Here is a 1,153,433-nt window from a genome sequence, read left to right on the forward strand (position 1 = left end):
GAATCTTAGGTACTCTTTCAAAAGGAAAGGCTTCTTAAGACACTGAGATAGGCAGGAACCAAGCCACTGATTTTTTTAATGCCTTTACCTAGAATAGTACTTAGGACCGAGCAGGCTCACAGTGAACTTTAAAAGTAAGCTCAGATTTGCTATAGGAAAGAATGCTATTAGTTACAGAACAGATTATTTCAGGAACAGAAAAATGGATGGGAAATGTGTTTATATATTTTACAACATTGAGTTGCTTGCCTCCGAAGACTATTTGAATAATAGGACTAGTCTTTCCAGAACACTGTTTCCAATAAAGGGTTCACTGCCTGATGCCCTTGGAGATTGAATAATATGAGGGAATTTACAAGTCCTCAAGTTAATTTCAGAAAGTTCTCCTAGGGACTGTCCTAAATTTCTGTGCCAGGGTATGCTGGAGCAGGCTTCTACCAGCTCACTGGACTGGATCGTGAACATTCTTCCCAATTCCATGTTCAGTGAGGTAGCTTGAATCTGGCAAGGAGAATATTTATTCTATGAAAATATGCAAACAGTAAAGCCAGAACTTTTGTTTTCCAGAGAACAGTTTGTTAAAAACTTATCAGCACCCCACTGTTTACATGCAAGGTAAATGTCTCTGGCATCACTTTTCTCTAGTGCCTTTGCTAATTAAATTCTTAGGTGTTCATAGAAAAAGAACATTTATACTCACTCTCTGTCACTTCCTGCCCCAACCCTCCTCTCTCTCTATCTCTTTCTTCCTGGGAGCATACTTCATCATCTTTACCCTTCTTCAGTCTTCTGCCCTTTGAAGTAAATAATCCAGAAATTCTCTCCAAGTGAAGTCATCAGGAAACAGTTATTTCCAGGCCTTTGAACTCAGCGCAGTCAGCTGCCATCTTCCAGTTACCCCGCAGACCAGACGAGTTTCCACAGTTATCACACCTGTTTCTGCTTCACACAGGTGGGCCACCTTTCGTCCTCTCTGATGCTTAGGTGGCTTTGACAGAGGAAAGCACCACGTAACTGAATCCCACCATGTTGTCAAAGGAAATAAAAGATTTGCGTACAGGGCAATTTTTAAATCAAATGGCCTTCTTTTCTAGTCTATGTCATGCCTCCTGTTACTGTCTTGAGCTCTATAAGAGATATAGGAGTAGAGAAAATGATTACTTCTTACAGAATTCTTGCAAATGTCTTAGGAAAGTCAGGCCTAATGAAATCTGTGAAGCAACTAGGAAAGAATTAAGTCTTAACTTGTTACAAATGGGGTCAACGTACCAAAGAGCTGGAGGGGTCAGGAAAGACTATGTTGGGATTTCTACTTGAACTTATCCTTGAGCTATAACTAGGACTGGGACCTGCAGAAAAGAGGATGGAAGGCTGTTTTCGTGGAACAAACAGCATGGCCACTGAGCACATCATACTTCACTCTTGGGAACTATTGGGACATAGATCCATCCTATTTGGATGGATCCTGGGAGGTTTCTAAAAGCCGAAAAAGAGTAATCAGTTGAATGCAGTAGGGAATTGGAAGCTGTTACAGGGCTTTTGAGCAACAAGCTGATAATGTTAAAGGGATGCCTTCGATGAGAGGTCTGTCAAGCATTATGAAGGAGAGAGTGTGTAGGTGAAGGTTAGGAGCAAGAGAACAAGTAGGAGTAACTCAGGTGGGGCTTGTCAGAAAGCACACGGGACCTCAGCAGAAGTCAAGGCGGATGTGGGTGGTCAGGTCACTCACTGTGGGAGAGGAAAGAATACGGATAGTGGGCAAGCAGCCCCAGTGAGGCCAGATGGGTACTCTGAAAGCACAGCATCCAAAAGGCATGCTTGAGCATGATACCGGCAACTGCCGGAATCAGCACGGTGGATTCGATGGGCAGAGAAGTGATGACAAATCTGGGTGATGGTGTGAGAGAGCTCATCGGATGTGAGAACATGGCAGGTATGGGAAAAACCATTTTAGGCATCTTCTCATGGAAGAAGACAGAAACTACTGCCAGCCAGCAAGCTCCTGGGCCTTGTCATCACCTGGGGCTCAGTGCAGGTGAGCCCCCAAACAGGGGTCAGGGCACAGAGGGATAGAACATAAACAAGAGAGATAACCAAAGGAAAATCCCAGTTTAATGGCTAACATGAAGAGTGTCAGAGTGTCCCAACCCAAGGAATGGCCAAGGAGACCCGAGGCTTGGTCTTCACGTAGCAGACCTTGGACCTTACTGTGTGCATGGAGAAGGGAAAGACAGACCATGCGGGAGTCCACCATGGTGCATAGCTGTTGCATTGCTGCACTTAATTCTAAACCTACGCCAGGCTGCAGTGTGAAAGCTTTTGATCCTGACATCACTAGGAGTGGTTCAGAAACTAGCAAATCCCTGTGAGAGTAGCAGAGGAAGGACAGACAAAACACATAAAAAAATGACTGACCCTTGGAACCGATCTGATAACACAGGTAGTAAGAGCCCATAATTTACCTTTTGAAAACTTTAGCCTAATGATATATGTTTTAAAGAAGTACATATGTCCAAGGAGCAGAGGAAACAGAGAAGCCGGGAAAACTTGAGAGTCATTTATATTCAACTTCAATAAAATGTTGAATAACTGTCTTGTTCAGGGATTGAGTAAATTGTTCTGATTCATTTAGATTTCTAATTATTCATAGAAAATTTCTTGGCTATAAGCTCTTCTTAAATTTATTTGTTTTATGTTAGCTTAACTTTCCTAAGTTCTCACGGTAGTAGATGCACATGGCATGGATTACTTCAATAATTAAAGATCGTACATGACTCTCAGTCATTACTCTTTACTGAAGAAGTATGAAATATAGTTTTGGACAAGTCTTTATTAACTCTAGGACATACATTTTTATAAATGAGTCCCCAATTTAAACTTATTTTCTCAGCATCTGGCTGTACGAATGCAGTATATTGTACTAACTGGGTTGAGGATCCCATTTAATTCCCATTTAACTATAATTCCATGGTGTCCTATAAGCCTCTGGCATACTCTCATACAAGGAAAGAAGATTAATTGAGGATTTTGCTTCTTTGAATATACACTAGTCGTTAAAACTTTGAATAAATAACATTTTAGAGTATTTCTTCAAATTTCCACATTTTACTATCCAAATTGTGTTACCAAGTAGAGGAACACAGAAAAAAGTATTATAAGCAGATCTATTAATAGCAGGAGATTTCTGTTTCAAGCAAAGGAAAGGAGGAAATCTAGGCTTTATTTCATGTACACACTATGTAACCAAACCTGTTCTAGTTTTTCACACATGTTCATATTGAATCATAGCAATCGCATGAGATATTTCATCTCCATCATGGAAATGAGGAATCAGAGATTCAAAGACATGTATTCACTGGGCAATAACACAACTGGTAAGTAGTCCAGCCAGAATTAAAATTAAGACCTTTCTCATTCTACAGCTCCTGTTTTCAATGTACTATGCTTTAGAAATGTCTGCACGCATAAACTTTTATGAAAGAAAATTTGAAATCCATTTTATCAGATAATACTGCAGCTAGTAAGTTTATATCAATATATAGTATAGGGCAAAAGTAGGTTTACAGTTGTGAGTACACAAAACACAATTTATTCTTATATTCAATATTATTTATTTTTTATTGTATTATTTTCCATATGAGCAACTGTAAACCTACTTTTGCCTCACCCTGTATATTGCTGACTCAGTAAAACAAAGTAAACCCTGTACATCAACCCCCAAACACAAATATATTTTCCTATGTAGTAATTCAACATCGCTCAAAATAAAAATCAGCTGAGAAGTCCCCCTGGTCTAAAGAAAACCCTACTAGAGAGATGGCACATACCTTTCATCTCCTATGTCTTATCAGTTGGTAGTGGCTGCCTGGGTCTCTGCATGGTGAGGAACTGTGAGGTCAGGACTAGAGTTAGCAGAAGTAGCCTTGGGATCTGTTAGCGACCAAGCCCATGGTCATGAGAGGGGAAAATGGCAGCACATCTACTGTGTTGGCTAGAGCTGCCAAAAATATTAATGAAGTTGTACGTAAAACTGCCTTCCACACTCAACGTTCTTTATATTAATCTGACTTTTGGGGTTTAGTGTTCCCTAAGTTAGCCTGACCATAAGAATCAGCTAGGTTAATTATTTTTAAAATATTGTTTCCTGGGCCTCTTATCTGGAGATTCAGGGTGTTAAGAGAGTGGGAAGCTGGGAAGTTTATGATCTGGCAGGTTTGGGAATATTTGAGTTGCCTCTGTGTTCAGAAAGTCCCTATGAAGGACTTTATTACTAAGCAGTAGTACTTTAAGACATAATCTTTCTAGTAGGGATTTGAGTACACAGGGGAGAGGGGCAAACAACAGACCAATTTGATGGTGATTGGTGATCAGAGAAATTCACAGCCTATGATAGCCTACCCACGTCAGCTGGCTCTGCCCAAATTGCTGACTTCATCTCATTCTGCTTTTCCTCTCACTTACTCCACTCCGGCCACACTAGTCTTCCTGTTGCTCTAACAAGTGCATGTTCCCTCCTCAAAGCCTTTGCCCTTGTTGCCCCCCTGCATGAGATGTCATTCCTGGAGGCCTTCACATGGCTGGTGTTTCTACTCCTCTCTTAAGTTGTAGGCTATTAAGTGAAAGATCTGGTGGTTAAGGGGGAAGAAGGAAAGCACAATTTTAAGTCTGTGAACCAGATGCTACTCATTGCTTATCTGATAACCAGAGACTCTTCAATGTTGTGAAAGAGAGGCTCCCTTTCCTAGCTCTAAGCAATGAATTATGCCAGTCAGCACACAGCATCTGCAATAAAATCAGGGTGAAGAAAATAATGGTTTTCCTAGAAAAGAAAGATATGGAATGTCAAGGAAGAACAAAGAAGAAGAAAGTCACTAGTTGCATAATAATTAAATCTGGGTAAAATGTATTATTTAAAGCCATTCAATCACAGCCTTATCTTTTCTGATTCTTGTGAGGTGCTTATAAGTGTCATCATCTGGCTGCATCTTTGAAATAGCAGTAAGAAATGGGACGCATCTTAATAAACACTAACTGCAGCAACTGTGAAGAAAACATCATTAATCATGTCATCTGATCAGAGATATTGTCAGTGTTGCATTTAGACATTTATACTTAGACTAAATTCCAGTAAATATCCCTTGTGTGCATCGGGGATTAGGACAATGAATGTTACTTTGTTTACTAGAAGTCTAAAATAGTATCATGTAGGCTTAATTTCTCAAAATGGAACTCACCTAGATACATTTGGTTTCCCTGCTGCAGACTCTAGAGAAAGTACTACTTTTATTGCATCAGACACCTACTGAACATATGCTAAAAATGTTACCAGAGCTCCTCACTGCTTTTCTAAATAAAATTTTAAATCCTTGGGTTGGTATTAAGGCCCATACTTACTTAGCTATCGCTAAGTTTACCCATCATCAGGTAAGGTTTATTTCAATTTTTAAAAATCAACCAAAGCATAACAATTGACTGCTGAGTATATATTATTATATAAGGTACCTTAAAGATTCAAAAAATACATGAAATATTCACAATCCTTAAGGACCACCCAAACTAATCTCATAAGAGAATGCAACTTTACAAAGAATGGTGTAGACAATAGGAGAGAGAAAAAGAGATTGGATATTGAGTTGGGAGAAAAGCTCTGTATTATAGTGTTATCAAAAGTCAAGTGAAGAGTGCATTATGATAAGAAAATAGTTATCAATAGGTAAATACTTATTCTTGGAAGGAAACCATCAAAAGATCAGAAAAGTAGGCAATTTCTAGGTGATACAAAGCATATGAAGCCAATGCTGGCAAGACTTTATAAGGGCTCAAGAAATGGATGTTCAGAAAGATACAACATAGGACTTCCAAGTAAGGAAGTTTTGCAGTAGATTTACAGAAAACTCATCAAAGACACATTGGATATTGAGAAAGGGAATGATCTATGAGCAGTATGTTGAATTGAATTAATTTAATGACCATGTTAAAAAGCAATGAAGTGGTTGTGACTGTCTCCCACTTTTTGACCAGTGGACTTCAGAATCTTGCTGCAAGGCACACTTTGTGAGTACAATTCTTAGAAGTGAAATGAGAGAATTTTAAGATGGGCTTTTGGGTTTGAAAGTAAGTGTCCAACATCTAGGAAATCCTTTCACTAGAAGTCAAAATATTCACAAGCTATGAAGAAAAGTCCACCTGCTCTATTTCTTTCCACTATTGTGTATCCTCAATTAATACTGGCAAATACAATTAAAAGTTAAATGTAAAATTCATATCCAAAAAGAACTGAGATATTATATATCATAAAATTAAAAATAATATCAATAATATCAATTACATAAAAAAGAGACTATTATGAAAAAGAAATTAAGTATTTGGAAATTAAAAGCATGGTTGCTGACAGTGGAAGGAAATTCAGTAGATGAGATGAATAATAGAATTAATACAATCAAAGACAGAATTAGACCAGAAGTTTAAGTTAAAGAATTCTATAAGAACCTGGTGATGAAGAGTAAAAAAGATGAAAAATAAGAGAAAAGTTATAAGTAAGATGTATCCAGAGAAGAAATACCCTTCTAACAAGAGGTCCCCAAAAAAGATAGAGGAGGGAAAGAAGCAGTATGGTGGGTTGAATAGTGGCCTCCTAAATAATATGACAGCATTTGTTCATTTATCCTGTCTCTGTCTTCTTTGCTTTTGTGTATGTCATGCGGGTTCCCACCATTAGACAGAGAGTTCCTTAGCAATCCTTACAGATAATGCGACCTCTAGTCCTGCCTTCTGCTAAGATAGTAGATTGGCTGCATGAATTGCATGCCTAATCTCTTCAATAAAAGGTTGTGCAGCCATATCCTCCACCTTATTTTCAGAACATACTTTCCCAGCAAAACGTTTCCTAATGTTAGTATCCTTTGCAATCTGGATAATCTGAGGACCCCCCAAATCACCAAGTGCTGGCTCCTTTTATTTGTCTATTCTCTCCACAGTTTATCTCCTTCCTCTTGCATTTTACTACAGGAAGAAAGAACCAGGCCCACGCCTTCAACACTGGGCTCAACAATGGGTAGTTAAATACCCAAGCTCATTGCTTACAATTTCTGCTTTCCACCCAACAGAACACAATTCAGCCAAGTTTTGTCCCACTTTATAACAAGCATAGCCTTTCCTTCAGTTTCCAATGAAATCTCCTTGTTTCCTTTTGACACCAGAAAAACTTTTAATGTTCATATTCCATTAACAATTTGTTCATGACGATAATGCGTTCTCTAAAATGAGAGAAGTATCGTCCACCATCCTCTCTATTTCCTTCTCAGCTCTCACTAGAATCTGCTTTAACCTCTGTATTTCTACTGACAGTCTCTTCAAAGAAATCTAGGCTTCTGCTCTCATGCATCTCTAAATTCTTCCAGCCTCTGCTCATTACCTAATTCCAAAACCACTTCCGCATGTTCAGGTATTTGTTACAGCAGCATCCCAACTCCTGGTACTAAAACCTGTATTTATTTCTTAGGGCTCCATTAATAAATCACCACAAATTGGTGGCTTAAAACAACAGAAACTTATCCTTTCATAGTTCTGGAGGCCAAAAGTGCAAAATCAAAGTGTCCCCAAGGTTGGTTCCTCCGGCTCTGAGGCAGGATCTGTTCCATGCCTCTCTCCTAGCTTTCGGTGGGTGCTGGCATTCCTTGGCTTGCCGACCCACCACCTCCTCTTCATTTCTCTGCCTCCATCTTCATGCCATCTGTCCTCTGTGTAGCTCTCAAATCTCCCTCTGCTTTTCACTTATAAAAAGCACCTGTTATTATATTTAAGGCCCACCCTAAATTCAGCACGATCTCTCCCAGAAATCCTAATTTTAATTGCATCTGTAAATATGCTTTACCTAAATAAGGTCACATTCACTGGTTCTGTGGATTATGACATGGAAATATCATGGAGGGGTCTCTAATCAACCCAGTACAGCTTTCCCTTTAAACCCTCCCAAAGCACATATGGCCCACAAACAAAACAGATTCACCTCATCCTAATACCTCCAAGCACCTCAGCCCATTACCACATAGACTATAAATCCAAAAATCTCATCTACGTATCATCGGTTCAAATCCTTAAATCTCATCATCTAAATTAGGTATGAATGAGGCTGGGTATGAATCATCCTGAGGCAAAACTCATCTCCATCTATGGTTTTATGAACATAGAAAGTGAATTATCTGCTTTCGGAAATGCAATGGCAGGACAGGTGTGGGATACACACTTTCATTCTGAAAAGAAGATATTGGAAGGAATTAAGGGGTTATCCTTCCCAAGCAAATTTGACATCCAGTAGGACAAATTTCACTGGATTTTAAGGCTGAGAATAATCCTCTGTGTCTTAATGCTTTATCATCTGGGCCTGGGTCTCCAGCCTCTGGTCCTGCAGCAGGAGCTCTTTCAGCTTCTGGGCTCACTCGCATAGGAGCCTCAGTGGCCCCACCTGCATCTGCTCCAAGGGCGATTCTGTCCTTGGAATCATTCTTTCTTTTTTGTTGAACAGGGTTGCACATATTTGCTGTTGAGTAGCAACATCAGCCCATTTCCTGCCTGTAGAATCCCAGAAACAATGTCTCGATCTTATCTTTTATGAACTCTTGAGTTTTACATCCATCTTAACAAGGCCTTTTCTATTGCAAGAGTAGGAAAGTTATTCACATTTTGATCCAGTGCTACAGAGTTCTGTTCTTTATAATCATTACTTCTCCAATGTAGTTTTGTGCATCATTTAAGGACAAGAAAAAACTAGTTTCTCAATCAATAGTTGTCTAACATCATTGAATGATCAAAGCATTATTTTTATAGTGACATATCAGTTTTATCAAATATATGCATACTTAGTTTAATGCTACTTTGGCAGAATTAATTCTCTTTGTATATTTCCTCTTCAACCTTTAAGTAGTGTTGTGAGCTCTCAGCCAATGGGAGCTGCTATGCACTGTGGTCAACTGTATAAAACAGTTCTCAGCTAATAAGTGTAACCATGCTATAGATTTCAGCAGGGGAATCTGCTACTTAGCTAACTATGGGATGAATATTTTCTGCAGCATGTGTCATTTCAAAGTTGCTCTGACCTCTTTCTCATTTATTTTGTGTTTTGGAGAACAGTTTGTCCAATAATAGCTGATTAAATAAGTGGAAATAACACTATCAGATATACTTCATATAAACACAGTAATAATCTTATAATGATGGGTCTTGCTGCGAACATTTCTGAAAGCCTAGAGTTGTTTTCCAGGATGTAATCAAGAAAGCAGAAAGTTAAGATCAAGAAGCTAGATATTGATGAGCGACAACTAACATCAAGAAGCCCATGATAAGCATTGCTATGATCTGGAGTGACCATACAACTATATGGAGATACCTAGGAAAAAAACTATGGCAGGAGTCTCATCTTCACTTCAGAGAATCTGAGTAGCTTGCAGGCATGGTTGCCAAGGCCAGATATCAGGAAAGCATCTCCGTAGGGACATTGTAATAGTGATTCTTCTATAGAATTGATTCAGTTAGGCTCCTTTTTCCAGTAACACAGTCCCTCCATTAAAAAGAGTATATGTGTATTAGATTCCCGTAAGTGTACATGGGTCTGTTTCAGGAATCTAAATTCTGCAGTACTAATTTGTGTCCATTCCTGCACCAATATAACAGTTTTAATTGCTGTTGCTTCAGAATGTTTTAACATATTATACTACAAAAACCATATCAGAAAGAGCTTGAATATTTTTGATCGCTTATTTTCCCAGAAAAACTTTAAGCTTGACAAGTTCTCTCTTTTTAAAGAAATATACAAGGGTTTTCATTGGAATTATAGTCACCAGATGCATTTGGGGAAATCCTCATATTGTTTTTCCTCTCAAGGTTCATAATGTAATTATTCCAGTAGTTTTTAAATTTTTTTATTTAGTTATTTTTCAAGTACAGTTTTTTTGTCTATTTCTCCCATCCCAGCCCCCCCCGCCCCATGCTCCCCACCTCCCTCCCATTTCCTCCCCCCCAGTCCTCATCTGTGTCCTTTATACTTGTTCCTCCAAATCCCTCCCCTTTTTCCCCCTTAAATTCCCTTCCCTCTCCCCTCTGGTCACTGCCCCCTTGTTCTCTATTTCAGTCTCTTTGTTTTTATTCTGCTTGCTTGTTTGTTTTATTGTTTAGCTTCCTATTAAAGGTGAGATCATATGGTATTTGTCTTTCAACCCCTGGCCTATTTCACTCAGCATAATGCTTTCCAGTTCCATCCATGTTGTTGCAAAGGGTAGGAGCTCCTTCTTTCTCTCTGCTGCATAGAATTCCATTGTGTATATGTACCACAATTTTTTGATCCATTCATTTACTGATGGGCACCTAGGTTGCTTCCAGCTCTTGGCTATTGTAAATTGTGCTGCTATGAACATTGTGGTGCATAGGTTCTTTGAAATTGATGTTTTAGGATTCTTAGGATACAATCTTAGCAGTGGAATTGCTGGGTCAAAAGGCAGGTCGATTTTTATTTTTCTGAGAAAATTTCATACTGTTTTCCATAATGGTTGTACCAGTCTGCAATCCCACCAACAGTGAACTAAGGACCCCTTTTCCCCACACCCTCTCCAACATTTGTTGTTTGTTGCTTTGTTTATGATAGCCATCCTGACCAGTATAAAGTGGTATCTCATGGTGGTTTTAATTTGCATCTCTCTGATAGCTAATGAAATTGAGCATCTCTTCATGTGTCTCTGGATCTTCTGTATGTCCTCCTTGGAGAAGTGTCTGTTCAAGTCCTTTTCTCATTTTTTAACTGGGTTAGATGTCTTCTTAGAGTGAAATTGTGTAAGTATTCCAGTAGTTTTTATATCACATAGTAAATTTTTTCATACAAGTCCTTCAGTTTGAGATTTTTTTACTGGTTATTTTGTAAATTTTAATGCTCTAGTTGTGGAAATTTTATGAAATCATACTTTTAAGTTATGTCTTGTTGGTATTGAGGAAAGACAATTACTTTATTTATTGTGTGAGCAGTCACTTTCCTGACCTCTAGCAGGGACAGGCAGTTTTTTCTTTTGATTGCTGGGTTTTGTTGTTGGCTTTCTCAACCGTGACATCCGCAAATGGCAGTATTGCCTTCCACCCCTCACCCCACCCCCATGGTTGCTGCCTTTCTTCTTTTTCTTGCCTTATTTCACTGGCTTAGAAATTTGACTGATTTTAACAAAATTGTTTTCAAAATTTTATCATTAAGTATATCTTTGTATGTCTCTAGTAAATTTTCCTTATCAGGTCAAGCAAGCTTCACTCTATTCCTATTTTCCTGAGTTTTATTGGTTCACAATATTGTCAAGATGATTGTAGTAATTGTACTTTACCATATAGGGTCTCTATAAATCTTTTTAAAAAATTAATAAGGCTTTTTTGACCTATTATGTTTACAGAAGTCTTAATTCATGCTGGGAAAAGATGAATTATTTGTTAATTTTCAGATGCACTTATTAAATTGTGACTAGGGAGACTTTTATTCCTATATTTTTCTTGATTATTTGATTTATTAGAAATTTTGTTCAAACTTTCCTCTGTTAATATAGATTATACAGTTCTCCCTACGTTTTCACCATTTTGTTTTTCTGTTTATATTTCCATGTTGAGTCATTAGATGCATAAAGATCATGATGGTTGCACCGTTGTGGGGATTTAATCAACAAAACACATCCCATTTTACTTCTGAGGTCAGACGAGTTTGGGCGTGCTCAGGGTAGCATGGTGGTAGACACATCCCATTTTACTTTGACTCCAAGTACCACTTCTAGTCTCACTTTTTCAGCATCTACTTGGTATCTTTTCATCATCCTTTTATATTTTTGTTTTAGATGTATGTTCTGTAAACAGCATATCATTAGATATTTTTGCTACCCAATGTAATAATCTTTTCTAAGATTAACTTAATGACTTAAGTTTCAGTAAATACATATCTGGAATTTCCTGTGTTCTCTCTTTTCTCCCTCATTTATTTCCTGTCTTCAGCTGGATCTGCTTAGTTAGTTTGGCCTGTGTTATTATTTTTTTCTGTCTAGGAGTTTGATAATAATTTATCCCATTATTTTCTTCTTTGGCTTGTCTTCATTTTAACTCAAATGTCTCAATGATGACAAACACTGGTGTCAGTAAACTTCCTCCCAAATTAAATAAGAACTTTGGCCTGGCTGGGTTGCTCAGTTGGTTGGAGTGTTATTCCAAATACCATGATGTTGAGGGTTTGATTCCTAGTCAGGGCACATAAAAACATCCTCGGGTAAGGATTAAAAAAAAAAAGAATCAAGTCTTTCTTCAGTTAATGGATATTTTTCTCTATTAATGTCTGTATTAGTTTCCTAGGGCTTTGTAAATTTGAATGCATAAAACTATAAAATTTTTATAAGACAAAAAATTGTAAAAAGGAAATTGTTTAAAAAGAAAGTTACAGGCTGGAGAAAGTGCCTAAAATATGCTTTAGATAGTGTTCTTTTCATCAAGGGAGAAAAAGATAATTAAAGTTTGAAAATGGTATAAATAGGCAATTCACAAGAAAATAGCAATAAATATGAGAAATGCTAGTAACAAGAAGATACTAATTTTTTTCCGCATATCAAGTAAGCCAAAATTATAAGATCAACAACTCCTTGAATATCAATAGAAGGCATAAATATGTAGATTTCACAAGGAAAATTTTGCATATAATCTTTGAACCCATGTGTCTACTTCTAGGAATCTACTTAATAAAAATATTCACAGGCACCTTGAAAATATATTGATAATTTCATTTGTTGCTGAAAAATTTATTCAATATTTCCTGAGGTGTTGTGTGTCTGGTGGTGTGCCACTTACAGGTTTAAGATGGAATGAAAAACAGTAACCTCTCAGGAACTGTTCATAAAATCAAAATCTGGAGACTAACAAAAGTCCATCAATAGGTAAGTTGTCAAATAATGTATTGTACACACACAGGTGGCCATTAAAGAGACTAATTCACATGTAGTTGTGTGGAAATGTCTTAAAATATTATTAAATGCCAAAACCTGATCACAAAAATATGTATAGCATATTTATGTATTTAAAATTAAATAATAGTCACCACCTCAAATCATTATGGAAGTCTTTTGTATTATAGTTCTTTTTCGAAAGGGAAGTAGGTTGGTGGAAGTTAATAGATGAAGGACTGTCACATTATTACAATCTACTAAGGCAGTATTTGAACTTCTATAATTTTAAAAAGACCAACAAAATATATATGATGATAGTATTTGTTAGCCAATTTTAAGTACACAGCTTCTATCGTGCACTGGGAGTAAGGAGGCATGAATTAAAAGGAACTATAGAGACCAGGAATTTCAGCAACAAACTCCATAAAAATAGGAGTCGCTTAAATATAGGTCATGTATTATTATCTTGCTAATTGTGTGACTGACATATATTTTTCTGGTCATATATTTTTCTACAATATTTTGATTTAGCCTAAAACCATAGTTGCATATTTTGAAATTGTTCAATTTAAATTATTAAATAGTTTTTGCATATAATTTTTCACCCTATTTTTGAGCTTCCCCACTAGGATGGGTTCCCGGATAGGATAAGCTTCTGGGTGGGATAAGGAATGCAGGAGGCAACAGAAATGGTAAGATTTGGTAATGTCTGTGAAACACATTACTTTGCAGAGAAAAAAAAGCGTTTTATATATTGAATGTGCTGTTCTTATAAAGCCAAACAAAGAGCTATTTCAAAAAACTATATCTAAATGTCCATTCACTTCTTTCCCCACTATCAACATGCTTGTCTCTCTCTTCGTTTCAAACTCTTTATGGTTGACAGTGCCTGCCAGCTCATTTCTGTCCACAATCCTTCATTGACATTCTTTCCTATCATAAAATCAACAGACCCACCTATAGCATATAATTCTCATCCTCATCCCGACTACATACAGTGATTTCTAAAGAATTCTGTGGCTTAATTTAGCAGCACTAAAAACGACTTGCAGCTTCAATTAAAATGATTTTTCTCCTAGTGTTCTCAATGTGTCACACATTTTTCAAGTTTTAAAGAAAAACAAAACAGGTTTTTAAATAGACTTAATATTACCTAAATAGGACCGAATGCTAATGTAAACATTAAAAACCCATAGTTGGTAGCATTTTCCTTGAGGTGTTAAACAGGAGAAATTTTTGTCTTGCTTCTATTTTGGCTCCAATCGGTGGCTGTTGCAACACCTACTAGTTTCAAGGATTGGTCTAGAAAGAATCAGACAATGTTAAAGATGGAAAGGCCTTAGAGACTACCCAGTCCAACATCCCAGTTCACAGACAGGTAACGGAGGCCCAGGGACATGAAGCAACCTGCCTGGGATATAACAGCTAACTGCAGGAAGAACGTGGACTAGAATATGTGGTTTCTGAATTTTCAAATAGGGGTTTTCTCACTGTTGCACTTCTAGGCCTTTTCTTTGAGGCTTATCAGAATAAAGGGAAAATTTAAGAAGTTGTGCAGAAATTTTGCCAGAAAAATTGTACTCTTTTATCAAATAACTATAGAAAGAATGAAATCCCAAACCTGAAACTGGAAAATTCTCTTAATGTAAAAAGTTATTTCTGGAAAGAGGTAAAGTATTAGTAGTGTCTTGGAAATATCTTTATACTCTGACATCTCTGTTACATGAATGCAAGGGGGTGTTGCTCCTGTCTACTGTAGTTCCTGGAGGTTGAGAGAGACATCTGTCTTATTGTTGGCTGTTTCTGGTGAAAGTTATAGGTAGAAGTGATGCCTATTGAATAACACATTCTCTCTATTTAAGATGCTGTATCCTAATAAATTACTCTGAAAACAAAAGTTGTCATATGGAGAAAATGCCTTGTTTTTCTCCTTCTAATGGCAAGCATATTTTAACGTATTTTCTACCCATCTGTGAGAACTGTTGTATTTTGAAGGTGTTTCGAGTCAATGTCCAGAATATATATATCTTTGGTAATAGTCTATTGCTTTCTTGATCATTCTTTTATCCTTCACAATTCCAGCATAAATAATTCAAAAACAGCCCTGATGCAACTTGATCAGCTAAGGAGAAAAGACATTCAGTCAATTCTTTCAGAAAGTGGAGAAAATGGAGAAAAACAGTTGTATTTTAAGTAAAATAAATGCTTTCATTAAACATGCTTGCAGTTGAAAAAATGCTAGATGTTTAGGTGGCAATTATAGTTCTTTGATAAACTGTCAAATCTTGTCACAACACATGTTACAAACAAGGACAGATTTAGATGTCCTTTATGACAGCTTTGTGTAGGTTGAGAATGTTTGGCAGTTAATTTCAAACAAGGAACATATTTTTCTCTCCAGCAGTTATCTGCCTGTTTATTAGGAAGAGTTTCTTTGTGCCTTTAATCTTACTCATTGGACTCCCAGTTCCAGATCACTATTGTAACATTACCTTCCCACATTTATTGTTCATAATAAGCATCTCCAATACTTCAAGAAAACAATTTCCCACAGAGATTTACATTGGAAAAATACTTTAAAGCTTGTTTTGTGATTGTTTACAATTAAAGTTGACTACTGTGTATTTTTACTGAGCTTTTCATTGGAAGCCTGTCATTTTTATACAATAGATGTGAAGATAGTGATTAGGTAAATAAAGCTGAGTGAAACAAGTAGGAGAAAATTTTATGATTCAGAAATGTGACTTTAAGTCTAAGCATTGTGTTGGACTCATGAGGGTATTTTGGGAAACACACTTTCAATTTTTAAAAAATTTTCTGGTGAACATAAAAATCTTAGTATGAAATAATAATCTTAGAATAACAATGAGGTTACATATGGTGAATAACATATCACTAAAATGAAAGATGAATCAATATATGGATAGGTTCTATAACTCATAGATTACAAATAAGAAAACATCTTCCTGAGCACACCTCAACATAATAAAGGCCATATGCAAAAAACCTACAGTCAACATCATACTCAATGGGCAAAAACTAAAAGCTTTCCCAATGAGGATCAGGAATAAGACAAGAATGTCTGCTTTCACCACTTCTATGTAACATAGTATTGAAAGTCCTAGCCACGGCAATCAGCTAAGAAAAAGAAATAAAAGGGATCCAAATTGGAAAGAAGGAAGCAAAACTGTCATTGTTTGCAAATGACATGATAATGTATGTAGAAAATCCTATAGATTCCACCGAGCAACTCAATCTAGTAAACAAATTTGGCAAAACATTGAGATACAGTCAATATTCAGAAATTGAAGGCATTTTTGTATATCAACAATGAAATATCAGAAATGGAAATTAGGAAGAAAAATCCTATTTGATATAGAAACATGATAAATAAATTACCTTGGAATAAATTTAACCAAGGAGGTAAAAGACCTGTACTGAGAAAACTACACAACACTGAAGAAAGAAATCAAGGAAGACACAAACAAATGGAAGCATGTACCATGTTCATGGATTGGAAGAATTAATATCATCAGAATGCCCATACTACCCATAGCAATTTATAGATTCAATGCAATCCCTATTAAAATACCAATGACATATTGCACAGATATAGAACAAACATTTCAAAAATTTATATGGAACCATAAATGACCCCAAATAGTCACAGCAATTTTGAGAAAGAGAAACAAAGTAGGAGGGAATCACAATACCTTACATCAAGCAATATTACAAGGTCACAGTAATCAAAACAGTCTGGTGCTGGCATAAGAATAGACACGTAGATCAATGGAACAGAATAGAGAGCCCAGAAATAAACCCAAGTCTCTACGGTTAATTAATATTTGGCAAAGGGGGAAGTAGCATAAAATGGAGTGAAAATAGCCTCTCCAATAAATTGTATTGAGAGATCAGGTCAGTTGCATGCAAAAATTTGAATCTACCACCAATTTACACCATACATAAAAATAAACTCAAGATCGATAAAATACTTAAATGTAAGTCGCAACACCATAAAAGTCCTAGAGGAGAACATAGGCAGGAAAATCTCAGATATTTCACACAGCAATATTTTCACCAAGATGTCCCCTACAGCAAGGGACATAAAGGAAAAAATAAACAAATGGGACTTCATCAAAATAAAAAGCTTCTGCATGGCTAAAGCAAACACCCCCGAAAGGAGAAGGAAACCAACTGTATGGGAAAATATATTTGCCAATGACACCTCAGGCAAAGGTTTGATCTCCAAAACACACAAAGAGCTCACATGACTCCACTACAGGAAGACAAACGACCCAATTAAAAAGTGGGCAAAGGACCTGAACAAACACTTTTCCAGGAAGGACACACAGAGGGCCCAGAGATATACAAAAGATGCTCAGCATCACCAGCCATCAGAGAGATGCAAATTAAAACCACAATGCGATACCACTTCACACCAATCAGAATGACCATCATAAACAAATCAACAAACAAGTGCTGGCGAGGATGTGGAGAAAAGGAAACCCTAGTGCACTGTGGGTGATATTGCAGACTGGTGCAGCCACTGTGGAAAACAGTATGGAATTTCCTCAGAAAACTAAAAATGAAACTACCTTTTGATCCAGCAATTCCACTGCTGGGATTATACCCTAAAAATCCTGAAACACCAATTCAAAAGGACCTATGCACCCCAATGTTCATAGCAGCACAATTTACAATAGCCAAGTGCTGGAAGCAACCTAAGTGCCCATCAGTAAATGAACAGGTCAAAAAACTACATTTACACAATTGAATCCACCAAAGCAGAAAGAAAGAAGGAGCTCCTATCCTTCACAACAGCCTGGATGGATCTGGAGAGCATTATGCTAAGTGAAATTAGCCAGGTTGTGAAAGAAAAATACCATATGATCTCACCTGTAAGTGGAACCTAATCAATAAAACAAACAAGCAAGCAAAATATAACCAGAGACATGGAAATCTAAAACAAACTGACAATAACCAGAATGGAGTTGATAGGAGATAATGGGAGTAAGGGGGACAGGTTGTCAAGGAACATGTGTAGAGGACACATGGAAAAAGCTAATGGTGGGTAGGATTGAGGGTGGGAAGTGGGGATGGATGGGGTGGGGGGGAGTGAAAGGGGGAAATGGAGACAACTGTACCTGAACAACAACGAAAAAAGAGAGAAAGAAAATATGAATCTATTTACAGATCTTAGAAATTCAGGATGTTAAAATAAATGTGGAACTAATTATATGGAAATTAAAATAAATGTAGGAAAAGATTTTACAAAATTGAAGAAAAGATACCAAAACAACAACAAAAAATCTTCCTCATATTTATGTGCAATATTTTAAAGTATTTTTAAGCAGTTTTTGATAATGGATCTTTCCTTTCCCATCTAGAATATTAGTTTCATGAAATTACTGAAAAATATGTTAATTAGATTTTGACAAAATGCAAGATCCATTTATGTGATTCAAACCTATTTTAAAGATATTTCCTTTTTTTTCTCTTCAATTGTGTCTATTTAATCCTCATGATAAACATGAAGACCTGTTGCCCACTCATGTAAGTAAAATCTGAGTGTAGACTGTGGTTTGGAACAGTTCAGTGGTTCTCAAACTTTAAGGACATCAGAACTGCCAGGAGGGAGTGTTAGAGTAGATTCCTGAGCCTTGCGTCCAGAGTTACTGATTGGGAGGTCTGCAGTGGAGTTCCAGACTTTGTGTTTCCATCAGGGCACCATGAAATATTGATGCTGCCATTCTGGTGACCATACCTTTGAGAACCACTGGTTTATTTATTTTTAAACAATATTTTTAAGCAATATTTTTTTGCCATTTGGGAAGATAGAATGTGTGGTTGCTTTACTGTGCTTCTACACATTTTACTATCCTTTATAATGTGACATATTTTATTTTGCTTCCAGATTTTTTCTCATCATATTCTTCTTTCCTATGTATTAATATAGCTTTCAAATCTCACATCATCCTTTTGGAACTACACACATACATATTTCAACTTAAAATAGCAGTAATATCTGGTAATACCAGTATTCCAGGAATATTTTGAAAAATACATATACCATTGAGCTCTTATTATTTCAGGGATTTTAAAATTCCATTAAACATTTGACCATCTAAAAACCAATTTCTACCTATCAGCTCACTAAGGACTGAATGAAAACTAAGAGATTCTCCCGTTTAGAATTGGTTCCATTTCTTTGAGCAACTTACAGGACTCAGCACTGACAAAGATCTTTTCATCTTACTCTGAAAACCAATTGGCTAATCATGATGATATCAAGCATTGTACTGAATAAATATTTGCTAGTTTGATTTGATGTTGCTCTTTGGGAAGGAAGCATCATGTATATCAGTTTATAAAGAAAAAATAAGCAAAAATGAAAGAATTTCTCTATTCAAATATGTCTTAGAATGAACAGAAGCTTAAGGCTTCTATATTGTTCTTCCTTAAAGACATGTTGGCTATTCTTGCCCCTTTGTACTTCCACATAAATGTTAGAATCAGCTTTCAAGTTCCACAAAAATACTTGTTGAGATTTTGATTGGACCTATATAATATCTATAAATCAGTTTAGGAAAAACTGACATTAAAGTACTAGAGTTGTCTAACCCATAAATGTGCTATTTCTATTTTGTTACTCTTTAAAATGACAATAAGCTTTTATAATTTTTTGTAGAAATCCTTTCTTAGATATATTTTATATATAATTTTATATTTTCAGATACTTTGTTTTTATATGGTTTAAAAGGTGTCTATTGAAAATTGCACTAACTTTTACATAGGAATATACTTCGTATTCTAAATACTGTATCTGTTCTTAAAATTAATTTGTGAATTTTCAAAGTTTCTATACAAGCCATCATGCTATCTGGAAAGAAATGGCAAACATGGTTCTTCTTTTTGTGCCTTGTACTCCCTCACCCCCAGTTCCCAGTCAGGTTGGCTCGAAGTGGAGGCAGAGGGCATACTTGCCTTACTCCTAACCTCGAAAGGGAAAACTTTAATATTTTACCATTATGTATAATATTTGTGTTTTGGATTATTTTAGAAAATACTCTATTTGATTTTAAAAGTTCTTTAAGCTATTAGTTTGCTGAAAGTTCTTTTTTAAAATCAAGAAACAGATTGATTTAAAGTGGGTTTTTGTGTCTTTGGAAGTTATAATATGCTTTTTTAAATTTAACCTCTTAATATGATAAATTACAATAATTTTTTCTAATGTTAAACAGACATTACACTCATGGGATAAACCCAATTTAACCATGATACGTTACATATATATATATAATATATATAATATATATATAACTTGATTCAGTTAGCTAGTAATTTATTTAAAATTTTTTCATGTATCTTTATGAAAGAATTTTGGCCAATAATTCTCTTGTCTTTTCTTAGTAGGTTACAAAACAAGATTATGCTAGCTATGTGTGAGTTGAAGAACATTTCCCCATTGCATCTTTTCCTATCCTATGGGAAAGTTGAATAATGTAGGACATGATGTGGAATTGGGCCAAAAGATTTTTACTACTTTTTCACTTTTTCTAATGCTTATCAATCTCATTCAGGTTATAGATTATTGGTTATATTCTGAATTTCTAATGCTTTATCAATTTTATTGTTCTATTTTTTTTACCCAATTTCCTATTTCATCTAAAATTTCAAATTTACCAATTAGATGCTTTTCATTATATCTTCTTGTTTTATTTTTTGTATCTCCAGCATCTTTCATATGATTTCCTTTGTCATTCCTGGTATTAGATTTTTATAACTATTTTTAAAATCAATTTTACCAGAGTATACTAATTTTATCAGTCTCTTCGAAAAGCCTTGTATTTGAAATTGCTGATGCACCCCCTGCCCTGCTAGTGGCTTGTTTTAAACTTTGTTGACTGTGAGATGATTTTTACTACTAATCTTTCCTTTCATCCCTCATTTGTGTTTATATTCCTGTTCTTCATTTTTAACTTAAAATGTATGCTTAGCTTATTGTTTATTCATATTTGAAGCAATATCATTTCTTCTAAGTACTGTTTTAACTGAGCAGATTTTAGTGTTCAAATTCCCAGTTTGACGGTGATTTCTCTTTGCTTGAGAGTTTATTTGGCTTGTTTCTTAATTATCAAATATATAAAAAAATTTTATTATCTTGTTGTTTTTGGTTTCTAGCTTAATCATACGGTAGTCAGAAAACAAGCTCTGTGTGATTGAAGACCTTTGGAATTTGCTGAAAATTTTTTATGGTCCTATATGGTCACTTCATGAATACTCCATGTATGGGAGAAAAAAAATATGTACTCTGGAGTGGTTAGGTGCTATGCACATGTTAGATCTGTTTTTATTTGTAATGCTATTTATATCTTCTTTACTGATTTTTTTTCTATTTTATTAAATACTAAGAGAAATATGTTAAAATTCCCACAATGATGGTTGGTGTGAGTCTATCTCTCTCTCCTTATAAGCCTCTCTTATATTTCTCTGTATTGTGAGACTTTTTGGGTTATATGCAAAGACTACATTATTTTATATAAGGGACTTCAATATCTTTGGAGTTTGGCATGGGCAGGAGAGTGTATGTGGCGGGGAGGCCTCCTGAAACTAATCCCGGGTGGATATGGAGCATCCTTTTGCCTTAAATCCTATTTTGTCTGATAACAAGATAGTCACATTAGCTATCTTTTAGATGGGATTGAGCACATTCAGGTGGTATGGCCATAGACTATATTAGCTATCTTTTAAATAATATTTGGTTTATTTTTCTATCTCTTAGTTTTAACCATACTGTATGTATTAGATGCATTGCTTATAAATGTGATTTAACTTTATATCAGTTTGTGACATTTAACTTTGTTTTTAACTTTATTCCCTCCTGACATAGACTAGCCAGGTATTATCATTTTTTCCTTCCTCCCTCCCTTCCCTTTTTTCACTTCCATGAGCACATTATTGTTTTACATAATCTGCTCCTGTTCTATTCTTGCATCTTCAACCTTCCATGTGGGATCTCTGGTCTTCTCCCTGAAGTGCATCTTTAACATTTTTCAAGATACTGCTGGTGAAAAACTTTCTTTTTTCTTTTGGTCTGATACCTTCATTTCATTCTTGAAAGATATTTTTACTAGATATGCAAAATGTCCAGTTATATTCTTTTGACCCATTGAGGCCATTGTTTTCTCCCTATTTGGATTTCATTGTTGCTGTTTAGAACTCAGCCTCTTTTGAAGTTACTCCTTTGAACATAATACATTTTCTTCCTCAAGCTGCTTTTTTAAGACCTTCTTTCTTTCCTTTCTTCCTTCCTCCTGATTCACATTCAGTGTTATATGTCAAGGTCTGCTTTCTGTTTAAAATTTGTTTAAAGTCATTACATGCTTGAGATTTATTTGGCTTCTTTAATCTGTGGACTGGTATTTTTCATCAGTTGTGGAAAAAAATTCTCATCAATTATCTCTTCAAATAGTGCCTCTGTCAAATTCTTTTTCTAGTGGAACTCTCATGAAGTTTAAAGTATACTTCTCATTCTATTTTCCATGAACCTGTTTCATAGTTCCCTTTAAAAATATTTTTTGTTGCATTTTTCTGACCTATCTCCCAGCTTCCTTGACTGTCTTTTAATATGGATCTGTTGTGTCATAAAACAGTTGATTAAGAGTTTTTAAATAACTATTCTTTTAGAGTATTAGGTTTACAACAAAATTGAGAGTAAGGTACAGAGATTTCCCATATAGCCACTGCCCCCCATATGCATAACCTCCCTTATTATCAACATCACTAACAATGGTACATTTTTTAACTAGAGATTAACTACATTGATGTCATAATTATCCAAAGTCCATAGTTTACCTTAAGGTTCACTCTTGGTGTTATACATTCCATGGATTTGGACAAATAGATAATGACATGTATCCATCATTAAAACATCATACAGAGTATTTTCACCACTCTATAAATCCTCTATGTTCTGCCTTTTCATCTCTCTTCCCCTCTCTCACCCTTGGCAACCACTGATCTTTTTAGTGTTTCTATAGGTTTGCCTTTTTTCAGAATATCATATCATAGGAACCATACAGCTTGTAGCCTTTCAGGTGGACTTCTTTCACTTCATAAAATGCATTTAAGGTTCCTTCATGTCTTTTCATGGCTTGAGAGCTCATTTCATTTTAGCTTTTAGTAATATTCCATTGTCTGGATATATCACAGTTTATGGATCTCTTCACCTATAGAAGGACATCTTGGTTGCTTCCAAACTTTGCCAATTGTAAATACAGCTGATATAAATATCTGTGTGCAGGGTTTTTTTATGGACATAAATTTTCATTTTTGCATGAATACCAAAGAGTGTGATGTTTGAATCCCATGGTAAGTGTGTGTTTAGCTTTGTAAGAACCCTCCAAACTGTTATCCACAGTGGTTGTACCAGCGACGTGTGAAAGCTATTGTTGTTCCCCATCCTCACTGCACCTGGATAGTCAGTGTCCCAGATCTAGGCCATTCTCATAGGTGTGTGTATCCACCATGTTTTTAATTTTAGTTCTTGGAGTTCATTTGTTCATTTGAAGACATTTTCTTCAGCCCCTTTTCACTTCTTCTGAGGCAATATTTAGAGTTCTTTGTTCTCTGCAGATATTTTCCAATGTGTTTTTGAACTTTTTCTTAAAACATGGTATATGAAAAAATAAAGTAAAATAAAATAAATGGTATAATAGCTATTGTATAAGATACAGCTGGTAATTCCAATGTTTGAAGTCTCTGGAATCCATATCTGTTGTCGATTTTTCTTGTTCATGCTGAGTTTATTGTTTGTGTGTGCTTGTTTATGCACCCTCATGGCATATGAAATTATATTTGAGGAAATTCTTTGAAGCCTAGAATGTAAGTTTTTTCTTCCAGAGAGAATTTGCTTCTGACTCTACATGGAATTGCTGTTAATCCTTAAACCAGGTACAGCGCTTACGTTTCCCCGGACCACCCGGCTGATATGACCCCAGATGGCAGAGCTGTGCAAGGACAGTTTAAGGTCACAACTCCGGGATCCATTCCTCCCAACCCTTTCACGCCCCTTTCTCATACTATTTTTCCCTGCCGTCTGCTGTGCTCACCAATAAGTCACCACATCCTATTCTGGACTGCACAGGCAGGTTTACTTAGGGTTCACCACTAATATTCTGAAGAGAGAGAGCTTTGGAGTCCCAGTTTAATGAGTAGAAGGTCTCCTATGAGACTCCTTACCTTGGGCAGGCCCTGGGCCCTAACTTCCATTGCCCTTGACCCATGAAGTCTATAAAACTGAAACCTACGATAATTATAGCTAATTTTAGCTCTTGTACCAAGAATTAAGCCTGAGCTCAGATCTTCTCCCCGAGGGCAGGATTGTGGACGCAATAAGCAGCAACTATCATGGGCAGAGAACACCTGTCCCTGGGGAGAAGGCATCTCAGGAAGATCAGCTGTAGAAGAGGCTGGGCGTGGTGAAAAGCCTCGAACAGATGAATCTTCAGAATCTTGTATAAGTACCAGAAACCAGTAGTCTGACATGCTGAGACAGGGCTTATTTTTTGAATTAGCTAGTGTAAGCTTGTGCCATTAGAGTCATATTTACCATGTCAGCTAGGGCCTTTGAAATCAAGTTTATACTTATATTTATGATAAACCCAAGGTCAGTGGTAAGAAGACTAAATACATGTAATGGGTATATATTGTACATACTACCTTCTAGTAATTTATCTTTTAAATGTTACTTGTGATTGTTATACTCACTTTAGCAGTTTACTCTGCCAACAGTCACTTTTTGTGTAAATACATTCTGCTTTGTATTTTTATATGTTAATTTACTTCTTATCAATTCAATTCATGAGCTCTCGATTCAAATAAACTACAATGAGAAACAAGAAACAGCTTATTAGTGTCAATCTGTTTTCTTCCTTTTGTAGACATAAGAGGTTTTGCCAAGTGGCTAAATATGACAATAAGCTATTATAATATTTCTTGAAAATTATATATTTTTAGAGCAATATTTTATTTTCACTAACTCAGGAGAGTTCTGCTCTGTGTTTGAGGCTTATAAAATAGTAATTAGTGGTGCTTACCAGTGGGAGGAGGAAGCAGGTGATTTGTTTTCTGTAAGGTTAATCCAGCTGCAGAGGGGCAGTTTGACATTCTGTATTTGCACAAAGGCTCTGGACACCAGACAGCCTGGGTCTGAATCCTGACTCAATGGCTAACACTCTGAGTGATTTGAGGCAAATACTTTAACATATCTTTGCCAGCATTTTCTTAGGTACAAAATGGATGACAATAAAAGCATAGTCATACCTCGGTACTCGTCGGCTTCAGAACTCATCAAACCCTGTACTAGTCACATTTTGATGAGAAAAAAATGTTTCAGCACTGGGCACTTGCTAGAACTTTTATGAGCCATGACACAGTCCCGCAAGAGAAAAATGCTTTGTTCGGCACTCGTGGGTTTTGGCATGTGGTATGAGTTCCAGAACAAATTCAAGGTAAGTACTGTGGCACCACTGTACTATCAACCTCTGAGGACTGTGAAGATTTAATAAGTAGAACAAACATAAACCATTAATAACAGTACTTTATATATTATATGCATATCACAACGTCAGCTATTTATGTGTATAAGATACAGGGGGGTGTTGAAAATTTTGAATCGTGGTAGCAGAATCTTGTCTGCAAAAAAAAAAAAAAGAATCTTGTCTGCAAAGAAACCTGCTCCAGGTTCTTTATCTGCCATCTATTTCTTCATGAAGGGGAATAACAGTGTAGCAGAATGGGCAAATTATCGCTGTGTCCCTTTCTGTCCCATGCAGTTAGAGTGAGCTGTGGCGAGAGGGTGGTGGGCTGAAGGTAGGACCACTGCAAAGAGGGCATGGCTCCCTCTGACTCCTGGAACTAGAGTGAGCCTTTACCCAATGGCTCCTGTGTCAGGTCAGGTGAGAGAGAGAAGGCACTGGCATCTAATGCATCCTTCCAGCAGCAGACTCTCTCCACGTGTAACTATATAATGAGGTCCCTATCCAACAGCTCAGTCATAAAGCTGTGTGGAAAATTATTACTTAACCCAAAGAGGATGGTTTCTCATTTTTCTTAGTTTATCTTACAGGGATTAAGCATATTTTAACTATATTGCATAAAATCTTTTGAATGTTTCCATGTTTAATTCTTATGATTATATAGTAAGTCTCCATCTTTAGTATATTTCATAGCAATAAACGATGATTGGAAAACACAATCTCCCTGTCCCAAGATTCCATGATAGTAGAGTATATCCCCCAGCAACACACTGTTGAAACATTTTGAACAAGGAAATATATGCCTCATTTTTCCCCAGGGAAATCCCACAGATCCTTTTGGTGATTTGCTCTTTTAAAAAATATAACTCATGTGGGAAATTTTCCTAAGTCTACTCTTCTGAAGTTTAATCTCATTCTTGCTTATTTATTCCACAGTAAAGATAGAGAGCCGCTGATATTATCTCCTTCCTATAGTTGGGGGCCATTATTTAAAAATACCTTTGCTGAGAAATCTCATTTTGTCAAGGCCTTTATTACAGGTTCTATTTTTAAACCCTTTGCTCTTTTTTACTCTTCTCCATCTCCCTCTCTTAAATCTTGAATCCAAACGACTTGTGCTCCTGAGGGGCTGACCAGTGCAGTGTCCTGCGGCCGTGGCTCCACCCAGTCCCAACGCTTCCCCACTGTTCAAACGTCTCAGGATCACACTCGCTTTTCTCAGAACAGTGAAAGCGTTTCAGTGAAGCTGGCCCACTATCTTTGAGCATGTATTTGTGTCACAGGTAAACTAAGGCCATTCGAAAGCAAATATCCTCCCTTCACACAAAAGAGTATAACTTGACTGTAATTTTTTTCTAATTAAACAGGTTCTTTAACAGTCGTTAAAGAACAGCACTAAAATCCAGAGCTGCTTGGGGTTAATTACAGTTTATTATACAATGAAGGAGGGGGAGGGAAACGGGGCATAAAGAGGATAAGGAATGGATTTTTAGCAATGAATTGAATTATAGAATTTTTGAAAACCCAATGTGTCTGAAATGAATAAGTAGATCTTGCACTGAGTTGCTGGATTTTACCAGTGATATATTTTTAATCTTTACCCCTTTAACATGGATTGTAGACCTAGTGTTTATATTCAAAATTCACATTTTTCATTAGTATCATTAAATACAATTGGGATAATTATGTTATGAAACTGGAACCAAAATTGGCAAGGTAACTCAGTGAAATTTAAGATTCCCTTGATTATTGTATTAGCTATCAGATTTTGCTTCAGTTTATGATTAATACAAAGTACATGGCCCAGATTTTCTTCCTCTTTTAACTCTGTATGCATGATAGGTTGTGATGTTGCTCTGCATAACGACATCATTTTGTTTCTTTCATCTGTTTTTGTCTTTAAAGAGCTTTACCACTTTCTTAAAACATTGCAATCAGAGAAGATATTCATTAAATTCTTCTTTCCATAGTTACTCTCTTATTTTGCTGATGAAACCTTTGTCTACTTTTTTTAAAGATTTAGAGTATGGCCAACCATTTACATCATATTCATAATTAATTTATGACTCAAAGTAAAATAAGACCAAAAATTAGTGAACTTAACACTTGACAGATTCCATATGTTTGGATGTGCTCAGATTATTATTTATTATGTATAAAGTTACAAATCCCTGAGAAGTAACTTATGTGTAAGCGCTGTATAAGATTTCATGAATATTTACTGCTTTGTTTCCATAAATCAGCACTGTTTTTGCCTGGTTGCTACATAGCTGTGACTTTTGTGCTGTCTCTTTGGTATTGTAAGGGCTGAGTTTCATACCATTTGCATATGAAAAGAGTTCCTGGTAAGTAAAAGACATTATTTTGGTTCAGTGTTGAGGATTATGATTTAAGTATAATGGTAGTGGGAAATGCAAGTTTAAATTTTACCTTAAACCTCCAACTCTTATCTGTTGTTTGTAGATTAGTATGGAGAGATCTTAAGAATCTATTTCCAGTTTCATGATCTGGAATTCAAACAGTCACCGGGTATTTAACTGTCTGAATTCTCCACTGGCAATTTCTCATCTTTCATAACTCTAAAAACAGGCCCTCAGCTATTTTACTGGGGTGTTGCACGTTCTAAACAGTGATTCCCAATATGGCCAATCATCAGTTTGTCTCCAGTGCTTTCTGAAAATGCAGATTTCCAGACTCAACCCCAGGACATGTTTTGTTTTTTTTTTAACTTGGCAACATTAAGCCAGTGAATAAAATAAACAAACAAACATTTTAAAAAACCAAACCCTGAAGCCTCATTTCCACTCTGTCTCTGAAGATCCTGATGTGCTGGCCTGAGTCATCCTAACTAGCCTGAACCCTGAGATCTTCTCAGGCTAATGCCTGGAGACTTTTGAGAACCACTGCTTTACACAATATATTTCTTAATTAGAGTTTCTTACAGCACATATTGATTTGTTTTACAATTTTACAAGTTCATTACTATCTTCAAAATTTCTCTCTTTTTTTTATTCATAAAGTGATACTGATAACCACTGGGAACAACAGAGGCTGATGCCACCAGCAAGTTTGGAAGAGAGGCCTGGGCCTGTTTGCCTCAGCGGGAGAAATACATGGCTTCTTTGAGAAGTCCTATAGAGGTTGGGTTGCCTCCTCTAGCTGGATGGAGAACCTACCGACAGAAAAATTAAGGATGGTACAGTTAATTAATTGATTTCGCTGTGCCCAGCACAACCAGAAAGCCTATTTTAGTTTGAATTAGTAATAGTGGCTAACATTTGCTACTATAACAGTAGCTATTATTGGTAATAGTAGCTAACATTTATTGAGTACTCACTACATGCCAAGCAGTTAGAATTCTTTGCCATAGATGCACTGCTATTTTACAGGAAAGGAAATGGCAGGCACAGAGAGGTGAAATAATTTTCCCAGAGTCCACAGTTAGTATGCAGTAAAGGCTAGATCTAACCTACGCAGCCTGACTCCAGGGCCCTCATGGGTGCCTACGATGCCACCTCGCCTGACTAGCTGGACCGCAGTATGGTAAAACAGATGCAAATGAGGGGTATATAAGCAGACCGAAGTCTGATCTCCTGTGAGCAGTGTTAACATGTATAACTTACCTGAATTCTTCCAGCTTCAACTGTCCTATCTGTAAATAGAATTAGTAATAGTACCTTCTTTACAGGTTATTACGAAGTTTTTAAATAAATGGTTAGCGCGGTGTCTGGATTATAGAAGTCCTCAGGAAATGATGGGTATTTTTGTAAGTCAGCAAAGTTCATGAGTACAAACACAGAAATCCTGGGTTTGGATTCACTGCCACTCTTCCTGTGCATAGGCTAGATGGTAGTTCCAGTCCGTGTATATAGATCAGATAAGGTTTAATCTTACCCTGAGATTCTCTAATTTTTATAATTGTATCATATACCCAGATACACTATCATTAGCTGGCAAAACTCGTCTAGGCCTATCACTATGACTAATAATTTAACTCATTAAATGAATCTTAGTTTTCATTGATGTGCATAAGCCAAGCTTCATTTTTAGGAAAGGTATAACTTTAGGTATGGAGTAGAAGAGGTTTCCTGAGGAATTAATAAGGCAGCTCATGTAAAAGTCTCCCATGACACGGTGCCACATCAAGTTATTGAAATGGGTTTCAAAATACTTGAATTCTATATTTCTAGTCTTTAAGTACTGTGCAGTTCCAGACATGTTCACTTAACCTCCTAAGTCTTTGTCTTATATGTAAAATTTAGAAGCTGTGTTATATGATAGTGATGGTTTCTTCTGACTAATATGTGATTTTGGGTATTACAAAATAGCAACAAGGATATATTTATATATGTAAAATATATATATAATGGGAACTGCAGTTCTCACCCACCAGTTCATCTTTTTAGTTCCAACAATTTCTTCCTTATTCTGAGCTCATCTGTCAAAACAAAGAAGTAGGATTCTGTGATTTCTAACTTTTATGATTCTATTAATCTTTTCTCCAGTATCAGCCATTTGCCAAAAATGCAACAGCCCCAGTACCTGGAGGTTCCTCCCTTCATTACTCTCTAACAACTTTTGCTTAGTCTTCTATCATCTAATATTTTATCACCTGATTGTAGTGTTTCTCAAAGATCGATTCCTGGATATCCATTTGGTTACACATAATGAAAAGATTTTCCTAATTCACATACACACACAGACATAAAAGTTGAATTAATGGATGGAAGATTTTTCCCATAAAATATTTTTAAACCTCTGACAGCTGGTACCAATTGTTTGTATTAGAACAACATATGACAGTGTTCCATTTAATGCAAAATTAGTTGTTATAACATAGTGCTTCTCAAACTAACTTTAGTGAAGGGATAGTTCTTTTTTTAATGTCCCATTCTCTGAATACCATTCTTTTGTAAAATATAAAACTAATAAATGACTTACAAGATAAACAATACCATGAAAAAAATACCATCCAAAGGAATAAACATATAATTTTTTAATTTTAAAAATTAAAAAATTTAAAAATGAATTTTACTCAATATACACACTCTAAAATTGTTTCTCTCAAATTTTTATTCTCAGTGTCTATACTTGCCATAAATTGATAGCAAAGAATTTATAAAAATGCACTGATCTCTGGCTCAGACATTGAGTTGCACTAGTCTTAAAAAGCAAGTTTGACTTTGTTTTTGTAAGTTTGACATTTTTAAGCAAAAATAAATATATCATAATATCTACAATGCTGTAATATTACAGTGAAAATATTCATCTCTTCATCTATGGAAAATATGTTTTCTTACAATATTTGAATACAAATAAAATGTAAACTGTACTGAACCTTAATCTCTTTATTTCTCCCTTCCTACTTCCCTTTCTCAATTTGTAGTATTTCTTCCACAGGTTAGATCTGACCAGCTTCAGACAATCCCCAGAGTCAGTGACCAGATCCTTCAGGGTCTTTCCATGGTTAAAATGTAAGTGGATATTAAGCCTCACCTACATTTAACCTTAGTGGGAATGAGTTGTTCAGATCCTTTCTTGATAAGGCTTTTAATTAAAAGGGGAGGAGGAAAGCCTGGGGGAACAGAACGACTCAGGTGTGGAGAAGGGATACTGCCGAAGCAGCCTGTGCCTGAGCCCCATGCTTGGTAACGGAGCACCAGAGGCATTCCTGTGATTTGGACATCAGTCATTGTCCCAGTGGAAAAGAATCCAAAAGGTCAATGATGAAGGAACTGCATGGAAGATGATTGCATTGTGAAATAGGAGGCTTTAAGATATTTTTCTCCATTATATTTATTGTAACCAAGAATACCAAAATTACTGTTTCTCAGAATAGCAATCCTACTAGAAACTTCAAATGGCAAATTAGAAATCTATACAGTGTATACATATATACACACACTATACATACATGTGGTAGTATGATATATACATATATATGTACACACATACATATGTGATAGTTGCTAGGTGAGTAGAATTTTCCAGTTCCCAAGTGAAGGATTCATTTCACGATCACTTTAAGCCTACACTTTTGAAACAGGAAACCTTACTCATCTGGCAGAAAAAGAGAATCATAACTGCTAAGAGGAACTACAAAGATCTTTCTGAGAATCCAGAATTTACTTCTAATTCTTATCTTGTATGGGTGGTTCCCTGCATTAAAAAAATCTTATTTATCCACAATGGAATTTTCTACCTTGTTATACAACCAAGTCAACCATTATAATGCATAATCTTCCTTTAGAGGGAACCATGAGACATATTTCTCTCTGCAATATGTTAGGGAGACTGTGCTTGCTGTCAGCTACTCATCTGTTTATATCTTTTTCCTTAGCTCTGTCACTTTTTAGATCTGAGACTTGAATAATTTATTTAACCTTTACGGGCTGTATTTTTTGTAGCTTCTAAGGTGGGAATACACCTTGTAGGGTTGGTATATTCCCACCTTAGGGTTGGAATACAAATTTTACCAACCTTATAGGTGCCTATATATGAAGGCTGCCTTAAATCCTTTTTGAAAAAAAAATAAAGTGATATATCAATCAATCAGCCTCTTGAAAACTGGATTATGAGTCCACCTATTGGCAAGAATCATCTCAAGGAAATCCAAAACTCTGATTGGCTTAAGTATGGTTTCCTGAACCAGTCATTTGAAAGGGAGATGGAATTATTATACTTGACTTAGAAAATCATCATAGCCTTGTGATGCACCAATTCTCAAAGTCACATTGCTGTTATAATGATGTAGTTGCTGGGACGGATGGTGGAGAGTCAACCTCAATATCAATTACTGTAGAGTATCCTAAATAGAAAATAGCTTATCCATCTTTATATCCCCAGTGCCTAGCACAATTTCTGGCATTAGTACAATACTTAGTAAATGAATGATGAATAAGTCATTTTCCCTGTGTGCCACATTTTCAGTTTGGCTATTTGAGCACAGGAACCTCATTTATAACCACACAAGTCCCTTAAATGAAACTTCTATTTTCTAGAAGTAAGACCCCCCCTATTAAGCAAAACACTGGGAAGCTTCTTATGATTTACTCCCTGCCCAATTCACTTTGTATCACTCTTACACACTTACTATGTGTTCTGTCAAACCATGGGAAGGTCTCTGAAACAAACATGTGTTTACACTCATATTCGTCTATGAACCTGCTGATCCCTCTATCTAGTAAAGTACTTGTCCTTTTAACCTGGACCTAGGTTGCTGCCTCTTCATGAGGAGACTGCATTAGCCAGATACAGACATGCTAACATTTATGACTTCTCCATGCCTAATATATATCTATCCTTATTGTAATTTTCCATACCAGCAATTTTCTACCTTTCTCATCTCATGGCACATATAAACTAATTCCTAAAATTCTGTGGCACACCAAGAAAATATATTTTTTGCTAATCTAACAAAAACAGGTATAATTTTCATTCATTCGCATCAGATGGTTTTTGTGTTGGATATTGTCATCCTTTTTTTAATGTGACAATTTAAGTGAAAAGAGGTCAGTGTCCCTGACTGAATAGTCAGTTGTTACATGTTTTAAAAACTGTGTCATACTAGGGTGCCATGGCACACCAGTTAAAAGTCACTATTCCATACATTAACTGGATGCTCAGGCAATGTGTGATGGAGAAAGAATACAAGTTGTACAAAAAGGCAAAACTGGGTTGGGTCCTCTTTGCTGTGTAACCAAGCCCTGTTGCTTAACTGTGGTGAGAGTCAGGCTACTTGTTTTGAACTGAGGATAGTAAAGACTGTCACATAAAGTTGTTTTAAAGATTAAGTCAGGTAATATATGTAAAGGTCAAGCACATAATTGGTGCTCAGTAGATAAATGAAGCAGGCACTCAATGACTAAATTGATTTAGCATTACTGGGAGATTCTCGAAAAAGTGAAGATCATGTAACAGATTTATGATGACAGGTTGAAAATCAATAGGAATTTTGATTTAAGGCATTAGAGTTCTTATAATTTAATTTATTTTAGGGTTGCAAATGTGCAAATGGGAAAACCATGTTTTTAACTTCCTCCTAAATAGCACTTAGCATAGCATCTTGTACTAATAGACACTCACTAATGATTTTGATCAATGACCAAGGAGCAAATGTTTCCTTTCTTCAGTCTCCTTAAGGTTCTATGACAGAGTCAAATTTAAGGATAAACATGATCTTTGAGCAGTAGTGCCCCAGAGCATAAGCACTGGTTTCCAGATGAGGCTATTCTTGAACGACTTAATTTAAGCTTTTCCACTTAGCATTTAATGTGACTTATTTTGTACAATGACAAAGCTGCAGGTGTTAACAAAATCTCAGAGTTTAAAAATGTGCTGTGGTATATTTAAAGTGACCAAAATAACTTTTTTTTAAGATTCAAAAATAAACTGTTGACATAAATTACAAAAATATCACTGCTTAAGAAATAAGATCTGTCACATTTCATCATTTTTGCTGAGAATTAAAGGTCCTCGATAATCTAGCCCCAGTTTACCTTTCTGACAACTGAAGCACCCACCCTCTTCCCAGACCCTCTATAGTCCAGTTGTAAGATGGAAATTTTCTACATCTGCCTTTAATTTCTCCTTAGCCTCTGGTGTATTTTAATGTGAAAACATGTCTCTCCCATCTTTTTATTCCAACATCAGCTGAAGCTTGGGGCAGGTATGGGTGCTCAGGATACATTTGATTAGTGATGTGACCTCAAAACGAAGTCCAAGCTGGGGAATGGAAAACTCAGACACATCCAGTCCTTCTTGAAATGGACCGAGGGCCTCATGGAAAGGGCAAGGGTTATAACTGGAGCGGATCACTGGTCTCCCCAGGCTGATAATAAGAGTTATGCTCAAGTTCCCTGGTGGTATGCTTGATGGGGAATGAGTACATCCTGAGTGGCAGGGAGCTGAAGTTCACAGACTTGACCCAGAGACAGTGGATGAAGCTCAGGAGGGAAAGGGAATTATGAATGAATCATAAGGCATAACACATAGCTGGTTCTTCAGCCCAGATCTGCTCAATTCCTTCCTTCCTCAGAATTTGTGGTAGAGCCCAGGGAGAGGTCTTTTAAATGAGAAGACACACAACTGAGAGCCCCCAAGTGAGTGGTAGGTAATTAGTTTGCTTTAGTCATCAATACAGAAGGGCAGCACAGTTGGGAAGTTGAATGGGAAGCATTGGATGCTTAAAAAAGAAAAAGGATTGACTTCCTCGGCTCCCTGATTCCCCATACTTCCATACTAAAGAAGTTTCTAGAATCTGGGCTCTTAGAGAAATAAGAGAACAGCATTTAAAGTGCCTTGTAATGGCTTTGAAAAGATTATATTTCTGTAGGGGTCGTCAGATGGAAGAAACCAAACGTGGTATTTCACAGCATGGGGAGGGGGAGGCTCCTCACTGATTGAGAAAACATTTCTACTTAGTCTTTAGAGTGAGAGTTAGACTCTACCAAAGTAACATCTGTTCCTGGTAAAGACAGCATGACTCAATCCAACAAGTGCATTATTTAGAGGATACAGCATGCCTCTGTTTTACCATGGTGGGTCTACAGAGGGGGAAACAGCTTCCACCACCTTGTGACTACACCCACTGTTCTTTTTACATAGAGCAACGTATTCCTCCATTGCCTCTAGAGGGAAATCTGAAAGGTTGAGCATTTGTCTTAAAAAAATACGAAGTCATCACTAAGAGTTTAAGAGACCGAGAAAGCAACAATTGGTAAGTTTACGTACTCCTGTATAGCACTCATTCTCCCCATCAACATCCTGCAGTATTAAGCTCAAGATAAATTATGACCATTATAAAACACACACATACAAAATGTTTTCTTGGCCTATTTTTTTGCTAAAGTGCTGATTTTCAACCCAGTTATATGTAAATGTCATGAGCGTATGCTCGAAATGTAGTCTTTCCTGTAAGTCAGCTGGGCAACTGCCTGGCTAGCTGCCTGCTGAGCAGCCCAGCACCAAGGAATAGACAAGAGTCACACAAGGGAACTATGCTATTACTCAGCTTTTATTGAATGTAGGTTCATTCAAAGTAGACATCAACATACATTAATATCCTACTCACACTGTAACAACCTAAGAGAAATATAACACACACAGAGCAATCAACGGGGATAACAAACCCAAATCCCAGAGTCTCAGTCTGTAGGTCTGGGAGACAGCATGGTGGGCAAGAGAGTCATCAGCATCTTGCAAGGAAGGAGCTCTGGAGCCAGGTGGGCAGCAGGGTAGATGAAGTCCTCAGTCCAGTGGGGCAGAGCCTCTAGTGGTCATGCCAAGGAAGGTCAGCATGCATGGAGCAGCACTCTGGTGTGTGGAGCTCAGCTCTCTTAGCAGAGGTCTGGAGCCTGCCTCAGTTATAGCTTAACAGTGATGTATTCTGCCCTTCTGGATGTCTTGGTAAGTGTGTTGGCATCCCTCATGGTGAGTGGGGAATTGGTCCCTAGAAGCCTATCTGTGGGTGGTCCTGCTCTGCAGACAGGCTGTTCTGACCATGTGTGCAGGTATCTTAGGTATATCTCTTTGCCAGCTGTGTCCAGTGTGATTTAGGTAGTTTTCCTCTTGAACCAAAGTGTCATGGCTAACTGATGGCCATCTTGGTTGCCTTGATGACTCCATTTTGTTTTATATACTTTATGCTATCCTGATCAATCCTGATCAGACTAATGCCATTTTGTTGGGCCTGCTCTCCATACTGTATAAAATACTTTACCTGATTTTAGTCAAATATTCCCTATCCTTTAAAACCCAATTTAAGTCCTAGGCATGTTTGCCCTCCTATACTCCCTCACCCCCAGTTTATTAAATTTCCTTAAGTCATAGTAACACCCTCTTTTTTAACTTTTGAATTTAAAGCATTATCTATATTTTGTATCTGTTCATTTGACAATGGCTCGAGGACTCATAGTTAGTCTTTTATATAAAAATTTAGTCACTTTAGCCACTGTTTGTTTGTACTTGATTGGGTTAACCATACTATAGGCCCAGAGGCTAGAAATTTGGGAGTTCTAGTCTACAAAAAGTATCAAGATCAATTTTAAAAGGAATAAATGATCACTTAGAAGGAAGTGCCTATTGCAAATACCATACTGAGTGGGAATTTTTCAACAGTTAACATTAATTCCTAGTTGGGATTTTTTTTACATGTGATTCTACATTTTCTACAAAGCTTTATGTTTATCTAATTCTTAATTTTTAAATTAATAAACATTTATTGTTGAAGTTTTGAAAGTTTGGAAAAGTATAAATAAATAGAAAAAAGCCACTTAAAATCCTACTACTCATTTTGGCATATTTCTTGCATCTTTTATTACATATTTGAGACTTCACTGCACATAATTTTAAGGCAAAAATAGATATATTTTTATTTCCTATTCTCATTATATAAATAATTCATGTTGGTTATAGAAATTTCACATAATATACAAGTATATGTGGTATAGTAAATATATATACAAGTATATATGTACAATAATCTCATCATAAAGAAATTAATGTAGCAAAATTTAGCATATATCATCACAAATTTTTGCCTGTGTGTTTAAACACAAACTTGTATGCATATTTACAAATAAATACACACACAAACATAAACATGAAACATAGCTATTACATTTTGTATACAGTATGGCAGCCTATATTTATCACTTAATACATTTTGAATATCTTACTATCTATCATTGTTTACCCCATTAAACAGCTGCATAGTTTTAAATTATAAAAAGGATTTGATGATTACATAAAATTCCATTGAATAGATGTCTAATAGTGTAGGTTAACTTTCCTCACTGCTTACTCCCACTCTCCCATTGATATAGACTGGTTTGTTTCATAACCGTGAAAACTAAGAAAAATTCTACACTAAAAATAATGCTTTAATTAACATCTGTACTTATAATGTCCACACATACAATTACTTTGTTGAGATAGAGTTCCACTCTTGGAACTGATTCAAGTATGTGGAAAATCTTAAGACTCTTAACAAATACCATCATTTTTCTATGGTTATAATTTTAAGTTTCTTTGCTATTTCTTATTTCATGTAAAAATTCTTGCATGTACTTACCCTTTACATTGCACTATATTCTAAAGGCCTTTTACATTTAAATTGATAATCCTGTCATTGTCATTAAAGATAATGGACACACTTTTATAAAATTTACTTTGAATTTAGGGGAGACAACTGGATAGATGGCTGATATGTGTGAAATTGGCTTGTAGGTTGATTTGATGGTGGTTTATCTTTTGTCCTTTGTCAGTCCCATGGGGAAAGTTTATGGCAATAAACACAATGTGATGTACCCAGAAATATGAAATTGGCCATCAGGAACTGCATTAATAGCTTTCATTCTGCCATAATGAGATGATGAGATGGAAGATGAGATCTGAGATCTTATCTACTGAGAGATGAGGTTTTACTTAGAAAAGTTTTCAAGTCTGAAGTCTCTTGAAATCTTCTATGAAATGTGTGCATTCAGAGTTAAAATTTCATGAGAACTTTGCTCAACGAATTACTTTTCACCTCAGTTCAATGCTAATTTACTTTACTTGTCAGCAAACAGAATGTAGTAATACTATTTCCATCCTAAAAACATATGCATGTTGTTCCATTAGTAGTAATATATTCATCAGAGCTCTGTTAACAGTAGTAAGTGATAATATTTGTAGGCAGTAATCAGAAACTTGACAGCTCTCCTCATCACCAACATTCTTCCTTCTAGAAGGCGAGAGATGTAAATTCAGAGAATGATTATAAGCTGATGTCAACTCAAATATCAAATTGAAGTTGAATTTCTTGTTTTAAAAAAAGTCTAAGTGATCTTCTGAAGTTCTTGTATCTAGTGGCTGCATTTTATAGGTGCCAATCATAATAGAGTGGAGAATGTAGTAGAATCAGTCAAAGTTTCTTATATCACTCAGAAAAAAAGCTCCCATGAATGGTAGAGCCACAATACCCTTCATGACACGTAAGAGAGAGTTTAATTAATAACACACAATGGATGCTTTTGGTCATTAAGGCTTAAAACTCTAGTGAAACCATGGTGGAGGTCAGAGTGAAACCAATGACCTAACATCTTACAGGTTCTTTTCCCCTCTACAGAGACAGCCACGTTCATCCTTTCTAGCTGATACATTGGGTATTTACCTCTGTGTCACTAAAAACTATGCTTCTGTTGTTACTTCTTGATTTTTCAGATATAGATATTATATATTGTTTTCTCATGATGGACAGGGAAGACTGTGATAGGGAGAAAAATGCCTCCCCCCTCAAAGATATGACACCTAATCTTTATAACCTACAAATGTTACTTTATTGGAAAAGGAGTCTTCGAATTAGTCTCTGAGATTATCTCAGATTTTCTGGGTGGACCCTTAATGCCATCATAAGTGTCCTTAGAAAAGGGATACAGAGAGTAATTACACACACTGAAGAAGTGGATGCACTAAGACCATGGAAACACAGGTTGCAGTGACGTGGCAACAAGCCAAGAAATGCCAGCAGCCACCAGAAGCTGTAAGAGGCAAGGAGTGCATTCTCTAGGATCGCTGGAGGGAACATAGCCCTGCCACTGTAGCCCAGTGATACTATTTCAGACATTTCCCCCCTAGAACCATCGGCTTCTCCATACCCACATTCTACCCTCCAGCATCTTCTATGCCTTTCGAGGCTGCTCTGTATGGACTATACCTCTGTTTCACTTGACCTTTGCTTCCAGTTGGTTTCAGCCAATGAAAATTTTATCAGGAGTCAGAGGAGAGTAAGTTTAGCATATTTATTTCACTGCCCTCCTCCTTGGGGTATCATCCTAGTGACAATGTTCCACAATCAGAGGATACAACTCCTCCGAACATGACCCATTCTGTAAGACTATCTGGATTTCAGAAACTGCATCTTTCTTTGGTTCTTTAGGCTTCAATGTTAATCAGTCATTGGAAACTGCATTATTCTACCTTTAAAAATCATGCCTTTATTAAACCTTAGTTAAATGGTCCTAATTTGAGAGTCCCACCTGTTTTCTGTTGGGACCCTAACTAAAGCAAGGGCTGTGATTCTCTCCAGCCGCAGCCTCTGTAAGGAAGACTCTCTTCCCACTGCTGGTTCCTGGGTGTGTTCCCATCCTTTACTGGTTCTTTCATTGTAAGTATAACTTTGTAAACAAGGCCTTTGATTAAATATTTTCAGTACACCTTTTGTTTCCTGCTAGAACCCTGACTGATATAATAGACACTCAATAAATCTGAATGAATGAATGGATGAAAATTCCTTTATCCTTGTATTATAATGATTTTGTTGCTGCTCTTATTACCTCAAGAATGAAAACCATTAAAGGGTATGGAGTAGTCATAGCCCTAGAACTTAGCATAATGTTTAGCACATATATACTTGATAAAAAGTTACTGAATGAGTTGGACTTGGAATCTGAATCTAGTTCACCTACTTACTAGCGATTTAATCTTGGCTTAGTCCCTTAGGTTCCCTAAGACAGTTTTAAAAAATATTAATATCTACTTTTCATGATAATGCTGTTGATACCACTTTGGTTATTATAAATATCAAGTGAAATAACATATACAACACAAGCACATAAACTGTAGAAATACTTTTTAAATTTAAGAATTCACTTCAAAAGAGAATGAGAGACATACCTTGCAGCTGTTCTTGAGGAAATAGTTCCTGATCCGTGAGGACCATAAATTCCTTTTATGTATGTGGCTTTATAGTAAATTTAACTTTTTTCATCTGAAGATAAAGCGATCTAGACCATTCTGCTTGCTTATCATAAAGGCAAGAACTTAGTTCTAACATGATAAAGGAGGGTTCTATGGATTGTTTTTATTTCAGGAACTAACCGTGTAAGGCTATCACCTCCTAATGAAGGACGTCATTTATTTCATCTACCCCAACTCTCTGAAGGCATCTGTAGGCATCTATCAGAGAAACCTATATTAAAACTTATACCAGATTGCTGAAAACCCATTTTTAAAGATTTTATTTATGTATTTCTAGAACGAGGAGAAGGGAGGAAAAAAGAGTGGGAGAGAAACGTCAGTGGGTTGCCTTTTGCACTTGCCCCAACCAGGGACCTAACCTGTAACCCAGATGTGTCCTGACCGGGAATCAAACCAGTGACCCTTTGCTTTGAGTTACAACACCCAGCCAACTGAGCCACAGCAGTCAGTGCTAAAAGCCTGTCTTATTTGGGGAATCGTTTATCATTAGCTTGCCCTATTCAAGCAATGAATATAGGCTTGAATCATTTTAATAGCATTTGGTTGTTTATCCTAAATTTGTGAAGTCTGGTGAAGACATTTACAAACAATTACATTTTTTCCACTTTTAAGGAAAGTATCATAACTCGATTCACAAGAAGTGCTGGCTTAGATGTCCTTTGCTGACTTGTTCTCAGTAAATAGATCAAAATTATTTCTAAACAGCCTAACGACAAGTTATGGGTAAATGAGTCTTTTTAAATGCTTAGCCCTGGCTGGTGTAGCTCAGTGGATTGAGTGCAGGTCTACGAACCAGAGAATCGCGGTTCAACTCCCAGTCAGGGCACATGCCTGGGTTGCAGGCCAGTTCCCTGCAGGCCAGTTTCCAGCAGGGGATGCACTAGAGGCAACCATACATTGATGTTTCTCTCCCTCTCTCCTTCCCCTTTAAACATAAGTAAATATTAAATAAATAAATAAATAAATAAGTGCTTAAAGGTACTTGAAAATAGTGTCGTAAAATAGCTTAAGTAGCTTTCATGGAATTTTACAGAAAATTCATTTACTCAAGAAAGACTTTCTTTAGGGATAATATAAACACTAACCTGACCTTCTGAATAATTACAAACTCAGCTTTAGGGGAGTGTGAATTAAAGAGGTATTGTTGCCTTTCCAATGCTCCTCACTGCCACTGAAAAAGCTACAGAGAGAAAGAAAAGCTCTAATTGTTCTTAAACGCCTCATGGTGTCTGGTATCAACAGTGGACACTCACTAATACTGCTGACTGATGGGGACAAAAGAACAGACATGCTCCAGCTGTGCATTTACCAACGTTCCTTCTGAGTGACAGAATCACAGGAAATGGAAGCCACTTTCAGAAAAAAGAGAAAGAAAAACAAAGATTTGGTTCATAATTTTTTCTGGTTGTTTTGGAGTTTCCATTTTTAGATATGTTTCTTACTTGTGTAAATTTATAAAAGGTAAATTTTGACTTCCAGTGTTTTTCTCTCAAGCTTCCCACTTGATTTTCCGTTCTACCTTCCCTAAAATGATTTCATTCTGTTAGAAATGTTACTTGTAACTCTGTGTTTACACAGGGATGAACGGTAAGAGATGAGTTGGGATTTGGGGTTTAGACCACAAGCATCTCTTACATTGCCACCTGCGTATAGTCACAGTAAGATTACGTTCAGTGGGTAACCTGCCTTAATGGCAAACCTGAGCATCTTGGAGTGCTACAATGTGGACTAGCCAAATGAAACTCTCCTATTTCCAGAGGATCAATTAGGAGATCTACAGTATTCCAACACGATCCAGTTCTCAAAACGAAGGTCAAAGGGAAGTCATTGACATTCTCACATATTAATTATTAAATTCATTCAATTTTATTACTTATCTACTGTTTTAGGTAGTTAAGGATACAATACTCAATAGGACAAAACTCTCTAACCTTGTGGAGTGTGTACCTAGTAGAAGTGGGGAAAGGCATATAGTATTCAAATAATTAAGCAAAAAAGTATATCACATCAAATAGAGATAAGTACCAAAGAAGCAAGAAAGGAAGGGGGATAAGGAATGACAGAATGGAGGGGGGTTCAATTTTAAGTAGGTGACTTGTCCGTAAATAGTACAGGGCTGGAGGGAGTGTGCTGTGCGTACATTTGGCAGACAGCATTGCTGCAGAGGAAACAGTGAGCGCACAGGTCTTGGGCAGTGGTGTATCTGGTGAGCTCAAGGGATAGCAAGGAGGCCAGTGGAAAGGAGAGGCAGAGAGCTAACAGATATAAGGTCAGAGAAAGTCAGCCGGGAGTAGATCACTTAGGGAAGTCGTAGGCCATTCTCAAGGCTCTGGCTGTTGTTTGCATTGGTTTCTGTCTCGAGGGTAAGCTGTAGTGTGACAAGGACAGAAGCAGACAGCCTAGTCAAGAGGCCACCTCAATGGTCAGGTGAGAGGTGCAATAGCTTGGAAGTAAACGGTGGAGGCGGTGGGATGTGGTCAGACTCTGGATTTATTTTAAAGGTAAATCTAACAGGACTTGCCAATGGATTTGATGTAGTTTATGATTAAAAGAGAGAATCAAATAGGAATCTGAGTTTTTGGCTTGAGTAGTTGGAAGGCTGGAGGTATTGATAGGAAAAACTGTTCGTGATACTGGGTTGTACAAGGAAAATCAGACCGCTGGGTTTGGACATCTAAGTAGACTTGTTGAGCAGCAGGCAGGGGGTGTGGCATGAGGGGAGAGCGATGGGCTGGGATACACATTTGTAAGTCTCCACACATAGGTGGTATTTAAAATGATATGACTGGATTTGCTCACGAGATCAAATTCTCAGTTCCTATGCTATTGTCTTTTCTGATGGTGATGGTGCTTTGACATATTTGGAATTTGATGATCATATTGAACACAGGTCTTTTCTCTACTTTTATCTTCCAACTTTACTATCCTCCTCAGTGGAATGCATTTTTTACTTTATAAGGCTGACTATGAGTGAGCAGTAAGGACCTTCTAACCCTCAAGGCCATGAAGAGACAGCACTCAATTTCATTGTAGTTCAAGACAAAATGAAATAAAACAGAGCAGAAAACATCCAACTCTGCAGCTCTTGGTGAATAATAAAAAATGTAATGCAGATTCCACGGTTGGATAGAAGAAAGTGACCTAGCATACTATATAGATAAAATATAACAAACACGCGCTCCTTCTTTGTTCTTACCCCTCCAAGTTTTCCTTAGGCTACCAGATGTCACACCTTCATTCCCTTCCCCCATCTCTCAGAACCCACCCTACTACCCAAAGAAGTAAGTCACTTCTGGTTTTAGGCTTGCTTACTCTCCACTCTCTGCAAAACAAAACTTTCCCCTACATTTAACCAAATCAACTTTTTTCCCAACCTTCCACTGTAGCTCAAGCTTGACTTTTAGGTAACCCACCACCCATACCAAAGTACTTATCCAAATATCTGCCCAGCAAGACAGGTTTCTTTTTTTTCTTTTTAACTTTTAAAATATTTAATTATTGTTCAAGTACAGTTTTCTGTCTTTTACTCCCATTCCAGCCCACCCTGTCCTGTGCTCCCCACCTCCCTCCCATTTCCACCCCCCTTAGTTGTTGTCCATGTGTCCTTTATACTTGTTCCTGTGAATCCTTCCCCTTTTCCCCTGAAATTCCCTCCCCTCTCCCCTCTGGTCCCTATCAGCCTGTTCTCTATTTCAGTGTCTTTGGTTATATTTTGCTTGCTTGTTTGTTTTGTTGTTTAGGTTCCTGTTAAAGGTGAGATCATATGGTACTTGTCTTTCACCGCCTGGCTTATTTCACTCAGCATAATGCTTTCCAGTTTCATCCATGCTGTTGCAAAGGGTAGGAGTTCCTTCTTTCTTTCTGCTGCATAGAATTCCACTGTGTAAATGTACCATAGTTTTTGGATCCACTCATTTGCTGATGGGCACCTAGGTTGCTTCCAACTCTTGGCTATTGTAAATTGGGTTGCTATGAACATTGGGGTGCGTAGGTTTCTTTAAGAGTGTGTGTGTGTGTGTGTGTGTGTGTGTGTGTGTGTGTGTAAGAGAGGTAAAAGGAGGAAGAGAAAAAGAAAGAGACTGGGTGTTGAAAAGGAACAGTGCAAATCAATACACATTTGTTACAAAGTTTGGATAAGAACTACAATGCAGGCGGAAAAGGCATTATTTTTACTTGGTAATAATTTGCATAAAGAACAACATAAAATACCAAGAAAATTTTGATTGTATCTTCACAATCTTTATTCTCATCTTTATACTATTACTTATTCATGTTAATATAATCATTTTGAAACTCTCTTCCGCTGCCATGTAAATAATGTGCATCATTGGGTAATTGGGTATAAGCCAGTGTATGCTCTATTCTAGCATTTTCCCCTACACTGGCCTCCTCCTCTGTCACGAATGCTGTCCTGTGCTGTTCATATTGCCTGTACAGGACTAAGGAACTTACTCCCTCAGCTGATGGGAATAATTGTCCCCTGTTGAAGACAGCCTCCTGCCTTTGAACTAAGGATAAAAACGGCTCAGCCTCCTCACCTCAATTTAGGACAGCGTGGGAGGGCCGTCCCTTTAGGAGCTCAGAGCTCGCAGTGGGGCCAGCCAAGGCCCAGTGTCCCCCTTCTGCCCAATACTGCTGCCTGCCTTCCCTGCAAAGGTTGGTCCCCACAGCTCTGCTTAATAAGCCTTCTTTATGCTCATCTCCATCCCGGAGTCTGCTTTCTGTCACCTCCTTCTAGAATATTTGAGATTGAGAGTCTTTCTCACCCCTGTTCCTGAGCTGCTTGTCCTCAGTTGCTCCTTGTCCTGTGCTCCTCTCTGTCGCCACTCACTTTGCTGCTGCCTGAGTCCTGGAAGTGCTGTGCTCTGTCCCAGCAAGAGCCTCTCTAGAGGACTCTGTGTGGGGCAGGAGCCATTCCCTTTACTGTTCTATGTGTTTATTCTCTACAGTGTCACCCAAGCCAGGCTGCAAGGATATATGTCTGAATTACTGAAGCATGGCAGGCAACTGAAATTGGCAGCCCTATCACAATTAAATAGGGCTGACTCTGTAGTACAGAGAAGAAAAAAAATGTTAAACCCATCACTGAGGGACCATCATAGACACACCCCAGGCCTTTATTATGTTCTTGATTTTCAAATTCTTGCCCCCCTCCCGAAACAAACACGAGAATAATAAGCATATCTTTTTTCAAGCACCCACAGTATACTTTCTTCTCTTTTAGGGAAATCCGACCCTTAACCTGCATGATTTCTAGGTTCATCTCCCCTAGTTGATTCCAGGGGGTGTTAACCCAGTTCCTAAAGTCTGGACATCAGGTGGTCAGTACCATGTGGGCGCTGGCATTTCCAGTCAGTCTGTCCTGTGCTCTGGTTATCAGCGTAGTGCACAGATATGACTCCTCTGTTTCCCTGGTCACCTAGTGGTTCACTATTAAATTCCCAAGGGCAGATGAAGATTTTCTGAGTGATCGTTATCAACTCTGCCCTCCAATGCTGTTTCGCCCGGTCAGGGCCACCTGCGGAGCTGCATGTTACCTCTAGGTCCTCAGCTGTGAGATGACTTATTTCCAGCTTTATTCTTCTCTTGGCTTCTATCCATCTCGTTTTTCAACACCTAAAATTGTGCTGTTGTCATCTTCCTATTTCTTTTGTTTTCATGGTTTATGCTTAAAAATCTATTGTCATTTTAATGGGGTTTTAGGAGAACCTGAGATAAATACTTGTTCAATCCACTATGTTTAACTCAAAGATCCAGAGTATTCTCAAATAGTTAAACTTTTTCCTCTGAGACCCTAAGTTTATAATAAAATTGTAGAAAGTCATTGTTATGCAATATAGGAATTAGTCTCCAAAAAATTCTTTTAAAAAATTGTTATAGCATGAATATTTTGGCTGCCATTGAGGTTAAGTGCTATTGAAATAGGCATAAAGAAGATTTCTTATAATTCCATATGCAACATATTAAAATAGCATATCAATAGAAGGATTTATGAAGATAGTCTATTAGTTCTTCTAAAATTCCCCAGTCCTTTCTGGGGAAAGCTTCTTCACCCTTTTAGAACTTCAAAGCAAGAAAAGTAAGCAGGAAAGGCCATTTTCCCAGTAAGATTTTTTAAAACATTAATATATGTCTCTCGTGTCCTATATTTTACCTTAGTCTTTGTCATTCTATAAAGCAACATATTTTTTAAAATCATGAATGCATTTCATACTTAAAGATGACAAAACACACCTTTCTTTTTAATTTATTGTTTAGAGACAGATAAAGAAACATTGGTTTGTTGTTCCCCTTATTTATGCATTCATTGGTTGACCCTTGTACGCACCTTCCCTGGGGATTGAACACTCAGCCTGGGTGTGCCGGGACAATGCTCTAATCAACCGAGCTACCTGGCCAGGGCCCAAAATATACCTTTCTTACTAGCAAGCTAAGGACAGAAAATAGCATTTTGTTTTTGAGTATTAAATGGGGAAGTGTGAATAATGCACAGGCAGTGGGGAGCCGATGATACATATTTAAGAAATATAGTACAAATTTAAAGTGCTTTTTTAAAGCACTGAAGTATACATCTGTTACGAGTTGAGTAATACCTATAAAATAGAGTGGCTGAATTCTATCTTTTAAGAGCTTTCAACTGACTATAAATTTTTTGTTCAAGAACAAAAATCAGAGTCTTTTTCTGAAAAGAAGAAAGATGTTCTTGATGGTACCGGGATTTACAACTCTGACTTCATTCGGAGAAAGTCCATTTCTTTAAGGTACAGAGAGAAAAGCATTCCTGAGAGATATTATGCTGACATTAACTTTAGACAATACAAATAAATACTGAGACTGGAGGAATAATAAGAAAACATGCAGGTCCAAACCAACAGAAGTAGGTTAAAAATACACTTACTGTGCTGGGGGCTAACCCCCATTCATTGAGTTAGCTCCATTTTGCCAATTATTTCGCCATCATTAAAGACTGTTTCAATGTATTACTTTGACTCTTTCAACAACCCCATTGTTTCAGTTCTCTGGCAGTTTTGATATGAACCATTATGCTAATGAAACAACTGAATGAGGAATACACATTTTCCCTTTTCTTTATATATAATGGTCAACCTGAAATTTGAAGTTTCCTGTTCTCTTAACACCCCATGATGGTGTTAGACCACCTATTCTGAAGTTGCCTGGTTGGGGTACTAAACACCTCTTTGAAGACTGAAAGGAGCATCTTTCTCCAGTAACAGCCCCTAAGAACACATTATAACGGAAAGAATGCTTTTCTGCATTAAGTATTTCAAATACATGTTTTTTTTCAGTCCAGAATTTACATATTTTATATGGATGATTCACTTCCATGCCACTTGCTATGTCAGTACTACTGGTACTATGTTACATATAACCCTCTCAAGACATGCATATACCTCCTAAGTTGAAACACACACACACACACACACACACACACACACAAAGGTAAATATTTATTCTTCCCTCACTGATGGGGCTAAAGCCTGGAGGAACAGCCACGTGTCCTAGGTACCTTGAATCACGGTGGATGGGAAAATCTAGTGTTCATGGGAAACCTTGAAATTCTAGACTTTGGTAAGTTCCCTGTCGTGCCTTAAAAGTTACACCATCTTAACTCTGGTGATGGTGATATACGGTAGCTGATATCAGAGCATTTTGTGGTTGACTGATTTAAAACGTCATTCTTAGTTCAGGAGGTTTTATGTCCTAGCAGGAAAACAGCCCAAGGAAAGGGCTGCAGAGGGTGTGAGTGACCCCTAGAGGTGTGGGCAGTGTTAGAGGAAATCAAGCAGTGATTTATATTCGAATCCTAACTTAGTTTTTAATAAAAAAAAACCAACTTTCCTCTTTGTTAGTGTATCAGAGGATCAGGATTAGAGCCCAGGATAAAAGGAATGAAATAAATATGCTACATGCTACATGTTATATGCTAAGTTTATGTGACAATTAAGTTTTAAGTGCATAGGCAGACATAGCTGGACAATTGCATGTTGAAGAAATAGAGAAGAGGAGGAAGCAACTGGCCTGTTGGGACAAAAGAAAGAGGACTTGGTCAGTTAGGTTAGTAGGGAAAGAACAGAACAGTAACCTGAAAATGCAAGTAGCAGCATTATTTACTCATCTGTTCACACTTATTAGCCCCTAGAAACAATTCTATAGTAACAGCAGTGAGCTTATCCTCCCCATGATGAGAAAATTAATGGGAATGTATTTGCACTAGAATATAATCAATATCAGATCTCTCTTATTTCTGATGCTGTGGGGAGTTGCCAAAGAACCAATGGGGTGAAAAGGGAGGAAAGCAAAATTGCAGGCTTGGAAAAAAATGTACTGATTGAGCCTACATACCTTCCATGTCATTGTGTAAATTGGGGCTTTAATTCTGTATACTCCTGCCTACTTTTCTTAACTCATTCTGGAGTGGCGCCAGCAGGACAACTGAAGTGATGGCCTAGGCGCTAATGGAAAAGCTGCAGAGTCAGAGGGATGTGGCACCTAGTCCCAGCCCACCACTTATCAGCTCTGCCACCTTAGGCAAGTGACTTAACCCCTTCAGCCTCGGTTTCCTTGGGGGCAGGAGATGGATGATACTGGTGCATTTCTCAGAAAGTTATTATTTGAATTGCTTGAGATCATGCTTGCAGAGTAAAATGCCTGACACTTAGGAAATATTAGCAACTGTGATGATGATGACATCCATAGCGATGTCAGAATGGTTCTTTCCGATAGTTATTATTGCTGAGAGCAATATCTACCAACTTTCAGATTTAGTAGGATGGCATCATTTATGAATGAGTCACAGGTATGTATTATAGACAAAACTATTACTAAATTAATATTTAAGATAACACTTTAGTATACATAGCTACAAGTAAAGGCCATTCAGTGTGAGTTTAGTTTTGGCCACAAATCCCTCTAAACCCAGAGAGGTAGTTCACAAGCCTGCAAGGACAAGGATCTACATCTCAGTTCATTTCTGAGGTCCCCTTGCTCTTTGTCTTTGGCCTTTTAAAATATATATTATCTCTCTCACATTGTCCTTCTTGATCTTCCAATCCTCAGTCCCTCGGAATATCTCTCCCCATACTGTTGTGGATATTGCAAGAGATGCATGGATTGGTTTTGCAAGTAATCACGTTTACTAACTATGTATATCACCAGGACTTGCTGACTTAGTGCTGAAGATTTGTGAGCCCCCCTTTGTTCATCTCATAATTCTGAATAGTGCATCTCTTGTCTTCTGCATTCCGTATTCAGTTCACTGCAGTAGGACTTGGCGTGCTACTTCCGCACACTGGTGAGTGGTTGGGCCCTGGAGTCAGCCTGTCTGTGTCTGAATTTAGGCTCCAATATTCACTTGTTAGCACTGGGATTTTAGCATTAATTAACTTCACTCTATCTCAATTTCCTCTTCATCAAAGGTGACAATTATAAGTATCCAAATTGTAGGGTTATTATAAAACTTAAATAATCTATTTATTAGCACCTGGCTTATTGCCTGGTATATAGAAAATCCTTAATAAACATGATTATTGTTAGTATATTGTTATCAGAACTACTTGAAGTTTCTTCCTTTGAGGGGCTCATACTTCCAGCTGCATTCAAGTTAGGCTAGGCTAAGTGACTTGCTTTCGCAAATGAAATATGAGGGGAATTAATGTTTGCAACTTTCCAGGGAAAGTTTTTAGAACCAGCATGCGTGTCCACCATCTAGCTTTGCTCTCTGGATCATTAAAATGTACTTCTGAGATAGCAGTGGGTGCTCTGGGTGTTGGGGTCCTGGAACAGACACAGCACGGAGGAGACCAGCCGCTGAGCAGCCAAGGCCCAGCTGTGTGAACATAAAATAAACCTTGGCGATTGGGGGGGGTTGTTTGTGATTGTGCATAATTTAAAGAAAGCTAATATGTTCCTCATGCCAGCAGAATTCACTGTCAGACTGTTATTTGTTCACTGTCTTTATATATGTAGGGCTCTGTTTATGTTTCTTTTTTATAGAGTAAAACGTACATTCTGTGGTCTTGTAGAAGCTGATCATTTGGCTTCTATGAAGACTTGACCTTTGCGCAGGCCTCCACTGGGACAAGTCCACAGTGCCTGCTGCTTGTCATGTATGCGGATACTCTGTTCAGAGAACCATGGCCATTTTTGAAAATTTAGGAATAAAATCTTGTTGTTTTCTTTTTAAAGAGTTTTCTGCAATGACACTCAGATAGTGTAAAAGCTATTAATTGCTATTCATTTGCTTAGAAGAAATAATGCTTATATATAATGGGGGTTAATTTATTTAATGATTTCTATATGCTCCTGAAACCTGTGAAAATAAAAATTAGGTATTTAGAAATCACTAGAAGAGCTCATTATGTAATATAATACAGATATTATAAACACTTCATAAATTTTAAGAAAAACTTACACCTATTTTCCAGTTATATTTAACCACACATAATTAGGTTTCAATGGACAAAACTATATAACACAAATAAATAAATCAGAAGTTTCCTAATATAATGTATGACCATATCCTGTCTTTATAGGCAGCCATGAGGAACTACAGAAAATAATATACTCCATTAAAAGCAATTATAATTACTGTTAGAGAAGGAAGGTACATTGGAATGTTCTTAATGTTCAGAAATAACAAAGTCAAACTTAGCAGAAGACTTAGGATGGGTGGCTGACAAGGAGGGTCATAATGTAAAAATGTCTTGAAATATGCAGCCAAATAATACCAAATGTATTGGAAGATTTTTTACCATGTATTTGAAATTTTGGCTCAGGAGAAGAGAATAGGTTAGAGGAGGATAGTAGGCATACTTTCTGTTTTTTAAATATTGAGACAGAGACAGCAGAGTGGGCAGGGGAGGATGCTGACACAGGTGTGTGTTGGAGCAGAGAGGGTTCTAAGTTTTGGAATAATTACGGCCTGCCTGTGGTCTTGAGCAAGCTACTTAAAATTCTGGGTCTTCATTTTCTTCATGTAAAATTGAGTTGGTTAGATGTGATCACTAAAATCAGGGCAATGACCTTCTGAAACTATAACCTTCTCTAACAAAGCACATTCTTTTAAACAATACTGAATAACAAAATTTTTCCAGTAGAATCAATATCAATTTTCTTTAATTTAACTTTGGGGGTTACGGCAGGTACTATAATTTCGTTCACTCACTTACTGAACTCTTCCTTGTCTTCCTCTGGTACAGGGGCTGGAAAATAGAAAATAAAGACACATCACATAAAATTTGCTCTCTCCTCCCTTGCAGACAGGGCTGATGATTTGGAACAGCTGTGGCCAGCGAGAACCGGGTAGAAGTCTGCTTGAGACTTCTGGAAAAACCTGTTTTCCCAGACACAGGTGCTGCTCTTTTTACATTGCCCCTCCCCATTGCCTTTTCTTACCCTCTAGAAGTTAGACTTGACGTCAGGAGCTGCCACGGACATTCTGGCAGCGATAATGAAAAGGCCTGGAAAAGTCACAAAACCTTGCTCTTATCTTCTTGAGCTACTAAACCAATACTAGTAGCTTCCCACGTCTTATTGTCTTAAAAGTAAATAAGTATGTAAGTAAATAAATAAAACATTTAATTACCTCAAGCCATTGCTTTAGATCTTCCAGAGCTGAAAAGCAAACCCGACCTCTTAGAGTGACTGAAAATAGGTTCCTTTGCAAAGGCATCCTAAAATTTGTGGATGTTTCTTCATATAACAAACAATATTATGCAGCTGGTTAAACACCCTCAATTTAAAAGGCAACATTAAATTTATACTTTCACATCCTAAGGTAATATTATATTAGAGCTGAAATATAACTTAATGATAAGTCCAAGCATAATGAGAAACAGCTCCAAAATAGCATTAATTTGATTACGTTCTTCCTCTAACTTAATTGGCATAAATTTTGTTTGTTAGGATTTTTCAATAAGGACTTTAATTTACCTGCCAATATTGTATGTAAATACAGGCTTGCACATATAAATATATATCTGTATTTTGAAATATTTTATTCCAATGTGAGCTGATTACCAGCTGCAGACTTGAGGTACGCAGAACACCTTTATATGAAGTAGTTAGAAAAGTGAATATGCAAATTATTATTTGAAAAGACACCATGAGAGTATAAGCAAAGGCTTTTGTTTCATCATTCAAAAACTTGGTCTGCCAGTCTGCTGACATGCGCACAACAGCATTCACACTGGTGGGCCACTCACTGCACGTCAGAGTATTTCAAAATGAGCAATGAGTTCGATTCAACCTTACTATGACCCCCACATTTCTACATACGAAGGGAAATTATTAAAAACAAGAGCAGAATGCTCACCCAGTTTCCATTCAGAATTCAGTAAGGGGAAGAAATCCTTAATGGGTCACAGTGCAACCTCTATCACTTCACGACCTCTCCCTTCCATGGGGAATTCCTGAACAGATAGTGAACAATAATACAGTATCTATTGCTGGAGACCTAGAAACAGACCCAGTGAACTGAGAAAAAAAATAGTCATGTAAACCTCCCAAGGGAGTATTAACAACCATGAGAAAAAATTATGTTCAAAATGCAATGACCTCTAGGAAAAAATGATCTCAGTGAAAACTGGAAGTATTGTGGAGAGGACAACAATGTGCTCAATGATATTTCTCGGTGACAAAAAAAAGGAAGAAGAAAGCCGCATGACTAGAACACGCTACAGCAGGCACGCAGACATTGGCCTAGCGGGTTGGGCTGCCCTGAGTTCAGGGGACTCTGCCTAATTCTGATATATCCTCCTCTCTTACTGGAGGTACACTTGCTGACTAGATTTTTTAAAGTTGATAACCAGACTAATTTATTTGATCAAGGTCACAGAATGTGCAAGACAGAATAAGAGGACAGGTCTTTTTTACTCTGATGCCCATCTTCCTTCTCCTAAAACATTATGAAAGATTCCTAAATAAGATTAAACTGCCTAAACTTCCTAAATAAGATTAAATGTGCCCCCGTTGCGGGTGCTTGATGTGCAACCACACATTGATGTTTCTCTCCCTCTCTTTCTCTCTCCCTTCCCCTCCATCTACAAATAAATAAATAAACAAAATCTTAAAAAAAATAAAATTCAGAATTATCAGTTTTCTTAGAGGGAAAAATTACATTCAAATGTAATCTTGTGATCCATACGAACCTAATATGATGAGGGCATTATGATGTTCCCTGGAAAAAATATGAATGAGTGCATGAGAATTCTAAATAAAGTATGTAAATTACTCTGCCCCAGAGGAAGTTGGACTAACTCCTACTCCTAAGAGTGGGCTGTGCAAAGTGACTTTCTTTCAAAGACTACAGCTTAGAAAGGGTGGCAAAAGAGTAAGTTTACAGGGGATAAACCTGGCCACCCCTATTTCAGCCACGTCAACATCAAAGGTAGTAAATCATGTCACTAGCATGTACCCTTGATATGTTGTGCTAAAAAATGACACTTCTTTGATCTTCTTCCCCAAACCCATAACTCCAGTCTCATCGTGAGAAAAACATGGGACAAATTCCAACAGAGGGGCCTCCTACAATAGACCTGATCATTATTCCTCCAAACTCTCATGGCCTTCAAAAACAAGGAAAGTGGGAGAAACTGTCACAGACAGGAGGAGCCTGAGGAGACATGACCAGTAACTATAATGAATCTTGGATGGGGTACTGAAATGGGAAAAGGACATTAGGTAAAACCTCAGGAAATCTGGTTCGAGCTAAAATAAACTGTGGACTTCAGTTAATAATAATGTGTCAATATTAGTTCACTAATTGTAACAGGTACAACACTAATGTAAGATGTTACTAACAGCAGAAATTGTGTGTGTACATGGGGAAAATATAAGGGAATTCTCTGTAGTATATTATAAATTTCTCTGCAAATGTAAAACTGTTCTAAAAAGAAAAAAACTACAAAAAGTATACTACCAGAGTGGGTTATCTGTGTTCTTCCAGAGCTCTGTTGAGAGAATAAAATCAGAAAAAAATTACCATATGGTGTCATAAATTTATAACATAGGTTTGAACAAGGAGCGGTGGGAGTTGCATCAGGACTTTTAAGAGAAACTAGAATCGTTTCTACTAAACCATATCTTAAAATATTTGAATCTTCCGTAGCACCTAGTAGCAAGTGCCTTGCTCAGAGGCAGCACTCAAACGTCTCAGAGGAGGCTGGGGAAGACGGCTCCCGGTTGTAAAAAGGACCTAGATGTGGTCGGCGTAAACGGAGATCAGTGTAGATAAACTGCTCCCTCTACCACAAGTTTCAGTTCGAATTCTGCCACACACACATTTATTGCACAGACACCTCCTGAGATCCCAGCCATTTGTCCTTTTTTCTGTCTCAACCTCACAGGAAAGAGTTTCTTGAGAAACAATAGAGAAAACTGTTTTTCTTGGAGTCAGTAGTAGGCAACCAGAATCACATACACACACATTAAAAAAACTTGACCATTTCAGAAAGGACTCCATTTTTGGAGGGTAGAGGGTGAAAGGTCACTAGATGTTTACCTCGGCTTACACTGTGTTTATATCCAAATGAGAAGTCCCTTCAAAATACTTTAGTCAGCACCAGATTTTTCCACTGAGAACCCATTACTGAGATTTATCAGGCTAATTAGCAGAATCCCTGGTGTAGACAGAAAGTTAAACCAGCTGAAGCTCTCGCTGCAGGAGTGGGATCTTTTCCATTCAAAGCTGGCTGACCATCCCCGTAGAGTGAATTCCTGACTAGAGCAAGGTGAGGGTTAAATCTAACCATTGCATGCCTTCATTTTACAATGACTGCGGAAGTATTGTAAATTAAATCGCAGACATCACACCTCCACGATGTCTATGCTAACTCTAAGATACCCTCGTTTTAATCTGAACCCTGCCACCAGCTGTGAGACCTCCGGCAAATCACCTTACTCCTGTGGATACCGGTTCCTCCCTCTGAAAACGAGGGCACTGGGTTAGGTCTCGCTTGTTCTTTCCATGCCTATAATTTGCGAACCTGTTATGTTTTAGCTGAAGTAGAGGAAAATATAAATGTACACGTAGAGGCACTAGCTTTAAGTCTTTTGTGGGTCAAATTATACATACCGTAAACATTAGCCTCTTTGGGTGATCGTATATTAGCATTGGACAAGTATGTCTAGGACTACAGGTGTTTTTTTTTTTAAATTTCATATCTTTCAGTGTTCTACGCCTTATAAAAGAATTCTCTAGGTATTAGTGATACCAGTATAGACTAAGTTATAGCATTGTTCTTGGGTTTTGGTTTGCTTGCTTTTAAAGTCACAAAGTAAAAATAGTAATCACTGAAGGGGATCAACTTAGCACTTCGCAGATCTACCGATTCTGCCTCCCAACTAAGAGGGATGGTTTCACAGCGGATGGGGCTCTCCTTTTGGCCTTAAAACGAGACAAACCTAATTCTTGTTTCCAGTAGCAGTCACCATATTTCCTCGCGTTTCCTATTTGGTCCTTTATTAAAAAACAAAAAAAATTAAAAGCCCCAAACGTAGCATTTTCTTTTTTAAAAATTCCCTTGAATGATTCTTAAGCGCCTAGAGTATCTGAGGGCCCTCTAGGTATCGACCCTTAACGCTCCCTTAGCCTCGCAAAAGAAGTGGCGGAGCTGTGCCCCGCGGGCGCTGCGTGGCGCGCACCTGAGCTGCCAGACTCCAGGAACCAAGGCGGGCGCCGCGATAGCCGGGCTTCTACCCGCATGGTCCTTGGTCAAGGCCGCCACTGCCCAGACGTCCGGAGGGGGAAGCGTGCGCACCGGCCGCCAGGCCATCACCTCGCGTCTGGGGTGGGCGTGCTGCGCCTCAGAAATCCCAGGTCTTAGGTGGCCCGTCCTTCGCATTGGAGGGTCGCGGGTGCAGCCCCGAGCTCTCCACCGCTCAGCCCTAGGCGGCTCTCGGGGTCGTCCTGCCTGCTGAGCTTCCGTCCCTAGTCTCGGCAGGGCGCTCAGGTGTCTCCAACCCCAGCCGGCACCGCCGGGGCCTTCGGGTCTCCGGCGCCCGGGCCCGCGTTCCCGCCGCGGGTCTCGCCTTGCTTCCCACCCGGCCCCGCCCAGCCTCCGCCGCGCCGGGGCTCCCTCCCACCTCCGCCCCCCACCCTCCTCCCCAAGAGTTGCTATTTTTAGCAAATCCTCCGTGCGCCGCCACCGGTTCAGATCGCAGCTCACAGTTCGCAGCCGCTCGCTGCCGCCCTCCCGAGCTCCAGCCGCGGCGCGTCCCGAACGCCGAGCGGAGCTCTCCGACCTCGCCCCCCCCGCTCCCGCCGCGCTCGCCGCCGTCTCCTCCTCCGGAGTCTGTCGCAGCTGCTAAGTCCCCGCTGGCGGAGCAGCCGCGGTCCCCGAGTCAACTTTCAGTCCCCCCTTGGTGTCTGCCTCGCCATTCTGATCTCCTCGAAAGATGGCTGTTTGGAGAAGGGGGCGAAGTTAGGGGGTCGCTGGCGCGGGGCGAAGGAGGGCGCGATAGCCTCAGCAGGAGCGGGCGGAGGTGAGTGGCGTCGCCGCCCGGTCCGCGGCTCGCGCGCTGGGGAAGCTAGGAATTGGGGGCCGAGCGTTCCCCGGGTGCTCCGCTGAATTCCCTGGCCGGGCTTCCCAGGTTAACAGCATCCCCGTCCGGACCCCGACGCCCCTTGCCTTGCATCTTGCAACCCAGAGGTTGAGGGCTTTAGGGAAACCTTCATCAGAAGTTCGGTGCCAGGTAATCTTTCGGTGTAGACCCTGACATTTGCTAGGCAACCTAGGCGAGGGGGCGGTTGCCTGACCCGCCCCCCTCCCCGGGCAGTCCCCCCACCTCCGGCCCCAGATTCTGCTGGAGCCCAGTTTTGAATGGAAAGTTGTACTGCCAACGTGTTGCTTGAGGAGCAATACTTAGTGGGGGTACCTTTGATGTATCCTGGGGGATTCAGTTCCAAGTCTATATACATCAGAATACTGGCTTTTAAGAAAGTTCCCGAGCCTGGAGGATGGGGGTGGGGGTAAAGCCGTTCCTTGGCGAATAGAAGGAGAGTGATGAATCGTAAGCTTATTAATGTAAACTGGCGAATTAAACGCCACCCGAGACTGTCACTGTGGGGACTTGAGGAGAGGACGGGGGCGTTCCCTGAGCGCCCAGCGGGCAGCGTTTGTTTGGCTTTGAAGCCTTCCTTCGCCCACTTGTCCGCAGCGCGAGGAGCTGCTGCCGGAGGCCTGTGTGTCCGCGGGGTGATCGAAAGGGACCCAGCTGCTCTCCAGATCCGAGGCGCGGTTGTCAGGGAGAGGTGGCCTGCGGCGGGGAGCCGAGGACGCGGTTCCTGTGGTATGGAACTGGAAAATCTCTAGTGAGTCTGCTATGCTCTCATTTCAGGAAGATCAGTCGCGTTTGTTTTCCCTGCCAGGGAGGCGTGTGTGCTCTCTGGAAAGGAACTTTTAGATTAGGTAACTACAACATTTGAAATCTGTGAGAAATCTACATATATCCCACTGTACGAGTATATAGTGTGTGTATGTGTGTGTATACAAAATGTAGGAGTGGCATAAGAAAGGCTTAAAAAGTTTAACTGCAATTGGAAAAGAAAGTGAAGAGTTAATTTTTTTCTCCCCAAAGGGTATAACAGTGTGCTGTTACACAAAAATACTCATGCTGTGCTGAGATTTATCATAAGGGAGAAGATTTAGGAATTACAGGTATTTGGAGTACAATCGATATTTTCAAATCTTGCAAGCAGTATTGAAATCTAGGACAAAAGATAAGTATATAGAGAAGTTATGTTAAAGAAAAGTAATTTAAGTTATCTGGAAAGAAAAACATTTGACATTTGAAAAGGTCCAAACGTTATTTTCTGATGCTTTAGAAATCTTTTAAATCCTGTAATTAATAACAGCACAGAATATGTTGAGTTAATAAATGAGGACAATTAAAATATCAGGCTTGGAAAAAGATATCTTTTGAACTGCTCTTTGGGACTGTGGATGTTTATTATGGAAATCATTTTGACTGAACATTTCTCGTTTAATATATTTGCTTTCTACCACAGATCATTAGTTCTCCTCTTCCTTTGAAACCATTGTTCCAGTTTGGACCAACTTAATTACCTAAACACCCAATCACTGACATGCCTTCTGGAAAACATTTGCATTTAAAATGCTTAATAAGGGTATTGTATTTCCAAAAGGGCAAATAATTCAGTTAGTTGTAAAACTTTCTTGTAATTTATTTCCTTCTATTTTGTTTGAATACATCTTGGGGAAAAGATACATCTTGGGGAAAGAAGCAATTTCTTGGGATATGTCATTTTCTGTGTTGGAAGAAGGGAATGTTTGCCTGTATTCTCAGCCGTAGACAGGTGCATGGAGGGTGGAACTCCTGAGTCTGGCCTTTGGTATCAGGAGGCCAGCTGGAGGCAGAGACGCTTTTCCAGCTCTCCTCCTGAATGGATCGACTTTGCTGCAGAATGGGCGCTGGTAGCTGCCCAGAAAGCTGTGTGGAAAGAAGTTAAGAGTTGTAAGTGGAGTACCAGTTTGTGGTTAGAGGGGAAGGTGTTTTTGTCATTAACTTTCCTCTTCCTGTTTCTTTCCCTCTGTAAGTGAGCAGGGCTTTATTATAAAGTAAGAACAAACTATCTGTCTACAGAGTGTTTGGCATAGTAAATGATCATCTTCTGTAAGAATAATGATGCCCCTCTGAAATAAGAAGGATAACTTTATACATTATCACAGACTTATGATCGGGTGTTTTGTGGGCATCATTATGTCTATTATGCCCAATATTATAGTAGAGTATCGCTTTATGAAGTTAATATCACTACATATGTATTTACTTTATGTATATATTTGAGGTATATTTTGAATATATTTGGATTTAAGGAGTTTTTCTTTAATGTTTATTATATTTAGCTTGCATTACCATTTACTTCCCTTATATCCACTCCCCCCCCCTGCAGCAATCACCACGCTGTTGTCCGTGTCTGTGAGTCCTTTTTCCTTTTTGCTCAATCTGTCTACCCCATAACCCCCCACCTCTGACTAGCTGTCATCTGCTCTCCATTTATGAGTCTGTCTGTTATTTGCTTGTTAGTTCAGTTTGTTCATTAGTTTCTACATATGAGCAAAATCATATGGTATTTTCCTTTCTCTGACTGGCTTATTTCACTTAGCATAATGCTCTCCGGGACCATCCATGCTGTCATAAAGGGTAGAGTCTGTGGCTGAGTAGTATGTGTAAATGTCCCATAGTTGTTTTATCCACTCATTTACTGATGGACAGTTGGGCGGCTTCCATATCTTGGCAAGTGTAAGTAATGCTGCAATGAACTTATGGTTATGTTCTTTAGAATTAGTATTTTGAGTTTTTTCAAATATATTCCCAGAAGTGGGATCTCTGGGTCAAAAGGCAGATCCATTTTTAATTTTTTAAAGTATCTCCATACTGCTTACCACAGTGGCTGCATGAGTCTGGATTCCCACCAATGGTGCAAAAGGGTCCCCTTTCTCCACATCCTCACCAGCACTTGTGGTTTGTTGATTTTACTGCTGATAGCAATTCTGACAGGTGTGAGATGGCATCTCATTGTGGTTTTAATTTGCATTTCTCTGATGATTAAGGGTTTAAGGAGTTTTAAATTATAAAGCCAATTGACCATATAACCTGTTTAATTAGCTAGTTTAGATGATACACATAATTCAGATTTGCATTAATATATGCATCCGAGGATGTTTTGTGGTTGTGTTGCTGTCATTTCTTTTTACTAGAATTACCTCTATTTTGAAGTTGTTTAAATATCACAGCACATAATGCTGTGCTCACACCCATGCAGTGGGGAAGGTGGGTGACTCTTAAATAGAGATACAGAGCAATAGAGGGTCATCTGAGAAACATACGGATACCGTAAAATCTTTCTGTCTGTAGCATCTGTACCTTCTCATTAGTGAAATATTGTAGTTATGGACATTTTTTTGTGTCATTACATCCAAATGTGGCTTTTAGTTTTTGCTTCAGTGGATTTTTGTTTGTTTTAAAATGTAACTTATGTTAATGTTTAAGTTGGCAGGGGCTTTTATTGTTTGCAGCCCTTCCCTTTTAATGAGGACATCGTACTTAATTTTTATTGCACACATCTGCCTGATACCTACAGTTGTCTCCTAGCTTGTTATTGGAACTCATACCTTTCACTTGAGGTAGAAATAGAAAAACATATTGTGCTTACTTTCGGAAGGAGGCAGCAGGTACATTGATACATCCAAGGTCACACACTAGAGGTTCAGTGTGAAGTTGAGGATGACATCTCTATTTCCTGTATCCTATTCACCACAGCCAACTACTCTGGTGGCTATATTATGACATTCTTATAAATTTATACAGTCCTAGATTTTCAAAGTACTTAGCTTTCGTATCAGGTAATGTAGTCATGAGGGACTAAGCCCTCCCAGTTGTCTGCCAGTGGGGAGGAGCTGTGACTTCTATTGCTAGTGCTAAAACAAGTGCACACATGTCGGAGGGGTGTCCATTCCTCATGGCTCCCTGCCCACATTGGCTCTGCCTTATCCACTGCATACTGCCCTTTCATTGGACAGTGCTAAACTGATTTGAAGTTGATTAGTGCAGTTGTCAAGCTTGAGGATCATCAGGCTAACTGGTGAGCGAACTCAGAACATGCTGTTTTAGAAAAGAGTATTGACAGAGGACAGCGATGGACCATCCACTCTAGAGCAAGCCAGTATTGATTAGCGATCAGTTGTTCTGGGTGTCAGAGTGCCCACCATCTCTTATGAGCTCCGCTTCTCCAGCTGAACTTGTAGAAACCAAAGTGGACAGAGGGTTTATGCAGTTATCTAGTCATTTCTGTCCATGGAGACCTGGTATCTGGATAAATCAGAGTTAAAAAATAGAAAAGAAAAAGGAGGGCAGTTTGTTCTTTTTCTAGAGAAGATCCTCTTATGGCTTTTTCTTCATTCTCCAAAATTCCTTCTCCTTCAGTTCTCTCCAGAATCTTTCAGGAAAATCGCTCATGTGATTTGTGACACCCAAGGTGACAGTCTTCTGATACTGTTATGTTAGATTCAAAAGTGCAATATATTATCCATACTATCCAGGATGCAGAAGAAAACATTAGAATTTCATAGAGATATAGAATCTTATGAGAGAGCACACGTATTTGGTGAAAGTACTTTCAGCATTTTTGAATTAGCAGGTGATACTAGGAGCTCCCTTGTATTCTTTTTGCTCTTTTCCTTAAGTATATGGTTTATAGGAGTGTGATTTGCTATTTATTATCTGTTTAGAGCCCCAAAGATAGAAAAACTCCCATTCTGTATATATTTTCTGTACAGAGAGACCAAATAGCATACTGAGAGTGAGGTTGAGAAGAATTGAGGTTGCTGGAAATGGTACTTTCTTCCCATTTCTACAGAAGAAGGACATGGATGTGGACTAGTCTGGTTTGAATGAAATAGTGATGAGGGGGATTCAAAATGGCTACTGAAGGAAGGATAAGATTTGGATCACTCCAAATCACTCAAGAAATTTGGTAGCAAGTCATTGAAACTAACATTACTTAAGCATTAAATAAATGTATTCGAGGATATTGATGCTATTTTCTATTGTTTCGTAATACATTATTACAGATTTAGTTTCGTTGCTCAGAAGTTCACACATAGCTCGACTGGGTCCTCTGCTCAGGGATCGTACCTGGTGTTGGTTAGGGCCATAGTCTTTTCAGAGACTGAACTGGGAATAGACCTGCTTCCAAGCTTCCTTCGATTGTTGGGAGAATTCATCTCCTTCTGGCTGTGGGACCAAGGTCTCTATTTTCTTCTTGACTGTCACAGCTCTTAGAGGTTCCTGCTGTTTTTTTGTCGTGTGACTGCCCTAATGGACACTCCTACAACATTTCACCTTACTTTTCAGAGCCAGCCAGAAACAATCTCTTGTTCCAGTATAAAAAGACAGTCATCACTGTTTCATTCAAAGTAGTCTAGTCCACATCTACCTCCTTATTCTATAACATATAGGAGTGTTAGGACATCACTTTTGTCATATCACATAAACTAATTAAGGAAGTAACATCCATCACCGCTGCCACATTCTGTTGGTCAGAAGCAAGTCACATGTTTCACCCAAATCTAAGGGGAACGGACCATGCAAGGACATGACTGATGGGAGGCCGCCTTAGGATATGTCCATCACATTGACTAGTTCCTAGAATCTCTTAAATACTCAGCAGGTGTGGCTTAGAAGCCACTCCCTTGGGAACGATGCCTTCTCAACCACTCTGAAGAACCAAATTTGTGAGCTCGTGTGGCTGTCACTGTTGTCACTCCAGCTTCTACAGTGGAAGGTGGGCTCTGTATCATAAGAAAGAGGATTCTCCATATATAATGATGGGGCTCAGTTGTTCTTGGCCAAAAAGAAAGACAAATGTCCACTGCTGAAGAAAAGGAGAAAAAACTGTGAGCAAATGATCGATGAATGAAATGTTGACGTTTTTGACCAGGATTGGCATGATGACCATTTAGAGGTGGGATTGTCTTGGAGAGTAGCTGGGGTCACACAACTCCTTAGAAAGAAACCTCTTCTAGGACTTCGGAGAATGGTGGTAGTGAGGCCTCATTTAGAAATGGTGGTGGTTAGAAAGGTGTGGAAGCATTTAAAAAGATGAATCACTAGCACATATGTTAGTCTAGGATTTGACTTAATTAGTTCCCTAATGTATTCCACATGCAAAAGGTTTTTAAGGAACTGGTGCCACTGAGCCTTGCAGGGAACCAACTCTGTGATTTGGAGGCCAGCAGCGTGGCCTGCCTTTATTTTACAAGAGGGAACAGACAGATCCAGAGACCACCTCGGATCTGCTGTACCTCTGTGGCCCCATGACTGTGGGGTATTGCGTGGGGACATGGGGCTCTATGGAGCATAGCCTATTGCTCCAAGTACTTTGCAGGAATGATTTTTATCTAATCAGCATCTCATCTTTGGCAGCCGAGTTCAGATTTCCTCGTTCTGCCTCACCTCTCCACCCTCCCCCATGCCCAACTAAATGGACTTTGTAAGGTTAAATCGCTTGCTAAGGGTCATTCAGCTAGGATATGAAATCTAGGTCTGATTTCAGAGCCATTATTTAGTCTTGTAGTACACATCCCATACTCGTGAGTAGTAAGTGAAGTTTCCAAGGGAAGAGCTTTTCTTTTTCCTATTGAAGAGACTGTCGGCACTATAATTGCTCTTGGGTTCCTTCCTTCATCATGGGAGAGCTGGATACTGGAAGATGAGGGGCTACAGAGCTGAGTGAGAGAGTGTGCTGTATCGTGCCTTCTTTTATTTTCCCAGCAGGAAGTACAGATTATAGGTCTCTTCCATCCAAAAGTAAGAATGTGGAGTGCTGTGTATTTCTGTACTTATCATCTTGGCTACAATCAAAAGCACTGTCTCCTTTCTCTCCTATATGTAGATTTCCACTATTAAATTCAATCAGGAAACATTATGAATTCTCATTGCCTCTTTGGCCATTGGGTTCTTTCTATAGCTTTTTCAGTTTTTGATCTACTTGAAAAGTCTATTCAGACATTCCTCCTTTTTTCTTCTATTACTTGGTCTCCGTTTCTACTCTGTGGTGCCTCTGTATTCTATTCATAGATATTCTGCTTTTTTCCCTCTTCTGTTTTATGTATTAAATCCCTTCTTTAAGTGGATCTAGTTCCATTGATCGGAATTGTTGGCCCAGATCCCTCTGCTGCTCCACTGTGACATACAAGCTCCGTGTGGACTCATCTGTATTCTGTGAATTTTTACTGAGTTGTACCCTGTGCCCCAGCAAAGTCGAGGAAGACTAAGATTTCCCTCAGTATTTGAGACCCAAAATAGACATTTAAAACTGAATACCCAAAAGCAGTACTCTGATTGGATTGCGTTAGGTTAGGCGTATACCTGTGGATCATGCCACTGTGGTCAGGTCGGCAGAGTATTGTGATGGCCGCGTCTGAGCTCGGGTGTCTGCCCTTCTCTAGTGGGACTGTTCCCCCAGAGCGCACTTGTGGACCACCCTCTGCCTGACTAAGGTCAACTGTGGTAACCTAATCCAGAGCAAGTTGTAACTCAGGAATTCCTGAAATAAACATATTTCTTCATACAGGTTTTAGATTTTCTAATTTAGCTTAGGCCAGATTTGACTCCAAAAGCCCAATCTCCTCAGCATGGCACCCAGATTCTCTCATAGACTAGACCTCCTCTATCTTTGTGACTTTTCACATTTTTTAATTTTTGATGCTCCCTGCTTTATGGCTTAAGGGATTTAAGCCCTAAGCTTGGAGCTAGCAAATGACTTAGATTTTAGGTAATAGGAACAACCAGCCTGACAGAGTAAGTCACTTGCAAAAAAAAAAAAAAAAGTCAAGAGGTATGTATAAATGTGTGAGAATGAATGTGTATGTGGGTGTGCAGGTGTGTGTGTGTGCGTTTGGCAGGGAGGGAGCAAATAATAACAGCATTTTAGCTTTTCATTTCCTATATCTAGTCATTCTTGAAGTCATTCTACCACTGATTATTCTGGGATTAGGTTATGTAAGCAATAAATTACCCACAAATTAAGTTCCTGCGTCTTGTAATTGAGGGCACTAAATAGCCCTGGTTTGTTTCAGCCTAGCATGCTCAGTGCATTTTATGAACCTGCTACCTCCAGCAGCACTGGTCGCCATCTCTTCCCCAAAATCAGACCTCTGCTCCTCTGGCATTTTATTTGGAAAGCACCCATGAGGAGGCCGCACCTTCTCTGCTATCATTTTTGCTCTAGGTCCAACCTACGTTCCTCCTCCTCTGCGATGCTTCCCCTCTTTTCTGCAGCTGACCGTGGTCTGGCTCTTCTCTAAGTTCCAACACTAATTTAGCACTATGGTAGTGGTTCACACAGGCTTACAAATTGACTTTTACTATTAATTGATTTTACAAATCCATAATAAAATGGCTGCTGTGTGGTTAGAGCTTTTAAAGGAATTTGCACTTTATTACCCAGAACAGCATTTTTATGCTTTTGACATAGAGTAGTGTATTTACTATATGGAGTGATTTACGTATGTATTTGTGGTGTCTTTTCCAATGCCTCTAAGCCTGGTAGAGATCCATGGCTTCCCATGTCTACGTGGAAGGACAGAGAAGGTTCAGCCTCCTAATGAGCAGTGCCCTCTTCAAGTCAAATGCCATTGGAAGAGTGGTCTGATTTTAGCTAAGGTTACTCTTCTATACAGTGTGAACCTAAGTTATTCTTATACATTTTACTTCCATATGTAGGAACATAAAATAAATACAGATGGTTTTACTTGTATGTTTCACAAGTTATCAAACCAAAACCAATGAACAAATATTAAATGCAAACAACAGAACTGATGAAATTAAAAGATTGAATTATGTGGCAAATGATATTCTACTGTTGAAATTATATCACCAGTGTAGGATTTAATTGTATAAAGATGTAGCTTCAGATCCTGTTCCTATTTAATCTGTTTGTATGTTTCATATTAATAGAAATGCAGAAAGTATCCTTTTAAAAAGTAGATTAAAAGAAAGCAATATTAACTTCAAGTCTTTGTCTGCTGGTTCTGTTTAATCAGACGTCATACATGACCAGAACTCTATCAGTAAATTATCTCCAAATGTCGATTTTAGTGAGACATCCCCTGAGAACTCTGTAACATCTCTTTGCTCTCTTAAAGATGTGATTAGCATTGTGAAGTTATTGAATTCTGAATCAAACGCCTTAGCCGTAGTTGCAGGAATAGAGAACAGATTGTGTAGAAACTGCACAGAGGTAGGATGCATGCATCACTTTCCAGTGATGATTTTAGCTGTGCAGTGCAGGTACTTTCGGATGCCTGCGCTACCATGGGCTCTGTAATGCCTCAGCTCATCTTCACCTTTTTTCGAACCAGTGTTTCTTCGGTGAATTGTATGTGGTTTGTCCTTCACCTAGCATATGATTGAGAATACCCACAGCAAATGCCAAAATGAAAATTTGGTGGCCATATTTAGTGTTAAGATGATTATTCAAGAATTAACCAGAATACATTATTGTATTTATTTTACCTTTTTAGATTATTATCTTAGTGCAAACTGAAAGTGGGGGGCAGGGGAAGTCCACATCAAACTCCTGGACTTCAGTATAAAGTGCCTATTTCCAAATATTAATCGCCACTTAAAACCTTTTACATCTAACTCTGTGGAACATGTCAGTAATTGGGCTGTGAGCCCTTCGATGGGAGAGAGGACTTGTTGACTGCTTTTTGCTTTCTTCCACAGCAGTAAGTGCCCTTCAGGTAGGTGCAGCCCAACAAGCCTCGGCTGACTGATCAACTGTTGAGGTGTCATTATTCCCTCCTGCACCGAGAGTCCTTTGAGGCCAGGGACTGTGTTGTTTTAATCTGGGGACTCCAAATTCCTAGCACAGCAATGGTTAGACAAGAAATAATAAAGGTTCTGAAAAAAAATGGGTAAGTGATAAGCTTTGCACATGTGTGGGCATGTGTCTGTGTGTCTTCTTTCAGATCTCGTCTTTCATATACAAGACACTTCTACCAGTTGTAACGTGCCCATGCTGTCCAGAGGAGTCTTCTGTGAGGATGCAAATATTCTATATCTGTGTCCTTTAGCACCGGAGGCACTAGGCACATGTGACCTTTGAGCATGTGTAGTATAGTCAGGCCAAGAGCCTGAATTTACTTTTATTTAATTTTAATGATAAAATAGTGTCATGTGCCAGTAGGTGGCCAGGTCCAGACATAATGCCTCTATCCTCACATTCCTTTGCCTACATCTCCAACACTGCTATATTTTCAGGTTGTGATTGGGTGTCGTTACTGGACATTGTTACTGGATGGCTGCAGTGAGTTACGTCATGTTATACACAGAGTGACATATTTCATTGAATTGGTGTCATTATTCTCCCATACAACTCACAACTTCGCACATCATGTACTCACTCCACCATCTGACTTTTTAAAATCATAGCCTTATTATTCTAGAGGCCTCACACTGACCACTTTACCAGGTATGTTTTACATACATGTTTTTTAATAGCCCAGTTTTTTGTGTGTGTTTCGTATTTTGTTTTAATCTTTTTCTTTCCTAGTAAAACATTTAAACCTGGATTATCTATGTGGTCATTGTCATCATCATCGTCATCGTCATCATCACCATCATGTAAAATGGTGCTGATGCTCTGCCAGCCTGTATTTGATGCGCTAGTGTCTGCTGATACTGGGAACAGATTTCAAATGTACTGTGTTCTCAAAAATGCCGTTGAATATTCTCTTTGATTCGTTTCTTTGCTTTTCTTTTAGTCTTTATTGCTACAGGAGAAGAATGAAGAACAATCAAATGCACTTAAATATGCTATAGCCCAATCCTTATAGAAGATAAGTTTCACAGTTGGTGTCAAAATATGTGAAATCAATACAATAGGATTTACCATTTCGAGAGGCAAGAACTGCTTCCTGCAAGTGGCCAAGTCTTTCAGGCAACCTGTGGCATCTCCAGAGCAAGACTTAGGTTAAAATCCATCATACATTTATTGAGTGCCAGTATGGGGTATATCACATATATTGTCTCATTTCTTTCAAGAATGCTGAATCCTACCAATATGTAATGGTTATAAAGACAAAATATTCATATAAATTGAAATAAACTCTGCTGACGAGCAGAAACACTTCAGCATTTTCCACTCCTTCTCTACTGCTGAAGATTTAATACTTGTCTTAAATGGCAGAATTTGAAAGCACAGGCTTCAGCACAGAGACTTGCCTTTCAGTCTAGTATAACAGTTCCCAAACTTGAGCCTGCAGAATTTCTCTGCAGGGCTATCCGCACAAAAGACCGTATACTTCTTTATAGCTGAGTTCACTTCTTTTCCAAGGCACTTTTGTCATTACTAGGTTTTTATGTTGGGACCGACTTTTCCCTCACTACCCAAAAGATGCAACTCCTCTGTATTTCTTTATTTCCGCTTTCATCCCAGCATAGGACTACTCACTGGGGGAACTTGTAGATATGCTTTTTAATGGATTTCACAAAATAGGAGAAAGACTCAGTAGCAACATATAGAATCTTGCACTCGTAAATAACCAGTTGTGCTTTGGTCTGGTGATTGCTTTCATCTGCCTCTTAATGGTGAGAGGCTAGTGCCACTTTGTTGCCTTCCTTTAACCTTCCCAAGAAACATTCTCCTAAAAATCCCTGACGGTGAGTGTTATGCATTATGTTCATTGCAGGCAGGTTCAGGGAGCAAAGAAGGGAACTTTCTTTTGTGACTTGCGCTATAAGTATATTTTTAAAGCTCCTACTTATCTGACCCAATTTTTAAAAGTTACCTACATTAAATAAATATTTCATGAGTGTAGCATTGTAGTGAAACAATAGCTGTTTGCTTTTATCTATAAAGTTCAGCAAAAGCCATTGCCAAAGCTCGCGAGCTAACTTGTTTACTAACAAGAACACCCTTTTGGAGTCACTTACTACTTTTTCTCTATGAAAACAAATTTAATAAATTCAGTTCGTTATATTTTTGAAAGTATAATGCCAAGACTACTCAAGCCAAATGGGAAAGTGTAGGCCAAATGGAATGGGATTTCAGAATAATGGCTACAGTTTTAACTCCCCTAGAATAGCAAATTCTGAAATGTTCTTGTGCAAATTTCTGATTTCAAGTAACTATTGAAAATACATTAAAATTTATTTCATACCCTCTCCAGTTTTTCTTAACATATCTTATGATCCCTATATTATTATTTTTGCATGAACACCAAATTATCTTTTAAAGATGTATTTATAATAAAAACAAATCTTTTGTATTTACAGTAGTCCCTTCTTCTCTGTGGGGGATACATTCCAAGACCCCAGTGGATGCTTGAAATTACCAGTGGTTCCAAACCCTACATATACTATGTTTTCCTACACATACATACCTGTCATAAAGTTTAATTTAGAAATTAGGCACAGTGTGAGATTAACAATAATAATTAGTAATGAAATAGAATTATTATAATAATATACTATAATAAAAGTTATGTGAATATGGTCTCTCTCAAAATATCTTTGTATTGTACTCACCCTTCTTGTCACGATGTGAGGTGTGAAAGTAGCTTATTAAGTAAAGAACTTTCATCTTTTCATTTAAAGCAGTGATTTTTCAATTGGTGTGCTGTAAGAATTTTTAAAATATGCAATACCTGACTATTTAGTCAGGGGCATTAGCCTCTTTTTCCTTAGACCATCAAATTAAAAAATGACAATAGCCAACACAACTGTGTGGATGAACCAAAACTATACCTATTTATATTGTCAGATTGGCAAAAAATATATATAAGAATAATAATTTTCTTTTGGTCTGCACAGAATTATAGTAATTAGTTCATGTGTGGCATGAGATGAAAAAGGTTGAAAATCACTGATTTAAAGGAAGTGTTTTATGGTTTTTCTTTGTCATCTGACTCACTAGCATAACTACTCTTGAGTTTTGGGGCCATTATTGAGTAGAATAAGAGTTGCTTTTCCAGAAGCACGGTGATGCTTTGACAGTCCAAATGATGACCAACATGGCTACTAAGTAATTAACTGGTGGTTAGTATATACAGTGTGGATACACTGGACAAAGAGTGGCTCATGTCCCAGGCAGGAAGGAACAGAATGGCCCAAGATTTCATCATGCTACTCAGAATAGCCTGCAATTTAAAACTTATAAATTGTTTATTTTTGGAATTTTTCCATTTAATATTTTTGGACTATGGTGGACCACGGGTAACTGGAACCATGGAAAGTGAAACCGCGGGGAAGGGGCACCACTGTAGTCGTGGAGTTCACATGTTCAGTGCTTTTCATGCCATTTCTGTTTGGTATCATCTTTCTTCTTCCTGAAGCACTTCCTTTACCATTTCTGGCAGCAGAAGCCTGCTGGTGTTGAACACTTTCAGCTTTTGTATATCTGAAAACATCTTTATTTTACTTTCATTTACTTTCATTGTTGGGTATGGAATTCTAGGTTGACAGTCTTTTTCTTTTAATATGTTAAAGATGTTGCTGGGCTATCTTCTCACTTGCCTTGTTTTTTATGCGAAATCTGTTATTTTAATTTTTGTTCCTATTTCTGTATAAAATATCCTTAAAGGCATTCCCCTTTTCACTGGCTCTGAACAGTTTATGACGTGTCTTGCTATAGTGATCTTCATTTTTCTTGTGCTTTGGGTTTACTGAGCTTCTCGGACCGCTGGATTTATAATTTCCATCACATTTGAAAAAAATTTAGTCATTGTTTCTTTAAGTTATTTTGGTTTTCCTCCTCTCACTCCTGTATTTCATGGTCTGCAATCACTTGTGTATGAGGATCACTGATGAGCTGGTTATTTATGTTTGTTTCCCCTCTGTGTGTTTCATTTTAGGTAGTTTCTGTGCTTGTGTCAAGTTCACTACCAGTAACCACACTCGGCCTATGTTTTATTGCTCATACATTAGAGTTTTCATCTCATGCAGTTCAATTTGGTGTTTTAAAATCTTTTATGTAAATTGATAGTAACTTTCAGTGATCTTGTCTGCAAATTCTAATGTCTATTTTAGTTCTTGGTCAATTTTGTTTGCTTGATTTTTCTCCTTGTTATGGGTTATATTTTCCTACTTTGTGTGCTGGGTAATTTTTGATGGATGCCAGATATTGTGAATTTTACCTTGTAGGGGTTTGGGTATTTTTATATCCCTATAAATCTTTTTGATCCTTTTTTTAAGAAATGGGATGCAGCCAGATACTTTGATCCTTTCAGATTTTATTTGTAAGATTAGTTTCTGAGTACTCTACTCAAAACCCCATGAATTATACATCTTCCAGTTTGCCTGGTGGGAACAGGCACAGTTCTCAGCCCCGTGGAGTACAAGGTACTGTTCCCTCTAATCCTTTCACGTGGTTCCTTCCCTGGTGGCGCTGGTTTCCTCATATATGTGTGTTGAGCCCGACTCAGTTGACTACCCGAGGGGTATTTTTAAGTCTCTGGATATCTTTTTTGTGCAGTCCTCCTCCATCTGGTACTCTGTCCTGAAATTTCTACCTGCTTGGATCTCCCTGGCTTTTCAGATACATCTCTGCAATTCGGGGATTGTGTTGAGGCCCGAAGGCCCAAGGCCAGGGTTTTACTTTCCTGGGGCCATGCTCTGGAAACTGGGACAGTCACAGGGCCCACGTCATCAGTTTCCCATTTCTTAGGGTTTTCCTTATGTTTCCCATTTCTCAGAGATCATTGCTTGGTGTCCAGTGTCTTGAAGACTGCAGTTTCATGTATTTTGTACCTCACTTTCCTTTTTTTTCAGGCAGAAGGGCAAATTTCATCCCTGTTACTCTATCATAATGGGAAGCGGGTATTCATTTATTTTGTCTTCCATGTAAAATCTCGTTGGCCAAGATAATTTTGAAAACTATTTACATATTTAATACTCAGTGGAATATAGTTCATTGTGATAGTCTTTCTATTTTCAATAGTTTCCAAACTTTCTATAATGAGTACTTTGCACTATAAATGTATTTTCAAAAAGTAATTTTTCATTATATTCAGCCACTTCCTATACTATGCTTGATGAATTTAATCTTCACACTAGCAATTCAAAACCATTTTTTAAGGTAAGCCAGCCAGATTTAAGGAGTTAAATTTGTTAAACATAATAATATACATACTTCCAAGTGGAGAAAGACTCTGCTGCAATGAAGTACTGTGTTCTTATTGCCTTGTTTCTTAGAAGGATTGAAGCCAAGTGGCTTTGAAATAATATAGTTTTAGATAGATTTTTAAAGCTATTAATTTATTGTCTTTTAAATTGTATTACTTTTTATGGAGTTTCTTAAATATATTTTTAGAAGTTTCTATATTTCATGGGTAGATCTGTAGAATGCTCATATATCAAGAAGTAGTGAGCTATGCACTGGTAAAATATTTTAGTTTCTCTAGTATTTGAATGATAACATATAGCACTGTGAGCTAATATGAGAGTAAAATGTCAAAATTCAGGAGCACATCTTGCTATAGTACACATGTCGTGTTGCTTCAAGAGTTTTCTGGCAGTAAGGGCACAATTGACTCTTAATTTAAAAGAATCCTTGAGGTGGTATAGTTCCATATGCTGCAGGAATATGTCAATGATTTTTTTTATTTTATAATTTGAGTTTTTAATGCAGTCTTTTGAAAGCTAGTTGTTAAGCATGGCAAGAAGGCTAGAGTTGCTTTAGAATTCTTAGGAAAATAATTTTGTGAGAACAAATTAAAATTAACTTTAACTTTCTTGAGCACTGTCATAAATACTAGCATGCCGAAGCCAAAATTGCAGCACTATTACACTGCTGTTTCCAATACTGACGCATAAAGATTAGGCCAGATTTATATTCTCTTATAAAATTGAACCAAAATACAAATTATTTGTAGCATGTTAAGAACAGAATCTTAAAAAAAATGAGCACCACTCTGTGGTAGAAACTTCTGGTTGTCTCTCGATAACCCTTTTCTCCATCATCCATAGACAGAGATCCCCTGAATGTTCACTGGGGACAGACCTCTGCAGAATGCAGGTGACATTTCTCAGCCTCCCTTGAAGTAGGTATTATGCCATGTGACAAAGTTCTGGCCATAGGATATAAGCAGAAGTGATTTGTGCAACTTCCCAGTGGGCCATTGAGGACAGGACACGGTATAGGGACGGTGGTAGACTCTGGAGGCTGGAAGAAGACATTTGAGAAGCGCTGGGATGATGATGGCCTCTTGAAGCAGAGCTGCCGTTACAGCTTGGGGTTTCATGTAAGCAAGTAAGAAACCTTTATCTTGTCTAAGCCTCTGTTATTTTGGGCCTCTGCCACACAGGCAAGGCTGTGTACACTGTTCCCACCATTTTTGCTTATAAGATATGTTAGTAGCTGCTTTTTATATCTGCAAGCTTGAAAAAGGACAGAGAGATCATGCATCATAGATACGTAAACCTCCTTGAAGAACCTGTTTTGTTTTTGTTTTTGTTTTTGTTTTTGTTTTAAATTCAACTAGTCCATCATTATCAGCTGAAGAGGACAACATGGTTAATCCCACCTGGCTCTTCTCTGAGAAACTTAAAGTTTTGAGGCCCATGATCCTTATGCTGACTTTTGAAGAAACCAAGGTTTAGAGAAAGAGAGAAAGCTAAACTATTCATCTTTCTCCTTTGCCTCCAATCACCCAATATTTTTCAATTGCCCTGTACTTTGTAGTTTATAGTTCTCAAATCCCAAAGTCCGCCTTTCAGTCTTCAGTGAGAAGAGGCTCCTGTGCCATTGTGCCCTGTTGACTACCCCCCCCCCCTTTCTGGAAACTGCCACCTCTGTGCGACGTCACTCCCTCACTGTTTCACCCCTGCTCCCTCTGTGGCCTCCTTTCAGAACCCCCTTTCCTCCATCTCTTTGTGAGCATTCTCTCCTTTTTGGCTCACTGTTTCTTTTCCTTTGTATTGGGGAGATCCCAAATTGACATCTTGTGGGCATGGTTTGTTGCTATTGCACAGAATTTAAAGAAATATTAAATTAATTGGCCATATTTAAAAATCAGGATATTCAACATGCAATTCAGATTTTGGCTTTCTGTTGCCCAAGGAGATCTGACAGCGCTGTGCCTACATTCTCAGCATTAGGTGGTTGGAGCCGAGTTATTGCTGCTTCCTTTAGATGGAACATGTTCTTTCCTCTTTGCTGTGGTCCCCATCATGCTCTGTGGCTTGTGTCTTGTTTTATTTATTTGTTTTTATTACTTACCCGATCGCTTAGGCATTTAAGTTTATGATGCCCATATTATTGCCTAATTGGAATGTGTAATGAATCTCTTCTGAAAGTGATTTTCCTCGTCTCCCCTTTTCATTTCTAAATCCCCCTCCCTACCCCTGCTCCTCACATTAGACTATCTTGTCGTCCCACCAACTTGCGTGAGTGGAGTCTTGACTGAGTTTTGTGTCTCTTGTATTCTCCATCCTCAGTGCTTCTAGAGTGCCCTTCCTACAATTAAAATGTTCCTAAGGCTCTATCTAGCCTGCAGAGTTTGAATAGCTCTCCCCAGCCTTTAGATGACTTCAGACTCCTTGGCACTGGTGTCCATGTAAAATGGGGCAGCCACTTTGGAGAACAGTTCGGGCAACATACCTAGGTTGCGGGTTTGGTCCCTGGTCGTGGCGTGTGCAGGAGGCAGCTGATCGCTGTTTCTCTCTCAGTGGATGTTTGTCCCTCTCTCCCCCTTCCTTTCTCTCTAAAATCACTAAGCATATCCTCTGGTGAAGATAAAACAAGGGAGAAGCAATGCTGTGTAAGGTGAGATGGCCTCACTGAAACACAGCCTGGTCTCCCCCTCCCTCTCTCTGCCTTTCTCTCTCACCCCTTCCTCCACACACCCACCCTTTCAAACACTGGTTCAAAAAAAGTCCAATAAAAAGGAGAATTTTCGATTTTCTCACAACTTATGCACCTGAGGAAGGTGTTACATTTCAGGCCTAAAGTGGCTATTAAAATGGCACTTTCCTCAACAGATTTTTTAAGTGTTTTCTGTACTTTTCAAAACAGTCTTTTCATGGCAGCAAAGTCAAAAGTTAAAATTCACAAACTAATTTTATTTCCCAGTTTGGATTCTTTCACTGTGCAGAGGCAAATAGGGGCTAGTTCATGTTTTTTTTTCTGTGAAAAATGTGATTATACTTAATTATTTATATCATCCCTCACTTTTTTTTTGTCTTTTTACCTTTGGTTTTTAAACCTAGAAATTTCTTCCCCGTCCTTAGGTGTCTTGTTTAGGATCCCACAGGTAGACCCCGAGCTCACGGTTCAAGGGCAGGTAGTTCATTTCGGAGGCAGAGAACCCACGAGTAGGAGTATGGAAGGCAGTCAGTAAATGGTAAGCCAGCTACCAGTTTGGGCAACGGAAACTGAATTCTTCAGGGGCTGTAGAAGCCAGCTCTTAGAATTGTCTCCCGGAGAAGCGAGGGAGCTGGAGTGTTAAACCAGGCAGCCAGTAGTGCTTCGCCGAGGGCTGTGCAGGCCCAGAGAACAATCCCCAGGCAACAAAATAGAAGTGCGGGCCGTGGGCAGTCTGCGGGCCTGTGTCGGAGCGCCAGTGGTCAGGGGCATGGGCCAGCGTAGACTGCGAACGCGCTCTCCGGAGATGGTGCCCCTGCTGGACGGAGTGTTGACGTATGAATGATACTGGAATTTCAGTTAGCCTTACTCAATCATTTTCTCAGCCTTCAGAGAAGTGTCTGCCAAGGCCGAATACTGTGCTAGGGGATGGGCTAACCCTACTTGCTTGTTGAGGCACTTAGCTTTTTAAATGGAGCTCAGGTTCTTCATTTATAAAGATAACTTACTTTTTTTCCTTTCAAAGTTGAGACATTTTAAGACATGATGTTTCCAAAAATACTTTGAAGTGTTTAAAACAGTATTTCAAATTTATTATTATGGTACTTACCCAATTTTGCCCTAAGAAAGTAGAAATGTGGTTAGGCCATAAACTTGCCTCTTATCGGGGATATGTTAGCCAGTCAGCAGCTGTTTTTAGGCAGCCTTTGTGACTCTGGCCGCTTTGCGGTTTGTATAAGACAACAAATTTATAAGTCCTATACGAGGAGTAAGGTACCGCGGGGACGGTTATGTTTAGTCAGTTGGCAGTGAAGGGATCCCAGGGAAAGTGGGTACAATGAACCTACAGTAATGCAGGAATTAGCCATGTGGAAACAGGGAATTTATGGAGGAATGGTGCACTCTGGGAGAGCGTTTGTGGAGTCCACGAGGCGGAGCAGGTCAGAATGCCCAGGGTAAGCTTTGAATGCGTGGGTCGACCAGGACAGGGTGACATTCTGTCTCCGTTGCTAACTAGCTGTGAGGTATCTGATTCGTTATTTCAGTTTTCTGAGCCTTTCTTTCTTTAACAATATGTTAGGGATTCTAGTACTACCTGTACTGTGAGATTGATAGGAGGTTATATTCTAAGAATAAATGAGATACATTATACAAGGCAGTTAGAATACAGATCATTCTTAGTAGCCTCATCTGTAGCTTTTGGTATCACTGTAATTTCAGAATCCCAGTCACACTGCCCTAAGATGTAGCCAGCCTGGAAGCACACAAGGTTTCCCAAAGTATGTGGCACATTCATCCCACAACATCTGTAAGAAAAAAGGATTATGACATGAAGAGAATTTGAGAAACCCTGTGTACCATAGATGGACTTTATGGACATATTAAGAGATTAATAGCACTGAGGTGTCTGAGAAAACTTTTTTGACTTTGTTTAATACTGTGTTTTAAATTTCTCTAATCACCAGTTTCTCCCTCCTACCCCACAATGTAATGCTTATTCACATTGGCTCCTTCTTGGGGCATAGTAATTTGAAGAGCTTCATGAACTGGATCAAGCAAGTTACTGATACTTACACATCCACATTAATATTGCCTACCAAAGTAATCACCTGAAGGATGTGTGAGTGTTCTTCAGTAATATTTTGGGCCTTCGCCCAAAATATTTTTTTAAGATCTTTTCTTCAGCTGCGCCTCCGAGCCAATTGATGTCAGTCCCCCACATTCATTGTTACGCGACCTTTTACATATTTCACTTCTCATTTTCTACCAAATTGTATCACTTGCCCTGTGAGTCTTTCTGGGTCTCAGGTCTGTTCAGAATGATGGTTTTCTTGGCCTCGCTTGAGATAATTTAAAGAACACTCCCCAGACAATTCTGAAAGTCGACTTCCAAAAATGCTTGGAGTAATGCCATTGTCATTAAACGAAGCGGATAACGTTCAAGGTGAATGGTTTTCAAAGGGACAGCAGCTACTTGGATGTGTGTTCTCTCTACAGATTAGATAGTCTGTCATTTTATGTTTGCACAAGGAGTGCTGCATTCCTAGTATGTCCTTGTCCCTGTGATAAGTATGGTTGGTATGGAGCAGATGTTCATAGCCTGGTAGTGAAAGAATAAATGTTCAAAGGCAATCATGAAAGAAGGGATAACTATAGGTACAGAAGGATCAGAGAGTTGTGAAAGTGTGGAGGATGGGTCTGCACTGGGGGTCAATAGAAGCTTCCCAACAGCAGGAGTACCTACAATGGACTGCCATGTGAACAACAGAGAAAGGATATTCCAAGCTGAGAGAGATGAGTGGGAGGAGGCTCAGAGATGAATGTGAAGGAAGAGGGGGGAGCTGCAACCACTCCAGTGTGGGGAGAGTGTAGGCTCCTCCTGGGAGAGTGGGAGGTGGTGAGGCTGGGAAGCCAGGTGCAGTACTGGCCAAAGAGCTTTGTAAGTGCTGAGGGAGAGAGTCTGGAGTTTATCTTTAGGTCTTAGAGCACCACTGATAGATTATCAAACAGAGACGGCCATTGTTGTAATTTTAAAAAGATTGTTTTGGAGTAGGGAGAGATAGGAGGCATGGAGCTCAGGAGGCCACTTACTGCAGATGTCCGGGCAACAGTGAGTCTAAACCAGGGTAGTAGGAGGGATGATGGAGAGGAGGGAACAGCTCTGAAGGATATTTAGAAGATGAGAAGGTAGTTGTACTTTTTAAATTTACAGTGCTTATTGGTTATCCATTTGTACTGTCATTGATTCCTAGAGTATCTCCTCTGTGCTAGGGAATGTGCTAGACTCCAAGGATATGGTAAGACAAGAGTCACAATGTTCCATGTGCCCATGAAGCTTACAGCTTAGTGGGAGAGACAAGCATAAACAAATAATGACCAAAATAACTACTTAATTACTAAGTAAATAAAAAGGGGACCCAACTCCTAAAGCAGTTTGCACTCCGCTCTAGAGTTTAGCTGAACAGCCTGGTCTGCTCCATGATAGGGATTTGGAGGTCATTGGTGAAGAGCTGCTAACTGAGCTGCTAGTGTGATGGTCTAGACTGGATTTGCAAAATAAGAGCAGGAATGGAACTGAGATTTGATAGTCTGAACCTTCTAAGGGGAATGGTGGATGATTAAAACCCTAGGACAAATCTGGAAAAGAATGGGCGAGTAGTTGAAAGGCATGCAGAAAGGGTTGGGAAAGGGTCAGAAAAGACAGGTATGTGAAAGTTCTATGTCTTCAGCTCTGCAAGTCCACATTGGCTCTCGCAACAGCACATAGTAGAGTGGGGTAGGTGTTCAAGGCAGTGGTTTGCTGGAGCAGGTTTACACTGACTTGTGAGACCCAGATTGCAAGCTGGCTGTTAAACATAGGCATGATTGAAAGTTCAATTATTTTGTATTGCAAAGGAAACCCGCACCAAAACAAAAAGGTAGCCTACTGACGTGGAAAATGTATCTGTAAGTGATATACCCAGGAAGGGGTTAATACCCAAAACACACAAGGAACTCATATAACTCAATGTCACAAAAGAGAAGGATAGAAATAAATGTTGGGAAAGGGTGACAAAGAAGTGTGAGGAAATAAGAATGCAGGCCATCGTGGGAAAATTAACCTTGAACACAGGGAGCACCCCTGTTCCTGTAAGGATGAGAAAGGATGATAAATTTAACTGCATGTACATTAGAGTCATTTGCATCACTGAACTGTAATTTAAGAAATGGGCAGGGAGAATTCCAGAAAATAAATCAAGAAAGATATCTGTTAACTTATGAATAAATTGTAGAGTAAGAGGTGACTAGTGTGATTGACCGGGGCAAGTTTTCATGATGGTTTAATCTCTGAAAGATTGTATAGCATTTCCAGTCTCTTTTTCTATGTGGAGATATTTTTGAATAAAAAAGAAAATTTAAAGGCATCTCATACATTTAAATATTGAGCATTATTTCTTTTGCCTGATAAATTTCCATGGACACAGGTTGAGTTTCTACAGGGTGATCAGAAATAGGGTATGATTTAAGGTTGACTAAAAAGCATTCATTGCATGCATGGATAGTTTGAACACAAGGTAAAATGTTATCCAGACTGCTGAAGAAAACAAGTCTTATTTTGGAACATGACTTTCTTCAGCATTATAATTTATGACTTTTCACTTGGATTCTTGCTTTTAACACACTCATATTTATATATATGCTTCAATCAAAGAAATGCATAACATTTTGCTTACACTATCTCAGTTCTATTAGTTTTCTGCTCTTGAAATTTACAATTCTTATTTTTCTCTCAATTGAAATATAGTAAAATAAAGAACTGTTTCATATTTTCATGGTGCTTTTTACATTTCAAGTCTTTTCAGGTCTGTTTTTTTTTTTCAAAATACGTTAAATAATTATCCTAAATATTCAGAGGTACTGGTACCGATTATGCTAAATGTGGGTATTGGTATTAAATATTACATGCAACTGGCCCTTAGTTGCCATATAGCTCTTATTTTTTGACATCAGGGTTACCTCACCCATCTGGCTGAGAATCTCAGGGTCTTATTCGCCTTGACTTTTGGAGGAATAATCCCTCACTCTGTACTGTTTTTAAGAGTTAGAGCGGTGAGTTAGAGCTGTGGCCCTGCACAGGCAGCTGGTTCGTATTTTTGCTGATTGATTCATGCTGGACAGATGCTATTGCAGGTCTAAATGTCATGTTCATGTTCAAGGTAGAAATAAAGGGTGGGAGGCAGGGAATGGACAGTGCCAGGTGTGTGTATCCAGTTTAAAAAGCTGTAGAAATTCTTCCTCAACAGACTTCTGCTTAGCCCTCATTGGCCACCTGTGGGTACAGAAGAGTCTGGAAGTGAGTATTTAGCTTCCCAGTATCTATAGGGGGAGACAGCAAAGGGAATGTTGATAGGGAATGGCTTTGGTGAGCCAGTTAGCAGCGTTTGCCACAGGTGAGGATCTCAAGTCCTGTTTAGCTCCCACCTTTGCATTTCTGTAACATCAATGTAAGGCTCTCTTACCTGAAAAGCAACCTTTCTCGTATCCCTACCTGCAAGCCTAGTAGAAACTTGGTTGGCTCCCCTCTAGACTTTGCTTTTATTGGTATGTAAAGCCATGAGACAGTCCCTTCTGGAGGTGGAGAGCCATTCTTAAATATCAGTCTAGGTAGAGCCATTTGGGAATTAAGAAACAACCATGAAACTGAAAGAAACCACTGTTAACAGCATCCCAGTACCAAGTATGGCCACTGGGAAAGCTCCTGTGAGAAAGATCAGCAAGGAAGAAAGTAACGTGAGAGTCTGCCAGATACTACTCATCCTGTCCCAATGATGTACACAAATATAGCTACATGTTGTACTGGTTCTGCTCTGGTTGGTGTGGGACCATGTACTAAGACTCCTTGTTTGTGATAAGTCAGTTGCTTTCTTTGCTGCTAAAAAAATACTAGAAAGAGTGAAATTTAAGCAAACTGTCTGGTACTGGACTACTTGGGAGCACTGAGAATGGATCTGAAGTGACTATGTTCCTAAAATTCATATCTAGATTGTCTAGATTTTGCACTATCACACCTGCAAAAATAATGTGTTTCTGACCCTCAAGGCACAGAATGTTGTTTTGAATTTATGAGAATAATTTTAAGTGACAAAAAATCCGCAGTGCATGCAAATGAAAAGCCAATTACAAATTACTTACAAAATTAAATTCCCTAATGAAGGTATAATGAGATATATTATTTTAGCGATCATATTGTATTCCAGCATTGAGCTAAGCAATTCAGATATATCATTTTATATCCTCACAGTAGTTAGTATTATTTTCCTCTTTTAAAGAACCTGCTGCTCATAGAGGTTAAGTTACTTGTCCAAGGTTTCAACGCCAGTAAAATTCCTAGCAGCTGTGATTTGAAGTCAGGCAGTTTGCCATACCTGCCAGGTGTGGGCCTATGCTTTTAATAATAAAAACAATTAGGCACTCTGCCAAATATTTTATATCCTTTTCATCTATTATTCATTAAAATCCTAGACTTTGGTACTATTCTCATTATCCCTGGTTTTATAGCTGAGGACACCAGGCCTTAGAAAGAGATGCGGTAGCTGTCTCAATTTTTTGATGAAGTCCAAAGCAAGGCTCCTACCTCTGGCACTCTGACGTGACTCTCTGCGGACCCTCACCACTCCACACTGTGTGCGTCAGTAGGCACACGGTTGACTTGTGTCTCTGCAGTTTTCTCTCAAATGTGACATTTATTTCTAAAGAGAAAATTTCATCCCCATTGTAGAATTTCAGAAAAATCTCCTCATGTTTCTCAATGGTTTCACGCTGAGATGACGTTTCTCTGCTCAGATCAGATTTGGCAGCTACTTTTCTTGGGTATGTTAGTAAAAATTCGCTCCGGATTGCGTGGTGTCCCACATAGATGGCCAGAGAGAGCTTAGGTTAGCTTAATTTCTTAGATGACTGAGTGAATTTATCTTTATCAAATGTAACTTAATTATATTAGAAAAATTCCAGGCTGAGAAAAGCTGACATCAAAATTCAACAATGGTGAAAGCTTATGCCTGACTGGAAAAATTCTGTTCTACGTTAACTGCTGATATTTTATGATAAGGGGAAAGTGATCATTTTTATTCTTCAAATACCACCTTGCTTAAAGGATATTAATAGAAAGTAATAGGTACTTCCTTATTCTGTGAATTGTGATTGGAAAGAAAATGTGATTGCCATTCAGTCTCAAAAAAGTCTACATTACAGAAACATTTGTATGAAATTATAGTTGATTGTACACCACTGGTGCTCATTCAAATGTATATAAAAATTTTAAAAATTGCTGCATAAAAAAACCAACTCTGTATTATTCCAGGCACATTTCACCACATAAGTCCCCTTTATCCAGTTCAGTGCTATATTATGTAGTGATTGACTCACAGGAGAAAAATCTGTAACTTCTATCTCGCTGCATGACCTTGGGGATATTGGCTTAAAAGTATGAAAGGATATTTCAAGCATTGACTTAGACTAAATAAATGTGCTAAATTTGATACAGTGAGCGGGAAATTTTTCTTACCACATGGAACCACTAATGAGCCTGGGAAGTAAACATGGTTAAGTAGAGATAGTTGCCTTTTTGTTACAATAATTCTGAATTGGCCTATTAGCATCAATATCATTCAGTGAGCTTCACATTTGCAGCTTTAGGACTGACCGAAAAACCAAACCAAACAAAAACAAAATGAGAGAGCTGTTGTAGGTTAAATGGTGTTCCCCCAAAGGGTATGTTTAAGTCCTAACCCCTGGGACCCATGAGAGGGACTTTCTTTGGAAAAGGGGTCTTTGTGGGTGTAATCAAGTTAAGATGAGATCATGACCGAAGCAGGGTGGGCTATTAGTCCAGTATGACTGGCGTCCTTATAGGAAGAGGAGAAGAAGCAGGGACACCGCCAGAGAGAGCAGGGGTAGAGACTGGTTGGTGGCAGCGGCAAGTCAAGGAATCCTGAGGATTGCCCACCACCACCAGGAGCTGGGGAGAGGCCAGGAAGGGTTCCTCCTCCAGTCTCAGAGGGAGCGTGGCTATGTGGACACCTTGATGTCACACTTCTAGCCACTTAGTCTGTAGCGGTGATGGTGGTCCTAGGAAATTAACACAGGAGGGAGAAATGGAGCAGTGATGGGAGAGAGGGAGTGAGTGCTGGTGCCCCGGGTTTGCTCCTTCTCTTCCAATTCCATGTCTCCTCTTCCTCATGTGGTTAGCATAAAAGTGGGAAACTGGGTTCCCCCTCCATCACATACCTTTGTAACAATGCGTGGTCTCTCTGGACCTGATTTGTTTCCTGGTTGAAGTGAAGATCTCTCACCCTCCTATATAATAATAATGGCCAACATTTATGAGATTTTCCCCCATTCAGACCTAGGACTTGGTGCTTAATGTACATTAGTTCATTTGTTTCCCAGAAGAACCCTGTGAGGTATATATTTCATTATCCCTACTTGACAAATAGGCCAAATAATGACATCTGTCTGTGACTTCTCACTTTTTCTTGTCTTGTCCCTTTCGTGACTTGAACATGGGACTCAGAGCTGACACAGTTCGTTTATGTCTCCTTGATGGGACAGGTAACAGCAGATGCCCAGCTGGACTTAATCTGCCTAGAAAGGGAGGGAAGGCCACCACGAGAAAGGGGCGCTGCATCCACCCGGGACTCTCACTTCGGCCAAGGCATCCGCAGATCCGAGGGTTCATGTTGTCATTTTTAAAGCTCCCCTTCTTTGTTATACTTTATCCTTTTTTTTTTAGTGTGAAAAAATTTTAATATAGTTTTTGTATTTTCCAGCTTGCTTGAAAATTTCATTATTGTAGCTACTTCAAGTTAGGATATAATAGGGGGATTTAATGATATAACTGACATTTTGATAATCACTGTGTGCTAGACTGCATTACGCACAGCAGCCGGCGAGAGAGTTGATATTATTCCACGGCTTAGAGACTGAGTCTTAGAAAAGTAATTTGGCCAAAATTACTAGTCTTCAAATCCTTCTTTATTGTGCTTCCAGAGTTTATTTTTATACATTGTTGTTAGAGAAGGCCATTAACACAGTGACATGGATTAATTTATCAGATTAATGATTAACTTGGAAGCCAGGCATATGGGCCCTAAGAGGATACTACTGGCCAGGATAGGTGAGTTTGGAAAACCTGGGAACATGTGAAAAATGGTGTGCTGGATGGAGTCACTTGGGCCTGGGGATGGGACACGTCACAGGGACCCCAGGTCACAGGGACCCCAGGTGTGTCAGCGTCAGGACATCAAAGCTGAACATGCCTTCTTGAGGAATGCTTAATCTAAAGCTGTTCTAGAATTATACTAATTACCTTTAATTACCATAATTAGGGCCAAGCAAAAATGGAATGTTTCCTGCTGAAGTTTCTGGTTGCTTACATTGTCCCATTGAGGAACCTAGTAGCAAATTCTACACTCTGTCCGTAACATGGGCCTTTTAGTATATGGGAGGTTACAGCCCTGTAATAGAAAAGATGTTATATTTGAAATCAGAGGGCAGAAGAAATCCATTTCTTGCTGTTTTTGTCACAGACGCTTTGTCACATGCCTCTAACACTAAACATTCTCAGAAAATAGAGCTAGCAGTAGTATTTGAGTAGGTCCTAGAGGCAAAATTGATCTGGCCAAGCGATGCACATTGGTTAAGTGACATATGAAAGGCTGTCTGTTCTATCTCAGCTGAGGGCTCCTGCCACAGAAAATGTTTGTTATGGCACAGGAGAGAGACTGAAGCTACCGGTTTCTTGCTACCCAAACTCGCCTTGGTTAAATTCATCTTCTGTCTTCTAGACGCTGGAGGACTGTCCGTCTCCCGAAGAACTGGGCAGTGCAGCGCAGGAGACAGGAGAGAGTTTGAGGAGCTCAGCTGGTTTCCCGGAAGGACTTTCTGGGAAAACGCACTCAGACAGTGAATAGACACTGAGAAGTCTAACCATCCCATGTGGGTTTTCCTTTTATACCCGTCATGGTGAGGTGGTATGTCTGTTGGACTGACAGTAAATGTGTCAGGATTTTGGTCCCCGGTTTGCTGCAAATTAACTCGAGGACTGGGAAGTGGCGCTTTGTGGCAGTAACTTTCTTCATGTGTTAAAGCTTGGGTTTTTGTATTTTCGTTAACTCCCCTGAAATTCCTTGTCTACTTATCGGACGACCATACGTGTCATATTGTCATGAAGTGTTGATCTATCCCCTGGATGTTCGCCATGACCGTGCCTTTTTTGCACCCAATGATCTTGTCCATATCCAAAGTCTGAAATGTGGATGAAACCACGATTTTTCCTTGGAAACCAGTAGCTGATGGATAACGATAGTGATGAGTACTACTATGAAGTTGATGAGCATTTGTCATGGGCCAAATAACTCACAGATATGCCACAGGGGAAGGCGTTTCCCCAGGGACACTGGCAGTGTCTGGAGAGCTCATTGATTATCGCAGCAGAAGGGAGGCTGCTACGGCATCTAGTGGGTGCAGGAGGCCAGGAACACCGCTAAACATCCTTTAATGCTCCAGACAGCCTCACAACAGAAATGTTCAGGCCCCGAATGCCAGTAGTGCCAAGGCTGAGAAACCCTGCTTTATAGCCAGCGTTTAATCTAATTTGCGTGCATGCATGATTGTAGAAGATGTTAAGCTGAATTTCAAAAAGGTTAAGTCAATTTTTCACTGTTAAATAGTTTATTACAAACAGAGCTAGCACTCCATCTCTGACTTGGAAGCTCATTTCTCTCTCTCTTTTAAAAGATTTTATTTATTTATTTTAGAGGGGAAGGGAAGGAGAGGAGAGAAATATCAATGTATGGTTGCCTTTCGTGTGTCCCCCGCTGGGAACTGGCCTGCAACCCAGGCATGTGCCTTGACTGGGAATTGAACCGCAATCGTGTGGTTCGCAGCCCCATGCTCAATCCACTGAGCTACACCAGCCAGGGCTCATTTCTCTTAAACTAAGGAACTGGGAAGTGTCCTTCACCTACTTTCTTCATCTTCATCATGAGAGGATTTCTTTGTGCTTTACCTAGAAGTTTATAGTAATATTTTTTTTGGTTGGGGGTAGGTAGTTGAGAGGAAAAACAGGGGGTTTGGAGATTTTCAAAAAAAGTTGAGGTATTATACTTAAATGTAATATTTTTGGCAAAAATCTGTAGTCATAAGCAGTGTGGGTGAAATACAAAATATATATTTAGAGTTTAGTGTTGCTCATACATATGCATTGTTTTTAGATTAAGAATGAGAGCTTTTCGTTTCTACTTCTCCTTGTATCTCTCAAAAGCAATTTGATTTGCTCTTCTCTTGGGTGTGATGGTGATTTGTAGAGCTTGCTGGTTGTTGAGGAACCCAACACTCTTTGTGGGTCCTTAAGGATGAGTGTGTACTTCCCTGCAGGCAGTAAAGTAGATGGGGGCATTTTGGGAGGAAAACATAAAGGATGGTGTAGGGATGTGAGAAAGGTTCAACAAATTGTACCTTGTAGAGACAACTGTGGAGAGCCCCATGCGAAAACTGTTTTACTTACTTCTCCAGTCACCAATAAATCTCAGCTTTTGGATAAGGCCTGACGGATAGATAAGTAAGGTTACTGGAGTATGTCATAGGGAAACGTTAATTTAAATTTTTATTTGAAAACACTCATTTGATAAGTGGGAAGTATAACTCAGGAGATTGACAAAAGTCATCCTTCTCTAATATTAATTTTTTTGCCAAACTATTAAATTGTCTTTTGCATAGTGTATTTGGGGACTTGTACATTGACAGATCCAGACAGCTGCTCTGGGTAGGGTTATATTTGCCCCTAGAGTTTTTTTACACCTGTGCAGAGTTGAGTTTTGTTCTGGAGGCTTGCAGTAGCAGCTTCAGTGCTTGGCTTGATAATCACACAGAACAAAGGTGCCTCTTTGAGTTACCTGGTGTTCATTCTGTCAGTTGGTTGATTTCATACTCGAGGAGGAACAGAACATGCAGCTAAGGTAAGGCGAGCTCCCTCATGCAAACAACACTGTGGAATTATCTATAGAGGAGTTGAAAAGAGGCAGCTTCTAATCAGCATTCGAAAATTGAACACTTTAAGGGAGCAATACACAGAGATATGCTCAGTGTGGCAGTCAAGTTAACTGAAAGAATGAATCCCAGCTTTTCAGTGTTCATTTCAAAGCTTTAAGGACAGAGGCCTAATCTTTACTGCCTTATATGCACTATAGACATCATTATTTTCACAGGTATCCACTGATGATTGGAATTTCTTTTAAGTAAAAAAGAAGAGTCACTCTATTTATTGAAAGTCACTCTATTTATTTGGACACTGAAACTTAATAGTTCACACACAAAAAAAAGATGAGATCTTTGTCTTAAGAAAAAAATGAGATTCTCTAGCATGTCAAACCTTGATTTGAATTACAATTGTTACTTTGTTTCTTCTTCGCTCTTTTATGAAACAAAGCTACCCCTGTGTTTCTTCATCATGCCGATTTCCCAGAAGCCAACATCCAGACCCATGGTTTCATCTGAATTTAAATGTTGTAGTAATTACAGCATTGAAAAGTCCCCATAGGATTCCATCGTAGTGTTTTATACAAGGCAGAGAGAAATATCAATTCATTTGCACATACAGTTGAGGGTTATGTTAGCCTTGATTTTCTTGAGAGGCCACGTGTACATGCACCAGTGGGATAAACACTGGCTCCCAGTTCCGTGCGTCAGTGGGTGAGGGTCCAGTGTGTCACGTGAGGGCATTGTCCCTGTAGGGAGAGGAGGGTAGGAGGAACGGAGCCGCCACTGAGTGTGTGCTGGTTTCAGGCGCAGCTGGGTTCTGTGGGTGCCACGGGAGCTCTGCGTCTAGGTGGCGTTATATATGAGGAAATGGAGACAAAAAGCTACAATAACTAGGAAGAACGTTTTCTTTTTTATTAAATACATTGGGGCAACATTGGTTAATAAGATTATATGGGTTTTAGGAGCACAATTCTGTGATACCTGGTCAGTATATTGCACTGTGTGCCCACCACCTGAAGTCAAATCTTCTTCCGTCACCATGTATTTGGCCCCCTTTGCACTTCACTGTCCCCCACCTTCCTTCCCTCTGGTGACCACCATACTGTTGTCTGTGTCTATGAGTTTTTGTTTGTCTTTCTTGTTTGTTCATTTGTTGTTTTCACCTTTTCTACCCTAATCCATCTTCAGCACCTGGACCAAGAAATTATTGGGGTGATTAAATTATTGAGAAATTATTGAGATGATTCCAGTGGGGAAGGTGGGTGTTCGAGTTATAGTTGGTTAACTTGAACACAAACCTCTGAGGGTTAAATACAAAGACTTCTGCTATTTGTGGGGAAGGTTTTTTGTACACTCATTCAAATTACTGCTTGCAATATTTCACAATATCCCTAAAGACACATTAGCTACAGTGACAGATTCTGGCATCACGGTCGCTGTTTAATGTTTAAGGTAACCCCTCCTCCAACAGAAAATTACTTCAAATGGAGCCTGGTAGGTCGTCTTAGTTCTGACTTTGCATTCTGTGGCACTGCAAGATGTCACAGCCCCTCTTTATTCAGAACTGTTTTGTTCAAGGTGGAGAGGGACACTGGTTAATTTAAAGCTATGAGTCCAAATGTGAGTTTTGTAGCTGATAACTCAGTTTCATGCCTGTGTATTTTAACTATAAATAAATATGCAACCTCTCAATTTAAAACAGGTTGCATTCAAAAGTTCATTTGGAACAGAGTAGTTTGGAGTTTGAAACATTTTTCCATAGAAACAATGTTAGGTTTCCAGGCCAACCCACAAAAACCTACTTAAACCATATTGTACAGTTTCTGCTCTAAAATCATCATGGGGCCCACACAACATATATAATAATATTTCCCTGGAAAAATGCAATTGGAGTTTGGCTTAGAATAGACTAGAGCTTCACTGGGGGATAGCTGGTACTTGAAGTCCTCCTGACATCTCAGCAGTGAGAGTTAGCATCTTTTTGGTATGGTAATATCTGTGGTTCCCATGACCTTTGGTGAAGACTTTAGCAGGATGAAGGCTAATGCAGGGAACGGGGTATCTTCTAAGAGTAGATACATGATTCACTGTGGTTTTGTTGCAAGCCAGAGACTACTAAAATAATGGGGCTTATTCTCTCATATGAAGTCTAGAACAGGCAGTTGCAGCATTGGTTAATTTAACTACTCCGTGAAGTCAAAAGTTCTAGGTTAGGTTGGGTTCTTTGAAATCTTTGTAACTCCATGGTTGTAACGTATCCACTGAGGCACAGATATCTTGTCCTTATATAACAAACTCTGCAAGGTAAAAGAATGAGGAGTGGTCTGTTAGTCACAATAAGTAGTAAAATATCTCCAGAAGGCCCTCCATTACAGCAGACTTTTTTCTTTACATGCAGTTGTTCAGAAGCCTGCTCCTAAAATAATTACTGATCACTGAAAATTAGCTCACTAGAACTGGCTTAGAGTCTAAGCCTCATACAAATTGTATTTCATCTTTTGGGAGGTGGGTAGATACCCACCTTTTCCGAGCTGATTGCCATACTCATTTGGAGATCTATAGGCAAAGAAGGAGGTTCGGTCTCTGTTGGGTGAATGTCATCCATGACTTCCACACTGTCTGCCTCTAGGGAGCAAGGGGAAGGTCAGAAAGCCCCAGTTTTTGTCTTAGCTCTCTCTAACCAGCTGTGGGGACTTGGAAAAGCCATGTGATTTCCCTGACTCCATTTTTTGTGAAATAGGGAGAGGAATATATTCATTTATTTGTTTAACAAATGTTCATTAAGCATCTACTTTGTTACAAGCAGAATTTTAGCACGAGGAATATACCAGTGATCCTTCAACAGTCCTCCCCAGCTTTCTTATGTTTCTCTGTGACCCTGTTGTAAGCTGTTGGTAAAGCTCTGGGCATTTGCGTACGATGGTGTAGACACATAAGGCTGTTTGAGAGTGTAAACTCCAGGGGGCATTTTAATGCCCATTCTAAAATAAGACAGTTTCACTGCATTTTTCTTATACCTCTGCCCCCCCCCAACATAACTTATTGATGCTTTCTAAGTGTTTTTCTTTTGTTTGTTTGTTTTAGATATACTGTTAGCAGTAGAGGAAGTAGTGGTGTGGAGGGAGTGTCTTCACCCACTCCACTTCTTTCTCTTAGACCTGTGAAGTTGCCCAAGGGCATAAAGAGTTTAATAGTGCTTTTTTGAATCCAAAGTACTGAAGCAAGATCAATTTATACTCCCAGGAGATATCCAGATTTGGTGAGGGAGGAGAAAATGTGTTGGTGGAATCCCCTACCCTGTGTCTCAGCCTGTCCACCACCCGGCTTCCCCCACCGTCCCTCGGACAGTGCCCCCCTCTGCCACTGTGCCACAGAAACACCATGGACAATAGAGAAACAAATGGATGTGGCTGTTCCAGGGATAATTTATGGACAATTTCCTTGTGTTTCCTTCAATTTCATATAACTTTCCCATGCCATGAAATATGTTTCTTCTTTTGATGTTTTTTCAATCATTTAAAAATGTAAAGGCCACTCTTACCTTTTGGGTAGTGCTAAGAAAGGGCAAAGGCCAGATTTGGCCTTTGGACTGTAGTTCGTCCACCCTGGTCTGACTATCATCTGTTCGTCTACCTATCTTTCCTCTTTCATCTGTGAGCAAGAATCTGATTCCAGTAAATTCTATACAAGGATGTCTTACAAATTCATATAGTCAACTGCTCTAAATACTTAGAAAGGAGATAGAGAATATCTATCTATTGAATCTCTACTATTGTTTCACTTCTGTTTTCTGAGACTGACCTTATAGAAGCTTTAAATATTATCATTACGATTTCAAAATACTACCTTTAGCATTCTTTTAACCGATTTGGAGTAATTTCTTTGTTAAAGGTGCTTGGGGAAGTGCATTACATCTAATGATAAATAATGTGGGGCCTTGTTAAGACTGGAAACCCACAGGTGCACGAGAATGTCACGTCAATTTTTGCATCCTGAATAGGGCACTTGTTTTTCCTGAGTCAGACCCTCAAGACTTGGACAGCTGTATATTGCCGTTTATGAGCCTTATCCTCTACTGCAAATCAAGTGTTTATTCCACTCCTGAACTTCATTAGAAGCTAAGAGCTTTGTGCTTTGTATTTTAAGGAAGCATGTGATTTGTTGATTAGTTCAAAAGCAGATTAATTATTATATCTGTAGTCACCATCTGTAAACACGTCTATATCGGTGAGCTGGCTCCCGCTGCGTTACCTTGAAATGCCCTGTGGTGTTTTATTAGCTTTCAATTCTGTGTTTATTACAGTTGGCTGGAGATTTAGTTTAGTAGCCACAGAAAGTCCAATCCTTCTGTAGAAACTACCAATTTCTGAGGGCGAGGGATTTATTAATGCTGGCTATCAATTTGCTATAAACATTTTTCCCAAGTCATACTTTTCTTTTGGTTTGGATTAAAGATATTAGTAGATCAATTATAAGCCAAGATTTCAAATACTTTATGTTCTGTGTCAGTTCAAGGAAGAGCAATTGGGAATAAAAGTAGTAACCTGCATAAAAAATGTCTTCCAAGCCCAAGTCAGCCTGAGACAGAATCACTAAGTGCAGGAGGGCAAGGGGATAAACAAATAGTATTGATGCATTGGCATTTTAATAGTTTTTAATTTTGGCATTGCAAAAATCCTTTCAGACTCCAAGTGATTCTCAGAGAATTTAAAGAGAGAACATGAGTTCAGTGGTGGATCTGGGATATGAACCAAAGTCACAGGGCTTGTGAGTTTATTTTCCTCTTCACCAGTGTCTAGCTTGCCAGATGAAATGCAGGATGGCCAATTACATTGGAATTTTGTCCTATCAATGAATACTTTTTTTTTTTAGTATGAGTGTGTCCCAAATACTGCATGGGGCTTATTTTTATTATAATTATTAATTGTTTATTTAAGATTTAAATTTAATTGGGCATCCCGTATTACTGCTGTTTGCTAAATCTGGCAACTCCAGGAATGTCCCTGTCTCCTCTGCCCTTCTCTGGGCATTCAGGCCCTCCACGGCCCCCCACTGGGCTGCTGGCTTTGGTTTATTAGCTCCGTCTCAGTCCCTTCAGGCTGCTATAACAAAATGCCGTGGGCTGGGTGGTTTGTCAACACCACATTTATTTCTCAGAGTTCCAGACCCTGGGTAATTCCAGATCAAAACACCAGCATATTTAATGTCTGCTGAGGGCCCACTGTGGTGGAAGGGGCTGGGCATTTCTCTGGGGCCTTTGTGATAAGGGCGCTGATCCCCTTCATAAGAGCTAGTTATGATGGGTCTTTCTCTCATGCCAGATTTTAAGTTCATTGAGGGGAGAATCTTGGGTTTTTTAAAAATCATTTTAACCCCAATTAGTAGGCCTACAGAACCTATAAATGGGTAGGTATTAGTAGGTTTTTATTGTGCTGGTGTACACATAAATTTAGCTAGCTTTTATTTGACTTATGGTTCTGCTCAATTTTTAAATAGAATGTTAAAATATGAGAAGTAGAAAATGTACATGAATTGTTATTGTATTTCATGAATTGCTTGACTGCAGTGTATCGATTTTTGTATATTCAGTTATTTGTAACTTGTGAAGTCTTGTAAGATATTGGTTGTGGTGTCCACTCACCCATTCTTAATTTATTAATTTATTTAAATCTCTACTTTCTCCACACAATGTCCACTGAACTGTGCTAGGCACAAGCAGACATGGTCCCTGTCCACAGGGGGCTTATAGTCAACACGGGAGGAGGCAATAAAAAGTCCATATGTGTGAATATATCATTGCAAACTGAGATGAATGGTAAGAAGGATTCAGGGTTTGGATGAGGTGGAGTAACAGTGTCATCCTGTCTAGACTGGATCTATTTAAACTCTTTGAGACAGTGCCATGTAAGCTATGAGAGATCTGCTCTCGAGGATGACCAGTTCTTGGCTAGACAAATTGAAAACAAAATGTCTGATGTGGAACACATCAGACATATTACACGGTGCGTGTGGACTAGAAGAAGTGGAAGTGGAACACGGGGATTAGAGGCAGGAGGAGCGGCGATGCTCTTCATCGTGCCCTGTTCCCTAAATGTTTTATTCCCTCACTAAATTGCTCCCCTGCAGTTGCTTCTCTTGAGGTTCCATTTTCCAACACCCTCAAAGGCCTCTTTTTTTAAATAACAGCATTATTAAGATGTAGTTTACATACCACACACAGTTCACCCATGTAAAGCATGCATGTTAAATTATTTGTAGTACACATTCACGGAGCTTCGCAATCCTCACCGTAGTGTATTTTAGAACATTTTTATCACTGCAAAAGAAGGATTGAACTCTTTAGCTATCACCCCTCCATCCCTCCAGTCCCCTGGCTCTAGGCAGCCAGTCATCCCATTTTGCCTTTATGGTTCTACCTATTCTGGACATTTCATATACATGGAATCATATTATCTGGTCGTCTGAGTCAGGCCGGTTTTTGATTTGCTATTGTATATTCATTGTTTCTCTCTACCTTCAAGTCACCACAACTGCAGGGCATTCATTCATTCATTCATTCATTCATTCATTCATTTATGTATTTATTTACTGCCTCCAGTGTGCCAACTTGTTCTAGCAATGTAATTTTTCTTTTTTTTTTCTAGACCATCAGCAACTTCCAAATTTAGAACAATTTCCAGATTTCTAAGTGCGGTAATAAAATTTGCATTGAACAAGTCTTTCTTGTTACTCACTGTTGTTCAATATTTAGAAATCTTAATAGACCATTAATTGTTCCTTTTTTTTTTTTTTTGGTCTGTTACACAAATTTGATCTCTTTCACTTAACAGTGTTAGGAATCTGGACTGAACCTTTGTAGTGTAGTAGAGGCATTGCATAAAGCTTTCTTGCCTCTCTAAATATGAGGCAAACTTGGGGAATGTGTGTTTGGTTTTGGGTGTTGTGCATAGAAAAAAAAAACCTTTAAACAAACTATATTGCTGTCTGTTGTGAAAATAGAACAGTGATAACTCTGTGCTTAATACCTGTTTGTGTGAACTTGATTGACTGATTGATTGAAAATAGCACTGTTTGGTTGCAGGTTAGATAGTCATAGTCTGCTGAAAATCAGAATGTTATGGTTGAAAAACCAATTTTGTAGCACCATTCAGAATTCCATGGTTTCTGGGAAATTAGGAGGCCACTTATTTTCAACTTAGGAAAATAAAGTAAGAAGTATTAGTCTTCATTTATTTACTTATTTTTAGATTTTATTTATTTATCTTTAGAGGGGAAGGGAAGGAGAGAGGAAGAGAAACATCAATGTATGGCTGCCTTTCGTGCATCCCCTGCTGGGAACTGGCCTGCAACCCAGGCATGTGCCCTGACTGGGAATCGAACCGCGATTGTCTGGTTCATAGGCCCGCGCTCAATCCACTGAGCTACACCAGCCAGGGTTAGCCTTCATTTATTTTTTACCAGACCTTTTGTGGGGTGGTGTGGGTGGTATAGTGTGCACTCTTGCAGGCAATTATAGAAAATAACCTTTTGAAGGTAGAAAAAGAAGAGTCAGTGTCTTTCCTGGGCCAAAGCTTTGGCCATTGTCACCTCCACCCACCCCAGAGAAAGAAAGGCTCTCCAATGTTACAAGCAAGAGAGGAGCCTGTAAGTGAGCACTGCCTGTGGAAGGCAATGAGCAGCTCCATCCTAACAGAGGACTCTGGACCCTGTCCTCAGTGCTCACGCATCTGTGGTCTTTGCAACCTGAGCAATGCAAAATTTAAAATATATGGTGCGATGAGAGATAATTGGAGTCAAAATTGAAGACAGAGCTTTCACAATTTGCTTTAGATAAATTGAAGAAGAGGCTGACATCAGGTATTTAGGAGCTATTTCAGTTAATGGCAATGGGTAGAATATGGAGAATCACTGCTTGCAGTTGGGGCCAGGAGCTAATTACAGACTGAGAGCAGTGAGCTGAATGTGTTCCATTCTCTAACACCTTAACACGCCTCTTTTTAAACACTCTCTGTTGTGTGTTCCTTTGCTTCCTTCTCTTTGCTCCGAGTTACAGCAATTAGGACTTTTTCTTGCCTTCAGTGTGCCAACGTGTCCCAGTGACATTATTTCTCTTTTCTTTAGACAATTAGTGGTTTCCAAAATCCACAATGGTCTTTATATTGCTAATGACAAAAGTAAAATTTAATTGCATTCAAGGTGTTTAGAAACTCATAAGACTGTGGTAATATGAGGAATAATAGGTAAAATGTTTTGTCATATCTGAGTACATTCAAAAGTTGTTATTGAAGTGTAGCCTATTCTTTGTGGCGTTAAAAAAACCTTATTTACTTTTGAATTAAATGGAAGACATTAATAATTTCTAAAAAGACAGTCTGTTCCTTCACATAAGATTATTCAGAAAATGGTATAAAAATCATGAAGTGACCTTGGCTGACGTCTTTGGACCTGTGAGGCCTTAGTTTTATTATCTTGTGAAATGAAGTTAGCCTAAATCGGTCGTTCACGAGGCGGGTCCCGCAAGGCTGACAGTGAGGAATGGCTCTTTTAAGTGATCTTGTTTCTTCCTATCAGAATCCCAGGGGGCCCTGCTCTGCCTCCTCCGAATAAGGCGACTTTATTTTTTATTTGATTTTAGTGTTGTAAAACATCCTAAGGTTAACAGTCTTTTAAAATATCTCTCAGAATTAAATCAGCTGGCTGTGAACTTTGGGCCCCTGACTAACTGGGTCCTCCGGCCACTAACACAGATGAAATTGCTCACCATGGAAACAGTTGGTAGCGGAGATCTGTTTGTCAAAGAAAGCAAATCTTGATTAGTACTTCTGCTCCTCACCACGCCCCCATCATCCTTAGCTCCTGTCTTAAACTGCATTAGAGATTAATAAGAATAGCAACAAAATAACACAGATATGAACTCAGGTTCAAAGCAGAACAGATTCCTCCCAAATTACCCCTGGCATGTCAGTAAAAAACAGGATTAATCACAGAAAGGAATTACAGTTTTTGGACATGTCAGAACCTCATAATATATTTAGAGCTGTTCATTCCTCACATCACCCTCTTAAGAAAAAAACCCACTGGGCTTTTAGTTAAGTGGAGGTGATATTCTAAATGACATATGAGAAGACTTGTCAAATATCCATGACTTGAGACTAGAACCAGTGTGACTGCCTGTCATTTTAGGAACTAAGTCTGCTAGCTTTTGGCATCAGCTTATTTTCAGCAGGGGTGATATCTGTTTTTGCTGGTTATTATCCCTGGGCTTAATTTTGCAACTGTAGGATACACACGTTACTCCGCAGATAAGGGACATTTTCACTCAGCGTATTCCGTGTATATGGACGCCTTTTTTAATGAGTTAGTGGGCTCAGTGTTTGTCGGTTATTTTGTATTTAAAAAGGCACTGGAGTCAGATAACCAAAAGCATCAAAATGGCAAAAATAATTATTGTTGAAAAAGGGAAAGCAGCACTTTCTGCTTTCCCTTTTTCTACAGTAAGTTTCTGTAAATGCTCTCATGTCATCAGAGAAAACCATTTGACTGTAGAAAGTGGCTGTGGGAAGCATGCAACGTTTCTATGGCATTATATTTCCTTGTTTGCTTGAGTGAAGTTATTCTTTAGAAATTCTATATATTTGTATATATAAACATGCACCTGTAGATATACCTATATCTATGTGTCTTTATTATTCATACAGCACACAGATCTGTGTATCCATATATATATATTGTAAATGCCGAGCACCCCTTCTCTGGGAGGGCCAACCAAGTAAAATGTAGCTTTGATTATAATGTTCAGCCTCCTGGCATGGGTCCATTTTAACCATTGTGTGAATAACCTTGTGGACGTTTCCTGTAACTGCGCCGGCCCCTTGGCACCGGAGCGTGCTCTGTGTTGTGTGGTGGGACTGCAGAGGAGTTCGAGCCTCCTTACCAAGAGGCTTGGCATTTCCAAGACTAAATTCTCTTGTGGCTGAGCAGTGTAAAATCGACTTGCTTTATTCCCAATTCTGCTGGATAGCATATTATTTTTCACTAGTGTCATAGTATATATTAATTAAGAAGTATTATTAAAGGACTGCTAGGGAAAGAAATGAGCCTTTGGGTGACTGTATAAATTCCCTTATAACTCTGATGGATCGAAACCAATGAAACTAGTGGTTCGTTCCCAACATTAACCGAATGTATACCTGTCATTATCAAAATTCATGGGTTGAATATGGATTAGAGAGTCTCATGCCTGGCCCTATTTGAAGCAGTAGACATTCGTTATGACTCTTTAAAGGCAGAAATTAGTTACAGGGACTACATAAGAGGAAAAAGAAGAGGATCGATTGTAACTTATCGACATTAGTGAGCAACCTTATTACTCATTCTTAAACAGCGAGAGGGATTTTGAATCAGATTTATGTTTCTAATTCTCAGCCTCATCTGCATGCCCATCCCCACCCTCAATCCAAGTAATATTTAACTGAAACCAGAAATATACCTCTTTTTTTATTTGCTACATTAGGGATTTCAGAGGGAATTTTATTCACCTAGGGGAAAAAAATCAGGCAGGCTCTGTGAAACTAAAAATAAAGCAAAATATGCAAAATTGTTTTCAGAATGGAATTCATTGGCATTTGTTTTTATGCATGACAACCCTTTAGAATATAGCATTGAATCAAACTATGATTCTGGCATCAACGATTTTTATAGTCATTTAAGAACATTGACTATAGATGCCCTTACATGATTTATATCTAAAGAGATCTAATTTAAATGCCTATAACACACTAGTAATATTAATAATAATAATAGCAATAACACTTACTGAGTTCATTCTATGTGCCTGACAATGTGCTAAATTATTTACATATATTTTCTCTTTTAATTCTCATCAGCACCTTTCCAAGTGGGGAGTATTATCCCCATCGAAAGTGTAAGAAAGTGGGAAAAATCTTATCAGTTTGACAAAATGAAAAATTTCTCTTAGGAAGAGAAATGTGTTATTCTGCAGGCTTGGTAAGGGTTTTGGGGAGACTTTGAGCTTTTGACCTACCCAATGCCTTTCTCTTCCTCTCTCCTTTCAAGAGCTTCTCTTCTCATCACTGGTTCCAACACTTCATTCAGAGTGAGAACTGAATTCCGGAGTAATGTGAGAACGGTTTGGAGCTCTTGGGTTTACCTGAGATAGAGAGAATGTAGAATAGAGATGAGAGGAGGAGAAGGAAAAAAACAGAAAGATGGTGGGAAGCTTTTGCTAGAATCTTTAGAAATTATTAATACTATTTTTGCGTATGAAAATTTGGGCTCTTGGCTCAAGCACACACAGTGGTGGAGAAAGCCCAAGCAGCAGAGATGGTGACAGGCTGCAGCCTCCGCAAGAACTGGTAGCAAAAGAGGTAGGATTACTTTGGACTTGCACCAGCCAAAGAGTTAGAGGCTCGTCTTATTTAATTATGGCTCTTCAAATGCAGTGAAATGCCCAGGGACATTTCTCTTTTCACAGACTGGCACGCTGAGCATCATTGTTTCTCTGAAGTCACTCACCTGTCAGGGCCAAGGTTGGGATGCAAGACTCTCTCAAATCAGAGTGCTTGATTCCCTTTGTTCTACTTTTCCTGGCCTGCTAGAATAAGGCTCTTTTTTAAAAAGATTTATTTATTTATTTTCAGAGAGAGGAGAAGGGAAGGAGAGAGGGAGAGAAACATCAATGTGTGATTGCACTCCTTTCTGGGGACGTGGCCTGCAACCCAGGCATGTGCCCTGACTGGGAATCAAACCAGCAACGATTTGGTTGGCAGGCATGCACCCAGTCCCTTGAGCTACCCCAGCCAGGGCCTAGAATAAGGATCTTTAGCATGAGGCTTGTTCCAACAAATAAATGTTGTGATGATATCTGTTTACTAGCAATTCTAATAATCTTCCATTTCTAAACTTGTTAATCAGATGTATTTGCAAATATTTTTAAATGATATGTTTTAGAGATTAAAAAAGAATGCTTTGATATGGTACATATTTAATTTTGTTGGCTATCATCATCTTACCATTGTAATCTAGACTTTTTATGATACTTTATCTTATCTCCAGCAACCAGAAATTAAGGAACATAGGACTCTTTACTTGTAATCTACACATACTATCTTTGGCTGTTCTTTTGTCTTCAGAGTCATGGAGAAGTAAATTGTCAGGTTTGAAAGTGGTGTTATAATATATTGCATAGTACGAGACCCCTGTAGTAGGCTGAATAATGGCACCCTATAAGATATTCATGTCCCAACCCTTGAAACCGGTGAATGTCATCTTAAGTGGCCAAAAAAAGGACTTGGAAGATATGATTAAGTTAGGGAACTTGAGATTATCCTGATTATTCTGTACTATGCAGGCGATCCCAAAAGGCAGTCACACATATCCATATAGGAAAGAGGCAGAGGGACATTGGGTGCATGCAGAAGAATAGGAAACGTGACCATGGAGGCAGATTGGAGTGATGCTGCCACAGGCCAAGGAATGCCAGCATTATCAGAAGCTGGAAACTCTAAGGAACATTCTCCCCTACAGCCTTTGGTGGGACTGGAGTCCTGCTGACACCTTGATTTCATCTAGTGAAATTGATGTTGGACTGACTTCTGGCCTCCAGGACTGACTTCTGGCCTCCAGGACTATTGCGAGAGAATAAAGTCTGTTGTTCTAAGGCTCTGGTTTGGGATAATTTGTCATGGCAGCCCTAGAAAATGAATACAAAAGCACAGAGAAATCCAACCCCTTCAACTAACCTCAGTCCATGAGAAAAGCAAGGGCAGGGTGCAGGCTTTCCCCCACAAAGCCAGGACACTCATTGCCCAGGTAAAATCCCCATCTGGCCAAAGCGAAATCCAAATTTACAGGGGCCCTTGCATCCATAAAAAGTGGGCTTCGGTGAGAAACTGGTGGCAGCAAGATAGTGCCCTGCTTGGGGAGCCTTGCAACAGGGCGATCGCCTCTGTCTCCTCAAAGGCAGAAATGGTCCAAAGAAAAGAGTAAATGTGATGGATTCTGTTGTGTTTTCTTTTAAATTGGAATACCAGCATACAACTTGTTTTACAGGTTTTTTCCTCTTTGGGCACACCAGATCAAAAAAAATAATATGTCATCTTCCCTAGGACTTAGAAAAAATTATGTACCACTCTTTGACTCGATGCAGATTTCACCTCCTCTCTTACTGTTATTTTAATTCTAATAAACAAAAATAGGAAACTGCCTGAAAACTTTGTATTATTTAGGAGGAATTGTTGGTAGTTATGCTTACACAATTGATTATTCAAGATTTTCCTTTTATTTAGCTGTGCATATTAACTATACCCATCTAATTATAATAATTTAGAATTATTTTTGAAGTTATTGCTTGGTATGCAATACTTTGAAAAATATTTTTTTTCTTTTCAGTACCAAAGATTTTAATCTATGTGCCTATGACATTGAATATATAGATGTATATCTCCTGTCCTTTAAATTTCTTTAGTCATACATATCAAATTAAGAGTAAAGCTGCTCTGTTGACACAGCATTTAATTTGGAGGTCACTCATATTTTGAATGGAAAATCAAATTGTAAGCTTTTTTTTTTTTAAATCAAATGACTACAATTGAATTTGACTCCCCATCCCTTCACAAAACTACAATTCTCAATGAGTAGCATTTTTCTTTAGAAGAAACCAGCCACTGTGAAAAGTAGCTTCTTCTGCTGGTGAGAAGTTATGTGCCCTGATTAGCAAGCAAGCCACACTGGGCTTCACGCATTTCAAATGGAGCCGAGGGCCCTGCTGTCTCTTGGCCTCTATTGTTCGGTAATGAGTATTTGCACAGCCCTTTCCAAAGTAAACTGTATTGTTCCCTCGCCAGTTACACTACATCTGAGTGAGGTGATTATGGTTTCCTGAAAAGCACTTTCAGGACTGCCAAAAAAAAAGATTTTTTCCCCTCATGTCTGGTGATAAATTAAAAAACCTTGAACATTTCCTGAGCACCCAAGCAAGGGCTTTCAAATGATCTAAAAATCCTGTCTTGGATCGCAGATGCGGAGTCTGAAAACTTGTGAGACCCACAGGCAGGCAGGGCTCTGCTTCCTGAGCCGCTGGTGGGGCAGGAAATTTTGTATAGTGAGTACTTGAAAACTTAGGTATTCAGAAAGTGCAGGGGACAACTGACATCCCTGAATAAATAGAGCCAACTCCCCGGACCCCAGAGTATTTGTGGGGTGGCTTTCACCACATAAAATGGTACATTTGGAGCTCATTTGTGTTTTCTGATGGAATATTTATGAGGTTCTCAGATTGGGGGGTATGGGGAGGGTTGAGGCTCAACTTTCACCTTTCTGCATTTTCATATATCTTCTTAATTACTTATGTCATTTCATTATTAGTGAGTTGAAATAACTACAGTGTTGGTCCTGCTCTAAAAATTGTTTATTAAAATGTTTGCTCTACAGACTTTAAATATATTCGTATAAGCAGCATTTTAGAATACAGGAGGCAAGTATTGGATAGAGTCTAAAACACCCTTTCAGTTCATTGCATCCTGATTTCCCCACACAAATCCTCAGGTTCTTAATTTATTGAATTGACCTTAGTCCTTCATTGTTTCAGGACTTTTCCCCCCTAAATCGTAATTGAGTAAAAGTTCTACCTAAAGAATTCTCATCCGCCACCTGCTGTCTGTGTAGGAGTTATTCTTCTGTCTGGTAGAGAAGATGGGGCAAAGTGACAAAGAACCTATATCTCTAAGGGTCTCCCATTCCTCCATCCCTTGCAAGTCTATTTTAGGGCATATAGATGGAATTAAAGGGGTCTTAATTTGGCCCAAAGAAGTAACTTAATTTGAGCCAATGATACTATTTTTTAAAATAAGGTGCTTCCAAAATATTTATAGCAGGGTTGTCTCCTGAAGGGACCCCTCACTTTTACACATCCTTCCTGCCTGCTGGCTGTTCTCATTCTTATGCCTGAAGTTCTTCCCAGTGGGGGGAAAAAAGACAAAGAAACATGTTTAAAGATTAGGTACATGGGAGTCTTAGCACTGCCCCAGCTCACTGCAGAGACATCAATTCTGTAGTTCCAGGGATGAGGTGAACATCACCATTTAGACTCTTGTCCCATCTTCATCATGCAAGAGAATTAGTCCGAGTTCTGTTAATTCCCTAGCTGTTTCTCTGTTTCTAGTAGAGGGACAGCAAGCCGTGTAGTTGGTTTGGAGGGGTTTTTTTTTCCTCCTTTCTGGGACCAGCTCGTCTGAGGCCAGTCTGATAGCCTCCCAACTTGCCCTCTCCCAGGACCCTTATCTCTGGCAGCCCATAGGGTTGCAGAATTTTCCTTCCCTTGAAGTAGAACAGTCAACTCCCATTTCAGCGGGGTTTGGCAGCTCAAGAGTATTCAGCTTTATGTTTACATCTTGTGATTCCAGCTCTTCCTGCCCCCAAGTCTGTGCAGTATACTTATAGCAGCAAACATTGCACCACGCTGAGGGGGCCTCTTCCTGTAACAATCTTCCGTTATATCAGCAGCACTGGGTTTCATTGTTGGGTGTGTTCAGTCCCATCAGCATGCTTGAAACCCACTCTTTCAATCTCAGAGGGTTATGGCATCCTAGTGGAAAGACTTCCAAAACCCTGTGCCCTGCTGCTTTCTCACCTAAATGTAAGCTTCACAAGCAGGGAGTTATTTCTACCCCCTCTTTTGTAAACAGGTATTTTCCCCAGACCTACTGGCGAATGAGTGACTGGAGTCTCTGCAGCAGCATATTTGCATTTTGTAGCCAATAGTACTGGTAATTCTTTTCAAAACCTGGAAGAAAAGTTCCTCAAAGAAATCAGGAGATGGGGTTATCACACTTGTGAACCACACAACTGACTACATTGAGACACTTTTGAGGAAACTCTTTCTACATAATGCTTGTGGTCTGTGTGTTTACGAAGATGGCATGTTATATAAGGAGGTCTGTCTATTATTGGCAGGATGGTAGACTGACTATGCTTAAATTACCCTGTCAAGATGTTAAGTGTGTAAGTAAGATGAGTTGCCTCTATAATTCAGTAGAAATTTGAAGCAACATGTTTCCATATTTGTTTGAAATATTAATTTGGTATAGACTATGGTTGTGCATGACGTACCCGAATAGGAGGCATTACACGTTCTGTGGTGTGTGGCAGATAACCGCATTGCAAGAATAAAAGAAGCCCAAGTTGACTTGGATCACCTGATATTGTCATACTCTTATTGCTGGCTCTATTTATGCAAAAAATTAAATCTCCAAACACCTAAATCTATCTACATGTCATACCTGGTTCTGGTTTCAATGACCTTTACACTCTTTAGTGGGAAGGAAATCGAATAATAAAACTGAACATTTTTGAAAAAATATTTAATTTAATTTATTTATTTTAAAGTTAACTTTTTTTAAAGGATTTTATTTATTTATCTTTAGAGGGGAAGGAAAGAGGGAGAGAAACATCAATGTATGGTTGCCTTTCATGCATCTCCTGCTGGGAACTGGCCTGCAGGTCACCAGCCTGCAACCCAGGCATGTGCCCTGACTGGGAATCAAACTGTGATCCTCTGGTTTACAGACCTGTGCTCAATCCACTGAGCTACACCAGCCAGGACTTGAAAAAATATTTTAATTATGAATACAACATTTTTAAAGAAAACTTGAAAATTAAAAACAGAAAAAGGCAGAGAAGATAAAATTACCTTACATACCAGTTCTCAGAACTATTGACATACTGATATATTTATTTTGTTCCCTCTGTTCAGGGAAAGCGAAGGCTTCTGAGCTGCTTGTTCCTCGTTCCTCATTTCTGATTTCAGTGACTTGAAATTTGGAGGGCCCTGGCCAATGTGACTCAGTTGGATGGAGCTTTGTCCTGTACAACAAAAGGTTGTGGGTTCAATTCCCAGTCAGAACACATACCTAGGTTGCAGGTTTGATCCTTAGTCGGGATGCATCTGGGAGGCAACCAATTGATGTTTCTTTCTCTTTCTCTTTCCACACCCCCTCTAATATCAATAAACATATAAAAATAATTGGGGGCATCACTTTGAAAAGTATTTGATTAACCACGATGCTATAAACCTGATACAAATACAAAATAATATTGAATGCAAACTTTAACTGAAAAATAAAATAATAAGTAAAACAATTCTGTTAAGAAAAAAGGAAGCGGAAAGCTTGGGGGTCATCTGACTTGCCCTTCCACTCACCTCTTCGTCAGTTGACCCTGGGGACCTACTTCCCTCAGCACCGCGGTGCTCCATTCTCTCTGGTCAAACCCCACTCTCCTCACCTTTGTTCATTCTCCCTCCCTCTCTTACTTGGAATCCTGTTGCGGCTTCCCACCCAATCTTCCTGCCCCTAGTTATACTGGTCTCTGCAGTATACACTATTCTGATGGTCACAGAAGAAAGAACATTCTTCCCCCTAAAAGACACACTGGTTTCCAGGCTCGAGTCATGTTCCTGTGCTTTTCAATTTGCTTCCAAACACTGAAGTGAACTAACATTCTCTTTTCCTGTTCACCCAATTAGGTCGTGCTCTGGTTTAAATCCATCTTGTGGCTCCCTGTGCCCCCTTTTCCATGATCTGCCGAGACAGCTCCCCAGCCTCCTTTCTTGCCTTTTCTCTTCCCATTCTCTCCTCAGCCATCACCTCAGTTGGTCAACAGCACTTCCTAGGTTGTTCTTTTTCTTATCTCCATGATGTTCACGCATTCTGTTCCTGTCCTTGTAATACCTTTTTTCCAGTCTCTTTGAAGTCTCAAGTCCTCTGAAGGCTAAAAAAGTGAAACCGAAGGCATTGCAGTCCTGCCTGTGCGTTATACATTTTGAATGGTATCTCCCTGCTCCTCCCATAGAGCTTCGTTTGGCATCCTGGACACGCTCCCTGTCCTCAAAGACCTGAATTGCCCTCATTCTGTGTTTCTATAATTTATGGCCAGCACTTAGGTATTGCATGGTTTAGCTCAGTAAGTGGTCCTGAATATTTGTCAAGTGGAAAATATTGAGAAGCAATATTTTATTTGAACATCAACAGTATATGTGGACTGTTTGTCATATGCCAGACACTGTTTTCTGGTTCTTGGACTTTAGACAGACATCGTCTTCACTTTCCTGGAGTCTGTGATCAGGCCATAGAGACAGACACTCAACAGAAACAAGAAATAAGCAAAGTAATTTCTCAGGGAGATGAATCATTTGAAGTAATAAACCCAGGGTGATGTGCTAGGATTGGGTGTGGTCATATGCTTTTAGATCGATTGAGCTGGTAAGGGCTGTGCTATTTCATACAGGCCAATATATTACTCAGGCATATGCCAATCATTTCTTTGGTTAACACCAATTGGCAGTGAAAACAGTGCATATCTATGGGGGCTAAAGGAATTATTAGGGTTAGTGGTTTCTCTGAGTGAAGAGAGGGTATTTAATTAAAATGCAAAGAAAACAATAGCATTCCAGTAAGTGCATGACTATATCACATAAAAGAGATTCTAGATCACCTACAAGACATTGAATGAAATAGACCAATAAATAGAACTTATGGAGAAGTATTCCTCAATTTAATGTAGGGCACGTCTTTAAAATGATTGCAATTTACTCATCGATAGAATGGACTTGGAGAGTCTTTGACAGGGGTTGTGTTCAGGGGATCTGTCAGTGGTCAGAGGGCGATTTCCTATGAAGAGAAAAAGCAGACCAGATGGTTTCAGGCACCACAGTTGTGTTACATTCAGGAAGCCCAACTTGGGAGGAGCGGGCGAAGTAGGTGCTTGAAGGGGATGGTCCCAACCAGAGAAGGGAGACCCCTCAGAAGTGAATGGAACAAGGGGTGACATTTCTCTGGAGAAGGAGGCACATAAAACTATGTAACAATGCAGATCTACAGGAGGAAAGTTCTTCATGCTGATTGGTTGGAGAAAAAGGAAACAGGAAAAAAAAAAGGGAAAAGATCAAGAAAGGGAAAGGGTCTTATTGAATAAGAAGGACTCTTATCAAGTGATCCTGAACAGTGAAAGGCAGTAATGTTCTGCATAAATTCAGCATATTAGTTAGAGGGACAAACTTGGATTATTAGATCCTATCCGGGATATTTCTTAAGCCACTATTTCTTAGGTAATAGTTCATATTCCATTCATATACTAAATAGTGTTTATGTAAATTAAAGTAAAATGGAGTAGGATGTTTTTCTTTTATTTCAGGCATAATATATGGTAGTCCTTATTTTTGATATTCAAAATTGTTGAGTGATTGAGTCATACATTTATTGGACTCAGGTTTGGCTTGGTCAGGAAAACAACGAAGAATCAGAATTTTCTTTAGAGCTGCTATTACTGCCTTTTTGTTGTGGTTGGTGTACTGGCAGGCACAAATATTAAATTGTGTGCCACCCAGAACTAAATATAATCCATTTAGTTTTCTACGGCGTAAAAGAAAGGGACCTTGGCGGAGTAAGCTTTATTTGAATAACAATGGGTTGCAATACAATGCTTCTACTTTTACCCACATCACATATTTAAGTTGGCAAAAACAAACTAGTGCCAGAACTTTAAGTTGTGAATGCTTCCTAGAGAAAGAGTTAAAGTTTTCCATTCATGAGGAAAAACAGTCCAAGTGGAAACCCCCCTCATTTTTTACACTTCCCAAGAAGCAGAATAGGCATTTCCTAATCTCATAATGCCCTTGGGACATTAGACAGACATTGCCACTTTAAAAAGAGAGAAATATGAATTGAAACACATTCGATAGAAGTATAAACAATAGAGGAAAATTTATAAATTACGAAAAGTAGATTTATATTTTTTCCTCAATATTCATGTCTATAGCTAATAGGCTTATTAATCCTCATCGATGGAGGGTTTTGATAATGGTAAGCAGAATGCTATTTTGTTTACTTAACAACTTATTCAAACACTTTTCCTAAATGAACCATCTCACTTTTTGTTTGAAAGGTGACAGCATATTTATATATATTATGTCCATTTTGTGAATACCCACGCACAAATAGCCGCCTTCACAGCTCCATGTGCCAATTTGGAGAAATTGGCACACGTGTGCAGAAAAAAATCCTCCCAATGTGAATTAACTTCTTGACTTTCAGACAGGAGATGAAATTGCTTAAAATAAACAGAAAAACAAAAATCTGCTTGTTTCAGTGTACAATTGGAGGGTTATAAAAACTGGGTCACATACTGATATTTGCTTTTCGGTATTTTTGTCTTTTAACTGGCAAATTCATAGGGAGAGGTCCTCGGGTGAGATTATTTTCTGTGAGTTTGGGAAGGATCAGTTGCCTGTTTGCCAGTGGACACAAACATCATTGTGGCATATGTTTACTTTTTAATTATGACATATTTAATGATAAATTTAATCCTCATCTACTCGCTATGGATTCGACAGACTTTCACATTTTATCTTATTTTTGTTATTATTTTTCACTTTTGTTTCATGAACTAAAGCATTTTTTAATTGTTATTTCTGTTTCATGACTTAAAACATTTCAGATGACTTGATGCGCCCTGTACAATTCACTCACTCCTCTCAGATAGTCACTATTCTGAGTAGAGTGTTCATCATTCCCGTTTATTTATTTGTTTTTAATTACAATACATTTATTGACAAAACCATCATATTATCTTTTATGTTTTGGAACCTTATGCAAATGATATGTTACACAAATCATTCTTAAGCTTATTTCATTAATTTACAGTAAGTTTTGGGCTGTATTCTTATTGACGTATGTAGCTGTAGGTCCCACATAGTAATTACTTTCCACTCTTCTATTATATAGGTTACCAATGTGTTCATATAGCCATTCTCCTGCTGACGAAGATTAGTTTCAAATTTTCTGTTCTTAATAGTCTTGCTGTGAACATTCTTGTGAATTTGCCCAAGAAAACACGTAGGAGAATTTCCCTAGGAGTGGAATTGCTGGGTCATTAATTGGTTTCCTGTTGCTGAAACAAATTAGCCAAATCTTCTGGCTGAAAACAACATAAATGTGTTACCTTACGTGAAGGGGAGTCTCAGTGGGCTAAAATCTAAGTGTTGGCAGGGCTGTGTGTCTTATGGAACCTCTAGGGGAGAATTCATCTCTCGCCTTGTCCAGCTTCTAGAGAGTTCTCACATTCTTTGGGTTGCAGCCTCATTCCTGCTTTTAAAGCCAGAAGCCTGCACCCCTCTGATTACTCCTCCACAGTCGCACCTCTGTCTCACTCTCTCTGCCTCTCCCTTCCACTTTGAAGAACTTTTGTGAGCACACTGGGCCTACCTGAGTAATCCAGGATAATTTCCCCATGCGAAGGTCATGTACTAGCAAATTTAACTCCACTGGCAATCTGAAATCCCCTTTGCTATGTAAGGTAACAGGTTCTGGGACTAAGGCCCTGAATATCATCTTTGGGGGGGGGGGCTGGGCATCACTCTGCCTACCACAGGTTATAGGACATTGCTGTTCTTAAACGGCACCTGCATTTACACTGTCTCTGAATATGTGTGAGAATTTTGGTTGTTCCACATCCTTACCAACACTAGGATTGTAAGATTTTGAAATGATCTTCAGTCTGATGGGTGTGATGGGTGTCTCACTGAGTATTCTTTTAGATAATTATTGGCTCTTGAAGTTTTCCTTTTAGGTCATTGTTCATTCTTTTTCCTGTTTCATTTTTCTTTTTCCAGAGTTTGTTTATTTTTGTTTAGAGAGAAGGGAAGGGAGGGAGGAAGAGAGGGAGAGATACATGGATGTGTGAGATACACATTGATCTGTTGCCTCCAGCACATCTCTGACCGGGTACCTGGTCCACATGTGCCTTGACTGGGAATCTAACTGGAGACCTTTTGGTTTGCTGGACAATGCTTAACCAACTGTACCACACCAGTCAGGGCATTGTTTTTTTCTATTTCTAAATAGTTCTTGTTTTGTTTTGTTTTCTTACTGATTTATGGGTGTTCTTAAAATATTCCCATTACTAATTCTGTGTTGGTCTGCATGGCAATATTTTTTCCTAGGTGTAATTTATCTTTACACTTTTATTTTAAGAGTTTCTCTTACTGAACAAAGGTTTTAATTTTAAAGTTGATAAATTCTGTCTTGGTTAAGAAATAATACTGTACTTGAAGTCAGGAAGATATCCTTCTTCATTTTTATAAAGGTTTGTGCCACAGAGCAGATTTTATATTTTAATAATATTCTTTGTCTTTCGATGTGCACCTTTCTATCTACATTTGTGGGCTGTAGCTGCACAAATAAGTCTTACTGCGTTGGGTCAGTTTTATGTAGACTGCAACTGAGAACTGTATTATTTAAAGATTGATGGGTTAAAGACACGTTACTGCTCAGAAGAACTTGAGAGGCGATCTGGTCCAGTCCTGAAGCCCAGAGGGACAGGGAGAAGCAATTCTAGAACTACTTGTACGGACAGTGTGAACTGCATAGATGCTACATTATGTTATGTTCGTGGCTGAGAAGCCTACCTTACCTTCAAGAGATTTATGCCACTGGTCGGTAACTCTTGGACTGAGTGAAATGATGGATGCTGATTTACATCCAAGGAAATAAAACTACGTTTACATAGTAGAAATTTCCACAATATGATAGCAATTCACTTTGTTTCTAAGAACCAAAGGCGAAAACAAGGTGGCACATAAAGCAAGGAAGAGTAATTACTGTGACTATACTAGTTATTTATTCTTAAGTGATATGACTATCACCTATTTATTCTTAAGCATATGACTATTAAAAAAACAAAACCCAAACTAGGCATCAGTTTTATTCAGAATCACCTATTTCCCCCAGATGGCAAGTTTTCTTTTGGACAGCTCTGTCACAGACACACCTCTTCTGGGCGCCTTGTTCCAAAAGTGAGACTTAGTTCAGCCAAGTCCCCCGACTTTTCTGTCTGGGGGCTCACCCACATCACTGCCTCTGCCATACCGCCCCTCCTCCAAGTCACCACACATGTTTATTTTCTCCACCTCACTCAATTCTCAGACTCTTTAAGCTCAGGGATAAACTTAAGTGCATTTCTTATGTCCCAAGTAAGCATCTCAATAATTTTCCGCTATTTTTTTTTCTCAAAGGAGTATTGCAGAGGAACTTGAGTGAATGACAGTTGACAAGATGTTGTTGCCCAGCAACTGGCAGTTTAAATAAGCAGGAGCTGATATGATTTACCAACCTGATAAACAGCAAGAACTTGAATAAAATCTTAAGGACTGCTACAGATGTTGCATTGAGCTATTTATATGTGCTGATCTGTCTCAGTCTATTTTAATATATATGTATATATGCACATTTTTCCTGTAGGACTGGAATATGAAAAAGCAAAGGCTGTATCTCTCCCCTATGTGACATTAATAGTGGTTGCCTGCAGTAAAATGATTTGTTTTGGCCTCTTTGGTTATTGTACAGATACTGTTTCGAAGGAGGCTTTTTCATGCAGAGGAAGTTCATGTCCTCTGGATTGATGCTGAACTTGTTCTGAGTTCTGAGATTATATCTTATGTACTTAGTAATTGTTATCTGATTGTGCAGGTTTTATAATTTGAAATTTCTCTCCATTTTTTGAATTGGAGTATTAGTTACTCTTTATTCTTCACAGGGGTAATGAGGTTTAATAAGATTGGTTCTGAGTTGGCTTAATTGATTAGTGTGTTTTGCTAATGGGATCCAGAGGCTTGATCATGAGGCAGTTGGTTTCCTGGGGTAGGTGAATTTTCATCTCTGCTAAAGGTAACTCTCTGGATTCTCAGTGGATACCTTTCACATGGATAGAAAAGCTACAGCCCATCAGTGATAGTAGTATAGAAACCCAAAGAGTGCCCCCTCCTGGCAGGAGGTCAGGGCTATCATTTTTTATATAAAGAACATGGTAAACCTGGGAAGCTGTATAAAATTCTACACCTTGTCGGAAATGGAATGCACGACATAAAACAACCAACATGCCATGTAGCACAGACCTTGAGATCATGTTAAGGATAATTTTAACCCTGAAAACATTTTACAGTATGGGAATACAAAAGTAGATCATTTTAATCATGAAATAGTTGAAGGACACAGCAAGGGACTTGTTAAATGATTTCTTGAAACTATTTACAACTCATTGAGGTTAGGACTTAAGGAACTTCTGGGAAAGGAGGATGGCTTTGCGACCCATGTGTGCTGGAATGAAATTCAACATCCTGCCCTCCATAATACTGTCCCTGTACAGTGAAAACTCTCTCCTCCAAATTCCTGTTGCACTTGTGCTAGGCTGTTTCGTTTGAGAAATCATACTGTTAGGGCTGCAGTGTCTCACATATCCAGGGGCAGTTGGCTACCCAGAGGCCCTGTCATAATAATGTCTCACATTCCTGACTATGAGGCCAAGTATTTTAAATATATTGCCATTTGTCCCTAGTGATCCTGCAATAAGCATTAGAGCCAGCAACTTACCGGTGAGCACAATGAAGGTTAGAGTGGTAAGGTCATTTGCCTGTGATAGTAGAGCAGGACAATTAGAAAGGTGGTATTTGGGTAAAGGTCCCTCGGACTCCCAGGCCTGTGTACACCCCCCCAGTGCTGTGTTTCTGTGTGTTTTGTTATTTTGTTCTCATACTTTAGCTCAGCGATCTGGGAGGTCTTAGAAAAGACTGCATTTTGAGGGGGGTCCTTGGACCAAAGTCTGAGAAATCCCTGGAGTAAAATCTGTGAGGCAGGTGCCATCTGAGCTACCTGCTCAGCTTTGTCCTTGAACATGCAGAGTAAGCGCTCTATGTGTACGTGTTCAGTTCAAGTGTGGTCGGAATTGCCGCTCCAATGCTAAACGTAGCCCACAAAGTTCCATAGTGTGAATCCTAGTTCGTCTTAACATGAATGTAACATTTGTGCAAGTCAGTTCAATACCAATTGGTAGGGTGAAGTTCAAAGATTCATTTCTTACATGTCAGTGTATTCTAGAAATTTAGCTGTATGCTAAAGGATTGGTGTGTGTTCAGTGGATGACTTTGTAGAAAAAGGAAAAGCACAGGTGAAAAAACCAGAGACATGAAATTGAGATACATCTTTGGCACAGAGTTCTCTGGGAGAGGGGTGAGAAGAAGATAGAGATGAGAGGTTGGTTCAGCTCAGTGAGAAGAGATGCTTTGAAAAGGAATCAAAGAAGGAAATGACCCATTTAGTTGGAAGAGATCTCGGAGAAGATTAGTGGAACAGAGGGTCACAGGGGAAGGAATGAGGAATAAAAGGAGTCAGTGATGATGTGCGTATTGTTGGGGAGGGGTCCTGTGCGCTTCACGTCTTTCGGCAGGGGGCCTGGTGGCTCAGACTTACGCTGCTTCTTTCTTCAGCATGTGGACATTCTGCTTTGTCATTCCTTCACCCGAGGTGCACATCTGTCCACATCTGGTGATGTGTCTTGGCTGGCTTAAAATCGAACTGACCACGAGCAAGAGACAGAGCAGTGAGTAAAAGGATCAGTGAAATCCTCCTCAACATAGAAAGAGAGGCCTTAGCTTCTGTTGAAATTCCCCAGGTGATCTGTTAAAATGGCCAAAAAGTCCTTTATAGAAAGATTTATGCAGTACTCTGGGAATATGCTTCATGTTTCTATTCAAGTTTCTACAAAATGATAGTTGCTCCTAACGTACTGCGTTTGATATTTCTGTTTTTCTTTCTGTCAGTACCCAAGTGAGTTTGTAAAATATTAGTAACATCAGTGAAAGAAATGGGTAAATGTGGTATATTCACAGGAAAACGATAAAACAGTATATTTCCTTAGGGTACACGTTGCCTTCTAAAAGAACTGAAGCGAAGAAAGGGAAGAAAGCTTCAGTAATTGGATCCCTGTTGTAACCCTAGTGGAGTGAGCAAGATGAATAGCTTTGCGGCAGGGCAGAACTCTCTCCCGGGGTGAGAGGCCCCGCGTGCCACTGTTTTCCCCGGGGATGGAGCTGGCCTGTAGTAAAACGCGGTTTCTGCACTAATAATGATCATCAGCCAACATTTTTTCTGCACTTTCTCCTTGTGATTGCATTCATTTTTTCCAAGCCTCACAACGACCTGGTAAGTGAAATAATTCATGTTTAAGCAACTGAGGCTCGGAGAGGTTAATTGACTTCTGGATCCCAGCTAGTGAGCCATTGCACATGGCACTTTCCTGCATGAAGGGGTTATCAGATCTTCAAGGCTTAGGTCACAGAATTAAGTAAATCACAAACTATGTGTATATATATTCAATATTGAAGATCTATATTCAATATTGAAGTTTGAGAAAGAGAACTGAGTCACTGGACTCGAACAATGATTAAATAAAAAATTTAAAAAAATAAACAGCGGTGAAGAATAAAGATCTTTGTGTTTTGCTAGCCGATCATAACGGCCTCCCTCCCGACAGGGTAGCAGGCCTGGAACCCGTTCTTTTCAGTGTGCTTGACCAGGCAGTTTTCTGCAGGGAAGGCTGCGCCGTGAGAGTTACAAAGCCCTCCTACCGCACAGGTGTCAGAGGTTGTCTGTTACAAGTTCCTTCACTTCGACTATTACTTCCTTTTCACAATTCTATTTTGGACTTCTGTCTCGGGTGTATTTACAGGTAGACAAAGCTTTTTTTTTTCCTTTGCCAGGACTGAAAAGGAGCCTTGTACGTCTTGCAGTTTCTGGGCATAGTGAATCTCGTTTTACACACGGGCTGATGATAATAGTGGCTGTGACTCCCTGTCCCCTATTGCCCAAGGGGGGGAAGTTGCAGGTGGGTAACTTGAAAGATAATCCAATAAAGATCAGTGAAGGAAGGCTTTTTGATAAAATGCTCTTTATTATATAAAACCGTTTGGGGTATGACTTAGGTACTGAAGACCCTGGGGCTAATCACAGTGTTTTTAAAAATCAAGGCTTACAGAGTGAAGGTCTGTTTTTATTAGTGAAGGTACTGTAGTTGGCAGAATTTCTTCTTAGGAAATAAAATATCTTGCAGACCATTTCTGATTATGTTATGTATTTTTAGATGTTACCATTGAGTTATATTTATAGTATAGACTACTGAATCCTATCTTAAATATGCAAAATATATGCATAACTAACCTCCCAAGCTGCGTTCCTGCTCTATATTACATTCTACAATGTAGCCTGTGCTTAAATAGTTCTTCCAAAAGTCTTAGCATGGAGCTTATTATTTGCTTTTAAAACCTAAGCACAGGGTATGCATGGGAGGGGCATGTGTGGCCTGCAGCACGACACGTTCTACTCTTAGCTATACTCTGAGGGTGAAGCCAGCAGATACCTGGCAAGAGACTGATTTTGAAACCAATAGTCTTTCATAGGTAACTGCTCAGAGATCTGGATGAGACCACAGTTGTAGATGTACTAGTTTTTTAGCGTGTTCACTGATTCTGAGCTGCAGGTGCCTGCTGTGGTACTAGGGGAGGTACTTTCACTGCATCGTAAGTGTGGCTCCCATCTGTGCCCATCAGTTTCCCAGTCCCCAGAGTCTCCAGGGTCCTGTTGCTGCAGATAGGAGATACTGTCTCCTGACAATACTGTTGCTAAGTATTGTCCGGAGAATTATTCGCGTAGTCCTGCTTCTGCTACTGACGTTAAAAGAGCTAGTGTTCTTAAATCTCTGTATCCCATTCTCCTGTGTCTTGATGAAGAGTGGTTCAATTATTTTCATGTAATTGTGGGGTTGTAGAACTTGTCTAATGAAGAAATGAATTTCCTTTGGAGGAGAAAAAAAACTGAAGCTAATAAGCAGGTGAGAAGCTGAACCCTTCCAATGATCTGAGAAGTCACAGTACCTTGAATATTGTAATTCAGGGGCATTTTGCGATGTTTGGTGTCTCCCACTGATTCACAAAGCACCTCCCCCATCTGGGTCTGTTCTTTCTAGATGATAGTCCACACTTTAGAGCAAATTTATTTCTTCCTTTGATTCAAATCAAAGGACTGCGTGTTAGTCCTTCAAAATGTTTTACCAACAGGTTGGGTAACTAATTCTGTCCCAAAGTCAGGCAACTACAAATTCATTGGTTTAGCCTTTTCCCTTTGCTGACTCACTCATCAGCCAAAAAGTTATTATGCACCCACATATGCCGGGCACTGTGCTAGGTGTGCGAATTACTGAGATGAACATGGTGCAATACTTAAGCTGAGGAACATAGGCTCATGGTGGATAGATGTACTTTGCTAACATAAGAGGTGTTATTATCTAACATTAAAGGGTGTTGGTATAGTGTGGAACAAGACACAGTGGGAACATAGATGAGGAAGCTGACCTATTCCTTGGAGTTGTTGCTCAAGAATTCTCATTGAACACAGCCTTAAAGAATTTGACCTGGGCAGGTGGCTCATTTGGTTGGAGTATTATCCCATACACCGAAAGGTTGCAGATTCAACTCCCTGCCAGGGCACATGCCTGGGTTGTGGGTTCAATGCTTGGTCGAGGTGCATATGGGACGTGGCCAATTGATGTTTCTCTCTCCTTCTCCCTTCCTCTCTCTCTAAAACCAGTAAGCATATCCTTGGGGAAGGGTTAAAAAGAAAACAAAAAGAATTTGAGCTGGGAGGTAGAGAAGAGTTGATAATATCCGTTGCAGAAAGTGGCACAAAAACATGGAAATGTGAATGATACTATAGAGGAAAAGTCAGGACTTACACTCAGCTGATATATTTAGTGTTCATTCTGATTTATTGGTGTCTGTGCCTCAGCAGTAGTTTATGATGTTGAATATTACCCTAAGAATTATGACAGATTGCCCGGAACCGTAGAAGTTACATGTGAGGGGAAAAAAAGGAAGAAGAGAAAATGAAGTGGGAGGGGAACTTCCATGCCAGCTAAGGAGGTTGCAGACACCAGATTTTACTTACTCACCCATTTATTCATTCATATATTTCCTAGAGGCGGGGATACCAGATAGGAAGCTAGGTAAAGAATCTAATCAAGAACAAATTATTACTTGAGCAATGCCAGCATTCATTAAAATGGAAAGGAGGGCCCAAATTTGAAAGTTATTTTTACGATATCAGTGGGTGACTGCCAGTCAAGATGGCGGTGTAGGCAGACATGGATCACTTCTTTCACAACCTCATCAAAATTACAACCAAAAACTAAACAGCCATAATTCAGAACTGTTAGAAATTAGGTTGAATGGAAGTCTGACAACTACGGAATTAAACCTTGTCTATCCAAGACTGGTAGGAGGTACACAGAAGCAGGATGGGCTTGTCTCTCACCCACATGTGGTAGATAAAAATTCAAAAGCTTTGTCTCGGGAGTGAGGAGTTCCAGCCCCACACCAGGCCCCCCAGCCCAGGGTTTCCATGCCAGGAAGGTAAGTCCCTACCACATCTGGCTGCAAAAACAAGCAGGGATTTTGTCAGTGGAAGAAACTGCAGGAGCTCCAACAGTTCCACCTAATGAACCCACATACAGACTCACCTTCTCAGATTCACTTTCTCTGAGCTCAGCACTGGGATAACAGCTTGACAGGCACTGGTGGCATACTGGGAGGAACTGAAGTGTCCAGCATCAAGGAAAACAGAGTCCATTGTCTCCTTTCTAGGCCCTCCCCTTACAGAGTTGGCAAGCTGGCGCCCTATCCGAGACCATCAATCTGGCTAACACTGTCAGAACCACCTTGGAGATCCCCAGAGACTCCACCCCATCCAACTTGTGGGCCCACCCAGATGCTTTTCCATATTAATGGCTGGTCTTGGCTCATGTTGCACAATTTTCTAAATCCTATCAAACCAGCAATAGGTGGCCTCAGTGAGCCCCAAGCATGCCACAAGCAGCAGCCAGCCTAGATTCACAGGTTGGTTTCACCTGGAAATCTCCAAGCCCAGCACAAGGAGCAGCCATCTCAGATTGCTTTATAGCTCTCAGGCAGGGTGGCCCCCAGCAAAACGCAAGTGGGGGCTGATCTTGGCCTGCACCACCCAAGAAAGCCCAGGGCCAGCACACCCAGTGGACAGGTACAGACCATGTCACAGCACCACCACCCTGCCCCTGCACAACTGATCCTCCACACAGGGTGGAGATTAGTGGTAAGTGGTCACAGCCAGTCCTTGAAGCTGAGTGGGTAAATCCCTCCCATTGATCTGCCAGCAGCAACCATGGCTCAACTACAAGGGGAGGGTGTACTCAAACCCTCACAAAGGATGCACCTTGAGTACCCAGCTTGGGTGATATAGGAGACTAAGCCACTGTACCCTTTAGGACACCTATTACATTAGGCCACACTACCAAGACATGGAGTCAAAGCAGCTCTACCTAATACACAGAAACAAACACAGGGAGGCTGCCAAAACAAAGAAGCATGGCCCAAATGAAAGAACAGATCAAAACTCCAGAAAAAGACCTAAACAAATTGAGAATAAATGCTCTATCAGATGCAGAGTTCAAAATACTGGTTATAAGGATACTCAAGGAACTTAGTGAGGACCTAGGCAGCATGAGAAAGATCCAGTCAAAAAGGAAGGATTCACTAATTGAAATGCAGAGCAAGTTACAGGGAAACAACAGTAAAGTAGATGAAGCCAAGAATCAAATCAATGCATTGGAACATAAGGAAGCAAAAACACCCATCAGAACAACAAGACAAAAAGAAAATCCAAAAGACTGAGGAAAGTATAAGCATCCTCTGGGACAACTTCAAGTGCTCCAATATTTGTATCATAGGTGTACTAGAAGGAGAAGAGAAAGAGCAAGAAATTGAAAATCTATTTGAAAAAGTAATGAAAGAAAACTTCCCAAATTTGGTGAAGGAAATAGACATGCAAGTCCAGGAAGCATAGAGAGTCCCCATTATGCTAGATGCAAAGTGGCCCAATTCAAGACACATTGTAATTAAAATGCTAAAGGTTAAAGATAAAGGGGGAAACTTACAAGCAGCAAGAGAAAAAAAGTTACCTACATGGGAGTTCCCATAAGACCATTAGCTGATTTCTCAAGAGAAACTTTGCAAGATAGAAGGGATTGGCAAGAAATATTTAAAGTCATGAAAAGCAGGGACCTACAGCCAAGATTGTTTCACCCAGCAAAACTGTCATTTAGAATCAAAGGGCAGATAAAGAGCTTCCCAGACAAGAAAAAACAAAAGGAGTTCATCGCCACTAAACCATTATTATATGAAATGTTAAAGGGGTTTATTTAAGAAAAAAAGATCAAAACTATGAACAATAAAATAGCAAAAGGTACAAATCTATCAACAATGGCATCCCCCTCCAAAAAAAACCCCTAAAAACCAAAACAAACTAAGCAAACAGGAAGAACAGGGACAGAATCATGGATACAATGAGTGTTTTGATGGTCGCCATGTGGGAGGGGGTTGTGGGGGAATGGGTGAAGAGGTGAGGGGGTTAAATACAAATAGGTAGTTAAAGAATAGCTATGGACATATAAAGTACAGGATAGGAAATGGAGTATCCAAAGAACTTATAAACATGACCCATGGACATGAACTATGGTGAGGGGATTGCCTGAGGGCGTTGGGGATGTTGGAGGAGGGACAAAGAGGGACAAATCAGGACAACTGTAATAGAATAATCAATAAAATATGATTTAAAAATAAGGTATCATGGGACTGGCTTTGGTGACTATACACGTGAAATGCAAGAAGCAGAAAATGAAATAAAAGCTGAGGTTTCCATAATGCGGTAATGGAGTGTCTTTGATGTAGCCAGTAAAAGTTTGTTGAATTGAATAAAATGTTAAGAGCAATTTTCTTGTATTTTTCTCTAAAGATGAAATTGTGGCAGTTTTAGATTCTGAGGCATAAGAGAGAGACTGTGTTTCCGAAGAACCCCCTGATACTCAATGAACTGGCACAGTAGGCTTATTCCACTAATAAACTATCTCTACAGTGGATGCTATGAATTGAGTCAGCTTGTGAATCCTACTCTTCAGAGGAACTGGAGCTAATGGCTCCATCTGAGAAGAAAAGAGCCTGCAGACTGAACTGTGCATTACAACTGCCCTAAATCTGGGGAAGATACATTAGAAACGTAGTTTTCACTGACTACAGAAACGACAAAAGCATTCTGCTTTCTTAGTGGCACACTGTCCAAAATAATACCAATTGCCTGAAAGGAAAAAAGAAAAAGAAAAAGCATAATAAGAAGCTCAGACTATAATTAAAAAAAAACAATAGAAATATTGTAGTAAGTACATGATGTTTAAGTCAGATTTAAAATCTTATGCTGTGAGAATTCTTGCAGACATTTATTTTAGACTTTTATTTATTTTATCATCTTTTGTGTCCAAGTTCAGTGAATTCATTGGCTAGATAAGTTCTTTAATGAAGAAGACCTGTATTTCAGTGTGTCATTATTAAAATTGTGACAGCTTTGTAGACAGTCCTGTCACTGAAGCAGCTGTGCTGGAAGGGCCGTAATTCCTTGCGGTGCTCTGCAGGAGAGCCCTGAGCCAGGGGTCAGAGGACCGGCCCTTCCCTTACCACCTGCATGTCTGTGAATACTCCTCATCTGTAAAATAGGGATAATAATGGCTTGCTCAGTATATTCCAAAGGGCCGTTTGATGATTGGAGGAGATAATCCTTGGGCAAGTTTTATCGTTTGTAAAGTCTGCTGATTTGCTATCATTACTATGGAACAGTCCATGTAGGGGCAATGCATGAAGGACCTATGGCATAACATAACGACCACAGTGATAATGAGAGCAGCGTGGGCTGGCTGCACAGGCAAGCAAAGTCACTGCAGGATGTCACCCCTAGAGCTGTTGCCTTGTGCTATTTATCCCAGGATATCGAAGCAGTAACTTGCTTGCAGGCAGCAGACTAACTTGTAGTCAGAGATGGTCATTTTGAAGCAAAGATCTGTAGTTTCTAATCGTGGATCCAGGTAGCTCAAGGATAGTCAAGAGTCAAAATAACCATTCTTGTATCTTTTTAAGAAAAGATTCATAGCAACAGTTTTCCTCTTGCTGTTCTTCTCTTTTTGTCCTTCAGTGTGCACATGTTTTTACAGCATAGGCAAATTAATAGGCAAGTTAATTGAAACCAGATATATTCCTATATCTACTTTGATGACCTGTATTCTCAATAAACAGTACTTTTTTTTTTGATTTATCTACTCAGTTGAAGGCCAGTTTCTTATAATTTCTAGTTTAGGCTCATTGTAAGGATGACTTATATACTAGAAGAAAACGTCCCCATTCTCAGAAAATAGTGTTTCTCTGCAGTCCGTTTGGATACAAAAGTATGAGAAGATTTAAGAATAAATTGCTCATTCTTGTTGATGGATGTTCCCCACTGACCCATCTTTCTTTTCCAAGAGCTAGAGCTTCATTTGTAAAATTCCATATCAATTTTGTCTCTAAAAGGTGTGAATAGGAACTGCTAATCAGTTGATTTGTTAGCTACCAGCAAAGGGAAAAGGGGAAGCTTAGGTAGATAATTGGTGATTCTCTCTTTCTCTCTCCCCTCCCCCCACACACATACACACACAGAAATACACACAATGTGCATGTATGTTTAAAGGGTCAGTGCCTCTGAAACCTGTGGAGAGCTCTTTAAAGAATCATATTCCAGCCCTGGCTGGTGTGGCTCAGTGGATTGAATGCTGGCCTGTGAACCGAAGGGTTGCTTGTTTGATTCCCAGTCAGGGCACATGCCTGGGTTGCAGGCCAGGTCCCCAGTAGGGGGCATACAAGAGGCAACCACACATGGATGTTTTTCTTTCTCTCTTTCTCCCTTTCTTCCCCTCTCTAAAAAGAAATAAATGTTCAAGAAAAAGAACCATATTCCAGTTATGCAATTATAGTTGTGACGTTTTGGTTCATTGTGGCTCATTATGAATGAAGACACAATAACTGGAGACTAGTACCTATCAACATAGAAGTACGTGTTAATTCTCTTTATAGTTGTTCAGGTAACAAGGCTTTCCTAATGTTAGAGGAATATGTCATGATTAGGAAGTTATTAAAAAGATTGAATGGCAAGGAGAGTAGTTTAAATTTTAAAAAGGCATTTAATGATGATATTTTAGAAGTAGAATTTGTATTTCCATTTGAGATTAACTGCAACTCAAATCTAGAGCTGTGAAGGCAAAACCCAGTAATTATGTCACTAGCCATAAATCAGCATGTCCTGGACCGGCATTATTTATGTTTGTGGAAATAAGAGGCAGAGGTGGTGAAAATAGAAGCATCTTTTCTAATTTTAGATTTTGGGACAGGGAACAAAACTTCACCTTGGTATTACTGCTGTTAACTATTGGATATTTTGGTTAAACTGGGTTGTATTTGGAAATATACAAGCATCGATTGTACAAAGTGGCATTATAGATTAACTTTTTTTTGTTTTGTTTAAACACTGAGAACTGTGCCTCTGATGGAAGGCACCTTTTAGTGTTCTTTTCCCTACATTTTCTTAAGCCTTCCTGCCCTTTGCTTTTTGTTATTCTTAATTGAAAATCAAACCATTGAGAATCCAGAATGCAGCAAGAGCATTTAGGATATGTTCCAGACTGCAATGTAATAAAGGTAAAAATGCTAAAAATGTCAAAGTTCACACTCGTTAATTTTAGATGCCCTATAAATTTAACTCTAATTCAAGTTTTAATTTTGATTTTGTTTCATTACCTTATAATTATGAAGCAGATGCCATCTCACCTATTTTTCTCACCTGTGAAGGAGGGTATGGGAGAGTGTGACAAGTATGTATTAGCATGGTTGAAGGAAAAATGACAGCAGCCCTGGCTGGTGTGGCTCAGTGGATTGAGCGCCGGCCTGTGAACCAGAGGGTCAGCACTCCAATTCGCAGTTGGGGCACATACCTGGGCTACGGGCCAGGTTCCCTGGCGTGTGTGTGGCATGTGAGAAGCAACCAAACATTGATGTTTCTCTCCCTTCCTTCCCCCTGTCTAAAAATAAACAAAATATTAAAAAAAAATAAAAATGACATCAGTATGGTCTTTCTAAACGTACTTTGAAACTATTTAAAACTTCAAAGGATTTTTTCTTTAGAATATGGCATTGACTTTTTAAATTTATAAGCCAGAATCAGAATGTCTGTTTGCTGATACAGAAATAAAAAGTTTTCTGTTCTTCCTTTTTCACTTTTTAAAGACATATTGCTTTTTCATCAACATGGAAATTAAGATTCTTTAAATAATGTTAGTAAAATAAGCACATCATATAATTTTGAAGATTTAAAAAATATATAGTTTATTTTTACTAAATCTTAATATATAACCAGCATTAAAGAGATGATGAGAAGTAGCCTGCTGCAGTTAATGACTGTATTCAACTGTTCTGATAATGAGCATGTTTCTATTGACAGACCATTTAAAGTATTATAAGTATTTTTGGTGAGCTTACATAGTTCTTCAAAAGAAATATATACTTATACCCTGCTTTATACATTTGGGTGAAAAAATAGTAATAACACTTTCAAAATATGGGTGGGAAAACAAATCACAATAAATACATTGGATTCTCAAGGTAAAGACATGCCTAATTCTCAGAGTTACAGCATTCTGTGTATAAAAATAGTACAGTTGGGCCATACTGTTTTTGTAAGAAACTCATTAAGAGCAACATTAAAAGCTTCTTCTTCTTCCTCTTCTTTTTTTAAACTTTGACAAATTCCAGTAAACTGTGAGGAAACTGCCCTTCCAATTGCTTTTCCTCTGCTGAAGTGTCTAGTGGTGAGAGTGCATCCAAATTAAAATCAGAAAGCCCCTTAAATTCCTTTCAAGAAGCCCATCCTGTACCACTCCTAGAAGGCCTATAGCTGTTTCTACTTTTGGCTGGAACAAGATTGCAAAAGTCTTCAAGAAGAAATGGAAATTGTAAGGGGAGTTTCCTGCGCTCTTATGCTTTATGGTTTATTTATCCCTTTTTTTAAGTCCATTAAAATTCCTTTGCCAAGATGTCCTATCTCTAGATGGAAATCTTTGACAATGATAAAAATACTATGTAATGAGATACTTACATCCAAAATTCCACAAACTATTTTAAATTTCTAAAATAATGATAACAAACAACAACAAGAAATTACAGTGACTAGTAAATAGGGAACTAATTATAAGTAATGTGAAGTGGTTTCCTATTCACAGATTTTATTTTGGTGTTCGTATATTTCTGTGTTTTTAGCATGACTGATAAATTTGCTCCTTTATAGGTAAAATTCAGATAATAGATGCATAAATAATATTAGATTGTATATCTATATGTGATAGCTGTATATATCTATAACAACATATTGATATAGGTCATTATCGATGAAGATTTCAGACACTTGGGAAGTTGATGTGTCTTCCTCAAAGACCTACGGTTGAGCTGTGGCTGAGGGGAGACTGTTTCTTTTCCTTCGTGGTTTGACATAATGTGTATCATCCATGTGCATCTCTCTTGCATTCCAGGTTTCTCCTCCACCAGCCCCCCGGGGACCGACGTTGCCAGCTGAAGGAAGGCTGTGAAACTGCATCCCACCCATCAGTCCAACCAACTCCCGTGATGAGCTCACCAGTGCAGCCCGGTCAGTCTCATTTCTTTTTAAACCTTTAGCAGACTGTGCATGAAAGATGTTGTTTTGTGTTGCTTCAGACCAAAAATTTAAGTCATGAAAGGACTTTCTGCTTTTTCTGATGAAGATTGGTTGATGGAATGAATTTTGAATATTTATTCTAGAGCCAGTCCTCTGTTATGTAAACCAGTTGGCTTTTCAGGCAACTCAGTTCATTCGAGGAGTTTTCAGAGCACTGGGCTTTCATTCTTCCTGGTTTCATGCAACATGGGGGTTGAATTTTATGAAGTTATAAATGTTTATTCCATACGAGGCAGGCATCTAATTCACACTTGTGGTCTTTCTGACCCAGTAAGTGTCTGTATGCTCTTAAATTGTTCTGTGGACTTTGGAAGTCAGCTTTCGGAGTCGCTCCTCCTCCATCTCCTGACACTCAGGAAGGATAGCTTTCCTCCCCACCCTTCTTTGCTGCCACTCCTGTTTCCTCTGTGCGTACTTAATTATGCTCTCAGCACCTGCTTCCTCCGACTCCAGTGTACTGTGTGGCTCGTGTACTGTTGTGACCAGCACTGCCAACACCCATTCCTACAGGAACAGGGTGTCACTGTTGGAACAAGCACAGGCTGAGTCTTAAGAATGACGGAGCAGACTCAGAAACCACGTGCTTAGCATGAACAAATTTAAAAAGAATTTTCAGTTTGGATTACTCTAGGAGCATTCATGTCTATATATTATTTAAAAGTGTTTCAGCATCTTGATATCCTTGAGTTATCCAACTTCCAAGATTGGAGCTAATGTAATATTATATCTAGAGTTTATAAAGGGAAGTCTTTGCCAAGAATTTCCCTCTGCAGAGTGCCACACCCAGATTAGTTGCTCTGAAAGGTCATGGCCTCATCAGTCTTTCCCCCTCACCCCCAGGAGGCCTGCAGCTTGCATGTCGAATTTGGAACTGGAAATTATTGGGGAGTAGAACTGTGGTTGTTGATTCTAGATGACATAGGAGAGCTCTCTTCCAGAGTCTTTCATTACAGGTATGGTTTGTAATTGGCATTGTCATCTGGATAAGCAGATGAAGGGTAACCTCAGCCTCTTATCTCTGAATCCCTGTGTCCCAGAGGCTCCCACACTTTACCATGCGTCAGTATCATTGGGAGGGGTCAGTATCATTGTTCAAAACAAGCCCATGGCCCTGACTGGTGTGGTTCAGTTGGCTACGTGTCATTCAGCAAACCGAAAAGTTGTCAGTTGGTCAGGAGACATGCCTGGGTTGTAGGTTCAGTCCCCAGTCAGGGCATGTATGGAAGGCAACTGATTAATATTTCTTTCTTGCCGATCAGTGTTTATCTCCCTTTCTTCCTCCCTTTGCCTTTCTCTCTAAAAAACAAACAAACAAACAAAAAAACATGCTCATAGTGTTTGACTCAGTAGGTCTGGAGGGGGGCCCAGTAATTGAGATTTTTGCAGGGCTGTGCCTGCCTGGGGACTACACTTTGGTAACCACTGGTCTAACCTGCTGCACCTGTTCCTGTCCCCGCCCACCTGCTCCGCAGCCTGCCCTCGTAAATCGCCCAATGTGAGCTGCTCTGCTCATCAGTTATAGCCTAGTCTTCTTATCCTTTCTATTGAGATGAACTTAAATCCGTGGTAGCATTTTATATATGTATATATTGCACTTTAAATATATATTATATATATTCATTTATATATAAATTTAATGTTTCAAAATGGCATAATTTAACACAGGCATTTAATTTAGAACCACCACAGTCAAACTTTTTTTTCTTCTTGTGGTGGAATGTGTTGGAATCATTAAAAAACATACTAAAAGTAATAGGAACAAATTGGCTAAGTACCGAAGTGGCAGAACACTTCCTCCATTTTCAGAAGTTATTATTTAGAATTTATATAGGGGCTTGCCTTCAGTTCTCAAGGCCAGAAATTAGACTTTTTATATATCTAAACAAATTTCCCCTGTCCCTTTTTTCTCTACTCCCTCAACACACACATACGCACACACAGACACATGCAGACACACACACCCTTCCCACATTGTTTGTTACCTCCCACCTTTGCATCATTGGAGAGTGACAGGACAGATTGAATCATGGGAAAATAGAATTTATGGCAGTGACAACAACTGTGTGCAAGTAAAACATTTGAAAGGGCATTTCTACCTGGATATGTAATCTTGAAATGGAAACAAAGTGCAGATGTCATCGAGGCTAATGAGAGATAAACTACACAGGAGAAAATTTGAATCCAAATTATAATGAAACTCAATTTACACAACTTACTTATGAATAGTGCAAGCATAGACTTTCGGTGTCTGTGTGGTCTTTGTGTGCCATGTTTTTAACGTGTAGACCTGGCCCCACTTGTTTACTGAGAAACGCGTGGTCCCATTAGAACACTGTTAGAAGTGGTTGGATGCACTGTTTAGCCCATCAAGGACTATTTAAAGGTTATGATACTGCAATGAGTGAATGCAGAAATATTTTGATAAACTTAATTGAAAAAGAGAATCAATGCAATGTAATAAGAAATATTTTAAAATTTTACACGCTTAAGGAAAAGTGGATCAAATGGCAGAAATTTAAACAGGTAAGGATTTTATGGTGATTCTTAGTGGGAGCTATGGGCACCTTGGAGAATTTCTCAGGTAGGTTTGTATGATATCTAATTTTATTCTAAAAATATTATTTTTGGAGAGGTCTGTGTAAGGGCGATATCACTCTTGGTTTTCTCATCTTATGTGTGAAACAGAGGGTAGGGTGAGATTTTTGTTATTGATGTTGTTAACTGCTTAAGAGGTCAAGTACATTGGGCAACAAAGCTAAAGAAATGCTGTATATGTGTAAGGAACAGATGGTCAGAAGTAATGTTTACTGAACTCTGTGAGGTAAAAGAGAAGGAAAACAGGTGAGTGAGTGCAGCTGACTCCTCCTAAGAGAGAAGAAACAGACATGATTGAAGGGGATTTGAGGTTTAATATGAGTCATATTGTCCACCCAGTGTAGATGGTTGGTTGCGTAGAGAATGGATGTGAACCATGTATCAAGGTACATGGGGAAGAGGAGGTACTATGATGGATACATAGCACAGCTTCTCCTACTGAAGACAATAACAACTTGTAGCATTTTAGAAAAAAATAGGAGTTCTTATAGGTGAATCTATTGTAAGACATAATGTGATCAAATATACTGGACTCTTTGAAAAAAGGAAAATAATACCAAATGCCTTGATGAGTTTCACCTGTAGCTGACACTAACTCACTACTGGTAATATCTGCCAGTTGAATTCAGCTTACCCTGTCCTCAAGAATACTGACTTTATAATATGAAAATATCCTTGGAGGCTGCTATGTCAATGAGGAAGTTCTTGCCAGGAGGATAATTGTGCAGTTAGGAGAAGGGAAAAAGTAGGAGGTAAATGACAGGAGCTACTGAGTGAAGCTCTTGACTGTAGAGTCCTCAAAATTTCCTTGTGTACATTCTCATAAATACATTTGCTCTGGTGAGAGCAGCATTAGACAGAGGTCTTAATCAGTTCTGTTTGGGAAGTTTTTATGAATGAAATCTTAATTGAGGAAAGTCATAGCAAACGGGCCCAGTGGGTGGGAGTCTTTTCTGTTTACTGCCAGTAAGTACAAACCATGATTAGAGACCTGAAATGCACTTGGAAAATGTTTGGCCACAAACATGAATATATTATTCTGCTCCTAATCTGTATATTATGGCACCATAACTACTCCAATGGTGAGAAATAACCTGATCATTTGACTCCGAAGTGTTTTTTTCTTATATCTCCTTTTTTTCTGACTATGTAAAAAGAGAATTAAATTGGTTTTATGCATTCGCCATCCATTTATTTTGCTTTTGTTTTACAAAGGGTTCTAAGGGATTTTGTGCACCAGGAAAATAGACTCACTCCAGTTATTACAGAAGCTCTTTAATAGTCCATTTCACAGGCACAGTACAATATTTCTGTTTGTCTTGAAAATTTGTCCTGGGTGGTGTGAATTCTTCTCTTCCTGGTCTCATAAAAGTTCTCCATCCATATTCAAGTATAGTTGACATCAAGTACTAAATAGTACGGCCTTGATCATTCAGCCAGTCGAACAATAAGTGCTGAGTTTTGAATATAGAATCACCAGTTCTTATTTTAATTTTGCTTTGCCAATAGTGTTCTTAGGGCACTGGGTGCTGGTTTTTGGCACCAAGGAGCTTGAACAAGGGAAGACTGTGTGGGTAAGATTGGCAGCTAGTTGCTGCAATTGACATAGTCATTTATTCAAAACTCATGAAGCACATATTTTGCACCAGACAGTGTGTCGCTTAGTGGTACTAAATCATGGGCCTTATGGACAGCACCCTTTAGTGGGGGGAGACAAAAGCGTAAATAGTTTTGGTTCATTCATTGTGCTGAGCACTTTAAGATATATATGAACAGAACTTAATTTCTACTATACAGCATAGTACGCATGCCATTTCTAGTAATTTAATTTTTATCAGAAGTGCCACATCTCAGAAGGAAAGACTTTAGGGCTCATCTAATCTAGAGTTTCCCAAGTACGTCTGATAATGAGTCACATGAGGCTCTTGTTAGCAATACTGGTTCTCAGGCCCTTCCCCTAAGGAGGCTGGTGTGGGAGACCTGAAGGAGGCACTAAATAATGTAGAACACCCTGCTCCTCACTGTAACTGGGTGAAGTGCAGAAATATTCCTTAATCTGCCTAACAAACTCTAGTGTTTCTTATTTTGGGACTCTAGAAAAACAGACAAAAAAATACTTCATTAAATCCCAATCTTAATATAGGTGTTTTCTCCTGTGAGCTGAGATAGAACTCAGTTATTCTGTTTTCTGATAAATAAAACAGCAGTGCTGTGGGAAAGCAGAGGAGGGAATAATGCGTGGGGACATTCTAGTGGTTTATGTGTGTTCTCTGCTACCTGGGCCTTCTCGTTTTTATGTCCAGGTGAACCAAAGAGATCCTTAAAGGGAACATTTTTGTCCCTTTTCCACTCTCTCAAAACGTGTTTCTGCCTATATTAGCAGAGATCAGATTTTTAGGATGATACTATAAAATACATAATTGGAACCTGAACATTTTAAAATTAAGCTGTATCAATCCTATGATGATTCCGGCATGACTTTTAAATTTTTTGCCTTTTAAAAAATTTATTTTTATTTTATTGATTATGCCATTACATTTGGTCTATTTCCCCCCTTCATTCCCTCCACCCTGCACACTCCTCCCTCACCATTCCCCCCCTTTAGTTCATGAACATGTGTCTCAAGTTCTTTAGATTCTGTATTTCCTCTACTATTCTTGCCCTCCCCCCTATCTATTTTTTAATCTACTGTCTATGCTACTTATTTTCTGTACCTTCTCCCCCCTTCTCCTCCTCCCACTCTCCTGTTGCTAACCCTCCACATGGTCTTCATTTCTATGGTTCACTCCTGATCTAGCTATCCTCTTAATTTGCTTTTGTTTTAGGTGTGGTTCTTAATAACTGAGTTTGCTGTCCTTTCACTGTTCATCTTTTTTATCTTCTTTTTCTTAGGTAAGTCCCTTTAACATTTCATATAATAAGGGCTTGGTGATGATGAACTCCTTGAATTTGATCTTATATGAGAAGCACTTTATCTGCCCTTCCATTCTAAATGAAAGCTTTGCTGGATAGAGCAATCTTGGTTGTAGGTCTTTGGTTTTCATGACTTGGAATACCTCTTTCCAGCTTCTTCTTGCCTGTAAGGTCTCTTTTGAGAAATTCACTGACAGTCTGATGGGAACACCTTTGTAGGTGACTGTCCCCTTATCTCTTACTGCTTCTAGGATTCTCTCCTTCATTTGAATCTTGGCTAATGTAATGATGATGTGCCTTGGTGTGTTCCTTCTTGGGTCCATCTTCTTTGGTACTCTCTGAGCTTCCTGGATTTCCTGGCAGTCTATTTTCTTTGCCAGATTGGGGAAGTTCTTCTTTATTATTTGTTCAAATAAGATTTCCACTCATGGCTGTTCCTCTTTCCCTTCTGGCACCCCTAGAATTCGAATGTTGGAATGTTTAAAGATGTCCTTGAGGTTCCTAAGCCTCTCCTCATTTTTTTGAATTCTTGTTTCTTCATATTTTTCTGTTTGGTCATTTTTTCCTTCCTTCTGGTCTGTTCCCTTGATTTGAGTCCCAGTTTTCTTTCCATTACTTTTGGTTTCCTGTGCATTTCCATTCATTTCAATTAGTTTCGCCTTCATATGTTCCTCTAATTTGTGATTAAAATCAACTGGTTCTGTGAGCATCCTGATCACCAGTGTTTTGAACTGTGTATCTGAAAGTTTGGCTATTTCTTTATCACTTAGATTTATTGGCTCTGGGGCTCTGAGTTGTTCTTGAGCCATGTTTTGATCTGTTTGTGCCTGTTACGTATGAGGAGAGGCACCTTAGGTGTTCACCAGGGCGGGGCCACCCAGGTGGCTGGTTTGTGACACTGTATGTGGGGGCAGGGTCAGAGAGGGATCAGTGGCGGTCTTCTCCACTCACCTGGTCGGCCTCACCACTCGCCCCCGCCTGTTTATCTGAGTGCAAATGTGGGAGCCCGCAGCCCTGCGTTGGGGCCTGTGAGGTCTGTCTCAATGCACCTCTCTTCACTGGTTTATCTGTGCGCAAATGCGAGACCTCAGACAGCCAGCCGCACTGCACCTTCCCTGGGTCCGCCAGTAGCTACCCCGCCTCTGGGATCCACGCCCTCGGCTGCCTGCAAGCCTCCCAGGTTGGGGATCTTTTTTTTTTTTTAATTTTATTTTATTGACTATGCCATTACAGTTGTTCTATTCCCCCCCTTCATTCCCCTCCACCCTGTACCCCTTCCACCCTCACCATTCCCCCCTTTAGTTTATGACCATGTGTCTCAAGTTCTTTAGATTCTATATTTCCCCTACTATTCTTGCCCCCTTATCTATTTTCTACCATCTATTTACCTACCACCGATTTAGCTGAGTGGGAGTTGTTTTCGGACTCTATATTGTTCGATTTTCTGTAGTTTGGTTGCGTTTATTGTTGTTAAAACTTTGTTGTTTTTAGATTTGGTTGTGCAAGGAAGCAAAGTGTTTCTACCTATGCCTCCATCTTGTCGGAAGCCCTCTGACTTTTAATTTGATGAATCTAATTTATATGAAGTAATTATGATGAGAATGTGCCCTAAGGAATTTTCCAAACACAGACCCCAAGGTGCATCATGCCCTCTGGAACTACACAATGGTGCGGCCCGAGGGCTTCCAGATGACCTTGAATGGTGGAGTTGCCAGAGCAGTAATTGCAAATAGCAAGAACAATAACTTTAGGTTTCAAAGCCCATTGCAGAGAGGTACCTCATTTTTCTTTTCTTCACCTCTGTGGGAACATGTAATAACTGTTCCACCCATATGGAGTCAGAGGACCAGGCAATTTATATAAGCTAAAGGTTTGTGGCAAGATATTCTATATTATATTCTATTCCTTTTTTTCATTGGCAAATCTTCGACAAAAATTTGTTGCATTTTCCCTGCATGTCTCTGTTTTGCTAAAGAGCTGAATTCTCTTACAAAAATGTAGATTAGCTGATAATCAAAAAGTTCTTTGAAATATAACTTTGCTATGGAAATGCTAAGTAGTATAAACAATTTGAGGGCAAGCATTAATGAAAGCTTCACTGCAAGCATTTTTTAAAGAGGACCAATAAAAGCTTCACAGTTCAATTAATACAGCACAACATTGGGTTTTCCAGGAGCATATGGGGCCCAGAAGGCCTGCCCCTGTTTTTAAAATTTACGAACTCTTTAATGATTCACCACTTTTACTCCAGCGCATTACCCACTGTGGTACCGTTTAGTCATTAAGTAGGAAACGAAAACCAGGACAGAGCTGCAAACAAATTTCATAATGGCCAAGTGGGGACTTTTTCTTCAGTTTGTTCACAGTGTTACCATAAAAAATGAATGGTACACCCGATACATTCAATGAAAATAAAAAAAAAATGGTAAATGAAATAGTCATAGGACAGATCAAGTAGGTAATGTCTTCTCCTGGTGAGTGATCAGATGGCTGTTTAATGAAATACAGGTCAAACCTCATTGCAATAAGTTGTGCATAAGTAAAATATTTTTAGTTTCCTGGCTAATTATTTATTTCAAGTGGTATTCAATAATAGTATTCTAAGATAATCAAATAAATTGATCCCTTGATGGTTTTGTTGTAATAAAATTTGATCACAGAGTATAGTATTGGTGGGAAACACTGAATATTACAGTTATTAAATATTGTTTCCAATATATTTTTACTAATATAACTTTACAGTTATTCTTTTGCTATTTCTTTTTTAAAGATTTTACGTATTTATTTTTAGAGAGAGGGGAAGGAAGGGAAAGAAACATCACTCCAATGTGGGAGAGGAACATCCGTCAAACAGTTGTCCTCCCTTATGAGCCCTGACCAGGGGACCGAACCCACAACCCAGCCATGAGCCCTGCCTGGGAATTGAACAGGCGACCTTTCACTTTACAGGATGACACCCAACCAACTGAGCCACATCGCTCAGGGCTCTGTTGCTATTTCTAAGTCTCAACTTCTCAATCCGATATTCAAATTTGACACAACCAGAGTAAGCATTTAATTTTATTCATTCTCCAGTTCCCGAGGGACAGTGCTTTAAAAGTTGGGCACAAATCTTTTCCCTAAATGTCCTGTTTAAATTTATTCTGCATGTTTATTTGTTCTCACCTTTATTTTTTGCATTAAATTTTGGTGGGTAATTTAGTTTATATATTTCTTACTGTGTTCATTTGCAGCACTACCAAACACCCATGCTAGAGTTCAGACAGGAAGCAAGGTTGTTTCTTACTCACATAAAGACCAAAAGCATTTTCCTGAGTGGTTGGCTGTTCTTTTTCTAGTGGGTGTGCAGGGCCCCAGACAGCTTAGAACAGGTGGCTCACACCTCCACTGCTAATGAGCTCTAACATCCCTGTACCTCGCCACACCAGGCTGATGGAAGGGGAATGGAAGAAGTGGATTGTGTGTAAGTTTCCCTAAATCTGTCACGTCTGTTCACAGTTTATTGGGTAAAATTTAGATAGATAGTCACACCTAATTACAAAGGGGTTTGGGAAATGTAGTCTAGTAATAGCCCATGAAAAGGTAGGAACAGTTTTGGTGAATAGCTGGCCAGTCTCTACCATATTTGTGTTGACCATTCACACCTGGGAGTGCAAATCTGGTATTGCTTACAAGAAGTGCAGTATTTCCTAATGTACTTTTGATCAGCCAGTTACTAAAGAGTTAAGTAAGGTTCCTTTAAAGAGATAGAAATTAAAATCAGGACAAATCAACTTATAAACATTTTGTAACAGCTGTTTGACTAAACCTTTCTCTACGAATCATGCTAAATAGTGAAGCTGAGTAGCTGTCAGAAAATTCAAGTTGTTGTTTTTAGTGGGAACTCTCCAGGGAATGGGAATATCGTATCTAATGTAGAATATAATTTCCTTAATTAGTGTATAAAAGTCATGTCAGTGACAGCCGAAGACTGAAAAAGAAAAAGGTCGTGTCAGTTTATCTGAAATTATGGTTTCATATATACTGAGGAAGAATTTCCTTAATATTCACAATTCTTATGCTTGGTCTTTATTGCACATTGGCATTTTTAAACACCTTCATAGTTTTAAATATTACTATGAAAATCGAGGCCAATTGATAAATACTTGTTTTGCACCAATCTTTACGTGGACAAAATTATAAAACATTAGTAGGCTTTGTTTTCTTGAAGATCCATGAGTAACATTTTGGTATTTCTGCAAAATACACAGGGGCAGCCTTTTGTTTAGCATTCTGTGGGATCTTTATAAATTTTTTCTCTGTGTACTTTAGGGTTTGCTCCTAAGAGTGACAGAACTTTGTGTGGGTGTAGGTTGTGTAGCATGTGTGCATTTTTGTGTTTGTTTGACAATACTGTAATAGATCTGAGCAATACAGAGGTACATGGGGCGGTATTTTTCCCTCTAAATAACACTCAAATGCTTTGCTTGATATTCCTTTTATTTCTTAATTTTTGTCTGTCATCTTATGAGAATATCAATATACAGCAGCCTCCCCCATTTATAAGGTATTACCTCTAAATTTTTTAGGTTTAGAAAGCAAAGAACTATGTTAAATAAACTTGTTAGTAAAATAAGAACTAGTTTTATCAGTTTTTAGGAGATGCACAAATGTCTCTTTTATGAGAAAAATACATCTTTGTTTTTTCCTACCTATAGTGATTATATTTGAACTGTCTTCTGAAACCCCTTATTTTCTTGGTTCTCTCTGTCTTTGCTGTATAGATTTGCACAGTTCTGAGGTTTGTACTAGGTGAGACATGATTATGGTTTTGACTTTTCCGTGCACGCCTTAGAAATGATATTCAATAAGTTTTCTCACTGCATATCCATGTGTTGATTTATGTGTTGCTTTGGAGTTACTTTAATATCCAAAATAAAAGACACATGACTAAATTATTGGTTTTTCTTTAACATCTCATATTGAGTTATAGAAAATGGAAAAACTGAGATGGTCTGTGAAATTGGTTTTAAGTCTTTCTTTCATGGTGACTTCCTAGCATTTGATTATGTAAGCCTCTTTCCTCTTGTGATAGAAGGTTGCTCCTTTTAGGTGGTTCTGCATAATGAACCTTTTCTCCCCAGACTCTTCTTAACTTCCAGGAAGACTTACTCTTCATATTGATATTATAGTTCCACTGGCAGCTGGCCGAGCTGGGGAATTTCCTTTGGAGTTGGAATTTGCCCTAATAATTGCACCCCCTTTGGAATTGGGTGAGTCCTGAGAGAGGGCAGGTGATCACAGCAGCACACACGTGGGCATTCGTCTTTTATTTTTCACTCTTGGAGGAAATTGCTCTTCAGAAAGAAATGCTGAAATTACATATATGCAAATTATTCATGGGGAAAGCTAGTTACGAGGGGTGGACTCTGAGCATGTCTGCGTGGGCAATAACAGCTGGTGGCACCTTCCGCTTGCTTACCTGACCAGTGTTTTTCTGATCCTGAGATTTATATGTTTTCTGGAGCTCTGAGATTGCTCTACAGATGGACAGAGCTGGAGCCTTATCCTCAACTCCTCTTTCTAAAATCTCTCTCTGATAGGAAAAAAAAAGCCAAGTCATTGTACTTGTTTGATTTGGCACGGGGATGCCAAATGTGTTTTGGGAATTTTACTATCATTTAGGGGGTACTGTCTCTTGAAATAAACTATTAACTCAGTGATTGTGAACTATCTTCCTGATATGATCAGAAAGACTTATATTCTCTCATCATATGTTGCATTAAAAGAAGTATTGTAATTAAAGATTTAAGGAAATAAAAGTGAGTAGCTATGAAACATTCTTTGGAAATGGTTTTTTATATTAGTTTTAATGTAGCTGAATCTTTGTGCCTATAATAGGGCACTTCATTTTTTAATGATGGAGACTTGACTATATCAATATCTTATTTTGGTTTTATGTTGAAAGTGAAATAATAAATTGGAGAACAGATTTTAAAGATAATATTATATTAGTGAAAAGGCCTAGAAATTAGTAGAAAAAATTAGGGAGCTAATTATAGAAAGAGGAAAAATAATACATACCATAACTTGTGTTAGGCAGCGTGTGCTACTGAATCTCCAAATTTCAATAAAATATGTCAAAGTAGAGTTCATTTTCCCGTCTGTTGGGAAAACAGATAATTCGCCTACCCATCTGCCTTCCTACCTTTCTCTGTTTTCTTTCTTTCTTCTACTATTATCCTGCCTAATTGCAAAAAAGGGCTTGGGATCTATAAGTTTTTAAAAATAAAATACATGAGGAGGAAAGGGAGTGAAGGAAGGAAAATTGGATAAAGCAAATACCCTTAATCCATAACTCAGGTTCTATGCAGTTTTTAGTAGAGGAATGAGCTCCGAGCTTCCTGGTAGCATGTCTATTTTCTATTACGAGATTAATCTTCTTTCAGCCTAAATCTGATCAAGTCACTACTGTGTTGTGTTTAGCAAATGTCAGTGGCTTTTCATCACCTCCACCAGAGGTGCACAAGGACCCTGTGCCCTGTTCGGCTTTGTCTGTCTTTGTCTTTTCTCGGTGAGCTCTGCCCCCTGTCCTCGTGGCCACGTGGAGCTGGGCTTCTTCTCCAGGTCCTGCTTTCCCGCTTTCTCACTGCTGGGAGTGTTCCCACTCCCACCCCACACTATTAGCTGCCCCTAACACACCACCCTTCCCCCTCCCCCTAGTTCTTGAGAAATGTCTTTATTTATCCTCAAGACTTGACTTCAGTTCCCCTCTCCCTTGAAGCCACCCCACGTGGCCGGGGCTTCTCTGACATCTGTTCCCTCTGTTGATTGTACAACTTCTCTTAGTGCTGGGAGTTTTCTTAGTAATAGACTAAGCTTTTTGAGAGCTAGGGACATCTTTCTAAGATTTTCTTTTCTTTTTTTTTTTTGGTATAAACTAAAGCAGTGCTATTTATTTTACTCACAGTTGCTCGCTTAGTTAAGTAATACACTGCCTAGCACATAAAAGGAGCCAAATAAGTGAGGGGGAAAAAAAAGGACAGTTTGTGAGGAGGCTGTTGATAGTGGTGCTATCATTGGAGGGTGGGGAGGGGATTGAAAATATCTGAGCAGAACCAAGCTGCTTGATCTCTGGTAAATCAAGTCCCTTCCTCTGTGGGTTTTTTTCCCCCTCATTTGCTGACTTTCTTTTCTTTTCGCTTCTTCCGAATGACAATTTTGAGATGTTCTTTGACCTCTATTTAGTGCTACCCACTGAAGTGTTTTTTCTTCTATTTCTAGGGTGGCTTGCCTATTCTGTGAACAATTAACATTGCAGTAGGGTGGTTATTGTTTGCAAGACTTTGTGCCTGCAGACTGAGTTCCCTAAATGTGGAGAAGCCTCTAAATTTGGAAGTGCTTTCGCTAGCACAGTGGTGGAGAAGCAGCCCTACCAGCCTCTTTCCTTTCAGCAACTTGGACTTCTCCCTGTTCTAACACTTATAAGCTACCTGCCTCCCCATGAAAAATACACATTGTAGTTAAGAATACAGAAAGGAGTAAAAGAATTTTGAATAGTTAACCAAGAGATTGTTCTTAAATTAGTTTAGAATTCATTAGTCCAGCATCTTTTAAACTTTTAAAAATGCATTTTTGCAAACTGCATTATTAAGTTACTCTTTTATATTCTGTATTCCTGTGTTCATAAAATATGCATATAAAACAGCTCTTTTAAAATTTATGACTTTTCAATCTACATATGTTTTCAGCCCCTCTCATTTAAAATAATTTTATTAACCCATGTCACCCCAATAAAGTTAATGAAATTTGTTTTTGATATGAGGAAAAGATAATGAGTTTATAAACACTTTAATGTAATAGTTGAAGCCTTGAGAAAGATGAAATGAGGGTCTCGCACTTCCTGTGCATTTGCGTTAAAGATGCGTTTTTGGTACTGTTCGACAGTGGGCAGCATACATCTGAGAAACAGCACTTTGTCTTACCTTATATTTCTAGTCAACTGAGGTTCCCTTCCCATCTGCCCAGGAAGTTCATTTTTGTAAAGATCATGGGAAGAACAGATGTGGAACAGGCAAGCACTGCATGCCTTTCACACAGGGCTCCCCGGGGAACCCCTTTGGGGAGGTTTTTGTTTGTCATGAATATAACAAGTATGTCTTTGCCCTGCATGATGCAATGGTCCAGCCTCCTGTGGGGTAACATCCACTGACAATAAAGCCAGAACCCATTAGTTTGATCGCAAACTCCCTGCATCCATAGAGATTTGCCCCAGTCTAAATGAGTGACTAAACCTCAAACTGCGAGATAAACTTGAGGTCCTTGGTGAGTAGGGACCTATTAAGGTTAGATTGTTTATTTTGCTTGTTATAACTGTAGGATTATTAAGGAAATGTTTACATCTTATTGTGGCTGTGTGTTCTTAATGCCTGTATTCCTTATTATGCTCTATTCCCCACCCCCATGAAAAAAAGTCTTCGTACTCATGAGGTCAAAATAAACCTATATCTCTTGCTTTGAACACTTCGTTACCATACCTATTAATGATAAACTACACAAATGCATGTTTGGAGTTATTAGTAAAGCCCCAGGATTTAAACATAGGCTATGGAACAAGTATTACCTGTCATCTAGCTGTTGTTCACTGAATCTCCCTTTGTCCCAGTTTCCTTATTTGGAAAATGTGTCATGAATTTTTGTTGCATTGGTACATAAAAGGTATAATTGTAGAAAAGGAGAAGATAGGATCTATAGGATAAAGGATCTAGTGTGGACTTAGAATTATTGCACATGCCTTTGTTTTTCTCTCAAATGTGACCCATGACTTTCGTGGGTGTTGTCGTGAACTCTGATGTCTATAGGTCTTCCTACACTGATGCGAAAGACCATCACTTCCAAGCTCTGTCACAGTTTCCCAGTTTCGTCTCTGTCTCAGATTTGCTCACCTTCAGGCAGATGGACTCATTCCATTTCTCTTTTATATTATATACCAGCTCTCTATGCCACCTGCCTTGCTTGACCTTTTTGGTGTGTTTTGATACTATTTGCCAGACCAGCAATTTTTATAAGCATACCCTCTCTCCTTTCCCCTCTGTACATTTGCTGTTGTGCATTAGTTACATATGGTTTCATGAAAATATTGGCCACAAGTATCTTCCTGGATCTTTCACTAGCAATGTTGTATTGTCATTTTTGTGAAATTACTTTTTTTGGTCAAATAGGGTAACATTGGTGAGTGTAAAGGATTTATCGTTTTAGTAGCTTCCATACCATGGCCCAAGAAGAGGTTATGGCTGGTGCCCAGGCTGAGATCCGAGAGTCATGGAGCTGTGGGTTTTATAACCTGCAGCAGGCAGCTGAGGAGTACAGACAGTGGGAGTAAGGGCACCGGGAAGCGTCAGGAAATCTTTATTAGCAATGCAGCTCTGCCCCAACTGACCTGGGGCTTTGGGAAAGTTACTTTACCTCTCTGGATAGGAATGTTGCATCTTGCATTGGCTTCCAGTGGTTGCTGCAACAAATCACCATAAACTTGATGGCTTAAAATATAGAAATTTATTCTTTCACAGTCTGGATGTCCAAAATCAGTGTCATTGGGCAGAAAAGTAGGTGTCAGTGGGGTGGTACTCCCTCCAGAGGCTTTGGGGCAGAATCTGTCCCTTGCCTCTTCCAGCTTCTGGTGGCTGCCAGCATTCTGTAGCTGTGGCTGCATCACTCCAGTCTGCCTCTGTGGTCACATTGCCTCCATTTGTGCCGTACGATCTCCCTTTGCCTCCCTGTGGTAAGGATGCATGAGATTGCATGTAGGGCTTACCTGGGAAATACAGAATCATCTCTCCCTCTCAAGATCTTTACTTATATCAGCAAAGTCCTTTTTTTTTTTGCCATATAGGGTAACGTTTATAGGTTCCAAGGATAAGAATGTGAGTATCTTTGGGGAAGATGTCATTATACCAAACACCTGAAATGATTTCTGAAGTCCTGATGACTTGTAAGTTCTATTCATGCATTTGCTCATTCACTCACCCATTCACCAGACTTTCATTTCATGCCTATTACATGCCAGACCCTGTGCTAGGTATTAGGAATAACACATTGACCATACCTTTAATGAGTTCATTAAGTTGTTGATAAGAGGTACCATACAGAGTAAATGTAGAGATGAAGACAAGATAGACAACTTGATTTAGACTATAAGATTAATTCTTTGTGTGTCTTTTTTTGTATCATTCTAGAGAACAACCCCCATCATTCCTTGGTGCTTATAAATTATTTCAGTAACTATAGGGGTTATGTGCAGTGTGAGGGCCAGAAAGTGTTTTGCAGCGGGGAAGGGTACATATCTGCCTAAATTCAATTCAAAAGAATGTATTTCATACAAAGTCAAATATGGACATTAACACTCAAAGACTTTATAATCTTACTCAACTTTTACCAACTCTGGTTGCATATCAACATAAATACTAGAGCTTTAATATCTGTGCTTTCTCCCCAACCCCACATTTGGCTTGGTTCTGGGTGGAGCCCAGGGGTCTTTTTTTTTTTTTTTTAATAAAAAAGCTCATTAGGAGCTTCTTACATGCAACTTGCATTGAGTGCAGAGAATCTCTGATCCGTAGAAGCTAGCTGTAACTAGGAGAACAAATACACAGGTACTGATAAAAATGCAAGGCAAAATGCTGTACCTTTCGTTCAGATATATAGAAACAAAATGATTTGGATACCCAGAGGGGGATGTGAGCATACTTGGTTCAAGCGAACTTAGAGAAGGAAGTATTTGAACAGTCCTCAATGGCTGGGTGTGGCTTCCAGGGCTTTGGGGAAGGGTGGTGTGGTGGGAAGAAAATCCACAGAGGTGAGGAGATGGGGAGAGGTGTGGGGCGTGGCTGGAGACAGTGGCCAGGCACCAGTTCTTTTTCGGCTCAGACTTTCGGGTCTGGAACTTAGAGGAGGCCGAGAATCTAAATTTAAACCTGGTCTTCTAGGACATTTTAAAGGTATATTTTTCTAAGGTAGGAGGTTGGAACATGTGTTATTTAACAGCTGATAGACTGATTTATACTTAAAAAAATTTAGAAACATAACAAACTGCCTCTATTTGTATTCTTGCTGGAGGTTCTGTAAATATTAGGAGGTTTCATTGAGAGAACTAAAAATGGAGAGGAAAATTTTTTTAGAATATTTCGAAGGAATAATAACCAGGATATGGCGATTGACTAGAAGACAGACAAATGCAGTAGAAAGTGACAAAGGTAATTTTGAAGTTCGAGAACGATGCTAGAATTTGTGAGAGTGAGGGATGTTGACAGGAAAGATGATAGCTACCACTTGCTCAGTGCTTTCCACAAGCTGGGGGCTTTACTACTCTATTTTCTTTATGTCATGGAATTCTTCTCATAACTCTTGAGGTAGATACACTTCTTAGTTCTCTTTTACTGATAGAGAAACTGTGAGGAGTCAAGTATCTTGCTGTAGGGAGCTCTCAGAGTAAATTGAGTGGAACATCTAGAACTCAGATCTAGTTACCCAGATTCTAGTTTTTATTGTTTACCATCCTTCTGCTAGTTATCATGAGACTAACTTGAGAATAAAGTTGATGAAGAGAAGTTCAACCCAAAGGCAGGAGTTTCAGAATCATCTGAACAAAGGTCACACTTGAAAACACGGGTAGCTTCAAATTAGCAAGCACCAACTTATTAATTAAAAGATGGAAGGGTCAGAAACCTTGAGACGTTTAGGGACAGTATCTTGTCCCTTTTTAAAGATGCCAGGCACTTAACACATGACTCATTAAAAAAAATTCTTGAATATTTAAAGAAACAAATAAACCAATCTTTCAATCCTGAATTTTTCTACCTATGCCTAAGATTCTACCTACTAACTTAAGTGGCTCAAGGAGATAAATGTAAATACTTTCTTGAACTTCTGTTACCTGTATTCGTGCACCTGGTTCAGTTTCATACCCTTGAGGCTTTTGTTGGATTGCGTTTCTCCACCTTACTCCATGTTTTCCCCGGTGGAAAGGGTCACTCTGTGGAGAAGTGGTGCTGGTGTGAGAGGATTGGCAGGGTAGTTCAATGTCTGCGTCAGTTTAAAACTGGAAAGCATTATGCTGAGTGAAATGAACCAGGCGGTGAAAGACAAATACCATATGGTCTCACCTTTAACAGGAAGCTAAACAACAAAACAAATAAGCAAGCAAAATATAACCGAAGACACTGAAATAGAGAACAGGTGGACAGTGAGTGACCAGAGGGGAGAGGGGAGGGAATTTCAGGGAAAAGGGGGAAAGATTTACAGGAACAAGTATAAAGGACACATGGATAACAACTAAGGGGGGTGGAAATGGGAGGGAGCTGGGGAGGGCTGGGGGGGTGGGCTGGGATGGGAGTAAAAGACAGAAAACTGTACTTGAATACCAATTAAATTAAAAAAAGAAAAAACACAAAAAAAGAAAAGGAAAAAAATAAAAGAAGTAACTCCTAAAGGGCGAGGGGTCTTGGCTGTTGAGTGTCTTTCTCTTCCTCCTCCCCTCAGAGTACCTGGACTTTATTTCATTCCAACATTATCATAGCATATGCATAAAATGGCATTATTAAATAACCCAGGAAAAATGATTGCCTTTGTAACATGTTATATTCTTTTGTTACCTGTCATTACAACCAGATCAAACTTTTTAGGCTTGTCTTGTTCTCTTAATCCCCTTTGTTCCACAATCCAAATCCAGCATATTCGGGTTTCAGGAATTGAGTAAGAAGGATTTCAAAATAGCTATGTGGTTGTGTCAAATACTTTAATGTTATAATGCTTTGTTTCCCATGCTGGTTTTCTTAGAATCACATTTCTCTCATTGATTTGTAATTTCTGGTATTACAACATTAACATTAAACCTAAACTCAGCGGAGCTCTAATCTGCATCCTGTCTGCCCTATTTTTGCTCATACTGTAATTGAGTGCTGGTATGATGTGGTCTTCTTGCGTAACTCATCCCACCTAACTTAGAAAAATTACTGGAATGGGACTCTCACAAAGGTGAGATCAAGAGAAATCAAATTAACTTGTATTAAAGATCAAGGTTGGCTTTCAGAGTAAGCAATTTTGTGGTTTGAAGTAAAACAACTTTCTTTACAGACAATAGACAACAAAGCAAAACATAAAATCCATCATTCTGTTATTTGAAAGACATTGGGTAAGTCAATGATTCTCCATTTGGGCTATGCATTGCAAGTGCAGGGCCCATCTGTAGAGCTTTAAGAAGAGCCCTGGCCCTGGCTGGTGTAGCTCAGTGGATTGAGCTCGGGCTGTGAACCAAGGGTTTGCCAGTTCAATTCCCAGTCAGGGCACATGCCTGGGTTGCGGGCCAGGTCCCCACTGTGGGCCATGTGAGAGGCAACCACACATCGATGTTTCTTTCCCTCTCTTCCTCTCTTCCTCCCTCCCTTCCCCTTTCTCTAAATAAATAAATAAAATCTTTTAAAAAAAAAGAAGAGCCCTGAACTGGGACCCCCACCTCATGATTCAGACTGACTTGGACCTTTGCGAGGCCTGGATGGGGGTATTCACTGAACCTCCACAGTGATTATATATCCTGCAGAGTGATTATATACACGCAGTGAATGTTGAGATCCACTGTTCAGAGAAATAGCAGGGAAGTGCAGGAGAGCTGGAGAAAGTATATACAGAATTCTTGCCATTTAGGAAAAAATAGTTTCTAAAAAAGGAAGTTATTATCTAATTGGTTATGAAAGCTAAACTCTTAGTTCTATTTTGAAAGGAGACAAATTAGTTTTATTATGATGACGTGTGAGATGACAAGTCTATGAGTTTAAAAAGCCCTTTCTCTCCATGCGCCTTTCTCACTTTTTTTTTTATTATGTGTAAGATCATTGAATTTCAACTGTGGAGCTAGACTCCCACACCCATGGTTCCAATTCATGGACTGACATGTGCGGTAATTTACAAGCCAGTGATTTAAAGTCACTGGAGTGAACCTGACGCTTGCAGCTGATGAAAAGTTCAGTGATGACCTTGGGCATTTTGCTCCATAAAGAGGGCATGGTTTCTGTCCCAGGGGGATGCTCGGTCACTTCGTGCAGAGTATTGATCATTGTGGACCTGGGTCACTTTCTCTGTGACACTGAGATAGTGCACATTGCTGAGTAGCAATGGCTGTGCATTGGGTGCTCATGGTATTTAAGTTCTCAATGTGCTTTGTATGTGGCGGATCATGGAATCATAGTGAAAATCCTATGGAATAAGTGCTATTATCTGTATCTCCCATTTTCAAGATGAAAAAACTGATGAATTTTTCTGTTTAACCAATTACTTAAGGTAAGAAAATTAAAGCTTGTACCTTAAAAAAAATTTTTTAGCTCTGGCCAGTGTAGCTCCATGGATGGGGCGGGGACTGTGAACCAAAGGGTTGTCAGTTTGATTCCCAGTCAGGGCACAGGCCTGGGTTGCAGGCCAGGTCCCCAGTGGGCACCATGTGAGCGGCAACCACACATTGATGTTTCTCTTCCTCTCTCCCTCCCATCCCCTCTCTCTAAAAATAAATAAATCTTTTAAAAAATTAAAAAAATTTTTAATCCTCACTGAGGATATATTCATTCATTGATTCTAAAGAGAGAGGAAGGGAGAGGAGAAAGAGAAACATCATTGTGAGAGATAAACACTAATTAGCTTCACATGCCCAGACCAGGGATCGAATCTGCAATCTAGGTATATGCCCTGACCAGGGATTGAACCTGCAACTTTTTGGTGTGCAGGATGATGTTCCAAACAACTAAGGTACCCGGCCAGGTGAAGCTTGTACCTTCTTCATAGGAAAAGCTTTCCAAAAGACAGCTCTGGTATTTCCCATGAGAACAGCAAATTTTCTGTTGGCGCTAACAAGGATCAGCTGAATGTCCCGCACAGGCACTGGGAGGATAGATGCTCTCTGGTGCTGGTTGGATGTTGAGAAAGGAGCTGCACTCTCAGTGCTTTCTGAAACCCACAAGACTCTGCCTCACCCTTCACTTCAAGATTGTAGGAGGAAAATCTCAAGGCAGTTGAAAGGGTAGGAGAGAGCCCATCTGGGATAACATGATTGGGCTTAAGGAGTGTGGGGAGTAATAGGGGGAAGAAGCTCAGAACAGTGTGGTCAAAAGACCTTCAATTAAATTCCTGGCTTTTACACTCATGCTCTAAAAGTCACTCAGCTTTACTAAACCTCAGATTTCTCATCTTTAAAATAGAAGGGACAATAGTAGTAACTGAATTCCTTAACTCCAGGGTTGAAGATCAAATGAGATAATATACTGTATAAACTTGGAAGTATAAAGGTGTTTTTAAAACTGTTAATGCTAATAAAGTAGAATTTGTTTTTTAGCTGGAAGCTCTGATTTCTTTAATGTGCAATATAAAAAAAGAACTGCTACAACCCAAGAAAACATTTGCTAAACAATACAACTGTATTTAGAATGTCCTCACGGAAACACTTGGACTGGTACTTCATTCAAGTGTTCAAAACCCCCAGGCACTTAGGCAATCTCTAAGTGTACCAATTACTGTCTAATGGGCAAATCCCATGATCTTTTCTCCGTCTGCAATAGAATTGTAATCGCAACCGTAATCCACTCATTCAACAAGTGTATACAGAGTGCCTACTATGTGTCTGGAATGGTTTTAAGTCATTGAAAGTAAAAGTAAAAATTGGCAGAATGATTATTGTCTATTAAGCATGTACCACGGATTACGTGTTATGTTTAAATCTCATTTAGTCTTCACAGCCATCCTGCAAAATAGGTTTCACTAGCATTATTTATAAATGAGGATGCTGAGGTTTAGGGAGCTTAAGAGGCATGTCCTGTGCCTCCTAGCAGGAAACGGTAGAACAAGGAGTAAAACCCTATTTCTTCTCTCAGCAAATGGTCTTTCTTTGGGCCACTCATTTATGATTTTATTCACTCATATTTCATGTAGTCTGTATCTTTTTGACCTTCTTTCTTTCTGTGAACATCACATACATCTTCTTAGCTACCTGCGTTTAAACCAAGGGTGCTGTTTTCGAAACTCTTACTCTGCTCCCTTCTATATCCAGTTGTCTTGATTCTTGATTGACTCTGTCCTCTGTATTTGTTGCCAACCTTTAGCCCTCCTTATTTCTCGCTACAGCTATCGTAGTAGGCTCCCAACTAGTCTCTCTATTTTTAGCCTCTCCTCCACGCAGCCTAATTGTATAATGCTGCCTGGTGACTCGCAGTGAAGTACAAATCTGATTATTTCCTTTTTCAAAAATCTTCCATGGTTGGCCACGATCTACAACAATTTCTGACACTTGTGAGATGTTCCCGTGTCCCGGGTGTTGGGGGAACTGCATTTGCAGATTTCTCCATCAGTGAACTCTCTCCCCTCCATGACATCAGTGTTACTCAGGCTTGTCTGACAAAAATCACGTGGGACCTCCGAATGCGCAAGTTCCCAGGCCCCACTTGAACTCGAAGAACCAGAGTCCTCAGGGATCACAAGGTCTCGTGGGCATGGGAAGGCCCGGTGGGCCTCGGACAGGCTCAGAGCACAGGTGCGTGGGTGTGGCCACTGTGGAACTCCTCCTGCCGCTGTGTCTTGAGGAAAGCAGCCAGTCCGGCCTGACATTATGATACTTAGTCATATCTGAGTTCTCCTGGCCACCCTTTCACACACATCACCGAGGTGCAAACCAAGTGCTGAAAACCCAGACACATTAATTACATCGAGTTCTCAAAAGAATGATTTTCTCACATTTGTGTGAATGTGAGGTATTTTTGTGAGTGACATGAAATACATAAAGAAGTTTAACTTGTAAATAAATGTTTAGTTAACACATGGGTTGTCTCATTTCTAAATTATATATAGAGAGATGTATACATATATAATTGTGTGTATTAAACATGTACCTAAATAGCTGTAGGCATAGGTGTATATGTGTATGAATGTATGGCTTCTCCTTTTTCAAAATGATATGAACTAGCTTATAAAAAAGCCCCAATAATGCAATGTAAAAGACATTCACAATAAGATTCTGAAACACAAAAACAATGACCAGAAAGTAAGATGAAGGAAAGGCATTTTTTTCTGTAAAACTTTCTACATTATCATTGAAATGAAAATAAATGGTACATTGAAATAAGCATCATTGCTTTCTTCCTTTTGCTTTCTGATTTGCACCACTAATAAGCAAAATTACCTTATATCTTATATTTTCTCCCCTACATATACACATTTTTTATTCTCAGTAATTTCTATTTTCCCAAAATTCCTTTTAAGCATAAAAATTTTATTAACTCCAAATAAAAATAAACTAAGTGAAATAGTAGTGAAATTTTTTTGTCTGAAAACAGAAAACCTAGACCTTTTGGCTATTTTACAATACAAATTAGGCTTACAAGTAAATACAGATAGATATTGGAAGGTAAGAAAACAATTTTAAAAGCTTAAGTAAAATGAGGCATTTAATTATACACTTCAGAATGTGGCCAGTTAGTGTGGCCACTACTCATTCTTTCCTGCATCCACCCATTCATCCACAGGATATGTATTTGGTACCTAGTATTCAGAGTGGCAGAACAGATATATACCCCTAACACTTTGCTGCAGCCTCTCAGTAACACTGACCCTCCAGGAGCTGAAGAAAGATATATGGTATCGTGTCACAATCGCAGGTTGATTTGCTTCAACATTACAATACTTCATAAAACATTGATTTAATATTTCAAATAGGTATGCATCTTTATTTTTTGTCATAGCTCATGAAACATTTTTATGAGAATTATAATCATACTGTATTTGGCCATGCAGTTAGTGGCGCTGCTGTCTTTCTGGATGGAATGTTCTCCTTTCCAGGTGGGACTGGCTAGTCTAGAAATTGTGCTTTAATTAGTTCCCTGACCTCCTTTTATTGGACCAGCATTGAGGCCTTAATTCTCTCCTATACAGAGTGAATGTATGTGTTCTATGTGTTCGCACCTGGCCCTTGGGGCTGCTCTCTTCCTTGGTGGGGAGAGTCATGCTATGCACGCCCTGGAAGAGGCCAGGAGAGAGGCTGTTGTTGCCCCTGGTTACAGCTCTCCTGTTCTGTGCAAAGGGGCTGGGCTTTGAAGCTAGGTAGATACATATTTAAATCTCCCTCACTTTCTCATTTTTGCTTCTTTGACAAATTATCATCTCTGAGCCTCAATTTCCTCACATGTAAAATGTGGAGAGGATTGTCTATGGTATGGGTTTTATTCCCTGTCAAAACTTTACTTCCCTGTAGTCAGTAATGTGGTGATAGCTAAGTATGGTGCCAGGTGGACACTGGAAGTATTGGGGGGGATCCTTGGTGGAATGTATGACCATTAACCACTGTGCTGTATGCCTGGAACCAATACCAAATGTAATGGAAAAATAAAAATAATTTAAAAATTAATGAATGTTTGAAAACAACTTTATTTTCATTCCACTATCAGTAGCTATTTGTTAAATGTAATTAAGTGATAATTATTTTAGAATTACATTAGCAAGCTAACTTGATTATTTGTTTTACCTGTTGGGTTTCTGTTATAAGTCGAATGTTTATGTCATCACAGAATTCGCACATTGGAACTGTGGTATCCAGTGTGGTAGTATTTGGTGGCAGGGGCCTCTGAGGGATGATTAGTTTAGTTCCGGTCGTAGGTGCAGTATCCTCATGACGGGATTGGCGTCTTTATAAGGGGAAGAGAGGGATCTGTCTCCCCATGAGCATGTGCCCTAAAAAGACCACGTGGGCACCCAGCATGGAGGCGGCCATCTGCAAACCTGAAAGAGGCTCCTCCCCAGACACTGAATCTGGCCACGCCTTCATCTTGGGCTTTCCAGCCTCTAGAACAAGTTGTGAGAAATAAAGTTGTGCTGTTGAACCCCTCAGCCCACGGTGTTCTGTTACAGCAACCCATGCAGGTGAACGTAGTTCCCTTTAGAAATTTCTTATTCCTTAAGGTAAGAGCTATAATTTGCAGTTTTGCGTAGGATCCCCAGAATAGAGTGTGTTATCTAGTGTATAGGACTCAGTAAATAACTGTTGAATACCATGTAGGGTGTAGAATGATAAATCAGTCCTCACGTTCTTGTCGCCTGTGGTCTCCATTAATCACTTTCTCTGCCACTCATACACAAAAACCCATCATGGTTTGGACACATAGGCTGAAATAAAAACAATTTGATCAGAAGGTTTGTAGGGAAAACTAGGATATAGTTTCCACCATGAGATTGTATATGAAACAGAATTGATTTAAATTCTAAAGCGGCCGTGTATTAGCTGTGTGGATGAAGAAAAGTTAACTTGAGTAACTCCATTTATTCATCAAATAATCTTGGCAGACCTATTTTATAGCATGAGATGATATCATATAATAAGAATGAAGGTTTTCTGAGTAGTTTTATCACTCGGTACCCCTCATTTAAATGTGTTTACACTGTGTCTCAAGTCCTGAAAGAGTGATTGTGGAGTCAGCCAGAGAGCTGTGCTTTGATTATCATTTTTTGTGTCAATCGTGCTTCCTCGTGGCAGGAAGCGATAAAAACACCTGGCACAGGCAGCTGATGACTGAGGAGGAAGTTAATGGTGTTTGTTTTTCCTCCAGAATTAGTAGTCCAAAAATTAAAAATAAAATTATGTCTTGCCAAGTGTGGGGAATACACAGAATGCTTTGATTTCAGGATTACAGTGGACCCAGTTTTTTTTTTATTAGTATTTCTTTCATATGTATGAATTGAAGTGCTCTCTAATACCGAGGCTTTAGGTTTTATTTTATAAACCGTAATGATTAAAATAGTCAAATGCCATTAAGCACCTGTGGCATTTATTTCTTCTTTATCCCACAGACTTAGAGGAGAAGGTTTAGTAGAGTAAAGCCTTTTGAAATCACTGGCACGCACAAATGATACTGTAGGGTTCCGTGTGAAGGGGGTCATGCCTTTGAGGAGACCGTGACGTAGGTGGTTTCTAAGCTGCAATGGGAAGACGTGAACAAGGCCTTTCCCCAGCTCTGTGCTGAAAAAGCCCCGCTTGTGATTGGGAAGTGTTGTTTAACTCAGAGCCAGCTCATTTTCTTCCAGAGATTCCTGCCCATCCACAAGCTTGGGACAGGACTAAAGATCCGGAAGTGAAATGGATTAGGTAGGGGGTGTGGCAGCAGGAGGCAGACAATGAAGAAAATCGACAAAAGTGACAATACATGCTACTCTACAAAGTTAGAACATTTTTATTTTGGGGGAAAAAGTTTATAGTATGGAAGGCAGGATGCTTCTACTTTGAAATAGCTCTCGTTCAATTAAAGTCAAGGTTTATGCGGTGTGCTGCTGCCGCTGCTGTGTGTGTGGCATGTTTACTTTCCCCAAACTATCAGTGCTGATAGTTTACAGAGGCTCAAACGGACTTTATTGTGGGTAAAAGGGAGTTCTTTTAGTAGATGTTTAACTTTTTATAGCAAAATTCCTTGTGCTTGCTTCCGCTGTCAGGTTGGGCTTAGTCATGCACCCTGGGAAAATCATTTTAAAGCCTGGTGAGTGGAAAGGATCATGGGTATTTACTGTGAGGAAGAAGGGAAGGCAGAGATGCCACAGGGGTTATATCATTTCACTCAGGAATTAGCTTTGGAAAGGTCATTGAGAAACTAGTATTTGGGAATGGTGGACATTTTTAGGTTGCTCCTGAGTAAAATCATATTTTTAAAAAAATGAACTGGAAAGAATTCACCTAGTCCAGTGTTTTCCAAACTGCATATCATGAAATGTTAGTTATCCGTGAAATCTGTTTAGTGGGTGGTAGACACTAGAATAAAGTAAACCACATCACAACATACCAGAGTACACATGCGTTGTAAAGTCAAGTATTAATATATGAAACTGATGTTTGAGTTTTATATAGATTAGCAGGTTGCTCTATATGTATAAAGATAGCACATTTGATATGAAATGCATTTCATATGTGTGAATAGAAGGTGAAGAAGCTTGAAAGGCACCGACTGAGTCCTAGCATCTTTTTTTTTTCTCTTTTTCTTTTTTTTTTAATTTATTTTTTTAAATTGATTATGCTGTTACAGTTGTTCTATTCCCCCCTTCATTCCCCTCCACCCTGCCCCCCATCCCCACCATTACCCCCCTTTAGTTTATGTCCATGTGTCTCAAGTCCTTTAGGTTCTATATTTCCCATGCTATTCTTGCCCCCCCCCATCTATTTTCTATCTACTGTCTATGCTACTTATTTTCTGTACCTTCTCCCCCCATCTCCTCCTCCCACTCCTCTGTTGCTAACCCTCCTTGAGATCTTCATTACTATGTTTCCACTCCTGATCTAGCTGTTCTTTTAGTTTGCTTTCGTTTTAGGTGTGGTTGTTAATAACTGTGAGCTTCTTTTTAAGATGAGGCCATTGAAAGAGGCTGACTCCCAGTTTATGTGAGTGGATCGATTAGGTGGCTTAGCTGTTGTGAGCTCTCTCCTGCTAGGACCATCATTTTGCTCACCTACGCATCATCTACATTACCCCCCGCCATGCTTTAAAATGTCTCTATTTTTGTCACCAGAGATTGAGTCAAAGATGCTGATTTGGGGGAATTGAAGCTTTACCCAACCTCTGAAGCACCATGCCTGGTGGGTAGTTGGTACTTGTGATACCAAGTGGAAAAGAACGGTAACTCTCTAGAGAAAAGGCCAGGTATTTCTCATAGGTTAAGACAGGTGGAAAGGTGGAACCATAATCAATTTCATCAGTAGGTACAGGTAGTCTTGTTTCAGTTCAGTTGAACAAATGTTAGTTTTGCTCCTGCTTTGTGCCGGGTATTTTGCCAGCCACTTACTTGGTTCTGAATGGGGAATGAAATATTCAGGTCATTAAAGCAATTCCTCACTTTGCTTGCAAGGTATCCCGGAGGATTTACTGAAGCACAAGGTGATGGGAGTTGTTTGTCAAAGATCAGAGAGGCAGAGCTCCATGTTTTGTAACACAACACGCTGCTTTGGAACTCTGCTGGGCTTTATCTAGGAACGTTCCTGACATCTTGAACTTGGACTTTCACTCATTGTGAAGTCGTGCGATCATCAAATTCATGTAAAATGTTTTTCTTTATCTTTGCTTTCATAACACATTGATTTTTATTGGACTTTCTTCCCGTCTCTATGTACACAGTGTCAGTTCTGTACTAAGAGCTGATGGAGGTTTCTAATTTTGCTCTGACAACCTGAGAATCCCGCGGCAGGGCCAAGGCGGCTGCCTGTCTGGGTGCCTGTGGGGTTTTATCCTTCCCACATTGTGACTGCTTCTTGTTTGCCTTTCTGTGTGGCAGTTCCTCAAGGCGTGTCTGTTTTCTGTCTCCTTTTGCTTTTAGAGTGTTTGTGCAAAGTGTGTTATTCCCTTTAGTTTGGCTATTAGTTGAATGTTGGCCACACAAGCCATTTGCCTGAGGTAGTTACAGCATGAGGAAGTGGTCCCCAGATGGCACCCTGAGCCTGCTCTTTCTTGACAGCTGTCAGCACAGAGAAGGTATACCCATCATGAGGGCCAAGCCAGTGGAGGGAGATGTAGACAAAGAGCCTGACCTTGTGAGTGGCTAGAGAAAAGCGCTATTTTTTTAAAACAAAAAAATTCTCATTAAAAAAATTACAGTTCAATTACAGTTGGTATTCAACGTTATTTTGTATTACTTTCAGGTGTACAGCATAGTGGTTAGATAGTAATATAGTTTATGAAGTATGCCCCCTGATATTTCCAATACTCACCTGGCACCATATATTGTAATTACACTATTTTGGACTATATTTTCTATGCACCCATAGGAAGGGTGCGTAGGAAATATAGTCCAAAATACTCATGGGTGTGTAAAGTGGGTGCATATTTCCTATGCACCCACTTTACACACCCATGAGTATTTTGCAATAGCTACCAATTTGTACTTAAAAATTCTCAGTCTTTTTAATCTTTGCTAATTTCAAAGATTAAACAAAATAGTTCAGTAATTTTTACTTACATTCTTAATGATTAGTGGTTTTAAACATTTCCCCCATATATTTTTTAAATTCTATTCCCATTTTGAATTTGTTTTTGCCCTTTGCCTGTATTTCTCTTCGACTTCTCTATTTTGTGATTTACAAGAGCTTTTCATATACTACTGAAATTATTTTTCATCATGGGAAATATATCTAACATCAAAATTACCATTTTATTTTAATCCTTTTTGAGTATGTAGTTTAATGGCATTAAGTACATTCACATTTTGTGCAACTATTGCTGGTATTTCTGTCCAGAACTTTCCCCTCATCCGAAGGTGGTGAAGGAAACAAACCACCCGCCCCCCACCTGCTGCTGTTAGATGCCCTGCGGCAGGTGACAATGTCTTAACCACACATGTGTTGTGTGGGCCCAAGGACATCTTTTATTCTGGCAAGGGGAGAGCTAGGCTAACTTTTCTGCTCTCATAAAAACCTTCTCGAATGATAGAATCCCCTCATTGTTTCTCTGGATCCAGATCCTCCTTGATTATGGCTACTTCACTTTAAGAGATGTATTCACACGTTAACTAAACAGGCAAAAAGCTGTTTTCATATGACTACCTCACTGAGCAAGTTCTATTTTGTTGAGCCTTTATAGTTCCTCGACTTTTTACATAATCTTCTGGTGTCTGATGCTTTCCTCACTTGCCAATGTGGTATTTCCAGCTATGCGTGGACATTAATTTTTTATTTGAATAGACAATTCCAGGAAACTATCTATGAAGGTTGTAGGAGGCAAAGAGAATGTTGTTTCACCATTTTTCCCCCTGGTATTCTTGGCATTAGGAGGGGAGGACAGGGGTTGACTCAAGAGTTTATGATTGGCAATTTATCATTTGTTTCTAACTAACGTTCTTTATGTAAAATACACTTGGCCACTGATGCCAAATGAGGTTAATCACTGAATGTGTGTGGAAAACTTTCCATTAAACAAAACACTTCTAAATGCATTTTCCATGGACAGTGAAACCTTTGGGGTCAATAGGCCCCTTTTTAGTACAGCAGTGTATCTGACCGATTGATTCTGTGGAACCTCAAAATCTACGGTTCATAGCATCTTACCCAAACCCTAGAGGCCATGTGTTTTATAATCGAGGGTTTCTCATGTTTTTAAAAGGTGGTATGGAGCCTTTGGAACTGTGTTCCATGTCACGTCACCTTTAATGGGATCTGAGGCAGCTCTTGTGTAAGGCAGGGAATATAAGAATAAAAATTAATATTTCCGCAGTGGAATTCATTGATATTAATACTAAATGAAAGAGAGAATAAATAGCCTCGTCCGGTTAAGCCAGTTTTTATTACCAGGTGAGCTTAGATTTTGTCACCAAATAGTTTATGAAAAGCCTTTGTTCTTTATGACCATGAATAGGAACAGACACACTTGCAACTGGACTTCAGGGACAGCCCACTGCTGAGGTCAGGAGCAGCGCGGCTCCGTCCCCCAGCCACACCTGCTTCCCTCAGCCCCACTCAGTTGTGACCTGGACTTCTCAGTATCACTTATGTTTTTGCTTCTGGGGCTCTATTTTGTTACTCAGTGATTCTTGGGCTGAATTACACCTCCTGTTGGCCAGCCATTCTGTGTCTGAGTTCTGATCCTTTATACCCAGGAAGTTTGCCGTTGCGGTAAATGTCTCATCATGCTATATATAAATCTTCTTTATCGCTTCTTTCTGTGTATGTTCTTCCTCATCTCTGTCTCTTTCTACTGTTATTCTCAGTACTTGAAATGTCTTTTCCTCTCCTCCTCCAGTTAAATTTATCCCCTACACCTTGTTCTATTAGGACGGTTTAGTTTCTCCCTTTGTTAAAGGTGCTGCTGCCTCAGAGATCTGTTATAGCATGCAGTTCATTGCTGCATAATTTGAATAATGACCTGTCTTACCGCATTGTAATGTTCTTGTGTGTGGTACCTCTTTGTATATCTATTGCCTTACATAGTGCTTGGAACATCACAGAGTCAAAGATTTTCAGCCCAAGATAAAAAGAAAGTGTGTATTTGAAGGAAATAGGGTGAGATTGGGAACCAGGGAAGAGGGATGTGAAACAAAAATAAATTAAAGAACAAGACAGCGTGCTTTAGAGGAATAGGAGTGTTAGAAAATTTAAGGATTTCCATTGTTGGGAAAATTAGGCAAACTTCTGCAAAGATTTGAAAGTAGAGACAAGCCTTGGCAGATAGATGGGCTTGGGAAAAAGGTGAGAGCACAGCGCCTTCCAGAGAGGGGGCATGTTGAAGAGAGAGTGGGGGTGGTGAGTGAAGAAGATATTTAAGCTATTGGCCAGTAATAATGTAAGTTCCAAATTAGGAGTGTGATGAAAGGAACAGGTCAATAGGCCAAGGAGGGCTCGATTGTGTAGAACAGCATATTATAAGGAGAAGAATCGGGTCCATGTAGAGGAAGATGCCACTGTGAGTTGAGGAGTAGAATATAAAGGATGTGACGACAACATTTCTGAAAATAGATGTATCCGCGGCATACCCAAGGATGCCTGATCTGAGGGATGGGGAGGGGCTTGGTTTACACTGTTTTGCTGAAAATCAGACTGTACGGGCCTGAAACTGAGAAAATGGTACTGGGAGTGAGAATGGAAGAGAGTGTGAAACTTGTGAAAAGTAAAACCACAGTGTGACCATAAGTTTTTCTGACTGCCCATGTGACTGGGCCACCGAGTGCTGAGATATTGGGTCAGAAACGATTTCTGTGAGTGGGTTTTTGGGTGAGAGTCACATTTACATCTGTAGCCCGAGGAAAGCAGTGTGAACGCCGTAACTTGGATGGGCCTTATCCAGTTGGAAGGCCTGCATAGAACTAAAGACTGACCTCCCCCAAATATAAGATGGTCTTGAACTGGAACATCAGTCCTTGCCATTTCTACAGCAGCCTGCTGGCCTTCAGACTCAAACCGGGACACTGGTTCTTCAGACTGTGTAATTGTCAGCCCCCATATGGTGGGAGCCAGTTCCATGTAATACATTTATGTTTCTCTGGCGCATCCGAACTGATACCCATAGGGTATGGAGACTGAATAGATATGGGAGTCATCGGAAAGGGAGGAATTAAAGATGGCTTAAAATTCCCACTGAGAAGTTTGGAGACAACTACAGGGGGAGGTTAAGGGGTGGAGGGATTGAGCAAAAAGGAAAAAGGACTCATGGACATGGACACCCGTGTGGTCATTGCAGGGTGGGGGAGTATAAGGGGACTAAATGGTAATGCAAAAAAATGCAATGAAAAAAGAGAAGTCTGGAGAATAATAATGATAGTCACAGGAATGTGGAAGTTGAAAGAGGCAGTTGGTTTTGAGGGAGAGGATGTTGGTTGTGGTTCTGTTGACTCTCAAGTGATATTGGCGATTCACATGAAGTTATCTGAGGCAGCTGCAGGAAGGCGGATAGCTCGCGTGGGTTAGGCCGAGCGTGGCACCTCGGAGCCCTCTGGAAGCAGGGAACAGAAGTCTCGTGGCAGAACGAAGTCTGCAGGGGAGGACTTTCCAGAGGCTGTCCTGGAGAGCTGGATTGAGCTCTCCATGTCGGAATTATGGGACTAGAGGAAATGGATGAGTCCGTGTGCAGAAAGCAGCTGGTAACGAGTTCTCTGTTGACGTCGGTTTGTCTGTCTCCTGAGTGAGAATGCAAGGCCCCATGATGGCTACAACTTAGCCTGTTACACGGGGTGCTTCAGATGCTCCAGGTCTCTAAGTGTTGCCTTCCCTTTGTTCTGTGCTTTAAATGAAAACCGAAACAGGAGTCCGAGTTCCTTTGCCCTATGACTCAGCATTTAAGTAGGTGTACAGAATCAGGTTTGACATTTGAATTCCTAGGACTTTGATTTCCTTTTCCAAAAATGTACAGGTTGGATTATGAATTTTTAGAGTTCCTCCCAGCAGAAATAATGCTGGAAAAAATATCTGTATGTCAAAAAAAGATGGTTCTAAGCTGTAAAAGTGGCCTTGGGTAAATTCAGAAAATAAATAAAAATTTATAGCAACTCTTCTTTACCTTTTTTTGAGGTTTTTATCAGTTTAATATAATAAAAATATTGTAATATGTTAACTAAGGAAAGCTTTTGTGTAACATTGTCTAAAAGCAGCTTTGACCAAAAAAATTTCTTCCTAAATAATTTAAAGTATAATTAAAAAATTAATGACAGGGGCCTAACTCTATATAGCTTTCATTTCAAATATCAGTAAGACAAACAAACCCAGAAAACAAAATACAAGTATTATTTTTGTCTTAAATTTTAATACTATGAAGAACCCTTGCTTCCTAAGTAATTTTCTTCTATTATAAAGTCTTTAACTCTTAAAATCTCATAGACTCAACCTGTGTAACTTTTTAGAAAGAAATCATTGGTTAGAATGATCCTATGCACTTACCACACTTTATTAAAATTATACTGCACCTCTTTATATGTTTTTAGATCTGTATTTAGATCATGTAATCTCCCAGTATCTTTTTTTTGTTTACTTTGAAAGAATGCTTTTTGTTCTGAAAAGCACATTTCTCTTAGACATATCTAAATATCAGTTTTGGGTGTTTCAGCAATATGTGCTGTTTAAATGGTAGTCTTCAAATTGGTAGTTACAACATAGTCAGAGGGATGTGAGGTACAGCATAGGGAATACAGTCAGTGACATCACAATAACTATGTCTGGTGCCGGGTGCGTACTTAAAATATTGGGGGAGGCCACCTTGTAATGTGTGTGATTGTCTAACCACTATTCTGTACATCTGAAATGAAGGAAAATAATATTGAATGTCAACAGTCATTGGAAATTAAAATTCAAAACCAAAAAGAAATTGCAGTCTATACCCTTTAATAATTTTTTTTCTGACTGTACAATATGAAATATGGTGAATTTATAAAAAAGAGTTTGGAAAAAATGACAGCTCTGTTTTTATAATGAGCAACATGTATGTTTGATATATTTGACACAGAAACTATTCAAAAGTTGGAGAAATAGTTGTCATAATATTTAATCCAAAGGCATTAAAGTACTAGCATTGAAAGCTAACATTCTTTTTAATTAAATGGAACTGACGCTGTCCCCAGACCACGTACTGTCTGTTAGATGTTGTCATTCAAACTTCAGGTGTGTAAGAGCCCTGTCTGGCCATTCTTGCTCAAGGACTGTCTGCGATGTGCACCTTCCACCTGGAAATCATCTGCCTTGAACTGACAACGTGCTGATGTTGCCTTTTGTGTCACTCAGTGTCTCTTGTACTTGCCTGGGGGCTCCTCCCTAATTGAGCACGATTAACAGTTAAGGCTTCTGTCAGGGAGTAAAAGTGTCACAACAGTAAGAAGACGGACTTTACTGGACCCGTTCTTCTATGTAAAAAGTAAAACCTAGAAGTGCTTATTTCCAACAGTGATACTTTAAAATTCTTTATTTTTACTTCCTACAGACCTCACAGCAGAAATAATGCTGGAAAAAATATCTGTATGTCAAAAAAAGATGGTTCTAAGCTGTAAAAGTGGCCTTTGGTAAATTCAGAAAATAAATAAAAATTTATAGCAACTCTTCTTTACCTTTTTTGAGGTTTTTATCAGTTTAATATAATAAAAATATTGTAATATGTTAACTAAGAAAAGCTTTTATATAACATTGTCTAAAAGCAGCTTTGACCAAAAAAATTTCTTCCTAAATATTTAAAGTATAATTAAAAATTATAATTTCTTATAAAGGCAAGCAATTTATTCTTGAATTCATTTTATTTTTTCATACATTTCTATCCAGTTCGTTTAGCCACTCATGTGGGTCAGCCGACATCTTAGTTACCTTTATATTGGGTGGAGGCACAGGGATCTGCTTTTACTATTTGCTTTGCAAGCAGGTATAGAATAGATTTAAAAATAAGGTCTATGCGTACAGGAACATAAAAGCATTAGTAAAACTTTTGCGAAAACTTTGCTCCATTTATAAGTCACACTAATGACTGCTTTGCTGCTCAGTAATTTTTCATTTGTAACATTTTATACCTGGGTACACAGATGTACTGCAATTGAACAAGAAAACAATTATATGTCTGGTGGAAGTAATATACTTATCCCGTTGAAACAATTGGCTTGTTTAAAAGTACACAGAAGTTCTAGTTCTGCTCAGGCTGTGGTTACCTTAATTTGTCAAGGTTTTCCAGGAAAAACAAAGATCCTCTGAGGTAACAGGATCAGCAGTTGAATCCTTTGGTTGCCAGTGATAAATTTCCATGCAAAATCCCCTTCTAATACAAACTTCTGTGTGGAACCGTTGTGGATTTGAGAGCTTCTTTCAATCATCTCTGAGTGTTGGCTGGGTCTCTGGAAAACTGCACTCAAAAGCTGTATCTTCCAGTGCAAACTCCATGTTGACTTGTGGGTTCTGTGTCAGTGGAACGCTTCAGCACTTTTTGGACGGCCTCAGATGTTTCTTGGCATTTTCTGAGGACTTGGGCTCATCCCATCTATAGGATCTCATTGGATTCTGGATATACCCTAAACACCATAGTTCATCTGCAGGCTAATTTGGGATTTTACTGGGTTTTGTACTGAGCTAGCACCATGGGGCAATTGAAGATTCAGTGTTTTTTAAATATATCCAAGGACATACCTACTTTAAAAATAATACAAGGAGAGACTACTTTTCCTTTAGCTCAGTGCTGCTGCTGCTTATATCCAATCTTTTCACAGAGGTCAATGTTCTATTTAATTCCTTATTATAATTTTCCCCTCCTCAGCAGTTGCAAAAGCTACTTTAGGTCAACAACTTTTTTAAAAATTTCTTTATTAGAGAGAGATTGCTCTGGCTCTTGGCTGACTTGTCTTGTGATGTGGGACTGATGTGGGTTTTCATTTTTCACTTGAAAAGTGCTGCCAAAGCTAGTTAATTTTAGTTCTTACACCAAGGAGTGTCGGTGCCTGTAGGTGCTGTGACGACGGTTTGGTGCAGTCCTCTCATTTCCCGTACAAGGGGACCAGGCCCGGTTCCTTAGTTGTCATGGAAGGCTGCTAGGCTAGAAGTCATGAGCACCTTGCAAAAGAGCTGGTCTAGAGAATCGTGTGGGCCTGCTGGAAGATCTCCCCCATTCCCTGTCCCAGATTTTATACCCCTAGGTGGTTCCCTTAATCCCTTTTTAATTTAGCATTCTGTACTTACCATTAATTTGGAAAAGCAACCATTTTTGCTTTCTATTTGGTTAGGATTCCAGAGTTGCAGATACTACTCCATTCTCCTCATGTTCTGAGCTGCAAAGAAATAAATAAAAGAAATGGAAAGGGATCAACATAACTATGTAATTGCTTTGTTACAAACAATGGGTGGCTTTGGAACACATAATGGACCCAAGGCTGAATCTGGCTTTCTATGCCTCCCCCAACCTCCTATTGAACTTAGTTGCTGTTAGAAAAACTTCTATGGACCCAAGCTTTTTTTCACAGAAAGGGTTTACCAAGGCAAATGCCAGCCAGAAAGAGACCAGGTCCTGGGAAATGCAGTCTGAACCAGCAGCAGCAGCACCAGATGGAGAAGGCAGCAAGTCCACCATCCTGGAGATGACAGGCCCTTTATACACTGCATTTTGGGGATGAAAGGTATAGGCCAATTCGTAAGAATTAGCATAGGCCACAGATACGGGTGGGGGACAGGAGACACTGAAGTAGGGGCAGTTCTACAATAGGTGCACAGTCCATAAGGAAGAAATATTTACTACTGTTGGTTGGTTACAGGTAATGAGCCTGCAAGTTCATGGACATGCGGGATGTGGTAGTATCTGGTGGGCACTACAGAAGTTGATGCAAAGCTCTGACTTACACTCAGAATGTGAGCAGACTATGTTCATAGTCTACAGCTATGAACTGGGTAACTACTAGTCTCTTTCTCCCACTCTCTGGTCCTCTGTATTTTATTGTAGGATATCTCATAAGTTTTCTCTTGTCAGCACCCTGTGATAAATGGAGAAGCGTGGACCTGCAGGTTTCCACTCAACCTCCATGCAGGCTGAGCCTCAGAGGGGAGTGTCAGCCCAGGGCTTCTGAGGGCTTAGGGCCTCTGCCAGGACTCTGGCTGATCAGGGAAGCCCCGCCCGACCCAGGAAGCACTTCCTTTCAAGTAGCTCACCTTTTGGTGAGTACCTTTGTCTTTCCTTTCCTTTTTCTTCCTTTTCCCACGTGCATTCTGACACCGGTGTCATTTACATGGAATAGAATAAAAAGAGGAAGGTAGTGAAGTCAGCATAGACAACTGATTATTTACGTTTGAGGAAGATGAATGAGAAATTTGCAGGACACTTGTACCTACACTCAAGACTACTTCACAGTAATGGGAAATGAGTAACTTCACACCACTCCCTCTTCCAACATTTTTAAGAGGAAGCTGGGAGAAACCTTTACCTCTCTATTTGCAGTCTTTGTTTCAACTCCACACCCTCCCCAGCACCCATCATTGTATTTTAGTGCATCTATTTCCAGCTATCTATAGGCAGATTCAAGTGATCTTTTGTTTGTTTTGCATTTGTTTTCCTCTGGGCCAGTGGAATTAAGTAAAATTTCGGGTCACAGAATTCTCTTGGAATTTCTAGTTGATACTTAGTATTATGTAGGCAGGTTTCTGCTAGATTTCACCAGGTCATTTTTTTCCCAGATATTTTTAAATGATTTGTCTATTTCTGTACCTTCTACATTTCAGGTTTTTAAGATAGTTACCTATGACAGCCAAGAAAACATTTAACAGTTTTCTTCCGCATAATGGATTTTTTCCTCAGGATTTTTTGCCTTGTGGAGTATGGTGTACCTGTGTGCAGACACTTGTACTTAATTCTGAGGTAAATTAGAAGTAATTTAATATTCAAATGTTCTGGACACTCATCATACCCTCTCCTCTGCTATTATTCTTATGCTTACTAGGCTTTTGCTTTTTTTTTAAGTAGGTTCAAGGCCATTTAGATAAAAAGATACTGAATTGCTGATGAGTAGATTTAAGAATTTATGTTTTGAGATGTTAAGATTTAAGATGTTCCAATACCATTCTTGGAATCGAAATTCTCATCTTTAAGATGAATTGTTTCAGAAGAAGTAGCTTAGCTGGCATCTGTTCAGTCATTGCAATGTTTTTGCTTAGTGGGCATGTCAAGAACCTGTCACGGTAGGAACTAAGGGATGGCACATGGGAAACAGCACAGAGGCAGACCCAGGCCACAGCGGTCAGCATCTGGGCAGCAGAAGGTAGCAGTGGGGACTGTGGGCTGTGGAGCTGGGTGCTTGGGGTGAAACTTAGTTCTTTTTTTAAAAAATTTATTTATATTTTTAATTTAGTTATTTTTCAAGTACAGTTTTTTGTCTATTTCTCCCATCCAAGCCCGCCCCCTGTCCCGTGCTCCCCACCTCTCCCCCATCCCCACCTCCCCAGCCCTCATCCCTGCGTCCCTCACACTTGTTCCCCCAAATCCCTCCCATTTTTTCCCCTTAAATTCCCACCCCTCTCCCCTCTGGTCACTGTCCCCTTGTTCTCTATTTCAGTCTCTTTGTTTGTATTCTGCTTGCTTGTTCATTTCATTGTTTAGCTTCCTGTTAAAGGTGAGATCATATGGTATTTGTCTTTCAACACCTGGCCTATTTCACGCAGCATAATGCTTTCCAGTTCCATCCATGTTGTTGCAAAGGGTAGTAGCTCCTTCTTTCTCGAAACTCAGTTCTAACACTGACTTTCATAACCTCTCTCAATTTACTCATCTGTACAATGGGCAGAGTCATTAAAGCTATGTGCTGTAAAAAGTTTTTCTGAGGAATTAAATGAATTAACACAAGTAAAGCACTTTAGAACAGTATCTAAAATATCATATGTGCTTTATAAATGTTAGCTGTTAAACAGTCTTCACATTCCTAATTGGGTTAATTGTATCAAGGATTATTGTACTTGCAAGATTTTTTTCCTCAGGATGCTACTTTTTTATTGAATTTATTGGCGTGACAGTTATCACAATGACATAGGTTTTGGGTGTACATTTCTATAATACATCATCTGAATATTATTTTGTGTGTTCACCACCCCAAGTCAAGTGGCCTTCTTAAAGATAGCGCTCTGGTCAGCCATCAACATCTGGTCAGCCATTCCATGGCCAAGAAGAAAATGTTCACCCATAAGCACAGTAGGATTGTAGCATAGTTACCATTTTTTTATAGTACTCATTTTACGTAGCATCATATCATGGGCACTTTCTCATTATTATTATTTTTTACTGTTCTATTACAGTGGTCTCAGCTTTTTTCCCCATTGTTCTCCCCTCTCCAGATGCTATTATTTAGGGGAATCTTTACTAGAAGCATGTTTTCTGAAGTGTTCCTGGCATGTAATTTTAGAGGTGAACTTGCATCAGAAAATTGTGAGCCTTAATTTTGGATAATTTGATATTAATAAGTAACCTGAGCACTCTGGTTGTCTGTGCAAAGTCATTTAATGATTTCAGGCAGTTCATCTCCCACTGCCAAACTGTATATATCGTCTTCGCCATTGATGTTGGTTTTGGCTCCACAATTGTCCTGCTTTCACAGTTGCTCAGATTAGAAGGGAAATATTGAGGAAGTAGTCCTCCAGTTATTTTGACAGATCGCAATAAGCACAAAATAGCTGTGTATTTGGAGGCATGTGGGGAGATACACCACCCAGGGGCATAATATCCCAAATAGAAAGTTTCACAATATCATATATATGTATTTGTGTGTATGGGGGTATAAGTTACGGCTTATACCAGTTTCGTCATGTAAGGAATAGTGAAGGAAAAGTTTTGGGGAAGCCTAAAAGTTTTACTTTAGTTTGCATAATAATTAAGTTGGCTACACAAATACCAGAAAAATAATTAGAATAACAGATTATGTTGAATGCCTAAAGAAATATGTTTGACAACTTCTAATTTTTTTCCTCCCACACACCACTTCCTAGTTTGTTTCTGGCACATCAGATGCGCCCCAACACAGTGGCTGATCTGGGTAGAGTTGTGTGAATATCCATGAATAACAAATTTTCTCATTTTAGTGATGTTAATCAACAAAAAGTAGAAGGAGCACTACATTTTATAGATAGTTATATGGATGTAAGGCATAGCCTGCCCTTTCTTTTAACCTCTGCACCCATGTTCTTCTTCTAAGTTAATATTAAAGTTCGTGTCCAAATGGTAAATGTACAAGAACAAACGCCGATTGTAACCTTTTGCTTTTCATAGTTGAACATCAGTGGCCACAGGCATGAAGAGAAATGACAGGGGGAAGGTGGAAAAAAAGTAGTCACTGGGGAAGTTTTTAAAAATAATATTTCTTTTCTATTTTCCAGCTTTTTGGACTAGCTAATTAATTGCTGTGCTCTTTTCTTTAGCTCAAAAGCCGCTTTAGTTCTTGATTTGCTTAAAGAAACAACTTTCCATGAGCATTTTCATTTTGTATTTCATTTATTTACTAATTTCTCCATTATCCTTAGCCTCTTCTCAATTGAAATGCCATGGTAAATACTGTATAATAATATAGCCCAGAAATTTTAATCTCTTTCAAAGGAATTAATTTTGTTTTTAACTTTGGCCTCATATGTCAATTCTTTGGGGTATCCCTAACTTTGAACATCTAATAATTTATATAGTTTTTTCTCTCAATTTTTAATTATACAGTAAACAATAGTACAATCAGAAAGGAACTGTGCCTCAGTATATGGACTTGTTCAATTTGTTTTCTTTCAGTTTCAGATCATATTCAGTTTCAATTTATATTGCCCTTTCCATGTATTATACTCTTTAATCAGTGTTTTTCAAGAGCAGTGGTAAAATAAATGGTATTTCACTTAATTATTCCTCTGATGTTAAAGAGCTAAATTTATAATGCTTCGCTATTATAAATTATATCACCACAAAAATCTATTTGAATAGGTCTTTGTTTTCTTTCCTTTTTTTTCCTTTTTGCAGTTATTTACTCAATTTAAACTTTCTGGTCTTTAAATTCATGGGAAAAAGTTTTCAATAGTATTATAGGTCATACAATATATTTTCAAAAGAGCTCTTGAAGTATGTTGTCAAATTGCTTTCTAATGTAAATGGCCAACAATAATGTATGGCATCCGTTTTGTTTTTCCAAGAGTCTGCACAGTGTTGCATATTGTTTTGTAGAATTTTTATTGGCTAAAAGTAAGGTGCTTGAGTATTTTATGTATTGCTTTGATAAACAAAATGCTTGAATGTTCTTTTTGTGTGTGTGTGTCTTAATACTTTGATTTCTCCGTGCACATGTCCTTGTTACCAATTTTTGTTTCTTCTGGATTTTATGTTTTCTCTCTCAAATTGCTTAAAACACAGACATTAACCTTTTATCTCTTTTTTATTTTATTTTTTAAAGATTTTATTTATTTATCTTTAGAGGGGAAGAGACAGAGAGAGGGAGAGAAATATCAATGTATGGTTGCCTCTTGTGTGTCTCCTGCTGGGAACTGGCCTGCAACCTAGGCATGTGCCCTGACTGGGAATCGAACCATGGTTGCTTGATTCCCAGGCCCGCACTCAATCCACTGAGCTACACCAGCCAGGGCTACCTTTTATCTCTTGTATGTGATAAATATATTTATGCAACTGTTGTTTTCCTTCTACCGTGGCTATTACTTTCCTCAGTATTAAAGGTTAATGCTACACAGAATTTATACTTTTTTGTTTGTCTTTTTTGACTCAAGTTTTAGAAAGCTATTGTTCTTTCAGGAATACTCAATTCTATTTTATGCTGCTTTTTATGAGTTAAATTATATATACTATACATACCTATTAACAGAGATACACATATTATAAATATATAAAGGGGTGATATTGTATTCTAATTATAAAGTTAGGCATAAAGTTGGTTCCATTTTCCCTCAAATTACCACTTAGGTATCTCAATATCATTTATTAAATAGCTTTCTTCCCTCATAGTCCTACCACAATTTCATTATATTATTTTCTTGATATAATTAGATGTTTTACTGGACATTTTATTTTTATTAATGTACTTCTAACTGGATATCAAAGTTACATTATATAATGATTAGTGCTTTATGAGATGTTTAAAAACTAGAATTTTCAGCTCTTCTTTTCAGAAATCATTGAACTTCTTACAAAGTGCCAAAAAAGCAGATAAAAATTAGAATTACTTAGGTTTCCTACCCCTGGTAGTCAAAGTTTTTCCAGGAAAACAAATGTGATAAGAGCCATAAGAGATAGGGAATACTTATATAGGGTAGGACAGAGAATAGCATATTTTTATCTGTTTATTCTTCTAGAATATATTTTCTGGTCCTATGATTGCTATTTTATTATGTCTACAAAATGAGAACATTTGATTTTTTAATCCTATAATCTCAGAATTATTGTCAGTGCCCTCTTTTTTACTTAAAAATTAAATTCTGTAGTTTTCTTTAATATTAAATACTTGTTAGAAAAATTTCAACTTAAACATGTATGTGTTAGGAATATTATTTGTGACAGTGCTCAGGTGATTCTGTATTTGATTTATTTCTTTAAAAAGGCCTTTATATTGTTTTTAATACTTTCAGAGAAGTTGGAACACATACTCCATAATTTTTTATTGGGAAATGCTCAAACAGTCATTGTAATCTTTCTGGGATTTGATAGGACTTAGGTATGTAAGACACAAACAGACAGGCCATTGATGTTTACTGGTAGTTAATTTTTGAAACTAACAATACACCAATATGAAATTCTTATACAAAGAAAACTATATGCTTCTTTTCTTTTAAATCCTCACCCAAGGATATGTTTATTGATTTTTAGAGAGAGAGATGAAGTGGGGAAGAGAGAGAGAGAGAAAGAGAGGGAGAGGGAGGAGGGAGAGAAACATCGATTGGTTGCCCACCACCTGTAGGTGTTTCGACCAGGAATTGAAACACAACCTAGGTTTGTGCTCTAACCTGGGATCGAGCCCGAAACCTACATATGTGCCCTGACTGGGAGTTGAACCCTCCTCAGCCTTTTGGTGTATGGGACCACGCTCCAACCAACTGAGCCACCTGGCCAGGCTGAAAACTTTATACTTTGGAAATCTGATTGAAATTGTGGAAAGCGATATGTTCCAGAACCATGAAAACTTTAACCTGATTGTCTTTGGCAAGTGAATTATGGCTTCTGTCATGCAGCTGTTAGCTCTGAAAAGAAGGGGATAAAAGGTGCTAAGGAGTCTTGAAACATACAACATAAATATATATTAAATAGTGATCATGTCTAGAATTCTACTTACATCAGTTGTTTAAATCCTACTTTTAAAATGCAGAATAAAGTTTTTTTCCTTATTTCAGTGTTCTAAATAATTATTTCTATTTAAAACAACTTTTGTGTATTTACAAATGAGGCCAGGAATAAGCAGGACCTTAATGACGTAAATAAACAAATCCCAGTGGAAGGTTGTCTTTGGACTTTTCTTTTGTATAATTCTTTTTATACACCAGAACACTTCTTTTGGCTGGGTTCCCACTATTAAAAAAAAAAAGAAAGAAAGAAAGTGGAGGTGTAGAGGGATAAATAGTCCCAAAGGGACTTCTTGAATGTTAGGCTTTCAATTACTCGATTATTCGTGTGGCTACAGGAGATGAAAGAATAATGAGGAGTTCATTTCCTATATGAATCATAAAAATAATATGGGTACACACAGGGCCATTGACTTGAGTAAATAGGTAGCATTTTACAAATTCTTTTTGGGAGCAGCACAGTGTTTTTTGGGGGCACACTAAAGTTGTTTTAGTGGCCTAAGTTCTGCAACTTCAGATTAAGTTCAAGTGCAGGAAAAGGGGAGAAGCAGGCACGAGATAATAAATTTAGCCCAGGTGTTTATTTTAATGAATACATGCCCTTCCTCACTCAGAAAATTTTTTGAGACATCTTGTAAGAACATATTTTACTTAATAACAAGTGAAAGTATAAAGGAGAAAAGTTTCATTATTGGGAAAATATAAATAAGTAGGAAATCTTAACTATAAAGTAAACAAGTATTTTATTTTTACATGTCATTTTTCTTACTATTTACAGATACTTATTTATTACAGTTATTTTAAATTTATTAAATCTATATTTGTGTTATTTTTTTATAAAGAACAAATTGCATTCATGTTTCTTAGGGAAAGCACAGCTATATGAATCTCTAATTTCTAAAAGAAATTCTTATACAGACCTTTATAAAGCATGTACCAAGTGCTGTGTTTACTGTAAATGATTCTATTTATAAGAGCTGGTTTGCCTGGGGGTGACTTCAGATCAGCCTATTCAGTACCTAATTCAAGAGTGGAGGGATAAGAATTGTGTGGGGAGCTACTACCCTTTGCAACAACATGGATGGAACTGGAAAGCATTATGCTGAGTGAAATAGGCCAGGTGTTGAAAGACAAATACCATATGATCTCACCTTTAACAGGAAGCTAAACAACAAAACAAACAAGCAAGCAGAATAAAAACAAAGAGACTGAAATAGAGAACAAGGGGACAGTGACCAGAGGGGAGAGGGGAGGGAATTTGAGAGGAAAAAAGGGGAGGGATTTGGAGGAATAAATAGGAAGGACACAGGGACTAGAACTAAGGGGGGTGGAAATGGGAGGGAGGTGAGGAGCACAGGGTGGGGGGGGCTGGGATGGGAGAAATAGACAAAAAACTGTACTTGAAAAATAACTAAACAAAATAAAAACAAAACAAAAACAAAACAAGCAAGCAAAATATAACCAGAGACATTGAAATAAAGAATAAACTGACAGTGACCAAAGGGAGGTGAGGGAATAATGGGGGTAAAGGGGGGAAGGGTTTTCAGTAACAGCTATAAAGGACACATGGGCAAGACCAAGGGGTGTGGGATCAGGGGAGGGAAGCTGGAGTAGAGAGGACTGGATGGGGGAAAAGGCAGAAAACTATACTTGAACATCAATAAAATTAAAACAAAACCAAAAAAAAACCAAACAAACAAAAAAAGAATTGTGTGGGGTAGAAGTGAAGCCATGATAAATGCCTCCAGTACATCATTGTGATGTAGGAAAGTTACTGAATCCTGCCTTTGAGAGAAAACTTTAAATGTTTTTAAAAAATTAATTGATTTTACTATGGTGACATAATAAAATTATCTAGGAGTCAGGTGTACAATTCTACAGTACACCATCTGTATGTTGTATTGTGTGTTCACCACCCCAAGTCAAGTCTCCTTCCATCACTATTGATCCCCTTTTATCCTCTTATACTTCCCTGACCCCCTTTTTCCTCTGGTAATCACCATATTGTTGTTTGTGTCTTTTTTTCCTTAATTCCTTTACCTTTTCACCCAGCCTCCCAGCTACCCTTCCTCAAATGTTATTTTTTAATTAAATTTATTAGGGTGGCTTTGGTTAATAACATTATTTAGGTTTCAAGTGTGCAGTACTATGATACATCATCTGTACATTGCACCCTGTGCCTACAGTATGAGCCAAATCTCTGTCACCATAGATCTGACCCCTTTTTTTTTTACCCTTTACTGCCCTCCACCACCTTCTGCCCGGTCACCACCATACTGTTGTCTATGTTTATGAGTTTTTGTTGTTCTTGTTTGTTCATTTGTTGTTTTCTGTTTTATATCCTATATATGAGTGAAATCATAGGATTTTTGGCTTCTTCTGGCTGGTTTCATTTTGCTTAGCATGATAATCTCAAGATCCATCCATGTTGTCGCAAATAGCAGCATTTCATCTTTTCTTATGACTGAGTAGTATTCCATCGTGTGTGTGTGTGTATATACATATTTACACCACATAAAATGTTTTTTATTTGTTACTGAGATCATAGCCTTTCACAGTTTTTATCTCAATATCCAGCTCCCACTTCTGCTCTAACATCACCTGCAACAAACAAAGCAAAAATAAACTCCCCCAATCTGAAACCATTTTTAGCTTGTGGGGTGGGCCTAGCCATTTGTAACCAAAGGGTCCAAGTGTGTCCATTACAATTGTAGCAAAGTAATCACTGGTAGCATATAGAAGTGATTCTCAACTGGTGTGCCACAAGAATTTTTAAAACATGCAATCCCTGACTAATTTAGTCAGGGGCACTGACCTCTTTTTCCTTAGACTGTCAAATTTTAAAACATAACAATAGCTAATACAACAATACTGTGCAATGTGAATGAATCAAAATTATATCTATTGTTTAAACCAAATTGGCAAAATATATGATATATTTTTTTGGTGTGCCACAGAACTTTAGTAATTAGTTTGTATGTGCCATGAGATGAAAAAGGTTGAAAATCACAGGTATTGAGTATAGGAAGAAAATTTAATGAAAAATTTGACTTAACTGTCAATGAGAAGGGAAAGCTGAATAATATAAATTCAAATTTATAATGTGATTACTAATTCTCAAAGGATTTAAATTCAGTAAATTTCTTATTAGATGCTTCACCTTGGGCTGTTTACTGCTTATGTAATAAAGAATATACGTTTCGGTGAATTTTTTTTTCATTTGAGACAATGTAAAGTTAAGTTAGCTTGTACCATGATTTTAAATCCTTTTCAAATATAACCCAAGTTTTACCTTTAGAACTAAAGGATGCTGAAAAGACTTCATTATAATGTAATTGAGTCATTTACCCAGCCTATTTTAAACTAGTCACTTCCTTTTCTTTCTTTGTACCCTGTGACACATAGACTTCCAGGATCAGGAAAGCATTGTTTTTGTTTTTAAGGAGTTATATTATGTGGAACCAGATTCATATGAACTAAATTCATATGAATTGTGTTCTGCTCAAGGTAGTAAAATAAATGGAAAATTTTTTCTTTCCCCTAATTTAGACATGAGGTCGTTTCTCATGTTATAAATTGACAATTTTTATTTATGCATAATGAAATAATCTCTTTTATTTATAGCCAACCTCATCATCTTAACACTTAATCCTCCACGACAGTCTGGAGGAGAGGAAACTTGGCAACCACTCATTATTCTCTGTTTTTACCATCAGAAGGTATTTATTTGTAAGGAGAACATGGCCGTGACGTCAAGGACAGGAATGAAATACTCCCGAACATTTTTATACAGGGTGGCCCTTCCTTTGGTGTCATGATGATGAATATGACCATAATTACTTAAAATGCATGCCCAGTCCTCTGGAAACACAAAAGCTTGTAATTATAGCTGTGGAGGGAGAATGTCTAATAGTCAAAGGAGAAAATGTCAGTCTTAGGTTAGCGATTTGGTAATCCCATTGGTGGTGATGTATACAATAGCATTTCATCCACATTTTAAAGCAGCTTAAAAAGTTTTGAACCTAACAGTGCTGGGGTATACTGAGGGAAGTTCAATGAATGTCAAGGACATCTGAAAGGATTTGACTTTTCCCATGCATGTGAGAATGAAGAACATCAAGTGCCAATATCTTCATGATTTCCCTCTGGTACAGTCATAATATTCTAAGGATCTTATTTGACTTGGTCCTTATGAGAAAATTACTTGGAGTTTCACTGGTATCTACTTAATTGGTGATGAACAGGAAGAAAGCTCTAACCTGGAGAAAACTGGGGATATTGGATATTTCAAGTCTGTACCTGGAAAGAATGACTTGCAGTCGTGATTTCAGCAAGCACTTCTGAGTGTTGGTGATGGTGCTCAGCTCTGAGGATAAAAAATGAGCTATGAGGACCTGGACCTTGCATTCTATCTGGAAAGACATAAATAAGTAATATTTAAAGTAGTGTATAGTGCAGATGTGTAAGCATGGTCACTGCATTTTTTTATAATGACAAGTACAGAATATTGTGTGAATATATGATGAGGTCTTTCCAGAAGGTATCCAGCAATGCAATATGAAAAATAGAGACATTTATTGAAGAAGATACAGGATACAATAAACATTGTACATAAGACAGTGATGCCTCAGTCTTCTTCAAAGTAAGCACCTTGGGACCTCACACAGTTCTCCCAGTTGTCATCAGCTGCCCCATCATATTTTCCTGAATCACATTGACAGTTTGAAATCTCTTCCCTTTCAAGGGTGATTTTAGTTTTGGGGAAAGTCAGAAGTCTCAGGGCGCCAAATCTGGGCTTCAGGGGGCTGTATCACCTGGGTGATTTGATGTTTTGCCAAAAACTGTGCAGGAGGCGTGATGCCTGAGTGGGAGCATTGTTGCGATGAAGTTGCCAATCACCAGTTGCCCATAGCTGTGGCCTTCTGCATCATCCAAATAGGTTCTGTGAAGGAATGATCAAGTAGAATGCAATATATGATACAGATTTGTTGCTTTTTGATGGTCGCACAGTACACATGCTCACTCAGTAGCATCTACTGCCCCCACAGACTAGTACAGTGAAACTGTCGTTATTCACACATGCACATTCCAGTCCACTGTCCTTGGCTTCTAGGTTATATTAATGTGACACAAGCCATTCTCTTTGTATTAAACAATGGCTGGACTTTTTCTGGACAGACCTCATATAATAGGGAAGGAATGTCCATGTCTTTTTAGTAATCTAAATGTTTTTTTGCATGTTTCTATTTAGCACCCAGGTCTGACTTCATTCTAATTTGATGATGCCTAGGCTAATAGGTGATACCACTGTAGAGTTTTAAATTTAAACAATTTTTTTCCTTATTTAGTATTCACCTTTATAACTATAAGATTCCATTGTAGAGTGTCCTGCTATGTTTCTTCCATCCAAATTTATTTATACAAAATTGTATACTTCTTTATACAATACTATTACATTTTATTATAAAGTGAATTATTAAAATTAATTATTAATTCTGCCAGTGGTGAGGCAGTATAACTTAAGGTTAATAGTTCAGGCTCTGAAGCCAGAAGATATGGGTGTGATTCCTGGTTGCATTATTTGCTGTCTTTTAAGAGGCATCATTATAGAGAGGACGCTATTTTGGCTATTATTTAGCCTCTCTAAACTATGGTTTCCTCATCTGTCCAATGAGATAATAATTGTACCGAGCTTCTAGTATAGACAAAATAATGTTTCTTGTTGAGCTATTTTTTTCTAAGTATTCATAAGGCAGAGGAGGGGTCTTTTCTCCCTTGGAACACATCCAGAGAGGGGCAGGGTCTCAAAATTAGGTTTCAGGCTGTTCTATGCAATTCGCCGTCTGTGTTGTACAGCTGATGATCCAACTACAGTTTTACATGAACATTTTTACAATCGAAGATAGTCGTTCACTTATTAATGCCAGTTCCTTGTGCCTTGGTTGTGTGAGCCCTAAAAATACCCTCCCAGGGATAAAAATAGACCTCAGAGTTCTGAGATGCTGCTTAATCAGAACCAGCTGCAAGCTGTCTAGAAAATGCAAGTTATATGAGCCAGATGGCTTTTGCCCTTTTTCTTCAGACAGCATGTAATTTGGGTAACTACAGCTATAGTAATATATTTTGCCAGTCACACTGTTTGATAAACATATTTGTTGAGAGCAGCCACTTCCAATTACAAATCCAGTAAAATGTTAATTTATTTTAATAATTTTTCCCTCTAGGGTAAGACAAAGAATAATTTTCACAGGTTAGAGAAATATCTGTTCACAGGGGAGAGTACTGTTCAAGAGTTATTGTGTGCCAGTGGTAACTTCTTAGGCTTGGCATTTAAATAAGGATGAGGAGTGCTCAGGACCAATCCCTCCTTTGTCTTTCTTAGAACCTGGTGTTATTTATGAAGGACCATGCTTTCCCATGTTTTGTAGTTATGTTTGCTTTACCTGCAGAAAGATGGTGTGGCTCATTTTTCAATTTCTTCCCCACAGATCTAATTACTATACAGTCTGATGATAGTTATTGAATTCTTGTTTGTCCACAGACCATTATTAATGTGGCATTTCTGGGGATTTTACTTTTATGACCATGTTCTTTGAAAAGGCATTTTCTCTATTAGCCTGATGTGACCATGACAAATTATCATCGACTGAAGGTGACAGCGGACATAGTCACTAATATTAGGAGAATTTTACTTTCATCCTATTCTCAGTTGACTCAGATAAAACTGCAAACATTCATTTGGACCATTCACACTTGAAGACCTAAGTTCAGGTGCAGCCTGCTCTTCGGAGGTGGGAAACTCACAGTTCTATTTGCAATGGTGCACCGCTTCTTAGAAAAGCATTCTGAAGCCCTGGTCTCCCGTTACATGCAATGAAGTGTTCTCTACTTTATTTCTTGACACATTTCTAGGGCAGCAAATCAGAGATTGCTAAGTGCCTCTGAAGGATCTCTTGTGCCACAATTTTTCTATGGTTCCAAGCCTTCTAGCATTGTAAGTTTAGCATTCTCCCATTAGTTTTTTTTTCCTTACCCAGTTGAAAGAGAGGATATTTCATCCACAGCATTAGTGATATTGGAACTTAAACTTCACTAGGGTAATAGCTATAGGTTTATCCACTCTTCCTGTAGTACCAGGAGCTCTGCTAATCACTCTCTGCATTACTGCGTGACAACATAACGTTATATGGTGTGTATTTTTATCCTGTTTCACAGATAAAGAAGCAGTAGATTTGGAGTATAATTATTCAATATCGTAGAGAAAGTGTCAGAGTCACAGTGGGAAGCTGCTGTCATTTTAGTGGTCTGCCTAACTCCCGCTCTTTAATTCCCCCCATTAAGCTACGAAAAGTGGCGTTTGACTTAGCCAGAGCCGTTTTTTCAGAGATAAATGCATGTCTCTGTCCATCCTGGGATAAGAGTGATGCTTCTTGGAATTCAAGGGAAGATGCTTCTTGGAATTTAATCTTCTCAGTTTAATAAGGGAAAGGGTCTAACCTCTCTCACTCCACTTCATTAGATATATTCTCACTGCTTCAAGAGGAAACATCCTACCAATGGGGGATATCTCATTTGGGTGCTTCTCCAATATAGAGATAAAAATTATACTGAAATTTAGCACTTGGAGAAACTAGTAAGCATTTCTGTGATACAAAACAGCATAGGAAGATAATGTGTACAAAATTTACCAAAACATAAATCCCACTTGTATTCCTTTACTTAACAAACTAATGCTACTTCTGGAAAGATAATGTAAAACAATAGAAAAACTTATACTTAAGGACTATTGTTTAATAATGGACTTACGCTATCTGTTAGCAAATCATTTATGTTATTTGTTGTTTCCTGGAAATGGAAAGGAGAAATAGATAGAGACCATTACTTTTTAATAAACTGATTATTTCTTAGACACTGTTTTACAACTTTATATTTACATAGTTACTTAACCCCCCTTTTTATATTTTATACAGCTGTACTTAAGATACAGATTCAGATATGAACTCTGAAACCTACTTGGCCTAAATGAAAAATACATTTTTATGCCATTAGATGAGAGATGTTGTAAATGGCCTGGAGAGAATCTCAGTCCTTTCTTTCTGTGGAGAGATATAACTTGAAAGGACCCAAAAGGCTGATTTAGTCAGTATGTATCAGTTTTCTGCTACTACGTGAGGTGTTGTCATTCATACTATGGAAAGAAAAAGGGTACATGAAGATCAGTCTCTGCCAAGTTTATTCATGTTTATGCTAATGTGGGAGGACTGTGCCTTTTTTCACTGTTTTAAGGTTTAGTGACTTAATAATCAGTCAGCTCTGTTTGGATGCTTTAATCAGGAAATATTGAACATCTCAAGAAGTGGCTGTGTCCTTGTCCTCAAAGAGCTTTTGGCTCTTGGCACCGAAATGAGCCATTGTTCTTGTGTGATTTAAAGTGTGATCCCAGAACATTGTGACTTTTGGAGGTTAGCGAGTCCAAAGAAAATAAGGTAGATGAAGGAAACATTTTATTCTCTTCACTCATGGGGGACTTTATTGCCTTTATCTTCCTGCAAAAAAGACAAGTACTGGCCTGAACATGTCTATTTTGTATCCTTGGGCCCCACTGCCACATTCCGAGCTGTTATTGTCAATCAGATAAATACACATTTAGACAGTTTATGAAATACTTCTCATTGCTTGAAAAGTAAGCAGTCATCTCGGTATGTCAGATTGACGTATAAGATGGCTTTTGAAAGTCGTACCCTTATGGTACAGCCATTTCTTTCCTGTGGCTTCTCTTGTCCTCCTGTACCTTGAGAAAAGAGAAAGAAGGAATATTGAAATATTGGTTGGTTTTCTGTAATTGAGGCTTTTTCCTTAGAACTTTGCAGCTATTGGTGGCATGTTGAAAAGTTTACCAAAATCTCTTCACTTTTCATAGATTTCAGTTAAGTCTCTTGTTTTTCTTAAGTAAACATTTTTTTATTATTGTTCAGCTACAGTTGTCCCAGTATTTTCCCCATTGTCCCCCCGTCTCCCCCACAGCCCATCCCACCCTGTCCTCTGTGCCTGGTGAGCCCTTTGTTCATGTTCCTCATCTTGGTTTTCCCTTTTCTTTTTGAAGATAAGCAGTGAGATTATATGCACATCTAATCTGCCATTCCAGTACTTATAAATCTTTGTTCATTTTCTTTAGTTTTGGTAGGAAAGTCACAGTTTCATCTTAATGTTAATGAAGGGCATACATACATTTACCATTATTCAAAATGACTCTGCTAGACATTCAATAAGGAACGGACTCTAAGATGAAGAGAGTCTTTATCATAATATTCACTAACCTGGTTTACTAGCCTATGGACATGTATCCATATGCGTACATGTTGGTTTGTTTTTTGAGGGAGCAGTTCAGTGTTAATTGCTTTTGTGCTATTGATGTTATTAGTATGTTTCCCAATATTAAATCATTCTGTGGCTCCTGAAACCAACTAAGCTGGACATGTTTTATTGTTATTTTAATATGCTGCTGGGTTTGATATCTATTTCACCTAACATTTTTGCCTCAGTGTTCATAAATGATACTGACCTGCAGTTTTCTGCTTTTTTTTCCCCCAGCTGTTTTTTAGGTTTAGTGTTAGGGTTACTAGGTCTGTCACTTGTGATTGTACAGCTTGTACATTGTCACCTATTGCATTATAATGTGTGTAGCTATTCCAGCTTTATAGACAAATGCAATAAAGTATGGGAGGAGGGGACCTTTTTCTAGTAGACTGACCCATATCTGCTAGCAGAAAGATGAGGGTTACTTTAACATTCTAAAAGAGATTTTAAAAAATACCTTCAAATTTTTCTGTTTCTTCAATGGTTAAAAGACCTAACACACAAAATCATTGTGGTCTAGAAACTTTATTTGGCAATAGTTGTTACATTTCTTTGTGAACTCTTGGTCTGTTTGTGTATATATTCTATAGTCTTAAAGGAGAATCTTTTAATTTCATTGAAGTTTTTTTTTTTTTTACTAATTGACTATACATAGCCCTTTATAATTCTTTTAATTTCTCCTGTATTAGTGATTTTAACTCTTTTCTATTTTCTTATTTTACTTTTTGGTCTTTTTTTTTTTTTTGAGTGTAGAGGCTGGCTTGCTTTCTCCTCCTCCCTCTCCCCCCTTCAAATATCTTTGGTTTTATCAATTATACATGTTTTATTATTAAAAACATAATTTTTTTCTTTGGTATTTTTTCTTCCTGTTTCCCTTGGATATAGTTTGTTTCATTTTAAAAACTATTTGGCCCTGGCTGGTGTGGCTCAGTGGATGGAGTAGCAGCCTGAGAATCAAAGGGTCATGGTTCAGTTCCCAGTCAGGGCACATGCCTGGATTGTGAGCCAGGTCCTGGTTTGGGGCCTGTGAGAGGCAACCGCTCACTGATGTTTTTCTCTTTCTCTCTTCCTCCTTCCTTTCCCCTTTTAAAAAACAAATACAAAAGATATAAAAAACTATTTGCAATGACTGTTTAGTTAATTTACTTTTATTTCTTATTTGCAAATGGCTTTTCTAGGCAGCTTCCCGATTTACTGTAACTGGAGGATCCAGTTTATATTTGACTTGGACCTCTCTGTAGTTGGCCGACCACATGTATGTTACCTGGTGAGAATTCGTGGAAAACTTCAGCTTGAAAAATTGACTCTGGAGTTGATCTTAAAAATCTGTATTAAGATTATACTGATAATGTCTAGTGCTTTAAAATGGTACTTTCTCCTCTTTCTAATTTTAAAGAACAGTGCATGTAATGCATAAAAATTGGAAATGTATAGAGAAACATTCTCATTATTCACCAGTGCTGTGTAACAATTACTCTAAAATTTAATAAAATAATGAACATTTGTTTTCTTTTTATTTGCAAAGAATGTTTTCTTTTTCTTTCTTTAGTTTTTAAATTTTATTCTTAAATTCTGGTTGACATTTATTTTCTTACACAGTTTCTGAGAGTCGGGAATCTGGGAGTAGCTTAGCTGTGCTCTTCTGGCCAAGTGTCTCTCCTGTACTTGCCATCCAGCTGTTGGCTGGGGCTGCTGTCCTCTGAAGGCTTGAGTGGTCAGGAGGACCCATTTCCAAGATAGTTCCCTCACATGGTGATTGGGTAGATGCCTCAGGTCCTGATGGTCCTATTTGCTGTTGGCAGTACGTCTTAGTTTCTGCCGCGTAGGCCTCTCCACAGGGCTTCTTGCTTCTCCCAGAGGGTGAGATCCAAGAAGAGTGAGGCAGAAGCTATAATGTCTTATGTGAACTACCCTCAGAAGTGACACACCATTTTTTCTGCTGTATTCTATTAATCCCAGGTGCCAACCTTGATACAGTCAGTGTAGGAGGTTGTCACACAAGTGAGTGAATGTGGGACCATGGGTCACCTTGAAAGTTAGTCACTGCTGATACCTAAGGATAGAATATTACTTGGCTCCACCATCCACATAGAGTGGGTCTTCCGCGGTGCTTTTGTTTGTTTGCTTCTCTGTTTTTCTGGTCCCGTGCAGATGTGACCTTGAACATTTTTAGAAAAACAAATCAGGGCATATATTGTTTTCAACTTTTTCTCATAGGGCAAAATATCACAGACAGTTTTCATGTCATGAAATAGTGTTCTGAATAGGATTTTTATATGTTAGCTTAGCATCCATTGTGTGGGTATGCCATAATTGATTTTTACCCATCTACTAATGTTGTTTTATAATTACATTGTTTTGAGTATTTGACTATTGTATATTAATTTTTTGCCCATAAATCCTTGAGCACATCTCCTACCATTTATGTATAATAAATTATTTTGTTTTAATAATAGAAAGTTTATTTAGAAAGTTACGGAGGTAGTAGAAGTGAGCCAGCTGGGCTGCGTAGGCTCAGGAAACAAGTTATAGAGGCAGAAGAAGGGCCCTGGGAGGCAAGGAGAGAGCAAGGAAAAGGTCGCGAGTCTGCCTGGGGGAGAAGAGGGAGAAGGGGGGGTGTAGGTGTGCTCTGGAGAGGGACGTGCACCTGCCTGTAATAAATTCTCAGAAATTATTGTTGGATCAAGGTATGTAAACATTTTAAGGTTTATACACGTATTGCCAAAATACTCTCTGGACATTTGTATCAAGTTTATAGTCCCATTGACATAATTAAAGAGTATCTGGTTCCCTATATGCTTATCAGTACTACATACTGTATTTGAAAATTAAAAACAGTGTGATAGAGGCATAATATCTAATGGTAGCTTTAACTTTTATTTTTGGGTTACTAATAAGGTTGGGAATTATTTAAAAAGTGTTATTCCTGAATATATATAGTATTTTTCTTCTTGATTTTTAAAGGTGTATCTTTCTCATAATTATTATTAAAAGGGTAGGTGGTTCTCTTTGAAAATGTTATGTTTTGTTTTCGTTGAAATTTTCCATTAAGGCTACAAAATGTTCTGTAGTGAACCTGAAAATACTGGAAAATAATTGGATAAGTGAAACATTTTCAAAATGCTCATCAATATAAGTTTCCCTAACTTATATTTTATTGTTCGAACATTTGCTAGACTTGTGGATAAAAATTGAGAAGATGCTTTTTTTTGTTGTTGTCAACCATCTGCCAAAATTTGGTGAGTGTTGAAGAACATTTGTCCAGGGCTAAAAAAGCATAATTGAGAGTTGTCTAGTCTAAAAAAAAAAGAAAAGAAAAAAACCCCCAGCAATTTCAGTGTTCCCATGTGATAGAATGACTATAATTACTTGAAAAGTTTTCCTGCCCAGCACTTTCATATCACTGGTATTCAAGTGTAGTACAAAAAAAATAATAAAAATAATACCCGATGAGCAGTTTTCTGGATCTCAGAACACACTTCAAATGCCAGCAAGGGGCTGAGAGTTGGGGCAGGGATAGACCATGTGGTCCCACTGTCTGGTCAGGCAGGGGCAGAGCAACGCAGACAGACCTTGCGGTCTGGAGGGCCTTATTTGATAGTCATCCCTTGTTTACTTGTGTGACCTTTGCCCTTTCAGTCTGTTACCTCACCTGTAAAAAAAGGCAAACATGCCTACTCTACAACATCATGCGTATACACGTAGTGCTTGGCCCTCACAAGTGCATTGCATGTGTATGAAGCAACACAAATGAGTACGAAAGCGTATACTATCCTCTGAAAGCGGTATCTTCTCAAGACCTAAACAAAATGAAAATTCAGTGATTTGTTAGGTGAATGTTAAACTTATGCCACAATTCTGACCAAGAATATTTCTGATAAAGGAGGGCATGGGCAAATACTTATTTCTGCACCTGTGAAGAATTTATATTACACTCACATAAAGGTTTTCTAAAGGATTAAAAAATAGAATCATATCAGTCATGACTGTCCGGAACTGAGGACCATGCCAGGCAAAGAAAGCCATAGACTAATAGGAGGAACATAAAAATGAAACTGAGAGACAGGAAAAATTCTGTAGAAGTAACTCTCTCTATATAAATGTGTATACATTCATTTCATTGAGGGAGGGGCAGGTCTCAAACTGGATTCAAAGGGTGGATTGGCTTGCACAAGAGCAAGGGAAAGAGTATCTTAGTTTGGGGATGGCATGGGCACTCACATGGAGACTGAGATCCATATGGTGTTTTGCTGTGGGTGCACAGACCTAACCCACAGTAGAGAATCTGTGTTTGGGGTTCAGTATGGGTGAGGAAGGTTGACTGATGATCAGTCAGGAAACATTAAGCAGACAGTAGACAATCATATGAGGATTTTGGAGCAAGAGACCAGTCATGAGTGTAGTATTTGAGGGACTTTAGTGTAAGAGAAGTGAGACTCTGTCTCCATCATAATCCTGATTTGAAGACGCATGCCGAAAGTCAGCTCGGTAACCCAGGAATGAGGTGACCCATCTCCAAACACTGCTTCACTTCTGTCCTGCCCGAGAAGCTTCTAGTGTTGCTCTCTTGCTCTTGGTCCCTTATGAATATTTTGTTTAAAAAAAGAAGGAAATTAAATGTGAGATGGTTGGTTAATGGTCAGCTACCTTTGGTTGACTTTATTTTATTTTTAATTTCATACTCTATTTTCAAACACGTGAAGAAACACATGCTTTGAAAATCACATAATTACAATTTTACAATTGTTATTACTGTAATATTTCACAATTTTGTTCTCTCTTGGTGCACTCACTATGAATTTTCCTGCTACAGAGAAGCTGGAGAAGAGGTAACAACTGTCGATCCCCCGTGTGGCGTAGGCATCCCATTTCGTCTCCACACATCTCATAAAGCAGATGATGTTGTCCCTATTTTACAGCTGTGCGCATCCCCTCCCCTTTCTCAGAACCAGACCTCTGCTGAGTGCCGCAGAGCGGACACACGCCTTTTGGTGGGAGGAATGAAGACTGAACTGGGAGCAGTGATGTTCACTTTTCATGCTGTAGGGATAGGGAAGTTGCTCCCCCTCGATGGAATCCAACTGAATTCTTTCTGAAGGATATAAGATCTAGTCACAGGACTGTTGCCCTGCTTCCTGAGGAAGTGAAATTCTTCACTAAATTGGGTGGTGGCTTTCCATATTTAAATATAGTTAGAGCTTGCTTTAGTAAAAATGTTAAAAACCACGAAAGTGCAAAATATTTGACCTCAAGAGGATTCTAATACTCTTCTTTGGTGAAAAAGAATATTATGTTCTGTTTCTGCTGTGTAAGAAACATGAATTTTCCACCTAACTATAGTTTCAGAAAGAAATGAATTAGTTTATTGTTAATGATAAGAAATAACTTTTTCTACTTCTAAAAATTAGCATGAAAGATACAGGTTTTATAGGATGTAGGGAATCTCCTAGTTTTTAAAGTATAAAAACACTTTGAAAGTCAAACTAAATTGGACCCATTCCAGTTATTAAGATTTCTATTAGTGTTCTGCCTACTATGGGCTATGATTCTTGGTTTCAATATTAATGGAGATGTTCCTTGAAAGTTAAACTTCGAACTGAGAAGCATGTTTGTGAATTCTTTTAAAGTCGTTTTTTTATATGTAGCTCTTTTAAAAAGGAAGTTAACACTTAAGTATAAATTAATTCTTGACAAGGACCTTATTGAAAAAGGTGTTTTAAAAAGGTAAGTAGCTGTTAGTATTGTATGAGAATATGAAACTAGAAGGGCAATTGTTATGAGTTTCTTCATCTTTTATTTTTTCCAAATTGAAAGTGTCTTTTTCCTTATTATAAAAGCAATTATTAATGTTAAAAAGTATTCAAACAATACTGAACAGTATAAATTAAAAAGTGAAGACTTCATATAATTTTACCCCATCAAGATGGCCACCCATTAGTTAAATATATATTCTTCCAGAATATTCTTTTCAAATATAAATCTATATTGCCATCCATGTATGTTTTAAATAGGATTGATTATACTATATACTATTCTTTGTTTTTTCTTATTGAATTTTTTTTATTGATCTAGTTCTGCTTCAGTAATTATAGAGCTACTTCTTAGGTTATTGATTTGTTTCTTTTGCTGTTTTAATAACAGTGTGTAGAAATGCCTATTTTATATGTTTTACACAATTTTCTATTTCCCTAGGATAAATTCATACCAATAGAATTGTTAAGAGAAAAGTAATACATATTTAAATTTCATATATCTTCATAAATTTCTCTCTAAAAGGTTTTACCAGTTTATTCTCTCATGAGTGTTACATAACCACAAGCATTTCCTTTCAGATAGGGAACAAGACAGGGATGTCTGCTTTCACCGCTCTTATTCAGCATAGTACTGGAAGTCCTAGACCTAGCAATCAGACAAGAAAAAAATAAAGGGTATCCAAATTGGAGAGGAAGAAGTAAAACTGTCATTATTTGCAGGTGACATGATAGAGAACACTAAAAATTTTATTTTAAAAAAGCCCTACTACCAATGATAAATGAATTCAGTAAAGTAGCAGGGTACAAAATAAATATTTAAATAAAAGAAATAAGTTGCATTTTTATATACCAATAATAAAGTAGCAGAAAGGGAAACTAAGAAAATAATTTCATTCACAATTGTTTCAAAAAGAATAAAATATCTAGGAATATATTTAACCAGGGATGTAAAAGACCTGCACTGAGAAAATTATAAAATACTAAAGAAAGCAATTGAAGAAAATACAAATAAGTGGAAACATATACTGTATTTATGGATAGAAAGAATTAACATCCTTAAAATGTCCACACTACCAAAAGCAATCTACAGATTAAGCAAATTCCTATAAAGACACCAATGGCATATTTTACAGAAATAGAACAAATATTCCAAAAATTTATATGGAACCACAGAAGACCCCAAATAGCAACAGTGATTTTGAAACAGAACATAGAGGACCCACACTACCTGATATCAAACTATACTGCAAAGCAATAGTAATTAAAACAGCATGGTACTGGCATAAAAACAGACATATAGATTAATGGAATAGAATAGAGAGCCCAGAAATAAACCCACACTTTTAGAACAAATTAATACTTATTAGAGGAAGCAGGCACATATAGTGGGCTAAAGATAGTTTATTCAATAAGTGATGTTGAGAAAATTGGACAGATAATGTGCAGAAAAATGAAACTTGACCACCTTTTAAAAAATTTTTATTGTTTTTTTCAAGTACAGTTTTCTGCCTTTTCCCCTCACCCCTCCCCACCACCCCAGACTTTCCCACCTCTCTTCCCTATTTCCAACCCCCCTTGTTGTTGTTCATATGTCCTTTATTGTTGTTCCTGTAAACCCTTCATCCTTTTTCCCCTTTATTCCCTCCTCTCTCTCTTCTGATCACTGTCAGCCTGTTCTCAATTTCAATTCTTTGGCTATACTTTGCCTCTGCTTGTTCATTAGGTTCCTGTTAATGATGAGATCATATGGTATTTGTCTTTTATCACCTGGCTTATTTTACTGAAGCATAATGCTCTTCAGTTCCATCCATGCTCTCTCTCATAAAGGGCAGGAGCTCCTTCTTTCTTTCTGTGGCGTAGAATTCCATTGTGTAGATGTACCATAGTTTTTTGATCCATTCATTTACTGATGGGTACTTGGGTCGCTTCCAGCACTTGGCTATGGTAAATTGTGCTGCTGTGAACATTGGGGTGCATAAGTTCTTTTGGATTGGTGTTTCAGGGTTCTTAGGATATAATCCTAGCAGTAGAATTGCCTTTTTATGCCACATACAAGAATAAATTCAAAATGGATTCAAGGTTTAAATGTTAGACCTGAAACCACAAAAATCCTAGAAAAAAGCATAGGCAGCAAAATCTCGATGTTGCTCATAGTGGATATATATATATCCACTCCTTAGGCAAGGGAGACAAAAGAAAAATTCATAAATGGGACTACATCAAACTAAGTTTTTGCACAGCAAAGGAAACCATCAAGCCATGAAATTGGAGAACATATTTGCCAATACATCTGATAAGGGGTTAGTGTCTAAAATTTATAGCAAACTTATAAAACTCAACACCAAAAAACCAATCCAATTAAAAAATGGACCAGAGAGGAGAGGGTGGGGGGAATTTCAGGGGAAAAGGGGAAGGATTTATAGTAATAATTATAAAAGACACATGGACAAAAACTAAGGGGCGTGGAAATGGGAGGGAGGCAAGGAGCATAGGGGTGGGTAGGCTGAGATGGGAATAAAAGACAGAAAATTGTACTTGAACAATAATTAAATTAAAAATTTTTTAAAAAATAGGCAAGTGAGCCAAATAAACTCTTCTTCAAAGAGGACATAAAGATGGCCAATAGACATATGAAAAGATGCTCAGTGTCACTCGTCATCAGAGAAATGCACAATAACACCACAATGAGACATCATTTATCATAAAGGCTATCATAAATAAATAAAACAAAAACAAGTACTGGTGAGGATATGGAGAAAAGGGAACCTTCAGGCACTTTTGTTGGGAATGCAGATTGGTGCAGCCACTGTGGAAAGCACTATGGAGTTACTTCAAAAAATCAAAAATGCAACTGCCTTTTGACCCAGTGATTCCACTTCTGGGAATTTATCTGAAGAAACACAACACACTGATTCAGAAGAATATATGCACCCCTATGTTCATTGCAGTGTTATTTACAATCGCCAAGATTTGGAGGCAGCCCAAGTGTCCATCAGTAGATGAATAGATAAAAAAGCTGTGGTACATTTACACAGTGCAATACTATCAATACTTGGCTCTAAAAAAAAAAAAAGGAAATCTTACCCTTTGCCACAGCATGCATAGACCTGGAGAGCATTATACTGAGTGAAATAAAACAGTCAAAGAAAGAAAAATAGCATATGACCCCACTCATATGTGGAATCTAATGAACAAAATGAACTAATGAGCAAAATATAGAGAGAGTCAGAGGTAGAGTGCAGGCTGAGAGCTGTTCAGGAGTTGGGGTGGGAGGCTGACGGGCAGTCAGATGGGTTGAGCGAAAAAAAAACCTTCATGGACACAGACAACAGTGTACTGATTGGGGAGGGGGTATGAGGGGAGGTGGAGAGGGTATGGGGGGATAAATGGTGAGGGATGGAGACTTGACTTGGGGTGGTGAACACACAGTACAGTGTGCAGATGGTGTGTTGTAGAACTGTGCCCCTGAAACCTGTAGAATTTTGTTAACCAGCATCACCCCAATAAATTCGATAAAAAGGAAAAAAAGAATGAAAAATGTATTATATATGTTACATAATAAAGTTGTTTATTTTTGCCTTACTCCTTTACAATACTGCGAATAATCAATGTTTGCTAATCAGAAATGAAAAAAGAAATGTACTTTTTAGGCTATTAGAGAGGTTGAAAAATGTCATATATTGGTGGGCCTTTATATTTCTCTTGGGAATAACTTGTTTATGACACTTTCTTCATTTTTTCTTATGGTGCTTATTTTTCACATTCATAACATATATCCTTGATATATATTATAAATATTTACATACTTTTTTCTTTTAACTTTATTGTGATTACATTTGACAAAAGTAATTTAAAATTTGATGTACCCACATGTGATTCTTTTTGCTTATGGTTCTGGATTTTGTTTCCACACTGAGAATAATAATTGCAGCCAGCATTTCTTGGGCACCTAACAAGACTCTTAACATGCATACCCTCATTGAATCTCAGAACAACCCTATGACCAGGGCACTATTTTTCTTTTACAGATGATGGGTTTAGTAACTTATCCAAAATTAGTTTTATTGATTTTTTAATTAAATTTATTGGGGTGACATTGGTTAATAAGATCCTATGGGTTTCAAGTGTAATTTCTATGACACCTGTATATTGTATTGTGTGCCCACTACCCAAAGTCATCTTCTGTCACCATGTATTTGGTCTCATTTACCCCTCACTACCTCCCATACTGTTGTCCATATCTAAGAGTTTCAGTTTTATATTCCACACATAAGTGATGTCATATGGTTCTTAGATTTTTCTGGCCGACTTATTTTGTTTAGCATGACATTTTGAAGGTCCATCCATGTTGTTGCAAATGGCAGGATTTCATCTTCTCTTATGGCTGAGTAGTATTCCATAGTATATATGTAACACACTTACCCAAGGTTGGTTTTAAATGGTAGTATCACAATTCAAATATAGGCAGTTAGATGCTTCTCCGACCTCAAGATTATTGATGCAGATGACGAAATCTCTTCTGTCGTTTCTACTTTTCTCTTTAAAAATTTTAAGTATAGTAATTCCTGTAGAATTTATCTTTTTAACAGTGTAAGGTAAGAGCCTCCCTGTTTAATTTTATTTTCATCTTCTACTGCATTTATATATATTACATAAATATACATATCTGAGTCAATCTGTTGACTTCTTTTATTATTGTCATCATACTATTTTGTTGCTAGTATCATACTGTCTAAATTACCCTAGTTTTAGAGTAGTTTATACACCTACAGGAAGGTCTCCATTGTTATTTTTTTCTTTAAAACACCTTTTAACTATTCCTACACATTTTTTCTTCCAGAATCAATCTGTTAAATTCCAATAGCAAATTCTCCCTTCCAAATAGTTTGTAATTGAACTAATTGTAATTGCACAATTAACATCTTTACAGTATTGATCATCTTATTCAGAAAAATGGCATGTTTTTAAATTAACAGCCTTAGTAAAATCATACAGTTGATTTTAGGTACTGGGCATTTGAAGTATATGCGTACTCCTGGGTGAAGCCTTGACTGTGCTGATTGCTGGTCATACAATGGAACGCCACCTTTATAGTGGGTGTATGTTAACTGCTACTAATATTTCCAACTTTATTTCCATTTTATGATGATGCTAGTTTCTAGCCTCTTTTGTACACTCAGTGTCAGAGAGTAAGGAAGGCTTTCAGGGTCTGATGACTAAGGACTCTACTTAATGAGATAATAGTATCTGAGAACCCGGCTTCCTTTGATGATGTGTTTTGTTCATATGCTCATAATCATTAGTTGATTTGAATTGCAGATATTTGTTTAAAATTATATGTGAAACGTTAATGGACATTAGGGGTCCAAATTCTTAAAAGCTTAGCTGAAAGTCATATGGCACCCTTGAAATAGGTAGTATATCACATTTAAATTATAATGGAAATAGTTCTGTGTGAACAGGTTTGATTTTTTCCTACCCAGTTATGGGTGCTTTTGCCACAGGTGTAATGTATAGGAAAAGTTTGGGATGCTTTTGAAATTGAGGGCCCCAGTGACATCACACACAGAAACTTTTTGCTTTTTTTTCCGTTGCTACTCTGCGTCTCACGTAACTGAGAGAAAGAAGGCTTTAGTTCACATTTTCTTTACAAAGCATGACCAAGGACTGGAGAATTAGAGGGAACAGAGTGTCTCAGAAATTGAATTTCTAGAGAAATAAGAGGCCAGAAAGTAACTACACTACTGAAAGAAGGCCAGAGGGAACCAGAAAAAAAAGGAGAACAGTTCATAAAGATGGGAAAAGATGAAGGGCACTGAGACCAAAAAAATAATACTTAAAAAATGCTTGAGGAGAAGTTGGAGAACACGGAGATAGAAGAGGAAGAGGGGGGAATGGCAGTATGAAAACAAATGCAGCCAAGTCAAGATAAGGAACATGTAGCCAACCTGGCTGAGCCTTGCAGATGCAGTTGGCTTGAAAAAACCTTCCCTGAAACTGCTGAGTATCTAAATACAGATGTTGTTGATTTCTCTTTAGCAGGCTGTTTTGGTAGGTGTGTTTTGAAGACTTCTTCATGGAACATTAGGATATTTTACTACCTGCCTGGAAGTGAATAAACAGTGCAGAGGACCTCTGCTGTGTGCATTTCTGAGGCTGCAGTATCCCCTTATATAGGTAAAGAGAGAAGTTATACACAGAGTTTGCCAAAATGACCACATGCTTCACACTTGCACTACCTCTTTTTATGAAGCTAAATTTGGAGTTTTGAAAACCTCCTGTTTAAAAATATATCCCCAAAGACTTCTGCTGCTTGCACATTTTTTTTCCTGTCCTGTACAACTTAGATCTTCATTTGTAATTCTTCTTGGAATGTTTTCCCTTTTGTCATGAGTACAAAAGGGAGACATCGACACATCCTTCATTGTGTTTCATGCAGGAGCATCCTAATCCTCAGATTTTAAGAATATATATGTTTTTTTCCAAGGCTAGAAACACATTTTACAAGAATGTTTAATTATGTATTCATGCATATACATGGACTTTTAAATATAATTGAATGAATAAAAATGAAGTTGCCACAAAATAGTGTATGCAGGCATTCTTCCCTTAAAATAACAGATACTTTACAAGAAAAAAACCACTGTCAGATATTTCTATTATGTGATTTAAATTTTCCTATTAGAGCCTATCTTACATCAAAGGGAAAGTGTGTTTCTTGATTTTAAGTCAGAAAATATATTTGAGAATGTGTTAGTTCTTTTAAAATAATATATTTAAACATAAAATAGTAATTTTGTAAAATTTGTTAGCAAACATTCAGAATATTAACATCTGTTGTTATTATGGTCAATAACATTTTTTAAGTTGAAGTTAACCAGTTCCAGAAACTCTTGAAATAAAACAAGAAATCTATCTCTCCTAACTTAATTCATAATGCAACTCATTAACTTATTAGTTCTTCCCAAAATTCTAACTTACCTCTTTTTGGCTATCTTGAACTATACTTAATCATAACATGTCTGTACTTTGTTGTATAAGATAAATTTAGAATATGTGAAGTTTAAGGCTGAAATGTTGGTGAAATTGCTGTTTGAACATTTTTCTAAATGTGTGATTTTTTCTGCAATGAACTAATAGATGAAAATGATCTGCAAATTAGTGAATTCTTAATGTGCTAGCTCATCTGTTTCCAATTTAGGGCTTATTTAAATAGACTGCTATTAATAGGAGTTTTTAAAGTATATCAGATTTATGTCGACAGTCTAAAATTTATTAGATAGAAAATGTTGGAAGGGGTTTAGAAGTCAGAAATATATGAAAAGTAGCTACACCCTACCAGTAGCTACACCTTACCAGTTAAGACTGGTGGTAACAGCAGTGCCAGAATTGTGGTAAGCTGGATGAATGGCATCTAATTACTTATTCATTTATTCAATAAACAGCGTGACCTTTATACTGATGTAGCTGGTATTGGAATGTGTAGCTTGTAAAAAGGGCAAGTGGGCTTTCTGATAATAAAGCCTTTCTGTTACTATGAGAGATGTTCCCGGGATGGGGACAGGGCAGCTGCAAGTCCTCTGCAGAGAGGGGGACCCGGCCCCTGGGAGACACAGCTGAGTGTCTACCTACCGGCAAAGCTCAGGCCCCTGTGTGGAAAATGGCTCCCAGGAAGAAAAAGGTGAGGGTCTTGGAGCTGCCCTTTCAAAATTCACTCCTCGGCGGAGGTAGAGTAACAGTGTTGTGCTAGGAGCACTCCTTTAACATAAGAGAAACTTCAGGAGTGGGGAAGAAGCATTTCTCCCCCACCCCCAAAAGATAACAGTGTATAGTAAGTTAGGGTTTATGAGAAAGGAAGTAGGGAATACTATAGGAACATATGCTCCTCTAGGGCCTCGTGGAAACGGCAGTTAAGCTGAAAGACTAGGGAGTTGAGTTGGGGAAAGATTTTTTGCAGCAAGATGAGAGACAAGTTGATACATCTATGGAATTCAGAGCAGTTCGGCATGGCTGGTCACCGCCTAAATAAACTGTGAGACGGAATGGAGCGTGATACAGCAGAGTTACATGAGCTGTGACCGAATCTCAGAGTGTGTTGTGAGCCAAATTCAAGTGAATCAAGGGAAATTGGAAACGTTTGGAGAGTTTCAAATAGAGCAATGACATAATCAGTTTTGTGTTTCGGGGGAAGGTCACTCTGGCTCTAGCTTGGAGGGAAGCAAAGCTAGAGAGAGGGCAACCCATTCGTGGCATGGGAGGAAAGGAGGTTTATAGCAGATGTGCAGGGGACTAGCATAATTTTGTATATTTTGCTCTTGAAGGGTAAGTAAAGGTGTTCTGAAGGTTGAGGGCATATATAAAAATCTGCTATAAATGCCTTATATTTGAAATATTGATCAGTGAATTTTATATTAATCTAGAGTAGCCATAAATCTAATTAGACTTTTCACCTTCTGGTAGAAACTTTCTAATACTTGTGAATATTGTCTTTAGTTCTCTGGTAAATCTAATTATGTGAGTAAAATTACTTCACAATTTGAATGAACATGTAAAAATTCACTGTTTACTTCTGCTGTTTGCCACCAGATGCAGCCAATATCGTGTAAGTGTTCTAGTTTATAAGAGAACAAAAGAAAGTTCAAGTTCATTTTTGGTAAGGCACATTTCCATTGAAACTGAACTTGCTAAAAGTGCATAATCATACCCAAAATGCATTCATTGTACAGCCAGGGTTTTTTTTTAAGATGCTACCAAAATACAACCATTTAAAGGTTGCACTATTTGAAAAAATGACAATGTGTTATCAACATTCGGAGCTGCATATAGAGAGCCTGGAACCATATCTGATAAAACTTCCAAATTTATAGGAGAAAGAGTCCTTTGCAAAGATAATTTTGTGCTACCTCGTTGCAGGTCTCTCAGCATCAATTAAAAATTCAGTTTACTGTGTGTTGTCATTTTTCCTCTGTTAGAAGTATTATCATATTGTTATTCTTACAGCTTTTGTGTAACATTAGCTTCCAAAGAACTTTTCTAATATTTTGAGAACTTCCGTTTGCTCTGTTCAGTTGAAACAGTGTGACCTATTAGTGCCTACCAGATGAATTATATCTTTCAAATGTCTTTTTCTAAGCCACTGTGCTAATACATTTTTTAATTCACTATCCCTTCTGTTATAATAATTATACTTAAGTCTCATGGTAATCTTCTTTAGTTTATATATGTGGCCAAAAGATTTCTCTGCATTTCTATAGAATAAATCAAAATAAATTTAGCTGGAAATGGCACCATGTGAACTGAATTTCTTTAGCTTGCAATTCCTAATCCCTGTGCTTTATCTGGTGCAAATGTTAATGTTTCATGGCCAAAGATTTGCAAATACCTTTAAATGCTTTGGTCACGTGCACTTTCATAGAATAAAGGTGATTGCTTAATGCTCCAAGAATTCACTATTCTTATTCTAATTTTTTATTATTGCCAAGTGTTTTTATAAAGAAAAATTTTCTTTACAACTAACCGCATTTTTATTTATAGATAACTTCATTGTTGAATAAAGCAGATGAACATACTGAAAACGAAGCTTAAAGCTCCATTTTTGTTATTGGTACACACTTCTTTGATTATAAACCATCTGATAAGGTCACATGTCTTAAAGCACAATTTCACCCAGGCAATTCTTGTGTTTTCTGTCACTGTTACAGAGGAAATCCGTGACATTAGGGGGAAATGTTTCTAGAGAAAAATAGGCAAATTGTGTTTCCTTCCCCCGCAGTGAGGTTGCCTAGAAAGCTCAAACAGGCCGAGGGGCGTGGCCAAGTCCAGGAAGTGAGAAGTCCCAGCGCACCTCCGTCTTTTTTTACCTCTTTCCTCTCTGGTTCCATGTGCTCCGTCCCTGCGCCTTTAGTAGGAGGAAGGCTGGAAATAGCACTATGACTTTGAGCTCAGGAAGAGAGTTTAGTCTGAGAAAACTAGGCTGAAGGGGATAAAGTTTGCAGCCTTCTAAACTAGTCCTTATCTTCCTAAGTCCACGAGGTAGTAAAAGGGAACTAATATTAGTTAACAGCCTATAGCTCTGTGAGCCTGTCATTCTGAGAGGGACCCTGGGGAGAGGTCAAAAGTTATTCCGACTCCTCAGAGGAGAGCCCAGGTTTTGTGGGTTATGGATCTTACACAGTTTGGGGGTCCTCTTTAAGAAAAGAGTTAAATGTTCTTTTGCGTAGCTGAGTTAAAAAAATTAAGTCTGACCATTTGTAACCGCATGGATGGACCTAGATGATATGATGAAGTCAGACAGAGAAAGACAAATGCCATATGATTTCTCTTATATGTGGAATCTATAGAGTAAAATGAATGAACAAACAAAATAGATTCATAGATGCAGAGAACAGACTGATGGTTGTCATGGTGGAGGGTGTTTGGGGAGCTGGGTGTAAAAGGTGAAGGGATTAAGAAGTACAGATTGGTAGTTACGAAACAGTCTTGGGAATATAAGGTACATCAAAGGGAATATAGTCAATAATATTGTAATAACTGTGTACATTGCCCGGTGGATCCTTGAAATATTGAGGGGATCATTTTGTAAAGTTTATGATTGTCTAACTACTATGCTGTATACCTGAAACTAATATAATATTGAATGTAAAAATTGCAATTGAAAAATAAAATAAAATAAAATAAAGGGATACAAAATTAGTGAAAATGTCTTGGAAGGTACCTATGCCAGTAAAGGACCCTGAACTTAAGGTTCATTAATTTAAAGTAAGCCTACCTCTAGCCTCATTAAGTTAAAAACTGAATTGGTCCTGGCTGGTGTTGCTCAGCGGTTGGAGTGTCATCCTGTAACCAAAAGGTTGCGGGTTTGATACCTGGTTGGAGCACATACCTAGGCTGCAGGCTCATCCCTGGTCTAGGGGCTGATCCCCAGTCTGCGTGCGCATGAAAGCAACCAATCAATGCTTCTCTCGCATTGGTGTTTGTCTCCCTTCCTGCTCTCTCTCCAAACAGGCAAATGAAAATGTTCTCAGGTGAGGATTAAAACAAAAAAACTGAATTGTTAATAAAGCTAAACATTTTTAAATAGTTTTAAATGTCACATTCTTGGAGAAACTTCCTCTGGGTTCTTCCTTTATAATTCCACACTGTGACTAATTATCTGCTTACTTGTTTGTATTGCCTACTAGATGCTAAGCTACAGGCTGGTTGAAAAGTCTTGTCTAGTGATGTACCTGGTGTGCCCAGCGTTGTGCTTGGGAGATTGTAGTTGTTTAAGTGAGAATGAGGGGGATACTGAGATCAGGGTACTTTAAATACCTTCCAACAGCAGCTCCAGTGCTAGACTTGATGGCTAACAGAGGCCTCTGGTGCTATTATATGCAGAAATAGTCTTCATCAATCATGTGGACAGCGGCTGCCATGTTCTGTTTTACCTGGTGTGTTATGTATGGGAAAGATGTCTTTCAACTATGCACAAAAATTCATGAAGAACAGGCTAGGAATCCATCCCTCTGGTAAGAGGAGTAATTATAACAGGTCTGAAGGCAGAGTACAGTATAAGATGCCCTCTGAGGATTTTTACCTCTCTTTGAATACATTGAAAAAAATTATGTCTTAAGACAAAAAGATCAAGGGAAAAACTCATGGAAGGCATAATTCAGAGATCAAATTCTTCATTTTGATGTTCTTACTTCATCAAACTGGGTAATTGATTTTAAACCTGAAGTCTGTCTACAGATTTTATAGCTAAGACATCTAACTATATGTAAGAAAACATCATAATAAATGTGTTCTTTCTGATGAAACGTGTCATGAGCTTTAAGTACATGAAGGGAGAAAAACGATGGCTTTTCTTCTTTCTCCAAAATAAAAGAATTCTGTCCTGATGTTTAGCGTCTATAAGATTTAAACTTGCTGGGTTTGGCAGAAGATATTTACATGTCTATAGTGAATTATTTTTAATGTTTAGAAAAATATATAGAATAAATTTTACAAACACTATACTTGATGCTACCAAACAGGAAACATGGTAGAAGAAGAAATTTAGGGACTGATGTAAGAACAAAATGTTGGAAAGATGGCAAGACCAGCTATGTGATTTGCAGTGCCCAGTACAAAATGAAAATTTGGGAACCTTGTTTAAAAGAGGATTAAAAATCTCCAAACAGCAGAGCATTAGTCTAAGGGTGGGGCTCTGCTGAGCTTGGGCACTGTGCCCCCACCGTGTAGCTGGCCCTGCAAGATGCCTCTGCCTGCTTTATGGAAGCTGCTTGTAAAAGACCATGCTCTGTTGCATGGTGAATTATACAGACAGATCCATGTGATAAATTTCTCTTTGTTTATCACCCTAAATGACCCACAGGTTTCCTCAGTCCAGGTTTTCTGATGTCATTTCTTCTCTATTATTTTACTTTTTTAAATTTGACTTTATGATTCATTTTTATATGCATTGTTAATGGGTTTTGTCTTTGGTGTTTTAAGCTGCCTCAAATCCTCTCTTGGAAGTAGGTAAAATGGATAAACAAAACTCTAAAAAGTGACTCTAAAAGTTGATTTAAAAAGCCTATCGTTGTCAACATTATTTACTGGGTGCATTCATAGCTTTATTAATGAAAGTAAAGTAGTCCAACAACATAATTATTTGTTAGAGACTCCATAACCTCAGGCAGAAATAATCTGGGCAACAGATGGATACATTCCACATAAACAAGAGAATACAACAGAAACTTTAGTTTTAAAGAAAAGCAAAAGTTAAGAGATGCAGGCCAGGGCTTGGTTTATACTTAGGAAAGGAGAATCCACTGGGGACGAGCTTAGAGGGATGGACCTGCTGGCAGACAGCCCTGCGCTGGGGTGATGTAGGCTCATTCAGATGTAACATAGGCTCTTCTATTCCCTCAAGATTCTAGCAGCCTTCCCCACGTTCCAGAAGAGCAGGGAGCCAGTCTGGTGTTGCGCCTCCCTCTTCAAGAATTATATTGTATTGTCCTTCCAACATGGCTGCTGTGTTCAGTTGTGCGAAGTTTTTCTCTGCACAGATCCATTGGGTGACAGGCAAGTGACATTTGAGTTCCCCACCTTGGGATGCTCAAGCCCTGCCTCCTTACATGGGAGTGGGCCACTATTCAAGAGGGGACACCATGTGGGCTAGTGCTTGGGACAACCTGAGGACCAGCTTAGTAGGCTGAATAGACAGTCTAAAAATTCAGCAGTCCTAATGCCTTTCCTTATTAAGAATAAAGGAAACTATTTACAAGTAGAAAGCTCTAAAAATAAAAATGCCTTCAGTTAGTTTCACTGTGAATAAGTACTGGTTAAAGTGGAGTGGTAAGAATAGAATTTCTTTATAGTTTTGAAGGCTACGTTATATGAAGAGGCAGAGCCACTGTATATGAGTTGGTGGCTGGGGAGTGGGAAACGTGGATGCAGGAGAAGATAGATACAGAGGTTTCCACAGCATTGGCTGTGGCTTAAGTCCCCTCTTCCAAGGGTATTTGTTAATTGAACTATTGCTTATATGTGTTAATTGAAGCACTGTTTGATTTGAGTGTGAGAGTCTCTAAATTTTCCCTACCCTTTAGGTAGCAAAGAAATCATATTTGCATTCTGTTGTTCAAACTGATTAAAACAAGTAAAACCATGTAGGAACTCATGGAAAGATGCACATTGATAAATGAGACACTATTTTTTTTTTGTAATAGCAAAATGAGAGCGGGTTAACTTTCACTGAAGATAAAATAGTGAGCACATTTGTGATCTGTGCTGCCTGCTCATTACAATCATGTGACATGACATTTAAGTGCACACGTGTAAAATGAGACTTAGCCTGCACTTTCACATTAACACACTGGTTACCTCCTGGGGAGAATCTTACACTCACATAGCTCTCTCCTATGTGCAGTGTTCTTCCTCCTTGATCCTAATGGGCTCGATGGCCTTCAAAAATATGGTGAGTGCCTGCCATGTGCCAGGCACGCTGCTAGCAGATATGAAACCCAAAGACCCAGAGTTGCGGTAAATGTATGATTATAGCCTCTTTTCGTTGTTTCTCCCCTTGTTACTCTAGTCACCAAGCCTCTGAATGTACACCTATAACCACTGTCACCAGCCTCCAAGTCTTAGGAAAATTAAGGGCTTCTCTCTTGTGCTATCTTTTTGGTAAAATCTTTGCCTATCCCCCAATCTGGAGCTAATCACTGCCTCCCTAGTGTTTCCCAGAGCACTTTGTATTTGACTTGTCTAACATGGTTAGTTTTACTCACATTTTTATTTCCCACTGGACTTAAGTTTCCTGATGACATGGTTCTAATGAGTCCTGAACTCTCTCCACTCCTCATGATACTAGCTAAATGTTTTTCTCATAGTTGGTGCTCAGAAACAGTTTCTTGCATTAAAGTGATGGTTTACCTGCTAACCATTCAGGGACACAGACTGTTGGCCCTGCATGCTATGTGGAGAGCCACATTGAGTAACCATCAGCGTTCTTAATTTGTATTTATTGTGCAATGGGAAGCTTAATGCCCAATCTCCTATCCCTGAACAAATAGACTGTTACCATTTTTTCTGATCTCTTTCTAGTCCAGTATACTTGAAGATGTAATTTCTATGAATCTCTGAGCATAGCCTCATAATATAGACTCAGTTTTGTGTTCTGTACTATTCAGATGTGTAGGAAGCTCTTCATTAACTAAAGAAGCAAGCAATTGTATTGAAAAGTATATGTTGTATTGTTTGTACCATAAGATGCACCCAGGTTTTAGAGGAGGAAAATAGGGAAACAAATTTTGAAGCAAAAAATGTGGTAAAATATTTGATAGCATAAATAACAATATTTCACCAAATGTAAATGTAAACAGAACTCAAACAGCAGCATTAACAACCATTATTCTTCCCAAATTTGCTGGAGGAGGGAGTGCATTTTATACTCTGAAAAACATGGTTACTTTGCAAAGATTGGTGCCCCAAAGCAGCCTTTTAATTCTGAGAGAGGTGTTTCTAGAGGCTCCCTGTCCCGCTTCGGAAGCCCACCCTCAGTTTCTCATGTCAGCATCATACGTGACGCCCATGTGTCTCAGGGAGCACCCCAGGAGGGCTTCTCCTCCAACAATATAACAGTGCCTAATATTTCAACACAAAATTCTAATTATTTTAATGGGATTATTCTGCTTCTTGGCTTATCGAGCAATTTGTTTTACACCTTTACTCATTATTTTTCATTTTTGAAGTCTTAAATGGAGGAGACGTGACAGGAAAGTTGTCCTGTTTCATCTCTTGGACCATTAATTATGGCGTGGCAGGTTCAGTACTGATGAGACCCCAAGAGAAATGAATCTTGTCGGGTCTTACTTGGTTTAACAGATTTCATTCTCTGTACTTCAAACAAGTTTTCTTTGAAAACCATTAATCACTAACCTATGGATTAAATAGTGACAATAATGGAAATATAACCAACAACAAATTATTCATGGTTGGCTTCTCTAAGGATTTGACAGCTAATTTATAAAACAAGTTATTTTTATAGAGCAAGACTTTTGCGACTAAAGTAGAGTTGCTTTGGCAGAATGTGCAGCATTCTTTTGTAGTCTGTGCGGGAACAATGCATACAGAGACCTTCATTTTTCTCTCTCTCTCTCTACCCCTTTCCTTGCCATTTTCTCCAAGATTTCAGTTGATCCTGACTCAGTGCAAGGATGTGCCCTTGAAACAGTTACTGAGTTTGTTTTGATAAAAGGCTATGAAATCAATTTTATTTTTGTCAGCTCAGGGTTCACAGTGGAGAGCTCTCAGATCATAATGTAGGGAACTTGGTAAAGAGGAGAATACAAAATTTCAAGGATTCTGTTGCAGGAGATGATGGTAGCTTCTCCGTCCAGGACAGGCATGCACCGGGGAGCAGCAGGAGATGGGGAGAAGGTATTGTGTGGGCAGGTGGTGGAGGACTTGGCCCTTCATCCACAGTGCCGCATGTCACCCCAGGACCACTAATCTGGGATACACCCAGGGCTTGTAAAAATATATTTTCAGGATCCTTTCTGGAACTCTTGTTTGGATTCTTAGGGGTGCAGCCCTGAAATTTGCATTTAAAGCCAGTGTCCCAGATGATCCTCATGTCACTGCTATGGAGAAAGGAGAGAATTTGGTAAAACACCACATTGGAATATACTTAAGTATGTTTGGTTTAAATGACAACATTTTTGTGTGGTATGAAAAAGGAAAATATGTATTTCTTACTGTATCAAAGACTGACACTGGAAATATACTTCTCAAAACCTGGTATTTCATGTAGACAGACAGTGGTATGCTGGTAAATGTTGAACAACTAGCTCTCTGAAAGTAAACAAACCACACACAAGTCCTGATTTGTAGCAGTTGTTTATTTTAAACTACCAGCTTCATTAGGTGGAGTTGGGAAGTCATGTATACAATTGTTATATTGCACAAGAATAGTTTTGCTGTATATATATCCAGTTTTTGTAAAGTTAATGATTTAGGCTGATAGGAATTTATGTGCATGATAATAGATTTTTACCTTAAATATAAGCATTGGATATTTTCAAAGCATGTTCTGAAACATTACTTTTGAGCCGTAAAAGTATTCTGGAAATTGCCATGGCGGGGAAGATAATATCAGTCTTTTTTTTTTTTTTGTAATAGATGGGACAACTAAGACTTGGTGGAATTTATCCAAGGTTGCATGGCTATTAAAAGGCAAAGCCTGCCCTAGAAGTTTCTAGACTGCTTATCAAGTTCCTTTCCTTTACACTACTACTTAACCAGCTACAAGATGCATCAAAGGGGAGCTGCGTGTACAGTGCTGAGAGAATGACACTATGGATTTGGCAAAATGGTTATTCTGCAATACTGGTTGAAGGGCTTCTACAACCCCATGCTTTCTTGTGTTATACTATTTGACCCGTCCTCAAGTCTAGACAGGTAAGGTGTTCGTTTTACCCTCACTGCAATGGTTTATTGCCATTTGAGAGAGCCAAAGATTGAAGGAGACAATTCAGAGGGGGGAGCTAAACTCACCTAGAATAGCTCAAAATTTATGCCACTACACAATGGAATACTATGCAGCCATGAAGAACAAGGAAGTGTTGCCTTTTGCCCCAGCCTGGGTGGACATAGAGAGTATTAGGCTATTATGCAAAGTGAAATAAGTCAGTCAGAGAGAGACAGACACAGTATGATTTTACTTATATGTGAAATCTAATGAACAAAATGAAATAGAAACAGACTTGTAGATACAGAGAATAGCCTGACAGCTGTCAGAAGGGAGGGGTTTGAGGAGCTGGGTGAAATAGGTGAAGGGATTAGGTTAAAAAACCAACAACAAATAAACAAACAAACAAACTCATGGACACAGACAACAGTGTGGTAGTTACCAGAGGGAAGGCAGGGTGGGGGAGGTAGGTAAGGATAAAGGAGGATAAATGGTGATAGAAGGAGACTTGACTTGGGGTGGTGAACACACAATACAGTGTACAGGTCATGTATTATAGAATCATACACTTGAAACCTATATAACTTTATTAACTAATGTATTCCCAATAAATTTAATAGCAATTATGAAAGAAAACTTTTGAACAGCATTATAAGGGCTGGGACAACAACAGCAACAACAAAAACCAAGTGTGGTCCCGGAGACCAACACCCTTAGCATCAGTTGCTGCAGAAGCACAGCCTTGGGCCCCCATCAGACCCACAGAATCTGAAACTGAGGGGCTGTCGTTAGTGATGTCTAATCAGTAAGTGGTCTAGGCAGCTCTGATGACTACTGGTATCTGAGAAGAGCCCTAGGTCTTACCCCTTCACAGACCCAGAAACCCTGAAGATGTCAGGGGGGTATTCCAGATGAGAAGATCTAGGTGTCTCATCCAGGCTGACAGAATTTAAATCAGAAATAACTGAGTGGAAAAAATACAGTAAAGATGAACTTTTAAAGAATAAAAAAGACACCAGAATTAGTAAGATTCTGGGAAAAAAGAAAGAATTGAATAATTGCTAATTTGATTATATTTACTTGAAGTGACTTAATTGTCTGCTATTAGCTGGAATCAGGGATTTAAGGTAGATATTAAGTTCAGTTTAAAGGAAATTAAGATAGTTAACACTGCATGCACATGCAGGTTCATGGCTTATAAAATTGATTTTTTTATGTACACTTTGGACACACTTGAAATTTTGTCCTGGAATGAAGCAAGTAGATGAAGTGAGCACACAGACTTGGTTCCTCATGTAGTGTCAGATGGCAGTTCACACTCTTGACTGAATTAAGATTTGTTATGTACAGCTGTAGGGTGGGCTGATAAAGCATTTGAAATTGTAAACTGTGCCAAAGTATGCCGCAGGTGACTTTTTCTTGGCTGTCGGCACTTTGGACTCTGGCCCGTACCCCGTGGCTTTGACTTCCTAGCCCTCACTGATTGTGCTTTGTTCTTCTTCTTCAGCTTGGTACCACTCACCACAGTCTTAACTAGGGTGAGCAACTCACCCCAGTTTGCCTGGGATCTTTTCCCAGTTTTAAAATTAAAAGTCCCATGTCCTGGGAACCTCCTACTCCCAGCAAACTGGCACAGTTGGTCACCCTGACCTTAACCCAGTTAAGACCATGACTGGGCTTGTCCTTTGCTTCCTTCCCTGGTGCAGGCTGACCTCACATCTCTGACAGGCTGGGGAACTCCAGGGCAACGGGCTCCTGAGAGTTCCTGTGAAACAGTCACTTAGTCCTTGCACGCATAACTCATATTTGTTCAAGGCATGATTAGTAGTTATATTTAGCACCATGCTAAGTCTTTCTCACTGATGCGGAAAATGTCTAGTCACATATTACTAACACAGCCAGATTAGTAACCGTAATTTATTAAAGTTTGGAAATGTCTTGCTGTTGAATAACTTCATTTAAGAAAATCACTCAGGGTAGACCTAAAATTTTAAAGCTGGGCATGACACTAGATGTGGATTATTTGCGTGACACCTGAAAGTGGTATTTTAGGAAAATTAATTCTGCCATTTGTGGAGGAGAGTACAGGGGTTCCGAGGCATAGAAGGCTGGTGAGAAAACACATCTGTTAGTCTAGGATTGAGATAATAAAGGCACAGTAAGGAGTTAATGGTCAGAAAAAAAAAGGATTATCGAAAGACATTTTGGGGGAAGAGTGGATGAAGTACTCTCATTGAGAGATTCATGGTGCCACTGATGAAAGATTAGGCAAGTATAAATTTAGACAGTTGAATTCAGTTTTAGGACTAGTCAGCGTCAGGAACCCAGATGACTCTACATGGTTTGGGACTGCAGTTAAGGCCTTGGAGGAAGGAGTGGACTGCATGTGACCAATGGGGGTCTCTTATTAAAGGGGAGGGCTTGACACCTTGGCAGTGGCCTAATGTCCTTCCATCAGTGTCACAGATGATCGTTTGGCACAGATGGCTGAGTTGAGTGGTGTCAGTGGCTATAAATCTTTTTGGTTATTTTTCAGTACATTTTGATACGAGGTAACTACATGCTAATAAAAGGCTTCTTAATTAACTTTTTAATAATAAAAACATCAAGTCCTCAAGAGTTATTTACTGGCGCAATGATTAGCAAATTAGGGTTTGAGAATACCTATACTAGTCAAATCCCTTAATTTCTCTAGCATTCATAATTTGTAAAGCATTTTACCATTTGTAATTTCATTTCTATCTGACCAAACCCCTCTGAGATAGGTGGTTTCATCTTCGATTTCTAGATGAGTAAACTGAGGCTCAGAGAGACCGCACTGTCTGCGGTCATATAGTGAAGTCCTATGGTGAAATCAACCGCAGGCAAGGCAGGTCTTCCAATTCCTTCACCAGCGTGCTTCCCGCAGCTGGCTGCCGTACATCCACTCTGGCGTAATGACTGGTTCCTCCAGTGTTTCCCCAGCACAGTGTGGACCTCAGAAGGTTGCAAAGATGTGCCTTCATTAATCAGAGAAAGTCAGACCCTTCAAATGGAGAAGTTTCAGGTGGAGACATATATTCGACTCTGCTCTAAGACTTTGGCACCACAATTTTCAGATTCAGTCATCTTCACTGGAAGCTCAAGAATAATAGTCAGGCTGATTGAGGGGAGAAGAAGGCTGAGCCAATTAAAGAAAAACCCTGGGAAGCCAGGATTAAGTAGCACGACAATACAGATGAGTGGGCTGATGAAAATTGCACCCCTAGCTGCAAAGCAGCACACTCACAGTGAAACCATAGATGGTTCCGCTAACTTTTAGCAGTGGGAGTTACATAATGTAATAATTAATTGTCTGTAGCTTCTAGGCCTATTAGGGAAGAATTGACTCCAGAGGCAATTCTCCAGTGTTTGTGCTGGTCAGGAACATTGCCTGAGGCACTGATTCTCATGACAGTGACTGTGCCTACAAGTGGTTTGCCCAGGGATGTTAGCTCTGGGTACAGTCCACTCATGCTAAGAGGTATTTTGAGTGCATCATGAAGATTTTTCACTGCCCTTTCACTTACAGTGGGAAATCTCCTAGTTCATGACAATGCTTCCAAGTGTCAAATTTGACACTAACTTCTTTTCCCTGAAAGACAGAGCTCACAATAACAGGTGACAGAATATCTCCCCCCACCCTTGCTCCCAGGACACTAGAGAGAAACTAAGATCATGTGTGAAGAACAGAAAGCAACATCCCTTTAAAACAGTTGAAACTGCCATTTGAACTAGAAGGAACCCCATTTTATCCGGGTTGCTTTGAACAGACCGGACTCTCACAAAGGGGGAATAGGTATTCCGACTTGGAAAGGAGGAGCTCCTGTAAGCACATGGGAGCGCAGAGAGAGGCTGTGAGCGGATGAAGGCTGTCGCTCACCGGGACCATCGGTTTTGTTTTGATGTCCATGAAAGCTGACCGAGGACTTTGTGAAGACTTTGAGCTGCCTTCCTGACACTGCCTTGGTCTCTTCCCTTCACCCACCCTAGATCAGCATCATTGACCACCCTGTCCTTTTCAAGTGGTAATAGAAGTTAAAAATACAGTTCTATTTCAGATGTACCTTTGATTTTCTTCAGAAAACTTTTCAGATGATAGGAAAGAGAAATATGGTGATAAATCTGAGCAGAGACCTGGCAGAGTTTTCCTATAGTTTCATAAAAAAAATGGGCTCAGCTTCAAATGTATTAAGTTGCCACGGGAGAACGGGAGTGCCTTTGGGGAACAGTTAATGGTTCCCGGAATTTCATTCTCTTTTTATCATAATACAGGATAAAATTTCCAAGGCAAAAAAAAAAGCACAAAGAACATTAAAAGGAATATTGCATGAAATGTAAGAGGTGACATATTCAGAAAGAGTAATCCTTTACAGCTTGCCTTTGCTATAACTTGTGCTGTGTATTTCCTCTGGACAACTTGGACTTCATCCAGGACAGCACATTCCAGTGGTTCTTTCCCCACCGACCTCCACAGGGCTATACGTGATACGGGCACGCACCCCATATACATCAGATTCCATCCCCTCGGTCCCATCCTTGCTGGTCCTTGCACACAGGAAACACAGATCTGCTTCAGAGCCTTCGCATTTCCCTGTCCCTCTTCCCCAGGATGTTTGCAACATTTGCTACTCCTCTTTTCCTTCCACTCTTGGCCCATGCGTTACCTTATTATTGAGGCCTGCCTTGGCCATCTGAAATTATATAGCACCACTATCTGAGGTGGATTCAGGGTCCAGATCATGAAAACTTTACTCCAGGAATTAGGGGGTATTCTCAGGAGACTTAGGGCTTCCCAGAGCCTAGAATTGAGGAGGGGGTCCTGTCTAGGTCTGATGAATCCGCCAGACCCTCAGCTGGGCTAAATGTGGGTAAGTTCAAAGCACAGATTACTTTCTGCTCAACTATGCTGTTTATCAGCTATGTTGCTTTAGCTGTCTGGATTGTCAGTTGCTGCTCCACAAAATTAAGTGCATATGGAAAATTCAGAGAGCACATCTCTTCTCAAATGAAATTGTGATCTGCTAATGTGTTTTTGGGGAGCATTCTTTATGAGAAATGTCCCATTATTGCCATAGACAGGTTTACAGCCTTTCCTGGTATTTAACAGAGAAAAGGTATTTTCTCCTTCCATAAAGCTCTTTTTAATTGTCTGTATTATTTCTGCTTTTAGCTTCTCAACAGTTGTTTATAGCAGTTTATCTGAAGTAAATGGTGGTCTCTCCTCATTGCTACCTCCTTGTGGTTTCCACTATCAGTAGTCCCCCTGTGTCACAGTAAGACAAATGAATAAAGAAAACGAGTTTTTTATTTTATTAGTAATGGGAAAGGTAATACCTCCATATAGTTAAAAGCCCAAGTCAATAACATTTTGACTCACCTGTGGATACATGCCACATTTGTGTTCCCTGACACTGAACTGCCTGAGCATCAGACTAGTTATACCCCTGACTGGATGCGGTTGCTAGTTATAGTATAAGTCTCAACATGCCATAGCTAATCAAATAGTGGGGCTTTCTTCTTGGGTCAAGAAATGCAACTGCTTTCAAACATATGCTATAAGGAGGTGCTATTATATGGAGGGGGCAAGGAGGTGCAATGAGTCTAGCTGGAGACTGGGCTGCTTCTATTAATTACCCATCTTCTGTTAAATAAGGCCAGCTCAGTTCTGGGGGTTTAGCAAGCCTTTGGAAATAGCATGGATTGCGTTTTAGGTTATGGCTTTGGAAGAGCTGGCTTCCAGCCACTAGTGAGCATGCTCTACCTGTTTCAGATCCTTCTGAACCTTGTGTTTTTTCCCAGTCCACGATGGGGGAAACACTGGGGTATCTGCTTGTCACTCCTCAGCACACAGTGCTCTGTCACATTCTCTGACTCAGAATTTCCCGATTACTGTTTTTCCCCACTAGCCTGTGGTTCTTTGAGGGGCTTTTTAAACACACAGCCTACCTTCTGCCCTATGCAGGCACTTGATACCCCTTGGTGGAGAATTGAAATCATGTGATTTGCAGTTTTACTTTCTTACCATTAATTTTTGTCTTATTTTTGCATGAGAAAAATATTATCAGACTAAATCAAAGGAAGGAGCAAGAGTCTCATTGGCTTGTTTTGAGGAAGAAATGATTGGATAGAAAGGTGAGGCGTGTAAAGTTGAACTTGAATCCTTGAGTTGATCTAGTCTGATAATGTATCATCAACAATCTATAATATTTCCTTAATTTTTTCTGGTGTTCTTCCTCATTTTCATCTTTAGAGAGGAATTTATAACATAATTCTATCATTCTCTGTTCTTAAGGATTAAGGCCAGTATTAATTATTTTCTCTTTGTTTCAGAGACAAATTTTACTAAATTTGTATGCTAATTATAACTTTTTATATTTTTCTTTTTCTGCCTTCTGCTTTCCCCCTCTATCCTCACTGCAGATGCATTTCTCACATTTTCCTTAAATGTTCCTGTTGGCTCTCAAGTCTACAGTTCAGTTTCTGTGAATCTCTTGGTCTATTATGTGCCTTGAAAATGGAAAAGAGAGCACACAACAGTGCATTCTGGGTGATTCAGTTTTTTGGAAAACCAATATTCTGTTTTAGCAATTTACGTATAACAAGATGGAGGGTTAGATAGCAAAATATTGACTGGGATTATTTGAGAGTGGTTGGAATTTTGATAATTAATAGTATTTTCTTTTTTTCTTCACTATTTCATTCATTTATTCTTTTAATATATATTTTTATTTTCTAATATTTTATATTATTAATGTTAAGAGCAAACACCGAGTGGGAAAATACATTTAAAAAGTTCTATGAACATAAAGAAATGGTGAGTTCTATGATTTGATTTCAGGTCATATCAAATTGATCATGCTATAAAATTCTTCTTAACATTTTTTTCTATGGCTGTGAAAACTAGACTCTAGTGCCTACTTCTTTCAAGTTTTGGAGGGTGTGAATTATGTCTTCTTCGGAGAGTCAGAATGGCTCATTTTTTGGTCAGACTTATCAAGGAAGGAATTCAGTTTGGGTATCCCAGTTAAGTAGTGAGGGCTTCTAGACTCCAGGTGAATCTCGATGCCATGGCCATGCTTCCAAACTCACTGACAGTGGAGACAGACCGTTTGCTGCCTGAGGAGTTGCCACTCAGAGGTGGCCTATTGAATCTGTTCCAAACAATATGACCAAAGCCAGAAAGGTAAGACTGGGGAAGAAAGCGTGGACCTAGGCTAAGACCAGCTCCCCACAGCAACCCACACATTTGTTTTGCTTACTTGAATGAGATATAGAGCTATTTTCAATTCCTGTAGAACACAATGGTATCAATAAAATGTGGGCCTAGTTAGAAAAATATATTTTATTTTTCCATGTGTGATTGCATTAAGCTTCTGTGAAAATGGAACACACTAGTTTCACAGCAGGAGAAGATAGATACAGCAAGATTAGTAGGCAAGATGTTCAGGATTGGAAGGATCTCTATGGCTGAAAGTGAGGTAATGATAATGATTATGTGATAATAGTACTGTTGTGCTGTTTTATGAGGCAGTAATCCAGCTCCCAAAGCAGATAAACTATGGGGGTGAAGGCTGAGTTTATCCCATGGAGGGGAATAGATTGTTGCTGAATAACCCAGCATGACAGTAAGGCGCTCTCTTTTTTTTTTTAAAGCAAGAGCTTAAATGTAAGTTTTAAAATAAAATGAGTAATTTCCCATGAGCTCTTCCCAAGTGAACAGCTGAGCAGGAGTAAAAGAAAACCAAATTGTATAGGAGAGTGGGGGACTAGAGGGGAAGGAGCGAGATTCTTTTTATGCAATAGGAACCAGAGTTCTAGTAACAGGAGACAATATTTCCAGGACCCAAAACAAAACCCCACTACCGTACACATTGGCAGCTGAAATGAAGTGGTATTCTTTTTTAGAAAAGTATTAAACTACTGCAAAATGCAAACAGATTTTCATTCATCTCATTTGCAGCCTCTGTTCATTTCTTGACAAGTTCATATGTGAAAGGGGCTGTGTTAGTTACAACAGCAGTTACAGACAAATGGCATAATATTCTTGCCTTCTATGAGCTTACAGATCAGTGTTGCTTAATAAGATGTTGAAAGAGCTCGATTTTCAGTGCTGCTTTTGTGACTAGGTTTGACCAGAGAGCAAATGTCACTCAGTCTTTGAGATGTCTCCTTCTTCCTATGTGTGTAAGGGCATCTCAAGGCCTATTTGGTTTTAGAAAATGGAGGATGGATGGGACTTGATCCTCAGTCCCTGCTAGTCACTCCTCCCAGGCTCCTCACTTAGGCATGTGGTGTCAATTCAATTTGGGTGGCTCCACTGGCAGCTGGTTTCACTCTGCGACAGCTGGGAAAATTTTGCTTCAGCTCCCGAAGCTTTAGGGCTTAGTGCTAACTCTTTCTTCTTCACGGCCGCCAGCAGGCATCAGCTCAGAAGCTTCACTATCAATGGGCCCATCTATCTCACACCCCGTAGAATTGCATTCCCTATCTTTTCTAAGTATCTGGAAACTACTAGGCCTCCCAGGGGATGGGGCACTTCAAACCCTGAGACCTTGTCTGCTCCTCCATTTTCAGACAAAAACTCTAGCTCACCAGCCTCATGGACTTTTGCCTCCCAGTGCAAAGGCCCAGGAAGAATTCATCTTGGGGGAACCCACCTAGATGCCCTGTTTTTCAGACTGATCAGTCAACTAGTCACTCAAAAGAGGTCAACCGCAAGGATGCTGAAGATAACTTTTAAGGTTATCTTCTGGGGAACGTGGTGATGGGGAAAAAAAGAGCTTTTATTTTTCCATAGTGAAGCCAAATTTTAAAAAAAAGCAAGACTAACTTAAATCCTCAGGATGTTATTCTGCTGCACCGAATTCTCTACAAATACTTGTTATACTTAAGAGGGAGTATCAGGACTGTGTGTTCACCATTGAATTCCTAAAACCTCACAAATTTGCCTGGCTCATAGTGGGCTAATATATTTTTCATACAAATCAGGCTGTTAAATAGTTTCCAGAAATTAGTTGCCATGACTGGTTCAGCCATTGCCGGTCTCTGGGAATACCGAAGAGCATTTATTCACAGGTACTCTTTACAGAGTATCTATGGGCATCACGCACTTACCTGGGCACTTGGACCTTGGACTCCATCACGGAACATAGTAGATAAAGACCTCTGCTTTCGTGGAACTTTCCATCTAGCGAAGGAGACAATAAACAATACATATAAGTTCAATAAGTAAATTACTAATAAGTAAGTACATTAGAAAGGAAGGATAGAGCAGGGTAAGAGGTCTGCAGGGTAAGGAGCAGTTTGCAATGGTAAATGGGGTGGTCAGGATTTGCCTCATTGCGACTGTGACAGTGAACGAAAACTCACAGGTGGAAGGGAGGTAGGCACGTGGGTATTTGCGGCAATAGCACTCTCTGGGCAGAGGAAACAGTGACGGCAGGGGTAGGACATGTGCTTGGCATTGTTTCATTTGCAGTGTAATACATATAAAATTCAGCATTTTAACCATTTAAAAGTGTACAGTTCAGTGCCATTTAGTACATTCACCATGTTGTTCAGCCATCTCTACTATCTAGTTCTAGAACATTTTTATTATCTTCAAAGGACTCATCCCATATCCTCCTCCCCCCCAGGACCCTGGTGACCACTAATCTGCTGTCTGCCCTATAGATGTGCTTGGCATTTCAATGAAGACCAAGAAGCGCGTGTGGGCTGGAGCATACAGGGAGGTTAGCAGGGGAGAAAGTCACTGAAGAAATGGAGAGCTGAATCGCTTTGAAGCTAGTGTGAGGACTGTGGCTTTTACTCTGATTGACATGAAGAACCAGTCCAGAGTATTAGACTGAGGGATGAAATGCACCCGGGGAGAGTCGATGAGGGGAGTGTGTGAGACAATGTGGAAGGAGGAAGATGGGTCGAGAGGAAGGGCTACATGGGCGGTAGTGCCAGTGCTTGGAAGGGGTCGACATCTAGAAACAGTTTGTAGCAAAGGTCAACAGGACTTGCTGATGGATTTGGGGTGTGATAAAAACACAAAATCAAGGATTATTCCAACGATGCTGACCTTCGTGACTAGAAAGATAAAGTTGCCATCAATAAGAGGAGGATATTGCAGCACATTTTCTGGGGGAATATCAGGAATCCAGTTTGGGCAGATTGAGTTTGAGATGTATATTTATCCAAATGAAAATGTCAAGTAGATAGTTTGACGCCTGTGTCTAGATTCTGAAAGAGCCAGAAAAGCAGGAGCCGCAGCAGGAGGAAAGTCATGGGTATGTAGTGTTTGGGAAGCCAAGTGAAGAAACTGAACGAAGGAGGAAAGAGTGGTCAACTCAGTGAGATGCTGCTGTGCTGGTTGACTCCTGGACCTAGCATTTCGTGGGGCAGGCTCAGTGGCGTGATGAGGTGGTAAGTGAGATTAGAATAGGTTTATGGGAAAAGAGGAACTGGGGGTAGTGAGGAGAAACACATATGTGGAGGATTTTGTTGGAAGAGGGTAGAAATAAATGAGTCATGCTCCCTTCTTCAACTTTTACTAGAAATTCTGTCTCTTATTTTACGACATAGTTATATAGTTAATTCATGTGGATGATAATGTGCAAAGTGTTCTTTCATTTTCTTTGCCATAGATTCTAAGGACAATCCCTGTCATTTAAAAAGAAAGACAATTTTTTTAGCAAGACAGGGATAAGAAACATATGAGAGAAGGTTCTTTTTGAATTATGAATAATGAACGGGATATTCTACAAAATAAAATGCCTTTAAAAACTGTCACATAAAGGTTGTGTTCATGTCCTTATAGGTTAGTTTATAGGTATTTCAGCAAAAACTAAGAAAATTGGGGGAAATTTTAAAGTCATGGAGAGAATCTGAATAGTCTCTCCTCCCAGCCCCTTGAAAAAGCAGGGAATTATATGTGGTGCTTATTTTAAGGCATTTACAATGTTTAATTTATTTAGGTACATAAAAATGCATTATGTATAACTTCACTAATAAAGTTTTGTCTGGGATAATTAAATTTTTAAAATATGGTAGATTAAGAAAGCAATTGCAGATTTACTAATTGAATTTGCTATTTTTTAATTTTTTAAATCACAAAGGGTTCTAAAGATGCTGAAGTGAAAAGAATTGAACTTTTCTTACATGTTCCGGAGAATTGAGAAGCAGATAAATAGTGGACAACCATCAATACTTACATTACAAATAAACAGATTCTGTTTTAACTAGTTCTGTGCTCTTGTTCATGTCGAAAAGTTCTGGGGAAGGTTTTTCTGAAAAGTAGCTATATGGTAACTGGGAGGAAACCCTTGCATTCATTAGATATACTATTTTGACATTGAACTTGGTTGAATTGTTTGCCGTTTTGAGCCATCTCCTTTCACAGTGACTTCTGATGTATTGTGTCATGCCTAGCTTGTTTCTCTGCCAATATAAGGGATGAATGAGTGTTTATAAATGTCAACAGATAGTTTTGTGGGTGCTTGAAAACTGAGGAAACTGGGGATTGAGGCACGCTGTTGTACAGTTTCATTTGATAATTGTTTTACAATCTAAATATTTTCCAGTAAAGGTCAGTTTCTTTCATGCACTATATGAGATGGAGGAAGCAGAAATAGGAGCAAGTCTGAGAGAATTGCTCCTTCAAAGGTCTTCTCACCAGGCTGTGGGGGAGAGTTGGTTTCATGGAACATTTATTGAACATCTTCTGTGTGCCAAGCATTGTGTTAAAGGCTGTGATGCAAAATGAGACTTAGATTAATTTGTTCAATAATTAACTTATTTACATAGTCAACATTTATCCAGCATCGTTTGAATTATTCAGACAAATATATAAAGGAGGTCAGTCTGCAGCAATCAAAATAGAAAAACAGAATTATTTTGCTTTGTAATTTTATCTTATGAACTACTATGCTACCTGATATCACTTACATTCTTAGTTTTGAATCTAAGACTCAAACTTTCTGCAACTGGAATCTTAGAGATACAGTTGGGGAAAAAGCTATTACTTGTTATTTCAAAGCTCATAAGAAAAAACTTATTTTTTTCTTTTTTATTGAATTTATCAGGGTGACATTAATTAATAAAATTATCTAGGATTCAGTTCTATAATACATCATCTGTATGTTTTATTATGTGTTCACCACCCCAAGTCGAGTCTCCTTCCATCACCATTTATCTCTCTGTTTTCTTCTACCTCCTCCCAATATTTTATTTTTTTATATTCCTCTATTTTAGGATACATTTTTTTAAAACTGGCAAAAATTGAATGCTTTACATAGAAAATTTAAATTTTCTATTTAAATCTTCATTTCAAATAGAAGATTTTCACAAAAATCTTTGTAAAGTATCTGTGTTTTAAGTGGGTAGTTTTACAGGTGAGGAGTTACTTCTTAAATTTCCTTCAGGTGGGTGAACCAGTCAGCGTTTGCTGCTACCTACAGCCGTCTACCCTCCCACCCCCAAATTAATGCCTCCTTATCAATGAGTGATCTTCCTGGTTTTCTAGGGAAAGCATCAATTAAATAATTAGGTAATTAGGTACCTAGTATCTTTGACATTTCTTTTTAATACCTGTTAATTTTCTCTTAATGAATAGGTTATACCCTCCTGCAGGTAGAAAACTAAGTAAATAGTTTTAAAATTAGGATTTAACCCATTACAAATATGCCTGCTACGTTTAGACAAAATTCTGCCCCAGGAGCTGAAGGAATAAAACATAAAATTAGTGTTTTTCCAGCTCTGAAGTAACAATCTAGTTAGAACACAAAATGAACCACACAGTATTTAGATGGAATCACACTAAAAAGTCCCTGCCAATAAATAAAATAAAATAAAATGGGAGCAGTAGTGGACTGTTGACATCAGAAGGAAAACCGTACCATGAGTAGATATACTTGTGGAAAGATTGTGAAATGTTTTATCTCTCAGAATTACCATATTATTGAAGTTGAGATGGGCCTTGTGGGGTAAATCGTTAGAGCCAACAGCGTTGAGTTTAGAGACAGCGTCTAGAATATTGAATATTTTCATAAAATCTTTCTAAAGTACCTGTGTTTTAAGTGGGTACTTTTATAGAAACTAGTGTCTTGGTAAAATACAATATATTTCCTGGGTGACCCAAAAGATCCCTCACATGTCCTTCCAGTCAAATCTGAATCCTGGGCAAAGGCAAAGAGGGTGCTTCTCACTGGGCCACCTCCCGGCTTTTATGTGCCTGAAACCCTCAGTTGCCTTTTGGTGGCTGTTAACCCTTGCCTTTCCACCTCTGCATTTTTCTCACCCACAATTACGGGTTGAATGTGCGCATTCCTTAGTAATCACCCACCTGAGGACATATTAGAAGACCACTCTGTATGTTTAACATTTAGATGGGGCCTGGTGCAGGGTCAGTGCTCAACACATATTTTTAGTGAATGAGTCACCATCCAAATATCAAAGCCTTTACTACATTACGCTCTACCTCTACGGTGGAATTTGGGTCAGGTAGAGAGCAGGGAGTCTCTGTGAACAATTTTTGTTATACTAATAAAAACAAACAAAACCAATATTAGCCATTGATCCTCTGAGCCTTTTCAGGTTGGACTTTATCTGCAATTAAAAAATGATGTGTAGCTTTTAATATTGTGTCTAGTCAATGTTTTTTCCTCATTCACAAATTTTTATTTAATGTATGTGCTTTAACCCTCTGAGTGATAACAGGTGAGTGGCTTTTTATGTATGTGTTTGTGGTTTTCAGATTGAGATATTTCCCAGTTTTGCAACTACTGTGAAGTTAGCATCAGAAACTTTGTTGTAGTTGAGGTGTGAGTTAAAGGAAGGAAACTGTGTGCACAGGAAATGCTTATGTTCTTTGAGAGTATGCTCTGCAAAAATGATGCTTTGTAGCTTTATATTCCTCTCGATTTTCGCTTCTATTAACTATCATCAGAAAATGTCTACAGATAGTTTTGAGTGCCAATTACTCGGTCTTAAGAACACTCAGCATTTATCAGCACAGAGCAACATAAAGTAAGTAAAAGATAAAAATATTCTGCCTTCGTGAAGTTAACTTTTCAATAGAGAAGTTGAACCAAAAATATTATGAAATGTCTGAGGCTACCCACACAAGCAATGTGGAACTGTGACCAGTGGCAGTGATCCTCAAATCCAGAGGGCTGGCGTGAGTCACTGTGGTCACCGATTCCCCGGCTTGCCTGGAGGTCTGAGACCCCCATCTGAAAGCTGGGGAGTGTGTCAGCCTCTCCAGTGTGCATGTGTGACACAGAGCATTTTCTGTGCTATTAATGGTAACATTATACATATACATCTTAGATGTTTAATAATTTGTAACTATACAAGAGTGTTTTAATTATATACTTCATATAATGAACTTATCATATACATACACATATATATCTGTCTGTATACATATTATATTTAATTATATACTCTATATAATGAACCTATCATTTATATATATATACACATCACACAAACACACACATATATATCTCCTGTATTTATGTATGTATCTATCTGTCCTATATATCCTAAAGTGCATGAAACATAGTCAAGAATAACATTAAAAATACACAAATTAAGAATATTATTGCCATGTTTCAAAGAAGCTATCAACAATCCCTACTTAACACATTGAATTTATTTTATTGTTTGTGTCAAGCCAACTTAAAGCCAAAGCACACTTATAAAAGAAATGAATTGATTATGAAAGGTAATAATAGCTGGGAAACCTGTACCTGAAATCACACATTTTTTTAATAAAGTGTTTATTAAAAGAGAAATTGTCACCTTGGCTGGGTAACAATGTCATCCCCATACACCAAGGGTGCACGTTCAGTCCCCAGTCAGGGCACATATAAAAATCACACCATAAATGCAAGGTTCAGTGGAACAACAAATCGATGCTTTTCTCTCTCTCTCTCCCTCCCTCTTCCTCTATCTAAGATCAAAAAATAAGTAAAAATGATTATTCATGTTTAAATTAGAGTAGATGAGGGTGAAAGGTGGGGGTGCAGGGGGGAGCGTGGGGGTGAAAGTGGAGACAACTGTACTTGAACAATAATAACCAAAAATAGTAGGTGACCATGATTGCCAAGCTCCCAATCGTGGTGGCCTAATACGATGCAGGGTTGTTTCTCACCTTGCTGTCACCCAGTCCAAGTTAGTGTTGGTGGTAGTAGGGCAGGTATCGGGAGCCTTTGCTCTCCTCAGTCCTGTAGAAATTCTGGCTTCTTCCATTACGTAGCATCATTGCCTACGAATGCCTAGGAGGCCCCAGGGAAGCCTCTGCCTCTGGCCTGCAGACAAGAAAGTGTGGGTGGAGGACTGCAGTGCAGGTCTGGAGGTACAGGCCATCACTTCTGAACACCATTGCTCTGCTGTAATTTAACTGCACGGTCCCACTTAACCTAAGGGAGCCTGGGAAATGCGAGCCAGTCCTCTGCCCTGGGGGAAAAGGAAACAGGGTTTGGAAACATGCAGTGCTGTCTCTGCACCAGTGTTGGGGCATGGCACATTGATTTAAAATTTTATGATCTTGCAATAGACTTTGAAAGTTTCCAACTTAGCACGAAGTCAGTGGATCAAATGAAAAAGGACTGACCAAAAATACCGCAAGAAGGAAGACCTATCAAGTTCAGTGGCCAAGCTGGATGCAATTATTTTTAAAGAAATGGCTATCCAAAGACCGTTCCATCTGAAATGAAGGGTAACTAATTCAGTGCCTCAAATCTTAAACTCAGTGTGAGAGTGTTGAAAAGTTAGCTCTCTGGGCAACGCCATGAAGCGGAGCAATGCGTTCTTGAATCAGCATTCACTTAACTTCTCTCAGACTTCATTGCATTCTCTGAAAAATAGGAGTTATACTGATAACTTGTTTTTATCTTTGCTGTGAAGCAAGTGAAGTTATGTATGTGAGGGGATTTACAAAATATTAATTGCGAAACAAATTTTATTTCAGGCTAGTTGCATGAAGGAAAAATTACCTCCAAGACTGCTTCTGCCATTCACCTATGACTCACGCATTTTCAGTTGGCATCGAGTAGCAGAGGAAAGTCTTTCAAACGTTGTAAAATCAAGTTTATCTGAGGTAACCTTTGCTGCTTGTAGGAAGCATGTGGCTGAGTAATAGTTCAAAAATAGCAAGTTATTTTGAGGAAGAACATATGTTCTTTAACAAAATACGTATTCTAAAGAATAATTTTATAGCATATTTAATCACACATTTAAAATGCTTTGATTCCTGTAATTTTGAGCCCTCTGTAGTACTTTGGTATGAATTTTGAAGTGCTTTATTTAATGCAGTAGTACCAAGCCAAGTACTATTATGTGGAATTACATTTTAGGAGTAGCTCTTATCGACCTTTGTGAAGGGAAACCATGTCATGAATAACCAGAATTGGAACACACAAACTAAACATTTTATATATTCAACATGTGTTTCGCAAAATTATGAATGTTTGCTCTCACACACATGCACACAAATGGTAGGTGCAATGAAAAGAGGCTTGTTTTATAAGTCAAACAAATAAACAACTCAGTCCTACTTTGCTTTGTAATGGCCTGCTGATTCATGTCCACCAGGAGTTTGTCCATGGGTACATTCAGCAGACATTTGAAGATTAGGTTGTAGGGAGAAAGGTAAGTGTTTTCAGGATATTAATGAAAAGAAGCCATGACTTCCTTCAGTGAACTTTCCAGTTAGCTGCTATCCTATAGAGAAAAACCAAAGTGAAGTCAAAGGCCATTAGGAAGAAGGAGTCAGGAGAGAGATTGTAACTGGTATAGATGTGGCAGAGTAATAAGATTCCTTTCAGGCTGGAAAACAGAAAGGCATTGTCAAGAAGGAGGAAAGTTTTCATTGGTTCTTGGGGGGTGGAGAGGATTCAGCTGTGTGACAGGCGGGACTAGGACTTCTGGCAGGGAGCCTGGTGAGAGCAAGGCATGGGCATGAGAGAGGGGCCATTTGAGATGAGCAAAAAGGTTGGTTTTGTTGGAGAATTAGATATATGAAAATAATGGGAAATCTTTGGAAACATAGGTGTGGCCATACCCTTGGGAGCACTCAAAGCCAGGCAGCTTTATGGAAAGCTTTGATGAGACATCAATGAGTTTCTACAATGGAGTGAAATGATTAAGAGAACTTTGAAAGCTTTATCTTAAAGAAACCTTAATTGCTGATGTGACTTCACCACTATCGTTGGCTCTTAGCAGAAACCTTGCCATCCTTGAAGACATAGGGCATTTCTTCTCTTACTAATTTGAAGGGCTAATTCTGTTTGTCCCAGCTTTTTATATTTTTATGTCTTAGCCCTGTGTTGAGTGTTCGAGATTATTATGCCATGTCCACTATTGTAGGGCTCCTACATAGAGACAGTAATGCTGTTACTTAATAAGCAGAAAGTAATAATGATCCTGGCTACCTGGGAAGTAGGGTGGTAGGTGAAGTGAGAGATATAGAAAAACGTAAAATCATGATGTTATAGTAACAACATTCCATAACATCTTTGGAGTGAAGTTAGTGCAATTGAACACATACAGTCATGTGTAGCTTAATGACAGGGATGCGTTCTAGGAGATGAGTCCTTCAGCAATTCTGTCATTTTATGAACACTGCACAGTGCACTTACACAAACCCAGCTGGTCTACCCTGCCACACTCCTAGGCTACCTGGGGTAACCTACTGCTCCTAGGTTACTTGCACACCATGTCGCTGTACTGAATACTGTGGGCAGTATGAACACCACAGTAAGTACTTGTGTATCTAAGCATATCTAAGTATAGAAAAGGTACAGTAAAAATACAGTATAAAAGATAAGGAGTGTGTGTGCCTCTGTGCGCACACACGGGGGGCGGGGGCAGGGCTGTAGAGGGAGGAAGGAGGTGCCGGAGTGAGGAGGGAGAGTAGACATCAGGGGGGAGGAGGGAGGAAAGGAAGAAAGTGGGAGAGAAGGGGAGAGCAGAGATCAGAAGAGGCCCAGAGAGATAAAGCACGGGACAAGAAATACCAAAGGGAGAGGAGACGGAGGGAGAGAGATGGAAATGAGTTCGTGCAGGCGAGAGAGGGTGGGGCTGGGGAGAGAGAGAGAGAACATGGGAATGCACGCAGGGGCACACGTGGGCAGGCGTGCGTGGGCTTCCACACTCCCCTCCATCCCAGCCCATTCCTTCTGCTCCCTCACTGACCCCCTGCCGCATCCTCAGTCAGGCACGGGACAGGGTCTCTCTGTTGAAACCCCCCGGAGATAGCAGTAAATTCAACATCTTAGTTGGGTCCAGCCTTTTCTTTCAACACTGCAAACAAACTTTTCCTTAAAATCATTATAATTTCATGGGACTACCATGGTGTATGCGGTTAGTCACTGACCAAATGTCCTTCGTGGCACATGGCCGTACTTCCTCAGTGTTTTTGTCCTTAGTGCTGAGGTAAAGCAGGGCAGTGTAAAGGTCTCATGGATGCATTATGTCTACTTTGTCTTTTTTTTAAATTTTATTCATTTATCTTCAGAGGGGAAGGGAAGGAGAGAGGGAGAGAAATATCAATGTAGGGTTGCCTCCCATGTGTCCCCTGCTGGGAACTGGCCTGCAACCCAGGCATGTGCCCTGACTGGGAATCAAACCAGGATCCTTTGCTTCACAGGCCTGCACTCAATCCACTGAGCTACACCAGCCAGGGCTGTGGCTACTTTTTCTAAAACACAAAATGATACAACTAAATGATTATTCTTTTTGCTTCATTTTAACATACTGATTTAATGTTTATTAACACAATCTGGCAAAAAAAAAAAAAAAGATCTCTGCTCAAGCAGGTTGGCCCCAGCAAAGATGTAAACACATCCTTTAATGTGTTCTCCTTACTAAGGGATTCTTTTTAAAACCAAGGAGGACTATTTACACATGAATTATAGCAAACACTGTACATTGCTTTATTCTTTTATTTTTAAAATAAAATTAAGCAAATCAATTAACTGCAAAGTGTTACAGCAGCCCAACTCAAAGGCTGAATATTTAAACATGAAGGAGTAAGGAAATGTGGATGTTAAATTCTCATAGACACATTAACTCCTGTGTTCTACCTGTGGTACATTAAAACATACTCTTAACAGCCTAATTAAACACATAGTGATTTTAACATAGCTAAATGGTCGTTAACCTGAGAATCTTAACTTCTGCCTTTCTTGGTGCTTTTGTGCTTAAATTTATACTTTATATTTCATTAATAGACTTTCCCCACTTATAATACCTATTTCCTTTCCCAAGAGTTAAAAATAGAGTAACTTTGTAATTATCTTTTACCACATCCATATATCATTTGATAAGAATCAGTTTACTTATTTCAGGAAATTAAACCTGTTGCCAGGTTTAATAAAATCTTTTAGAAAGACCTATTGTATCCCACTATGGTCATCAGTCAGCTCATTTTAAGCCAGATATTATTTATTACCTAAAGGCTTTCATATGAAAAATATCAACACATTAATTTTCATCAGTGTCACATGAAATCCAATGACTCATCTTAAAAGCAGACCCTCAGTTTGTAGAAATTTAGTCAGGGGGAACTGTTAAAATGTGTGGATTGATTTTGATATGTCAGGTTTCAAGCAGCTTTTTTATTTGACTAACTTGTTCTCATCATATATCCAGGGACGAAATGGAAAGATGGCTCATTGATCCCAGAAAGGTTCTATAGAGTCTCTGGTGACTCATAGTAAAAGAATTGGGAGTGTTTGACATAATGGTGCACTCTTTCTCATCCTCCTGGAGAGCACTCATGAGATGGTTCTCTGAACAAGAGACCACGAGTGGAAAGATTCAATTATCATTTCACAGGAAGGTCCCTGAACAAGCCTGTGAAGTCAAAGCCTTTGGTTCTATAAGCCCTTGTCTAAGTAAGCTGTATGTGCCGAGCACATGTGAAAATCTCAAAACCTCTGGCTGGGGAGTGGGCTACAGGAGAAGATGCTGATTTGGGGAGGTGTGCATACAACTGTTAAGAATTTTAATCTGAAGAGAGAAGCACTTTGGCATTTTTATGGACACTATCAACTTCAGAGTTTTATTGAAATATGCAACCGTTGTAACAGTTTGACTTTTAATGCTTGGATCAGGTTCTATATTTTTTAAGTCATCTATAAAATATGCAGAGAGAAATTCATTCTGACAAGCATAGCACCATGATTCATTCAGAGCTAGGCAGAAAAACATTAGCTAATAGAAAAAGACAGATCCACAATAAATCAAGTTCTGTGTCATTTAATAAGAGTTCCTACTGAGGAGACCTCAGTGCTTGGCTTTATATAAAAATGGAGCTTTTGTCAGGGTCTGCTTTAGAGCACATGTCCAGGAAAGACCTGAGAAGGTCCCAATCTCTCACCCCTGGCAGACACTTGAGTGTTTGCACAGCAGGAAGTGAGGGCTAAGGTAGAGTCCTCAACTGCCCACCAGAGCACCGACTGTACCCAGAGCCCCTTAGCAAAGCTGGGAGACACGCCTGTTCAAGGGACTCAAGGGAATCTTTGTCTAAGCATCAGCTGCTCACAAATCTAGCTCGGCAGTGGTTTCAGTGCCCATGCATGACAAAATGCAAATGTTAGAGAGTTTGGAAAAGCCACTGAGTAAACAGCAGTAGAAACAGTGGCAGCAGCAACAACAAACACACCAAACAGCCAAAACAGCAAACCCCGGGATGAGACAAGTCTGACTCCCAGAGGTGCCACATTGGATTATTTAGCATGTCTAGTTTTCAGCAAAAAAGTGCAAGGTATTAAAAAAAATAGAAAAGTAGGGTCCTTGAATAGGAAAAAAAGTCAGTATAAACTGTTCCTGAGGAAGCCCAGCCATTGGACTGAGTGAAATTAAATCAGCTACTATAAATATGTTTTTAAAATAAGGAAACCATGTCTAAGAAACTAAAGGAAAGTATGAGAATAAATACAGGTCAAATGTAAAAGTTTGGAAAATGTTATGTGATACAAACAATAAGCAAAAGAGACCTGAAGTGGCAGAACTAGTAATTAAAAACATTTACATACTTAACAATAAAGCCCCCAAATATATGAAGCAAAAGTTGACATAATTAAAGGGACAAAATACTCAACTATAATCCTGTAACAGAAGACTTCAATAACAGTATAACCAACTAGGCCTACCAAAAATCTATAAAACATTCTATCTAATAGCAACTTAATACATGTCATTCTCAAGTGCACAAGGACTGTTCTCTCGGGCTAGGCCCTAGGACAGGATGTGCTCACTGTAAAACAAGTGCCTATACATTTAAGAAAGTGGAAATGTAGAGTATGTTCTCCAACCACAATAGAATGAAATTTTAAAAAGGAAGGAAATTTGGTATATTTACAAATATGTGAGAATTAAACAACATATTCCTAAATAATCAATGAGTCAAAGAAGAACAAAACAGAGTAAACATACCTGTATTAACTACTTAATTTAAATAAATTATAGACATCATAGTTTAAAAAAAAATTGTATTGTGCTATTGTACAAGCAAAGTGCTCTGTCTACAGCCATGGTAAAATTAGGTTTGGGGGATTTTAGCTTGCTAGATACGACTGTACATATACTCATTATGTAAGAGGGACGTGGATGGAGGGGCCAGGAATTCATTTTGAAGGATTAACACATTCCTATTTTAGAAAGGATGATCCATGTTAAGACAGTCTTACCCATGTATGCCTGCTACATGATTATTTCCTATGGGGAAGAATAATTTACTGTCTTATCAACAGCTCAAAACCCTTGCTTCAAATTTAGGTTTCAAATCCACAAAGTTTGAATTGTAAGATAAAGCTGTTTATATAAGCAAATTTAGAAATTTAGCTATACATCTTTTTAAAATGTTGACTGCATTTAATGGTGTTAGGCCACACCTCTTTTATTGACTGTTGCCATGTACTTTAGTGCCATTAGGGGAAAACTATTTAGTTCTTCTAGGGATATTTAGACATTGTGCCCAGAGGTGTCTGTGTATGTCCATCATGATGCATTGTTTAGTTCAGAGCACAGGCATTGAGGAGACTTGATGCAGACTGAAGGATAGCGAGGACTTTTTATTATAAATAGCACACTTGATTTGATTTCAGCCTGTTGTTAAAAAATATCTTGCAAATATTAAAAAAAAACAACTTGTTCTTGTTTTCAGAACAAGGGGGAATCAGTATTGGGTGTTTCAATTGCAATTGGGTGTTTTCAATTGAATTGAAATTTAATTATAATAATCTCCAAGATGGTTGAAGTGAAAGACCAAAGTGAAAATCATGATACACACAAAAATGTTCTTGGAAATAATATCTTGTGAGCTATCTATCTGCTCATGCTATTTTCTTTGACAGAATTTTAAGTGTGGAGATCAGATGCTATTTTTTAAAAAACCAAAAGACCTATTAACAGGGACTGTTGTGTCAGTTCACAGATAATTTTGTTTTCTATCATGTGTGGCTGCTAAACACCCAGAAATTGGAGTTAGCCCACAAAGAGACTCCATGCACATTTGTTTAGCTTGGAAGCTTTCATCTCCTCTGATGTCCAGTATATTCCCATAAAGGGCTCTTCTGTAATTCATTTCCTCAGTTAGGAATGTTGTGTGCTTCTGCTTTTGTCTTTTACATATCTGCGTACATGGTAAATGAGAGATACTAGGTTGGTACATAAAAACTATGAAAATCTTACCAAAAAAACCTCCTGCAGCCATATTTATAATGTATTTCCAATTCTACTAGTCTTCTGCTTTGTACTTGAGAGAACACAGCACCATGAATGAGCACAGATTCATTTTAATTGATGTTGGTGCTACTCACAGGTGTTGGAGTGATGTTTGTTTGTTTGTTTACTGTATTTTTCCCATCACCATTTATACTCCCATACCATCTTCTACCTCCACCCATCCCTCTCCTCCACAATCGCTACACTGTTGTTCTTGCCTATGAGTTCTTTCTCTTTCAGTATCTTTTCTTGCTGGATCTGTCTAACTCCTTCAATTCCCACCCCAGAGCTGTTGGAGTGATTTAAAATGTACATTTCTTGATCATTTAGTACTTTTATGAGAACATGGATATTTAATAGAGCAAATAAACATTCTAAACCTATTAGATTATTCAGAAATCAAACAGGACAGTAGAAAACCTTTTAAAAGTTTCTTCCAAAATACCAATTATGTTGTGTACTTCACAATTATTTTTGAATTTGTTATCAATTTTCATGTTTTGTTGACAAACATACAATTGATATGTAAATTGCTTGAGCTGATCCTTTCTTTCATAAGTGTGTCTTTTTGTCATGTACCATCGTATTCTACACATTGAAGTTCCTCCATAAAAGTTTGCTGAATAGCTTGAATTTCATCCCTCCTTTATTTATGGATGTTTGAGTTACATGAACTGCATTTCTAAGTGAGTTGAAGAACTTGCAAATGTCAAAGAGGTTGCCAGAACCAAAATTGAACAAAATTATTTTAGAAAATTCTTTCCTAGGCTTCTCAGTTTTCAAATGTGATTTATTTATTTTCTTTTTTAAAAATGAATTTATTGGGGTGAAATTGGTTCACAAAACCCTTCACGTTTCAAATGTATAACTCAATAAAACATCTCCTGCACACTGCATTGTGCAACCACCATCCCAAGTAAAGTCTCTTTTCATACCCATCCCCATTTACCCTCCTTTGCCCACCTCCACCCACCCCCACCTCCTTTCCCTCTGGCTATCACCACATTGTTGTTTGTGTCTATGTGTTTTGTGTGTGTGTGTGTGTGTGTATTTTTTACTTGATCCCTTTACCTTCTTTCACCCAGTCCCCCAACCCCCTCCCCTCTGACATCTGTCAATCTGTTCCATGTGTCCATGCCTCTGTTTCTATTTGTTCATCAGCGTATTTTGTTCATTAGAGCCCACATATAAGTGAGATCATATGGTATTTGTCCTCCGTGGCTGGTTGATTTTAATTAAAGTTTAAAGAGAAAAGGAACCCGTTGGAAGGATATTGGAACTAAATAATTCACTTCTGGTGAATAGGGAGTTTGCAGTTTGAGCTAATGGCATTCATTACACTGATTAAAAGCAGTGAGCCATTTTGCCCTGTTTATTTTCCAAACCAGTGTTTTCAATAAGAGGGAGGGTGGTATTTGATGTTTTATGTGATGAGGTATTTACTGATGGGATGCTTTGACTTCTAAGTTAAATTGATAACCACTTGAAAGGAATGTATCAGACAAAAGAACAACTTCTTTTCAAGAGCTGGACCATTTATCCCAGGTTGAGACAGTGAGAAAACAATTGAGTAGCTTTTATTGCCACCAGCTGTGTTATGGCTGTTTGAACAAATGGAAGACTAAAGAAACTGTGCAACACCATTACAAAGAGTGCCACACCAAATCAGCATTCCTTTGCCTAATAAATATTGCATTTGTAGTTGAAGAACTTATAATTGCTTAGATTTTCATTGCTGGGAAGAGTCTGCTGCCTTTTGAAGGCTCATCCAGGTCCATCAAAGTGGAGACTTCTAGACTTCCAGAGAAGGGGCTGCTTCCGGGTTTGTAGCAAAGTTACAGTTATGTGTCCTGCAAACGTACATCTATATCTGCAGATACTATGAGTGCTATATACCGGTGTATAGTATATGTATGGAATATGCGCAATATGTGCTTATTCCAAAATAAACAGCATGAAAAGTAAAACAAGCCGTCTAAGCTGAAAAATTACACTTCCTCATCAAGGAGTTCCAGTGATTAATATCATTTGGCTACTCCAGGGCTTTGGAAAAAATGAGAAGTGGGTGTTCAAATGTTTTAAGAGGTAATTTTCCAAGCAATTGAGCAGGTAGTTAAAAATACCTTGTTTTCATTTCCTTGCCTGAGAAAATCCTGAAGTCTAAAGGTTTACAGAGAGCAGAAGCTTCACTGAATAGAGCCTGGAGTGCATGCCCCAGATGTAAATCCCCACACTTGACAGTCAGCAGAGTTCCTTCAGTACTACATGGAGTCATTGTGTTTGAGATATGAGTATGGGAACTGGGCCATTCTGTTGACCTAAATATTTAATTTCATGGAGATTACTGGTGTACTTGCTTTTTTAATAACGTATTAATTACTATCATTTGAGTGAGATGATCTCCTGAATTTGATTGAACGGATCAGACCACAGGCAAGGATGAGAACAGGGTTTCTTGGCCCCCCTTTTTTGACCTCTGGAACTGGATCATTGTTGCTGGGCTGGTTCTGTGCATTGTAGGATGTTTAGCAGCATCCCTGGCCTTGCCTACTCAATATCAGTAGAAGCCTCCCTCATGTTGTGCCTACCAGAAATGTCTCCAGACATTGCCAGATGTCCCCCATGGGGCAAAATCATTTCAGTTGAGAAACACTGTGATAGACAGTGAGCGCCTGGCAACTGATACTGGTCCTCATTCATCCCTACGTTCTCAGTGCTTATCAAAATGCCTGGCGTAGAGTTAGACCTCAATCAATGTTTGTATACATTTTTTAAAAGATGATTTAGAGAAGAAAGGTGATTTATTTTCCTATCACCTTTTCTGCCATTGATTTCTCACATTATTAGTAGTAATAGAATATAAAGCCTCAAGGCTGCATTATTTATAAAGAGCAAAAAAATCAGAAAAAAATACTTGAATGTCTTCTAATGCAGAAAATGGCCAAATTAATGTAAGACATTGCTTCTGTGGAATATTACCCATTTATAAAAATAGGTCATCCACCAAATCTTTTAAATAATTCTGTTTTTTTTGAAGTAGGTTATAAACTTAAAGGATGAATTGTTTTTGAATATATATATTAAAAACATGAGAAAAATGCTAAATAATTATGGTTGCTTCTGACATTATGATTAGATTTTATCTGTACCCCTGAATCATTATGGAGCAGGTGTCTTCTTTTTCTTTGGTGTTTAGAAAAGCCAAATAAAATAAACAGAAAAACAGCTAAGTCTGCATGAATTTTATATCATCATTTGAAATGGCATTTTGTTCTTTTAATGAAAAGATGAAATAAGTGATTGGCTCTACTTACTATTTCTGAAATTGTTACCCAGATTTTCCTATAGTCAAATTAGTTGATTTTTATTGTAACATTCTTACCTGTAAGAACAAAAGCAGCATTAAAATTGATTCAGCATGCTAAACATAACCTTGAAAGAATACACAGTTTATTTAATAACAATTATATGGAAATTCTTTGAAACATAGAAGAAATTTTGCAAAATTTGTCTGAATTGCAAACATGACTGTGTAATTTTGGTTATCACTTACCGTTATTACATACCATTATCTTATAGTAAAATCTTTTTGTAGAAACTATAATTAGGGCAGGAAATATAGATTCTATAAGCGTAAAGTGTATGATTTAAAAAGAATTACACATTCTCTATTAGATTCACATATGTGGCTCTTTTTGTACACATGTACTCTACATATACATGTGAAAATTGAAGTTAGATTGTATAGGAGCTATTTGTGAATTAATCCCAGATCTTTTGCCTAAGTACATTTTACGTACGTACATACATTCTTAGAAATGGCCACAGCTTAAAACGTTAAGAATTCCCATTCTGCCTCTCCCCATCATGTTGAACCTGGAAGTCCATGTATTTCGGGCTGCCGTATGTTTGAGTAAGAAGTCAAAGCTCAAATACTTGGCACTAGTTTCCTGGTTGTTTTGATCCAGCTGTAGAAACCAACTTTGGAACCTGGAAATGCCGTGATCTCACATTTCATGCACCGCCTGCCTTTCCCTCAGCCTGAACGTTTTTTTTTCTCCCACCTGAATTCCTGTTTCTGTCAAACCTGAGTTTGAACAGCGATTTCTCAAGGTGGGCATTTTGCGATGCCCTCTCTCTGGGATCCCCAATAGTGTTCACGGCCCCCTGTACTTCCCTTGACATAGCACTTTAGGATAGAATGGTGAGCCCTCCTTGGCTGTCTGCCTTCTCCAGGAGTCTGTAAGCTTCCCTGAGGGCAGAAACCGGCACAAGCCATTCACCTCTGCCCCTTTAGCATCTAACAGAGTGCCCCACGCATAGAGAGAATTCAACAAATGTTTGATGAGTCAGTGTGTGCCTGAAAGAAGGAAGTCATAATTCCATTCTCCTTGGGAGGAAAGACTAAGATATATCAGAAACAATTCTTTATTTTTTATTTTTTAAATTTAATTATTGTTCAAGTACAGTTTTCTGTCTTTTACTCCCATCCCAGCCCCCCCCCCCCCCAAACATTTCTTAAGTAAGATAGAGTACGGCATCATTCACCGAAAGGTGATGGGACATCAAAGCTCAGCTTTTCTTTTGCCACCAAAAGTTGTAACTTGCATTACGTGGAATTTGGGAAGTGCCAATTTTAGTGGCACCATAGATGATCACAGAATCACGATATTCTAAATATTTACTCTTTTTATTTGTAGGATGAGCACTGCCAGTACTAATGATTGTAGTTTTCACACTTGGATTGAACAATACCAGTTAAAGCACATTTATTTTAAAATCTGAGTGTTGTAGGGGTGCTTTTCTCATTTGGAATGTAATGGACCTTTCAGTCTCCTGGGTATGTTTTAACCTTATAACTATATTAATTCTTTCTTGTGGAGACATAGTTAATTAAGATTCACACACACACACACACACACACACACACACACACACACACACACAGCATGTGCAGTAATAGTAACCCCTTCTGGGAGGCAGTGAGAGGGAGGGGGCATTTTTTTCTATAGTAGGTAAGTTTTCTGATTTGGTTTTGTCTTTGTCTTCTTGATGTTGTCTGAAGGGCACGATTCTGGACATCCTTCCCCTCCTTACACAGTTTCTTCTGAAATGTGTCTGTGAAGTTTTGGGTAATTCTTGTCCAAATTTTTCTCACATATTAACCTTAGCTCAACTGATATTAAAGCAAAATAATATCCAATAGTATGTTTATTGTTTACTGTGATCACAGAATTTTGTTTCTTGTTGAAATTCACAATGTTTTGGGGAGAAGGGGATTAGCCTGCCCCTCACTAATTCATAATCAATATGCATATAAGGAGCACTAAATGCATAAAGAGATTATATACAAGGATCAAGAAGCTGTATTTCCATAGGTAGAAAATATAATAGAAGACGTCTCTAACATCAGCCCCCAAATAAAAGAACATGGGAATAAATCTAATAGGAGAGACACAGTATCATTGTGTACAAACATGATCTTTAGTGAAAGTAATTTGAGAAGATCTAAGTAAATAGAAAAATATTCTTACAGGTCAGAATACTCAATTTTAAATGGTTCATTTTCTCAAACTGAGCTATGGATTCAGTGAAATTCTAATTATGAACAATAATTCTGAATGTTAAATTTAAAATTTGTACAGTGAAAGAGAAAAAGAAGCAAGTCAAAGGCCAGGAAAAGATATGTATGACATACGTATGACAGAGGTTTAGCATTCAGGATATTGGAAAGAAAGGCAAGTAACCCTAGTGGAAAACAGGATAATTAAGAATAGTCAAGTCTGGCCCTGGGTGGCATGGCTCAGTGGATTGAGTGCTGGCCTGCCAATCAAAAGGTCATCAGTTTGATTCCTGGCCAAGGCACATTCCTGGAGTGTGTGGGCCAGGTCCCTGGCTGGGGGTGCATGAGAGGCAACTGATCAATGTCTCTCTCACACATCAGTGTTTCTCTCCCTCCCTTCCCTTCTCTCTAAAAATAAATAAATAAAATCTTTTTTAAAAAGAGAAGGGTTAAGTCTGATAAAATGAAATCCAAATGGCCACTCAACAGCCAAAATGTGATGGGGAAATACACACAAATTAAATACTGGGGTGTCATATAATTTCCTATACCTATCAGACTGGCAAAATGTAAAGTTCAATGATACCAAGCCAGTGTTGGGGAGGGTATGGAGCAGCTGGAAATTTCACAATAGTGGGAAGTATAGGTTCATACCACTCAGGAGAGTAATTTATTCACATACACATAGTCACATTGTGTATCTTATAAGGGCCCAGAAATTCCGCTGGAAGATATAATCTCATAGAGATACTTTCTCATGTGTACACAAAGGAACTTGTAAAGGACTATTTGTTTCAGCATAGTTCATAATACTGAAAAACTGGAATCAAACTAAATATCCATCAATAGAAAAAAAAGAAAAAATTGAGGTATATTCATGAATGGATTATGTGGCTTTGATTATGAATGAACTAGACAGATATCAATATAGGTAGATATATAAAATCATGGATAATTCTTACAAATATGTTTACACTACCATGTTATTTAGGATTATATACATACAAAATAAGATCAAAGACATGCCCAAGAGTGATAAGTGCTACCTTCTCTATGAAACTAGAAATGGAATTAATGATGGCCTAGCATGTATATTGAGTAGACAGCTCATATTGAAGGAGGATAAGGCCAGGGGGGAGCTCACCCAAGAGCCGGTGTGGATCTTGGCACAGTATTTCCGCTAGCAGTCCATTTTAAACTCTTGCATGGAACCTAGCAAATACAACTCCTCTCCTGTTCTACAAATACTTTTTTGAATTTCTTGGGTAATATATTCAGCACGTATCAGCTTCTTGTGATATTATTTTAACATGTCTTTCTGTAATTGTTTTTTAAGTGTGGCTCTTGAGTTTTTGGGAATGTTCTGAGTTCTGATTAATCATTGCACATGCATTTTGAATAGGGACATCTGTCTCTGCAGCATATAATGTCTCCTGACATGCCATTTCTCAGCTTGACAGAGCACCTCTAGAGGGCATAGGTTTAATAAGAGAGAACATGTGATCCTTTTCTAATGCAGAGAGTGGGTGGTACATTTTATAATGAAATAGCTAATAGATGGATCGACAGCTTATCCAATTTACTTTTATTCATGATCCAAATATAAAACTAGGAATAATGCTTATTCATTTTAGCCTTTATAATATTCACTACAAAAATTTTTAATATGAGAATATTGCCTAAATAAGTTTGGTTATAATCATAGTAGACAGTGACAAAATGGCTTCTTTGTCTTTTTCTCCTATTTTTTTCTTTTTGTATTCTTATTGCTTTTATTTTATACCCTAAATATCTTCTTGCATCCTATTATCTGAGCAAAGTTGACATTTTGAAGCATGTTGAAACACTGTAAATTTTGAAACATGTAGTTTTTATTGTTTTAAATTCATTTGGGTACTATTTTTCTCCTTTTTGTATTTTACTTAATCTCTATTGTATTTTTTTATTACCCTTTAGTCCCCTTTTATTCCCTCCCCCCAGCAGTCACCACACTGTTGTCTATGTCCCTGAGTCCTTTTTTCTTTTTGCTTGATTCCTCCACCTCCTTACCTCCCCACCCCCCACAGCTGTCAGCCTGCTCTGTCTCTCTGAGCCTGTCTCTATTTGGCTTGTTAGTCCAGTTTGTTCATTACATTCCACATATGAGTAAAATCACATGGTATTTGACTTTCTCTGACTGGCTTATTTCACTTAGTATAATGTTCCCCAGGTCCATCCATGCTGTCACAAAAGGGTCAAAATTTCTTTTTTGTGGCTGAGAAGTATTCCATTGTGTAAAGTTCCCATAGTTGTTTTATCCATTCATCTATTGATGGACACTTGGGCTGATACTATCATTACCAGCCACTCAGTAATCACGGCACAATTCTTATAAACAACAATGGAGCTGCAAAGATGAATGAATGAGTGTTCTGGGGCCTGAGAGGATGCTCCAGTTTCACATGAGAACTAGAGAAAAACACCTTCATAATGGCAAAGCATGAACACTCAGGCAGAAGGAGGAATGATGGCGTACAATACTGCAGAACTAGTGACCAGGTCTGCTTGAGGGAGGGACGCTGGACAAGCTGATGGAGAAAGTTGATTCCAATCTAAAATGTGGAAGCGAGTGAGCCAGCAATGAGAGGGGAGAGGGAGTGAGAAGGGACAGACAGGTGTGACAGCGGGAGCAGACGGGTATAGGAGGAGAGTATGAAGTCTTGGCTGGTTTAATGCAACATGCGAAGTTCCTTGTCCACGCAGTAGAAGGTGTTTGGGGAAGATGACAGATGAAACTGGAGGGCAGTCTTCATTTACGTATGAACTGTATAGTCCTTTTCTTCTCTTTTGATAGTTTCTGCCTGTCTCTTCTATCTTGTCTGGCGTTACCCCAACCCCAACCATTTCTCAGCCATTTGAAAATGGCTCCCTGGTGGTTATTTTTTCCCTCTCATTTCCTCATTTTTCTAACAACTTCTTTCAACTACCTTGGTTAATTTCAAATAGGGGAATTAATTTTAGTTACTGTGTTCAAAAGATTTTATTAAAAGGTCCCACCTTTGATCCAACTAAGTGGTTAGCCAATATACTAATTAAAATAATGCACATAGTTATAGTTTAGCATGCTTGGTTAATTTATCTGTGTCGGGGGTACGTAGTAAACACAGTTCTTAATGATGTGCACCTTTCTTTATGCAACTAGTCAAGTCTTTTCCCAGGTCTGCGGCCTCGCACGTGCTTCATCCCACAATCAGAAAGGCACGCCATCTTCAACGTTTCTTTTGTAGAAATCTCGTCTCCTTTGAAGTATTTTAGTTGTTTCTTAACTAGCTATTTCCCGTTTCTGGATGCTTTGGTAACTTTTCAGAGCATTTAGAGATCATGTGACATTCCTTCCAGCTGCAGAAAATTATCTTTTTATTTCAGAATCCCATGGTCTGTGGAATGGGTTTTCAGGTACTTCAAACACTGCAAGAGATTAGTTTCCCCATCCAGAATGTTTTCTCCAAGCAGTTCAGAGGTAGCATTTGTTTGTTCACATTTAGCAATGATATTTGAAGAGCTTTGAATGGACTGCTTTATTAAAATAATGGAAGAACTTCATAGAGGAAGAACTCCCAGGGAAGAGGTTAAAGAATATAAATAGCTCTGCTGAGAGTGCAACAAAGTTCCCTATTGTGCTGTTGCCACAGCAGCACCAATAATTCAAAACACGGAAATGGAGTCTCGTGTTTAATATAATACAGACTTTTCCCTAGAACTTCTGTGGTCTAGGGTTTTTCGGGGATAGTCTGTTTATCTACAGATGTCTAAATTTAGATGTGCCTTTTATGTAACATGGCAAAAGAGAAGTACTTAAAATTCTATAAGATGCAGTTCTTTCTTAAGCATTTTTTGTTTGTTTTAAATTGACCTTAAACCATCAGGAATTTTCCTGCCGAAGTAATGCCTCAGGACATTGTGAGTTTGCGCATATCGAGACGTAATTTTTTATGCATCTCACGTTCCATTTAAAAAGGTCATTTTGAAAGATGTATGAAGAGGTGTTTGGTAATTGGAGAAAGAAAAATGATTTTTTTTTGTATTGAACATTTAACCCCATGACAAGAGCTGCCTTTTCTATGGGAGGCAATGTTTCTATTCTGAAAGCTCATGTTGGAAACTCAAAAATCTGGATGTAGTTGTTTGGGCATTTTTGAGTGCACTTTATGTCATTTTAGAAATAAATTGGAAAGATATTGAACTGCAATTTTAGGCACATATAAAATTTAAAACCACTGCAAAAAAAGAAAGAAAGAAATACCAACGCATGATAAAAGCTTATTTACAAAGACATTTTTTGAATGTAGCAAACTACTTTTTACTAAATGGACTTGACCCAACATAGTGGATAGAGGCCTCCCTTAAATTTTACAATTATTTTGTCCCTATGTTAGCTACTTTATCTCACTGCCTGCCTACTTGGCTTTTGAGCCACCAATTTTACCCTCCCTTTTTTTTTTAACTAAAAAGTAAATGCGTAGACAATTCTGATTGTTATGGTATAAGAATAATTGAAATGATTAGGGAAATTTTCATGTTCTGATCTTCTCTATCCAGTGACATCATGATGAGGATGATGCAAAAAACTGGCCAAATGTATATCCAGAGTGAATGTTGGTATTTTATCCATTAAACAAGGACACCTGTTGCCTAGAAACTAATTTTCTCAAAGGCTTAATTCATGTACTCCATATAAATTGGTCAAATATTTTTACATAAAAATTTCATTAAGGAATTATGATTCCATTTTTCACTTGTCTTCTATGTCTAGTGTTTAAAGGGGAATTTTGAGTGTTGGAAGGGAACTCAGAAGTTTAAGAAAATAATTTTTGTATTACCATAAAAATGACTATAAAGTTAAAAAGGAAGTAAACAGAAAATGAAAATGTATTTATTCAGTCAGAAAACATTTGTTAAGAAACTACCTCTGCCCAGTATGTTTCTAGGCATTGGAGATAAAGTATTGAACAAGACAGGATAAGCTCATGAAACTTACATGTAATAAATATTTAAAGAGAAGATTGGGATAATACAATAACCTATTGAGGTTTTCAATATTGCTATGAGTCCTTCCTTCCACTCACTCACTTATCCAGGCAATATTTGCTTACGAGATCATCAAAATTTTTATTATGTATCCTAATCTCACTGTCTTCATGCAAAGTTATCATTTCCAATTACCTAAAAAAATACAGTTTTAAAAATTAAATGATGTCACATGTCCTTTGAAAACAGAGTCAGAGGTATCCATTTCAGACCTTCGTTTCATTTTGTCCCAACCCTGACTGATGCTTTACTTTCGGGAAGGTGTGCGTGAGGAGGATAAAGGGTGAGGTTCAAGAACAGAGCTTTGTTGGCGAGTTCAAAGCAGGATCAGGTGAAATGTGTGCCGGAGGATACTAAATTTTCTCTATGATGGCCAAGTTTTGTGTGGTATTAGTGAGCATGATAACTATTTGCTGACTTCTGTTAGTAGGTTTTTCTCAAGAGGAGGAAAACATTAGATAGTCTTGCTGCTCAGACTTCGTACACTTCGTGGAGCATGCTTTTGTAGGTACCGTAAAAGAGAGGGGCTGACAAAGCCTTCTGTGACTAGCCGTCTTTAGGTGACGAAAATTGAGGACCTGGTGAAGGATTTCGGGAAACCACTTAATTGACTCTCTTTTGAAGGAAAATGTATTTCAGAGGATAATAGCCTAAGATTTGACTTCACAGCTTCAGTGTAGATGAGAAATCCTTCTGGCTGAACTCTATAGCGAATGCTCAATTACCTTAGCTTCTATTGAACCATATTCTAAACACCTTCTTTTGTAACCATCACCTTGCACAGAAGTCTATATTTTTAGCCTTTGAGCAGAGCTCAAGCACTGTATTTAGACATCTGACTTGAAGACTAAAATTTGCTCAGTGAGCAGAACAAATGTTCAGAAAATAACATTTCAAGGTTAGAGTTAGTGTCCTGAATAAAATTCCTTTTCTTCTCTTTCACCCTATTGAATATAACATAAATAATGTACCCTGACGGGCTTTCAAGATTAAAAAGGCAGTGAATAACCATGAGCTTGGAGAAGGAAGAGGGAGAAATTAAAAATTGAAGGGGCTTCTGTTGAACAATTGTTTGCCTGAAACTAAGTACATGTTTTAGTCCTTATTCCAGAGCATCATGGATCTTAAAAGGATTTAAAAAATATATAGTAAACCTTTTAGAAAAAGAGCCCCAAATGAGCCTACAGCCAACTTAAGAAATACTGAAAGAACATAACACACAGCCATTGTAATATTCCTCTCAGAATGCAGAGAGGACTATTTAAATATTGTTTATGATTAGTTGAGGTAATTGTAATTATCAGTTTTTGACCATTTACAGTATGCTAGTCGTTGTGGGAAGGTCCTTTGTGTAACTGACCTTATTTAATGTTCATAGAATTCTATGAAATGGACCTTGTCAGCCACATTTTATAAATGAGAAAACAGAGGGCAGAACATTTAATGATATTCCTCGGACTGTATAGTTAGTGAGTGAGTGGTAATATATTATAGATATTGCTCATGAAAATCCCAAAATGGTGCCCAAGACACCCTGGTGTTGAAAAATAAAACTATTTCCCTCCCTTGGGGAATGGATGAGAGTGCTACATCCTGATTATTATCCTTAAACAAGGTATTGCAAGGCCCCAGGAGCCTTTCCAGACAGGGAAGTCATATGTTTGCACTGAGGGAAGTGATCATCAATTGGTGAAACTTCTTTAAGAATTCAGATCACTTAGATTGTGTGTGACTTGGTCAAGAACTTATTCCTTTGTATCCCAGGAGGCACAAGGGTATTATAACTGCATTTCACAGCGGGGCCATACGTAAGTGGATATGGGCACTCCCTCCTCCTTGCTGCCTGGTGGAAGGGATGGGCTTTACTGAGCACAACCCAGTCTCTAAGAGAACAGCACCAGTTAGAGCCCATGAATGTTTGCATGATCATAGGTTCTCATTCTTGGGACTAGGGCTGAAAGAAATATTGGCACTTCAGGCTGATTTTTAAGCACTGCATTTAGACAGGAATATGGAATGTGTGAAACCCTTTGACTCTATTCTGATTTCCAATTTCCTAACACTTAAAGTACACAAGGAGATATTCCCTAGTTGGGCATAGGAATAAGGCAAGATGAGAGAGAGGAGGTCAAAGGTCAGTTTGAAGATTCCTTTTAAACTTGGTGAAATACCAAGTTCATGTAGCAGAAAGTATGGCAGTGGGCTGACTATTATTTACTAAAGTGATTATAATTCCTCTTTGAAGAATGGATTGTCAGTACTCAAGGATCTAAAACAGAGATTTTAAAATACTGTGATATAATTCTATTTAGTTATAGCATATATAATTCTATTTACTTTTTCACAACTCTTAGAAGTTATCACAGTTATTTATAGATAGGAATATTCAGCCTGGGGAAATTAAATAATTTGCTCAAAGGGGAACAGCAGTAAATAGCAGAATTCAGCTATCTAATACTTTGAATTATAGAAAAATATTTAAAACAAATCAAAACACTCCCCCCATTTCTGTGTTTGTAGAGTATTCTGTCCATCCCTCCACCCTGGCCCAAATAAGGAGGTAGAAAAACTGTGGCAGTTAGACATCTATCCAAAGCCTGTGTCGTGTCGCTAACTGTCCGCTGTGGTCAGCTTCCTCAGCCTTCCCTGCCTGAGTGCCGCGACGACTCCATGCGTGTGAATAGAGTGCAGTGTGGGAGGGGCCACGTTCACGACGGCTGTCGTCATGAAAGGTTCCGAGGCAGTCTTCACACGGTTTTCTATTATTTCATTATATGAACATATATTATTTAATAATTTAAAAATTTCCTTTAAAGTCAACAAAGTAATTATGAATTTTGTTTAGCATTTACAAATAATGTTTAAGTTACCAATTTAAATGCACACACATATATACATATTTATTTTTAATTAAACGGTGGCCATACAATGGCTGGAAACGTGACACTCTGGGGCCACTTCTGTCTTACACAGTGGGGTTATGAGTTGGGGCTTTCAGTCCAGTAAACGCGGCCTTCATTATACATTCAACTGAGTTCTTTTTTCCAATTCTCTGTAAGCTCTTATTTTATCTTCCACCCTAGTAACTACAGAGGAGGCAAACATACTTGTTTTTCTTCTTAATCTCATTTATTTCATGATTCTCAAAGTAATTTCAAAACTACCACAGGTGAACTATCTAGATTCCAAAAGGAATTTCTTCATGCTAGGCATTGGTTTTATAGTAACTTTTGGTTCTCCACTTACCAACTATGGAATCTTGGTCACTTAACCTAATGTTGCGGTAAATTGGTTTCCCCATCTGTAGTGTAGAGGTGAGAAGATTTAACCCTCAGGATTGCTGGGAAATTTAAATGACTTAAATTTTCAGGTGTGTGGTATCATGGAGAGTGTACAAAGAGAAAGTTCTTTCTTCTTCACTTGATTTAAATCCAACACTTGCTGTAGCAATGTCTCAGGTTTAAAAAAACAAGTACACTGGATACGGATTTCAAAAATCTCTTTTTAAGTGTATAGTAGGTTCCCCTTATCCAAAGTTTCAGTTACGCACAATGAGCTGTGGTTTAAAAATATTCAATGAAAAAGCCCAGAAATAAACAGTTCATAAATTTTAAGTTGCACGCCATTCAAGATCAGGATGGAATCTCGAGCTTTTAGGCCCTGTCCGCCTGGGGCAGGCGTCATCCCTTTGTCCAGCTTCTCCATGCTGGGTGCACTACTCGCCTGCTGGTCATTGCGTAGCCATCTTGGTCATCAGATGGACTGTTGTCGTGGTGTGGAAGTGCTTGTGGTCAAGTCACCTTACTTTTTAATAACGGCCTGAAAGCACAAGAGTAGGGATGCTGGCAATTCAGCTAGGCCACAGAGAAGCCCTAAGGTGATTCCTTCATGTGGAAAGGTGACAGTTCTTTTCCTAATAGGGTATTTGATCATCTCACTTCATCACAGGAGGGGTGAGTACTAGACAATAAGATATTTTAAGAGAGAGAGACAACACTCAGATAACTTTTATTACAGTATTTTGCTATAATTGTCCTATTTTATTACTAGTTATTATTAATCTCTTATTGTGCCTGATTTATCAATTAAACTTTATCATAGGTGTGTATGTATAGAAAAATATTGTGTAAATAAGGTTGGGGTCTGTCCCTGCTTTTAGGCATCCTTTGGGGGTCTTGGAACAGACCCCTTACAGACAAGGGCGGGGCAACTGTATCTGAATCTCTTGGTGGAGTAATTAAGATGACCAGATGGGAATCCTTTCCCCACGAACATGAGGCTGATTTCGCTCCTAATCATCTGTTTGCCAGTCAGGCTTCACATTATTGAAGAGTAAAATATAAAATCCACAAAGCCAAAGTAGCAATCAAATACAATTCCTGAAGCCAAAAGACCAATTAAAGGGCACTGGGATATGTAAAAAGTCTCTGGCACTGTTGAAATGTGCTAAAAATTTTTAGATGTCTTCAGATTTATGAAGTATTTTTTGATTTGCCACTCAAAGTAGGAAACTTGGTCAAAAAGAAAAAGTAAAAAGAAGCATGTAAAATTTCTCTATACTCATACCATTCAGAGGTAACCACTCTTCACATCCTAGGCTCTTATTCCAGTTTGTTTTCTACTAAACATAGCAGGTTCCCAAATGATAGCATTTTGTTTAAAGTTGTTTTTTTCCCCTAATATTGATGAGAAATAAAAAACTCAGTTCTCAGCTGGACCCACAGTCTGTGTGGAGTTAGTGTCCTCTCCCCATACGTGTCTCAGTGGGTTTTGCCGAGGGCTCCAGCACCCACCCACATCCCAAAGCTGTGCCTGAGGGAAGTAGGATGTCTCCATCGTCCCAGTCTGAGTGAGTGTGGATGTGGGTGTGCTTGTGATGAGTCCCGTCCGGGGTGGGGCCCACCTTGCACTCTGAGCCGCCAGGAGAGGATCCAGCAACCATGACCTCGAACTGAAGTAATCGGGGTAGAAAAGAATTCTTTTACTTGTTTTTCTTTTTTTAATTATTTATTTATTTAATATATTTGATTAATTATGCCATTACAGCTGTTCTATTCCCCCTTCATTCCCCTCCACCCTGCAGCTCCCCACCCCACCATCCCCCCTTTAGTTTATGAACACATGTCTCAAGTTTTTTAGATTCTATATTTCCCCTACTATTCTTGCCCTCCCCCTATCTATTTTCTATCTACCATCTATGATACTTATTTTCTGTACCTTCTCTGCCCTTCTCCTTCTCCCACTCCCCTGTTGCTAACCCTCCATGAGATCTTCATTTCTATGGTTCGCTCCTGATCTAGCTGTCCTCTTAATTTGCTTTTGTTTTAGGTGTGGTTCTTAATAACTGTGAGTTTGCTGTCCTTTCATTCATCTTTCTTAAATGTGTGTATAACTCACACTTATTTCAATGATTAATATTAGCAGGGTTTGAGTCTTTAGAATTTGGATGTTTGATGATGCTTTTCTGACCAGAAATATGCACCAGGGACTAAACTCTTGTTTATGTCAATTAGCCTATGGCAAAAGTGCCTTCAGGTTGCAGTTTCCAAGAACCTAATGGATTGGCAACTTTACGTGAGGACTTTCTGTTTGTAGTTGCATTTCATGTATGAGGTGTGAGGCTGTGAGTGGAGTGTGTTTATGTTTTAGGATATGAGTAATAATACACACGTTTTTGTACCTTTTTACCTTATTTAACATTAGATTATAAACACTTTAGTGCCATTAAAGATTTTCAGTATTATGACTTGTAGAAGTTCTAATTCATTATATAGTCATACCATAATTTATTCTATTATTCCCCTTATTTGGGGAACTGATGGCATTCCACATATGGAGTTTGCAGGTGCTCAGCCACATTTTAAAGTAATGGTGTGATGGACATTCATTTACATAAATCACTGTCCAAATCCCTTTCATTTATTTTTCCTTTAGAAATTGTTCTGACAAATAGAGTCCGTCTCAAGGATTGTGAACTTGATAAAGGATTCTTGATATATTGTAACCATTTTTTTCCAGGGAAGGTATACCAATTGACACTTCTATAAGTAGTATAGGAGAGTGCTTTTCAGATTATATATGCTTGTCATCATCATATATTAGCATCAATTGACAGAAAAATGTTCATCTGTTATAATTTGCATTTATTTGATTACTTATGAAGTTGAACACTGTGTCATTACGTTTATTGAGGAATACACTCACACACACACCCCGTGATTGGTATCCTTTTTTTTTCAAGCAAATACTAGATATGTTGTATTCCAATCTCAATTTTTAAAAATCTATTTAGATGGATGTCAATAAGCAATATCTTGATTAAAAATAATTGCTTCAACAGCAAGCTTAATCAAATGCTTAACAGTGTAAAGAGACTACATTTGGGATTCTTTCCTTTGAAAGTCGTGCTGCACGATGCGATGGTTGTAAGACTTTCATGCCTCCTTTTGTGCCTGGCAATGGGTAACGTTGTTTACCTTGGGTTGCCCAACAGTGTCAGACTAGCAACTTTCAAACCTGCGAACACATCAGAATTGAAAGCTCTAACCGAAAGGAAGGATTTCGTTCACACACTGTATAATCTCTTGCTTCTGCAGAACTGCAATGCATACACTGGAAGACATGTTGAAGGACTCAAGCTCCAGTCAGCATGGAGCGCAAGATTGGAGACAGAGTGAGTTTCTGTCCAAAGTAAACACTAGCGTGGCTGTACGTCCTAAAAGGCAACATCTCCAAAAAGCATGTCATGGTTTCCACACTAGTGTTACTATAATTCTAAAGGTTCCCCCATGAACAAAGCCAAAGGGGGTAGGATGGAGGGTGGGAGGGGGGATGGCTGAGGTGGGGGGAATGGAGGGGAAAAAATGGACACAAGTTTACTTGAATAATAATTTTAAAACGCTGAAAAAAGTTCTCTTCTACACAGTCTGTTGGTACATTTTTATAAATTCGAAAGAAATCAATAGTAATTACAGAGTTTTCAGTTTGTATACATGTGTATTTTAAATGGTTTTAGTAACTATGATTATTTACAAAGGTATTAGCTTATTTTTCCAGGATGTCATGTTTGGTTCCTACAGGGATCAGCTTTGAAACATTTCCATTAAATATTTCTAATTTGGGTGAAATTACGTTTTTATGGGAGTGAAATGCAGTCCAATTCTTAGCAGATTGAAGGATAAAACTGGATTATATGAAGAGAGGTTTTATAAAGTATTTCTTAAACCTTAGAGGAAGTTAATAAAATAATTTTATTGAATTCAAACATGACTCAGCTTCTAATATTAATTTTGTAAATAGGAAAAAGGTAATTCCATTTTAAAACGTCTTCATTTTAAAGGTTAACTTTATTATTATTATTTGGCACATAGGAAAACTTATTTTTTTACCTCTTTTAAAGCCTAACTCTTTTTTAATCAACACACAGTTAGAGGGCTTCCTGTGTCTCTCACATTCCGTCTTAGACCCCGCCTCTGGGCCTGGCCGTCTAACAAAGGGAATAAAATAATGACCTATATATCCGGAACACAACATAGTAAGCCCAATTACTTGATCACAACCCATATTCTGATTTGTAGACAAGTTAATTTTTATATCTGGTTTTTAGGCAGTTGGAACATGGAACACAATGGACTATTTGTGAGGAATTTCATTTGTTTGTCCATTTTAATTGTGATTCTCTCCAAATGTGCTCAGAGAGGTCTTCATAACTACCATTCTCTAATTTTCAAAAACTAAATATATGAAATACTTTCTGTTGCTTATTTCTTATTGTAAAACCTTGTGTGTTCATTTTAACAAAATTAGAAAACTCTGGAAAGTAAAATGAAAAATGTATATAATAATAGAGAATTCTTGTTAACATGTTAGCTGATGCTCGAATCTATTCTATCTAATTGACATAATACTTGTTTTTACAAAATGGGATCAAAGTACTCAGTCATTTGCTTGTTACACTGAGTATCATGTCTTTGACATTACACACTTTATAAATGCCATTACCTTTTTTTTGGCAATTAATACCTAGATCATGTTAGCCTGCAGACAGATTTTTATGACCCCCAAAGTGTTTGCCAACCTTTTGAAAAAAGATTTCTTATAAAAAATTATCTAGATGTCTACTTTCTCTTGAAAGCTGGGCAGCTCTCTCGTGCTCCTAATCTGCCTGGTGCCGTGCTAGGAGCCTGTTGTGGCTGCCGGGGGTGGCCGGCCTTCGCTGAGCCTGCACTCAGCTTTCAGGGTGGCCCTCCCCTAGCCTCCTTCACTCCTCCGGGGTCCTTCCTGCCTGACTCCTGAAGCCAGCTGAGTTGCACGGCTAGTGGCTTGTCTAGGGTCTTGGTTCACAATGACGCACAGCTACCATATACTCTCCTGTTTTATTATTAGAAACTTAACTATGAATTCATTTTTCTCCATTTGGACAATCATGTCACTGATACAACGCAGCTTATGGAACCTGAATAACCAACACACACAGCATTATTGTGTGTGTTTGAAGTTCCCTTGTACAATACAGAAAAGAGGAAATGTTGAGACTCCTTTAAAATCTTTTATGAATAAAGAATAATTCTCAGTTCCTAGAAGAGAATATTAGTCATTCATTATATTTTCTTTACTTCTGTAGTCTGTAGTTTGCCTTAGCAAACTACTACCTGGGCTTCGGTTCATCTTACTTTTATTTTATTTTATCATGTGCCTGTAAGTCTGGTTCACTGTTTCTTATTTCAGCACTAGATTTTATTCTGATGTCTGTTCAACCCTCTAGTCTTTCACTTTCCTACCCTTCTTGTAAGGACTGGCTTCTTATTACTCTTCATCCATGTTTACTCATTGGTAACAGGGCAGACACTGGAAGACTTCTTAAATGTGTGAATACTCATGCCTGAGAGCACTTTATGATTTATTTAAAAAATACTGTATAGAGGTTGAATTGAGAATCTGTGAGTTTCATTCTAGGTTAGCAAAAGAGGCTTTGCAGAGTATTTGATTTGAAAGTGGGGCTTTGTGCTAAATAAGCTTAATATTCTAGGTGATCATGGAGGACATATGTCAGTCCTAAAGAGGCTTCCAGAAAGACATTGCTTAGAACTAATTTGTGCCTAGCCTTAGAGGCTAAAGAAACGTGCTCAAGGATTTCAGAGAGAGGCGAGTTGGTATGTTTGATGGGGGAGGAGGCAGGCTGCACAGTTTTAGAGAAGGGGAGGATGAGGGTAGTTCTCTTTTTCATTTTTTTCTTCCCTTCCTTCTGCTGTAGCACTCTGTACCTTTCCTTCTTCCTTCTATGATGATACAGATGCAGCTAGATGTGTGTGAGAGGGATTGAAGCAACTTGATCATGCATGTGATGGGTTGATTTTAGGTACTTGGTCTCACCTCAAACTCAGGCAAATACAAACATTTGACCTTAAGGACATAGAACTACATAGCTGTTGCTCCACAGGGGACATTGTAGGTGTGATCTCAGAGTTAAGCATCACCTGCATTTCACTTTATTATACTACATTTTCTTAGCTCTAATTAGAAAACAATCCTAAGGAGAGAGACAGCAGGTGCAGTAGGTCTCCAAAGTTTTTCCCTCACCTGTTACTAGTGAGTTACACTGAACAGGGGGATGGCTGAAAATGGAAGGGTGGTGGTAGTGAATTGCTAGTTCCCTTAACCTGCCTCAGTTGGACAAATTTAAGTCTTTTGGCAACACCATTATCACATGTGAATATATGAAAACAGCTCTGAAGAACATTTTCTCAGCCAATAAGAGGCAAGCGTTAATGAGCCTTCAATGATGATTTGGTTTTCAGACATTCTTTTTCTTAATGCCATAACCCTTACATTTGGTGCAAAATGCACTTCCAGGTGATTATTCCAGATTTCACTAAAATGCCACCCATATAGTAGCTCAGAAAATTGCATGTTGTAGGGTGCTGGGGTGATGGTGTTTTGTATGCTGCAAACTTTTGCAGTTGTATCAACATATCAAAAGTACTTTATCACTGAAATATGCCTTAGACACTGTATTTTCTTCTTGTTTATTGCAGATCTTTTATACCTGGGGGACAAAAAACAAACAGTTCATAGCTTCTTCAGAGCACATTTATTTTTCCCTTACTCAGAGGCCTACATCGGCTACATTGTCCTATGTTTTAATTGCTGAACTTTAGAGGAAGACAATGGCCTGAGCCAGGGCCCCAAATTGTGGAAGTTTCTATATCTGGTAAACTGGCTCCATTCCAGGGCAGAATAAATTATCAACAAATGGAACACCAGCTACTTCCCACACATCTTCTGATTGCATTAAAAATCACTCCCCTTCCCACCTCACTGAATGAGTTAGCTCAGAGTATGCAGCTGGCAGACATTCTCTCCTCCTCCTCCTCCTCATTTTGTTGAATGCTGGTTTCTGTAGTCTATCAGGCTTCTTATTAATAGTAATAAAGTGTTCATTCATTAACTGTCTCATGCTTAAGAGCTAGATACTGTCATTCTCCTTCCCCTCAAGTTAGGCTGTTTTTATAAAGTTGTGCTGTAGCAGGAAAATGAGCTGGAAAACTGATTTTGTGTCTGTAGCATCAGGTACTATTTAACCAGAGGGAGGGACTGATAAAATTAGCAAGTTGACTAACCACTTCCTTTCCTGGTGGCTCTTTAATATTATAACGGATACAGAAAAGTTCAGAAGGACTGGGCTAGTTTTCGAAACCACAGCACACTTTGGCAAAGAAGGAATGCACAACAGAACGGGTAAGTTTCTTTCTTTTGATTTTTTTAAGAGAACCATGAAAAGGGTATGGGGGTGGAAATTTTGAAGTTTGACTATGCAAATAGTCTTTAGTAATTTGTAGGCTGTGAAAAAATAAACCTATAAGGAGGAGGGAAGCAAAAGGTTTTGCAGTTAACAGCAGTAGCTTCAACAACAAACCCATTAGTGTGATTCTGGGAATCTCTTTATTGTTCCAGATAGAGAAGATTAAGACATTCTGAGGGGGGGGTTCTTATACTAGGGAGATTTTTAATAAAATGTTTCTACGCTCTCAGTTCTCAAAACTGAGACTGGAATTGTCAGCAGAAGCGCTGACTTACTGAACCAGAGTCCCTCTGGATCTTGAAACAGCTTAAGATCCTCAGTGTGCTTCTTTGTGGTTGAAGTTTTTATTGCTTTTAATTTTTTTTATTGTGGGACATCTCAAACACAAACAAAAGGAGGGTGAACAGTGTATAGATTTTCATGCACCTATCACACAGCACCCGGGGTTGTGAACTCAGGGCTCACAATGTTTCCTCCACACCGCCTTGGTGCGCTCCCCTTGGTGTGAGTCTTGTTGAATCATGATACAGTATTTGAAATGTACCCATCAAGAACATTGAAAGAAGGAGGCCTAGCATCTCCTAAAGGCTCATCCCAGCACAGCCATATAAGTTTTAGAGAAATACTGTTGCAGAAAATTCAGTGAGGAGTCCAAGAAAGCAAGACCAAGTTTCCAATGGTTGTTTTACCAGTGTGAGTGGGAATAGAGGACAATAGTTAAGATCATGAATGTTGTTTGGGGTCAGATTTTGTCTCCATTATAATCCAGTGACCACGTGGAAGTTTCTGAACCTTTCTCTGCCTTGGTTTCCTCCCTTGAAAGTGAGGTTATAATGCTACTGATCCTTCAAGGGTAGGCGACAAGGAGACTGTGCCTGGAAAGACTTTGCAAACCGCTGAGAACCGACTGCTGCTGAACTGTAGGTCAGCCACAGAACTGTTTGCTGAAATTAATAGTGAAGACGAGATGTGTTTAAACAGAAAGCCAAACCTGCATTGAGGACCATTGTTTTTCTCCTGATTATTTATTTGGTCATGTGAAGCTAGGAAAAATCCCCACCGAAATATCTTACTTGCTAGTGGGTCCCTGGACACCCCTGTTCCTGCTCTTCCCCTGCTCACCCCCCACCCCCCGAGCCCCAGCTCTGAGTTAATTCTCAGAAAACACTCTCAGAGCTCTTCTGCCTATCTTCTCACTTTGAGCACGAGGGAGTAAAATTTGTCTAAGCTCACAGATCAATGAGTAGTTGAGGTGATGGCATGCACCCCTCTAATCCCTGGGGTGGGGGTTGCCTTTTTGGGGTTCAGGCACACCAGCTGGGTCTGGGAGGCTGCCTCATTTCTGAGATCTTGTCCTCTTGGACAGAAGTTTCCAGCTTGCCTGGCCACCCAGGGTTGCAAGCTGCTCAGATTTTTTTTTTTTTTTCATTAGTAATGAAGAAGGTACAACTCTGAAGATGGCAAATGGGGAGGTGAGGGCCTTTTGTAGTTTATTACTTCTCTACCATATTCATACTAATGGATGCTATTTATTGAGCATTTACTATGTGCCTGCTGCTGCATTGGGTGATGTTCTCATTTAATCATCCTAATGTCCCTCTGTGACACTTACTGTTAATGTCATCATTTTATACACAGGGAAGCTGGGGCATGGAGAGATTAAGCAATTGACTTTCATTATCCAGCTAATAAGAGACAGCAGGATTTTTTTCTGGGTCTTTTTGACTTAACCACTTCTCAGAGCATTTGTCCATAACAAATCAGTTTATCCATACACGTGCAATAAAAAATGCACCCGTGATTTTACTCTTGGCCATCCTGAAGGTGAAAATCATCAATATTCCTTTAAAGCAAGCTGAATGGAAAAGCTCTTGTCTAGCAATAGCTTTCCTACAGTGAATTTTAATAACGGCTAATTATAAGTTGTAAATTTGTCATAAATCTTGACAAATACAGAGGCTGGTGAGGCCCGGGGTAGAGTTACCACTGTAATGAAGCAAATAGTGAACTGAGAAGGTAGAAAAAAGAAATGCTTTTTTAGTAAATTAACTATGCCTCAGTGGTGGCTTTTGTTTTTAAGGCCATTTGTCTCTCTTGGGTTTCTGTAAGTGGTGGGCGAAATTTGTCTAAGTCAATTTTCAAGAACACACAGTGCTGTTGTAAAACAAACGATAAACACTGATGCACTGCAGAAGTAAGAATTGGCTGCATCTTCTGGGAGGTGCTGGAAAGAACTGGGGCATGCACAGTCAGACATTTTAGAAACCCGGCATTGACTTTTAGTGCTCTTTCTTTTAGATTACTGGTACAACTGTAAAAATAGAACCAAGTGTGTGAATGAAGGGAGAGGTTAATTTCACAACTTTGGAGGCATTTTTCCCTTCCAGTGGAGTAATGGTGCTTTCACAATGTTTTCCTTCACTAAAAGGGACACTGTCTGGAATAACCAGTTGAAAATGACAGCATCAGATATAAAATGATCAATTTACCAGGCAATCTGATACAATCAGCAGTCTTTAAGCTTTCCTTCATTGACTACGGACTTTTGTTATCTTGGTAGGATCAGCCTAGTTCACTTATAAAAACATGGGGAGAGATTTGAAACACTGCTCTCATTTTGCAGAGATGGGAGGGGGTAAATGGGGTTGAGGCCCCCCCCAGTGGGGGCTGGCAGGGGCAGGGGAGTGCAGGGGGAGGGTCATCGTTATAACGCATCTTTGCATCCTTAAATCTTTGAGAAATAAAAGAGGCTATTTAATACTGGTGATTACACACCATTTTTTCCTAGAATTCTCCCACCATCTCATTTAATGTCTATATCTCATAAGAACATACCATTCACAATTCATGAAGTAGGATTTAAGGTTGGAAATGTCCATATTTGTCATGGTTAGAGACAAGTCCAGAAGTGCCATTTAGCTTGTCAGGGTCCTCAGCTTTGTGTGATAGTGTCATTTCTGATGGACTTTTATCTCTCTCCCACCACTGATGACTTAATACCATGCCCTCGTGCTTCCAAATCTACCTTTTCTGTCCTAATCTTTAACTTACTCACTGCTTTATTGTCATTGCTGTTTGGGTATTAATTTTTTTTGTTAAAAGTCTTGAATAAATAAAGCATTATTTTTCCTCAAGGTGAGTGCTCTCTTTTTCTTTTGCACATTTAGTCACCATTTTTTAGTACTACCTGCCTCAGAGATTCAGAGATCAATAATCACAGCTCCTACCCTCTGAAAGCTAACAGACTAGACTAGTGGGTGAAACAAAGTCATATGAAGTCAGTGAAGCTGTAGTTCATAAAATACATTCCAGCTTCATTGGACTGACAACATTGGGAACGGCAGTGTGTGTGTGTGTGTGTGTGTGTGTGTGTGTGTGTGTGTGTGTGTGTGTGTGTAGAAGAGCCCAAGCTCTGAGATTAGAGAGCTGTGGTTCAATCCTGTTATTCTGTGACTTGGGGTATTTTACCAATTTTTCTAAGCCTTGATTTCTTCACCTGTAAAATAATACTGAGCTTATAGGGGTGTTGTCTGAATTATATGATAGGACTGGTCTATGTTAAATATTATTATAGCAGGACATATATAAATTGAGGGGATGGGGGAAAGTCTCTCTCAAAAGAACTTTCCTTGAAGATGAGCCACAATGACACAGAAAGATCCTTCTCATCCCAGGAAACTGTGTGCCTAAGTGGTCAAGAATTTGGCCTGTCTGGGAAAGAGAGTAAGAGCCAGGATGGTTGGAACACGTAAAAAGGGGAAAGTTGCTAGGAGGCGTCAACAGCAGAGTGCAGACTGTGCAGGACCAGGAGGTCATGGTAGGGAGGTTGCATGTTGTTATAAGTGCAATCAGAAGTGATTGAAAGTTTGCAGAGGAAATTACATTATCTGAATACTATTTTTAAATTAGTCGCAGAGTGGAGACCAGATTCTCAAGGAATAATAGACATGTAGAAACAGATTAGAAAACTCTTGCAGTAGATGGCCCAGAAGTGATGGGGGCCTGGACCAAATAGTGCCTGTGGGGATGACAGCGATGGATGGAGTTGAGAGATCTTGTATTATCAGTACACTCAGTAGAGAACCACATAAGAAGCCGAGACTGAGGAAAGTGTCCATCACGGCCTTGACGTGAGCAGTGGGGTCTAAGGAGACTTTATGTATAATGATGGGGTCATTGGAAGAGGAGCTGGTGTGGACATCTCAGTTGAAATGCTTTAGAGACATTTAACAGAGTGTGCCAAGTAGGCAGCTGATATCATATGGATGGTATGTGAATTCATGGAATTGGGTGTGATCATGTAGGAGATGATATGAAGTGAGAAAAGCTGAAGGCCCAGGACTCAACCATGGGAAGCACCACAATTTGGAAGACAGGTACAGGAGGAGTAGTCGGTGAAGGAGATGGGTAGGTAGTGCCCAGAGAAGAGGAGAACCCAGAAAACAGTATTCAGGGGAAAGGAGTAATTAGCTATATTGAAAGCTAATAAAGTATCAAAAAAGATGAGTTTTGGTAACATGGAGTTCATTGGCTTATAAGAATTAGGCAGAAAATTCAATTTCTTTAAAATGTTACTGAATTTTAACATATTCAAAATCTTACTATCAACTGATTGAATAAATGCATGAAAACTAATACTATTTAAGACATATGTTTGTTTCCTAGTTGGAGTACATTTATAAATTTCCTTATTTTTTTCATGTAACTGTATAACATTCCAGGAAATGATAAAATGTTTATGCTGGTCTAAATTCAGTTTCCTATATACCAAACTGCTTGAGATCATCACTTCCTTCATATTTATGTTCCCAATGTCAAGGCCCCTGGGCGTTGCTGCTGGGGACGTCTCTGGGGGGTGCCATTCACACAATGGTTCTCCACTGAGGGCATTTTCATCCTCTAGGGGGCATTTGGCAATGTCTGGAGATATTTTTGAATGTCACAACTAGAGGCAAGGTATGCCACTGTATCCTAGTGGGCAGGGGACAGGGATGCTGCTAAATAGTCTGCTGTGCACAGCACCACTTCACCTGATGAGGAATTACCTGACCTGAAGTGTCAGTGGCGCTGAGCCTGACATAGACTCTGATGCAGAGGAGCTCAGTGCCCACTCTGAGGCCCTGGCAGCTGAAGTTAATTCACAAGCGGTTTCTGCAAGGGAGTGGGGATCTCTCACTCTGTTTTTCATTATCTACCAATACTTTACATAGAAATAGTCTTTGGATTTTGTTTGCATCTTGAGACTTAGTAGAGAACCGTGAGTAAATACAAGTAAAGTGCATTTGTATAAAGTGCCTCTACAGAAGGAATTTCCAACAGAATTCATCTATACGGTTAGAAAAAGAGGGCAGTGCTCCACCCAATGGATGTTAGGCTTTTTACATCGGAGTTGGAACCTTTAAGTAGAATTAGTTCCTTAGTGAAAGTGTGTATTAGGGAAGTTTAATATTAAAAAATAATTCAAAAATGTATTGGATTGGTTAAAAAAAAACCCTGTAAGGACCCAATTCTTCATTTAGAAGTGAATCTTTATTTTTACCTTATTATAAAATAATTCATATATCTAAAATTGTGTGTATGTGTGAATGTAGCGAATTCTTAGGTACTCATAACCAACTTAGAAATTGAACAAACTATTATCAGTGAAGCCTCCTGTGTGACTGTCTCCCGCCCATCCCCAGGAAGCACAATTCTGAACTTTGGTTTGTTTCTTTAATTTGTGTTAACATTTTACTATGTATATATGTGTACCTAAACAAAGTAATAACTTAAGTTTTAAAAACGTCTATAAAATTAAACCATTCTCTTACACCAGACACAAAAATTAATTAAAAATGGATTCAAGACTCAAGCAGAATGCCTGAAACTGTAGAACTCCTAGGGGAAAAGTTTATAATATTAGTGTTGGCAATGAGTTTGTGGATATGACCCCAAAGGCACGGGCCACAGAAGCAAACCTAGACACGTGGAAGTGTATCAGACCGAACAGCTTCTGCACAGCAAAGAAATTAATCAGCGGAGTGGAAAAGCAACCTACAGAATAGGAGAAACTATGTGCAAATCATGCAGCTTGTAAGGGGTCAATATCCAAAATATATAAGAACTCCTACAACTCCATAGCAAAATAAAAAAATAATAATAATCACCACTATACTAAATAATCTGATTAAAGTGGTTAATGGACTTGAATAGATATGTCACTAAAAAAGACACACAAGTGACTAATACATATCTGCAAAGATGCTTGAGATTGCTAGTTATCAGGGAGATACAAATAAAAATCACAATATATCACCTCACGTTTATTAGATGGTTATTAAAAAAGAAAAAACTAATTATAAGTGTTGGCAAGGAAGTGGAAAAATTGGAACCCGTGTAAACTATTGGTAGGAATTTAAAATGGTACAGCTGTTACGGAAAATAGAATGGAGATTCCTCAAGAAATTAAAAATAGAACTATCAGTTGTTCCAGCAATTCCATTTCTGGGTATTTTTCCAAAAGAATTAAAGTCAGGATTTTAAAGAAATATTAGCATTTAGCCCTGGCTGGTGTGGCTCAGTGGATTGAACACTGGCCTGCGAACCGGAGGGTCGGTCCCTGTTTGATTCCCAACCAGGGCACATGCCTATTTTGTGGTCCAGGTCTCCAGTAGGGGGCGCGTGAGAGGCAACCACACATTGATGTTTCTCTCCCTCTCTTTTTCCATCCCTTCCCCTCTGCCTAAAAACAAGTAAATGACATCTTAAATAAATAAATAAATAAATAAATAAATAAATAAATAAATAAATAAATAATAGCATTTCCATGTGAATTGCATTGCCTAGTAGCCAAGAGGTAGAAACAACCTGTTTCTCCATCAGCAGATGAATGGGTAACGGAAATGTTGTTATAAGAGAACATTTTGGTGTTTGGCAGATGAGAGATGGCTTGTGGAAATGAGTGAAGAAGATGAGAGGCTTCAGAAATACAAATTTGTAGTTAAAGAATGGTCAGAGTGTAAAGTACCACATAGGGAATACAGGCAAGAATATTATAATAACTACACACGGTGTTAGGCAGGGACTAGACTCATTAGGGGCATCACTCATAAAGTATGTACATGTCTAATCATGGGGTTGTACACCTGAAATTAATAGAATATTGTATGTCAACTATAATTTAAAAATAAAGAAGAAATATTTGATATATATATATATATATATATACCCCAAAAGAAAGAAAATATGGTAGATATACATTGGAAAATTATTTAGTCAAAAAAAAAAAGAAAGAAATCCTGTCATGTGCTACAACCAGGATTCACCTTGAATACATTATGCTAAGTGGGATAAGCCAGTCACTAAAAGATAAATACTGTCTGATTCCACTTCTAGGAGGTATTCAAAGTAGTCAGACTTATATAAAAATAGAGCAAAATGCTGGTTGATTGGGTCTAAAAAGAAGGGGAAGTGGAAGTTGCTGTTCAATGGGTATTCAGTTTGAAGCAAGATGAAGTAGTTCTAGAGATCTGATGTATAACATTATGCTTACAGTTAACGATACTGTCCTGTTCCATTTGTTGAGAATAGATCTTGTTATGTGTTTTTTTTTACCACAATTTAAAATAATGTCTATAACTATAGGATGAACTAGCAAGGGGAAGGGTGGAAAGAATAAAACACACCAATGACTAGTTGAGAAATGTAGGCAGCTGACTGGAAAGCTTCCGACTAAGGGTGGGAACAGTGACACCATTAGAAGTGGACATTTTCTGTGACTGGCTGTACCTGTGGATAAAGGAAGATTCTAAGATCAAGACGAAAGTATTTTAAAAATGGGGTCAGAATGGGAGTTTTATTAACAGAAGAACAGAAGGGGTTGGGACAAGAAGCACAGAGTGAGGATGAATTGGATGCTATGTTTTCCTTCAAGAAGGTTGAAGTACCATGTTCATTGCCTGGACTTGGCCTTGCCATGCCAGCAGGGCATCTAAGAGTTAGCTTTCTGAAGCATTTTCAGATATCTAGTTAGGGATATAGCCATTGTTGAGATGGCAGAACAGATGGGTATTTGAGATTCTTTGCGTGGGGTTCAAGTTGAAGGCATATAAAGGAAGAAGAGCAAAAAGATATTAAGTTTGGCGAATAGCATGGATAATGGTGGGGTTTAACAAGAAACTTCACAACCTTTTTCTTTTGGTCTTTGCTTATTTTTATTTTAAAACTCTCTATCAATTTATTTTGATTACATATGCTTCTGCTTTCTGTCTTTACAATGTGCATTATTGTAGTAGACGGATATTAAAAATTAGGTTGGATTTTGGGACAGGAAATACTATATGGTTTGAAAAAGTGTGATAAGGTTTTATTTGGGATTTTTATATGACTTGAAATAGCTCTGGTCATAATCAGAAAGTGCGTAGTTATCAGAAGCACCACAAGTTTTGGGCGTACGAGGTGACATGGTGACAACAGCAAAGTCCGTTTCTGGAGGGACCAGTCTCCTTAGCGTAGGTTTCTTCGGCCCGAAATTTTCTCCTCTGTCAAATAGGAAGCTGGTCCACGTAATAGGTAAGATCATTGAGGAACATTTTCTCTGCCTTTTGGACATCTCTCCCTTTAACCTCATGAGCCTCTTGCCTGCCCATTAGGACCTAAGCCTGAGGGATTTCGCTCGCTTTTTCCTCCCTCACACCGAAGTTCGGTGTTACCGTTCTACATTCCCTTTTCTCAGAGGCCTGCTAGCTAGCAGTGCCAGTGTGTTAAGTCTGTGTTATTCACAGTAATTCACAATAGCTATTATTGGCCTAATGTATTCACTCCCAGATGGCATCTTCACTGGGGGCTTCATTGCAGGCACCTAAAATGATGCTTAATGGTGGACTATTCAAGTACCGTGGCGGATGTAAGCCAAACAGATCTGTATTAGCATTATTTATGTTCACAAGTACTTTTTTGGTCCATACTTATTTCACCTTTATCAACATAACATTAGACATTTACAAAAGCCTTACATTTTATTACTTGAGGTGGTTTTTCAAAAGAAATTTTCTGCTTTTCTATGGATTGACATTCTTTTATTCAACTTGCATTTGATTGGCTAGGTTCCTAATTCACTGTTGATATGATCATGCTGCTACATAGGATACTCTCAGACATATGCCGCACCTGCTAGAGATTTTCAATATTCCATATAAACATTTACAAAAACAAACAGTGAACCTGCTATTTTAGGTTTACCTATAAGAAACCTAAACATTGGTTAAAAACACCGTACCAGAATTTCATGGCTTTGCAATAACATCATGAGAGAAAACCTGGTAGGCGATAGAAAAAATATTTTATATTTACAGTTGGGATCACATCTGTTTTATTCAAAATGATAAGAGGTAGATTTTAAACTTTTCTGGGGCCCAGCTTGTTTCAAGTTTCCAAAAGAATACAGATATTCACATAATTAAAATTCAGTTTATTAATAAAAACTGAGTTAGGATGATGGTGAAAGAACAGCCTCAGGTGTGTCACTCTGCATGTTAAAGTGGTATTTAATGTTTATGCAAGACTTTTTAAAAAATTATTTTAAAAAGTTATTAGCACCTTGGTTGTACAGCTTCTAAGATGTTTTTTTGTAACACTGCATAAAATTTCAAGCCTTGTTTGCTTCAAAATCTGACCTACTTAGAAGAGTTCTGATAATTCCAGTGTAATACATTCCCTGGGTTTGGAGGCGCCTTTGGGTAATGTATTGGAGAGGCGAGTAATCTCATCAAGGAGCGTAATGGGCCCTATCACATTTCAAGATATGTTTTTTTCTATTACTTCTGCTTCAAATTTAGTTCTGTGTTTAATGATACCACACTTTACTGGCAAGGGTGCTTTTCCAGTAGTTTAACTCTCTTTGCATACAAATGATGTTTGGGGTCTGGTTGCCATTGTAGATTTTTTTCCTTGAAATGAGGTGACATAATTTGATTTTTTACAGTCAAGAACAAAAAAAAAACTGTTCATCTTGAGAGGTTAGAGAAAGAGAGGTTGTCACTGAATAAAATGCATGGCTTGACACAATTTGAAAAATGAGTTGGTGCCAGCTTGAGAAAGCAGGACACCAACTTGAGAAAGTTGGAGTGAGCTTGAGAAAGCTCACTTGGTTAGAAAAGTAGGGTCAGCCTGGTAGTGAAGGAAACCTCCAGAATCAGACTCTGGGGGACCTTCAGTGACAGTGACCCTGCACAGAGGAGAGGAAGCAGGTCATCTTCACTGGAGCACCTTTCCTTGTTGAGCCCAGCGAGCTGCTGGTTTTAGTCATACATGTCACAAATTGAAGCCTTCTCAAGAGACTTTTTATAATGTACAATATTCATATTATCTAGACTTTTAAATCCTTGAAGTCTCAAGAAATATTAAATAACTTTCCTAGAAACTCAGGTATCACCCTAAAATTCAGGACTTTCTCCTCCTGGGACTGTGTCTCTCCAAGTCACTGACTTTTCCAAGTAGTGTCAAGGGTGAAACCTGGTTTCAACAGGTGGATGGCTCCCTTTTAAAAATATCACGTTTGCTTTGACTTTCTAATGCCTTAATAAATGTACATAATGAACACAAGGACCTATTAAAAGCAGGTTGCAGGATCCATTAAATATATTGAGTAACATTTTAAACATTTTATCTATACTAAGTGGAAAAAGCAGATTATAAAGAATATATTAATCATATGCTAATTTTTCCCCAAAATAAAATTCAGAACACATTGATTTAGTTTTCAGTTGGTAAATATCTTCTTAAGTAAATATAAGAAAATATCTCAATACACATAAATTTTACAGGTCTTGAACTATGTACCACACATACTATTCAAAGTAAAGAGGTAGGTTATAGTATAACTAGGCAGAGGCTTATCTTGTCTATGCTTGCTAAAAAAGACACATTTTAGAAGACAAAAATGATTGCATATATGTAGCTGACAAAAAATATTTTAGGAGAAACAGTTATTTTACCAATGATCATGAAAGAGCACTTGAAGCTCTGAAATCATGAGTCTAGTTAGTGTAATAAAGAAGCACTTACACAATTCTTCATGAGCCATGCTGAGAAAAATATTGTCAAATGAAGAATTAAGTACAGTTAAAGAAATTAATTTCTTTCTTTAAAATTGAAGTTATGAAATGTAAATTTATTTGTCCTTTAGAGGAAAACACTTTTCCTTTAAAGAAAGAAAAAGTCCTTTAAAGGAAAACACTTTTTCCAGCAATGCAATTTAAAAAAAAAGTTTATTGTATATGTATTTGGAAGATCATATCATATTTATTTTGTGTGAAGTTGCTTAAAAGAATCTTCCCTTAAGTTAAATGTTCAATTTGAACTTCCATCCTCTGAATATAAGCACCAGAATTATGTTTTAAGGGAATGAGATCAGGAGCTATTGTCTAAGAGATTTTGAAGATATAATGTCTATATTCTCAGGTAGAGTAAGTTAATTTAAGTTTGGTAGTTGAAGTTGCATTTTATGATAGAACAGGAAGTTGTCTTTATTTTAACCTTCCACTGACTATAATTATAGCCAAGAACAATCTAGGCACATTATAGATTTTTTGCATGAAGTGGCCTAATCCTCTATTTTATTTGAGAGTTATTTAGTTTTCATTTAATATCCCACTGAGATAGTAAGTAGCGTAATACTTTCTTTTATATTACTCTCTATGCATTGAAGTGCAGAAATAGAGGCCCAGACTTTGACTCCTATTGCATTTGGGTATGTGGATTTACATATGTAAAAATGTACAACAATAAACATGTATAGAATGCATCACCATATTTTTGTTGTTTCTAACATATTACAGAAACCAAGAGATCAAAATAAATCTGCCCTCAGGTGAGGAGTTCTAGCTCCTTCTCTCATTTCTCCACCAGCAAGTCACATTCAATGAATGAAGCAAGGATGAAGGTTTATCTTTTTCATTAGAAGTTCTGAGATGATAAGGTCTTATTTACATCCGTGTTTTCCTGTTCTCTGTTGACTACCATGGAATTTGATATTTAGGAAAATGAATTTTGTGTGAATCTTCTTAGTTGTTTTCATGCATCATATTTGATTAAGTAATTCACTTAAATGTATGTTAACTCTGAAGTCCTATGTGTTGTCCTCTGAAATCTAAAATAGGTACTACGAGCAGAGATCCCCCATCAGTTGGCAGTTTCCTTTAGTGGAAATTTCTGCTCTAACTCCAAGAGCCCAAATTGCAATTAAGTAGACACTGTGCCTGTGATCAGCAATACTCCCTAGTCTGCTTGTTTGTTTACACTCTTGGGTCAGTGCTGCTGATTTTATGTACTTAATTGCCACTTGTGACGTATGTCCATGTGCACGGTTCTCTGAACATGGTTCCCATGGGGACTCACTTGGCATATGTAGTTTTTATGCATCATTTCAGTCGGGAAATGAGAAAACATCCAGATGATGATGTGAAATGTGATGTGTGTGTGTGTATACACACTTGATATATATATATAGTCACTGCTAACCTGTGTGGTGTGTTTAGAACAGGGGGTCCAGACACCATGGAAAAGACTGGTCCTGAAGACAAGATGACCTGTGTTTTAACTTGGAAAGTATTACCGACTAGCCAAGTGACGTTTGCAAAGTGGCTTTACGTTTTTGATGCTGTTTCCTCATCTGTAATCTCTGCTCTGTAAGGTGGCAGTGAAGGTGAAATGAAATACTACATAAAGCTTGAAACTCACCTTCTAAACAGCACAGACAGATTGTCTTTCTTGAGTTTCAGTTTCCTCATCTATAATGTTTAGTCTGCAAGGTAGAAGTAAAGGTAAAATTAAATAATTATGTAAAACTAGAAACTGGCCTTTCAGAAGGTATGCTGTACAGTGTTTGGGGCATAATAAGTGCTTAGTAATTATTTTTGAATTAATTAAGACACTTAGAATACTGGTAGGCATTCAACAAATATTAGTTCCATGCTTTTCAGTTTTCCAGCTTCTTATGTCTTGCTGTTTTACTAGCTAATAATAGTGAAGATCAGTTTAAGTAAATTTTTTCTGGTTCTAATTTACTACATATACAATATTGTGTGATTTTTTCAAATGATCTTTTTATGGCTTTTCCTAAAAGCATATGATTTCAGTGGATGTAGTAGCATAAATCAGCCATGGAGAGATTGATGGTTTGTCATAAAAAGAGCAGAATATGAGTTAATGCAATTTTGTGTGTTTTAAATTTATCTCACTGTAACATAGTCAAATAATAGCACAATCAGCTGTTAAATTTTCAGAGATGGCAAAAGAGTAGTTATAGAATGACACCTTAGATTCTTTATGTTAAAATGTCTAGGTGTTGGAGTCCATGACAGTTCATTTGCTAGCTGTCTACCAAAATCCATTCCCCTTGTTCCATGGAAATAAAATAGTAGCTGAGGCACATGGCCAAACAGCTGGGCACTATAGTTCCCAGTCCCCACTTGAGGTAGGTGTGGCCATGTGATTGAGTTCCAATGAACAAATTGTGAGTATATGTCATTCTAGGATCTGTGCTTTGAGACATTAGTTTGTTACTCTCTGTGCTCCTTCCCTATCTGTTGGCTGGAACTTCAAATGGTTTGGATCCAACTTCAACTATAAGCTGACAAAAATACTCTAGGAAATGTCAGGGCAAAAGATGAAAAGAACATTGATAGCAGAATGACTGCTAAGCTGGAATGATACACAAGAGAGAAATAAACTTCTCTGTTGTTTAAACCACTGTATAAACCATCTTTTGCAGGGGAGTGGAGGAGCGTTGGCAAGGCTATCTTTCTTGAAGCTGTTCTTGCTGAGTTCAAGTTCTGGCTCCACCATTTCTGAATTTTGTGGAGGTAGGCAAGTAATTGATGCCAGAATCTGCACAGATATTCACACTGATCAATCCACACATTCTGTGTGTACAAAAAATATAAATGAAATTTCTGCCTGAGGCATGTTAGAAAGGCTCTTAGTGTGAGAACCATCTTGAACATCAATTTGTGTGAAAAAAAAGTGGTAATTGTAGGGCTATTAACAAGCCAAAATTGTTCTTGTTACATCTTGTCACTTTCTCAAAGGAAGTGCTTAGTCATCCTTTCATTCTAAAAATAGTTTTTAACATTTTGAAATCATAACAATCACAATCATAGTGATATTTAAAAAAACAGTGATCACATACAGAAAAGCAACACATACCATTAATTAACACCGAGTACCGTTGTGGAAAAGCTAAGCTGTGCATATATGACTCTCCCTCTGACCATGTGGGCCTTGTAGTGAAAATACTTGAAGTCATGCAACAGGTAGAAGAGAAATATTTCTAAGACTAGAAAAAGTATATATATGAAAATGTTAAAAACGAATTAGGTTCTTTGTTAAAATTTATGCTAGGATTCTGAGGAGTGATGAAAAATTCGTCATGTATACATAGACAGTTTCTTCAATTTAAGTAAAAATTTTGTCCCTGGCTAGTGTGGCTTAGTGGGTTGAAGCATCATCCCATGGACTAAAAAGGGTCACGGGTTTGATTCCCGGTGAGGGCACATGCCTAGGTTGCAGGTTTGGACCCTGGTCATGGTGCACCGAGAGGCAGCGGATTGATGTTTCTCTCTCACATAGATGTTTTTCTCCCACTCTTTCTCTCCCTTCCTTCCCCTCTCTCTATAGTCAATAGGCATGGCCTCAGGGGAGGATAAAAAGAATAAATGAATGAATAAACTTTTTACATTTTGTCTTAGGTTATGTTTATATTACAACTAGATTAAATATAACTGTTGCAAACCAATTTTGATTATTAAGGCTTTTAAATTCATTTAATGACCTGAGTCCTAGATATCTAGATCACTTAGAATGTGAAACTTTCAAAACCAAAAATATTGTAAACATCAAAAAAGAAAAAGTGTCATTATTTTAGCCCTGTTTTATTCAGTCATTTCTAGTCACTTGACCATGTACAAGAAAGGAAAACTTTCCCTGTGAGGAAAAAGTTAAACTTGAACTCTGATCTGCAATTACTTACTCTATGGAGAGTCCACAGCCTTATCATTTGCTACAAATACACCATACTCCCTCCTTAGTGATATTTGACCTTCGTCTAGTATTTAATGCATGGTAGGGTATTTTAAACATATCGAAGAAGTAAAAGTTTGGGTAGCCTTTGTAGATGAGTGAAGATATTTTATTTTGTTGGGAAAAACTGTTAGGTGGGTCTGACTGGAAGAAAATTGTTCTGTTAATCTTTTTCTTGTGCTAGATTTTTATAACAAAAAGTAGGGGAGAATATATAAAGCCAGAGTATGTCATGTATATTGTCAATACGAAAGGTTGCCAGCCATTATTCACCTTTTATTCACACTCTCTTCTAATTTAAACTCAAATTCTGGGGATTCATATGAGTTTTTGGCTCAACACAGAGACAGGAAAATAGAATCCATCAGATGCCTTCCTGGTGCCATATCTTAAGTCTACTTTATAGGACAGGTTTTACCTGTCCATGCGAGTGTGGAAACGGAGGTCCGGAAACATCAGGAAACCTGAACAAAGTCACGCAGCTGGTGAGGAGAGAATTAGCATCAATGCCAAACTCCAAGCTTCTGCGTGTGCTTGTTGAGGTCTCTCTGCCAGTCTGCATAGCCTCTATTGTGTTGCAGTCATAAGTTTACTGACACTGGCCAGAATCATATATTTGTAAAGCTGGGTTCGCGTTAGGCTGTGTGGGAAGAATTGAAGTATGTCATTTCTCGCACGATGAAATGTTCTTCCCTTTATGCAGTATTTATTTTTCTCTACCTGGTGTACATTTATCCTTGGTTGAAGCACCCATTTCCTTCCAGGTCTTTCTAATGAGACTGTGGATTTTCCAGAAAATACAGTGTCAGCGACAGTTTCTTCACCTTACTTACATAGTTCGAGGAACTGCTTGTTTAAATTTAGGTACTGTTTCTGATGAAATGTTTTGACAAAGTAATACCAGCTTGATACTATTTAAAATATTTTGACAGATGGGAAAATTGTTTCAATCTGAGTTGAGCAATACTTTATTACAGTATTTTGCCGCTCAGGAAAAAAAATGGTGAAGGTAGCCTCCCTGTTCCCAAAATAGCATCCTTCCGTTCCCCAGGAGAACATAAAGGCCTCTGTTCAGTCATAGATTACCATACGTGTACCTCGTCTGTTAAGCATTTATGCAATTTAAACAAGAGGGAACATTTCTGATTATTTCCAAGCAGGGACATTTATTGTTCTGTAAGCACACAGAACCTATAGAACTTGAAGGAACGTTCATTGCTGTGGCACATTGTCAACCTCCTCTTGCTCTGATGAGTGTGCTTTTGATTAATGATGCACCATCACTAGGGTTTAAACATTGCACAGTTGAAAAAGGAATCCTTAAACCAGTTACTGTTACACCTTGATTATTAGAATGCTGTTGTAATAAGAATATGTAAATCTCTCAAATTAGTTGCAGGGGAATAAAATGCAGGTGATTCTTGTTTTCGTTGCATTTAGCAAATACGTTGAAGAGATAGAAGGGGTAGTGGTCCTCAGTGTATTGTGGACCAGGACATCAGCACCATCTGGAATGCTCGTAAGAAATTCAGATGCTCAGGCTTCACACAGGCCTTCTGAATCAGACAGAGGTGGCGACCAGCCTTCTGGGTTCTAACAAGCCTTCCAGATCCTTCTGACCGTGCTGTCCTTTGACAACTACACAGATAGAACCGAGACCTGTCCCAGAGAGCTCCTTCAAGATCTGCCACGTGGAAGGAGAAGGAATTGGTGGGGAATGATTAGAACATTTCCCCAAGGCCACTCCCCTCACCTGTGCAGCTAGGGGTTTTCTGTGTTACATATCACAACATTGTAGACTGAGTTCTGCCACTAAACAAAGTTTTGAACCCCCCTGGGTTATATCTTTCTTTGGAGGTCTGTACTTGGTGGCTCAGATAGGCTTCACAGGGTGACAGTGTCTCTTACTGTTCATATTATTCTGGCCATGTGGCTCTGAAACTGGTCAGTAAAGAGGGATATGCCTGTGTCTCAACAATAGCATCATACTTACCAGACTCTGAAGGAACATATGTGCAAATCAGAATGCTATTTTATTTTCAAATTACAATAAGAAGCATAAAAATTAAAACTACTGAAGTTTAACTCCTCCCATTTCTTCTTACTGTGCACAATTAATACCCAGAGTTGGGGATATCCTTGTCCAGTGACTGGATCACTGGTGAAACTCATTCAGTCCCCTACCTTCTCCACGCTACTGCGGGTGAGATGATTTGTCCTTTTGCAGAGACTCAGGGGAAAGAGAAGTATTTCTCTAGATCATAATGAACCTGAATGAATCCTGTACCCACACAGACACATGGAGACGAGTGCTGACCAGATTGCTGAGGGCCGCTGTATTCAGTGTTACCGTCACCTGGAGCATGTTCCACAGACCTACTATGGCATTTCTTTTCACTTTCTGATTTTAAAAATTGTCCAAGCAACCAATGACAGTTATTTCTTTAGATATTTTAACATAATTAAACTTCACTAAGGTCTGCATTTTGTATAGTTTTTGCTGCCGTCAATTATATATGATTTGTGTGGTTTACTTATGTTAAGTTCTGCAAACGATGATGAAGCCAAAAATAGGTTACCATTATCATAGTGAAGATCACAGAAGGCAACACTGAGTGTGCTTACCAAGTGGGAGGCAGTGTGCTACATACTTGGTATTTATTAATGCATATTTTCCCCTCATAGTCAACCTATAATAGAGGTTTTTAAGCTTTTGAACATGACCCCCACTGAGAAGTTGTCACTTAATACATACATATTCCCTCTATGTGAATGGTAAAAATTCATGATCAGCTTTTACTACGCTTAAAACCCATGGTATTTTTTTTTATTGTATTCCATTTTATTCTGTCTCATTCAATTAAAGAAGTGCCAGTTGTGGCTCAATAAATTGATTCTATTACTCACACTAATGGGTCTCGGCCTGCAGAATGAAAGGTTGTGCTATCAGATTATGTATTATTATTATTATCCATACTTTATAGATAAGAGACCAGGTCTACAGATATTATGAGAACTGCCCAAGTTTACTTAGCAAGTGACAAATCCAGGGTTCAAACTCCAACACCCTCCCTTGTACCCCTAGGTTCTGTCTTTGGTGCTCAGAACCTTCTGACCTTGAACTACTATCGAGGAGGACTGTATCAAATGGGCAATTTTCTCCCAAGTGTGGGGACAGCATAGAAATCCTAAATAGAAGGGTTTAGAGATGAAGAGTGGACCCGCTGGGAAGAATAGCACCTCTTCTTTTTTAATTTTTAAACTCAGAACATGTGCTATTTGGGGAAGCTTGTGTAAGGAGGATGGTAGAGATTGACTATTGCCACCAAACCTCCTTCTATGCACTACCATGGGAAATTTACTTTAAACAATCCAAAGAATTGTAGGTGGAATATATGTTTACCTACAGTAAAACCACTCTCTGTTATGTGGAGCTTCCTGGTGAGTAGTGAGAGGAGATAGAAATCTTTGACTCCTTGTAAGACATACATGAGGTCTGTCTGGAAAAAGCCAGCTATTGTTAATACGAGAACAGTTTTGGTGACATCAATGTAACCTGGCAGCCAAGGAGCGTGGGCTGGAATGTACATGCCTGAACAATGACAACTTCACTGTACTAGTTAGGAGGGGAAGTAGACACCATTGAGTGAGCGTGTTTTCAGTGTGGCTGTTGCATTCAAAATGACTGAGTGAGTAGAGCACCAAATCTGCATCAAATTTTGCATTAAGCTTGAACATTCCTCCATGGAAACTATTCTGATGATTCAGAAGGCTGTGGCTATGGGCAACTGGTTGCCCATAAGGCAGCTTCATTACAATACACCCACTCATATATCATGTCCCCTGCAGAGTTTTTTGTTGAAACATCAAATCACCCAGGTGACTCGACTCTCTCTATAGCCCAGATTTGGTGTCCTGCTACTTCTGGCTTTTACCAAAATTAAAATCACCTTTGAAAGGGAAGCAATTTCAGACCATGGATGAGATTCAGGAAAACATGATGGGGTAGCTGATGGTGATTGGGAGAACTGTGTGAGGTCCCAAGGTGCCTCTTTTGAAAGGGGCTGAGACATTATTGTCCTATGTACAATATTTCTTGTATCTTGTATCTTCTTCAGTAAATGGCCATTTTTCATATTGCATGGCTGGATACTTTGTGGCCAGAACTCGCAGTTAGATATGAAAAACTTCTGACTTGGCAGGATATTTCTGGACATAGACATTATTCTCTCCCCAGTGCTAACAAGTATGATTTTCAAGTATGGATGAGATATACAGGTATAAAATTCAAAGACAGAACAGCCATAGGGTGAAAAATATATGTTTCTCTGCTTTTGTCCTTGGTTGTCCCTCTCCTCTCTCCAGAATCGGTCACCACTATCTGTTTCTTGTGTAGTCCTCCGAATTGTGCTCTGTGTGTGTGGTGCATTAAATAATATATTCTGACACATTTTTGTGCCTTAGTGTATTTTCCCCATGTAGAATGTCTTGGAGTTTGTCCCCTATATATTTAGGGACCTTCCTGCCACCTTTTTCACAGCTACATCATATTTCACTGTATGGATTTTCCAAAACTCATTTAACAGGGTTTCTCTTCACAGACGTTATGTAATTTCTAACCTTTTCAAGTCTGATTATTTTACAAGCAAATCGCCCTTAGGGCTCTGAGTCCTCTGTGTGGTCTTTTTATTCTTAGCAGAAGCTTCACAGCCCCGAGTCTTCCGCAGGAACTGATAAAGATCAGACTGTTATATTAGGTCAGGAAGTTGCTTGATCTCAATTTTCTTCAATGCCTATTTTTAGCTTCTGAACAGTAATCATGGTAAGAAATCTTTATATCTTGCCCTAGACAACCATCTTTTAGATGATTAAAGTGGTCCCCTTGAAAATGTTCAAGAAACACAATTTGCTAACAGCTAAGTTGGTTAGAGATATTAACTATTTATTTTTAGAAGCACGAAATGTTCTCTGAAAGTTCTATCTGTTCTATTCTTTATAGCCATTAAAACTTTTTCAGATTTATTTTCCTATAATTCATGGAGATTTGGAAATTTAAATGGAAGGTATGTATTTTCTTGAATGCATGGGTACCTATTTCTTTGTTCTATTATTTGAAAACAGTTCTGGGAACTGCTCAGTTTTACAAAGAAAACGTTCACTTAGCACCTGCATTTTCTGTCAGTCATGCATTTTAAAGCCATTGTAGCCAATTTCAGGAAAAACGTTCAGTATCAGTGAGTGATAATCACATGAGAAAACCAGCAGTGAGGCAACCAAGTGGAAACTTGGTAGAAGAATATGGATAAGTGATTCGGTCCGTCTATGTCTTCCTGACTCAATTATACCCACACCAACTCAGAGATAACAAAATTGGCGAGATGTAGCGCATAATCTAAAGAAAACAATGCTGCAAATCCTTTGAGAGGTGATTTTAGAATTTAATATTTTCCTGGCAGGAGATTTATGACCTGACATTGAAAATGATTAAGGCTCGGATCCAAATACTTTGTTCATTTCCTCTTGCTCAGCATTTTGTAAAAACATGGAACACACTAACCAGATCTGTGTTAGCCAAGCCTCGGATTCAAGATTTGATATCCTTGTCATCATGCACAAGCTTGGGGATATTTGGGTTTTAATGTATGCAAATGCTTTTCTAATGTGTGATGTGTGAGGTGAAAAATTATTACACATGCTATCAATTTAATTTAAAATGCTTCTCCTGTATATTTTATGAATCTCTGATATAACAACATACCCTTAATGGCCATTAGAGAGTTATGCTTTCTTATTTTGCTACATCATGTAGCCTCCACTATACTTAATACACTGTCTCAATTTATTCCTTTGTGCTAGGAATTTTATGTGACAATAAAAAATAATCAGCTGTCCGAATGAAACTGCAATCACATTCACTTGGGAAATTTCCCTTAGAGATATTTGATACATTTTTGGAGGTGTTTTAGGGATCTGTGTCAGTTAATTTATGTCTATAATTTGGTTATATATAAAATTAAAGTTAATCTGAGTGGACAGAATCAATACTCTTCTAAGTTTAATTAGATGGCCAGCATCCAAGCAGGAGACTCTTCTTTTTAGTATCCTCCTTTGCTCTTTTCTTTCAGGGTGAAGTAATTCCTTTGCCAAAGTATGTTGCACAGTTCCCTGGTGGCCAGTTCGATAGAAGCCCACAGCTGTGCCGTCAGCAACATGAGAAGGGGGAGGGCCTGGGCAAGGAAGCCATTGTATATAGTAACATGCTCGCCTTGTCCCCACATCACAGCCCAGCCCAGCCCAGCCAAGGGGACAATGTCTCATTTGCAGTGGCTCTGCAGTGACTGTTTCTGATCGAAACTTATACAAGAAGATGGTGTTTCAGGCTGAAGCATTCCAGGACAGAGATAGGAATGGTGGGGAGTGAAATCGGAAGTTAGGCTAGACTAACTTCCTAAATAGGATCCTGCTATTTATAGTTACATTTGATATGGGATGTGGGGAGGTGTGGCAATAAATTGAAGCTGATATTTTATTTCAGGTAGTAACTTTCTTTTTTGTGTCTCCTGGTGCATCAGTGAAGCAACCTACAGGAGTTTAAGAAGGGCTAGTGGTACAACCATCGGGACTTAAGTTCAATGCCATGATCGGGTTCTTATGTTATTGAGGAGTAGGTTGTCCACACGGTTTTGAGAAAGCAATTTGACTCCAGCTCAGTGGAACCACTAGGTTGACACTGTAGAAGTTCCTTGATGGGCAGATGCATTTCTAGCAATAAGTTCAAAATAAGGTTAGTGATATTTTTAAGATACATGAGAATTATTTCTAATTGTGTGCCTGTCTTTTTAAAAAGATAAATGAATGCTGAAATTTGTATTTGATAATTCAGATTTTGATTCTTCCTTTTGTGTCACCACAGATAAGTATGTGTTTGGCACTATGGAGAAGACACAGTGGGGGCTGTGCAGAAACATAAGCAAGGCCTTTGTCCACAGTGGTTCTCAGGTTAAAAAAACCTGGTAGAAGGACAGGAAGTGATAGGAACCATAACCCCATAAAGGTTGTGATCCTATTGGTGTTATATAGACTATCAACACAGAGGCATTTTTGTAACTCAATGTTAAAGAAAAGGAATTCCTTTTCATAAGAATAACAATAACAGAAGCAACCGATTTGGGGGGGGTTCTGTTTCGTGGACTTTTTTTAAAAATGAAAATTGGTTGGGCACTTACTAGCCCTCAGGCAGTATTCTGTGTGTTCTATAAGTATGAAGTTCTTTAATCCTTGCCAACCTGTGAGGTGGATGCTGTGATTGCTATTCCCTCAGAGTAGATAAAGGAAGGGGCGTGAAAGATGACTCATGAGCAGTTCAAGGTCACAGAGCTCATGGCTGAGGGAGCTGGGTGAGGAGTGGACCGCAGGACCGCGCAAGTCAAGGCTCCTAACCTTTGCTTTACACTCTGTCGCTTTGCTCACTAGTTAGTACGTTTCTGTTTTAAGGCTCAGTAGATGCCCTCCAGTTTGCCCTCATAAAACACACCCTGTAAGCCAGGATCAGACACTTGGAATTTATTCCTGTAGAAGATGACGATATGCTCCTTTGGTGCAAATGTTCACAGTACTACATAATTTCGTGACTAAATTAATCCCCTTTGGTGAGGTGGGGGAGTTTCTAGGAGGATAACACCCTAACTTTAGGAAGGTGAGAACTGCTTATTGATGCAAATATGTATTTCCAGTGCCTCCTCAGTCTTAACGCACTTTCTTTTTTATTTTTTAAACCATTTTTATTGAACTTATTAGGATGACATTGGTTAATAACGTTATGTAGCCTTCAGGTTTACAGTTCTATAAGACATTATCTGTATAGTGTGTTGTATGTTCACCGCCCCACGTCAGGTTTCCTTCTGTCAGCATTTACCTCCTGTCCCCTCCACACTTTCCCTGTGGGCATCACCACACTGTCGTCCATGTCTGTAGGTTTTTTCCTTAATCTCTGCACCTATTTCACCCAGCCTCTCAATGCCACTTCCCTCTCACAGCTGTCAGTCTGTTCTCTGAATCTATGAGTCTGTTTCCATTCTGTTTGTTAGTTTATTTTGTTCATTAGATTCCACATACAGGTGAAATCATGGGCTACTTTCTTCCTGAGAAGATCCTTGTGGTGGCGTGTCACAGATCACAGGAGATTTCTTGGTGTCCACACACTGCAGGGAGACCTTCAGGGACTGGGTGGAGGTGTGCTCATCGTCAGGGCGGTCCTGGCCCAGTGCTCCTCCTCCCAAAAACAGCGGATCTCAAACTTGAGCATGCGTGGGAAGGAACTGGAAGACACGTAAAATGACCCAGATTGCTGGTCCCGCCCACTCAGTTCTGGCAGAGTAAGTTTGGGTGGGGCCTGTGAACGGACTTTTCTGAGAAATATCTAGTGAAGGTGATGCAGCTAGTCTGGGCACATCACTTTGAGAAGTGCTGACTTATCCTGAAACTTAACTGAAAGAGGTCAGGTGGCCCTCCCCTTCCTTCCCTTTGCTTTTAGCTCAGTACTTACTCCTTAAATGCCCTTGTTTTGTTTACAAAGATTAGAAAATCAGAAGAACAGCTTTCTTGGACTCTGGAAAGAGTCCAGTAAGTCTCTTAATAATATAACCACTGATAAGATACTGCACCACGCTTAATGAGAATTGACTGCATTTCTTGAGTGCTTACTACAATGCCAGGCACTTCACTGGGCCCAGTGCCTATATTCGCTTACGTAATAAAACAAGAAGCACAGTGATCAGCATTATTCTTATATTCATCTTGTGCTGGGAAACTAATGTTGAGAGAACCACATGCTTTCTCAAGATTATATATGCAACACGAGGTAGACTTAAAATTCAAACCCAGAAAATGGATGAATTCCAATTGCTATGCCCTTGCCCACTGTGTTTTTAAAAATCTATAGTGATGAGCTGAATTTTAGTTAGACTTCAAGTTTTAGCATGAAGGGTCCTTCATTTTTATTTCTCCTTTTTTTAATTTTTATTTTAATTTTTTTTAAGTTCTTAAGCATCTTAAAATCAGCAGGGGAGAAAAATTACGCGACTGCAGATTTTTCAGAGAAAATGTATAAATGTCAATTCCTGCTTGGAATATGACATTTTCACGTTTAGTGGTTCTCTTCAAATTTCAAGGGTTAAAGTATTAATGCTAAGAAAATAATTTTCTGTGGATTACTTTGCAATTGTTTGTTTGCTCCCGTACCTGCTTACCATGAGGAATTCAAAAAGTTATTATTAGACTTTTATGGGGTGTAGACTCATTGAATACAACAAACCTTCTAATGAGGAGCATGCACTAAACTCTGTATACTACTGAACACCCATCTCTGGGCACTGGATGAGGACTTTCTGCCTTAAAGATGGCAGAGCAGGGAGGAGCACCTTGCGCTATTGTATCTGATGGCCTTGGGTATGCATTTGTTCTTCCTGTTCATGTGATCTTTGGAAGGGCTTGTATTTTCATCCATAAATGGCAATGATGGAAAGAATAATCTCCAGCTAATACAGTTGTTGTGAATATTACATTTAAAAATAATGTGCTAGTGTAGTATCTGCTGCACCAGTGTTTCTCAAACTTTAAAGTGCTTTGAGTCACTTAGAGGTCTTGATAAAATGCAGGCGTGGATTCAGCAAGTCTGGGATGAGACTTTTCATTTTTGGCAAGCTCTCAGTGATGCCAGCCCATGGACCACACTTTGAGTAGCAGGTGCTGCAGAATGTGCACAGGAGAGATGTTTCTATTAGTAATTACTTTTATATCTTGTATTAACAGAATATTTTCATTGAGAACATTGCACTCTATTTGGGGTTGTCTGCCCAAAAATGCACATACAATATCGTATATTTTGAGAAGTGTGGCATTTAGAATCATCGCATTGGGAAGTAATACAGTGCATGCTGTTTTTGTGCTACATTGTACCCTCAAAATCAGTGTGGAGTCCTGTTTAGAGTAAGGCTCCGTTAAAAAATTACCTGTGTTCCAGTGTTCCTATGAATGAGATAGTGACTGAAAGATGTGGTTTGGTAACATTGTATCATGTGTTTACTTCCACTAGCCAGATTTTCTGGTTGAAAGCAATAATAGGCCATGGATTTCTAATTATTCCCAAAAGCAACTATCATTTTCTTTTAAGAGCATTGCTCTTGAATTGACTAGAGAATGGCTGAATGTAAGTATGCTGGACTTTTGTCTGATAAACTTGAATCTCAAAGTAGACTTTGGAAGACACCAGAAGACAAACTGTGTATGAATGTCTAGTCACATCTGAAGTTTACAGAAAAGGAAGAATCTCTGACTTAGAGGTATCTGTCCCGAATGCGGGCTGAGTAACCAGTTCCAGTTTGTCAGTGATGACATGCTACCTCAATGCTGAATACGTTTTCTCTGACAGCTACTGAATCAACTGCTGACCAAAAGGAATGGCTGAGGCAGGTGGAAAGCCTCTGGCAACCTCTGGCCTTGTTGTAAAAGCTGATGGAACCCTCTACTTTGGGGAAAATTGATGGTGTGAGGCCCGGGTCCACGTCTCATTTCTTTTCATTGCACTACTTCTGTGCTGCTGAGCTTTCTTTGTAAATTTTGTTGTTCCGTCTTGCACACACAGCCCAGTATGAAAGTCCTTGAAAGCAGGTGGCTCTACTGAAAAATTCACCTGTAAAAATGGAAGTATGGAGAGAGGCCTTTCCTAGTTATGCTCCAAAAAATAGGATAATAATCATCAGGAGGAGCTCGGACTCAGCATCTATTTTCTGATGACATGTGTTCCCCGTTGACACAGCACGGAAGTGGAGAGGAGATGAACCGCACCAGCACTGGCTCTGTAGCGGTGCCTGGTCCCCCAGGGAAAGTGTCGGATGGAAGGGTTTTCTACATACAGCTGCTGAATGTGCCAGCAACGACAGATCAGAGCCTTCTGTGAAAGGAGGGTGAGTTACAAAAGGACTATAATTCAGGCCTAGGCATTCATTGAAGAATTACATTTTATAGTTATTATTCAATAGAAGGTGCTGAATAAACATCCGACCTTTTTTAAGTATAAAATGTGTGCCCTAAAGGACACATACCAGATCAGCGTCCACACCTCACACTTGCCATTCTCAGTAACAGGTGGAAGGTCGACAGCATTTATCCCAGCGGATCTTCTCTGCAGGGAAAATGACAAATGAGTGACTTAGTGATTCCAGAGTCATCTGTGGTGATGGTGAAAATATCCAGAATTCTCCATTTCTGCCACATTTATTGAAGAAAACGTAAATTTACTGGGGTGGGGCTAAGCAATTGGATTTTTAAATGCCTCTCCTTTATCTATGTTGGCTCATCTTGGAGTAGCATGTTGTTAGCACATAGCACTAACTACTGACAATGAGGAATCATTTTCTCGAGAGATGTAGGCAGTGAAATATTGTAGAGAAGGGGCTTTGGCATTTAAAAGACCAGCATTCATATTTCGGGTCCGTCACTAGTTGCATGAAATCTCTCTCTTCTGCAGTTTCCTCATTGGACAGGTGGGTTACATTACTCCCTTTAACACTGGGTGATTAGGAAGGTTGAATGTAAAAATATGTGTCTACTACAGCGCTGGACCTTTGCTACCCAAAGTCTGGACCTCATAGCAGCAGCAGTCAGCAGCACACCAAGGAGATGTGAGGATCTGGGCCCCTCCCAGGGCCTCTGTAGAATCTCTCCATCAGAATCTCTGCAGGGGGTGGGGAAGGCCGAGATTCCTGTCTCCATTAAAGGGTGACACGTGCTGATACAGACAAAGATGAAACGTTTGTTAGTTATTAGTGCTGGTCTTGACTGTTGGGTGCTTTATAGCCTTAGGCTGCAAAGCTTAAAAACATCTGACAGTTGAAACAAAACCATTTTATGGTATTTTTTTGTACATTCCCTTTTATTATTCATTACTAACAAGAGTAGTTTCTGTTGCTGGTGAGGATTATTTTGGGGTTCACTACAACTTTCAAAATGGCTTTTTAGATCTTCAAAGAGCTTTTAGTTATCTCCTTCGTTTGATGTTTATGCATTTAAGCATCAACTTTCAAAGCCAAAGAAACAGTTTAAAAGTAGGCACAATGTATTTACAAATAAAAGCTCATCCAACAACCAATAAAATAGAAACTTGTGAATGCGTGTATGCAAATGCCAGCCGGATTTTTAAAAAATCAGAATATTTGGAAACTATGCTCTTCGTTGGCACCCATAAATCTAAAATTAAGTCTAACAAATTTGTTGTTCTTGCAACGCCTACATTTCATGAGTTCCCCATCATTATTGGAATGAGAAGTCGTATTGTAAACACTGTGACAAGCTTAATTTTTCGATTTGACTTTTACGACTCACCAGTATATTGCTTATAATTTTGCCCTGGCAAAAAATCTAGAAAATACGACATTCAAGAGGCCCCTTGGTTGTAGCCCTCAGAGCTGTTTTTAGCTACCCCACTTTGAAAGGAAGGTACACACACGTTTACTGCTCTACAGCCAGACTTAATTATTACTGAAACCATTTATTTAAAATAAGAGCATTGCTTTTAACAGCAGACAATCGCATCATTTGCCGAATACTTTTCCCCCTTGGAGCACAAACTGAGGAAAGTCATTTTTCCTCCTTGTACAGTCTGTTTCAGTTAGTGCGGCAGGTTGTTGCTGCTGCTGACCGATTTTCAGTTCCATGTTTTATAACCTTTAACAACTCATGATGCTGGGAACAAAAGATTTTCCCTCAGTCTACAGTCCAAGCTATTTCAGCACCTGCTGCTCACCGTAGGCAGCCTGCTTTTAATGGCAAATCTGTGGGAGAAATGTCTTGAGGACACTCAACCACAGCGAGGTGCCCACAGTGATCACCCAGGATGCTTACAGTCACAGCCTGTTCGATTCCAGCGAGTCTGCGGCTATTAAGAGATCTCTGAATATCTTTCCCATGAGCTTGGAGCATTTACCCATGTTGCCTGCATATGTAACGTGGGTTGATCAGATTCTTGACTGTATTCTTTATCTCCTCCCCTCCATGTGCTCCATGGTTGATCTCTCATTAAATCCTCTAGTGACACTTCCATCAGACTTGGGAGGCTGTCTTTTAGTTCCAGCTGCAGGAGGAGCTGTGCTGTGAAAGGTGCGAGCTCTTATGTTTCGGGTCAGTAATAACGAGCAAAGGTATGAAGTCCCGCACACTGGCCCTCCTCCAACTCTGAAATGAGTGTCAGGGCAGGGCAGGTAGCTCTTTAAAGTACCCCTGTTGTCAATCACATTGACTAATTACCAGCAGAGGACTCTTGCATTTGGCAAACTTGGAACTGACTCTAAAAAAACACCACTAACTCATGGAACTTGGGGAGCTGTCATTCTTTCTGCTGATTCATTTTTTTAATCCTTCATTGTTCTCTGGTACATGAGGAGGAAGGGAGCTCTGTTTCCGTGGATATAATTTTGTCCCTCAGTGAAATTCTGAGTATGCAAGTAAGTCTGACATTTCCTCTTCCTTCCGCTCTGTTTCTCCCTTTGGACCTTACTGCCGTGGCCACGGTGTTGTGGAAGGAGCAGTGGGGGGTTGAGGAGGGGGCGGGTGAACCCTGATTGCTGGTCCCCGATCCACCTGTGCCCAGCACTGTGCTCTCAGAGCAGCCCCACGGCTCTTTAAGAGAACCTTCCAATTACCCACTTTTCAACATGTTTACCTCCGTCATGATGGGGAGGAGGAGAGAGGATACAGAGTCAGGAAATAGGTAGCATTTCTATAAAAATATGTGTCTTTGGGAGGAATCACATGTCATGGCCATTTTGTAGGTCAGGCAATGTGATACAGTTCATATTAATAGATTTCCTATTCACATCTCAAAGCATAGGAATGGATCTCTACATCTGTATCTATATCTCTATCGATATCTATCTATTTATCTGCATGTATATATGGCAAGTTCTACAGATTTTCTTACTGTTCTGGTCATATCTGATTTGAGTCTAAATAATGGAGCAGATAGAAATTGTTCTTAGTGTCCACAAGCATGTTTTTCTGTCTTCCCCTTCATATTATTCTCCCCTATTCTCATCTCACTGCCTCCTGCTTAAATCCAGGCCTTCAACACCTTGTTCATCTCATCCTGTCCACCTATCATCAGTCTAGCTACCTTACTCATCTCCTTACCTGTCTAACATGAGACTTCAGCACATCACACTTCATGCACTAGGAGACAAAACAAAAGAGGGCCTATGGAGAAGAAGAGCTCAGAAATTGATGACAAACCCAACAATCAGGCGATTTAATAGAGGTATTGTGGCCCTGGCTGGTGGGGCTCAGTGGATTGAGCACCAGCCTGTGAACCAAAGGGTCACTTGTTCTATTCCCAGTCAGGGTACACGCCTGGATTGCAGGTTAGCTCCTCAGCGAGAACCACACACTGATATTTCTCTCCTTCTCTCTCTTCCTTCCCCTCCATCTAAAAATAAATAAGTAAAAGAGATGGGCGGCTTAATGTTAAAGGGAATGATAGTTCCATTTTAACCAGAGGATCATTTGTAAGCTTTTTAAAAAACGTCTGTGTGATTGTGGAATTACACAGAAAATAAAATTCAGTGAGGCAGTGGTTGCTTGATTTGGTTCAGAGGACACTCTTGAAGCTGTGTTAGTGGTGAGTTCTAGAAAGGTCAGTCCTTTGGACAGGGACATTATATACTATGCCCTTTTGAAAGATGAAATTCACGTCTGTTTTAGGTAGCACATGCATAGCTGTATGAACTTTTATGTCTTAAACTAAGACAAGCTCCTATCAGATTATATAGTGAACCCCAGATGAGATGCAACCTGATACAGACAGAACCATATTAAGTATTGGCATTCACTTCTTTTAAATTTGGAGAGCCGTGATGTTTCTGGAACTTGGAGCATTTCACTTACAATTTATATAAAAGTCATGCCAAATTCCTATTTCTGTTTTTCATTATGTATTAGCCTCAATTTCAAGAGATATTCAATATCTCAAACTAGTTAAATTTATTGTGTTCTTCCTTCAGATGGGAATCCCTTTGGGGTTTCAAGCAGAAGATGTGTAGTCTCCCATGTCACGAATCCTCCCAAGGCCCTTTCTCTTTTATTGAAATAGCTTCTGATGATGACACACAGGAAGTCTCCTCTGTGGGTAAAGCTAACATTCAACTCACCCCGTAAGCAGCCATCAAACACTGTTCACCTGCCAAACTGTGGCATAATCAGAAAATTACTTTTTCCAGTTCAGTACTTCAGGATTTAAATGTGAGCATCGCAATGTGGCTTACTCAGCTCATCCCGTTTTTCATAATCATAGACTTTGGGTGTAGGGAGAAAGTGCTTTTAGAAATTGAGGAAGGGGTACTGAGTGTAATTTTCATGATCATAAACTCTAGGTGGGTAACTAATTTTTGAAGATTACAGTAGAGACCAGAGTCCAGTTTTCCTCCAGGGGTAGAGTTAGATATGTCTTTGGTTGTCAAGGACAATAATTTTCAGGTTTTTCTTGATAAGAGCTCATCCTTGTTGATAGACTGTAGCTCTCATCACCTGCTTAGCAAGAGATCACCTTTTCTTTTTTTTTAAATTTCATTTAGTTATTTTTCAAGTACAGCTTTTTGTCTGTTTATCCCATCCAAGCCCCCCGCCCCGTGCCCCCCACCTCCCTCCCATTTCCTCCCCCCCTAGTCCTCATCCCTGTGTCCTTTATACTTGTTCCTCCAAATCCCTCCTCCTTTTCCCACTTAAATTCCCTTCCCTCTCCCCTCTGGTCACTGTCCCCTTGTTCTCTATTTCAGTGTCTTTGTTTTTATTCTGCTTGCTTGTTTGTTTTGTTGTTTAGCCTCCTGTTAAAGGCGAGATCATATGGTATTTGTCTTTCAACACCTGGCCTATTTCACTCAGCATAATGCTTTCCAGTTCCATCCATGCTGTTGCAAAGGGTAGTAGCTCCTTCTTTCTCTCTGCTGCATAGAATTTCATTGTGTAAATGTACCACAATTTTTTGATCCATTCATTTACTGATGGGCACCTAGGTTGCTTCTAGCTCTCGGCTATTGTAAATTGTGCTGCTATGAACATTGTGGTGCATAGGTTCTTTGATATTGATGTTTTAGGATTCTTAGGGTATAATACCAGCAGTGGAATTGCTGGGTCAAAAGGCAGGTCCATTTTTATTTTTCTGAGAAAATTCCATACTGTTTTCCATAATGGTTGTACCAGTCTGCATCCCACCAATAGTGGACTAAGGACCCCTTTTCCCTACACCCTCTCCAACATTTGTTGTTTGTTGCTTTGTTTATGATGGCCATTTTGACCAGTGTAAAGTGGTATCTCATTGTGGTTTTAATTTGCATCTCTCTGATAGCTAATTATATTGAGCATCTCTTCATGTGTCTCTGGATCTTCTGTATGTCCTCCTTGGAGAAGTGTCTGTTCAAGTTTTTTTTCCCATTTTTAAATTGGGTTAGATGTCTTCTTAGAGTGGAGTAGTGTAAGTTCTTTGTATATTTTCTTGCTGAAAAGGTTTAATTCCAGGGGCAGATTGTATGCTGATGCCTTACCAGGAGGTTGGTGTGGAGGGTGTGGATTCAGCTACCCTTGGCCTTGGTAGCCAAGAAATCTTCCTCATTCGGGGCCCAGGCCAAGAAAACAGAACCAGATGGACCATAGGAAGCAGCGATTTAAGAACAGGACCAAGGGCAAACTGTGCGGTCACTGTAGGAAAGAAAAATGGCAGCTAGTCTCAGGGTGGGGGAAAGAGCAAAAAATAATGTCCCCACTGGAGAAAAATCATCCAATAAGCATAAGGAAAAAATTGGGAAAGAATCTAGGAGGGAAAGGGCTCGGGGAAGACTGGGGCACCATCTAAGGAAGAGAAGAGCCTGGTTTAGGGAAGAGCATCAGGAGGGAGAGTGAAGACAAGAAAAGGACTTCATTACTGAAGGGAAGGCTTTATTTTAAATGACACTGACCTTGAGGTGGGTTGGCCTCCTTCTGCGATGGTCAGTGTCAAACATTTACATGTTACTGATGTCGTCTGGCGTTCTTTGTCTTTGTCAGTACAAGCCTAAACTTCTAGTTACGTAGGCCCAGAATCTTGGAGTGAACCTCAATCTCTTTCTACCTCCCAGACCTCATATCCAATTCTCTTTAATTCCTGTTAACCCCACAGTGGAAAATATAGCTGGACCCATAATTATTTCTCTTCATCTCCATTGCTACTTCCCTGGTCCAGACCACTGTTCTGTCTTAGCCAGAGTATTATGGTGGCTTCTTTTTTAATACTTTTTAAAAAATTTATTTATTTTTTGTATTGATTATGCCATTACAGTTGTTCTATTCCCCCCTTCATTCCCCTCCACCGTACCCCCCCATCCCCACCATTACCCCCCCCCTTTAGTTTATGACCATGTGTCTCAAGTTCTTTAGATTCTGTATTTCCCCTACTATTCTTAACCTCCCCCCTGTCTATTTTCTACCTACTGTCTATGCTACTTATTTTCTGGACCTTCTCCCCCCTTCTCCTTCTCCCACTCCCCTGTTGCTAACCCTCAAGCCCTTATTATATGAAATGTTAAAGGGACTTATCTAAGAAAAAGAAGTTAAAAAATATGAACAGTGAAAGGACAGCAAACTCACAGTTATTAACAACCACACCTAAAAAAAAAGCAAACTAAAAGGACAACTAGATCAGGAGTGGAAACATAGAAATGAAGATCTCAAGGAGGGTTATGGTGGCTTCTCACTTGAGAGCCTAGCTCTTAGGTTCGGCCCTTGTTCCTTTGTAGAGTATTCTATCACATCAACCCGGGGGACCTTGTCAGAACCCTCCAATGGATACCAGCCTCCCTCACAGTAAGCCTCTGAGCCCTCACTGTGTCCTCTGAGACTCCATCACGGATTCCCCCCTGGTGACACATTAGAATCCCAGGGAGTTTTACAGACATGTGAATGCCTCGGCTCTAACCCAGACCAGACAAACTGGAATGCCCGGGAATGATGTCTGGGCAGCATAGCCATTAAAAGCCCCATGCCCTCAGTTTTGGTGTTTCAACAATGAGGGAGACCAAGTTCCTGCTCCGAAGGCTTTGAAAACAGGTGAGGAAGACCAAGGCCCCCACTCAGACCATTGTCATCCTTTTGGGCAAGTTGCTACACCAGCAGGATGAACAAATTTGGGGGGTACTCAGGGGAAATAGGAAATTACACAGATTGGAGGAAAGTCAAAGATGCCGTGTCCTGCCAGGCGTTGAAGGTTGAATGATTTTTCCTGAGACCACAAGGAGAACGTGGCCCCGAGACAAGGTCATTTATTATGTCCAGGAGATGCCAAAAGGAAACATGTTGATGAGACTAACAGCTGAGGCCTTTGAATCAAGCAAACCTGGGTTCAATTACTTGAGCAAATTACTTTACCCCTCAGAGCCTCAATTTTCCTCTCTGTAAAATGGGGATAATAATAGTAACAACCTTATATGGACATGAGAATCATCAACTGCGTTTGGCACGTTGTAAGGATTCAGTGTTGCCAAAGCTAACTAGGTATTGCATTCAAACAGAATCAAAAGGAGTACCTTGCAGTGCTTCATGGCTTGCATGGGGTGCTCATGCCCTTGAAACTCACATGCTTTTCAGACCAGCAGCATCAGCCTAATCTCATGCCTAACCTCACACCTAACCTCGCTTTGGCCCAGTCCCAGAACCACTGAATGGAATCTGCATTCCAGCAAGGTTCCCAGGTGATTCATGCGCACATTAAATTTGAGGAGCATTTGTGTAAAGCATAAAAAGATGAATAAGAAATAGCTCATGCCCTTATGGAGTTTAGAGGTCCCTGCAACAACTTTAGTGTTTACAGAAATAATTATAATGTGATAAGTGACATGAGACAGCCACACCAAATGCCAAAATACCACAGATTGTTTCGAGCTAAAATTGAAAAGAGTATAAAGTTTCTTTTCTGACAGATAAATTCTGGAAGTTCTTAAAGTTACAGTGAACGCTTTCCCTGTTCTGCCATCCTCCAAATGCTGTACATTGCAGTTTAATATGTGTGGAAGTGGAGGAGTAAATTTGTTCATGCATACTGGGGACAGGTGCCCTGCAAGTACCAGATGAATCATTGTCTGGGAGAAGAGGAATACGTACCCAACAGTAACAAGAATGACCCAATAATGTTAAATCTATGAAATAGACTACCCAGAAAAAGGTCAAGTGTAAGACAAAGCCTGTGTATGGAAATACTGCAGTTACCTAAATTTTTGATCATCAGAGTTTTTGAAAACAAAAACAACAAAACAACCCACTTTTTAAATTCAAGTCAATGAGTAACACACAAACACACCCAAAAGCTGGCCTACAGTTTCCCCTGTTGATGTGGTGAATAAAATACTGATTTGTTAATTTTCTCCTTTGAATGGTAAAACAGTTTAACCAAAGGACATGATTAAACTCCTTGTAATCACTGCAATGTACTTGTTTTTGGAAGTATTAGCAGCAAATTGAATTTAAGTGACTATTAAAATACAGAAAGAGACTGGCATGTTTAGTATACCTGAGGCAAAGAATGCTATGTGTCAGATTTAAGAGAAGCTACATCCACCCTCCTTCTACATTTGCAAAACCAAAAATGTTCTAAGGGAATACAGATTAAAAGTTAAGATGATAATTTTCATGAAATGCAATAATTTAGTCCCTTCCCGTGATGAAATGGAACATTGTCAGGTTTGTACAGAAACAGCTAGCTTTGGACTTGAAGGCTGTTTCAGTAATATTAAAGGTATCACTGCATTTTATTTAAGTTTATGGCACAAGCATTTTTATTTTATATTTTTTAATTTATTTTTTAAATAAGTAAATTTCTCAAGTTTGGGGAAATTTACTTCAAGTTCTGGTAAAATCACAAGGTCTAGAATAACATAGGCCAAAATAATAATTGGATATAAGTGTTTAACTTTCTGTCTCTGGCTATGATTAATGGTTTTGATGACAGTGAATAAATTCAGCTGGGTTTTGTTCTCAATTCACAGATGTTGTGAAGAGTGAAAGTGATTTTCAGGTGACAGATTGGACCACTGTGATTCTGACACTGTGGGAGTGAACTTGTTTGTCATCAATTGTATTTAATATTGTTTGTTATTACTAAAGATTTGCCATTGTCCTATTTCAAACTGCAATTTTGTCTTCAATGGCTTTAGTTTTCATGTTTCAGACCTGACTTCAAATTGAAATGTCCTGCCTACATTCTTCAAGCAATGCATATTTGAATGAAATGACCTAAACGACATATTTGTCTTACAAGTAATATTCTCAGGATGTTTTACAGATTGTTTTGGACCAGGGAAGCTTGAAGGGAGTGTCTAAGTTGGGTGACAGACACTGAGAAACACTTAGGTGACTTTGTTGGCTTTTTATGCAAATGAAGCAGGTGCTTCACTTTCTCTTCAGGAATTAGCAGCTCTCAATTCCTCTTCACTGCTTACGTGCTTTTGATTGGGTCCCAAACAATGAAAAACGCTGGCAGGCTTTCAGTACCTGGAACAAAGGGTCTGATAAGGAAGTACGTTCACAATGCTTGTGGTCCATCTGCCACCAAAATAAATCTATCTTTTGGATTTTTCAGTCCTTTCACACTTGTAGATTTTTAAAAACTCTGCTTGAATGGTTAGTTAAGAGTTGTACAGTGTGTGGGCTAAGTTCTTGTAATGTAAGTTCATCTTTCCAAGCCATTTATTATTTCTAGTTATAGATCCTTTCATAGAGGATGATTTTTTTTTTGAAATCTGAGGTTTTTATAGCTGAAATCCTGGGAGAGCTGAGGTTAGGCAGTGATTTGAATGGTTTTGCAGTTTGCAGAATATTCAGGTAAACACAGGTCTTTCTCCTGAATGACCTGTTCTCCATAATTTCACCATTTTCTTTTGATTTTGGATACCTTGAGTCACCTATAAAAGCAAGAGGTGAGGGATACCCTTCACCCCCACATTTCACATGTGATGATGATTCATTAAAATCCATACTAATATGTAAGAAGAGAGCTATACAAAAATTCTTACACTGGTTTTTATTTGAGCATATTGAAATTCAACTTATTATTTATTGGACTTCATTTAGTAAGGAAACATCTCTTTTTCATTTTTAATTAGTGCATGAAGAGCTCATATGATTACCAGTAGTTGTGTTTAGGGAAAAAACTTATTTCTTTTTTATTTTTTAAATATATTTTATTGGTTATGCTATTACGGTTGTCCTATTTTCCCCCCTTCACTCCCCTCCTCTCTGCACACCCTCTCCCACCCACATTCCCCCACTTTAGTTCATGTCCATAGGTCATACTTGTAAGTTCTTTAGCTTCTACATTTCCTATACTATTTTTACCCTCCCCTTGTCTATTTTCTACCTACCATCTATGCTACTTATTCTCTGTACCTTTATCCCCTCTTTCCTCCTCCCACTCCCCTGTTGATCAACAGGGGAAATAAACTTATTTCTTAAGCAGAGTTATTTGCTGTAAATCGAGGTGTTGGGGTGCTGGGTGGGAGAGGTGACAGGCTTGAATAAAAGAAAAACTCATGGACAGGACAACAGTGTGGGGATTGCAGGGGGAGGTGGAGGCAGGTGAAGGGGGATAATGGTGATGGATGGAGACGTGACCTGGGGTGGTGAACACGCAGTACAGTGTGCAGATGGTGTGTTGTAGAACTGTGTCCCTGAAACCTGTAGAATTTTGTTAACCCATGTCACCCCAGTAAATTCAACTAAAAGGGAAAAAAGAAATAAATGTGCCCAAGTAAATATATAAAAAATAAATTTTTGAGAGATAACTAAAATGTTGTTTTTGGTTTACATGTCAGAACCTAGATATAATTGGCCAGCAAACAAAATTCTATCATTTAGTTAATTTGCAGTAAAAACCATGTTTCTCAGTAAATACTAGTTGGAACCATATGAAATTGCTATTTGACCATTTTTGACCTACACATATGGCAGCTGCATTTGCTTCTACCTAGTACTAAAAGCCGAGACAGAGAATGTTGCACTAATTAAACCAATAACAAAACAAACTATGGAATGGGTAACGTCTCTAGTGGTGCAAATTTTTGTGCTAAAAAAACAGACACTAAAAGAAAAACACATATCTGGGGGACTTGCTATTTTTATTATCATCATATAAGTGTGAAAAAGCTAATTAAAACTATTAATAACCACAAAATTGAAGGTACAGTCAAAAGCTTAGAGCAACTAAAGTTGGCTACACAGAAAAAATACATATGGATTTCTCTGGAATCATTTTGTGTTTCCTAACTAACATCAAACTAACCAAACTTCCTGATATTAATTAGTGAGGGACACCTTCATGGTTATTTTCATCCACTTTTGGTACTTATTTCCCTTTTTTATTGTCACAGGCTTCAATGAAATAACAACGTCAGTTTGCCCCTCTGTAAAAGAGCGGCGTTACAAGTGTTCTAGGGTGCCTTTTGCAACAGGCTGCCTTACAAATAGGAAAAAAAAACAAACCCCAAACACTCTTCAAAGAATATTTATTTAAGCAGTAATTATGATGGGAAAACATCAGAGTGGAAATGAGGTATGTTTTAGAGGGCTCTATGCTTTAGCTCATTTTTTTTTGAGTTCGTGAAAATAAAAAGAAATTGTAAAAACTTAACGCATGACTATTTTTCTCTTTGAACTTGAGTTCCTGTTGAGATTGGAAAGAAAACTACATAGCAACTCCTGCATGCTACAGAGAGAGGTCAGCTCCCTTCCAGGGGCTTTTACAACTTGGCGTTGCTGTTCGCCATTCATTTCTGGAGGGCCTGCTGTGTGTCCGGGCTGGACTCACAGGTTCTAGGGTGTGGACTTTGGCAGTGGAGAGCCAGACACCTGTTTGATTAGCATACTGACACCAAAGCTCAGACATGCTTGCATTAACCCACCTGAGAGAATATTAAGGTACAAACCAAATGCAGAGATTCAATATATTGGTTTACAATAAGAATTCTTTGCACCAAATGATTTAAAATGCACTTCTGAACCTACTTAGTGCTGTCTCACTGGACATTACACTACAGGGAAAATGAAATTATAACAAGAAGACCACCACTAGGTGAAGTGGTCTTAAGAGGGAGTGGAATGAATGGCATGATTCCCTGTTTACATTGGTCTTGGAGACTGATGTCTCCCACTCCACAATGGTGATGCAACTTCCAGGGGGCCACGTTGCTCCAGGTTATGAACCTGAGTATATACACGGTGCTTGCATGCAGATTACGTTTTTTGAAGATAGTCCTTTTTTTCCCCTCAGTTTCACATTACATTTTCCTCCTTGGCCCAGAATTTTACATAAATTTGCTAATCCAGCTTTCTAGCTTAATGCCCAGCCACAAAAGTGTTCAAGAAAGGTTTGATCTATAGACCCTATCACTTAGCTGGCTACAAAATTCTTACCCACTGAGATCCTTTGGGCAGAGCATATTGCTTCATTGGAAGGGGAGGGGGGTGTGTGTGGAAGGGAAGGGCAGGGTACCTATCTCCCAAGCCTTGATGCTTTGGGATAATAAACATTTTCTCATTACATATTATTTTGCCAAAGTTGTACATATGCTTATGATTTTTTTATCTGATTGCTGGTAAAGATTTAAATGGTGAAGACTCCAGAGATGAAGCTTCAAACCTCAATGAAACTCAGAGTATCCCTAATTCCCTCCAGTGTAGTGAAGCTCTTCTGACGAGAGTGAGTGTGTGTCTGAGTGGGTGCATGGGAATCTACTTTTTTGTTTGTTTTGTTTCTTAAATTTATTTTTATTGTTGTTCAAGTACAGTTGTTTCCATTTTCCCACCACCAATTTCCTCTGCCCCACACACCCCCGCTTCCCACCCTCAGTCCTCCCCACCTTTGGCATTTTCTATGGTTCCTTTATACATGTTCCTTGACGACCCTTCTTCTTCTTTCAGCTGTCATCTTCCTCCACTCTCCCCTCTGTTTACTGTCAGTTTGTTCTTTATTTCCATGTCTCTGCTTCTATTTTGCTTGCTTGTTTGTTTTGTTGATTAGGTTCCACTTATAGGTGAGATCATATGGTATTTGTCTTTCACCACCTGGCTTATTTCACTCAGCATAATGCTCTCCAGATCCACCCATGCTGTTGCAAAGGGTAGGAGTGCCTTCTTGCTTTCTGCTGCATAGTATTCCATTATGTAAATGTGCCATAGTTTTTTGTTCCACTCATTTAGTGATGGGCACTTAGGTTGCTTCCGACTCTTGGCTATTGTAAATTGTGCTACTATGAACATTCGGGTGCAGAGATTCTTTTGAATTGGTGATTTAGGATTCTTAGGGTATATTCCCAGCAGTGGAATTGCTGGGTCAAAAGGCAGTTCCATTTTTAGTTTTCTGAGAAAATTCCATACTGTTTTCACAGTGGCTGAACCAGTCTGTACTCCCACCAACAGTGTACTAAGTTTCCCTTTTCTCCACAACCTTGTCAGCACTTATTGTTTGTTGATTTGTTTTTTGTTGAATGATGGCCATTATGATGAAGTGGTATCTCATTGTGGTTTTAATTTGCATCTGTGTGATGGCTAGTGATGCTGAGCATTCTTTCATATGTCTCTGGGCCCTCTGTATGTCCTCCTTGGAGAAATGTCTGTTCAGGTCCTTTGCCCATTTTTTAATTGGATTGTTTGTCTTCCTGGAGTGGGATTATATGAGTTCTTTATATATTTTGGAGATCAAACCCTTGTCCAATGTATCATTGCCAAATATATTTTCCCATATGATTGGTTACTTTTCATTTTCTGATGTTTTATTTAGCAGTGAAGAAGCTTTTTACTTTGATGAAGTCCCATTTGTTTGTTCTTTCCTTTGTGCTCCTGACTCTAGGGGACACATTGGTGAAAATATTGCTGTGTGAAATATCTGAGATTTTTCTGCCTGTGTTCTCCTCCAGCACTTTTATGGTGTCATGACTTATATTTAAGTCTTTTATCTATCTTGAGGTTTGTGTATGGTGTAAGGTGGTGGTCATGTTTTTTTTTTTTCCACATAGCCATCTAGGTCTCCTCTCTATGTATTAAAGAGGCGGTCAGACTCAGATGTATAGTCATTTTCCAGAAACCTGAAATTTATTCTTGGTTGTAGCATACTCTTCACTAAATTGATGTTTTTTTTCTCCAAAAATAACTATTTAATTATTAAAATTATTGCATGTATAAGATTTTTGCCTATAAATAAAACAGATAGTTTTAATATTTTGCTATAATTCCTCAAAGGATGAGTCTGCAATGTAGACCAATGGGTTGAAAAGATATTTTCAGAAAACCCTAAGAGAAAACTTTCAGAATACTTCTGAAACCCTGAACTTCTGTTTTCTGTTTTATATTTCTGTACCTGAAAAAAAACCCAACCCCCCAAAAAATCTACTTCCCCTTCATCCTCTCCACGTTTTCTAAAAATAATTTGCTTTTGGTTTGTTACCCTATAACACATGCCAAAAATCAGCCCAGAGTGAATTTTTGTAGCCAACTTAGAACCCCAAAATAGAAACTGCTGACAGTTCCTTAAATACAGTAACACTGGCAGGTGCCTTGGTAATAAATTCACAGACTTAGAATTCACAAAACAATAAAGTTATGCAAATCGGAGCATGTAGGAAGAATAATCAAAAACAAATGGCAGAGCAGTAAGTTTAGCACTGTGGCATCCTGGTTTTACTAACGGAAGGCAAACAACACTGAGGGCGATCATAGGGAAACTGAAGGTTACAGAGGGTGCGCTGGTCAGTGTGGCTCAGTTGACTGGAACATAGTTCTGTAGTGGAGGGATTGTGGGTTTGATACCCAGTCAGGGCACATACTTAGATTGTGGGTTCGATTCCTGGTCCAAGTGAGTATAGGAGGCAACTGATTGATGTTTCTCTTTCTCAGTGATGTTTCTCTGTCTCCCTTACTCTCTTCCTGCCTTTCTGGCTCTTGTTAAAAAATGTCCTGGGTAAGAATTTAAAAAAAAAAAGATTACAGAGGAGACAGACATAATAAATGAACACAATTCAGGCTTATCAATTGACAACTGATTTCCCTATTACCACAGCCATAATCAGAGAGGGGAAACTGATCATAAGGTTTCACACTTCAGGTATATGTAACAAAAGGCAAATGGAAAATAAAAACTAACCTGAATGAAATGATCAGAGTTGCTTTAATTGTTTCTTCAGTATCATTCCCATCAGTCAGATTACTTGTTTAATTTTAGCCAATCAAGCCTGTAATACATTTTAAATTCCATTTATTTAAATGTCCCTGCTTAATTATCTCTTACATTTTTTTATTAAACTCTGACACTATTGGCATAATGGAAAGCTTTTCTTTAATGAAAAGTCAATATGTTCAGTTAACTTAGGTTTAGGAAATAGAAATTTTCAATTAAAACTTATAATAGCTCTCATAAGCATAGAAAAATGTGGAGCTGAATAATCTAGTATTGTGTTATAGTTTGTAGGATATGACAGAAGTGTTTAACTCTTTTCCTGTTGGTTTCTGTCACCTTTAAGTTACTTCCAAAGAAGTACAGAATGACTCTTGGGTACATAAAAAGACATATTGGAATAATGATTATTTTGAAATATTATAAAGTAGTCATCCTACTGGAGGTGAAAGAATAGTGGACTACTTTAAATTTGCTGGAGACAAGAACCATAGCTTCTCACACTGTACTGACCTAGCACTATTCTCTGGCACGTGATAGATTCTTAATGTTACCTGAAGTAAAGAAAAATGTCATTTGTAAACATATGCTCACAAAAATTGGGTTCAAAGGCATGACGGGGACCATCTGTGCACAGCCTCTCAGGAAAAGGGGGGTCTGGAGAGGCAGCTAGAGTAGGCGCTGAGGTCACAGACCCAGGCGGGAACACATGTAAGAGACTTCGTCAGGCTCAGGGTGCCTCCTGTGACCACAGTAGCCAGGCATTCAAACGATTAAGTTTGTTTAAAAACAGCGCCTTTTAAAAAAGTTCTAATTAAATTTCTTTCTAAGGAAGGAAGATACTAAGTAATTTTTCTGATAATGTCCTCATGTAAACATTTTCAAACTAACAACCATAAATAGTCCAGTGGGACCCGTGAGTATTATAATGTGCTGTGACCAGAGTTCCGCTAAGGGGCTTCCTCATCCCACCTCAAAGACCATTTTTCCCGTTTTGGGGGGTCTACAATTTAGAGCAGTGTACATGTGTGTGTGTTTGTATGTTGTTTTTCTAAAAACCCTTTTCCTAGTAAATTAAAGTGGATGGTCCCTTCTCTCCTAGCATGTAATTTTCTAATCAAATTAATGAAAAATATTTAAATTAGTGAGTTCATCTCATAATTAAACCAATTAAAAAGGGGGAGCACATTGGAAGAGGACTATGTCAGCAGAATCTAAAAGAAACTGCCCCGCCCTGGATTCTCTCTAGTGGGTATGAGATTGTAGGCGAGTCATTGAGCCTCTGTCATTTCAATTAATGCATCTGAAAATTTGTTTTTAAATTCAAGATAGTGGTTAAGTGGTTGAAAAACACCACTTCTCCTTTTGACCTGACTTTGTGTGTTGACACTAAAGGAAGTTACCTCTTTTCGTGTGCAATAGACTGTGAGCTAAAAGTTTTGTTAGAGCCAGAGGGAGCAGTGTGCACCTTATAATAATAAGAAAATAGAGACCTGCTTTCATTTCATAAGTGGAGGAGGACACTTTAAGGAAGCATCCACTGTGAGAAGGTGTAAACTTATGAAAAGATCATGATGCATAGTATTTACTGCAAAGTGGGAAGTCTATCACACCAATATTGTTAGGTATAAGGTTCTGTGCCCAAAGATGTTATATATACAATGTATATCATAGTCTCTGAACAAAGTGTAATAAAGCCAGGTATTATAATACAAAATAAACAATTCCTTGGAAGAAAGAAGCCACTAAAAACTATTTGGTTAGAATCAACTAAAACTTCAATTCTGGGTCATTTGGAAAATGATAATGCTTTTGGGGTGGGGTGGGGGGTATTCTGAAATGTAGCAAAGTTATACTTAGAAGCACATATACTTGTATCGCATTAAGTCACTTCCCTTTAAACTGAAAATAAAACACCACAAAATATTTTAGGATTTTGAAAAAATAGATACAATTTAAATATAACAATATAAGGGGACTTAGAGGAAATTAAATTAAAAAGTTTAAAGAAACAAGGAAAGGTGGGGTGTGTATCTCCAAGCGTTGGTTCTTAAAAGTAATAACTTAAACTCCTTTGGATATATAACAAGAAAAAATGTAATGCATGCTTATTTTTAAAATGAATCAAGCCCTGGCTGGCGTAGGTCAGTGGATCGAGCGCGGGCCTGTGAAGCAGACAATCGCAGTCTGATTCCCAGTCAGGGCACACGCCTGGGTTGCAGGCCAGTTCCCAGTGGGGGACACACGAGAGGCAGCCATACACTGATATTTCTCTCCCTCTTTCCTTCCCTTCCCCTGTAAAAAATAAATGAATAAAATCTTTAAAATAAAATAAAAATGAATCGACTATTGAAACAAAATACAAATTTCAATAAATATAAAAATTGTAAGTTGATCCTCGATGAAGGCAGGAAAAATGCAGCAGCTGACTATAGTTGCGGAGTTAAAGAAATGCAGTATCTGAAGTGGAAGAAATTGAAAAACACATTATTTATGAATTTCTTATCAAAATGTTTCAGGTTTTCAAATTTTTAAAAAGTAAATTTTTGTTTGCATAAATAGAAATGAATAAAAGCATTCCGATAAAAATTTTTCAAGGTCACATAACTCAGAATCTATAACCTAACAGATAATATGACAAGAATATATCTATGGACCAATCTCCTTTATGAATATATAAGCAAAAAGTCTAAGTAAAATATAGCAAATTAAATTTAGTAATATCTTGAAAGAACAATTCAACTGGTGTGGCTTAGTGTAAGAAATTCATTAATAATTATAGACATACAGCAAAAGAAAAAATTCACTAGATATGAATGAAAAGCATTAAGAAGTCAACACATTCCTGGGGGGAAATATCAATAAACCATAGTAAAATAACCTTAATTCTGTAAGAAAATGTATCTCAATCCATCAGTATCATACAATGAAATACCAACGGATTTCTTGCCAAAAATCAGGGTATTTTTATATTGGATAACATATTAAATATGAATGGTGGCAGTTACTTTCTCCAAATATCAAGTCATTTTTCAGCGTATGAATGAAAACATGTATTTATTTTTATTATTTTCAGAAACTTCATTAAAGTAGCAATAAAAATAAAAAGTTGAAGGCAGGCAGGACCAAGACAGGCAAAATAGAAGAGATAATTATGGAGAAGGGATGCTGATAAAGCTTTGGAAGGCGGGATGGAGGTACATGGTGACCAAATGGCAGAAACGCAAACTCAGTGTCTACAGAGAGCCTGGCATTGAGGCACAAAATACCCAGTTGTTCCCCAGGTTCTACAGGAACCAGGGATTATAGGGAAGGATGATGCTAAGGGCTGTTTGGAAGTTTACTTCAGTAGCCATTAGGTCACAGATCACTCCATCCCCTTTCTCACCCCACCATCCTATGCAGTTAAGAGATTATCCTTCTTCCCCTGCAGGACCTGGGAAGTTGACTGTCAGGAAAAAAATCTTTCAGAGGCTTGGGGCACCAGGACTATGGGACTCCAGAGGTGAGGCATGGGACATAGACAGGGGGTTAAATAAAAGTCTGCATAGTGAAGGTGAGAATGGTCGACCTCCTTCCCACCTGCTGGCCAGAAGGCCTGGTCTTTCTTTCAGAAGAACTTTGAAAGAGAAATAAAACCTCTCAAACAGGAAGATGAAACTACAATAATAACAACAAACAAAAAACAACTCAGAAGAAATACATTCCATGCAGGGAACAGAAGAAGCTTTAAAACAATTCAAAAATAGTTTCAGAGAGATAGGAAATCACACCTGTCAGAAAGGCTATCATCAATAAATGAACAATAACTGCTGGTGAGGCTGTGGAGAAAAGGGAACCCTCGTGCACTGTTGGGGCGAAAGCAGACTGGGGCAGCCTCTGTGCAAAAACAGTATGCAGTTACCCCAGAAAAAGAGAATTGGAACTGCCTTATGACCCAGAGATTCTACTTCTGGGAATATATCTGAAGAAACCCAAAACACTAATTTGAAAGAATATATGCGCCCTATGTTCATTGCAGTGTTATTTACAATAGCTGAGATTTGAAAACAGCCCAAGTGTCCATCTGTAGATGAGTGGGTAAAAAAGCTGTGGAACATTTATATAATGAAACACTACTCAGCTGTGAAAAAGGAGATATTACCTTTGAGACCGATGGATGGACCTGAGAGTATTATGCTATGTGAAATGAGACAGTGGAAGATAAGTACCATATGATTTCACTTCTAGGTGGAATCTAATGAACAAAATAGGAACAAGCTCATGGATACTGAGAACAGACTGGTAGCTAGCTGTAAAAGAGGAGGGAGTTGTGGGGCTGGATGAAAAAGGTGAAGGGATAAAGCAGAAAAACAGATGAAGAAACATATCCATAGACACAGACAACGGTATGGGGATTACCAGAGGTAAAAGGAGATAAGGCGATATAAGAAAATAAAGGGGAGATAAATGGTGATGAAAGGAAACTTGACTTGGGGTGGTGAACCCACAATATACTATGTAGATGACATATCATAGAATTGTATACCTGAAACCTATATGATTTTATTAACCAATGTCATCCCAATGAATTCAATAAAAATTAAAAAAGAAACTCAGTACATCTTAGAAGAGGATACTGTGTTTGTTTTGTCATAGATCCCTTTCTCTACCTTGGACTCATCAATCTTCTCTCATTCATTCTTTCTTTGACTTTGTTCACTTTTACTCTCCACGTCTTAGTCCTGCAGTGTCTTTATGCCATCAGCAATCCTTCTTCAGCTGGGAGGACTGAGACTGAGAGCTCCCGTCCCCTGGCTCCTCCTGGCATGCCCTTGGACCTGTTTAAGGTGACCTGGGCCCATGGTGGTCTTGCTGTAGGCTGGTTTGCTGCTGACCATAGTCCACATAGTCCACACAGAAGGCCACAGCCTTTGCCTCCAAGATTCTACTGGAGACTGGGAAAGGAAAAGAGTGAAGGAGACATTTTTAATTTAAAAAATGTAGGAAGAGCGCTACAGAACAGATTGATGGGGGAAGTAGACTTATTCTCAGGTCAGTGGTGGGGACAAGTGCCGAACTGTTGGTCTTTCTGAGACTGCTTAGAACGTTCTCATAGAAGGAGACAAAGAAGTAAAAGGCAGGGCATGGAGCCATGCTGCGTGTAGGATGACCCCCAAACATCACTTTCCCAATCTATCGGAACAGGTGATGAGTGGGCAAGGGTCATCATTTTAGGTTAAGGAGGCCAATCTACGTGTAAGGGGCAAGTGTCAGCCGTGAATTAGCATGATTCCCAAATCTTGTCATCTGTACAAACAGTTCATAGTTTGTCACTTTTTCACATACTTATTTTATTATTCATGATAGCATACTAATATTATACATTATGTAATTTTTACAATTGTGCAAAGTTCACACCACAAGTTAAAGTTTTTCCTTAGGAAAGTCAGGAAACTACCCTCTCTAGTCAGAACGCCCAGGATCAGGTTTTTGCTCAAGGGCATGCTTGCTGACTGCAGGACCTTGGACATGGATTTCACCTCCTGGGCTTCCATTCTCCCATCCCTGAGATGGAAGTCATAATGTCACACAGCACATGTGCCAGGGCCAAGTGACTGTTTTATTATTATTATTAGTTATTATTATTACTATAAACATTTTAGGCTAGCCTCATTTTAACTTCCCCATGAGATGTTGCCTAACTCTGACTATCCATTTGCTTTATCTTAACCTCCCTTTTATCTTTTCATGTTTCCACCTTCAAACACAGATGCAAATGCAGCCCAGGTGGGTACGTGCAGACCAGCAAACAGGCCCCGTGCTATGAGTTGTGGGAACAGAGGGGCCTGGTAACATATTATCCTCTGTAGTATAAATAACAGTATCTTCATTTTACACAGGCGCTTATTATTATGAGTATGTGTTCCTTCTCTCTATTTTTAGTGATTACAGCCAGTAGAAATTTGGTTGCAATCTTAGCCATTTGGGATAAAATGAGTTATTATGGTTAGTTTAATCTCATGGGCAATAGTTCTAGAAAACCACTCTCCAAGTGGAGGTGAGTATAGACGAAAATGTCACAGCTGTCGATGAGTGAAAGCTGAACTTTTATCATTTTAATTCTGTGTTTCGTAAGCCAGTGAATCTATTGCCACTGTTTATTCCCCATCTCTTTTCTTTTGAGGGAGCCAACTGAACGTTAAGTTCTCATGGACGTATTTCTTTAAAAAGTAGTGGTGCCATAACACATACTGTCATTATTTAAAAACGGTGACATTCTGACAGTATGTCAGAAAAAGTGGTGGCTGTTCGAAATTTACATGCCTAAGTTTGTAACTAAAACTAATTTTGTCAGGGAATATTTTATAATTACCAAATTAAAGAACTGTATAATTAAAGTAAAATGAGCTCTGCATGTGCCTAGAAACATAATCTCTTAATGCTTTTGTTAGTTTTTCTCCGATGACATTATTTTGGAATATATGTAATTTATTTCAGAAATAGTGACAGAAGTAAGGTTGTTTTCCAGAGATTTGCAATCATTTGGAGAAATCCATGAACAACTTACTATGTTGAATGATTTTCACATTCAATTTAGTGACTTTTTAAAAGAGGAACAGCAAATTAACCAACTTCAAATGCCCATTTCTACTCAAACTTCTGTATTTTATTTATAGCAGAGGAAAACCTTTCTTCATTTCTTCCTGTCAGCTGTGCAGAGAGAGGCAGTGCTACTGAAATTGGGTAAAAAGAATATCCAGAACACTTTTGAGCACTTTGGGTTGGTCTCTGTTCAATTAAGATAATTATTTTTCTAGCTCGGTTGATATGGAGCTAAAAAGCAACTTGTTTTTATAACACTCCTACTTCAAAAAGCTCTCTCAGTGAGAAGAACTTGTTTTCTCAGATTGACTTTGCAGAAGTATAGTGAACATTACTTGTATTTTGGAATTTAATGTTACAAAATAACATGAGTTCTTAGTGTCTTAATCTAGAGTTTCCCTGCCATGCACACTTACTTGCTCATGTTTCAGCCAGTCTGATCACCTTGTAACAAAGTAACACTTCGGAAATGTGTATATTCTGTAGTGGACTTCAGTACTAATGGGCAGTTTCCTTGTTCTACTGGAAAGGTTTCGTTATTGTGGGTATATTCAAAGGAGCCAGTTTAGAAAATATGTGGGCATGGGCCACTATATTTAAGAAAGATGGTACATATTTCTGAGACTCTCTCTCTTTCTGAAATTTGAAGGAGGTGGAAAAATGCCCACTGGTGTGGCTCAGTGGACTGAGTGCAGACCTGTGAACTGAAAGGTCGCCAGTTTGATTCCCAGTTAGGTCATGTGCCAGTTAGGATACGTGCCTCGGCTGCAGGCCAGGTCCCCAGTTGGTGGTATGTGAGAGTGAACAGATTGATGTATCTCTCACACATTGATGTTCCTCTCCCTTTCTTTCTCCCTTCCTTCCCCCTCTCTAAAAGTTAATAAATAAAATCTTCTAAAAATAAAAAATGCCATCTATGTTTGCGAAGAAATTGCATAGCTGTGAATGACAAATTACTTTATATCTCTGGACTTCAGTTTTTCACTGGCAAAATGAAAGACATTGCTGGCTTTTCTAGTGAGCTCATGGTTTTTAGTTTAGACCATGATATAATCCATAGGAAAATACTGTGTTAATCACTATGCAGGTATTATTTTCATTATTTTTTATCTTGAACTACAATAGAGCTAAGTGCCTTTATTTTGTTTTGCTAAACAAGTGAGATAGAAAATTATTGTATTTAAGGTAGTTCAGATCTATGAATTAGAAATAGATTAGAAATGTGGACTGGCCTGTGAAGAGCTAGGTAATCTGCACATCATCACTTGAATATGTAGCAGCAATTTACTATGTTGGCAAGTGGAAGTGGGTAGCTGAGGGCCCCACTGCTCAAAGACAGATCTAAACAAAGAGGAGTGATGATGTTGTGACCACAACAAGTAAAGGTAGAAGCTCTACTGAGGCAAAGTTTTTTTCTTTCCCCCGAATGTTTTCTGAACCAAGAATCAGGCTTAGTTAGGTACATAGGAGGTACTTCATATATATTTATGATGATACGATTAAATAAATAGCACTTATTTTGGATACATTTTAAATTTGCACCTGTTTTTATTGTAGTTCATCAAAGATTTATTTTGAATTATTCTGCTCTTCTTGAGATGATTTTGTGGTTTTGGTGTCTTTCATTAGTTGATTTTCTAATGGTAAATCAATCTTGCACTACTGATATAAATCTTTCTTGGTAAGGTATATAATACTTTTAATATATTGACAGATTCTGTTTGAGGAATATCGTTCTCTAATTTCCTTTTCTTGCAATGTGTCAGATTTTGGTATTAGGGTAATGCTGGTCTTACGTAATGTATTGGGAGGAGTCACTTGTCTTCAGTTTCGTGGAAGAGTTTGCATGTGGCATTGCTTTCTTTTTAAATATTTGGCACAATTCAACAGCTATCTCCACCTGGGCCTGGAGCTTTCTTTGTGGGAAATTTTAAATTATAGATGCAAATTATTTAACAGATGCAGTACTATTCACATTTCTTCTTGAATATGGCAGTTTGTGTTTTTCAAGGAGTTTGTCCATTTCATCCAAATTTTCAAATGCATAGGCACAAAGTAGTTGTAAGTTGTCATATTTTGTTATTACTTTTGCCCCACCTTGTATTTTCCCCACCCACAGTCCCTGGTAACCACTTTCCTGCTCTTTGTCTCTATGGCATATTCTTTAGATTCCACATAAAAGCGATACCGTATCTGTCTGGCTTATTTCACTCGGCATAATGCCCTCCAGGTTCACCGACATTGTCACAACTGACAGGATTTTCTTCTTTTTGAAGGCTACTTGTGTGTGTGTCTATGTATCTATACAGCTGTATCACATTTCCTCGTTCCATTCATTCTTTGACAGACACTGAGGTGGTTCCCAAACCACGGCTGTTAGGAATCATGCTTCAGTAAACCAGGGAGTACGGACGTCTCTTTGGGATATGGTTTTGTTTCTTTTGGATGTATACCTGGAAGTGGGATTGCTGGATTATGTGATAGTTCTATTTTTCATTCCTTAAGGAAGCTCCACAATAATTTCCATAGTGATCGACTCAGTTTACTTTACCACGAAGAACTTACAAGCTTGCCTTTCTCCATCTCCTCACCAGCACGTGCTGACTCCTGTCTGCATAACCATTGTAATAAGTCTGCAGTGATATCCTGGTTTTGATTTGCATTTCCCTGACAGTTAGCTATGTGGAGCACCTTCCCATTTAGCTGTTGGGCAATTGTATGTGTTTTTTTTAATGTCTATTAAGATTCTTTGACAATTTTAAATTGAATATTTTGTTTGTCTGCTATTGAGTTGTATGAGTCCCTTCTATGATTTAACCTCTTATCAGATGTGTGGCTTGTGAATATTTCCTCGGTTGCCTTTGCATTGTCTTGATGGTTGCCGTGGCTGAAAGAAGCTGTTTAACTTGATGTAGTACCACTCGTTTATTTCTGCCTTTGCTTTTGGTGTCACAGAATGCTTTTTAATTTCCCTTTTGATCTGTTCTTTGATCTGTGGGTCACTAATCTTTTCTCTTAAATGACTAATTATTCCCTCCAATGTATTTTTCTTTCTAATATCTTTTATGTCACAACTTAACATTGTGAACATACGGGGTACAGTTTCATAGCTCTTTTAATGTTTTTTTCTATTAATTCTAGAGTCTCTATCAGTTTTGGAGCTGTTATGATTAATTTTTGTCCTTAGTAGGGGCTATATTTTCTTGCTTCTTAGTGTGCCTGGTAATTTTTGTTATATGACCAACATTGTATATTTTATCTTCCTGAAGGCTGGATTTATTTCATATGCCGATACATACTCTTGAGCTTTATTCAAGGACACAGTTAAGTTAATGGACACAGTTTTATCCTTCTAGCTCCAGTTTGGCATGCCTGGTGCTTATTCTTTGTCACTGATGTGAGAAGAACCTTCAAGTTTACGGTATCTGATGCCCCACGATTCATGAGATTTTACTGTTTGGCTAGTGGGAATAAGCACTATTTCTATCCCTTTGTGACACTGGGTACTATTTCCTCTAATACTTTACGGTGGTTTCCTTGCACACGTGTACTGATGAGTACTCTGCCAATTACTTGAGGGAAGTTCTGTGTAACTCTGGAATCCTCTCTATCATGTGGTAATGAACTCTTCTCTGTAGTACTCTGTTCTGTGAGCTCTCTCCTGTCCCAGACTCTCACCTGTGTCTCTTCACTTGGGAGATTCCTGAGTTCCTGTTAACTATATTGTCACCAGAAAATCATTCAAGGCAGTAGTCAGAGTAGTGTTTATCTCACTTACTGTATGAAGTCCTGAAAAAGTCCAGCTATTGTTAATACAACAAGAACTGTTTGAATAACATCAATGTAACCTGACAGCCAAGGACAGTGGACAGGAATGTGCAGGCATGAACAATGACAACTTCACTGTACTAATCAGTGGGGACAGTAGAGGCCATTGAGTTAGCATGTGTACTGTGTGGTCATTCAAAATGACCGAGTGAGGAGAACCTTTTGCATTAAGCTTGAGCATCCCTCAAAGGAAACTATTATGATGATGCCGAAGTCCACCGCTACGGGCAACTGCTGATGGGCACCTTCATCACGACAATGTGGTTACTCATGCATCATGTCTCAAGCAGAGATTTTTCGGTGAAACATCAAATTACCCAGGTGTCTCAGCCCCCCTGCAGCCCAGATTTGGTGCCCACAACTTCTGGATTTTCTCAAAACTAAAATCACTTTTGAAAGGGAAGAGATTTCAGACTGTAGGTGAGATTCAGGAAAATATGATGGGGCAGGGATGGTGACTGGGAGAACTGTGTGAGGGCCCAAGGTGCCTGCTTTGGAGGGGACTGAGTCTTCATTGTTCTATGTACAAATGCTTCTTGTATCTTCTTCAGTAAGTGTCTCTATTTTTCACATGACCTGGGTTGATGCCACCTTTCTCGGTGATCACATACTTTGTTACCTGATATTGTGTCTCAAAACTAATGCTTCAGATATTTTACCCATTGTTAGTTGTTTCAGGTGGGAGAGTAAATCCGGTCCCTTATTCTGTCTTTACAGGGAATGGAAATTTCTGGTTCTTGGTAATTTTTGTATCAGAAGAATAATGTCATACATTTTTTTGTTTTTGTTTTTACTAAGGAGGCTTGTTTGTTAACTTCTCTGTGCCTTGATTCCATCTTTTATACAACTAGAATTGTATTTGTGTTCACTTTTAGGGTTGTTGAAAGAATTAAATGATATAACCACTTTCAAACATTTAAGGAGCACAGAGAAAGCTCCCAATGTATTACCTATTTTATTATTATCTTCATGTTACAAATCACACAAAATAAATGCGCGTCTACCGCATTTATTTTCTATTTCTGTTAAGCAAGATTAATATTTATGTTACATGCATGCAAAGGGTTAAGTGGACCCACTGAAGAGAGAAGCATCACATGTCTATTAAAGATTCATTTTAGCCACAGATCCAATTAATAGGTGGTAACTGTTAATATAGTCAATTGAGTAAATTTTCTTGGGAGAAGTTTTGTCAAGAACACTCAGTGTGGTGCTCAGAATATTCCTGAGAGAAGACAATTCCTGTCCAGACAAAACATTCCCAATAATAATTCAGCAAATTTTGTATTTGCAACTTGGCTTATCTCTCTACCCTAAGTGCGTAACATCTCCTATAATGGAAAAAAAATTGCATGTTTTATCTAATCTTTCCCAAGGTAAGCTGGGCTGTTTAACTAAAACAAACACAGCAGCATGGGATTTTGACATATCTCCATGGTATCTGATTCATCAGGTTTTTCTTTAATAATGCTTAGATCACTAAAGTCACCCTCTGGGAAATGTTTCGGCATTCCCTATGTGACATATAGATATTTAATGGTAACTACTTCCTATCTTATGAACTGTTGGCAAGGGAGGTAATAGTAACTTGGTACTTAAAACCTCCAAGGGAATTTATGGTATATCCACTCTTAGTGCCATGTTATAATACAGTAGACATAATATTAATACAATGGAGACCAGACGAGGCACATTTGACATTACCATGGCATTGAGATCACCTACAGAGACATGTGTCTATTTATGTGGGGCATGTAGCTCAGCCATGTCTCTTGGTAGAATATTGACAGTGAGGAGAAGGAATTATTCCTCATGTCAAAATTAAGACTAAAATATAAATTTATATTTTGTTTTAAGATTGAATATGGTTAAAATATATATTTTTAAAAGACAGCAGAATATAAAGCTTAAGAAATTTCACCTTGACCCTAGCTAGAAGACTCTCGTTTTCTTGACTTTATTTGGATTCAGTGAAGAACAACCACTGAGCCCTGGCTGGTGTGGCTCGGCTGGTTGGAGCATCATCTGTAGAACAAAAGGTTATGGGTTTGGTTCCCAGTCAGAGTAGTTTCAGTTCTTTGTGGGGGAACCTAAGGGAGGAAACGAATCTACTTCATCTCTCACATTGACATTTCTTTCTCGCCCTTCCTCTCTCTCTGTAAAAAGAATGAATAAATGTCCTCTGGTGAGGATAAACATTTTTTTTAAAGAACAACCATTGTAGCATAGGTTTTATCTATACTAATCTGCATTTTCTCAATAAAAACTATTTCCATTTTGGTAAATTTATCTTTACCAAAAGGAATCATAGTATTCTTTTATTTAAAAGTAACAACAGATAATATTTATCACTAAAGTAATAGTATAACCTAGAAATAGTTTTAATGGGTAGCTTCATTTTTGTCAGTAACTCAGCTCTTTTGGGTCCTGACCAAATTATATCCACTTTTACTAGATTTTCTTTTTTTTGCAGTGGACAATTCAACAAGAAGACTCTTAATGAATAAGTATGGGGTGGGGAGAATAGTATATTTTGACAGAAACTACTTAGTTCCTTACAGAGTTTTATCATTAATCAGGACATTTCAGATCATAAGCAAAAGCTAGAAATGTTTTTCAAAAGCTAGAAATGTTTTTATTTTCCTTTGGAAAATCTGTGATTAGTATCTTGTCTCCAGCATGTTCAAATGTCAAATAGATTTCACAGCAGAAGCACCGTTTACCGATCAGCTACCAGGTGGTAGGAACTAGGTCGGGCATCATGTATTTATTGTCTCCCTGACTCCTCCCAACAAGCCTACAAGGTGTTACTGTTTCCATCTGACAGATAAGAAAATCGAAGCGGAGAGGTTAAGGACACTGGCCACATAGCAGAGTGTTCTAATGAAGTCATCTGATGTCAAGCCTGATGATGACAGTGACACTTTGATGATATCTATGCTTACATATGACCTCCAGAAATGGTTGAGGTAGTATTAATACTAAAATACGAAATCGAATCAATCTATCATTCCGCTGGTCTCGAAAGCATTTTTTTCTCTTTACATCCAAATTACCATTGTAAAGTTTTCAGGGAAGATACAATCTGCTTATTTTGAGCCTTTGTTTTGGCAGAAAAAAAATAAGAGTTAAAAATGTGCAATTTGTTCAAAGTGCAAATACGCTGTGGCATTTTGGCATTGTTCCAAGGGCACAGATTTAACTTGGAATTTTGGTGGCTGTTACTAGGCATGTACTGTTTATCAAATTCAGTGTTAACTGCACAGTTGAAGATTTTCTAGCAAAACTCTTTCTCTTTTTAACTTAAAAAAAATTCTTTCGCCAGCTTCCAAGGGCTGATAAGTAAAATACAGGAGGAAGAAATGGTCTCCGAAGAGTAAAGTCTTCTATTAAAGAGTAATCAGGGAGGCCATTCCCCAGAGAGGCCGTGTAATTGGAATCGGGATAGTTCGGCATGTGTGCTAAAACCTCACAGCCTCGCATCTTAATGGAAACAAGAGAGGATGGTGTTTCTAGCCTTTCATTGCCTTCATTAGTTAGTGAAATAACCAGGCAACAAACACCTGTCAGATGGTTGCAGGTGCTCCTGAGAGGTTCGACAGGTGATATTTTAATCAGGTGCATTGGACATTCTATGAACCTGAAATGGTTATCATGTTTCCAAAGGCCAGAATTTTCTTTCCTCTAGATAGTCTGCATCCCTAGGTGTAAATTGGCTTCAAATTGATCATTATGAACATGGAATATATTTTAACCTATTGTTGAATATGCTTTCCTGACTTACTTCTTCATTGCCTTCAGAAATTTCTCCCTTTTCTGTGCTTCAAGAGCTGTTAGTCTGTGTAGGTCATGTCTTTCTCTCATATATGCAAACGTTTGATTAAGAGGTCATTGACATTTGGAATCATGATTCTCCTCATTGACTACACGTAGGATTAAAATAAATTATTAATTTTCTCTGGCCAGGTGGCTCAGTTGGTTGGAGTGTGTCCCATAAACCAAAAGGTTGCAGGTTCGATTCCTGGTCACAGCAAATACTTAGGTTGGGAGTTCGATCCCTGGTCAGAGTGCATACAGGAGGCAACTGATCAATGTTTCTTTTTTGTGTCAATGTTTCTCTCTCTCTCTTTCTCTTATAAATTTAAAAATATATTTGGGTAAGGATTTTAAAAAGAAATTATTAATTTCTTTTTTTTTTTTTGCTTCTTCAGGATATTTTTATTGGCAACATCTCTACATAGAGTATTGCAATATAGAATTGTGACTTCTGAATTTTACAGCTGGAGGAGATTTGATTGGTGTCTTCTCAAACAAAAGAACTGTGGACAAGTTTGATTAACTCTGCACCTGGTTAATTGTAACTGTCTTACTTTCTATACTTTAAAAACTACCTTCTTTATTTAGTAAAGATAGTCAAGTTGCAGAGTGTGGAGAAATGGGACCAGTTCACTTTATTTGCTCTGCAACGAAGTTTCTGTTTTTGTAGCTTTATTGAGATATATTTTAATTTCATAAATTCTTATTTCACAAATATATGATCCACGAACCTGAAAGTGTTCTAAATAATAGTCTTAATTTTTTTAAAGTACACAATTGTCTTCTAGTAGGGGCAGTTTGTTCTCATTATTAGTCAAACAGCACATTTAAAAAGAAAGACAATTATTGGAGGTTCTAGTGGACTGATGAAGAAATTCCCTGTTATCTTATTTTGCTCCCCAGAATACATGTAAAAAGACGTAAGTATTTTTCACAACACAAATGAGGAATAATTCAAATTCATTTTATCCTAGCCTAAGGACCTAAAGATTTTGTTGATCATTCTTTGATTGGATGACTGATACCTTTCAGTTTGGTTACTGCTGTAACTTCATTCAGCCTTTTCCCTTTATTTTAACTATATTTTGGGGATTTACTCCCCCTGCTGGATCCTGGCATGCATGAGAGTTGAATCTTTTCCAAGGACACTAGAGTCTGACTAGCTAATTGTTTCTATCTGTTTCTCTTTGAGTCCGAGGTATAGTAATATTTATGTTCCATTCACAGAAGCAGCCCCATAAGTTTGAAGGTAGATATTTTAAATTTTTCGGTGCCAATTTTTCTTAAAAATTTCCTAGAAAGACTAGAGTAAACTGATGCTCATTTTAAAAGTATAGGAAAGTGAGGGGAGGTAGAAGAGGATATATACGGGGGGTAAATGATGATGGGAGGTGTGGGGTGGTGAACACACAGTCCAATATTCAGATGACGTGTTATAGAACTGTACACCTGAAACCTATATCATTTTATTAACCAACATCACCCCATTTAATTCAATAAAAAGGAAAAATAAATAAAATTAAAAAATTTAAAACATATAGAAAAGACATTCTAAATACATGGGTGGACAAAAGTACATTTATAATTGTAATACAAATAAACAGTATAATAGTTAATAAATAATAATGCAAGGATAACACATACCACTGCAAACCTACTTTTGCCCACTTCTGTATTTGAACGCTAAATGTAATTGGTTTAATTAAAAATCATTTGCTAAAGAAAAGTTATATTCTTGTTCCTAGTGAAGGAAATTTCTTTCTTTTCCTCTTACTACACAGTAATTGTGCTAGGAAATAGAAAACTGTTTGCATTATTAAAGAATTCATAAACCTTTTGCAATTGATAGCTTGATATTGCAAGTAAATGGAACTAGATGGCTTCTAAGTATATTTACTTTGACAATGATCTGAAACATGTATCACCCAAGGTCATTACATCTTTATGACTATTGCTTATGAGAGAATTTGTATAATTTTGCATCTCAAAAATTGCCCCATGGTATTTTTAGCTCCAGTAGTTTTGCTTTTTTTGGATGGCCCAGCCTCCATTACACAATGTTTTCCCCTTTATTTATGTTGGACTGAATGGTGAGCGTGAGTATTTCCTGAAAGCTGTTTGTTTTAGGGTGAAGAGAAGTGTTATAGCTTTCACATAGTTCTTTTGTTGCCATTAAATGAAAACAAGTCATCTTACCAGGAAGGAGTATTCTTTTCTTTGTAAACATACTCTCAGAACCTTCTTCTCAACTTGACTGCTGGAGCATGTTGCTGCTTTTTGATAGCTAATGGTCAATACGATTGAAGGACGCTTTTATCTTGTACATTTAAGAACAGACACCAGCCCTGGCTGGTGTGGCTCAGTGGATGAATGCTGGCCTGTAAACAGAATGTCCTTAGTTCAATTCCCTATCAGGGCACATGCCTGGGTAGCAGGCCCAGGTCCACAGTTGAAGGCGTGCAAGAGGCAACCAATGAATATGTCTCTTGCACATTGGTGTTTTTCTCCTTGTCTTTCTCCCTCCCTTCCCCCTCTCTAAAAACAAGTAAATAAAAATCTTTAAAAAAATAGATACCAGCATGCGTTATTAGTAATGCTCACCATTAATATTCACTGAAACCTCGAAGCAAGAAAAGCTGGGAGTTTCCCATTGCTTGTTGGGAGCCAGAGGATGGGAGTTAAGATCGTTAACCTTGGTCCAAGGATTATATAATAGGCAGTTTGCCACTTTACTTAGTTTCCTAGGCCTAAAACTCTGTCCCCAGTTTTTCCTGATTCATGGGAGTGGTATCCCTGGTGCTGGAGAGATGAAACCTACCAGTCAATTTCTTTACATCCTACCAGGGAAGGGGAGTTCAAAAAAAATTACTCTTTCTTGTTCTCTGTATCACACCAAATGAGTGTTTGTAGCTGCAGTCCCCAACCTATTTGGTCCCAGGGACTGATTTCATGAAAAACGGTGTTCCCCCATGTGTGGAAGGGATGGTTTCTGGATGATCGAAGCACATTATATTCACCTCCCCTTGACTGGTACCAGTTCTCAGCCCAGCGGTTGGGGACCCCTGTTCACAGCAGTTCTTTGTAGAGCACAAAACTTTATGAAAAATGTAAGTGTTCATCATTTTAATGTAATGCCATCCAGTCATATTTACCAGTACTGCAAAGGATGTACCCCTCAGCACTTGCCAGAGTATACAACAGTATGTCGTTTGAAAGCTTTCCAAATGAAATCTGTTTTCCAACTCTTACCAGAAAGTGAAAGAAAATGAATACTTCATCAGCAACACTCTTCATTATGTCACCGAGAAATACAGCACGATGAAAAGTTTCTGGGTACTAGGAGACCCTGATCACAGTCCCCTGCCGGGGTTAGGAGGGGAGGCTTTTTGGAAGGAAGTCTACGTAAAACTTTCCAACATAAGGAAGTCCTCCCTTGGGGACTTGTGGGGATTTGTAGCCAGTAATGGGAAACAACGCTAAAAGCAGCAGCTCCCACGTACATTGTGTTTATTCCCATTCAGTTAAAAACAACAAGGGGTTCTCTTTTTATCTTAACCCCATGTTGTTTTTAAGATAAAAAGAGAACCAACTATATGGGAAAACATATTTGCCAATGGTACCTCAGACAAAGGTTTAATCTCCAAAATATACAAAGAACTTACATGACTCCACTCTAAGAAGACAAGCAACCCAATTAAAAAATGGGCAAAGGACTTGAACAGACACTTCTCCAAGGAGGACATACAGAGGATCCAGAGACACATGAAAAGATACTCAATGTCGCTAGCTATCAGAGAGATGCAAATTAAAACCACAATGAGATACCACTTTACACTGGTCAAAATGGCCATCATAAACAAAGCAACAAACAACAAATGTTGGAGAGGTTGTGGGGAAAAGGGGTCCTTAGTTCACTGTTGGTGGGATTGCAGACTGGTACAACCATTATGGAAAACAGTATGGAATTTTCTCAGAAAAATAAAAATGAATATGCCTTTTGACCCAGCAATTCCACTCTTAGGAGTATATCCTAAGAACACTAAAACACTAATCCAAAAGAACCTATGCACCCCAATGTTCATAGCAGCATAATTTACAATAGCCAAGAGTTGGAAGCAACCTAGGTGCCCATCAGTAAATGAACAGATCCAAAAACTATGGTACATTTACACAATGGAATTCTATGCAGCAGAAAGAAAGAAGGAGCTCCTACCCTTTGCAGCAGCATGGATGGAACTGGAAAGCATTATGCTGAGTGAAATAAGCCAGGTGGTAAAAGACAAATACCATATGATCTCACCTTTAACAGGAAGCTAAACAACAAAACAAACAAGCAAGCAAAATATAACCAAAGACACTGAAATAGAGAACAGGCTGACAGGGACCAGAGGAGAGAGGGGAGAGAATTTCAGGGGAAAAGGGGAAAGATTCACAGGAACAAGTATAAAGGACACATGGACAAAAATTAAGGTGGGGGGAATGGGAGGGAGGTGGGGAGCACTGGGGGGGGGGCTGGGATGGGAGTAAAAAACAGAAAACTGTACTTGAACAATAATTAAATTTAAAAAAACATGGGGGCCTTTGACAAAAGTGATACATTGCAACATTGCAATCTTTATTTCAGAACCCTGTGTGTTTGTAAGGTAGGAAGGTTAAATACTGGGTTTTGAAATCGGCAGAGGCTTGAAGGGACCATGTATTCTTCCTTCTCCTTTTAAAAGATAGAAGAGCTAGGTAGCCCTTGCGGAGTTGAAAAGAACATCGTGCAGAACTATCCAGTGTTTCTCAAAATTTCCTAATCATAAAAAATATCCTGGTTCATTTATTAAAATGTCAATTTCTAGACTGTTTCACAAAAGGTTCCGGGTTCTGCAGCAGGCACAGGAAAAATAGCACGGGAACCCCAGCTGATGCTTACAGTCAGAAGATCTGGTTCAGTGAACTGTAGAGGCCATTGCAGCAATTGAGACATGACATTTGGACTAAAACTTTGTATATTCACTTGAATTATTTGTTAAACACTTACCATGAATTGGGTTTGAGCACACTTACTAGATGTGGACTTGGGAGTTTTTTTAAACTTTTTTTGAACCTCAGTTTCTCATTTTGAAGTTTAATATTTTACTCAGATTATTGGGAACACTAAGTTATATATACCCTAAGAAATCATTAATTTATACCGAGCCATACCAATTTTTTCATCAGTTGCATTATAGGGTAATAATTTGATTATCACAATTAGATAGTTTTTGTACACCTTAATGAAATCTCCCATCTGTTCATAAGGTTCTTCCTTATGAAATTTCACATCTGTTGTTCTGAACTGGCAACTTTTGGAGACTTAATGTAGATACCAAGATCTCTTCAACATCTTCAAGGTTCAAAGCCAATCCTAATACCACTTCCTCCCTCCACTTCTCTTTAGCCCTCTTAAAATTTGCACTTCCTGCCTAAGTTTGCTTCAAACATATCTTTCAGCTGCTTACAACACTATTAAAATGGCAGCTATTATTTATTAAGCACTTACTATAATCCAGGAACAATCTTAGGTGCTATTTGTATTATTTAATTTTCACTGTAGTGCTGCAACGTAGGTTTATGACCATTTAAATGGAGGCAGAGAAATGCAGTAATTAAGCCAGTCCTACAGCTGTGATATTGAAGAATAGAAATTATTTTACTCCAGAAATGTTGGTCTTCAAGCCCAAGTTCTGGCCAACATATCCCATAAACTACCCCTATAACTTGAGAGCAATCATTCCCCATCCCCCGAGATTGAAAAACACAGTTCTCATGTTGGTTTCTCAATGCCTGTCTTCTCACTCACAGTGAAATTCAGCCCTTCCCACGAACCACGAAGCACTGCATGCTGTGCCTTGCATGTTCACGAGCCTTTCCCTTGTCTGGAAACTTGTCTCTATAGTCCCTGGACATACCACACAGCTCCCCGAACCTCACCAGAGACATCTTACCTGATTACCTAGGTGAGCTTCTGCACACACACACACAGTGAAATTGCCCTTCCTCTTGGCTGGCTGACGTTTTCTCTGTAGCAGGATCCATAGCTCACATCTGCTAGAGGTTTTTAGATTTTTTTTTGTATTTCTCCCCAGCAAATGTCACTCCCCAGGAACAGTGGCTTGTCCCCAGTGCCTAGTGCATAGCAAGGACTCAGTTACAATACTGAACATCGAATGCTGACCTGCAAACCGAATTGGGAGACATATTTGATATTCTTTATACAGTGATATTATGTCTTTCAGAGCAATTTAAGCCTCATAGATTATGTCTTGGTAGTCATCCTTATATTGTCTCTCTTAGCTATACCTTTCATTATATAATTTCTCACTGAAAATGGGTTGTTGGATTTCACTCTTTGTACCAACTGGAATATCACTGTGAGGAAAATAAAATACATCTCTCTGGATAGGATATCTAGAATTAAAGAGCCTCTGAAGAGACCCCTTGCTCAACTCACTTAGTAGCTATTCACTATTAATACTCAGGACATTTCCTTGCTGTTTTCTTTAGAAGCCGGGGCATTAGACTGTATGTGGGTATTAAGCATTACCTGTATATTAGGAGACAGTACACTTGCTCAGGTGCACTTCCTGTGTGCCCGCTCTGGTCATCATTCATTATGATTAGAAGTGACAGTAGCATCATATACAGGTGGTATACTCATTCAATAGTGTTTTTTTGCCCTGTTGATATTTTATATCACCCTAAAGTTTGCCTTACAGCAAAATGGATTTATAGGGCCAGCATTACGGCCCGTGTGTGCAATTTAATGATTTATGTGTATAGTTATCCACCTCGTCTTAACTCAAGTAAGTTCTAGAAACACCATTTCATTCACATCTCAAGTAATGTTAATGCTAAGTTTTAAAAGGCAGTTTATCTGGGTGAGGCCGTTGTTCTGACTACTTGGATTTCGTGGGGAAAAAAAAAAGAAAGAAAGGAAAAGAACTCAGGAAGACCCATTGTGCCCCAGGGTCCTGGGCACCTGCGCGCAGCGGTGACTGGCACCTGTCAGCGGCCAGGTCCGCGGAGCTCCCTCTCCCACTAGCCGGTCCTTTCTGCGTCTCACAGTCCCAGTATTTTAATTTCCTCTTTCTGGTATCCTTCTGTTTTTCTTTCCTTCTCACACTCCCTTTCCTCCCCACTTAATCTACTTTAAAAAATAATAATTTTGTGACGTTTAAGATGCAAATCACTTTGGAAGTGAGAAGGCGGATATTTACACATGCCCTGTGACTGGGCTTTCTAAGCCCACCCCACTGGGGACGGTTAGTACATTCCGTCGCTCAAAGGGGAAAATCCACGTTTCCCAGAAATAAAGGTCAAAGACATGGAACAACTTTTTTATTATTTGCTCTCAAAGCAGAAGGGGTATGATTTATGGAGGGAATAAGCTTATGTCATAGCCACGCAGGTGCTGCAGGCAGCTCTGACCCCGTCTAAGCCCCAGAACGACCGGCATTGACCCGCCTTTGCTTTGTTGTTGCCGAGCTGCGTTCCCGGGGTCTTCGCATTTCCGAGCCCAGCCCCCAGGAGCGGCGGGAGGGCCCCGCCAGGCGCAAGAACGTGGCTCCCAAGTGCAGCCTGCAGTACATTTGGTAATCCCTGTCTGAGTGAAATGACTGTCGGTTCGTGAAAGTGCCTCCATCAAGGACTCCGAAGTCTTGTGTTAACTCTCTCTTTTAACAATGAGTTTAATATTAACCTATAGATAATAGTTTTTAAATTTCCTTCCCATGTGACTGCCCAAAAATCATCGCCATTATTTCTTTTTGAATCGTGACCGGTTGCTTGCTATTTACAAGATATTTTTTGGTATTGACCCCGATATTTATGATATCAGTAGATTGGACAGTCTTCATTTTCCTTACGTGCCCCTTCGTGGACCCCCAGTCCTCTCTGAGCCCCTCCGCTTTGTTAGGATTTCCGTAGGCCACCTACTTAACCCGAATTCTTGGTCAAGCACACATCATAAATAGGCCCACCTAAACAAAAAAATATTAACATTTTGCAAAAGCTGCAGCAAATATTACTTTTGAACAGGATAGGAGGAAGTGAGACGAGATGAAAGAACCAAGAAAATACGTGGTCTGCTTAAGGAAAAGCACTAGTTTGCTGATTTTCAGATGCATATTTTTATACATATTTGAGAGCATATTTGAGGGGTAAAATGACAATGAGCATTGCCTAGCAGGCATAGGCCCTCGGTCCCCACGTTAACCGGTGAAGAGTATTTGCCAAGAAATCACCTCTGGAGGGCAGTGCAGTCTCACATTTGTTGCAGGAATGTTGGGTAACTAAACTTTTCCTCAAGTTCATTTCAGAGATTCATGGCCTTGTAAGATGTGAATCACCCTGTGTTTTAAATACTCAGAGGACACATAAAACTGAAAGTAAAGTCTTTTCTACAAAGAGGGTTAGCCTCTTAGATTTGGGGTTGGGGGCAATTGAGGGGAGAGGGCAGTGTTAGTAAAAGAGGACTTTAAACTCCCATGTGGAAACATCAGCATTGCCTACATCGAACTGGTGAAGCGGGGTGTGTAAGTAAAGAGCCCAGCGATATTTGTCCTTCTTTGTCCCCTGGGGTCAGACTCCTGTGTACCTCAACTGGATTATCTTCATTTTGGTCCCTGCCTTACTGCAAAACACAAACCTGTGTCTTCTAAGAAAATCTGTTGACAGCCTGGGCAGTTGTCGCTGTCTAGTTGTCAAATCTGTTGACACTGTGAGTGTTGTGAGCAGGTTAGCCCTGCAGCCGGCGAAATATCTCCTAGTACCTTAACAAATCAGCAAGCTATTTGGAGAAATGCTTTACTTTTATGAACAAAATACCCTGATAGTTATTGGATTTGTCACAGCATCTAAGGTTTCTCTCATAATCACACTGACCTTCACGTGCTATTATGTTACAAAACCAACTCTTTATGCAATCAAACCAAAGGAAGAATGCTTAATTAGCTCTCCATGACCCTGTGTTACGATGCAGACGTACAAAAGTTATTTTCTTCATCGCTATCTATCACATAAAGAAACGTCTTTGTACAATAAGGTCTGGGCTATTTGAAGTCTCGGGAGTCAAGTAAAATCTGGATTTTCTTTTTCTTCTGAAGGCTGTTTGAAGGCTTTCAGCGGGGGGATACCACATTTAAAGGTTGCCTAAGATCTCATAACTCCAAGTGTCACCGAAATGTGTAGATTATGAAAGACTTTTCTCATGAGCAAAACAATGGTACTTTTTAACCCTAAATCATGACATCGTCTTGTTATACCACAAAGAATTGAAGAATGTTAAGTAAATGACGTTTTTCCCTCCCTCTGTGCCTCTGAGGATAGTTATTAATGTCGATTCCTGCTGCTGAGTGATCCTGAAGCTACTGTCGCAACCTTTTTATTCCCCGAGTGCAAATGAATCCTTTAGGAGGTAATTGAAGGAAATTGATGACATTATTTGCTGTATCTTGGGTATCAACAGCATATAAATGAAAAACACAGCTATCACTCTGACCAACACATTTGGGTAGAACGTTCTCAAGCTCTTCTCTGCCTAAGCAGATTTTGTGCTTTTCTGTACCGTGAAGAACACAGCTTCTAAAATTATGAATTCCTGGTATTAGTTGATCATCGCCTCGTACAAGGGTAAGTTTTTAGCAACACAAATAGTTTGCCAGTGACCTGTTTCATATTCTTCTATTTGAATATGTACATTCTAAGCCAAGCATGGCTTTAACCTTTAACTCCCATCATTGAGACATGGCAAATTCTGAGTTATGCATTTCAAAGGGAGAGGGAGGAAACACTAAAAAAGAAATTCTGTTATAATACAGAGTCTAGATGAATGACTTAAATAGAAAACCTATTTTAAATCAGCACTACTGAATGAGCTGCCCTGAAAGAACATTCATTTTCCAAGCTAGGGAAAAGTCATCTTAAACATGGTCTCTAGTTACTTTTCTTCTCAGTTATTACATTTGCCACTTCATTGTGACCTTACTATAACCTTGTACTTTATGGGCTAAAGGTAACCATTATGTAATAATGAAAATATGCAGACCCAGCTTTGCCACCTAGAAAGAATTGGCTTTTATATTTTGTTTAAATTAACACTCTTTGCTGTTTATAAAACTCTGCTCCATGGTGTTTGAAAGAGGAGAGAAGTATTAATCGCAATTAATGTGTGGATTTGGGCTTTTAGGGACTGGTGTTTAGTGGGGGTGAGTCAGTAGGCCTTGTTACATTAATTATAGTGGTTTGATTCTCTACTGGTTTTGATTCACAAAGATACATATTGTCCCTAAGTTAATAATGCTTTAAAGCATACATTGCTTAGGGGGAAAAAAGGAACCTAAAAACCAAACCATTAATACTCAACTTTGCTTTTGTGTTTGGTTTGATTTGTTTTATTTTACTTATCCAGACCTAAATTCATTCCACTTCCACCTTGCTGTGGTTCCATAATGTGACCTTTGTGATGTAGGGACTTACTATTTGGATAGGTGAGGGAAATTGCCTTTGAGAAGGCAATAAAAAACAGGAAATACAAAAAGTGTGAGGGGGGTCAGCACATTCTTGGCACTTGTGCCTTGAAGCTAACTGCTACCTTTTCTGAGAACAGCCTTGATTTTCTCCTGGTTTGTTCTGTTGGATCAGAAAGGAATTGCCTCCACAGCCTGACCTTGAACATCCACAAAGTATGTGATAATAAGTAATTATATGTTGATCATTAAAAAATCCTCAGTCTGCCTATTGTCAGTCACATTTCTATCATTAATCACAAATCTGTTCTTTACCCACATAGAAATGATGATATTTACCCCTGGTAAATTACCATTCAGGTAATGCTGATTGCAAAGTCACTGCGGGCTGTTCCAGACACACATCTCAGCTTGTTTACACCCCAGATAAACTTTTATGATCCTCACTGTGTGGATGAGGAAACTGAGGCACCAAAAATTGAGTGCCCTGCACTGGGTAACTGGACAATGTCCAGAGCAGGATTCCTGCCCAGAGGATGGTCTGTATGGGGCTCTAGATCTTAGCCTTTTGAGAATCTGGGTTCTTGAGGGAATCTTTGCTTTCATCACTGGGATCTGTGGCACACCACTAGAATTAAAATGCTCTCAGCAGATTCAAAATGGAGATTTTTTTAAAAAGCTTGTTAGCAAAGGGAATCATTTAGGATTTTTGGGGTAGTTAATTAAAAATGGATTTCTCATACCCATTGGAGGCAAATATAAAAGCCATTAATCCTTTATAAAACCTTGGGATGTAAAACTTCATTTTGAAATAGACTGTTACCATGTACATTACAAGTGTACCCATGGCCAATTTTTACATAAAGGTGAGAGCAGAAGGTTAAATATACACCATGGGAGACTTTGCTGAGTACGTATTTACAGGTTTGTCCCCAAGAGCTTGGTTTGATTTCATAACATTAACCAAAGCAGGATGTTTTGAGGGAGAAACATTACGAAAAGGAAGGCTGTCTTAATAATTTTGTTATGGGTGTTTCGCACAACTTGCATACTTCCAAAATGAAGCAAGAGCCCAATCCATAGAGATACAAAGCAGATTAGTGGTTTCCAGGGACTTGGGAGGGATGGGGGGTTAGCTGTGAATTGGCAGGAGGATCTTTGTGGGTGTGATGGAAATGTTCTGGGACTGGAGCGTGCCGATAGTGGCACAGCCCAGCTTGAATATACTCAGAAAGGATCATTTCATTATACTTTTAAAGTGAGTAAATGTATGGTGTGTACTATTAATAAAGTTGTTTAAAAATGCATGTAAAAAATCTTAAAAAAGAAAAAAAAAGATCCAGAAATGTGTCTTTAGAGAGAAGTATTATTTGCAGCAGATTCAGAATTTCCTCCACATGACTCACTAATTTTAAAGCAATATGCAATATGACAGTAAATGCAATATGTTCGATCTGAAAGAGAGTGAGAATAAAGGTAAGGGTCCCGCCCTCCTGCCCTTTACTTTTTCCCCTTATTTTTCCGTTGAGTAATTTTTCCTTCTTACCTCTAGAGGGCAGCACATTTTTTTAAATTTGAAATAACCAATGTCTTCTCAGAAGTCTTAACTTCAATAAACAAACTGCAGTAACTTTCAAATACCAGCAATGCCAAGTTGCTTCAGTTAAACGTTCTGATTTTAAGGAATTATCCCAAGGACCTGCATAGTTGAAGTCCTCTCTTCCGAGACTCAGTGGAATGAATCACGCCGTCCTCCCTGTCCCTGGTCCTTTTCCACCTATGGATGTTTATGCCCTAGAAACATCTTTGGTTCCAATCCACGGGGGGATATAGGAGGAATTTCACTTGAGACTTTACAACAGTCTGCCTTTAGAAGTTTTGGTTTTTAGGGAAAGTTAAAGAACACAATCACTATTTGCAAGTGTGGGGAGAGGGACAGTCCAAAAAACTTGTGATACAAATCCCTGGACCTCATAAATTCATAAGGTTACATCGGAAAAAAAAGGGTTACAATACACACAAGTGCGATGAAAGTGTTCTCTTTAATGAATGAATACTCAGAAGTATAGGCCTTTAAAAAGTCTGTAAGAAGTTTTTGAATCGTGAGATGTAAATAAAGTGATTTTCATGTAAATATTATTAGTCTTGTATACAGTAGAAACCACCAAATAATGGTTAAAAGGGTAAATTAATTATCACTAAGTTATATAACTTCAGGTCATTTTAAGAAATGACTAGCTTCCTCTTAGCCCACAATTGATGGAATTTTCCCTGTGATCATTTAATTGAAAAAAAAAATCCTCTACAAACTTACACCATTTTAGGATCTTACCAACACACAGAATCTATAAGCGTTTATTTTGGTGTAGCAATCTGAAATAAATATGAAGTCCACCTTATTATGTCTTATACTTATTTTGGCTCTGAAATTCTTCCTACATTGTCCAATCCAGGTTATATGTGAAAAAAATGTGCATACACTCCAAAAAAAAAGGTCAGAAGTAACTTGAGAATTGTCTGAACAGACATTCCCATTGTCTGAACAGACCTCAAGTCCCATAGTAAAAAAAAAAAATTGAACTTGAGTGAACCTATCAGGTAAATTAAGTTTTCTTTTCCCATCCCTTCTTTCCTCTCTCCTCTATCCTCTTCTTCCTCCTTCCTTCTCTTCTCTCCATAAACTTTGATTGCATGCTAGTTATGTGCAGGGCATTCTGTTAGGTACCACCTATACAGCAGTGAAAACGCAAGCATAGTTTCTGCCTGTGTGGAATACCTGGAAAAGACAGATAAAATGACACATAAACAAAAACTAAATGCATCAGTACAAGTGAAAATCATTTCTGAAAAGGAAAATAAACAAGGAGAGTAACTCTTGGAACCGACTTTAGGCTAGATAGTTGGGAAAGTTGTTTTTCAGGAGGTGACTTTAGGTGACCCCAGAGGCATAAAAGATTGGGGGGAGAGCTTCCTAGGCAGGGGACAGAGTTGGAGGCCCTGAGTGAAGAAAGAGCTCGGCTTTTTCTAGGAACTGAACAGGTGTGTAGATATCTCACTGCAAGTGAGGAAATGGGCCAAGAGGCTGCCGAAGGGGAGATGGGCCGGGTCAGAGAGATCTTTGCGAGCAATTTGGATTCGTTTCTAGGCACAGTGACGGCTTCAAAGAGCAAAACAAAGACAGTGGCATCATCGTCCCAATTTAGCTTTTGAAGGGATCTTTCCAGCTGCTCTATGAAGAAAGGACTGGAGAGGTGCCCTGGGGAATGTGGGAGAAGTCGGGAGGCACTTGCAGAAATCTAGACAAAAACAATTTTGTAATTAACTTTCCCCTAAATGTTGGGAGTACAGGAAAAGACTCTTTTTTATTTCTTTAAAAGTATAAATAGTTTTCAGCTTGTTAGATGTGGCAACATTGAGAGAGTAGTTAATGGTTAGTGGGATATTGAAAAGTACTTTTGGAAACATTAATATCTTGTGTTTCTAGTTTTAGGCAAACTGACATTGATTTTAAAAAGCCGAGACAATCCAAACATCTTCGGACAAGTGTTTTTCTGAAGGCTTGAATTTTTAAAATTGTTGGTGAAATATGGGAGTAGATGGGAACACTAAGAACTTGATAAGTGTGTTTACATATCCCGTAATATTATTTTGTTTGGAACTTCCCTCTTAATCAAATACAGTAATAAACTGAGAAGTAAAATGAAAAAAAACCCTATGAAATAATATTAAAACCTTCAGGAAGACTTTATACTTATATATCTATCCCTACATACATACTTATATTCATGAATGCCTAAAATATTTTTCAGTAATGCATTAAAATCATATGAACTTACAAATTTGTGAACACGCCTTAGCTGTTGTACAAGTATATATGTATTGGTGGTCTGGTATGAGCAGAAATGATGTGAAAAACAACATTTGGGATATTTTATACCTACCACACAAGATGCCTTTCTGCTGAGGTAATGCTGACATGTAATGCTAAAAATAAAAGTATCACGTATCTCCATTGCATCACCCTGAGGGACCGGATGACAGCCACCCCCCTCAGCAGCATTAGTGACTTCCTATCCTTATTCACATTTAGGGAGATCGTGCCAAAAGGGGTGAAGGTCTCAGATTCTGGAAATGGGCTACGTCGGTTCAAATCTCACCACTGAAGCTTCCTAGCTTTATGACCTTGAGTATCTTATTTGATCTGTCTCAGTTTACTTCTCTATGTAATGGGGATAATAAATTCACCTAGCTCATATTGTTCTTGAAATGACTAAAAGAGTTGTTGTGTGAAGAGTACATAGAACAGTATTTGGCAATTCTAAAGCAACTTGTGTTTGTTTTCCTAGTAGCATCAGTTAGTTACTCAAGGCTATTGGTTAAGTGCAATACAAGGCAAAACATGTCACCACGTGCTTTAGGATATTTCTTAGGGCACATTGATTTGCTGTTTAAGGCACCAGACATGCCATTTTTCTGGGCACCTTTATTCCTCTGTCAGGTACCACAAGGGATTTGAATAACACTGCTCTGTTAGAGGCTCCTGGAATAAAAGTACATCTCTGGTCATGCTGAGGTTGCAACCAGCCCAAAGGACTTTCATATATTGTTTGCCCTACATAGTAGTTTCAGAACACTTTGAATTAGTTGTCAGCATAAAAATCTTCATACGGTTTTCAAAAATTAAAGATCTGTACACATGGACCCACTGTGATATGGAAACATCACAACCATTGACCTGGTATGGAGTGGTAGCTACTTTCTGAGCCCCATTTCACAGCTGGGGTGAGCTCTCCAGCCACCCCCCCCCCCAAATCATGTGTTACCTAACTGGCTCTTGCAGGCGTTGACTGGCTTTAAGACAGCTGTGTATGGTTGAGTGTATGTTAAATAAGAACAGTAGATGCAAAAGGTATCAAGGAAATACTCATGTCTTGGGAATGGTACTTCACTATGCTCAGGAACCCAACACAGAGTACCACAGAGAACATTCTACCCTCATTTATTCCCTCTCCATACCTTTTAGTAATTAAGAACAAAGGCTTTATAATCTACAGAGCTAGGTTTGATTCCTGGCTTTACCCTTACTAGCTATAACTTTAGCCACATGAATTCTCACTGATCCTCCTGAATCGGAAAACTGAGCTGAGAATCACGATAAGAATGGAGATGAAATGAAATAACATGTGTGAATGACCCATCATATGGTTGGTATTCAACAAATAAAGGACTTATCCCATAGTAGGCACTTAAGATCAAGCAACTTGCCCCAGGACACCAGCTGGCCCATAGCAATGATAATATTTGAACCCACAAGCCCATACTTTTCATGACTATGCTGTACTTCTCCCTTAAATTGGGGTGGTGTGGGAGATGGAAGAAGGGATATTTGCTGTTGCCCCTAAACTACCATTTTACTTCTCTTCTTTCTTTCACTTTCATTCCCTCAATTTTCTAAAACTTAAGAAGGGCAATTTCCAAGTCCCACAAGTAGAGAGAATAGTATAATGACCTTCCATCTAGCCATAGCCTCCAGTATCTGCTTTCTGTCTCCAGTGATGTGCCGGGCTCGCTTTGGTCATTTTCCAACCAAGGCCAAGAATATTTTCTCAGCCTGTTTTTCCACTGATCACCCTTCCTCCTCCCTCAGAAGCAGCAGCACGACACTGCACTGTCAACTGCTTCCGTCTTCCAGACCTCCTTCTACCAACTCCTTACTTCTTGGTCCTCTCTCTTCTCTTTGCAGACTGTTTTAAGAATTTCTTTTTTTTTACTTCTTTGGACTCAACTGTAATTCCAAATTAGATGAGACTATTCCAATATCCAGTCCTGACCTCCTACCCTAAACATACACATTCTCAATTACTCCTACACATTTCTGAACAAATTCATCACATTTCTCACCAAGGGGACTTCCTTTGTATTACCATCTCCTCATTTTACACAAGTAAAAACTTGAAATTCTTTTATTTTTATATTCGGTCACACATTCAGCCCCCATCCTTATTGGTAATAATTTTAGCATCTTCTCTTTGTTTATTTCCCTGCCCTAGAAACATATATGAACTTCATGACTAGACTATTCTATATTGACCTCCCAATTTTATCCCTACTTTCATATTTCCCCCTACACTTTCTAAAATATCTCTTCCACCAGAAGTTTCTAGAGGTGCCCTGTTTACTATGGAAAATGGAAAATCTCAGAGTCACCACTTCTCCCTCTATGGGTCTCTGTCCAGTGCCCTTCCTCTTGCTTCAATTTGATATATTCTGCATTTTCCCCAAGACCCACTTTCAAGAAGGGCTCATCTCTTTCTTGAAGATTTTCATGTTCTGCTTTTAAGGAATAATTTTTTCCCTGTTTTTACTTAGTATAGCAATCTTGGTCCAACTCAGTTCAAAGTTATTACACAATATATTACTGATGATTCTTACTTATCTTGCTCTTCTAGAAAAAAACATATAACTTCCAAGGGCCGGGATAATATATTTTTTTACTTATTTGCTCCCATAGTGTCTACAGCATTTTTTGTACATAATTCTTGATTGACTCATATCTAAAAATAGCAGAAGAATTATCTTACTTTGGTATCACTCTGTAATATGTGACAGTTACAAGCACTTTTTTAGTTCATTAGGCTTGTTCATTAGGACCAAGATATCCTGGTCCTATGAGCAAAATAGTTTCTCCTCTTCTAAGAATTGTGTTAGCAAAGTCTTTTTTTTTCACTAGCTGACTCCGTCTCTGTACCTGATAACTATAAACAATAATGTATTTTAAAGACTTTAATGAGGTCTCTAAAAGATGAAAAGATTTATTTTTTCCTCTGGTCAAGAATAGCAAGGAAAGAAAGTAGGTTTTCTTCTAAAATAGTATTACTAAAACTATAGATACCTAAAATCTCAAACAATACCCAGGTAAGCAAAAACAGACTGATCTCCTTAGACCAGTGTGTTTTATCCCTTTAAAAATCTAGTCTGTTGGGTGTAGGTTTCGTATTTGGGTAGTAACCCCCACCCCCAGCCTCCAGGAAGAACTTAAACCTTTAAATTAAATTTTAATTTAAACAATTCTCATTCTGCGTATTTGGTAAATAATTACAAAATGTTATATTACACCAGGGAAATGAAATGAAACTTTCATTTCTCTTATTTTGGAAACACTTTAACTGACTCAATAGGCATAAAATTTTACTGAGGGTTAGATTTTTGTTGAATATATAGTTAATACTACTTCTGTTTAAAGAAAAGACCTTAACTTTAATTCATGGAGCAATACTGTTGCAAATGTGTAATTTCCCCAATTGTCCATCGCCCATGGAACACTTTAATGTACTATTTCCTTTACTGCAGAAAGAAAGAGAGAGAAAGAGACACATTTTGGCAGAAAGCCACATTACTGATCCTTGGGAGACCACTGTCCGTGCATGATATGTTCTTTTCCTCCAAGTCCTCCTTTGCTCTAACCTTCCGTCCTTGCTAGCTCCCCGCCCTTCTGGAATTTCTTGGTTCAAGGACAAGTGCTGACTCAGCGTGGGCCACTGTTTGAGTTAACTTAGTACTGCTGCTGCTTTTGGGGAGTTGCTCTGGGGAGAGCAAGTGGAGCACCGGCGACTCTTAGGAGTCATAGCCCTCCTCACTGGTTATGAATTGTTTCTGGGAGAACAGAATGAGATGTCAGGCTGCAAATGATCTAAATCTTCAAACTCGGCCACATTGGACTTGCAGTATTCACACTCTTCCAGGCCTCCTTTTCAGTTTTATTGCAGAATTGCAAAAATTAAAGAATTCTATTGGCATGGACTAGAAATATGTGGTGCTTATGTGTGGCAGCCCTATATTCCCTGTATGTCTGTGTAAGAGGAACAGGTTATGAGTTTATATTGTGTTTGCAGAAAAACCATGGTTTTTAATAAAAATATGAAAATCATGGTAGGGATTCCAAACATGGAGGAACTCAGACATTTATGACTCACAAAAGCATGACAAAGCAATCTGTATACCACTTATATCTATATCTAGAAATAAATGGCTTAGAATGATCATGAATACAATATTCAGTTTAAAACTAGTAATTTTCTTCAGAAAATTAGCAAGAAATGAACTAGGAGTAATGAAATTTTTATGTTCACAACCCTTATTGACATTGTACACCAACTTTTCATGGTGATGATTTTAAATTTCATATACCAGCTCTCATGCTGCATGTATTTCTTAACAAGAATTTTTCATGAGTCTCATATTTTGAAGGTACAGTAATCCAAAATAAGGAGAGTTCTGGCTTATGTTTTTCGAGGTCAAGTATATACACTCTTGTTTAGTTTATATCTTTCTTCAAGTAAAAGTCTACACCTGAGAATTACCCAAAATGTTGAATGTGTAGGGGAAATATTTATCATAGACTGATTCAGTTTTCTAAAGGTACTAGTTTTAGGCCTGTGTCAATGCTTATTAAAATAGTAAGCTCACTAATAAGCATTTTTACATTTTGGATTGATTAAAGAATGTTTATGTTAAGAAAAGCACATTATAAGAATAATTACAACCATTAATTATACTGATTCTATGTATCTCTTTTAAGGAAGGGTAGGATTTCATACGGTGGTTTTGCATAAAGCCTTTAATCCAAGACTTTCATTTTAGCCACAGTGGATTTTTAATACAATTTCCTTCTCTACTTTTTCTTAATGTCAGATGAGGTATATATCTTTTGTTAACTTCCTGGTGTCTGATCTCAGATACTTCTAAAGCTAATTGCGAGGATTAATGGGCAAGACTTCTGTCTAGTGATTTGTGTATTAAAATAACTATATTAATCCTAGAGAAAGAACTGGAACATTTTTGCATGTTTAGCAGAAATTGGCTTCAATTAGCAAAAAAAAAAAAAAAAGTGGGAGGAGAATTTTTTGAGATTCCTGTTTGTTCAATTTAACAAAAAAAGGACCCTTTTTTTTGTTTAAGGTTTATTCTTGGTACTATACTATGTAGATAAATCAGCGGAATCTAATTCAGGCTGGATCTTGAAGTTCTGTTACTGATTCACTGAGAACCACCGAGTCACTGCATCTGCTTCTTATTTGCAAAATGGAGATGTTTTCTGCTTCTAATTTGCCCCTCAGAAGTGCAGTGTTACAAGGATTAATTAGAGAAGGCCAGTTAGCCTGAGCATTGAGGAAGGCATAAATACAGACAAAAAGCCACATAGCCAGGTGTCTCCTCTTTTTCTATGTGGTTGCTCTCCATTATGAGAGCTTTGCTTTTGCATTTTTATATAAGGACATCACATCGTGTCAGTTGGTTCAGTGTCTCACATGGTAAGCAGATGAACTGCCCAGAGTTTGATTTTTTTCTCCTCGGTAAAATACCCTGCCAGAAATTTTAAAAATTTTTATTGTACTTTTGTCTTTACCACTTAACCTTCTTATACCCTCCTGCCCCCTGCAGAGACCACACCATTGTCCATGTCTGTGAGTCTGTTTTCCCTGCTACCTCCATGAATTTTTTTTTTGAGTCTAACTTTTCTCAAAGATTCTTCAAGTTCAGAAATTAGTTCAGAGTGGATGGGCTGTATCAGCTTTAGGATAGCAATTCATTCACCCTTTCCTGTTCTGTCTATGAGATTTCCTGCAATAGTTCATAATCCCTCTTTCAGCAGCCATTGCCCCTTACTTACCACACCCTTTGCCGCTTACTTTCAAGACACAAGGTTGGCTTCACTGGCTTACTCATGGCTTCTTGAACAACACTGACATGAGGCAGGACTGCCAAGGTGAAGGTCTCGAGCTTTGGAATTAAATTCCTTGGAGCCGAATCCCTGCTCCAAGCTGGCTATGCGCTGTTGGGGATGGTACTCAATTTGCCATCTGTAAAATGAAAAACTTCTCTGAGGATTAAGATAATGAATTAAGGTTTGCAGCATAGCAGATGACACAGAATAAATACTCAAGATAATGTTTTTATTAATATCAGAAAAAAGTTAAAATGTTTAGGCCCAAAGAAGAAAAGAAATCTTGAGAAGGCAGAAAAAGGGCAATCAGAAAATGCAGAGAACTAGCATGGGGTGTATGTTGGGAGTGAGAGAAGAATGATTCAAAAATGAGAGAGTCGTATATAGTCTGTCACTCAAAGTGTGGTCCGTGGACTAAGAACATGGGCTTTGCCCGGAAGCTTGCTAGAGATTCGGAATGTCAGATCCTGGCAAGGCCGAAGGAATCCAAGTCTGCATTTTGACAAGACCCCCAGGGAATTCAGTGAAGGAGCAGCAGGGTAAATAAGTGGGACTAAGACTAAAGAAACACTAATAGACACTGAGAAGAGACTGCCGGTTGTCAGAAAGAAGGGGTGCTGCACAGGGGCTGGGTGAAGAAGGTGAAGGGATTAAGACATACGAATCGGCATTTATAAAATAGTCAAGGAGGTGTAAAGTACAGCATAGGGAATACAGCCAATAACATTGTAACAGCTGCGCCATACCAGGCGGGTACTGAAAATAGTGGGGGACACTTTGTAAAGTGTAAGGTCGTCTAACCACTCTGCTGTGCTCCTGAAACTACTACAAAACAATATTGATTGGGCACTCTGATTGAAAAATTAAAAAAAAATTTCAATCTTTAAAAAGCTATATAAAAGAGACTAACCAAACCAGAGAACTTGACTGCTAGGCCTTTCGAAGAGAAGAAGGAAGAAATAAGGGGAAAATAAAATGGAGAAAGAATTATTCTTAATTCTTTCAAGGAGCTTATAACTTCAGCAGGATTTGGGAAAAAGTTACAGGATACCTTTAAAATGCTGCAGAACTGAGGGCAAAATTGTTTATCCTTATGAGGAAGAAGAAGTTGATTACGTGTTCACACAAGGATGTAGCATGTGACATAGTGGCTGGAAGATTAAGAAGAAGTGAGTAAATGAAGGCTTGATGAGTAAGGTGGGAGAGAGAGGAAGAACCCTGATGGCTGGACATTTAAACAAACCCCTTTTTCCTCTTAGAGGAGCATGAAGATGGAGGAGTTTGGGGTCAAGGAGGGGGAAGGTAAATGTGTAAAACCTACATGTTTACTAGGCTGCAAGGCTGTTATTGACTGAGAGTAAGTTGGGTGGAGGGGATATGACTGGTGATTGGCTTTGGTGGGGTTGGCACCACTGTGGGGAGTGAGATGGGACGAGATTGGTGTACACATTTTTGTTGTAGCACTCACTCCGGTGGATTGGTAGTGGCTGCACAGGGTATTGCATTGAGGATTCTCAGGCCAATGTAGCATGAATAGCACAGCTAAGCCTGATGAGTCCCTGGCGCTGGTAATCAGGCAGAAGTAGTGCCGTGTGCTCCACACATTCGCTGTCCTGGCATTGAGGCTCTCCTGGCATCGTATGAAAATTAGTGAGCAGAAAGAATAACACTAACATGAATTTATGGTAAATCATTTTGCAATATTATTTGATTTTTCTTTGATAATATTTAGTGTAGGAATAGGCAATACCACCAAATGGATAAAGCAATAATGAGTTTATTTTTGAAATGCCTGACTATGCAATCCATATTTCATGCATAGGCAACTAAAGTCTGAATTTGCACAATTTCATATTCTAGGAAGTGAGGTCTAATGGGAAAAAAACACACGCTATGGAATTTAAACACCAGATCTACTCCTTATTAGCTATGTCATTAGATACATAATAGTTAACCTTTCCCTAAAATGAAAAACTCAGTTTCTTCATCTTTAACATAAGAAGAAGAAGAAGAATTTTCAAGTAGAATTTAAGAGAAGTTAAATCATTGTAACATAATGCCTGATGCATTATCTCATGTTACTTCTTTTTCCCCTTCTGCGAGTGCTTTTTTTTGGTCAGTTGATCCTTCCTTTATTTTAATTTTCTGTGAGCTCCCAAAGCAACCAAGAATCATGAATGAGGATAGAATAATAAAATTGCAGACTGGTCTTCCCAGGCTCATTCCCACTAATGTAATTTAATTATTTATCTCCTTGACTTCCATTGCTCTGTGTGGGGATAAACTGGAGGAGAACCGATCACAGGTGATCTTGCTCTGCAGAGTAGTTGTGAGCAAAGCCTCTTAAGAAAATGACAGATCCTTGACTAGGGGACTCTTGGGAAGAGAGGCTCCATTACAGAACATACGGGCAGTTATGAGGGGGCAGCAGCTGTAAATGCTGAGAAGAAAATAATGGCTGACATAGCCTTGGCCTGCGGGAGAGGGGGCGGGGGTAAGGGTTTCTAGCTCATGGCAACTAGCATAGAATTTGGACCTAGGATTTGCTCCAGTCAAAGATTTCTGCCCCAGAATAACTTGCCACGATGCCAAGGAAGGCTTATGCTTATTCTTCCATTGGCTCTGGCCTGTTACTCTCACTTGGCCAAGAACCTCCTTGGCTGATGAACTCTCACATGAATGACTACACTCCAAAGGAGCAGGGCTGAGAGCCAAAGGGTGGGATGCATAAATTTCATAACCACCTTTTCCTTTTTATTCTTCAAGAAAATTTAAGAACATATGACGCTGACAGATGATAATATTTTTTGGCAGGGAGGTTAGGCCTTTGCTACAAGGCAGCTTTCCATCTTTGCAATTGCAAAGTTATAGCTTGGTTTCTAAAAGAAATGCTCATAGTTATTCACCTAGTTCATATTTTATTCCCAGTTTGAAATTCCAGTGAATTGAATCTTCTATTTTTATGTACACATGATGCTTTTAATTCAATACTTTTATTTTCTATATATTTTTACTCCATTTAACCTGATAAGAAAACAACTATATAAAGTATTTTTGATTAAACGTATTTATGGAAGCATTATAAATGAGGCAAGTTTAATTAAAACGGAATTCTTGTAGCATTTACTACCTTTCTAGATAACTCATTTCTCATTCTCTTCTCTTCTATGTGAGATTTCTTTATTTTTCTCTTGGAATATCCATCAAAATAATATGTGTTTCCTTTTCATTAGCAATACTCACTAAGAAAGATAAGAAGCACAGATAAGCAAAGAGAAGAAATAAAACCATATTTAATTTTGCCATTCTGAGAGAGCCATTGTTAATTCCAGTTCATTCTAAGGCATTGCAAACTCAGATAACTTAGAGGGATCAGAATGGTAACGAAAGAGTCAACCAAGCTGGGTAGGGGAACTGGGACGAGAGGAAGCTGCTGTTACTTAGCCTCACTGATTTTTGTACCATGCAAGGATGTGGGGCTATGGTCACCAGTTCTTTCTACATTTCAAGAAAAGAGTACCAGTTTTTTTAATATATGAAATATCTCATTTTGAAATTTGAATGACATAAAAATTAGTAAAGACCATCCACAACCCAAACAGAACAGTTTTCATTCTTTTTTAAGATTGATTGGTTGATTTTTAGAGAGGGGAGAGGAGGGAGAGAAGCATCAGTGTTTGGTTGCCTCTCACATACCCACTACTGGGGACCTGACCTGCAACCCAGGCATGTGCCCTGATGGGGAATCAAACCAGTGACCATTTGGTTCACAGGCCTGCACTCAATCCACTGAGCCACACCAGCCAGGGCCCATTCTTTTTTAAAAAAAATACATTTAAAATTCAAAAATTAGAAATGTCAATTGTATTTGTTACTTTTTTAGTGTAAGGATTATACATACAGAAGAATATACAACATGCAATTTATATAAAATGAATGGTCGTGAACCCACCACCTCACTTAAGAACATTACCAGGATATACGGTACTCTGTGCTTTACACCAATTCAGCTTCATGATAATTGCTATCCATCAAGTTTATATTTCTCATTCCTGTTTGTTTATTTTTATAAAAGTGTACTAAATCTGTATATACTCTAAAACAATCATTTGTTTAGCTTTTTGGTTTGATTTGGACCTTTGTAAACATTGTGATAATATATGTTGTTTTCCACAACTTGCTTTTTCTGAATATTTTGTTTTAAAATTCATTCCAAGATTATTACATATAACTGGAATGTATTCATTTTTACTCTACTTTAATATTTCATTCCTTGACTAAATCACATTTGCTTATCTATTTTCCTCCTAATAGGCATCTATGTTGTTTTGGGTTTTTGCTATGATAGTCAATACTCTTCTAAACATGCTGCTTACGCATGTTTGCTGGTACCTGTGTAGCTTTTTTTCAGGTGTATCTGGAAGTAGAATTGCTGAGTCATAATATGGGTACGTGAAATTTTACAATTCCAACTTATTTTTTTTAATGGTTGGCATCAGTTTATACTCCCATCGTCAGTGTCTGTGAGATCCTGTGGCAATGTGTCTTCTCCAGCTCTTGTGTTTTCAGAATTCCCAAATGTTGTCATCTGGAGGATATTAATGTGATCACAATTTGCACTTCCCTGATTAGCGTGAGGTTGAACATGTTTGGATGTATTTATTTAACATAGTGTTTTCTTTTATATATTTTTTTAAATGGGGAAGGCCTCTTTGTCTATTTACCTTTTGGATCGTCTCTACAAGATCTTCCTGACTTACAGAGCTTGTGGGAATAACGTGGTAGTAATTAGTCCTGTGTCAATTCTATGTCACCAATATCTCTTCCCCTCTTCCCAGGCTGAAAGTTGTCTTTTCACTTTATTTACAGTGTTCCTTGGTAAAGAGAAGATTTTAATTGTAATGGATTCAATTTTATTATTTTTTCTTTACCAGTTACACTCTTTTATGTCTTTTTTGAAATTTCTTTTATATGCAAATGGTCATAAAGCTATCTTCCTCTATTTATTCTAAAGTGAAAGTTACCTATCATATTTTTTCCTTTAAACCCACTTGGGATTTGTGGGTGTGGGCGGTGTAAGGTAGGGATCCAGTTTCCCTTTTGTTTTCTGTGAGGTGTCCTGGACTAATTCATGGTCTGCAGCACTACCATTGTGCTTTCTCCAGTTTGTAATGTGTGTGTAAAAACTCATGGTTCTCTTTCTGGGCTCCATTCGGTCCCATTGATGAGACCTTTGCTTCTCACATCAACTATTTGTTTATAAAGCAAATTGTATTATTTTGTTAAAATGTGCTTTATTTTCTGGGAAAAAGATTTAAATTAATTTTAAGAGGGGGAAAAAAAAGACCGTCCATTCAATTTCATGCCTTTCCCCTCCTCTCCCCTGTGTGTCGGTTGTGAGGATTTACTCCTTCCACCGTCTGAACTTCGTGATGGCTCAGTTGATTTATGTTGAAGAAGAAAGAACATGTCCAGGTTTCAGACATATATTTGGGGAGGGAAAACTGAGTATAGAAGCCCTCCTATGACCACTGGCCAACTCAAAGAGGGACTTGCCTCTTTGTGGTGTCTCTGGTCAGGAACAGGGGTTAGAATTGTTCAACTTCCTTATGGTGTGGGCACAGCCTTTTATGCTTGGATACACTGCCGACAAAAATACTTATAAATATCTAGGTCCAGAGATGATAAATTATTGTTTTTTCCCCATCTGTTAGGAGTTTAAAAGTCCAGTAAACCCATTTTTCAGCCCCTGAAAACCTACCAGCTGGCTAAGTGCTTTCACACCATCCAGATATGGGACATTTAAGGTTCTCTTAGTGTTTTACCTGTGTTCTACTGCAGTATTCTTTATGTATTTAAAATTTTTCTCATATCAGACCATAAAAATTGACTAGATCATGTTATGTGTTCCTCTATTTTTTTTGCATTAGAAATCAGACAAAATCCTTAGTCGTGTAAAATAAAAAACTTTGAGTCCATTTGTCTTGTGAAACAATAGTATATTGAGATGCTTAAACCATTTTTATATTAAACAATTTCCTTTTTGTGAACTCAAATTCAAGAAAAGCTAAGTAACAACTATGTCATTATTTTTGTACAATATTTAACTATTGTAATAATGCTTATTGTGTTGTTCTAAAAGGGTTAGATTATTTATAGAAGATCTCTTGTTCTGTTTTCTTTTCCTTTTCTCATTCCTTTTTTTGTTGTTGTTGTTAAATACCTGTAAGGTAGTGTCCTGACACTGAAACCTTGAGAATACTTTATCTTGAGCTTCTTTTTTAGTCATTATGGTTTTAATGACTCAGTGGCATTTCTAATTATGGGTGGAACATATTTCCCCCAAATACTGTGGGCTGTGCACTGAAGCAGGCTCTGTACTAGGCCCATTAAATCAAGACGCCTACCATTGTTATTCTAAACACTTTTTTTAAAGAATTTTGCAGAGCAAGTCTATCAAAGAGAGACTCAGGTTCGCTTGGGGATGTGGGCCACTCTTAGTCTGTCCTTCCCATCACCTCGAGATGCGATTGTTTGCATCAGTCAGTGTGACTGCTCCTCTGAGGAGGAAAAGGGTTTATAGGGAACCTTTAAATCATTCTAGAGTAGAAAGCAATTATAAGGTCAACTTTTCCAACACCTGCCAATGCGATAATTTTTCAGTAGGTTCAAAGCATATTCAAGAAGAGCTTTTTTTAAAAAAATTTTAAGTCTTGCATTTTTAGTCTTTTTTTTTCTGACTGTAATATAACTTGTCCATAGAGATGATGATACAAAAAAGGAAAACGTATGGATTTTAATAGACTGGAGCACAAGTAATTCATTCCTGCAAACCATTGTGCATGTAGTCCTATAGGCTCTTCAAACCCCAAGTGGGTTACCTTCTTCCTGTACTCACTAGCAAGCCGGTCAGTGTGGTTCTAGTTAGAATCCCATAAATCTGCAATATAATTAATTGCATATCCTTTCAAGCTAGCAGTGAAAGGAGTAACACTGGCCAGGATTTTGATGTTTTGCCATATTCTGAAATCAACATGATGGTATACGACACTGCTGAAAACATTAATTTAGAGGGTGGCTGGAAATTGCTGAAAATATTGAACTCCAGCTAGTGAACCCAAACATTCTCGTTTTTTTCCCCCCTACTCCTACATCAGAGAGTCCATGCAGTTAAAACTTCACTCCTAATCTAATGCTGTATTTCACATATATATGCATAAAACCATATTTTTTTGTTTAGCAAGTGCAACACTGCTTCTTCTAATGGAACTCTGTAAATCATAAGTGTGAGGCAATTGGATCACTGTGCTCTGCAAGACGTGTATTCCACAATAGTTAGTTTATTTTATTTGACTTTTATCTAGCCCTTGCTGGCAATATCCTGGGTTTTGTTTGATGCATTTTGCATAAGGGTTCTATTTGGTCCATAATGGTTTGTGTAATGAACTATTTGTCCTCTTCTAGATGACATCCAGTTGCTTAAAACCTATAATGAGATGTCAGGTGAATTGCACTGATTGGCATTGATGGATGAGCTTTTTGAAATATTGCAGGGTTTCCTGTTGGGGCATGGAGGAAAATTGCTGTTTAGAGCTTTGGGTCTCCTAAGCATTGAAACTGTAATCACATAAACAGAACCACTTCTGCAGGTCCAAGGTGTCATCGTGAATTTTCTGGCTAATCCATCCATTCATCTCAATGGTCCAGAACTCGCGCTTCATGTCACTTTTTGCCTTTGTTCTGCACTTTGATCTTTCAAAATGTCTGTCAGGAGAAAAAGTGTTTATGTTGAATTATGTGTGGAAAAGGGTAGGGTGCATACTTCAGAAGCTTGGCATGAAATTTGCTAAATAAACCTTGCCAGTCCCTCTGCAGCAATAATCAAAGTATGGATTTCAGTTTAACAATAAATATGTAGGTAGATATACATTTTTCCCCCTCAAAACAACTTTAATGTAGATGTTTAGGTGCAGGAGATTTTATTTTGTTTGTTCACTTTGAGGAATGCTTCCACCCCTTTTATTGTTAATAGTTAAAATTAAAGTTAGGAAGGAAGATAAATGAATTTTTTATGAAATTTGTCTCCTAAAATTCTGATCAAAGGCATTAAGTAAATGAGTGCTTGAGATGAACTTAAGTAAATGAGTGCTTGAGATGAAGTATCATTTGTGTGTACACTGCAACTCATTGATTTTATGAGATAGTAAGTCTATTTTAGTATTGTATTTATCATATGTAGTAGAACAAAGTCTAAAATAAAAATAGGAAGTGATCACTATACAGATACAAAAGCAGAAAAAATGTGTGTAATTACTTGGTGTATCTCATCACTGGTGCTCTTCCTCATCTTTCTCATTTAATTTTAATAATTATGGAATAAAGGGCTTTTTTCTCCTTAGAGTATTTCAGATGGTTTAAGAACTCTGGATCAGTTTCCACTGATGCGGTACTACGGGAAAGACAATATATACTGGTTCCATTGCTCAGACTAATTTACTTTACAATGAACAAAAACAATTCACAGATCTTTTGACATCGGTCATGTGCCTTTTTTTTTAATGTGGACCCTGAAGCACTGGTGCTCTCTAGAGCCATTATCAGGTTTGCTAGGTAGGGGCAGATCTTACGCCAACCTTGTGACCCTTTTGAATGGAAACTGACTCATACTCCTTAAAGATATTAATGATCTTGAATCAGTTACTTTCTCACTACAAATGAGGGATTCATGGAATCTGAATGAGCTTAGCCCAGTGAATTTACTCACTCCTAAAGTTTCTGATTTTGTCTTCAGTGAGGCCAGGCATTAGTATTTCTGAAAGTTCTCCTGGTGATTCCAATAGGCAGGCAGGTTTGAGAGCCATTGAGCTAGAAAGATCGAACACAATGAATGGTTGCAACTGTGGGAATATCAGACTGTCCAAGTAAAATCAATTACATGTAAACCAGTGAGCCATAGAGAGTAGTAGCTGCTAGTCTTCAGAAGGCTTTTGAATCCCGAAAACAAGGACAGGCATGACCGAGAAATGGCTGAACCTGCAGCACAGAGCTCGTGAGACAAGAACAATCTGTTTATCAAGTTTGGATTCCTTCTAGCTGAAGATCACTTCAGGAGTTAGATAAAACTTTTGGTTTTTTGTAGGTTTTGACTTTGTTAGTAGAGATAACCTTTCGCACTCCCAGGATCATTCTTGAATGATTGAAAACATATTTGTGGAAGAATAAGGGGGACAGAGCAGCAACAATTTTCTGTAAAAATTTAAAACGTGAGACCACCATAGGCTCAGACTAGATCCATTCTAATCCATGATCTACCAGGGCTAGCAGAAGGAGTTATCTTGACCAGCTAAACAGCTTGGCTGGCTCAGTTGTGCTGGATGGCTTACGCGATCCTGTTGGCAATGCTTTGACAGTGGCTAGGTATGACGATTGTGAAAAGGATAAGGCAATCATCCTTCTTACAGGCACTACAGTTATGAACTACATAAATGATTTCTCTATCCAAAGCAGTAGATTTTAATAAACTAGAAATTTCATATCTACATAGTCATTTAACTTTGGTTCAAAACGTAAATTAATTGGAGCTGAAAGATGAGTTTTTTTATCTACAGTTGTACTTTCTACCTGAGCTCTAATGAGATGAGCATGTTACTTTTGTAGTACAGTAAGAAAAGGGGTGCGTGTTTGCTTATTTAATTCAAAGTTATTATTTATTCAGAGTACATCTTGTTTCAGAAAAAAATTTTCATGAGGACCTACAGTATATTTTTTATAACAAAGATAAAAGGAAGGAAGGGTTACTTCAGTATGTCTCTGTCTCAGTTTCCTCTTCTCTAAAGTGGGAATAATAACAGTGCTTACCTCGTGGGGTTCTGGTGACACCTAAGCATGTATATTCGGGAGGCCTTCACATAATATTAGCAAGTGTTCTGTTGAGTTTGTGTCCAAGACATTCAGAGATCCTTATGAACTTCCTTTCATTTGAAGATCGAAGACATGTTCCTTCTGTAGTGGGGTTTCCTGGCAGGTTAGAGATTCCACGGCGAGAAGTGAGGTGTTTAAGTGCCCACTGGCCATGCCACTTGCCTTGAAATCCAGGGGAAACTGCAGGAGCTTTGGAGGGAACATGATCTGAACTCCTGAGGCAACCCTTCCTGACTAGTCCTTGACATTTTCCAGTTTTGCCTTGAAATTTCATTTGTTTTGGTAAAAAAATTATAATGTATTATTTCTGGCATTAAAGACATGTTCACTTTTACAAAGAAATAGTAAACTTATACTTGTGACCCTTTGATTGTTTTTGGTTGATACTTGATATTTTTAGAAATACAAAACACACTCTGTAATTGTATATTTAACCTGAGTACTTCCATAAATAATCGCAGATATTAATTTATCATAATTTATTGATGCTATAAAAAGTTCTAGAATATAAAAATTATTAAAATCGTAAAGTGGAATTAAAATGTGACTTGTTCTCTGTGAGATGTGTTCCTTTTAATATGGATGAATGTTTGTTCACTACACTGTTCTCTCACTCTCCCTCTGCACACACACACACACACACACACACACACACACACACACACGCACACCTAACATGCCCTTAATTCATCTCTGTGTACTCTGCCCCTGTAGCAAGTGTAACAGGAGGCAGCAATGTTCCAAGAAAGAGAGTATGGGCATTGAAGTTAGACAGTCAGGCTTCATAAAGGGTGAGTTTTCTCTCCTATAAAATGAGTATGAGAATACCTACCTTGTAAGAACAAAGTTGATAATGTATATAATGAATGCCCCTTTCCCATCCCCTCAGCCTGGCCACCATGCAAGTGAGGCAGATGGAATTCTGTATTTTGGCACCTGGCTGAGGGGTGCAGGGATGTTAATATCCGATATCCAACCTGTCCTCCTTTGAATCAGCATCCAGCCCTGGGCTAGCGTAGCTATGTTTACACTAGCCCAGGCCTTGGAGCCCTGATGGGAGAACTTGAAGTCCAGGACTGAATCCTGCCTGGCCCTGCATGACCCTAGATGTCATTTAACACCTTTTCATCTGCTCCTTTGTATAAAGAAAAGGCACAGTAACTGTCCTCCAATGTGAATGTCATTTTTCAAAACTGAAATAGTGTCTATTAAAAATAATTATTAAAGTAATATATTATGTAAATTTGTAACAGATGATTTTTTAATGCAGAATAGACAAGATCATTAAAGTGCTTGATTATTGACAGTGAGAATTATTGTTCAGTTAGCGGGATGGCTTTTTTTTTTTGAGATTTCAAATTTTAACATAGTTGGATTTCTTTTTTTTTTAATTTATTTAATTGTTGTTCAAGTACAGTTTTCTGTCTTTTTAGAAAGAGGCCAAGAGATCTTGGTTAATCCTCTGAGCCAGAGCTGCTGTGTGTGAAGGACAGACAAGGACTGGGAATGAGTCTAAGGATGAGGTGGTCTGAGATATGAGAGGTCATCAGGAAAGGCAACGATGAGAGCATGACATTGACCCAAAGATTGAAGGAAGAAGTACTCTGTTCAGTCACAAACTTTTAGAAATAAATTTGCTCTAGACATGGAATTACAGTCTCTCTTCTCTTTCAACATGATTTGAAATGTGTATATTCATAATAATTCTTATCTGAGACATGAACATTATAAAAAGGATACTAAATTTGCTCTCATGCCATAATTTTGGTTCACAGAAGGAATGCATACTTTTTTTTTCATGGTTCACATGCTTTGATTCATCTCCTTTGATGTAGTGCATACTCTATCTCCATTTTACTGTTAAATTCTTGAGCAAATTATTGTATATTTGTATGGCTCCAGGATCCTGGAAATCACAAAATAATTCTGGTGCCATATTCACACTAGCTTCTGGCTACTAACTATACTGCTGATGTAATATCCCTTACCTTTGCTGAAATTAAGAAAGAGTTATCAGAGATACTGAGGCTCAGACCCAGGTAATGGCCTGGAAATGGATATGGGCCAACACTTCGTTCATTTCTAACATAGAACTTCTACTGGGCAGTCACTTTAATTCATAAATAATGTATTTTCTCTTTGAAAAGTAGGGACCTTAGTTTTCTGGAGGTTTCCTTTAAAAATGAGCATTAGTTTTACCTACAAATGCTACAGGTGTTTTACTAGTCGGTAATACTAATTACAGAGTATCAATGCCTTATTTACTTAGGAAAATGTCATCTTTTATTTTTCCGTTAAGATTGGAAAAATATTCAATGTCTGTATATAAGCACAATACTTGTTTTAGATGAAGCTCAAGTATGGTAAAGATAAAGATTTCAGTGTAAGTCTTGTTCTCAGAGTGAATGTGGCAAAGGTGTTCAGTATGGTCTGAAATTTAAATATCCTGCAGAGTTTAGGTGCATTTTATTCTTTCAGTGCATCAGGGAGGCTGAGGGTATATATTGAGCAGCTATTCTGATCAATCTTTTGTGTTTAATCTTCCAAGGATAATAATAATGTAATAATGATCCATTGTTAAGGATGTCCTTACATTTAAGCATTTCAAAATCTGCAGCTATTCATATAAAGATAAGGATTTTTATTTTATTATTTCTCTGGATTTAAAGTAGAAAGTTGGTCCTTTAAATAGACCAGGGAACGTGTAGGTGTTTCGATTTTACGCATTGAGAAATACTTAACTTTCATTCCAGAAAATCTAATGAAGGTGTCAGATTTCTTAGTAGGGAGGAAGAACACTGGTAAATCTAGAAATTTGAAATAACAGGAGATAATAGCTAAGTTAGGTGCCATTCTTTGTCTGGCAAACCCAGGGATGAACAGATATGACTGTTGTAGTTCAGATTTAGGAAAATATTTTTTAAATATTAAAGTAAGTATAAATATTCCTTCAAGTATAAACAAATGCTACAACTAAATTTTTGAATATATATCAAACCATATATTTTTGAATATATATTTTGAATATATATATTCTTGAATATATATTCAAAATACATATTCATTATTCCTTAATTATACAAATCATTAAGGAATATATATATGTATATATAGTGTGTGACAAAAGTAGGTTTACAGTTGTTTATATAGAAATTGCTGCAATATTTAATAGATAAGAATAAACTGTTTGTATACTCATGACTATAAACCTACTTTTCCCCACCATGTAGTGTGTGTATAGGTGTGTGTGTCTAGATATATATATATCCATTTTAGTATAGTATATATTTTTATATTTGTACATATAGTTACAAAACTATATGTTTATATGTGTTTGAAAATAAATATTTATTCATTTTACTTCATTGTTGACCATATTAGAGTACAATATTTTCATAATAATGCCCAATAAAAATAACTAGGCGTGGATTAAATTCACATTAAGAATAATTAGGAGGAAAAGAAACCTAATCACAGATAATCAAATTTTAGTAATCTAATATTTTGCCTGTGGATGTTGACCAGAATGTAGTGAATTTTATATATACCCATATGTAACTGTAACACACACACACACATATATATATATTTATTTATTTATTCATGTATATTTATATGCATATAAATATGTTTATACATAGTCTGTATTTTGGAATAAACACATGCATATTATAAAAGCAGAGCTCATACCAAAACAAAACAAATGCCTTCACTCCAGTATGTCTGAGCAAGTGAAGCAATAAAGCAGATAGCAAAGGGAGCTTGTTTTTTGTTAAATGACATCTGTGCTGTTTTTACTAGAACTAAATATGGAAAGCCTCTCGTAATTTAATTTTATCTACAGCTGTAATTGGTTATTTGATCTATGGGCACATCAGTTTTATTCCAATACTGAAATAATACCAAAACTTGTTTTTTTGCAAGATTTGTATCTCTCAATCCTTATTTGCACTCCACATAAGGATCTGTGTTTTTATTTGAGGTGCAGTTTTTGAAATTTATAACTTTATACCTCAGAAATGTTTTCTCTCCTTGGTAATAATTTTGAGAATCACCACTCAAAAATTTGGTTCTTTGAATGATAGAAGATGCACTTAAGAAAATGAATACAGAGTTGCATTGTTTTTAGCATGTTGTAGAACTGTTTTTATTGATTCTTAGATAAGAATAGATTGAAAATGTAACTATATTAACTTACGTTAGTGGTTGCTGTTTATTTTCTATTATTTCTTTCAGTGAAGCAAACAATTAAGTTTGTCAGTGTAGCAAATAAGCCCCACTTTCATATATATGGCAGAAACAAGTGTTTTGTCTTGCAACAATAAATCTGTTTATTTTGTGAGCATCTTCTTAGGAAAGTCAGTATTATTTTTTCATGGATTCTTAGAAATATTGCAGAATTTTACCTATAAATGACCTTCTATTCTATATCAGAAATTGACCTGAGTTAGGTAAGAAATTGGGTAGACAACCAATTCTGTTTTATTGAACACACATGCACACAAAAATCTCACTCTACAATCAGTTCTTAAATGTTAAGATGAACCATTAGTATGCAGCTCTTTTTTGTCTTAGTTTCAGAATCCGTCACGAGGCTACTGAATTTTTCTTTCAATATTGATTTTTCTATTTAACTGAGAGGATTGTTGTCTTTTTTTTGTGGTTGTTTCTCTGGGACTCACAGCACATATTTCGTAACTAAACATGTGGTCTCCGTTTCTTGACTCCGACCTGTGGCATCTGGACAGATCTATGGGATCTTTATTCCATACAGGCTCTTCAGAATTCCTCATGAATTACCTGAACAGGCTGTAATGCCTTTGATTTGCATCTTGCCACTCTTCTCCAAGAAAGTTACCAAAAAGTGGGAATAATGCCCTGCATGCTTTTCCCCACCTGGATGGAATGAGTGAAGTAACTCATTTTAGTCTTGCTCTGAAACCAATTAAGTTCCTAAAACAAAGGCTTTGATTCTTAAGTAAAATGTGATATTTAATTATAACAATTAATACAAATGCATTGAATTCCCACTTTAAAAGACAAAGAGGTTCTTTCAGATTAGGATTAAAAATACCATTTCCAATAATAAATTTAAACTCAAAAAAGGAGTTAAAATAGATCAGCCAAGTGCAAATAGGGGAATTGATAGAACAACTCATGGAATATAATTTTAAAAAGCATTAAATGAGCAAAATGGACTTATTGTATATAATATAAAGGAGCATCCACAGTGAAAATAAAATTGTGACACTTTGTGAAGAGAATATGGGGGGATAAATGGTAATGAAAGAAATAAAAATAATAAGAACTCAAAGAAAAAAGCAGGAAATTTAATTGTATTGGCAGCTTGGCAATTAAGATTAGCAGGGAAGAGAGCAAAACATTGTCCTAAGTTTGTCATAACATTTGCCAAAGGTTCATGACAAAACAGAAGAGATTTGGTTGAACAGAGAGAAAGGATGCAATGCATGACCGTGAGGGTTTTACTTTGCCCTGAATGCTGATGCCAGAAGGATTTCTATGGTCCTTACAGATTGGAAGGGGAGGCTGATGTCTCGCTATGTTGGAATCTGTTTACACATCGGCTTCCAGCACCATTCCAGAACTTACCCTCATGATCTACGGACTTAGGAAAACTTCTCTTTGGCTCCTTAGACAAATATATTATTTGCACAGCTACACGTACATCTTGGGAGGAAGAGCACTTCACGTGCTGGGGTCTCACCAAATACCTTCACTTCCAGCTCTCTGGAGGTCTAGAAAGCTCTCTTGTCATATTTATAGAGCAAAACTTTTGAAAAAGATTAATTGTGTTGCAAACACAGTTATTCTGAGTCTTTGACAAATGGTTTGGGAAAGAGCTTGGAGGATATAATTAATGTGAATGAATAAATATTTCAAGCTAGAAAGAGCAGAGTTTACATGATCTCAACACAAAGGAATAATAAAGTAGAAATTAATAGTGAAGCTTTAAATAAAAATACTACAGACATAAAACAAAAACCACTTTTCTAAATTTTTGGATCTTAAACGAATCCAAAACCGTAATTACTGACAGTTAAGAAAAAATGGCAATGACAAGATCACAACTCAAAACGTGCAACATAAGGCCGAACTGCAACTAACAGGCACATTTCAGATCAGTGCTTTGTTACTAAGTACTTAATGGGAAAAAAAAAAAAAAAACCTATCCACTTAATGTTAAAATTTACACCTACAATGCTAAGGAAAGAATATGAAGGGACTGGTTTTCAAAATAGAGTATGGATTAGAGGTAAGTTTAATACACTACACAAATAAGTTGAAGGGTCCATGGTAGGACAAATGCATTTTGATAATGCAGGTCTTATTTCAGGATTTGGTAGTACATTTCATAGTAGAAAATATGTTAATGTTTCATGTGTTTTTTGGTGGTTCGTTTCATGTTTTTGCCTTAGGTATATGGGTTCTTAGATCATTCATGAAAAAATGTAATGCCTTTTCATTAAAAGGCAATTGAATACAAACTTGTTTTTACACAGGTTTTATACAGATTTGTGGATTTGGAGGATTAAACGCAAGCTCCTCTGTGAATGATGTTTTGCTGGGTATTGTCAATATGAGTATCTCAAGGATGTCTGGACACCCCCCCCACACTCCAAAAGTGTTGTTTTTACTGAAACAGTAAATCACTTTGATAGACTAAAGGAGTAAAACCTACATGGTCATCTTTTTAGGAAATCTCCAAAATGGAGTTCATGCATATTATGTACTTAAAAAAATGTTTTTAAACCAAAAAGCAAGAAATAAATTAGTTATAGAAAGAAGATTTCTTAACAGTGACACATTATCCCTAACCTAATATTTAAGCATTAACCACATGTAATAGAGAAGTAACATTGACATTCTCAGTAAAGAACAAGAAAGATATTCACCCCTACCATGGTATTCTGAAGGTTCTAAATCAGAAACCAACATTTTTAGATATGTTTCTTAAAAGTACAAAGAGGACACTGCTGTTATCTTTGGAAGGTTATTTCATTTCGAGCCACAGAGCCCTTTACCGAATATGTATTGAACGTGTGTGTGCCCAGCCCTGTTCCAGGCACTGGAGGTCCCCGGGCCCGGACATGGTCTGAGAATTCTCCAGACAGGCGCTGTTAGGCCACCAAGGTTGACACATGGATTAAAACATTTAGGGACTCTATTCTGGGATGCGATGAAGTGGCGTTTAAGTTAGTACAAAGCAAGGAAGGATTCTTTCAGAAATGATTCTGGAAAACCTGGCTAACTCTAAGGGGGAAAATATGTCTTTACATTATACACTAAAATAAATTTCAGATGGATCAAAGGATTTAATGTAAAAAAGGAAAGCAGAAAAGAGCTTGAAGATAATATACTTAATGTAATATCAAAGTAAAGTGGGTCTTTTTAGCAGGAAAGCTGAGGAAGAAATCAACTAAAAAAAGGATGGATAGATTAAGTTACCAAAAATTTTCATTTTGTAATTTTAATTTTCATCTTAAAAGTACTATTTATAAAACATGGGCATGTTTTATAATATTTTATAAAATATTATTTGAAAATATATGTGTATATCTATACACACATGTACATCCTAAAGGAATCATATTGAAACATACGAAAGTATGTTAGCCACTCATTTAAGGTGGAGAGATTATGGAAATTTTTATTCTTAAAAAATGTTTATAATATGTTATTCCAAAAAGGAGTATATGTTCAGATGTATGAAGGGAAACACAGGAAAGTAATATTTTTAAAAATTTAATATTCAATATTTTCTAGAGACATTATTGCTGAATTCTCTTAACCACCTCTTAATGTATGTAATAATATTCTACTTTTAAAGACCTGAGGTTCAGCGAGATTAGGTAAATGCCCCAAGGTGACTCAGATGAAAAGTGGTTGAGGTGTGACCGGAAGTGGAGGTTTGTGAGACCCCACAGGCTGCTCCCCCAAATCAGTTATGGATGGATCTCTGTTCTGGTTGATGCACAGTTGGAGGGGAAGGAGGGGCCGAGTGCGGGGGAGGTTTGTATAGTCAGGCCTGGACTTTCAACAGCAGGGGGGGCTTCTTGCATCTTCCTCTCTGCCAGGCCCCAGTTCCTTCCATTCAGTCCTTCCAAGAGATGGTAAGACAAAAAGCATTATTTCCTCTGATGTTAGGCTCCTGGAGGCAAAACATCAGAGTTGGGTCGAAAGTGAGCTCTTTTTCTTATTTACCACTTGGAGATGCAAGTTTGTGCTGAAAGGTGAGCCTTCCTTTTTTTTTTCTGGCCCACTACTTTGTAAATCTTGTATTTGAGATCTTGTGATTGCCACGAGTGTCAGTTTTTAAGTTTGTTGCTTTATTACAGACATTCTGGGGCCTTTACTTCTATGTATGATAGGCACCTTTCTGCAAAATGTTGGAATCCAATACATGCAGTACAGAAGTATGTTGAGACTATTACTTAGATAGGTGCATGTTCCATGTATTTTTCTTCAGTCAGCATGCATGCTTCTCAAGCCTAATCATTTTCCTTTTGGATGATAGTACCCTAAGAAATGAATGTTTATGTTAGTATGCTAGTGAATATACCTAGCTTACAGTTTGGGTCTGGGGCATGTTACTCTACTAAAAGAAATTTGCCTATATTTTGGAAATATATTTTGTGTATATCATGATTGATGTGTTGTATCAGTCTCTGGCCTGAGTTTGGGGCCATTTCTCTGTTTTTCTTTTTCCTGTTCACAAGGGACAGGTTATTTAAAAACATCAAACTAGATACAACAAATTTCAAAATGACCAAAATAAGAACCATAGTTACACTGACGATATTGTTTCTCTAGAACTATTTGGTGATGGCAATTTTCTTTCTAGCAAGCTTTAGAAGATACTTCTAACCAGCATAATTGTGGTCACTTTGTTTCAAGCCTCCCAACCTACAGTGAGGCCTCCTGCAATCCTTAACTGTTTTATTTTTAAGGACAATTTCTAACGTTGCATCCAGTACCGATATTCTGGAAGAATTGAAGGCAAGAATTCCTTAGCACAGGAATTTCACTAGCTCTGCTTGTCCTTCCAACATTTCAGTCGGGATCCCCACTGCTTGTCAAAAAGTCACACTTCATATTGCCTAAGGCTACCTTTCAAGCAACTTTTATTATTTAACATACCCTTTGTTAAACCAGCAGAATTGTACTACACAATATTAAGCTGATGATACTCATTTTCTGCTTCTCCGCTTGTTACCACTTTGATTTCCTAGTGTATCTTCTTCCATCCCTGTCTGGTGAGATCCCACCGGCCTTAACTCATCAGCGGAGCTTTCCTGCATCTCAGACTCAGGGGTGGACCTGATAGGGCGGACCTGGTGTGGACTCTTTACAAGTCCTCTGGCGAGCCCAGCTCAGCCTGGGCAGCCCAGTAACATGCGCCCTGGGTACCTACCTACATTCTGTATCTTTTTTATTCCTTCAGACAATTCCTCACTCTTCCTTTGGTTTCTATTTTCCATTGACTCCAGTTTTACATCTTGAAAGGGAGTCTTATTTTCATCGAACCCATTGCATTGGAAATCTCATTTTGTAATTTTAATTTTGAAATGGCCTCTGAAACACAAGTCTTTGGCCCTGTGCATGCCACTTACACATTTTGAAGCAAGAAGGACTTTGCAACCGAATCATAACTTGACACATAACTCTCACCTTGAACCTGCCCTCAATTTGGCCTCACCTCTCAGAGGAGGGGAATCAAATACCTACAAGAATATTACAGTTAACACTGCAGTGTATGAGGCGGTGCCCCAGTCCCTTTTGTGAAGCCCAGTGAGGGTGGTAGAGTGACTATTCTAGTGGGAAGGACAGTGTTTAGTCTCTTCAGCCTCAAGCATTCTGTGTCCAATCCCAGTAGTTCCCAGGGTGAAGAGGATTCTAGACTGCCTGTTTCAGTCTTTTTAGCTCTTCTACTGATTTCTACTTAGGGAATTTAAGACCTAGTCTTTCAGGACACACTATTCAGAGAATGTGGCTACATCCATTCTCTGCTTTTGGCAGAGACGTCCCTTGTGGGTCCTCTACCATTCAGTTCTCTCTTACCATTTTCTTCGCTTTTCCCCAATCCAGCAGTCATCTGTCTTTTTATGTCTTTGGACCATTCTTGTGTGTGGCCTTATATAGAGATTGTGAGTTTCAGATCTGTTTCTGGTGATAGATAAGAAGACCTAAAAGAGGAAGAGTGTATCTGCCACTCAAAAGAACGCCTGTCTCTATCTTTGCTTTAAAAGTCTGTTTTTTAAAATAACCATAGCCTTTTGTATGTTTCAGCATTGGATAGGTCAAGAGAAAACTTCTTTTTTCTGTTCATAAGTATTCTTGCTCTGGCCAGGTTTGTGTTGCCAGCCAGTACCCAGCAAGAAGACCTGCACGGAGAAGGTGCTCAGTTAAATGCTGGATTCACAGTTCTGTCCATTTTTTGACTTCCCACATCTTATTCTCTTTTGCTATTGCAGAATCTGAGTACAATTAAAACCTCCGCCAAATTGCCTGTGTTTTATTTCGCAGTTAGAAGCTTGCAAAAAATATTTTAAACAGTTGTCGTGTGGGCTTTTCCTGAAATGCCATGTCACTCCAAAAGTGATACTCTGCTATTTTGACTACTCAGAGAAAATGAGGAAGGAGGTAGGCTGAGCAGAGAGAAATTCCAACTGAAAGAGTGCAGGAGCCAAGCCAGTGGGACAGGAACACGGCTTATCTTTGGGATTTTAGAAATTAGTAAGGCAGTGTGAATTCTTAAAAATCTCTTCTGTCAGTGGCAAAGTGAATGATAAACAACAATGGTAGTTCGTATAGTGATAATCAGGGGAAAAACATCCTTTCTTGACATTTTTTATACTAATTTCAATAGTATTATGTGGTGATATACTTTGTTAGGGACTGTGTGTATTTGAGTAAGACAACAAGTTACATTAAGTCACTATTTGAGAAACACCTTCACTCTTTTTGTGTGTTCTAAAGTAGGTGACGGGGAGGCCATTACCTGGGGTGGGGAGCGGGAGCTTTCTATTCACATTAGATTGCAGAAACTCAAGATTTCCTGTACATTTAGGGTTGTTTTTTTAAGATTTTACTGATTTATTTTTAAAGAGGGGAAAAGATGGAAAAAGTGAGGGAGAGAAACATCAGTGTGTGGTTGACTTTCACACACCCCTACTGGGGACCTGGCATTGCAACCCAGGCATGAGCCCTGACTGGAAATCGAACCCGCTACCCTTTGGTTTGCATGTGGCCACTCAATCCACTGAGCCACACCAGCCAGGGAAGAATTTTTGTATATTTAAAAGGTTCCTGAAATGTTTTAAATTCTAGTAATGATATTTTGTGTTTTGTATAGAAGATGTGGGGGATCATCTTGTCCAGGAGAGAAAAATACGTATCACTTACCCATGAGGGTTGCCTTATGAAAATAATATAAATATTCTGACCAAAAGCACTTTGATGTGTTTGAATGTATGGTGGCTAAGATAATCAAATGATACTACTCCCCAAATTATTCCTGGAGTATTTTATTTTTGTTCTAAGTGGCTTCTGCCACAATCCTCTGGAAAGTTTCCCACTGTTCCTGACTCGCCGTGAGCACCTCGGGGTGGGTGGGGGAAGGAAGGTGCCCAAAGGGCGTCCGCAGCTTGTACTGCCCACAGCCTGCGAGTGGCAGTTCGGAACGACGGTGTCCTTTGTCAGCTTCTAGAAGAGGAATGAAGGAGGGCAAATTTTTGATAGCTTCAGAGTTCGTTCAGGAAATTCTAATGAGATAATTTAGCTTTTTTTTCTTTTTCTTTTTTTTACCAAAGGCTTTTAGATTCTTCAGCATTTGTCTCATGAATTTAGGAGCTTCTGGTACATGGCTTTCAGTCCCGTGGCCACACTCCACGTTTTTCTAAATGCAGTTCTTAACTCTGCTTTTTTGTTCCTCTATCTGCTATGCTTCTTTCTCAATTCAATGGTGGCTATCTTTAAAAAATTATTGAATTTATTAGGATGACATTGGTTAATAAAATCATGCAGATATCAGGTGTACAATTCTGTAATACATCATCTGTATGTTATGTTGTATGTTCACTACCCAAAGTCGAGTCTTCTTCCATAACCATCCCTCCCCCCATTCACCCTTTCTACCTCCCCCTTGTCCTCTGGTCCTGACCAGACTGCAGTCTGTCTCTGAGTTGTTCCCCTTACTCCCTTCATCTTTTTCACCCAGCCTCCCACCTCCCCTCCCTTCTGTCAGTCTGTTCTCTGTATCTGTGAGTCTGTTTCTATTTTGTTTATTTTGTCCATTAGATTCTACATATAAGTGAAATCGTATGGTTCATTTCACTTAGCATGATCTTCTCCGGGTCCATCCGAGCTACTGTAAAAGATGAGATTCCACTCCTTTTTGCAGCCCAGTAGTATTCCTCAACGGTGGCCGTCCTGAATCCACCTGAAACGAAGGCTCGGGGAAGAGGTGGGGGTGGGAATAGTTACAAACTTATTTTTGTTACAGAGTTAAGTCTTCCTTCTTAATTGGGAATTTTTAATGGAGTTTGCTGTTCAAAGCCTACTATAATTACATTTACTTCTGCTGTTTAGGGAAGAGAAGCAGCCTGCTTTTAGAGTTTCGCAAAGTCTAAAATTTCTGGACTCTGTACTCCCTTTCATTTGTCTCCAAATGAGTTAACTTTTGTCTGAGCTCATCTTCCTTGTCATCCTGTGCAATAAGCAGCAAGGAACAAGTCCCACATCTGGTGCAAGGGCCTCGTGCAGCTTCTGCCCCTGGAGCCCCGCGTTCACTGGGCACTTGGGTTGCCTTTTGAGTAACTGCAGCCTTTAGTTTTACTGACTTTGTGAGTAGCCCCAAATCCCGGAAACAGAAACAGCTTTCCCAGCTGTTCTGTTTTCTTGCTCCCTGATTCTGACCACTAAGCCAACATTAGACCTTGGGGACTGTGTTATGGTTCCAATCTGTTTCAGGGTGTCAGTTCATCTCTGTTAAGCGGGGGTAGGCGTGGTTACAGAAAGACCCCAAAATGTCAGTGAATGATCCCAATAAAATTTTGTGTCTCATTTACATAAAAGTCCTTGGTTATCGGGTTTAAATCAGCACAACGGCTTTCCTTGCCTGTGTCTTTCATGGACCCATACAGACAGTAGTTTTAAAATTTTCCACACATGGCTTCCCATACTGTCCAGGCACTGTAGAGGTGTGCTCATGGTCATTCACAAAGGCCGGCCCTGCAGTGGCCCGTGTCACTCCTGCTGACATCTCATTGGAGAGAATATTGTGATCTTACCAAACTGCGGGGGAGGCTGGGGTGTGTATGGTAGGAGGGGACAATCCGTGAGCAGTTACCTAGCAGTCTCTGACACAAGACAGTGGGAAGGAATTCATGCATGTCAAGGATATGCAAACGGAAAAAGAAAACGAGTACATGAGATGCCACTGGACTTAATGACTAGATGATAGAGGACCGAAAGCTGGAAAAGGTACTGAGCACTAACAGTTGGTATCAGGTGATATTCTGAAAGGTCTAACGATTCTCATTGTTGTGAAGGCAGCAAAGGACAGCGCAGGTTAATACAAGCTGTCCTTTGTGGTTGGATGCTTTAAAGAGTGCGTGGCTGCCTAAAGATGTAGTTCTTAAATTTTATGTTGGCATTTTGTGAACATGCCTAGCATGTTCTCCACACATATCAATTAGTGTTGTCGTTTTGAAAAAAATAAGGTTTTTAGCTGTCAGTTGTGCTTGTCCGGGAGGAAGAAAGGCCACACACGTGTACACACATGTGCATCACAAGTGGCCAAGGAAGGGAGGCCATGGAGGATGGCAGGAGCCTGAGAACCAAGCAAGTGTTCAGAGGTTTGACCAGGATTTTGTTGGCTTTTTGGGGAAAGCTACAATTATAATTGTTAGATGGCAATGAGAGGGTGTGTCCCTGACCCTTGGCAGCCGCCTAGTCCCTGGAACAGGAGAAGAGGTTTGGGTGCAGCCCTTGGGCTTCTTCGCAATTACAGTTAAGACCCTAGTAGGTCAGCAAGTTCTGCCCCTCACAGGAACCACTGGTATGTAGCAACTCTCAAGGCTTTCTTCTATTCTTCAATGTTTGGTTTCTTGCTTCCTAATTTTTCTTTCTGCCACCTATTAGACTAGCCCACTTAAAAAAAATCCTCACCAGAGAACATGGATATTGATTTTAGAGAGAGAGGAAGACAGAAAGAGAGAGACAGGGAGAGAAACATCGTTGTGAGAGAGAAACATCCATCGGTTGCCTCTCGCACATGCCCTGACTGGGAACGTAGGTACGTGCCCTGATTGGGAATCAAACCCGTGACCTTTGGGTTTATTGGAGGCTGCTCCAACCAACGGAGTCACCTTGCCAGGGCTAGACTAGCCCACTTTGCAGGCTCCTTCTGAACTTCTTCAGTAGTTTTGTAATGGCTGCTACTCTCTCTCCACTTCAGTATATTCTGTACCCTGATTTTTCCTGCTCATAAGAACTTTGAATGGTGTGCGCTTTCCATAGGATATGTTTCATGACCTGTCGCTGTCTGTGCCTAGACAAGGTCTGGCCAACAGCTGGAGATCTTCAGTTCTGGCTCCCAGTTCACCACTTCCACTGTGAACTATGGAGAAGTCACTTGGGAGACACTTGGTGTCACCTGCTGTTCTGCAAAACAGTGACTATTTCTTGGTCCTAGAAGATTAGAAAAGATTGCTCACTGTACCATTTTCTCAGCAGTCTAACATTGCATCATGGTACATTTTAAAGATTCTGAGAAGTTCCGCCACAGAGTGACCTGTTCACCTGGGTTTCACCCTGCATGCCTCTCACTTGTCGGCTGTCGAATCCTCCTATTCACACACCACTATTGATACCCCAAATGGAGGTGCTCCCCAGAACACGCTTGGAGGTAGTAAACCAGATCTGATGGCACTGAGGACCTTCCAAACATTTACCACTTTTTCATTTTATCGACTATTGAGAACGGCAGCTCCCAACTGAGACACCTGAATGTTATTAACCCAGCTTCTCTCACTCACTACATGGTCACCTTGGGTGAGTTATGTAATTTTTTGTTCTTGGTTTTTTATTTGGCCAAGTAGGGCAACAGTAGCTTTTACTTAATGAGACTGCTCTGAGGACGCGATGCGCTCCCACAGGTGTGTGCTCGGAGCCAGACCTTCGTAAGTGTTGCCTGTATTATTAGTCCCTGCCTCCTTCACGGACCTTTTCCTTTCACGTCTATCTTTTCCCTTAAGTCAAATGACTTCCTCTTCCTCAAACCTTAGCTGGCCTTCTGGAATGAGAGGAGCAAGATAAAGGGAAAAGAGAACAGTGTTTAGATTTGCGTCCTCAGGACACAATTTATAAGCAGTGCCCCCTGAGCAGGGTGGGTGCTCAGTCCACACGGACTGCAGACTCCCCGGCAAACCGGGATTACTCTGGTGGCCTGCAGGTTTGCTGTGGATGCTCTGTTATGTATCCACACGTACATACCCACACACACAGCGTGTATCTTCTGTGCGTGTGGGCCGTGCTAATCTCAGTTACCCCCACGCAGAGGTAATGGGTAAATGAGGACTGTTACTATTACTATCATTGTTAGATTGTTGTCTTTCATCTTATTCTCACGTTGTCATTTTGTCTGACTGCTGCAGTCCAAGTGTTGTGATTTACCCCAGAACAATAAGGCCTGGTGACCTCTGTGCATCACACATCTACTTCATTTCATTGTTGACTTAAAAATAAAAAGTTCTGCCTTATTATCAGCAAAGGTTTTAAAATGAAAGGTCTACATTTCATGCTTTTTCTTTTTTTAGAGGTCATGGCATTTTACCTTTTCACACAGGAGGGGCTCAATTGGATGTAATTTAGGCTAAAAAAGAAAGAGCTGGAGGAGGGCTAGCGGATACAATGGAATATACTGTCCTGCTGACTGTTTATTTGCTGGACTCTGGGAATCGGAGTAAACAGTCCCCCGGGGAGCTGAGGAGGCAGGAAAGATGTCAGGGGCTGAGTGGAGATTCGGATGTGATCGACAGAAATGATTGGAAAGATTCATAAAATAGCCACATTCTACCAAGATTTATTTAAAAAAGTAAGTCTGTTAATATATATAAACTGTTAGAAACGAGGGTAGGCATAATGATGCTTTGATGGGGTTTTAAAATCATAAGGAAATACGAAAAACTGTGCCAGTAATTTTTAAAACTTAGATAAAATTGATTTCTTACAAATAAAACCATACATTGATTCAAGATAGAACAGAAAACTTGATCAGCAAGCAGTCACTAAATTAACCCAGGCCACGCTGCAGAGTGAATCGAACTAGTAAAGTTCGTAAGACCTATCCTGAATAAGAGAGATAAAACATAAAACTGGTTAAAATTAGAACAAGTTGAAAAGGGGTTTCGGTGGAGAGATGATTTTGGCTTGAAATGATCAGAGACATTTCCGTAAGATGGACTAGACCAGGGGGGAGGATAAAAAAAGCAAATATGGCGAACTATTAACGCATTTTAAATCGGGCATGCTTCTCGTTTTGTTTCTGCTACTTCTCTGGATAGTTGAACGATTTCTGAGTCGAACATTAGGTTTTTAAGAGAATGGACGAGGCGAGGTGGTAGTGGGGAGCAGAACACTTCATCTGGAGTTGATTGCTGCCCAGGAGGGCAGGAGGAGAGTGAGCTAAAATTAAAGCCACCAAATTTCAGAGTGTTATGTGAGCCTTGCATTTCCCACCCTGCTCCGCTGACAGAGCTGCTTTTAATTCCCTGGATGCTGAGAGCTTGGGAAGTATATATATTTTAAGTAAAATTATTTTGGCCTTCCTTTTCTTGGTTATGGGAAATTGCTTCAGTGAAAATTTCCTACAGGTTGAAAGCACTACAAGGAACAATAGGCCCTGTGGCAAGTGGAATGCTTGTGGGGAAGTACTTAGAGTTCAACGTGAGTTATTTTTATTTCCATTCATAGACATGTCTCAGTGAAGTTCAAATTATCCCTTGGACAGTGGAACGCAGTCTGTTAATTTAAAGCTAGACTTTTTTTGCTTCCATAAAGCCAAATTTAGGATAGATTTCTAAAGCTAAATAAACAACAGTCTACCTCCCCATTAAAAATGAGTGTGTCAGGTTTCTGTGTACTTAAGTTCTTTAAATAATCTTCACTTAGCATTTCTACAAGGGGCCTTAAATATTTAGGAAGAGGCTATCTTTTACAGTCAGACCTTGTTTGTTAAGGAGAGGCTGAGACATGAGGACCTTCTTGATTTTCTGCTAAAATTCTGTAGGTATCCTGTCGGATTTAGCAAATTGAAATGGAGGCTGAGAAAGGCGTGTGTGTTGGGAGAGGTAGAAGTACCACGTGCTGGGAGGCAGCAAAGGCTGAAATCCTCAGAGTTGTTGCTCTGCATCATTTTTCTGTCACGACATAAAATATTATTTCAAAAACTTGTCAGAGGAAACGAATATTATGCTTTATAGTGATAGTTCCGCATCTCATTCTGAATCTCAATCACCTGTGGACTTCAAAATATGGACATAGGGGTCCCGTTTTGGAAAATTCTGAGTCAGTAGTAATTCAAAGAGATGGTGAGTGGGGGGGGGTGTTAAAGTTTCCACAAGTTATTCTGAAGCGGACCCAAGGGATACGAGCTATTCCAATACATTAAATTCCTTCTCTTTGAAAGTCCATTGTTTAAAAAGCACGCTTGTGCATGCCAGGCCTACTGCTTAAGACATTGACAGGTAAAGGTTTCGTGGGACAGTTGAATGTATGTGTCATTTCTTACATCAAAGGACACTTCGCAAATCAATCAAAAACACAGCTGTTGCAGGAAGCGGCAGAGGGAATCGCCATTGTCCCTCAAAACAAAAGCAAACTATGAGGACAGCTAGATCAGGAGCAGAACCATAGAAATGAGGATCACATGGAGGGTTAGCAACAGGGGAGTGGGAGGAGGAGAAGGGGGGAGAAGGTACAGAAAATAAGTAGCATAGATGGTAGGTAGAAAATAGATGGGGGGAGGGCAAGAATAGTAGGGGAAATATAGAATCTAAAGAACTTGGGACACGTGGTCATAAACTAAAGGGGGGGAATGGTGGGGGAGGGGTGTGCAGGGTGGAGGGGAATAAAGGGGGGAAAATAGAACAACTGTAATGGCATAATTAAAATACATTTTAAAAAAAGAACGCAGCTGTTTATGTCCTTAGTATTAAAACAGGTAGGCATTTTAAGCTTTTAAATTTTTATTTACCATATTTTAATAAATTAAAAGAAAAACTTCCACCAAGTTCAAAACACAAATATTAGGACAGTTAACAATATTCTGCTTCACCTGATAGTTGACATGATTTACAGCAAAATTTCATCAAAATGATTATAAGTTTATGGTGTGGATCTACATGGACAAGTACACTATGTTTGACATCCTATCGAGAGAGGATTGTTTTGATCAAAATGCTGTGGTATAGGGAGGGGGGTAGATAAACTCAACAGCCGAAGAAAGGTCAGGCTCCGAGTCATGGTGCTGCCCGTGTGACCAGGCAGGTAATGGAGGCTTGTAAGGGGCTCACTTTATCAGCTCCCCTACAGGGTTATTGGGAGGATTAAAGGAGATACTGTGTGAAATTCTACATAAGTATAAAGCAGTGTCATTAAATATTTGGATTGAGGCTGGCCCTTTCCCTGTCACAGAATGGTGTGCATGTGTATGTGGGTATGTTGTGGGGTAAATTTGTGCCTGCGGCTTCTAGCCTTGCAGAAGAAATGAATGATTCCAGACACTTCCCCATGTATATTTTTTAGCAACCTAAGCCTTCCAAAAGGGGATTGTTGTAAACATCTCTGCTCTCTGTTGGGAAGGAGAACATTCCTTGTCAGGGAGTCCCAGGTGTGATCCTTCATCCCAGAGTTGGATTTCCTCAGTGTTACTTGTGATTGCATAAAAGACCTGTTCTCTGTGTTGGAAACTTAACATTGCCAACACGTCTAAGACTCTTTAAACATGAAATTTCCAGTTACTGCTACCCCAAGGCTATCATATTATTTCAGAGAAAGAGCCTGAAGCTTTTAATTTTGCCTCAAAATTTTACAGGTGTAGAATTTCATGCTGACACCATAACATTCAATTTTTTCTTGTGTGAGAAAAACTTGGGAGATACCATCTTCTGAAAATTTATATATTGGTCTAGTGGTTGATTCTATTTTTAGTCTGTTTTCTTACATAATGAATAACCATATTTCAGATTACACTTTTAATTTTATTAGGAAGGTTGTCGGGGAAATGCAGTCTTATAATACTATTATTAGTTAAGTAGGTTGCCTGGACAGCGACACTGAAATTATTTGTCAGTATTCCCAAACTCCCTGTGATTGCCCTCCGTCCCTCCCTCTGCCTCTTCCTTCCATAAATGTTTATGGAGGGACACCGTGTGCCAGGTATGAGTGAAAAAACACAAAGTCCCTGCTTATATTGAACTTACATTCTAGAGAAGGAGACACATAATAGGTTAAAATATAGAGGATGATTGTAGAAATGGTAAGGACTGTGCAGATATTAGCAGGGTGCTGGTGTAGAGGGACAAAGAATGGCACAGATGGGCGCATCTCACCGCATGGAACACGGGATGTGCAGAGGGGCCATTAATACCCTTGCAGCTTAGGAATGACAAGGAGTGGATGGCCCCCATGCCCATTTCCTCCCATATATTCTCTTCTGTAACTTTGTTTGCCCTTCCAGGCTTTTCTTGCCTTTTACTTTGAGCCCAGTTCTATGTCTGTAAATAGTTTTAAAGGGTAGAGTTCAAGTTGTTAATTTTTACCCCTGACTGGCACTATTAAGAGATGATGCCCCTGAGTTTCACACTTCTTTATGGAGACCAGGCTTAAAAATTCCAGGTGTCTGCTTAGTAGTGATAATTGTGCCAATTAGCCAATACTTTGAACGCAGTTAAATACTGGAATTTTGCTTAGGAAAAGTATTCCAGTTAGCATGCTTTCCTTGGAAATACAGGTGTTCTGATTCATTTGTGCTTTTTTGGACAGTAGAGTTAATGGGCCTGAGGTGATGCTGTTATCTTGTCCTACAATGCCACCCCACCTTCCTTGCCCAGGAGAGAAGTTGATGCTATCTTGGAAAAAAAACAATTTCTGCTTCCTCTCTTTGGGCAGAACAGGAAGGGAACAAGGGTAGATTTGGGGTTCATGGAAGCCAGTGGTTCAGGGGGATAATGGGTATGAGTGGGAGGAGGTTAGAAGCACAGGGAACACAGGAGTGATGGTATGTGGAAGAGGACAGGGCAGGACAGAGTGGCCGTTGCATGATCATGTTCGTATAATTTTGTTTCTCAAGAAAAGAAACTTACGTAGACTCTCTATAAGTTAACTAAGAAACTTGTTGGTAAAATACTAGTGTGTTCTGAATTCAGAGTGCACTGGCTCACAAGCCAGGGCATCTGGAAGTGGCCGTCGGAAATCTACAAAGCTCCACATCAGGTATGATCAGCTAGAGGTTATTCCCTAGGTGCAGTTCTGGCAGGGGGTCATTCACTTTATGTGCATATCAGGAAAAGCTCACCACTGCCACCTCTGAAGAACACTTCTAGGTTTGCCTCCCCCTGTGTTAATGAATGTCTGAGAATGCAGAACTCTCTTACTGTTAACCCGAAGCCACACATCGTTCAGAAATGCAATATGCTTCTAAAAATTCATGTTGTGCATGGAAAGGTTAAAATGTAAGTGACCTTTAAACATTCTGCTGTACGGAAATACATTACCGGCAGCATCCCCACTTCGGTACATGATAACAAAAAGTTAGTTCTAGTGATGTTTACATCAGAGAGCAACAGACAAAAAAGTTCCAGGTGCCCAATCATTATTGACACAATTTATAACCCTAGGTGGACCAGGACAGCCAGAGAGGCAGCTTCCCATGAGGTGATTTTAACTGTCACAACACAGAAGGCCTGCAAGTCGAGTCTTGTGTATATATTTCATCCGAGGGTGAGGGCCTGGCAGGGATTCCAGTAACGATGAATCCAACTCCATCATCTTACTGGCGAGAAATCGGAAACAAACTCAGGTTGTGATTGTCCAAGGTTATCACACAAAATGTTAAATTCCAAATTTCTTCCAAAGTAAATTTGTATTACTGGTGGCAAAATTTACGTTTAAACCCCCGATCCTAAAAGATATCTTTTGTGCCTTTAACTTACGACTAGTTGCCACCAGTGCTCCAAGATACCGCGCTTCTGCAACAGGCAGCACTGTAAACTAGGCAAAAACTCAGACCACTATTCAAAACAGAGGAGCGTTATTTAATAAGGGACTTTATCAGTATTTTCTCGTGTTTCATGGAATGTCTTTTTATTTTCTGCGGAGAAAGGACGGTATTTTCAGTGTGAAGTTTAATGAAACAGAGTAAGATTTTGTTCTCGGAAAAGTATTACTTGAAACCTCAAAAAGTAAAACACTGCCTTAGAGTTGAGTGTGTTTATTTTTCTCTTTTCTTTCTTTTGTCTTTTACCAACTTAAAATGTTTTCCAGCTCCCTTGCTTAGAAGCACTGTGGAGGGCTTTATCGATCCTTCGATCTGACGAGTGGGAAGAGGAAAGATGGTGGGCGTGATCCTTTGCTCAGCTCAGTGGTTGAGCTGTGTTAGCCGCTGGATTGTTTAAAGATACATTTCAGTCATAACTTTATCATTTCAGTGTGACTACACTGAGGTTAGCCAATTCTGATACATTTTTTCTCAAAGAAGAGGCTGCCAAGCTCAAACTCTATATGCCGTATTTCAGCCCCAAGCAGATTTTTATGACAAAGTAATGAACCCCTGGAAGCAGGTTTATAATGGAAAATGCAACTTGACCTTCACCGGTGGAGCCCAAATGCACCTTACAACAGCACATTTTTGAAGCACACAAAACTGTTTTCTCCCAAGGGTGGCGTCACAGGAGGAAGGTGTATAATAATAGTTGTATTTACCATAAATACCTAACATATTTTATGATGATTTGATTCTGTTTAAAAATTTCACTGTATAGATTTTAATAAAGCCGCCTATGGGCAAAGTTATTGCGGTTGCATTGCTTTTCCTTCGCCTCCTGGTCTCAGTGGAAAGGAGCGAGCAACCCTTATAAAAAGCTTTCAGATTTTAGTGCCTGGTTACTAAAAAATAATTTCCTCTCCTTTGGACTTGTTCACAAAGCTGAAAAATGACTCTGCAGCTCAGTGGTGTATGGCAAAGCTAATTTCTATAAGCTTTTTATCAGGTGGTGCTGAGTAAAACAGTATGGAGCAACCAAGAGCCCCACCCTTCTGTACCACATGTACAAGGGTGAGAGTTATCCCCAGTGTCACAGAAAGGAGAGCAAAGCGACACTTCTTTCTTCCAGATTTCTACTATTGCAACAAGAAATTCCGAGATATAAAAGGTACAGAAGGAGAAACTGAAGCCTATGGGAAATTTCAGCTAAACGTGGATGTAACAGTCTGATACCAGTGGTGCTCACTGTGGTGCTCACTGTGTAAACCGCAGTGAACTCGGCTTTCATGCATTGTTTTGTCGACAGGGGAACCTCATAGTAGTCCGTGTGAGTGAGGCAGGGCATATCATAGCAGCCCAGAAAGCAACTGTCATTCAAATAGTGCAGTCCTGCTCCTCAAAGCTCCTCTGCCCAAGCAGCAGGTTTTCTCTGAGGAGCATCAGGAGAACATAGTAACGGGGAAGAATCAGGCTTCTTCCCTGGGGGTTCAGCAGACTGTTTGCTGTGTGTCTTGCAGAGTATGACAGAGAGGAACAACACGCCCCTTTGGTCTCTCCAGGACATTCACAGGTCACCTTTCAGGACAGAAGCTGGGAGCAAGGCTGCAGACGGTGCCTAGGCACCTGTGTAGTGGCAGCCTGAAATCACGCTTCTTTCTCTACTTCCTCAGGCTGGGGAATTGCAAAGATGCACAGCAGCCATGTTGCTTAGGGGGGTCACGGATCCCCTTTTTGCCACCTTGTGTAAAGGCACCCAGGGCTTCTTTACACTTGCCTATTGCCCTCAGAGTCCAAAGGAAGAATCTGAAACTGCAGAGATTTGGAGAGGCGATGGGTGAGTCTGTCTTTGATTATTTTTATTTCAGTGACCAGTGTGGCTACTTGGAGATGCCAACATTAGATAGAAGTAATATGCAGGTTTGGAGCCGTGTCTTAGAGGAAGGCGAAGGATGAAAGGATGAAAACAATTATAAGTCCTTTGGCAGATGTAGCCAAAGAACTTAATTCTGCTTTTTAAATTCCATTTAACAACAAAGTGAAGACATATGGCATGCCATCGTAGGAAATGTTTTGGATAATCAGGTTAGAAACATAAAAAACAAGGTGCTCGGCACCCTGTTGTTCAACAGAAGTGGCTGGGATAGTGATTGACAGGGAGGAGCGCACATCCTACTACTAAGATGGGACACGAGTGTCAAAAACAGGTGTCAGATGAGTATACTGTTGTAGGAGCCTGAGGCTGGCAGTGTTCCCTCCCATCGGGTGACCTCTGAATTGGGGACATAGTTGGACATGGGACATTCAGTGAGCTGGTGTCGCAGAGGCGTGGGTAGGCACCTGAAGGGAGTGGAGAAGAGGCTGGGAACAGTTTCTGGAATTGGGAGAGGAGGCTGACCGGTGAGACATAGAAACACTGCTTCCAGTGATACATGGGTTGATTTGAGTCGAGTAGAGCAGGGTGGACATGAACTGGGGCTCCGAGGGACAGGCAAGACAGGGGACAAGTCAGAGGTGTGATGAGAGCCATCATTCCCGCAGCCTGGAAAAGGAAGAGTGACCTTCAACGATCATCTTCAAGAACCAGGAGTTGTATCCCGTAAATCAAGTCTATGTTTTGCAAAAGTAACTTTCCTCTTAGTTTTTCTTTCCCTAATGGAGTGGGGCATGAGTGTTTAGGTTAAACTATCAGAAGTTAAATAAACACAGCAGTCCAATTTGCGTAAGCTAGGCTGAGAAACTTTAGTTGTGGCATGAAAATGATGGGAAACTCTTAAATCTGAACTTAATCATATTTAGGCTGTTTGTGGCTGTTCTAGAGGAAATAAGTCTTCCTATATTTTCCCCCGGCTTTCATTATTCTCAGTCCTTTGGGGGATAGCTCTCTGAAAACTCTGGGGGATTGGAATTTTGTGAAGTGGTGTGCATTTATTTAAAGGGTGACAGTTGTGAACTTACAGGCTGATAGGAAACCAAATGACCTGATGATCTGCCCCAGTGCTCGGTGGAAGGGACTGGCACTCCAAGAAAGGACAGCCCCTCCCTCTGTACACATCTACTGATGGTCCCTTTTCCCTTTTGCACTTTGCAGGATCCTATGGTTGTTCACCTTGTTTGGAGATGTACTCGGGCATAAAAGTGGGAGCAGAAATGCTGAGGGCTGGCATGGCCCTGTTCTCCCACCGAACCCTGGCTCTCCTGGACCTTCTGTAACCTGAGATCTTTGTGTTTTGCATGATAAAACTTAGTGTCTCCCATTTAGTGACAGAGCTGGTGTGGCGACAGGAAATACGTGTAATGCCTCAGCAGCATTAGTGAGACAGTAAGGGAGCTCTTCCCTCTTACCCAAACCATGCTCCCAAGTCTGCAGTGGTTCTGCCTTAACTTGCATCTTAAAAACCAAACTCATGAAATTCATGATCCTTCAAGAACCCCCCAGGCTCAAAGCTCCATTCTAAACTCCTTTTTATTTTTATTTCACACCATTCAATCAATGCCCTCTACTTCTCTTGGCCAACATTGCTGCTCGCAGTTCACAACCTGTCAGTACCTGCTCCTGGGATTTATTTGTACAGGTGTTTCCTCTGACCTTCTTTCCATGTTCTCCTATCAAGGTTTTTGCTCATTCTGAAAGACCCAGTTCAAATAGAACTTTCATTTAGGAAGGCTTTCTTGATTTTCTCAATTTATTGTTTCCTCTTTCAACTCCTACCAGCTTGTATTCTTACAATCCTTTGTGGCATTTCTTATATTTATTTCCTGATTTATGACTATATGTGTACTTTTCTCATTCCTCTCCCACTAATTTATTTGGTAAATTCCATAAGTATCTTTTGGGGAAAGAAAGTGACTAATATTTATTAAGCACCAATCTTGTGTTAAACACCATGGTTGACTTGGATTGGAGGATGCAAAAAAAAAAATGACACACTAGCTTGCTCTCCAGTTCTCAAGGGCCTTGTAGTCTAGCCAGAAGTATGATAGGTCAGGAGATGGCATCAATATAATGTAATAAGTATCACAATACAGGCATCTTAAGTTGTTCTGAGAAACAGAGTGAGCTCAGAAAAGGCATTTGGAAGAAGAACCCTTGAAGTAAATCTTAAAGATTGATTAGGAATACTGGGCAAGAGAAGAGTAACTTCTGGGCTGGGGGAAGAGCTTGAGCCAAGGAACCACAGCATGAGATACTGTGGTAAGTGGAGCTGTGGACTTTCCGGCATCAGCAGAGCGTAAAATGCAGGATTGGGTGAGGTGGAGGTGAGCGTGCCTAGAAGAGTTCAGTATCAGCAAAGCATAACATGCAAGATTGGGCAAAGCTGGGGGGTGCTCATGGGTGGAAGACAGGCACTAGATCGAGGAGGGTTCTGTTTGCTAAGCCCAGGAACATGACTTTTATCTTGAACGTGTTGAAGTACTACCACCGGAAGTTTTCGGACATGTGAGAGGCATAAGATTGTTGGTTTAGAAGACTGACTTTTGTGGCAATGCGAATAATGAATCTGAAGGTGGGGGACTGGTTAGTATTTGGGATTGCTGATGGTTGGAATGAATTTTATATGTATTATATATAACAGACATAAGACAGTTGAATGAAAGGTTGCTTTCATGTTCTCCCTCATTGGCTAGGCACCGCTTCCAAGAACAAACAGCAAAGTGCTATGTACATTATATTAACCTTCAGAGAGAAAATGTGGGGCATCACAGCAAGACTAAAAAAAAAATCCATGGGAAATCTGATGTTCTAAACAGAGTGATTATGTAAAACGCTAGCATGTGGCTTAAGCAAACACAATCATAGAATTGCACAGCTATGAGTCAGAGTCGGCTTGGTCCTTAAAGTCCCTTCCTTGATAGCAAATTAGTGGCTTAGGGAAATATGTTTACATTTCATTTTTTACTGTACATCTGATTGCATGATTTGAAAGTTGAATACTAAATTTCTTTATTTACAAATTTGGAGCAGGGACTTATATTGACTGTGTATACATACAGACTTAAGTTTCCCAGTTAAGTGTATAAATTTAGTGAGCTATACAGTAAGATATTGCTAATTTGCCATTTTATTTCAAATAGAAACATGTTCAAAAAACAATAACAAAATTCAGCTAGTCCTACAGTTAAATCATAGTTCCTTTAGAATGGCGTATGTGGTCTTATGATTTGGTCAAAAATAATTTATTGGTTGGAGGAAGAACAGACAGGTGTTTTCTCACTATTTCTATGCATGTGCTTCCATATCTCTTTCTATCAAAAAACTTACTCATCTATTGCACTCATTCTTTTCCTGTATGTTTCTTCTAGATTGTGTGTCCTTTGAAAGCAGGGCCCGTTACAGTCCCAGAGTCTAGCACAGTGTCTTGTCACAATAATTGTTCTGCATTTGTCACAGTTGAATGGCAAAATGAATTAACGAGTAAGTAATGTCAGTAAATGAAGAATGTATGAATAGCTGAATAAGTAAATGACTGTGGGGAGGTTGGCCTCACTCATAAACATTTATTATCTACTATGTCCCCGGCTCTGAGCTGGTGCACCAATGGCAAGCAGGACAGAAAGAGTTCTCGTGTTTAAAGTTCTTTTTTTCAGACCAAGATACATTAGTCAAATAATTACAGAAGAAAATGTGAAATTAAGGTGGACCTTAAATGTTGGGAAGGAAAAGAAGAGCTTGCTATGAGGGTACTTAACTTGGCCCATCCTAAGGAGGCCAGGGAAAGCTTCTGTGAAGTAGCCTTCCAGCTAAATAAAGGAAGAATACATGTTGGTTAATCAAGAGGGGTGATACCTTCCAGGGAGAGGGAAAACTTTTATGAAAGTCTTGAGGACTGTAGGAATGTAGTAAGTTGGAGGAAGGGGGGGACAGAGAAAACAGGAGAGTGGAGCCCGATCAGAAAACAACAAGGGCGAGACGATGTACGTGGTTCTGCTCTTCCTGTAACAGTATGAATGTGATGCCATGCGATACAGTGGTATTATATGCATAGTTAATGTCTGGTTATTTCACCAAAAGGTAGTGAGCTATAAACTGATGACCAGAAACATACATCTATTGAGCTACAAACTGATGACCAGAAAAAAAATGTAAGGATTTTTATCTTCAGGTTTATAATTTACCTGGGAAGGACAAATTTAACATGTTTTTAAATGAGAAAAAATTAAAGATGTATGTATGTATTATTTTTAGAGAAAGTGGAAGGGAGGGAGAAAACAGGGAGAGAAACATTGATATGAGAGAGAAACATCGATTGGTTGCCTTCCTTATGTGCCTGACTGAGGACTGAACTTGCAACCCAGGTATGTGTCCTGATCAGGAATTGAACCAGCAACCTTGCGCTTTGTGGGATGCTGTCCAACCAACTGAGCTATACCAGCCAGGGCAAAAGTAAATCATTTTAATGATTTATAGTGACTTCAGGAGCAGTATCAAATCAAAAGGAGAATGCAGATAGGTTGCATATTGGTGACGTATGCCAGACTGTAAGCTCTACAAGGGGAGGGCCACGTCTAAGCTATCCAGGACAATAGCCCTTGTTTCTAGGATGGGGTATAACTTGATGACTGACATTGAATGAATCCTACCTCTCTGTGTATGCTTATGTTAGGTTTCTTGTCCTAGCTGTGTTTAGTAACACAAAACACATGGACAGCCTCATTTGGGGATGAGACCCTGATAGAGTTTCCCCAATTCTTCCTTAAAACAGCAAATGCAGGCTAATTTCATATACCTAATCTTACCTAAGCCCATAGAAATGTAAATCTTGTTTTCTGGGTATTCCGTTGGCAAATTAGATTCTGATCATCGATTCCTGTTCTAGATCGTTTTTCAGTGTCTCTTCACAGGTTTCTCACCCATTACCCACCCCCAACCCCCAGCCCAACAGCCATCCCTCTCTTGTACTCGCTTTTGCAGAAACACATCACAGACAGTGTCGAAGCACCTGTTAGCCACGGAATAGTAGTGGGAAGAATCATTTCTGCTTCCTTTCCTCCCCATGCAGAGCAAACTCTTGTTTACCAGACCCGAAACACAATAACCAGCTTGCCTGATCACCCCACCCCTGCAGGAAGGTGATGGAGGTTGGGACATGAAAAGAAATTACATTGCAGGGATGAGAATATTTCTCTGAAAAGAAAAATAAGGCATAATCAATAGTGTTGAAATACATTTACTGGAGTTTTTTTTCTTTTAAAGTACTTAAAACTCCAGCAATAATTTAATCTCATCCTCACCTCTAGCACTTCAACTTGTAGCACAAAAGTGTATAAGAAAAGGAAAAACAACTGTTAGGCCAAGCATGAGGTAGACTGTGCTCTGATGCCTATGGAGAGCTTCGCTGCCCTTGGTCTCCGTGATGTCACTGTGGTCCCCTGGGAGGCCTTTCTGTGCTCCTGCCAGACCTCTGGACGACCGGCCTCCACCCAGCTCTGAGCTTTATGAAGAAGCCGTCACATAAACAACTCCTTTCAGTCTATTGTTGGTCGTAAATATGTGTTTTAAATATAAAAGCAAAATAATTCTGCCACCTAAATTTTTAGAATGAACATTCCTAATATTGATAATCCAGCTACTCTCTTGACCAAATGGTTTATAAATCATTAAATATTTTCACTATGGTATGACTTTCCATAATTTGGACTATAGTGAACACAAAATATTGTGCTTTCACTCAAACATTTTTATAAGACAATTATTGTTGCTAAAACACCTCTGTAATTTTTGAGGATGCCTATTTCTTTTATGGCTAGAGTTTTAAGTTCTCTGTTTTTGCTCTTTCTCTCTCTCCCCTGCTCCGCTCCATTTCCTCCCTCCTCCTCCCACCTTCTCTTCTCCCCCTTCCCTCATCTCTATCTTGATCACCTTCTTCGGCTATTAAGAATACAGCAATGAATGACTATTTTCATATAGATAAATATGATTTTTTTAATTATTCACCCAAGATAGGATTCCAGAAATAATAAATATATTTTCTTCAGTGAATCCAAAGAAACACCTTGGTTGCATGCCATGAAAACAGTCTTACAGCTATAAATTATATGTCTGGAAGCAATTAAAGGCACATCAGTAAATGTAGAACCAGCTTCAGTAGGCTCTTACTGACATCTCTCATCATAGTATGTATTTCTTTCTAAGTCTCCCAAATTCCAAGATCCGATTCTTTCATTCTAGATCTCTCTTCCCACTCAATGTGTTGGAGAAGGTTCAACTCTCCTAATCTTCAGGTTTTATTGACCTATATGTTGATTTCTTTGCTCTATTTCTAGGATAACCTCTGAGTTCTATTTGATCATTTATTTTATGAGCAAAAATTATTTCTTCTTTGCCACAGGAGAGTGTTCTTTGAACATCCCCTGCAGGTATCCATGTTTTACCAGAGACAAATTATGCTGTACAATAAAATATTCCTTTTTTGTTGATTCTACTCCTAGGTCTCAAGCAACTGAAAAAGTAGGGTGATATTGTTTAGACAGAGAAAGTATCTGAAAATGAGTGAACAGACAACAGGAGAGGGACATTCAGATTCAGTGCTCAGCCTTCTGTTATTGGTCCATTCAGGGAGTAAGATTTTTAAGAAAAAATATAGCCCTGTGGCTCACACACTTCCTGGTACAATGTGTCTAGGCTCTTAGTAAATTGCATGGTGTTCAAATTCTGGAAACTGTGAAGCATTTATGAGTTAAGTGTTAGCTTACTGGGATGTATCAGCTCCATAGAACAATAGTAAATCTGGCAAAATTGGTTTCTAGAAGTCAAGGCTGTGCTCTGGAAATGGTTAAGGAAAAAGCTGCTACTGTTCTCAGCTGTTAAAAGAAATCTGGCCCTGGCTGGTGTGGCTCAGTGGGTTGAGTGCCTGACTGCAAACCAAAGGGCCACCAGTTTGATTCCCAGTTGGGACACATGCCTGGGTTGTGGGTCAGGTCCCCAGTAGGAGGTGTGAGAGGCAGCCACACATTGATGTTTCTCTTCCTCTTTTTCTCTATCTCTTCCCTTCTCTAAAAATGAATAAATAAAATCTTAAAGAAATCTGATTGTGCATCCTTTTGTTGAGATATATGAGGTCAGTAGAAAATTCCTTTATTTGGGTAGATAGAGATTTTCTAAGATTGGATTCTAAACTATTTTTCAGATAAAGATAATGAAGTCTGAATACCTCTGGGCTATAACAGAAGTGGGTTTGAGTTCTGAACATACTCAGTTGTGTGTCCATGGTCAAGGTACTTCACTCCATACCTGCACAGTACTTACATCATGGAATTATTGGGAGGCCTAAATTAGATGAAGTATATAGAATAGAATGCTTAGCCTAGTTATACTTGGCACAAAGTTGGTACTCCATAAATATGAATTATTATTATTATTATTATTATTATTATTATTATTTTGTGTATTTGATGCTAGCAAAGAATGAAATCTGTTAAAGTCAGGAAACGCTGAAGAACCAGTCTCATGGTTTCTTTCCAGTAGTTCATCCGATACATGAAGGCAGGGATGTGCTGTCTTCTTATCACTACACTTGCAGTACTAGTTCCTGAGTTATAGAGGGCACTCAGTAAAATAAGGGTGAATGAATGAACCGCTTCCTAACTTGTGGCCCTCTGTTGCCTTTTACATATACAGATACTCTCAGCCTCAAAAAAAATCAGACATCTCATAATACCTCCACTCGCTTTCTGGCATAAATCTTTTAATTACCCTCTTAGGAGGCTAGTTCACATAAATAAAACAGTAGAAAAAGAAAATAGCTCTGCCTGGTATTATAAGTTCAGGAAAATGAAGCAATTTCTTAACATGGTAGTAATTCCTAGTATGACGAGTTGGCCGGGACTGAGACCGAGGCCCTTGACGCTAGTGGGTCGTTGTTTTGAGACTCAGGTGGCCTGATGTCATCTTATCGGAATGTGGTCACCAGCCATCAGCATTGTTACAGGAAAGAATTGGGAGGCTTTTTCTTTCTCATGGCGCTCTCTTTAGATGTCTGTATTTTGTACACCCACATCTGGGATGGTGGCTTGGATATGCACATAAGAACAAATCGTCCTAATAAATATGTAATAATGTCTGCAGCAGCCTCTGGCACAGACCTGTGGTGTAACAATGCCAGGAAAGGTTCAGATTGAATTTGCAACGACCGCGATCTGGTCCAAATAAAATTCTTCAGGTAGCAGCGTTTTGTAGATAATCAAATTTTTTACTTCCCACATTTTCACTAACTTTACACCCACCATATGGATGTGGCTTTTTGAATGTAGCTGTGTGCTTTTTCTTCTTGGTGACCGTGGTAAGGAATCAGGCCTGGAATATAGTTGCGTTGGAAAAAACAATCGAGGGAATATTTTCTAGGTTTTGCTGACTATGCCTTGGAAGCAAACACATTATGGTGCAGGCTGGAACCTCACCTACTTGTTAATTAGCAGGTTAAACTTTTATGAGTTTCTGGTACCCTGGCGATACATGACTATTAAAATTTGCAGGTGGTTCAAGGGGAGAGAGAGGTAAGTTCCTGTGCTAGTCATATATTATAAAAGTGTGTATTTCATGTGCCCGTCGTGAAAGTGGAGACCTTAATACTCTTTCACAATATAAGCTGATTAAGGAATCTTTATGGTTCTCATTAACTACGGGTCTTTTTTCATAGAAAAGTGAAAAGTGTAATGCTTATGGACAGAAGCATAGAAGAAAATAATTAGGCACGGCGGTACCTCTCTGAGACTCACTAGCTGCCTCGTGACACCCTCCGCCTTCACCTCTCAACCTTCGGAAACAGCCCTTGCTTCAGAAGTTGCTTCTACCACATGAAGTGCTATAAATCTGCCGTTTCCATTTTTCCCTTCAGAAGACACTGTTTGCTTAATTACACTTGCATTATATTTAAATGTTAGCTTACTTCCTTTCTGAGTTCACCTCTTCATCAGGAAATATTAAGGCATATAATGTGGTTAGCGATATGATTCCACGCAGTAAACTAAATGTTGGAAAAAGTGATATGATTGTAGCTCTTTGGAAACTATACTTTCTTATGTTTTATATGTAGTTTTAAGGGGAAAAGCTTCACATATTGACTAAATTAATCATTTCCCCCCAAATCTTAAAAGTAGCTCTTCGTAATTAGGATTATAGCTTGTTTGAAGATAGGCAAGTAGTGAAGTGAATCATGTTAATTAAGACAAGAGTAGAAAAATGGACAATAAAAAGTATTTTAATTTTTATTTTAATTTTTAAGTCAACATTTTTCTTTACACATTTTGGTGGGATTTCTGTTTGTTTCTCTCAGTGTTAAATCATAACCTAAGAATAGTTCTTTTGGAACAGCGGCGTATAATTTAGTTTCTGCACTCTGTTGGTGAATTATTGTACATACATAACATTTTGGGTTGAAGGTACTGCATTCATTTGTTGCTGAGAAAGAAAAACAGAACGTTTCTTCAAATTCATTCTCTTAAAAAATGATATGGCATTAGGCAATGCTAACAATGAAGAAAGAAAATTGTACTAGAGACTGGACATCCTGCTGGGGCTCTTAGTTCTGACATCATCAGCCCTGAGACCTGGTCTCCAAAACTCTCTGTCTAAGAACCTATCGTTCCTTGTTTTGAGAAAGAAGGTTTCTGAGCATGACAGTTACACACACACACATACACACACACGCACAATTTTATGTCTTCCTTTAAATTAGTTTACTTCTTAAAATCTCATTTTCAAATGTGTAATAGTAGAGCCATAGAACATACCATGAAGTTGCCAGGAAAATAATTTTTTTAAATAGTTGTTCTCTTCACCCTTTCTTTTATCTTTTGTTCAGGATATTTTGCTTCAGGAAGGAAGAACCAGAGGTTCTTTGAACTGATGAAATGTAAGTGTGTGGCAAGAGGAGTGCAATTATGACTTCTATCTTTAATTATTCTTAAATTGAAAATATCTTCCAAATCCTATTCTTATCAAGCAAACAGTCTTTTTATAATGTGGTAAAGTAAGCTTTACCTTTAAAAGTGCATTGTTTTGGTGAGGGGTATGAGGAGCATCCAAAATTTTCATTTTGCTTAAAGATTTTTTTTAAATCTTTAAAAGGCAGCTCAAGGAAGTATTTGAGTATCAAAGCCTAGCTTCAAGAATCCATTTCTTGTGAAGTGGAAAGGCGCTAAGCTGTGCAGCAAGAAGCAGTTTGCAGCACAGGCTTACAGTGTTAATAAAGCAAAGGTTTCAGCTGGGGGTGTCTGGCATATGTGTCCCCAGAGTGCTGGGGGGCACCTCCCCTTCTGGAAAGGTCCCGGTCATGCCTTAGATCCATAGCTTTGGACCTTGCATCTTTATTCTGTGACCCGTACACCTCTTACTTTTCTACTTACTTTGTAGTTCCCCATCCTTCTTTTCTTTGTTTCCCTCTGTTCTTCCCCTAATTTTATGTTGAAGCTCAGAGACATTAATTAGCTTGATGATTACAGAGCTTCTGGTTGGTCCGAGCTGAGGCAAGAACTCCAATCACCTGTCTCCTGGTATGCTTCTCCTCCTGACTCTATGATGGAGTTACTTCTTAGATCAGGTGATGCTGGTAGACTGGGGTGTCGTTCTCAGTTGTTTCATGTGTATGTGTTTTTGTGTCTACACTTTTGTGTCCATAGGGCTGGTATTCAGCCAGTTCATACCAGTACAGTTGTACTAGTTTTTAAAATGTTAAAATATTTGCCTATTGGTTAATAATTAGCCACAGGTAGGAGCTTCTCAATGGTACCTCCCTCTGCTTCAAAAGCTCTAGTGCACCTTCAGGGACCATTCCGAAATTTGCTCGCCCCTTACCACTTTGCCCAGTAGCAACCACAGTGAGATGTTCAGCGGCTGGCCAATAAAGTGATTGTTAGGGACTTTGGAGGAGTTATGCAGAGACACACTCTCTGACATATTTATCTTTTAAGTTTGTTTCACTCTCATAATGATGAGAGTGAAATCTAATCTCCTAAAAGAATGCTGATTCCAGGTATTGCTTGTTTTGATTTCTTTTTTATCCCTTGTCTTGGAAAAGGTCTGAAAGGAATTCAAGATACTTGTAATGCAGTATCCGTTTTTTTTTTCTAGCAACCATATCTTCTTAAAGTTCTACAAATATGTTGCCTCCAAAGGCTTAAAAGTTCTGATTCTGAAATAACTCAAAGTTTTGTGTGTTGTGTGTAGATTCTCAGTATGGAGGTACTATTTATATATCTTTAAAGTGTTATTGGGCTTTTTATTTTTTTAGTTTGTTTTTGCTAATGTGGAGAATTATATCAATTGATTGACAAATGCTCAATTATTTGAGCATTTTGGGATAAATGGTACTTGATCATTATGTGATGTTTTTATATATTGTTTGATTTGATGAATGAAGTATTATTTAGAATTTTATATTTATGTTAATAAGGAATATTAATCTGTAGTTTTCTTGTATTATCTTTGTCAGGTTCTAGTATCAAAATAATCCTGGCCTCATGGGAGGAGTTAGATAGTATTACTTTCTCTGCACTTTTGTGGAGGAGTTGTGTAGAATTAACATTATGTTTTCTTCAAATATTTGATAGTATTCTGAAGTGAAGCTATTTAAGGGCCGAAGTATTTTTTCTGTGAATATTTTAAACTAAATATACATTTTCTGTAATAGGTATGAGATTATTGAGGTTACTTATTTCTTTTTAAGTAAACTTTGATAGTGTTTCAGAGAACTTGTCCATTTCCTTTATCCTTTACATTGTCCAATTTATTTGAAAAAACTTGTTCATATAATTGCCTTATCATCTTTGTATCATCCATAGACTCTGCACTGAGGTCACCTTGGTGTCCTCTTTTCTCCAAATGTAAACAAGATCCACTAGCTTCTTTTTAATACTATTTTCAATGAGATATCTGCTTTAATTTTTATCTTAGTTACTCTCTACACTGTATCTTTTTACCCTGGGTTTATAAAATATTTTCTCTCTTATTATTTGTTTTGAGGAATATGATTATGATATATTTCAGTGTAGTTTTTTTCCTGTGTTTTGTACTTGAAGTTCACAGATTTTATCCAATTTGGATAGTCTCCTGTACATATTATTCTATCTCCCTCCCACCTCCTTTGGGGATTCCAGTTACACGTGTATGAGACTGCTGAAGTCACTCCATAGCTCACTGATGTTTTATTGGTAGTAGTAGCTACTCTTTCTCTCTCTTTGTCTCCTTTTGGGTAATTTCTGTTGTTCTGCTCTCTGACTTACTAATCTTTCTTTTACATTGTCTACTCTGCCATTTATCCAATCGACTGTATTTTTCATCTCATACATTGTAATTTTCACCTCTATAAGGTTAATTTCTATCTTTTTAATATCTTTTATAGTTTTAATGACTGTCTTAATCTCTTATCTGCTAGTTTTATCTGTTTCAGTGCTGTGTCACCTTCAACTGGTTGGATTTTTCTGTGGGTCATATATTTTTTTTTTGTATGCCTGCTAATTTTTACTTGAAGCTGGTCATTGTGAATTTTGACTTGTGGGTGCTGGCATTTTTTCATTTCAACAAAATGTGCTTTATTCTGAGATATAGTAAAGTTACATGTGAACACTTTTATTTTTTTCAGGTATTGCTTTTATATTTGTTTAGCAGTACTAGGTCAGCATTTAATTTTGGGCTATTTATTTTCCAGCACTGACACAACACCACTCTGAGCGCCTTCCCCGTGATATTTACATTAGGAGGTTTTCTAGCCCGAATAATGGTGACAGCAGGCACTACCACTAGCCTGGGGGTGTGCTGGTCACTGTTACCTCTAGGCTGTTCAGGTGATTTTTTCCTGTCTTGGGCTGTTCCTTTGCATATCTGTAGTGACTGATACCCTACTGAATTCTTAGTGAAAACCCTTTGTAGCTTTTCAGAGCTCCGTCTCTGTGTAGCCCTCTTTCCGCTGGTACTCTGGCCGGAAAACTTTAGCTGCCTTCTCCTTAGAATCTCATATCTGTCTCCTCAAGTCTGCTGGTCCATCGGGCTCCTCCAGGGCTTCCCCTCCCTGTGCTGGTGCCTAGAAACTCTCTGGAGGCAACAAAGTCGGCCAACTGTCAGACTCACATCATGTCCTTTCCATCTCTCAGGATGACTGCCCTCACTGCTTGAGTTCAGCATATTGAAAACCAGTGTGTCTTGTTTTGGTTTTGTTTGTTTCAGGGTTTTAGTTGTCTTAGGCAGAAGGATAAATTCAGTTCTTGTTACTCCATCTAAGTTGAAAGCCCAAGTGCCTTGACCTTGGGGGCAGAACTGAAGTGGGAAGACTTGGAGACTGGATACAGAAGTGGCAGCCTCAGACAGTAAAGCTGAAGAGAATAAATCTTGGTGTTTTGATTGTTGGTTGTACCTTTATATTAATTTTTTTCATTTATAAAATAAAAACTTGATCATTAAAAAGTATAAAAACATACCAAAGAAACTATAGCAACACAAACATCTAAATATTTTTTCAATAAATTAATGAAATAAGATGCTTATGGGCTGTCTTAAATATAGTATAGTTGGTTCCCCAAGTCATGTCCATGGATAAGCACTCATCTTTAAGGATGTTTTCACCCGACTATAGAATAAGAAAAAATTTTCCTTTTCAACTATTTTCGACTATATACTTTGTGCATTTTAGTGATAAAGTTACATGTTTTATTGAGTTTATTAGGATAGCAGATAAATGAGGAGCTCCAGTGGCGCAATCGGTTAGCGCGCGGTACTTATAAGGATAGCAGATAAATGAGAAGTTTCTTGGTTTTTTGTTTGCTTTTTCCTAAGTCATTATTACATGGCAAAGTGCAAGTGGTCTTTCCAATGTTAATTCCCCATAAAATGTCTGTTTACTGTTCTGGGTTCACCAGTACCCTGGCACCGGCTGTTTGGCTATGCTGAAATACTTTAGCTCTATCTATTTTTAAAACATAAATATTGATTACAATAAGACTATATTCAGGAAAACAAGTAATTTCCTTGTTTTTGAGCGTCCATTTATTTGTGGATATTTTGTTCCGCTTCATACAACACACAGAATCTTTATATTTCCTCCCTTTCTTTACTCCAGTGTAGCCTAGCAACTCAATACTTACCCGCAGTATTTTGGAGACTGGTGATTAGTCTTGATTGTTTACCCACATTGTTTGTCTATATTGTGTGACGAGAGAACAGGACACATTCAGTCTACTGATTCAAATGCTCGTCTCTTCTGGACATCCCTTAGCCCCGTCCAGTTGACCCATGAAATTCACCAACACAACCAGTAAGAAAAATGTCTTTCAATGATAGCATGAGTATTGACAATAATATTTCAATGATGATAGTAATCATAAATACAAGTGTTAATTACTGGTGTGCTAAGAAATGCGTTCTGTCATTGAAAACTTACAATAACTTTGGGAGGTGGTTATCCTTGTTCTTGTTTTACAAACGAAGACGTTAAGCCCTAAAGAATCGAAGTCACTGGTCAACATGTCACAGTTGGGGTGAAGGTATAGACAGGATTTCAGGTCTGTGCCACACAAAGACTCTGCTCCACTGCTTCCAAGGGAGGTCAGTTTTCGTTTTTCCAAATCGGGGCAATATGTTCCTCTCTAGGCACTACTCTTCATCGGAATCTCGAAAGAGGAGCAAACAACTGTATTCCGTATGCTGTTTATTGTTCCTTTTATTATACAGTGCATTTTATTTAGTGGGGAGAATATTGCTAATGATAAATTATGCTCTGTTATCACAATAGGACTTGTAGGCTTTTGAGGAGGCTTGCAAACCAAAGGAAACAGATACTCCAGAAGAAGCAGGACAATTTTTAAATACATTTTTTTCTTTTCCTAAGGATCTCCTAAAATATTTCCATTTTGGTAGAAAGGATCTGGTTTCTTTGTGAAAATAGCTGCAAGGATATGTCACTGGGTAGGTTCATTATAAATTACAAGCATTCACCATAACTGTGAAAAGCTCCTGTAGCCTGTTTTCTGCTCTCAGGACTGCCCGAGGCCTGCACCTGCAGACTCCAGCCTCGGGCACAGGCCTGAGAGCAGTTCCCATTCTGTGAACGCAAGACGATCTGCAGTTCTCAAGAAACGTTTGGGACAGAGAAAAGGACCTCAGTGAGATAAACAAAGCTCATAAACCACCGAGATGAGATAAATTGCTGGGGTTGTGTGCAAGGCCAGGCAGGAACAAACACTCTCTCCCTAAGTGTAGTTTTCCCACACTTGGGACAAGCACATGCTCTGATTACCCAGAATGATTTATTTATCTTTCTAGACTGTTGACATGACGTCTGAATTCAGGCACAGGAATAGGTGTACTTCCCAAAGTTATTTTGTTTGAGGAAATCACTGACTTTGCTAGTGTTACTGTTTGTGGTTGCTGGAGCTTGCGTCTCGTCATCTGTAAGAGGAAAGTCCTGGTCAATCACGCTGGATTTGAAATGCAGGTACCGGCGTATCAGTCTATAATAAACAGAGTTCCTGGTTTTTATGGTTTCATCTACAGCGTGGTACTTCCACTTCTTCTCCCTGTAGATTTTTCATATTAATAACTCCTAAAATTTATGCTGCAGGATAGGCAGTTTTGTGAAAGCATTCTTTCATGTATTTATTCACTGACTTCAGGTTATTTTATAAAATATTTAATCTCTGTCAAACATTCTTATGGCTCGTGGGGACTCAGTGAAAAAGAAGAATAAGATTCCTGCTCTTATAGAGCTCATATTTTAATTGGGAAGTAGAGTGGCGGTGAGTAAAACGAATAAAGAGATATCAAGTGGTAATATTGCTCAGGAGAAGTTAAACCAAAGCGAAGTGGTCAAATATGCCTGGAAGCCACTTTAGATGGAACACTCAAGGATGGGGCCCCCCTAGGCGGTAGCATTTAAGGGGGTTCCTGAAAGAGAAAGAGGCTGCTTTGCAAAAGATCTACTGGAGGAGTATTCCAGGCAGAGGAAAGAGCTAATGCAAAGGTGTAGCTCTCCTATGGACATGGTTAGACACACATCATGTCACCGTGACCTATTACTCTGATCTGCTTCCATTGTTACTGTTCAGAATGTTCCTTCTGCACCCTGTCCTGTCTCCCCTTACCCTTCCCATTAGTGTGTTCTGCATGACAACTGTATTCTTAGGAGAAAAGAGAAATGGTATTTTAGTTCATCCATTCTGCAGTGTTTTCAGGGAATTATTCCACATTTGGAATAATTGTACAAAACAATTCAGTAGTTACTGAAGAAACAAGTCAATCTCAAAACAATTCCACCCACATTTTTTTCTCTCAGAACTCCCATTAAAATTGGCAAAAATAAGGGCTCTTAAAAACAGGAAGGAAGGAAGGAAGGAAGGAAGGAAGGAAGGAAGGAAGGAAGGAAGGAAGGAAGGAAGGAAGGGAGAAACACAACTTTTTTTAAGTCTGGAAAGATAGAAGGAACTTTTTTTCCCAAGTGAGGTAACTTTGAAGCTGGGAGACACATTCACACATTCGTAACGTGAAACTTCCAGGGCACAATTTCCTAAATTATTTCTTTCACTGCCCGCTTGATAGCTCAGTGTCATGGATGAGTGAGTTTACCTCACAAGTAAGCCGTTAGCTCCCTAAGAACAGACTCTTAACCTTAGCTTGCCACATGATTAGACCCAGGGTGAATGCACAAGATTAATGAGGGCCCTGAGTGAAAACAGTCTCTTGTAAGGACGGCACTAAATCTTGAGAGTCTGGTTGTTCTTGTTTGTGGAGGCCGAGTCCTGGGCTGGGCCCTGGACCAGCCCCAGAAGGGATCACAGCGGCAGCGACTCCGGTCTGGGTCTGCCTTTAATGCCTTGACCCTGTTTTTCTGTGACCAGCACACTCTCTTTCTCTGTTGTAAGCTATTTTTAGAAGCCACTGCATAACCTTTCTTTTTCTCACTGTGTCTAAATGTAGATCTTATCGTTCTACTTATACCCCATTTACTTTCCCTGGTGATAGAAAGGAGACACACTCTCCCATCTGGAAGTGCATGCTTTCGTTCCGGTACACTAAAGACTTTTTTCTTTCCCGGTGGTGGTCTTCTGGTGGACAATAAAATGGTGAGAAAAGAGTCTGTGAACTCTTCCCATTCTCCTCAATCTCCCCCTATCTGGTCATTTTTTTCAATCCTCTCCTATTTTAGTGAAGGGAATACGGAACTGGAACCATTCGGGGATGAAGGATAGAAAGGAGGAACCATCAACAGCTAACAATCAGCAGTAACCACGAGAGGTTTAATATTGGCATGAGAAAGAGCCTGGTTGGCGAATGCATGTGTGAATTAGAAATAGATAATAAACAAATACTTACACACATGAGGAAAATCTGAATGGACTCCCTCTATCCAGTTTCCGTCGATGGACTGCTAATGGTGGTCTCCAAAGAGCACTCTTAATAGGCAAGAATGAGGCACTGATTTTATAAAACAGAATCTTCAAAGAGGGGGAAACCGAGCCTGTGGGGAAAGAAAGCAGAAGTCTGGCAAGAGGTCATGGGAAAGGAAGGCATCACCCTGGGGTTTGGACGTGGAGACAGAAAGGAGCAGCGGCAGGCCACAGCCCAACCTGTCATTAGCTCTTCAAAAAAAAACAAAAAACTGCCACTAACCTCGGAATGGATTGGGTTGAAGGTTATTTTTTCCCCTCTCCAGACTCATTTCCTATCTGGAATTTATGTTAATAATTTTACTGCCTCTTCACAGGCCTAAGTTTGAGGAGAAAGGGGCTATGTCTTAAAACTTCCGATCTGATAGTTCTGAGTATGCACCCGAAGTGTAATGTGGAAAGGTTTCAGTGGGGCTAGGAGTTACAAATACATCAGTTTTCTATCAAAAGTCACTTTACAGCAGATAGCTATTGGGTAACTGAGATAGATTTTACTAAAAGTATAACAGGTATGAACTGACGGTTTTTATTAATGCTTGTTTTTGTTTTTTGCAATCCAACTACCTGGAGCACTACAAGTTTATTCAGAACATGTATCTTTTGTTTTTATTTCAAAAATACATTGATTATTTTTATGACTCTTTAAAGCTTAAAAGCTTCTGCAGAGTGAAAACTTCAACAAAAAGTCCTAATTTTTTTCCATTTTGGATGTGTTTTTTCTGTGCTTCATTTACACCAGAGAGATTATATGTGTGCACTGTGTGTATATGTAGAAAACCGCATATATGTATGTGTGTGTGTATATATATATATGTATATATAATATATATGGTTTTAGAAAATCAGTAATCCTAGTTTATTTCTTTTCTGGCAATTCTGAGAAAGTTTAGTTCCTGGGTACTAGATGCTGCATGTGGAGACGGCTTTGAGTAAAACAGTACAAACTAATTAAAGCAGTGACCTAAAACAACCGATTTCATTAGCCACTGTTTTATTTCTCTATTGCTGTATAACAAGTCACCCCAAACGTGTACTAACTGAAAACACAACCACCTCTTTGCTCACAGCTCAGCATTTTGGACAGTCCTCGGCAGGACGGCCCCTCCCTGCTCTCACGGCATCAGCTGGGGCTGGGGATGGCAAGTCCAAGGTGACCTCTTCCTCCTCCAGGGCCTTTCTCCACAGGCCTCCTGTCATTCATAGTCCCAGGCTTCTTACGTGGAGGATGGATCTCAGGAGAGTGAAAGCCGAAGGTTGTAGGCATCCTAAAGGCTAATGTTTGTGTTTGAAAGGCTGGCTCTGCACTGACATAGTACCACTCGCAGCATGTGGCATGATTCAAAGCAAGTCACGAGATTCCTCCCAGCCCAAATTTAAGGAGAGGAGAAATGGGACAAGTGACTCTATGTCTTGTTGGGAGGAATTGTAAACACTTACAAGGAGGAAAAGAATGTTGGCCACTACATTTAGAGACTACTCAAGCCACAACCATGGAATAAAAACACCCTTGGATAGAATGAGAAAACTCCATATCTTCATTATGAAGGTCTTTTGACACATATTACCTATAAAAAATTATGTTGTAGTTTTGTTTTCACTCTGAATCTTACAGTCAGACCTTGTATTTTCTTGATTAAAAGTTATGGTATTTCGTAGTATTGATCCTCAATCTAATAATAAAGAGCTATGGTTCTCACCCAAGGCACATCATTTCCAAATATTCACTGTTATTTACCTGGCAATCAACTGAGTTATTTTTAAGACACCTCTTTCACTATGATGTAGTGAAAAGAATCTGTAAGCACATGGATTTTGGTTCAGATGCAATCCTGCCTTCTGTTGAGTGTGTACATTAGAAAAGGTATTGAAATTATTTGGCTCTCATTTTCTTTCATGTGTCATGAGAATAATTGTACCTACTGTATCAGGTTGGCATGAAGTTAAATAATTATATATATCACAAAACACATCCCCTGGGACTCTCTACTGGGAAATAAATTGTAGGGTTTTCTTCCCCCTACCATCCTTCAATGCAGTAATTAAATTTCCTATATAAAAATTGTTTTTTAATATTCTTGGGGAAATAAGGCCTTCCTCAGTTTTAGATTTGATTATTTCAGCCACATATTAGGAGAACAAAATAAGTAAAAAAATGTAAGGTTTTATATGAATTCTAGAGACTTAAAATTTTATTCTTACTGAAGTTTCATTTACATGGTTTCATTTTCTTAGAGTTCTTTTTTTTTATTCCTTTATAATGACAACACTCTTCACAAAAAGCAGACATTTAGCATTTAAAAAAATTTTGCCTTTATAGATATTAAATGATTATATGACTTTTACAGCAAGGTCATCAAAACATTTAATGGGATATTACCCGACATTAGCCTTTAATAATTAAAGAAAGCAGTAGCGATGATATTTTATAATGACATAATTAGGAATGCATTCTTGTGTATTCAAATTATATGGTACTCTGATCATCTGAGGAGGGTATCTGTAGGAAATACTAATGCAAATATTTTATTGTGAATTTTGGTCTCTAGCTGTCATAGACATTATTTTCTTGTCACAAGAGAATCTTCAGAAAGTTGAACCTTTGCTTTACAAAAATTAATTGGACAGGAAATTAGAGACAGATTGTGAGATTGCGACCAAGTAGTTAAAAAATTTTCAGAAAAATGCAAGCTCGTTATTAAAATTATTGTTGTAGAAAGACCTGTTTGGGCAAACACAGAATTAGCTGTAAAGTGACAGTTTGCATCTGAGATGCATCATGAGGACACCCTTCTGAAAGTTGGATAAGAGCTAAGATTATTCAGCAAGCGCTTGTCTCCCCACGAAGAGGAAAATGCGGAGCTGAAGGTGGTATGATGCATCTTCTCATTCACAGCCGAGTGGGCAGGGGACACGTGTAAGGGAGGGAGCTGCCTTCCGATTTTCCTGTGGTAAAGCTTGTCAACTACATTGAACATTGTGTTTTCAAAATATGGGAGTGGGCTGCTGACCTCTGAGGCATATTTTACCATTTGGTGAACTCTTATACCTGACTCCAAAGGAGAGTCTTCATTTTCCACGTTGTGTTAACTTATCAGTGCTTTGGCAGGAAGCAGAAAGTGCCATGTGGGTTCTGGAGATTCCACATTTAAGTGCTCATTATACATTACATTTATAGAAAATATTGAGAGGAAGTTTCTCCCTGGCAAGCTCCCTCCAGGATTTGGCCCCTTCCTAGAATAAACTGCCAGTCTCTGTAACACTGTCTTTGTGATCAGCGCCTGAAGGTGGAATTATCACATAAATGGGTCCACTCTATACCGTAGTAGTTATATCCCTGGTAATGAACTCATCAACTCACTTCTCCCAAGCCTGCCTGTGTTTTTCAATGTGGGGAAGTGACAGCAGAAGAGAGAGACTCTCACTTTGGACGTGACTGACCGGTCCCAGGCCACTCAGTGAGGAAATGACCCTATGTATTAGCACAGCGATACGTGATACACAACTACAGTCACACAGATTCATTATTTGCATTTGATGCTTGGTATCAACCCACGTGTGACATTTCTTCTGAATGAATCAGGCATAATTATGAGCCACGTGTGGCTAAATGAGGTCGAGTAGTTCCAGGTAATTGATTGGCATACATCAAGAGCTTTAGATGAGAAATGTCAGGGTTTCTATTTATTGTCTTTGTTCATGGGAACCTCTGAAGGCAGCTGCTCAGCAAAAGTCATTTGTCTTTCTCACCCACCAAGGGCCAATGTGCTGAGTGAGTTTCCATGTTAGTCACAGCGTTTTCCACAAATGCTAATAGAGTTTTTTAATCATAGTGGGAAGCATACAATCTGAATATTTTGCTAAAACACAATGACAAAGTTACTTAATATCCAACAGCAACTTTTCCCTGGGGATATCTGTATAATTTACAATGGAATTGGCACAAATTATTTACAAACATTAGGGGCATTAGGTTACCACATTTAGACCATAATTTATTTGACATTTGTACACCCTGAAAGGAAATGTGAATTTTTCATTCAGCATCTTCAAAGAGTATAAAATGACTACCTCAGGCATATAATAACCAGAAAGTTTAGTCACACTCATATACACAATCTTGGAACTGCTTTTATTTACCACTCTCATCCTTATTTTAAGTCTAGTTGTATACTTTATGAATCCACAAATGATTGGCTTTATTGAAAGGTTTGTGTTATTCAAGATGACTTGTAAAGTTTACTCAATCTTCCCTAGCAAGGGAAACAGGAAATTCCAGAGAACACTAGACTCAGCAAACCTATAAAATCTGAGAAAGCAGACCATTATTTCTGGAGACATTTCACATAACACTTTGGGAAGCAATGACTAATTAGTTTTTGGTCTTAACAATAGCACTTTCAGGGGCTGATTTTTTTCTCCTTTTATAGCTTTCATATTAGGAAGAGAAGGAAAATAACTCCGAATGATGAAATATTGGCAACGTAGGCACTTGCTTCGCTGTAGGAGCTCAGCTCTTTGATCCTTAGTACAATTACCTTCCTTGCCTGGCTGGTATTAACCGGCCGGAGAGTCACAACCAGTTGTTGCAGGCGCAACACCATCCCAATATACTTTGTGCCTCCAATAACTGAGTGATTATTTCAAATAGAAGGCTCCGTTCTATTCCCAGATTCCTGTTGTGGTAAATTGAGACCTTCAGTGAGTACGGGTGCTTATTGACACCTTGAGCCCCCAACTATCTAGGGCAGCACCTTGCCTAGACACTCACCCACAGCTGCCAGGGATGGGGTAAAATTTATTCTGAGTTCTCTAAGTATAAATATTTGTGTGATCAATTTCCCTTTGTCCTTCCTCAGTCCTTCCTTTCTTCTTCCTCTTCTTACTTGTCTGCTCATTCATTCATTCATCCATCCATTCATTCATTCATTCATCTTGGAATTCCACTTACCTATTTCTATCTTACCACAGGCAGTCCTGTGCTCGCTTCGGCAGCACATGTGTTAATATAGGAAGCCTTCCTTGACTCTTCTTTCCCCTCCCACAACCCATCTATCACCGAATCCTAGGGCTCCAGCTTTGTAATCCTGCTGATCCTGGCCTCCACCATGGCTCTTGGATTATCGAATGGTCCTCTCATTGATCTCCTAGCCTCTGCTCTAAATTTCCCACCCCAGTTCTCCGAGGCAGCCCTACTTTATTATTCTAAAGCCAACAGCCTCAGTGAGCTTTCTGAAGACCTACCTTGTCTGGCCTCTGCCAGCATCCTCCAGTAGCTTCTCATCTCTCTCAGAGCACAAGCAGATACATTTCCCAGAGCTTGTAAAAGTCTGCCCTTTCTCATTCATGTCCTGCCATTCTTCCTACCTCATGGGCCTGCATGCCAAACCCTTGACATGCTGCACACACCCCTAACTCAGTGGGTTTGTCCTTGTTGCTCCCACTGGTGAGACAGACAGATCACAACTCCCAGGTGTCCGTGTTGCTTTCCGAATCAGTCTTCAGACCAGCGCTCAATTGTCACCTTCCCAGAGAGGCCTTTCCTGACAGCCCCCAGTGCCCCGCTCCCCACACTCCCTTTCCCCTCCCCTGCTACTTCCACAGCACTTACCACTGACCCGCAAGGAATTTCTCTACTTGGTTGTTTGTAGCCTATTTCACTTATTAGAACATGAACTTCACAGGACAAAGATGTTGTTTTGGAACTGTTGTGTCCTCAGTGCCTAGAATAATGCCCACCATCAAGTAGGGATTTGATAAACACTTTGTATCTGGTGAATGAAAAAGTAATAATGAATTAATAATTAATTCATCTACTTTTTCCTTTTTATCTTTTTCTTATCTTATTCCTCTCACCAACCCTTTCCTTAATTCAGCCAAGTGCACATTTAAGGAATGTGATCCTTTATTTCTCTTCAGCCACAAGGGTGCTGCCTGTTCTTCCATTTTTGTAGGAAAGTTCCTCTCCGCTGCATGGCTTTTCCTGTTCTCAGTTGCAGGTGGCTCCTGGAAGGTCGATTCAGGTGCGACTGCCTGTGTGCATTTTAAACTTGTCTGTGCACTGTAACGTTTGTGATAAAAACAAAGGGGCATATAGATTATGTGCTTTTGATATAATTTTCCCATCTTAGTTGCAGTGAATGCAAAGCATAAAACTTAAGCTTGGAAAGGCAGAAATTCAAAATTTCTCTGAACCGAATCCTGGAATTTCTATGCTATTTAGATGCATCTCCAATCAAGTCTGAGAGCTGACATCAAACATAGACTCCTGTCAGTAGACTGCATTCTATTTTAATTTATTTTTTCAGTATTTCGTGAAAGTATTTAAACAAGTCATTTCAGTGACATTCAAGTAAAATTTCCTAAGAGATTATAATATAAAACAGTATTGATAATTTATTAATGCTTCTCAGGTGTTAAGAACTCTTGTAGTTATATCCTATATTGTTCATTTAAGTTTTCAGCTTAATAACAGGTCTATAATGTACAGGATATCATCCTTGTTTCACATTAGGAAATTAAGGCTTCTGAAAGGTTTGTTGAGATCCACAGAGCCAGGAATGCCAAACCCGTTGTGAACTAGAGCTTCTAATTATTCTCCTCATGTAGTGTTTCTCAAACTCGTGGATCAAAACCTATGGGAATAAAATAATTTTAAATTAGGAGCATTTGCCCACATATGTATATTTGAAGCGTCAGTTTATTATGTAATACCCTTACCATATGTTCTGTTCTAGCCCAGCGCTGCCTTGCCACACCTGTCCCCTCCCTGTCCCTCTCCCCTTCCTTCCTGCCCCACCCCTCCCCTCTCCTCTCACTACATCCCGTTCCATCCCATGATATCCCACAACCCACTGAATACACTGTTCTAGAAACTGCTTTTATGTGTATGAAGCACTGTTAGTACAAGGTACAACAAAATCAGAGCTTGAGGGACCCACGAAGGGCTGGAGGAAAATTAATCATTAGATCCAGTAATTATACAAAGTAATATATTAAATATCAAAGGCCCTTGACTTTGTTACTACTATGAAGGCATAAAAGTGGGGGAGGTTCCTTGGATTCCTTCTCTCAGATATTTTTGAGAATTTCAGCCTGATAAGGCCATGGGAATTGGGGAATGATAGCCATGCTTTAATTTTGTGGGTATTTTACCATCCCTAGTAATGCTATGCCTTGTCTCCATTATGTCCCCATTAACACTATGACCTCCACATCCAGAAAGGACCCCCAAAGGTGGCAACTATGAATGGGCTTAAAGAGCAATAGGCTGATTCCATGCAATGTGTCCTTCTGATGTACATGCAGTCGCTCCTACACTGGTTACTAACATTGTGACAAATCTCTTATACCACCCACGGTACCTTAAAAACTAAACATAATATAACTGCTTGCTGCGTTGATGAAGAGCAAATTATATACTGATTTTAATACTGTACAATATTTGCAATAGGGAGCATGACTGTGAATTGCATGCCAATTTGTCCATATTTCAGCCTTAATTTCTTTATGTATTATGAGACAATCAGTTTATTCAACAAGCATTCATTGGGAACTTGGTGTGTATAGAAAGAATACTGTGCCAAGTGCCATCTGCGTTGCCTACATCATGAAGTCGGAATTTCTTAGTGTGTCATTTTTACCTCTTTAACCTCATCTCCTGTGATTTCTCATCATAATCGCCCTGCACAAGTGGTGTCCGAAGAGGCCTGAATAAAACATGAACCCGTGCCTTGTGTCTTAGCCCAGCTGTTTAGCTTTATTTGTCTGACAAACCTAATCATGTCTTTCAATTGTTGCTTTCTTTCTCCAAGGGACCGTCAGATTTCTTTCTGTCTTCTCAGCAAATGTGTACCGAGGGCCCACTCGGCTCCAGCTCTGGTCGGGGCAGCAGACCAGCAGTGAGCAGATCAGGTCCTCTGTCCCCGGGGGTACCTCCTTCTTGCTCTTTGCACAGCTCCCTCGTGCATTCCTCTGTTGAGTAGAACTCCGTTGTTTTGTAACCCATTATACTTATCTGTATCCTATCAGAGATTTGGAACTCTCATGAGGACATATATTTTAACTAATTTATCTTTGTATTTCTAGAGCCTAGAGCACAGGTGGCAAACACAAGGCCCTCGGGCCGAATCCAGCCCTTCACCTTGTTTTATCTGGCCCGGCACCTTGTTTCTACCCAGCAGCAGCACCGAGCTCCGTGCCCCTAGTTAAGGAGTAGTTACATTTATACAGTCCTAAAATCACATTCGGCTCTTTGAGGGCAACCGTGAGGCTGATGTGGCCCCCGGTGAAAATGAGTTTGACACCTTTGGCCTAGTGTGAGAACTCGCACATAGTAAAAGTGAATGCTGAATTAATGAATGGAGAAACATTTGTAAAAATTGACACAGATTTCTCATCACAATTCTGGTGTTGCAGGCTCTCTTCAGATCCTGGGCCTTGGCTGAAACACTCTCATGCAGGGGTCCCCAACCTCCAGGCTACAGACTAGAACCAGTCTGAGTCTGTTATGAACTGGACCACAAAGAAGGAGGTGGGCTTGAATGTCATGTACTTGAATTGCCCCGAAACCATCCCTCCTTATCCAGTCCAGGGAAAATTTGTCTTCCATGAAATCAGTGCCTGGTGCCAAAAAGGGTGAGGAACCCAGCTCTGTTGCAGTTCTGTTTGCATCATCACCTGGAGTCGGGAATACCTAATGCTACTTTCCACCTGCTGAACACTGAGGATTATGCTGGACATTTGAATGTTCATTGTGTATGCTCACAACATCAGAAAGGAAAGGTTCTTCTGCACCAGAGGATCAAAGTCTGTGGTTTAAGCCCTGGCCGGGGTACACAGTTGGTTAGAGTGTTGTCCTAACACACCAAGGTTGCGGTTCAGTTCCTGCTCAGGGCACATAGAGGAATAAGCTAATGAATGCATCAGTAAGGGGGACAACAAATCTATGTTTCTCTCCCTCTCTCCTTTTTTCTCTCTCTAAAAAAAAATAATCCATAAAAATTTCTATGGTTATGTAGACTATACCAACTTTGTTAAATAAGAGATATTTGTTCTGTACTAGTAGTAATAGTACCAATAATAATAAGTGTACAAGACTTATATTGATGTCTCTTAAAGTTTTTCTTTGAAGACATATGAGAAAAAGTAAATTTTATAAAATCTATTACTGACAAAGTCTTAACTATTGTGTTCAATCAAAATTTGGTTGAAAAGCTATTTTTGAGGTGATTTCTACTCCAAATAAAAGTGTGTAAAGACTAATTTTTAGTCACCGATCTCAGATGTTAGGTAGTAATCTTAATGGGAAAAGTTTGCAGTTGCTGAAAGTTGGAACTCTTGTGAATAATTGTTAGGTAAATGGGAAAAGATACGAATTCCACTAATTTTCATTACAAAAATTCATGTGTGGTTGTTTTGTTTTCATGTTCATTTCAGGATAAACAGATCTCTAGGAATCTACCTATCTGTCTTAATTATTTTAAGTCATGGAATTATCATGATAAAATGTTTATTTGATGCTTCACAGATGCCATAAATATTTCATTTCTTTGCAGAAGAAAGGGAAGAAAACATTTAACATCTGCTAATGATGGTTGTTCCTTGCAAACTGTAAATTCAATAGATCATTTTCATAAAAAATGACACTTGCCAAATGAGGCTTTATTTTAATATACTATTTACAGTTTCAAATCACCCATGTGTTAGTAACCAGATAATGAAATGTGGGTGGTAGCTTAGCACTGTTTAGTTATTGAGGAAAGAAGTACCTGGATAAGGAATAGATTTGATGGGAGGGAAATAATACGATTGCTGCTCCTGAGATTCATACCCTGGTACATAACATGTACTGGTGAATGACTCTAACTAACTATACCGACACCACTTACATAGGTATTATGAACTAACGATTCTCTCTAGGATGAAGCTAATGTGAAGTGAGAGAGATTCCTAAGGCTCTGTTCCAATGGGACCGGAGGTTTTGCTGACTCGTTCCAACTCCGTAAACCTCCCCCTAGCCCTGGCAATCCAGTATCAGGTTTTCTGAGCTGATTTTAATTAAAGTTGATTTTAGGCTCAATTTCACTTCATCTAAAGCTATAATACTGTGTGCAAAGTAGTCTTTTAAGTATGGGCGTAAGAGGAGAATTTTAAAAGAGTGCACGGATACGTGTGTGTGTTTATATATGTATAATATATTCAAGAACACTAAGATAAAGGCTGCCAAAAATATCGGATGCCTTTTTTGTTACTATAGTTGGTTTGAACGCTAGCCAGAGGAAGCTGCCAACTGAAATCAGACCCTCTGAGTCACCAGCGTATACCTATGTGACCGTGGACAATTCATTTCAACCCGTTTGAGTCTTCTGCGAGCTCATCTGTCATCTGTTTCTTAAAAATTTCTATCATCAACATACACACTTCAGAAGTCAAAGAAAAAGATCGCAGGTTTGACATGTTGTAGGCTGACGGATAATATATGTGGCATATATAGTAGATGCTAGGTAAATATGTAACTCTATGCCATAAGCATATAAATAATATATATAAAGTATTCCTGTGGATCATCAGACATTCAAAGTAAACATATACAAGCATATGCAAATAATATCCATAGAAGAAGGAATACAGATGCCCAATGAACCTATGACATGCGCTTAATTAAAAAGAAAGAAACAGCATTTGTAGGATCCACCTCTATTCGCCCTGAGAACTGGTGAAAATTTATGAATGACTGGTATCACCCAGAGGTGGCAGTGGTCTGGGGAACTGGCACTTGGTATATTATTAAAAACATTTTTGGCTCAAGTCGTTGTTAAAATTTTTAAATGTAGTATGTTGCAAGCGATTCAACTTTTTAGGATCAGCTTACCACATGAAAATATTTATACATTTTGTGCAAACTCATGAATATAGCCTTTTTTATTTACATCACATAACCGTTGGAGATAGACTAGATTATGATATATCCATACATTAGAATGGGTTAGAGGCATATCTAGCTACGGAAAAGTCCAAGGTCTAAGACATATTGCAGAAGTGAAAAGAAATGATCTGTATACACATTATGTTGTCTATATGGAGTTGTGTGTGTATAAATATTGAGAAAAGAGGGTCTGGAAGGATGCACAACAAACTATTAATAATTGTTAAACCTGGAATGGGGTCCTTTATATTTCCTAAACTTTTAAATTGCTTTGACTTTATGTGGATAAACTTTTAATCATATTTTTAAAACACTGCAAGTACCAAATAGACATAAATTGTGTGCATGTTGTGATATGACTTTATCCTCAGTGTGTGGGGGTATGTAGAATGTGTATCATATATGATTTTGGATAAGGTTGAGTAGATCCTACTTGGTAGTCAGTTAGTTTATCCTGCATAGCTCATTACCTGCTGGATCTATTGGTTTTGAATAATGCTAAATATTTCTCTTCAGTAAATCTCAGAGATAAGATGGGAAGGTTACCACACAGAGCAGTTTTTCGTGTCTCCATCTCTTTCATTCTCTTTCTGCCTTGCTTTCTCTGGACTCTGGGCACTTTATTTCATGTGTTCTGCCTCTGTCTTCATATCTTCTCTCCATTTTGTAAATTCTGAACAATAGTTTGATATAAACACTTGGAGCAAATTGTAATCTGACTTCCTCATAATAATGTTAAAATTGGAAATGTTTCAAATAGATTACATCAGGGCAACAAGTTAAATCCTGCCTACACTCTGACTGGCTGTTGATCTTATCAGAGTCTCTCACTTCTATAACAACTCAGTACTCATCTCATCTCTACTTCATCGGGTTCCCTACAGCCTCTGCACCGAAGATGACGTGACAGTCCCTACCACCTTTTCTCATCAATCCTTTAAGAAACCCTGGACATTTCATGGCCCCACAACTATAGAGGTCCCAGCCCTATCACTACTGTCTTCTCACTGACAAGGGGACCTATCTGTACTTTGAGAAATCAAGTTAGTGGGTTGAGACCAGCATTTTAAACACAGGATTGAAAGTACCTGAGTGCACATAACACATGGTAACATAAATATGATTTGTAAAGAGCTTCAGTCTCCCTCTCCTCTCTCTGTCTGTCTGTCTCTCTCTCTCCCTCTCTCAAATTCTGACAGCTGTGTTTGCCATAATAAACAAACATGCCAATGCATGCAAAGCTCTGGAATCTACTCAAACCTTTTTCTTACTACAGCCTCATACTTCTATTTTCATCTGATAATCTTACATTTAAAACCTGTCTTTTCTGAAAGCTGCCTGACCATTGGGCCTCCCGACAGTGTTTTCTAAGGCAGTTCCATAACGAGATAATGGTATAGGCAGTGCGTTAGGGGAAAGAAGATCCTGCTTCTAGTTCCAGCTTTACCACTTAGCTCTTAGAGACTTTGGCAGCTCACCCACTTCTCTGGACCTTGTTGCTTTATCTATATGATGGATATGATAATACCAAGTGTTCCTAAAAGCCGAAGGAGTAGCCCAGATCCAGAGTCCTTTCAAAGGCCTCACATTTGTGTATCTAAGACCAGGGCATTCTTTTGCTCATGGCAACATCATAAGCTCTTTGATATTCAAGTGCTATGTAGACATCAGGCCAATTATTTTTAAAAGTATTACATTACTTTACCCATATCACCTGTCAGCTCTTATTGTAATATTTTACATAGGCATTTGTCATTTATCTTTCTCCCCATTGCGGATTTACCATTACCTTTTATGAGTTTTTAATATTTTAGCACTAGTATGGCAATGCAAAATGTTAAATTTTTAAATAAATATACTTAGAAGGATTTAAAAATATACAAATGCACATATAAAATCTACATTTTTTTTTCTACAGAGTGGTATGACACTTGCTTGGAAATAACAAGTCGTGATTTATCTCAGCTTTTATAGTCACACTTGCATAATACAGGTTGCAAATTATCTTAGGTTCCAAAGACATTTTTCAGGATTCACCTGTTTCGAGGTGAGACTCTCAGGAGACTTAGATTTTAGAAATCTAAAACAAAAGAAGGCAAAGAATATAACAGCCAAGCTCCTTCATCCATCTTCCGCACACGGAGGGACTTACGTGGTTAGTGGGACTATAGAGACACAGAGGGGAAATTGACTTTCACACGAATTTTCAATCCCAATTCAGGGGCTCTTCAAAGGGAGAGCAAACTGAAGATGATGGGACCACCAGTGCCTGCTCATACGCATTGCTATTATACACAGGATTTCTTTCCCATCTAAATTTAGTGCTTTCCACCCCTCTATCAGTTGTGGGGATTGTGTGGGAAGAACTGTAATTTTTTTCTCTGTCACACTAATTTTTCTTACAAGATATATTACTTCACACAGCCTTAAATTCACATTAATGCTTGGAAATAAGAAACTTGAGACAATAGAAAAGGCCAAATACACATTCCTTTTCCTACCCCCCCCACCACACACACACACACACACACACACACACACACACATGCACAGCAATTGCTAGACTCACTTTCCTATGAAGCTGAGACTGGTACTCCCTGTGACCATGATATATCCTGCTCCCCGCCCTCCCCACCCCTGCTTTGCCACTGTGTCCCTGCCTTTATCTTTATTTCCCCTGGGGCCAATGTTTAGCTGGATACTTTGGATTATCAATGGATGCATAAGAGCCTGCGTTTTTGACATACTGTGGTTCTCAGAGTAATAAAACCAAACTATGTCTGTAATAGGTTTTATTCTTTCGAGTGGAAGGCGTTACACCATAGTACTGCTTTGCAGTGTCTATTTATAATTTCTCATGGTGTAGTGTCGTGGGAAATCTGTATTTTTTGTCCTCTCTAGGGTTTTCAGGGCTCGGACAGTCATGACAGTGCCTGGTTAATTAGCAGCTGGTTTGTCCACATCCCCAGTGGCTCATTCAGGCCCAGCCCAGCCACAAATGTGCAGCTTCGGCCCAGGGGAGGTGACTTTGCTGTGAGGCTGAGAGGATGCACATGGGGGCGTCTTTGGGGACTCAGCTGCCGCGTGTGATCCAGGCACCGGCCCAGTAGCTGACTGACTCTTAATATCTGAATTATTCTCTCAAGCCACCACCACTCAGCAGAGTCCTTGATTTGCTAGGGTACCACAGACAGAAACAGAATTCACGGCCATCCCTGCCTTATTATCAGTACAAACTTACTTCCATTGAATTGAGGTGGAATCTGAGAACCATTGACTAGTCTCCCTTTGCCTAAACCAATTTATTGACTTTAGTTTTTCTGAAGGAAACTCCTCTCATTGCTTTTGAGGATCAGTTTCCACAGAGATAAGTGAAGTTGTAGCATTAATTTTGTATACCGTGACATCAGAGAACAGTATTCAGTAATTTAATGCAACTATATTTTCTTTGACAGAAAATCATACCAAAGAAGACAGTGGGTAAATAGTCTCACCTCGCTGGTAAAACCAGGCTGGACACTGGTTACATCACAGGGAGCACACACATACACCTCACAGAAGGAAATAGCATCATACAAACAGGAAGTAAGCGCCAGTCATACTGTTGAGGATATATTTGTTAAAGTCCTGGCCCTCCAGGTGTTAGTTATGGTCCATTCTAAAAACATGTTATTGTTTAATAATAGTAGCCCTGGAGGTGAATACTAGCAGAGGTCTCAAGATTTCTGTATGTACTTAAAACTAGATGTTTAACTCTCATGCTAACTAGGAGAACACTACACCTCATTTATAAAATAGAATTTAGGAACTTATAAATGCTTTCATGACAGAAGAACCCAATTTGAATTTCTATACACATACAAATGTTATGATCTGTATGACACACACATGTGCACACATATGCAAGTAGGGGGGAAGCTTAACTGATTCTGGTGGCTACTAATGATGAAAGTGACTTACTTTTCAATGGCAATGGTAAAATGTCTTTGAATAGACATTTGAGTGTATACACACACACATATATATAACATATGGGGTGGCATATCTTGTAAATAAAAAGGGAAAACTAGATCACTATATATTATTCTCCATACCTTGTATATCTCACACCTATTGCAGTATTTAAATTGTTGTTTAAGCAATTGAGATGAGATGGTGGTATCTTAGATACAGTGGATTCTGGTTAACTTGACCTTGCCGGAACTCTTCCTTGCAGGGTGATAGTTCTTCATGCCATATCCAAAGAAGCCACTAGTGAATAAATAAAATAGTGCCAATGGGCTGTTATATATTTGGTACCAAAATATAAGTTGTGAATGATAACACTATTCAATTGTCATTTTTCAAAAACTGGAGTTTTGCTCACTCCTCTTCTTGCTCATTAGCATCAAGTACTATTTCTGGTCTTTTTCATAGTATGACTTTCATCTATTCACATGTACTAAGAATAGAAAATACTATCTTTCCCATCTCTTTTATTTAATGACTAAATTCCTCTAGAATGTACAGCCAGTGTAAGATTCTGGGCTGGAAATGTTAGCTCTATGTGAGGTTTCTCAAATTGTTTAAGAGCTTAATCACTCCATGACCAAAGAAGGCCATGCCCAGTTGTCAGCGTGTGTATTGCAGGAAGGCAGGACCTTGTTTTCACCGTATCAGTGATACAAGAGTTTACTGCCTCAGAAAAACGAATTGTCTCTTTTTAAGACAATAATTATACAATGGCAACAGATTACCTACTTAATCAGCTGTAATCAGCTTTCTCTAATTGTGGAAGGCAGGCTTAGTTCTGTTAGCTCAAATCACAAGTTCCTTTAAATAGTAATATAAATCCGATTACCTTGAGTTACTTTCACTTTTTTGATGACTACTTCATTGTTTTCCACTGGAAGCTATTTTGAATAAAAGATGTAATTTGTTTATATGTTTACAATATATTCTACATAAGATATATAATTATTCTACATAACGTTGTTCTTAATATAGTCTATATAATGATGTTAATTAACTTTACGTATCGACAGCTTGCACATTTTCTACTCAATAATTTCCTTGACTGTGTAATTCTGGGAATGAGTAACACTAAAATGTATGGGACTTGGTGGCCCTATATGTGTTTTAGATCGCACTTGGTGTGATTAAAAAAAGAAATACCTGTGATAACAGGAGTTGATGTGCATAGAGCTTTCTGAGCCTTTTTTAATGAAAATTTAAACCCAGTACAGTTCAGCAGTGCCAGCAATTGTCTCAGTGTGTTGTAACCCAGCCTATCTGCTCCCAAAGGCCCGGAGGCAGAGCTGTTTACAGATAGTCAGAAATGAAGGCATTGTTTTGAAAAGTCAGCTTGTCTGAATCAAATACTTCTTTTATGCATGGATAGTTAAATAGATAAAAGAAGAGTTGACAGCGATATTTGGAAATATCCTAAAAATGACTTGACCTTTTCATTAGGTGCTGGAAATGAAAGCAGTGAATAAACAGAAAACTGTTATTTAACTTTCGAACAAAAATCTACATAGCAGCCAGACATATCTTGTGTGTGCGCACGAGTGGCCCATGGCATAGAGGCTCATTTGCTCCTTCAAGAACAAAATTGGAGCACAAGGAAAGAAAACCTTTCTCTGGAACAAGTAAGCTCTATTTAAAAAGTGTAGGTCTCTATTTAAAGAGAGTAGGGACTGGCAAGGGCCGCTGTCATCTGGCCAGACAAGAGGATAATATGCAGAGACATTTAAATGCAGTGGGACAAACACTAGGCTTTGTCGGCTCCCACACTCTCAGACACACACAGAGCTTCCACTAAAGTTAGGGAACTGGATCTAATTTGGAATTCAAAAGATGGCCCAAAATAGTTTATTGTCATATTCAGATTTTATCCATGGTTTTCTAGGTTGGTGAGTATGACATCACTGTTCCAAAGCCAGCCATTCATCAACACTGGTCACCCCTCAGTCACAGGCCAAGGTGGGGGCTGGGCTCAACAAAGAGATGAAAAAGAATCTGATTAGCCTAAATTTGACAAGCCTTGGAAAAAGTGAAGGGTTAGGGATGCATTTTGGAGTCAGATCTTCTCCTTTAATCATGCTTTCCATGTAAATGATATTTAAGCATTTTGGGGTTTTTAAATTACAAAAATTCTAGATGTTTATTGTAAAAAAAGTTATCATATTGAGTAAATTGAAAACAAAACAAAAAAATTAAGGCTTTTTTCCCACCTCTACTTCTTCCTTCGGGAGAGCTCTGTTAATATTACGGTTCTTTCAAACTTTTTCCTATGCAAATCTCTGTCTCTCTCTCTCTCTCCATGTATTTTTCTGCAGGATGCCTTTAAAAAAAAAAACTTAGACAAATACCAAGGCAGCTCTCTATGTTGAAAGCTATAAATATTCTCAATTTATTTTAACATTTGCACATTATCCCTCAATGTTGGATATTTAGTCTCCTTCCAATTTGTCCCTAGTACCAAAACACAAAACTGCCCCGGTGAATATTTGTATTAATATTAATCAGTGAATGCTTGTGGCCGTGGAGCCTTACATTTTTTTAAAAGTCCTGAATATTTGGGTAAAAGTAGAATTCCCATGTCAATAGATTCTTTCTTGTAATCCTAAAAATAATATAGGATTATTGATGTAGTTAAAATAATGAAAATGTTTATTGATTTTAGTATATCTAGGGCATTGTTGACCTTTTCAAAGATCCAAATCTAGTTATGAGTCAGTGGTATGAAAATAAAAATAAGAGAGAGTTTAGAATGATTTATGTGGAAGTGTATTGACACCTAAAATAGCCCCTCCGTGAAGATACACTGCATGCTGTGTAACATCAATCCTGTATTTGATGAAAACAGTTTTATACCCGTACCAAAATCATGGTCTATAATACGACTCTATTTTTTCAGTGGACTTTTGGTGTTGGAGGTGAAAATAAATGCTGAGAATGTTATGCTGTTGATAAAACAGAAGAGGTTAAGACGTGTGGAGTTTAATCACTGAAGAACTGTTGGTGTTATGAGCCCATTTGGGGGAAAACAGAAGTGCAGTTGTGCCTACCATTCCTCTTATTCATGCCTAGCCTAGAATTTGAGATACATTAAACATGAGAGCAATAGCCTTACCCGTGTCTATTTAAATTTTACATTTGAGATTATGTTTATGAATTATATGAGTGTCTATCTTTGAAGTGCTTATACATTATATTTTGTTAATCCAGGCTGAATATTGAAGCAAGAACTTTATTATTAACCACTACCATAGATTTTAGGAAATCTAATGTATGATTGCTGAAAAGTATCCCTTTGCACCGATCGTGCCCATATTTCCATGAGAACACGTATTTGGAAGAATACAGCTAGAACATGTCCAGAGAAAAGTAGTCCAATTGCAGAGGGTCCTCAAACCATGTCACAGGAAGAATTGAAGAAGGATCTAGAGGTATCTACCCTGTGAAGAAGAAAGAACCATAAAGTTATAAGCTATTTCTAGAGCTCTCATGTAGAAAATAAGCTAAATTTATTCTATGTAGCTACACAGAGCAGAACTAAGACCTATGAGTAGATGTTGAAAGAGAAGCAAATTTTTCTTTCTGTCTAATTCTTATGGATATTTTCTACATATACAAACAATACATATTTATTGTACACTATGAAAGTACTAAAATAAAACAGGATCACTTTTGATTCTACCACCAAGAATGAGATTGGTATAGTGTCTTTTAAGATTTTGTGTATGTATAGTTGTATTCAAATTATGAGTACTCATTATTAGACTTCTAACAATTATTAGGTTGCATAGGGAAGTAAAGGAATATGGCATTTTGTGGCAAATTGAATAGTTATAAAACTTATTTTCACTCACATATTCCTACTAAACGTCACTTTTTTAATACACCTTTTTTTATTCCTAACCCACACATTCAGTTAGTTTTCTTCTCAGTCAGTGTCCTGTTTGCTTTTTAATACAATTTGGAAAAGACTCATTTAAAAAATATAGTGCAAATGCAGTGAAAAGTCACATTATGATTTCGGGGAGAGATTCTGGATTTTATTAACTTGCTGAGAGTGATGTTGGAAAACTATTTGAGCAGCAAAGTCCTTGAAATACTGGTAGAATGTAACCTGTTGATTTTCCAATAAGAGGAAACCTGCAATATTTGCAACATGGTAAATGTTTAAAAAAAGAAGAAGAAGTGAGGGGCAGGGAGAGGAATTTGCAGGTTGGAAGAGTAAGGAAACACTTGGAGTAAAGCTGATAAAGCCCTAGGATACTTTGGCAAACCAAACACTGAAGATTGTGTTATGGAACTCACCTTTTTCCTGATATTTAGAACAGTTTATACTAAATCTGAACCATATGCGTAGGGTCCTATGGTCCATAACCATATGACCCAGCATTATACTTTTAGATAAGATACCTCAAAGAAATGTGTATGCCAAGATGTGTTTCCCAAAACTAAACGTACAGAAATGCATATAGCAGTCCAATTAATAATAGCCCAAAACGTGGGAACACACCAGTGTTCTTCAAAATTAGAGTGGATTAGTTGTGACATATTCTTATAATGGAACATCATATAGTAATGAAAACAAATAAGCGATTATTGTGTGCAATAATATTGATGAACCTCACAAATACAATTGTGAAAGAAAGAAGTGAGACACAAAAGTGCCTACCTAGTATATCTTTTAATTTTATCAAGTGAAAAAAACACGAAAGAGGCAAACCCAACCTATGGTGTTAGGAACACAGCTAATAGCTACTTAGAGGGGGCTTGGGACAGAGAGGGGCCTGAGGAGGACTGCTATGGTTTACAGAACATTTTACTTTTTTTAAAAAAGATTTTATTTATTTATGTATTTTTAGAGAGGGGAAGAGGGTGGGAAGAAAGGGAGAGAAACACCAATGTGTAGTTGCCTCTCAAGCGCCCCCTACTGGGGTCCTGGCTGGCAACCCAGGCATGTGCCCTACTGGGAATCAAACCAGTGACCCTTTGGTTCACAGTCCAGCACTCAATCCACTGAGCCACACCAGCCAGCACAAAAATGTTTTATTTCTTGACGTGGCTGGTTTCTTAGGTATGCTTACTTTTGTGTTAGTTTACTGAGATCTATACCTGTGGTTTGCTTACTTTTAAAAAAAAATGTGTGGCATTAAAATAAAAAAGTTTATATTAAAAAAGCTTTACTGCCCCTCCCCAAAACACTATACTTAATTCACTCTTTGTTTATTGTGAGAAGGAGCTCAGAGTTGTAAGTATTCATAAAGTTTACTAAATATATATTAAAAGCAACGTATTTTCACATTTTGTTTGATTTTTAGGAAAGATCTTTCTGCTCTCCCCTCCCCTCTAGTTTATTAATTTCACTAATGGTCTCTGGTTTCAGATAATAAAAATCACCAATTTATACTTCCAATGTACATTGCACATTATACTTCTTATAGATGATCACTGTTTCCAATTGAGGAAACCCCCTTTTTAACAAAGATGTTAACAAATGAAAGAAGTTTCTCAAAGAGTTTGTTACCTTTATTGGAAACATTCAGCTGAGGCTAGTGGCCACATATTGAAGAAAGGGAATCCAGCCACACTCTAGTGTATTACAAATATTAGGCTTTTCAAAAATGTCTGTGGAATGTAATGTTTTTGGACGTCTTTCCAATTCTGAATGACTAGGATGTGTGAGCAAGAAAAGTCAATAAGAATATTGTGAAATGCTCCCGAACTGAGGCCAACTGGTGCATTGATAGTATCCAATTCTAATAATTGCAGCCACATCTGTGATTCTTCATTCAACTCCACTGCTGTGATAGTTATTCATCAACTTTACCGTTGTATAAAAGACAAAAGATCAGCACCATTAATATTGCTGGGGCCCTTTGCTTTTGGGGAATGGTAGACGTCACGAAAAATGGCTTTGTTTCAGGGGTAACCCTGAGCCCTTGCACAGTGTTATTTTAGGGCAGACACTTTTGGTAACCCTCTTTTGTACAACCCAAGTTTTTTGCGAGTATAACCTATGAGTCCATCATTATTGCCATTATTCACTTAGCCATTCGTGACCAAATTTGATTAGGACTTTTAAATAAGATTGAGAAGTACATGCTTTCTCATTTCAATGGTGCTTCTCTTCTGTCTTACCGAACGTGGAGGTCTGGCATTGAGTCGTACTGTCCTTGTTTTTTCATATTTGTGTAATAACATATTATTTAATACGAAACATTTTATTCTATGCTTCCTTTCTTTACATTTTCAAGAAGAGGCAAAGCTCCAGATATTATATTTCAGTCAGTCAGTTTCTTAAGCAAAAGGAAAGGGGGGTTTCAGTGGTCCATCTTTTGTAGTCCCCCTTTCGGTGCAATGCAACACGGTGTAGAGAATGATGGGACAAGTATCAAGAAGTGGGAAGAGCTTAAATGTAGTTTGTGTTTTCAGGTTAGGGGGTATGTGTACATACACATATATATATGTGTATGTGTATTACACGTACATACAGATAGATAGGCAGATAGAAAGACATGCAGACATGCACAAGTAACAGGGAATCCCACCTGGCCAGGATTACAGATTGCATACACCCTGCACATGGAGTTCCTAGACACAGTGCGCGCCTGCTTTTCTCCTTATTTGTAGCCACTGATTTACCTGGATATGATAAACTTGGAAAAAATGTTTGCCATTCAGCCCTGTTGATGTAGCTGGTGGACTGCGTGATGTAGGGGTGGCTTAGGAAAAATGAAGCTTTAGGAAGGACTTGGTTGTAGCCCCTGGGAAAAGATTCATCCAAAGGAGGAGATCTGGCCCAGGGAACTGGGTTCAGCGGGGAGCTGAGTGCTGGGGAAATCGTGGATTTGGGGGCAGTGCAGTGATTTCACTGAGTCTGCCCAGTCCACCAATCCTTTGACAGATGCATGTTCTGGGGTGTGTGGAACCTAAAAGAGATGTTTTATGAAAGTGTGACTTCTCAAGCAACTTGGCCGTGGGATCTGTCTGAAGTCTGGAGTGAGCATCTGCTGTCAGTCAGCAGCCTAGAGGTGATGGCTGGGGTGGTGTGGGTGCCTGTGGAGCAGGTCCCCAAGTTATGGGACAGAGGCCAGCAGTAGAATGAGGAGCAGTGTTGAGGCCTTGGTGAGTCTTGGGCTGAGCCATATTAGCAACCAAGTACTGAGCATCACGTACAGTCTTTCCAGAGCATGAACTGATCAAAAAGAACATAAAGAATATGGCCAAAGTGCAACATAGAGGAGCAGCGGCCAAGAAAAACCCATAAGAATACACATGATACCCGTAGAAAGCAAACAGAAATGAGCATCAGGAAGTGAATCTCAGGGGCCATGTGATACAACTGAGGCTAACAGGCTGGAATTGGGGCCTGACCTGGGAGGGGAACTGTGTGTGAAACCAGGGGTAGGAAGGCCTCAATGTTATGCATAGACAGCGTGTGGGTAACCAGGTGACTTACAAACTGCATCAGTATAGAATGTAAATGTGGGCATGCATAATTTAAACTTGGACTCGCCATCAGGGAAAGCCAATGGTTATTCTTGTTTTCCAGTGCAGGTTAAACATGATTTTAGTTTTTTTCTCTTTACTGTGATACTTTGAACAAAATAAGTTATAAAGTACTCATTGAATACATTTATATATTCCAAGCAGAATTTCCCTTAGGATTTCTCTATTTATAAGGTCAGGATAAAAATTGCTTTTTAAAAATATGTCTACTGTTTCAAGAGATTGGAGTTTACAATTTACTTACTGAAGAGAGTGACCTGCTTTTTTCTTTTGCATTTTTCACCCTGGATTGTTCCTAATAATACAAACCTATTTCTAGCTTTAAAAATGATGAACTGCCCTCAACAGCATCAGCATCGATACATTTGGAATGTGTGTTCATTTTAGAGGTAAAATCCATCTGGTTAAACCGGTCAACAGCATACCTAATAGACTGCTGCGAGCACACAATGGCCTGAGATACAAATAGGTAACCATGTTTCTCCTTGAGTGTGAAACCCCCTGAGTTAGAAGCAACTGCTTGAAGTGCTGTGTTAAGAAAGAGGCTGAGGCTTGGTGGAAAGGAACCGGTGATGTTGAGGTCATGGAGGCATAGGTGCCCATGTTGGCCAGTCCTGTTGGAAAAACTTGCCTTGATTAATCAGTTTAACTGGTTCACTGTCACTGTATAAAACAATTATTTTTGTGTTTACTTTCATAATTTTTTCCTACATATATTTTACGTAAATGTCAGTAGTTGTATACAGCTATCAGGGACTGATTTATCACCATTTATGAGTAAGATTTAGCTCAAACGATGTACTTGACCAGCAACTTATAAATAGCAGAGTCCCATGTAGATTTACCTACGACGGGAAGGGACTCCTGAGCCTTGAATGCATAGGGGTAATTGTTCCTTTTCAGTTCAGTTGCAGAAATATTTATTTAGCAAGTGCCAAGGTATTCTCAGAATTAGATTATGCACCAAGAACCTCATAATCTAATGTGAAACAGACATATTACTCAGAAAATGTAATTGCCTAAATTAAAAATTATAGAACTACTAAAAATTTCAGTGTTAATTATAGAATGATTAAAAGCCAGTTTAGATACCACAAAAAATATCTATGACTTGTTTGATCTATTTATTAATCTTATGAAAATACTGGAGATTTATAAAATCAAAGACTTTTTCTTCTCTTTAGCTGAAAAATAAATTTGAATTAATAATTTGATGAATTTAAGTTCTGGGTCAATGTAATGAACCTTCTGATTTTAGGTAAGTCACTACAATTTTGAGATTAAAACTTTAGAACATTTTATAACAGCAGCATTTTATATTTGAATAATGCTTTAAAATTTCCAAATGTTATATTTTCAGATATTTTGCTTGATAATATCAATAGGCCAAGTATTGCTTCCACTTTCCATTTAAGGCGACTTTGGCTCGGTAAGTTTAAATTAGTTATTCAAGTTCACAAAGCCAGTCAAGGTGGAAGTCAAATGCAAGTTTGTATTTGGGCTTTTATTCCAAACTCCTTTGTTACATCAAGTGGAACATAATATATTCTATAAAACCACTAGAAAATAGAAGTCACTGTAATACAAAATAAAATTTTATTCATTTATTTCACTTATGACTCAACTGAGAATCTGTGGATAGCAGGAAATTTGCTTTATTAATTTCCTAATTAAATTGAATTGTCTTGTACCCTATTAAGCAGCTGTTATTTTTAGCATTTATCCTACAAAAGTGGCTTTGGATAATTCACTAATTATACAAGTTTTATTTAGCCATTCAGCTATCTCATTGCCAGGTTAAATATAATCATTTTTCTGTAACTGTATAAGGTAGAACATTTTACATGAATTTCATTGTGGATCTTGGCACTTGCTAACAACAAATATTCAAAAGAAATGCTTTCTTTACCTAAAAATGGAGGAGGATGGCGTCCACACTCACTTCCTTCTTAACCAATGTCTCATGAGCTGTGCCTGAACACACACACTACCCATAATTCACAGCTACCTCTTGTCTGGATTCCTTCCTTTTCTTTTTCTTCTTCTAAAGCTGAGTGTCTGTGTGCCTCATCTGAAGCCCAATATTTAGATAATAAAATGGAGTCAAGAAGAAGAAGTGAGTGTAGGGAAAACACCAGCTCTCCTCCTGCTTGTTGAAAGGAACAATGTTCTGTGGCTCAAGTACAGTCATGTAAGTAAAATAAAATAAAATAAAGATAAAACTCCTTTTCCACTTGAAGTTCGAGATGATGTTTAAGATAGTTGTTTTTTTTTACGTGAAGTCTAACTTAATAATCCTGTAAAACTTGAATGAGAAGTACTTACGTTTGTGGTAATCTTGGTTCCTCTCCCAGTTAATGAGAAATTTTAGCCCAGGCATTGATTTCATTACATGATCAAAAATACCCTGTGCTATTAAAGCCTGTGAATGAAATGAAAACAAACTAAGGAATTTTGGATGGGCAATTATATTTTCTTCTCTAAACGCAGAAGGAAAAAAAAAATTCTGACAATAAGGATGTGTGCACCAGGTCTGTGCTTTGGTAATAATCAGGATTTAATAGTACATTATAAAAAAGTGTTTTTGTTAACTCATTTTCCAAAGGATGGATCCAAGGACAGAATCTATTGCAGACCCAAAAGAGAGGGCAAGAAGAAGGGGCCAGGTTGGGGGATGCAGCCAGCCATCTAATTACACAAATAGGTTCGCAGCAGAGTTGGACCACAAGTCATGTTTCTAAACTTAGGAGATGAATCTCCACCATCAATTATTGAAAAGCACTCTGTGGTGCTCCATTGCCATTTCTCTCAAATTAGATTACCGAAAGCTATAAAGCATCTTTAGAAAGTGTTTTCCTTGCTGCTTTAAAATTTTCCTTTATCATCAATTAGTGTCAACTTTGAAAGCATCAGCTAAAACTGGAAAATGAAACCACAGGATGAAATGAAGAAGCAAGGAAGTGATTCCTAAACGAAGAGTTGATTTTTGGTTTTTTTACCTGCTAAGGAAAGTTAAAATATTTGTGGGTTTCTCTATCCCAGCTTTCTTTGGGGTAAAAATGTAATAATATATTACAAAAATATAGTTCCCACATTTTGTTCTGTGTTGGTGTCAGTGGTGAAATAAGCATAGTTTTACTGGGATAAGTTGTGTAAAGTTAATTTCATTATGTAACATGCATAACCGATTTGTATCATTAGTCCACATTTAGCTTTTAAGCTTACACATATTTGCTACTTTCATTCACAAGGTTAATAGTTAAAGGTAGCAGGAGAATAACTTGACACAAAAATAAATGTTTGTTGTTTAGTAGGCCAGTACTTTGAATTCATGTCTGTTAGGCCCTTGGCCTCTATCCAAAGCTGTAACAAAGAAGTAAAGACATTGGCTTGTGTTTGCCATTCCCATGGAAGGTCTTTGCTTATTAAACCTGACTTTCCTACCCCAGCAGACCTCACTCATTTAAGAAATTGAACCCATAATTAAAAATCTTCCCACAAAGAAAATTCCAGGTTTCACCAGTATCCTGTACCAAGAATTTAAGGAAGAAATAACAGCAAGTTATTCCAGGAAATAGAGATCTAGCTCCTACTCATAGAATAAGAGCAATCCACAGGCAAAGGAAAATCCACTGAACATTTTTATCACCTGAAAGTCTGTGAGTTCCAACACAGTCAGGTTAGTTTATCAGCACTTGGGCCAATCATTAAACTGGAGTTCCCTGTAAACTTAGTATGTTTTAAAACTCCTACTTTGGGTACTGTTCTCCGGCTGCTGTAGTTACTTTTCAGGTAGATCCAGAATGCACCCTGTTTCTCTGGTTTTCTTAGAGTTTAACTGAGCATGACTTTCTTTCCTGGGTTATTGATCAAATCGGTGATCAGCACCAACTTTGGCCAGGACGTGCCTGCCCAGTTCTGATATGGACAACTGACCAACACATTGCCCCTGGGATCTGGCATGAGGTAGAGAAGCAGGGTTGCCAGCTGGGCAAGACTCTCCGATTGATTAGGTGTGTCTTTGGGTCTTTTCACCTCTCCCTATTCTTTTAATTAATTTCTTGACCTCTTTCATCTGGACCCTGGATCCCTTCTTCTCCTTAGCCCCTTACTTCCCCCTAAGTTCTCGAATATAAGTCAGACACAGGTTGAGATGCTAAGAATGAACTCTTCTTCTCTCAGATGATTTTCTAAAGGCTGTCATAGCAAGATAGGAATTGGGTAAGAAAGCACAGTAGTACAATATATCAAAACAGTAAGGGTGAAATAAATTTCCTAAGAAAGGGGTAAACAAATAAATACTACTGTCTTTCAGTAGGTTACATGATCAAATGGTTTATTTTTCCAGTTTTTTGTGTGGGCTGTTTTCTGAAGAGGCAATTTTTTTTTAAGTAGGCAAGATAAATTCTACTTTACTGACTATGGTAGACTAACGGCAACCATAGAAAATGGCCCTTGGTCCCCCGTATTTGCTCTCTTGCCAGTGAGTCAGCCTGCTTAGGATGATGATTTAATTTTCGTGGTGTTCAAGTTACAAATTAACATTGGCAAGTGTAGATTTGGGGGGATTGTGCTGAAGTTTAATAGAGTTCTATTAAGAACTCTATTCTTAAGTGTGCCCCCTTGGGCTACCTCAGATGTGCCCCCTTGGACTACCTTGGATGGGATGACTTTTTTGTTAAAATGAAAGGAAACTGCCTTTTAGGTTTCTGATAGCACATCTGTCTTCCAGTCCTTGTCTTTGAGAAACACAATCGTGTAACCTGCAGAATCTCCACACCTCGTAGATTTCCTGTATCAGAGTATTGCAGGTTTTCAGTTTGGACACTGCTCAGGGATGAAGTTATAACTTAGAACAGAGAACGTCACACAATACATTAACTTGTGATTGTCACAGTCCTTCATCAGCACCATGTGTAACGCTAGACCTTTGATCACTGAGGTGATACCTCATGGCGTTACTTACCTCATTGCACTTGCATTTGTAGTTTAACTTTTATAGAATCGTAGAAGAGAAATATAGCTTTTGGCAGTGGCCAAGCTTGGTTTCAGGATAAAATAAACAATTATTATTTAAATTAAAAAAATTTTTTATTGATTGATTTCTTTTGAGAGGAAGAGGGAGGGAGCAGGGGCAGAGAGAGAGATCGATTTGTCATTCCGCTTATTGAAGCACTCATCAGTGGCGTACCCTGACCAGGGGTCAAAGCTGCAACCTTGGCACATTGGGCCAACACGCGCCCAACTGAGCTGGGGCCAACAATTATTTTTTTAATAATATAGAGTTGTGTGGAATTATGGAACACAACAGCTGCATTTGGGGCTGCAAAAGTCATGGGTTTCTATATTTTGTGGTTTTCAACATCATTCTTGTGTATCGAGTGGATTTTCCTGAACTGTAATAGAAAATATTTAGAAAAAAACTGCTATGTTTTCCTGTCAGGCGGATTAAGCAGAAAGATTTAAAAAAGCCTAATGCTCTACTATGACTAACACTTGCAACTCAACCTGTTTTGTTTAATAGAGTCTGGAAAACAGACAGTGCTTCTAAAAACCATTAGAGTGAAGGGTGAGTAAAGAGAAGAGTGAAAAAAAAAAAACAAAAAGAAAATTAAATTAATGGCACTCTTTCTGTAGGAAAGCCTATTAATTGTGGAAAAGAATAACAAAGCCAGACAAATTCTAGCAAAAAGTGTCATCTCTGTGTGTGCCGGTGTGCATATGGGTGTGTGTACAGAATCCGTGTGTGTATGTTTGTGCAGACATGCATGGCTTTTGTGGTCAGAAAAAAACTGGAATCCTAAGTATTTAGTAAAACCCTGGCTACTAATAAATTGATCTCTAGAATGTGAATGAACTCTTTTTGACACAGATCAATTCTATTATAAATAAATTATAAAATTCATAAAATTTAAAAGTAAAAGTCTACGACCCAATGCTGAAATAGATATTGGTCATTTTAGGTAACTTTAAGTTAAAGTGATTTAAAAACAAGACTTTTAATGAAAGGATTTCTTGTAAAATTAAAGGATTTGAAAGTAGTTGTAATTCAGAAAAGCACCAAGAAAGCTTAAATAGTTTTAGTTAAATCCAGTGTTTCCTCAAATGTTTATGAAATTGTAACCTAGTTATATAACTTTTGCACATGATTTTGTTAGCAGCACTATTATGCAATCTGTTATTCGATCATAGGATTTCTATTTTTTTATTATATAAAAATACCTAATTGGTACTAGGCAAAGCAAATACTTTTCTTCTATCCTCTTATTTTTCCCTGGCAAATCTGGACTGAAGTTGTCATTTTCTTAAGAGCTCCTTTTCCTTCTCATATCTGCAGGGCAGCATCTGAAGACAGATCCCCCAATTATTTTAAGATCAGTTTCACTGCATTACCATTACATTTTTTCATAAACTTTTAGAAGAAATATACGATCTTGTTTGACTTTTGCTCCCCAATCAACAAATCTTCTGTGATTAGTTTTGTTTTATTTTGCAAACTTCTCAGCACTAACTGTGTGAGTAAGAGGGATTTAAGCAGTTTTACTAAGAACAGTCTTTCGGGGGCAACAATGGCTCCCTTGCCCATTTATTGCTTATAAAATACAGAAGAGGGCTGTGATTTGGATGCATTTGACTTCTTTATGTTAGTTAAGAAAAAGTAGTAAATCTGGAATAAATTGAATTATTTGATCGAAAAGATTATGATACTAAAAATGTTTAAAGTAATATGACTTTAGTCAGTTATATATGATAATGATGGTGATAGCTCATAATAAGGGAACTTATTATATAATTTTACATAGATTATCTCACTTATTCCACCAAAGGCCTGGAAAGTTGAGTCATATGCTCATGGTCACTGTATTAGTAACTGGTTATATTTGACTCAGTACTTATTATTATAATTTAATATGTCTGTCTCCTATTATTGAATCAGAAACCTCAGTGTTTAAAACTCCTGATCTTAACATTTAAAAAATGATGGGCTGGAAATTATTAATTTGTCATATAAAGATGTATCTCAACCTATCAAATAATGATGTTTATCAGTACCACTTCCATAGTCATCCCCCAGCATTTAATCTTTGATAAGTGGATGATTTGTTATAGCTTCTTATCTTCTGTTTTGTATCTTGGCTTCCTGTACTTATCCACTCTTTATACCTGACTACATAGTAATATTACTCTGATACCACATTCACATTCTTACTCTCTTATTAAAAACATGCTGTTTTGAGGTTCTTTTTTTGTTGTTTGTTACTTTTTTGTAATGAGGTCAAATCTACATACAGAAAAGTGCTCAATGGACATATTCTAGTTGCAACACCTCAGATGAGGGAACAGAATAATGCAAGCACTTAATAAGGTGGTAATGAGGTCCCCTCCCAACCCCTCTTTCCCATGAGTAACCTCTACATTGCTTTCAGTAATGTCATTTCATTTTGCCTCTTTATATACTACACAGAAATGCAATAATACGGTGTCCACTGTTTTGTGACTAGACTTTTCACTCAAAGTTAAATGTGTGAGATTCATCCATAATATTATTTATATCTTTAGTTTATTTCCATTGCTACATAGTATCCACTCCATGACTATATCGTAATTTATTTGCCTATTCTGTTAATGGGTGTTTAGGTTGTCTCTAGTTTTGACCAGTTCTGAATAATGCTTTTATAGATATCTTTTGTTCATGTACTGGGAGCATGCACTTGCCCCTATGAGTAGTTATGGTATAGCATGTGAAGGTATTCAAATATAATACTCAGTAGCAGTTTTCCAGTTTGGTTGTTATCAACGTACAGTTCTGTTCACCTGTTTGAGAGTAATGATGGTTCCATGTCCTTGTCAACACTCGGAGCATCACTCATGTAATTTTAGCCATGCCAGTGGGTAGTTTTGGTTGTAGTGAGAGTTTTCCTGAAGTCCACTGTAACTTTAAAAGAAAGAATTGACTCTATTCTTTCTTTTTATATATGGGTTTCATACCTACATTTGTGTAGGGTTTTTGTTTTTATGTTGATGAATAAGACTATTTTATAAATTTCCTGTCTTGAAATCCCCTTGTCAGATTTGTATCAGGATATATCTGCATAATTAGTTGGTCAGGTTTGCCAAATGTTTTGATATCTGGAAGAATTTAGAGTTATTTCTTTCTTAATTTTGTGATTGAGTTTACTGATGAAACCTGGAATTTTCTTTGTGGGAACATTTTTTAATTATGGGTTAATTTTTTTTTATCTTTTAAAAAATATTTTATTGATTATGCCATTACAGTTGTTCTATTCCCCCCTTCATTCCCCTCCACCCTGCACCCCTCCACCCCTACCATTCCCCCCCCCCCTTTAGTTTATGACCATGTGTCTCAAGTTCTTTGGATTCTATATTTCCCATACTATTCTTGCCCTCCCCCCTATCTATTTTCTACCTACCGTCTATGCTACTTATTTTCTGTACCTTCTCCCCCCTTCTCCTTCTCCCACTCCCCTGTTGCTAACCCTCCATGTGATCTTCCTTTCTATGGTTCTGCTCCTTATCTAGCTGTCCTCTTAGTTTGCTTTTGTTTTAGATGTGGTTGTTAATAACTGTGAGTTTGCTGTCCTTTTACTATTCATATTTTTATCTTCTTTTTCTTAGATAAGTCCCTTTAACATTTCATATAATAAGGGCTTGGTGATGATGAACTCCTTGAATTTGATCTTATCTGAGAAGCACTTTATCTGCCCTTCCATTCTAAATAAAAGTTTTGCTGGATAGAGCAATCTCGGTTGTAGGTCTTTGGATTTCATGACTTGGAATACCTCTTTCCAGCCCCTTCTTGCCTGTAAGGTCTCTTTTGAGAAATCAGCTGACAGTCTGATGGGAACTCCTTTGTAGGTGACTGTCCCCTTAGCTCTTGCTGCTTCTAGGATTCTCTCCTTCATTTAATCTTGGCTAATGTAATGATGATATGCCTTGGTGTGTTCCTTCTTGGGTCCAACTTCTTTGGGACTCTCTGAGCTTCCTGGACTTCTTCCTGGAAGTCTATTTTTGCCAGATTGGGGAAATTCTCCTTTACTATTTGTTCAAATTAGTTTTCCACTGGTGGCTGTTCCTTTCCCCCTTCTGGTACCCCTATAATTGGGATGTTGGAGTGTTTAAAGATGTCCTGGAGGTTCCTAAGTCTCTCCTAATTTTTTTGAATTCTTATTTCTTCATTCTTTTCTGGTTGTTCATTTTTATCCTCCTTCTGGTCCACTTCTTTGATTTGAGTCCCAGTTTCCTTTCCATTACTATTGGTTTCCTGTGCATTTCCATTCATTTCCATTAGTTTAGCTTTCATATGTTCCTCTAATTTGTGACTAAAATCAACCAGTTCTGTGAGCATCCTGATCACCAGTGTTTTGAACTGTGCATCTGAAAGTTTTGCTATTTCTTCTTCACTTAGATTTATGGGCTCTGGGGCTTTGAGATCTTCTTGAGCCATTTTTGGTCTGTTCATGCCCATTAAGTATGAGGAGTAGAGCCTTAGGGGTGGGGCGGGGCCTCCAGGGCGGGGTTGCTGGTTTGTGATGCTGTATGTGGGGGCGGGGTCAGAGTTGGGAAATGGCGGCAGTCTCTGCTGCCTCCCATCGCTGGGACCCGTTCTGTCCTGTCTCACTGCCCACTCCTTCGCTGGTTTATCTGTGCAGGAATGCGCCAGCACAGTCACCCAGCCACCCTGCACCCTTGCCGGATCCGCAGGTCACTCACTGGGTCGGCCCTTTGCAACCCCATGCCTGGGATCCGTGCACCTGAGTCCATCTGACTGAGTTTTCCTGTGCAACCCTGCTTCAGCCAAACTCAGGCTGAAGAGTTTGTTGTTATCAGACTTCTGAAAAGTTTAATTTTCTGTGTTCTGGCTGTGTTTTCTATTGCTAATATTTTGTTGTCTCTAAACTTGGTTGTGTGAGAAAGCAGGGCGTCTCCACCTAATGCCTCCATCTTGGTGGAAGTCCCAGGTTCAGTTTGTTAATGGTTTTATTACTGTTTAGATTTCATTAGTTATCTTGGGTCAGTTTTGTGTGTTTTGATTTTTTAGGCACTTGTTCATTTTATTTAGATTTTCTATTTTTTAAACAAAAATTCTTTTATAATATATTTGAAGTTTTTAGCCAGGTCTTCTTTTATATTCCTATCTTGTACTCTGTGTTAAAATTTAATACTTCTTTACTTATTTTTTTGTTCCAATTATTATAGCTTTAGCCATTGGAAGGCGTAAATCTTTAAATATCTGACTTCCTGATTATAGAATATAAACTGTACAAGGATGAATATGATGTCTATTTTATCCAAAAAGGTTAGCAAAGAGTCTGACACCTCATAGAAACCAATATTTATTTCTCACAAAAATCAGCTCATGAATGCTGATGAAAGGACCTGTAAACATGATAAAGTAACATTAAACGTATTTAGCATTCAGTGATTTCTGAGTAATGTCATTGTCTTTGTGTTTGGTTGTTTTTCATAAGTTCTCTACCTCCAGATTAATGTATAGATGAAAAGCAGTTGATACAAAAAAAAAAGCATAAAAAAACAAGGAAATCTCTTTGTTTTCAGTCTTCTCATGTTTAAGGGATGAGATCGTGCTACCTCTGGTATCTGTCTCATTCTGGACTTTTCTGTGTGTGAGCTTCTTAGTCATCCTACCATACCTTCATGTTTTAGAATCACCTACTCTCTATTAATTCAGACCCAAACATAATTGTGGCAGACTTGGTATTTTTCCATAGAAAACAAAACGACCAGGTTTTTGAAAAGTCTAGTGTTACTTCATGGGCCAGTGTGACTCACTCGGAACCTGCGAGGAGGTGAGAAGATTTTCCTTTGTGGAACTACTTTGTGTGTGTGCAAGAGCTCACGGAGCGACAGGGTTCACTTATTTATAATATTCTGCCACTTGCACTTCAGCAAAGAGCCATAAATTTTTATGTTCAAATGTGGGGACTTCTCACTATTATTCACCATCACGTACAGATCTCATAAATCAAAGGGCAGTTTTAAATGTCATATTTGTATATGCTGTTTCTGGGAAACACCAGGACAGTGTTATTTTGGGAAACTGTGGGTGGACCTTGCAAAACTCCCATTAACAAGAAAAAAAGCACATTTTCGACGCTGACACATCTAACAAGGAACTCAAAAGAGCAAGAGAAAGTGTGTAGGAGTTCAATAGCAACAACCTAGTGGTACCACATTGTATTTCATGAATGAGAGGAGTTCACGGGGTTCCCACCAATGGGAGGACCTCAGGCCAGAACAGAAATGTCTGGTAGCTTTTCTTTATCATTCCACCAACATTTTCCAAGTCTTTCCTAAGTACCAGGCAGGATCCTAGTTGCTGGGAAAATAAAAATTGGTGAGTTACGATGCCTCCTTGCAAGTAGTTCAGTTTCATGGAGAACTCAGCTTTTATGATACTCCTAGTATTTATTTTAGATCTAAGGAGTTGTAGGTAAGATGAACTTTGAGAATAAAATCATGTCAGGTAAATAAATCCTCGTGCATAGAGTAAACCAATTACAAAGAAGACTACAAGGAAATATGTCAGAAATTTAATAGAGGTTGTCTCCATGTGTTGCTAATTAGCAGTGATTTTGTAAATGCTCCATGATTTCTAAAACAAATATATATGTCTTTATTTGAGAAATAAGACACAAAAGTCACTTATTTTAAGCTACTGTAATTTCCATGGATAATCTTTATGTTTCCTTGAATTTAGTTTGGTGCTTAGCCAGTTATGGATTTTTCAATATCTTTCTCTTCGATTAAAATTAACTTGTTTGAAAATCATTAAGATGCAGAAGTGGAAAAGTATTTCCTTTCAGAGGTTAAACAGCCTGCATGAGAATCTTTTAAACCCAGGGGTTACAAACTTTTTCTAGAAAGACCAGATGGTCACTATTTGAGGCTTTACAGCCCATTCTGTCTCTGTCCCAACTATTCAGCTCTGCTTTTTAGCACGAAAACAATCATAGACGTAATATGTAATGATATGTAAAGGAGCGGATGTGGCTGAGTTCCAATAATACTTAGAGAACAGACCAAGGTTTATATTTGCTATAATTCACCTTACTCATGACATGGCATTCATTAAAAATGCAAAGACAGTGCTTCTCATACCTTCTGGCATCTGATTCCAGAGAGATCAGCCCTTGGAATCTGCATGCTTACTCAGTTATCAATATTATTATCCTTTACCATTTCTACCTTAGTCTGAGAACTTCTGTTTCCTTTACTTACCAGGATACCTGAGGCATGAATGTGTCTTGCCAGAATCCTGGGTGGGGAAGGGGGGCAGATATACAGTGAAGTTTGTGGAGCATGCACTTAGCAGGTGGAACCTCTATTTCAAATAATTGACAAGGAAATATCAAGGGAACATTTCTGAAAATTGTCTAAAAATAGAACCTCTAAGAGAGCAAGGACCTTTTCTCCCCTGTTTACTGCTGTAGTTCCAGCCTCTGAATATGGGCTTGGTGCCAGGCATAGGGCAGGTGTTTTGATAAATATTTGCAGGAAGAACCCAAGGCACTTTTCCTTTTCTCCACTCAACACACACTCCAGCTCTGCATCCCAGAGGCCGTCCCTGTATTTGATATCCAGACCACAGTGCCCATGTTTTTTATACCATATCTTTCGGTTTTTATCTAATGTCCCCTCCCTTTTGAGTAGCTTTGAGATTATGAATCCTGCCCTCAACTCTGTTGTTGTTCCAACATTCCCAGTTCCGAAGCAGGATGATATTAATAAGAACTGATCATCATATTAACTAAAGATCTTTGGCTGTAATCAATATTAACTCAATTTGGCCAACTTAAACAAAAGCTATCTATTAGGAAAATGAGTTAAGGGAGAGCTTAGCAACAGGGTTTGGGACCTTCCTGTGGAATGCCTGCCAACATAATTCAGCCTCCACCCTTTCCCACCTCCAGGCTTTTGCAAATGCCGTGCTCTGGACTGGTTTTAAATTCCTGGAGAGAAATTGGGATTTACCCACCTAAGGTCAGGCACCTGCTCTTTAACTGCTTATCACCTGGGTTGGGGCTGCCATTGTGTAGAGAGAAAATTAGAGACTGTTTACCAAGGATGTTGAATGGGATAGAGATGCTAGGAAGATTCAGCTGGTTTAGATGTGCTAATTTGGTACCTTAAAAAAAATATGGTTATGGACTTTGGTTTTCTAAAGCCCATTCCCATGTTTTAAACTGCGCTGCTCACACAAACTAGGCTGCAGAATTCTACGGGTCCGTGCAGTGCTCCCCTCCACACGGCCACTCCGCGGTGGACGGCGTTGCTCTGTAATTGCTGTGGACTTCCTCTAGACCTAAAGATTTGATTTGGAGCCCTGCTTTCGCTGCATTAAGCCAGAAGATTTGATTTTTTCAGTCCTGGTTTTGCTTTCAGATCACATTTATTTATAATACCCATCCCTGCCTACTTCCAAGAAAAGTTTGTTACTGGCAGGTTTCAAATAAAATTTCAAGGGAAGAAATAGCTCGGATAATATTGAGGCCACTCCCTCTAATCTGTTCATCTCTGGTTCTGTTCCTCATTAGCTGCCACCCAGACAGGCAATGTCACAACCTGGTCCTGGGCCTGCTCTGCAGCATGACAGCTCTTAAGAGAATGGAGTGCTTTTCCACTTTGGGACCTCACCGCCCCTGTACCCAACCCCTCAAACTCTCTCTTCATTCTGTTGTAATCTGTCCAGACTGGAAAGCTTCTGATTGCTTTCCCCTCCAAAGTCATCTTTTTCACCTCTTCCCACGCCTTTCTTTGCTGCAGTTCTACTGGTCTGGTTTCACTGTGGACACCAAGGGTCTATTCCCTGGGCCTGGAGTGTTCCTTCCCTGCGTATTTGTGAGCCTGGCTCCTTCATGTGTTTGCAATCTCAGCTCAAGTGTCACACAAAGAGAGATGATTTCTCTACCACCCTTTCCAAATCATCTCCTAAATGTACCTCCTAAGTCTCTCTGCATTCCCTTGCAGTTTTTATTTCATTGTTGCAGTGGTCACTTTCTGGAATCCCACTTCTTTGTGGACTTGTCTGTTGTTTTTTATACCCCTTCTGGGCTGTAAGCCCCTTGAGAACATGGGTTTTGTTTCTCGTCTCTCCCAGGGGTTTAGAACAGTGCCTGGTATGCTAGGTGCTCATTGAACAAATGAATGCCAGCTTGCAGTTTCCAGTGTGTCTTTGATGCACAACAGTCCATAAGGGCAGCACTGCAGGCAGGCTCACCTATCTGGGGCATGGAAAAGCCAGCAGAACAAAGTTAAGCCATCCACATATTTCAGACTGTGAGCAGCAGAGATCATTGGACTGGCTGAATCTCTGGTCCCAGGAACAAACACCCCTTCAAGATGGTGCTGGGGATTCGAAGCACCTTTGATCCCTGGGCTCTTGGACCACCCTTGTCATTACTGGTGTCTGCTTTGTGTTTGCCAAGCTCAGCAGAGAATCCTACCAGGGCTGGGAAGAAGTGCCATGCAGCAGGTATGATGGAGATTTAGCACAGGGCATACCCCTAACATTAACCCAGAGCACTTAGTTTGGTGCATCCTTTCATAAGAACCAGTCACTTCTAATTTCTGCTCAGTTGACATTACCTACATGTGCACCAGCCCCACAAATCTCTGTGAGACAGCATTTCTTTTCTACCCATACGTACGCCCCCAGCCCACATGCACACATACACGCACACATAGGCCGGCAGCTGTGTTTCTGAAAAGTGTCGCACAAGCCAAACCACAGCATCAGTCACTAAAATGACCCCCAACCTTAGAAGAGGAATTGTTTTGGAAAACTTGCAAGTAAACCTGGAGACAAAAGATATGTTGATTTTTCTTTAGCAAGCCTGATTCCCTCACTGGCCCCAATAGCCCGGGCAACATACATAATTATTCATAGCTCTTATAATATATAATTTGTTTACTTCTCACTGCCCGAAGCCTTATGTCTTCCTTAGAGCTTCATACTGATGAATCAACCTGTTGGTGAAATTATTTTAAATAGCTTTAAGTGGGCTTAAAATATTTCACAAATCAAACTTTCTGACCAGTTTGGGTGGAGTCTGAGAGGGACCTTGTGCTGCACGAGCTCCACAGCAACTCGGTGTAAGTGACGAAGAGTAACGGCCCATCTCCTGTGTGAGTTGATGGCGTTCCACGCACACCACCTAAGATGCAGAAGTAAAACACCTGGGCGCTGCCAGGAGTTTGTGCCTCTCAGCTTCTTACCCTGTATGATCTCAGGCCATGTGGGAAAATTGGAGGAAGGGGATGGCCTCCCAGTATCTGCATGGAGAAGTCTCTTTCTGCCTTTCTGCCTTTCTGCCCAACACTGGTTTTGAAATATTCATTGGAAGCTAAATTAAATTAAATTTAAACCAGCAATGTGATGAAACACAGTGCTAAATATTGGGGAATCTATGTATCAGGGGCAGTAAATTCTTTGTGGTTTTGTTGTACCTTTTTTGTAAATTTTAAATGATCTAAGTAAAATGTTCCACAGAATTCCCGCCACGTTTGCATGCTCAGGACTGATTCCCCACGTCAGTGTTCTACCTGTAGCTCCCCCGGCAGCTTCTGGTTTCCCCAGGGGCACTACAGCCACCGTCATCTCGAGGGAAGGCTGATGAGACTCGAGACCTAGGGAAACAAAATTTAAAGAAATAAAGTTTATATCTAATGTTTAGACTGCATCAAAATGATACTGAGAAAGCCATTTTTTACAATAATAGAATTTTAATATGTTCCTTTATTTGTGTAGAGTTCATTATCTTTGTACTACAGCTTTCCTCCCCTCTGGGCTGATTCATTACCAAGTTATAAAAAACTTTGAACTCTCAAATAATTTAAAAACAAGATTGAAATAGGTAATGATCATTTTATATGTTTATCTTGAGCTGAAATTTATATGATCTAGTTTCAGGATATTAGATAACTACTTCTTAATAAAGACGACACTAGAAATCTGAAATTCAGAGGCAAAAACAATGAGATTTAAAATACTCAGAGCAAGAATCTGGAATACCCAGAGGAAGAAACATGAATAAAATACTATTGGAAGCAAGGGAGAAAAGAGAATAAAAGCTTGGAAAAGAGGGAAGGAAGGAAAGGAGGGAGGGAGGGAGGGAGGGAGGGAGGGAGGGAGGGAGGGAGAGAGAGGAGGAGTAGAAAGGAAGGAAAGAAAGAAGAAATGATAAAACGAAGTATAGAAAGACATGATGCAAATATTGTTTTCATTCAGTGGGAAGCACGTAATGTAGTTGAAAGAATCAGATAATTGTCATTAAACTTTAAAATAATGTTCATCCTATGGTGTGAATTTACCGGCTATGTCCTGTAGAAGCTCAGGCCGCCAGTGAGGGCAGGTGCAGTGTCAGGATAGGTCGAGCCCTTTGGCCAGCGAAGCTGGGAAGGATCCTGAGTGGTTGATGGCCTGGCATCTTTTCACCCAAGGAAGCTGCTGCCTTAGTAACTACCCTCTGAAAGTGGACCAAGAGCCCTTTGCTCTTCTGCCATTGCTCTTGAACCCAAACAAAGTGTCATATCACCAAATGGTCTGCTTCTGGTACTGGTATGAAGCATTTCTGTCTATGGAACAAGTGAGTTAAATTTTCTAGTCATCTTTTTATGGAGATTGAAGAGTTAATTTTACAAAGGATGCCAAACTTCTCAGAAGCAAGGCTCTGGATAAATATTTTTAGTTACCATCCTCTCTGTCCTCGGAGATATCCTACTATCATTATTAGAATTTTTCTTGTATTATTTTAGAAAGAGTTTCATTTTTTAGCTCCACACAAGACAAAGGTGCCAATTGGACTTTAAATCAGTGCTTTAGCTGTCAGCATGAGGATGCGTTTTTTCTAATTTTACTAACACTCCAGCCAGTCACCATGCCTTCCTCATCCATGCAGCTGCATAATTATACATCAGATCTCCAAAATGAATTAGTTTATTTTTAAAACAGCTAATTGCCTTAGTGGAGTCATGTTTTACCAGAAGCACAAAGGGGTTTTGTTCATTGCAGGGAAATTTTCTCTGGAATGACTGTGTTAGGCCCTAGCTTCTGTGAATGTCAGTCATAAACAGCAAAATATTAGCAAAATCCACTAAGATCACTAATATTCTGGAGCATCCCATTGTGATCTCAGCATTATTTATTCTGCCTGTAGCTCTATATAATCTTAAAATGTCCTACTTTGGAATGTTCTTTGGTACAATAATATGCAGTAGCCCCTTTACCTGCATGGCTTTTATAGCACATTTTAGGTCTTGTGTACTGAAACGCAACTATGTATTTATAAGGCACACCTCTCATTGCATTTATCCATCACCATCGTACATGATAGGCCATTTGTTTGAAATCAAGAATTCCCTTTATTACTATCCCAAAGTTGAACTTTTACATTTTGATTTTGGATGTGGGTATCTTCTCTAAATTATGCAACTCTGCTTGGGAAGTGTTCTCAGAAAACACCGATTAAAGGTGGTTTGCAACAGGTAGCCCCGTCTATTACAAGAATTTGTTGGTGTGCTCCCACAGGGTGGAGTTACCTTGACAAATTCACGTCAGCAATGCCCACAGAGACACGTGCGTTCAACCAGGATGTCACATGAATAGTCCCTGTGGAAAGCATTACTCCAGGGGACAGTACCCTCATGACCTCTGACCAACAAATTCTGGGAAACCAGATTCTAATTAGAAGGTTGGTGGCAGAATTTTGACTGAAAACCATGCTCGTTAGTTATATGGTTTGAATGTTTAATAACATGGGACCAGGATGACTAGATGCGTTTGCCTCTTTGACCCAGATCTGGCAAGACCCCCCACTGGGAGCTTCGGATCTGGCCCCGAACCCAGGGTGACTGTCTCTGGACATTGTTCCATTACCCCAAAAGGCAACTTTAACTCCGTGTACATTAAGATTTAAAGAACTAGTTGAGTGTTTTAGACCACTACAGAAGACAGTCTAATGAATACCACAAAGTAAAACCTCATTAAAAAATCCTCCTTCAATATCTAGTTTCTTCTCATAATATTTCTCCCTAGCAGCCAATAACCTTATCTATACTTCTTGTGGGGTTTCCCCCATTCTCTGTCCACACACCCCGGAACACACTGTGGTCCCGAGCAATTAAACTCTGTTCTGGTTTTGGACTCCCACCCAAAACAGCAAAGCCTGAAGTAAGCTAAACCTTTCTCTTGTTTTCAAAGTTTCCCTATTTAAGTTACCACCTGAAATGCTCATCTTTCATACCAAATGGGTTTTCACCTAATAATTCCTAGGAAAACATTCTGCTATTAAGAAAAATAGAACTTCCTCTTTCCAATTATTGGAATTCACCAACCTCTGGGACTGAACACTGGCTCCCCAGAGCAGAGCTTAGGTGGGTGCTGACCATCCTTGCCTCTAAGTTCCAGGCTTTCTCCAAAGATATCGTGGTATCTTTTCTGATAGATCTTTCATTCAAAAGATTAAAGTAATTAATTAGACCATTATCAACTGGCCAATCTGAAATAGATTCTGTATTATCTTATTTAAGTTGGCTCCCCAAGAACTTCATTGCAATGGAGATAATAATAACCTCTGAGAGCTAACTTGGTCCCTATGAACTGTTGGTTTAACAAGCCAGCCCAGGGAAACCTGATATCCAATGGCTCAAAATTTCTCAACCAAGGATGGCAGAGGAGGTCGTTAGTTTTGAATATAGCAGGCAAACAAACACACATACATACTTATTGAAGGAACCAGAAGACTACATTTACCAAATATAGTTGAGATGGTGTATTTATTAAAATCAAATTGTTCATGTGGAGATAATATTTTTATTAGTGAAATAATAAAGTAGAAAGTAAAGTAAAATAGTAAAATAATAACACTTTTATAATTTAAGAACTTTAAGATAGTCCCAAAATTCATTTCTTGTCAAATTTTCTAGCATTCATGAATCTTTGATGTTTAAAAGTGAGATTTCCAGGATTTAATGGTTATATCAGTTCTTAATATTTGCCATTATTCTCAAATGATATTTGTCTCAAGTATTTATGAAAATGAAGAGAACTACAGAAGGCATATACACATTTTCTTTGATTTATTAATGAGTTTTTCAGACTTCTTCTGCCCAATCTGCCAGTGGTACATTAACTTAGATATTTTTAAATAAGAGTTCCAGTAGTTTTCATTTTGTTAGGTTAAAATGTGTTTGCCTATTACAACTGTATGTGCATTTGACAATTCTTGCTTTTAACACTACAGACAATGATTAGTCAGTACTTTAATTGCCTGTGGGCTGTCAACAGACATGAAACTTGCCTTAAAGTAGTAATCATCTCTGGAAAAGAAACTATACTTTTAAGAGCAATTTATGCATTTACTAATTCTACACTGTACTCTTAAGATAATGGGCTATACATTAACTCTTCCCTTTTATGTTATATTACTTAATTTGGAAATCAACTTTCACTTCAGGTGCCATAGTAATTTCTCATTGTTGACAGCAGAATTACAATGAGAAAACCTGGGAAAGAATACATTAAGCACACGTGTAACAACTCCCCCCCCAAAAAAAAAAAAGAAATAGAGGAAAAAGGTAAGCTTAGCCAAGATTTAATTTAGGATTTTACCTAAAATTCTAATATATACCCAGAATATTTAACTGCTTAGTAAATACAAAGTTTTGCCACTTCAAACTGAAAATATTTTCAGATAATTTTAGCTATTCTTAAATGAAAGTTTTGTAACAAAAACACTAGCTGTGGATGTGTAAGAGTTCTTATTATTCAGGATTTTTTACATACTTTGTGTTTATTATTAGACTCAATTTTAACCTTGCAGCTGGTTTTATAATTGTATCTCATTATGGAGATAATTTTTAATTCCCTGATCATTAGTAATTTTGAACATTTCATACTTAGATTGGATGTTAGAGTTTCCTTTTCAGTGAATGCCTATTTTTATCTTTTTCCTACTTTATTATTGGATCATATCTCTTCTGATTTGTAAATATTATATTCTGAATACTAATAATTGGTTGATTAAATGTACTATAAATATTTTCTCTCAATGTCATTATTTTTTATTTTTTAATGATGTGTTTGCACAATTGTATTCTTATGTCATATTAATCGATCTTTTCCTCTATGATTTGAGGGGGTTTTTTGTTTCTTAACCAGTCTATCCCTAATCTGAGAATTTGAACATATTCTTTTATATTTTATTCTTCTAAAACTTTTAAAGTTTGCTCTTTGTATGTACATGATTCATCTACTTGGGCTGGATTTTGTGTTAGGGTATATGTAGTTTAATATAGTGATCTAATAGTGTACTACAAAGAACCAATTATCTTAGCATGATTTATTGAAAATCTTCATTTATCTAATGTTACTAATACTAACATATGTAAGATTTTAATATATGTGCACATAATGTTTATTGATTATGTCTCTTATTTGTTTGTATTTAAACCAATTATACATTGTCTTTGTAACATAAGAGATAAGTCTTGAAGGCTGATAAGGCACATGCTCTTATTTTGATCTCCTTCAAAATTGTTGTGACCTTCCTTAGAGCTCTGATATGCCATATAAATTTTAGAATTAGCTTGTCAACTAAAATATTAATATTATATTCACCTTAAAATTAACCTTGATATTTTTCTATCCTTGGACTCAGTCTATTTCAATATTAAATTTTTCTTCGTTATCTTTAATCCACGACTTCTCTAATGGAACATAAAAGAAGGGAAAAGAGTGTGAACAGCAGTGGGTTGGAAATGTGTTTCCGTTTGGGGCAAGAAGAAAATTGACATCTGACTTCTGTGTGAGGAGACAAAGGCATTGGAGGTAGAGATGTGAATGAATGTCTCAAAAAGGAGGTAACTGGCTGGTATGGCTCAGTGGGTTGAGTGCGGGCCTGTGAACCACAGGGTCACCAGTTCAATTCTCTGTCAGGGCATGTGCCTGGGTCGGGTTGCAGGCCAGGTCCCCTGTAAGGGACACATGAGAGGCAATCACATAGTGATGTTTCTCTCCTTCTCTTTCTTCCTCCCTTCCCTTCTCTCTAAAAATAAATAAATAAAATCTTTTAAAAAATAGGAGGTAACTATTGCTGAATTGAGGGAGAGATCATTTTTAAACCAGTGGAAGGGACATTTGAAAAAGCACTGATATACAGTTGGAGTTGTGAAGAACATAGTGAAAAATGAGGCAAGTTTAAAAGAAAAAGAAAAAAAGATGCCCCCAAACTATTCTTTTCATTTTTATTGTTGTTCAAGTGCAGTTGTCTGCATTTTCCCCTTACCACTTCCCCCCAACCCCAGCCATTGCCCCAAAACTATTTGGTAGCAGAATATTTTGATTTGTGAAGTGTCTCAATATTGCCGTTGTCACAATCAGAGGAAAGTCCTGTGAAGGGGCCTGGTAGGGTTGCTCAGCGGTTGGAGCATCATTCTGTATACCAAAAGGTCATGGGTTCAATACCTGGTTAGGGAACATACTAGTCGATCTCTCTCTATCTCTCTTTTCCTCTCCCTAAAATCAATAAACATATCCTCAGGCGAGTATTATAAAAAAAAAGAAAGAGAGAAGATCCTGGGTAGAATGCACTTGGAATTGAGAGTGGCCATGGTATCTAATGTGTCTTACTCAGTTCACCCCCATGTGAAGCAGCTTTTTGCTGGGAAGTCAGAATTGCTCCTGGATATTCATGGTGATTTTTTCCTTTAGAAAATGTAGTTATTTGAATTTTTTACAAATGAAGTTCTTTCTCTCTTTTCTGTCAAACTTTCTAAGACTAATGCTACATTGGTAATTATGTAAAAGTTCCAAGTTAATAGATTTTACTATTAGAAAAACTGATTAGATAACAAGACTGCCTCTGTATTATCTTCATAGCACAGATTCAGAATTTTGGGTATCATCTTTCTTATCAACTGACTTGAATATTATCCATCTGGAGTCTGAAAGTCAATGTACTCTAGTATTTAATGGTTCAAAAATTCTCGAGATATTATACTAATCCATGATTCATTTGGAAATAGAGAAAATAGTACTGTAGGTTTGCCCTAATGATGGGGTATTAAAAATATGCCTAATTGTTATATCATGAGATATAAAGGTAGTTACCTTAGTACAGACCCTAAAAGTAATTATATATTTCTCATCCCCCATATTGGTTTATTTTTTTTTCTTGTAATGCTATATGTATGGGTGATCCTGTTTTGAAAGAAATACATATTTTAAGTGAAATGAAGTACCTGAGGGTTTTCGATGTTATTTCCTGCTAATGTTTTCTCCCTATTTATAAAGGGGATGGCATTAACTTGTGCTTGAGAATTTCCTGTCATTCAGCCCTCAGAACACTCATCATTCCTGGACTTGACTTTCCTTTAACTAGGATCGGGTTCTATCAAGTCAATACAGAATTATGCATAATTCAAGTACTCAAAAAGTAGTACATTTTTACCCAACTGAGGTCTGGGATTTAAGTGAATTTGGCTTCTCAAGGGCCTCTTTTACTTAGGAGAACTACTGTTGAGAATTTCCTTCAGTCCTTCAGATATAGCCAAATAAAACAATAGTCCCCGATGCATTAAAAACAAACAAACACCCATGTTGTTATAGCTTTATTTGAAATAATTAATGTGAGCTATTGATTTTCAATCAGAGAGTCCCCAGGATCTGGATGAAAACATCAGCTGGGGGATACATTGTGGACCAAAGATCTTCCCAGTTTGAAATTAAGTGGCAAACACAGATGTAATTCACTGTACCCAGCAAAGGTTCTGTGGTTCATGGGAGTATTGTTATTAATCTATGTTCCTGGCATATACCATTCACACTCTTATTTGCTATTTCACTTCTTATTTCATTGCAGGGGTCAGTCAGTTGTTGAACACACATAGTTTATCAGCCTGGAGAGTGATATTAGTATGATGAGAATTTCCATTCTAATTTTTCTTATCTAGCTTTTCTATACTTATTTTTTTCCCAGTGAAAACTAATGATCTTTATATTCTACTTTATGAAGTTATAGCTGACCTTGAGAGAAAGCAGTTATCTTAGTTCGGAAAAGAGAAGTAGGCTTAGACAAGTAGGCTCTCAGTTATTCACTTCCTGTTTGTGTGTTAATAATGTACTATAATAACATAACTGCAGTGTATTGATGGCCTATTATGTTCTTGTTAGAATGGTGGAAATTTTATACTCACTATTTCTAAATATTAAAACAGCATTGCAAGGCAGATGTCAACACCCTCATTTTTAAGAAGAGAAAATTGTAACTCAGAAAGGTTAACTTGTTCAAGCACAGCTCCTAACTGGCTAATAAGTGACAGATACAGAATTCAGGTCAAATTCTGTCTAAATCCAGAGCCTCTTCTCCATCCAGTTAACGATAAAATTTAGAATGTTATGTAGTTGCCTTCATATAAAAGAGATTTCATGGTGCTCATGAATCAAATATAAATGAATATCTAAAGCCAAGGTTTCCATATTTTCTAGAATATATCTCTCTATGACTTAGAAAATATGTGAACAATGGCCCTCCTTCAAAAGGCTTAGACCATGTAGGATCTCTTTAAAACAGAAAAAGGAAACCTTCACCAATGAGAGTGTAAAGTGGAATGTCTTTTGGTAGGAGCTTCAATGTGTTTAGAAGAGTTCTGCCACTGTGTCCTGTGGAGGGATTGGAACAGGGGCCAGGCTGCGCATTCAACAGGGCTGAAGACCTCTGTGAGAGCACAGGACAGTCATTAAGACTTCTGAAATTCATGTTTAGTACAAATAGTTTCAATGTAGATATGGAAATGCTATAAGTAAACTGCCTAGCATGTTAAACTTGTAGTTTCTCATGTTTCATTCTAGGAAAAAACAAAATAAAGTGTATAATCCCGGTTGACTTTGTTTTTCTAAACATTATTTTTATTTTTTAGAGATATTTATTTATTTATTCTTAGATAGATGGGAAGTGAGGGAGAAGGAGAGTGAGAGAAACATCCATCAGTTGCCTCTCACATTTCCCCAACTGGGGACCTGGCCTGCAAGCCAGCCATGTGCCCTGAATGGGAATTAAACTGATGACCCCTCATTTCACAGACGGTCGCTCAGTCCACTGAGCCACACCAGCCAGAGCTAATCCCCGTATTTTATATCGATGATATGAAACTATGTACGATTATAGTATCACCTACAAAAATGCTGTATGTAATATAATCATCATATTTCTCTGCAGGGAGTACTGATGATGTCGAGTATGTGAGGTGAGCTCTTTTGAGAGAGGAAAACAGAATCTAAAAGTTAGATTTGGGGCAGAGTGGCAGGCGGAATGGGAGGGCATGGTGCAGAAGATGGTGAGCATTATGTGCTTGACATTTGTATGTGAAAACATGAACAGAAGTGTCACGTTATCAAACATATCACGTACATTTATGTAATTCGCATGTATCCATTCAGCTGACATGTCTGGACCGCTCATGGTGTGCTAGGCAGTGTGGAACAGGCTCGTAGATTAATGACATTTCCTAATCTTGACTTGCTGAGGTCCGGTTTGGGGAACAGTATGCAACCAATTTATTAACCTATCCAGTGATTCGTGTTACAATAGAATTAGGTCTTCTTGTTCACAAGTGCTCGTGTCCAGGGAGCTTCGCTGAAGAGGTAATATGTGGGCAGAATTTTCAAGGATGAAGTGGACTTACTGCTTTTTTGCTCTTGAAAAGATGACGAGCCAACCAGAACTTGTGAATCCCCTTCCCTGAATTTACCAAATGCAAGATTTTTCTGTGAGATAAAAGGAAAACACAATCTAAGAAATATGTCGTCTATAAATGCTATACTTCAAATAAAGGGAAGCAAGGAGTTAAAATAAAAGAAAAATATCAACCTGGCAAGTGTGAACTAAAAGAAAATCTGTTATACTAATGATGAGGTTAAGAACATTTTAAGGGACAAAGAAAGATAGTGTAGTCTGTTAAAATGAAAAGGCACTTTCCAGATAGAAAACAATGGAAGAACATTCCGGACAAGACGAACAGCATATGCAAAGGGAGGGAAGAAGCATAGGTTTGTTTGGATAATACCAAGACATTGTCTGTAGTGTGAAGTTTAGAAAAGAAGGTAAAGGATTAACTTCTTAAGTCAGGTTGTCCTGAGAACCTGAATGGCTTGAGGGATCACTATTTCCTGTTCTTGTCACTGAAACAGGGAGGAGTCCACACCCACAGAATCTCTGCTGCACTTAGTTATATGGCCAGTTGCAAGTTTTTGTACTTTCGTTATACACCATCACTATAAATATTTTGATCAGTCAAAAATAAGTATGTGTTGGGTTTTGTTATTTCTTAAATTTGGTAGCTGGCACCCAACTAGATGGAATTGTGAAGTCAGAATTTAATTGCAACATTTAGAAATGTTGCTATTTTCAGAGGCAGGCGTTCTGGCATTCTCTGGATTTAACTCGGTGATTGAAATGGTTTGGTATGGTAAATATCAACTTGACCTTTATGCTGAGAAATGATGCAAAACACTCTGGGTTGGTTTATTTGTATGCCATGATTTATGTTAGCATGCAGAAATTACTCTTATCGCACAACTCAGATGTAGAATTCATCCAGATGCTACATACAACTATTAATTTTGTTAATCAGAATCCCACTTATTTCCAAAAATGATAAATATTTAAGGTGCAGCTACTTTGTAGAATAATATAAAATTAAACATCTGAGTCCTACCAAATGGCTAAGATCAGAACACTAATTTTACTTACCTGGAATTCTCTCAGAATTTTTATTTTCATAGCCCTGAAGCCAAAAATGGTATTTTGTCTTGAAACTAAAATTTTTGTTAAGGCTCTTTGGCTTCATAAATATTATATACATTCAAAGTTCAGTAAACATAGGCTGAGTAGTCAATGTTGGTTTGTATTTCAAGATCAGTGCAGTGTAAGAGAGAAACAGTGCTTCTTTATCAGTGTGAACCATTACAAAGATTTCTTTTTTATATGCAATGATATTTACATTATGGTCTATTAGTGCATATGCTAATGTGGAATAGATTTCCCATGGGAACTATTAGTTTTAGAGTCACCAAAGGAACAGTTAGGTGTCATTGGGCCCTGTCCAAAATGTCCATGGAGATATCTGGTCCAACCCCAAAGGTCCTTGATCCTTGGTCCTGTCTAAAATGCCCATTGAGACATCTTGTTCATGCCAAAATGTCCTTGACATTCAATCTTGCCCAAAACTTCTATGAGTGCCTTTGTTCACACCCTGTGGTCCCTGATGCCTGGTCCTAGCTAACATGTCTATACTTAGAAAATGTCTCTAGAGACAAATAGACCCTAACATTTATTTATACTGCTGGTTTACAGTATTAATGCATAAAGTATCCCATCATGTTTTCTTGGCCCAATAATGACCTTGTGGCTGTATTGCCAATGATAACCCTTCTTGCCTCCATAGCCTAGCTGGTAATGGCATGTGGGGTTAGGTAGGTGGGTCCAGGTTGAATTGTATAGACATTAACTGTGCCTCCACAAAAGGTCCATTGCAGATGGATTTACTTAGCTTTTTTAAATTGTGATTTAGTATTGATTTGAAGATAATTACTGAGATTTTAATAATATACTAAAATGAAAACCAATGAAGTATTAGATGTTGAGTATCATATTAGTGACTTGCTGTAGATTATTAGTCTCTTAATAGGATCCTCTGGAGAAGGAATCACGTATTTATTGCACAAATATTTAGTGACATACCATGTGCATGACATTACACTAAGCTCTGGTGATGGAGGAAGTAAATTTTTAAAAAATTTTTAAACAAAGTATCTATAACTAAAGATAAGGAATTCAATGTTTAATTGATCACATAATCTTCTTTAGAATTTATGTAGTTCCTTGGAAAAATAGGCAGTTAGCAGTTTCAAGTATTTTAACACTTATGGATTACGGGCCCAAAGATGTTTTATTAGTAGTAGTTATAGTAATCATAGCTACCATTTATAGAATGCTTATTTGAAGGTATGATATGCTACTCTATAATCTTAACAAACCTGCAAATTTATATTTCGAATCTATGGTTGTAAATTAAAATTCAAGGAATACTGATATAAAATCTAGAGTTAGAAAATTTCTTTATCAAACTATATAGTAATTTCTTTGTATATCTCGTAAAACTAAAAAATTCATGAAAGTAGAGGCTGGGATAGTCTTGTGCGTGTGCGTATACATATGTGTATATGTACACACATAAGTGTATGTGTATATACACACATATGCGTATGTGTATATATGCATATGTATATATATGCATATGTATATATACATATGTATGTATGTGTATGTGTGTGTGTGTGTGTGTGTGTGTGTGTGTATATATATATATATTCAGGGCTTGCCCTGTGGTTGTGAAATGTAAATGTTCACTGTATGAATGATTGACTTTCAGAGAAAAAACAAACTTCCCTGGATTCTATTGAAAGGACATTATGTATTGTGTCCCTCTACTTATGGGACTGCACATGATCATGTCTCTTTCTCCCCGCCGGGCTGGCTGCTCTGAGATTTGTGTAAAGGGGTTAGTGTGCAACCAGAAAATGAAAAGATAGAACCTAAAACAAAGTGGCTTTAGTGGAGAAAGTGGGTGCATACATGCCTGTCACCTTAAGTGTGTGAGGCTGGGCTCATCTGCAGACAAGAGAGAATCGTTTTCTGGGCGATGCTCCATGTTCTTTTCATACCTTGAATATTAAGAGTCTTCTTCAGTCTCTTAGCTAAATTTAATTATTTTCATTTTGAAATATTGTTCTCTAATTATCCTGGCTAATTTGAAATTGGATCATAAAAAGATACTTTATCCATGTATATTTTTAGCCATCAAATCATTGCTTTGGAAAGGATAATTTATTTATTGTTTTTAAATTTTATTGTGCATCAGAATCACTGGGAGGGCTTTCACAATAAAATAGCAGAAATTTTAAATTAGTAATTCGGAGGTAGGGCCCCACGAATTGCATTTCCAAGAAATTCCCATGTGATCTTGATGCTTTTTAACCCCCCCAAATAGAATAAATCATAGATTAACACATACCATTCATAGGGAAGAAATATTTTCAGTCAAAGCAAGGCCAACAAATACAGAGTTTCAGTTGATGTTTTTGTTTTTATGTAAAATGGTCTCATATAAAACACGTGTGGATGTGTTTCCTCAAACCCTTTACCTGTTCTTTGGTCCAGGAGACATTTCCTTATCTGAAGACCATTTTCTAACCAAGTGGGTTGTTTTCATGAGAGGGATCACTTGTACACTAAATATTTACTATTTAATAGGAATTGGTGATGTTCCTTCAGGAGGTAGAAAATTCAGGTACATAAGCTATTTAGTTCAAAATCAAAATTAGTGCACTGTACTTTTCCTCTGCCTTCTTATCCTTGGGAATCTGTAAGAACCAAGTCTGTTGCCTACAGGCAAATGTATGTATTTTACTTCTGTGAGTGTAGTCTGAGAACGGTGAGGATGGGAGAAGAAACGACATGAATGAGAGCGGATGGAGGCGTTCCAGTTTTGGGTGAATAACTTGGAGCTTTCCTGTAAAGCACAATTCAGCATTTTAGGCAAACGAATTTTACATCTGACAGCATCTAGATTCTAAAATAACAAGGTTTGGTACTGTGAGAAAAGCCTATACCTGATTAGGGATGAACGGAGGGGTATCACTGTAGTGAAATAAATGAAGTTACGCAACCTTCTTTCCAGTAAAGTCTTCAGCTGTCAACTTAGACTGATTTGAGAAAAGGTTATTGTGAGCTAGGAATCTGAGGATGTTTCTGCAAATGTTTTGGTACCATACGGATATTTTATACATTTTCTTGTTTTTGCCTATATACCTGCATAAGAAGAATTCAAATGATCATAGTCACTCTTAAATGACATTTCGGGTTTGTTCCCATTTGCATTTTCTATTAAACTGGGAACCCGTTTCCTTTCTTTTTTTTTGTACTTCATATTTAAGAAATGTAAACTATAATATCAGATCAATTTCCAAAATATTTATTAAATGGAATTAAAATGTATTGTATTGAGATATTCAACACTGTCAATCTGTTTTAGCCTGACATTTGTATTAGCTTTCATGGTTCTTATAATATAAAATTTAATATCTTTTCTGAAGTGAGTAAATTGCTTTTGTAAATGCCTATAAGAAAACCTAGTCACATTTCTTTACTGATATTTTTGAGATGATACAAAAAAAATTAACTCAAAATTCCAAAGACTTATTGCATAGTGAAACTATGGTAACCGGTATACTTGGTAGAGGTTTTAATGAGGCTTATTTTTCCTTTCAAAAACAAGTAGTATCTATTTTATGATAATTGTCCAAAGTCTTTTCACTCTAGGTTTTCATTATCAGGTGTTGAAATACAAGACTGCTGATAGGGAAAAATGATGAAATAATGCGGGGATGAAATGTAAATAAACCTCCAGTTAAATAACTTGGTCAAAATGAAGAAGGCACATTATTTGTACTATTTTCTGTGGAATGCCCTTTCCCAGAACCCCTGAGAAATAGGATAGTTACTAAGGCATTCTTTTGGAGTTTTACTTTACTTTTTTATGATTATAAAAGCTTGGAGACTTTTGTAGTTCGAGGGGTACAATTTAAACTTAAAATGACAAAAGGTATATGAGTATATTATAGCAATACTGGGATTTTTGTTGTCCGTCAGATGTTTATCACTAGTTTTGCCTATTCTGTTCAAGTCATTCTGAAACAATTAGACACTGGATCCATTTTTCATCAGTAGCTAATATTAAAAGTTATTCCAAACATCTCAGATAATTCTATGCATCATTTTGGTTAGAGACAAGATGGCAGACTAGAGGCCATGAACACCTGACCTCCTTAGAGAGGATCTGTTAGACACCACACAAGACTCTTTAGGCATAAAACCACCCATGAGTACATTTACAAACTTCAGTGAGTCTTTTCACTTTCCTCATGTGTAAAATGGGGAACTTGTTAGTGTTAGATGAATGGTTTTCAATTAATTTTTTTACATAAGAGAGGTCTTTTTCAGAAGAAATCTTAGGTACCCACATGTAGGCAGGTAACAGTGAGACTACCCTGCTCAGGGGGAAAAACCATTTCTGGGTGAAGAACAGTGTGAGTTGGCTCCCAAGTACTTTCTTTAGCCTCTTGGGGGACAGAGAGCTTGAACACCATTGTAGGCAATCTCTGAATTTCTGCCTAGGTCTAAAATGCTATGATTGGTTACATCATCTCAGAGGTAAATTGCCAGATTCACCGTATGTCCATCCCTACTCATCTCTTAACCGAGTGAAAGTTACTTGTAATACCAGATGGAATTAAAAGGTTTTTTTCCCACTGACAGGAACATAAGATTTTCTTGTTTAACTTAAGTAAATGCAGTTTGGAATAACTTCTTTTTATAAATCCTTTAATTTATCTGCCCAAATATAATTGTGCAAGAAGTAGGAGTTAATCTGTGAAGAAGGAAAATTCAGTGCCATTTTCTTCAGCAGTGGGTTATATCTCCCTAATGACTTAACAGGTTTCCTCCTTTCCACCAAACTCTTGTCCTCTTCTCTTTACTCTGCCCCCCAACTCTGTCCTTGATGAAGATCCCTCCTCCACCTGATTGTTCTGGGGACCTCGAAACATTCTGCTTTTTCTTCTCCCATCTTCATTGCTACTAATGCCCTAAGAATTACATTTTGTTGCTGATTTCGTTTAGAACAAGGAGGAGAGCTCTATCACTTTCTTGTTTGCCCTGGAGTGGCTGGATGCTAGCAGTCCAATTCGTGATGCAGAATTATTTCTCATGTGGAAATGATGTTCTAAGTGTACACCAGAGACTATAGAATTCTTAGTACTGTATACTGTAGTTCATTTACTTTATAGGTGAATTCCCCAACATGTGTTGGTCAACTATTATAAAGGCTATTTCTTTTAGAAAAGTGAGGTCTGTATTTCAAGCAACCAAAGCAGAGATGAATGCAGAACGTTCATAGTTAGGGACTCAGCATGTTTATTGATTGATTCACAGGTGCATATGTTCACTAGTTCTACATCCATCCACAAGAAAGCACCCTCACTTTCTTTTCCTTTTGCAGGTAAATTGAATTTAGCCCGAGAGGCTGAAATAGAGGGAACATTTCAGATCTAAGCTGTGCTTTAAAATTTAAAGATCATAAAGGCAGGATGCAATAAAATTGATAGTGGTTGCCACCACCATATCTGAATTTGTGAAATGGACAATTGCCTTACATAAATAGCAAGTAGAAAAAAAAATATCGAGCCAGTCCTTTATAAACATTTGATTCTGGAGTGCGCTTGTTTTCCGAAACTACCTCTATTAAATCTCCTGTCAGTCTTGAAACTAGAAGGCAGAAAAGCTTCTAGTGCTACAGCCAAGTGCCGTGTAGCCAAAGAAACAGGCAGCAAAAATAGAACACCAGGATTGCTGTGCGTGGGCGAGGCAGAAACCACATTATGAGCAAAAGCTTCCAGTATTATTTTAGAACCAATACAGAGCTCTGCACTTCTCTCCTTTCCCTTCCAAAAACACATAGTACAAAAATAAAATGAAGTGAAATGTATGTGCATTTGCCCTCTTAGAATTATGTTTCTTAATTTTTTTTTTACCTTCCTTTCTTTGGATACGAATCACCAGTGTGGAAACAGTGTGTAAAGCAAGCTTAGAGAGAGGAAGGAGTTAATTGCTTCTAAGGCCCTGCAATAGAGAATTATGGTTTGAAAGATAGAGGCTGGACAGCTGGGTTTGCTGGGGTATTTTTAAATGCATTAATGCAGGCTCCAATCACTCGGCCAGGCTTGACCTATTTTTGGCTCAGGCCGACCATTGTTCTATTTCTGTGCCTGTGGGCCATGCTGTTGTTGATTCATATGCAAATGGATTATCACTAGGTTTAGCCAACTTGAGCTGAGAGAGACCAGAGAGAGGGGAAGACATACACGCAAACAGATAGGAGGAGAAGGGCACCCGCTGCAGCCACTTGCAGGACTGACGGTTCTTGCAGGGAAACTCTAGCAGCCTGAAGAACTTTAAGCCAGGTTTAATTGTTTTTTTTTTCCTCATGGGGAGAGCTAATATTTTTCTACTTTTTCTGACAAAGCAATAACTGTGAAGCACATTCCAATTTCCCACCTGCTTTTAGTTTTCAGGGTAACCTAAACTCCAGAGAGTCATAGCATCCGCCCGATCATTTCTGCTTTGCACACAGGTTGGTAACCGGGGAAAAGTGTCCAGGTCTTTTGAAAAAGTGTGTGTCCATCTGAACAGAAAGGAGATCATTGTTGAAGTTGATCCTCTGCTGCTTCTGCTCAGGGGAGGAGGGAGGACCAGTGAGGGCAGCTCCTGGGGCCCCTGCACAGAGCAGAGATGAATGTTTCATGTAGCTGAGGGGAGAGTGATTGCAATATGCTGCAGACAATTTACGAGAGTGACTCGTGTTTTTCCTCAGATGGGGTGGCTGGACGAGAGCAGCTCTTGGCTCAGCAGAGAATGCACAGTATGATCAGCTCAGGTAAGATCCTCCTTCCTAACTGAGACATCGTACCCACCCGTGGAAGGGGGCTGGCTTGGGAAATGCAGCTAAGAAAAGCACTTCTTAAGGATTTGCTGCTTCTTGGTGTTCATGTTGCTATTTTCTTGGTGCGTCTGTAGGGTTTATCTTCGATCCCTTTCATTGCTGTTTCTGTGCATATTCAGTCTGTTGAGGGCCGGCTGCTTCTGAATGAAATCGCAAAGCTTCTGAGGAAGGATGGGACTGAGAGAAAGTCAAATGTAGTGGGGGGTGTTTTGCCTTATATGCAACTAGAAAAAGGGGATCAGTACTGATTGGAAGCATATTCTTGATGGGACTTTAAAAATCAGGTAAGTTCATATTGGGGCTTCAGCTTGCATTGCAGCCTCTCGGCTAGCCTGATGATTTTGTATTTACAGTGTGCATACAGAAGCGCATCTATTTATAGACCTACCTTCTGAATTGTGTTTGCTACGGAGTTGTGGAGGTAGTTTAAATGTGGCTTTTTTCCCCCATCAGCCCAAACTGAAACTATTTAGGATGAAATAGCATTATGATTAGTGGATGGTTATTTTAATTTTCTTCAAAGCCATGTGGGGCGTCTAGCATTGTCAGTCAGATGTGATGCTATTACACACTTTATAGAGGTGTTAGAGGCAGGTGCAATGTTTTAAAGAACAGCAGTCACAGATTCCAATTTCTAGTTTCTCTGTGTGTGTGTGTGTGCTGGTGCCTTTGAGAAGGTGTGCTGAGGAGAGATGAGGCTTGTCAGCTTTACTCGTTTCTGTCCAAAGGGGGGACTCTTCAGGCAGTATCACTTGTCACTGGTGCTGTCCACATTGATTTCCTGTAGCTTGTTCATAAAGCTTGGCATTTGTTTTGGTCCCCTTCTGAAGGCTTCGAGCTGCATTGACTTCAAGTTCTCCCTGAGATCTTCTAAGTTGCTCTGTGGGCTCCGTCATAACTGTAGATCACCACCTAGACTTCTGTGGGAAAAATGCACCATAGAGCGGTGTTTACTTGATGTGGAAGAAATATTCCACAGGTTGGCATGAAGTCTGTTTTGGTGTTGAACACCCCCCTCCTACGGTTCTATGTTTGAAGCAAGTTTTCTTTAAACCTCGGTTAGTCGTGATGCTTTTAAGATTCTTCCATTGACCCAGCCTTTTTCGTGGAATCAAATATCAATTTTGGACAATTGGGTAAGTTTACATTTAAGTGACAGGAATTATATTCATTACGAACGCCCGCTTATCTAGAGCAAATGTACCAGAATTTCAGTACAGTTTGTCATTTTCCTGCTTGTAAATTTGACAAGAGCTCGTGTAGAAGCGGTCACTTCACTGAGCATTGTATTTTTTAAATATGGACCAACTCTGTAAAAAGAACAATGTTAGATGTCTCTTGAGTATTACACTTCATCCTTTCAGGCCTCGCGTCTCTGCAACAAGTTCAATGTTTTCTTCACGGGGCAGAAACAAAACTGGGCCTTTCAAGTAGCCACTGGCTCCTGGCAGTGACTCTGGTCACAGGTGTTAACAAGCTTCCCTGTTTCTCAGTGTCTTTGATGTGTGTGCCTCGCTTTCCTCGGACTTCACTTGACCATGCCATCTTTCCAACATTTAATAATATCTATACAAAGCTGCGACGTGTTCAGGCAGGACAGTGCTTGAAACTGTCCACGCTGTTGTCAGTTCTACAGGAGGGCAACACTGAAACACTGATAATTGAATAAAAAGCCATGTAAATTGCTATTAACTCCCACATCTGTCTGGTGGAAAGAAAGAAACTCCAGTTTCTATTTATTTTTACCATTTGAGACATAAAAACATTTGCATCCTTGTTATCATGTAGTGTGAAGTTTAATTTTGTTTAATCTAACACGGCCTTAAAGTTAATTACCCCAGTCTTTATTGTATACTTCCCCCGAGAAACTGGCTCTCACACTTGGAGTCACCAGGAGGATTTTACAAAATACTGATGCCTGAGTTCTCGAGTTGCTGAGTTAATTGGTATGGGAAACAGCCTGGGTATCAGGGTGTTTAAAATCTTCCCAGCAGTCCCACTGTGAGCAAACCTTTGAGTGTGGCCGATGTGGGGGCGGGAGAGTAATGGCGATGCTGGTCACCCTTGTCAGTAGGGTTTGTCTTTTAAGTTAATTTCTGAGCTAAGGGTGTCTTACTCTTAGTTTAGTTACAAATCTTGTTCTAGTCCCTTTGGATCAGTGGCAGGAATATGACTGATGAGCTTAGAAATGGGTGGAGTCCTCGGATCTGAAAGAGAGAAAAGATCCTTGGTGACCGTGGGGTGGCGGAGAGAGCACTGTTCTAGGAGTCAGAAGCTCTGTTCTCAGAGCTCTGCTCTAGCCCATTGTGTGGCTGGTTTGCTCATCTGTAGCTCGAGAGATAATAGGGTCCTCCTACTTACCTGTTAGTATTCATGTGAGTTCACATGTAACATCATGTTATTAACATATGTACTCTCTATTATTATTGCTATTTCCAGCGAATGAACCCGAGCTCCTGGCCCTTCAGTGCCTTGCTCTAGCTGTCTGATGAAGACAGATGAGGTAGATTATTATGTCACATGGGGAATGATTTTTTTGTTTTGATAGTAAGTTTAGTTATCTGATAAATTAGCTGTTTTTTCTTGGTCAGATAAGAAGTAAATACTTCACTTGTGTAAATTGTGACCGTAAATCAGAGTAGCTAGTGTGCATACAGCAGTGTGTTCTGTGAAATGTCTCCTTATATTGTGATCAAAGGTAAGCAAGTTGGAGAATATATCACTGAACAGTGAAGCCTCAACTGCTGATTTCTTGAGATTGTTTGAAAAGCTTTCTTCTATTGTTAGCCATTGCTTTAGAGTTTCCATTTATTATTTTAGATATTTTGGGTACTGTGCATTACTACAGAAGATTTTTCTCCAGAGATGTTTATATGCTACTAAATTGTGTTTTACATAATTCCATTTATTCTCCTCAAATTGACCCACCCATACTAGACATTTTATGGAGAACTAGGTTCTTCAGTGTGGTCTGCTAATGTCTTTTTAGTGAGGGAAAAAACTATAATATTGAATCTTGGAATTCAGTATGAGTGACATGTTTTACCATATGAGTGTCCACTTTTGTGGCAAAAACAAGTGATAATGAGCGTAGGTACAGATGTCGACTCAGGCCCCAAAGTTGTGGCTACGGATTGGGGGTGCCGTTCGGTTGCTGGCCTGTTGCTTAACATGCTGGGCAGCAGAATTGACCAGAAAATACTGGAACCATTATTATGAGAGAGTGTGCTTGAGTCTGTTTGTACAGCACTAGAGTAAAATGCAATGACAATAAGGAAGACATTTTCACTATGGATTCTTTCTTTCATTCTTTGTTTGCTATTCATTTATTTACTTCTTTGTGTATTTTTCACTATGCATTCTTATCTTAGGATGTAAAAGAAAAGCATTTAAACCTAAATCCTGAATCTCTCTTATGGAGAATATATCTTCACCCTTCCAGAATCCTTCCCTCCCGCCCTCGGTGTGTATCGTCAAAGGCAAAGGGAGAGGGACATTTGGGGTCTAGGAGTCATGTATGTCCACTTGGGAAGCAGAATCTAGTTATGAAAATGTAAGTCTGTGACACTCTCCCGGCATGCCAAGAGTCGCTTCTGGTAGTCCCCATAATTACTGTTTTGCATTTCTCTAACTCAGGTTGTCTTCACTTATAAGGCTGTGATCAGTTTGAAAATTTGATAGGGGACCATCAAAAAGCTAGTTATAAAAAGGCCCATCAAGAATGAAGATAGAGTCTTTTTTATTTTTATGGACACAGGTGGCATACTTGTTCTTAAATCCTTTAAGGAAGAAGACAAAAATAAACCCACATTGTGGATGTAAAAAGGTGATTTTGAGTCTGGAGATGAGGCATGTGAAAATGCAGCACATAATTTCTCACCCTGACAGATAATGGAGTGACCTCAAAACAGTATAAGCCAGGAAACGCACCCCCCAACACACTTAATATTAGCAACAACTGAGCAAAGAAAATGATATGACCTACTGTATTGTTGCCTCAGACACTAGTTGTCAGGAAAAAAGGGAAGCAGGGATCCTGGTCCTTTTAGAGTTTTACTGACAAGATGACAATTCACTGAAAATTCTCTCCAGTTCCGGAGAGAGACAAACTGATTGGCTATCTTCCACTTTTTAAAAAAATTGTTCTTGTTGTTTCTTGTGACTGAGGAATAGTAGAAAGGATTCTGGAAGAGGAACTAGTGAAGGTGGAAGAAGGTGAACAAACATTGTTTCTCTGGAGAAATGAAGGCTTCAGAGCGCCCCTCCAAATTGGGAAAATGATCTGTAGTTCTCTGCAATACAATGCCCTTCCTCAACTAATCTTGGACCTTCCACCAAGAAGAAAACATCAACCATTGTATCCATGGAACTAATACTTGCTTCTTGTGAGTAGAGCGCCAAACTTAATAAGAACACAAATTCTGTAAAACAATAACTCCAAGATTAGATGATGAAACAATAGAATGAGATGAAAAAGGATAGTTTAGATCTTGGGCAACAGATTGAGAATGAAAATAGCATGACAATTATAGAACAAAAATATTTATTAGGAATAGCAGGAAACAGAATAGACACCAGTGGAATCTTTACCAACAAAGAGGAAAGCAATTGGATAGAAGTCAATAATAATAAGAAAGACAAAGACGACATAACAAAAGATTATTTGTGTCCCTGGAGTTGATATTCCAAAACAGTTAAACAGAAGATAATTTTATGGAAATGAAGAAATATAATTTCACTGCAAAAGAAAAAAATCTGCAGATTAAAAGAGCTCCTGTCTTTTAAGGACCTTTGCTGGAAATGCTCAGCAGAGTTATGTCCCATCTGGACGATTAAATTTCAGATGATACATAATTCTTCAGGGGTTCACTCAGAGAGAGCAAAGATCTATGGTAGGGCAGAATAAAAAGGGCATAAGTATGAGACTTATGACATCGAAATCATTCAATATCTAGTACCAGAAGATAATGAAGAAAAATCTCTGAAGTTCTAGAAGTTCATCCCAACGTTCTACCCAGGTGAGATGTTCATAAAATATAAGGGAAATAGGTAGGCGAGTTAGAAATTCTCAGACATGAGCTAGGCTACTTGACAGTGAAACCCACACAGTGAAGAGATGAACTTAAAACAAAAAATAAAATTCAGAATTAGAGAAAACATAGTAAGGTTAATGGGGCAACACTGAATCCATTTAAACAACAGTGGGATTGTGGTTATGGGACAGAGAGTGAGTTTTATGAAGTAGGGCAACATAGAAATATACCTGAAGCTAACCAATATAAGGGAGGAGATGAGTGAGGTGGAGGGATGTGGGAAACTGTTGATATCTTCTCCCTGAGCAGGGACAGACTCCTTGTTGCTTAAAATAGAAACACATAGTTAAAAACTGTTTTCAAAAAGACTCCAGTTTTCAGCTCTGGCTTAGAGAAGGCTTAGGTGCAGCGTTCTTCTGGCCTCCTGGGTCCGGGTTCATCCTGCAGCAGCTGCCCTCGCCATGATGCCGAAGTTCGACCCCGAGGAGATCCGAGTCATACACCTGAGGTCAATCTGTGGGGAACTCAGTGCCACGTTTGCCCTGGCCCCGAAATCGGCCCCCTGGGTCTGTCTCCAAAAGTGGTCGGCCCTTGCTAGAGTCTCTGGTGATTGAAAGAGTCTGAGGATTATTGTGAAACTGACCACTCAGAACAGAAAGGCCCAGATTGCGGTAGTGCCTTCTCCCTCTGCCCTGGTCATCGAAGCCCTCCGTGAACTGCCAAGGGACAGAAAGAAGCGGAAGCATGGTGGAAATATCACTTCCGATGAGGCACCAGTCCTCAGTGCCAGAGCTCTCTGGGCCTACTGACAGGGATTCCGGGGACGCCCAGGCTGGGGGCTTCAGAGTCGAAGGCTTCTCACGAGGTCAGCAGAGATGCAGTGAATGCCCAGCTAGGGAAGAGCCATAAAGGAAAACATTTCAGTTAAAGATCATTTGGCAACACCCCTAAAACAAAATAAATAAATAAACAGACTCCAAATGCTGACTTTAAAAAGCAGTTTCTTTATATAGCCTTAGCTCTTTTTGGAACTAGTACCTCTTTTAAGAAGGAAGCCTTTAGTAAAAAACTTCAAGGGTAATTTTTTAGTGGTTAAATTAATTTAGATGTAATGATTTTTAGATAAAAAATAAGATACGTGATATTATTTCATTTTTTATAAAAGTATGTTTTGTCCATTTATTCGTTTCCCAGAAGAACTCATGCGTTGGCAGCAGGAAGTCAGGAAACACTGTGTGTGTGTGTGGCCCTGGTGTTTGGGTGGTAGAGTGACTTTTGCTTTCATCATCATGCTTCTTTGCCTTGTTTGAATTTGTATAATATGCAATATCTTCCAAAAATGTGTCTCTTACACATCCACAAACAAAACTACTGTGCCAGAATCCATATAGTGATTTAGTGTAAGTTGTAGGTACGTGATTAGGTTGTGCTCCACCGCAAGTAACAGGAAACTCCTCATACTGACCAATGACAAAGAAACCTGTCATTTAGTGAACTAGCAGGGTAGTTAGGCAGTACCAGCTGGTCAGTAATGGTGACAGTGGGCAGGCCCTTCCTGCTGCTCTGCTCTACTGCTCTGGAGGCAGTGACATCCCAAGGCTCTTCCCTCTGGTAGTGACCAGTTGACAGTACTACTTCCAGGCATTGCATTTATTTATGCCTAATACATTCCAGAGACCTGGAAGAGAAACTTTGCTTTCTTGGGTGTTTTCTTAAGGAAGGGCTTTTTACACAAAATTTCTGCACAAATCATCCTTCGTAACTCACTGGCCAGGGTGGCACCACCTGCCAGTACCTTTGCCAGCCATTGAAAAGAAAATAGGACGCCCATCATGATAGCTCCTTCGGGCTGGGGCTGAGCCAGGAAGAATCGATACTGAAACCAAGAATCTCATTTCTATTCGGAAAGAGAATGGATGTCAGCTAGGCACTGGCGGATTTGCTCTGCTGTATGTGTTAGTGGTTGGAATTCTCTTTAAAAATTTTTTTTTCTTAGAACACACTTTTCCTCTTGGTTTATTTCACTTTTATAAATGTTATTTTTCAGTTACAGTTGACGTTTGATATTATTTTGTATTGGTTTCAGGTGTACAGAGTGGTTAGGCCACCATATACTTTAAAAAGTGATCCCCCCATCGTATTTCAAGTACCCAAGTGTTTGTAATGATCTTTGCTAGTAATTTTGACAAAATATAACTAATTACGTGAAGAATGTGGACATGGATTATGTCATTTCTCTTTCAATTGAATTGTGGGTCTTCATTTTAAAGAAGATATATATCCATTTATTTTTTTCTTACTGGAGTGGAATGGAAAGACTTTTCTTAGCATGATCTGTTGTTATAAGGAATCGTAACAAATGGAGGTACACACTTGTAGTAGACAACTAGGTCTGTCTAGGTTGTAAATCATTTTTTTAAAAAGGAAAACCAACATTGTGGACTGATGCATTGCAAGCATTTATTATATGTTTGAGTAAAATATTTATTTATATTAGCTTTGAGGGATACAGAGAATAACAAGAAATTTACCTAATAATGTATAAACTTTTCAGTGCGTTAAAGGAGGCTTATCTTAAAGATACTCGGAATACAATCTCTTTGCCAGTATGCTGTTCACAATTATTACATTTTACAGTAATGAACATTTTTAACAATCTGGAATGGTAACTGCATTTTAACAACTCTTTTCTGAATTGGAATACTTTGAAAAATTTAATTGGAATAAAAGTCCATAAAAATAACTTAAAAAACAATCTATGTGTAGATGGAATTCAAAGATACCTGGGCACATGCTTTGAATCAGTGTGGCTGCACTGTGGTCGCTCTCATTTTTAAAAGGACCCTGGACTGTCAGTGGTTAGCTTGGGCTCCACCATGGACAGCCTTCCTGTTCCTACACTAGGGAAATTGACCAGCAGGATGTGAAAAGACAAGAAAATACCTATTTCCACTAGTTCCATTCTTTTACGCCTAAGTTCCACAAAACCAATTTAATTTAAACAAAAGTTTCTATAGTACTAAACAACCTACCCTTTTAAGTATTATCAGAGAACATTATACTTTAGAATTATTCTAGGATGCTATGGTTTTTTAACAGAAAACTAAGTAATTCATATGTTTTAGAAGGCTATCAGTTCCATTAATTATTCTAATATTAAATTATTCAGAGTAAAGTAAGTGATGGGCCTTTTATATGTTGTGCTTTTAAAATACCCCATAATTAAATCCAATAAAAGCTACATTTAAGAAAGAAGGAAATTTACCAAACCACAAAGGGTAACTAGTCATTTACTTATGATTAAACTCTTTGCATGTTGATAAGTTTGGAAATACCCCTGAACTTCATTTTCTTGCTTCTTCCCCTCATGGTCTACCACTTTTGATAGAAATGTTTAATTCGTGATTTATATTTAGTATTGACACAATTGTAGCCATGTGGCTCTTTGATCACTTGAAGAACATTTTGGTGGCATGACATTTCCAAACTGGGTGAAAGATTGAGAAGTCAAAGTTTTTTGAAAATTTGAAATTAAGCACAAGCAAGAACATTTTCAATGAATCTCCATTAAATCACACTGTGGCCTGGGAGTTCTTGCTTTAGTACAAAAATCTTTTCACAGAATGAGTTCAGGGTACCCCATGTAAGGTGTACTACACAAGCTCTTGGTGAAGTAAATGCAATGTAAGTATTCTTTTTCATGGTGCTTTTTACATCTGCTTACCAATGAAATTCAAGTGTGTGTTTTGAATCTGACATTTCATGTTAGTAACTGCTCACTTTGGGATATAAAAACAGAATCACCATTAGTTATTATTATTATTATCATTATTATTATTATTATTAATTATGGTTGCTCTACCACATTCTATTCTGATCTAGTGGTTTAGTCCCCAACTTCAAAGGTTAATGATTGGACCATTTTTTAAATCATTTCTCATCACTGTCCTTCTTATTATCGACAAAATAAGCTAATGTATCAAAATAAGCTAATGCCTGTACCAGGCATCACTTTTATCATTTAGCCGTCTTCAGAGGTACACAGTATTTACAGTGACAGCAGGATTGATATTTCACAGGTGAGGAAATAGATTCAGGAGAACTTACTGAGGGTCACCACGGCTAGGAACTGGCAGGGTCTGCTTTGGACTTGTTCTTGTTCACCATGCCCCTACCACTTTTTTCCAAACAGAAAAACATTTAGCATGGGATAAGGTTTTCCATATCTGTTTGGTGCTAAAAATATGGAATCAGCTGTATTTATCAACAAACATGTAGGCACACTTCTTGGTCCTGGGAGGTTTAAGGCACAAATGGGCATCTATGCTGAGTGGCTTGCTGGCGGACTCCCTATACACATCCCCAGTGCTTGATCATTAGATTGGTTGAAGTTAGCACTATCCAGGGCTAAGGCGAACTGAAGGCAGCCTCCAAAGTTCCAGGAGACTGGTGGTACACAGAATAATGAGCAGACACTGGAGAGCGAACCAGCATTCCCAGTGCGTTTGGTCTGTTGGCCAGGGCTCTCACATTGCATCTCATTAATCATAGAGGCAAGCTTTGTACCACTTCAAAATAGCATATTATGACTAATGTATTTCAGCAGAAGTCTTTTTTTCAAATGTTAGCCCTGTGGGGTTCAGTTTCTTTTCACCAAAATGTTTGAATTATGCCCACCTTCATTTTTAGCTAGAAATGGCAGAGGGGGTCAAGAAAGTCTGTGTCTCTAACTCAACTCCAGGTTTAAAGACATGACATCAAATTCTTGCACCGAAAGAATGATCTTGTTACCAAAATTTAGATTCTTTCTGTTTTGAATATATATTAGTCCAATTTGGGTCCATTTGGGCAATTTTAGATGATAGTGTTTTCATATAGCAACATACTACATTATACTTAATCCTATTTCATTGGCTGAGTATTGCATGTTCTGCAGGTGGCTTATGCATAAAATTCACCAACAGATGCTAATCCAATTGCTTAAGAGCCAACTCTGGTTTCCATCAACTATTGTTGGAATCTTATTTGCTGTGAGAATCTTGAGCCATTTTTTGGAATCGATGCATTGTAAAAGCATTATTGATTGTCATTTTAATGACCACCATAATTTATTGCCTTCTCAGGGAAAAGAAGCTTTCAGGAGATCGTTAAATGCATTAAAGTCTACAGATACCTACATGTCTGTGACTGTCTTTAGCAGCCTGACTCCTTTGGGTCAGTTATTCTTAGCCTCGGTATTTCTTATGGCATCGCAGGTCTAAGATTAGCTTGTTAGGCGTTATCATGCCATCTGAGTTACCTCCTAATATAACTCTACACTGGAATGATTATTTATAGAAAGAGCATTCTGTCATTTTTGGTTATTTCTAGTAGTTTAAATAAAGAAGAATAACATTCAAGTGAAACCACAGATTCCTTCCTGCTGCCAAAACAACATGATAACTGCTTAAGGGGCAACAATGTTTGAGAGTGTGCTGTGGCCGCTGGCAGAGTGCGTTTTATCTCTGCCACCTTGACCGAGGGGAGGCCTGTCCGTGGTGATGTCTGATGCCTGTGGAAAGGCAAAGGAGCGGCTTTGATGCTGCCTGCCACAGAGCGCGGAGTCCTCTGGTTGAGGATGACAACAGGAGACACGCAGGGCTTATTTTTAGAAACAGACATTGCTAACCTCACTGTTTGGTGTTAATAGGGCTCATAAATAGGGCTCCTCGCTGTTGGCCTTTCCAGTGGAAATGGCATTTTATGCATTGCTGCACACACACAGACACACTTGCCTTTTTTTTCCCAATTGGCAAGAATGTTTCTGTGACTAAGGAAATAATTAGGATTTTTTAAAGCTAAGAAATCTAAATTCTATAAGATTCCTCTACTGAATATAGATTTTTTAAAATCCCATGAAGATTGGGCTTAAGAGATGGTTTATGAAAACCAATTGAATATTATAAATGCAAGGAATATACAATTGACTATAGGATATGGAAAAATAGGTGAATGTACCTCATAGATGGCTTCTGATAATTCCAGTACCTGTAAAATCCTATCACATGTTTCCTTCTGTCTTTACCACAATAATACATAAAATACATTTATAAAAGATAGCATGCATTAATGTAACATGTTACTTTAAATAGATAAAATTCTCAGTATATTGGGTAGGCCAAAAAGTCCATTTAGTATTTTTTTTTTCATAAAATCAAAGACACTTTTTTCAGTTTCACCAATAACTTCACTGATTTGGATATTCTGAGTATGTCAATTATCTCCTGCTATTGGCTTCTAGTGGGTACAGGTCAAGGGTGCTGCTAAACACCTTCCAATGCATAAGACAGCCCCACAGCAAAGAATTATTTGGCCAAAATGTCAGTAGTACCAAGTAACTTCACAAACCACCTTTGACATGTTCAGTTAGTCTTAGCACCTTCTCCATACACTGCACAAATCTACTTTTACGTTTCAATTGCATTTTTACCTTTCTTGAAATACGCCAAGAATGATGCATATTTTCTTCCCTCCTCAATATTAAAATGACTGCACAAAAATTCACCAATTTAAAAAAGTTTCTTTTATTTCAAGTTTTTAATTAAAGCTATGTATAAAATTACACTATTCCCGTGTCTTCTCAATTGTTTCTTCCTTGTATTTTCCCTTTTCCTTTCCCACTTGGTGAGATTTGTCTTTACATCCAAGGATCTTTCAGCAGTCTCTGTCCAGTTTTAGCCTAGCAATAGCCACCTCGCTGGGGTGAATGCCCACACGACCAGTTATACCATTAGCTTTCCCCTGCTGCACTTGTTCAGTGTGGATGGAGTATTTCTTCCTGTGAACTTGGACTCCTCTGCCAATTTGCTGCCCTTTCTAATGTCCTTGCACAACCTGAACTTCATCATCCTTTTGGATGGGCATGGATCGAACATTGTACTTCTCTCTCAGCTTTTTGGAAAGAAAAAACATAATCTTCCTGCAAATGTGGGAAGGTGCATTGAAATGTCCTTTATGGTTCTAGCTCTGGTCAGAAGTCACAAAGGGATTGAACTTCATTTTGACTGCCGGTGCCTCAGCAATGGCCACAAAGGGGGAAGAGCTCAATAAGTTTTTTTTTTAATGCATGCTGATAGGACAGCTGTCACAATACAATCTAACAAAATTGTTTCAAATGAAGTTAAAGACAAGCACTACTAGAGCCATCGTATGAAAAAAAGTAAGTGAACTTTTTGGCCAACCCAATATAAAAAAGTAGGTATTAGCCAATGCTAGTTGTTCTGAAATGACTAACTCTTAATGAACCCAACACATTTCATGTACAATAAAATGTGTTTTCACATTCTTAGCTTATTTAAATGGTGTGCTTTATTCAGACCTTACTAACTGATATTTCAATATAAAATTAGAGTTTGATTTAATCTGTTTAATTTGTATTTTATATTTCCTGATTATTTACTCACTTTTAGATGATGAAAATGTTAAAGTGGTGTGTTAATATCCATCATGTTACACATTAATTGAAATGCTTTAGAGTGGATAACCTCAGTCTCTGGGAGAATATGCATAATTTTATTGTATACTAAAAACACATCATTTAAAAAGATAAATATTTTTGTGCTTGTGCACAGTATAAGGCATCATTGCCCATTAGAAATGTGCAAAATGACAGACAAAAACAGGAAACACAGCGATTCAAGTGTAGTCTCAAAGAAGCCAAGATGTAAATAAATTCAGAGGGTAGGAGTAGAGGCAATTGTAGGACCAGTTGCATCCAACCACTCTTAATGAGCAGGTTGAAGGTTTTGGGAGGTGATGTAATTGTTTAAAGCCTTGGAAGCTGAGGTGAAACAGTCATTCCTGTGTTCATTTCTTCACTCAAATATTTGAGAGCCAACCATGTGCCAGGTGCTGTTCTCTGTATGGAGAGTACAACCGTGAAACAGATAGGAAGACACATGGTTGACTGTTCAAATGAATGATGGATAGATAAGGCTACTTTGGATAGTTACAAGTACTAAGGAAAAACAAAATAGAAAAATGGGGTAGAAAGTATCCGATGGTAACGGGGGCCATGTTAACACCTGTAGTCATGTAAAGCCTTTTGAGGTTAAAGCCTACCTTGAACCAAAGGATTGCGATTTGATTCCCAGTCGAGGCACATGCCTGGGTTGCAAGCCAGTTCCCAGGGGGGGATGCATGAGAAGCAACCATACATTTGATGTTTCTCTCCCTCTCTCCTTCCCTTCCCCTCTAAAAATAAATAAATAAAATCTTTAAAAAAAAGAATCAATTAATGCATCAGTAAGTCCATCTCTCTCTCTCTCTCTCACAAATGAATAAATAAAACTTAAAAAAATTTTAAAAGAAATAGCAGTGTGATAGCTAAGAGCTATTTTCCCACACGTCCTGCTTCCTCATGGACAGAGAACAATGAAGGGTTCATATGGTAGGATGGACAAACAGTTCTGAGGGACTGACACACTCTCACATGCCTGATGCCTCATGGGGTTTTCCCTCCACATTCCAAGTGGTCTAAGTCTGATGGAATGAAAGCACCACCAGAATAGAGCAGGAAGTGTCCTGGGCTATTTTAGTCTCCACTGACTTCTGCCTTGTGGTGGGATGGGGAAGCCTTTATCAGCAGGTAGACAAGGGAAGCCAGGGGAAGGCTGTCAGCTACAATTTTTCTAGAACTTCAAGAAAACTGGGATTGGCCAGACTCCTGGCCAGCATGCTTTGTTGGATTCACAGGATAGTCTGAGGAAAATGGTTAATGGCTACCTTTTTTTACTCCCAATGTATTTTTAGCTGGATTTCTTGTTTATCTGTTATTGTGTGTGTGTGTGAGTGTGAGTGTGAGTGTGTGTGTGTGTGTGTGTGTATATATATATATATATATATATATATATATATCAACTAATAATAAGCTATTTCCTTTTTCTGAAACACCCTCTGCTCCATTCCAGCTAGTCTTCACTGGGACAAATCCTAACTCTTCCAAAGGCCAGTTCAACTGTCTCCAAATTTCACCCCTCCCCACAATTCTCTGCAGCACTGCCCCAGCTCCGAGTCCTTCCTGCCGTCCCTGCCTCCTCCTCCCTTCGAGAGCTCTTCATTACTGTCTTAGAACATTCCCATTTTCTGTCTTGCACTGTGGTTATTTATGTTTGTGTTCCCCATCCCCCCAATTAGTTATATTATAAGCTCTAAGAGGAAAAGGATCATGTTTTACTTCTATTTTTATTCCCTACACTGCCTAGCACATAATTTATCCCTGACACTATTTTTAAATAAATGAATGTGTGATTAAAGAGTATAGTGTCTTTGCACAGTCTGTTTTTATAAAATTTTTATATTTTAGAAATGGTTCCTTTTATATAGAAAGTAAGTCCTCAGTTTCATTGTAAATTTGAAAAATACAGATGGGGGGATGTTAGAGCCTTTGACTCAAAAATTGAAACTGTTCATTATAGAATGTAAGTCAAGATTGACCTCCAGTACTTTGACAATGTGTATATGACCCTTTAAATGTAATTATTCTTAACAAAGGGAATTTTGGAATATTCATATATGACTTGATTTTTCAATGAATAATGCCAATAGCTAATTTAAGAGTGCCTGAATATAAATGCATTCTTCTTTAATCCAAGGCAGGAAGCAAATTTGGTTTTGCAAATGATTACAGGTGTATTTTATATTATTCAAAGACCACTCCACATTTAATCCTGTTTTGTTCTTAGTGATATTTTTATATAGAGACAGTTTTCTTACATAACGGACGAAGATGGATGGATTCTTTTGGGTAACAATAGTATCAATTTGAAACATTTCAGTACCTCAGATTGCTATTTAGAGCTCATCTGCATTTATTCATGCATTATTTAATTGGCTATATTCTTCGGGAAGGGGGCAACAGAAGATGATTTTATGTTAAACACTTCGATAATCAAATTTTGAATGCCAAGGGTATCCATGATTTAAGAAAATATCTAACATAAATGCCAGAACAGGGAGTTCACAGAGTGAGGTATTAAGGGAAAAACAGATGGAAGGAATGAATCAATCTCTATCACAGCTATTCAAGGAGAAGAATGAAATCAATACATTTATGTCTACGTGGGAGAGGAATGGTGAAGAGAATATGGTGTAATATAGGTAGGGAGAAGATACATAATTTTTAAAAGGTAGCCTTTGTTTTGTGTATCTTTGCGTTTATCAGCATACGTTAGGGTAAATTACGGGCATGAAGACACAGAAAACGAATTGAGCTAGTTAATAATATAAAGATGAGCCAAGAAGGCGGTTGGATAATAGAACCCAGTTTTGCAGTGTAGCTGTGAAAACTCAGCTTATTAGAGCACAGGGACTGAGTGCAGGCCAGTGTTCTCCCGGAGACTCTGCAGATGCTGCCAGTCAGGATTTCTCATCATCGTGAGTCCGAGCCAAGATTTCTAACTGCTGTAATCATCATACCGAGATGGGACAAATGAAGGTTGGTTGACTGTGTTGGGAGTTATCATCGTTACATGAAGCATTACCAAGAAATAAGAATGATCTCAAGCCAATTTCCAGAGAATTACAATGGTGAGAGCTATACATCCAGTTAATTGGAATCACTCATTTTGTTTTTCTTTTCTGAAAGATGAACATGAAAATGTTAGAAAAAGGTATCAGGATGTCACCTTTACCTAACACGTATGTCATAAGTAGAAATATAATGTAAACAATCTCAGACAACTGATGACTAAACATATTAAAAGCGATGTTCCTAGTCTACAATGACTTCATGTTTTAATTGAGAGTCAGCTCTCAATATCCATTATTCCAATAATTAAATGGAAAGTCTCATTGATCTTTGACTTGCAAAGGTCAAAAAGATCAATGATCTCCGTCAGTCTGTCTGTCTGTCTTCTGTCTCCAGCAAAGAGCCCAAGGCCTGAATATGAATATAACTCTAACTCTAGAAAACTTTATATGAGTTCATTTTCAGATGACTGGGAACTATATTAAAATAGGGGGGGGAGACCATTCTTTCTACTTCATTATCTACTGCCCAGTCAAGTTCTGTGGGCTCTTGAACCAATATGTAGTAGAGATTACTTTATACCTAAACAATCACATATGTGAAAGCCATTTTTCCTACACCCCTGCCATTATTGGCGATTGTCAGACTGTAGATATTTTGGCCAAGTTGGGAGGTGAAAAATGGCACAGTGTTACTTCTTGTCCGTGACTCTCTCTGATTACTAGTGGACTTGAGTGCTTTTCATATGTTATTAGCCGTTTGGGTCTTGTTTTATGGAGGGACACTTCGAAGAACGCCGAAATGCATAAAGGGGAAAAGTCTGTCAGTGAGTATCACCCTGTTCACAGATGAAATAAAAAAAAAATACTGATCATCTCATTGCATGCAGGAAAATATTCAGTAAAATACAGTGCTTTTTCTAGGGTAGAAACCCCTATTAAACTAAACCTGGAAGACAGTAGAATGTTATCAGCCACAACTCTTTCTGAAACGTTATATGTAATGGTAAAGATAAAACCTGCCGTCTTTGATGTCAGGCACTTTGCCTTTGAAGATTCTCTTCAGTGTTCTAAGACAGGAATGATTTGGTTTGATTTTTCCAGTACAAGGTGAGTGCAACAGGAAAACTGGAAAGGATTGCCTTATACATGAAATAACCAAACATAGAACATTATAAAAAATGATACTATTTATAATAGCAATAGAAACTTTTATGGAGAAATTGATAAAGTTATTGAAGGACCTGTAAAAAACCTTGAACAAATCTGAGATATGCACTCCCCATGAATAGGAAGACCACAGCATTAAAAAGTCAGTTTTTCCAAAATTAATTTAGAAATCTGTTTTTAAAACAGCTAATTTTCTTTGAAATGCATGATTCATTCATAATACAAAAGTGGGATGTACTTAAGTGGAATTACAGAGTAAAAACATGAATCTCACTTCTTCTTTACCATTCAGTTTCCTGCTTCAGATAGCCCGACGTCAATTTCTTCTGTACTTTAGAGATGTATTGCGTATTAGTACAGACTCAGTTAAAATCTTACCAGAATCTGCCAGGGAACATGGAATAACTGATTCTAACCTTCAAGTGTAAGTGTAAGTGCGCACAGATGGCAATTTGGTAAACTGGCAAATAGAAGGAGAGGTACCAAGGTGTACAATGCGGTATTGATGATGATAGTTCGGGTTGGGCAGGATCACGCTCAGATCTACCAGAGGACCAGAACAAAGGGCTGTTTTTACTAACTTTGTGACTGAGTTTGCATAACAAATCAATGGTCAAAGGATAGATCAATAACTAAATGCTTTGAGAACAATTCAGATATTCAGTTTGTAAACTTGTGGTCAAATGATTTTGTACTGAAATACCTGTTTTCATAAAACCATTGTTGTCTATTTGGATGGGTGACTGTAAACATCTGCAGAACTGATGTGCTGTTTCATGCACACAGGTCATTCATTTCACTGGAGGGATGGGAAGGAATTTTATGACGGTATGGGAAAGATGTTTAGTTAAGTTTGGCTAAATTAAGTGAGAGAAGTACTCAATATTTATATAGCTTACCAATTTTCAAAAGATAATTTGAGATTAAGTTAAATAAAAGGTTGAGATTTAAGAGAACCATTGAATAAAAGAGAGGGGTGATAATTCAGTAAGGAAGGAGAGGTAAACACCACCACTCTGAGGCCTCACCAGAGAGCTGCTGGCAATGCCTAAAAAAGCCAATGAGGAGGTGAGTTTTCAGGTGAGATCTGGGTGACTCAGAGAGCCCAGTCTTGCAAAGATGTAAGGAAAGGCATTCCAGGCAGAAGGAACAGCCAAGGCAAAGGCCCCTATGTCCGAATTCTATTTGGCTGTTTTCTGAATGAAGGCTAGTTATGACCACAGCATTTTCAACAAAACAGAGAGGAAAGGTAACTGGTTAGGTCAGGGTCACTTGTATATTGCATCCAAGGTATCTTTTGCAACTAACTTGAAATGATAGACTGTTCATATTCCTAACTAAGGATTTCACAAGCTCTTCACTGTCATGTACCAATATCTGCAGTTTTTTCTTTCCAAAGCACCATTCACGTGCTAAAAAGCAGAATGCATTCGTTACCTTTGTATTTTTCCATACATGCCAGAAAGGTGTGGAATGTAAATCTCACCCCAGTGTATGCAAGAACAACATGGGTACTGTGTGGTATACTAGATACGAAATCAGGAAAATTGGGTATCTGTGCATTCATATTTTTATGGACTTAGGAAAGGAACTAAAAGATTTCTGGAAAATGAAATTAATGAAGAAACACCAGTCGGATCTCAGAGAGCTCATCTGCCTTGTTCGTATAATGGGAGGTAGTTTAGTTATCTTCTCTGGACACCTCCCCAACATGAGGGGTGTGGCCCGGATCACTGTTAGGGGCCCCACCAGCTTCAAAAAATAACAGTGATTTACTTTTTCCCCTAAAACAGGCCAGGTCTCAGCACTGTGTCTTTACGGCTCACCAAATGTAATTTTGCTTCAGTGGGCAAATGGCCACCCGAATGACTTGGTCTGATACCGTCAGGTTATAACACTGCATATTTCAGGCTTAGGAAGTCATTCTCCTCCAGTTTATTTTCACTTTCTTCTGAAGCTCGTGCTGTGACTGGTGTTGAGTGCCTTCACTTTTCCCCAGTGTTAGGTTCGATTTGCTTATGAAGAGCTCTTCAGAAATTGGTATGACTTACCTCGCTTCATTTAATACTTCAGAATCATGAGAGTAATCTCTTTTTCTCACCGTATATGTATGTATTTATGTGCTTGTAGGTGTCTGTGTGCTGGTGTATCTGTGTGTGTATGCGGAGATGCATGCATTACAATTATAGCTGAATTAACTTTTTTTTCTATCTTCCTGTGCAAGAGTCATCACGTTCTTCTAATGCACAGAATAGGAGGAAAGTGTGACAATGTACCGAACTCATCTTAGAACCAGTTATTGTTTCCATTTTAGAAATGAAGATGATCACTTTACGGCTCATAAGAAGTGCAAGGTTTTATCATCACTGTTCAGTTTTCTCTGTCTCTCCCCCGTGACTGCGTCTGAGTTCTCTAGATCTCATTTAACATTGCATTTCATTTTTAAAAATTTGGTCTTATTTTGGACTAATATAATAGAAATTTCTATATAAGTCACACTATAATAGAAATTAATATAAATAACCAGAAAGTTTAGTCAAATATTTCAATAAATGTTGCCAGTTAAAATAATGAATGCAAGTCAGCTGCTAAATAAATAAGGCATAATTTCCAGCTATTTCCCCCCACAGTTTATTTAAATCAAAACAAGTTTCTTCATAAAAAATACTGTTTTGCAGTAAGAACTGCAGAACCCTTTGGAATTTTTTAATTGATAATTTTTACACCCCAGTTTATAGTTAATGTGGTTAGAATTTTTAAAGGGAGAGATTATATTGGTTATTGGTTCTAAAGTCATATTTTATTGGGTTTTACACCTACTGTGGGTGATATTTAAATGATGCCAAAGCTACATGTTGCAATCAAGATAGCAACAGTATTTTTTCCTTCGTTCTCATTCCAATCTTTTAAAATGTAATGCATGGAAATTTTTCTTTCATATGTTAAGTGTATCTCATTGCTGAATATAGTGTGCCTCACTGAAGTATTCACTTCTTTGCCAAAAACACATCAGTCATTCACAAATATTCAGTATTCTGAGAATGAAAATTTTTTTAGCAACTTGGGTAGCTAGTGAAAGCCAGTTTGCAAAGATTCCTAACTCCACAGTGTTCGATATGTGATGTGGAAGGTAGGGCTAAGTATTAGCACCCACACAGGAGAGAGAGAGAATTCCAGACACTCTGGGCCCTGCCAATTCATGGAATGATGCTAATCAGCCTGATATTTCGTGGATGAGGTAAAAAACATATTATAATTTTGGAGACAAAAATAGGTTCCATCCCTGAACATACTCATTAACATTTAAGAAAAATATCTATAAAATAAAAATAAAATCCCTGAATGAATTAAAACATGAAAATTCAAATAAACAAAAAATGAGATCTAGAAGAATGTTTGACATATTATAGTTGCTCAGTGAATGCTCGTGGAATGAGTAAGTGAATTAATGAATTGAAAGTGTGTCATTTATAGCAGCTCAGATTTAAACTGCACATATACCTTTGCACTTTATGAGTTTCTAAGTCCATTATTGCACTGGGCTAGCCAATCGTAAAGATATACTAAGAAATATTTTAAAAACCAGTTCTTTATTTTTAAAAGATAGTATTTATTTACTTTTAGAGAGAGGGGGAGGGAGGGAGAAAGCGAGAGAGAGAGAGGCATGAAAGTGTGAGAGGTACATTCGTCTGGTTGGTTGCTTCCCACAGGCCCCTGACCAAGCACCTGGCCCACAGCCCAGGCCTGTGCCCTGACTGGGAATCCAACTGCGACCTTTCAGTTCACAGGCCGGCACTCAATCCACTGAACCACACCGGCCAGGGCCAATTCTGAAATTAAAAAAATAATTTTCTTTGTTTTTCATGATACTTTTATTAAGGGTACATTATTATTTTTATGAATATTAGCTAGGCCATAATTCAAATATGGACATCCTTCAGCGACATAGTTTTGGGGGGCTAATTCTTTCATACAAAAATGGTATATACAGCTGTGCTGTAAACCCTTCAGCCTCCTGCAGGCCTCTTTCTAGTGGGCCCCATTCTGTAATCCTGATTCATTACCTGCCATATTCGTAGAGTGAGTTAGAGGAGAGAATGCTACCTTATGAACCTACTCATCATGCTGCTGGAAACTTAAGAGCCCAACTCAACCTTCCTCCAGCACCCGCTTCAGAAAGGAGCTCCAGAGAGTGTTCTCTCGTGGCTCAAATTCAGATTCCAGGACAAGGGTAAGTTGAGCACCCGATCTGGCTTAGATTGAGAAATCAGGCATCTTCTGGCATCGTAGTAAGAAAAATATTATACAAATATTATTTTCAAAAGCCAACATCCGATTTTAGGCTTCATTTTTCAAAAAAAAATTAAAATTTAACCAGCATTCTTTATAATTCTGATTTCTCTTTAAATAAATGTGAGTATTTAGTCTGATTTCTAATATCTTGGCTCAGTACTGGTGATCCCACACATCGAAAACTTCAGTTTCAAATGTGTAACGGCACATGCATCAGGAAGGGCCGGTAGGGATGAATCATCTCTTGAGAGTTCATGGGCACTGGTGGCTTGAGTAGGCTTCATCTTCACAACCGCCTCAATTAATTGCTTTTCACTGGAGTGTGCTTGTTAGTTTCTTTTTTTATTTTTAATTTTTTCCTAACCTTAACCCCTAACCTGTAACCTCTAACCCCTAACCCTAACCTAAGGTAACCTAAACAGCATCTACTTACTATGTTTCAGAGCCTGAGGCTACAGTGTCCCCACAAGGCTGAAAGCAGCAGGCGGGCCGGGGCTGCCCTCTCCTCTGGGGCCCTGAGCCCTTTGCGTGCTCCTCCTCCTCGTTGGCAGGGTTCCGTTTCTTCTCCTGGGGGACGGAGGCTCTGGGGTTTTTGTTCGCCCTCAGCGTGGTTCATTCTCCTCTTCTGTCTGGTGCTTCTCTATGGCCGCTCCTCCTCAGCAGTTAAGGGACACTGTCTGGTTGAATCCCTGCTAAGCTGCATGTTTCTCTGATCTCTTCTACCAGTCAGAGAAAACTCTCATCTTTTTTAAAGAGTCCTACATGATTAGGCTGGGTCCACTTGGGTAATAATATCTAAAAGTCAACTGATCACTACTACCATGACCTTAATTAGTAACACACCTTCATTACATGCGAATTCCACTCCCCAGCTCCGTAATCGTGGGAGTAACACCAGGTAGGGAACTTCATGTGAACTGTCTTACAGTTCTGCCTTCCTCAGAAATTCTTTAAGACTTTATTATTTTGATATGGTCTCCTTCTCCTCCTCAGCTTCAGTTACCAGCTCTATGCCAATAACTCACAAATGTTTAACCGGAGCCCCAGGCTCACTCCTGAGCCTTTTGATCAGTATCAACTCCCATTGTCCATTTAGAGGCCTCACTGGAACCTGACAGTAGAGGCTAGAAAATGAGTCACCTGCCTCTGTTCTGTGAATGATGAAAGTTCAAAGAATGCGTTATGAAAATGAGTTCTGAGAATGCCTCATTTCCTTATTCTTCTCCACTTGCACATGCTAAGAGACTCACGTAAGCATGATCACTTGTACATGCTAAGAACCCAGAGCTTTGGGAATGAACGGACTGAAGGTTCAGAGACTGCCTTCAGCCATTGCCTCACCTCCAGTCATCCTGTCCGCTGCTCTGGGAGTCCAGCATGCAGCTAAACAGTTAGCATTTACACATCGTTCTGCCTCTTGTGTTCTGTTGTTTTCAACCAGGCTTTTCTCACTGCTGGCGTGATCATTTGTCAACCTTTAGGGACAAGACCTTGCAGGGAGAGGAGTGCAGGTGAAGCCAGGCACCTTAATTAAAGAAGAGGCCATTTGGTCCTGGCCCATGTGGCTCAGCTGGGGGAGCGTTGTTCCTTAACTGAAAGGACGCGGGTGTGGTTCCTGGTCAGGACTCATACCTGGGCTGTGGCTTTGATCTCCGGTCTGGGAGCAGGCGCGAGCAATCCCCAGTCCCCAGTTGGGGCCCGTGAGAGAGGCAGCCAGTCGATGCTTCTCCCTCCCATCTATGTTTCTCTCTGTCTTCCTCTCTCCTTTCCTCTCTGTTGAAAAGCAATGGAAAAAAAAAAAGGGTCCTTGGGTGAAGATAAAAAAATTAAAATAAAAAATAAAAAAGAGACTCTTTGTTCCTCGTTCTTTCCCCCCCATTCTCACTCACGGGCTTCCTGCCAGGGTTGGAAGTGGCTTTCGATACGGATTTGATAAGAAACAGGGCAGTGAGGACAATAATCTTCTGTCACATGTAAGGGAACTCCAGACTGTGCTTCTGACATTGTCTTTGGAATGAAAGCTCTGCTCTGCTGGCCGAAGTGCAGTTTTTTAAAAAAGATATTCTTATTTATTTATTTTTGGACAGAGGGGGAGGGAGCGAGAGAGGGAGGGAAACAGTGTGTGGTTGCCTCTCCCGTGCCCTGCACTGGGGACCTGCCTTGTAAGTCAGGCATGTGCTGTGACTGGGAATCGAACCAGCTACCCTTCGTTCCACAGGTCACCAGTCAATCCACTGAGCCACACCAGCCAGGGCCAATTTTTTGTTTTAAAAGCACAAATGAGCCCTGGCTGGTGTTGCTCAGTGAGTTGAGTGTGGGCCTGCGAACCAAGAGACCACAGTTCGATCCCCCAGTCAGGGCACATGCCTGGGTTGCAGGCCAGTTCCCAGCAGGGGACGCACAAGAGGCAACCATACATTGATATTTCTCTACCTCTCTCCTTCCCTTCCCCTCTAAAGATAAATGAATAAAAAATCTTTAAAAAGAGAATTTAAAAGCACAAATGACCCCCTTCACTTTCTTTTCTCAGTTCTCTCTTTCACACACTCATGTTTGCAGTGTTTGCACGCACAGTCTTCGTTGTCTGCCCGTTTGGATAACATGAGAAAGTCTCACCAAAACCCATCACTTATTTTCTATGTTTTAACCGAGGGTTTCAGAGGGTTTATTCATTATGATTTCACATAATTTTTCATTTATTGCTTTACTGTCTCCCCCACTGTATCATTTTTTGGAGACCCTTCTTCTGTAACTACACTGGCTTCTTTTAATGGGAACCCCTTGTATATGAACCAGGATCAAGAGTTTGAAGAGAACCACCACAACAAAAAGGACTGGTAGAGCCCAAGGGATCCTGAATGGCCTGCAGGTAGTTTCTGAATCCTGTGAAATTATCTGCATAGGAATACATTTGTGTACATGCACATTTTTCTTGGGAAACTATCTATTCTGTGTCTAATTCTAGAGAAATCTGTGACCCCTGTAAGTGTAACTAATCATTTTGAGAAGGCGAATAGACTTGGCTGTTTGTATTCTCGAACCCACGGACAGCAGCCACAGAAGACGTCAGGGGAGGATACAGGAGCTAGGCTTACCCATGGCCACAGCACAGAGCACCACACAAGGTGCACCCTCTCAACCCAGTTTCAAAAAGCAGAGACAGGATTAAAACCAACAAGCAGAAACAGCAGCCTTATCCCATGAGGACCAGTGAACCCTGAGGAAACTCCTGTGTCACCATACGGTGAGTGATGAGCCCCCTGACGGCCCTGTGTCCCCCTGCATGGGCATCTGAAAAAGCAGGGATATGTTTAATCTGTTTTGAAAAGAGTCCCTTAAAAGTAAAATGGAACTTAAAACTATTTTAAGAGAAGGCCTTGTCCATCTGAAATGTTTGTTCCCACATGAATTGAGACAGGGACGTGAGGCTGTGTGGTGTGCTGCCTGACCCTTAAAGCTGTACTAGGAGGGAGGATGAATCTTGGCATCCGTACGCCTCGTGCCTGGTGTATTAGGTTTGCACATATTTGTCAGCTCTGTTAAGTGATTAAGAAACACTTGGTGTAGAGTGACCTAAAGCTTGGTTTCCAGGCCCTACTTCACAGACAGAAATAAAAAAGATGCTAGTAGAAATTATACTTTAGATACAGTGCCTTGGAAAAATATTTCCATGTATATTAATGAGCTTATAGGTGAGGTCATCAGGACTCACACTAGGAAAGATCTCTGTTGTGCTTCTATCTAGAGGGTTTAACTTGGTGGTTGGTCTAAATCAGAAACAAATTATATGTCAGATGATGCCACTGTTTTTCACTAAATGATACAGAGAAGGAAAATAGTTGCCGCGTATCAAACACTTACAAGGTTACTATCTGTAAGGTACGAATACAAACTCTAAGTCAGTAAGAAAGATAGCATTAACTCAGAGGAAGGATGGTCAGAGGTATGACGAACACTTTAACGGAGGAAGAACCAACAATGACCAACAAATAAACGAGCAGATGATCAGTCTCAGTCATAGCTAATCCATTCATGAGGTGTTATTTTTGTACCCCTCATCTTAGTAGAAGTAAAATCATACCCAGTGTTGACTAGGGTTTAGAGGAAAAGGGCAACCTTGTACATGATGCATTAAAGGAAGAGCGTACCAGTGACATTTTGGATGAACAGAAACTTAAGTACTATCAAAATTTTAAAAGTACATACTCTGCAATTCCGTAATTCCACTTTCATGCTATACGGAAATACTTGCACCAATGAACAAGAATTTGTATACTAGGATATTTATTTGCAGTGTTATTTATAGTCATGAAAAATTGAAGATGATTTAAGTATTGGACAATACAAAAATCAATAACCATAATCCATACTCTGAAATGTTATATTATAGTCATTAAAATTAATAAGTAATGATTGAACATATTAGCATGAAAGAAGGAGCGAGATATATTATCGAGTGAGGAAAAACTCAAAATGTATAACTATATACATATAGGATGGTAAACTCAAGTAGTAGATCCATAATATCATTTTAGTTTTATAGGAACTGTATAAAAGTAATAAATAAGAGTATTTAATCTAAAGAAAAAAACAGTAGAATGAAACATATCAATTAAAAAGAAAGTTCTTAAAGTCATGAGTATTATATATATGGATATATCCATATATATGTGTGTATATATACACACACACACAAAGAAATAGTGTTTTGGCAATGTGTTAACTTTAAAAGAATTAATAAACTGAATTCAGTAATAAAGCTAATTACAAATATGTATGAGAGACTTTTTGATATAGATCAGCAAAACTAAGGTAGTGATACTAGACCTCTTGCAGATAATTTTTACTAAGTTTGTTATCCTTTCTTATTCTCCCTTTTATTCTTTAGATAAAGCTCACAATTATACAAGTGGGTTACCTGTTACTTGATGAAATGTCACTCACTATTAATATCACTTTGCAGCACAGAAAAAAATTTAGCATAATTAGAGGCAACCAGCCTGCTTAGAGTTGGTTAATTAAGTTACAAAATTCTAAGGGAGATGATGAACTAAGTAGACATATGTATATAGAGCTTTCTGTTCTGCTTTTTTTTTTTTATCAAATGTTTCTGGCACCTGGGTTTTTCAACTGCCCTTCTGTTGAGTATGATTTTCAAATTCATGTTAGGAAGAGTAAGTAATATGCTCTGGGCAAGTAAGCTCTTCATTTGTAGAGTTATGATATGTCAACACACATTTTCTAAAATAACAGTCCTACTACCCCCAATGTCTTGGAAACCGTTACCTAATACCCAGAGACTAGAGTACAACTAGCTGAGAGCCTTGGATGCAAAGCAAGAGGGTTTGTGAAAGGAGATAGCCCAGGGAGCTGGGGCCTTGCTTTGCTGCGTCGACATGTCTAGAGCTCAGAATAAAATTGAGTTTCCTGCTTTAGCCATAGCTGGGTCTTAAAATAACCTGAAGAAATTATAGTTCTGATTACATAGAAAGTGAAGGACTTAGAACATTCTCCTAATAAAGCCATGAGAATGACACAAAGCTTAGTCATCCTCAGCCCTTCTCGAACAGGCATTTTAGAGAGAAAAATAGAGCTTTGAAATTGGATAATTTGATTTGAAATCTTGCCTAATTATTTTAAGAATTCAGAAAACTTTTCTTTTTGGCCAAAAAAATAATGATCTGGAATCCAATTATGAAAGAACAGGCTTTTTCAAATGTTTGATATCTCCAGTAATGGAAAAAAAATCGTGTCTTTTAAAATTACATTCTGCTGGAAATCTCATTCTTGGATGCCATACTTTTTTGCATTTTGAATGGACAAGTTTAATGTAATTTCCTTTTGGGAACATGGCATCGGAAAAGTTAGATGGGATATTTGATTCTTTGTTGGATCCTATCTACAGGGTACAGATTTTAGGAGCAAAACATTTCTTGTTTCTTTTTAATTCCCAAAAGGAGATCTCCAGCCTAACCAGATGTCTTGAGATTTGTCATTTTGAGACGGCTGATATGGAATCAGCTCCCGTCATCACCTATTTGGTGAGCATGCCATGAATGAAAGAAGCTGTGTGGCTAAAACCTCTAATAATTCCAATTAGAAAATTATTGCCACTACTTTCCACTGTAATATGCTACCCCTCATGGCATTTATCGCCGCACAGTCTCACCATGTTTATTTGTGTGCTGCTACTTTCTCAGGTTACTTTTGGTTCACACAGTGTTCACGTTGTAGCCATATCAATAAGATGATCCTAAATAGCAGTCCAGGATTTCCGATTTTAAGGGAAACAAAAGATAATAAAACAAGTTAAAGTGAAATTATATTAAGATATTTACTTTTTACTTAAAAGTTAAAAGCATTCAATTAATAAAACTTTTTGCTGAATATCCTGAAATGTTTCTGGTTATTTATTTTTACTTTATTTATTGATTTTAGAGAGAAAGTGGAAGGGAGGGAGAGAAAAAAGCATTTGCTGTTCCACTTATTATGCATTCATTGGTAGTTTCTTGTATGTGCCATGACCAAAGATCGAACCCACAACCTTGGCATATTGGAATGATGCTCTTACCAAGTGAGTTACCTGGTCAGGGCCTATTCCAGTTATTTTTACTGGAAAGTTGACTGGATTTTACATGAAGTTGAGATTTAACTAAGCCTTAGCAAACTGCCTTGAAACAGGAGGTTGAATAAACATTTGTCCAAAGGAAAAATCATTTATTGAAATATTGTGTCTTCTGTTACCATTCTTGAGAAATAGTGGTGAGACAGTTTAGTAGAAGTGACTAACAACTACATATATATACAGAAGACAAGATGTAAGTCTCCAAGGTAATAAAGACCATCAGGAGTATGTTAGACCAAAATTAACACCGAGTGAAATGTGTTATGCATATATTACAGCCCACGTGTGGAAATCTGTTCATTTATAGAGAAATTGCCTCTCTGTGAATGGTTAAGTTGGCTCTACCAAGTGTGCAAGCGTGCACACACACACATACGAAACACTTAGGGCCATTCGGAAGTGACAGCCATACACTGAAAGGTTTTAACTAAAAAATAATCTGATTAGTAAATCATCTTTGAACATAGGAATAGACATTTTAATAGAGAAATGACAGGGATTCGGAGGACACCAAGGTCAAGGCTCCAGGCTGAGAAATTATGAGAAGTCAAAACTTTCTAACAGTATGCTAAGAATTCACTCCCAGCTACCTGGTGCTATTTCCATTTCTCCTTTTATCCCAAGGATTGGTGATCTATTCCTATTCATATTTTTCCCAGCTATACAAATAGACAGGATATCAATATCTTAGCTTTCACTTGGGTATACCATAAAATTTTTTGCTAATACTAAAAGGAAATTGAACAAACATACAAACACACATACATTATCTCTTGTCCCATTTAATGTTTATTTAGACCTTCTATGTAAGGCAGTTTAGAAGGGGACAAAGATGTGTCTAAAACTTAGTGATAGTCCATTGAGGATCAATTAAGCGCTGTGAACTTTCACTGTATGATATTGTACTTATTCCTTCCTAGGACCCTCTTTGTAGATGGTAAAGAAAAAAACATGAGGGAACTGAGCTCAAAGAGGCTGAACAGCTTAAATTAGGAGCCATTTATAGGGTAGGAAGAGGGGTAACGAGGAAGATAAAAAAATATAAGCTTCCAGTTTGAAGAGAAATAAGCACTAGGGGTGTAACATAGATGGATAGAACATAACGGCTCTAGTTCACACTGCCTTGTGGTAACGGGAACATTGCTCAGACATTCCAAGAGTTTTCATCACAGGAAGAAATTTTCTTTTCTTTTATTGTATCTATAGGAGATGATAGGTATCAACTAAACCTATTCTGTCAATCATTTCACGATCAATGTAAATACAACTACCATGCTGTACACCTTAAACTTATACAGTGATGTATGTCAATTACTTCTTATTAAAACTGGGAAAACAGAAGCATTTGTGGGTGACCACGGAATTTATTCCAAGGTAGGTGATGCTTTGAGAGCACTCTGTTTAGAGGGGAGGAAAACACAAAGTAAACTGAATGGGGGAACATATAGCTAAAACTAGAACTGGAAATGGTCTGGGGTGCTGCACAAAGGGTGTCATGAAGGAGAGTTCCTTGTGTTTGGAGCCTCGATCTGTTATCATGGTAGGAGATGAAGCTGTAACACTGGCAGGAGGTGGGTGATTATGGGCCTTCAATTCCACACAGAGACTGTGACTGCTGACTTCTGAAGGATTTTTTAAGCAGTAGACCAGCATAATCAGAAATACTTTCTAGAAATGTAACTTTGGTTATAGTGTAAATGATGGGACACTCCTTAAAATTGGTTTTGCAACTATTATCCAGCCTTTTGGCTGTTAACTATGTGAGCCTGGGCATAAATACAGAGAGAATAATGAGAGGGAATTGCATGGACCCAAAACATAGAAATTGTAAGTTAATGCAAAAGGTAGAGGAAAAAGCGTAGAATGTCTCTTAGGTTTCTAGCCTCCATGACTGGGTAGATGTGATGCCATTATTCATTGACAACTATTTTTTCCGTGCCTCTTATGTACCAGACATAGTGTAGGTGCCTAAGATAGATGAGGGGACAGAACAAACAACCCTGTACGCTTGCCCTCGTGGAGCCTGGCGGGCAACACTGACCAGTTTCCCTTGACGAGGAACAGGGGAAGGATGAGAGGAGACAACCTGAAGCAGCAAAAGCACAGAGGGGGGAAGAGTCCTATGGAAGCTGCAGCATCTGGCTGGTGAGCTGTTCTCAGAATAGTCCCTGTATTATGGGTAGAAATTGGACCTTTATGCAGACACCACACACCCCTCCATGTACACACATATTTACACATACAGTGAATAGGAGAATGATAATACATAGATAACTAATAGCTGTATTCCTTTGTTATACAAGAAGAAAATTCTAACTGTAGTCTTAAGGGGTGCAGGGATTTTACACTCAGAAATACTAGTGAGCAGTAAACTTCAGATGTAAACTATTGCCTTGTCTCATTGAAAGGAACGAAAATCGCTTCTGCCATCTGCTTTGTGATGGGGCAGCTCTCAGAGTTCTGCCAGAGAGGGCTGACCCCCTGCTCTCAGTAGCACCTTGTCCAGGTCACAGGAAGTAAACAACCTGCACAGAGGTTGGACTCAGCATAGCCACATTTTATGGATTGGGACTTCATGGAATTTTAGCCTAAAGTTACTAAGAGTATTAATACAATTGAAAATGAAGTTCAAGCTTGGGAAAGCAGGAAGATTGAAAGCGTAAACATACAAAAGTAGGTTTTTAGTTGTTTGTGTGCAAAAAGACGTTATCTAAAAGATAAATCATAAGTGAGAATATAAAATAGTAGACAAATATTACACAGAAATAATACAATAATAAATAAATAATAATACAAGAATAACCCCTGTGTTTTGCATAGTCATGACTGTAAACCTACTTTTGCCCACCTCTGCATAATCTCTGTGCGTGTGCGTGTGTGTCTACAGATTTGAGAGACAGACACAGAGAGAAACTCAGAGAAAGAGAGAGATTTCGAGAGTGAATCAAAATGAGTAGATATGGATTCGAACATTGCTTAATAAAATATTATCACCCCAGCACCTGGTTTAAAGTATACATGGAAAGTTTCTGGGAAAGGTTTTGGGTAGAAGATTGTCATGAAACTAAATAATTTAAGTGTGTATGAAATAAAGATAGAAAAATATGTACACAGAAGGAAAGTTGCTTTTTTGCAGTTAACGTAATGCTTTTAATACACCACCCAAGAAATCTTAGGAGTCTTCAGAAAATAAATCTATTTCTATCTGATAAACAATATTACTCTAATTCATCTTTTGGCTTCAGTAGAGTCATTTATATGGGTATTAGGTAATGTTCATTCTAAACTCTTTTGCCCAATTCATTTTTTTTTGTAAACACTGAATTGTTTTGCTTTTTTTTAAGCTGCCGGTTTTATATATTTGCATTTCCCCTTTTTTCATGAACAATGCATGTTGTCATTTAAAGTTAGAAATGCTACTGAAATGGAATATATTAATGGCTTGATGAAGGCAGGATTGCTCTTTGGATATAGGGCTATAGATTCCTGTAAACTAAGTCCAACCTTGAAGGGCAGAGTAAGGTGTCCATGGCCTGTTCTCTAGAGCTTGCATGTTTGACCTTGAGTCCATCTCGCGTTGAGAATGTACAGCTTCCAGATTTCTATTCTCCAGGGATCTTTTCCTTTCTGCACAGGATGTCTGGTTCACCTGACTCAAAGTCCTACCTGCCAGTACTGTGTCTCCAGCTGCTCATATTCCCTTGTGGCCTAAAACATAAAGCCCCCCGTGTCACTCAGCTGCAGGGAAAGGTTCACAGAGTATACAATGGATGGCTATGTGAAGGTCTTGATGTAGTTTCTTGGCATCATGTAGCTGCCTTTTAAGTTCACATTTGAGAATCCTTGTGTCTTGAATCATCTTTTTCCTAGACCAACGCATAAATCCTTCCGCTGACTGCTCCCAACACCCAAACAGATCATGTTGTGAACACTGCACAGTGAACCATTAGAACTCAATGGAATCACACAGGAAGGTACTCAGATATTAAAAGGACAGTATTTTATGAGCAGTGGAAATTTTTGTCATAGGTATTTCAACTGACACTACCTTTATTACTGCTCTGTATCTACATTTGAAGACTCAGACTCTAGTAGTTGCAATACAATAGGTCTAAAAGGTGGGACAACCGATTCTTGTCAGTGTGTCACCAAACATATCATCAAAGTTAATCTCATAAGGGTGTCAGAGGAAATTAAAGGTGCCTTTGGCTCTGTGTTACAAGAACTGACTGAAATTTCAAACTCCCTCGGTAGCTAACTACATAACAGCAGCAGGAAGCCTTCAATTAACTGTATCAGTTCTATTTGTAGTACAAAGGATCTGCAGTTTAGGATAGCCTACATAACTTACAGAGGATAAAACCCAACTCGATCTTCACAACCTGAAGTGCAACCTGAGAAAAAACGATACGCAAGGTCAGGCAGCAGCGCGGAGCATAGTAACTAATTCAAAGGCGAAGGGGTCTCAGGCGGGGCTTTGAAAAACATTCTGTCTAGTCAGTAAGAAATTTGACAAAAAATCTCTTTGAGAGAAAGGTAAGCCAGAATGTAGAGCAACATTCTACATTCTAGATACTATAACAATAAAAGTCAGTAACATGAAATGATTTAGTAGAGAAAATATGATCTTTTAGAAGAACAGTGAGGAGAAGAATTATTAAGGTTATAACCAGAAATTCACATGGATTTGACAGTGGAAGATTATTTCCATGTGACCCTCAGTCTGGCCGTGTTGGAACAGTAAAGAGAAAGGATTAGAGACTGCTAGTGCTTCTAGTATTTTCTTTTACTCTTTGAAACTGTACCTTACCCTAATTTTTGAGAAAAAAAAATTTGTCGGAGAGTGAAACTTGCATGTCTTTTGCATAATTTGAACGCTGAGTGATCTCAATTTTGCCATCTTTGTTTTTCCTCTTTTGCTTCCTCCTCCTTCTGCTATGTGGACTATGTCTAATTAAGTAAATTAATGATGAAAAATTTCTGAAGCATTTATAAATTTGGGGGGATCTCTGGGTAATGGCAAAAAATTAGATTTGAAAGTCTCTGAAAGAAACATCGCAACTCAGCAAGGAAGTTAGCTTTGTGATAATACTGGAAAAAAATGCTATTTTGGCTTTCTCTAAATTAGGGTTCGCAATACCAAAGGCATCCTGAGAATTATAATTAAAATAAAAGGTCTGGTATTTTGCACAAAATTTGGTAATTATTTTTGGAAAATAATTTTCACAGAAAAAGTTTGATCCAATTTAAAAAGTCAGTCTATGAGTTTCCTGAATTGATATTTCCATGTGGAATTTAAATGATGAAAAATTTTAATATGATGTTTTTTGAGTTCTGAACTTACTGGCATGTTTATCCTACCTATGTCTTTAGGTAGAAGATAAAAAATAATTTTGAGTAAAAAATCATCCTAAAAACATTCTATGGAAACTCCTTCTATATGAAATGTAGTTCCCATGAGTTTTTCCCTAAAATAAATTTAAGCCAAATTAATTAATTTTTCAGAAAGTACATTTTTGAAGCTGATAAGTAGCAAGGATAATTAATGCTAGTGTAACATAATGGAAGTGCAGGACAACATATTAGCGTAGTATCTCATCCACAGGTGGAAGCAAATAAATTATTAGGGTAGATCAGTATGGTTGATCCTGAAACAGTGTAGCATGTCACATAAGGGACCTGAGCTTCTGTGGATTTTGGTATCTGCAGGGAGTCCTGGAACCATTTCCCTGCAGATACCAAGGGACAACTAAGTTTTGGGGGGGGGTCGAAAGTTGTACGTGGAGTTTTACATGTGCAGGGTGTCAGCACTGGGAAGCCTGGAGCTGCTCAGGGATCAGCAGTTAAGTTGTAGGCCTGCTAAAGGAAGGGGACTAAATTCTCTTCCGGACATTCAGTGCAAGCGAGCTTTCTGGTCCTTTGCTTAAAATTCTGACATATGATCTGTAATATTAATCTTTATTCTTCTTTCCCTTTTTACTTACTTTTTAGTGGTTTTTATTAGAGCTTTAAAAATGCCTTAACAAACTCATAATCATATAGGAGAGCATTCTCTTTGGTGTAGGAGTTTTATTCTAAAATATACAATGGTTCCATTTATATGTAACTTTACACTAATAATATTAATAATAAAATATACTTTATGATAGTGATAGATACACAAAAAGTTAGGCATTGATGAGAACAAGGATTTATTATGGAAGATAGCTCGTCATGATTCCGTGCATGAAGCATTAGAAGGTAATACTTTTCCATTTTCAATGCTTTTTCCTTCACTTTCAGTAATTTCCTGCTCAGTCTGGAGGGTGTATATTTAGAACGATGCATATTGCCAAAGGAACCATATAAGTTAAAAAAAAAAACAGAGGTAAATCACTATTTCAGCTACCAGAGTTTCTCTAGAGTATTGGTATTAAATTTTTATGTTTTTTCTGATGTCTTTTTCCTTCTATCCTGTGAATCTCTTGAATCCCAAACATTTGTCTGGGTGTAAGTCTTCTTTCTTATAAGAATCCATACAGGAGGGTTTCAGACAGCTAAACCAAATGCCACCAGCGAAAATTTTCTGTAGCTAAGAAGAGAATTAATAATAGGAGACAGGAAGTAACCAGAGGTGAAAATAAATTGTTTGAGTAGTGGGGAAATGTTTTTGAGGTAACATTTCAGGAGTAGATATCTTTCATCTCCTTCCCCTTTCTTTCCCTTCCTCATCATCCTCAGGCCATCAGTTGGCATAGGTCATAAAAGCAAGTCACAGTGTGGTAGGAAATCTACCATTAAAAAGGGGTGGGGCGGCATAAAGACCAGAGTGAGGACAGAGATATTACCTTAGTTAAGATTCCTCCAGACGTTTAGTTTGGAGGAATGGGTACTTAACAGCTGAATGTCTCTATAGATTTCCAACGTAGATACTTAAGCAGATTGAGAAAGTTGGCGGACCAGTCCCTAAGGCTTGTTAAATTAGGAATTTGAGAAGCTTCCAATGTTGCCTTAAACTTAAAAGAAAAAGAACTCATGATTGCGTGCATTTTGTGTATTTGTGCTTATCCCATTAAGTAGTTCGTTTCTTACAAAGGCTTATTTTATCAGTCATTTCTTCAACAGTTTTTATAGGTAAGAAAGACATGCTTTCTTCTGGTGTTGAGAAAAGAGACTTGGACTAGTTGGAATCACCCATGTTTAGAATCCTCACCTGGCTTCCATTGATCTGATGTGGTACATGATTTGCTGTGACATCCATCCATTTAATATGAGTGATAAGACACAGCATTTTACTTCATTTGCCTCATTACCTACCTATGAAATTTGACCTAATTCATACTCTAATTATTGTTGAAAAGTAAACATTTAGAGCTTTAAGAATGGCACAATTATATCATAATGTATATTCTACCTGAAAACAACTTTGTTTAACATGCTGTGGAAGCTGCTTCCAAAACTGAGGGAGAGACCTGCTCATGTGAAGTTAGCCAACCCCGAAACCACTTCAGAAAATAAACAGTGTTTTACATATGAGTGGTGAACAAAAAATGATACCTTTGCTAAAAGCCACTTCTGCTGCACGGCCCCGACAAATGATTTATACATTTAGAGTGATGGCAAGGATTTTTTTCAGCTAATGCAAAATCTTCTAGGAAAAAAAAAATGAAAAAAAGGAACACTTGTTGAGAAGTCTCTGAAAGAGTATGAAGTTTCTTATTTTACATTCATTAACTTTTTATTTTATTCAAAGATCAGAAATAGGTGGTTGGTCATGCATTAAAAACTCACCATCTGTGAACACCCAGTTCTCTGAGGGATTTCCCCTAAGAAGTTACAAACTTAAGATGCATTTCATGTTTGAAAAGGCACGGGGTGCTTGGTTTTATGTACATTTATATGATATTTATTTTGTGTACATTATATATACAAATATATTATTATATATAAATGTATAATTATATAATATACCTTTATGCATATGTGTATAAAAAAGAAAATAGACACACACAACACCTGTAAAAGTATTGGGAGTTTATCTTAAGGATGCAAAACAATCAATATAGAAAGGCTTACAATGAAAAGAAACTGTTTTCTCTTTCATCTTATTGCCAGTCCTGCTTCCCATATTAGTCAATTTTAACAATTTCTGACTTTTGTGATTTTAGTGATAACCTCTATACATTTAAATAAGAGACTTGATTTATTTACTTTAAACATTGCATATTGATTTGTTGCATGGTGATGAGAATAACTCATTTCATCTTCCCTCCCCCACTTCATAATATAGTTACATCACATTCTTAGTTTTACCATCTATTGCTATTATTATCATTCTCTTATGTTTTTTTGTTGGTGTTGCCTAGTAAACTGGGGAGTAATGGGATTCTTTACTGGTCTTCGGTTCGTTGAGGTATATGCAGATATGAATGATTCTGAAAGTAAGTTGTTTTACTACAATGCAGTAGACTAGCAAACTGTAACCCCATATAAATGTGCTTTATTAAGAAATGTGGTTACACTCAAATTACTATTGTAGTTAAGAAAATAAAAATTTAAACCAGCTGACATAAACTGGAGGAAATTGTTAAATGATTTATCTTAATTTAATTTCTTCAAATTCTTTCCTCTGATGTGCATGTAATTAAGAACTGAATAAGAAATGGACTCTTTAAAAAAACGTGACTTAAAATAAAGTCAACTTTTTGTAGAGAACAAGTGGGCAGCCACCAGAGGGGAGAGGGAAGGGAATTTAAGGGGAAAAATGAGGAGGGATTTTGAAGAACAAGTATGAAAGACACAGGGATGAGGTCTGTGGGGAGGGAGGGGATGGGAGGGAGGTGGGGAGACGGGGTGGAGGGGGGGTTGGGATGGGAGAAATTGACAAAAGAAAACTGTACTTGAAAAATAACTCAATAAATTTTAAAAAAAAGAAAAAAAATAAAGAAATATGAAACACTAAAAAAAATAAATAAATAAAAAAAATAAAGTCAACTTTTTGTATGATTGAAAAAAAAACTGCATAAGCCTAAAGTTAATGCATGGTATATATGGTGCTTTTTGACAGTATTTAATAAATAAATTGATGAATTTTTTAAAGATTTTATTTATTTATTTTTAGAGAGAGGGGAAGGGAAGGAGAAAGAGAAGGAAAGAAACATTACTCTGTGGTTGCCTCTCAAACGCCCCCTACTGGGGACCTGGCCCACAACCCACTGTCCTGACAGAACTGAACCGGGCACTCTTTGGTTCATAGAACAGCACTCAATCAACTGAGCCACACCAGCCACTGCATGAATGTCTTACAATTAAAGAAATGGGGGGAAAGAGTAAGTTCTTTGTCCTCTTTATAATAGTTTTCTTCCTGATTCATCAACTGTACAAATGTAATCCTGTCTTAGGGTCCTTGCATAAGCAACACTCAATGCCTCGAACCTCCTAGAACAGCACTGCATCAAAAATTTCTTTACTTTTTTGAGAAACTTCCTTTATCAAGTATATTATTCTTAATGTAGTGGGCAGCTTCCTTTATTAGATATACATTAATTGTAAATAATCAGCTTTTTATTTTTTTACCTGCTCTTTGTGCTTTTTCTCTGCCCCCACTACTACACGTGTGTTAATCTCTCCTGCATGCCAGGTGGGGCCTCTCATATTAAGGAGTGAATATTCACGCACCGGAAACTCATTATTTGTGTGGCAGTTGTGGACTAGAGGGCACCCTGGGCAGGAGACTTGAGTAGTTCGCAGTTCTTTGATTGGCATGTGTACGCATGTGTACGAATTGGTCAGTGTCTTCAAAGAGGAATCTCCAGGCTTCCACATGAGGGCAATACATGAGGCTGCCAGAGCTCAGGGAGTAAAATGAATGGTGCAGGGAGACTTGCACTCATCTACTGCTTTCCAGACCTACATGTGTCCCGGGTTTTCTGCTGGGACTCGGGTCCTAGCTTGGTTCAGTTCTTCTAGGGGGTAACTCTAGTCTTGTAGTGGTAACAATGGACACACAACCTGTGGAGGGGAGAAAGGGGCCTGGTTGTGAGAGAGAGGACATGGAGATGCAACTGCTCTGTCAACAGGTCTTAAATCCGTCCATCAGTTTTTTTTTTAAGTTTTTAATTTTTTTTTGAGAGGTGTCGACTTACTGTTCCACTTACTTATGCATTCATTGGTTGAATCTTGTGTGTGCCCTGATCTGGGGTGGAACCTACAACCTCGTCATATCAGGATGGCACTCGAACCAGCTGAGGTACCCAGTCAGGGCTCAGTCCTTCTGCTTTTGACCACTCTCCTTCCTTCAGCCTCTGCCTGGCCGTTCCGAGCCTCTTGGAGATGCTCCAGCCTTGGGCTGCTCCTGTGTACATCTTCACTGCAGTCACACCAGGTGCTACTGCCTCTGCCCAGCCAGGCTCTTCCTCCCTGTTCATGTCACTTTCCCTCCTGACATTTCAGTGCTCTCTCATGCTCATCTTTGTCATCTCTTCCATTTTCTTTTTTTTTTAAGATTTTATTTATTTATGTTTAGAGGGGAAGAGAAGGAGAGAGGGAGAGAAACATCAATGTATGGTTGCCTCTCATGCATCCCCTGCTGGGAACTGGCCTGCAACCTAGGCATGTGCCCTGAGTGGGAATTGAACCACGATCCTTTGGTTTGCGGGCCCGTGCTCAATCCACTGAGCTACACCAGCTAGGGCTCCATTTTCTTTTTCATTGTTGGTTTATAGAATGTTAAGTGTTCTACTGTCATTTTATGGCATTTCTGGAGAGAGCAGAAATAAATGAATTTAGTTCATCACTTTTATTCAGAAGTCATACAGTTTTTAAATCACCCAAAATTAATATTGTCAGTATTACTCTTGATGCTTTTCTTATTATCTTTTACATGAGGTATTTCCTAAAGAAATTTACATGAGGTATTTCCTAAAGTAGGCTACTCAAGAAGCCCATTATGGCCATGGACCTGATCAATCTCTATAATTTTAATGAGAATGTCATAAGATTAAAGTTTACGATACACATTTGTGATTTCTATCAGTGATATATTCTTATCTACATATGTTCATTTCCTTAGTAATAGCTCATCTGTCTTGAACTCAGCTCTCCAACAATCTCGGTTTATTGGTAACAGTGCCACCACAGAGGAAGTATCAGAAACATCTTTGAAACAACACAAGGTTGCCTTTGATTCTGCAAATGTTCCTCCAGGATAGCAGATAAGAGTCTTCAGCAAAAAACCCTTTACTACAGTTTCATAACCAATCATGAAACCTTTTGAAATGTATATTCCAAATACACAGATGTTAGAAATCAAAACACAAGAAAATAAAAGGGAAGCCTACGAGAGGCAAGAAACAGCCTATGAAATGTGTAAGCACAAAAAGGCACATGGGAGAACTTGAAGTAGTAAACAAAGGAACCCACATTCCTATGAGGAGCTCACAGCAGAAGCTCTAGGTACCCACCCAACCTCCTGGGCTTGTTCTGGTGTATGTTCCCCGGTCTGGCTCTCGCCAGCAGAGATTTCTCTTTGCCTGGGGGATTTCTCTGGTATCCCAAGCCTACACCAAATGCCTATTACAGGCGCGTGACAGGTCAGAAGCGCCAGAGCATTAATGCCACCGGGAAGTGCCTGCAACCAAGGACTGACAGGAGTTGATGTGTAAATATCTCAGCTTCCTTGCCCCTTGGTTGAGTTAAGTCTAAAGAATGTGTTGTGTACTGGTGACCAGAGGTCCCCAAGGGGATGAAGCTGCAGTTGTCTGCAGAGGTAGTTTGCTTTGTTCCTTGGTTACCTTCCTTTACTGTCTTATTGTCCTGCTGTCCTACTGATGTTTTGTAGGATCATCTCCCAAATGAATGACTTGTACTAAAAATGTTGCCTTAGTTTAGGAGAATGCAAACTAAAAAAAGGACTGTTTAGGTCTGGGGGACAAATGTATATTCCTCAATAGGGGAGAGTTGTATGTATACAAGATAAAACATTTCATTTTCTAGATGATCTGCAGCCACTGGGGAAATATTAAGTTATATACAATGTATTCTTTTTAAGAACAGAATTATGTATATATTTAAGAAAGATTTTTCACTTAAAATAGCTACTATAGTACAGTTACAGTATTTGACCTCTACATATATAGAAATTGAAACCATCCTGAGTGATTGATTACAATTGTGTATAGCCAGAATGTTATTTTGGTAATTAAGACGTATGTGTGAGTGTTAAATTATTTTAAGAAACCAGGAGGTCATTAACTTACTAATGCTCAATAACAATCTTACCTAAGTCTCCATAAATTCATGGGAATTTACTAGTGAAAGTATGAGTGAAGTTAATCATACAGTTACTACTCTCCATAGAAGCTTGCAAAATTGAAAAAAACCTACATGTGTAATGAAATAAATGCCGACATGAAATAATACTGTGTTTATATCTGTGTGCATTCTTCCTCAGCTTCTCCTGGAAATGAGTTTAGTAGGATATTATTATTACTAACATATTTCCGCATTCTTGTAACCCTCCTGGGGTTATCTAAAATACGGGACAACACATACTTTACTACAGAAATCTAACCAACGGGAATGAGTTGGAAGGCCAACATTTTCAGGGTGACCTGAGTAATCCTGCCTCTGTGTTCCCCTTCCTGCTGCCTCTTCTTCTAACTGGAAAGGGTGGGAACGGTTTGAGGCATGGGTTTGGGGAGAGGTAGGGGAGAGAGCCAAATCTGTCTGCCAAGACAATGGAAGAAACTGATTTGTTGTTGTTGTTCCTAGAGGAATGGAACTGAAGAAGAGGGGGGCGGAACAGGGGAGAGAACATGTGGAAAAGTAATGAGAGGGAGAAGCCAATGAACTTGAAAAACAGGCATGTCACATATTCATATTTTACCGTGTTTACGCTGTATTCTTCTTCCCCAACTCTGCAAAAAAATTAAACTCCCACAGATAAAGACCACAAATGAGCAGACTTATTTTGCAGGGATCAAAAGGATAAGTCGTTTTTTTTTAAAAAAAATTATGTTAACAAAGGCTTAATGCCAGGGCATGGATAAAACTGAAAAATGTACACCAGAAAACAGTAATTTAGTGGAGACAGGAAGTTAAAGCCAGAAGTAGCCATAATATTATAAGTCCCTGGAAATTCCCTTACATATGAGGAAAGCTGTTAGACTGTGCATATAGAAGGGAGTACGAGTCCAATCTAATCTGACCTAAAAGTTATGGGGGAAGCAAGTTAAGGGCCAGGAGATGAAGATAGTATCTGAGTTTTTAACCATTCAGTGCCCACAGATATTACATCTCTTGAAAATGCCCAGATCCTGAAATTGAACATCTCCATTTCAGCCACCAGGTGAAGAGGTGGACCAGGGTCTTAAGACCTTGTCGATTGGTGACACCTCCAGTGCCTACTTAACTTTCAGGCATTGTTTTGTCCAGGGCCTGGTCTAATCTCGGCTCTGTGCTTTGCGGCAGTTTATCATGGCGTTATTTTACAATAAGCCGCTTATGTCCCCATAGCCTTGAACAGAGGAGAGCTATGGGAGTTTTTCCCCCTGAAATTCTCCATCATTATTTTTTGTCTGCTTCTCTGTCATTCACATTCTGCATTTCTTCTCTGATCATGCATTTGCTTTCATGTTCCCCTGGGATCCTACTTTCCATTTTGGCCCCTTCCCTCCAGATTTGGTAACGTCCATCTGTGCTGTCTAGTGTCTGTACTAATGACACATCCTGTCTGTCAGTTTGCGAATTGTCACACAGCTCAGCTGTAGCCTCATAAAGAAACACACTAGTTCAAGTACATTGGAATGTTAAGGCATAAAGGCAAAATATTTGTGTTGCATACTTAGGAACAGTGGCCAGGATTTGTTGCTTCACTTTCATTGACATTGATTTTTGGGTAGATGAATGGGCAGTTTAGTAAGGCAACAGACAGCATGTATTTGGGAATCAGATATTCATGCACTTGAATTTTACTTTCACTCTTACTAATTAAGCACTGTTAACTTCCCATGAGCCTCAGTAACCTTAAAAAACCAAGATGATAATACTTGTTTCATGTATGTAGTAACAAATCAACGAAAAGCACCTTTCCCATGACACCTTTCCCATGACAGGGTTGTGGATAAGTTATGCTTGCGACAGAATAGTCATGGTACCAATTTTAAATGAGTGACTCAATGAATGCAGTATAGAAAGGAGACAGTAGTAGTTTTACAGGGGAGAAAGCCTTCAGAGACCTCCTTAACCAGGTAGCCAAAGTGACCATTACCAGCGACAAGTGTGGGGGTCTGCCACGCTTATGTGGATGCGATGAGGACCTTTCACCTGTGCAATTCCCCAAAATTCATGTCCTCAGTGTAATAATGCAAATATACCAGGAAGACCAAAACTGAGGAACAGCCTACAAAAACACTTGAGTAATATAATCTTCAGAGAGTAGGAAGTTTTGAAAAAAATACCACCAACATTAAGGAGAAGGTTAAGGAGATGGCCATTAAATGCTTTGTTGGACCCCTGACCTGATTGGATCTCAGAATATTAAAAAGGACGCTAATGGGAAACTAACAAAATCCAAAGAAAAATCAGTAGTTCAGTTTCTACTATTATATCAATGTCAATTTCTTAGTTTTTACAAATGTCCGACAGTTATTGAAGATGTTAACATTAGGGGAAGCATATACAAGAACTTGATGTATTATCTTGACAACTTTTTAAAAAAGATTTTATTTATTTATTTTGAGAGAGAGAGGAAGGGAGGGAGAAAGAGAGGGAGAGACCATCCATGTGAGGGAAAAACACTGGCTGCCTCTCACATGTGCCCCGGCTGGGGACTGGGCCCAGCGTGTGTCCTGACTGGGAATCAAGGCAGCGACCTTTCGCTTTGTGGAATGATGTTCAACCAATTGAACCAGGCTGGTCAGGGCTAGCTTAACAACTCTTATGCAAATCTAAAATTATTGCAAAATGAGAAGTTTAAATTTTGAAAAAATTTTTGTTTAAAAGTAAAACTTACAATGACAGAGAACAGGAGAGTTGTTGCCAGGGGTTGGGGTAAGAGGAGCATAAGGGAATTTTCAGGGTTCACAGACCTGTTTTGTATTCTGAATCTGATTATTGTTATATTAATTTATACATGTGTTAAAATTCACAGACATGTGTGCCCAAAGAGTCGGTTTTACTCATGCCAATTTAAAAAAAATAAAACAAAAGTGATATATCTCTGTTTGCCCACAGTGTACTTATAATTCTAATATATTACTTTCTTAATTTTGTGTTTTTCTATTCTTGGGTTACCTAATTCGTCTAAAATATTTTTGCGTGTGTTACTCAGCAAATTTACTTGAAAGCATCTTGGTGACAATACAGTAATTATATGGGATTTTGTTTTTAATATTTTTGGAACAAAAACAGGAATTCTAATTCTTTGTACAATTACTAAAAAACAAGGGTGCTCTGTAAATGAATTATATGGGGCTAAATGTTCAGTTTTTTCCTCATCTGTCCTGAAAATTTAATAACAAATTCAATGCAAGCTGCGGGGAGTGGCTAAGTAGATAAGAGCACGTGTTCACAGTGATCTGTGAACATTTAATCCTGTCGTGGCATAGCCTCTACCTTGTTGACACCGAGTCTTTCTCTCTGCCCCAGACCACCTTCCTGAGTTCCAAACTCCACACTAAATCTATCCACTTTAACTGCGGTTTTTCAGGCTTAGCACCATCGAGAATTTGTGCCGGCCAATTTATTGTAATGGGTTATGCTCCATATTCTACAATGTCCTTGGCGTTCCTGGCTTTTACCCACTAAATGCAAGAAGCACCCTTCCCTTCAGCTGTGATGATCAAAATGGTCTCCAGAAACTGCCTTTGTCTCATGCAACCTAATTCAGTCCTTAGCTGAGAACCCAAGTTAAATTTTCTGTAGGCTTGTGAAAGACAACAGGTACAAACATTAAAGCTCCTTTCCCTTCAGATATTCTCTTCCAGAGAGGCTAAGAGCGTGTCTGAGGGAAACCTCACTTCCCTCCTTTAATAGCTGTGTAACTTTATCAAGTTCCTAATTCTCTATACCTCAGTGTCTTCATCTGTAAAGAAATATATTTTAATGTAAGTCTTCTTCATTGGCCTCTTGTGAGGATCGTATGAACAGATATGTATAAAACAATTCAAACACTTCTTGGCCCATAGTATTGCTTATGTTAATAAATATTTGTAATAATAAAGGAACACTTAAATGTTAGCAATGGTCATACAATTCAGGGAACTCCTAAGATTTTTCTTTCTAGACAACATATGCAAACAATTTGAAAACAGATGTACAAGTGACACTAAATATGTGAAGCGATGTTTAGCATCATTAATAATCAAGAAAATACAAAACAGCATTGCGATGTACTATTGAAATCTATTAAATTTGGAGAGATTTTAAAAACACCTAAAATTGATAACAGTGTGGCAAAAAGTCACTAATACTCTGTGTTGGGAGAAGGTGCAGAGCTGCCTACTTTCTGGAGGGGCACTTGGAAGTGTGTGTCAGAGCTCTCAAATATAACCTGTAAGAGGAAACTTAGTTATAGAAATATATCCTAAGGGAGGCTTGCAGGACATTTGACTCTGTCCAGAACCTTCACGGAGACCTTTGGTCCATGCCAGAAGTCCTTGGTCATGAGCCATTACCAGACAAACTTCCAAGGCAAGAAGGGTTGTTATTGGCAATACAGCCACCATGTGGTTCTTGGACTAAATGAAACATGATAGTACATTTTATATACTAACGCTGTAAACCAAAAGTTAAAGTGAACATATGGACTATTTGAACCCAGGGATGTTTTCTACGCATGAATGTTTTGACAGGACCAGGTATAAAGGATCATTTGGTGGGGACCAAGTATGGTCATGGACATTTTTTCTTTTTCTTTTTTTTAAATTATTGATTTTAGAGAGGGAAAGAAAGGGGAAGAGATAGAAAACAGAGAGAGTGGAAAGAAGAGAAAATAGGAGAGAGGAGAGAGAAATCAATTTGTTGTTCCACTTATTTTATGCATTCATTGGTCGATTCTGTATGTGCCCTGACCAAGGTAGAACCCACAACCTTGGCATATTGGGATGATGCTCTAACCAAGTGGACCAGCTGGCCAGAGCTTGACATTTTCGATAGGACCAAATCTCAAGGCCCTTTTGTCATGGACCAAATATCTCAGTGGACATTTTGTACAGGACCAAATGTCCACTGATCCTAAGAGAGGTACATGCTCAAAAATTGATGAAGAAGTGTGTTGATTACTCTGTTATTTGTCATGGCAAAAATTAGAAGCAACTTAATAGGAGACTGATGAAATCACTTATGATATTTTTATATCATATAATATGTAGCTATCACATTTTTAATAATACTTATAAAATAGAGAAAATGCCGTAACCATGGTAATTCTTGGTTCAATATGCCATTATCACTTTCAAGATAAAATTAAAATCTTTAGGTGGGCAGAGCATAAACACACCAACACTCACCTTTTAAAGTTCTTTTTCGTCAAACCCCGTTTACTTATCTAGCCATTTATTCTCCTTAAGGTTCCTTCCCAGTTTCTGACCCCTGCACCCTAGGAGATTCAGCTATGCCATGAATGGAAGAGCAAGCCTCTGCGTTTGAGAATAACATGGGGGATTTTCTGACAGATGGGGGAATTGTGATTTATGTGAGGTAGACGCAAAAAGTGGCCAAGGAAGACTGCCTGGTGCCCCAATTTGGCTGACCACATTTATTAGAATGTCCTTAACAGACCTCGCTGCTTTACCCTTCCGAGCTTCATCTCACCAGCCCCATTTTCTCCTCTTGGGGTGCCCTTCTTTCCTTTCTGCTTTCCTCTGCTCCTCACGGCCAAGCTGAAGCACCACCTACTCTAGGAAGCTTTTCCTGACCATCACCTCACTCACAATTGCATGTTCAGTCCCTCTTTACTCTTATGGCTTGGCATGCAGACCTGTTCATTCATTCACACATTCATCTATTCTGCTACTCCTATAGTCAACAAATAGCATTTAGCTATTACTAACTACAAATACTACTAAGTATTGGCTGTATTAAGTCTTAGTGAGCAAAAAACAGTCAAAATTCTCTGCTCATGTGAGGCCTACCCTATGATAGAAAAGATGGAAAATACACAAATAAACCACAAAAAAAATTAGTTTCAAAGGTGATTTTGAGCAGGACCTGGGAGAAGCACATGAGTAAGTGCAGGGGAGGCAGAACTTTACCTCTGCCCATGTTTGGTATTCAGCTGAGACTTCCTAACAGAGACGGGTCACTGAGAGAAAAACAGCCTTTTAATGAATGCAGCACACATGTCACACAGGAGAAACTTTTACAAGGAGTAACTCAAAACTTCGACTTGGAACTCCAGCTTCTATAGTCTCTCCAACAAAGAACAATACATTTGTAGAGAAATGACAGGACAAAGGAAAGTAACTTCAGACTTCCAAGGATGGCAGATTTGGGGGAGGTCGGTCCATGAGGGGAAACTGATGGAGAACTGCTTGGTTGTAGAGTTCTCGGGTGCGGTCTTTGGGCTGGAAGAGGCTGTTTCCAGTAAAAGGAGAGTTTATGCCCTGCCTTTCTGCAGAAAAGGGGGAGGGTAGAGAGCTTTTCCTGCATTTGTTGTTTCTTAATTGCCTTCGGCTCAAAATAATTTTTATATCAAACAGGCATATTTGAGGTAAGTTATTCTGGTCTCCTTCACAAGCAATAGAAATATCGGAAAGAAAAGCATATGGAACAGCACATGTAAGAGCCCGGGGCTTGCTTAGCGTGTTCCAGGAATAGAAACTGGGATTTATGAGACTGAGGTTGAGAGAAGATTAGTGAGAAATGAGACCAGAGGGTCACCCAAATGTCAGCCCTAGAGTGTCCTGAAGGCTGTCAAAAGATCTTTGGATTTTTATTCTAAGTGAGGTTTATAAGCATGTGGGGTGACTTGATCTTACTGAAGTTTTAAAACCAACCTTGCTGCTGTGTGGAGAAAGGGTTGTAGACTAAAGGTGGAGGCAAGGCAATCAGTTAGAGGCTGTCACAGTGGTTGAGGTAAGGGATGCGGGTGGCCTGGACCTAGGTGATCAGATAAAAAGATGCTTTGAAGGTAGAGTTGACAAGATTTAGTAGATTTGTCAGAGAAAAAAGAAGCGTCAAGGATAAATCTTGGAATGTTGGGCCTGCGTAACTGGATGGGTTTGGGTGGTATTACTGATGCCGTTAACACTAGACGAAGGGTGTGTTTATGAGTGAGAACATGTTATGGGGTTTTGGCTGTGAAATGGATTAGGTGTGAAATGCCAGCCAGACATCGACTTGTGTCATCAGCATATAGATTGTACTTAAAGTGACAGTGCTGATGGGTCCATTGGCAGGGCTGCGAGTGTAGATAGACTATGAAGAACCAAGGTCTGCTCTGTGGGCCACTGCGCCACCTGGAGAGCAGGAAGAGCATTTAACCAGAAAGGGCAGTTAGTAAGATGAAAGAAAAACAGGAAAGGGTGCAATAGTAGAAGCTCAAGGAAAGACAGCATTTTAAAGATCAGAGGGTGATCATCTGAGTCAAATGCATTAAGAATTTACCACTCAATTTGCATCATGGAGACATTGCCAACTGGCCCACCTCGATCATAACAGTGTTGCTATCTCTTGGCAAATGTTGATTTACTTATCTATTTATTCCAGCAAACCTGTGAATCTCAAACAGGGGCAGTTTTGTACTCTAAGGGACATTTGGTAATGTCTGGAGACACTTTGGATTGTCAAGACTGTGAAGGGTACATGCTCCTGGAATCTGTTGGGTAGAGGCCAGGGCAGGGTTGCTGCTAAACACCCCACAATGTCCAGGCCAGGCCCCCAGAACAAACAATTATCCAGCCGCAAATGTCACCAGCACCAAAGTTGATAAACACTGTGCCAAACTTACAGTTCCTAAAATTGCAGCTCCTCAGGTGGACCCATGAGTGTGCTATGGGACATTTCAGATTTTGGCTGGAAATACAGAGACATCTGTCAAACACCATGTGAACTACCAGCTGAAGGAGGCTGACGGTTTGAATGTTACAACTCTCCATTCCTTTTAATAACTTCTTATCTTTGCAAAGCTTGGATTTTGGAGCTGGCTATAATAACAATCAAGTATCTGGAGAGAACCAGTTTGGAAAAGGAGATGAGAATGGTGGTTTCTGATCTGATTCCAAGGATTGAGAAGTTGCACTGTGCCTAAAAAGCATCAGGTCGTTAGGGCATAGTTATGATGTTTGGATCTGACCACTCAGTAAGTTCAGTCCATAGGTGTCTCCTTTGGCTTAGTGGTGTAGTAAAGTAATAACTAAGATGCTGAAGGCACCAGGAAAAAGGAGGTTGAGAACTGCTCTTCTAGATTTCAAGTTCCCAAGGAATAGATGCTGTGTGTTGGCATTTTATACCCCAGTACCTAGCACAGTCATAGTCCAAGTGTGAGGTGTGTGATGCCAAGTGGCTGTCCATGTGGAGATCGTAGGAAATGGAATAAATATAGAGCAGGAGACATGGGGTAAATGAATAAAGGGGGCAAGTGTGCACTGTGATGTCAAGGTAGTGATATGGTAGTGAGTGTAATGCTGTTTACTGGTTCACTGTATGGGAAGGTATCCCTAAATATCCCTTTGTTTACATTTGGTCAAAATGCCTTTATTTATGTCCGGGGCGGGAGGGAGCTTGGCTTTCTTACTCTTTGGCCTGTGATTCTCTCAATTATAATTTCCTGATTTTAGTACTTGCAAGTTTACTTCCTCCAATTACAGCTACAATTTTTTTAACAATACGCATTTCTGTTCTCACTTATCTTATGCATATCGACACAACTGTGATCTCATTCAGCAGGCATATGTAAGGGAATGATTTGAATATCTCGTAAACTTTTGGCTGCTTTTCCTCCTGTCCCTCTTGCCAAGCGCTGCATGCCCTTCCCTAGCTATTACAGAGCTGCTAGAGAGAGATGTTCTCCTTAGATGTATTTAGTCATTTTATCTTGTCTCAAGTAGAAAAGAATCTTTTCAGTATAAGAATATGAATTAAGAGTATCAACTCACAGAAACATTCCTGGTGTAGCGGAAAGAAGTTGGCTTTTAGAAGGAATGAAAGCAGCCTTCTGCATCCCACCCTCACCGAGGGGACATTTGAAAGCAAACCCTTAGTTCTGTTGCCTGTGAAGTTGGCTTAAACATTCTTACCTCTCAAAGTCGTTGTAAGAGTGAGACTAGTTTAGCTGATGGCAAGTGCCCAGCACCGTGCGCAGCAGCGGAGGAGACACTGGATAGCTGTTGTCCTTCCCCTTTGGGCCGACCCATCCTGACACCTTCCTTCTCCCTGCTCTTAGTCTTTTGTTTGACTTTAACAACCTAGGAGGAAGCTGATAGAACATACTACTGTTTTAAACTAGAGAAGATTTTAGTTGTGTTGGTATTTCGTGTGGCATGATGGTAATTTTTTCCTTAGTGGTGTGAAACAGTAGTGTGTTATAAAGCGTAGGCACATCACAGGAAGTACCACAGCGGGAGCAGAGTTGGTGAATCACTGGATCTGCAGGGCCAGTTCTAGTTCCCTCACCGGAGTGGGCTCCCAGGGAAATGTCTGCCCAGTTGTGCATTTCTTGGTCTTGCTCAGTTGTTATAGCTAATCTGGACGAATGGAAGAGAATCGACCTCCTGGTTAATCACATTTCAAGATAATCAATAAAGCTAGGTTTATATAGTAGTTCAAAATTCCACTGGAGCTTTTTAAAGAGTTTCCAAAATGCACCTGTGAAATCTGACTTACTACCTCAGCTCAGTTTAGCCTGTGGGAGCCCTGATTACAACTCTTCTGGTCACTGTCTGCCTTTCTCCTGCTCTGCTCTTTTCTGCACATGACTGGTGCTAGCAAGTATCATTTCCCAGCTGTTTCCTTCATAGGTTCAACGAATGGGCAACACTGAATGGAGATTGAAGGGCAGATGGAAAGGATTGGTATACCTCCCGTCTCTTTCCCCACTCTGTGTCCACTTCTCTGCCAGAAATCACAATGTACGCAATGGCTCCCCATCTGTCCAAATGGCTGCATTGTCCATGGTCCAAGTCTAATCTCATAGCCTTTGCCTCGTTGGCCATAAGGGCAATACCTTGTGGCCTTCCGACTTTCTGGCTCCATCCTGCCAACCCAGCTTCTGGGCTCTCGTGTTTCAGGTCTTCTCTTTCTTTTTTTTTTTTTTTTAAAATTTTATTTGGTTACTTTTCAAGTACATTTTTTTTTCTCTTCCCCCCCCCGCCCGGTCTCCCCCCTCCCTCCCATTCCCCCCCCCCAGTCCTCATCTCTGTGTCATTCATGCTTGTTCCTCAAAATCCCTCCCCCCTTTTTCCCCTTAAGTTCCCTTCCCTCTCCCCTCTGGTCGCTGCCCACTTGTTCTCTATTTCAGCGTCTTTGTTTTTATTCTGTTTGCTTGTTTGTTTTATTCTTTAGCTTCCTGTCAAAGGTGAGATCATATGGTATTTGTCCTTCAATGCCTGGCCTATTTCACTCAGCATAATGCTTTCCAGTTCCATCCATGTTGTTGCAAAAGGTAGTAGCTCCTTCTTTCTCTCTGCTGCATAAAATTCCATGGTGTATATGTACCACAATTTTTGGATCCATTCATTTACTGATGGGCACCTAGGTTGCTTCCAACTCTTGGCTATTGTAAATTGTGCTGCTATGAACATTGTGGTGCATAGGTTCTTTGAAATTGATGTTTTAGGATTCTTGGGGTATAATCCTAGCAGTGGAATTGCTAGGTCAAAAGGCAGGTCCATTTTTATTTTTCTGAGAAAATTCCATACTGTTTTCCATAATGGTTGTACCAGTCTACAATCCCTCTGACCCTCTTGGCAGGTGCACTTGTTAAGTCTCTGGCATCTTCCCCTTCCTGGGTTTTCTCTTTCGTCTCTTCCAACACTTCTCCAGCTAATTCTACCATAATCATTTTATTCTTTGAAGTAGCTTATGTGGATTCTCTTTCCCTGAATGGACACTAACTAATACAATGATGATGATGATATTTCTTTAACTCCCAATAATGAGCAGTGTGACTGAAAACAAAGTTGCCGGAACCTCACTCATAAACACAGGTTTAACTTGCTCATCTAGACAGAGTTTAATGTTGTGACAAAGGACATATGGAAATAAACTCAAATTATCAAACAGAATCTAAGGTATTTGTCACATATAATAAGGGAATAAGTTTAATTTTCAGTAAAGTAGAAACTACTATTGAACCTTACAAGTATATATGTATATAGTTTTACTGACATATAAGTGACATACAATATCCTATTAGTTTTAGGTTACATCATAGTGGTTAAATATTTATATATATATGTGTGTGTATATGTATATATGTGTGTGTGTATATATATATATGACTCACAATAAGTCTAGTTACCATCTGCCACCATACAAAATTATTATAATATTGGACTATAATAATATTGGATTATTATAATATTATGGACTATATTTCTTATGCTATACATTACATCCCCCTGACTTATTTATTTTATAACTAGGAGTTTGTACCAATTAATCCCCTCACCTATTTCTCCACTCCACAACTCATTCCCTGTTGGGTACCCACCAGTTTTTCTTTTTTCCCGTATTTATGAATGCCTTTGTTTTGTTTTGTTTTTTAGGTTTCACATATAAGTGAAGTCACATGATATTTGTCTTTCGGCGTCTGACTTATTTTACTTAGCATAATATCCTCTAGGTCCATCCATGTTGTTGCTAATGGCAGGGTTTCATTCTTTTTTTACAACTGAATGGAAGCATAGTGATAGGAACCCATTGATCTGTATTCTAACAAGTGGCAAAAGGGCAAGATTTGACCCTGTGGCTTTTAATCCATGCATATAAAATCTGAGACTAATGTGTGGGGTGTATGTGGTGGGTATGGTTCTATAATGACATACACCACATACATCTCGGAATAAGTATGCATGAATGAATGTTGAATGTACATTTACGTATATTTTTATTCTAAAATTTAGTTTTTCTTTCAGTTTTTCTGAGGAAGCAGAGATAAAAATATGTGAGATAAAGAGGTAATATGAACAGACACTGAAAAAGTAAGAGCAAAAACAAAATACAGGGAATTTTTATCAGTGGTTTCAATATAGCTGTACCTGATGTGTAATGAGCTCCTGGAATTTTTGCTTTAGTAAGTATATATAATAGGAGTTTATAGTGAAACCCTGACTATATAAACACAAAACACTTTTACAACTACGTATATGACAATGGACTCATAGATGGAATGTTTAAGTAACTCTTTAAATTTAATAGTAAAAAAATACTCTAATTACAATAGTGGCAAAAGAAATGAAGCATTGAACTGAGAAAAATAGACAAATAACAAAGAAGAACATGAAAAGATGTTCAAAACCATTAGCCATTAGGGAAATAAAATCAAAGCCACAATGGGATATCAATATACACCTATTAGAACAGTTAAAATTAAAAATAATGTCAATACCAAATGCTCATAAGGATGCAGAGAAATTGGGTCACTTATAAATTGGTGATGAGAATGTAAGATGATACTGACACTCTGAAAAATTTTTTTTTCTAAAAATATATAATAATGCACTTACTGTATGACTTAACAGTTGTACTTCTGGGAATTTATCCTAGAGAAAATAAAACTTATATTCACATACACGGAATCTATAGACAAATGTCTGTTGCAGCTTTACTTGTAAGATCTTAAAACCATAAACCTCCATGGTGTCCCTCCACAGGTGCATGATTAAACAAATGATCCACACCTTGGAATACTATACAGCAATAAAAAATGAAGGAATGATCAATACAAGCAACAACTTGAATAGATTTCACAAACATTGTGCTAAGTGAAAAATGCCAGTCCAGAAATATCACACACATTCTGTCTGATTCCATTTATGTGCTATTGTATCAATTTTTACATCCTATACTATAGGTCTATAGTACTATTATAGTACTATAGACATTGTACTATAATTATGGGAGATGTAACCACTGGAGAAAACATACAGATCTCTTTGTACTATTTTTGCAGTTTTCTGTAACTCTAAAATTACCTCAGAATAAAAAGCTTCTTAAGTCAGAATTTGCACACACACTCCTGATCATTGGGAATGGGTTGCTTTGAAATAAATAGGGAGTGTAAGCATTTCATTATTCTGGCCAAACTTGCTTTTCTCTTTCTGTGTAAGATTTTCAGAATTGTTGCTTTTCTTATTTAGGAATATGCCCTTGCTGGTTCTGGCCTTTTTACTAGTTCCTTTTTGGTTTTTAAAATTATAATTTTTACAATTCAATAATTTATCATTATTGTGTCTCTGTTGAAAAGTCCAGATCATTTCATAGCTATTTCAATGTTCTTTGCATACTCAGGCTTTTAAAAAATAGATTAGAAGCAGAAACAGTCAGTGATGATAAGTATGTAGCAAAACAGAACCGCCAGTTGCCTTCTATTCTATTCTATCCTATTCTATCCTATTCTATTCTATTCTATTCTATTCTATTCTATTCTATTCTGTTCTGTTCTGTTCTGTTCTGTTCTGTTCTGTTCCGTTCCGTTCTGTTCCATTCCATTCTATTCCATTTTATTGCATGATTTCCCAACCTATTCTATTCCATTCATTTAATCCTCAAAAATGTTTATTGAGTATCTGCTATGTGCCAGGTATTATTCTAGGTGGCTTGGGATACACCATTGAACAAATGAATAAAAATTGTACCTCTCCTAAAGCTTACAGCTCCAAAAGGGTCATCAAATAAAATAGACATACAATATAAATAAATTTTATAAAATAAGTTAATAAATGCTATGAAAAAAAGAAAAAACCAAGCAGATGGAAGGTATGGAGTAGAGATTAGGAGAAGGTCATAATTTTCAAGCAAGAGAAGATTTGAGAGACTGTGAAGATGAAAAAGACTTAGCCATAAATTGATCTGAGGTAAGAGTTTTCTGGGAACTCAGATGGGTGGGATGTGGAATATTTGAGTCTAATAACAGCAGGGAGGCCACTATGTCACAACAGGCCATGAGGGGAGATTAATTGGAGTGTGGGTCAGAGGAAAAGGAAGGTATGATCACAAGGGGCTCGTGAGGGCCATGACTTGTACTCTGAACAAAATGGTCACCTATCATGGGGCTCAGCAGAGGATCGTGTGATGTGAATTAGTGTAGGACTGAGGTAATTTCATTGAGAAAAACATTGGCTTACACAGTACTATGTGGTTAGCATGAGAGGTACACAAGCAGAGGTATTAGTGATCAGATTTTTTAAAAAATCAGGATACAGTGTTTTGGAGGAAGAACCAAAGGGTTTCCTGATGAATTTGATATAGAAGGTGGAAGAGGGTGGAAGACCTAAATGATACCTCTAAACTTTGGGGCCCGAGCAGCTGGAAGGAGATTGTTACCAACAGTGAATATGGATAGGAGTACAGGTGGGGTGGGTTCGAGGGGGAGATTGGGAGTTCATTTTTAAGCACAGTGACTTTGAGACATCATTTAGACATACAGGTAGACACCGTTTGTCAGCTGGTGAGTAGATGGAATCTAGAGACCCAAGATTCCATCTTGGAATGGAGAGAGAGAGACCCAAAGGGAGAAAAATATTTTAGAATTGATAACAAATAGTGGTATTTACAATGAAATTAGATGAGTTTATGAAGGGATCCACCATAGACAGTGAAAAGAACCAAGGACTAAACCCTGCAAATTTTATAATTAGAGATCAGGGAAGAGAAAAGGAACCAGTAAATGGGACCCCAAAGAGGCAGCAGGTCCTATAGGAGGAAACCTAAGAGTTAGTGTCCTTTAAACCAAGTGGTGGATGTCCATCAGAAGGAACCCAGTTGTTAAAATGTATCTATCAGTGCAGGTGAGTGCAGTGTGACTCCGTCTTTCTGTACCCGTTTTATAAAATTCTGTTTTTATACTGGGAAATAAGATCATTTTTTTTGAAAATGTATCATGCCAAAATCTTGAGCTGTTGTTGCTCAGGTTTCAAACAGAGAATCAACACTGATTTAATTGCTTTAAAAACTGGGTTAGGAGTTAATAATTTTCCTATGGTGATTCTGTGTTTGACCCATTATTTATAGTAGACAATGCTGTGACATCTCGCTTGGTAGCATGCTCATTATACTTACTCTGGGAGGCTGAGCTGAAATGGATTTTGTGTAATCACCTGAGGAAAAAGAAATTAAGCTGCTTATCTGTATTATGATCATGTTTAGTATTATTAGCATCTTTTATAAATAACACTTTTTTGTGCATCATTTCTCTCCAGCCTGTGCATGTTAGAAGATTAAGCATTTTACCTGGAATTATCAAGTAATCCTTTATAATAACTGTGATTAAGAATTCCAAGCAGTGACTAATACATGAAACTTTACACTCTTCTTATTGAATTTCTCCTTATATATTTTATTCAAGTATATAAAAATATGCATATGCCAAGAACAAGAAGGATTATAGGTAGAAAATATAGAATTTTAGAAATGCATCTTTGCTATCTAGGCAAAGGGCTAGATTTTAAGTTAAAAATTTTTTTGACTCTCAGAATATTTTGAAATTAATTTGCATGTCTTTTTGTGTGTCTTTATATGGCCTTTTGCTTATAATCTGCATTGTATTCTTCTTAGTTGCTACTTTTTGAATAGGCTTTCCAGTACCTATAAATGACTATAACAAAGTAATAAAAAGCTAAGCAGGCCGTGGCCAGGTAACTCAGTTGGGTAGAGTCATCCCAATCCACCAAGGTTGTGGGTTTGATACCCTGTCGGCACATTCCAGAAGCAACCAACGAATGCGTACATAAGTAAATGAATGCACAATTGGTATTTCTCTCTCTGTTCCTCACTCTCTCCCTCTGTCTCTCTCTAAATTCAATTTTTAAAAAACCTAAAACAAAACAAAGAACTACAAACCCGTGAACCAGACTGCTGAGAGGAGTGGAGCTGAATAAACACAAGCTTCCCTTTTTGCAGTGACTGTTCCAAACTAAGCAGAAGCTGCTTCTTTATTTCAGGGAAGGAAAAATAATGACCCGGGTTTCTTTATTTTTCTGGTGAGCAATTTAACTGCTGCCTCCATTTGGCACAACCTCCCACTCCTTTGTTGGAATGTGGCATTATCTGGAGGTACAGCACTCAAAACCACATGTGTATCTTCTTTACCACAATGCGTATTTTGAGCCATATTGATCAATGCTGATATTTAGTTTTTCTCTGAGGTGTGGTCCCGAAGCAATTGTTCAGACAGAAACTTGACACTGGCACTGCAGGTACAACCTCTTTTCCAGGCGTGGAAGTGTGTGGAAGTGTGTTTGCAGAATGATCATCTAGGAGGGAAGATCATTCTCCCAGATGGCATTGCCCTAGGAGAAACGGCTCATGGGCCCATGTGTGAAAACCATCTCTCATCCAAATGTCCCGTCAGCGTGCGATTTTCAGAAGTAATTGAATTGCTCTTTGAACCTTTTATTTTATTATCTCCTACTCTCACTGGACTTTTGGAAAGATAACGGCTATCCCAAATAAGTTACCCTTCGAGTATTGTGTGTCTGTGCACTGTGTGCATGTTTGTGTGGTGTGCACACACCACTGTGGATTTTGGCAGGGCCCACGTCAGCAGGAAGGTTCCGGGGTTGAGGCTGCTTTCATCCTATGTTACACCCTCACAACCTTCCTGTTTTACGATAATTCTGAAACCTAATGCTCCTGCCACTTCTAACTCAGCACTTTGTTTATTTGCCTGTGGCCTGTTTTATTGTAAAATTAAAATCTTAAGAACCCTATGTTTGAGGGTGTTCCCCCACCCCCACCCCAGGAACAGCATGGTTGTCTTGCAGGCTAAATGACTGTGTTTTAATGGTGTGTAAAGATTTAGTAAAAAATAAATCATGGCAAATTTTGTTTTAAGAAGAAAAACTTAAAGGTAATACATGCTGCAGACTTCCAAAAAGCCCAATAAAGCAATTAAGAGCAAAGTGTACTTGTCTGAATTTATCATTTGTATTCTGCACTTTCCATAGTATGTTAAGTCTTCAGCTCCAGAAGATTAACTTTAGTGTTAGGTTGCCATTGGCAGTAGGGTGTTAGAGCCATGGTTATTTAAAAAGAAGGTTTCACGGATCTTGAATGTCTCTAGGATTTTTTTCACCTATGGCAAGTGATAGAGGGGATTAAAGCTGATTTGCCTTCTCTGCCAATCTAAAGGGTTAGAGAGGTGGCTGCCATTGATTTTATTTTACAGACTGGTAAATTACAGCCTCATCATTTTCTGGTAATGCTCCCCATGGTGATGAGAAAACCGTTATTGATTCAAAGACAGAAGGAGGGAGAAAAGGAGTTTTTCAGCTACTGAACCGGACCAAATGCTTTGGACAATATAGAGTAACTTCTATAGAAAAGGGGGGGGGTAAGCAAAGAAGGAGGTTCAGTTCATATCTAAGTGCACTGAAATAATAAAGATAAATGGCTGATGTGGCTTTAATTTTACTTATATCAGACTTTGCAAATAATGCTGTCTTGTTAATCAAGGGGAAAAAAAGGAATTCTAAGATATTTAAATTATGGGTAATTTTTTTTTCAGTTTTACTTTCCAACTTTAGTTGGTTTTCTTGTTTTCAATCATTGGCATTTCTTGGTGATTTTATTAAGTAATATGGGTATTCTCGAATATCCACATTTTATGAGATCAGAATATTTCTGATTTTTCTCAAATTGTGTATTATATTACCCTATTGTAGCACTCTGTGAATGAGGAAAATGTTTATTCTTATTTTCATAAGTAATGATTTACAAAGGTTAAATAATAAGACAGTTGGTGAAGTGCTTTGAACATTTTGCTTATTTTTGAAATTTTATTAACTTTCATTTTAATTCATCAAAGAGGTATTCAATGTATGTTTATTACATGTCTACCATCCATGTGTCCTAGGTGTGATGAGGGTAACATGTGTAAAACACCATCTTTTCTTCAAGGAGCTTACAGTCCAGATCAGTATTATTTAAGAAGGGGAGGGTGAGCTGCCACTGGCATTTTAGTCAGGAGGATTCTTTGTCGTATGGAAATGTTTAGCACATTGCTAGAAGTTAGGCTTCTCCAGCCCCCGACCATTGAATGTTATTAGTACCATTAGTTATCATGACAATGAAAAATAGGTTCATATAGTTACCAAATGTCCCTCAAAGTGGCTGTTAGCAGCACCCCTTCGTCCTGAGAACAGCTGGAGAGGCTGAAGCATACTGTCCACAGACGGGAAGGGATTAGAGAACTCTCTTGTTGAAATTATGTTTAGGAATGATACATGTCATAAATGTTGAGAAACCATAGGAAAGGGGGCTCAGCCTGTCCCCCGTTTCTACAAAGGTGTATTACAGATTATTCTGGAAGCTCACACTGACCCTTCTGCTATGACTATCTTTATTCCTCCCTTACATTTCATTCTCCAGGGTAACTCCTACTTAATCATCAGAACTACATTGTCATAGTATCCAAGAAGCCTTCATTAACTCTCTCTTATCTCAGACAGTGTTGGAGGACTCCTGTCTTTGTTCTTACAAATCCTTGGGTACACATTTCTTATCTTCCAGCATTATATTGACATCATCTGTTATGAGTCTGTTGTAGCTGCTCCATAGATTGTGTGATCATTGTGTGCAGAAACCATGGTATACATCTTTCTACTTAGATAAATTCTACCTGTGTATCACATGCTTAATAAACCTACTTGAACTTGGCAGATGAGTGATGGGAGCACATAAAGTTATATAATTTCATTGTTTCTTTACTACCAATTGTACTGTGTTCCAAAGCCTCCTTTAGCTATGCTCATTTCAAGAAAATTCTCATGTCCTGCTCTTGGAAATGTAATTTGGTACAATGCTTTTGGAAAGTCACTTGGCAGTAGGTATCAAGAGATTTACAAGTTCATGGCATTTGATTCATTAATTCCATTTCTGGGAACCTCTCCTAAGGAAACAATTCTAATTATAGAAAAAGCTTTATGCACAAAAGTCCCCATTTCAGCACCATTACTAATAGCAAAATATTGGAAAGACTTCAACAAGTCTGGGTAATAAAAATGGGACTTTGCTAATTTTCAACAAACTAATTCTAATGCACAATTTGGGGGAACTGAGTGTGAACATGATGTCATTTAGATGAAATGAATTTATTCTGAAATAGAATTGTGGGGATTATTAACTCAGAAAAACAGGTACAAACACTGTGAGTATATGATCTCATTTTAGTACACAGATACACACAAATACATAGTCACAGACATGTATGAAATAGTCCTGCCCCCCCTTATTCAGGGAGGACACTTTCTAAGAGCCCCCAGTGGAATCCTGAAACTGAGAATAGTACCGGGCCCTATATATACTGTGTTTTTGCCTATATATACACACCTGTGATAAAGTTCAATTTATAAACGAGGCCTTAACAACAGTAAGCAGTAGACAATTGTAAACAGTAAGACATTAACAACAGTAAGTAATAATAGAGCAATTATATCAATATACTACAAGTTATGTGAAAGTGGTCTTTTTCCTCCTCTTTCTCTCCCTCTCCCTCCCTCTTTCTCAAAATACTTAGCTGTATTCACCCTTCCTCTTGTGATGATGTGAGATGACAAAATGCCTATGTGATAAGATGAAGTGGGGTGAGTGACATAGACATTGTGACACATAGCATTAGGCTGCTGTTGATCTGATGATACGTAACAAGCATTTTATGGCTTCTCTTTGTCGTATCTGAATTGCTGACATCAATACTTCTATACTTTGGGGCCATTATTAAGTAAAATAAGAATTAAATGCAAGTACTATGACACCTTGACAATCAATCTGATAACCAAGGTGGCTACTTAGTGACTAAGGCTGAGGGGCATATGTACAAGGCAGATTCTCTGGACAGAGGGATGGTTTACATCACAGGCAGGATCGAGTGGGAAGGCATGAGATTTCACTGACCTACTCAGAACAGCACAGAATTTAAAGTGTATGAATGACTCATTTCTGGAATTTCTTATTTAACATTTTTGGGTTTCACTGCAGGTAACTGAAAGTTCAGAAAGCAAAACCATAGATAAGGAGGAAGAACCAGCAATATATATTAAGATATTAATAAAGGCAGCAGGAAGAAAAATTGGTTTACGTAGTTTGGTCTCATATATGCATCCCGAAAGTAGATATCACAGTGATTTTCTTATATTTAAAATTTTTTTTCTATAATGAGTATATAATAGTTTTTATTTAAAGAAAATATATATCATCAAAAGTTCTGTTAGAAGAACTCTGCTATGTGTGTCCAAAGTTTTAGGATATTTTCTCAGACAGTTCAAAGAAGTTATAGTTGAAAATCATGACTGTATTTAAATAAAAGTAACATTTAGTGATAGAAATACATGTTAGGAGGGGATTATATTATGTCTTATATAAGGATAAGATATGATCCTACGAATTTCTTGTAGGCAAAAAGTGGTTCTAAAAATGTGTATGAATTCAGCGTAAAGGTAATTTACCCAGTAGTACTTTTCGTTAAATCATTCATTTAACAATCATGCACGGAATGGGGACTTGGGTCCTAGAGACTCAAAGGGAACCATTTAAGAGGGTCTATACCTGAAATGGACTGTTGTCTTATCCTTTGGCCAAAAGTTGGAAGAAGGTTAAATTCTATGACAGCGTTATAATCTGTCATCAGAAGTCCAAACATCTTCACTAAGTAATATTTACTAAATTTCCATATGTTCTTTCAGCTCCTTAATTTGCTTCCCTGATTTCTGTCTCATTCCAGTGTGGAAGTCAGCAGCCAAATTCCACATATGGAAAAATGTTCTTCTGGAAGTAAATTGAATATTTTAAAATTTACTGTCACTTATCTTAATATTTAACTCAATAAAACTTCTGTTTCTCAGTATTTTCCCACACATTTTCATGTGTTTGTTAAATTGTTGGTAATGCTACATAATTCAGCAGAAAACTAAATGGGTTCTACCTCATACATACTGGTTTTAAGAGTAATGTGATAGATCATTTTTTGAGATAATTAAATAAATCTAATAATCACTGTTTGGTTACTTTTTGGTTAACCATCTTTATTCTTTGTTGTAAATTTAGAAGGCTGTTAACATTCCTACTTATTCAGAGGGCTTCTGAGCATTTTTTAATGAGAAAAATCTATCAGGTAATAGTAGAAAATTAGGAAATCCAATAGATTCAAGAAGAATTTTTAATGAATCTCATTAACATCTTAGTTTTGTTAAGAGACAATATTCTATGCTCAAATTCCCAGCTACTTTAGGAATCATATGATTATGGTTATTTTTAAACCCAGTAGAAGCTATTTTGGAGTCTTACTCGTTCAACTTTCTAGATCTATTCTCCATGTGATATGGACTTAAAATTTAAAAAGCAGATGTAGGTCAAAGGAGAATCTGAAAACACTTTCAATGTTTCATCCTAGGGCTTTGACAACTTTAAAGCAATGGGAAGATGGTGAGATTTTTTAATACAGAAGTTAAAACCTCCTGGTATATTTTGCAGTCATCCCTTCCTAACTCTTCTCTATTAAAGATAAAAATAAGGATAACATTATTATGTTTGTTCTTCATTTCAGCAATGGTATCTGTTTTGTCTATAATACACAGAGACAGAAACAAGCTGCCAAGAAAGATAGGCCCATAAATATGGTACCAGAAACTTTTCCTAGGTATTTCTTCTAGGAGCAGTGGTGGGAGGAAGGAGTAGGAAAAATTCTCACCTTCTACTTTATTCTTTGTACTGCTGAAATGTTTTCCCATGAACACCCTGTTACTTTTATCATTTAAAATAAAAAGATGAAAATTATTTACTTACACACACATTTAAGTTTATTATAGGCTTTTGGTATATTATGAGCTTAATAAATATTTAACTGTGTTTCAGCATTTCCCTGAATTTATTTTCATTTTTAAAAGTGTGCTTACCACCTGCTGAACTTGAAAGAATCTAGCACTACAAAAATTTTTAACAATATGTGAGACCTGGAATAAACAGGCGCAAACACTTTAAAGCTATTTAAGGAATATTGTTAAGATTTGTTAAGCTTTGGCCTCCAGTAACAGAGAGTGTTTCTTTTCGTAATGAACCAAGATTATGGGATACAGTATATGCCATGTAGAACTTTATATAATCAGTACTCTTTTCTGACCCAATTGTTAATTATTCTTCTTCTCATATTTTACATGTTTCATTTGCAGAATTCTCAGAAACACTCATTTTTCTACTGCTAGATATAAACATACGATCTATTCCTAAGTGTGGTGTATTTGCAATTATTGGTGTTTCTTTCATAGACCATGATAATTAAAGAAACATGGATGATACAAGGGGTAAAAGGGGACAACAGTGACATGCTGAAAACTTTGTTCTGTCAATATCATCTAAGAGCTCTATGTACATCAGGGCTCATTTCCAGACTGAATTTTAGAACTAATCCCCTAAATCCTACTATAGAGCAGAGTGGAGGTTGTGCCCTGCCAGTATACCAGTAGTCCGTTCTGATAATACCAGGATGGATCATCTGTACATTTAGTCCCTCCGTGGGCTCATTCTTTTCTCTCACAACTACTGTCACTTGCACTAAATGCATGGGATTTGTAGGTGCCAAGAGAAAACCAGCTCAAATCTCTTTTCTCTCTGACCACTCAGACCAGTCCTGGGGGAGAAGCCTCGGTGACTTCCTGGGTCGCCCTCAGGGGACTGAATGTCCTCAAGACACTTCAACCCTAGATCATGTCAGTTCAGTAACTATGAATATAACAGTCAAACTTTGGTCAGAGTAAAAATTTCTCAACTCAGCTCAGAACAGCTGCATGGAGACACATTAAAGAGAAAAAAGAATGGTGTGGTCAGCTCCCCACTTTTGCCCAGGTTTTAGCTTCATTCACTCTTCTTCCAGCCTGAAAACACAGTGTGGAGCCATGGAGGGTTCGGAGGCAGAGGAGGGGTAGTGTGTTGGAGCTTCCCTTGAGCCAACATCCCTGCCTTGGATAGATGATTAAAGCCAGCTCTTTCTCCTGTGGGTGCTTATTGGGGTTTACTCACCCGCAGTCCTGTACTAGGTGAGGTACTCCTCAAGTGGCCGATTCTAGCTCCCCCCCACGCTTCGGACATCAACTTGTACACTTCTGAATATTCCTGCTGAAGTTTCCTTGACCAATTAAGTGTCCCTTATGGGCGGATTCTAGCACAGTCCTAAGTCAGTCTGGTCACTTTCTCTTTTTTTTTTTTTCCTGGCTGGCCCAGATTCGGGCCACACAATACACCTACACCTTTGACCTGCCCATCAGGCACAACGTATTTTCCTGAGTGTGTACCACAGCCTCTCAGCCTTGGCTTTCATCCTTGAGAGTTCTCAGACTTGAGTGAGAAACCACTCCATCTCATCTCCAAAACTTCAGAAAACTTGCCGAGTTTTCTATATGTGTTCTTTAAGGTGCTTCTAATCAATCTTCAGGTGAAGGACAAAGAAACCTTTCATCATTAGAAGGATAGGGTGGGTGGGGGTGGGGAATATATTTTCACTGTCCCTCAAGAAATTCTCTGTCTTGTCTTCAACTCCTTGGCCAGTTTTACCGTAGCTCTCTTATACCTTCCATTGTACCAACGTTGCAAAGCCAAGTTTCCCCCAGCGGGTTTTCAGGACCTCCCTGTTTGTTCCTGCATGGGAGGGCTGGAATGTGGGAATCGTTGACACTGCTTTTCTGGAACCTCAGCCAAAATAGAGACAACTATTTAGTAACAGCTTTGGGAATATAACTTAGAACTTTTATATAGTCTACGTGATACTTTTTCATTCAAGTATCACATTCTAATGTGTACTTCTTTTATATTCACTTGGTAGAGGCAATAATGCCAGCTGCAGTACCTAAATATAAGCTTAGATATTTAATATGGACTAAGATGACCAAATCTTTATGTTCTTACATTTATTTTTTATTTTGATTGATTATTCATTCACGTGAATAGATAGTACATAACATGATATGAACATGTGTGTACACATTTTTGTGTGGATGTGTTTTTCATTACTCTTGTTGAATATACCTAGGAGTGGAATAGCCGGGGTCATAGGGCCTGTCAACACTTGTTTTATACTGTTTTTTGGATTATAGCCATTCCAGTGGATGTGAGTGATATCTCATTGTGGTTTTGATTTGCATTGCCCTGAAGACTGATGATGTTGAGGATCTTTTCAACTGCTCATTGGTCATGTCTGTGTCTTCTCTGCAGAACTGTCTTTTCAAGTCCTTTGCTAATTGTTTAAATTGTGCTGTTTGTATTTTTGTTTTTGAGTGTAATTTTACACTCAACTCTTGCAATTTTATTTTAGATATGCTAGATACTAGACCCTTATCAGATATATGGCTTCTAAATATTTTCTTTCATTCTATGGACAAATGTTATTGTTTTCAGCACAAAAGTTTTAATTTTGACATAGGCAAATTTATCTGTTTTTCTTTATCACTTGTGTTTTTTATTTTATCTGAAAAATATTGTATAATCCAAGGTCACAAAGATTTTGTCTTCTGTTGTGTTCTAAGAATTTTATCATTTTACCTTTACATTTATGCCTATGATACATTTTAAGTTAATTTGTGTGTGTGTGTGTGTGTGGTGGCAGGTAGAATTCCCACTTTATTTTTTTTTTACTTCTAAATACCTCGTTGTCCTAGCATCATTCATTGAAAAGACTATCCTTTCCCTCACTGTCTTAAAAATCTTCTCAAAAAACAACTGACCATGAATGCGAGGCTTTATATCCGGACTTAGTTGTATTTCACTGAGCTACCCATGCGTTCTTGTGCCACTCCCTCATTGTCTTGATCGTTGCGAGTTTGTAGTAAGTTTGGAGATCAGCAAGTGTGCATCCTCCATACCGTGTGTGTCCTTGACAGGATTGAATGTCCTATCCTGGGTCCCTTCCATTCCCATTTTCATATGAATTTTAAGATCAGCTTCTCAGGTTCTGCAAGACAGAACAAAACTGGCATTTGATAGGACTTGTATTGGACATGTAGATCAGTTTGGGGGAGTATCTGGTAGCACTTACTGTATTTTTCAGACTATAAAATGCACCCCCCAATTTGGGAGGGAAGGGCGGGTGCATCTTATAGTCTGAATATAGATTACCTGGTTTGTTGTGGGGGGGGGCAGTGGCCTATGTTATTTGTTATTAAATATTTTACCACCTTTTTTGCTTCAAAATTTTTTCCCTATTTTCCTCCTCTAAAACTTAGGTGTGTCTTATGGTCTGGTGCATCTTACAGTCCTAAAAATATGGTATTAGATCCCCTTTAATTTCTTTTCCAAAATGATTTATAATTTCAGCATACATGTGTTGAAATGCCTATAGATGTTAATATTTTTTATGTAGGTCATGTTTTCTTCACCTGTTACTTAGTTTGATTGTATTTACTAATCAAAAGTTTCTGAAGATTTCTACGTACATCCTAATGCAGTTTTGTATAATCAGAAAACTTTTGTGATGATAGTTGACATTAATATGCCCTCATTTAAGATTTTTCCTCTTTAAGAAAAAAATTGTATGTTCTTTTGCCCAACTTTAAAATTAATAAGATAGTTCATTGTTACCGTACAAGCTCTACCATAATCTCAATCTATCGATGATTTTTTAAAAAGAATTCCTACTTGTTTCCTCCAATTGATCTTCAAATCTTACTATCACTCGAAGATGTCTCTTAAATTCATCTTTTTCTATTCTATTCTGTGTTTTCTAGTCATAACTATTGAATAAATTTTTCTTCTTCGTCCCCTTCCTGTCAAATTATGTAAAGTATTGATTTGGTGATAAATAAATGAAATATTACAGTTTTCTCAATTTTAAGGTGATTCTCAATTTTCAGTAGGTGATTGCCTATTCCTCTTAATCTCTCAACTGTGTGTGTGTGTCTGTGTGTGTGTGCATGTGTCTGTGTGTGTATAAAGAAGAATTGTATTCCTGGCTTTATTTTAAAATTTGATTTTATCAATTCTATGTGCATAATGAGGGGAAGCTGGCATACAGTAATCTAAGCTAAGTGAAAAATAAATCCTTGATTCGAATGTACAAAAACGGAATCTAAGATGCCAATTTTTAAAAATAATTTTTTCACTCTGAATAACAATTAGGTGCACTACAATATTTATATCCTTTCCAATGACTTTTTACCACATGCTTATGATGTTCACTGGGTCTCCATTTCTAATTCTTTTGCTTAAGATACATTGTTACTAATAATTTACTAATTAGATATTAAAATACAATTCACAGTATTCACAATTTCAGTCCTATACTTTTTTTTTCCTACAAGACAGAGCAAGTACTATTCTTCGGAAAGTTATTTTTAAGCTCACCTTTGAGCTCCACTCTTCCTTATGCCTCCCCTTCTTCTTTGGAATGGTAAAATCTATGAATATAAAGCTCCATGTCAGCTTTCTTTGTATCTCGAATGCCTAGACTAACACTCAGTGAATGTATTTTTAAAAGTATCCCATGGTTTGTTTATCATATAATTTAAAATTGAGAATCCAAATATTGTTCAAATGGAGATTTTCTGAAAGTAATTTCTTTTTCTTAGCATCTTAACATCCCGATTCTGCTTGTTCACAAGATGACTTAATCAGCACCATATCAGAGACAGCTTGCTGTGTTTACCATTGTTAGTTGGGCCAGCATATGTCCAAAACAGTTGGAATGAGAAAAACAGCATTGACTTGAAGCCAAGCTAAAGAGAGTGGGGGTGGGGGGAGGGTGCTTTAGCTATTGAACAGGACCAAGTGCTTTGGACAGTACAGGGCGCTTCTTCAGTTAAAGAGGGGGGAATTTTTAGCACCTCCCCCACCAGAGGAAAGGTTCAGTTCATATCTAAATGCATTGATATAATAAAAATAACTTGTCAATGTGGCTTTAATTTTTTATATAAGCCTTTGCAAGTGATGTTATTTTGTTATGTTAACGAATAAAGGGGATTTTAAGATATTTAAATAGTGGATAAATATTTTTGTTTTACTTTTCTACTGTAGTTGGTTTTCTTGTTTCTAATTTCTGGCAGTTTTCTGTTACTTTATTAAGCAAAATGGGTTTCTTTGCATACCCATCACCTGTCATGGGATCAGAATAGTATTTATGATTTTTCTCAAATCGGATATTATATTGTTCTCTAGTAGCACTTCATGAGGAAAATGTTTATTCTTGTTTTCGTAAGTAATGAATTACAAAATGTATATTTTTGTCTGTTCCACCCTACACAGAAACATCTCTTGTACAAAAAGGTGTATTTTCACCCCAACCAGTGTAGTTCAAGTGGGTTGCACATTGTCCCGCAATGTGATTGGTCGCTGCTTTGATTCCAGGTCAGGGCACAGGGCACTGAAACTGCCTGGGTTGCAGTTTCAGTCCCTGGTTGGGGAGCCAGCAGGAGGCAACCAACCGACTGATGTTTCTCTCTCACATCAGTGTTCCTCACCCTCTCTCCCTCCCTTCCCTTCTCTCCAAAAAAACAAATAAATAAGATATTTTTAAAAAGATGTTTCCTTTGAAACAGAAATGGAACATACTGTTTTGTTGTTTATAATGGAAGATTTGAGGAGAGTTTACAAACAACACAATCAAAGAATAAAACAATTTTGACTATAGTTGAGTTTTATATATCAGGTAAAGCCTGCTCTAGGATACTTTTTAATTGGATAAAGCTTTTCCGGAGGAGTTTCTGGTTTCGGTTCTCTGTCATGTTCTCCTACTTGGTAGGAGTCCCTCCCTTCCCTCTTACACCCTCCTGCTTTTTCTACAGTCAGAACCTGCTCTGCTGGTTATTGATTTACCCATAGAAGTCAGTGAAGGCCAACAGTAATTGTCTCTCTCAGGAGATATACTTTCCGATAGGGACTGATATACACTCTGTATAATTTGGGAGTGAGGAGAGAATAACCTTGGTACAGAGAGAGACTTGGGAATTAGTACTTCAGCTTGTTTATTTGTTTTATACACAAGGAACCCAAGGCCCACAGAAGTGGAATGATCAAAATTAGAAAAGGGGACCCAGTTTTCTGTCTGCTATCTTCTGTTTCTTTTCTATGACATGATATTGGGCATTAGTCAGTGACTGGAAGAAGATAGATTAATAGATTTATTTATTTATTCATCCATCCATCCATCCGTCCATCTGTCCATCTGTTCTCCAAAACAACCGTGTCCCATGATGGAGAAGAATCAGGGTGAGACAAAGACTTGGTGTTAACGATAAGCTGTCACTGATGAGTTTGGTGCAGGCACTTTCAGTGCCCCACAGAAGGTGGTGCACAGAAGGTGGAAATTAGGTTTGTACACTGGGCCCTAGAGGTCAGAGAGGACTGGAAGGGTGCCCTGCATATTTAGAATCAGAATCCCTGAGGCCCTGAGGCTGGGTTGTCAGGTTGTGTGTTAGGCCTGGCCTTTCTCTTCCCTGAAGGTGAATTTTTCTTAGGAGATGTCTTAGTCATTTACGCAAATGGTCATCTACCGGGCCAGCCCCACTTGCTCTTCAGATATGTCCAGAAATTTCTGAACCCTGGCTTTGACTAAATCCTGCATCCTGCCTGATTTACCTTGAGAGGAATAAGCCCAACCAGATGGCCTGTATAAACCTAGCAGAGACATGCCTAATGTGGCAGGCTGAAATTCCTTACTGACAGGGGTTCTATCTCCTTATGTCTCCTCCCACCCGGATAGGCAGAAGAAATGAATATGACTGCTAAACAAGTGCATTTCTCAAAGGATAAAGCAACATTGCTTCTATTTTTACTCTCTTATTTTTCAACATATAATATTTCCTTTTTTATTTTGAAGGTACTAAATTCCAAGCCATTGATTTAGAACTTAAAATTTTGTATAACGAATGGGTTCTCAAGCTGCAGAATCTCCTCTACTGGTCTGATCTAAGTTGTATCGTAAATTGTGTGGAAAATAAAATGGAAACCATTGGATTGAGAATGGCTTTGCTAAGCTCTATGATTAGCCATGTATTTCCTATGATCTTGGGTTACATTAATTTAACATTACATTAATATCTGGAAGAATAGTTGAGTAACTATTTTTTTTCCATTACTTTTTTTCCTTAAATGCCTAAATGCTGGGGCGATTTTGTTTGAGGCACCAAATTTCTTCAGTGGTTTGGCTACAGATCTATCACTAGGGTATGATAGCCAACCTTGTAGTAGTAGTATTGCCTCATTGAGGTCCCAGTGATGTTTCTTTAAAACCTCAGGGTTTTAAAGTATTCAGTATGAACTAAATCAACCCACACAGTTAAAAAAATTTTTAATGTCACATAAACACAATATCCTGTAATTTCCAAACATTTCTCAATTCATTCAAATGTTGATTTCCACAACACATACTGCCCTTTTGCATATATATATAAATTCATATCTAATTTATGTTATGTGTATATAAATATACTTATATATAATAAATGTGGAATTGTAAGCAATTACTACACAGATGGGAGCAGTTTATGTTTTTTCTTTGTTTTATTTAAAGAAACTTTAATTGACCAGATATTTGTTCTCTACCCAGCTTCGTGCAGGGGGCACTGTCTCTGCCTCATGGGAAGCAGATGCATTAGGAGAACACACCTGAGACTTTTTGTGTGGAATATGATACAGTGACTTTTATTCATCATTCAAAATTAGTATTTACCATGATTTTAAGTAAGCAAGATTAAAAAATAAGCATACTTAAAAAAAGGTGTGCCTGTGCCCTTGGAAAATTCAGCACTAACCTCTTCAGTATACCTTGTCTCACCTGTAAAATGGGAATGATGATAAAGCATCATATTAAATGGAAAAAAAGCCATGCCAAAAAAGCACATTTTGCTTATTTAAAAATGTCACAGTTCTTATTTATATTTTGGTTTTCCAGTTCACTGCTTAATGTGAAGTGCTAGCAGCAAAGTCTAAAATTAATATATCAATCCAGTGAAAGACACTTAGAGCTTCTTTAATATGATGTTTCGTCAGCATAATCTGCTTCCTAATTATGTTTTCTTTGTTTTTTTAATCCTCAACCAAGGATATGTTTACTGACTTTAGAGAAAGATGAAGGGAAGGGGGGAGAGAAACATGGATGTGAGAAACACTGATTGGTTGCTTCCAATACGCACCCAACACGGGGATCTATCCTGCAACCTGGGCCTGTGCCCTGCCCAGGACTGAACCCACAACCTTTTGGTGTACATGACAGTGCTCCAGCCAACGGAGTCACCCAGTCAGGAACTTAATTACATTTTCTTTTAGCTGAAATAAACTATGGTGATTTTTAACTTTCTACATTAAACCGGGAGGGTAGAGATTAGAGAGGTGGCTAGGAAATCACAGGAAGTACCATATGTGAGAATAAAAATTGGCTGCAGCTTTCCCTGCGGCAGAGCTTGGCAAACTTTTTCTGTCAGGGACCAATGGCGCATATATTAGGCTGTGCAAGTCACACTGCCTGCCTCCGTCACTGTCAAACCTGACTTTGTAGCATGAAAGCTGCCTTGGACAATACTGTGTTCTAATAAAACTTTATTTGTGAACACTGAAATTTGAATAAGTTCACATAATTTTTACATCATGAAATGATTTTTATGTTTATTTTTTAACCATTTAAGAACATGCAAATCATTCTTAGGTAGCAGGCAGTAAAAAACAAACAAACAAAAAAGAAAAAGACAAAAACAATAGGCAAGGCTGGATTTGACCCCTGAGCTATAGTTTGCTGACTTCTGCTCTGTGGAGTTCAGTTCACTCTTAATGCTTTAAATAACTGCTCATACGTTTGTTTGTACAAATGGTACCACTTCAAATTATAGAGTGATCACCTCAAAGCTATGCTTAAAATATTGAGAAGCATTCTGTAATGCTGACAGTTCTCTGAACACAGGCTATTTCTATAAACAGATACTAGGAGTTCTGCTTGAAATAGAAATTTTAATGACAGTCTAATTAAAGAGAAGCCACAGAGAAAAATTATTCCATTTTTATGCCAAATTATGAATGTTTTTAATTAATGCACAGATATAGACACATTGATTTCTATTTATTTATATATTTTTAAAAGTTAGGTTTTTCAGACAACTTTGGGCTCTTCTTCAAGGTAAACTCTCCCACTTACCTAGTAAATTGTGCTTTAATGGCTAGTGATCATCGTCATAATGCAAGGGAATTATGAACCAAAAATAGAAAGCTCTGAAATAAGAAGAAATTAAACCACCGAAGTCTATCCTGTCAAATCTTTTCTCATATTGTCAAAAAACAGCTGCTTCCTCCTTTTTGTTACTATTTCCTTTCTTCAATTAAAAAGTAATCTAAATAATTATGAACAACACATTCAAACCCCATTAACACTGTTTACAGTTATGATTAAGGCACTCTACCTTGGACTCAGCCTCATGAGATTTAGTTAATCCAGTACTATTGATGACTTTATTGTTACGCAGTCTTTACCGTGAATTAATAGTGTTGGATTGGAGAATAAGGTGAATCTTAAGAATTAGGTAGACACTGCAGAATTTTCTACAGCTAATGGGAAAGGAGAAAATACCAAATTCTCAATTCCTAAATACAGAATTGCTTCTACAAAGAACATTGAAATATACATGTTAAGAAAGATGCTTTGCAGTCACCTGAAAATAGACAGTTGTCTCAAAATAGGCAGAAACTTGTCCCGTTGCACATCTCTGTTTGATCTGTATTGGTGGTTACAAGTAATGCTTCTCTTCATTTCTAAAAATAAAAAATGTTATATTATCTTGACAGAACACTTTCCAGTCTCATTTATATCAAGCTGTACTCCAGGGGTATGCAACCTTTTGGCATCTCTGGGCCACTCTGAAAGCAGAAGAGTTATCCTGGGCTACACATTAAATACATTACAATACGTAATCATAAAAATATCTCACAGTGTTTTAAGTCCGTTTACAACTTTGTGTTGGGCCACCTTCATAGCCATTGTGGGCCTCACGGGCCCACAGGTTGCAGGTTGGAAACCCCTGACTCCAACGTGACTGTACAGATATTAGCTCACATACCTTTTGTTCAGAACTAAAGAAGAGTGAGAGTGCAGTGGCTGAGATCTTGGCCTCGGGAGCTGGATGACATGTGTTCCAATTCCTGTTGTGCCACTTGGTAGCTTAACGACCTTGACAAATTTCTCTGTGGTCTCCATTTTTTCTCACCTGTGAAGAAGGATCATCTTTGTGTCTACCCCCCGGGTTACCAGAGACTGCAACCTCATGGTTTGTAAAGAAGAATGAATGAATTAAGATTTATTTTAGAATGCTTTCAGAACAGTGTTCAGCCCATAATAAGTGCCATATTGCTGTTGGCTTCATATTTTACATTAAAAGAAAACTTTCCAGGCAGACTGGCATTGTGGTATTAGTTCTTGTTCTTACCCAGGTTTAGAAAGCCCAATTTAGAATTGGCATAGGGCAGTCACATTTCATCTGAATGCTCCAGCATCATTTCCAAGCTTGCATAATTATTGTAAAACTCACATATCCAAAGCTCTTCCTGACCAAGGATGGTGTGTATTTCTACTTATGAGCAAAAGTGGTGCCCCCATGTGGTAGAACCAATAAGAGCTCTTTCTCTTCTATCAAAACAGCAGTTACATACTTCTGCAAACAAAGTTTCCTCATTGGAAACTGGTAATGTTTCTTTGAAAAAAATGTATTTGCTGAATAACAAATGTGATTAGTCCAGAGTGTTGTTAGACAGGGGTAGCTACTGAGAAGTTATGTTTATTCAACCAATATTCATTAAACTTGTATTTATTTATTAAGTTTATGTTACATGTCAGATGATGGACAAGATTCTGGAGTTAGAAGGGAATCCCCTGCCTCAAATATTTGGTTTTCATAATGAGAAGGAAGTTTTGTTAGGCATTTGCAAATAGTAATGATTAAGTATTTGTCTCTAACCTAGAAGGACTATAAATTGTAGAAAAAAATATGGGGAAGGGGACAGTTTGTTTCATCTTCATTGTGGTTCTTAAGAGGTGTAATTCTCCCAATCCTACAACTTCAGTGTTAGAAATGGCTAAACAAATAACTTCTTTTATATTTACTATTTTAAAACACTACAATTTTACATCTACCAAAGGTTTCATTTACAGTTATATCAGATTAAATTTGTATCTCAAATTACAAAGTAATATGGATTAGTTTCTTAGCTCCTATTACCTTGAAGTCACATAAATTGGTTTGATTTTGTTTCCATACTGAAAGAAGCTCAATGAAGCTTTTACCTGGTTTTCGAATGGTAAAGAACTAGCAAACACTGCCATACTTTAGAACTAAGTGGGTATTACAAATGAGTTGGCAATTCATGTTTGTGTTATGGTTTGTTATGACTGCTTAATTCAAAAGCATATTTGCAGAGAGGGAATTTGAATTAAGTAAATCAAAATAGTAAGGCTTTGATTAAAAAGTTAGCTTGCTTTAACTTAAATGTTGATATTTCAAGGCCTACTGATATTTTAGTCATTTGTGGTTATTTTTGTTTCCTGTTCAGGCCCCTGGGAAATAAGAGAATAGTAAATCAAAGTCCAGATTGCTTCTTGCATTTATTTTCTTTTCACTTATGCCGTGTATTAGTGCACTTTAAAGAAACTGAAGACATGTACAACCTGAACATAATCACTTTGAGGGAGAATTGTGTTTCTGCATTAATCAATTTAAATAATTCTTCTTATAAAAAGTATGCTTTTCATGTTTAAGAACTTTACTAGTTCTTTTTATTTCATGATGATGTAATCAGAAACATTAATAGTGAAAAAATTAAAAGATATTAATAGTGGAAAAGCAACTAAGAATAGTTATATTACTAAAGTGAAATTTGGTGAGTGTTGTTATCAAACTGAGGTTGCGTTGCTAGTTTTTCTATTTCTCATTTTTGATGTTAGGCACATTTAAATTTATTAATTTACTTGTTCTGAAAATGTTGTACCTTCTAGGACTTAAATGATAAAACACATTTCTGTGAATAGCCTTCAATAAAAAGTGCTTCAGCATTCTTTAAAAATTAGTTATTGGTTATGTTACATAAAATGTTAAAGAATTTAAATTAAATAACTTTACAAGGGTTTATTCTTTTCCATTGACATTTAGTAATGTATTCCTTCATGTTCAAATTGAAGATTAAGAATTTTGTTAGCTTATAGTTTGTCAGTTCTTGTCTAGTTTTCTAATAATCTTAGCATGGGGTGATTGTTCATGAGTCAGGCCCTGCTGTTTAGGTTAATGCAGGACCATGGCTCTCCTTGGTCATCCCCACTGAGGCAGACAGCACAGTTTCCTTGCACCCGGTGCCCCTCACTGCACTTCAGTGGTTGTGACGCCTCAGCACACTGAGTTTTAAGAGATATGGTGGGGTCTAGGAAAGGTGAAATTGACACCTTAGATGGAAAATTGTTTGAGTTTATTCTCAAATAAATATTCGCTATTGCCAGACACTCACTCACATGTCAATAATTTTAGCAGTCAAGTAATATTTATCTAAAATTCAGACAGTCCAAAAATCTAGTAAGCAGTTGCTTTGGAATTTTAATTGTGTGTATGTATATGTATATGTGCACAGGTGTTTCAAATTTTATTTCCATGTGATTCTTCTCTTTCAATTTAATTTTTATTTTTAAATATTTTATTTATTTATTTTTAGAGACTGGTGAAGGGAGGGAGAAAGGGAAAGAAACATCAATGTGTGGTTGCCTCTCATGCACCCCCGACTGGAGACCTGGCCCACAACCCAGGCATGTGCCCAGACTGGGAATCCATCCATCGACCCTTTGGTTTGCAGGCCAGTGCTATACCAGCCAGGGCTCCACATGATTCTCATGACTATCATTTATTCTTTTATTCCTTCATTTATTCCAGGAATGTATTGTGGCACTACTATTTTTATGCTGTACTAGGTACTGAAACTATAATTCCTGCTGTCATGGAACTCAGAATAATGGTGAAGGGAGATAATTTAACAAATGCTACATAAAGATCTACAAAATGTAAGAAAAGGAAAATGCAATAGGACTCCGAAGGACATCCTACATCAAGTCATTTTTAGCTAAGATATGAAGGCTAAGTAAGAAGCAGTCTAGAAAGATAGGGTAGGAATGGACTGTAGGAAGAGATGACATGTATGAAGAATATCCAAGATGTTGGAGAGCACGGTGTGTTCAAGGAGCTGAAAGAAGATCATCGTGACTCCAGGGAAGGGACAGCAGATGGTGTTGAGGCTAGAAAGACAAGCAGGAAGCACAGAGTAGAGGGGCAGGCCAGCAGATTAAAGACAGGGCACACTGGAGGGCTTTAGCCAGGATGGTGACTGAGGACTGGTTTAGCACAACAGGCAGTGGTAGGAGACAGATGTCAATGAATTCCAAAAAATACTTGAATAAGAAGAAGAGTGGGAGAAAACATGTCCGTTGAGTAAATATGGATAGTAAAAGGGAGAGAGGAGTCAAAATCACTACGTGTTCTCCTCTAGCTGCAATGATTGAGAACGGAAGAACTGGAGAAAGAGCAGAAGGAAAGACAGCTCAATGAAGACTGCCAACAGTCATTGTATATGTGGGTTGCAAATTTGGAATAGATGATTAGGCAGGAGACAGGATTGTCACCATGTAGGGAGCAAGTACAGTCCTGGCAATGGAAAGATCACCATGGAGACTCCTGGAGAGAAAATAGAAGAGGGCCCAGGTGGGATTCTGGAACACCAATTCCATTGCCCTTAATGCATCATGTTTTCTACATAGGTTCATGGATTGGTCTTCCGCATCAGCATGTGAGTTCCTTGAAAGCAGTTTCTTGTTGACAGAAAACAGTTTTTGCATTTGATAACACTTTATGAATATTTGCTGGGTAAAGTGGTAGATGAGAAAGCAGGTCATCCCGAAGGTACTTTAACAGTGACTTTGTTGTTATTTTAAATACATACAGTGCTAAACAGTCCCCTGTACATTCTTTAATACATTCTTTCGATGGTGCGATAAAGAATTTATGCTGCAGTGCAGTTATGAGGCACAGAACAAGAAGAACAAGATACAAACGAGCATCAGGTGCAGCCCTGTCCTCAGTTAGCTTTATGATATAACCAACAGGATCTAAAGAATACAAATGTAAATAAAATGACACAATTGCATTTTTGGATCCAAGTCTGCCTTAAGAAGATGGGAGAAGGTAGCAGGATTTCAGAAAAGGATACATCAAAATGGTTTCAAAGAATCAACTTCATGGAGTTGAAGAAGGCAAAAAGACTCAAGTTCTATTTATTTCCCAAAGCCTATGGCTTTGACCTGAAAAACTCTCCCCAGCGATCAACATACCCAGTGATGAGGAGGTAGGTGGTAGTGACTCCACATCAGGAAAGCTGCTGGTCCACTGTTGCTATACCAGAGTGAACTGTGACATTCTTCAAGGCGGGATGGACATCCCACACTTAGTGGTGTGGTTAGGCCTAGGACCAATGTGCTACTGACAGATCCTCTTCCACTCAGCCCCCAAGACCTCTCCCATTTCTTCAAGAAGGCTCACTAGGAAAACTGCTTGTGTAGACTGACCAGGTGATTGGCAGAATGCATACATGCATACAAAGAGTTTTACACACAATCACGCTGAAATTGGCTGTCACTTTGTTATTCCTTACTGACTGTGGTTTGTCTAGAAGGTACAGAAACAGAGGGAGAGCCAGCACATACCACAGAGACAAGATGATACCTTCTCTGGCATCCCTGACAAGCTAGCATGGGTGCATATGTTGGCATTGAGCAGGTTTCAGAGATGCCGTGGAATCGTTAGGTTACCTGTTGATGTAGTTTAGTAGAACCACCCTGCCCCTGGCAGAGGCTGAGAAAAAGAAACAAATATGAAGAAATGAGTGAAATATACTTCTACTTGCTGAAGTTTTACATAAAGTCCTGCAAAATATGCCATGTAGCTTAAAGTATTCTTATAGGCTACTCTTAGAGGAGGCCTGATTACCTACCTGTATCTGAGGCAGCTCTTCCACATTCTTTTCTGAACTCTGAACTCCTGATAGTACTGCCTGGTTGATTGGACCGCATTAAAGCAGAACACAGCACAGCAGGCAGCCTTTTCCTGTGGCCAGAGTCAGCAGGCCCAAATGGTCACAGGTTTCTGGGCATGAAAGCAGGAGCAGAAGAAGGTAATGGACAATGAGACCAATGCTTGTTTCTCCCAGATCTAGAATTTGTGGTGCAGCATCCACTTGCCAGTGGTGTGGATAACCATTCCCTTGGTATAAAGAACACAGTTTCCATATAAACTGGCTCTGAGCAGCACCGGTGAAGCTATGTCCCGAGTTGTAACTTTGAGTAACTGAAAAAGTGAAACATGGTTCTAGTTTTTATGCATTTTTTCAAGTTTCATTTTTTAACTAAGTTAATACATTAAAAATTTGTGATGAGATTGTACCTATGGCTTTTTTTTTGGTATGGAAACTTGTATTTCCTGCTACACTGACTATAGATCTCATTTCAGAGGAGCAACATGAGCAGTCTCCAGCCATAGTTGTGATTGTTGTAAATGGTCAAAATTGTGCACTTTACCATATTTTCACCCATGGGTTTTGCAAGTTGTTCACTTAAAACATTCTTAAAATGGAAGGCTTCCTGTGTAAGTCAGCTGGTGTGGTAGCGACCACAGATCCCTGCTTTCAAACAGAGGAAAATTCTCCCCACACACCTGTGCCATACATACCAGCATCTACAGCAGAGACATAAAGGACACTCCAAGGCTACTAGATTACTCTCAGTAGCCCAAACTGTCTCTTTAACAGCCTTGATATTTGAAAGAAAAACATCGGTCACAAACATTTAATTTAAGATGAACAGGTATGCGTGTTGTTTAAATAAATGTAAATATGCCTCTATATGGTCCAAGATTTTTATTTTGAAATGGGAGCTTTTTGGATCGCTGGTCACTAAAACCTAAAAACTTTTCAAAAAAATTGCATGAGTTGATAAATGCTAAACGGAATAATTTTCAAAGAATAATTAAGAAAGACACAGAAGAAAGAATGAACAGAGCTTTGTGAAATGGTAATGAGGACGAGTTAATATATGATGTGGGAGTGTTCTGAATGGGCATTTGGTATTAGGATACTAGCATGCATGGAATGTAACATATATGTTGTCATGTGTTTGAAACATCAGACAAACTGGGTAAGGTCAAATAAAGCTAGGAGGTCTTGAGATCTGTTAAGAAAACATGATTCATTTGTAAGTAATGCTAATACTAATATTTGTTGTCATCGGCTTCTTTCTAATTTATGTATCACTGGCCACCTGTTCTAAGTAATTTGTAAGGAATTTGCATGTTTTCAGACAAGACGTGTCGTGAACAGGGATGATTCCATTTCCCCGCTGTTAAAATGGGCTGTTAATTATTCCTTGTGAGTTGATTACTTCTAATTATGATAACACAGCAGCTGTGGACAGCGCCCTTCCTTTCACACTCTGTGATATGAAAGGTACCGTGACTGGTTAAAACTCAGTCCCCGTATTGTGTTACTATCATTGCTCCTGGGGACGCTTATTAGCCTGTCACCAAACACATAAGAAAAATCCATCATTCCTTTTGGAATACGATGAGTCTTTGTCACCCACAGCGCAATTAATGTTAAAAATAGAAAGAATGGCTATGATACGATTATGATTAGCTAGAGATGAGCTATTGTCCAAGCGGCAGGCACTAATCCAGCAGGCCAAAGATGACCTACACAGAACCGTCAGTTTGCTGATTGCCATTTCTCTCTGAGTTTGATGAAATATTCATGGCTTCGCTCTCCTCTCTGCAAGCACTATTGATTTCTTGTATAAACGCTGCTATATTTAGTCTAGACAAATGGAATGTGGATTGCTGCTGAATAAATTGGATGAAAGGCTGGGATCTTGCCTGCCGCTTTCTCTCAGTCTTGGGCAATTATTTATAATCAAGAGCAGTTTTTGTAAGTTGAGGGTGATTTTTCACAATTTAGTGATTAGTCTCTGAACAAAGGCAAGCAGTTAGACACAATCATTTCTGTTGGGATAGCAGGTTAAGAAGTCAAATTACCCTTTGAGGTTTACAATAGCTGCTTTGGAGGGTTCTGGGACTTTTGTTCCTTATCTTTTTTGGAGAGGATTTTTAGGGGTTCAATGTTTACAGTTCATGGATAATAAGAATACCAACAAGAAGAGACCCTAGGGTCTCTTGAAATATTTTAAATTCGTATATGGTTAAATTCTGATTTTTGTTTATCGGCATTTTCATGTAAAAACTGGAGGCTGCAGTTTGGCCTTTTTAATGTAAAAATGAAATATATAATTGAGAGCCTTTGTTTTTGGTTGGAATTATGCCAACTCTATAAATTAATGCTCAAAATCTCATGTTCCACCAGTGCCTTGATTGCAAGTTCCACATTGGACCCTGCAACTAGAGAGCTTACGGGCATCATCCTCAGTTAGTTTCAGACTTGGCTCAATTAATAGCTTTCCTTTCACAAACATGATTTAAAAGACATTGTCCACCAAACTACGGTATATTAATAAATTGTATTACCATTGTCATTAAAGTGGCATTATTATCAACATAAGCTTCTGATCAGTAAGTACATTGAAAGAAAAACCTGTGTTGGCACTCCAAGACTGGTACCAGCCCCCCATCCCACCCCCGTTCACAGGTGCACACACGCAGTTCAAATGATAAGCAAGGGCAATAATGTTTCTTTTAGTATTTGCAGCTTTAACTTATACACAGGATTTCTGTTTGGCTTTCTTGACTCTCTGAAAATAGCTCTTAAATCCAGATGGAATATTAACTTAGTGGTTCCCAACCTGGAATCTGGAAATCTGGAAATCTGAGTTACTTACAGTAGTAGTCAGGCATTAGATGCAATTTGGAAAAATACAGTGAAGTCGAGGGGGAAAGTATTCATATTTCCACCCTAAATACAACCATCTTCTGCTCAGTATCTCACCAATCTTTGCCAGTAGAATTCAGAAACTAATATGATTAAAACCCCAGTAGCTGTGATATGCTGTGTGAGGCCTGGAATTTGTTTCCTTTTTGTTTTAATACTAAATCCCAACATCTAGAATCATGCCTGGGAATTTAACATTCTCAATAAATGTATATTGACTAATTTAAATTATTTATTTAGTTTAAAAAGGTATCATAGGATACACATTACTTTTATTACTCTTTTAAATTGAGTGTTGTAACAACATTTTTCATGTTCCCACATACACTATTTTTAGTGATTGAATGTTTTTACACCAAATGGACATGACATATTTTCCTTGTAGTTGATGATTTCAATTAAACTAATAACACTTTGGTAAACATATAGCATCAAACTCTTTCTTCTCTGTTACTGTTATCTCCTTAGGATATAGTCCTACAGTCAGCAAACCTGAATCAAATGGCAGAAATATTTAATGCCTCTTCATACAAATCACCAAATTGTTTTTCAGAACTTAGAACCCAGTTGACTTTTGTGATATACAGTTGTGTACTTGGTCACGTGCCCACCCTTCTGCAATATGCAGTCATGTACTTGCTCATGTGCCTACCCTTTACAATGGGGCAGTATACACACATATGCATATACATGAATCATACATAGGATATTTAATAATTAGAAAATGATGACTTATTTTGACTTAAAATGTGCATTTTTCTACTAGAGAAGGAGAGTTTTTTGAGTTGTTTAGCTATGTTTCTGCATTTATTTCTCCATTTTCTGTTAGTGTTTTTACTTTCTGATGTGTAACAAAAATCACGTACAATTTTATTTTCATACTGTCTCCTAATATTTCTGTTTTGTTAGCCACACAGTATTGATGATTTATTTTCATATACAGGAAATTTCCATTTTAATGGAAGTAAAAAAACCAAAAGCCTTTATTGAGGGGTGTGCTAATGTTGTCAGTCTTTTAGTGAATGATCCTTTTATCAACTCTGTCGTCACTGTTCACTGTGATTATCTCCATTTTACATAGGAGGAAACTGAGTCCTAGACAATTTAAATAACATACTCAGCTAACACATTTGAAAGGACAGAAGGATGGGAGGAGGGATTTAGATTTTAGAGCAGAGGTTGAAATTGGCATCCTGCACATCAATGTTTACTTACAGAAGCTTTTTGTTGTTGTTCTCATGGTGTTTAGATCTTATAAGTTACTTTTCACTGAAACTTAGGTGGCATCTCTCTACTCTACTATGGATCTGTATATCTTTCTTTGTTGTTTTTTTTCACCAGCAATTGTCTGGATCCCAATAATAGTGGTTGACCACTGTAGAGAAGCCATTAATCCAGTTTGCCACAGTCTTTTTCCTCCAAAATCCCTATTATCTTTACCTAACCCTGTTTCATTCAACTGCATAATTTTCTTTGTTTTTAACTACGTAATTTTCTTGATGCCCGTGGGCCAGGTGATATTCGCAGTATTGAATGACCAGTGTGGCACAGAGCCTGACTCATCAAAGTGGACACCAGCCGTGAGCAACTGGTCTGCACGCCTACCCCATCGGTGCCCTTTTGTGTGGATAAGCACTCCTGGGCATCCTCTAACAGAAGTTGTGCGAAGAGTGTTATACACTCTATCTAATTTAATTTTTATAAATTTAAATGTCTATAATTATTCTCAGATTATCAGATCTTTCTTTATCCAGCAGCTTGATTGAATATTTGTTTTAAACTTCCTCATGGTTTCTCTGGCTTGTTTAGTTTAGGAGTAAAGTGATTGCCACGCAGATCATCGCCATTTAAAAGCCAGCACACCAAGAGTTGGCTGCTTTCATTCATGATTGGCCCTGGCCGTCTTTGCCATGGTCGATCAGTCAACTCACCATTTGGCCGTTTTAGCATGCAGATTTGTATTTGTTCTTTGCTGGGTTCAATAGCCATACAAATGCAGTATGTACAAAGCTTCAGCTTTTTAAGGAATATATCTTAGACTGTGTCTTCAGACTCTAGTTACAAGCAAAAATGTTTACAAGTTCACAAATCGCGTTGTGTTAGAATTTCTCTATTAAAACATGACATCTTTTGCTCAGTAGAGTTGCCTTTTTGGTCCTAAGTTGACTTGACTTTCGTAAGTGGTTCAGTAGAATAACTTTTATGAACAACTTTGATAGCAGTAAGTAGTTGGAGTCATTTCTTTGAAAGAGGGAAATATGGAAGATTCTTGGCAGAGTACAAATGACTGGGAGAAAATTAGCATATGGCATATTTTATCATCTGTATATGCACACAACCTTTGATCATCATTGTAAAAAAAAGACTAGACTGGTTGTTGTAAAATTTGTTGTACAGGGTATATACGGTGTCTTCTTTTGGGTCTGTGTCCAGTCAATGGGCTAAGTTCCTAATCTTTATCATCCCTTTCTTTTTTTCCCATTTCTCCAGTGGATGTAAAGTCTGAGGCTCCTGTGGGCCTGGAGCCCATCTCTCCTTTAGACCTAAGGACGGACCTCAGGATGATGATGCCCGTGGTGGACCCTGTTGTCCGTGAGAAGCAGCTGCAGCAGGAGTTACTCCTCATCCAGCAACAGCAACAGATCCAGAAGCAGCTCCTGATTGCAGAGTTCCAGAAACAGCATGAGAACTTGACACGGCAGCACCAGGCTCAGCTTCAGGAGCACATCAAGGTAGCAAACGTTTCCTTGCCTCTGACCTTTTCACTCAGGGAGCCTGCACTGTGCCATGGGCCTGAGACGGAGCCCTGGAGGGTGGGAGGTAAGGAGGAGGGAAGGTTTGTTGTGGTTAACACAGGGGAGTCTGGCTGGAAGGGAATTGTGCTTGCATAGGTGAAAACCTTGGGTAAGTGCTGGGAAAGCTGAGTAAAAACCTGCCTGGCTTCTTGGGGGTCTCCACCACTCTTTTACCCTGCAGTTTATGGCATCAATAGTGAGGGGTAGGAACCTCACACCCTGTTTTTAGATTCTCGTCTGCATGGTGCTGTTCATTTGCCTTATTGACTTTCCATCAAGGAGAACCATGACCTTCGGGCGACCCATTTTATATTTTTAAACAATCTGCTTATGTTAATTATCTGAAAGGATGTTAGCTCTAATATTTCTTATAGTAAAGATGTCATATTGTATATATTTGAAACATATTTTTATGAGTCTAATAGACTGTAGATGATACTTTATTAAAAGAAGGTAGGGAGTAGTGGACAATTTCAGACTCAAGTTTTTAAAACTATTTTAGGGAGAAAAATATGTCCATGTCCTGGAATTTTTTATGATGGTCTCTTTTCTTGTCAGGTCATTTTAGATGTCTATGTATCTATTTCTTCTCTTTTATATTCAGAGGTAATTATTACTTTAGCTTTGTTTCTAAAATGCCTTTCAACTTCTTGACAAAGACATTTAAAATAAAACTATTTTGGTCAGATTATATAAATATCTAATATGAGTTTATTATGAAAGTACCATAAAGCAGCAAATACTTTCATTAAAAATTCATGTTATGTTCAACTCCTTCATAATGACTTAAGTATGCTAATTTATTAATATGATAAATTACCTGATGTTATCACACATTATATTTTATTTAGATGCTTGATCAATTCCTTGAATATCAAATAACACATTTATGCAGGGTTCACATAGATAATTAATTTGTATCAATATTGTGTGATTGTGCAACATTAATGTTACCGTGTCTAAGAAGGTGAATTGATGTCTTCTTCCCTGTGCCCCTTGTTTTATAAGGTATTTCATTAAACCCTTAAACTAAAATGCTTATTTTATCTTATTTTCCAAGATAACACTCTTCAACACCTAATGTAAACTGTAACACATTTTTATTTAAAAAAAATCCTTGCCTGAGAATATGTTTATTGACTTTAGAGCAAGAGGCAGGGAGAGAGAGAGAGGCAGGGAGAGAGAGGCACATGGATGTGAGAGGAACCTCAATCCGTTACCTCCTGTGTGTGCCTCACCCAGGCGTCAGGCACGCAGCCCAGGTCTGTGCCCTGACTGGGGTGCCAACCCGCAGCCTGCTGGTGTGTGGGACGAAGCTTCACCTAACTGTGCCACCCGGCCAGGGCTCTACCTTTTCCTTTTACTAGTAATGTTATTAGCATTCATATTACTGTTATGCATCTGGCTTCTGCAATGAACATCTGTTGAGTTCAATGCGGTTATCCCATTTTTTCACCTGGTAAGCTGAGGCAGAAAGAAATATTCTGAGTTGCCCAGGGCCACACAGCCAGAGAGTGGTGGTTCCAGTGTTTGTGCCCCTGCCTTGTCTGTCTCCGAAGCTGTTCCCCATCCTGTCTCCTCAACTGAAACGAGTGCTGAAGCTCTCTTTCTGTTTTCTTCAGCCGCCTTCCTGCAGTCTCCATTAATGAATGCTGGCTGTGGAACTTGCGTTTTGAGTGTTTCTAGATTCCAAAGACAGATTAAATTTTAATTCTATCGGGGCTTTGGGTGAAATACTATATTAATTCAACCAATCTCAATATCTGTGCAGAAGTAACATCCAAGGCAGAATTTAAGCAAAGTTATGAATTTTTCTGTCACAGTAGAATATCTAAAAATACCCAGTAAGGACCAGTGTATCAAAGCCAGAATGCCAAGGATTTTAATATAACAAGTACCCAGAAATGCTTCCTACCCTAACCCTCACAGTGAGGCTACCAGGATTAACAGATGGAGTTGCTCCAGATCAACTCGCCATTCTACATGGCCTTTTCTTTTTACTCTATTACTTTTGAGCATAAGTTTTATATCTTTAGATACCTATCTAATATAAAAAGCACATTACACTGACATCAGTGGTATTGAGAGTTGAAAATAGTAATAATAATTAAAGTGAGTAGGGGGGGAAATTTACAAACTCAGTTTCATGTACTTAATGGACATGAGGTGCGAGTGCAATTATTTCTCTGTCTTGCACGTGAGGAACCAAGGCTCTGAGTAGTGTAGTAACTGGTCTAGGTCTCAGATATAGTAATGTCAGCGTTTCAGTAGAACACATTGACTGTGATTCATAGATGTCCATTTCTCAGTCCGAGAGAAAACTGACATCTCACAACAGGTATTAAGAATGCTTCGTATTATTGTCACTTATTGTTTGGAAGTAAATTCAAGGGATACAGACAACCAGACCACAGTGCACCAAAGTGCAGTTTAGTGGAAGTGATTTCTTCTTTTTTTTTTAAAGATTTTATTTATTTATCTTTAGAGAGGAAGGGAAGAAGAGAGGGAGAGAAATATCAGTATATGGTTGCCTCTTGTGAGTCCCCTGCTGGAAACTGGCCTGCAACCCAGGCAAGTGCCCTGACTGGGAATTGAACCTCGATCCTTTGGTTCGCAGGCCCACGCTCAATCCACTGAGCTACACCAGCCAGGGCAGAAGTGATTTCTTCTTCACTAGCCTCTCTAATCTGAGGGGGTTTTTTTTGTGCTGGGTGAGCAAACTAGTCTGCTGGTTTGAGATAAGAGCCTATTTGGAATAATAGACTGTATTAATCTATTGAAAACCTTCTCTGCCAAGTTTGGAAATTCTTAACATTTATTCTATTTCAGGTAGACTTCCCTGCAATTAACTCATTTCTCCTCATTCAAATCAGTTTATTTTCGCACCATTTCTCAGGATAGAAAATGAAGATTTTAATGGTTAATTTACAATGTGAGAAGAGTGGTAAAATAGACCTCTGGACAGTTCCGCTGTTTGCCTGTTTTGTATATTTTATATTACAAAGACAATTCCTCAGGGAACTAAAGATCTGAGTGAATTTGGTAACGGTGTTTGACAGGGCAGAACAGGGAATAAAGCTCCTTAAAAACTGCCTTATTGATGCCACTAAGACCATTTATGACATTAGGTGCTTGTCTTTAGATTTTAATAATTTATCAAAAAGTGGGTAAAAATGTGAACTACATTCAAAGAAGTTCCAAAATCTTGTCGCATTTCGATTTTGGTCAGTGATGACAATGAAGCTTAAAGAAATTGCACACTCTCATGTCTTTCTCTTCTCGCAAGTTGCAACAGGAACTTCTAGCCATAAAACAGCAGCAAGAACTCCTAGAAAAGGAGCAGAAACTGGAGCAGCAGAGGCAAGAACAGGAAGTAGAGAGGCATCGCCGAGAACAGCAGCTGCCTGCTCTCAGAGGCAAAGACAGAGGACGAGAAAGTAAGAGGCACCGGGGGCAAAGATGGACTCTCTTCCCTCACCTTTACCTGATCGCCACACAAAACAAGAAGCCTGAGAAAGAGCGGAGTTAAACTTGTCAAACTGTCTGCATTTAACTAAAAGAATAATACGTTATGGACCCAAATGTAGAGCTTTGACCTCATCTGTCAGCTCTCTGCATTCAGTCTGCAAAGCATCTCAGGAAGTAAACACAACATTGGTTGGCAAAGATACTAATTTCTGTTTTTTTGAATTTCAAAACTAATGTCACAGTACAGCAGTCTTGCCTATGCCTGATTGTTTAATAGTGAACGTACTTCCATATTTCTCACTATGCCTTTCTCCCACTCAAGTAACGACTGTTCTGTAACTCAGGCCTTGCCTCTTTGGTTTTTGAGTTCCAAGACCTTGGGAAGATTTAAGGCAGAGTAGTTGTATAAAAACAAAAAACAAAACCAAAATAAACAAAAAAACAACTATCCACAAGAGGGAGACAGATCCAAATAATTCCCCTGTATGAGGTCAGTTCAAAATTAGGTTGTGTAGCAAGGTTTAAAATTGGGTGACTTGAACTGAAATTGTCAGCAGTATTTACTTGTTGAATGCTCAAAAGAGTTTTTTAAAAAGTTAGTTTTTCATAATAGTGATTCAAAAATGACCATTCTGTATGTTTAATCACTTATATGGTTTCACATACATAATTCTTGATTTTTAAAAGGCAATGTTTTGTTTCTTAGCAGTGCCTTATTAAAGCTTAGGAAAAATTAGTCTTAATTCTGGGACCCCCTTTCTGCAAAAGCAATTAAGGAAATCATGGAAGGTCTTTTGAAAATTGGCAGTTTCATCAGTAGTTCCAAAACCTTACTATGCCATTTTCTAAAGCCTGTTTAGACTCAGGTTTCTTCTTTTAATAGGGAAACTTCATATGCTGTGACCAGTGGCGGTACATCTTAATTTTTGCTAAATACTTTAGAAGCATGAAAGGACGAAACTCTAAATCGCATCTGTTTCCGTGTGTGTGTGTTTCAGGGGCAGTGGCAAGTACAGAAGTAAAGCAGAAGCTTCAAGAATTCCTTTTGAGTAAATCAGCAACAAAAGACACTCCAACTAATGGAAAAAATCATTCCGTGAGCCGCCATCCCAAGCTCTGGTACACGTATGTGCAGTGTTTGGCTGTTTTTATTAATGGGGTAAAGAATACAGGTTGTATTCTTCCCTCCTGGTACAAATGTGGGGCCTGCCAGTTCTCAGCAATGTGGCTATGGGCTAAGATTTTGAATTCTCTAACATCCCATTCCTTCTCTGTAAAAAAGGACAATAATAGTCCCAGCCCTCTTGGCTTGCTGGGAAAGTCCTATGAAATAATGTGGTAAAGTGTGTAACAGAGGGCAGGGCTTAATAAATGTTAGCAGGTATCATCTCGAGGGCCAGAAAAGATATGTGTTCTTCGCTCAATAAGTAACTGACAACAGTGGGATCGGGGCGTAGAAATGAACTCATACTTCGCATTTTTCTATTCTCGATGGTGCATCTGATATCTTCACAATAATTTCCGAATGTTTGACAGGTTGAGATTTCATTTTACTTGGCTTGATAGAAAATGGAGATTGGAGCTATTTTTGAAAGTTGAGAAGATTTTTTTTATTTAAAAACAAAAAAGGAAGGAGTACAAGGGAGGGAAGGGAAAGAACGTGAAGGGCAGTAACTGTGTAAACCTCAGTCTTCCATGAATGGTTTCTCCCTGCTCACATCACCTGATGTCTTCCCACCCTGTAAAGTGGGGATAGGTTGGCTTTGGACACACAAGCACACGGCACACATGTTGTGGTATCACAGTTTCTATGGAACCGTGCTTCCCCAAGTCCTATAAAGAGATGCGATACTGTCCACAATCCTTCTTTCTGCAAATATAAAGCAAGAAGTGGTTTTAAAAATTAGGATAAAATTTATAGGCAGAGCATATTTGGATAGTAAACTAATAGATAATAATTACATTTTCCTCATTTTATAAATGTGTTTGCTGAATGAGCATAGGATTTTATACTTACATATATTTAACCCCTCACATGATAAGAATAAAAAAGTAAATATTCAATTACTCTGTTGCAATAATGAAATTGTAAGCATCCTGGGAGTTCTATTTAAAATATTATTGTACTTAGAATTCTATTTTGTAAGTATCTCACCTTCTCTACATCCAAAAAACGTAACTGAGAAGGTTTCCAAAATGTTATATAAATATTTTACAATGGTTTTTATAATTTCTATTATGCAGATCAGTTCACTTGAGAAACCAATTCCTAAAGAAAAACTTCATATATTCAATCACCATCACAGTCTTTAAAAAGAAATACAGTTTTATTACCTAAAATTGCAAACATAATTTATAACTAATTCCTATTCTTCCTAAGCCTGTTTTAAGAAGAGATTTTTTAAAATGGGAGACAACTATATGTAAACAAGTTGTCTGCTGAAAATTCTTCAGCTATTCCTTTAGGTTTATTAATCATGACTCTCAAATGATAGTCAGCAATTTTTTTTTGGTACTTCGGTTGAACTTCAGACAACTCCAAATCCAGTTGGAGGCTCCAACTCCAGGCTCCAACTCCAGACAACCTTAAATCATTAATTATAGATTCTGAATTTACTACTTTTTTTGCTAGTAGAGCTAGATGAAATATCTTTAAACCAGTTAACTCTTGAGAAAGTGAATCAAATGAATACTGGTAGAACAGTCATGTTGGTGATACTATGCCTTGCCCATGGTTTTCTTCATACTTAATAATTCTAGATGTTTCTATCCCCTGGCTAGTCTGTGTTCAGTCCTGTACATCATTCCTCACTAGCATAATTGCATCTCCTTCACTGTATTTATGCAGAAAAGAGGAAACATTCTGAAAAATCAGTTTCGTAGCGAAGAAGGCTATGATCCCTGGTCCTTATCTGGGTGCCCTACATGTCAGGGGACCCGAGGCCATTGGCACAGAGCTGCCTTTTCAGCAGAAAACCTTCATGTGTACTTTCATGCACTAGCTAGCAAATTTTTAAAAAGGAAATACTTCTATATGTTTACTTTTACCTTGGTTGATCTGCATTGTCAACTGAAAAGGATTCAGATGATGACTTTTCCACTAGTATGGCTCTTAAGAAAATATACAAAATAATCTCAGATTATCGTGACTCAGGCTCTTGGTAAATTGCCCCTTTCAATTAAACAAACTTTTCTATGTGACTGTGACCCAACACACGGTGAGCATTCCTGGGAATCCTACATCATTGCATAACATATTGCGATCGTGAACTTGGTTACATGAGGCTGTGGTTTGTACACACAAAAAAGAAAGAACATAAACACAGCTGAGACACGCGTACAGCATGTGCAACTGATTATTGCTGACCAACATGCAGTAAAAACTCCAGTGCAAATGGTGAACCCTCCTTTTCTCTTGCAGGGCTGCCCACCATACATCATTGGATCAAAGCTCTCCACCCCTGAGTGGAACATCTCCATCCTACAAATACACATTACCAGGAGCACAAGACGCAAAGGACGACTTCCCCCTTCGGAAAACTGGTAAGTTGGTTTGCTCTGCCGTAACATCCCTGTGCTTGGTTTGGCCTCTAGAAGAAGTCAGAGGATCGGACTACGAGCTGTTACGCCCTCTGCATTACCAAGTAGGTGTGTGGTTGTGGGCGTGTGCACACAGGTACACACACATGCACACCTAGTTTTTCATCAGTGGATTCAGTATGTAATTGAAGTGCCTTTGCTCATTTAAAAGTTTATCATATTTGGATTTTAGTCAGATTATCTTACTAGCAGTAAGCTGTAGAATTAAAGAAAATAAAAATTTGAGTTCTCAGAAAATTTTGATCTTTTCCATGAATTAGGACCTCTATAATTTCCCCGTTTGTCTGATTTTCTGATGAGCCTCGATCATTTGCCCCAGACATGAGAATAATGAGTTTTTCGTTCCTCACACATTCCAAAAACCTTACATTTTAATTGTTTAAGTGGTAAAAACAGGTAAGGCCAAAGCTACCTTCTGAGTAAGTGACTTGCCTAATGTCTCACAGATCTCAGAACCCAGAGTGAAGTTTTCTGCCTAATAATCTCATGTAATTATATTAAAATTCACTTAGGAGAACTGGGACAGTGAAGCTTCTAGTTGGAATTTAGTCAGCAGCCCTGTGGCTCTAAGGCCTATTTATTTTTACATCTTTAGTTTTAGTCCTCTGATATGTACAAATTTAACATGTTATATACTCTTACCTCTATAATAAATATATTTTAAAACTTTAGCAAGATATAAGCATAAATAGCACTTGTCGACATTTTGTTTACATCTTATGATTTCTTCCAAGTATGGTTCTTTAGAAAAAGTGGCAAATCAAAAAGAAAAGATATATCCGCAATTGATTTGAAAAGGTATTCAGAGAAGATAATTTGCTTCACTGTATTTTACTCAGGTCCACTTGGAGAAGTATAGATCGATGTAATTTATATAAGGACTCTACCAAGAGAAAATGATTTTAAATAATTGTACTTATTTTCCAAAGCAATGCTGAATAATTACAATGGAAATGCATTGTGAAAACACATGCTGAAGTTATTTTCTATCACATAATTTACCTGTAGCATAATGAAGAATAATTTACTTGTAGTATAATGAAGATTTAAAAATAAAAATCAATCCCGAGCAAGAATTTATTATTTACTGTCTATTGTACCATAAACTGGGGAAGGGTGGTCAGTATTGCAAAGCAATCCATGTCTTTTTTTAATAACCCAAAGATTTTTTGCATTTCTACTATGAAAACAATAGGCATCGTAAAATACTTCAAGAAGGATATGCAAAGGGAAGAATGAGTTTTATGTATTGCATCAGAATTTCACACTATTATCTACAAATCAGGTTGCCTTTTGTATAAATAAACATCTCTGGGATAAAAGGAAGAAAGCACAGAGTGAGCCTCCCTGTATTTCTCAAACACAGAGTAGAGTTTATGAAAATTGATCCATAAAGGACATGAGTTTTAGGACGTGTGGTCTTTGATCTGCAGCCTTGACATTTACTTGCACCAATGCCTGTGGAGGAACGATTGACAGAGATTATGTGAATATGGCCCCAGGTCTCGGGGCAGTGACTGCCATCCAAGAGCCCATGGAGTCACTAAAAGGAAAGAAAACACAAGCCCCCTTATGGCAGGAGGTTACTGATGAGTGATACAGTTACATTCACAGAGAAAGACTTCTGCCCTGCTGTGCGCAGCCTTTGAATGTATTCTTACCACTGGGAGATTGAAAACTGACTGCAGAAGAAGTGGCCTTTGGAACCAGTAAGCTTCCAGAAAGAAAATGTGGTTTTTTTTTTTAATACTGTAGGACAAGTACTAAAACCCCATACTTTGTGCCCCACTATTTCCATGAGAACAGTTTAGGATTTTTCCTTTGTGAAGAATAAGCGAGCAGTTAATTTATTCTTTTAGAAATTCTCATCCTCAACAAAATTCAAAGAGAAATCCTGCTCGGGATCTATGTTATAGAATGTTATGCAAATCTGTATTAATATGAAAGACATTTTCTGTCTATGTAGTGTATAATAATGGTGAAAAGATACAGCCCTGGTCTTTTCTATTTTTTGTGTTTGCCCAGTATTTTAAGTTTCTTCCTGATGATTATGAAATGTCAGGCAGTTGATCTGTAAAACCAAACATTTTCTAGCCTTGTACCAATAAAGTTCTTGAACAACCACTGATACTTTTGTATCTCTGTAGGGGCTTCAAAATATTTCTTAATTCAATTCCCATTGCCTAAGAAAAATATGACATAATTAAATACAGATGTTTCCCACACATTGTCTAAAATACTTTAGAGATACCCTTCATTAATTATAAATAGGCAGAACTCTTACAACTTTCATAAATATAATCCATTTGGTGTATTTCCAGTCCCCTGTGAGAAAGTTTAGACATATATTTGTACTAAATAGAAGAGCATCAGAATACAGTTAAATAATAACTTTAATTAAGCATTTGTTGTATTTTAGTTACTGAAGAGTTATTACAAAAGAAAGTAATCAATAACAAATTACCATACTTAAACACAGGTGGTGACTGGGGAAACTGGGAAAGATGGTTTTTACAGGAAGCCACATCACTTTAGAAGAAATTTAGAGTAGCGGCCTTGATCAGACAGCGGGAACACCAGGACAGCTACCACAGAGTCGAGCTTTTCTGATGGGCCAGATTATTATCCTCTGTGGTCTACTTGGATTTCATTGAACTGAATCTTAGAGGAAGTTGTTAAGTGAGTGGCTGGTATCTTTTGATCTGATATAATACTAAATACTTAGTTTCTTTTAAACCTGCATCAGTACTGAATTGCCAGTGTGGATTAGCAAGATATAAGGAAGTAAAGCTGGAAGCAGAGTAAGAACATCTTAATGACCTTAAAAAGTGTCCCCAGGGGTGTCCCTGAAGCAGTGCGTGCAATTTGGAACCTCTGGTGACCTCTCTGGACCCAGCCAAACAGTGACAACCTAGAAAACAGTCAGCAGTGGAAGTCTCATTCGCCTGCAGAAATCTGACCTTTGTCATGCAAACCGGACCTTCATTTCCTTCCCCTTAGGAGAATTGTAGTTGCATTCGAGCTTTTTGGAATCATCAGAATAATAGGAATAGTTGGCTGTAATCGGGCCCATTTCTAAATCATTCTTCTCTTAAATGTAGGAATTGGGTCTTTTGCTCCTTTCATAACCATGAACATCAAAGACTTTCCTAATTAGTTATAAAGTTGAGAATAAGATCGTTGTTTAAACTTATTTGCATTTATTCCCTTGACTTCAAGGAGCACTTCCTTTTAGAAGTATACTCTGTGATTCCTTTCATTCTACAACCCAAGGGTTTGTTTATACTGAAATTTGGAAGATTTTACTGAACTTTACGGTTTGGCTACAAGTGATATCATGCTGTAGCAGGTGACCTTTCCCCCCAATATAGTATACTGCTGGACAGATAATAAACCATAAAACAGGGAAAGAAAGCTTCTGGTTCCAGGCACTTTTGAAAGAGTACGTATTTCTCCCAATGATAGGACATGTGTGGTGACTTCGAACTGACCTTCAAAACCATTTGAATTGGGTTCTGTTCCAGTGAATATGTGCATATGTTTCATAAAATACTATGGTAAAAAGTTCTAGAGGTTTTATGCTCCATTATATTATTGGGGTCTTACCCAGTGAACTTTGCTTTTCTTTGAATGTTACAGTGTTTCCATTTAATACTCCTGAACAAAGTGAAGCTGGCTGGCAAGATTAACCTCTTAAAGTGCACAAGTCATATAAAGCTTGGCTTAGGCTAATAGGGCTGTTCCAGCCCCACTGAAATATTCATTTTAATGGCCAGCACCACTAAAAAAAGACTCAGAGATGGAAGGGTTCCAACTGTAAGTTAAGGCTTTGGAAGGCCAATGTCATTTTCCACACTGAGTAAATTGGAAAGAAGGCAGAGATGAAATATATATCCCTTAGTGCAGTAGTTAAGATTTATGTTGTGGTACTTTGGTAACCTGTTCAAATTATTATAATCCAGAATGAGTACAAGGAGGCGTTTTTTATGTTTTAAAATATTTCTGTCTTCTCTCTCTAGTTTTTACTTAATTTTTTTATTTATTGAATTTTGAGAGAGAGAGAGAGAGACATCGGTTTTGTTGGTCCACTTATTTATGCGTTCATTGGTTGCTTCTTGTGTGTCCTTTGACCCGGAATCGGACCAGCAACCTTGGCATCTAGGAATGATGCTCTCACCACGTGTACCACTCGGCCAGGGCTCTCACTAGTTCACTTTCTCGTTACACATGCACACACATTTCTGTACAGATAGCACTATGGTAGCACTTCTGCTTAGAGAGACATTCACTCATAATCTTATTCCAGATTGACAAAAACTGAAACATTTATATATTTTAGTACTCTCACTTCCACCATGGTGGTGATTCTTGCTTAAAGTTATTAAAATATGCTCCTCGTGATAAATTTACACCAGTTTTCTGAGAATGAGAAGCCATATGACACAGGAACCCAGGCTTTGAATCCATCTCCCCGTTTGAAAGCTGGATCCCAATCTTAGGACGTATGCTTGACCTCTTTAGGACACAATCCTCGTCTGTAACATGTGGGTAAATATTGTACTTGGGCCATGCAGTTACTCGGAGGATTCAGTAAAGTAATGCATAGAATGCATTCAGGATCGCGCCTGCAATTTGAAGAATGTCGAATCTTAACTTGCCCCTTCTGGTTGACAAGGAATTGAGTTTCCTTTATTTTCATCAGGTTAAAACTAAATCTCTTATTGTTGTGGAAAATCTTTTTAAGGTCTTACATTGTAACCTTTATTGATAAAACAAGTGAATTTAGGAAAAAGTGAAAAATATTCTTATTTTAAACTACATGCAACTTGCGATGCTCAGGTCCAGCAGGGCACGGAGCCTGGCACTTGGGAGCCCAGGACGGTGTCCAAACACAGCAGCAGATTCCCGTAGAAGGAGCTCTGCCCTGCTCCCTTGGGCCAGATAGAATCTTCCTTTCTGCCATTAACTTCACTTTTAAGTAAGTAAGATTTACAAAAGGTAATGAGTAGATAGTAGAGCAGAGGGTTTCTGTATTACTCTTCCCTCTCCCTCAGAGCCTTTGTTCTTAATAACATCTTGAATTAGTGGAGTACACTTGGTGTACTGTTAATGGACCACTATCGATGCATTTTATTAGTGTAGTACACAATTTACATTAAGTTTTACTTCTCATGCTGTAAAGTTCTGTACATTTTGACAAGCACCCACTGTTGTGTCTTTTATCCATTATGACAATATAACAGTGTCACTGCCTTATAAACTCTGTTCTCCATCTATTCATCCGTCCCCCTGACCAGCCTCTGGTGACCTCTGGTGACCACTCCTGATCAGCCTGTCTCGGCAGTGCTGTCTTCTGCAAAATGCCCTGTAGTTGGAATCATACAGTATGTAGCCTTTTCAGACTGGCTTTTGCACTTGGCAGTGTGCACCTAAGATTCCTCCATGTCTTTTTCATGGTTTGAAAGCTCATTTCTTTTTAACGCTGAATAATGTTGCATTATGAAGATGAACCACAGTTTATAAATTTACCTATTAGAAGACATCTTGGTTCTTTCCAAGTTTTAGCAATTGTAAAGCTGTTATAAACATTTCTCTGCAGGTTTTTGTATGGATACAGGTTTTTAACTCGGGTAAATACTTGGAAATGTTATAGCTGAAACTTAGGAGAGAAACGGCTAAACTGTCTTCCCAAGTGGCCGTACCATTTCGCACACTCACCAGCAATGGGTCCCAGTGCCTGTTGCTTCACATACTCACCAGCTCTTGGGATTTTCTGTTTCAATTGTTTGGATTGTATCTATTCTGATAGTCATGTAATGTTTCTCACTGTGGTTTTAATTTGAAATTTCCTAGTGTTACCATGGAATGTCTTGATCCCTTTAACCTGTGTCTTCTTTATATTTAAAATTGTTTTCTTACAGGCAACATATAGCTGGGTCTTTTGTGTTTTGTTTTGTTTGTTTTAACCCACTCTGACAGTCTCTCTAATTAGTATATTTAGACCATTCCTGTGGGGGCGGTAAAGCCAGCGGAAAGGCTAAAAAATAGGAAGGAGGGAAAACCCCCCGGACACCCCCCCCGCCCCATCCTTAGCGGCCCGCCCCCCCCCCCCCCCCCCTCCCCCCTCCTACCCCCTAATAAGACCCCCCATTCCCATTTAAAGTGGCTACTGATACAGTTAGAACAAGTTTGTAACTGTTTTCTAATCATCATACTTTCTCTGTTTGTTTCTTTTCTATCTTCCCCTCTTTTTTTGACTTGTTTGGTTTTGATGGAGCATTTTATATGATTCCATGTGCTCTACCGTCTTAGTGTATCAATTGCATTTCTTAAAAAAAAAATTTTTGTGGTCTCTCTAGAGTTCAAAGTATACATTTACAGTTAATCCACTTTCAGATAATGTTATCCTGCTTTATACGGTATGGGCACCTTATAACAGAGTGTTCCCAGTTCCTCTCATCATTTATAATGTTGCTATTGCTGATTTCAGTGTTCCACAAACTAAAACTACCCAGTACATTGCTAATATTATTATTTTAAGTCATCTATTAGATCAATTGAAAATAAGAAAAATAAAATATTTTATTTTACATTCACTTATTTCTCCCTTTATATAGATCTCAGTTTTAACCTAGATCCTTTTCTTTCTTACCAAATAACTTATTTTAATATTTTTTGCAAGGCAAGTCTACTGGCAACAAATTTCCTTAGTTTCTATTTATCTGCAAAAATTGTTATTTCTCCTTGTTGAAAGGATAATTTTACTGAATACAGAATTCTAGGTTGTTGGGTTTTTTTCTTGTAACACTTGCAACACTTCACTGTATTCTCTTCTTGCTTGTATCATTTCTGACAAGAAATTTGGTGGTATTATCATCCCTGTTACTCTATAGGCAAGTTGCTTTCGATTCTCCTGCAGTTGCTTTGAGGATCTTCTCTTTATCTTCGGTTTTCTGTAGTCGACTATGCCTAGGTGGTTTGATTTTGGTGTTTATACTTTTTTGTGTTCCCTTAGATTCTTATATCTGTGGATTCTGGTCATATTTCAGATATTCACTTGCTCCTTTATCTTCTTGTTTTTCTGGGATTCTCATCATGCATATGTTACATCTTTGTAATTATGCAAGAATTCTGGGGCATTCTATTATTTTTTTCTTTGCCTTTCAGCTTGGGAAGTCTCTGTTGACTAGTCTTCAAGGTCATTGCTTCTTTCTTCAGCTATGTCTAGTCTATTGATAAGCCTATCAAAAGCATTCTTTATTTCTGTGCTTTTGATTCCAAGCATCTTTCTTTTCAGTCCTGCTTAGAATTTCTATCTCTCTACTAATGTTTCCCCATATGTCATTGCATCCTGTCAACTTTTTCCATTAAAGCCTTTAACATATGACTTATACTTATTTTGTTTTCTTTTTTTAAAGATTTTATTTATTTGGAGGTGGGGAATAGAACAACTGTAACAGCATAATCAATAAAAAAATTTTTTTAAAAAGATTTTATTTATTTATCTTTAGAGAGGAAGGGAAGGAGAGAAGGAGAGAAATATCAATGTGTGGTTGCCTCTCATGAGTTCCCTGCCGGAACTGGCCTGCAACCCAGGCATGTGCCCTGACTGGGAATCAAACCACGATCATGTGGTTCGCAGGCCTGCACTCAATCCACTGAGCTCTGCCAGCCAGGGCAACCTATAGTTATTTTGTTTTCTTATTTGATATTTTCAAAATCTTTGTGGTAACTCAGTCTGATCTGATTCTGGTATGCTGCTCCTGAAACTGTGCTTTCTCTTGCTTTTTAGTGTGCTTTGCAATTGCTTGTTAAAAGTTGGACATGATATATTAGAAAATAGAAATTGAATAGTTAGATGTTTGTGTGAGATTTTATGTTGATATGGCTGGAACAGGGTTATGTTTAACCCTGTATGCTGTAGCTGTAGGCTCCAGAGTCTTTAATGTTCTTGAGTTTCATTGTTTTGTTTTCTTTGTTTTTTATTTTCTTGGTTTCTTGGGGTTCCCCTAAGAACACATTCAGAAATAGAGTCAGGGTGTTGCACCCTCTCAGTTGTAATCCACTGCTGCTGTGCTGGAATCCTGATGATGTGGCAGTAAAATGTCAGGGAGGGGCAGTGTTCTATGGTGTTAGGATTAAATCTCAGCATTTTAGCAGGCTTGAACCAGTGGTCTGTGACTACTGAACTGTTTCTTAGCTTTTTAAAAATCTTCCCTTTAAGTGAAACATGGTGGCTAAGAGAGGCAACGGTTGACTAATTGCCCTTCCATATAGGTCCAAAACTCTGGTAAAATATTTTCTTTTGGAGGCCAAATTTTTGTTATGCAGAAGGATCTGGGTATATTTTAAAATTGTGACTTTTCTCCTGAGCATATTTCCAAGTGGCTACTTTTTTTATGCTCCTCTACCCTGACTTTCTAGCCTCATATATTCAAGACCAGACTTCTCACTGATCTTCACTGAGAGAAGCTGATCGTGTTTCTGTAAACAAAACCTATGAAGGTGTAGCGTTCTCTCTGAGACTGGGCCCCTGGAGTCCCTAACTTTCAAGGTAGTCCACACTCAGCCTATAGCAATTCATCAAAATCAACACAGACGTGTTCCTACCAGTCACTGACTCCAGTGGCTTCTGCTCCTGGGAAGCTGATCTCAGCTGTGATTACTTGTATTTTCCTGTGTCTCTAGAGTGAGGGTGGTGATTTGCTCTGAGACCTCAATTCTCTGACAGATCTCAGAAAATTGCTTTGATTTTTTAATTTGTTGGCTTTTTCCTTGTGGTGAATTTGGGAGAAAAGACTTCTTAAGCATTTTACATATTGGAGCTCATACCTGAAGTCTACTGTTGACTTACCTGACTTTTTAACTATTTGAGGTGTCAGATTCATATGTTAGCAATATAAATACAGTTGATTAATTATAATAGATATCTTTTAAGAGGTTAACATTAATGACTGGCTCTGCTCAGCTAGATCATGACTAACAAATATGTGTTCTAACAACTGTAATAGATTCCTGGCTGGTAGCTCAGTTGATTAGAGTGTCTTCCTGTGCACAAAAAGGTTACAGGTTCAATCCCTGGTCAGGGCATATGGAGGAGGCAACTGATGGATCAATCTCTCTCTCTCTCTCTCTCTCTCTCTCTCTCTCTCTCAAATAAATAAACACATCCTTGGGTGAGAATTAAAAAAAACAACAGCGACAGAAATAGAATAGACTGAAATAATTTTAAATCACATTCTGAAAGGAATGTAACACTTTCTGCTAACTAAAGCTTTTGCCTAATGATTCATGCTATGGCATTTTATTTTATTTCCTCTTCTGGGTGTAATCTTGTTCTTCTCCCCATTGGGGATCAACACTCCATTGATTTTTGCTACTTTGCAAATAAGTTTGATGAAATACTGTGTTGGAATAGCATATAAACTTCTACATAAGCAAGACTTGGTTATTATAAGGAATTTTTGTGTTTTCTTACTTTTCTCATAATATCAAGTACTAGAGATTCAATGAGCTAAGACAATCAAACCAATCTTTCTATGGCCCTCCAAAAATTAGAAAATTCAGCTTCTTTTTTAAAAAGGATTTAATTTTTTGCAGAAATTTTTTTCTCAGAAGAAAGCTTTTTGATAGATTTAACCATTTAAATTATTAAAAGTTAGCCATGTTTAGCCCTGGCTGGTATAGCTCAGTGGATTGAGCATGGGCCTGCAAACCAAAAGATCGTGGTTTGATTCCCAGTCAGGGCACAGGCCTGGGTTGCAGGCCAGTTCCCAGCAGGGGCCAGTTCCCAGCAGGGGACGCACCAGAAGCAACCACACATTGATGTCTCTCCCCTTCTCTCCTTCCCTTCCCTTCTAAAGATAAATAAATTAAAATTATTTTTTAAAGTTAGCCATTTTAAACTATCATATTTAATTGATTTTAAGATGCTCATTTTTAAAAACAACATATTTGAAATATGAAAAAGTCTAATGGATATTTCATAATTTAACTATCAATGATTTTGCTTTTTTTAAAATAGTATACCAGGTAATTAATTGTGCATGTTACAACTGATAAATTACTGTATTATTTACCCAAGAATTAAATAGTAAGATTCCTTGTGATAAAGAACACATATTTATATGTGATTTTTCATTTAAAAATTATAAGAAGCATAACAGAAAATCTTGTTCCTGAGTTTTTTTATTCAAAAGTTAGGTATGATTTGGTTAGGATTGAAGAGCAAAGCAGTTTAAGCTTCACAGTTCAACAAATGAGAAACTGGTCTCACAGATTGTACACGCAATCTGTACAGCCGGTTGGTGCTAAGAGCAAGTATTTATTGAGACTTGTGGGATAATTAATCAACCTTGCAAAAACTTTGAAAATCTAACTCGAGCTATTTGCTTGTGGGGGCATCTAGTATGAAAAAGGTAGTCTAGGCTAGAAAGACAAAGCATGGGAAATAATATCATACTTTGGAGTTAGATATGACTGAGAATTCCACCACAGTGCTCCAGCTCAGAGCTGTGTGACCACGGGCAGGTTACAGCACTTCTCTGAGCCTCAGTGTTTTCAAGTGTCAAGTAAGGAGAATATTTGCCTTGTGTGGTTATTGTAAATAATGAAGTTACTGCATGAAAGTGCCCAGCACAATGCCTGACATAAAACAACCTCGGTGTATATAGCCAGTGTGCATTACTAAGAAAAATGTTGTGGCATTAGTAGTAGGCAATATTGTTGTAGCCACATGGTATACTTGTAAAAAAATTGAAGTGACTCAAAAGAGTGTAGATTTGTGGTTTTAACCTCGTCATTAATGTATGACTTTGAACATAGCTCCAAATGATTTGGCATCTTAGATTTCTCAATTAATTGAAAGATTTGGATCAAATAATCCCTAAGATTGTACACAAGTCTAACAGCAAATATATTATGTTTTATAAAAAGTAAGATAAGAAAATGTTAATGATTTGAAGAGTGTATAAGTAAGAAATAAAAGATGGTGCTTTTGTAAAATTGTATCTAAAATTTATTTTAATTAACTGTAGCAAAGTCAAATGACATATTTTTCACTCCCCATAAAATGCTCAATTAGAAATAGGCAAGACATTTTACATAAGATTGGAATGAGAAATTGGCAAAAAATAATAATTAAGACTTTTAAAAGCATTTAGCCATCTGTTTTATAATTATGAGAATCATTGAAAAATGCCTCTAATTTGTAACATTCACAATTATAACTTGAAACACTGGAAATACATTCCATGCAAATATATAGACTTATGTATCTATAGACATATTTAATAAATAAATTAAAAGATGACAAAATAAATGATGAAATATTTGTGATTACATTTTCTTTACATTTTTAGTGGACCAATGAGCTATTCTGCAATGAAAGTGTTATTTATGGCAAAGAAGTCGGGGAGAAACCATTAACCATTTGCGCAAAGGCCTTATTAGTATTTAATTCAGCACATAGTAACAGTTTATACTGGCATGCTACATTTTTCATTAAGTGGCTTTAATTTACCTATGCAGACTTATCTTTATTTCCATCTCCCAGTCTCCTCTGTAAAACTGTTTGCTTTAGAGCTTTTTTTTTGTTTCAATATTTATACTGATTCTTCTATTCTTTACCACCTATCCATGCAGGAGATACATTCAAAAGTCCTTTTCTATGAAAGCTTTATTCTGACATTTTCCATATCTGTATTCCCATATCACTCTAATTTTTGCTTTAAAAATCTGACAATCATATGCCAATTGTTAGATATCACATTTTATACTGTTGTTTTTATCTTATTCTTCCCAGTTGGATGGTAAAAATGTCTTGGAAGAGAGTGTCTGTAACATCTTCATTCCTTATCTGACAAATCACACACTGCACTGGGCCTATTAGTAGGTATTAAATAAATCAATAGGAGTGTGAAAGGGTTTTTGCCATTACAGAATGCACAGCCGTGATAGGGAGGGACATGTGGGAGGTGCCTAAAAGTTTGATTGAAAGTTAATTTAATTTAGCATCTGACCCACCTTGCTCCTTGAGGAACTACTATTTCACATTTCCAGATTATAAACATTCTTTAGTGAAAGCAAAGATTCAAACCACCTGAAGAATGCAGATAAGAGAAGACATTGAAATATTACTGTTTTCATTATAGGCATTTAGTATATTCATTGGATTATCTGTTTTAATTATATTATATTATTTTAAAATAGGTAACACTGTAAATTTTCAGAGAGAAGGTATTAGCCTGCAACAGTCGTACATAGGGGGCCCCTTTGAAAATAAGTAGGGACCGATACTGCTCAGACAGATTTTCTGTAGTGAGGGAAAAGGTCTGTGTCTATGCTGTTCAATTCAGAGCTCTCTTGGCAGATGTAGTCACTTAAAATTGAGCACAAAATGTGGCTGGTGTACTTGAGGAGATAGGTTTTTGTTGACAATTTAATTCATTTAAATTTCAGTATTCACAACTTGCTGGCTAGAAGCCATCCTACAGGTCAGTGCAGGTTTAGTTAGACCTCGACCTGCACGTGTGTGGCCTATGTCACAAAAATCTTTCGGTGCCCAAGGCGCATGTCACTGCTGTCACAGCAGACTCCTTCCTTGGACTTGGCCTTGGAAGCATTCTAAGTCATATAAGCCAAATAAAATAGAATGTCTGAGCAGAATTCTGTTTCTCAGGATTCTTGATTTTTGAGTAGCAAGGAACCGAGACAAAGGTGGGTAAAGTAAGTTTATAGTTGTCATACAAATAAACAATACAATAATTAATATAAGAATAAACTCTGTATTTTCTGTACTCACAACTACTAACCTACTTTGCCTACCCCTGTGTAAATTAGTTTTTAAAAAGGTGGGGAGGTGATTTGGAGGGGTTCATTTACCTGACTATTTGAGTGGCCCAGTGCTGAAATGAAGTCAGTTCAATGTGTTCACATGTTGCCATTAGAAATATGAGTCCCTGTCCTGGTTCTGCTGGACTCTACATACAGTAATGCTCCCTCCAAATGGTGACTAGGATAATGCAGTACAGCCCTCGGCTTACCTCTAACTGTTTAACAAGAACAGCAAAACCGAGAACTTGCCCCTCAGTACAGTTCATGAATTCCCGGGACTAACTCACTCAAACAGCTTGGGCCACATATCGTCCTGAAGCACAGAGAGATTGGTTATTCTGGGGTGAGGAGGCCAAGGGCCTGCCTCACTTGCCAGCTTGGATGTTTGGGTGGAGTTTACAGTAGTTCTCAAATGAATTGGACTGAGAATAAAACTGACGGGCATTCATCCTTCCAAAGGGAAGCTCCAGTCAATCCTTTTAACCATCCTGTTCAAAATTTTGTGTGGGTCTTCACACATGCCCTGGGCCTCTGCTCACTGGGCTCTTCACATCTGATTTGCCTACTCATTCTTCAAAAGCCATCGGAGATAATAGAATTTATGGGAAGCTTTTCCAAGTCCTTTACCTTCCCTACCCAGAAGCAATGATGTTGAAATCTTTTACAATTCAGCTTGCTTAATTTGTCCCTGCTGCCTGTAGCTATTCCCATGTAAACACTGCTTCTCTATAATAATGCAGTTTACTCGGTGGCGAGATTTGTGGTCTCTATGGAGATCACAGTATTTTCATGTAGTGTACTAGTGTCTTTCAAATTTTGGGGGGCTGTGACCAACTGCCACACAATGTGGAACACACACACAGCTGAAAAATAAAAATTTGCAATGCCTTTATCATAAATAATGGTTTCCTTCCTATTATATTCTATTTATTTTATTTAAAAATGCTGGTTACAACACAATGGATTCATATCACATCCCTCATTTTGTGAAACATCATTGGGGATTATTATGCAATGATCTCATGAGTTGAATATTTGCCAGAGAAAAGCACTGGGAACTTTGTGATATAAATCATGTTTCAGGAATAAAGAATATAATATCAAGAGAAGCATAATGATTAATTCATTAATGATGACAGTATTTACTTCATAAACTCTGTTTCTCTACAGGAAAATGCTGGTAAATAAGAGAACATCCAATTACCTTGCTGTTGTAGTATAGTTGATCATGAATGAATGGGTAATCTATAAATTTTTAAATTACCACCGGCAAGAATAATGCTTAAATATGCAGGCATTTTAAATATGTTTATTAAACATGCATTTGAAGGCCATTGAGGTTAACAGCTAACTAGATTTACAGGTGGTAAGATATAATAATATGAGTAACTATGTGATAGATGCTTTTTAAGCATCTTGCTGTATTATTGACTCCATACAACAACCCTTGAAATACATTGCATTATTTTTTTCCAGTTTTATAAAGGGAACAAAGAGAAGTTAGTAATTTTCCTTAGTATCATTTTATTTATATGAGCAGTAATGCAATGCCAGGTTTGAACACAGGAAGTTTTATTTCGCAACCTGGTCTTTCAGCTCCTGCATTTTGTACATAAGTAAGTGGTATCTAGTATCATTGAAGAAGATGGTTTTGCAGAAGTGAGAGCACCGTATTGATCGATCCTAGTAAAAGTGGTGAATTGTAACAATTTAGACTATACCCATTATAATGTAACTTCAGTCCAATGATAAATAATGTTAAACTCTTTTAGAAATTACAGATGAATTTGGATTATTCTTTTTAAATCCAGCTACTACTACTACTACTACTACTATAGACATTTTCTGTTGACAGAAAATTATTTAAAACCACAAATTGATGTATCCTTTCTGCAAGTATTTAAACTTCTTTTAAAAAAATAATCTTCGGGAAATAAAAAATCATTTTCAGCTGATCTTGCAAATATGTTTGCCACAAATATCAACTAATATATTGATCAATGACAATTCTGAGAGACTATAAATGTAAACTTAGTGCCCAAATATGATACGTTGTAGTCACTATACAAGAAAATATTATTTTCTCAACATGCTACATTTCTGTAGGGATACAAATAAACTTATGGAACTGTAAGAACTAAGGACCAAGATATACTTTATGTGTGCTTAAATAATCCATATAGAATATATTTTACTTTTAATATATATCACTTTTATGATATAGTTATAAGAAAAAACATATGTAGAATATTTTCCCAGCTTTAAAAAATATTTATTAAAGACATGGCTATTATGTTCTCCATTATCATTACATATAGATACCTATAAAATAATTTCCTGTGGATTCATTACTAGGATAATGTGTGTTTTTTTTGAAGAATTAGTGTGACTATTTACTACAGCTATACAATTCTTTTAAAAAAATTTTTCTTCTCTGTTAGAAATTAAGCTATTAATTTGCTTGGTAGAAGTAATTATCCTTAGCCTACTCAGAGATTTTCCTAACTTGTATTTTATTAAAAAACATAGATTATACTTTTTTATTAAAAGGAAATCTATATAATTATTTTAGAATATATCAATTAAAGAAGTAGAAACAAAATTAACTTCTGTGTTTGTACTATTAAGTATAACATTCAAGTATAAATCTCCAATGTCACTGTAATGGGTATATAATAATTTATTATACAGCTATACTATAATTTTTCTATTTTTGGACACATAATATTTCCAGTGTCTCCTATTGAAAAATTTGTGCAGTAAACATTATAAAGTTATTTTTATTTTGGGCAAATAGCTTATTATTTTCACAGGATAGATTTCTTATGGTATAATTTCTGGTTTAAACTCTATCTGCTCTATAAAATATTTTTCACTTTCCACCCCCAACTACAGTGAATAAAAAGATGTCTGTATTCCTGGAACCTAACCTATCATGGGTGTAATAAATCTTTAGTTTAAAAAGTTTTCCAGTTTAATTTATGCCATTTCTTGAGAGCATCCTCAAATTCTTTTAAACACGTCATAACATAAAGAATTAAATTAGAAAATGGCCATTAGGAGGAGAGGAAAAGAAACTAAAGTAATGGGCATGCATGATATTTCTTGAGTGCACAAAGGGTTTTAAAGTTCTTTAGTTTTATAAACAAAGAATGAAGGCTAGAATATTAAGGGAAGTCTTAGCGAAGTGAACTGGTTCACAGTGTGTCTTGAGCAATGGTTAGGTCGAGTTAGGGAAAGGAAAAAAGCGTGAGCATCTTCAGGTGGAGGACCTCTTTTGGACAGCAGTGAGAGAAGTTTTTGCTGGCTAGGGTATTGCCAGATTATGAAGGCCCAGGCAAGAACCAGTTTGCAGAAATTCACTTTTTTTCTTGAAATCTGGTATAAAAAAAGAAAGATCAAAGAAGTCAGTGCAATATATTTTTGTGTGTGAGATTAACATGAAACAATGAAAGCTTTAGAAAGATATATCTGGGTTATTGTGTGCCAATCAGAACAAAAGAAGAGAATAGAAAACAGTTTAGCTGGCTAGCTTTTGTAAAAATTAACATTCAGAGGGCTTATAAATGTATCCAAGTTCACACAGTAAATAACAGAGGTGGGATTCTAATTCCGGTCTTTCTGACACCACATGTATGGGTATTACCACAGCATGTAGATTTCACTAGAGACAGAGTGATAAAACCAATGGATGTGAAGGTGTTGCAGAAGGTAATTCCTTCCAGCTTCAGGAAAAAAGTTGATGAATTGTGTTTTGATTATACTGATGAAAAATAAGAGTGAGACATACAAAGTAAAAGATAAATAGAATGAAAGTTTGGAATTGGGGGTCTTCTTGGAGTCACATTGAAAACAGAGAGAGGTTTGGAAGTCTTTGAGTCCTTTAGAAGAGAAAGGTATGTGTGGGGGGGGTGCGGCAGAGGAAGAAGATGAGTGGATGTGAGATGAATGTTTATAGCAGGGTGTCAAACTCATTTCACCGAGGGCCACCTCAGTCCTGTGGTTGCCTTCAAGGGACTGAAATAACTTTAGGACTGGATAAATGTGACTGCTCCTTAAATGTTAGAGTTGAAATTACATTCGGCCCTTTGAAGGGCACAGCAAGGCTGATGTGGCCCCTGGTGAGAAGGAGTTTGACGCCCCTGGTTTAGAGAGTTAGAGACATGAGAAGTCTCAGGGGGGCCTCCAGGGTGGGAATGAAGGGTAGGAGGTGGAGAGTTCGATGTCAGTGATGGAGGGTTCTGGGCTACAAAAAATAAAAAGTGAAATGAAATTTTCATTTTTCAAGGAGAGGTGTTGGAAAGATCATAATAGCATTCACTTGTTTAAAAACAAGTGTCATAAAGTCCAAAGGTGGTACTGGGTAAATCCCAGAGGTGACTGACATGAGACACAGGAAGATATTTAGTGAGAGAAGGATTTGAGATGCCCCTCATGAGGGGACACTGTGACTACTAGGGCTCTTCTCTCCATTCAGGAAGTTTAGTTCACAGGGAACTTTGTAATTAATTAATTTAATTTTTTTTGGCTTCTCCATTTCCTATACTATTCTTAACATCCCCTTGTCTATTTCGTACCTACCAATTATGCTTCTTTTTTTAAAAACTTTTTAAATATATTTTATTGATTATGCCATTACAGTTGTCCCATTACCCCCTTCATTCCCCTCCACCCTGCACACCCCTCCCCCACCATTCCCCCCTTTAGTTCATGACCACCTGTCACAAGTTCTTTAGATTCTATACTTCCCATACTATTCTTGCCCTCCCCCTGTCTATTTTCTGCCTACCATCTATGCTATTTACTCTCTGGAATTTTTTAATTTAAAAAGAATCTAAGTAGGATGAGGTTGAAACTTTAGGCTGATTTGAAGGAAATGTTTTTTAAACTTGTGGGTAGAAGTTACATTAAAATGTGTAATATAAAAATTGTATATGCTTAATTTATATTTAGAAGGAATTCAGACAGGTGATTAGTGAGACTCTAAATACAGTTTGCCTTTTGGCTACTTCACAGAATGAAGATAGTGAAGGATGAAAATGTTGGGAAGACCGGTTCTTAAATTTTGTCATTCTTCTTGGAGTTTCATGAGCAGTCTTCTAATTTAAGCTCTTCCAAAAAGATAGACGTCAAAGTTGCCTCTCTCAATTTTGATGAATGGGATGGGAAAGAAGGAAAATCTGAGCAAATATTTATTTATCTCTTCTCTCTTTTTGAGCACATAGAGCTGATTGAGAAACAGTCTTGGCTTTCAAAGTACCTGTTTTTAAGAGACTTTGCTCAGTTATCCTCTTAAAGCAAGGATTTCTTAATCTCCCATTTACCAAGCTCCTTCTATAATGCTTTCAACTTAAAATCAATCCCTGTCCTTAAAAAAAAGAAATAACATGTCTTTAAGAATTTCTGGTTCTTATTCTCTTGTCAAACTTCTAGTCTATTCCACCATCACTTTGACAATGGAGTTCAGGATAATGTGTATTGCAGGTGCATTCTGCATTAGTTACTCTGCTAGGGTATGACGTTGAAGAAATAGCACATCTGATTCAGCAATTTTTCTCTTCTGTAACAGTATTTGTAAGGGATACCAATGCTTTACAAATCCCAAATCAAAGGATTTTTCTAAGGTTCCCTTTCACTTTATCCCTATGTCGTTTGACCCCATTGACTAACTCTTCCTCCTTTAAACTTGAACTTTATGTGCTGCACTTCCATTTGTCAGCTTCTCCTCTCTAATTTCCACTAACATATCTGTTACGTTTGCAGCCCAGGAAACATAACATTTCAAAGTTCATTTGTCTCTTCTTAGCATGTTGTTCCATTATATTAATTTTCCCCGTGTTTTAGTGATCATCATTATTGTACAGGCTTTGATTCTAGTTTTTATTCATTCATTTGCATCAGTAGGTAGCTCTGATGGTTGGGTTCAGCCCAGCTACTTCCTCCTTTTTTAAGTTCCTTTTTATTCATGGTCTAAATCCATATCTGTCATGTCAACCCTTACAAAGAATGCAGGCTCACATTCACAAGATGTCCTGCAGTTATTTTAACCTACCTGGTTTAAAAGTTGACCCTCCCAGCTCCCGCCCCAAGACTTGCTTTTTCTCCGTTCCGTTAATACCTCTCCCCTGCGCATGCAGGTTAGAACATTGGATTCCACTCTGGCTCTGTCATCATCTCTTTCCTCTTGTCCACCATCAAGTGAAGACTGTTCCCCCATCATCTCTTCTTCCTTTTTCAAGTAGGAATCATCATTCTAGATGCCTTTTCTTACATAGCACCTAGAATGCAACCTTGCACAGAGCAAGCGCTCAGTAAATACTTGTTAAAAGGAGCATCTCATTCTTTTTGTCTAACTGCTATTAGTGCTGTTCAGAAGCATTGAGGCATCACTGAAGGCAATAAAAGGAGAATCAGAGCAGCATTCTCTTTTTTCCACTCCTCGCTCAAGTACAACATTTAAACCACCTGAAATAGAATAGACTGGTTAGAAAAACAAAGTTGTGCTTTGAGCCCCTGTAGAACATAAATTCAGTGAAAATCTGATCAAACCACAACTCTAATTAAGGGTTTTAGCTGCCAAATAATATGTTCTGGTTAAAGCCAAGTTAGTATTATGGAGTGTTTCATGAATAACAGCAAATGCTTTATACTTTGCTGTTGATTTTCTCATGGGAAACTCATGTAAAGGAGAGTGATACCTCCCTGTTGACTTTAACTTTTAGAAATGCAAAGCATGCTGAAATTGTACATAATTCTCTTCTAAAGAAAAGGAAATAGCATTTCAATGGTTTTCCTCAGTGTCTTATTGAGTTATGGTGGGGCACAATTATGTCTGTTAAATTGATTTACCAGATGGAAGGTTACATTTTATATTTAGCTGATTAAGTTGTAGGAGACTGGAATTGCATCTCATACCATAAAGATCATATGTAAAAGCAAAAATATTTTAATTAACTACAGTTTGAAAACAGCTAATTAGAGGTTTAAACTTTCTTCCCCTCCTGTTACTTACATTGCACTAAAATGTGGAATTGTTCTTAGGAATGGGCTTTATCATACATTTATTTGGCTTAATAATTTAATATCTCAAATGGAATCTGTTTTTCAAGAAAGTAAAATGGTCCCACTTGAGTGAGTTTTGGAAATTGCTTGCTTATTGTGGCTATTTAATAGATCTTAGCATTTTAGGGTCAAAGTAAATGATCCTTCACTTACGCCCTTATGGAACTTAAGCCAAAAAAATTAAAAGAAAACCTAAACTTTTGTCTTTTTTTCTCCTTTGGATCTTTTTACAAGTAAGCACATATATTAATAATTTCTTTGGCTTTTGTAGAAAATTATATCTGATAAAGCAGTAAATAGTAAATAAAGTAGTACTTTTGTTAATAAGTGATGGGCATATATCATTAATAGTTTTCTTTAGCGTCCTACCTTCTCAGCTAAAGATAATACAATAAAAAAATACAGCAAAGTAAAACTTAATCTTCTCAGAATAGGTATTTCAGAATATTAGGGTTTGCAAAGCAACACCAACCTTGGAATTCATTAGACTATTTCTATGGCTGGGTCATAAATCACCACAAGCTTAGTTGCTTAAAATAACACGTGTTTATTCCCTTATGGTACTGGAGGTTAGAAAGCCAAAATGAGTCTCTCTGGGCTGAAATCGAGGTGTCAGCAGAGCTGGGGTCCTTTCTAGAGGTTCCAGGGCGATTCCAGGTCCTTGGCTGTTCCAGCTTCCGGGGCCTGCCCACGTTCTCTCGCGTCCCTTCCAGCAGTGACTGGTTAGTTGAGTCTTTCTCACCCTGGATCATGCTACCCCTCTTAGGCCTCTCTCTTCCATATTTTTAAAGGATCCTTGTGATTATATTGGGCCGATCTGGATAACATGCAGTAATATGTTACGGGAAAGAGAGTGAGTGACTGCTTTGGCCTGGCTGTACACTGGGCAAGTCAGGAGAAAGCAAAAGAAACAGACAAGCTAGAATGATGTTTATGCTTTCATGGGAATGAGCAGAAAACTTTCAGTTAAACATTAGAGACAAAAAGGTTGCAAGTCCATACATTTGGGAAGAAGCCTTATGGCAGTTAAATTAGACCATGGTTTGCTATGTTTCATGCATTGTCATTTCACCCAATACTTCTGAACTCTTTAAAACCAGGGTAAAGGCCCTCACTGCCCACATTTGCAGGCACAAAAATAGAGGCACAGGAACAGTGAGTGGGTAATACTGTACCCGAGTCAGTTTATCAAAACTGGAAAATGAATCCAGACTCTCATGAGTGCAACCAGGGAAGTTCATGCCGAGAACACAAAGAAGCACAATACAGGTTAAATTTATGCCGATACCCAGGGAGTTCTCAGGAGACAGATACTCATTTTCTGAATGAGAACCTGTGAGCCGGTCCATCACGTGTCTCTATCAAACACGGGGCCTGCCTGAAGGCAGCTCTCAGCCACCAAGGTGATCCTCACCTGGGCGTGGAACCCGTTCACACCTGTGTTTATCCGTGTAGCTCTGAAGTGTCTGTGTAGAAAGTATGTTAAAGAGATCAACACCCACACATACCGTTCATGGCATTTCCACATCAAAGAGTACATAAAAGATACATCCAGTAGGAGGTAAACTAAAACTGTAAAATACATGATGTACTATTTTTCCATGCATAGATAGCAATTAGTTCATTACTAAAAAGATGTATAGAATTGAGTAATTCTAAATTTTTATTTAGAAGTATAGAATTTTAGAACTAAAGAGAATTATTGAAAAAGCTAGAAACATGTCTATAAATTCAGACTTCCCCAAAAGCAGTACATTATTTAAGTTGTAAAATATTACCTCAGAAGTAACACTGCATTATAATCCCACAGGATTCAGGCCAAAAAAACACATTTTAGAGACTCAAGTGAAGAAAAATGAAATTTGCTTTTAATCTAGTTTGTTTTATTGAAGTGATCATTCCCAAGTTTGCTACATTTTTAAAATGTAGATCTTCCAAATTTATCTTTCCTTAGGTAAGCATATACTTTATATTTGAAAAATTAAAATAAATAAAGGAATTAACATATAAATGTATTCTAGACTGTATGGGATATGGATTTCCTTGACTCCCAAACATGGCAATTTTGATACTTGCCAGAAAAATGAAATTCCTTATCCATTCCACATCTGCTATACCTCTTGCCATACATTCAACATCAAGAAATTCTTAGAAATTAGAGAATTTGAAGTTCAGCCAGTTCACTTCTCAACATTTGAAATCCAGCCTTTTGCTGTAAGTTTTCTTGCATGCATGGATACATGCAAGCATGCATTTATTCATTCAGAAGCTGTTTATTGACACCCATCAAGAGCATGTGTAGTTGGCAACTCCTAAGAATAGACAGAAAATTAATTGTTTCATTCGCTGCTCTGTGCTCTATGTGTTGTAAAGGCCACGCAGTGAGACAGGGTGGGTTAGTGCCCCATGGCAGTGGTCTGAGGTTAGGAAGTGGTGGTGGCCAGTGTAGGGCTGTGTAAAAATTCAAAACAAAACTTGACTATGAGTTAAAGTATAAATGCAGGAAGTGGCCAATAAAATACGTATCCCAGGGAGGGCTTTTTTATTTAAATGGGAAAGATCTGAGCATGTTTGTGTGCTGACTTGAAAGCTAGAAGAGAGAGGAAATTTGGAGTTTGAAGATACAGATTGAAAAACCTCTGTTAATATTGCATAGTGGGGCTAAATTTTGCTTGTTACACAATATATCTTTGAAGCCTTAACTTCCACTCAGAATCCCTTCCCTATCTTGCCAGCATATTTCATCTTAATCCCTTGAATTTGCCGGCCCCTTCCTCTGGACCAGTGGTTCCTTCTACATAGAACTGCACTTCCCTCCAACCTCTGTGGGACAGAATCCCACAGCACCCCTGGGATCTCCCCTCAAGGCCAGTGAATCTCTGTCTTACAGCCGCAGCACTCTGCTTATACCATCACATGGCATTGACCACAGTCGATGTGTTACTCGTTGTTGCTAGACCTCAAATAGGTAGGAGAAAAAGGTTCCCTGCTCAGCATTAACACTGCCTTTCTCTTGGTCATTCATTCATTCATTGACTGTGTAACTAATGGGTTCATTTTATCTACTGGTCCCTGTAAAAGGGCCATATAAACAATGGTCATATGACATATTCTCATACATTCCCAGTCTTCATGGAACTTGCAAACTTGGTTCTCAATATTGTCATTTAATAGCTCTTGAATGAATTAAATTAAACAATGGAACCAACACATAGAAAGTTTCAATCTTAATGAAATGATGAAATGTCCATCACACATTATAATTTCTTTCTGTACAGCATCATAGTTTTGATTAAAGTATCTTCTCTGTTAAAAGTAGTAATTGGTACTTTAAGTGTAATAAAAATCCTAAGGAAATCATTATTTCCTCCTCCATTTGTCCTGGTATTCAAGAAAAAAGCATTGAGTAGTAAGACACGCACTCATTCATTCAATCACTAACGTTTTACTGACTCCTGACCAAGCCGCCCGGAGCAGCAGGTGGTCTGGAGACAGACACACTGGGAGGTTACGGGATTCAGCACAGAGGGCCGCTCTGAGATTGCGGAAAGGGTGTGATGGGCACGGGCCTTTGGGCTTCGGAGCCCCTGCCCTGGCTCCTGAGAGGAGGCATCCGCACACCGAGGGAAAATGCCCACCCAGAGACCACCACTGCCCACTCTAGACCACAGCCTTGTGACCCAGGACGTCACACTGAGTCTTCAGGCTGCTCCAGCTGCTCCCCAGGACCCCTCAGTACTCTGTGCTGCATGCCCGTTGGGAGTTTTCCCCAATCACAAGAACTTGGTGGTGATTGTCATTTTCCTCCGTGAGGAACCTAGGAATTAAAATCCCATTTACACTGATGGAAGGAAATGCTCACAAACACACACAGAGATTCACAGTCATAGGTGTTGCTGTGCTGTCCTCCAAAGCAAAATATTGTAGATGAGCTAAATGTTTAACATCGTCACTTGCTGAAATACATTACTGTGTCCTCACATGTACATGCGGCATAATGATATGTGGTATATGCACATAATGGATTTTTAAAAGAATATGTAATTGCTCAGGGAAGATTCATAATGAAATTCTAAGTGAAAGACAATAAATGGAATCATTTTAAAGCATGTATAATTACGTGGGAAAACACTAATAATACATTCTTAAGTCAATGGATAGGACATAGTCATAAATATAATTATTCTCATTTTCAAATACTTTTACATACAAAACACAAAAGAAACATTTTAATAATGTATATATAAGGTGTTGCATTTCTAAAAATGTTGAACATGTATAACTTACATAATCAGAAACAAACAATAAATGTCATTATAAAGTAAACACTTCAGAAGAACAATATAAATTGAGTAATGTCAGTAACATTTACCAGTATGCTTTATGAAAAAGAATAACTCTTTTAACAAATGGATGTAATTGGCATATTCTCAATAATCAAATGGATAGATCTCTACAGTAGTATTTCTGAATCAAAAAGCATAATACTATCATTTGTCTAGGAAATTTAATCTTTATATTACTAGAATCTATAATCCCCAAAGAAATTAATTTTGTTCTTCAATATCAAAATGTATAAAATCTTACTTATAACAGCCAGAGTCACATTATCTAAGCCAAGAAAGAGCATAAGTTGTGTTAGACTTATTTTATCCTTCTGAATGCTAATTTTGAAAATACATAACTTTGTTCAGTTATGAACTTTGAAAATTAGAGTAACCTATATCTTTAGATAAATTTGATTAGAGAATTGACTCTCTCCCCTGAGTGTCTTTTCATAATTGTTAGTCATATGATTGAACAGTATACACCTGACATGGATTGCTGCAGTGCTAGCCTAAAAGGGAGAAGCAACTTGGACAGCTACTATACCAGGAAACCTAAACTTTATGAAGGACATTCACTGGAGAGAGAATGGGGCATAGATTTTATGTGCTTGGTCCTGAGTGGCAGTGTGAGAAAATGGCAGCTCATAAGGTAGCCCCGTGGATGGGAGTAGCGGGGGAAGTCCAGGAGAGAAAGAGGCTGGATGAAGAAACGCCACTAATCCAGTATGGCCCAGAAGAACAGACAATGCCAGACAAGGCATCTGAGGCTGGGGGTGGCAGCGTGAGCTTCGCTGATGATTATAGGGCTAAAGGAGCACTGCAGGTGGAATTGTTGAATATTGCAAATATCCATTAATATAAAGACAGATTAGTCTAGTTCTTAATCTTGATTGATACCACTGGTCTTAATTAATAATGTTATTAATCATGACTTCATAGAGAGTTATTCCTTTTCTCCTTATGGCCATATCCAGTGAGAATGAAGAACTTCTGCGTAACACAATAGGTGGTATTTAATTTTTGTCTAAGTTCTGGTGTAAAAAATATTCATAATTTAGGATTAAAACCGAGACAAAATAAACAAAATAAGTAATCATTCTCAGTCGATGGTCATGTATTTACAACATAGAACTGAACAGTGTAGAAATTATAAACAGGAAAGTTTAAAAAGTGAGGGAAATATGTAAAGTCAATGAATGAACCAAAAATATCTTTTAAATAATCTGAGAAAAAATTGGAAAAGAACTGCTGTCACTTTGGATGTTGTTATAGGTAGCATTGCACCAGGCAGAGGGAGTAGACCACTTGTAGCCTTCTAACCTTGTTATCTTTGTATTTTAGTTGTTTGGTTTTAATATAAGTCCTTTAATCTTACATGCAGACTGCATTAAACACTCATCTATCCAACATCTACCTACTGAGTGACTTCATTTGTTGACAGCCAGTGAAGCTGGCAGCTCCGTTCAACCGCTCTCATCTTCCACCAGGTGCTTGGTAGGCGTTGCCACGGCTCTGTAATAGATGATGAAATGACTCATGGAGGTCAAGCAGCTCCCCTAGGGTTGCAGTTAGTACATGATGAAGTTAGGTTTGAAATCTGAGTCTGGTCTGTTTGTGTGAGAGGCCTCCTTGCTTCTACAGAAGATAGTTTCCATGTCTGTATGTGTGTGCACATGTGTGAAAATACACTCACATGTACCAATGTCCATGAAATGACTGGGCCTTGTCACTTACTGTGCCTTGGAATTGGCTATATACTTTACTATTTACTTGCTACTGTTATTCTCATACCCTAGCACGTCTAAGTTAATTAATTCTGTGCCATGGTGCCTGATCAGTACTGGAAGAAAAATTTGGAATAAATTGAGCTTTTGAGGCTTCTTCACATGTTTTCTGTTTTTTTCCTTCACTTTTTCTGTTATGTAAAAGGAGAAAAAAGTTTTTAGTTCTGTCCTCTATATTAGTATTGATTATTTTATTTAAATAATGACAATTAATTTTTCATGCAAGGTTTCCATCTCAGCATGCAAGTGCTTTTAGATGGGCACACACACTGAAAAGCTAGTTTCTGTTTCTGTGATTAATTGAGATACAGAAAGTGATGGGCATGGGGTAAAAATAGAAATGCAATTAGTGCAACTGGGCATGAAATGTGTGTTCAAACAAAAGCAGCGTAGTGGTCTCTTTCTGGGCCCTGGAGGATTTGCATTCCATTAGTACGTCACGGGAATGGAAATCTTCAGACTGTAGAGAGGCCAGAACATTAAAAAAAGATGGAATTAACTTTAACTGCAAACTGAGTCAGCACAACCACTCATTAATTTGGCTGCTTGGGTATGTATCACACTGAGCTTTGGTGTGTGGGCTTCTGCAATGTTAGCAGTGAGTGTAGAAAGTGTTGCAAGGACCAACTGATGGTCATCTATCATTCTAACCTTCACCCTCACCACTGATATTCTAATGTCTCCTGTGACTCAAAACCAGTATTGAAATGTAGGCAAAAGTTTTTGCTAAAACAAATGGCTATGGATCTTTAATTAGAAAAGTTATATATATAGCATATTTTAAGGAAATCAATTTACGCTGCACTTTATACACTAACAGTAATTCCTCACATTAAGAAGCTATGTCCGCAATTGATATAGAAAAAAATATCACAATGCTTCACATATTATCCTTCCACACTGAGAAAGTACATCTTTCTGTGTGTCTCTATAACCAGTAGAAGCTGGCTAACTTTGTTTTCTTTAGAAATAACAGTGGTATTATAAATGTTTTAAAATAAATTTCTGAGGGTGAAATATATGGAGATATCCCATATTTTCAAGCTACTTGTATCACTCCCTGATTTCCAATAATCTTCACCTTCTGTCCTTATTCTGTTCTGCATCCTCTGAGAATTTCTGGCAGACATCACCTCCTTTGATCGTCCCAGTGTGGGACAGTTCTTAACAACTGCCATTCAGTGATGGCTTGCTCCATGGTTTCTCATACTTAAAAATAAGGGCATTTGGGTCCATAGAGTCCCTTGTTGTGAGGGCTCTCCTGGGCATTATAGGATGTTTAGAAAGATTCCTGGCCCTCTGTCCACTAGATTCCAGGAGCAACCCCACGTATGACAATCGAAAATATCTCCAGACCAAACCAAAAAAAAATAACAAAAAGCTCCAGACATTGCCAAATGTCCCTCCATGTTATTTGTTCTCCCAGGTTGAGAACCACTAGTTTATCTTCTACTAGAATCATTAGATTCTATCATAACTTTGCAAAATATGTAGGGACTGTGTTCATCAGAGTCCTGGCAGGAAACAGAACCTACATAGTATGGGTCATAGACTTCTGTGATGCTTAGGATGTTGAGGGGCCCAGAAAATAGCAACAGCAGGAAGCCATTCCCTTCTCCAGGGCTGAAGAAGTAAGGAGAGGGATTTTGTTCCTGGAGTGCTTGAGCCATGGACCAGAGGGCCTCTGGAGGGTGAAGGAGGAAGACAAAGCTGTAGTCAGTGGTGCGACACTGAAGCAGAGAGCTCAGAGGATGCCCGGACCCCGCCCTCCTCCTTAATCCTTGGATCACTAGGCAGTCTTAGCAGCAGCTTGAGCCCAAATGAAATCCCACCAGGAGGAGAGTGATAGAACTGTACTCCTAGAATTCTCCCTCCATGGGCTCAGAGACTGACAGAAAATAGAACCTGTTGGGAGAAGTAGGGAAAAATTATAACCAATTTTAACATGGGAAACTGTGGTTTGCAGATACAAAGTAAGTTGTCCAAGGTCAAGTAGCTAATGCATGGGGCAGACATTTAAATGCACATCTATTGATGTGTACTGCAAAGGTGTCCCTCAAGCTAATTTGTGTGAATAAACTGGCTTTCTCACTTGAGACTATGAATTACTGAAGGTTATTGATTTTAGTGGTTGACAGATGCAAGAGGAGAACCCAGTTCTCATTCCTAATCTGGTGTTCACTTCTTTTATGTTGATCCATGGAAAGAACTTTAACAGCTGTCTGTCTGTCCAGCCCATTCTTAAACAGACAAATGTAGGAATGAATGCTGTCTGCCAACCTGAAAAGCTTGTGGAAGCCTTGGTTTTGTGTAGAATGTTTCAGGGGCATAGGCTGTTTTTCCAAGCTATTGGCACAGTTTTGTCTTGATTTTGGAAACTGCTCCAGCCTCTGTACTGGGTTAGGTGAGGGAGGAAGCCTGGAATGAGAACTGGGGGGTTGGAGCCCAGTCCTGGCTTTTGTTCCTGGGCAGTAGGAGCAATAGTAAAAATTCTACAAACCTTTCCTTTCCCTTTTCATTCACCCAGATCTTCACAGTTACTCTCAGGTATCTAGTCAGGTGGTTAGAGCCCTGTGACATAAAGAAGGTGTTAGGTGTTCATGTTTTCCAAGTGCAGGGTCAGGCTCAGAAAGCACTAGCATCTCACAGAAAACCCCATGTCTGGGAAATGATGTCGTGTGGACTCAGTTCCACATGTTCCCACTGAAAGCACAGTGCCTTTTCTGTGCCACCCTTTGCAGAGATTAATCAATTGATTTACTCCTTTTGGACAGGCAATCTATGGCAGTCTATATGATGAACCCTAACATTTAATCCATTGGGGTTCATCATGAAGTCATGCCCAAATCCAACTCTGAAAGCCTGATCTTTGTCCTAGGATTATAAACAAGGCAATAGCAGGAGCTAACATAGTTAGGGATTCCTCATTCTTCTCTTTCTAGGTTTTAGATAAATATATTTATCAATTATTGCTTTTCAGAGACAAAATTGGTGTGATTCAGGGAATTTTAAGATAAATGTATATAGAGGGAAAAATCTAAATTAATACATTTCCTTTTCTTGTCTTTAATCCTAAGTGAATTGGATGCTAGTAATTCTGATTCAAACTTCTCCACTAATAAAAAGTGGGTCGGACTCCTTTTAGCCCTTCCCCCAAACTGTTTACCTTTTTTGCTTCAAAGTGGGAGCCCAGTAAGTGACACGTCTCAGGGGCACAGTCCCTGAGCTTTCTGTTCTGCATCCTAATTTCTGTCCTTCCCCCATTTTCTACTTCTACTGTATTTTCAAGACCCCATCTTTTGACTTTTTAAAATATTTTCAGACATAAAATAAGTCTTGGAACATTAAAAATTAGCCTGTTTAATTTTTTGAAACTGAATATTCCCTTCAAGTTTGTGTTTCACCCAGCCAGTCCATGAAAGCCAGAATGCAAGCATTCTCGGTACAAGGAGAGGCTGCGGAGAGGCAGGATGGCGAGAACAGGGGCAGAAACTGAAGGGGAGGTGTTTGAAGTCTAAAAGCAAAGTAAATAAAGAGATAAATAAAACTTCAAGTCCCACTTGTGATGCTTTCTGTAGTCTGACAAAGTATAAAATTCCTTCAAAGAAAGCATTTTCCCCAATCAAAAGTTCTACCTAAATTATAACATTGTATCTGACACAGAAGATTAGCAATACTCCTGGGGGGGGATTTTTATGATTTTTATGGTGTTCAGACATAAGTATAGGTGTGGACTACCCTATTCCAGATCCCAGCTTCATCCCATTTTACCTATGTGACCTTGGGCAAGTTACTTACCCTCGCTCTGTGTTTTGGTGTTTCATTGATATATTATAATCAAGGTATGAGTGGAGTCTATGCCATATGGAGTTGTTATGGTTAAACAAGTTAATACTGACAAAGTATTTAGAATAGTAGTAGAAAATAGGAATCATGATATAAATGTTCCTCTCCTCAGAAACATCCTTCCCATCATCATCTTTATCATCATCATGGTCACTGATTTCTACTACACAGAAACTTAATCCAATATTTCCATTCTTCTAAATATAATTACTTAGAGTCCTAATAAATAATGACTGATTATAAAGCATCATTATTTAGAATAGTTTAATCAAATAAATAGCTAGCTAGCTGTGTGTGTGTGTGTGTGTGTGTGTGTGTGTGTGTGTGTGGTGCATTTGTATTTGGGAACATATAACCTAACTCCTAACTGTTCTACTCTAAGACTTGGCCACCCTTCCTTTGTAGCTCCTTGTATACTCAGTGTACAGAAAGTTTTATCCAAAGTGATTCTACTTGGTTTGGTGTTATTATGGTGAGTATATTTTCCCAGGATTTCTGGTTAGAAACTTTGGACAAAGAAACATTCCAGAAGTCAGAATTGGACATAAATTACGTGCTACCAAGGTGTCTTCTTATTACCAGAAGTCAGGCCAGAGTCTCTAAGATCACATCAGGGTACTGCTTTTGTGGCTATTGAGTTTCACCCTTGAGAAAATTAAGCGGACTGACGATGAGGGCATAATAAATCTTACCCTGACCCAAGCACATAATGATTAAATACCCCACTAACAATCCAATGTCGTTAGATAAAATAAGTAGAAAACCTATCTTTTAACTCCTTTTGTCACTGAGCATTTAGAGAAGCATAAAAGTATTTCACACATTTGATAACAATAAGGAATATATTTGTGTGTTTAATTCACGGTCGATGCCTTATTTACATGCTTGGGGTTTTCATTTGAGATAAGGGACCAAGTAAAGGGTGAGCCACTTTTTATACAAAGGAGCAACTGGCTCTCTATTTTTAATTTTTATCTATTTTCTTTGTCTCAATCCCCAGCCTCTGAGCCCAACTTGAAGGTGCGGTCCAGGTTAAAACAGAAAGTGGCAGAGAGGAGAAGCAGCCCCTTACTCAGGCGGAAGGATGGAAATGTTGTCACTTCATTCAAGAAGCGAGTGTTTGAGGTGACAGGTAATTGAGGACTGGGCAGATACACATGAAAAAATGCTGGTAGTAGGAATGAAAAAAATTAGTTTAGAATACATATGCCTGTTGCATATTAAAAGTTATTTTGAGGAGGAACCTTTCTTGAAAGAAGATTATATTGAAAACTCACGAGTAGTTCCGTAAACCTTGCCATGCATTCACCAACTGTGTTAAACAGGAAATGAAGGAAAAACAGAAATATGTGTCAGTCTAGGCATGACTAGGGAAGCCAAAGCTCACCTTAATCTTTCCAGAAACAGGCGGGCCGTTTGGGGAATGCCAACCAGGAGAATAGAACTTTTAATGAAATGTGATGAGAAATGAGCAGAGGGAGGTCTGGGAGGAGCACTTCCCCCCACACTCAGACACGCAGGTACAAAATACATCTGGGAAAATTAAACTGCATGGAGCAGCAAACCTTGACTTTTCAACAAATTTACAGAACTCATAAATGACTTTATGTGTTTACTAGTGAACTGGGACTTACGGCAGGAGGGGGATACATTGCCTTTTATGAAGGGAAAGAATCTGTCATATTCACTAGCCTCAAATGGAAGAGTTCTTATTTTTTTAGCTGCCCAGTTAGTAGTGGGGTGAACAGGTTAGGAAATTCAACCTGATGTCTTACAAAGCCCCCTAGTCCCAGTTGTACCTGGTCTGAAATTAGAGAAGACCTAGGGATACAAGACCCAAAAAGGCTAGCCAAAACAATAATACCGACCACTGTTTATTGAGTACCTACTTCGAGTAACACACTTGTGACTGGTCATTTCCTTTGCTTGCATCAATAAAGTGGTAATCTACAACCATTTTTTTTTTCTATTCTCAAGGAAAAATGTGTTCATAGCAATGTAGGCAGTTGATATATTATTTCTCCAAGACCAGATCTCATCCTTAGCACATTAAAAAAATATTTGTTTTCTATATCTCTTTTGGCAATGATGGTGTCTAGTTTAGGGGTTAATATATTGTGGAAGTACAGAATACTAATGGAAAATATTAGTTTGACAGATTATATAGGGTGGGAAAAGTTTAGTCTCCCAATCAATCCTGACAGATTAGTATGTTTATCCGAAGAAAAGTGTTAGTGAGAAAATTTTTCCTTGAGGAATAAAAATATTAAATAAGTAAAAATTATTGTACTAGAGTTTACATTTACTTTATAATATCAAGTACAATCACTAATTTAGGCCAAATGAATTCTAAATTAAGAGTTAATAAAGTTTTTTCATAATAGAGGTCCTTGGTGGGGGTGGAGAGTTGGGGAGTGAATCTGTTTTAATGAATACAAAGAATAATGAGCATGTCAGTCATCTACTATAAATAGATATAGGTAATTTTTCTAATTGGAGAGAGTAAGCTCTTTCATAATAGAAAAACTTGAAGTAAATAGAAATCTGTGTATATCGCTTTTTTTTTGCTTTAGAATCTTATCATCTAAGGTTATATTTATCCCAATGTCCTTTTCTATTTTCCAATTAATCTCTTTTCTTGATCATAACTTTTCTCCACAGTCATATTTTCTTTCTTAACAAATTACAGTGGAATTTAACTTAATACCTATCTGAGTTATGCTTGATTCCCACTTAAGAGGGTTACAATTTGCTAGAGTTTACTCAAGTTTCTTTACTTTTGAAATGTCATGTTTCTCTCTTCCTAATTTTGTAAGGTAATGACCCTCTTTTCTGAGAAAATAAGTGTATGTTCAAAGAGACACCTGTCATTTATTGGACACACACTTCTGGTCAGTGAGCGGGGCCGTGTGAGGCTGTGGCAGATATTTTTAACTGGATTGTTATACTTATTCGAAATATGTTTGGAGACTCTGAACCACAGGACACAGAGCTTCCTTCACCTGTCCTTCTTGTCCTTTCTCTGCTAGCTCTTGTGTCATTTGGGTGAGCTCTGTTGGGGTCTTAATGCTAAATATTTTTGCAGTCCAGTCAAAAGACATGGTAGCATCACAGCACTTGAATTACTACTGCATTTCTGCTCTCATCTCTGTGTCTCTCTTCTCTTCTCCAGTTCATAGGCCCACAGTCAGCTGTTTCACACTGGAACCATGTCTTGGCTCCTGGTAGCTGGCATGGGAACCACTTGCCATCTTCCTCTTTTTCAAATTCAAGTTTTCGGCCCTTCTCCCCACCAAGACCTTGTTATTTTTTAGTTCTAAGCCTCGACAACTCCTTGTGCCCAGGGTGCCCCCTCCTCCAACCTCCACTTCTCCATCGTCCCCATTTCCTGAACTTTTAGTAAAGCCCCAGTTACAGTCTCTTCTTTTCTGAGATTTTTCTCAGTGTTCCCAGAAAATCAATTGCTACCTCTCCTCGCAGACCCTTCCCAGTGGGAAGTTGTAGGAAGTGTCCCAGTATTTGCTGCCTTGAATTCTAAGGCTTATTGCAGTGATTTCTACCTAAGGAAATCCTTCTGACTCTCACATTTGATAATACAGATAATGTAATTTTAAAATGACAAGACAATGTTTAAGACAATAGTTTTTTTTGTTGCCATTTTTAAAGACAGGATATTGGAATGAGACATCAATGAAAAATCAGCACTTAGTCATACAGGAAAAATGAGAGTTAGGAGTCTGGGGGGAATAGAAGGTCCTAGGAGAATTTTTTTAATGTGCATTTTCTTTTAAAGAAAGTAACTACAAAAGAGGCAAAGGTAAAAAAGCAGGTTAATCAAAATGTTTGCAAGATATATAGACAGAAGGTGAGCAAGATGTGTTTAAAATGTCATGATACCCAAGAGTTGATGAAACCCACAGTAAGGAGAGGCAAGATCAGAGTTTTGTCATCCATCTCACGTTCTTTCCATTGGCAGGGAACCTCTGGGTGGAGCAATCTTTGTAACATAAAGTTGAAATTCAGAGGTTTTCCAAGGGAGGGTGAGCAAATATTGCCTGCACATTGGGAACTTCTTTCCCTTGGGGGATGGGTGGTGAGGAGCCAGGCTTTGATCTTAGAGATGGGGTTGGACCTGCCATGAAAGAGGTGGAGAAGAAGGTGAATAAGAAATCATGAGGGGGGAAAGTGTCCCCTAACATGGAGTAGGTGATCTGGATTTGAGCGCAGAGTACAAGAAGGGCGATAACAGGAAATCACTGTAGCCTCCTTTAGGAAATGAGGAATGTGAACTGAACTATTTAAAATGCAGCACTACTGTCAGAGGGCCCTAAAACGAAGCTTGAAGGTCATTAGAGAATTGGACTTCTGCACGTCTGCACCCAGATGAGGTTTGGACTTTTAGACTTTCCTGTTGCTGTAGAAGTACATTCTGGAACTTGCCCCCCTCCCTCTGACTTTAGAGTTTCATCAGCCATTGACCAAACCATTTCAAACCAGCCCTGGGAAGGAGCCAATAGGACCAGTTCCTCTGGTTCTGGCTTGTGGTTTGTGTCTTTGGAAGCTCTGGCTGTCTTCTTCCTTGGGGTGCAGTTGGGGTCTTCCTCTGAATCTGAGTCTCCCAGGGTCACATTTTTTTAGATTCCAAATAAACTTCAAAACTCTTTTATAGTTTCAGGCATTCATCAATGGGTAGGAACGTGGTGAAACCCGTCCCACTGAGATCTGTCTTACTGGTAACAGTGGCAGGGGTGTCCAGCCCATGCCCCATGGGCTCTGAATGTGGCCCAACACAGCATCTTTGCTCATCAGTTTTTGTTAGTGTCTGTGTATTTAACAGGTGGTCCAAGATAGCTCTTCATCTTCCAGTGTGGCCCAGAGATGCCAATAAACTGGAGATGCCTGGTAGAGGAAAATTTTGAGAGACCACTGTAGCAACTCAGAAATATTAGGAGACTTTTGCTAGAGTCCCTGAGAGAAAAAGGAGTGTCGAGGGCTTAAACCGAAATGATTGTGGTCAGAGATAGATGAGAGATGATGTAAAGAACAAAATGAACTGGCCTAGTAACTGACTGGTTTTGGGGTACAGAGGGAAGTGGGAGTGACTCTAATGTTAGTGATAAACAGAAAGCAGAGTACTTGTAATATTGGAATACATGGAATTTACTTCACATGTAAAGAGAGGTTAAGAATGTCCAGCATCCCAAAGGGATTCAGGCTGGAATCTATGAGAGGCGATGGCAAGAAATATAACGTTCAGGAGGGTACTCTGCGTAAAGTTGATAGTGGCGATGTTGAATGATTTTGACAAGGGAGGGAGAAAGGGAATAAGGCTACAAGCTTAGGTGGAATATTCCCAAAATTCTTCACCATTCTTTTTATTATCGGAAATGGAACTTGTCATTCAGTTGGGAGGTGAAAACAGTGTTCAATGCTATATACTCCTTAAAGAATAACTAGAGTTCTATTTTTATGCGTTTCATGAATATATTTGTACTTCACAATGTTTTTCAGAATCCTCTGTCAGTAGCGGATCTCCGGGGTCTGGTCCCAGTTCTCCGAACAATGGGCCAACTGGAAATGTTACTGAAAATGAGACTTCGGTTTTGCCACCGACTCCTCATCCTGAGGTAAGACTCTTATTATTTTGGTTATTTTAAAAATTGGGTCTTCCTCGATGAGCTCCCCGAAACAAAGTGATATTTCTGAATTGAAGTTTAGAGCCACCCATTCTTACTAATTTTTCTTATAAATTTATAGTGTGTGGAATCAAGTCAACATGATCTTGTTTATAACATTTGCATGTCAGTCAGATTTGAAAATACTGAAATGCAATCCTCAACACACACACACACACACACACACACACATACACACAGTAATGCTAAGTATAAACTGTCCAGCTGTATAGCTCAGTAGTCCTTCTGCTTGGTTCTTGGTTATTCTGATTGGAATAGATTCATCTGTAAGTATAAAAACAGTCTCCTGCAACCCTCAAAGAAGAACAGTGTCGAAAGGTAGGTTTTATTCACTTGACCTGAAGAATGATGAAAAAGAATCAGAGGATTATAATTGAGGAACAACATGCTCCACTGAGCAAACATATACTGAGGACCTACTATGTGCCAGTCATTTTGCATGGCAGTGGGGACATAAAGATGAATAAGATATGGACTGTGTCCTTCAAGAATGAAATCAAAGGAAATTGGTCTAAACAACTTGATCATTTTATCATGACGGTATGCAGTCAAGTTTATTAACCTTTGTTTTGCAATGCATGATTTACTGAAACCAGTGATAATAAGAATAGAGGAGAGTGAGTTAGGAGTCAGCAAGAATTTGTCTGTGTAGTTTCTGTGTTAGGCTAAGCCATGGCAACAATTTGGAAATAGCTGCTCTTATGGAATCAGCTGGTTTGAAGTCACCATCAGTTGAATGAAATTCTCAGTGTTTCTTTTCTGTCATTATAATGCCTCCTTACCACACATTGCTCTATGCAGGGAAAGCTGGTGTAGTGGCTTCTCCATTATAAGTGTTCCCTTGTATTTTCTACAGTCATGGTCCCTTGGGTCTGGAATAGACTGATCAGGTCTCTGATTCTTGCATCACCTGAATAGCTTTTATGATATGTATAATAATTATCAAACTTCTACTAGAATGCTCCTACCAAATAGGGAACCACTTCACTGTCCTCCAAGACAACACTGTTGCATTGGTACAGTGAACATGACTCATAGAAATGTCTTCTATACCTTATGGCACAATCTGTGTCTCTGTAACTTTGTGCACATATGCATATACATTTGTAATAAATTATTTATAAATCATAAAATTATTAGGCCAAAATATAGTAGAAAGTAGAAAACCAGAACTTATCTGTGATAAGCAAAGGACTGAAGCCAGTGAAGCCACTTTTGCTGTGAGGACATGTGCGTACCTGAGTTTTAGTTCTCAAGGCTGCACAGAACTCGGGAGGTAGAAAGTCAAGGCCAATACTGACCAAGTTGGCCCATCTAATAGGAGACTCTCCACACCTTAATCTGGGATCCCAAAGGCCCATGTCTGTGCTACATGGACACCTCCACCCCCCAGAGGTGCCCTGATGGGACCTGCAGTGAGGCTGAATCTTTCCCTTAGAAGCGGTAACCAGAAGCTAATATTTGCATGGAGTTTTAGCCTAATGTCCTAAATGTCCATAACCTCAGACCGTTAATTTGGTTTAAAGTGCCCTAGGTTTGTAGTTCCGCTGAGTTTCTGGAGAAGGCAGATATAAACTCTCTCTAGGGAAATATACTTTATTCAAGATTTCAAAAATTTTCCTCAAATTTCCAAGGAAAATTAGCAGAGTAGATAGATGTTCTGTTGCTCATAACTATCTTTTAGTGTGAAGAATAGCAATTCTGGCCTTTACATTGTCTCCAGGTCCTTCATCTATTTCTTATCACCGTATCATTGTTCCTCTTTCTCCTTTTTTTTTTACCTTTTCTAAAACATTATACCTGCTGGAATAAACACCTTGCCTATATTCGTGGCCATAGATGTAAGTGGGACTCTTGGACTATTGGTTATAGGTATTGTATTTATTAGCACAAAAATATCTACAGCTTTGGTCAGTGTTCTGCAATCCTTCAGTCAATTTACAGGAAAAGAACAACTTGGTAACAATTATTTTTTAAAAAGTTCAGTTTCCCACTTGAGTTTATTTTAAAGAATGTGATAGCAGGGATGCTGGGGGACTCTAAAGTGTTTAGCTCTGGGTGAATTTTGTCCCATTGGAAAATGAAAACAACACACTAAACTACGTTCGACAGCATGCATGAGTTTTGGAAATTCATTGTTAGCGTGGAGAGGTGCAGAAGGCCACTTTCCAGCATGATGGTACTTGATAGGTTCAGAAAGAGCAGTACACTATTTGATCTGGAAACCATATGTAGTAAAAGTGTATTTTTAAAAGTCAAGGGAGTGAGGAACACAAAATTTAGCATGGTTGGGCGAGGAAGGGGAGTTAGCGACAGGGCTGGTTACCAAAGAAGAAGATACGTTCCTTCATTATAAGCACACTCACATGTGTGTATAGTACTTAGTACAGATAAAGGAAGAACCAAGCAATATTATATACTCATGCAATTGGAAATAAATGAGAAAGGTGAGATTTTTCTCTTCACTTCAAGCTTTTCATGACCTGTTAAATTAAAATCAGTGACCCAGGTTGTAACTTTAAAGATCTGATCTTTAAATTTCAAAATTTATACAGTAGAGAATATAAATGAAAGGAATTTGCTTATGTTATTCAGTCTGGTTTATATTCCTCAAAGGTTTGCTGTCACAAATAATTGTTTGGATGTCCAAGATTTTCAGCTCATGGTTGAACATATTCTGTAACCACAAACTTTCCTTTTACTCCCACCATTAAAAACAAAACAAAACAAAATAATACAAAACAAAACAAAACCAAAAAACCAGAAGGAAATGTGATTTAATGAAGTTTGAAAGGGTAGAGGTATTTATTTCTCCAGGTCAGTGACAGGACATTCGCCTCCAAAGCTGGAAAGACTAGTTCAAAAGCAAGCAGTGACCTCATAATGAATTAATTGTGTGCCTGAACTATGAACCCAAAGGCCAGGTGGGCAGACCTTTATGCACTGATGGGTAGCCTCTCCGTGGCCCAGAACAAAAAATCCAACCCTGATGGCTAACATGTGGTTTTCTGCTGCCTTGCGTTTGCAGAGAGGTCTGCAGTGTAATTCACACTGGAGGGCCGAGGAGACAGCACGAGTCAGACCAAAACTCCCAGCAAATAACATCCTAGCTCAGCAACACTCAATGCCGCTACTTAACCTAGAGAAAAGATGAAAAAATACTTTCAGTCGGTTCTGGCTTAACAATCATTTTGAATTTGCTATGATTTTAAAAGACATCTCAGATGAGTAATAACATGTAATTTCATAGGAACAACTAGTTGGCAGGTATGAAAAATTTACATCCTACACTACACTTTCAAAACCTGAGTTAGTTGCACACTTTGCCATTTACGAAAGAGACTTATTCTACCATCTTTGCTTAAGCACCATGGGTGAGGTTTCATTTTAAAATAGTAGAATGGGGCTCATTGGAATGAATTCTTTATTCTGTGACCTATGAGCAGAAAAGCTGGTCACCTAATTCTTTCAGAGCCCATGGACATGAATGGGGTTCTGCCTTCAGGAAATAGAGCAGTAAGTCTGTATATCAGGCTGCTCTTGAAGCTTAGGCAGAAAGAAAATTTTCTGTCTTGTAATTCACATGGCCTGCATAGTTCTGATAAAGGTGAAGCCAAGAGTAGGAGGAGAATTTACTCATAAGTCCAGAATAAGGAAACAACACAGTGAATTCAAATATATGGGTCTTCTGTTCAGAAGGCTTCCCGGGAGGCACCAGAACCAACCACTTTGTTGTCATTGGCTAAGTCCTTAAACTTGCCTTGAACCTGAGATCTGGTGGAAGGTGGTAATGCCTACCCCAGCAGGCCTTCTTGGGAGGAATCAGTGGTTGTAAGACAGGTGGTAAATTAGAAGTGTGAAGCAAGTTCATTTTTTTGTTGTTGTAGTTATCAGTACTGACTCCTATTAGGGAAAGCTCATTAGCATGTTTGTCTTCCAGCCAGCAAATGTCATGTGAGAATGAGTCCCCATCTGCTCTGACCACTTCTGTTCCATTTCTTCTATTTCTCACATATGCTCGGTCCCAAACTCAGACTGTTGGAGCTACTTCCTTTACTCATTTGCAAACATGGTCACGGAGCTGAAACCTAAGGAGTTTCTCCTTCCAACTGCAGTCAGAGATGTCTTTACCTATCTGGTTATTTTATTGTTAATACTGTGGGCTTGTGGGTTCAAATGTGTTTCCATGAATATCAACACCATTCTTTCAGATTCCTAGATTTATTTGATAGCTATTTTAACAGTAGCCAAGCAGCTGGTTTATTTCTAGTTGAACATTAGTGGCTGGCTCCACTGTGCTATTTTTTAAATAATTTTTTCCAGCAGAGAGGAACAACTTTTAAAAAGGATTCTAATAATAAGGTTAAGTACTCTCAAGTCAGCTGAAACGTCGCTGTTTTGCTCCGGTTCCACATGATTCATCTGCCTATTGTTTCATAATAGTTGTTGTGACATTTTTGTTGTAAATGTTATGCTCTCTTCTGAGTGGGTGTAGGGCCATGGTTTTGGATGGCAACAAATAAAACGCTTTCCTCCCCGAGGGAGAAGAGGTTGCTATGACAAAAGAATCATTTACTAGAAATAACATGAGTCAATATTGTAAAGTAAAACTTTTAACAAAACAGCAATGCCTTTTAAGTGCAAGGGAAGTCTTGTTAAATGACGATTATTTTTGTCTCCAAACCATTTGCTAGTAATACAGTCTTGTGTCTGATAAAAATACTTAGAGATTTTTAATGCCTAAAGAAATTTCTTCATCACATGGAGATTTTAATTTTCTATCAGCCATCTGAGAGCAGAAACAAAAACGCTATCGTGAAAAGAGTGTGAAAGCCATAGGCACCCATTAAAAGATTAGGAAATTTGTTTGGCTCTCTTTTTATTTTTTATTTATTTTTTTTAGCATAATCAATAAAATGTGTTTTTATTTTTTATTTTTTTATTTTATTTAGTTATTTTTCAAGTACAGTTTTTTGTCTATTTCTCCCATCCCAGCCCCCCCCACCCCATGCTCCCCACCTCCCTCCCATTTCCACCCCCCTTAGTTCTCGTCCCTGTGTCCTTCATATTTGTTCCTCCAAATCCCTCCCCTTTTTCTCCCTTAAATTCCCTTCCCTCTCCCCTCTGGTCACTGTCCCCTTGTTCTCTATTTCAGTGTCTTTGTTTTTCTTCTGCTTGCTTGCTTGTTTTGTTGTTTAGCTTCCTGTTAAAGGTGAGATCATATGGTATTTGTCTTTCAACCCCTTTTTAGATGGTCTAGATTTGTGGAAAGGGACCTTGTAAAGCCAAAACTGTGGTTTACGAGCACATATTCCTGCATGCTATTCTAGTAGACAGAGGCATTGTCTGACAGAGCTGGTCAGAGATTCGTCATTCTAAGACTGACGTCCGGGGGAGGTAGCAGCTGCCCAGAGCTGAAAGCCAGGGAGTGGTAGAGCTCCAGGGCAAACAGCCCACACTTCTTTTCACTAGTCCTGACTGCCTCTCACCCAAACTGCAGATACTCACATTTTTATCTGGTGCTCATACATACTGTAAATAATTTTGAACATGCAATAAATTGAAAGTTCTACACCCACTTTTTCTATGAGCTTCTTAAAAAGATGATTATTCACATAGCTAGTATTGTCAAGGGTCATCTGTGGGCTTGTCTTCTTGAGAGAGATAGGTGTCCTTCCTCCCTCTCCCTTCCTTTCTCTTTTATCCCCGTGAGCCATGTGAGCCATGGCTTTCCCTGTGAGCCATGATGGCAGAGGCTCACAGGGAAGCCAGAGGAAGGCTTCTGCCCAGGTTCTTGTCTCTGCGCAAGAAAGAATTCAGTAGCAAGCCAGAAAGATTCAGTAAAGCACAGAGGTCTAATTAAAGTGAAAGTACACACTCAGAGGGTACAGGTGAGTTCGAGTGAGTCCTGCAAAGGGGTCCAGGTGCTAGAGTTAGTATTTAGGGTTAATGGTGAGGGACATGAAAGGAGGGGGGAGGGGCACGGAAGGGGAGTTTCTGTCCTTTCTGGAACTGTCATGGCATTGGTGCATGCTGGGTACTGCTCTATCTACAAACCCAATGAAATCATATGGCATTATCATTGGCTCTTGGCCACTTTGGGTCAGGGTACCTGGCCCAGCTGGATAGAATTGATCCTTGTTTGCCTCTACATTTTTCCTTGCAAGCCTGTTTCCCTACAGAAGGGGAGGGAGGTGGGCTGGTACCCCAATCTAGCTATCCTGCCGCACCCACTTCAATTTTCCTTGTGCCTGAAAGCAGTCACTCTCTCCTATATTTTTGTGTGCATGGGTTCTTACATCATGTGTATTTTTTTGCTCTGTGTCCATGAATTTTAGTGGATATCAATGGCAAGGTGTTATCAATCTTATTCTACTTCTTATTTTTTATCACCAACCATGTGTTTTTAGGTCCAGCATGTCATTATGGATGCATGTACCTAATAGTTTGGTTTTAGTCACCGTAAAAACCCATGGTGGGCACTCCTACCCATTTTCCAGTCAGATGATCCTGTGGCCTCCAATTCTCACCCACCACCAAAATGTGCTTTAGCGTATCCCCACCAACATCACCCTACAGCTTTTGTGAGAGGACTCCTTGAAGATGTGTTACCCCAGGGAAGAATGGCTCGGTCATGGTGTGTGGTGTCATTATTTTGGTTTATAGTGCTGGGTTGTTCACCAGGGTTGCCGTACCAGTCCACTCTCCCACCAGCAGTGTGTGATGGCTTTCAACTTTCTAAATCCCTGTAAATGCTGACATCATACATTTTGCTTTCTTTTTCTTTCCCCCCTTTTTTTTTTGCCAGTGTCCATTTTGTAAGAGATTTTGAACCTTTTGTTTCAAACCAATAGCTTGTTAATTTCACTGGCAAAAGAAATAGCTCTATTGAGAGCCCTATTTTTCAGTGTTGTGTATTTTATTGACATGAATTGCAGATATTGTCTATAAGATAGGCTTCCAATTACTGTGGTGAGAAAAGTAATGACATTTTAAAGATCACGATTAAAATGTGAGGAGACCTTGCCTGCCCCAACACCTGGCTCAGTCGTATCCCTCTTCTCAAGATCATGCTCCTTCTGATGAAATGCTAGTTACCCTTCAAAGTCTGTTTAAAATTGACACCCTGCTCTGTGCCATTTAAGTTTTTAACCCTACTCTAACTATAGTAATGATTACTATTGAGAATTAGTTCTCTGCTGCTCCGTGTACCTGACTAGCACGTGAACTTAGGTGGGGGTATAGGACATCTTTCGATGCCCACCATGTAATACCACAAGGTTGATCTAACTTGTTATTCATTCATTGTTTTGTGAATGTGAAGTGTTATCTATTTATCTATTTAACTTTTTCATTTTATCTAACTATAGCAATAGTTTGTGGTTCTGAAAATTTTTTTAGATTTAAACCATCTTCTTTACATTCTAAGATGTGAAACATTGCCATCTTAGCACAGCACTGATTTAAGGGCTGGCTCAGTTACAAAAGTGCTTCCTGGAAGAATCCTGGTGTTGTCTGAAAATAAATGTGAGCTCACCACAATGCTAAGGTGGGGTAACCATCCAGGCTCGTAAGGATACTGGTCAAGATCCTTCATTGTTTGAGTGAAATAGTACCTCACCACCAGATTTTCTGGCATTCAAGTGTGTCTCCATTCTTCTAGCTGTGTGGAATGCAGGTCGAGGTTTCTTATTAGGGAACATCGACAGGGAGCTGACAGACTGCTCACATTCTAGCCACTGCAGGTCTACACGAGTGCTGCCTGTTTTCTTATCTGCAATCAGAGAAAATAAACTACATAACATCCTAGTCCCTGCAGTTCACAGTTCTTTTGGGAAGAACTGGGAAGAGCCAACTATACTTAGTGAACTTGGGAGACTCAGGGCCGTCCTTGCTTTCTTAGAAGTTGACTCCGTGACTTAAAGATACTCATGTTTATGAGGTCGCCAGGTCTTTAGCTCTCTTCTTATGCCCAGGTCAGCTGGAAACTTGTATTCTTTTCCATAAGCCATAGGGCCTGATTTTGCTTCCTTTTCTTCTCTAAAGTTTCCCTCTTCCCCATACTTTTAAAATGATTTCTTATCTTTCAGTAATGGTGCAGAGTGGCGTGTAAGCTTCTGCAGCAGAACCTGACAGCAAAGCATGTAGCCCTGATCAATTGTAAAGTTTTATTGCTGATCCCATTGGGAACCAGACCCAGGGAAATCACTCAGGTTCTTCATCCATCACAGGAGCATGGTGGTAGCTGGAAAGTGCCTGTGGAAAATAGGTTAGCCCCCCAAAATCCCCGGCACAGGGCTTGGCACATACATGCCAGGTGCTGAGAACCCATACACTGCCATAGGAAATGGAGACGCTCAATGCTGATATGAAACTACAGGGGTCTGAAATCCCACAGTGAGAGTATTTCCAAATTCTTTCCCTTGGCTCAGTATGTGTGAGTAGCCAGTGTGCCACTGCCTTTCATCCATCTGAGAAAAAAAAACCTCTCTCTCACTTTAGTGCACGTTTGCATCCTGCGAGGGCATAGAAGGATATCACAGAACAAAGAGGAAACAAAAGTCACCTCTTCTGTGAGGTCTGTGATATCTTTTGTCATCATGCCCGTAGTGCTTCTCAAGTCTCAGTGCTGTGAGCGGCAGATGCACCCTGCAGTGAATGCTAGACATCATTTTACAGTGTTATTTTTTCACATTTATGTCTCTTCTATGAACATACATAAATGAATGAAAGAATCCCTTTATTATAAAGGACCACTTGTTGTCAGTGAGCTAGTTAATATTTTCAATTCCTCATACATTCTTTCTGTTTTTCATGTATATATTTTATATTTAAAATTTAGGTTAAAAGAATATTAGTGTAAGCAAAGTAGTAGCTTATCTTTTTAATTAGAGCAAATATGGAACCATTTCTGATAACAGTAAAATGAAATTGCAGTCTCATGCATTGCAATGATGAAATTATTTTCAACAATCTTCACGCTCTAGTGTTATGGACAACTTTATAAAAACTTACATATAAAGTCAACATCATGTTAAAGGTTTGACTTTCATGCACAAATATCTGACTTTTTTTTTTAGAAAAAAACAAAATCTGAACGAGCTTGGAATTTCAAGTTGTAATGAGAAAAATCCACATTTAACCTTCTCCCTTTATTATCTTAAGGCTATATGACTCATCTCCAAACAAACGCATGATTGAGGGGATGTTTTGGAATAACATCCTGTGTTTTGCTGGTGCATCACTCTTCAGTGACATTCTGAGGTTGCATTGTATTAGCACATGATTTTCCTCCCAGTTAATTGATATCCCAGGTTTGTCCAGGGGAAAATCTACAGCTCCCCCAAACATGCTTGACAAGTTATTATATTTACTTTAGTCAAGGCCCGTGTGTGCAGTATCCCTCTTGGAGGTGGTCTATTATTGGAGTCCCATATGCTTTTTGTTTGGGAAGAAAGCAGTCACTGTGTCATACTGTTACATGGAGTATTCTTTTTCAGGGATGTTGTTCCCTTGGGGACCATATCAGGCCAGAGTTCCTTAGTCTAATAAGACCTTTGTAACTCTTTTTGTATAGGAGTTCTGGGAGGGAAGCAAGAATTAAACAGAAAATGTAATTCAAGCAACCATATTAGGCCACATGTAGGAAAACGTCACTCCGAGTATTGTATTTTTTAAAAAGGTATTTGTTGTAAGAAGGACCGTGATGCCAAACCACTCTGGGTGTGCAGCGAAAATGAAAGCTGTTGTGGCACCGGGCACGCGTAACACTTTAACATTTACTTTGGTCTCTAGGTGTGAGCGATCCAAAAGCACCACCCAGAGTTGTCTACTCACAAATTTTAAAGTAAAACATATGGTCAGTTATTATGGAAGTCTGATATTGTGACATTTAACCTAAGATTTCCTTGTTGAGTTTTCCCATCAGTACAATCATATTTAACCCATATATTCATTGAGTAATAAATATATATATTCATTACTATATATTTATACATATATATATATGAGTGATGACTATAAAATCATCAATAATACAAAGTATATATATTCATAAGAATTACTCAACTTTGTTGTTGTGCGTTACCAACTGATGCCAAACACATTGATTTGGGGTCCATAAAGCTAGAATTATAAAATAGAATTTGGCAAAAGGAACGTGGAAGTCCTTTTTTCAGATTTTATAATTGTATCTGTGGAAGGAAATGTCAATTTAATGTTTACATATAACACCTGGATACAGAAATTATAAAATAAACTATTTAAAATTAGTTTGACTGAATATGAAAATATAAACACTATTGTCTGAAATCTGAATATTTCACAGTAAAACTTGTGTATGGCAATCTCTTGAAACTCCCCTTTCATTGTTTTTTTTTCTTTTTCTCTTTTTTTACAGCACATGGTTTCACAGCAACGCATTCTAATTCACGAAGACTCCATGAATTTGCTGAGTCTGTATACCTCTCCCTCTCTACCCAACATCACCCTGGGGCTGCCGGCAGTGCCCACCCCGCTCAGCGTAAGTCGCCCCTCAGCAGCAGCAGCCTGCAGCAGCCCGAGTGACGTTTCCACCGGGGAGTGCTCATTTCTGATGTGTACAGACTTCACGGAAACTGGGGAGAGTCTCCTTGGCTCTTTACGGAGTTGTTCAAAGATGTTCAGTTTAATTTCAAATTAAAGACTTAGGCTGGTTCCTATAATAATATATAAAAATAATAAGTAACATTTGTAAATGCTTCAGAGCTTTTAAAAAAGAAAGTACCCTCCAGATATTTTATTAGCTCCACATGACCATCCCATGAAACAGGGATTACGAGCCACAGTTTTACAAAAGAAGCTGAGACCAGTGCTGTTTCAAAGCCCAAGATCCCAGAGCTAGTAGGTAGCAGACCTGGGACTCCACCCAGGCAAGTGCTGAGAGGCGCAGCTTCTATCTAATGCCTGACAGCACGTGTTTACAGAATTCATTTTGTGAATGGATTTGTTTTGAGATTTTAAGTTACTGACTCAATCATACTGGAGAGCACATATCTGGAAAACCTCTTTAAGAGCAATCTTAAACTCTTCCCAGGAGGCTCGAGTGAAGAAATTACTTTAAAAGTCCTGACAACTGAAATAGGATCTTCTGGAGGTAATTGTCCGACTAGCAGAAGACAGCAATAATTATTTAATACATATTCCCTAAAAATATTTTTGTCATTGTAAAAGATCTGTAAGCTTCACCTAGAATAATTTGGCTATGAAGTGTGTGAAAATTAAATTAATTGCACTTATGTAAAGGTCATGTGATACGTTAGATGTGAAGAGAAATATGTGGTCCCCTGGGCATGCATTTTGCCTGTGTTTAGAAGTGAACTTTTCACTGGGAGTGACTTGTCAAACTCAGATTTTTTTTTTACAATATTCCCAGATCAGGAAATTATAAAAAGTGAACCATCTTTTGACTAAGTTATTTCAGAATGTACTATCTGTATAGGGTATACTAATTTATATGTGAGCACACCTAAAGTGACATTCTTCAATGATATATTTTGATATTTGGGTTCAATATATATTATAAAACAAGTCCAAGAGGTATCATATATTTGGTGTTTTTAATAGAGTGGAATGTTGTTTTATGCGATACAATAATCTTCTACCAGTGAGGAGAAAGCAAAATTTGGAAGCCGTTCTATAGCTGGGGATTGAAGAAGAAAGGTTTACAAATACCAGATTCCACCCCGTCCTTGAAATTCCACATGAAGCCTTTGTAAACAGTGGATTCTAGCAGAAATTAAAAAGGAGTTAAGGGTGAAACTAAACCTAAACATTTCATGGACGACATTTTCAAATCTTCACTTATTAGAAACTATTTCCCTTCTATTCCTGTTTTTCCCTATCTCTTCCGATGATAAGCAGATACTGACAGGAAAACTTCTAATGACACATGAATAGGCATTTTATACTCACTCCCTTTTGCAAGCCCTCAGTCCCCCCTACCAGCTAACACAAACATACACCACTTTTAATGTGGTCAGGGAGAATTTTTCTCTCAAAGAACCAAGCACTAAAGCCAGACCATTTAATGTTTTGATGGTAATACAATTTGGTGCCATTGGATGAATAAACCAATGTGGTTTGGATTGAAGTTTCATTTTTCGTTGCTTCCATTTTGGTGTGGATGAGGCCATCACAATTAATTTTTCAAGCTTAGCATTGCTTTGGCAAAGGGACCTCCAATATTCCATTTCCCCACTGAGTAGTGGGAAATTTTAAGGAATAGAGGCCAAGAGAAGGCATCACTTCTAGATGAAATATTGCACTGACTTGCTGTGTGACTAAGACAAACCATTTACCTCTTTGTCCTTTAATTTCTCCATCACTGAAAATTGCTTTGCTTCCCTCGTGCACAGCAATTTTGAAAGATGAAACATGAGTTTTGAAAAGAAACATGCCACATAATTTTGAGGTATTAGACTTCTGCTTTTGTAATACTAAAATGACCACCATTCATTAAACCCTTTGAATAGGATAATTCATTATTACAATTGATGGTGTAATTATTATTGCTTTATTACTGTTATCATACATTTCAAGTTCTTAATAGCATTTTTATTTGATATAATTCCACTTGTAGTTTACTTTATTAAACAAAAGTATCTGAAGTGTCATTTTCAATATTTAGAGATTTGGGGATCTGGTACGAATTAATATAAAATACATGTTTAAATGAAATTCCTGCATGTTTTGTGCAGCCTCTCAATGAGCTATCTGAAGAATTTTATTGTAAAAACTAAATATTGGAAACACAGCTCTCTGAACTGAGTAGAGGATGCAGAGAGAAGGGACGAGTTATTCCTTGTGCCGGAGACCCCAGAATGACAGGCCATTTCGTCTCCAGCTTGTTGATTGCTCTGATGTGTCTTTTGTTTTTGGCAATTTGAATACATTTTACTTTTCCAATATACCTTTTACTTACTCGGTATGATAAAATAAGAAATACATTTTCTAGTTGTTAAGCCTGAAATTAGCATCATTGTTAATGTTAAAAGATCTTTTTTAGTACAGTGACACCCAATACTAAATTGTCTCCAATGCTTCACCTCTACTTTTATGTCTTCTTCGTGAACTCAGTTAGATTGAAAGTCTTGCCGTTACCCATTGCCTGACTCGGGCATAGGCTAAGATGGGCCTTTTTTAAGGGGAGAGTGGAGTGGATATGGGATAAAAAACTCATCTAAGGATATACAGACCTAATGACTCACATAGATGAAAGGGGATTCACCTCTTTATTATTTTTCAACACAGGCTTCAAATTCACTCAAAGAGAAACAGAAGTGCGAGACCCAGCCGCTCAGGCAAGGCGTCCCACTGCCCGGGCAGTTCGGGGGGGCCCTCCCGCCGTCTTCCAGCCACCCGCACGTCGCCTTAGACGGAAAGCCCAACAGCAGCCACCAGGCTCTCCTGCAGCATTTATTACTGAAAGAACAAATGCGACAGCAAAAGCTCCTTGTGGCTGGTAATTAATAAGGGCACCATTTCTAGCTCATTTGGGCGCTTTTGTCAGCAATCCAATGTGATATCTTTTTAACTCAAGGCACTGGTAGAGATTTACCCTTCCCCAATGTCTCCCTGATTACTGGGTACTGTGGGAAAGGCTATTGTCTTCAGTTTTTTCCCTAGATCTATGAAAAAAAATCTCACCTTATTTAACCTTCACATGCTAGGGTGGACAAATGGTGAGTCCTTCACTGGTCAGATGCGTGCCTGTCTAGTGCTTTAGGACTTCTGCCTTACCCCATCCAACCTAGCCTCCTTCTGACATCTGTCTGGAGGAGTCACTCCTCTTCATAAACTGTATCCCCTGCATCTGTTTTCTGTGGCTTCTTGTCTTTTCTTAAACAAAATTGTGTGTGTGTGTGTGTACATGGACACATATTTTTCCTTTTTTCAGGTGGGGTTCCCTTACATCCTCAGTCTCCTTTGGCAACAAAAGAGAGGATCTCACCTGGCATTAGAGGTACCCACAAATTACCCCGTCACAGGCCCCTGAATCGAACCCAGTCTGCACCTTTGCCTCAGAGCACATTGGCTCAGCTGGTCATTCAACAGCAACACCAGCAATTCTTGGAGAAGCAGAAGCAATACCAGCAACAGATCCACATGAACAAAGTAAGCCCCCCACAACCAAGTCGAAATGTCATAACCACCACTGTGGAAATCGGGGTCCTTTTCACTGATCTGGGCATTCAAGGGCGAACGTTGGTACCTGTCGTTGTCAAAAGGAAATTGCCATCAGGGGTCAAGGACGCCATCCCAGCATCGGGGTTTTCACCATCATTACTTTCATGGGACATTTGTAGCAGTTTTAACATTATAAATTAGCAAAGTCTTTTATGCCTGAGCACCTTTTATTAAATCCTCACCTCAGTATATGTTTATTGATTTTAGAGAGAGAGGAAGGAAGAGAGAGACAGAAAGAGAAGAAGAGAAAGGTAAAAACAGCGATCAGCTGTCTCCCATATGTGGGCCAACCAGGGACGGACCCCACAACCTAGGTCTGCGCCCTGACTGGGGATTAGAGCAGCAACCTTTTGGCGTATGGACGATGCTCCAACCAACTGAGCCATCTGGCCAGAGCCAAGCACCTCTTTTAATGCTTAAGGGCACACAGGCACACATGTGCCCAGCCTCATTTTCCACGCTTGCAGAAGAGGCTCAGGGCAGGGTTGAATGTCATGGTTGGACACCTCAGAAGTTTGCACAGATGCAGGCAGCGAGGACAAGGTTAGCCAGCGAGGGATTTTTCAACAACTTGTATGTTTCCATGTTATAGTTATTTTCCAGCCTGTCCCACTTTGTTCCAGTGTTTAAAACAGTTTCTGAGAACCTTGTGGTAATTTCTCTCTGGCAGCCTTGTTGTGGCTGAATCGGAGAGCGACTGCCTGTTACCACACCACATCCTTACGCACGCTCCGGCTGGGGCGACCACAAGGAAACAGCGATCACAACCTAACAATAGCATGCGGGCTGGTAAAGCACTTGCAGTGAATTTGTGAGCAAAACTGGTCTGCACAGTTTGCTGCTACTCTGTGCTAGGGTTGGCTTATAAAACCAAATCTCATTCCTGGAAAATGTTAAGGTCCTGAATATTAAGATTCTATCCACTTGCCTTTGTTACTATATCACCTACAAGTATCATATAGAGGTATTATATTGAGAAATGATAGATAGCTGAAAATTGGGTTAGTATCACAGTGTTTTCTTGTATTGTAAACAAAGCAAAACTTCTCTGGGCAAAGGTCTAATCATCTTTCTAATAGTAGTAGGAGATGGGTGTCATTATTACCTGCTTACCTGATTGCAGGTGGGCGGAGAGTTTTTCTCCTCCCTTTGGCATCCACCTTACAAGGCAGAGCCATGGAGGGAACATGAGCTGAAGGTCAGGTTACTGAACAGAACTTCTTCCAGCCCAGCCCTCTGATGCTTTCGAGGATGACGTGTGTGGATGGGTGTGGGGGAAGATTGCAGGCGGTGGTAACTGGCGCCCCTGCCAACTTTCAGTCTCGTACAGACTGTATTTCAGTGTCTTTCAGGCACCTTATCTATCATCACACTGGTGCCTATTTTATGGCTTTAGCATTTCTCTGCATTTCCAAATCAGTCTGATCATAGGACAACCGACTTCCTTCTTGTGTAATGGCATCATACTCGTTGACTCGAATGCGCTTCTGTGTATGTTTGCTAGATTAGGGTAGAGTTAAGTTTGTTTTGTGGTCTCTTAGCACCACTTAAAACTGGCTGGTATTCATGAAAAATTGTCTGGTGTCTAGTGAGAAAAAAACCTACCTGGAAGGAAAGATTGGGAATCCTACTTTCTGCCTGCTTCCATTCTGATCTGGAAGCAGATTTGTTTGATTCCTATGAATACTTTTAAGAATATTTTTGGATATATGTTTTATGGCCTCAAGTTGCCACTGTTTTAGACTCAGATGGTATGCTACTATCAGAATCTTTGTGTTTTATTACCACACTTGAGACTTTGATAGGTGATGCTAATCTTAGTCACGTGGCAGAAACTAAGATGGAAAGCAGGCATTTGCATTTTAGCGATGAGAAAGGCAGGTCTTATCAGAGATTTTGTCCCATGTGGAGCTGATTCTTTGGAATCTGTTCAGAATTCTTTCTGAAATTGGAAACAAACCTATACTTTTAGGTACATGTTTGTACAGTGGTTTGATTATGAAGTCTTGTCTTAATTAGGCAAAATGAAGTCCAGAAAACTTCAAAGTACAAAGCTGATCTTTATGTATTAACCCCTCTCAGCTTGGGTGTTTAGATTACTCAAGCAGGTCTCCATTTGGCTTTTCTCCAAGTACGTATTCCATATGTTTCAGTCAAGATGGCATCTGCACGTTGAGTATTCTTCAGATTCATGAAAAGATTTCACCTGCCTTCAATCGTCAAAGGGAACAGAGAAAAATCTTATATAAGAACATATTAACCCTCTGTCCCATTCTCAAGTATTCAGAACAGAACCATCAAGGAACAAATTGTCACAGTTCGCCCTTCCCCTCAAGGTGATGAAAATATTTATTTCACTTTAGGTGAGGGCCATAACTTAGACGTCAAAGCTACCAAGTTTCTGTATCATAATATATTTATGCATACTATAACTATTTAGACTACCCACTAATGAACAATAAACACAGAAAATGTAATTTATGTCATTTGTTTTTCATTATCTTGGATGAACCTGTATTGAATCCATTCAGACAGGAGCCTAATAGTTGGCGTCATAAAAACATGGACCCTGCTCTTGAGATACTTATTACAGCAGGAAGTACAGCAAAGACACAGATGCATAGTGACATTCAAAATGTCTCTTTTACTTCCTCAACTTTAATTTCTTTTCCCAAGGAATTGAGGAAAGCAAAAATGGAATAACAAAGAAGAAAAATAAGTAGTTTTCTTTAAAAAGAGTTTATTTATTTATTTGAAGAGAACAGGGAAGTTAGGGAAGAAAAAAAGGCAGAGAAACACCAATGTGTGGTTGCCTCTCACACACCCCCACTGGGGACCTGGACTGCAACCCAGGCATGTGCCCTGACTGGGAATGGAACTGGCGAACCTTTGGTTCACAGGCCGGTGCTCAATCCACTAGGCTATACCAGCGAGGGCAGTAGGTTTATTTCTAAACCAATGTTACATTAAACACGGTTGTCCTTCATGGTATGAAATTTTTCACAATATATTCTAATTGCTCTGCACTTTTCAGACCATAGTTTATACAATGAGTTATTTGTTAAATTTTGAAGGCTTCCTTGATCTCACTATAACTTGAATGCACTTATGAAAGCAGTCATTCATGCTTTTATAACTATACAGTGTAAATGTTGTTAATTATACTAAATGATTTACCTGCTTGTTGGCTGATTTACTGTGACATTTCAATGGAAAATTTGTGTGTTGCAATAATTATTTGCTTCATATAATTATGATGTAAGTACTCAATAGATTATCAGAAATATTCCTGAGATGAGTTTGTATAATATTTGTAATTTTATATCTACACAGAGGGGCAAGCCAGGAAGGTGAGTGGGAACCCTGTCAGAATGACTTACCTCTGCTAATCAGTATGAATATTCTACTTGCACTGAAAGTCTTTTGAGAAGCTTAACCATAAGAAATTCGTGGCTTATAACATTTGTTCTTCTCTCTTTTTGAAACAGTGATAAAATTCAGAAGTACATTAAACAGCTTTTATTGTTAATGCATAGTACTTTCATGCCAGGGTGACTTGTGAGCCTCTACAAAAACCCAAGAGTTTCTTTATACTAGCATCAAAGTAAGACTGTTGCTTTTGCCAGTATCTTTTGTTCTTTTGTATTGGAAGAAAAGAAAATAGTTTCTAAAGTAGAATTTTCTTCATAAATACTAAAGAGCAAATAAAAAAGTAAGAGGGTATTGGTAATTTTCTTCTGAGAGCATTTCAACTTTACATATTGCCACAGACTTCTTGGTAAAATAAACTATGATAAATGAAAACAAGATACACCTCAGTTACTTATATATTTTTCATGATTTTTGAAGTATTCCAACAGCTGCATATTTATTTATTTAAAAAAATGTTTATTGACACTAGAGAGGAAGGGAGAGACAGAGAGAAACATTGATTAGCTGCCTCCCATATGTGCCCTGACCTGGGATTGAAGTGGCAGCTAGGTGTGTGCCCTGACCGGAAATCGAACCCCCCAATTTTGATATGGAGTATGATGCTTCAGTCACCTGAGCTATTCCAGCCAGGGCAACCACTGCATATTTAAATGAAGGACAAATCGCTAGTCCCACCACTGTCTAAATGATATATGAAAAATTTCCAAAGTATCTTCAGACCTTTTTATGATGAGATAATTAGATGTAGCTCTCTGCCCCCTGCCCAATGATATTTTCTTTGAATTATTTTATCGTTACAGTATTAATACAATAGCATTGATTCATGCCTAACAGTCTCTCTTTTAACTACAATTATAGTATCTTTTCTAAAACCTGTATTTTCATATTCTTTCTACCAAATCCATAGCAGCAGAAATTTAAAGAAACCTCTTTCTTCATCCAATACTTGTTTGAACTAAGTGCTGGTCTGTGCTTGGATCCATTTAGCAGATCATACTGATTTAGCAGATCATACTGAACTCCTACTTTGTGCCAGGCCCTATTTTAGGCACCGAGAAAACAACATGCAGTGTCCTGGTGGAGCCGGCAGTGTGGGGCAGGGAGGGGGGTGCGGTATTCAAGTAAACAGTGATACGGTGTGTTAAGCATTAGGGTAGAGGGAAGGAAATTATCTTTGAGGAAATAAGACTTGAGACTTGTTTGGTTACTTCTCTGAATATTCTCGTTCATTTTACATCTTTTCTTTTTTTTTTTTGGTCCTTTTCATTCTTATATATGCTTGGTGATAAATATCTTTTGCATTCCTATGACTGGGTATCAGCCAACACTTTTAAAAAATTCATAAATCATGAGATGATATCGTATATATGTCAAGGTTCACTCTAGATATAAGTATTTATTATATGTATATTACTACGATACTTAGGCATTTTGACATGAAAGCTATTTTGTCATAATAAAAATATATCTAAGACAAGACAAGTAAAAGGCAGGCCAAGCAGATGTCCTGCGTTGCCCTATTCAAACAGGTAGATATTGTGTCTGACAAGCAAGGCATGAATATAATTTTGCTCAACTGCTGGAACAGAGCAGATGGGAGCTTTCATTAAGTATTAGAAGAGAATGTGACCCTTGAGGAGAGTAGTGTTTGTTATATTCCTTTTCTCGGCACAATTTCTAACATAAGTGCTACACATTCTCCGAGAGTTCTCGTAATTCGTACCCATTCCATGTCCCCAGAAATCTCCCCACAGCAGCTCAAGGGAGTCCACACCTTCACGCCTGTGGTCACACACAACCACTGTGTGCGTGTGTGGGAGTGCCACTTTTTCCCTTATGCAGGGTCTCTGAAGGCAGTCCTGAAATAAAGCTATTTTGTGCAAAATGCATATTTTCCCAAGAAGATTAATTTGAAGAACAACTACGAGGCACATCCATTATAAAATGTGTACATGTTTTGAGTCACACTTCATAACATCAAACAAGTGAGCACTTCGTATTCACTTTAGTTTAACAAAGACAATGCCATCTGTGGCTTACCTGTGGGAAAACTGGCATTTTAAATGCAATAGGTGAGGACCAGGGAGCCGTCTTTGCTTTAGTGCTGCACCTGTTTCTGCCAGTGCGCCCTCACCTGCCTTTCTTTTCTGCACTGTGCGGATTCCCGCTGGTACCTTCTCCGCTGGTACCTTTGGGGATACAGTCATTTAAATAATATGGGCCCCCTTTTATTTGTAGGGTCTAACTGTTATGTAGGGACACCATGCTCACATTCTTATGGGTGTTAACTCACTTTTCTCTTTTTTAACATCAAGGAACTTAAATTGAACGGACTTATGCAGGTTAACCAGGGTGACAGGGCCAGCAGTTGACACAGCTGGTGTTTGACAGAGGATGTGTGATCCAAAAGCCTGTCCTTCACCTAAACTTGTGCTTATGATTTTAACCTTGTTTTTATCACCAAGCAGGAGACAAGAGTCTCCTAATTTTATTTTTGCCAAACAGTAGAACACTTACCATTAAAAACAAGGCAAACAAACAAGGAAGGTCATCTTATGGGGTTTTTTATTGTTGTTTCTTTTTGGTTTTCTTTGGTGTTTGGATTTGTCAGGATGGAGAAATCCCAGTTCTGACCCTACTTCCCAATTCCCATGCATTGCCCTCTATCTTGAAAGGGTTCCCCCCCCCCCAAAAAAAATATGGTTACTGATTTTAGAGAGAGAGAGGAAAGGGCAGGAGGGAGAGAGAGAGAGAAACATCAATTGGTTGCCTTCCATGCATGGCCTGACCAGGAATCACACCCCCAACCTGTTGTTCTACAGGACAATACTGCAGCCAGCTGAGCCGCAACAGCCAGGGCTTGGAAGGGGTTTTTTTTGTTTTGTTTTGGTGGACCTGATCATGGGCCATTTAGGCATGCTGTTGGATTATATGGCTTTCCAACAGTGCCATGCGAGTGCAACCCAGAGCCCGCTACAGCCAGGGCGGAGTTCATTCCGCTCTCGTATATCGGAAGGTTGCCGTTGTTTAACATTGGCCAAACATCTCACCGCAGTTCCCAGCAAGCCTGAAGCTGAAAGTCTACTGACTTCATCAAGTTCAACTGAAATGCAAACGTTGGCATCTCATCTATGGGTGGTTGGAAAATGCCTTGTTTTAAGTTTTGAAAAATGGATGAGTAGAAACTTGAACTGGGCTCTCATTTAGGAAAGTAGGCATTACTGTTGTCAGGTTTAATTTCTCTCTGTCCGTTTGACAGCTGGTTTCCAGGCAGAGTCTTTAATCACCAATTTCAGATTACATTCTGCCCATTAGATGGATAGTATGTCCAAAAACTTTAGCTAGCCCTGAAAGGCGGTCTTAATTTTATAACAGTAAAAAGGCTCCTAGATTATTTATCTATCTGTAGAGGTTTATAAAAGAAACTTTGACTTTACCCTTAAATAGATGCTATTCTGACATGATTAGCCCAATGTAAGTAGATCTGTGTAGTATATAGTCAGCTTCAAAAAAAACCACTTATGCTGCAATGCCAACTTATATCAGCAAAGAGAATTCATATAGAAGCATTTCACTATGTAATTACAAGATGATGGTTTATAATATACAGAAAATGGCTTGCTGCTTTATTATTAGATGTGATGAAATCCTGTGTTTGTAAAAGAAACTAAGTGACCATTTCAGTGGATTAATGCATAGCGTTCGTAAATGTTTCTTCATTCATAACTTAAAGATGAAGGGAAGGACCTTGGTGTCTCTGTATCACTCCACACTGTTAATCTAATCAGAGACGCTTTTGCAGAATGAGAAAACAATAGTTGGCTATGACAATGAGGTAAGAAAGTAGGGGAAAGAAAAATATCTGGGGAATTAAACCATATGAGTAGTTTAACTGATGTTGATTCCAGGCAGTTCAAAGGCAGAGGGAAACGAAATAATTTGGTTGTTTCCCAACCTTGACAAATGGCTTCATTTGACAGGATGAAGTAATTAAGCCTTACTAAGGAATTTTTAATATAGCTAAGTGATTTGTGGACATGAAAACCACCAATGTGTAGCCGTCTCTTTGTTACAGATTTTGGTTGCTTATAAATTCCTGACTGTAGATTTTTTTTCTCTCTCTAGCTTTCTGCTCTTTCTCTAAATACTCATGAAATCTGAGGGATTATAGTGACCCTGAAATGTCATGTAGTCTAGATTAGTCCCATTCTTTCAGGCAGAAATGCACCCAGGGCCACGCTCCCATATCCTAAAACTATCGTTATTCTCTTGCTATCAAATTAGTTGTATCAACCAGTAATAAAAACTCACTTCTACAAAAGAACTCCTAGCATGGGATAATTTATAATGTTCCATGGAGATTTATTAGCAACCGCTATGCTGCATACTGGAAATGAAAATAAAGAAACCATGTTCTCTCCCTTGAATGGGCTCACAGACGTGCAAACAGATAATGCTTTCTACCTAATATAGAGCTCATTTGAATTGCAAGGTCAAGAATGCTTGATCTTCTTTCCAAGAGAAGTTTCTGGAACCCTGCACCATTATTTGTTAGTTGTGCATCTTTGGTTGAAATGCTGACCCTCTTTGTCCAGTAACTCTCCAATCTGCAAATTTTGGAGGTAGCTAGTGAGGCTTACGCAAGCAAATGTGCTGAAAGTGCCTTGCAGTTAAACATGATCAGCAGTGCTGGCATCTGACTCAGTATTTATATTCCTATACAGCACTGATAGTTCTGTTTTCCTTGTTTGTTAATGAAGATAGTAGTCTGAGAGCGCGAGACTGTTTCCCAGGCACACACTTCCCACTGGTCTCCACACTGCATCAGACTACTTTGTTGTCATCCAAACCACTAAATTTTCTCTTTCCCAGTTTTCTCTTACGTCTTTGTATTCATCATGCAGCCATCCGTGTTCTTCTCTTTGGAACAAATATCATGATCAGTTATTGAATTTTTATGGAGGTATAATTTACACACAGTAAAATTTATTCCTTTTGCTGTACAGTTCAGTGAGTTTTGACAAATGCATATTGTCATATAATTACCACAATCAAGATCCAGAACAGGTTCCTCAACCTCCAGAATTCCCTTGGGCTCTCCTCTGTGGTCAGTCCCTACCCCTACTTCCAAGCCCTGGCCAAGCAGTTGGCTTTTTCACCATGCAAGAAGCATACAAGAAGTCACAGTTGTGAAGGATGGTGTGTGTTCCGAGCATGCAGACACCTACCCTAAATGATCTGAACGGCAGAATCTTCCATCAAGGAGGGGTACGTGGGATTATTTTCAGAGGTCACAAGCTGACAGCCATGGATAGGATCTATTTCACTGAGCTGCTGCCTTTGGCCTGCCTGGTGTCCTAAAAAGCATTTGAATTATTGGTAAATCTTTAAAAATAGAAAGATTCTAAACATGATTTTGGGTTTCTGGCGTTGTCTGAAAAATGAAGAAGTCTAGCCACAGTGGGCCCACGTTTCCACGTGGCGAGTACCGTCAGCTGGGGTTTACTCTTGGCTGTCCATTTGAAACAGGGTTTGCCTCTCCATCTAGTTCATCAAAGAAAAGGATTGATCACCAAGATGTTCACACGTCAAGTGATTGGAAGATAATCAGCTTTGAGGGTTTATCCATTCTGAGACAGTTCAAAATCACCAAGGGTTAGCAAAAATAAATAAAGAAGGGTGCCATTCCTCATGATTCCTCTACTCATTACCCTTGAAGGGCAAAGAAAGAAAACTTTGGAAGAAAATGTACTTTCAGCTGAAAATTGGAAAGGAGATTACTGAGAAAATCCTGTTACGTAATATAAAAGGACATAAAATTACACAGCGCCGGAACAGGAGGTAAAAATAATTCCTTTGTTCTCCAGTTAAGAGAAAGCCCCGATAGCTCTTGTTCTCTTGCTGAGGGTTTTCTGTTCTGAAAGGTCAGCCTTCTTGTTTCCACTTTCGCCCACCTAAATCCAATCTTCTGTGGTGGCCAGAGTGATCATGTACAAATGCAAGTCAAATTATGTCAAAGGCTTGCTTAACAGTCTTCAGTTGCTCCTTATTGCTTCTAGGATGAAATTCAAACATCTTTGACCTACAAGGCTATCCTGATCTGGCTCTTGTCCCCCAAGTGACCTCATCTCCTAGTCCCTTCGCTTCCTCCATGAGCTGCAGCCACATTGGCCTCCTCTCCTCTCTGTGGGGAATCTCATCCCACCTCTGAGAGTTGTGCGAGCCACAGTTCTGTATGGGATGCCAACCTCCAGGCCTTTTTGTGACTCCATCTTGGTGTTGGAGTCCCCAGCTCAAACCTCATGTCTTCAGAGAAGCCTTTCCTGCCCAGACAAACCAGACAGCCAACACTTCCCTGGTCATTCTCTGTCACGTGAAGTTCCAATCTTCAGTTGCTTATTTTCTGTGCACCCCATGGAGAGCTTGCCTAATTGACCTCTCCCTTCGCATGACCTGGCATATAGTAGGTACTTGACAAAAACTGTTGAATGACTGAAAGCGTGAGTGGGCAACTCTCTCAAACTAGCTGAGAGGAGGAAGTTTTCAGTCTCCTTCTTAGAAGTAAATGCTCGTTTGAGTTATTGGAATGTTAGAATGTTTTGAGAGCCAGAGAAAGGATATTTAAATTTCAGGTATTGTTTTCCACAATCATTTAGAGCTATAAAGAAAAACATGGTTTTTATTAAGAATTTACTTGGCCCCTAGATTAATTTTATGTATCTTCAGTATTAGTAAGAAAGGATGTTTTTAGTTTAGACTTTTAATGTATGGGAATAATGAAGTAATATATGGAAAATCTCTCTTGTTATTTAATTTTGGTTCTTCTGGTTATTTTCCTAAAATGCACAGAAGCAAAATAGCATGGAGTGTCTTGGCTCGAGGTGGAGTTCTTCTCTAAGTAGACCTCTAGATTTGAAAGCCCTCCAAACTCCGCATGTTGTTTTTGAGAACATTTGGTACATACCTAATCTGTTTGTGAATTGAGACAGAATTTTATCATTATTTTTAAATCTAGTTTCCTTGGAGCTTAAGGAAAAGGTTTGATTTTTCCAAGAGAAGAATTTTACATTTAGTTAAAAGAAAGAAAGTGTGCTATTTCCATGTTCCAAGTGAAATCTGCCTTAAACTCTGAGGCAAAGTCAGAAAGCAGTGAGTTGGGTGGAAGGTCAGTTTGCATGGCTTAATCATCACATTCAAACACTTGTGCTTAATGATTTGTTGATCATTTCAGAAACTCTGATGTCTGTCAGAAATGGGTTTGCTCCTTATACACCCCGTTCTTAGTTTCCATTCCAAATCTGAAGACATCTGTGGGCACATGAAAGATTTCCATGGCAAAACTTATAAATTAGAATTTAGAGATATTTTATTCAAAAACACTTAATGCCTGATGACTTCCAGATTTTTATCAAACAATGTAACTTACATGGAGATGAGTGTAATGGGTTAATGTACAAAGATTAGCAGCACAGCCTTTAAATATTTGATGAATTTCACAGCATTTGTCAATAGGACATAAGATGTTTAACGTGGAATATAAAACATTGAAATTATGGACTTGTTTAAATATGATCCTGTGAGGGATTGATAAGAATTGAAAGGTTGAGCTGTAACACCTGAAGTGTTGGAAATCTAGATAAATAATGCAATCTGGCCTGTAGGCTATATGTATAAGTGTGGGTGTTATGAACCCAGAATGGTCACAGGTCGCCAGTAGCATTCTTCGAGTTCATACAATTGCAGGCCAGTAGCATGGAGAACACAGAGACCCACTGCAGAAGAGGAAGATCCCAGGTGAAAGGGACAAAAGGAGCTGTACAGCCATCATCTTTATCTTGGCTGGGTTCCCCACCAAAGGGACTCACCTGTTGTCAGACGAATGACACACTGTGTTTTACCAACAGGGCTGCTGCCGAGATTCACATGGGCTTGCACATTTATCTGTCACACAGATGTTTCGTCTTGTGTTTTCTAGCCAGCAAGGCAACAGCTCAGCTTTGCTGGGGGATCACCTCCAGATGTTCAACCAAAGAGAGATCCCGCCACCCCACAGAGAGAGTAAGCAGACAGCTCCTCCCTGCATCTGGGGCTACTCAGCAACAGTGCAAATTGGAGAAGGGTTAGGCTGTGCCATCTTAGTAGTGGCCATACTCAGAGTTCAGAAACACGTAAACACGATGTTGTTTGAACACTGACGTTCTCAGTAAATAGTCATAAACTTACAGATAACACCAAGTCACTTTTTATTTTAAATATCTGAAAGAAGTCGAAGCTGGCAGGCAGATTTTCTGTGACTCTCATTTGTAGATTTTGCTGATGTTAACTGCTAATTTTTCCACTCTGGCCCATTTGACTGTTTAAACAAAAACAGCTTTTGTCAAATACCTAAAATAAAATAAGAAGTGTAGATCAGCTCCCTCTACGCATTTACGTTGTGTGGTATTGGCTCTGGGAGGTCCCATTTATCTCTTACATTTTGTGAAACCTAACAAAGAGCACATTTTGTCCCAGAGATGATGAAAAAGCGGTAGTTATTGTTCCAATTGACATTGGCATTTGTTTCATGACCCGGGAAGAAAAGTGTCAAAGGATTGCTACTAAACACTAAGTTTTCAAATATTGATGAAAAAAAGATGAGTGAGGAAGAAATGAGGAGAGATCCGAGATTTTTGACTCATGCAATTGGGTGATACTGTTCACTCAAATGAGAAAATAGTGATCGATACATTTGAGTGGGATGAGAATAAAGATTATTTTTGATCTACTTAAAGTTTATGGTACCTATTAGCTATTCTAGATCTGGGCAAAGACATTAAGCAAACAGCTGAATATGCAAGTTTAGAGCTCAGGGGAGACATCGGAATTGCTTGTATTAATTCAGTTGTCATCAGAAATAGCTGCTTCAGAGGAGAGTGCAGAGTGGAAGGGTGTAAAACCTTCTAGGTTCCTACTCTATTTTGGAGATCATTCCATTTTTCTTGGGCATGAAATTTATTCTTTATCAAATGCAGGTTAGAAGAATGTTACAAATTTTCCAACACCAACACTTTATACCTATATGAACTCCATTCCTGAGTTACTATTTTATGTCAAGCAACATTTCTTTTTACAAACCATTGAGGAATTCTGCCCTTGCAAGAAGGGCAATTTGCCATTTGGACTTCTTGTCCAGTTGTCACAACATTATTCAGTCCGGGTGTTTCTCCCTCGTGGTTCCTTTAGTGCATCAGAGGTGCAGATGAAGCCCAGGGGACCGCTGGAATACACAGCATTGCTTCTACATTGCACACTAAACATTGTTTAATGAGGCTGTAAATACTGACTCAGTTTGATTCTTGGGAGAAATGACGTGATTTCTGGATACTTTAGTGACCTCAGAAGTATCAGGTCAAATTTTAGAAGGTGTTCTGTTAAAATGAACATCTGATATATTCTGCGAACACTCGGCATTTGGTCAGTAGTAGAGATGTTCTTGGACATACTTACTTCTATGGGAAATTACATTCCAGTAAATTCACACAGTTTGCCTAACCTCTGGCTGTACCAACACTAGTAATATTAATCTCTTACTTTCAAAGATGCTACGATGGTATCTTGTTTTTTTTTTCTAAAATGTGTCACCCTCACTGATGTGTATTAATTGCCAATGGTTGGAGCATTTAGGTACTCACTGACTTTTGTAACAAGAGAGATTTCAGTTGAAGAGTTTGAACTAACACATATTCATTGTGAATTCTAATGGGAAAAGAAATAATAAAGACAATGAGCGAAATAACTTGGGAGTTTTCCTGTGATGGAAGGTGATTGATAGATTTGGAAGGGGTCACGGGAGGTTTGGTTTAAGAGGGATAAAAATACTGAGAGTGCACAAACGGAATACTCCAGCAGAGAGGGGCGTGTGCAGTGGAGGACAGCGTGGGTGGACGACTTCAGGAGTGGAGAGATCAAGGGCATTAAGCTGAGGGGTAGACTGCAATAGGAGTGCAAGACCTTGCTTTCATTGTAACAGGAGGGGGGTGAGCGGGACAGTTGAGTTTCTCTACCGATATGTCTATTTTCTCGGTGAAATAAGAAGCAAAGGTATCAGCAGGGAGTGAGGAAAAGGTCTGGATATTAGAAGTTAGAGGAGAGAGAAGGTAGTTTGAAATAGTCATTGAAAGAGTGAGAGTAAATGAACTTGAGAAATGTAGGATTGCCAGGTAGCCCAAAGGCCTGTTTGAGGGTTATGATCATGAATTTGAAGACACTCAGCATGATTGCAGTTTGTTTGTACATTTCCTTAGCGTATTCAGCTGCTTGAGTTTGGCAGAGATTTATTGGTAACCAGAGTTAAAAGTCTTAATTTTGAAAAGGCAGAAGTGTTAAAGATAATGTAGGGGAGGGAGTTGTAATGATGGAGGGTGGAAGCTCATCCAGCAAGGAGGGAAGTGAGGGAAGAGGGGTGGTGGCAATGGGCAGTGAAAATGTGGTTGGATCAATAGCTTTGAGGACCCTTCGAGGTGTGGTTGTGGTCAGAATATTCTGAGGATGAGCCAGGAGAAAGGAATGATGTTTGGAATTGAGGTTTAGGTGAGTGTGCTATTACGAATAAAGACCAAGTGTAGGGTGTGCTCATGAAGTTGGGAGTTGAGGTGCAGCAGATGATGGGACCCCCGGAGGTGAGGAGTACAAGGCATGAGAGGCCATGTGGGAACCGTGAAGGAGAGGAACAACAACAAGAAAGTCTCTGTACTTAGCAGGTGGCATTTATAGCCTCCTCTTGGTTATTAAATACTCTTGTAGCCAAGCACCCAGAAGCTAGATAAGATGCAGAGTCACCCTTTAGTAAGCAGGGACTTTTAACGTGGCATTTCCTGGGAACCGGTGGTGTGCTGTCTGGCTGACTTTTCATGAATGGCCCTCAGTTCCTGGGCAATGACTACACACACCATATCGTTGTTTTTCTTCTTCTCTTGTCATCATAGGAGTTCTGCTGGGCAGGATCTTCTGAACACTTCTCAGTGGTGTCTGTCTGACTCACAGTTGTCCTTGCCATCCCTCCCCCCTGACTCTGATGGTCTAGCTGTCATGAACTTGCCCAGCTAAGCTTTGGTAGTGAGAGGAAGCATTTTCTTCAGCTCAGTAAACAGCCAACCAGATGAATAGCCAGCATCTTCTTGAAGATAGTCCTACTGAGGGGCGCCTGCAGCCCTCATCACCTGTCTGGTGCCTTTTCTTAGATAAATCTCATTCCCACATGATTCTCTAACCTGGTCTTCTGTGTTGCCTTGATGTGAGTGATGGAAGTAGGGTTACAGGACGGAGTGATGAGCTCCCCGTCTTTCTGGAACTGAGTGGGTGTTACTCAATGTCTTTTTCCCTGGTATCCCAGCCAAAACTGGGACTTTTCCATTAAAATCCTGCTTGTTTTCTCTGGTGTTACATGTCCTTTTTTAAACAGCCAGTTCAGTAGGATTCTGCAATTGTGTAGTCAAAGTTCAGGAATTTTACACTGTCTCTTTTCTCCACAGTCTTAGCAGTGTGCCAGGTATTTTGTATACGAGACATGAAGAACCATGGCCGGGTAGTTTACTTGGTTGGAGCACTGTTCCCATGTGCCAAGGTTGCAAGTGCAATCCCCGGTCAGGGCACATACAGGAGTCAGCCAATGAATGCATACATAGTGGGGTAGCAGACCAACGTTTCTAAATTAAATAAATACATACATAAATACATAAATGCAGTTGCTGATTAGTATTTAGAGTTGGTACAAAATTCCTGCAAATGGTTCCCCAAAAAGTACTTATAGGCACTAAAAGCACGATGGGATGAATGTTTCCCACATGCTGACCACCCAGGAACAGTCGAAGTTAGACTGCATACACCAAGGAAAGTAATATTTAAATTTGACTGTTCATTCTGACATGAATGTTGGTTGGTGTTTAGATCTCAGATGTAGTTTACCGAAAGTTATCTTTCCTTTTGGTAGACTCTGAGTCTCAGCCCAAGCATACTACACACTGTGTCACTCTGTGCAGCAGCATCTCCCGTCCTTCTCCCTCGGTCCCTGTGTTCACACCCCACTGGCATTTCAGTAGCACGGGTGCCTGGGGCTGCTTTTCTGTCCACACACGGTGCTTTCTGCCAGATGCACTCTTTACACTTATTTCCACCCCTCACACACACGTCACCAACTCTCCCTCTCCGTCCTTCATCTTTCACATCTCAGGCTAAACACAGCAGTTTCTCAGGGCAAACTTCTTAACACCCCACAGTCCACTCCATTCCAACTGGTACGTACTCTCTATCACCCTGTTTCTTCCTTTTTCATTTATTCTGTTTGAAAACAAGAATGACTTTGCTTATCATCTTGGTGCCTTTCTAACACACTAACTCATAGACTCCACAAGGACAGGGCAATGCTGTTTCCTCAGTGCTTAGAATGATATCTTGGACATAGTCGGCACTCTATAAATATTTGTTGAAAAATGAATGAAAACTCCCCCTAGTTCTGCCTACAGTGAAATTGAAGGGTTCATCAGTGTGTGCCGGGCCATTTGAGATTTCTGCCTCAGGAGGTTATAACAGGCTTCAAAGTTTGAATACTTGTGTATTCTAACGCTAAAGCATGTATTTAAGTTTTAAAAACATAGGTGGGTATGAGTGGGAGGTAAACTTGAATTTTACATGGAATAGTCTGTCTTGATGACTTTAGTGGCAGAATTCTTCTGAGTGCTGCTTATTACATAATTGGCATGTTGCTTAAGTGGGCACTGACTCAGTGGAAAACTGACCGCTTTTGAAAACACAGTTCCAGATCGGCGGATGACCAATCCAGCCATCATCAGATAAAACAAAAGGCCTGTGTGCGGTGAAATCATCTTGACAATTTTCAACTATTCAACTATATTTCAAACTTCTAAACTATGGTATTTTACAGTTTAAATGATGTTGTCAATTATGTCTTTAAATCAGTGAGCAGTTAATGCACATGCTTCTGAAAAGGAAGTCTGATTAATTTATAATATGATCAAGAAGAGGTCTAAATAATAATTCTCAAATTAAAATTAATGTCTGGTTTTTAATTTACTTTTGGATATGTTTTACTGCCATCAAATTTTTTTAATTCCTCTCTATTTTTAAAGTTAAGAATTTCAAAATATTTGTAGGTTTTACAAAAAATGTGCTTTATCATTTGAAGATAAAACAATTTTAAGATACATCTTCAAACCTTTTGAAGATTTGTTTTATCATTGAAGTAGAGGAAAATTAGATGGATAAGAACTGTGAACATTTGTGCTCTGTCTTTTACAGTGGTAGACAATTGTTGAAAAAATGAGATTTTTGAAAATTGTTGATTACCTTTTCATTATTTTTATTGCATTTCCTATTTTGAGAAAAAATGTCCATGTGTGTTTGGATTAAATTCACTCAGTACAATTTGTTCTTGTGAAAATGTTATGGTTTCCATGGGAAAAATGTTTACTATTTACCTCTTTTCCGCCATTTTCTAAGTGTATTACAGAGTCATTAGAAATCAAAGTGTATTTTGCTGCTCTGTTGCCACCGAGAACTATTGAATTTGAACCCCTCAACACTCTCTTCTAGCTGCTTTCGAAATCTATTGAACAACTGAAGCAACCAGGCAGTCACCTGGAGGAGGCAGAGGAAGAGCTTCAGGGGGACCAGGCCATGCAGGAAGACAGAGCGCCCTCTAGTGGCAACAGCACTAGGAGTGACAGCAGTGCTTGTGTGGAGGACACCCTGGGACAAGTTGGGGCTGTGAAGGTCAAGGAGGAACCAGTGGACAGTGATGAAGATGCTCAGATCCAGGAAATGGAATCTGGGGAGCAGGCTGCTTTTATGCAACAGGTAATAGGCAAAGATTTAGCTCCAGGATTTGTAATTAAAGTCATTATCTGAACATGAAATGCACTGCAGGTTTTGATAAATGGGTATCATTTCCTATTTCTGAGCAATTCGGTTTTAGTGTTTAAGGACTCTAACTAATGTACATGTATCTATATATAGATCTCTCTATATACTGATCTCTATATAGATATCAAGGTTTCATTGAAACTTCACTGGTAAGAAAATACCTGGTACACTAATATACTACATTAAGTATCCAAGTAGTAATTAATAGGCTCTAAATTCACCCCAAAGCCTGCCACATCAATTACTTCTAAGGAAAACGAACTCACTGTTGTTTTAGTTTATCTGTTGAGATCAGTTAACTTCTGGGTAGAGTTTCCCAGTCTGATCAGTGAAACATTCTATTAGTTCTTGACTTTTTTTTGATATATAGAATTCAGTTTTCACATCGTTGTACATAGTATATCATACTACCTTCTTGAATACCGTTAAAGGTAGACTGCCCCTTCCTTTCTCTCTCATTTTTGTTAAGTGAAATGTTCTGGTTCCCATACCAGTAGTTTTAGGTTACTGTATAGGTTGCAATTGAAAATATTAGGAGTAGAGGTGGTTTTAAATATATAGATGCAAAGTACAGCACTATTTTAAATATTACATTATGTCTCACCTAGCACTGCTCATTCTACTTTTATCTTTTGTCATTGGATGATGTTGTCTATCAAAAATAAGATCAAATGAAACATGCAAATGTTGGTAAGAACTAATGTGCAGCCTTATGGCCCAGTCAGATACTCTACTGCATCTGCAGTCATAGAAAACAGTGACAGTGTGATTAGTATTTGATATGAAGTCAAAATCATGTTTAAAAAAAGAAGGTGTATCATATTATATAATCATTGTCCAGAGGGTCTCTTAAATATAATTCCATAATGACACAGCACACACCATAGCATTTTGGCAAATAAAAAATTAGGCGAGCGAGGCTTAACAAGAGAACCTACTTGTACATAATGCACCTTCAGAAGGACTGTGTCCTTTGATGCTTTAAAATACAAACAACTTTGAAGGCAACAGAAGACTGTTTATTTAAGTCAGTTCTTTGTCAGGTTCCTGCTGTTCTACAGAAAACTGATTCTCTGAGGCTGAAGAGGAAATGCCTTGTGGAAACAGGAAGTCCAAGTGATTCATGTACTGGGGAATGTAGGGGAAAAAAACGGAGGATAGTGTTTTACGCTTTCTGTTTTTAAAGGGCACTCTATGAATTGATTTATTGTCTAAGAAAATAACACTGCAAGTAGGGAAATTGTTAAGGAAGCTTTTCACTGGAACATTTCCTTCAATACTCCCTTTTAATATGTTTACCTTGTTTTATAGGTTTACTTTTGTTAAGCTAGTTAAAGATTCGTTGTATTAAGACCCCTTTAATATGAATAATCCAAATTGACCTAGAATCTTTGTAAAGTTTCTTTTCTATTAAAATATTTATATTTCTAAATCTGAGGTATTTTAAGGTGTAGTATCCTGTTTCAAAGGAGATATAGCAGTTTTGCCAAATGTAGACATTGTACAATTGTATGTTACTGGCACATGTTGTTTACATTTTGCTGTGGCATTTAAAAATATTTCTTAAAAAAGGTTACTGCTAAAGATACATTATCCTTTTTTAAAAAGTCTCCATTCAAATTAAATTAATATAACTAGTAGTTAGAAAGTTTAAAACTTTTCCATATAACGAAAGTCCTTCTGATAATTTGACAAATAGCTATTAACACTTCCTATTACCAACATATTTTGGTTAGTATATTCCTTCAGATTAAAATGACTTTTGTCAGTTTTTTTGGCATTAAAAATATGGCATTCCTAAGATAAAATTGTATATTTTTTCCATCTCATAAATATACATTTCTTTAAAGTCTTTTTTTCAATCTCATAAAAAAGGGATAGTGCATCTTTTAAAATACATTTTATTTGGGGAGGAACATGTGGCTGAGCAGACTTTTGTATAATATTACTTCAAAAATATGTAATCACAAACAAAAATAAACCTATTTTTTATAATGTCATTTGAGAGAGCTTCATCAGTACAGTTGGTGGACGTTAATTGTTTGAATTTGATAGTCTTTGAACTTAATCAAGAAACTACCTGGAACCAGTGAAAAGAAAAGCTGGACTTAAATAATCCTAGAGCTAATTGATAATTGTCTCTTTTAAAATCTACTGTATTTATTATAATTTACACCCTCGATGGTGATCTCTTGTTTTGTGTTGTAAATATATTGTCTGTATGTTTCTCTTCTTGCCTTCTGTTATAAGTCTCTTCCTTTCTCAAATAAAGTTTTTTTTAAAAGATCCCCTTTCATACATATGGCTTTGTGTAAACTTGATATATAATCGAATTCGAAACTCATGCACTAGGTCTTATATACCAAAACATATTGCCATTCTTTGTTGAAGCAAGAAAATAAAGATATTTTGAGCAGTTACTTCTATGCCATTATAAATAATAAATCCAACAATAATGATTTTAAAGTATTTACATCAGCCATTTTCAAATAGCAAACACATGTAAAATTTGTTACATTTTCATTTCCCCAGTGCGGCCTTTTTCATGATATGTTAACATCTTTGATGTCAATGTAAAATTTTATGTAAATAGATGTCAATTCCTAACTTTTCTCAACTTAAAAACTTATTTTTAAACAGGTTAATACAATCCCTTGACTATAACCAGCACTCCATAAATAGTAAAATAAATAATTTTCATTGTGTCCTAAGTTATGTATAGGACAGTGAGAGCCAGACCTACAAGTATAAAGTGTCAGTACATAAATTTAATCAGAAAGGCATTATTAAATGACCTCCCCTTATATGGAAATAATTACTTAATACAACATTGGAAAGCAAGGGGCCTGAACTCAGGTGCAGGGAGCTGGACTGAACACACCCCATCAGCCATGATCTACCTTGTTCTTCTTCTGGTCAGTTGCTGGCAAAACTTGTTAGCCAATATTTCATAATGTGTTGCTGTGTATTTGGTTCAAGAGGTTAAAAATATTTGTTTTATATTTTTTTATTCCCTTAATCGAAAGTTAAATAGTGACATACAAATCAAAGTTACCCTAAGTCACAACGATATTTCACTGGATTGTTAGGAATGCTGGAGCTAATATCATTGACTGTTGTAAAATGGATTATCATTCTATAATGCCAAACATTTGATACTTTGGTCAGAATTGTGGAAATGCATTTGATATTAGGCATAATATCTTGAGAATTACCTTTGGACTATAAAATTACAAGATGAACTAGCTACTAGACATCCTCATGAAAGAGTTGGGGGAATCAATTAGCTTATGTTTTTATACTGTGTATTCATTTGATTTCCAAAGTGTAGAGTAGCTGTTTGACTAAAAAAACATCAATCTCATGTTAGAAAATTATTCTTTAGAAAAATGGGTTTTGCCTGAATTTACAATAAATATCCATTAGATTTACTCTTCCAGCAACAAAATGTGGCCTTCCTCCTGGAGGCAGCTGCTGAAGTGGAGATTGTTACTTCTCATAGATCTGAGAAAGACAGCCTTTAAGGTATTTTTATGTTTCACATTTCTTTTCTTCTAGAGGATTTTATTAAGAGGAATTCAGACACTAAACATTTTTTTTGAAAAGTAGCTCTCAACAGATATATAGACAACAGGATTGTTTTTTTAATTTGGCATTTCTTCGTGATTTTTTTCAATAATGGAAACATGCAATTGTGGGTATTGTAATTGTGGGTTGATGGTGATAAATAATCAAGGTCTTCAAATTACAACCAATTATAATCAGAACTCACAGATGCAAGAGAAGGAGTTTGAGAGGTAGATTACTGTTCCCTTTATAATCAATAATTTTAAAGGAAAATATGGGAGGTCAATCAAGCAAATAAAACAAGGTATTACTGATTTTAAAAGGTTTCTATTCTCTTTGTACAATAACTTCTTTAAAGCTTATAAACCATGGGGTTTAGACAGTGCAACTTTAGAGGATTATCCTGATTTCCAAAAAGACTTGTAACCATTGCAAACATAGAGTGTACCATGTATTGTTTTAAGCTTGACATCTGCTAAACTAACTTAGTCCTCACAACAACCTTATGGGGGGTAGGTTTTATTGTAGAGATGAGGACACTGGGACACAGATGAGTTAAACAAGGTCAAGGCCACCCAGTTGGTGAGGCTCTCTCATCTGAACCTGGGAACTCCGGCACCGGAGCTCCTTGTTCTCAAGCTCTGCCTCCGCAGTGTGTTGTGCAACAAGTCTTTTTGCACGTCCAAGTTTCTTAAATCATTCCCTCTCTCTCTGTGCCCATCAGTGCTTTCAAACAGTTTTGAGTCCGTTTTCTCTTTTTATCCTTGCTGTAAATTGGGACATGAGGACCCCTTTTTTCAATTCACAGATGAGAGATCCAGTTCTTGGACACATTTGTGTTCGATCTTTTTGAGTCATGAAAATTTGTGAGTCTTTTTTTTCTGACCAAAGACAGGTCTAGGATGGCGTGAAAAAGATGGACTGCATTTGGAATTAACTCTGGGTGGGAGAGAAGGGGAAAAGATTTCAACCAGCTCGCTCAGCTTTTCTTCACCACTTTCTACCTTCACTCCCCAACAAAGGCTAAGAAACTCCCATTTCTAAGCTACTGGGACTCTGCCTTTAAATTTTTTTTGAACTATTTAGGATGCACTTGATAATCATTTTGATCTAAAATAGTATGTATAAAATGTTGTGAAGCAGAAAAATAGAGACATTTGTTTCTAGACCTCCTGGGTGGTTATCTAATTGAAAGGTGCATAAAAATCCTCTTGGTGGGAAGCTGTTGACAGTTCAGATTCTGATGAACCCCCCCTTAGAGGTTCTGCTTCTGTTATCCTGACAGGGAGCTCAGGAATCCACATTCTTCAAACCCTTTGGGAAAGTCTGATTCAGAAACAGTGTTCTGGAGGTGGCCTGGAGCCCCAGACCACTTCCTGCAGTACGCCCTGATTTTTCATAGTTTTTACCTAAGATTCTTGAATTTTCTGATTCATAGTTTTTAAAAATAGATCTCACATTTCTTGTATATTGTTCTATTCTGGCTGCATTTTAACTTCACTACAGGCTACTCCCACTATGTTTACTGCTATTTCTTCTTTGATAGTAGGTGTCCTTTTGCTTATTTTTCTTTTCTGATTTAAATAATTTCATGACCTATTTGTTGAATATTCATTTGCCAAACTTGGAAAATATTTTTTCTCACAATTTCTGAGCTATTTGTTGTAAATATGTTGGGTTTTTTGAGATAAAATTCATATAATATAAAATTTCCCATTTTAATCATTTTTAAAGTGTACAATTCTGGGGTTTTAGTTTATTCATGATACTCTGCTGAGTTTTATCAACAGAGTTTTATTTCTTTGATTTTTATCAACTCAGAGAAATCCTGTACCACTTAAGCAGTCACTCCCAATTCCCTTCTCCTTCCAACCCCTGGTCACTACTGATTTACTTTACGTCTCTGTGGGTCAGCCTGTGGTGGACATTTCATAGAAATGAAACCATACATTAGGTGACCTATTGTGTGTCTGGCTTCTTTCACTTTGCATTACCCTTCCAAGGTTCATCCGCATCATAGCATGTATCAGTACTTCATTCTTTCTTAGGGCTGAATAGTATTCCATTGTCTGAATATACTACGTTTTGTTTATCCATGGATCAGCTGATGGATTGTTTTCATTTGGGGGCTCTTATCAGCAGTGCTGCTACGAACATTGGTGAACAAGTTTTCGGTGTTAACTTACGGTTTCCGTTCCCTTGGGTACATACCTCGGAGCAAAATTGCTGGGTCATATGGTAACTATTTACCTTTTGAGGAACCCCCCAATTGCTTTATCCAGTGGCCTAAATATTTTACATTCTCACCAGCCATGTATGAGGGGTTCTAATTTCTCCACATCCTCTCCAACACTTGTAATTTTTCTTTTTCTTTTTTTTGTAGCTCTCCTACCGGTGTGAAGTAGTAGCTCATTGCTGTTTTATTTTCTACCTCACTAATGACTAATGATGTTGAGCACCTTTTCATTTACTTATTGGATGTTGTTCATTTATCTTCTTTGGAGAAATGTCTATTGGTGTCCTTTGCCCATTTTTAAATTGGCTTGCTTGTCTTTTTGTTATTGAGTTGCAAGAGTTTTTAAATGTATTCTATATCCAAGACCATTATTAGGTATATGAATTGCAAATAGCTTCTCCCATTCTATGGGTAGTCTGTCATTTTCCTGATTGTGTCCTTCAGTGCACAGTATTGCTAGTTTTGTTGAGGTTTAACTTACCTAATCTGATTTTCTTTTGTTGCTTATGCCTTTGGTGTTATATTTAAAAAAACTATTGCCTAATCCAGTGCCGCAAAGATTTGCACCTATGTCTCTTTCTAAGAGTTTTACAGTTTTCTCATTTACTTTTAGGTCTTTGATCCATTGAGAGCTATCTGCATTGTTTTTTAAAAATACTCGTCCATGTATTTGAGTTATGTTAAAGAGATAAGAATTTAATAATTGTTGGGCTCCATTTCCTCATGTGTGAGCTATTTTCCTTATTTCTGGTTGATTTGAGTTTCGCTTTTCTGCTTTACCTGGTGCTGCTGCTTATTGCTTCCTGGCTTTCGATGCCATTTCGTTTTTTTTCTTCCTAATGAACTGTTTAAAGTTTACAATCTTTATGTTTATTTATCTAATATTAACTAAAGAAGGTATTAAATTTATTTTTCTTCAAGAAATACCTATTATTTTTGTGAACTTTCAAAGCTAAATCAGAGTTATTTTTCATTTATAGGGCTTTAAAACTCTACGCTGGCTACCCTCTTCTTTTTGTCTACATTGCACTTAAGTTTGATGTTGAACTAATGTTGGTGTCTTTGCTTTGAACTTTGTGCCTCTGTTGACAGAATTTCTGCAGAGACCTCTGTATTCGTACTGTCCGAACTGGTGGCCACGTGTATGTGTGGAGACTTTAACATGTGATTGGTATGAATAATATATGGTTTAAGAATAAAATACACACCAGATTTCAAAAGCATAGTATGGAATATATATTCATATCTGAGTGAAAAATATATATATTGATTACATAGTAAAAGGATAATATTTAAATATATTAGGTTATAGAACATGATTAAAATTAATCTTTCTTGTTTTCTCTTACATTTTAATGTAGCTATTAGAGAATGCGTGACTTACATTTTTTTATCGTAGGATGCTGCTTTGGATCTCTTCTTCTCATTTTATATTATGTTGGTAGCTCTCTCCTACATCTTTTTGAAAATAAGTGGGCTATAAAACCTGAACAAAAGAGTATTTTCCCTTGCAAGGATCTTTCTATTGCTCTTACTTAATATAACATAGATAAAGTCATAAAATAGTGCTGGCAATCTGTGGCATCTTAATGGTTTAAAATCTCTTCTTTATTTTAAAGGCGACTCAAAGTCTATCAGATGTTTTATTAATACTGTCAGTGGTGAGGACAATTCACTTACTGCTCCACTCTCACTTCTGAGTTAGTAAATTCATCATCTGTAGAATGTGCTGTTTTCTCCAGCTCTCCATTTCTATCAATGGAACCACCATCAGACTCTGGGTAAATTATGAAATCATCTCTGATGATCACCTCTTCTTTATTTCTTATCAGCAGTTAGTACTCCTATTTCTTATCTCAGGCCATCCTATTTTGTCACTTTCTCGTTGGCTCTGCTTTCCCTAGTCACTGCTTTAATTAATACTGAAGTGAATTTATTCTCTTATCTTTGCATTAGCCTCTTTATTCATTACCATTTTCTTTATACTACTAATTCACCTAACTTACTGTAACATACCGCTACTATTTCACCATTCTTTATGGCAGAACCTACAGCAATATCTTCCTAATTACTTCATTTGAATGGTGTAGAGTGTCAGCCTTCAGAATTCAACTTTTTTATACTCCTTCCCAAACTCACTTATTAATCCCTTACCCTGTGCAGTAAATTTTCAATTTAGGGCTCCAGTCTTGAAGAGTCTTTAACTTCCTTTTCCAACCCAGTCTGCTTTTCTCCTCTATGCCATTTCTGACTTCTCCATCCTGCCCAAGCTCTTCAATCACCCTGGAATCGGTTCTATACAATATATCATACAAGTGTTTTTAACCATTACCCGTGTGTCATCGTGTCTCTTTGACTTGTGAAGCCAGGGAAAATGCACTGTGTGGTGTTTCTGCACACACACAAGGAGTGTGTGAAGTGCTCAATTAAACTCCATTTGAATGATTTTTGTTTTTTGTTTCTCTTATTCATATTTCTGAATGCCAAGGAGACATGCTCTTCCATGTGATGATTACAAGCTCACTTTTGTTTTCTATGTGAAATGTGAAATCACTGATTACTTGTTGGACTATTGTGTTGAATGTCCACACTAGTAATATTATCTTTAAGCTGTCTCTAGTAATAATGGTTGGTATTTAATTTTCATTTTCAGCCATGGGAAAATGATGGAAAATTTTAATTTTTCTTAAGTAAATCATTTTTAACTGTTATTCTATTACAGTTGTTCCAATTTTTCCCCCTTTGCCCTCTCCCGCCCATCCTACCTGCCCCCCACTCCCACAGTCAATCCCCACACTGTTGTCCATGTCTGTGGGTCATTCACACATGTTCTTTGTCCAGTCCCCTCCCCTTCTTTTCACCATTATCCCTCTACCCCTGTTCCTCCGGTCACTTTCGGTCTGTTTCATGTTTCCATGCTCGTGGTTCTGTTTTGTTCATTAGATTGCTCTTGTGGGTGAGATCATAGGTATTTGAGATGTAGGTGAGAGGTAGGTATTTGTGTTTCACCAAATGGCTTATTTCACTTAGCATAAGGAAATTGTTTACATGATGAAATTATTTATATTACCAAAACTGAATTGATTTTTCATAATTTATATTCTACATGATCAGTTTTTACTTCTATTACAATATCTGACACAGTTTTAGATATTCAGCTTAATTCTAGTATTTTTTAACTTTATGTAACCTCATACACACTTTAAGTACCTCCATATAGTTTATGCCTTTATATATGCACTGTGGGTAGTTGTTACTCAATACAGCATATTATAGATATGGAAATAGGTAAAATAAATATTTTTCCAGAAAGAGGTTCTTCCAGGGAATTAAAAAATGTCTGTCTAAAGTCCTGGACAGTTTTTTCATAATAATTTGAATCAAAATTTTGAAATGAGATTTTAATTTTGATTACTTTAGCTCTCTAAATCATGTTGACTTTTTTATCTACTCTTTTGAAGTGTAATTCACATACAAAAATTCACTCAATATACAGGATGGGCAAAAGTAGGCTTATAGTTGTTCATATGAAAAAGAATATAATAATAAATAATAATACAAGAATAAACTGTGTCTTGCATACTTACAACTGCAAGCCTACTTTTGCCCACCCTGTGTGTGTGCAGTTCTGTGGAGTTTAGTGCATTTGTACACCACAGTCTAGACACAGAATATTTGCATCATCCCAAAGAGTTTCCCTCCCACTCCTTTTTAATCAAGTTCCCTCAGTCTCCACTGAGCCCCATTCATCTGCTTTTTGTTCCTAGGCATTAGTTTTTATTTTTCTAGCATTTAATGTACATAAATCATGTAAAAAGAGTCTGTGATATTTTTTGTCTGGAATTTTTTCCCTCTGAACATTCTTCTAGATCCATCCATGTGTCCATCAGTACTGAGCTCTTTTTTATTGCTGGATGGTGTTTCTTTATATGGATATGCCACAATTTGTTTATGCATTCTTCCAGTGCTGGGAATCTTGGTGTTCCCAGGTGTGGGTGATTATGAGCACAGCTGCTCTGAATTTCCTATTCCAGTCTCGGTAGACATTTCTTTGGAGGGGATAACTGGAAGTGGAATTATGGAGTTGTATGCTAACCATTTGTGTAACATGGTAAGAAACTGCCAAGTTACTTTTGATTGCTCATTAGTTTACAGTCTCATTAGCAATGTATCTAGAGTTCCTGTTTCAAACCCTTGATATTATCAGATGATGTTTCAGCTCCATGCATTCTAGTGGCTGTGTAGTAGAATCTCATTGTGGTTTTATGGTGTGCTTCCCTGATGTCATCTGTCCCCTGCTTATTGGCATTTGTATATCTGCTTTGGCAAATGGTTGATCCAGCGATATTGCATATCTTTTGATTAGAGTGTCTTTTTATTAATTGCAGGAGTAACATATTCTGTATTCAATCCATTTCTCAATGCATGTGTTGCAAATATTTTTACCTAGCTCATAGCTCATCTTTTATGATGAAGAACAGAATGTTTTAATGTTGATGGGTCCCATTCTATCATTTTTTTTCTTCTATGGTTAGTTCTTTAGTATCCCATCTGAGAAAGATTTGCTTCTATGTTTTCTTCTTCTACTTCAGTTTTTACATTTAAGGCAAAGCCATTTTGAGCCAGGTAATTTTGTGTATGATGCGAAGAAAGGCTGAGGTTATCTTACATAGGTACCTACATTTTCAGCACCAGTTTTGAAAAGATTATCCTTGTTTCTTTGAATTATTCTGGCGCCGTGTTTAGAAATCAATCGGACATGCATATGTGAGCAAATTTCTGAACTCCTTCTTTTACTCCATTACCTATACGCCTACCTTTGCAACAACACCACAGGACCTGGATGAGCATTGCTCTATAGCACATCTTAAAACCAGGTGAGGTACTTTTCCTCTCTTCGTTTTTAAGAGTTTCTCGTTATCGCTGGTTCTCAGCAACTTGATGATGAAGTGCTGTACTGCAGCTTTATTCTGCTCTGGTTCACTGAGCTGCTTATATCTGTGGGTTTGCACTTTAAAATTTTTGTACAATGTAAGAAAGTGTTTCTTTTAATATTAGTGTTTCTCCTTTTCTTTGGGGACTCCCATTACACCTAGGGTAGACTGCTTGATGTTGTCTCCCAAGTCTGTAGGTCTCCATATTTTTTTCTTATTCTTTTTTTATCTCTGTATTTCAGTTTATATAGTTTCTATAGTCATATTCATCTTTTCTTCTGATGGATAAACTTTTATTCACATTCAATAAATTCTTCGTTTAAGATATTATACTTTTCAGATCTAGAGGTTTCATTTGATTCTTTTATATATTTTTCATTTGTACCCTTTAAATACTTGAATATATTTATAACATTCATTTCCAAGTCCTTTTCAGCCAATCCTGCTGTCTCTGCCATTTCTGTGTCTACTACTTAATTTTCTCTTGAATAGTATTCTTTTTTCCTGCTCCTTTTAATGTCTTGTAAATTTTTGTTAGACATCAGACAATTTAAATTTGTTGTCTTCCTTTGAAGATTATTGACCAACTTGCTTCCTTTTAAATACTTGAATATATTTATAACATTCATTTTAAAGTTTCCTTTAAAATACTTCCTTTTAAATACTTGAATATATTTATAACATTCATTTTCAAGTCCTTTTCAGCCAATCCTGCTGTCTCTGCCATTTCTGTGTCTACTACTTAATTTTCTCTTGAATAGTATTCTTTTTTCCTGCTCCTTTTAATGTCTTGTAAATTTTTGTTAGACATCAGACAATTTAAATTTGTTGTCTTCCTTTGAAGATTATTGATCAACTTTCAAGATCTTAAGTTTTGTCAGGGCAGGTCTGTGATAGCCTTGACTCTGAACTGGTTTGTCTCTCTCTCATCTGGGAGTTCTCCTAGCCTCTATTAAATGTCCTGTGTGTTTACAGAGATGAAGGGCCCCAGGGATTTATCAGTCTTAGCCTAGGGCCCTGGGGCAGGCATACGGATGAAGAAGGGAGAAGGGATTGGGTCAACGTGTGAAGAGATAAATGCATTTATGGGAGGGCGTGAGGGGAGAGACACGCTCAGCTCTCTCTTAGGCCTGGATTCATTTAGAAGCTGGCCATCGCTGGCTTCGACCACATCACTTCTTTTCTGTGGCTTGACCATTTGCTCCTAGGCTTTGAATTTCTTGGATATTTGGTTATTTTTACATTCAAATATTACTGTTGAAGGCAGATATAGGCAGCCAGCCTTAAAAATTGCATATTGATTTCTGGCATGGTACACACCTGCACTGTGTGGGCCTTGCTAATCCATATGCATTGGATAATATTTTGTCATCCTATAATTATATGAAATACTCCAAGCGAAAAACAATAATACCGATGAGTCTTCCAAAACCCTTCCAATCTCAGTTTAAAATTAAATTCTCTCCCCCTCTTCCTTGGTGAATGCCCCTGAACTGAATATGTTTTTGTAGTTAACGATTATGTATACTATAATTTTATTAAGTCATGACCCATTGATTCAGTCAACTCTTTCATAAAGCAAGAAATAATAAATCTAGTGAAAATTCTTAAGTTCAAGTTAGAAAAGCATAAATAATGGAATATTTATACTCTCTGAATACTGAGAGTATACTCTCTGAATTACCAAAAATGTAATTTCACCAGAAATCATGAGTACCTCTTATTTTTTATATTATATTACATATTTAATGTATATTATGTAATTTTATTAAACAGATAGGCGATGGTCTGTACCGATTCTGAATCTGCTGCTGTCTCTATTAAAATTCCCTTGCAATCCTCTAATTCAGGAGCCCCATGAAAGCAGTTTCTCTGTCCTTATATTTCCACCATAATGCTTCTAAAATGACAATTACTATTTCCATAGTCCCCGTTCTTTGCATTAGAAATGAATGCTAATGAAAACCATCACTGATAAAATGAGTAGTTTCTACCAACCCATAGAAGTTCGTCTAGATACATGAAGGTATGGATTTGTTTAAAATAATACTGACTTACACAAAAGCCTAAGACTGCAGTGACAGCGCAAACTATGTTACTGGGTAAGAAATTGTGGGGAACCTGGTAGAAAAGTTTCTCAATAGATTCTTAAGGCTCCATGCCTTTTTCAAATTCATCTCTTAATTTCCAGTTGGGGGAGGTAAAATATAGAACTGGTGGAAAGTGAGCAATATGTTTTAACTTCAGTTCAGAAGTATTGAGGTTTTGAGTTCATTTGATATAGAAATGTGTCCTCAAAGCAATCAGAGTGTTGGCTTAAGTTAAAGTGCTGGTAGGGGGCTTTCTCTTTCATGCTCTGTATCACCCTGGGCTTCTAGATGGCTCCTAAAGTGAATTGGGAAGTCCTTAGATGTTTGGCCTTAACAAACATCTTAAAGTCCAGACCCAGGGAGTTTATGTGGACCTGTGGCTTCTGATTCTTGGATGGTGTGTTGATACCGTATATTTTTTAATGGTTACATTTTTCCTTGGCTAGTATAAAAGATTTACTGTTACAGTTTGTGTGTGGCCAGGCCGTGGCATATAGAAAAGCTGTTTCCTGCTATTTAATTTAATTAGCCCAATCACGTGCCAGCCTTCGGGCATGTCACTCTGGACCTCTGAGGCTCTTTGTCTGTCAAAGAGATGGACAATATCTTGGCTTTGTTTGGTTGCTGTGCATGCTGCAGATAAAACCACTGAAATTCTGACTGTTTGCTTAACCAAATCTTTGCATTTTTACCATTTGGCTTTGATTTTCTTTTACAAAGAAAAAAAAAGATGACATTTTGGCCTAGGGAAGGTGAAAAATAAATATTGAGAACCTGAAGAACTCTTGCTCTTGTGGTTTAATATAATGTTGAGAATAGTATCATTTTCTAATCAGAAATTTTTGTTACTACTTTGTTGGTAGAAGCTCAAGACAATCATCATTGAATCATTGTAACCCTAACTTAGCCGACAAACTGTCACTTTAGATCAAGTCTCCGTGTTTGGTTCATGCATATAATTAATGTGATTTCTTCACTGTAACAAATCTCTAAATCTTTCAGTAAGTTTATTGTTGAAGAAGAAAGTATTTCTTTTGATATTTTGGATGAAAATATTTTGCTTTGTTTTCATAGAAAGGATAGTGCTTAACACATTTAACAGTCACTTTAAGAACTGTTGCCAATATTTTAAACTATATTAGAAGGTCAAAGGTATTTAAAATTGTTTAACTGATATGTTCAAATTTTAAAAATTATCTTTAATTATATGTTATGATTATATTTCTAATACATTTTACAATTCAAAATTAGTTAAGAATATTTGAAAAGAAACAGAAGATTAAAAAATATATATTCTGCAGTTTAGGAATCTGATTTGCAAGGAGGACTTTTCCTTAAATTTCAGCTGAATTAATAACAACTTCCCTGCATCACAGTGACTTGTCCAAGTCAACAAACTTATTTAAATTTGCACATTTAAAATTCGATGTTCCAGACCTGAGACTCTTCAACAGTTTAAACACATGCCCAGTTTAGAATGTCCAGATGATTTGCATGTGGACTGCATCAGGCACGGAGAGGGTTAAATTAAACCTCGTCATCCCATACCACACTGTGTTAGGTGCCAAGACAGAGCCCTACCCTCTGACATCTCTTAGCCTCGGGAGCAACTCACAGAACCTTACTGAATAAACGACAATCAGTCTCAAAGAAAATTCCCTTGTTCCGATGCTAATAGATCTATTACTTTTCCATAGATTAGGAATTTTTCAGAAATAACTGCAGATTTGACATTGGTAGAATTTGGGAATTAGATCCTTACTGTTGATAAGTTTTTAATTAAAAGAAAAGTTAAGAGTTAAAACCTACATATGTAAATCCTCTTAACCAACGTAACTGTTGAACATAATTTACATTCATAATGCAGACATTCCTAAAACCCCATTGTATAGGGGTGTCTACCATCACCCATGCAAAGTAGAAGCCTTACTAGGGACCTAGGAGCAGCATTGGTTTTGTGTTTGGTTCAAGGGCAAGCAAACATCAGCAAAATGAGAGCTGTGGTTATTATCTTCTACTGGTTTTCATGATCAGTTCCTCAGTGTAATTGTACTTCAATCTTCAACCATTGTGTCTATTTTCAGATTTATTTTCATATTCTCTAGTTTTACATATGATTAACTTTTTATTTTCTCTTAAGTGTATGTTCAATGTGTGACTTTTCTGAAGGCACATGCACAACATCACACATTGACTTGTGAATAAAGTAGTATTCATTGGGAAAAATTCACTTTGCTGGTAGCTTTTTAAGTGTAAATATATTTTTAACATTTAGACACACCCTTCTACAGAAAATAAACTTATGGCAGAAATACAGTAACTCTTCATAAAACTCTGCTTTTCAGTATTGAAGTTTTATTGAAAATGTTATGAAGTATAACATGACTGAGGTTGGAATGAAATTATAATGAGGTGACAGTTAATTCAGAAATAGAGATCTGCTTAAGATTTTTTAAGGAAAGGGTATTTATTCATTATTCATTTAAAGGGAGGCCCTTGAATATAGGTATTAAAATGGTACGATTTGGTTTCTTCTAGAAAATATAACCCTTATAAAATTCTTTTTTTTAAACAAAAAAATTTAACTATGGTGAAACTACTTATGTAATTTAAAATAGATATTTAGAAAAAAGGGCTGGGGCAAAAGATCATTTGTAATTAAGCTTATGAATTAATTGGGCCTGTAACAAACAATCCAAATTTTCTTTACAGGTCAGCATGCATTTTATTTAATGTACTCTTATTAGTGTGTAACTATGTGTATAAAAATTGGCCAATGCCCCTTGTCTACTCTTTATTTGTTTGTTTTAATTACAGCTTAGCCTAATAAACAGTAATAGTTCAGACCAGTTCCGTAAATGTGTACTGATCAACTACATGTGCCTGGGACTTTGGCCAGGGACTGAGAAGAAGACCAGAGAATACCAACCTAATTGAGGTAGCCCTATGGACTTCTAAATGGGCAGCCTCTTAGAAATATGGACAGGAAAACAAAGTATTATTTGCCATCATGGTAAAAATATATATACAGCACAAAAATCTATGTAGGTCTTGACCAAAACCTTACAGCTTCTAAGTTGCCGAACTAAGATTGAAACCTGTATCAACTGTGTGGGTTCTCTCCACTAAACATTGCTGCCCATGAGCAGAGGAGACTGAACGCAGGCAGGATCTCCGAGTCCTGCAGGACAGTTGCCTGGGCTCTGCTACACTGAGTCACTCTGAGAGACGGAGTCCGCTGATAACTATAATAGTTGCAATTTTTTATTTGTTTTATGACAATGAGGAAGATTTATTGAAGAGACTGCCTTTTTTTAAAAGGGAGGGTTTTCATTTTATTCTCTTTTTTTTTTTTTGCTTATTCACTAAAGTGGGAGGATATTATAGGCAGAGTGAAATTTTTATTTCTTAGATTTTAACTCTACTTGTTGCAAGCTGCAGTTATCAATATTTGAGTCGAGGAATATGGGTTGAATTTTCTGAGTGCGAGTTATGTTAATATGCCTCTGTGTATGGGACATTTTACTGTGGTGAAAAACATTGAATTTAACATCTGAACCATCTTTGAAGTGCGCAGTACAATAGTGTTAACATGACGCACATTGTACAACACATCTCTAGAGTTCTTTCCATCTCGCGAAGCTGAAGCTCTATGTAGAACAACACCCCATTTTACCCTGTCCGAGTTCCTGGTAACCACATTCTACCTTCTGTTTGTATGCATTCGATTATTTTACAGACCTCCTGTGCATGGACTCATGTGGTATTTGTTATTGGGTTATTTCACCTACCATAATGTCCTTCAGGTTTATCCATAGTGTATGTTAAGATCTCTGTCTTTTTAATGGTTGGATAATATTCCATTATACAATCATAAAAATGCATATGTTTATATATAATATACTTACATATCATATATAAGAAATATATAGACATATATAAACAATTGATGTATACATGCATATTTTCTTACCCATTTATCCATTGATGGACATTTATTGTAAGTTGCTTCCATCTCTTGGCTGTTGTGAGTAATGCTGCAATGAACAGGAGAGTGCAATGATCTCTTTGAAATCCTGTTTCCAACTTTATATGTACCAGGAGGTGGGATTGCTGGACGATGCATAGGTTTACTCTTTTTTTTGGAGGACTCTCCATATTGTTTTCTGTAGCAGATGGACTACTTTACAAGTCTAGTAACTCTGCACAAGGGTTCTCATTTTTCTACATCCTCTCCAGGCCAGCATTTGTTACTTTTTATTTGCCTGGTTGTTTGTCAGTGGCCAGTGGTCATTTGTCAGTGGTCATTAACCAGGTATGAAGTGATATATTACTTCATACCTGATTAATTTTGATTTGCAAAACCTGTGGTTTCGATTTGCATTTTCCTGATGCTTAATGATATTAAGCATTTTACACATGCTTCCTAGCCATTTGTATATGTCTGTGCATAAACATCTATTTAAGTCCTTTGCCTACTTTTAATCAGATTATTTATCATTGTCAATATTGATGTTGAGTTGTAGTAATTCTTTATGTATTTTGGGTATTAATCCCTTTTTGGATATATGATTGGCAAATATTTCCTTCCAATGTGTACATAGATTGCCTTTCCCTCTATTGATTATTCCCTTTCTATCCAGTTTTTAAATGATGCATTTCTTAAATTTAAACATGAGATCAACCCTGGCTGGTGTGGCTCAGTGGTTGAATAATGGCCGGCCTGTGAACCGAAGGGTCTCTGGTTTGATTCCCAGTCAGGGCACATGCCTGGGCCAAGTGCCCTTTGGGGGTGAGGGTCGAATGAGAGAGAACCACACATTGATGTTTCTCTACCTCTCTTTCTCCCTCCAATCCCCTGCCTAATAAATAAATAAATTAAAATCTTTAAAAAACAATAAATATACATAAGACTAAGGTCCTAAAAGCTGATATGGATTAGTTATTGTTCAATAGGTTGGGAATCTTATTTCCCAACCCAAAGACATTGTTTTATGAAGTAAACAAATACACACACATATATAAATATTCATTAACATATGTAGGTATGTATGTATATTTGTCTATATATGTGGATATGTATGTAACCCAACCTGACATGGAAGGATGATACATTTTTACACTTTTATTGATGTTATCAGGCTAGTAGGCCAATATTGACCATCCATCTTACTTTTAAAATTTCTCTTCTTTTACTTTCATACGGTTTTCTTCAAATGTCTAACTGGCTGAAAAAAACCAAAAGGTTTATTGTAGAATGTTTAAAAAAGTCAAATGAACGCTCATTTACTATTTTGAACCAAAATGGGCAAATAGATTTTCACCCACAGGAATAGAGGAAGGTAGGAGAAGCCCATTACATACTGACAGAATTTTTGATATTCCTCATGAGCAAAAATAATCCAACTAAGTTAGTCATAAAGTAAATGTAAAAATACTGAGTCACGCTGTTTAAAGTTTTATAGAAAGCAATATTAAAAATAGTACAATCCCTGGCTGGGTAGTTTCATTGGTTAGAGTGTCATCCTGATATGCCAAGGTGTTGCATTCCATCCTCAGTGAGGACACGTACGGGAATCAACCACAAATGCATAAATCAGTGGAATGACAAATTGATGTTTCTCTTACCCTTCCTTCTCTCTTTAATATCAATAAATTAAAAACATAGTACAGAATGATAAAATTTTATTCTTTGCAGAAATGTTAGATAATAACAACAAAAATGTCTGTATTGAGAGTTAATTAAGTGCCAAACACCATGTCCAGCCATTTGTTTGTCTTGTACCATTTAGTCATCATCTCTTAATCAGAGGCGGAGAAATGGAGGCTTCAGAACAGTGAAACAGCTGGATAGACCTGAGAATTTGTGGAGCTCAGAGTCCAGCTCCAGTCCAAACGCAGGAAGGTTCAGAGATGGCTTCGGGCCTCACAGCCACTTTGTGGTGATATAACAGAGACTCGGATCTGACTCACAGACCACTGAATAAATTCAGAACATCCATCCTTCATCTTCAAATCAGAAGGCCATTTACTACTACATTAAATTTTCAACAGGTTTTTCTTACTCCTACCAATTATTTTGATGAGAATGTGCTAGTACTTGTAGAAGGAAAGGTCATGCAAAACAAAAATTATTGAGTCAGAAGTCATTCTATGGATGGCTTTACAGTTGTGGCCCCTGCTTTTTCTCTGCATATGAAGTACATTCCTACTATTTTTTAATTCTGTTTAGTTCTTTTATTATTAGTATTAGTATTATTTAAATTTTATTTAGTTATTTTTCAAGTACAGTTTTTTGTCTATTTCTCCCATCCCAGCCCCCCCTGCCCCATCTCCCCACCTCCCTCCCATTCCCCCCCTCCCAGTCCTCATCCCTGTGTCCTTTATACTTGTTCCTCCAAATCCCTCCCCTTTTTTCCCCGTAAATTCCCTTCCCTCTCCCCTCTGGTCACTGTCCCCTTATTCTCTATTTCAGTGTCTTTGTTTTTATTCTGCTTGCTTGTTTGTTTTGTTGTTTAGCTTCCTGTTAAAGGTGAGCTCATGTGGTATTTGTCTTTTAACCCCTGACTTATCTCACTGAGCATAATGCTTTCCAGTTCCATCCACGTTGTTGCAAAGCATAGTAGCTCCTTCTTTTTCTCTGCAGCATAGAATTCCATTGTGTATATGTACCACAATTTTTTGATCCATTCATTTACTGGTGGGTACCTAGGTTGCTTCCAACTCTTGGCTATTGTAAATTGTGCTGCTATGAGATTCTGTTTAATTCTAATTGATAAAACTTAGTGGTCATAACTTAAAAGACATTGCAAAATGTCATTTATTTGATCCTCAACTCATTAGTGCTTACATTTTATATTCTATGTGAGATGTACTTTATTTACTAAATTTGTATTTGATTTACAATATATGTTTACTTCCTATGTTTCTTACTGTATGTAAGAAATACAAATTTGGAGATTAATGTTGGCAAAAGGCTAAATGAACTATTGTCAATCTGCCCAGTGAATTGGGTACTTTTAACTCTGAGTGCAAACATTTATACTAAATCATTTCGTCTCTCCTATTCATAATTATACTTAACACTAGGTTTAAAAGAAAGGTTGGAATCTTCTTGATGTATAAAAATACTCATAAAATAGTGTTAACTAAGATAGTTTATATTTTCATTTCTTTGTTAATTGCTCATCATATATTCATAACATACAGGACATTGCTATGAGTGTTAAGCACATTCCTGCCTACCTCCAATATGGTCATAATCTGGTAAAAGGATAAATGACACATACTAATAATTATTAGGTAAAAGATGTTAGGTACCACATGATAGGTACAGATGTGGCATTTAGGGGGGTTATCTGTTTATAACATAATGGTCAAAGATAGAGCTTTCCAAATGCCCCATAACAGTACAAATATAGTTAATGAATACTTACACATTCTAATCCCATCTAATCTTTAACCTACCTTTTAAAATGTTATTTCTATGTATAAGCATTTCCTAAGTCAACACATTTTCCAGCCCAGGCAATACACTGTTCAATTTAGGAGCTAGTGAGCGGCACTAACTCAATTGTTTTAAGTAGGTATAATTTAAATAAATGGTCCATTCAGCTCACTGGTCATGCTGATCCTTTTTGTGCATATTTGCATGCAAAACCAAAGACTAGTTTAAGATTCTAAAAAACAACAGATATTCAAATGTGTAGGACTTAATTTACAACAATTTTTTAATGATTGATACTCTAATTGGTAAGAGAGAAATTTCTACATTGGGGTAAATAACATCTGTGCTATTCAAACTTATTTGAGTGACTTTTGTATTCTTTCTTTTTTTTAACCACCCAAAGAATTTTAGTATATGCAGTATATTATTATTTTGCCAATATGGTTAATATTCAGGTATCCTTAATATTCATTGAAAAACAAAACTTTTCACTATATGAGGAACAGATCCATGGAGGTGACCTCAAGGGCTTGAAGGTTAATTAATGACCTAAGATAGCCTGACTCAAAATAAATAAGAATTCAGAAAGGGAGGGAGGAAGCTGTGTATTTCTTCAGGGTTTCACAGCCTGTTAGTTGGATGTGTTTTATTGTTTCTCTCACAAGGGAGACATTTTCCTTCATTGTATGTTGAGGTGCAGTCTCTGGTAAAAAAGAACATTTTAGTCTTTACCTAAGAAATTTTCCTCATTATCTACTATGAAGTCTTGCCAGATACTCTCTTTACATTGTGGAGTTTTTCTATAATATGATGTGGGAAGGAGTGAGGTGGCTCAAATTTCTCTCTATAAGCTAACTAAAAATATGAAAACCCCAAAACAGCTAATATAACTTGAAAATTTAATGACAATAGAATTATTTTGTCTGAAATTCTGTATATATGTATATAGACATATACATTGTGTGTGTGTGTGTGTATTATTTAAAGTAATTCTCTTTCTTTTTTGGTCATCATTTTGATCTTACTCTATTTTAAATTACCTTAGTTTTTTATCAACAAGGAGAATAAACAATAGGATTTCAAAAGCAACACCAGGGCGTACCATGTTCTCAGAGAACAAGAAAAGCTGAAGGCAAAATGCTGTCGTATGAAGTTCCCGGTGGCACAGGAAATGCCTTTCTGTAAACTTCTAAATAAAGAATGTCCCAGCTCTAGCATACTGATACAAATTTTTTACTAATAATATATAAATGTACAAACAAAGATCTGGCTCATTCCAATTGCAGTTCCATATTTACATCAATTGTTTTAGAAATATTATCACATATAACCACGTATATTGCTGATAAATGCAACCTCATGAAAGGCTTCTTGTTTATTCTCACAGTTTTTCTTTTCTTATTTTGGTATTGAGTTCTGTGCTCGCTTCTTAGATTTGGCACCTCATATTTTCCTGTTTTCTTCTTTCTCAACTTCCTTCTTCCAATGTACAACTACATCCCTGTAAGTTCTTCATATAGGAAGTAACTGATCGACAAGTAGACCCTACTGCTTCCACAGAAAATCTAGGAGAAGCACGCATTCAGGGGGAATGTCTTTTAGTTTATCTTTAAATTGGAGCAGGGCAGAGGTCACTAGCTGAGAGGAAGTCAAAATGACAAGAGCCCTCACAGTTGCAGAGAAAGGTTAAGGCGAGTAATATCTTTCCAGGAGACACTTGGACTGTTATTAGCTACCTGACACAGACTGTTTTTTGCACTGAAATAAATTAAAACATCTCTGACTCAGTAAAAGCAAGGATAATAAGGTAGTCTAACTTAATGGAAGTCTCAATTACAGTCTACTTTAAAAGTGATTTCAATTTTATTGCTTTTAAACCTGCATTCCTTCACATAAATTAAAACTAATATATAGGAGCAGCTAAATTAAAAATGCAGTTCACAGAAGACTTACATTGAAAAATACTTATAAACACAAGTACCATTAATATTTAAGATGCTGTTGCTAGAGCTTGCCCCAACTTCAAGGAAAAAAAACCCTTAATTTGGAGTTTTAGGAATTTTGTCTTCTAAACAATGTAAAAAGTTCCCAGTGAATACAGTTTTTTTCTCCCTCTATGGGATAAACAGTGGGTTTAAACTAAGACACGGGAGGTTGCAGAGAGCTTTCAGGTACTTTGGCCTCTGTTACAGTTTTCTAAATTCAGACATTTTGAATTTTCTAGTAGGCTTTTCTAGCAGGACATGGCTGAGAAGCAGTGTCACGAAGGTCAATGGTAATTGCGGTAGAGGATCAAAATGGTCGGAGTGGAACGTTCGAATTCAGAGAGGAAGGAAAATAATTGTGACCAAACCATCTCATCAACAATGTTTTAGAAATGTATTGAAAGTGCTCAGACTGAAGGGCAGCGCCTGATATTCTTGGAGAGATGTTCACACTAAGGGTACAGCTTCTGCTGGTTTCTGGTTTTACAGCAAGGCTGATGCTAGCCCATTTTGTGCAACCAGGGTAGCAATAAAGGCTAGTGCTTAGCATGATGGATTTACGGTCTGTGTTTTACTTACGCCCATTAGGATCATGCAGCCCTCATTTCCTTTGATTTAAACAGGCTATCTTTGGTTTGGTTGGCGGTGTGTTTTTCTGTGGCAATGGTAAACATGAAATAAGCACTTTTAATGTCTTTGCTCCCTCTATATAGGGAGGAGGAATAGTACACGTTGTCCACATTTTATTTTTAAAAAAAGGAATCACATTCTTGCCTATATGCTCTATGGGAAGACATAAATTCCCATAGTATATATTGTTCAAGGCAGTCTTCCATGGGCAATTTTATCACCTTACATCAATGATTTATTGGCATCAAACAGGTATTTCATCAGATGGCCTGGGCATCCTTGGGAAAGGCACAGGGGCACTGCCTGGAGTGAGGACGAGGCTCCACGGGCAGCCCTGCCAGCTCTGTTCCAGCCAGCACACTGCTACCTGCTTCTCAATTCTTTCTGCAAGGCCTCCCTTACAGATGGTGACTAAGGAGTTTTTACTCATACTGTGTATTCAAGAAGGTTAGATGTGAACTGAAGTGCATTTGAGTTTCTGAGTGCATGAAATAAGGAGATGGCAATAAGATGCCAGGATGCAGCCCTGGCTGGTATCACTCACTTGGAGCATCATCCTGTAAACCAAAAGGTCGCTGGTTTGATTTCTGGTCAGGGCACGTGCCTGGGTTATGGGTTCAATCTTCAGTCAAGGCTCATGGGAAGGCAAACGATTGATGTTTCTCTCTCACAATGGTGTTTCTGTCCCACACTCTCTCTTCCACCCTTCCCTTCTCTTTACAAATCAGTACGCATGGTCCTCAGGTGAGGGGAAAGAAATCGAGATGCAAAGAGGCGGAGGCTGCAATGTGCATTTCTGAATTGCAGATACTTACAGATCATATCTGCCACAACTGTCCCCAGATTGTATGATAAAAATATGTATCAAGGCACTTCATTTTTGCTTTGACTGGAAAATGGTATCTTTAAACTTTGACTGTCCTTTGCAGACTAGCTGGAAAGGGAGCTGTGAGCATAGATTTTTAGTGAGTCCATCTTTTGTGGAACAGTTTCCTCAGGCCTTTCTCTCATGTTAAAGGTCTACAAACACACCCTCTTCCTTGATTAGAGCCCTTTTTGTGTTCTTGCTGCTGTCCTGAAAGAAAAGGAGAACTTTCTCTGTTCACCAAGGTCAAATTGCTCGGGTACCATGCATGCAAAAAAGTTGCTATAATTTATATTATGCATCGATAGCTTCCCAAAGATGGGGCAATTGTAATTATTTAGAGACAAACTGATGTTTAATAAGTTAAACAAAGACAGTAATGAAATAATTTGACAAATAATACATAGAGTACATAGCACATTTTGGCATGGTGACTTTTTTCTATTAAAAGATATATCAGGTTGGATAATAGAGTAGTTCTGTGTCCTTCAGCGAGTTTTCCTGTTCTCATAAAAATGGCATATTTTCACGTGCTATTATACCATGTGATTATATTTTTCCATTAAGGAATTATAGGGCAAACAAAAAATGACTAATATTATTAAATATTTGTTTAATGAATATTTATTTCAGAATTATTCTTGTGGAATTCTATCTTGGAGAATTCTGAGAAAAAATGCTAATTTTATTGGGTTTGCAATACACATGTGCAGAATGTCTTACCTGTGAATGGGACCGATATGATTAATGAGGGAGGAAAAGTGACTGAGATGAGACTTTTAGGACATTTGAGAAATGACAAACCAGGTCAGTTTGTGAACTCAAACTCATTCTATGAACATGAGGGCTTTTATTACCTGATAGGAAAGAAAATTCTGCAATGTAAGAATTTAATATGTCCCAGTCCGTGCTAACAGAAGATGATCCAGAAGTCAAATTTGTTTTCTGAGAACTTCTCTGCTGGGTTTGTTGGCTACTTTGTGTTGCTCTTTCTGGTTTTCTCGCATTCCCTTTAGTACCAAAGAGCAGAGGGACTGAAAAGAACAGACTAAATTATATGTCGATTTTCCATGGGCTATTAATATCTTGCTCCCACGAGACGGAAGGAGGTGCTGTATGGTTTTTGGCTTGTAGGTAAAGAGGAAGCAAACGTAGACTACCTCAGGCATGAATGCTAATCTCCAACTGCATTTTTTAACATAAATTTCTTTTGCTTGTTTTCAAATCTATCTTTGATTGGTATTTTAATATGCGTGCATCCTCCATCTTACTCTGTGTGTTATAAATGCTAGTCCTCTAGAATGGAGAGCATTCTGAATACGATTATCATCAAATGTGCTAATCTTTCCATGCTACAGAGAAATCAAGTGGGCGTGGTTTGCCATGGTACTAGATCAAACCATCAGGTTTGCCGTTGCAGGGTAGACCATCTTGATTCCAATGAAGAGCAATGAACTATACACCCCAGAGAAGCCACTGAAGAGTTTCACCAATAGAGAGCAGTTTTTGTAACACAGGATCAGGGAAAGATTTGGGACTCTGCAGAGAGCACATGTTGTGTTTGAGTCCTGGCTTGGTTGCCTATTTGTCCTGAGACCTCTTAAACTCTCCCTCAAGTCCCTACTCTGTGGGTTGGAGTTGAGAACATTTATCTCCTGAGGTCGATGATGGCATTTAAATGACACAACGTACTTCAGGTCTGTTCACAGACCTGGTGCTCAGTGTGGTACCGGCAGGCTGGGAATCAATGAAGTTTCTCTTTCTGGAAGAGCACAGAGAAGCAGAAGACTGGATGACTTCAAAGATAATTTTCCAAACTGGTTTTTGAAACATGACTCTAGAGAGATGTTCTCTGGTCTGATAAATTTTGGAAACTCTGCATTCTATGTAAGGTCATTAGAAACACCCAATGTAATTTAGGAAATGAATGGTTCTGATAAGTTCTACAACAAAGCAATTTATTTATGTTGTTTAACCTGACATTAAGAAATAAGACTATGACATTTTTTCAAATGTTGTGGTTCTACTAAACATACTTTTTGAAACACTGACCTAGGACATTAAACTCCTCCCATTCTAGTCTTTATATAATGTGTAACTGAAGTGAAATGTAACCTCTAACACACCATCTCTCTTCACTATTTTTTTGTATGTGTGGTATGTAGGAAAAAAGAAGATTTGGGTCTAAGTCCATTTATCTTAGACCAAGTTTGGCATTCCTCGTTAATCTCTCTTTAAAGAGACTTTGTGGGCTACCAAAAAAGAAAAAAAAAACCTCATGGAGATCTGGTTAGTATATAATGCTTTCTCAGTATGGTGTGTCTCATTTAGTTGTTTGCTGATCTCATATATAAAAGGGGAACTAAAAGCATCCAGAACTGACCATCTAGTATGTTCTGCAAACAATTTATAAAAGTATATTTTTATACTTCATCTTGAAAGGAAGCGTGAATCATTTGGATACTGGCAAATAGTGAATTTTTATTTGTCTACCATTCTTTGCAGAAAAAATCCTATACTAATGCTAGATATTTGCAGTGAAAGAAAATAGTGATATTCACTAGTTGGTGATAAATACATCTTAAAGTGATGTTTTAGATACTCATTTTGAGGGGAACATTTTAAATTTTTATTGTGATAAAAATATATAATATATAAACTAATTTATTTTTGAATAGTAGCTAAGAATAAAAACTAGGCCAATTTAGATATAATTAAATCTCTGGGACCCAGAAGAAACAATAATTTGCAATAAGGGTCATATCAGACACTGTTAAAAGGAGAGACCATTAAATCAAACAAAAATATTTTTATTTCTATTTGTTAACTAAGTTCACCACAACATTTCCCTAATAAAGTCTGAGTTACATTTATTAAAACTAATACCATTCTTTCATTATTATGCACAAAAAACAAAATGTCGAAGGGAAGAATAGGGGGGAAAAAAACCTTGAATGGGAGAATAAATTAAATGTAAGACTTTTCATTGAATTGTTTAAGCTAAATATTCAATGTTAGAAAAGAGTGAGCCAATTTTTAAAGACACAAGTAAAAAAAAAAACATCCAAAGCCCCTATCTCCCCAGGGAGGAAAGAGAAGGAAAAAAAGGAAGAAGAATGGGTGCTCTTAGTGCCGCAGCAGCAGCATAAACTGACCCGCTCTCCAGCAGGGGCTGCTCACAGAGCATAAAGGCTGATTCTCCCGGCTGTGTGTTTCATGACTTCAAGGCCACGTCAGTGTCTGTAGTTGAAAACACCTCGCCATGTATTCCTAAAGGGACCCAGGTATCGATTCTAATAAAGCAGTATGGGTAAAATGAAAGAGCGACTAAATAAGTCATTTGCATCTCGTCATCTGCCTTAAAAATGACATTTTCCAAACCACATTTAAACTGTTGCTTTGCACTAGTGAGGAGAACTCGTAACTGCATTTCCAAACAGAATCAAAGTGTTGTTAAATTGTTTTTAAACACAGATTTAGAGAATGAAATTGAGGGTAGTACACTAGTAGCCAACTAAAGCAAAACCAGCTGGAATGTTGGTAACCGATTGCGCAGACAAGATCCAAGCAAAACATCTTAAATTGCTAGTACCATAATAAATTACAGTTTTCACGTTTGTATTTTGCAAGTGAAAATAGCACCCATTCAACCTTGTGAAATACAGACCGAATGATGACATTTTTAATTCACCTACACCTAGGCTGACTGAGTAGATCTGCTGTACCATTCAACAAATTGGGTAACCAAGGTTGTCAAGAAAAGGGCAACGAACAGACCCTCCACAGCCCCAAAGCAGCTACAGACAGGCGAGAATGGTGAGGCAGGTGAAGAGTTAATTGTCACACAAAATCTAACGAATGTGGTTCCTGCTCCTTCCCAAGGACCCAAACCACATTCACCTAACACCCAAGGGGCAGTTATCTCATTTTCTTCTGAGTTAATTTTCTCTTTAACATAGTGAGATAAAAGGCTGAATGGGGTGAGGGTCCAGGAGTGTTCAGAGGGCAAGAAGTGGCCAAGAACTGGTTTATCTCCAAACTTCATTAGCCTATTAGATAACTGATACAGGGGGGCCCAATTAACGTAAAGAATGAGAGACTTCTAAGGGATGAGAGTCAGCCCTCACAATAATGGAACGTGGCCTCCTGCTTCAGCAAGGATGTGCTCACCAATCCCCTTTGTGGGGCGGGGCTCTCCAGGATGGAGATGATGGGCTGATTTATTTCTCTCTGGCGTCCTGGAGTGTATCTGCTCTGATCGACTCCCTTGATCTTGACATCAGTCACTTTGGAGTCAAGATAATGAAAACTGCATTAAAGAGGCCCCTCCAGTGTATGCAAATGGTTCTTTATCTTCAAAGAGGCAGATTAGGGAGAATTTCTTGGCTATTGAAAAAGTATTAATAAAAGGAAATGTGTTAGATAGTTCCTGCCTTCTTTTCCTCATTTTCTCTAATGTACATAGCTGTGAAAGGTAATGTACATAGCCTTTCATTAAAATCCTAAGCTTTCCTGATGTTTTAGGTAAGCAAGTGTCATTGTATTTAATTGGAGGTCTTTGTATGGAATCAGGAAGGACATAAGTGAGGCACAAACATTCTGAACCAGTGGAGTCACACATATTACTGGGTCTGGTGAACCAAGATGACTGGAGGAAGTTCTGACTTGCACCTGAACAGGTGTTCCTTAGGGTGACAGGGTCAAAATGATGGCACAGTTAGCGACTTCATCTGCAGATGTACTTGGGCTGCCACTCAGACTGGAGAAGAGTCCTGTTGTGTCTGCACATGGTCTTTGGGGGAAGGAAACACAAGCGAATGCATGTGAACAAAATACTGGAATCCTGGGGGAGCTCTGTGTTTCCCTATCTTTTCTGCCACTATACTTCACAACTAATAGCTACGTAAAAATTGCAACAACAGGTGAGGATTGTGATTATAGGATGCAGTCCATGCGTACTTGACATTTTAGTAGACTGATTTTGAGAGTGCCTCCTTCCCTCGGGATCAGAGAAGGAGCCTGTGGTACGGCCTGCTGACACTTTCAATGACCAGAATGTGATGTAGAAAGCAGTGCTGAAAGAGTGCATGGAAGGTTTGCTCGGGAATCTCTCTGGTGTTTTGAAAACGTTACCAACCTTAGAGATACAGGATTTATTTTGACCTTGATGTCAGGTTTGTGTTCCTTAGTATTCTGAATGGAGAATGAATGGGTGGTTTATGACTGTCCAACAGGAGCTTATCCTCACCTGAACTTTCTTTAACAACCACCCAAGAAAGAGAGGAAGCAAAAGGAAAGCACATGACCTTAGGAATCGTTCCTTTTCTTGAGAAAAACCAGCACCCGAAGAACGTCTTGCTTTTCTCTTGCATGTGTATTTGTTTTCTTGCTAGTGTTTTAGACTGTACCGTATCTCAACGGTAAACTCTTTCTGTCAATATTTCACCCATGACTACTTTGCTGAGTGCACTGAAACTGCTACTTTATTTTTAAAAGTGCAAATTTGTAGTATCTTTTGTCAGAACACTATACCATTTAGTGAAACATAGTTTAAGTGTGATAGGACACTTTTTCTTTTAATACCATTTTGGGGGGGGGGTCTTTCCTTAGTGTTTTCAATCAGATATTAACCATTCGCCAGATATATTTATACAGTATTTCAAAATGATAATTTCTTTAAATCAAATAGACTTTTACTTAAAACTAATTACTAAAATAGACTGTGAAATTATAGTTAAGTTATCTTAAACTTAACTACAAAATATAAAACTATTATAGTTGCATAATTATGGACTCTGTTATAATTATATGTTGTAATTCTTACCTGGGATAATACAACATATTATATATCATGTAGTTCTATACTGTAGTTCTGTAACCATTATGATTAATCGGGGGCCCTTCTGATTATTGCCAAAATGAGGAACGGTGCGGCTGTGCAGTTCCAGGTGGCAGTCACGACTGTCACCACCACCTGGCACAGACCGAACAGAGAGTGGCAATAACAATCATCACTGGCTCCTTGACCATCACCGACCTTGGGCAACAGATAGGAGTTCCAAACATTTGTTGGAGTTATCATTCTTTCCACAAACAGAAACAACTTTTGGAGGAGAAAGGAGTAAAAGAAAACAGGAGGGTTTCTTTGCTAGTGAAGAAGCAAATGCTGGCTTGTGAGAGTTGGGCTAAGAATAAGAGACAGAGAAGTGCATTCGAGGTCCCAAACACTGAACGTAGGCATAGCTCTTTCCAAAAAGCAGTCTAGCAGCTTCCCTTTAGCAGCCAGTAAAGCCTGGAGCGGTTTCTGTGAGATTATATCCAGACCGATGTCCACCACGGCAAGGTGTCGCCTACAGAAAAGAGGGCCACGGGTATGTCTTTCATGTTAAAAAGGCCTATGTGTTCCTATGCATTTATGCATTCCCCCCCTTTTTTATGTTCTAATCAAGAGCATGTAATCTTTGTAGAAAGTTGGTAAAAACAGATAGGTATGAGAAGCAGGTGAAAAATCACCCATTATCTCACCACCCAAAGCAAGCACAGTTAACATTTTCACGTTTCCTTCTAGACTGTCTCTCAAATTACCTTACTGTTTTTGCAAAGATGGCAAATATTTCTTCCTTTGAGAAACATCCAAAATTTGGGGGAAAATACCACCCCCCCATTCAACTCAATTGCCATGCTGCATATATTAATACTGTTGGAAGTGGCTGATCTTTTAGACAGTAATCTGACTAATATGTTCAGACGGCTGCTGTCTGCTCCCTGAGTCACCAAGCTTTGCTCGGTCTTCGTAGTTCCTGTGAGGAAATTCTTCTCAGGGTATGAGTCCTGGCATGAGCCCGCAGTTCAGAGTTCAAGCATTGTTGTCTCTGGTTCAAAATGGAAATAAACAGATTTTTTGGTATACTCATCACTGCCAACATTTTCATTTTAGGGCTGGATATCTCATGGTGAGTGTGTCAGCATTAACGTCTTGAAAAAAGGATTTTGGTAGTTGTTCTGGGAGCCTGTGGTGAATCCTGAAAGCTTCATGAACCAATATCATGAATAATTCTGTGATTAGACCCACTACAAAAAGATGCATGAACAAAAATTGCAGGATTATTAAGTCCTGGAAGCAGGAAGGAAACTGACCCATTGTCTAGATGCAGGGCATAACCCTGGGAACATTTCATGAAAGACATTAAAAATATATTTTGATCAAACATTAATATATGCTCAACAAGTCATTGGTAGTGTAAGCAAGCCCTTTGTTCCTTCCCTCCCCCTCCACCAAATGCCTAAATAAACTTTATTTTCAAGTTGAAAGGACCTTTCTAAAATTCCTCATTCTTAATGCTCTAAAATGCCCTGGTTCCAAAAATTAAATTACACCATTTTTATCTGTTGGAGATCAGCTCTGTTTCCTCCTTTGCTTTGTGTTTACTTTCCTGCAGTAGCTGACATCAAAATGTTTTCTGGAATGCTGGGACTAAATAAGTTATGCTTAACTCAATATCTAATACAAATAGCCCTGGGGAGCTTCAGCGACACAATCATAAAAGCTATAGTTTCTTTTAATAGCTTGCCACACTTTGCTGATATAGTATTTCTCTAATCACCAATCTTTATGTGCCTTCCTGACCTTGGAGCTCTCAGTCCAAATGGCTCTGTGCTATCAAAGGCCTATGTCATTGGAAGAGTGAATGGCTTTCATTTTTCCCCTTGAAACTTCCGGTTCCTGGCATCTGTAAAGAATTACCCTGAGTGGTGTTTCGCTGCCTTGCGGCCACTGCCCCATCCAATGGAAGTGACTTTTCCCAGAAAGGTCACAGTGGTCAGTAATAGGTGGATATTGCATTCGGGGAGGAGGAAACTCTGATTTCTCTCGTCTTTCTGTTACCACAGTCATTGTTCTTACATCACATTGGTTGTTAAAAATCCAAGTCACATTCTGTTTACAAAATATATTTCATCAAGAAAGGGTACACTTTGCCCTGCAGTAAAGCTGAAGAGGTTAGCAGCAGGCTTCATAGAGTCACTCTATCTGTTGGGAAAAAGTAAACTTCCCATTTACACCTTCAGGGGGATTAGCTTTTGACAGTGCCCATGAATTCTGCTGTTAGTCTTAAAAAGCACATACAACTATTTGGCACTGGACTGTGTTAGGAGCCTGAAATCGGAAGATTCTGTCCTGAAACTGTTGTCAACCAGGGAAACTACTGAGGCCTCAAACTTGTGACACATTCTGTATTTTAAAATTGCATTTTTCAATACTATCTTTTAAATATTCAGCATAGGTAATAAGGGGGGCTGCATGAATGTATTTCTAGGCTACTGGCTTAGACTGGAACTCTGCGTAATGGGTAACATTTCCAAACATTCCAATGATTGAGTTGCTTTTAAATCATTCATACCTTCTCTTTGTATTCAAATCTTAAAAGAGTGAGAAAGATGGGGTGGGAGGGGATAGGAATAATGTCGAAGGCTAGAGATAACTATGAAGCAATTTAATATGCTTCCAGTGAGAGCTTCTTAATGCAAGAAAGAAGTGTGCGTTTAAAAAAATTACTGTAAAATAACATGATTATAAAATTTAGAAGTAGTTGTAAGGAATGCAGTATCATCTACAATCTATTTACTTATTTATACAAAATATGCACATACTTTTACTATTGTAATGAATATCTTCCCACTCCTGGGAATGTTCACTATCTGTAATTTAATCCAAATTTCTTGATTCCCTCCACAAGTGGTCCTTAAATATTATCTTATATATTAGCTATTTTCCCCACTAATTTCCAACTTAAACACATATATATTTAATACGACTGAGGATTAAACCTAGAAAATAAAATTTTATAGTTTCATAACATCTACTATTGGGTATATTTTCTTTAAAGTCTTTATTTTTCTTTATTTTGTATATAAAAAACATAGCATTCTAACAAAATTGAATTCACATTAAATGTATTAAATGCATTTATATGGTAAACAAACAGTGACTTGTTAACCACATAAATTTTAGCATTGTTTGATATTGCTGAACAGTTGTCAAAACCTTGTTTTGCTGGAATAGCCCGAACCCCTTAAAATTCATGCCTATGCAAAAAGATAGGTGTGTCTTATAAAGGTGTAGATACATCTTAGAAAGGAAGAGCTATTTAGGACAATGAGTCTCATAGACGCTGGCGACAGAGTAACAGGTACACTTGTCCTGGTGTTGGAAGCTTCAAGAAGAAGAAAAAATGCCCCCTTTCTGGAAAAGTAATAGCCTGAAAGTTTTGACGCCTTAGAGCAATTCGGGAATGTGAATGTTTCCTCCACTTACACAGCCCAGTGGGGTGTGTGTGTGTGTGTGTGTGTGTGTGTGTGTGTGTTGTGAAAGAGAGAGCGAAAATTTTTGAAGTGTTTGGATTTCTGTGAAACACAAGAGTTTTATGGATGGGCTGCCTTGTCTTCATCAACTTGACGACCCCTGAAACGTCTCATTGTCCCCTGCAGCCTTTTGCATAAAGATTGGTGACAGTAGAATTGCATTTCTAGAATTCATTTTCCTGAAAGTAACTGAAATAGCTAGTTTGTTTATCAAGGGAAGATCAAGGGCAAGGCTATCTTTTAGCTCCTTGTTAGTGACATTTTTCAGTTACTCTAAGCACTGGATAGATTTAGGTTTACAGTTTTGGAGGAATGGTGTTGAGTTGGTTACCCCTCACTCTGTAACAAATTCACAACACAGTGGCTTGAAAGAGTAACTGTGTGTTGTTTTCTCATGCATCTGCTGATCGGCTGGTGGTTCTTCTGTTCTCAGCAAGCTCAGCAAGAGATGAGTGGTCCAGGATGGCCTCTTTCACCTGCCTGGGAAGGCTGGCCTGGCCGGGAGTGCTGTCCTTCCACGTGGCCTCTTGTCTTCTGGGGGCTACCCTGCCATGCTCATACACTGTGGTACGAAGGTCCTCAGTAACCAGAGGGACAAGGCCCAGTGGGCAAGCACTTTCCAAGTGTCTACTTCTGTCACACTTGGTAAATATCATCTCATTGGTCAAAGCACATCACGTGGCCAAGCTCAGGGCCACCATGGGAGGGGACTCCTTAAACTTCTGTACACAGGGAGGACCGAGCCAGAGAGGCCCCTAGTGCTGCACTGTATACCATCGTCATCTGCCTACTTTCTGACATCCATTTCAGTTAGACACATACAGGACCGCGTTTTAAATTGTTCTAATCATTGTTACATTTCTATTTCTGCTTAGTTCATATTAGGGTCAATAAACCTTAATATATTGAAAATCAGAAACTTGTTTTTGAAAAGATGCATGACAGTGTTTTTTGCTCCTAAGCAAAACAAAACAAAACACAAAACCAGCCCCGTGAGAGAACTAGAATTTCTCCCAGTTTCGGCCTCTCATTTCTCCTCTTTTGAGATAGTTAGGAGAATAATGAATACATGTGTTTTAACTCCGCTGTGATCTTGCCAGCCAAAAAACGTTTTTACTTTTCAAATTTATTATAAAATGTATCCTGTTATGCCATCTGCTTTAAAAATTCCCGTTTACTGTATATACACTAGTGGTATGGGATCCAACTGGTTAGTAGTGATATGGAGCTTTAGATGAAGGCAGTTTCTTAAGGATAAACCATTTTATTAGCAGCTCTTAGATATTATATACACATACACATTGACGTTTTGCCTAACAGAAAATGCAATGCTCTTTCAAATTAATTTTTAAAAAATAAGAATCATTTACAAAGATCTTTCCTATTTTGCGAATACAGAATCCTGGGTAATTTGTAGATAAAGGCATCTCTCCATAACCTGCCTGCTTCATATATGAATTAGATAGGGAACATCTATTAGATTCCAGAGACATTCCAGCCGCCCTGTGACACCCTGCAGATACGGTTTCCCATAGATCCATCTGTAGAGTGTGCGGAGGTAGAAACGCGTATACTGGAGGAAGACGAGGGTTACAGCTCTGGCTCTGTTAATTACTGTGAAACCTTGAGCAAAACCCTCCAATTTTCTGTGTTTCTGGAGGGATGAAGTAGAGTAAAGTACTCAAGGGGTATGTGGAGAAAAGACTCAGTGTCGCTTGCCTTTCCTCCTCTCTTTTTTCACTTGTTTTCTTAGTACTTCCTTCACCTACTAACAGCAATTGAGGCCGTGCTGATAAGTGGCAGGTTGGGCAGTTCAGGAGCGGAAAGGAGACAAAAGTGCGATTCTCGATTAGTCCGAATGTTGCCTTCCGAGCAAAGGAACAGGCTGCTGACCCCGGAGCCGGATCCATCTTCCCCTGTTTGTTTCCTCCTCACTCCAATTTTCCTGGGTCTGCTTTTTCAGAGACCTGCTAATTTTCACTGCATACTGATGACTGGGTTGTAATAATAGTAATAATAGCGCTGCCTGCACCTAGCACTATTATTACTTCATAAAAAAGGCACCCTGGGGCTACGATGAGAACTTAAAACACAAATGCCAAACCTTAAGGGAGATCAGGGACACATGGGTGCCTGTAGCACCTCCCAAAAGCACCTGGGCGAGCAGGGTGAAAGCCGAGGGCTGTCTGAGGCACTGCCTGTATAGGGCCGGACCATTCCTGTGTCTCAGATGTGTGTTTTCGCTAAACATTAGATGGCTTAATTTGCCAGTGGGTCGGAATCAAAAGCACTTCAGGACAACCATAAGGCTGCCCTGAGAGAACCCAGGGACAAGCTAATTAGAAATAAAGAGGTGAGATGGAGAAGAGGGGGTATCTGGGTAACTTCACCGGGTGAAATCCCCACATAGGTGCTGGCAGCTCAGATATCTGCAGAGTAACAAACCTGTCACAAATCAAGGACAACTCGACGGAACAATTAGAATTAACATTTTACTCTGACATTTATCAAAAATCTCTGCCCATGTTTTACTCTCTGCAACAAAAGCTGTGGCCTTAGCCTAACATGGACTGGGCGGCTGCCTAACTTGAAACATTCATTTCTGTGGCATGCACTTCCTGCTCCGAGAGTAGAGGGAGGTTGTAGCTTTTGAAATCCTCACGTCCCATATGAACCCTAAACGTATTTAGTTGAATGACAATTATGTATTTTGCAACCCACACGTACTATATGAATCCTATGCTTATTTCATTTGAACAGCAAATGTTTGAAGAATTCAGGAAAATATTGAACTTTTTAATGGTAGATAACATCTGTTTCAGTGACCTCTTCTTCAAAACCTGTTTCATTTTACTCTTCCCTAAAACTCTCCAAATTAAATCAAAGGAAATCACCAGATACTCCAAGTACATCATATATTTTTCCTTAATAAAACCCCACAATTCTGACTTTCTAATGTTCATTCAATATAAAACAATACTTTAAATGTTTTCTTTCTGAATAGAAGCTCAAAGAAAATTTAAAAACTTAAAAGCATTATAGTATTTTGTAAGCAGTAATGTAATTATCTCCCTAACTTCCTTTTTCCATTGCATTCTTATGAATATTCACACATTATACAGTTTCCCTAAATAATTACTTTTTAAAAATATTTTATTTATTTATTTTTAGAGAGAGGGGAAGGGAAGGAGAAAGAGAGGGAGACAAACATCAATGTGTGGTTGCCTCTCATGTGTCCTTTACTGGGAAGCTGGCCTGCAACCCAGGCATGCGCCCTCACTGGGAATCAAACCAGCGACCCTTTGCTTCACAGGCCTGTGCTCAATCCACTGAGCTACACCAGCCAGGGCTTAATAATTACTTTTTGAAATTAAAAAAATAATCAAAAGTCACAATAAGGGTAAAAATCCATTGTCAGATGCCCAATTCTGCAAAGTAATAACTTGAAGAAGACAAAGATATGCAAATCTGTGTTTGTATTTCCCTGAATCTCTTGCCTACTTTTCTACATAGAAGCACAAACTATGTTCCCAGCCCCGTCTTTTCAGTATCACCCAGTTTTTTAAGACTTAGTGAGCTAATGCATGAAATGCTGTAGCAGATTCATGAAGGGCTCCCAGTTGAAGGGGTTGGGGAGAAAGCAATGCAATGAGACACGTCTGAAAACCAAAGGGAAGAAAACTGCTGTCTACTCCTCAGAACCCCCTCTCCTCCAGGGCAGTGTTGTATTCCTGCTTATTCCTGCAGACAGAACAATAGGAGTGTGATTGGCAGTTGCTCCTCCAGGCCTCCCCTTTCTCCACGACAAAGGCATACATTCAGTCCATTACTAATTTTAGCCACTTCCCTTTGCATATTTGCACAACCGGGTCCTGGGCCAAGCCCTGACCTTGTCCTGCTTGACTAATGTGGCATCCCTGCCACTCCCAGGCTCAGGGAGGAGGGCGGCCAGGAGAACAATAGTATCACAAACAGCCCTTCAAAGCCAGAACCATACCCTGCTGTGGTGCAAGTGTCTTCTGTTAAATCCCAAGGGTGTCCTTGCTGCAATTAGGACTCAGTGGCACCTGTGTGGCCTGCCTGCAAGCACAGCCTTAGCAAGATTTAACTTGCCACACACAAAAAGGGCGTCTCAGATTCACAAAGGTACGCCCTTATGCTGCCCCTGCTGTTGCTCACCTCTTGTTTCTCCATGACTTGTTGACTTTAGAAGACTCTGTACTTTCCTTGTTTAGAAATACTGGAAGTATTGGGAGCTCTTCCTTACCTTTCGTGACTTTAAGATTCAGCCTTCTTCCACGTACTACATAATGCCCTACGGCAATTGATTTTTCCTTCCAAATTTTAAGTGATTCAAAGTACTCAGCCGAATTTGTAGGTCTGGATACTCCTTGGATGACTGACACATTCTCATTGACAGCATCATTCTTGGGTGATAATCACATTCTCAAATGACATTCTCATCTGCTTCGACTTTGATCTTCTATTCCTTTTAGTTACTTCAAAAATAGGACAAAATGGATTTGGAGAAAGTATAACATCAAGAATTTGCTCGAAGTCTAAACATGTAAGTGATTTCAGCAGCTAAAGTTAAGTCTGTCTTTAAACACACAACAGGAGAGGTATTCCACAAAAACACATCAGATAACAGTTTTTTAAAAAATCCATATCAGCAGTTAAATACTAAACTACAATGCAATAAATTAAGTCAGAGTGGGAAAGAGGAATAACATATCAATTCGCATTTGTTAAAAAATAATTTCAACATTTTGCAGGAAATGAAATTTTTTTATTCATATGAAGCAATGGATAGATTACCCCTACCCAACAGTGTAGAGTGTCCACATATATGATTTTATAATTTCTAGTAGTCACTTTATAAATAAAAAGAAACAGGTAAAGTTATTTTTGATAGTATATTTTTGTTTTACTCTGCATGCTTCACTCAATATATCTAATATATCGTCAAAATTCATAATAAAATAATCTGGTGAGGTCCTGCATTTAATGACATTAAATATTAATTATTGAACTAATTTTGCTTTAGGAGTCCAGCTCCTTTTTTGCCACCTTTTTAAAAAGATTGTCTTATTATTATTTATTTATACTTAGAGGAGAAGAAAAGGAGAGAGAGAGAGACATCAATGTAGGGTTGCCTCTTGTGTGTCCCCTGCCAGGAACTGGCCTGCGACCCAGGCATGTGCCCTGACTGGGAATCGAACCACGATACTTTGGTCCACAGGCCTGTGCTCAATCCACTGAGCTACACCAGCCAGGAGGAGTCCAGCTCCTTTAACATGCTAATTGGTGCTGTGGATCCATAAGCCTAGGATGGAGCCGCATTTTCTAACTTCAGCACTATTGCCATTCCAAAATGACAGCACAATATTTTCTTGTTGGGGGGGGGGGACTTGCCTGCACGTTTTAGTATTTTAGCAGCATCTCTCACTGCTCCCAACTAGTTTCCAGTAGCACCCCTTCCCTACCCCCAGAAATGTCTCTAGACATCATCAAATGTCCTGTGGTGTGCAAAATTCACCCCCACTGAGAACAACTGGGATGCTGTGTGAAGCATGATTCTTCTCATTTGCTTATATCTGCTTATCTCAGTGGGTATGGAACTTGTAGCTGAACTGCTTAATCAACTAATGTCCATTCTTATAGTTGAATCAAACTATGGTTGACACTTGAAAAATGGGAAGTTGCCAGCACTGACCCCCGCACAGTAGAAAATCTGCATATGACTTTTGACTGTTCCCAAACTCATCTATAGTCCTTCAGTGTTTTTAGGAGATTGGTTCCCAAATCTGCAAATGCTCAAGTTCCTTATATAAAGTGGTCTAGAACAATGCATATGCATATGGTCAGCCTTCCACATTCCAGAATCCCCAACCACAGATCAAAAAACCACTGTTTTTGATCTTCAGTTGGTTGAATTTGCAGATGCAAAACTAGGGGGATAGTAAGGGTGGACTGTATATTTATTGAAAAAAAAAGTACCAGCTGACCTACACAGTTCAAACTCATGTTGTTCAAGGGTCAACTGTAATCTAAAACATTTTAGGTTTCTAGGCATTACATGGTATTTCACCAGTGCAAAATACGAGCCTAGGCTCTGGAGCTAGATTGAAGAGTGTGATCTCATTGGTCTCTGGCCAGACTTGCATCTTTGAAGACCTAGGTCCTGACCCATCTGTTTGAATGAAACATTTCCCAGTTTTTCCCACATTATTGGGAAACACCTTATTTCTCTTGCCTTTGGGCCAACCAGCACTTTTATTCACATGCAAGAAAAGGTCTAGCGCCTCAGATAGGTTTCCTTTCTTGCTTTCCTCTCCCTTAGTAGTAATGAAGTTTCCGAATTTCCACAGGAAACCTAAGCATCGCATTTGTGCAGTTGATTTCCATTGGTATGCTGATTGCATGTCTGACTCATTTCTCTCCTTCAAAATTGTAAGCTCTTGGAAGTTACAGACTTTGTTGATTTTTAATAACTATCATGGATCAAGTACACGTGTTAGAAATATTTGCTTAATCATTGACAATAAAAAGTGAATGTTTTTATAAACAATAATCTTTCTTATTAATTTTAATTTTTCCAGTTATTCCTTGTAATTGGGCCCCTTTCTTTATTTGACTTCATTTATATGCAGGACACTGGCTGCATGCTGGACAAAAAGCTCACAGTTCAGCACTGTGGTTCTCCACCTGGGGATGAGGGTTGTATTTACGAGAACTTGACAATGTCTTCAGACATGTTTGATGGCCACAACTGGAGTGCACTGCTACTGACATGCAGTTGGTAGAGGCGAAGGATGCTGCTAAACATCTTTCCATACACAGGAAAGAGCCCAACCACGAAGAATTACCTGGTCCCCAGTGTCAACAGTGTGAGGCTGAGATACCCTGGCAAGAGGACAAGTCACCAGTGGTTTAAATTAAAAGTGATGTATATCATGCTAAGAGTTAGGAATAGGATGCCATACGAGAACAAGAAAAGGAATGGTAATTCAGACTGCGTGACTGAGAGATAAGGAAGGCTCCCCAGAGGAGATAAGCTGGTCTGGGTGTGCAGGTTGGAAACCAGAGGCATGTGAGTGAAGAATGAGTTACCCCCAGGAAGACGGTGTAGAAATAGAGCCAAGAACTAGGGATGGAGCTCCAGAGAAGCCAACTTTCAAAGGCACATCCAGGAAGAAGAATGTGCAAATGGGGTGATAGGGAGACCCTGGAGGGTGGAACCCAGGGAGGTGGGGTCTTTCTACGGGAAATGGAAACCAGAGTTGAAGATAGTTTCAAAGAGAGATCGCTAACCATGTCAAGTACCTCAGAGAAGCTGAGTGAGATAAACCAGAAAATTCTTTCCAACATTGCTAAGGAATCACTGGTAACTTTAATAAGAGACATGTCAAGTGCAGAAGGTAGGAGGTAGATTGTCTTAGGCAGAGAAGTGAATGGGAGGAGAGAAAAAGTATTGATTTATCTTTAGAAAGCTTGTTTATGATTGTAGAAGAGAAAAACTGAAAACAGTCTAATAAGGAATATATTTAAATTGTTACAAATAGAAAGTAATCATGTACCACCACTAACAGGAATGTTGGTGAAGTGTACTTAAGACTTCTGAAAAATGGTCACAGTAAGTGTAAAAAACAAAATGCAAACCTTTGTACAATACAATGCCCATTTTTTAATAGGCAGAGCAAAACTAAATTAAATAAACGAAACCAATAAATTAACAGTTGTCATCCCTGGGTAGTATATCTTATAGGCAATTATTATTTTCTCCTTTGAAAATCTTTATTATCCAAAAGGTCTAAAATGAGTATGTGTTACTTTAAAAATCAGAGTAAGTTTTTTTTTTTTTTTTAAGAAGCTTGGCTGAGAAAGAAAAGAGAAAGTTTTGGCAGTAACTTGAAGAGACTAGAGGGAGGGGAAAGGACTGTGTGTGTGTATGCGTGTGTGTGTGTGTGTGTGTTTGAGTTGGAAGCAATGACAGCATTTCTGTATGTCCAGGGGAGAGAGCCGGAGAGGCTGAAGATACAGGAGCAAGGATGATTGATGGAACAGGTCCCGGAGGGAGCGGGAGGGGATGGAATCCAGATCACAGGTGGTGGGATTAGCCTTGGCTAGGCGGGGAGACATCGCTTCAACTGAAAAATGAGGAAAAGAGGTAAGGATGGATGTGGGTGCTGATAAGAATGTAGAGGAGGGGGCAGGAAGTTGGGGGAGTTGCTGTCTGTTGGCCTCTATTTCCTCTGTGAAGAAGAAGGTGAGGTCATTTGCTGATTGGGGTCAAGGGTTTACGGAGAATGATGGGGATTTGGAAGGGCTGCTAAGGGGAAAGAGGGAGGAAGGGGACTTGGGACACATAGACAGATTGTCCAGCTGACTTGAGAGGCCAGCAGAGGATGAAGACTGAATTTTTAATGAAGGGCATCAATTTCTGTGTCCATTCAGCTTTCTCTCGCAGCACTCTGCAACATTACTTTAAAAATAAAGAAAGCAAATACTGAGACCGATCAGAGGTTGCAGACTTGCGGGGAGGTCCTGCAGAGACACCAATCTTTTAAATATTTGAATAAAGAATGGAGTTTATTCTGAAAAGTGCCAGAAATAAAGCCAGAAGAAAGCCAAAAGAATGGCAGTCACAGTGAGGTCCACAAGCTGAGGGAAGGGAACAAGGTGGTGCGAGAACTTGAATACTCAGAGGTTCAGCTAAGAGTGGAGTGTGGGGAGGTAAGATTCCAGGGATGAAAGATTGCTAGTTAGAGGTGGGAGGTGTAAGTCAGCCAATGTCTCCACAGGCTGCCCGAGCCAGAATGGTCACGGGACAGTGAAAACACAACCTGCGGTCATACGTGGAACACAGAAACACTCACAAAATAAAATGAAAATGTCATGTTGAAGTATTCTCTCTCTCCACACACACCTACATGTATATAATTAGAAATATTATTAAGAAAACAAAGTAGATGGTAAAAGAGATTACCCACCAAGGAAAAGAGCCCTGGACCTTGTTCAATGCCAGATGCTCAATTGTTCTGTGTCATGAAGAAGTCACTTTCATATTAGAAACAATTTCTTCAGTGGTAAATAGGTTATGTTAAATCTATTTGACACATTTTTTTAAAAAGAGCTACATTAAAATTTTAAAATAGATCTCAGAGTTTTGGAAACCTCAAATAGTGTAGTTTGATTCACTCATCCAACAGATATCCACTGCGCTCTACAATGTGTTTGTATCTGTGATCAGTGAATCCAATAGAGAACAAAACTGATGCACTCTTTTCCCTTATGGGTTCAGAAGCAAATGGGGAATGTTAAGCAATCATCATGCAAATAATGGGGGACCTTCCCTGCCCTATGACTCTGACCCTTCCCACGTCCCAACACTTATCCCAGCCAGAATTCTTCCAGGGCCCTCCCAAACACAGACACATCTGAGAAATATCAGGAAAAAGGGTGTTGAATATTCGTGATCATGATTTGTAAATGCTTTCTGTTATGTTACTTTTATACCTATTTAATTATTTAAAATCTTGAATGAAACTTTATAATCTGACTCCTAAACTTTTATTTTTACATGCTGGCACATGCACACGCAGATTCACACAAATGCACATGGAGACACACATGTATGCACACCAATATATATCTATCTACACATGCACACACACTCCGGCAGGAACAAATTCAAGCACAATTAAGCCCTAAAAGAGATGAACCATTCAGAATACTAGCCGATCACCAGTCAGCATGTTGGAGATAGTCCCTATGCCAATACATCTGTTCATCTAACAGACTACCAGCATTCCCACCTGGTAATTGAATGTACGACAAATGCTCTTTGATGACCTAAATGAATTAAAAAATCATGTGCTATGCCTCTAACAAGGAAAGCCACTGAGTTTGAATTAACAACAAAGAGCACATGGAATAGAGAATAAAGTCCATGTGATACATTTTATTGCTTTACAATTCAATGGTAAAGATTAGCCAATTGTACATACATATGTACACATATACATTCATACATGCAAATAAATATTAATTTTAAACTAACAACTATGAATAACATACATTTCTAATAGGGTTTTTATTTTTTATTATTTTTAATATATTTTATTAATTATGGCATTACAGTTGTTCTATTTCCCCCCTTCATTCCCCTCCACCCTGCACACCCCTCCCCCATCATTCCCCCCCTTTAGTTTATGACCACATGTCTCAAGTTCTTTAGATTCTATATTTCCTATATTATTCTTGCCCTCCCCTCTATTTTCTACCTACCATCTATGCTACTTATTTTCTGTACCTTCTCCCCCATTCTCCTTCTCCCACTCCCCTGTTGCTAACCCTCCATGTGATCTTCATTTCTATGGTTCTGCTCCTGATCTAGCTGTCTGCTTAGTTTGCTTTTGTTTAGGTATGGTTGTTAATAACTATTGAGTTTTCTGTCCTTTCGCTGTTCATATTTTTATCTTCTTTTTCTTGGATAAGTCCCTTTAACATTTCATATAATAAGGGCTTGGTGATGATGAACTCCTTGAACTTGACCTTATCTGAGAAGCACTTTATCTGCCCTTCCATTCTAAATAAAAGCTTTGCTGGATAGATCAATCTTGGATGTAGGTCTTTGGATTTCATGACTCGGAATACTTCTTTCCAGCCCCTTCTTGCCTGGAAGGTCTCTTTTGAGAAATCAGCTGACAGTCTGATGGGAACTCCTTTGTAGGTGACTGTCCCCTTATCTCTTGCTGCTTCTAGGATTCTCTCCTTGATTTTAATCTTGCCTAATGTAATTATGATGCGCCTTGGTGTGTTCCTCCTTGGGTCCAACTTCTTTGGGACTCTCTGAGCTTCCTGGATTTCCTGGTAGTCTATTTCCTTTGCCACTCCTCATACGTAACAGGCACGAACAGATCAAAATATGGCTCAAGATCAACTCAGAACCCCAGAGCCGATAAATCTAAGTGAGGAAGAAATAGCCAAACTTTCAGATGCACAGTTCAAAACACTGGTGATCAGGATGCTCACAGAACTGGTTGATTTTAGTCACAAGTTAGAGGAATATATGAAGGCTAAACTAATTGAAATGAATGGAAATGCACAGGAAACCAATAGTAATAGAAAGGAAACTGGAACTCAAATCAAAGGAGTGGACCAGAAGGAGGAAAAAGATGACCAAACAGAAAAGGATGAAGAAACAAGAATTCAAAAAAATGAGGAGAGGCTTAGGAACCTTCAGGACATCTTTAAACGTTCCAACATCCAAATTATAGGGGTACCAGAAGGGGAAGAGGAACAGCCACCAGTGGAAAACTTATTTGAGCAAATAATAAAGGAGAACTTCCCCAATCTAATAGGGTTTTTAAAATGAACACTTTGATTTACTTGTAATCTGAATACTCTCTGCAAGTAGAGTAATAGTGTTGATATATTATTTTTAGTGGGTCATCTCATTCATCTGTATGCTGTAGATACTGTTATTATTCAGAATTTACAAATGCAAAAAAAAAAGGGACAATCAAGGTTTCAAAAACCTAAGTGATTTGGCTGTCTTTGCACAGCTGATGAGCAGTAAATGCAAAGTGATCTGATTTCAGAGCCTGTGCTCTTCATTACTGTGCCCATGGCCCCCAGGTAGCAAACATCTTCTGAGTGCACCAAAGTACATCGACCCCATCTTCTACATATTTCATGGGCCCATCTTCCTCCCTTCAACCCACTGCTGAGATCGTAGCTCTGACTATGGTCAACAGGAATCATGCAGGGTCCCCTGCCTGTCTGTGGTATTCTCATTCTGTGGGTTCATTTGTAACTCTTGCGACTAGTAGTTGTTACAAAACAGGTCATGTTAACATTGATTACCCACCTCTCTCTATCATCATAGTCCTTGACACCATAATGCTGAAAACAGAGACTGCATTACTGCCTCTCAAGTGCTCTGGGTATGCCTTGAAGGATCTCACCTGTTCGCAGGAATCAGTGTGCATTCACATGAGAACTGCCAGCACCTGCCATGAGTCACCATGCCTACCACCGTCCACACTTTGGTTGTTGCCTCCCCGGTTCTGACAGCTTTCTAACCCTCGCAGTGCCAACAGCCCCTCATTGCCCTTCATCTTCCATGATGCATTCTGTCTGGAACCCATTTTGCCAGAAGAGGCACAAAAGAACAGTGCTTGTATCCTAAAACCTCAGTTAAAAAAAAGCTCTCTTACTTTTTGCCTAAAGGCTTGGCCTCCTGGAGCTCAAATAACCACTCTTGGAGCCAAAGGCTTATTCACCCTTTCCATGCCTCATATTTTCTCATCTCCTCTCTCATATTTCACTGGAATTTTCCTTTTTTCTTTACCAGACAAACACAATGGGATGTCATATCAAGCCATGCAAATGCCCAATGAGTAAAGGGCACAAGTGGGCAGGCTGAAGGACATGTGGCTCACCCAGTGGCCTACTGGCCATGGCTCATCAGCTCTGCCAAGAGCCAGTCTTTGAATCCCCATCCAGCTAAACTGAAGGGTTAAGTCCTCCTTAATTGCAAATGTAATCATGCTCTTCAGCTCCTCAAAATACATCATTGAGTACCTATTATTATCAGAATGGTATTAAAACCCCTAAAAATGATTAACATGGTCTTTCATTAATCAGACATTTTCAGTTTTCTACTCTTACCTCATTTGTTGCAACCTCATCCATCAGCCTTATTTCAAACTCTACGTTCTAGAGAAAAATTGGGCTGTAGCATGTGGAGTCATAATAGGAAAGGCTAATAGTTGTCCATGGAGCTATTGTGGAATGCCGTATTTATCTATTCTGTAAGTTAGCAATAATGCCTCTTTTTTGCCAATAAAAAATAGCTACTATTTACTAAGAGCAAGGTTTAAAATCTCCAGGTGAAACTAATAATGAACTTACAAGCTAATAATATTGAGAACTGTTTGAGCCTTGTTAACTAATGTTATTATTACTTATCTTTTTGATGAAGAACCAAGCAGATGAAAAATAACACCAGTAAACACTAGGTAGTACAGGTTCATTTGATATGTTGTAAATCAGATATAGTATACTTTGGTGATAATTGAATATAAGCATTTTAATATCTTATTCATGTTTATTGTATATTTCAAGCTTATATATAAATGTAATTTGTCAATATTATTATTTTTAAATATTTTATTTATTTATCTTTAGAGGGGAAAGAAAGGAGAAAGGGAGAGAAATATTAACTGTATGGTTGCCTCTGGTATGTCCCTTGCCGGGAACTGGCCTGCAACCCAGGCATATGCCCTGATTGGGAATCGAACTGTGATCATTTGATTTGCAGGCCCATGCTCAATCCATAAGCTACACCAGCCAGGGCCCAATATTATTATTTTTTAAGATTATAAATATTTATTTTTAGAAAAGAGGGGAAAGGAAGGAGAAAGAAAGTTAGAGAAACATCAATGTGTGGTTCCCTCTCATATAGCTCCCAGTGGGGACTTGGCCTGCAACCCAGGCATGTGCCCTGACTGGGAAGGGAACTAGCAACCCTTTGGTTCACGGCCAGTGCTCAATCCACTCAATATTATTTTGATAATCTATGAATAAATAATATTATGTGCAAAATGTGCATACTTATATTTATTTTATGTTTTTAGATAGATAGAATAACTTTTAAATAGAAGAGTTCATTTATGTGAGGGAGGAATTGATTTTAATGGAATTTACTTTGACTCTGCTCATTCTATCTAGAAGTGAATCCTTTATACTAAAATCAAATAATACCAGACAAATTTTTAAATTGATAAGTATTGTCTAATAATATTATATTATCCATTTATTCTTTGTAGATATTTTAAGATTCTTTTGTTTTTTGTAGGTTGAATTTTTAATTTTGAATTTTTAAAGAAATCTGTTGATCTATGGTCATGGAGGTAGGTATGGGTAAATGCAGATAAAAAAACAGCTTGAATACAGTAAAGTATGACAAATAGGACAATGCCAGGGAGTATAGAATCGCTGAAGGTCAAGTGTAAGGATGTAACCGGGAAACCAAGAATTGCAACAAAAGTGTAATTAACGTTGGCTTACTTATTAATTTCACAATACAAGGCTAAAAATTAACTCCAAATGATGTTTGATATTGCTGATACAGTCTGGTGAAACTGACCAAACAATTATAACTACAACTAACATCACACAGCACTCAATATACATGCTAGGTACCATTATAAATTCAGGTACATACTCTGAATCCCATGCTCTTGTTTATAACCTTCTCTAGTTTTCTTAGGAAGGTGCTTGAAAATTAAAGTTACTTACTACACATAAAATATAGGCCCTAGCTCTGGTTGGGTGCCTCACTTGGCTGGAGTATCATCTCACACACCAAAATGTTGTGGACTTGATCCCTAGTTGGGGTGCTTTGCGGAGTCTCTGTCTCTCTCTCTCTCTTTGTAAAATCAATGAATATGTCCTCAGATAAGTATTAATTTTTTAAATATGGGTTGTTATTCTTCTAGAATAATTATTTCAAAATACAAACCTGTTCTTATCATCCTCACTAAATGTCCAGCCCTGAGGCCTAACTCTTGGGGGCTTAAAACTGTTCATTGAGTTGCCATTGCTCTTAGGATTAAGACTCAGTCTCTTTAGACAGACTGCAAATTCTGCAAGGTCTCACCCTTCCTACTCCCTCGGTTTCACCTTGAATGCAGCCCCCACAGCCTCCTCTCGTGATGATTCATAGCCATGCCGGCCTGCACCTGTTACATGGTATACTAGGTCTCCTACTCTAGAGCCCCTCTGAACATGCCATTCCCTCCATGAGGGACATCTTGTTCCTCTCTTTGTCAGCTTATATTCTTATCCTCTGTCATCTACTGGTTCAAATATCCCTTCCTTGGTGAAGCTCTTGATTCTCTTAAATTAGGACTGTATACAACCCTTTTGTAGCTCTTACCAAAGTTGCTCTATTTATTTGTGCAGAATTTTGATGAATACTTGTCTCCCTCACTAGACTATCCATTCCACTTTTCACCGTCATACCTTCTAGTTTCCAACACAGTGTCTAAATGTAGTAGACTCTTCCTATAGTGAATGAATGAACGAGATAATTATTTCAACCCCACAAAGTCAAGAAATAATTAGAGTTGTTTTAAATTACAATGCTTTTTTGAGGTATTCATTTTTAGGTTTGAAAAAACACAAAGACATTCCTTTAAAAAACTCAAACATAGTCTTTTGAGGTATATTATGTTGCACTCATCTTAGCGAATGTACCCTAGGATTATTGTTGCAGGTTTGGGTGTGGAGGAAACAGCAATCTTCACTCTGAGGTCAGTCACAAGTGCTTATTCTATGTAGGATGTTTTCCTCTGTGCTACAGGCTGAGCTGTGTGCTTCCTCAAGCACTTGTCTGCTTTAAGGGGAACGTATATTTTTTAAGGGGATGCTTGTAGTTAGGTGTCAAAAGGAATGAAGCTCAAACAATATTCTTTCTTTTTCTTTTTTGTTAGCCAAATATTTTAGCAGGGAACTATCAGTAATTGGCTTCCAGTTCAGTGACAAGAGAGACTTTGAATATCCTGCCTCTGACCCCTGCAATGCTTTGGGTCCAGGGGGGAAATGGAGGTAAAGTCACACATTTTCTGGAATTTGACATGTTTGGTAGTGTGCACTCAAGCACCCGCACCTGGACACTGGCAGCGAAAGTAGCTTGGTTCTCTAAATGCCCAGTTTCCTAAGATGCCATCTCGGGCTCAGAGGTGAGGGTACAAAGCTTCCTGCCTGATTCTGCAAGAGCTCAGATCCTGATCACGTGATTCGGCTCATGATGTGGTTGCACCCATGGGGTTCCAAAAATTCACTTACAACATATTATCATTGTTAAAATTGGTTTATTAATAGAGAAACCTAAACGTTGTAATTGGTGGGATATTATTTTGGCCAGTGACAGCGTTTTTGTCTTAGAGCTGTGATTCATAACACCTTTTACCATTTTAAAAAGTTATTTATTTATTTATTTATTTATTCAATCCTTACCTGAAGACACGCTTATTCATTTTTGAGAGAGGGAGAAGGAATGGAAGGGAGAGGGAGGGAAACATGGATGTGAGAGAGAAACATTGAACGGTTGCCTCTTACAGGTGCCCCACCCCTGGGACTGAATCCACAACCCAGGCATGTGTCCTGAGCAGGAATCAAACGGGTGACCTTTTAGTTTGCTGGACAGTGCCCCATTCAACTGAGCGAGGGATATAACACTTTTAAAAAAATAGGGACCTCTTTGATGACAGTTATGGACTGTGTCCACAGAAATTTCACAGATGCACATACTCATACAACTTTGTGCACAATTGCAAAGGTTTTATATCGACTAGAATTCTTCCAGAGATCCCCGACTAGGAACACCTATTCAAGATAAATCCATCTAATTCATGTGTGTGAAATAGCAATGATTTTTATCGCTTGCCATTTCTTTTCAATATCATTTGTTTTATATCTGGACTTTAATTATCAAAGGAGAGGAATAAAGGGCATGTTCAAGAGATTCATCGTAGTGAAAAAAAAAAACCCTTTCCCTTCCACTTTATCTTTAGGCGTTGTTTCTAGACCAGAGCTCTATTGTTCACGCTGACTGTCCATTGGCTCCCACCCAGACAGAGGGCGCTAGTCTGGGCCACTGCACATTCCATCTTCCTCTGGGCTGTGATGTCATTAAAACAATTTCAACCCACTCTCTTGGCAATTTTTTTCTACAGGCAATTGTAAAATTGTAGAGGCTAAAAAGCGAATAAAGGAACAAAATGCAACTTGCTTTCTTTAGTATTTTTATTGAAAAAGTACCCAGTATGGAATAGTTATTTATTTAATTAAAGAATTGAATGTGGTTTCTTTTGTATTCTGTAGAGGAGTGAAATCTCTGTTTAAAATGGTCACTTTTTTAAGGCTGTTCCAAAGTGGATGGATCTTAAACATTTCTCAACCAGCCACCCTTCACAAAGGTAAATGTATAGTGTAACTGAATTTATTTTCCCTGAGACCTCTTCTACCTGAGGATATCTATAAATGCATTGGAAACTATTTATACACTCTGTATGTAGGTAGAACAATGTTGTTAAATAGACTCCGTTTTACAGTAACTAAAATAAACTTCAATCCAGAATCACAGAGTAATCACACATCACACACACTCCCATTGAACTCATAGACAAACACTGGTTATACTTGAAACCAGTGACCTCTGATTTTGCTGGTGATGCTTTAGCCAAAAGCTTTGCAGTGCTCACCTACCCTCAGCCTTGTCTTATGAGTCATATTGTTGTTTATAGATTCCTCATGATCTAAAAATGAGGATAATTTTCGATAAGGAAAATTTTACTTATCCTTCGTGCTTTTCTGTATATTGCTTGCTGGCATGAAAGTGATGCTAGACAAAGACTCTTGTTTGGAAAAGAGCCTGAGAAGAAGGGAGTGGGACTGACCTGACCGCACCGGGAGCAACCAGGGAGTGCTGGGAGATACCAGTCCTCTGTGCTGAGCCCGGCCTCTGTTGTAGGAGGTGGCCCCCTGGCTCTGGAAGGAGGGTTAGTAGAGAAATAGTGTGTGCTTTCTGCGGTTGGTGAGCACAGCCCACTAATCCAGCTCTTCCTAGACACTGTGCCTCTCTCACTCTAGAATTCAGAAATGCTGCCTTTTCAATAGGAAAGAGGGGGCATAGTAAACAGTCTCACATATTTGGTAAAGGCACCTTCCATCTTACAAAATATTTACTTAGAAAAAGCACTGCACCTTCCAATTTGTATGCACCGATCTACACTTTTTTTCATTTTTCAATTACAGTTTACAGCCACTGTTATTGTGTGTACGTTTCAGGTGACATTCACGCCCTTTCGACAGTGTTCCCCTGGTAATTTCGGTATCCGCCTGGGTATAGCAGTGTTGTTGATTATATTCCCTGTCCTGTACCTTACGCCCCTGTGTCTATTGTGTTACTACCAATTTGTCTTCTTAATCCCTTCGCCTTTTTCACCCAGTGCCCTAACAGGCCTTCCCTCTGGTCACCAGCACTCTGTTCTCTGCATCGATGAGTCTGTTTCTGTTTTGTGCATTCATTTAATTTGTTTTTTTAGATACCACATATAAGTTAAATCTTATGGTAATTGTCTTTATCTGACTTGTTTTACTTGGCATAATTAATACCCTTTAAGTCAGGGGTAGAAAACTTGTTTTCACCAGGGGTCACATCAGCCTCACAGTTGCCTTCAAAGGGCCGAATATAATTTTAGGACTGTATAATTATAATTACTCCCTAACTAGGGGCAAGGAGCTCAGCACTGCTGCTGGGTAGAAACAAGGTGCCAGGCTGGATAAAATAAGGTGGAGGGCCGGATTTGGCCCATGGACCTTGTGTTTGCCACCTGTGCTCTAGGTCTACCAATGCTGTTCCAAATGTAAGATTTCGTTCTTTGTATGACCAAGCAATAATCCATTTGATCTACAACTTTTTAAATCACAAGCAATAAAAATATTTTAGCATGTACTTATGTATATAATGATTATATGGATAGATAAACAGATATAAAATATATGTTTACAAATTATAAAATTATACATGTTATAACATGTGATACACTATCATCAGTGTATTATGTTATAAAACATGCTCAAAAATACATTAACAAAAGTGAGACAAAAATGAAAAAACATTATTTTAAAATGAATTTTATCTTATGAGTTAATGGGATAGAAACCTTTTGCACTATGATGAAAAAAAGTGTAATTTTTAACAACGTTATTGAGAAATCACAGGCCGTATAGTTGACTCATTTCGGCATTCAATTCAATGGTTTGCAGTATAGTCACTAAGTTGTGAAACAGTCAACTCGGCCAATTTTAGAATATTTTCATCCCCCACCAAAAGAAACTCTGCGTACATCAGCAATAATTCCCCACCGCCCCAGCCTCGGCTCTAGGGAACCACTAATGTATTTTCCATCCCCATAAATTAGCCTATTCTGGACATTTCATGTAAATGGAATTGTGTAATATGTGCTCTTTTGCGACTGCCGCTTTTCACTCAGCATAATGTATTCCGGGGTTCATCCACGCTGCAGTGCGCTTCACTGTTTTATTACTTTTTTCTTTCCAATGTACAAAACACTATTATTAACTATAGTCACCATGCTACATGGCACCCCCAGGATTTATTTATTCTATAACTGGAAATCTGTATCTTTTGAGCACCTTTATCCATTTTGTACCCGCCCCATCCCAGCTACCAACCTGTTCTCTGTGGGCCCTGGGGTTTGCTGGGATCATGGCAGAGAGTAACTGTGAGCAGTGTCTGCAGTTCCTGCGGCTGCCGCTGGGTGGGGCTGGAGATGGCCTCCACGCTGACCCCAGCACCCTGGCAGCTTTTCCACGCAATTAGCACTCAGTGTACCCTGCAGGCACTTCCTCACTGTGCTCCTCTCCGAGGGGCACACTCTGTGCCTGGACCGCAAACTCTTCCTGTACCCATTGTGCTCAGTGGACCGGCAACTGGGCTCAAACAAGGATGCAACACATGCCACTTTAATCAACAGGGATCCCACCTATTGGGAGGCCAGTGCTGATCTTGCTGAGTCTCGAAACACTGGCGAACGAAGACCTTGCAGAGGAAGGGGCACTGGAGGAGGCAGACTTTTACTGTATTGCTTCACTAAGAAAATTAGAATAAAATTCAAGAACGAGACAGCAAATGGCATCCCTCAGGGCCGGAAGTTTGATTCCCACGTGGTCGGCATTGGCTCCTCCTACAACTAGGGGTTAAAGGTCAGGCCCAGCTCTTCTGCGTGATCTCCAAGGAGCTGCAGGACTTTCTGGAGCACACGACCGGTAAGCCTGGTGAGAACACTAACATTTTGCAAGGACGCAGTTCCGGGATGTGAGGACAGTGCTGACCGCTGAAGAAACAGTTCACCTTTTCCCAAGATGCAACGCACTGCCGTGGTCAGGAAACTTGGCCAAGAAAGAAACCTGCTTTGTCCATTTCTCTAGAAAGCTGGGCATGCACCCTTTTTCCCCCTCTGAGATGGGTGTGGTGAGAGAGGGGAGCCACTGTGGAAGGCCCGAGTCCCCACGCAGAGGAGGCTACTGGCCAGTGGGCATCCCCGTGGGGTCTCAGGTTTTCGTGTGCTGCTTGCCCAAGACATCTGCTCCAGACCCTCCCCTTTAAACACTGGAAATCATTAAAGGGCAGCAGTATTCCTGGTACTACATAAACAGCCTGCAATGAAGACCTGGCTTCACTGGTGGGAAGTGGCTGCAGCACCGTGGCCCTGGGGGTGGGGGCCAGGTGTTGGCTGGGTGCCGCTGGTGCACTGGGCCCTGGCCCATTAATCAGGAAGCCATGGCCTCCAGGTGTGAATGCTCTGCGGCTTCCTGCTGCCTCGGTGTCCTCCACATGCTCACTAATTCCAGGGCCTCTGTTCTGAGTCTGCCTCCTTCAGAGCCAGGCTCCCTGCCCTTACCTGGGCCTGGAATGGACTTCTCAGTTTGTTTTCATTTGCAGGCAACAGGGCTTTGCAGCCCTTCCCTTCCAATATGGATGGGCTACCCAGTGTTTATACTTTTCTGAAATTGCCTAAAATGGATTCATCTGTGAAGTTATTGAAAGGGTGGTAGAAGCCAGCTCATGAAGTCTGGGAAGGAGGTCGCCTTGGGAGGACCGTCCACCTGGCTTCTAGAGCCCAAACATCGGTCATGTTGAAAACAGGATGTTCCCAGGACATCACAAATGTCTCCTCCTTTATGACCACTCTTTTGAGTTGTGTAGCTCTGCAGTTCTCGGTAATATTTCTGGAAGGCTCGAGACTTCATACTCACCCTGCTCACCTGGCTTGACCATGGGGCAATTAGGATTCCCTTAAAACCTTTGGTCTGTATGCTGTGAGGACAGACTTGCCTTAGCAGGTTTGGGACCCTGTCAGGGTCTGAGGGACCTGCCTGGGACCTGCAGCTCTTTGCTTCTTGACCTCCACCTTCTGGGGCGCTGTGCACACTAACCACATGGACTACCCATAGGTAGGTCAGAGGGTCAGATCTAGTTGCATTTGCTTCTGGAAGCTTCTGCCTGTGCCTATTTTTCCTTTGCTAGTAACCTGATTAAGCAAGTTCTCCAGCATCTAAGGCTTACCATTCTCATTTTTGTCAGGTCTGTTGTAAGTGAAATGTTTGGCCTCAGCAGTTTACAGCAACTTTTCCATAGGACGCATCCACCAGCTGGGGGAGGGATGGGGGGCACCCATTTTTTGGAGGTGTGGGGCGCTGTGCGGGGGACTGCTGGCAACTCAGTGTTGGTTTATAACTTTGGCATAATAGACAGGTTTGCGGTGTTTTTTAAATGTAAAGATACTGAGACTCAATTCACTAAAATTTATTCTAACAGGATAGTTAGACTTTTTAGGTATCTGTGTTTTATCAGCTTACACTTTAGTGCCTAAGTTTCCCCTAAAAATAGCAAGTAAGATTGTTTACTTATGAATGAGCAAAACAGGACAAAAAATTACTTTTTACAAATTGGGTAGTGTTTGGTTATATAGATAAATCATACTTTATCCACCAGCTGATGGACATTTATGTTGTTGCTACTTTGGACTGTTATGAACAGTGTGGCTACGCTATGTGGGACGTACATTTTTGTTTCTTGGTTGTATACATGTGGTTGAAATTGCTATGTCCTATGGTAGCTCTGTGTCGAGCTTTTTGAGGAATGACAAAAATTGTTTCCTACAGTGGCTGCACCATTTTACCTTCTCACCTGCAAAGTCTGAAAGTTCCAGTTTCTCCACCTCCTCACCAACACTTGTTATTCTTTATCTCTCTTTTTTATTATAAATTCTTCTGGTTGGTGTGAAGTTATATCTCACTGTGGCTCTTTAAAATTATTTTATATTGATCAGAGAGAGAGAGAAAGTGAGAAACATCAGTTTGTTGTTCCACTTATTCATGAATTTATTGGTTGCCTCTAGTGTGTACTCAGCCTGAGAGCGAACCATGACCTTGTCCTTGCCAATGGCCTGCTAACTAACTGAACCAGCACACAAGGGCCATCTTGCTGTGGTTTTGATTTGCAAGTTCCTAATGATTAATGATGTTGAGCATCTTTTCAGGTGCTTACAGGCAATGTGTATATCTGTTTCAGAGAAATGTTTATTCAGAAACTTCAGTCATTTTTTAATTGGGTGTTCTTTCCATTATTGAGATAAAAGAATTCTTTACATAGTTTGGGTGCTGATCAGTCTCTTAACAGACATATGGTTTGCAAATAGTTTCTATAATTTACGGGTTATTTTAATATTTACTCGATGGTGTTCACTGCAGCACAAAAAATTTTAACTGTGATTATATTTAACTTATCTGGGGGATTTTTTGTTTAACTTTTCTTTTAATCTTGTATCTAAATATATCTTCTAAGAATTTTATAGTTTAGCTCTTACATTTAGTGCTATGATCCATGCATTGGCTGATGACGTTTGTGTGTGGGGTGGGGAAGAGGTGCGTCTTCATTCCACTGCCTGGGGCCCTGCAGCCGTCCCAGCACCATTTGGTGAAAGACTTGGCCGCCTTGGTGAGGATCGATTGTCCATAAGTGTAAGGGCTCATTTCTGGACTCTCCATTCAAGTCCATTTCTAGATGCATCTGCCTTTCTTAAATTTGTGAATATTAATTTTTGTAAGTTTGTTGACTTTGCTTTATGGTATTGGTCGATCTTTTGGTTACATGTGTGTTTGAAAGAATGTATGTTTATTGGTTGCAAATTTCAACATATCTCTAAGCTAGTAAGTTGTGTTATTTAAATAGTCTGTAATCTCCATCGTTTTGTTATAAATTTGTTATAACCCCCTTCCATGATGTGGATTTTTCAGCTTTTCTTTAGTGTTCTGCCAGTTTATGCTTTTCACACTGTGAGCCTATGTTATTAAGTTTAGGAAAACATTTTTTGGTGAATTGAAATTTTGTGTCACTTATTTCATATGTGTCCATATATGGTCTCTAATATTTTTCACCTGAAGTTGATTTTTTGTCTGTTTTGACCGTGGCTGTGCAAGGCTTTTAATTCTCCTTTTTTGGAGGGGAGTGAAGATTAGTATTTTCCTCATATGTCTTCATAGAACCTTTTAATTTATTCTTGCTCTGTCAAAGAGTATAGACTCCCTATTTTAAAATTCAACTTTATTGTCTTCATCTTTTAAGTAGTAAATTGAGTACATTCACATCAGCTGTGTCTCGTGACATATGGAGATTTTTTAAAGCATTTTATTTGTGAATTATATTGAGCTTTTTCCAAAAATGCTGTGTTTTTTCTCTATTTTTAGATAGATTACTTTTTGGTTTGCTTTTCTCTCAAAATCTTTTGTCTATGGGAAAGTTATGCACATTATTTCTATTTATTTAATAGTCACTTTTAAATGATTAACATGCATGTTTAGCTTTAAAAAGCCTAAAATTGACCAAAACTGCTACACCCACCCTGAATAATACAAAGATTTTAGAACATGTAAATTTCCACTAGCCTTTGGCATCTTACAAGATAACCTTAGGCATATTTGCGATTCTAATTTTTTATGAAAGCAAGACTTCTGAAATTCAAAGCACTTCAAACCAAAAAGAAAATTCAATTTGCTCATAACTCCAAACAAGGAGAAATGTATACTTTAAAGAAATGGCTTTAGAAATAGAATTTTATTGTTTCTAATTATTTTTCATGATCTTTCTTTTACTTTGAGCTCATATCCCTTGTTAAACTACTTCAAATAGTTCTGATTATTTCAAAGACTAAACACCATAATTGATGACTTTCGCATTTGATCTCACTGCAATTGCATGATGACATTGATCGTAGCTCACCGTGAGTAGCCACCCACATGTCTGGAAGCACAAATGTGACCCTCCAGAACAAAGTGAGAACCAGAGGCAATCAAATAGGTTCCTAAGCAATGGCAAAAAGAAAGCAAAACAAAACCCAACAGAAACAAAACCAAAAATGACTGCTATTACAAAAAAAGAAAGAAAAAGAAAAAAAGAACCTTGAAGTCTCTCCAGCCCAAGGACTTGATGAACTCATAATAACCATTAGTATGTCACCCTCAGGTAAACATCTTACTGTATGCAATGTATCTCATTGTGCTCATCATATAAAGAACTTCAAGACAATGAATAATTAGTAATTATTCCTAATTACTTTCCAAATAGATGGCAATGCCTATCCCCCATCATTAAAGAGGATTTGGGTTCCGGTGACATTGGTGTCTTACTAGGCATCCTTGAAGAATTTATAAAATAGCTGCATAGTAACTCTTCTGTGAAAGGAATTTGCATTTTTTATCAGTGGGAGGAGACAGATGCTGCTCAGCAATGGAGGCCTTAGACCACGTCACGTAACACAAGGTTGTCTTACACTGAATACATCTCAGTAGACTGAGGGATTTACCTGAGTAACAGCGTGACAAAGCAACAAATCAAAACAAAGACCCCAACGAAGTCACCTGGAAAATGAAACACTGGTGTGTGCATAAGCCACGGGCTCGATAGTGCGCACTTAAAAGGGATTTTCATCAGACATGCTTTATTTGGAGGGTGGGGGTGTTATTTATTCATTTCATGGGAAAACACATTTTCCAATGGAATTCAACATTGTTCTGAAAACTTAATTTGGGTATCCATCCAATTTTTAATAAGAGGCTCTGACCTGAGTCCTGTGCTTTTGTACTTAGATGTATGGAAACAACCATTGACAAAATTCTCTCCCATTAAAATTTCTGGTAGAAAAAAAAGGTTTAGTAAAATATTCAGTCCATTCCAGCTACAACTGAAGAAATATTGTCTCAATTTTAAACCTCAAGAGGAACGTTTTTGTTGGTGAGGAGTAATTGTATCAGAAACAAAAGCGGCCCGCCACTTTGTGGTCCTTTAGTCACTGATGTGCTCAAGGATAACATGGGCCTTACCGGAGTGTCCAGATTCACCCTGTTCCTGAAAAGCCATACGTAGTTTGTGAAAGCATTTAATTGCAGTCAACTCTTTGGAACTGAATACATCCTTCTCTCTTCTGTAGCCCTTTTTCTGGAAGGAGGTTTAAAAATATTTGGCCCATGTCTCTTAGGGCCAAAGATGATGATTTTTTCCTAATGAAGTGTTGGAAACATTCCACTGTTTAGTTAAAGAACATTTACCATTTCTCTTAATTAAAGTTTTAGTAGAGGTGATATGGAGAACATTTGGAAACTGCATAAAAGTACAAAGGAAGAATAATCCTCAGATCACTAATTTCTCTCATTGTCTCTTGGCTGCAACACTAGGTAATTTCAAAGTATTGTCATCCTGTGATAATTTTTTGCTCTGGTATCTATTTTCTTACATTTTTCATTAGCCATTGCTTGGTTCTTTTACATTATGACTGATTATAATATGCTTTCTTGGTTTATTTTATCTTTATAGTGAGATCTTAAGGATGACTATATATCTTTTTCCTATTCATTATTTTATTCAACATATATTTATTCACACCTACTATGTGTGAAACACTATGTGGGAATATATGAGTCAATGGGCAAAGCTTGTGCCCTAATGAAAATTACTAGAAATAAAGTGCTTGAATTTGGGGTGTCAACACACCAGATTAGGAGCCATGCTTAATTCATTTTTCTGTCTATAATCTATTTCCTTCTTCATCCACATTAGATGCTGGATGGATACTTACATGCTGTGAATATATAACGACTATGGAATAATTAGTTATTTATCTCTTACCTACACTGTCATATTCCTAATAGTTCAGGTTGGATAAATAGAATTTTGCTTACCTTATGGTCAAGTTCTGTACTAAAATGTAACATCATTTGTATCATGTCTATCAGTTACCAGCTGTTACTACAATGTCTCAGTCTTCTAGCAAAGCCAAAGTAAAGCAATACATATGCACTATTTGAAAAGAAGGAAGATATTGGTGTTATTTAGATGGCGTTCTTATGGTATTGAGCTGTTCATTGAGAGATAAAAATATTTAGTAACCAAAGATATTTAGTTACTAAAAACACTTAGTAACCCGGATATCTAAAATGTGGTTTTGCTTTTCTAAAAAATGGCCTTTAATTTCCAAATATCTTTTGAATATTTTTAATGCATAATTAATTATATAGCTCCAAGAAAGCAAAGAAAAAGATATAAAATACAGCAAAAGAATAAGTTCACAAGTATTAGACACAGTCCATGGTTAAAAAATCTTGCAATATTACACATGGAAAGATAATTACACACACACGTATAAAATGTATCTGGAGCTTCTCTCCTCTCATCACCTGACGAAGTCAGTTTTTCCTGTCACATCTCAAATTAAACATCACTTTCTTCGGTAGAAGTTCCCTCAACCTGTTCACCAAGTCCTTTCTTTTTTCCATCAGGTTCTTCTTTATAGTTTTTTTTTTTAATGACATTCTTCATTTTTTCTGTACAGCACTCATTATATTTATAATTACATCGAACTTGGAAATATTTAGTGTTTGTCTTCTTGCTAGAGACAATAGCCAAAAAAGGCCCCACACATCAACAAAGTGTCTGGCAGAGAGTACCAACCATGAGTGGTTATTGCATGTAGTAAGTCTGATAGAGAAAAGACGATGACAGGGAAAAGAAGAGAGAAAAAACAGTGTGGTGGGAATTTAATGGGAAGTGAAAACAGATCGAAGGTGGGACCTCATAAAAGGTCCTATGTAAACTTCGGAGTGGACCTTTGAGGATGTGTATGAGTGCCGAATGGGAAGCTTCAGAGACACAGGTCGAGGGGGTGGTGCTGAAAAGATAGATGGGTGGGGGCAGGAGTAACCGGGGGCCAATGTAACTAACCATCAGGCACCATAAGCACTGTGCCCAGAGCCCGTAATACTTTCAAGGGCCGACAGAATATTTTAAATTTTGGTTTTTGATCAGAAGAAAAGAAAATTACAATAATACATTATAATGGATCCAATGTATGCCAATGTAAGCATAAAATGTAATTTTCATTTAATTTTTTTAAATAGAGGGCAGGTCCCAAGAAGGCAAAGTTGCCAGGGCCCATGAAAGTCATAAAGCAGCCCTGGGATGAAACTAGTTCTGCAGCAGATCGCATTTTTGGCTGGAGTGTAGAAAAGGAGCAGATCTAAGGCTGCAGAGGCAGGCTGGTCTCAGGTCAGCGAGAGACCAAACATCAGGCTGGGGAGGGTCTTCAGGCTTTGGTTTACCTCCTGGAAACTGTGTGTCAACTTTTGTCACAGAAGGGCTCCAGGAAGAGAATCCTTGCAACAAAGAATAAGATGGGTTGTTTTTAAGAGTAGGGGAACTAATTAGGGACTGTGTTGCATTTGTTTTAATGAGGGTTATATAGGAGATTACAGTAGGAAGAGACAGAGGGATGGGTGTTAGAATCATTCTGGTATATATTTACCCAAGAGTTTTAGATCATACTCATAGAAGCTGCCTTTTCCTGGAAGAAAACTCTCAAAGTCTTGCATTCCCTCTGATTATATAAGATCCATGTAAGAAGCTACTAGGTCAATCTTACTGATATGAAGTCTGTCTGGAAAAAGTCCAACCATTGTTAATATAAAGAGAACAGTTTGCATGACATTGATATAACCTGTCAGCCATGGAGACCGAGTGCACTGGAGTGGGCATGTGTGAACAATGACGACTTCGCTGTACTAGTCAGTGAGGATAGTAGACACCACTCAGTGAGCATGTGTACTGTGTGGCTTCACACCCAAAATGTCTGAGTGAGAAGAGCAACAAATCTGCATCATATTTTCCATTAAGCTTGAACATTCCCCTGCAGAAACTATTTGGATGACTCAGAAGGCCACAGCAAGAGAAATTGTGATTGGCAGCCCCATCATGACACTGCCCACTCATGCATCTCATCTTATTCAGAGATTTGTTGGCAGAACGTCAAATCATCCAGGTCATTCCACACCGCTATAACCCAAGATTTGGTGCCCTGTGACTTCTAGCTTTTCCCAAAAGTAAAATCACCTTTGAAAGGGAAGATATTTCAGGCCATGGATGAGATTCAGAAAAATATGATGGGGCATCTGATGTGATTGGGAGATCGGTATGAGGTCCCAAGGTACCTACTTGGAAGAGGACTGAGGTGTCATTGTTCTGTGTACAATACTTCTTGTATTTTGTATCCTCTTCAATAAATATTTCTATTTTTCATATTACATAGCTAGATACTTTCTGGAAAGACCTCACATATCCTCAAGGCATTAACTACAGAGGTAATAGAGAAAAATAGAGTTAGACACATAAAAACATTGAAACTATTTTAACTAGAACTAGATGTTTTTATTTATTTTTATTCATTTATTTTTTATTTTTAGAGAGACGGGAAAGGAGGGAGGAAGAGAGGAAGAGAAAGATTGATAGGTTGCCTCTCGCACGTAGCGCAACCAGGGAGTGGGTCCACATCCCAGGCGGGTGCCCTAATAGAGAATCAAACTGCCAACCTTTTGCTTTGCAGAGCGATGCTCAACCAACTGGGCCACACTGGTGAGAGCTACAGCTAGATCTTGACCAAGCCATCCTAATCATTGAAGCAAAAGCCCAAAACCTAAGTATGTGACAGATGCCTTCCAAATGACCCATGGTTCAATTATTCTGCACATGAAAACAGAAGTAACAACATATACATTCATTGTAACCTGTTTTAATGTGACTTTTAAATGATTCTTAATAGTGTTCTAAATCGGAAAATCTCTGCCTATGATTTAAAACTAAATATATATTTATAGGCATAACTCATGTTTATATGTAGCATTAAGTCATCTATGGAGGACTGTACAATGATATAAAACCAGATGATATGCATTGAGTACAGTTGTGTTGTATGTAGCTATGTTAGCATTCCCACTTCGTAACCGGTACACTTAGGGCATCCTGAGCCTGGTGCTAGAATGCGGGGTGAGTATAGCACACCGAGGCTGCCGTGGGTGGTAGGGGAACACCTCACCTAACAGGAAGTGGAAAGCAAGGCCTCACCAAGGAGAGGCGATGTTTGCATCAGGTCTCGAAAAAATAAATGCCGGCCAGGTAGATCAAAGCAGGAAGGCATGTAAGGTTTTTAAGTTATAGGAATTAGACTTGCATTTAAAAGACTTTGTTAAACTTTTGAAGTATCAGTTTCCTTATCTGCTAGAAAGGAAATATTCACTGTGTAGTATTTATAGTTAAATTAGTTGCTTATCTGTGTTTTAGTGATTCACTTTTTCTGGCGACAGAGGAATAGACTAAGTGAATCTTCCAGAGGCTCCCAGACTCTGGTTCTTTGCCTTGATAACTTGAGAAGCATGAAAAATTATAGCATTGTTAAATCACTGAGATTATATTTAATACTCTAGAGAAGAAACTAATAACTTTTGTAGCATTGAGATGATACCATACAACCTACAAAAATTCCCTTGTCATGTATCATTATTAAGAAGACTGAAAGGCTTCAAAATAGACCTTATTTGGTAATTTTTAGGATCTCAGAGATTTCATTAGCAATATCACTGAAATAAAATGAAGGTAGAATTTTCAGAATCCAGCTCATTGGCAGTTAGAAAAGGGTTGACTTGTTCTCCGACTTTGCATTGCTGCAACTCTGAGGCTGTATTTAAAACATTGGTATCAAGGTCGGAAATGAGTCGAAGTTGATGCTCCTCTTGGGGTTAAAGGTCTGTTTCTTTCAATCAGTTCAAACTGACAGGCCTCCTGCCATCACTCCTCCTTAGCCAGGCAGACAGGCCCGGCTGTCAGTGTGAAAACATCTGTTGAATGGATTTATTGACCGGACCTTGTTTTTTCCTCTCCCTTTCTCTATTTTTTTTTTCTTTTTCCTTCACACCGTTTATTATGTCGCTGACCTGATGAACTTAATTTGTTGACATGTCGCTCTCAGTGTCTCCCTCAATGCTTGTCTCACATTTCTTTCTACTGTGCTTTTTCTCTTGGCAACAGCCCTTCCTGGACCCCCAGCACACGCATGCGCTCTCGGTGCGCCAAGCTCAGCTGGCCGTGGTTGGCGTGGATGGATTAGAGAAACATCATCATGTCTCCAGGACTCATTCCTCCCCTGCTGCCTCCGTTTTACCTCACCCAGCAATGGACCGCCCCCTTCAGCCAGGCTCTGCAACTGGTAGGAATCCCTAAAGGCCCTCCCTAATAGGCACGCTAAATGTACCGTTCCTGTAGGATTAACCGATTTAAATGCTCCGAATAACTCCACTAGCAGAACGCTCAATTTTAACCCAATGCAACCTACATTTTATGAGGTTATATTGGCCACAAGACAAATAGCACATCTGATAAATCTTGGGCTTAGTATTAATAGCCTCATAAATTGTTATCATTCGGGGGCCTGGAAAACACATCAACAGGTGCATGGTCCCCTCTGGAAACAAAAATCCCTACAACATATTTTTAGCAGTGTTCCTCAATCTCTTCCCGCTAGTAGTCCTGGCCACTAGGAAATTTATGATGCTCAGCTACATTTGACTCTAAAGGCGGTCCCTCCCTCAGTTTGTGTTTCTTGTTTGTTTTTTTAAAATTGTTTTAACTATCCATAGAAATGACTCACAACACACAATGCCAAGCAAACTGAACTTAATTCTACGTAGCTAGTTCTGTTTCCGTTTATTATCGCACCTCTGGGTGGGCTATGTAACCAACCTGTTCCTTTGCCTACAGCTGTGTTTGATATTTCAGAATCTAGCTACACAGGAAAACAAACCAGATAACTCCGATGTCAGAGGAAGGTCAAGTCTGGAGCACACACACAAAAAGGGGTGTCATTCCCTCAACAGAGGAACTGTGCTGTGTTCCTTTCTATTTGTTGGACCCCATTTTTTCCAGGCTCTCAACTGTGGCTGATCGAATAAGATATTGCAGCCCTGAGGGACTCAGGGCGTGGATGCAGCCAGAGGAGAATTCATATGTACCTTCCCCTAGAGGCTCTCAGAGGTTATCTGATTTATTTTTTGAAGCCTTTTTTGGAATTCAAAGTTTCTTTTTATGGCTTCTGTGACCTCATGCAACCCCTTTGTGCTTGGAAAAGTTAAAGTACTTTTTTCTGAAATCACATTACCAAGTCTTGATATCATCTTTTATTTGAAAATCAATGAATGAAATGGGTGAGTTATTTAACTTTGACAGACATCTTTAAAAGTGCATATAGGAGCTACTTTTTATAATGTGCTAGACCACAAGCCAGCATTCCATAGTAAGAGCACAGGCTGGGTATGTTTGGATTTATTTCTTTTACCACATTAGCCACTGCCCCTGATTCCTTTATTTCTTGGAGCAGAGCGGACCTGCCCCAGCGTCCCAAATGGACCAAGACTGCAATGCAGTGTGAGTGGCAGCCACTTGGATCAGTCACGCCTGGTTCTATCCCTGGTCTTCAGAGAGTTTTTGTTCAAAGCCAAATATGTGATGTAGAGGAATGCTTTCTGCAGGAACACTTTTGAGCATGGCCTTTCAGAGTTAAATACTGGTACTTCCCATTTCTTTTCCTGAAAGTGATTTTTATCTAGCTTTTTAGAGGACACAGAGTCATAACCATCCTATCCTAATGCCAATTCCATTCACTCAAAATCATTTCCTTATTTTAAAAGTGAGCTGAACTATAAATTTTTGTAGTGTCATTCCCATGTACTCATTGTCTACTGCTGTCTACTGTTACAATTCTGACCATAGGGTTTCTTTTCTCAGTTAAGAGTAGTGGCTTCTGATGCTTTGGTCTCCTTATTTTTTATATGTTCCTTCAATATGGATGGAGAAAGATCTCTGAATATTAAAATGATCCTAGAAGTCTGAGAAAACAGTATTGCCAAATGGACAGTCTTTAGACCTTAGCAAGGGTGTCAAACTCATTTTCACTGGGGGCCACATCAGCCTCGTGGTTGCAGTCAAGGAGCTGGATGTCATTTTTGAACTGTATAAATGTAACTGCTCCTTAACCAGGGGCAAGTAGGTCAGTGCTGCCACCCGGTAGAAACAAGGTGCCAGGCCAGATAAAACAAGGTGGAGGGCCAGATTGGGCCTGTATAGGCCTTGTGTTCATCACCTGTGCCTTAGAGGATTCCAGGTGAAAGAGTGTACTAGTAATATAACCATGACCTAAACATCACCTAATCATTCAGTGTAAGGACTGATCATTTCAGATCCTTAGTTTCTTTTTCCTAATGTCAGCATCTTAGTATTTATCAGAATAATATTTATACTGCAAATAAAAGCAGGGAAATAACTTAATGAGGCATATTTCTTGCTTAATAAGAAACTTTATAAATCTATACTTTAAAAACACAGGATTATGTGCTTAGTAGGCATGCAATAAATTCTAGTTGAATCATTGACTAATTTGTATAGCACGTATATAACATACAGATATAAACAGTTATGAATTTACTAGTTCAAATCCAAAAACTCTGAAAATAAAAGTTACTTTTTAACTATTGTTCTGATTAGAGAATAGCTTATTTCAAGGTTATATAATGTAGTAGAGAAAAATCTGGCTATTGTCTTATTTGACCTTAAAAATGTCACATGCTAACACTTGAATTCTAAAAGTGAAAAGGCTCGGTAATTTTTAATAAAAAATCATTCAGCCCTGGCTGCTGCGGAGCCATGGTTGGAGTGTTTTTCCATAACTGAAGGATCTCGGATTCAATTCCTGGTGGGGGCACATTCCTAGGTAGTAGGTTCATCCCTGATTTGAGCTTGGGCACATGCAACCCCCGATCCAGATGTGTATTATACTCGGACCACCAAGCAGATACCCAGTCTGGGTGCATACGAAGGCGGCCAATCGATGCTCCTCTCACATTGGTGTTTCTGTCTCTCCCTTCCTCTTTCTTTCTCAAAAAGCAAATGAAAATGCCCTCAGGTGAGGATATAAATAAATAAACAAACAAACAAACAAACTACAAAGTGTATAATATATATATCCATATATATATATATGTATATCTGTCTTTCCAGAAGGCATTTAGCCATGAACTATGAAAAATAAATACTTTTATTGAAGAGGATACAACATACAAGAAGCACTGCACACAGGACAACGATGCCTCAGTCTCCTTCAAAGTAGGCATCTCAGGACCTCAACAGTCCTCCCAGTCACCATCAGCTGGCTCATCTTATTTTTCTGAATCTCATTGATAGTCTGAAATCTCTTTTCTTTCAAAGGTGATTTTAGTTTTGGGAAAAGCCAGAAGTCTCATGGTGCCAAATCTGGGCTGTAGGGGGTCTGAGTCACCTGAGTGATCTGATGTTCCACCAAAAATCTTGGCACAAGACATGATGCACGAGCAGGCATGTTTTTGTGATGAAACTGCCTATCACAGTTGCCCATAGCTGCAGCCTTCTGAATCATCCAAATAGAAGACTCTGTGGAGGAATGTTAAAGCTTAACACAAAATTTGATGCATATTTGCACTCTTCTCAGACATTTTGAGTGGGACAGCTACACAGTACACATGCTCACTCAATGGTGTCTACCACCCCCCCAACTAGTACAGTGAAGTCGTCATTGTTCACACATGTGCATTCCAGTCCACTCTCCTTGGCTGCCAGGTTACATGGATGTCGTGCAGACCATTCTTGTTATAGTAATAATGGCTGGACTTTTTCTGGACAGAATATATAAAAATATAAGTTTATATATTTTAATATATAATATATGTTATATATTATATGTTTATTATACATGTGTGTATATTATGTATATTATACATAATATATGTATATTATACATGTATATGTGTATTATACATATAATATACACATGTATATTATACATATAATATGTAATATGTATATTATAATATATGTGTTTATTATGTTTGCATATAAAATATAATTTTATATATAAAATATATTTATATATTTTAATACATATTAATATTTATATATTTTAATATATAATACATTTATATATAAACATAAAATATATGTTTATATTAAGATATATATGTTTATGTATATGTTTATATTAAGATATAACATATTAAGATATATTAAGATGTTTATATTAAGATATATTATATCTTAATATAAACATATATGTTTATATATATGTTTATAAGTACTTTTACTTAGTACTTTCCCAAATATATATAAAGTATATAAAAATATTTTTATACATATGATACATGTATAAAAAACTTTTATTTGTACTTTTCCAAATCCAAAGAAAATGAAATGCACAGTTTTCACTCCCTCACATATTTTTTGGCTTTAATCCAAACTTATAATTTCCCCTATAGTCTTCAGACTCTTATAATCCACATGATCTCAAAATTTATTTCAGTGTTTCTATTGATCTTGATTTTAGAGATGAACTCTTAAGGCTTTCATTTGTAGTACTTTATTTATTTTTTTTTAAGATTTTATTTATTTATCTTTAGAAGGGAAGGGAAGGAGAGAGGGAGAGAAACATCAATGTATGGTTGCCTTTTGTGTGTCCCCTGCTGGGAACTGGCCTGTAACCCAGGCATGTGCCCTGACTGGGAATCGAACCGCGATTGTCTGGTTCGCAGGCCCGCGCTCAATCCACTGAGCTACACCAGCCAGGGCCTCATTTGTAGTACTTTTGAAAACAAATGTTTTTCAGCATTAAGCTCCTTTCTTTTGACTCTTTAATATCTATTTGTTGTACATCCACTTAAAAAATCAAAAGTGACATTCAGTCATGTTCATTGGGAATATTTAAGATATTTATCAGAAAAAATTGATACAGTCTCACACACTCAATAGTTGTTACACTAAAAAGTAAGGAAGAGAAAGTGTTGCAAAGGCATTTGCTTAAATCTATACTGTAAGAGCTATACTTTTTGATACAACTAAAAATTATTTAACACTAAACTCACATACTTTTCTTTTTATGTATATTTTATTGATTATTCTATTGCAATTGTCTCATTTTATTCTCGCCCCCTGCCCTGTACCTCCCTAGAATTCACCCCTCAGTTCATGTCCCTGGGTTGTACATATGAGTTCTTTGGCTTCTCCATTTCCTATACTGTTCTTAACCTTCCTCTGTCCATTTTGTGCCTATCAATTATGCTTCTTATTCCCTGTACCTTTTTCCCCAACCTCCCCTCTTCCTTCCCCATTGATAACCCTCCATGTGATCTCCATTTCTGTGATTCTGTTTCTGTTCTAGTTGTTTGCTTAGTTTGTTTCTGTTTTCTTAGGTTTAGTTGTTGATAGTTGTGAGTTTGTTGTCATTTTACTGTTCATAGTTTCGATCTTCTTTTTCATAGATAAGTCCCTTTAACATTTTATATAATAAGGGCTGGGTGATGATAAACTCCTTTAACTTTACCTTATTGGGAAACATTTTGTCTTCCCTTCCATTCTAAATGATAGTTTCACTGGGAAGAGTAATCTTGGATGCAGGTCCATGCCTTCTTGACTTTGAGTACTACTTTCCAGTTCCTTCATACCTTCAAGGTTTCTTTTGAGAACTTAGCTGATAGTCTAATGGGAACTCCTTTGTAGGTAACTGTCTCTTTTTCTCTTGCTGCTTTTAAGATTCTCTCCTTATCTTTAATCTTGGGTAATTTAATTACGGTGTGTCTTGGTGTGTTCCTCTTTAGATCCAATTTCTTTGGGATGCTCTGGGCTTCCTGGACTTCCTGGAATTCTATTCCCTTCACCAGATTGGGGAAGTTTTCCTTCATTATTTTTTTCCAATAAGTTTTTGATTTCTTATTCTTCCTTTTCTCCTTCGGGCACCCCTATGATTTGGATGTTCGAATGTTTAAAATTGTCCCAGAGGTTCCTAAGCCTCTCCTCATTTTTCTGAATTCTTGTTTCTTTGTTTTGTTCTAGTCGAATGTTTATTTCTTCCTTCTTCTCCAAGTCATTGATCTGAGTCCCAGTTTCCTTCCTTTCACTGTTGTTTTCCTGTGTGTGTGTGTGTGTGTGTGTGTGTGTATAATTTCACTTTGCATAGCCTTCACTTCTTCTGATATTTTGCATCTGTATTCATTAATTTCTGTGAGCATCCTAATTACCAGTGTTTTCAACTCTGCATCTAATAGATTGGCTAGCTCCTCTTTGCTTAGTTTTATTTTTGGACTTTTGATCTGTTCATTCATTTTGGCCATACTTCTTTGTCTCCGCACACCTGCTATGTTGTAGGGGGCTGAACCTTAAGTATTCACCAGGGTAGGGCAACCCACTTACTGCATTGTGGCACTATATGTGGGGGAGTGGTCAGAGAGGAAACATGCCACTTGCTTAGTTCTTGCCCCACTTTCAGTCACTTCCCCTGCTACCCACAAGCAAATTGAGCCCTTCTGGTGCTTATTCCTGGATGAGTAGACTTGTGTATGTTTTGGGACCCTGGGTGCCTCTTCAACAAACTCTCTATGAGGCTGGCAATTTCTCCCACCACCACAAACACCAAAGGTTATTATAGCCAGAGGTTTTAAGGCTTTAGTTTCCTAGCCCGGAACCCTAGGTTGTGTGGTCTGTCTTGCTTCCCAGTTGTTCCTCTTGGTTTATCCACACATGAATGTGGGACCACCTGGTCTGCCAGCTACCACCTTGCCACGCGTTGTCTTTTCCCCAGCTGCCTGTCTGCACCCTTCCTATTGGTTTGGATGAATGTTTCTTTTTTAACTCCTTGGTTGTTGGACTTCCATACAGTTTGATTTTCTGGCAGTTCTGTTTTTTTTTTGTTTTGTTTTGAAATTTGTTGTTGTCCTTCTTTTGTTTGTGCAAGGAAGCAAAGCATATCTACCTATGCCTCCATCTTGATCAGAAGTCCTAAAGTCACATAGTTTTCAAGGTACACCATTCAAACCTTTGCCCTCCATGTGGCTTCTCAGCATCCCACTCTTAGTAGCCACACCAACCCCTTTTTGTAAAGAGCAAAGCAGTGTTCCACAGGGAAAATGTCTGAGTTCAGCCACTTGTTGAAAGATGAAGTATTTAGTTCACTTCTGTGAGGACTTGAACAGACCAGGAAACAGAGGCTAAGGTGTAGCTACCACCTGGTGGCTCTGCAGAGATCCTGGATTAAGGTATTTCCTGGATGCACAAGAAGAGCACATCATCTTTCAGCTGCTGTAGTGACAATGAAGACTGTGTGTTTTGGAGTCAGGTTGCCACATTTTCAAATGGATTTTAGGTTGTATTGGAATTTGAGTGATAATATTCAATTTAAGAGATTTTTTCCATTCTGTTTGAAGCTAAGGTATGGTATTTTTATGTGTTCTGATAAGTATGGGAAGGACAGTGTATTCTGTGTTAGTCATCTCTTCTAACTATTTTTAACAGAGATGAGGCTTGGCCATGGCTTCACAATACGATGCTGACAGTAGATGATACATGTGTCTTGTTTATACCAAATGGGGTTGATTGAAATAAGAATTTAATGGCAATAAACTTGATTGACTCTATCTTTCCTATTACCTAGTATGACTTAAAGCCTTCTTTTACCCCAGCACTAGGTTACTTTATATAATCTGTGAGTAAATTCTTTTTTCTTTGTAATATTATCTCTTTAGTCAGTGTCTAATGCAGAATAGAATTGTGGTGCTCAACTAAACCAACTTTTGTGAAAGCCCTTAAAACAATTTAGGTACTCCAAATGCTTATTTAATATAACTAAAGGTGGGAAAAAGCACAACATCTAAAACATGTATCAGATATTTTTGAGGGTTTTTTTTTTTGTAGAAAATAAAGTAGTAGGGTTTATAAAATACAGGCAAAGACTTTAGGACTCTTGTGCATTGCCCCAAATCCAAATTCTAACTCATCCCTTGATCAAGGCAGAGATGGATCCATGGGTTTATGTTGCAAGAGGTAACCAGGGGGCAGAAAAGGTCAAAGAAAAGTAGAATTCCATATGAATCCCAAAGAGAAGAGCAGAATTGTTTCTCACCCTATAATTCTTTGTTTCTGAAAAGAAAAAAAGAGAAGAAAAGAAAAAAGAAAGAGGAAAAGAATGGAGATGAAGGATGAGGTTTAAGTCTCACCTTGCAGTCTACCTGTTAACACCTCATTGGTACATCATTAAGATGAATAAGTGGAGGTTTAGGGTTCCAGGCTTTATTTATTTTCCCTTAAATTCAAATGTCTTTCCAAGAGCTCCTGGTCTTTGTGTTATAATCTCCAGATACTTGGCAATAACTTCCAGCTACTATAACCTGTTTCATAATTTTTTTGGCAGTGGTTTATAGAGAGAATGTTAAAAGAGGAACAATTACTGTGGAGGTGAAGTTAGATATGTCAAGAGATGAAATAATGAAAAAAATTAAGCAACTTAATGATTAGAATCTTTACTTTTGAAGAATGTGTTTTTAAAATGAGGGAGATACTATATTTTTATTTCCATCTATCATTAATATATATATTTTTTACTTTGTGTATTATGAAACTGTGGTTCATAATATGCTAAACCATTTCTGTTATATAATAGCAACCCATAAATACTAGATGTATCTGAATTGTGAAGACACGTCCTATATATCTTTACATTTTGCAATATTACTTTAGAGGACTGCCAGCTTTTTGCCTTCATGTCTTCAGTTGGACTTTATTTTAAAATACTTATTTACTTTTTGTGCAAAATTCCATGTAGAAATATAAAGCTGAGTAAAATGAATGCCTGTATCAGAGACACTTGCCAGTGGAAAGATGAGACAGAAAATGAAAGGTAGTATACTAAAGAAATAAGGCTACAAGAGCTTCAGGAATCCAAGAGACCTACCAGTTAGGCTCGTCAAGAGAGGCTTTGTAAGGGAGATGCCCAACCTACTTCTCAAATCTATTCATTTACAGCATGGGGAGAAAGTAGGTTTATATTGTTTGTATGAACAATAATACAATAATTAATCAATAATAATGAGAATAAACTCTGTGTTTTGCATACTCAGAACTATAAACCTCCTTTTACCTACCCTGTATTTGTGTTTTTCATTTATTCATTAAAAATACTTTTGAGGACCTACTATATTCCAAGCATGTTTGCAGATGCTAAGAGTTCAGAGGTAAATAAGACACCTTCTAGTCTGTGTTTTCATAGATCTTACCAGAGGAAGAAATATACAACTAACAAGATTATGTAACAATTAAATAATTGTGATAAATGCTCTGAAGACCTTGAAGATTCTATGAGTACATGTACTAGGAGACCTAATTTACTGAATGCTTTGTTGAGGAAGTGACATTGAAACAGCCTTGAAGAATGAGTAGGAATCAGGCAAATGAGGGCCAGAAAGAAGACTTTTGGCATAGGTGAGACGGTGTGTATAAAGATCTCAAGGCTGGTAATGATTGTGGACCTGTGAATAGATGGCAGGCTTTTGTGGGAGAAACAGAGATTAGGAGGGAGGTGTAAATTAGATGAAGCTGGAGGGAAGAGAAGGGGCCTATATCTGTGCTGACCTTGAGAAAACTTAATCCCATCAGGGGAGTGTCAAAGGATTTCAGCACAAGTAGCTATTGTTAAGTGGCAAATGGAATAGAGTGAAAGTCAGGTAGCCAATTACAGGGCTAGTTCAGGAGCCCAAAATAGAGACAATAGTACCTTGGATTGTTTATGGTTTTGGCATTGGAGATAAGAAGTAATTCAAAACTGGATAGGGAGTGTCATGGGGTCACTCAGATTTCTTACAGGAGCAATGGTGGATCACCATGTCCTTTCCTGAGATGAGAAATGCTATGTGCAGTTTAAGATCATGAACTTGAATCTAAGGCATCCAAGTGGAGGGTTTGAATGGCCAATTCCATAGACAAGTGTGCAAGTGTACTGCTCAAAAGAGAGATAGCACTAAAGATAAAAATTTGAGAACCAGGCATCTAGGAATAGATTTTGAAGCCATCTGAGTCTTAAGAATGGATGTCATTTGGACCAGCAAAATGATATATTGGGTTGGCCAAAAAAGTCCATTATTTTTTTTTCTGTGAAATAAAAGACATGTTTTTCATTTTCACCAATAGCTTTCTTGATTTGGATATTTTGGGTATGTCAGCTATCTCCCACCAGTGGCTTCTAGTGGGTAGAGGCCAAGGGTGCTGCTAAACGCCTTCCAATGCATAAGGCAGACTCAATGGTAAAGAATTATTTGGCCAGAATGTCAATAGTACCAAGAAACTTTGCAAACAACTTTTGACACATTTGATCAGTCACAGCACCTTCTCCACGTGCTGCACAAGTCATTTTTTGTGATTCAATTGAGTTTTTACCTTTCTTGAAATAATAAAGCATAATATGCCAAAAATGTTGCGTATCTTCTTCCACCTTCGATATTAAGCTGGCTGCACAAAAATTCACCAATTTTGATAATTTTTTAATGCATGCTAATATGACAGCTGTCACAATACAATCTAACAAAATTGTTTCAAATGAAGTTAAAGACAACTAAGCACTACCACAGACATTATATGGAAAAAAATGTAATGGACTTTTTAGCCAAGCCAATATATTTTGTAGACATAATTTTTACCACATGGTTTAAAACATTTATGTCAATCTTCTGCATAATATTAGTATACTGAGGAACAAATATTTTCTATTTTTGAGTAACATTATTCTAATATGACAATCTAAATCAAGAGAATAAAAAACATTAATTAATCAAACTTTATAACACAAGTAGTTGATACTTATCTGTTCTTGAATAGGTACTTATTTTTGCTTTTTAATATATTAACATGGATTCTTCTGCTCTCACTTCATGTCCCCAGAAAATGTATTTTCATGGTAATTTATTGGAATATTGTTTAAATAATTTCTTATGTTAGGCAATTTTGTAAGTACCATGTGTTCCCCCCAAGAAATTGGTTTAAGGGTACAAATCTTTTCAAAATTAACCAGCTATAATTATTATATAATTTGTTTCTTTAATAAGTCCTATTTTATGTATCTCTTACCAGTTCATCAGATTTTTATAACTTTCCCATCATATGGTCTAACTAAAATATGAAATATGTTAACTTGTGGTAATTTAAAAGCAGATTTTCTTCATTAAGTATCTCTAATTTCTACTAAAGTGATACCAATAGACTTATTCATTTTTTTAAAGAAATACTTTTATTGTCGCATAACATTATAAGACCTACAACACCCACATTGCTTACAGATGGGCATAAATTATGAAAAAAGTAAAGGAGAAACTTTCTGCCCAGTGCCGAAGGAATTGCTAAGCAGAACAGGAAAGCAGTTGGAAAACCTTCTACTTTATTATAAAAATGTAAACAGATCTAAAGTGAGGCTAGAACTAGTCATGAGATAAATACACTATTTAAAGAACCAGCTCATTTTATGGCTTCAGTGATAAAATTTTAACCTCTACTGAATTGAATTATCTGTCTAAAACTACTTCAAAATGATTTAATATACTGGTAAAATTGGTTTTTTTTTTTACCTAAAGTTTAAAAATATTTAAAAAAATATTATCTCCTTCGTGCACTTTACAGATTTACTAAGCCAGGGCCTGAGTATTGATCAAGCCAGGGGTTGACTCTTTTTGCCTGTTTATCCAGATACACTGGATGATATAATAGCTCCTGTGTGCTCCTGGGAGTTTGTGGTTATGTATTATTTCTGTGTTTGTAAACTTGTTTTAAAAAGAATGCCTTTGCTGAGTAATCATCTTGTCATCTAACGTGTATCATCACTCAATCTTGCGCTTTTTCTTTGTCCCGAAGGAATTGCCTATGATCCTCTGATGCTGAAACACCAGTGCGTTTGTGGCAGTTCCACCACCCACCCCGAGCACGCTGGGCGGATACAGAGCATCTGGTCACGGCTGCAAGAAACCGGGCTGCTAAATAAATGTGAGGTAATCCTGAATTGGCCACACTCTTTTACTTACTTAAATAAATCATGTAAAGAGGCCAGTATTCATTGGAGCAGTTGTAGAAAAATTTTAACTCCGTAGTCCCAACACCATGATGCAGGAACCATCGTCAGCACAAGTATCGTAGAGCCCGTGACCTACCCAACTGGGTTGGGCACACAGTAAGTTCTCAATCAGTGTTGACAGACTGAGCAGCTGCCTGATGTGTGTGAGTGCCATTATTGCAGCATTTTTTTCTGTATGCATGCTGACATTGCTATTTCTAAATAGGTATCTTTTATTGAGTTAATTGTCTGAGAAGCTCTTTGCAAACTTTTAAGTGCTAAGTAGTTGTTATTTCTTGTTGTAAGTTATACTGAACTCAGAAATGGGTCAGTTTTGTCTCATGGAAATGAATATATTTAAAAGATTAATTATCCTCTTACCATGAAAAGTCAGTTCTTTTTATTGAAATCGCTATTGTGTTTATATTTTTATAGCAGATGTGTGAATACTTTTATCAGTACTTCTTTAGACTCACTTCTTTAGATTCCCGATGAGTTCTGTTGGTTATTTAGAAAAATCTGTTTCTTTAGGCTTTGAAAGGTTAAAAGTAAAACTGATTAACAATTTCAAAAAACTACAATTTTCAAGTTTGGGAAGAAATTAAATGGGTAATATTTTGATTATAGTTAAATCACGAGGAAACCGATACATTGAGACCATATTGAGTTCACTATACTTCAATACAGACTCGATCTTTTTGACTAATTTTGAGTTAATTTTTGGCAACCCAAAATGAAATCAAGAAAATTTTTGAACATAGCCAATTCAGTTTAACATGAAGCTGTAAAATATTTCAGTTGAAATAGCAATGCCAAAATGGACAGTGTTTTTCAGAGTTAGCTGCACTTGTTTGTATTTGATAGTGTGAATTACATCAGTCTTATCCTTCTCTGCAAGATGGTAAAAATAACTGACTTTTGAAGATACAGTCATTCATTCAGGGCATTCATTTTAATAATAAATTATTTTTATTGATTTCCTATTTTGAAGATGAATAATATCTTGCAGGGAAAGTAAATGGTTATTTTCTTTACATCAACTCATAGATAATGTCTATGGGTCATTCAGCAACTGGGAGTGTGAAGGAACACACCAGTGCATTGTGTCCAGACTTAGTTTTGCAAGTTTTATTGTATATTTATAATAGAATTAGCAAATGTTTTTCATATTTTAAGTGCTTTTGACTAAATGTATTCTTTACCTCAAAATCCAAAGTGAAGAAATTTGAACTAGGTTCATTTCTCTGATTCTTCCCTAAGCAAAATGTAGTACTCATCTTTTGCTGACAGCATCCACATTGTATGATAGAAGATTTTTATACTCTTTGGTACATTTTAGAATTACTGATAAAGTTTTCATGGTTTTGATGATGCAGTTTGGAGACTGTCTACACAATCTTATGTGGAGTACATAAACCAGCAAGGGGACCCGTGTGGGGTCGACTGGTCTTAATGGACCTTCCTTCACGTGGACATCCCCACCCCACTTCCGCACCTACTCTAAATGGTTTCCAGCTTGGCAGTCTTTCTGTACTTTTGCCAGCTCAGGCATTGCTGCTGTTTTTTCCCTTTCAGGTCTTTATTCATTCCTGGAGCCTTACCCCAACCATTCCAAATTAGTAATGTCTGATCACAGCATCCAAGTGCATTATTAGATCGTGGTATTCCTTAAATCTTCTGTCTGGAGCAACACTGTTTCTGAACAGAGCAAAGTGCAGAAATATACGGAATGTAATGTGGTCCCCACTGACCTCAAAAACCTGTTACCATCCCTGTCTGACCAGTCATCCTCTTCAGTTCCTCATACTTCACGTTATTTTACTCGTGTATTATTTAAAGCCACAAAGTTAATTTAGACATCACACTGACTGATGGGATAGCACACTCAGGGTGAAACATCAGAAGCTTTGTGGGTTGACGAGAATGGGTGAGTCTAGCCCCAGCCCAGAAAGCTAGATCAGAGTCTCTCTGTGAAACAGCGACATAATTAACAAATAATGCACTTGAAAGCCCAGATCAGCAGATTTAATCGTTTTTATTCTTGTTGTCCCAGTTTCCCCCCTGGCCCTCCTCTATCCCATCTACTCCCTACACCCACAGTGCATTCCCCACACCATTGTCCATGTCCATGGGCCAGATCTTAAAAGAGACAAGCACAAAAGTCTGATCCAAAACTTCTCAATAACGCAAACAGAACACACTTTTTCTTAACATAGTTTGGTTTGGGAGCAGTTCACTAGGTGTTTGCTTTCTTAAGTGATGAAGTTGTTGCCCATATGTATTTATTTGCTCCTATATTTAAAATATCTGTGACTTTATGTTGACCTAATCCCAAGCATAAGATGGAATTTCTAAAACCACTAAAAAACTATTAACTTTAAGACATCTAGGAATGTAATGTCATGTTACCTCTGTGAATGATTTTAGAAGAAATATAGAGTAGACTTTTTGGAAATGATCATTAGCTGCACAAATGTAATGCTTTTATAGATACTTTCAGCTTCCATGTAAGATAAAACATAGTACCCAAAGGTCTAAAACATAGAACCAAAAGAAACATGACTTCTTCTTCATATTTCTACGTGAGAGTAGAGAAGGAAATCAAATGAAAAGGGAACATACATAGATTGTTGCAGCCCAGTTTAGCTCATTCAGAAATAGTGAGTCTATTACCTTAGCCAGTACTTTCCCCAGTAAACACAGTTGAAATAATTGGTACATGTTTATTGTGGATTTTCTTGTAAAGTTTTGGCTTAACACCTTGATTTTAATGTACACATTCATTAATATATTATTAAACTCTCCTGCAAGGATCTAACCTTTCTATCTCAAGCCAAATTATTTTGAAAATATCAATGCTCTGGAGGAAAAAAAAAACCAAACAACGACAGAAACATATAACAAACCTTTCAACAATTCACCAAAACTCATTATAATCAGTTGCTGAAAAGCCAGAAGGAAAGTACACCATGAATGACAAGTGATCAGGTACAGGGGAATGAGTTATCTGGTTAAAAAGCAAAGAAGTTTCTTATGCTTAAGAGCTCCCTGGTTAATGTTTATGAGCCTTTTAAAGGAATCAAGGCCAATGACAGTATCTTCTAATCGAACTTGACGTTTTCAGTCCAAGAGAAGAAGTTAGGTTCCAGCTTGAATGTGAATGAATATTTACCATGATGGCCCAGGGTCTTAAGGAGAATCAGGTCTGCCTTTTAAAATTGCCTAGGTAAGACTATTGGGAAGTTAAAGTCCAGCCCTGTTTGTAAGACTATGGGGAAGTTAAACTACAGCCCTGTTCCTTGGTTTGGTCTGTAGCAAGCATTCCCGAGAAGGCAAAATCTGTGTGCACAGGACTCTAGGGACTTAAGCACCAGCCCTGGTGTCTAAGTTATCACTCTCTCTTAACTGATATGGAAAAATTCCTCTCTTGGTCATGAAAATAAGAATTCAACTCAATCGTTCTATTAGATTTTACAGAAAGGGGTAGAATCAGGTAGGATATAACACATCCAAGTTGGGTCATGTATTGTTTCTCAAAATCCAGACAGCAGTTTGCCATCTTTGAACACATTTTCTTGCCATTGTCTGTGTAGTCAGGGATCAAACTGTGCTTTGACATAAGGAGTTGACAGACCTCTGGGGACATATCTGGCCAGCAAGCAGAAACCTGTGGCCAGGTAAGTGGCTTTCATTCATGTACAGAGCTTCAGTTCTGCTGGAATACAGAGAAGAGACAGCTTTCCTCAATCAACAAGAGTAGACAGCTTTGCAGTTAAACAGTGATGATGGAAAAGATGACAATTTGAAAACATTGAAAGGGCTCAGTTGCTTCAGAACAGTAGTCTTACCCACAAATCAAACTTATGTATCGTGTCATTTCATTTAGTAGTGCAGAAAATTAACCACACGGGATTCTTCAAGGGTTACTTTTTCACATTGGAGTTGACCTTTGTCCTGCCATTAATTATCTGTACTTTGGTCAAATCATTTAACCCTACTGATCTTTGTTTTTCCCATGTGTAAGATGAGGCTATTAAGATGGATTTTCCAGGATCTCCTCCAGCTTCATATTTTATAAAATTAGATGACTAAGGAGTTCATTTAGAATATAACACTTTCTTTGGTTAAATGTAGACAAATTTTTTAGACTGTTTTAGTAAACACATTGCTTTTAGTTGGTAAATGGTAGTGTAAATCAGCTGTGCTCACTAGTCCTGCTTATTAGCCAGAGCAAACATGAGTCCTCATTATGTTAGATTGTAGTAGTTGTGAGGATTAACTTCCTTTGGCATGACATGGTGCTGCTTTTAAAAAATTGAGATGCTTAGTAGTCCTTTATGCCAATATCATTCCATTTTTCCCCTCTTGAGCCATCCATACTTAGTTTAATGATTTGGTTACGAGGAAAGGCAAAGCCAGCAGTTTTCTTGTCACCGTAAAAAATAGATCTGGAGGGGTCATTTACTCTCCTCTTGAAGAACAGGCTGTTTGACTAAGTACTAGGTTTCTCAAGTGTGAGTGCCCCTGCAGAAAAGAATGCACTCTTCTGTGCTTGAAACGTTGCAGACTGACCCATCATCTGTTAGAAATGCACTTGCAGTTGTTTTTCCGAAAGTGCTCATGACTCTCAGCCCCACCAAGCCACCCACATTCGCTTGCTCTCACATTTGTTTTGAGAATAATAACATTTTATAATGCTTTTGTTGGACTACACTTTATGTGGAATTCACATTGCTTCTTTGTGACTAGGGCTGAAAAACTTTGCTTTGCTTAATTTCTAAGTAAAAAAAAAGCATAAGCAACATACTGTGCTGCAGTGTTTTAACTCTTATGTTCAAGTGCCAACTCAAAGTACTCATAAAACAATTCTGTGTCACAAAACCAGACTACTGTTGTCCCTCAGGGACTTCCCCACAGTTCCAGTGAGAAAAGAGGAGAGCAGGTTTTGTGTAAAATCTTAAGATACCAAGGGTCTCAGGGCTGGAGTCTCCAGCACACTTTCCTGCACACACATAGGTGATATTAAAATACCTTTTGCAAATCTAAATAAAGAAATACAATACCCTTTGGAGAAACAGTTTTTGGAATGTGCATGTTTTCTGACATCAATGGTACAGAGCACTGAATGCTGCAGGTTAATGGAAATTCAATTAAACATTTGTTTTATAGCATAATCTAACTAGATGGCAGCACACAACAGCTTACTGTTTTGTTTAGTTGGCAAAAAAATGTGTTTTTGTGTTTTAGAATCTAACTGCAAAGCAATAAAAAGAACTCAAACAGGGAGTCTTGTGAACTGTTTCTAAAGATACAGCAAGCTTAGGAAGCGGTATGAATAATGCAGATGGGATGGGTAAACCAGCGTGCACTGGCATTGTTCTGAGAGAGATTTATAGGTCACAGTGGAGTGGACCCACGCATATAATACATTAAAATGCTTCTGCAGCCTATAATCAGAATTAAGATGATTTGGAATCTTGTTTAATTTTCATTTCTTCAAAAGAGGAAGAATTGATACGGCAAATGGCCAATGAAAGGAAGTAAGACAACACTACTCTTCTGAATAATTTGGAAAGTGATGCGAGTTTTTTTTTAACTGCCACTCATTAACCAAATATTTATTAATGAAAACAGTTATGTTTCTCTACCATCTGGAAACTGTAGTGTTAAAGTAACACAAAATATTTGCTGTGACAATTTGTTTTATACATGATTGTTATATTTAAGGAACAGTGCTTTGACTCAAACCATTAAAATATTCACTTAAAATTGTGTTTAAAAATAATTACAATGCAGGAAATTCAGTGGAGATAGAAATTGTGCAAATGGGGGAGTTATAAAGGAAATCTTTTTTAAAACTTTCTGATGAGCCTAATGATTTGAAATGGATGGAAATAAAATTTTTAAAAAATATATAGTACAAATGCTTTTAGAACTCAGACTTTTATTCCTCTTCAGACGAAGAGGAATTTGCTGTTTACCTGAAGTGCTTTTGAAATTGCTCTACTCCCTGAAATATTTTTAAATTAAGTTGTAATGACTGAATCAAGCAGTGTTACAGGCAAGTAGAAAGCACTTATCATTTTGAAGATCAGATAGATTTTTTTTACCTCAAAAGTTTCTTTGCTGACCATTTATATTAATTGCTCATTAGACCCAAATGTCTGTCAGTCAGTACTGAGTCAGTATCTTGAATTCACTTATGAACAGGAAAAATGGATAGGTCTCTCTGAACACGTGGTTCTCCAACTAGGCTTCTCATTAAAATCCATGGGATGGTTCTAAGTACCTGAATGCCCAGGCTGCAGCCAAAGTTAATCAGAAGCTCTAGGTAGGACCCAGGAATCTGTACTGTTGAAATTTCCCTAGCTGATTCCAAGGTATAGCTAGTGTTAAAAATCACTGCCATAGAAACTCAACGGAAGTTTACAAAGTTTCAACATTGTAAGATAAATGAAGTAGAGACAGACAGGTCACTGGAGTCAACTATTTGGAGATAGAACTCTACTGATGTTTACCTGAGAAACAATAGTGATACTTTCATACATTAAAAAAATGTATGAAAATACATTCATACATTAAATTTTTTAATTGGGAAAATTGTTCATTATTTTAGTTGTCACAATCTGAGAATTAAAAATTACTCCTACTTTTCAGTTATAATTAAGTTTATAAAAATAGGCTTCAAAAAATAGGGTCCTTATGAAAACCCTCATAGTCAGATCTCTTGTGCCTCAGCCATAGTTAACGTATCACTTCCATCATTGTATTTGCTTGCCTAAGGCAAAACTATAAGTCAAAATAAGGGGCATTTTATTGAGTTTTTATTGTGTTTAAGGTTATTTCACATAGAATCTTATTATTTTAGGGCTAAAGGGGGGTTTGAACTAATTTGGTCATACCTCCTTAGAGTTGTGTGTGAAGCAGCAGCGGCCCAGGCAGGTGTCTCGTAGCTGACTCTGGGCACATGAAGGGCACAGGAGAGTCAGAACCCAGAACTCAGGACTCCCACCTGACAATTCACTTTCTTTCCATCTGACCAAAAGAAAGGAGCAAAGCCTGCTGGGATGCCTGCCCCCTTCCCATTTTCACCACCATTTCTTTATCAGCAGGTTCTGAGGAGCACAGGTCATTAGACAATGAAAAATACACAGAAGGAGAGAATGCAGTTGGGGAGGAGGGGATAAAAACTATCTTTTATACAATATTTGAAGAAGCAATTGGTTATAGTATTTGAAACTCTAGTAGGTACCCCGGGCATATGCACGAGACCAGATTTTGTATGTGTTTAAGAGAGAAAGTGTACGAAGACTAATGAACAGGCCATGAACTGATTCATGAAATATCAAGTATGGAATTTGTAACAAAGGATAACTTTGACATTCAATAGTCATTTATGATGCTTTTATTCTGTAAGTCTGCAGCCCTATGGATTTTTGTAGGAAACAAAATACTCATCTCTTTGTTTAGGGATACTAGATTAAATATTTTCAGAAAACAAACGAGATATTTCAATGGAAATTCTTGCCTAATATGTCACCACTTTGAAAATGATTAAAGAAAATGGGGTCTCCCCCAGCACAGGCAGGTACTTTGACTTGTCAAATTTCAGTTGGACATTTTCTCTTAGTTTGGAACTGCCGCAAAATGAGCCCTTTCATGTCCTCAATAATACCAAACCAATGCAACCCATCTGTTCTGCTAAATTATTTCTAGTTCCCTAACCAAAGGCACTGCTTTTTCATGCATTTTATCATGATTTTATGCCCTTTATTATATTTTACAAAAGGTTCTGATTCCTCGAGGGCCAATGAGAACTGATTAGGACACTGGCCTCAATCCAGGCTTTGAACACAGGAGGGGAAGGAATAGAACTGTTTCCTTTTTTCCCCTGTGCCTTGGCAGGAAAAAAAACATGAATCTATACCGTGTGTGTGCTCTGTGTGTGGGTGGGTGTGGGTAGGCTGCATTTCATCCTGCCACAGTATGACTTTGTAGACCATGTTCAGAAAATTCCTACTATAATCAGGTTGCATTAATGGGCTTTATTTCAGAAAAAAACTATTTCTCTAGGAAAAAAAAACATGGTGTCTTGTGAGACTCTATGATATGGTTGTTTTAAGCTACTTGGGTCGAAATTCAAAAGGGAATGTAGACTGGGGTTCTGAACAGAAGAAGCTTCCCAGGTGCCTACACAGAGTAGGCACTGTGTGCACACAAGTTCCTTTCCAGCTGTCCGGAAGACACTGCCCAAGTGGGAGTCACAGAGAATGGAAATTTCATAGTGCATGCATCCTGCATGGTAGGGTTTCTTTATTAAGAACATGAAAGAGGAGCTATAAGCTTTCCTTCCCAGGCCTATGTTAGTAGCTAAATAGTTAAGACCTGCATTTGGGTCTCAAGTCAGATTTCAAGAAGTACTCAAATGAGTACTTCTCTTCCATGTGTTGTGTTTCCAGAGGTACTCAGAATTCTCAAAAAGCCTTTTGGTGAGAAGCATGGATGACTGTAGAGAGACATCCTGCAGACTAAATATCTCTGAGAACGGAAACCACTATCTCCCTAAATTACAATTATCACAGCACTTTATTCTACTTTGTGACTCATGATGCTGTTGACCTTTGACTTAGAAGAGCATCGTGAGAGAGAAATGAAGGGGAAAAGGGTACACGGGAAACAGAAATATGGGAAGGGATTAAATAAAAATATCTAGATTTAAAGAAAGACACGTAACATAACAAATAGCTCATGATGATACCAGAAAATGAAAACTGTTGGAGACCTCACGGTGAGAGGGAAGATGAAATTGACAAACCTGAGACAGCTGGTAACAGCGAGGCCACATGGGAGGACTCAAGGAGACTCCACCAGTTGAGGAGGGGGAGATCTGTGGCCATTTCAGACTTTGTAGCTGAGTCATCCTTCAGGTTGCCATAGCAGGGCCCCTGTGAGATATAAATCTCAAAGCATCCTTTCTCCAGATCTTTTTTCTAGGTAGAAACATTTTTCATATTGTTGTTTTTTCCCACAGCTCTTTCTGTAGAAACATATGTGTCCTGCTTGTGGGTCTTACTCTCCAGCAGCCATAGAAGCAGAAGGTGCTTGTTAAAAATAAGTATTCCTTATATTGAGTGTAATTATTTTTTAAAGAAATGTTTCATAATAATAAAAAGAGCAAGTTCTTTCTGGAAGTCAAAAGGAAGTAAAAAAGGGGAAAAAGTGATATCACAGCATGAAAATAAACTTACATTTTAATAGTGAGAAGGAGGACAAGAGTGTAAATTAGAACAGCATACTCCAAGAATAAATAAATGTCAAATAGCCTGGGCTAGATCCTTGATCTTTACTGTTGGTTGGCTGATATTACATAAGGGGATGACCGATATTCAGTCCAGCAGGTGTACTCTTGTGGTTTGTCAGCACTTGAGCTCCTATCAATAATTGAATCTTGTTAGCAGGTTATTTTTTCAGATGTGTAACTGAGGATGAATGAGGAGCTGGGGCAGGCCTGGAGTGTGTGGTTGCAAATACATATGACCAGCTAATGAAAATATAAAGATGCATTTCTGCTTAATGACATTTAATGTCACATTAGAGGCAGAAATTCAATTTAGAGCTAAAATATATTTCTAGAAAAGGAAAAAGTAAAATCAATGAAGATTTATGATATCAGTCAAAATGCGGGTCTGATTATTAGCTATGGAACTCACATTATTTAAGACATAGATGTTTCACTGTATCAGTATATAAAATGTTAGTGGCTATGGATTTCTTAGTATCATAGAAACGAGAGCAGGAAGCCGTGTTATTTCATGGTGTTCATTATTCTGCCAGACAGGACTGGTTGCCACAGCCTGGTTTCCAGGGCTCTGCTCATTCCAATTTTAGGTGACTCAGACCCTAGATTGACCACTATTTTTTTTGGATTTTCCACAAGCTGAAATCTCACAGCTAAAACATTTTTCTTTAATACTGACTTTGAACTTTTGATTTCTAACTTTATCTCATTTCTTGTTCTACTGCTTTGGTTGTTCTGGTCTTCCATAAACATTTCCAAAATTAGTACTGACCATTAAGGCGTGTAGATCCATAACACGTGCATTTACTGATCAGAGCAATGACTGACCAGATGGCCATCGTTCAGTTTGCCTTGGTCTTCAGCATTAGTTACCCACTTGATTTTCGATAGTCAACACTTATCTGGGAGTAATTTTTCTAACACATATTTTTACTTTTCTAGAAATGTAAATTGGGTGTCAAAAAGAAGGAACTTTTTTCTTTGTCAATGACATGACAAAGAAAATTCCATAAGCATTCGTTTGCTTCTTTGGCACATAATGGCACAGTGTCAAGAAATTTCTGTTTTCCCTCATTCCTGTTAGGTTCCTGCTACCCCGTGGGTCTCCAGCACTCCTCTCTCACTGGGACATAACTTATTTTCAGTGACAAGCACAGCTCTGCCCTCTACCCAGTCAACCCCTAGCAAGTGTCACTAAATTGAGGTTTCCTGACCTGCTCCCTCAGAGAGTCACAGATCAGTAGCAGCCGCATCACCTTAAATTAGGGAGACTGACTATGGGATTGCCCTGGTCCAGAGAGACGTATTATTGTCACCTGATGTTTCTATGTCAACTGCTCATTCCATGGTCAGAAACACGAAAGGACAGCATCTCTGAACAAATTATCTTTGAATTTCACTGTCACAGTTCTCTTTTAGTAAACTGCCTTACAAGTCCCTTATTGTGATACACATTTTAAGTAAAATATTAATTCTGTCTGGGTAATTTTAGGGAACACGGTGATTTTCAAAAGTTAGGCTAATTCATTTCATATGCCAATATGATGTTTATTGGGCTTGCAGAAAGGTGAACTGAGAAATGTGTCTAGGAAGAACACTTTGCATGTTGATTAACTGAGCTTTAACTTAACATGTTGATTTGTCTATATTGGATGACCATTCTTCTTAAGTGAAGTGAAAGTCTGTGCCTACCATGTGTGCCAAAACATTGACTGAGTCTAGAATGCCTCAGACTTTCTAGAATGTCTGGTTAAGCAGTGGCTATCAGTTTTGTTTAATTTCCATTCTCTTACAAACTCATACTTTTATAAAATACATTAAAAATGAAATATTACAAAAGCAAAATATAATCAAAGACATAAAAGGTTATGTTAGATTCAGCAGACATAAAAATGTTCTGTCATGTTACTCTAAAAGTTTCTAAATATTCACTTTGAATTCTATGCATATTTCATCACAGGCCATTCATAAACAATTCTGAACTGTTACCAGTCCCCTAGGACATACTCTGAGTAACATTAGTCTACATTAACACTACTGTGAGCTGCATATATGTGGGGTAATTAGCATATTTGTTATAATCAAATACATTAAAGTGTATTGCCTTAAGTCCTTTAAGAAACAATAAGGAATTTGTTTCAACAACTTTTTTAGGTGAGTGTAAAATAAGATGTTGATGAATTTACTTCCCATCTAAACAGTAGTCCCCGTTTGTTTTTAGGCTGATACTTTTACAAAGGAGGCCACTATTAATTTCTTTGCTATAGATCTTTTATGCTACAGAAGAATATGCTTTATGTCAATTGCTCATTGAGGTATAAGCAAGCCATTGGTTCTGAACCTTGCACACTCTCATTTTTCAAATACTATTATGGTACTTTACTAAGCAAATCAGTGTCACATTCCTACATGATGAAACTCAGCCCATTATTAATCATCTTAAATGTGACTTGGGGCCTTATTTTCTTCTGAATGTTGTCAGTGGAGTAAGGTAGGCTTCTGCTGTTTTCTTTCAGCGGATTCAAGGTCGAAAAGCCAGCCTGGAGGAAATACAGCTCGTTCATTCTGAACATCACTCACTATTGTATGGCACCAACCCCCTGGACGGACAGAAGCTGGACCCCAGGACACTCCTAGGTCTGTATGGGCCTCCGTTCTACTGAGAACAGCACATTCCAGCACTGTCATTAGTCAAGGCTGGTGTCAGTTCAGAATACTTGGCAAGCAGTGCGACAGAAAAAATCAGCTTTTCCATCAGCATTGCTCAGTGGAATGAGCCGTTTACAATAGAGGCCAATGTAGATTAAGAAAATCTTGCATTAGAAAAATGGCCATGCAAGTACCATGATGTTTACTTTTGAATTCATCTTTATTTGAATAGCATTTCTTCACTGTGTTTTGGCATACAGGAATAAATGCATGGTTGAGTTCGTTTGCTTCCATTTTTAAACTAAAGAAGAAAGCTTTTTACATTCCTCATGCAAATTTGTCTTCACCTTTTGCATTTGTTTTGTGTCCTTCGGTTCTTTCCTCCCTTGACTTTAACACGTAGAGGGTGTAGCACAGCTTGCTTTCACTGGAAACTCCTCATCCTTGTGCCTGGAAGACCGCATGTTATATTGAGATGGCATTTTAAACCTTAATGTAATCTTCTTAATGTCTTCACTGTGGAATTAATCAGTAAAGTAGATGGCAGAAGTAGAAAACTAATAAACATAATTGTTAGTTAATGTAACATTTCTCAAACCTTTGCCATCAGATTTTAAAATAAAATGAATGTTGCACAGGTTTATATAAACTTTATATGAGAGCTAGAAATAACAGACTTGGAAAAAGTTCATTCCAAAACCTTAGTTCAGTTAAAACAATTCCATTAAGTTTATTAATAATCCTTTATAAAATGGAATAACAATATACAACAGGGCAATACATGCCAAACGGATATTTTAAAAAACGATTCCAACCTTAAAAAAGGCATCTTAGAGCTTTTTCTTGTCTCCTTGTTTCAACAAAACCTATTGCATCAGTTCTAAACCATTGGACTCTCTCACCTAATTCAATAGTTTTTCATAATGATTTTGTTATTTTGTTATGAACAATTCAAAAGCAAGTATGTGACATGCGGTAGGCAGGCATCTTGGAAAAAATAATAAGGGGAAGTTAACAGTTACCCATTACAATACTGACACTCTGCCTTTGTAAGAGGAGCGGCAGCCCCTCTAAATTTGTGAGGTAAAGGCATGTGGGCGCGCACACTCGCATGCGGGGAGGTAGTGGAGGCTTGAGAAGAAACTGACAGAGAGGGCAACGCACGGAGATTAACTCACTTTTCAGAAAACAGTGTTAACATTAGATGATAAAAACATTTTTTGTAGAATTAAATCTATATATTCATACAAAGACAAATAAGTCAATCTAAACATATACACTCTATATTTTTTTCTTTTTGTTCAAAGAAGGAAGCTGTACCCGTAGACATGCTTTACATAAAGTACTTTATTTGCTGTGGATACTGTATGATAAATGCGCTTATTTATACATGGATTAATAATCTCATAGAATTTACCCAAAGATAAAGTAAGCTTAACTTTCATGTTTTTATGAGGTCAAAATACACACACACTTGAAGAGAGGAAGCAATGTTCATTTGACTATTTTTTGATTTAAGGAAGAGAAAGCAAGTAGCAACTTTCCCCATTTTATTTTATTTATTTATTTTTTTTACTATGGTCTTTTAAAAAATATACTTTATTTATTTTTAGAGATCAGGGAAAGGAGAGAGAAAGAGAGGGGGAGAAACATCAGTGTGTGGTTGCCTCTCATGTGGCCCCCACTGGGGACCTGGCCCACAACCAAGGCATGTGCCCTGACTGGGAATCAAACCAGCAATGCTTTGGTTTGCAGCCTGCACTCAATCCACTGAGCTACACCAGCCAGGGCCTTACTATGGTCTTAAACTATAGATCAGCCTGGACAAAAAACTAGATATTTTGGACTTAACTGGGAAAAACTTAAGTGCAGATGTTTGAAAGATGTTCCAAAACAACCATTTTCTACACTTAAGAGGAAAGATACGTTTGTAAAAGAAATAAAGGTTAAAGTTTGATGACTTGGAACTGTTACTTATGAAACATGGCAGTGCCACTGTTTTGAAAAATGAAAATTGACATTTGCACACAAAGATTTTCTCAAAATATCCAACATAAATATCATTTAAAATTTTGATAATTCAAAATTAATCCCAATGTGTAATCTAGACCTTGGACAATTCTCCTTATGTATGTATGCAGTGAAAACACCACGAACCAATAATTTAATTTTTAAAGTTTAAATCCAAATAAATTGGCCACTTATCTCATTAGTTTTTGGTATTTCATGTGGGATAATATTTATACAATTGATGATTTTAGAGGTTACATAGGCACCTCTCAGGGAGCAGTGCAATAATTTCAATATTATGGACAGGCTATATGGGTAAATTTGAACAAGGATATTGTGTTGTTCAATCTTGATGTCAAGTTCAAAATTCAACTTTGATAACCACTTCTAACTACTTCACTTTCTCTCACGAATCCGGAAAGAACAAAGTGTCCTCAGTTTTAGATCTAAGTGAAATAATTCCATCCTTTTTAAAGTTTAACTTTTTGAACTTTTTTGTTCTTTATATAATTTGAATTCTTGTGGCTTGTTTTTTATTTATATCTAAAAGACAAGATTGAAGCTCCCACATGTAAATGTACAGAAATGTATAAACAGCAAGATATTACTCTTTCTGTTTCCCCTTTTTTCACTTGCGTACGTCTCTCTTCTTCCCCTATTTCCTCCTACACAGATTGGTGGTCAGTAGGGGCACATCGAATTTAAATTCATTCATTGTATGAAATTCTGAGCTGAATTGGTAGTAGTCCTCTTGATAGTTATGTCCTGGAGTGTGGGGGAAGGATTTAAATACGAGCTCATTATGACCAAACCTATAAGTCTTTGTATCTTGAAAGATAGCTATCGCTTATAAAATAATAAGATTTGAAAATGTACACCACTCATCTTTTTAAATACTCTAGATCCTGTAAGGTGACACTTTAAAAACATTCTCTCCAATCATTTTTGGTGCAAGGTTTGCCTTAGCATTAATATTCCTGTCATTCTTACTACCAGTTTTCATGATCGTATGGCTAGCCAGATCTCACTTCCTGGATAAGGCAATATTGTGTTACTTTTTAAAATTGCAGTCAGTTCAGTAATTAAAATAGTATACACACTACTAAATTTAAGTTATTGATTATTTGTCTTTGTATTATGTAAACATTACTAAATACAATTTTTATGGGACATATCTTTTTCTTATTCACTTAGAGTTTAAAATCTTTTTTAAAAATTACTTTATTGCATTGTAATATTAACTTTATTCCTTTTCATTATGGAATGAAAAGTTCAGACATTAAAATATATAATATTATAGATTTTAATTTCACACGTGACATATGAATACACCCTTGCAAAATATTCAGTAATGTAGAAATATCTTTGTTATGAGCAACAACTTAAGAAAACTTTACCCCTCCCCAAACTGTCCATAATTTCTTTTATGTATCTTTGACGGATGTCAGTGTGTCAGGTTTAATATTTTTTCATGACTTGTTTCTTGATATTCTTTTTTATAAGATCCTTATATATAATGAGATATACTATTTTTTTCATTTGCACTTAGATTTTTATTTATCACTTTCCATCTGTTAGCAACTACATTTAAAAAATTAACTCATACGATTTATTATTTTCAAAACTGAGATATTTTCTGTGACATTAAAATCTAATTGGTCTTTTATCGATGCGGCATGTGAATTCTACCACCTACCTGTTTTCAATTTTCATTACTATTTCATTGATCATCAATAGAACAAATGGATTGGGAAAGGTGAAATGGAGGCTTGTACCTGCTTCTACCACTAATCTCCTGAGTGACCCACTGGAGCTATTTCAGAGCCTTTTGACTACATTATAGAAACACCCACTGCCTTCCCTTTTAAAAATTACTTTACAAGGCAGATTGTGGTCTAAGAAGTTTTAGGAGTAGTTATTCTAGTTTCCTCTACTCATATGGTAGATAACGTAGAAAACAAAAGTGCAGATAAACAAAATGATTAAAATTCCAAAATGATTAAAAATGGGACAATCATAAGTAAGATTTGGGCATATATTTTAAAAAAGATATATAGATCTGCAAATAGTATTATCCTCTTTGTACTGTATTTTTGACTTGTTTGTTTAAAAAGTTGTAAATATTGGAGGGGCTGAGTATACTTAGTCTTAGTTATATCCAAAGTAGAAATTAAAAATAAATCTGTATATTTGAATAGATATTCTAATATTTGGAACATTTAAAAAATGGCAATGTATTTCACAAATCTTATATTTTAAAACCATATTAGAGGGATATAGTCAGTGAATAGCTGAGTTATGATACAATATAAATTTTAAAGACATCGCAATGTACTATACAGTGTGCAGGGCAGTTAAAACAAATCTTAAAGCTCAAGTGTCATAGGTATTTGTTCATAAGGGGCAATAGAGCATATCTGTGTAATACTTCTATTCATTTGCCATTAGCTTCTACCTGTCTAAAATTAGACCACTTTCCTCATGAGTTAAATGATAAATACCATGTGACATAATACCTGCTAAACATTTACCAAAAAACCCCCTGTAAATTAGTTTTTAGGAATATTAAATTTTAAAATGTTAAGAACTACATTTCCAACTTATATATATATTTTCAATATATTTTCATGTCTTCTTACTGTGTAGGTGACACTTCTGAAAAGTTTTTTTCTTCATTACCTTGTGGTGGACTTGGGGTAAGTATGAGTTTGTTTACTGCTCTTAAATAACAAACTTCTAAAAAGATCTCCTTTGATTTCTTTATTTAATTATGTTGAAGGCTGTTTCTCAGTAAAAGTTACACTAGTCTGCAGGACTGGCTGCATAATGTGTAGGGCGCAATGCCAAATGAAAATGAAGATTTCCTTGTTCAAAACCTAAGAATTTCAAGATGGCAACAACAGTGAATTAAGCCAAGTGTGGAGCCCATCTAAAGTAGAACCCAGTGTGACTGCGTAGGGCACATGCTCACAAAGCTGGCTTTGCTAGATCTTTGTATACCTGGAGAAAAGGTAATATGAGAGGATCTAACCCAGTTTTGTAGTGGGATTCAATCTGCAGTACAGCCACCCCGAGTGTGCACATACATCATAATCCTGATGAAAATCACAGAAACTTCACAAAGCGCTTTGCATTGTGGGACATTTTGTTTGTGAACCTCTTGGGGCTATTTTTGTCTTCCATAATTAACAAAGTCTTTTTGACCCAGGATATTTATACCACATTGCAAAGACATATTTGTTCGAATCCAGCGACATATGTAGAAAAATATCTACATTTTTGTGGATGATTAGAATGTATCTTATAGCCTGCAATCTATTTAAAGTTAACCCTTACCAATAATGAACTATCATCCTGTAGAACTAAATGCTAAGTCATGTTAGGACAACATAATTCTAGGTCAGGTTTCCAAGGACTAAGAAATTTAAGTCACTTAGGTTTTTTAGATATTGAAGGAAAAAAACAAAACTAGTCCTATGAATGACTTGTATTAGGCAATATTTTACTACAACTAAATTTTGTGTAGGGAATCCCCGTATGTTTTCCGCTAACTCTTTCATTCTAGTGATGTTAGATTCATAAAGGATAATCTTTCTATTCATTTCCCTGTGATTCTGCCCTCTAGAAATAAGAATGGCAGCTACAACTGACATCTATTTGGACTTTACCAACATACATCAGAGGTTCATGACAACTTGGTAAAAATAGTCATTGTTATTAACACCATTTGGCAGATGAGAACCTGAAGTCTCAGAGAAGTGAGGTTGTTGTTCTGAAGACACACAGTAAAGGGTAAAAGGCTGAAAGTATGGGGCGGAGGGACATGTCCATGTGGACAAGATCCAAAAGAGCGTTTCAGGTCCTTCTACAGATTTCATCTTTAACAGGCTAGCCACAGGCCCTGGGGCCCGGCAGGGCAGCCACATGGCTGATGCAGGGTAGTCCCCTTTGTGGAACCACACCAGTGAGCTTGCTTTGTGATCCCCAGCATAGGAAAATCACCACCTTATATTAATCCTTGCTAATTTTAGCAAACTTCTTGTGAAGCCAGGAGCTTGCAAAATTACTCTAGGAAGCAGAAGACAAACTGATTTTTCAAATGGGTATCACTGGCTCTGATGTTATTGTCTAACATCCCAAGTGGCCATTTTAAGAGAATGGCTGATTACCTGCAAATGAGGCAAAGAATGAACCAAATCTAAGGACAACGTAGTGGGTTTGGTGATGGGGAGGAAATGAAAATTGTTGAAAGAGTGGTGGTCATCAAAACCCCATCATTTACAAGTACATTTATTTCATAACCTGGAGCTGAAATGAGAACAGCTCCCTGGCACCCATCTGCCAAGTCTATTCCTTGAACTCAAAGTACCTACACTCAACCGCTCTAAAACCATAACAAGGTAGTTTCTAATCTTTAGTTAGAACTACTCTAATAAACTCTTATGTGTGCCCAATGAATGACTAGTGTCTACTACTTCTGCTACAGTGGGTGTCCTCAACAACGTCATCAGACACTGACCTGACCCAGATGGCGGCAGTGGTGGATAATGTAGCTTAGGCAGGAAGAGGCAGGAGGAGGAAGACTGAGTAGCTTGACTTCATCAATATAGGAAAAGGCTGGAGAGAGGTACCTCTATTTATCCAATTGGCCTATGTAGGTCTTAAGATGGTATTTTTGTAGGTCTAGATGGCTGAGTGTGTGTGTACACAGCTTGTCCTATTGATGCTCTAGAGAACTAGTTTGATTCAGTCCTTTTGTTGGTTGCAGGAATGAAATTGTGTTCTTAGACATTAAGGTACCATTTTGCTCCCTAAGATCTTCAGTTTTGATATAAGTCCTAAGAGAAACTATGGGTCCTTTGGATTTGCATTAGTCTCAGTTTTTTCCTCGAGGACAGTTCTAGACATACTAAGTATATGAAAGATACTCAGTGTGAACTTTGAGTGGCCCATCTTGGCAACATAGGGGTACCCTAGTGAGCTTGGAAACCATTGAAATTGCTTTTGTTTTAGGTCATTCTTCTGGTTCAAAGTATCTAAGGTAGACCTTTTGGTTTAAATTCTAAATACTTAACGATCCCCAGTTGTTAAAAGAAATTCAAGTTACCTAGAATATATGAGGTCTGTCCGGAAAAAGTCCAGCCATTGTTAATATATTGAGAATGGTTTATGCAACATTGATATAACTTGGCAGCCAAGGAGAGTGGACTGGAATAAGTATCTGTGAACAATGACAACTTCACTGTACTTGTCAGTGTGGGTGGTAGATGGCATTGAGTGAGCGTGTGTACCGTGTGACCATCCCATTCAAAATGAGTGAGTAGAGCAATGAATCTGCATCAGATTTTGTGCTAAGCTTGAACATTCCCCTGTGAAAACTATTTGGATGATTCAGAAGGCTGCAACTATGGGCAGCTGGTGATTGGCATCTTCATCATGACAACGCACTTGCTCATGCATCACATCCTGTGCAGAGTTTTTTGGCAGAACATCAAATCATCAGGTGACTCCCCCTCTTACAGCCCAGATTCGATGCCCTGTGACTTCTGGCTTTTCCCCAAACTAAAATCACCTTTGAAAAGGAAGAGATGTCAGACCATTGATAAGACTGATAAAAATACAATGGGGCAGCTGATGGCAGTTGGGAGAACTGTGTGAGGTCCCAAGGCGCCTACTCTGAAGGGGACTGAAGCATCATTGTCCTATATACAATGTTTCTTGTATCTTCTTCAGTAAATGTCTCTATTTTTCATAGTACATGGCTGGATACCTTCTGGACAGACCTCGTATACCTTCCTACTAGATGGGTTTATTATATACCTACTGAATGCTGGTGATTGATTGGCTTTTGAGGAGACTACCTGGGACATTATGAAATCAGAAATCTCCCCCTACAATTCCATGTGATAATTCAACAGTGTTGTTCAGGTAACTCAGTGGGTGAGTGGTATTTAAAGTGCTTTATAAAGCATGCTCTCCTGAGTTGCATTTTGAGCAACAGTCTCAAGGTTTCTGAATTCCTTTGTGTTTGGTTTTCATTTTGTTTAGTTACTATGGCATGACTCATTTCTGATTACTGTGTGATTGCACTGCAAGAAAATGCACCAGTAGAAAAGAGCATTTTACCAAATCCCAGGACTTGGTCATTGTATAGCGAAATGGATAATTAAGGGACTCGGGAAACAAGAGCCAGTGCGGGACCACTTTAGTTCTCACTCCTCAGGGTATATCACTAAAAATAGTGATCATTTTCTTGGCCATCTGACCTGCTGCTGTGTGAAGAAATCTTGAAGTCATTTCTCAGCATTATTTCCCCCCTTCACTTGATAGGCCACAAAAAAAAAAAAAAGAAAGAAAGAAAGAAAAGGAAAAACCCCCACAAAAGCAAGGACGAGCAGGCTTTTATGATAATGTCGTCATCAGCTCCCAGCTTCAAACGCTTCTGCGGCTTTTGAGTTGTCATTTATAACTTGGAACTGAATCGACCCATAATTCCCCTGATACACTTAGAGAAATTGATAACAGACTCTGTACTTCTTTTATGGCTCGGAGGAGGCAACTCCAATCACATCACTATTGGCAGGCAATATTATTTTTTGACATGGTTGTAAAAGTATAAAGGGGCTTATGGCATTTGTTTAGATGAGGAATGGGCTCTCAAGCTGTGCTGGGGTTTACAGGCCCAGATTAGTGAGAAGCGAAGGGAATATGATGTTTGCAAACAGGATATGATTTTATATATAAGTTTGGGTTTCAGGCTCTGGTCCCTGGGGAAAGCCTTGCAGACAGCAGAGAATTCCACTTTTATCCTACAACAGGCAAGCTCCCAGTGCCAAAAGGCAGAGAAAGAAGCGTGGTCAGTGGGCAGTGTCAGAGCCTTGATTGGAGGAGGAGGAGGAACTGTGGAAGAGGCAGAACAATTCCCTGGGAGGAATGAGGAATTGCAGAGCCTGGGCAGAATCTGGGCCAGCCTAACCGGTCAAAGATGTGCCAAAAATGAGGCTCCATGAGCTTAATCAAGGCACTTTCTCCAGCAGCAGCTCGGTCAGTCTGTGCACAGGAAGCCGGCTTTCCATTGCAAACTTTTACTCTGTCCATATTCCATTTGATTACACCTAGCTCTGACACACCGTGGGGGTAAGGGATGTCATTTTTGTGATGTGGGGAAGGGGAGATGGGGAGGAGAATTAGGTGATTGTGGGGAGGTAATTTAAGGCCCATTCCAATTGCTCTGAGGTTTCCAGCAGACATTTCAGTTATACACTAACTACAGGCACTATACAGGAGGCAGGTTTGGGTGGAATGTCTAAAATTTTTTCATTCTGTCAGGTTTAAAATATAAGCTCTCCCATCCGATATAGAAAACTGACATATGCATAAGTGTTATATATGTACATATATATTCAAAAGAAAATCCTGTTATTTTACACTACACTTATACCTTCATATTATTTTTTCATTCACCACATTAGTCCTTCATATTTAATCTCTCCAATAATAGTAAAAAAGGGTTCCAGTGACTAGCATTTCCAAGAACTGCTTCGGCTTTCTCTATGGTGTTATAATATGAGGAAATGATTTATTTTATTTTATCACCAACTCTACGGTTACATAGTTAAAAATCAACGTCACCCATTGGGTTGGTTACAACACACATTTCCCCAGCTATTTAGAGTGATTTTCGTTGAAACCAAAGTAGTATTTTGGAAGGCATACTACATGCCATCCTGAGAGGAGGGAAGAGCCGCGGCAGTAAGGTAAGACCTGTTGCCAGTGGTTGAACGAGGTGCAGCAGTGAAAGGAGGGGTAAGACAAATGAGATAAAACCCTTTTCCTCTGTTGCTTATCGCCTTTTCTTGAGGCTGACTTGGATACCTGGTGTGCTACGGGGCAGAGAGGATGGGACTTCAGAACAGAAAAGGAGAAAGAAGTCGTGTGGGGTTACTCACGCAGTCACAGGCCAAATCTTCAACAACAACTAGGAGTGAAGGGCTTTGCGTGAGTTTGTGGGTGGATTTGGGCAGGGGGCGTCCAGGTATTAACTGTTGAATATGTAGTAATGCACCATATTTTTGACATTTGTACTAAGCAATTGCTGATTAATAGTGAATTTTTTTCTTCATGAAAACCTAAAACAAAACCTAATGCTAATGCCTAAAAGGGGGTGTCCCCAAAGTTTTGATAATGACGCAGGAACCTTTTCCTTATCACGTGTTACTCCCCCGGACACATTACGCTGAGCCAGCACAATGCCTGCGTTACGTCCAGGGGAAAAGGAGGGGGTCACATCTGTTTCTCACATGCAGTAATCAGGATAATGTTGATTTGCCTTGTATTAACGTTCAGCTCAAACCTGGCTTGCAATCAGTGCTTCATTTCCTGCACTGCTGTTATCACAGTTACATCACAATCTTCTTCCCTCCAGCACAATAAGAGGATCCACCCTGACTTCAGAATCTCTCTTTTCCTCATCTCCCCTTCCTAATTGTATTTGGATTTTCATTAGTTTCAAACCCGATGTAAATGATACTAGCAGGAGCACTCCACGGAACCTGGAAAAAGTAAGCCCCATTAAGCCACCTTAATGAAATTGTTGGAAAATGTTGTTTTATGCTCTGGATTCCGCGAAAAGATCATGTTGCCCAAAATTTGGATAATGTAGCTCAAAATATTATGCAAGACAGGGAATTCCTTCCACGTGACAAAGGAAGTTTCCAGGGTTGCATAGATTATGCTAATCGTGCATTCTCAATAATATTTGCAGGGATGCAGACAGCACTTCCATCCGGAAACCCATGCATACATTACTCTGTGTTTACTCTGACATGTAAAACTCTGCAGAATCTTTAAGTGTCTGATGTCCATTGTAGAAATGGGAAAATTAGAAATGAAAACCTTAACTTCTTCCTTAATTCATTTAATTGTAGCATCTCATCTGTGATTGGATTCCTCTCTTTGTTTTGAGATTATGACTTAAGGCAGCAGCATGCATTTGGGAATTTTATCTTCATCTTCTTTTTTAGAATAAACATGAATTTAGCAAAGGTATTAAAACTCTTCTGTTGTTAAAATGAAATCATCATCAAAGCTTGGCACATGTGTATTTTTTACATTCTTGGACCTCAGTATCTGTGAAAAAGTATATGTGCATCTATATTAACCAAAGTGATCCAATAGCAGGAAAGAAAAAAACATCCTTTTTCTAGAATTACTTGTTCTATCAATTATGTATAATGATTTTCCTCACTTCCATATGTGTCTTGACTATAAGCACTGAGATGAGAAGAAATTGCATTGTAGAGTCTGCCATCGCTGAAGGTAGATGGATTTGATGAACCTTAAGCTTCTACCTAACTCAGGAAATCAATGGCCCCATAAAACAAAAACTCTGAAAAATTAAAATATACTTGAATAAATTTGAATATACAGTCATCTACTGATTGCCACTTCTGACTGTCAAGAAAACATAAAGCCTTAGGTTAGACAAAAATTTAGAGTTTACCAGGGAAATAGGACCACCTGGAAAAAGGACTCTCTGGCCAGTTTCTATGCTTTGCAGCCTGAAATGCATCTAAACCCAGTCCTACCTCCGCCTTTCATTCTGATGTGAAAAGAATGTTTGCCTTTGTCACATTTCCAGCCCAGATAGTTCCAGATACAGATATTCATCCTTGTAAGAAACTAGTCATGTTCAATACATAATATTGGCATATCATTATTGGATTTGTCATCATGAAGTGTTTTGACAGAAAGGTCAGTGAAGCATAATGTCTACATTTTGAAATCTTTTTTCTTTCAAAATTTAAAACTAAAATAAATTAGTTGACCGGATGCTTCAGGAGTAGTGGGTAGTTCATGGCAGAGTTCCTAGGATGTAGTTGTTCCAAACCCCCCAAGCAGAACCCATGGCTCCTGACTTCTAAGCATCAGCATTATTGTTACTGTGCAAAGTCTTAATTTTAAATATAAAATAAGTGAAACAAAGGACTTTCAATGTATACATTGAATCATTGTTTTTCTGAAGACTATTGAGACTGTTAAAAAATAACACATTTAGAATGATGCCCAAATCATTTGGTTAATATATTCTGTTATATTTCAAATAATATGATTTTTGTGGTATCTAATTAATATTTACTATGGATACATATCTGTCTATCCCTTATAACGATCCGTAAAGCCTTCTCAAAATAATCCTACACCAGTTAGAAATGTGGTCATTCAAAGAAATAAAAAAACAAGACCTGCAAGTACTGAAATTCTTTGCTACTAAAGAGATGACAATTTTTTTTTACTTAACCTGTTGCTTTCCTTTAGATAGTTCAACATCCGTCCCTGCATTCATTTGTAAAATACAGATGTACTGAGAGACTACTGTGTGTCAAGTGTGGAACAATCTCTAACCTCATGATTTTCTCTTGCATTTTGATGCTCTTTCCTGTTTTGATTCCCATTTATACCTCCTGCTATTTTGTATCACCTTTTCTTTGTGTTAATCCTCTATTTCTATTCATCAGTTTTAGTGAGAAAGACCTGGAGGTTAATAGAGAAAAAAGTAGGTTTATAGTCATATGTATGGAAGTAATGCAGTAACTAATAAATAAGAAGACAAGAGTAAATTCTGTGATTTGCATGCTCACAACTCTAAGCCTGCTTTTGCCCCACCCTGTATGGATGTGTAATGATGAGTGTTTTGGAGAAAAGAAAGCAAAGAATGGTGCATGGATTCTGGTGGGGTCGGGGACAGAGCGGGTGGTTGATGGGAATTGTTGCCTTTTGAAGGTTAGAACTGATGAGTGAGGGATCACCTGGGAGTTTTGGCTTCTTGGGGTGACTATGTAAAGAGAGACCCAGGAAATCATGAGATCTTGAGGGCCCAAGGCAGAATGATGGGGAAACCAAGTTCAGGGAGGCTAATGGAGGCCTGTCAGGACCACTCAGAGTTCTGAGTCTCCATCCTCACTCCTGCCCATGCACATGTGAATAGCTGGGTGTAGGGTAGTCCTGTCCAGAATATGCAGAGCTCTTGGCCTCTTCCTTGACTTGTGGACTGAAGTGTGGTGATGTGGGGGCAGGCAAGCTGGATTTACAGGTACAACCTGAGATCCTGAGATCTCTCTTAAGATCTGGCCTAGAGATCTAGAGGAGCCTGAGATGGTTGGCACAGTTAAAAAGGACTCAGAGGTCTGGGACTCAATAGCAGGTCCTGAGCTGTGAGACACCTGGGGGACTCCACGTCTCAGCAGCATTAAGAGCTGTGGGGTTCCCAGCCCCCGGGGATGCTGTTCAGACAGTTTCCTGCACACATTGTGCAGCTGCAAATTAGATACAGCACTCTAACACCTGCCCGTATTCTAGTGTGAGGAAAGTGCCCTGGAATTTGCATGATACTTCCCAGCACCTTTTCATGTTTGTTTTAGTGGCTTTTTGAATGACACTGTTATATTGCGGCCTCCTTTGTCTCTGTCTGGTGCCTGCTAATTTATATCCAAGTTGAAAAATTCAGGGTACCTGATTTGTTGATTACATTAAGTTAATGCATGGACCAAAGGACAGAGACCTCCCAATTTCTTTGTGATCAATTATATTTTGAATGTATATAATGCAAGGAACTCAACTTTGGAATATGAATTCCAGGGATGTTTCTTACTAATAACTATCAGTTTTTGATCCTCCATACTTTCAATATTATATGAAAAAAGCCAATAAAAATGCCAACTAAGTAATTTAGGACTGTACTCTAACAACATAAGTAAAATAATAACTCTTAACTTCAGCCCTAATGGGTTCCAGAGGATTGACTTTGATGACGGAATTATCTCCTGGGTAGAGGGAGAGTTGAAATGCCCTGGCTTTGTCAGGGGCCTAGAGAACGCTTTGCCCTGTTGGGTCTTGCTTAACTGGACTGATTCACAGCCTCACCTCAGAGACTAACTATCCTCTATGTATGGCTTGCAATGGTAATCGACCTTGTATCTTTTAATCCTTATACCAGTTCCAGGCGTCTTATTACAAAAGATGTGGCTGAGGCTTCCAATTCTATAGAAAAGGACCCTGAGGCTCTGAGAGGGGAGTCAGTTGTTCGGGTCACACAAGTAGTAGGTGGTGAAGTAGAAATCTCCTGAATCCACAGCTCTTAACCACACCACTGTGCACACAGCTCACCGTCACTTTGGCCACCTCACCTCTTCCCAGTGAGAATAGCCCTAGCCATAAGAAAGCACAGTTGTTTACTTTGCCAAACATGCTCTCTTCTCTATTGAAATTCCTGTAATGGATTAAGTCCACATACTCAGACATCATTAATTTGGGGTAAAAAATTATGCAGCTCTACACAGCATTTCAGCCCTAACTAGGGCACTGAAAACTCTTCTCAAACACCAAGTTAATTTTATTAAGCTGATCTCGGTAGGAACAGGGGGTGCTAACATGCACTCTCTAGAGAATAAAAAGGTTAGCATATTATGAATACCATTTATGCACTGTGTACATCAAGTTAATGAAGAACAGTAGGGACAGTACTGAGACAGTATTACTTGGCTTTCTCTCTGAACTCAGTCTTGGTGGGACTAAGCAACAGGTCACCGAAACTGTGAATAACAACAAGGGTGACTCTCAAATTCCCCGGCTGACCACATAATCCACAGGAGTCCATATATTACTTGGCAAATTCGTCAGTAAGGATTCCTAGAGTCTCAAAGTGTAATACTTTGCCACAACAAACATGTCCCTCTATTCTTGTTACTGGCACACAAATAGTAAAGAGTATTTTCTGAAGCTAGAGAGCACCAGGAATTCCACATGCAGGGTCAGCAGAGCTCCCAGAAAGTAGTCGATCATACCGCGAGGCGGTTCGTAGTAGAACATTAACATACATGGCATGCCCCTTGTCTCTTCCAGCTGCTGCATTAATAGTTAACGCCTTCTTTCCATATGGAATATTGGTCACAGTATTCATTCATCATATCCATGGTTTTACTTGGAATCTGAAGGTTCTCCCTGTAGCTGCGCTGTTTCTTTTTCATCTCACCATGACTAAAGAAGCTAAGGTGTGGGCATTATGCCCTACAAGTGATCCCAAGGGAATGGGCTGTCATTTATGTGTTCCTCCCAGTGCTGAACAAAAGAGGGAGAGCATGTGGCTTCACCCACCCATTGTCATCATAAATCCATCCCAGCTCCATTTCAAAGGTCACAGGGTTTTAGCACAACATCTAACTTGAAATGAATATATACATTCAAAGAGCTGGCACGTTGCATCACAGAGGAGGAGGGGGAACACCCGTTGTTAGAGGCTGCAGAGCTGACTGAAGAAGGATGCACCGAAGAATAACATAGGTCCTCAGCTCAGAAAGATGACTTTCATTATTATCCTACAGAAGGGAAAAAGTGATGGTCACCAGACACTTCCTCGCTCTGACAGGTGGCCCTAATTAGGTCTGGTTTTGCAGAAAATAAATAGGCTGCTGTCTCAAGGGTATGATTTAAAAACTCTTCAAAGCTCTGAAACCTCGAAGTCTCCTCTGATATACCTACCCAACTGATGTTCTACCGTTAGAATTGTGGCACTTTAGGGAGACTAGTAATGGGGGAGGGGGTACTGTTCCCAGAAGCCACTGTGCTGATGCACGTGGGCAAAGAACCTTGACTGAGAAATGAGAACATTGAGATTCACATCTCCCCGCTGTCATCGCTTCAGCAGTGTTTCTGCAGCTCTGCAGCTCTGAAGCGGAGACTCTGCTTCGACGGAACTGACGGGGCCTAGATTTCTCACAAATACCCGTGTGATATCAATGCCACCTCCTTCTCCAAGGGCCACATTTTAAGTGGCAAGATTCTATATGACCATGAATGGGCAAGTCATTTAATATCTATGGGCTTCAGTTTCTTCTGTAAAGTAGAGGTGATCCATGAAATGTGCTTTGTTACCCTCTTTGGGGATCAACTGTGACATACTTGGGGATTTGGCTGACTAGGCCTTAGAGTGCACTCTGTCTTTTTTGAGCAAATAGTTACAGGATAGGGAAGGTTCCCTCAGGGGCAGGGGTGAACCTAGACAACAAAATTCTAGGGCACAAGGGGCATTCCAGATGTTGCTGGACACTGCGCCAGGAAAAGGAGGTGTCTAATACTGGCAAAGGAGACCTGCACATCTGGGTGTGCCCCAACCGAAGAAGACAGAAGTGTTCTTCACTAAGTGATGCGTGTACTGCAGGACCTGAATCAGATAGAGATTTTATATCACATTTTAGATTTTTTAGTCACCTTCAAACCCTGGCAAAAAATACAGGAGTGAGCAAAAGTAGGTTTGCAGTTGTGGGTAACATTCCTTTGAGTTAATAAAGCTATTGTGATAGTCATAACCTGCATGTCTTTTTCCATACGAACAACTGTCCAGAAGGGAACTAGCCATGTAACATGAAAAGTAGAGACATTTATTGAAGAAGATTCAAGATACAAGAAACATTGTACATAGGACAATGGCAACTCAGCCCCTTTCAAAGTAGTCACTTCAGGACCTCACACAGTTATCCCAATCACTATCGGCTGTCCCACTATATTTTCCTGAATCACATCAATGGTCTGAAATCTCTTTCCTTTCAAAGGTGATTTTAGTTTGGGGAAAAGCCAGGAGTTACAGGGCACCGAATCTGGGCTGTAGGGGAGCTGAATCACCTGGATGATTTGATGTTTTGCAAAATTCTGTGAACGAGATATGATGCATGAGTGGGTGCATTGTCCTGATGAAGCTGCCAATAACCAGTTGCCCATAGCTGCAGCCTTCCGTATCATCCAAATAGTCTCCACAGAGGAATGTTCAAGCTTAACACAAAATTAGATGCAGACTCATTGCTCAACTCACTCAGTCATTTTGAATGTGACAGCCACACAGTACACATGCTCACTCAGTGGTGTTTACTGCCCCCACTGACTAGTGCAGTGAAGTCCTCATTGTTCATGCATGTGCATTCCAGTCCACTCTCCTCGGCTGCCAAGTTATATTGATGTTGTGCAAACTTTTCTCATTAACAATGGATGGACTTTTTCTGGACAGAACTTGTATATCATTATAGAATTATTTTGTTCCCATTCATTAATTCACTTCCTTGACAAAAACTTATTAAACATTTATTACATGTCAGACCCTGCATTCTTGGCCTGTAACACCAGCTTTCATGGCATGTCATTAAAAAGAGGTCTATAAAACAAACAATATAGAAAAATCTTTTCAAAGTTCCTATCTGTATCATTTTGCTCTAGCATCCATATACCACAGACTGGGTGACTCAAACAGAAATTTATGTTCTCACAGTTATGGAAATTGGAAGTCCAAGGCCAAGTGCTGAAGGATTGGTCTCTCATGGGGCTTCTCTCTTTGGCTTGCAGATGGCGACCTTGCTACCATGTTCTCACATGGCCCTCTCTCTGTGTGTGCATGGATACCTGGTGTCTACGTATAAGGACACCAGTAATATTGGATTACGACCCTAGCCTTATGACTACATTTAACTTACCTTTTCAAAGGTCCTGTCTACACAGAGTCACATTGGGCTTTGGCTTTTCAATCTGGGAGGAATGTAGTTCAGTACGTAACAACACTCATGTCCAGGTTTGACTTTGATTGAGAGGCCAGCTCTGTGCCATTATCAGCGATGGAACTTTTTGTTCAAGTTACTTAGCATCTCTAAAGCTCAGTTTCCTCTTTCAAAAGTGACTTAAGCAATACGTTTATTAAACTGTCATGGGAAGAATGGGTAATGTTTGTGAAGTGTTTAACAGCGCTCTGCATTTACTAGTTTCCTCACTCTGTCCCTGTGTCTTTCTTTAGATGCTGGTCAAAGATATTTACTGTTTGCTTGCTTTGAGTAACACATTTGACTTTACTACAACTTGCACTGAGTCTGCTGATAAATTAGGCGTTTCCATCTCGGAATCTTTCCCACTGCCACTCCCGCTATCACTGGTCCTGGGAAGAAAATGTCTGCTGGAATCTTCTACTCCAGTTGTAAGAACGGAGACTTATTGATAGAAAAGTGTGTAACTACTCAAACACCTCTTAAGTGAAAAAAGTGATTATTCTATTTTGCAAAACAAACAAATAAGAAATTTGGCTTACAGGTGCCATTACACATACTGTATTGAGCTTAAAGCTGAATGAACTATGTCAAAAAACTGGGTCTTAGAAATTAAAGCAAGCCAAAATGATGTTAGTGACTTAAGAAATACTAGATAATTTCTAAGTTACCAAATCAAAATGCTGTGTGAAGAAATACTAGTCCACAATAGATGATTCACTTAAAAATCCACATTACCTGATGCAATGCAGAAGTTGAAAAGATATTTCGTTTCCTTTGTAGTTAAACTTTTATATAACATGGCCGAAGGGGTACAGAATCAGTCCTGTGATGAAAAGCCTGTTTCCTTGTGGAGTCTGGGGTCTGTCAGGAGGTTTCCAGGGGCGTCTGATCATTATTCAAGCTTAAACTCAATTATTCAGAAATGCCCCGTGGCCCTACCAACAGCATAGAAGCAAGAACTTACCTGCTTGGTGCTGGCTGAAGAGTTTTGGTTCCCATTTTTCAGGGGGAAATATTCAAGGCATCCTGGGAAGAATCGTATACTACATCAACCATGCATAGTGCGCGTGAAACCTGTTTCATTAGTGGGCACAATAATATTACATTCAACTCTGGAATATTTCTGAAAGGAATCAACAAGCGGCGTTTAGATTATACAAAGGAGACGGTGCCCAAATTCCTTTTCTTTTAAGTCATTCTATTTCCCTTTTAAATACTTTCACATCCACTTTCAGTACAGGTAGCTTAATTTCTATCATGTGCAGCTTTTCGGAGCATTAGCTTTGTTTCAGGTGCCAATGATTGAGCTATGCTCAATGCTCTTGGAAAAGGTCCACGTTCATTCAGGAAACTCTAGTTGAACTAGATCCATATGTAGCTTTAAAAAAATGTAGCACTCTGATTGGAGGTAGTTTCTGGCTTCCAGCATTACCACATATGATTTTGTTTTTGATGTGCTGTGGAATAGAAAGTAATGTTGGAACCAAAATTCCGGGATTTTTTTTTTCACACTTTACATTTACTGAGCGATTCCTACTTCCACCATTGTGTTGTACTATGTTAGGTACTTTACACCCATTAACTAATATAATGCTATTGTGTAGTGATTTTATGAGGAAGGTAGTTTATCTCCATTTTTCTTAAGGCTTGGAGTTGTTAATGAGCATGTCCAAGTTTGAACAGATTATAAACGGAAGAGAGAGTTTTCAAGGTCTCCAAAGTTAAATATAAAGGTGTTATTGAACTATAAGCATTGACAATACCCTCGCCAAAGTTGCCATTCAAAAGAATGGGATATGGTAAAGGAAATTTTATCCGAAGATTGGTTCCTTGAGATTTCTGATATAAAGTTTACTGGAAAGCCTGACAGTTTCTCCAAATCTTGGGCTTATGGAAGCCCCTGAGTACAAACTATTGGTGTAATACTAAGATTATTGCTATTCATTGTCTCTCAATACAATTTAACTTGGTAGGGCTAATTTATTACTAAAACTCCTGCTGTATCCTAATTTTACCTCTAGCCTCACCTTTTCTGTCTTCTCTTACCCAAATAGAGTTCTTTCTTCAGACAATTTGGAAGAAAAAGACCTTCCTCTGTGAACTTAATGCTTCTCAAATAGTGGTGTGTGAAGAACAATATTTTGTTTGCTTACGTTTTATTTCCTATCTGTCATAATGCAGTACTTTCATAAAATGCCTAAAAAGAATTACTGAAAATGAGATATAAAAAACATATAAAATCAAAACTCAGTTATATTTAGTAGAGTCAACATGTATCAATATAAAATTATTCTGAACAGATTGCTATAAAAACTTCTAAATGCTTGCTCATGCTGATCATGGGGACTGGGAACACCTTGTGGCCTGCCATGGTCCCTTGACCTATAGTTTAAAGAGCAATATTCTAGGCCAGGGCTTCTTGATAGGGTTGAATTTAAATCTGTCATCTTGTTAGTTTTATATTTGTCCCATCTGTTTTTTTTTATTGTTGTTGTTGGGTTGGTTGGTTGGTTGGTTGGTTTTTCCTTTATATCTTTTTCTGTCTTCTGTTGGATAGAATATTTTTTTAATATTTCATTTTAATTCCATTACTGGCTTATCTGTGTATCTCTCTATTTTTTCAGTAGTTTCTGCCGCATTTACCCTCATTACTACTCATCACAGTCTGCTTTCAAGTAATATCACTGCACCACTTTTATAATATAAGAATTCAACTACGGTTTATTTGTAGTCTGCCGTGTGTATGTGTTGTCATATACTGGACTGTTACACACGCCGTAAATGGCACAGATTTGTTTCCTTTAGATAGTCGGTTATCTTTTTTAAGGGAATGGGAATAAGGAAATATCTCTATTATATGAGCCTCCATTATTATCATTTTTAGCACTCTTCATTCCTTTTCATCGATCCAACTTTCCATCTGGTACTACACTGTTTGTCCCGGATGTGGAATGTGTGTGGGGCTTTTTAACCATTTCTGTCACTCAGGTCAGATGGCAATACAGTGTCATGGCTGTTAGTTTTCTGAAAAAATCCTTATTTTATCTCTTAAAGTTGTTTTTAAACAATATTTTTGTTAACATAGAACTCTTGGTTGCCTTTTTTTTCTTTGAAAAAATGTCCTTCCATTTTCTTCTAGCTTGAGTTTTTTCTACTCTAAAAAAAAATTTCTGCCATCTTTTTAACTTTGTTCAGTTTTGTGTAATATGTCACTTTTCTCTGGCTTTTTTTTTTGTCAAGATTTTTGGTTGAGTTTTTAGCATTTTGAGGTGTCTTGGTATGGTTTTTTTGCATGTTTGTGTGATTGTTTTTTTCACCATTTTGTTTTCTAGTTATGCTTTGAATATCTTAGATCTATGGTTGCATTATTTTTAAGAACGTCTCTATCATCTCTTAAATATTTCCTTTGCTTCATTTTTTTCTCTTTCCTCCTTTCAAGAATCCACTTAAAGTATTAGACAAGTCAGGTTTTTTGGTTGTCTGTGACCTCAGCTCCCAAACGCCCCCTCAAGTAAATATTTATTGAGCCTCTTTAAAATTACAAGGATGAGTGTATCATTCTTTGCAGCTTTTTAGGCCCTAAACCATAGAGAAAATTTAGACCAATTATTCTTAAGCCATATCCACTAATCCAAACTCCATGAAGTTATTAATTGCAAGAAGTCCATGAATTCATTTGCATATCCAGCATTGTCCATGGATTGACTAAACATTATGTGTTAAAAATATGAGGCTACATTTCCACATGCGTGTAGATGTTGCTGCAATTCACATGCTTCAAGTGAATTTAAAATCATTGCTGAGTTCATTATAATTTTCATCACTATATATTTTCTCAAATAACAAACTTTAATAGTGCAGTAAAACTCTGTCTATGAGTGCTGTGTGTATTTTTAGCATTTTCTTGCAATGTTAACCTGGCTGTCCTTGCTCCCGTCCTCCAGTTGTCGTCTCAGACAGAGGCCGGAACCCTTTATAATCACAGCCCGTGTAATTACACACTCCCAGTGTCGCCCCTGCCCCCCAAAATCCACTTGAGCGAGGCTGTGATCCTTGTACACGAGGAGCCAACCCAGCTCGTTCCTGCGAGACACTGTTTTCCCTTTCCTGCTTTAGAAGTTTTAAACTTAGTGCAAAAACGAGTCTCTGCGGGCGGCAGAAGTTCTGCACTGCCAGCCTAGGATCCCTGTTCAAGAGACAGATTTTTTTTTTAGCCTGGCTAAAGATTTTTTAAAAAGTGAATTCTCAATATTTACCATTGAAAAATTGCACCTAGGACCCCACCTCATTTTCCTTATGTCACATCACCTCTGCATCACCAGTAAGACCTCTGGAGTCAGCAGAGCGTGTGGCTACCACTTTAGCTCTGCTCCGTACCACCACTATGTAAGAGTCTCTCCAGTCCTTTTCTTCCTACTTTGTCCCTGCTCATGGAGTCTTTGTCTACATCGGTCATCAGTCCCTCTAACACCAAAATGTCCCATACACCCTAGTTAACACTAGATTATACCTGCTCAGATCTGAGGCAATATTTAGGGAAAGAACTGCTGTTGTTCCTGCTGTTGTTAAACCATAAATTAGGTGCCAGTGTATTGCCAGTGGCAGCGCTGTCTTTGGACCATCGCCTAACTTGGAACTAGGATTATTCTGTGTCCTGTATGTCACACTTGTATTTTGCTCTTTATTTTTATGTGGCCATTCTCAGGATAAAGAATTTTTAAAAAATTGAAGACCATTAGGCGAATACCCAACAGAGGCACAGGGGCTTTTGAATAGGAGGTGGGGGTGGTCATGGGACCACTTAGGGACCATCTTCATTTCCTGAAAAAATTACAGATAATGAAGTCTTAGTCATTTAAATTCATATTCCTAATCCACAGTGAAATTAATCAACTGTGAAAGCAGTGGTTTTTGATATATTATATCTAGCTCTCAGATGCTCACAATCTGTTTCTAAGAAGGTGAACATGTTGGAAGGATGGGTATACTCAGAAATGTTGCTTATATGTTTCCACTCAACCAAATAAGCCATGGCTGCCGAAAGGCATCAGGCAACCCGTGAACTCCCAGCCTTCCCTGGGCCCAGGGACAGACCCAGCATCCTCATGAACCACTATTTCTCAAGGTCTTGGCTTTCAGTAGAAAGTGTTTCTCTCTGTCTCTTTTTTTTTTTTTCTTCTTGGTATAGATGCCAGTAACCTGATGATGTCCTTGGTCTTCTCTTTTGCCATTGATATTATATAATTATTTCCTTTTTGAAGCCATTAAAAGAAATTGCGGTCTCTTTCTTTGATGTATTAAAGAAAGATAAATGGAGATTGGAGCAAATGAATGAGAAGAACTGTAAAAGGTTTTTCCTGGCTCGGTCACTAACATTTGTGAAACTTAAGAAACGCAGAACAATTCTTAAAAATAGGTTTATATTAGTGTTGATTCTATTCAGCAGACACAATTATTTGGCTAAAGTCAGGAAAAGAACAATACTGAAAAAAAAATTATTCTTGGTTGTCTTCCAAGTAATAAGCAAGAAGGAACACAACCTTTATATGAAAATATAGAAATGTTTTCTCTGCTCCTCTTTCTCCTCTCCTGTGTACTCTCTGGGCTGTCTCTCTGCTTTCCCTTTTTGCGTCCCATCCCTTTTTTCTACTTTCTTTTTAGTTTTGCCATATTCCATAAAGGATTTTAAGCAGATTTCAAAACAAATAAGTATGAACTATGGATGTGTGTTTATAAAGTAGGTGTGCTAATGATTCAAAAGTGAAAATACAAGGAGCCAGGAATGGAATTAGTACATAAATGTGTGCTGTAGTCGCTACTACATTTACTAGAGAAAGACCACAAATTTGCCTTTGAAATTATGAATAAGGCAGCACTGTTATTTGTATGGTTCTCAGTGTTTCCAGGGCAGGATTTCTGAACCTTGGCATTAGTGACATTTGGGTCAGATTTGTCTTCGTTATAATGTCCTGTTGCACTGAGATCTTTAGCAGCATTCCTGGCTTCTACCCAACAGAAGCTAGAAACACACCTGGCTTTCAGTCTTGACACCTGAAAAAGTCTCCAGAAATTGCCGATTAGTCCCCGGGGGACAAAACCAACCCCACTCAGAACCACTGCATTAGAAAATGGCACACAAATGGCAGCACTGGCAGGAAGTCCAGCCAGCTCAGATCCAACTTACGGCATTTGAATTTTTTGTATTGTAGAAAATTGACATGGTACAAGTTCAACACCTTTAAGGTAAAACATTCTTACAGGTCTTAGCGGATTTATTTCACTAGGTAAATCTTTGATCCTACAAATACGATTGGAACCTTTTAAATTTCTTTTATTATTTACTTAGTTATTAGATTATGATTGTATTATAAAAATCAATATGGGTTAAGAGCTCATACTCTTTTTTGGGGGGTTCTCATTCCAACTCCACTAATTACTGAATAATCTCTCTGAATTTCATATGCAAAACTGCTTAATAATAGCATCTCTGTCAGTGGTGGTTGTAAGAGTTGTGTGGACTAATACAGGCAAAGAGCATTGCACAGTGCTTGGATCTTAATAAGCAACCCTATGATTATGACATGATGACTACAATTATCTTCATTATTGCTTGCTATTAATAATAAACCATAACTTTACAGAGTAGGAGAATCTATAATAATAAAACTGAAAACCTGAAATGTCCATGGTTTTCTTTTTCTTTCCTGAAATTCATTCCGCCATGACTTGGAGTGAATGAGACCCCATTTCTACCATTCATATTCCATATTTGATGAAGCAGCTTTACATTTTGTCCCCTATTCTCTTTCCCTATTAGTAAGAGAGACTGCAAAGTGATATTCTTTTTTCTTTCAGATGTGGATAGTATGATGTGGTGACTAAGATTTTACAAATAGATGTGTAAAGAATGTTTTGTTTTGTTTTGTTGGTTCTTACTCTCCCTCTTATTATAGTTCCTCCATGTTTTCATGGAGAGAACATCTCCCTAATTATATTAGGGAACGTAGATAATGACTAATACCAATAATTGCTGTATTCTTCTGAATTGCTGGACTATTCTTTCCCATTCTTTCCTTTTTTTTCTTTTTTTAATTGATGAATCCTGTAGGCTTCCACTGATGCTTGTGGGGTTTTCCCATTGCTGATCCCTCCAGGTTCTCTGAGGTCCTTCCTGAAGTGGAAAGATGTGCCTCTCTCGCTCTCCCACTTAACTTTTACATTGGTATCAAAGAGTTCTACTTCAATCTCACTTTTTAACAGATTTTAAAATGCATTGCCTATCTCAGTTTTAATTATAGTCTTCTCTATCTCCTCACCCCTTTCTGCCCTCCTGAAGAGATGTGAATCTCTGGGAGTATGGGCTGTGAGATCTCAATGCCAGACTCTGGGCCTTCGTCAGACTCCGTAGGGCCTCCTCCCCGATAGCTGGACCTTCCTTCTGGGCCAGCTGGTACAATTCTCAGTGCTGACCCCGTGTTACCTTGTAGGGAAAGACTGTCTGTGGGACAGCCTCATCTAGTATTTCTGAACCCCAATTTTAGACACAAGTTGGGTCCAGACCTTCCTACATGTTTATAAGTTTATAAAGTGAGTTGAACATTTGGGGGATAATTTCAAGATTGATAGATTTTAATTTAGACAATAAAACAAGGCCTCTGTGGAGTAACTACTCAGAGTAACTACTATCATGTTATTTTAACTATTATTTTAATAGTAACTACTCAGCAGACTATTAAAACCACTTTCATGTTTTATACATTAGTTACATTGTCAGACATGTTTGAAAGTGGAAAGTATACCATTTTTAAGAACACTATGCAAGCAAAAGCTTGATAAACATTTCAGATCAATTCTGAGGTAGTAAGTTGCATATTGCCACATTGATTCTAAAATTTAATTGTACATCACTAGCCCCATATGAAGCATATCCTTGGGGACTTCTGCCCAGGGTCCTGGCTAGGACTTTTTTCCCCCGTCATCCAGCAGAGTAAATATCTGACCTTGGAAATGTGACACAAAATTACCCATGCTCACTCATGTGTGTGATACACATGCTCTTCCTTTTTTTCCTAATTACACTAATCTCTGCAGTTAATAATATGTCAGTGTCTTTGAGTTTGAATTACCTTCTTTCAGCTTTAAAGTTCTGTCAAGATCGACTTATTTTTGAACAGTGTGTTTAGGTAATTGCTCAGTCTCTCAGCTTCTTCTCCCAAGATGGCATCTGGGGATTTGAGGGAGGGATAGAGTCCTAATGGCATTGTTGGGTCCCCAGGCTGTCCTCTGCACGTTCAGGCTTCCTTAGCAACCTCCTTGGTCTTCCCAAGTGTCCCTGACCACTCAGCATTAGAAGTGGAGCTCAGAAGCTGATTCTCTCCCGATTTCTAATTTCACTGCAAGATGGATCTTGGCAGGGTTCCCAGGATTCAGCAGCCTCACCTTGGCTCTCCTTGGCGCTGGAGTCCCTCTGAGCTGCCGCCCCCCCCCCCGGGAACTCCATGTGGCCCCAACCATAGATACCCCCCAAAGGCTCTCCCATCACCTGCCCTTGGAGGATCATAGGAGCTAGGGGCTTCCATTTGTACCATATAGGATGTGAGAGCATTGTAGGAATGTTCAGTCTGACTTTCCATTTACTTTTCATACGACCCCACAGACTTTTCTATGCGGTGCTTGAAGTTGAGGGTAGACATGGACTGCAGAGTCCCAGGTGTAAATAAGATCTTAATCAATTCACGTAACACATTTTCTGGGATCTGCTCATTTGTCACTCTCTGCTCCCCCTGCTCTCATCGCATCTCTTTGGTTTGCCTTTCTCTGGTCTCTAGGACCAGAGGGATGGCTTTTTGCTTTTTCTTCCTCTTGTCATATTCTGCCTATAGCTGGGTCAGCAAGTCCTGCGCCTGGTTGGCATGCGTAGAAAGAGTCTCTTTTTCTGAACTAGTCAGAGAAGCAGGGATGGCATTGCCTTGATGCTGTCACTAACATAGGACTATAATCTGAGACCTCTAGGCTTAGTTCATGATGTGTAAAGAACTTTGAGAAAAAAAAGTCTTTTACCACAAAATCTTGACTTTTAGTGTGTTGATGCAAAATCCTATTTTGAATGTCAGTTTCTTTACATTTATTTTATATCAGTCCTAATCTCCCTTCCAGCTCACCTACCACTGCATACATGTGTAAATGGGAGTGCACATACACACACATGCACACATTTACCAGGTGGAAGAATGAACTAGCGGACACACCAAGAAGTAAATGTGGGGCATGGACAAAGGAAAAGATAAAAGCATGCTGATTTTTTTCACATTATGATAGTTCCTACTTTCACAATTTGCCTTACATGTCTTAACCACTGTAGCAAGGTCTAGTAACCAGCTAGTGCTGTCAGCAGGATCGCTTTCTCCTCCACTGCTATACCTTTCCCCTTTCTTGGCCTGATCTATTGCAATTTACAATTTTTGTTCATATGTACAGTCAACTCGGTGCAACTCCCTTAATCTCTCCACCTTCAACTTCCAAATGTTGGAGCACCTGTCTTCCTATAGTTCTAGGTGCATCTGGTCTCAGCTTCTTAATCCTGTGGAGTCCTTTATGCCCTTTTTCCCTCCCCTTCCAAACTCTCGGTATCTCATTCCATATCGATGGATGGACACAACCAACCTCTCTTACCTCGAGTCGTTTCCTACTGTCAAGAAGTCTTGCAACCCTTGAAGTCAGAGCTCTCACATGATTTCCTTCCTGATGCCTGTCATTAATATGGGGGAAGGTTTTTTAATAACCTCTCCTCCAATAAGTTGGACATAAAGGGAAGAGAAAATGGTGGAAAGTGGATTTTGGAGTATCTTCTAATGATGCAGATCATTCTAGGAAGAGTCCATGACTGCCCCTTTTTTTAACCTTTGACACTATTATTAAATTGTAATGTGGCAAAAACATGTGGGTAGCTTTTGGTAGCTAATGGCCCTGAAACACCATTTCAAATTCAATATCTTGGGGAAAATATGCTTATAAATTGAGACATAAACAAAGCTTTTTGGATATAACCTTTCTGTGGACTAAATTGTATCTCCCCCAAACTAACCTGTTGAAGCTCTATGATTGAATTGGATTGGGCTTTCAGAAGATAATTAAGGTTAAGTAAGGTAATAAGGGTAGAGTCCTTGGCGGCCTAATAAGGAGAAGAGAGACTTTCAAAGAGAAACTGAATGGGCTGGACATCTGACCTTGGACTTCCTAGCCTCCAGAACTGTGAGAAACCCGGTTCTATTGTGTAGCCCCCCCCCATTCTGTGGTATTTGGTAATGGCAACTTGAACTAAGACAAAGCTGTTCATAAATTCATAATTGAATACAATTACCCATTCGTGAATAGATTTCCCTCACAAAACTTGATCATTAACTATCATCTGGTTATTGACTGTGCATAAAACATTGGATGAAATGGTATTTAGATAAATGTCTTTATATTTATATGTATAAATGGATGATAAATGTTATAGATTCCAAAAGAGAAGCCTTTTAGGGGTAAGCCTAAATTTAGGAGGTGGTCAAAATCTCAAGCATCCACTGAGTATCTATGCACCCAATACTTTTTCAGTCAATAACCATATTCTTATTAGAAAAGTAAACCTCATACTCTAACCCAGAGCACCCATTATATAGTAGATACCCAATAAAAGTTAGCAGAATTAAAAAATAACTGTTTCAATTGATAAACATTTATACACCAAAATTGGTGGCATGGAGTATCATCTCTGTAGGAACAGTTTCAGGAAGAAAGAAAGACATGGACAGGAAGGTGGATGGGAGACAGTCACGTGAAGCTCGCTAATGTTCCTTATTATCATGGTCAAACAGGTGTTGTTATCAGCTGTTACAGTATTTTTCTAATCAAGTGGGGTGTTATAACTTTTTGGAAGGAAATTGTCCACTATTAAATAAAAAAAAAACAACTTTCCCTGTATTCCAATATCAAGTAAAAAAGGTTTGGAAATTATATGTGATTTTGAGGCACCCATTAAGTCTTTTGGGACTTATGGGTTTGTTTTATGTTTACTTGCCTTCTGAAGAATTTTAAATCTGATTAACAAGGACTTTTATGACACCTAGAGCTATTATGGTTGAAAAATCTGTTAAAAAGTGGGTAACACAATGTGAATGTTGGTTTTTATTTTCAACTTAAACAACTTTCTTCCTCAAGGATATATTCACATGAAGCTCAAGTAACTGCTTATATTGGTTCAGGAAAATAAATAAATAAATAAATGCATAAAACTTTCAATTGAGAGAGCAACTGATTAGGTTCCAATGTCCATTTCATGATCCCTTCACTTCTTAGTTTATAGTGTTGACCAGGACATGGGCTGAACATGCTTAGAAAGTGAGGGTCATTTCAGGAGTGTGGTAGAATGACAGGGGCGATTGGGGTCAGAGGTCCGTGTGCAAGTCCTCGGGCCAGCTGACTATTCTCTCTAAGCCACAGTGTGTTCATTCAGTGAGTGCTTATTAGGCCTCTGCCCTGTGCTAGGCAGTACCAAATGGGCATCAAAGTAGCCCAAATAGGAGTAGCTAACATCCGCTTATCACTTACTCATTTAATCTTCACCAAAATTATTTGCTGATGGTACTTTCAAAAGTGGCTATTTCACAGGTAAGGGGGCTAAGGCACAGAGACATTCACTGATTGCCCACTGTCCTTCAGGTTTATGTCAGCCATAATATCACCCAGACAGTTTAATTCCAGAAACTTCTGTCTTCACCACATTACTGTTGAGAGGATCTTAATTTTGCATTTATTTGTGTAGTTATTATTCTCATTTATCATTTATTTACTCATTGTTCTTGACAGCAGTTAGGTTGGTAAGTGTCTCCTGAGCAGAGATGCACGAGAATGCATCAGGAACTGCGTCATGAGTTGTGAATAGGTGTTAGTTATTATTTACCGTATTTGTCTATATGTGTTCATTATTATTTACCATATTGTCTATGTCATTAGGCCTCTTTCATTACTTAAAACTACCTTCATTTTGTGTGGAATTTCCCTTCTTTGACACATTTGAGAAATCTTAATATTTGCCCAGTCACAAAAATTGTACTGTATCACATAGTGCAAGTCCTCTGTGTCCTAAAATAGGAGACTTCTACCATTTGATAGTCATTTTTTTATGTTATGAATTTTTTATACATAAAAATACGTAACATACATGATGTTTGCAAACCACAGCTATTGCACTTCTCTTGTCCTTGTTGTGAATATTCTCTCATCGCATAGCATTTTATAAAGCTAAATCCAAAATACGGGTTCCTGCTTTGTTTTGATAGGAATGTTCTCCAGTAGAGAAGCAACCGTGCATTTTAATGGCCTCTCCAATTTTAATAATACCAGTTTGTACTAAGACTAGCTGCCAAACTGTACTAAATGTTAGATATTTTAATCTGACACTTCAAAAATAAAATTGGCTCCTTGCAGTTGAATATTGTGAATGTTTTAAGTGTGAGGACCACACACTCCTTCGGTTCAGTTGGAGAACCTGCAGTGTAGTTGCTACTTCCTGCTCACTGATTGCTGCTGCTACCTGCGTAGTAATTGTCTTTGGCTCTTTGTAAACCTGCAGCCAGAAGGGCATTTGAATTTTCCCCCTGTAGCACTTGCAAATCCAATTTTTATGTATAGCTAAGTGCTCTTAGCTTTCACTCTATCTACTACTGGGGCCTGGTGTCTAGCAGGCCTGTAACTATGCCAGATCTAGCCTATGTAATGCTGTTTGTAATGAGAAATCTAAACAGGGAATGGCAGTGAGGCATGGCAGGAATGTGTTTCCATTGGAGAAGTCAGCGTAGAGAAAAAATATAAGCAAAGCTGTGTCCAGAAGGCCTTTTCAGCTGGCCAAGACGGAAGACTAATGTTATTGTACATAGGCTGTTACTCTGCCAGCCCTTCCTCACAAATTTGCTTTCTCTCTCTTCCCTTCTCCTCAACTCCCCTCCCCCTCCATTCCCCTTTCATCTATCCCTTCTCCTTCTCCCTCTCTTTCTGTGGGCTCCGCGGACTGTTTGCTCAGGTGGACAGTGACACCATTTGGAATGAGCTGCACTCGTCCGGGGCTGCACGCATGGCTGTTGGCTGTGTCATCGAGCTGGCTTCCAAAGTGGCCTCGGGAGAGCTGAAGGTGAGGTCTGGGTTGCATTAAGTGTGGGAAATCCAGAGAAGAAGCTGAAACAGGCGTGTTGTTGTTTGGGAATTGTGGGGAGTGTGGTGTGGTAATAAAAAGAAAGGGGCAGAGGGAAGAGGGCAGGGAGATGGTCACTGAGGTGTGATAATAAGGAGTCTGCAGGTAGGGAGGAGCTGCTCCTGTTCTGAGGGTCTTCCTCCCCTTGGGGGGGGGGGCTCTGCGGTCAAGGCACACTGGTGTGTTTTTAAGAGCATAGAAATGGTGACTAAAGCTAGGGCCCAGGTTTAAAATACCCACTATATACATATCTGTCATGGCCCCCTGGGGTTCTCTTTTGAAGTGATTTAAAAAATATGATTACTGAGTACTGTGTGTAAGCTCAGAATACCACCCAGAGTGAAAGAGGTGGGGGGTGGGGGGAGAAAGGTAAATACCAGACGGGAAGGATTGGGAGGAAGAAGGAAATTGTTGATTAGAAGGGTAATGATCCAAAGTATGTTTTTCCACGAAAGAACTTCAAAAATGAGCTACGCTTTATTGTTCTTTTCTTTTTATGGTCTCTTCTTTTCTACATCATATGAAAAGAACAATGTCCAAACCCAACGTTTCCCAGTCTAAACAATTTATAAAAGCCAGAGACCTGACAGATGCTGACGTTTTATTTGGTATTTTAACAGTGCTATTTAAAGGTACCCTGTGCATCTTGCGTGCACTTGCCTAGTAAACTTTGTTGGTGCTAACACGGCTTTTTAGTGCACCGCTTTACCCACTTTATGATGAAATCTGGGCTTGATTGATTTGATATTTTTAGCAACTGGGAGGCTTCATGGAAATACATTGTGATCAACAACATAGGCACTGTGAATTTTGTTAATTTAAAATAAAGTCTAATTGGATTATTTTTCTTTTCTTTTTTATTGAATTTAATGGGGTGACATTGGTCAATAAAATTATATAGGTTTCAGGTGTACAGGTCTATAATACATCATCTGTATATTGTATTGTGTGTTCACTACAGATTATTTTTCTTTATGTCTAATGAATTATTATTCTGTGTCACCTGACTGTTTCACTTGTGATTAAAAATTCAGGTTAGGAATGTATACTTTATAATGAATTATATCTCACAGAAGTCTTTGCTCCAACTCTTTAAGAAGCCAGAATGTATAGAAATATAATTTTAATAAGGAAGATATCTATATGTATCTATACTTATCTATATCTATCTATATATCTGTATAGTTATATATCTATATATGTCTCTATATATTCATATGTATATAGCTATACTTCTGTACGGTTGATATGATCAGCATCAGGACATTAATTGCTCATCACAGGGTATTTCTGGGGCCATTAGTAAGTTGCTTACTCCTGAGTCATTATCTTTGGTAATGAGCTATTGGAAAGAGAAGAGGACTCAGCCTTCTGGAGACTTTTCAGCTGTCACCCAGTCACACTTTAGCAATAATCCTTTCCGTTGGAGTAGGTGCCTTGTAACACTGGAATAAATTCACTTTTGAAAAGAACGATATGTGAGTATCGGGTCTTAGTTCCAAAAGAAGTCAAATGACAAGCAATAGCCAGGCCACAGTGTGAGTTTTTAAATGATTCTCCTGGCATCGGCCCACTTCATAACAAAGATACAGGATTGTGTTAACATCCACAAGTTCTAATTGTTTTGATTTTGTGGAAGTTTAATCAGGGATTCAGAAACCCACAAGTAGAATGCCCATATATTACACTGAAAATCATCATCACTGTTAGCCTCACAGAATGCAGAATTGCCAAATGTCTGTCTGAAGACTGTTGAACAAAAACCTGATTCTACTTTTGGAGGTAGCCATTTAAAATAGCCAATTACAAACAAAGTGTCAGCAACATAGTATGGACATGCTGACCACCAGCTGTACTAACATGGACTATTTATGTTAAGAACAAAGATTCATACAAATGCTTTTTCCCCCCACGGCTGAGAAATTAGTAAGTATGGTTTAAAAAGAAAAGAGAGGAATAGGAAAAAGGAGCCAGCCTCAGAATCAAGAAATTTAGTCCAGGCTTGGCCACTTAAATGCTGTGTCACTTGGGACAAAGCACTTAACTTCTCTGGGCCCTCAGTTCTTGTGCAGGATCAGCAGGGCAGACTTGGTAATGATGAAGGTAGTGCGTGGTGCTGACATTCTGAGCTACTTGCAAATGACAAGTGGATCTGATTCTCAGTGATACTATCTATGGCACACCAAAGAGTAGGTATTCCAGAGCTAAATTCAGCTTAGTTTGGTGAGTGTTCCAGATTTTGCAGCTGGTTTTTCTTTAGTCCAAGACATGCAGGATCATAACAAAGGCACCAGCGCTGACAGGCCAAGAGCCCCGTGGGAACGCCATTTGGGAAAGGTAGCAGTTACAGATGATTTGCGGCCAGAGTGGAGAACTGAGGTGTGGAGCTAACCAAGATGTTACTCAGCGTCTACCTGCCCCAGACTCCAGTGTGACCCGTTGGCAGGAGCAGTAACACTTAGCTGTGTAGTCACTTTATTCAGATGTAGGAAGAAGGTAAGGGGGCTTCTTTGAGGACATTGGTAAGTTATCTGCAGATCAGAGATGTAAAAAGAGAGAACTTTAGGTTTTATTTTTCATATTCTGCATCTGCATTCAGTTTTCACATGCCCTATTCACATTCTCCCAGAAAAATCGGTAACTGAATGAAACACCATTGGCATATTTTGACACTGCATTTTGCGAGACTGCACTAATTTTGCTTAGAAAATATAGAATTAAGAGCCTTATTTCCAATAGGGCGGGCCTGGATAGAGTGCTGAACCGAGGGGTTAGAGACCGCTGGAAAAAGGTCACCGAGCTCGTAGAGGTGCGGATCCAGGAGATGACATGTACAAAAAAGGAACATGCCAAATGCACATTTTGCTTGTAGCTGCAATTTTTGCTTGTAGCTGAACTTACCATGACCACTAGCCTAAGTTTGACCTATCTTCATCTGAGGGTACTGATAGACTGAAAGAATTAGAATGTACCAGGCACAGGGAGAGGGTCTAGTGCTGATCCTTAACTAGACCATGTGCAGCAAACTGTGGCTGTAAATTGGTGTCCTTTAGTACACAGTGGACACGCTCAGTGGACTTCAGTAAAAATTATGGAGGCTTTCATTTTCTAGGTTTTAACAAGATATTTAAACACACACACACAGAAAAATTTCTCTAATCTATGGATGCCAAAATTGGCTATCTTTCAGACTCTTATACCAAGGAACACAAATATTCAGAAAATGCTGAAATGTTTGGTGTACTGGAAACTATAATTGGAAGAAGAGTTATATCAAAATGATTTTACTGTTCTATAGGACATTTTCTAATCCTTACCTGAAGATATATATATACATATATATTTAAAGATTTTATTTATTTTTTTTAGAGAGGAGAAGGAAGGGAAAAAAAGAGGGAAAGAAAGATTCACATGAGAAGTATCAATCAGTTGCTTCTCCTACCTGCCCCAACCAGGGGCTGAACCTACAACCCAGGCATGTGCTCTGACTGGTAATCAAACAGGTGACCTTTCAGTCTGTGGGATGATGCCCAAAAAACTGAGCCATACCAGTTGGGGAAGGATTTTTTTTAATGATTTGAGAGAGAGAAAGAGATTCAGAGAGCAAAAGAGACAAACATAACACCAATCCTTTGCTTTTCGTAGGTGCCCAGACCCAGTATCAAACCCAACACCTAAGTACGTGCCCTGACCAGGAATTGAACTTATAACCTTTTGATGTACAGGACAATGGTCCAACCACCTGAGCCATCTGACCAGGGCTCGATAGGACATTTTTTAAAGTATGTCTAGAAATAGAAATATCTCTAAAGTCTCAACATTTTTAAAGTTATAAATGACTCAGTATTTGGTTCAAAAGATGTTACAAAACATCAAGTAACCTTAAACACATACAATTTTTGCTGGTCATTATACCTCAATAAAACTAGAAACAATGGCTCCACACTAATCCAGATTTACTCTAAGGATTTATTTGTAAAAAGTTTTCAATTACAGTTGGCTTTTAATACTATTTTGTCTTAGTTTCAGTTGTACAGCATAGTCCTTAGACAGTCCCATACTTCACACAGTGTGCTCCCCACAGTGTGTTCCAGCACCTATCTGGCCCCGTACACACTTATCGAAATATTATTGACTACATTTCCTGTGCTATGCTTTACATCTCCATGACTGCTTTGTAACCTCCAATTTGTACTTAATCTCTTTGCTTTTTTCACCGAGTCCCCCAGTGCCCCTCTGCTCAGGCAACCACCAGTTAGTTTCTTGTCTGTGACTACAAGTCTGTTTGAATTTTGTGTGTGTGTGTATTTTGTTCTTTAGATTCCACATATAAGTGAAACCATGTGGTATTTGTCTTTCTCTGACTCATTTCACTGAGCAGAATACCCTCTAGGTCCATCCATGCTGTCACAAATGGTAAGACTTCACTCTTTTTTATGGCTGAGTAATAGTCCATTGTATATATGTACCATAACTTTTTATCCACTTGTCCACTGATGCACACTTGTGCCACTTCTGTATCTTGGATATTGTAAATAACACTGCAGTGAACAAAGAGGAGTATATGGTTTTTTGAATTTAGTGTTTTGGGTTTCTTCAGATGGATAACCAGAAGTGGAACCACTGGGTCATGAAGCAGATCCATTTTTAATTTTTTGAGGAGTCTTCATACTGTTTTTTATAGTGGCTGCACTAATTTGCCATCCCACCAACAGTGCGCTAGGGTCCCCCTTTCTCCACATCCTTGCCAACACTTGTTGTTTGTTGACTTATTGATGATGGCCATTCTGACAGGTGTGAGGTGGTATCTCATTATGGTTTTAATTTGCATTCCTCTGATGGTTAGTAACATTGATCTTCATGTCCTCTTTGGAGTAGTGTCTCTATTCAGATCTTCTGCCAATTTCTATTTGGATTATTCTGTTTTGTTTCTTGGTGTTGAATACAATAAGTTTTTAATAAATTTTGGATATTAACTCCTATCAGAGGTACCATTGGCAAATATCTTCTCCAATTTAGTAGGCTGTCTTTTCAGTAAGTGCAAAACCTTTTAGTTTGATGTAGTCTCATTTGTTTATTTTTCTTTTGTTTCCCTTCCCCAAGGAGATATATAGAAAAAATATTCCTAAGAGAAACGTTAGAGATTTCACTGCCTATGTTTTCTTCTCAGAGCTTTATGGTTTCAAGTCTAACATTTAAGCTTCAATTCATTTTGAGTTTATTGTTGCATGTGATGTGTGAAAGTGATCTCTTCATATTTTTCCACATATCTGTTTCATTTTCCCAGCACCATTTATTCAGTAGACATTCTATCCCATTGTATTTTCTTGCCTCCTTTGTCAAATATTAATTGACATATAAGTGTGAGTTAATTTTGGGGCTCTCTATATTGTCCCATTGATCTTTATGGATGTTTTTATGCCAATAACACGGTGTTTTGATAACTGTGCCCTTGTAGTATAGTTTTATATTAGGTAGTGTGATTTCTTCCATGTTGTTCTTCTTTCTTAAGATTGCTAAGGCTCTTCAGGGTCTTTTTAAGGATTCATTTTGATGCTATGTTTGGCCACATTGCCAAATATAATTAAAAATGTAAATACTGCTTTAGTTGTCCTGAAATTTTTGTCAAAAAACAACTTATTATCTGAACATAGTTTTTAAAAAAGATGTTTAGACATTGTGAGCATGTTGCCCGTAATATCTGCTTTTCCTTGAGTAATACCTATAGACTAGGCCATTTATGTGTAAGTTGTTGCCATTATTTGCACAATGGCCTTTGAAGTGCAAGACATGTACCACCAGTTGGGTACAGGCTCAGAGACATCATTAGTTCCTTTATGATTCTGTACACAGCTGAATACATGGCAAAGCCTGTAAATCTGTCAATCCTCTGATCTCTTTCAGCTACCCTGGAGGTAATTTCTCACAGAGGTAGCACAAATAGGTAAGGGAAAAAAGGGTGAAAACAGCCTTTTTCAGATGGTTTATACTCTCTCTTTTTTATTAGTATAAAACATTTAATATATACAGAAAGATTAAAAGTTGCATTAATAGCTTATAAAGCATAATAAAAAATAAACACATTCGAGTTCTTCATCCACCTGAAGAAACAGTACTTTGCTAACATTACTATCATCCTCTCAGTATTTATCTCACTCCTATCTTTTGACTCAGGAGTAATCATTAAATCATTGCATTTTAATGATTATTCCTTTCTCTTTCTTTAATAGTTTTAATTATATGTTTTAGACCTTTACATAAATGGAATCTCATGGAATGTATCATTTCTCAGATTTCTTTCTCTCTGCTTAAAATTATGTTATAACAGTTTAGCCATATGGATTAATAGAGCTATAATTCACTCATTTTCATTGCTGTAAGGTATTCCCTTGTACATCATAATTCGTTTATTCATTGGTTGAATGTTGTAGTTGTCTTCTGGCTTTCCCGCTATAGAACAACGCTGTCATGAACACGCTTCAGTGTGCCTGCTGTTTCGCTGTGGCATGCCTCCTTAGTAACCTGGCCAGCAAACTTCTAGCACAGAAATGGAATACATTCTGATAAGTAGTGCAAAATAGAATCCCAAAGTCACTTTGCCACAGTGACTTCTGCTAAAATGGCAGTTTAAACCTCTGAATTTTTTTTTTCTTCATAAAGTCAATGACAAAAGTGGCAAAAGTCTGTCAGGATTAATGTTTTAACTCCAGAAATTAAGCAAAAACTTGCAACAACTCAAGAAGCATGGATTCTGAACAGAACTGGCTGAAACTTGGTTTAAAAAGCTTTGTGGTATTTTCATTCACCCTACTCTCATCTTAGCCTTTCCAGTTCCACCGTAGTCTTAACAAGTAGCAGCCTCTGTGCTCACTGAAAACCATTCACTTAGCAGGTCTCCAAACAGGGCATAGTGGGTCTGGAGCTTCTTCAAAGACTCATTCACAGAGAATTGTCATTAGTTGCCCTTTTAGTGCTTCAATACAAGACCCCACTTGTGAGGTTGTTTTTATTTGACCTGATTTGGACTTCATCAGACATGAAAAGCCTTTTCCCAAGAAGCATTTCTTGGGGAGAAAAAATTAAAGGCAGTCAATTAACTTGATGCCCGCCTGCCATGCTGAGTAACAGTGGAGAAAGCGATAGACCAACCTAAAAGCTTCAAAGGAAAAACTGGGAATGAGATGTGCCTGAGGGCTGTGAAAAGCCCCATCAGATTTCTAAGGATCTGGAAGGTCCCAGGTATAATAGAGCTGTGATCACGCTCAGAAGAGGATGGAGAAGTTCCTAAATTCTCACCTCAAGCTGTCTTTGAGGCTCTGCTCAATCAGGAACTGAAGGCCAAGGTGGAGCTTCCAGCTACCTGGCTGCATATTAAAAGTGAGTCCTACACACACACACATAGGGCCCCTTGAAAAAGACTAGGTACTGCTGACTCCAGACGTTTGAGGAAATCTCTGTCCAGTCTTCCAGTTACCACTCAGTTCACCAAGCAAAGATTTCTCTGTGCCACATTCAACCTACGATGCAGACTTTATAGAATTAATTCATAAAGTCAGTAACTGAACAAAACAACAATAACAAACCCTGGGAGGGGTGAAAAATCTGATTTCCAAATTGCCATGGTGTGTTGTTTGAAATACCCAGTTTTCAACATAAACTTGTGGGGCATGTGAAGAAATACATGGGCCCACATGAAAAAATAAATAAAAGCATAATAAAAAGCAACTACATAAATAAATATAAATGGTAGTGTAATTATATTTTTTGTTTATAACTCTTTTTCCCCCTCTCAGGTTAAAACACAACTGGATAAAACAATAACCAGAAATCCATGTTGATAGGAACAAAGTACATAAAGATGTAATTTTTACAACAATAGCAGCACAAGAAAGGACATTAGCAATGGAGCTAAATAACAGCAAAACAAAGTGTTTGGCCCTGGTCGACTAGCTCAGTTGGTTGGAGCATCGTCCCAACACACCAAGGTTGAGGATTCGATCCTCAGTCAGAGCACATTCAAGAGTCAACCAGTGAATGCATAAATAAGTCAAAGAATGAATCGATGATTTTCCTCTCTCTCCCTTCCTCTGTCTCTTTCTAAAATCAATAAAATTAGAACTCAAAGCAAAGTTTTGGAATTTTGTTTATGTCTGAAGTGGATTGTTAAAATTGAGGTGTTAACTATAATTCACTGAGCAACCAGTAAGAAAATAACTAAAAAAATGTATTAAAAGACAAGGAAATTAAAACAATACACTAGAGAATCCTTATTTAACTTACAAGAAGGTAGTAATGGAAGAATCAAGGAACAACAGCAAACAACAACAGCAAAAAGTTGACACACAGAGAAAAAATGACCGAAGTCATTGTGCCAATTTCAGATCTGGCTATTGGCACATAGAAATTCCCAGTGCTCTGCATTCTTGCCTCTGTGGACCATTTTTGGATTTCAAAATGTTGGCCAATCTTGTGAGTGTCAAATGCGATCTTACAATGGACATCTGTTGTCAGATGTAGATCAATTAAATTTGTTACATTCTTCTTAAACATCTTCTTAGTATTTAGTACTTATCTGGTTAAGCTTTTTGTAAAGAGTTACCAGCTTTTTATTTCTTTTCTAGTGTTTACTTGAAGTATGCTTCAAGTAAAAGCATCCTTTTACTTGCATGCTTTCTCTTCGTTATCTATAACATCTATCTCTTATAAATAGCTCACATCTGGATTCTGTTCTCTAATTTGACTACATATTGTGACGGAGGAGTTAAGTTCATTTCTATTGATGATGATTGGTAGTGTGCACACATGTGTTTCTGTCATCATATACTAGGTTTTCATCTTGTCATCTTGCCCTACTGTTTGTGTGTCTTCCTTCCTTCACTCAGCACTTCCTTTGTTTTCAATGGAAATTTTTTTTCTCATTCTATGTTGTGTCTAGTTTTTAAAAAAATACACGCATTATTTCTATTGTTTTAGTAGTTGCTTCTCAAAATTTAACCCAACTATTTAATAAATCTTAAACTTAATCATTCCCTATTCTCACTAACAATACAAGAAATTTGGAATGCTTTAGAGATAGTTATACTGTACTCACTGATGTGCTATTATGATTCGGTATTTTAGTTTTAGATATTTTTTAAAAAATGAAATCACTGAGGCATTATAATACTGTTTTAAGCCATCACTGGTACTTTATACTCACCTACATATTTATCATTTTCCTTATTCACCATTTATCTTGGTATCTGAAACTTCCATTTGGGGTTGTTTTCTTTCTTCCAGTACATGTTTTAGAAGCGACTCTAGTGGCTAGAGGTGGTTTCTCAGTTTTTGTTTATCTATGATATCTTTTCACCCTCACCCTTGAAAGATAGTTCTGGGAAGTACACAGCTTGAGGTTGACAGTTTCTCTCAGTGCTTTGGAGAGCCCTGATGTTTTTCTCACTTCCACTTTTGACAAGGAAAGTGTCAGTTGGTAACATAATTATCATTTATTTTAGATATTGTGTTTTTTCTTTCTGATGGCTTTTACCATCATTTTGGCTTTGGGATTCTGTATTTTTCATACCATGTGCCTAACAGTAGATTTTACTGGTTCAAAATTATTTGAAATATATATTAGCAAAACTAAAATTCAATGCAAACCCATATTGATACTTTGTGATAAGTCACCTGCATCAGACTAATACTGACCTTACTGATTTCAATGATTAATTACTTATTTACAGCACAGATATATATTATGTGCCTATTATATACCAGGAATTACTATAAACATTGAAAACACCAAGACAGGGGAATTAAGTGCTCTCATGGAGAAGGATAAATAGATAAACAAATACAGGTATAATATAAGTTCAGGTAAAAATACATGCAATGGATTTTTTAAAAAGCATGCAAGAGAATTAGAAGGAGATTTAGGGAGAAAAGTAGCTCTGTTAACTCTGGATGACCTTAATGATGGGGAGATATTTGAGCTGAAAAATGTAGGGGAAGAGTCATGTAGACGTGTAGGGAAAGAATATTCCATACAAGGGAGAAAGCAAATGCATAATCTTTCTCGTAGGAGGGAGTGAGTAAGTCTTGACATGTCTCTGGATCTGCAAGAAGGCTTGTGTGTGTGGACCTGAGTTACCTGCAGAGGTGCTATGAGAGTTGCTCTTAGGTAGTCAGTGCCGGGTAACGGGATGTACACACACATCTATTACACAGCATTGTTTCAAATAGCTTTTACCACCAGGGCCTTTCTTAAAACGTTATACTGTTTATTCTAGAACAGCACAACAAATAAGGTATGGAATGGAACATTTGTGTTGACTCCAATTTTGATCAAGTTCTCAAGCTGAGGACAAATGGATGTTAATAATGCCCTATGGACACTACTCCAGGGAATTTATTAAAAGATAGATAAGCCTGTGATCATCTTACCTAAGAGACTAGATGATACTTATGTGCTTGATTCTTTAAACATACCTTATATATTTTAGATATTCTCTGTTCCTGTTTCCCCCTGGAGCTAAGCTAAATGTGCAGGAGATGGAGAAGAAGTCCGAGGAAATCCCTATGTCTGTCTGCACGTGGGAGGAGTGGCTTTGCTTGATGTGTGTTGAGCTACAGAAATCAGTAGGATCACTCTAGACCAGTGACATTCAATCTTTTTCATCTCAGGGCACATGTAAACTAATCACTAAAATTCTGCAGCACACCAAAAATATATTTTTGCCAGTCTAACAAAAAACAGATACAACTTTTGATTCCTTCACAACAAATGGCTATTGTTGTATTGGCCATTGTTATTTTTTAAATTTCATAATCTCAGGGAAAAGAGGTCAGTGTCCCTGACTGAATAGTCAGGTATTACATGTCTTAAAAATTCTTGCAGCACACCAGTTGAAAATCGATGCTCTAAACTACTACCAAGGCGGGGCAGGAAGGAGTACCCTGAAGGGCCTGACGGATGTATCAGCTGTTGGAGAGCCTCATAGAGATAGAAGAGTATCTGAGCCTGTCACCAGGAGAATGCAAAGTGGAGCTGGTTGAAACCACCATGTGGCCAGAGGAAGGGGGGGATGAGCTGCCGCACTGAACCGGGTGGGCTCTTGTTGGTGAGGTGGGGTTTCCTTTCTTTGTGGGCCAGTGCACACTTGGGTGGAAGCCAGATTTGAATCATTTTGAAAGGGTTTCACAGAAGACATCTACCTTCCAGGGCAAACAGCATTCCCCTACCACTCCCCAGGAGAGTGAGACTGGAGATATGTGAAAGAACTGGTGGGGCATTCCAAGGTCGGTCGACAAGTTCATTGCCCACATCTATGAAGGTTGCAGGCTGGAGGTAACCAACAGTGGCTCTGGGGAACCTGCAATTGCTCCCAGTGAGGGACAGTTTTCAACTCCTGCCCTGACAGAGGTCCTTTGAAGAACCAAAAGAGAGATCCAAATTGCACTGCCAAAAGAAAGCCTTTACCCTTTCTATTCCTTTTTAAAATCCTCACCCAAGGGTGTTTTTAGTGATTTAAGAGAGAGAGGAAGGTGGAGGGAAGAGGAAGGAAGGAGAGGGAGAGAGAGCGAGAGAGACACTGAAGCTTGTTAAGCTTGTTAAATTTTATAGCCAAGTAGTATTCTATTTTATGAATGCCATTGCTGGAGTAGTATGAAGAAAGTTTTGCACTATTATCGATACAGCTGCTGTGAGGATGCTTTTCCGAGTCTGTTTGTAGACAAATGTTTTTATTTCTCAGGGTTGAATGACCAGGAGAGAAATAACTGTGTTATAGCTTAGGTGTATATATAGTTTATAACAAAATGACAAACTGTTCTGCAAAACTATTTGATCTAGTTTTGTTGCCTGTCTAATTCCTGATAGCAGTAATTAGTGTTCTTTCTTTTCAATGACCAGCCTGACTAGAAGTTCTTCAATTTCATTGATCTTCTCAAAGAACCTGTTTTGGGTTTCATTAATAGTCTTTTACTTTTTCTTCTTTCAATTTTACTGATTTAATCTTTATTGTGTATTTCTCTTTTTTCTGTTTAGTTGTTCTTTGCTCTTTTTTTCTAGCTTTTTATTAAAGGTGGGAGCTGAGGTCATAGACAAGACTATTCATCTTTTGCGATATAGGCATTTAGTGCTATGAATATCTTTATTATTTTTAATAAAATTGTATGAATTTAAGGTGTAACACAGGATGACTTGATACATTGTGAAATGGTTATTACAGTCAAGCTAATTAGCATAGCCATTTCCTCAAAAGTTGCCTTTTTTAATGGTAAGAACTCTGAAATCTACTTTCTAAGCAAATTTTTAGTATTCAAAACAAAATTATTAACTATTATAGGCCATGCCTGGGTAGTTCAGTTGCTTGGAGCATCATTCTGTTATGTCAAGATTGCCTATTCAATTCTTGGTTCCGGGACATACAAGAAGGAATCAATGAATGCATAAATAAATGGAACAATAAATCAGTGTTTCTCCCTCCCTCTTTCGCTCACCACCTCTGCCCTTTTTTTCTCTCTCTAAAAGAATTGATAAAATATTATCAACTATTATAAGTTTCTCTCTAAATACTGCTTTAGCTGTATCCTATAAATTTGGGCATACTACATTTTTATTTTCATATGTTCAAAATGCTTTGTAGTTTTCCATTTGACTTCTTTGACACCTGGGTTATTTAGAAGTGTGTTACTTAGTATCTGTTTGGGGATTTTTCCAAATACCTTCTCTAGTCAGCTGTAAAATATACTTTGTATGACTTGAATCATTTTATATGTATTAAGACTGCTAACAGTGTAATTCTCTTTATCTCCTCCTACCCTCTGTATTAATTTCATCATACATTTTACTCTCACACATATTATAGGTCTCCACAGTAAATTATCATTATTTTTACTGGAATAATTGAAAGTTTTGAAACAAGTTTAAAGTATTTGTGTGTACTTATGTGTTTGCATGTACCTGTGTGGGTGAGAGAGATAATCTATAAGACGTCTTTTATATGTGGCCACATATTTAATTTTTTTAGTTTCGTGTATTCCTGTGGGGACAGATCCAGGCTTCCATCTGGTATAATTTCCTTTCAGTCAGAAGAATTTCCTTCTTTGTATTACAGGCCTAGGGCAACAGACTCATCTTTTGTTTATAAGAAGATATTTATCTTTTCCATTAATCTTTGAATGATATTACCACTTGATATAGAATTCTAGGTTGGCCATTATTTCCCACTTGAAAGATAGCCTTGCAGTGTTATCTTTTTCTTTCCTTTTAGATGATGAGAGATCAGCCGTCATTCTTATCATCTATCTATTTATTTAATGGATTAGTGCATCCTTCCCCTCTCTGTCTTTAAGACTTTCTGTTTATTTATTTTTAGTAGTTTTGTGATTAGGTGTAGTTTTCTCTGGATTTTTTTTAGGGGGGGGGATAACTTTAAAAAATTTTTTTTAATTGATGTTGGAATACAGTCGTCTCCATTTTCCCACCACCACTTCCCCACCCCACCCACACCCACCTCCCACCCTCAATCCCATCCCCCCTTGGCTCCATCCATGGGTCCCCCATACATGTTCATTTACATCTCTGTTTTTATCCTGCATGAAGTTCGCTGGGTTTCAAGTGTCAGTGCTGGCTGTTTTTCATAAAATTTGGAGAAATTTTAGTTAATATTTCTTTTTAAAAATTATTTTATTGTTGTTCAATTATGGTTGTCTGCATATACCCAACCCCACTCCCTCCCACCCCAGCCATCCCCACCTCCCTCCCTTGCTTCCACACCCCTCCTTGGTTTTGTCCATGTGTCCTTTAGAGTTGTTCCTGATATTTCTTAAAATACTTTATTCTACCCCATTCTCTATGCCCTCTGTTTTTAGAGTCCCATTCTATGTTCATTAGGTCACTTCACTGTGTCCCAGTGTGCACTGAGGGTCTGTGCATTTACATTAGTTTTTTTTTTTCTCTTTGGTGTACTTCTATGTAGATAATTTCTCTTCACCTGTAATCAAGTTCATTGTTTTTGTCTTCTCTTACACCCATGCTGTCATTAATCCCATTCAATTTTTTTTTTTTATTTTCCACAGTGCACTGCACACTTTTAAGATTCCTAGTTAATTCTTTTTTACAGCTTTCAGGTTGCTTTTGAAATTCTCCTTTATATTTCTCTTCACCATCTTTTCCTACAGATTCTTAAAGATGTCTATAATAATTATTTAAAATCTTTATCTGATAATTTTAATATCTGAGTCACTTGTATGTTTCTATGGCCTTATTTTCTACTTGATTATACATCTCATTATTTTGCTTCTTTACATGTCTTATAATATTTGATAATACACTAGGCATTGTATTTAAAAACCAGTGGAGGCTTGCATGGGTTTCCTTCCCCTGCCCTGTACTTTGGAATTTAATTCTTCTAAAAATTTATTCGTGTCCAAAGTTCTTGAGTGATTTAAAGAAAAATGTGCTTTTTGGTTTATTTCATATTACATTGTTCCTATTTCAGAACTGAAGTTTTGTACATACCTTTTTCTTCTAAATGAAGTGTGGATCTCCAAAACAAATCTGTTTTTGAGAGGATGTTGAAGTTCTCTCCTGTTTCACATGTTACCTCTCACATGTACCAGGAACACGTGCCAGTGGTTATAATGGCAGCACGTTGACCTAGTACTTGACTCAATTATCCACCTTGAATGAAAGAAAGAACATGCATGCGATTTATATGGTCTCTACACATCCACTGTGAAGGGCTACCAAACACCAGAGAAAGAGAGAAACTTTGGCAGTTACACATTGTGGGAAACTTCCTTGTTCTTGACCTTCGTACCTTCTGTGCACTGAATGCCCCAACTCTTTATGAAAACTTTTAATTTAGTCTACTTATGGAGCTATTTACACCTCAGAACAATGACAGGTATGCAAATACTTTCCAACTCTTAGATTAAAAGGTGAGGCTGCCTACTACTCAGATTTTTCACTCAGAAATCAAGACCTGTTGCCCAGTTGGCCTGTGATGATCCGACTGCACAGTCTGCTTCCTTTTAGGTTCTTACCCTGCCCATCTGCTTTTCTAATGGCTAATATTTCACTTTCTAACTTGTAGTTTTAACTGCCTGCTCCATGGTAACTGGATCTGCCTATTCTAGCCTCTTCAGCTGGCTCTTGGCCTTGGACTGTCCAGGTTTCATTACTTGTATGTGGTTTAGCTCATACTGACTAAAAGTTGCTGAATCTGCCCTCAGGGTCTGTCTACATCTCTCTTCTCTCCAAACCTTGCTGAGCTCTTCTCAGGCCCTGACACCTACTTTACACATTTAGTCTGAGTCCTGATGATATTTTTAAAATAGATGGGAGAGAATGCTTCCTGAAATAAATTCCACTCTCAGATTTAACATTTACTTACAAGGTTTTCTACTGCTATATTTTTGGTATTTTAAATATAGAACAAATATTATATAATGGGAAAACATCTCCCAACTAATTTATGTTTATTTTTTATCTTCGATAGTATTAAATTAGATACCTGCTGGTTTGTGTATAATGCAGATGTTTCCTTGCCTTTTTTTTGTTTTAATCTCTGCAAAAAGAGTTTTGCTCTTTGATGCCAGTGTCTAAATTGTACATATCATACATACTTGGAGATGTAAGTATTTCACACCTCTGTAGTTTTATATGACAATAAATTTCATACACAAACACCATGAACTTCTAAAATGACAAGTATGGTCAGTTGATTCAGTGTTCTTTCTACACGATGCTATAATGTATATAATGGTGCATAATTTAATTCCTTTAGTGGAAGTTTTTATTCAGTTGCCTACTTTTAACTAAATAGACTGATTTAATTATTGGTAGCTATTCTTGTTAAACTGTATAGTCATGAAGAATTATAATTTAATGGAAGAAGAAAATTCACAATTAGAGTAAGAATAATATGGCCACAGTTAAAAAATTATGTACATAAACCCTACACATTTTGATAATAGTTATAAAATGTACATTGCTACTCTTAAAAGTTTTGAAATTTCATGTATCTAATTGAATAAATGTACATATGCACCAAAAGATACTGAGAAATGATACTCAGTTTAACACTGAGAAATGACCATTGATTGGACGAAAATCTACTGTAGTAAGATGAGGGTGTAGCGACAGTGATGTTACTATGGGGCATTTGTTGATACAGTCTTTTCCCCTCAATACCATCTATGCTTAGGTCTTGGTCATTACTATTATCTTCCTATTATTATAATACCATGCCATTATAATTACTGCTATTATACTGTCATGCTATTATTTATGTTGTTATGTTCACAGAATTCTCTGATCATCTGTCTTAAAAATGTTTTCTGTTCTGGTTCTTAGAGAAAAAAAAGCAAAAGCAAAAACTCTTTGCCCTACTTTCTTGTCTTTAGAAAGTTTTCATACTGAGGCTCTTTTTACGTGATGAAAAATACCTGATTTTTTTTGGTCAGTGTGGTCCAAAAACCAGTCATGTTTCAAAAAGTTAAGGGAATTAAATCGTTGGGCATTTTGTCAACTGAAACCACTGGTTGATAAACTAAGCAAATTGCTTTCAGTGGGTTATTATTGCCTTACCAAGACCCACATCCTGATGTCTTCCCCCACCACACACACAACAAAAACTTCTTCATAGTGAATCCATTGTTATTATTTTCATTCAGGGCTCAACTTAAATTATGTGTAATATAAGCACCATCAAATGCCCTGTCTCCCTTCCACCAGGAGACTGGTTCTTCATGAATGTGTTTATTCCTATCTATAGCGACATCCTTGCCAAGCTCAAGGCTGTGGGCATTATGGGCCACAAATGCCAGGCTCCCTAAGAACTGTTTTCCAGTGCTGTCATCTAGCTCCTTCCTTCTGGATTCTTCAGGGAGAAGGGCTGGCAGCTGTGCATGTGCTTTGAGGTCCACCATTCAGTTAAACTGCTAATGCTGGGCTCCTGTTTTCCTGGCTCCCTTGAGCTCACTCAGAGGAACAAAATGGTATTCCCATATGTCCCTTATTGTTTTCTTGGCAAATCTCCCTACTTCCTTTAACCTCCCAGATTCTAGCATGTGAGAGACAAACTTTCTTTGTGAAAGTTTTTCCCCTCGGAGGCTGTAGATTAATAGCACTGATTCTCAAGCAAACTCTCTATTTAGAAAGCCCCTTCTAAAGACTGAAGTTAACTCGTTTGAAGGAGTATATTAGCATATTTCAAAATGCGATGCATCCCAGTGAATTGCTGGTTTAGGGAACCCAAAAGGCTTGATTTCCTAATTTGAATGTCAAATTTTATTGCAATATAAGTAGTTCCAATATCATTAGGAGATACCTATTAACTGAGTGTTCAAGTATTCTGAAATACAGTATTTTTATCCTCATATTCCTGTTTAATTCTCTCATTTCAGAAAATATTACAAAACTAGATTTCATATTTTTATACACAGAATTAACAATAAGGATATTACACAGTATTTCTCACAGACTTGTGGAATTGAGCACAAGTGGAGAAAGTCTAGCATGTGTCAGTGTTAGGCCCCTAAGATAATACAATTTCTTTCTCTCTCTCTCCTTTCTCTCTAAGACACTCACAATGAAGGCAAACCAACTATTTGTGATGTTTACTAGACATAATGAATTTCTTTTATTTCTAACTAAGATCGTATTGCAAGGAAATAAAGCCGGGAAATTGCATGTAACTGTTGTTTCCTCACAGATATTAGTGTAGCTAAAGAGGAAAACCTGATTACAGCCAAGACCTGCAGTTACTATTTCGCAGGAACTTTCCATGCAGTTTCATGGTCTGTGATTTTGGTTACCTACAGCTAACTGCAGTCCAAAAAGATGAAATGGAAAATTCTGAAAATAAACAGTTTAGAGATTTTAAGTTGTGCCCGGTTTTAGTAGCATGTGACATCTAATGCTGCCCTACACGGGACAAGAATCATCCTTCTGTCCAGCATAGCATGCAGTGTTCACTCCCTGTGCATCAGTCACTTACTAGCCATCTGGAAACTCAGATCACCTGTCCCAGTATCGCTCACGGAGCTTTCGTTCACGTGACCCTTATTTTACTTAATCATGGCTTCAAAGAGCAAGTGTAGTAGTGATGTCGACAGTTCAGGTTTGCCAAGGAGAGGCCATGCAGTGCTTCCTTTAAGTGAAAAGATGAGCGCAGTATGATGAGGTATTTTGAGTGAGAGAGAATTCACATAACATTTACTACTACAATATATTCTTGTAATTGTCTTATTTTATGAGTAATTGTTAATCTCTTACTGTGCCTGATGTGTAAATGGATTATAAACTTTATCATGAGTATGTTTGCATAGGAAAGGACATAATACAGAGAGGGCTTGGTACTATCTGCCATTTCAGACATCCACTGGGGTCCTGGAATATGACCCCAATGGAAAAGGGAAGACTACTGTATAAGGCATATTGCACGAATGATTAGCTGTATCATATCCATAATGGTCAGCTCTAGATTTCAGGTTATGTAACAGGTCATTAACAATATTGCTATGCCTGAGCCAGTCCTGGGAAGTGGAACCTGAGACAATTGCACAAGCTCCCACAAGGTAAACAGGAGTGGGGAAAGCAAGGCAGAACGTGTCAGTAGCTGTTTTTCTTTCTCCTGAGTTGGTTTCTGATTATTTAAACCCCCAAATCCAATAGCAGAGTGATAGGTAGCATTCACCCAACTTTCATTTCATTGCCATTGAAGAATTTTCAGTTTTGTTGGCAAAAACAATGGACTCTCATACCACTGTGTTGAGTGTAAGCAGCACCATTTTGGGGGGAGGGGAGCAGAGTTTAGTCAAGTTCAAATGAACCCTCATAGGTGTCCCTCCAGATGCTAGAAAATTTTGATGGACATTTTTGCCTTATTGAACTTTACCTGAATGGCGAGAAGGGAATTCCTATTAATGAAGTACTTAATGTAGCAAGATGAGTAGTATTATTTGTATTTTAAATCTTGTTATAACAAACATTACTATCTCTACTCAATCAAAAAACAAACAAACAAAATCCAAAACCAAGACCCCACACAACAATTTCAAAACCCAAACAGGATTCAATAGAAGATAACACTATTATTTAAAGCAATAATTTTGAGAAACAAATCTTTTTTTAGTATAAGAGGAGAACATCAGGATCTTCTGTCTAATTAAATATTTCAAAAGCATTATCTTAATCATGTTTCTGACTTCTTTACCTCTGTAGAACTTAATATAAAGACCCAGAGGTTTATTACTAAAAATAAAATTTAAATGTATCAAATCAGTTAATGAATGCTTTATTTTCCTTACTCTTTTGAGCTATCAGCAGGTAAAAGATTTGAATACTTAACAACCACATTTACTGTGAGGCTAGAAATGGCACTTCAGAGCACACTGATTTGTTAGAGGAAATACATTGTGCTCTCTTAGCATAGTCATGTAAATTGCAGGTTCTGGCTGTTTTCAGCACTTCTTTATACCAGCACCAAATAGCTTATATACCAATTTACTTGATAATTATAGTTATCATTGAATATCAGAGTAGATTAAAATATTTCCAACTATTCTTTTAAAAATCAACCTGTACATATATAGGTAGAGGAACGTATCTTAAAGTTATTTTCAAATGGATAATGTATCAGTATGAATCAGATGTACCTCGGATTTTGGCTTCCAGTGAAATACTTCAAGCACTTAAGTCATTGCACATGACATTTCAATTCAGCAAGTGTATTGGAAGTAATAATTCAACCATCACATCTTCACTTGGAAATACATGCTGTAGAGTTTTTCCATGCCGTGCTTGGTTTTGATACATATTTTTTCATTGAGGGTTGATACCTTAGTACATTTAGAAATATTGTAGTGGTAATACTTGGGCATCGTGAGGTAATTACTGAGCTCTACATTAGCAATGCACTAAAAAAAGAAATTTTAAAAACAGAACTCCAATCAACTAGTCTGACATGCTCAATTGCTCTTTGGATTGTAGGAAGTCATATTCTATATAAAACATTTTCAACAGGAAAGATTTATTCTTGTAGCTTCCCAAACTAGAAGTCCAGTGTTTAAAAAAAATAAGTTAAAAGCTAATAGTTGATCAACTACTTCTTAACAGAGAAGCATAATCTCTCAGTTTATAAATATCACACAGACTTTCTATACTATGCACTGCAGTTATGCTTCTATAAAGAATAAACAAATCAAACTTAGTAAGTGGCTAACAGGCCTGCTGGGTATTAGAAGTAGTTTAAGCTCTAGTTCATCACTTAATATTTTTAAGAGTTTATGAATGATCTTTGCTTTTCCCTTAATGGATTCTGTATGCATTGGCTGATTCTGTTATACAGTATGTTCTTGACATTCTACATCATTTTCCTCATTAGCAATTAGACCATATTTATGATGATTTCTGAAATCCAACTTACTCTATGTAGAAAATATAAATTCATTATGATCCATATGATCCATTGAATGAATTTACCCACTTGACCATGGGGATGTTAGAGAAATGAAAATATACATTTCTGCTGTCCATGAGACTATCTTAATGAATGCAACAACTAAAATAATCAGATTTGTACTTTCCACTTTTCAGTTCCCATCAGTGCCATTGCTGTAAACTGAGTTGTTGTGGAAGACTTTGAACTTTGGTAAGGCGGAGTAAAAAAGTGAAACCTTGGATTGGTTCTAGTGATGTGCTTACTGCCTACCCTTTACTTCCCTGGGGAGGGCTTGACTGTGTGTAAGGAATACACACATAAGTTTGACATTTTGCTAAAGTTGACAAGAAAATGGAAATTCCACCAGTTATTATGACAGACTCCTTTTCTTCTCATTCAAATTAACTTTTACATAGAGACAAAGCCCTACATTCCCTTTCCTGGAGGTGTCGTGGCTGTAGGTGGGGAGCAGATAGCCTCCTACATTTCCCCTTGTGATGATGTCCTAGAACACATCCTTCTTGCAGAGAAACATCCGTAACACTAAACAACAGTAAAACAAGGGATGCAAACACACTCAGTACTTGAATCATTCATTGTTACTCTCAACGATGTCAAAATACTGCCAAAGCCCCATGATTAGTGATGTTCATGACTGAAGAGAATCTACAACTTGAAAACACTGTCCAAAATCAGAATATTAAGATAAAAATAACAACCTACTTAAATGAATATAAATTCACAAAACAGTACTTTAGCATGCATTTGTCTAGATTAACTGCTTTGTCTTCATATTTTTTGGATGGAATATAAAGCAGAGATTTTGTATGGACTGATGTAGAAAAATATGAAAATTGTATGGAATCATTTGTAGGTGTAAGTACTAAAGTCTTGTGGTCACAAATTAAAAGGGATTTAGTAGCAGCATCACACACACTCTTAAGTTTAAGAACATAGATTATTCACAAAATTTAAATGACTATTATTAGCATTAAATATGAAAATGATCAATTGAGTCACTGAATCCTTTATTCTATATACTGGTATTTTTTGGACCCTAAGACACACCTAGGTTTTAGAGGAGAAAAATAGAGAAAAAATTTTGAAGCAAAAATATGGTAAAATATTTAATAACATAAATAACATTTCAACAATATAAATTTAAACATAACTCAACAGCAGCATTAACAACCATTATTCCCCCCAGATTTGGGAGGGAAAGGTGCATCTTATAGTCCAAAAAATACAGTAAGTTTTCTCATAGTTATATTTTATGGGGCTAGATTATTAAATTATTTTAATATACAGTAAATTATCTATTTAAAATATTCTTTGAAGATACATACATTCTTGAGCCAAGGAAAATTTTGGTTCAAGTGACATCATATTACAATAAATCTTTATGCATGCCATTAAAGGGTACAGGGAATTACAAAACAAATTCCTTGTCAAGAGGTCCAGAATTTAGTTTGGAAATCAGATATTTCTATACTACTACTACTACTACTACTACTCATCTTATTTTAAAGCACTTTCCACAATAGTTCATTAAATCAAAGACTCTATTAACTGTAAGAATAGAATAGTTTATATCTTTCTAAGAAAGAAGATGCTATCAAGTCTAATAGGCAACCTCCTACCAAAAGCAGGCCTGCAAACCTGGAACCCTTGAGAGAAGGAAGACGGCCAAGGTCAGAGCACAGGAATGGCCACAGGAATAAGAGCCCTAGTAGCATCTATTCACACATTTATTTTATTATTCTTTGCTGGTCACTGGCTATGTGCCAGGCACTGTGTGAGCACAAATGATAAAATGGAGAACCAAGTCATAAAGTGAGGACCCCACAATGGGGAGTAGGACAGTGGATGTTAATCATAAACCACAATAATCAAAAATAATCAAACTGAGTGGGAGATCATTACAAACTGAGCACATTCTCAGAAGCGACAGCTGCACATCTTTAAGACTGCAAACAGAGGACCTGACTGTGACGTACCTGGGCTCAGGGATGGTTTCCCTGTGGGGGCAACGCTGGAACTAAAGTGGGCAGGTGTGGACGTGTTGTCCAGGGAGAGGGAGAGCACAGGCAAGTGGAAGGCATTCTACACTGAACCAGGAGCATGGGCAGAGGCCTGAAGATGGGAGAGACAAGGCCAGTGTGGCTGGAGTGGAAAGAACACAGTGGATGCTGGTATGAGATGAAGCTGAAGAGGGGGCGGGGTCAGGTTGCACAGTGTGGCCAGTCTTAAATGCTTGCTTTTATTAAATGCACCTGTTCAGGGGTGCCAGCCTGTCTGGGATAGAATCCCAGCACTGTCACTTGCTAGTTATAAACCTTAAGAACCTTCAGCAAGTTCTTTAATCTTTCTATGACTGAGTTTTTTCATTTATGAAATGAGGATAATATTTGCCCTCAGATATTGTTAGGATTAAATGAGTACAAAGTTTTAGAGCTTATTATTTGTCACATTACTATTTGCAAATATTTTTATGTTTTATATGTTACATTATAAAATGATAACACAGAGTGGCTCAAAAGTAGGTTTACAGCTGTGAGTACATGAAAAAGTTTATTCTTGTATTATTATTTGTTAATTTTGTGTTATTTTCCATACATACAACTATAAACCTACTTTTTCCCTACCCTGTATAATACTGTTATTCGTTATTTAGATTTTTTCTTATTAACAGGAGATACTTAAATATGTTTTTAGTTTGGTGGCAACAATCCGATGTAGGAAAAAAACTGATGACATCACAGACACAGGGGAAAACTATAGGTGAGACTACCTCGAATAGGTCAGAGAGGGTGAGATTAAGTACACAGGTGAATTAATAGCCCTTAGATAGGATCAGGCAAAGGAAGGGGAAGATGGGTAGATTTTATTCTGGAAGGGTGAGGACATTTTATTCTAATTGCTTTTATTTTCTAAGTGGAATAAGAAGCAAAGTTGTCAGCAAGGGGTAAAGAGTGCGCAGGGGTTAATGGAGGTTTGAAGAAAGGAGGTAGAAGTGCTGTCCTGAAAGACTTGGAGAGTTAACGGACCAAGGGCTACATTGTGATTGCTGGGTGTCATGAAGAGCCTACCTGAGGTTTGTAATCATGAATTGAAAGGAAGACCAGTTGCGTGCCTTTTATATATTTCCAGGTGCAGGAGCAGAACAGATGTGAGCTGTATTTAATCAGTGTGGTGATGTTACCAGGGGAATATGTTGAAGGAAGAGAGGGACAAAGTGACTAAAAGTCTGTTACGCACAGGAGTTTTGTGCTCGCCCACATGTATGTGGAGAAGCCCTAACTCCCCGTGTGACTGTATGTGGAGAAAGCCTCTGTGAGGAGTGATAAAGGTTTCATGAGGTCATAAGGGTAGGACCCTAATCTGGTAGGGCTGATGGTTTTATATGAAAAGGAAGAGACACCATAGGGTCTTCCCTCCCTTCCCCCCTCCTCTCTGTCTCTGTCTCTCTTTTTGCCTCTTATGCATGTGCATCAGAGGAAAGGCCATGTGAGGACTTTAAGGAAAAGACAGACCAGGAAGGGTGCTTGCAAGAGAAATTGAACCCTGTTGGACCTCCATGTCAACTTCCTCCAGAACTAGAGAAAAAACTTCTGTTGTTAAGTCACCCAGAACTTTGGCATTTCATTAGGGTAGCCTGAGCAGAGTAAAAAGATCAGGAGAGTATGTTGAAGGGAAAAAGGGATAAGGTATCTGAAAGTACATCCAAGAACTGAATATAATGGACCCTAAAGCCGAGAGAAGGAGGGCAGTGAACATGGTGGAGGGACAAATGGGAGCAAAAGTTAAGTAAGGTCAATTGATTGAAGGTCTCAGTGCACTTGAAGCATTAACTAGACAATAGGATATGAGGAGAGTGCGATATTTGAATGTTTGACATTGAGATTACGGAAGAGATGTCCTACCAGTAATGGTAAGATATATAAGTATGACTGTTAACAGAAGACAAATTTATTGAAGGTGACAAGTCAGAGACCTGAGAAATTACGGTATTGAATGAAGTGGCTATTAAAAGTGGCTATGTGGCTTAGCCACTTAGCTTTGGTACTATTAAAAGTACCAAAAATAATTATTGGAGGAATGATGGAAAGAAAGGCAGTCAGATGGCCAAATATTCAAGGCATGGATATAACTATAAGTGCATAGATTTGAGTGGCATTTGGAAGCAAAATCAACAGGAATTGGTCATGAATTAAAGTGCAATAGAGGAAGGCTAGGGAGAGAGAGCCATTAAGGATAGCTCAGGATAAGGCTCCTGACTTCAGACACTGAATGAGTCATGGTAACATTGGCGAGTTAGAGAAGGCTGGGAGAAGATCAAGAGTTCTATCTTGGATGTACTGAATTTGAAATGACCTTGGAATAGCCAAGTGCAGATAATGAATACTAGGCTGCTGTTTTGGCCTGGTGCCCATTGGAGGGTTCATCCTGGAAAAAGAAATCTGTGAAGTATCTGGTGATAGGCGGTAATCGAATTAATGAGAGCAGTTGCATTGCTTAGGAAGTATGAGTGGAAAGAGAAGAAAAGTCAAAGATGATGCTTTGAGTAACCTCAGTATTTAATGAGCAGGCTGAGGATTGTGAACCTTCAAGGGAGACTGATTAGGAAGACAGGTAAGAAGACCAGGAGAGTACAAAATCACAGAAGCCAGAAGATGAGAGTTTTAAAATGGAAGGTGTAGCTAATGGTGTTGAAAGCTAATGAAGAACCAAATAGGCTGAGACCATAAAAATGTCATTGGATTTAGTGACATAGAGGCCATTGGTGACCACAGTAAAAGCTCTTTAGTGGACTAATGGGTGTGGAAGAGAAAGTAGAGTTTGGGGACAGAGGCAGAAGTGAGGAAAAGGAAAAATGAAAAAGCAAGGTAGACTACCCTTTGAAGGATTTGGGTTGCTGAAGGGGAAGAAAATAATTGAGGTAGTTGGAGGGTTCAGTGGGACTAAAGATAGATATATCACTTTTTACATGTGAGGGGGGAATCCCAAAATGGAATTATCTTCTGGTAAGCAGGCCCCTTTAGTACAGGCTTCCTCCACTAAGTGAATGTTCTGGAAACCTGTCTGTGTCAGTTCACCAGCTGGTGTTGTTGAGAGAGGCTGCATTCAGGTTTGGTGAACATTTTTTGAAGACTCTTTGAACGTGTTTGCCCATTTCGTGATGGGTGATTTATGAGTGCAGCTGTGCAAACTGCTGAAAATGTTCAGCAGTTTTTGACCAAAAATGGCATGACCCTCGTGCCCCACCCTCCCAATTCCCTCAGTCTTGCCCAAGAGACTTTTCTTTGTTTCCCCAGATGAAAAACTCCTCAAAAGGAATGGTTTTGCTGATGTGGAAGAGGTGAAACCAAAATTGGCAGAAGCACTAAAAGGCATCAAAATCAGCAAGTTAAAAAACTGTTTCAAGCAGTGGAAAGAACATTTCAGTAGGTGTATGGCATCAAATGCAAAGTACTTTGTAGGTGGCAGATATTGAAACATGTCAAAATAAATAAACAATTTCTTACAAATGAATTCCACTTTTTCAGGGTCCCCCCTCATATATGTATATATTTGTATTATCTTGGTTAACATCAAATTTTATTTTCAGGATGGCAGAAACATGAGCCTATTGAAAACTCAACGAAATATATATATAATCAGGAATTTTCATATGGATTTAATACATTCATGAGAAAACATACCTGATAGTAGAAAATCAGAAGGGGATGGGATCCTAAAGGCAGGTGGTGGGATGGACCTCAGGAGGAAGACTAACAGGTGGGAAGGGGAGCCCACTGGCCGGGAACTCAGTCTGCCATCTCACTGGGCTCTATCTTCTCTCTTTCTGGGTGATCCAGTCGCCTTTTACCAGAGAGTTTTATGGGGTAGGTGGGTACAGCTGTGAGGAACAAGAACACCAGCCCCATCTTTGGCTGCCGGTGGGTTTGCGAGACGTCAGGAAGGAGCTACCACCTGAGCAGACAGATCTGGGGAGAAGCAGCCTTGCCAGGTTTCAGCTTAGGAAAGGGGTGATTCCGAAAAGACCTGGGACATGTAGGTTCACCGTGCCTGAGCGGTGGAAGGTTTCGGTGGATCATGAGGACTGAGGAGAATGTTTGAGTCAGCAAGACAATACTTTTCAACCCCAAATCAAGCAGTTTCAGAAGCAGTTTAGGAGAATGGCGGTGCTGTGGAAGATTTTAAAGTGAAAGGCAGACCCTTTCTTTGTTCAAGGAATCTGGCTGTAAGAAAAAAAGGAAGATCGAATTCAAATTCTATTTGACGTTTTTGTCCTCTATAATCTAGCTAATTACCTATGTGATTTCATTTCCAGTTTGTTCCTTAAAATGATCACAATTTAGACCTACTTTCCTGTACATAATATTTTCCAAAATCCTTTCTTCTAAACCATTGTTCACGCTTTTCCTCCTTCCCAGAATGCCCTTCAAATCATTTTTCTGCCTTTTTGAACACAACCCATTAAAATCTACCTCTTCACTTTCTCCTTGTATGTTTTTCTTGTACTACGAAATAAGTGCAAGAAATAAGTTATAAAACCATTTGGAAAGGACATGAAATTATATATTAAAAATAACCCACATAATACCATTACTTAAATATATTGGACTATATATATTATTCTCATCACTAATATTTCTGAAATTTATTAGTATTTTTGTTCCACTAATTATTTATAACAAAATTTTAATGACTGTCTAGTATCCTGTGGTATAGATGTACCATAATTCATATAAGCATTCTCTTATTATCAGTTAACTTTGATCATTTTGATTTTTCCTGTTATAAATAAAACATTATCTTTTATATAAATACTTGTCTGCACAGTGACTAACACCTTTAGGGCAAAAATCCTTTAAGTAGATTACTTATTATATTACTTATATATTCAAACAGTATATAAATATTTTTAAAGGCTCTAGATAGATGGAGTGGGTTATTTTCCAAAAAGGCAATAATAAATTACCCTCCTATAAGCAGCATTTATGAGTGTATAAGGCACAACTCCATTGTCAACATAAAGTATTTTTAAAATTTTCCGTTTCTTGGTTGGGAAAAATGTCTTTCCATTGGGCTTTTCGTATGCTTTTATTTGATTACTTATATAAATTGAACAGTTTATTAATCCCTGGATTGATCTTTGTATTATCTAGCCACTACTTTTATCCATAAGGCAGTATTTTCAACTGAGTTGTAAAAGATTATTATTAATATTAATCTAATTATAAAGATTATTGCATGCTAATTGCATTTCCTTATATTATAGTTATTAGTTTCACTCTGTTTTTTCCCTATAAAATACATACCACCCATCTGAATCTACTGAGTTCTCCATTTTCAGAATTCCTTTAGTTTCTTTCATATTTATCATAGGTATCAGAAAGATAGTAAGTACCTTAATAACAAGAATAGGGAGTATATCGCCATTTGTATATTTATAATTGATACTGTGATATTTGACTTCTGATTTGCTTCTGAGTTAATCACTATATATGTGCTTATCAAAATATATAACAAATTGACCCACTGTGTGTTGATTATCATAACATTCTAGAAAAATTCATGTATACTGAAAGCCCTAGAGAATAGACTACTTTTCCTGGTATTATCTTTGTGTTTGTAGTAAGATTTGGAAAACATATCCCTAGGGTATATTAAAATTATTTTAAAAGTTTTAGGATTGTATATTAAAAAAACATTGTCTTTGGAGCATAACACTCGAATCATAGTTAAGTGAAAGGTGGTGTAAACCATCTGATAAATGATTTTATTTTTCATGTCAAGAAACCCAACGTTTCTGAGCATTCTGGCTTTGCAAGGATTTATAGTTCCCTGCCTGCATGCTGGAGTTCCTTCAGCTTTCCGTGAGGCATTCCAGCTAATCTGGAGGTTAAGGCATTCCTTGATCATGGACAGATCTGATTGCTACTCAGCCCTGGAATTCTTTATAAAATTCCAGAACTCAGGCTAGAAATTGACTTAGGGAATCCAATAAAGTTGCAAGTCTTGGCAGCCATCCAAGCTAAATTTATAGGCTGGAAGAAATATGGGCTTTCCATTGTTCTCTTTTTCACCTTTCTGGGGTTTCTTTTGTGTGCATGTGGGTGTGTGAGTGTAAATTTATCATTTTTGCTGACACTGAAGTGGAAATAACCATTGAGGGAATCCAGCTATAAGAATTTTCACTTTGGATCTTCCCCGTTTTTTTGGACCTTCGATCCAAGCCTGCACCAAGAGTGACTTTCTTCTCCCTCTGTAGGATGTTGGTGTCATAAAATAAGAAGTTGCTCTCAGATATGAATTATGCTAGTGTAACAGCTGATGTGCACATTTACCAACTAGATACAGCCCCCCAAACCCCCTGTTCTTCCCTTGGCTCTGGGGTGAGCCCTTTTTTTGAGGTACCATCTGAGAAAATGGGGTCATTTATATTGTTTCTGTTGATTCTGTGCACTGGTGATGGGTCAGTGAAACAAACTCTGAAGCCTCTGTCTATCCTTCAGTCTTTTTATGTGTGCCTGAAGCTCCATAGTACCCAGAGATTCAAGCCGTCCTCCCATATCTTGTTCTTACAGAATGGATTTGCTGTTGTGAGGCCCCCAGGCCATCACGCTGAAGAATCCACAGCCATGTAAGTACCAGGGACGGTTGCCCATCTCCAAGCGCCACGGTTCCTGGCAGTCACCTGCCCTGTGCATGTCTCTGAAGCCTCTAATTGTTAGCAGATGGAATGAAAAATCTTGCGAGGTACTCCCAGAAGCAGATTTATGGCTTCAGAGATCATATAGCATTTTTTAAAATGCTCTGAACATTATTTATAATGGTTTTCCCGGCTGATTTGCTTTCTTATTTCTCTGTTCTTCTCTATTCCGCAGGGGGTTCTGCTTTTTTAATTCAGTTGCAATTACCGCCAAATACTTGAGAGACCAACTAAATATAAGCAAGATATTGATTGTAGATCTGGTATGTATTCCTGGCCAGAGCTGCATTTTCAGTGACTCTAGATAAAAGAGAGTGAATTTGTATTTCTCTGTTAGGTTGTCTTGCTTTTAGCACTCGCAAACAACTGAAGGGTGTGTTTCCTTTGAATGTGGAAACTCATTAAATTCAGGATTGCAGTTCTGAAACCATAAACATTCACGTTTCACTTTCATGGTGTTAACTGCAATTTAATGAGAAGAAGGCGCAGATCAGGGCAACTTTTATGATCCTTAAATGAATTGATACTTCCACAGTTAAAATAACCCAACAGAACCTGAATTTACTTTTCCCTACAGAATATAGACTTTAAACAGTCAGATGTGCTGGAAAGAATGTTGTTGCTTTGGTAACCAATTGGCCACTTCCCTTGGTTAGCAATCATGTTGCTTGTTGTGCAACAGTGGTATTATTAAAACAAGTCAGCATGTCATTCTTTCTGAAAAGATTTCAGATCACGTATGCCAGTTTGGGATGACTCCCGGCAGGGACCCTGAGTGATTAAAGTCAGAGGCATTAGATTAGTCTTGCATTTTAACATGATACATTCTTACACAATAGAGTTAAAATTTGTTTAACAAATGGCTTGTTTAAATGCAGATGACACTTGGCATGTTGTCTATAGTATACTCAGGAATAATGAGCTGGAGATCTGCCCCATACAAAAGGACCAACCCAGGAAAGGGCGAGAGAGAGCTGACTGGTGATTTATGAGCCCTGTTTTCGGTTTGCCTCCAGTTCACGAGGAGGTGTAATAGGTTGTCTGACAAAGCATAGACAGGAAATGAACCCTGGCATCCAAAGCGAACCTGCTCCATCTGCACTTAATTAATTTTTGCAGGTGATAAAAGATTTAAAGGCAAAATATGTTAAAAGTTTTTTTTGAAGTGCAAGGCTTAATAGTCTAAATCTTGTTCATATCTGCACTCATAATTAAATCTTACTGGGAAGTCGTGGCCTCACCATCCAGCCTCCGATTCAGTTAAGCAGGCATACCGCAAGGGTGGAGAGCACAAACAAAGTCATGTGAAGAAATACTGAGTTATGTTAAAATGAAGATAGAGGGAATGAAAACCTGATAAACATTTCTAGTGCTCAGTAGGAATGGCTGGTTTTCACATACGGGGTGTAGCCTTACTGCAGGCACTTGGTGTTGAGATACTGAAACCCAACTGTCCGTGTATTTTGCATCCAGGCTTAAGTTTCAATGTAGGTCATAGTTCACCATTAAAGACATGTGTTGAAGGCCTAGATATACTGCAGTAGCCAGGTCTTACACCTTCACGAGAAGGAGGACATTGGCATGCACTTTCCCATGTACAAACAAAATTACATTTTAAATAATAATTATTGGTTTACATATTTATCAGAGAGAAAATTAAAAATGATTTAGTATACTTCTAGTACTGAAAGTTCCGTTAGAAAGATGAACCAAAAACTTGAAGGAAGGATAGCAGAGGAAGACCTAGGATTGGAGGAAACTTTTGTAACCTTTCTAAATTTGTCAAAATTATGGGGGAAGAAGATTGGTAAACTGTTCATCTTATCCTTAAGAGTCTTTTATTATTACTTTCTAAGGTATCTCCTCTGATACTGTTTTGTGATTCTGTGAAAATAATCAACAGCCATTGAGTTTCTGTGAAAACACATTTGGGACATCCCAGCGCTAAAGTAATGAATTGTACAACAGGCTACAAGGCCAAAATGCCTAGCTTAGGCTAGATGGATATTTTTCACCTGGGAGGATTTGCCTGTAACATGTTGTCTTTGTACATTAATATAAGAATACTGCTAGAGATAATTCCATATGATTTATAAAGCAAGTTACTTGGTAGCTCCAAGGCGTATCCTGTAAGATTACTGGCCTTTGATTATGAATTTGCCCCATTATCCAATCATAAAGGATACTGATTTCCCAGCAGGCTGTAGCAGAGGAGAAGTATTTGTTTCAGATTTTCTAAATATATGAAGTTCTGTCCAAAGGGTTGCCTCTGAGATCACCACCAGCCTGCGTATTCTTACTTTCAAGTCGTCCAAATTCTGCAGCTGCAGGGAGACTTTGAGGAAATTCCCCTGTTCCTTCCAGCTGCCGAGAAGGAAGTTTTAAAGTGCCACGTGGCTCTGAGACATCCGTTCCCCCTGGCTGACAGGTCTGTCCTGCAAGTTAGTAGAGGAGAACTGAAGGCTCTTTAATAGCAAAAGAACTTCATTCCTGAATATCCAAAGTCACTAATTTTAGCTAATCAGTGTGAACTAGCTCCACAAATTCTTGGGCCAAAGGCAGGCGAAGCTCCGCTCTTGTCCGGCACCTTGTATCTGGGGCTTTGCATGCCTAGTAAATAGAGAGCCAGAGCTCCAGTCTACCTCTTTCTGGGCGCCACAGCCAAATGCAGAGGCATTGAATATTTTCAGTAGAAGTAATCCTAGTTGATCTGTGGAGCTTATTCATTCCAATTCTCCTTCTGGGGTAGATTCCAAAGACATTCAGATTGGCGAGGAGAGGGAGCAGGTGCACTTGCTTTTCAACTCTCAAGAGACTGGTCATCATGTTCAGGGTATGAAGCTGTTCTAGAAGTATGATTTGCCTGCATGACTCAGGTAGCTTTTATACGATGTGACTTCCAGTGGAAAATAATATGTTTTTGGCTTTCTTCTTAAAAGAAAGTCCACTTTAAATGTCAGGTTTGGGGTATTTCCATTTTTGATCAAGCACCAAACTTGACTGAAGAGTTGCCACAAAATTGTTGTAAGTGATAATGTTAGCTGGTAGAATATATGACTTAATTCAAAGCTATTTTAACATTTTAATAAGGGCATATTGGTTCTGAATTCTTATGCAGAATTCTTATTCAGTATATTTTTGAGCAGTAAAGATATCAAAATGATTTTTTCAGCATTTCAAGAAAATCTTATACACAATGTGTATTTTGAGGCATTTAATGATTTAGTTAATTTCATTATTATAGTACTTCCATATAATTATCAATGATTTTCTTATAACAGTCCCATATATTTTGTTGCCATTGAGAAATAAATCCTCAGGTCAAGCCTGAACATGAAGTATTTTGCGTAAGTGTTTTATAGCAAAGAAAGCTGAAAAAACATATGTATATTTTCAAGGTTGTATTATAAGTCATTGACCAAAACAAAAGGCACATTTGGTCTGTCTTGCCTTTTTCTTCAAAAACTTTGTGAATATGAACATGGAATCAAGAATTATCGAAGTATTTTTAGAATGGATTTGTGAATTTCAGTGAAAATGTCAGTTGAAACCTCATTGTGCTATGGGCAACACTATATTTCTTATTCAGAAATATATTCAGTAATAAGCACCCAACACATTTTTCATGAACAAATGATTTCTTTTTTAAGATAGATGATCATCTTTTATTTGACATTGTTAAATAAACTTTTACAGTAACACTAAAGAAACACAAGTTATCAAGGCAGTATGTATTTTTGCATTTCAAAGTTTGGGTGCATTTCACCCAGAAAAACATTTTTCTTACAATGCTGGCTAAAAATTCTGTCATGTAGTGGATGTGCAAACATTCCTTCACTGTTGTTTTTCAAAAAATTTTATTTGTTCTTCCTCCAGGTATCCAGTAGCAATCTCAAAAGACATTGTGGCTTGAACTGTTTCATTTTGTTCATGTAAAGAAAAATAATTTTGCCATCTCGCTTTACTTTTCTTTGAACATTCAGAAACCCAGGAATTGATATATTTTTCAGTAAGCTATTATTTTCCCAATGAGTATTCCTTGAACCAGAACAAGTCTGTGGAATGATGCCCACCTTCCTCAGTATTTTTTGACTCCGTAATTGATTTTTGATCTGTGTACTACACGAAAGGGAGAGAGGATGAGTGGGTGTCTACACTGTGGAGAGCAAGCTCAGCGCAGGCGTTCAGAGCTCACCACAGGGAAGGAGTTCTGGCCTGGAGGTTGCAGTGGAGACAAGTTATGTAAATTTCAATGAGGAGCAATAATGACCACCAGGCTCACTTCACAGGTTTGCTAAGGGGATCAGAGAGATCATGAATGGAAGTTAGCAATACAATAGTTATGAGTTTGGACTTTGGAGTAAGAAGTATATTCAAAATGCTGTCTTGCGAATTATTCTTTGTATCGCCTTAGTAAATTGCTGAAACTCTGAGTCTGAGTTTACTTTTTCTAAATTAGTAAATTTTTAATTTACCGATTTAAAATACCATAGGGATAGTGCCATATACATCACATAATTGCTAAGTAAGCTATGCCAAGATTTAATGTAGTGCCTGAACCAAAACTTGGTAGGAATCATTGCTGAAAACAGTGTGAGTCTTACTGATAAAAAATAAAGTGCTCTATATAGTTAAAAGTGACCCAAAATATTTTATAAGAACCTGAAACTATACATGTTACACATGTAGCAGCAACATTGTATCAAGTACAAATATACAGACTGCTCACGTTTGAGTCATCTGTGTACTTTTGTTCAGAAGATGTTACGGTATTAGCTCTTCCAGTGAAGACATTTTAAAAACTGCTACTAGTTTTATTTTTCCCATTTCTTTTACAGTTCCAGCATATGTCTATATGATAAAGCAATTAGTAAAAAAGAACTGTTAAGTTTTAAATCACTATCATTTACATGTCTGAAGAATTTTTTTATTCATTAAAATGAAAGGGTATTTTTTCTTTTTTTTTTAAAGGATAGGGAGTGTGTGGGGAAAGAAAAAAAGAGGAGGAAGGAAGAAGGCTGGGAAGAAAGCCATGATATAATATTAAAATTAGGCAGATTGGAGAAGATTGCATAAAGCCCCATGCCATCTTTCTGCTTCAGACCAAATGATTTAATAGCTAATGAGCTCATGCTCCTGTGTCTTTGACTTGCCGTCACGATTTTACCAAAATAAAGTATGAAGTCCTTTTTGCATCTGGCATCTCTTTTGAAGTGATTCTAACTGCTGAGGGATTACTAACTGAACTGAACGCTTCAAGAAAGCCAATTTACTCAGCTGGTTGCAAAGCCTTTGACCTTAATGGTGGGACTTGGCAAATCAATGCATACACGTATGTTTAGTGTTCTGTCAAGAAATGCGAAAATGCTCTGTAAGCCATAGATCCTTCTGCAAAATACTAGTTTGTAGTTTAAACATTAGTCTTTCTTCAGAGGCCAATGAGGCTAGTTAATTAAGCCTGAGGGGTTATGAACTGTTGGCAGTTAATAAGTCATAAAATTCCTCCATAAAACAGGATGCGAGATTCCATCACTGAAGCAAAGAGTACAAAGGGCCGGTGTATAAATATCTAATTGTACCAAAGGACTGGGCTTTCTCAATGACTGCTCATCTGGAGTCTCCAGGGCATGTTCACTGTGGTTTCCTGATTTTTAGAAGCCAGTTTAAAAAATGAGTGCATTAAAGGGTAATTTGCCTGAAAGTTCAGGAAGTAAAGGGGGTGGTGTAGAAGCAAGCTGAAGGGGAGAGAGAGAAAGAGGACATAGGGAGAGGACAGAAAAGGAGAAGGAGGCTGGGATAGAAAGGGAACTCAAAATCAGGGCGCAGAGTTCTGTCTCCACACACAGTTAGACCTTGCTGTGTCTGTCATCTGTTTTCTTTTCCCTGTAGGATGTTCACCATGGAAATGGGACACAGCAGGCCTTTTATGCTGACCCCAGCATCCTGTATATTTCGCTCCATCGCTATGATGAAGGGAACTTTTTCCCTGGCAGCGGAGCCCCAAATGAGGTTCGGTTTATTTCTTTAGAGCCCTACTTTTATTTGTATCTTTCAGGTAATTGCATTGCATGATTACCCATAATTTTCTTGTCCTTTGCTGGTGTTTTAAATTACACGAGATTACTGAGTTGTCCCACGGGAGCAAGAACCAGTGCAGAACAAGTGCATAACCCAGCGTGCTGGTTGTCAAGCAAGGGTGGGCTGGCTTGACGTGTTGTTTGATGTTTATTTCGAGAGCTCACATGTGTTTGTTTTCCTCTCTTCTTGCTTTCTTCCTTGTGCCCTCCTCTCCCCACGGTGGTGTGGTTTTTCTCTTCTCAGGTCGGAGCAGGCCTTGGAGAAGGATACAACATAAATATTGCCTGGACAGGTGGCCTCGATCCCCCCATGGGAGATATTGAGTACCTTGAAGCATTCAGGTTGGTACTTCTTTCTATGCAAGTGGCAAACTAGAAAACAAATGCCGATGCAAACAACACCAAAACCAAAACAGAAATATAAATTTCTAACTAAGGTTAAGTAGCTAAAGGCTTCCATCAAAGTTCCAAAAATGGTGTGGTTTGGGGACCTGAATATTGCTACAAAGCCAGTAAGGTATATGTGTAAGACAAAAGGTACATCAAGATGTAGTTGTATCATTGGCGAATATTTTCTCCCATGCAGTCAGTTGGCTTTTGTTTTGTTGGTGGTTTCCTTTGCCATGCAAAACCTCTTTAGTTCAATGTGGTCTCTCATTTACTTTTTTCTTTTTGTTTTCCTTGCCTAAGGACATATATCCAAAAATATTGCTAAGAGTGATGTCAAAGAGTTTACCGCCTACATTTTCTTCCAGGAGTTTTATGGTTTTGGGTCTTACAGTTAAGTCTTTAACCTATTTTGAGCTTATTCTTGTATATGGTGTAAGAAAGTGCTCCAAAATCATTGTTTTACATGTGTCTGTCCAGTTTCCCCACACCATTTATTGAAGAGAATATCTTTACCACTTTGTATATTATTGCCTCCTTTGTCATAGATAAACTGACCATCTAGATGTGGGTTTATTTCTGGGTTCTCTATTCTGTTACATTGACCTATGTGTCTCTTTTTATGCCAGTACCATGTTGTTTTGATTATTATGGCAGTGTAGTGTAGTTTGATGTCAGGTAGTGTGACACCTCCAACTTTGTTCTTTGTCAAGCTTGCTTTGGCTCTTCAGGGTCTTTTGTAGTTCTATATAAATTTTAAAATTATTTGTGCTATTTTTCTGAAAAATGTCATTGGTATTTTGATGGGGATTTCAGTGAATCTGAAGATTGCTTTGGGTGGTATGGACATTTTGACAATTGTTAATTTTTCTTATTCATGAGTATGGTATATCTTTCTATTTATTTGTATCTTCAACTTCTTACAGTTTTTCAAGTATAAATCTTTCCTTGGTTAAATTTATTCCTAGGTATTTTATTATTATTAATTAAAAATATAATGTAAAAAGAAAAAGAGAAGTAGCTGTAGTTGTATAGATATATTGGCCAATGGCCCAGGCATGATCTCCCTACAAAAAAAAGGAAAACAAAAAGATTTCATTCTTAAGTAGTTCTGGGAAAATCTGCTATTATAACATAGACATGATTTAGAATGGACATTAATTAGCATGTTAAATGCTCTGAGAAGTCCTTCACTACCTATTTAACTTCATTGAACTGATATTCCCGACTTCACTGGACTATGGAATCTCTTTTGTACACTGCCCCACTTAGCATTCTTGGTTCTGAGGAGCTAGCTCACTCTGGAACACTAGCCAAGGCCATCTCATTTCATGGCAGAGTGAATGCCTTTTCCCTCTCATAATATGAATGTTTTCCCTCTCATATTAAAACATCAACTAGTTGGTTGTTTTCAGTTTCTCTACAAAATTTAGGCAGTAATTGAAATACAGATTTATGTATATACATTATATTCTGCAACTTTTTTCCTAAGCAAAGAACTTTAAAGATTCATTTAAGTAAAGAAAAAAAAAACAAATTAAAAGCTTTATTTGGGGTATGGGTTTGCTTTTTAATTATCTCTGGAATTACAAAAAATGTAGTCCTTGAAAGGGCCTGTGTTTTGAGGAGAAATCAGACTGTGTTGATTTGTGCCTCACTCACAAGATTTTAGATTTTAGCCTATTGGTAACGTATCTTTTTTGGATATATTATTTAGTAGAATATAAAAGCAGACAACTACATAATAGGAAATTTCAGAAGTATATTTTTTGTGGAATTTACACTTACAAATTCCCAAGGAGAAAATTTGTTTATGTATTTAAAACTAAAGGAAATAATGGGTTAATTTTCCAATAGGCGAAGTTTTGATGGGTTTATGCTGTCCTGTGTATCATGCACACTTCAATTTCTCATTGAGGGCCATTGCTCTTTTGAAAACTGGCCCAGGAAAAATGATGGAAAATTTCTGTTTTCAAGAAAATACATTAAAAATCAATATGTTTGAGATACAGAGGGAAATTCTATTCACATTCCAGATTTGTACTTGGGAAACAAACAAAAAAATACACTCATATACCTATTCTACTCATAGAGAGAAGCAGAAATAAGTTTATTTACTTTATAACTTGGGTTGTCCAGAAAGATATTTTTGTGTTAATTAACAATAAAACTAAAAAAATTTATGTTAAGAAACTATAGTAGTTTCAATGTTAAGAATTCTGTTTGCCCATATTGCAACTTAACAAACATTACTACTATCTAAAAGAAACTTTAATGGGATAATAGACTCTACTGCTACATCACATATGAATATCTGTTCATGAAGTTAACCTGTTAACTTGCATGATACACACATTACGTTCTCAGCCTGCCTATAGCATACGATTATACCCATAGATCTGCAATACAGAATACCTAGGGCTTTTTTGTTGTTTATAATACTATTAGTAGCACCATAGCTTTGCATAAAAATGGATCATGAATTCACAGCAGGGAAGGTTTGTTCCTGTTGTCCTCACATGGTAAAGTGAATGGTCGATGAAATTTTTTTGAAGAACCCCTTTGAATACAACAATTTCATTAACTAATGTGAGAACAGATAGTAAATATACATTATTGTTTTCTGATTGAAACAATAAGCAAATCAAGTTCCTGAAAGTTACTGAATGTCCTCAAGAATGGAAATTTCTCTTTGTCTGGAATATGCACATATATTAGCAAACTATTCTCAATTTCCTGGTATGGTCACCATAAGTAAGTTTAATTAGAGGAGAAGCGCCATTATTTAGCTAGGTTGCAGAAATGTATAACTGTGGCTTTTAATATTCATAGTTATTTAGGAAACAGATTTAAACCATAATAGTCCTGCTAATTTTGAACTATGCAAGGTCTGTTAGCTATTTAATATGAATGACTAGAAAAACTTGTGAACTTTTGTGGAAGAATCAAGCAAGTAAATCATTCATTCAAAAATATTGACTGACCAGCCTTGGCCTCATGCCTCATCTGGCTGGAGCACGGTTCCATGCACCAAAAAGTTACAGTTATATTCCTGGGCAGGGCGCATGCCTGGGTTGCAGGTTCGATCCCCAGTTGGAGCACTAATGGGAGGCAGCCAATCGATGTGTCTCTCTCACACTGATGTTTCTCTCTCTCTGGCCATCTCCTTCCCTCCCTCCCTTCTCCCCTTCTTCTATCTCTAAAAAGTCAATAGAAAATCAGTGGAAATATGTTCTTGGTGAGGATATAAATATGTATCACATATTATATGCCAGGCACAGTGACAAACACTTGGAGTTCAGAACTGACTTGCCCTTAGGGAACATACTAGAGTGACACTGTTCTAGAGAAGAGATGTCCTTTGACATAGAGAGGCTAAAATAATGAACTCTCCTGGGAGGGTTTAGGAAAAGCTTCATTGAGTACTGTTGACTAGTGCTTCCAAGGATGAGTGGGAGTTTTCAAGGGATTGGAGCAGAAGGGTTCATACGAGGCAGGGAGAACAGACTAAAAAACATGGAGTCATGAAATGGTCTTGGTTGTTGGACCAAGGCCATTGTGTTGGGATTGTGTGGCAAGAAAACAGATAATGCTTCATAAAGTCTTTTGCAGGTGAAGAATTGTCTATCTAAATATACAAATTTCATTCTAATTTGGGGCTTTAATGACATAGAATCCCAAATAATTTTAATGTACTATTATTTAGCCTTTTGAACACAACCTTTGTTTCCCAGTATTGAAACTGAAGATGCTTCTGGCATCTGTTTATGGGAGCAAGATGGGGGGGGGGTGAGGAAATGGTATCTTTTCTTTTTTCTCAATTTTTGATTGTTTCTGGACTGTGATGAATATGTTTGGAGGGAAAGCCTGTCTTCATGAAACTACATGTAGAGTGGGATATAAGACAGTTGCTCATTTTTCCAGCCAAAATTTGTTACAGATATATTGCCCTGTGGTTTCTATTATGTCTATGGCAAAAAGAAAATATCAGGCAAACCCAACATTTTCATGTTATTAGTCCTAAAGATAATTTTAAAAATATAATGGAATACCTAAATTAGTTCAGATAGCTAGTTATTTCTTCCATGCAGTTAATCACTCATCCCTGAAATAAAGAAAGGATATACTTAAGATTTTTCAGAAGAGTTTTCAAAATATTCAGTAATATCAAATATCTCTTAATGCTCAACTAAAATATATTTTCAAGGTTACCATTTTACAAAATAATTATGGCTATTTTTATTGAAGTCTTGCATGCCAAGTCCTAGATTAGAAATTTTATAAGCATTATGGCTAATTCTTAAGTGGTTTATATGAACCACAGAACTACTAATTAGAAGGGCCATGATATGAACTCAGGTTGTGGCTCCAAAGCAGTTGCTCTTTTTTCATGCCACACTGCTGCTCTTCTACTGTTCATGATTCAAAAGAGAAAGGAGTCATAAAGCACATTGAACTTGCACTGGGCACAGGGTCCTTTCTCCCCCCCCCCCACCTATGCCACAGGTGCCCTAGTACACATCATGGCAAAGAAGGGATATTTAATAAGGACTGAATAAATTGATGAGCAATAGCTGAATCAAAAAAGAATGAATAGAAATTATGCTGGCTACGAAGGAGGCATTGGAAACCCTGGGAATTAAGTGACACTAGCTTAACGTTTGTCTGGAAGAGCTACTTGAAGCCTAACTATGTCTTGGCCCTTGAAGGAGTTTGATTTACAAAGAACTCTGAATGCTCATTCATTTGCTTGGAACAATGTCAAATGTCCTCTTTTTATTCAACAAATAATTTTACTGAATGCCTACTAAGCACTCTTTGTTCCAGTCACTTCAAAGGATTGTTCCAATGGTTCTGTCTTATCCATAGTCTTGAAATGAACACTAGATAAGTTATTTTTTTAAGATTACATCTTTAAGAATCTGCAAATGTTAGTGATTATTTATATAAGAACATTTAAATTGTTTATGGTAGGCAAGAGACAATATGTATTTCATGTTTCTTATTAAATCTAAAGAGGAAAACATCTCAAAGTGTTTAAAAAATTGAATAGCAATTTCCAATGGAGGGATCCAGGATGGTAGCAGAATACAGGGAAGATACACTCACCTCCTTCCAGGATCAGACTGGAAATACAACTGAATTGTAGAAGAATGGTCCTGAATTACCAACTGAAGACTAGCTGAAGAGAAATCTTGCAACCAAAGATTTCTGAAGAAGTCACATTGAGACTGGTAGGGAGGGCAGAGACATAAAAGGGCTGGCCCCTCTCCCTTTCTGAGGGGCAGCTGAGGTTCCACAGGGATAGCTCAGCTGCAGGGAGTTCTGCCTGAAAAGCATGATCCCAACTAAATCCCAAGCTGGGCTCCCCAGTCCAGAGCACTAGAGCCAGAAAGAGGCACCCACACAACATCTGGCTGTGCACAATAGTGGGGGCTTCTGTCCTTCAGAAAGGGATCAGGTCTGCTAGAGACACAGACACTCTGAAACAGCCAATGCACAAAATTTCATTTGCAGCCTCTCTCCTGGGCTCTACACAAAGACTAAAAGTAAAGCAATGGATGAAGGTATTTCATAAAAATGGAAATGAAAAAAAAAAGCTGGGGTAGCAATACTTCTATCTAACAAAATAGACTTTAAAACAAAAGCTCTAGTAAGAGACAAAAAAGGACACTACATAATGATAAAGGGAGCAATTTAACAAGAATATATAAACCTTGTAAACATTTATAACACAACATAAGAGCACCTAAATACTTAAAGTAAATCTTGATGGATATAAAGAGAAAGATTGACAGTAATAAAGTCAGAGATGGGTATTTTAACAACACATTGACATCAATGGATAGATCTTCCAGGCAGGAAATCAACAAAGAAATGGCAGTCTTAAATAACACACTAGATCAGATGCATTTAATTGATATCTCCAGAGCATTTCACCCCAAAGCAGCAGAACAGACATTCTTCTCAAGTGGACATGAAACATTTTCTGGGATAGACCACATGTTAGAAAACAAAACAAGTCTCAGTAATTTAAGAAGAATGAAATCATATGCAACATATTTGACCTTAATACTATGAAACTAGAAATAAATCATAAGAAAAAAAACAAAAAACCCAAAAATACATGGAAACTAAATAGCATGTTACTAGACAATGAATAGGTTAACAATGAGATCAAGGAAGAAATTGAAAGATACCTTAAAACAAATGAAAACGAGAATACAGCCCCAAATCTATGGGACATAGTGAAAGCATTCCTAACTGTGAAATTCATAGCATTTCAGGCCTATTTCAAGAAACAAGAAAAATCTCAAATAAATAATCTTAACTTTTCACTTAAAGGAACTCGGAAAAAACCAACAAATTTCAAAGTGAGTTGAAGTAAGGAAATAATAAAGATCAGAGCAGAAATAAATGAAATAGAGTCTAAAAAAAATGCAAAAGATTGATGAAACCAAGAGCTGGTTTTTAAAAAGGTAAACAAGATTGGTAAACCTTTACCCAGACACATCAAGAAAAAAAGAGAGAGGACTCAAATAAATAAAATAAAAAATGAAAGAGGAGAAGTAACAACTGACTCCATAGAAATATTGTACAAAGGATTGTAAGAAAATATTACAGACAACTGTATGCCAACAAACAGTGCAATTTAGATGAAATGGATAAATTGTTGGAAACATACAATCTCCCAAAACTAAATCAAGAAGAATCAGAGAATCTAATAGATTACAACTAGTAAAATTAAAACAGTCATCAAAAAACTCCCACAAAAACAGAAGTCTTGGACTGGGTGGCTTTACAGGTGAATTTTACCAAACATTCAAATAAGAACTAACACCTGTCTTTAAACTATTCCAAAATTTCAAGAGGTAGGTGGACTCCCAAGACCAGCATTATTCTAATTTGAAAATCAGATAAAGATACTACAAAGAAAAAAATTATAGGACAATACCCCTAAGGAACATAGAAGCTAAAATCCTCAACAAAATATTAGCTAACTGGATTCAATAATACATTAAAAAGATCACATACGATGATCAAGTTGGATTTATTTCAGGCATGAAAGGTAGGTACAATATCTGCAAATCAATAAATGTGATACACCACATAAATGAAATGAAGGATAAAGCCACATAGTCATATCAATAGATACAGAGAATGCATTTGATAAAATTCAGCACCATATATGATAAAAACTCTCAGCAAAGTAATAATAGAGGGAGCAGACCTCAGGCAATGTATGATAAACCAACAGCCAATATCATACTCAATGGGCAAAAACTATAAGTATTTTTCTTAAGATTGGGAATGAATGGGAGTGTCCACTTTCACCACTTTTATGCAACATAGTGCAGGAAATCCTAGTCACAGCAATCAGACAAAAGGAAGAAATAAAGGGCATGCAGAATGGAAAGAAGTAAAACTCACATTAGTTACAGATTATATGATACTATATAGAGAGAGTCCTGAATTCTACCAAAAAACTAGTAGGGCTGATCAATGAATTCAGTAAGGTGGCAGGATACAAAATAAATATCTAGAAATTACTTGCAATTTTATATACCAATAGTTTCTAATGAACTATTAGAAAGAGAAACTAAGAAAAACATCCCATTAACAATTGCTTCAAAAAGAATAAATACCTAGGAATAAATTTAACCAAGGATGTAAAAGATCTGTACTTTGAAAATTATAAGACACTGAAGAAAGAAATTGGTGAAGATACAAATAAGTAGAATCACATACCATGTTCAGAGATAGGAAGAATTAATATCATTAAAATGCCCATACTACCCAAGGCAATCTATAGATTCAACACAATTTATATCAAAATAACAATGGCCTATTCCACAAAACTAGAACAAATAGTCCAAAAATGTGTATGAAACCATGAAAGACCCCAAATAGCAGCAGTGATTTTGAGAAAGAAGAACAAAGACGGAGGGATCATGCTACCTAATATCAAACTAAACTATGGTGCCATGGTAATCAAAACAGCATGGTACTGCCATAGAAACATACAGGTCAATGAAATAGAATAGACAGCTCAGAAATAAGCACACATGCATTTATAGTCAAGTAATATTTAACAAAAGAGACAAAAACATACAGTGGGATAAAGATAGCTTATTCAATACATGGTATTGGGAAAATTGGATAGATATGTGCAATAAAATGACACTATATCACCTTCTTATGCCATACACAAGAATAATCTCAAAACGGATTAAAGGACTTAAATATTAGACTCAAACCATAAAAATCATAGAAGTATAGGCAGTAAAACCTTGAATGTGTTTCATAACAACATTTTCTCTGATATACCTCCTTAAACAAGAGAAACAAAAGAACAAATAAATAGGACTACATCAAACTAAAAAAGTTTTTGCTTGGAAAAGAAAACCACAGCAAAAGGGAAAGGGAACCCACTAAACTGGAAAACATATTTGCTGATACATCTGATAAGGGGCTGATATCCAAAATTTATAAAGAACTTACAAAACTCACCACCAAAAACCAAATTACAAAATAAACAAAGAATCTGGATAAACACTTCTCTAAAGAGGACATACAGATGACCAATAGACATGAAAATAATCTCAATGTCACTAATCATTAGGGATATGTAACTTAAAACCACAGTGAGATATCACCTCACACATGCGAGAATGGTTATCAATAAATCAACAAACAAGTGTTGGTGAGGCTGTGGAGAAAAGGGAGCCCTTTTGCTCTGTTAGTGGCAATGTAGACTGGTACAACCACTGTGGAAAGCTGTATGGAGTTCTCTCAAAAAATTAAAAATGGAACTGCCTTATGACACAGTGATTCTACTTCTGGGAATTTATGTGAAAAAAAAAACCCAAACATTAATTCAAAAGAATATACACACCCTGCGTTCATTGCAACCTTATTTACGATAGCCAAACTTTGGAAGCAGCCCAAGTATCCATCAGTAGATGAATGGATAAAAAGATGTAGTACATTTACATAATGGACTATTACTGGGCCATGAAAAAGAAGGGCATGTTATCCTTTGCAATAGTATGGATGGACCTGGAGAGCATTATTCTAAGTGAAATAAGCCAGTGAGAGAAAGATAAATACCATATAATTTCACTCACGTGGAATCTAATGAAAATGAACCAATGGGCAAAACAAAGAGACTCAGAGATAGAAAGCACATTGACAATTGTCTGGTGCTGGGGATTGGGAGTGGAGGGTAGAGCTAAAAAAGAAGAGAAATAAAGCTCATGGACATGGACAACAGTGTGGTGATTACCCAGGGAAGAGGAGTGGAAAGAGCTAGAGGAGGGTGTAGGAGGGATAAATGGTGATGGACGGAGATGTGACTTGGTGTGGTGAACACACAACACGGTGTGCAGATGATGTGCTGTAGAATTGTACCCCTGACACCTGTATAATTTTGTTAACTAGTATCACCCCAATAAATTCAATAAAAAGGAAAAACATTTTTCAATGTAGATTATAGTAGTAGTTCTTGAAATTATGTCTATTTTATTAATAAATGAGTGAGTGAATGACAATTCTTGTATGACTTTTTAGTATAAAAGAAATACAGCCCCCTTAAATCAGGAGGTTTTAATGAAATTAAATGACTCATTTGGCACACAGTGAGGACTGGCTGAGAGAGTAGCATAGGGCTGGTGATTTGGGTTCCTTTGATGCGAACAAACAGTGAATTAAAAAGTCACAACTCATCAAGCCAACGTGTTATCTGTAGCTGCCATAATTAATATTTCTTAATGACGATGATTCTCAAAGGACAAAGGACCTGTAAATATCAGCAGTTTGGGGATGTCCACCTCAGTGGAAAACTCTGATCCAGACTGATTCTGTTTCACTGGAAGACTGAGGCTGTCAATCTTCCACTTAGAAAAGGTGAATTGAGTGAGTTGTCCTACCGGAAAAGTAAATATCTGGTCAAACTTTGTTATTTTATTATAATCTGTTTTTCTTTTCATTGTCTTATGAAGTATTTCTATGTAACCAACATGTTTTGTGCTTACAAATGTATCCTTCACTAAAATATTTTGACCATAGAAGTAACCGGAAGATTTAAAAATTAGTATATTTGTCACATACTCAGAGCGGTTGAATCAGTTGAGCAGGTAAAAACAGTTCAGAGCACCTACATCTCTTTCTCCTCCCCTGTCTTTGGTTCAGACCTGTTTGCTTTAATGATAGAAGCAAATTTAAAAGCCATTAATACAAAACTGTGACTAGAAATTTTACTGGATGGCATGTCTCTTCTTAGGGCATAAGTCAAACCATCAGTTCTGTTCTAAATGCAGCATCTTTAAAACTAGGGAAGGAACCATAGCTTTCTATGATTTCTCCCCTGCTCGTGGCAAAAAGAAAACAAACGTGTGTAAGCTAAGAGCAGAGAATAGAGCCCCATCATGTCCACAGAGCATCTGTTACTCAGACAACTAGTCAGTAATGGTCTGCCCAGTGTTCTCTTGGCCTGGTTGGGTTTATGACCATGGCATGATGACAGATCATTTGGAGCAGGGCACATAAATATGTGAATTGTTTTATTTTCCTCTTCTTGTTATTTTATCAAATATGTCATCATTATTCTAATTAATTGTAGAGCAGTTACTTCTAAAAGTTCTTGTCATAAATGGACTGAAAAGGGGTTGCTAAATTCTGTCTGAGAAATGAAATTGGACCATTGTAAGTATTTATGTTCTCTCCTGTGGAAAATGACAACTAAGTAAATTTTTATGGTTATTATTCTTATTTATATTGTATTTTAATGTAATTTCATGCAAAGAGAATGGCAAAGTCATGCCATTGTGAAAATAATAACAATGTAATGATGACAATATAGTAATATAGAACATTCACTGAGGACTTAATATTCTAGCTGCTCATTTCTTTTCATCTTTACCAGTTATTGACCTAAGTGCTCCCAGTTTACAGACGCAAATATCAACCCTCTTTGTGTTTCAGTAGGTTTTCCGATGTCACAAGCTGGTATGTAGTGATCCGGGAATCAGTGGTAACAAGTGTTAGTGTGTAGACAGTATGGGGTGAGGCCCCAGCTAAGAAGTGCAGTTCCTCCGTCAAGAGTAGGGGTGATAAAACAGGAATGTAGTGAGAAAGTCTTTGCAAGTGTATTTCAGTCTCTACTCGGCTTGGACATCCAAGTTGGTAACACTATTTTAAAATTGCAAACAACTCCTAGACTTTCACTTACCTTCTATCATATAACAACTCCAAACCACTTCTTTCTGTGCCTTTCGCTCATCCGAATACTAAGACAGCTATCCAATGAAACCCCTATAGTTTTTCTTCCTTTTGATAACTTAGACTATTTAAAATGGGAAATATATTCTCCTTCTTTGTTAAAAGAAATACTTATTTATTTATTTATAATTTTATTTTTTTATTGATTATGCCATTACAGTTCTATTTTTTTCTTGTGTATACATTTAGACTTTTTGGAATGCATATGTAATCGAACTTGAGAAATACCAAATTAAATTTTAATAGAACATAGAGTGATAAATAAGCTTTTAGATCCAATTTTGAAGTAAAGAATGATTTGTTGTCATCTGAAAATCATACTCAATACTGCAAAATGATTTGGGGTCTTATTTTGTCTATAAGAGCTGTGGTTGATGCTTCCCACTTTGAAATGGGTTCTCGATTGTTAGTGACAACCAAATATATTACGCTCATGATAGCATGTATTTTCCCAAGGATGTCGAAGACATTTTGGGAAAGGGTGGAATTTCTTGAAACAATTTGCCAATATGAAATACTGTACATATCAAATTGGCCCTACTACCATCTTTCCCAGACCATTTATCATAGCTCACAAATCAAGCCCACATTTTCTCTTTCTGAAAGACTTGGCTAATAAAGAAGATGTGGGCTTCAAATTTGAACTTGTCAATCAATCTCGGGAACAAAGCAGTAATGATTTTCATCTATTGATATTTTATTTCAATGAAGGGCAGCGCATATGAATTTACTGCTGGTGTGATCTACAGTCTTATTCATTGTCCAGATTCTATTCTTTACATTCAGCCTGTGGAGATGTTTTTAAAAGTTTTACCAGAACATGTGAGAAGAAAAAGAGCTATAAGAATAAATTTTTAGAAAGCTGTCAGCTCTATCTGCTCTTTGGTTTCACCAATAAGTACACTTTTTTTTCCTCTTTCATCTGTGCAACATATTGTACCAATTTTCATCAAAAAAATTACAATTTCTATAGGTGTGTGTCTCTAGATACCCTTCGAATTCTGCTCTTTGACCCTGCGAGTAAATTGATCTTATGCACACCTGTCTTCCTTGGGAAACTTGCAAACTTCATTTCTGAGCTGAGCATCAAAGAGATATGATATTATTAGACAGTATAGAGCTCAGGTAAAAAGTCCAGGAAGTATCTTGAAGTGCTTGAAGCTTTGAAAGGTGAATGATATTTTCAGTGAAGAACTATTTAAAATAGTTCAAATGCTACAACATTGTTTTTAATATTATTTTAAAAGGTCAGATCAACTATAAAAATTTTAAGACATTTTTGCCTTCTGACTTAGAACAGTTTTAAAGCCAAATATTTCCAGGATTTTGTGTAGCAATTACACAGTTTTCCAAATAATAAGGACTAATTAAAAGAGTGGCTATGTTCAATGAATTCTTTTTTTTTCCTAGCAGTTCTCTCTAAGAAAGAAAGCAATGTGCGTGACTAGAAATGATATGTTTTCATTGTCAAGATGGAACAATGGATTATAAAACCCTTGCTTTGTACAAAATCCTCCCAACATATGTGGAATACTCAAAGATACCAGGAAATGAAAGCTTTCCACAAAGTCTTATTGTGAAGCTTTGGAAGCCAAAAATAGCAGATTTTTTGGACAGTCAAGCAGTCAGATCAATTCATCAACTTAAATCATCTCATCCAATAATACTGAAATTGTTGTTCAGTTAATTATGATATGACATAGCCAGAATGGAAAATAAATATAATTCAGAAAGTGTGGGGTCACCCTTTGCTCACAGTTTTAGTGAGGATTTAAGAGTATGTTTCATTTACTGGTAAGATAAAGTCAAGAAAAAAATCACTTCTCTATCTTATCGAATAGCTATTAACCAAATTTCAGTGCCTTGGGTCTGAGATGTGTTTTCTTCAAACTGAATAATTCCCTTGTTTTTTCATGATTTCACCCCTAAAGTTTACTAAAAATAAATTTATTGAGATGAGAAATTATGTAAAAAAACATAATTTTTTAAAATATATGCTTAACATAAATTTGTGTTTCTTTTTTTGAGAAGTAGGTGAATATAATGTTTATTAATAAGAATTTACAGCCCTGCTGGTGTAGCTCAGTGGATTGAGCGCAGGCCTGTGAAGCTAACAACCACAGTTTGATTCCCAGTCAGGGCATATGCCTGGGTTACAGGCCAATTCCCAGCAGGGGATTCACAAGAGGCAACCATACATTGATATTTCTTTCCCTCTCTCCTTCCCTGCCCCTCTAAAGATAAATAAATAAAATCTTAAAAAAAAAAAAATATATATATATATATTGACCTTTTAGATGGAGGGTTCATCTTTGGGAAAGTTCCATTCAGCAGAAAGTCTGTTCACATATTACTCCTTGAGGTGCAGAGCTGAAGTTGACACCATTTCCTGGTAGGTAGGACTTTCAGAGACTAGTTCAAACATCTGGATGATAGACTCAGTTTTCCATATTTCATCCCAATGATTCGATGTCATGAGATGAAACTTGTATATCAACATCTGTTCCCACTTATGCAGACACTTAAACTGCTCTGACACTCTTCTAGAAAGGTGAGGACTTGTCCTTCTCTCTGTTAGGAATCTGCCCATCTTTCTTGTGGGCACCGCACAGTTCAGGGTACTGCTTGTATACTAAACATCTTCTCTCCCAAACAGCAGCATCCCTGTCGTAAAGCGAATGGAGAGCAGCAGGCTCACGAACTGCAAAACTTCTAATGCAAAAGGCTTAGGAAAATAACCTTCTTGCCATTATAGTTTGTATTCCACAATTTAAAAAGTGGGTAGAAGAAGAGGAGGGAATTGATCATTTAGTCACCTTTCAATCTCAGCAGAATTTTAAATCCATCTGCATCTCAATTTGGGAATATTTGGCATCCCAAAACAATTGTGGAGAAGTCCATCAAGAAAATAGCAACTATATATTATCTTACCTATTAAAGAGTCATACATGGCATTGCTTGTGAAACAAAATATCAGTTCACCTAAGATATGTTTTTTTGTTAGTGAATAATGTCTGTAAGTTAAAGCAATATTGGAGTTACTTAAGTGGATCGAATTTAAGAAACAAATGAGCATTTTTATTCAAACAGTAGTTCCAGGCAAAGAAATAAAGAGTTTTATTTTCAATCTAGAGCAAAAATGGGGCAGGCACAGATACATAATTTAGAAGTTTTGAGCCCAGAGAAAGCTTGGCCACTGGATCCTCTGTGCATTCAGTTTCATAAGAGATCTCTTAGACACCAAAGTGGCCAAGCTGGGCTTCTGCCTTGGCTTTGTGTACTGAAGTCCTCTCCCATGTACAAGTTTCTGATACTGTTATCCACTTTTATATTCTGGGATTTCTCACTTGAAAATGCCCTGCAGAAATTATTCAGTGAGGCCTTTCTCTCCAGTAAATATAATTACGCCAGTGTTCAACAGGTGAGAGAGTCAGGGACAGAAATAATAAAATCTGGTGTGTGTCATATTTAACTGATTTAATTAAAAATCATCTGGTTAAATTTTAAATTATTCAGAGAACTCAAGTCTGCCCAAAGCTTGTTAATTTATTCCATTCTATTTAGTTTTTTTTTTTAGGGTATGAAAATTAATAAAAATCAAGTGATTATGTGTAGAATCCAGATGAAAAAGAAATTTGCAAGAAGGATCATTTACCTGTAAGTTTACTAGTATCAATTTCTAAAAAGGTAACATATTAACATTTTATCTGTCTTTTAAAATAGAAAATAAATATATATGTCATTACAATTAAATTTGAGTTTGACACAGTTCTCTAAATAAGCTTTTGAGAAATTAGAATGTAAAGAGATCTTCCCATTGTCAGAACTTAGTGTAAAATCCTGTACCAAGTCTGAAGGGCTTATGAGGTCCAATTTAAAATTTTGTTGTTTTATAATAACTTTGGAAAAGTGTATTGTTCCTTGTAAAATACCCACATGTTCTCCTTTGGAATGGCTCCAGACTGTAACTGAACCACAAGGTTGCCCCCTGGTGCTTTATGTATTGTTTAATTGTTTGCCTTTGGTGGATGTTTTTATTAAAAGCCTATTATTTAGGATAAGACCAAAGTGTCATTTTAAGAACAACAGAAGCAGAGCTGTTCAGTCCCGTAGTTCTTTTTCATAGGTGTGTTAGTGAACCCTGCATGCAGCTAACGAGCTGACATTTTTTCTTGTGTTACTTAAAAAAGATCAACAACAACAAACAAGATCCAGGGTTTTTTACTTTCCTCCAATAAAACATGACTGGATGGGCCAGAAGACCCATGGGCCTGAATGGCAGTGTCCAGAGCAGAAGGAAGGAGAGGTGTGTGTGCTGTGCTGACTGGTTTTGGTCTAGGAGGAGCTGGTCTGGACACACATGCACTTTGGCTGAGTGGCCCTACAGCCTGGGGAACAGGGGAGTCCATGCAATAGGAAGGCCACGGTGGGCTTTCCCGGGTGTTTACCAAACCCAGGTCTACTTCAGTGTCCATCTGCGCTACAAAACAAGTTTTTAATGTCCTCCCTTCCCCACAACCCAACTGCAGGAGGACTGTCATTCTGGCATTCTAAGATGAGTCTGAATATAACTTACATCTGGGAAACGTTTTTTAATTTAATAATTTTAATTCTAAATATTCTCTTTTCTTCCTGAATATTTTCTTTCCTGAAGTGGCATCATCATATCATTCGTGGCTTTCTCAGAATTTGTCTCTGGAAAGAATCCCCAGTGTTCCCTCGCGGGTCCTTGCCACAGAGAGCAAGCAAGAATTAGATTAGTCTTCTTCCCAAGCCAGGCTTTGTGACTGTGACCTGCCCTCAGGCCAAAAACCTGAAGGCAATATACCTCGATACAGTTTCTAGGTCTTAAATGATCTCATTAAATTCCGATGCTAGATATCATTGACATTTGAGGAAATATGATTATTGACAAAATGTAAGCCTGTTATATACTATATCACTTCAAAAGGAGAAAGGCCATTAGGCCGTAATTACATCAGAAACAGTATACACATTTGGCTGGTTTATAAACTGTCACTTTCAGAAGTATGAAGACGTATAAAAGTTTCCAAAGGCTCCATTATGACCCTATTTCCAACAGTATTCTCTGACAAACTAAATAAATTACTGCATATATTGGACCTTTGAGGCTTGGGGCAAAGAATGGAAAAATTATTTACAAAAGCTTGAAAATATTTAATCACTAGAGGCAGGGGGGCAACGGTGTTTTAATTAGCAGGTCCTCGGGCCATTGGCTGGCTGGAGGCTTTCTCAAACAACCCCACAAATGCACTGAATAGCTGTTTGCCAGCCTTAGGGTCAGGCCTGAGATGAAACAGATAAGATAATTGGCTCTAATGAAATCCAGAAGGCCTTGGCTTTCTTGTTTGAGCTTGGATTTGAAAAGTGCGTGTGGAAGTGAGGCTTAATTCAAACCAGAACTGAGCTAGGCCCGTTTCTCAGTGACTTTGATATTGTTTGAAGTTCTAAAAGTGTTCGCCACACCACTAGCCTGCTGGGCTGGGCCTCCCTGGTACCCTTAATTACTAAGCTTTATTGCTGACTTTACTACACAGGAAAGGGGCCATTATATGTTCCATCAACATCAGCTCTTCTCAGATTGGAGGAAAGGGCAGGGTTAAAGGCCACTGTAGGAAGGCAAAAACTTCACTTTGAGGTAGTCAGATCATTTACCAGTGTTGGATTTCACCGTTATGCGCATACATTCCTTGCAACACAGAAGCCCAATTTCCATTTTTTAAACAAGTGATTACTTTTCAAAACATTTTTGTTTGTGCCTGTTTTTTGCAGAGAGGACATTTATTTTTAGAGGCTAAAATGCTTGCACCTGATATATTGAAAAAAAAATCCAACACCCCCCAATTAATCATCACCCCAGAAAGGTCTGGTTGGGTTCTGTAATAAGGAGGATTATTATTAATGCCCCTTTGAAGTGGAAATAAGTGAGGAACCCTCCTGTGGTGTTAGAGTTGTCCTGACACCCTGAGGAATAAAGACCCCTCAGGAGACTCTACAAAATTAAATCCCAGCCTCCAGAGTCTCTCACAAAGGGGTTACACAAAAGTGCTCCCAGTTCGGTCCGAAGCCAAGAGGCAAAAATGAGAAAGTCTCCCTCTTTGGGGCTGGCTGTATTGTCACCAGGGATATCATCCTCTTGAAGCTTGCTACCTCTCCTCTTTTGGGCCAATGGGTCAATTTGGATTATGTGTTTTAATGAATTAATAATTATTCGGTCCTTGGCCGTCTCCGAGGAGGAGACCTGGCCGCACCGAGGAAGCCCAGGGGTGTGGAGCCCAGGCCTGCTTCCTGCCCTGTTTATCACCTTCCAGGGAGCAGAGTCATGAGGATGGCATCTGACTAGGTTCTCTTTGCAATGAAAAGTTGATTATTTTTACACCATTTAAGTAAACTTGACATGACCGTGGTCTACATGACTGTCAGTTTGACATGACTGATCCTGGTGACCCTTCATCTAGTACTCCTTTCTGAGTGTTCTGAGTTACTGTCTGCGCTGGATGCTGGCCCTTTAGGAGGATGTCAAGGAGGGTGACTTGGCCCTCCACCAAGTCACCAGGTGGAGAGCCCAGGGAGATCAGCGCTGGGCGGACCCAGCCTCGCCTCCTCTCTGTAACCTCTCCAAGGAGAAAGTAAGGAGGCGCTGGCAGACTTTTTGCCGGTAATGAACATGCTGTCAGCTCACACCAGTAGAAAGAATTCTGAGAATAGTCAGCTAATTGAAAACGTGTTTTTCTTTTCATTAGCCACTGTTATGCACTGACTGCTTTTCCACGGAATTCATTTCTCGATGCCCTAACTCCAGTGTGACAGTATTTGGAGATGGGGCCTGTAGGAAGTAATTAGGGTTAGATGGAGTCCTGGGGGCAGAGGCCTGATCCAGGGATTACTGTCCTTATAGGAAGAGAGACCAGAGAGCGCCCTCCTTCCCTCTCTCCTTCCCTCTCCCTCCTACTGGGTGCATGCACTGAGGAAAGGCCATGTGAGCACATGGCAAGTTGGGGGATGTCTGCAAGCCATGAAGACAGCCCTCACCAGAACCCAGCCATGCCAGCACCCTGATCTCTAACTTCCAGGCTCCAGAATTGTGAGAAAACAAATTCCTGTTGTGGAAGCATCCAGTGTGTGGTGTTTGTTAGGGCAACCTGAGCAGACAAGGCTCCACCACCAAGGTCTTCAGGAGACCAAACAACAACCCATAATGGCTCTAAACTGGAGAAACCAATAAAAGTACTTTCCGAACCGTATTCTGCTATATCCTGGATATAGAGGATATTAATAAGTATTTCTGAGCAATAAAAAATATTCTATGATGAACAAATCTCTTGAAGATAAATAATTTGCAAAAAGCATATTTAAGACTTGAAGAATTCCAGTGGTAAGGAAACCTTATTTAATTAATTGTTTCATCAGATTTCTTAAACATAGACCTCCCCACTCCCCCAATTTTTTCCCTAAAATAATTATGAATTTCATGGAAACTAGGATTCCATAGAAAATTCAGATATATAGGGTGCAAACTTAGTGGGCATTTTAGACAGTTCATGATTCATTAATAAATGTAATAATATAGAATGAAACTAATCTACTCTTAAGATCCTCACATTTAATCTAATAAAAAGCAGTAAATTATATTGTACTGTAATGCATCAAATAATATTTTATTGTCAGATAAACTGAGCACTTGGGTGACCAATATTCTACAGATTTCCTTCTCCATTTCCCACTGGTTGTATGTGGGTTGTTCTTAGAGAACAAAGTCAGAAAGACAAGGAAAGAAAGAAAGAGAAACTCAGATTAATAGGAGAGGGAAAGAGAGAAAGAGGGTCAATTTCCTTTGATATCACTATTAAATCATCCAGTGAATTTTCTTAGGGTAAAGTTACTGCCATTCAAAATTACAGCAAATTGGTGATATTTTACAGTCACTGTGTATATTTTGTTTCAGCTTAAATATGTGCATATATCACCCAAACTTATTTTAGATCAGATATGACATATTAAAAACATGGATTTGTTTTTCTAACTCTTACAATTAGCAACTAATTACAGTGTGAACATATAATTGGTTTTACGGGTAAATCCATTTATGGACGTAGAAAGTTTTAAGACCTCATTTGTTATTCAGGGCTATGTTTTGTTGGGGGGGGAAACGTGAACTTAGTTTGTGTTAACGTCAGTAGGAGAGTTTCAATGAAGTGAATACCCTTCATGATAAGAAATCACACCCTATAATAAGACAGTAAACAATAAAATATATTACTTTTCCTGTTTAGAAGAAAAAGTGTCTTTGGGAGGGGACCCCGTGGTGTCATAGTGTACCAGTGTCACTTTGTTTCCAAAGATAGTATTTTAGATGTACAGATGTTCTGAACTTTATTAAACCACAACTGTGGTGATCACATATTTGTTCACAGATATTATGGCTTTCAAAGCAATAAAGCAGTAAAGTTCTTAGTCATTTGCTTAAAATGCTCTTTCGTTTTACTCCATGCCTAAGTACTCAACCAGTGTCTTTAAGATGTCCATGTAAGTTGAATTATATAAGTGAAAGAAAAAAAGCCTAATAAAAACACATGAATGAGGGAAAAAAGTATATCGAAGCATTCAGATGTCATTATGACACGAGCCTTGTGACATTTACTAGATCCTCCCCCCAAAAAGAAAAAATACTTTTCTTAACACAAAAGAATGCAGCATTCTTTGCTCAACTGGCCCCCATTCCAATATGCCAAATGGGGGAAGTGTTTGAGCAGCCACGGAGTGACTGGAAGGCATAGTGTTCCTTGTGACACAGACTGGTACTTCTTGTTCCCGGGAAGTGAAGAAGCGTGGCGATTCTCTTTCCAAAGTGACAGTTGAGGGAGGAATTCTTCCCTGGAATAAGTTTACACAATGCTTCCTTCTGTGAGTCATCAGTAGATTTTTTTTCCCAGGTCTAACATAATGGAGTGTCCTTCTTACCAAAGCTCAAAAGCCCTGCATCCATTGGGCTATTTTATCTGTCCTCAAATATCCTTATAAATTGGAAAGGTATTTACCATGATCAGACAGGAAATTAGTGTCAGGACTAGAACAAAAGCTTGGACATTCCCCCACCAGTAATTCAAAGATGGGAAACTGAGTGCATCCCAAGGATGGACATGAATGGATTTAGAAACAGGCCAAGAAGAAATCCATTCTCGGGTGCGGTGCTGCTGTTTGCTCGGCAGCGGCTCACCTCTGCCCTCACCGAGTTTCTGCCAGGAAGATCTGGCCTCGGTGTCTGCCACAATTTCTCTGGTGCTTTGCTTTATTATAATCTCTCAGTAATGATCATCCTTAATTTGTCTTCCCATGAAACCGCATCTTTAATTTTCAAAAGGTGCATGTGAGAGGTTAAGACCTGGATTTATGTAATGTGATTGTTCTGAAATGGTTAGTTGGCTTGTTGATGTATATAACATCATCCAATCAACTTTTAGAAATTCCATTAACATAGAATGTCTGTAATTAGTGCTGTCTTTTAACATACATTTATGAAAGCAAACCATTTTCCATTTGCCTTCTTTTACAAAAACACCAGTTTAAAGATGGTTTCCTGAAAGCTTAGATTCAGTAGGCTTTCTTCCCCTCCTGTAATGCAAGATCAGCTACTCAGCAGAGCCCCCTGCCTTTCTTGGAGGCAGGTGTGCCTATGGGAGAAATACCAAAGAAACTGAGGTTTATTGGACACTTGTTCCCAGATGAAGCTGTCCTGCCATAGCTGCTGAGGGGCGCAGAAATGGCACAGCTCTGTTCTGACTTCCTGATTCATGTCTTCAGTCAGCCTTTGGTGCTCAAGGCATCTCTCATGAGTATGGATGTGCAGAAGGCTGCCTGACAATTACTGATCTTCTGTGGACTCAGTGCTGAGCTGGTTGCTGTGAAGGAAAATGCAGAAGTATTTAGCGGTCTCCCTGGAGAAGCTGATTGGGAGTGAAAATTAATATGAGACAATTAGAGAATGAACAAAGCAGGAAATGTCGACCTTGCAGTAGTGTTATAGAACAGACACACCAGGCCCAGACTCCAAAGGGCGGTATACCAATACTGTCCAGACCACCTACTGGGTTTGGTTGTCCTTCACCAATAGGAATGACGTTGCTCAATGCCAGAGATTTGTGAAAAGGAAAAGAAAGGTTTACTTAAAGCTACACAGACTTAAAGTAGTGACCCAACGTCCTTATTAAAATACCAAAGTCCTTTTGGACACCCACAGATGCCCACAGTGCTCCCTTCTCCCCCTGCCCTAATTCAGAATACCATAACTCAGGGAAAGAACCACATGTCCATGTTTCAGGCCACTGGCACTGTCAGCTGTGTCGCTGTCTAGGCAGGATCTCTAAGTAATCCAAAGCCATGTGGCACCCTTTCATGGCCTACTGGCAAGAGTTCTTTGTACCCATTTTTCCAGGCAAAGTCTCTTCTTTCCTTCACCAGACCTGTAGGGGTCTACACTCTGGCCCAAACCACATGGATGTCCCCACAAAGCTGTGGAGAGGGTAGGGTTGCTACTCTGGCACAGCCGAGTGGCGATTCTCTGCTAAAGCCGCATGGTGATTCTCTCTACCACCAGCTATGGGGGGGGGGGTCCCTACTCTGTCCAAAAGCTTGTGGCTCTCTCTCTGCAATGCCACAGCCGCGTGGTTCCCTCTCCTTTAATGGCTTCCATGTCTGGGTTTAAATCCCCACACCAGTCCTTTGCAGCCCCATTTCCGACTCCTCCTACAATAGGCTACACCTGCCAGCATTCCTGTATTATTTCAAGTTACTGGGCTGCCACCATGAGTCTGGGCAGGTGTGGCCCCATGTCCTGGAGCCAGTCATGCAGGTGCTGTAACTCAGGAGACCTGCTCCCCCAGTTACATCTTGGGTAGAAGTCACTTCCATCCCCCTGGCTCAGAGCATGGCCACAGCTATTTCACATATCTATGAAACCAGTTAAAGGTTACAGATATGTTAAATGACCATGCCAGAGGTTAGCTGCAAAGCCTTTGCTGTACAAAACAGCTCTCAATGGCCCTGCTCCACTTGTCCCTTCCCCAACTCACACCTGTGCTAGGGAAGGGGTGAGGACATCATAATATTTGCTGGACACCTTGAGTTCTGAACCCATTCCAAATCTCTCTTTTGGGGCCCCCCTCTTGGCTGCACCCTGTTACAGTAGAAGAATACTAATAAAGGAAATGGATGCTAATCCAAGCCTTATATGTAGCTCCTTTCCCCACCCACTGCAGACATTTGGAGGAGGAGGATTTTATACAACACAGGCTGTCATTCCCACTCAGAGGCATGAGTCTCCATCTTGCAGTTACAGGGACTCTCTTTCAGAGAAAGAATACAAAGGAAAATATTAAAAAGAGGCACAGTGTCTTGGAAAGTATCCATGTAAGTGCTGGACTCTGAAAATTAGGTTTCACTCACTTTATGGTAAATATACCTTGGTTCATATAACCTTAACGACTTGTATTGCTGTTCTTTGGAATGAAACTACAACCTATCATGTAATGAGCCTTCAATAAAATTAGTGGCTCTGCTAGCTAGTGATGGGAAGCAGGGGAATTGTCCAAGGGTGGAGGATTTCTTAGAAACATTGCACTGATGGAGAATGGTCTTGACATAAAAATTAACTGGGGGTATACAATTTTTCATCCTAGGGCACATGCCAAAAAGATTAAAGTAAAGGTTTTTTTTTTCTTCTGCCTTTCCAGTGTACATTAAGATAGATTTAAAACAAACAAATAATCCCCCCCCCAAAAAAAGTATGGATCAAGGGAAAAGAATAGTCACTTCAAACAAAATAAATCAAAGTGGGGATGGGGAGAACAAGGACTCTCTGCATGGGGAGGACACCCGTTTGTATGGATTTTGGTGTGAAGTCTGCACCTGCTTGTGAACGTGTTCAGAATCGAGACCAAGGAGAGCCCCTGAGCTGGCCTGGCTCTGACTTTCCTCCTGAGGGCAGAGTTGCTTTAATGCAGTTCACATGCAGGGTGTTCCATCTTAACCAGAGTGATTTATGTTAATGAAATGAAACAGAGAAAATACCCTTGACATCCTACTCTCCTTTAAAAAATATTAAATAAATATGTCCGGGACTTTTGTATGATTATATTTATTAAAACAAATGGAAGACTTCAATACATTCCAGAATAAATTTGTAGGTGACCCTGGCTAGGGTTAAGTCCATTAGGAAAAAAAATGAATTGTGGCGTTCTTACCAATTTCAAAATTTCTAAACAGCCATTAAGATCAGATAATGTGCATCAACTCTAAGGTAATTTATTCTATGACTTAGAATTTTTTTGGTCTGGCTTTAAAAAATGTGATCCCCAAATCATGATTCAGAGATATATTCAAAACATCTTTACAAATCTAAGACTAGGCCTCCTTACTAGGTCATTGAAAATTAGGTATGTGTCATCTTTACCTGTGAAGTATATCTTTGAAAATGTTATAATTTGAGTTTAGGTTCTAGTGTTTAATTATTTCTACTAACTATAGAACTAGCTAATTTAATAGAACTTACAAAGAAGAAGAAAGATTCTTTTCAACTCTTATATTTTAATAGTATACAATTTCCTATCCCTATACCACACAATCATATAATTAAATACCATAGAAATTAAATTAGTCAAAAAATTTTCAAAAATATCGGTTGATTAGAATTTTCTCAGAAGTTACCTATCTGATAAAATATTAGGTAAAGAAAATGACTGGTTGTCTTAACTGGTGATCAGATTGTAATTTATCCAGTTAATTGTGATATTTTTAAAAAAAACAGAGTTAGCCAAGGAAAAAGTTTACTTGCCAGGAAAATATCAACATAGTTTTAATTCTACTAGTACAAGTAAACATTAACCTATTTTTGGAAGACTATTTAAAGTCAAGATTAACACTTGGCTATTGTAAACAGTGTTGCTATGAATATAGGGGTACATAAGTTCTTTTGAATTGTTGTTCCAGGATTCTTAGGGTATATTCCCAGCAATGGAATCACTGGGTCAAAAGGCAATTCCATTTTTAATTTTTTTAAGGAAATTCCATACTGTTTCCCACAGTGGCTGCACCAGTCTGCATTCCCTCCAACAGGGCACCAGGGCTCCCTTTTTTCTACATCCTTGCCAACAATTGTTGTTTGTGGTTTTATTAATGATAGCCATTCTGGCAGATGTGAGGTGATATCTCATTGTGGTTTTAATTTGCATCTGTGTGATTGCTACTGACATTAAGCTTTTTTTCATGTGTATGGGCCATCTGTAAATCCTCCTCTGAGAAGTGTCTATTCAGGTCCTCTGCCCAGTTGTTAGTTGGCTTATTTGTCTTACGTTGAGTCGTATGAGTTCTTTATATATTTTGGAGATTAAAACCCCTTGTCCAATGTATCATTGACAAATATGTTCTCCCATACAGTGAGTTCCCTTTTCATTTTGATGATGGTTTCTTTAGCCATGCAATAGCTTTTTAATTTACTGTAGTTTCATTTGTTTATGCTTCCTTTTATATTTCCATTGCCTTAGTAGATGCATCAGCAAAAATATTGTTATGTGGAATATCTGAAATTTTACAACCTGTGTTTTCTACTAGGACTTTTATGGCATCATGACTTATATTTAAGCCTTTGATCCATTTTGAGTATATTCTGGTGTATGGTATAAGTTAGTGGTCTGGTTTCTTTTTTTTTTTTTTGCAGATACCAGTCCAGTTCTCCCAACACCATTTATTGAAGGGCCATTTTTACCTAGTTGTATGTTCATATCCCCTTTGTCAAATATTAATTGACCATAGAAACATGGGTTTACTTCTGGGCTCTCTGTTATGTTCCATTCATCTATGTGTCTGTTCTTGTGCCATTGCCAGACTGTTTTTGATTACAGTGACCCTGTAGCATAGTTTGACATCAGGTATTGTGATTCCTTCTACTTTGTTCTTGTTTTTCAAGATTGCTGCGGCTGTTCAGGGTTTTCCCATCAGTAGATGAGTGTATTAAAAAAATGTGGTGCACTTATACAATGGAATACTATGCAGTACAAAGAAGAAAGAATTCCTACTTTTTGTGACAGCATGGATGGAACTGGAGACTATTATGTTAAGTGAAATGAGCCAGTCAGTGAAAGACAAACACCGTATAATCTCACTTATATGAAGAATCTAATGAACAAAATAAACTAATGAGCAAAACAAAACCAGAGACATGGAAACATGGAACAGACTGACAGCTGCCAGGGGGGAGAGGGGAGGAGATGAATCATGGAAAGAAAGGGAAGGGTCTAGTCAAAGACCAGGTACGAGTCACCCCTGGGCCTGGGCAACAGTGTGGGTGTTGACCGTGGGAGCCAGGAGTGGGCTGGGCAGATGAGGGCAATGGAAGGAAATTCAGGACCATGGTAATAGAACAAATAAGAATAAATGTTATTGAATAAAAGTAAGGTGGACTCTAGTGTACAAGCATAGCTGGGAAGAGGGAGAAACTAAGTAAGAGAAACTACTAATACACAAATCCAAGAGTCAGGAGAATAAATTCAGCATTTAATATAACGCACAACCATAACAAATATTTCTGAAGAGCTTTAAAAAATAAAATCAAGATTAAAAAGTTAAAAAGTGAATACAATTTATATTTTAAAAAATCATTTGCCCATTGCTATGGGCAGATTTCACCAGTTTTGTACCAGAGTTCACCTAATGCAATGGAGCGATGGGTATTTGGCAAGCATGTCAGATGGCAGCTACCTGCCAATATGCAGGACAAGAAAATAAAATGAAAAGGGATTTTACAAAACATTCCTGGGAAATGTGCAGCTCTATCTGCTGGTTGATAGTGCATTACTCTGTCATTTATTAACAGCTGAAAATTCCCTTTTTTTTTTTGCTATTTGGGATATAGAAATTAAATAAATAATATGGTAGGGTCCACGGTGTTGTGAGCACTGGGGTTTTTATTACATGTTATAGCACAGCAAGTCAGTCTGTAACATTTCAAGAGCATAACTCTTAGACAGAAAAGGGGTCAGGAGAAGGGTCTGTACGTGGGTATGAAAGTATTGACGTAGCTAAGTGAAACCAAATAAAAGGAAACAGAGGCAAAAAAGGAAGTGAGGACAGGGCAGCCAGTCTTGAGTGTGAAATGCTAAAAGAAAAAAATAAGAGAATAAAATAAAAAGTCAAATAGAGGAATAAATAATGAAATCAACAGTACTTTTTAAAAAATGGGCGGGGGAGTAAGGAGCCATTACAGCAAGAAAAGAGCCAAAATACTAAATGCCATTACTTCCAATTCCTGCTATAATTTATGACATGGGGCTTTATCATGGTCATTGACATTATGACTTTTATAGTCTGTGTACTTTGTCACTACACTCACACCCCCGGAGAAGGCAGCGTGGCCAGTGTCCATCCAAATTGGCCAGGTCTTGTGGTTGTGAAATCCTTTGAATATCACAGAGGTTTAAAATAATGCTTTTATAACATAATGGGAAAACTGATGCAATTGGTTGTTAAAGTGATTGGTATCCAATTTCAGATGCAGATGGAATTAAGCTAGAAGGGATCCTTTAATCCTACCACACACTACTCTCCAAGGCAGAGTCAGAAGCCAGAGAAACAAAGGCTGCGCCTCCATCCTGCAGCTGGTGACTGGCAGAGCCTGGTTTCCAACACAGATTGTCTGACTTCAAGCCCAGGGCACTGTAAACCAGATTACATACAGCAAATTTTTCTGACTATACATCCCCTAAAGATCTGTCTTTCCCCAGCACCGCGTTATTGTAGAAAAAGAGGGTTTGAAAGCTTGACTAACTGATTAGTGGCTCTTCCCTGTGAACCCTACATAAACACGTTCTATTTAGAGAAAAGGCTGCAATAAATTGTGTTTTACCTGGACCATTGTCAACTGCCCCAGTCTCTTCCTTCCTGTCACTGCTAGGCAGTGTTGTGCTTTAAGACATCACTGTGAGCTCACTTTCCTGCTTGTCCCCTGCAGATGCTGTGCATGTCGTTCATTGCTTCCACTGTGTTTAGCAATGGTGGCTGTGAGAAGCTTGCGTGCTCCTTTCAGCTGCCTGTGGCTTCGCCAGTTCTTAATATGTTAAATTTAATTAGGCTGTGTGGTTGCTAGCCCCTTACTTTTTTGCTTGCTATCCTGTCAGTTAATGTTTCCCTTGCATAGGTCAGAAGGCACAAGGGTGGAGAGAAGTGGCAAAGGGGATCTTTAGCCAAAACCAGGTCAAGCTGTTTAACCAAACGGTAGCTCATTCTACTACTGAGTCTCCGTTTCCCAGCCTCTGTAGTACCAGGAGACCTTTGCAGTAATGGAAACATTCCTTCATTTAGCCCTGTGCACCACCGTCTTCCTTGACTTCATGCAGAGAAACATGAAGGGCAAAATAATTGTAAGCATTACAGCCTTCCCCTCTAATGACCTTGACTCTGCACTGGAAATAAATGTCCAATTAGGAAGAATTTAGCACAGACCACATGAGCAGCACTGATGTTCGCTTTGCACATAGACTGACATATGTTGTATCTTTGCAGTGGGTCTTTTGGTTAGGGCAGCTGAAACCCCCACTCTCTTAAAATGCATGTTTTGGAAAAAAGTTGATATTATAATACTTCAGTCCTGAGATACATCGCATCATAGGTTCAGGCTAAAGGCTTAGAGCCCCCAAGAAACTATGAGTAACTGGTTAGACTTCAAATCCAACCCTTAAATTAACCCTAAAAATCGAAATTCATTTTCTAAAGTAACTCTAAAAGTCCGGATACATTTTTCCGGTTTCTGTTTCTGTCATTGTCACGAGTGGGTATTTGACAATGGCAGGTTCTTCACCACTCATGGCTTCCCCTTCAGAGTGGCTTCTGAGGGGTGTCAGTGGGATTGATTTCAGAAACTGTATAACTGCAACCTCATTTTCTACTGCTGAACTTGGAGAGGACAAAAGGAAGCCTGTTTTCTACAAGTGCATTCGCATCCTCCCTTAACTTCAGGTTATACGTTGGTGAGATAAATGGCAGGACGCGGATTTCACGTGCATTGTTCTTTGGAAATACCACTGTGGTTTAATCATTTTCTAGTAACATGTTTACAGTTCATATCAGCGGTACTATCAGGTGTAACCTCAAGTCCTTTGTGGGAACCAGTTTTGTAGTCTGCCACAATATTTATTGTAATGCAAGTTGTCCAGTTACTTAAATTTTTGAGAGTCTGAGCGCAGGAGTCAGACTGCCTGGTTTCAGAGCTTGGCTACTCTACTTACTGCCTCTGTGATGCCAGGCAGGTGAGCCATCTGCGCCTCGGTTGTTCACATCTGCAAAATAGGACACGTTAATAAGAGGACTTTTAGGCTCCTGTATGGAATATATGAGTTTATTTAAGTAATGTACTTAGAATAGGGCATGACAGAAGCTAAGCGCCATTTGCTATTAGCATTACTATTTTTGGAATAGGCTTCCTAAAATGGTAAGGCTGTTCCAGTTACTATACATACCTAGAGATAAGTTTAGATTGTATATCTCTACTGTGCACTCTGCTTTTATATTTACATCTGATTTTCAATAGTAAATATCAATATACTTAGTGATCTGTTCAACTAAGTGCTTCATATCTATGCTAAAAATTATGATTATTTTTTATCACAACAGTAGCCAAATATAGATTTTTCTGTTCTGTTCATGATTTTCAGATTGTTCTATTATTACAAAAGGACCTAATTCTGAAGAGAATTTTTTTCTTTAGAAAGAATATGCTAATCAGCTAGACACTTGATCCCTGACTTTTAATGGAAATCGCCACAAAAACATTTCTGAAAGCTATGCCTGTGTATTATGCAGTATAATGTATTCTAAGATTTACCCATCAACATTAGGGCAGCGATTTTCAATCATTTTTTCTCATGGCACACAGAAACTAATTACTAAAATTCTGTGGCACACAAAAAAATGTTATGTGCTTTGCCAATCTGACCAAAAATAAAAATAGGTATAATTTTGATTCATTCACACCGGTAGGCCATTGTTGTGTTGGCTGTTGTGGGTTTTTTGTTTGTTTATTTTACAATCTAAGGGAAAAGAGGTCAGTGCCCCTGACTAAATAGTCAGGTATTGCATGTTTCAAAAATTCTTATTGCACCCCAGTTTAAAACCACTGCATTGGAGAATCAGCAACCTGGGAGTACAAGGCTCCTCTCCTCGTACTTAACGGGCGCAAACAGACCAAAAATGGCTCAAGAAGATCTCAAAGCCCCAGAGCCTATAAATCTAAGCGATGAAGAAATAGCAAAACTCTCAGATGCACAGGTTAAAACACTGGTGATCAGGATCCTCACAGAACTGGTTGATTATAGCCATAAATTAGAGAAACATATGAAGGCGAAACTAATTGAAATGAATGGAATTGCACAGGAAACCAATAGCGATGAAAAGGAAACTGGGACTCAAATCAATGGAGTGGACCAGAAGAAAGCAAATAATGGCCAAACAGAAAAGAGTGAAGAAGCAAGAATTCAAAAAAATGAGGAGAGTCTTAGGGACCTCCAGGACATCTTTAAACGTTCCAACATCCGAATTATAGGGGTACCAGAAGGGGGAAAGGAATAGCCACCAGTGGAAAACTTATTTGAACAAATAATAAAGGAGAATTTCCCCAATCTGGCAAAGGAAATAGACTTCCAGGAAATCCAGGAAGCTCAGAGAGTCCCAAAGAAGTTGGACCCAAGAAGAAACACACCAAGGCATATCATCATTACATTAGCCAAGATTAAAATGAAGGAGAGAATCCTAGAAGCAGCAAGAGCTAAGGGGACAGTCACCTACAAAGGAGTCCCCATCAGACTGTCAGCAGATTTCTCAAAAGAGACCTTACAGGCAAGAAGGGGCTGGAAAGAGGTATTCCAAGTCATGAAATCCAAAGACCTACAACCAAGGTTGCTCTATCCAGCAAAACTTTCATTTAGAATGGAAGGACAGATAAAGTGCTTCTCAGATAAGATCAAATTCAAGGAGTTCATCACCACCAAGCCCTTATTATATGAAATGGTAAAGGGACTTATCTAAGAAAAAGAAGTGAAAAAAACATAAACAGTGAAAGGACAGCAAACTCACAGTTATTAACAACCACACCTAAAACAAAAGCAAACTAAAAGGACAGCTAGATCAGGAGTGGAAACATAGAAATGAAGATCTCAAGGAGGGTTAGCAACAGGGGAGTGGGAAGAGGAGATGGGGGGAGAAGGTACAGAAAATAAGTAGCATAGACAGTAGATAGAAAATAGTTGGGGGGGGCAAAAATAGTATGGGAAATATAGAATCTAAAGAACTTGAGACACATGGTCATAAGCTAAAGGGGGGGTAATGGTGGGGACGGGGGAGTAGGGTGGAGGGGAACGAAGAAGGAAATAGAACAACTGTAATGGCATAATCAATAAAAAATAAATTAAATAAAATAAAAAAATAAAACCACTTCATTGGAGTATCACCATTCCCAGTCTCATAAAATGCAAATTTTCCTGGAAATAAGGGGACACAGAACAATGTTAGCTAATAAGTTCTCAAAAAGGATAGCCTGAATGGGGCTGTATCCAAAGAGTACTCTTCTCCAGGACATCTGTCTCATTGCATTGTGGGCTTTTCACTGCATAGCTATCTTTACCTAACAGAAAGATAGCATGTTGTTTTCTGCCTGAACGATTTCTGCTGGACCACTGTTGCCACACCCTAAAGCATGTTTTCCATAGAAGTAAGTTCAGTCTGCTCTTATATTCTTCTCCTACCTCTCAGTCCTACCTTTTCCTCCCTCTCTTTGATACTTCTATCCCAGTTTTCAGTTCTTCACCCCCAAACTTGTCACGATTCAACTCTGTTGACATTTTTACCATTTTCTGGTTTGGGTAATTCCATGACTGGCACATTGAGGTTCCCTTTGTCTGGAATTATTTTTCTTCAAATGAATAATTGTTTCTGTTCCTTTAAAACTTGTGGTTTTTAAACTCTGAGTTTCCTTTCATTAGAATGTTATAAAATCAACTTAGTCAAGATTGGCTCTTTTGGAGTGGAAAAGAGTAGAATATAATAGAAAATGTAAGGGTGTAAGTATTGTCTCATGAAATGTACACTTTAGTTTGAGTGTGTGTGGGGGGGTTACAAAATGAATTATTTTTGCTGCTTCTGGTATTTGAGAATCTTGAAGCACCCCCTGAGCTCCTGTATAAGCATTCTACTCAAATGTAATTTTCTCTATAAAGCTTTTTCTCTGTTCCCTAGGAAAAATCAATAACTTCCTTTTCTGTGCATACATGTATATCTATATGTTTAAGGTACTTACCATTTAGAAATGGGGGAAATCTGTATCTGTATTAGAGAACTTACCACTTTGAACTGGGGGAAATTTATTTACAGAGCTATTTCTCCCATTCAATGTGAGCTCCTTTAGTATGAAATTCAGCTGTCAAAGAGACACAATGTAGAAACTGAATGAATACTTGATGGATAAATGAACGAATGGACAAATGAACAAATCTATGAACAAGAAAACCTTGTCAGAGTTACCCTCAGCTTTGCTTTCAAACAGGAACGTGATATACACACACAAATTTGAAAATAGGTACAGAAAATCTGTTCCTTGGAAAGGTCTTTCAAATCACCTTAAATCTTTGTGATATGAGGTGCAGAACTGCTGGACAGATGACTGCAGAGTATTATTTGGTTGCAAGCCAAATATGCGTGCACAAAGGAAGATTAGTCTTCAAGCTCTTCATCCTCTGGAATCTCTGTTTCTGCCAAATGTTCAGCCGCTCATTCAACACATCACCGTAGTGATGCCACAGCATCCGCGTGCCGCCATTACATCCAAGTTCTTAAAAATGAAAATCATCCGATAGCTACTAGCTACTTGTGTATATGGAGCCAGACATTTGGGAAAATGGATGTTCAGCATCTTTGTATACTTCTTCTGTGCAATGTTTGAGGGTACTTAGAAATTGTCCTTATATTAATTCAGCCGACAATCCATAATCTGACTAAGTCATTTGTGGTTTATTTTTGTCATCATTAATTAAAGAGTAACTATCAATTACTCTGGACACCATGGAAACTGTGCTCACTGGCAGAATGAGCACGGTGGTTGGAATTGTGCCTGTAAGTAAGTTACTGCAGAATAATAGTTCATACCAGTCTCATTTCTACCATCTTTTGTGAAGTGGGGCACAGGATACCTGCTTCCTTTCAAACTCACAGAAACACTGTCATGATTAGTTTGACAAACATGATATGCCTTCATGTCCTTATAGAATCATAGCATTTAGAACATTAACATGTCATCCAATAATGCAGTTAAAAGACAGTGAGCCCAGGCCAGGTGGCTCAGTTGGAGCATCATCCCATGTACCAAAAGGTTGCGGGTTTGATTCCCAGTCAGAGCACATGCCTGAGTTTCAGGTTCAAGCAACTGATCGATGTTTTTCTCTCATATGGATGTTTCTTCCCCTCTCTCTCATTTCCTCTCTGTCTAAAAATCAATAAACATATCCTTTAAATTTTATTTTAAATCTTGGGTGAGGATTTTTAAAATAAGACAGTGAAATTGTCATATTTCGAGAACATGGACTTTGGATTCAGACAAATACGAGATTGTATCCCAATATTTGCCAGTTGCTTGCTGAATCAACTTGACACATTTCTTAAGTTAATTGAGTCTCAGTTTAACTATTTATAAAATGAGAAATCAAAGTACATGGCTTCAGATATGTGGTAGGTATGACAGCATCGGCAATGGTGTATAAACTTGTGTCTAACTCCATGCTTGGCATGCAGTGCCTTTACAGAGTGGCTGATTTTATTGTTGTTGCTGGAAGAAAATTTAGCTTGCCTCTGGCATAAATGAATTATTTCCTTAGCTTTGGGAATAATCATACTCTCCTGTCACTTTAGGTAAGAATAAAACCCAAACCCCTTGATTCTGGTCTGGTCTCTTGACTGAGGAGATACCGTTCTCTGCACTCAGAACTCCATTCAGCTCCCAAGTTCTTCCTTCCTTCTCAATTTCTTTCTGGCTAGTCTCAGGGATTTAAATTACCAAATGAGCTTGCCTTTTGTCTTGTTTGTCTCACATTTTTATGCAATTAAAAGAAAAAAAAATCTTGATGATGCCGCCTCCCTCAAAAAGGCCACATCAAAAGGTAGAGTTCACCAAAAATAATACACACTTTTTCCAAAGACACAAACAGTTCCTTGAAAAGGATGTCATGCTGTAATTTGTTTTGTGAATTCTATAAACCACAGAACATTTACTTACAGTCAAGTTTGACCTTTCTTTCTCCTTTTTATGCCTACACAGCACCATCTTCTCGTCTTTTGGAAAGAAATACAAAGGCTAACATGCTCTTTAAAATATGTGTGTGTTTGTGTGTGTGAATAGTATATATATATATTAGATTGGTTTTTATTGGAATACTGAGTTTAATTTTTAACCAGGGTCCTTTGGCTTTTATGCAATAACATTTTATGGAATGCAATCACTCGTGCAAAGACCAAAGCAAGGCCCATTTGAAACTTTACAGAAAGAATATTTTGTGCTCATAGGGGTGATGGGAAATGCAATATGTGTACTAAGCTCCACGTTGCACCCCACCGAAAGCAGAGAAATCCCTATGACTGATTGGATGGTAGTAGAATCTCTCTGGGGATTTTTTGGAAAAAGAAAGTAATAACAAGAAATGGGCACATAATTAAGTTTCCAAAGTGCGCGTGTCATAAGCATCTTATTGTCCCTCTGGAGGGGAAATTTACTGTCGACTTAGGTAGACATGTTTCTACTATGGGCCCATTTTTTAAAAATCAGCCTTTGTGAACTCTCTAAACAATTCTCTGCTATTTGAGTTATAAGAACATTTTACTGTCATTGGCGTTCTATTTTCTACTCGTTTTGGCAATGTTTTACAATCACAGGGTTGCCATAGAAATGAAAATAAACACAGATTTGGAAAGATACATGTCACAGGGGCTGCTTCTGCCTCTCTTCCTGAATATGTGGCTCAGGCTGTTCTTTGAATATTCTCCCTTCCTTGATTATCCAGCTGGTCTTCACCTAAGGAAAGAAAGTTGAACATTCTATGATCCGATTTGTGTAAAGTGTCTCCAAAGTTTTAAGTTACTCTCATGACCTTTAAGAACAATTGGTCTAAAAAAGAGAGAAAGAATTAGAAAATTACTAAAGGAAAAAAATGAAAAAAAAAGGAAGACAGAAAAGAAGGGAGGAAAGAAGGAAGGGAGGAGTAATAAGTTAAGTGTAAGAGAAGTTAGAGTTTAAAGTGCTCTGAAGCTAGCTAGCATCTCTCCATAGCTCCACTGTGACCCTAAAGAAAAAACTCATTCTACTTGGATAGTTGCAGGCAATGTTGAGGGGGTTCAAGAAGGAATTAGAGGTTCCAGTGCATTGCCCTGTAGAATACCTTAGCCCTTTCTCTTTTGGCTCAGCATTGGTTACCTATGACTCAGTCTTTTGTTAATTGGATAGTGGCTGAACAATTGTTCCTTTCCAGCCCTAGCTTTTTTTTTTTCAAATTTGAAAGAAATGATTTAGCAAGACTTTTGAAACTGAAGACATGAGACCATCTGTAAGTTACTGGACCCACATTTGGAATAATAATAAAATAGTTTTGAAAACCACTGTTACAAAATTATAGCCACATTTTTGGCATATTAAAATGCATGGCATTTATATACTTTCATAAAATAATGATTGGGAAGGGACATATATAATCATGTGTACATTTTATTCTGTATTTCAAAGTAAAGAATGTTCATTTTAGTAAAATCTTAATATTAACTCTTAAATGACTTCTGAAAACTCCAAATTAAGCATGTCTCAGAGATTCCTAATTCTGCTTTGTTAACTTTTCTAGACCACACTTCAAAATAGAGCTCAACAAAAGCAAAAATCTGTTAATTACCCCTGTGCACATGTGTATTTTAATTACATAAGATCACTTTGTTCATTTTGATAGGCTAGCACTCTCCGAATTCTCCTCGCTGGCTATGCTTGTGTATAGGATTTGGAATGGAAAGCCAGCACCATTTCATATTCAGAGGAACATCAAATACAATAATATAAATACAACATGACACTCATTGACAACATCCCAAAAGCCAGGAAGAGTTATTGGTGAGAAAGTTTTTTCTCCCAAGCCTCTGCTCATAGACACATTGAGTAATGACTTTGAATTAGTCAGAATGGTTACTGGCCCACATGACACATCTCAGGGAAGGAAAGTCCCTTCGTCCCTTTGAGCACTCATTCTCCTTAAATAGCAGAGTCCTGAAATTCGCAGTGCCACTGTATTGTAGTAAAGCAAAATAAACTTACCAAATGTCATATTGAAAACTCTTAATTAAAATAATGAACTTTATGGACTAGAAATATACATTATTAGATATTATATGTATATATGTGTATATACATTGATATATAGTTAGAATATATATATGTTCCTAGTTAGAATATACTGTGTAGTATTATATGTGCACACACACCTTTAAATGTAGTAACCTAATAAGATCTTAGACGTAATATTGTTCCAGCTTTTAAAGTATGCAGTTTGTACATAGTTTTCTTATCCTCATCAAGCGTTTATTTATTCTTTCAAAAATGCTGAATACTATAATCAACATTCTAATGTAGCAAAATAATAATATAAATTCACTAAAAGCCATATTTAGAATACTAGTCTCATTAAAAATTATTATTCTGGAGTGGAGTTCTGGCAAAGATGGAGGTGTAAGTAGAAACCCTTTGCTTCTTCACTTCCTTGCACAACCAAAAGGAGGATAACAACCAATTAAAAATCAATAAACAACCAAAATTGCCAGAATATCAAACTGCATGGAACTCTGACAACCAAAGATTTAAAGGAAATATCAACCAGAACAACCGGACCGGGAAGGCAGACTGTACGGGCAGACTCAGAAAAACCAGTGAGGTGGCTGGGGGGCGGAGCTAACTGCCAAGCTGGGTAGAGCTGCAGGAGGGACTGACTTAAAGGAAAACAGACTCAGAGCTGACTGTGGGCTGTGGCTCAGGCTGCCACTGGGGTTGCTGTGGTGAGGGATACTTCCAGTCTGACCAGAGAGTCTGCTGGAAAGTGGGCTAGAGACAGGCAGGCGAGCTGCAGTGCCCCCTCTCTGGCCCCTCCCACACAGGCAGTGTGGCAGGGCGTGTTGCCCCCGCACAGGTGAACACCTAAGGCCCTGCCCCCTTACAACCGATTAGCTCTGCCAAGAAAAAGAAACATGGCCCAAATGAGAGAACAGAACAAAACCTCAGAGAGAGAACTAAGTGATGAGGAGATTGACAACCTCTCTGATGGAGAGTTTAAAGCCCTGGTAATCAAAATGCTCACAGAACTGATTGAGCTTGGTCAAAAAATGAAAGAACAAATGAAAGATACCCAAAGTGAAATAAAGCAAAATATTCAGGGAACCAGGACTCAAAGGAACGATTTAGAACAAAAGGAAGAAATAAACATCCAACTGGATCAGAATGAAGAAACAAGAATCCAAAAAAATGAAGAGAGGCTGAGGATTCTCTGGGACAACCTGAAATGTTCCAATATCCAAATTATAGGGGTGCCAGAAGGAGAAGAACAGAAATTGAAAACTTATTTGAACAAATAATAAAGAAAAATTTCCCCAATCTGGTGAACGAAATAGACTTCCAGGAAGCTCAGAGAGTCCCAAAGAAGTTGGACCCAAAAGGAACACATCAAGGCACATCATCATTAAGTTACCCAAGATTAAAGACAAAGAGAAAATCCTAAAAGCAGCAAGAGATAAGGAGACAGTTACCTACAAAGGAGTTCCCATAAGGCTATCAGCTGATTTCTCAAAAGAAACCTTACAGGCAAAAAGGGGCTGGAAAGAAGTATTTGAAGTCAGGAAAGGCAAGGAACTACATCCCAGATTACTCTATCCAGCAAAGCAATCATTTAGAATGAAAGGGCAGATAAAGTGCTTCCCAGATAAGGTCAAGTTAAAAGAATTCATCATCACCAAGCCCTTGTTATATGAAATGTTAAAGGGACTTATCTAAGAAAAAGAAGGTCAAAAGTATGAACAATAAAATGGCAACAAACTCACAACTATCAACAAATGAACCTGAAAGACAAGAAAAACAATGAAAACAAAAGCTAAGCAAATGACCAGAACAGGAACAGGACCAGAGAAGTGGACACCACACAGAGGGAGTTCAGTGGGGAGGGGGAAGGGAGGAATAGGGGGTAGAAGGTACAGGGAAAAAGAAGCGTAATTAGTTGGCATAAAATAGATGGGGAGAAATAAAAATAGTGTAGGAAACAGAGGACTCAGAACTTATATGTACATCACATGGACATGAACTAAGCAGGGGGATGCTGGAGGGTTGAGGGGCAGGGTAGAGAGGGGTAAAGGGGGAAAATGGAAAAACTATAATAGCATAATCAATAAAAAACACTTAAAATTATTATTCTGCTCTAGGAATACTTTGTTCTTGGAGTGAAATGATTTGCATTTGTACCTAGAGCCCAGAGTCATCCAAGGAAAGACACTCTTCAGAATTGAAATCAGAAAAGATAAGGACAAATCAGTGAATATGTCGCAAAGATTTTGATCAGAAATGTTGGGCTTCAGGCAGTGGTTGTTCTTGTCTTTTTTTCAGCTTTATTGAGACATAATCGCTATGTAACTTTAAAGTACACAACATAGGATTTTTTTATCCTCATCCCAGGACATTTTCATCTGCTTATTTAGAGAGAGAGAAGAAACGAAAGGGAGAGAGAGAAAAATCAGTGCAAGAGAAGCATCAGTTGGCCACCTTTGTACTCACCCAGGGGATCCATGCCAGGAAAGTCATTGTAGGTGTCCAGACCTGGGATGAATCTGCAACTTAGGCCTATTTGCCCCAACCAGGAATTGAACTTGCAACCTGTTGGTTATGGGACAATGCTCCAACAGATGAGCTACACTGGCCAGGGCACAACATAAGGATTTGATGTAAGTATATACAGGATGAAGCAAAAGTAGGTTTACAGTTGTTCATATGGAAAATAATACGATAATAATTGCACAAGAATAAATTCTGTGTTTTGAGTACTCAAAACTGTAAACCTACTTTGGCCCACCCTGTATTGCAAAAAAATTCCCACAATAAAATTAATTAACATCAGTCACCTCCCAAGGTAACAATTCTTTTTGTCCTTGTGGTGAGAACTTTTAAGATTTGCTCTTAACAAATTTAAAACATACAATAGTATTGCTAACTATAGTCATCATGTTGTACATTACATCCCCAGGGCTTATTTGTCTTATAACTGGAGCTTATACACTTAGACCACCTAAACCTAATATTCCCACCCCCAACCCAGGGAATGGTTTTTCTTGAAAGAGAAAGAGTAAGAAGTTCGGGGGGCATGTCCCTATAATGTAGTAGCTCTGAGACATAAAGAATTATATTTTGTGGAAGCTGCATATGACTTTAGAGACCATCTAGATGAACTTCCTCCCTGATTTTATAGTTGAGGAAAGACAGTTTACTAAGGTCACTCAGTTAGGAGCAGTGCCAAGAACTGAAACCAGATGTCTTGAATTGGGAGTCCATTGACCTTTCTACAACGGTGCATTAAAGCTAGGTAGTTCAATACTGAGATGGCACTAGTGGAAAATGTTGCAGAATTGGTCCCCTTTTTGCAGGCTTTCGGAGGAACCCCACATCCCACCCATCCACACCCCACTTCATGCGGCGTTCCAGTGCTGATCGGGTAAGGTGGTTAGAGAACAATGTCCTCAGAGCTGACAGCATTTCTGTTTTAATGCTTGATTTTCACAAATATAAAAGAACTGGACACCGAGAACTTGTCTAAATTGGTTAACAAACATAGGTCAAGATAAGTGAAAATTCATACTGAGCAGAATTATAGAGGCAAAGGAAAGGTGTGTAGACACATTATGTAAAGAAATAGAAGCCCCATCTTCTGGAGCTGTGAAGACTTTTTAATTCCATTTTTCTTTTTCTCCCTAATATAATTTCTAAATTAAGAATCAGGTAAATGAGTGTTTGCATATTCTTGTATTTATCATCCCTATTCTTTTCTTTCCTATTCTGGGTTTTTTATTGTTGTTGTTTGTTTGTTTGTTTGCTGGGAGAATTTTCTAATCAGCTGGCCAAGGGGGGAAGCTGGACTATCTGATGATTGTGCCAAAGCAAGAGCTCACACACGATGAGGCGGAAATAGAAATGTGCATGGCCTTTTATCAAGAGAGGCCTCTCAACTATATTTGTGAAATGTGCACGAGCTAAAGCAGAGCAAGGGACCAAGAAAACCTGAGCTGAAAATTGAAACATCAGAAAGGTTGTGATTCAACATTCTTTTCAATGACTGTTTATTGAGTGTGTCTGTAGGGGAGACACTCTTCTGGGTCCCTGGCAGACCTCTGTGAACCGAGAGGCAAACTTTCTTCCCCTGGGGAGCTGGCATGTGGTGGGGCAAACAGGACAATAAAAGGAACAATGTATGTGATAAATAAAAAATCATAGACTGCTGTGAAAGATAAGTATTATGGAGGGAAAACATCACACACAGGAGTGATGGAAGTGGGATGGGTGTGGGAAAGGGCTTCAGGGAAAGGTCTTTCAAAGATTATAATACTAAGAGCAAAGATTTGGGCAGAGGAAATGGCCAGTGTAAAATCACAATAACCAGAGTGTGTCTGGCCTATTTGTGAATCAAGTCCTGGTGGAGGGTGGTAAGAGACGGGATCATGGAGATGCAGGACAGCCTCATGGCATAGAGACTTGTGGGCCATTTAAAAATACCCTCGCTTTTACCCTGAGAAAAATGATGGGGATCTGATTGAACGTCAACCCAGCCACTTTGTTGAGAATAGAGCACAGATGGAGGAAGTAATAAAGGTACCTCTTAGGAAGATGTAGCTGTACTTCAGGGAAGATGTTGGCACAGGACAGGGAGATGACAGAGGAAGTGTTGAGACATGGCTTCTGGACACAAGTCATGCATGCTTGCTTGCTGACCCTCTTCCACAAATCCCCCTGATGTGCCTTCCTCTGGCACTTCCTTGGAAGGGGGCCGTTGGGGGTGGGTGAGGTCCTGTGGGACCCCCTGAAGCACCAGCTGCCGCAGCTGCTGCCTGGAGTCTCTTTCGCAGCGGCTCTTTGATGCACTGCCTCCACCACTTGTCCAAGCAGGAACGTTTGAGAAGAGTTCTCCTTGGGAGCATCCCTCTCCTGCGTGTCGTGCGCGAACACACGCAGATGGATGAGAAAGTGTGCCCGCTGTAATGTGCACTTTTGTTTTTGTTAGAGACATCTAAAGAGAAGAAAAGCCCTTGTACCATTTGCAAGTATGTAATTTTATAATGTGATGCTTTTAAGCAATGACTTACATTTAAACTATAAAGAAAAATATAGGCTTGGCTTTTCACCTATAATCCATATTTGCATGATTATAATATGTCATTATGAATTACACAGAGGCTCAGAATCTGCTGTCTCAGAGGTCAACAAGACCTCTTAATTCTAAAGGACACTTTTAAATACATAGCTTAATTGATGAGGACAGAAATGATATATGTCAGATCACGTCACTGCCCTCCTCAAACCTCCCCGTTTCTCTTCTCATTCAGAGTGAATCCAAAGTCTTTGCAATAGTCTCACAAAGTGGCTTCATGCCACCTTGCTGGCCCCATTTCCAACCACATTTCCTGTCATTTACTGTGTGTCAACCACAGTAACCTCTTGTGCTGCCATAAATACAACCGAGACCCTGCCACATCAGGCCCCATGCCCTTACTGTTCCCGCAGGCCATGCCCCTTGCCCATGATTCACGTGACCTCCCTCATCACGTTGCACAGGGCAGTTCTCTGTTCCACTGTCACCACCTGAGAGCCGCCTTGGCTGCACACCCCCACATAAACGTGCACCACCTCCCCTGACTTCCTGTTGACTTTTCCCCTTCGTCCTTCCTGCATGCTTGCTTGGTTGCTTGCTTGTTTATACACTTTCTCCTCTGTTCGAATGTAAGCTCCTGGAAGGCAGGAGATCAAAGACTTTGTTTGCTATGAACCCTGGCTACAGCATCTGGCACATTGCGGATGGCTGGTAAAAATGTGTTGTGTGAAGAGTACAAATGGGATGACCCTTGGGATGCATTTATATGCTGGTCCACTCTCCAGTTATTTAAGTACCTGCTGCCACCACCCCCAGTTCCTGGCCTCCTCAACACCAGGCTCTCCTGGTTCTGGTCCAGGCACATAGGGCTGGGGATCTGCAAGCCTTCTCTGCTGTTGCTACCCCAACACACTCCATGCCATATCAAACTGTCCATCAGGGCCTCCACACACGTTCGTGCCTTGGCCCTTGCTAGTCCATCGGCCTGAACTGTTCTCCCCACTTTCTCTTCCTGGCAGCCTCTTGCGTTAATGTCCAAGTCCACTTTTTGTGTTTCCTCCTCCGATGGACTTTTCTTCAAATTGTCTTCATCGCTCTTGGCTGCCCAGTCCCCTCTGACTCTTGGTACATTTTTTTTGTGCCCGAATCGATATCATGCTGTACTTCAAAGACAAATGCTTCCCACCTGCATTGCCTTCGGAGTCACAGACTCCCAGAGGGCAGAGCTGCAGCATATCTTGGAATGTTGGCATAATCCCAATGCCTGTCATTTCATAGGAGCTCTGTGAATGACTTGCGAATAAAAACAAAAATATTATTGAGTAACTCTGTGGGTTATAATGCTTTCACATACTTCAAAATGGCTTGTGTTTCCCTTAAAGCCTGTGTAGACCTCCCCTGCACTGAGTGTACCCAATGGGTGGGTGACATGGTACACTGCATCAGCACACACAGAGGTGAGTCATGGGAAATCTCCAGCGTGGTTCTGCTGAAGCCCAGCACGTGACTCAGTGTGACTGGTTCTTTGGCCTTTGACTGGAGATGAAGTAAATCTTGAGGTCTGATTCTAATGGAGGAGGTTCCAAATCAGTCCCATGTCTTTGAAATAAATCCAAAATGGATTTTCATTTTCTTGGCCTTTTCTCCTCACTGTGTTTAGTGTCTGACTGCATGATCCACCTGTTAGTAGCAGTACTTTTGTCTCCCTTTATTTTTTAAACATTTTTTTTATCATTGTTCAAGTGCAGTTTTATAAGCTCATTGTGTTCTCTCTAGCACGAGTCTCACCTGCAGAGGGGGCAGCAGGGATGGCCATGCCAAGAAGAGTATGACAGACTTTCCAGAGGGCGGATGAAGATCAAAAGGCAGATATGCCATTATCATTGCTTCTGTTATCTGTTTTCTTGAAAGTAAATGCATTTGCAAATCATCAGGGGGACCCTCTTTATTGCTCTCCTACGATGTAGCCACTACTTTGTCCTGCGCCTCTCTATCTCTTTGGTTTACTTCCTTGCTTGGCACAGTACATTCTCAAGTAAATAACTCAGAAAGGGTGCTTTGGAACTAAATTTCTAAGTCTTTATATGCCTTAAAATGTTTTTATTTAAGTAACATACTTGATTGCTCATAGGTTATGGCTGGAAGTAGAATTCAAGTTTAAAACTAATTTTTTCTCAGTGTGTGAACACTCAGAGTTGCTGATAGGACTTTGAAGTCCATCTCCTTTGTTGTCTCCCTGAGAAGGACTTTCTTCTTTCTAAAGGATCTCTGGGGATTTGAAGTATTATTAGAATATGCCTAAGTGTGTATATGTCTTTATATACAGAGCTTCGCATTGGCTAGACTAATCGAAGCTGTAGACCTGAATTATTTTTCAGTTGCTAAAAATTATTTTCTATTATTACTTGAAAACTGTTTCTCCTTTCTCCCTCAGCATCCTGGGGCCCCCATTAATCAAATATCAGACTTCTGCAATGATCCTCTAAATCTCATATTTTCCCACTTATATATTTTATCCATTTGCTGCTTCCTTTTTATGAGGGATTACTTCAATTTTATTTTTTCAGACCCTCTATTAATTTATGCAGTTGTGTTTTTATCTTGAAGTGCTTCCCTTGCTCTTTGTTCTTTTCTATAAAAGCATATCTGTGTTTAAATATTTCCTTGACTCTCTTGGTAGATTATTGCTTCTGCTGCCTGAATTATGTCTGTTTTCCCAGAGTTGTTTATATCTGTCTGTATTTTAATCTTTACTTTTTCTTCATACCACTGGCTCTCCTTATGTGCCGGGAAACTCCTGCTTTGACATTGATATTTATGCAAGTAGTAACTGGTGTCATTTTTCCCTGCGGTTGTGTAAATGGGTCAGCCGAGAGCTCTGCGTCAGTGGGAGGGGGACAGAGTGTGTGGATGGCCAAACCCCACTCTGGAGTAAATGTTCCAGAAGATGGCTCATAGTCTCTGAATCTCCTTAAATGATAACATAAGGAAGATACCAGAAACCTTGGCTTTCTCCAGAGACATTCTTTTCTTAAGAGAGCGTCATCTGAATAGTCTGCCTAGCATTGAACCCTGGTTACTGGCGTAGAGAAAAGGCAGCTAAGGTTCTGGGATCCAGCCCTGCTCTCCTTAAGCAACATGTCTTTCATTTCTTGTATTCAGCCCCGTCTCTCTCTTCCTTCACTATCCTTGTTTTTCAGGGAGGCTCCATTGGGTGGAGTGTCTCTTATCTCTTCTGTGGTCCCATGAGAGTATGTTCAGAGTGGTAGCTTGCTTTTTTTTGTTTCATTTTTAAAGTATGTGCCCAGCCTATTTCCCTCTTCTGGAAATCTCGTTAAAAACTCAGTTTGTTGACAACTCCCTTATCCTCTTTTATTGTTATCCATTTGTTCTGTTTTGTGTTCTGATACTTGGTAACATTTTATTTTGAAATATCATTCGACTTTCGGAAAACTCGTAAGAACAGCACAGAGTTCCTACAGGCCCTACACTAGCTTCCCCTTATATAAAAACGTACATAGACACAGTGCAGGGACCCCAGTTAAGAGGCGAACATCTGCACAACGCTGCGCACTTCACTACAGACTTCACATGGAGCGGCAGGGGTGCCACTGGTCACTCTGCTCCAGAACCCAGGGGGCGTGTCTGCTTAGTCCCCTCCAGTCAGTAGCATGACTTGGTCTTTTCTGTCTCTGACTTTCAGAGAGTCCTGGTCAGTTCTCTGGTCAACTGTGCCTCAGTTTAGATCTGTCTGATATTTTCTCATGACTAGGTCCGAGGTTACATACTTTTAGCAACATTACCATAGAACTCATCTCCCTTTCTCAGTGTATCAAATTTTGGGGGTTTTTGTTTGTTTGTTTTTTAAATTAATTAATTAATATTTAGAGGGGAAGGAGAGAGGGAAAGAAACATCAATGTATGGTTGCCTCTAGTGCGTCCCCTGCTGGGAACTGGCCTGCAGGGACCTGGCCTGCAACCCAGGCATGTGCCCTGACTGGGAATTGAACCACAATCCTCTGGTTCGCAGGCCTGCCCTCAATCCACTGAGCTACACTAGCCAGGGCTCATATCCAGGCATTTTGATACTGACATGTGTTACCATTAGCGATGTTAACCTGGGTCACTGTATTCAGGAGGTATCTGCAGGTTTCTGTGTCATTATTTATTTATTTTATAATATCTTGGAGCAAATACCTTGGGATTATGTAAATACCAAGTTTCTTCTCAGTCTCTGGGCCCTGCTTGCCTTCCATGGCTTTTCCCTGCATCAGTTACATCTGTCTTGTTTGAATAGTGACTTACTATTTCCTTTAATTTTTTGACTTATTAGTTGAAATTTTTTGTAAGGCAGAGCTGTTTCTTCTTTTCTCTGTTTATTTTGTTATTTTCGAATGTCTCTGTGGATTCGTGGATACTAACTTGACTTTGGGGATTATAATCCGGCACTGTCAATATTTAGTTTTTTCCTCAAACTGTCCCATCCTCTAGCCACTGGAGGCCACATTGGTTCATATTCCCTACTGGCCTGTGCCCATCTCATCATCGTCTGTCATCCCAAGGTGCTCCAGAAATGGCTTGTATTTTCCCTGAGGCAGTCCTGGACTTAACCACTTCTTCAATGATCCTCGAGTCCTTGTATTGGAGATTGACATTAGAAAACAAGATTTGGGCACTAAGTATGCTCTCTGCTGCTGGGCTGTCATTGCCTTTAGGAAGGTCATCCTAACCCATGCATACCTGTTGGGAACTGCCCTGCATGGTTTCAGGAATTGCAACTGACCCCCCCCCCCCCGCTGTGGCTAAGTGTGTGACCTCCAGAATGCGAGTCATAAGAGACAAAGCTTGTCTCTGGCTGCAAGCGCTGCTTCTGCTTCTTCCCCTGCCCCCAAAGCTTGGTCGATGTCCATGGCGGGTATGACCCCTCAGAGAAGGGCAATGTAGGCCAGACACGATCACTTGGGAGGCCATCATGGAAGGACTGGGGGAGGGGCTGCAACAAAGAGGGAGTGATGGACCCTCGTTCCCCCAGCTATTGTGACATAGCCTGAGTCCCCATTTCCATCTGGGAGAAGTGCTGCCTGGCTCTAATCCACTTAAGCCTAAAAACCTGTGATGGGGAAGGCGGTGCAGCCCTGTGCTGGAAAGGGCGGGTATCCGGGGTAGATCAGGCATAAAAAAGAATATGTAAAAATCCTGTGAAACCTGCTTTGTTTAGAATGTTCTCATTTAAATGATAAGGGTCCAAGCAAGAAGTTGGTTCCTCAAAGTTTTATGGAGTTAGCTATCTGACCCTGACTGAGAGTAAGCCCTCATGGTTCTTTGAATGCTATCTATTGTTTGATTCTTACCTGTATTCTTGTGCAGAGGAACCCAGTGAAAGCCCCTTGAGGAAGGGGCTCTTGGCCCTTCCCCTTTGAGAGACTGGCCACCTTTCCTCCCCAAGCAGATCATGTCTAGGTAGTGTTTACTTTCATCCATGGCACACGGGAGGACTTGTGAGGAGAGTTGCCCCCACACATACACACATCTAAAGGTGTCCCTGTATGTACTTACCTGATACATACAGGGGTGGGCAAAAGTAGGTTTATAGTTGTGAGTAGGGAATACACAGAGTTTATGCTTATATTATTTACTAGTTATACTATTTATTGTATTACGACTGTAAGCCTTCTTTGGCCACTGCTGTGCTTAAAACCATGAGTTCATATGTATATTTTTATACTCTCCTTTCAGTGGCATAGTAGGAAAGATCAGGGACAAATACATACACTGTTTGCTATATTTAACCAGAAAGCCCAATTGTTCAGATAAAAAATTTAAATGGATACCTTTGAGGATTTGTTCTATATAAGAAAAATTACTTTGTTTTTCCCACTTAATACTCCCAAGTGTGTTTCTCCGTCCTTCAGGGATGAAAGACCTTTTGAATAAAAATCCATCTAGATGGGCATAAATAGAGCAGTGGCAGTTGCCACCATAAAGAATATGTGGAGGCTCAGTTTTCTCAGTTTATCAGAGATCCGACAGTTTAAGAGTGTGATGTCAACAATAGGAAAATAGATAAGATACAGTTCAAAATGTAGCACACATTTAAGGCAAAACAGTGTTTACAGCATGGTAGACACTCAATATATGCACGATCTGTCCAGGAGGTATCCAGCCATGTAACATTAAAAATAGACATTTATTGAAGAAGATACAAGGTGCAAGAAACACTGTACATGGGACAATGATACCTCAGTCCCCTTCAAAGTAGGCACCTTGGGACCTCACACAGTTCTCCCAGTCGCCATCAGCTGCCCCGTTGTATTTTCCAAAATCTCATCGATGGTCCGAAATCTCTTCCCTTTCAAAGATGATTTTAATTTTGGGAAAAGCCAGAAGTTGCAGGGCAGCAAATCTAGGTTGTTGGGGTGCTGAGTCACCTGTGTGATTTGATATTTCACTAGAAAACTCTGCACAACACGTGATGCGTGAGCAGGCACACTGTCGTGATGAAGCTGCCAGTCACCAGCTGCCCATAGCTGCGGCCTTCTGAATCATCCCAATAGTTTCAGTGGATGAATGTTCAAGCTTAACCCAAACTTTGATACAGATTCATTGCTCTGCTTGCTCAGTCATCTTGAATGCGATGGCCACACAGTGCACATGCTCACTCTACGCCATCTACTCCCCACCACTGACTAGTGCAGTGAAGTTGTCATCATTCACACATGCGCATGCCAGTCCCCTCTCCTTGGCTTCCAGGTTATATGGATGTCACACAAATCGCTCTTGTTATATTAACAGTGGCTGGACTTTTTCCAGACAGACCTCGTATACTGGTTAAAAATGAATGAATGAATCTTACCAGTATCATGACTTCATAAGCATCACACAACTCATATAACCATGCATCACTAATTTATTCAACAAGCAACTACCATTCCAACACAGTTCTAAGCATGTAATTTTTTAGAATTAGTGTACTTCTCTGTACATGTAATGTGCAGAGAAGTACATTATCAAATGATATATTTTTCTCATTTCCCATCTTTTAAAACATTTTTGGAATGAATTCAAATATGTAGGATTAGTTAGTAGAACATTTTGAAAGCCTGTGTGAAACTATAAAATCCATATTGTTTGTGAATTCAAGAATAATACACATAACATATGTGTTATCTGCTTCAGACAGAAACTAATGGAATCTATATATTTGGGAATATGTGGCATAAATAGATACAATTCTTCTGTAAGTGGTATGATGTCTTTACTAACAAAATCATTTTACTGGAAAGAAATCTGACTGAAATGTAAATCTGACATTACAATTGCAGGTCAAATTTCTACTATTTTGCTTTAAAGTTAAAGTGAAAAATTTTAAAAACTTTGGAAAAAATTGATATTTATAAAAATGCTTCTATGGGGGGAATGGTTTGAATTTTATTCTTCTTACTTTATGCCCTTATTTTCATGGAGTGTATTATTAGATAACATTTGTGGGAATATTTGTGGGAGATGCTGTTGTTTTGTGGGGGTTTTTTTTTTTTTTAGATTTTGAAGTCTGAAGGTCTATTTTTCTGTTCTCGGTTTTGATGGATAGTTTGAATGGGTATAGGATTTCTAAATTTTAAAAATATTTCCTTTAGATTTTCCCTCATATGTTGACTTTCTAAATGGGTCCTCTAAGTTTCCGGTATATTCCTGTCAATTTTCTGTGCCTCTGTTTGTGCTGGATTCTCTGAGAGAGCTTGTCAGCTTTGTCTCCACATGAATCTGTCATGTGTTTTGTTTGCTGTTTCTTCTGTATTTTAATAGCATCCTCTTTTCATTGCACAGACGTACAGGCATCCCTTGGTATCCATGGGGCATGGTTTCCAGGACCCCTGTGTGTACCAAAATCTGTGGGTGGTTAAGTCACTTAAATGAAATGACACTGTATTTGTACATAACCTCTGTACACCCCCCATACATCCCCCATACACTTTATTTTTTGCATTTTATTTTTATTTATTTTTTAAAAATATTTTATTGTTTATGCTATTACAGCTGTCCCAAATCCCCCCACTTGTCTCCCTCCACACAGCCCCCCACCAAACTCCCTCAGGTAATCCCCAAACCATTATCCATGTCCACACTCATATACTGTAAATCAGGGTAGTCAAACCATTTTCACCAGGGGCCACATTAGCCTCAGGGTTGCCTTCAAAGGGCCAAAATAATTTCAGGACTGTATAAATGTAACTACTACTTAACTGCTAAGGAGCTGAAATTACATTTGGGCCTTTGAAGGCAACCACATAGGTGATGTGGCCCCTGGTGAAAATGAGTTTGACACTCCTGCCATATACAATGTAACTGCTATGTAAGTAGTTGTTATACTGTATTATTTAGGGAGGAATGATACCTAACTACACAGTATGTGTCAGCAACAGTGATTCTTTTGGAATATTTTCAACCCACGGTTGGTTGAATCCATGGATGCAGAACCCACAGGTGTGGAGGGCCAATGGTTCATTTTGTGTCTTGGGGATAATCCTGGTGTTTGTAATTATAGTCTCTTGACTGCAGTTTCTCAGGCCTCCGGAGGTCCCTGTCTTTTATTTGTTCGTTTGCATGTTATTTTTTGTCTTTCATGCAAGAAGCTTTGTTCGAACAGTCCCTGTGCTGGAGAAGGGCCACTGGAAAGACATGCCTGCGAGGGGCGTTTTGACTGGCGAACTCCCTCTAGGAAGACTGAGGAAATCACCTGGCTGTTGGTCTGAGTGACTCCTCATGTCAGGCTCCCGCGGTGTTTTCTTTTTGTTCACTTTGTCTCTCTGGGAAGACAAAGGAGTCGGCTTGCTTTTCATGGCTTCACCTCTGTAGACACACTTATGTTTCAGCTTTCCCTCTGTAGATCAGCACTGTGTTTTCAATATTTTAAAATGATGTTGGCAATCTCATCTCCAGTTGTCTCCTGGAGAAGGTAGCAAGTGAGCTGTACCCTGAAGGATGTTTACTGGTCAGTCAGTCTTACAAGTGTAGATGGAGGCGGGGCAAGAAGAGGAAGGGCAGCAACCTTCCAACGGAGGGAAAGGAAATGGAAAATGAGCCAGTGTAATGCATAGGATTGGATGGACGAATGTGTTCCTTCATCTCATATTTCCTTAGGCACATTGCCTTTTCTCTCAACGAATCCATAGGAGTCATCAAATTAAACGGAGTACCTTGATGCAACACTCTTGATTTTTGGAGACAACTTATTCCAATGTCTAGTATCCTAACAGACATCATATGGCTATTTCACCCATATGAAAAGTAGTAAATTGATCATATGTAACGCTTTAATGAAAATGGCAATGAAGAGTGGTATTATTAGGAAGGAAAAGAATTGATGAGACTGCTCCTTATAAAGTAGCTGTATTAGAGATTTTTTTTAATTTTATGGAAGAATAAAATAATGAAACCGTGCATAGGAAACAAAATATCATTTGACTCAGTTTCACTGATGGGCCAATTCGGATGTAAGTGGCTCTCCAGTTGCTGGAAGGTTGGACGGACTTCCACAGAACTCGTTTACATGCACATTTATGGGTTTGAAGAATCGAGCTTTTAAACTCTTCTAAGAGTAATGGAGTTATGAAAAACATGTTATGCATGTATGTCTCCATCTAGGTAAGTTTCAAAGAAGTATCTTTATTTTGTAATTTCAACTTCTTGTTTACATGCACACATTTTTTAAGCTACCAAAACTGATATTATTATGGGGAATTGACAAATAAAAAATGTACAATAATTACACCACTCCTCAAGAATAATTGTTTTAATATTCGGTTTGGCCATTTCTCTCCAACACAGAATAAGAGGCATGGCTACTTTTTAAATTTCCTGGGCTGTACACTTTTCCCATTTCATTAAATTGTCTTTGAGAAATTGAATTCTAATGATGGCACACTGGTCTTGAAGCCTGCATTCAGAAAACATGTCAGTATTATAAAGCCAGGGAGCATCCATTAGTCATTCCCTGACAGACCCAGCACTGGGGAGAGAGGGATCAGGGGGGCCTGAGGAAGATGAAGAGGTACAAGTGCTGAAGAGCCTGCGTGGGGCCAGCAGGGGTGGCTATCATGGATGAGGCCACCACATTCCTGGTGTCTCTGACCTTGGACTCACTTAACGTTATAGTCTGGATTCTATTAAAGGAGTTGCATGTTTTTTTTCTCTTTGTAAGAATCACCCCCTACCATGACAAATATTTAAAAATGTTTTTTTTTAGTTGGAAAAGCAACTTTTTCCCCAAAGAAATTTATAGTTCAAATTTACACCAAGTTCTCACTAACTGGAGCAAGCGGGGTTTTCGGGACAGCGTCAGCTTTCCTCTGTAAAACATTAGTCACTCCCCTGGAAGAGGCAGTTTTTATAGGCAGTTGGATAAAACAGCCACAGATGTGCATGGGAAATGATGGGCTTAAGAATGTACCTGCAAAGCGCTTTCTTTTTTTTTACTTTGGAGGGGAAAAAAAAAGATGAAAGATAGAAGACTAAATTGGGATGCTAAAATAACAGTGATTCTGTATTGAGGAAATGATAAGTTTTTGATCCGTTTCAAACAGCGTTTTCTTTTCCCCTTTCCTTTATTCTTGGGAAGTTCTTGAGAGAGTGCCAAGTCTTTCACTGCACAATTTTTAAAGGTATTTGCCATTCCCATGTGTAACTGCCTGCCTTTTTACTGTGCAGGGCTGTAGTGACGCCTGTGGCCAACGAGTTTAATCCAGACATGGTCCTAGTTTCCGCCGGATTTGATGCATTAGAAGGCCACGCCCCTCCTCTGGGGGGTTACAAAGTGACAGCAAAATGTAAGTATATCCTTTGGGGTTTTAAGACATGCTATGACATAACATCTTTACATTTGTAAAATAGACGGCACCTTTTACAGGGGTCTAGTCAAGTTAGGTGAGACTTTTGAAATGTTTCAGATGGTGTTTACTGCTCTGTCAGATTCACCTCTTTGTAGAAATTGGCCTTTAAGAAAAACAAAGTTAATTTGTTTTCTTTGGTGGACTTGGGGGGACAATTCAGAACCTTTATGGTTTCAGGAGTCCTGTGTTGCTATTTAAAGGCAGATGTGACAGGGCTTCTGTTTAAAATAAGTTGAATGACTTGAAAGGTCATGAGTCTAGAAAAGCTACTGGACATTTTGCAAGGAAAATCGAGGTTACTGTTTTTATTCCATTGTACTTGGAGTAAAAAACAAACAAAAACCCCCACTCTTTCCCAATAACACTATGATCTTCGGGTTTGAATATGATGTGGTTCCGTGCTCGCAGGCTGTTTACATGCCTACAGGCAAGGTTCAGGGTCTTCTGTTGTGTTGCAAAGATTAATTTTTTGGCTGTGTCACTTAGCAACCAGACTCCAAATGAACAAATAATTTTGTGTTATATTTGCATTTGATTGATGTGACTTAATGCAATTTGACTAGAAAGAATCTTTCTTTAAGAATAATTTCTGCATTATCTGAATGTGAAAACAAGGGTATGCACAGTCCATGCATACAAATGTTTGCAGCACAAAGAAGAGGATCCATCGTGTTTTTTGGGTGAGTTGGGGGTGGGGGTAATGGAAACAAACAAATCAAAACCAACCGAAATAGTTTTAAGTTAGAGAGATAAATTTGGATCAAGTGTGTTTTATTAATTTGAATGGGACCAAAGAACCAGCATCATGCCAACCTTTGTCTTTACTTGGCATCTCATGTGAGAGAGTTTTCTGCTCTCTAATTATTCCAATAACATTGTTAGGTAGTAGCTATTTTTAACATCTGCTATTTACCCAGGGTTCTTAGTGCCTTGTTGTCTATTGAAAACATATTAGAAGAAGCAACTCCACAAACACAGACAAAACATAATAACTCACAATTTTTGTACAGTATAATAGAGAAGTATATTTGGTTATATCAAATATCTTTAGAAGCTTTTTTACTTTCTTTCTGAATGCCACTCAAATGGAAGTCATTCTTTCCTGTAGAGATAAACCTCATTTGAGTCCAGATTGGTGAGTAGCATAGTCAAAACCAAAGGGAAAAAAATGTTTGTACCCCAAATTAAGATAAATCCAAACAACAGAAAATATATGGAACAAAGATGGAAATCCAGAAAAGGTGTTCCTTGTTATTACATGCCAGAATCTCCCTCAGGAGGGGTTTATTGGAGGAATATCTATATTTGGGTCCTTCTCCCTGCCCTGGAGGCAAGTTGTAACAAGTCCACTTCTCAGAATTAGCTAGAAGGAATTAATCTTTTTGTTTGCTTGTTCGACTGTTTATTATTATTATTTTTTGCCAAGTCAAGTTCAAGTATCAAATGTCATCTGGCTTCTACCTCTTGTTAGCTTCAGTACAGTGGGCCAAAACCTTCCTTTCATTGTGTTTCTTCATCCATTTGGGGGGACATTCTTCATTGCTTCCTATGCCAGGATGTTTGTCTGTAATCTCTCCAGACTCCCACTTTTTCTTATTTTTTCCTCCTTTCTATGTTTTTTTCTACTCAGCAGGTCATAGGCTGCCTTACTAGGTAACTTGTTTACTAAGAAAAGCACCCATGAATTATGAGTGATTTAATAACTGGCCCTTTCTTGAGTACTTGCACTTAATAAGGAAGAGATATACAATGAGAAGAAATCTCAGAAACCAAGGAGATTGTAGTTGGAGGTTATCTAAAATAGCTCACATATTTTATTGATAAGTAAACTAATTTATATTGTGATCTGAAATAATTGGGGTTAAAACCAAAGTGCTTATCCTGAATTTGTAGTAGATGAACTTACATAAGGCTTCTGCTGGATTTTTTCACGAAAGAGAAAAACGTTTCATAAAATGCATGAAAATAGAGAACTCAGATGCCTACTACAGAGGCCATCGTGGTGCCCAGGACCCTTAACTTTTCAAGTGTAGTCTGTGATAGACACTGACTAGCCCCCTGATACATGAAAACAACAGAGCATCACATCTGGGCAACTGTTTGTACATACCAGCCCATGCAGGCCTGCATTTGCCAGCTGAGGTGCTGCCACCTTCACTAGGCAGAGGTTAGTTAGCATCTCTGGACAGCTGTAGTTACAGATTCCCCACATAGCTCACCCCTGGGTCTCTTTGTTCTCTAACACCAGGCAGATGCCTTTAGATTGCTTTGGTCTGAAAGTTCTGAACAGGCTATTCCTGTGGGGCCTCTGCTGTCCCATGCCAGAAGTCGTCCTCCCTTCTAGGGGAATCCCAAAATGAGGCTGAAGTGGGCTAAATCTAAAAGTAGGTGGATATTATCAAAACATGTTTCTCTCCGATTGTTTTCCCATTCTGAAAAAAACTCTCCCTGGCCCCAAGTAGAATGTTCAAGGACTTTACAGAGCAGTTTGGCAATCATGTCAGAGATGCTAACATTTTGTTGTCTTAGTGCATTGAATGGATATTTTAAAATAATTTTGTTTGATATTTCAGAAAGGAAAGGATAAAGTCAAAACCAATAGTGTTTTTGTTTGTTTTTAAACATTTAATTTGCTACCTGATTTTTTTAAAGCATTGGTTAATACTATGACAGAAGTTTCAGTCCCAATATAGGGATCATTTAAAATTAAAGTTGGTTCTTTGCTGGTCTGTTTTTTCCCCTCTCTTCTCTCATTTCTTCACATATTAAGTGTTCTATACTGTGAAACTACAACAAAAAATATTCAGATATGTTTCTACTAAAGTTTAAAATAGATAGTCTGACTTAGTTATTTGAAATCAATGCTGCCCTTTTAATGAACCACCCAAATTACGGCCCAAACTAAAAGGAGTAAGTATCTTTGTGTCCTACCTGAAGCCTCACCTCAAACTTCACATTGAAGACATCAGTTTATCTTTTAAAACACTCTCATTTTCATCTGATTGTCTTCAGGATACAGTATAAGAGGGTTGGCATGACGACTAAGTGCCATGTTCAAACAATAAAATTAAATAAAATTTATTCACCATATTGCAGTACCCCTTTATGTATTGTTATCATTAAAAAGATGTAATAAAAATTGTTCATCTTATAAATTTTTTTTTATTTTAAACACATTTACATATTCTCTACTTTCATTGGCTTCAGGTAGTGAATTCGCATGTGCAAACTGCTTTCATCATGGGTATAAAATTTTTCCTTTTCTTTGAAATAATGCAAAAGCCATTGTAAGATGATAGCCACATATGTTTTAAAAATGCTTCTTTAATAAACATGAAGTAGTTTCACAGTTCTTGAGCTAGAAACCATTTCCCTCAGCAAATCCATAAATGGGATTTTGACAAGTAAAGAACAGCTAATGGTTGGGGATAATATCAAATAACGTATCCTCGAGTCTTGAACCGCCAACTTCACCGTGGTAGAATGTATTATCCTTTGTGGGGGGGGGCTCCCCTCCTTTCCCCCGTGACCATCTGTCTGACGGGGAGAGGGCACCGCCCACGGTGGGGCAGATACCTGCGTAGATAAATCAGTGCCCAGCTGTGAGTTCCTCCTGGGAAAGCACAGAAACCCTTGATGAGTCAGTCCTCCAAAAATAAACCTCTAAGAAGTTTCCGCGCTAAACCAGTCAACACATAAGTGCCAAGAAATAAACTTTGTTAAACAGATGAGGTTGTGTTGGTTCACATCATCTGCTAATGACGGATGTATGTGCTAACAAACTTCATTATTTCTCCCATTTAGAATTGGCAAGAGCTAAATACTCTGATTATATTTACTCCAAGTCTTTTGTTTGTAAAAGAAAGAAAAATCACTGCCCCTAAGTCCTATTTGTCTTCCCCTCCTAAACAGTGTCATAATTTGTGTTTTTCCATTACACAAACACACACTCCTACAATATATTAGTGAATGTGGTTTCAAATTTACCATACATATAGCAGAAGGTAAGTATTAAATTATTGTTCTGTGCATATAGTTTATGGAACTTGCTTGTTTTGCTTTTAACATCTTTGTTTTGACATATACTCATAAACATTTATGTATCCTTTTACTTCCTATATATTAGGCAATTATGGACATATACTATTATGTGTTTTATCTATCTTCTTATGAATGGACTGTTAAGTTGTGTCTGGGTTTTCACTCTGGTAAGCAATGTTGAAGTGAAGCATCACTTCTGTCATGGTTTCTCTTGCCTAAGTGTTACCTTCCTCTGACGGTTCTAGTCCAAGTGCCCTTGTTTCTTTCTCGGTACGTAGCACTTGAAAACATGAGGGAAGCAGCTAAAGAAAGAAGGAACACCTTACACCTTCCTCAGCAACTCCTCAAACCACAGCCCCAATTCCATGTCTCCCTCACACATAGACACCAGCACACCGGAAGCTTTCCCCTTCCCTTTACCATTTTGTGCTTCATATATCACACCCCTGCCTTCCCCATAAAAACCGTCAGAGAGCATTCTGTTGTGTGCTAATCCCCTTCAGGTCTAATCCAACAGTCAAGGGGAAAAACAATGGGCTGGAAGTCATGAGATAGATAGACTCAAAAACATTATTTTAAGATGTTTTCAATGAATACTTCAGGAATTAAATTTAAACTGAAAAAATGATTTTCTACTCAAAGCCAGTCACTAGGAGGGCACGGTGGTCCTGAGGTGGGAGGCGTGGCCTGGGCATCCAGCAGATGAGTGATACTTCTGGCATGCACTCAGAATGACCGCGGGAGTGTCACGCAGCCTCTTGAAGGTTGTTTTCTGGACCCTGAAGGGAGCATTAGTTTCATCCTGGAAGTATTATTGCTATTGATGACAGAGCAATAATACCTGCTGGCAATCACTGAATATTTACTCTGTGCCAGGCACCACATGCGGTACTTTTCTGCATCAACTCATTTCATATTTTAGGACTACATGAGATAATACATATAAAGAACCCTCTGTGTATGTTTTTATTGTCATGGTTTTTGTATCTCCTTATTATCCTGAAATCACTAATGAGGATTTAGCAGTCATTTTAAACAGTGAGAAGAAAATTACGTGACTCAGTCATAGAGCTGAAGAATAACAAAACCACAACTCAATCTCAGGTCTTTTAAATTCTACCTTATAATAGTTTCCATTTGGCCCAACAAGTTATTAGAAATATTCCACATAAATTAGTAGTTTTTAATTACTGTAGGAATGTATTCTGAACTATGAAAACTATGGAAGATAAAAGGAAATTCTCCCAACAATAAATTTACTTATCTGAGTAAAATGCTTTAAGTCAAAAAAGTAAGCAGAGCTTTTCATATGTATAGGGGAGCCTACCAGTTTGCAAGTCTTATTTGCCACTTGTCATGGAGGATTCTATTGAAGAACAAGTCAGGGACCTAGTCTTGGGCTCAAATTTTTTCATGTACATGTAGTCTCTTCATTGTACTGTAAGCAGGTATGAGGCTCCCTGCAAAAGCAGGAGGAAGTGGGTCTGCAAGACATGTATATTTATAAATACATTTATGCAGCATAGTTTCCTTGGATATATCTTATGGCCAGCATAAAGAAGCAACGTAGCTAATTAAGGAAGAAAAAGTGTCAGTGTGTAAAAAAATAGCAAAGCTTAGATTCAGGGATGATTTGATTTTGAAATGACAGCCAAAAGGTTTGTTCAATGAGTGCTCCATGTTTTACTATTCCCCGGCCTTCATTTTCTCCCGCAATTGCCTGTGTCCTTACACCACCTGACAACTCAGATACCAAATTGTAGAAGAATATTTTCCATCTGCTGTGATTAGTTACTAATGTCATGAAACAATCCTTAGGCTAGGGTGACTGCTACTTAACTTTGAAGAGCAAAATTGCTATAACTGTACCATAACTGGGGCCAGATCAACATCGCTTTTGAAAGGAAAATACATAAGCAGAGTTTGCCCCGAGGGGGGATGCCAGCCGCCACAGTAGAGCAAGATGTGTGCAGAATTTCACTGATGCTAAAATGCATGTTTTTGTATTTTAACAAGTCGGAATTGGGATGCCGCTTACATTTGATGACATTTCATTATTGGATTAGTAATGTTCTTTTTATTTTTATAGTGGTCTATTAAAAATTGGTCACAATTATTTTGTGCTATAATTGATGACATCTTAGATTTAAAGAAATAGAGTGTTTTACTTTTTGAAATGTTGTTTAAAAAATACCAGTCAAAGGCCATAACTAAAATTATAGCTTAGATTTTCATTTTATATTTTCTCTCCAGGCTTCCAGTGATTTAGTAGAATCCCAAGAAAGTAAAAATTAAAATCACAGCACCAACAAGCAAAAACATTATCAGGGAGAGATTTTAGATAGTGGATTCTCTTAATGTGAGTTTGATGTTAGATAAAAATTGTCCTTCCTTGGCCTGAAATTTCCATGACCATAGGTTTCGACTCTATTGTAATGATCCCTCTAACTAAAATCATTCGTTTCCTCTTTCACAAATCAAATCAGTACAAAGGAGAGTCAGTCAAACAATTCATTACATCAAAGGTCAGTACAATAGTGAGAGTATGGGCCATGGCTATGTGGCTGAGAATCACCTTCTAGCATTTGTGTAGCTGATGAAGTTATCAAGGACATTACGGGAAGTGGATGTGCACTTTCCGTTTAGAGGTAGTTTTCCTCATCCTGCTTTCATGGGCTGGAGAGTCATTACGGTCTAGTACAGTGGTTTTCCGCCCAGCAGGCATCGGCATCACCTGGTGGCCTTCTCAGGCTTGCTGGACCCCACTCTGAGAATTTCCCAGACTTTAAGCCTGGGGTGGGCTCTGTAATTTGCATTTCCAAGTTTCCAGGTGATGCTGTGACTCCTGGTCTAGGGACTACATTTTGAGAACCACTGTGCTAGTTACAGAAAGAACGGACATAGGATTTGGGATTGGCTGGTCTGCAGTTTGGGTCTAATTGGCTATACACTGATTTTTTCTGTTTTTTACTATACTTGTTTCTCAAAGAGAAATAATATAAATTAATCTGTTTTGGCTAACTTAGGGATATTATGAGAATCAAGTGAGTTACAATGGATTCAACAACATGGTTCCTAATACGTGACTTTTTTGCCCAATATTCCCCTCAGATAGTTTCAGACCAAGAGTCATTTCCAAGAACTTCCCTTTATCTCTCCTCGCAGGCAGCCTCATTGGGAGTTGGTACAGCATGTGGGCTCTGCCCTATCCTTTGGTAGGAAAACTCTGTAGAAATGAGCTTTCTCTTGATCTCAGACTTCGATGCATTTGCAATCAAACAATATGAAAAGTAACAAGACAGACATATCATTTTCTTCCAAGTGGTTTCTAAAATGCAATACTTCTCTTAAGGAAGTTTCCTCATTGTGTCTGTCACCTTCATCCAGTCGCCAAGTCTCAGTGCCCACTTGTTCCATAAGAAATTGTATGGGACTAACCCAATTGTAAACTCTAATTCATCTCTTATCTTTTCTTCAAATGTTTAGCATGGGATTTTTCAGTGTAAATGAGTCACTTGTATAAAAGCGTATTTACTTTAATGAAGGAAGTAAAACAAACGCCTAGACTTAGGAAAATGCAGTTTGTAAAACTACATTGGTTACTGCATATTTTTCGACTACTCACGTTTTTTCAAGACTGACTTATGCTTAGTCATACAACAATGTAGTCTATAGGGAAGGTCTGTATTCCCTGCTGTTTTTCTCCTTCCATTGACTTCATAGAATTTTTCTGTAAACTAGAAAAAATACCTGTTTCAAAATTTATTTTTACCAAGTCATTGACCATCTCTGGCATATCATCCCTGTGCTTAGTATTCCCTTCCTGCACTACAATACACTTTGCCCCTCATACCGCACAGACCTCTTTCCACCCTCTGCCTCATCCTTATCCTCCACGGTGTCCCCTTTGCTCAGCATGCTCCAGCCTCGCAGACCTTTCCATCGTCTATCAGGCCAGACTCCTGTGAGGGTCTTTGCGAAGGATAGTCCTTCTCTCTGGAACCCACTCTCCTTCAGTGTTCCCTGGCCGTCTTCTCAGCTTAGACCTCACCTCAGAGAGATCTTCCCTGACCACTGTGCCCACCCCCCACCACACCCCGCCCCAACCATTTTCCATCCCTTTTCCTAGTTTCTCTTTGCTAAAACTATGGTATTTGGGTCTACTAGATGCTTTAATTATCATATCCAAAGGGGTTAAAACATCATCTCACTCATTGTTCAGGCTCAAATCATATTTATTGACCTTCAGCTATTGAACGATTATTCTCTTTAAAAAAAGAAATCAAGTGATCTTATTCAAAATGTATTTCAGTTCCATAAAGTGAATCTAATCTTTTATTTGGAAAGTTTGGTGCATGTGTATATATTCAAGATATTTTTAAAAAGATCCATGCTGTGCTATGTGTATTGCTATGTTATAGCAGAAAAAAAAAGGAAGGAAAAGAAAAGAAAATGATTCATTCTGTCAAGCAGTTTTAGGTAGTAGTTCAAAAAAGCAGGCCCTGGAATGGAACTTTCTAGGTTCAACACTTGGCTCCGCCACGTGTGTGTGTGTGTGTGTGTGTGTGTGTGTGTGTGTGTGTGAGAGAGAGAGAGAGAGAGAGAGAGAGACCTTGGGCAACTTACTTTATGTTAGTGGGACTGAATTTTCTCAAACACAAATGAGACTGTCTCTTTCATAGGTTTGTGAAGATTAACTAGGGCAGCCCATTTTTCAACCTAAAGAATGACATTTAGTAAGCACTCAACAAAAGTGAGCGAATATTAAATAGTCTTATTCCTGTGCCTTGGAAGTGCTCTGGACTATAACAAGTTTCATGCACACATAGCATGTTACTCTTATTGGAGTTGGACAGCCCTAGATCTGTGTCCTGATAATAACGTGTAACTGTCTGGCTTTTAAATGCTTCAAACTAATTCACAGACAAAAGCTAAGCCAATGAGCACTGTTAACAAAATGCATAACGGCATCGATTTGGGGAGATCACTTACATGAGTGCAAGGAATCCACTAGACTTGTGCTTAACAGGGAGTCGGGCTAGCCAGCCAAGCTCATATACAGGGGAATAACATAGTAAGTGTAGGCTAATAATATTTGGGGCAAAGAGCAGAATTCTTCATTTAGTGAACATTTCTATAAACATCTAAAAGATTTTCATATACGGGAAAAAAAGACTGTGTGGCTTCAGGTAAAAACAAGGAATGAAAGTGAGGGAACACTTCTGTTGGTGATTGGGAATGTGTCACATCTACCGTTACTGATCACCTTCTCAAAAGCAGATTTTTTAAACACTCCAAGGTAAAGAAATTTACTATCATATAAAACACGAAACAATGTTTATTTTTGAGCAATTTATGGAAATTTGTCTTTAATAGTATCAATACTATGATGTAAAATTTTAAATAAGGTGGAAATTAGGAAGGTAAAAGGATAGTTGGAGCTAGAGATGTTGAAAAACAAAGGTAAACCCAGAGAGACCAGACAGGCCAAGGTAGCATTCTCAGGATTTAATTTATTCGGCCAACTCCTTCTCAAAGCAGACAGTATAGCGTATTTTGGCAAGTGTGTCTGATCTGGGTTTCACAGCATGTGTTTCTGTGTGCGTCACGTGCCGTTGGGTTAGCTCCCACTCCTGAAGACCCTGTGCCTGAATGAGTGATGTCCCCTACATCCTGCTCAGCAGCCTGCTCAGTTCCTGTAGATTCAAGCCGATGGCTATTTTAAAGAAGTTAATCCATCTCGTATTTGGTCTTCCCGTTTTCCTGCTGCCTCTGTTTTCCCCCAAAATTATTGTCTTTTCCAAAGAACCCTGCCTTCTCGTGATGTTCCCGAGGTAGGACAACATATTTATGCACTATATGAAATCCATCATCTCCTTCAGGATCACTTATCTCCAATTCAAAAGCAGTTGCCAGCTCTGTTCATTTATTTGCAGTTTTCTGGGTCTACTGTAAACAGTTTTCTCAGATGCTGTTATTTCAAGTCAAAGACTTCTCCCCACAGCAGTGCCCTTATGCACAATAGTTCCTTCCTGTTTCAGGGTAATTATCTAAATAAGGCACACATTGGAGTCCTGCAAACCTTTTTATTGTCCAAGTAGCTGGCAGAGGGAATCATTTATTAGATGCAGCTAATGTCAGTAACTGACAGGCGTGTGAAGGGCCTAAAGAAAACAGAGGAGTGTCAGGCCGCTTGGGATGGTTCCAGGAAGGTTGTCGACTTTAAGAGCCACGTTTGATTAACAATCGTGACGGTTATTGAAATTTCTCCTATTGTTTTACTCAGTAGTCTCAGGGGTGCTGTTTGGCACAAGGGTGAAGAATGAGATCTGCAGTCAGGAAAAGACACCACTGCAGGCACTAGCGAGTGAATCATTGAGTACCAGACTTGATCACTAGTAAGTGCCAGGCCAAAGGACTGCCACAGGCTTGTGCGGGGGCCCAGCTTCTTCATCTTCCCAGCGTGCCTGCTGCTGTTCCTCATTCCGCAACTGTATGCAGAGGTGGTGTTCAGGTGTTTGGCAAGAGGAGAGTAGACTGCAGTCACCTCTTGATCCCAACGAAATAGATCATACAAGCTTTAGAAGTTTCATCATCTAGAAACTAAAATCCCTTACACTGGTCACAACTGTCTACCAGGGGCAGCCCTGGGACCACCTTCACATGAGACAGAGGCATTGGTTTTCTAACAGCCTGGCAGGTATGTCTGTCAATGAATCTGTCCCCTCTGGTGGCAGGGAGGAGGGCGCTTCCAACCGACCTCTTTGCTGACTCCCACATCAGAGAGGAACAAACTTGAAGAGCAAAGTGTTAGTAATTCTTACTTGCAGCCAAAGCCACATTACCCCCTCCAGTTGTCCTAGGTGGGATTACTCCATTTACTTCCACACAACACTCAAGAAAAGAGTGGAGAAGAATAGGGGGCGTGGTGTATTGGAAATTGCACTAGGAAGAAAGCAACTTTTGTTCTAATCCTCGTTCACACACTAAATAGCTGTTTAAAAAATTGATGTCTCTAGTCCTCATCTTTAAAATGAAGTATTTGGACCAACTAAAGAGTAGTTAAAATTCTCTATCTAGAATAGCAAGAACTACAAACATTTAATAGTCTATGGGAGCACATTACATTTACTTTCTAAGTTTTTATGATAATGCTCTAAGACAAAGTAATATTGCTGTGATCCTCATTTTACAAATGAAGAAACTAAAATATAAAAGGAAATATAAGAAATGGCCTGGTTTACGAAAGAGCTACAGCTGGTAATTCCCGAGTGGCCTGGCTTCAAATGCTAGTAAAATGTATTTTCTGTCTATATTTATATCAGAAATGGACCTCGAAAAATTGAAAATAAGGAGAGGAGAGGACCATGACGCATTTAGGACTTGCATCACCCTTCGGATGCAGGTTTATTAAGTTTGCTCCTTTGGCTATAGTAGCTACACCTCTCTCCCATTCTGCTATTTCCACTCTTTTTTCTTCTTTCCTGGAAGGTTATTTTGTATGTTGAGAGCATAAACCTCTCCACCATGAAGAACTGGGGCCCTGCCCTGTGGAGACAAAAGAGGTAAACTTGTGCCCTGTATGTTCCATGATGCTTTGTGAAGAGATAAGTAACAGGCAATGCAGAGTCGGAGAAGGGGACCGATTGCACGCGCACACACACAAAATCCAGAGGGCTCAGGACAGTGTGTTTGGTTTTGTCCCAGACTTACAATGGTATTGAATCTTCCTCGGGAAGGACTGCCCAAACTGCTTTCTTGGTAGAGAGATGAGATTTACATTGTAAGGATAACTACTGTGGAGTCGAAGGAGCTTAAGTTTATGTTCAATCTTTTTTTCTTTTTAAATACTTGATTCTTCTCATAATCTCATTTAGAAGAGAGATTCCTCTCCTCTAAAGTGAGTGTTGAGACCCTACGCAGGGTTTCAAGTAGGCAAAAGGATTAAAGGGGGGAAAACCCAGCGACAAAGAGAGCCCTAAGTGCTTTCTCATGAAGGCGGTGATAACAGACAGAGGTGTGCAAACACCTCCGGGTGCAGGGCTCTCCCGCCGTGTCCTTGCCCATCTTTTTACATTGATGGTGATAGTGGTGTCTGAAGGGACAGAAAGCTGCAGGCTCTAAACCACCGTTAGTTCTGTGCACAGCCAAGCCCCTCAGGGTGACAGTCTGCAGTTGTGCTCAACACAAAGAGCTGTGGGGTGAACGGAAGCCAACGTGTAACCTGTGCTCGGTGTCTGGGTCAACGTTTAACCAGGAAAATGAAACCAGGAAAAAAGAAAAGAAAAGTGCTTACTACATTCAACCAGTAAACATTAGTCACCTACTATGTGCTTCATGATGTTGTAGGTCCTGGACTTACGTCAGTTTGAAAGAGTCAAAACACTGTGTTCTCTGGCTGCTTATGTATCCAAGCTATGCTCTCTAAAAGATTACACACCAGCCCCATGTGGTCATTTAAATTTGAATTAATTAAACCATGTATTTCAAGTGCTCAATAGTCATGCAGCGCTGGCAACTGCTACATTGGACAGACTGGTATAGAACATTTGCATCGTGGCAGAAAGTTCTTTCAAAGAGCATTTTCAGTGGTTAATGACTAAACACAATAAATGAGTAACATATAGTACATTGGAAGCTGATGTGCTGTGAATAAAGTTAAAGTAGGGAGCCCTGGCCAGGTAGGCCAGTTGGTTCGAGCATCATCAGATACACCAAGGTTGTGGGTTTGATCCCCAGTTAGAGCACATACAAGAATCATCCAGTGAAGGCATAAATAAGTGGAGCAACAAGTCTCTCTCTCTCCCTCCCACCTCCCCCTTCCCTACTCTCTCTCAAAATCAATTAAAATAAAAAAAATAAATAAAGTAGGGAAAGGATAAGGTTATGCTGGGAGAAATGAGATTTGCAGATTTAGAGGAGATGATCAGAGATGGCGTCTCTCACAAATGGCATCTAAACAATGACCACAAAGTGACAAGGGAGCAAGCTGTGAGACCAGCATAGGGAAGAGCGTTCTGGGTGTGGGAGCAGACAGGGCCGAGGCCGTGGGGCGGAGGTGCCTGGGAGTGCTCTGGGGATGAGGAGGCGAGTGTGGCTGAGGTGAAGCGGTCAAGGAAGGAGAGAGGTGCCAGTGGTGAGCAGTGGTTCTGTTCCGATTTATAGTGGAACTAAGTGAAGTGGGCGTGCTGCCACACCGGGTCTGGAGCAAGGGAGGGCTGGGGGTGGAGGATAAAGGGTAGCTCCAAAGCCTTGAGTCTGGACACCAGAAAGCAAAGAGTTGATGTGAACTGAAGTGGGGGAAGTTGTGGGAGCCAGTCTGAGACAATTCTCAGGTGTTCAGCTCTGTACATGTTGGATATGAAATGTTTCTTAGACAGTTGAGAGCAGCTTTCCAGAAGGCAGGGGCATATGTATGCTTTTAGTTTAGGCCAGAAGTCAGAGCTAAAGGTAAACATATAGCTGTTGTCAGCATGTAGATGGCATTTAAACTCATGCCCTCAGGTGAGTTCACCTATGGGGCAAGTGCAGTTAGAGAAGAGATCTAATAACAATGGGACTTGGGACACTCCAACACAATGACATCCAAGTAAGGACGAGGAGCCAGATGAGGAGATGCCAATTGTCACTAGCAGAGCAAGGTGTCCTGGAACCTAGCTGAAGCCAGTGGTTTAAGAGGACAGCAGTCAGCTGTATCAAATGTTGTTGATGGGTTAGACCTGTCTGCTAAATTCGGTAACACAGAGGCCACTGCTGACCTTGGCAATGAAGGGTTTGATGAGTTAAAAGCCTGGTTAGGGGAAAGCATTGCAGGAGGGGAGTTGAAGACTTTATTTACAGACTATTCACTTTGTGAGGAATTTTGTTCTGATGGGCATTAGGTAAATGGAGCAGTAGGTGGAAAGAGGAAAATGAGCATTTAAAAAATTAATATTAGTAAAACCAGAGCATATCTAGTACAGAGCCAAAGAATTGATGCTGTTGAAGAGAGAGAAAATAATTAATTTCTGGAGAAATGTCCTTGATTTTATGAAGGGCGTGAGACCTGGTGTGTAAATGGAAAGTTGGGACTTAAATGTATGGAGAGTTTCTCCATAGCAACAGTCAGAGAAGCAGAGGGCAGGGGTCCAGATGCTGGCAGGTGTGTGAGTGTAGCGGTAGGAGATTTATGAAGTGTGCTTCTGATCGACTTCTTCCTCAGTGAAACAAGAACCAAGGTCATCACTGAGAATGAGAACGGGAAGGAGATTCTGGAGGTTTGAAACCCAAGGAGAAGATACAATTAGCTAAGAGAGAGGAAAAGGGAATTTGTTAGGAGAAGATGGCATGAAGCCACTTTATGGACCCACATTAGTTTCACGGACATCACTTCAAAGTGAGACAGTTCATTTTCACTGGCCACATCAAACAATCATTCAGACAGGGCTGAATTAGAGATAGAGAGGCAAAGAAGCAATTTTGTGATGCACCATGAATTTTAAACTGGTTAAAGGCAGGAAGTGAGAAAATGAGGAGTGTAAGGGAAATGAATAATTGATAGGATCAAAATGAACTGCAGATCCCAAAATTATTCCAGTTGTTGTAGTAGTGGAGTAAACTGAAAAGATAGGTGATGATGATTCGGGAGAAGCATGCTTGGAACTGACATTATGGAAGGCTCTGATTAAAGGCACCAGGGCATGATCCTAAGAGTGAGTCACCACATTGGATGCTAAGCTACATCAATTCACAAAGGGAGTTACTTTAAATTCTTGTTAGGTCAGCATACATTCTGTCTGACTTGAAGTATCATCTCTTTATGAAAGAACAAAATTTCTAATACATTCATAAGCTGATGCTTAAATTCAAAAATAAAAAAATAATAGGGTAGCACATTCTCCTCAGATAGTATCACAGGGATATAGATCTTTTTGGCTTATCGCTGTGAAGACAGTGCAGTGTTGGGATTTGCATTTGAGCAGAAGTTTAAGCGTCTTTTTGCACCCAGTTTCCAAGAGTTTCTTGTATGGGGACTTAAATACAAGCCCAGTAACAATAAGCATTATTTAATTTTGCTTAGTCACTTTCTTTATGACTATGTTTCTAAAAGAGAGGAATATCAGTGTTTTGGGTGTAGGTTTTTGACTATTTGACTCCACAGCCATAAAGAAACAATTGATCTGTTTGTACAAGCAGGGAAAGCTCAAAAGTGAGCAGGTATATGTTTTGTTAACACAAAGGAAAAAAATCAGGAAGATATATTTCCTAATATGTAGGAAATTCTCAGTGTTATTTGTGAAAGAAGGAGATATTTGGTGAGATACAGTTGATGCTTATGTTTAAGTTTTATTTTCTACTAGGGTCTTATTTATATTTATTCTTGAGACATAAATGTGGAAACATTTCTGCCTACTGATTTGAAGATTTATTAGCAGTCAATGGGAAAAAATAGAAAGTGGACAATTGCTTTATTTAAGTTTTAAGAAAAATGTGTACATTTTCTCCAACTTTAAAAAGACTTTGATAAAACACTCAATTTGGTCTGGCAGGATTCTTTCACCATTACCTTTAAAAGTACAAGGTATAACCTTATCTTCATTAAGTGCCACTGAATGTCTGGCACCACATAACTAACCAGAGAATTGGTAGCTTAGGGTCCATGGGATGCCTCAAGTTCAAAGGGAATAGAGACATCCTGTTTGGTGTTGTATTTCACTCATGCTGTTAAAACTGCCCAGACCTCCTTAAATGTTTTCTTTTTCATTCTTAAGCATGATCTTCTTTGTTCCTAGAGAATAACACAAAGCATAATAAAACCCAATGTCAGAGCAAATAATTTTCATAATGTGTCACAAGATTTTATTTTTAGCTACAAAGGTCTTCTTTCCTTTTATACAAAAAGATATCATTTTTTTAATGATGGTGAAAACAGGTCATACACCACTCCTGAGGACCTGTGACTTGTTAGGAAAGAACAAACATTGCTTTAAAGTTCCCAATTTTAACTCGGCACCTTAAAAGTGCAGATTATGCTATTGAAACTTTGTAACGAAGGAAGTCTATTGAGAAACAATGAAGGTAGATAAGTAAACCCTAACTTGTCCAATTAGGAAAATTCATTCTCAATTTCTAAGACCATAAACATGAACAAATAAGGTGTTTTAAACTACTTCTGCATCTAACAACATTCTAAAAGATTTAGTAATGTATTCATTGAATCCAGAAATTTCACATACTAATTTTTTTCTAATATAAAATCATGACCTGTAACTTTCTTGAATGTCTCAAAGCTTATTTTCATTAACATTTACTATTTTTTAAATTTAAGTCATAGAAAAAAAATGCTGGCTGAACAAAATCTGGTCTGACTGAAGTTTTCAGAAATTACTTAGTGATGTTTTCTACATAATAATTTGTAACAGAGGGTGATAAATAAATACCAAAATAAAAGTCCTGTCTATCGAATGTATATTGAAGCTTGGCTGTTATTTGGGGAAAATTAATAAGGTCTCTTAAGTTTATTGAATACTTTCTGAAACCTGACCAATGCCCAAAATGAGAATTCATGGTCGGTCAGGACCCTAGGACTTTGCACATTTCCCTTTGTTTTGTAGGGGAAAATATATGAATAGATAAATGTTACATGACTCCTTTAATCTATTGTTACAATGACCACAAATTGTTTAAAAGAAGCTGCATAGCGGCTTCTACTACCTTCATCGGCAGAGCATCAAATGATCAAAGTTGTAGGTCACATTCAATCTGACCATGCTCTACTGGAGAAAGTCTGGTTAAGCTGCCTGCTTTGGCAACCAAAAAGAATGAATTATATGTAGAATATAATTCTACATATAATACTTTAAAAATTATTTTCATTAAAAATTTTATTTGTGATTTGTTATTTATGTTTACATGGTTATAATTATATTTTAGTAGTGACTCTAAAAGCAAATATTTCCCCCATCCAAATGTCTTTTAAAATTTGTTTTCTTTTTCACTTTGTCCCTTATTGCCACCTGCACAATGGCCTGGATCTGTTATTCAAAAGCTGCACCCATATGTGGTCTTTCTAGATTGCTGCTTTGTACTGTGTATTTTAATATGTCTCCTCTGAATGTCTCAGTGTCCCCAAGAATAAAGAAGGATTGTATTACCATGTAAATTTTTGTACCTACAGAGATTAGCAAAACATATTTTGTACATTTAAAGAAATTACGTCTTCTGGTGCATGAATCGATGGTTACTGTACTTATAAAGCACTATTTTAGACATTTCTCAGTGAAACTAGTTCTTAATTATTATATCATTTGTTGACCCATTTATTTCATCTTAAAATATTTATTGGGTCTTTAAGACACAGTACGCATTCATGGTCTGTTCTGAGAGATATCTCTACAACTATGGCAGTATAGATGTAAAACATTTACATAGGCTGTGGAGCACGGATGAGGAGGTCCATCAGTCTACCTGGCTGAGGGAAGACCTTGCTGATAAGGTAACATGGCACAGCATGGCATGTCGAGTGTTACTCAGCCAACTGGAATAGACAGCTAAAGAAATTTCCCATAAATGAAAAAAATTCTAAAAGTGCATTGTGTTTTCATGAAAATGATACATGGCCTCATACAGATAGTAGTGTATGTAAAGGCGAGTGATTAAGACAATGCATTATCTCTAGGCGAGTTTCCTGTGAACACAGAACAAAGTGAATTTTAGTAAGCGGTACTGAGGGAGGCAGCTCTCTTTTTATTTAGGTTACAAACTCACTAGAAGGCTGTGTGCTTCTCTGTTTGTATGTATATATGTACCTGCCTGCCTATCTTATCTGTTCGTCCATCTGTCCATCCATCTGTTATCATTCTACCTATGTGGAATTCACTTCCACAATACTTAAATGTAAAAAGGGACTAATACTCTTTCCTGGCTTAAAAAAAAAAGAGTAAGTCTGATTTAGTTGATGACTGGTGTGAGAAAGTGGACTGGTATTGCTAATTTTATTGACTGGTAGATAATTTTCATAAATTCAATGAGCTGAATCCAGAGGTCCACTATTTTAAGGAAATATTTTTAAAGTACTTAAAATGCAATATGCTTAAAATACATCCTTTTAAAAAATACTAACTCATAAAAATGTTAGACATCCCTTTTAAAATATGCAAGAGACTATACAGTTTTTTAAAATTCTACTAAGATTATACTATCAAAAAATTATGAAGATTGCTGAATTAGAAAGTCATTGCACAGGGAATGTTTCCAAAGTATGGACTTTGGTTTTGGAATCTCCACTAAGTTTAATGAGGAATCATGTTTTAATCTTAGGATATATTTGCTCTGGTTTCACTAATTGAAAACATAACTATGGGATGAGTTACAGACGGTTCTCTCTCAGAATCAAGATGCTAATTCAGTGTCCCATCAACAGAGGGCACTTGCTGTGCTGTGTTCGGATTTGAACTGAGCTCTTACGTGGTAAATAGCAATCAGCATGATTGAGTGCACTCTGCCTGCTTGCTAGCATGGGCATCATTTTTTTTTCTGAGAAGCACACTTCCTGTAGCTGAACATAAACTTGATCTCTCCTTTTTCCATTATCCTTACTGGGACTCATGAAGAATCTGACAGCCTAGGCTAGGTTATGTTAAAGATACTGATAAAAAAAGATTTTATAATTTCATAGGCTCCAGAAAATGGCAAATTTTACTTGTTTCAGTCCAAAATTAAAATCAGTAGTATTTTCATTATTCTCTTAGAAGACATAGTGGCTAAGTTAATTTACAAAGTAATAGGATTACAGTGGTTTAATATTTTAAATTGATGTATTAGTTTTGAATTATTCAATACAGTTAGTGTCATCTATCAAGTAGTATGGTTAAAGGCAAATATTCACATTAACCAGATTGTATTTTTAATAAACTAGACACTTTTCATGACTTGGCATATAAAAAATTTTATGTTGGATCTGAAAATATTAACAGAAAAATTCAAGTTTCTATGCTTTATGTCCAGATCTCAAAACCTGAGATTCTCTTCTGTGTTTTCTGAAATGAAGTATTCTTCGAAACAGTTGATAGATAGAACATACAACAATTCAAAAGATTACAGAAGAGGCATTTGTGTCAATGGGTCTAAAACAGTTTCTCTAATTTAAAAAAAAAAAAAAAGGTCACACAGTACACTCACAGGAAACAAAGAATTCCAGCAGCAAAGCACAGCATTCCAGAGCTTTCTTCCCTGCCCAAAAGATGTATGAGTTTTATGAATACATACCTTTCTTTTATTTTAATTGGGATAGTCTTACTTCGAAGTCTACAGAGAACAGCTTAATCCCCCAAACACACATCCACAGACACACAGACATACTCACACCTACACATACTATTGTTCTTTGGAGAGGTTAAGGTCGGGAAGCTTAAAATACGTATCGTCAGGATGGGGAAAGCTTTACAGTGCTGACACCAACAAGCATGAAATGTACTTGATCCTGGGATAGTGTGAAAACTATGAACAGACTCAAGAACAGATGGCCCCTATTCACCCCATGTGGCTAAACACACAAATGCCAACCTCAGAGACGCCTTACCTTTGCCCTGTCTGTCCCTTCTAGGCGGGGTCTGTTATATCAAGGGTTATTGCCTTCTTGGCCCACCCTGCAATCAGCTTTTGAAGTCCATGGCCAAGAAGGCAGTGTGAGATGCCATTATGAGAGAGGTGTTTGCTTAAAGATATAGTCTGAACAAGATCCCATGGACCCTATGATTGTCTGGCAGGGAACCACAAACTCTAGCCAAGATCTTCTAATCCCCTGAGGATTCAGAACTGCCCACCATAAAAACATAATGGCCTGTTTATCTGAGCAGCCAGGAGATAACATCTTAAAGTTACAATCTGGGTTACAGACTGGTGACATGAAGCAATAAGAAATTCAAATACCTCCCTCACCCTGGGAAAAACAACATGTGTGCATCCCAGCATATAGATACCACTGGATGCTCCTTTCTCATGCTAATGAAAGTCACAAGTTTCCCAACGTTTTTTTGTGAAATCAATTAAATATACTTGGGAAGAAATGGATGGACCCTGCCCCTTACTTCATTTGCACGCTTAACTATTTTTGAAGTTTGGGACTATGTTAGGAAATATTCCCACTGGCACAATCAAGTGAATTTTTGTGGCACATTTTGACTTCTTTTCAAAGATTGCTTAAATTCTATGACATTAATCACGAGTGTCTAATAAAACACTACAGAGATTCCCAACAAGATGCCTTATTCCCAGGACTCCCATACTGCAGCAGATCAGACACTTGTTATTCTGTGTGTGTTCGTGTGTATGAAAAGAATATATTTTCTCCTGTGATTCTTTGATTCTCTGCCGGGGAAAATTTTAAACATCTCAAAGTTTAAAAATCCTCCAAAGGCCTGTTATTTGTCTGCATTGCTGACATTAGGAACAAGAAAAGCTAGATTTGATATTTAAACTATGTCTATTGAACACATCATCTAGCGGAGGTTCTATGACCATGTGTTTCTAGGGAGCCTGTTTGTTATTATCAATCAACAGGGAGAACACTGTGCCTGTGGGGGACGTCCCCCCTCAAATAAATGACTCTCTGGGATGAAGGTAGCCATCAAATTAACCACTTTGTTGCTAGGCTTCTTCTCATTTGATATTATGGGTATTCTGGCATATATAAATATGACCATTAACTAATATATTTCAGGCAGCTTGGTGCATTTTAACCAGTTTCTCAATACTCAGTAGGATTGTTTTCATAAATCTCTTTAATCACAAAAATGGGCTCTATATATCAATGTAATATGTTTAATATAATCACTTTGTCCATCCTGCACATACACACACACACACACACACACACACATGTTTATATATATTTGAATCTACAATATTTAACCGGTAGCTTTTTTTTTTTTAGCTCTCCCAGGAGTAACTCATATTATTTTACCTCAGATTCAGCTTAATCACAAACTTTGCCTAGTTTTACCTGTTTTTTCTTCTGCCTTTTCAATAACCCTGTAAAGTGGCTGAGGAAAGTTACATATAAAATTGCTCTGAAATGTGCAGAAATAGTCACAACTGTGCGGCATGGTTCTGAAGCTACTCTCGTGGGCAACTGCCTGTGAAGTCTGCAGCCTCTGACCTCCTCTGGGAGAGAACACCATCCCAAACAGTCCGCCCTCCCTGGGGGTGGAAGTAATGCTGCTTTCTCTTGCAACCCAAAAAGGTTTTATTGGCTTTAAGAATTTGTTTAATCAAATCCTAGTGAAGGTCCTTCTCACTCCTGGGGCCCCTTAGTAAAGTATGGATTAGGGCAAAGCCTTCTAATGTGTCCTTCGGAGAGTCATCACGGCGCAATCCGTGGAGGGGTGGGGGGAAATGAACAGCCTCCAGAAAACAGCTTCTCGCCAAAACGAGAGAGAAAAATGAGGCTTTGGCAGGAAAATCTCCCTGTGTTTGAAACAAAACTATGAAAGAAAAGTATGTCAGTAAAAAAAGATTTCCCCAAAGATTCGTTTAGAATAGAATTTTCAATATAATGAAGATAAAGCGCTTTTTGAGAACCCCCTTTAACAATATTTCATTCCTAATAGAATTGCCTGAGAGGAACTGAAGTAATTGAAGGAGGCAGGGGAAAATACTTGATTGAGTAAATTGTGTCACTGAGATAAATAAAAATGTACCTACCTCTGTTGGGTATCTTGTTGGATTTGCTAGAATGTAATTATTTTGCTAAGGAATCAAATTAGCACACCAGCAAAAGAAGAACACTTTTGATTTTAGTACTCAAGGAATAGAAACCGTGAGGAGAAAGAAATTTCATACTATTTATAAGTGAAACGTTTCTCTGCCCTAAATATGTAAGCTTTCTGAATCCAGGATGCTCACTGACCTCACACCTTGGAGTGTTTTCTAACAAGTATAACTGTCTACAGGAAGAGCACTTATTTGCACATGGTAGTACATTGTGAAGGGCTGAACAATGCATACTGTGCAGAGATACCCCCTGCCTTGTAGGAAAGGGAAGTCTGATATAATAAAGCACTGTACACCATTACTCGGGGGGAAATTAAATATATTCAGTCATGTGCTTGCAACAGCTATTTGCAAGCAATTTACATGCTCAGGCCAGAGTGTAAATTTATTGATCACAGTAGGAGAAAGGGAAAGCTTTGAAAACTGATGCAGATTTCAGCCTGGTGTTTAAACATAGCAAGGGCTATGGAGCTAGGCAAACCTGGCTTTGGGGTCCTGACTCAGCCTTTTGTAGGCTGCTTAACCTTAGGCTAGTTGTTAATCTCCCTAAAATTATTTTTCTCATTTATAAGACAGAAATAACAAGTCTAGGAATAGTTCATGTAAAATACTCCCATGTTCCTAAGCCATACTGTTAGACCAAGATTAGTTCAGTAATAATCGTCTCAAGCTTTAATCCATTTTTGTCTTTCTTGACTTCCTTGTTACATATTCTTCCTCTTGATACTCTTTGAAATAGGCCTTCAGTAGAATTTCCTCTCTTTTAACTGCAGACAGCCATAGATTGTCTGTTTTTAACTTTCTTAATATTCTCCTTTACCATGATCTCACTGAGTGTCAGTATTTGACCATGAAAGGGTGAGTTTTCCTATTCTTGCAAAAAATGCTAACAGGTTTCTGAGCTTTCTTGCCAGCTATTTACTCTCACGTCTTCAGTCTCTTTCTGCCAAATATCCTCAGATGTCTTCCTGCATCCCATCCTAAAACGGAGCGGCTATTCTGTTCTGAAGGTCTCTTCTTTTCATTGTCAGTCACCATTAGTCAAGAATGTACCATTTGGCTCACTCGGGTTTGGGATCTTTGTAGTTCAGCATGCTGTTCCCTCTCTTTATTTTATAAATCTGGAGTCACTTTAATGTTTCAAGTGGAATTGGAGCCAGATACCTCATATTCTGCTCACCTCTCCATGACCTTTACACAACTGGCAGAGGATGGAGAATAAGAATAATGCTGGCTACAAGATTCTGCTGACTGTCTCAAGCTGCAGCGCTCATAATTACAATAGGCACAATTCCTATCTTTCCAAAAACACCCAACAGTTGGAACAAGCACAGGCTTTAAAATACCTTGGATTAAAAACAGGATTTTCCCCTATGTCGTTTAAATAGATAAAGATTCTTTCTTTCTTTAGTCAGAAGTAGAAATGACTAAAAGGGTAAGGTTTATTTTCTATTTCACACAGCCACACAAAGGGAGTAGGTGGTAACTATGAAAGACACACTGTTCCTCACACCCCCAATGTATTAGAAATGGACGGCCAGCCAATGAAGCTGACAAGTTGTGGAATTCAGAGTGTAGCGATGGTGGCCAGAGCACCAGACTGCCACTGTGGTGATAAATGTAACTAACATCTAATATGGTCTTAGCCCTTATATTAGTTTGCTGGGGCTGCTTAAAAAACAGACTTACTTATTTTCTGCTACTTCTGGAAACTGGAAGTCCAAGACAAGGTGTTATCATGTTTGATTTCTCCCAACACCCCTCTCTTTGGCATGTAGATATATCTCTCTCTCCCATATAAGGATACCAGTCATATTAGATTAAAGCTCCACCTGGTAGTATCAATTTAACGTAATCTCCTTTTTATAGGGTGAGGCCGTCTCCAAATAGGATTACATTCAACATTTGAATTTGGGAGGGGAACACTACACATCCCATAGTAGCCCTCATAGAGACTGCAGTTTATTTGGAAGAATAAGATCTATTTTGCAAGCATGAATTCGCTCCCAAACCCTGGGATTTATAAAATACTACACTGGTTTATTTATCTAAATCAAATCTGATCTGGCTCTGAACTGCCACACCCTCAGCATTAAGTCAATAGGGAGTCCTCGAACCATCCTCAAGGTCATGCAGAGACCTGAGGGGCAGAGTTGAGGAGGGTTGCAGAGTGAAAAGGTTTCAAAGGAGGCTGTAGCCTCTGGATCATCACAGTTGCTGTCGTCCACTGTCTGAGCTCATGGCAGCCATGAGAGTAGACGTTGACTCACTCTCTGCCAAGCAGGAGCATGGAGATGTGGTGTGTTGCCCTTTGGCTCCCAATTTCACAAGCTCTTGGTGTTCTGTTGCTGTCAAAATGGATATGGCACCCCATCAACACTCCTTTTGCTTCCTGACAAAATGTTACTCGAAGGTAACCCTTGCTGTTGTTTGGAGAACCTAGTCTTTCACTTAGGGAATTTTAAACTTGTGCTGCATTCTCTGTCTGCCCCTCTGCATCAGCTGCCCAACCTGCTCTGTGTCCTAGGAAACCAACCTCTACACTCTGCAGTACCAGGCTGTCTTGATTCTAGGTGAGTGTGGCCAGTGGGAGGCCTGGCAGGTGCTCAGAAGGCAAGGAGAGAGAGCCTGGAATATTTCTTCTCCAACACCTCCTGCTGCTCCCACCTGGCCTTGGGCAGGGGCTACCTCCTTCTACAGAAGATCACAGCCTCCACTGCTGGGCCTTGCCCCCACAGCTACAGGTCATCCCTCTCCTCCGTGCCCCTCATGCCTAAGGGTTGCAATGACCTCCCCTTGTTGCAAGTATTGTTCCCAACAGCGGTAACAAGGGAAAAGTCCCTTTATTAATAACCTGTCTTCTATACCCTTTGAGGTACCATCTGTTTCCTGCTGGAACTCTTAAGTAATGTCACTAGGGGTGCAGTTGTGGCGATGAGAAGGAAAATTCACCAGCCTCATCAAACTTATTTTCTGGGAGTAATGAGGATGCAGGAGTTAGACAATTAGCAAGCAAACATGGAAAATGTTAGCAGCATGAAGTGTTCAAGGGAATTTAAAATAAGGTGACATGACAGAGAGTGACATGATAGCTACTTTAGATGTAGGGTTTCCCTCTCCATCCCTGGGAAACCACACCTGAGATCCATCTGGCCAGCTCCTTTCCCTTTGACACAAACTTGGGTCTCCATTCCCCTGTCTCCCTGAAGTGATCTGTAGTAAATGATCTTAATAGGGCTGGTGTTCCAAACAAAAGTCCGGATGGTCTTCTGTTATCTGGCAGCTTCTCTCCTCTCACCCACAAAAGCCATCAATAGCCTCTGAAGACCAGAGAACCTAGCACTCAACACAGAGCCCCCGGGATTTCCCTGTGATTAGAAGAGGGCACTGTGGGGGGTGGAGGTGGTTGAAAAGAAAAATCTCTTCATTTTCCCCAAAAGAAGAGGCACTAATTAACATCTCAGTAGATTGTTTTTCATATATGTGTATCAGAAAATTTCAACCTTACCTTCATTTTTACCATGTATATTTGGGGTTATTTCAGTGCTCAAATTCCATGAGTTTATGGTTTTTGCATGATAAATGAGTGGCAAAAAAAAAAAAAAAACTGCTCTAAGCTTTCAGAAGATCTCCTCCAGTCAAGATGGTCAGGGAGAGGGCAGATTTTATAAAGAAATGACATTCAAGAAACTCCATGTGTGGTTTGCAAACTCCCCTCTTTTACTGTGACATTTGCCCTCCTTTACAGAAAGCTGTCCTTTATGTTTAGTGACACAACCCTAAGTCCTCTGCCTCTTCTTCCTCTCTAAGTTGCTCAGTGCACTCTCGTTCCTCAAAGCCCTTTTACCCACTTTCAGTGGCCAGTCCTGGTACTCCAGAGTGAATGTTGTGTATTCCCAGAAGATCCAGCCTCCTGATTTCCCAGCTGGAGGTATTCTCGTGAACCGCTCATGATGCTGTTGGAATCCCTTCTCTTGCTCATTCCTCTGTCTCTACTGTTGTAATCTATTGTCTTCCCTTATGTCTCTTACTGGCCTGCAGGGACTTGGGAGCTGGTAACATTTTAGATAGAGCAGGCGGATGTACTCTAACACTACCTTGACCCTTCCAAGATAGACAAGATGTATTCAAAGCTCCTTTCCAAAGATGTTGGGAAGCTCATTTTTCTCCCCAAGATTATAAAGTATCCAGAGTTGAGGTAGTAAGAATACTGGGATATTTATAGCTTCATGAATGTCTTAAAGTTTTTAAGCTCTGAAAGCTCCTACTTGGATTAGTAAATACCAGAACTCATCCTAGAGATGGATGGTTTGAGTAGAAAACTGGGGAAAGAGAGAACATGGAGTGGAGGGAAGATTTCTCTTCACATCAGGAGCGTCCTTCCATGAAAAGAAGAAACCAGCCCCATGTGTGTCCAGAAGCTTAGAAACCACAAACAGGTGCTAGGAAAACAAGCTCCAGCAAAAACCAGCTGATCCCAGTGGTGAGGAATCCAACCTGTAGGACAGAGTACCATTCAGAACACAGAAAAGTGAATTTTCTTATAATTTTGTTTGAATGGAAAAAATGAGTTCAGGGTAGAGGAGGAGGAAGGAGGGTCTCACACAAATCACTAGGATGCTCTAATTTGGAAAATGTTTCCCAGGTAAGAGAGATAATGCCCAGATTAACTTTCTATTAAAAACATTTGTCACTAGGTTACATACAATAGAAATTCTCAATTATTTAATGCTTAAGTTATGAGGTTTTCTCTAAAAATAGTTTTAAAAAGGGGCCCCATCCTAAGATTCTTTGATGCATATGAGGATTACATCACTCATGTTATTCCCAGTTCACTCATACTGCTAGTGGAAGAATTCCCCACAGATTTCGTGATGTCATATTATTTGACAAGCAAAATTTGACTACAGGTGGATAATGCCACAGCCGCAAAAAGCAAAGCCGAATCCAGAAATGATGTAATTGTGACTTTCCTTATGAGAAGGGCTGTCGCCTTTTGGAGCCTTAGCTAGAAGAACGGTGAACCAGTGATTCTCAGTGTCATGCAACCCAGTGATGTCGACTCAGAGAATCCTTGATAGAAAACAAGATACACTAAAGGGTAGCATGCATAGCGTATGAGGCAATCTTACAGTTTAGCTTACTCTTGGTTGTGTAGTGACATATTGGTAGAATAGTGAATTGATGTCTTAAGAGTCGGTATAAGAATATAGAGTCATTTTCAGCATCATCCAGATGCAAAAGAACCTTTAAAGTGAAGGTTAAAGGTAACTTCCATAGAATTCCTGAACAAATTTATGTATATAATATATGTTATAGTCATAGTATATTTTACTGTATATACATAGTATGTACACCCAGTATATTTTAGGTATTTTTATAATATACACTATCAAGGAATGTATTTTATTCTGAAGGAAATGATATAATTTTTATACTTCCTCTTAATATATGGAATAAAAAACTTTACATGGAACCCATTTTTAAATGTTGCATGAATATTTAATATTTCAGAAATATATGTAATGCTTATAAAGATTAAGGTTCTAGGAGTAAGCATAACATGAAAACTAAGAACCACAGCAATTGTGCTGCTTTTACCTAATAATTTTTTATAGAATATATAAATATGAATTTTAGAATTAAATATGTTTAGATCTAGCAAAGTAGCTGAATAATCTTTGGGAAGTTATTTTCTTCTCAAAGTGGATTATTTAAATAATCCAGTTTTTTTCAACACTCGGCTAATTTCCATGGTCAAACTTTCTGCAGTTCTTGTTGAAATCTCTTTCACATACCTTCTGGACAAAGATGTCTTCATTTTCTACGTCTAAAATCTGTTTGTATTCAAGACAGTCATTCATATCTGAATAATAGAATTTAAACTCCTTGACATAGGAATGTTTTTCATTTGTAGATGGAGGCTGTTGTCAAGGTAGAAAGCAGGGAAGCTTGGCAACCCCTCTGATGATTATTTAATACATAAGGGATTAGGCTACTTGACATACTCGGCACCTCCCTTCCAGATCCTTCCAGTCCAAGATTCAGAGGTAATGAGTTAGCAGTACACACTTTAGTCCCCACTCCTATTAAAAAATATGTGTGTGTGTGTACAATTTTCTTTTTGTTTCATTTGGACCACATGTGCCAGATCCTGTGCCAGGAGATAAGAGGAATCTTATACTAACCTTCCTAATTAATACTGACATCACAGTATGTAAGGTTTCATTAAAGCTTTAAGCGGTGGTTCAGTAGATATGAAAGTGTAATTTCATTCTAGGCAGAAGAGAAGTTAAAGCCCTAGAATCTGGAGATATAAAAAGAAAACCAATACAATTAATAACAGTGAAAAGTTAAAGACTAGTAAGCAGTAAGGAAGCATGAGTTTCCGGCTGTAGGCAAGTAGGGATGGTAGACATGTGGCCACATACTCCACTTCTCTCCTTCAGTCCTTCCCCCAAAAGAAAGACCAACAAAAGTAAGTTCCAGCTTTCAATTCTTACTTGAAATACTCAAGAATAAAATATAAAGTGATCATTATAAATTGTTGAACCTGGATAGGCCTGAGACTTAGGTATTTTAGGTGTAGTACAGGTATAAATTATAAACTAGTCCTTTTTGAGTAATTCAGACACAGAGGGCAATTACTGGTGTGCAGGTAAATGTTTAAAATCTATTTCTCCAGCACAAGCAAAGAAAGACAAGCCTGTCATGTGATACTCTCCCATGGCCAATTTCAGGTCTCAAGGTGGAGTCACTAACACAAGTTGAGAAGAGATGTTCAGTGGCAAAGTATCATATAATACATCCTCTGTATCAATACAGTCAATGTACATAACCCCAGGAGCATAAACAATAGCAGTATATTAAAATAATCAGAAAGTGTGGTTTTGAATATTTAATACTTTTTAATATAATTTTTATTTGTAAGTTTATATATTCAATATTAATAATAACTGTGCTTACACCTAGCTCACAGAATTCCTGAAATTGTCACTCAGTTCTCGCAAGTCAGTGTGAGCTGACCCTTGATGGGGGGTCGTTCTTCCCTCTTCCTTCTTCCCCCTGCTCTGTGGAGTTGGAACTTGACATAGAAGATGACAAGGTCAATATGTTGAATGCAAACCATAGTTTTCAAAATGTTGACCATTAAGAGTATACAGAGAAGAAACTCTGGAGTAGAAGTTTCACTATAAAAGTGGAAAGAGGTAGAATAAAATGTAGCAATATTTTGAAGGAGAATAACTATTAGAATACTTTATAGGCCCTGGCTGGTGTAGCTCAGTGGATTGAGCGCGGGCCTGCGAACCACACGATCGCAGTTCGATTCCCAGTCAGGGCACATGCCTGGGTTGCTGGCCGGTTCCTTGCAGGCCAGTTCCCAGCAGGGGACGCACAAAAGTCAACCATACATTGATGTTTCTCTCCCTCTCTCCTTCCCCCACTTCCCCTCTAAAGATAAATAAATAATAAAATATTTAAAAAAAAAAAAAAAAGAATACTTTATATAATAAAACCAATATGAGATTACAGAAAAAATCCAGAATAAGGAAAATGACTTTAAGGACTAAGAATTTTTAAGCCTGTTCATATTTTCATATAGATTTAAAAGGGACTGTTGGACTACAGTATTCCTAGGCACCTTGTTCAAATAAATATGTATGACCAGTGAATGACGACATTAAATCAGTTTGAGTATATTTGTTTATGTGTGTGCATGCGTCTGTGTGTTTCCAAATGTGGCCTACACCACACCAAACTTAAAATGCAGTTTTTATTAAGGATCCTTGAAGTCTTTTGTTATTAGAGCATGAAAGTGAAGTAGACATTTTCTCTGGACTGCCTGAAAATTTAAGGTACATTTTTGTCTTTATGCCAAGAGAATTGGGTACTTTAAGAGCTAAACCCTATATAGCCATGGCTTTTATCAAAAAGGTTTCATTTAGCATATTGCTGTGGATTTTCCACTTCCTTTCTTGTCTTCTGAAAACCACAATAAACTATATTTTACTTGATTAAAATAAAAGTAGAATGCTTCATTTTGGAGAGGAAAGAAATAGCTGAAAGGGGGAAAAATTACAAAAAGGTATGTGCCACAGTGAAGCTTTGAAAACGAAGCCCTGGGATAAGGGAAGAATGACAATTTGTAAATCAGGAGCCCAGAAGTTCTGTTTCATGATTATGTTGCAGTTTAATTTCTTTATTTCTTTCTGCCATTGTTAAAGGAAGAAAAAAAAAAGCAGGCAGAACTTCAAAGGGACCTCGCATGTGTTCCAAATCAGGCTTCAGAGCTGATGTCTGACAGCCCCGAAATTAAAACGAAATAAATGTGCTGTTCAAACTCCCATTTTTCCCCAAAAACAACAACAACAAAATCACTTCTTCTGTGTTAAGGTTTGTTTAAATTGTTGTTGTTAACATTGTAATTCTGTTCCCTCGGACATTTCCTCATGTACCAATGCGGGCCTGGCGTTTGGAGGGCAGCACTCCCATAGACTTCAGAGGAATTCACACAACCAGAGGGATGTCCAGACTTCAGGATCTGCTTTGCGACTTTCTCTGCACATTAAAACAGACCCCCACCCCCAGAAAAAAAGGAAAGAAAGACAACCATAGTTGTTAGGCCATGCCCAAACACCTGTGTTTGACTGTTCTTGCATTTTCTTGGGATGATGGAAACAGACATGTCCAAAGAACAAAGAAAGACTCGGGATGGTTTTTGTTTGAAAGTGCACCAGTGAAACGTCAGTCACTAGCCAGAAATTTGGCAGTTATCTTGTGGAATGCCGAAGAGAATATTCTGAGTTTGACCTGGTGAGCTGTTACGTGGGGGTAAGAGTCCCTCACTAGGTAGGATCATAGATGCAAAAGAAGTTCCACATCATCTACAATTTCTTGGTTTTTCAAATGAGGAAGTGAAAACATTGCATCTCAGAGTGACAACATGGTTTGCTCAAAATAACACAGTAAAGATGGCGGAATTTGGGTGAATTCTATCATGTGGCTGATAAAGTGGATATTGAAACTTTTGGGCTTCAGAGAGAAACAGGCACATGAGCATGCCGGGCTTAAGCACTGCTTTCTACCTGCCTATCGCAGCTATTACTCTCAGACCTACCTGCCTTCCTCTTTTAACTGATATTAGCAAACATCCAGAAAGTGTGGGCAAGCAGCAGCCAGGAGCAAAAGGCTTACCTGCCAGGTCTTTGTGAAGAAAGTAAGCCACCCTGGGAATGTGCTAGAGTCCATGTGCTTGGGTTCCTTCTCTCCTCTCCCACATGTCAGTTCTTAGTCTGCACATCTGGCCTGCAGAGTATCTCAGAATGTTTATTTCCGGACCCTGAGAGGCTTTCCTGAGCATTGCTTGAGCAGACTCCACATTTCATCCCTGTTAAGTTGCATTTTGAGAGTATTTAGTGCCCAAGTAAAGGAGACAATACACTTCACTTGTCACATTATCTTAAACGTTCCTTGAGTACATGTGATGGAGGGAAAAGAGTCAGAGATGAGTTGAAATGTTTTAAGTTCGAAAATAGGAAATCTGTCTCCATCCTGGAGGGAAGCAAAGGGAATGCCAAAGCACTGATCTCCCCGATGACTCAAGCATCCCAATGTTTGCAGTCCATCCTGACCATGAACTCAGATTCACGCATGGGCGCCACCCAGTCTGGATCTCCCTCTGGCTATATACTAGTGTGAGGAGCACTGCCATTTCATTTATGCACGAAATGCTACTGTTTTGATTTACTGGTTGTCATGTCGAAAATTGAGATATTGAACCACTCTTTCAGAATTACACAATTAAATCAAAAATGAAAAAGGCATATATGTGAGAAACAACAGTATCTGATTAAGTGAACTCTGTACACAACATGTGTAGTGATCAGGGAATTTTTTGGAATATAGTGATTGGGGGCAGCAGAGTTGGCTCTTGAAAGGTGAATTAGACATGGATAAGAAGAAGAGGGAAAGCAGGTGAAAGGAAGGACACAAGTAAACATCAGCAATCATTTGTGGGGCTTTACTGTATCCTCACCTTGTGCTTAAGTATTATAATGTCCATTCTTCCACATATTCACCTTAACCCCAGTTCACAAAAGCAGAAATGGAGACTCAGTGAGATTAAAGAACATGCCTGAGCTAACACTGATGACAGAGAAATGGAATTCAACCTCCCAAACCCGTGCACTAGTGCAATTCACTATCCAGAATGAATCCTATTTAGGGGTGTCCATATGGCGATATGGCATATTGAGGCCTGAATTACAAAGCCAAGTGGTGTGCACATTATCGTTGGCCAATATCAAGGGGACATTAGGAGGAGAAGCTATGTATAGGGGACATTGAGGGAAAGTGGATAATGGATACTATTTAGACATATTCCATTAGAGTCACATGTGGATGTGCAAAGAAATGTCCTGCTGGAAACCTGCGATTGAGAATTAGATCTAGAAAAGTATGGTAAGGAAAGCTGGGGAATTCAGTCTCTGACTTAGGAATAATGGATGTAGCTCTGACAGTGGAAAGCTTGCTCGATATACAGTGTTTGCAGAAGGAGAGTAGAGTAGTGAGGTGAGAAGCTTGGGAGTACCCATGTGTCTCAGGTGGAAGGAGGCAGAGGGGCCAGAGTGGACACAGGAGAGCGGGAGAGGAAGAAAACCTGACTGTGATGCCACAATGCCAGCTGAGAGTGTTTATTAAAATGGGAAGAAATATTAATGATGCAGAAAATCAGACTACTCTTCAAGGGATTGTCTATAGGATAATGCATTTAAGTGAGATATTTCCATAAATTATTTACCATTTTCTCCTTCATTTATGCTAACAATAGACAAGAATTCCAGGCTTTTGGGATGATCATTAAAAACTGCCCCTGAATTAAATCACCAAAATAACCATGCTTCATTACCTTTTCTTGTTTATTGTATATCTCTCCTACACTAAAAGGCTAGTATATTCTTGAGTAATGTGTTCTCACATAGCCAGTTTAGCAATATATATTTTACAAATGCTGATGCCTTGGTTGTTTAGCCAAAAACAAAACTTGAGTAGATCTAACATTTGACTGAATCAACCAATTGGAATGGTGAGGTATCCTCATGATCCTACTTTTCCATGTATAGTCACTGATAGCAAGTGATATGCATCAGAATTCTCCTATTAATACCATTTGTTTTAATTTTAGGGTCCTGAAAAGTCATTTTCCTTTGAGAATCATGGCCCCTCTCACATCTAGTTTTTCAGCTGGTTGAACAGAAGCCAAGGCTTTTTTTGTTTAACACAACGTATGTCTCCCTTTCTCTATTCAAATCAAGCATTGTACTTTGAAGTAGTAGGTAATGAAGACACACACAGCATAGAAAACTTTCTTCAATAAATACTTAATTATTGAATTAATAAATAATAAGATGAATTTAAAGGCCTACTCATAATGAAAATTGCATGTGTTCAGGGAATATTTTATTATCTTTAGAAGCATGAAGCCAGTAGGGCACTTACATGTCATTTTGCAAATTATTGTTTTCAGAGCTGCCCTATTATCCTTGTAACTTAAACTATTTTCTGAGTGGAAGGCTTTTCCTCATGTTCCCATTTTACTCTTCATAATGCACCGTGAGAGTAACCAACATGATGTTAACAAGGTTTTGTCTTAAATGTGGGTAGTTTCCTTCAAGACTACATTGGGAAAACTGGGAAGAACATAGTTCCACTTGAGAAATCTTCCTAATGGTAGAAAAAAGTTTTTATCATTCCAGAATTAATAGATAATTATGTAACTCCTCTTACAATGAGTGAGGCACATTTTTATGAGTTTTACAAATATTAATATTGAAATATTGAAATGAGACCTCCATATCTAAAGCTTTCTGACAAGGGTAGGCCATTGACATAAATCTGCTGCGTGAACACCCTTCTCAGAAGTAGTATATTGCACAGGGACCCAGGGAAGAGGAGGAGAGCCCTTGAAGGGAAGGTTGAGGGTAGCCCAGGGCCAGGAAGCAGTGAGAGGGCAGGTTGAAATGCCACTTTCCATGAAATGTCATGGAAAGCCGAACCTGCAGTGACAATGCAATCTATTATTTTTATTTTAGTGCCTATCTGTGCTGTTGATAAAATAAAACTAGGTCAATTTTACCTGTTTTCGAAAGGCTTAAGTGGTTGACTACTATGAAGTTATAAAAGATATCAAAGGATCAACCCAAATGACAGAACTGAAGGGACCCTTTGGGAGTTCGTAATCAGCTGTTTCTCAGTCCTCAGTTGAGGGTCTTACTTTAATGCAGAGTCTGGGTCTCACCCAAGAGATTTGGATTACAACTTGGTTGTTAATGAGGCTCAGGAATCTGCATTTAATAGACACCCATGTGATTTTGATAAGCCAATGGTTAATATCACTTTCAGAAATACTGGCTTAGTTCAAATCCTTTATTTGACTCAGAGAAAAATAAAAACCTAGAGATGGGAGTTGGCTTTATCCACCAGGTCATAGAACTTGAACTAGAATTTAGTTGAGAGTACCCATTGTAACTGTTGATCTAATGTCATCCAGTGTTATTCAAATTCAGAATCAGAGGTGCCATGCTAGTTATGTCACTGATGCTTCACAAGGCAAGCTAGATCATTTTTTTCCTAGAAACTACCACTCATTAAGTAATAATCAACAAATGCACTGGGAGGGCTTAAACAACTGGCAGACAACATCGGTTAAGAGAAGTAATTTCTCTAGCAAATTTGAGGTTGAAAGTAGTTATGAGTTGCACAACTCTTTTAATATGTGTTGGTTATGTTAAAAGCCATATTCTTTTAACAGTTGCTTTGAATTTCTTTTGTCATACATTCTTGATTAGGTGATTTTGGGCACCTAGTTGCTTTTTTTTTTTTTTACTGAAGTTATGACACTTGGGATAAGAAAAATGCTGATGGTCACAGCTTAATAAGATTACCACATTTTCTAGCCACAGGTCTGTCCATTAACATGCAGATCCTGAAATTTTAACTGTTTTTGGTAAATATAAACTGGCACTCAAAGGGAGGAGCCATAAACTCAACAGCTGCATGTACCAAGTGTATTTCAACTTGACTTCCAGACAAATAAAATCTGTGATCATCTTCAACTCAAAAATTGGTTGCCTAATGTCATTACAGACTCTTGTTAAAAGCTATCCATGACCTCTAAATTCTAATGATTCTACAATTACCAGCAGATTATTCATCTTCATTGATTCTGATAGATGCCTAGCTAGATCCAAAAGTTGTGGCTACCCTTCTTCATCTTTGACCTACCTCCCCATCCTAAATCTGGCCTCTGCTCACTTCACTCTCTCAACATTCAACTCCACAGGCTTGTCATCTTTCAGATCCCTTAAGTGCCTGGAAGTATTTTACCTAAAATACCACCACCCTTTCTGAAGCACCGTTTTTGCCATGTTGAAGGTTTTAGAGTATTTTATCTGACATGAGGTGGATACCGGGTCTCATTCACAAAGAAAGTGTGCTTATGATATAAGACCTGTTGCGTGATTGAGGGAATGCTTCTTTTTCATGTTGCAGGTCTTCAACTTGGGAAAGCCAGGGCAGTGGGAGGTGGCATGGGGAATGCAGGATAAAAACCACAGTGAAATTTACTCTGAGATAATTTAATTTTTTTCGCAAAAAAAAAAAACCCAATATATTCAAGTGTTTGATGGATGTGTAGAGTTCCTGTTTCCATCTACCTTTAATTCATTCCATTTTATTAAATGGAAATTGGAATAGCATATAATAGACCAAAACCACTCTGATGACAAACATTTGAAATGAAATCCTTTTTGGGTCCATATTGGCAAGTTGAATGAGGGCATTTGTACAGATTGTATCAGCTCCTGGCCATGTTTGCACTGCAGGTTTTCTGCCCCAATGTTGGAGAATGGGATTCTTGGAAAAGAGCTACCCTATTGGGTTTATTAGATTCTCATGGGTTTTGCTGAATGCTAGACTTTACTTTGTAAATGTTCTTTAAGTATTTCAATTAAATGGTGATTTATTTTTAAAATGAGCAATAACAAATGTGTAATAGAAGTCAAGTATTACAGAATTCTTAATCTTTAACAAATACACTTAGAGACATTTCATATTTATTTAACATACAATTGCTGTCTAATTTAATCTAAATTAAATGGTTGCTTGCAACCTTTAATTTAGAGGTTCCCTAACCTCCTTTTATGGCTGGGAAAAATAAGAAATCATCAGTTTTTCCCAGAGGGTAGATACTTATCTTTTAAAATCAGGTATTTTGTATTGAAATTAAAAACCTAGGTCATTTGGGAGATGAAATTCTAAGGAATGTTTTGGCAATGAGACTTATGTCCTCATTTTACTTAGAAAAAACTAATTTGTTTTTCCACCATTCAACAAACTTTTAAAATTTAGCTGATCCTTATCAGTTCTTTGCAGATAAATTATCCTCTTTCTGTTGTAGGCATCTACCTATTTTGTGGAGTGTATCTATTGAAACTCATCAGCAGGAGGTTTTATGGTTTTGTTTTAAAGAAAAGACCAAATAACTTAGGGTACTATGTGTCAGGTAGTTAGTTGGAATGATCAATTCTTTAAAAAGCAGGTAGTCATCAAGTAATTATAAAGACAGATCATACGAACTAGTGGATGGACTTTTTAAAAATGGAATTGTGCTCCTGAAACCTGCATAATTTTGCTAACCCCTATGAATTCAACAAAAAGGGGCGAAAAGGAAATGGTACTATAAGTATTTCTGTGACCATCATGATCTGTACTTAAGTAATGTCACACTGAGATTGAAATGAAAGCTTACTTTCAAAGGTTAGTTTGAAAAGAACTAGGATAATTTTTTTCGGGGATGGGTAGGAACAGCGGGGGTGGTAATATATATTTCCTTTCAACTGACAATATCTGAAAAATTAAATTAGATTTATTTGTATGAATGCAAGTTATGGCTTGAATAAAAAAATGGTTTACATTCAGTGACATTTGATGATTATTATTCAGACACAATTGGCGCCATGAATATAAAACCAATACATTAGACTAGTGATTGAACATCATTTGGATTTATACACAGATGAGTGGATTCGGGGTCAGGTCCTGGAGTCCACCAACCAACTTCTCAGTACTGTGTGGCTTGGGCAAACCAATTTCTTTATAAGTCCACCCCCCACTTTGGCAGCTGTGGAATGATTAAATGAGAGAAGTCATTTCAAGCACATAGGATGGGGCCTGGGGCTTATTTAGCTCTCACTGACACTAGTTTAATAAGTGACATAAGAGGTAAGGGTAGGAACTGTCATCGTTGTGCTCAAAACCGTACCTCATGGCCATCACATTCCCTGTCACCTAGTAGCCTCTCAACAAATAATCTTTTTAATTAATTTTGGGGGGTGACATTGGTTCATAAGATGATATGACTTTGGGTGGTAGGCACACAATGCAAAATACAGGCCATGTATTATAGAAGTGTACACTTGAAGTCAACAAAAATCTTTTGAATGGACGAACCACAGTTGTTTTATTGAGTCCTCTTAAAGACAAGATGTTCCAGTTTCACTGTGTATAAAACTAAATGAATTTTCTTCACTTTATAGAACTGTGTAAGAAACCATCTGTGACAAGGACTTGACTTTTCTCTTTGGCCTTTGTATTTCTTTGGACCTGAATTTCTTCTGCAGCACTGGTCCTAGTCAGCCTTTGAAAAAGATTTTCTACTTATAATTTTCACAGTATCTTTTAAAAAAACACTCTTTAAGAAAGGGAAATTGATATTCTATAGTAGATATATCATGAGTATAACATTTTTCAGGCCTTTGCTTTTCTTTACTTTCCTCCAAAACTCACTATCCAGCCAGTACCACTGTAGGCCCAAAAAAAAAAAAAACAAAAAAAACCGTAAGTATTGTGCTTTAAGACCCTGGACTCCAGAGTCAGAGAGTTTAAGTCACACTTTGCTCTTTTACCTTGGACAATGTGCTTAACTTCCCTGTGTTTTTTTTTCTCATCTCTAAAATAAGAAGAGTGGTAATACCTCATATGTGTGGGTACATGTGCATTAAATGAGTTATAAAGTGTTTAGTATAGAACCAACCCTTCATTAAGTTCCACATAAACTTTGGTTGTCATCACACATTCATCCAGGTCCATAAATCAGCATCAAATTTATTATGCAGATATCAGTTATTTTATTAGCATATTGAAAATTCCCAGCACCGTACTAAGCAGTGGCTATGCAAAGTCAAGCAAGACATGGTCCCTCTTTGCTAGCAGTCTACAGCCTGATAGGGCGAACTCACAAATTAAGGACTAGAGAGAGAGAAATAGATGTGAAGGGGACACACAGATACAATTCCACACTGCATGGGAAGTTCAGGAGGTTCATGAGGTTTATTATGATGAATTTAGAGGATGACTGGGAGTTAGCTGGATGTGGACAGGACATTCCATCAGCAGAAGCTCAGAACTGTGGGTACTATTTGATTGCAGTGTGCATCAAACTGCATAAACATTTAAATCTATGTCAAGGGAAATATGAGTGTGTGGTCATGTCAAAAGATGGGTCTGGGGAGACAGACCATAGCTTGAAGACTGTAAATTTAATCCTAAAAACTGTGAGAAGCCAATGACAAGTGGTTTTGTGGCTGGGGTGCTGAGCTCACTGTTCTATGTTGGTGTGCTTAGATTTTTGCTAGCATGCTTGCCCATTTCCAAGCCCACGGTCTTCTAACTTCTACAGTCCTTCAGGCACATAAGACCTCCTAGAATTCCTTGAGCACTAGATGCATTAGTTAGAAAAGCCTTGCAGAGTCCAGCCTGATACGGTCAATGATCATATATCTTTAGTGGAGCCTTTGGTTCTTTTCTTTGTATTTTATTTTATTTACTTTTAATAGTTCATTTTTTACTGTATTTCTTTAGAAGAGTTCACAGTTCTGGAAGTCGCTGCTTGAGAAAGCTCTCCTAATCCACATGAACTTAAGTTCATCCAGGAGCAGAGTTCTGTTGTTTCAAGCAAAATGACCCATAGAGTTTGGCTTCGTTTCAGGGAAAGAGAGAAGCTAGCAGCACTGACTCTATTTGAAGTACCTCATCACAACAGAAAACTCATCACAACCTAATTTTCATCCAACAGCCTTCCTCGCCCAGATTCTAGAAACTATTTGTTGAGGCATTGTCTTCCACCTCAGCATATTGGCATTTGGCGCTTTGTGGTAGAGAATAGTGAGAACAGATGAACTCTTTGGGCACATGGTGACATGCATTGGTTACATCATCTTATTCTAAATGAAAAGTAAACATACTTTATGTGTGTGGATTTTTAAAGATATTATGTGGGCTCTTTGCATTTATTTTAAACACACATTATGCTCAGTGGTTAAGACCTCAGACTCTAAATTCAGGCAGCCCGAGTCGAGTCCCGACATGCCTGACATGCCTGATTTCCGGTTTTTTGCTCCTCTGTAGAAAGCTGGATGTTCCCCTCATGAGCTTGGTGTGAGGGTTGAATGAAACCTCCATAGAAAGCCCACAACCTGGCACAGGACAAATATTTTAGAGTCACTAACTATTGTAATTACCACTGTTGTTCCTTACATCTCAGTTTACCTCACAAAGCGGAGTTCTGATAGACCTGTAGTATATTCAGAGATGTGGGAAAACTTGTAACCTAAAACATTGCTCATTTACCACCTCACAGTTCTATAGATCAGAAGTCTAAGCAAACTTAATAATTGTGTTCTCTGCTCTCGGGTCTCACAAGGCTGATATCAAGATCTCAGCCAGGGTGCACCCTTAATCTGGAGGTTCCAAGGAAGACTTCATTTGAGCTCACCCAGGTTGCTGACCAAAATCTTGTACCTTGCCATTTCTGGGCTGAGATCCCCCTTTTCTTTGCTGGCTAGAAGCCACCAGAATTCCTTCTCACATGGGTCTCCTTCATTTTCAAACCATCAGTGATGCACCAAATCCTCTTATGCTTTAAACTTTTCTAATTTTTTTATATGACCAGCTAAAGAACACTCCTTGCTTTCAAAGGTCTCATGTGATTAGATCATCTCCCCGCCAACACTGTACCAAATCTCTCTTTTGTTTTGGTCAAAGTCCACTGAAAAATCCCTTTTTCACAGGAGTATAAAAACCCTATATCACAGGATTATATAATATTCACAGATGCCATAGACATCCAAAAGGGAGGAGATTATGCAAGGGCAAGAGTCACTTAGGGTCATTCTGAGAATTCTACATACCATACTCTTCAACTGAAATGGAATCAAGTAAGCATCCCTCTGTGAAGGCTTATAAAAGCTTTATAAAATGTGTTTATTTTATAGCAATTACCTTTATGTTAAATTATAGTCATCTGTGTGCTCTTTCCTTATATTTTAGTTCACTGGAAGCAGGAACTATATCTTCTTCATCACTGAATTTCCCTAGCTATCATTAGTATATGTACCCACTAAATATTGGTTCAATTTGAGTAGCGCAAACTACTGTAATGGGATCATCATTGCTTAGTGTGAGTCTGTCTTGCTCTTGTTCCATCCCACTTGGCCAATTATGCATGAGCATCGATGAGAGAATAGGTCCCATGTGTCTGATGCATTATTGAAAACAGCAGCAAAAACTAGTGATTGGCAAATCAAATCACAGTTGGGGTTTGGCAAAAACAATTTTGTTGAAGGCCGGGGAGGAATGTTCCTATAATGTCCAAAAGAATTTTCTAGGGATTTTTTTTTCTCTCACGGGTTTTATGTTTATGTTTTTAAATGGAAATTTAAATGCACATGTTTCTGGTTTATTTACAGTTAACACACCAGAGCAATGATTTGTTAAAGCCATTTGGTGTCTAGGAATTCTTTCTAAAGTTCCTTTTGAACTGGAAATCATGTCTGAAAATATGGGTGACGTTAGTATCGATGAGTTGGCTGATTGGTGGCAAATGCACTCACTGCAAGCTTTGGGATCTCACCTCAATTCTATAAATTGAAATTTATTTCTAGATTTAAATTCTATGATTAAACTTTTTAAAAAAAGTATCAAAACTGCCCTGACTGGTGTGGCTTAGTGGGTTGGGTGTCATCTCACAAACCAGTCAGGGCACATGCCTGGGTCTCAGACCAGGGCTCTGGTTGGGGGCATGCAAGAGGCAACCAATCGATGTTTCTCTCACACATCAATGTTCCTTTCCCTCTTTCTCCCTCCCTTTCCCTCTCTCTAAAAATATATTTTAAAATATTTTAAAAATATAAAAACTAAGTACCTATTATGTGTTGAGTGCAGTTCAATGCACAGTGCTTACGTCTTTTTTTAATAGGCTTTTTATGATAAGATATTCATTTCAAATCTGTGGAGTAGAATAAATAATTCTTAGTTATATTTACAGGTGAGAAAATCAAGTTCAGGTATCTTTTTTAAGCAAATAACCGTTAACATGTACATGGATGGGTAGATAGAGGATGGATGGGATGGTCAAAATACCAGTCAGCCTTTCTTGCTACGTTACCCTTGGAAATTCCTAAGGATATATAGTTTTCAATTTCATTTTTCAGAAATAATGGCATTGGAATATTCTGTTGTCTCCGACTTTGTTTGGGATATACACCTACTATTCATTTGTTTTCGAAGAGTGCTGAGAATATAAACGTGCTTCCTAGTGTATTACTGGCTACAACAGTAAAAGGATTTTTACTACGGTTGAAAGTGCCTTCTTTGAAACATATGCAATATTTACAGGGCTGCTTAGAATAAGCCAACTGAAAGATTTAATGATAATAATCTCCATATTTCTTCTAAAATTGATTTCCGGCTTCAATGAACTTGGAAAGAGTCCTGGAACATCAAATAAATAAAGATCATAACATGAAATGAATCTTCAGAATATGTTCATAAATTTACATTTTAAACATGACCAGAAAATATATATCTTTGCCCATTATTAAGGTGATACTTTAATGAAAAATTTTCATTTGCATGAAATAAACCTTTTTGGCTACAGATGAAAGGATTTTATGGTAGCGACAATGGTTTTGTGAGTTAAATGATCCCAACATCATCAGGAATGAATCACAAGTGCCTACCATATGAATTACAGCACCATGAGTCTTAAAAAGGTATTTCTGTGGAAAGCCTTCTTCCCATCTGCAACAATCAGATTCTGCTTTGAAGTCCTGCAAGAGAGCCTCACAATACATGAGAGAGTCACATGCTGCCCAAACTTCTCTCTCAACTTGAGTTTGACTGCAGTTTTCCTAAAGAACAACATGGTAACTTAACGACAAAGGGGTTCAGAGAGGAAAATGGCTACAGTTTTGTAGTTAGACTTCACAGGACGTGCGTTCTTCAGTGATCCTTCCTGGATGTAACTATAGAAATAGGCCAGTACATGTGCAGAGTAAACTTTCAAAGTTAAAATGGGACCTCTACTATGTTAAACCTGCAGTGAAGTCTTCACAAACATGTCAGGCTCAAATGAAACTACCCTGTTTAAAAATGCACGAATTTCCATTGAGGCTTTTTAGCCATATCAGAAAGTTTTAAAAAATGATATAAAGCCATAACATGAGGTGTCAATATTTCAAAAGAGACTGTTACTACTGCTCACTTTCCCTCCACTACTACCTCTGCTAAATGGCAGCATGGGGGTGGGAATTTGCCGCTATTGTTTTTGCTTTTTTTGTGTTTTAATACTCACCCAAGGATATATTTATTGAATTTGGAGAGAGAGGAAGTGGAGTGGAAGGAAGAGAGAAAGCAATGGGTTGCCTTTCACATACTCCTTGACCAGGGATTGAACCTGCAGCCTAGGCATGTGCCCTGACTGGGAATTAAACCCACAACATTTGGGTGCATAGAATGGTGTTCCAATCAACTGAGCCAAAAAACTGAGCCATTTTTGCTTTCTATACTTGAAGCTTTTCCTCATCAAATACAGAAATATTGGTGGAAAAACACTAGTGAAAAGGAGATTGATATAAGGAAAATTAGGATTTTATAAGTAGAAATAAAATAACTTGTCTAATCAATCACTTTGTGTCAGTTTCTTTATTAAGCAAATGAATCAAGATTCAGGTACCTTTCTTTGGGAGGTGGCTACCAGATCTGGAGTCTGATCTGTTACAGAATGACAGAATAGCAGTAGTAATTAGTTGTACTTTGGAGAGAAGTCCCTCTTCATCTTCTAGCAGAAATCTCTTAGTTTTGGCCTCATAGAGGCTTCCAGAACACTATTGTCAATTTCATAATAAAAACAGATTTTTTTTCAGAGTATCTCTCATTTCTCTGAGCTTCTATAAGAATGTTTAAGTGATCCACAGGCATTGGCAAACACATAGGTTTTAAAAGAATGAAGTTAAGGGTATAGGCAAGATAAAATGGTGATGGAAAGAAACTTGACTTGGGATGGTGAACACACAATATGGTGTAGAGATGATGCGCTGTGGAATTGTGTGCCTGAAACCTCTGTAATTTTGTTAACCAGTGTTACCCCAATAAATTCTATTAAAAATGTAGTCAGAATCAGGACATATTGTAATGTAATAAAATAAGGTAATACCATTTTTGAGTAAAAGAATGAGGTTTATAAAGTTTTGACTGTACTCTGTTCCCATTTTGCCCTTTTGTGCTTTCCTGTTTATTTCTATCTCATACTCTGTCTTTTAATAAAAGGATAGCAATATAAAGATCAAGCCTCTTTCCATTATCAAAAATACATAATAACAATAGAATCAGATAAGTGCAATATTTAGTGTTCAGTTCAACCATACAACAGGGTATTTTCTGTAACCTTCTATATAAAACAGAAAACCTAGTAATAACTTAAATACCTAAAAACAGAGAATTGGTTGGTATAGTAATACATTTAAAATGATAGCATAGCCCTGGCTGGTATGGCTCAGTGGATTGAGTGGTGGCCTGTGAACCAAAGGGTCACTGGTTCACTTCCCAGTCAAGGCACATGCCTGGGTTGTGTGCCAGGTCCCCAGCAGGAGGTGCATGAGAGGGAATAACACATTGATGTTTTCCTCTCTCTCTTTATCCCTCCCTTCCCCTCTCTCTAAAAATAAAATAAATTTAAAAAGATACTGTATTAAAGCTGTGCATAAAAACTATTTTACACTAAATCGATATTTGTAAATGTAAGTTTAAAAAGGTACAATATGATCCTGTTTTATTTTAAAAATATGTAAAAATAACGAGCATAAAGTAGCACAAAAGGGGAATTGGTACTTCCAGTTGGCAGGACTATAGATTTATTATTTTATGTATATAAGTATTTTATTACTGTTTATTATTTATTAAATAGCAGACAATATATTTCTATAGTATATGGCAGTATGTTTATTATACTATCTTATTATTGTTTTTCTATTATTTTTCAATTTTTTTACAGGGAACATGTCCTAATTTTGATCTTTAAAATAGTTTTTAAATGGAAGTTAGAATAAAGCTAGTTAGCATTGGTACCTCTCACTACCCCTCTTCTCTGGAAACAGTTAGGGAAACATTGTAGAGAAGCGTTTGAGATGTGTTATTATGAAGAACGAATCCTTTTGTGTTGGTTATTAAATACCTATCCAAAGTTACTCTTTGAGCCTTCTTTGATCAGCTTTTCATTTCCAACAATTTTTCTGAACTAAAAAAGTACTGACACACATTGCTTCTTAGACAGAAACAAGCTGCGTGGAACATCAGGAATTCAAATGGAAACTGTTAAACTACTATCATGTTTACAACTCATTTAATACTCTCTTTAGGAGCAAAAACATTAAATTTGCTTCTAGCAAATCAACAGAACTGAACAGACGCTTTTTAACTGAAACGCTCTTCTAATTCTCTTTCTCAATGGTGTCTCAGTCTTGGTAGTTACCAGTTCTCCTGTGTATGGGCATCAAAAGATATGATTTGTTCCAGAATAGCTTCCTGCTCATTCTTTTAACTTAATGTTGCTTAAATTAAATTAGATTAAGTTAAGTTCATGCTTTTTCAAACAACCAGGCAACAGATAGGATTCTTCAGTGTAGTGGCAATACTGTAGTTGTCATGGCAGCACTTTGTGAATGCCTCCTTCTAGATTTCCTTTACAAAGTTTAAGGTGCCAAATCTGACTTTGGAACAAAGTCCCTAGAGAACTCTGTCATGGTGGGGAAGACTGCTGTAGGTACCTGTTCTGAGTCGATTACCTGAGCTGCCCATCTTGTCACCCCAGGCATTCAGGCCCCTCCCTCAGCTCTGCACTCCCCTGACAAAAGAATTCAGAAACTAAGGTATATCTGGACCCCAAAATCCAGTTCCATTCCCATATCTAGTGATTTATTGGGCCCAAGATATATCATGTTTACAGACGTGTTTTCTCACCTAATTACTTCTTTCTCTTTCTCTTTTTTTTTTGTTGTTGTTGTTCAAGTACAGTTGTCTCCATTTTCCCCCGCCACTCCCCCACCCCACCCCAGACATCCCCACCTCCTACCCTCGATCCTACCACTTTTTGGCTTTGTCCATGTGTCCTTTATACAGGTTCCTGACAACCTTTCCCCCTTTTTACCCATTATCATCAGCCCTCACACTGAGGATTCTCCAGCCCTCTTAACGAAAACATTGCTAGCTATCGTCTCTGCTACAGTTTTTCAACTGTGCAGATTAAATATGTTGTGGAAAGTAGGCTGAGCTTTAGTGCCTTTTGTGAAGCTGGAAGTAAAAACTATTAAATGAAGCTTGCAATTATCCCTATTAAAATAGTTTACATGACTGTTAATCAAATAAACATACACACACACACACACACACACACACACACAAACTACTGAAAATTTTATCTCACATGTCCTGAAAAAAAAGCGTTGAAATTGGTAGCCACACTTTGCTTTTCTAATCCTAAATATGCATACACATACATACAGCAGTAATGGACACAGTAGAACTCAGGTTACTAAAAATTATTCTTGACTTCTTTACTTTGATTGGGAGAGAGGGCACAAACCATGTAGAAATTTCATTTCTTGGCTTGAATGTTTTCCGCATGCATAGCTTAGAATTCAGCTGCCTCAGTCTGTGGCTCCAGAGATCACATGGGTAACATGTGAATGGAAATAAACCCTATAGGTAAAAGAGAGAGGAATTTGGATAGAGATCAAAGATTAGCTTCATTCCATTCTCTCCTTCTACTTTTTACTATCCCATCTAAGTTTGGTATTTTATGGCCCTTTTTCTTTTATTCCCAGAGGAAAGAGTGAATTTAAATCAGATCTGAGACTTTTTCACTCCATTTTGTTTTTAAATCCATGTGATTGGATCTGCTCAGTAGTGACTTTAGATAATTGAATTCCTGATTGCTAGGATCCTTCAGTACGAAAGATATAGTGTTCTGGCTTGATTCATTATTATATCTTTTTGAGTTATTACTGTAGCCTGGTTTAGGGTATAGGAAAAGTTACTCATGATATTTAGCAGCATGATTACCAGAAAAATTTGCCTATGAGTATTGTTTGTTTTTTTATCTTCTAGAGTGGAACTGATTATTATATGCTATTAACCTTGACTTAGGCCAAGAACATTTCTAAGCTTTAGGAATCAGATCTTTGCCTTATACATTTTCCAAAGCTTAACTATTCTTTTTATAGTAATCAGATAAGAAGGTGAAGTTTAGTGTGGTCAGTCTCATTCCTAAGTGGCTGTGGAAAAGATTCTTATTGATATCAAAAGAGGTCCATAGGAAGTGAGAAGGTTGCAGTACTTGAAATAACTTGTTACCTGATTTTTAAATCACTTGTAGAATATTTTGCTAACTATTTAGAAACATAGGATAATTATAAAGTGACTATTTTGACTTCCATCAGAATAATAGCTAAGTGAATAGACTCAACACACTGAAGTGCTTCAAGGCAGTGGGGAAATGAACACATCTTGTTCATGGCTAGCCTCAAGCGCCAGACTGGAGCTAGTTTATTGGTTTATTTCTGGTTTATTGGATGGATATTTCTACACATGCCAAGGATTAAGACAATATTATTTAATTGTCCCAAAATGGAAGCAACTTAGTTTAGTTGAGGGGGGTGGTGGTTCTCATTGTTTGACAAATTTTATAGACTTTCATTTAGTTCTTCTAACTCTATTCCAAGAATTTTCATTCTTTTCAAACAAAGACCCCAAGCCCTAAGAGAGGACCGGAGGTTGGGTTTGAATACAGCCTAGGTACACTTGCAGGATACAGACCATGCATTTCTATATATAAGGTTATTCTTTTAATTTTCATAGATGTAGAAATATTCTTAATAGTATAAATATTGTATAAAAAGGTAAAATAAGATAATCTTATACTTTAGAATGACTAGTGCAAGAAATTAAAAATTGGAATTAATGTAAACATTGAAAAATAAATAACTATAGACACAAAGAAGATTATTAGTTTGTAGGATTGGTGGGGTAGAGAGGAGGAGTAAATAGGTGGAGGCCAGGGGACTTGTAGGGTAGTGAAGCTGTTTCATATGATAATAAAATGATGGACTCATGATAGTATGCATTTGTCAAAACCTGTAGAACCATACAACAGAATGAATCCTAACCATAGACTTTTGTTAACAATAATGTATCAATATCGGCTTATCAGTTCTAAGAAATATACCACGTGGATACAAGATGCTAAAACAAGAAATGACATTGAAGGGATGGAATGGTGTTTTGGGAACTCTGTACTTTTTGCTTACTTTTTCTGTAAACCCCAAACTGCTTTAAAAATAAAATCTATTAATTATTTTAAAATATAATGGATTAAAAAATTAAATGTTTATTTTCTGCAAGTTCTTAAAGCATATTAAAAACCAAAATGCCATATTGAATACATGGTTTTATTTATTTTCTTTTTAAAAAATCATTTATTTATTTATAGATTTTATCTATTTATTTTTAGATAGAGGGGAAGGGAGGGAGAGGGGAGAGAAACATGAATGTATGGTTGCCTCTCCCACATTCCCTACTGGGGACCTGGCCCGCAACCCAGGCATGTGCCCTGACTGGGAATTGAACCAATGATTTTTCATTTCGCAGTCCAGCGCTCAATCCACTGAGCCACACCAGCCTGGGTGGTTTTATTTATTTTCATTCTTTTTTATCTTTTGCAATTACCCCTGAAATTTGGCAGGTTGAATGAAATCTTAGCTTTTTAAGATGTTGAATGAGACACATTTACATTTGGCAATATGAAGGACTACACATCCTGCCTGAAATACTCCTACATGAAAATATCAAAACTACTCTTCTGAGTTTATGAATGACTTCTAACATGATGAAAGAACATGAGCAAATGCTAGCCTTGTTGGCTAGAGCTTGAATCTTACACACTGCTACATACACACTGCTACATACTGCTACATACAGGAAAGAGAGTCAAAGCCTTGTATCCATGTTGGGTAGGGTTTTGATTGGAGACCAGAAGGAAGAAGGAATGTCAAAGGGCCAAATCTAAGAAAAAGAATGAATAGGAGAAAAGGAGATACTCCTGAATAAAACAATAAATCTGTCTCAGCTATGGCTATCAATAGAATTTCAAAGGAATGTTTAAAAAGGGAAAAAAAGTGAATTTCTTTTCCATAAGATTTTGTAATCAAATTTGGGGGCCCACGTTTGCAATTAACAAATAGCCCTTCAATCTAACAATTTAAAATGGATTCTAGTTGGTAGTGTCCCAGACATCCAGCACAGGTGAACAAAATCACACTCATCCTAGGTTTCAAAAATAAATATCTCATTCAATTCAGGCTTCAAATACTTCTCACATATTAAGTTTCAATGAATATGAGCTCAAAAAATTCAAGAAACACAGGAAAATTAAGATAATCATGATGGTTAATCAGAAGAAACAATAAACACTAAAACTAAATGATAAGGACTTCAAATAGCAAATACAGAATATAAAATAATTACATCTAAAGGAAGAAACAAAAACATAACCAATGAGTGGGAAACTATAAAAATGACTAGAAAGATATAAAATATAACCAAGTGGAACATCTAAAATTGAACAATATAGTGACTGAAATGAAAATATCAGTAAAAGTGACAAACAGCAGATTAGACACATCTGGAGAACAAGTCTGGATGATAGATCTAAATCAAAAGAATACATAATGCAGGACAAAGAGGTACATAGAAAATATGAAAGAAAACTTAGAGACACTGAGGATATAATGACAATGAACATATATGTCTAATTAGAGCTGCAAATAAGAAAATGGAGATAATTAAAACTTTATTTCAATAAATTCAAACACTTAAATTAAAAAAATAAATTTCTATGCAACTATAACTTTGGGAAATATTGAAAGCATTAGTAGTCCTATAATCCCTAAAGAAATTCCATCAACAGTTTAAAATCATTCTCAGAGAAAATCCAAGACTCAAATGGTTTTGCAGAGGATTTCTACACACCATTCTATAGTCAGCCAATGGGAAAAGAGAATCTCAACCAGGTCAAAGGTCAATGTGATCAGTACAAGAATGGGAAATATTAGATTAAGCCTGTTCATGAACATAGATGAAAAAAACCCTAAACAAAACATTAGTGAAACAAATCCAGCTGTGTGTAAAAAGGGTAATACATCACAAGCAAACATTTTAATCCATAAATTCAACATGGGTTAATATCACCTCACACTACAGAATTATAGGAGAAAACCCATCTTCTTAATGTAAAGAAGCCATTTAATTAAATCCAACATCTATTTGTAATAAAATCTAATTCCAAGTATAGAAATAGAAAGGTCCCTGCTTGTACTAAATGAGAACCCTGTAACAAGCCATTATTCACCTACCCCCTTGGCCAAACACACCAAATGTTGTGAGCGTTGTATCTAAACCGGAATTCTTACATACTTGTAAAAGTCTAATGTGATATTAATTTGAGGTGATACATAGAAAATTTCCTTTATAATAAAGATAAAGGCAGATGATGGAGACAGGAAACAAATGTCAAGTGGATGGCATTGTTTACCTTATTAACACTGGCCATATACAATTTTTTTCTTCCAGGTACATATAGAATGTTTTGTGAATGTTCTATGCCATGCTTAGAGCCACATTGACTGATGCAAATCTTGGTTTTGATACTTCTTAGCTATTAGGGTCTTGAGTTTTGGTTTTCTCATATGTGAATAAAGACACTAGGACCTAATTTTTCAAGTTACTGTGAGTATTGAATGAGTTAGCACATGGAGAATGCTGAGAAAGGACATACAAAAAGTGAAATGCTCTATTAATATTAAATTCTACAGGAAGTTCTCTCTTGATTTAATACTTTGAATTTTTTTGTATTATGGTAGGCTTTGGTCATTTGACGAAGCAATTGATGACACTGGCTGATGGACGTGTGGTGTTGGCTCTAGAAGGAGGACATGACCTCACAGCCATCTGTGATGCATCAGAAGCTTGTGTGAATGCCCTTCTTGGAAATGAGGTAAAAACAAAAAAAACACGAACTAAAAGTGCAAAAGAGCAAGGGTCAAGGACAAGGAATATATGCATGCATATTTTTGTCTTTTTAAAAAATTTCATGTATGCAGCACAGTGTTGCTCTTACAATTCTAAGAAAGAAGATAAGCCTTAGGTAAGGGAAATTTACATGTTCTCATGTGATATGCAGTAACTTTTGCCCCATTATAAAATCTACATTGCACCATCCTCAATCAACTTACTGGCAGAACTCAATAAATAAGATAACCCTTGGGAAGAGAAATGCTCTGCATATTGACCTCACTAATGAACATTGAAAAAGAGATAACTCAGGGCCCTGGCTGGTGTAGCTCAGTGGATTGAGCACAGGCCTATGAACCAGAGGATCCCAGTTCAATTCCCAGTCAGGGCACATGCCTGGGTTGCAGGCCAATTCCCAGCAGGGGACGCACCAAAGGCAACCATACATTGATGTTTCTCCTCCTCTCTCCTTCCCCTCTAAAGATAAATAAATAAAATCTTGGAAAATTTTTTTTAAAAAAGAGATAACTCAAAGAAACTTTGACACTTTCAGTAGGATTATGTTGCTTCATAAGGGAAAAGGATTTTTAAAAAAAAGTTTAGCTTTATTAAGGTATAATTGACAAATAAAATTGTAACACATTTAAAGTGTATAATATACATTATGAAATGATTTTCAACATTAAGTTAATTTCACACATTCATCATCTCGTGTAATTACTTTTTGTTTTGGGTTTTTTGGTTTTGGTTTTTGTTTCTTGGTGAGAACAGTTTAGTTCTACTCTCTCAGCAAATTCCCATTATACGATACAGTATTATCAACTATAGTCACCATGTTCTTCTACATGAGATCCTCAAGCCTTATTTATCTTACAACTGAATGTTTAAACATTTTTGCCAACCTTTCCCTATCTCCACCTCCCACCACCACCACCACAGCCCACACCCGCTCCCCTTCTCCCACTGCCCCGGTGACCACCATTCTACCCTTTGTTTCTCCCAGTTTGATTCTTTTTTTCTTTTTTGGTTTTGCATAAGTGACACCATGCAATATTTTTTCTTCTTTCTTTCTCTGTCTGGCCTTTTTCACTTATCATAATGCCTTCCAAGATGTTGCAAATGACAAGATTTCATCCATGTTGTTGTAAATGACAAGATTTCCCTCTTTTTTAAGGCCGAATAATATTCACATATCTATATATTTACATATCAACATGTTGATATGTAGACATATCATGTTTTCTTTATCTATTCGTCTGTCAGTGGACATTTATATTGTAGTGATTTTATTTCCTTTCAATATTACCCAGAAGTGGGATTGCTGGGTCATACGGTATTTCTATTTTTAGTATTTTAAAGAACCTCCTACTGTTTATCAAGTGGCTGTACTCAGTATACTGTCCCATGAGCAGTACACAAGTGTTCCCTTTTTTCCACATTCTCGCCAGCATTTATTTTTCTTTTTGGTAATGCACATCCTAACAATGTATGAGAGAATGGCTGATCATGGTTTTGACTCACATTTCCTGATGATAATTGATGTTGAAACAACAGAATTAAATCAAGAAAATACAGAGGGGAAATACATATTAACAATGTATTTCTTTAATAAATTCATTTTTCAATGCGAATCACAGATCATAATAAATTATAAAAATTATAATAATTGATGTTGAGCGTCTTTTCATGTGCTGTTGGACATTTGTAAGTCTTCTTTGGAAAATCATCTATTTGGATTTTGGATTCAGAACCCTTTGCCCATTTTTAACTGTTTTTTTATTTATTTAGGCTATTAAGTCATATGAGTTCCTGATATGCTTTAGATTTTAACCCCTTATTGGATACATGGTTTACAAATATTTTCTCCTATTCCACAGCTACCTTTTCATTTTGAGGATTTCCTTTGCTGTGCAGAACCTTTTTGTTACATGTGGTCCTACTTATTTATTTTTCCTTTTGTTGCCTTTGCTTTTGGTACCTAATCCAAAAAACTATAACCAAAGCCAAAGTCAAGGAGCTTATCTGCTGTGTTTTTTTTTAAGAGTCTTATGATTCCAAGTCTTACATTTACATTTTGATCAATTTTGAATTTATTTTTCTGTATAATGTAACATAGGGGTTTACTTTCATTCCATTGCAAAAGGCTAATTAGTTTCACTAATGCCTTTTATTGAAAAGACTGCCTTTCCCCACTGTATATTCCTGGTTCCTTTGTTGAAAAGCAGTTGACCTTATATGCATGTATTTATTTCTGGGTTCTCTTTTCTGTTCCATTAATCTATGTGTCTGCTTTGAATGCCCATGTCACACTGTGTTGATTATTGTAGTGTAGTTTTAGATCAGGAAGAGTGATATCTGCAGCATTATTCTTCTTTCTCAAGACTGCTCTGGCTATTTGGGGTATATTGTGGTTTCAGATAAGTTTCAGGACTTTTTTTCTATTTCTATAAAAAGTGCCTTTCAATAGGTATTACATTGAATCTATAGATCATTTTGGATGATATGAATGTTTTAAAATATTAAGTCTTCTGAGCCATGAACATGAAATATTTTCCACTTAAAGTTGATAAAATTTATTAATGAAGCCATAAGATTCTGGATTTTTCTTTGTTGGGAGATCTATTATTACTGATTCAGTCTCCTTATTAGCAATTGGTCTGTTCTGATTTTCTAGATTTCCTGATTCATTTTGGTAGATTTGATGTTTCTAAGAACTTATCCATTTCTTCTTTTTTTTTTTTTAAATATTTTATTTATTTATCTTCAGAGGGAAAGGGAAGGAGAGAGGGAGAGAAACATCAATGTATGGTTGCCTTTTGTGCGTCCCCTGCTGGGAACTGGCCTGCAGGGAACTGGTCTGCAACCCAGGCATGTGCCCTGACTGGGAATCGAACCGCGATTGTCTGGTTCGCAGGCCCGTGCTCAATCCACTGAGCTACACCAGCCAGGCCATTTCTTCTACATTATCTAACATGTTAGCATTTAATTCTTCATAGCAGTTTTATTATCATTTGTAATTCTCTGTTATCAGTTGTCATGCCCTCTTTCATTTTTTTTTTGATTAATGAAATCAGTTAATAAAATTGAGGCTTCTCCTTTTTCTCTTGTTCTTGGTAAGGTTTGTCAGTTTTGTTTTTCCTTTTATAAAACCACTTCTCAGTTTCATAGATCTTTTATTGTGTTTTTAGTTTCTATTTTATTTTTTCTACTCTGACCTTTATTTATTTCCTTCTGCTACCTTGGGCTTAGTTTACTCTCCTTTGTGTAGTTTCTTGAGGCATAAAATTAGGTTGTTTGTATAATATCTTTCCTTTTTTAATAATTAATTTTCCAATTATAGTTGACATTTTCAGGTGTACAAAATAGTGATTAGACATTTATTCAGCTTAGAAAATGATCTCACCATTTAGTACCCATCTGACACCATACATAGTTATTACCTTATTGACTGTATTCCTTTACTGTAACTTACATCCCCATGACTATTTTTATAACTGACAATTTGTACTTCTAATCCCTTCTACCTTTTTCATTCATCCTTCCAAACATCTTTCCATCCTCTGACCATCAATTTGCTCTCTATGTCTATGAGTTCTGTTTCCTAATGTAGGCATTTATTATGATCAACTTTCCTCCAAGAACTGCTTTTGCTGCATCCCATAAATTGTGGTATGCTGTGTTTCCATTTTTATTTATCTCAATATTTTTAGGTTTTTTGTTTTGATTTATTGTTTTGCCCATTGGCTGTTCAGGAGCATACTATTAAATTGCCATGTATGTGTAACGTTTTAAGTATTCTTCTTGTAATTCATTTCTAGTTTCATGCCATTGTAGTTGGAAAAAAATGCCTGGGATGGTTTTAATCTTTCTAAATTTGCTAGGACTGGTTTTGTGGCCTCATACATGATCTATGTGGAGAATGTTCTGTGTGTGCTTGAGAAGAATGTACAATCTGTTGCCACTGGATGGAATGCCCTGTGTGTGTCTGTTAGCTTCATATGATCTAATGGACAGTTTAAATCTAGTGTTTCCTTAGGGCTTTTTATGTCTAGATGATCTATCAGTTGTTGAAAATGGGTTATTAATGTCCCCTACTACTACTGTAATTTTTTTCTATTTCTCCCTTTAGATGTGTTAATATTTGCTTTGTAAATTAAATTATTCTTATGTTAGACATATTTACAGTTGTTCTACCTGCTTGATGAATTGACCACTTTATCATTATATAATTTCTTTGTCTCTAATTATAGTTTTTGGCTTGAAGTTCATTTTTTCTCATATACCTAACTCTGCTTTCCTCTGGGTTCCATTGGCGTGGTATGTCTTTTCCATCACTTTACTTTGAGTCTGTGTGGCCTCCAAGCTGAAGTGATTCTCTTGAAGGGCAGCACATACTCTTATCCATTCAGTCACTCGATGTCTTTTGATTGGAAAATTTAGTCTATATACATTGAAAGTAGTTATTAATATATATGGGCTTACTCTTGTCATTTTGCTGCTTTCTGGCTGTTTCATAGTTCTTTACTTCCTCTCTTGGTATTGATTATTTTTCCATACTGGTATGTTTGATGCTCATTTTTTTTACCTTTTGCTGACCTACTGTCTATTTTTGTTTTGTGGTTACCATGAGGCTTGCAGAAAGCATCTTCTAGTTATTATAGTGTATTTTAAGGTGATAACATCTTAACTTCTAATGCAAACAAAAGCTCTACATTTTTACACTGCCCTCCCTAAATTTATATGGTTGAAGTCACAAATCTTTTTTATATTGTGTGCCCATTATTGTAGTTACAGTTCTTTTAATATTTTCATCTTTTAATGACACTACACTAGAATTAAAAGTTATTCACCACAATTACAATATCAGAGTATTCTGAATTTAAATATGTATTTACCTTTTCCAGTGAGTTTTATATTCTTATAAGTTTTCATATTACTAGTAACCATCCTTTCATTTCAGCTTGAACAATTCTCCTTGGCATTTCTTTTAAGGCTGAACTAGGGGTGAAGAATTCTTCAGCTTTTTTTTGTCTACAAAACTATTCCTAAGGACAACTTTACTGGGTAGAATATTCTTGGTTAGGAGTTTCTTCCCACTGTACTTTAAATATATCATCCCACTTCCTACTGGTATGCAGTTTCTGCTGGAAAATGTATTCATAATCTTATTTTTTCTCTTACATGTAAAAAGTTGTTTTTCTTTTGCTGCTTTAAAGATGTCTTTATTTTTAACTTTTTACAATTAAATTATAATGTGCCTGGTGTGACTCTCTTTATTGGTGCCATCTAAGTTGGTGTCTTTGGGTTTCCTGGATTTGGATGTCTATTTTCCCAGATTAGGGTAATTTTCAGCCATTATTTCCTCAGATAAGCTTTTGGCCTTTTTCCTTCTCTTTTCTTGTGTGACCCCTATAATGTATATATGGGGGGGGGAGGGGGTTGTGGTATCCTGTAAGTCCTTTAAGTTATCTTCACTGTTTTTCATATTTTTTTTCTTTTCATTGCTCTGATTGGATGAATTTCAATGTCCAGTCTCCCAGTACCCTGATCACTGATCCTTTCTTCCATTTGATCTACTTTACTGTTGAACTCTATTGAAATTTTCAGTTCAGTTAGTATATTCTTCAGCTCTATGGTCTCTGTTTAGTACCCTTTACTATTACCTATCTCTTAGGTTAAATATTTTGTTTATATATATCTCCCAACCTCAGTAATCATCTTTATGACTGATATTCTGAATACTTTCAGGTAAATCAGTTATCTTCATAATATTAAGATTACTTCCATTAATTTCTGAATATATGTCTTCTTTTGCTTATAATATATTCCCCTGAGTTGTTTTTTTTTGTTTTGTTTTTCATTTTTCTTGACTCTTTTTGTTGGTTTGTGCACATTGTACATAACAGCCACTCTCCCAAGTCTGGACAGACTGGTTAAAATGTAGAAGATGAACTTCATCAAACAGCCCAGTGTGAGCTACTGTTCACCACCCAAACCTTTGTGATCATACAAGCTACAGCCTCTGTTGTTAGTGGCTCCCAGTAGTTGAGTGTGTGCCAAGAACTGTCAGTTTCCCTAAGGTGAGGGTTACAGTCAGCCCCTAGATGTAGGCTGACTGAAAGCTGGACCCTCTCCATAAATAAACTGTGACATGGGGTATTTGCCTGTTCCTTCTGCACTGGGCCTGGGTGTACAGCCTGTAGGGGGTGGGAGTTGCTCTTGTGCAGGTTTCAAAACTTTTTGCTATAGTCTTGTGGGACTCATGAAAGCATACTATGTTCGCTGTCTGAGCTAGGTAATTTGAGGGATGATCCTTTGGGTAACAGCCATAAAATTTGGGGTGCTAGATGTATGAAAAAGCTCCTTCTAAGTAGATATTGGTGGGTTGGTTTTATTGTTGAGATAAACCAGAAAGAGAAAGCAGAAGTGCCCACCAGCTCTTTTAGGCTCTGGGGAAAATCACAGCCAGTACCTTGATGCGTGCTAATTAGAAGCCAGACTCCTCCTGCAGCAGCTTGTAAACTATGTACTTCCCCTTCCAGGGAAAGACTGGGAGATGGGCTTTTTCCCTCACTTGCTCTGCACTGAGCCCTGGGGAAATAGTCATGGCAAGTGCTCTCACACCTGTTAAGAACTGCTTCTTTGTTTGCTAAAGACCTGTAGGACTCATGAAGACTAGCTTTTATAGGTAGGTATTTTAGGAGACCATTTGGGGATGAGAAACTTAAAAGATAGGATGCTAGATACATGGTCTAAACTCTTCACTCCCCAGGGAAAAACTGGAAGTTTGGGGTTCCCTTCCAATTGTACGATGCTGTGCCAAGGATGGGTTTATGGTGAAAGTGTATCTCAGCTTTTTCTACACATTCAATGTGGGTATTTTCTCACTCGGTGTGTAGGAGTCATTCAGCTAATTTCTGGATTCTCTCAGAGAGAATCGCTTTATGTGTTGCTGTACATTCAGTGCATCTGTGAGAAGAGAAAATTCAGGTGCCTCCTAGGTCTCTGTCTTGGTGGATTCTTAAAAATATTGATAAACCCTTTTTATCCTGTCACCATTTATGAATTCTCCAGGCTGAGAGATAGATATTATTTCCTTCTTACAGATGTTTACAGTGAGTCAAAGAGGATTAAGAAACTCATTCAAAATCATGCAGCCAGAATGCGTTCGATCCAAGATTTAAACTTGAATCTATGTTGCCAAAAAGCATTCTTTTTTTCTTTCATACCACATACACATTTTTCTGAGTACTCTGTAGAGTTCACATCAAATTATCATGAGGTTCACTTCTAAATCAAGCTTTTGGGCCAATTTATTGTAATTCCACAAGTAAGTTTATATAAATTCATTAATGTTATCAATTTATTTTTATAGTGAATGTATAAAGATGTTACAACCTTTTAATTTATTTTTCCTTTTTTACGAATTTTAAACTTGACTTTTTAATGCAATAGACAATACACAATTGTTTTTAGAATCTGTGGTTCACAATGTTTTTTAACAGTAGCTCATGCTTGTGCCTAAGCTGTTTATGGAGGGGAAACAGTATCTTCTTCTGCACACTGAACATATAAGTTTTACTGTCATCATTATTTAAGACATAGAGTGTTTTGACATAATTATTGTGCTGTATTTATTAAAGTAAATATGTATATTTTTAACTTGAAGGAAAATATGAGAAAAAAAAACTTGTCTTTGTGTATAATTTTAGACAGCTCTGTAACCCAAAGGATACAACTATTTAATGATTAGTGTTGTTACTAGTGGACTGCTATTTCATATCAAATGTAGTTCAAGATGTCTAAGATCTTCTAAATATTAGAGTCTTCCTAAGATTCCTAAGAACAAATAATGTCAAACAGAATGTTGGGGGAGTTTCTGTGCTGATCAAGGAGTGGAAAATATAAATGCTACTCATTATCTACTTATAAGATAATGTTGGGTTGTTCTATTTGCCTACCAGATCATGTAATTTACATATCCACCTTTATTCTCAAGTTGTTTATTTGATTTTAAATATAGAAACATTTTATGGAAGCCAACTGGTTTTAACATTTGCATTGTAAAGGCTTGTGCCAGATGTGCAGAAAATCTAACTGTAGGCTGTGGATTATGGTTCCATGAGTGACTGACCTGTCCAGAAGGAAACGTTACTGGTTTAGAAAAGCCAGCTACTCTTCCAACTTTGTGAAAGGAAGTTATGAATTTCACTGGCTCTCTTTGAGCACAGTGCTCTTGTACTCTTTGTGCTCTGCCCACTCTGTTCTTCCATGTGAGTATTTCCAATGAGAATGCAGTGAATTTTCCTATGACCTCTTTCTTTTAGAAATGACTATATTTCAGAACACATTCAAATTGGTTGTGGAGTTATATATTGTTCTTCATTTATCTGAGTTCACTAAAAAGCAAAATGAATATATTTTGTCTCTTCCTTTCCCTGTATGCTCTTTGGACTGAGATCCCTGTCCAAAGAGCATTATTATATGACCTAATCCTAGAGATAGAGTAAACTGTTTTCATAGAACAATTAGTGACATGAGAAGGATGTTACCAAAGTTAAAAGTTCAAAACGTATGCCTTTTCTCTACATTTTTGGAAAGGCCATGCTTGAGATAGAGAAAGGGATAAAAGTGTCATTGGCCAATCTTAATAAGGCCATGTGAATATATACATGGTAAAAAGTCCAGTAAGTGGTAACTAGAATTATTATTGGCTATACTGACTTTAATCAACTTTAATTATCTATATGTCTTATAGTAAGTTTAACTTAGTTATTATAATACCCTAAATACCATCTTGTCCCTTTGCATTGGCTATCTTCAGTTACATAAACACAATCTAAAATTTGTTGATCATGAACTAAAAAAAGAGAGGGTTAAAGAATCTATGTCTTTCTGTATTTTTTCCCATTGAGATTTCTTAGGGATATCAATAAGACTATGGATTTCCCACAAGATACTTTAAGGATAACAGATAGATTTGGTATATTGAACTCTGAGAGGTAAATTTTGGTGTGTGAGGTGTATCAGTATATACAGAGTTGAAAAGAAAAAAGTAAGAGAAAGAAGGATTTTTTTAATGAAAAATGAAAGAAAAATACATGTGTGGTGTACATTATAATTCATTTGAAAATAAGAAATGAAAATGTAATATTTTAAACAACTTCAGGGACAAAGAGTTGTTCTCACTTTCATTGACAATATAATTTATAATCCAAGGCCTGGTTTTCTGTATTTGTTTTCTAGTTCAAAGGTCATCATGACTAACAGCCATGACTACATTGAAGTTTTAAATTTCATTCCTTTAGAAAAGGAATATATAAGGCATATTCTTGTACCTCACCATTTCAAAAAGTGCCTACATGTGGGTTTTTACAGTAGTTTTATGTGGTAAGCTATAAGTAAGAAAACAAAACAGGACGTTTTTCAGATACCAGTTGTAAAATTTCAAATCCTAATTTTCCTTCAAACTCCCTTTTCAAGTGATTAATAGGGCAATTATAACTTATTATCAGGGATTTCACTTTCACAAATAACAAAATGTAGTAAAGGTGGAGCTTAAAACATTGGCAGAACCTACTTTGGCTTCTCAACACTGAACATGCAATTGAACTCAAATTAGGAAGGTCAAGAAGGGCCTTTTTGAGGGACTCTGCACTTTGTCAGATGTATTTATTCATGTGCAGAGGATTAGAATTTATAAACATTTTGCCAGTTTTTTTAATGCTATTTCTTTTCCTTGTTGTTCTTGGCCAGGCCATGTCACTGCAGCAAAATGCTGCTTCATACGGCTTATTATCAGCAGAATATTATGAATTACATAACCCAAAGGAATTGTGAAAATCAGCAGGAACTCTTGGCTCTGCATGTTGGTATAGATACATAGATGGGTACCCAAAAACTTTATTTTTTAAAAAATTAAGTAATCTGAGTGTTGCACCCAAAATAGGCATTTATTTTTAAATATTTTTATCATGAAAGCGATCTAGTTATCAAAATATCTCTTGACTGTTTTTTAAAGAAATATGCACAAGGTCAGTCAAAATAATATACTGTTGGATTAAAACTAATTTGAGCATGGTACAGGAAATTCCTAGAGGCAACTGATTTTGAAGACATACCAGAAGTCCATTTTTTTCTTTTTCTTGGCAAAGTTTAGCACTTAGATTTATCAGTCCAATCAGTGTATGATGAATATATTTGAAGTTCTTCAATGAAGCACTTAGAAACACCAGCTTGGAGTTTGCAAGAAACTGAAGTGACTGCCTGAATGAGAAGACTCATTAGGTTGCTTGGAATGTCTTCAGAGGTTCTAATGTGAATAGTCACATCTTTTTCAGAATTAGTTATAGAAACATCCCTGAGGTTTTCAGAGAAACTGATGTTGGTAATCTGCATTTGTGCTGGCTGGCAAACAAAGTCACAGTTGCTTTAAGGACAAATTTGCCTACTGTTCTGCAAAGCCAATTAGCAACACCCTGGGTTGCTTCCTCTGAAAAAGAAACTTTTTCAAGAGGTGAGAAGAGCTTAAGCATTTGGCATTCGTGTGGAATCTGAAAGGAAAACATTGAAGGACTTCAGGCAGGTGAAAGGAGAGGACATATTGTAGGTAAGAGCCTTGTGTAGTGAGTTGAGAACATAGCCATTAAATGACCACCTGTCAAAACAGAATAAATGACAGATTTAAGCTTGTTAGAGGAAAAAAAAACAAATTGCCATAGACGGAGATGATGCTACAGCCTCTGGTACTACAGGTTCACCATATATTTGAGTCTATAGCGTATTTTCTCTTGATCGCCGCATTCTTTGTAAGGTTTGGTTTCTAGATCCTCCCTTCCTTCCTTCCTTCCTTCCTTCCTTCCTTCCTTCCTTCCTTCCTTCCTTCCTTCCTTCCTTCCTTCCTTCCTTCCTTCCTTCCTTCCTTCCTTCCTTCCTTTCCTCCTTCCTCCCTCCCTCCCTCCCTCCTTCTCTCCCTCTCTCTCCATTTTTTCTCCTTTTCTTTGTAATAACTGCTGTCTCCTGTTGAGTAGGCTCAGCTGCTTTCATTTGACTTGGATTTCAGCAACAGTGGCTAAACTTAGTGATTGTGTATGTTGATAATCTTTCCAAGATGACTTTTTGCTCTAAAGCTGCTGAAAAAGTCTCTTGAATTGACTCTAGTAAGTTTTGACAACCACCCCTGCGGTGAACTCTTAAGATGTTGTTGTCCAAGTTGCTCATCAGGGGTTTGTTTTCATTAGACTTTGAATAGGGAAGCCCTCTTGTCATCTTTTTCATCCTTTAGATTATGTATGGCTGACTCCATTGGGGAATTGGTGTGAATCTGGGAAAGCTTACAAGCTCCTATTTTGGAGCTTGTAATTCATGAGTAGAGGAAGGAGAACTCAGTACAGAGGAAATGTGTGATAATCCAAAATAATGTTTTTCCATGATTTTCTCTTAGACTTTGAAACCTATCAACACTCGAAAGAGAATGTATGGATAATTTAAGGAGATTAAAAATATTTGGAAAGTACTATTTGAAGATATTTTCTATTGTAGATATGGACCATGATGTTGCATTTCTTATATTTAATACAGTTTAAAAGAAACAGAGGCAAAGTAATTGTGGGTTTTTTGTTTGTTTATGTGTTTTAGCGAATGCTAAATTAAGTAGAAGTTACCTGGATAATTCAAATTCCATTATACAGATCTTCTGTATTGTTTTTACACTCTTCAGAAAGTGTTACTGGAAATATACATTTATTCAGTAGTCTTTTTCTAGGCATCTATTTTGTGCCTAAAAGTTCTAACACAAGTAAAAATAAAAGAAATATTAATGAAGTACCTTGGGATTGTATGACCCTTTGTTTTAGCTTTATTTGGATGGAGGGATATTCTAATAGAGGAAGTAACATTTAACATGGGTCTTGAATAAAAAGGAGATTTTGACAAGGTAAAGAACAAGGAAAGAGGTTATCTCTTGTGGAAATGCATAGATAAAGACATTAAGACTTCTTGAAGTAGTGGATGGTTCCCTTTTGGATCTGTTTGCTTTGCTTTTGGGAGAAGAAAGGCTACTTTAAGTGGAATAAAAATAAATAATGAAGCTAGATCAGTGGAATTGAGTATCACAAGGAATTAGAATTTTTGTGAAAAAATAGAGAAGCATTGAATAAACGAGTCCCATGCTTTGGGGTACTATAATAACTAAATAGTGTATCATTTTGGGAAGCAGCAGAATCTCATACAAGAAAAAAAAGCTTACAAAGAAAACAATCATTAGAGTTTTCCCCAGATTATCAATGAACAAAATAATACTCTTATCAGTGATGTGTCGGACCTGGCTCGAATAGCTTATGAGAGCTAATTCTCTGTATCACTACTCAAATCTGAGTTCAGTGACATCCCTTTGGTAGCTTGAAATAGGCCATGGTAGAAATATTTACACCACAGAAATCAGCAAATAGTACAAATTGCAGTTATTTTTTAGGCAGCCGGCTGTTAAACATTTACCAGCACACCACTGCTCATGATGTGAAACAGCTCTTCTTAGCAGAAAAACCAACATTTGGAAACAAGTACAAATCTTTTTACTAAACAAAAAATTAAGGAAAAACAGTTTAAAAACATGCAAATTAGCAGATTAAAGAAGAGAAAATTAAAAAAGCAAATGAGGGTAAGAAAACCAGGGATCAAAGAAAATGAAATATGAAGACTTACCAAGTGTAGCCATCAAATTTAAACTTATTTGCAAAAATAGGGAAAAGGAAACAAGATTTTTGGCATATGAAATGAAGTAGCCTTTTTAATAACAATTGATGTCAAAACTATGGGCATTGTATTAGGAAACTGTACATACAGCACTAAACAAATGTCCTTTCAATGTTATGAAAACTTCAATTTAACATGTATCTTTCAATATTTATATATAATATTTCCCTAACTCAACTATGAGGTTTGAAATGTTTTCTTGTTATATTGCATATCTACAATCTTACTTCATTGTTTAAACAAAAATATTCATAGTCTGAATTACTCAAATAATTGCATTCATTATCTTCTTTCCAGTAGACCATTATGTCAATTTTTTTTTACCTTTAAAAACAATTTATATTATTTGGCTCACTATTGTCACAGTATTTAAATAGATCATTTCATCCAAACTTCCCACAGTTAAGTGTCATGGAAACTATGAGATACTATTTGGATATGATAGTGAATGCAGGCATTCCTCATGGTTCTTCCTTCTTTATTCAATGACTGATATATTGTGCAACCTATATTTCTTCCCAGTGTGTTAGCTTTGGATAAAACTCAACTAATAGAACTATAACCATAGTAGTAATCTTAAAGCCTACCCCACTTGTCTCACTTCATTTATTCCAGAAATGCACTCAGTATCTTATGTGAGCCGAATGGCCATGTTTTTGTCACTTGCTCCTCTTGATACTCTCATGAGACTCGTTAGGTTTATGTCACTCCTCTTGGCTGGGGATGTTTCTTTATTGCTATGTGATGTAACTCTTCATCATCCACATGTACATAGGCTACAGGCAGACTCAATATGAATAATCTCAGTAGTATGTCAGTGTAGTCATTGGATTATCAATAGAATCTACTCTGATTTACTTCTTTTTTTTTTCAGTCTATTTGGTCGAGGATTTTAGTTACTGCAAATGAACAAAAGAGGTTGCTTTGAGAATGACTCATGAACCACAATATGGATAAAATTATAACCAGATCTACTTAAGCAATCAAATTAAACATATACAACTAATTACAGACATTTCTAAGACAATTATTTAAATGAAAGTTGAGTTTTAACCACCAATCCCTCCTCACTAGGGAATTTATAATAGTTCATTAGCGTGGAAGGTCAGGTCTATATTGCACTCTGCTTCCCTTATCCTCTTGGTCTTGATCATCATTTTCTTCCAAAGCCCCACAATGACTTTGATCCTGATAGCTGAACCTTTTCTGTATTTTTTCTGAGTTGCTTTGCATGTTGTAGGGAGACTTTCAATTCTCTTTGTAAATGAATGTGTATCCTGTATCGAATAAGATATTTTGGGTCTTCCTGCAAAGCCTGTAGTCTCACTCATCATAAAATAGTGGAAAGAACATGGACTCAAGAACCATACTTAGTTTCCCTATTCCCTTATGTCAGAAAATATGTTCTCTTTTTAAATTGCTTTTAATCTTAAAATATAATATTTATATGGAAACCTGTATAAGACGTATATGTGCAACTCAATGAAATACCACAAACAGAGCTCAAATACAGCCATCAACCAGATCAAGAAATAATGTCTGCACCTCCACAGAAATCATATCATCCCTTTCCAAATCAGTACTCTATTGCTCATATCTAAAAGAAACCAAGTTTCTGGTTTCTAACAAAATATTTTACTTTACCTGTTCTAGAACTTTATAGACAATGTCATAAAATACATATCCCTTTCCATCTGAGTTCTTTGCTCAATATTATATTTGTGAGATTCACCCATGTTGTAGATAGCTACAGTTTATTTGCTATGATTGACATTTTACACTTGTATATGTTTCCTGGTACATTTTCACAGATATGTCTGTTTAGTATACACGTAAAGGTAGTATTGCTGGATAATGATATATGCTTGTATTTAATATTGTAGATAATACCAAACTAGTTTCCATAGTGGCTGTCCCAGTTCATACTCCAGCCAAAAGCATGTACTGTTTCCATTGTTGTAAATTCTTCCACCACGGGTATTGTCAGTCTTTTAAAAATTTAAAATTCAATGTAAGGTATAGCATTATATCATTATGGTTTTGACTTGCTAGGATATACTAATGAAGTAAAACAGTCTTTACCTCTTTATTATTTTTATACTAGTTTCAAAGTATCTATTCAAGTCTCGTCCACTTTCAGAAGGTCAATATTTTTATTGATTTGAGCAGTTTTTTACAGAATCTGTTGGCTTCATGCATTAAAATATCTTTTCTGTATATTTACCCTTTTAATTTGTGTCTTTAATTTTTAAATGCAATATAATTTATCATAGTCTTCTTTTCAATTAGTTATTTTGCTATTCTGTTTAAGTATTTGTTCTATACACAAAGGTCATGAAAATCTTCTTCTTCCCTTAAAACTTTCTTTTTGATGTCAACATTGAGATGTTCCGTTCATCAGAAGTGGAATATATACAAGTATTTAGCACGATGTAAAAGTTAAGGTTTTTTTAATGTGAATATATACTGTATCCAGTGCCATGTATTGAAAAGACCCATTTATTCTTTATGGCTTGGCAGTGGTATCTTTGCCTATATATGCATGGAAACTCTTTGCTATCCCACAGGTATTTTTGTCTATCCTTGTGACATCTTACTATTGTATCTTTTAAGAAACCTTGATATCTTGTAGAACAAATCTTCCAGTTTGTTTTTCTTTAAGGCAGACTTGGCTACATTTGTCCTTTCTGCATTGTATATAAAGTTTTAGAATCAGCTTCTTCTGACCCTAAAATAGATTTAGGGTCACTAATAAAAGCAAGGATTAACACATTGTGATAAAATATTTTGTCTAAGGGATAGTTTTTGTATTAAAATGATAAAGTTTGAATACAAAAAATGAAGCAAAAATTAAAGTACAAAAAATAACTAAAAGAAAGCCTTTGTAGCTATATTAATATCCGATAAAGTGGACTGGAACACATAGAAAGAACTAGAGATGAAGAGAGACACTTCATAGTAAATCTTTTACATAATCAAAAAGATAAAACGATTCAAATTTTGTGTACCTAATAACAAAGCTTCAAAACATATTAAGTAAAAATTGAAAGAAAAAAAAAAGGAGCCCTGGCTGGTATAGCTCAGTGGATTAAGCACACACCTGTGAACCAAAGGGTTGCTGGTTCGATTTCCAGTCAGGGCACATGCCTGGGTTGCAGGCCAGGTCCCCAGTAGGAAACATATGAGAGGCAATCGCATATTGATGTTTCTCTCCCCCTCTTCCTCCTTCCCATCCCCTTTCTCTAAAAATAAAAAAATAAAAAAATATTTTTTAAAAAAGGAAAACCAGGCAAAACCTTACTCATAGTGGCAGATTTTAATACATCCATCTCAGTAACTTATAGAAAAGGAAGACAATAAAAGGGGGGATACGTAGAAGATTTAACACCTTAATAAACTTGCCCAGATCAAAATATATAGTAAAACACACTGAATAAGTGCATAATAGTTTCCTTTTCAAGGACACTTATAATATTTTCAAAAATAGACCATATTTGGGGCATAAGGCAAGTTTCAATAAATTTCAGCTAATTGAATTTATACAGAGTAAAATCTCTTACCACAGTAAAATTTAATTAGAATCAATTTTACATAACACAAGTAAGTAAAAAGACATCTCATGTTCATGGACTGAAAAATTAATAGAACTCTAGCAAGACTGGTCAACAAAAAAAAGTCGTGCATTATCAGCACTCAGAATGAAAAAGGGGGCTTCACTGTGGGTTTTAGTGTGTTTAAGGATTACAAGAGAATATTTTAAAAATAAATTTCTGTAAAACATTTTGTAATTTTATTTAAAATGGAAAAAATTATTACAAATATATAATCTTGCAAAAACTGAATCAGAAAACTTGAATGGTACTATAGTTATAAACCAAATTGAATCTTTTTTGTCTTTGTTTTTTAATATTATTTTTATTGTTGTTCAAGTACAGTTGTCTTCATTTTCCTTCTTCCACTCTCCCCCAACCCCAGCCATCCCCACCTTCCACCCTCAATCATAACCCCCTTTGGCTTTGTCCATGTGTCTGTCCTTTGTGTATGTTCCATGACAGTCCTCTAATGTATCAAGAGAAAACACCAGACCCTCATACAGTCTCACCAGGGAATTCTACCACTAATTTAAGGAGTAAAAAATAACCAATCTTACACTGTTTTAGGGTAAAGGGGAGGGAGAACAATTTACAATGGATTTTTTCCAGACCAGTAGAATACTGATATCTAACACTTAAAAACAACCACACACATTATAATAGGAAAATCTTGATCATAAGAATAGAAGTTAAAACCCTAAACAAAGTAATAGCAGTTCATCAGTATCTTCAAAGCCCATTAACAAATTTGGGTTTAGATAAGAATATAACACATTAGCACATTGTTAATTAAGTCAATATAATTCACCACATTAAGAGAATCAAGAAGAAATAAAACCATTTCAGTAGATGGATTAAACACCCAATTATGATGAATTATTTTTGGAAAACTAGAAATAATAGGAAAAATTATTAACTTTATAAAGCCTATCTATAATTATATAGGGTGTGTCATATTTGAAGGTTAAATATGAGGATTTTTCTTTGAAATAAAAAACAATGCAAAGGTACTCACTCTTACTGCTTCATTTCAACATCACACTGCTTGTCCTAACACTGCAACAGGGCAAGAAAAAGAAATGAAAAACATGAAGATTGGTGAAGAATTCAGTAAATCTTTTACTATTAACACAGATTATGTATTGTGTTTGTAGGAAATCCATATAAAACTACTTGTGTATACATTAAAGTTAATAAGTTTAATACTATTGATGGACAATTTAAAAATCAATTAAAACTTAAAAATCAAAATATTAATTAAATCAATTACATTGATTTAGTAAAATGTGAAAGACTTATACATTCTGAAGAGAAATCAAAGTATCAATTATATTGATTTAAAAATGAATTATCGTTGTCATTCTTCCTAGTCTTTTACCCTAAAACCATGCCCTGATTATAGCAGGCAACCAAGAGGAAGATCCTACTCCATTTAGGTCTGTTAGCTACAGAGCACAGAATAAAGGCTACCTCTTCATGTTTTCTTTCAATTACTCCTTCCTTCATTCAACATTAAAAAAAAGAAATGCCTGGAACTTCTGGCCAAGATGGAGGCATAGGTGGAAACATTGTGCCTACTCACACAACCAAGTTTAAAGACAACAAAGTTTTAGTAACAAAAACGCAGCCAAAACACAGAAAACTGAACTGTATGGAAGTCCGACAACAACAAACCATTCAGCAAGACTGGTAAGAGTCTCAGAGTCAGCAGCAGAGTGGGGTCAGGCAGGAAAGATTGGCCAGACAGACCCAGGAGCACAGGCATGGTTGGTGGATCCCACGTGTGGGGTGGCAACAGGGCGGACTCAGTGGGGGTGCAAGGCAGCTGGCTTACTGTGGTCACACATTTGAGTGCAGATAAACCAGGTGAAAGAGCAAGCAGTGAGACAGACAGCTCAGGCTAGGGCACAGCGATGGTAATTAGAGCCTGAAAGCACCCATTGGAAAGACTTTCAGGGTCGAGGGGCTGGGAGAGGCTTCCAGGCTCACAGAGAGTTTGTTGGAGAGACCCACAGGGTTCTGGAGGGTACACAGGCCCACACACCTGGGAGCTGGCACCAGGGGGGCCCAGTTTATTTGCGGGAAGCAGCAGAGGGGACCAAAATCCAAGAGCGAGCAAAACAAATGTCATTGCCCCTCTCTGACCCCGCCCCCACATACAGCATCACAACCCAGTGACCTGGGTGGCCCCACCCTGGTGAACACCTAAGGCGCCTTTCCTCATACATAACAGGCATGAACAGATCAAAACATTATGGCTCAAGAACACCTCCAAGCCCCAGAGCCAATAATTCTAAGCAGCCAAGGGATAGCCAACCTTTAAGATGCACAGTTCAAAACATTGGTGATCAGGATGCTCACAGAACTGGTTGATTTTAGTCACAAATTAGAGGAACAAATGAAGGCTAAACTAATTGAAATGAAGGTAAATGCACAGGAAACCAATAGTGATGGAAAGGAAGCTGGGACTCAAATCAAGGGAGTAGACCAGAAGGAAGAAAAAAAATGACCAAACAGAAAAGAATGAAGAAATAAGAATTCAAAAACATGAGGAGAGGCTTACAAACCTCCAGACATCCTTAAACATTCCAACAGCCGAATTATAAAGGTACCAGAAGGGGAAGAGGAAGAGCAAGTGGAAAACTTATTTGAACAAACAATAAAGCAGAACTTCCCCAATCTGGCAAAGGAAATAGACTTCCAGGAAATCCAGGAAGCTCAGAGATTCCCAAAGAAGTTAGACCCAAGAAGGGACACACCAAGGTACATCATCATTACATTAGCCAAGATTAAAATGAAGGAGAGAATCCTAGAAGCAGCAAGAGCTAAGGGGACAGTCACCTACAAAGGAGTTCCCATCAGACTGTCAGCTGATTTCTCAAAAGAGACCTTCCAGGCAAGAAGGGGCTGGAAAGAAGTATTCCGAGTCATGAAATCCAAACACCTACATCCAAGATTGCTCTATCCAGCAAAGCTTTAGTTTAGAATGGAAAGGCAGATAAAGTGCTTCTCAGACAAGGTCAAATTCAAGAAGTTCATCATCACCAAGGCCTTATTATATGAAATGTTACAGGGTCTTATCTAAGAAAAAGAAGATAAAAATATGAACAGTGAAAGGACAGCAAACTCAGTTATTAAGAACCACACCTAAAACAAAAGCAAACTAAGAGGACAGCTAGATCAGGAGCAGAACCATAGAAATGGAGATCACATGGAGGGTTAACAACAGGGGAGTGGGAGAAGGAGAAGGGGGGAGAAGGTACAGAAAATAAGTAGCATAGATGGTAGGTAGAAAATAGATAGAGGGGAGGGCAAGAATAGTATGGGAAATATAAAATCTAAAGAACTTGTGACACATGGACATATACAAAAGGGGGGAATAGTGGGGGGGGTGTGCAGGGTGGAGGGGAATGAAAGGGGAAATAGGACAACTGTAATGGCATAATCAATAAAATATATATTTTTAAAAATGCCTGTTGTATATCAGGCTCTATCGTTGCCTTTGAATGGCTCACAGGAAAGTAGAGATTGGCAGACATGGCTGACTACTATATAATGTGTTTAGTAGAGTAAACAAGAGTATTTGAGATGCAGGTGGAAGCAATTTGCTCAACAAAGAATTTTAGGAAACATTTTACAGAGCAGGCAATATTTGTGCTAGTCCTTGAATGATGTAGTAAGGTATCCCAATTCAAAGAAGGATGGAAAAATAGAAATCAGAAGGAACAGAATAAATGAAGGTATAGAAGTGTGAAAATACTTGGCATATTTGGGAAACATAATATAAAAGCTAACAAGAGTAGTTAGTAGATCTTTTGCATGGTCGATGTATACTTCTGTTATCACATACCTATTATATTTACAAAATCTCTGTTTAGCTTCTTTTTGGTTCTGTTCTGAGTCATGAAAATAATAGAGTTGATTTTAATGTCTTGGAAGTACAGCGAGCTTTAAAACTCTTACTCAAGAGCTTTCTCCCAGGATACCCCCTAAATGCGTCATAGCCAGCTAAAATGATTTTGATGATTTAAATAATGTGATTCTAAATAATCTGAAAATCACTTATTCACAACATAGTAATGACCACATTTTATGGTGTTTTTAAATAGCTGTAATACTTAGAAATTACATGGTATGTGCAACTTGACAAACATCTGAGATTCATCAATAAGTTATTGCAACTTTCTGTAAAAGATGTAGAAAAATAAATTTCCCTGACACAGCTCCCAAATTTGTATAACGAATTATTGTAACTAATGGTTAAAATTAAGCTTCAGGTACAATAAAGCTGAATAAGCACTTTATGTGTCAAGAGATTGTCTTAAAATTATATAATGTGTCTTACAACTCCATGGTAATTATTATTACATGATGGAATTGCTCAACAAACTGTTACTGACATTGACCAGCCTCAGTAAACAGTTTTTTTGCTATATTTTATTGGCCAAACTAAATACATAACCCAGTTGTATTGAATATTCTTATTTTTGCTCCAAATTTATAAAAGACTATTTAATATTATTTCATTACAGTTAGTTATTAGATTACTAATAATGATAAATACTCATATGTATATTAAATATATGTAAATAGATGCTTCAGTCAGATGTCTTTAGTGCTTATAATTGTTAATGATTAAATCAACAACCTCTAGAAAAGACAACTGAATTCTGCGGTCCCTCTGTAAAGGTTTTAATTTATGAAAGCAGACTGACTCTAAATGCTGCTCACCACCTTGCCAACTAAGATATTACCCCGTCACCTTCTCTACAGAGCTATCCAAATAAAAAACCTACATTGAGAATTTTCTGAATTCAGCTCTGTCTGTGTGTATACCCTCAAAATGAAACAAATTGGGGCAATTTACTGAAGGTTAAATCCTCTAAATGACATTTACCTAAAACATGCTGGGAAATGGTTTGGGAGACAAATTATCAATGTAATTGCCTTAATTCTCTAGGTTGCTTTTATAAGTAGACACAACTTTATCAAATCTAACTGATGATTCCAAATTGGAGGTTTAGGGTTGTTTGTATTTTTACTCTCAACACCCTGAATCACGTTTACTGTCTACATAACCCAAGTCTTATAAATAGCCCACAGACTTCAGTGAAAGAGTTACAGCAGTGAGGTTTTTACGTTAATGGTCTGTCTTGTAACTTATTCTCTAGTAGCCGGCATCTTTGAATTTGTCAGCCTTTTTACCCTAAGGTCACAGGAAAGTTTTGTGAAGGACTACTAAGTCTGCTGATAGCACCTTGTGGCTTTCTTCTTCAATACTTGAACAGCGAGTGATGTTTCAAAATATTTTATGAATAAAACCCACCTGATTTCTGTTAAAAATATTCTCTGTGATCTGGGACAGAAGTGAAAGGAAAGATTATTTATGTGGAAGGTAGCTCAACTCCGTCTAAGTCTTGACGGAGTTGAGACGTTGTTTTCCAAGCAACCTTCCATCGTGATTCAGTAGTTTCTCTGAGTTAAGAGGTTGTTAGGAGATTAACATATTCTTGAAGACACTGTCTGAATACCAGATTTTTTAAAAGTGATTTTAACAAGTTTTAAGGTTTTAAGATCGCAGAACCTTTCCCTGAACACTGTGCTGTTTTCCTTTCCTCTCCTCAAACTGTATTGCAAATAAACCTTTTGATGTTGTAAAGGTTTTTCTTTGTCAACTAAGAAAAACACTCTGGAAAGTTATATTTAGAGAATTTACCCCTGTATAAATATCCCTGAGCTAGTCTGTTATCCTATGGCATCTGGAAGAAAGGTGCTATTGTCTTAGATGCCGTGATTGAAGTATAGAATAATCAATTCAGAAAGACCCCGGGGGGAAGATTCACTCACAGATGCTTTGGAAAGTTGGAATCCTTGAGTGTTCTCATTTTTTTTCTCCAGAGCAAAAGACAGCGAGTTCCTGCTTCAGTACAACATCTAAGTGACATTGCTTCCCATTCGTGCCATGCGATAGTTTGACCATCCCTTTGTGTTTGAGACTACTAACTTTACATTTTCTAAGAAAACTCTTTTTGTTCATCCCCTTGTTACTATTACTCTCCTTGCTTTCTGGGTCCCTGTAGCTAGACACCTATTCTGTTTGCAGGCACTCTGATGGTGCGGTTTCTGCCACTGCACACCACTCGACTTCGCAAGGGCATTTATTCCCAAGGACGCATCATCAGAATTAGTTCTGCCAAAACAGCCCACAAACTGCTTAAAGCTCCTCTTCATATCTTGCAAACCACTGTGTGCTGAGCTTCTCTGTGAAAAACCAGTGTAATTCCAGAAGATCATGATAGATTTGCAAGAAAGGAATTTGTCCGGGGGAAGCTAAAATGTAGTTATTTCACATTTGGTTTTATTTGAACATTTACTCTACCACTTTACAAGTATTCACTAGCATTTGAATAAGAGCAGCTGTGTCTCATGGTTTCCTACTGTGAAGTGCCCCGAAGTGTAAGGTGCTTAGATGGAAAAACACCACAAAACAGTGGGTAATAGACTGCCCCCTGTCTGTCTACCACCCCTTCCCTGAGGTTTTCCTTTGCAGGGCCCACCTGCATGTACAGACATGATGGAATTCGGTTTGTGAGGAACCTACAAAAATTACACAAATAACTCTGATTTTTAATGAATAATGCACAGACATGCACCTGCTTCGGGGACTTCGTAGATTAGTCTGGTGACCAATAGAAAAGCCTTTTGGAATTCAATTACAAGGCTGCAAAAGAGAAAATAAAACTGGCTACATTTTTAGAACTGAAATCAGCAAAATGTTAACTAGTTCTTGGAGCAGGGTATTTTTTTAAAGCTTGTTTCAATGTGCTTTGCTTCTGTCAGGCTTACTGTAAAGTCATACTATTCTGCTTACGTTATTACCTGCTATTCTTGCAGCTGGAGCCACTTGCAGAAGATACTCTCCACCAAACCCCGAACATGAATGCCGTTATTTCTTTACAGAAGATCGTCGAAATTCAAAGTATGTGTTGAAAAGTTATTCTTTTAATTTGTCATCATATATAATCAAGGAAATTTATATTGAGAATTTGAGCATATGAACAGCATGTTTGAGTTTTTCAAATATGAAAAACATATTTAGAGTTATTATAATTGGCACATATTATATATTCATACCTAAATGTGTTATTGCCTTGCTCTTAATATGGTAGTCTTATCTTACATCGTAAGATATAAGTAACTTATAATGTAAATCCAAGGCTCTAGATTTAGAATCCTGCTTTTTCTCATATTTTCCAAGTACTTGGATTTTTTCCATGACTACCACTACGCACCCACCCAGAACATTCAAATTAGTATAGAAACTGCGACTACTGTCCAGTCGTAACTAAGGTAAGTTATTTTCTAATGAGGTTGGAATTCAGAAATCATTTACTGGTTTTAAGTTTGGCAGGAGAGCAGAAGTTAATGAGAAAGTCTCACTATTAGAAAATCCAGCTAAACAAAACAGGGCAAGTCAGAGACTTTATTACTCTGCTGTTCCCTTCACATGGCCGTTTTGTTTCAAGAGTTTTAGTTTTAAGATGCTAACATGCATGAGCACACACATGCATGTGCTCTCTCACACACACCCCAACACGAAAGTTAGCATGAAGAAGAAAACCAAAGGGCAAAATGAAGTGTGAGGGAGTCTCCTATGTATCTGGAAAACCCTTGGCTTTGCTATTGTCCTGCGAAAACACTTTTTAAACACCACTGGAGTAGCCACCTCCCAGTTGTCTCTCTGAGTCCTTGTCTTTGCTTGCTCAGTAGTAATTTGGAGGTATGAGTGGGTTGGGATTCTATATTATCCATTCATATAGTGCTGTGCCTATTTACAAATCAGGCCATACAGAAACTGGAAGTAATTTCCCACCCTACTTACTTAATTTCACTTATGCCTAAATTGAGGAGCACAGGTACCCCCAAAATATTTATTGACTACATTTCTTATCTTTTATAGCTTATTCAACTATGAATTTCAAAGATTTTCCAAGTACAGCCCTGGCTCTGTAGCTCAGTTGGTTGGAAGTTGTTCCATGAACTGAAAAGTTGCTGGTTCAATCCCTGGTCAAGGCACATGCTGGGTTAATCCTTAGGTAGAGCATGTAAGGGTGGCAACCAATCACTTTCTCTCACACATCGATCTCTCTCTCTCTCTCTTTCTCCCTCTCTTGCCCCCAAAATCAATTAATAATTTTTTTAATTAGAAAAAAAGGTTTTCAGAGTATAGAATAACAAACATTCAAATAATTGGAACCAAAGCCTCTGAGAAAAGGCTCAGCTAAAGAAACTGACAAAGATGCAAAAGGAAAGGCTGGGAGAAAGCTTCAGAAGCTTGAGTACCAAATCTGGTCACTGTACATCTAATTACCACTGAGAGTGGATGCAGAGGCTCTATCATATGGTATTCCAGAGAGCAAGGAGAGGAATCTTCAGGTGACAGCCTTCTCACATTCACCCACATCCAATCCAATGCCCCTTCAGGTTGTCCATCAGGTAGTATAGACATATCCAGTTTTTATACATATTATTCTCATTTATTCTGAGCATTCTTTTGCTATTACTGATCCAGATTATCAAAGGTTATTGTTCCTCTGCATAGTCTCATCATATCACTTTCAATAAGCATTCCAGAGCACTTATTACATGTTGAGACATGATAACTCGATCAAGTTATCAAAGCACAGAGGTTATGAAAAGAAATAAGGCAGACTTCCTGGCATCGAGGAGTTTACAGCCCAGCAAGTGAAAGACAAAGCAATAGATCCTTCCAGTGCAGGCTTACGAGGAGCACTGAGATCATGAAGGAGGAGCAGTCCCTTTCTTAAGCCCCTTTCAGCCAGGATGAGAGGTACTGCAGAGTGAGGAAGGTTCAGGAAAGGTTCAAGGAAGACTTCTTGGCAGAGAGAGGGCTGGAGCTTGGTCCTAAAGACTGAACAGGATTTTGGTCAGATGAAGAAAGAGTGACTGTCTTGAAAGGAATAACAGAAGCCAAGGACTTCATTTTCATCTAGGTGTGATAAATTGTAATGAATCATCCTATAACTTTAGAAGCTCTGTTGTTGCCTTTTGGATTGGATATTTCCTAAAATGATTTTTTCCTTTCACCACTGACATTTTCAAGTGTCTTGTGCAGTCTGCACTAGCCAAACAGACATGTTTGACTCTTGAAAAGAATTCAATCTCCTATCAAAACCCGCTGTAGAGAATTCTGCCACTGTGGATTCTGAGTCTCTGTCTTCTGCTCCAAAATTTCATTCCACCCAACACTGACCCCTTCCTCTATTCCAAATCAGTTTCCTCCTCAACTCCTATTGAGGATTCTACCCAGTGCTTGCTAACTGAATACTTTTACAAACTGTCATCTCCGACATGTGGATGTTAATTAGTGGTATTTTCCTTGTAAATTTTTCTTTTGAGTTTTTGTGACTTTTTCTGTTCATTTAATTGTGGCTTCTTAATTAGATGATGATCAGCTGGAAGACAGGAATTGTATCTTCTCACTCCTGCATATACCTGTAGGGCAGGGTGGCAGCAGGGAGGTTTGAAGGGCATAGAGACCTGGGAATTAAGAGTAGGCATATTTTAGTAGGAATTATTTGAATAACTCTCCAAGGCTCTCAGGAGCCTAAGGTCACATCAAAGGAAGCTTTTGAAGAACTCCTCCTTTCATGGATGTGTGATGTCGTGGGCCATCAGGGATTCATGGTGTAGGTGAGTACTGTTGTAGCTACTCAGCACACCTTACTCACCTCTACCCAAAAGAATCCTGGTTTTACTCACAAATCCTTATACTGGATATCATGCAGCTCAGGGGAAGAGGAACATATGTCAGAATCCAGGGGAACTGTCCTTAGTCTAAGGCTAACCTAGTCAGTGAGTAACAGTGACGAGACAGATTACGCAACAACCTAATAACAATTGGTTAAGGAATGGGTCCATGACCCAACTGTGGCCAGTAAGACTCAGGGCTGGCTTCATGGATGGTCAACCTGTGCAGTCCCATGAGCTCCACACTTACAAGGGTTCTACACATGGTGTAATACTGTTGCTGATGCTGCTGTGAAATTGTTACTAAGTTATGAACATGGAGTATTTTCATTTTGCACTGGGCCCCACAAATTATGTAGCCAATTCTGATGATAATCAAGGCTCTGGTGATACAAAAAAAAAATTTCCAAGAAAGACTGATAGCATCACCACAAGGCGAACTCAAATTGTGACCAAGAATGAAATGAATGGTAGGTTGAGATTGCAAATCAAAAGACAAACACAAGATGACAGTGATATCACACCATTTAGGATACGGGGTGAAAGTCAGTACAGAGGAAGTGGTTTGATGCTGTGGCTTTGACCACTGTGTGATACATTTTTATGTGGTTCTACTGAATTGTGTCTCGTTGGGGCTGCTCCTCCAGGCTAAAGACACAAGAAAGGGCTGTGTAAGGTCCGTAGAGCAATGCAATATAATGGGTATTTCAGCGTAGCAAACTTCATAATGGCTTGAGCAGTGGGCTCTTGGGTAAGCAAACAATGCTGGATTTCCTTACAGAATGTAAAACTGAACTTTTACTTTTATTTTCTCTATTTTATAACCCACTGTTCCATTTCAAGTGTTCCTGTAGAACTCCAGGGTGTTGATTGGGCTCCCTGAGCCCCTTTGGGGGGAAAAATAGCTAGGACTGGCTATATAATTGGTGTTCCCAGTGCAAAATGAAAATGTGTGAGTGCTTCCTTGTTAAAAAATGTTAATAATTTCATGAAGGTGAGAGCAGAGCATTGAACCAAGCATAGGGGCCCTTCTGAGCATGGGGCCCTTTGGGACCATGAAGTAGCCTGTTCATGAAGACAGCCTTAAAGGTAGCCTCTGTTCGACAGGAGACCCTCCTCTCCCCATGTGGCTCTGAGCGTCACACAGGTGGCTCCTTTCAAGTTGAGGAGGTGTGTGCATTTCAGCCCACCTCCTAGCCCAGGTTCTGAAGGATTCTTTTGTGCCACAGTTAGGACTACAGTATCAGAAAAGTATGTCGATGTCGAGAAGTCGGCCTTGCAGCATGTGGGAAACATTCAGGCAAGTTCCTAGATAGCCTTGTCCCAAGGCAGACAGCAAGGTGCTGACAGGCCGTATGGGGATTTCTCTTTGAGCGCTGAGCCCCCCAGCTGAGGGTATGCAGGTGCTGGAGGCCGTGATTAGCATTGGCCCTCTGCCTGGCCACATGCATGTGAGTCTTTTGCAGCAGGATCATCCTTGTTGTCCTGTCCTTGTTTATGTTATTAATTCAGCTGAGAAGAGAAGATCTTACAAGGCATACACAGCAAGGCAAACATTTCTCTGACAGGTAAAGACCCCATCTGACAGACCACAGTCTGGTTGCATCTCAAGATGGTGGGTCTGTCCAAAGATCAGCCATAGTGGAGATGAGACAGTTTTCTGCTTTGTCCCTATTTTAAGTTTTCAAGAATTAACTCAGATATTATCTATTGTGAACCCATCTCTGAACCCCCACTCATCTCTGTTCTACATTAGGTATAGTTCCTATGTGTTTTCATGGCAGAGATGCTTTGATTTTTGTTTTTGTTTTAATTTTGTGAAATGACAGTTTACACTCACTATTATTATTACTTTCAAGATACTTTGTTTTTAATTGTCATACCCTTTGTATGGTGTCTGGCACATGGTGGGTGCTCTGCAAATTGAATGAATCAGTTCGATTTGTCAATATTTGCCACGCTTTTTTTTCTAAAGCTCAGATTGATGTTGTAATGAACCTAAGGCAGTTATACTCCCTGGCTCACCCATGCAGAATGGTAGATTACAAAGAGTGGGCAAAATTTGTGAGCGCCCATTTCTTCCCTCTTTCACAACCCACAAGGGTGAATACTTTCTAAGTTAGGAAGAACATAAATTGTTTGTGAGGTCCCTTTCCATTGCTGAGCTTGGAGGTGGCAATGCTGAGAGCTGAATCTAGTAGTTGGTTGGCTGGCTGTACTCACTCACAGGTGATTCCCAGCAGGAGTCAGCCCAGAGTGGGCAAAAGGGCCCTCGTGTCCAAGTTTCCCTTCCCGAAATCCAGCCTCACAACCTGCAGAGTCCACAGAAATCTCCCCCTTTTTGATATGACTTGGTGAGAAGCAGGGTTCCTACATGCCATTTTTCACACAATTGCTGGCCCATCATAACATTTTCACTGATCTTTGGAGGGGAAGAACCATGAAGTAAGTTTTCTATAAGACTAAACTTATTTAGTTTGAAATACTATAATTTTAAATCCTGTAAACATATAAGGAATGATATTGATATTGATCTGTGAAACCCCAAAATACCAAAACCACAAGTATGGAGCCATGGTTTCCTTTTATTTATTTAAATGTTTTAGTAAGAGGAGTATTTCTTTGAAGTGTCAACCAATTTTTGTAGATTTCCTGCATGACGATAGTGATAATCGGAGTATCTTGTGATTTGTGGATCAAGAAAATGTGCTCACACAAGGATCTGAGAACTCTTTTAGAATGTTCCTGCACCCCTCCAGTGGCTTGCCTCTGGGAAGCTGAAAAACACTAGTGTCAAAGATTTTAAAGTGATTTGAATTCCAGTATAACCGTGCCCTCCACTCATCGACCCTGTGACAATGAGCAAGCCACAGAACACTTCTGAGGACTGTCCAAAGGAATGACAGGACATAGCACCATGCGACTGTTCTACATTTGTACTGCTTTGGCAACAAAACGTCACCTTAGAAACCAAATTATGAAAGAACAGTAAAAAAGTTCTTCCTTTACTCCCACTTGTATTTTTCCCCCACTCTATGGCTCCTTCTCTTGTTCAATTCTAAGGATTGGGTCTCCTTAGAATTCCTTATTATGCCAACCACAGTGAAATAGTGACCCAGGCTAGAATGAGGAAAGGACAGTCTTCACAGTGTCACCGTATATTCACGTCAGACTTGTTCTGCATGGATTGAAGAACAACATTGATGTTGCCTGTATATGAAACTTGTCATTGTGGCTTATTGTCTCTCTGTTTCTTTAAACACATACAGACAGTATTATTTAGGGCAATGATAAGTGAATTTCTACCCTCTGTTATTCAGCTTTTGAAGCCAGTAGGAAAAGGGGCATGATTTTCTCACTGCAGGAGAGTGTACCTTGTGACCATGAGTTATCCACAATGTACAGAGCACACCCTTTCATGCATTCTAGAGAAACAGAAAAGAGATCAAGTTTTCTCTGGCAGATTAGAGGCAAGTGTGATACCTACTCCTTAGCAGAACTGGCTTCATTTATGTTTTGCATGTGTGTTATTGAGGGAATGACTTCTTCCTCCTCCTTCGTTATTGTTATTCTTTCTCCTTCTCTTTCTCCTCTTCCTCCTTCTCATTTTTTTTCTTCGCCACATCTCATTAATGTAACATGATAATACCTTCTGTTCTGGAAATTATCCTTAGAATTAACAACTGATACTAGAGAAGGTCAAAGAAATGTGAATACTGTTTATTTCATTTCTACTCTGTTTCAATGAGAGATAACCACTTGGTAAAATAAAATACAAACCCTATTGATACTGTATTAGAGTGGATGATGGGAATAGGTGCTGTTCAGTTCTCTTGGTAACAAAGAGATCTGGATGGAAATTAACTTAAAAAGCTATTAAAGTAAGATGAGACTTGCTCTAAAGATGACAACTGTCTTTTTATGTAAAATGCCATTCTCAGCCATCTCTAATCATTGCTACAATGCTCTCTACCTACTCCCTTTCCGGGGCGAAGGGGCATTTACATCAGACAATCCAGGCAAGAATCCAGATTGTTCCTAAGCTGAAAGGAATTTGTATACATCTCTTGTTGTGGGGAAATTGTCCAATATTTTGACCTCATGGGGCTATGCGTGTAGTTCAAAGAATTGTTTTCTGAGATTGCAACATGCACTGCATAAATCATCTCACAAACTTAAACAGCATCTTGATTCCACACCCAAATGCTAATCCACACTCAACTTTTCCTTTCCCTTTTCGTCCCTTCCTATTTCAGTTTGATTTTCTCTCTTTTTCTGCTCCCCCCCCCCCACCATCTCCATTCTGTTGAGAAGAATGAGGAAGGAAAGGGCTTTTAACTCATAAGGATTTGAGGTTTCACTTCAAGCAGGGAAGAACTGCATTTCAAAGATCTTTATAGCTACAGTAAGGATGGGAGATTCATCAGGTCTGATCGTTGGATGTGACCAGTTTAACTCAGAAGTGGAAGTGGTGTGGTATTGTAATTAATGGGCCTGGAAATCATTCGTGATTTGCAGGATTCAGGCTTGGACAGCTGGGTAGATGGTGGTGTGACCTGCTCTGGGAAGGAACAGGGGAGGAAGACCAGGTTTGAAAGGGAAGTTGCTGAATAATAGACTTAAGAAAAAGGAACTCCCCTGAGGATTGAAAGTTTGGTGTGGGGAGGGGGAGAAGACATCATCCTAAATACCTGTTTTGCACTTACCCCGGAGTTCTGAAGGGACACTGGATGAAATGATTCATGCATGCAAACCCTGGAAGTTGTTGGCAAATAATAATTATCGAATGCTTTCAATGTGCTAGGCACTGTTCTAAATGTTCTTGTTAATATAAAATTAACTCATTTAATCCTCTCAGCAATGCTGTGAGGTAGGTACTATTTTTATTCCCATTTCTCAGCCAGGAAAACTGAGGCAAATCTACATTAATTAACTCCCCAAGGTTACACAGCGGACAAAGGCAAGAGCACACAGGGAGCAGGCCAGCTCTCGTTTTAGCCATTATGTTACAATACCCGACAAATAAATCCCTTCCTTTTGAAACTACCGCATATACTTTCCCCATTTCTTCCCAAAGGGATGTGTTTATTTTAAAAATTCCATTTTTACTGAAGATTTGGTGTTTGGGAAGTTCTGGTCAATTGAGGGGTAGCCACAGCCAGTTTTGGAGGGGCAATGTCAAATTACTAGGAGCCATGGAGCTATGAATCCATTTTGGAGCTCCTTATAAACTTGCAAAATACATCTAATCACAAAAAAATGCAAGGACTGGCAGAATTTCAAATCCCTGCCCTGCTGAGTTTAAAACCCTGACTGTTGTCAGGTGTGAGCTGCTATTTGTCATAGATTCTTTGGCTTTAGACAGAGGCCTTGACGTTGCAGCCCTGGGCCAGGCAGGTCCTCACTGAGGAAAAGCAGTGTTACACATTTTCCCACTATTAACCCCACCAGCCCTTCTTGTATCAGAGCCAGGTCAAAGCTGTTCACATGGCTTTTCAAAAGTTGATTTTGAACTTCTAATTAACCATTCTCTTGAAATGCTGAAACTCCGTTGTTTGGTGGAGCCCTAATACTAGAATATATCAGAATGAAAAGGAAATCTGCAATCTGCATAGAGACTTAACTTGTCTGGATTTTTTTTTAAATCCATCTGCATCTGTAACTATGAATTTTCTTTCACTCACATTTCTACTAAGACAAAACTAATCAAACCAAGAGAATAAGCAAAACTATGCATGTTCCTAGGACTTAACACTGCAAGGAATGCTTTGTGATTATATACTAGATACCAGTATGAGCCTCACATACACATGGAATAGCATTTACTGATATAGAGCACGTTAGAGGGTCAGGTTTGGGGAAAGATCATTTGCTGGGTCATATTCATATATATATTCATTGAGTATATCTATTCATTCTGTAATCCCCATACAACTAACAATGCATAATTAGCTTCCTCATCTTGTTCATCCGTACATTGAGCCTCAACAAGTTTAGGTTGTTTGTTGAAGGTCTTTCAACTAATAAGCAGTAGAACCAAGATTTGAACCCTGATCTGACTGTGCTATAAGCCCTTTTTTTTCTGCTGAAGCACATGACCTTCCTGTTCCCACCCTATTCCACATAAAAACATAGGTCCACCAGCCTTCTTATCCCCAAGTATCCAAGGGTAGACACTAGAACAGACCATTTCTAAAATATAATCAATTTTGTGTATATTAAAGCAGACTATTTTAGTACATTACTGGACTTGCTAGAATATAAGAGAATGGGAGAGAAAAAGAAAATATAAGCTGAAATTTAAGAGGGGGTGGTAAGCAGTAGGTAACATAAAAAAGCAGAGTGTGCCTGGGACAGATAATGGTATCAGAGCTATCACGTGCACAAGAAACCCTTGGTCTGCATCAAAGTTGGGGATGTGAGTCTGATAGGCTCTAAAGATGAGTAAATTGGTCCACTCCCAGATGCTAGTGGGAGCAGATGCAATTCCTCTGTGAAAAATATCCCTAATTTAGATCCTCAGTATACACAGAGATTAAGCTCAACAATATGAACTCAGATAAATAAATACATGCATATTTAAGTAAATGAACCAGGTCAAATACACAGGAACACAAGCCACTAGGGAAAGTCAGCAGAAAGAAGAAACAAGAAATAATAAGCTTTATATATGGGGTTAAAATTGTGGAAGGGCACTATTTTTAAGTAAAGATAATAAACTAAAAATGCTCATTTACTTTCACTCTTCCAGGAAACTCCAGGAAAATACAATAATAACACAGGGGCTTTGTTTTATTTTGTTTTTATGACATACTCTTATAGATATAAGGCATGAAGAAGGAAATAATAGGAACCTGGAGAGCAGATGACCATCTGTTACTGTCTCAGCAGACTTGAAAAAAAAAAAGAATTTTGAGACAGTACTGGCACCCTCATCTCTGCCAGAAGGAGACATAGCAGACCCACGCATATGCCACCAAATTGTTCATCCACACACCTAAAGCTTTTTATGTTATTTCATTGATTTTAATTGATCATTTCTTCTAATTCATTATCCATTTCCTTCCTTGACGTTTTACTATGTCCATCTTAGAACAACTAACACTTAAATTGATTTATTCTTCCACTTTTCAATGTGCCTTTAAAACCTTGCTCTTCTGCTTGTCCAATAAAGTCTCAACCCTGAGTACATTCTACAGAGAGCTTTCTCCAACACTGGACCTACAGGAGCAGGTCTGCTCAAGACTGTCATGGATCATGGCAACTTGGCGTCCTATAAATTTCCGATCACCAAACTCAAATGGACCCACTGTAATCTGTCTGTGTTTCTTAGCCAATTTGCTCTGCCTCGATCCAACTCCTCTTTCAAACGTAAGTCTCTTCAAACCTCCACCAGGCTCACCTTCCTCCTTAATCTCAGCAACAAACCTTGCCAGTGTAGCTGCCAAACTGCTTCCTTTGAGCGCTTATTTCCCATTGACATTGAAACACCCCCAAATCTCACCCATCTTAAAAACACACTCCAGCTACCTCCCCCCTTTTCCATCTTACCACCTTGTTGTTATTCAGCTCTTTAGGAGCAAATTCTTGAAAAATGTTTCTGTCTCATTATGTCAGTTCCCTCACATCCAAATCTCTGTCAGAACCACCCTCATCTGGCTGTGCTCTCACTTGTGGTCACCAGTGTCTTCTCCGCTGCCAGACTGAAGGGTGATTCTATTAAACTTTTATTTTGAAATAGTTTAGATTTAGAGAAAATTTGCAGATATAATACAGGGATCTCGTGTAACCTTCACCCGGCTTCCCCTAATGTTGATATCTTGTATAATCTCGGCACAATTTCAGACACTAAGAAAATAACAGTATCCCAATACTCTTGACTAAATGTAGACTTCCTTTGGATTCCACCATGTTTTCTGATTTCCTCATTCTGGTCCAGAGTTCAGTCTATGGCAGACACATGGCATTTTGTTGTCATGTCTCTGTCTTCTCCCATCTGTGACAGTTCCTCAGTCTTTCCAAGCCCTTTGTGATTTTGCCTCTTTTGTAAAGCACTGCTCAGAAACATCATGAAGAATGTTTCTCAGCTTAGGTTTTTCTGCTGTTCCTTTGTGATTACATCTTTTACAAGATTACCACCGAAGATATACAGCCCCCTTCTTATTACATCAGGTCTGTAGTATATAATGTCAGTGTATCTTATTATTGGTGCATTTAATCTGGATCACATGATTAAGGAGATTGCCAGTGTTATGTTTAATGTTTCCCTTTGGAATTCATCTATATCTTGGGAAGATACTTTGAGATGATGCAAATATCCTGTTTGCCCTCCAACTTTTGCTCACTAATTTCAGCAGCCATTGGTGGATCTTGCCTGCCAAAAGTATTACTCTGATGTTCCAGTGCTGTTGTTATATTTTCCTTCTACACTTACTACTTAGAAATAATCTGTAATGTAGAGCTGTTCTTTCTCTTCCATTCTTTAATTTATTTATTATATAGTCATATAATTGTGTACTCCTGGATATTTATTTTATGGGTTAGAATCCAGTACTACCATTATTGTGTTGCTCAAATTGTTCCCACTCTGGCCATTCAGAGCTCCTTCAGATGGACACCTATGTCCTTTAGACATGGCTTCATATTTCTACAAGAGCTTACTCTCTGGTTCCACAAAAAGTTTCAAGTTCACTTCAGTTCTGCCTGTATTCATCTGGATTGTCCAGAGGAAAAGAATATATATACAGTAAAGTGGTAGCTTATGCAGTAATCAAGGCTAAGAATTATAAGATCTGAAGTCAGCAAGCTGGAGACTCAGAAGAATGGATGTTATAGTTCTAGTCCAAGTCCAAAGACCTTCAAAACAGAAGAACCAGTGGTATAAGTTCTAGTCTGAGTCTGAAGGCCACAGATGATAGATGTCCCAGCTTGATGACAGTCAGAGAGAGAAAATTCTTTTCATTCAGCCTTTTATTCTCTCCAGGCCTTCAACTGATTGGAGGAGGCCCACCTGCCTTGGGGAGGGTGATCTGCTTTATTCAGTCTGCTGATTCCAGTGTTCATCTAATTCAGAACACCCTTGCAAACACACTCAGAATACTATTTAACCAATATCTGGGCACTCTGGCTCAGTCAAAGTGACACATAAAATTAGCCATCACAGGTCCACCTCTGGTCCACTTAACATCATACACATTTCTTTAAACCATACTTAATCTTCAATTAAAGACAATAACAAGGTGATAGTTCATGATGCCTAACATGATACAACTATCCACAGTACAAATGAAAAACAAACAAAAACCAAAATCACTATTCCCCAGAAGAGGAGGTAAAGCTCTGAGTGATGTTTATTCTTCTCCTCAATGCCCCATAACTTAAATACTATGATGTGAAATTAACCATACTTAAATACTAAGATATAAAGTCAGTGAATGTTATGTTACATGATAAGGGAGAAAGGGATGGAGGAAAACAAATATTTGCAAATCAATATATTCATGACAAAATAAGAAGGAAATACTCATGACAATTAGAGTCCTTGTTACTGTGACTAGTCATGTGATCACAGTTGGTATTCATAAGTGCCCACACAGTTCAATCCATTCTGTATTCCTTTTGCCTTCAACAAGCACCTCAGCTACTCATGTTACTCATGTTCTTTACTTGCTGGGGTGACTCAGACCTTCATTCCTGAAAGGTAATGACTGCCTAGATTGGGTGGTTGTGATTTTCCATCGACCTTAATGCCAGGGCATGGTAGTACTAAGAGATGACTAAGGGATCACCTGTATTCCACACATGGTCTCCCTTACTTCCATTGCGAAGAAGCAGCCCAATTTTGCCTTGGTTTTCAGGATCAGTCACCCCAACAAGCACCAAACTCCTTCCTCTGCCTTTTGATTCAGAGTCATGAGGAATGCAAATTATCAGGGTGACCGTCTTAACTTCCATGGAATCATGGTTCAGTGGAATTATTGCCATGTCTCCTGGTGGATGCTTTCCTCCCTTTGGAACTAAGACCTTTAGGCTAGCAGAACATAATGTCACCAGAATAGTAAGCAAAAATTTTCAATAGTTGATCACTAGGTATAATAGATGCCACTTTCATTTCCACCCCTTGTTCTGTGGATATGGGTGAAACAGCACCATATATTGGATGCTGATCTAAATCAAATCCATCCTTCTGGACAACCTTGCCTGAAAGATATTACCACCTGGATTGCATGGAAACCCAGTCTTCTAAAGGACATTCTACCATTCTATCAACACAGCCACCTCAGCTCTGCTGTCCGGTAGGTAACCCACCTTGCTTTAGGCAGTGGAGTGCTACCCCTTGGTTTCTGCCACCTGGGATCCAATCACTTCCATTGCATTTAAGTCAACCAATTCAGCAACCACAGTTCCCACTGTAAGCCATGGTCTATGGAAATGAGCAGTCACAGGCTCTTCAAGAACGCCAGGACTCTGCTCACAGAGTTATTTCTCATAGCCATAGTAAAAGGCATGTCTTCTGGTCCCTCCCAGAGTGAGTCAGTCATTTTAAATGGCAAGCCCACTTTAACATTCCAATCTTCCTCAGTCTTTGAATCCCTTCCTTTTCATTGAACTAAGGCAGGTCTGATATTTCTAAATCACTCACCTTGTAGTCCATGTTTTAGCCAATCAAACAAATCAGCTGTTAGAGCCCCTCATGGCTCCCCTTGCTGCAACATTAAATGCAGAATCTGTACCGAGTGAGCTGAGCCTGTCATCCTCTGCCTAAATCTTTTTTGCACCATATACTCTCTCACTAAAGGTGCAATATGGATAAGTTTTTTTTAACTCTTTTCAGTTTTCTCATCTGGGAAATAAGGAAAATGAAAAAAATCTATCTCATAGGTAGTTTTGGAATTCTATGAAGTTGCATGCAAACACACGTTATCATAGGCACTCAATAACTATTTCTTATTATTTTACTTATTGTTGTTTTTGATTCAGAACATAGTCATCTCCACATGATAACTCTGAAAAGTTATATTGTCAGCTCAGACCTCAGATCTGAGTTACAGATGGTTACTCAAGTTCTAACTCAGCATCTTTGCCTTGATATCACAAAGGCGCATCTAATCAACATGTCCAAAGCCCTCGTCATTATCTTTGCTCAAACCTCTTTTGGGTTTCTTGATTCAGATAGATGGCACCCCACACTTCCTGTTTGGCTAGATAGGAAGGTAATAATTATTCTTCATGTTGTTCTTTACAATGCTGTCTACTTACAGTTCATTAGCCCATTCTGGGTTTGTTTGGGGGTTTTTTTTTTTTTGTACTCTTTAAGCATTTCATTCATCCATCTATTTATTTCTGTTCCTATAACCACTGTCCCAAATCAGGCTTCTATCATCTTTCTCCTGGACTGTTTCTGTATCCTACAAAGTGGTCTACCCATTTCCACTCTAGCTTTCTCCAATTTATTTTCTAAATTGATGACAGAGTGATCTTTTACTAAATAAGGCATGCTAGGCTATGTACTTACTTGCTTTAAACCAGAGGTTTGCAAGGATTTTCTGTACAACATTAGGCAGTAAATATGTATGTCATTGTGTTTCAACTGTTTATTCCATTGTAGCAAGGAAGAAGCTATAGCCAATATGCGATGAGTGTGGTTGTGTTTCAATAAAACTTTATTTACAAAACCAGGGTATGAGAACAATTTGGTTCCTGAAAAATGAGAAATCTGCAACAAGTGGTATCTGGATGAAATGTTGAAATATCAGACTTCAACCAAGACACCAACCACATTCCTGCAGGGTGGGGGGCATAAGGAGATCAAATGGCAATGGGAAAAATACAATACAGATACAATTTTCCAAAAAGACAGCTAAATTTCTGGTCTGACGAGTGGAGGAAAAAAATTCCACTCTGTTGCCACTTGGTGCAGCAGATAAGAGTACTGTAGTCACAGCTGTGACATGTGTGAAGCCACCAAGCTGCCAGGAGGTGGGGTTGTGGTAAACACAGGGAATCAAAGATCAAGTATGGATAAAATATATTCAAGAAATAGAGGCAGCAGTCCCGCATGCAATGTTTATACTCTGAATTTCTTCTAGGAAAGTTGTCAATTATTTCACATTCCAACTCCACAGCTATTTATTTTAATGGTCAGTTACATATTTTAATTTTGCTATCAACACATTGGTGGAAATGTGCTCAGAAACAAATGTGCAATGTGCATGTTAAAATATTGGGGACTCAATTGTTATTTCCCAAGATAAGTTGGTAATTATATAACTTGCACAAAATGTCAATATTCATCATTCAACTTGGGGACATAGTGATACCATGAGTGACATGAACACTGAAGATGCATGCTATGCAGTCGGTGGCAGCATTTACTTTAAAATTTATTAATTCAAAACAGAACGAAAATCGAAACTGAGACTAAAGGAGATTATTGAACAACTGCAATGGCATAAAGTGCATTTGGGTATCATTCTATGACACCTGACTTCTTTTTTGGATAAAATCTCTATGCCTCTAAATTTTTAAATGTATATTCACCTTTAAGGTTTCTTTTTCAAGCTCCAAAGCGAATTAATAATTGTTAATTTCTCTGGAGGAATATTTTGGTTAAATGAGACAATGTCCCTAGGTACTTCAAATAGGAAAATCTAATCTAATAATGGTTTTTATATTTTTTATGCATGGAATCAAGGAAAGCTGTGTAAATAAATCCACCAAAAACAAAACATAGGGCATTATTGTGAGTACTGTTGAAAATAACAGTGAAAATCTAACATTGACAATGAAATCATTTTATTTTATGTTAATATGCAAATTTAAACTTTTGGAGAGCACAGCTTATTTATAAAGAACAGAAATGTGTTTGGTATTAACTGTGGAGTACATGAAACTTGTACATTTTATAACTTAATAAAAATTAAAAATTTAATAATTTATTTTATATTTATTAAAAAAACTAAAAGAGTATTTGCAGAAATAATGGAAAAGGGATTATAAATTTGACGGAAACTTGCAAATCCACATATCCATGAAGCTCAATGTATGTCAAACAGAATAAACATGAATAAAGTCACACTGAGGAACATCATAATGAAATCTAAAAGAAACCAGAGGGAATAGAAAATCATATTACATCCAAGGAAACAAAGATAGAGATGATTACATAAAGATAAGAAATCTTCTGAATCTCAAAAGTATTAAGTTATGTGAAAGAAGCCAGATATTAAAGGCTACATGGTTCCATTTACATGAAATTCTAGAAAAGGCAAAAGTACAGAGGAAGAATTTCAGTGACTGTTAGGGGCCAAGACGGAGAGTAAGAAGTTGACTCTAAAGGGCCAAAAGGAACTCTTTGTGGTGAAAAAAATTTATATATTTTGATTGTTATAGTGGTTTTATGACTGTGCATATTTGTCAACATGCATCATAACCTGCCCTCAAAATTGGTAAATGTTACCGACTATAAACTATACTTCAATGAAGCTCATAAGAAATTGAAGTAAAATAAAGCAAAATTTCAGCTTTTGAAGCTTTTAGAGTTACAATGAACAGTGTTACAAAAAGAAAAATATTTAAATTGATCCCTAAGAAAACAAAGTAATAAATGAATAAATTGAAGGATGCGCTAGATTTGATTTTGAAAATCTGTATAACTGGACATTCAAACATGTTTATTTCTTTACTGATTCACTGATAAAACAATTCTCTAGCTGGATACATTTATATTCTGTTCTGGAATGGAATGAAATTGAGAAGTCATATGATTTTCTGCCACATCTAAATTCAGTAAATAAAATGTTGAAGAGTCATAGATGGAGAAAACATTTTTGAAAAGTTTGGCTTATATAAAATATTTGCCAAAGAAAGGTATTATGAAAGGACAGAAAAGACAATAGTCATGAAAATGTTTGGTCTGAAATAGTTACTCATTTCAATAGCTTAATAATTACAGTGACAATATTCCTCCTGTAGCAGAAATTGCCATGAGCTTACCAGGTAGCACTGCCTTGCAGAGACAGTATGTGTCCACCAAAATATTATAGTCTCTTAAGAAGAGTAAATTAAAGATGCCACAATTTCACATTTTGAACCATTAAATTCCACTATGAAGAAGATTGCAGGCAAATTTATGAAAGAGTCTAAAATATTTAAATCACTTAAAAGCAAAAATACAATTTTCATAAAAATATCAATAATATTCTATCAGTGAGAGAGATGGCCACAGAACTAACATATATGAATATTTACCAACAATTGTAATTTTGCTTATGTTATTTTCTAATGTTAAGATTATATAAAGAAGATGCTTATTGTGCTTGTGCATGCATTATGCCATTTTTAATTTTTAGCATGAATTTTAGTTGTGAAAATAATTTTTGAATATGATATTTTATAAATCCATAATAATTAGTTGGCCAGTAAATGAAAAATTGCATCACATATAATTTTTTAGCCCCATTTTAACCTCAAAAATGCACCAATGTGGATGAAAAGTAACCTGGTCACTCTATCTATACTCCACTTTTCTTTTCTCTTTGTAATTATTTTATCATTGTTCAAGTACAATTGTCTGCATTTATTCCCCACCACTTGCCCCCCACCCCAGCCATCTCCACCTTACTCCCCTGCTTCCACGCCCCCCTTGGTTTTGTCCATGTGTGCTTTATAGTTGTTCCTGAAAACCCTTCCCCCCATTAACCCCAATTATCCCCTCCCATCTCCTCTCTGGTTACTGTCAGTTTGTTCTTAATTTCAACGTCTCTGGTTATACTCCACTTTTCAATGCATCTTTATTTGTCATACATACAGTGTTTTGAATCCCAATAAAATTCTCCATGTGGCCCCCATAAAGTGTATCTTTAAGCTCTGAGTTCTAGAAAATTCATGATTTGAGGTTCCTTGTAAATCCCAGGTGTTAATAATTTTTCAAGGTTGAAGGGGATAGGAAGAGATTTAGGTCAGTATCAGTTTCTTCTCCCGTGAGAATACAGTGTGTAATGACAAAAGGCAACATCATTCAAATGAGAACAAATCTGAGAAGCGACTCTGATGGTCCCAAAACCATGACTGAGGCGGGAGGTGCTGGGGTCAGGAGGTTTTGAAAGCATCCATGGGCCTGAGCTGCAAAACCTCTTGCTAGGTGGGTTTTTTCTAACACAGACCTTCCTGTGTCAGCAACCACCTATTTTTCCAAGTTGCCCATTACCAAGAGCACCCGGGTTTCTACCGAAGTCTGACTATCCAGTGCCTGCAAGAGACCCTCTCATGTGGCTCAGTGATACTCCATCTATGGCCTCTGTCTCTAACTCTTGACTTTCTGCATTCCATTACCTAGCTTTTACCTTATTTTAGATGCATTCTTTGCCTTACCTTTACCAGACAAAGCAAAAATGCAGAATAATGAAGGCTGAACAGTCCAAAAGTGCTGAGAAATGAGAAAACTTTACATAGTGGGAAAAATGAATAAGGGTAGACGATATGACCATAGAGGGAGTGCGTACATCCGGTTTTAATGGAAAGCTCTCTCTGGCCAGCTTTATTATTGCCTTAGGATAGCAACCCAGTAGTGGCTGGCTACTAATATTTTACTTTATGAATAGCAGCTCCAGAAAACTCTATTAATAAACTTTGGTTCATTTCTCTTATGTGCTAATGGGCATATTATTGCCATGCCAACAGATACAATTTTCTTGCACATGTTTGTGAAAGGAAAAAAAACCCTACCCATCATGTGAAAATATAACACATAGGGTTTGAATTGTCTGCATATTTCAGTCTGTGCTATACACACTTTAATTATTCCACATTACAGAAGGAGATAGTGGTCTATAAATGCATTATTAATGTAGAATATTTCCCTTGTGTTTATAGGCTTTGCCAGAAGCCATATTGCATTTTAAGTTTTGGGTTATTTCTGAGTCAGGAACCTCATATACATTTGGATGAAAGCCAAACTTCTAACATTTATTCTTAAACTTAGCAGAATATTTTATACATGTTATTCAGAAAGGCCTCAGCCATTTACTTACTACTTACACACATAAAGACTAAACTTTGAAGGATCATTGTCAGTTATTCTGCTGAAGGATTATTAATGATTCACATTTTCTGTCCTGATTGTGTTGGTGGAATAAAGATGTTTATTTTTTCTATAACGGAGAGCTCTCTTCTTGAAGAAAAAGTATGATGCTCAAAAATTAAAGCCCTTGGTTACCCTAGGTGTGCCATATTATCTAAAAATAAGTGTTTGCTAACCTCTTCAAGGGTTCATAGGCTCACAGAAAGGGGAGATTTTCTGCCATAATAAATTTACTCTAACATCCAAAAGTGATACATAATATAAGATCAGAAGCATCCCAATCACTGAGAATGGAACAGAAAGAGACCTTATCACCGCACCCATTCCTGTCACTTTGTAAATGTGGGGACTGTGCCCCAGAGAGATCAAATGATTTCTCTGGGACTAGTCCAGTGTCTTCAATCTGGAAATCACGACTTTTAGCTCAGGGCTCCATTTTCAGTGGACTTTTTATTTGTACTCATAAATGTTAGCACTTGTCTCCAGTTTTACTAGCTTTGTCCATGACTTATACCTGGTAACCAGGTCTTGAAAATTGTAAGGTTAGGAGAAAGGACGAGTAGAAAAAAATTAGTCTCAACATAGTTGTCTCAGTTGGTGCAATAAACTTATGCCATTAAAGCCAATAAATGGCTCATCGACTGAATCATATATCTAAGAAACAAGGGTAATATGTTATTACCAAAGATAATTTCTTTGTAAAGAATATATATAATGTTTTGCAATGTCTATTAGGAGGAGGGTAGGGGAGAACTAAATAAAGATGGACCAGAGACTACAGAGAAAGAGATGTTTTGGAATCAAGTAGTCCAAATTAAGGGTTTGAGCTTCTCTACTTGCTAGCCATGTAACCATAGAAATAATTACCTAACATTGCCTACATAGTCATGAGGATTAATGAAATTGTAAATTATAAATGTGCAGACACCTGTCACAGTCCTCGACAATATATATTCATAATATCAATATACACTCATATTCATATTATGATATGAATATAAATACTATACCAATGTAGAGTCAATATATATAATACATGTACTCAAGGCTTAATAACAGTAATTTCTCTTTCCTGTAGTGTTTACAACATAATTTAACTGCTAAGCCAACAGCTACCTGTTGGTTCAGAGGCCCCATGTTAGTCATTCCAGAGAACAAGGAAAGCATGTCAACCAGCACTGACAGCTTTGTGAATATCATGAGCTAAAATAATGTTTAATAGTAATATTTTCTGAAACTCATTACAACTGAATGCACTTATAGAGAGAGCACAGCATTCCAACTAGGGCAAGATTACAATGACAGTGATCTAGAGAAGTTAGGGCCTTGTAATGGCACTGTCAATTCAGGGTCACCCTCCAAAGTTGAGAGAGGTGGGAGGGGCACTAATGGACAACGGTGTGGTGATTGCTGGGGGAAGGGGGTTATGAGGAGACTAAATGGTAGTGGAAAAAATATAATAAAAATTATATATTTAAAAGAAAAGAATAAGCCAAGACACATTCCCATTGTGCAGCTCCCAGACCTCTTTTAGTCCATCTCCTCATTTCTGTTCTGTCACTTCTTCTTAATTAAGAAATTATCATTCCCCCTGGACATTTGCCAAGATGTACAACTGTTGTTTTGCCACCACTCTCCTTACCTTTCCATCCATCATGCATGACCTCTCCAGAGGGATCTTTTTTTTTTAAAAAAAATATTTATTTATTTATGTATCTTTAGAGGGGAAGGAGAGAGGGAGAGAAACATCAATGTATGGTTGCCTCTAGTGTGTCCCCTGCTGAGAACTGGCCTGCAGGGAACTCGCTTACAACCCAGGTATGTGCCCTGACTGGGAATTGAACCGCCATCCTCTGGTTTGCAGGCCTGTGCTCAATCCACTGAGCTACACCAGCCAGGGCCAGAGGGATCTTTTACAAACATGAACCCAATGCCCAGTGTGTTCTGCTTAACATGGCCCTCACACCTACACATTGAAGTCCAATATCATTGGCATGTTATCGAAGATGGTGTGTTAATTAGCCCATACCTATCCCAACAATATCATTTATCACATCCAGACATTTCCTACGTTCCAGTTGTGCCTGGCAGTGGGCTTTGTACCCCAATAAACTATAGGAATTCAAGTTGCTACACATCTGTAACACTATTTCCTTTTCCAGGGATACCTCATCATCAGCACCTCCCTCTATTTTAGCTTCGCCAACTTTTGATGGTCTTTCAAATACTCAGTCAAGTGTTACTTTTTCTGGCAAGTCTTCTCTCCCCTTCCTGCCATCATAAGTATATGTTCTACTTGTTTCCTCTCAGGAACACGTGGGCCTTCGCTATACAGAATTGTCACTGTTTGTTAACTAAAAGTGCTGTCTCAACTAAACCATGAGTTTCTTGATACCAGAGAAGCACCCTTGTGTCCTCCACATCTGGGACAGGCTTAGCTTTCAAAAAATAGTAGTTCACAGGTTCATTCCCAGTTAAAATTACTATTATGTGATCTACACTAGAAGATTTATGATTCTCAGTCTTTGGTCAGAATAGGTGATCACAGCAAGGAGAGTATTAACAGTGGTAGACAGTTGTGTCAGAAGGTTCTGTTGGCACAGGGAGTAGGTGGCAGACTGGAGATCCTCTCCCAACATGACATTCATTCCTTTGTGAAACAGTAAGATAGGGAAAGGTCAGTCATGAAATGTTAGTTGGAGCTGGAATGATTTTGAGGCCCTCCCCTTGCTTTGAGAAGCAGAAATAAAGAGCCACAGAGGGTTGCCAGCATGAGGCAAAGCTGGGTCCAGAACCCAGTTTTCTTGCTTTCCAATCCAGTATTCATCCATGTGCCTTTTCTACTCTAATGGAACTTTTTTTTTTCTGAAGTAAGCAAACAATGCATGCCAACTCTCTACATAATTGGTCAGGCTACAGGGATAGTGCTAACCTGGTGAGTCATGTTAGCACGGAGGGAGGTTCTTCTGCTTTGATTTGGGGCTGCAGAACACTTGACAAAAAATAGCTTAGGGGCTGCACGAAGGTCATTAACTCTGCTCTTTCATACGTATCCCACTGGCATGTTCTCATGAAATGACCTCCTATTTTCCTCTCGCTCTCCTTCCCTGCCTCAAAAAAAGAAACATCCCTGTGACATATGGAAGGGTTCCAACATCAGCCAGTGTGTATATTAAAGTTTTAAATCAATTATTGTTCTAGTGCACACCCTAGGGTTAAGAAAGAAAGAACATCCAGGACTAACAAACCTGATGGTTCTGGCAAAGCTGCCATTCAATTCATGCTGGCATTTCTGGCTTTTTCCTTTTCTTTAATATTCCAGCTTCATTAAAAAAGTTTAATGGCTCAAGTAGCAATTTTTAACATTGCTATTTCATTCAGTTTCTCCAGGAGACTTCTACCTCCCAGTCTCTTGAGGCTTTCCCAGGGGCACGGTGCCCAACATTTGCCAACTTAGTTGTAGAGACAGCTGTTGGTCTGATAGTGAGTTCATTGGACCCAGACTATTCCTCACTGATTACCTTCTGAACAAGGGACAGAGAGACTCAGAGTTGGGCTTGTGGGCACTTCACAACTTGGCCTTCTTAGAGAAAAAAGACAGTCATGATGGTCAAGAAACCAAATTACAACTGGTAATAACATGGTGAATTTTAATCTCTCAACTACTCTGGGTTGGACCTATGTGAGTATTCTGATTAATACTGCTCTAACTAAAATTCCAATAATGTACAATGCATGTGGTTTTTCTCCCTAGGCAAATACTGGAAGTCAGTAAGGATGTCAGCTGTGCCAAGGGGCTGTGCTCCAGCAGGGCCTCAGTTGCAAGAGGAGACAGAGACCGTTTCGGCCCTGGCCTCATTGACCGTGGATGTGGAACAGCCCTTCACTCAAGAAGACAGCAGGTATGGATCCAATGTGGGCAAATCATGCAGGTCAGTAACATCCAGGCCCATCATCAGTGTTTGTGAACCTCGCTGCAGACTTCCCCCCACGTGTCTTCTCCATTTCCACCACCTGTCTTCTCCAGAGCCACAGATGCCACAGCACATGCTGTCGGCTGTCAAGAAGTCATTCATTTGTTTCATTCTTCATGGCAAACACAGAGCTGGAGCATGTGGTTGCAGTTCACAGAGGAGTGGAGGGGATGAGATAGATGTGAGAAAAATCACTTCTCGGTGGATAATTTAGTGCAGATTATCATGGAAAGAGCTGCGTATGGACTTGCCTGCTGCCCTAGTCGTCTCTATCTTTCCAGATGTTTTTTCTTTCTCTCGTCATTTTGAAATTACTGATGCAACACACAGAAAAGGGGAGAGCGGAAGCTGGAAGCATGGCTAGCCAGTTGCACAGCCTAAATGCACACAGGCTCTTTAGATGACTGGCCTTGAGGTACAACGATGAGATGAGGATGGGATTTGCCTTCAAAGGAGAAAGGGTGTAACAGAAAGTGTGGACTTGAGTCTGAATTTACCTTACATTATTATAAGAAGGGGTTGGTTTAAGTCTACTACGACCAAAGCCACCACGAATGTATGTACATTAATATTGGTGCTTTCTTCGGCTGACTTCAAAGTCACATTTCCTCAATTCAAAAATGACTCAGGTGAGGCTTTGCTAAAGCTCTGCCAGCTTGCACTTTAAAATTGCTTCTGAGAATGAAACAGGACTCCCTCCATACATAACATCACCATTAATTACACAGACCCTGCTACCAGTAGATAGATTGGCAGTTTTCCCAAGAATGCACAAACTTGAATAGTTTTAGCTTGCTTGCTTTTACTGAGTATTCAGAGTTTAATGGATTTAACATCTTGTTTGGGTCAGAGCAGGAGATACATTGAATAAGAGATTTCACTTTTATGCAATTATTTTTTTTGCCGTAACCACTTAAATAGCAGATTACCAGAAGGGAAAAAAAGAGTTGTACAGTGTTGTATTAGAAGTCATCATCATACGGGCATCTGGAATATAAGGGAAAACTTATTTTATGTCTTTGATAATATGAACTAACCCCCTGCCGCTCCCAGCTAAGAACTGAACCAAGTTCATAATCCAAAGGTGTTGCAATTATTCCCAAGGCCAAATACAGTTAGTTTCTGTCATTTGAGGGCTATAAAACCGAGGAAGCTAGCATCTGTTAGTGTTGGATATAAAAGGAGAATAGCTATTCTTGAAACTTCATTTAATATAGAGAAACGAAGCTCAATCCCAACCTGGGTGAAATGAATTGTCAGTAATTTTGCCAATTAAATCATGGAGCTTAGAATAATTAAGACTACTAAATCATGTTATAAGCCCTAAGAAATGTAAAAATCTCAGCAGTTTGGCTGGCACTAGCTCTCTAGCATGCTTGTTTAGCCAGGTAACCAGTGTGCTTGACTCCTACTAACCCAGAGGGACTTGACCTGGGCTTCAGTTCACAATGGTTTTTAAACTTCCATCTCGTGACGGAGAGAGCATGGGAATGGGAGTGGTTTGATGTCCAGGGAAACTGAGCTAAAGTTTGTGGCCTCTATTCATATTTGTTTATCTCTTTTAGACAGATTGTATCAATTTTGATTGATTTTTCTTGCAGAAAGGAAAATAGTTTTGCTTGAAATATTTTCTATGGCTTTGAACTCACTTTTTTTCTCCAGGAGAGGGAAAGAAAAATTATTCTAGAACTGGCTTTTGCATTTCTATTGAACCATGCATGAATTTCATCAGAGAGAGAGAGAAAGCTTGAAAGCCACAGAGCCTTTATTCTCTTCAGGGGAATGCTCTCAGAATTGTCCCCCGACTCAATAGAGGAAAGAGGACTTTCAAAATGAGATAAAAAGGTGGAAATGTTCTGGGGCCTTTGTGATGAATGCAATATTATAAGTGCACAGGAAATTGAGAGATTAGAAAAATCAGAGAGCTAAATGGATGGAAAAGGGTGAAGGCAAGATTCTTTTTATAGAATATTCTTGCCAGTTATTTTGGAGGATATATTGGTGTTTGGAGTGAGATGACTCATTTTGTACTAAGATTTTGGGTAAAGCAGCTCTTTTCCTGGCCAACTCATATCTGACTCACTTACCACTAGTGAATAAGGGATAAAATGCTCCTGGCTGAGAACCATTGTAAGTATTTTTTGTTCATTTTTCTTGGATGGGGGTGGGGATGGAGATGACAGCACAGTGCAAACAGTCATTTCATTTTTATAACTCATTAATGGGCCATGGAGAAGAAGTTATTAGAAAACAGTATGTGGGCATTCATTCGGGGGATGATTGAAATACAGTTTTCAAGACCTAATTTTCAGGTGGCAAAGGACTTGAGTGGCAAAAATGACCGGTGGACCAGCAGAAACAAAAACAAAAACAAAATATGAAAAAAACAAAGTGGGGCTACGTTATATGTTCAAAGAATATTAAGTAGCTAGGCTTGGTTTTATATAGAGGATTATTTTTAAAAGAGAACTATGATCTTAAAGGTTTGTTTGCCAGGAGACTGTACCTTTGAAAGATGATAATTTGCATTGGTCATATATATGTTTCAAATGCTTCTTCTACTTTGATGAGACCAATACTGTGTCCAGTTTTATTCTTGGGTACCAGTTCAGGATCTGCGGAAAGTCAAGAAAAAAGTCTATCTGTGAACTAGGACTTCAGGATGATCAATTACTAAGTTCTTGGGAACACAACTGAAAGTTAGGTTTTCAGATGTGAGTTTGACCTATTGCTTATAGTAGGGATCATGTTACATGTATTTTCAATACGACCCAATCTGATTGTTTATTTAATCATTTCATTTTCAAATTCAGGTGAATTTTGTCATGAATGAGATGGTTTCAAGTCATTTTGTAATATAGAAGCATGAGAAAATATGTGATTCTGAGTCTGGCCATTTTGTTTTTTGAGTAATTATTTTGTTCATGAGTATGAACAAAAAGGGTAACAATACACTGGAAAATCCCAAGTATCATCTGCTTCAGCTTTGAATGGCCTATCTGTACTGCCAAGGACATTGATAACCCTGTTTTCCTGTATCCGAAGATTTGTATAGAGATATAGACCACTATTAAGAATACACATTCTGTCCTGGCTGGTGTGGCTCAGCAGGCTGAGCACCAGCCTGCAAACCAAAAGGCTACCAGTTTGATTTCCTGTCAGGGCACATGCCTGGATCACAGGCCACGTCTCTAGATGGGGGCGTGTGAGAGGCGACCAACTGGTTTCTCTCACACATCGATGTTTCTCTCCCTTTCTTTCTCCCTCCCTTCCTCTCTTTCTGAAAGATCTTTTTAAAAGTATAAATTCATGCCTAATATGCTTAGAAAATCAACTTTACTTTTCTTCCTTTAGGAGCGTGTCTACAAGGCTTCTAGAAGCTAAAGTATTGTACAGATTGTGCAGGGTTCTGACTTTTTCTCTCTGATCCCATTATTTTAATCTCTTGTCTATCTAACTAGCCAAACATACCAATATAAATTTTAGTCTTAATTTTCATCCAATGTCAGCAAATCCTTAGTTGAAAGGAGGACTGAGATTTGGAGACTCCTGGTAAAAGGAATGACAGCCTGTCCCATGCCATCTTCTTCCTCCTCTTCCTGGGACCTTTGGTCTCTGTTTTCAGTGCCAAACATGTAGTCTTGTGGCTCGTGTGAAGTCGGACTTTGTATGCAGGGCTTAAATCCAGTGTCCAGTTACGTATTTCAGAGTTCCATTCTGAATTCTTTATTAAGAAGTGTTTAATTTGGAAATAGAAACACAGTTAAGTCAAACCATAACTAAAGCGAAATGCACTGCAATGCGAGCTTCCCGTCGTCTCATCTTGGTCTGCACTCTTCATAATGATCTTCCTACCGTTACAGAGGAAGAGCAGAGTTCAAATGTAGAATCGGCTGGTCTAGATAATAATAATAAGCTCCAACTTAATAATTGAGTTGTCAGGGACAAGGTTACTTATTTCTCGGTGCTTTTTTTCTTTGTCTTTAAAATGAAGGGAAAATATCAGGGTTTTGAGGGTGAAATGACACAAATACACCTTAAGACCTTAACAGAAGCCCTGACACATAGTAAGCACTCAGTAAAGGGTGCATACGTCTTATTCCTCAGGCTATCCTCCTATATTCACCACAGGTTTACCACGAAAACACAACTGTGTCTGTCTCAAGTAAGCACAGAGTGACAAAGCTTGGTTAACAAACGATACATGAAGACAAATCCAAAGACAGAGGCAAAATAGCATAAAAATGGTAACATAACATTTTGTAATACCTGAGCTCTTCTTATCTCTATGTTTTTCAAAGGAACAGGTGTTTTTTATATTTTTATGACTTTGTAAAATGTGTATTTTACATTTATTTTCCTTCACAGTACTAATTGACAATGTTCGTTCTCATCTACGCCGACGAATCAGAATCTAGAGCACTCGTATCATAAACACGGATTGACTGAGGAAGTGTAACAAAGGAAGGAGGGGGAGGTAAAGCATCTGAATGGAAAAAGGCATGTCTTTCTGGGGAGAGGAAAGCGCAGGGGTGATGCTGGCACATTCCAGGATTACCCCTCCCTTGCAGAAAGAGAAGGGAGAACATCCGGTCATGCGTTCTTTAGACACTTCCTGACAATGTTCTGTCTGTGAGACAAACATCAAGAGCCAGGATCACAAAGCTTCCTTGCAGCCCTCGAAACATTCACATACTTGGGGATTATATTAGTTCTCAACTGCTATCTTAAAAAATCACTGCAAACTTAGTGGCTTAAGAAGACAAAAAGGTCAGAAAACCGACACAGGTCTCTTGGGCTATAATCAAAAGGTTGGACAGGCTGGTTCCTTTCTGAAAGCTGCAGGGAAGAATCGGTTTCCTTGCCTTTCCTAGTGTCTAGAGGCTGCCTGCATTCCTTGGCTCAGGCGCGCCTTCCGCTTTCTTTAAAGCCAACAATTTCCATCTCTCTGATCTTTCTTCAGTCACCACATCTCTCTCAGACTGAAGAAAAAAAGCTAGGAAAGATTCTCCCTTTTTGAGTCATGTGATGATATTAGACCCACTGAGATAATCTAGGATAATTCTCTATCTCAAGGACCTTAACCTTAACCACATCTACGGAGTTGATTTTGCCTTCCAAGGCAGTGTATTTATAGCTTCCAGGAATTCGGACATAGATATTTGGGGGCTATTATCCTTCCCAGACCAGAATCAGACATAACAACCAACTATAGTAAGTGAAAAGTCGCTTCATAGATTGAGCTGCAGATTGAAAGAAGACCTAACATAAACCAAGAACTGGGGAACAAATCACAGGCCTGGGACAACTGAGCCAGAGGTGATTTTACATAGTAAATAAGAAGGAAGGCATCCAAGAGAGAGCCAATAGCTTGAGCAAACCATCTCTCTCTCTTTTTTTAAACTTCTGTTGCCAACCCTCAGTCCAAAGTACCTTCATCTTTCCTCCAAACTCACAGTCCTTTCTTTATTAATTCCCACATCCACTTTGCCTCCTTTCTAGTCTGTTTTCTACATGGCAATCAGGGAGCTCCTCAAAATGATACAAAAAAAAACAAACAAGTAGGGAGCAAATCTTGCCATGTCTCTGCTTGAAATCCTTCAGTGCCTTGAATTGCAGTAGCATAAAGACCATCATTCTTAACAGGGCCCATAACCCTGGCCATTCAGACCCTCTCCTTCCCTGTGCATCTTAGCTCTGACATTGTTCCTCTTTGTGCTGTGATCTGCTTTCCAGCAGGAAAAAAGACCTTGTTTTATTTTTTAAACTGAGATATGCCTCACATGTAATAATATGCACATAAAATATCTATCTAAAAATAGATGATATTTTTATCTATTCCAAACTCATACGCACAACTCAGAATAGGATCGGGAACATTTTTATCACCCATAAAGTTGCTTATGCATCTTATTAGTCAATGGAACTCCCTCCAGAAGTAACCTTTTTTTTTAACACTGCAGATTAGTTTTACTAGTTCTTGAATTTAATCAAAAGGGAAAAATGTAACACATATTACTTTTTTCCAGCTTTTACTTCAATAAGCCTAATATTTTTGAGATTTACCCAATCACCAGTTTGTTCATTTTTATTATTGTGCATTATTCTAATGTATAAACAAACCTTAATTCCTTTATCATGCACCTGTGGATGGGCATGTCATTTCCTATTTGGGGCTACTCATTTTTTTCTGATTTCTTTAATTGAGATATAATTGACATGTACCATTATGTTATTTTCAGTATTTGATATTGGTGTATATTATGAAATGAACACCACAATAAGTCTAGTTAACATTCATCACCACACATAGATACAATTTTTTTCTTTTTATCAGAACTTTTGAGATTTACCCTCATAGCAGCTTTCAAGTGTACAAGGCATTATTATTGACTATAGACACTGTGTTGCACCTAACATCCCCAGGACTTCTCTCATAACTGGAACTTTGTACCTTTTGACCCCCTTCCCCCATGTGGCCCCACCTCTGGCTACCGCCCATCTGTTCACTGTATCTGTAAGTTTAGGGAGCTTTTAGCTTCCACATATAAGTGAGACATACAGTATTTGTCTTTCTTTGTGTGACTTACCTTACTTAGCATAATGCCCTCAAAGTCCATCCATGTTTTTGCAAATGGTAACATTTCCTTTTTTTGTAAGGCTGAATTATTTATATATATGTAATGACAAGTGTTGGAAAGGATAAGGAGAAAAGGAACACAATATACAGGAAATATATATATATATATATATATATATATATATAATCACATTTTCCTTATCTATTTATCTACTGATGACCACTTTGGTTACTTCCATGTCTTAGCATATTGTAAATAATGCTGCAATGAACTTGGGGGTGCAGACACCTTTTTGAATTAGTGCTTGTATGTCCTTCAGGTGAATACCCAGAAGCAGAACTGCTAGATCATATGGTAGTTCCATTTTTAATTTTTTGAGGAACCTCTGCATAGTTTTTCATAGTCATCTTACCAATTTACACTGCCACCAACAGTACACAAGCATTCCTTTTCTCCTTATCCTTATCAACACTCGTCATTTCTTGTCTTTTTTATAATAACCATTCTAACAGGTATAAAGTGATATCTCATCATGGTTTTGATTTGCATTTTCCTGATGATTAGTGATGTTGAGCACATTTGTCTGTCTTCTTTGGAAAAATGTCTCTTCGGGTCCTCTGCCTTTTGGGGCTGTTATGAATAAAACTGCTATGATTTTTCATTGTGGCAAAAAGCACACCATGGTTACCATCCAAACTGGTTTTGATTGTACAGTGACTACTAGTAACTATGTCCATTGCTGCACCACACATCCCTGGAACTTCTTCACCTTGCAAAACTGCAGACTCAATACCTATCAGACAGTTGCTTCTCTTTTCCCCTGTCTTCAGCTCCTAGCAACTACCATTCTCCTTTCTGTTCCTAAGTATTTGACCATATTAAATCCCTCATATAAGTGGAATCATGAAGTATTTGCCTTTTTATGACTCAGCTTACTTAGCATAATATCCTCAAGGTTCATCCATATTGTAGCATATGACAAGACTTCTAGCTTTCTTATGACCAAATACTTCAATGAATGAGCGTGCAATTATCTCTTCAAGATCCTGTTTTCAGTTCTTTGGATGTATACCCAGAAGTGGAATTGCTGAATCACATGGTAATTATATTTTACATTTTTTGAGGAACGTAGTCTCTTTGAAATTTTTGCTCAAGTTTTTATTTTGTGAACACAAATGCACAATTGCTCGGATACAGACTTAGAGGTAGCACTGCCAAGTTGTAAGGGAGCCATATGTTTTACTTTGCAAGAAACTTCCAAAGTGCTTTCCAAAGGGCTATGCCATTTTTCATTCCTACCAGCAATGAATGACAGTTCCAATTGCTTCATATCCTCACCTCCACATTGTGTAATCAGTCTTTATAATTAAGCCTTTCTAGTGAGTATTCAATGGTATCTCATTGTGGTTTCAGATTTTCTCTAAAGAGCCATATTCTTGTTCACATCAGGCCTTTTTGGCACATACCCTTTCCTCTGTTTGGATTACCTTTCTGTCTTCCGTATCCTCCCACTAACCCTATGCTAACTGCTCCATTCTTTTCCACTTATACTTTAGAGCCCAGCTCAAATATTTCTGCCTCTTTTGGAAAAGGTTCACTGATCATCAATCCCAATATTAGGTCAGATCCCCCTGTTATGCTTTTTATGCTTCCCCTGTAGTTCTAATACCTAGAGCAGAGCCAGGGTGCATTTTATACACTCAGTAATTATTTCTTGAGTCCATGAAAAATTCTGTAAACTGAGGCATGCCAGCCTTTATGGAGATGTGGGACTTTGAAACAAGCCCTTACAGCTGTGGGAAGGTAAACTATGACAGCCACGCTGAAAGGCGATAAGCTACCAATTCAGACACGCAAGACGTATGACATAGTAATCCTGCTCCTGGAGGTGGATCCTGAAGACATTCTCCCCCGAGGTCATTAGAGTACATGGACTCAGAAGTCCGCTACCACCTTATTAGTGATGGGTGGATAGGGGGAGTCAAACCCGGCCCTGTGTGGGGAGCATGAATAGTTCAAAGGTGGAGAATGTACACAGTGGAGGTGTCACGTCGCACGTGGCAGCTACAGACTGGAAAACAGAAGTGCAGTACTGAGTGAGAAAACTCCCCAAGGTGAATTATGCCTGTGTATGTAAAAATCAAGTTTACATGAAATAAAAAAAATATATGCTCATAAAACAGTAACACATCGGAGAATGCTCTATGGACAAAATCATGTACAAAGCAGCATTAGATTGCATGCCTTGGAAAAGGAAGAGGAAGTAAGAGATAGGGGCTAAGTTATATCAATAAGAGAAGTGCCTTACTCAATAATATCACTGATATTAATTAACAAATACTGTTTTAAAAATCATAGGATATGAAATGCCCATTTAAGGGAAAATACAAGAATTTAATTGTACGCTATCTCTTATCCCAAATTAAATTATCTCTGCTCTTTATTTGCGTAAATTATTATAAGCCAGAGAAAACCGCCATCCACCTGCATGTGGCATTTCCCTGTGGTGGCCTATCATGTCTCTCTATCTGGTGCTGTTCAACACAATTTTATGCCTATGTTAGATGATGAAGGGACAGCTCCAAAGTATTAAATAAATAAACAAACATGTCACAGTGTTTGTTGTTTACGAGTCAGTTTTACCTCCTTTGTTTTTCTCACCTGCACTAATTCTGTAAGAAACATCTTTTTCCTCCTGGCCTTAAACCTGCAACCACAGCTTCACGGAAATGCAGTCATAACTTTAACTGTCACTGAATTAGCAACTGCCGAGCTCAGACCCAAACACAGTTCACCCTGCATCTGAAATTCCAGTGCCATTCCCTCAACAATCCAGCCACCCTCATGTACGTGGATTCCTACTACAATTTGTCCTTTTGGCTAAATCAAAAAATCATTCTAAAAGTTTGCCTTTAAACACCCTCAGAGTGTTACTAAATTAAGGTTAAATCTCAAGTATAAATTTTCAAGCAATTAGTTTTGGTTTTACCCGAGCAGAACACCCCACAGATGATGCCGAATAAAAACTATTTACACAGTACCATAGTGCCTTTCAAAAGTGTTGGGTCTGTAGCAGCGATTTGCTAATCAAATTCAGAATCTGATTTGAAATGCCTCCGGCAGGCAGCCAATCCAGTTATGAAAGAACAGAAGCAAAAACCAGAGCCCTGGTGAGTTCCCCGCAGAAGCTAGCTGGGTCCATTGCTCTAGTGAGCACACTGGTTCCATAGGAAATCACTGCAATTGCTTCTAAAATAAAATATCATAGTTAATTTTTTTCAATAAATTATTGGACTGTACTAGACACAAAACATGTACATTTTGGAATCTAGAGTTATAAAATATTCTGACATGTTTTAATATAAACAGGAACATTTCCAATGATTGCTTGGATCTAAAATGTTTTTCCACTTGACATTTGTTTATACTTCCTAGGAAAGAAACTCTATTTATGGATAACTGAATAACACAAATAAACATTAGAAAGAGCTGAAAAATCAGCTTTGATTATGCATGAAAATCTACAATGTCATTGTGTACTCTTCTGCCGTATTCTGATTGCCTGTTTATTTTTACAGAATCTCGGGTGAGCCTATGGAAGAAGAGCCAGCCTTGTGAAGTGCCAAGTCCCCCACTCTCCCCCCGCCAATATTTCCTGTGTGTGACATCATTGTGTATGCCCCCCACCCCAGCACCCTCAGACATGTCTTGTCTGCTGCCTGGGTGGCACAGATCCGATGGAATATAAACACCGGGCACAAAATTCTGAACAGCAGCTTCACTTGTTCTTTGGATGGACTTGAAAGGGCATTATAGATTCCTTAAATGTAACCACTGTGATTCTAAAGTTACAGTAAACCACGATTGGAAGAAACTGCTTCCAGCATGCATTTGATATGCTGGGTGACCCACTCACTCCCAGGCCCAAAATATAAAGTAGAAACAGCCAATACAGCATTAGATCCTGTTCATTACAAATGCTATCACAGCCAGTGAAATTTGGGGCAAAACCTAGGAAATACTTGTTCCTGACATTCTAATCAGTTTTTTTTTTATTGGATGACTTTTTGTCAAACAGCCTCACATTGTTTACAGGATTTGCTTTCAGCTATGAACAGATAGCAATTCCTGACAGATCGCAGGGATTTTGTTTTGTTTTGTTTTGTTTCTCTTTTGGCCTTGGTTTTAACACATGGCTCAACTCTTGCTGGTTACGAGTTCAAGATGGAGGGACTGGGCTGAGGCGTTTTCGGTGGAATAAACCACACTGCATCTCAAAGTCCAAATGCCAAAGGAACCTCAGATGCTGTGTGTAATGGTGCAATATTTCATGTCACCTTTTCAAAAATTAGACCTGATTTCCCTAACATCCCTCCCTGTGTTCTTACACACACAGGACACTTGCAGCTGGATTTGAGGGTGAGCTCTCTCCCCCCCCCCCCTTGCTCTGATGGCAGTAGTTCTGGCATATGTTTGTGGAGGATTTCTGGCGTCTTTGAAAACTTTTCAAAGGTGGTCTTCATCTGTTCCATTCTCTCAAGAGTTTATTCTCTCAATTCTCTTTACCTGCCCTACATCACTTCTTTTTTCTTACCTTTCATCCATCCTTCCTATAGAAAAGCTGAAGATTACCCATAATCTCCGCAATTGCTCAGGAGCTTTGAGTATTGACTTTTTTTTAAAACTTTTGTAGGTTAGCACAGTGCTTGGTCTGATGTGTTCTTATAGCTGTGAAATCATTGAGGTGAATATGGCTTAAACAATGTTACTGAATTTTCTAGATCTTTGAAATGTGTTAATGAAGGCATTGCCTTTTTGATCTCACCTTGAATTGAGTTAACCTTGAACTTGTATCTTTATGCAAAAAAAAAAATCAACGACAAACTTAACCTTTGCACATGTGGCCTTAGTGTCAAAGACTAAACATGATGGACATTTATTTGTAAAATTAAAAGTAACTTACTAAATATGAGTAGGTTACCTCCCTACCATCCAGAATTCAACTTCAGTGTATAACTCGAACACATAAATGCATTACTATAGAATACCTCGCAGTATTTAATATCTGACAATGCTTTTGAAAGAGTTGATGTTTCTTTTTATATATTTTCCTAACTCAAAGGATATATTAAAGCCATAAGTGAAGATTGTCATGCTTTTATTCAGAAATTTGAAAGAAACCTTAATTAAAACAAGGCTTTAAGGAAGGCCATGATATGAAAGATACGGAACAATATGGTTTTAGTTAAGGAGGACTCTAACCTGTAAATCAAAGATGAAAGATTTCACTCAAGTAGAATTATATAACTCCCTTTTGTGATACAGTCAGACCATATTTTTCATTCATATGGTTTTTTTAGGATTACCATTTTAATTTTAAAGACTTTTATTACATATACAAAAATGGCTCAATACTTGGTTTAACATCTTAGAAATTTGAGATGCCCTTTGAAATAGGAAATCTAAAGTGGAATGTAACTCAGTATTAGGTAAAAATTACTTTCATTGAATAAAAGAGTAAGGTCAATCTTGATTCACAACAGTAACAAATTTTTTATAAAAAAAAGTCATGATATTTTCAGAGAAGTTCCTGCCAATCATATTTGTTAGCTCTTGTTATTTTTCTGTAATTCCTTGAAATTTACTTAAATAAAACCAAATAATGGAGCCAAGGGGATTTTTAAAAGGCTCCCCTCTTTACAACTAAAAGTTATACCATTTTAACCAGAAACATAATTGTGACTATTTAAAATAGATTGATAATTATAAATCTCTATTACTTCTTTCACTCCTCCCATATATTTGTAGATGCTATGTAAAAAAAAAATGAAACAGCATGCAAACATACTCATTTACTGATGTTTTCTACAATAATTTTGCTGCATTTTTATGCACAGCCATGGGTCTGATAGAGCCAAATCCCTAGGATATCTCCATGGTTATTTAGATTTAAAACACAACATGTTAACAAGTTAATTCTGCATCTTGCTGTGTGATACTGTACCCAACTGGTTGCACAGAGAGTCTCTAGAATATACAGAGAGGCAGATAAACTATGAAGAGGATTAATCACAGCAGAATGTACTTGTGGGAACAGAAGGCAGTGCTTTCTGATTATACCCTAACAAGGTGGAGTGTAGCCCTCAGGAATAGAACAGATGCTTTGGGAGAATAGTAACATGTCCTGGAAATAGCCAGCACTTTTCAAAACCATAGTGTCAGTTGTAGTTTTCTTGACTAACCTATTTAAATTTTATTGCTCAGAACAGTTACCAATATGAGGTTATTAGAAGAATTTGTCCTAAGCTTTATGAACAGTATATATTTCTGATGCATACTTTGAAAGATAATCACATAGACTTTCTCACAATCTCACAATAACTCACACATGGGGAATAAAGCATTTTAGAGAAATCTATTAGTAAACAAGGCTAGGAGTTCAATTTAACAAGATTTGATTATAGGTACAAAAGGAAATTAGTTTTCTCAATTATATAGTACAACCTAGGTTTGTATATTAAATTGAAAAAAAAAACAGTTTTATTAGACAAGTAAGTGACCTCAACCAGTAATGGAGGCTATTTAATCATGCTTTGTAAGTTGGAAGAGTATTTTGAGATAAAATATTTTAAAATATTTTAACAAGTTTACACCACCAATAGTGGAGATGGAAGTCATCTTTCGGAATAAACAGAGATCCTTATGAAAAACCACTACCAATCGCATTTCCATTACCAATCCTAGGAACTGACATCTTGCCTTTACCTCTCTATGACAACATGGTGGGTTTGAAAACAGGACACCTCACACGAGGTTTCAGAAACTATGGGGCTGGACTCTGTGAAAAGCTCAGTGCTGTTCTGTTTCTTGAGGTCATTCATAAAGCTGTGTAGATATCCTGGGTTTTGTTACAGACTCCACATGGGAGTAAAATGAATGACCCTGTGGAAAGTCTCCTGCAAGACTATTTCTCTCTAATCAGTACTTTATATTATTTTTTTATCCCAGCATTTATGTGTAGGGCAATTTATTTAAATATTTCTTCCTATTTATCTTTTGAAAGTTTCCTCTCAGTTTGTTTCATTACTTTGTAATTATTTTGAAACTCTTGAAACTATTAAATGTTTAATAGTCACGAAACAAACAGGCCAAAGGTTTCTGCCTTAAAAGTGATTCATTCTGAGCTTGAAACAATCACTCTGTCAGAGTTTGACATTGTCGTTTCTGGCAGCATCTTTCTTAACATTCCTTTCCTGCTTCAGAAATGAAATCACTTGACGTGCTGAGAAAATAAGAAAAAAAAAAAGTAGGAAACAACATACCTGTCCAACTCTTCCACAAAGAGGGTCTTTTCAGCTCCAAAAGAAATGAAAACCAGATGATCTCTGCTAAGAAATGAAGGCATTTGATTGTGGTCTTCAAAACTGATCATCAACGTGGTTGTGACCATCATCAAATATTTCTTGAGTCCTCGAAGGACACAATTACACTTCAGGCTCCAGTGGTGTTTTGTACTATTACCTGCCTTTTCAATGAAGTATCATGAGTATTACATCACCTTCATCACACCATCGCTAAAATCCGGAAGTGCCTGTGTAGGGCTTCTTTTCCTGGTCATATTTTCACTGGAAATCATATGGACCCTCACCTCCTAACGGCTTTCATGTAATCCATCAAATGTTTCATGGAGCGCAGCATGAGTGTCCTGTGGCCAGAGTATACATTTTTTAGATGAACATGGTATACTCAGAGACTCTAGAGCTTGGTTACTTCAAACCAACTGCAGTCCAGATTTTTTTTTTCTGTCATATGTACCTGGCTTGTTTTGTATAGTGGTTTATGCAACAATTGAGTCAGCTATTAATAAGCTGGACAAAGCTCGATCAGACAATCGAACCTTCAACAACTGATGTTCTGCTGTTTGGACTTGATCTCTATGACAGAGTAAATAGGGTTGTAACAATTTCTCAAACTGTCTTAATTCTCAACCTGAAACATTTAGCAAATAATATGGTGAATTCACCTTACAGTGCCAATCACTCTAACCAGTAATTTCCTTCCCACTCATCTCTCCCTCCCCTGTTCAACTGCCAATACCAAATTGCCACATCTAATCTATCAGAATAATTTTCTAAATCTCTATGTTTCCTGAGTAGAAACAACCTTGGCTATTTATTTTTTGAGACATCACTAAATATATTTTCTTTTCTGTCACTTTATATAAACACTCTAGTACCATAGCTACTTTTTATCTTCCTTTTTAAGAACCACTTCGCTTTTTTTACTATTCTTATCTTAAGAGGTAGATCAAGTTATTGTGTTCTGGTGTACATTGTTGAACCTGGCACCCTGTGTGACGAATAGAGAACTTCTCTTCTTGTCGCCAGTAGATTTTCTGCTGTTCTTGTCTCTGCCCATTGTGTTGTGCTAGTTGTCACATAAAGGGTTGTACATTTTACATTCTTGCCCTTTGGGTAATGTCTTTAGGAGTCAAACCCACAAGCATACACTCCAAACTGAAGAAAAAATAGCAAAAGAGAAAATTTAAATTAATGCAATTTGGAAGCAAGATATTTCCAGGCTAGTCAAAGGAAATTGAGTCCTTTTATGTTTCTGTTTGGGCCTTAGGCATACACTGAAGGCAAGTGTTGCAACACCAAATCAAATAAGGAGGATCCAACGATGTTTTGTGAGACCTTGTGGTCACATCCTTTCGGCTTCATTGTGCAGCCCTTTTTGGGAGTCGGCATTTTTTGACAATTGATAGAGGTCTTGCAGCAGTTTCTGGCTATGGCTTTTATTAACTTAAAATTGAGTAGAAATGGAATAACTTTCTTTTAAACTTAGGAATTAAGAATTCTAAAATCTGAGGAGGAATAGCAATTTCCTTGGATATGCAAACATTGTTTTTAGATAAAAAAAAATCTCCATATGCTCCTTTGAAATTGTGAGATGTTCACTCTCTTTGTGGATAAGCAATGCCGGTGTCTGTCTTCACAACAGCTGAGTTATATGAAGTTGCCCTTTCGGTGGTTGCTGGACAGAAGGAGCATGCTGTTAAAAATGAGTGACTGTTTAGTAGATTATAGCGTAGGCAGTTTGTGTCATTTGAAAGCAAATACCCTGATTTTTTAAGTAAGATGGGCAGGGCAGGCAGGAATCCAATATTTATTACTCTTGTGATTAAACTCTCTAAGCCAGGCTTGATGTATATGCCAATAATCTGGAGTTCCTGGCTTAGGGTACAATTTAAATGTCTTTTCTATCGTGGTCTTCTATCTGTTTCTGTAATAAGATCAGCGTGTTGTCCTCTGTGCACCAGTGGTTTTGCCCTTAATTTTTTTGGCTCGCCTTCACCAAAATCTGTCATCCAGTGCTGCTGAGAAAGCCACGTGTTGCCAAACCTCTTTTCTGAAAATTGTGCTGCCAGTGGTGTTTTCCCAGATGTGAAAAATAATTATCCAATAAAGGATTAATACTTAATAACAGTACTATGATTAAACATTTTCATGCAATGTTCACCTTCTTTCTGATTCCTTTTCTGTATTTGAAAACATTAAATGGAAAATTCAATGGTGGGTTCCAAATCGTTGCTGATGTTGTTAACATGCCTCTCCTTCAAAGCGGACGAAAGATTCCCTTCTGTCTTGTGTTTTCTACTGAATTACATTTTCTTCTAGTCCCAGTGTGAATAAAAGCTATTTGAAATAAAAGTGTTCTTCTTTTTCTACCCTTGGCGTCTACCATTAGACTCTAAATACTAGATATCTGACACATATTCATTGAATAAATAAAATACTACTAATGATAAGTTACTGTGACATACACTATTATTCCACTTTCAAAATACGGAAGGGTTACTTGCAAGTAAATCCCCAGTTCAACGATGTGAGAATTCACACACAAAAAAAGTAAATGAAAACAGAGTTGCTACATGAATATAATTTGTGGGTCAGGATAAAGGATAATAATAGAGGCCCTGGTGGGGTGGCTCTATTGGTTGGAGCATTGCCCTGTATACCAGGAGGCTGCAGGTCCTATTCCCTGTCAGGGCATCTGCCTTGGTTGCGGGTTCAGTCCCTGTTTGGGATGAGTATGAGAGGCAACCAACAGATATTTATCTCTCTCTTATTCCTCCTTCTTCTCTCTCTAAAAATCAATTAAAAATTTCCTGAGATGAGGATTTTTTTGAAAAAGAAGAAGAGCTAACACTCATGAAGCATCATCCATTTGCTTGTTACCAAAGTTAGGTTATTCACTACATGAACCCCACATCATCTATTATTACTCCCACCTACAGATGAGAGCATGGAGCATGGAAAAAGTCAATTCATTTACTTATGGTTGCAGATAGTAAAAGAGAAAATTGAGTCCTTATCCATGTCTAGCTGTAAAGTGTGTTTTCTCTTCAAACAGCATACACTTGTCAAATGTCAAAGATGATATGCTAAAGATATGCTTAAACTATAAAAACTATGACTAACCTTCCGTATAGACTAAATGCTCAATCTCCGCCAATCTTATGATTTAATAAAATTATCATTTTAAATGGATCTAGTAACTGTGATTGAGTTCGTATAGTAAGTACAAGTTACAAAACAGTTCTTTTATTTCCATTTCAACATCTTTCTTTAACGTAGCCAAGAACCCTAAGATGTCTGTAGAATACATATTCCAAAAATTCTTGAAATCTATTCCAAGATCAATACTTATTTTTGTATTTTATAAGCTCCTACAATGTTAGCATTTCAAAATATAACCATTTCCAGTGGACAATGGTTTGTGTTTCTTCTGGGAAAAAAATAGTAATATTTTGTCTAACAAAAAGTAAACTCGAGATGGAGTGGGTAGGTAGAGTCAGTTTTAATGGTAAACACCACTAGTTTAATCAGACTTGTCAACTGGCAAATGTTGCTTCATGGTTCTTTGTTTCTTTTAAGTTTTTGTGGTGAAAAGAGGAATTGAAAAAGTGGAGTATGAGTAAAAAATGAGAATGAATGTGTTATTGTTATTTTTAAAAATTAGTTTGCAGCCCTGAATGGTATGGCTCATTGGACTGAGTGCTGGTCTGTGGACCAAAACGTCGCTGGTTTGATTCCTAGTCAGGGCACATGCCTGGGTTGCAGGCCAGGTCCCAAGTTAGATGTGTGGGGGAGGCAACTGATGGCTCACACATTGATGTTTCTCTTCCTCTCTTTCTCCCTCCCCTCCCCTCTCTCTAAAAAATAAATAAAATCTTTTAAAAAAATATAAAGTAGTTTGCAGTTAAAAATAGAATTGTAAGGAATTTTCTTCGTTACTTAATACTTTGAGTTACTCGGAGTCTTCTATATGTTGTAATTACTGCTTAGCTTTGTAATAGCAATATCAATTTTTAAGACCATCCCAGGGTACCGATAATGGATTATTACCCACATATCTTAATAAGAACTTTGGAAAACTTATAGCTATTCTTTTAAATGTCATAGGAATAGAGGAATAATATTCAGGGAAAGAGGTGCATGGATTCCTCTTCTTTAACCTTTTAAAAACTGGAGGTATAATAAATAAAATGAAATAGAGATTGTATTTACCTTAGCTCAAGTCACCTTTAAAGTTCTTAGTGTATCTTCAAAAGACACTATTAACTTTGTATTGAAAGCATACACAGTACGTTAAAATCTGATATAGTTCCACATATAATTTTGCTTTTTCTTCCAAAGTAAGTTTTCCAAAAGAATAAGATATAAAAACTTAAGATGTGATAAAGTAAATGAATTTAGTAATGTAATAAAAATAAAATTTTAATAACAGTTAATCATATTATTCTTTATTGGATACTAATACTTTATATATATGTGTTAAATGAAGTTGTTTCTTTTAAGAAGGTATATTTTTACTGTACAATTTTTAATTTTTCTCCTCTCCAAATATTTGGTTATTTTAGTTTTTTATTTATTCTAAAAATAAAAATATTGATAGTTAATTAAGCCCAAACCCTGTGCTCACATTTAAATCTCAAAATACTCCTGTGAGGGCAGTAATTGAGTAGAAGAGGAAATTGAGGCTTAAATGCCAGGAATTTTTAAAAACTCTTCTTTACTGCTATCCAAACTATCTTATTTAATATAGTGAATATTCACTGAATGCCTACTATATATCACATATATTCAGTATTATTCTCATAATAGCATGGAGCCTGGCAAGAAAATTGGCAATCTGACTATATAAAAGAAATTTCATTAAAGCTCTCTCTTATATAGCTGCAAAAGAAATATTACCACAGGATAGATTTTGGGTTTAGAATCGTGTGTACTAAGGCTTTAAAAAAGGTATGACGTGTTTTCTTTCTCCACAGAATTATAACAAACATAGACTACATTAAAATATTTGTTCTCTAACTTACAGGTAATTGTTATTTTACTTTTCTATTATATTTATATTCAATATTATTATGTATTAGTTTCAGATGTACAGCATATCAGTTAGATGGTCATATACTTTAGGAGGGGGGCCCCTTGATATTCCAAGGACCCACCTAGTACCATACATAGTTACTGCAATATTACGGATTACATTCCCTATGCTGTACTTTACACCCCCAGGACTATCTGATGACTGCCAATCATAGTGTTTCATCTCTACCTTTTTTACCTGGCCACCCACCCAACACAGTTACACATAAGTATCTTCACAGTAAGATTTGTGCAAAGTTCTATCAAGAGAGTAGATAGGATTTAGGGTGTTTGTTAATGTCCATTTCATTTCTAATATCAACCTTCTTTATGTCAGCATTCAATTGAAAGTATATAATGCTGAGAATTAGAAGGATAGAAAATAAAATTTATAGAGATTCAAAAAGTTCCCTTACAAATTGTTTCTAAGTTGCAATCATTTACATATCTCTTATTTCTTTTCTTAAATTTATTATAATTTTCTGTATATTGAGTGCCAGATAATCAAGTTCTTCAATAACTATTTCTGCTTTCATTTGCCCATTAATGAAACAATTTCCAATTGATTTTTACATTCAAAGTACTGATCTTGAAAAGCAGTACCTTCAGTGATTTTCTCAGGCCTCAAACCCCGATAGACCATAACATCCTCATCAGACAAAATGCATTCATAGACAGTTTTGTTTCGGTGCCATTAAAACTATGAGGCCATTTGAAATTTTAATTTCTCCAGTTGAAAATTCAGCCTATATTTAACTAATAAGTTATCATTTAGAATGGAAAGACAGATAAAGAGGTACCTAGACAAGACAAAACTTAGAGGAGTTCATCACCATCAAACCAGTATTCAAGAAGTATTAAGGGGTCTTTTTAAAGGAGTTCATCATCACCAAGCCCTTATTGAAATGTTAAGGGGACTTATCTAAGTCATGAATAGATCAAAGCCATGAATAGCAAAATAACAACAAACTCACAACTATGTTTTTGTTTTAGATTCACAACTGAACCTAAAACAAAAACAAACTAAGTAAACAACTAGAAGAGGAACAGAATCACAGAAATGGAGATCACATGGAGGGTTATCAGTGGGGAGGGGAAGAAGGAAAATTGGGGAAAAGGTACAGGGAATAAGAAGCATAAATGGTAGGTACAAAATAGACATGAGGAGGTTAAGAATAGTATGGGAAATGGAGAAGCCAAGGAACTTATATGTACAACCCATGGACATGAACTAAGGGTGGGGAATAATGGAGGGAAGTGGGGTATATGGTGGAGGGGGATGAAGGGGAGAAAATATGGGACAACTATAATAGCAAAATCAATAAAATATACTTAAAGAAAAAATCAAATTCAATATATTCAAAAATAAATAAAGGATCTTCTTTAAAAAAAGAAAATATGGAAGATCAAAACATGAATAATAAAATGCCAATAAATACATATTTATCAACAATTACTTGGGATGATGAAATCTTGCCATCTGCAATAATATGGATGAAGCTAGAGGGTACAGTGCTGAGTGAAATAAGTCAGGTAGAGGAAGGCAAGCACCATAAGATTGCACTTATGGATTCTGAAAAACGAAAACAAAACAGAAACACACTCATAGACAGAGAACATTCTAACAATTGCCAGATGGGGGGGAGGTTGGGGTAATGGGGGGAAAAGGTGAAGGGATTAAGAAGTACAAATTGGTAGTTACAGAACAGTCATGGTGATGTAAAATACAACATAGGCAATATAGTCAATAATATTGTGATAACTATGTATGGTGTCAGATGGGTACTAGATTTACTGAGGTGACCACTTAGTAACTTATATAATGTCTAATCACTGGGTGGTATACCTGAAACTAATATAATATAGTATGTCAACTGTAATTGAAAAATAAAAATTATTTAAAGTGAAAAAACTAAAAAAATAAAGTGCCCACTTAACTTAGGATCAGTTTTCTTAATCACACATTTCTACATTCCCCTCACAGAATATAAAAGCCTTAAATTGCATTGATTTCTATATACCATATTTAATCTTATATCTCATTGTTGTCTAGTATTTAGCTTCACTTTTTTTTTAATTTATTTTATTTTTAACAGTTGTTGCTACATATCAGTGATTATTAACATTTTTTCTATTTATAACAATAATAGTAAGTAAATAATTATTGACTTTTATCATGTTTACTTATTTCTTTGCTTGATAATTTTATGTGCACCCTATTTCTCTGTTTTTTCAGGCTTGGAGTAATTACTTTTTTTCCACTTTTCCTTCTGAAATGCAATTATTTATTTGGCCTCACTGTTAAATGATACATTGTCTGGGTATTGAACTCCAGGTTGTCAATGATTTTTTTTCAGTACCATGATAACATTGCTTAATTGTATTCTTATTTCTATTTTCACTACCAACATCTGGAATTGCTTTGAAAGGAATTTGTTTTTCTGCCTTACATCTTTTAAGATGTCTGTGAGCAGGTATGATCTCCGTGTTTATTCTGCAAAGCACTTAATGTTTCTTAAATCTACAAATTAAACTCTTTCTTCTACTCTAAGTCTTTATGGTTGAGAATAGCTCCCCCAAACTTCTAAAACCATCGCCCCTACCTCTTACTGGGTACCACTCTTGTTAGACATAAACTAGTAGGCCTCACTCTGTACTTTTGTCTGCAAACTTGTCTTCACATTTTCCATAGCCCTGTCTCCTTATGCTGCCCATGGCATAATTTTCTCTAATCTTTTGTGTCTGATTTGATGGATTTTTATCCTATGAAGTTTAATTTTTAAAGACCACATTATTCATTTTTTAAAAGATGTACTCACTTCTTTTTCAATATTCATTATTTTGGTGTCTTTTTTTCTTCCTGCTTAAAGTTTTTGCTTTATACTTTAATCATTTTCTATACATTTACTTTATAGTGTATTACCATTCTCTATAATCTCACAGACTCAAGCATTGCTGATATTAGTTTATTTTCTCCTCCAAAAACTTTATACTGTGAATTTATTTTTAGTAGGCTTTTACCTGTGAGAAATCCATGTTATCTGGATTGAGGACATATCCCTCTTGAACAGTTTTCTATTTTCTTCTGGCAGAAATCCCAAAGGTTTTACCATGTAGGACCATTTTAATGCCCATTTTGCTGCTTATGGGTTCTTTGACCAAATGTCTAGTATGAACGAAATCACAGATCTCTGTGCAGCCTCAGGATAAACTTTATTCCCACCTGGTGTACACAAAGATACAACCAGCTTCCTTGTTGTCAATCTGTTGTCAGTGGGCAGATATATTTTTAGTCTATCCTACAACTTAGGTGGCAGCTTTTCAAGGACCCTAAATGTGAACATGTGTGCACAGGATGGGTTTCTCCTCTCCAATTCTCTCCCCCTAGAAGTCCCAAGTATTCATCTCTTGTCTCTGCCTAAGTATTAAAACATAAGCCCTTGGGTCACTTATACTGGCCACACCCCATAACTTCATCTCCACAGTGGCAACATTCACTCCCCAACCTGCCACGCTTCCTTTCATGCCTCCCTCCATCCTGGTTTTAGGGTTTCCCTAGCTAGGGTTTCCCTAGCTTCGGTAAATTTGTCTATACATTTAAATGAAAATTTCATCCAACATCTTTTATCTTTATGGCAGCAGTATTGCAGTTTACCTGTTCCTTCACATTGACAGCATTAGAAGTGGTCTCAGGTTCTTTCTGTGAAAAGAGAGTATATATTTTAGTTTCTGGAACTGCTGGTCATTCCATTGCCTAAGCAAGCCCCTTACTCTGGGTAACGGGTAGCTAGCACCATAAGTGTTTTTCAGAAACTGAAACCGATGAGAAAATTTGCAGGCTGCTTCAAGAAAGAAAAGGAAGGTAGAGCACATAGACCCTCTAGAGAGGTTTGACTGCTAATGATTTGCTGTCTCTTGTGTGCTCTGAAAACTACCTCCAATGGCGCAGTGCTGGTCGTCTTCCCTTTGGGTGAGTGCACTCAATCTCATTGTGGACAGCAAACGAAAGGAGAAAGGAATAGTGAGTGCCACTTGCCTGAACTTTAGAAGTGAGAATAGAGTTACATGGGCAGCATTTCCTTGTCTCTCAAAACATGGTAGGGAAACAGATACCCAGCACATGCCAGAGAGGAAACGATTGGGCTAGTGCTGGGCAGGAACATACGTAGCTAAGGTTTTATTTCTTTGCTCTCTAGTACATACTGTGGCCGTGTTAAACTTCAGACTTCCCATTTCTTTCTGGTGAAAAAAGGGGTTTAAGCAATATGCTACATACATGTTCTTCTAGATGCTAAATGACATGTGTCTTCCTCTCATTTTGGCTACCCTTTTCTGAAGACCTTGATATATTGCACTCGAGTTTCTTTCCAACTGCAAAGTATCTATCGAGAAGGAGGAGAGGAATCATTGCTATGGGACAAAAACATTTTCCCTGAAAAAAGAATGTACAAGCACACACACACAAAAAAAGATGTGGGATTTTTATGAATCATATCCTGTAATTTTTCACTTTTTTCCAGCTACCTCCTTCTTAGAACAGAATCCAAGAAAACCAAAGAAAACTATTTGTGCTGTGAGCAAAAATTTTGCCAAATTGAATTACGTAATTCATCTAGCAGATTTGATGAGTTCCTGGATGCAATTTGCAAATTTGCATTTTGGGCACAAGGAAATAATGCACTTGTTATATATGAAAAAACACAGTGCTCGTTACAGAATCATATTCTGTAACTGCTCAGGAATGTCTTTGTATGTGTGTGTATATGTGTGTATGTGCATATACATACATACATGCATACATACCACATACACTTAGGCATGAGACCTGGCCATTACTCATACACCCTTCAGGATATTTAACAGTGAACATAGTGAACTATGGAATCAAATTCAAGAATTACTAGAAATTAAACACGTTTATAAATTTATAATATTAAAATATTAGTTAAATATCCTAAGTATGATTAATCAACTTTCAAAACTTCCAGGTAAAGGAATATACTCAAATTGATACATTATACTTGAATTTATTATACATTGTCCTTTATTTCTCAAAATAAACATTAAAAATTATGTAGGGGAAGGTTGATGTCAGCAAGACAGTGAAGTAGGCAGCTCCAAGCCCTTATTTCCCTAAAGAATTATCAAATAACCAACCACAGACTGACTAAAATAACTTCATAGGAGCTCTGGAAATCAGCTAAAGACCTACAGCAACCAAGCAAATGTCCAGTCAAGAAAAAGCTGCATTCAAGAAGCCCTGGCTGGCATAGCTCAATGGATTGAGCGCAGGCCTGCGAGCCAAACAATTTCGATTCCCAGTCAGGGCACATACCAGGGTTGCAGGCCGGTTCCCTGCAGGCCAGTTCCCAGCAGGGAACGCATGAAAGGCAACCATACATTGATGTTTCTCTCCCTCTCTCCTTCCCTTCCCCTCTAAAGATAAATAAATAAAATATTTTAAAAAAAGAAAAAGCTGCATTCAAAATAGTAGCAAATTTCCTGGTGCTTTCACTCACCTTTGACCAGCTCCTGCGTGGCCTTGCACAACTGTCTGCACTGAGGTCAGGAGGAGGTGGCCTTAGTGTGTTCAGACGCTCTAACAGGACATTGCCAATACCCAACTCACAACCTAACTTTATACTTTAAGAAACAAAAGTAAAGGACAAACTAATTCCACAGCTGCCAGAAGGAAAGAAATAATGAAGATAAGAGCAGAGACAAATAAAAGAGAGAATAGAAAAACAACAAAGTCAACATAAACAAGGGTTGGTTCTTTGAAAAGATCAACAGAATTGATAAACCTTTAGAGAGAATAAGAAAAAAAAAAAAAAAGGAAACCCCACAATAGCTGAAGTCAGAAAGGAAAGAGGGAAAATTACTAGAGATTTTATGGAAATAAAAATAACTATAATATAATAAATATAATAAAGTATTAAATACAATTGTACTCCAATAAATCAGGTAACCTAACTGTAATGGACAAGACATAAAACACATAATACCAAATACCAGTTCAGTTATACCAAAACTGAACATGAAGAAATAGGAAATCTGAATATACCTATAATTCATGAGGAGAGTAAATCAATAATCACACCTTTCTAACAAAAGATATTCTACCAAAGAACAAATGGCTACACCGATGAATTCTACCAAACAGTCAAAGAATATCTATCCTTTCCCATCCCTTCTAAACATTTAACGGGGCAGGAGCACTTCCTAACCTATTCCATGAAGTTAGCATAACCCTGATATAAAAAAGCCAGACAAAGACTAAAAGAAAATTACAGACATCCTCCCTGAACATTGATGCAAAAATCTTCAACCAAATATTAGTAAACAGAATTCAATAGAATACTCAAAGGATTATACACCATGACCAAATGGGAATTATTCCTAGAATATAAGGATGGTTCGCCATATAAAAAAGTAATTGGTGTAATACACCACACTAACAGAATGAAGAGGGAGAAAAAAACTTATATGATTACCTCCATTATTACAGAATAAAATTCAACACCCTTCACAATAAAATCTTAGCAAACTAGGAACAGAAGGACATTACATGAACGTACTAAAGGCCATATTTGAAAACCCCACAGCCAACATCATACTTGTGTTAGTCAGGGTTCTCTAGAGAAACAGAATCAGTAGGATATACAGTTGTCTCTCGATATCCATGGAAAATTAGTTCTAGGACAGCCCCCTAATCTCTGATACCAAAATCCACAGGTGCTCGATCAAATCTCTTATATAAATGATGAAGTATTTGCATATAACCTATGTACATTCTCCCATATACTTTAAATCAGCTCTAGTTGCTTATACTACCTAATACAGTATAAAAGCTATGTAAATAGCAAAATGTAGTATAGACAGGTAATAGACAATAATTCAACCTTTAAATGAAGTTTTGACATATGCTACAATATGGATGAACTTTGAAGACCTGCTAAGATGTTAAGTAAAATAAGCCATTCACAAAAAGATAAATGTTGTATAGGATTCCATATGTCATTCCTAGAGTAGTCAAATTTTAGCCAGAAAATAAAGTAGTACTTGCCAGAAGCTGGAAGGAGGAGAGTGGGGAGAGTTAGTATTTAATGGGTTCAGAGATTCTGTTGGAGAAGATACAAAATCTCTGGAGGTAGAGATGTGGTAATGGATGCATAAAAATGTGAATGTACTTCATGCCACAGAACTCTACACTTAAAAATTGTTGAAGTGGTAAATTTTATAGTACATATATTTTACCACAATAAAAACATATTCTAAATATTTCCTAAAACTTCTGGAAAAAATTTGGAGTTGGAGAAATCTTACAGGGAATGACAGCACGTGGGTGGGCAGATTGGAAAGATCATCGGCAGCAAATGGCTCATTAATTTAATTCTCATTTAACTTTGGACTTTACTCTTTTGAGTGAATTTAATGTACAAATGTAAGATGCTGGACTAAGAGTTCTCAGAATAATAGTATTTTATTTCCAATATTTACAAGATATTTTTAATATTGCACCATTATTTTACACAAAATATACATATAAACATTACAAAGACATATAAACATTACAAAGTTTATGCATCAGGCAGTGAAAATAAATAAAGCAAATATCCTTGTAGTGTAAGTTCTTGACATTAAGCTTGTTGATTGTAGTATAAATACCTGACATTAAACTTTTGATTTCTGAGGCATCCATTTCAAAAACATTCATCCTGAATAAACCTATTGACAACTCCAAGAGGCAGGTACTAACAAAACAACCAGATAAGGAATTAAGCCACCCCCACCCATGAAGATACCTAGTGCAGACAGCTTTGTGTAACCTGGACCCTTTGAGTGACCCTGCTTTTGCCTTCCTGCACCCTAATTCCTGCTCTTTTGCTTTACATTAATGATGAAGGGTGAACTTGCAAAACTCTTGCCACCCCAGCCTCAAACCATAAGCCAGGCAGAGCCCCAGGTCAGCACACCCAACCCATGACCAGACTGTGTGGCCCTCCAGCACACGGTGTACACTCCAGGACGTGTGAGTAATGAAACTCATTCCTCAAAGTTCCCTGATGTTTTTTTGCTGAACGGCATTCTGCAATCCTAATAAGAACCACAAGGGCTGGGCCAGCCACCATATTAGCCCCAGTGGGGGAAATGTCTGTGGAGACTTGCTACAAAGTCATCGGGGCCTGGGGAAGTGCCTCAAGCATTCCTAGCCGATAGCATCACTATCAATAGTCTGGGACCCACACAGCGATCCTAATCCAAGCCATTGGCGTATCTGGTAGGAAGAACCAAAAGTTGCTTTCTATTCTCAAATATTTCACCATATTAAAACATTTTGCTTTGCCTCAGTCTTTCTCTGGACCCAATTTCCGTGTTGTAGGCTACTGTGAGATGCTAAGTAAAATAAGCCATTCACAAAAAGATAAATGTTGTATATGATTCCATATGTGGTTCCTATAGTTGAACTGTTGGTGGTCAGATGAACTCTTATATTAAACTCTGTGCCAAGGCAGTTCTTAAACTATGTCATCAAGGCATCTTCAGCTCTCTGTCCCAAATTATCTCCCTCCCAGTCATACAGCAGACAGGTATTGAAGAGAAGATTATTAGCTTCATCAGGAACAATACACATACCCTTAGGAAAAACCATGCATCATTATTTTTATCCTCACCCTAGGACATTTTTTTATTGCTTTTTATAGAGAGAGAAGGAGGCAGAAAGAGAAACATCAATTTCAGAGAGAAGCATCAATTGGTTGCCTCCCCTACATGCCTGGACCAGGGATCACAGTGCCCAGACCTGGGGGAATCATATGTGCCCGCACCCAGGATTGAACCCACAACCTAGGTTCCATGTCCTGACCAGAAATCGAATCCCCAACCTTTTGGTTACAGGATGAAGCTCCAACCAACTGAGCCACACTGGCCAGGGTTATGCATTAAATTTAAGCTCTTGTAGCCATAGGATAGTGTATGCCAGCAGAACTTAGAAGATAGAAATACCTATAAATGCTTGAAGGAAAAATGCCAGGAGAACAGAATATACTTTAGAAAGAAAGCTAAAAGAGCTAAGAATAAACCTCTAGTTTATACCATTACTGTAGAAAAATCTTCAAAAGGAGGAGCTACATATTACTGTTTGCAGTAATTAATCATCTATGTTCCAGTAGAAAATGGAATTGCTTGCCTTCCTGCTCAACTGCACTGAATCAATAATTTTTAGTAGAAAACATGTTCTTTATATCCACCTATTTATGTAAGAGGAAAAACCTATGTATGGTGTATTGAAGCTTCCCAAACTGAAAAGGTGTCTTGCTTTCTAAACTCTCTAAGAAGTTGTGGAGCCCATAAATATGTGATTGATAAAACATCACCACCTATTGGCTGCAGATTCTCTTTTTTGATTTATTTTTTTAATTACTTTATTGTTGTTCAATTATAGTTGTCCACATTTACCCTCACCACCCCATGGAGAGCTTCTGCCCTTGGCCCTGGCCATGTCGGGATTTTCTTGACATTAGAGGGAAGCACTGTTAATTCCAGAATGTTAATTCAATAACTATGACTGTCATGAGCCTTGTCATATTAAGGGGTAGTCTAACTGGGCAGCTGCCTTGGAAGCCAACTATAAAAGGTAGTAAAAAATCCTGCAAAAATGGTAATACGATGCCAGCTAACACTGATTTCCACATGGGACTTCTTAGATAACTGGTAAAAGGTCAATTGGCCCTGATTTCCCTGAAACAGCCACAGATGTGGGTGGGTTATGTGGTGGAACTCTAGGTCTTCATTCCTGAGACCAGCAAAGCCATAGTTTCCCGAAGTTGGCAGCCTCAGGGTAGGGTACCGGGAACAGGTGATTTACACATTCATTTAAAAATAGAAACCATTCAATGTGTGTCCAAAAATATATTCAGTTCAGAAAATCACAAAAGAAAACCAAAGAGGAATAGTTGCAGATACCTTACCTATGTGGAGGCAGGGGGCGAGGCAGGTGGTGGAAAGAGAACTTAAACATTATCTCTGTCTTCAGTGAGTGCAAGTGACTGATGCTATATGACAATGACTAGAGGAAATTTTCTGAAACAAAAGCCACCTCAAACAATGTGAAAAGTTATGTTGTATTCTAAGTAATCTATTCCTACCACAGGGCACCAGCAAGCTCTTTCTACACCAGTGTGGACCCTGAGCTAGACTCGGTGCCTTTGCATTCAGAGGAAAGAGGGTCACAGTAATGACTTTCATTGTCCTCGGGGTATTTGTCAAAGTCATGAAATATCATAGACTTTGGGCTAGCAGGTAATTTAAGATTTTATGATACACTTTAGGACAATAAATACCTAGAATTTTGAAAAGAGTCCATAGTAATGTTCACAGAAGTGACTGAGTAATCTGAAAGAGAACTTGGAGTTGTAGAATTCTGTAAGCATGAGACTTATTAAAGAGAGGCTGCATACTGGTTATTAATTGTTACTGGTATATTTATGGGAGAGTTCAAATCTTTACTATCTTCATCACAAAACATTTTCAATTTTAGTTGTGATATATAACCCTCTTTGCATGAATTCCTTCCAACTCTGTTTTATTTTATTAATTTGTATTATTTTCTCACAAACCTAATAAGCCAATGAAATAGCTTGAGGAACTTCACTATGTTTAGAAATATTAATAAAATAAAACAATTTCTGAGGAATATATTTAAGATTCTTAAAAGACATTTTAAGCATTTAACTGAATTTCAAAGTTCCTGGAAATAAGAGTAAGTTACATTTAGACAGATTTGTCTTTTTAAAAGAGTTTCTTCCCATTTGGCTTGATATATTTTTGTATAAAACTTCCAGTTTATATAAGCTATTATTTTCAAGAATAAAAATATGAATATAATGCTTAATGTTTCCAAAATGTTACTTGGAGAATACACATTTATGTTAATGCAAGCAAAGTGCATAAATTTGATATGCTTATTTTTTCACCTGTAGTTAGAGAAATATAATGATTTAAGTGTGTAGAATTTAATGTTCTGGCACCTTTCAAATTACAGTATGAAAATGACTTTATAGCTTAACTAGGGAGTATATGAGAGACTAATAAAGGAACATTCAAAAGCACACTGAAAAGAGAAGTCACTTCCCTTGGCATCCGAATTATCTCAATGACATATGACACACAATCAAGGAAACAATTACCTAAGTACATTATTTACATCTATTTATATTTTCAACTATTCTTTATTGAGCCAACATGATGGAACCATTTGAAAGTGATGTTACCTTGAAAGACCAAGAGTTAGAAATCTGTTAAATACTTTGCTAAGCACCTACGCAAATTGAAAGTGGATGCTTCAAATACTAAAGTAATTAGACATAATTTCAAAGAAAGTATTGTCAACATGGAATATAAAATTTTCAGATATACTAAGTCTGTCTGGAAAAAGTCCAGCCATTGTTAATCTAACAAGAATGGTATGCAAGACATCAATGTAACCTGACAGCCAAGGAGAGTGGACTGGAATGCGCATGTGTGAACGATGAGGACTTCACTGCACTAGTCAGTGGGAGCAGTAGACGCTATTGAGTGAGCATGTGTACTGTGTAGTCATTGCATTGAAAATAACTGAGCAAGCAGAGCAATGAATCTGCATCAAATTTTACATTAAGCTTGAACATTCTCCTGTGGAAACTATTTGGATTATTCAGAAAGCCACAGCTATGGCCAAGTGGTGATTGGCAGCTTCATGATGACAAAGCACCTGTTCATGCATCATGTCTTGTGTAGAGTATGGCAAAACAGCAAATCGCCCAGGTGACTCTGTGCCTCTACAGCTCATATTTGGTACCCTGTGACTTCTGGCTTTTCCCAAAACAAATATCACCTTTGAAAGGGAAGAGATTTCTGACCATTGATGAGACTCAGGAAAATACGACAGGGCAGCTGATGGCGACTGGGAGAACTATGTGAGGTCCCAAGGTGCCTACTTTGAAGGAGACTGAGGAATCATTGTCCTGTGTACAATGTTTCTTATACCTTGTATCTTCTTCAGTAAAAGTCTATATTTCTCACAGTACATGACTGGATCCCTTCTGGACAGACCGCATATGTCTGTGTGCACAAAGTGATACTGTCTGCTGTCAACATTATACTTAGTCCAATCTTTGTTTATGAAAACCCTAGCAATGTAAAAAATATACAAATAAGGAATAATTTACTGATTTTCAACTTGAATATTCTCTACAATTTTGAAATGGTCAAAGCCAGGGCAGCTTTTTTCTAGCAATTCAAAAAAGGCATTGCCCTCACTTTGCCATTCATTCAAATTAAAGTTACCTGTGTAAAAACACTGAGAGTTGATTATAATTTTTATGTATGCCTGTCTCACAGTAAGATAAAGCTCTTTGCTTTTCCTTTTATTCATTCGATCAAAAAATATTAGTTTAATTCCTACTATGTGTCAGATATTGTATCTTGGGAGTTACTTGAAATGAATCCAAGACCACTACTCTAATAAACCTCATATTCTAGTTTGCAGTAATAAATCAACAAATATATCTAACAGTGAACTATTAGGTGATATGTGCTATGGGAAAAAGAAAAAAGTATAGCAAGAGAAGGGGAATCTGGAGTTAGAAAAAGTATGAACATTGAAATTTTAAATAAAGGGTAGGCAGGCCTGGTGTAAATGTGTCCACCACGGGCAATTTCAAGCTACAAAAGCTTTGAAAAATGACTTGCAAAGCTCCTGAATACTTAGTAATTGGCTTTCATGAGCTGGTAAAAGCTGGATCTCAAACAAATTTTGAGCAAAGACTCAAAGAAATCGAAGGTGTTAGCCAAGCACACCTTTGGGAAAAGAGCCTTTAGAGAAGACAGGACCTGGTAACAGGCAGTCAGTCTGTGCACTGGAGCACAGGAGAGAAGTGGCGAGGGGAAGGGCTCAGAGTGTGTGGGGCCGTGCAGGCCTTTGCAAAGACAGATATTCCCCCAGTGCAGGGATCCATTGCAGAGTGTTTAGTAAAAGAATCAAATGAGCACATTTTCAAAGGATCACTTTGGCTACTTTGTTAAGAACGGATTTTAGAAGAACAAACTTGGAAATAGGGAGACCAGTTTGACAGCCAACCATTAACCCAGATGCTGATGTGCATTTTTAAAGGAAGAACAAACTGACTTTACTAATGCATTGGATGTGCAGTGAGAGAGAAGGAGAAGAGTCAGGGATGACTCCAAAGTCTGGGAGCTGAGAATTGGAAAACTAGTTATTAGATGGAGACCATGGGTGGAGGAGGTTCCAGGGCAAAGCTCAGGGGTTGAGTTTTTAGCATCCTGTGTTTGAGATGTCCATTAGATTACCAAACAGAGGTATCAAGTAGACAGCTTAGAACATAAATCTGAACTTTGGGAGAGAGGTCTGGTTTAGGGATATACCATTTGGAGTCACTAAACCATGGATGCTATTTGAAGCTAGATATTTGGGGGCAAACACTGAGGGAGTAAGTACAGATACCTGAGAACCAAGGACTGAGTTGTGGAGCATTTCAGCCAGTGATCTCAAGTTTGAGAGAACAGAAGGGTTCAAAGGGGGAAATTGTTGAGGAGTAACAAAGGGGTCCAAGGTTAAGGGAGTGTAGTGTCCTAGAAGCCACTCTAGTGCTCTAAAGAATGTATATCCAATATGGAGTCAATATCTCTTCTTATTGAGGAGCATTATTTTTTCAGAATGATTTTTTTGGCTCACCCTAAATATGTGGTGTCTAGGATTTAAAACTATAAAATTTACATTCTAATAAAATAATGTTTAGTTGGAGGTAATATCCACTCAACCTAATAATAATCAAAAGTAGTATCTATTTTAATAATTTTAATTTGATTTGCATTTGGTTCAAAAGATTCTATTATCAAGTCAGAATTTAATTTTCATTTTGGGGAAGTTTGGAGCACACAAAATTGAATTATAATTTTTAGTTCACAACTTACTCTTAGCATTGCATGGTCTACTTTTATTTATATAGCTATTTATGTTCATGACCCATAGCTCCCACCTGAAATCCAGCACCCAAAACAAAAGTTAGGATTGTGAAAATTACATAATTTAGCAATATAGTTTGCCCAGCATTCCATTCCGTTGGCTTCTCCTACCCAAGATACTATCTTTTTAAATCTTTGTTTATCATTCTTTCAATGCTTTACATTTTACATCAATTTAGTGCAGCCATAATCATTCCTGTGAAAGTATTTTTCACTTAAGTTATTTTTATTTATAAAAAGTGGAGATATATAATTTCTTGAGACTTTTTCATGTGTTACATTGCTAAGATTCATATATATTGTTTTATGTTTAAATAGTACATTAGTTTTGACTGTGATATAATACTCCATTGTGCAAATGGATTCCACTCCTCATTACCAATTGATGGACCCTTGCACTGTTTCTGGATTTGTGCTAATGTGAACAATAGTTTTGGAAATATTTCGTAGATTTCTCCTGTTGTATATGTATCTGCTGCATTTGGTTTCTTTCATATCATATCTTATGAAGCTAGCTATACCAAATTGGCCTCCTTCATTTTTATTGTAGCATTTTTTTGTCATTTGGTCTTTCATATAAATTTTAATATCAATGTGTCAATTTATACAAAAAGTTTGTTGAAATTTTTATTGTAATCGAATTGAAGCTGTAGGTTAATAGAGGATAAGAATTAGCCTACACATTTATGAAGGCTGGCAATTCTAAAATCTATAGTCAGGGTCCCAGTTTAAGTATGAGTCTGAAGGCTGTCAGACTATTATGAAAGCAAGAAAAGTCCATTTCTCAGTAGGAAGCCTATCAGGCAGGGAGACCTAATGTTCCAGTTTGAAGGCCATTAGGCATGAGAATTTGCTGTTACTCAGGGGAGGGTCAGACTTTTTTTTTCCAGACCTTCAACTGATTGAATGAGCCCCACCAACTTCATGAAGGACAGTCTGCTTTACTCAGTCTACCGATTTATGTATTAACCTCATATAAAAACACCCTCACAGAAATGCCCAAGCTAATGTTTGTGCACATATCTGTGCACCCTGTGGCCCAGTCAAGTTAACACATAAAATTAACCATCACATTCATGCATTGAGATAATCATTTGACTTTCTCATGTCATGTGTTAATATGAGGAATGGTAATTGATTTTCTAATGATAAATCCTATTTCATGGATTATTTTTATTTTTTCCTTTTTTTAATAAAGACAGGGGAAGGGAGGGAGAAAGAGAGGGAGAGAAACATCAGTATGTGGTTGCCTCTCATGTGGCCCCCAATGGGGACGTGGCCTGCAACCCAGGCACGTGGCATGACTGGGCATCGAACCAGTGACCCTTTGGTTTGCAGCCTGTTTTCAATCCACTGAGCTACACCAGCCAGGCATGGATTATTTTTATATACATGACTTCAGTTTTTTGCTAGTATTTGATCACATTTTTGCATATATCTTTCTAAGTGAAATTTGCTTGCAATTTTATTTTCTTGTACCCTCATCTACATCTGGGAATATAGTTGTTTAAAGTACTTAAGATGATGAATAGGAGAGTGTTTTCTATTTCTCTTTACTCTGGGGTAATTTATATATCAGCTTTTTTGTTTCTTGAGTGTTGTAAGAACTTGCCCTGAAAACCATCTGGACTTAATGTTTTCTACTTGGGAAAAACTGTAACTGCTAATTCAGTTTTTTTTTCATGGTTACCAAGACCATTCTTATATATGTCTTATATTTTAGCAGTTTTAGTTAGCTACACCTTTCTAGGAATTTGTCCACTGCTGCAAAGTTTTCAAACTTAATGATATATTTCTTCAAAATTTCTTCTTACTATGTGTTATTTATGCCCCCTTTATAATTTATTAAAATGCTCATTTATGTCTCCTCTCATTTTCTTAATCAGTCTCACCAAAAGTTTGTCAATTTATAAGTCTTTTCAAATATTAAAGTTTTATGATTTTTATTTCTCTGAATCATAGTTGTTTTCTCTTTCCGTAAAAACTAGATAGTAAATATTTTCAACAGTGTAGGCCATATGATCTCTATAAAAATAACTCAACCTTGATATTGTGGCATGAAAGCAGCCATGGTCAATACTAAATGAATTGATGAGGATCTGTTCCAGTAAAACTTTATTTATAAAAACAGCCAGCATGCCCACAGGCTGCAGTCTGCTGTCCTCTGTTCTATTTATTTTATTTCTGGTATTTATAACTAAATATTATTTAAAATATAGTGTTTACCTGAATTCTATACATTTATTTGTTATTTTTTAATACAAAATAATTTACCACTTAAAATGGAGTTAAGTCCATCTCAATTTATGTAACTTTGTCAATATTTTTTCATAAGTGCAAATATACACATATCCTACTAAGTTCAGTTTTGATAATGTCTGGCTTTAGAACATATTATTTGCTACTTGATTCAAAGTAGCAAATTTGAAGGCAAATGCAGTCCCTAAGAGTTAAGGTCTATCTAACAGGAGTCATTAAACACAAACAAACGAGCAAAGAAAAGGATCAAATAGATCTATGGAAACCCAGAAATGCAATTTTGTATGTGTTTGTTGCCAGTCAGGGTCTCTGGAAACAGAGGCTGAGATTACCTGGGGGGATGGATACCTGTGGAAAGGAGAGGAAGGAAGTAGCAAGGGCCGGAGGGGAAGTCAGATTGGGATGCAGACCCAGCAAAACCTAGGCCAACCCCACAAGAAGATGTGGAATTAGAATAACTCTTTGGAGTAATGCAGCTTGTTGAGTTATTGAGCTAAATAACTAACTATCTTGTTATTGAGCTAAAACCATCATGCTTTTATATTCACACCTTAGTAATTGGATGTGGGCTTCTCAGGAAAAGTGTGACTATAGCCAAGACAGTCCTTTGTAACTAAGGAAAATCCTGAAGGAGCTGCCAGCTGACAAGGTAACAGGCCCTCCCATGAAATGAGGTCCACAACACATGTCCTTGTCCACCACAGTGCTCCACCTGCCCTCATCCCTGACACCACACTGAGCTCTCTGGATGGTGCCATTTCACATGCTTCTTAGAAAGCCATTCGTAGAAGATGGGGACATAGGTTTTGGTTTGTCTTCTCAATCCCTGGAGTTTCCTTAGGTGATCCACTGCAGTGCTTCACCTGGATTGCCAAGATTCGGCAGGATCTAGAGCCTGGAATTCCCGATTCTTCAGGATGCTGACCCTACCATACTGATAGGCCTTGCAGTGCTATTCTGGATGTGGGTTCTCTTTATTAAGTGTGCATATGTGTATATTCTGACAAAGAAACCAAATGCCAGGAAAGAGTTACCATCATCTGGTGAATCAGAAAGGTTAAATTTGCCAAATGAAGAAATAAATTTTTTCTCACATTCCTTAACTCTGAAAAATGATATCTGCTTTTAGAGGGAAGGAAAGTATAGAGAATATATGAAGCTTTATCACAAGCATATCAACGATGCATATAAACAAGGCCAAGGGGTAGACTGAGCCGCTGAGAGGTAAATAAGGAGGATGCTTAAGAATGTACTCACATTACTTTTTTATTAATATAAAATCTAAATTGTGAGTCCATAGTAAATGAATAAATATTTTTGAAGCTTTTACACTATTTTCCATTTCTGACTGTGTGGCAGTAAATAAAAAAGGTGTGCGTATCTTAGGATTTTCTGGAATGTTTGGCAAAATTGCATTAAGAATGTTCTCGAAGACTTTCAGTCAGGATGGTGGCAAGACAGACGTGACAACCACATCAGAATTAAAACTAAAATATAGAACAGCCATCACTCAGAATTGCCAGAAATCCAATTGAATTGCAGTCTGACAACTACAGAATTAAAGAAACCACATCCATCCAGACTGGTGGGAATGGCAGAACAGGTGGGTCCCACACCCAAGTGTAGTGGATAAAAATCCAGGAGGGATATCTTGGGAGCAAGGAGTCTGAGCCCCAAACCAAGCCCGCCAGCCCAGGGTTTAATACCAGTAAGCTAAGCACACACAACTTCTGGCTATAAAAACCAGTGGGGATTGAGTCAGTAGAAAAAACTCCTGGAGCTCTAAGCAGTTTCTCTTAAAGAACTCACACACTGACTCACCTACTCAGACTCACTCCCTCTGAGCTCCAGCACCAGGGTAGCAGCTTGAAAGGCACCAGTGACATACTGGAAGAAATGGAAGTTTCTGGCATCAAGGTGAGCAGAGGCAATAGACCCTTTTCTAACCACCCCCTCCCCACCATAGAGCCAACAAGCTGTTGCCATATCTGAGATTCCATCAGTCTGGCTAACACTGTTTGAACCACCTTGGAGATCCCCAGAGACTCCTCTCCATCCAACTTATGGGCCCACCCAAGCTGATTTTCCATATGAATGGCTGATCTTGGCTCATGCTGCACAACTTCCTAAATTCCCTCAAATAAGCAACAGCTGGCCTCAGTGAGCCCCAGGCCCAGCACTAGCATCAGTAGCCGCCTGGATTCACAGGTTGGCTTCACCTGGGAATCTCTAAGCCTAGCACAAAGAACAGCCATATCAGATTGCTTTATAGCTCAAGCAGGGTGGCCCCCAAAAAACACAGGTGGGGGCCAGCCTTGGCCTGCACTACCTGAGAAACCCCAGGGCCAGCACACCCAGTGGACAGCTACAGACCATATTGGAGCACCACCACCCCTGCACAGCTGACCCTCCACACATGGTAGAGGCTGGTGGTCAGTGGTCACAGGCAATCTTTGCAGCTGACTAGCCTGGGTAAATCCCTCCTATTGATCTGCCAATAGCAACCAACACTCAGCTATAAGAGTAGGGTGTACTTAGTCCACACGAAGGGCACACCTCAAGTACCCAGCTTGGATGATAAGGGAGGCTGTGCCACTGGTCCCTACAGGACACCTACTATATTAGGTCACACTGCCAAGTCACAGAGTCAAAGCAGCTCTTCCTCATACATAGAAACAAACACAGGGAGACAAAGAAACAAGGCCCAAGTGGAAGAACAGATCAAAACTCCAGAACAAGACCTAAACAAAATGGAGATAGCAATCTATCACATGCAGAGTACAGACCACTGGTTATAAGGATGTTCGGGGGACTTAGTGAAGACCTCAGCATAAAAAATATCCAGTCAGAAACTAAAGATACACTAATTGAGACAGAGAACAATTTACAGGGAAACAAATCAATGATTTGGAACATAAAGAAGCAAAAAAACAATCAGAACAACAAGGGAAAAAAAGGATCCAAAAAACCGAGGATAGTACAAGCGGCCTCTGGAAAAATTTTAAGAGGTCCAACATTTACATCAGATGGGTGCCAGAAGAAAAAGAAAAACAATAAATTGGAAATCCATTTGAAGAAATAATGACAGAAAACCTCCCTAATTTGGTGGAGGAAATGGACATGCAAGCCCAGGAAACACAGAGAATGAATCCCTAGCAAAATGGATGCAAAGAGGCCCACTCCAAGACACACCATAATTAAAATGCCAAAGATTAAAGATAAAGAGAGAAATTTAAAAGCAGCAAGAAAAAACAAGTTAGTTACCTACAGAGGAGTCCTCATCAGTCTGTCAGCTGATTCTCAAAAGAGACTTTGCAAGATAGAAGGGATTGGCATAAATATTCAAAGTCATAAAAATTAGGGACCTACAGCCAATATTACTCTACCCAGCAAAGCTATCATTTCAAATTTAAGGGCAGATGAAGAGCTTTCCAGACAAGAAAAAAATTAAAGGAGCTCATCATCACCGAACCATTATTATATGAAATATTAAAGGGACTTATTTTAAAAAAAAGAAGATCGAAACTATCAACAATAAAATGGCAAAAATACGTATCTATCAACAATTGAATAAAAAATGAACAAAGCAAACAAGAACAGAGAAAGAATTATGGAGATCATTTTGATGGTTGCCAGAAAGGAAGAGGGTATGGGGGGATGAATGAAAAGGTGAGAGGATTAAGAAGTGCAAATAGGTAATTACAGAATAGCCACTGGGTTGTAAAGTACAGTACAGGAAATTGAGTAGCCATCTTTGGCTACTCATACACATGACCCATGGACATGAACAAGGTATGGGGATGGCCCGAGGGAGTAGGGGCTGCTGGGCTGATGGGAGTAAAGGGGGACAAATCAGGACAGCTGTAATAGCTTAATCAATAAAATATAATTTTAAAAAAGGATGTTCTTGATAAATGCTCTCCCTTTATATTTTCTTATGTGTGACTTGAAGATAGTCATCTCTGGGGTAGAGGGGGGCGCAGATTCGTCTTTCAAAGCTTTTCTTATCAATCTTTGTCTTTGAAATGTTTTACTTTTCAAAATAGCCAAAAGAAATGGCTTCATTTCTTTTAGCCAAAAAAATGAAGGCTCTATGCAGCATAGCTCAAAAAGAAAAAGGCTTGTCTGCCCTCTGTGGCTCCTTCCCAAGCCATAAATAGCTTGAGGTGGTATATGTCAAGGGAAACATCACCTCTTAGAGGCATTCAAAATTTTTAGCCTAAACATTCATAATCTGTAAATTTGGCACAATAAATCCAAGATTCCTAGTGACTTAAGAGCCACTACAATCTGCAGGTGTTATTGGCAGCAGTACCCACTAAAGACTGTTCAACATCTTCTCCATGGCTAAAAAATATTTTACAGTGTCTTGATATTTAATGCTAGAGAGCAACATGCTTAGTGCTGTACATATGTGGTTGTTTGTGAACTCCACCTTCTGTGAGATGTTCTTCCTGGCTTGTATAATTCATAACCTCAGCATTTGCTCTATTTACTCTATCTTGTTTAATTTTTAATCACACATTTCAGGAAATGTATCAAACACAAAAATAATAATGTGGTGAATTATCTAACTGCTAAAACCATCACAGAGTATTGTTGATCTCCCCATGTATTAGTTTGCCCTAAAGTGCATCACACGATAGCTCAGATTGTACTTGTCTTGACTGATTTGTAGCCAGGCTGACAGAAAACACAGCAGTCGTGGCAGATTTTCCCAGTCCACTTTATGGACTGTTGAGAGCCGCAATTTTGACCTTTTCATGATTGGACCTTAGTTTAGGTATTTTTCCCAAACACCACTATCCAAGGGAGAGGAAGTTATTCCTATTAACCTATAGGACACACTTAATTGGGAAGACTGTCTAATTGAGACATCTTCCAGATACTCCATTTAAACATAATGATGTATAATGGCAGTAAATGCCACTTAATTAGCAGAGTAATTCTGCTACATTGGAAAGTAACCAAACCATTGAAAGGTGTTGCTTTTCTAGTAAAAGGGTGCATTTCCTATAGGCTTAGAAATTATATTTTTACTTTTGTAAATGCTCAATTCCTGTGATATTAAGGGTACCCTCTAGTCTTTTAACCCCATCACTGTACTGAAATTCCAATTAAGAAGCCTTGTTTGTTTAATTAAGATAATTTATACATGGAATATTATCTTAGAAAATATAAAGGATGAGAATAAAAATTAATGTCTGTGCTGTGCCAGGGGCTATTTTATGTGTTTAAACATGATATCATCTTTGATATTCACAAAATATTATTACTCATTTTAAAAACAGAGAACCTGAAGCTCAAAGGAGTTAAGGAATTTAAGATAAGATAGCAAGTGAAAGTCTAAGTGAGTTGCAGGCCTTAATCTATTTCATTTTTCTTTATAACTAGAGGTTCTTTGGGTTTTAACAAGTGTTACACACCTATGATACATAAAGAGGTGTAACAAGTTTACTTGCTATTTCTATGCTCTTTCAGTCATCAGAAATAGATGTACTGAAGTCTATTGGATGACTCACTTATTTGTAGAAACAGTTCACATTTTCCTACATCCAACTCAATTTTAGTAGGTGAATGTCAAATTAGAAGACCATGACAATCAGGTCGAGAATCATACCACAGACATCACTACAAGTATATTTTCTTAGAAAGGTATGGTAGCATCAAAAATATTATTTACCGAAGATCTAAAGGCACAATCCTAACCTAGAACGCATATTTTAGAACTTACTGAAGCCAGCAATCTTTCTCCCAGCCTAAGAAATGATGCCCCAAGTTCTTCCAGGTTAATGGAGGTCTTTATGTTGGCTTCCAGAGAATCTGCACACACATGCACACATGCATGCAACATGCATGAACGCCACTCTACTGCCCGTTATCCTAAAGCAACAGCTGTTCATCCATGATTTGTCCACCTACCAGAACTAAGTAAAGGGAGTGGAGGCAATTTTCCAAATTGGGCCTCCAAATCTTTTGTTTATGAAAAGATAAACTAGTTGGCCTGTCTGCATTGATCAAATTTCCCTGTTAAGTGCGTAGTTCTACATTTTGTTTGACCTACATTGACATATCTAGAATAAAGCCAATATTAATAGTAGTCAGTACAATGTCTGCAAAATTTGTGCAACTAAGTCAACACAGTTTTCAGTGATGTTAAGCTGAAGAAATGACACAAAGTGCCTCCTTTTATTATATTTTTCAATTATCCTAATTCATAAGTAATGTGCTACTTTAGCTAGTTTCTCATTATCCAAGTGATCCTTTTTCTGATGTCTTAATTAAAAAATATGAGAGTAACCCCAAGATCTTGCTAGAGCTGTGTGACTTAAATAATAGGAAGCAAACTTTTCTGTAATATTGAACATAATTTTTTAATTTGTGTGTAGTTGATAAGCAATATTATTTTAGCTATATTAGTTTCAGGTATACAATATAGTGATTTGACATTTTTATACCTTATAATGTGATCACCCCACATTATCTAGTAATTACCTGAACATAAACATTTATATCAGGTCATTCTTGAGTTTATTTATTTACTTATGTAATGGAAAGTTTTTAAACCTAATATAAATTGTCATTACAGTGATATTACAGTATTAAATCACTTTATCCCAAATAGTAAACATTTATGTAGAAAGTACTAGAATTTCTAATTAGTTTCCTATAGTTCTTTCCTGGCTCTATTTTTTATAGATTATGTTTAACATGTAACATTATGTGAATTTAAGGTGTACAACATATTAATGAGATATATCTATGTATTGTTATATGATTAATGTTATAGCAACATTTAGCTCACATTATGTAATTATCCTTTTTTGTTTTTAGTGGTTGAACTTTTAGTTTCTTAGCAAAATGTCAGCATATTAAGATTCTGAACACTGCAACTCCTTTAAATAAATGTTGTCTAAAATCAATAATATAGATATACATTCAACAGAGTCAGGGTAGATGATTTTCTGACTTTCATACTTTAGACGAAAGGACAAGTGAGTAACTCAATCTGCCATGCCAACTACTATCACAATGCTACGCAGTATTTATCCAAAAACATATTGAGCATACGTTCTGTGCCAACCTCAGTGTAAGAGAATGGGTGTAAACACACTCTTCTCTGCTGATAAGTAAATGGGGCAAGACAGGAGATAGGAAAGACAAATTGGGGTCACTTTGTTACTTGAAAGAGTGACTGCCAACCCACTTGTTCATTCATAGGGATTTGGCAGAAATTTTCTTCAAAATTACCAAAAGGAGCCTGTTGCTCCAAAACAACTAAAATGTTTTTGTTGTCAATAAAATTTAACCTTTCGAGTAGAAATTTCAAATCTTGGAAACTTGTATTAACCACTCCGAGACTGACTGACAGCTCCCCAGTACATAAGACTTTTGGGCTGAGTCGGTAACACCATGTTAATGAATGTGGGGATCATACTGGATAATAAACTATGTCAATGTTTGGAAATTCTGCACAACTTAGTGAACCAATATCTTCCAAATTATCCTTGCATAATGTGACAAAATCATACATCAGTAAAGTGTGTATTCAAAATACAAGATATGAACAGATTTTCGTGTAACCAAAAAGGTAAAGTGCATTGATGAGGTTTCAAATTCCGCATTGAAATGAATCTTTTTTTAATTTTATTTAGTTATTTTTCAAGTACAGTTTTTTGTCTATTTCTCCCATTCCAGCCCCCCGCCCCGTGCTCCCCACCTCCCTCCCATTTCCTACCCCTCAGTCCTCATCCCTGTGTCTTTCATACTTGTTGCTCAAAATCTCTCCCCTTTTTCCCCTTAAATTCCCTTCCCTCTCCCCTCTGGTCACTGCCTACTTGTTCTCTATTTCAGTGTCTTTGTTTTTATTCTGCTTGCTTGTTTGTTTTGTTGTTTAGCTTCCTGTTAAAGGTAAGATCATATAGTATTTGTCTTTCAACGCCTGGCCTATTTCACTCAGCATAATGCTTTCCAGTTCCATCCATGTTATTGCAAAGGGTAGTAGCTCCTTCTTTCTCTCTGCTGCATAGAATTCCGTTGTGTATATGTACAATTTTTTGATCCATTCATTTACTGATGGGCACCTAGGTTGCTTCCAACTCTTGGCTATTGTAAATTGTGCTGCTGTGAACACTGTGGTGCATAGGTTCTTTGAAATTGATGTTTTAGGATTCTTGGGATATAATCCTAGCAGTGGAATTGCTAGGTCAAAAAGCAGGTCAATTTTTATTTTTCTGAGAAAATTACATACTGTTTTCCATAATTGTACCAGTCTGCAATCCCACCAACAGTGAACTAAGGACCCCTTTTCCCCACAACCTCTCCAACATTTGTTGTTTGTTGCTTTGTTTATAATAGCCATCCTGACCGGTGTAAAGTGGTATCTCATTGTGGTTTTAATTTGCATCTCTCTGATAGCTAACGATATTGAGCATCTCTTCATGTGTCTCCAAATATTCTGTATGTCCTCCTTGGAGAAGTGTCTGTTTAAGTCCTTTTCCCATTTTTTAATTGGGTTAGATGTCTTCTTAGAGTGGAGTCTTGTAAGTTCTTTGTATATTTTGGAGATTAAACCTTTGTCTGAGGTATCATTGGCAAATATGTTTTCCCATACAGTTGGTCATCTTTTTAATTTAGTACTGTTTTCTTTAGCCATGCAGAAGCTTTTTATTTTGATGAGATCCCATTTGTTTATTCTTTCCTTTATATTCCTTGCTCTAGGGGACATATCGGTAAAAATGTTGCTGTGTGAAATATCTGAGATTTTCTTGCCGATGTTCTCCTCTAGGACTTTAATGGTGTCACAGCTCATATTTAAGTATTTTATCCACTTTGAATTTATTTTGGTGTATGGCATAAGTTGGTGCTCAAGTTTCATTTTTTTGCACATAGCTGTCCAGTTCTCCCAACACCATTTGTTTAAATGAATCTTTAAGAAACTAGCCTTGTTGAGATTTGGTGTAATAGCCAAGAAGAGTGTTGCATCTAAAAGGCTACTGAAGTGCTCCTCCTTTGCCTACCTACATATCTCTGTAAAGCCAGAGCCTTGCCATGTGTGTCAGCCAAACCAACAGAGTGCAATGGACTGAATACAGAAGCAGGTTCTAGCTATCTTTTCTTAAACCAGGTTTCAAAAGAGTTGCAAAACTGTAACACCATGTCACTTCTTTCACTACATGTCTTAGTCTTAGAAGATATATTAGTTAGGAAAATACATTCAAAGTTTTCCTTTGTCATAAAGTAAGTATCAATACACATAACCCAGATAAGCAAAACCTCTTTGAGGTATTTAGAATAATTTCTAAGAACCAGTTACCCTGATCTGTAGGGTTTCTGGCTGCACATAAAAAGTCCATGCAGGGAGTTTAACTTTCCACTGGGGAATTTTAGAGAAGAAGAAAGGCTGCAAATCAGTGAGGGCCATTCATGAGATAGCTGCTTCTTGAGTTGTAAAAATTCTGTCAAAGTCATTTTGAAACCCATGTTTCAGGGGACAGAGGTGGCCGAAGATGAACCTTTTCACTTTACATTGTTATAGGGAGCAAAACAGCCACATTATGAATTGCTGAGATTAAGTGGAGTAAGAGCAAGCACTAAAAGCAAAGGGCAGAAAGGAGGTGGAGGAAAGGAAATAGGAGGTCTCCTACTGATCCAGGTGGAGGGAACTCAAAAGATGCAGAAGAGGGAAGAAATTCCATTTGAAGGAGTGTTGGGTTCTGACTTAATATCTAACTGTACTGCGTAAGTTTACTGACACTCCAAAATCTTAGTATTGTTGTTGAGCTCTAGCTTTCTGCCTTCATGTGATGTTCAAGGTCTCTACCAACCAGGAAGTCCTTGGCATTCTGTGATTGAAACACAGGACAGCATGAGTACCAGAAACTGTCTGAGTCAACTTCATTTCACAAATGAAGAAACAAAGTATTAAGAGAGGAAATGATTTGCCCACACGATAGCAGAACTAACACTAGAACCTGGGTTTTCTGACTCTAGAACCTGTAGTTTTTATGAATATAACAATGACACCTTAAAATTTTCATCCCAGAGGGAACAAGAGGTTCACTTCATCCAAAGTCATCCAAATAACTTTGACCACTGTCAATGTATTGCAGTCGAGATTTAAATTCATTGGTCGTGTCAAAGCTAGATTAATCAGAATGGACTGGCTTTGTCATCCGAGATGTTTGAAAGGAGAATGTCAAACACCATCTGCTTGTGCAGCCTAAGTCCTAGTTCATTAATTCCATCTGCAGCTACTTTTGCGTTTTCCCTACACGGTGTATGTCACTTTCCCTCTGCCCTTAAATGTATTGTATATCCCTTGCTTATATTATGGCAGTACTACCTCCCAAATATTAGTATACCAGCCCATTTCCATGCTCCAGTTGATAGGTCACAATAATGGTACAATGTGCAATCCAGAAAGCACTTGATTTTCCACATTAAAAGAAAGAAAATTGTGTGGATAATTAAAAACTGTGACTAATCCAAAAGATATTTAAATTTGTAATGTGTTTTGTGCTAACATTAAACATGGACATAATTATGTTTTGAAAATTCTCTTCAAACAAATGAAGTCACTCTCTAAATGTCTCCCTTTTCCTTGTTTTTGCTGTTTAATCATCCACATTCTATCTCATATTCTTTCTTTGGTATACTTTAGGATAACCACATCTATACCCTTCAGAAGCACACTTATCTTAGAAATATAAAGACCCTGATAAGTTACATAGTTGAGATATAGCAAATATTTACTTCAAATACAGCTATTTCTTATTCTTCATCCGTAGCAGATAATCTCTTGTTGATGGTGGTACTCTTGACAAAGGTACTCTTAGCCTAGATTTTGCATCAGAATCTTCTCAGTGCATCACTCTCAGACAGTTGTGTCAGACTAACACAAGAGTTAATACCTGTTTGATACCCCCAATCTAACCAATGACACTTTTCCCAGTGGCCCTCCCTCTTCATCCAGTAATGCACAGTTGGGTAAGTCTAGGATGCAAATCTGTATGTTCACAGAGCTTCCATATGTTCAAAGAGCATTATACACACTGATTTCCTGAAGATTATTTTTTATTTAAGTCACATTTTAGTAGTAAAGGACCTTGCAATTCAAGATGGTGATGGAGTAGGTAGAAGCTACACTCACCTCCTCTCAGAACCATTGGAATCGCCAATAAAATATAGAGCAAGCAACCTGAATAACCAACTGAAAACTAGGTGGAGAGAGGTCTTGTAACCAAGGATTCATAGAAGAAGCCATATTGAGACTGGTAGGAAGAGTGGAGACACGAAAAAGCCTGGCTCCACTCCCATGGGCAGCAGCTAAGGTTCCAAGCTCAGCGGCAGAAGTTTCCACTGAGTAGCGTGGAGTCTCAAACCAAGCCAGGGTCCCCAGCCCAGAGCATCAGAGCTGGGAAAGAGGCTTCCATGTAACACCGGGCTGTGAACATCTCAGTGATTCTGTCTACCAGGGGGAAATGCAAGGGAGAGACAGGAGTCTGCTAGAGACACAGGCACCCTCTTAAAGGGCCAACATACAAAATCTCCTTTGCAGCCACTCACCCTGGACTCTGGTGGAGGGAGAACAGAGCAGATTAGAGTTGAGTGAGCAGAGACTGGGGTTTATAGCTTTGGGGAGAGAGCTGAAGGGACAGCAGCCAGGATCCCTGTGCTGAGTCACTCTCCCACACCAGAGACCCCATCTTTCTTGGGTGGAGGACTCACCTCCACTAGCCATCATCCTGGGGGAATGCATTGCCCCACCTTCTTAACCCCGTGTCACCCCACTCTGGGGAGCTCGTGCCCTGCTGAGGAGTCAGCGGCCTGGGCCAGAGTATAGAGGTCTGGGAAGACTCAGGGGGTGTCAGTGACTGAGTTGTTTGGCTTTGGGGCAGGAGTCATCACCCTCACTTGCCCATGAACCTGACTGACACCTCCCCCTCATGAAAAAATTCACTAGCCCCACTCTCTGGGCTCCCAGTGACCCCACCCTCCTGACTCCTGACGGCTTCGCCTACCAAGTCTGGGCAGAATCTTGGACAGACTGAGTTGTGTTGCTCTGGGATGGCAGCCTATTTCCCTCACGCACTTGACTGGTGTAGAGCCCACCCCTCACAGGGCCAAATCTCAGTCTTTTGGGGCCTGATGGACCTGCCTGGCCTCACCCTGATAACTCCCTGAGACACTGCCCTGCTACACTGGTGTGTGAGCACCTGGTAGGCAGCAGATAGACTTGGTATACCTGGGGACATTTGCTGAGTGACCTTAGACCCAGCACTGGCACCGAGCATTAACATGTATCAGTCTCATGAACAGCCCCGGCCCCTACGTGGTGACTCACTGAGAACCTACCTCATGCAGTCTGAGTGCCATCAGAGGCTCTTCCAGTGACGGAGACTAACAGGGAGCCAACACTCAGAAGCAAGTGGATGCAGCTCTCACTAAACAAAATGAATGGGTTAACAATGAGAGCAGAGGAGAAATCAAAAGATACCTTGAAACAGTATGGAGTTTCCTCAAAAAATTAGAAATGGAATTGCCTTATGACCCAGTAATTTCACTTCTGAGAATATATTAAAAAAAACCTGAAGCACTAATTCAAATATATATATGTATATATATACATATACATATATATACATATACATATGTATACATACACATATATGTATATATACATATGTATGTGTATATACATATGTATACATATACATACATATGTATATATGTGTGTATATATACACATATGTGTGTGTGTATATATATATATATATATATATATATATACACTCCCTATGTTTATTGCAGCGTTATTTACAATAGCCAAGATTTGGAAGCAGCCCCAATGTCCATCAGTGAATGAGTGGGTAAAAGACAGTGGTACATTTACAGAATGGAAAACTACTGGGCCATAAGAACGAAGGCAATGCTACATTTTGCAACAGCATTATGTTAAGTGAAATAAGCCAGTCAGAGAAAGACAGGTACCATATGATTTTACTCATCTATGGAATCTAATAATGAAAATAACAAATAAAACAGAAACAGACGCATAGATACAGAAAACAGGCTGACAGCTGTCAGAGGAATGGGGGTTGGGGGGCTGAGTAAAAAAGGTGAAGGGGGTTTAAGCAAAACAAAAACTCATAGAGACAACAGAATGGTAATTACCAGAGGGGTAGGGGTGTAGAGAGAGGCAGAAGATGATAAAGGGAAGATAAATGGTGGTGAAAGGAGACTTGACCAGGAATGGGGAATACACAATATAATATACTAGATGTATTACAGAACTGTACACCTGAAACCTATATAATTTGATTAAGAAATGTCACCCCAATAAATTCAATAAAGTTTTTAAAAAATAGTTTTTACCGTACCCAACAGTGTCTTTACTAACATACAAGTTGATTATGCACAGAACAAGTTCTTTATCTTATCAAAGATCAGTTACAAATGGTTTGTAGATGGGCAGTGTGTCCAAAATCCATGGTTTGAATACTACCGACCTAGACTGCAGTCTCCTTTGTAGTTAAGTTCTACCCCCTGGCACGTGGTTGGAAAGGAGGCTCACCACTTCTGGGGCTGCAGATATAAACTTCCCATGCTCCTCCCCGTTCTGCAGCGACACTGGAGCCTGGGGTTGAAGATGACATCATGATGCAAAGAGCCTGGTGCTCTTAATTAGCCACATAGGCACTTATATTGGACTTTAGTGTGCAGAGTATACATTTCTCCCGTATTAAATCACTGAAATTGTGAGGATCATCTATTATAACAAGTAGTGTAACCTTAACTATTGGATTGTATAATAGGGTATGTTTACATGTAAAGATCTTCCATCAGAAATAATGCACTTTGCAAGTAATTTGGCTTATTTTATTGATTATCTCATTTTCAAAAAAATTAAGTCAGAGCTTAATAAATTCAAATTTAATCTTAAACATTTTCTTACTCATTAATATCACATTTTACTTTATTGGTTTTTAAGCCCTAAAGTGTCTTTCATTTTTTTTCAATCAGGTCTTGCTTGTCATTTTGCAGTTGAAGTAAGTCCATTACAAATAGCTTTATTTGGACATATTCCCATATTACTTTCTTCAAAGATTACTCTGATATGTAGGCCCTACATGTAAAGAGACTGAATCTGTCTCGACCATGTAGAATAGACTAGGCTCTGGATGACAGTTTGTTGAATGAGTGATGAAATAAACGTTGTCGTTCTTCACATGCATATTATCAGCACACCATTCCATAGTAAGAAAAAAATTTAAATTACATATATATGTGTATATACATACACATATACCTTTACTTTTTATGCCTAGATCAGTATTTGCATCTAGTTTTCTTGGCTTTATATAATGCACACCCACTTTTCTTAGTATAAGAACACCAAGCAGAGCAGATGAAGGCCCGCTTCATTCTAAATTGTACCTATTGCTTAAAGTACACACATCAGTAACAACACAAATTGGCTGTGTATCTGGCACCAACCTGGGTGTTTTCAAACTAGTGTCACTAACCCTCATAATAACCTTCCTGACAGGCACGTGAGGGTACCTTGCCATGAAATACTAAGGACTTTTTAAGGTACCTTGTCCACACTCACAAGATGAGTAAACAACATCTATGATTGGTACTCCACAGGCCTTAATTTTGTTACCATCTTATTCTACAAGCACACTGACCAACATAAGTCACACACTCCTACATGTCCTTAATGTGACTTTGTTATACATGTTATTTGTGATCAGCACACTCAATTCCACTATTCAACAGCCACGGAGGCAGGCTAATTTCAGGCATCTCCAACATAATAAATACTTCTTTTTCAGCATGGAAATTGTGTATTCTAAGACCTCACTATAAGGATCCTATTTGTTGGTCAGGATATGATACTAATATACTTTTTGAATGATCAGCAATTCTGTTTGTGATAGGAAGAGTTTCTAGACTTTCATTTACAACCCAGTCTATCAGCATAGGTTAGTGATTAAGAGCGTGCTCTGAAGCCAGTCAGAGTCAGATTCCAGGCTCAGATATTCCACTTACTGGCCACATAACCTTGAACCTCTGTGATAATAAGTTTCCTCAACATTCTGTTTCAGGAGATTGATTTGAAGATGAAATAAATTGATACACAGTGAGAGTAAGTATTCAATAGTAAATGCTAAATAAATAGCAGTTATTACTGGTTTAGATTTCTTGTTTCCAAGTTCTGGTTTTTCAGCTTTGACTCTTTTTGCTACTAACTCCCTTGATCCACAGGAAAAAAAACATCCTGGTAGTGTTTCTCATCAGAGACATTTCCTGTTTGGGTAAACACATGGAACATTGAACTAAAATCCAATTAAACATAAAATGGGGAAGGAACCTAGAAAGAGGAAAATGTTGAGAAATGTAATAGGGATCCTTTAAAGTGATTTAACAAGCATATGAATTGACATACTATCACAAACACCTACTATCCATAGTGATTATGAAAAAGTTCAGACTAATAATTGATCTAAAAAGTGTGTATATGAGAACGATAATATTTGTGGGCCTCTGACTCAGAGGAAACTGGATCGGCTGCCTGACTCTGTAACATCTTTCCAACTCCCTATTTTCCATTTTTCTTTGCTTATCTTTTATGATTCTACCTAGAGGTGATGTTATAAGATGTCAATATTGCAAGTCCTTTGTAGGAGTTACTCTAAATGTTTTCATCAGTTGGAAAATTTAACGGTGTTTGAAATCACTCCTGCTAAGGGTATTTTAGAGAGCTCAGTGTGCGGCAAGACCATGTTACTACATAAAAGCTAAACAGAAATTACTGTCCAAACTGACTATCTAATGATAAAGCAAACAAATAAAAAGACAAGAAACAAAGCAATGTCAAAAGTGGACAGTTGGCAAGGTGTTAGCATTTAAATAGTATCCACTCAATGAGCTATTTTATTAAAAGAGCATTTTTAAACAATACATTCTGTCATCCTGAGAAGATAATTCCAGAGTTTCTTGTGTCCTCCACGTTGTAGGACTTTGTGTTCTTCAGTGTAGGAGGAGAGAATCAAACAAGAATTTAGTTTTTAATGTCAAGCACATCTAAAATAAACCAATTTTTAAAAAGTAGCATGAAAAATTATTGAAATTCTTCATCTAACTTGTCACTTAATATTCAGGAAATCTATCCTTTTATAAGCCTCAAACAAAGCAATTTATATAAATCATCTAAAATATTTTATAATATACCAACTCAAAATTTGATGGTGATAGCAAAAGAATTTTATATAGCTCATAACTTGCAGTGATATGAAATAACTTTTATTGGCATAAATAACACAAACAACTATGAAAATAATACTCATAATCATACCCATATTTTAGTTTTTTTCCTATGAATGTTTTTAAAATTCATACTTAAGATTATATATACGAAGACAATGGTAACTAGACTTATTTGGTGGTCATAATCGCACTTATGAAAATATTGAATTATGTAGTGAACTTGAAACTAACATAATATTATATGTCAATTATACCTCAATTTTTTTAAAGAAAAGATTACATACACTACCAATCTGGCATCTTGCGTTTTTCACTCATAACCAATTTCAACGATAATAAAATTATTTCTAAAAGTAATTTGTTATATAACATTTCAATATATGAAAGGTGACAGATTTACTTATTCTAATATAGAATATTAAATATAATTCTATTCTTGATATTATAATTAATACTTTTCCAACTATTTTTACATATAAATTCTTATTTACATTTCCTCAAGGGAAGATCTAGTAACCACCATTATTGGCCAAAAAGGGAGGAGTAAACATCATTGGCGTGCCACCCTTCAATACCATTTAACAATCAGGATAGATCTCCTAATCTGAAACATAAGAGTTTACAAGAAGAATAAATAATTGTGAAGACATATTCTGAACAATATATTAGATAACATAGATGAAGTGGGCAAATTCCTGGAAAGGCACAAACTACCAAAATTGATTCAAGAATACACAACCTGAATAGAACTGTAACAAGAAAAAAGATTGAACTGGTGCTTAAAAACTTACCCACAGTGAAAAGGCCAACCTCAGATGACTGCAATGCCGAATTTCACCAAACATCTAACGAAGAATTAATGTCAATTTTTCACAAACTCTTTCAAAAAATGGAAGAAGAGAAAACACTTTCCAACTCTGTGTGAGGCCATTATTATCCTGATACCAAAACCAGACATTCACCATAGACCAGTAATTTTCAACATTTTTTATTTCTTGCACACACAAACTAATTACCAAAATCCTGTGGCACACCAAAAATATATTATACCTTTTGTGATCTGACAAAAATATTGGGTATAATTTTGATTAATTAACACCAAAGTTATTATTCATTCACACCAACATCGTTGTGTTGGCTGATGCCAATTTTTTTTATTGACAACCTAGGGGGAAAGAGGTCAGTGCCCCTGACTAGACAGTCAGGTACTACATGCTTTAAAAATTCTTGTGGCACAACATTTGAAAGTCACTGCTGTAGGCCAATACCTTTTATGAATATGAATACAAAAATCCTCAACAAAACACTAGTCACCTAGCAGCATATACAAAGGGTTATACACCATGACAAATGGAATGTTTCCCATCAATGTACAGTTGGCCTAGCATCCGAAAATTAATTAATACAATACACCATAATGACTGAGTTAAAAAGACATATTATCATCTCAATAAACTCATTTGACAAAATCCCACATGCTTTCACAATAAAATCATTCCACAAACTAGGAACTGAAGGGAATCTTCTCAACCTGATAAAGGGCATCCATGAAAAATCCACAGCTGAAATCATGTTTAATGGTTAAAGTTAGAATGCTTCCCACCCTCCAATATCAGGAATAAGACAAGGATGCCCACTTCCACCACTTTTATTTAAAATTATACCAGAGGGTTCAAGACAATTAGGTGCTATAAAAGACATAAAAAACGAACAAACAAATCCAGATCTTGACTCTAGAAAATTTTAAGGAATTTACTGAAACAGCAAATGAACAAACAAAACTAATAGAACAAATAAATGAGTTCTGCAAGTTTGCAGGATCAAAATACAAAAATCAATAATGTTACCATATATTTGAGATAAATAACTCAAGATAAAATTAAGAAAAATTTAATTTACAGTAGCATCAAAAATAGTAAAGTGCTAAGGATTAAATTTAACAAAAGAAGTACAAAGCTTTATTCTGAAAACTATGGAAGATTATTGAAAGAAATTAAAATATCCATGTACATGAAAAAAACATTTCATGGGTTGGAAGACATAATAGTTTGAAGGTGGCAATCCTCCCCAGACTGATGTAGATGCAGTGTGCTCCAGTAGCATCCTAGCTAACTTCTGTGTAGATATCGACAAGCCGATTCTGAAATTTATATGGGAATTCAAGCAATTCAGAAGATACAAAACAACCTTTACAAAAGATCCAAGTGGAGGGATTCACATTTCTCAATTTCAAAACTTACAACAAAGTTGTATTAATCAGTGTAGTACTGGAATAAGGACAGACATACAGATCTAATGAGTAGAACTGAAAGTCCAGAAATAAACCCATGTGCCTATAGTCAATTTTCAGCCAGGGTTCCAATAGGGGAATGACAGTTGTTTCAACAGATGGTATTGGGACACATTTTACAGGCTAGCCCCAAGTAAAACAGATGACATTGGGACCTTCCCCCAAAACGTGCAAAGAATACCAACTCAAAATGGATAAAAAACCTAAATGTGAGAGTTAAAATGGTAGAACTCTTAGAAAAACATAGAGATAAATCTTCATGATATGGTATTAGCAATGCATTCTTAGATATGATACTAAAAACATGAACAACAAAATAAATAAATAAATTGAACTTTATCAAAATTTAAAATGTTTGTGCTTGAAAGACAGTATCAAAGAAAAAAAGATGCAGAATTGGAGAAAATAACTGCAAATCATCTATCTATGTGACAAGGGACTTTCATCTATAACATACAAAAAAACTCATGCAACTGAATAACAGAAAGAAAAATAACCCCATTTAAAAATGGGCACAGAATCTGAATACAGAGTTCTACAAAGAAGATATACTACGGATGGCCAGTAAGCTCAAGAAGAGATGCTTGACATCATTAGCCATCAGGGAGATGCAAATCGAAACCACAGTGAGATTCTACTTTATATCCACTAGAATGGTTAAATTCAAGATGTCAGATAATAACAAGTGTTCACAATTGCAAACATGGAAAATTGGAACTCTCGTGCACTGCTGCTGGGACTGTAAAATGGTGAGGCCTCTTTGGAAAACACTCTGGCAGTTATTCAAATGGTTAAATATGAATCCTCTTTTGAAGATTTTATTTCTTCATTCTTAAAGAGAAGGGAAGGGAGGGAGAGAATTATGGATATACAAGATAAACATCGATTGGTTGCCTCACACACTCCCCCAACTGGGAATCTGGCCTATAGCCCAAGCATGTGCCCCAACCCGAGATCAAACCAGCAAACTTTTGCCATGCAGGCTAGATCTCAATCCACTGAGCCATACCATTCAGGACAACATGAATTATTTTTTTACTTAACCCAATTCCTAGCTATATTCTCAAGAGAAATAAAGACTTGTACATTAATGTTTATAGCAGCATTACTTATAATAGCTAAAACATGTAAAGAGCCCAAACTTCCTTCAACGGATATATCCATACAAGGAGATATAATTTGGCCATGAAGATGAGCGAAATACTAATACAAGCTACAACGTTGATGATCCCTGAAGGTATTATGCTAAATGAAACAAGCCAGTCACAAAGGACTAGGTAGTACCTTATTTCATTTCAATGAAATAACCAGAAGAGGACAAATCTCTAAGGGCAGAAAGTAGATTGGTGGTTGTTTAGGTCTGGAGGCCTAGGAGCCTGGGGGCGTGACAGTTAAATGATAGATGGTTTCTTTTTGAAATGATGAAAATGGTCTAACAATCACTGTGGTGGTGTTTGCTTATGTTTGTGAATATACAAAAAATCATTGATGTGTACACTTTAAAGTGGTGAGCTGGATGGTATGTGAACTGTAGCTCAATAAGGTGAAAAAAAGTCTACTTTTTTTACATATCAGTGTAAAACTGAACAATATTTAGAAAATTTGAAAGAACATATGGCCAAACATTTTCCCCTTTGAAGCTTTGCATTAATAATACTTTTGTTTATGATTCATTTACATGTAATTCATCAACATGGTTTCCAGCATTTGATGACTAATGGGACTGATAAACCTTTTATTTGGTGAACCTTGGTTAGATGTTTTTCTCTTTTCCCTCTGAACTGTAATGTTATGCTTGACAACATTAGTTTTAACTTAGTTCTGGAAAGGTTCATTTCCAGTTCCAAACTCAGATCTTAGAAATTGCAAGGGAGCTCTACATTTTGCAAAAAAAATGCGGAACATGTTATTTCCTCTGATTTGAATGATGAAGCAGATTACATATGACACTGACCAGCAAGATAGCAAGTTCAAATGCCTGGAGATTTTAGCCGTATGTAAAGTGAAACACAGCACCTAAAACATGCCTTGCATGAGTTCTCTTCCCTGTGACTGAGCCATGGGTGAGGGTGACAAGGGTTGCCACATGGGTACTTCCTGGAACAGGCAAGAGGAACAGTCACAGCAATTGCCAACTTAATGTCACTGGGTTGGTGACTGTCTGCTAGACCCCTTCCATGAGTCACATCAGTGGGAGAGTAATAAAAGCAAAGTGTATTGTGGAGAAGGGACAGTGATATGGGTACTCAGTGGGGAAGGGGAAAAAGGTGATGTTATGAATCTGATGTTTCACTGTAGAGATGAGGCGAAGCAGAGACACTGACTGCAGGGGACTCAGGAGCTCTGAGGTCCCCCGACTGACCACACTGAACATGCTCCAGGGCAGCGACTCCTCTGGGCTCCTCCATGGGACATGTGCTCTGTGCCGTTCCAGTCATTTCCTGGAGTAGCGAGCAGGCCATTATCCTCAAGACATAAAAAGGTGTGTGAGTTGCCCTCAACCTGAACACTTTGCTCTGCTACCTAGGTGTTTCCTGTTGTTGATGGCATTCAAATGCACATAGGTAGCAGGAGTATAGTCAAAAGAACTAGCAGAGCTTGCAAAGAGTGACATGCATATCCTTCTGTTTTTTTAATCCCTGTGTCTACGCCCAAGGCAACAATTCCAACACTCTTGGCAAAAACTCGCCAAGGTGTTTCATTCCTAAATCAATCCAGAAACTAGCCTGTTAATCAGTGTGTGGTCAGTAACCAGGAAAATAGGGGGTGTTATTAAGTTAACCTTAAAACTTTGACTGGTCAGTAAGGTTTTTTTGTTTGCTTGTTTTTGTTTTCAGTAATTGGCCACATAAAAGATTTGCAGGATAATGCTCAGTCTCAGATGCTAGGAAAGTGACTCAGCCTGGCTCCTCCTCTGACCCAACAGAAACTTCCCATTATTAAGCCCAACACAGTTTTACAACCCTTCCCACTGCCGGGTAGCAGCCATAGATACCTCTATTCTTCCTGAGTCACTGCCAAGTAAACCAGATTCACCAAGGGAAGAGGAATGAGCTGAAGGGGAAAACATTCATCCCAGTGAACTAGATTAGTTACAAGTGGAGGTCCAACCTCCCACCCTCACTGCACACTCACAGACTCACACACACTTTTGCACTCGTGAGTGTAGCTGGGAAAGGACTGAAAGTGAGCGCGAGGCTAAAAACGAATTCAGACTTGAGGTAGCAAGTCCCTGCTGGAGCCCTGTATTAGGAAGCTGAGGGTTCTCAGCTTCAAACAAGTACTGAACTGTGAGGAGAGAAGTTCAGAGAAATAGCTTTCCTTCCTTTCCTCAAAAGCTAAGAGTGGTTTATTTTCAGGTCTTCTCTCGTGATAACTGCAATGATAAGAATGAATTGTTATTGGGCAAAATGATATGACAGACACTGGTTTGAATCCTTTATGTCGATAATCCTGTTTAACTTACACACCCTCTGGAGACCTATACCATTATTCCCCAATTGGCAAACAGGAAAGCAGTGAAGAGCGACTGAGCGCTTTGCCAAACATCATATTGCCAAGCAGCCACAAGGGAGATTTGAATCAAAGGAACCGACTTCGGAGGCCCAAGGCCTCACCGGTGTGACAGTGAGAGGGGGTGTCTGGGGCAAGTGAACAAGGCACATGGCTATATATTAGTTCAACTCACCACCCATTTACCAAAAGCCTCCTATCACAATGAGTATACGCATGGACCCCAAATTTATTTTTTCCTACCCCTTATTAAAACCCAATCACTGCAATTAAGTATGAAAGGAAAAGAAAATTCACTTACTTTGAGAACTTGTGCTTATGACTGGGAAGAGGGTCTTTCAGTTATATACACAATATTTAGCTTATGAAGCCTTGAAAGAAACAGATGAGATTCTGGAAGGGCAGATAGACAGATGTTATATAAAAGCGACTAATGGGCCCTGTAAAGTACCACAAAGTTGAAAGAAAACAAGTCTCCCTGCTGCAGAGCTGTAGCAAAGTCGCTGCCTAAAATGAGATCAATCATACGGTTTACACAGTTCCTCTGGAGAACGAGAAGGGGACATGAAGAAACAGGAATATTTAAAATGTTAAAAAAAAAACAAACCTCCAAAATCCTTTCTTGAGACTTGAGAACAAATGCAGACTTAACAATGTGGGCAACAAGCCCAAAACTGCCACGTCGCCCTTGGGGATAAAGACACTTAGCTGTGATCGTGGCCGGATAACCAAACAGACTGCCTTCCCCTTCTCCTACCTCCCTGAAAGCAACAGTCGAAACTGCATTGGGCGAAAATCCTGCACTTGGGCTTGGCTTTGCAGCCGTGTGCTGACGCTGAGAATCTGAAATGGGCTGACTCATGGGCCTTGTGATTTTTTCCTGCATTGTCCTGATTAATAAGGTTAGTGGATGTCAAGTTATGAGAAAAACCAGTTGAGAAAAGATGATTTTTTTCTGTTTCTTTTCAGAAAATACCACTGGGTTTTACTTATACATGTTGTGTTTATAGCAATATGCTAATATTTTATTTGTCTTTACTGAGAAGGAAAGTAATATTTTGACTTTTTTTTTTTGCTTTTCAAAAACAAACAGGATGTTTAAAATTATTATCAGGTTGAATTAGCTATGTGTCTGGTCTCTAGCCCAAATAGGGTGGCCATTTTGACTAGACACAGAGTTGAATACAAGTGATGTTATGGGACTTTGAACCTGACCAACTTAAATGAAAATTCTGCCCATATCAGTCCATGGCTGTGAACCCCTGGGTAATTTATGTAGCCACTCTGAACTTTATTACCCTACTTGTAAAATGGGGATTGTATACATCACAGTGTAAGTGACTTTAAGAATTAGAGATAATATACAAATGACTGACATATATGCTAATTTACATTATAAACAACTTATCTGATGAACTGATTAGCTCATAGGTTGGTCTACTAATCAAGATGTTCCTTGATCTGACTGTGACTGCTACCAGTTTTTGAAGTTTTTTTTATGAAGAACTGCTTCAGCTAAACAGTTCGGAATTACAGGAGACACAAGCTTTTTGGTTGTTCCTGTATGTATGAGGTACAAGATGTAAATGCAGAGTAAATTAGAGCTCCAAATTTCAAGTCCCTAATGTGTAACAACAGCCATGGAACTAACAAAGTACTTACCTAGGTTTCGTCATATAACCGATGCAGCGATTGCACAGGTGAACCGAACAGGCAACAATGCTCTGCTCCCATATGGTTTACATGTGTGAAACAGGGTGGGGCACATGTACCAGGTTGGAGACAAGAAACAAAGGCTATGGGGAAATATAAAGTGAGCTTATAGATGAGGCTGTGGATTATTTGTGTGGATTGATCAAGAAGGAGCAATGGGTGAACTAGTTCTTGTGAAAAGAAAGCAAAGTTTTTAAAATTTTTACAAATTTTATCATATCCTGAGTGGCCACTTCTTTTTTTTTTTTGGAGATTTTATTTATTCATCTTTAGAGAGTGGGGAAGGGAGGGAGAAAGACAGAGAGAGAAACATCGATGTGAGAGAGGAACATGGATGAGTTGCCTCACGCATGCCCCCCACTGGAGACCTGGACTACAACCCAGTCTTGTGCCCTGACTGAAAATCGAACCTGCAACCTTTCTGTTGGTAAGATGATGCCAAACCCTGACTGAGCCTTACCAGTCAGGGTGCCAATTCAGATTTTAATTCATTTTTTGCTTCATTACTCCAGCTAGCTTTTTTTTTAAATCTGAAAGTCTTGTCAATATGTCTCCTAGGAATCTCACTGATGATCAGTAGTGTAAATTGAATGCATTTAAAGTTTTATGCAAAATCAGTAGAACTGAGGGAAAGATTTCTCCCACAAGGTATTTGAGGCTGAATTTTTCAGTTCTTTTCAGACAAAAAAAAAAGGGGGCTCTAGGATGGGCTGAATTGTGTCCTCCTGAAATCCCTGTGCTGAAGTCCTCATCACCCTCACCTCAGAGTATGACTCTATTTGAAGACAGGGTTTCCAAAGAGGTAAGATTAAAGGAGGTCATTAGGGGGCCCTAAATCCCATGTGAGGGATGTCCTTATAGGAAGAGAAGATTAGAAACATCCTAACTGTTCATCTATGGTTGAATGAATAAGGAAAATATTATTCAGCCACACACACACACAAAAAAGAAATCTTCCCATTTGCAACAACACGGATGGACCTCGAGGGCACGATGCTAAATAAAATAAGTCAGACAGGGAAAAACAAATGCCATATGATCTCACTTATATGTGGAATCTACATTTAAGAAAACAAACCCAAACCAAAACAAACAAGTGCATAGAAACAGGGAAAGATCAGTGGTTGCCGGAGGTGTGGGCTGCGGGGCAGTTGGACAAATGGGTGAAGGAGGCGAAAAGGCACAAACTTCCAGTTATAAAATAAATGTCACGGAGATGTAATGTACAGCATGGTGACTAGAGTTAACAACACCGTACTCTCACTTGAAAGTTGCTGAGAATAGACCTGACAAGTTCTCATGGCAAGAAAAATACTTTGTAACTATGCATGGGAACAGATGTTAACTGGACTTTGTGTGGTGGCCATTTTGCAATGCATGCAAATACACGGAAGCATAATGTATTGAAGCATAATGTTGCATACCCCAAACTCACATAAAGTTATGTGTCAGTTATACTTTAACTGGGGGAGAGGGGAAGAGAGATTAGGGCACAGAGATGACGAGAGAGTCCTCAGAAGAAACTGCCCTGTCCCACATGAATCTTGTATTGTACTTCTAACTTCCAGAGTTGTGACAACATAAATTTTTGTGGCGTAGTTCAGCCTGTGATTTTTTTGGTATGGCAGCGCCGGCTAACTAATCCAGGTTCCAAAGTAATATGAAAGCCACTTAGTGCATTTGCCTTCTCAGTCATTTATTTTTTAGGTTACTTGACTCCCACTCAAAATAAGGATGTAGATAATAAACAGTTTACCATTTACAAAAAAGCTTCAGCCTGCACCCTCTAGGACCAAGATGTGCTCTCCTGCTCCAAACCCCTTAATTTTTCCTCGCTTTGGGCAGAATGGTAAGGAGTCAGACTAGCTGTAGCTCTCCACATTTCCTCTTTATGAAAAAGGAGAGATATTCTGAAAAAATGACATTTTCATTGTGATTTTTGAGAACTTACTGGAATGCAATTTTAAATACCCTATCTTGGGCAGAGAGATAAATCTGAACTGCAAAACTGTCTTAGTTGAGATTGAAAAAAATCTAGGTTGTTAAGTCTCAATTTTTCATTTCTCTCTCCTATACTCTTTTTAAAAGGCAGACAAGGTAACAGGTTGCCAAACAGTATCTGTCAGCAGGAAATGATTTGGGATGGTATCGGCTAGTTTTTTCTCATTGATTGCTAAGCATTTCACAGAAAGCTGGAATGTTGGACCAGCAGAGCAGGAAATTCCTTACAAACCCCCACTTCCACATCTGCTGCCTCTTTTTAAACCCATTGACTGAAGCTCACCAGTGTCCCCAAGTTTCCCCAATTAACCTCTCAGTTAGCAATTCCCTACGAGTCACCCTGTATTTTTGGTAGATGAGAGATCCCCGAGTTCTCTTTTGCCAGAAGGATTAATACAGTAAAATGTTTGCAAAGAGGTCATGAGAATAGAACACCACTTGTATACAGTCTGTGCCACACATATTCACACAAGGATCCAAATAGTACATTTGTAAGGGGCTTTATATGGCTAAAGTTCTTCTTAACCATTCTCTCATGTAATCCTCCAGACAACTGTTTGGGTGAGTAGGCAGTTAGTGGTCTGGTCTCGCTGATGGCGGCGCGGTGTGAGAGAGGGGAGACTAGAGGCTAATCAGCAAATAGATGGACCTAGAATCCAGGTAGCCTGCTCTTCAGCTAGTGAGTTTCATTCCATAAATTCTGTGGTTGGCTCACACATTTGACCTTTTCTGACCATTTGAGTGTATCAGCATTTCTTTTAAACCTGGTAGTTTGATCGACGTTACTGACCAATCTAGCGAGGAAAGTTCCTCCGCCCGTGCACGTAGCCACCGCCTTCGGGTCTGTGCTATCCGGGACACAGGTGTGCTTTGTTATGCCAGTGGGATTCGGGGCAATTAATGTTTTCTTTCTCCTGTCGCCTATTTAGCACACAGCAAGGTTGGCCTCTTCCAGAATCCTCATGTGATCCTTGATTGCATTACAAAATATGATCAAAAGCCTCCACCTCAATGGGCATGATTGGCCTGCTTGCTAAACTCAATGGCAATTTATTTAAATATGATACTCTGCAGGAGAACTCCTTCAAAGAAAAGGCGCAACGGGCAGTTTATCATTTCCATGCGAGGCATTTGGAGTTATTGCCTCTTGAAAGCATTGGGGGAACAAGGATAATGCTGGTGGAAGAGTTAAAAGGTGATATGATCATAAGCCCCGCTCTCTATGAACAATGGTAGTTATGTCCTAGAGTTAATAGCTTGGTGGTCTCTTCTTAACACAAATCAGCCTCCCAAACAGAGGAAAGAAATGGGTGTGGGTGGTAAGGAAATTAGGAGCATGGATTCTAGACAAGAATACATCTGAGATAATCGAGTGATGCAAGCACATTACTATTCAGTGTGTGGCAGAGTGCCGCCAATTCACTAAAAAGCTAAGTCAGGCAAATATAAATTAAAGCATGTGCAGGACTGGATTGTAAAAAATAGGAGCAATTAGCACTGTGGTATGTGCACATCTGCAATAGTCCTGTTTGATGCATCTTCTATTAATTAACTTTATGAGAAGAAAAAAATCAGGTCAACAGAAGGAAATGCACAGCTCTTGGCCACTACAAAGCATTTCCAAACACTGACTAAGTTCGCCATGTAAATGTGTCAAATGTCCTCCTTTAGGCCCAGAATAGAAAGGCAAAATGCCTCTTATTTGTCAAGCTGTGACTTTTAAGCTTACAAAGTTTAATTTTTAGAAGTGCATTATGCAGCGTTTGTTCCTGAACTTGTTTTTCTCCCTGGTAACAAGTTTCCTGTGTTTACGGGGAAAATTATGTTAAAAAGCAGATTGAATAATTTTATTTATTTACACATGAACTGCAACCCCATCAAATCTATGATTTGGAATATATAATGTGAAAAATTATAATTGTGCTCCCGAATCTGAAAATATTTCATTGTGTAGTCTTTATTCAATATTGCATTTTAAATATTTCTATATTCAATTATAGAGATTAAAATCAAAAGTAATATAAAAAGTAATCGAAAGTAATATCAAAAGTAATATCAAAAGATTCAATCAATGTGGAAAGTAGTTTTAGAATGCAACAATTAATCCTTTCTGAAGTATACAAATAATTTAACTCCTCGTTTAATAGGTTGTGAAATATTTTTCACTAAATGTTTATCTTTCCAGTTGTTTCTGAAATGTCTAGTATAGGCAGGCAAATGATCAGTTTTCAATAAATTGAATTATATATTGAGAATGAGTATTTCTTAAATATATCATCTACGATGTCTCATTCTTATAGTCAATTTGATTTTACAACAGATACAGCTCTAAAATAAAACAATTATATTTGGGAAGGTATTGGTCATGTCAAAAACCAAAATTATATTTCTTAACCAAAATTGGAAGTGCTCTATGCTTTATAATTCATGTAAATTCATCAATATTTTTCTAATTTAATACACGCTTACTTTAAATAACTGATACTTTTGGTTTTTACCACCTTTCTTGTGCATTTACAAAGAAAGCAAATAATATGGCTGTAAATGAAGCAACACATTAATTAATTAATTAATTATCATAGCTTAATCCTTTTGACTAAACTCCAGCTCAACAGAAAATACTTTTAAGAGTACTGTTTCCATGATGTGAAAATGCACTTTGAAAAATACCATCAAAAGTATATACATAATTTGATAGATGTCAGTCTTTCTATATTTGCAGAAATAAAAAATTTAAAGTATTGTACACAATCTAGTGAGATATTTTACTAGAAAGTAAGCCTAATTCTGATAATAATTATGTATTTAATAATTTTTTAAAAAACTAAACCACTCTTAATATAGATGTCCTTATTAAAATTCAAAATATGTTTTCTGCTCTAAATACTAATTAAATATTAAAATGGAAGAACAAGCAAGTATAAGTTTTTGAGGAATAAATTTAATATAATATAATAGCAATCCAGATTAAATGTCCTCATCAATAGAAATTCTCTCTCTTGATTGATTAATAAATTTCAGCTTTATATAATTACATAAAAGATAATGTTTAAAAATAAACACTTCAAAATATGTCCTTCAAAACCATTGCACTTTGTCTTCCGTGTTATGTACGTAAAGGAAACTGTGTTTTCTGAGACCTACTCGGTGTCAGTAGCCTGACTCTCTGGCCCCTTAAGTGAGATCGGTAAAATAGATGGCTTTGAAAGCATGGCTGGTCCCATACAACATGAGCAAAGATTGTACACATGAATAGTTCTTCTACACACTCATTTGAGAATATCACTTTTACAAGGTTCCTACGTTGAGCACGTCTATACCACAGAGCAAAATCTACACCATCGTTTTAGAAGTGTTTTGAATTTGTGACTTTTGTCTATGTATTAAGGTTAGACAAGAATTGGTGTTCACGAAGAGCAGTATTTTTGTACCAAGTGTAAATATTCATATCTTCAATACATTTTATTAATATGTGCCTTCTATCACATTACCCTGTCAACACTGTGTCTTTTAAGTTTTTTACATATATGTGAACCCGGCACTCACTACCTGTCATTCTTCAAAGATCCGTCCATCCCTTGGACAGAGAACCAGTGTAGATTCTGCATTTACTCTCAATTTCCTGGTTTTTTGAAGGCTTCGGCAGACCCATAACATGTCTTTAACATTGGTTTTTGTGTGTGTGTGCATGTGTGCATGTGTGTGTGTGTGTGTGTGGTTTAATATTTCTAAAAGCAGTAAATTATTTCCAGCATATGTAAAAAAGACAAATTTCTCTGTGGTTAGTGACCACAGAACAAAACAAGAAACAGAAATACTTCAGAGCATGAATCCTAAGAAAAGTTTCAAGTTTTAAACCCTTACTTTGAAGTCATATATGGAAAAGGAAATTTCAATGAAGAATTATGAACTAATATTCTGAAGACATCTTGTAGCCAACATATATTTTTTACCCATCATTTTCATTATCAATAATAAGTATGTTAATTGTTAGGGGAACACACAGACTTATTGTTTCTCATAGGCATGTAACATAGCTATGAGCTATTAAACAAGATAATATTGACTAGTAAAGATATTTTTAAAAGTTTAATTTATTGATTGATTTTAGAGTGAGAGAGGAAGTAGGGAGAGAGCGAGATCATTTTGTTCCACTTACTTATAAGTTCAGACCGGGTATTCAACCCACAGGTTGCAAAGATATTTTATAAATGACTTAAGATAGACTCAGTCTTCAATTTAAGAGATTAATAACAAATATTTTGTTTTCACAACAAAAATAGAAAAATACAACTAGCAAATGACTTTTATTTTTATTTTTTTTATTTAGCTATTTTTCAAGTACAGTTTTTTGTCCATTTCTCCCATCCAAGCCCACCCCCTGTCCTGCGCTCCCCACAAATGACTTTTAAAACAATAAAATGTACTGATTTATCACTGCTTTTGTACTTGCTCCCAGATGTCAAGTTTTTGTTTTTAAGTATAATAATTTGAACTAGAGAAAGTTTTTGTAATTTTAAATAATGCTTCACTTCACAGTTTTTAAGTTACAATTTTAGAAAATGTAACATTTTAATTGGTCTTACAGATTTACAATCTGTCACATGTACAGAAAATTTCTTCAGAATTCACAATGGTAATTACAATTGTATTTTATTGAAGTGTCACCAGAGATATTAGATTCTACAATGACAGAATGACAGTGCTTGTGACATAATCTAGCGTACTCCCCCTATCTGAGGACCTGATGCCCAGGTAAATTCAGTTAATTGCCAAATAACACAGCTAGTAAGTGGTGGAACTTAGACTAGACTTGTTCTTCTGTTTTCATTTATACCTTCAACTAATCCAACTACACATTAGAAGAAAAAGAAGAGCAAAAACCATGTTGAGATGATCTAACAAAGCAAAAAAATCAAAACTATTAAGCATCTTTTCTTGTTTCATGTTGCTAAGGCTTTACCTTCTTTCTCACATGTGGCCTCGTTGGTAGACTGAGCACAGAGCGATGGAAATTCGTGGAAGAGAGACACCAACGATGACAAAATGCAGTACAGATTCTAGACTCTCAATCTCCAGCAAAGTAAAATAATCAAGTGTTTTGCTTTTTCAACATTATCCCTGCTTGTTTATGCATATTTCTTCTGGAGCAAATCAAAACTAAGCTGAGAACCCAGATGGTATGTACAGATAAAGAAAATGGGCATATCACTTCGAGATTTCCACCCCTGATATATAAAGCCAAGGTTATATATGGAACAGGTTTTTCTAAACTTTCTAAATTACGTATCTTCTATCTGTGAATTTCTAAGCTTAGAAAAATGGACGACACAGACCCAGGATTTTTTTCCTTTTTATATATAACTACCAGTAAGATGCAGTAATGACCACTTCAGGATATATGATACTAGAATTTTTCCAGAATTTTTATCTGGCCTTTTGTAATAATCTTTTACTGTGAATAACAGATTCTAATTTAGAAAATAAAATTGCATATTAATAAAGGAAAAAAGCAAAAAAAACCTATTAGTTAATAAATGTTTGGTTTCAATGTTTGATTATTGCCACATAAACACTATAGTTTCATTTATTATACCTTCTCTTTTAAAAGTCTATTTTTATTCCTTCCATAAGCTCTCCTGACTAGAATAAAATACAGCAGTTACTTTGCATGCAAAACAGTTGGGATTCCCTGCTCCAAACTTGACAATGAGTTTTAAAATGAAAGGTAAATCATGATAGGATGGCCTAAGAGGATATTAAAATGTGAATGCTAAGTGGAATATTACAGTCGGACTTGTCAAACACTGAGTTAATAGTAAATTATATAGTGATGCCAAGGGGAATAATTCAGACTTCCCATTAAGGCCCTTCAGGCTAGTGACTACACTACCATGTTAAAGCAAATGCCTTTGTTTGGAGACAATGAGGCAAAACAAACTTTCAGGAAAGAAAAAGATAGTCATAGATAAAAGTGAGAAATGCTTTTAAGTTTTAAAATTTGCAAGTAGCTCAGTTAAAGTGTTAAAGTTATATACAATATCAGTGGAATATATATAAATATATAAAGTATATGTGTACACATGTACATATAACATTATACTGAGACCAATACAATGCTCTCGCATGCGTAAGAAATGGGACCTAAAGATCACACCTCCACTCCCTATGTGCAAGGGCTATTCCTTTTCCATTTTAGATTCACTAATTCACTTCAGAAGCTGTGTGATTTTTCTGGAGAAGTAAGGCCCGCACATTTCTTTATATTCCACATTTCCAAAGTTGCCACTCTAGTCTCCTCCCTTGCCCTGGCATCCTTTTCTTCCATGGACAAAGATGCTATTTCTCAGAGACTTCCATTCTGAAAGGAGAAAAAGCATAAAGGTGGGATGTCAGAGAAACCCAGCCACGCTAATGGCCCCGTGGATGTGACTACTGTTTCCAACTGTAACAAAGAGGCCACTGTGAGCCCTCAGGTGAGTCACTTGACCCGCTGTGTCACAACTGCTCCACCTGCAAATCAGATAATCGCCTTTGCCACCCATCTTCCTCTCCGGGTTGTTTTGAGAATGTCATAACTGGTCATTTCTTTGATCTGTTCAAGAAACACTCAATGCCCTTGGACCTTAGAATGCACATACCCAAGTGCAAGCTCAGTTATAAAACTACACCCAACAGGAAGGTTTCTTTACTGAAAGAGACAAAGGGCAGCCAGTTGAAGAATGCCAGACCCAAACGACATCTTGAAGGACTTTGAGATTCTCAGATGAAAGGCTTTATATAAAAATAAAGTATTATTACCTAGGCAGAGAAAAATGTACACATTTTCTGTCAGCATTCAAAAGCCAAATATAGGGGTGCCCTCTGGTCCCCTTTGATATTTCATTTGCATTTAGTTTGATGACAATATAGATAAATCCTCTATTTGATGCCATTGGACCCAGGTTACATTTCAGTGTGTGGAAAATGACAAAATGAAAGAGAGAGGCCTTTGAAAGAAAGTGAAAATAAATGTAATAGCCAAAAGCCAAATAATAGTCGTAGTATATTTAAAGTCTATTAAAGACCAGCAGTCATGGTATCAAATGCACATGCTCCCATCCCCTGTGGTCAGCCTACTATGTGGACCACCTGCCTTAAATTACACAGGTTCACCGCATCCCCGGAGTGAGGGGGGAAGGCTGGAGAAGAGCGGGGGTGGAGAAGCAGCTCCCCCCATTCCTACGAATCACAACACATTTAAACTATCTTTAGAACGCCTCTTTTCAGTTCACAACCAATTACATGTGAATCTCTAGACTTGCACTTTTGAGTTTGGAACAGCGTGTGCCTTGAGGCCGCAGTAAGTGAGTGACTTGGAATTTCAGTTCTTTGGTAGATACTGACTGACAGGAACTGCTTAGTTATCAGTGATCATGCTGTTTTAGGAGGTGACAGGGCACTGATAATAAACTAGCCATATTCCTTACAGAATGTGACAGTTTTCCTTTTGGGAGGCCATGGCAGCTACAGATGGTTGTGGGGGCGGTCATTGGTAAATGGCACTTTGGTCGCGGGGGCCTGAAATCAGCCCTGCTCTGACAGGTAAGCCATCCACCCTGGCAAGAAAGGGTTTCGGTACTTATTCACATGAAGAACTAAAGGTGATGGCGGATGTGAGCTCTATACTGAAAAGCACTCTAATATACTTAAGATAAATGCCTTAATTTTATACTAATGTCTTAATATTATATACTATATGTTAGTTTATAATAATAAATGTCTTTTTTTGTACTTACTTGGTTTTTCAGTCTAAACAGCAGCCTGAAAATTATATGAATTTGCCCACCATAATAGTATGGGGTTGTCATATAGTTATTTTTTTAGTCTTTTAGATACAGATTCTGCCTCTCTGTTTCAGTGTCCTATAGTATAGTGGTGCTGCTAGTTCAAATCCCCCAAAATGCCAAGTGACAGCTGCTAAGCAGGTTGTTGGAATTTCAGTGATGAGCTGGATAGGCACCTGTCTACAAAAAGCTTGAAGTTTAATAAGCAACTATTATTCTACAGGATATTGCTACAGAATGATGAACGTGCATCGAAACAAATAAAAACGGAAAGTAGCAAAGGCCACTTCTCTCTGTTCTAAAGTTTCTATTCTTAAAACACTACATGCAGACAAGCCCCTTTTGTGTGTTCTTCCACAGGTCGGGGTGGGGGAGGCTAAGTTTCTGCACCACCCCAGAATATCAAAGAAAACTGGGAGGAAGTTACCACTGGAGGAACCTCCAGTGCACACACAGCAAATATCCACAGGTGAGACCAGCCTTCTGTGATTAGTGGCTCTTGTCTGTTATGATGAGCATGACAGAGTCACTTCGGCATAGCCCTGAGACCTTAGAGAGACCCTCAAGCAATGTTTGTTGACTGAATAATCATGCTTTTGTTTAACTGAAGGCAGTGCCATAGTGGCCACCCACACAGCCTCTCACTTGGGGAAAAGTGCTTGGGAAAGAGTGAACATTTCGAAATTGCTTCTGCATATCTAAGGGATATTTAACTCTATCTGTGCAGACGAGGGAGTAGATCTTTTACAGGAGAAAAATGAGTGTCTCATGGCTGTCCATTTGAATAATCTCCACACATTCCCGTGGTTGTTATTTTTTTGAATCATGCTATGTAAAATCTGATGTTAGGTTGTCAGTCCCTTGAATCAGTAACTTTTGAAAACAAAACCCACTAGGAAAGCACATCAGACATAAGGATGGCATCACAGATCACAAAGTGAAAAGGCCTCCGGGATCATTTTCACTGAGTAGGAAAACCCGCTTATGAGCATCTTCCTTTGGTTCTGCCTCAACCCATAACCAGCCCATGGAGCACGCTACACTCCTGGTCTTTCTGCCCAACAAGCAGTTTCTGCACATGACAGTTAAATTATCTTTCTTTTTCCCTCAGTCTTGAACTCGTAAGAGTGTTCTTAGTGGCAATTATACTTATAGAAGACACAAACAATGGTCTAAGGGCATTTTTCCACAAACAAGGCTTTATTTCCATAATTGCAAAATACATAAAGTAAAAAGTCCCCTGAAAGGTATACCTATTCACAGTATTATTAATTTTTAGTGTATATAAAAATTATATATACGAAAAGGCAATACAGTGAAATAAACCCTGGCCTTGCCAATTTACCAGGTGTTCTGTCTATACACAAAGCAGTGTCCAGTCTCACTTATAAATGGACAGTCGTGGTCTTGTGATTGGCTATGTCTGCACAAAACTTTGTAGTAAAAAAGAAAGATAGTGAGCCGTGGGGGACAGTCGCTCAGCTGGAAGATACTGAGTAGTTCTGGTACTCAGGCCAATTCTGGAATTTACTATGCTGGTTAAAATCTTAAAACATGCTCCCAAATAGTGAAAACAACACAGGAGGAGGCCAAATTGGTTTTGGGCAATTATCTTAATCACTTTGGACTTCAGAGTTCTTTGCTCTAAATTAAATGGTTGAATTACATGAATCTGCACCTTGAGAGAAATGGAGACTTTTATTCCAATGGCAGAGGGCCTATGGATAACCAATTAAGAAAGGTAACGAAATCACCATCAGGCTAATGTTGACAGCGGGAACCCCTTCTCTAGGGGAACAGATAACCAGGTACCCAAAGCAATTCTGGAAGTACCTGTGAAGTGAACTGCAGGGGAAATTGGACCTAATGACAATGGTGTCAAATCAACTATCAGGATTTATCCCAGGATTGATTCAAAAGCCACAGCTGATGAGCAGATTAGCCTGCAATTCAACAGTTAAAGTCTGATGTCATTTTTAAGGAAGCAAAAGTCCTATGGAAGCTATAAGTGGAAAAAGTAGCTACTTCTATTCTGTAGGTTATTTCACGTCACACATGTGTCTTGTTCATCACAGCCAACTACAGAATGTATGTCACCAGTGTCACCTTCCAGTATAAAGGACCATCTCTCTGCCTGGTGGAATTACAAGTTGGAAGGAATATTGGGATGAACCCTTTCAGTAGGCAATTAGTGCTAGCTATTAAAAATCAATGCATGCCTTCTGAACACACCAATGTACACCTTCGCCCCGTTCCCCATGAAATAATATTTGCTACCATAGACAGCACAGTCTTCTGCAGAAAATAAAAGCCAAATTCATAAGAGTTCAGCACTAATTTCTCCTTCCGCAGTATACAGATGAGCCCTTTGATCACCAACCTGTCTTTCAGGCTACTTTCAGAAACCTTGTCAGGAAGAATAAAAATTTCTGTGGCTTGTAGAACTTTTGGGAGGTATAGGGTCTTGACCAGCAAATATGAAAGTATATTGTTGGGTTTCCTCTCAATATCAATACTTAGTATCACATTTTGGGTCTTTTAAGCGCTCCCATATGTTTCAGAAATAATTAAATTTTTATTGACATTTTGGCCTGCCTCCTAAAGATGAATATCCTTCAGCTGTTAAAAATTTGATAGGTTTGAAGTTGGGAACGTTTTTTCATTTAATATTTTTATGCTCTTGAATATATATACATTGAAGAGACAAGAGGTGACCCGAGTCTTTTGATGTAGGGATCCGACGTCTAGGAAGAAGGTTGTGACTTTCAAACACTCACAGGCTGTCCTTTGAGAGAGAGGCGGGAGTCAGCAGTGTGCTTTTTGTCATACAATCGAGATCAGGTTCTACATAAACCAATAAACTGATCTGGTTCCTTGTTTTGTTTATGAAAAATGAAAAAAGCTTGAACATTGGAAAAGGAGATTTTCTAAAGGCTCTGGAGCTAATCCATTCTCTTTCACCCAGGAAATGAGGCATATTTTTCAACCAGGAAAGCAAACCGCTCACCTTCAAGCTACTAAATGGATGGGGCTTGGGAGGTGGAAGGGTGGAGGCTCATAAAAAAAAGACTGAAACATTCAGACAGTGTTCCCCAGATATTACAGATTCCCAGCGTTGTGGGATTGTAAGAAAATAACCAGGATGTCAGGGCTAAACCACCTTTTGTCAGTGCACATTCACTAGCAGTGCCCTGGCCTGGACCCTCCTCACCGCTGGTCTTAAATGCCACCCTGGTTAGGTCCTTCCTTAATTTGCCTTCACCTTTGGGGGGGGGGGTGGATTAAAGAAAACCAGGTTTCTCCTCCCCAATCCCCAATCTGGAACATTTCGAAGGAGGAGAAAGGGCTGGAAAACCTCTGGTTTCCTTCGGGAAAAGAGTTGGCTAGAGGCTACTGTCGGGCCCATCTTTAGTTTCAGAGCTTCACGTTGACAATTGTCTGCAACGTGTTCTCAGCTCTGCTAGCCTTGGGGGGGGGGGTGGCGATCCCCCTGAAATCGTGTTAGCATCCGCCCTGTCTGACCTGCACCCCTGCCGCTGCGCACATTTCAGCTTTTCGGTTTCCTGGTGGAACTCGAAGTAATCGAGTCGAAGGCTTATTTTTCCTGGCCTCGCCTTACCGTTCTGAGCCTGCAGAAAGCTTTCGGAAAGACCTCGCCTCACGCAGCCCTGCCCCGATGCCCGGACAGCTTCTGAGCTTTCCCTGGGTCTCCGCCCCGGCGGCCGAGGCCGAGGCGGGAGGGCGAAACCACAAGGGGTCTCCGCGGAAGGCTTATTCCCGCCCCGTTTCACATTTGGGGGTCAAATCTCATTAACACCAAACCACCAACAGGGCGGGGGCAGGTGGTTCGTCGAACAAAACAGAGTTAACTGCAAAAGACTAACTTCACAGAAGGGTGACTTGATTTCCCTCCCTAGTTTGGTCATCCCACCGAGGGGGGAAGGGGGAAAAGCCCTCCCTGCTCCGGAGGAGGAAGCAGGGAAAGGTCATCAGCAGCTGGTGCACACGGTCAGTTTAGGGTGACTGGCAGGCGGGCGCGCTAGGGCTCCCATCTGCGCGGCTCTTTGGATACAGGTTTCCTTCACCCTTCCTGGAAGGTATGAGCTTTGGCATCTGGAAGTGTCAAAAAGGAGGCTTTTGCCATAAATCATCCTGAGAAGCATTCAAATCAGACAAGCGTCTAGAGACCTCTTAGACACTCCACCCCCAAAATCCTAGATCAAAGTACAATTTCTGGAACCATAAACACCTATTATAACTAAAATCCTACTTATCTGGAGGATGCTAACGCCGAAGGAAAAGGAAGGGGCAAGGGGCATTTGTCGCTGTAAATCCCCCGCACACATTCACAAACCCTATCTTTTCTTAACCTTGTCGACTGCTTTCTTGGAGCTAGCCAACCACAGCGCTGCCAAAGTCGCCCGGTGTGCGTTTCTGAGGTCCTGGGAACAGCTGGCCAGAGCGCTCAGCACGCGGGACTGGACATTTGCTTTCGCTTATTTATTTATTTATTTTTTCCACCAGGAGAAGCAGGTGCGAGAGAGTCCGGGGCTTGGGAGGCGGGAGGCGGAGAAAGAGAATCCATTAGGTCCTGGTTAGGGGACAGCGACCGCTCCTTACACATTATACTCGTGCGGCGGACCTCAGTGCAAAGAACTGTTCCACCGAAATTTACACAACTCGGGCCAGAAAACAGCCTCCCAGTCCATTTCTACTCTGGCTGAACTGCCCCAGCAGCGCTACGCTTCCCAAATTTCCCAGACGGACAAGGACACTTAAGAGGGGACCTGGGGTGGGGAGAGGTCTCCCATTCTGGGATCGCAACTTTCTGGGCTCGGAAATCGAAAGACTCCGACGACTTCTTTCCCGCGACTTCCTCCGTCAATCCCGAGTCAACCGAGTGCATTACAATCTCAAGCCTGGAGCAGGGATGGCCCTGCCGGGCGCCTGCGGCCGAAGCTAGGGGGCGGTGGGGAGAGGGTGGGGGCGGGGAGCACGCGAAGGCCAGACCTCCCCCCACCCGATGCACCCCCGCTGGGAGACCCGCTGGCCTGCGGGGCACAGCCAGAGGGGGCCTTAGGAACCGCGCCGGAGGCCAGAGGACTCCAAAACCGAGATTACGAGACGCGTGCCTCTTACTCCTCAAGATCCGTTTCTTATGGGTGATTTGTGCACGAATCTCTTTGATCAGGGACAGTTTTATCTAACCCTACAGATGACGGACGCAGCTACTAAAATGCCTCGTCCCTGCTGCGGAAAATGTTGCTCCCTCTTTCCCAAATGCTGTTGCTTTTCCTCCGGTGATCCCAACCCCCTGCCTCTTCGCTCCCTCCACTATCCCCCGCCCCGTTTGCTATATTACTTGCAGTCCCTCCGTGTGTTTTTAGTCAACAACAACAAAAAGGCCCCGGGCAGGGTCGTTTGGGAGCCAAGGCAAGCAGATTTGGGGCACGCCATCACCTTGGTGCCACACGTGTTTGGGGTCCTACAAAGAGCTCCAACCAAGGACCAGGAGAGCTCGCTCCCAAAGTGCGGGGGCCCGCCTTCCTAAGGCAGAAAGCGAAGCCCTCGCAGTCAGGTCCCCCGGGGCCTGGGCTTGTTCAAAAGAGCGTTTGCTCGGAGGAGGGTTGGAGCCGGGGTGCAGAGGGTAGCGCCGGTCCGCGGTCATCTGCGGACCGGGACTCATCAGAGCAACCGCTTTGGCTTAATTGGGGAGGAAAGGAGGCGGCAGGAAAGGGGGAACAGGGGATCACGTTACGGAACCTCCTAGTCCCTAATAGGTAAAGGAATCTCAGAAGCGGTTAATAGTCGAGTGTGTGTGTGTGTGTGTGTGTGTGTGTGTGTGTGTGTGTGTGTTAGTAGTATTTCATTAAAACCATATCCTGGAACAAAGAGTTGTTTTCTTTCCTTTTCCTTCCTTCCTTCCTTCCTTCCTTCCTCCTTCCTCTCTCCTCCTTTTTTTTTTTTTTTTTTTTTGCTTTGTTATTACTCTGACAAGAGTTCTAAAACCAGGATTTTCCAAATCAAAGGATCCCTGGAGTCGTCTGCCCCCTCCCAGCCTCCCTTCCCTTCCCCAAACTGCTCTGGTATCGTGATCCCTGTGGGGAGTTTTATACTCTTGATTCAGCCGGAGGACAGTTAATAGCTGACTGGATTAAATATTGCAGACTCCAGCCTGGGCTATTTGAAAATCCGGGTCGTGGACTGCGCCTAACTTCAGAGAAGGAAAGCTGATCTATGAGATGTGTTTTAAGTTTCACGCAGTCGGGGCCTGGAAAGAAGGAAGAAAAGGAAGGATTCTTTGCTCCAGATCTCTTTTCTATATTACGAAGTTAGAAGTTTTAAAAGGTGTGAGTTGGTCAGGGGTAGCAAGAGAAGGCAAGGGTGGAACGAGGCGAGAAGCAATCTTAGCAGGAGGCTAAAACAAATTTCCTTCGGTCATGATGTGCAAAGGGGGTTTATAAGGATATTTTAAAGAATGTTGCCCTGGAAGATAGGCTTCTTCCCCAGGAATGGAACCGTATCATGTGGAGGTGCAGCAACAGACCCCTCTGAAGGGTTCATTGTCATTGCTAAACTGGCAGTTCTAAAATGGTCTCTGTTAGCTAACTGTTGGCTTTCAACAATAGTTACAACTATTTGATTGGTGTTAAGTTTCAGGAACAAAAGAGGAAAAGAAATGTAAACTTTCCTCCAGCGCTGTTTAGAAATGGAGGTCTGCAAGCCCCAAAGGAAAGCTTCACAGAGCAGAGTCAGGGCATGGGGATCCAACCCAACACTCATCTGGTCTGGGCAAACCCAAAAAGGCAGGGTCTGAGGTCTTCCTCCAGGATGCTTTGGGGTCTATAACCAGATATGGAAGGCACCCAAGGTAATTTAAAAGGTTAAGTTCCTCCAGGGATGGCTAAATGAGTATTTAAAGTAAATGGTATAGGGAGAAAAGATGCACCTATTTATGTGGTCTCGTGCATTTTTAAAATGGTCACCCCTTAAAGCTAATGTGATCGCTTTGAAGGGATTTCAATTCTGACCACACCTTTGGAAACCCAAAAAGGAATAAGATAAACTGACAGTAAATTAGATTTAATATTGTGGAAGGAAGTACCCCAACTTCCCAACTTTTAAATATCGTTTAAAGTAGAGAGCTGTATGGGTGGCTATATAACAAGTATAAGCCAGGTGCAATGTCAATGTAGCAGAGTCTTAGGAATAGTTTTGCATCTAGAGTTAAATAAGAGCCACAGCAGTTCATTTAATGTACAGTGCTAGAGTACATTATACATTAGTATTCATTTAAAATCTTAATACGCACAGAGACCCAGGCCTGCGCCACGTGGTAATATTCACAATAACCTCTATGGGCCTGTCTCTTAAGTACGGAGAAAGGAATCTGTCTGTCTTCCACAACTGGGCAACTGCTAATTCATTTTAATTTTGTTTGTAAACTGAGTTTCCTTATTGCATGGAGAAAAAAGAAGACTCCTATCTGTACAAGCCATTTAAAAAATTCTTTTCAATCAAACTGATGATTTCACTTGGTAAAAACCCTATGCCATGGGCAGCTGGGATCCCCAGCACGCTGTGTCCCCGCCCCAGGAGGGAGGGGTCACCGCTCATCTTTCAGCTCATCCAAGCATCTTAGAGGTTGAGGGTCTGTCAGGTCTGGCATTCCTTCGCTCTTCTTATCACTCTCTACCCTTTCAAAAGGCAATTGATTAGTTTCAGCTTTTCCAAACCGAGATTCGATCCGTTTCTTAGGATCAAACGTCTTTGAGAAGCCAAGAGAGAAACGTGGGGGATGGGGCATGTGAAGCAAGAAAAGCAGTGGGGAGAAATGTGCCCTCCACCCCAACCCTCCGACCTCAAGGCACCTAGGGGATGGGGGTGCTGGGCAGGGGATGAGATTGTGACTTTTCCTGGAAGAGGCTCTTAATGAAAGATGTGTCCTCCCTTTCCGGAAGCAAATATTTAAAGGAGAAAATAGATACTAGAAAAGGAGGTTGATGATTTATGCCTGGATTTCCCTCTGAGCTTTTGCCTCCCTTGTATTTACAGGCGTGGCCCCCTTTGCAAGTTGTACATCTGTTCTCTTCACGTGACGTTTCGTAAAAGCCCAAACATCTGGGCAAGATAAACTTGCTTCAGGTACCTGCTTAACTTTTTTCACTTGTCACACTTGCGTCACTCCCCTCCTGCCTGCCTCAGTGGCTGGGTCTAGGGTGCACTTTGCTCCAGCCCCCCAGCCCGAAGTGACTTTACAGGGCTTCGCCCTCCCCCCACCCCCAACGCCCACCTCTACCAGGGCCTAATTCTTTGGCAGACCCCCCGGTCCTTAGGTCTCCCGCCTCTGGCTCCACTCTGTAGGTCAATGAGGGCACCATCTTGAATCCATGGAGAAAAGTCCTATTTCTTTCGATTCCGGTTTCAGAACAAAAACAAAACAACTGCCTAATAAGCTACACGCCAGCTCGCGTTGAGACCCGACAGTCTCACGCACGTCTGTGTATCCCGAAGTTAAATGAGAAAAAGGTGGAGCCGAGGTTGACGGGTTGTGTTTTACCTGAGCATTGGCAATAACTGCTAGATGTTTAAATCTCATGTTTTACAGAAATTTAATTTCCCTCGCTCCAATCTCTCCTCCCTCAAGAAGGCCGTCTCCCGGGATGAGTGTTCTTAGAACGTTTTTTTGGTTTTGTTTTGTTTTGTTTTTTTTTCCTTTTCCTAATCTGGAATTGCGTTCCCTTGGCTTCAGCTTACATCGCAGGCAGAAGGACGGAGACACGTCCACAAACTTGAGAAGGGGGTGGGGCGGGGACAGAAGGAGAAGAAAATAGTCCACGTAAACAAGCAAGCCCGCCGCTGGAGGCCTTCGCTCCAGCAAACCCCAACTGATCTCATTGCAGGGCGCCCGCGAAATCCCGGCTGTAATTGAGTGTTTTCTTTGAGGTTTTCTGACCATGTGCTTCTTACCATGGTTACCATGACTCTGATAGAAGCTGGATATACATTAGGATCTCGCCGCATCCTTTCCCTTAGGCTTATCTCCTTGGCTCTTACCAAAAAGAATAGAAAGGGGGAAGATTTTGTGCCAGTGATTTTAACCTGCCCCACCTTCCAATGACCTGCCACATGCTCCTTCTTACTTTATAGACATCTGGGAATTCCATACATGCCTTACACTCCAATTACACACCTTCTTCAAAGGGCACGTGCTTTGATTTGCTGAGAACGTTAAGTGGGCTCACGTCCTGGGGCCTTGGGACAAAAGCGAACGGAAAATGTATCCAGTGGCCTGTTTACCGGGTCCGCCTTTTGCTGTTCGGCAAATAAGGCTAATTAATAAGTCTTTTTGCATTGCGAAGGCCGAGGTTTCGAGGGTTTGGCGGGGGACATAGTGGGGTTGCCGGCCTTGAGAAATTACAAGGAAACAGATTTCTCCTACCAATTGGCCGGTGCACTGTCCTTCCACTTTCGCTGGTGCTGGGGGTGGGGCACGCTTTACGACACACACGCAGAAAATTCTGGAAAAGTGGCCCCGGGGGATCCCCCTCCTGACCCCCGTTTGTCGCTAATGCGGGCCTCTCTCTGGAAGTGGGAGGTTGGGCCTTTGCCTGAAGCTGCTGCTGCTGCTGCAGCAGCAGCAGCTCCCCTCGCTACCGCTGACACTTGGAGCCGCCGCCTTTGCGCCCCGCCAGACGCGGGCCCCGGGCGGTGCTCGCCGTCGGAGGAAGACTCGGACACTGTCGCTGTCCCCATGATGCGGCCCGGCCGCCACCCACGCAGGGCAGTCTGGGCCCACGTCCCCTCCCGCGCCTGCCGCAGGTGAGATCCCCGCTCCCCATCAAGCTCTGTTTAGGTTTCCGTGGCGTTTGTTCCCCCGCAGGTTTGTTTGTTTTTCTTCAAATTACAGATGCAGGGAAAACCGCCTGACATCATGAGAGCTGGACAAACGCTCACTTTGAAGGATTCCTGGGCAGGACTTCAAGTGAAATCATATGCCTGAGAAGAACTTGATACCGGTCTAGAGAAAATAACCAGTTCTGAGTTTGCCAAACCATGGAATGTGCAAAATGCTCGACTTTTTTGCAAGAGGCCAAGTGTCCCTTAAAAAGCTCCATTATGAATATGAGCCTGAAGACCGAAAGAGCAAGAAGTTTGTGCCGTTGTTGGCTGTCAGAAAAAAGTACACACGTTGTGTGAGTTTCTGCTATTTAATGTTATTTTATATGTTTCAACTGGGGAAGAGTACTGCAACTATGCATGAATTATCAACTGTGACGGTGCTTAGCAAGAGGGTGCACGAAGAGGGGGAAATGTATGTATATGGGAACAAAAACTTGGTGTTTTCTGATGACTGAAGGCCATCAATCAAAACAGCGACATTAAGAGCAAGACCAAAAAGCTATGTGCAAAGTAAAGGAAACATTCCTACTCAGTTGTGCAAAATTCATCCAAGACAATTTAATACCACACTCCTTCTCCAGTGAATGCATTCTGGTTAAACAGTTAAGAGTCCTGGGTCTGCCACCACATTAAATTCTCACTTCTGAAACAGAAGTAAATCATTCTAAGTGTCCTTTAAGTAAGAATAGGTAGCAAAAATAAAGTGACATAAAATGCAACGGGAAGTAACAGTGGAGAGAAGAAACACACAGGTGGCTTTATTTCTATTCTGAAGACTCAGCATCGTCACGTGCCCTGGGGTCGAGGAGGTTGGATATATAGAGTCTGCAAGCTGAAAACTGTGTTCCAATAGTTGCTATTTTCCACATCAAATTCTTCTCAAAGTAAAACTAGTCACCACCCTGCTTTCATTCATTCATCTGAAAATCTAGATGAAAATATCACCTTCAGTTTAGTATTTAGTATTACTCAATATAAATGTGGCATTTGCTCTTCTCCAAAGTGTTTTCTCTTATGAGAGAAATGGAGAGAACAAAACACCAGGAAGGAAAAAAAAAAGCAAATGGAAGACTACCTCATTCTGAAACTTATAGTTTTTATATCATCCGAGTTTAGAAATTACCTTCTCAGCAATGATGCTCAGCTCCATCCTGAGGTACGTCAAGAAATCTGAAATATCAAATAGTCAGACCAAGCTAGTGAACAAGGAGATCCCTCCATGAACAACTCAGAGAAGGAAGGTGGTTGGATGGTACACACACAAAGGAGAATGACCAGCCTGGTGTTCTCTCTCCTCCTTCTCGGGCACTTCCCTTCCAGGTCTGCCCTCCACGCGCACATACGCACACAGTCCACTAGTACACCCCCACGGAATCACTTTCCCACCTCCTTCTTTGGTAGAAGACTAGCAAAATCCAAATATTAATTCCCCAAGCCTTCACCAATCTTTTAATATAAGTAAATGCTAAGGCTTTCTCTCATAAGATATGGTCTAAAATAGTCACACTAATAAATGTACCATACTGTTAAGTCAGCATTCTGTGAGGACGTGTGGAGAGGGAAATAGAAACCTTAGGACAATATAGTAACCTGGACCTGAGCTGACAAACACAATCTGTTTGCATTCTTACACTTTATTTTTCCTGCCATAGTCATTGTTTGAATTAGGCAGCAAAATTATTTTCCAGTTGAAAGTTTTCCTATTTGCACTTGAATGCACTAAACTGTAAGTAAAAGTTATGAACTAAGTGATACAAACTTACTACTTCCAATATTAATTATAAAAGCCAAAATTTTCCTGACCCAAACAGAACCAGAATGAAATAAAAATCAAGCACTGTTTGTTCCTGTTATTGATTTACTTAACACCATCAGATTTTATATATGTAATGTTAACAGGAAAATTCTGGTAATTTTGGGTAAAACATATTTGCTAATGAACTGACTAGGAAATGAACAGCTATAGCATTTAAAATTGTAATTGTTCCAATAGTTAACAAGGATACTGAAAGGTCATGTTCTTTGTTTATTGTATTTCACTCCACATGTTCATTATGTATAAAAGGAGCACGCCTTCCTAATGGGTAACAGCAAGGTGGGAAAATATTCATAACTTTGGCTTGTTTTTGCAGCGAACATGACACTAAATGTCACTTTCATTCATGAAAGAGTTAAGCAAACTACAAATGTAATTCTCTCTTGCTGAGTGAAGCTTCATCATTTCCTTTGCATTTGTATTCACTGATATGTGTATAAAGGGTAATGATTTTAGTTAACACCATGTGCATCTTTTCTCTGAAATGAATCCATTATTTAATAGTCCTTACCAAAAAAGTGGAAGGCATGACAAAAATACACAGTAGCAAGAGAAAATAGTGCTGGCTGCATTCTGCTGATTTGCATGTAACTTTTACAGCTGCCTCTTCAAAATATAAGCAAAAGGAGTAAATAGCAAATTTAAGTTTTTGCTGTTCGGGGACCTGATTAGAGATGGAGAGATGCTACCAAGCCCAGTAACAACAAACTGGAATAATAAGAAAGCCGTCTTTCTAAATAACAGGCCTGTACCTGTCAGTAGCTAGTTTATTTGCGTTTTTCACTGCTTTGTTTGTATTGGTGTCCCCTCCCTCCTGTGTGCCTCCAGAGTTCAACAAGCAGGTATCTACCTCCAACTTAATCCTAAACTTTAAAAATATAGACCAAACTCTAAAGTTCTTAAAATTTTCAGTCATATTTATTTATTGCAGAAAAATAATATACAAAGATATTTACAAAACAATCATAAAAATATGAATGCATTTAGACACCGGATCTATTTGCATTTTACCGTGGGTCCTCAATAAATAAATAGAATGTTGTATTTTGTATTTTAAGTTTTTTTCCCTCAGAGGAAGAATGAAAAAAGGAATGAACTGACTGTGATTTTGCACGTCAGTGTGATTCCAGCGTTTTTATTTCTAAAGGTGTTCTTAATATTCCTCTGATTGTTACCATTTTAAAATGGAGAAAAGTCCATAATGATGTCTTTCCTTTCAGTGGCTGATTGGCACGACCTCTTGAGAATGCATGCATGAAAAAATAAAAATAAAAACATTCTTCGTCATAAAAAAAAAAGAACACAAACAACGGTTCAAACTTCTATCAGAATGCAGAGGTGTGAGGATGGTGCCGCTGCCCGTCTGGGAATCACTGTCCACGGGCCTGTCTCGCTTTCTCTTTTAAAAGTGCGCCCCACGCCCTGTTTCTTTGAATTTGGGTTCTGCTCTTCTAATTTCCAAGAAAATCTTTGGCATATATATTTATTTTTAGTTATCCAGCTCCAGAGTCTCTAGACTGTCCATTTTCTCCTTCTCTGGAAACAAGGACATCTGCAAAAACCCAAAAGGGGGTAAAATCGGTTATTGTGTAGGTCTCTGGCTGTTTTCTAAAACTAGTGAGCACTGTTCTTATCACCACCACGGAGAAATACGCTGAACAACCTGGAAGGATTTCAGCCCAAGGGCAAGAGGAAGTGGGTGGGCGGAAAGAAGGAGGAGGTGGAATTTGGAAACATTGGTTGTAAAGAGAACGAAAACTTTAAAGCCAAAAGAAGGGGAGGCGCTGGCAATTGTCCTTACCCATGACCCTTGACTCTCTTTCAGTCTTCCCTCCTGTCTGTCACGCACACTCATCCACACGCACACCCTCACAAGGGCGCATCCCTCACCCTCTAGACGTACCGAACTGCCTCCAGGGGGAAGAGGCGGCGGTACCAGGTGGGGTGGGAAGGCTGAGAGGGAAGCGGGAGAAGGGGAGGAAGGCGCGGTGGGCTGGGATCCGCGGCCTGGCCGTCAGTCCTTCGGCCACCTGAGCGGCGAGGGGGCGCAGAAGCGCCGGTCCTTACCTAGGTCTCCGGCCTTGCCGAGGGGGTGGGGAGCTCCGCCTGCTAGTGAGACGCGGACATGGACCAGGCCCCCTCCATCCTCCAGACCGAGAAGGCGTAGCTGAGCCGCTCGTGGGCCACATAGCTGCAGCTTGCCATCTTGGAGTCCAGCTCGTCGCTCTGGAGGACCTGGTAGAGGAAGTCGATGTACCTGGCTGCCAACTTCAGGGTCTGGATCTTGCTCAGCTTGTCCGAAGGCAGCGTAGGGATGATCTTCCGCAGCGCGGCGAACGCCTCGTTCAGCGACTGCGTGCGCTGGCGTTCCCGCACATTGGCCATGACCCGCTGCGTCTGCAGCTCCTCGTAGGACTGTGGACTCCCGCCGCCGCTGCTGCTGCCGCCGCCGCCCGCGCCGCCACAGCCCGTAGACTTCTTGCCGCGCTTGCCCTGGGCCGGGCTTCCCGGCTCCTCGCCGCCTCCGACGCCCCCGCCCGCGGCCCCGCCGGGCCCCGAGCCGCCGCCCGCGCTGCGCCGGCTGCTGCGCCGCTTGCGCCCCCCGCGCTTGCCGCTCGGGGGCTGCTGCCGGTCCGGCTCCTCTTCGCTGTTGCTCAGGCTGTCGTCGGCCGGCGAGACTGGCGAGCTGGACACGTCCTGCATCATCTCTCGGGCGGCAACGTGCGGCCACGCAGGCCCGGGGCAAAGGGGCGGCCCGGGTAAGAGGAGGAGAGCGGGGCGCTTCAGCCCGCCAGCTTCCCCCGCGCGCGGCGCCGGCCCGGGCGGTGCGGCCCACCGAGGAGAGGACGGGAGGAGGGACAGGGAGGATCTCCGCGGGGAGGGCGCGCGGGGGAGGCGGGGAGGGAGGCGGGAGGGGGAGGGGACGGTGTGGATGGCCCCGAGGTCCAAAAAGAAGGCGCCCAACGGCCGCAAGCACACCCCGCTTGGCCTCCTGGAAACGCTGCGGGTGCCGGCGAGCCCGCGAGGTGTCTGGGAGTTGGGCGAAAGCTGCAGACTTGGAGGCTCTTATATCTCCGTGCAGGCGGAAAGTTTGGGGGCAGCAGTGTCATTGGCCTGACGTGGGGAGGAGGGACTTTCGAAGTTTTATAGGAAAGTTTCCGCTTTCCAGCCCCCCTTCTCCGTCCCCACCCCCCTTCCTTGGGGTCTAACAATTCGTCCTCCCAAACCATTCAAAACCGACCTGGCCCGGCGGCCGGCCCCTCTGCCCGCCTCTTTGCTACCCTCCCCCTTCCTTCCCTCCCCGCCGCCCTCCTCCCGCGGGTTTGGGCGATTCTCTTCCGCGCAGGAGCGCGCGGGCTGCACCCCCGCACGCGAGCGCAGCCGGGGGAAGTGGCTGGAGGGGACCGTCGCGGCTGCGGTGTCGGTCCCTCCCGGAGAGTGGCTGTGACAACAGCGAGGGCAACAGTTCCTGCTCACTGGGTGATGTCTCATTTCGCCCCAATAGCCTCCAGGTCCGTGGGCCAGTTGGGGATTGCTGGGCGGGGGGAATGGCCAGAAAATTGGCAACCGCGTAGCCCACCAATGGTCAAGTAGATGGGTCCCTGGAGTCCCAAGGGCCAAACTGCTGTGGCTGGCTCGGAGGTCGTGGGCGTTTCTGAAGACGTGGCCGCGCCGCCGGGACCGCGGATCTGCACCCTGGCCTGCTCTCTCACCCCTGCCTGAGAAGCATCTGAGCTTCTTTTGCTCTGTGTAGTGACCCAGTCTAAAGGTTCCCAATACCCGAGAGACGACGCCTCCAAAGGTGCCCGAAAGAGGCAGAAGTTCATTCTCCGGCGGAAGGGAGGATGTCCTTGGAGAAGGCAGTTGGGCCAGAGGGGGGCAGCGCAGCGTCTTCGCCGCGGCCCTGATCGCTTGAACTGCCAGCCCAAGGTGGGAGGCAGTTTTGTCCTCACCCCACTTTCAAGTAAGGCCTTGGGTGGTGATCTCTGAACCTGGGTTGGAAAGAGAGAGAGAGACGGGGTCCGACATTGGCAGGACATACGGTGCTGCCGGCTGTGAGAGACTCCTTTCCCGACCCCGTTTCTGGAGATCGAGTGGTCAATTAAGCTTCGTGCGCCTCAAACGCATACCAGTACTTGGACATTTTTACATTTTAAGCATTTCAGTCTAATAGGGTAACAGCAAAGAACCCCAAAGAGGGCGTTAAGGCAGAATCTGGCAAATCGGAAGCAACAAAAGTTGGTGAGCTGGTGAAGGAAAGGGAAATCGGCCGTGGAAGAGAAGCTCATCTTTTCAGCGCTCCACTGCTTCTTCTTTGGAACCGTTTGGGACAATATAACCATTTCATGTTCATGTCTCGGGTTGCAAAGCAAACCAAAGGTCAAAAGCCGTAGTCGGTTGGAGGGGGTGGTTCAAATATGGAAGGGTGCCAGAGTGTTGTATCTTGGGCTCCGGTCCCCTGAGCAGGCCAATCTCCGCTCAGGTTCTCCCAAGTCTGGGCTCAAAACTCAGAGAAGTGCCCCTTTCATGGCCAGACCCAGGGTCGCGGGCGTCTGGTGGAGGAGGCGGGAGCCCAGGCGACACGCCAGCTGGCCACGTGGTTTTGCCCCGCTGAGGCTCACAGCTTTGGTCCGGTAAACCCGGGGGTGTGGAGCGCAGGGGTCCGGTGGAGGGATCAGCCTTGTGGGAGAAACGAGGGCAGGAGAAGTCCTGACTGCGGGGGTCGAACAAGGAAAGCTCTGCTTTCTTGGGAGGGGTTTGCTATCACCATTTTTACAAATATTCAGAAACAATGACCACAGCGTGCCAACTGGCCTGCTTCGAGAGTCACTGCCATATTTTAAAACGAAAGCCTGTGTGAAAATCAAATTCTACTTGACCTCCACATAATAGTACTCTGGCAGGTCTCCTTAAAACAAAACACACCCTGATAAGTACCCTGTGTTGCATCTTCCTTCTGCCTGTAGCACTTTATCTTGGAAGCAGTTAGAGACCAGACATAAATTATGCCACACCCTCCTTTTCTTGTAAATCTGAGTTGCAGAGTATCCCGCAATTCTTATTTGAAAGTGGTTGCAGAAATCTTGAGAAATTTCCACCTTTACTTACCTTATTTATTTAAAAAATCAATCTCAAGTCTTAATTTTTTTTCTTCACCTGAATTCTCAAAAATAAACGGATCGAATATTTGGATGCTTTCTGTTGTGGCTGTGGGTAAGCAAGACAGGGAAGTGTGGGCAAAGTGGAAGGGAAACCATACCTGACCAAGGGGATTTGGTGGGGGTGGGGGGATGAAAATGGGGGAGGAGAAACCGAGTCCTTGACAAGGCAGCAGCCAGGGATCATTAGCCAGTCGGACTTGCAGAGTCATCAATCTCCAAGACTAGTTCTTAAACAAGTGAGCCCAGCCCTTCGGCAGGCACTAAACTTCTAGGGGATGAAGAGCTCTTGGCCATTACAGGGACCTGCAGGGTTGAAGCAACTCTCTGGTGGACGATGCTTAGAAGAGGATTTAAAATGAATGGCCTGACTAGGTAGGACTCTCCCCATCCCCACTCGGAATCCTCCTGACCCAGTCACAATGAACGACTTTCGTTCCAAGAAGAAATTTCCAATTCTTCCAAGGAGTGGAGGATGAGGATGAGACCGCTTTCTGAGTGCTCAGATGTTGTTTTTTGAGCAGAAGGATGTAGCCTACCAAATGAATCACCTCGCAGAACATCTGGGGCTTGTACTCCCCAGTTTGCAAAACATTCCCTGGCCTGATGGTTCCACTCTGCTCATCTATAGCTCTATTCTACCTAACATTGTTTTAAAATTTTTTCTTATCCACTCTTGCTGATGCAAGAGTGGAGGCGGGACGCCTTTCTATGTGTTGAAGGAACTGAATGTAATTCTGCGTATGTCGTACACACACTAACAACGACTTCAAAAACACTCAGTTTAACATATGAAATCATACTTTTAAAAGCCTAATTTGGGGGCTCTTAAAAACATTCTTTGAAATTTCCCTTTGAGCCGGACCTGAGCCTGACTTGGGAGTCAGTGGGACACTACCTTCTTTGGGAACACTGGCTCAATTGCAACTTAATCGTTTTGTCTACTTCTAAAATAAATTTTCTGAAAAAAATTAACCAAAATCAGGAAAGTTGTCTTTTGCACTCGATAATTCAAAATGAGCTTTGTTTTCAGACTGCGAAGTTGGCATGTTTGCATTCCTTCCTGAGGAATGCGTGCTGTGTTAAATTTTTTTTTGAAAACAGAAGTCAGAGTTAGGGATCTCATACTGAGCATGTGCAATAAGTATGTACAGATCTGCATCTTTACAGTTTGAATATGCACTGACGTTCTCTTAGCAACAGTCATTCATAATACTTTTAGAGGAGAGGAACACACTGTGGAACCGTTAGCAAGCTGGTAAATTTTGGACTTGGGTCTCGCACAAACGCTGAGTAATCAGATCTGTGTCCACTCTTTCTCCTCAGTCTTTGGATGCCCTACCACCTGTTTGTTGGCTTAGAGTTCTGTGAAATAATATCTCCAAATTGCATGAATGGAGCACAGGATCATTCCCACAGAAGGGGGCGCAAATTGGAAAAGGCTGCAGTGAGTGGATGGATCTCCGCTGAGACTGCCCGTTGTAGATGAGATCTTTCTTTCATCACTGCATGGGGATGTGAGTGAGATGATTTCTTCAGAGGAAAATGTAAAGTTTGTGGCAGCATGAATGACCTTGATGACCCTGTAAACCAGACCCTTTCTCTGTGACACAGGTCGTTTTAATGATGTTTGAGCCCCTTGCCCTAACTAAGAGCTCATTCTCTTTCGTTCAATGACAGGTTAATTCATGATTTTAACTGATTCTACCTTTCTCTTTAGGAATTTCTTAAAGAAAAACAAACTAAAGTTGTGAGTAACTAAAATCTGAAGCTTGCGGTCCAGAAATGAGGAGAAAAAATATAAAGCACGAGCAGTTGAGTTGCCAACACCTCAGATGAGCAAATCAAATTTTCAAATAAATATTAATTTTTCAAATATCTGGCATTCTGCACACAAAGGGAGACATAGCTTGCCAGACTTCTGGGAAGAGAGGAATCAGGGTGTAGAGGCAGATGGAGTTGTGAAGAGCCTTTCCCCAAACCCTTTCAACTTGCCGGGTGTGCCGGCTTGGAAGTCTGTTCTCCATCTTTGCTGCCAATTAGCCGTGTGGAAATCCACTCTCACTTTACTTACTTCGAATAATTGCTGCAATAAATAATTGAAGAAAGAATATAAGAAATGCATAGTTATCCGTAGAGGCTTTTTATCATGGCCGCAATCTTCTTACATCATATGCATTTTTACCTCCTTTTTAATCATCCGATAATGGGGCAATTGAAATATAAATCAAATGATTTACATTCTGTGTTTTTTTCCAGCTAAATATCCCTTTCTAATGACAGCTTTCATCTCCAAGGTTTTTTTGTTTTGTTTTGTTTTTTCACAAATGGCTTTGCCTGAAGTCCTAAATGCTACATCCATTGTTTAGATTGATTCTTTCTACATAAAACATGTTGTTTTTGCCAGTGACCACAAGAGGACACAATTTCCCAGAGAACTTGGTTTAAAGAGAAGCTCTTGGAAGAGGAAAGCTAACGAACGACATGGTAAAAATACTCCACGATTAAATGTCATTTTAGGGATGTCTAGTTGATTTATATCACTTTTATTAATTTTTAAAAACAAACATGAGTTGACATTTAAGCTTTAGTGTTTTTGGAAAAATTATGATCTTTTTATTGAATAAAGTTTATTGTAGAAAAAAGCATACATTAGTGAAAATAAAATACCATTTTAAAGGAAAGTTTATTTTACATTAGCAGAATTTCGTGCAAAACTATCACCAGAAATTTTATTTTCTTAACCTCAGAGCCATGTTTGAGAATTAAAACCAGTTAAAAAACATATATGGCCGCTTCAGAATATCTTTGAAAGTTTGAATTTTTAGTTGAGGCACTGGGAATGTCTTTATATAAAAAATTGCATTATATAATGTTTTGTCCATTATATTTCAATGCACATGGTAGATTAAGACCTAAAATCATTGTTTCAAAGCTGTAGAAAGTAAGTTAAAAAGTACTAACTCCCAATACTTCCCCTGAATTATTACACATTGTCTTTAATTTAATTTAAGATTGCCTTCCTCTTTTTTTACTACTTCCTATCAAAAAAGATTTCAGGGCTGAGTTCTTTGTAAATTAAAGTTAACATGAATTACGTCTCAGTCTTTTTGAGGAAGGGTTTTCTGGTTCCGGTGGAGCACCATGACATCCAAGATGGGGCATGTCAGTTTCAGTGGGAACCCATGGCTTTTGTTTGGCACTTGTGTCTTCTTGCAGATATGTCCATAATCACATCCTCCGAAAGCCTGCTGGAAGGACTAAGCACTGGACTGAAAGACTTGGAAAAAGATGAGGAAAAGACATGAGAGAAAACAAAGTGAAAATAAGGAAGAAATGAAGAGAGAGCAGAATGTGGAGAGAGGATAAAAGATGGAGCTGGAGCAAGTGAGAAAAAGGGAATTTCTAGAGAAGGAGAGATTGAAGCTTCGTGTGCAAGGGGAATAAAAGGCTTAAATGACAAGAGTGAGAAGGAAATAATTGCACTTAGTCGGAAATAGGAAAGCACCAGGATTATTTGCCTCAGTTTCTGCCTGAGTTGTAAGTAGCTGCCTGGCCTTTATTATAGGCATTTAGTTTTAAAAATCCTTGTCACCGTCACCTAAGTCATAACAACAAAACAACAACAATAACAACAAAACCCCACAAGAAACAGTGTGAAGGGCATTTGAAGGGCCATGAAACTTTTTAAAAAGATTATTTATTTATTTGTTTTTAGAGACAGGGGAAGGAAGGGATAGAGAAAGAAATGGAAACATTGCAGTGGGAAAGATATATTGACTGGTTGCCTCTCTCATGCCCTCAACTGGGGACCTGGCCTGCAACCCAGACATGTGCCCTGACTGAGAATCGAACCCGTGGCCTTTCTGTCCACAGGCTGGTGCTCAACCCACTGAGCCACACCAGCCAGGGAGGGCCATAAAACTTTCAATTAAAGTTGATGTTCATATAATAGACATGCTCTGCCCAGAATTAGAGCAAAGATGGCGACATGTTGTCCTTATTGGATCTCAGGATGGTGAAGGAGGACATCTGGGGAAACACTGATGCCATTCCTCCTGGAAAAATGCTATGAGCTGTGATAGGATTTCAGAAATCTTGTGTGGTTGCTAAGACTCATTCGTTATTTTCCACTTGACCTCCAGAATGGAGATCAAACCGGTTGTTTTTCCCTGTAGTTAATCAGGATCAATGCTTTTGCCCTCTCCACCGCAGATTCCTCAGGGAAAGACATAGTGTAAGCGATGAGTCGTATTCTCGCTCACCCCTACTCAAGACCTTGAGAGATTGTAAGGTTCAGGTTCTGCCTAATGGTGCATTAAGGAGATCTGAACTCTAGTTTCAGCTGGCACTCATTAATTGCAACACATGTATGATTTGTAATTTAACATAAATTCCTCAAAGTCTTTAATTATTTTAGGTGCTCTGGGTAAGAAGATTTTAATTTTTGACATCAAGTGGAAAATGAAACATGCAAACACTTTTCTAACATGGAGAGCTAACTTCTGTGATAGATGTTTTCTTTCTCTTTCTCTTTTTAAAGTTGATTTTATTGGGGTGACATTGGTTCACAAAACCACACAGGTTTCAAGTGTACCACTGAAGAAAACATTATCTGCACATTTCATGGTCCACCCAATGCCCAAATCAGTCTTTTTCCATCCTCATTTCCCGCTCTTGGGCCCACGACCACCTCCCCTCACCCCCCTTTCCCTCTGGCTACCTGATAGATATTTTTAAGCAGTGCCAAGAAAGGACCCTGAACCTGGTCTAAGGCAACAGGATGGCTTTGCACTTTGGGAAGTCACCTCACTGTGATGGTAGCCTCCTAATAAATTTCCAGGAAGCCTGCCCTAAGGAGAAACCCGCAGAATGGCCCACTGACTAAATGAAGATGCACGTGACACATGGTTTGTTGAGTCAATCTGAAATATACAATACAGCAAGAAAGGGAAGTAAATGGGGCAGATTAATATACTAGGACAAGTTGCAAACAGGCAGGAAGGACCATGCTGCCAGGATCTTGGGGAACACAGATCCACAATATTAATATCCTTTCATTGATATCATCTTTATCTCTGTGTCTATGTCTTTCTGTTCCTCTTTCTCTCTCTTCCCCTCTCCTCTCCCTTCCTCCATCCCCCTCTCTCTCTTTCCCTCTTTTCCCTTTCCCTCTATCAATCAGGCTTCCTTGCTAATGGGGGTGAGAGGTCCAAAGTTTATGGTGTGCAATGTTAGAGGACGGCTGGAGCTCTTGGCCTCCCGGAGAGGCACAAGGCAAATGTGCTCTTTCTCAGATGAGCTTGACACTTAGCCTACCGAGCAGTTATATATTTTATCTTTCTGTCTTGGCCAGAAAGACAGGTGGGCCAGGTTCGGTGTCACTGATAGGGGTCCTATCTAAGATACCATGAATATGGCTTCCCTGGGAACTTCATGACTACTTGATGCTTATGTAGTCTTTCTGTCCTTTCCTACTTACTTTACTGATGTCTCAGATGTCTCTGGGTTTTTACTTCTTTCCTCTTTGTTTCTCTTACTCTCTTTAGCAGAATCAGATATTCATAAATAATACAGAAAGCATACATTGCAGTTTTCCTGAAGTATGCAAGTACATTATTTCAGCTTAATCCTGAAGGATTAATGGGGCAAACCAGGTGAGAAGGGGTAAGAGGAAAGAAAGATGCTGGGAGTGACATGGACAAAGGTGTGACATAAGTTTGCATGGTGGCCTTTTCAGGGACCTGTTGGGAGTGTTGAGTAGCTGGAAGTGGAAGGAGTGTGGAAGCAGCTGGAAATGATACAAAGTGCAGATCACAGTAACTTTGTGTGCTGTGCTAAGGAATTTGCATTTTATTCTAAATGCAATTGGAAAATGGAAGAATGTTAAGCTGGGAAAGTACGTGATGAGATTTATATTTTAGAAATGTCAGTCTGTGGACAGACACAGTGCAGGGGATGGATGAGACAGGTGATTAGATTTAGGAGGATCTCTCATCAACCTTCAAAATACCGAATGTAAGTACATCAGTTGACTTATGTGAACATACACGATTGCATGAGGGTGTGGACAGGATAATATAAAGTTGTGAGAGAATGACAGGGTTAAGGGTGATTTTGAAGTCTCGGTTCTTTCTGTAAAATAAGATAAATGGATAGATAATTACAAAAAATTTTAAAATATGTAAACCTGAAAAGCTTTTAGAAATCACCCTGCCTGACTTGTAGTCAGTTTTATAGATGAAAAGTTTTCTCTATGACTGTTTGTAACTAAGATTAGGCAATATCTGGAAACTGAAAGCATTTTCCTAAGTGATGAGAATGAGCTTTCTTCTAATTCTAGAAACTGTGTGTGGCCAACTGCAGGCCTAAACATTTATGCCAAAAATGAGTAAAATAGGCAGTAAAGTAGTTTCAAAGGGGACAGAAGGGCCTCCTTCCAAAAACCACCTTATACTTCCCATAGTCATGCTTTAAATCTGTCACGGGTACCTCATTAAGTCAGGGCCTGGAATTGTCCTCTCCAGGCTCCTCTTGTAGATGGCAAAGTCCCCGAGGTGAGGTCACACATTAGGTCACTAACACCTATACATGAATTGGACTGTATGATGTCTTTCTCAAGACAGGAGGGGCTCCGGGCAACCGAAGGACACTGGGACATACAGGAGAGGCCGGACTGAAAGGCAGGGAGAATTGTGAAGAAAGAGAAGGTCATGGTACTAGGGCCTTTGTGGGTGGTTCAAGGGCCTGTGGGAGCCTTCCCTGCTTGTTATTCAGGGTGTCTGAAGACATCCTGCTGTTATTTGGATTCAGTTCTGATAGGTAGAACACAAGGAGACAGCAAGGAAACCAGAGTCCACTGGTCTTCTCTCATCAACCTCATCTCTGTCGAGATCTTAGAACCTTGACATGGGTCCATCAAATAAAGGAGTACTCTTCTCTTTGCTATCAGGTATAAATTAAGAGCAGACAGTAATACATAATCTCTCGGTTTTAACTCTAAAAGGGTCTGTTTATATGTAACTGTGTCCAAGACTAGAAATATTTCTGGGGAACATGAGTGTGTACAATGACTGAGAAAACAAAAATATCCACTAATGGTCATAAGCAACCTTAATGCAGTTTTAATTTTAGTCAAAGTTTTGGGGAGAAATAATTGTTAAAAATAACCTAAAGAGAGACAAAGATATTAATTCTGAAGCATGTCAGCAGGGCTGGACTATCTGAAGAGCAGACGTTACAGATGAATTATATTTAACATATTTTAATTGGGCCATCCTCTGAAATGGACTAGAAAGGTTGAAAGAATATTTAGGAAAAATAAACTCTACTTCTAGATTTATGTAACATCTACTCACTATTATTTTCATTATACTGATTCTTATATGAAAATTGGGCACCCAGATATTTTATAGAACCATTAAAATATTTTGCTGTACTCCATTTAATACATCCTAAATGAGAGAGAGAGAATTTGATGGTAAACTTCGGTAAGGCAGAATGACTGTTAGGTTTTATATGTGGAAACTCCGGCAATGAGGCTGTGGTCACGTGTGCTGTAGCCCCTGTCATTTCCCTGAGTTCACGGGTAAGGAAGGCAGAGAGTCATGCTACTGGAGTAATTCCGTAGAACGACAGCAGAATAAAATAGGAATCTAAGTAATTTCCCTTGGTTAAATTAGATGATCATTTTACTCAAAAAATTTTTTAAATTGAAAGCATTACAATTATAGAATTGGAGAAACTGCTTAGCAAAGTCACTACATTCAAGTCATAGATGACAAGAGTTAGTGTAAGTTTTAGAAGTCCAGAGCACTTCTTACTTTTCTGGCAAGACAGAATGGCCATAGAGGATAGTGTAGTAGATGATAACCTGGATTCTGGAGCCAGTTCATGGAGGCTCAAATACGGCTAAACTTCTCCCTACCTGTGACCTAAAGGATCTTACTTATCCCCCCCCCCCCATGCTTCCAGTGAAGGAGAAATAATGATGTACTTGAACCTGAGATGATGAAACAGAGCCGCAAGAGCTAACCACTTACAATGGTGCCCAGCACTTGATATATGTTTGATATTATTATTTGAAATGAAGACTAAGTTTTTCAGTACCTTGTAGACAGCGATGAAGCATTCACATTCAATTCTAAGTGAAAAGTGCAAAGGGAAATTTTTAAAGGGTCATTGAGGAATTCAGTTGATGATCCATTACTGTTTGAAGAGCAGCTGTTCCTATATCCTTGTCCAAGTCCCTAAAGACTGAAAGTTAAGGGGGAAACAGCAATCGGAAGAGGTTCAGTGATGCTGTACCCTAGCTGCACAGACATGGTGACAGGAGGCGTATGACCTCTTCAGTTTCGGTCTTGGTTGGTGTTTTGTCTGAGCTGAAGATTCTCATATTCAACTGTGCACTTGACACCACAGCGTGGGTTCCTCACGGAGAAGTGGAACTTACTGTGGCTCTCAAATAACTTGCAAATCAGTAAATTAATTATATAATGTTTTTAAAAATTATAACAATTTCTCCAATGAGAGTTGACATCCAATATTATATTCATTTCAGGTGTACAGTATAGTGGTTAGACATTTATATAACTGACAAAGAGATTTCCTCAAAAGTCTAGTACCTCCTGACACCACACATAGTTGTTATAGCACTGCTGACTATATTTTCTAGGCTGTACTTTACAGCCTGATATTTATCTAATTATTTAGCCTGAAACCTCTGTTTTCATCAGCTCACGCCCTCCTCCATCCAAGTTGTCATGAGGAGAGGACGCTCCACCAGCACCGAGAGTCTGGGCACTCACCCAGCCACGGGGAGCTGGTTTGGATGTGTGGCATTCAGAGCTGCTGCAGGGGCCGCGTGTCCAGAGTGCAGGGCACCGAGACTCTCTGTAGCCTAGGTCGGCGTTGGGTGGCTCGTCTTGGAGTCTCTTTCACTCGTGTTCGTGTTTTCTTCCCACATAGCCCAACGGCCATAAGAAACCAGATGCTTCTCACATTCCTCAGGGACTCCATGATGTGCAAAAATAAGGTCCACAAATACTTGTTTATTGATTATGATTTTCTTTAGAAATTTACATAAAGTGCATTTTTTGGTCAAATATTCCTCAGTATACTCCACTGTCACCCTAAAACTACATTTTAGCCAATATACTTGAGTGACAATGACACAGAGTAATATCTTTCACTCAGAGATGAAAAACACTTACTTTGAAAGTATTAATTTGGATACTGTTTCTTCCCACAAATATTCGATCAAATATTACCGCTCACTGGATTCTGAAATTGTTCAGTAACCATATTTTGTCTTGCTCTCCCAAATGTTGTATCCAATAATTAGGAGAGTGTCTTACTTTATATAGTAGCACAGGAGGGACATGGCTTAACACAAATGTTGGTAGGATGAAAGAAAAACTATAATGAAGCCAACTTATCTGTAAATTTTCTGTTTTATTTACTTTGCCAAGAAGAAGCTGAAGAAGTTGCACCTGTGCTGGAAGAGGAGGCAGTCTCCAAGAACCGGAAGTTAGTGTAACGAAGTCTCTTGGAGAAAGTACTAAGTAAGGGAAATGCCCGATCTGAGTCTGTGGTGGTCTTCCTACTCTACATGGAAGGATAAGAAGGGGAGTTAGTTCTTAGCTAGCTGACTTGTCAGTCCTGTCCTTTGCTGATTGCTCAGGATGGCATAAGTATTTGAGGCGTGCTCTACTACTCTGCTCTCCTCTGCAACCGGAAAACTGAGGATTCACTTGACAACAGCACGGAGCAGCAGGAGTAATGCCAACCCAGCAATATGCCAAGGCCTTTGGCATGTATAGGTTTTTCTCTGGGGGCAGAGAGACTGCTTAGGAGGCCACAGCTGTAATGAAGGTGGGAAGTGGATGTGACCTAAACTGGGGTGGTAGCAGTGGAGTTGGAGGTGGAAGGCACTGGTCTAATTCTGGATATATTTTGAAGGTACAACCAAAAGGATTTGCTAAAGGTAATATATGAGATATGTGGGAGAGGGATCCAGCGTGACTCGAAGGCTTTTTATTTGAGCATGAGAAATGAGGCACTGGCAACTACAGAGATGGAGAAGGCTGTGATGGAACACAGTTCAGGGGAGCTAGAGAGTTCAACTTCGGACATGTTGGGTTGTCTATTGGAAATCCAAGTGGAATTTTTGGGCAGGCTGTTGGACAGGCAACTCTTGAGTTTGTGAGGGAGGTATGTCTGGAGACAAAGTTTGAAAAATGTCAGCATATTGTTAGCCTTTTGAGCAATGTAACTGTAGGAGATCAATATAGGAGGGAGGGTGTGAGGAGGAGGTGAGGACAGAAACCAAAAAAAGATGGTCATCACTGCTATGGAGGGAAAAAAAATCAGACAAGGCATGTAGGGATTAATGAGGAAATACGATTTTAAGTAGGGTGATATTGTGGAATTAGAGACAATTTATTTTCCCAAGAAGAAACCAGTGACAAATAGATAAGAAGCAATAATCAATAATAAAAGACATAAAATAATTCTCTAGAGTAAAAAAATAACCCTAACAGGGTTCATAGACTAGAATGACACACTGTATTCCAGATGAAGCGAATGAAAATGGAACCACACCTATAAACATTCTCAGAAAAATGTTGGCTGTTGAGGATAAAGAAACCACCTTATAAGCATCCAGGCAGAAAACATGGATGACTTATAAAGGAATGAGTATCAGGCTACTTAGCTCTTTTTCATAAGAACACCTGCCAAAAAAAATGACATCCATCCAAGACGTTCATCTTCCCAGCCAAAGTCACATTTACACATAACAACAAGTGTGGAAGGACTCAGAAAATACCATTTTGTCCTCTTATGAACAAAAAACAAAAGGTCAAGTATATTCTTAGCTTACTGTGAAAGACACAAGAACTGTGGTGAGCAATGATGAAAGGAAACACACACACAGTGAGAGGGGGAAGAGAGAGAGAAACCATGAGAAGACCAACTATTCCCAGTACTGTGACCTGAGAGGAGGTTTCTGCCCCCCCCCCGCCCCCTGCACTTAATTTTGTTGGAAAAGGAAGCACTAAGTGTTGTAAAGGACAGTAGACAGTGTCTTTGAGCACATCTATATATTAAGTACACAACACATTTCATAGGGCTATTCTTTCTAAAAAAATAATGCCATTTAGGATAGGTTTATGATATGGTGGCCAAAAGAATTTACTGAAAATAACTTCCCAAAGGCTGATTTCTTTTCATGTGGTTTCATTCTGTTATAGATTTTTAAGTATCTTGAATAACGCACATACTGGTCACTCTCCTCACCAAATGTTCTCTCTCTTAACTGAGTTAATGAGAGTTGTTCAGAAGTGATTTTGAGATTTTGCTTCCTGAAATCTGATAGTAAAACATGATAATCCAGGTTAACAGAAAAGTGACTATTTTCTTGAGAAAACCATTGTGCCCAACAAAATCTTAAGTGGAAGACTTATGCTTAATGTAAAAGCTTTGTTACCCATAGATGCGAGGGTATAACAATGAACAGTTATTCTCTTCTACAACTTTGTGCTATTAGCCTAAATCTGTCTTGTCAAAGAGAAAGTCATAGCAGACAAACTAGCAGACAAACTAACTAAAACTATGGTAAATGTATTACAATGTTTAAAATTTAAAATAAGGTATATTATAACTATGTTTTTTGAACATTTTTATTTCACACAAATGTATACTGCTCATAGTGTCATAAATGAAAATAACTTTGAGTTATCTTTGATAAGATGTAGAGCAGATTTCTGTTCCATCACATTTCATGTTCTTTTCATTTTGTACATTCAGTTAGACAATTTTCCCTTCTGTAACATAAGAATGGCACCTTGTGAGATGAGGCTAGGGTATGAGGAGTTTGAGGTGTGTTATAAACTGGCTTGGGGAAAAGATATATAACACTTTCCCCCTTGCTTCAGCCTAACATGCTCAGAAGAATTTGAACTTGGTCCTTGCCTATTTGTGTTCTGGCATTAGGCTTACAAACTTTCTGTGTAGTCTGAGGTCATTATTCCCTTTGGTGGTCCATAATATTTATGATGTTCTACTATGTGCCAGGAACTGTCCCAAAGCACCTAAGAGAAAGAGATATGTAAGGTAAGATATGGCACTATAATAACAAGTTCCAAAAATGTAGTGAACAAGGCAGTTTATTTATCTCATGAAAAATTTGGATAGGTTCTGTGGCTCAGCCATGTTGGATGTTGGAGATTTAACTTCTTACTCTACTACCCATAAAATGAGAACTCCATTTCATGGACCAAATGACCACTCCAGATCTCATGTTAATTTTGCATTCAGCCACTGGGGGGGCGGGGGGAAGCAAGGGGAAGACCTCTCTTAAAGGGCCCTATCTAAAAATTTCATGAGACTTCTGCTCAGATCTCATTATTAGATTTTAGACACAGCCACAACTAACTACAAGTGAGGCTGTGAGATGTAGTCATTAGCAGGATGGCCAAGTCTAGTGTTGCCTTCATGAGTTCTATTGCTAAATGAAGGGAAGAGTGGAGATTGTTATATAACCAGCAGGCTCTTTATCCAGTAGTGAACCAAACTGTCATCCTTGGCTTGAACTTGACTCCAAGCTTGGAATTGCCTCTTTTAGACCTAGTCATAATCTGCATACTACATATATGACCATTTTATTCAGCCTGCCAGTGCTGCTCTTCCCAGCAGCTTCAAGAGCATTTAAGTATGAACTAGTGCAGGACTTAGAGTATATTAACTATATTTGTCTATTATATCCCAATAGCTATCATTTTTTAAAGATTTTATTTATTTATTTTTAGAGGGGAAGGAGGCAGTAGGAGAGGGAGAGAAATAGCAGTCTGTGTACCCCAACCCCGGGACTGAACCCGAGACCCAGGCATGTGCCCTGACCAGGAGTCGAACTAGCAACCTTTCGCTTGGCAGAATGATGCCCAAACAACTGAGCCCCAGCAGTCAGGGCTCAATAGTTCTTGTTCCTAATGCTCCCACATATCCCAGCTAGTATCTGCACAAGTTCATTAAGTGTAAGTCCCTCATTCTCCTATGAGCTCCATTCAAGTCATGTTAATCAAACTAGAAAATTGTGTTGAGAAAAGACTCAAGTCCATAGTAAACACCCATTGAGTATCTAATATATTTATGTTAAGTTAGTCATTGCAGTTAGAGTGAAAACTGGATGCTCAACAGAGCAAGAACACTCAGTCTGATCCAACCCAACTTAAACAAAAACAGAGCCTGCACTATTGCTACTTTTGACTCTTTTACTATGACATTTATGTGCATGAACATTTGACTTGGGGAAGTGGTGCCAGGGAATTGTTCACCTTCTTCATCATTTTGTCAACCCCTCTCTTCTAAAGGGGACATTTATGTAGTCCAATAACTTCACTTAATTGCAGCAAACTGTATCTTCATGTTTTCTTTCTTTATAATTTCTAATAAAAACGTACAATTTGCATGCATTTTTGTAGAAGGAAAAAATCTTCATTTGACAAGAGGAGACATTTTTGATCTTATATGCAGCATATAAAATATAGCCCAAAGGAATCAACAGACAGTGTCAGCATTAAAGGGAGAAAGACTCTGTGCAGGGAGAGAAAGAGGAGAAGGGAAGCGGGAGATATCTGTAATTATTTTATTTTTTGTTCAACATAGCCACTTACCCTTGTGACATGAATGATGAATGACCAGAGAACTGTAACACAGTACAATACATTGAAAGCCAATTAGGAATAATATAGGAACATTAAAAAGCAACTACAAGGAAGTTGTAGCAAATCAGTCAGAATATGAATGAAAATTATTAGATTTATGAGAGAGTGAATTACTCTGAAGAACATCCACAAAATCAGGGCTGTAATGATGGCATTATACTTTAAGCTGATGAAGAAAACGTTATAAATCATATCTTGTGACTTGGAAATTCTCCCAATGGTTGGGGTTTTCTTTCAAGAGAACCTCTATTTCTGAATTAAATGCCATAAATCTGAGAATTGTATTCATTTTTGTCACTTGATCCATTTGGTAAGAAAGTTATGGTAAGTCTCCATTAAAAGTTCCCACCGCATAGTTAAAATTAGTCTGAGTTTGGCCCTTTCCTTTTAAAAGATGTTTCCTTGGGATTTGCCGCTATCCTCACTATGCCAGGACTCAGCATCTCTGACTTTGGTGCTGCTATTGTACTATTTGGCATTCCTTGGTTGTGATATTATAACTTCACTAATTATTTCTAGTATTGCATATGGGCATGAGCCAGCCTTAGTTTTCAACCCAGAAATTGTATATTCCTTTTGTTAAAATGATGAAAAAAACATCTTCACAGATTTTCTCTGTTAATGTGAAATAGTGTTTTTTAGAAGTCCATCTCAATTTAATTTTAGTTTTGTTAAAGAGCATGAAAAAAAGTGGACAAAAAAAGAACCCTTAAAGTAACCTTGCCCAGTAGCACAAGGGCAGTGATACCAAGTTTGACTGCATGGGGCGGACCTGGCCAAGACAGGACTGATTTATCCTGTGGATTAATCCTATATTTATCTGCTAATGGTTCTATATTCTCCCTCCCCTTTTTGCTGTCCAAACACCATAAATAAGATAAATACCATATATAAGGTACTTGAATGGATGGCATATATTATGATTATGTAATTATAAATCAGAGACTCTAATGAAAGGCAATATCAAATTTCTCTCTAATGAAGGAAATGCCAAAGATTATTTGGTCTGGAGGAGGTAGGTAGAGTTTTATTAGACATCAGGCTATAGGAAGCTGTTCACATATGTTACTCACAAACACAAACACGGACCCACATACAGGCATAGACATGATCATTTCTGAAGCACCTGAGGAAGCAGCTTAGTTTATATGCAACGAACTTTTTCTTATGCTATGAACATAAAGCAATGATAATAGAGAAAATGATAATAGGGGAACATAATACAAATTGCATGAAATTGAACTCACCCCAGTAGCAACAGATGCCTTATTTGAAAGTTGGTATAAATGGAAACCATATCTTATAGGGAAGAAGGTGCCTTTGAAAGTTGATACATAAAACCAGCCAAACAAGTAAAATTGAATTTATGTCATTATTTCTTGTTCTTTTTGTTCCTTTTGATTTGTAATGAAAACAATGGAGTTGGGGAAGAGTAAGTAATCACTTGTTTTCTTTGTGATCATTTCTCTTTAGAATTCATCCAAATTTTCATAGACTTGATGACTGATTAATTTTTGACAGTTAAATGTGAACAAAGAAGAATTGTAAATACTATGTAACCTACACGAATCAATAGAAAGGGTTTTGTTTTGTTCAAATGAGCTCCCTGGGGGCTAATATGAACATATTCTAGGTATTAATTTAGCTTAAGTGGCTCCCACAGAAACCGTTTTGGTTTCTATGGAGACTTTTGCTCTGGTTTACTGATATATAACAGCTTCCTCACCTTTTCATTTCCTGAAATAGCACCAAGTACAGTATCTAAATTTTGACGAATATAAATCAAAGCACATGCTCTCCTTTCAGTAAAGACCTCTATTTCAACACGTGCAGCATTTTCCTTTCTGATGCATTAGACATCTGGTACTGCTAATGGGGATAAAATGTCACATGTTAAAAACAATAAAAGTTATTAAAAACAGTGCAGGTTTTAAATATTTTGAGATTATTTTAGAAATGTAATTCTTTTTCTTTTGGTATATGGCAGCTTTCAAACCATGAGTACGAAAGCTGTGAAAACAAACGCATATGAACATGTGAATATGAATATGTACAGCTTTTTGAGAGTGTTATCAAGTCCTAATGTATTCTTTTAAAAATTAAAGTAAATGTTCATGTGACACAAGCTCTCTGTACCTCGCACACACACACAGAGGGGCACATGCACCCACATGAGCACACTACACACGCTGTAAACTCCTTTGGGCTAAATAAAAAGCAAAACAGTGGTATTAATTATTTGAACATCACAAATTTCATTAGAAATTAAAAGTGTATTTATGACCAGTCAACAAATTTCTTAGCATTAGTAGTTTACTATACCTTTTTTTGTCATGTGTGTTTATGTATGTGTATAAGTTACACATGAACTCAGCCATGTTTAAGAAGGAACATCTCACATTGTTAAAATGTCCATTTCAGTGTCAATGAAACTAAAGTGTGTATCTTCTAATTTAATTTTTAACTGTGTATTTAATGGTAAATTTAATCCTTATCTCTCGAATTAATTTCAACTTCTCTTTTTTGGGGGGAGGGGACAGTAGAATGCTTGCTTTGCTGAACACAAATTTATAAATAAAAATCAGTATTGCCCCAAACCCAGTTATTTCATTCATATGAAACAATACAAATGCTCTGAAGCTAATCGAGGGCATTAGGTATCAGGACACTAGATACACTTGCAAGGAGAGAAGGCAACAATTGGAAAGCATCACAAGAGGGGCCTCTAGTATGCTGGTATGTTCTGCTCCTAGAATCCAAAGGAATTACAGAATAGCATTTCTAAGCATGTTACATACCTAATTTACATGTTTTAGAATTAAGAAGTCAAGAGTTCTCACCTGAGCAACAGCATCCCACCTTCCAACTTAGAGTACAACTCACAATCTGCATTGTTGCTATTTTTAATTTAAAGTTATTTTGCTTTCTTCATTTTTGTGCGATGATAACATTTCAGGTCTATTAGCAACTTTCAAGTATGTAATACAGTATTGTTAACTACAGTCACCTTGCTCTACTTTAGACTTTCAGAACTTATCTATCTTATCACTGGAAGTTTGTACCCTTTGACCCATTATCTCCCCATATCCTCCGCCCACAGCCCCTGGCAATTACCCTTCTACTTTGTTTCTGTGAGATGGGCATTTTCAGGTTCCACATATAAGTGGGAACATACTGTATGTGTCATTCTCTGTCTGACTTATTTCACTTAGCATAATGCCCTCAAAGTCCATCCATGTTGTCCCAAAAGGCAGGATTTTCTTCTTTTTATGGCTTAATATTTCATTGTATGCATATTCCATGTTTTCTTTATTCATGCATCCATCCATAGATAGTAGGTTGTTTTCATGCCTTGACTGTTGTGAATAATGCTTCGGTGAACGTGGTAAGGGTACAGATATCTCTTCCAGAGACTGATTCTCTTCTCTTCCTTCAGTATTCATTTCCACCTAGAAGTGAAATTGGTGGATCATATCATAGTTTTATTTTAATTTTTTATGAACTTCCATATTATTTATCACAGTGGCTACACCAATTTATATTCCTACCCACAATGTATAAAGTTTCACTTTCTCCACATCTCACCAACCTTTCTCTCTTATCCTTTTGATGATAAACATTCTAACAGGTGCAAGGTGATATCTCATTGTGCTTTTGATTTGCATTTCTCTGATGATCAGTGATGTTAAGCATCTTTTCATGTACCTATTGGCCATTTGTATGTGTTTTTTTTTGAAAAAGTATGTACTCAGATCCTTAGCCCATTTTTGAATCAGATTATTTGTGCTTTTGCTATTGAGTTGCATGAGTTCTTTATATATTTTGGATATTAACCCCTTATCAGATAGATGGTGTAGAAATATTTTGTCCCATTTCATAGGTTGCTTTTCATTTGGTTGGTGGTTTTTTTGCTGTCCCAGTTGCTTTAAAACATTTTTATTATTTTTCTGAGTAAAAATACAAATACAAAAACGATCAGTTCTCCTACATCATGTATAAAATGAACATTTATATTTAGAGATAAAAAGATATACATGCATATCGATATATACTTACACACATTCCCATATACAACAGAAATGGAATTATGCCTTACATATTCCTTTATAAAACACTTCTTACTTATTATTTATTGGAAACATCTTTCCACAACACAAACTATTTTGTGCATCATCCTTTTAACAACTTCAATAGTTTATAGTAAAGATTCACATTTTTAGACATCTAGGCTATTTTCTATATTTTGATATTATAAACAAGAATGAGGTACATATTTTGCAGTCTGATCTTTGTTCATAGCCTTGCTTAGTTCCTCAGTCTAAATTCCTATCAGTGGAATTTCTGTAAGCAAGCTGTAAGAATCCACAAAATGTGCTAATGTTGTAAAATGTGGCTTAGATCTTCCCAACTGGAGCTAAGGTTCAGAGAGCATTCTCATATCCTTTCTAACTTCTTTCTTGATATGGTAAATTACCTAAACTTTACATACTCTTGAATCTCTCCAAGAGGAAGTAGCTCTGCTCGGAGGGAAAATTCTGTTTTTCTCATTGAGTCAGTGACCCTCATCTAATCAATGAGTGTTCTGAAGGTTTCCTGAATGGCAATTCCAGACACTTTCTTTTCTACAATTGGCTGGCTGCTGGTCCTAGTAATTATATTCAGGCCTGATATACTTATGTGGGGCTCATGCTAAATCAAGAACTGGAGTAATTTTGGAGCTTGTTTTCAATGTATATACAAATGCTGATACTTAACTTTTGGTGATAGAAAATGGAATGTCCAACAATCATTAATATTATGACATAGGTAATGTTCAAGAAAGAGATGCCTCTTAGTGAAACAGAGTGAAATTACCCAAGTATGGAGGGGAAGGAAAAAAATAAAAACTTAAGATTTAAGCTATGGGTAAAAAAATGGACATATGTACTATCCATGCTAAAACACATGTGAAAGTATTCTGATGGAAATACTTTTACATGTGTGCATGTTTGCATGCATATGAGTCATACAATGGAGGGAGAGATTGTAACTATACAAGTAGAAACTCTAAGGTGTCCAAAATAAGCCCCTGAAGTACGGATTATGTGCATATTTTCATGTGGGTGTAATTTGGGAAGATTTTTGTCATTTTGTTGTGTAATGCTTTGAGTTCTGGGCATTTTTCTGCCTGTTTCAGGTTAAACTTAGAAGCAGTTGGTTGAATTTGGTGAAATGTAGTACACTATTAGGGATATAAAATTTAATTTGTGGTTCTGTCATCTTGAAACAAAGTGGTATACTATATACATATATTTTCACTGAGCTCATCTCTCTAATTGTAACAGGCTTTGGTGAGATTAGGCAAATGAATAGTGATGAAATGGTGTAGCATGTTCAATACAATCCACAATTAAGAAAACCACTACTTGTCAAATGCTCATTAATTCTAGTCACCACATTTTTTTGGTCAAAAATATAATTGCGTGGTGAGAATATTTGAAATTGGGTATGTTTCCCAAGGCACAAAAATTTTAATAAATTTCAGAAGGGCCCTTATTATCAACCCTGAGCCACTTGAAGTTGAATCAAAGCATTGAAAATTCCAATTAATAATGATTCTTTTAACTATCTCTGCAAGGAGGAAAAATGATCATAATAAATAGTACATAGAACAACTGTAACAGCATAATCAATAAAAATAAATTTAAAAAAATTTAAAAAAAATTTTGTATAAGTTAAGACTAAGTTTATTTTTTCAAAAACCGATATTTAAGTTGTAAATAAATTTCGGCCAAAGAGCACACAGCTTTTTTTGAGATTTTGTGTTAACCCACTAATGTCAGAATAAAAGCAAAAATCTGTGTGCATAAAGAGACTAATAAGCCAGGCAACAAAAGATGTTCAAGAATGTACTTGGGGATTCAGCTGCTCTCTCTGCAGCTTCTAAAAGGTACGTGCTCTCTTCTATTCCCTGATTCCTTTCTGTCAGAGGCAGGTGTCAGTCTCTTAACCTTCTTAGGTGCACAAGCACTGCTATGTTCTTTGGGAACCTGAAGCAAAGCATGACCCTGCTACCCACTCCCAGTTAAGTGGGCTGAGTGGGTTTTTCCATTTCATGTTAACCTAGATCAGCAGTTTTCAACTGCTGTGCCGCAAGGATTTTCAAAACATGCAACACCTGACTATTTGGTCAGGGGCTTTGACAACTTCTCTGTTAGGTTGTCAAAAAAAACAAACAAGACAACAGCCAACATGGTGATAGGCATCTGGGCAGTGTGAATGTCCCGTCTTGAATCATGTATGTATAGCTCATATAATAGATTTGCATCTTATTGGTCACATCACATAACAAGCTTGTCTGATTGGTCGGTACAATAATTCCTTATATACAAGTATAGACACCTGATTTTTTAAAAAGTCACTTTGGAACAAAAGGGTAGGTGATTACTACTATGATTTTTTTGTGATTCTATCAGCAAAGATATATTTTTTGTCAGATCAGTAAAGAAGTATTTTTGGTGCCACAGTTTTAGTAATTAGTTTATGTATGCCATGAAATTTTAAAAATTGCTGGCCTAAACCAATACTTAATAAATGAGGCAGTCTGCCCTGGCTGGTGTAGCTCAGTGGATTGAACGTGGGCCTGTGAAGCAAAGGGTCTCTGATTTGATTTCCACTCAGGGCACATGCTTGGGTTGCAGGCGGGGTCCCTAGTGGAGGACACATGAGAGGCAACCACACCTTGATGTTTCTCTTCCACTCTCTCCTTCCCTTCCCCTCTCTCTAAAAATAAATTTTAAAAATATTTAAATAGTTAATAGATGAGGCAGTCCTGCTTGTCATTTACTATCGTCAACCCTTATCTTTCCAGATTAATTTGCTCAAATACAAATTCCCAGAGGATTTACCTCGAGAGGTATCACTTTTTCGTATACAAAGCTTTATATGCAAATTTTAGAGATTATTTTAGGAGTGTCAAGTTTGCAGTAACCTTCCTTGCCAGCTGAATGGGTGGTTGCTTGTGTCATAGATCAGAAGTCATGCCTTTAAATATCTATGTTTTTAAAACAAAATTAAACAAAACTACATTATTAGAACAGCTTAAATTAGACACAAAGGCCATGCTGTTTAAGCCTGACTCTGTTTGAGAGAAACAGAACAGACTACTGAATATTGCTTTTGTGTGTGACTTCATGAGCCCTTGTAAAAGGCTGAATTGTCACTTTGCTCTATATAAAAGTTCAGCGTTGAACTAGCAGAAACAACAATGTTGTGTAGTATTTACTTTGTGTGAAGCACTGTATGAAGCTCTTTATAAGATCTCTTCTGATATTTAAAATAACCCTGTGTTTATTTTTTCCATTTTACAGATCCGTGCAGGTAGGGAAGCCCAGATGTTTTAAGTGAGTTATCTAATTTAGTAAGTAGGAGAATTAAGATGTGAAGCTTCAACACTACAAATCCATTCTTGAGAATGCATTTTGCCAAGAATGTTCGCATAGATGGATCTTGAGAATATCATGCTAAACTAAATAGGTCAGACAGAAAAAGTTAGGAATCATACGATTTCACTCCTATGTGGTATATAAAAGTGAAAGCCACCAAGGAACAAATGAGAAAAACAAACAAACAAAAACTCACAGGCACAGACAACAGCATGGTGGTGGTTACTAGAAGGAAGGAGGTCTGGGGTAGTAAAGGGCGAAGGGTGTCACATATATGGTGACAGGAGACTTGATGTTGGGTGATGGACACACAATGCAATATACAGATGATATAGCATAGAAACGTACACTTGAAACCTATATAATCTTAGGAAGATTAAGATTAAGATTGAGGTAACCAATGTCGCCTCCATAAATTTAATTTTTAAAAATGTCAGCATGATCCAAGGAACCCAGAGTCAGACACTCAGTGCTTGGCCAGGTCCTTTAGGGGCTGAGTCCTGACTTTTATTTTGGGATCCACAGAATGCCACACACACAAAAAAAACTTGGTTTTATGTTCATGAAACACTTGGAGAAAAAATTGTAGAACATGGCACGAATCAAGTATATGTGAATGTGTCCCTAAAATTGATGACAATTTACATTTATAAGTTCAATGGCATGTTGTAGTAAGTATCTGATTCTTCCACTTCGTATATTGAATTTATTGTAGATTATAGGACATTACAAAGATGGTTCAGAGAGGTTCTGTGTTTCTTTTACTCAGTTTCCTCCACTAGTTACATCTTACCTCTTACAGTACAATATTAAAGCTGAGAATTGGTATTGGTGTAAAAAGACAGTTCTACACCATTCTGTCACATATGTAGATTAGAGCAACACCATTGCAACTAAGATACACAATGATTTTATCATAAATTACCTAATTTGAATAGATGCACACTCATTTGGCAAACATATACTGAAGCATAATGTCTGAGCTGAGAGAATAGAACTCCTCTTAATGAATTCAGTTAATAATTTTCAGATTTAAAGTAACTTACCTACCATTTGTTTTTAATATATATGCTATTACAGTAGCAGATTAAATGAATGAGTTTTGATCCCTGCGTTCATCAGTTGGGGGTGTATTCTTCCACTTAGAAAGATGCATATACCAGGGCTAAATGCTGGCAGTCAGCTATTCCAGACATAAAAAAAATTGGGAGATTTAAAAAATCTATTTTGTGTTTTCAGTTTATTTAAAAGCACTACATAACAAGTCCTGATCATTATACTGTATTTTAGGTTTTTACCCATTACTGTTGGTGGTATAGGTGATGCCTTGTTCATAGAGTCTTCATTGCCATAGAGTTGGAAGGGATATAACAATGATGATAATGATGGTGCTGTGTATTCTCATAGTAGTTATTGCTTACTGAGTGCTCACTATATACAATTTACTCTGCATACATATTTCAGTCAGTTCTCGTAAGAGCTCTATCAGATATGCATTATTATCCCTGTTTTAAAGGTGAAGAGACTGAGGGTCAACAAGGTTAAGTAACTTGTACCAGCTTCCATAGCATTATGTGATGTACTTGTGATTCAGACACACTGCTGACAAATTCCAAAGCTTGTGTTTATAAGCATGTGGTCATCAAAGGAAAGTTGTTTTCTCAAAATATCCACAGAAGATTATTTCAAGGCCTCTTTAAAAACTTCCACCAGTAGTCCCTCTTCCCAGGTCTGTGTGTGTGTGTGTGTGCATGTGTATAGAGACCGTATCCCTCTGTTGTAAGAAAAGCCCATGCCTACGCTTTTGAGGTCCTCAGTAAAAATACTAAATACTCATTTTTATATCATTTATGCTTAAATATAATAATCATATAATCATTTACAAGTAACTTCAGTCTCTAAGAATTTGGGCTCTGAAAGTCTTCACTGGGTGTAAATCTTAGCTTCACTATTTATTAGCTCATCGAGCACATGAGGCTATTTAACTTCTCTATTCCATAGTGTCCTCATCATTATGAAGGTAATAATATGAAGATAATGATATGGAGATAATAATATATCCTAAAGTTATTATGAGAACTTGACTATAAGTTATGTAAAGAACTAAACACAGCATTTAGAACATGTGCTTTCAGGTAAGCAAGCAGCAATACAGTATATATATATTATTATAGCTATTGCTACTACTATTGTAGATATTACTACTTCATCCAGAGTGAATAATCCAAGTACTTCATCCCATTGTCCTCCTTCATTCCATTTTTAGTTTCTCCAACATTTCACTAATCTATGGAATTAGATTAGTAAACATTTTACTAAATTATAGGACCAAATATAGTTCAAGATCTGACCAGTAACAAATACAGCTTGTGATTTTATTAAGTTTTGAAGCCACAAAATTATCTGCAACAAAATAATTGTGTAATCATACTCATTCATTCAAACATATTTATGTTCACCAACTGTCTCATCATTTTCATATCTCACAGGCATTCCTTTCCCTTTGAAGACTGGATAGCATAAAAAGCTGTCTCTAATAGCTGCTTGGAGGTCAGCTACTTTTGCCAGCTGCAGGTGAAAATCTCCCTCATGCAGCCCTAAATAGAAGGTTGTATAATTTGGCCCTTGAGGGAGCCAGACCACATCAGACTTTTATATAATTTATCATCCACAGAGTGGGTTAAGGTACTTTGATCTTTAAAAGCAGCATCTTTCCAAAGTCATGTGCTACTTACATGTGACCATGGGTCCTTCCTGGACATCTCGGTAGCATGCTGATTTTAATGAGTGAAGTTTTAGGATGGTACATCAATGATTCAATTTAACTGAGACCCTAGATCCTCTTGAAATCCAGTTGGGAAGATCAAATGAGAGAAAGTATGTAAATGGTTCTTTAAAAACAACAAAGAACTAAGTAACCATAGATGTTTTATTATAATAATTATATAATATTCATCAAACTCTTGATTTCACTAAATATTAAAGTTTCTTTGCCTTGTACAAAATTAAGGGTAGAAGTCTACCAAATATCAGCTTAGTGTTTTAAAATACATTCATATTGTTCTTTGCATTTCATTGGATTCCTTATAGTTATTTACAGGATGCATTTTAAGCATAGAACTAAAAATTTGTTGTCACAGAGAAAGTTGTGGTAATTTATAAACTTGGGTTTCTAGAGACTTGAAGAAGTTTTTCCATCTTTCTGGTATTTTATTTCTGTCAGTTTGCATTGCTTCTTTCCTTTCCTTCTCCTCCTCCACCAGGTTTGGTTTTGAGCTTTGGATTCAAAGAAACCCCAAAGTCAAAACAAAATGGTCAGAACTGCTGACTCTTGTTTTGTAACCTTTTTCAGTTCAGCATTCACAGGAAGAGGGCACAGACCAGAAATGGGGCCTTACTTCACCCAAAATGTTTGGAAAATTCAGAAACCTTGGACTGAACTTGGGCCAAGATATAGATATATACCAACACTTCAACACTTTTCTAACTCATTTAAACATAATTTAATGAACTTTCACCCTTCAAAAGTAGATTTCATACTTAAAATTTATTATTAATCTGGCAGCTATTTTTGATGAAAATTAAATAATCTAGTTTATATTTTGTATTAAATCAATCTCTTGGTATTTAAAGTTGCAGGTACACTTTGGAACCCTACTTGTAAATTGTATTTAGGTGTCTTAATTACCTTTGAAAAATTTTGAAGCTTTATAATTACATAAAATAAAATTATACTAAACTGTGCTTATTGAGTTTCAACTCAGAAGTTTTATAGCCATGTTAAAACTTTTTTACAATATAGTGTATTTATAATGAAATGCGGACAAATGCAATAATAAACACCAATCTGAGAGTCTCAATTGTGTGTTCACGCAGGAGTGATGCATGCTAGAATCATACTTGGGTCAATTTCCAGTGCTCATTTGGCCAGAATCTGTTTCCATATTGGGCAACTGTAACAGATGATCAACCTGGGGGACTGCCTATTGATGGCAATGGTTATTTTTACTTTCCCTGGAAAGCCCGATTATGTCTTTCAAATATGATTTCATTTAGATCTTTTTGGGTTTATATGTCTGAATACTAATAGTAACCTGATAGTTATGGGGAATTTAGTTTGAGACCAAAAGGCAGTTTTCAGTCAGCAAAGAGTGTAAACATAAATTGATTCCAAGCAACAGCTAAAATGGTGCATTCCAAGTGTCCAAATAACTTTAAGATTTCAAAAACGAATTATTATAATTTTCCAGAAGTAATTGACATAATTAGAATATTTTTAACTGGTAAAAAGTATTGAAAAACCAACGTCTACTGACATTTCTATCAATTTTGTTTAGAAGAAAATAAAGAATAAAATAATTTTTAACATGGGTTGTATATATACTAAAATAATGTATTAAAATATGCTGAATTTATGGATCTAACAGGAAAAATGAAAGCTATCGTGTTGCTTAGTTGAATGTCAAAATATGAAGGTGCAGTAGATTCATGTTTGAAATCCAGACCATTTGGTGTTACCTTCAGGGATAATTTGGTGTAAGGAGAAAAACCGACCCATTCTTTGTGTTTCTGATTCTTACCTGGCTTCACATTATTCTATTAATATGATGATTTTTAAAATGCCTTAAGATACTTTGTATTTTACCTTCCAAACATATAAAACACTTACAAAGACAAAGCATTTATAAGCTCTAACAGTTTTAAGAATTGTGAACATCATTCTACTAATAATAGGGAAATACCTTTTTATTTGGAAATTCTTCAAGTATTCTTTACTATGCTGAAGAGATATTCACTCTAGGATATTATGTTCTCACTAAGAATCTAACAGAATGGTTTGGAATACGAGGGAGAGGCTTAAGGGTGATGGTCGTATTAAGTGAAATAAGCCAGGCTGTGAAGGACAAATACCATATGATGTCACTTATAAGTGGAAACTAATCAACAAAACAAACAAGCAAGCAAGATAGAACCAGAGACATTGAAATAAAGAACAAACTGACAGTAACCAGAGGAGGGGAGAAGGATAATAGCGGAAATAGAAGAAGGGCCATCAGGGAACGTGTATAAAGGACACATGGACAAAGCCAAAGAGGGTATGTTTGACGGTGGGAAGCAGGGATGGCTGGGAGAGGGTGGTGGTGGTGGGGGGAAACTGAGACAACTGTACTTGAACAATAAAAAAAAGGTGATGACTGTATTTATTCTACAGAACCCAGTGATTTTTGAGATCCTTTGTCTACAGTTTTTTTAATTCTAATTTTCAAAGTTGGTTCTTTCAACAAAGTATTAATGACTCATAGAGTTGAACCATTTTTTACTTATTTGAAACTTGCAGACTTTTTAATAAATCATGTTTAGGTTTCAGGACTTTAAGTGGGAGAAGAAGAGATGCTTTTACAGTCTCTTTCAGTTTCTAACCCATTCACACTGTATGTAAAATATCAACACCTTTTTAACAGAATAAATGAATAAGTAGATAAACATGAGGGATTGACGTAACAACTAGCACTCTATAAGTTGAGATGTACAACACTATTTGATAATTAATGAGAAATAATTATTCTCCTTTAATCTATTGAAACGAATAACAAAATTTATCTTTAAAAATACAAATAGGCTAGTCTTAGAAGCTAAAATGTTATACTTTATAAAACTGATATAGAGGTCATTGTCAAAATTTCAGTTTATTTAATAAAAACACTGGAAAATTAAAAAAAGAAAAAGAAAAAGAAAAAGCATGGCCTGGTTTTGTCGTTTGGCCTTAGCTGGTTACATTTTTCTCTTTTACCTGTTCATCCTGACAATCTTGTCATAGAGATAGAAAATGAAATCCTGGTGAAAAGATACAGTCAAAGTAAGAAATCATCTTTGGGAAGGTGGTCATTTCAGAACTAATCCAGTTCCTATAGACAGGAGAATTAGGAAAAGTTTCACAAGGCATTTGAGAGACAGGCAGGTCCTCTCAGTGCTGGTGGGAGAGAGTGTGGAGGGGCAGAACCTACCTAGGACACAGTCTGGCCAGTGTAGCCGCCAACTTAGATGTTCATTTGGTGCAGAGATTTCACTTGTATGTAATATTAAGGAAATTATCACAGGCAGAGATTTATAAGAATGGTCTTTGCATCATTATTTATTTTTTAAGGAAACTATCTCAGTTATGCACTTGTAAAGGACTGGAGTTCGGTTGTGAAACATCAATGTGACAGTGAAATACAATAATCAAACTTAAATCATACTTAAAGTCAGAGGAAAACTGATCATTCCAAAACGCCGAGTGGGAAAAGATCAGTACTCAAAAGTGTCCCAAACTTGTTAAACATATTGATTTTATATCTGTATAGAGAAAAAAAGAGAGAAGGAAATAGGTAAAGATGCTGTGTGCAACGTGGAACAATTTAAATTTCCTTTTTTTTTAACCTTTGTTTTCCCAGCTTTCTAGGATAAGTATAATATTACTTCTTAGTATAATGAATTATATTTCTGAAAGCATGATAGGGACAGAGTGGGGGGTTGGGGGCTGAGTGGGAGTGGAGGCCCGGGGAGGGGGCGGGAAGGAGCAACAAAATGAAGTGTTGGGGACCGGATTCACCCTTCGGGATCACTGGATTTACAGTAAGACTGGCCCTGTTCACTCCTGTTCCTCTCCTCACCTACTGCTCTCTGAAGCACCCCAGTTCAGGTTTAGCAGGTCCCCAAGAAGGAAGAACAGGCAGAAAGTCCAAATGGGAGGCGGCCCCTCAGCATGGTCCTGCTTCAACCTCATCTCCAATGCACAGATTTTTGCAAAGCAGAGGACGGCGTCTCCTCCTTTGTCTGTTTTCCTTGCCTGTTCCTAGGTGCGGGTTAGACGGAAAGCTGTCGTCCTGCTGTAAAAGTGCGCGCTCAGGGGACCCAGCGCCTGGGAGGAGCCGCCCTCCCCTCCCCCGGCCCAGGAGACTGGGGAAGCGCTCGCCCGCAGCGAATGCCCTGGGCGCCCTGGGCCCCGGGGAGCTCAGCTGCCCCCGCCCGCCCACCTCCTTGTTAAATCGCGGGGGTAGAGGGCCTGGGAGGAGGGAACGGTGTGAGGCCGCCAGTCCTCTGGACCCCCCTGCCTCCCGCATCTTCTTTCCGTGTCCCTACGGGCCTGGATGACCGGAGGAGAGGCAGAGCCCCTGGGCCTCCCCGGAGCCCGCGCCCAGCGCCCCTCCAGGGTCTCGGCTCCGGGATCAGCTCTGCGCGCAGGCCTGAGCGGAGCGCCTGCCAGGGACGGCGCCGCAGACTCCCGAGGCTCAAAAAAAAAAGTCTATTTTTAATATCTAATTTTTTTAAATGTGAGAAAGAGAGATTGGACTGGATAGAAGCCCTCGAGTTCTGCCGCATGCGGAGAGGATTCACTTTCCACCCACCGCCGGCAGAAATTGCTTCTCGGTTCGCGCCTCGACGGCCTCTCCGGCTCTTACGGGTTTTGCCAGGCGCCGCCGGCCCGCGGCTGCCCAGCACACTCCAAGGAAAGCGGTCTCCTGTGTATTAACTCTGCGGGCACTGTGGGTGCTTTCCGGTTCCGACCCGAGCTCCAGAAGGGCCAGACTTTGGGTCTCGGAGCCTCCCTCCGGGCCCTTCGGCCGCGCCCGCGGCCGGGCCCTGAAACACCCGGAGCCCGCACGCGCCCAGGCGAGGAGGGAGCAGACGCGTCCGCCCCAGATCCGCTCAGCAGGTTTCCTTGTTCTTGCAACTCTCCAAGAGCTCGGTCATGAAGGAAATGTAGACGATGGCCAGGCGTAGCGTCTCGATCCGGGAGAGTCTTTTCTCGTACGCAAAAGTGGGCACCTTCCTCCGCAGCTGGTCGAAAGCCTCGTTGAGATTGAACATTCGTTTCCTCTCGCGGATGTTGGCCGCCTGGCGCTGGGCATAGGTGATCACCCGTTTCCTCTTGGGGCGACCCAGCAGGGAGGTGCCTCGACCGTGCTCCTCTTCCTCCTCCTCCCCCTCGTCTACTTCACCCTCGTCTTCCTCTGCATCCTCCTCAAAGCGCGCCAGACTCCTGGGCCTTTCCTCTTGGAGCAGAAGGCCTCGGTTCCCAAAGTGGACTTCGGGCGCGAAGTCACAGAGGAAAGGGTGCCCGGGGGAGGCGAGGGACAGGTCTGCGACGAAGTCCAGCACGGTGGCGTCCACGCAGCTCTCCGGATAGACCGCCATCGCGTCCTCTTGGCCCGGTGTCTCATCGGTTTCTCGCAGGGAGGGGCGAGATTAGTGGTCGGCTTCCTAACGGCCCTGAATCTGATGCGACAGCATCGACGAGGGGCTAGGGGACGTTAAAATTTATCACTAAACTGATAACAGGCTTAATCGCGTCCCTCCTCTCGAAACTGATGGAAGGAGACAAGCGTGAGCAAGCCTGGAAGACTCGCTGAGACCGGCCTCCAGTTCTGAGATCCGTTTCGCTGCGCCACCTGGGACAGTTCCTTCTTGGCAACTACCCCCAGCTCTTACCTGCTGTGCTTTTTGTGTCTCTCCTCACCCCGCGGCCAACTAATATTCCTCAGGCTCCTTAATTCATGTAGTTCTTTAATTTAGAGTTGGCTTTTCAAAGCGAGGATGTTTTCCACCTCTCTGGCTTCTCCTTGGCTTCCGATTCGGAGTTTTGAACCTTGCCGTCTGGCGCTGCCAATGAGTGTGAAACAAGTGCATGTGCTTTTAATGATGTCCTGAAGAGGGGCCCTGCCTGCGGGGGGGGGTCGAGGGGGGCTGTTTGTCTGGTATCCCAGTGCAGCGGCCACTGAAAGGCAAGATCTTCCATTAGCTTAAGTAAGCACGGCCGAGGGGCCCGGAGCACATTCCCCAGAGTCGCTGTTGGAACCCGCTTTCTCCTTCCAGGACTTTGTAAACATCTCTCCTGCTGTGTTACAAACCCTGACTTCGAAAGTCTGTTTTGTCGTAAGCAGCCTAACAATTCAGATACTTGACTTTCCTTTCCCTACCCTTATCTCCTACTCATGTAAAGGAGAGGATTTTACTCCCAGGGCAAAAGTTATGATGGCAATTAATTGAAAAGGGGACCCTCATCATATTTTCTCAGAGCTTGCTCTAGTGAATAATCCCAGCGTGTGTGTATGTGTGTGTGGGGGGGCATTTAGCGAACCCTTCCCAGCACCCCCCAAACAACTTCAGTATCCTTGAAAAAATGCGATTTACTTTTTGGTAAATCCATAGGTCCATTAGCCCGCCTTCTGTTGAAAAGCCTTTCGAATTTTAAATTGCTGATCGGTATTTGTGAACAAAGAAAAATTCTAACACCTCCATCTGGCTGATTTCCTTCATTGATCTGCACTACCCGACAAGACATAAGAGCAGAAACTAGACTTTATTGAATTCTATATATGGGAGATTTTTGGTTACCTTTAGACAATTTTTTACATAAAAAGAAAATTCAAATTTGGTATTATGAAAATAAAATTTTACTGATTTTGTATTATCTAATATTTTAACGAAGAAAGATTCATTTTTCTTCCTTTGTTCACCAGTAACTATAATTATTCAGTGTAGGAAATTTTAAGAAGACACTGTGGACAGAACACCTTGTTAGAAAATTATTTTAAAGATGTATTAGAAGACATAGCTGGGGGAAAAAAAGAGGGTGAGCAAACAGTTGCCTTACTTCAAGAGGGAAAAAAATCACCAAGCACATCAATTCCTATTAAGAAGGTAAGTTGCAACTTGATGCTTCTGTTAGTACATTGGACAGCTCCCAGACACGGCCTGTTTCTGACAGGTGAGCTAGCTCAGTTCCCTTCCTACATTCCCAGTGTATACTCCCAGATACCATTAAAGCAGTGCCATCTAGAATTCTTTTTTTTCCCTTTTTTAATCCACTGTGTCTTAGCTCCCCTTGCTCTTTGGTCTTTTAACTAATTTTATTTTTCCTTGCTTGTGTTTACTATTCACTCTCCAACTTTTTTTTTTGTGATAATGCAGGCAGAGAGGAATTGAAATGTACATTCCTGAAAGAGGTTAATGAGAATGAGGTCTTTTGATTGTGATTACTTATTTGGTTTTTACTAAATATCTAAAGAAAGGACTGAAAAATAAAAATGAATTGGACTTCCAACGGTGGCTGAGAAGTTAGTAAATGGGAGAGTTAATTTTTGTTTTGACAAGCAGTAACATACTTTCTAGCTCTTGTATAACTTAATGTGTTATTGGACAAATTTTACAGTTGATTTTTAGTTCTTAAATTTTTCTAATGACTTATGTTCCTTTTTAAATGCACACATATGTGGATTAAATACCTCATCTGGTAAGAATCTAGTTCAACAACAAAATACTTTAGGGCACCTAATGAAAGGAAACATGGTGAAAATTTAAATTTAAGACTTAATAAGATAAATGTCAGACACTATCATGAGATGCTAAAGAACCACTTTTCTTGGACTAAAATTCTTTATTATTTTATCCAAGGCAATGAATATTTCAACAAGTACACCACAAAAAAAGGCTGTGGCAAAATTAATGGAACCAAATGCATAATTGGTTTCAAATATTAACATTAAAATATTGAGAAATTTGTAAAAATGTCTTTGTAAGTCTTTAGCATAATTTAAAATCCTTTCTTTTTAATTTCATCATAAAATCCTAATATAGACACTTCTGTTTATACCATGATATTTTCAGTTTACCTTATAATGTCTTAATTCTGATGACACTATTAAAGCACGATGTTAAAATTTAGGTCATAATAATTGAATGTATTTTTTGTTGATAAATATAATCAATTATAGAACATAAATAAGTGAAAGTGTTTTCTCTGCCTATTTTGAAGCATCTACTTTAAAAATATTTTTGTTAATATTTGGTTCCTTAGTAAACATAAGTAGATGTTGTAAATTTATAAAATACTAAGTAGTTTCAAACACTTCATCCCATTGGAAGGAACCATTATTTTCATTTCTAGATTTGAAAGTTAAGGGAGAAATATTTTAAATAATCCAACTGAAGATTAAAGGTAAGTTCAAACTTGTCTCCTTTTAGTTCTAAGCCTATAATTTATAATTATTCAGTTATGTACATGGAGCATTTTGTAAAGAATTTGATAAACCCTCCATAAGTTTTGCTCAAGATGTTTCAGGACATGATCATGAGATAACAATTTTGCTTAGTTTGTTACCTTCTTTAACTATAGGCCATCCCAATTAAACATTAAACATTTTGTATATGCTATTTTCTGTGTTCAGAATCAAAGCAGAAAAAAATTACCAAGAATAACTTGAGGAGTAACTCTTATGGGGTCTGGAGAGTGGGATTGAGTGATAAGGAGAGAAAGGTAGACTTAAAAGTATCTACAGTAGAGCAGATGCCTAACTCTCCCAAATGTGTTAAACCTTCCCTCTACCTCCCTTTTTTCACATCCCTTCCTTTACTCTTGCAGAATCATTAATTTAGGAAAGTGATAAAGTAGAACAACAGCAGACTATTGTAATGTTTGTAGAGAGAAAGGTCTAAGAAACACTCCCTTAAGTCACACAATGAGGGGGCTGTGTCCTTCTCATTCAGTTTTAAATAATGTATGGTTTGTGGCCATGGCTGATTTTAGAATGAAAAGAATATATATACATCTACTTTATTTTTGTATTTCAGGTTGACTATTTTTGCAGTTGAGTATGTATTTAAAAATTTACCAATTATATATACAGCTTAATGAATCTTCACAAAATAAACATACTCATGAAACTAGTGCTCAAATCAAGAAATTGAGTCCTCAAGAAATTGGAGATAATGAACAAATGGATAAATCTTAACTTTATCGCTTGAAACTATTTCAGCCTCCTCCACAACATTGTACTCAGTCACTAGCCACTCTCCAAAGTACCACTCTCTGAGGTATTATTCCTGGCTTCTAAGATCAATTTAGCACATTTTGAGCATTATATAAACATAAACCATACTCTGTATACTCTTTTGTGGTTTCATTCAAGATTTTTAACTAGACTCATGTATATTATTTTCACTACTAAATGGTATTTCTTTGTGTGAATGTACCTTGTACTGTTGATGGGCATTTGGGTAGTTTCCAGTTTTTAGAAATTACAAGTTGCAACGATTTGGATATTGTACATATCTTTGGTGAGAGCATTTATACATTCCTGTTAAGCATATACCTACAAGTAGATGAGTTTATGTATATGTTCAACTTTAGTAATTACTAATAAATCACTTCCCCAAAACAGTTGCAACAATCTACACTGTCACCAGAGATGTATTAGAATTCATTTCTTCACATCCTTATCAAAAGTGAGCATTTCAAGCCATTCTGAAGATGTGCATTGTGGTTTTGGTTTACATTTCCCTGATGACAAATGAACTGCTCTTTAAAATATTAGTGTAATTAGGCTCTGGGTGAATTGCAAATAACTAGGGATAAGAAGAGGCAAAGTTCTTCGACAGAGCAGACTTCTACTCTGCGAAATGCTTCTCATTGTCAAAATCCATTCAAAAAAAGAAGGCAGCTGCCTGGAGAGGCTCATTTTTACCCTCATTTCCACCTATACCACCTTCTTTTTGCCATAGGGTGTTCCAGCAGAAATTGCTCAGTGTTTTCCAGTGTGTACTTACCCTTTGCCTCTTAGTGATGGGCCCACCCACACATACTTTAGTTGGACATTTCTACCCCACCACATTCACAGCAATGGGATACATGAGAAGCAAAATGTGAAAATTAAAGTTGCTCTTTTGAAGATGAAAACATTTGCCTTCCACTTGGCCTGTTACCCTCTTCCCACAGCCTGGAATGTGGGTACTTTGGTGGTGAGCTAGCGCTGACCAAGTAGACAAGGAATTCACTCCATGCCAGGGGTTGGATAAGCTTTTATGGGAAAAGACCAGATAGTACATATTTTAGGTTTTGCAGACTGTATGATCTCTGTCACAACTAGTCAACTCGACCACTGTGGTGTCAGAACAGCCGTAACTAATATATAAATGAGTGAGTGTGGCACAGTTCCAATATAATTTTACTTACAGAAGTAGGTGGCAGGCAGAATTTTGTTCTCAGGCTGTTGTTTGCTGACCGCTGCCCTGGAGGATGGCAGAGTGACAGAAGACGGGGTTTGTAGAGATCTAATGGAGTGAATTGCACCTCTCAAAGAGAGAACCTTAGAGGAAGATCATACTTCCAGCGTACACCAGCTTTCTCATTGCAGTGGTGTGTTTTCTGCTGGCAAAAAAAGATTACGCAGCTAGATATGCTACTTTGCATCTATTTTAAAGTATCATTAAAAAAACCACTTAAGTTATTAGTTTTAATTTTTTTTTGCCTCAGGTTTTTCCTATTCACATGAAATGTTTTTCCTCTTAATATGAAAGTTAGTTTTGGGACAAATCTATTTTCCAAATTTTTATTAGTTCTTACATTAGTTCTTGTTTGAACCCTCTCCAAATTCTTCACTTCTTTTTCCAAAAATTGTGGAAATTAGAGAGGTGTGAAGGAAAAAAATGTCCCTTAGGATGTTATAAACCACTACCCCTAAATAATTTCCCCCTTTCCCCTCATTTCCTATATTATATTTTGGCACAGTATTTTTAATAGTGACTTTCTTTTGAAATAAATATAGGTTTGATAGTCATCCATAAATCCATAAGTTCAGTGTACATTTAGAGTTTAACACTATATGTGTGGTTTAGCCATTTAATTTTTCAAAAATTTTATAGCATCATATCTTCACTTGTAATATAAGAGAAATCTTAATTTTTTAATATATTTTATTGATTATGCTATTACAGTTGTCCCATTTTTCCCCTTCACTCCCCTCCACCCTGTGTACCCTCTCCCACACACATTCCCCCTTTTAGTTCATGTCCTTGGATCATACTTATAAGTTCTTTACCTTCTACATTTCCCATACTATTTTTACCCCACCCCTATCTATTTTCTACCTACCATCTATGCTACTTATTCTCTGTACCTTGTCCCCTTCTCTCCCCCTCCCACTCCCCTGCTGCTAACCATCCATGTGATCTCCATTTCTGTGGTTCTGTTCCAGTTCTAGTTTTTCACTTTGTTTTTGTTTTAGGTGTGGTTGTTAATAATTGTGAGTTTGCTGTCATTTTACTATATATGTTTTTATCATCTTTTTCTTAGATAAGTCCCTTTAACATTTCATATAATAAGGGCTTGGTGATGATGAACTCCTTTAACTTGACCTTATCTGAGAAGCACTTTATCTGCCCTTCCATTCTAAATGAAAGCTTTGCTGGATAGAGCAATCTTAGATGTAGGTCCTTGCCCTTCATGACTTGGAATACTTCTTTCCAGCCCCTTCTTGCCTGCCAGATCTCTTTTGAGAAATCCACTGACAGTCTGATGGGAACTCCTTTGTAGGTGACTGTCCCCTTATCTCTTGCTGCTTCTGGGATTCTCTCCTTCATTTTAATCTTTGCTAATGTAATTATGATGTGCCTTGATGTGTTCTTCCTTGGATCAAACTTCTTTGGGACTCTCTGAGCTTCCTAAACTTCCTGAAAGTCTATTTCCTTTGCCAGATTGGGGAAGTTCTCCTTTATTAGTTGTTCAAATAACCTTTCCACTTATTGCTCTTCCTCTTCCCCTTCTGGTACTCCTATAATTTGGATGTTGGAACATTTAAAGATGTCCTGGAGGTTCCTAAGCCTCTCTTCATTTTTTTTCTTCATCCTTTTCTGTTTGGTTGTTTCTTTCTTCCTTCTGGTCCACTCCATTGATTTGAGTCCCAGTTTCCTTCCCATCACTATTGGTTCTGTGTACGTTTTCCTTTATTTCGCTTATTTTTCATCTAATTTGCAACCAAATTCAAGCAATTCTGTGAGCATCCTGATCACCAGTGCTTTGAACTGTGCATCTGATAGGTTGACTATCTCTTTGTCACTTGGTATTTGTTCTAAAGCTTTGATCTGTCCTTTCATTTGGGCCATTTTTTTTGTCTTGATGCATATCTGTTACCTCATGAGGGGCAGAGCCTTAGGTGTTCACTAGGGCGGGGCAACCCAGTCACTGGGTGGTGATGATGTATGTGGGGGCAGGGTCTGAGAGGAAACAATGGCGCTTGCTTCACTCTCTGTCAGATTTCAGTTCCTCCTGCCACTTCCCCCAAGCAAACTGGGCCTTACTGGTGCCGATTCCCAGGTGGGTGAGCTTGCGTAAGTTCTAGGACCTGGTGGGTCTCTCCAACAAATTGTCTTGTGAGGCTGGGAGTTTATTCTGCTGCTGCCTCAATCCCCACAGGTGTTTTCAATCAGTGGTTTGAGGCCTGATTTCCCGGCGCTGGGGGCCTGGGTTGCATGGTCTGTCTCACTCCCCAGTTTCTCCTGGTTTATCTGCGCATGAACGTGGGACTGCCCGGTCTGCCAGCCACCTTGTGAGCCTTGCTGAGTCTGCCAGATGCCTCCTGCATTTCCAGGGCCCACCTGCTGCCATCTTGCTTGCCTGGTCCACCAGCCACCACTTTTTGTGCTGTGGCCTCTCTCTGCCCAGCCTCCCGACTCCACCCCTCCTACTGGTCTGGGTGAATGAGTCTATTTTAACTCCTTGGTTGTCTGACTTCCGTATAATTCTGTCAGTACTGTTTTTTTTTTGTTTCTAAATTTTTGTTGTCCTTATTTTGGTTGTGTGAGGAGGCACAGTGTGTCTACTCCTCCATCTTGGCTGAAGAAGTCTTAATTTTAAGGTGGAACATATGACTGACAAAAATCAAACCAGTTTTAACCTTAAAAAGTGGACCATTTCATTTGGTTAAACCTAATATAATAAAGAACACTTCCACTTAATAAGAAAATGAAATTAAATATATTAGAATTCACATTATATGTGAATGTACTACTTGCATCAATATATACAAATTATAATGTTATTCCATTGTACACTAAATTTATTTTACCCTAAATTTTTAAAAAGTACAGTTTTTTCAATGAATTTTTATCAAATGCCTATGAGTGCCTGGTCTCTGTGATGGACTTAGGAGTTTGGTATACACTAATGGATGAGACAGGAAGCACAAACGATTCTTTATTGTGTTGAAGGTGATAGGTGCTATGGGAAAAATGCTTAGTGTAGGTGGGGACCATGAGTGCCGACAGGTGGGTGCAGGTAGCTATTTTTTAATAGGGTTATCACCTGAAAGTCTCATCAGAGGTGATGTTTAACTAAATACTGGAAGGTAGTAGGGAGGCAGTTAAGTGCACACCAAATGAGTGTCCAGGCAAAAAGAACCGACATTTCAGAGAAGATAAGAAAGAAGGACTCCCTGGATACCATAGAGGCCATAGAGGGACACCATAGAGGCCATGAGACAAAGAACCAAGACATGAAAGGAGGTGAGGTCCATGTGGTCCTGTGGGGCAGGGTTGTATCACATAGGGCCTTTTCAACCATTTACTGACATTGGCTTTTATTTGAGTAAAACAAGGATCCACTGGAGCCTTTTGAAGATTTACTTACTGTTAAAAAAACCTGTTTGGCTCGTGTTGAGAATAAATTCTACAGGAAACACAAAGGAGAGAGGGAGACCTGACCAGAGGGGTTTTACAGTCACCCAGGTTCAGAGCGGTTGCTGTGATACACAGTGGTTACATTGGGGATGTATTCTGAAGAACATTCAACCAGATTTGCTGATTGGATGGGGTGGGGGGAGAAATGGGTCAAGTCTAGTTGTTCAGACTAGGAACACCCAAGGTTTTGGTCTGAACAACTAGAAAAGGTGTTGTGATCAAAGAGAAGGGAAAAGCATATCTTGGGCAGCATGAATATCAGGAGATCAGCTTTGCATAAGTCAAGTTTAGTTTTATTAGATAGTCAAGTGGAGGCACTGAGGAATTTTCTCTCTCAGGGTAAAAGTCATAACCATGTCTTAAAAGGCACTATTTCACACAATACACTATTTTCCCCACACTACCTATGAGAGCGCCTGTCTTATTTCCCTCCTTCACTCTGCTTTAGTGATGTTGTTCTGTTTGCTCCTCCTCCAACGTGCAGATACATTATCTACCTCACTGCCTCTGCATTTCTGTTGCCTCTGACTGCAGTGCCCTTCTCCCAGCTATGCATCTCTTCCTTAGGTCCCAAGATAATGCCAGTTTACTAGAGAAGCACTTCCTGATGCCCTAATATAAACCTCTCTCTTCTGTCTTACACTCTCTACAGTACACAGATCTCTGACACAGTATATATTTACTTGTTTGCTTGTTAACGTTCAGTTTCCCTCATTGGAATATGAACTCCCAGTGGTAATTATGGAGGTGCACTGCTTGGATTTCTCTTTCAACTGCAAGGATTGCATTAAGCCAATATGCTCCTGCTGTGGTGCCTTAGGGACCTGCTGTACCATTTAAGCTGAGGCCACTCTCTTTCTGGTCAGCCTCCGCACAAAAGGAATACTACGGCCTGGCCATTCTACCCAGTGTGGGACATCTCAATAGGTAATATTGTTTATAACTTCCTATTGTGTTTGCTGGTTTTTTCCAGCTCTGCATCACAATTTGAGGTTCTTCCTGTGCAGATCCCATTCTTATTCTACTCCTCCTCCTTTTCTCTTCTTGTTCTTTTCTTTCTTTCTCTCTCTCTCTTCCTTCCTTCCTTCCTTCCTTCCTTCCTTCCTTCCTTCCTTCCTTCCTTCCTTCCTTCCTTCTCTCCTTCTCCTTCTCCTTCTCCTTCTCCTTCTCCTTCTCCTTCTCCTTCTCCTTCTCCTTCTCCTTCTCCTTCTCCTTCTCCTTCTTCTTCTTCTCCTTCTCCCTCCTCCTTCTTCTTCCTCCTCCTCCTCACCCCTCCTCCTTCTTCTCTCTTTTTTATTTTTTATGGATGCCATATCATTATGGCTCAAGGTCTTCCCAGCTGAATTATTTTTTTCCTTTATTTTTCACAGGAGTTACCATCCCTCTCCCAATAACAACAACAGCAGCAGCAACAACAAACAATAAAAAACCTCACTCTCTTCTAACTTGATATTAGTATCTCCTTTCCAGAGGATCTGAGCTTTCTAGGTTGCTACTAAGAGTATTCTGAAAAGTGTTAAGTAGGACTGGAATCTGAGGAGTAGATCACTTGCCATCATAGATGGTATGTAGGACACATAGTTCCTGGTACAAAGTGGTGGTCCAATTGGTGAAACTTTCACTGTTGGTAACTAGGGAGGATGTTCTAGTGGGTGGGATTATCCTGGGTGATGACATGCTGTAGGCTTTTGAAAAGTATGAGGGGTGCAATACTTTTAAGAACAATGAAGCTGACCAGCTCCTAAGAAGTTGCAATGATGTAGTGAATAGAGTATTTTAAAAATTTCAAGCAGTTTACAAATGATTTAAAGTGAAGTGTAATGGCAAGAAGTTCTTAAATCTGTCAGTGGGAGAGCAGGAGATGCTGGAAACCAAATTCACGACTCAGTATTTAGAATTGCTGAGCTTCAAAGATAGCAAAGGTCTTGTTAAGTGATGAGTTTTGGTGTCATGTGGACACTTTGGAGTCCTCAGACATCCACAAAAAGGAAGAGGAATCACCATCCTCTGATGAGCAGAAGGAAAGTATGTGGACTCAGGTGGTCCACTCTGGCACCTGTTGGCTGATTATGAATGAGGAGCATGAGGTTACCAGACTAAGACTTCTGGAAAGAAGGTTTGAAATACACAGTTAGGTAAACCTGCAAGACTAACCTGGCAGATATCTAAGGGAGGGTAGGACTTGGAATGGTGAGTAGAAAAGGAAGACAAGGTATACCAGTTGCAACCCCAAGAAGTACTGCAGAAATGGGGCTCCAGTTGGCTCTACTAATCTCTGTCTTCCACATTTATGCTCAAGAACAGACCAACTTTGAACCCTGGAGAAGTCACCATTCAACACTTGCATGGAGAGGAATGTATGTAGCAGAGTGAACTGTGGCATCTTTGGATATGCACTGCTATCTTCCTTCTAGAAAGGACTTACGCAGCTTCAGAAGTGCAGTTAGTTGACAGTCACCCTTTGCACTATAACTCCCCAATGTATTGCCTGAGCGATTGTCACATCTGCCTCAGAGTCCAATTCTCTCACTGCCTAGTTTTGCTTCCTCACTGATTTCCTTTCACAGGTGTCATATCTGTGTCACAGTCTGAACACTTTCTCGATCAGTTCTACTCCCACCTCTTTTATCTTCCATACACATCACACCACACACCTCCATCCCCAACACAGACATCAGCCTCTTCCATTCCTAACTGGGTCTCAGCATCTGCTTCCTGGAGGAGGACCCAAACTGACCTACTCCATGAGGACAGGGTGTCATCTTTTTTATCTCAGCGGAATCCCCAGTGCCTTCAGCAGTATCTTCCAAGTTGTAGTCATTAAATAAGTAGATTTTTAAAGCTGTAATATGAATTACATGTGATGATTATCTCCCTCTATATTAGAGGTAGGCTCCTTCAGGACTGGTATAGTAATGACAAAAACAACAAATATGTTATTGCATACTTACGCATTAAGTGTTGTGCTTTTATTATTTCAGTTAATACCACAACCTTATGCAGAAGATACTTGCATTTTCCTCTTCTCCAGATGAGTCTCAGAATGCTGGGTTTCACAAACATAGAAATGCTCACGTCAGGATTCAAATGTAAGTCAGAGCCCAGAGGTTTGATTGCCAGTTACAATGCTTCCACTACCTCAGGAATTTATCTGATGTCAGTACCTAGCAGAAAGGCTAACCCAATATTTCCTCAATGATTTTCAAAGGGTTTCTATAAAATTTATTCATTCAATGTTATTTGCATTTTGTTTGGAAGCTTTTTATCACCTTTTTCTTCAATGAAGAATACTGTATTGGGTTCACTAGGCATTTTCATTAAATAACTTTCTTTAGGTAAGGATACCAAGGGTATCATTTAGACTTATTTCTGTCCTATATTATCTCTCCTAAATTTAAATGATTTACTTAAGCTTTAAAAATGCTGGCTGTATCAAAACTAACAACTTTGAAGTGAAAGGCTGCCTAACCATTTCCCTGCTTCTTGACTCTCCCATCGTCCTTGGACAGGGTTTCCTGGTTGTCCTGCCACAGTCCTTAGCTTCTTTGTGGCTTCTTACAGCTATCATTTGAAGATTACAGAATCTCCATATGGGTGAGTGTCATGGATGGAGAAAACCATCATCACAGTGGATGCTGCTACTGTCATTATCTCTGTGGATCCTGGAAGATGATGACCCTCCAGAGCACTCTCCAAGTGTTGCTCTGTGCCTACTGAAAATTCCCACTTTTGAAACAAATTTTCATCCCATTCAGGTGGCACTAATGTCAGTATCAGTCATCTTATTTGGCAGAGTGGTTTCTTCCACAATTTTGTTAGCCTTTCCTGGACCTCTTTCAATACATTGCCTCGGAACTTCATATAGTTCTCATCTATACAGCTCATATAGCTACCTTGGCTCACCCACCTACATTAACATAAGGAACTTTAAAAGTAAGTTGCCACACCCATGAGGGGCCAGGTCAGTAGAACTATTCTCATCTCCTTACATGTTAACACACACACACACACACACACACATATATATACACATATATATATATATATATATATATATAATCTCAGTGTATCTATCTGTCCAGGCTTCAGAACTTAGTCTCTGTTACTCCATCCTGAATTTAAAATTATGTACAGTGGATCTGAACTGTTATTCTTCCTCAGGGCCAGTTTGAAGTGGCTTCTGGGACCATGATCTCCAGATTGGTTATCTTCAGTCAGAATTCACTCCTAGGAAAATTACAATAAATTTCTTTCAGTTCATGACAAGGTGGAGTGAAGATAGCAGAGATGATTAAATATAATACTTAAATTTTTAAGATTCTAAAGAAAAAATGGTCAAATGGTTTTTAAAGTTCCTGAAAATTTATCTGTACTTTATAGGTAAAACAAGACTTGAAAGATTTGTTGTGTTTTAACTCCAGCTCAGCCCGGTGACTTTGACATTGTTGGGATATCAGGTTTGGGCTTGGCATGCCATGGGAACCAAAAACCATGGAGGAAAAGTGTGAGCTGGGTCAGCGCTGCCTTTGGAATGAGTAGAGTAAACAACATTGAAAGCCATACCATAATGTCGTTAGCCATTGACAATTTGCTTTCTCTCATCTGAGAAGAAACATCCCCAATGTACAGAGTATGATAATGGAGCAGGCCTCTGGGAGAGACGTTTCTAGGTTTCCATAGTGTGCCTTTTCTCCTTCCTCATTTTTCTTTCCTCTTCTTATACTTTTACTCAACGACTCTCAGGGTTCAGGGTTCATACTGATCCTCCTTTCTACTGACCCGTGGACTCCGTAATGATCGGTACTACAATATTAAAGTTAAAAAGAGTCACCTGGAGGCTCCAGCCCTTGGCTGTATGCCTGTGGCTGAGTGGGCCAGCGCATGCGCTCTTCCATTCCCTGGTCTTGGCGGCTGATAACTTGGCAGCAGAGTGAGCACCCGCAGGATGAGCACCTCTTCCACCATGAAGGCACTGTTCTGGCTGGGCAGGTAGGTCAGGGCCAGGGAGATGGGGGCACCGTGTGGGCCACCTGCAGACCACGCTGGGTGCCAGCTGACCTGGATGGGCCATCAAAGGCCGTTTCGAGGACTGAGGGCAAGGGCGCCAGACTTTCCTTGTTACTGGGTTTGCTTAGGGGTGCTGAGTGGCCACCTGGCTGTGTCCCCACAGGCCAGCCCTTTTGTTTCGGCCATGGTTGTCAGACTGCCTTTGGGGCTGCAATGCTGGGTTTGAGGAGGGCCAGGGAGTTCTGGGTATGGCTGAGGCCTTGCTTGCCCTGCCTGCTCAGGGTGTGTGGGGGACAGCGTCTCTGGGTCCCCCATGCAGGTGCTGGGCTGGGTGGGCAGCCGGGGTGTGGGGACTGGCAGAGGTAGTCAGTGGGTCACTGAAAGGGACCTGAAGCCTTCTGTGTCTCTGGCTGAGTCCAAGGTGTTGTGGGTGGCAGACTGAGGGTCTGCAGCCGAAAAGATGGGCAAAGACTTGCTGACTCACATGGGCACATCTCCTAGGTCAGGAGAGAGGTGTCCCCTGCCTGCTACTGGGACCTGGTACTGCTGTCTTTGGAGCGTCTGGGGATGCAGGGCCTTGTGGTGCTCAGACTCACAGGACGGCAGTAGGTACAGGTCTATGTTGAACATGTAGGCCAAGAGCCGCTTCCTGGAACAGTGCAGCAGGAGGGTCAGGCTGGCCTTGCTGGTGGCAGTAGGCAGTGGCTGTGCATTCTGGAAGGAGACAGACAGGGACTAATACCTCGGTGGAGTGCAGAGAGCCCACCTCTCTGGGCAACTGTGGCATGGTTGCTGCAGAACACAGTGTTCTTGAGCACTTGCTATGTATTAGACACCCTGAGTATGCTCTTGATCTCTTACTGGTCCCTTCTCCTCATCCATGATATGGATCCATTCTGGAGCAAGTATTTCTCTTTGAATTTCTCAGTCCAGACTAAGACATTTCCTTACATTTAAGTGATCGGTTTAACTTTTCATTATGAACGCCTATGGGGAGCAATTCTTTTTGTGATAGGAGACAGCTGTGGTTAATCCTCCTGTCCAGCAGTGGACCGGTTTGTGTCCTCAATAAAATACTGGCCAGCAGGGTTCCATTTCAGGGTTCTCTAAGAACAGGTTGATTTTGATGAATGTTGGCATCACTGTGAGATGAAGTTCACTTTACCCCCTAAAATATGCCATCTTTACAACTTTAATTTGTTTAAAAAAGTGAAGAATTGAAGTTCATATTGTGCTACAAAAGTCCAGAATAAATCAACCGAGATTTTTTTGTGGTAATAGTAGTTACCAAAAAACAAGCAAACAAACAAAACACTGGCTTCTAGGAAGAGCACAAGGCCTCTCTCTAACCCTCCTCTTAATTTCACTCCAGAGGAGGCGAAGTTTGGTGCAGACTGTGGGTCATGTTATTGGTAGAGCTTTCACAGGTGGAACTTCTGCTCACCTGGGTATTTTCTTCTCCTCTCACTGCTCTTCATTACTGCAGCCCTCACAGGTCAACCTGCCCTCTGATTTCACATTCCTCTCTGACTCTTGGGGTCTCTCTTCCTTCTGAAATTGGGGTGTGTACTTTAGGCAGGTCTTAAACAGGGACTGGAACAATGCAAGGTTGATTTTGAGTGCAGGACAGTGCAGGATCTGTAGACCACCTGTCTTAGAATAAACTGCAGGCTAAAAGGCAGTTTCTTGGACCCAACCTTGAGTTATGGAATCAGGCTATTGGATGGTCGACAGGGTTTGCCCTGGCCAGTGCTTACTATTATGCACACTCAGGATTTTGGTTCATAGATTAAGTCTAACAGTGGTTCTCAATCTTGGCTGCATTTAAAAATGACCTGTGAATTGAAAACGATTGATAGTGGAATAATACTCCAGAAAAATTAACTCAGCATTTAAAATGAATTTCCCCACATGACTCTAATATGCAGGCACAGTTGAAATGCATAGATTAGGAAAGTTATATTGTCTAAATAGTGACATCTTTCTTAGACTTTGCTTTCATTTTATGACCTCATGGTATGTGGTTTAATCAGAGTTAGATTCCTACAGAGTCAGTTTAGTGAATATTTCCAACGAGAAGAAAAATGAGATATATTTAGAACCAATAATAACACAAAAACTAGAATATTCATGCTGAGCTCTTAGCCTGTGAAACTTTGTTTTACATGGGTTGTAAAAATAAAAATTTGATCATTTTAGCTAAAGTCAAGTTATGTAAAATTTGTACTACAAAATGGAATAGATTTTTAAACATATTTCACCAAAGATTTCTTCATGAGCTTTCAAAGATAATGATGAAAGTATCACATAAATTGAAAAGGCAAATCTTTTCTCTCCATTTTATTTTTCTAGCAAATGATAGAAATCTGATGGAGGTAGGCCTGGTCACCACAACCAGTGCTGAGGGTCTTCTTGTCACCCTTACTTTGCCAAGACATACTCAGTGCCCAGATTAATGTTGTATCAGATGATCTCCTAAATCAGGGGTCCCCAACTGGTACTGGATGGGCCTATTAGGAACTGGACACATAGCAGGAGGTGAACTTGAATGTGATAAGTTTAAATCACCCCAAAATCATTCCCTAACCTCTGGCCTGTGGGAAAATTGTGTTCTACAAAACCAGTCCCTGGTGCCAAAAAAGTTGGGGACTGCTGTCCTAAATGACTGCCAGTGATTCTTAGCTATGGTGCATCATTTCTTAAAGGATTCTAGAGTCATCATTATCATCATCATCAGACACACACAGGGTTAAAGGATGTGTATTTACCTATACAGTTACTGAACTATCACTTATGAATTTTAAGTCTATGACATGGTGGCAAATACAAGGCCCGAGTGCCTAATCTGCCCCTCCACCTTGTTTTATCTGACCCATACCTTGTTTCTACCCAGCGGCAGTGCTGACCTCCTTGCCCCTAGTTAAGGAGTAGTTACATTTATACAGCCCTAAAATGACATTCCGCCCTTTGAAGGCAACCATGAGGCTGATGTGGCCCCTGGTAAAAATGATTTGACACCCCAGTCTATGATACTGATAATTTTGTTGAACCAGAGCATGCATTTCATCAATGTGATGGAGCTTTTTGGTTTTGGAAACAGTAATGACAATTTAGACTGGGGAGAAAAATCCATGGCGGTTTCTGTAATGCAAATTGTGAATCAAATAGTCAAAATCAATCTCAGATTACAGGACCTAGAATATATTTTCTTCAATACAGAGCTCAATTTCTTAAGAATATTTTCCATAAAGGGAAACAAGAAATGTACATGCATTATTCTATTATCATTTTGACTTCATTGATAAATAGTGATAAACATGAAGATGTTAATTTGTTTCATTTGATGATTAATTATTAATCTATTTAATAATCGTTAATGTACTTTATTGTCATTAATCTATTAAATGCTTAAATTGACTAGGATATAAATTAATAAATAGATGGGTAATAGATTAAGTATTTTCATACTTAAAATGCAAAGCTTAATCAAAATTATATGGGTTGAAATAATGTTAATGGAGTCAGAAATTATTTGCAAAATATAGGAAGTGTCACAACATGCTATAATAAGGGTACTTAAAATATATAAAACATTTTGTGGGTTAAACAATATTAGGTTTATAAGAGACAAATAAAGCAGAATTGAGAAACAAGGTTGGTTTAATGAGTAACTGTGAATAAATCATAAAGCTTTAACACTAGAGATTCGTGTTCAATTCCCATTTTTATAAGTCTACCCAATTCTGTATTGCACTGATTCAACATCTGCAATTAATTCCAAACAATCTTGAAACTCATCTTTGTCTCTTTTAATTAATAGACCATATAATTATCAACCTAAACAACTTCTCTGACATTCCTCCACAAAAAATCTTTAAGTTGTTCAATATTTAATGTTGTTATTAATATAATATGAAATCTTTGGAGTACCACTACAGATTCTCCAAACTCCGTCTGTCTTTTAACTTCTCATTAAACCTTACATACTTTCTCTTAACCATGTCAAGAATATGTTTTCTTGTTTTTGATTATTTGCCATTGATTATGGTGCACCCTCCATCCTGACTTATACTATGATATGCATTTGCCCAAAACATTTCACATTTCCTAAGTTGTCTCTGAATATCTTACCCCACTGTAATGCATTTTTCACTCTGCTAATGGTGATTATTTTAAATTTGCAAATCTCATCACAACTATCCTGCATACATCTGCTCAGTGACCTCAATCATTCCTAGGATGGAATTAGAAACCCATGATATGACTGGCATGGGCTTCAGTAGTGTGATCTCGAACAAGCTCTCTGGAGTCATCTCCCACTTTTTCTCTCTGTTCTCAACATGCTCGTGCCCTTTGAATTCCTGAAGGCCATAGTTACTCTCCAGACCTTCTGATGTGGGACATTCCCTGCACCTTTGGTACCATCCTTCTGTTTTTTCCCCTAGTTCTCCAGGTAGAAAATGAATACAGAGATTGTGTGGTTAATGCTCTTTTAAAAAATAAAGAATAGAGGGCTTCAACTTTTGTGAATGGTGGAGCGATAGGCACTGCACTTACCCTGTTGTATGAAATGAAGGAAAAATGGATAAAACATTTGAAAAATATCTAGGAGAGTAAGATTTTCAAACAGTCCTCAGAACCTTTCTATATTGTACAACCTGTAATTGTAACTTTGGCCAATTAACTAACTGCCATGCATTTCTTCCATGACACTACATTAGTAAATTTAATTTTATGCATATTGAGATAAAATCAAATGTTGCTCAAAATGAATCTTAGGTTTAAATATAAAGCCCCAATCCATAATACTTTTATAAAAAATGTAAGAGAACCTCTTTGTGATCTTGAGTTATGCAAAGATTTCTGAGATGTGACTTCAAAAGCATGATCCATAAAAATACCAAATTGATAAATAGATGTAATCAAAATTAAAAACAAAACAAAACATGATTTTCAACATGATCTTCTTTCTTTCTGCTAAGAGAAAGAAAAGACAAACCCCAGACTGGGAGACACTATTTGCAAATTCAATATCTGAATATATAGGAAGTGTCTTTGAAATATATTTAACACTTGGGCTGCTTCCATATTTTGGTGATCGTAAATAAAAGCAACCCAAGTATCCATCAGTAGATGAGTGGATAAAACAACTATGGGACATTTGCACAATGGAATTCTATTCAGCCATATAAAAGAAGAAAATTTGACCCTTTGCAACAGTATTGATGGACTTGGAGAACATTATGCTAAGTGAAACAGGCCAGTCAGAGAAAGACAAATATATGATTTTACTCATGTGTGGAATCTAATTAACAAACTGAACCAACAAGGAAAATAAAGACAGACCCATAGAAGGAAAGCAGGATGACAGCAAAGGAGAGGGAGAAGATTAAGCAGTGGAGAGACTCATGGACTCATGGACATGGACAACAGTGTGGTGATTGCGGGGGTAGGGGAGAGAAGTATAAGGGGACTGAATTGAAGAAATATAATAAAAAAATATTAAAAATACTTTCAAAACTCAACTAGAAGGAAACAAAACACTCAATAAAAAGCTAAGAATTTTTTTGGATAACTTTAACAAAGAAAGTATATTCATGATAATAAGCAAATGAAGAGGTTCAATGTTATTAAGCAACAAAGGAATACATACTGAAACCACAGTAACTTCCTATAAGATTGTATAAATCAAAAAGATAGACCATACTAAGTTTTGATGACTATGTACAGAAACCGGAACTTTTATACTCTGTTTATTGGAATGTAAAATGCTATGATTACTTTGGAAAGCAATTCAGCAGTTTCTTAAAAAGTTCAACATATACTTACCATATGACCCAGCCATTCACCCTTACATATTTTCCTAAGAAAAATAAAAGCATATGTGTCATACAGGAGTGTTTATAGTAGCTATACTTTAATAGTCCCAAACTGGAAACAATTTAAATGTCTGTCAATAGATGAATGGATAAACAAAAGTATATCTAAAGAATGGAATACTATTCAACAATAAAAAGGAACAGATGATGGATACCTGCTACAGCATAGTTGAATGTTAAAATAAGTATGCTGAATTAAGGAAAACAGGGCAAGAGTTTATATTTTATGATTTCACTGATATACTGTTCTAGAAAATATAAATTAATCTATAATAACTGGCAGCAGATCAGTGGTTGTCATTGAATGTGGGCATGTGGTTGGGAAGAAGGAATCACAGGACATGCAGAAACTTGCTGGTGCTAGATATGCTCATCATTTTTATTGTAATGATATGTTTCCAGGTGTGTACCTTTGTCAAAACTTCTCTAATTGCATTTAAGTAGGCACCACTTACCTGTCGATTATACCTTTAAATAAAGCTGATTTATAGAGAGGGAGAATGTCTAATAAATAAAAGTTCCCTTGAACTACTTTAGATCTCCTGAATTGATGAGAGGTGCATTTACTCAGCAGACTGGTGTGCAGCCAAGAATGAGAAGCACATACCAAAGGATTTGAAGAATGTGGCTTCTAATGGCTTGAAAATAAATATGGGCTCTGGACTTATATACCTTGGAATTCCCAAACTTTAAAAGTTATCAGGTTCATGGTTTAACTATGATTTGGTTTGAATATGGTTTAACTATGATTTAACTATGGTTTAACTATGATTCATGATTTGATTATGAATATCTTGAATTTAGTCACTCAGTTTTGTGCCATTCACAACTGAGTGAGATTGCTTTGTACCCTATTGTTCATGTTATATATATAACACCATATTTTTCAGACTATAAGACACACTTTTCCCCCTCAAATTTGAGAGAAATAATGGTTGTTAATGCTGCTGTTGAGTTCTGTTTACATTTACATTGGTGAAATAGTATGCTATTTATGTTATTAAATATTTTACCACATTTTTTCCTTCAAAATTTTCCCCTATTTTCATCCTCTAAAACCTAGGTGTGTCTTATGGTCTGAAAAATATAGATAGTACAGGCAGAGTTTGTGGAATCCAATTTATAATTGCCTTCAGTGTTTTTGGTAATTCTAGAAAAGGCCTTTATATTATAATTTTAAGTTAGTTTTTTAGTGAATTCTACATACTGAGCATACTTTTAAAAACATCTTTTGATTACTTTTATCATCAGTGTGTAACCTAATGCAATTGTCATCTTAAACTTTGATGAAATATAATGTGATCCTATTATTTTGGAACCTTGGAAAGTCTCCTTATGTGGCAGGCAATTAAATCTAGGACCAATGGTTTTAGTAAATAGACTGAAAAATATGAAAACCACATAACCCAAGTAGTTATATAATACTAAACAAACTTTCTGAAACATATTTTTAGGGCTATATTCAGTCCAAAACCCATGGAGTCAGCAGTTTTCTTATGGATTATTTTTTGATGGCTTAATATTCTGGTCCTTGCATGACTTAAATTATAGTTGGAATGCTTTAGAATTTACATTACTATAAAATTCCCTTCCTTTGCTGTCCAATGAATATTGTTTTTGATTAATATGATGGTCTTCAATCTACCACATTAAGAAAAATCATTCAGTTATTATGTTGAAGAATATCCAAATAATTGCAGTTTTAGAGCACATAAAACAATATTGATTAGTATTTTTGACCAATAGTTAGTATTAGATATGTTTCCCATCAAACATGAAATCTATATTATTATAACATTGCTCATATAAATGACATTAAGTATTCTTAACAATCAATAATGAGATTCTGTGTAACTTTTAACAATTCGGTGGATAGTTGTTAGTAGGCTTAGTCCTTTTGCTAAGGAGTATAATAGATTTCTAAGTAGTATATTGTTTATATCTGAATATTTGTTGTTTATCTAAATTCCTGTTAGGAGGTTAAATATTGATTTGTTTTGTGGTTTAACTTTATGCTGCCTAATACCTGGACTAGTAGTTGGAAGAAATAAACTAATAAATCATGCTTTTAAAGATATTCATATTCTTTATTATGGCTTAATTATACAAATTGGTTTCATTTTCTACATCACATTGGCCTTTCCAAACGTATCTATTTTGTATAAAAACTAGCATGCCAGTTTTATTTTTGATTTTTTTGTTTTTGGTCATATCTTTCTCTTCCTCTTTATTCTTCTTTTCGATTGAGGTCAGGGACCTAAACTACCTTTCAGTGGGATAAATACTCTAACCTCCCAGGTAAATCTTCCTCCCTCTAAATCTTTACATCTTTATAGGCAGAGTCGTATTTCTGCACCATCCCAACATTTCAGTGTAAGCACATCATCTGTCTCTTGAAACTTGAAATGATTTTCAGTTCTTAATTTTATTCAAGTGTAATTATTTTCAGATTGTCTGCTTGTTCTCTGCCTGCCTTCTTTAGTTCTATGTTCTAGATAATACTGTCTAGAAGAAAGCCACATATGTAATTAGACATTTTCTATACCTATAAGAGTTGGAGTCTAACCAGCAGGTAGAACTTACACAGTAATTTAAACAGGGCAAGTGTAATATAAAGAGTTCTAAAGCTAAAAAAGGAGAGTGCCTATGAAGATGTAACGAGAGCTCTACAAAACACAGGAAGGATAACCTTGGAACAATGGCCCCACTCCATGGTTGAGATTCAGACTCCCTTAGAGAAAATGTGGTTTTAGCTCCTTGGATGGCTGAGAGGTTTTTGGGTTGCCTGGGTCAGAGATGGTCCACAGTCACTGAGCAGCAACAAACAATCCTGGGGGTGTGATGCAGCTACAGCTAGAAGGAAGGTGCTCGGCCAGAGCCAGGGCACCGGTGTGGAAACAAGCAGCGCCTCTGTGTTCTCCAGGGCTGCTGGAAGACAGTCACTGGGCCTCCAGTGGGGCTGTGAGGTCGCTAATAACTGTGTAGCAAGAGCAAGGTAAAAACCCAAAAGCTCAGCCGTCAGAATTAAGAAGAGGAGCCCCCTTCAAATCCTGCAGTGTTCCTCTAACACCCTCAACTAACAAAGCTGAAAAGCATGTGGACTGTAAAAAGGAAATGCTTTAGGAATCTAGTCTGTTCTCATAGAGCTGGTACTGAAGAGGGAGTTTAGAGCTTAGAGGCAATAAGTTGATAGGCAATAACTAACACATAGCTACATATAAAAATTAACAGGTAAGATTAATATCAATAATATATTGAATGAGGTCAAATATTTTAATATTTAATCAATATAAAATTGTTAATGAGATATATTATTTTTATATTTTACTAAATATTCAAACTCCAATATACAATTTGTACTTACAGCATATCCCAACTTAGACACTAATTTTTCATTGGGTACACTTGACCTATATTTAAATTTCATAAAATTTACAGTTTAAAAAATCCATATAGACTAATTGTTCCCAATATACTTAAAAGTTTTGCAAAACTTAATTAAAAATCCCAAATAATTTTCTATAATGTTCACATTTGCATTGATAAAACAGATTTATTTCTTTTACAGGAATTGATATGAACTTAAAGCAAAAACATAATTTCAAACTTGTATCTAAGTAAATTCACTAACTCTTTTGATAACACAGCATTATTGATATTGAATCCCAAATGGCATTGCAAAATTAAAAATTAACTTTAATTCATCAACAAAGTGTTCCTCAAAATTTCTTATAGATTTGCAGCCACTTTATATAACACTGTCGAAAACAATTGAAATCTTCTGCACATAGACCCATGTTAGAAAAATATGTTAAAACATTATGATTGAATAAATTATGAAATTTCAGTTTTAACGTAAATTCTCATACCTGTCTGGCTATATTACACGTAAACTTTTAATTTCCTAGGTGATTTAATTTTAACTCATTCATATGCAATGTGATATGGATTGTAATTTTTTATTTATTGACTGATTTGAGAGAGAGAGAGACATTGATTTGTTGTTCCACTTATTTATGCATTCATTAGTGGCTTCCTATGTGTACCCTGATCCAACCTGTAACCTCGATATACCTGGATGATGCTCTAACCAACTGAGCTATCTGGCCAGGGCTGATATGAATTATGATTTGATAAGCAAGAAATCCACCAGGATTTTAAAAATCATACAAACTTGAACTTAAGGAACAGAGTCATTTTATAATGAAAAGGGGTCTCTTGGTTTTCAAGCTTCTGCAGATATGAAGCAGATAAATTATTCATTTCTAAACACAGGCCAAAAGGCAGAGCCCGTAGTCATGGTAAATTCCTCTCAGGCAATTGGCCTGGTTTTAATCAAGGAACTAGAGGTACATGTTTAGCTGTATTTCAGAATCGTAATAGATCTGTGATTGTTACGAGCCTTCCTTTCGCCTCCATTTCATTCTCAATTTTATTTATTGTGGTAAAATACACATAACATAAAATTTACCATCTTAACCATTTATATATTATACTACATAATATGTATTATATGGGATATATGTATATACATATATATAATCCTCACCTGAGAATATATTTATTGATGTTAGAGAGAGGAAGGGTGAGAGGAGAGAGGGAAACATCAATGAAAGCGAGAAGTATCCACCCATTGCCTCCTGTAAGCCTCCTGACTGGTGGTTGAACCCACAACCTTTATGTGTACGGGATGATGCTCCAACCTACTGACCCACCCAGCCAGGGCTTAATCATTTTTTTTTGCATCTCTTTTTAAAAATTATTTTATTTATTTATTTTTAGAGAGAGGGGAAAGGAAGGAGAAAGAGTGGGAGAAAAACATCAATGTGTGGTTGCCTCTCATGTGTCCTTTACTGGGGACCTGGCCTGCAACCCAGGCATGTGCCCTGACTCAGAATCGAACTGGTGACCCTTTGCTTCATAGGCCTGTGCTCAATCCACTGAGATACACCAGCCAGGGCAGCTTAATCATTTTTAATGTGCCCTTCAATGGTATTAAATACACCTATATTGTCGTATAACCATCACCATCATCCAAACCAGTCTTTCATCTTCCAAACTGAAACTCTATACCCCTTAAACCAGTAACTTTCTAGTCACTCCTCCCCCTAGTTCATGGCAACCAACATTCCACTTCATGTCTCTGTGATGCTGACTATTCTAACTAGTTCATGTAAGTGGAATCATAGAGTATTTGTATTTTGTGACTAGCTTATTTCATTTAGCATCATGTTCTCAAGGTTCAGCTAAGTTGTAGCATATGTCAGAATTTTCTTCTTGTCTAAGGCTGAATAATATTCCACTGCACATACATACCATTTTATTTATCCATTCATTGATCAATGTCTACTTGGGTTGCTTCCATGTTTAAGTGGTTGTGAATAATGCTGCTGTGAGTACGGGCATGTGTATATCTTCTCAAGACCTTGCTATGAATTCTTTTGAGTATTTACCCAGAAGTAGAATTGCTCTGTCATATATTTTTTAAGGAACCACCATATTAGTATTATAGTAGCAATACCATTTTATACTTCCGCCAACAGTGTACAAAGGTTTCAATTTTTATTAATTAATTTTTTTAGGGAGAGGTGAAGGGAGAGAGAAGGAAAGGGAGAGAGACATCGATTGGCTGCCTGTTGCATTGCCCCAACCAAGACCAAACCCACAACCTAGGCATGTGCCCTGACTGGGAATTGAACCAGTAAACTTTCCCTTTGTGGGATATGCCCAACCAACTGATCCTGCCACACTGGTCAGGGCAAGGGATCCAATTTTTTACAGCCTTGCCAACCTTTTACTTACTTACTTACTTATTTATTTATTTATTTATTTATATGCTTACTTATTTAGATAGTCATCCTAAGGTGTGTCAGGTGCTTTCTCACTATAGTTTTAATTTGCATTTTCCTAATGATTAATGATGTTGAACATCTTTTCATGTGCTTATTAGGTACTTGTACACCTTTTTTTCCAAGTATATCTCCTTTGAGAAGTGTCTATTCGAGTCCTTTGCCTATTTTTGAATCATTTTTTGTTGTTGTTATTGAGTTTTAAGAGTTCTCTATAAATTCTAGATATTAATAACTTTTCAGATATCTGATTTGCAACTATTTTATCCCATTTTATGGATTTAAATTCTAATTTGCCGATAGTATCTTTTAATGCGCACAGTTTTTTTTTTAACTTTTATAACTTTTATTTGGCTTGTTTTTCCTTCTGGTGCCTGTGCTTTTGGTGTCATAGCCAAGAAATCATTGCCAAATTCTATGCCATGAAGCTTTTCTTCTATTTTGTCTTCTAAAAGTTTTGTAGGGCAGAGGCTTGCAATGGTGGGAGGAGGTAGAATGAAATGGCTGCCTACCTCTTTGTTTGCATCTCTGTGACTAGAAGCAGCCACCAGTGATCGGAGAATAGATCCCAGGTATCTGGAGGGCAGGGTCCTTTCAGCCGCTCTGGCTCCTGCCAACTGTACAAGCTGCTCCAGGAAGCCTGCAGGTCTGCCTGATAGGCGGCAGGGGGGCACACATGGGTAGCTGCCACTGTGCTAAGAGCTGAACTTGACCAAGAATAGGTACAGTTTACCCTCCAAGTCTTCAGTAGACTGGAGATTTCCAAATAGTTACATCAGGAAGATTCTACAGTTTTTGTCTAGGTGGGAAGGACGGATTCCTGGTGCTTCCTACTCTACTACCGCTTCTCAGGATCTTCTCTGAGTCAGTATGCCTTTTTGATCAATCTCTTAAAGTGGTTGTATAGATATAGGCCAATATTTAAAATGTGTTTTTAAGAGCCCAAGTTAAATTAACTGGAGAAGGAAAGATGTGAATAAATCATGGAAGACCAGCAAACCCCTTTGATTCCCCTTTATCTATTATTTTAATATGACTGGTTTGTACATACAATAATGTTATAATAGTTTTATTTGTCCAGTATGATGTTTAGTCAATGACTAGTTGTATTGATTAGTCTCTGGAATGGAATCTACACTATCTAGTCATTTATAAATTTAAATTGATGACAGTAATTGGATCATAATTTGTCTTATTTGGTCAATAGGGTTGAGTCAAACATAAATACTCAGTTTATAACAAATGATTTTTAGTGGGCTATGCAAGTCTCCTCTATTTGTTTCTTTATTTTTAAAAAATTTGTCCATTTCATCAGCTATTTTTCCCCTATAGCCTCACCTTTAATGAGCAATTTTAGAGTATATCAAGGTGTATCATTCTATTTGCATTTAATCTTGTAAAATCTCTACATATTGTTGTGTCAATTTTTTGTTTACATAAATTATATTGTTGTATAGAACTAATTTTGCTTCTTTTCTTCCACTTAGTATTGTTTTTAAGATCTATATTACTCTGTATCTATTCAATGTCTCCCCTGCCACCACAGAGCAGTTTATAGTACGCATGTATGGTTTATCTCTCTTACTGATAGTATGCTCGGAGATCTCTTTCTTACCATCACAAACAATCCTTGTACAACCTCCCTTGTGCACTGCGTTATAACTTTTATTCAGCAAAAAATAGTTTTGTTAATGCACATTTGAAATAGCCTACATTATTCTATGTGACTTTAAAGACTCATATCCTAGGTTACTCCCTGGGAATTTAAATTAAAGGCCATAGGAAAAAACCTTTTAATCCCAAATTAAGGGACCACTGATTTTCCCACAGACTTACTAATGAAGTGAATCAAGCCATTATGGTCTAAATTCTGTGTGAATATAGAATATTGTTTAAATAGCCATTAAAAAATACTTCTGGGAAGAAAAAATTCTCCCATGGAAGTACATGATAATGGTTATATCATTATAAAGTCATTTGAGAAGGTTCAGTATTTGGTGTACAGTCAATCATAGCTTCTAACTTCAAAAACTATTTTTATGTAGTATGAAAGAATTGCCATTTTCTTCCCTATAATCTTCTATGCTGGCATCTCTGCCAATTTATCTGGGCTGAGTTGAAGATATAACCCATAAATAACACCATCCATCAAAGTTTCAGATTAGTGGCTAACATAAATAAGCACACTTGAACCATTAGTCAACATTAGTCAATGATTAAACATATTACATTTTACTAGCTTTTGCTTCTTCTTTTAAAATTTGGTAAGTGAAAACAAATTTTTCAAAATAAAATTTAAGGCTTTATTTCAAGCCAAGACCTGAGTATGATATATTAAAGGTAGTCACTGATTATTTGAGCTTTTTTCCATGAGAGGTAGCTCTTTCTCACCCCTGGGATCTAAGTGAGCTCTGTGACTTCTCTGATCACTAGAATACAACAGCATGACCTTGGGTCTGTTTCCAAGCCTAGCCTTTAAGAAAAAGGCAATTTCCAATTATAACCTCTTGGGATGCTCATTTTGGGGACAAGCAGTAAGAAGGCTGGTTATGCTAAGAGAACCATGCTATGAAGAAGCCCAGGCTAGCCACATGGAGGGCCACTTGAAGGTATATTGAGTCTTTAGTTGCCCCAGCCATGTCCGCAGAGGCATCAGATGTGGGTGAAGAAGCCTTTAGACAGATACCCCAGAGGCTAGGCCCAGGCACTTCCTGACTGTGACTGAATTAGAGACCCCAGATATGAGGCACTTCAGCTGAGCCCAGTCAACCCACAGAATGCTGTAAAAAAGTGATTGATTTATGCCATTATGTTTGGGGTCATTAATATGCAGCATTAGACTACAGGTGCATTTGGTGTCCCAATGTCCATCTCAGGCTTATGAGGTGTTATGGGAATCGTGTGTAAACAAAATCTGTCAGTGGGGTCATGTGTCCTGTTCTTTAACTTAAATAGTTTATTTCTATCTAAGGTAATGAGGACAAGAGGAAGGAGACAATGAGTAGCTTCTGATGTTTAAGGACTGAACTGAAATTGAAACTTATTGTTGCCATTATCTACTGAGCATAGAAGACCTGGAAAAAAAGAGGGGGCAGATGTGTTTGCAATCGCAGGTAACTTTGATGACACTGAAAATGTTTTGGTTCTGAAAATGTTTAAAAGTAGATTTCTCAAGAATTCTTTCATCACTCCTCAGTGAACATCAGCATGTCTCTATGAGGCTATATAGATTGGAGAAGCTTTTCTTTTGGGAGATAAGCCTTCATTCATTTCTCTATTTGGGACTGTGTATATGGCATTAGAATGCGTGAACATCTACCATTGCCTATTCATACACTTCCAAGTGTCCTGTCTCTGAGTCCTGGATCTGTACTTCTTCAGACATGTGGTCTACTCAGATCACAGGTCCTCAGAACCTTCATCTGTAAAATGCAGATAGTGACCATAACCAGTTTGCGCTTTTATTGAGAAGAACAATGGGAAAGTTCAGGAAAAACTCAGAGGGTGCCAGGCAGATATCAGCTGTGCAGTGAAGTTTAGTATTATTATATAGTAATAATACTAAATAGTAACATTTAGTACTACTAAATAGTAATAATTTAGTATTATTACTATTATCAACACCATACAAATCATAACAATATAAATAAAAGATTACAGCAAAAGACTGTTTCAAAAGAGGTTAATTAGGTCCATAGCTTCTCCATTTTCAAGTTAAGAGTCTTGAGGAATTCCAGTCTTTCTCCATGACTGTTTGCAATTGTCCTAAACATTAAAAATTTTTTTTTCTTGGGTAAGTTGTAAATATTTGGACACCAGTGTAAAATGTTCCTCGTATCTTTCACTTTAAAATGATAGAGTCTACATTTTGGAAGAATGTACTCCTTGCAGTGTGGACCAGGGAGTGGAGGGGTCTACAGGTTCCCAGGGAGCCTCAGATGACACTGAAAGAATCCTTCACCCAGGCTGAACTGAGTAATGGACAACGCAGGTTGGGCTGAGATGACATTCCCTTCCCGGGGTAGTGGAGAGGAGAAGAGATATAAAATTCTTCATGATCTGGAGACATTTTTTAGCCCTGTACCTCAGCCCTCCCCATTGTTCATTTTCTGCTTGTGGTTATACAAGGTGGGGGGAAAGAAGGCTTATGGCTGTGACTACGTGAAACACAGAGTTTATCCTTGTATTATTATTTATTAATTGTTCTGCCATTTTCCATAAAAACAACTGTTTAACTACTTTTTCTCCACTCTGCATGAAATTGCTGTACTTTTTCATCCCCAGGAAGTCACGAGTCTTTCCTTTCTGCTGGGATTACTCATTTCTTTCCACTTCTCAGAGGAATGCCTGTTTGTTTCTTAAATCTTAGAGTAGAAATCACTCAGGGGAGTTCGCTCAGATAGACCAAAACAGTCAGGTATCTCCCCCTTCACTGTTTCTGTGGCTAACCTGAATTTTGCTTGATTTAACACCTGTTCCACTATTCATAAGAAATTAGTATATTTATTTGTCTGCCTCTTCCAATAGATTGCTTGAAGAAAGGAACTGCTTTATTTTCACTGGTGCGTACCTTGGTTGGCAGATAGAAGGGACTCAGTAAGCATTTGTTGCATTAATAAATAAAGAGGCACTAAAGGCAGAGTCCATTCCTTTGATGCCTGTCTAGAAGGAAAAGAGCCTACCGCTGTGGAAATTACCACCTGTGGTTTCAGCTCTCCTTTGTCCAACTAACTTTTGGAACTAGCTGGGTTTTATAACTTTTTTCCCTTCTTCCCGTTTACTTTACCTTTTGTGTTTCCATAGCTATCTAGTTTATATCACATATTATTCAGGGGCCTCTTTGTTAAATGAAACATTGTCCTGCTTTTATTTTTCAACCCAAAAGTTTGAATTTATTATTTTTTTTGCAGAAACAGTGATGCTGATTTCTATTGCAAACATGGATGTTCCCTTAACACACATTAAGACCATATCACACTTTATAGTATTCCAGAAAGGAAGGCGAACTGTTTTCAAAGGTAATAAATAGCTTTAACAACAAAGGAAGTAAACACCTCATGAAACAAAACGTCTCTAGTCATATGAATGACTTGTGGCTGAATATTTCAACAGGATCGACCTTTGTCTCTTTGATCTTTAGATTTTTACTTTTGAATGTCCACACCTGGCATCTGCAGTAAAGTCAGGCAGCATCTGGCTTACAGAATGCAAATAACATCCGCTCAGGCAAACCTTCAGGAATAGCTGCTTTGGTGTCTGCATCAGGCTCTGGAAATAAATTGATTTGGACGGCAGGAGAAACTTTATGTGATTTGGGGGGCCAGCTCGAATTTTTTGAGGATAGCCCTATTATGCCTTCCTTTTTGGAGTTGACTATGATTTTTGTCACTATTCTTAATATTACCTTAATTCTAAACAATACCGAACTAGCATATTTTGTAAGAATGGCTCATCTCTTAAGTTTCTGTGTACTTTTCTGCTTTAAGCAGTTTTCTAAAACTCGAGAGAGAATGAAATCATTAGTAAGAAACTTAAACATTTCCCTTATGTTATTTATTGTCTGCAAGTTTCAGGTACCTTGGAAAAATGTAAAAATTAGAAGCAAGCCAGCACATTTTCCCCAATTATCTAGCATATGACTTCTTACTTTATAAAATGTTCATTAAAGCAAGGTTAGGGAAAGTGCAGGGGCTGGCACAGCACAGAGGAGGGCAAATATTAGTTGTTGGGCATGACGTGGGTGATATGCCTGAGAGGCAAAATGTTTCCGGGGCAGGTTTTATGTTAAATAGGTAGCTATGCAATGCTATGCTTCAAGAAAACTTACAGATCAAGTTCTCTTTAAGTGGATTATTAAACTTGCTTTTAGGTGTAATAAAAGTGATACTAGGTTAGGCAAGCAATTTATAATAGATCTTTTTACCTGAAAGCTACTTGGTTAGTATGCGTGTGTATGCGACTGATGCAGTTGAGTTGAGAATTTTTATTTCTGTTATAACCTCGCCATTTTGTAAAGAAGGTATGTTAGGAAATACTATATTCAAAGTGAATATAATTAAAAATTATATACAATTAAAATCTATACATTCAGACACTGCTTTAGGGCTAATTTCCCCCTATCCCTGTCCATCTAAATATCCAGATGTTTGACGTTACATGTGATTGTATGAACGCTCTGATCTGAAATCCCATGGCTTACTGGATTACCCTTGACCCACATGGTTTAAATTAATAATAAAAAAATGAACCAGGGCAATCTTGCAACAAAAGAACAAGACTTTATTGTATAACAGAATTGCAGATGTGGAAAGGTGCTCATAATAAAGACCGAATATTTCTGTTCCGTAGAGCATCTGGAATGCCACAGGATCTCTACCTTATCAGGAGCTCACGTTAGGCAGCCTTGGTTCGTGATTAATTTAATATTCAGAGAAACTTTTTTAGAGCCTTGTGCCATTCATCATCATAATGTCATTTTTGCAATCCTAAAATGATTTACAAAGTCAACTCTCCCCCCTAATTTCTAAAACAATATTAAGACATCAAAAAGTTTCAGATACAAACTTCAAAGGGCAGCCAAATCAGAGATTTCTGGCTAAGACAGTTTAGATCATTTAATATCCTTTGGGTTTCCTAGTATTAAATTACAGCCCACTGAATTCCTGGAATTGGGCTAAGGAAGTATTATATAATACAGCGTGGCAATTTAGGGGAGGGGGGCAGAGGGCTAAGAGATGGGGGATGCCATCTTTTCAATTTAATAAACCTTTCAGCGAATGCTTATGAAATATTAGAGATAATGAGAAGTTATCCCAGTGTGGATGTCAAGCTCTGATAACCAGGGAGATGTTGGTGTGGACACTCAGGGTGACATTCACTTGGAGACCCTGCCTTTCTTCTCCACAGTCATCACATGACAGGGAAGCTAGAAAGCACGACTCATGAATGAATGTCTGAGGCAGGAACTGACAACGGACACTCATTTGGGCACAGTCACAAAGGCAATGCTTCAAGTCCTTGAGGTTTTCTGAGGACAGCAGTGAGTGCTGGTCACTTTGTGCAGCTCCATGACGCGGCGTGGGAGAATCACACCACACATCATTCTGCCTGCAGGGACAATCCTTCATGTAACCACCGGTTTCTCTGAGGCAATTCGGTGTTTTCTGAAAGAGCCACATTCAGCTAGAAGAGGCGCTGGTAAAAGGAAAGGCCTATGAACCAAATGCGGGTGCTCCCACTAAACCCAAATACATGTGATCGTTCTAGTAAATGAGCTGCTACAAAGGACTTTGCACCTCTCCCCTCACCCATGCCACCGGAAAGGTGAGCGTGTTATAGGTTGTGATGTGCATGAAAACATTCATCACTCTTAGGATAACATATGTTTTATAAACATGAGTTTGGTGACCTCAAACTATGCCGCTGGTCTGATAGTCAGGTTTTCTTCTATGCCTTCAGTGAGAAACAGATTGTACAAACAAAATGAACCGAGGTTTCTATGATGTAGTGGGATGGAAAACAAAAAAAGATAGAAATTTCAGAAAAAACATACAGAAAAATTACTTTTGACTTAAAATTTAAATATTATATCTACTCTTCCTTACATCAATGTTCCGTGTATGTGCGTATGAGCATCAGTACCCTGAAGCCACAAGAGCATGATTTAAGGTGGTTAAAGTGTGAGATCTGCTTAAACATTCAGTACATCTAAGCCTTAGTCTTAGGCAACCAGAGTTCACTTTGTGGTTATATTTCAATTTGGCATAACCAAACAGATCCACACCATTATTAGTTCAAGCTGCATTTCATACTGTTCCTAACATGTGTTGACCCTCCTAATTTATTTTATTTGCACTTTACATTTAAAACAATAGATATGCTCTTCCATCAGAATGTAGCTCATCTGTATGGTTTTTAAAGGCTTGTGCACATAACTATTTGCTTTAGGACAAAGTCTTACACAAATTGTTCTATGTTGTAATTTTGGGTTCATTTTCTCCCTTGGATCCGCCCATGTAGTTAGAATTTCTTTGTGTGTGGAATGTCTAAAATAAAGGAAATCATAACAGCACTTTCAAAGTCACAGCAGTCTTGGCCATTACATCAGCATCCCCTTTCACATTCTTGCCCCATTTTAAAGGTAAAGTGAAAGCTGGTTAAGAAGAAATAGGTGAAGGATGAAAATCAAATGAGATGAAAAAAGTGAGATGAAGAGAAAAAAACAAAATAGGGTTAAAAGATTCAAAAGAGAGCCAGTTACTGAGCTGTAGTTGGAGCTCTGCCATGTGTTTTCCTAAGAACACTCAAATTATGATAATGGTGGATAGAGAGGAAGAATGCCTATGAAATATGGTGGGGCTTCAGGTAGCTCATCAGTGACAAAATGTTCCCCCTTTGCCTTTAGGCTGACAGTCTTCCTACCAGTTTCTTACGTCTCTGCTAGAATCTAGATTATTTTATTTAAACATCATGGACAGGAAAACAGTGTGGTAACTGCCGGGGGGGGGGAGTAAGGAAAGGGAGGTAGAGGGAGATAAAGGGGGGGGATAAATGGTGATGGACAAAGACTTGAATCGGGGCAGTGAACAATAAACACAGTGTACAGATGATGTATTGTAGACTCCTGCCGCTGAAACCCATATAGTTTTATTGATCAGTGTCACCCCAATAAAGTCAAAAAGAAAAAAAGCCCTAGGACGTACCCTAAAAATTAATTTTTCTCCTGTTGAGGTCATGCACTAATGTTTAACAGGGACCAAGCAAGTGGTAGAGAATAACATGAACGTGTTTTACCTGTGATTACATCCTTTAAACAAGATTTGGTAGGTCTTGGATTTGGAAAGCAGTCATTCTTTCTAAAAGGTGCAGCTGGTACCTCCAGTCACCTTGCTGCTGCTATGAGGGAACGTGTGGTCTGTGTAGCTGTAGCTAACTCCTAACCACATCAATGAGAAATGAAAATTTAATTTTCCTGCTATTAAAAAAATGCAGTAGAAAAAGTCAAAAGCCAGTATAAAATTTTAGTATTATGTAATTTATTCCAGAAATCTTCAAATTAAGGGAAACCTAATACAAACACATAGGAACATCACAATTCTGTCTGGTTACAGAGACTAAGAGAAAGGTACACATTCCTTTCTTTGAAAACCAAAAAAACTGGTGAGGACGTGGAACCACATGAGGTCCTGGATGTTTAGAGGGGAAAACAAAAGCCTCGTATTTTCTTCATTCTGTTAGTTTTTCCCCCTTTGTCAGATATTTCTCTTTAAGATAGACTTTCATACACAATTGAGGAATATCTGAGCACAGGTTGCATATGAAAATTATATCTTCTATTGTCCAGTTTAAAAAAATCTCATATGTTACAAAAGCAAAAGGATATTAATTCCCGTGATTACATTAAGGTGGTTTTAAAGGCCCTGCTCTAAGTCCTCTGAACTCACACAGGTTCCCCCATAGGTACCATCATCAGGTGTCTGAGTCCCACTTGGATTCTGTTTCTCAGAACTGCATATCCACTGATAAGAACACATGTGCCAAATTCAAGTACTTGACTTAAATGTAGGATTTAGCAAGACTTTTTCTCTGTTGTGCAGAAGATTGCTACATTACATGTGAAGTGGTTTGGGAATATACCTTTTAAAAGTCAATTATGATCCCCTTGATAGAGGACCTTGGGAATGTTGTCTGCTTGTCAGTTGTTCAGCTGGTGTGTTTGTTGGAAATCACGTGGACCCAATGAACCACCAGGATCTCTACATTGTTTTAGGTTAGTCTACTTTTTCCCAGTGAGAACTAGACCATTGTTTTTGAAATGAAAGTATTTTGTGCACAATGTAAAATGATAGTGACTTAGGAAATGTGGAAAGCCCACAACAAAAAATTACCTTTTAGATTAGAATATGTCACTTTATAATTCTTTATTAAGTACTAATTTTAAATAGAGTCCTGTATAAAATACACTTAGGGCTTTCACCAAATGGTTTTAGGTTTTTCAAGCACCAGGAGTAAAATTTCTTGTACCTATCTGCCTTTTGTGTTAAACCTAAATATGGAGAAATACATATGAATTAGTACAGATGACTCAGAAGCTAATAAAATCTCTTTAATTAAAATCAATAAATCTAAAGAGGCTAGACACCTTCAGGTGTGCTTAGACTCCCCAGTCACTATGCACAAGAAGAAATATAGATATTGATGAATTAATTCCCTTTGAAGACACGTGCTATCTCCAATGATCTAACGTTGAGGACCCTTCCTTTGTAGTTACTTCCTGATGTCTATGTTCATCTCTTGTGTTGCGTAACAGCAGAGGCTGGTCTGGACCCTGTGCTTGTTTGAAGGGAGGTGCCAAAGAGCATTGTACTGTGCTCTGTCTTTCTGAACATTAGAATTCAATGTCTCAATTTTGTTTTAATAATACAATGGACCTAAGGAAGATACCAACAATATAGCTCGTTTGAAATAGTACCTTAGGCAGGTCCATACTGACTGAGGTCAATAGTCTTTTCCCTTCTCTTAGAACCCTCCGCTGGCCTTCTGGGGCAATCAAGCCTTTTACTGTTTTAAGAGCCCACGTCTTCCTCCTTTCCCAAGTGGCTTGGTGGTTAGTGTTAGCTGAAGATTGCTCCCGTCACAGTACAAAATGCTTTAACAATTTCATGAGTCATAAAATTGGGATTTTGACTGTTCTTTGACAAACTGAAAAGTAGACTTGCCATTTCTTTAAAGGCAATGTGTTCTAAATTCCTAGTGACTGACTATTGTCAGGAATTTTAAAATACCAAATATACATTTTAATTAAGCCCTTGTTAGGAAAATTAGAATTATTTTTTAAATTTTCCATCAATATACGTTTAGATATAAGTGGAATAATGTAGTAAAGAATATTAAATTTAGCCCTGGCTGGTGTGGTTCAGTAGATTGAGTGTCAGCCTATGAACCACAGGGTGGCTGATTCGATTCCCAGTCAGGACACATGCCTGGGTTGTGGGCCGGGTTCCCAGTAGGGGGTGCCTGAGAAGCAACCACATGTTGATATTTCTCTCCCTCTCTTTCTCCCTCCCTCTCTTTCTAAAAATAGATACATAAAATCTTTTTAAAATATTATACTTAGTATTTTGTTTTTCATGCACATTTTTGGCCAAATTTGTGTGTGTGCATATATATACATACATATGTAATAAAAATATATATGGATTTTTCTACACTGTTGTATAATAATTATGTTCTCAAGGCATTTTTTTAACTGGACAACCTAACTGTCTTAGGATCTACTAGATAGTGCTTCTAACAGTTTCTGTAGTCTACTGATAAAGTTGAAAAATAAAATGTAATGAAATAAAGATAATATGGCCAAGCTCTGTTGCATGAATATTTCTGGTAAGGAGGAGAAATAAAAGTAGCATCTTTAGAGCAGAGTAATATGATACGTAGGTGTTCAGTGGGTAAACGGTTGCTGAGGAAGAGTTGTAAATTGAGAAAGAAGGGTAAAGGAGGTGAACGAGAATCTACTTTTATCCTGTATGCATACCAGTCACACGGTCTCCCGCTCTTTTATTTATTTAAAATATTTATTAAGTCCCTCCTGTGTTTTAGGCACTCTCTGGTCAACAACGATCATTTCTTCCTTCACGAACTTGATTTAGTTGGAGGCTAAGTCACCCCCTACCTTTGTATTTGATTTTCCTTGTTTTCATTTTGTTAACAGTGACATAGTGTTTTGTCATTTCACTCCGCATGCTCCATGGTGGTCATTAGAAAATTATGCAAAAACTTTGTGCGTCAGTAAGAGAACAGGTACTTAAGTCTCTTTCCAGGCATTCCAGGGGTTAGGAAGGTTGCCTCAAAGGTAGATCTGAGGAATAGCAGTATGTCCAGATAATAAATGTGTACAGTTTCAGATCAGGTGATAAATGAGGTAACAGTGGCAAAAGCACTGACTTGAATTCCACTGCTATGCAGGACTGGATGTTACCACTATGTGGCACTGGAAAAAGTCTGTAACATTTTCTAGCCTCTCTTCCATCCTGTACAGATCAAAAGGGCTTAGATATGGGGTCACTAGGGCTCCTTCCATTGTAAAATTAACTCTGTTATTTCAAAAGTGTAACCTTAGTCATGGAAGTGAACATCTGTTCACTATTCATGTGGTGAATCGGAGACCTATTTTAATTAATTTATATAAAATGTATATTAATAGCATCAAGCAGGACTCCCTAAGGTTGTCAGTTTCACTCATTTTCAAGAGTCTGCAATTGTCAGGAAGTATGAGTACTGAAAATTTCAGGACTCATTAGCAGAATGCACATGTATTTTTAAGCACCGTTAAGAAAAATATGTAACCATCCTCATTATTATATTTCAGTTTCTATGAGAAATAAACTTTGCCAGATTCATTCTAACTCACTTCCTTGTTACGTGTCAATTTCTTTCCTATATCAGCCATTTATTGTTATTGATAGCCTCCTTTGTATTTTATGGAGTCTTACCTCTGCTTCTCTCCTTTCTCCAGTAAATAATCTTTATAAAAATTGTATTTGCCAATTTAAGGGAATTTCAGTGAAGGAAAATGATCTAAAATGGATGTTTTGAGTAATTGTTACTCAGTGAATTTCACTGTATCACAGAGCATAAAGCAGAAATATGATCTCCTTAATCTTTATTCTATTTTCTACATGTTCCATAACTTCCTCCCTCAACACAACCCAAGCAGCTGAAAGTTAGAAAACTGTGGTACTTGTCTTCAAATCCCTTTGCACTTAGGTAGTGGGTGTGAAAACAGAAATGTAAGAAACAGAACATGTGTGATATATGAATCAAAGTGTACAGGCTATTTGGTGTGAAACAATGCAATCCTTGTAGCTCCTGCTAATGCATCATTCTGCAAATGCCCGAGGAGGACAGTTTTCAATGGCAAAAACAGTCTCCTGGAAATAGACCCTTCATTCAGTCCCTTGCATGAAATTTTACCGGATGAAAACAAAGGAATGTCTTCATCTTATGAATTTAACGTAGGTGTCTGTAATTGGATACGTAACAAATACATGGGAATGAATTGGTTCACATCATTACCTGTTTTCTGCAAAACTAGCTGCTCTCCATTTTAGTGAAAACTCTTTACAAGTCAAGGTGACCTATGTAGCACATGGGAACAAGTGAACGTGGCTGAGGTGTGTTTTCTAAAAGGATGAACTGATCTGGTTTTGCTGACCTTAGGCACAAATATGATATAGCAATTGGGTAGAATTCACACAGCCCCAGATATCTAAATATAAATACTTGAAAGTATTCTTACTCCACAACTTTCTGTAGGTGATATGCATAATCATTGAGAATGGCCAAATATAGGATATAAATAATACAGATTTCTAGTCTGTTTACCTAAATGTTATCATATAACAACTTATAGAGAAAATAATCTAGATCTTGAGTTATTTTATTCGGGAGCTGGGAGCTGGTGCTGGTGAAAACAAATATGGATAAGAGATAATGGATGACAGAACTGTTCAGTTCCAGTCTTACACAGGTATTTATGACCTTTCTCTGTGTGCTCCCAGCTTTGCTTATCTCACGCTCTTGTGCGTCAGGTTGTTTTTTCCTTAATTTAGTGACCCCGTTTCTATTGGTAGAAAATTCTTTGTCTCTTTTGTAATTGCTGTAAGATCACTAAATATTGACTAATACCATTACTGCAGTAGCCCTCACCCCCAGTAATCCCTAAAGAATATCCTGAGTCAATTAAGTATTCCTTTAGCATTAATTTTTTTCATTTGTTTGTATTGTGGACCCACTTACTAACCAGAGAACTGGTGTTCTCTGGCCATCCGCTTCTGCAGCATTTGGAATGAGTCAGGATAGAGTGTTCTGATCCTTTTGACTGGGGTCACAGTTTGAGAAGCACCCTTCTTTGGATGCCCCATGACACAAGCTTCGTGATCCAAATAAACAAACCTGAACTCTCCATCTTCCCAGGTCCTCCTCTCACACTTAAAGAATTTCTCAAATGTTTCTACATAGCAGTTTCATCACTTCTAGTCCCCTATATTTCCAACCCACTTCATCACTGCCAGGCCTATGAAGTACCACGTCCAGACCTATGAGCTACACATATATTTTTATATATTATTTAATTTTCTTTTTCTCTGGGGATATTTGCCTGTGTTTCCTCTAAGTATATCCTCTGCCTTTTCAGTGTCTCCTCCATTGCCCTCAGAGAGACAGTGGGAACTCTGTTATTGGAATGCGTTTTTTCTTTCTTCTACTCATGGACAATTTAAACTTGGAATGTGGTCTGTTTTTAATGCTGAGACTATAGGTCTAGTGTGGGTTAATTCTCACCCTGGTTGATTTGATTGTTTTGGGAGGGTGAGGAGAGATGTGAAAAGGATCACTACAGTTCTCCAAACCCCCAACATTTATGTTGTTGGGGGTCTACCCAATATCATGCGTATGAAGGTTTGAACACTTTGTCTAGAATATTGCTGATCATTAGATGAACAAATATTAGTCATCTCCTACTTTGTGGGGGCTTCGTGAGGAACAGCGAGGTCATACAGAAGGCATGTTTTGTAAGCTTTGTGGACTTCATAGTTGGCATTTGTCAGTGTCACCTGTACGCGGGTCTACCCCAGCAAGGCACACGGTTCTGCTTCTCACTTCTGGCCAGTCCAAGTCCTCATCTCTTTTTACAGAGATGCTGTTTCATTAGGGTTTCCAACACACACACACACAAAATTTGTTGATTTATGTATACATAAATATATTTCTATATATACATAAATACATACTATATTAATATATTTATATTACATTTCTCTAAATATTTATGCATTTGTAGAAAGAAAGAAAGAAAGAAAGAAAGAAAGAAAGAAAGAAAGAAAGAAAGAAAGAAAGAAAGATGGAGTCACCTTATTATTGGGACCTATTATATCATTTTATGCACATCAGAAGATTCCTGGGCCATTAGAATGGCTCTGACTTTTAATCTCAGCTTCACTTGAGCCACTATGCACATCAGTATGCATACAATATGTACACTATATATATGTCAATATGTATATATTTGTTTTTGTAAGCTTTCCTGAGTTATTTTCGGGATAATGTTAAGTATAACATGAACAAAGAAACAATAATTAAAGGTGTTTCTTTTGCCATCCTGTGAAAGGGGGGGTTATACTAATTGATGGTGAACCTTATAAATGCCAAGATAAGATGCTATGACTCTTGCATTATTAAAGATTCATTGGAATGATCTGTTTCAAGGTGATTTTGTATAGAACACAAGAGGTTTAGAATATAATTGAGAATTTCATTTTCAATGGAAATGAAATTTTATTTTCATATGGTTACTCTATTAAAATATTACATTAAACAAAGAGTACATTTTTAAAAATTATTTGCTCCTATTATGTTGAGTATAATTCTGTAAATCTGTTTTATGACAAGAGCCTCTAGTCCTCAGCAATATTTAATATAATTTAAAATGTGTTATTATATAATCATATTAATACCTATATTACAATAGTGATGTATAATAATTATTAATATATTATACTAATGTATTCATGCTAATATAGTATTTATAGTAGTATAATATAGAAATATATTTTAATATATTTTAAATATTTATGATAATAATATAACAACTTTTATCCCATCTTCCTTTTATCATAATGAACTATCCACACATCATTCTTTACCATGTGGTTCTAAGATCTTTGAGCATACAACTTGTATATTCTGGGTCAGTCTACTGCACTTAATGAATATTCCCTAAATTTCTGTTTCTTAAGTACATTCCTTAGCATATCAAGTCCTCAAAATATCAATAATCTCTTCCCAAAAGAGAAAGTGTTCTGTGTGAAATAAGTTGTAGAAGTTCTAGGTTAAAAAAGGAAAGTGGGTTTCTTTTCCAAAATCAGGACTTTGCAGGGCCCTTGGTTAGCTCAGGTGTGTGGCATGTCCCACAGCGGCATTGCCACGTGAGCGGCTGCACTCACGTCTCATTCAGGAAATGTATTTTTAGAGTCTTTAGTGGGGCAGCCAGTGTTCTCGTTTATTCAGATGTAAACAGAGAACAAGAACGCGGGTGTCTTCTCCATGGGGTTTCCACTCACACAGTAATATTTTCCAAAGACTATCTCCTAGGGGTAATTACTACTCTACCGTAAGCAATTTAAAATTAATATTATGTGTGTTACACTATATATGTATCCCTTTCTCTGCTCCCATTTTCACTCTTGTTTATAGACACACAGATCCCCAATCACTACTAAAAAGGCTAGCAGAAAGTATTTATTTAATACCCATATGCTACTTATTGTAAATACATGAATGTTGAGTTTAATTTTAAAAATATGACAAAGCAAAATGGTACAACTTTACTGATCTCCGACATTACTTTTGTCCTAGTTCAATTTTCTATTATATGTCATTTTATTCCTCAACCTCCACTGAATCTTGACATTTACATGTTGGGATATTCCTCCAGGTTTTTATTTTTTCTCCAAGGCTCTGTCATTACAGAATTATAGGACTGTGAGTTAAAGAGCTTGACCATTTCAGTGCCTGACCATCTTCAGAAATGGTTTTGTGTTCCCAAACCAAGCTTGGCCAAGAGTCGAGGCACATTGCATGACTTATTTGGAATCTCAGAAAGTCCCACAAAGAGACCGCTGCTTGAATATGATGTAGAACTGAGAGGAGTGGCCCTGGACCAAGAAGATGTTTCATCACCAGACAGGGGAACAGGCTCCAAACAGTGGCGCTCCACAGAGGGCTGTTGATGGCCGTGGTGTCAAAGTTCTCATTCTTACTTTCCACTGACAGGGAGCTGGCATGCATCTCAGCTGTGTCAGGAAATGTGTTTTTGACATTTGAGAGGTGAGGAGAGAGCCAGGAAGGAGACTCTGGGACCTTTTAAATGATTCTACAACTTAAGCCAGATTCTTATTCCATAGAAATAGTCATATTGAGTTATAAGTATGAAAATCTGGCTCCACTGTGTTTAATTCTCTAAAGAGCTTAACATTTCATCTTATTTTATCCAGCAACAATAATGTGTTTCACCTGCATTTAGCATTATGAAGTAGATATTTAATGGAATTAAGTCACTGGAGCTTTATGTCTAACATGGCCTTTAATAATTACAAAAAGCTTTATGATTACTGTTTGGGAATTATTTTACTTTCTTATCAGTTTGTCTTTTGGCCAACCCAAAAGACAATCCCTTTATTTCCAGATTTGACATAGTCTCGTGTGATGAAAAAGTATTGCGTTATAATTCTATTGAGGTTGGATGTTATGTCAAATTTAGTTTATAAGTAAATTAAACTGCTTTGGAATTAGGTCAGGCCCTTGTGCATTAGCTTTTGTGCAGCAATTTGTGCTTCTTACGCAGTGAAGGGTTAGGGGGTTAGCAAGCACAAGTAATCCCTCCTGCTCTCTCTTCATGCTCTGCGCTCGGCATATAAACAAAAAGGATGTGCTGATTCAAGGAAAGCATTTTTCAAAGCGGCTGCCTGCCTGCTCTGTTCCATATGGGCCTGTCAAGCGGGCGGCCACAATTCTGGTGTTGTTGCCTGCGCTGTCCATGTAGTTCCCTCAAAATTGTGGCCGCAATTTTGGTTGGTCACAGCAGGCTCAGGAATGCTTCTCCCTAATAAGACATGAAGGAAACACACACTAGTGGATTTATAACATCAACAAAAACCTGATTAAAGATGAATTGGATTCATGCTAGATTTCTAGACAACCAAATACAGCTTTTAAGTTAAGACAAATCCAAACAAACAAACAAACACAACGCAGTGCGGTGTTTACCTGCTTGCCCACCGGAATGTTGGTGGAACACATGGTCATACAAGCCCCTGTCCAGTCACCACCCTAATTTTGAGTCTTTTCTCCCATGATCTGTGCTGGCCCAAACATGTCACAGACCCATGTCCCCCTGATGACTTTCTGGAACCCACCCCATACCCCTAGCAGGGAGCACTTTGTCGATGTCTGCAATTGCTCAGCTGCCACCTGGGAAGCATTGAGCTATTGTGCCTGCATTCCTACTGGCTCCTGTGATTTCTTCTCCTATTTTCTATGGCACAAATAAGTGTGATTTGGGGAAAGATGTTTTTTTTTCCCCCCAGTGGGAGTGATTCTGCTAACATCGAGCAAAAATCTATCCACAACAAAAGGCCCTCTGCATTTGGGATAGGTAGGATTTTGTTGGCCTCTATCCATTTAAGGCCGGGGAAAGTTAGGTTCTCATTTATGTATTATCTAGAAGAAAATTTCTTTCTTATACTCCTGACAAAACTTTGTTTCTCAGAATTTCTCTGGACTCTTGTTACCAAATACCCCAGGGCTGATTAAAAGGGGATTAAAATTGTTTCAGTTGCTTTTTCTAGATGATGGTTTTGCTATGAGGATAGAACTATCAGTATCTATCAGGAAGCTGGTCCTTACCAACTACTGCAGTGTTTCCTAAAGATTATTCTTGTTCCCTGAAGGGTGACAGTCAAATAAATATCAGCTACCTCTTTGTGCCCTGGGATAGTGTTGGTGATATGTAGGGACAATATATAAAGCACGCAGGATACTATACACACAGTAAGTACTATAGATTTGCCACGTATTATCATTGTTGTTATTTTTAGTCTCTTCGAGACGAAAATGGAACTACTGATGTAGAAACCAGAGAAAATAGATTTTTCCCTAAATTGGTTCATCACAGAAGAACTCAAGAAAGCAACTAATGTTACTTCTGCCTGAATGTCAACTGGTCAGTTGTAAGACTCTGACTAACGAGAAAAAGCATCCACCTAAAATTCCACCTCTAACGCTTAGAAGTACTTTGCCATTCTTTTCTTCATGGAAAGTTTTCCCACGGATGCCTTTCAAACATGGCTTGAGTCTCTCAAAGTACGGAAGTGGTAGAGGAAGAAGTATGTGCCTGCATCAGGTCACTGTCTCTATCCATTCTGAAACAAGGGAATATTTCCAGAATGTATAACCTGTAAAGGAACAATGGCACAACCGGGCTGACCTGAAGGTTTTAACTGAGTCAGTGGCAACTTGAAAGGTTCCTTTGTGACATAGTTCCTGCAGCCTGGTTTCAGAGCCTGGGGGTCTAAGGACTGCTACTAGCTTGAGCTTTGAGGCAGTTACTTCACCTTTGTTTCTTCTCTCTTAAGAAGAAGATAAAATTACTAACCCAAAGCAAGAAGGGACCAAGGAATGGTTCCTTCGGTAGGGATTTTGAGTACTAAGATTCTCAGGAGATGTATTTTTTAATTACTGAATTTGCCCCATAGTATTTGAAATATATTAACTCTTTCCTTGCTCTACAAGGAAAATTTCTGGATTGTGTTCTGTTGGAGCCCATCAATTGTGACCACACATCTTTTTTTAAAAAGTGATTCATGCCCTGGCTGGTGTGACTCAGTGGATTGAGCTCCAGCTTGTGAACTGAAGGGTTGCCAGTTTGATTCCCACTCAGGGCATATGCCTGGATTGTGGGTCAGGTCCCCAGTTGGGTGTGTACAAGAGGTAACTACACATTGATGTTTCTCTCCTTCTCTTTCTCCCTTTCTTCCCTGATGTCTAAAAATGAATAAATACAATCTTTTTTAAAAAGTGATTCAAAATGAATGTTATGATGTTCAGCTAATGAAAACAGGTAAAGCCTATTCCTAGTAAAGAACTAAAAAACAAAACCACACCTTAACTCTGTCTTAGTATTATTATAGTTTAATAATATCTTTTAAAATATACATAGAGTAATAAATATCTGATATTTATGTGGCATTTATTGTTTTGCAAATGCTGGCTCACGTTATCTCACTTAAACATCACAACAGCTTTATGTGAAATTTCCTGAGGAATGTGGATTGCAGGGCTGTTAAGAGGCTTGTCTGAAACCACCGGCTGGCAAGAGGTGAACCAAAACATAGACCTTCCAGCTCCAAACCCAGAGTTCTCTCCAAACTCAACACAACCTCAAAAAGACAAAAAAACATTATCCCTCGAGCTTTTATCAGAGGAAATATGCTAAGACAAAACCTACATTGTGCAATTAATGATAAAATAATGATTTGCTCTTCCAGGCAGTCTTTCCAACCACCCTGACCACCAGCTCCCCAAACCCCAAACCTTCCATTTATTTCAGTAGGCAAACACCCTTCATCACGTGCTTGAGCACTTTTTTCAATAGCATGTCCTCATGCAATATGAAAGATGAATTTGTTTTTTTAACTTAATATGAAATAGGTAATTTTTACATAATGTTCTCATATATAACAAAACTAATTCTCAAACATTTTGACAAAAGAAGTTGGAGGAGTGATTTGAATTATAATGCAGCTGGCAAAACTGTAGGCATCACTGGTAATTAAGACCAATTTGACATGTTTATCCTTTAGTGCAAACAATGTTATCCTATCCAGTTTCCTTAGTTCTTGATATCTTACCATGCTTCGCCTCTTCAGTCTGTTTGCTGGCATCGATTATTAAACACTTAGGTCTTTAAATTGGGGGAAATGCTACATAGCTGAATCATTCATGTTGAACATTTGCCTATGCATCACCATGAGTTTGTTTCTGTCAGTTCTGTTAATAGAAAGCAATGGAACGGCCACCACGATGTCATCATGTTGGCTCTGTGTTTGATGCATATTCACTTTTCTTTGTCTGCCATTAGATCTCTGAAACTGTAAAAGCATCATCATGGTCACATTAAGTGACTTCTAAGAGAACACGTAAATTTCAGTCCTGCCAACCTTCGTACAATGAATTTTCCTCCCTGGTTTGGCTTTATAGCCTTTACTGTACTTTGTAGACTTCTGAGTGGACAGGCAGTCCTGACTCAGCCCTAGCCAGAATGCCAAGTGCACCCCATTGTACTCAGCTACTCACTTATGGGTGTCTCTAGACTGCAAACTCTCGTAGGAAGGAGGCCTTGTCTTGTTGGATTTTTTACCCCCAGCCCATAGACTGGTGTATGACACATACAAGTTATTCATTAAATGTTTGGTGAATGGATGAAGGAACAGGGAATCAAGTTAATTGAGACAGCAACCCCCTTTCTTCCATTCCCTTGCTGTTTTCCTTGAGCATGATATACAACGGAGCAATGGTAGTATTATTCTCAAAGTTTAGTGTAAGAGTTAGACCATAGACTTCAATGTTTTTAAACTGTGAAGTGCCTTTCAAAAGATGACTGTGCTAGTCAGCACAACTTTGTATCTACATGTTTTCTCTCGCATGGATATACCACAAATATGTTTTGTGTGTTAGTTCAAGACTGGATTATTGCAATATTGGTATCCCTAGCCTGTGTGCTTCAATTCCTATTCTTTATTCCACACTGCACCTAGACAAACCACTGAAAATATGAGAGAGGATGGTCAGCTCTTCACACCCTTCAACAGAGACTTGTCTGTCCCATTTACCACTGTGTCCCCAGCTTTCAGGCCAGTGCCTGGTCTTGGTGCTTAGAAGAGCCAACATCTAGAGGCTTCCAAAGAAGGGCATAGAATTTTTTCATCACATGCCTCTTGTATATCTCCCCAGCCTCAATCTCCCTCCAGCCAAGCTGGGACACCTATACAGGGTGGTAGTAATAATAACAATGAGAACTCCCCAAAGGGACTGTGCTCTTTTCCACTTAAGCGCATTAGCATATGCTTCCTTTTCTTCCCAGAGGGCAGTCTGCCTCTCCCAATGGGACACCGGAAAATGCTCATCCCTTAGGACTCAGCTGAGCCTTAAGACTCCTCTTCAAAGCACTTCCCTTTCACCTGGCAGAAGTTTTTTGTCATTAGAACTCTCACAGCACATGCATGGAAGCATATTATACAGTTTGCAAGTAATCTTTAATAACTATTCACATGTGTTTTTCCCTCAACTCGATGATGAGCTCTTTTAGTGCAGCCTGAAATGTAATGATGTCTCTATTCCTTGCACCCAGTGTGCTGGTGCCTGTTACTTCATGAGAACTCAATAAATATTTCTGGAATGAATTACGATACAAACTTTATAACTATAATTTCATTGGCAACAGTATAACCTACCATATTCCTCGACTGGAATTTACTTAACTGTTCTCCTATTGTAGAAACTTTGGAAATTCTCAGTCATTCTGCATGTCAGTTCTCATTTCAGTGGCATTTTTCACTTAGTGAAAACTTGCAGGCAATGAAATATTTTAAAATAAAGTTTCTTATATGTAATATGTTACAATTGTTAGGTTAAATAAGAAATGAAAAAACCTACTTTTGTAAACCTATGCAAAGGCAGTTGCTTTGTATAAATAGTCAAATACTTAAAATATTCAGTTATCCATGTGAATATTTTATATGCATACGTGACTTTAATTTATATAGGGAGTATATAAAACAGGAAGCACAATAGCAAAATAGGCAACTAGCACTACTAGGCAATTCACAGAAGGTGAGCCATGAATGACTCTCTAGTGTATGGCGAGATGTTCAAACTCACCAGTAATGCAAGAGATACAAATTAATATATTAATAATAATCACTCCACTTCAGTCAGAATTTCAAAGAGTAAGGAGGAGGGTTATTACCAAGTGTTGGCAAAAGTGTAGGAAGACACAGAAGACACAATTTTTTGCACTTCTAGTAAAGTATAGACCAGAGTGGTCATTTTGGCAGGCAATCTTATGGAACTTAGCAAAATCAAGTCATTCCTTGAGGCATTATTTGTGTAGCAGGGAGATGAAGGCAGCCGATATGGCTAATGCAAGCAAACTATCATCATCACCAAGCCCTTATTATATGAAATGTTAAAGGGACTTACCTAAGAAAAAGAAGATAAAAAAGATGAACAGTGAAAGGACAGGAAACTCACAGTTATTAAGAACCACACTTAAAAGCAAACTAAGAAGACAGCTAGATCGGGAGCAGCACTATAGAAATGGAGATCACATGGAGGGTTAGCAACAGGGGAGTGGGAGAAGGAGAAGTGGGGAGAAGGTACAGAAAATAAGTAGCACAAATGGTAGGTAGAAAATAGATAGGGGAGGGTAAGAATAGTAGGGGAAATATAGAATCTAAAGAACTTGAGACACATGCTCATAAACTAAAGGGGGGGAATAGTGGGGGAGGGGTGTGCAGGGTGGAGGGGAATGAAGAGGGGAAATGGGACAACTGTAATGGCATAATCAATAAAATATATTAAAAATAGAATAAAATAAAATAGTTGATGCAACCTGTTGTTACAATGTAGCAGTCGGGAGCAAAAGAACTGAATGACATACAACAAAATTAATGTCACAGAAACATACTGTGGAGTGGAAAAGTTAATAAAGAGAATGCAATACATACTTATACTTTCTGATATGCCATTTTCTTTTTAATTTTTTAAAATATATTTTATTGATTATGCCATTACAGTTGTTCTATTCCCCCTTCATTCCCCTCCACCCTGCACACCCCCTCCCCCACCATTCCCCCCTTTAGTTTATGACCACGTGTTTCAAGTTCTTTACATTCTATATTTCCCCTACTATTTTTGCCCTCCCCCCTATCTATTTGCTACCTACCATCTATGCTACTTATTTTCTGTACCTTCTCCCCCTTCTCCTCCCACTCCCTTGTTGCTAACCCTCCATGTGATATTCATTTCTAGATATGCCATTTTCTTTCTCATTCTTTATTAGTAATGAGATGATATGATTATAGTTTTGTTTTATCTGGTCCTGCTGGCAAGTCAGAGTGTTCTATAGCAGCGATTTTCAAACTTCCTTATCTCATGGTACCCAGAAACTACTCATTAAAATCCTGTGGCACACTATAAAATATATTTTTTGCTGATCTGACAAAAATAGGTATATTTTTGATTCATTTGCATTGGATGGATGTTGTCATTATTTTATTTGACAAGCCAAGAGAAAAAAGGCCAATGCCCTTAACTAAATAGTCCAGTATTGCATGTTTTACAAATTGTTTGGCACACAAGCTGAAAATATCTGTTCTATAGTAATGGTGCATAGTTATGTAACATGTTTTAAAGCTACAGTTATTCCTTAAGGAGCTGGATTTTAAAATGAATTTATTAAAAAGTAATTTAGGAAGATATTTCTCCTTACAATTTATGACTATGAGAAACTATTTTTTCCTTAAAATGGAAAACTATGTGTGTTGGAATGCAACATTTTTAAAGCATTTTTCCTTCTCTCTGACATGAGATGGAGGTCAAAAATTTAGAAAAAATAATTATAAACTATTTAAAATTCTTGGTTTCTTTAAGAACCCAAAAGATAAATTCTTTTTTTAATGGTATTTTTACATGGACTAGTTTGGCAAATTTTTCAACTTCCTGTTGGAATGTCATTTAAACAAGGTATTAAGGGAATTTCATTTTTCACTGTCATGATGGTGAATTGGGTGGCAAGGATAGAGCATAGACGGTGCAGGGAAGTCAACATGGACATGCAGACACGTGATTTCGTGGACCAGTCTAGAAGTGTGCACATGGCTCGCTGTTTCTGCCCTTTTTATTTCTCCAATCAAAAGTTACCATGAGTGGAGATCATCCAAGGGTACGAAGGTCCAGTTATAAAATGAATGAGTCATTGGGATGTAATGCACAGTGTGCTGACTACAGGTAACAACACCGCACTGTATATTCGAAAGTTGCCAAGAGAGTAGACGTTAAAATTCTCATCATAAGAAAAAGAAAACCTGTAATTATGCACTGTGTTGGATGTTAACTAGACTTCTTTTGGTGGTTATTTTGTAGCATACACAGATATCAAGTTATTACGTTATACACGTGAAACATAATGTTATATGTCAATTATATCTCAATTAAAAGGAACGCAGTTATATTCAACTAGTCTATTTTTCTGACTCCTAGATGTAGCCAAGGTTATTAAGTTCCATGAGATAGCCCTCCTAAATATCTTTCTAATCATCTTGACTATTTTGCCATAATTTCTCTGTTTAACTTTTTCTTTAATTTACTGTAACAGACATCTTGTTTTACAGTCTCTCCTCACTTTAATCCACCTCCCCAGTTACCCTTTTAAAATTGTCACTGATTTTTAAGAAGAACAGTTAGTTCTTCTGTCCTCACAGGGTCAAGTCTAAGACTCTCTGGGATGGCCTCCAGAGCCCTTTGCAAAATAGCCCAGTGCTCACTTTCGGCCTTCATCCTGGAGCTCACCTCCTCCACAGCATTGCCAGTTCCTGAAATTGTGCCTTCCTGATTAGGAAGTCTCCAACATTCCACAGAAAACCATCTCCTTCTGTGAAGCTGGTGCAGGAAGCCCGGGGCCCATCTTAGGAGTTTCTACTCTGCTTTGTCCACGTACCTGTGACAGAGCAGGAAATCACACATGTTAGCATAGGAGTCTGTCTCCCAAGGAAGAGCCCCACACCGACTGTCGGGGTGGTGCACATTTTTAATACATGTTTCTTTAGAACGTAATTAGGGCAGCTGTCTTCCTTAGAAATTCAAAAGCAAAAAACTACTAAGTGATAGAAACCTTTGGGAGAACTGGGATAGCTCTCTCTCTCACAGTATTATCTCTGTATTAGTTCTTTTTTCTGAAAAAAAAAAGGGGGACAGTCAGAATAGATGATGAAGGAAGATATTTCCAAGTCTCCCCTTCCCCCTTCTCCAAATATATATATTCCCAACCCTGCAGATGTGCCCACGTCCAAAGCCTGAAGTCGCTGTGTTTACAATGAAGTAAGGCAGTTTGTTTATGCTACAGGTCTTTCACCTCCAAATTCATCCTATTATAGAAAAATTTGGCCCAGAACTTCCAAAGTCACCTAACCAGAGATGCACAGGATGGGAGTCAGATGTTTCAAAGTTCCACTGAGTTCTTCTTACAATGCTGCGCTTGTGTTTCTTAGTAATGAACTTAAAGATACCGCAGTAGGCATGAAGGAATGTCCTTACTATTACTATGATTTTGAAGTATAAACAACAAAATTGGGGATCAGATCATTAACTTCTTATATTTTGGTCCTTTTTAGCTTCCTTTTGGGAATAAAGAAGACATAGTTTATGTAATTTGGGAAGTTCTTTATAACCTTAATGGGGGAGATTTTCTTTCTGTCATTTGTTTAGACAAAAAGACAAAACTGGTAAATTAAGGACTTCTTTGTGGAAAGTCTCTGTAAATGAAACTAATGAATCTTGATTTAATAAACTTGAATGAACATGTATTTTGTCATAGTTGAATGGTCTAAGTACTCTGAAGTCAGATGTGCTTTCAAAATACTCCCATAAATGTAAATTCTTAATTATGACCATTTTTAGGGTATTTATCTGTCTCCTGGTGGTTGTCGCTACTTTGGCCTCTTTTATATGTATTGGACAGAGAAGGAAACACAATGCTTGCATTCCTGTGGTTGCTATAGTAACAGGAAAAAACCCTGCAGCTGTGATTGTAGACTTGACGAAAAAGACTGAGGTAATTTCAGCCCTGGAGACTTAGTAAATATTAATTGTGAAGAAGAAAGCTCCTGCTCTCATTCTTTAATAGATTTATATATATATACATATATATATATATAAGAGCCAGAAGTCATTATACTGAGATAAATTGTGACTCACTGTTACTGCCTGTAATTGCGTTCCAAGGGTTGAAATGTTAACTAAAATCTGAAGCAGTAGGATTTTGCATTCGATTTAATGAATTCTTTGGCTGGAGCTGATATTCTATAATGTGGAAGAAAAAAACTGGCTTCATAAAAATAAAGCTTTGCTCCGTAGATTCTCTTACAGAGCAAGAAAGTACAGTTTTTGCTCAAATTTCTTGGTAAATTTTTACTAAAGAAGTGGTCCATTTGAGATGCTCTGTGGTCTGTTGCATGGCCCATGCAGACTCTGAGTGAATCCTTTCTGTATTGCATAGAGCCCAGACACTATGTCTGCCCAGGGTAACAGAGGCTGACATCTTAGCCGATGCTCAATACATGTTAACTTCTGTCTTTGTTAGGGTTATTGTTATTTTTTGGTAGCAGCAGATGCTACATTATTACTACTTTTGTTCCAGGGGTAGCGATCTGAAAGGAGTTCCTTGATCAGCGTTCAGATAAGTTCAAGGTAAAAGTCAGCGGCCATAAAGAATCCAGTGCCAGTGGAGCTGGCAGGAACACCCAACAGTAGGAGCTGCCATGGCGTTCAGGTGGGTTTGCATCAGCACATATTCATTGAGTGTTTACCACCTGTTGAGTCACTGGGTCAGGGCTGTGGGTTCAAAGAGATGTGGGTCCATTTTCCTTCCTGCCCAAGATGGGCTCACTGAGATTTTGAATTAGTTTACTATAAATTCTATAGTAATAATAGAATATTATTATATTACTATACTGTATATTAATATCAATAATATAATATGTACTACCATACATAGTATGTATAAATAAAATGCAACTATACATACATATATATAGTATTATTTTACCATAATTTGAAAAGCACCACTACAGAGGCCTGTGTAGGATGCTATACAAGTGCAGAGATGAAATGAATGAACACTTTATAGGGTTGGAATGGACACTTGGTGGTTGAGGATGGACTCTAGAGCCAGGCTGTGTAGGTTTAAATATTAACCTCGTCATTTTCTCCCTGCACAGTGTTGGCCATGCTAATTCATGTCTCTGTGTCTCTGTTTCCTCTTCTGTAAAATGGGAGCAGTAAGGACCTAGTTTACAAGATGTTCTGAAGATTGTGTTTGCTGTACATGGTGATAAAGTGAATGTCTGTCTGTCTTTTCTTTCTATCATCTATCAATGTATCATCTTCTACATTAGAAGAGTATCAGGAATATAGCAAGTGATACACACACACACACACACACACAATTACAACAGTCTGGTCAGGAACTTCTGATGTCAAACAGTTTATCTAACACCACAGTCCTGGGCCTTCTGGTTGCTTGGTTTCAATGGGTCATACAGGAATCCAAGGATCCTCATAATTAGTAACCCTTTTGGAAACAGTGTGTTGAATATGTATACATTCTAATTTTACTAGTGTTGCTTTGGAGAGTCATGAAACGCTGTTAAAAATAATCCTGCTCTCACTATCTTGGAGCAGACTATGTACAGTGTACAAATAAGAAGCAGTTCAATTAGCTTTCATGCTGGCATTTAAGAGTGCTTACTATTAAGTTCAGCTTTAAATATGAAGTCATATTTATTTATGTTCAGAGTATCTTTTAAAATATGGCATATTTGCCCTGGCTGGTTGGAGAGTTGTTCTGTAAACTAAAAGGTCATGTGTTTGGTCCCCAGTCAGGGAATCCTTCCCCTCTCTCTAAGGTAAATAAGCATGTTCTCAGGTGAGGATTTAAAAAATAAAATATGGTATATCCTTGCCAGTTGGTACACATGTAAATATTTTGTTATACCTTGCTTCTTCCTTGAGCCCCTCCTCAGGAAAATTTATGTCTGGCATAAATGTATGTTTTAATTGACATGACCCCAAATATTCCCTCCAAACCTAAAAAAAATCTATTAATTTTGTGGAATATAATTGAAAATATAGAGGTGTATGTGCGTGTGTCATTATTATAATATTATTATTGCTATTTTATTACCCTTATTAGTAGGAACAATGGATTGGAGGTTTGGATATAGATTTAGAGATGGGATGGGACCTGTTCTTACATACCTGCGACACCCAAGTGACCTGATGTATGTTTACTATTCATAAGCACCCTAAGGCATCTCAGATGAAAACAAATAAGAATAAAAAAATTATGTATAGAGAACTACAAATACTTGGTCAATGATTCCTAGGTCCAATAAAGCTTAGTCGGGTTATTACTATGAAGATTTAGTACTTCATCTTTCAAGTCTTATAAAATGATTGTGTTTTAGTAGATTCTAGAGGTATTTATGTCACACTTAATTGAATCCATAATTCAATTTACCTGAGTTCAATTTGTGAGTTAGAATGCAAATGTACTTCCCTCTGCAAAAAAGAATTCAATGCTTTTTAATTGCTTGTTGGGTAAATTCCAAATCTGCTGGAATTCGTCGTTCTGTGGTCTGACCCAAGTTACTTCTCAACCTCATTACGACTTTTTGTTTCCTGTAAAATTCATGACCTTCAACTGAAGAGCAGAAAAATGCCACTTTTTTTCTCATGTCCTCTGGTTTTTCCAAGAGGACTTCAAAGTTGTGAGAAGCACGTCCTTCATTTCTTTTGTGTTGGATCCTCCCGTGTGAGTCAGGCATCAGCACCAGTTGACAGAACTCATTGGGTTTGACTGATGGTAAACTCTAATCTACATCTCATCTCGTATGCATGGTCTAGAAACCTGTCTCACCTCCTGATTGGCCACCACATTCTTCATTTTGCCGTCTTTGCATTTCCCAGCGAGAAGCTGTCAATTACTAATGTACATCTTTTTTTTTTTAGATTGATAATGGTCCTCAGAGTTTTCAAAGATTCAACATTGTTTTGAAATAAAGGATGTCCTTTGTTTTGTTGCAGAGAATCTAGGTGTAGCCTCTGCACAGTCTCAATCATGTTGTGCTTCTGCAACAGGAGAGAATAGAAGTTTTCTTCTTTTTTTAGTCTATGTCAAACTAATACTTTTTCTGTTGACTAGCCCTTGAGCATGGCTTTGAATCATCTTCTCCCCATAATATGTTCCTTTAATATTTTTTGTTGAATTAATTTTTTACTGTCTAGCAAATTTTCTGCCTCCTTAATGAGATGGACACCATAAAAACATTATTCAAATTTGCCCACTTTCTTTCGCAATTTAGAGACCAGCCTGTGTGATTAGGGGCGCATCTTCAAGCAGTAAGATATGCTTTTCTTGGCAGCTGCAGTACCTGGATTCATGCTGAATGTGCATTAATTTATTAATTCATTTGTCATTCATTGCTATACATTCAGCCTTGCATTTAACATTGCTATGTGGCAGCCATGATGTAAACAGTGGTTTCTTTCTGAGGCTATGCCCCCTGATTGCAATTTTTTGATTCCAAATAAATGCTTAATGCCTGTCATTTCAGCTTTTTAATTTTAGGTAAAAAAAAACCCCCACAAAACTCATGAATGAAGTTGATGTTATTTAACCTGTGTCTCCATTGCTTATCTTTTACAAATGTTTTTAAGTGGTGGTAAAGTGTACATCACATGAAATTACCATTTTAAACATTCTCTACTGTGCAGTTCGGTAATGCTAAATTCCTTCACATTGTTGCACACACCAGTCTCCAAACTCTTCATTTTGCAACACCAAACTCTTATTTCTGAACAACACTCCTCTCTTCCCCTTGCCCCACCCTTGACAACCACCCTGTACTTTCTGGCTCTATGAGTTCATTATTCTAGTTACCTCATATAAACAAAATCACACGGTATTTATCTTTTTGTGGCTGGCTTATCTCACATGCCATAATATACTGAGGTTCATCCATACCGTACCACAGGGGAAATCAGGATTTCCTTCTGTTTTTGGGGGGGTATTTCATTTATTTATTTATTTTTAGAGAGAATGGAAGGGAAGGAAAAAAGAGAAAAAGTGATGTAGGAGAGATATCAGTTGCCTCTTGCATGCCCTTAACTGGGGACCTGGCCTGCAACTCAGGCATGTGCCCTGTCTAGGAAATAAACCAGCGACCTTTTGGTTCACAGCCCAGGTCTCACTCCACTGAGCCACACCAGCCAGGGCAGGATTTCCTTCCTCTTTAAGTTGAATAATATCCTATTGAATGTATATACCATATTTTTTGTTTACTCATTCATCTTTCAGTAAACTCAGGTTGCTTCCATCTCTGGACTATAGTTAATGACGCTGCTAGAAACCTAAGTGTATCAATTTGCTTATCTTTAAAATGCAGATTACAGAACCTATGCACCACAATGTTCACAGCAGCACAATTTACAATAGCCAAGAGTTGGAAGCAACCTAGGTGCCCGTCAGTAAATGAATGGATCAAAAAATTGTGGTACATATACACAATGGAATTCTATGCAGCAGAGAGAAAGAAGGAGCTACTAACTACCCTTTGCAACAGCATGGATGGAACTGGAAAGCATTATGCTGAGTGAAATAGGCCAGGCATTGAAAGACAAATACCATATGATCTCACCTTTAACAGGAAGCTAAACAACAAAACAGACAAGCAAGCAAAATAAAAACAAAGACACTGAAATAGAGAACAGGGGGACAGTGACCAGAGGGGAGAGGGAAGGGAATTTAAGGGGAAAAAATGGGAGGGATTTAGAGAAACAAGTATAAAGGACACAGGGACGAGAACTAAGGGGGGTGGAAATGGGAGGGAGGTGGGGTGCCTGGGGGAGGGGTGGGCTGGAATGGGAGAAATAAACAGAAAACTGTACTTGAAAAATAACTAAATAAAATTTAAAAAAGAATAAAATGCAGATTACAATAGCACCTACCTCATGGGGCTTTTGTCGGAATTAAATTAGTGAATTAGTAGTTAACATAATGATCTGCATGAACCATCACCTAATGAATTTGGTTATTGATTGCATCTAGGTGAGAAAGATAAAAGTAACAGTTAGGAGTGGAGTGGAGGAAAGAAGCCTTGTGTGGTCTTGGCCCACTGAATTATAAGGTTAATGAAGCTCGACTTGGGAAACAAAATTGAAGCCGCCCAGAGGGGTCCCCTCCCTCCACTCCCCCCCCCCCCCCCACTGTCTGTTCTGATATTTTCCCAAGCTTACCATACAGCAATTTCATCATTCAGACTGCTTTTGTTGTAAACCAAAGTTTGATTTTTAAACTAAGAAGAGAATCGCATTGCAGAGTATTTTGAATGCTGAGGAAAGGTTATCTTACATAAAATTTTAGGCTTTTTGCATTTTATGATTTAAGCACATTAGTGGTTACAAGACCTGAAATAGACACATTTCAGTGAAAAAGCATTTTAAATTGTAGTTGCTTTCTGGCAGAGAGGGGATTTAATTCATATCTAAGAATGAGCTTTGTTTTTATCAGATTACCAACTCTGCAAATTGGATTAATGTATAATTTCTAGCATGGCAGGCATAAAACTTCATAGAAGGGTTTTGTGTTTCTAGCATTTTCATTTTATTGAGTTATTTTTAATTTTTACAACTGATGTTGGACAATGGCACAGTTTTACTTTCCAAAATTGACGTAGAAAGTAATCTTATTTCTCTGATAGACTCCTCGAAGGAAACTGTGTAGCAATCACATCTGCCTTGTGTTTTGCCGCTAATGGAAGACAAGAGAGGCTCAAACTGTTCTGCTGGGAGTTGGTGAAAAAATAAGACCTTGATGAGATTTCTTGTTTTCCCATTCCCAAGCCCACATGATTTTAGATCTGTGTTCAAGGTCACTGTTGGACCCCTTAAGTAAGCTCAGCTCTGGGCTCAAGGCCAGCAATTCTGGACCTCTGCCACCAGTCTGTCTTTGGGAGTGGGGAGCAGAAATCTGAATTCGACATCTATGTAATCCCTGCCTCCAGTTTCATGTGTTCCTGTATAGCTTTTTAGTTTTTCTTGTCACTCAGGTATCAAAGTGACAGCATTTGGCACTTATAGGTAGAGATTCCTGAAACTAGTGGAATGTACAACGTAAGGACCGCTGCATACCCCACCCCTACTCCACACCTCAGTTCAGTTCACAGACTGCAAGTCTTCTGGGAGGGAGGCGGAGTGTAGCACAAAGATGGTTGTAGTAGAGTTTGGCAAACATGACCGACTATTGTGAAAATATATCTTTCCATGAGGTAGACTTTATCATTTTACTCTGGTTTCTACTTTGAAGAAACGCTAGCAATAGAATACAGACACAACAATAGAACTATGACATGCATTACGGTGTGTACATAGATGATTTTATCTTTAGGCTCTAGCACATTTCTTAGGGATGTTACATTAAAACACTGCAGTGGGTACAAACTGCGACAGGGCTTGGAAGGTGGCATGGGGAATTACCCCAGAAATCAGTGAAAAAATGGGACTGGCTGCTAGATGGGAAACTAGTCTGAATCTCTGGCTCCAGATTATTTCATGTGTTCAATTATTTCACTTGCACTTATGTAAGATTATTTTCATAATCTTATATAAGTTTTAGAAACTTTTTGGAACAAATTTTACAATACTTTGTGCATTGTGTCATTTTGATACTTTTATAGTTACTGTGGCTTCCTTCTTGATGAAATGGAGATTTCACCCATTGGTTGTCCATCTGATGATGACATTAAGTTGCCCTTAGAGCCTCTAATTGGGTTCAGAATGCCTGTGCCAGGCAGGTGTGATGAAGTTCCCGGGTACAGGGGTAGCTTACCTTTTGCTAGGCATAACCTGCATTTATGAGGAAAGAATCACACAATTGGGTCTTGGAGTCAAGTGGATCACAGAAATGTCTGAAGTTTGGACATCATATAAAGATTGTGATTGTTTCAGAAAAGCACTTCATTATACTAAAGTAAACCTAATAAAGTCCCTCTCTTGGATACTGGGAGTGCGCAGTTGGAGGAAGGGAGGTGGGCTCTGGAAACGCAGCTCCCCCAACAGTGTAGCATGTAGAGAATAGTTTAAAAAAATTTTATAGGTATAAGTGCTACATACTTTTCTAAGATTGTAATGATAATGCTAAAAAATTCATGTGACAATTATTTTTAGGCTTATTTTTATTCACATTTAAAACAAAACAAAACATAATATTCCCTTTAAAATCATTGAAAGCATATTAAAAACCAGTAAATAAAAGGAAATACACATAACTATTATCCAGAATATTTTTGCATGATTGGCCAATTCATTGTGTAATTCCATTGTGATTCTGTCAATCAAGAAATCAATTTATATTATTTCTTGTTGCAATATATTGGTATGGATATATGAAATAACACTTTATATTTTGGAAATCAATTTATAAAGATTAAGAAAATAATGTTAAACAATTGAAATAATCTAGAGCCAGAGATCCTGACTAGTTTCCCATTTTAGGATTAAGTCTCCTTTTTTTAGCTGACTTCTGACCTTGATTCTGTGTGCTAAAATTCAGTTACAGAACATTTAGTCCAAGTTTTAAAGGAAATTAATTAAAAATGCACAAAACTAGCTATAGTGCCATGTACAAATATAATATTTTTACAAAATTCGATTTCATTCAGTAACATACAGTCTATATTTACCCATGTTATTAAATATTTTTTAAATTTATTTTTACATGGTGACTAATTTTTTTAAAAATTTTTAGAAGGGTAAGGACTCAGTTACAGAGTGTGACTATGTGCACAGCTATTTGTCAATATTTACTCATTATTTTCCAGAAGAATCTTTGAAGCAGTGAATTCCCTTGCAATTTTACCAGAATTGGGTATTATCAGTAAAAAAAATTTAAATGGACTTTTAAAGTTAATAAGAAATATATCCCAAAACAGAATAATAATAGAAATAGTGTACCATACACAAATTTCTTAGCTCTTTAGAACAATTATAATTTAAAATTAAATTTGACTAAAATATAAATTTGTAAGTTTTCATAAGGAAAACTGAAACTCCAAATATAAGATTTAAAGAAAACAGTAAGTTTAAAAATGTAATCTTGCAAAGAATAACAATTAAAGGTAAGCATTTTAAAATAAAGTATTGAGTTATGATGCTGAAATTCTTGTCTTTTCCCTCTGAGCGGAAAGAATACACTTATTATACCAGAGTAAAGTTCATCATTCTGTATTTTCCTAAATAATTATGAAGAACTCAAGCAGAAGAGATATGTTCCTTTAAGTAATGTTCAGTCCTGAGTAACCAGTGAGTCAAAACACTGCCAGTATCCATCAAATTCAAATGTTTATATTGACTGAACAACCCACTTGGGAAAGTTTTTTTTTAAATTTTTAAAAAATTGTTTATTTTCTTAGAGTTGTCCCATTTTTTTCCTTTTGCCCCCTGCTTTTCTGTTGAGAAATCAGCTGATAGTTTATTGGAGCTTCCTTGTTTATTATTAGCTGTTCTTTCCTTGCTGCTTTCAAGAATCTCTCTTCATCTTTACATTTTGCCATTTTTAATAATGATGTGTTTGGAATGGGCCTTTTTTTGATACATCTTGATTGGGAGCCCTGTGCTTCCTGAACTTGCATGACTTTTCCCTCACCAAGTTAGGGTCATTTTCTGTCATAACTTTTTCAACAGGTTTCTATCCCTTGCTCCTCTCCTTCTCCTTTTGGTATCCGTATGATACAAACATCATTATATTTCATGTTGTCCTGAAGCTCCCTTAAACTATCTTTGCTCTTCTTGGGTCTTTTTCTCTTGTATTGCTTTGTCTGGGTGTCTTTTTCTAGCTTGTTCTCCAAATCACTGATTTGATCCTCAGTTTCATCTAGTCTGCTTTTAATTCCTTCTAGTGTAGTCTTTATTTCAGATATTAAATTCTTCATCTCCTCCTGATTCTTATTCATAGTCTATGTCCTTTTTCATGCTGCTGTAGTTCCCACTATGTTCCTTGTAGTGCTCACTGAGTTACTTGAGCATCCTTATGAACATGATTTTGAGCTATATGTCTGATAGATTGCTTGCCTCAACTGCATTTAGCTCTTTTTCTAGGGAATCCTCCTTTCCTTTCAATTGGAGGTTCTTTGTTTCCCCATTTTAGGTGACTCTTCTTGTTTGTTTCTGCATCTCAGATTGCTCTTCTTCGACTACCTGTCTTCATGGGGTGACCTTCTGTGGTAGAAGTTCTGTGGGACTCGGTGGTGCAGTCTCTTTGATCTCATGATCTGAATGCTCTAGATATATATCCTTTACTCAGTTTATTTGGGCTGTCTTGCTGTACTTGCACCTTGATTATTGATGGCTCATTCATTGGTGGGTTCTCTCCTCTGGCTGGCCGACTGACTGAGTCATACCCCTACCACATCTTGTGTGCTGTTGTACAAGTACTGGCAGAACAAAGCAAAACTAACCAGAAAAAAGAAAAAAAACTCACACTGGCAAGAACACCCCCTTAACATCTCAGTGATATCAACAGTAAATGATCAAAGATTAACAAAGGTGGAATGAGAATAAGAATATATAAAGAACTTACATGACTCCACTCTAAGAAGACAAGCAACCCAATTAAAAAATTGGCAAAGGACTTGAACAGACACTTCTCCAAGGAGCACATACAGAGGATCCAGAGACACATGAAAATATGCTCAATATCACTAGCTACCAGAGAGATGCAAATTAAAACCACAATGAGATACCCCTTCACAGTGGTCAGAATGGCCATCACAACAAAGCAACAAACAAGTGTTGGAGAGGTTGTGGAGAAAAGGAAGATCTAGCACACTGTGATGGGATTGCAGACTGGTACAACCACTATGGAAAACACTATGGAATTTTCTCAGAAAACTAAAAATGGATCTGCCTTTTGACCTGGCAATTTCACTTCTAGGATTAGATCCCAAGAACCCCGAAACACCAATCCAAAACGACCTATGTACCCCAATGTTCACAGCAGCACATTTTACAATAGCCAAGTGCTGGAAGCAACCTAAGTGCCTATCAGTACATGAATGGATCAAAAAAACTGTGGTACATTTACACAATAAAATTCAATGCAGCAGAAAGAAAAGAACTCCTACTCTTTGTGACAGCATGGATGGAACTGGAAAACATTATGCTAAGTGAAATAAGCCAGGCGGCGAGGGACAAATACCATATGATCTCACCTTTAACAGGAACCTAAACAACAAAACAAACAAGCAAGCAAAATATAACCAAAAACACTGAAATAGAGAACAGGCTGACAGTGACCAGAGGGGAGAGAAGAGGGAATTTCAGGGGAAAGAGGGAGAGGATTTACAGGAAGAAGTATAAAGGACACATGGACAAAAACTAAGGGGGGTGAAAATGAGATGGAGGGGGGAAGGTTGGGGGGTAGGCTTGGATGGGAGTAAAAGACAGAAAACTGTACATGAATGATAATTAAAATAAAGTGAAAAAATATTGTAAGAAAGAAAAAAGACTATGAGATATCTATAGTAAAGAAAAATTATTTTGAAAGGATAGAGGGGAGAGAACTAACAAGATAAGGAATAAAATCCAAGTTAAGAAAGGGAAAGAATAAATTTCCAAACTCCAGTAAGTAAAAGCAGAAGGCAGACAGAGGGAGAGTATTCTATGAGGTTTAAAATTAAAAAAAAAATAGTAAACAAGTAGGAATAAAATTGGAGAAAAACAACAATAACTGCAACATCTATGCCAAACAAGCAACAGTTAATAAAAGTGGAAGAAAGTAAGAACATTATAAGAAAGGGAAAAATAATGTGAGCTGACTGAGGAAAAGAAAAATGGTTTTGAGAGGACAGAGGGAGGAGAAATAGTAAGAGTAAGGAATAGGAACAAGGTGTAGAAAAGGGGGAAAATAAAATTTAAAATGAAAAATAAGAATGGGCAGGAAGAAGGAGAATGGAGTAAAACATGCAAAGGGTACAATGTGAGATTTGAAATAAAAACAAAATATCAAAATATAAAGAAGAATAGAAATAAAAGTTAAAAACAGTGAATTAGAATACAATAGAAGAAAAAGCAGGAATGTTAAAAGGCTATGCAAAAAAATAAATAATGCAAATTCTGAAGAAGAAGGAGATGGAATTCATCTCAGCAGAGTTTGGTGTTTCCCTTCTATCTTCTCCTTCTGGATCTGCCTCTGGTTTTTTTTAGCAGCTCAAGGTCCAGGGGTGGGGTCATCCAACTTCTGGCAGCACATCCTGTACCATCTTCACCTGCCTATAGAGCAGGTTTTTATTACAATCAGAAGGGAGAGACCCCTGGGTCTTCCCTGGGAGGTGCTGTTCAGTCCTCTGGGAATATTGTGGGTGTGTGCCCCTGTCCTGACACCACCCACCTTGGTCAGCCCCATTTTATTTCCAATAGTGTATAGTTTCTGATGAACTAGCTGTCCATTTCAAGGGAGGGGTCAATCTGTGTAAGAAGGTCCGTTCTTTCCTGCCTGGTGGTGTTGGCAGCTCTGTGTGAGAGCTGAAGCAGGGTGGGGACCCTGATTCCCCCTTGCTGTACTGATTTCTGATCTCCCTGCCTTGCTGGCCTCAGTGGAACAGGGCCTTAGGAACCAGTGTGTTTTGTCTCCCTGAGAGCGGTACAACACGCAGGCCCTTTTGGCATTTCTCTCCCTGTCTTTCTCTTGTGGACAGGCACCCTGCATGGGGTTCCGAGCCTTTTCTGTCTGTTCTGCAGAGCTTCCCCCATTGGATATGGTGCTTGCAATCCTGCTGGAGGTGGGGGCTGGGTGGGGCCCTTCCCTTCCCAGAGGTTTGAACTCTGCTGGGGAAAGGGGTTCTGCCTGGCTGTAAATAATCTCAGATGCTCAACTCTTGCTCGTCTAACTCCCAGCCCTCTGCCCTGGCAGTGGACACAGTCCCAAACTCCCCATTTTGCATAGCCCCTGCTTGCTAGCCCTGCTGGGAAGGTGACTGAAAATCCCTTTGCTGTTCAACTTTCTGATCTTCCTGTCCAGATGCATTCAGTGGGAGTGAACTGCACTTTCAGTCTTGTCCCTTTGCTGGCAAGACAGCTGCACATGGGGTCCCTGCTCATCACATTTCAGCTCCCCTTTTAAAAAGTCTCTCTGGGGCACACCCACTGCAGTACAGACTCACTGTCTGGTTTTCTGCATACACTATCTCTCAAAAAAGCCAAAAGTCCCTCACTGTCATGGCTGGCCTCAGCCTGCCTCTACCCAACCCCGGCCACTGATCATTTTGGGAGGTAAGGGTCCCTCTCTCTCTCTGGCACTGTCCAGGTTGGCATTTGGCACTGCAGTTATGGACAAGCTGCTCGCTGTGTGTGTGGAGCCAGGATCCTCCTGACTTCCTATATCCTCCCAAGTCACTTCCAGCCAGTGTCTGGGGTTCCCTGCCTGGCACTGGTCCTCTGCCCTGGAGGGGAGGGAGCCGCAAAGCTGCAATTTCTGGCTAGTCTCTCCACTGCTACAGGTGCCACACATTGGGTATTTCCCCTTCAACTTACAAAATCTCCTTACCACCCATAGTAAGGTGTCTTCTGTACTCCTTGGCTCAAAACTTCATGTCAGCTAAGATTCCATTGATCGTTCAGGTTATTTGTCAGAAAATGAGCCAAGAATCTGAGTTGGGGGCAAGAGTAAGGGGACTCAGCTTCCACCTATTTGGTGGCCATCTTTTCCCCTTGGAAAATCTGGTTTATAAAAATAAAAACACTAGACTATAAGGATAAACTTTGTTACAACATATTTTTGGTACCAAGTATCCACAAGAAAATGGAGAAAATATGAATTTCTATTATTGATTGATTCAAATATAATACATCTGTACTATGAAGTATCATATAGCCAAATCTGAAAATAAAAATCTGAAGGTGGGCACATATGTGCATTCATGCCCATGAACACTTTACCCATTTATGCCCAATGATAATGTCATATAAAAACTGTAGTACAGTGTCACACCAAGATAGTAAGATCATAGATCTTATCTACATTCCCCCAGCTTTATGTGTGATCACGTGTGTGAATTTGCTTTTGTGCAGTCTTACCACGTATGCACGCCTGTGTCCACATGACAGTCAAGATAAAGAACAGTTCCAACACCACTAGGATCTTCCTTATGATTCTTTTTTATCTACATCTTCGTTCCTCTTCTTCCTTGTCCTTAACCCATGGCAAGTACTATTCCACTCTTTATTTTTATAGCGTTGTCATTTTAGGAATGTTTTATAAATGGAATAACACATTATGCAACGTTTTAGGATAGGCCTTTTGAACTAATATCATTTAGTTACTGATTGTAACAATAGTTCCATGTATCGCTGAGTAGTATTCCATGGTGTGGATGTACCAGTGTGTTTAACCATGGAAAGACTTCTGGGTTGCTTGCAGTTTTTGCCCGTGATGATCAAAGTGACTATGAACATTCCTGTTTGAATAACAATTTTTATTTCTCTGTGAAAAATGCCCTGGAGAGCAATTGCTGGGTTATATGTCCCTTGCATATTTAGTTTTTAAGAGAAAACTAGATTTTTTTCCAGATAAGTTGCACCATTTTACATTCTTACCAGCAATGTAGAGTAATCTGGTTTCTCTGAATTACCATTAGCATTCGATGTGGTCACTATTGTTTAGTTTAGCTATTTTGAGAAAGAAACATTGTGTTTTAAAATTTTACAAGGAAGCAAAACTCATTTAAATTTTTGCTTTGAACGTTGTTTATTCTAAGATTGAATCAATCAAATTAAAATTTTTTATAGAATTTTAGAGATGGAAGGAAACTGAGAAGGCTTTTAATTCCAAGGGTTATATAAATATCTCAAGCAGAACTTAAATTCCTCATATTTTTTTAATATTTCCCTCAAAACCTGAAGGTGTATATCACTGTTACTATCTTACGTAAAGTATGAAAATTATAAATTCCAATTGTTTGCACAAATGCAGCAAATATTTACTGAGTACCTAAAATGCAGAAAGCACTACTCTAGGCACTGATGCTATAGAAATGAAAAAGAGAAGTTATTGTTGAGTTTTGAGGGCACCTAATAAATGACTCCCCCTTCTACCCTAGATGATTTAAAAACAACCCATAGGCACAGGAGTCATGAAAAATGAGATTAAAACATGTCCTAAATTACTGACAAAACCTTTCTGAAAAATATGGGCCAGGCTGGTGAAAACAATGAGCTTCATATCACTGTATCCAATCTCAGGCAGAATTATTTACACAGACACAAGGTGCTCTGGCAAAGCACAGGGGACCGCTCCTGAAGTGCCCCAGATCCGAAGACAACCAGCACACAAGTTTTCTGAGTAGGCAAGTCCCAAAGGCAGGATCTTAGGTTCTTGCTCACAACTCCAGCCTCTAATAAAAACAAACAAACAAACAAACAAACAAACAAGAATTTTACTCTAATGGAGTCTCTCCCCTAGAGAAAAGGAAGAACTGGGGAATGGGATTTGTCCCTTAACAATCATTACCAATAACACTGGACTAAGATTTTAAAAATCATGTCATGTTGCTGCCTCATTTCACCTTCCAATTTGTTATATGCCCTTTATTCTGAAATATGTTGGCTACTACTGGCACACCCCCTCATAGTTTTTCTTAAAAATAAATATGGATTCTCCTTCAGAGGCTGATAAAAAAATATGACAGAAACCCATGAAGAGTGGCCATATGTTACAAATTAGACATAGATTTTCTTAAATTGTGTAATAGCTTTGGGGTTTGCAGAAATGTAATAAACATTACATTTCTTTTCCTTCTGAGTTTGAAAACAATCTAGAGATAGACAAGAGACATTCAAGCAAGTGGATATCAAAATATGAACTTAATGCATGTAAATGACGTATGGCAGTATGGGGCAACAGTAAACTAACTACCTACCTGACAGTGGACCTCAGAATTAGGCTTACCCATTAAACTACAGACAGCTTAAACAGCCGCAGACTTTCCCACATGTTTATTATTGTCTCGTAAAATGTGTGGGTTGGAGGAGCAAACCAGAATGCACACTCGCTGCAGGCTGGAGGTTCTCAAAAGCAAGAAAGGCAAGGGGGCTGAGCGATGCAGGGTCAGTTTCTTTTTCCACATTTTGTCGATCACATAGGTATGTCCTTATATGTCCTCAACCTCTCCTTCTCTCCCAGAAGGGAGAGATGTGGGATTGGTCAGGGGAAATTTCACCTTAGGGAGATTCGAGTAGCAAGTAACAAGTATATCTTCCCACTAGTACTGAAAACAAAATTCTAGAGATACATGCTAATGTCTTGCTTGAAGGAGCAAAAGTAAATAATTAAACTAGGGCTTAGGATACTAAAAAATGATGTTAGAGAAAGCATGAAGGGTAAGGACAAAAAATGTATAAGATTGGCCATGTGTGTGAGAATGGGCAAGTGTGTCAAAAATTAAGGTAAAGTTGCCAAGGTTCTATTACCTGTGAACGTGAAAGCAAATACTTCATTTGCTAGGATATCAGTATATGAATTTGATAGATTGTAAACGTATAAAGTCTGCAATTATCCATAACTGCAAGAAGAGTCTTCATAATTAGTAAAATATAATTCCACAGGTGATGACTCAGTAGTAATTAACTGAGATTTGCTACATGTCAAGGGTGAGTGAATCAGGGATTTTAGACATAATAGAATAAATTGTGACTGCTATTATTCTTTCTGTCATCATCTAGATTGCAACATATGTATCCCTTTAATCTCTGACAAGCAAACTACCAAAAATTGAATCATCATGGTTTGGTGGAGTGCTGGCTTCTGCAAATTTTCCAGAGAAGGGACAATGTCCTTAGCTCTTTGTGAGACACTAAGACTTAGAGTGTCTCAGTCACCAGTGTATATAAGAACCACCCTGGAACATGTTAGAAATAGATAATACCAGTTTCCATTCTAAAATATTCTGACTCAGTAGATTGTGGCCGGCCATGGAATCAGCCTCAAAAACAGGCTGCACATTTGAGGTCTGTCCAGAAAGTATCCAGACATGTAATATGAAAAATAGACACATTTATCAAATAAAATACAAGATAAAAGAAACATTGTACATTGGACAATGATGCCTCAGTCCCCTTCAAAGTAGGCACCTTGGGACCTCACACAGTTCTCCCAATGGCCATCAGCTGCCCCATTGTATTTTCCTGAATCTCATCAATGCTCTGAAATCTCTTTTCTTTCAAAGGCAATTTTAGTTTTGGGAAAAGCCAGAAGTTGCAGGGCATGAAACCTGGGCTGTATAGGGGCTGAGTCACCTGGGTGATTTGATGTTTTACAAAAAAACTCTGCAAAACATGTGGTACATCAGCAGGCATGTTGTCCTTGTGAAGCTGCTAATCACCAGTTGCCCACAGCTGAGGCCTTTTGAGTCATCCAAATAGTTTCCGTGGAGGAATGTCCAAGCTTAATGCAAAATCTGACACACATTTGTTGCTCTACTTGCTCAGTCATTTTGAATGTGATTGGCCACATAGTACACATGCTCACTCAACAGCATCTACCACCCCCACTGACTAGTACAGTGAAGTCGTCATTGTTCACACATGCACATTCCAGTCCACTCTCCTTGGCTGACAGGTTACATGGATGTCACACAAACCATTATCATTATAGTAACAATGATTGAAATTTTTCCAGACAGACCTCATATGTTACTAAAGAAGACAGTTCTTGGACTGAACTTTGAGGAAATGCCTTAGGGTATTTGTGCGCCCTTGTCTTGAGATTATTGAAGGGACTGCGCACAATCTCATTCACGCTTATCGACATCATTAACCATGGTCATCATTTAACTCTTGGTCATCATTAGCTACGCAGTGTTTCCCTTTGAACAGTTTCAGGGGATGTGCTGTGACATTCTGGAGCCACCCATCACATCTCTATCTGCAGCGGTGATACAAAGATCATCACCGGAAGAGTATTTGAAAGCTTTTCTTCTTTTTGAATTTGGAAAACTTACCAGTACTGAGAAAGTAGATAACATAAATTATTACTCTATTTACTGGGGATGCCATTGAGTATATTTTCAATGTATTATAAATACATTGCATAGTTGCAAAATCTTGTTTTGTTGTGACTTCTCATTGAGTAGTTTTCTCATCTTCAGCAGAAAAGCAGATGTTACCTTGACTGAAGTGACGAGCTGGTGCTTTTGGTTTCTTTCTTTCTTTCTTTTTTTTTTTGTTCATAGAATAAAATAGTATTAAGAAAGTTAAAGAGTTTTCAAATCCCTTTAACTCACGTCAAGACATCCAGGTTGTCAAATGTCAAAGGACAGAACAGATAAGGAGTCGGGAGAGGAAGTTGGGTGCTAAAGTTCTTGAATTGGGGTTAAACCTTCAGAAAGTTATGTAAAAAATGTGGGTGTGTGTGGAGATGCCCATGGCTAAGCACTGGCATTAGAAGTCTGCCCACTTTTTAGTCCAGGGAAACTTGAGACTCCAGCAGAAACACAGCTTTCTGTCCCAGGCTTGGCCACAGTTGGAAGAAAAGATTGACTAGGTGGACAAACCTAAACTCTACACTTCTGTCTCTCCACAGTCTGTTCATGCCACTCAGAAGATCCAGAAAAGGGGAGCTGGTAAGGGGGTTGATGCCAGAATCATGTATGTCCCTTAGGTACCTGTGTGGCATCATGAAGAAAGGTAGGAGAGGAGAGAAATCAGAAAGAGCAGGACATTCACATGAGACTGATTTAAATGACTAGTTAGCTAGCTAACTAACTACCTGCTTACCTAAACCAGAGGACACTGAGAAAGTAACATACCATTGATTAAAGGTTTAAACAAATGTCCTCATTTAAACTGTATTAGGCTTGAGAGGTAAGTGATAATCTACCTCTAATTCTCAATGTTCATTATAAGGTTCTACAATTTTATTCAGTCTACCCTAATATAATGCAGTCTACTAGGCATGAGGTAGGAAATTCACATGGATTAGCATTCTGTGTTCTCAGTTATTTTCGAAAAGTGCCAATGTTCAGTACCAGTGGAATGCTGGCATTTAGAGAATGCTACCAACACCATACCGCAAAAACAGTTGCCAGAAGTAAAGTAGCTTAATAAAAATACATATTTTATCCATGGAGAGTTTATATCAGCTTTCCACTATTTTTAATTTCAGCAGTTTTAAGAATAACATATGACATTGGGAGTAAAATTAAATCAAATTATGACTCCTAAGATATAAAATTGAGAACTTGAACTAAAGGGTGAAGTCCCAAATTCTTTGACTCTCTGTTGGTGGCTTTAGAGCCAATGGTGAGAGCCAATGTGTGGTTATAGTATCTCTTTTAAATAGTCATTTATCCCATTCAGTCAAAAAACAATGGTGTCTAAGTGGCCCAATTATCCTTCTCATCAATGTGACTTTCATTTCACTTTGGCTGTGGAGGTGATTTTTAAACTTAAAATATCTCATTGTTTTTTGATCAATTACAAGCTGCTTCCAAATCATCTATGAGCTACCACAAGCCTTTGCCTGGTGCAGATTAAAACTCTCTGACATTTTACACAACTTTGTGGGGAGGAGCAAGGTAAATGGAAGAGTTTGGAATAACAGATTTTTCTGGAATTGAGCGAAATTATATTTTAAGGTGGAATTGGGCTTGAAATAGATCTTATGATTATACAAATAAAACCATTTTATTCTGTGCAGGACAGAACTGTGGATTGAAATGTATGCTCTCAATGTTGATTTTAGTACAAGTTAAATTCAACCTAACAAATATATATTGTCTGTCAAGAACTGAACTTTGTACTGTGCAATTTGAGTGATCAAAAATTAAGAGAGAGAGCTCTGGCTGGTGTAGCTCAGTGGATTGAACCTAGGCCTGCAAACTAGAGGAACATGGTTAGATTCCCAGTCAGGGCACATACCTGGGTTGCAGGCCAGTTCCCAGCAGGGGATGCATGAGAGGCAACCATACATTGATATTTCTCTCCCTTTCTCCTTCCCTTCCCCTCTAAAGATAAATAAATAAAAAAATCTTTAAAAAAAACTCCAACAAGATCAGGGGGGATATATAGTTTAAAAAATTAAGAGAGATAATCCTTTCTTTGGTCTCTTTAAAAAGCAATTGGTTAAACCTTGAGGCCATTGCATTAAGTGAAACAAGCCAGAGAAAGACAGATAATACATGATATGACTTATATGTAGAACCTGAAAAACAGTCAAGTACATGGAAACAGAGGGTAGAATGATGGTTTTCAGGAAGTAGAGGAACTGGGGAGAGGCTGGTAAAAGGATAGAAACTCTAAGTTATGAGGTGAATAAAGTTTTAGGATGTAATGTATAACACGGTGAGTATAACTGATAAAATTGTATTGTATAATTGAAATTTGCGAAGAGAGTAGAATTTGAGAGTTCTCACCAAAAAAAAAAAAAAAAGAGTAGGTAAATATGTGTGCTGATGGATGTTTATATAAAATTAACTCTACAGTGTCTGTCCCTTCCCAATGTGTATGTATATATATCAAATCATCCCACTGTACACTTTAAATATATTACAGCTTTATTTGCCAAATGTAAATCAAAAGAGCTGGATACAATAAAATGCAGTAAATACTTAGTGTCTTCCTTGAAAATATAGCCTTTAATTTTCTCTATTCTATATAATAGAATAGAGAAGTATTTATATAATATATAGAATATGTAATACAACACATAATAATTATATAATATGTTGTTATATTAAGGACACCTACGTGATTTTCATTTTGAGACCATTTTCTCTTTTAAATTCAGGAAGCTAGCTGTTGCATGCTTTTTAAAAGTCTACTAAACAGTTTCTCCACGGTGCCTTGGTTCTCATCTTTGGAGACTCCATAAAGCTTATCAGTGAGCTTTCTAGCATCACGACCTCACTACATTTTGCTTAGCTTACCCACACCTTTGTCTTCATTCCACTTCCTCCACAGGAGAGCATGGAAGAGCCTTTGTCCAGTCTGTTTTGCCCCTTCAGGAGGCCTCCTCATATATTGTGCTGCAGCTGACCCTTCCTCCAAGCAAGTACCCAGGAACGCTTGTTACCTATTAGGCTCTTACTTTCATGGGCTCTGAAGCCTGCCTCTTTCCTCTGTATTCATTCTTTGCTGTTTGAACCCTCAGTTTGGGTCATCACTTTCATTCCACCCCACCATACATAAACTGCCCTTCTCTCCAATCCCTTGATGTTAGCATCTCCCTAAAGCCTCAGGTGAGAAGAATCTCCTCATTAGCTCAAAATCTAAGACAATCCTTCCAGTTATGTTAGCTATCCAATCTCTCCAGCAAGGGAGGGCACAATCAACATTCAAATTTCTTTTCCCCTTCTTTTCAACTCCAAATCACCCTGCCTGGTCTCCATGCCCTGCCTTCTACCTGTGTACACTCTGATTGTTGATGCCTAATGGCTCATTTCACAGATTCAAAATTCTCCTGATCAGTTACTCTTGTTCTATCTCCATGCACTTTGTTGAGTCCACACAGTCAGCCGTTTTCCACGGGGCTCTCACTAGTACTGGAGAATCTTTGTCTGTTGGCGATGTTCCCACTTCTGGGCATCAAGTTTAATAGGCATCAATCACGGAACCCTGTTCAGAAGACAGATGCTTTCTGGCATGACTGCTCTCAGCCATTATTCTCTCCCCTTCAAGAAATTTGTGTATCTCCACCAACCACAATACCTTTGACTCAAAGGAGATGTATCTCTTTGTCGAGACTGGTTTTTTACCCAAGTTCTAGATTCAGTTTCCCTCCATGAACATATGGCCTTTTATTGCCTTCCTCCTCAACCTCCTTTTTCCTTCTGTTTTCTTTTTTGTGTATGTAAGTCAATTCCCTAAAGTTAAATGACTAAATAAATTAAATGAAACTCACTGAAACTCAACCCCCACACATTACTATTTTTTTCTTAAGTCTTTACTGCAAGCCCTGAAATGAAGTAGGAGCATATTAACTACTTGTTTCAGGACCTCACTGCTTATTTACTCTTTTAAATTAATAATCTGACTTCCCACCCCCCAAACCCATGACCAAAAATGAAACCTTAAAGAAAGAACCATAACCCTTTACAAAACCCCACAGTATTTCCTGCTTATTTCCTACCCACTTTACTTCATTGTATACATTGTCATTTTCTTAAATCAATTTCTTTTTTAAAGAAAAAAAATTGCTCCTTTTCCGTTCTTTAAGGAAGGCCAACAAGAAAGCAAGGGGGCGGGGCTGGCGGTTAGCTATGTACAAGGCATGATGTCCAGTGATGTGATGTGTTGTATCTTGTTTATTCTTCAGAGTAATTTTGTGAGGAACGTATTTTTCCACTCACAAAGTTTTAGAAATTTTTTAGGTCACATGGTCTTTGGTGGAACCCAAATCTGAACTCATGTCTTATCTTTTTTCATTACATCATGTGACCTTATACAAATTTCCTTTTTTCAACCACAAAATGTAGGTATCCCATGAAGTTCTGTCCTTTGCCTTTAGTTTGTCTTCATATTTTGCTCTTATCTGCAAATGGCTCTAGAATATGTATCTTAGCCCAAATCTCTCAAAACCTTCAACTTGCCTTTTTTCCTCTCCATTTCTTTTCTTACTTTCTTTTCTCCTTCCTAATTTTCCTTTCACTGTTTCTTTTAGCCTCTTCTTTTCTCTTTTGTTTGAACCATGTATTGAACATTTGCTATGTACTAGTCACCGTGATATGTACTTCACATGCATGGTCTTACACTCATAGCACACTTATTAGTAGCTCAGTTTTATTTATTTTTTAAAGGTTCCATTGACCCATTTTTAGAGAGAGGGTAAGAGAAGAAGAAAGAGAGGGAGAGAAACGTCAATGTGTGGTTGCCTGTTGTGTGCCCCCTACTGGGGACCTGGCTGCAGCCCAGGCATATGCCCTGACTGGCAATCAAACTGGTGACCCTTTGGTTCACAAACTGGTGCTCAATCCACTGAGCCACTCTAGCCAGGGCTAGTAGCTCAGTTTTGAACAGGAGGAAACAGAGGCCTACAGAAGTTACTCAGCATGCCTAAGGTAAACAGCAAGTGTAGAGACAGGCCTGGAGCCCATTTTCTTCTGAAGTCTTTGCTCACTTTCTCATGCTGCTGAAGGATCACTCACTGTTTTCTGAACATGCATAACTTTTTCACTTGTTGTGCTTGCTCATGCTGTTCCCTTCTATTCTGTTCCAATTCTAACCATTCAACAAGGTGATCTCCAGCAAACCGTTCCTGAAACCCCTTGATTGGAAACCCCTTTCCCAACCTCAGAGCATCTCATATACTCAGTTTTCTGCATGCACACATACATATATTTTCTTCATGCAATAGTATAAGTTCTTAACAGTTAGGAACTTTCATGCACAGTAGATGCTCTCAATAAATCTTATTAAATAGAGGTGAATTCTAAACTGGCAGTATATATTTTTTAAAGCAAACAAATATAGCGATCATAGTTTAAATGCAATATTACTAAAAGACAATAAAAAGCAGAATTTTCATCATAACTTAGTGATTAATGAAATGTATACTTCATTAATATTTACTTATTTCAAGGCTTTGTAGTTTGCTAAATTACTTTTCCCTATTACTCAAATGATTACTCTCTCATCCAAAGGATAGGAACTGCTAGAAAACCTTCCACTTACAGTGTGTTGATTTGAAACAATTTCCAAATGGTAATGGGCTCATTATATGTGATGGCATTTTAATGTCACTTTAATTGTTTTTTGTAATATCCTTCAAATCCAGTGAAAGATTTCCAAGCCTGATGTCAAACTCCCCTAGTATAATTAAGCAAGGCAACTCCATGGGTCTAACTAATCAAACAAGGTTGTTTGTATTTTCTGTTGGTTTTGCTTCTGATTCTCCAGTTTCCAGTGTCGGAGTTCAGACAGCAAGCATGCGTGTGGATGCGATTCCCACCCAGAGCCATGGGACACTGTTGTGAGAGGGACTGTACCCTGGGTATAAAGGAAGTGTGTGTTGCCTCTCTTTTCTTTATTCTCCAGCTGCTGTTCCTTAAATAAAACTTTAAAAATAACTTTTATAGGGTGGTTAATACATTCCTACCCTGTGGGGACAGGCTCCATTCTCAGCTGCCTGAGATTTTAAGCAGGCTCTAGTAATTTGGGTAAAGAACAGGCTCTTGTCTTGAGTCTTGAAGAATTGCCTGAGGGTCAAGGCCAGCACAAGGGAAGTGTGGGCACTGGTGAACTTGGACTCTGCACACTCTTCCCAAGGGACTGCAGGAGAGGGCAGGGCAGAGTTCAGGTGCAGAGCAACTCGGACATGGTCATGGGGGTAATCTGAATTTTCTAAGAGAAGAAGTCACAGTTCTTAAATTTAGAAGGTCCTATGCCTTTTTAAAGTAGTTTCTTTTTATCACTTTTACCCACTCTTTATTGAGTTAACATTGGATATTGGACAACCCATGGGTGTGGGGCAGAAGCCTATAACCCCAGTATGAGTGCATATGAAATCCACATGTATTCATGTTCCCAGTTTTCTCAGGAGGGCAAGCTGGGCAAGAAGTATGTTGGAGGCTCTAAAATCTCAGTTGTCCTTTATGTGAGAATAACTGTTGTCTGAGCCCACAGCTGCCATGGCACGTGCCCAGCAGGCCTCTGGAAGAGACAGTGTTGGATCTGGGAAGCTACTGGTTTGGCTGTTTGTACTGCCCAATCCATGAGCCTGCTCTGTGACCGAGGTTTGGCTTTCAGGGAGGAATCCAAACTGAAAGGCGGGAGGGATTCTAGGATACCAGCTACCTACCTCCCCCCAACCCTGCTTTATTTTACAGATGAGAGGACAGGTATGTTACAAAAAGAAAGTGGGCAGATAATTTACATTTCCATTGCCTTCTATGTGCCAAGCACTAGTAGGTGTTTGATGTCACATCACACCAACAAGGTTTGTCTCACATAAGACCAATCAAGTAGGTGTGGTTCTTTCCACCTAGAGACTTAAAAAGTAATGTCCAAAGGAAGGCAGGATAACTGAGAAGTTATTACGGTGCTGATGTTTGGATTGTTAATATGCTAGTGGGGAGGGTGCACAGGATTGCTTTGACATCTTTTTTAAAAAAATATTTATTTTTAGAGACAGAAGGGAAGGAGAAAGAGAGGGAGAGAAACATCAATGTGTGGTTGCCTCTCATGTGCCCCCTACTGGACCTGGCCTGTAACCCAGGCATGTGCACTCACTGGGAATCAAACCAGCAACCCTTTGGTTCACAGGTGTGTGCTTAATCCACTGAGCTACACCAGCCAGGGCTGCTTTGATCTTTATTTCAAGATGTTAATGCTATCAGGTTTCACAGTGATTTATAATTTTGAAAGTCCTTTCCCATATGCTGTTTGATTTTCATAATAATCCTGTGAGGTGTGCAGGACAGGCATAACTATTCCCATTTTGCTGATGTAGATACTAAAGTTCAAAGATTCAAGTGAAGTTCAGGCTTATATAGTAAACATGTCAATGAGCACGTGGGCATTTCACAACAGCAGGCTTCCTGGACGCACAGGTCCTGAGGACCTTAGTGGTTACCAAATGTCTACATTTGTAACTCACAGAATTTTTATCTGACACAAATGAATATATGTTCCCATGGAAAATTTCCCAAATTCCACTAATCTAGATGGTCATTGTGGTCTATTTCCTTTTAGGATTTTTAGGCAAATATGAATATGTATATAATGGAGATTATATTTGCTATATAGATTTTTATTCTATCTTTTCACATACTCTTGCATTTTTCTCCAGGCTACATTTTATATTATATAACATGTATTATAGTTACCTCTAGTTTTATGATGATAAACTTATGGTATAGTTTAGTCACTTTTCTACCATTTTTTAAATTTTTACACTGAAAGAAATACAGCTATTATTTAAAAATAGATACCATAATCTTTTCTTTGTTTCTGATTGTCTTTTTAGACTAGATTCCTAGAAGTGGAATTACTAGGTATGGGGGTATAATGGACATCTATCATCTTTATGTACACAACAGCCACTCCCCTCCTCCTAGAAATAGCACCTGAATTTTTTCCTTTGTAAACTTACTCTCCTAATCTGCACCCCTGCAATCCCTACAGGATGACCCCCACACCCTGCTCTTGTCCTGTAGGCTGGGCCTATTTCCTGACCATAATGACTGTTTCAGAGAGGAGCTTGTGATTCAAGTCATGCCAAGAAGATATAAGGCAGCGTAATCTTGATATTTTGCAGAAAATCACTGGGATGTTGAGGTTCTGTTTCTGCTGGCTTATGAAGCTGGTGGAACATAAATCTAAAGTGCAAGGTTGCCATCTTTCACCTCACGGGAGAGCCAGCCTGAGGGGGGAAAAGCCATCCAAGTTGAAAGCAGACTGGACAGGAAGAGAGAGAGAGATTCATAATCACCTGTTGAGCGTGGGGTTCCAATGTGAACGCTGCTGGAATTTTCACCTGTGTGAGCCAATCCATCCCTTTTCTCATTACAGAGTTTTGATTTGGGTTTCTTCACTCACAGGCAGAAGTGTGGATTTAATACACTGGCTCAATTGGGTATGAACACATATGAAGGTCTTTATATGTGTTGCAAAATTAATTTCCGACAGCACTACCAGCCATGTGGCACTCATTTCTGTGTGCCAGTGTTGATACAAGTAATGTGCATTTTAAATGTGAAAATATTTTTTTTCATTTCTAGAATATTTGTCACATGATTAATGACCTTTTATATTTCTTCTCCGGTTTATCTATTCTCCGATTTGCCCACATTTAACTTGGAATACTAGTGTATTTCTCTATTTTTAGAGATCCCTTTTTTCATTAAATGCCTATTCAATTGTTTGTATTTTTGTGCTCATATTTGTTGCAGATACTTCCCTGCTTGTTATTTGTTTATAAATCGTACTCATGCTACATGTGCATGACAGGCTAAGTAGTTTGTAGATATCTTTTTTGCTGCTCATAGGGTTTTTACACTTAGAATGATTCTATACCTTTGCAAATATTTTTATAGTTGTATTATGTCCCATTTTCCACTTTAGTATATACTTCTTTTGGAATTAATTTTGGTAGATAACGTTATGTTATTTAGGAATATTCTGAATGCAAGCCATGAGAGTTTTGGAACTGTCAAAAAGTCGGTCAGTTTTTATGAAGAATACGGGGCTGATTCTCAGAACCCAGGCTGGATTCAGTCGCCCTCCAGAGACCCAGACCGAGGGTAGGCGTGCCTTTGGGATTCTGTGCCTGTTTTTCTTCTCTGATTTGAGCTCTCAGTGCATTTCCTCATCCTTCTCATTTGTTTGCTCTGCTTCCTTGTCCCAGTGGGAACAAACCATCCAACCATCCAGAGAAAGACTAAACCTGGCTTTTACTGCCAGTCTGAATGCCCACTAAAATGACCTTGTTTTTCTAATTTGGATATGGTGCTTAATGCTGCCCCGAAACCGGTCATGTTGGATGAACTCTGCTTCCTAGCAGCCCGTTCTCTGTGGATCGGATTCCATGGTGAAGCAGCAGGGGAAGGGGAGTCACCAGGGCGGGGAAAGTATTTTGAGCTGGGAAGACAACCAACAGGCGAGTGGTCATTACAGAGATGAAGAGCTAACTTGATTATTTCCCAAATAGCTTTTAAAACAAATATTGTTGCTCTATCCCTTCATTACTGATTTATAATGTTTGTTTAGACATATATAAGTACATTAACATTTTATTACTGTTATGAGTACAGTTCTTTCCATCACTAATATAATATTTAAAGATCTATGAAACAAACAAAAATGTGTGTATTTTACAAAATGAATGGTATCATTAGCCTATCTACCAGGTGAGACGGGGACACCTGCTGGAGCTTGTCGATGCTGCTAAGGGCGTAGAATCTAGAACTGGATCTCCGGCAAGGGGCTGATGGCTTGAATTCTGCTGTGAGCTCTGTTCCTGAGAAAGATGCTTAAGCCTTCTTGGTCTTTTGCTTTGAACCTCAATACAATTTTTTTACGTTACAGTTTTATAATGTTTTTTTTTAAATGTCAGTATTACTTTTTGATGTTGTATGTTAAGAAGAATTAGGTAAAAATATAGGATAGATAGTTAAGCATAGGTGGCATATTGTTTTTCAAAGATGACCACAACATTTCCCATCCAATATTTTAGTTTTATATTGTGCTTTTGAAAGTGAATCCATATTCCTTCATCTTGAACCTAGGTGGACTTCTGACTCTGCAGAAGTGACACTCTGTGACTTCTGAGGCTAGTCATAAAAGGGGCTGTGCCTCAAACATCCCCAATGAAACCCTGAGCTACTGTGTAAGCTGTTCGGATTCCTGCAGGCTGCCATGCTGAGAGGAAGCTCAAAGTCTCCTGTGTGGAGAGACCACATGGAAAAACTGAGAGAAAAGGATAGCCAGTTCCTGCCTGTTGTGGCTCATTACTGTCTGATTAAAACCATAGTCCAAGGCAGACTCACTTAGCTGAATTCTTTCCAGATTACCAAATTTTATAATTTCCCATGATTGAGAAAAGACAGCAGCATGGTTTCTGAGAAGTAGGTAGATTTGTCTTGTAAAATAGAGCTGTGTCTAATTTTCTGTTTGAAGTTATTTACATGATTGCAATATAAATTTTTCCCTGCACTGGAAAACTGATTCACCACCTTCAGGAAAGCCTGTACCATTTCCTGAATGAATGGTTTTGTTTTGATTTGTTAGAAATTACAGAATGTCCTGAATTCCTCATCTGGGTTGATGCAGCATAGATGAGGCCAGAGCATTCCGAATATTGAGATATCTCACAACTGAGTTCATTTAGTGCAAGCAGCTGCTCAAATAGACCAAAGGTTTGGAAAGTATTACTAGTCTATGGGACATTGAATGAATGAGTGTTAAAATAATCTGTTTGAGATCTTAAGACATAAGTGGATGCCAGTGGACATCTGGGCTACATGTGTTATACACTGATGTTCATCAACAAGCTATTATTTCACTTTACTCTGAATGGCTGCCTAGGTGTTAATGCATCCTGGATATTGAGACTGAGGTGCCATTTTTTTCTCTTGACTTTCTGTGAAACTGATTATATTTGTGTGAAATTGTCTTTATTTTGATTATTATTATATTTCTTCAAAATTCTCTTATGAAGTTATCATAGAAAAGAAATTGGAAATACAGGTATTTCTTATTCTACGTACAAATTCTAGTCCTTGCATAATATATATCATTAGCTGCAAAATTTTAAATCTGATTAACCAGTTTTATTTTAAAAATATTTTTAGACTTTTTAAGAAAAGTATGCCATAAAACTTAGCTATTTCTTCAAAACCTATCATATTTAGTAAATAAAAATCTGCAAATATTACTCTAGCTTATAATTCCCTCCATAAAAGAAAGCAACATAAAACTGAAAAATATAAGAAACCTCAGGTACATAATTCTATAAATAATGTACTGAAATCATTTATAAATGCTTTTACAATATATGCCAATAAAACACACTCTATACAACATTTTTTCTGATGAAACATTAACTGTGAGCTTTACTTAAATCTGCTTAATGAAAATAGCCACTCTGGAGTATATTAATGTTTAATGGGTTAAGCATTGGGAGGATTCATTTAGGCAAAGACATTTAATTTCCATATCATCTAACTTTAAAAAATGTGTTCTTATTAAAATAATATAAGCAATGGTGATGTATTAAATAATAGTATTTTAGGATGAATAACAAGTTTTCCTCATGACTCCTTAACCTCAGTCATACTTCCTAACTGAGGAAGTGTAACTTCTAAACTCCTAAAAGGAGTTTCTCTTTTAACTCCCTTTTCCTATTTAATTCTGATAATTTTAGAATTTTAGAAAATATGCTTATATTGCTAATCCCTGATTTATCAACCTGATTTATTAAATTCATCAGTTTGCATATTGATCCCTAAGCTGAAAAATTAAATCTTAACATACTTTTACATTTCCCATTCCTATTTTCCTTTCCTCTTATGTTTGATATTTTTCCACATTAAAGTTTTCTATTGTTACCTGTGTAATTTTAATGTATGCAAACCTCTATTAGTAACCCTTCCCTTTATTTCACCTGCCTTCTTCTTCCTCCCTGGCCAAAATCCTGTTTTTTTTTAGCGATGCATTGTATTTTTACGGTTGGTAACAATTATATTAACATCAGCTTAGTCTTGACTTTATAAACAGTTTCCAATTCTTTACGTCTCTGAAACACACAAAGGCCTACGCCACCTGTTACTTTATAAGGTGCTCATGTGGGTTTCTGTCTTTTTCCTCAGTTACATTTTTATTTAGAATTATGTGTGGCCTATGAATGACCTCACAACACGAGTTTTCTTTTAAAGTTTTTATCTCAATGATCGCTTTTTGCACTGGACGAAGTAACTGATGCATTAAGTGTCCTCCACCGGATTTTCTTGTTTTTGTACTTAATGCACACAATGTACGGTGCACTCCTTCACACAATCATCTGTGTGCTCTAACGAGTGTATGCTCTACTTTGTCTGTAACTTTTGTTTTCTGGCTAAGGAGCTGTTGCTTTTTTAGGCTGTTCCAGTTCTTTTCATTTCTATCAGTAAGGCTAGCTCCTGACAGTCTTTGGGCTTTTCCACAGAGACAAAGCTTTATTCACTTCACGAGACATTAAACACACCGAGGAAAGGAGACACACAAGTCTTCTAATCAGTGCTGTGAGGTGCAGTGTGGACACTTCGGGTGGACGGCAAGGTTCACTGCTACACTGGTCTCCAGACACACATGATTCAAATTTGTAACTCAGAAAACTATACTTCAGTTTCATGAACTTTTAGGGATTTTTAAAGGTTTCTTACTTGTACTTTAAATTAGAAATGCCAATTACTCAAATTTTAGTTAAAACTCGTATCAAAAGATTTGACAATTACTTTGGAGTAGCAAATAACAGTTTCAGAGCCATTGTCAATAGTTGAGATCTAAGGTCTATTCCAGTTGAGGACTTGTTTCCTTTCATATCATTTAAAGAGGAAGAAAAAAATGTCTGGGCCCTCTAATTTCATCCAAAACCTTGGAAGTGACACCCTGACCACTTTCAAAATCTGGTTCTCGGAGTGGAAATGGAAGCATTTTAAATTTTACACTGCACTAATTATAGGTGCGACTTTGAAATTTCTCCTCGTGGATTTGACAAATGTTACCCAGCATTTTCATAATGACATAACCGTTTTGTGCAGTACACAATCAAAATGTCATCACAGCATATTACTGGACCCTTTGCACAAGCTGTTCTTTGCCAGAGAACCTTTTCTTAGTGCATGTGTTTCAAAAGCACTTGCTCCATAAATGAGAGATGAAGGTTTAGATGACCTCAACTGAGCTGTGTGGATTTACAGTCCAGGCGGCGATCGATCATCTTGGGTCTACCTCAGTTCAATTCTTTCTTTCAATTTTTTGGATGACTCAGTGGATTCATTGAGGCTTCTGGACAAAGAAAATCTTTCTTGTTTGCTTTAAAAGAAAAACCCAAAATGAAAACAAAACATGGTAAAATAAGCACACATAGACAATTTTCTTTGGAATATTATACCACAAATACCTTTTGTTTATATTCTGTTGAGAGAAACTGGAAATTTGGTTGCTGTCTCTGTGTTTTCATTAGAGACTGACAGAGAAGTCTCAAGCAGACACATAGTTTTATTTGGAGATCGGTCTTCACAAAACATATTTTAAGCTGTGACTGTGTGATGGCATTTAACTTCTCTGGTCCCTGAGCCCTGAAACGAATGGGAAACGTTTATTTCTTATTTATAAAGAACCAACAACAGAGGCCCCGACATAGGCAGAGCCATTGTATTTCTCTTTGAAGTCCTATAATGAACTAAATAACAAACATGAAACCTTTGAAAAGTCCTTACTGGATATAGAACCAGTAGATATGTATTTTTTAAAAAGCAATCCTACATGGAGAGGTTCTTTTTTAAAAAGTCTGCATAATGTTCAGTCCTGCTTGCTTTTTAGAAAAAAAATATGGAAAATGTTTTTGAAATTTTAAGGACCCAATTTCCATTGCAAATGGAAAATACAATTGAACTTAACACTTTTGATTTATACAGCAATTTGATGACATATTATGGTACATGGTTATAATATACAATCACAACTGCTTCAAAATAAACTTATTTTCCAGAAGATTTTATTTGAAAATTGATTATATCTTGATAAGAACTTAAAATAGAAACAAAATAATTAAAATTTAAGGTTATACTTAAAAAAATTCAATAACTTAGAAATAGTCTAAACTTCCCCTTTTCACTCTGATGGGATAACAGAACCAGATTTGCTCTCTTACAGTTAACAACTAGAGGACAAGACAAGATACATGAAACATTGCCTTTCGGGCAGGGGCCTAAAGGCAGCACAGAACCTTCAGCCTTGAGAGAAGGGACACAGAGTACATGAGTCCCACAACTGTCCCAACTCCTGGCCTGGGGGTTCCAGGGGGCAGTATTGTTAAGAGAAACCTCAGTAATGCTTATCAAAACGTCGCAAAGTTGAGAAGATAGAGTTTAAGGCGAGACAAGTTGCCTACAATTTGCAGGTCAAAATACCAGATCTGAAGTTGTGGCACAGATATACATCACCAAATACCTGCATAGGATGCCCTTGGGGTTCCAGGACTACTCTGCAGGTACTACAGGTGATGAAAGCACAGGAAATGAAGGGCTGGACCAACAGAGAGGAGTAGGCAAAGCACCCTCTGGAGCCCACGCCAATTATTCCCACAAAGGCTGGGAACAATTCAGGTTGCCACCAGCCAAAGTGGCAACATCTCCAAATACACAGGACAATGGGCAGAATCTTCAGAAGTGCATTGCCTTAATAGTAGAACAAAATTATACTCAACAGGCTTTTTAGAACTGGCTTTAAAAAAAGGTTAAAAACAAACCTAAAATGGTAAAATGGTTCGATTGAAGGTCACTGCATTCCCCACAAAGGCAAACAGTGTTTAAAGGGATACAATAAAATCCCAACAAATAGAGCCCACGATGCTTGGGAATTCGATAACAAATTACTACGCATGCAGATATGCTTGAAAATATGGCCCATAAAGACTAGAAGATTACATCATAGAAACTGACCCAGAAATGACCCCGATGACAGAATATGGAGGAAAATATGTGAAACCGGGTATTATAAATATACTCTACATGTTTAAGAAGGTAAAGGAAAATGAGCAATAAATAGAAAGAAGCAGAAATACAGAAAAAGACCCAAATGAATTTCTGAAAATGAAAATATAATATTTAAAATAAAAAGGCACTCGTGCCTTGAAGAGCAACAGTACGATATTGCACAAAAATTCTTGCAAATTGAAAACACGGCAATGAAAAATTTACAAAATAAATTACAAGCAAAAAGAACTTCAAGTCATCCTCTAGAAGTGTAAATTGCCACTTTTCTTGAAATAGACTTTTGATTAATATTAGACAACAGAAATCCCAAGGGTTTACTTTTTGACAAATAAAAGAAGTACAGATCAACCATGTTGCCAGTGAAACAGAGATTCCTTTGTTTTAAAGATCATATGGACATCCTATAAAATAGAGGCTAAAATGTATTGAGTTGGCCAAAAAGTCCTCTTATTTTTTCCGTAAAATAAAAGACACATTTTTTTGTTTTCACCAATAACTTTATTGATTTGGATATTTTGAGTATGTCGGCATGGAATAATGTTGATTGTTCTCAACTGACATCTTGATTTGATTGCTATCAAGTCATGTTTTTTTTTTTGTGAATGCGGATACGACAGCTGTGACAATACAATCTAACAACATTGTTTCAAATGAAGTAGGACACAAGTAAGCACTACTAGAGCCATCTTATGGGAAAATCCAAATGAACTTGTTGACCAACCCAATATATAATGTTCCATCCTTGTCGATGATAACACCCTCAGGAAATTCCAAGTTATGGAACAATGGGCGATGGGGAATAAAATATCCAGTGTTCTAGTCCATAAAACATAGATTTTAGCTATATAGCTTCCTAAAAATCAGTGTTTTCAAACTATCACTGTAGCTATTCTTTTAAAGGAAAGGTGTGAATAAAGTTTGAAAAATAAAAAGCAATCATTTAAAAAATATTGATAAGATTTGGGCAATGAAATTAATATTTTCTTTTAGAATATCTGCCTCTAAACAATTTTAAGTTCTCATATACTTATTCACAAAAAATGACTGTAAAATATATTCTTAGTTATGAAAAAATAAATGTACTTGTCTGGAGGATCTATTAGATATTAGCCAGTTAATTTTTGAAGGACATATACTATGATGCTTACAATTCAAGTTTTGAAAGAGTTGATCTTAAAATATATCTTTTGGCTCATTCATTTTTTAAGGTACTCCAGGTTCCTCTTAATAAATGCTTGTTATTGATATATTTTAGGAAAATTCCCTCTTGGTTTCTAAATAATGGGCAAGAAAGAAAGGAGGAAAGCTTGCATTCAGTCCACCTGCAAACTGGAGCAAGTTATTTAGTTAAAAAGGAAGTGAAATTACAATATAGCCATGTTTCATTCCACTGGGAAAGAAAAAACTGACAGTGACCAGAAGGGAGGTGGGAGGGGATAGTGGGGGCCAAAGGGGGAAGGGTTTTCAGGAAAAAGTATAAAGGACACATGGAGAAAACCAAAGGGGGGTAAGATCGAGGGCGGGAACTGGAGATGGCTGGGGTGGGGAGGTTGGCAGGGGAGAAATGGAGACAACTGTACTTGAACCACAGTAAAAAATGTGGAAGGGAAAAAAGAAAAAGTACTGCATCAATCATCAAAGGACTCTTCCGACCTGGGCTGGCAGTCACTGCAGCATGACGGTGCCACGTGTTTTTCAGAATCACTAGCCGTTTTTCCTTGCCCTTGGACTACTAGCCCCAGAATCACCTGGGATTCTCTCAGCAGTGCTGATTGTCAGGCACAACACCAGACATACTGATTGATAAAAATCTCTGAAGAGCTTCAGGGAACCTGCATTTTAATGTGCTTTTCAAGTGACTCTTTTGAAAAGACTTTAAGAGCAGAATTTCAGAACAGCTGATTCTTAAATGCTTTCACACCTTGGGTATAACAATTAATGCTGCAGTGAAATAGGGGAGCATTGAGTTTTTCAAATTAGTGTTTTCATTTTCTTTGCATAGCTACACATAAGGCAGTTTCAATTTTCACTTTTTGAGGAACCCCCATACTTTTTTCCATAGTGTCTGCACCAAATTTCAATCCTACCAATAGTACACAGGGGTGTCCTTTTCTTGTTTTGGACCATTTTAATAATGTTGTAGAAAATTACAAATTAACTTGACTTCAGTGTCCTTTTTGATCCATGTGGAACTGTTCTTGCACCTTTATTTTTAACTCCGCATGTTCCAGAGCCTTTCCCCTGGGAGTGGCATAGCATTTGTCCCTGTTATTTGCCATTTGTTAGTAATGGAGTATGATCATAGTTGCTGGGGTTTCTGGGTATTCTGTCATGTGTTTGCAAGTGTTGGGAATGCAGTTAAGAAGCAAGCTTGCCATTATGTTCTGATCCCAGATCTACTTAAAGGAAATCATTGGGATTAAAAAGCTGTTTATTTGTATGCCTTTCTCTTCCCAAGCCTTCTATTAAAATTATCCAAATGAGTTACTATTATTCTTCTTATTATCAGTGAGTACTTATTTAGATTTACTAATAATTTACATAATTTCTTTCTTCATCATGGCATACCATCTGGATTTAATTTTGTTCTTATCAAATAGTTCTGTTGAGGAATAAAATGATGAGGAGTAAAATTTTAAATAATATATGCAATTCAGTTAATGTTTAGTTAGAATATTAGACATCAGTAGATTTAACAATTTGAAGTCAACTGATTTGTATTAAAAAAAGGACAACTATAAAAGAACAAACACAATTCAAAAAAGAACTAATATAAATTCAGACTGTATACTGATACTTGATCCCTTCCTGGAATTTTGATTTCTCTGCTTTTTATCTTACTTTACTTTGGTTTTTAGAACCCCTCTCTAGACCTGGGTCAACCACGGTATTCCCCTGTAGAGGAGGAAGTGCGTGTTCAGGCTCCATCAAAGGGGCTCTGTCTGCCATGTTTCTCATCCCCTGTATCCACAGAGGCATTAGGATTCCAGCCCTCAGACCCTTGAACCTACAGATGGGTCAAAACTCCCATGAGCTCTTGCTTCTGCTTACCATTCTAGGCTTGATTTATCTCCACAATTCTGGAACCAGGGGATTTCCCTTTCTTTTAAGGTGCACCATGTGTTTGCTTCAGTATGATTATATTTTATACAAAATTCATATGTCTTATAGTATTAGAAAAGTTCATCTGTGTCAGTTCAGATTTTCACATTGCCAGACAACTCTGACAAGTTGCTATATAAGTAAGATGAGTGTGATGGATGACTTTTCATTTTAAGGGTTTCTAAAGGTCCTTTTGCTTCCACTGTGGTGGCAAAAGTAATGTTTTTCTCTTGGGTAAAAACCGCTGTGAGCTTTCAAAAGTACATAGTTTGAGGAGCCATTTTTTTCACAAAGATAAAACTGATGCATGCAGCTTTCAAATGGCTTTACAAAAACCTGTGAACTAGAGTGTTTGGTTATCACAAAATTGGTGTGTCTCAGCTCTCATAAAGGCACCTTAGAGAAGGACCTCTCAACAAAAGATGCAGTTTGTGAAAAATGACAGCTGGAATTTCTCAGTCTTCAGCAGGCAAATTCACTTACGTCAAGTCAACATCCGAGTCAGTAGGAGAATCCAGTTGCCTCACACAAATCACAGAGATAAAAATGTTTCTAAAAAGCCACCCTTCTTGATCATTTTGTGCAGTGATTCTCAAATTATCCTACAGAAGTATCTCTATCATGCTTTAAAATGTGGTGACTTCTGTTTTCTACTTCATAGCACTGTTTAGGTTGTTTATTTATTTGGTATTCTGTTTCTCCTCATTTTTTAAAATGATTATACTTATACATAAGTATGTTACAGCTCTTTTACAGTTTCATATATTCCCTTGGTATTTCCATGTAGATACATATCCTGTTTGAAAAATACAAGTTTATTTCAGAATGCTTTATAATGGCCTCAGCAATGCCATACTGAGTAGTATATAATGTTTGAAGACGGCTGTCTTGTTTTTGTATATTTTTAGAAGTTTAGAAGAATGTATGCATTCTTAAATGTTTATAGGCTTTTGAAAGCATTAAATCTATTCCAGTGAATATGTAGGGGCAAGGAGAAACTTAATCTAAAACTTGTTATAAAAGCACTAGTCTGAGAATCTTTGTAAACATGGTTCACAGAGTCAGAGTAATAACAATAGTACTTATTAAATACTCTCTGTGCTGGGCATTGATTTATATCTCTTTGAATGAATTAATACACTTGATATTAAAATAAACTATTGTAAGTTATGCCTATATAAGAGATAAGCCAACAGGTGAGGCAGAGAAAAGGTGAGTAATTAGTCCAAGTTTGCATTACTAGTTAGTGGCTGAGATAGGATATGGACACTATCAGATCCTAGACTTCACAGGTTAAGAATAAAACAAGAATAGTTAAATAGAAGTGAGACTTCTATGACTCCTAACTCCTGAGTTAGTGCTTTTTACAGAGTATCTTATAGATACAAAGTATAGGTTATTGGTGTCCATGTTTCATTTTGCTACGTTAAAGGTAAAATAATGTACACGCACAGATTTGTGAATTGGGAGGCACTCCTGGCAACTTGATGTTCAACATATTTGGCATGACATTTAGAGTGGGAATGATGGTAATTAAATTGTAATTCATTTCTTAATCCCTTAAACAATGTTAATTGCTGGGGAGGCAAAGAAATAACTTAAATAATGACATTTTTCAATTCTTGTTGTCTGTATGTCTTTCTACATTTTGGTATGACTGCTGGATTGCCTAGATGAATTTGTTTTGTGTATTTCATGGCCAAACTTATCAATTGTATACATATGAAATCTGTGTAAAAGGTATCCAGACATGTAATATGAAAAATACAGACATTTATTAAAAAGATACAAGATACAAGAAACATTGTACACAGGACAATGATGCCTCAGTCCCCTTCAAAGTAGGCACCTTGGGACCTCACACAGTTCTCCCAGTTGCCATCAGCTGTCCTGTTGTATTTTGCCAAATCTCATCAATGATCTGAAATCTCTTCCCTTTCAAAGGTGATTCTGGTTTGGGAAAAGGCAGAAGTCACAGGGCACCAAACTTGGGCTGTACTGGGGATGAGTCACCTGCATGATTTAATCTTTTGCCAAAAACTCTGTACAAGATATGGTGCATGAATTGGTGTGATGTTGTAATGAAGCTGCTAATCAGCAATTGCTCACAGCTGAGGCCTTCTGAGTCATCCAAATAGTTTTTGTGAATGTTCAAGCTTAACGTAAAATTTGATGCAGATTCGTTGCTCTACACATTCAGTCATTTTGAACGTGATGGCCACACAGTACACATGTTCACTCAATGACTTTAACTGACCTTACTGACTAATACAGTGAAGTCGTCATTGTTCACACATGTACATTCCAGTTTACTCTTCTTGTCTGTGAGGTTACATTGATGTCATTCAAACCCTTCTTATATTAACAGTGGTTGGACTTTTTCTAGAGAGACCTTGTATAGAAGTAGTCTGTCAAATTTTGAAAGCTGTGCTTTATGAATTTCCAATAAAAATTAATGTAAAACCATTCAGTGATGAGCATGCCATAGTTGGAAAGAGAAACTGATGATTCTTTGCATTTCATCCAGTTGTGTCGTTGCATCTGAATTTGCTGTGAGCTTTCCTTCCTGATTTATCAACATTCTCAGACACTATAATATTTTTGACAAAGTTCTGTGATCCATTTGATTTCAATCAAATTCACATTTTGTTCTTGGTAAATCTGTCTGAAAAATAAATGAATGTGTTACTTCTTTATGTTCAAGTTTATTTGCCACATTTAATGTAGGAAGAGCTGAAACCCAGTGAAATGGGAAGGGCAGTGTCTAAGAGAGTAGGTTCACTGTAATCTGCTTCCACAGTTGTAGGGTAATCACACACTAGCCTTCACATTAGTAAGAAACGTCTTAGTTAATTGGGATGCTTGTACAATTGGTCAGGTTCTGGATATTCCTTCCCTTGAATAAGAGGGTATTTTGCTTTATTTATGATCCTGAAAATGTACCTTTCGATTCTCAATTGTAAACTGGTTACCACAAATGCTATGTTAGTGAGTTCCTTAGCCATTATGGTAACATGGATGTACCAAGAAAACTCGTCATTGCCAAAACGATCCCACAGATCTAGAATCTTTTCAAATGAGAGCTCCAAACCATTTTATTTACTGTAAGAAACCAGTAACTTGGAACCGAATGATGGCCTTGAATTGCTTTGTTACAAATACATTTTGGTTAAATTTTGGCACTTGGAAAATGCTAGAATTTCATCAACTTAACTATTATAATTGTGTAAGAAATTGTGATAAGGATTCAAAACATTGATTAAGATTTAATATTAGCTAAAATGAATGTGATGTGGGTGGCTGACATCATGCTAGCATAGATGTGGCTACATAATGACTGGGATTTTTTGGACTACATTTTTGAATTAAGACATTTAAATTTTAATCTTGATTTACTTCCACATAAACAACACTTTTATTTTTGGAAATGGAACATCTTCAAGCCTACCTTACTTTTTAAACCACAAAACATTTCGTAGAGGAGCAGACTTAAAGAGTAATGGGCAACAGACCCCAGGTTGAAAGAACATCTGTCTTTTTCCCCTTATTTCTCAATCTAGCAGTGCCATTTTCACTGTATTTGATGATTCTTTTAGACAGGATGATGTATCAGGATGGCAGAATAACCTGGTAATCTTTCTACTTCCTGTCATATATAAACAAATGGTAAAGTATGTTTCTTCTTTTACATTTAGAACAAATATGCATTACATTCATTGGATATAAGATCTGGTAAATTACTACAGGAAAGTCACTGTCATCTAAACCTCAATTACAATATGCAACTTATTTTATTCTCTATTCCATCATTGTTTATTCTACTTTAAAAATATTTTTCAGTTGCACCTTACATCTAATACTATTCTGTATTAGTTTCAGATATACAGCAAAGTGGCCGGAAATTGAATACTTTACAGAGTGGTCCCCCTGGCCCCGATTAAGGGTCGTCATCCCTGATGTCATCATCTTGAGACATCATAGACACCATATGTTCCCAAAAGAAAAAGTTTCACATTGCTTATCCCTATAAAAACTATCACGGTGGGAGTCTGTTGTTAACAACCAAACACAAAAGCGAAAATTTGTACAGCCTGTTCTTAGATGGATCATATAATTTATCATCTAAATCCAGATACCTTTGAGAGTGAGAGGGGGCATATTAGTAATTACACTGGGAGAATAAACATAAAGTAAGACTATTCTGGATGTAAACTTAATTCATCTGTAAGTTCAGGGAATCGAAGCTCTTCACCCTGCTCTGTACTCTGTTCAATATTTTGAATAAAGGATCTACCTAAGGGAAAAGCTAAATTCCAGATCAGCATTATGTTCTTCTTTTGACCAACAGAGTCCAAAGTTATAGTTGAATAGACCCATTAGGGGTTGAGCCTGAAGCACTGTTCCTAAGGGTGTACGTCGCAGCCCTTCCCACAGTTCTTTTTTAACTTGCTCAGAAAGAACAGGTGATGCTTTTCAACTAGAGGAGGTGGATCACCTGAGGACGCTGTTGAGGTGCAGATCCGGACGCGGCCAGCCCAGAGTGGAGCTGAGATTTTCCGTTCCCGAAAACCTCCCCGGTGTCAGCGCTGTCCCCACAGCCACTCTCAGCAGCAGAGTTGCAAATTATTTTAGGTGATTTAAATGTCTTGATTACTTCTACTTTCACCAATGAATGCTCATTTCATTGCTCAAACTTACAACGTATGTCACTAATTTTACCAGTAAACTCCCATTTTAGATATCCAGTAACTTAATGAGCAAGACATTGGCTCTTGATCACAGACAGATATTTTAGGAGGGCTGTGTAGCCACCTCTCAAATTTGGCTTGTAATGACAGTAAGCTGCATTTTTGCCATATTAAGACTGGGTATTCCTGATGAGCGTGCGATCTGATTGCTTTGAAAGTATGCTTCTTGGTGGGCATTTTTGGGTGTTGGCTTACCTTAAGTAAAACATATGCATAATATCACATCGTTTTTGCTGAGGTGTTTCAAAGTATATTTTGGGCATCCTGACTCTTAATCTCTTTTGCCTTTCTTCTCCCCATAGTCAATACGTCCTTTTTGTATAATTTTCATAGTTGTGTGATCATCTGATGCTAACATGAGGGAGACTAGAGATGCTAACAGGGTGACATGATGCAGACTCATAAAATGAAGGTAGAGGTAGCCTCCCAAGACAAGTCTCCTAAATTAGTAGTGAGAGTCTCAGGGGTCATCTGAATTCTCTGTGACAGTAAAGAAAGATACTCTCGTGGCTTTTCAAAATGCACTCACTCTTTGACAGCAAGTAGGGACACTCAGGGCCTGGCTTCCATTTGACCATAGACTTTTGGGTCTAATGACCCCAAGGCTTATTAAGATCGTATAAAAGCATGGTTATTTTCTCAAAAAACACTTTGAATAAGAATCAGAAAAGCTTATGGAAGAAGCTCTGTCTCTGACACATTTGAATTTTAGGTTAGTCATTTAATATTTTTGTTATTATGCTTTTATTTGTAATATAGCAAAGCACATCACTGCATTGCCAGGATGATCAAATGTGTTGATGTGTGTAATGTGTGTGGAAAAAATAAGATGCATAACCATGACCAATTCACATTTAAATAAATTTATTGAATTAATATTTATTAATTTCAGTTACTAAATTTAAATTATTGATATTAATAATACTTAACTCTTTATATGTCATCACAGGTCACTTTTCATGACCACCAACCCATCAAGATATTGAGGGAAAACAAAACTATCTTTTCTTACCTCCCGATGTTTTAAGAATTGGTTACACAATGTCTGGTTGTTGGAAATAGAAACAAATGTATAAACGTAAATGATAAGGATGTGTGTAAATCTGGTTTGTTCAGTTTTTGAAACTGCAAATGCAGAGAATTCAGAAAATGAGGCTTAGCTAGGCCCATTCCTAACATTAGAAAATGTAGCCATGAATTAGTTTTTCTTTGTGTTCTGAAGAAAGAATTGTTATCTTCTTTCTATTCTAAGGTTTGACCCTCCAGCCAGGACAAAGGGTACTTAAGCCATATAAACGACCATTTGTTTTAGATTGCAGTGGGTGGATATTTTCTTTTTTCTTTATAACCAGGATCAGAGATGTTATGGAAAGTCTCTTTGAAGTTTTATACTAAGCACTTTCTGCTAAAGCTCTCATTTTCCTCTTTTTGCCTTCCCATTATGATAAATCACTAAAGCTCATAAGCTTATCTTACAACATAACTATCGTTACTCCTTCTCTTTTTATTTTTCTTTTCTTTCTATGAAGTTTTGATGACTCAGATGACTTAGAGTACACATACCACTTCTAAGAGTAACATTTTATAAGTACATATAGTATTTCCATCTATTGTGCATGAATTTCCCCCCCAATATCACCTTGCTATTTGGTCCCTGTGTGCTACAATTACAGTGCTGGGCTGCGTCTTGAGCTCCCTTATGCTGTTCACTGTACTGGGTACAACTTCTAAGATTTCCCACAGGCGTATTACCTAGTGGTGATATTGCTCTGTATAAAATCTATAGTGAGTTTCATTTATACTTTTTCACACTCCTGGCCTTCAAAAGCATATTATTCTACTATTGCCATTTGAACAAAATTTTGCATTATGTTTTTTATGTATGTTATTGTCAATAAGCAATTAACGGATGTGTAGTGTGCATATCTCAAAAAGGCTCATAAATCTTTACTATACAATTCTAAGAACAAATAAGAAGTCAGAACTTATCATTTTCAAAACATTGATTGAGTAAAACATTGATTTCTTGGTTATATACATTATTCACATAGACTAAAAAATCATTTAGAGTACAATTATGTTAGTGACTACATTTTACTAAAGTTCATTCCAATAAATCATTCTCAGAGCACAAAACACTAATGTGTTTTAAAAGTCATAAAATGCCACTCCGGAAGAAAAATTATAATTTCAGAGAACTATTTCAAAGAGGAGTCAGCCACATTTCTTCCCTTGGCATGCTAAAATCCGATGCGAAGAAAGCCCTGTCTGGGTGTGGAACTCATAAAGACAAAGGAAGGAGGAACATGGGGGAAAATGACTCAAAAAAGACAAGAATCTGAAACCAGAAAAAGTCTGAGAGGAAGAAGAACGGTATGTTTTTGTTTGCTTGCTTGTTTTGTAGTAGGAAGGCCAGAAAGAAGAAAAGAAAGGCCAGAAGGAGGGAGGGAAGTAGAAAAGAGAGTAAAGAATGTGCAGAAACACAAAATGAAATGTGACAATATTGTAGATAACTTTTCACAGTTAGAAGTCTTCACAATGACAATATATCTTACTAAAAATTAGTTTCCCACTTAACCATTTATTTTATTTTTGTCATCAAATGTCAAATAACCAGTAAAATTAATTTTAAAAAATCCCCAATAAATTAATGGCATTCATGTATCATCCTATTATTTTTTACTTCTCTTTCTATCCAGGCCAACGTTACAAAGATCAGCATCAATGTTCAATCAAATTGGTCTGAATCCTGAAGCATCTGTTACCAAATAACATCAAAAATGTGTAAGTATTTTCTATGATATTTTCTTTCTTTTCTATAAGTATTAAAGAAAATTATAGAATTTATAAATTAAGATTAGAACATCTGGAAGTGCTAATTTAACTTTGGTTTTAACAGGTAATTTCAAAATATATGTGAATCTAGGGGATAAACTCAGCCTTTTTTGAGATAAGATTTTCTAGAAACAAATTATACTAACCTTTTATAAGGTTACAAGGTCAACCAAAGTTATTAAATCAAGGCAAATTTACAATTTAATTTGTCCACCTTCCTGTTCCCCACCATCCCCACTAACAACATTTTATCCTCACAGGAATTAAAAATTATTTGGAGCAGAGTTTATACCTTTTTAAAAAAGGTTTGACGTTAACTGGACTCTTTCTTCCTTGGTCTTGTTCCCAAGCAAGCGTAGTCTTTTGCCCACATCCTGGTGGGAAAATAGGTAGGCGAATGGGTTTTAGCTGATTTGGTCAGAAAGACCCAGCTTCCTGTCTCTCTCCAGCCCCTTCCTGTTGTATTCAACTGAAATCTGTGCGGTGGACTAAGAAAGGAGGTCACAGTTTCTAACTTCTGTTGCTTTTGATTTACTGTCTCATTGCCACTTCTTATGTTTTACTATCTTCAGACTTTCTTTGTCTTTGTACATTTTGAAATTATAAGCCTAGATTTCTATATTGTATTTTTTCATTGCCATATATTCCACTTGTATGCCCCTCCTCCCTGCATCCACCATCAGGTGCTGGGCTTTGCCCTGATTTTCACGGTCTCAGTGCTCACAACACCTTAAGACATGAGCAGTATTTGAAACTAGCTAAACTGAGGTTCAGTCCCCAGTTTAGCAAAATCAAAGCCTGTGATCTTAATGAATGTGCATACTGTTTCCCATTTTTGTAGGTACAGTGATCAGGGTTTTCTATTTTGTAAGCAATGGAAATAAATTCATTTGATTTTAATCAAGCAAAGGCCATTAATTCAGGCCCTGGGAAGTGCGGTCATTCCTGCTCTTGTGGCTAGAACCCACTGGTTTTGGTCTGGAAGCACTTGAGTAAAGACTGCCTTTTCTCCAGGCTATGACAGAGCTTTGGGTCTTAGGCCCAAACTTGACAGAAAATAGAATTACAATCTGAAACATTATATCAAACAATATTGGCAAAAATCACTATAAACTGGACCAAAATTATTATTCCATTTTCAGTAAAATGTTATAATGCCCTCTCTATAAATTACTAAATATAAGTCTTTAAAATGTAATTTAAATATATAATTGCTATTATTGCAATTAGCATTTATTTTCCAAGAAATCAGCCTAAAATTACATATTCAAAGTTATCAAACTCTGTGTAAGAGATTAAAAGAAGAATTTCAACTCTTGGGAATTAAGATGTCATAAGCTATACATTCTAATAAATTGATCTAGGGAGAGCCCTGGGCCAGGTAGCTCAGTTGGCTAGAACATTATCCTGATATGCCAAGGTTGTGGGTTCAATCCCCAGTCAGGACATACAAGAACCAACCAATAAATACATAAATAAGTAGAACAACAAATCAATGCTTTCTCCTTTCTCTCCGTCTCCCTCTTTCTCTCTAAAATCAATAAATAAAATTGATGTAGAGAAATATTTCACAAAGTTCCCTGAATTACCCTTGAACTAGATTGAGAAGAAAATTAGTTCTGTGAATTGTACTCTATCAAGTGGCTGGTAAGTCAATTTTCCAAAGTGTAAATGTGACATAATGAGGAAGCTTTGGCCTCTGTATGCTCTTTGTAGGCAGAAGCTGCTTATTTACTTTTGTACCCCAGCATCTAGAGTATTCTGGGACGTGGCTGTTTCTCTGCAAATGCTTGATGACTGAGTCCATGGCTATAGTCAGTGTATCCAGGGGCCATTCAATTGTGAATATTCTTTCTACTGTAGCTGTGTTTCCTGAGGGAAGAAATCTGTTTTGTAACTGAAGTCACACATTTGAATGTTAGGGTAGGTGTATTTGCCTACATGTTCACATTTCAGTCTACTTCTTCATCCCACTTTCACATTGTCCACCCCCGACATGGATCCAAAAGAATATACTAAAAAGGTACATCTGCCTATAAATCACTTTTTATAAACATATGATTGACATGATCTAAGTAATACAATAACTAGTGCAGGTGTTTTTGTTACTCATCAGCCAAGTAAATCTGATGTCCAATGTGGTTTACAAGTACCTCATTATGTTAGATTAGTCACAATCTTTGCCTCATAACACTCTATCATGGTTTCTCCATGAATAGCCATGTATTTTTAAAAAACATAATTAATTAACATAGAAAGAACACCAGTGAACTTACCGCTCACCCAGAGGAGAGGTTGACAGTGTCTTACACTCACTTCCGTGCTGCTCCCATATCCTATCTCTCCTGGGCCTCCTAGCAGAATTAACAAGTATCTTTAAATGTATGTTTATTCCATCTTTGTTTGGCTTTTACTTTTAGCTTAAATATGTATGCCTAAAAAATATATTATTTAGTTTTATTTTATTTTGAACTTATAAAAGGAATAAGTGCATGTGGTTTGATATAAGCCAGAGCTGAGCTATTATTTACTTAAAATTAATTCAAATCTTTTAAATTCTAAAAATATTATATTACATTCCAGGGATTTTGTTTAGACTTCATAAATATGAACCAAGGTTTGACGATATTCTAGTCCTGGGGGATTCTCAGTCTTTGATGAAATAGACAAGTAAACTTACACATACAATGTGATTTGACAAAGGACACCTAATTCTTTTTATGTACAAGCAGAAGGATTGAATTGATCCTTGAAGAAGGAGGGAGCAATGTTTACTTAAAGTAAGGGGAAACGGCATTCCAAGCTTTTTCTCCATTTGCAAGATGAATGTAAATCCATGGCATAAAATGGGTCTGGAAAGGAAGGCAAGGGGCACATTGTGAAAGGCTCTGTGGGCCATACAGAGAGCTTGGCCAGTGCTCTGTGGGCTGTAGGGAGTCTGGGGAAATTTAAAGCAGAAGGATGAAATGGTCAGTTTTATTACTGAAGAGAAGTCACCCTGGCAGCAGTGTGGATGATGGGTTACAAAGGTGAAGTCAGGCATGGTTTCCAGATTATGGCAATGGTCCAGGCACAAAACATTGAGGAGTTAACCTAAGACAGAGGCATGCTGATGGGAGGAAGTGAGAGATTTATAAAGAATTTTGAAGGAAATGTCAACAAGAATTGTTTACCAAGGTGAATGATTGAATGAAAATTATACTGAAAGGTGAGAAATTTAAGAAAATGTCCAGTTGTTTGGATTAGATTGTTGAATCACTGGTGGGACCATTAACCCAGTCTAGAAAAATTTTGTAAGGAAAAAGTTTAGTGAGGTTTTTGGGTAGGGATGTGGGCAATTTAATCTAAAGCCTGTTGAGTTTTTGAGAACCTCTAAGACAACACTGAAAGCTATAGCTGAGAATCTAAACACAAGATATGCTAAGAGTTCTGCAAGAGTCAAAATCATACAGTCAAATCAAAAGCAATCATTTATTCTCAGGGAAGGAACGATACAAGGTCCCAAGTATCCGTAAGATGAGACACAGCATCCTAGGTGGCATGGAACAGGAACACACGGTGCTATGATTTCCCAAAGAGACAAAGCTCTATTCTGTGTGAATGATCAGGATGGGCTGCATGAGTGAGATGTTCCTTGAGATTCACCTTCATGGATCCTGAGCCTTTTACTTAACAGAGATAGTGGTGAGGGAGGGAAGCACAGGAAACTGGAGAAGCATGTAACAGACAGGGAAGCATGGAATATATTTATTTATCCAGTCCCTCAGTTTGACTGCAGTTTAATGTTATAAGAAGACTAGTAAAAGGTGAATTTGAATTAAAGATTGGGATCAGATTCTGCAAATCTTTGAATGCTATATGTTGTCGTTTATTTAGTTAGCAGCTGCCTTGGGGGTTGGAATGCTACGCTCAAGAACTATTTTAAGGGTTTAACTGACTGTTATCAGAGTTTCAATGAGAAGGGTAGCAAATAACTGTTATTATATTCTTTAGGAGTCTGCTGTTACAATTCATAAAGAGAACATGAAAGCCATAAAGGGCAATAGAAGAGGGGGAGAGGATAGATATAATTTCATATTACTTTTGAAGCAAATGGGAAAGGAAAGAGCAAGTCACAGATGGTGCTAAGCACTTGAGGGGAATTCTGGTGATGACTGCATGGTGCGGGGATGGCCCCCGGTCCCTGTGTACTGGAATAAATTTATGGCTCTGGGTGACTGCAAGGAAATAATTTCTCTGAGAAAAAAAAAAACAGTCACCCAAAACAGCAGAGCCAGAAAAAATAAAGACTTAGAAAAAATGATCATAAGTCATTCATTACTTTTTGAGTGATTGGATTTGTTAAAATTGTGGGCATAAAAGGGAAGACCAAACAGGGCATAGGATTTTTCTCCTTTTTGTAACAAGATTTACTTAGAATAAAGATTGCAAATTTCCTTCCAAATGGGATAGCTGGAAGTCTAAGATTAATAGATCTTAGAAACTTAAGAAATTGGGGAGTAAATAGAGTGTTGCATCTAAGGTCATCTTGATCACATTTGTAAATGAAGGGTGATGGTCAGCAGAAGTAGAGATTACAAAGAAACAAAAAAAGAAGTAATTGTGATAAAAACCCCTTGAGAAGGAGGGAGGAGTGTGAGCTAAAGCAGAGATGGGAACATTTGTCATGGCAAGTTGACCTGAGTCCACAGTGGCAGTGGGGAAGGAGAAGATGGGTAAAGATAGAAGAGGAATTAGAAGGGATTTGAGGTTTCTTTGGTTGGGCTCAGACAGGGCAGCTTTCTCTCCTGGGAATGAAGGTTTATGGAGTGGGAACTTGAGGGGCCTGACTGACATCTGCCAGTACTGCCAGTACTTCCAGTACTGCTACCGGGCATGGGATGGACAGGAGGAGATATGCTGAAAGTTGCCAGATGGCAGTGAGGGCATAAATTGCTCTGTGACTATGTTCTCTTTGTCTGCATGAACTCTCTGTATATTATTTATGTAGGCAAATAATTCAGAGTATATTTTTAAAAATACAACTTTTCTGGTGAATGTTGGGGTGGATGGGCATATCTTTATATAGCTATATGTCTATGTGGCCTTCTTTCAGTGAGATCCAGTGAGGCTAGAGAGCACTATGCAGGCTTGTCACGGGCAAAGGGCATTTGACATCACCTGGAAAGGAGATGGTGTTTGTTTGATCCATTGCATTTCACTTAGAGGAAAATTCTTAGGGTTTTCCTCACCGCCATCAGCTTAGCCTAAATTACCACAGTCAACAGCATCCTGGCTTTGGGTAGAGGATGGAGAGGCACGCAGGTGGAGGAGCCCTGAGCCAACCCTCCTGTCTGATATTATCCAGGTCTAGAGAATCTCACACATTTAGGGTTGCAATGTCTTAAAATATTGGCCACACATAAAGATTGTTCTTTTTTCTCAGAGAAGGAGATTATATAGGTAACTCTATATGTTTTAGAAATTCAGGCACAGGTAACATGTAATAGTAGTGATACTCTTTTCAGTGTGGTTAAAGTCTTCAAGAAAACGCCTGGGAAAATGTTTTCTGTCCATGGTCATCTATAAACCTCCTTTACTTGAAGTCACAGCTGGGAAACTGGAACAGGCTCAGGGGTACATACCATTTCTTACTGGATCCTGGTAATTGTACTTCAAAACAATTCCGAGTCCTTGTTTCTTGAAGACCAAACTGGAGATTTGTGTAGCATTTAAAAACAAAACAACATTTCCCGGCTGCAATAGAAATTTCAAAATGCAGACGATGTACAATCTGGACCCATTGCACCTGCTTTTCAAAGCTGCCAAGTGTTTACTCTCTTCTCATTTTGTCCTGTGTTGTGTTTTTGCTCAGAACACATATTTTGAACCAAAAATAATTTAGTGGCTTAGTGGGAATAGAGTCATAAATGAGGAGAAAATGGAGAGACTGCTGGCTGGTGGAGCAGCCCACGATTAATAAATTGTGCAGCATGCGACTTGGCCACTCTTTGATTCACCAGCAGAGTCCCCTCCCTTGTAAATTCGAGTTGGCTTTCCCATACATTATTATGTGGATTCCTTATAACCACTTCCCTTTCTGATTTTCCAGACACAGGGTATAAAGTTTCCCTAAACGCCAATAAAATGTGAAATCTTATCCGCCTCTTTAGGCTGGCTTTGTGTAGTCATCTTCTAAAATAAGAACAGAAAACGTCTTAGACATTGCTATTTTTTATTTTTATGTACATTCAATAGTTAGAATTCTTCATAATATCACAGTTTTCATTTCAACAACAGCCTGTTAAATTTTTTAGCATGAACATTGAAAGAAATGGTGTGTGTGTTCTCCTTTAAAAAATAAAATTAATTTTGCATACCACTGTGAAGATAAATGTACTTCATTAAATTATACACTATACACTAATATCTCCACTTAATCAAAATCTATAGATGAATGAATTTGAATAAAGTACATTAACTTCAAATCCTTCAACACATAATCTTGGCTTGCTGGCATATTCCTGAAACAACATAAAAATGCTGGGGTTCAAATATTGATTGTGTTTACACAATCAGAGAATAGTTGTTTTTATGGAGGCAATAAATTCAGGCATTGTTATTAACCACGACACATTAAAAACAAAGATTCTTTACTATGCCATACTGGAGCATTTGTTGACAAGCTTTTAAAGAGGTTTTCATTTTGAGCAATGGAGAAGCAGAGAGATATAAATAGCTTTCATCATGTGCAGTGTCTTCTGAGAATAATTTCTTTTTTTCTTTCTTCTTCTTTTTTTAGTGGAACTTTGGCAAGGAAAAGCCTAAAACATACACGGCATTACATCACTTGTATTAAATCATTTTGTGTTTTGAGGGCTTTCTAGATTCAGAGAGTAGAAATTAGTTAGAATGGAAAGATAAATTGTTCAATATGTTGAAAAGCCTCAGAATCCACGTTCCCCTGTATCAGAAAAAGTTCACGACATATTTATATCGGACCTGCAATGTATAAGCCTCGAGTGTTTAAAAGTTGCCTTGGAATGAGACTGGAGAAACTGGATTTACAAAAGGAGTTTACTAAGTTTGGGATGAAGGGAAAGTAGCTTCACCCAATTTTGATTTCTGTGGTTCTCCACCAAACTCAGGGAACACTGGTGAAATTTTGGGGTTTTTGATGTGTTTTTCCAAGTACATGACTTTTATGCTTATTACACTTGGGTGTTTCCCTGTCTCTTGAGACGGGGCTTAGAGTGGAGGATGGTGGGTAGGCTTGACACCTTTCTAAAGAGAAAGAGATACTTAAACAATGGTTAGCTATGACTTTGCAAGAAGATAATAGGCCTGAGGGCCAGGTTTGGGGGAGGAAAGAAAGGATCGTTCAAATTTTTTAGCTAGATGCCAAAGAGTTGGGTATTTAGCCCGGAGGATCCTTACGTAGGGAGGGGCCTTGATGTAGACAGAATGCCTCTTCTGCTTGTCCCAGCCAGACACTTTTATGGAAAAAAAAAGTCAGATATAGTTTATAGAGAGTAAAAGAAAATCTCCCCTTTCTGGCCTCTGGAAATGTGGGAAGGGTAGGAGACAGAGGGAGAGGAGAATTGGAAAGCAAGTGTGTATCCTTAATGCATCCATCTGCCCACAGAAGAGGGGTATGTTATATAATGGGACACTTAGAATGAAGGAGGAAGGTGATTGCCCAATTCCCCATTAGAAGAGACCACAAGGTAAGAGATGCATTATTGTGGGTGAGGCTCGTCCTAAGAGGGTAGAGCAACAGAGCTATCTGAGCCTCCCACAGCTACCAATGGCTGTAGTTGCTGAGGTGAAATTCAATGGGCCTGATGGGTGTGGTAAGGTGAGGTTAGACTGGACCTTTAGAGGTCTGACTATGACACCCATTGCAACTGAGGGGAAAGAAAGCCAACAAAGATCAGTGGCCCATGTTCCCCGGAAAATGTCCGTGGCCCAAGGGAAGGACAATGAGCTAGTCACCCGTGGATTTGAAAAACAGAAGACAACAGGGTTTCCAGAAACCAAGTCTATTGGGAAAGATTATGCTAGAAACAAGTGGATGCAGCCAGTGCACTAAGGAAGTCAAATTAGGGAGAAGGTTGGAGTAGGGGTTGGGAGGGGCAGTGCCCAAGAACCATATAAGATAATAACTGCAACCTAGAGAGACTATTTACATATGTGCATCAGACTGAGTTTTGCATTGGATAAAGCCACAGCTTAATTCTTGCCCTCTCAAATATCCCCTCACCCCTCACCAATAACTGGTGGGTGGGAGCTTAAGAAGAGAATTAGTTTAATTATAGGCTGAATGAAGGAGCTAATTTTCCCAGTATATTTGGGGACTACTGACCTACCTCTGCTTTGAGCAATGGTCTGGGCAACCAGCTAAAATCTCTGGCTGTCTATTGAGCAGCATCACTACACCTGAGTCCCCCAGGTGTCGTGCGACCTCCTGTCATGGCTTTCACTGTGTAGGAAAGTGGCAGTAAAAACTCCACTCCTTATACTTTTAAAAAACAAAATGAAACCTATAACTCCTCTTTCCGATACTAAAAGTCACAAACTGATTCTGTGGGTCATGCCATGTGGGTAGGTATTTTCATTTGACCTGTAGTGTTTTTAAAGGAATAAAGATTTACTTTAGAATTAGGATAAATGCAGTATTGAAAAAGGATTTAAAATTAGGATTAAAAAATGATATTTTACAAAATAAGATTTCCAGCTACTACTGAAGAGACTCAGAGGTCTGGCCACATGGCTTCTGGATTCCTACATGTCATTGCTTGCTAGAGCTGAGTGTTGAGTGTCCATCTCATGTGAACAATGTGCCCTCCCTTCTCCACTCGTCCTGCTCCTGTCTCCTCCAGACAGGCTTTACTTATGACCCTCAGCTGCCTGGCACTCTTTAGCATTGGAGGCAGTGACCACTGCCTCCAAAGGAGGAATTTATGCTTTAATCCTATCCCAAAGCCTCCCAGCATCCCCACTGAACCTATATTTTCTGCCTTATCTTCCACTATCTCCTTGTACTTCTTCCTCTTCAAACATAGCTACAGCTTCTTCACTTCTGTTTGCTTGAACCCATTCCTTTCCTTCTGATGTTTGAGGTTCTACTCCTCATACACTTAGCCCCTTCTTAGCCTAAATGAACTTTCAGGGGGAAAAAAAAGAGTTAATCAAACCGAGACCATGGACATTTCCTTAAACTGTTATACATGAAGCATTGTGTTGGATGTTGCTGGGTCCATTCTCATAAGGAGATCAGAATGTCTTTGGGAGAATAACATGCAAATACATGAAAACTAAATTGAGCATGTGGTGAATTTCATATCAGATCACTGTAGTGATAGAAAAGATAGGAAGCAGGGATGTGACCAGTGGTGTCACAGAAATCTCCATGAGTTGCCCACATTATCTGCATCTTCTTGGGACAGAGAATAGGAATCCTTGTTCATGGAACAGTAGCTCCATTCATTTTAAGGGTGTCACTAAAATCTCAATGAAAAATTAATTATTTAAATTGAAAACAAAATCTAGGAACTAAAGTAATTTACACGTCAACTTCAGCATGTATATGAGGTCTGTCCAGAAGGTACTGAGCCATGCTCTATGAAAAATAGAGACATTTATTGAAGAAGACACAAGATGTGAGAAATATTGTACATAGGACAATGACACCTCAGTCCCCTTCAAAGTAGGCACCTTGGGACCTCACACAGATCTCCCAATTGCCATTAGCTGTCCCATTATATTGTCCTGAATCTCATCAATGGTCTGAAATCTCTTCCTTTTCAAAGGTGATTTTAGTTTTGGGAAAAGCCAGAAGTTGCAGGTACCACATGTAGGCTGTAGGGGGGATGAATCACCTGGGTGATCTGATGTTTTACCAAAAAACTCTGCAGGAGAAGTGATGCCTGAGCAGGTGCATTGTTGTGATGAAACTGCCAATCACCAGTTGCCAATAGCTGTGGCCTTCTGAATTATCCAAATAGTTTTTATGGAGTTATGTTCAAGTTTAATGCAGAATTTGGTGAAGATTAGTTGCTCTACTTGCTCAGTCATTTCGACACAGTACATATGCTCATTCAATGGTGTCTACTGCCCCCACTGACTAGTACAGTGAAGTCATCATTGTTCACGCATGTGTGTTCTAGTCCACTCTCCTTGGCTGCCAGGTTACATTGATATCACTCAAACTGTTGTTATTATTATATTAACAATGGCTGGGCCTTTTCCAGACAGACCTCATACACACATAAACAATGAACATTTACTAGAAGTTAATACAAATTAAAAGTATGTGTATAAATTTTATGGTTCTTTTAATTTTTAGGTCAGTGGTTCTTCATAAAATTGGCATTTTAAAACTTGATAATGTGAAAGTAGAGACTGTTGCTTTCTTATCATTTAATATAAGTTAAGAACATGCTCTTTCCTCTCCATATATTAAGCTTTTCTTAGAAAAATTTATTGCCATGAGATATATGTTCTAGGAAACGTGAGAAATTCTTTTCTCTTTCCTTTCATATCATCAGGACTTACTTCTCTATGGTTAGACCACATTACAAAATCATGAAGATACCCTGTGGTAAGCAAGTTAACTGCTAAGTAAGGCTCTGGGGTAAAAGGTTAACAGGCAAGGCTTCAGTGATGACTTTTAACAATAGACATGCATCATACCTATTAACCTAAACACTCTGTTCTATTGGTCATATTTGGTTGTATTTTACTTCAGTGTCCACCATTTCCATTTAACAAAGTTATTGTTTACTCTGTATCCTTGGGACTCAATCACTATTGCTATCTTGAAATTAGTTCTCTCTAATGGTCGTATTCACATCAAGCATTAAAATTATTATTTAATTAAACCCTATATGAAATAAGGCCTAACAAGAGTTTTGCTTAAAGAAGCCAAACTAATGCTGCTGTCTCTTTTCTTGGTTTTCATGACTTACTTTAATTGCTGAAAATAAAATAGCATTTACCTAAAGATGGTAGTACTTAATAGAGTACATGACAATCTATTTTTCCAACAAACCTCATGATTAATTAATGTAGGTTGATTAATTAATCTTGCTAAATGGTATCCTATGGAAGTTAAGGATGACCATCCAACTACACTTCTGCCATTAATGAGGCCAAGGAGTAATAGCATCACCAGGAACTGGAAGATTTAGAGTCTCCCATATTCATATGTACATACTGCAAAACATAAATTGTTCATGATTCCATTGGAATAAACCACCCCTCTCAGTTTAAAAGAAGTGGCAAAAGAGGCGCAGGGAGTTAGAGAATGCTCTTCTCTGTCTATTGCTTTTCCTAGGACACTACCAAAGGTTATCAGGTCAGAGTTAAAAATTCTCTGGTCTGTGCCAACTTGTTGCATAGCAACTAAGTCATTTTCTTCTTCCCCATTTGGTCTGCTCACCATTTAGGTTGCTCACCTTGTAGCCTAAAAGACTGAAAAATTTATCCCATATGTGCAAAATAAGCTTATGGAGATCCACATTTAGAAGATTTTCATAAGTTTGGGGATATATCAGGAAAGTAGCTTTTTGTTAATATTATCCAGGATCTCTGTGGTGAAGCAGATTTTAAGTGGGTTTGAGTAGTAAAATTTTATCAACTGCAATGGTTATTTTTACCAAAATTATTTATTTAATAGTCCTTGGTGTCCAAATTCATTAGTAAGTATTTTTTCCCTAGAAAAAAGAGAAATTGGATCTTATGGGTTCTTTTTTAATGAACAACTAAAAGTATAGTGCTCTAATTCTTAAAATTTGGTGCCTAGGATAGGGATGTAATAGGGTTTTCTTTACAATAGCTAAACTTTCTCATACTGGGAAAATTGTATGATTTCCATTTTATTTATAAAAGCATTTATTGTTTAAAAAGCACAAAGGAATGAAGATTTAAGAAAAACATTTTGTATTCATGTGTATATTCATTACTGTTTTCATTTTAATTCTTTCTAAACTTCCAAGCTTCTCTAAACATTTACTTGGAAAGAGGAGAATCTCCTCTACTTGACATATAATTATAAAAATACACTATTTTAAAAGAACGTTCACATACACAAACACATCAATATATGGTAAAATATGTACTGCTGATAAAATGTTCTTATCCCAATATTTTGTAAACTGGTTTTGCCAGAACAGCCACCTCTACCACAACAAACACCAATGGAATAAGCTTTAATTTGGGGCCACAAGACTGTGTAAAGCAGGATCACTGATAATTACAATTAGGCAAAATTGTGGTTAGCTTAATGAAAAGGCCCCAAAGTGTGCCAGGCCAATGGCAAAGGACCTAAATCTAAAGACAGACAAGCTTTTCTTGATTACAGTGATTACATCATGGTCATTAGAACTTAAAGTGACTAACCCAAACACAGACATCATATCTTCATGTGATAGCTGTAGTCTAGTAAATAGTGGGAAAGGATGTTATGTATGGGTTAAGCTTGATGAAATGAAAACAGACATTCTTTTTGAACCTGTCTGGCAGAGAAAATGAGAACTTCAGAATCAGGCAGTAAAGTTAACTTTTAAAGCGCAGGCTCTTTGATTGGAAGGGATCTGTGCTGTGTTTTCGGCTATTCTTTGTTTTATAGGGAAGCCACAGCCACAACTAGCTATGCATGACTCATTCTTGCAGGCATTCTGTAGTCAAGTAAGACATTTGAGATCTATTGATGGTTTTTGGAACTTAAGACAATTAGCATTTCCAAATTTTCAAAGTATAATGAGGTGCTAGCCATGGTTCAGCATTTGTTGTTTCGTCAATGGTAACATAATTAAATCTCAAGTGTGAGTTTTAACTCTCCAAATGTCAAAGCTCAAGCAGCCTTCAGGGTCCTACCCTTCTCTGCATGGAGACAATTCATGCTGAGAAGACAAATGCTTTGCTCAGGGAAAGGAATACATTGGGTTACAATTAGAGCTACTTCCATGAAAGCAAGCCTGTGGACCTCTGACCTGAAAACCCATTTCATAGCACTACCTGTGGGAATACTGCTTCTAACCAGAAGAATGGCTATTTAGGAAGATCAGGGGAGAGAAGCTAAGAAAAACAAGGTGCAGGGCATAACAGGGCTTGGTGAAGTTTTACTGTATTACCTGTTTTACTGAAAGAGGATCCCAGTTCCGTTTAAGAAAATGCAGCCTTTAATTTTTTTTTGGCATTATGAAAATGAAGACAAGGAAGTAGTAGACTTAAATAACAACCACAATATGTGTAATTTGAAGGAAAAAACCTGAGAGCCAGCCTGTCATCTGAACTTCAGTCAGACATTCAGTGTAAGTGAAGAGAAAGAACAGACTCATATTAAAATCAACTTCGTCACTGTCATTACCAAAAAGTATTTATTGAATGTCTGGATGCGCTGAGCATCATTGAATCTACTATGGTTAAAGTGCTTAAGAAAGAAAACTAAGTCTTTCTTAATGTAAACACAGCTCAAGTAACATGAATTGATATCACTTCCTTAAATTGCACCTTAACAAAACCATTAGGTTGTTTAAAGAAAACTGTCCAGAAACTACATGAGAAGATTGGCTGTTTTATCACTCTGGTAAATAAGTGGTTTCATTTTATACCTTTACTAAAGTTTCAAAATGGTCAGAGGGACTCACAAAAGTTTCACAGCAATTCTGAGACAAAGTTTTATTAACGCCAAGAACAAACCATGGGTTAATCTTCCAAATACATTTTCTTGAGTCACTTTGTCTTGAAATAAAAGTTAATCAAATTTGCAAAGTTTTATATTACCTATTGTTCTAGCATCTACCACAGGCATTGCCAAGGAGTTTTCCTCATAGTCCAGAAAACACACATATACAATGACATTGCCCAGAAACTTTGAAATCTATTAAGATACAAGGGCCTGAAACACTAGCTTGCTCAGACAGAAGCCAGGCAGGTGGCCATGTCAGTAAGAATGAAGGAAAGTGAGCAAATGTATGTGTTCACCTTAATTGTTTTGGGCTAGGATCAAGCAGAAGCATTGTATCAAATCTCCCTATGTGAATATAATGTTCACTGTAATATGGTTTAGGTTTTTTATCTGTTTCTATTCACTACAGAAATATTTCCTATAGTGAAGCGATTATGCACTTTTCAAGTAGAACAGAGATCAGAATGATTATATACCTAAGAGATGAATAATGTGTAAGTGGCCTCATGGATACCTTACAGAATCTGGTCACTCTTATTTCACCTTTTGATCCTTGCAGCCATTCCATGAGAGATAAGAGAGAAAGGAGCACTAAATTATATTGAGCTGGTCACTTAAAAAGTGGTAAATTGCAGTGCAGATCATAAAACTTGGTAGCATTGTATGGATAAATGTCAAGTTGAGTGAGTTTCAGTTTAAGGGATCTCAGTTGGGCTACTGGGAGATGCATGATCACACTGGTGAGAAAGAAATGCATACAAACCAATAGAGTTTGAAGCAATAGCACTGAGGCATGAGGAACCCAGGGGATGGAAAGGAAGTAGTGGGTGAGAAAGTCACACCAGTAAGCAAGGAGGTAGGTTAGGCAGATGAAGGATAATCTGGAAACAGAGGCCATGATCTTACCAGTTAGAAACAACACTTATGCTTTTTGTAGTGTCTAGTGAATGAGGCTGGAAAGGTGTATAAACATATCTGAAAGGCAAGATTGAGGTGGTAAAAGTCAACCCCATTCTAGGTCATTGTTTATTTCAGAATGTCATTGATCTAGTTCAGACAATAAAAATATCAGTGACTCAGATGATCAGTACATTATTCTAGAGTCCTCATATATACTGTCACATTCAATTCTCATCAAAACTACAGATTATTATTATTTCATTTTTTTCAGATGAATAAACTAGATATTTAGTGATAGTAATGAACTTATCCAGGGTATATACTTATTAACAATAGAATCACATATGAGCTCTCTGCTTGTATAAATGTTAGATATTTTAATCCCCTTATTTTATTGTTTTAAATATTATTTCATTAAAATTTGTGCAGTCCAGAATAGAGAGTTTGGAAATAAATAATGAAGTTTTGATGCTTCTTCTAACATTTGTGAATAGTTTGAGTTGTTTTTGCTCATTTTTAATATTTATATATTCTCATATGCTCATATCCCTTTCTTGTAATTTCGCAAACCTTGCAATACATAAATATACTAGTAATGTTTGGCAATCATTTTTTAAATTTTGTAACATTGGTAGTTTGTAATAACCTGTAGAATTTAACATGTAAGAATAGTATTTGCCTTTATTATATACAGTGAATATTTTTTAACAATTCCTTAAAATGAAAACATAAGATTTTTAAGAGTTCATAATTATGAGAGCATTTAATGGTAGAATTTCAAGTTTAAGCAACATCCAAACACCAGGTTAATTACTGAGGTTTTGTTTGAGTAAAAATGCAAATTTAAATATAAATACACATTTTTAACTACAGAAGTTGTCTGAGTAGGAAATTATTAGAATGTTTACAAATTCAAAAGCTAACCTATTAAGATTAGGAATTCATACTTTATTCAGTCCTGGGCATCTTAAATTTTCTAATATGCTGATATTCGAATCAAGAGAAAATTCATGAACTCTTTGAAAAGTCACTTCTTCATGTCTTAAAAGAAGTGTCTGCTATGGAAGGCAGCATTAAATCTAGTCAATAAATCAGCCAGTTTGTTAATCCTTTTCTGTTTGCTGAATACTCGTGTGTGTTTTTGAAAGCTCAAGCAAAGGGCAATAAGACCCACTTCTTGAAAATATAAAAATACAAAGGGACTGATATAAGGCAGTGTTAAGTGAGCAAGTTCTTAAAGACATGGTAGCTACTTTATTCCCAAGACATGAATGAAGCAGAAAGGAAAGTTTGGGAAAGGGCTTATGGAGGAACTAGCACGCTAACTGAATACTCAGGAAAAGGTATTCTTTGAAGAAAGGTGGCAACAGCTTTTCAGACATACACAGAGGATGGAGGTAAAAATGGGTGATAGCAGGAGCGAAGCGGTCATTCTAGAGAGTGACACCGGAAACAGAGTCAGCGAAGGTTACGAAGAGTCTTGATTTTCCAGCAGTTTCATAGTCTTGGAACAACTGACTGAAGTTTTTTGGGTAGAAGCTGTTTTTGTAAAGCTTTTTTAAAAGATCAACTGCCTAAAGTTGTGCAGCGTGGCTAGGAGAGGAACACGGGGCAAACTTGAATGACAAGGGCCTGAGGAGGTAATGGCGGTAGGAGGAAGTTCTGACACTTCGTGACACCATTCCGTACTTTTGATATTTTTTCGCCGATACAGTATTACAGATTATTTTGAACAAGGGAGAAATGGCACTTTTAACTGTTCTACTCAAATACAACACTTTTTATTTTAGAGTACGCCCTCCGTGGTCTTGATTGTCATGTATTTTTTGACATTATAGTATCCAAAAAAATATGTAATTTAAAATTTTTCTTGTAGTAGTATCTTTTTAAAAATTCCCATGATTGCTAAAAATTAAAATGAATTTGAAAGGAAAAATTGAAAATGGGATGCCTGGACACTGGGGAGGTAAGTGATGGAAAAATTAAATGTGACTCCAAAAAGAATTCCTAACAGTGGTACAAATAGAATGGGAACCAGGTTAGTGTGTGAACAGCACAGTTCAATTTCAGACACACTCACTGACTGCGAGTTGGAAATATCTCAGAGGCAGACACGTGAAACTAGAGATCTGCTCTGTAGATGTCGATTTGACAGTAGAGAAAGAGTACCATCTTCTGTTCCCATAGACTCAGGGTTTATTATGATTCTTTCTGTTTATTATCTGCGTGACCTCAGGCAAGTTATCTAAATCCTTAGGGTTTTAGTTTCTTTTGAAAATAAAAACCTGTCTTTTAGAATTCTGAGGCTAGCCCCTTGTAGACACAATTAAAATATTAATTATACTGGGGAAATAATAATTATTGAAAAATTAATTGTGGTGTCCTCTTGTAGCTTCACTCATCAATTGGGGGTACCATCATGAGGCAATTCTTTTAAAATCAGGAATTGCCCCACATTGGGCAGTTTGGTTCACTCAATACATACAAAACTGTCTACTGGTTTGGCATAAATCTATTCTAAATTTAAATGACTGAGAGAACAAAGAAGATCATCATATATATTATTTTGTTTTCCCAAAATTAATTTTCCTTCAATATGTATAACCTTCCTGCTAAAAGACATTGTTAATGTGAAACTGCTATTTTTGCAAAGCCATTTGAGAAATGAATAATGAAAAATGGTGATTTCTGTGTGGCTGGAATCTGCCTATCAGAAATGATACTTGATGAAATGTGAAAATGCTGATTAATGAGAAGAGATTGTATAGGTCTGGGAATGCAAGATAACCTTGTACTCCAGGTTGCATCTGAAAGCAGAGGACAAGGGAAATGTTCTGTGTGAGCCTGTGAATAAAAGGACTTCAGTCTCTGTGACGGCCCATCTGGCATTTTTCACCAGCACCAAATTCATTAGCAATGACTAGTCCTTTTCTCCAAACCCCTCACTCAAAATAAGTAAATAAAAGGAGAGTTTGGGCAGTAAAAGATCAAGGAACAGTATCTCTATTTTGAGATGTCCTTAAGTTATCCTGATTGGTCAAAACCTAAACAAGCATTAAAGAAGGAGCTGCATGATGAAAAGACGAATTCCCAGTAAACATCTCCAATGCTATGTTCTATTTAAGGTGACTTAGAGAATTTAGTTGAAGTCACTCACATATAGTGACAATTTCTCATTTGAATTTAAATTTACAATGACTTAAGCATTATTTTACTTCTTATTTCTCTATGTCAGAAATAAAAGAAAAATATTTTCAATTAATTTTGATATATATATATAAGAGATACCCTCAGAATACACATACTTTGATCTTGTTAACCTCAGTTTTTTATGTACAATATATATTAAAAGATTTGTTTAATGCTAAGTCATCATATGGTTAAAATATAATCCTTATATTCTTTAATATTGTGAAGCCAATAGGATTCCTAAAGGTTATAGTAACCATCTTCAACATTTTATATGAGCAGAATGGAGTCTAGATTTCAGGGCCCAGTTTTTACTTGAAGTTGGAAAAAGAGATGTGTTGGTGTGTTGAGGTGGGGGGTGGAGAGCAGAGAGAGAGAGAGAGAGAGACATTGGGAATTTAAGAACCGATTTCCCCCAAGGAAATCTCTAAAGCATTCACTGTTCAGAAGTTGCTATTTTGGAAAGTACTTGCTAAAGAATATGACATGATGTGGTATTCCTAGATAAAAATGTTACAAATCTTACTTCAATTTTTAAAAATAATTTTATTTATTTATTTATTTATAGATTTTATTTATTTATCTTTAGAAGAGAAGAGAAGGAGAGAAATATCAATGTATGGTTTCTTCTTGTGCGTCCCCTGCTGGGAACTGGCCTGCAACCCAGGCACGTGCCCTGACTGGGAATCGAACTGCAATCCTTTGGTTCATAGGCCCACACTCGATCCACTGAGCTACACCAGCCAGGGCTTACTTCAATTTTTTATTAAATGCATATAATATGAATTAAATATTAGACATCAATGATAAGATATGAAGATATACATAATCAAAATACTGCAGTACTATGCAATCGTTTTAATATTAGTTTGAAAAATACACTCATTAAAAGTGCTGAGAAATAATATAAATTGCTTTATCAAATTCCACAGTAGAATGTCTCACCTTTTCCCAAATATTGTCTTATTTATCCCTGGGTAAAGTACTGTTATAGTATCTGTTGATGTCCTTAGTTACAAACTTTTTTAGTATATCATCAGGATTTAATTTATTAGTAGATTTATAATAATCATTCATGTTTGGTTTGAAGAAAATCACTTTTTCTATCCTCAGCATCAAGTGTGTTTCTTGAATGTAAATACTATGGTTCATGTAATAATAACATTATTTTCTTTGCATTGGCAGCTGGAATACTCAGAGCCAAAATCATGGCCACTTCTAAAAAGTTTAGAGAAGTTCAGGCATTTTTTTCATATATTAACATTTTCTCGCCCATACCACTTTATCTCCTACCTCTCTTACTTAATTACATTATATTGTATTTGGATACCCAATCTATAACAAGATTTGTATATATAATTGCATATTTATATCATAAGCATATACTTCAAACTGCTTATAACTTCTATCACATAAAGAACATGCATTCTAAGAAGCATGATAAAGAACTACAAAGTTTGTCTTTCCTTAGGCATCATGCTACCTGATATCAAACTGTAATACAAGGCTACAGTAATCAAAACAGCATGGTACTGGCATAAAGGCAGATATATAGATCAATGGAACAGAATCTATGCACTACTATGTGCTAAATTAATATAGGACAAAGAAGGTAAGAATATACAGTAGGTTAGAGACAATCTATTCAGTAAGTTCTGTTTAGGAAAATTGGACAGATAAGTGCATAAAAACAACTAAAATAAACTATCATTTTACTTCACATATAAGAATAAACTGAAACTGGATTAAACACTTAAATGTAAGACCCAAGCCATAAAACTTCTCGAAGAAAACGTAGTCAGTTAATTGTCTGACATTGCTCTTAGCAATATATTTTTCTGATATAATTCCTTCACCAAAGGAAGCAAAAGGAAAAGTCAACAGATGGAATTACATCAATTTTAAAAGTTTGGCACAACAAAGGAAACCATCAGTAAAATAAGAAGTCTACCTACTGAACTGTAGAAGATATTTGCCAATGATACATCCAATTAAGGGTTAATATTCATAAATAAAGAAATCATACAGTTCAACATTAAAGAAACCCCCAAAAGATACAATTTAAAAAATGGGCAGAGGCTCTGAATAGACATTTCTCTAAAGAGGACATGTAGATGGCCAATGGACATATGAAAAGATGCTCAATGATCATCAGACAACTGCAAATTAAAACCACAATTAGATGCCACCTCACACCTGTCAGAATGGCTATCAGCAATACATCTACAAACAACAAATGTTGCTGAGAATATGGAGAAGAAGGAACCCTCATGCAGTGCTGAGGGGATCGCAAATTGGTATGACCACTGTGCAAAACATTATGGATTTTCTCAAAAAATTTAAAATAGAGCTACCTTATAACCTAGTAATTCTACTTCTGGGTATGTGCCTGAAGAAATCCAAAGCACTAATTTAAAAAGATATATACACTAGTATGTTCATTACAGTGTTATTTACAATAGCCTAGATGTGGAAGCAACCTAAGTGTCCATCAGTAGATAATTGGGTAAGAAAGCTGAGGAACATATAAGGTGGAGCAAAGGTTGGTTTATAGTTTTGAGTATGTAAGGCACGGAACTTATTCTTGTATTATTATTCATTAATTACTGAATTATTTTCCATACAAACAACTGTAAACCTACTTTTGCCCCACCCTTTGTATATTGTACAAAGGAACACTACTTGGCCATGAAAAAGAATGGAATCTTACCATTTGCAAAAACATGGATGGAGCTAGAGGGTGTTATGGTAAGTGAGATACATCAGACAGAAAAAGACAAAAAAACATATGGTTTTACTTATATGTGAAGTCTAAAGAGCAAAATAAATGAACAAACAAAACAAATTCATAGATACAGAAAACAAACTCAGGGTTGCCAGGTGGGAGGGGTATTGGGGGCAGGGTGTAAAAGGTAAAAGGTTTAGGAACTATAAATGGGTAGTTACAAAATAGTCATGGGGATATAAAATGAAGCATAGGGAATATAATCAATAAGTTGTAGTAACTATGTAAAGTGTCAGTGGGGGACTAGAATCATTGAGGGGATCACTTCATAAATTATGCACTTGTCTGTTCTTTATGCCAAATACCTGAAACTAATATAAAATAATAGTAAATGTTAACTGTAATAGAAAAATTTTAAAACCTTGTCTTTTGTTGGGTCTAATTTGTAACTATGTTCCCAAATATTATATTTCCAATATTGTTTGAAATTGTTTTTTTTTAAATAGAAAGGGACTCCAATAAGAACATTAATGTCTATCTATTGAACACTGTGCTAAACAATAAATATATAATCAAATTTTTCTCATAAATAACCTTGGAAAGGTAGTAACTATTTTTATCCCCATTTTACTGATGAGAAAAATGAGGTTCAAAACCTTAAGCAATTAGCCTGAAGTTACATTGTCAGTGGTAAGGCAGTAATTAAAAACCTTGAGCTCCACATTCTTTTAAACCCATCACTCTGGAAACAAGTCATTTTCATGATCTGGGCACGAAGCTGCACTGTTGATAGCCTACAACCTTCTTGGTTTATTCTGCCACTCAGAGATTCATTTTCTGCCATTGGAATTCACTGAATACTGGCTGTCCCATTTTTTTTCTCAGTTTGCTAAAGGCTAACAACCAAGGAGTATGTGTGTGTGTGGGGGGGGGAGAGGGGGCAGCAAAGCATTTTAGAGAAACTGAGTTCTTGACAGCACCAGGGGAGGTTGAGTAACTGCTAAATAAGATCTCCTTGTCCTGGGAATTATTCCCCGAAAGCCCCAGGGAAGAAGTATGTAGTACCAACAGTATTTGGGCTTCGATCATCATTCAGGTTGATGATTTAGGGGTTGGGATTTCTGATTGGAGTGAACTGGTTGGGGGCACATAGTGCTCTTCCTTTAAGATGGCTCAGTCTCTCTCTGATGGCCTTAGCAGACGGGGGATTTAAATTGTTGCTTTCAAAAGGGAATCGCTAAATGCCTAGAATAAGAGTTAGGAGAGTAAAGTATTAGTGGTGAGTACATGTAAAGATTTCTTTGAGAAATCAATTGTTAATTGTAGTGGCAAAATCAGTTTGCCACATGTGTGTGGCAAAGACCATGCTGGCTCTTGTCTTACCTTCACTTCCATCAAAACCGCTGCTGATGTTCGTATTCTGTCTTCATTGAAGGCAAACATTTGTAGCCTAAAATACTAATAACCCAAACAGGTCCACTTGAAGTCTGTTGAGCCTCTGAGTTTTTTAAGGTTATTTTTGTTTGTTTAAAGATTACAAACAGGCAATTCATCTTTGAAATGGGAGCAAGTTTTATAACTTTATCTAGTAATGAAAACCAGAAGTCTCTGAACTATCCTACCACTTGGCCATTTAAGTGGCTTGTGATAAACTATAAATCCTCCTTTCATCAAATGTTCTTTTGTTCTCAAATCTAGAGATTCTTTTTCCTGACGTCCACAGTGACTTAATAGCTTATCACTACAAGGGCCAGGATTCAGTTTTACAGATGTGGTGGAAGAAAAAATTGCCAATATTTAGGAAAAACAAAACAATTCGATTTCCATCTGGGCAATATGGATTCTCCGTTCACATAGATGTAAAACAGATAGGAATAAATGTGTTCCAGAATGAGATCCCTATGTGAGAAATGAGAGAATGAGAGAAAGACTATTTGATTGGCTGTTGACTAAGAGACTTAAATAACTTGTTGTTCTAGTGTAATGACAAAATAGCTTAATTCCTTGATTAAGTTTACTTTCTCTGAGACCAACCCTTTCATTTGTTAAATGAAAGCCTCAGTTTCTAAGGAATTTTCCCCCTTCCCCAATGCAATGAATGATTTCCCCCCTCCAGTTTGAAGTCCTGGAATGCGTCCACTACCATCACCATTGGTGTGAGCGCTTGCCAATTGATATATCCTGAGAAATGAGTGTTTGGCTTGGTGAGTAATAACTCCATGAAGACGAAAGCTTATGAAACTGCTGTGGCTTTAGTTGTTTTGGCAGCACTTTTTATGATCACGTCTATGTTTTGTAAGTGTTGGTTAGTGCAGAGGGGACAACAGATTTTTCTATAAATGTTTTACATACTATAATCCTGTTTTTCAATGCAGTCAGTTATTTGGCTGGGATTGAAGAAAAGTGGTTTTATTTGAGAGGCTCCTTTTAAAAACATCAAAAGCACTAAAAAGCTCAAAATAGGTGTTTAAGAATAACAAATATAAGGATTTTAAAAACTGACATTTAGCTGTTTTGAACTCAGTCTTCTTATGAAAAAATTTGATATCATACATGGTTGGCTCAAAGGCAATCATCTCAGGAAGCTGAAATTTTATTTTCATAAATATATTGTTAGTTATAAATATATATATATGTTATTTCAAAATTAAGCTAAGATAGACTATTCTTGTTTAAGTAAAGTAGTCAAAACCAAAAATGGAAAAGTTGAGCCCAGTGAAATTATTTTCAGAGTTTATTTGTATCGTATTTAAAACGGATGGATGTTAAGAATATCATGCTTAGTGAAGTAAGTCAGATGGAAGACCGCAAGAACTATATGATTTCACTTCATTTGGGATATAAAACTGAAAGCAACAAATGAACACATGAAAACAAACACAAAATACTCATAAACGCAGACAACTCCAGGGTGGTTACCGGAGGGAGTGGCTGGGGGAGGGGTAGTAGGCAGGTAGTGAAGGGGAAAGGTGGTGATGGAAGGAGATTTGACTTTGGATGGTAAACACACAATACAGTACACAGATGATGTATTCTAGAATTTTACACTTGAAACCTATATAATTTTATTAGCTATATAATTATATCATGGAGCCCTAATAAATTTAATAAAACTTTTAAAGTCATAATTTAATTAACAAAGGCTATAGGTCTAAAAGCAAATAAGAACTCCATTTTTACGTGCCTCACTCCCCAGTCCCCATCCGCCTCTGAACAGTCGGCCATTTCTAAACTGTAACATTTGCTGAAACTTTAATTTCTAAATCCAATTATTATACTAGGTGTGCTAGTGTCCTCCATGCTATCAAAACTCTAAGTTGATATTCAAGAACAATTCACCCAAACTAAAGAAAAAAAGTACATTTTCCAGTTGTCTTAAATCATAACAGCTATTTTGAGTGCTGTCTGGGAAGGAAAACTGATTATAACTTTTTAACAACATAGGGAGAAAATGTTTTCACAGTTTCAGATCTGTTAACAGGGATTTTCTTTAGGGAACAGGCATTAAAGTACAAACAAAATGTAATTACAAGAAGATTTTCCACCTGTCACAAATATTTGCATTAATGTCAGTAATGACAATAAAGAGATTATTGCCTTGTCCTGCAAAAAAGGGAAAAGCTGAAAGAGGTTCCTGTAATTCCTGTTACAGATAAAACAAAGGGTCATTGATTATTTGGATTTTCTTTTGGATAGCCCTAAAGAAAACACTGAGTAAAAATATTAAAGCAACGCTCACTCATTTATATTGTATTAATTGTCAATCTTTCATCAGGGAATTGTCAGAGCTGGTCTTTGTCCTGGTCTGCTATGGAAGCAGGTCACTAAGTATATAGTATCTGCGTAGAATGACAACTATAGAAAATTATTGGCATCTTTTTTGAATCTTCCTTAGGTTTTCACATCCTAAGTTTGAGGCATTGCTTATAGGATGAGCTTTACATGTATCATATGAAAAATCCAGCTGTTGACTTAGAACTTGAGTCTTAATGATGCTGCAAGAGAAAGTCAACAGAAAATGGTCTGGCAGATCAGATAATGATTTCAAATGTTGTTGCTGCAGGTCCTCTTGTTTCAGGGAAGAGAAAAATATGCTAATAAAATGGATTTCTCATAAGGAACCAAGAGTGTTCTCAAGAATTAATTTAAATGATCCATCCAGCATCTTTTGAAAAGAACTTTACAGAGTTCCTGCACATGCGAAACTCTTTACATGTATTATTTTACTTGTCTTTACAACACTTAGATGATGCAGATATGATTATGCTCTTTCCAGAGACTGAGAGAAACAAAGTGCACTTCCTAAGGCATTCAGCTACACCATGGTGAAGCCTTGAATGAAACGTAGCTCTGCAGAGTTCATACCTCATGCACTTAGGCACACCACTTTTTTACAGCTTTGGTGGGCAATTTGAAATACCCTCTGAGACAAATTTCAAGCTCAAACTAATAAAAGCAAAGCCATTACCATGTGCCTCCCAACCTATGGGTGGTGGGTCCCTGGGTGATATCCAAGTTAACATAAGGTAAGCTAGAGTCCATATATTCATAAAATGTCTATAGACAAAAAAGATGTTGCATGTGCTATTTATTAAATGGAAATATATGCTTTGTGATTCATAAAATATCAGTTTCATTATTAATCACTACTGATTCTTAGGAACATTATCCATTATCATTTATCTAGCCAATTACTTTACCAAAAAAACAAGACTTGTTGAGTATCAGCTATATGCCAGACACTATTTCTAGTCACTGATGAGACAGCAGTACAGAAAGTGGACAAAGATACCACTTTTGAAGGCTTTGAATTCTAATGTTTGTGCACTGTATTATAATGTCTGTGTCTGTACTCCAACCAGAATTGTTTTCTAAAATAATCTTGACCAGACCTGAAGATATTGCCTTTGTCACTTTTCAGTAGAGTTGGAGTGGGAAATGATTTAGCCTAGTATCTTGTGGGTTTCTCACAGAAGTGATTTTGGAAATGGATTGGACAAACTGTCAATCAGGATTAGCCACGTGCGATCCCTACACTCCAGGGTGCTGGCAGAGAGTATAACCTTGGTGACCCAACTCTTACCAAAACTTGGCTTGTGAGAAGTAATATTTAAAAAGATTGCCTGGAGCAGTCCACCTAGTCAGCTAAATAGCATAAAAACTTGTATCCCTGGATAAAGTTAGGCAATCTCAAAGCCGTGTGAATAGAGTGTGTGGTTTTGGCAATCCTTTTGAACTGCATTTATTATATTGTGTTTTGGCATGCATTCCCCGCTGAGCATGGTGGGGCAGCCACAGTATGGAGCTTCTATATGATATAGGAATATTATTGAGGATGATGTCCCCAAAGTTCTTCAGTGTCCCCTCTCTGAGCAACTGTGGGTGAATTTTATGCAGGCTTTAAGTGAGGAAAATGTGTGTTTCTTTGGAACAGCTGGTATGTTTTTATCTTATGCACAATGATAATTTTATAACTGATCATATTTCTCACTTCAGTTTGTCTGAGAGAGGACTCAGAACTGAATTTATGGCTCACCTTTAATTCTTTTGCAGAAATGTACACATTTATTTCTGAGTCCTTACTCTCTGGCCTCTTCATAATATATGAGCCTCATTTTCTCTATTCCCTGACTTCCCTAATTTAAAAAGTTTTATTTTACCATATGGATTTTTATAAGCGACCACAAATGCTTTTGGGAACAAGGCAGGCTATATATTCATTAATAAAATAAATATAATACTAAGAGCTAGAAGAGACTTAATGAACTAAAATACTCTAAGCCCCTTACCTTAAAGTCACAACAAATGTAATTAACCCTGTAAGGTGACTGCCTACCATTTTCTTTAAAGCTCTTCAAAACAGACTCCAGAAAAATACGTTGAAACCATCTTCAGATTCCTGTCTCCTGCTGCCATGTGTTGCTCTTCCCAAGGCTTCTCCTGTGTCTGTAGAGTGGTTCACTCAAAACAATTTACCCAAGAGAGGAAGTTAACAACTAAAGCTAGAGTTGCATCATATATTTGTGCCATCCGACTTGAATTCCACCACCTGCTTCTGTAGAAACCTCGTGTTTTTGTATCTCAGTCCATGAATCTTCATCCCCAGTCACAGATCAGATAGATTATGTTGATATCCGTACTTCTTCTTGTCATTACATTTGTTCTTTTATTAGTTTACTTTGAAAGGTTGTTTAATGTCAGTCTCCTATTGAATTGAGTTCATCTGAATAAGAATGTTTGTTATATGACAAAACAGGTATTTAAAAAAAGCACTCAGTACCTAAGTTTCAAAGGCCCAGGTCCATAAAGTATATAGAGCTACCTTCATCTTCTAGTCATACTAGTCCGTTTTCACTTTTAAAATAAGAATGTCAGCCATACTCAGCTGTCAGCTTTATTGCTGTATTAACTGTGGAACTTTTTAAAAGTAACCGATGCTCACGGGAGGTTCCTATTTGAGTTCCCTGGACTGAGGATGGTAGATCCTTCAGAAGAATATAGATTGGGAGACATACAGCCCTCCCAGGCTATATGAAGCTTACTTTCCCCACATGCGACTCTAGTTGTTTTCATAGAACACAATTCATACTTCTCCAGCATCCCACGGAGACTGGCCATGTAAACAGGGATTTTCTCTTGTGGGGCAAGAAAAGAGTTGAGCAGGATGTGAACCAGGCTAACAAAATGTGAATTTATAGGTGTTCTGCTCCTGAGCCCACTCTCTGTGTCTGTTAGAACCAGCCCTTCCTGAACCTGTCCTGCCACAGAGAAGTGCTGTTCTTTTGTGGTTGATGGATAGGACGGGTTGTTCTGAGACAGCACACAGACAGCAGAGATCGCGGCAGAAGGACACCACTGCACCAGTGTGCAGGTGACGTAGGGAGAGCCAAAGCCCAAGATGAGCCATCTCTTAGAGCTTAATAACAGACATTCAATTTGTCCACGGGCTTGAAAAAGGGGGCACACTATTTCCTTACATTTTCCCCTCTGAATGTTTTGATTAATCTGAACCAACCCTTTGTCTTGGGAACTATAGTCCAGGGAACTACTTCTTTATTTTTAAACACAAATATGATCTGAGATCTTCAGATCCATGTTGTAGCCTTGATAGGAAATGTATTTAGCACTTCAAGCAACCAACCAACCCAATTTACAAACAAACATTCCTTATGAAAAATATGCTAGAGACAGCATTTCTATTACAGTCACAAATAATAAGCCATGTGGACTTCTAAGATAGCTAACACTTCACTTAAAGTGGAAAGGTTTTCAAAGTTAATGTCAGATACTCTCATTGAGAGATTCTCAAAATGCCTAAGAATGTAAATGGCCAAAAAATTGATGTTAACATCTTTTGACAATTCTATAACATCAAGCATTATAGATTCAAAACTGGGCAATAATTCCATGTGAAAACTTGGCCAGTTGGCTCTTAAAACATTCAGAATGAAAAGCCATGCAGGATGCTCCCACATAGTATTTCATAAAACTATGATTTGATCTGATCATCAGAGTCTGGAACATATTTTTCTTGGTATTTGGCTCTTTCCCCTCATGCCTAAAATAAATTTTCTGGAGCCTGTGTCTTTGCTATACTCTGTATTCAGAACAAAAATATCTTTCTTCTCTAGGGAGTGACTGAGGCAAAAGCTTCTTTACGTGGGATATTTCACTGCCTGCACTTTTTCAGGTGCTTTGGCTTAGGAATGTCACTCATTATATTTTTATTACTTACTCTTTTTTATAATGCAGTAAAATTGTCCTTCTTATCTTGTCTGTTATTAACTCTCTTAAGCCAGCTTCAACTGCCACTTACACAAGTTTTAAATATGTATATATCTAGAATACTGCCACTTTTCCTACAGTTTTTTTTTCATTTCCTCCCACTCTTTGTTGTCTTCCTTAGTTCAGGCACTTTGGAGATCCTCAACAAATATTCATTAAATGAATGAACAAGTAAATATGCCTGTGGCTTTTATTATATAGCACTTTGTGTTGTAGTTAAATTTTACACATACAAACTGTAAGTTCTTTGAGGGCTGTAAGGTTGGGATACTCCTCCTTTCCTGACTTCATGCATACCCACATGCATGTGTGTGACACACACCAAACACACTCACACACAGTTCCTTGCTCAGAAAATTGCCATGGTAGGTGGTAGATGTTAAAGCATTTACATTGAATATGTAAATTAAGGTAAGGTAGCAGCAATCCAAAACATGGAATACACTAATACTATATTTTAAATGCCCTGCTATTCTCCATTCATTTGACAAATGTCGATTGAGTTCTACAATATGCCACACACTGTTGTAGGCACCACTACATGGTGGTGAACAACAAGGATAGAGTTCCTAATGTCATAGGCTTTCCATTCTAGTAGGGGAGACAGATAATAAAACAAATTGGTGAATGAATATATGACACATCATATATATATTATGAAATGTATACACACACACAGACATATATATATAGAAGAAAATGAATCAGGTTCAGGGTCCAGCACTGACTGAAGAAAAAGGCTATATTAAAAAAGTTCAGAACAGATCTCTACGCCCTCATGATGATATTTGAGTAGACATGCACATGAAGCAAGAGAATGAGTCATAGGTCTACCCTAAGACCAGTGTTGTAGACAGAGAGAACAGGGAATGAAAATATTCTGCAGCCAGAGTAAATTTGGCCAGCTCAAGCATGAGCAAAAAGGCCAGTGTAGTGAGTGTCCATAAGTGAGGTAGGGAGGACTTGTTTATTGAGCGGAGTGTTACCACTTGATGTTAGACAGTTTTCTCCAGTGGGGAGGAGCCAGCACGTGAGATTGAGGAGTGGCCATGGAGGTAGGGAGAAAACCAGGGAACTGTGAGCCCTCAGAGACAAGGTGTTTGAAAATGTGGGCTGATCATCCGTGTCAGTGCTGCTAAGGGAGCAGATAAAATGAACATTAAGATTTGATCAGATGCTTCGATACAAAGAACATCAAGGGATATCTTTCAGAGAATGCTTTCTGTGAAGATGTAGGCATAAATATCTGACTGGAGGTGGTTAAATAAGGTGGGGAGGTGAGAAACTGGAGAGTGGGTACAGGAAGGTATGCTAGAGAAAAAAACAGAAATTGAGAAGTTTCTGTAGGGACTATTTACTACCTAGAGAATTTTTAAAATTTGTTTATTTCATAAGGTGATTGATATTACAGCCAGTGTGTGTGTAGGAGTGTGCGTGTGTGTGTGTGTGTGTGTATCGAGAGGGGAAAAGTATATTCCAAAGTGAGTAACATCTTTTCTGTCTGTGAGATAAGGTTGAAAGATTGTGACTGGGTCACAATCAACTGGACATCATTAATTCTCTTTCTCAAATTTAGATCAGTTCATGATATCACAGACTGGCTCTAGTGACTAACAGAATAATTTAATACTGGGAGAGGGGCTTACCAATTTTAAATTCCTTCATCTTATTCCTTCCTCCAAGTGAAAATCCTATGACTACATTGTAGAGTATTTATTTGCTTCATAAATAATTTCTAGAGAGCTAATCTGTAACTAGACATGGTTCTGTTATTGAGAGTGGTAGGAAGAACTGAACAGACACGTCATCTCTCTTCTTAATATTTGTACTCTTGCTCTGTTCGTTCATTCTGATTCCATATTGCATGTCTGTGGCATACTGGTCTACATAGCACAAGTTGGAATATTAAATTTAAAATGTGTTCCTATTTCTATGGGTTTAATTAAATTTCTATTTTTATGAGCACATTAACATGAACCAAGTCTCTTTGTTATATTTGAGGGGCTGCCAAGAGCTTTTGAGCATGGTTTAATTTTATTAAGAAAAAATATTTTTAATTGCATACAACTTCTATGATTATGAACTCCACTAATAATAAGTATAACCTCTGAGATTTTCTTTTTAATTTGACGTGAGATTGTACAATGCTCTTTCCAAAACAGGGTCTGGAAAAAAATTCACTTTAGTGAACATGCAAGTTTAGGACACAACACTCTTATTTATCTCTTATTACCTGGGATCAATTTCCACATTCCCACCCTGGCAAACCACTGATATTTACTATGTGACTCCTCAAGAAAAAGTATCGATTGGAGATCATGTGTTCAATTAGCATTTTTATTGTCATTTCTGCCTTAGCTTTTAACCAAAGGATTTGAAAACTTGAAAACCAAACCACTTCCAATTCTTTGGGGAAAGAGCGAAAAAGGGAAATTTTACATGAATCTGTTCCACAGTGTTATGCTCGCAGCATGGGGTGCAATGCTAAGAAAAAAAGGTTGAAGAAACCAAACTTTGTGGAGCCTCCTGTGTGGTGTTGATATAGTAGGACGTTATTGTGTCCCATGGAGCAGGTCCCCAGAGGAGCAGAGTCCACACTGGTCAAATGTCAGTGTAACAATTCAGTCCCTTGACTCAAAGCTTTCCTCCCAGCTTCCCTAAGAGGACCTGTCTGCTTGGGTTGCTCAACAGTCTGTGTTCTTCCATTGATATGAATGACAAACCATTACCTACAGTTATATGAAATGTTACAATTTTTCTTCTTAATTAATTATGTTTTGTTTGCTTGATTTCTGCATACAAAATTGATGAAAAAAATCTCAGCATTGTATTTCCCATGCTAACATAAGTTTATATTTTCAGATCCATGAGTGTTACGTAGTTTATTAGCGTGGCAGTTAACTCTAACCGATAAGCAATTTCAGGAAAGCAAGATATTTTCCTGGATTTGTTGAGGAACTACCATGGGCAGGGTACTGTTCCAGGTGTCACAGGGGAAACAATGACCCTTCAGGTATCAACTTTGGTATCTGGGAATTATAATAAAACCCCGAAAAAAAAAACATACACATACAGAATTCACAGAATGCAGAGAAGAATGCTTCTCTGGAGGAAAGTTTTCAGCTTAATAGTTTATGAGTTACTTATTTCCTTCCACATTTTCTTTTAAAATAATTAAATACTGTTTTTTAAGTTAAAATAGTCTAATAACAAGGAAACTTTGTAGTAACTTTTCAAGGCAACTTACCTAACTAAGAAAGGGAAATATTTTGAACTGGAATTGTGAAATGCCTTCGTGATACAAAGTTCAACCTGAAAATAAAAATCTACTCTTCTAATTATTTTGTAATTTTTTTATACATTCTTAGTTCCAAAGAAGCTGACCTACTGTTTACCCAAATCTTTTTAAGGAAATGTGTAATGCCAGAGAAGAAAATGTCAGACAAACCAAAGCCTTTCTTTCCCCACAAAGTTATATACCAATAAAAGAAAATTATGACAAAAAACATTTTGTGACTTTAATTATAGCATTTTTCTGCCATACACAGCTTGCATAATTATAGCTGGGGGGACAGTTCGGCCCCAGGTCTTTAGTACCTAGACTCCACGGAACCAGAGGCCTGAATCCTGGCAGACTGAACTCCACTCTTAATCCCTCTGAGGCAGATAAATTGAGTTCCACACCGTTTAGTTCCTGAGATCTCAGTGGTGCTGCAGTATATTAGCGATTTCATGGACGTTGCAAAGCCCACAGATCCACCCTGGTGTCCTTGGCCTGAACTTCTGTGAGGTAACTTATAGACTAGGAAACCCTTAGACCCCCAGCTGGTTATAGGGGTATGGAATCAGATGCTCTTTCCACCTTGTCTCATGTATGCTGAAGATATGTCAAAATTCAATTAAAGGTAAAACCGTAATGACATTGGTATTAGTCATGTTTCCTCACTTGATCATGTGAAAAATATCCATCTGTTCAATTAAAGTAGACTGAGGGTCAGGGGAGGACTGGGGGGCTTTAATGTTAGTAGCCACAAGTTCTTTCCTGATGATTTCTTGGAATTGATAGGAACTTCACTTTTCAGAAAAGGAAGGAAGGAAGGAAGGAAGGAAGGAAGGAAGGAAGGAAGGAAGGGAGGGAGGGAGGGAGGAGGGGAGGGAGGAAGGAAGGAAGGAAGGAAGGAAGGAAGGAAGGAAGGAAGGAAGGAAGGAAGGAAGGAAGGAAGGAAGGAAGGAAGATAAGCAAGCACCTATTTAGTTTTCTCTGCCCTGTTTTTCTCCTCTGGAAAGTCCTCCTCCCACCTGCCAGCTGAACGCCAGAAATACCAGTTCAGCAAAGTCCACATTCCTTGCAGCCAGTTTATGACGTCAGCCTCTTTTTCAGCCCCTGCTTCAGCAGGTCTTGCAAGTACTGTTCTTTTAGGGTTATTATATTACTCTCATGCTTAGGAAACAGTTAGATTAGGTTAGAAAATGGAGTTCAGGGAACTCAACTCTCTTCTTGTTTCCAGAGGCATAAGTGGGTAAATGTCAATGTTATGCAAGGCCCTGCCTAATCATAGGATTGTGTTCACTTTATTGTAATATAATCTCTCAGCCTGTAGTTGTATCTCATCTAAAATAATCCTTTGGAGTATATATGAAAGAAGGCATATAATCACTACCTATCCTTAGAGAACCAGCTTTAAACTGTAACCATGTATTAAGGTTGTACTTAATCCTTTTGTTATAGTTTTGTGACCTACATTCTGTTCAGTGCAGAAATTCCCATGACACTAACTTCAGCACCCTTTAATTTTTTTCTCCAGGGTGGACACGAACCAAGCATGGTTTCCAATTCCCTCTTTGATTCCCAAACCTAACATTAACATAGGACCAATTATTCTAAAACAAGATGGTATGTCATAGCCATCATGTGCCATTCCTCATTTTTAATTAGTTGCATTATATATTTTACACTGTAATATAGATTGGCTTTCTAAACTCCTCAAGACTACTCCATATTACAACACATTCACCAAAATTAATGTTAGTCTTTCCCTGCCAATTCACTCCCTACATCCTAGCCAAGCATATTTATAATTAGAAAACAATTACTTCACACTCAGGCTTCATTTCAGCTTCTCTTTATTGGAGACTTGACCTGGTTTTCACCCTAATGACTACTCTGCTGGCTTCTTTCCCTTCCACTTATGTGGTGGACCTTCCACCCTTAAAGACTTTATTTATTTATCTTTAGAGGGGAAGGGAAGGAGAGAGGGAGAGAAATATTAATGTATGGTTGCCTCTCATGCATCCCCTGCTGTGAACCGGCCTGAAACCCAGGCATGTGCCCTGACTGGGAATCGAACCACGATTCTTTGGTTCGCAGGCCTGTGCTCAATCCACTGAGCTACACCAGCCAGGGCCCACCCTTTTGTTCTTTTTCTGCACATTCTACTCCACAAAACTGCTCCACCATTGTCAGTCAAATTTTTTTCTTTTGCGTATATTCACTCTTTAACAAATTCAGTTTATAGCAAATGTTAATAGTTTCCCACTATGCTCAATGTCACAATGTGTCTTAATGACTATTTTGTATATTTTCCTAATTATATTATATTCTTTTTTATCCAGTGAGCTACATCTTAGACTTTTACATTGCTCTCTTAGTTCTGATACAAGTTATTATATACAAGTTTAAATATATGTATACCATATTATATATATTTTATGTTACGTGTTTAGTAGAAAAATATTTAATTTTGTTTCTATTATTTTTAAACTTATACAAAAGATATTTCTGAATTGTGTTTCTGTGCATTTCTTAAGTGAAAAATCACTGTTAAGAATAGATGCTCATTTAAAAATCCTCGTTTAATAATTATTTTGCATTCATAGAATTAAATTTAAAAATTATTTACTTTTGACACTAAGAATCCAAGATCTCTTTATAGTTTTCATGTGATATCACTTAAAATAAAGCAGATATTTAAAAATGTCTAATTATCTCAAAATGTTTAATTTTAAAGAATGAAAATGTTTTAAAACTGATAATTAACTTGTCTAGCTTAAAAATTAATATAATTAGTTAATATAATATAATTATTAAGATTAATTGGATATGTGTTTTGAATGCAACATTTTTGGAATTTGGGGCATTAAAATAATTTATAAAAAGCAATTAAAAATATGCACTTATTACGAAGGAGGATTTGAACTGATTTTAGCAATTGGCTAAGAAATTGAATGGCTGTCTGTGGAAATATAAAGTAAGAGAATAGTTATAGATAAAAAGGAAATACGGAGAGGCTAGAACATCAATAAAGACTGGTTTTGAGGCTATAGCCTGGGAGTAGTGTTCGGAAACTTGTTTTTGACATATTAATCTAATCTTATCCTACTTGTCAGAGAAATGCTTCCCCCTATAATTACAAATGAAACTTAATAGTACTGCAAATTTGATGTCTAGAAAAATACTCTCCGATTTTAACTAGCTTATTGTTTAAATGTCTACATACTTGGAATGGAATAATTGACTAAATCTGAAAGGAGGTATTAATAATGTAAATTTCTTTTTTGTATGAGATTAGATTCATACTGACTAAGGAATCCACTGTAAATAGAGGGTAACAATGTATACAAATCTTCAAACTTTGGACAAATTTACTATTTCATCTGTCCTGTGTGCCACATACACTACTTCAGCTATTTCCTACAAAAACTAGGAGCATTCTGGCTCCTCAGTGAGACACTCAGACTAAATTTAACAGAGTAGCAAGAACACAGTTTATTTTCTGCAGCAAGACAAATTGACACACTTATTTTAGGGTATTTTGGTAATTAATAGCTCTACTCTCTGGATCAAACATTATCTGTGTCAGATATTTGAATACGTAGATTACACTCCTAGTGTCTGTGAAAGGGACATTTAACAACTTTGATACAGCAAAATCTGTAATTCAAAGAGAGCTTCCTGTCCTATTATTCTGAATGAATTATCTGGGAAATTTATTTAAGAACAACTCTATCTGCTTTTAGCATTCATTACCGGGCAGCAGTTTAGTGAGACATCATTCAGGATGATAATGGTTTGAATTATTTCAAGGCCCCAAATATTAAGGAATCTCTGGCAAGTGACCGGAATTTATTGCTGTGGCTTGCATAGTAGCTTAGCAGTTCACATATGGCTTATGTCAGTGGCAGAAACAACGTTGTTTTCTAAATCACATTGATTTGTTATGTGGTATTGAAAGATCTTAAACAGAATCAAAGTCTATAAATTGCAGAATGGAGTCCTCAAAACTTCTTATCTGTGTTTCAGTTCTGTCAAAATGAGCCCAAGAGCCAAGCATTCTATATACACAATGCTACTAGTCAAAGAATAAGAACCAAGACCATTCAATTTCCTCTTTTTCTGGCAAGAAGCCAGACTGACATTTTCTTTTCTGTTAGTTTTGGCAGGGAAGAAAGAGAGAGGAAACTTTACTGCTCAGTTACTGATGGTTTTTCTATTTTGTTTTTATTAAAAATGTTGAAACATGGGCCCTTTGTCAAAATTATTTTATTATTGAAGGGTGGGTGGGGTGAATGAACTGGCAACTGCTCAGAAAACCATTAACAGCACTGATAATGGGCCATCGCATTTTGGTTCCCCAACACAGAAGTGCTTAATTGCAATAAATTATACTGCAGTCTGTGACTGATGTGCATGCTTAATGAATTGGTACAGACTTGGAGGTTAATCTGCTGGGAGGTAACAAACTTAGCCCATCTGATATTGCAATAAAAAAGTATGATCTTTTTAAGTTACATGCTGATATATTTTGGGCACGAAACTAAAAGAATGAGTTTTCATTGGCTGTGGATTTGTTGGGTCTCCAAGACTGAAAGACTGAAAAACCAACATCCGTAATGGTGACATGTGAATTAAAACAAACCTTAAGTCCATCGGCAGTGGAATGCAACCCACCCAGATGGAGAGGCTGGTGGCTGTCAGAGAACTCACAGGAGATGTACTGTGTTCTCAGAAAACAATTGTTTATGAACCAAGCTCTCTTTACCTATACAATGGGTTGTATTTTTAGTTCTCAAGTTATTGATATAACAAGAAAACAAAATATTCTTTCTACATAGCTCTGCAATAAATGTCCCATGGAGTTTTGGGAGAAATATGGCTTTCTTTAGGAACCACAAGGAGAGAATTATTGTATAAACCTAAGAGCACAACTGAGTATCAATTAGAAAAACACTAAAAATGGATCTGCTGATGGTTGTGCAGTCACTGCCAAAGTGAGTGGAGAAAAATAAATTCAGTAAAACTAAACAACAAAACCTTTAATATGTGAAAAGGTTGGCAGACGAGGAAGCAAAGGAAGTGATTTTCTATACTTTCAACCAAGAGTTTAGTGATGTCCATTCACAATGTGATATTTAGATGATGAAGTGAGATATATAGGCAGAAAATGAGATAAATCATTTCCTAGAAAATGTTTCAGCATATTAATATGTTAAGTGGTTGTTGTTCCTCATCATGGAGTATCCTGACACTGAGGACATCAGACTCTAAAATATTTGGAAGCCACATGCCCTAGTTGCCATTGAAAGAAAAAGTGAATGGCTAATTAGAACGCTTAATCTTCCTAGAATTTCTCTCTCTAGTTTTTTTATGGTGTCCTTTGAGGATGATTTAGTGAAAAATTGCTGACAATTAGGGTCCTTGAGAAAAGTTAAAATATGAAGTACCATGTTTCTAAAAGGAGATAAGGACCACGCTTCCAGATAAATCAATCAAGAGACCTGTTTTGATAATAATTATCTAACTGACTTTATAATAGGTTGTAAAGAATAGAATTGCAATGAGAAAATTAGCCTAATTGGAGACATTCTTCAGAGTCTTACAGGATAGATGCCTCCATTTCTTCTCATTAAGGTTTTCACATTTACTGAGCATACCTGTGTATTCTTCCATATTCATTTTTACAGAGTATTACTAATGAAGACTTGCAGTGAAATGAAGAAAACTAATAATGCTGTACTTCTTAAAGTCCAGTGTCACCAATTTCTAGGCTGCAAGAATTCACTTTTTTCTGGACTTTCATATTGAAAACATTGCAATCATTTTTATATTATACAGGACCAAAGAACATCTTTATATGTTTTAGGCAATGCTTTGCTCTCTCTTTTTATATGAGACAGAATATAAGAGGCCATTTGTTCTGATCTTATTCATGCAGTTGTCACTCAGTCCAATAAATCTTTATCATAGTATACAAATGCTCTTTTCTCCAATCATGCCAACAGAATATCATAGACTGTAACATAAAAATTTGTCAGACTGCTTCAAAAACTCCTTTCTGTCTTGCTTTATTTAATGAATTAGCTAACTAACCTACATGTATGCATTGACTAAAGTTTATGAGAATTGGGTTATTGGCAACCCAGAAAAAAGATTTGATAGAGTAGTTGAAGCCATAGGTCCAATATTCCCTTCTCTGAGGAAAGTTAATCTCTACCAATCTCATTTTGTGTATGTGTCAGGTGGGGGAAGAGGAGATTGCAAATACGAGTAAGGAAGGCAGAGCCCCTTTTCTGCAGTGGTGCGGGAACCACATAAATGGTATTACAATACAGCTCTTTCCACAAACTAGTGCAGTGTTCTCTGGATGAAAGAAATTCACAAAGTGTCTTTTCAATCTGCACAGTGTCCACTCCCAACACTTTAAAATTGCTCTCAAAATGTACTTTAGAATTTGTATAAATGCCAACATAAAATTAACTAAACTGGTAGATTGGACAAAAAATTATTTAAAACAGCTTTAGAAAAGGGATTAATTAAGGGGGGGTTTGTTCTACTTTTTAAGGTCAAATCAAGATATTTGACTTACGTAGCAGTTAACATTCATGAAAAAGTTGAAAAAGGATAATATTCATTTAAAAATGTTGCATAATCAATAAAATATATTTTTTTAAAAATAAAAAATAAATAAAATATCTGGAAAATAAGCCATAGAACATATAGAGAAAATTTGGAAGTAGTCAGGATACACATTAAACTGAATTTCATATTCGCAAATCCTAAAGATTGTGTCCAAATGATATCTTCATCCTAGCCATCATGATATTTTGCCTACCTCTCTGAGGAGTGCATTGCTGACTTGGAAAGACTGATTGGACCATCCTTATATAGTTTAACGTTTCTTCACTGATTGGAGAGTATCACGGGCACTGAGAACAGATGAATAATGCACTGTATAGAATCATATCCTGAAATAGGTTGGATCCAAAGTTCCCACATTTAACAAGTGAAAAGAAACTTCACAGAAATACAGGATGTTATGGAGAGAACTTGAACACGCTCTGCTTTGTATATGTTTAGGGATTTTAAAATTTATTTGTGGTTGTGATTGAGAGGAGAGAGTTGTTTTTACTTCTTCAAGGAATGTACAAAATAAGGGTGGTGATGAAGGAAAGGATGAAATATTGCTGAGAGACTGTCAAGGCGATGATAGAATGATGGAGTGGGGAGGGCCACTGCGATGTGCAAGGAGACAAGAAAGTAAATACCATGCTAATGAATTCTTTTCCTCTCCTGGTAGTATTCCTAAAGACAGGCACACATAACATTTAAAAATTTTTGGTAAAAAGAACAGTATGGTAAACAATGTTTTCTTACAAAATCTGTCAAGTTCTGTTCCTTTTTTTTTTTTTACTTTGGAGAACAATATTTGTTCAGCTTTACACTGTATAGTTTATAACCTTACACCTGAATGTTAGTTTTAAAAATGTTGGATACTAATTTAGTTCAATCTCTAATGTTAAGGGAACACAAGATAAGCAGCTAATATTATAAATTCTCATGTTATTCTGTTGATATAGACTAATGAACATGCATCCCAAAAAGCACACAAGTCTCATACTGTCCTAATCTAGTCCCGATACTAGATTAGCAGTGCCTGCATTTCAGAATGTCCACATGGGGGTTTCATGCATGATAATGAGCAAGATTCTTGCATGATTATCAATCAATAATTATACAAGGCCTCTCATGAAAGATTTGGTATGAATTTTGTGTCAAAATAGTTTCATGTATCTCTCTATACTTGAAAAAAATTACCCGAGTAAGTCATAACTTGATTATGTGCTTGGAGAAGAAAATGGACTTGGGTGCTAATTCATTCTAACTACTGACAGGTATGATGCTTAGACAGGTATCTCACTTCTCTATCATTTACTTTCCCTACTTATAAATTTGGAATGCTAATAGTACTCAATTCTGCAGTGATAAGGAAAGGAGACAATAAATTTTTAAAAGATCATTTATTTATTTTTAGAGAGGGGAAGTGAGGGAGAAAAACATCAACGTGTGGTTGCCTCTTGTGCACAGCCTACTGGGGACCTGGCCCACAACCCAGGCATGTGCCCTGACTGGGAATCAAACCACTAACCCTTTGGTTCACAGGCTGGCACTCAATCTACTGAGCCACAGCAGCCAGGGCTGAAATCTTTTTTATTTTAATGTAAGATGTCTTGAGGAACTGTTACCATTTTTTGTAGAATGTAACTACTGTACATACTATAAGCTGTGCTGTGAGTTTTTCAAAGCCATAGCAAACCCTTGGAAAGATAATTCCAAATTCTTAAGCACTCGCTTGTGTTTGAATGACAACCACAGAGTGAAATAATCACAAATTAGTAACTAAAATTGTTAGTACAAAATTGTTAGATTTATGCTGGTTACCCTGAAATCTAGTTTTTACTTAAACTATATGATAATTCCAGTGCTAGAGCCCAATTAGTATTGAGAAGATAGTGAAGCTTGAATTTGTATGTTTTATAAATAATAATATTAGGATGGCTTCTTAAGATCTTCACTATTCATTTTCTTCCCTAATATTGTGTTGTTCAAAGCCTGGAATATTTTAACCAGAATTAGAATATCAGAGTGGATTTTTTTTACTTTACATAATTTTGAAAGTTTGTATTTATTTTAAAAATGAAGTAAAAACAATTATTTTGTTCTTTTGCTTTTGATTTTTATACATATGTCAGTATAAAGCCTGAGCACTCACTGCACAATGAACAAATATGTGTTTTATTATCAAATGAAAATTAAAGCAAACATGTATTATGAGTATCACTTTTCCTTAATTTTAGAGAAAAATAATGATAGATAAGTTATACTATGGGTTTTCGCAGAGCATAGCTATTTGTGTCTAAGCTCTCTTTAAATAAATGGGCAAAGGGCATAAATCATTTTAAAGAAAATTAAAAAATAAAAGTTATTGTGAAAGACTATGAATGAAATCAAAGAGCTGAAGAAATGGGGAGGCCTTCCATATTAATGGATAGGAAGACTCAGTATTGTCAAGGTCTCAGTTCTTCTGAACTTGATCTATAGATTTGAGATTTCAATCACAATTGAAATCTCAGCAAGCTAGTTCATGAATTTCATGATTCTTAAGCTTATATGGAAAGGAGAAAAAAGATCCAGAAGAGCCAACACACTATTGAACGAGAAGAGCAAAGTTAGAGCGCTGACACTACCTCACTTCAAGACAACATAAAGCTACAGTAATTACACCGTCACACTGGTAAAAAGGAGACAGACAGATGGAACAGAATAGAGAGCCCAGAAATAGACCTCCATAAATACAGTCAACTGATCTTTGACAAAGGAGTTAAGGCAACACAACAGAGTGAAAATAGTTCTCTTCAATAGATCATTCTAAAATAACTAAATATGCGCATGCCAAAAATTCATCTAGACACAGATTTTGTATCCTTCACAATAGTTAAGTCAAAATGGATCACAGACCTAAATGTAAGTTACAAAACTGTAAAAGTTGTAGAAGATGACAGAGGAAAAAACCTGGATGATTCTGATTATGATAACTGTTTAGATACAACACCAAAGGCAAGATTCATGACTGAAGTAATTAATAAAGAGGACTTCATTAAAATGACTTTCACTCTGAGAAGGATAGTGCCAAGGGAGTAAGATGACAAGGCATAGTGTGGGAGAAAGTATCTGCCAGAGCTATGTCCGATAGAAGGCTATTATCCAAAATATATACAGAAACTTTTAAAAGAAGTAAAAAAATCAGTCACCAAAGGTTACTTTGTTTTCCCTGAGATCTATCTGGTTATGAGCTGAAACACATTTTTAAGCCAATTAAATAGATGGCTTTAGTCAGAGTTCACTGTAACACACAAAAAAAGTAGTGTTGTTTTTTTTAAAGGAACAGTTTGAATACTTGTGATTCTACTAATTTGAATGTGAAAGGGGATACATTTGGTCCCAAATTCCATAATATTTGGATCCATGTACGACAATTTGAAAGACTTTTACCTTATAATTTTTGAATATGGAAATGCGTGATGAGTTCATGTGTGATGAAGGTTCATATAAGCCTTCTTGACTAGGCTTATAGAGCATTGTGAAGGTTAGTGTTGCCAAAATAACATTCTCTTCCTTTCTACCTATTTGGAAATACCAAGAGAAAGGTTTTGGGGAATCTTTTCTTGTTCTGCATAGGAGAAAAATGGCACATGTTTTGGTTTCAGATTCTTACATTTTGCGTGCAAGTTTTGAGACATTTTATGTCTAATTCAGTATTTGTAAATGGAAGATTACTTTAAAGTAGCATTGGATGAACGAAGTTTAACTAGGAATCTAAAGCATGTAGTGTGTAACACAGAGAATGTGATAAAATAGTATTTGAGGGCCCCCTATTTGTATAATATATTCAGAAGTAATTGTTTAATTATAGTCAGAAATTTGTATATGCTTGATTCTGTTTTAAATTGAGTTTATAACCTTTTAATTTATAAGTGAATATCAGCGAAGTTCACATTGTTTATATTGGTATTAAAACTTACCCATTTTATTTCAACTCAAAATTATCTAAGTTGATATTTCTCTTGTAGCTTGTGAGGAGCTTGGTGGAGTTGCTTTTGAGTGGAGATTTAGATTTTTCTAGAGTTTTTTTCCTACTTCGTTACGTTAAATGGAGTTGACAGCTGCCACAAAAGAAAGTATTGTTCAGAAAGCCACAGCTGGGATTGCTGATGACATTTCGAGGCCTTCAGCAAGCTGAGTTCAAAAGAGGAAAGGCCGTTAGGGGCTCCTACCCCAGATAAAATGTGAAGGGTCCCAGTGAGGAGAAAATGGAGAACTCACCAAAAGCATGTACTTATGGAAAGTGATACCTTTAGATACAGACACATAAAAATCTTGACTTTGTATATAACCACAGAGAGGAATTTCAATGGCAATAAATCATTTTTCTCAAAGAAGTCTTACAAATGTTTTTATTTGGTCTCATTGATTCTTGTCAGAAATAACACTATATTCCAATGAGCTATAAAGTATGGATCAGGTCACCGACAATTTTGATGCCTAATGATGGTGAAGTTTGAGTGATCGTAAGAAACGGAAAATATAGACACCATTGCTGCAGAGTTCCTTTCACATTTCAGAAGGCAGGAGAAGGCGGAGGGAGAAATTTACTCAGAAATAAATTAGTCTTGGATCCCCAGGCCATTAATCTAGGCTCCTTAACTATAGCTGTGCATTTCTACTTGTTCCATGACCCTGGTCTCTGTTTTATACAACTATCCATGGGGTTATATACTCTCGGTGTTATAGTTATAATAATTGCAAATAGCAAACATTTTAAATGTGATATTTGAAATGTATCAGAGAAAATCTGGTATTTTTCCTCTAAATTTTCATATAAGATATTATCAAATGGGAAATTTTCCTTCTTTTTTTTTTAGGATTTTATTTTTTTACTTTCAGAGAGGGGGGAAGAGAGGGATAAGAGAAGTACATAAAGGGAAGGAACTGTTTCTGGTTTAGAAGATAAGATAACTCCAAGGAGGAGGGATCTTTTTCTTGGGTCATATGGAATACTTTAGTCAGCTCTGAGAGTTGGAGATGAAGATCGGAATTATGGGTACTAGTAATAATTCATCAGAGACATGGAGGCAGCCAAAGGCAAGGGATGACTAATGTATAGAGAATGTTGGTTGCCCAAACTGAGATATTCTGAGAAATTAATTAGACATCATGTTAACAAGTAAGGTTGCATTCATATCCTAGAGATACTCTGAGGCTAATGACTGACTTGATCCAAAAGAAAGTTATGCACTGGGGAATTTCCATCCTTAGAAATATTAAATAAGCCCTTACTCGCAGGATGCTCTACTGTAGATCAAAGATAGGGAGGCTGGGAGGGAGAGGAGGCAAGGCCCTGAACTGGGCATCGATGAAGGAGCACTTCCCTTCTCAGGTGACTCCCAATTCATAGGTTTGTGTTGCTACTTCCCCTCTTTCACTCCCATCTATTAGTTTTCAGAAGAGCATTAAGTTGCCCTAAAATCTAAATTTAATCATGTCACTCCTCTCCATAAAATTTTCAAGGGCTTTCCTTGCAACTAGAATACAGTCCTAACTTCTACAACACAAGGTGCTGTGTTGTAGGACAGTATGATCTGGTTCTTGGGTTCCAGCTGCCCTGCGCTGCTCATGTTACTCACCCGGCTCACTTCACGCCAGCCACATGGGGGCTTTCTGTGCCCCAGTCTCTCTGCCTGAGGGTCTTTGTGAAGGCTCTGTTGGTTCTTGGTATCCTCCCCCTTCCTTGCATTATTTCTTTTCCCCCCTCACATCCTTTATGTTAAGGTCTCAACCCAAGTATCACTTTCCTAAGAAGATGTTTACTGATTAAACCCTGTTATTTTTAGGAATCTCAGTTTCTTGTTTTCCTTTATATAATATCACATATCTCATTATGTTATTTGTTTACTTAGGTGATGGGTTTTCTCCTTAAACACTCCAGTCGGTCATACTGATAATGAGCAAAGAGAGAACAGTGACTTCATAGCGAAGGTGAAAAACAATGATAGGCCTAGAACTAAAAATATGCAGTGACTTACAGTTAAAACAACACAAATATGAATGTAAAAACTTACATGCTCTCTGTGTGCATGTGGGTATTCTGTCCCTTCCCTTTGTGACATGGGGAAGGGTTGTGACATGGCTTTCATACATCTTAGCAGAGTCTGCTTCCCCCAGAAACGTGCAGAGTGGCATTCGTGAGTGTGCCCCAGCATTTAACCACAACTCTGCAAACCTAAATCAAGGACTGCTTCTGAATCAAAGCACAGGCGCAACTCTTCGTTTTATACTATTTTGTTTTTCTCTTTATTGGACACAAATGATCCTGGCAACCCTGCCCTAGAAGTTCTGAACACTTTGCCGTAACCCGCCCCCCCCCCCCGCCCCCCGCCGCCCGTGCCGGTTTCCTCAGAAGCTGACAAGGCTTTAATGTCTTTCATTTCCTTTGCCAATGATGATATTCTTCACTTTTGACTTCCTTTGGGGTGTGTTTTTGATAAGTCTCCCCTCACAACAAATGTCCATGGGCACACTCAAGTGTCCGGAGACCTGTGCACTTGACCCCCGTTGGCCGGAGAGTCACAGGCAGCCGCCACGCAGATCCCTACTGTGGCTGGGTGTTGCAGCTGAGTCGTGTTGTGATCAAACCCATACTGAATTTTTCACTAACACATGCCAGTTGCTGTAAATGCCTCAAGTAGTCTGTCTTAGGTGGTTATTGGTATCACTTTTATGAAATGTGTAAACCTTACACACAATGATTACCGTTCATATCAGATTCATTGTATGTGCCAACATTTTCAGCATAGCATGACATAGTTTCTTGGTAATTGTTTAATTTATTCAGTGTTCAGAGATAGTGACTTCAAATTATCCTACAAGTGATTTTTAAATTACCCTTTGAATATTTTTCAAAATTTTTTGAATATTATTTTTTATAGGAAATCTTTTCTTTATTTGTGTCTTCTTCAATTCTTTTTTTTCAACTACAGTATTCTGTCTTTTACTCCCATCCCAGCCCACCCCCCCAGTGCTCCCCACCTCCCTCCCATTTCCACCTCCCTTAGTTGTTGTCCATGTGTCCTTTATACTTGTTCCTCTAAATCCCTCCCCTATTTCCCCTGAAATTCCCTCCCCTCTCTCCTCTGAATATTATTTTCTATCTAGTATTTAAAAATCTTTCTAAATTGAGCAAGGGATAGCTATACATATTTACATTGGAAATAACATATTTGTTGGCTATTATTATGTTACACTTATCTTCATGATTCTCTTAGACTCTAAAGTAACCTGCTCAAGAATTGAATCCATGAAACCTAATTAGAAAGATTCTCTCTTGTTGCTTATTTCCTTTACGGTTATTTTGGGACCAGCAAAGGCACTGAACTAGTCCCAGTTATCAGGGCAGTGTGGAGACGATCAGTTCTGTGCCTCTCCAGGAACTTCAGTTGCTGCCTAGAACACATTTTTGCTTTGGGGAATGTGATGTGTGATGGTATTTTTTATCAGAAAATCTTTGATACAGAAGTGATAATAACATAAAATATGTATGGTCTTGTTTCTTTTAAATTTAATGATATATATTAGTGACCTGGATTACCTAGAATTTATTTAAAATTGTACTAATAGAGGGAAAAAAACCATTAGTGTTATCAAATTTCAGCTTGGGTCCAAGAATGACTTGACCAATATAATAAAGTTCTTACTGTCTTCAGAACATCAGAGAACTTACTATCCGTGGTTTGGTCTTTGAAGTCACCATGAAACCATTGCCTCTGATAAAAGAGTTTATTTATAACTTGCTCAGCTCATGTCCTTTCCCACTGAATCAGCAGGCTCTCTAAGGTTTGAGGATATAATTTCAAGGACTGTTAAACCTCTGTCAAAGTTTGGTTGGCCCCCTGAGGGGCCCTGTGTTTCAACATTCTCTTTCTAAAACAAGACTTCTCAAGAAAGTGCTCAGAAAACTGACAGCTTCAAGTACCACCGGTTTTGTAATTTGAAGTGGCATTTAATCTGAAAAATAACATTAGCAAATCAGCATATAATTGGCTTTCTATTTCCTTTTCCCACCCGTCATTATTTTTTTTTTTTGGTCAGGCTATGACACAAGTCAAAATTATACTTGATATAGCAATTTCCTTATCTCTTTAGAAGGATATTCCTATGCACACAATTCAGTAAAGTGTCATTACTTTATGAAAGTAGAAAATTTACATTTTGATGGGGACTGTTTGTATTTCCAGTGTTTCTTTTGCATTGTCTCCTTTATTATTATTCTCTCCACTGAAGCTTAAGGGGACGCTTTGTCAACAAAACTGTGAACTAATTTGAAAAAAATATATATATATATATACAAAAAAATCTATGCATAACTCTTTCATTTCTATGTTTAACTTCTCTTTGGTCCATTCATCACTTTTAAGTTTCCCTGCCTCTTAGCTCTTGGACAGCACATTGTACCCTCTCCACCTTGTAGCGCTCAAGCTAAAGGATGCATGGGAAGTGCCTTAGTGCTTTCTCTGATATCAGGACTTGTATGTAGTGCTTAGTTATCATTCTCCATAATATGACCTTGATCTTTCCTTATTAAAACCCTTTCTCACTTTTTTCACAAAGTAAGGTTTTGTTAAATAGCATTCCCCTAAATATCTGCCCTTTAATGAGTTAAGATTTAACTTGAACTTGTTTTCCAATGCTTTGGTTGACATCACTATTGTTTGTGGAAAATACATGCCCACAACATCTCTGTGTGACAGTGTTTCTCCCCCAAATGACGGTACTGTCATACTGCTCCTCTTACTGCTGAGACCAAGGAGGGCTGTGGAGGGTATTGGCCTTGCTTGAGGTCATTCAGGTTGACAAGGGAATAAGGAACTGGATATCTGGACTCTGATTCTATTGTACTACTTAATTTTGAGACACCTGCTTTACTACCACCGATCATTTTTTTCTTCCACAGTAACAGTCAGACTGTGTTGATTTGCATCATTTTGCTCTGGTCCCCCAGGAACCATGGATGTCCACTTGAATGCATAACTAGGCTTAGGTTCTGCTCTTTGTGTTTTATTTTGTGGTTAGCTGTACAGGCTTTTGAGTTTAATCCAAGTTCTCTGATACCTTGTGACCTTTAGCAATTCTTTAACCCCTGCATGACTCAGTTTTCTCATCTGTTAATTGAGGTCATCATAATTTCATCCTAGAACTATTACTAATTTTAATGAGAAATTTTATGTAAAGTGATCAACACTCAAAAATAGTTACTATTGTTGATAATAAGTAACCAATATAAACCTTGTTTTTAATCCTATAAAATTCAGTTCTTCAAATAAGATCTATATGATGTACAAAATAATCACAGCTACCCAGTTTTAAATATTTCTACATGTTCTAGATATTGGGATAAACACTGCACAGATAACTAATTTAATTTAATTTTAATAATAAATTTAGAAAAATATTTTTTACTCATTTTTTTGGTTGATGAACCAAGGCTGAAGAGGGTGGCTCCTGTCCTAAAGTGCCCCACTACTGTTCAGCAGAACCAGAGTGCAAGTTCAGGCCTCTGACTCCCCAAACAACCTTCTGTGCCACTCTGCTGTAAACAGTAGGTGACACAGTACCGAATGTTCACCAGAATTTCAAAGAATTTGGAAGAAATGATTATTGACCACTGTTGTTTTGGAAAGCCCCATGGAGGGGCTACCTGATGCTGAAGGAACCATTGGAGAAGTGGGCATCCCAAAAATGAGAAGGAAAGATTCATCCATTTCGATGGGTACTTTCTTAACAATAAGATATTTGAACCAGCACTGGCTGGTGTAGCTCAGTGGATTGAGCACGGGCCTGCAAACCAAAGGATCGTCATTTGATTCCCAGTCAGGGCACATGCTTGGGTTGCAGGCCAGTTCCCAACAAGGGACACACAAGAGGCAACCATACATTGATATTTCTCTCCCTCTTTCCGTCCCTTTCTCTCTAAAGATAAATAAAATATTTTTTAAAAAGATATTTGAACCAAACTATATTACAGACTCCACTTACAAAATCAGTCACATATACCTAGATCTGAAATGCAAAAGACATATTACTTAATCAGGCCATTGACCACCAAAATATCTGACAATTCCAATGCTCTGCTTTATTGTGTAAATATTTTAGGACTTCCCCAGTTCCACTAGAAAAAAATTATGAAGGCATGGAAAATATGGTCCTTTTCATTAATTGTTTAAGATAAAAATATTAGGAAAAGTTTTGGTTTTCCTGTGCTGATATATTTTTCTTCCACTAATTGTAAATGTTCCCTAATGTGTGGTGCTGGACTTCTCTATTAATCTGCTACTTTCATTTCCTAGTCCCAGGGGATTTTTTTCTAGATCCTTTCTGGCTTCTACCTAAGTGATCATGTCATCTGTGAACAGACATTTTTATTTCTTCCTTCCTTATCTGTATACTTTGTTTCCTTTTCTTATTTTATTGTTTACCAAAACAATAAAATGTTGTTTTATTTATCCCTCACAATGTTGAAAAGCAGTGGTGAGCAGTCATCCTGGTTTCTGATGTTATCGAAAAGCTTTGAATTTTTCATCATTAAGTATAATGTTAGTTGTGGGTATTTTGGGAAAATAGGCTTTATAAATCTGAGGAAGTTCCCCTCTATTTCTTGTTAGCTGAGAGTTTTTTATCATGAATAGGCATTGGATTTCATCAAATGCTTTGTCTGCATTCATTAGTATAATCATGTGATATTTTTAAGCTTAGTAATGTGATGGATTACATTAGTTGATTTTTTTATGGTGACCCAACTGTGTATACCTGTGGTCCCACTTGGCGCTGATATGTAATTATGTTTTATTGTTGGCACCATTACAGATGTCCCTCATTTCCCCTCCCCCTTTGACCATGTCCACCCAACCCCGGCACCCCTCTCCTGGTCTTCACCATACTATTGTCTGTTTCTGTTACTGAAACCCACCCGGGTAAAGGAGGATCCTACTGCCCACTGTCTATTAGGCAAGACTCCAAGCACAGTTTGGTGGACAGGAAAAAGGAATCTTTTATTTTAAGCATGCAGTTTGAAATAAAGACAGTAGGTTTCTGACCCAAATCCCATTTTCTAGCAAATAAGTCACAATCAGAAAAACAATCACACTACCACCCACTGCTTTGACAGTGCTGCCCATAGGCCACACCCAGAATCCCTTTCTCTTTTTTAAAAGCACCATCCTTGGGAAAGATGCAGGTCCTAATAGGTTCAAGGCCTCTCTGTGGAGGAGGGACACAGGGTTTTGCCACCCGGATGCATGGCATCCAGGGTCTACTGGCAGGCCTTCTCCCCTTTCTCCTATGTTGCACTCCAGGCAGACCCTGGGGCTTAGGTGAGGGCACCAGGAACCTCCCCACTCCATGTGGTGTCTTGCTGGCCTGGGAGCTTGAGCCTGCCTTGTTGACTGAGCCAGGGAAGCAGGCTCCAGAGTGTGTACCTTTTCGGTGAGGCTTGCTCTCGTAAGACTCTCCCTGTGAGTCCTTCTCCTGTGAGTTATGGCATGTTATGTTTTATAAAGGATTGTTCTATTTCACCTAGGTTATCAAATAAGTCACCATAAACTTGTTCAGATTCTTTTATTACTCTTTTAATGTCCATGGTATCTGTAGTGATGTCCCCTTTTTCATTTCTGATATTAATAATTTTTGCATTATTTTTTTAGTTAACCTGGCTAAAGGCTTATCAATTTTCTTGGTCTTTTCCAACAACCATCTTTTAGTTTTGTTGATTTTCTCTAATTATTTTTGTCTTTATTTTGTTTATTTCCGCTCTAATTTTTATCATTTATTTTCTTCTGCTTTCTTTGGATTTAAATTGCATTACTTTTTCAGTTCTTTTAAGAAAGAAGCTCATATTACTGATTTTAGATATGTTTCTAATATATGCATTTAATGCTATGAAGTTTTTCTCTGACCACTGCCTCCGATATACCCATACATTTTGAAAAGATGTATTTTTGTTCTTATTTAGTTAGAAATATTTCTCTTGAGATCTTTTTCTGTGACGCAGGTGTTACTTAAAAGTGTGTTGTTTAATCTTCAAGTTCTGAGGATTTTCTTGCTATGTTTTCCTTATTGATTTCTAGTTTAGTTCCATTGTGGTCTGAAAGAAGATATTGTATGATTTTTAAAAATTTTTGTTAAAGTGTGTTTTATGGCCAGAATATGGTCTATTTGTGATTTTGAGAAGTGCATTCTTTTGTTCTGGGGTGGAGTCATCTACAGATGTCAATTATGTCCAGTAGATTGATGGCACTTTCAGGTCGACTATCTCCTTGCTGATTTTCTGCCTGCTGGATCTGTTCATTTCTGATAGAGGGGTGTTAAAGTTTCCAGTTGTAATAGCGCATTCATTTATTTCTCCTTGCTCACCTGTCAGGGCCTCGCAGTTTGACACGCTGTTCTTAGGTGTACGCACATTAAAAACTTTTGTGTCCTTGTGGTATTAACCACTTCATCATTTTGTAGTGCCTACTTAATCCCTGAAAACATGCTTTCCTCTACAGTCTTCTCTGTCTGTAATTAATGGAACCACTGCTTTCTTTGATTAGCGTCACTGAGGAATAGACTTCTCCATTTCTTTACATTTAATCTATGTTTGTCCTTATTTCTTGAGTGAGTTTTTTGAAGACAGTATATAGTTGGGGCTTGCTTTTTGATTTGCTGTAACAATCTGTGTGTTTTACATGATATATTTATACCATCAATGCTTGAAGTAATTATTTATGTAACTGGATTAAAACTGATCATATTTGTTAATAGTTTATATTTGTTGCAATTACTCTTTGTTTCTATTTTTGTCTTCTACATTGTTTATGCTTTTTATGGATTTTATTAAGCATTTTATCTGATTCCATTTTATCTCCTTTCTTAGTAATTATACTTTATTTTTTACTTTTTTCAGTGGTTGATCTGAAACTAATCCCAGTCCACTTTCAAGTTAGCCGATTATTGGGTAGTGCAAGCTCCGTATAACAATAAAATTTCACTAATTTCTTCCTTCCATTTCTTGTACAGTTCTTTATACACATAGATATACACAAATCTATTATTGCTATTATTTTTAACAAACACATATGTGTTAAATCAATTAAGAATAAGAAAATCAATTTTGTAGATTACCTCTACTTATTCACCCGCTAATCCTTCATTTAGATCCAAGATTCCAACCTATATCATTTTTTTCTTTGAAAGAACTTCTTTTAATGTTTCTTGCAAGGCAGGTTTTGGCAATAAATTTTCTATTTTTGTTTGTCTGATAAAGTAAATGTGTTTTTTTTGTTCATCCCTAATTTTATATCTATCTATCATTTATCTATCTATCTGGCTATCTATCTGTCTGTCTTTCTATCTATCACTTTCTCACCTAAAAGGGTCCTTCACATGCTGCATTGTCACACTGTTCTTCCTTCATTCAAAATTCAGTATGAAACTTTGACAAATCCTGCCTGACTTCTATCTTCTTGTGCTGCTGAGACAATTATTCTATTAATTTATAGGAAATGGACCATGAATGATGCCAAGTTTTTTCATTCTTTATATGTTGAATAAGTTTATTCTGCCTTCCTCATTTGATTTCTAGACTTTATTTTCACCAGAGTATCCAAAAATGGAAGAATAGTTTTCATTCACACTTTATGGTTGCAGAATATTGCTGAGCTGTGACAACTCTCAAGAAGTGTGTGGCCATCATCTACTCAGCAGTTGCCATTAAAACCCATGTCTGTGGGCTCTAGGCCCACATTAAAAATACAAGTAACTGTATTGGTTTTTTTCTTGTACTGGCATAGGAGTGTCTACAATTTTTATTTTGGAGAAATAATATTCTATCACCATGACAATCTTGCTTGATTGATATAGTAAAACCTGCTCCTCATCTGTGCTCATTCCAATTAATAGGTTTGGGTAATGAAAGTTTTAAATCAATTTATATTTTAATCAGGAAAAGGGTCAGTAGTTTTGAAGTCTAACTTCAAAGCTCATTTCGTTAAAATTTGCTGAAAGTTATGTCATATCATCAGAATGTAATGGAACAAGACCTGGGCTAGTTTCTGATTGTGTCCAGGGCCTATGAGTTTTGAAGCTGATCCTTTTGGTCACCAAGTGACATGTCCCACGATGACATTCAAGAATGCCTGAGAGAAATACATAGATAGGTCTGTGGGATTTCCAGTTCTGAAACACTTTTTGTAATAAGGAGTGTCTTGGTATTTTTTGTTACCATACATAATTGCCTTGATATGTTAAAAATGAGATAGAATTTTATGAATCTCTTGATAGTCTTTTCTTATTATTTCATCTGAAACAGAAATCTTTTCAATCATAGGAAAGACCCTGCCTAATCATAATCATTTCTTCCAACAGCCAAATACAGTTACTAGAAAGGAAAATACTTTAACAAAGAAAAGTGATATAAACTAGAACGAATGGGGATTTAATTCTTGCTGTAGACTATCCAAAAGTCTTTTTTTCTTTGTGAATGTTATTGCTTACAGTCATTTGTATATAGCAATTCCACATTTGCTCAAAATCCTTAATAAAAGGAATTAATTTGTCAATGTATTATTGTTATTAATATCTATCAGACAGTTTGCAAACACCCTAACTATTCAACATTGGCATTAGTGCTCCAAATTTCTAATTGCTGTGACATGCATACTCTAATTGTCCAGTATTTCACAGCCTTATTGCAGTGCAGTACTTTGTAAAATGTTGACTTGGCCCTGATGAACTTCCCCAGAGGTCTCTTTTCTGTATGTTTCCATTTAGTGTAGGCAGCATGCATCTTCATCATCTCTTTTACTCTGACTCACAGGATGCCAATCTCCAGGTCTCAAAGTGAGGCCTTGCTGGGCCATGTAGTCTTTAACCAACAATGGACTGGTCCCAGGTACTTAAGGAAAGACCAACAGAGACAGCTCAGACCAACCCAAAGCACTATGAGCTAAATACATGTTTTTGACTTAAGCCACTCAGTTTGAGATAGCTTATTATCCAAAGACAGCTAATTGATATAAAAGGAATGAAGAAAAAGAGGAGGGGATCAAGGGGAGAGAAAGAGAAAGAATAAAAAGCTATATAGATTGGGATAATACTGTTTGTAATTATTTTGGCAAAAACAAATAAATCCCTCAAGTCCTGCTAATGAAGAGTATATTTCCCAGGCTGAGCGTAGAAGACTAGATAAAATTTCAAGTGTGATGGAAGTAGTTAGTTGAATAGAATCTGGTGGAAAATAAGGAGAGTCTTTAGTGCCCCTTAATAAGCTTAAATAAGATGTAATTTAGCTTCTTCAGAGTTGAGGAGTCATAAAATTGCCTTTTAAAAGATGGTATGTAATTCAGTTTTAACATCTTAAATATTTGCCTATCATAATAAATACTTTTTTAACGTTTTATTTTATTGAAGAAAATATCAAGTAACATAGAATTAGAAATGACATTTTCAGTTGGAATATTCTGTAAAATACTATCACACTTAATATCGCAAAGTGTCTTACATGGTGACAATTTATTTCTCTGCCTTGTATTTCTCTTTATTTGTTATATTTTGCATGTAAAATCCTTGTATACATGTAGACTGTGCTTTTCGCAGTATGTGCCATTGAACATCTGTGCCAGAAACAACTGGAGTGTTTGTTTGAAATGCAGATGTTTGGACTTACCCCAGAGCTTCTTACAGATTCCTCAAGGATGTGGCTGGAAATTTCATCCTTTGGTGAATATCCACACAAACAGTGAAGGCTGAGAATCTTTACTATAGACCTGGCATAGTGCTAGGTGCTAACAATATTTTTTAAATGAATGACAAATAGAAACATTTGTGTGTAGTAGAAACTCTTATGTGAAATTTGTCTATAGAATTTACATAGCAATAGTTCATGCTAATATCTAGTTTATTAATATTTGTTAGGTCAAAAATTAAATGCAAATGAGTAATTATGTTTGTATTTATGTAGCTAATTTTAGAAAATATTGGCAAATTTTCCTTTAAGAACTTAACATAAATCTGCCCAGACAGATAAAGTATAGTTTAGTAACCAGTTGCCATTGGGACAAGTTACTTGTCAGGTAGGGTGCGGTATAACTAGCAAAGAAAAAATACTTTTTACCCTTAATTTGGCAGAGGCCTCTTCTGTGACCCTCAAGTCAAAATAAAAATGAGGAAAGCAGAAGGTCCCAGTGGAATGAGGAGAATTTTGGAGATTGATAGTAAAGTCCCTAATCCAATTAGTGTCTGTAAGGCAGATGTGTGTACAGGCTCTATATAAAATTGAAATTCAAAAGAGAGTTAAACCTAAGTTTTTGGCAATTTTTCCTAAGTCCACCTTTATTTTTGAAAAAAAAAAAAAAAAAAGATGAACCAAGTTTTTACATCAAACATCATCATCATGTTAATACCTTGAGGGAGTAATTGGAAACAGCAATAACTAAACTTTTCATTGATGTTATGGTAGCTTTAAAAATGTGGTCATGGAGATGATCTAAAGAACATATGAGAAGCATGATTAAAAGTAGTCATGTGTGGTCTGGAAGAAATAAAATGCTCAGAAGAAGTTAGTCATTTCTCAAGGATGAGTCCCCGACTTTACAAATGTTTCATTAATTCTGTCTCAACATGGCAGCAAACTACAGTGTGAACTAGACTGAGAATCAAGACTGAGAGAATATTACTTAACAGCTTAAGTGAACACCAGTACCCCTTCCCACGTCTTTTGTACTCTGCTTTGCTTAGCTGTAATTACCCCTTTGCAAGAATATAATTATTCTGTTGTATACATTTGATTCAAAGTCAAAAAAGGAAAAATGGAAAAATATTTCCCTGCACTTGTCCAAATTGACTAAATAAAGATATTCTAACAGCGAAGAATCATGGCACTCACAATTTGGGGAATGGAAGCATAACTGGAAGAAGGAGGGGGCACCGATGTTACCTTCCTGTTACTTTGAATATATGTAATTGTACCAAGGAGAAGCCCACATGACATCTGAACTGAGCAGACTTTTTTTGTCCAGAATGTCATTTAGTCATGAGACGTCCATTGAGTGCATGTGTCATCTAGAGTGAGAGGCATGTTTTCCAAGTCTGGTTTTGTAGATTTCCCAGAACCCCTTTTGATCCTTTTAATTTTATTAACTGAGATGGAAGCCTCTTGACATCAGAATTTTTGCAAAGTTTATTCCATATCCCAGCCCCTGAAAGCTTTTAAAAACCTAGGGGTTGGTCCAGATTGTCACCTAATGAATAAGAAAATCTTCCAAAAGTCTCTAGTATTTGAGGCCATTAGTTGCCATAAAATCAGGAATGATTATTTTATCCCTGTAAAAACAAATTAAAACCTTAGGTTTATTCTACTATTTTTTCCATTATAAATAGGGACTTTCCAATGTCACAGAAGAGTATGTCTGCCAGAAATGTTTAATCTGTCATTTCTTTGGACCAGTTTACCGCCAATGCAAGGTTAGAGAAAAACAAGCCAAGCAGCAGTATGAGCGACCAATCAACAGAAACTAGAAAATAAGACCATATAGGACTCCTGTCCCATTCTTTTGAAAAAGCTGATGTCTTACATAAAGGACAGAGACAGAGGAATAGAGATTAGTGCACCTTAAAAGAGAGTCTAGAGATAAAACAACCATGTGAAATACATGGTCCTTCAGTGACTGGGTTTGAATAAACTAGTTATAGAAAAATTAGAGGAATTTAAATATCCACTGGATGTTAGATAATATTAGATAATTGGACTTACTCACATTTGTTAAACTTATCCTAGTTATATAGGAAAATACCTTAATTCTTAAAGTTGTATTCTTTAATATTCAAATATGAACTATCATGATGAATGTGATTTACTTTAAAACATCTGAGCAAAAGAAAAACTCCGAGTACATTAGACTATTTGATAAAGCAAATATGACAAAATAGTTACTCATTATTAAATCTCACTTTTAATTATATGTCTTTATTCTGTTTGTTCTTATCTGATTGTTTTGAAATTTTTTAATAATAAATTTAAAAAGGACATAGCTGTCTTTCATAATATAGGCAATTACTGAGTCCTTTCTGAATGGGCTTTATGTACAATCTAGAAAGTAAGAGTTTCAGAAGCAAGAACACAGCTTAGTGTTATGAGATCTGCATTCAAGTAAAGCTATGGGTGAAGGCCTAGTCCATTTGCTTTCTCACCTTCAACCCAGTGCAGTCAAAGACTTTTCAATTGAAGTTATAATAAGAACAATAATCCTTGTCACCCTCCCATGTCAACTGGCTGTTACAATGATGAATGGGCCCCAGGAATAGACTTAGCCTGCTGATGTATTTGTAACCCATATGGCTACATCACCCTTGACTTTGTTAAGAGGAATAGAAAATAGTTACATTTAGTATGCCACAAATTAAATTTCTGTCAAGTGTAGCTAAACCAGTCTCCTAGAAATTCAGGTTTTCATAGGCTGTTAACAGACTGTCATAAGATCCCAGGTAGGGATCTGGTGCTGTTGTGCTCTTAGTGGGTGATTTTGGGTAAGCTAAAATGAAACTTTGTTGGCATTTTTTTAAAAAACATGTTTTTCTTTTAAAAAACAGCTTAAATGAGACTCACTTGATATATAAAAACTGCATATATTTGATATCTGATTTTATTTATGTATACATGATCAGTACAATCAAGATAATACATATATCCATCTTCTCTAAAAGCTTCTTCATGCCTCTTTAAAATAGTTTTTACTTGAAAAGCTTTAGGAATAATTGGATAGTGCTCTGTACTCTTTGTGTTCTATGTTAAATACTAAAACAGCAAATATTTAGTAGAGTTCAATTTTTTTTATTACTGATCACATCAAAGTTGGTATATAACTCAAGAAGTAAAATATCATAGGATATTATTACTGGGTTGTTAATTTCTTTTTAATTCCTATACCAAAAAGCATCTGTTAAGTACTTTATGTGGGTGATAATGGCACAGATTATTCCAGTACATCTGTGTTAGAAACATGTCACGCTCTTAATTTAGAAGATTTTCTTCTGAGTTGTTCAATTCAACTCAGCAAACATTTGTCATAGATTTTTTTTTCTTTCCTGTGTCTGGTGGCATTTCATAAAAGCCTGTTCAGGAAAATCCATCTCTTTGCTTTTTGGAATTTATATTTTCAGTTAATCTTACAAAGTCCTTATGCTTCTTCCCATTCCAAGAAAAAGATATCCTGGGCATCTATTTTGACTTGTTTCCATGAGCTCAGACTGCATGAAGCTGTACCGTAGGTACAGAGTTTAGAGTAAATCAAAATTGGGGTAGAGTCCTATAGGCAGAAATGAACTTAGGAAATAACCTAAACATCCAACAAAATGATACAGTAAGAAAGAAAGAACTTTTTGTCTTATTCAACAAGGAGGAGTTTGCAGCTGCAATCAGAGTAAGACCACTGAATAGGAGAGGACATCGGAGGAGTGCCTCCCAGACACTTGGTGTCACCTGTGGTCTTGAGGATGCCTCTTAGGCATGCGCTGATGTCATGGAACCGGGTACTCTCCCTTAGCTGAGCTGAGGTACAGACAATGGATACATTTCTTGTGGTTCAAACTTTCTGAGAGCAGCCTCCCTGTGCAAAAAAGTGCCTCCAATAGGGAAATGCCACCTGGGCAAGAGGTTCACGTCAGCTAGAGAGGGCCCATGGCTTCTGCCCAGGGCACATTTGGGGATTAATCAAACCTGAAGGCAGGAAGGGAAGCTTTATTGAATGGTAGACCTCTCACTTGCTACAATTTCAAAGCTTGCAGTCTTGTTTAAAAAACCAAAGATGTTTAAAAGGCCCAATTAACTATTTGGGACTCAGAAAAAATTGTCAGTGATTTCTTGGTACTGTGACAAGTAGTTCTACAATTTCAGAAGAAGAATTATTCTAGCTTACACAAAATTGATAAACTCAAACACAGTAACAATAATTTCTATTTCGGTGATCTGTATGATACAGGAGAAGTAGAAATTTAGTTATTTGACACTGATTAAATATAGTAGTTTTTCAATCATGATACTTTATGTAAATCAAAGTAATATTTTTGAAAAGTCATTCAGTAAGGATTTACTGAACACCTACTAGTGGATGAGACCTTCCTAACAGTAAGCTTTCCTAAAAATAATGATAATATTTGCATTTCACATGCAACAATATTTACAACAGTGTTTGCAACAATTATGAATGTGCTCAGATGAAAGTAACACACTTTATGCCTGTATTTTTTCATGGAGCCATTAAATCAGAAAATAAAGTTCTGATGTTGGTTCATAGATACTGTAACATTAGGACAGATGCTTCTGCACCTGTCTTGCTGGCAGAATGGCCACACATGGTCTAGGACCTGCGCCATTTCTCAAGTATAGAGAAGGAGGAACAAGTGGGTCTCTGGAGTCCAAATTAAGTCACTCTGACACTCGTGATGCTGGTGAGATCTGATATGGAGAGTGGTTTAGAAGGATTGATGATTATGTATGACTATGTAGTTCAAAATAAAAAGATGAACCAATATTTATTTCCTGGCTTAAGTGAAAAATTATGTCTGATAGTTATTGACCTTATTTTTTATTTCAGAAATATTTTAAACAGAGCCGAAAGCCTATAAACATGGGCTATACTCTATTTAGGGACACGACTGAAGAGAGGTAGGGAACACTCTACAGGGTGAGGCAAAAGTAGGTTTACAGCTGTTTGTATGGAAAATCACACAATTAACAGATAGTAATGCAACAATGAGCTGTGTTTTGCATACAACCATAAACCTACTTTGTGCCACCCTGTGTATGTTAAACTGAGACTTACCATAGATAATCATTTGAAAACACTTACCATACACAATCATTTAAAAACATAGATGGTAAACAATGAGATAAATATTATAAACTAAATTTATTTAACTCATATGATGTAATTTAAAGTGGGTATAATTTCCCAAAACTAGGAATTTGAAAAATTGCAACTTAATTTTTAATAGTTTTTTGTAGCCATATTTTCTTGTTTTCAAAAAAACTCCCCCAAAACAAATGTAGCTGATTTTGTGAAATTATGAACCCTTCAGTATTTGTCCTACTTTCTTAACACTCAAAATTCCAAAATGTAGTTATATAAATTAGTCTACATTTGTCCAATTAATCAGTTAAGACTAGGAAATATTTTTGATGCATTTCTTGAAGAAAATTCTTTTTTCTATAATCTTGCCTTCCTGAATCCACAGTATGTACACATATCATGGTTGCATTTGAAAAGCCATGTATAGTATAGCTTAGTCAAGAGTTTTTCTGTAAGTTAGCATTATTTTATGATGCCAAAACTGAAAAATAAAAAGGAATAAAGTGTAGGGAGTTGAATGAGAAGGTAACCTTAAGATTATAAGGGTAAAAAAAATTATATTCAATTTTGTAAATACAGCCTTTGTGGTTGGTTCAATCAGTGCATTCAAATATATTGCCTGAAAATTTTAAGTTGCACTTAATCAAATTGGCTGTGGAAATAGCCCTTGAGCAAAATTACATGCAGCTTTTAAAATTAAGGCCTTAAAGCTGTAGGGTATAACAACTAACCTGTAGAGTCTTTAAAACACATCAGCGAAGTTGGGAAATATTTGGCACCTGGGAATTTTCTTTTGGCATTATTAGGGTTACAGATATAGGCAAAGTATTCACGTCAGAAAAGTTTTCAATGAAAATTCCAGATGTTTGACAAATGTGTTGCCTTCTAATCCTCTTTAGACATGAGCTGCATGTTCATTCTTCCCAACAATTTCTCTTTAAAAAAATATGTGGGTTTCAATAAATACCTTGACCTAATGAATGATGAATATAGATAACTTAGATTTTGTGTAAAGAGAAGTTGTTAAACAATGCATGTACAGTCGACAATTTTGGAAATGATACTTGCATCTCTTCTTAGCAACATACTGCAGTGGAAGTGTGTGGCATTCTTTTGGCTGCCCAGCAACTGTCTTTTAAATGTTTCTACCTTTCAGGATTGGTGAGAAGTAATACTCCCTCTCAATGTAGAAGTGGAAAATGTCTGATAATTGCTTTCCCAGATTCCTTGGTAGATAGGATACAGACCAATGAGTAGATCTGATCAATCAGATGCATCTGTCCCAGACTTGAGTCAGGTGGGAGGGATGCCAGGACTGACCGAAATTCCTCCGTTGGAAGCTGCAGGGAAAATTCACTTCCTGGAAGCAGCAGCACTTGCTGGAATAATGGCACCTGGATGTTGTATTCTGCTAAGGTGTAAGTTGCCTTATCCAGTCCTCAGAGGAGACTCAGTTGTGTCTTCACTGGTCATTTCTGCAATAAGATTTCCAGAGTTGTTTAGTTCTTTTCTCGTTCGTGGCCAGGAGAATGTGTCTTATGTGGCTCCAGATGTAGAAAGCTCAGTCGACCAGGTGTCCAGCTGCTTTGGTCTGAAATCCATCACTGAGTTTGACCCAGGCCATGCTTTGCACAGGCTGCCCCAAGCCGATAACTGACCTCAGCAAGAGTGCTAAGACAGGTAGGTGCTTTGTCGGGTGACTGATGGCCTTGCCACACTTTATTTAGACTGCACTCTGAGGCTTCCATGCACTCTCTCCCCTCCCCCGCTTCCCTTCACCAGGCATCAAATTGCTGCAAGGTCTGGTGACTATCCAAGCTGACACAGATCCTTCTCAATTTCTTTCAAGGTGTGTTTCCCCTAATGAACTTCTCTCACTTTCAATCGTGCCTTGCCTGCTTCTCGAAAGACAGTTACCCTGTGAACTAACACATATTTCGTCAACGCATTTCTTTTATCCTTAAGTAAGCCTGAGTTGTCTTTTGTTTTAGAACAATGAATGACACATATATAGTAGAATCATAAAAAGTTGGTGTTAATTATGTCTAAGCAAATCTAGACTTATGACTGACTCCCTGCCCAATGGTTTTATTTGAATCAAGTATATGTTAACATACTAACATTTCAGTGAAATAACCTTCACTAAAATTAATCAAATCAAAGACTAAAAATGCTAATGTTCTGTGTCTATACTGTATTACATGGTAAATACTGTATTATGAATGTTACAAGTGTAAATACTGTATACACATGTTTAACAAAGCTTTTTATGAAAAGAGCTGCTTAGAGTAAAAAAGTGCATTATTTAAAGGGCGGTATCAAACAATTAAAGGTCTTCTTTAAGGATGAGGCATGATGGAATAATTATAGAGTTGTAAATGGCATGAGATGTTTAAATAGAAGAAGTCCAGTAAGAATATAAGGTACAGTATCTTTTTGTTGCTTTTTATTGAGCATTATTTGCACATAAAAAATGAACAAACTTTAAGTGAAAAATTTGAAGTTTGTGATAAATGACTACAGCTGTGAGACCAATTGAGATGTAAGACCTTTCCATCGTACCAGTGAATTCCCTGGAGCCTTCCCTTTACTGCTGTGAACAAGACTTTTTGTGGACATGTTTTTATTTTGGGGGTGAATACCTAAGGGTTTGTCTTAGGACAGATGGATTGCTATGTTTAATGATAAATATATGTTCAACTACATGTTAGAAACTACGAAATTCTTTTCCAAAGTGACTGCTTAATTTTCTATCTATATCAAGAATATATGAGAATCGTACCCACTCAACATCCTTTTTTACTCTTTGTGCTTTCATTTCTGTCTTCTTTTGAGTTTATTACAGATTTTTGTTTTCTGTTTATCTCTTTCATTGCTTTTTAACCACCCCTCTTTATCTTGTTGTTTGATAGTTTTTCTAGGAGTTCAAATATACATTTAACTTGGTAAAGTCTATCTTATACCACACCTTGTACAAGGTAAAAATCTTAGAAATGTATAATTACATTTATACCTTTTCCTGTTTTTTTATTATTGTTTTCACATATTGTAAACCTCATAATGTATAGGCATTATATTTATTTTAACAAGTGAATTGACTTTTAAGGAATCCAAGAAAAGAATGAAAAACAATCTTTTGTATCAACAAATATAGTTACCATTTTCAGAGTTTTATTCCTATTCTGATTTATATTTGGATTATGATCTCCATAAGCAATTTTTTCAAATTCACTGCTCCTTATTCCAGTAGATTCCAAT

The 1,153,433-nt window shown here is 38.2% G+C and overlaps 3 protein-coding genes, 1 long non-coding RNA gene and 1 pseudogene across 9 annotated transcripts; 2 read left to right on the plus strand and 3 right to left on the minus strand.

Annotated features, from left to right (window-relative positions):
• The first annotated feature begins 56,412 nt into the window (after positions 1 to 56,412).
• On the plus strand, positions 56,413 to 897,918 carry HDAC9 (histone deacetylase 9). 6 transcript variants are annotated; one of them, XM_037163907.2, is made up of 27 exons: positions 56,413 to 56,722; positions 122,955 to 123,070; positions 423,386 to 423,448; positions 505,679 to 505,920; positions 509,270 to 509,420; positions 510,450 to 510,576; positions 512,873 to 512,994; positions 543,906 to 544,037; positions 548,417 to 548,532; positions 559,001 to 559,123; positions 561,892 to 562,102; positions 562,538 to 562,755; positions 579,847 to 580,110; positions 643,301 to 643,478; positions 655,010 to 655,143; positions 667,020 to 667,140; positions 671,809 to 671,858; positions 697,804 to 697,911; positions 727,001 to 727,056; positions 727,301 to 727,388; positions 733,015 to 733,134; positions 733,447 to 733,544; positions 785,039 to 785,157; positions 835,323 to 835,456; positions 858,714 to 858,798; positions 881,426 to 881,573; positions 891,805 to 897,918. In XM_037163907.2, exons 2-27 carry the CDS (start codon positions 123,049 to 123,051, stop codon positions 891,842 to 891,844), a joined length of 3,270 nt encoding a protein of 1,089 aa, XP_037019802.2. In that variant the 5' UTR covers positions 56,413 to 56,722; positions 122,955 to 123,048; the 3' UTR covers positions 891,845 to 897,918. The 6 variants fall into 6 exon arrangements, with proteins under 6 accessions (XP_037019802.2, XP_053511047.1, XP_053511049.1 ...); XM_053655071.1 differs by lacking the exons at positions 56,413 to 56,722; positions 122,955 to 123,070 and adding exons at positions 422,872 to 422,975; positions 423,080 to 423,145; XM_053655072.1 differs by lacking the exons at positions 56,413 to 56,722; positions 122,955 to 123,070; positions 643,301 to 643,478; ... (11 more) ...; positions 881,426 to 881,573; positions 891,805 to 897,918 and adding an exon at positions 237,925 to 237,988 and having other exon boundaries at positions 509,279 to 509,420; positions 510,450 to 510,570; positions 579,847 to 582,431.
• On the minus strand, positions 435,151 to 435,654 carry LOC119062850 (60S ribosomal protein L26-like; annotated as a pseudogene).
• A 65,259-nt stretch (positions 897,919 to 963,177) lies between the features above and the next one.
• On the minus strand, positions 963,178 to 965,088 carry TWIST1 (twist family bHLH transcription factor 1). The gene is made up of 2 exons (XM_037163888.2): positions 964,349 to 965,088; positions 963,178 to 963,833 (listed from the first exon to the last, which is right to left on the minus strand). The coding sequence occupies exon 1, from the start codon at positions 964,985 to 964,987 to the stop codon at positions 964,391 to 964,393; it is 597 nt and encodes a 198-aa protein (XP_037019783.1). The 5' UTR covers positions 964,988 to 965,088; the 3' UTR covers positions 963,178 to 963,833; positions 964,349 to 964,390.
• A 510-nt stretch (positions 965,089 to 965,598) lies between these two features.
• LOC119062859 (uncharacterized) lies at positions 965,599 to 970,974 on the plus strand. Its single transcript, XR_005085062.2, has 4 exons — positions 965,599 to 965,793; positions 968,767 to 968,957; positions 969,848 to 969,927; positions 970,660 to 970,974. It is a non-coding gene; the product is annotated as an uncharacterized LOC119062859 (long non-coding RNA).
• Positions 970,975 to 996,277: 25,303 nt separating this feature from the next.
• Positions 996,278 to 996,766, minus strand: FERD3L (Fer3 like bHLH transcription factor). Its single transcript, XM_037163926.2, has one exon. It carries the CDS (start codon positions 996,764 to 996,766, stop codon positions 996,278 to 996,280), a length of 489 nt encoding a protein of 162 aa, XP_037019821.2.
• Positions 996,767 to 1,153,433: the final 156,667 nt, after the last annotated feature.

Source organism: Artibeus jamaicensis, unplaced genomic scaffold, assembly GCF_021234435.1.
Source record: "Artibeus jamaicensis isolate MK-2021 breed Jamaican fruit bat unplaced genomic scaffold, CSHL_Jam_final contig_923, whole genome shotgun sequence".
NCBI classification, from domain to species: Eukaryota; Metazoa; Chordata; class Mammalia; order Chiroptera; family Phyllostomidae; genus Artibeus; species Artibeus jamaicensis.

Coding starts and splice junctions, on each gene's coding strand:
- HDAC9 (XM_037163907.2), top strand. CDS start 123,049: ATGAGCTCACCAGTGCAGCCCG. Junction 643,479..655,009: donor TCAGCCAGGCTCTGCAACTG/GTAGGAATCCCT, acceptor TTTGTCCCGAAG/GAATTGCCTATGATCCTCTG. Junction 727,057..727,300: donor GCTGAAGAATCCACAGCCAT/GTAAGTACCAGG, acceptor TCTATTCCGCAG/GGGGTTCTGCTTTTTTAATT.
- TWIST1 (XM_037163888.2), bottom strand. CDS start 964,987: ATGATGCAGGACGTGTCCAGCTCGCCAGTCTCGCCGGCCGACGACAGC.
- FERD3L (XM_037163926.2), bottom strand. CDS start 996,766: ATGGCGGTCTATCCGGAGAGCTGCGTGGACGCCACCGTGCTGGACTTC.